The 1074620-nt window shown below is 35.4% G+C and overlaps 1 protein-coding gene, 2 long non-coding RNA genes, 3 other non-coding genes and 1 pseudogene across 6 annotated transcripts; 3 read left to right on the top strand and 4 right to left on the bottom strand.

The window, feature by feature from the left end:
- The first annotated feature begins 26816 nt into the window (after positions 1-26816).
- NAALADL2 (N-acetylated alpha-linked acidic dipeptidase like 2) lies at positions 26817-974961 on the top strand. The gene is made up of 14 exons (XM_030822838.1): positions 26817-26962; positions 261558-262059; positions 393377-393650; positions 415043-415162; positions 482080-482230; positions 609580-609723; positions 625596-625688; positions 628990-629195; positions 633764-633883; positions 740900-741046; positions 792984-793079; positions 900751-900844; positions 918662-918860; positions 972330-974961. Exons 1-14 carry the CDS (start codon positions 26920-26922, stop codon positions 972526-972528), a joined length of 2388 nt encoding a protein of 795 aa, XP_030678698.1. The 5' UTR covers positions 26817-26919; the 3' UTR covers positions 972529-974961.
- Positions 225269-225940, bottom strand: LOC105740483 (annotated as a pseudogene).
- LOC115837302 lies at positions 394534-429904 on the bottom strand. Its single transcript, XR_004032348.1, has 3 exons — positions 429865-429904; positions 401795-401843; positions 394534-395251 (listed from the first exon to the last, which is right to left on the bottom strand). It is a non-coding gene; the product is annotated as an uncharacterized LOC115837302 (long non-coding RNA).
- On the bottom strand, positions 560631-560737 carry LOC115837477. The gene has a single exon (XR_004032509.1). It is a non-coding gene; the product is annotated as a U6 spliceosomal RNA (small nuclear RNA).
- On the top strand, positions 902722-902827 carry LOC115837443. The gene has a single exon (XR_004032483.1). It is a non-coding gene; the product is annotated as a small nucleolar RNA U13 (small nucleolar RNA).
- On the top strand, positions 937162-937265 carry LOC115837486. The gene has a single exon (XR_004032518.1). It is a non-coding gene; the product is annotated as a U6 spliceosomal RNA (small nuclear RNA).
- LOC105740554 lies at positions 943114-945911 on the bottom strand. Its single transcript, XR_001116604.2, has 3 exons — positions 945836-945911; positions 944519-944741; positions 943114-943200 (listed from the first exon to the last, which is right to left on the bottom strand). It is a non-coding gene; the product is annotated as an uncharacterized LOC105740554 (long non-coding RNA).
- Positions 974962-1074620: the final 99659 nt, after the last annotated feature.

Consider the following 1074620-nt stretch of genomic DNA (forward strand, 5'->3'; position numbering starts at 1 on the left):
CCTACCCTTTCTTGTCTCACTCTCAAATCAAAAGTCCAGGTTGCAAAACTCTGACTCTCCTAGTTGGAGCTACATGTATATATGAGTCCAGTCAATTAAACTGTGGGATGAGCTATATGATGTAGAACAAAATGCTCTACATTGATAGATAAGGGAGATTCACTGTGATTTGGGAAAATACTTCAAAAACTGTGTATTATAATATTTTGTGAATCTTGTAGTAATAATAAAAGAAAAATGTTAATCATTATAATACTCAAATTTTATTGAGAGCCTATTACGATCAGGCCCTGAGTTACATATTGAACTATTATCTCAATCATACAAAAAGGTTCAGGAATTACATCTGTTTTTTTTTGTTGTTTTTTTGTTTTTTTGTTTTTTTTTGAGACGGAGTCTGGCTCTGTCGCCCAGGCTGGAGTGCAGTGGCTTGATCTCAGCTCACTGCAGGCTCCGCATCCCAGGTTCATGCCATTCTCCTGCCTCAGCCTCCCAAGTAGCTGGAACTACAGGTGCCAGCCACCACATCCTGCTAATTTTGTTTTTGTATTTTTTAGTAGAGACAGGGTTTCACCGTGTTAGCCAGGATGCCAGGATGGTCTCGATCTCCTGATGTTGTGATCTGCCCGCCTCGGCCTCCCAAAGTGCTGGTATTACAGGTGTGAGCCACTGCACCTGGCCAATATTACCTCTGTTTCAAATAAAGAATTGAAGCTTAGAGAAGTGAACTAATTTGTTCAAGGTCATACTGAAAGCAAGTAGTGGCTGGACCTAAATCCACATTTCCCTGCTTCTAAAGTCCAACAAAAAGGATGTCGCTGTGTAATTTAACATGTTTCAAAATCTAATGTATATTAGCATTTATATTTCTATTCATACCTACACCTATGACTATGTTTCTACATCTACATCTCTCTACATCTGTATTACATCTATATCTACCCATTCTACCCCACTTCCTTCACTTTCTTCCATTCTCAGAAACAGTATTAACTTTTAAATACTGTCTATTTAATTTTAAAAGTTAATACTGTTTCTGAGAATAAAATCATTTGTTATATAAGTTCTACTTTTTTCTGTATGTATTTTTAAATGATCATATCTGTATAAGAAGAAGATAACTTTGGTTGTTTAATAAAGAATGAGAAATGTCAAGGTCATTTTCTTAGTCTGCTAGGTCTCTGGAAAGTAACAGCTTTTATTATGTCAATTCATTGAACATCTCAGGTGAAATGAACAAATTTCTGAAGGACGCATACTATCAATACTGACTCATAAAGAGAAAGAAAAACTTAATAGCCGTATTACAGTTAAGCAAAAGAAATTTGTAGTTAAAAACCATTCCACAAAGGAAACTCCAGGCTTAGATGGCTTCACTAGCAAATTGTATCATACATTTAAGGATGAAATATCAGTTCTGCACAAATCTTCTTGGAAAATAAAGGAAGAGGAAAAACTTGCCCACGTATATTACGAAGCCAGTATTGCCCTGATTAAACAAAAAACTAGACAAAAAACTACCAGAAAAAAACTATATATGTGTCATAAATCTGAACATAAATATTAACAAAATACTATCAAATTCAATCCAGCTATATATAAAAAAGGTGTGATGTGATAAAAACAGGATTTATTCCCAAATGCAAGTTTCATTTAACACTTGAAAATCAATTTTGAAGTATTTTCCAAAAATGGAGATTGGTTGCACAACAATGTGAATGTGCTTAATAATATTGAACTATGCAGTTATATTGAGAGTAAATGAGGTCAACTATATAATAATCTAAACAGAAGAGCAAAAGAGTTTTGCCAAAATTTAATGCCCATTTATCATATTGAATATCAGACCGAAATTGAAAAAAATTATTTTCTCACTTTGAGTATGGGCACCTACATAAACCTAGAGTAAACATCATACCTAAGGGTAAAAACTGAATGCTTTCTCCCCAAGATTGGGAATAGGACAAAATGTCTACTCTCTCAATTTCTGTTCAACATTGTAATGGACATTCTAGCATTGTAATAAAGCAAGAAAAAATGAATTAAAGGAATAGAGTTTGAAAAGAAGCATGTGAACTTGTAATTTTCAAATATCATGTTCCAATATGTAGAAAGTCCAAATAAATATACAAAAAGCTACTAGAACTAATAAGCAAATTTAGCAAAGTCACAAGATTCAAGTTTCATATATAAAAAGTTAATTGTATCTATATACTAGTAAAATACTATGAAAAATTCTAACTATTTGTAAATAACACCATTTACAAAATCATTCAGTCATAGAATGTTTTGGGACAAATTTAAGGAAAAATATATGACTCATAGAAATTTATAAAATATTTGAGAGAAATCAAGGATATGAATAAATGAAGAGATATGCCATGTTTATTGGTTATAAGACAATATTTTGAATTATTAATTTTTATTAAATCGACCTTTAGATTTCAATCACTGTAAAATCTATGAAAGAATTCTTTTAATAAAAAATGACAAGTTGATTATAAAGTTTGTATGTAATGTGAAATTTCTAGAATAGTCCAAAAAATGAAATTTTAAAAAATTTAAAAATGCAAAGAAATTTGGAAACTTATACTGTCTAATTTTAATACATACTATAGTACTAGAATAATCAAAGTAACATGGTATTTGTAAACATATAGATCCATGGAACAAATTAGAAAGTGCAGAAATAAACGTACACCTATGTAGTGAATTGTTTTTGTTAAAACTTTAAAAATAACTAGGGGAAACAATAGTGCTGGTACTATTGGATATCCACATGGAAAGAAATAAAATTCAGTTCTTACTATTTAATGGGGAAAAGACATTCTTTTAAACAAATGCTGCTGGGAAAACTATATATCCACATGCAAAAGAAGTTGGACCCTTACCTTATACCATATAAAACAGTTAACTTGAAATGGATCAAAGACTTAAATATAACCACCTAAAACTATAAATCTCTTAGAAGAAAACATAGGGAAATGCCTTCTGACATTGGATTTAGCTATGATTTTTTGCACATGGCATCAAGAATACAAGCGAAACAAGTAAAAATAAATTGTACTATATCAAAATTATAAAGTTCTGTGTATCAAGGGATACAATTAGCAGGGTGAAAAGGCTACCTACAGAATAGGAGGAGATATTTGTAAATCATATATCTGATCAGAGGTTAATATCTAGAATATATAAACAACTTCTCCAACTCAAAAACAGAAAACTAAACAATCTGATTTTTTAAATGTGCAAATGAGTTGAATAGACACTTCTCTAAAGAAGATATACAAATGACCAACAAGCATGTGAAAAGATACTCAACATCCCTAATGATTAGGGAAATCCAAATCAAAACAACCACAAGGTATTGTTCATACCCATTGGATGGCTAATATCAGAAAAATAGCAAATAACAAGTATTGGTTAAAATGTAGAACAACTGGAACTCTTGTGTACTAATGGTGGAAATGTAAAACGATGCTGTCATTACAGAAAACGGTATGGTGATTCCTAAACAAAATTTAAACAGACTTACCATATGATCCAAAGATTTTACTTCTGGTTATATACCTAAAGTAAGTGAAAGTGAGGCCTTGAGATCTTTGTACACTCATGTCCTTAGGAGCATTATTCACAATAGCAAAATGTGGAAGCAACTCAAAAGTCTATTGATGGATGAATAGATAAACGTTGTATACAGTGGAATACCATTCAGGCTTAAAAAGGAAGAAAAATTCTGAAACATGCTGCAACAGGGATTAATCTTGTGGTCATTATGCAAAGTGAAATAAGCTAGTGGCAAAAAATAGACACTGTATGATTCCACTTACATAGGTACCTAGATTAGTCAAATTTATAGAGATAGAAAATAGAAGGGTGTTACTGTAGGCTGAGGTAAGGGAAAAATGGTGAGTTGTTTAATGGGTATAGAGTTTCAGTTTCACAAGATGAAAATGTTCTGGAGATTGGTTGCACAACAATATGAATGTGCTTAATAATATTGAACTATGCAGTTAAAAATGCTTAAGAGGCCGAGGCGGGTGGATCACGCGGTCAGGAGATTGAGACCATCTTGGCTAACACGATGAAACCCTTTCTCTACTAAAAATACAACAACAACAAAAAATTAGCTGGGCATGGTGGTGGGCGCCTGTGGTCCCAGCTACTTGGGAGGCTGAGGCAGAAGAATGGCGTGAACCTGGGAGGCGGAGCTTGCAGTGAGCCAAGATCACGCCACTGCACTGCAGCCTGGGTGACAGTGCAAGACTCTGTCTCAAAAAAAAAAAAATGCTTAAGAGGGTAAATTTTATGTTATGTATATTTTACCACAATTAAAAATTATTTAAAGGGCAAAGTAAATAAACAGATTTTTAGTAGTTCAATCCTTACCACTTCTGACACTCAAAATTTAGCTTGGGTAAAGTTTAAAATATAAAACATCTAGAAGAAAATAGGGAAATATTTTTTGCAACCTTGGGTTTCGCAAATATGTATTTCATAAGACAGAAAAGAAATAAGACAATTGATAGGTGACACAACCTATCTCTGGCATACAGCAAAGGTGGTACTAAGAGGAACGTTCATAGCCCTAAATGCCTACATTAAAAAAGCTGAAAGAACACAGACAATCTAAGGTCACACTTAAGGAACTAGAGAAACAAGAACAAACCAAACCCAAACCCAGCAGAAGAAAGGAAATAACCAATATCAGAGCAGAACTAAATGAAATTGAAACAAAAAAAAATACAAAAGAGAAATGAAAGAAAAAGCTGGTTCTTTGAAAAGATAAATACAATTGGTAGACATTAGCAAGATTAACCAAGAAAAGAGAAGAGAAAATTCAAATAAGCTTAGTTAGAAATGAAACAGTAGAGATTACAACTGACACCACAGAAATACAAAAGATCGTTCAAGGCTACTGTGAACACCTTTATGCACATAAACTGGATTACCTAGAGGAGATGGATACATTTCTGGAAAGATACAACCTTTTTAGCTTGAATCAGGAAGAATCAGGCACCCTGAACAGACCAGTAACAAGCAATGAGATTGAAATGGTAATAAAAATAATTACTGGTTGGGCACAGTGGCTCACACCTGTAATCCCAGCACTTTGGGAGTCCAAGGCGGGCAGATCACCTGAGGTCAGGAGTTTGAGACCGGCCTGGCCAACATGGTGAAACCCCATCTCTACTAAAAATACAGAAATTAGCCACGTGTGGTGGTGCACACCTGTAATCCCAGCTACTTGGGAGGCTGAGGCAGGAGAATTGCTTGAACCTCGGAGGTGGAGGTTGCGGTGGGCTGAGATCACACCACTGCACTGCAGCCTGGGCAATAGAGTGTGACTCTGTCTCAAAACAAAAACAAAAACAAAATACCACTAAAAAATTACCAACACAAAGAAGTCCAGGACCAGACAGATTCACAGCAGAATTCTACCAGACAGTCAAAGAAGAATTGATGCCAATCCTGTTGACACTATTCTTCAAGATAGAGAAAGAGGGAAACCTCCCTAAATCATTCTATGAAGCCAGTATCACCCTAATACCAAAACCAGGAAAGGACATAACCAAAAAAAAAAAACAAAAAAACTATAGGCCAATATCTCTGATGAACACAGACTCTAAAATCCTTAACAAAATACTAGCTAACAGAATCCAACAACGTATCAAAAAGATAATCCACCATGATCAAGTGGGTTTCATACCAGGATGCGGGGATGGTTTAACATATGCAAGTCAATAAACATGATACACCACATAAACAGAATTAAAAACAAAAATCACATCATCATCGCAATAGATGCAGACAAATCCTTCTACAAAATCCAGCATCCCTTTATGATTAAAACTCTCAGCAAAATCGGCATACAAGGGGCATACCTCAATGTAATAGAAGCCATCTATGACAGACCCACGGCCAACATAATACTGAATGGGGAAAAGTTGAAATCATTCCCTGTGAGAAATGGAAAAGGTAAGGATGCCCTTTCTTACCACTCCTCTCCAGCATAGTACTGGAAGCCCTAGCCAGAGCAATAAGACAAGAGAAAGAAATAAAGGACATCCAAATCAGTAAAGAGGAAGTCAAACTGTCACTGTCTGCTGATGATATGATTGTTTACCTAGAAAACTCTAAAGACTACTCCAGAAAGCTCCAGGAACTGATAAAAGAATTCAGCAAAGTTTTCAGATACAAAATTAATGTACATAAATCAGTAACTGTTCTGTACACCAATAGCGACCAATTGGAGAATCAAATCAAGAACTCAACACATTTTACAATAGCTGCAAAAAATAAAATAAAATACTTAGGATTATACCTAACCAAGAAGGTGAAAAACCTCTACAAAGGATACTACCAAACACTGCTGAAAGAAATCATAGATGACACAAACAAATGGAAACACATCCCAAGCTCATGGATGGGTAGAATCATTATTGTGAAAATGACCATACTGTCAAATACAATCTACAAATTCAATGCTATACCCATCAACAACACCACCACCATTCTTCACAAAATTAGAAAAAGCAATCCCAAAATTCATATGGAACCAAAAGAGAGCCTGCATAGCCAAAGCAAGACTAAGTAAAAAGAACAAATCTGAAGGCATCACATTAGCTGATTTCCAACTACTATAAGGCCATTGTCACCAAAACAGAATGGTACTGTTATAAAAATAGGCATATACAACAAAGGAACAGCGTAGATAACCCACAAATAAACCCAAATACTTACAGCCAACTGATCTTTGACAAAGCAAAGAAAAACAAAGTGGGCAAAGGACACCCTATTCAACAAATGGTACCGGGATAATTGGCTAGCCACATGTAGGAAAATGAAACTGGATTCTGTTCTCTCACCTTATACAAAAATCAACTCAAGATGGATCAAGGACTTAAACCTAAGACTTGAAACTATAAAAACTCTAGAAGAAATCATTGGAAAAACCCTTCTAGGGATTGGCTTAGGGAAGGATTTCATGATCAAGAACCCAAAAGCAAGTGCAATAAAAACAAAGATAAATAGCTGGGACTTAATTAATCTAAAGAGCTTTTGCACGGCAAAAAGAACAGTCAGCAGAGTAACCAGACAACCCACAGAGTGAGAGAAAATCTACACAGTCTATACATCTGACAAAGAACTAATATCCAGAATCTACAACTAACTCAAAAAAATCAGCAAGAAAAAAAAACAAATAATCCCATCAAAAAGTGGGCTAAGGACGTGAATAGACAATTCTCAAAAGAAGATATAGAAATGGCCATCAAACATGAAAAACGTGCCCAACATACACTAATTATCAAGGAAATGCAAATCAGAACCACAATGTGATACCACCTTACTCCTGCACGAATGGCCATAATAAAAAAAAATAATAAAAAAGAATAGTTGTTCGTGTAGATGCGGTGAACAGGGGACACTTCTACAGTGATGGTAGGAATGTAAACTAGTACAATTACTATGGAAAACAGTGAGGAGATTCCTTAAAGAAGTAAAAGTAGAACTACCATTTGATCCAGCAATCCCACCACTGGGTATCTACCCAAAGGAAAATAAGTCACTATATGAAAAAGATACTTGCACATACATTTATATAGCAGCACAATTCGTAATTGCAAAAATGTGGAACCAACCCAAATGCCCACCAATCAACGAGTGGATAAAGAAACTGTGATATATATATCATATATATATATATATATATCATGTATGTATATATATGTCAATATATATGAGATATATATGATATATAAATATATATGTATGTGTGTGTGTATATATATATATAATCTCACTTATGCCCTTTCTTGATTTTATTGTAAATGTTTTAGGAGAAAGAGGAAATATAACTGTGTTATTTTTTCATTATTCTATTATCAAATATTTATTGAACACTTACGAATCTGGCATATCTAACACCAGCAACTAGGAACTACTCTAAAGGTGTGCCCTAGGAGTCGGAAGATAGGGTCATGTTTGCCCTCTATAGTTTTAAAAATGTTAAGGAAATAAAAATTAGTTGATACATTAAAATATAGGGAGACTAAAATATTTCACAAAAGATTTGAAGGATACATGGAATAAATATTTAAAGTTAACTTTAGCACAGGCACTTTTGCCTCTATTTTTAGATGTACTTTTTCTTAAAGTTCACATGTTGTGAGCTCCTCATTGCCCAAGGGAGTCAGACACTATATTTTTCAGTGTCATCCTGGGATTTTTAAAAATTTCATAGGTATCTCCCCATTCAGCCTATTATCTTGAAAAATCCATCCAGAGAAGCTATGTTTATCTCTCTTTCTTCATTTGTTCTCTCTCTTTATTTTCTCATTTTGTAAATCTGGCCACCATAGGAAAGAGAGCAGCCATTCCCTTTACAGAAACATCTATTTTAAGAACTAGCTGCTTGGGGGAAGGCTGGATACTTTAATCCTTCATCTTTTCTTTAACAATACTAGCTGGCAGGTAGTCAGCAGGAAAGTAGAAGTGGAGCTTTCAGAAAGAAAACATTCACAGTAGAAAGTAGTGCCCATTATGATGTTGAACAAAAGTAATTCTCCTGGACTCATTTTTTAGGAAAGCATGTTATGCCACTTTGACTTTATTTAAAAAAAGAAAAAAGAAGAAGGAAGAAAGAGAAAAAAGAAAAGAAAGAAAAATAAAAAGTAATAACAAATCAAAGAAAACCTAATGAGACAAAATGATAAACTATCCTTTTTCTCAGATTCTCTACAGATGATTTGTTGTTGGAACCTACTTTTCTTCATACTTCATGAACTGAAACCAAACTACTTAGTGTTAATTATAAGTTATTGTGATAGTTACTGTGCTTATTCTGGGCATGTTCATGTCTCATTAATGTTTTAAGATATTAAGTGAAAAGAATAGAATGTTCCTAAAGATAACAAGAAACCTCACCTTTTACCTCAGCTTCACCTTAGTACATTTGGCTCCCAATAGGAGTTAGAGAAAGCTGTTATCCCATGAAGAGCTGTTAAATGTTGTTTTCATTTAGTTAGTATTTGCCAACTTCCTGCATCACAGTTGGCATTATTTTTTTCTTTTTCGAAGGTATCATGAAGAAGCTGAAACTTGGAAAAGATTTTACCTCTCAGCATGAGAGGTTCTGCTTGCAAATGTTATTAGAGCTGTATTAGATCACTCTGTGGCTGGAAAGGACACTTCTCTTTTCAGGGCTGATCATTTTATTTCAAGATGTTTTGAGGAAATACATTTTTCTCTATGCCAATTATACCATTTGAACATTTTCAATGCATTTTTAAAAAATGATAGAAATCATCCTATTGTCTTGGGGTTCTTCTTAAACTTTAGTGTTCTAGGGTTTTAGCTGTAGATTTTTAAAGTGTCATTAAATTCCCAAATTGGTAAATTCATCATTCTGTATGCTTGCATCAGGCAGTTAGCATGCATATTTCTCTCCTTTCATGCCTTCCTTAGCACTCCTCTTTTGAGGGGTTTTTGCCAGAATTTGTTAAACAATTAATCGTTATATGTAATTAGTCATATATCTGTGTATGTGTGTGAATGTGTGTGAAGCTTTTAATTGTTCTTCATTTTATATTTCCATGATCGTGTTAAATGTGCTTTAAACTTTTATTTATTTTTTTTTTTTGAGACAGAGTTTCGCTCTTGTTGCCCAGGCTGCAGTGCAGTGGCGTGATCTCTGCTCACCATAAACTCTGCCTGCCAGGTTCAAGTGAGTCTCCTGCCTCAGCTTCCTGAATAGCTGGGATTACAGGCATGCACCACCACGCCCGGCCAATTTTGTATTTTTAGTAGAGACAGGGTTTCTCCATGTTGGTCAGGCTGGTCTCGAACTCCTGACCTCAGGTGATCCGCTCACCTCAGCCTCCCAAAGTGCTGAGATTATAGGTGTGAGCCACTGCACCCAGCCACATTTAAACTTTTTAATGTTTTGCTTCAGATGATGCTTACATGGCTATCATGTCCCACTCTTTTTGGGAGACTGTATGAGAATATGACTTTTCGTGTCTGAAAAGTAGTTTTGTGCTACTGGAACTTCAGTGGACTTACTTGAAAGGAGCTGAGATATTACCTTAAAATGTTATGGCATTTAAGATTTCATGGGACTTTCATAAAAATATACATCTATGTACACTCTAATTACAAGCTTGTATTTAATGATCTTGTTACATACTTCTTTCAGAATTTGGGATAGTGTTATTCACAGCAGATAATTACAATGCTTTGTAGTTTCACTAGTTTCACTTCTACTTGACTTCCAGCTTGGCACCTCTATATATCTGTTATTATTTTATGAATCATTTATACCTTAATTATGAAAACTTACCTACACACCTGTTTTTTTTTTTTTTTTTTTGTGTGTGTGTGTGTGTGTGCATGTCTTAACAAATAATTCATATAGCTCTTTGGCTTATTAATAAAACTGCAGTGGAAAGATCATTGAAATTACAATATTTTCCTTGCCATCGATTATGGCTTATCTTGTTTCCTTGTTAATGGATACTCTTTACTACTGAGTTACTTTCTTTTTAATTTTTTAAAAATTTTAATTGATAAATTGTAATTGTATATATTTACGAGGTTCAGTTTGATTTATTGATACATATGATAATCAAATCAGGGTATTTAGCATATCTATCACTTCATGAATTTATCATTTCTGTATAGTAAGAGCATTCAAAAGCCTCTCTTTGAGCTATTTTGTAATACATTATATGATATTGTTAACTGTCATCACCCCACTGTACAACAGAGCATCAGAACTTATTTCTCCTAATAGTAATCTTGTACTATTTGATCAATCACTTCCCATCTTCCCCTCCCTTCCCCCGTCTCTGTTAACCAGTGTTCTACTCTCTGCTTCCATAATAGCAACTTTTTTTTTAGATTCCACATATCAGTGAGATCATGGAGTATTTGTCTTTCTGTGTCTCGTCTTTTTTATGGCCGAATAGCATTCCACTGATTATATATACCAAATTTTCTTTAAATATTTATCCATTGTTTGACACATGAGTTGATTCCATGTCTTGGCTATTGTGAATAGAGCTGAAATAAACATGGGAGTTGAGACATCTTTTCAACATACTAATTTCACTTTCTTTGGATATATACCCAGTAATGAGATTGCAAGAACATATGGTAATTCTATTTTTAATTTAATGAGGAACCTCTATAATGTTTTTCATAGTGCTCTATTAATCTATAATCCCAACAACAATGTGTAAGTGTTCCCCTTTCTCCATATCCTGTCCGACACTTTTGTCTTTTGGTAATAGCCGTTCTAACTAGAGTCAGGTGGTATCTTGAGGTTTTGATTAGCATTTCCCTGATAAATAGTGATGTTGAGCTTTTTATTCATTTACCTTTGGATATTTGTATATCTTCTTTTGAAAAGCAACTATTAAGGTCTTTTGCTGATTTAAAAAAATTGGGTTATTTTGTTTTTGAGTTGTTTAAAGTCTTTATATATTATGAATGTTAACATTATGTCGGATGGGAAGTTTGCTAATATTTTCTCACATTCTGAAGGTTGTCTCTTCACTCATTTCCTTTGCTATGCAAAAGCTTTTCAGTTAGATGAAATTCAATTTGTCAATTTTTGAGTTTGTTGCAGAGCTTTTGAGGTCGTATTTTAAAAATCTTTGCCCAGCCCCAATGTTGTAAAGCATTCACCTATGTTTCCTTCTAGTAGTTTCATAGTTTCAAGTCTTACATGTATGTATTTAAACTATTTTTAGTTTACCTTTGTATATGGTAGGCAGAAGGGTTTTAGTCATATTCTAGCACCATTTATTGAAGAGACTGAATTTTCCCCGATTTGCCCTATTGGTACCTGTGTTGAAAATCAGTTGGCTATAGGTAGGAGAATTTATTTCAGGGGCTTCTATTCATTTCATTGGTTTCTGTGTTTCATTTTTATGCTAGTGCCATGATGTTTAGGTTACTATAGCCTTGTAGTATATTTTGAAGTCAGGTAATGAGTGTGATACCTCCAGCTTTGTTCTTTTTTTGTTTAGCATTGCTTTGGCTATTTGAGATCTTTGTGCTTCCATATACATTTTTGGATTTATTTTTCTATTTCTGTGAAATGTCGGTATTTTGATAGGAATTGCATTAATTCTGTAGATCTCTTTGATTGCAATTGGCATTATAACAATATTGATTCTTCCAATCCGTAAACATTGAATATGTCTTCACTTGTTTGTGTTTTCTTCAATTTATTTAATAAATATTTTATAATTTTCAGTGGAGAGATGTTTTACTTCCTTGCTTAAGTTTCTTTATTTCTTTTTTAGATAGTTTGTTATTGGCATATAGAAATGCTACTGATTTTTGTGTGTTGATTTTGTATCCTGCAATTTTAATGAACTTCTTTATTAGTTCTAACAGTTTTTTGTTTTTGGTGGAGTCTTTAGGGTTTTTTATATGTCAGGCTCTGCAGGGGTATGAAGCCTCCCCTAGGCTGGCTGTCAGGCAGAAGGCTCTCTCTGCAGGTGAGGAAGTGGGACTGCCTTCAGGCCAGGGAGAGTGGGGCTGCCTCCAGGCTAGTGACTTTTTGGAAAATGTGATGGTGGAAACAAAGATAAATTCTAAGTTTCTGTTTACAGCAGCTGGGTTAATGGTATCACTGAGATCCAGAAGAGAGAAGATTCAATATGTTGGGTCAATATACCTAAGCACTGGGTTAATATACCTAAGCACTGGGCCAAGGGCTGACTGAATGGCTGTGCGGGACTTTCTTCAGCGAGATGGACCACCTCCAGGCTGGGTATTTTGTCATTGGCAGGCAAATGAGAGCCTGGCAGCTGTGCAGGATTTTCTGTGTTCAGGTGGGCCACCTCTGGGCTGGCTCTCCTGCCAGCATGGGCTGAGTGGCTGTACTGGCTCTCTCCAGTAGACTGGGGCCACCTTCAGTCCTGCTGTCAGGACAAGGGTGGGCACATGAGAGTTAGGCAGCTGAGGGGGGCTTTTTCCTAGGGGAGGCAGGACACCTCTTGGCTGGCTGTCTAGGGTTCTCTCTGGTAGGGCAAGACCATTTCCCCTGGTGACTTTCATGCTGAGAAAAGGTGCATGCAAAGCTTGACAACTTTACATTCTCTCCAGTGGAGCAAGGCCACCTCCATGCAGGTTTTCAGCCCAGGGCTCGGTGTGTTCAGGCCAGGCAGTTAAGTGGGAGCTTATTTTGATGGGGCAAGGCCTCCTCTAAGTAGGTGGTTGGGCCGGGGTGGGAGCATGTGGGATAGTTTTCTGGGTGAGGCTTCTGTGTTGTGCAGATCCACCTGTTTTTCTGGGGGATAGGGTGCCTCATGGTTTCAGCCATCAGGGTCTTGGTCATTCCTTCCTAGGTTGCAGAAGGTAGGGGAATTGCTACTGCAGGCATGCATCTTAACTTAGTGGAATGACAGTAGGGTCTTAGGAACGGATGAGGTTGGTGGCCATTGGCCCCAGGGCAGGACACATTGCACCTGTGGGTCTAGTTTCAAGATGGCACCATGGTGTATCAGCTCAGGTTGTCAGAGTAGAGCATACAATGGGGGTTTCTGCTCTGGAGCAATGTATCCACATGGACTCCCAACAACTTTCCACACTGAGCTTGGAGCCTGTGAGGACTGGGGGACCCTCCTGTAGCAATAAAATGTGCCACTCACAAGGTCTCTAGATTACCTTTTTGCTGCAAGAATAAGTCCCCCTTGACTCTAGTCTGATCCCTGCAGGAGAGATAGTGTGGCCAAGGCAGAATGCTTTGCTCTTCTATGTTGCTATACTAGGTTTCTGTGGTCCAGAGAGATTTTGTCATTTCCATGGTGCTTTGTAACATACTTCCTCAGTCACCACAGTCAAACGGTAGTTGTAGTTGTTTATTTGTTGTTTTGTTTCCTTTTTTTCAGGGGATGAGAGACAGTTAAGTCTAGTTAGCCTCTTGCTGACATCACTCTAGCTCTCTGAAACAGTTATTTTCCTTGTTCTCTAACAATGTCAATTTTCTTAAAATTTTGTATGCCACATAATAAAAAAGTAATAAGAGAATTAAAAGTTAAGTTACAAGTATCTAAAGGATACTTTTGTCAATCACAGTGCAAAGTTCTGAATAGACCTTAACTTATTTTTGACTCTTAAAAAACAAATGTATAGAAAAATAAATATGATTATGTATGTATGATACATTCTTAGCTTTCTAATATTAAGTACACTTGGGGACATCAGAGAAGCCTTTACAGAGGAGTTAAATGAGCTAGATGTTAATGAAGGGTTTGGAGTCAGCAGGATAAAAAATTTTGCTGGTAACATGTTGACATTATTGGGCAGGCTGTGGGGCCAGTGAACATATGTGAGCATGGAACTGGCATGATTGCTATGTTTTAGGAAGATCACTGTAGCAGATATAGAGAGCATAGGTTAGAGAGAAGACAGATTGTATTTAGGGAATTGTTCTCCAGGCAAGAGATGAAAATGGCCTTACCTAGAGGAAATGGAAAGTTTAGGTGATAGAGTTCAATGATAGGACACAGAATTTATCAAACCTAGTGACTCTCTGGAAAATGTGATGGTGGAAACAAAGATAAATTCTAAGTTTATTTCTCCAGCAGCTGGGTTAATGGTATCACTGAGATCCAGAAGAGAGAAGATACAATATGTTGGGTCGATATATCTAAGCACAAAAGAATCTTGTTTAATTTATCTCTACTCATATTTCTTATATTGTATATACCTTTCCCCTACTTTCCTAGTTTACCTGTATATCTTATTTCTTGGAGAACTCACAAGTATTAAGCATGCATGATCAAAAAACTCCAACCTGGGACTTCTTGGCCACAAACAACCAACAAAAGTTCCAAATTTAAAGAGGAATATTTGCTCTATAAAATGATATTATAAAATGCCTGGTTCTAATGCCATATAACTCATAATATCATGTTGCAAACTTTATCACTCTTATCCTATTGATGGCTTTATTTTAATCAAGAAATAAACTTTTAAAAAATAGGCTAAACTCAGAAAATTTTGTGTGCCATTAGTTCCCAACAGTTGAACATATTTGTCTGATTTTAGATGGTTGGCCAGGATTGGGGAATTTTGTTGGGGTGATAGTGAGATAGTGAGAGACTCAACCATCTTATTACTTGCCTGACAGTATGTTGAACTTTAAATATTATCTCATTTGATTCCTACAAAAACTGTTACTTAGCACCATTTTATAGATGATGAAACAGACTGAAACAGTTTAAACAGTGGGAGTAGAACTAGGTGGGAACTAGGTTAGCTTTACTCTAAAATGCATGCAATAAATGCCCATCAGAGTATGCATTTGAAAAAAAAGCACATCTATCTATTTCTTGGAACTGTAATTTCAAAGATCCACCCAGGTAGCTGAGCATAGAATTTCTCTTCAACTCTTTGGATTTTTGACATACTAGATCCAGTCTCTGTGGAGCACATATTTTTGATCTCTGCTCTAATAATGTCTTGAATGATTATTTATCTAAGTATTCTAACTCTCTTCTCTTTTTTTTTTTACTTCTTTGCTCCTTTTTATTTTCTCTACATGATATCCATGGTGAAAATCTATGGTTTCAATCAAGTTATTTTGCTCTCCCTGTGATATGCTATTTATTAAAAACAATTAAGTACCAAGGTTGTGTAATTCAATGTATTTGTAACATTTTATATACCAAAGTTTCCATGTTTTATGACATGTAATGCCAACATTCATGCTTTGAAAACCACTTTATAATTTTCTTCAAATTTTCACAAATGTCTTCCTTTGAAAATCAGAACTAAATAATAATAATAATCACTTCAGTAACTGACCTTACAAGTTGAACCTGCATAATTAGTTTTTTTCCCTTGAGTAGTTTATAAGTGATATTCTCCAACTGAGTGATAAATGATAGTATTTGAAGTCTTCTCTTTTGCCAACTTTCTTTTTGAAATCACTTAAAAGTGGGATTTTGGAAACATGAATACGTGATGTGGTTGAATATAATGTTTACTGTTGTGCCATATAAGTTTCTTAAAAATGCACTCAGTAATTTTTATAGAAATGGCTCAAAATGCATATAGAGGACTCATTCACTTTGAGCCTTTCAAGCTTCTGAAAATCTTCATGATAATTTTTATAATTATGTCAGTTTCATTTTCACAGCTTTTCAGTGAAGTTCTTCAGTGAGGTTCACCAGTGCTTTTTGTTTTTGTAGTGTGTGTTTTAAACTACAGTCATGCATCACTTAATAATGAGGATACATTCTGAGAAACATATCTTAAGTGATTTTGTTGTTGTGTGAACCCCATAGAGTGTACTTCATAGAGCAAACATTATAGAGTATAAAAATATAGAGGTTATAGCTTACTACAGTCCTAGGTTATACAGTATAGCTTACTGAACATCTAGTCTATATGGTGTAGCCTATTGCTCCTAGGCTATAAATCCGTAGAGCATATTACTATACTGAATACTTCTGGCAATTGGAACACAATGGTAAGTATTTGTATATTTCAACATATCTAAACATGGAAAAGGTACAGAAAAATATGATATAAAAGATTAGAAATGGTACATCTGTATAGGGCCCTTACCATGAATGGATCTTATAGAGTTGGAAGCTGTTCTGAGTGAGTCATTAAGTGTGTGGTGAATGAATGTAAAGAACTAGGACATTACTGTACACTACTATGGACTTTATAAACACTGTAAACTTAAGCCTACATTTATAAAACATATTTTTCTTTCATCAATAATAAGTTAATCTTAATTGACTATCTTTTATACTTTACAAACTTTTTATTATTTTCTTATTGATTCTGTTGTAATAACATTCAGCTTAAAACACAAACACATTGTACAGCTGTACAAAAATATTTCCTGTTTGTATATTGTTATTCTATATGCTTTTGTTCTATTTTTAATACTTTCTTAAAATTTTCAATTTTTTTGCTAAAAATGAAGATGCACTGGGCGCGGTGACTCAAGCCTGTAATCCCAGCACTTTGGGGAGCCGAGGTGGGCAGATCACAAGATCAGGAGTTCAAGACAAGCCCTGCCAACATAGCAAAACCCCATATCTACTAAAAATACAAAAATTAGCTGGACACGGTGGCGGGCGCCTGTAATCCGAGCCACTTGGGAGGCAAAGGCAGGAGAATTGCTTGAATCTGGGAGGCGAAGGTTGCAATGAGCTGAGATCGCGCCATTGCACTCCAGCCTGGGTGACAGAGTGAGACTCAGACTCGAAAAAAAAAAAAAAAAAGATGCAAACACATACGTTAGCCTAGGCCTATGCAGGGTTAGGATCATCAGTATCATTGTCTCCCACCTCCACATCTTGTCTTGCTGGATTGTCTATTTCTTAAAAATTGTTGTACCTATTATTTTTGATTGGTTTGTCTTTTAATCTTCCTACTAAAGATATAAGTATTTTACACACAACAATTAAAGTGTTATAGGATTTTGTATTTCTCTGTCACTTACCTTTACCAGTGAGTTTTTATACCTTCAGATAATTTATTGTTGCTTGGTAACATACATTTCTTTCAGAGTGAAGAACTACCTTAGTATTTTTTGTAGCATAGTCCTGGTGTTTACAAAATACCTCAGCTTTTGTTGGTCTGGGAAAGTATTTCTCCCTCATGTTTGAAGGATAATTGTGGTGGATATAATATTCTAGGTTGGAAGTATTTTTTTTTCCTTCAGCACTTTGAATATTTCATCCTACTCTAGCCTATCCTGTAAGATTTCCACTGGGATGTCTGCTGCCAGACATATCAGAGCTTCTCTATATGTCATTTGCCTCTTTTGCTGCTTTTAGATTAAGTATCCTTTCAGATTAAAAACAAAAACAAAATCCAATTAAATGCTACCGACAAGAAACTCACCTCACATATAAAGACACACATAGACTGAAAATAAAGGGATAGAAAATATATTTGATGCAAATAGAAACCAAAAAAGAGCAGGACTATATTTATGTTAGGTAAAATAGATTTCAAGACAAAAACTGTAAAAAGAGACAAAGAAAATATTATATAATGATAAATAGGTAAATTAAGCAAGAGGATTAAACAATTGTAAATATTCATGCTCTGAATGCTAGAGTACCCAGATATGTAAAGCAAACATTATTGGAACTAAAAACGGAGACCCCAATACAATAATAGCTGCAGACTTCAACACCCCATTTTCAGCATTGGACATATCATCCAGATAAGAAATCAACAAATAAACATGGAACCTAATTTATAGATCAAGTGGATCTAATAGACATTTACAGAATATTTTATCCAACAAATGCAGAATGTACATTCTTCTCCGAAGCACATGGGACATTCTCAATGATAGACCATATATTAGTCCACTAAACATGTCTTAATTTCTTTTTTTAAAAACTGAAATTATATCAAGTATCTTTTCTGACTACAGTGGAATAAAACTAGAGACTTGTAACCAGAGAAACTTTGGAAACTCTACAAACACTTGAAAGTTAAACATTGTGCTCCTGAATGACCACTGGGTCATTGGAGAAGTTAAGAAGGAAGTTTTTTCAATTCTAGAAACAAACGAAAATGGACACACAACATACCAAAACCAATATGACACTGCAAAAACAGTAGTAAGAAGGAAGCTTAGAACAATAAATGCCTTCATCAAAAGTACAGCTTCCAAAAAACAACCTAACGATTCATCTTAAAGAAGTAGAAATGCAAGTGCAACCAAACTCAATCTTAGTAGAAGAAAAGAAATAATAAATATCAGAGCAGAAGTAAATGGGATTGAAACAAACAAAGACAATACAAAAGCAAGTAAACAAGATTTTTTGGGGAAAGATAAACAAAAGTGAAAAAACTTCAGCCAGACTAAAAAAAAAAAAAAAAAAAAAAAAGAGAGAAGACCCAAATGAAATCAGAGTTGAAAAAGGAGACATTACAACGGATAGCTAAGAAATTCAAAAGATTGTTTTGAGCAACTATACTATGAGTAACTATATGCCAATAAATTGGAAAACCTAGAAGAAATGGATAAATTCCTAGACACATCCAACCTACCAGTATTGAACCATGAATAACTTCATATCTGGAACAGACCAATAATAAATAATGGGATCAAAGCTGTAATAAAAAGCCTCGTATCAAAGAAAAGCCAAGGACCTAATTGCTTCACTGGAGAATCCTACTCAAACTATTTCAGAAAATTTAGGAGGAGGGAATAATTTCAAACTCTTTCTACAAGGCTAGTATTATCCTGATAGCAAAACCAGGCAAAGAAAAAACAAAAAAGATAACTACATGCTACTATTTCTGATGATCATAGATTCCAAAATCTTCAATGAAATATTAGCAAACTGAATTCAACAACACATTAAAAAGATCACTTATCAAGAACAAGTGGGATTCATCCCAGGGATGCAAGGATGGTTCAACATATGCAAATCAATCATTGTGATACATTACTTTAACAGAATGAAGGAGAAAATCTATATGATCCTTTCAATAGATGCCCAAAAAGTACTTGGTAAAATTCAACATACCTTCATGATAAAAACTCTCAAAAAACTGGGTACAGAAGGAACAAACCTGATAACTACCTTGCAAAACAGAACCATAGCTAGTATTATGCTGAGTGGGAAAAACTGAAAGCCTTTTTTTCTAAGATTCAGAATAGGAGAATGATGCCCACTTTCATTACTTTTATTTCACTTAGTAGTGGAAGTCCTTGCCAGAACAATTAGACAAGAGAAAGAAATAAAGGCATCCAAATTGGAAAATAATTAAGAATATCCTTCCTTGCAGATGTTATAGCCTTATATTTAGAAAAACCTAAGTACTCCACCAAAAAACCAATTAGAACTGATAAACAAATTTAGTAAAGTTTCAGGACACAAAGTTAACATACAAATTCAGTGGCATTTCTGTGTCAACAATGAACTATCTAAAAAGAAACCAAAAAAGTAATCCCATTTACCACAGCTATAGATAAAATTACATACTTTGGAATAAACTTAACCAAATAAGTGAAATATCTCTGTAAAAAAACTATAAAACATTGATGAAAGAAATTGAAGAGGACACAAAAACATGGAAAGATATTCCATGTTTATAGAATGGAAGAATCAACGTGGTTAAAATGTCTATACTACCCAAAGCAATCTACAGATTCAATGCAATCTGTATGGAAATACCAATGAAATTCTTCAGAGAAATGGAAAAAACAATCCTAAAATTTATATAGAACTAAAGAAGACTCAGAATAGCTAAAGCTATCCTGATCAGAAAGAACAAAGCTGGAGTCATAACATTACCTTACTTCAAATTATACTATAAGGCTACAGCAACAGCATGGTACTGTCATAAAAATGGATGCATAGACAATGGAGCAGAATAAACAAAACCCAGGGATAAATCCATACATATACCACAAACTGATTTTTGACAAATTTGCCAAGAACATAAATTGGGGAAAAGACAGTCTCTTCAATGAATGGTGCTGGGGAAACTGGATATCTACATGTATAAAAATTAAACTAGACTCATATCTCTCATCATATTCAAAAATCAAATCCAAATTGATTAAAGATGTACATCTGGCAGGGTGCAGTAGCTCACGCCTGTAATCCCAGCACTGTGGGAGGCCAAAGTGGGCAGATCACAAGGTCAGGAAATCGAGACCATCCTGGCCAACATGGTGAAACCCCGTCTCTACAAAAAAAAAAAAAAAAAAAAAAAAAAAAAAAAAAAAAAAAAAAAAAAAAAAAAATATTAGCCAGGTGTGGTGGCACGCACCTGTAGTCCCAGCTACTCGGGAGGCTGAGGCAGGAGAATTGCTTGAACTTGGGAGGAAGAGGCTGCAGTGAGCCGAGATCATGCCACTGCACTCTAGCCTGGCAACAGAGCGAGACTCCATCTCAAAAAAAAAAAAAAAAAAAAAAAAAAAAAAAAAAAAAAAAAAAAAAGATTTACACCTAAGACCTTAAACCATGAAATTGCAAAAAGAAAACTTTGGAAAATGCTGTAGGAAATGGGTCTGGGCAAAGTTTTCATGAGTAAAACCTCAAAAGCAGAGGCAACCAAAGCAAAAGTAGACAAATGGGATCACATCAAATTAAAAACCTTCTGCAGAGCAAAGGAAACAATCTACAAAATGAAGATACAGCCTACAGAATGAGAAAAAATATTTGGAAACTATTCATCTGATGATTAATAATCAAAATATATAAAGAGCTCCAACTGAATATCAATAAAAAATAATCTGATTTTAAAATGGGCCAGAGATCTGAATAGACATTTTGCAAAAGAAGATATAAAAATGGCCAACAGGTATATGAAAAAATGCTCATCATCACTAATTGTCAGAGAAATGCATATCAAAACTACAATGATATATCCTCTCAACCCAGTTAAAATGACTTTTATCAAAGAGACTGACAATAATGGATGCTGGTATGGATGTGGAGAATGGATAACCCTAATAAACTATTATTGGGAATGTAAATTATTATAGTCAGTGTGGAAAACAGTATGGAAGTTCCTCAAAAAAGCAAAAATAGAACTACTATATGGTCCAGCTATCTCACTGCTGGGTGTATATTCAAAAGAAAGGAAATCAATATATCAAAGATGTATTTGAACTTCTGTGTTTATTGCAGCACTATTCACAATAGTCAAGATATGGAATCAATCTAAGTGTCCATCAACAGATAAATGAATAAATAAAATATAGTACTTATACATAATAGAGTATTATTCAACCATAAAAAGAATGAAATCATATCTTTTTCAGCTACATGGATGGAACTGGAGGCAATTATGTTAAATGAAATAAGCCAGGCACAGAAAGATAAATATTGCATGTTCTCACTCATATGTGAGACATACAAAACATAATTTGAACTTGTGGAGATAGAGAAGAGAATGAAGATTACTAGTGGATGGGAAAGGTAGTAGAGAGAAAGGGATAAACAGGGAATGGTTAATGGGTACAAACTACAGTTTGATAGAAGGAATAAGATCTAGTGTTTGGTAGCACAATAGGGTGACTATAGTTAACAATAATTTTTTGTACATTTCAAAATCATTGAGTGAAATTGTAATGATTTTAACACGAAAATTATAAATACTGGATGTGAATGATATCCCAATTACGCTAATATCCATTACACATTATTTTCTTGTATCAAAATATCATTTTTACCACATACATAGGTACAACCATTATGTATCCATAATAATAAAGAATAAAATTATTTTTTAAAAATAAAAATGACAAAAAACTTTAAAAGAATAAAATAATGAAAGTATAGTATATTAAATATGTAACACAGTATCATTGTTTTTATTATCAAATATTATGTACTGTACATAATTATACGTGCTATGCTTTATTTTTTTATTTTTATTTTTTTTTTGAGATGGAGTTTCCCCTTATTGCCCAGGCTGAAGTATAGCGGCACAATCTCAGCTCACTGCAACCTGTGCCTCCTAGGTTCAAGTGATTCTCCTGCCTCAGCCTCCCAAGTAGCTGGGACTACAGACTCCCACCACCACACCTGGCTAATTTTTGTAGGTTTTAGTAGAGATGGCGTTTCACCATGTTGGCCATGCTGGTCTCGAACTCCTGACCTCAGTTGATCCGCCTGCCTTGGCGTCCCAAAGTGCCAGGATTACAGGCATGAGTCACTGTGCCCGATCTATGCTATACTTTTACATGAGTGGCAGCATAGTAGCTATTTTTATATCAGCATCAACACAAAACATGTGAGTAATGTCTTATGCAAGACATTTTGACAACTATGATGTTATGACAGCTATGACATTATGTCAGCCATGACATCCCTAGGCGATAGGAAAGTTTTGGCTTCATTATAATCTTTTGAGAACACCTTTGTTTATTCAGTCCACCGTTGATTGAAACATCATTATTCAGTGCATGACTATAGTGTATTAACTTTTTATTCTCTTTCATTTCTTATCCTGGTTTTGACTTTTATTTTAGAAATTCTCATAATTACCATCATTTCTTATATCCTTCTAACTCTTAATGTTTTGCTCTTGCAGGTAAAACTCCCTACTTTCCCTCATCGCTTTTCACTTTTAAGCTTTAATTTGTTACTTTTCCCAACTGAAAATTTTCTATCATCTTCTTTGCTAATCTGTGTCTTTGTTTTCTTTGAGACTCTTTTATTCACTCTTTCTGATGATGGTAATTTTATTCATTTTCACAAAATTCATTGAAGGCTCAATGTGTGCTAGGAACTGGGCTAGGTGCCAGGAACATGATGACTACTTAAAGTGTCTTTGGCATAACAGATTGTAGGGAGATATACACACACACACACACACACACACACGCACACACGTGTATCTCTCATATATGTGAAAGATATGTATATATGTGTAGATATGTATATATGTGTAGATATGTATATATACATATATATGAATATCTACATATATATATATATATATATATATATATATATATATGAGAGACAGAAGTAAGAGAGAGCGACAGGTTCTCAGTCTGTCACTCAGGCTAGAGTGCAGTGGTATGATCATAGCTTACTGCAGCCTCAAACTTCTGGCCTCAAGCAATCCTCTCACCTCAGTCTCTTGAGTAGCTGTACTACAGGCACACACCATCATGCCTAGATAATTTGTGTATTGTTTGTTCAGACAGGATTTTGCTATGTTGACCAGGGTGGTCTTGAACTCTTGGGCTTAAGCGATCCTCCTGCCTCAGCCTCCCAAAGTGCTGGGATTACAGGCATGAGCTCCTGTGCCCAGTCTGAGAAATAATTAAGAAGTACAGTAGTCCTCCCTAATCCACACTTTTTCTTTCAACAATTTGTTATCAATAATCATCGTGGTCCAAGAATATTGAATGGAAAATTTTAGAAACAATCAATAAGTGTAAAATTGTGCATCATTCTGAGTGACGTGATGAGATCTCATTCTGTCCTGCCCAGGATGTGAATCATCCATATGTCCAGTTTATTCACACTATAGGTGCCTGTTAGCCACTTAGGATCCATCTCAGTTATCAGAAGGACTTTCATGGTATTTTGGTGCATGTTTTCAACTCTTATGTTACTTAATAATGGTCCCAAAATGCAAAAGTCATGATGCTGGCAATTCAGATATGCCAGAGAAAAGCTGTAAAGTGATTTCTTTAAGTGAAAAGATGAAAGTTTTGAGTTAATTAGGAAAGAAAAGAAAATTTTATTGAGGTTTCCAAGATCTACTGTAAGAACATATCTTCTATTTGTAAAATTGTGAAGAAGGAAAGGGAAATCTGTGCTAGTTTAGCTGTCACACCTCAGACTGCAAAAGTTACAGCCATGGTGTGTGATAATTGCTTAGTTAAGATGGAAAAGGCATTAAATTTGTGGGTGGAAGATATGAACACAAGTGTGTTCCAATTGATGTCATGTGGGTTTGGTACTATATGTGGTTCAAGCATTCACTAAGGGTCTTGGAATGTATTCTCCTGAGGTTAAGGGGGCCTACTGTACCTATAATAAAATGTGACAAGAGCTATGGTGAAATGAATAGTTTAGAATTGTTAAGGGGTGTCTGGGAGCACAACGAAGGGACCTGAACTCAGACTGAATTCAACAAGAATTTCTGCATATGAATTCAGCAAAAGGGAGGTGAAGAAGTTTTCTAGGCATGTGCAAAACTCACCAGGTATGTTAAAAAATGTCCTGGAAGAAATTTTCCAGGCACGCACAAAGACCCAGAAGGAGAAAGAAAATATGTGTGTGCATGGCACTTCATTAGTATTGCAACTGGTTCTTTTCTACTCAATCAGTATTTATGTTACTTTCTGTGAACTTACAAACTTAAGACCTTTCTGGTGTTTATATTTGTATGGATTTTTTGTTATTGTTTAAGAGTAGGACTTCTCTATTGTACTTTCATTGTAATTTACCACATGCTATAATTCAGCTCATAGATAATGGGCGCTTTATAACTGTTATTGACTAATTTCAGTGCCTGGGGCAAGTCTGTAAATATATTTCCAAGTTTGTCATAATGAGTGACGATTGATATGTGTGTTGGTCCTTTTAAAGGGAAGTAAGAATGTGATGATTACAGTGTTTTATTGGCAAACATTCAATTTCAAGTTACTCTTGGTAAAGTATGTAGCTTGGTGTGTGTATATATATATATATATTACAGTATGCAATTGCTCTAGGCAAAGGGCTATTCTCTTCTGGAGCAAACCACAACCCAGATTTTAAATCAGAGGCTCCTGGCATTATAAAGATAGATTGAGTTTTCAATGGTCCAGCTCCCTCATAGAAGAAACTGAGACCTAGAGAGGTAATAAATGAAAGAGACAACTCCTAATTGTGATCAGAACTTTTTAATGTCATGTTTGCCTGTATTTCTAATACTTTTAAGAAAAACTTCTGTTGTTTGCCATTTCTGTACTTTATACAACTTATATAGTCAATTTTTACATTAGTAAACTAGCATACATAGTATTAATATATAGATTTTTTCAAATTAAAAAGCAACGGATTATAAAGGAGCTTGAGCTTCATATACATATATATGTGTAACTACAGCCTATATACATATATATCTATATTAGCTGTAGACTAATAAAAATGTTTTTACATATTATATATGTGAATATAATAATATATAATTATGGCAATATTAAATAAATATATAATATATAATTTGTAAAACATTAATATATATGAATATAAATATATATTTGTATTCATTTATTTACTAGTCTAACTACAGCCAAAGTTAAGGATTTCTAGAGGGAAAAAAATGGAGATTGTTTTTTATTCTAGGTGCCTTATGGGGGACAAAGCTTAAATAAATTGCTTTAATTCTGTGATATCTTTGCTTTCTCACATACAAATGAATATTTAAAGATACATATCCAATTTGTTGCTCTTGTTTGCTGGGAATTATTTTTGTTGAGTCACAACAGTTAATCTAAGTTAATGTTCACCATGTTTCTATTCAAAAGGCAATGCAAATATCATGAGTCTCCTTTTACAAATGAGGACCTTGAGGCAATTCAGGATTAGGTTTAACAGTTTTTTTCAGGTCTCTCAGTTAATAAGTAGCATAACTGATGTCAGTACATGATCTGGGACATCAATGCTGCAGTTCAGCATTCATTCCACTCATCAGAAGAACAAGAGGGAGAGAAGGAAGAAGAAGGAAAAGGAAGAGGAAAATTAGAAATTGTTTTTTGTTTATAGTCCATTATTCACAGTGTTTAGCACAGCCATACATTAGTGTTTTCAATCTTCAGACTAATCATACACACTTCATATATACTAGATATTATTCTATTTCATAGTTTAGGAAACTGAGTCTCAACGAAGTTATATTCTTTGCATATAGTCATACAGCAAGTATTAGAGATACTCCAAAACTTGTCTTTACACTGCTGCACAAAACTGACTCTGAGCTGTTCCTTATTTCCCTGTGGTTTAAAATATAAACGTTGTATAATATACTTTAAATTTGATTTCTGTAGGAAAAGTACATTAGAAACATTCAAAAGCAAAGAAACCAAACTCTGTGAAGCTTGGTGTACTGGTAATATCAATGCTGTTTTAGGGGAAAATATAAATATGTTTCTGGATTAAAGTGAAAGTAGAGAATTAAAAGTTTATATCAAAACTGAAACAAAGCAATGTTTTGTGAAGTACACTTTAATAGCCATACAGTGGATCAAAAGATATGATCTCACTTCATAGTAAAACAGGTCCTGCAAGCCCAGGTAACTCAGGAAGCAGAATGGTAATTATTCACAGAAGAAAGCAGGTAGTATACTGTTACAATACTACAGTAGAAAGTCAGAAGGTCACAAAGCTTGCAGGGTAAGTGACACAACTTGAAACTGCTTGGCCCTCTTTAAAAAGAAATAATAAAATGGGAGAGAATGAAGGGAGTTTGCCTAACACGTCTTTGCAAGGTAAGTACCAACAGCCTATGAAATTTTCACAATCAGAAACTTAAGCAGTGTTGATTACAAAGTCTGTGTGTTTGTGTGTGTGCATACACGCATCCCTGCATGCATGTTCAGGTGCCCCGGCCCTGTTTTTAAGATGTTTTTTTGCGAGTGAGAAAAGAGGTGGAGATTGTTGATTCAGAGGAAGCATGTTTTCTCAGTTGTTTACAAAGACTCAGGCAACACAGAATCACAAATTTGGTGGAGGGTATGGAAAGCTTTATCCTTAATCCCCAGTATAATGTTGGAGAAATGGTATAACCAACTTCCAGTGCATTTTCATGTTGGACCTTTTCCAACATTAACAGAACCTTGATTTTTGTCTCTACCTGTGGAGCGTTTATTGGTAATTAAGTTTTGCCGTTTCTGGAGTTTACCAGCTAAGTTTCCCTGTAATTAATATAAACACTTTTTTAAAGGTAGAAAACAGGGGATCAGGGGCGAGCCTATCAGTTAGGAGGCTGTGATTTATTTCACAGGTGTTGCTTAATCAGAAACCTTTGTCCTTTGAAAGGATTGGCTTTGTTGACATTGGCTTGACTAGGCATCTCTGGTTAGAGGCTTGTTCACAGAAACAAATTTAAGGTCGCTCACATTTCACATTTTTGGGTAAGAAAAGTTATTTCTTAAAGAATAAAAAGAAAGTAGATATTGGGCCTAATCAATATTTGTTCTAGAATACCATGAGATCACATTGATCTGCATGATCCCAAAAATATATCACCTATTTTATAGTTAAATTATATTTTTCTTTCATTTCTTTAATCTTTACGTAGCCTACTTAAGAATCCCAGAATCTTTTTTTATCTCTGTATATTTCCTAAAAATCTTTCTTGAAATACTATGTAAAATGCTACTGTAAAGCATTTTTAATTTAAAAGATTAATTTCAAAAGTCATGTAATAAATTCTATTGAAGAAAAACAGTAAGGTAAAAGGCTCATTTAGCATAATGAGAATAATTTATTTCTATGTGTCTTATGGACAAATGGTATTATGTACGAGATTATAACATATTCCTTATTTGTCTCTAATATTTTTCCTTGGAAAGTATATAGGAAGCATCTAGGTTGTTCCAGTTGTTCATATGATAATGATTTTACATTAAATGTTTATTACTGTTTGGCAACCACCTAAAAAGCCTATTCTAGGCTGTGTGGGTGCATCATCTGTCTGTATTCAGCAATCAAAATAAACTAGAGTAACCAGGCCTCTTTCCATTTCCCTCATTATCCCTCTTTGTGTTAGGATCATGGGTAGTATTTTTTTAATTGAATCCCAGATTGTGTATATATTTTGTTGTTGTTTCTTTCTTTTTCTCTGGTGCTTTTTATGTATATTATGTTTCTGGTAATACATACGTTTCACTGTGTAAGGATAGCCTTCCCTTTCCCCTATCCATATATATGGATATTTTTTATTTATTTTTTATAATTTTTATAATTATAAATAAATAAATATTTATTTATTTATAATTATTTTTCTACAATTATTTTCAGAATTATTAATCAGAAAACCATGCACAAAATTCAACACAAGTGATATAGTAAATAATTTGAGTGGTGTGCCTTAAGTTCAAGAACAACGTGCCTAATCTGTAAGCCTTTTGTAGTTGGGGAAAACTTGCGAAATCAGTTGTATACTAGGGAGTTTTTTTTTGTATACTCTGAAAACTTTTCAATAAAAAATCTATTCTCTCCTGATCTTATTGATGTTTAAATGTATCCTTGGTAGGTCTGTAAATATTTCAGATCTATCTTCTTGGAGTATTGAAATGCTTCCCTACCAGTTATATTTGCATCAAGATTCTTAAGAGCACCTATTAATCAAGTGAAAGTTATAAAGAACCGATGATAGTTCAGTTGTTGGTTTCATTTCTGGATTTCTTTACATTATAAAGGCAATGGAATGCCTTAACGTTTTTCTGTTATCTGTGTGATACCCTGTCCAAAATCTGAAATTGAGTTTCAAAATGACCAATGTGAATGAAAAGTTATTTTCTAATGTTCAATTTCACCTTTGACTTAATGACATTTATAAAAAATTCTGAGGTTCTTTCAAATAATACTGATTGTCAGCTCCACTTACAAACGGATGTTCTTTAGTGGAAATAACTATGTTAAAATAATGTTTTGTATATTAAACATGTGGATGACTTACATGTTTTGACTATGAGGATAATATATTATGTAGATTATCATTGGAACTCCATCAAGTGCTTTGAATAATGATTTTCTAAGGCCATGCATCAAGATTTTCTAGATTCACTGAATGATCTCTAGTTACAATTTGAAAGGCTAGCCATAGATATTGTCAATGATTATTCATCACAGTGCTTTTCCTATACATCTCTGACCCAATTATACTCTCAGGGGGCTAGTTGCATGGGCCCTGGTTAGTGGAGCCCATATGCCATTAACATTTAGTGTTTCTGGTAGTATTGGGAACCCATATTTTTTTCCTGAATAAAAGTGAAGTTATTCCAAGGTTATCTTCAGCTATGTGAACAGATTTTAATTAGCTTTTCAAACATAAAAAGGAATCTCCTCCTTTCAGTCCCAATGACAAGGTAACCCCAGCAGAGAATTGTGTAAAGCTATCATACATGAAGGTTCATAATGTTCTCAGGATTCATAAAATAAATTATCTAGGTAAGGAGAGAATGCTAGAATTTTTTTCTAAACATTGCAAATATGAGTAAAATTGTACAAATAATATGACATAAGGAATAGGGGTAAGTGCTTTCTAAGCATTGTTATTTGTGAAGGAAAGGATCATTTTTCTTGCATAATGCCTGCAAACTCACATGCACCACTGAGTGGCACTCTATCACTCCATCAGTCTGTAACAGGAGTAGATGGAGGGACATGGCTGGGAGATGGGAGGGTGACAGCTCCCTTCCTGGAAGGGAACTACCGGGAATATGCCTTAGGCTAAAGTTTCTTCAGAGGCCATCCTTGAACGTATAAGGGCTTCTTACCTCTTCTCTGCCTCGAAGGATGTCCATTTCCTACTTCTCCCAGGATTCTTATTAACAGGCAGGGTAGGTCCTAGTCAGAATTGGAAAATGGGGAAAGAATCTATCAGCACCCAGCTGTGTGCTTCACCTGCTGAGCTTCTCCTACCTCAGGAATCCAGTTTCCATGAGCTTTTAACATGTTCTTTCTCTCCTTTTCATCTTTAGTCGAAATATATTCAAGGCCAACTTCCTCTTTGTAAATAATATGATATACTAATTGGCCCTTGAGATTAATTGAATAAAAAGTATTTCTGAGTTTTAATGCTGGGACAATCTTGTGAGAGGAGGCATCTTTGAGTTATGCCTCCCTGGGCTGTTCAATACACTTGGCACTTGTGCTGCCTACCAGCTGCCTGGATGTTTTAAGCGTTTCTAATAATAGCTCTCCTTCCTACTTCAGTTCTTCTTAGTTCTCTAGCTCTAGGAAATCCCTACTCTAAAGGCTACAAAACAGTAGAACTCTGGGGGAAGATGTTCCAAGTACAGAAGAGTTGGCTGGAGCCTGAGGAATGCAGAGCTAGCTCTAGATAGCAATCAGCAGGAGATAACTCTTGAACCCACTGAAGGAGAATTTGGCTGTCACAGTTAGGAAAAAATAATCTTCAGAAAATTAACATTTTCAAGCTAGAAGGTAGTCTCAAGTCCAGTGTTTTTACTTTGTAGAGTAACAGAGATCCTTTGAAGCTAGGAAAATTGTTTTTGGTTTCACAGAAGCCATTACCAGAGGCCACGTCCCTAACCTGCTGCTCAAAACTGCGTTTGCTGCAGTTTTACGGAAGAATTTGGTGCATTATTTTCAAGAGTAATTTACTTTCCTATTTCTAGTAATGTTTTCCATATTGACGTCTTTTAGTTTCTATATTTATGGTCTTGGAAGCATTGTCGAGTATTCAGTGAGCTTATTATGGAACCTGTCCATCCAGGCTTGGGTTTTCTCTTTACTAAACAAAACTTACATTAGCTTGTACGACATTTAGTTAGTTTTCATTACGACTAGGAGAAGTTGGCTTGTAAGTTCATAGGCACATGTATGGAATGTTTCTTCCTAATAGAGTCATTGTTTAGAAATGGCACTAATTCTATTTAAAATAAGTAAAAGAAAAAAAAAAACTCTAGGCAGGAGGAGGCTTAGTGTCTGTGCTTCCAAGTTGCAGCCTGAGGGTAGCAGTACTTTGTACTCCAACCTGTTATACTGGTTTGGTGTGCATGCTTACTTTCTGTGGTGGGAAAAATATCTCTGTATTCATCATCATAAACCATGACTGTGAGTGCCTTGAAATCTTTCTGATGCCACAAAGAGGACTGACCAGTATGTGACTCTTCCTTCCCAGCCTACAGAACTTTAATAGCGTTTTCAATTAACAGAAGTGCAAGGAGCTCTTGTTGGACCTGTCTTCCATGAGGAAGGCTTTCACTAGCCCTTCATGATAGGTTCAAACACTTGAAGACCTGAGGAATTTCAGAGTTGACATTTAGATATTGAGGTAACAGGACATCTTGGAGTTGAAATTTCCAGAATCTTTGCTGGAAAGTCTCATAATCTCAAAACAAAATCAAGCAAATTTGGAGCAAAGAAAGTTGCTGAAAATGTCAAGGCATGAAATCCAAGGTGAGTCCGACCTAAATGAGTGAGTTAGGCAAAGGTGCATGTGAAGATGGACTGGGTACTTTTTCCAGGTACAAGAGAGGGTCTTTGCAGCAGGCAAAAGAGATTAGGAAAACAAAATCTGAAATAAAGCCTAACAAATAGTTAATGAAATCAACTAACTGAGCTTAGGAGCTAATTTTTTCTTTGTCTTTCTAAGTGGAAGTGGAATCTTTACCTTATTAGAAATAAGATGGCAAGCAGTGTACTTGAATAGAACGTGAGATAAAGGTGGTTAATGACATGGTACTTAGTTAAAACCTGCTGTTGGAGGAAAAGCCAGTTCTCAAACACTTTGAGATGTGGAGTTTGTTCCTGGAGTTTGTTTAATCCCCTTTGATTTAAATAATATTTTATGGTACTGAAATTGTTTCAAAGGGAAACATTTTACATTTCAATTAAAGTCACTGTAAAATCTTCTTGAAGAAAAGGTGATACATACCTACAGGATGACTTGATTGTTTATACATTATAATTACTCATGCAATAAAAACTTTTCCATCTATTTAAAAGTTTGAATCTGTTTTTGAAGTTTTCTTTGAACAGAAGATGCAGTAATAATCTGAAGATTATAAGTATATAAACGTAATTATTACTTTGTGTGCTATTCTCTGGATTTTGGAAGGAGTTTAAACAAATTTAGCTAATTGAGTAGGACAGTAAGCCAACCTCCTTTGTATCACAATTTTTGGGGGAGGACTATTAACCAAACATGTATTTGATTTATTATTGGAAAGTATTAGACTTGATATATAAGTGAAGAAATAACAGGTGACTGCAAAGATTGCAAAGAAAATGTTATTAGGATGACAATACACAAAGGGGCATTGAGCTTCAGTTGATCCTTTGAGCTTCTAATTACTCTTCAGGAAAAGTATGTGTCAATAGTTTTATTTGACAATGCTATTTTGTTGCTCTGGTGATAGATATGTTTAACCATCTGCATAGTCGAACACTTTGGGAGGCTTTTTCATAAATGCTTTCTGTAATTTATATTGAAAAGTAATTTACCTGCTTCTTTAAACCCCTGATTAGTGTAATGCAGGTTGTATATTGTGTCCAAAAAAAAAAAAGTTATAAAAACCTACCGACTAAAAAAGTCAAAAGAGAAATACTTTGAAAAGTCAACTGCTAAATTTAATGCAGTTTATAATGAACATGCAAAAGGTGTGCAGGTACGCTTGTTAAACCATAGAGTCAACTTTGCTGTGTGACTTGAAACTTCAGTGATTCATTCTGAGATCTGATTAAACTGCTGAAATCCATTCTATCTTTTGATTCCTTTGTTCTCTCAAAAGTAAGCTCCTTTGAAAACAGGTCATGAGAAGAGAGGAATGAAGGATTATTGTACTTTATCTTCCTCTTTATTTGTGACCTTTAATGCAATCATAGACCAGCCTATCTTCCATTAAACTATTGATAAATCTTGAAAATTTCTCCATCACATCCACATTTCTTGGAGGGAGCTTTCAGAGATGGAGAAATACACTACCTCAAAAGGTAGACATTGCTTCCATTCTTGCTGATTCTTGGTATTGTTATAACACAGGGATGTAAATAAGAAATTATAGAGGAATCTAGGAATTTATAGAGGATTTCATAGAGGAGAGATGATTTGAAATTTCCCTGGCAGTTTTGATAAACTAGAGTAAGTGACCAGAAGGAAAAAAAGCCTTCACTGGTCAAAAGAACAGCCGAGACAAAGCATGGAAATTGTTTCTATGTATTTACTTGCTTTATTTTCCCCCCTCTTTGGAAACAGAGGATTTCTCAAAATTCTCTACTTTGCTATAGGCTATAAATAAATAAACATAATACAAATAAGATTAAGACAATGTAACAGTTAAAATTTGTACACAAAATATATGCCAGAACATGCTGAAAAACTGTCAAACAGGTGACAAATTTGCTTTCAAGCTTCCTAGCAGCCAAAAGAAAATAATAAATTGTTTTTCACATTTATGGTGTTCAAATTATATAAAAATGTACCAGTTATTCAACAGATGCATGGATTTCTTGATAGACATGATGATAGAAATTGAAATCATTTCTATAGATGATAAGAGACAGGCCTAACTAGAAGAGAGCATTTTTATTAGAAAACACTGAGCGTTAAAATTAAAATTGTTATAGAGGGAAGGAAAATAGTATTATATAACTCATGTAAGAATATTGACATAGATGATTTTCCTTTGAGCTCCTAAAGCTATTGCACTATGCAGCCATATATTTGTCACAAAAACATTTCTGTAGAAAAAACTTCAAACCTATAGTAAATCTGAAAATAGGAAAATAATAGAAGAATAATTAAAAATATAGATTGTACAAGATCTATGTATTTACGTGATTTAAATATTTACACTGTTAAAACTTCAGAATAAAAATAGATTCTTTTAAAATTTAGGCTTCTATATATATATATCTTACAAGCTTACTCAAGTGTCTGTCCCAGAGTTCCTAATGAATTTTATATAGGTGTTTTGCATTTATTTTGGTTAATGAAGGGTTCAGTGCAGTTACTATGGCAGATCTGGGGAAGAGGAGAATAGAGATAAGAATAAGGAAGAGCATATGGACATTGATAATAATAACTTTATAACCTTCAGATGCAATGTAGTAATGATGTTGCCTAGAAGTTATTTTATAGGTAGGTAAATAGGAATTTGGAGGAAAAAAAGAAAAAAATTACTAAGAAAATATTAATGTGTTTATTCTTGACTGATTTCTGATCAGTTTTAGGATCATATTTTATATTTTTTCCAGTTTGCAATTAGACCTATGAAAATTTCTTTGGGGTATCTTTTTTCTTTTCTAGATTAGAAAACCCATAATACTGTCTATATTTCTATAAAATACTTAGTAATTACTAAATCATATTTATCAAAATATCTATGTTGCTTAGTAACAATCTGCAATTACATTGGTATGTAGGTAATAGAATGTTCTGGAAAAGGAGTCCATGTAAAATATTTAACTAAATTGATTAGTTAATAAATAGTTTATCTTCATAATCACGAAAATAAAAAAGGGGAAAGAACTAGTAAATTGGGTACTAATTTAAAGCAGAAACTTACTAAGCTTATTTGAATCTCACAATGTTGGCCTTCTCTTTTCTTCCAACAAACACACCAAGCTGATCCACTATTAACACATACATGTTTTGGTTGTTTCTGCTGAACTTCTTATATTATGTTCCTTCTTGTCAGTCAGTTATCAGCTTAAATATCATCTCCAGCCTCACAAACTAAACTAGCCAGTCTGTCTTAATGTGTGATTTTTAATTCTTTTAATATGTCACCATAGGCCATTTTCCTTTTCCGATATATTTGTTTATTGTCTATTTCACTGCAATAAAATGTTCTCTCCCTGAGATGAAAGGCCATAGCTGACTTGTTTATTGCTTAATTTCTAGTGTGTAGATCCATAGCTAACATATACTATGTTTTCACAAGTTTAATATGCTCAGAAAAAAGCATAAAATGCACAGTCTTATTCCTATGTGTATATGCAATTTACATTTATTCTAACATGAAAATTAGTTGAGCATAAAGTAGCAGCATTTAACATGATCAGTACAAAACAAAATAAAGCAAGAAGCTTTAAATAAAAGAACCATTGGCAAATAAAAACTGTCTCAAATTGAAACAGACCTTTTTTCAAGAATAATAATAGTTGGCATAGAGTCTCTTTATTCTGAGATTGGAAGCAGTGCACTGTTATTCAAAATTAGAGAATTTGTTCCTCCTCATTTTCTCTAGTTCTGTGTTACAGTGACTCTGGTTGGATTACCTAGATGAGCTCTCAGATAATCTAAGAATGAAAAGGCAAGTAACAAATGAAACTTAGAGCAGCAGAATTTAAGGAGACAAGCTCATGAAAGAGTCAAAGGGTTGGTTCTTATTGGTAACGGGAGGCAAATTTCAAAAGATTCAGACATAATGCTAAGGTACTAGGTTTGATGGATGGCTGTGCATCTAATGTAACTGCATCTAGATAAGTTGTGAGGGGTAAAAGAGGTTATTTTGGAAGAAGGAGAAATGTAATGCTTTTACCTTTGGATAAATTGCATTTGTGATAACAGTGAGGTATCTTAATACTAATGTATTCCTTAGATATGGAGGGTATGTCTGCTGCCTTTGATGAATTCTCGGTTCTTTGGGAAATACAGTGATGTGTTTATTTATATTTGTATGTATTAGGCATATGCCCCTTATTGGGTAATTGTGAAAATTAAAAACATAAATATGCCAAACACTCGGAGCAGTCCATGGCACATAGTTTACACTTGATAAATGTTTTTCTGTTACCACAATCATCAACGTCATCATTTTAATTTTAAACCTCATCCTTATTGTTATCCATCATCATAGTGATGATGTGCTGAATTCATGTGATTATGGTGGGATTTGAAAAAAGAATTTGGGAGACACTTGAGGTTAAATTGGTGTTTGCTTGTACTGAATGAGGAAAAATGAAGAGACTGTGAAAACTTGATTTCTTGCTTGGATGGCAGCAGGAATAGTATCCTTAACTGATTTAGAGAATGTAGGATGGGGTACCGTTTAGGGAATAGAAATATAATGAGACTGCATTAAAACAGTTATTCTAAACTATAATTGTATATTTTGATGAAAATGTCTAGGACTTAAATTGTAAAATTGAGACTAGACCTTGGGAGAGAGAGAAATAGGGTGGAAATAAAGCTTTAGGAGTTATTAAGGCATAAATGGTGTATGACATTGTGAATAGGTGAGATTATACAAAGATGGATGGTAGAGGAAGAAGACATGAAGAATGATGATGGAGTATAAAGTCTGAGCAGAAATAAAAGAAACTGAGATGAGTCCATGGGAGAGAGAGAAGACAAAGATGACAGAGTTTTCATAGGAATTCATGCTGGGAATTTCTATTTAAAATGAGTGAGAAATATTAAAGGACAGAATAGTCAAACAGCAAGGATTTGGTGACTCAAGCCTGGAACTAAGGTGAGAAATGAGAAAGAATACAACTGGAGAATCACTGGGAATGAGCTGAAAAAAGATGAAATTATGGATTAGAGCTTTAAGAAGCTTAAAACAGTAGAAATTCTATCATAAAGCCCTGGGAAATGACCATACTTTGGAAATGGGAGAAAGAAGAGTGGAAAAAAGAGGTAGTTTTACCACAAGAGTTCTAGGAGATAAATATAATTTTTCCCTTTTCACAAATGGAAACTGAATTTCAGTGGAGGAAAGAATGAAAGTGCTCAAATAGAAGGGGTGTGTCTGAAGAGGAAGAGGACTTGGATTCCTAGAGTAACTTTGAAGAGCAGAAATGCAGATTTATCTTTCTGGAAGGAAAAATATGAGTGAGTGTAATGACAAATTCGCTGGATTACAGAGAGTCAGTAATGGAGCTCTTCCCAGATGGATCTTTGAAGCGAAGGGTGAGTTTATTTGGCTAAGAGTTAAGATGGAGCTGTGTGTGGAGTGTTGAATCCATGAAAGATAAATAAAAAGATCGGCTAGCCACAGCTGCAGTGAAGTTAGGCAAGAGATAGTGTCAGTGAATGTGGGAAAGCACTAGGAAAAAAATAAAATGCACTTTGGGAGGCCAAGACGGGTGGGTCACCTGAGGTCAGGAGTCTGAGACCAGCCTAGGTCAACATGGTGAAACCCAGATTCTACTAAAAATACAAAATTAGCTGGGCGTGGTGGCTCATGCCTGTAATTCCAGCTACTTGGGAGGCTGAGGCAGGAGAATCACTTGAACCTGGGAGGCGGAGGTTCCAGTGGGCCGAGATCACGCCATTGCACTCCATCCTGGGCAACAAGAGCGACGAAACTCCGTCCCCCCGACCACCCCCCCCGCCTGCAAAAAAAGCAGGCTAATTATGAAGTCAGTTTCACAGAGATGTGAGTGAGTTTGTGGGAGTGTGTGTATGAGTGTGTGTGTAAGTGTGTGTGCATGTGTACGTGTTATCAGCATGTTTGCATTTTAGGTAGAGATTGTTATTCTGGAATATTTAGTCTCCATTGTGTGATATCGCCCCCAAAATCCTACTTCAGCCAGTTATCTTCAGATTGTATGCCACCGGACTGTAGCAGAACTAGAAGAGAAAGTACATTTCATTACCAACCCATCCAGCCTTTGAAAAACAATGGAACGCCCATGCTCCACTGCCCATAAATTTTGATAATGGTATATTCTGTGTAACATTAGGAAAGCATCCGTATATACCACTGACCGTACAGTATGAATGTGATATACCTGTGAGACTGAAATGATGAGGACCTACTTTCATTTGACTCTATTTGAAGAAGGCAAAATAAGGTTGGTGTCAATGTTTACCCACTGAAATATTTCAAAACATTTGGATAATCTGTGATTGACATTAGGGTTTGTGTCATTATGTTGTTATTGTTATCAATAATAACAAAAAAAATTAAAAAACACAATTAGGCATTTAGTAAATGCCACTAAGGGACAGAGCTAGGATTTAAATCAGGGAAAATCTGAATCAATTGTTTCTTGACCACTATATTTTGCAGGTGTCCACTTTAAAAGAGCTACTTAAAAAAATAGATTTTTCCAGGAGAGTACTTTAAATATTTACCATTTATATCCATATGCAAAAGTTACTGACTTAAATTTTATTACTGAAAAAAATAATATTTTATTCACAGTCCCTTTTATAGCTGATGTATCTGCTTTTCTATAGACACTGTATTTTACAAAAATTCTTATAACTTCATGTACAACATAGTGCTTTCTGTTTTGGTGCATCTTGATTCCTCTTATCCTACCTACCCTCACACTGTTATGATATTTCCATCATACCTACATTCCTGACACTTTTATTCAAGGTGATAAAGCCCTGAACAAGTAGTTGAAACTAAATGGGTTCTACTAAATTCAAGAATGTTTTGACCATTAACCTTCCGTTTGAAGTTTTAGGTGACCAAAAACTAGAATAAAGAAATAGAGATTTACCTTTACAAAATACATGTTGAAGAGGTTTTTAAACAATTGATGCTTTGCTGATGCAAATGATATTTCCTCTTCAGTGTTTCTAACTTAACAAATTACATGTAAAAGCCATAATCTCCTTTATATTATCCATAAACATAATAAAAAATGTTACACCACATAACTTTGACTTAGTCAATAATTCTTGGCTTAGCCTTAGGGTTTGAAGAGAAAATTATTCTTGTTACACATTTTAATTATGCTATAAACTTCGGGAAATAGCTATTGATCTTCAGCATCTGGCATCAGAAAGTTGTTTCTTTCTTGTTCCGTAGCCAGTGAAAGTTTGCCACATAGGCTAAAAATGAAGGATGAAGGATTATTACTTTTTTAAATTCGTGTAACTTAAATGTTAGGAGACAAAAGATTATCTTCTCTATACGTCTTTCTGCTGAACACTAGAAACATACATCTGAGCTAAGAAATACACTAACTTGGCTGGGCACAGTGGCTCACAGCTGTAATCCCAACACTTTGGGAGGCCAAGGTGGGTGGATCACCTCGGGTCAGAAGTTCAAGGCCAGCCTGGCCAACATGGCGAAACCATGTCTCTACTAAAAATACAAAAGTTAGCTGGGCGTCGTGGTGCATGCCTGTAGTCCCAGCTACTTGGGAGGCTGAGACAGGAGAATCACTTGAACCTGGGAGGTGGAGGTTGCACTGAGCTGAGATCATGCCACTGTACACCAGCCTGGGTGACAGAGCCAGACTCTGTCTCAAAATAAATAATAAATAAATAAATAAATAAATAAATAATTTAAAAAATACCTTGTTTTAAGAAAAATGATAATATTATCCAGTGCTACTCTTGACGATCTTTAATATTTTAATATAGAAATATGGGAGCTTAAGCAGGAAATCTTTTTTGAAATTGTAGGCTTTAAGGTTCTTCAAAGCTTATATGAAAGGGTGAACATTGTGATTATCATTTTAGAAGCCATTATTTCACAAATTTTCATACTTGAGGTAGTAATATGGGCGAAAACCTTGCGCTGTTAAGATTAAGCGGATATTCTAACATCTATGATGCTGATTATGATGATAAGAGTAGCTACTAACTGGTAAACTATTTTTTAGGGGATGGACATTACTTATAAACACTTCACAGATATGGCCATATTTAAGAGTCACATCCACCACATGAAAATGGCCCTTCATTTCTCCATTGTACAGAAGGCTCCATGAGGTTAAGTAACTTACTCAGGATCATGCAGAAACTAGGTGGCAGAGCCGGGATTCAAACTGTCTGACTCATATAATGACGGTTTACTTGAATAGAGATAGGCTCCTTCAGTTGCCATTTTTGGCAAGTTGAAAACTCAAATTTAAAGCGTTTCACTGAAGTAGATTCATATTTAAATTTAAACATGCTAAATTTTGTATTATGCCTTTGTTCATCCAACAAATATTTATTGAAATATGATTATGTAGCAGGCATAGTGTTAGTAACTGCTGAAGCTAAGCTAAATTCACGGAGACAGGGATCATAGCCACTCACAGTTTACTAAGGGAAACATTACACTGTGATGTGAAAAAGGAAAAACCAATGTATTCATCTACACACATACACACACACACACACACACATACATTTCATATAGCTTCAGGTTTCTCTGATAAACATTCTGAAATTGCTCCTTGAATTTTCAGTACCTAATTAAAGGTATGGTAGTTTCTGTTTAATACTGTGATGCCTTGTTTGTGAGTTTAGATAACTCAGTGGCCTTTATAACTCCAGTCATTCATTAAAGATGCTATTTTGAAAGCATTGTCTGTGAGTTTATATTGACTTTCTTGCAAATGGACATCCCCAACCTCCTCGCAGTGAGAACTAATGAATATAATTTTCACCCATTTCTTCTCCACCCGTTTCTTCTTAACCTACAATGCAATTAAATCCAGTGGTTAAAGAATCTGTTGAGCATTTCATGTATGTAATGCCCTAATAGTGGCTCTGGATGTAATGGTTTGCATTAATCTATTTAACTGAGTTTTACGTAATGAATTAAACTAAAACTCACTCTCTCTGTCTGTCTCTCTCTCTCTCTGTGTGTACATGTCTATTTATTTATTTATTTATTTATTTATTTATTTATTTATTTTAGACAGAGTCTTGCTCTGTTGCCCAGGCTGGAATGCAGTGGCACAATCTTGGCTCACTGCAACCTCTGCCTCCCGGGTTCAAGCAATACTCCTGCCTCAGCCTCCTGAGTAGCTGGGATTACAGGTGCACATCACTATGCCCAGCTATGTTTTATATTCTTAATAGAGATGGGGTTTCACTGTTCTGGCTGGGCTGGTCTTGAACTCCTGACCTTGTGATCCGCCCACCTTGGCCTCCCAAAGTCCTAGGGTTACAGACATGGGCCACCGCACCTGGCTATTTCTTTTTATAAAAAAGTACAAGCATATATATTTAGGGTTATGTGGAATAATGTGCCTTTGCCAGTTTAGTGCTTTTGAACATACATCAGTCATGGCATTTAGGCATGATTTAAATTTTACATTTTGAATAAAATGGAATCTGGGAAGCCTATTATATGCCAGGTACTTATCCTGGGAATTATATTTAAGTCACCCCATTTCATTCTCACAACAGCATCTAAAGAAACTAATAGCTTTTAATTATAATATTCGTGCATGCTATTCTGCTTGGAAGGAAACATATGGAAAGAGGGAAATTTAAGCAGAGTAGGTGATACTAGCTTCCTCCTCAAGGAATAAAGAATTCTGCGGTCAAATAAATTAAAAGGGTATTTCAAGAATAAGAAAACAGTTGTACAAAGGCATACTGGCATGACTAGTGTGTTTGGAGAATTTTAAGCATTAGTTAACAATATATGCCCAACAAACATTAAGTTACTGGAGTGCTGTTTTTCTCGGGCTGGCATAATACAAGCGTCCAGCCCACTGATTGCAGTGGGGTTATAAGGCTAACAAAATTTTAAACAGAGTGGATGGTAGTATGCTGTTTTTACTTCATCTTGGTACATGAGTACTATATAGTTAAGGCTTTGTGCCTGTTCACCAGATGGCACGTGAGTACATGTGCGCATGTTATAGAAGTTGTCTACATTTTCATTGAACTGCTTTTGTGGAATGCTCCAAATTCTCATCATGAATTTACTCCTATATGAGAACAGAATATCAGTGCTTCTTGACTACAGTCTCCCCTACTGATACTTAATGTGCCAAGTTAAAATACTTGCATAGTGGGCAATAAGGCAGCATGGGGATTTTCTATTCCTGTTTTCTGCCAAATTGACAGGTTGCATTGCAGCAGGTGCACCTCAAAGTGATTAAGAATGTAAGGGCTGACAAAACATGTGTGACGTGACTGCAGGCATTTTATGTGAGTGACATGTCATGGCAAGTATTGGCCTCAAGAGATTATACTTGGGGCTCTAGGGTGTCAGGGCAATCTATAGGTGTGTAAAAGCATCATTGAGAAGGTGAGTACTCAAGAAAAAATAACCTTGACTAGGAGTCTTTTCATAAATGAAGTACAATGCAATTCAAGGTATATTTTTTGCTACTTAAATATTTTACAAATGTCCTATTTTTATGAGTAGATGAAATACACATGTGTCTTGACCAGTGTGATTATTTGACTGCTGAACAACTCATTAAGCTGCCAGGACAGTGAGAGTCTGCTTTGTTAAAATTCATGATAGATGCTCACACCGCTAATCCTAGCACTTTGGGAGGGTGAGGAAGAAGGATCCCTTGAGCCCAGGAGTTTGAGACCAGCCTGGCAATATAGTGAGACCCTATCTTTACAAAAACAAAAAAATTAGCTGGACGTGGTGGCATGCACCCATAGTCCCAGCTATTTGGGGGCTGAGGTGGGAGGATTGTTTAAGCCCAGGAGGTCAAGGCTGAAGTGAGCTGTGATTGCACCACGCACTCCAGCCTGGGTGACAAAGTGAGACCCTGTCTCAAAAAAAAAAAAAAAAAAATCACGATTGGCGAAAAAAATGCAATATAATTCAGTCATCCAATTTAACGAGCACATTTAGTCCGTGTTATCAACCTCTCCAGTTCTAGGATTTCTGACTTATTTTACACGTAAGAAAATAAACAATATAAATGTCATTGCATTATTTAATAATTTTCAAAAATGATAAAAAAGTGGTGAAAAGAGTAGACTTTGGAGTGTAGATAAAATAGTTGTTCACTATGTACACACATGCACACACATATATTTGCATAGAAATGCAGGAGAAATATGGGCTTCTAGTAACCATTCCATGAACCACTAGTTGACAGACCCCAGATTAAGAATTTTTGTGTTTATGTACCTTTTTTAAGAGACAGAGTTCATAGATTTTGTCAGATTTTCATAGTAATCAGTAATCTCAACAGCATTAAAATGATTTCTAAAGTTCTTTCTGTATCTAAAATTGTGTAATTCACTTTACATCCTAATATATTCCTGTTGAAACATATTTGCTTTTCTCCAGAGAAACAGAAATATATCTTATTTTCTAAGAAAGAAAAAAAGTGTGTCCCTTTATTTATGACTAAAGTAACTAAAATTTGTGTTTATAACATTGTAACAAAAAATAATTTTTGGCATTTTTTTGATCAGCATTTAAAAGCAGTCTTAAGGTAATATCTTGCTGGTAACGATTAAGGTGGAATGTTATTTGCCTATTTTTCATTTTACATGGACCATTAAAGCCAAATGTGAGAGTGATAAATGCTTAGGAGAAACGAAAAATACCTCAGTCATGCTTATAGTAGTAATTTAGTTTTTAAAAATTTCCTATTATGAGTAATCAACTTAAAAGATAGATAAAAGTGAAACCTTGGTTTTTTTGAGGGAAAACTAAAATGCATATTTCAAGAATTACACAAAAAAAATATTTTAACAAGGTTTATTTCCATCATATCTATTATAATGTACAGTATATATTCATTTTATATGATCAGATGTTAACAGCACAAATAATCTTGGACATTAGCAACATAATACATTTTGCACAAAATACAATAAATATCTTCTCTCTTTGTTATTATATGTGCAAAGCTAGGAAAGAATAGTGAATAGGATCTGAACTCTTATTCTAAGGCTCTGTAAGAGCGAAACAGAGAGACAGGACCCGTTGAAAAAATCGTGAAGCTGTTGATATTTTCTTTGTTTGTTTTTTACTCTTCAACTTGTTTGCTACATTTCCTTTCTTCCATGGCTAACTATCCTCCAGCTCTTTTCCCCTCTGTCCCTCCCACCACATAACCTTCTTATAATACTTCGGCATAAAATGAACCAACAAAATTGTTCACAGTAGATGTTTATAAAATACTTGTAATAGTAGAATTACAAGCATTGGTAGGAGATACAGTTTTGTGTGATATCATCTGCTCTGTGTCCTTCAAAAATATTACTAGATGACAACTGTCAATATTTAAAGTATTCCACCCTCCTCTTTAATTTTTCCTCATTTACCAGGTACCACCAGAAATTCCACAGACTGAGAATCTTTGTAGCTAAACGGATTCTTTTGACTTTGTTAATGATTTATTATCCTTGTCTGTTATATTGAATGTCAACAGCCATCTTTTGTGAGATAGCCCATAGAGGAGGAATTTGTGACAGGGATATTTCTTGTGTTCTGTCTTAGTTGGCTTGGGCTACTATAACAAAATACCATAGATTAGATGGCTTAAACGATAAATATTTATTTTCCACCATTCTGGAAGCTGGGAAATTCAAGATTAAGGCATTAGCAAATGCAGATTGGTGAGGGCTCTCTTCCTGGCTTGCAGATAGCCACCTTCTTGCATTTTTCTTACATGGCCAGGAGAGAAAGCACTGGGCTTTCTTCTTCTTTTTTATAAAACATGAATCTCATTATGACGGCCACAACCCCAAGACTTTATCTAAACCTAATTATCACCAAAAGGTCTCAACCTTAAATACCATCACATTTAGTTTAGCCAGCTGAAACTGCTTAAAATTGCAAAATATGCATTTTGTGGGGAGACAAACATTCAGTCCATAAGATGTGCTATTCTAAGAAGCTACTTAGATGCTTACCTTTTAGGTTTATTTCCATATATTTTTACATCTATGTAGATATCTATGCACCAAACCTTAGATCTCAGTAATTCAGTACTGTTGGTTAACAAACTTAAGAAGTTGGTCAGTTTATCCTTAGGGATTAATTAAAGTGATCCTTCAGTTATCTTTAATTGAGGCCTTCTTTCATAAATCAGCATGTGAAATAGGTAGACATTACTTCAGTCTCCGTTCAATTCTCAATTCTCCCTATTTCAGGCATTCAGAAAAGGCTCTCACATCTCTCCCATACCCCCAAATCCAACAACAAAGAAAAACATCATTTTAAATATAACCACTTAGCTCCAGGAATTTTGGTAACTTTTAACTTTGATTTTTATTTGAGTTTTATCTACTCAGTATTAAAAATATAGCTTCCTTAGGTTAAAGAGTCATAACTGTTAGTGTCTATAGCTATCTTAAAGTATTTGAAGACAGGTGATGTAGAATATAGATTAGAATTGTTAAATAGCATTGCAAGGGAGAAGCAGTAAGACCAATGGATAGCAGGTAGAAATCAAAAGACTTTATTTAGCTGAATGTAAGGAAGGATTTTTGCGTAGTTTAAAGATGATACGATTTTTCCCCGTAAGAAAAATAGAAACGCACTATCATAAGATAGCAAATTCCTTACAAACAATTATAGCCCAGCATAAGTGGAATAACTGGTTAAGGATGATATAGTGGAGACTCATGTAGTTAGAGATGGTGGCTTTTTAGGGCACTTCCAAAACCAGAGTGTACTTAAATATTAGCTTTCTATGTATATATTTGGCAGAAAATGAACTTAACAAAACAGTGATATACATGGACTTCTAAAATTTGGTTACATTGTATCTGATTTTGAAATGGCTTTTCAATTAACTCTAAATATATAATGTGGTAAATGTATAGGCACAATCTATCAAGACCTTTGAAAACAAGCAAATTTCATAAAGTATTTTGAGAAAAAACACATTTATATGATTAGACACAACGTTTAAACTGAGTGTGTAGTAAGTTATTGATTGCCAAATTGAGAACTCAGATGAAAGATTTCTATATATTAGTTAATGCAATTTTTTTCTGAGTAATTTTTTTCTCTACCTCAATGAATCTACTCAATGGGATTTGGCCAACCTGTTGAATCATTGTCTTCTGACAAAATGTCTGGCCTAGCCAACTAGAAGTACTTAAAACTGCATGAGAGACTATGTTGCTATGAAGAATCCAAACCATTGCAAAAACCTACATGTTTTGGATTTGGCTTTCAAAACTACCTTAATTTATAGGTTTTGCTTCCTGGGATTACATTTCTTATATTGCTTTGCACCTAATGTCTATGATTGTTGTTTAATCCATTTATGGAGATGAAATGATTCTAAATCCCTCTTGAATTTTTTTCCTGTTGGCAGTAAGCTCAATATCAGTTCTGCTGCTCGTTTCTATTTGCCCCTGTACACTGCAACAAGGATAGCTTAATTCTGGTTTCCTATAGACCCCACCCCTTCTGCTTTTCATTAAAGACATCATATTTGACATCTGACTTTTTTTCATATCTCAGAAGACATAGGAGATAAAAAAGTCCAGTTAAATTGAAAAGGGGCCATGTGATTGTCATTTAAAACAATAATAATAAAAAGAATGTGCATAGTGAAGAAGAGGACCCAATATGCCTATGCCATGCATTCTTGCAGGCCTTTATTTGTCTTGAATACTTGTATAAAATTCCATATTACTGTCTTTCTTCAATCTCAGTAAGCATATTTAGCTAAAGTTATTTTGTGTAGCCCTACAGAAGAAAAAAATTTATAGCTTTTCCAGTACAGGACAAGCCAAAACAACATTGTATTTTTCAAGGTTATACAAGCTTAACTAGCCTTCCAGTGCAGAAGTAGAACTTTCAAGGTATTTTTTTCATACCCAAATATCTGTCGTTATATATTTAGTTTATTCATCTTAGTTAATGTGGCATGGAGAATAAGTAAGATAAATCTACTTATTAAGGAACACCTTGACTACAGACCACAGACAGTTTTAATTGCAAAGATGAAGAAGAAACCTAATTTTACTCCTTAATTTTGCCAAAGCCAAATTTCCCAGTTTATCCCCTTCATTGTAGATTGGCACAATACTGTCTCCAATTTAAAAGCAGAAAGAATTAGGTCCCTTATGTTCAATGACTTTGTCTTTAATATACATATTCTTAAGTGTCTCTGATTATGGCCTCGAAACATACAGTTTTAAAATAATTTTATTATTTTTTCCTATGGAGGTAAATGCCTCATTCATAATTTCAAAATGTAAATTAATTTTCTTTTTATATGATGTTTGGATTTCAATGTATTAGATTTTAATACATAGAAAAATATATTTTATATAAGTACTTGCTTCAAAAGAATTAAAAATTAACATTCGTAACTTCAGGTGAATGAGATGTTCATAATCTTTTCGGCCTCACTACTCATCTCCTGAACTACAGTCCCATTTTTCTTACTCCTCTTTGTAGCAAAACTCCTTTAAATAATTGTTCTTATTTCTTCCCTCATATTTTATCTGAAGCCCATTTTCATCAAGCATTTGCTCCAACTATACCCAAAGCTTCTCTTATCAGCGTCACTAATTACCTTCATGTTCTCAAATTCATTAGTAAATTCTCAATCTTCACCCTGCTTGATCTATGAGCACCATTTGTCAGTATTGGTCACTTCATCCTCCCTGTATCCCTGGCCTTTGGGTACAGTACTGTCTTGCTTTGCCCCTAATTTACTAGTCACTCCTTGTCAATCTCCTTTGCTGTTTTACCCTGTTATACCTGCTTTCTTAATATTGGAGTGCCCCTGGGCTCAACCCGTGATCCTCTCTGGCTTCCATTCCTCCCTTGTGACATATCAGCTCTATATCAATGATTCTCAACTCTCAATTTCAGTCCTGGCCTTTCTTGAAACCCTAGAGTCCTATTGCCATTTACATACTCAACATATCTACCTGGATATGATTAAACATCTCAAACTATGCTTTACTTCTGATAGTCTCTCCCAAACTTATTCTGGCATTGCACATCTCAGTTGGAAGTAACTCGTTTCCAGTTGCTCAGCCTAAAACAAAACAAAACAACTCAAGTAAAAACAAGCAAAAAACAAAAACCATAAAATTATACCCTTCTTTACAGCCTACATTTAGTCCATTTGGAAATGCAATATCTCTGTCTTCAGATACGTCCAAATTTTGATTTATTTTCTTCACTTTCACTAATGCCATCTGGTCTTGATTGCCATCATTTCTTGTTTGCATTATCTGACTAGTCTTCTGATGGGTTACCTTACTTCTACCCTTGCATCTCTCAACACAGACTCAATGACCATCTTAGAACATGACTGAAGTGCTTCTACTTTAGGGCTTTAAACTAGCTCTTCCCTCCTCCTAGATTATCCTTCTCATAGGTCTCCTTTTGGCTTTACTCCTTCACTTTCTTTAAGTCTTTGCTCAAATATTACTCCTTAATTAGATATATTCGTTTCTTCGGGCTGCTGTAACACATTTCTACAAATTGAGGGGCTTAAAACAATAGATGCTTATTTTCTCATAATTCTGAAGGGCAGAAATCTGAAACCAAGGTATTGATTGGGTTAGATCCATATTGAGGCTCTGAGGAAGAATCTATATCATGCCCCTTCCCTTAGGTTCTGTTGGCTGATGGCAATCCTTGGAATTCCTTGACTTGAAGCTGAAGAACTCTAATATCTGCTACTGTCTTCACATGACCTTCCTGTCTTTTTATCTGTGTCTTAACTCTCCTTCTGTTCTTCTCTTTTAAGGATACCTATCGCTGGATTCAGAACCCACACTAAATCCAACATAATCTCATGTCAGATTTTTTATTACTTCTGTAAAGACCCTGTTTTCAAATAAGGTCAAAAATCATAGGCTCCAGGTGGACATATCCTTTGAGGAGCTGCCATTCAAACCATATCATTAAGCTTAGCATAGAACATATGATATTCCATTTATATTAGCAGACTATCTGTTTAGGATTGCAGTCTCTCTTCTCCACTCTCCTTTTTACATGAATTCTACAATAAGTTACTCAAAAGCTTTGGGATTTTGAACATTTTGTGTTTTAAAATTTTTCAGGTTTTAGGAAGATTATATGGTACACAAAACATATTACACAATAGCCTCAATAGGGCCTGAGGCATCATACCATAATCAAACTTACTCACGTTCCTGTGGTGAAACATGGATATTTGCATTTGGGATAAATAAAATATGTAAGTAGGTTTATATTAGTTCAGGCCAGTGTTTGTTCCCCAATTGGTTGATAGAAAACTTAGAGGAAAATTTTCAAGACTTTATGTTTGTTGGTTTATTATTTACTTGTTTATTATGCTTGTTTTTATTGTTTGTGTATCCAACTTGTACTCCATGCGGGCAGCATCTTTGAGTATTTACCTGTTTTATTCCCGGATGTATCCCAAGGTCCTAGAATAGTCACTGGCATATAGTAGGTTCTCAATAAATATTTGAGCATCTTCTTATGCTGCTCACCTCAGGAACATTCTCTAGAAATCTGCGTCAGATAAGTATGTGCAGAGAACAAGAGAGCAATGCAGTTTCAAAGAGAGACAGATGGAGAAATGAAGTTTAATGTATCTTGTAGATCTGCTGTTATGTTTTATTTCAGATGTTCCAGATTTGGGGGAAGGCCTTTGGTGAATGAATAATTGAATTATTTAATGATATGTATTTATCTAAAATGCTTTTACAGTGATAGATTTTAGGCATAAGAACAAGGTTTGGTCCCTGTTTTGTATAGCTTTAATAGTTTTTGAGAATAAGTCAGAAAAGAAACTGTTTTTTCTTGTATTTAAGGTGATACAGAACATGTGATATTCCACTTATATTAAGTAAGATATTTGAATTTTCCAGCCTTCTAATTTACCACTGATTTTCCTAATCAACCCACTTGTTCTCCTCGTATCTTTGTGGCAGTTCCTTTATAAAAATGCAAAACTATGTGAAGAACTTTAAAAATAGGTTTTAGTCACTAATTATAGGGAGGTAAGAGATTTTTATTTTTCTTTGACTAATAATATGGCCATGAAACAATTAGAAAAGGACACAAAATAGTTAACTTGCTATATTAGTCAGGGTTCTCTAGAGGAACAGAACGAATATAATGTATATGTGTGTGTGTATATATATGTATATATGTATATATATATATATGGCAGATTATTAAGCATTAACTCACATGATCACAAGGTTTCACAATAGGCCGTCTGTAGGCTAAGGAGCAAGGAACGCCAGTCCGCGATCCAAAACTGAAGAACTTGGAGTCCAGTGTTCAAGGGCAGGAAGCATCCAGCATGGGGGAAAGATGTAGGCTGGGAGGCTAGACCAGTGTATCTTTTCACATTTTCCTGCCTGCTTACATTCTAGCCATGCTAGACATTGATTAGATTGTGCCTACCCAGATTAAGGGGGGATCTGCCTTTCCCAGCACACTGACTCAAATGTTAATCTCCTTTGGCTACACTCTCAAAGAAACACACCGGGAGCAATGCTTTGTATCTTTCAGTCCACTCAAGTTGGCACTCAGTATTAACCATCACAAGTCTACTCCTTGTCAACCTGAACACATACACATCTCCTGAGATCATTCATAATCTTCATAATCTTCAAATAAAGACAGTAAGAAGGTCATAATTACACCTAACATGACACAACTATCCTTCATACAACCGGAAATGCACCAATCCCGATCCCCAACCTAAATACTATTACATAAAATTAGCAATACTTAAATGCTTATGTGAAGTCAATAAATCTTATGTCACATGATAATGGAGAAAGGAAATAAAATGAAGATATTTTCTTAGTACAAGTGTATACATGCACAAACGTGTTTTTTAACAAAAGAAGGAGTGAATACTCATAACAATTACAGCCCTCATTTCTGCAGCTGGTTACGTGGTTGTAGCTAGTATTGATGACCACCTTCTTCTACTACCCACTCTGTATTGCCTTTGCCTTCAGCAAGCACCTCAGCAGGTTGTGGTTTTTCTCCTGGTAGGGTGATCCAAACCTTCATTCCTGAAGGGTCTGAGTCTTTTGTATTCCTGTCTGGATTGGTCTGTTGTAGTTTCCCATTGACCTTAAACATAGGGCATGGTAATACTAAGAGATCCCCTAATAGACCTCCTGTATTCCATGCATACTCTTCCTTACCTCCACTGCAGAGTAGTAGGCTGATTTCATCTTAAGAGTCTGGGCCAATCACCCCAGCCAATACTGTAACTCCCTTCTTAGCCTGTTGACTTAAGGGTAGGAGGAGCCCAAAGTGTTCAGGTGGCAATCTTAACTTCCAATTCAATGGAATCATCATTGTGTCTCCTGGTGGCGGCATTCCTCCCTCTGGAACTAAGACCTCTAGGACAGCAGAATGTAATGTCATGGGAACAGGAAGGAGAAATGTTGTTAGTGGATCACTAGGGGTAATGATGAGTGGTGCCACTTCCACTTCCACTCCTTGATTCCTGAACCTGTGAACCCTGGCTATGAAAGAAACAGTACCATATGTTGGACGCTGATTCAGAGCATATGTGACCTTCTGGAGAACTTTGTGTCCCAGCCCTGAAAAGTATTGTCACCTAGTTGGGATTGTAATTGTGACTTCAAAAGGCCATTCCACCATTCCGTCAATCCAGCTGCTTCAGGATGATAGGGAATGTGGTAGGACCAGTGAATTCCATGAGCATGAGCCCACTATCACACTTCTGTAGCTGTAAAGTGGGTGCCTTGGTCAAAGGCAATGCTGTGTGGAATACCATGATGGTGGATAAAGCATTCTGTGAGTCCACGGATGGTAGTCTTGGCAGAAGCATTGTGTGCAGGATAGGCAAATCCATATCCGGAGTAAGTGTCTGGGAGCTGCAACATTAAATGCAGAGTCCCTACTTAGTGGGCCTGAATCCATAAATTCAGCCAAATCCAACTCTATGTTTCCTCGACCATTATCCCACACCCTTAATATACACTCCTATGCCTGTTCTCCAGATTTCTGTTTATATAAATTAGAAAACTCAAGCAGTTCTGTTCGAGTATAGCACACCTCCTCATAGGTCATACTCTCAACCTCATCTCTGGGGCCCGCCAGGACTTTCGTATAGGTCTAGAGGCAAACAGGGGTGTCGGGCGTGACTCCTGAGGAAAATCCACATTTTCTTGCCTTGAAACTACCTCAGGGGAGGCCATCACTGTTGCCTGAGGCAGCGCAGAGTTTATCTCCTCAGACAAAGGTGGAAAGGCTGATGGCAGCATGAGTCAGGGAGGGGATGTTGCCTCTACTGGGGATGGGGGAGCTGTTTCTTCTGGCAAAAAAGATTCATCACAGTTTACAACCTCAGTGTCCCCAGTGTCATCAGGGTCCTCCCACACATCCCCATTCCAAGTTGTAGGGTCCCATTATTTTCCAATCAATGCCCTCAGTAGACACCTGGTGAGGCTGTGCATGCACCTTTCATTACAGGTCAGCCACTCGCATGATAAGATCTTGTGTCTGTTTTTTCACAATTTCAGCTCTTTGTCTGTAGGAGATAAGACTGTCATTCAGGGCAATCTTAGCAGATTTGAGGCTCAGTATCTGCTTCTGAAGCCCGGAGAAGAATCCCTGAGTTATCATTTTCTTTCATCCCTTTGTCCACTGAGCTTAGGGGCAACCAACCAGCTTCATTATGTTCCTTGGTGTTCCACATATGGTCAAAAGTATTATGTGTAGAGTCCCTAAACCCCTTGCCTCTCACAACTGATGAATCAGGAGTGTCAAATGCAATTATTTTGCATAACTCTCTAAACAGTTTTTGCCAAGGAGTATCAGTATACTCCATACTATTAGAAGTAGAGTTCTTTGCATTTTGGGGCCTAATCATGTTAAGCAGCCAACTCCAGAAACCCCAAAACTTACAAAAGAACTCCATCCTTAATATTCTGTTCCTCTAGAAGCACCCCGGTACCAAAATCAGTATTAGGGTTCTCTAGAGGGACAGACCTAATGGAACACACACACACACACACACACACACACACACACACATATATATGTATAGATATATATGTGTATATATATACATATGGATATATATGTGTATATATATACATATGGATATATATGTGTATATATATCCATATATATATATAGTCTAGCAGTAAGTAGCATAAAAATTAAGTATTAACTCACACAATCACAAGTTCCCACAATAGGCCATTTGCAGGCGGAGGAGCAAGGAGAGCCAGTCCAAGTTCCTTTTTTTTTTTTTAAGACAGAGTCTCGCACTGTTGCCCAGGCTGGAGTGCAGTGGCTCAATCTCGGCTCACTGCAAGCTCCGCCTCCCTGGTTCATGCCATTCTCCTGCCTCAGTCTCCTGAGTAGCTGGGACTACAGGCACCCACCACCACGCCCGGCTAATTTTTTGTATTTTTAGTAGAGATGGGGTTTCACCATGTTAGTCAGGATGGTCTCGATCTCCTGACCTCATGATCCACCCACCTCGGCCTCCCGAAGTGCTGGGATTACAGGCATGAGCCACCGAATGCAGAGTCCAGTGTTTGAGGGCAGGAAGCATCCAGCACAGGAGAAAAATGTAGGCTGGGAGGCTAGGCCAGTCTCTCTTTTTACATTTTTTCTGCCTGCTTATATTCTAGCCTCCCTGGCAGCTGATTAGATTGTGCCCACCCAGATTAAGGGTGGGTCTGCCTTTCCCAGCCCACTGACTCATATATTAATCTCCTCTGGAAACACCCTCACGGACACACCCAATGCTTTGTGTCCTTCAATCAAGTTGACACTCTGTATTAACCATCACACTTGCCATGAGGTGCCCTTATATATTTTAAATATTTGATAATGACCAAGGAAAGAAGAGTTAAGAATGATTCATTTTATCACCATTTTTACTGGAATAGCTATATTTTCCTGGTGCCAGACTCTGTTGTAATGATTTGAAATACAGATACGCTTTTCAAAGCGATATTCATTTTTCTCCTATGCATCTGGAAGACTCTTTAAAAAGGGTGAATGCTATTAGGTGAAGTTGGTAATAGCAAAAATGAGTGGTGGAAATTTAACCCTATATTTTAAATGTAAATCTTAATTGGGTTCCAGCTGACACTGAGCCATGTCTACCTACTTCTCCTTTTATATTATCATTTCATTTCTATTGGGTCCTTTGGCCATGTCTTTAAAAAGTACTCCACTTACTCTCTTTTCCCTTCACAGTAAGCAAAGAAGTAAGTCCTCCAATCAAATACACAACAGACAAACATGGGTACATTTTTCAGCTGTATTTCTACTCTAATAATCAAGTTATAATTCTCCCTTTAATTAGTACCAAAACTCTGACGCTGTAGCTTATATAAGGAGCTTCCATCTTCTTGCCTGCTGTCTGCCTAGCCTTCTACACTGTGATTTCCATTGCTGGCATTTTGATGCTGTCCTAGATGGTCACTCATTTTAAGTCTAGAAGTTTGTTTTAGGCATCTTCCTTTTTGTCTGCTCTACAGCACTGAACACTAAAAATGTCTAATTAATTAAATGTAATTTAGATGATCTTTGTTAACCTTATCATCAATGTCATTATCACTTAACTAAATACTGAAAGCTTGCTTCTTGAACATATATAATAATTGATATATAAAGTAAAGAGATTATATGCTTATTAATCTCTTTATTAATGCTATTAATTATATATGTTCTGTTTATTAATGTTTATTAGTAGGTCACCATATACATTCTTCAAATTTATCCTTGTTTTTCATTTTCTGAGTTTAATTTAGAAGTGCACTATGACATGCTCATCCATTAAGTATTTTCTCTCAGCCAGGCATGGTGGCTCACATCTATAAACCCAGCACTTTGGGAGTCTGAGGTGGGAGGATTGCTTGAGCCCAGGAGTTCATGACCAGCCTGGACAACATGGCAAGACCCCATCTCTACAAAAAACTTAAAAAAAATTAGTTGGGCTTGGTGGCGCACACCTGTAGTTTCAGCTATTCAGTAGGCTAAAGCAGGAAGATGATTTGAGCCCAGGTGGTCGAGGCTGCAAGGAGCCATTTCACAATACTGTTCTCCAGCTTGGGCAACAGTGCGATACCCTGTCTCAAAAAAATTATTTTTTGCTTGAGCACCATTTTTTTTTTTTTACACGTGGATACAGTGGTGAAAAATACATATAACCTTTTTCTTGTCATGGAACTTGCATTTTAACAAAAGTAAGATAGACAATAAATAAAAATACAGAAATGAGATTATATCAGCTGATGATCAAAGTTATAAAAAATAATGAGGTCATGGGATAGAGAAGGAACATATAAGGAAAGCTGATCTCTTTGGATAGGATTGCCAGGGTGGATGTCTTAGAGGATATATTTGACCTGATTTCTAAATGATGAAATAAGCGAGCAATGTGAGGATCATGGGAAAAAGTATCCCTAGCAGAGAAAATTGCAGCAAGAGACAAGACCTTGAAACTGTTTGACAAAGAAAAATTCAGAGTCTAGAATGTTATCAACAACAACAAGAGGTATGCAATGATGTCGTGGAAGAATAGGCAGTGGCCACATAACAGAGGGTTTTGCAGCCTTAGAAATTTGAATTACATTCTAAGTATAAAGAGAAGCAAATAGGTCTACAAAGTGAAACAGTGACATGAGTTGATTCCCATTTTGATAAATATAAGACAGGAAATGCTCACTTATTACTGTAAAAATAAGTTACTGTTATTGGTGAATATAGTAGACTTCAGCTGAAATAATAGGGTCACTTCACTCAAAGTTGATCAGACGTTCCATCTGCTGCTTCTAAAGTTGCTCTGCAATAGTTTTTATTCCATCCCATATTTCTAATTTCCACATACAAAATGATGGCTTTGTTTATGTTAGAATGCGACCCTAAGACAGAGGCTGGTATCTGAGGAATCTGAAGTAGCAACTCCTATCATTCGGGGCATTTATTTTATCAAGCTTATCAACCTTGCTCTCTGAGCATTTTTATTCTGTGCTTACGTTCTATTGTTTAGCAGTAACTAGCATAAATATGTAATTATATGGTTTGTTTTGTTGGTAACAGATTTCAAAATACTCTATTATTATGGTGCTGTTTGAATTGTGTTTACTATATCAGCATAAACATATAAATCGAGTCAAATTATTTGCTTGGTTAACTGCAAACCACAAGTTATTACAATGTTGTCAGTTTAAAAATGTTGTGTGACAATAAAACCATTTGATTCTCTTTGTTCAGATTTGAATCTCCAAAAACTTTGTCATTGTTTCCTATAATATATTAGGCACAACTTTTGGAGAAGGCAGTTGATATATTCTGTAGCACCTTGCAAGGGCCCTACATAACTATTTAAACATGTTTCGTAATTTCTACACTGACTTGTGCCTTATTGTAGTGGATAACTTCTGTTTAATTTCAAAATATATTTTCCCTTTGCCTAAGCGTCTCAGTCTTCTAACATGTACAAAACCAAAAAACCATTAGACAATTCAAGGTATTTATATTAAAATGTTAACATTCTTTAAGATGTTTCCTTTACTTTGAGTTTTCATTAGGTGACCCAACCATACTTTAAACTGCTGTTAGTCTGTTAGGCAATAAAATTGTTTATAATCCTTGCTATTTTATAATCTCTTTAAACTGCTTCTCTTTTCTTTTTCTTTGGGGTTTTAAAGAAAGACAAACAAAAGGATGTGGGATTTACACCTGGCTTTTTGTAGCCATGTGATTCTACCACCTGCCTTTAGTTCCCTGCTTCCTCTCCTGCTGGACGCCATTGCTATTATTTCCCTGGTGCACTGTCTGCCCTGTGTGTGCCCTTATATCTCTCATTCTCCATCCTCACTTCTCTGCTTCCAGTGAATGAAAAGGGCAAATCTAAAATCAGATTCAACATTGAGAGCCTGAGGACAGAGTATTTTATCTTATAATCCAAGCACTAAAAAAAATAGCATTAATAATTGACAAGATATGACTAAATTGCCTTGCCTTTCCATGAAAGAAGAAAAGAGACCTCCTAGAAATTCAATTGATTATTTTAATTGTTTTTCTGATCTTATGATTCTCTCCCTCCTTGGTACCTGTATTTAGCTAAGATCAACATTTATGCGATTATATGAGAATTCTGTCAAATGGGTAAACGGACAGTCTTCTTAATGCTAAAGCAACTGTGAAATAAGTTTCTTTTCAGTTTATGGTAAATAAAAAAGCAAGTTTCCCTGAGGACTGGCAGCTCAGATGTGAGTGTGTGAATTTTTCCCCTTTAATGTTTCTTAAAAGAAGTGTGTAGAGAAGTACACTGTAATACTCTACATATGAATTCAGGCCATGGCTCCAAATTGTAGGGGAGCTAGAGATCATGAATGTCCTTGAGATATTATCAGTACCATTACTCTAGAACATTGTTTATAACCATCATGATGATGTTTCTTGTAATCTCTCATAATATCTTAATGAAATAGATTATGTATAGTAATAAAGAAAAATAATTTTCTGCATTTGACATTATTTAGTTGAAGTTATAATATATTTAGAAGTATAAGAAACAGGGTAAATTTGAAATGGACAATCTCATACCATTCATTCATTGAGTGGTAGAGTTAATGAGCTCCTATTATATACAGAGAACAGTTCTCTGGGAGATAGCAAAATAAATAAAACACTGTTCTTATCCTGGATGAGTTCAAAATCTAGTATCAAAGACATGTAAATAATAGTAGCATAAAAGGGCTGTATAAAAGAAATATTTTGATTGAGGAAGCTAAAGAATTAACTATTAAGGTTGATTTTTAGAGGCAAAAAGAAGCATTTTTCCACATAAGAAATATAGAAAGAACAATTGATAATGAAGATGTAGAATGAATAAGCACAGAGAAATATGAAAGGTGAAGTGGTTGAGGGAATGACAAATTGCCCAGTGTGGCTAAAACTAATTTGCCTGAGAAGGATTAGCTAAGAAAAGGCCAAAAACAAGTTGTGAGAACCTTCATATTCCATCAAATCATTAACATATGCATAATACCAGATAGTGTTTGTTTATATATCATTTGACAGGGTGTATGTAGTCAAACGCCTGCTTTTCTTGATTCTGTGAACAATAATTACTAAATAAATATAAGATAGGAAAATCACAAAAATATTGATTTCTTTATTTGTGAAAATCAGCCACTTGTGGAATTCAGATATTCAAAAAGTTTTTTCTGGCCATTACTTAATTGATACTGCCTCTTGGAAATAATAATATATAAATAAGAAAATTATTTTTATTATGATAAGAAACTATCTCTTCTAAATATAGATACTTAACTGCTTAAGAAAAATACTAGTAAATAGAAACCAGAAATATTGTAAATGAATTCCATATCACAAACTATACTTTTATCCAGGAATGCAAGGAGAGCTTCAATAAATTTTATTAAGTAATAGATAAGTAATGCAACATTTCACTAGTTGGGAAACATTTGCTAATGTTAGTAACCATTCTTAATAAAATTGAGAATAGTAAAATATTTTTGGCATATTAGAATACACTCTAAGGTGTCAGAACAGAAAGCTCCACCAATCATCATCCCTCACCCACAAGGATACCAAGTTAACAACTATCTACACAGAAAAACACCTTCATACGAACCCCAAATCAGGTGAGCACTCACAGTACCTGGTTTTAACTTTATATCCCTGAAAGAGGCACTGAAGATATAGGAAAAACAGTCCAGAGTCACTGATGCCGCCCCTCCCTCTTCCCCCAGCAGCAGCGTGGTGCAGAGAGCCTCTCCGGGTGCTGGAGGAGGGAGAACACGACATTTGTGAGGCACTGAACTCACTGCTGTCCTGTTGGAACAGAAAGCAAACCCGGACCAAACTCAGCTGACACCGCTTACAGAGGGAACATTAAAACCAGCCTTAGCCAGAGGGGAATCACTGATCACAGGGGTTGAACTTGAGTTCTGGCAATCCTCGCCACTTAGGGCCAAAGTGCTCTCGGTCTCTTAAGTAAACTTGAAAGGCAGTCTCTGCCATAAAGACTGTAACTCTTAGGCAAGTCCCAGGGCTGAACTTGACCCTGAAGCAGTGGACCGGGGAAATACATGACATACTGAGACACCAAGTATGGCAGCCAAGAGAGTGCTGGCATCAACCCTTCCCTAATCCTAGACAGCACAGCTCACACTCCAAGAGAGACTTCTTCCTTTTGCTTGAGGAGAAGAGAGGGAAGAGTAGGGAGGACTTTGTCCTGCATCTTCGTTACTGGCTCAGCCACAACAAAGTATCTCTACAACGCTGCATGAATCACAGCATTCCTGGGCTTGGGGTGCTCCTTAAAGCAGAAACTGCTTAGTTCACAACACGCAAGTTCTTTCAAATATCTAGAAAGTTTTCCCAAGAAGGACAGCTGCAAATAATATGAGGCGGTAAAGACTACAATAAATACCTAACTCTTCAATATCCAGACACTGAAGAACATCTACTAGCATTAACATCATCCACAAAACATGGCCTCACCAAATCTACTAAATAAGGCATCAAGGACCAATCCTGGAGAAACAGAGATATGTGACCTTTCAGACCGAGAATTCAAAATAGCTGTGTTGAGGAAACTGGAAGAAATTCAAGACAACACAGAGGAGGAATTCAGAATTCTATCATATAAATTAAACGAAGATATTGAAATAATTAAAAAGAATTAAGCAGCAATTCTGAACCAGTGTATTTGAAAATACACTGCCAGAGGAGACAAAAAAAAAAAAAAAAAAGACAAAATAAAAGCACATCTATAGGATCTAGAAAATAGCCTCAAAAGGTAAAAATCTGAGTTATTGAAGGCCTTTAATAGTAGATATGGAAAGATGCAGGGATAGAAAATTTATTCAGAGGAATAATAACAGAGAACTTCTGAAACTTAGAGAAAAAATCAATATCCAATTACAAGAAAGTTATAGTCCCAGTGCGGTGTCTCACGCCTGTAATCCCAGCACTTTGGGAGATCGAGGTGGGTGGATCACCTGAGCTCAGGAGTTCGAGACCACCCTGGGCGTCATGGTGAAACCCCATCTGTACTAAAATACAAAAAATTAGCCAGGCGTGGTGGCATATGCCTGTAGTCCTAGCTACTCGGGAGGCTGAGGCGTGACACTCACTTGCAGCTGGGAGGTAGAGGTTGCAGTGAGCCAAGGTCAACCACCACTGCACTCCAGCTTGGTCTACAGAGTGAGACTCCAACTCAAAAAAAAAATATATATATATAAGAAAGTTGTAGAAAACCAAGCAGATTTAACCCAGATATGACTAACTCGACACACTTAGTAATCAAACTCTCAAAGGTCAAGGATAAAGAAAGGATTCTAAAAGCAGCAAGAGAAGAGAAACAATAACTTAAAGTGGACCTCCAATATGTCTGGCAGCAGACTCTTCAGTGAAAACCTTACAGGCCAGAAGAGTGGCATGATATATCTAAAGAGATGAAGGACAAAAACTTTTAGCCTAGAGTAGTATATCTGGCAATAATATCCTTTAAATATGAAGGAGAAATGAAGACATTCCCAAACAAAAGCAGAAGGATTTCATCAATACCAGACCCATCCTACAAGAAATATTAAAGGGAGTACTTCAACCCCCCCCAAAAAAAGGATATTATTGAGCAATAAATAATCACCTGAAGGTACAAAACTTGTGATAGTAAGTACGCAGCAAAACACGGAATATGATAACACTGTAGCTGTGGTGTGTAAACTATTATAATTCTAAGTAGAAAGACTAAATGAAGAACCAATAAAAAATAATAGCTACAACAACTTTTCAAGACATAGTACAATAAGATGCAAATAGAAAAAACAAAAAGTTAAAAAGGGTGTTGGATGAAATTAACGTGAGTTTTTCTTAGTTTTCTTTGTGCTTATTTGATTGATTATTGATGCAAATAGTGTTAGATTGTTATCAGGTTAAAATAATGGATTATAAAATAGTATTTGCAAGCCTCATGGTAACCTCAACCAATAAATAAAAAAGATACAATGAGTACATAAAAAATGCAAAGCAGGAAACTAAATTATATCACCAGGGAAAATCATCTTTACTACAAGAAAACAGGAATGAAAAAGGAAAGTGAAAACCACAAAACAGCCAGAAAACAAATCACAAAATGGCAGGACTAAGCCCTAACTTATCAATAATAACATTGAATGAAAATGGACTAAACTCTCCAATAAAAAAATGTAGACAGCCGAAATGGATTTAGAAAAACAAGACCCATTGATTGGTTGCTTACAAGAAACACACTTTACCTGTGAAAACAAATATAGACTGAAAATAAAGATATTTCTCGTCAGTGGAAACCAGAAAGACCAGGAGTCACTATACTTAGACAAATTAGATTTTAAGACAAAAACTATAAGAAGAGGGAAAAAAGTCACTATATCATGTTAAAGGGGTTAATTCAGCAAGATGATACAACAATTTTAAATATATATATGCATCCAATATGGGAGCACCCAGATACGTAAAGTAAATATTAATAGAGCCGTACAGATAAATAGGTCTTCTACAATAAGAGCAAGAGATTTCAACGCCCCACTTCTGGCACTGGACAGATCTTCCAGATAGAAAATCAGGCCAGGCACAATGGCTCACGCCTGTAATCCCAGCATTTTGGGAGGCCAAGACGGGTGGATCACCTGCGGTCAGGAGTTTGAGACCAGCCTGGCCAACATGGAGAAACCCCATCTCCACTAAAAATACAAAAAAATTAACTGGGCATGGTGGCATACACCTGTGGTCCCAGCCACTTGGGAGGCTGAGGCACGAGGATCACTTGGACCTGGGAGGTGGAGGTTGCAGTGAGCCGAGATCATGCCACTGCACTCCAGCGTGGGCAAAAAGAGCGAAACTCCGTCTCAAAAAAAAAAAAAAAAAAAAAAAAAAAAAGTCAGTGAAGAAACATCAGATGTAATCTGCAGTATAGACAACATGGATCTAATAGATATTTACAGAACATTTCATCCAAGAACTGCAGAATACACACTCTTTTTCTCAGCACATGGATTATTCTCAAAAACAGACCATGTTTTACATCACAAAAAAGTCTTAAAACATTCAAAAAATTGAAATAATATCAAACATCTTCTCTGAAAAATATAGAATGAAACTAGAAATTAATAACAAGAGGAGTTTCAGAATCTATACAAATACAGGGAAATTAAACAATATGCTCCTGAAGCAGTGGGTCAATAAATCAAGAAGGAAAGTGATAAATATCTTGAAACAAAAGATAATGAAAATACAATATACCAAAACCTATGGTATACAGCAAAAGCAGTACACAGAGATAAGTTTATAGCTTTAAGTGCCTACATCAAAAAAGAGGAAAATCTTTAAATAATGTATTGATGCATCTTTAAAGAACTAGAAAAGGAAGAGCAAACCAAACCCAAAATTAGTATAAGAAAAGAAATAATAAACATCAGAGCAGATATAAATGCAATTAAAATGAAATAAACAATACAAAAGATCAATGAAACAAAGAGTTGGTTTTTTGAAAAGTTAGAAAAAAAATTGACAAAACTTTAGCCAGATTAAGAAAAACAGAGAGAAGATCTAAAAAAAGTAAAACTAGAAATGAAAAAGGAGGCATTACAACTGATACTGTGGAAATTTAAAGGATCATTAGTGGCTACTATGAGCAACTATATGCCAATAAATTGGAAAATCTAGCAGAAATTGACAAATTACTAGATACATGCAACCTACCAAGATTGAACTGGGAAGAAATCCAAAACCTGAACAGACTCATAACAAGTAATGAGATGGAAGCCATAATACAAATTCTCCCAGTAAAGAAAAGCCTGGGACCTGATGGCTTCACTGCTGAATTTTACCAAATATTTGAAGAATAACAAACACCAATCCTACTCAAACTACCCTCAAGAAGAGAGGAGGAGGAAATATTTCCAAACTTATTGTATGAGGCCACTATTACCCTGATATCAAAACCAGACAAACACATCACAACAAAAAAAGAAAGCAAACAAACAAACAAACAAAAACTGCAGGCCAATAACTCTGATAAATATTGAATAAAAAATCCTCAAGAAAATACTAACAACCTGAATTCAGCAACACATTAGAAAGATCATTCATCATGATCAAGTGGGATTTATCCCTGAGATGCAAGGATGGTTCAACATATGCAAATTAATCATTGTGATACATCATATCAACAGAATGAAGAAAAAAAACATATGATTATTCCAATTGATGCTGAAAAAGCATTTGATAAATTTCACATCGTTTCATGATAAAAATCTTTAAAAACTGGCTATAGAATAAACATACCTTAACATAATAAAAGCCATATATGACAGACCCACAGCTAGTATCATACTGTGTGGGGAAAACAAAAAACAAAAAACTGAAAACCTTTCCACTAAAACTGGAACAAGCCAAGAATACTAACTGTCACCACTATGGTTCAGCATAGTACTGGAAATCCTAGCTAGCACAGTCAGAAAAGAGAAAAATTTAAAGGACATCCAAACTGGAAAAGAAGAAGTCAGATTATCCTTGTTTGCTGATGCTATGATCTTATTTTTGAAAAATGACTCCACAAGAAAATTATTAGAACTGATAAAAAAAATTCATTCAAGTTGCAGCATAAAAAATCAATATACATTTTTATTTTGTTCACAATGATGAACAATGTTAAAAAGAAATAAAAAAGTAATACCATTTACAATAGCCACACATAAAGGTAAATACCTAGAAATTAACCAAAGAATTAAAGGATCTCTATGATTAAAATTATAAAACACTGATGAAGGAAATAGAAAAGGACACTACAAAATGGAAAAGTATTCCTTATCCATGGATTAGAAGAATCAATATTGTTAAGGTGTCCATACTACCAAAGCACTTTACAGATTCAATGTGTTTCCTATCAAAATACCAATGACATTCTTCACAGAAATAGACAAAACAATCCTAAAATTTATATGGTTTCTATGAAACTACAAAAGACTCAGAATAACCAAAGCTCTCTTAAGCAAAAATAACAAAACTGGAGGAATCACATTACCTGACTTCATATTACGATACAGAACTATAGTAACCAAAGCAGCATGGAATTGGCATAAAAACAGACACTTAGACCAATGGAACACAATAGAGAACCTAGAAACAAATCCACACAACCACAATGAACTCATATTTGATAAGTTTCCAAAAGCATACACTGGGGTAAAGACAGTCTCCTCAATAAATGGTACTGAGAAACTGGGATATCCATATGCAAACAAATGAAACTGTGTCTCACCATATACAAAAATAAAATGGAAATGGATTACAGACTTAAATCTAAGACTTTAAACTATGAAAACTACTACAAGAAAACACTGGGGAACTCTCCAGGATATTGGTCTGGGGAAAGACTTTTTGAGCAATACCCCAGAAGCACAGGCAACCAAAGCAAACATGGACAAATTGAATCATGTCAAGTTAAAAAGCTTCTACACAGCAAATGATACAGTCAACTAAGTGAAGAGACAACCCATAGAATGGGAGAATATATTTACAAATTACCCCTCTAACAAGGGATTAATAGCCAGATTATATAAGGAGCTCAAACAACTCTATAGGAAAAAAATAAAATAATCTTATCAAAAAGTGGGCAAAATATTTGAATAGATATTTTTCAAAAGACACATCATTGATCATTAGAGAGGTGAAAATCAAAACTAGAGATATAATTTCACCTCAGATAAAATGGATTATATCCAAAAGACAGGCAATAACAAATGCTGGCCAGGATGTGGAGAAACAGGAACCCTTGTACATTGTTGGTGGGAATATAAATTAGTACAATCACTATGGAGAACAGTTTGGAGGTTCCTCAGAAAACTAGAAATATAGTTACCGTATGATCCGGCAATCTCACTGCTGGGTATGTACCCGAAATAAAGGAAATCAGTGTATGAAAGATATATCTGCACTCCTATAATTGTCGCAGCATTACATACGATAGCTAGGATTGGGAGCAACCTAAGTGTCCATCAACAGATGATTGGATAAAGAAAATGTGGAGTCCTATTCAGCCACAAAAAAAGAATGAGATCTTGTCATTTGCAATAACATGGGCAGAATTGGAGACTATTATGTTTAGTGAAATAATCCAGGTGCAGAAAGACAAATATAACATGTTCTCACTTCTTTGTGTGACCTAAAAATCATAATAATTGTACTCATGATATAGAGAGTAGAAGGATGGTTACCAGAGATTGGGAAGGGTAGAGGGGGGTTAGGAGGAGGGTAGATAGATAATGCAATAATAATAGATAAATAATAATAAATAAATTAAATAAATAATAAATAAAATTGAATAAGACTATTTGATAGCACAACAGGGTGACTATAGTCAATAATAACTTAATGGTATATTTTAAAATAATGTAAATAATATAATTCGATTGTTTGTAACTCAAAGGATAAATGCTTGAGGAGATGGACGTGCTATTCTCCATGATGTACTTATTTCCAATTGCATGCTTGTATTAAGTACATCTCAGGTACTGCATAAATTTATACATCTACTATGTACTCACAATAATTTAAAAAATAAATAAAAAAATAAAAATTATGTTGTGTGAAAAAAGACAGTCACTAAAGTATTCATAGAGCCATAGATTATATAATTTCATTTATGTGACCTTCAATGATTAGATAAAACTAAACTGTATTTTTTGGAAATAAACCCTGGATGGTAAAATTCTAAAAGAAAAGCAAGGAAAGTATCTTTGTGGAGGAGGAAGTAGTGATTAAGAGAGCACAGAGGATGGGCTTCCCGGGTACTGACAATGTTGTACTTCTTGACTTGAGTAGTAGTTGCATGGGTGTTCACTTGTCATTAATCATTCAGCTGAACATGTTTATTTTGTGCACTTTTCTGTATAGATATTATATTTTACAATTATGGAGTTTTTAAAAGACTCTTTATTGGCAAGGAAACATATTCCTGAAGTATCATGAAGTGAAAAAAGTTCACAAAAATATGCACACTAGAACCTCAGCGAACATTAAAACTACAAAGACATTACATACAAAGTGCAAGAACTAAACTAGGATGCTTATTATCACTATTAATAAATATCTTTTAAAATTTTTATTAGAGAAGTAAGACATGAAAGACAAATGAGTAATATATATTGGAAGAGAAAGGATAAGAGATAATTATTTGAATATGATACAGTTTGAGTGTGTGGCCCCACCCAAATCTCATGTTGAAACATAATCCCCAGTGTTATAGGTGCGGCCTGGTGAGGGGTGATTGGATCGTGGGGGCCAATGTCTCATGAATGGTTTAATGTCTTCCCCTTGGTGGTGTCCTCCAGGTAGTAAGTTCTCTTGAGATCTGTTTGCTTAAAAGTGTGTGGTACCTCCACAGTCTCTCTCTTGCTTCTGCTCTGGCAAGGTGATGTGTCTGCTTCCCCTTTGCCTTCTGCCATAATGTAAGTTTCCTGAGGCCCCCGTCCAGAAGCTGAGCAGATGCTAGTATCGTGATTCCTGTACAGCCTGCATAACCATGAGCCAATTCCACCTCTTTGCTTTATAAATTACCCAGCCATGGATATTTCTTTATAGCAATGCAAGAATGGCCTAACACAATATAATATAATTTTCCCTGGGAAAAAATTTCCAGTGTTTTTTTCTACGAATTCCAAGGGCATATGCTTACATGGCCAGAAAAGAACAATAAAATCAACAAAATGCAAAACTTACAACCATTTCTATATTCCTGAAAGTCCTGACAGTAAAAAAAGTTCTATTCCAAAAAGCAACAAAAAAGCTAACAATTTCAAAATAACTGTTAGCAAGATAAGTGTAGGTTCTTTAAATAAAAATTTTAAAAACTCGTATTTGATATGTTAATTTCAACCAAATTTCAGTCAATATTTGTTTAGAAGTTTGGGAAAACAAAAATAAAACAAAACACGAATATTAAAGAAAACACAAAGGGAAAAGATATTGAGGAGAGAACCAGTTCTACCAGATATTACACCATTTACAAAGCACCAATAATTAAAATATTAGGTAATTGGCACAAGAATAGTGAAAACATTAGAATTTTATAAACTATCACAATTAGCTTTTATTATAGATAAAATGGACAAATTAGAATCACAAAATTGGGTAGATATACTAGAAATGCAATCTCAATTCATGTATTTACCGAAATAAATTCAGATGTATTAAGGGGTTAAGTATACTTTTAATCAATAACAAACAAAATCTTAAATAAAAATAAAACAGCATGTTTGCCTGTCAAATTAGCAAATAAAAACAATAGGGTATACTGGTGGTAGTTAGGATAAGTGAAATAGGTACATGTTTCTATGTGAATGTAAATTCATACGGTTATTTTGAAAGACAGTTTTGCAATATAGATAAAAATCCTTAAAAATCCATGTCAATATTGATCAGAAACTTCTGATAACCTAACAAAAAATTCTAATTCATAAATAAGCTTTTATATGAAAGATAGCATTATTTACATACCATAAAATTATTTGTAATATAATCTAAACATTTTATACCATATGTTCTCATATGAGTTAAATCTCAGAAAAAAACATAAAAAAAATTAAATTTTAGCAGAGAGTACATCTGTGATAGAATAACTGGCTATTTAAAAAAATTATCTAATGTATGCATGTTTTTTTATGATAAAAATATGCTATTTTTAAAATCAGAAAAATGTTTACTAAAACCACTGTAAAAGTAAAATACGTATCAATAAGCTTCTTTAGAGTTCCTTCCCCTATACTTAGTCATGACTCTTTAACCTAAATTTATCACTTAATTACTCATTAAAATATAATTTTGCAAAAATAGATCTATAATCATTTTGTAGACAGAGGGTTGAAGACAAACTATAATTTTCACAAAGACACTTGAATATTTGAATGTTTTCAATTGGAATCAGTGTGTCCAACTGTATGATAAAATTAAACCGATTTGACCATTTTATTTATTTAAATCTATGATTCCATGCTTGTCACATGTCTAGGGGTTAAAAGTGTCAGTTGTGAAAATGTGATTCATTAACGTATGTTTGAGAGAGTATTGATGGTGTTTGGACCTAACCAATCATGTGGCAAGGAATTATTTTAACATGTATCAAGGAATGTCATTTTAGCTCTTATAATTCTATGGGGAATTCATCAACCATTTCCAAAATATTTTTGTGATTGATTATCTGAGATATAGATGGAGCTTCTGAGAAGTACATGAGCCCTGTCTCTATGGGCAATGGAAGAACGTGGGTAGGAGGCCTAATACCCTCCTAACCAAAAGATAGAAAAGTAGTTAGCATTAAGGATATTCTTTGCAGGGCCAGAGAGGAATATCTGTATATCTATATCTATCTATATCTATATCTATATCTATCTATATCTATATCTATATCTATATATCTGTATCTGTATGTGTATCTGTATCTATATCTATATCTATATATCTACATCTACATCTATATCTTTATCTGAGTTTATAGATATATATCTATATCTCTGAGTTTATAGATATATACAGATCTATAGTTATATAGCTATAGATATATGTAGTTAAACATCCCTAATTTAAACCAGTCTCCTGGAGTAATGCAACATAGACAATCCACCTTATTAGGGATCAGTAAGGGGCCAATCTATGTCTTATTCATCTTAGTGTTGCCAAGAGCCAAAATCTGGACTCAGTAAAGGTTTGTGTTGAATAATTATGATAATGTTGCAATGTTAGAATGTTATATTGTGTGATATGTTACCAACTTATTAAGAATCTGAGTTTATTCTGATGAATTATATGTTTATACATTCTGTATATCTGCCAATGAAGTAGTTAAATTACCTTCATTTATCAGTTGGAAAATGTGCCTTGAAAGTTTGGCATTCTACTATTTGGCATTGTATATGAAGCAAGTAAACACAAAAATCGACACATTTCCTGTATAATCAAAAGTTCCTACACATTACTAGCAATTCTAAATTGTTTTGCTAGTTCCACAGAAAGTCTACTAATGCCCAAAACATCAAGAACATACTAACAATCTAATATATAATAGTAAAACTAATAGATTGTAAATACTTAAGTGGGAGAAAATTTTGCATGCTTTCCCTGCTAGAGACCAGAAAACATAAGTTTCATATCCTTTTACAAATGAAAGAGCGTCCTACTTCTGTTTATGTTAACAGCTGGAGCTACCATTACTTTTATTTTGTTATTCTCATACTCTTTATAGCTTGAGGCAATAATTCACTCAACTTGTGAAATAGTTACGTCACCAATTTTGATGCTCTGTATGTTTTCATGTGTATTTGGTGAATTTCTTTTAAATTATTAAACATTTTTTTCTGCATTAGGTAAGATACAGGTAGTTTCAGTATTAAATAATCTAAATTCAGTGTAAGTCATAAACATAGCACTAAAACTTTTTTGATCTTCCTTATGGGATTGCTGTATTGTTATTTTTAAAGCTGTCACATAATTAGTAATTATATAGCAGTTTTCTTATTTTAGAATGACAGATTTTAGAATTAGTCCAGTGGTAAAATTTTTATATATTTAAAAATATAAACCATAATTATCAATATTTCAAATTTGCTACGTTGTCTTTAATTCTAGCTTTTCCATAAAGCTATCTAATTTTTTCACATTCTAATGATTTATTGATATATAGCTGACAGGATCAAAATCTATTCAATGATTATGCATGTGTTGTATCATTTAACTTAGTATTTAAATACTGATTGTTCTGGGCTGCAGCACAACCAATCAATCATATATTGCTTAACTTGGAATAGAACTTGTTGAAGGATGTCACTTTTCTGGATATCCCTGCCTCTAAAATAGTTACAATTAATAATTTTGATCAAGTTGATCATAAGTTTCACAATTCATGTATTTTCAGCAGCATATTCCTAAAGTTAATTGGCATCAGTCTGGTGAAATGGCAGCATGCATTAAACTGTATTTGTGGATAAGTCTTTTTTCATAAGACATAGAAAACTATAAGCATTAGGTCAAGTAAAAACTTTAAAAATAAAAACATGAAACTCAAATATGTAATTCTGTAATTCATGCTTCATTCTATTTCTTCCATTTAATAAAGCAAAACATTTTATCTCAGTCTGCCACGTTCTAATCTTTTGTTTTACTGACACTTTTGTGGGAGAGTATAAGAAGTTGATTAATATGCCTGAGACAGACAGGATAAATCTCTATTGTGGTATCTGATGTAGAAGGGGCAACCAACTTCTGAGAGAGACCATCTAAGTAAATGTGTTTTCTGGATCTGAGACATCAAAATTATCTGGGGTTTTATTATAAGGTAAAAAATCTATGCCCATCACTCAAGATTTGATTTAGTACAACTGAGTTAGACCCAGATATTAATCTTTGTTTGCACACAGGTAATCTTAAGCACGCTAAAGTTTTGAAAAACACTGATATATTAATTCTTCATTTTTTTCTCGATTCTTTATCATATTGAAATACCTAGAAATCAGCATTACCCTAATTCACAGTTTAATACTACAGTATAAAACCATGAAGTGCATTTCTGTATATTGTACAAAACAAACTGTTCAGGACATTGTACGTTATATTTCTCAAAGATCTTTACATGCAAATTCATATAAAACATTCTTTTAGAACTATAATAGAAACAAGAAGGTTTCTTGAAAGAACGACTTTTTATTTTATTTTATTTTAATGCATATCATAGATTTTTTTTATTATTGTACTTTAAGTTTTAGGGTACATGTGCACAATGTGCAGGTTTGTTACATATGTATACATGTGCCATGGTTGGTGTGCTACACCCATTAACTCATCATTTAGCATTAGGTATATCTCCTAATGCTAGCCCTCCCCCTTCCCCCCCACCCCACAACAGTCCCCAGAGTGTGATGTTCCCCTTCCTGTGTCCATGTGTTCTCATTGTTCAATTCCCACCTATGAGTGAGAACATGCGGTGTTTGGTTTTTTGTCCTTGCGATAGTTTGCTGAGAATGATGATTTCCAGTTTCATCCATGTCCCTACAAAGGACATGAACTCATCATTTTTTATGGCTGCATAGTATTCCATGGTGTATATGTGCCACATTTTCTTAATCCAGTCTATCGTTGTTGGACATTTGGGTTGGTTCCAAGTCCTTGCTATTGTGAATAGTGCCGCAATAAACATACATGTGCATGTGTCTTTATAGCAGCATGATTTACAGTCCTTTGGGTATATACCCAGTAATGGGATGGCTGGGTCAAATGGTATTTCTAGTTCTAGATCCCTGAGGAATCGCCACACTGACTTCCACAATGGTTGAACTAGTTTACAGTCCCACCAACAGTGTAAAAGTGTTCCTGTTTCTCCACATCCTCTCCAGCAGCTGTTGTTTCCTGACTTTTTAATGATGGCCATTCTAACTGGTGTGAGATGGTATCTCATTGTGGTTTTGATTTGCATTTCTCTGAGGGCCAGTGATGATGAGCATTTTTGCATGTGTTTTTTGGCTGCATAAATGTCTTCTTTTGAGAAGTGTCTGTTCATATCCTTTGCCCGCTTTTTGATGGGGTTGTTTGTTTTTTTCTTGTAAATTTGTTTGAGTTCATTGTAGATTCTGGATATTAGCACTTTGTCAGATGAGTAGGTTGTGAAAATTTTCTCCCATTCTGTAGGTTGCCTGTTCACTCTGATGGTAGTTTCTTTTGCTGTGCAGAAGCTCTTCAGTTTAATTAAATCCCATTTGTCAATTTTGGCTTTTGTTGCCATTGCTTTTGGTGTTTTAGACATGAAGTCCTTGCCCATGCCTATGTCCTGAATGGTAATGCCTAGGTTTTCTTCTAGGATTTTTATGGTTTTAGGTCTAACATGTAAGTCTTTAATCCATCTTGAATTAATTTTTGTATGAGGTGTAAGGAAGGGATCCAGTTTCAGCATTCTACATATGGCTAGCCAGTTTTCCCAGCACCATTTATTAAATAGGGAATCCTTTCCCCATTGCTTGTTTTTGTCAGAAAGAATGAATTTTTTTAATGTAATAAGAAACATGCAATCAGCGTCTTCATCTCTTTTTGCTTTGACAGTACGGAACTGTGGTAGGCAACCTCTAATATCCCTGCTTCTTGGTTACATACCCTTTTGCAATACCCCTCCCTTGAGTGTGGGTTGGATTACTACTTGCCTCTGACTAATAGAATACAGAATGATTGATTGAATGTCACTTCTGAGATTAGGTTTTGAAAAGACCGTGACTTTCATCATGGATGATCTCTCTCACTTGTTCCAAGGGAAATCAAGTGTATTTTGTAAAGTACCCTCTGGACAGGCCTACATGGCAAGGATTTGAAGAAAGCCATTGGTTAGCAGCTAGTGAGGAACTGAGATGCTGTTTCCAAGAGCCTGCAAAGAACTGAATCTTGCCAATAAGCATGCGAGTGGGCTTAGAAGCAGAATCAAACTCAGTCATGCTTCATATAAGACCACAGCTTCCAACAATTCCCTAACTGCAACTTCATGAGAAACCTTGATCCAGAACCTCCCAGCTATACCAACCCCCAATTTCTAACCAACAGAAAATGTGAAATAACTTGTTTGATGTTTTAAGTTGTGAAGTTTTAGAATAATTTGTTATGTAGCAATAGATAACAATACAGAAACCAAGAGCTTCATTAATCACCTCACCTCAGATTCTAATATCAAAATTTTTCTTATGTGATCACTAATCTTCTTATATAATTTTATTTATCACAGGTGAGTTTTATATTAAACTGCTTCAAATCCTTTTTAAAAATCAGATTGTTATTAATAGTAAAAAATTTCACAGATAACTCATAAGTCTTTGTGCCTAGTAAATCAGGCCTTACCTAGACCATCTTTGTCATTTAATCCAAATTGAAATTGCCAACTCATTTATATTTGATCTGATAATTAATCAAACTCATTCTCAGCAGAATTACCTTTCTAGTACCTAGATCAAAATCATTACGTCACAGAATACTAGCACTGGAATGTATCTTAAATATTCTGGAGATCAGCCCTTTTGTTTTATGGATGAGTAATCTTAGGTCTAAAAAAAGAAAAAGAAAACAAAAAGATACAGCAAATTACCCAAGATGAAGCTGCTGCTTGAACTGAGATATGATGACTCTTTTCCAGTGCTCATTTGATTCCTTGATCATAAATTTACTGGGTGGTAGAAGATGCTAAGAAGTGTTTTGAGAGTTGGGTGATATGTAGCCCAGGTCTTGAACATTTTCATCTATAAATTCCAAAATGGGATAGTTCATTTGTACTAACATTTCAAAACTGTTATCAAATTTCTCATGGCTCTGTATACTATAGAGGAATGTTACAAAAAACATTGAGATTAGAGAAAAACCACGTCTCTAAAAGGTAAACTTATCTGTGACTATTTCTTACTACTAAATAACATTTCATCGAGTCCCTAGTGTCTTCCTTTTCTATGATGACATCACACAGTTGTTGTACTACCAATGTTCAAAAGCAAAATATTGGTGGTGTTCATTAGTAACATAATTCGGATTGCATTGTGGATCTATTGTATATAGACGGTGGTTTGGCTTATCTCTAAGTGAACAAACAAAATGAAGATTAAGACAGAGGCACTAAAGTTCCCTGCCTGAAGAGCCAGGTCTTTAATAGTTGACTAGGTGCAAAACTCACAATTAACTATTTCATGTCAGTGTTATTATGAATGAAGATTTAACAACATAATGTGTACTTTAGAAAGTATCAGTTGCTTTCCAGCATTAGGTAACATATTTCTTATTTATATCAATTATCTCTATTCAAAAGAGAGAAGTTGGGTTTTTTGTTTTTTTTTTTTTTTGGCCTGAGATAAAATAATTTCCTTTATCGCCCACTTAATTTTGCAGGTGCTGACTAGCTCTTGCTAGTTTTATGTAAGTGCATGGAAAGTTCTGGAATACCTCTCTGGTTGCACTTGGTGGTGAAGTTATTACACAAATAAATGCCAGAAAGTCAGTGATTTGCTTTCCTATTAGCATGTACTATTGGAGGCATTACTGTCATCTCTTATTTAAATGAATTTCACCATGTCTTCACATCTCCAGGCCTAGATTAAATCAAAGTAGTTTTAGAGCTCAAGGACAGAGTAAGTCACTATGGGAAAGTGGGACAAAGGAAATCAAGCACGCCAGATGGAAAGTTCGGACTGGCCAGTATCTTTAAAATGTCAGTGCTGTATAAAAAGGCTTTGTAAGCCATCAATCAACGATGGCTCTAGAAACAGGCCAGTGGCTACAGAAATTAGGCTTTTTTCACTAAGCCTTGAAAATTTATTTTCAAAGTGGGTTGAATTTTAGGTCATTTGTGCAAGTATGTGTAATGAAGAGAAAAACAAAGTGATGGAGAAGGAATTTCTGATAAGCTCTTAGTATTCACTAGAAATATAGCCTCTTGCTTTCATAGTTAATAGGATCTGAAGTTAAGGTGATAAAAATTTGACTTATTTACTGAAACAGGCAAGATTTGAACCTGGCTTTATTATGTTTTTATTTTTAGTTTACATGTTTGTTTCAAACAAGATTAAAAATTAAGAATTAAAAATTGATGTTTGTCTGGATTTTTACAACCAATTATTAGGTCTATGGCAGGTATCCAGCCATTTAAAAATAACAGTGTAAAGCAAAGCCTCTAATTTTAAAGAAAAAAAGGAATCTGAAAGAGGGATGGCTATAGCAACCTTGATGATATAGGAAAATTTGTGCAGAAAAGCCTACAGTAAACAGATTTTCTTAGACTTAAGGCATGTCCTTAGTTTATCATACTCAAAAAAAAAAAAAGGTCTCCTTAGTTGTGTAGCTATTTCATCTTAACTGAATTCACAGTAGCTAAAATATGCATGTAACAGTATTAGCTAAATTTATAGGCCAGGCATGGTGGCTCACACCTGTAATCCCAGGAGTTTGGGAGACCCAGGCAGGTGGATCACCTCACCTAAGGTCAGGAGTTCAAGACCAGCCTGGCCAACATGGCGATACTCTGTCTCTACTAAAAATACAAAAATTATCCTGGCGTGGTGGCGGGTGCCTGTAATCCCAGCTACTTGGGAGGCTGAGACAGGAGAATTACTTGAATCCCGGGAGATGGAGGTCGCCATGAGCCAAGACAGTGCCATTGCACTCCAGCCTGGACAAAAAGAGCAAAATTCCACCTCAAAAAACAATTATAGAGCACTCTATACACACCAGACACTTCTGCAAACTCATGATCATATATTTAACTGTTAAAATAGTCCTTTGAGGTAGGTACTAGTAATGAGGAAATCATGCTAGACAATCTGTATTAAAAAATCCCTACTTTATATCATTATCCCTACTCCAAGATTGCTAGTATTGTTGTAACATTCAAACTATTGATTGTGTGGTGGGTTAGCGCACAGACTGTGGGGTTACCTACTTGGTTTCAAATACTGGCTCTGTCACTTTCTACCTATGGCACTTTAGATAATTTGATCTCTTCCTACTTTTGAGTTTCTTCATGTATAAAATGAACTCTAAAAGGACTATTCTGAGGATTAAATGAGATAGAAGATGTAAAACTGTCTGTAACAGAACCTAGCACATAGTATGAATGTCATAATTGTCAGCTGTTTTTATTATTTCAATTTCCTTCAGCATTCCCAGGCAAGAAATGCACAATTGAAACATTTGTAACATTTGGTTAACATATTTAACTAAGCAATTTAAGTATTAGAAGATATTTTTTAAAATATACATTTTCTGCCTTAGAGTTTCATATAATTCAAATAGAGATTATAAAAAATAACATATGCAATGTATCATATTTGCAATGCTTTATGCAATACTGTAGCACAAATAAAATAATAGCATTTTATCTAAATTGTTTTAATAGGAGATTTTCATCAGAATATAGATGATTTTTTAGTGATTGGTTTTAAGAATAACTTTATTTTAATAGTTTAATAGTTTACGTGTGTGTGTGTGTGTGTATATATATATAACGTACAGATGGTCAGAAGTTTAGAAAACAAAAAACTGTGAAGACTAAAGTAAACATTATCCATAAATTGGCAACCCAGATTTTTCAAAAATTACTAATATTTTGGCATGCTACCTTAAAGTCTTTGTGTGTGTGTATAACTATATATTTTAAAATAACTACATCACTTTTTACATAGAAATTTGTTATCCTTTTTTCCACTCAACATTATTTAATAAAAATTTTCCAGCTTATTAAATGTGGGTCTTATGAGTTAGCTAAGGAAAAGAGAATAGTACTCCTTGACTTTGGGGGTGGGAACTGAGGAATAAGCGGTAAACATAAGAAAATAGTGAGTTTTATTTAGTAAATGGTGAGGTAATTTATTTGGTTTTAAAATAGCAGGAAAGGTAGGAGTTAATTTCACATATGCAGGTAGGAGTTAATATCCAGTCCTGCAGTCCAGGCAGGATGACGCTCTGTGGAATAATGGGATGAGCAGTGGGGAATGAGGGGCCTTAATACACATCATGTTAGTCATATTCAACATTTCAACACTATCAAGTTTGTTAATTAATGGCCACTTCACCTGTGACATGTGACTTGACCCTCCTCTTCCCTTGTTTCTTCATCTTTAAAATGTGACATCTGAAATATGGGCCCCAAATTAATAATGTACAATTTTAGGCCAAATCTATCCCATTACTATTGTCTAGAGCAGGAGAGGTGAACAGAAGAGGTAGGGGCTGTGAATACTTTCACAAAACTGACAAGCAGTGTGAAAGGGAAACTCTGGAATATGAGCTTCCAGGCTGCACTTGCATCTTGTTTATCTCACGGTTCTCCGGGGCCACCATCTTACCTGGCACACTGAATGTGCCTGAGGAATGCTTGATGCACTAAACCACAAATCAGTGCAATGGAATTGCCATCCCCCAAAAGTCATTTTTTAAGATAAGAACGTATTTTCTGAAGTGGATAGCTATTAGTGTTGGTGGTCTGGAGTATGCTTTTACTCTTTCTCCCTGATACTGGCAATAGAACACATAGGTCCACAGGTTTGGATATGAGACTCGAGTCTTGCTAATTGTATAGCCCCCTTCATTTTGACATAGTGACTGGTTCATAAGGGAAGGACAGTCAATCAAATATATTTGTGGAATTAAATGTGGAAGAAAAAATATTTGTGCATTTGGTTAAAATATCAAGGACTGCATTTACCCTCTTTCCAGAAACAAGTAAAAACTGTATACAGCATTTGAAGCAATGGCACTTGACATTGGCATGAGGCAGTGGATGGAAGTGGTTGCTAAAAGATGGAAAATGAAAGAGGTGACTGATAAGAGTGCCCCAGGGCACTGCCTGCGACAGATTGCAAGCTGGGTTTAGGGAGGGGGAATATAGGCAGAGCAGGGCCTTCTCCCAGCATTGAGAAGGAGCTGGGAGTTTGGGAAAGCCCAAAAGTCACAAGAGTTTACATTCATTTTTATTGCTAAGCTACTTCAATTTGGGTTTCAGTCATTTTTAATGAAAGGAGCCCTAGTACACCTTATATTCCTGTCCGTTTCCCTTGTTTCTGAGTTCCTTTTTTAAACTGGTAATATCTCAGACATTGCTGAAGTCACGTGCCAACATCTGACAAGTGCCCTTTAGGATGTAGCCTCAAGTATGTAAGCGGCAAGAACCACAGCCTTTAGAGCGATTTTGGAATTAAGTTGTTAAAATGTGTTTTTAACTTAGTACTTTCTGAAATATCCATTCTCCTGCAGACAGGCTTACAGCTATCTTCCACTAGGGCTGGAAATTGACTTTTTAACCACTGACACTTGACAGGATGTTTATTTTCCCATTATAACAATTGCCAATTGTCCACCAATTTCTCTTCTCACAGAAATAAAGAAGGTCGGCTGTGATGAACTATACTCTCTGTAGCCTCTCTCTGACAATTTCTTTATACCCGTATTTGATATTGGTAGTTCTCTCATTTTCCATAAAAGAAAAAAAAAAAGAAACGAAGACAATCAGTGCAGAATGCTGTCACTGGGGTTGGGGCAGCAGCAAGATATAGGTGTTTGCATGCCATTCTCAACCTGACTACTAAAGTCATCACCTAAGGAAGATGGAATGTCAACATGGATCCACGTTTTAAATTTTTTTTTTTTTTGAAAAAGCTCTGCAACTTCAGGATAAAGTGTAACCTTGCAGTTGCTAAGCTAACTGCTTTTCTCTGCCTCCTTAGGAATGGCAGAACAAATTAGGGGAAGAAAACTTTTGTAAATCGTCAATACATGCACACTCTAAGGATGCAATAGCTAAATGTTTCATTGGAATCCTAGGTAACCAAAATATGATCAGCTAAAAGGTGTTTCTGTTATCAATCTGATTTCTTTCTTGAGCAATTTAATGTACATGGATAAACTCATATTTACCCCTCCTTTTCTAGCTTTCACAGCCTTTTTCCCCTTATTAATTTATGCAACTTAATAGCTTCCGATGTTCCTAAGAATGAAGCACAGATTGGAAAATTTCTAGATGGAATAAAATAAGACAAGGTTAATTGTTGGCAATGGTCTGTTTCATGATCAGCACAAATTTAGAATTATATATTGATATTTTCCTGTTGCTGTAATTCCCTGGGGCTTCCCTGTATTGTGGCATCATTAATCTCTCATCATTTTGCTGGCAGGATTATTTATGAAAATATTTGGAATTAGATACTAATGATTTGAACGTGATAAACCAGTCATTATGTTTGCTTTCAAAGTACCCTAATGTATTTTTACATTAAAAGACATTGATAATATCTATATTTCATGGTTTCTAAAATACATTTCCACATTTTAATATCCCTGAAATAAAGATACATCTTCCAAGTGACAGTACCTCACAATTGCCATTGGGCATATTTTCACATTTTAAAGTATCCTGCAATACATATTATAATTAATGACATAATAGACTGGATGAAATATAGTATTATGACTTATTGGTATGAAAAATGTTTTGGTAGAACTTTCCCTATAAATTATTTTCGACTTGTCTTACCAACTAGTAAGACAAGTTTGAAGGGTTTGCATAATTGCTAAACCCTTCTTTAATGAAACCATGTCTCAACTGTCTTGACAGTGTTGTCACCTGCAAGTATTCTAGTGGCTTATTTAGGTGTCACAGGATCATCCCTCACTATTTTCCTCTGCAAACAGGGCTTCAAGACAAATGGTTCACTCTGACTACGCTGCGAAGGAAAAAACATGTTTACTATTAATTTGTCTTTTGTTGCTGCTCCCTGAGTCTTGTGCCTGAGTATCTAATTAGTGAGTAACGTGCATTCACAAGATACCTGGACTACTGTAGAGGCTCTAGGTTGTGGCGGTGGGCTTTGGGGGCAGTGCCTCCACCTCAGGCTACTCATTAGCTGTGTCACCAGGCAAATCAGTTTACCTCTCTCAACCTGGCAATCTCCTCTGGAAAAAAAGGGATAAGTAATTATTTAACTGATTTGGTTACTGCTGGCAAATTAAACCAAATGAAATACTATATTGCACTATAGTGGGCACTCAGTAAATATTTCATCCTTTCTGTTCTTTCTCTATGTCTGCCAATCAAGTTCATTTTTTGGTACCAAATTAATGAAAAATAGTTTTATGTATTGAAAGTTTTAAATTATCATTACTATTCTTAATATGTCCCAATACCGTAAAAATATAATTAGAAAATGTTAGTCTTATCTAATGGGGTGGTTTGAAGAACTGAAGGAGTTGATTCTTGAGTCCCCGACTAAGAAAAACAAAATTCTAGAATTAATTTTAAATATAATTTTATAATCTCTATAAGCAGGAGATTGTATATTTCATTTCCAGGGTACACCTTTTTGGTTATATATATATTTCTTTTCTTTTTTTTTAAATTAGAGACAGAATCTCACTCTGTCACCCAGGCTGGAGTGTGGTGGTGTGATCTTGGCTCACTGCAACCTCTGCCTCCAGTATTCAAGCAATTCTCCTGCCTCAGCCTCCTGAGTAGGGGGATTACAGGCACCCACCACCACACCTGGCTAATTTTTCTATTTTTAGTAGAGAGAGGGTTTCACCATGTTGGCCAGGCTGGTCTCAAACTTTTGACCTCAGGTGATCCACCTGCCTCTCCCTCCCAAAGTGCTAGGATTACAGGTGTAAGCCACCACGCCCGACCTGGCTTTATATTTTAATGCAGTTAAAAACCATATTAGATAATGAATATTTAGTATTGTATGGAGTACAGAGGGTATGGACTTGGGAAGTCGATAGATCTGAATCTGTAAATTTGAATTTCTCTAGTTTTAGACTTTGAGTAAGTTACTTATTTGAGCCCCATTTTCCTATAAGTAAAGTTAGATTAATGCTACTGTCATGGTAAGAATAAAACGCAATAATGGATATAAAATATCAGACATTATCTGTTAGAACAGGCAGTAAATAAATGTACATTTTCTCAATAATCACAGACATTTGTTTAGAAAGGAGAATTTTCACATATAGGTATAATTCAATTATAATAAACCTCAAAAGACATTTTAATGCAATTTTATTAAAGATTAATTTATTGGAAGATCAATATCTGCAGTCAGAAGGAGTTTGGAGACAAAATAAATTTGATGACCAGAGTCTTTGTAGCTGAGTGTCAAGGGTTTCAAACTCAATAAGGGAGGAAAGGTAAAATATCAGATACATCTAATGCAATCTTATAATTATCTTTTCATTTTTGGATGCTTTAGTGTACAAGTTTTGATGAAAAGGCTGGGATTTCACAGATTTTTATTTTACTTGATAGACTTAAATTTAAAAAAGTTATACTACAGTTTAATTCTACAAAGTCTGTATTCTGGACAAGTTCTAAGAGTTCTAGAAAATAATACAGTGTTGGAAAACTAGTATCTAATTGCCTACCAATTATTACAACAGAAAGATTTTTAAACACAAATGGTTTAATTGTAAAGCTTACAAAACATTTTTCGTGGTCAATTGGATAGATTATTTCATATGAGTGTGGGTGGGGAGGTATATTTTGAGGGATGGCAGCAGAGGAGGTGTCATCTTGTCTGCTCTGTTATCTCAGTGATAAAGCTCATTTTGATGATGTTTGAGATTACCCATGTTAAATCATCATGGCTTAGTGGTTAAGATTTAGGCTTTGTAATTAGACATACTGAAGTTGCTGTCTCCTCCCTGTCAATGAACAGAGTTTGACAATGGAACATTAGATATGTTTCTAGACCCAGCTTTCCCAACTTTATGGTAAGGACAACTTCACAGAACTATTATGAGTGGTAGAGACAGGTTTGAGCCTATGCTGTCTGGTTCTAAGACTCATTCTATTGATGGATACGTTAGAGGTTCAAGGTGTATTTTGTTTAAAAATGTTATATTCGATTTATTTATTATATTTATTAGAGAAATTGAGAGGAAAACAAAATAAGTCAATTATTTACATTGTTTAAAAATTGAATTATGTAATATAATACTTTAATAATTTTCAGAAAAAAAGCATAAGCTAAATTTCACCCAATCAATCTTACAACCTTGTGGTTAAATTGTATATTAAATACTATTCATTATATTTCATTTGAAAAAGAGCAGGAAAACTCTTCTGGGCATTGGCTTAGGTAAATAATTTATGGCTAAGACTCCAAAAGCAAATGCAACAAAAACAAAATTAGATAAATGGGACCTAACCAAACTAAAAAGCTTCTGCATAGCAAAAGAAATAATCAGCAGAGTAAACAGGCAACCCACGTATTGGGAGGAAATATTCACAAACTATGCATCTGATAAAAGACTAGTATCCAGAATCTACAAGGGACTCAAACAAATCAGCAAGAAAGTAATCCCATGAAAAATATGGGCAAAGGACATGAATAGACCTTTCTTAAAAGAAGATTACAAACAGCCAACAAACATAAAACAAATGCTCAACATTGCTAATCATGGAAATACAAATTAAAACCACAGTGAGATACCACCTTACTCCTGCAAGAATGGCCATAATTAAAAAGTCAAAAACAATAGATGTTGGTGTGGATGTGGTGAAAAGGGAATACATTAATACTGTGGTGGGAATGTAAATTAGTACAACCACTGTGGAAAACAGTATGGAAATTCCTTAATAAGAACTAAAAGTAGAACTACCATTCGGTCCAGCAATCTCACTACTGGGTATCTACCTAAAGGAAAATAAGTCACTATATGAAAAAGACACATTTACACACATGTTTACAGCAGCACAATTCACAATTGCAAAGATAGGGAACCAGTCTAAATGCTCATTGACCAATGAGTGGATATAGAAAATGTAGCATATATACACCATGGAATACTATCAAACATTAAAAGAAATGAAATAATGTCTTTTTCAGCAACTTGGATGGAGCTGGAGGCCATTATTCTAAGTGAAGTAACCCAGGAATGGAAAACCAAATATCGTATGTCCTCACGTATAAGTGGGAGCTAAGCTATGAGGACACAGAGGCATAAGAGTGATATAATGGACTTTGGGGACTTGATGAGGAGATTGGGAAAAGGGTGGGGGATAAAAGACTACACATTGTGTATAGTGTACACTGCTCAAGTGATGGGTGCACTAAAATCTCCGAAATCACCACTAAAAAACATATCCATGTAACCAGAAACTACTTGTACCCCAAAAACTATTGAAATAAAAATTAAATTACTTAAAAAAGAGATTTAAAATGCAAAATATTTTTAGAGTGATTAATACATAGCATCTAGTGACATTATCTTTACTAGATTTCATACATAATGTTTTTAGCACCATTTCTGCCTGTTCATCATCCCTGGTACACCTGGTGGTAAAGTGTTTCAGACTGTAATTCTCATTTGAAACTTTATTTGTTACATGCTGAGAGCTCTTTTAAAATTAAGAATTTGATTTAACTTTGTTTCAGCAATTCTGATTTTTAAAGTTAATAACAGTCTATAATAGGAGCAAAGAAGATTTGTAAACACAAGTGGTTTAATTGAATTTTCCCATAGTCAATTGAAAAAAAAAGTTACTACAATGATCCTTCATTTCCAATTCTTAACTGATCATGAATTTGTTTAAGAACCTGTTGATGAAACAATTCAAAGACAGCACATTTGCATTGTGATTACTGTGCTTAAAATGCATTATACATTTTATGGCAAAACTGTACATTCAAAATGCTTTGTCACAACTTTAGTTGAATGACATTGAACAAAGACCTGAAACTGAGTATAAATGTAGTGTAACTTTAGCTTTTATTTTGTTTATGATGTTCCTTAATTGTAGTAACTTGTGGTCCAGAAAATATCCTCTGGATTTCATTTCAGAATCTGCTGAATACTATTATTTACTTGAATACCTGTAGCACAAAAGAACCTTGGTTAGAGACACACTATTATCTTGCCCATTTCAAATTGTTTATTAATTACTTGGAAAGTCTTTTCTAGGTCAAATGAGATGAATTATTTGAAACCTTTATGGTTTAGTTAAAACTGAATTTTAGTCTCACTTTCATTTGTTTTAGATCTATTTGTTATTTTTTTGTCTTTTTTGAGCCACCAATTTTAGGGAATTAAAAAGAGAGAAAATCATTAACTTCAACCTGGCCCCACAGATATTTGTGCATGTCAGACTGTTGAAATAAAGATCATTTTCATCACAATTTTCTAATTTTCGTCATAATTTTCTAAGCTTGACCGATAATTTACTTTGTGTATTTTAAAGTTGAAAATAGTGTTAAAGATTTTCAAGAATGTTTGTAGAAGTGTATTACAGTATAAAATTCATATTAAATATTTATGATGAAAATAAAATGTTCTTTTTAAAAATATAAGACATGTTTAGAAACATCGACTGCAATACTTAACTATGTAGCATATTTGATTCCATATTAGAAAAGTAGTATATGATTAGGATGCTTTGGGGCTGATTATGAAAACATATCTGTACTTATTCGGAATATTCACTTGTAATTGCATCTAATAATTTTATAATTTGAGTTTAGGGAGGGTATTTAGTATGCCTACAGAAACAAAATAACACACTAGATTTTGGAAAACAGTAGTGCATACTATAAAAAAATATATTTTGGAGTCAGTGTATCAGTGGGATATTAGCCCCTCTGCTTACTCTTGGTGCAAACTTGAAGACTCTAACTTTTTCTGTAAAAAATGGAAAAAAAAAAATCCCTGTATTAGCTATTGTATGAGAAACCACCTCAAAACTGACTGACTTGAAATGGTGAGGATTTATTACTATTCACTAGCCTACAGGTCAGCTAGGCTCACTTGTGCATCTGTACTCAGTTTTGTGGATCATCTAGGTGACTGCACTGATCAAGGATCTGGCGGTTGATTGGCTGAGGTTTACTTTAAGATGTCTTCAGCTGGGACAGTTGAGATCTCTTCCCTTGAACAGGTTACCTCAGGGTTGCTCCCATGGCCAAGAAGGGGGTCCATAAGAGTGAAAGGAAGCACAAAAGTCATTTCAGAACTAGCACACTAATGATTCTGTTTGTGTTCTTTCGGTCACAGAAGTCACAAAACCAGTCCAGATGGAGGGAGTATGAAATAAACTCTACCACTTGATGAGAGTAACCATGAGTTGCATTGCAAAGTGTTTGGATCAAAGAAAGAATAAAGAATTATGGCCACTTTTGTAATACACCACAGACCCTATCTGGCAATTTAAAATTAATGGCATAATGAGAGATAATGTGGGTTCCGATCGGGACCACTAGAATAAAGCAAATATTACAATAAAGCAAGTCATGAAATTTTTGGTTTCTCGGTGCATATAAATGTTATGCTTACAATCTACTACAGCCTATTAGGGTACAATATCATTATGTCTAAAATGCACATATTTTAATTTAAAAATATTTTATTGCTAAGAAATCCTAGCAGTATTACACCTTCAGCAAGTTGTAATATTTTTGCAGATGGAGCGTCTGGCCTTGGCGTTGATGGCTTCTGACTGATTGTGGTGGTGATTGCTGAAGGTTGGGGTGCTTGTGGCAATTTCTTAAAACAATAAAGGTTGCCACATTCATTGACTTCCTTTTACAAAAGATTCTCTGTAAAATGCAATGCTATTGAATAGCATTATACCCACAGTAGAACGTCTTTCAAAATTGGAGTTAATCTTCTGAAATCTTGCCACTGCTTTATAAATTAAGTTTATGTAATGTTCTCAATCTTTTGTTGTCATTTCAGCCGTGTTCACTTACTTCACCAGGAGCACATGCCATCTCAAGAAACCACTGTCTTTGCTCACCCATAAATAACAACTTCTCATCCATTCAAGTATATTCATAAGATTTGAGCAATTCAGTCATCTCTTCAGTCCCCATTTCTAATTTTAGTTTTCTTGCTGCTTCCACCACATCTGAAGTTATCACTTCAATGGAGGACCACGGAAGTCTTCAACCTCTCAAAATCATCCATGAGGCTTGGAATCAACATCTTTCAAACTCCAATTGATGTTGATATTTCAACCTCCTCCCATAACTCATGAATATTATTAATGGCATCTAGAATGATAAATTATTTCCCAAAGGTTTTCAATTTACTTCTTCCAGATCTATCAGAGGAATCACTGTCTGCAGCTATAGCTTTATGAAATGTGTTCCTTAAATAATAAAACTTGGGAGTCAAAATTACTCCTTGATCTGTGTGTTGCAGAACTTATGTGTTAGCAGCCATAGAAACAATATTAATTTCCTTGTACACCACCTTCCCACCTCTTGGTGTGACCAGATGCATTGTCAATGAGCAGTGATACTTTGAAATAAATATTTTTTTCTGAGCAATAGGTCTCAACAGTGGGCTTTAAATATTCAGTAGGCCATACCATAAACATGTATGCTGTCATTCAGGCCTTGATTTTCCATTTATAGAGTACAGGTAGACTCAATTTGCATAATTTTTAAGGGCCTTAGAATTTTTTGAATAGCAAATAAGCTTTGGCTTCAACTTAGTGACAAGCCGCATTAGCTCCTAACAGAACAGTCAGAGTGTCTCTTGAAGCCTTGAAGTCAGGCATTGACTCCTCCTCTCTAGCTGTGAAAGTCCTAGATGTCATCTTCTTCCAACAGAAGGCTGTTTTGTCTCCATTGACAATCTGTTGTTTAGAGTAGCCATCTTCATCAATTATTGTAGGTAGATATTCTGGATAACTTGCTGCAGCTTCTACATCAGCATTTGCTGCTTCATCCTGTACTTTTATGTTATAGAGATGGCTCCTTTTGTTAAATCTCATGAGCTAACCTCTACTAGCTTCCAACTTTTCTTCTGTATCTTCCTCACCTGTCTCAGCCTTCATAGAACTGAAGAGAGTTGAGATCTTGCTCTCAATTAGGATTTGGACTAAGGGAATGTTGTGGCTGCTTTATTCTTCCATTCATACCACTAAAACTTTCTCCATGTCAGCAATAAGGTGGTTTTGCTTTGCTATCATTCATATATTCGATGGAGTGGCACTTTTCATTTCCTTTATGAACTTTTCTTTGCATTCCCATCTTCACTATCTGGTGCAAGAGGACTGGCTTTTGGCTTACCTTGACTTTCAACATGCTTTCCTCACTAACTTTAATCATCTCTAGCTTTTGATTTAAAGTAAGATATATGTTACTCTTCTTTTCACTTTAACATGTGGAAGCCATGTAGGGTAATTAATTGTCCTAATCCCAGCAGTTTGGAGGCAGAGGCAGGAGGATTGCTTGAGGCCAGGTGTTTGAGACCAGCTTGGCCAAAAGAATGAAACCCCATGTCTACAAAAAATAAAATAAAAAATTAGTCTGGCGTGATGGTGTACACCTGTAGTCCTACCTTCTTGGGAGTCTGAGGTGAGAGGATTACTTGAGCCCAGAAGTTCAAGGGGGTATTGAGCTGTGATCATGCCACTGCACTCTAGCCTGGGTGACAGAGCGAGACCCTATCTTAAAAAATAAAAAAGATAAATTATCTATGATTATTTTAAAAGCTTTTAATTTTGAAGTAATTTTAGACTTGCTTAAAAGTTGCAAAAATAAGAAACAAGTTTCATATATCGCTCCATCTTCTACCTGTAATATTAACAACGTAAATAGCCACAGGGCAATCTTCAAGACCTGGAAATTAACTGTAGGACAGCACTATTACCTAAACCCAGCTTTAATTTGAATTTCATCAGTTTTTCTCCTAATGCTGGTTTTCTGTTCCAGGATCCTATCCAGGAGCCCACATTGCCTTTAGATATTATTTCTCTTTCATCTGTCCAGTTTGTAAAACTTGCTCAGTCTTTCCTTGTCCGTAAAGAATTTGACACTTTTGAAGAGTACGGATCAGTTATTTTGTAGAAAATCCCTCAATTTGGGTTTGTTGAATTTTTCTCATTATTGAAATGAAATGATGTATTTTTCCATGATAACACTACTAAAATGATGCTTTGTGGTCAGTCCATTATATCAATATGATATCAAGACATATTAGTATTTCTTATTGCTGATGTTATTATCAAGACTTATCAGTATGTCTTTTTGCTGGTGGTATTAACCTAATCACTTGGCGAAGCAGATGTTCTTCAAGGATTCTCCATTATAAAGTTGTTATCTTTCCCTTGTTCATTAGTAAGTATCCTTGGGGAGATACTTTGAGATTATGCAAACCTGAAGTTGTAGTTTCTAAACGTCATTCTCCAAAAAAAGGAACAAGGCAAGGACTCCTTCGAAAAGTGGTTGATTCCAGAAGGGACAGGGTAAATAGAAGATGAGCCTGAAATGTCTTGTGGTAATAGAATTTAAGAAAGTATCAGAAAAAGATGAGGACTTCTGGAAAAAACACAGAAACCAATATCCAATTTTTCATATTAAGCTCATGAAATTATAAAGCATAGTTAGTAGCTCCTGAGGGCTGAAGTTGAAGTAACTAGAGCAACAAAATAAATGATTGTTACAGATTTTAGCCCATAGAATTAAGTACATATCCATGAGTACATAGTGAAATAAATAAGAAATCAATAATATTATTTAATCAATAACTAAATATTATTCAGTATGGAGAAAGGACAGGTATTCTTATACAGTAGAATTCCAATTCATAAAAGTAGAAGAAAAGAGAGCAATAGAAAAATTATTATTAGGCAAACAACATAGTAATGAAATTTATCCACTGATGGAGTTTTAAATTAGTGAGCAAAAGTTTGAGGAGAAGCAGGATTTGCATAGTATCTTTGATTTTTTAGAACAAGTAAAATAATTTTCTAAAACATTTCACTGTTTTATTCATCATGTAGTTTTCTTACCGCACATCTAGATGCCACCTTTTTTCAATATCCTATTCTGAAGTAAACAGAGAACATTATTTAAAGTGGTGTTTCTGTTTTTCCTTTATTGTAGTCTGGATAGGTATAGAGGAATAGAAAAAAATTCAGATTCCTTGGTACTTTTGACTGTATCTTCTGTGGTTTTGTTGGCATGGCACTGTAGAGGTAGAATACAAAACCTCAATTTGTGATATTTTTTGGGTAGTTCATCAGTTCAAAAAACCATGCCTTTTCCCCTGGCAGAGTCATTATTAAAAGAACATATCCTGTAATGGCATTCATAAATCTCAGCAGCTGTTCATGGAATTGAGGTATAAGACTAGGTTTGTAAAAGAAGTAGAAAAACACATAATTGTATCTTACTTGTTCAGGAAAGTTATATGCTGTTACATGCTTTTCTTTTTTTTTTATTTTACTTTAAGTTCTAGGGTACACGTGCACAACATGCAAGTTTGTTACATATGTATACATGTGCCATGTTGGTGTGCTGCACCCATTAACTTGTCATTTACATTAGGTATATCTCCTAATGCTATCCTCCCCCTTCCCCCAACCCCATGACAGGCCCCACTGTGTGATGTTCCCCACCCTGTGTCCAAGTGTTCTCATTGTTCAATTATCCCCTATGAGTGAGAACATGTGGTGTTTGGTTTTTTGTCCCTGTGATAGTTTGCTGAGAATGATGGTTTCCAGCTTCATCCATGTCCCGTCAAAGGACATGAACTCATCCTTTTTTATGGCTGCATAGTATTCCATGGTGTGTATGTGCCACATTTTCTTAATCCAGTCTATCATTGATGGACATTTGGGTTGGTTCCAAGTCTTTGCTATTGTGAATAGTGCTGCAGTAAACATACGTGTACATGTGTCTTTATAGCAGTATGATTTCTAATCCTTTGGGTATATACCCAGTAATGGGATGGCTGGGTCAAATGGTATTTCTAGCTCTAGATCCCTGAGGAATCGCCACACTGACTTCCACAATGGTTGAACCAGTTTACAGTCCCACCAACATTGTAAAAGTGTTCCTGTTTCTCCACATCCTCTCCAGCACCTGTTGTTTCCCGACTTTGTAATGATCACCATTCTAATTGGTGTGAGATGATATCTCATTGTGGTTTTGATTTGCATTTCTCTGATGGCCAGTGATGATGAGCATTTTTTCATGTTTCTGTTGGCTGCATAAATGTCTTCTTTTGAGAAGTGTCTATTAATATCCTTTGCCCATTTTGTGATGGGGTTATTTGTTTTTTTCTTGTAAATTTGTTTGAGTTCTTTGTAGATTCTGGATATTAGCCCTTTGTCAGATGAGTAGATTGCAAAAATTTTCTCCCATTCTGTAGGTTGCCTGTTCACTCTGATGGTAGTTTCTTTTGCTGTGCAGAAGCTCTTTAGTTTCATTAGATCCCATTTGTCAATTTTGGCTTTTGTTGCCATTGCTTTTGGTGTTTTAGACCTAAAGTCCTTGCCCGTGCCTATTTCCTGAATGGTGTTGCCTAGGTTTTCTTCTAGGGTTTTTATGATTTTAGGTCTAAAACTTAAGTCTTTAATCCATCTTGAATTAATTTTTGTATAAGGTGTAAGGAAGGGATCCAGTTTCAGCTTTCTACATATGGCTAGCCAGTTTTCCCAGCACCATTTATTAAATAGGGAATCCTTTCCCCATTGCTTGTTTTTGTCAGGTTTGTCAAAGATCAGATAGTTGTAGATGTGTGGTATTATTTCCTAGGGCTCTGTTCTGTTCCTCTGGTCTATATCTCTGTTTTGGTACCAGTACCATGCTGTTTTGGTTACTGTAGCCTTGTAGTATAATTTGAAGTCAGGTAGCGTGATGCCTTCAGCTTTGTTCTTTTGGCTTAGAATTGTTTTGGCTATGCAGGCTCTTTTTTGGTTCCATATGAACTTTAAAGTAGTTTTTTTCCAATTCTATGAAGAAAGTCATTGGTAGCTTGATGGGGATGGCATTAAATCTATAAATTACCTTGGGCAGTATGGCCATTTACATGGTATTGATTCTTCCTATCCATGAGCATGGAATGTTCTTCCATTTGTTTGTATACTCTTTTATTTCATTGAGCAGTGTTTTGTAGTTCTCCTTGAAGAGGTCCTTCACATCCCTTTTAAGTTGCATTCCTAGGTATTTTATTCTCTTTGCCAGCAATGGAACAAAGCTGGATGGAGAATGACTTTGACGAGTTGAGAGAAGAAGGCTTCAGACGATCAAACTTCTCTGAGCTAAAGGAGAAAGTTTGAACCCATTGCAAAGAAGCTAAAAACCTTGAATAAAGATTAGACGATTGGCTAACCAGAATAACCAGTGTAAAGAAGTCCTTAAATGACCTGATGGAGCTGAAACCCATGGCATGAGAACTACATGAGGAATGCATAAGCTTCAGGAGCTGATTCGATCAAGTGGAAGAAAGGTTATCAGTGATTGAAGATCAAATGAATGAAATGAAGTGAGATGAGAAGTTTCTGAGAAAAAAGATTAAAAAGCAATGAACAAAGGCTCCAGGAAATATGGGACTATGTGAAAAGACCAAATCTACATCTGATTGGTGTACCTAAAAGTGACGGGGAGAATGGAACCAAGTTGGAAAACACTCTGAAGGATATTATCCAGAAGAACTTCTCCAGCCTAGCAAGGCAGGCCAACATTCAAATTCAGCAAATACAGCGAACGCCACAAAGATACTCCTTGAGAAGAGCAACTCCAAGACACATAACTGTCAGATTCACCAAAGTTGAAATGAAGGAAAAAATGTTAAGGGCGGCCAGAGAGAAAGGTCGGGTTACCCACAAAGGGAAGCCCATCAGACTAACAGTGGATCTCTTGGCAGAAACTCTGCAAGCCAGTAGAGAGTGGGGGGCCAATATTCAACATTCTTAAAGAAAAGAATTTTCAACCCAGAATTTCATATCCAGCCAAACTAAGCTTCCTAAGTGAAGGAGAAATAAAATACTTTACAGACAAGCAAATGCCGAAAGATTTTGTCACCACCAGGCCTGCCCTACAAGAGCTCCTGAAGGAAGCACTAAACATGGAAAGGAACAACCGGTACCAGCCACTGCAAAAACATGCCAAATTGTAAAGACCTTCAATGCTAAGAAGAAACTGCATCAAGTAATGAGCAAAATAACCAGCTAACATCATAATGACAGGATCAAATTCACACATAACAATATTAACATTAAATGTAAATGGGCTAAATGCTCCAATTAAAAGACACAGACTGGCAAATTGGATAAAGAGTCAAGACCCATCAGTGTGCTGTAATCAGGAGACCCATCTCACATGCAGAGACATACATGGGCTCAAAATAAAGGATGGAGGAAGATGTACCAAGCAAATGGGGAAAAAAAAAAAGGCAGGGGTTGCAATCCTAGTCTCTGATAAAACAGACTTTAAACCAACAAAGATCAAAAGAGACAGAAGACATAATGGTAAAGGGATCAATTCAACAAGAAGAGCTAACTATCCTAATTGTATATGCACCCAATGCAGGAGCACCCAGATTCATAAAGCAAGTCCTTAGAGACCTACGAAGAGACTTAGACTCCCACACAATAATAATAGGAGACTTTAACACCCCACTGTCAACATTAGACAGATCAACAAGTCAGAAAGTTAACAAGGATATCCAGGAATTGAACTCAGCTCTGCACCAAGCAGACCTAATAGACATCTGCAGAACTCTCCACCCCAAATCAACAGAATATACATTCTTCTCAGCACCATATCACACTTATTTCAAAATTGACCACATAGTTGGACATAAAGCACTCCTCAGGAAATGTAAAAGAACAGAAATTTTAACAAACTGTCTCTCGCATCACAGTGCAGTCAAACTAGAACTCAGGATTAAGAAACTCGCTCAAAAGCACCCAACTACATGGAAACTGAACAACCTGCTCCTGAATGACTACTGGGTACATAACTAAATGAAGATAGAAATAAAGATGTTCTTTGAAACCAATGAGAACAAAGACACAACATACCAGAATCTCTGGGACACATTTAAAGTAGTGTGTAGAGGGAAATTTATAGCACTAAATGCCCACAAGAGAAAGCAGGAAAGATCTAAAATTGACACCCTTTCACAATTGAAAGAACTAGAGAAGCAAGAGCAAACACATTCAAAAGCTGGCAGAAGGCAGGAAATAACTAAGATCAGAGCAGAACTGAAGGAGATAGAGACACAAAAAACCCTTCAAAAAATCAACAAATCCAGGAGCTGGTTTTTTGAAAAGATCTACATGCTTTTCATAGTGAGCACAAAGGTAGACATAGTCTAAAAATTAAAGACATATAACTATAGCCACCATCTTATTTTTATGTATTTTTCTTTATGTATATTTATAGGAAAAAGTGAATGTAAATGCAAATATAGAGAAAAAAGTCAGGAAATGTAAATTTAAAAACTGACAAAATGTAAGGATCTGATTGATGTTGGAAGTCATTCAGTTCGCCATGTACATTTAACAGTGTGAAAACTATAGCACAGAGGTTAGGGATATTGCAAAATTTTGATGTCACCGTTATGTGACATTTGTTATTTATTTATTTATTTATTTATGGAGATGGAGTTTTGCTCTTCTCACCCGGGCTGGAGTGCAATGAGATATTGGCTCACCACAACCTCTGCCTCTGGAGTTCAAGCAATTCTTCTGCCTCATCCTCCCGAGTACCTGGGATTACAGGCACCGACCACTATGCCCAGCTAATTTTTTTGTATTTTTAGTAGAGATGGGATTTCACCATGTTGGCCAGGCTAGTCTCGAACTCCTGACATCCTGATTCACCCGCCTCAGCCTTCCAAAGTGCTGGTATTACAGGCGTGAGCCACCGCAGGTGGCCCTTATGTGATATTTGTAACAATGTAATCAGAATTGAAGAAATTTGACTTCTTTAGAAGTGATATACAACTTTATTTTCAGAATCAGTTAGTTGCAACAGAAATTGTCAACTGATGATAATTGTCTCACAGCCAATTTTAATATTTAGCTCATCACATATAAAGCATAGTTAAATTACAGTATTCATAGCTTAATATAAAATTGTAACTATAATAAAAAAGAGGAATAGACAGTTGTGAGAAAAGTGTGTATTTCATTGGTGAATGCAATAGTTTGGATTAATGCTTAAATCCAAATATCATTGTCTTTGGATGGACATTTATTCATGTTTGACTCATTGATTATTTCACATGTGCAGTGGAAAATGAAACTCATAGAGTCACTTGCCCATATAGAACTTATAATTAAGCTCTATGTGGCTAGGTGGAAAGGAAGAAAACTAATAAATAATAGTTAATTAGATACTTAGTTTTGATTTTATAAGCTGTTATATGGGAGATATGCATCTCTTAGGAGATGACATTTAAGCAGAAATTGACTGAAAAAATAAAGGAGCCAGTGACGAGAAGTCAGAGTCACAGCATTCCAAGGAGGGGCACAGTTTATGCCAAAGCACTAAGGCTGGAAAGAGGGCAGTGTATAGGAATACGTGGAGCAGAGGAGAGCGGGGCTCTGTGTTTGCGGTCGGCCACATTAAGGAGTTTAGATTTTATTCTAAGTGTAATGGGAAATCACTGAAGGATTTCAGTGAGGAAAGTGAAATGTCTGATTTTTTTAAAGAATGATTCTCACTGCTGTATTTGAGGAAATAATGATGAATGACACAGACAGTAAAAGTGCTCTGATGTTTTCTTTATGTTTTTCCTCATTCTACCTTCCGTATTCTCCTCCTCTAAAAATGGTAGAATTATGCTTTTAGAATTGTGATGAAAGAATTGTATGGCCTTAGAATCATTTTTTAGAGCATTATATATATTAATGTATGTAAGTATGTATGTAGTAAGTATGTATAGTATGTATAGTAAGTATGTATAGTATTATACATATACAATACTATAATTATATGCTATGATACATATTATTCTGAAAATTTATTCTATTTTTGCTTTTTGATTGAGAAAATAATTTTGTGCACATAGATTTAAAGGTCCCTTTCAGTAATTGCATCAGTTTACACTGTTGGACTATGTACAGCAGTGGAATTATTGTCCTTGATCTTATTTTTTTTCTTGTTTTACAAAATATTTGTATACATGAAAATGAGCAGGCCAATCAAAGTTGGACTCTTCTCCCTGTTTTCTTCCTAGTTCTGTAACTTTAGCCAACTTAATTAACATTTCTATAAGATTTCTTAGGCTTTCCTGTAAAATAGTACCTACCTCATAAGATTTTGGTAAAGAATAAATGACATAATGTATGTAAGGAAGTAAGGATTATGTCTAGCATATAGTATGTACTCAATAATAATGGAATCTTTTAACTTTTATCTCCTCTGCTCCATCTTTACTCCAATCAAAGCCACCTTAATTCCTCTCTTAGCGTACTTTGTGTAGACCATAGACTTATGAGAAAAGTCTGCATGTAGTATCCAGCAAGGGCATAATTGAGGGAAGGCTCATGTAAATTTAGAATGTAAAAAGAAACTGACTAACATTGTCTGTAGTGTTCAATTTAAAAATTATTAGAATTTGGAAGTTCATGGGCAAGGTCAGTTTGGGCAGTTTTTAAAACCGTAGAAAAAATAAATTTAGTGGGTTTATTTTTTATATATTATTCCCTGTGATTTTTTAAAAAATATTTTTATTTCTATAATATACACTTAGTTTAGCTTTACTTGTGCTACATGTATGGACTTTAACTAACTTAGAGCTATTTTGAGTAATCCTTTCCAGTAAAGGCAGGAGTGGTTATTGTTATTTTTATTGTTTATATTACTTGAATATTAATCAAAACTTATTGTTGTGTATCTTAAAGACAGCCTTAAACAAAGCCCTTTAACCCAGGTGGAAAAATAAAAATACAGCATGAATGAATAGCTTTGGAAAAGTATAATGTTATATTATATACCAAAATAACAATTATTTGCATGTCCTTTAAATAAGATGAACTTTTTTTTTTTTTTTTGGAGGCAGTCTCGCTCTGTTGACTAGGCTGCCGATCTGGGCTCGCTGCAAGCTCCGCCTCCCAGGTTCTCACCATTCTCCTGCCTCAGCCTCCCAAGTAGCTGGGACTACAGGCACCCACCACCACGCCCGGCTAATTTTTTTGTATTTTTAGTAGAGACAGGTGTTAGTCAGGATGGTCTCGTTCTCCTGACCTTGTGATCTGCCCACCTCGGCCTCCCAAAGTGCTGGGATTACAGGCATGAGCCACCACGCCCGGCCAAGATGAACATTTTAAATGCTATTTGCGTATATCCCATATTATGATTGAATTAAGTAGAATCACTTTTTACCTAATAAAATACCAGACATACTATCAGGTTCTTGATGAGAGGTAGTTCTTTCCTAACACTTTGAAGAGGACATAGGTTTTACACTAATGAAGTATGTTTCTTCTACTGAACAAGTATTTGGGGGCTGAATCAATCAAAATACATTTATTGACTATAAAGCCATGCCTGTGTGCCACCTAAAACCATGTAATGACCAACCAATAATATCAGTTTAGGGAATAATATAAATTTGGTGAAATTATATATTCATGTAAAATAATATAAAGTACAATAAAGAATAGGGGTTAAGATCATGGGTTCTGGAGTCAGGTACCTGGTTTCGATTTCAATTTCTGGTTGTGACCACTTGGGAACTATGTGACCCAGAGGAAGTCACATAACTGCTCTGTCTCACTTTTCCAAACATAAGATGGGAACGATACTAAAAGTGCCATATCATAGAATTATTATAAAGATTAAATGAGTTTAATTACGTAAAACACTTCAAATAGTTATTAGTACTGTGGTGACAGTCCTTTAGTGTTTACTGTCATTAAACATATTCATTCGGTTTAGTCAAGCAGAGAATATAAAGAATGGTTTATTTAAATTCAGAAGGAAGAAACAAATTATGAGACATCCGTATGGCACTACTAGAATGTTAACTATTTCTTCAAGGGTAGATAAGATCCAAGTTTGCTGGGTTATAAGAACAAAGACATGGACATGGACATTTAAAAAGTGTCTGGGATGACATGAGATTGTTGATTAAAAGATCGTTGCGAGCATTTGCTGAAAAAAGAGGTATGAAAACCAGTTTGACTAGATCCTATGTTGTGAGGAATTGAGACCTAAATAAATTGTGAGCTTCTGAGATCAGATAACTTCTATTGCATGATGGCTTGTTATCTGTTTCCACCTTGAAATTTATAATTCATGAGTTTTAGACATCTTTTTTCATGTGGAAATGATTGAGTAGATTCAAATAACTTCAACAATTTTTATGTGTTTTTAATAGATGAAATCAATCCAGTGATGGCAGAATTTTGTGTTGAGATGAGTTTTTCTTGTGGTAGTATTTTTAAAATGTTCACCAATGTCAAGTTTCGAGATTTATTGGACACTCTAAAAACATGAAATTATTGTCGTAATGTTGACCCCTGATGGAGGCATGTGGTGCAGCTTGCAGTGTTTCTTTCACCATAACTGCAGAGTAGAACATTTCATTGCTTTCTCACCAGGAGTTGCTGCATTACCAGCTAGGATATATCTAACAGCATATCATTAACCAGGCACCATCAGATCATCAAAACAAAGAAACTGCTCAAGGTGAATTATGTGTTCTCACTCTGATAATCAGCATAGTGACATTATATAAAATCAAGACTTCAGCAACAGCAAAGAAAGCCTGGACTAATTTTCCATACTTCCAAATATTAGCTTGTTAACTTTATTTATTCATCTGTCTTAATTTCTCTATATCTTTCTAGGTATAGGAACAATTGGCTCCATAAAGATATGTTCACAGCTGAATGAAAGCTGTTTCATTGATATTAAAATGAAGAGTCATTGGGCATATTAGTTCAATATTGATGGGTGAATTGCTGGGCTTTCCTTAGCTTCCTTCTTATTAATAAGCCCTGCTGGACACTGGAGTGTCTTAGATGTTCCATTGCAATGGTCTGTCAGCAAAATATACCATATGGAGTTCTTCATTTATGGTGAAATTTGTATAAACCTTAACACTGCTTAAAATTCCCAAGATTTAGTTTTGTGACTATGATTTATAGTAACATAGTCAAGATTACCTTTAGTGTAATATGTTATTTAGAAAGCATTGCTTAAAAATTTGTAATAGAGTCCAGGCGTGGTGGTTCATGCCTGTAATCCCAGCACTTTGGGAGGCTGAGGCGGATGGGTCACCTGCGGTCCGAAGTTCAAGACCAGCCTGACCAACATGGAGAAACCCCGTCTCTACTAAAAATACAAAATTAGCTGGGTGTGGTGGTGCATGCCTGTAATCCCAGCTACTTGGGAGACTGAGTCAGGAGAGTCACTTGAACCCAGGAGGTGGAGGTTGCAGTGAGCCAAGATTACGCCATTGCACTCCAGTCTGGGCAACAAGAGTGAAAGTCCATCTCGAAAAAAAAAAAAAAAAAATTGTAATAGAAAAGACTATCTGCCTGTCGACTCTGCTGAACCTTACTGCCTTTTTACCCTTCTAATTAAGGGTATTTCTACGGTATAATAAAGCTTCTCCTTGAAGAGGGAATTACTTGGAACTTTTGTGTCTTAATGTCAGCCTTTTCCTACCGTAGTGTAGACATATTTTCCTGTTCAGATTCTTGACTGTTGAGATGTTTTTCTTCTACTTCGAGCTACTCTGTGTTTCATGAGCTGTGATTACAAATGGGTCTTCCAGTTTCTTCTGGGAATCTTTATATGAACTTGGGAATCTTTATATGACCTTGAGAACATTCAGTTATTAAACTGTATCAGTTTTTAAAGGATGAATTACGTTGCCTCATTATAGGTTCTGACACTTAGTTAATTTTCCTAGGTTTTAGACCAACTATGTTGTTCTTTTTCAAAGCTTCATCACAAAAAGTTGCTTTCCTCAGGTAAAATCATCAGTATAATTAAGATTTAGCAGTAAATAAATAACGAATAAAATAGTTCAATTAAAATTCTAAGCCTATTGTGTTGCCAGCTAAGTAACCATTTTGCTGTATGAGCTAGAATGACTGACATTATTCAAAGATATTTTCTACACTCTAGGATATCTTTCATTTTTAAAGGAAAACGAACTCTCAAATTTTATAAATATGTTTGCTCTCAGATATAAAGAAAACTAAATTGAGAGATATGGTCCCATTGTAAACTATAGTGAACAACATTGGGCTTTGGAACTAGACAGTACTGGGTAGTAGCTTTTAAACTGTTTTATAACCTTGGCCGTATACTTAACCTCATTACACTTCTATGGTATGTGACTTTAGGCAGATTTCTAACTGGTCTGAATCTCAGTTTCCTAATCCTAAAACTTATGATAAATATACATATTAAGGATGAAATAGGAATTCAGACATTAGATTTAAATAATATCTGTAAATGACTTGCTGTGTCCAACACACAAGCTTGGAACAATCAAGGATTCATCCACCCCATTTATTCAACAGTTATTTATTTAGTTCTTCTACTACTACTACTGACAACAACATCAATAACCTCTCTCCTATTTCTAGCACCTAAAGTAGGATTTCTCACACTGTACTGGCCAACAGAATTTCTTGGGAATTTGTTTTTTAAAAATATGTATAGATTTCTTAACCAAGAGACTCAAATTGATTACATGTCAAATGAGCAAAGAAGTATCCATTTTTAACTATTAACCCAGATGACTTTGTACTGGTAACCCTCAGATCTCACTTTTGGGGAACTGAATCTAAAGTAAATGACAATTTAACAGCTGTTTTCAGTTTCTGATTGAATTACAATAATGACACAGCATTAGATATTATTTTTTGTTACATGATACATTAAGTTTAGTCATTCAAAAATATTTATAAAATATCAACCATGTGCCCGAGCGCAGTGGGTCATGTCTGTAATCCCAGCACTATGGGAGGCAGAGGCGGGAGGATCACTTTAGCCTGGGAGTTTGAGACCAGCCTGGGCAACATGCTGAGACCTTGTCTCTATAGAAACAAAACAACAAAACATAAACGACAACAACAAAAAACTATGTGATGGGTATTGCGTTAGGTACTAGAAAATAGTGCTCAAACAAACACACAAACAAAACACAATTCTTGTCTCAAAGAATGCACAATGTTGGGGAAAGGTAACTAAAAAGTAATAAAAAATAAAGTTTGAAGGATATTACGATAGAGGAATTATAGGATACGTTTAATGATTTGAAGTTTTTAATTGCCATCCTTTTGGGTGGAGCACCGAGAGGGTTTTTTGAAAAAGCTTCCCCACAAAAAGTCATAGAATCTATGCATTTTGTAAAAATACTAGTGTATTTTTTTAAATGAGTATGGCAAATGAAATGTCCTGCCTAGCATAAGATTAAGGTCTCACTTTTCCATTTCTAGGGTATTAGCTTATGCAACTTCAGACATTTCGGAAGTTGAAAAGACTCACAAATTCAAAGAACATTCTGTAAAGTTAATTTGATATGATTGTTCACATAGATGTTGGAAAATCAACTGCAAAAAAAATGTTCACTTTCATGTGTAATGTTCTGACTCAGCAAGTGCTCTTCCAATGTGTGGCTCCAAAACAATATTAATGAGGAACTGTCTTGCATTTGCTTGGGTGTTCTTCGCAGATATTAAGAGCCATTGGCAGATGCATGAAATTTTCTCACATTCATGTAGAATGAACATACAGTTCATAATAAAAAATCCTGGCTCATGTATCTTTGACGAAAGCTGTGACCAATTAAAAAGAAAAAAAACAAAACAGACCTTAGAGATATACTGGCTACTTACATTATTTATAGAATAATTTGATATGTCTTTTGCCTTATCAGTCTCATATTTCAAAATTTGCAATGGAATTGGTAGTGGTGGAAGTGATGGAGGGGCAATAGCACTGGAAAGAATATAACTTCTGTGGTTTATACACATACAGACTCACACACACTAAGCTGTGACTTAAAAACTTTTGAGTAAAGAGTAAATATAACATTTACAATTGTAAACTTTTGGTATGTTATGTTCTTTTAAGGTTCTCTAATGAATGCCTTGTATAATAAATTTCTTCTGAGCTACAGATTAGCTAATAGTAAATAATATTGCATATTGCAATAAAAGTTAGGAGATGACATTCTATTTGCCTTGTGTTTTATAATCATTTCTTCTAACATATTTTTTGCTAGACTATAAGATTAATAGGGATACAGAAAGTGTGGTAAGTCTAGCAAACTTTAAAAAATAAAAATAGAATATTTTGGATAATTGTCACATCATTGCTGCTATGCATTTGCTGTATTTCTTTTCCCATAATGATGTCAGGACACTGATTATTCATTTTGCAAAAATGATATATAGAGAAGCCGATGTTGCATAACATAATGTTATTGTAATTAATGAATTATGTTGTGGGGAAAACAGTACTCTGATGGTTGAAAAGGGAATTAACTTAATAACTGAAATTTCCGTTAAACCTAAGGGTGAGTGTTCACGGTTCACAATCTTAGAGTATTTGATGGGGAACTGGGAGAGACAAGACGTTGTTATATATATGCTTTCCATTTCCAAGGAGATAGTAGTTTGGAACTGACTTTAGTTTTAAAATAGGTGTTTTCTATATTTCAGGGGAATTTAACGTATTATTTACTTTGTACTCTACATGTACCTTGAAGAATAATTACTTCTTTTATAATAAAATTAATCTGTTTAGATCTATTCCAGGATGCCTACTCCTAGACATGGAATATTTTGTTATAAAATGTCCATGACTTGTTTTCTGTACATAATACAGTTAATTTTTGAAGCAGATAAAAAGATGTTGAGAATCAAGTAGCCATAATAAAAGCTACTTACATGTTATATTACTGAGTTCGCTTGATGAAATTAAACCCAAAAGTTCTATAGTGAAGGCCCATCTAAAAATGGAAGATAAGTCATTATTAGGATTGTTCTGATAATACTTTAGCCTGGTCCCACAAGATCATAGCACTAGAAATCTAGTAGTTTTTGCTTCTCTTTTTGTTTGTAATCACCTAAATGTGCTTTCCAAAGTCTGACTCTCTAGAGCAAGTGTAAGCACACGGACAGTACTGGCAGGCCATGTCAGTACTGATGCCTGTTGTTGTAAATAAATTTTATTGGAATACAGTCACACCCGCTTGCTATTTATTGCCTTTGGTGCTGGAGAGAAAGAGAGTTTGCAGAGGGACATAAGGAAACTTGTGAGGGTAATGGAAAGATTTGTTGTCTTGATTATGGGGATGATTTCATGGGGGCACACATAAGCCAAAATGGATCAAATTGCTCATTTTAAATATGTGCAGTATAGTGTCCTTCACCTATAACTCCAAAAGTTGAACATTTTAAAAAAAGATCTAGAGAGATAAGATTCAGATTTTTAAAATAAAGCATATAAACTACCTGCCCAAACATTTTATCATTAAGTCTAATAGTGATAAAATGATCCTGTCACATTGCTGTAAGAATTTTAACACTTTTAATGTCTGTACCAGTCTCACCAGGGATTAGTAACGGACCTTTCACTGGTAATTAGCACCCACAATACACTCATTGAGTAGCACTGCTCTAGGAAATACAGAAGAAAGCTAAGCTAGGGTCCCTGTTCCTCTTGGATAATTACAATTAGGATAACAATGAAACAGTAACATAACAGGGTGAGACAGGTAAAGTGTGGTTCCAAAGTTAGTGATTTAGGGCTTTTCAGTAGACAGTAGAATGAAAACCAGAAAGGTCTTTGGAAGCTATCAGGCTAGGATTTAATCTCAATTTCTTTCATTTCCATCCTCTTGGACTGTAGAAAAGTTATGAAACTGCTTAGAACTAATTTTGTTATAGAAGGAAATGACAAAAATAATATTCTCTTCATGGAGCTATTTGTATCTTTCAGAAACATGCATGTACTAGGCATTCAATAAATATTTGTTAGCTGAAATAAAGAGCCTAAAAAAATTGCATTTCCAGGGTTGCTAAGCAACTTGCCAGAAGATAGTAGTTAGTGACTATTGCTGATCTCATCTGGTTTATGATTTCTGTCTGAAGGCTGGATTTAAAACATTTGCTTATGTGAGTCATTTACTTTAACAAAGCTAACCTAGTGTTATAGGCAATATTTGTAAAATTCAAAACTAGTTTCTTTTTATATGAGTATTATAATTTTCAGTCTATCTGTGTGCCATAGACAAATACTTATTTTATATAGATACACCCTACTCTTTGTAAAATAGGAAAATATTTCTAGAAAGTATATATATTTCTTTAGCATTTAATTGCCACATTAAGTTCACTGAGTATTTGTTAAAGGTAATCTTTATGGTAATATATGGTGAAAAGTGAAAACATATCCCCTAGTTTTTTTGCTTTACATTTTTATTTATGTTGGGGGGTACATGTGAAGGTTTGTTATACAGGTAAACTCCCGTCACAGGGCTTTGTTGTACTGATTCCCAGTTATTAAACTCAGTTTGCAACAGTTACCTTTTCTGCTCCTCTCCCTCCTCCCACCCTCCACTCTCAACTAGACCCCAGTGTCTGTTGTGTTATTCTTTGTATTCATGAGTTCTCTTCATTTAGCTCCCATGTATAAGTGAAAACATGTGTTACTTGGTTTTCTTTTTCTGCATTCTTTTGCTGAAGATAATAGCCGCCAGCTCTACCCATGTTTCTGCAAAAGACATGATCTCCTTCCTTTTATGGCTGCATTGTATTGCATGGTATAAATGTACCACATTTTCTTTATTCAATTTGTCATTGATAGGCATTTAAGTTGATTCCATGTCTTTACTATTGTGACTAGTGCTGCAGTGAACATTCGTGTGCCTGTGTCTGTATGATAGAATGATTTATATTTCTCTGGGTATACACCCAATAATGGGATTGCTGGGTCGAATGGTAGTTCTGCTTTTATCTCTTTGAGGAATCACCATACTGTTTTCCACAATGGTTGAACTAATTTACACTCCCACCAACAGTGTATAAGTGTTCTTTTTTCTCCAAAAACTCACCAGCTTATTTGTTGTCTTTGTAATAATAGCCATTCTGACTGATTTGAGATGGTATCTCTTTGTGGTTTTGATTTTCATTTCTCTAATGGTTAGTGAGATTGGGTTTTTTTTTTACATGCTTGTTGATCACATATATGTCTTCTTTTACAAAGTATCTGTTCATATCCTTTGTCTACTTTTTAATGAGGTTGTTTGTTTTTCTCTTGTAAATTTGTTTAAGTTCCTTATAGAAGCTGGATATTAGAGATTTGTCAGGTGCAGAGTAAGCAGATATTTTCTCCCATTCTGTAGGTTGTCTATGTACTCTTTTGCTCTGCAGAAGCTCTTAAGTTTAATTAGATCCTACTCGTCAATTTTTGTTGTTGTCATTGCTTTTGGTGTCTTTGTCATGAAATCTATGTCCATTCCTATGTCCAGGATGGTATTGCCTAGGTTGTCTTCCAGGGTTTTTATAGTTTTGGATTTTACATTTAAGTCTTTAATCCATCTTGAGTTGATTTTTGTATATGGTGTAAGGAAGATGTCCAAATTCATCTTCTGCATATGGCTAGCCAGTTATCCCAGCACCATTTATTGATTGAATAAGGAGTCTTTTTTTCCATGGCTTGGTTTTATCAGCTTTGTCAAAGATCAGATGGTCATAGGTATGTGGCCTTATTTCTGGACTCCCTATTTTGTTCCATTGGTCTATGTGCCTATTTTTATACCAGTACCACGCTGCTTTGGTTACTGTAGCCCTGTAGTATAGTTTGAAGTAGGGTAACATGATGCCTTCAGCTTTTTCTTTTTACGTAACATTACCTTGGCATTTGGACTATTTTTTGGTTCTATATGAATTTTAAAATGGTTTTTTTTTTTCTAGTTCTGTGAAAAATGTCATTGGTTGTTTGATAGAAATAGCATTCAATCTATAAATTGCTTTGGGCAATATAGCCATTTTAATAATAGCCATTCTTCCTATACATGAGCATGGGATTTATTTTTATTTGTTTGCCTTCTCTAATTTCTTTGAGCAGTGTTTTATAATTCTTATTGTAGAGATCTTTTACTTCTCTGGTTAGCTGTATTTCTAGGTATTTTACTCTCTTTGAGGCAATTGTGAATAAGGTTAACTTTCTGATTTGACTCTTGGTTTGGCTGTTGTGGTATATAGCAATGACAGTGATTTTTGTACGTTGATTTTGTATCTTAAAATGTTGCTGAAGTTGTTTATCAGCTAAAGAAACTTTTGTCCCAAGACTATGGGGGTTTCTGGATGTAGAATCATGTAATCTGCAAACAGAAATAGCTTGACTTCTTCTCTTCCTACTTGGGTGTTCTTTATTTTTTACTCTTGCCTGATTGCTCAGGTTGGGACTCCTAATACTATGTTCAATAGGAGTGGTGAGAGAGGACATCCTGTCCTGTACCAGTTTTCAAGAGGAATGGGGACTACTTTCAGCTTTTGCCCGTTTAATATGATATTGGCTGTGCATTTGTCATAGATGGCTCCTATTACTTTGAGGCATATTCCTTCAATATAGTTAGAGAGTTTATAACATGAAGGAGTGTTGAGTTTTATCAAAAGCCTTTTATGCATCCATTGAGATAATCATGTGGTTTTTGTCTTTAGTTCTGTTTATGTGATGAATCACATTTATTGATGTACATAAGTTGAACCAACCTTGCATCTCAGGGGTGAAGCCAATTTAATTGTGGTGGATTAGCTTTTTTATGTGCTGCTGGATTCAGTATGCAAGTATCTTGTCAAGAATTTTTGCATCTGTGTTCATCCAGAATATTGGCCTGAAATTTTCTTTTTTTCGTTGTGTCTCTGCCAGTATTTGGTATCAGGATGATGCTGGCCTCATAGAATGAGTTGGAGAGGAGTCCCTCCTCCTCAATTTTTTTTGGAATGGTTTCAGTAGGAATGGTACCAGCTCTTCTTTGTACCTGTAATAGAATTCAGCTATGAATCCATCAGGTTCTGAGCATTTTTTTGGTTGGTAGGCTATTTATTACTGATTCAATTTTGGAGCTCATTATCGGTCTGATCAGGGAATTAATTTCTTCCTGGTTCAGTCTTGAGAGGTTGTTTATGTCCAGGAATTTATCCATATCTTCCAGGTTGACTAGTTTGTGTGAATAGAGGTGTTTGTTGTAGTTTCTGATGGTTGTATTTCTGTGGGGTCACTGGTAGTATTCCCTTTCTCATTTCTAATTGTGTTTATTTGGATCTTCTTTCTTTTCTACTTTACTGGTCTAGCTAGCGGCCTGTCTTACTAATATTTTCAAAACCCAACTCCTGGATTCATTGATCTATTGGATATTTTTTTGTGTCTTAATTTCCTTCAGTTCAGCTCTGATTTTGGTCATTTCTTGTCTTCTGCTACCTTTGAGTTTGGTTTGTTTTGCTTCTCTAATTCTTCCATTTGTGATGTTAGGTTGTTAATTTGAGATCTTTCTTACTTATTGATGTGGGCATTTAATGCTATGAATTTCCCTTTTAACACTGTCTTTAGCTGGATCCCAGAGATTCTGGTGCATTATATCTTCGTTCTCATTAGCATCAAAGAACTTCTTGATTTCTGCCTTAAGTTTATTTATCCAAAACTCATTCAGGAACATGTTGTTTGATTTTCATGTAATTGCATGATTTTAAGCAATGTGTTTTTCAGTCTTCTCTTTTTTTTTGCACTATGGTCTGAGACTGTATTTGGTACGATTTCAGTTCTTTTACATTTGCTGTGGATTGTTTTATATCAAATTATGTGGCTGATTTTAGAGTATTTGCCATATGGTGATGAGAAGAGTATATATTCTGTTGTTTTGGGGTGGAGAGTCCTGTAGAGGTCTATTAGATCTATTTGGTCCAATAGTGAGTTTGGGTCCTGAATATCTTTGTTAATTTTCTGCCTTGACAATCTCTCTAATACTGTCATTGGAGTGTTAAAATTTTTCATCATTATTTTGTGAGAGTCTATTTCTCTTTTTATGTCTCTAAGAACTTGTTTTAGGAATCTGGGTTCTCCTGTGTTGGGTGCATATATATTTAGGATAGTTAGGTCTTCTTGTTGAATTGGACTCTTTACTATTATATAATGTACTTTATCTTTTTTCATTTTTTGTTGGTTTGAAGTCTATTTTGTCTGAAATTAGGATTACAACCCTCTGCTTTTTTCTGTTTTCCATTTGCATGGTGGATTTTCCTCCATTCCTTTATTTTGAGCCTATTGGTATCATCATGTGTGAGATGACTCTCTTGAAGACAGCATGCCATTGGGGCTTACTTTCTTATGCAGTTACCACTCTGTGCCTTTTAAGTGGGAATATTTAGCTCATTTACATTCAGGGTTAGTATTGTTATATGTGGATTTGATTCTATCATGGTGTTGTTAGCTGGTTATTATATTGGCTTCTCTGTGTGGTTGCTTTATAGTGACAATGGCCTGTGTGTTTATGCATGTTTTTGTATAAACATGCTGATAGTAGTTTTCCTTTCTATATTTACTGCTGATAGTAGTCTTCCTTTCTACATTTACTGCTTTTTTAAGGATCTCTTATAAGGCAGGTCTGGTATTACTGAACTCCCTCAACATTTGCTTACCTGAAAAAGGATCTTATTTTCCTTTTGCATAGGAAGCTTAGTTTGGCTGGATATGAAATTGTTGGTTGAAGATTTTTTTCTTTAAGAATGTTGAATATAGGCCCCCAATCTCTTTTTGCTTGTAGGGTCTCAGCTGAGAGGTCCACTGTTAGCCTTATAGGCTTCCCTTTGCAGCTAACCTGCCGTTTCTCTCTAGCTGCCTTTAACGTTCTTTCTTTCATTTCAACCTTGGAAAATCTGACAATTATGTGTGTTGGGGATGATCTTGTGTAGACTCTTGCAGGAGTTTTCTGTATTTCCTGAATCTGACTGTTGGGCTCTATAGCAAGGCTGGAGATGTTTTCATGAATGATATCCTGAAATATGTTTTCCAAGTTGTTTGCTTTCTCCCCCTCCTTTTCAGGGATGCCAATGATTCATATATTTAGCCTCTTTACATAATCCCATATTTCTTGGAGGTTTTGTTTGTTCCTTTTTTATTATTTTTTTTTCCTTAAATTTTTGTCTCTCTTATTTCAGAGAGCCAGTCTTCAAGTTCTGAGCTTCTTTCCTCAGCTTGGTTTATTCTGCTAATACTTGTGATTACATTGTGAAATTCTTGTATTTTGTCATTTAGTTTTGTCAGATCCATTAGCTTCTTTTTTATATCAGCTATTTCATCCTTCAGTTCATGTATCACTTTATTGTGATTCTGAGTTTCTTTGGATTGGGTTTTGCTGTCCTCCTAAATCTCAATGATCTTTGTTTCTATACATATTCCAAATTCTATTTCTGTCACTTCAGGCAGCTAGCCTGCTTATGAACTCTTGTTGCAAAATTGGTGTGGTCAGTTGGAAGACATATGACACTCACATTATTTGAGTTACAGGAGTTCTTGCATTAGTTCGTTCTCATCTCTGCATGTGAGTCTTCCCTTAATTGCATTGTAGATTGAGTACAGTCAGTAGACTTATTTGTTTGGTGTTTTCTCTGGATTGAGGCTTCGTGCAGGGTCTTTATTTGAAGGTGCTTTCTTGTCTCTGGTTTCAGAGGGTGGTATGTTAGTGAGGTATTTTTGATGTTGAAGCTTTGGGGTATGATCCAGTAGGGGGCACTTAGGTGTATCGGTCAGTTGGTACTCTTGCTCAGTTGTATGGCTCCCCTGTTTCCTCACAGTTGCAACCCTGTTCCCTCTCAATACTCTTGAAAGTGTGAGTTCCTCTCCCTCTTGAATGCTGGCTGTGAATCATGGCTTGGCACTTCTGGGATGTCCACTGCAGCTCTGGGGCAATCTCAGTGTTTATGTTCCTTCCCCAACTTTGTGGCAGCAGAGGATGGGACCCTAGTAGTAGTTGTGGCCAAGAGTTTTTGCTTGTCTCCTGGGGGCTCCACTCCAAAGAAATGCAGGTCAGCAATCATCCAGTGCAATCAACCCAAGATGGAAGGTCTGTGTTATTGGCCCCAGCCAGGGGTTCCCTATTTGGTGATGAGCAGCAGGGGATGTGGGGGACTCATGGGAGATTGACTGGCCTCTTCTACTTGGGTTGACTGAAGCTTGTTAAGGGTGTGGTAAGGCATTTAGGATCTTTGCTCCTTCAGTAGTCCAAAAATAGCAAAGTCAGTTCCATTGCAGAGGCAGTGGCAGAGAGACTTTCAGTTGCCCCTGGAGGCTCTGCCCAGGGAGTTGCTGAGTTGCTAATGGCCCGATAGCTCTGGCAGGGGGTAACTGGAGGCCCAGGCCTAGGGGATCTGTCCAGTGAGGAGTTGTAGGAACAGGCACCCACCTAACAGTCTGGCCACTTTTCCGTAGGGCTGCTGCGGTATGCTGGGCACTCACTCCAGTCCCTAGTCACCGTGGATTTTCTAGTACCTGGAGGTATCACCAGTGAAGGCTTTGAAACAGCAAAGATGGGGGCCTGCTCCTCCCTCTAGGAGCTTCATCCCAGGAAGGCAAGAACATGTTGTCAGCCTGAACCTACCTGTAGGAGGTGGCTAGAGACCCCGATTAGGAGGTCCCACTCATTGACAGGGAAGAGGATCAGGCACCTACTTTAAAAAGCAGCCTGAATGTGTTATCTTAGAGCAGCTGTGCTGTGTTGGGGAATTCCTTCTGCCCCTGGTCAGCTTGAACTCTCCAAAATCCAAAGACTGTAATGGCTAAGTGGCCGAAACAGCAAAGATGGCGGCCCACCCCTCCCCCGGGAGCTCTGTCTCAGGGAGGTGCAATGCTGCTACCAGTGGCTAACTGGAATTCCAAGCCAGTCTTATCCTGTGAGGTGCCATGGAAGTATGGCCTGCAGACTGTCACTGCTTAGCATTCTGGATTCAGCTTCTTTCCTAGGGGTATGAGGATTTAACCCCCTGTTTTGACATGGTTGCAGATTCTTTTGCCAGGAAGCCTGGAAAGCTCAGGTATCTAAGGCTCCCAGGTCTTAGCCTGTGCCTGAGTGGCTGCTCTGCCACATAGCTCTGTGTGTCTGCTCTGCCACATAGCTCTGTGTGTCAGACTGAAGACCCTGGTGGAGTGGGCTCATGAGGGGATCTCCTCACCTGGGGGTTGCAAATATCCATGGGAGAAGCATGGGTTCCCAGGGGTCACACATTCTGTCACCACTTCCTTGGGCAGGGAGGTTCCACTGGCTCCATGTTGCTCCCCAGTGGGCCATCATCCTGCCTTAAGTTTCTTTGTTCTCCGTGGGTTGAGTTGTTTCCTTGATTAGTCCCAATACGAGTACCTGGATGTTTCAGTTGAAGGTGCTGTATTTACTTGCCCCTTCAGTTCCTCTGTGTGTGAGAGGCAGCACACTAGCTGCTTCTAGTCAGCCATCTTGGCTACCCCCTCCCCATCTAGGTTTTAGATTTCTACAAAGCAATAATCTGAAAAGATCATGCAGTGCTTACAAACAATAGGTGTAAATGGATGTCTGTATTTCTCCATTTGTAGAAAAAGAGGTATACCAGAATTAATGAGAAACCATGTAGCAGGCTCTGAGCCAAGCACTTTTTCAAACATAATCTAATTTAATCCTTATAACTGTTGTACAAGGTTAGTACTGGTATCACTACTTGACAGATAAAGAAACTGAGGCTTATGAAGCCCGTTTTGCACTAGGGATGATAACTGGAGAAACAAATATTTTCACTCAGACCTGGTTGATGCATATTTTCTGCTCTTCTGTGATACTGCATTGCCTATTATCTGAGGTTTGCCCTGCATTTAAAATTCTAATCTTGAATCCCTGGGGCAAAATTTTGACAGCAAAATGAGTTATAGCACCTTTGGAAAGCAAAAGCTGGAGCTACCCAAATTTCCTGGATTCGCCTAGGTTTTCCAAAGATATTCTTTAATAGAATTCTCAAACATTTTGAGCACTTGTATCCCTAGACTTCAAGATTGAATAAATGAGATTTGAACGTGGCTTGGTTCTATTAGTAATTGGGAAACCTATGTTAAAATTTATAGAATTTGTGGCCTAGAAATTAGTTAGAAGAAGGGAATTGGAGAAGTCCCTTGAAGACTCCCTTTTACTCTCAAAATATTCTTCAGAAGGGCTGGGCGAGGTGGCTCACGCCTGTAATCCTGGCACTCTGGGAGCCTGAGGTGGGCAGATCATGAAGTCAGGAGATCAAGACCATCCTGGCTAACACGGTGAAACCAGTCTCTACTAAAAATACAAAATATTAGCCAGGTGTAGTGGCATGCACCTGTGGTCCCAGCTACTTGGGAAGCTGAGGCAGGAGAATCGCTCGAACCCAGGAGGTGGAGGTTGCAATGAGCTGAGATCCTGCCACTGTACTCCAGCCTGGGCAACAGTGAGACTCTGCCTCAAAAAAAAAAAAATTCTTCAGAATGAGATATCAAAAAATGTGACCTAATTCTGTGAATACTCCTCTTGTTTATTTCTCCATATATTTCTCCAATTCTTACCAAGTTTCCTAAGCCTATCAAGAATTTGAGCTCCTAGATACTTCTTCTTTTACTTAATATTTCTCAATGGAATGCCTTTTTTTATAAAAACTAGTTAAATATAATATACATTAGGTCTTTATTTACATTAGGCCAATGTGTGTTTGGTCGAGTGTAAATAAAATATTTGACAAAAATTCAGTAATAGAATCTATGGTAAAGACGGCAGATCTTGGAGTCACGCTACCTAGACTTGAATCCTGTTTTCCTAGTCGTATAACTTTGGGCAAAGTGTAATGTTTGTGTGATTCTGTTTTCTTAAACAGGGAATATGATGGCACCTATCTCATTAGGATTATTTTGAGAATTATGTGAGGCAATACTTTTAAAATCACTTATAACTGCATAGTATAGTAAAAAGTAAGTTCTGAATGTATTTGCTTTTATTAATCATTTTTATTTATACACAGTTGAAACATTTTTGTGATTCTATTTACACAAAATAATAAAGAGTGAAGGAAGATGGAAGTGTATTATGAAGAAAGGAGGGAGGAAAAGAGAATGGGAGGGAAGAAAGGAGAAAGAAAGAATGTGGAAAGGTAGATGTGAAGTAGGAAGATCAATTAGGAGTATACTTAGGTCTTTGAAACTTCTAACATGTTTAAATACACAATGAAAACTCTGCATACTCTCTTGCAATCTTATATTCATTTATATTGAACATATGAATGTTTCTTAGGCAGTTGCTTTACTACTGTAGCTCACAGACTTAATAAAGGAATCTGCTACTCGCTAACAAAAATAAACATTCAAAAGTTGTGAAGCTAGAACTGTCACTTAGTAACCCTTCACCTCAGCTCAAAGCCATATAAAATTCTTGATATATAACTGTGCTTAAACAGGGTAATTGCGTTGTGCTCAGTTAGAGCATCATAACTTATCTATAGTGCATTTATCTCCAGGACGGTCAAATGTATAATTTCTCTGCCATATGATACTGATTTTTCTATATTATAGTTATTCTGGCCAGGTTGTAGGTTAAAAGCAACTCTCAGCATTGCCTTCTTTCAAATGCAACATGAGTGTTTTTTTTTTGTTTTGTTTTGTTTTGTTTTGTTTTTGCAAAAGATGCACAAGATTACATGTTCAGTTATCCCAACCCTTGCAAAGGAAAATTTGTAAGCCTTCCTGGAAAAGCAGAGCTGAAGATTGCTGTTTTACGGTTTCACTTTGATCAAATTTATAGGCATAATCTGAATATGACCTTTTTCTAAGATTAACAGTTCCTTCCTTAAGTGCTGACCATGGTTAGGAATGGTAGTATTGTAATTTGAATTTTTAAAAATTCCCTGGAAAGTACTATTTTTTTCAAGACATAAGAAGAATGTGGGACTCCCAATGAAAATGGAATTTAGGGATGATGCTAATAGTTCTCTATAAATTTATTATTCTTGGAAAAAAATACACTGAGAACTTTTAAGAAATCTTTTTTTTCTTTGGTCTTCTAGTATACAGGTTTTTTAAAAAATTAATCCACATGAACAGTGATATATATACAGACACATACACACACATATACTCAAACATATACACACATATACACATATATGCACACATTCCTCTGTATGTACATATTCTGTTGTCAGTGGTGTCTAAATTATTACAATTATTATTTCAAAGACTTTCACTGAGCTTTATTTTCTAATAACAAATATATTTTATTTTGGTAAACTTACTGCCATTTTAGTAACTAATATTTAATTTTGCTGTATACCTACATAGATGTAAATACAGTTATGAACTGCTATTTTTAACATTTTATATGATTATATTTAATCAGACACGTAACACCTTTGACATGAAACTTGACATATTGTTATTTTTGCTAGTTAAACCTGTAACTAAATTTAATTCTTTAAAATACAAAATGTTTCCTGAAATGTCATTAGGGCATGCTTACACATAAATATATTCATGGATGCCCATATAGAACTTATTTATGTATTTATTTATTTATGTATTTATGTATGTATGTATGTATGTATTTATTTATTTATGTATTTTTGAGACGGAGTCTTGCTTTGTTGCCCAGAATGGAGTGCATTGGCGCGATCTGCGCTCACTGCAAGCAACTTCCACCTCCTGGGTTCAAGCAGTTCTCCTGCCTCAGCCTCCCGAGTATCTGGGACTACAGGCATGTGCCACCATGCCCAGCTAATTTTTGTATTTTTAGTAGAGACGTGGTTTCACCATGTTGGCCAGGCTGGTCTCGAACTCCTGACCTCAGGTGATCCGCCTGCTTTGTCCTCTCAAAGTGCTGGGATTACAGGCATGAGCCACCATGCCTGGCCAGAATTTATTTTTTTATGAATGTTAAATTTATCAGATGTCACTAAGGATAACTTTTGTCTGGTACTTTATTGTTACTATTAGTACTTAACCAATCTTCCTAAAACTGAGTGTCATAACACAGTAATTTTATTATCTTTCATGGCTTCTGTGGGACAGGAATTTGGACACAGAACAATGAAGATGGCTTTTCTTTCTTCCATGATGTCAGGGGTCTCTTCTGGGAAGATTTGATGGCTGTGGTGACTCAAAAACTGGGGGCTGGAATCATCTAGGGCCGTCTGCACTGATGTATTTGTCCATTGATATTGGTTTTAGACTGAGTCCTCATCTGGACTGTCAGTTGAAGCACTTACTGTCTTAGTTCTTTCGGGCTGCTATAAGAAAATACGTTAGACTGGGTGACTTATAAACAACAGAAATTTTATTTCTCACAATTCTGGAGTCAGGGGAGTCCAAGATCAAGGTGCTGGTGAATTTGATGTCTGGTGAAGGCCCACTTCCTCATAGACAGTTGTCTTCTCACTCTAACCTCACATGGCAGAAGAGAAAGGGATCTCTCTGGTGCTTGTTTTATAAAGGCACAAATTCCTTTTATGAGTTCTCTACCCTCTTGACCTAATCATCTCCCAAAGATCCCACCCTCTTTACCTAATCATTCCCCAAAGATCCTACCTCCTACTACCATCACCCTGGGGGTGATAATTTCAGCATAGGAATTTGGGGGAAACATAAATATTCAGGCCATAGCTCTTACCCATAGCCCTTCAAATGGGCTTTCTCACAACACCCAGTAGGGTTTCAGATGCAAGTGTCCCCAGAAAGCCAGTTGGAATCTATTTTACCTGTTACGACCTAGCCTCAAAAGTCACATACCACTTCTGCCATGGTTGCAAGCCTGCCCAGTTCCAATGGGTGGGGAGGGTTGTCCCTGATACCATCTCTTGGTAGGTAGAGTGTCAAAGTCACACAGTGTAATGGGGGATATTGTTGCAGCCATCATTGAAAAATGTAATTTTTTATATTGGTGTAAAAAAAAAAAACAAATTCAGTAATCAGCTATTATTGGCTTTTAATATATTTCACACTACATTGACTTTAGTTCCATCTACAACCTCAGAATTTGGACCAGGACCAACATCACAAATGAGCCATACTATAAACACAGAACACCATTGCACTGTGCCCTTTACAAAAGAATGTTAGTATAATCTTACAAGTCAATGCAGACAAATGATCAGTGTTCTCTCCTTTTAGGACATGGCCAAAGAAAACGAACAAAGTTACCCTTAGCTACAGTAGCTAAACATTCAACAACAGGATATGTCTTCATTGCTATTCGGAAGAAGTGTGGAGCAAGAGTAATACTAATATGTGCCAAATAATAGCATGTTGAGATAACTATCCATTCCCAGATTTTCTGCGCTCCTTTTTGTGCACTGGTCTTGAGCAGCAGTTCTCAAGATTGTTATCCATTGTCTATTTGCATTGGAACCATTGAGGGCAGGTCTAAGCAAACTACAGCCAGTAGGTCAAATCCAGCCTGGTCAGTTTTTTATGGCCCGGTTTGCTAAGTATTGGTTTCAAATTTTTAAAGGAGTACAAAAAACAATCAGTGACAACAAAACAAAAATGAGAATACCAAAGTTTAAAATATCTACTATCTGTCCCTTTACAGAGAAACTTGGGTCACCCCCAGATCTTACACACTTGATGAAAATGTAGAGTCCTTGGTTTTACCCACAAACCTACTGAATATGAATTGAGAGTGGGGAGTAGATTTTGGGAATCTGCATCTCTGAAGAGTTCCCAAAAGTTTCATAATACCTGGTATATCTTGAGAATCACAAATTTTGGTTGTCCACAAATCACTGGAAATATGCTTGGTTTGATTAATTTGACCAATGCACTGATTTTCATTATTATACTTTGCTGTGTAAAACATACATATACATGATTCTATTCATCACAGTAGATTTTGTGTCATAGCCAAAAAACAATGAGTTGATAATTAAGTGAGCACTATTTTTCTAAAAAAGCTAGGATCCTTTTTAAATCTGGGCTTTGATACTTTTGAAATGTTTTTGAGCTATATATGGTGTTCTTGAAGAGTTCAAAGCCTTTTTTACGATAGTCATCCTAGAAAATTATTCCCCCAAATAGTAAGGTTGTGCACAACTTTGTTTTAATTGTCAATAATTTGAAACAATTTTAGCATGCCACTATAAAAGGCTAGTCAAACAAATTATATTCGTAATATGACATACTTAGCATCATAAAAGTAGCATTTTGCAAAAATAATAAAATAGAAATATGGTCAAACTGAAAATTAAGGAGCTTACAAAATAATTTGTAATGTAATTTCATTTGAATCAAATAGCTATTAACATTTGTATGTTTATATCGATCTCTTTATTCATCTATGTATCTAGCTATTTATCTCTTTTCCTCTCTACTTGGCTCTTTAGATAAAGGATGGAAGGACAGAGAAAAAGATAAAGGACAGAAGGATGTGCCAGTGTCGTTAGCAAACATGCCAATCTGTATTTTTCACATTTCTATTTCTGTAATAAAGAAAAATAATTTTACATAAAAAGAGAATAATGCTTAAAATTTCAAATTACATCATTTCCTGCACTGAAGACCTATACAACCCTATTTTAGTTAGAAAGTATTCCATACTTCATATTTGGAATGATACCTTCATGAGTCATGTTAAGTTGAGATGTAAATGTAGTAAAAATACCTTCATGAGTCATGTTAAGTTGAAACGTGAATGTAATTCTCAGGAGGCAAGACTAAATCATTAGCTTTTTCAGTTAGAACAGCAAACTAGGGACAGCCTTCTAAATGATATGGTAAGAAAGAACCTGCAAGCTCACATTATGAACCAATATGCTGACAGATATGACTCAACTAAAATGATCAAAAAAAGAGAAAATAGGCGGAGTGAATTTATTATCTCCAAAGTATATAGAGATGTTATGCTTGAAAGGGTATTTTATGCTGATACTAATCTGTGTTCTCCTTCCCTTCTTTCTCTAAATCTTTTTAATGTTAATTGATAGTAGATGGTGAGGCAATATATGTTTAGGTAAAGTTAATATAAAGAGTTCAGGTAATAAAACAAAAGTTGTGCTTAAGTGCTTTTATATTCTTTTTACTTGTTGATAGATGCCTTCAACTTTAAATGTTGTAATCAATATAACTTTGTGTTACATCATCCTTCCTGCAATATGTCTAGCAAAATACTTCACAATATTTTACAAATACTTGCTGGTTAAATGTTATTTTTCTGTTATTACCCCCACTCAGTTCTTACTGCCGTAATTTCTCATTCCTTAAAACCACTAGTGATGTCCTGTATTATTTAACATTGATTTATAGCCTCAGTCTGTGATTATTCCCCTGCAGCAAACCCTTTATTCCAAGCATACCAAACTCTTTTCAGTTTTCTAAACCTAAGATAATTTTGTGTTACTCTATGCCTTTGAACACGCGTTTTCTCTTATCTCTGTTACCTTCCCCTGTTAATTCATTAGGCAAACTCTTATTCATTTCCAAAGCCAAAGATCAAACACTTCTTCTGTAAAATTTTATTTGCTGCATACTACATCTTTGGTACAACTAAATCTCCAGACCCACCAGATCCTAATTTGTGATACCATTATGGTAATCTGTTCATCTTTCTAACTTAGTTCTTGTCATATTACATTGCACTAATTTTCTCTATGACACTTAAGGTAGGTTCTTGTCTTACTTATATTTTAATCTTCAGCACTCAGCACTTAGTAAGTATCCAATACATATTTGTCTCGCAAATGAATCTCTATTCCCCTTCATGACTCTTTTAACATTAAGCATTGTGGCCTAATTATATAATTCTCAGACTGCAGCTCAAATCAATTGCTGATTTTCCCCACTTTAGACAGGAATTGCATGTGATAGCAATTTTCCTATTATCTCAGAGATAATTGAATAAAGAAGAAAGCTAGGGGTGTTTGGTCCTAAATATTGAGTTCAGTATGCCCATCTATTGTGATTGCTTTTACTCTGAGCCACACACTACTAGAAAATGGACCATGACCTCAGTCTATTGAGGAAGGCAGACAGGCACAGATAATAGAGGGGAATATTGGACTGAAACATGGTAATGGGAAGACACTTAAGGAGGTTGCTGAGGTCGTTGTGTTGGTAAACCACGGAAATTAATGTACTAAATTGTAGTCTATGGTGTTGCTTTTAAAAGTGGTAACAGCCTGTACTAAAGATGGATTTATATCTGGGTATAAGGAAGCCTGCCTGATACTAGGTTTGGATGATGAATAGGGGAACCATATGTCACTGATTGCTTGGTACTGTCTCTGCATTTACACTTGTAGGTCAATTGAATATTTTTGATCATTTTAGTGCCCTCCTCTTTCAGTAGTGTCCCAGTGAGGATGGTAGATTATACATCGTATTAGAAATGAGCCATCTCCTTAGGGGAAATTAGTGATAGGATAATGGTAGGAGGCAATATTCTTTGGGGGCTGCTAAATATATTTTCACATTTAATCCTTACAACAACTCTGTGGGAAGTTACTATTATTATAATAATCCCAGGTTTACAGAAGAAGAAATTGAGTCACAGAAAGGTCTAGAAATGTGCCCAAGTCATATGGTTAATAAGCATAAAAGGCAAGTTTAAAATGAGGTCTTGTTTCAGAACTTATAAACTCAACTGCTTTGCTACATGGGCTCCTGGTTAAAACCATTTTATTCAGGAAGCAAAAACCAGGTTATTTAGGACCCAATCTTTCTTGCCTCCCCTCCCCTCCCTTCCTCCTTCCCCTTCCTTCCAGTAAATCCTTATTAAATACCTACTACATGTCAGGCATAGTCCTAGGCACTAGACTACACCAGTAAACAAAACAAAATCCCTGCTCTTATGGAGTTCAAATAAATCTCAGGAGGTGGATATTTAAGATGTGTTTTCACGGTGTCCCCTTACAGATATTTTGATGGAAGTCAATGTTGCCTCCTTTGTATAATATGAAACAATAAAAATAAATTTGGCTGCGTAGGTAGAGTGGGAGGATGCAGCCATGAATATATACACAGATAGTTGATGAACGGTGTCTATTCCTTTGGGCTATGGCTGACTAGACATTCATATAATTCAGGAAACATTTATCAAGTGTCTACTGTGTGCCACACTCTGTTGCAAGCTTTTCCCCAGAGCAGGTTACCACATGACTCTCAGAACAGCAAGAAAGGAGGTGCATGACTACTCCAAATTTCTATTATTTCTAATGGAATTAATCACTTTTTAATTTTTTTTTCTCTCGTCTAAAACCAAACACACACAGAAACACACACGACATACACTCTGTTCTCTGTCCTCAGTGGCTAGATTTCAGGGAAATTAAGGCACTTAAAGCTAAATAAGTAAGCCTTTTACTCTCTAATATAATGTGTTTAACAGAAAAATTTTCAGGTACATTTTAACGCCACTGTTCCTTGGAGTCTATTTAGATACGACTTTGGCATATTCTACCTGGGGATTTGACCCCACTAGTCATGGTCCTATTTGCAATATTCCTTCTGGCACAGCCACTGAAGGGGATCAAGCTCACTGCCCTAATCAGGCAACTTGAATACTGACAAAACAAATCAATAAGCTCACTGGAGAATTTTACTGAGCCTGGCATCAAATGTTTGGGGTATTTTAATTTCTAAAAAAATTCCACTCCCTTTACATTTAAACCATCTGAGAAATGTTGTGCAGATGTAACTTGAATGCAGCTGTTTGTAGCTCCATTGAAGGTTAAATTTGCATAAAAATTAAGTTATTAAATGAAAACCGTACTGCATTGAGGGTGCATTATATTGTGATTGACAAAACTCCATTTTGTAGACTGACAGTGAGACTTAGATACATTTAGATAATACAGGGAAATAAACATCAGGATATCCTATGAAAAAGAATAAAATAGTTGAGGAGGTAGAGCCATTTGGATGCTAACACTTTGGCTAAAGTTAGATAAAAGAGTATATTGTATGTGTTTATAGTGAGACATATTTGCTGGTATTTTTGTTCTTTTGGTCCAATGGGATATAATTTGGTATACTCAGTAAATAATCTTCTGAATGGAATTTAAGGACCATTAAAATGCAGATCCGGCCGGGCGCGGTGGGTCACGAATGTAATCCCAGCACTTTGGGAGGCCGAGGCGGGCGGATCACGAGGTCAGGAGGTCGAGACCACGGTGAAACCCTGTCTCTACTAAAAATAGAAAAAATTAGCTGGGCGTGGTGGCGGGCGCCTGTAGTCCCAGCTACTCGGAGAGGCTGAGGCAGGAGAATGGCGTGAACCCGGGAGGTGGAGCTTGCAGTGAGCCAAGATTGCGCCACTGCACTCCAGCCTGGGTGACAAAGCGAGACTCCGTCTCAAAAAAAAAAAAGAAAATGCAGATCCAAGAACACAATAGAGAATGTTAAATAATGTGAACATGGAGAGTAGCCTAGTAAAATGTGAATGGGAAAATTCGATGACCTGAGAAGTTTGCTGTTATTCTTCTGTCAGGGGAACCTATGCTGGCTAAAAGACCTTGTAAGAGAAGTTCATAAAACATTTATACATGTAATTAAAGGTTCTCTAACTTAAGAGCTAGGGCATGCATCTTCTGGATAATTCATTGAATTTGCAGTTTTAATTGTGGTTAGTGTAGATTTCTGAAATGTCTACATCTGTTAACAACAAGATATTATTTTTTAAAGTCTCCTTATAAAAATGCTTCATGAATCTAAATGTAACTCAAAGAGTAAAATTCATTACCTTTAGGAAATGTAATTGAAAACATTTTTTCTTACTCCCAGAAAGATTGAAATGGCTATCCAAGTAATGAAAATGGTACAATGAAAAATTATGGCCTCCACAGGCCATCAGTTACAGCATCATCTTCTATTTATACATAACCTTTTCTTGAAATACAACTACAAGTATAATTCACGACGCATTTTCAAAGTTGGCAAGTGTACCATATCAGGAGATTCTACCAATTTCATAGTTATTTTAAAAACAATTTCTTTCACATTCAGTGCAAAATAAAATAAGTTCAGAGAAGTTTCACAGACTGATTTTCTGGGGTTCCTTAGGGCATCTCAGTGTTTTGAAACAACAGATGCCTGTTTGGATATTCTCTTCAAGTTTTTCCTTAAATTTGGGAAAGCAGTGAAAGGTTTTAGGATCTAAGAAGAATTTACATAATGATCAGCTAATAAGGATCAGGAATTTAATTAAAGATTATCACAAATGATGATACTTCTCAAATAGAGACACTGGCAGAAGGATGTCTGGTGACTCATACATACCTTTGCTACAGGGAGTGGTATGTAGACAAAGGATTAAATATTATTAAAGTTAAATAAAGACAAATAGAGATAGAGCCTGAGGCTACTGGCTTCTGCAGCAGGTTGCCCCCATAGGTAATAGTTCATTTGTTTTGTACAGTGTTTTTGTAACTTTAGTGAAGATTAGAATCACCTGGAGGACTTTTTAAAAGACAGATGATCAGGCTGTACCAACAGAGTGTCTGATTTATTAGGCCTCCCTGGGGTGGGGCCCCTGAATTTGGATTGCTCAGAAATTTTCCCAGATGACACTAGTGATACTGTTTCAGAAACCACACTTTGAAAACTTGTGATTTGTTCCAGTTATTCCGGGTGTTGGTGCCAATCTTATTGGATTGGTTTAAATACTCTCTTTTATAATTTCACTTAAGTCAATCAGTTTCTTGGAGATTATTGCCCAGTGATGATATTCACAAAATATGATATGGAAAACAAAAACACTAGGTTGTTAATTTCTAAACCCTGCTGGGATCACTTTCTTCAAACCTCTTAGCAGTTTAAAGGGAGTCACGTGAAGTCAGTTGCAGATCAGCCTGGATAGATAGCACTCAACAGCCAGGAAATAACTAGGATAAGTTTGCAGATCTCATTTTCTTTCCACGATTAGAAGTAATTTTGTCATGGTAATCTTGTAGTCTCTTATGGACTCACTAAAGTAAGCATAATAGGTGATGTTGACAATTTGGTTATTATTTGGCAGAATGATGTCTAAAAATATAAAGGAATATTGTCATTGGATGAAACAAACATTTATCTATGAGAGGCAGAGTCCTGTAGACTTTCTAGGTTCTGCTTCTTTCATAGTTGGACATGGGTAATTTATTTAGCCCCTATGGACCTCACTTTTATCTCCTATAAAATAATAAAAATAAAAGTACGTATATTATATAGGGTTTAGTGAGATAAAGTTAAAAACTCCTATAAATCACATAACAAATTGCCTGCCATATATAAGTATTCAATTAATATTAGCCATTAGGCTTTATGTATAATCCATAGATAAATGGACTAGCTGACTCTATCTCTTGGAGGATCTAAAAACACTTCTTTGGGCCTGCCAGTGCTGGAGAAGGGTGGAATGGGGAGACACAGTGAGGTTAGATCAAGATGATGGAGTGGAGGTCCTTTTCCACTGGAGATTGTAACAAGAATGTGGGATGAGAGGAGCATCAGCAGGCATAGGTGCATAACAGAAGAAGTTTCTAATGAGGATTACAAAGGAGAAACAGAACAGTATTTTGCAGCAATTCTCTGTAACTGAAGGAAATGATGAAAGAGAACTTAAACCTTTTTTTCCTTGACACAAGCCATTCTCCTCCTTTTCAGCAATGTAGCTTTCTCTATCAGTACTCACCACTTTTACTTTCCTTCTGTCTGTAGCTTTAGTCACTCTGCTGTGGGTCTCCCTGTTCTGTTATGGTACATACAAGCTACAAGGGATGCTTATTTTTTTTTTTGTTCCCTGATAGAGTCAATTTAGGCCCCAGAACTGATAACGAAAGGCGACAAGCATCTTTTCCTCATTCTAAGCATCTGGGCCTACTAACAGGGCTCTAAAGCAATCCTGAGACTTCCTTGACAGCCAGGAGAGAACTCCATCTGCCTTTTCTCATTCTTTTTCTCACCTCCCTGCTGCAAGAATGGGAGACAGCACAATGTGTCAGAAGGAAGAAAGGATAGGAGTAGAAGAACAGATCAAGCCCCTCTTCCTAACTGCAGGCTAGTGAGCCTAGGCCAGGCCTGAACTACAGAAAGGTGACAAGCTTGTTATCATTTGTGAGATACGAGATACCTGTTTTGATTTTGATTAGATTGGATTTTGAGTAGTATTTTTGTTATTAATACTTAAAAAGAGCTGGTTATACAATTCCAAAGCAACCTAAGCTGTGGGGTATGTCCCAGATAGCTTCTAGAGGCTGAGAAGGAAGACCCAATAGAAAAAGTTTTAAACTGTGGTAGGAGAATTTTTTTTTTTTTTGTAGTTGTTGGGTTCATTCCAAGAAACATTCCATTGACCAGTGTAATATTTGCCTCTTTGATTTATTGTTAGGCTTGGAATAGAATCTTTAAATGAATAGCATATTAACTCTCAGAGATGACAGATTCATAGTTCATTCTACTGGCTGTTTTCAAGAGAATAAGATAGTTCAATGAATTGAATAAAGAAGCTTTGAGGCTCAGTGTGTCTAAATTAGATCGGGGGAAGGATGAGTAAAACAGGAAGACCAGGATTCCATTTTTGTCTAATTAATTCCTGCCTCAACTTGTAAACTCTGCATCATCCTTGGCAAACTCATTTTTCCCCATTGCCAGTATAGTTTGTTAATGTAGTTTCCTTTCTCTGGGACATCTTTTCTTTCTCTGACAGATGAAAAACACATACTCATCCTGTGCATCGCCTCTTCCATGTGACCTTTCACCATAACGTAGTCCATCCTCTCCTCTGGAAGGAACTGACAGCTTGCTTTCTGTTTAAGCATTGAACAATATCCAGACTTTTTTTTTCAGTTTCTTTATTCCTTTACTATAATTATTTATTTACAAGTCTATCTTTGTCTAATCAATTTATATATATATATATATATAAATAATCAGTTATATATATAATATGGCAGGGAACTTACCATATTTCTAGTGGTATTCCTAAAATGTAATAGCATGCTTAGACTATGTTAGATGCCCAATAGCTATTTATTGAATAAGTAAATGAAGATATTGAAAGAGTGGCTTTGTCTCCAACTGGAAAAAAGATCAGGTAGGTGGTCCAAAGTGTCAGGAATGTGAAGCACAGATAATAAGATCAAATCTGTTTCCCCAGAGAGTCCAGTGTTTGTTACATGACCACTTTTATCCATCCCCAAGGGTTTATATTCTATTACTTCAATAGTCATTGAAATTGAAATTTAAGTGGAGTGATTCAATAACTGATTACATGTGCAGTTCAAATCTCTGTTTTAGTTTTTCTTTGTGAATCTTCTATGTGAAACAAGTGCCAGCACAAGGAGAGTTATGTAGTTTAAATAAGAAAACTGCCACATTTGCATAACATTGTTTTATTTTTTCTTCTTACGTTACAAATTGGTTAATACATTTGTTGAATTTGTGATAAATTTTAATTCTTGATGAATTCTTTCTATATTTAGACTGCTTACATTCAATCAGTGCGAAGTTGGAAGAGACTGTCTTGTACAGTCATAATAAATTCAATTATATCTGTTGTTGCTTGTAGATAATATGATTGCTTATATTAGGTTTGTTTTATGAGGCATTTATAAGCACTTAGCTGTGCAATCAATTGTTTATATAATAACTATCATTCAAAAAGTAATTATTTCCGAAGTGTTGGCATGTTCTCTTGAAGTTTAACACAACAGTTTTCTATTGGTGTTTTGATGCTGGAGAAGTCTAATTCAGGAAATTGTGAAATGAGTTTGGTGGACATCTGCTTTGAGAGTAACTGTGACAACAGTTCCTTAAACATTGTTTTATGGTAGCGTACTTAGAGACATTAGAATGCTGCAAGTTTTAGTTTGTAAAAACCAGGCCAATTTTCAACTGCTTTTGCGGTAGCATATGTTTGTTTGGCACTCTTAGGGACTCAGTTGACGTGATGTTACTGGTAAACTGTTGGATAACTATTCAAGGGGCTATGTCAGAGTATAGCCAACCTGAAAATAGGAATTGTTCATACCTTAAAATCTAGTAAAAATAGACCCTAATCTTGGAGATTATTATTATGTTGGCAAAACAGATACTTTGTGCCATTGTGCTGCCTGCTGCCCACAGGCTCTGGGAACATACAATTGGTGATTGTTCTGAGGAATTATATCACAGAGGGGCACTAGTGCAGTGAGTTCACAAAATTTAACAAGATTGCTGAGCACAATACATAGGGGAATCAGTGAGGTCCCTGGGAAAGATTCTAAAGTATGCACTGTGAATATGTTCATTAAATGATGATCTGGGAAAAGCAAAGAAATTGCAAAGATTAACATGTTTTTCTGGAAGTGTATCTATTGCATGGGAAGTAGTAATTTCTTATCTGTAGGCAAAGTAAAGTGGCATAAACATTGAGAATGAAGAGTCTAAATTTCAGTGATCACATGCCCAAAGTAATGCCTTTAATCCAAGTGACTTAACTGAATACAGGGCTTAAGTACTCATCTTCTAGTTAGATTATGTCATTTTAATAGGCAAGGTAATCACTTAGATTTGTTAGCAATATCTTGTGCTATTTTATTTATGAGTTGACATCCATTGCTTTTGACAAGATTTGTCCTTATCTATATGAAAGTATCAAATTCTTAAACTTAATTGTCCCTTAAAGGTCCTGTTCATTCTAAGTGAGTTTTCTGGCCAGTTGGCAATAGATTTTAGGTCTGCTGATATGATGATGGGAGTCTTGCGGGGGCAAAGTTGGCTGCAGACTCTGTAGTTAACGCTTTGGAGTAGCAAAAGCTGTTTTAACCAGGTCTATTAGAAATGGCAGGAACTGGCCTTACTATCAGGCAATAAGTGGTAAAGTCTAGATTCTACATTAACCTTATTGTTGACTTTAATAAGGTACTAAACTATTCCAGTCATCATCATCCTCATCTATAAAATTAGGTGGTTAGACGATTGTTAAAGTTCTTTTTTGCTCTATTATTGGGTACGTCAGAATTAGTATAGAAAATATCCTAGTTGATAAACAACTCTGTCCTTTTTCTGGAAACACTTTCTAGAATATAGTTTCCAGTTTTCCTGGTATTAAGTGTGATCATATGACTGAGTTCTGGCAATGGAATGTCAATCACCATTTGGAGAAAACTCATCTTGGACTTACTATGTCCAAGAACACTCATCTTGGACTTACTATGAATAAGAAGCAATTGAGATTTGAGTGTTTATCTAGAATTATTACCCTACTAATAATCTGGGACTATCTAATTATAAGAAAATGTGCCAGTAGGATGTGTTCTCTGCTTTACCCCTTCATCTAGATATCGATAGCATTTTTGGGATAATATAATAGCCTGTGTATAGGCAGAGGTTTGGAAACAAAATTTTTGATGGTATTGAGGAATAAAACACTATTTTATTCCAAAAGCTACTTTTTCTAAAATACTTAATGGATTTTCTGAAAACCAGTGCAGGGTATTATAAGTACTTCCAACTAATCTAGATAGAAGGACTTGCCTTTTAAAAGAATAAAATCAAATGCTCTAGGTTACCACGTGTTTCAGTTTCATAAGTATGAATTTTAGTATACAAACACAAAAAAATTTGCTGTGTGTCACTGTGCATGCATATAGTTCCAGCTACTTAAGATGCTGAGGTAGGAGGGTTGCTTGAGCCCAAGAGGTTGAAACTGCAGTGAGCTATGATCATGCCACTCCACTCCAGAGTGGGCTACAGAACAAGACCTTGTTTCTAAAATATATATATATATTAAATATATCATATATATTATATATCATTAATAATATTAATAAAATATGTAATATAATGATATATAATATTAATATAATATATAATAATGTAATGATTTTTTTATTGTTTGTAGAGATAAGGTCTCACTATGTTGCCCAGACTGGTCTCAAACTTCTGTCCTCAAGTGAACCTCCCACCTTGACCTTCCAAAGCGCACTGGGATTACAGATGTGAGCTACCACACCTGGTTGAGAAAATCATTTTAACTTAGATTTCTATGTAAGATACATATATTTTATCTATACAAAATTCAGAATACAATGTTGATTCTTTATAATATTGCTAAAAAAGCAATCTTAAAAGCAAGAATTTCAAGGGAGTTCTGAAAATAGTAAGTTAATAATTTGATTCAAAGTTTTGAGTGAGATGGGGAACGTGTGTTTTTCATGTTTAATTTATAAAACACCATGCAGGGAAAGGAAAAAATGGTTGAATCATTGGATGCTTGAACTAGAGGAGATAGTGTAGATTTTGTTTTAATTCAAGTACCTTATCTTCAAGATGAGGAAACTGAGGGGAAAAGAGATTAAATAGCATGCTCAAGTCTCATAATTAGTGGCAGTACTAGGATTATAGTCTTGTGTATTATTAGCCATTTGAGGGGAGTAGAAGATGTCTGGCAGACTCCTCCACCATCTCACAGTTATATAATTACATCCTGACTGTTTAGCTGATGATAATGAGAAAGATACATACGTTAAACTTATATAACATTTGTTATGAGACAGACATGGTTCTACATGTTTTACAGATATTAACTCATATCATTCTCACAGCAACCCTGATGTAACCAGACTCCAATTTGGTCCCAGTAATCTTTCCTTTTGGTATTTAGACCTTTGTCTACTCCCCTGCAACACTGTAGCAGGGTTGGTCTGTGTAATGTGTGATGGCATGTCACTTCTGATATTAGGTTACAAAAGACCATGAAGATTTTGTCTTGGATTTCTACTCTCACTCTCTACCTCTTTCCATTTCTCTCTTGGATAATTCATTGTGTGGGAAGCCAATAGCCATGCCACGAGTAGCCCTATGGAAAGAGCCATTTAGTGAGATCTCTTGCCAACAGCCAGGTGCTGTGCAGATCCTAGGGACACAGTCAAGCCTTCAAATGATGGCAGCCTCAGCCAATAGGCTGACTGAAACATCACGGGCTATCCTGAATCAGAACCACCCAGCTAAGTTGTTCATAGATTCCTACATTGTATTTAAGTCACTCTTTTCAGCTGTATTAACACCAAAGTATTGTTGTTTAATGGCAGTCACTGTCATAGTGACTATGACATACATATATTTTAAGTCTGCAGTTTAGGCCTAACTGTGAAAGGTTTGCTCTTAAGTTTCACAAGTGGGCCAGACATAATAAAAGGCAGAAGAGAGTTGTGATAAAGTCACTGGTGCACAAAAGTTAAAGAAAGGTGAAGGAGTGGGATGCATTAGCTGAGAAGAAGGGTACCAAGGACAGACTCTTACCTCAGAGAGATAATTGCTTTCTGTCTGTTAAACTGGGAGCTGAAACTTGTTACCTTGATTACGAGGGACTTGATGCTCAATAGTCAAAAGTGAAATGATTTGAAGAGTGTTTGTTTCATTGCTAAGTGGGCTAAGAGAAAAGTTTTCCTTGGACAAATACAGTTGTCCCTCTGTATCTGTGGGAGATTTATTTCAGGACCCCTTGCTGATACCAAAATCTACTAATGCTATATTTCCTTATATAAAATGGCATTATATTTGCATATAACTTACATACTTCTTCCTGTATACTTTAAATTACATCTAGAATACATATATTACGTAATACAGTGTAAATGCTATGTAAATAGTTGGCATACTGTATGTTTGATTTGTATTATTTTTCATTGTGGCCTTGTTACTTTTTATTTTATGCATCCAATTATTTTTTATCTGCTGTCATTTGAATCCATAAATGCAGGGCCTGCAGATATGGGAGGTCAACTATATATTCTGTTTAGATGGCTCTGGTGATACTAAGCTTAACATATCTGGCTTGAATCACTGATACTGAACAAAACAGCTGAAGATATTAGAAAACTTGGTGTGTTTCACGTAACTTAGATATTTTTAAAAAGGTAAAATGGATGGCTGTGAAGAATAATTCATGGTAAACTTCTATAGGATTAGTATAAATACTTTAGTAACATTATACCTGTGGTTATTAAAAAAATAAGAAATTTTATCATTGATATTGGCATGAAAAAATGTGAATATTATAGATGTCTGAATGTTTTATCAAGATAGGAAAAGGGGGGAAAGTAGGAAAACATTGAAAAATTATGACTGATTAGATGCATGTTTCACTCTTTTGGGGAGAACCTTATAGTAAGTAGACTATTTTTAGAAACACTGTGACTCTGCGGAATATCCCCAGACTTCCTTCGCAAAGTTAGTTGACCTATCATCTTCATCCCCACGCACATGACTTCAAGTTTCACTCGGCGTTGTGATGACTTGTTTCATGCCTGTGTCCGCCATGGTCTTCTGCACTGGTGAGAATTAAGTATTATGTATTTTGATATCACAGTGTATGTGTAGTACTTGGCACATATTACGAGCTCAACAGAATGTTAGACAACTGAAAAATACACCTTGAAATAGTGTTTAGAAAATGCCGTGGTTCGTAAATATTTCTTTCAAATATAGATACTGTTAGAGACTGCTAAGTTTGGTAGAAATCTTAACAATGGCAGGGAAATATTATTTGATCGTAATTTTCCAATTATTTACATGAAGAAAGAAGATAATCATTTGTTGCATTTTCTGACAATATAAATAATTTTGAAGGTCAAAATTATCATAAGGAATCTAAGCATGGAATGTACCATAATAATTTATTTCTCCATACTTTTTGGCATGTTATTAAATCTTTTGGGGAAAAAAAAAACTACCTGTATGAGACTTTAAAATGAGATTTTAAAAATACTTATTCATATTTTTCAAGACGTTTTAAATGATTCACCCTTTCTTTCTTCACATATAATGAAATATTTATTCATTTACAAAAATTTCTAATGTACTTATTTGCCTGGCACTATTTAAAGCACATAATCCCCTTTACCTAGTGCTGGTATGAAAAACTGTCTTTATTCATAGAGCTTACGTTTTAGTGGCAGGAGTAATAAAATTAAAGTATACAGGAAATCAAGAGTTCTTTGGACATCCTAAATTTAAGAAGCGTAACAGATATCTACATGGGAATGTTGAAAAGGAAATGAATATGACTAGAGCCTATGGGAGAGATCAGGACAGAAGATAAAGATTTAGAATATAGAATAATAATGATATATAAAGCCCTGATATTGGATAAAATCACCTATGGAGTTTGTATAAATAAAAAAGAGAGGAGACCAGAGGACAGATTCATGGACACTTTAATATTTAGAGGTCTTGCAGAGCAGAATAATCCATGAAAAAGATTATAAGGGAGGATAATATCTAGAGGCCTAAAGGAAAAATATCTTTCAATAGGAAGGGAATAGCTACTTATATCTGGTACTGTCAGAGGTAAAGAAAACAAGAACAGACAATTGACTACTGGTTTTTCCAAGATGGCAGTCCTCAGTGGCTCATATATTCCTCCTGCTGCTTGTAATAATAGTTGTAATAGTAATTTTAATAACATAGCACCTCTCAGGGCCAGATACTATTCTATGTGCTTAACAGGTATTAAACAATTTATATATATTTGTGTGTATGTGTATATATATTTGTGTGTATGTGTATATATATGTGTGTGTGTGTATGTATATATGTAATTTATATATATATATATAATTTTCTTGACATGATAATTGAAAATATCTAGTTGGATTGAGCTGAAATGAAAATGGAGGAGATGGTTGTATTACTTATGTATTGCTACATCAAAAAAATGTAGTGGCTTAAAAAGAGCAAACATTTATTTTCTCATTATTCCTACAAATTAGAAATTCTAATTTAGTTGGCTGGTTCTAGCTCAGGGTCTCTCATGAGGTAGCAGTTAGGACAGTGGGTGGGACTGCAGTCACCTAAAGGTTGCACGGGCCTGAATGATTCTCTTGTAAGATGGCTTAGTCACAAGGCTATTGGCTGGAGATCTCAGTTCCTCACTGGCCATTGGCGGGAGGCCACAATTCCTTGCACCTAAGCCTTTCCACAGTGCTGGTACCAACAGGGAAGCAGCTTTTCCTACAAATCAAGAAATCAAGGTCAAATGAGGACAGACTGTGATGCTTTTGATGACTTATTCTCAGAAGTTACATACTGTCACTTCTGTCCTATTCTATTCATTATCATTATGTCACTAAGGGGATTTCTATGGAAAATTAGTTCCCACCTTTTGAAGTAAGTGTCAAATAATCTGCTAAGATATTTTAAGCCACTACTTCAGTGGTGAAGTGTAAAGATTCCAAATATATGCAAGTATTGTGAGAATTTTTTTGATAAGGGTAGCAGAGAGATGAGAAGTTAATTGAAATTAGATATACAATGAAATATTTTTAAAGACAATATTTAGGCATATTTTGTGCTTATATGAAGGAAAAAAACAACATGAAGAGGAGAAAGAGGACATGGACGTCCTCAAGGAGGCCTGGTATGGGAAAGGATCTCTATAAAAAGAAAGAAGCAGTGGATGTGTCTTTCAGAGAAATCAGAGGAAGTTACAGAATGGTGGGTACAGTCATGTAGAGTGGGAAATTTTACGGAGGGAAGTTGGGGTAATTCTTAAAGTATGGTCTATTTTCCCTGGAAAATATTAGGTGAGTATAGCAGTAGAGAAGGAGAGGCAAGGAGAGGGGTCCTGGAGATTTGATGACAGAAGAAATAAGAACTATGGGTTAGCTTGGAGAGTAGGACAATGAATTTGCTATGGAAGTTAAGTAGGATTGTCTGGCTTTTGTGAGTGCCCATTTGAGATTCATGATCATAAATATAAGTGAATCCAGTCAGCACGTTTATAAGATTATGACTATCTTAGACCAGATCATTATTACCATGTGCCTGAATTATTATAGTAGTTACCCCACTGGGTAACTATTGTAATAGTTAGGTCTTCCTAACTGTTATAGGTCTTCCTTTCCTCAGGTTTCCCCTACTACTGCCGCATCAATCTTCTTAAAACACTTTTCTGCATAAATTAAGCTCTAGGTCAAAAACTTTGTTTCTCGTTGATCTTGAAGGCCAAGCCCTTAGATTTTCTCCCTCGGCCTGTCATAATAGGGCCATAGACTACATCCCCAATGATGGCAAACCACAAAATATTTTCCACGGTGCATTCACATGATCTGTTTTGTATTTTGGAATGGTTATTCTGGCGGTTGTATGGAAACCTAGGGGAATAAGGCATTACCAGATTCACAGAGACCAGCAAAGAAGTTGTATCTGTGGCAAAATGTGATAGTGGTCCCAAAGCATTAGCAGTAGGAAGAGAAGTGAGCTGATGGGGATGAGAGATATTAGGAAGGTAAATCTCTTGACTTTGCTGTAAGGATAAAGTGATAGGGAGGTATCTAGAGTGGCAAACAGATTTTTCACTTATGTGATTGTTGGATGTCAGTAACACAGAATAGAAAAGGAAGAAACAAGATGAAGAGAAAGAGAAGTCCAGCTTAATACATATGAAATTTGACATACCCAAGTAACATATATTTGTAGATGTCTAGTAGGAAACTGGAATGTTTAAATTTGAGGTCTGAGTTCTAGACTGGGGATCAAAATTTGGGAATCATTAGCAATGAAATCATAAATTGGTTTGTTATCAAGTATTGATTGTACGTATAGGGTTAGAGAAATTGAGACTATCTGAATCCCTGGAGAAAACTTTAAGGATAGAGTAAGAGATTCCCCCAGGAAGGAAAATAAGTGACATAAGGGTAGAAAAAATAAAATAGTAAGTGTTATCACAGAAAGTATAGGAAAGAGCTTCTTAAGTCCACTAATGTTTATATTTAAAAAGAACTAGGGTAAGATAGACAATAGTGCTATTTGAACAATAGTTCTCAACCATATCTTTTAGCATCATTTGGAGACCTTCTCTAAAAATCAAGTAATAACTGGATTATATGTCTAACAAATCGGAATGCCTGAGTAGCAGGTAAAAGTGGTCCCTTTTTTAAAGCTCTCTGATGATTCTGATGCAGATTAAAAGTAAAGATCTACTGAGATAGAGTGATTTGACTGTTTCATATATTATATGCAATAGGATAAGCATAAATGAAGTAAGATTAAGTTGCCTGTGGCAATAAAATTTAGATAGTGCTATTACTATGAAAGTATAGGGAATATGAGCCAGCTATATGTGGTGGATTGCAATAAAAAAAAGAATTTATTTTAGAAATCCCACTTAACTCTCTAGGTACTCTCATTTGCAATTTGACTTTGTTGCTCCTCTCAAGAGGTACAGTCTATTTCACTACCTCCATAATTTGGGCTGGCCCTGTGACTTGCCTTGACCAATGGAATGTGGCAGTAACGCTATTTCAGAAGTTGTGTGCCTAGGCCTAAAGAGAGCTTGCAGCTTTTGTTCTCATTTTCTTGCTTCCCTGAGACCACAAGCTAAAGAAGCCTAGGTTACTTTCCTTAAGGGTGAGAGGCCATGTAAAGAGAGAAAGGGAACTTGCTGACAGCCAGTACCATCCTCCAGACATGTGATTGAGGCGACCTTGGACAATCTAGCACTAATTGAACAATCAGATAACTGTGAACACATCACTGACCCCAAGAAAGATAAGCAGAGAAGCCTCCTTTCTTAGCACAGCCCATCTAAACCCACAGAATTGTGAACAAATAAAATGGTTGTTGTTTAAACCACCATGTCTTGGGGTGATTGTTATGCAGCAATACACAGCTGACATACTGACATAAGAAACAATTACCCATCTTTAGGTGTAACTGATGAAGCAGTCAGTTATAAATGCTTTTGTCTATAGATAATTTTGATATTTCCTGAGAAATCTATTTTGTCTCCCTGACCACATAAACCTTTTATAAGCACTGTATCTGAAACATAGGAGTATTGTAGACTACTGTTTAGAAATATTATTCAATTTGGTGCATTATCTAATGATTTGTCCTCCCAACTTCATTTCCCACCTCTTACTTTGGGTATATTATTCAAAGAAAATAGCCAGAGATGTTCTGTTACTCTTGCTGCCGCTATTGTTACCATTCCTACTGCTACCACTGTAGTAATTGAAACAACTAACTTTTATTAAACATTACTATTTGTCAGAAGCCTTCCCATGAACTCGGCTTTCTGTATCTCATTTTCTGCTAAAACTGTGTGACCTAGAGACTGTTATGTCCTCAGTTTACAGATGAGGAAACCAAGGCTCAAATACAACAAAATAAGGAAACACAACTAGTAAGTAGCTGGAAAGTGACTCGATACAGGTTTGAATGACTCCACAGCCTGTTTTTCTAGCTATTTTTTTTTTTTTTCTGTCGCCCAGGCTGCAGTGCAGTGACATGTTCTCAGCTCACTGCAACCTCTGCCTCCCAGGTTTAAGCAATTCTCCTGCCTCAGCCTCCCCAGTAGCTGGGATTACAGGTGCACACCACCACGCCCAGCTGATTTTTGTATTTTTATTAGAGACGGGGTTTCACCAAGTTGACCAGGCTTGTCTCAAACTCCTGACCTTGTGATCCGCCTGCCTCGGCCTCCCAAAGTGCTGAGATTACAGATGTGAGCCACTGTGCCCAGCCCTAACTAGTTTTAAAAGTCCTTTAGGTCTATATTGAAAGCATTTTCACAACATGCTCCCAAAATTTTCATTTGTGAATTTTCTCAAAAAAAGAGACCTTTGGGCCACTGTTTTTTAAATAAGGAAAGAAAATTACTATTCTTTGAGGGCCTGCTAATGTGCCCAGCAATTCATCCGTATCATCTAAAATAATCCTCACAGTCCTCCTACATGACACATATCATCTCCACTTTTATGCCACATAAAATAGATTAAATAATTTCCCGAAGGTTATATGACCTGGAACTGGTATGGCTCTGAGTCTAACACAGGTCTATGGGGCCCTAAGCCTCAAATTCTTTTTATTATGCTACTTTGGCTTTTTCTTTCAATTTATATCCAGTGATGAACTTCATTTTATTTCCCAGAGACCTAGTTCTCCCATCCAGGATAAACTGCTAGCAGGTATTCCATCCTTCATGTTATCTTAAATGTCATTGTCTCAGGTAAGTCTTTTCTGATCTCCTAGATTAACATACTTTCCTGTTATATAGATCCAAGGCATCTCTTTTTTCCCTTCTGTAACGCTCCTCTTACTTTTAACATTTTCTATTTTTATTTCCTCAACTAAGCGTGAATTCCCATAAAGATGAGGATATTTTGTCATCTGCACCATTGAAATTTCAACCCTAGTACAGAGGCTGACACAGAGCAATCTCTCAATAAATAATTTTGTGAATGAATTCATGAACTTTTTAGGCTATGGACAGGCCTGGAGAAATGACATTTGTATATTTAAATTTATTGTAACTAAAATCCCATAATACAGTAAGAAAATTTTGATAAGAGCAGAATAAATACAGCTTTGAGAAAGGACAACACCTTCAGGATACGGAGGCCATGATAATGTAAAATTCCCCCTGCTTCATTAAAAGTCTGTGATGGAGCCCATTGAAATCTTATGCTTGACGGCTTTTTCCTCATTGTGCTCTCAAAGTGGAGTCTTAGGCCACTGCACTCAAGGAGTCTAGCATTGATTACAGGTTTGTTTCCATGGACACCAATCAGTAGCAGAAGACAGAAAATAAACAAGACCTAAACATAAAGCATTGATATCATAGTGTACTCTTCATAAAATAGAATCAAGGAAAAGTACATAATTGAAATCAAGGTAAGAAAAATATATCATGTGTCTTGGATCAAAACAGCAAGTCATATGTTGAGCTGATTAAAATAAACTTGAGTTCTCTTGTCGTTTCTTTCTCTTCAAGCTTTTTGGAAAGTTCTAATATTTAAATAAATAGGTGAGATTTATGTCTCTTAATGGTTAATTCTAGTGACCATCTAGATGAATAATTTTTTTTGTAGGAGATAACCCTTAAAGGATGACTTAGAACCAGGTAGATAAAAAATGAGATTGATTGTATTATTCAATTTCATACTGGAACATTAACACAGCATAAAGCCAATCCCAAGACTATATTTTAATGCACTTGGAAATAATTATTTCAAATAAATACATAAATGTGAAAATATAATCTATGTAAATCTATGTAAATGGATGGTTATAGTGAATTAGTATATAACATTACTGAGTAGATTGCTCAGGGTTTCATTAAATAAAAAAGACTAAAGACCTGGGTTAGCAAGAAAAAGCTCTTTTGCTCTATTTCAGTTGCTTTAGGTTGTTAATCTGGTCGAAGATGATCAACTTCTCATTAATTATAATAATTAGAAGTAGATTTACTGAGCATTAGTGTAATTTTCAATCATGCTAATAGTTGTGCTATCCTCTATTCATTAATATAAATGAGGTAAATTAGAACCATGACATTATAAAGAAGAGATAGAAGCTGTGGGAACTTCAGTGGGTCCTCCCTAAACCCCATTAATTTAATTGTAATATGTTGTTCTTCAATACTTCTTTCACTCTCTTTATTTTCCATTGCTAATGGTTCTTCAGATTGGTTAATGAGCATACTAGGCTCTTAATTTAAGTGACTGCTATGGTGTTGTCTAAATCGTGCATATTTATATGGTCTCATTAACCCTTTCTCACATGTTCAATCAATAAGCATTTATGGAGTAGTCACTCATGCAATTTGAAATTATACATATCAGCACAACACAAAAGAAAGGAGTGGCATTGTATTAGTCTGTATTCATGCTGCTGATAAGGCATACCTGAGACTGGATAGAAAAAGAGGTTTAATTGGACTTACAGTTCCACATGGCTGGGGAGGGCTTAGAATCATGGTGGGAGGTGAGAGGCATTTCTTACATGGTGGTGGCAAGAGAAAAATGAGGAAGAAGCAAAAGCAGAAAGCCCTGATAGACCCATCAGATTTCGTGAGCCTCAATCACTATCACGAGAATAGCCTGGGAAAGACTGGCCCCCAAAATTAAATTACCTCCTCCTGGGTTCCTCCCAAAACATGTGGGAATTCTGGGAGATACAATTCAAGTTGAGATTTGGATGGGGAGACAGCCAAACCATGTCGGGCATCCCCTGTTTTCCAGGGGATCATAGTCCAGAAGATATTCTGGATTGGATTGATACTGTTGAAAATATGAAAGCAATTTCAAAGTAAAAATTGCTTTCTTCATGGTGTCCTTAAACGTTTGCTTTCTATCTTAAAGATGTCAAAATAAATTCCCTTCTTCACCTTTTATATTTGTTTAGACATCCCCAGAAAGGCCTTTCCTGAAAACACTACCTAAATTAGGTACCCCTTTTATGGTCTTTACAGATTTCCTTCAGTCTCAACTTCCTGTCCTTCTGGTATTGGGCAGAAATCTTTCTCAAATGAAATTTTGTATCTTGCTTTTAAGAAACTGCACAAAGAGCAGGGGCTTCTTGTACCTTCCCTTTCTTAAGCGCCTTCAACTCAAAATAGTATGCTAGACTAGTGTGTGTGTGCGTGTGTGTGTGTGTGTATGTGTGTGTGTTTAGTTTGTTTTTGAGACGGAGTTTCACTCTTTTACCCAGGCTAGAGTGCAGTGGTGGGATCTCAGCTCACTGCAACCTCTGCCTCCCGGTTTCAAGCAATTCTCCTGTCTCAGCTTCCCAGGTAGCTGCAATTACAGGCGCATGCCATGACGCCCAGCTAATTTTTGTATTTTTAGTAGAGATGGATTTTCACCATATTGGTCAGGCTGGTCTTGACCTCTTGACCTCAGGTGATCCACCCGCCTTGGCCTCCCAAAGTGCTGGGATTACAGGCATGAACCACCATGTCCAGCCGTGTTTTCTTTCACCTATGTAACATACTAAAGTTGAGTGGTGTCAGCCTCTTTATCCTGCCCATGAACACCCTACCTCATTGGCCACAGTCTCTGCCCCTCCATATTTTCTTACTCACAGAAACTTTTCATTCATTGAACTGTCTAGCCCCATAGGCCTTATGTTTGTGATGCCTAATCTAGAGACCAGTTCAGTATTATAAGTTAATCAGTTTTGCGAGGGAAATAGAATCTAAGGTTCAAGATTTATTGTCTTTCAGTCTGTTAAACCTACCATTATTTTTTCTTGTGCTAAAGAATGTATTAGTTTGCTAATGCTGCCATAACAAAAAGCACTGACTGGGTGGCTTAAGCAAATTTATTTTCTCACAGTTCTGGAGGCTAAAAGTCTAAAATCTAAGTATCAGTAGGTTTGGTTTCTCCTGAGTCCCTTCCTCGGCTTACAGATGACCACCTTCTCTCTGCACTCTCTAGTCTTTTCTCTACATCTGCATCCTTGATATCTCTTTCTTTTATTATAGAGACATTAGTCAACTGTATTAGGGCTCACCCTTATGATCTTATTTATCCTTAATTACCTCTTTAAAGCTGTATCTCCAAATACAATGCTATTTTAAAGTACTGAGGGTTAGGACTGCAACATGTAAATTTTGACGGGAACCCCATTCAATCTATAACAAAGGGTTTTGGTTGAATAAATAATCCCACTTAGGCCGGGTGCGGTGGCTCATGCTTGTAATCACAACACTTTGGGGGGCCAAGGCGGGCGGATCACCTGAGGTCAGGAGTTCGAGACCAGACTCAACATGGAGAAACCCTGTCTCTACTAAAAAAAATACAAAATTAGCCAGGCGTGGTGGTGCATGCCCGTAATCCCAGCTACTCGGGAGGCTGAGGGCGGAGAATTGCTTGAACCCGGGAGGCGGAGGTTGTAGTGAGCCAAGATTGCGCCATTGCACTCCAGCTTGGGCAACAAGAGCAAAACTCTGTCTCAAAAAAAAAAAAAAAAAAAAAAAAATCCCACTTAATTTAAACTGGTTGTGACTGCTCCTTTGCTAGAAGGCCTATAGCACTATTTTTAACCTCCATTATGGCATGGTTTTGTAGTTAGGTAATTTGCACACTGGCTTTATCTTCATTATAAAAGTATAAGTATCTTTAGGCAAAAATTATAGCTCAGTGTCCTTTATGGCATACATTTTTAAAGAAGTAATTATTTGATAACACAAAACCAAAACATTTTCAATTTTAAAACACTCACTGGTTCATTTTGCTTGTATTTCAACATGAAAGAAGAATAAGTGAAACAATTATTTTTGTTTTAGAAGAAAGAATTTTGGTTAAATTAAGATGTTGCAATAAAAACTATATGGTTTAGTCAGTCTTATTAAAATTGAGGTTAGTTTCAGATTCCAGTGAGTTGCATGTGTTCATATCAATTTTATTTTTATATGGTTATTTTATGTAAGATAATATTATAGCTCTAATTGATATTTGTTATTAAGATATCTAGATTTTGAAAGTTTATTTCATTGTATTTATAGGAACAAATGTTATTAAGTCAACACAAAGTCATGCCTTGTTTAACAACAGAGATATTTTCTGAGAAATGCATTGTTAGGCAATTCCATCACTGTGCAAACATCACAGAGTGTACTTTCCCAAACCTAGATGGTATTGCCTACTACATACCTAAGGTATGCAGTATAGCCTGTTCCTCCTGTGGTACAAACCTGTACAGCATGTTATGGCACTGAATACTGTAGATAATTTTAATATAATGGTAACTATTTATGTATCTAGACATAGAAAAGGTACAGTAAAAATAGGATATTACAATTTTATAGGACCACCATCAAATACGTGGTCCATTGAAATATCATCATGTGGCATATGATTGTATATCTCTTTTGCCAAGTTGAAAAACTTGTTTCAGGTTTAATTTTGCACTCCAGGAACCAAAATACAAATGGTATAACCTGTATCTATGTAAATTGGACCACCCAGTGGATTTTTCTACAGTGACACATTAAAAATAGTATTGAAACTTTGTAAGTATTAACATACATTTAATTTTTGTCACTGATCCAACTTTGCTGAAGCATTGCTTTAAGAGCACAGCAATAACTATTGAATTTCATGTCAATCAAGTGCATACATTTTCCTTACTGGTATTTTGCAGGGTTATTTATAAAATAACTTTACCACAGCTGAAGGTGTCAGTGTTTTAAAACTGTCCGGTTAAACTCGTAGCGCTTGAAGGATAAACACCCTTTAGCAGTGTGCTATAAGGAAAACTCTATGACTTTTAGAGTGAGACTTAGACTGTTTTCTTTTAATTGTTTTAATTTGCTCATTTGTCCAATAAAATTTTTGAAATTTATCAAGGCATCCCAGGTACAAGCAATGCTTCTTATTTGCTGTGGAATTAGGGCAAGTCAGTGAACATTTAATGGGCCTTGGCTTTACCTATTAAGTAGAGATGTTAATACTTTTCATGGCAGATAAGGATATTAAATGAGATAGTGTTGTGAAAGCTCTTAAAACAGGGATAGGCACCTAGTAGGAATTCCACCAACTATTATTTTTCCTTCCATTCTGGCTCCCAGAATGTATGCTATTACATGGTGATTGTTTGAAATTTAAATTCTAGTAACAGAAAAGTTGGAAGATGCTTGAAAATGGAGCTGATATAATCAGGAGATAGACTTGTTCAATTGGATAACATTTATTTAATTTTACTCACAAGCTTTCTTCAGTCATTGCAGCTATTGATAGGGTGGGTGGTGGGAGACAGAAAGAGAAAGAGGGAGAGAGAGACAAAATATTTGAAGTATATTGGCATTATTTTTCTTGTGACTTTTATGATGTGGTTAGATGTCTAATCAGGTTTCAGGGATAGTTTTTCTCTTTTTTTAAAGACAATTCAATTTTCAAAAAAGACTATTTTTGAAATTTTGCTAATTTGGGGAATTATAGAAACTTTTCTTTACATTCAATTTGTTTTCAATGAATTAATTGCCCTTTAGAGTAAAATTATTTACCAGTTTATTTCAGAGCTGATGCACTAGCATCAGGTTGCCATCTGTCTTTACTTAATATAGGAATCATGCCGTAGTACAGAGCTAGGGAAACAGACTTTGCCCCAGCATATTGGATCCTGTTCCCACTGTCTTCCCTGAGTGACTTAACAACTCTGTAAATCTGACTTGACATCTTTCTGCTTCTGTCATTCCCTTGGCTATATTAGATTAATAATGATTCTTGACTATGATGGTAATTATGTTATTAGGAGAACTAATAACTTCTATTAAGTGTTCATGGGGAAGAAGTCCTAAAAGACATCCATAATAGCTACACTACTTCCAGTCATATTACAAATAAGACAGAATTGTCATGGCAGGCAGAGTTCTAAAGTGGTTCCCAAGACTCCCATCTCCTGGTGTGCATACCTTGTATAGGTTGATGCAAAAATATTTTTTTCCATTATTTTTAATGACAAAAACCACAATTACTTTCGCACCAACCTAAAATAATACCCCCAACCACCCACCTTGAGTGTGGGCAGAACTTGTGAATTTGGTGGGATAGTTACTCCTTTTATTAAATTATTGTATATAACAAATGGTGATGGGCTAGTTGCTGTGATTGTATTATATTACCTGGAAAGAGTCTTTCCTTCTGTCCTGGAAGAAAGCATTCAACCATGTTATGAGTTGACTCTTGGAGCCATGTGGTAAGAAACTGTGGGCAACTACTTGCTGAGAGCAATCACTGGCTGACAGCTAGCAAAACATTGAAGACCTCAGTCCTACAACCACAAGGAACTAAATTCTGCCAATAAGCTGAATGAGCTTAGAAGAGGACTCCTAACTCCAAATGAGAACCTTAGTGTGTCTAACACCTTGATTTTAACTTTGTGAGTTTCTGAGGGATCAGGCTATGCAAAGCTTAAACTTTTGACTCACTGAAACTGAGATAATAAATGTTTGTTGTTTTATGCTGCTAAGTCTGTAGTGATGTGTTATGCAACAACAACAAAAAACCAAAATACAATTATGTACTATAAATGCAATAGACATAGGTAATTCCATATTTTCATATTGAATTTGATTCATTATTTTACAATTAATATACCATAAAATATGAAAAGAAGAACTTTTTTCTGTTTAGAAAGATTTGAAAGCAGTTTTGCAAAATGATTAGTTACGTTTCCTTAAAACTATCTTATAGATTTTAATCATAATTTAATCAGGATGTTTAAATATTTTATGAAGTACTGGAAAAAATTGTCTATATTGTTCATCATAGTATTGAACTTATATGCCATTTTAAGCTATTTTAATTACACATAAGTAAAACAAGTATTTGTTTTAGTAGAAGTCCAATTTGTTTAATGTGTCTTCTTGTATGTATTTATTATGTTTCTGGAAGAGAGCTATGGGGAAGTAGCATTTCCTATGTGTTTGCCTTGATTCAGTGACTGAAGTACCACTGGTTATAAAAGCAGCTTCTTGAGCTGAAAGTTACTGTACAGTTTAATTTAATAGAATATGATACTAATACAATAAAGCCTTGAAGTATGTACCAGTTATATTTGCTGCACTCTGCAGGATGCAAGTGCTTGGGTAGATACACCCAAACTCACTCTCTGCTTTAGAGAAACTACCATCAAATACACTCATCAAACAGCATGTCAGGAGAATAGTCCATAGTAAAGTATAGCAAAATATTGTTAAGAGACCCATAGAAATTCATCATGTGATACTGAAACATTTTAATTTCTTTTCCAGTACCAATGATGATATAAATATACGTAGATATTAAGATTTTCAGCTTCTCACTTCAATCAAATTCTAGGATGTGGCAAGGGTCCTTGAAGGGCCCATTAGATATTGCTTCCATGTTTGGAGATTTCATCTAGTTCCCAGATGTGAAAATTACCAGAATCTTGGGGCAGCTAGCCAGAAAATGTCTGCATTAATAATTATATTCTGGAGATCAAGTAGGTATGTGTGAGATAGTGAGCAATTTTATAAACAACCCAGTGGACTCTAAGGCCAAATAGGATGTAAAAATATGAAGTTTTGGAGGACATTGTGCTAAGTGAAATAAGCCAGGCCCAGAAAGACAAGTACTACATGACCTCCCATATCTGTGAAATCCAACAATATTGAACTCATAGAAGTAGAGTAGGATGGTGGTTTCTAGGGGCTGGAGGCAAACATTAGAAAAATAGAGAGATGCTGGTTAAAGCATATGAAGTTTCAGTTAGATAGAAGAAATAAGTTCTGGAGATCTACTGTATACCATGGTAACTATAGTTGATTATAATGTATACTTGAAAATTACTAGGAGAGTTTATCTTAAATGTCCTTACCACAGAAATATGATAAACATGTGAGGTAATAGATATGGCAATTGGTTTGATTTAATTCTCTCACAATGTGTACATATATTGAAACATTACATTTTATTCCATAAATATATATTTTTTATCAATTAAATATAAGTATTTTTAAAAACTAAAAACTGACATTTTAACCAGTCTCAGGGCAAGCTCTGGGTAGACAAACAATTTTATTGCTCTTCTTAAATTAAATGCTATTATCAAATTGTGAGAAAAAAAAAAAAAAAACAGCAGCAAACAACTGTCAGTGCCAAATGGTTAGGAACCATGTCAATTGTTTTCCTTTTGTATCACCAGGGCTGAAGATGATTCTGGAACATATAGGTGGCTAATAAATGTTTGCTAAACAAACTAAATTATAATAGCATCTCTTCCTTAAAGTGAGATAGTGATAGAAAGCAATGAAAAGTTGCTGTCCAAATGGTGGCGGTGTGGCCATTCTTGTGTGTTGTGGCTTAATTTTACCTAAGAATCATGTTTACACTTTTCTATTAAAATAATTCTGGGCATGAAAGACTATGTAAATAAAACCAATCTTGTCTAAAAAGCCACCTTTTCATTTGTTCCCAGTTAATTATTTCTATTCTTCCAGGCTATTGCACCTTTAACTGGATGGTGTTATTTTTCTCCTCTAAACTTTGTCTTTGCCTTCATTTGTATTGTAAAGTATCTAGACTAAGGATGAGCAGTAAACCCATTTTTGCCAATAGTAGTTCTAGACTATTGAAGAGAATTTGTATATGTTCAACAGTTATGTCTATGGTTCTTGCTTAAGACATCAATCCTTAAAAAAAAATTTTCTTCTAAATTACTAAACAATTTCTTTATTTTTAGAGGAATGATTAATTTTTCTTTAGTATTTAGTTAGCACTGCCATTTGTGAACCTTAATAAGGAATTATATATATATATATATATATATATATACACACACATATATATACACATACATATATATACACACATATATATACACATACATATATATACATACATACATATATATATATATATGTATGTATATGAACAACAAACCAAACCATTAAAAAAGGAGAGCAAAATGGCCAACTAGAGGAAGAACCCGCTATTGGTCTGCTTCACAAAGAAGGACCAAAACAAAAGATAAACAGCTATCCTTCAGCTGACTGACTAAGGGAGAACACTGAAATTAGGCAAGAAAGTGACAAAACCCTCTGAGGCACAAAAACTCATCAGGGCAGGGTAGAGAGGGATGTGAAATACCTGGCAGGGATCAGCTTGGAGACAAGAACTGCAAAGTAAGAGGAAAAGGTAAGTGGGAAATTCCCGGTTGTTTCTGTCACTACCAAGGAGGCCCGCAATCCTAGCTAGAGGGGAGCCCCAGAGTCTTCAGGCTCTGAGCTCAGTATAGGAAACCACATGGAGTTCGGATGGCCGTGTTGCTCCAAAGAAGGAACACATACTGAGAGCCCACTCCCCACTTCCCCACACACTCCCTGGGACCCAAGCTGCTATGACAGGAGTCCACTTTGGAAATGGAGCCACCAGTGGAGTACATCCTGCCCTGCGGGCCAGTAGTACCTACATCCCTATAGCCCTGGGGCCTTGCTGTCATCTCACCTTGTCCGTACCCACACTGAAGGCTGCAGTGCCGTAATGCCAGGTAGATTGAATTTTTATACACATTAATATGAAATATTTAAAAAATATGTGAACATGTAGAGCATGTTGGCTCACATCTGTAATCCCAGCACTCTGAGAGGCCTAGCTGGGAAGATCGCTTGAGCCCAGGAGTTCAAGACCAGCCTGGGCAACATAGGGAGCTTCTCTCTCTGCAAAAACATGTAAAAATTAGCTGGGCATGTTGGCATGTACCTCTATTCTCCACTGCTCAAGAGGCTGAGGTAGGAGGATTGCTTGAGGTGAGGAGGTAGAGGCTGCTGTGAGCCATGAATGTCCCACTGCACTCCAGCCTGGGTGACAGAATGAGACCCTATCTCAAAAAACAAAAGTGAACATTTATATATCTACTAAGTCTGAATAATTGAATCTATTCTTGATCTTCTAATTGGAATAATCAGTTAATAACATTAAGGTATGAAGAGAGAATGGAACCCTATTCAATACATATTTAGAGTCCATAAAAATGTTATAGTACATATTACTGAGGAAAATGAATACAAGATAAAAAAGTAGAATGAAAATAAATCATAAACATTTGTAACAGGAATATTATTTTTAAATAGAACTTTTTGTCTAATTATAAAGATAGTTTGTTCATTAAAGAAAATTTGAAAATGATAAACATATAAAGAATAAAACCATCCATAAGCCTATTACCTGTTTTAATCAGTATTAAGCTTTATTTATTTTTATGTATTTCATCTTAATTTTCCTTGGTATTACTGTCCAACTTTCTAAGCTATTTATATTCATTTATTTTTATATTTGTGTGTACCACTTATCAAACTATTCATACATTGTATTAATATGTGTCTTTGCAAACTTTTGAGTATACTTTATCTGAAGGCAGGAGTGGGTAGCAGAGAGAAGAAAGAAAATAATTGGCCAGTAGGAGCTCAAATAGGGTTTGGATCCCAGGTGAACCCTTACTAGATGTGTAACCTTTTTATGGTTTTTGTTTTTTCTTTTGAGACTGAGTTTTGCTCTTGTTGCCCAGGGTGGAGTGCAATGGCAGGATCTTGGCTCACTGCAACCTCCGCCACCCAGGTTCAAGGGATTCTCCTGCCTCAGCCTCGAAAGTAGCAGGGATTATAGGCACCCCACACCACGCCCAGCTAATTTTTGTATTTTTAGTAGAGACTGGGTTGCGCCATGTTGGCCAGGCTTGGTCTCAAACTCCTGACCTCAGGTTATCCACCCACCTCGGCCTCCCAAAGTGCTGTGATTACAGGCATGAGCCACCGTGGCCAGCCTAGGTGTGTAACCTTTTTAAAGTGACTTCACCTTTTTCTGCTTCAAATTCTTCATCTATAAATTACTGTGGTTGAAAAGATTTGTAAAAATTTTGTACAAAATGCTTTTCCAAAGTAACTTCCAGTGCAGAGAATTTCAGCTTGATTTAAGGCTATTAGGTCTTCTTTTAAGATGATGTCCTTTAGTTAACTCCAATATACAACATAAAAGGCCTGTTACCTGCCCCAGCTTTCTTCCTTCCCTACCAGGATGGAACCCCAGGGGATCTAAGGAAGGTAGTTGAAAAATACTGGCCTTGGATAATCCAGTTTTACAAAGATAATACTTACACCTATAAACAGGGATGATATTTAAAAAATATTTAACCACAAATTGAGCATAAACACTGACTACACAGAATATGTGCCAGCTGTAAATATCCCAGAAGATTCTACTGGGGACTGGGGCCAAAATTCAATGCTGCCTATAATCAAGGATTTTACTTTTGGAATATTATAATCGTTTTATAATATATGGTCAAAATGTTAGATTTCTAAAAATATTGAGGTTCCAAGAAATTTCATTTAACAGTTATATAGTCTAAGTGTGTGCCAAACCCTGTTCTAAATGCTTTATGTGCACCTCACAACCAGGAGGAAACAAGCATAGAAAATCCTGAAGCACAGAGAGGTGAATAAACTCAGACAAGGACACACTGGCAGGTGGGGAGTCAAGATTCTAACCAGGGAGTTTGCTCTTAAGTCTGGGCTCTTATCACTATGCCAGCCTAGGCCGTAGTATCAAGCGTGACAATGTGTTTAGAAAATATGGTGGAGTTGAAACACTTTAAGTTGATAATTTCTCTCCTTTCTCTTCAGTGTACATATGATTTTAAGTTATTTTGTCGGTTTTAATGTCAGTTTTTAATTTATGTATTCATGGTTGAAAGGCTTGAAGAAAGGCCTAGAGGCTAGCTGGTGAATCTCAACAGAAGTCTAATAATTTGTTCAGTCCTCACTCTTTTTTATAATATAATTTATTAAAAGAGATGTTTGTTGTTAGAGATTCACAGCTAACAGAATGTCTGTCACAAAGTATGGAATGTCATTTCCTAATTGCCACTCTATAGGTATACTTGGTACTTGGCAATGGACAGGAGAAATCTGTTAATTATCATTAAACCTGCCCTTTTAATACTTACTATATGTTTTCCAAATAATAACAAAATATTCATTATCGTGAAAAACTTTGGAAGGTGAATTTATTTTCCAAATGTGGCTGAGGTAAAACTCTGAACAATTATTAGTAGTACTTAAATGTGATTAAACATTAAATTATAAATGGGCCTAGAATATTGTTAAAACATATTATATCAACTAATTCAAATTACATTTTAGAGTCCAAGAGAATTGAGAAGAACCCAAGAAATGATATAGTAGTTTCCCTGGAGGTACTTGTGTTTAATGTATTTTATGTAGGCAAATATCTAATTTATTTTAAAAAGCAATATTAACCAGAAAATATCTGGTGATAAATAATTTCACAGGAAATAATTCACAAGGATGACTGGAATATTTTTTTTTTAAATTTATTTTTGGGTGAAAGGAGCCAGGAAGGAGCGATTATTGTCTCTCAGAAAAGATGTTGCCTATTTAATCCATAAAAGAAAAGGAAAGCTTTAAGACAGTTTCTAAAATATTCTTCAGAATTTCTTAGTAAATTGGTTTTGGCTCTCTTAATCTTTTCTTGTAGTTCTTATTTTCTTCAGAGTTTTCACGCTCTCTTCTGGAGTCCTCTAAATTTTTCTTATTTGTTCAAATCTGTATATTCTTCAACTGATCACAGTATTGTAATAAAAGACTTACGAATATCTAGTATAATAATTTTCTTTCTTTTCTTTTTTTTTTTTTTTTGAGACAGAGTCTCGCTCTGTTGCCCAGGCTGGAGTGCAGTGGCACAATCTCGGCTCACTGCAAGCTCTGCCTCCCGGGTTCACGCCATTCTCCTGCCTCAGCCTCCCGAGGAGTAGCTGGGACTACAGGCGCCCGCCACCACACCCGACTAATTTTTTGTATTTTTAGTAGAGAGGGGGTTTCATCGTGTTAGCCAGGATGGTGTCCATCTCCTGGCCTCGTGCTCCGCCCGCCCCGGCCTCCCAAAGTGCTGGGATTACAGGCGTGAGCCACCACGCCCAGCCCATTTTGATTCTTTCTTATATAAGCATTTCTTTTCTAATTATCTAAAATACAGAATTATATTGTAATCAATTTTAGTCAATTTAAATGTATTTTTATTACCTAAAAAACAGAGAAGAATATTGCAAATTAACTGAATAAGAATAGTATTATAGAGTATTATCTATATAATGTTGTCAAAAATGCTTCTCTTACTATTAAATAGAAATATTTCTGGCATTTGGGATTCTATAAATCTTAAGCAATGTTCTGCCTTTGATTTTCAACCATATCGATCACTTTACATCCTTGATGAAAATCTTTCAATGACTCCCCATTACCACCATGATAATGTCTAAACTCTTCACATCCCCAAAAGCCCTTTATGATTTGACTTCTTGTGACCACTTTGACCTTCTGTATTGTCACTCTCTCATGTTGCTTGGGCCAGGCCTACTCTCTCTTACCTGAGCCCACAGCCTACAATGCTTCTCTCACCTCTTCAACTCTTTCTCCATTTACATGCTGCCTCCTTCTGGAGGCCACCTCTGATCTCCCTATCTTAGAATGGGCTTTGCATAGCACATATTACTCCATGTTATAATTCCTATTTAATTATCTGCCTCTTCAGCAGATCTGTAAAATTTTTGAGGCAGAGACTATTTTATTCATCATTATATTCCCATAACCTGCTATAATACATGCCTCCCATATTGGAGGCATTTGATAAGTATTTGTTGATTGAATGAATGAATATTAAAATGGTAATTGTAGAGGAAGGTGGAGTGGTGTGCCCCTATAGTCCCAGCTGCTGCAGAGGCTGAGGCAGGAATATCACTTGAACCCAGGAGTTTGAGGCTGCAGTCTGCTATGATCAAGCCTGTGAATACCCGTTGCACTGCATCCTGGGAAACATTGTGAGAATTGGCCTCTATAAAAATAATTATAATAGTAACCCAAAGCATTCAGGAATCATGAAATATTTTCCAAATCAAAAAGAAAGATCAAAGTATTATAAGTATAATTTTAGTATGTGTATCATTATTTAGTCTCTTCATAAATATACTGATTAATATTTATGATAAATTTAATGACTTTAAATTAGAATATTTGTTTAATGAAATAAGAGATTTTTAATTATGATATAGGGCTAACAAACATATTATATTGATAGGGACGCATTTTTCTGTGTATTATACTTGTTCGATATGCTATAAATAACTGTTCCTCACTTGATTATTGATTTAGTATATGTCCTGTATTCTCAAATTATTTATTTGAACAGTTCTAATTACATCTATTGTATCTTCAAAATTGCATTTTTAAGAAGCTGCAGTGCTGACAGCTTAGTGGAAAGTGTACTGATATGAAAATATATTCAAAACTGAAGATTTGTTTGAACATTGTATTTATTAGCTCATAAAAGATAAAAATAAAACCCTAGGGTAAATTCTAGATTCTGTAAACAAAACTTAAATTATGAAAATAAAACCTTACTTTTCTCTTAAAAAATTCAAAACATTAAAATAGTAACAGAAAGTTAAGTTGATTTTCCCCCTACTCATTGAGACTACACAATTCACTTGCTTTTCCTCTAAATTAATACATGATTATTTTAAAATACTGCTGCATTTAAGTATACTCATGAATCATATTATTTTTCAAGTAATTCAGGAGTCAGAAGAGAACTCTAAGCTTAGTCATTGAGCATTATAAATACATACTCATAATTAAGTATGTGAGTGTAATCTTTATAAACCCCAACATTTTTTAAAGTAGTTTAAGTGGCTTCAGAACAGTTAAAAAGTTAATATGTGGCCATGTGATTCATAGTAACAAACCAAACATGGGTCAAAGATTTTGTGTTATGTTTTCTGGTAGTGTACATGGGAAAATTTCCATTTCTTCAAAGAGAAACCACCAAAATGTGGTACTTGGTTCTGAAAGAGTATTTTGCAGAAGTGTTCATATAGAGTTTAATAAATAATGTAATAAATAATGTTCTCTACATATATCAAATGTAAATATACTACCAGTTTTTAGGATTTTAATAATGAAAGCTGAGAGTCTGCATCACTTAGGATCATGATCAAAAAACCCCAAAATGACCATGACTTAAAATATTTTTTTCTTATCTGTAAAAAGTTCTGAAGTTAGGCAGTACAGTGTTGGTTGGTGACTCCATAAATATTTCCAGTACTCACATACCTTTTATTTGTTTCTGTAACATGCCTAAGATGTGGCCCTCATCCTCATAGCCCAATATGACTACTAGAGCACCAGCCATCAGATCTAATTTCCAGGTAAAATGATGAAAGGAAGGCCAAAAAGAGCGGCTCCTCCCTGCTTCCTTTACGGACACTTTCTGGAGTCACAAAAGCACTTTTATTTACCATCATTTGCTGAAACTTAAGAACACGGTCACAACTAACTTCAAGGAAAGCTAGCAAGTCTAGATTTTTAGTCAAAATTTTGTCAATAGAAAGGAAAGGGGGAATGTGCTCCGATAGTGACTGGCAGTGTCTACAACATACAACCAGAACCCACTTCAACAACATCAGTTCCATGGGAGACAAATGTGTTTGAAGGAGGCAGTTTTTAGGTAGTCTGGCTGAATCCAGAGATAAAAGATATGTCTAGATCAGCAATTTTCAGGTCAATAACAATTTACCGAGTACCTACCTTGTGGTGGATAGTTGGGAACCCAACAGGGAGCTGAGGTCATGATTTCTGACCTTCTAGAACTTATAATCAATTTTTAGCAGTATAACTTAAAAAAAAAAGCTAATCAAGAAACTCAGTACTCAATATGTAGACTTTAGAGAGAGGCCTCGGATGATTTGAGGATTCATTATTGAAGATTTTGCTACTATGAGTTATATATGGAAACAACTATTATTCCATAAAAATATTCAATGAACTGATTATATATTTAATCCCTACACAAACATTTCTCCAAGTTTAACATTAATATCTGTATCTCCGTTTAACAAAGCAATGCCTTTATCAATTTCTCCTGCCTAATGTTATTTACATCTTACTATATAATGTAAGTAAATTGAAAACTATAACATCTAAGCCTCTCAATAAATGCTAGATTTCATGAATTTGATGTAGGTGCTGTTGGAGAATTGATCAAATTATATGCAAAGCTATTGGCAAATGATGATGTGTTAGAGAATGCTTCTGCTATGTTTCATAGTAACCAGGTTTAAATTTTTTTTTTTTTGAGACGGAGTCTCGCTCTGTCACCCAGGCTGAAATGCAGTGGTGTGATCTCCGCTCACTGCAAGCTCCGCCTCCTGGGTTCACGCCATTCTCCTGCCTCAGCCTCCCCAGTAGCTAGGACTACAGGCGCCTGCCACCACTCCCGGCTAATTTTTTTGTATTTTTAGTAGAGATGGGGTTTCACCATGTTATCCAGGATGGTCTCGATCTCCTGACCTCGTGATCCGCCTGCCTCGGCCTCCCAAAGTGTTGGGATTACAGGCGTGAGCCACCGCGCCCGGCAGAAAGAACTTTTATTACTCCTGGTTTCCAAGAGGAGGCCCACCATCCTACACAGGGTCACATATGAAATCACCAACTTTGGTCAGGAAGTAAAAGGAATGAGGGGACAGTATGGCCCAGAGATTCTGTATTGTAGTTTCTGAGAAAAATACAAGGCACTGCAGGGTAAACAGCTTAGGATGAGTTATTTTGAATAATTTTGGTGGGCTCTTGGCTATAGGGGTGGTCTCTGATACCTGGTCCTGGTGATTTATGGCAGGGGAAATATTGGCTTGGCATGTGAAAGTTAGATAAAGAAGGTAGTTGAGGATATGAGCTTTGGTTTGGTTGTATCTTAGTCCCATGGGGCTGCTATAACAAAATATCAAGTGAGTACCTTATAAACAATGGAAATGTATTTCTCATAGTTATGGAGGCTGAGAAGTTCAAGATCAAGGACCTGGCTGATTAGGAGTCTAGTAAATATTTGCTCTTTGCTTCATAGATGGGGCCCTCTGGCTGTGTCCTCACATGGTGGAAGGGGCAGGCCAGCTCTCTGAGGACCTCTTTTTTATGGGCACTAATCGCACTCAAGATGATTCTGCCCTCATGATATAATCATCTCCCAAAGGCCCCAACTCCTAATACCATTACCTTGGTAATCAGGTTTCAACATATGAATTTTAAGAGAACATAAATATTTAGACCATAACAATTGACTTGCATATGAAAGTGGTACTGGCTGACAAGTTGTTTACTATCTCCATGAATTAGCTAGCCCTGAGAAGGGTAGTTTCTTCAAGATGAGCAAGGCCCAAAGATGTCAAAATATAAAAACATACAAAATAAAAAACTTGATGAATACATACTACCACATCACACAGTCTCCATAGCTTTCCTCTCCACCCCAACATTTAGTCTCAATTCTCATCCATGTCTTCATCTTCAGACCCTTATTTGTAAATAAGATGTCCCACAATGATTACGATTAGTAGAACAAATTATAAAGAAGAGCTTGAGATGTTTTAAAAAAATACACAATAACAACGTATTTCAAATGCACCTCTGTAAACAAATAAATCGCAAAATATAAAAATGTAAAAGGTTGGTCTAAAACCATATATATTAAATCACTGTCATATAAAACTATATTTTAGATTTAATTATGGCAATTTACACTGAGAAATTGTAGCACTTTTTTTTGCTCAGATATCAGATGGTAGCAAAAGTCTTCCTGAATGTGTGTATTTGTATGTGCTCTTCCAGTTGTACCAAAACTGGGTTGCTAGTCTACCAAATTTGGACTGATTCATAAATGCAGCTTGTTTAATTTTTTTTTCAACACTACACAATAGAGTAATGTTTCTGAAAGCATGGTTCTAGTAACAGCAGCATTGGCATCACTTGGGATCTTATTGTCAGCGCAAAACCCAATGGATCAGAAACTCAAGGATAGGCCCTAGGAATCTGTTTTAAAAATCTTTAGCTGATTCTGATGCATACCAAAATTTGAACACATCTGAAATGGGGAAAGAGAAATACAGATTGGTATCAATTTTTTTATATAATAAGCAATCACAAACTTTAAGCTCCTGAAAATATGTTATGTAAGGTATTTGAGAAATTTGAAGTAAACTTGAAGAAGGTCAATGAACTTATCATAGGGAAGGCACATACAATTGAAGGGAGAAGACAGTTTGTTCAAGAACCACGTGAAGGCTAGTGTTTCCAGATTCCATGCATTATTCCTCTGTGGAGTTACAAGCTACATTGTAATGGAAGAAGAAATCTTTTTGCCTGTACCTCTAACCATCAACAGGTTGTGAATATTCAGAAAATATTTAGATATGTGATTTAACTTAGCATTTTGGTAAGATGTTAGAAACTTGCAGAAGGTATATACTGAGGTGCTTCCTAAGGTCATGATGAAAGTGTTTTGAGAAATCTAACTCACCTAACACCAGTGATTCAGATCATACTTCCATACAGATGTGTCCTGACATCTGAGCACATTGAACTTGGAATGTAGGGAAAAAGCAAAACAAACCAAAAACATTGTTTGATGTTCATACTCAAACTAAAATGCTAAATAATATTATGAGAATTAGATGATGTGTTCATTGTTGATCAGATCTGAATATAATAGAACCTTAGATTCCGAAGCGTAGAGATATTTGGCTGAAATGATGTGAAAAGTTAATGATTTTAGAAGTGATTCACAGATGTTGGTGAATAGGAATCATACTTTATCTCTGGCCATCTTTGAGTGAAAATATAAGAATATGTCAGAAATATTCTTTTCTCTATCAATACATCTCTGTTTCAAGAAAAATCTTTTGAGGTAGATGTGAACTGTGACTATTAAATGGGCACAATCTCCCTGGAATCTTGGACACAAAATGTGACGTTAAAATTTCTACCTGTATATCTAAATTCTGGAAAACATGTCTATATTAAAGTAGGCTGCTTTTTAGTGCTGCCATAATAAAAGCAGAAGGCCATCGTTAGTGGTATCATATTGGATGAGATTTGAAACAAGGTATATTTTCTGAGTTCTTAAAAAAGGTAGGCCGGGCGCAATGGCTCACACCTGTAATCCCAAGACTTTGGCAGTTTGAGGCGGAAGGATCACCTGAGGTTGGGAGTTCGAGACCAGCCTGACCAACATGGAGAAACCTCGTCTATACTAAAAATACAAAATTAGCTGTGTGTGGTGGTGCATGCCTGTAATCCCAGCGATTTGGGAGGCTGGGGCTGGAGAATTGCTTGAACCTGGGAGGCGAGGTTGTGATGAGCCGAGATCACGCCATTGCACTCCAGCCTGGGCAACAAGAGCAAAACTCTGTCTACTACTTTTGAATAGTGGTAGACAAGGGTTAGTAGGAGGGTATTTATTTCTCCATGGACAAGTTTGGCCACTCTAGGCAGACATCAAACTAAAGTAAGGCTCTGCAGAGAGAGATGATTCATACATTTTGTGCTTTCTGATGATAGGAGTTGGCAGTTTTTTAACGCTTAAAGAGGAATTACAGAGTTTACTCTTTCAGACCAAACACTTGATAATCTGGTTAAAAATTTACAAACTAAATGCACTGCCTACTGCCCGTTGACCATTTGGCAATGAGTGGGATAAATTTATTAAGAGTATTTTGACCAATATAAATCCATTCATTAATGATCCTTCATTTCAGCAATGTAAGTGCTGAAATGTAGGGTTTAAAGGATATCTGTTGATTATGATAAAATAAGTAACCAAAAATATGTACATGCTTCATAAAAAATGAGTGTAAATCTGCACTTTTAGAATTCTTGTAAAATACCTATATTTTTCCTACCATCAAAAACAATACTCATCAGAGAGCATTATAAGAATTTTTTTTTTTAAGTTATAGACAGGGTCTCACTCTGTCACCAAGTCTGGAGTGTAGTGACGTGATCATAGCTCACTGTAACCTGGAACTCCTGGGCTCAAGTGATCCTCCTCCATCAGCCTTCCAAGTAGCTAGGACCCTGGGCATGCACTACCATAAAATATATATATATATACACTTTTTTTTTTTTTTTTTTTGTAGACACAAGGTCTCTTTAGGTTGCCCAGGCTTGTCTTGAACTCCTGGCCTTAAAGGGTCCCACCTTTGCCTCCCAAAGTGCTGAAGTTGCATGAGCCACTGTGTCTGGCCCTATTAGAATTTTTTAGGCCATAACAATGTATTTGATAAACTGTAAAATAAGTTAAGAGTTAATGTGTGATGAAAAAATTATGGTGGTATCAGTCATGGTTCAAGTTATGTGATCTCTGAGGATCTGAAAAATAAACTATCCGTGGAGATCAGCAGTTAAGACAAGATCAAGGAATTGAGTTCTGCTCATGAATCATAGAACTCTGAGCTAGAAGGAGTCACAAGAAACTCTCTGGTATAGGTTACTTCAGGAGAAGCATTTATTTTTACTATTTTACAATTGAAGTAACTAACATCCAGTTAAGCTTTAATTTACCCAGTTACTTGTAGTTCATATACAGTAGAAGCAGTGAAGAATGAAGAGGAAGGAAAATAACTTATAGTCAGGGCCTATATTACTTAACAAATAGTGTTTCATAATCCTGATGGTAACCATGTGATATAGATGTCATAATCCCTATTTTTTGAAATGAACTAAAAGTTTACAATAATCATTCAGCCAATGTATTAGTTTTCTGGTCTGCCACAACCACATGCGACAAACTGAGTGCCTTAAACAAGATAAATTTATTGTCTCACTGTTCTTGAGGGTAGAAGCCCATGATCAAGGTGTTGGCAGAGCCATATTCCCTCTGAAGGCACTAGGAAAGATTTATTTCAAGCCTCTCTCCTAGCTTCTAGTAGTTTCTTGGTTTGTGACAGCATAACTCTGATCTCCGCATAGTGTTCTCCTGTGTGCATGTTTGTGTCCAAATGTCCCCTCCTTATAAGAAAATCAGTCAAATTGCATTAGGAACTGACCTTTTTGCAGTATGACCTCATCTTAACTAATTATATCTGTAATGACCCTATTTCCAAGTAAAGTCACTGGCTTAGTCCATTTGTGTTGCTATAAAAACTACCTGAGGCTGGGTAATTTATAAAGAAAAGAGATTTATTTGGCTCATGGTTCTGCAGACTGTGCAAAAAGCATGACACTTGCATCTGCATCTAGTGAGAGCCTCAAGCTCTTTTCACTCACAGTGGAAAGTGAGGAGGAACTGATGTGTACAGACATCACATGGCCAAAGAAGTAGGAGAGAGAAGGAAGGGAGATGCCATGTTCTTTTTAAGAACCAGCTCTCATAGAAACTAGTACAGTGAGAACTCACTCATGACCATGAGGACAGCACCAAGCCATTCATGAAAGACCTGTCCCCATGACTCAAATACTTCCCATCGGGCCCCACCTCCAACACTGGATAACAAATTTCAAAATGAGATTTGGGACACAAACATCCAAACAATAGCAGTCACATTCTGAGGTACTGTCAGGATTTCAAACAGATGAGTTTTTAGGGAACATAGTTGCAATTAGCATTTAATTGTAAATTTTTCTGGCTCCACACTTTACATTTAATGGTAGAAAGAAACTTACATTTTGTTTCATAAAAGGCCATTGAATATGGTGTTTCAATTTTTCATAAATTAGAAAAGAGAAGGAAGAAAATATTGTAATGAACAATTAGTTGGAAAAAAATCACGTATGTTTTATAATGTCAAATGAGGGATTTTGGTTTTTATGTTGTTGGTAGGTAGAGACAAGTTTTAGTAGGACAAGGTGATAAGAATGAGCTCTTAAAAATATTGAACTGCTAGTAATATGTAATATGGACTAAAGGAAAGAAAAAATGATTATAAAGAAGATGAGTTTAAAGGCTATAACTAAAATCTAAGCCTGAGTCTATAAGCCCTGAAAGAGGCAGTGCAGTAAGAAATTGAACCTAAGTCAGGCAAGACTACTTTGGTAATATGTGTTTTATAAGATTTGGTCATTAATTGCATATGGATATAGAAGAACCAGGAATGATAGAGCTTCATGCATGGACAACTAAGCAAAATGGTAATCTGCATATACAGTAAGGAGACAGTACTTTTTGTTTAATTTTTGACTTTATTCCTGGATCTCCCCTCATTGTTTTCTCAACACTGTCTGCACATTTGAATCACTTGGGGAGCTTTTAAAAACAATACTGATGCTTCACTTGGTCTTCAAAAATAGCATTGATTATAAATTCCTTATGAAAACCGTAAAAAGAGATTTCCTATTGAAAAAAATACGGTGTTTTGTGTAAGTAAATCAATATGCATGAGGATAGACAAAGCTTTATCCATATGATATATCTTGGAATAGTGTTAGAGAATTAAATTTACGCAAATGCCACACTACATCCTTTGATAAACACCTCCATTAGATCCTCATACCTATGTTGGTTCTAGCTTGAAACTATCGATTTAATGTTTCTTAAGTTACTGGAAACCTAGGATATTTTTGCTGTCTTATCTGATCATGTTGGCATGACTCTGAGCTAGTCTGCTGTCACATCATCACATCTGAAACATATTTTATCAGTCTGTTATACAGTATACCATTTACATGGTATCCATTACCAATCCTGAGCCTAAAAAATGAAGCCAAGCCTTGCGTCTTGTAGGAAATAATACTTTCTAAATCAATTCAGAAGATTTCAGTTCCAAAAATATTAGATATTGTTGGAGGGTTTTTATAGAAGTTCTATAAAACAAATTGAAGTGAGGGATTGATTTTTTGAAGGTGGTTTTAAATAAGCATAGCTTTTTAAAAATTTTATATATGGAAAGCTGGGAGGAACTTTTCAAAAGTCGATAAAAACCAAAAAAAGCTGGGTCTTACATAGGAAAAATTTCTAAACCTCTGAACAGATATAGGTATCATATTCTGCATATACAAGTATATTTTCATTGCTGTCCTAGATTAGTGGCTCTCAACACTGTCTGCACATTTGAATCACTTGGGGAGCTTTTAAAAACAATACTGATGGCTGGCTCTATTTCCAGTAGATTTGATTGGTTTGGGGTACATGGGACCGAGGTATCAGCATTGTTGACCTCTCTACAAGTGAATCTATTTGCAGTCAGAAGTGAAAGGCACTCCCCTAGAGCTTTATCAGCTTTGAAATTGCCTTGTTAGAGCCATTACAGAATCCTGTTCACTGTCAGAAATTCATATATTACAGTGAATAAAAATATAAGCAGTTATGTGTGCATTATACATAAATACCACTTTCCATAATATTTTACACAACCCTTCTTTTCCTTGTAATGAACAGAAACTAATTAAAAAAAAACCTTGATATTTAGCTTTGTGTCACAAAGAAGCACAAAAATGATGAATATTTTCAATTGACATTCCTGTATATTTAGTCTTCATTCACTCAATAAATTATTATTGAGTACAGCTGTATGCCAGGCACTAGTGTTATTAACAGTAAATAAAAGATACAATTTTCCTTGCTTTCATGGAGCTTACATTCTAGTAATAGAGATTTAAAATCCATTTGTCTTTTAATATTCTTTAGAGGCATTTTCTTTGTTTTCTTGGAGATTACCTATTGATTTTTCATTTTCTGTAATGATGGAAATTTCTATCATGTCAAAATTATGAAAGTGTTACATAAATGATTTATAAAAACATATTCTTTAGAGGCATTTAATTTTTTTCATTTGACATATGTTTTATTTAAATTTTATATAACAACGTTAGCTATCATTCAAGTACAATCAGATGTGTCCTGCATCTTATTCTGAAACTCATCACCCTATGTACAGAACAACAAAAAGCTGGAAGACAGATAAAGGAGAAAGAAGCCAGAAGAGAATAAGCAATTAAAATATGCTTCTGTATGGAGATGGAAGTGATAAAAGCTGTCCTTGAGAATATGGAACAGAATATGGAACACAAGCCTTATGTTCACTTGAGAGAATAGGCATATAAGGATCTTTACTATTAGTATTATGTTTGAAAACATTAACATTCAGTTTAAGTTGCATGTGTTAACATTATTATATGTGTTTGCACATGACTGAATGAAACTTTTAGGAAAGGTAACATTTGTATGAATACAATATTCTGATCTGGATTGCTTGAAAATTCATAGGAGTTTTCAGAGGAGTTCTGGATCATTCAAAGGCAATTAATATTAAAATTGACCTTAATAAATATAAATTATAAAATAAATCATAGTTTACTGTTTTATTCTACTAAGCAATAACTCCATGATTTAAATGGCATAGCTTCCTAGTACTAAGCCATTAGGGCAATTACTTTTGATATCTAGTGACCCATTAAAATGTAGCTGAAGGTTTAACAAAATACACAGGTGACTCTGAGATATTGCAATGAATATGGTCCAAATTAAGAACAATCAGGATTTAGGATTTTATTGTTTCTGTATTTAGTATTCTGAGAACAACCTTTAAACTCATTGGGTTTTACCTACACACAGTTGAAGATTGAATTTTCTGTTATTGTAGAATAAGTTCTGGGAGAAAAGTGAGGATCAGTTGTGGTAAAGATCATTGTTGATTTGAGGCAATGTAATTGCTTGAGTTTACTCACAATCTCTCAGGAAGGTTTTCTTGTCTGTTTCCAAGTCCAGTAAATATTTTAAACTCACAAGGTAATATTCTTTTGTGAGGGTATAGATAATATCTATTATTAGGTAAGATGTTCTTTTTGTGCATTTTTATTTACTACATTTCCATTCATACTAACTCAACATATTTTTACAGTTATTTTAGCAGAAATATAATTTATTTCAGAGATCTGATTTTATCATTTCTGTTTCATTTCTTTCAGATTATTCCTTGACTTTATAAATACATTCATCAGTTTTCTAATGACCCTAAAATAATAGTCAACTTTTTCAAAATTTTCTTTTCTTGGAAAAAAAATGATATTAAAGTATGGAAATTTATGATAATTTGCTATTTAAAAACTGAATAAAATGTACTGATTGAATATACTATTAGTCAATTTTGGAATGACAGGTAAATATATCAAATCTAGTCATCTGTGCATCTAAGTATCACATTACAGAGAATTATATTTTTAAACACAGAACTGTGTGAATAACAGTGTTTTTTTTTTTAAGATGGAAAGGTAGAGAAGTAATAAATGAACCATTCTATCTTATTTTGTTGACTAGAAAGTGTTAGAGCTCTGGGGCTTGATACCTTGTCTTCTGCTTTCTTTTAGTCCTCTCTACCAGAGCGGGAGATAAGAATAGAGCATATCAAGAATATGGAGAAGCTTCACAAAATGAAAACATCTGTGTTCCCTACCTACAGAAAAATCAATATCTGGGGTCATTGAGGGTGGAGTTCAAACAAACTTATTTTGGAAAATATGAATGCTCTCTCGCCTTTCTTGGTGAGAATACCTATGAAATGGAATAGTAAGAGCCGTAGAAAAGAAACAATAAGTAAATTAAGAGAAGTTCAGAGAAAGAGTTGTAAGGATTCAAAGGGGGAAAATGAGGATTTATAATTGGAAACATAGAAAGATAACATTCATTCATTCCTTCACCATGTTCCCCCTGGTTATGAGCTAGGAAGAGTGTTCGATGCTGGCAACACAGGGGTGAGCAAAACCAGATTGAGTACCTGTACTCATGGAGCCTCTCTTCAAGCAAGTGAGACATTCTTTACCCAAATAAATAACAAGTATAAAATTGTAATTAAAATAAATATTATCAAAGGAAGGTATACAAGATGAGAAACTAAGACAGGGGGATTGCCCAAGTCATGGAGATGACAGGAAGCTTCTTAAGGGAGGTGGCTCAAGTGGCCTATGTGGAGAAAACATTTCTGCTAAAAATGTTTGTCTCTATAGGTAATTATTAGGATATAGAAAAGATGTAAGCCATTGCTATTAAGAGTTAGAAAAATGAGGAATTAAAAAAATAATATGTATAATAGCTTCCCAGGATTGTGAAAACACAGTACAACAGACTAAGTGGCTTAAAACACAGAAAACGATTCTATCACAGTCCTTCAGGATAGAAGTCTGAAATCAAGGTGTTCACGGTCCATGCTCTTTGAAGACTCCAGGGAAAACTTCCATGCCTTTCTCTTAATTTGCAGCGTTACCTGCAATCCGTGGTGTTCCTTGGATCACTTCAGTCGCTGGGATCCGTTATCACATTTGCATTCTCTCTGTGTGCCTATGTCCCAATTTCTCTCTTCTTAGAGGGCATCAATCATTTTACATCAAGGGCCCACCCCACTGCACTATGACCTCATCTTAACTTACTTACATCTGCAAAGAACCTATTTCCAAATTCAATCACATTCACAGCTTCTGGATAGACATGAATTTCCAGGTGTGTTGGAGGAAGGTGACACTATTCAACTCAATACAATGTGAAATAGAAAGTGACTAAAATAGCAGGTCAGTATCCAGTCTGTTATCTGGGTGTCACTGTAACTGAAAATAGTATTGGCTTGATATTTGTGAAGACTTGATTCCAATCATGTATGGATTAATAAAGTGTGGCAGAGGGATGTGAGGGTTCTCAGAGAAAGAGGGAAAAAATGTCCTGGGCATAAAACCAGAAGCCACAGTTCACTTACTATTCATATCTCCATGACATTTCAAATCTTTAAAGATTCTTAACACTTTAAATATAGCAACCACAAATCCAAATATATAACTTATTTTTAATCAGCAGTAATGATTATTTTTTTGAATAATTACCTCATGCACAGGCACACATTTATCCCATTTGTCCCACCACTTAAATTTCCAAATTTTATTAGCATTGTATGTCTTGTCCCTTCTACAAATTAAACTCTTTTATTCTTTTAGGGGTCAACAAAACAGAGTGTAATAAAATTCAAATGACCACAGAGCAATATGTAAGAGTATAGTAAAAACGAGTGGTAATAGAGACCAGTTAACTAGAATTTCTTCTATAAAGGAGAAAATCTGTGATTTCACTAATCTTAGTCTATTTAAGTTTGGAAATTCTCAAATTTTTAATTTAGAGGTAGACATTATTTTTAATATATTTTTCAAAGAATTAGATTTGCAATTTATCTTGTTTACAACATATTTCTTTTATTATCTGCTTAAGTTGGTCAACTGCTCTCTTCGGAGTTTCTTTGTAACAGTCCTCGCTTGTCAATGGTAAGCACTATATAAAAGTTGTTTTTGCAGTAATGGAAAACTCATCAGAAATGGAAAGATCATTGTGAATGGTGATTCTTTGCCTATTAGTGCTTCAGGGTTTAGAAGACCATGTTTACCCTATGTTATCCCATTTATTTATTCTGGCCATGTAGAGACAGTAAAAAGGCAGAAGAGATAAAATAAAAACAACTAGAAAAATAATAGCAAAAAAATATGAGAAAACATGATACCTGAGACTATATAATTTGGTTTTTAATTAACACTTCCCAGATAATTTTAGAGTAATTTACACAATGTAGACTAATCTACACAGCTACACCAATTGGTCAAAAAGTAAAGGCATCAGGTAGATTATTATTTCTTTCTCCAGTGCTGTAATGGGAATAATTTCCTTAATGCCATAAATATTTCTTTAATTAATTTAAAAAAATTAAAACATATAGCACAAAAATCAAGCTGATAGCTTTAAAGAATTCAGCCTTTTTCTCTATAAACAGGAAAACTTCTGCCAGCCATTTCTCCTATTGAACAAGCATATCATTCACTTAGGGAAAGGTGTTTGGGTTTGCTTTTCTGTTCTTTTGTGTTGATGAATTGCAGGTTTTTCAGACCCCATACTTTCATCACATAATTTTCTGACCTCAATTATGCTTCTCAGAATACAACAGGTAATGAGTAATGGAATTGTTCATAGTGCTTTTAAAGTTGCTTTTAAATAATGAGATAAAAATATATTATACAATTTTCTACCAGAACATCTTGCATTTATCAAGGTTGGATATCAGTTGGAATTTCTTAAATCTATGCTTTAAACCTTAACCTTTGAATTGCTTTTACGCTATTACTGAAAAAAAAAAAGATAGTGAAATTATAGAAATTCAGTGATTTATTCCAAAAACGAATAACACACTCCCTCTGGATTGAGTAAGTAAACTAGACAAGAGACAGTAATATATGATTATTACTAATGTATAAAAATATTGAACTGGAGACAGTTTCACTTACTATGTGTCCAAGGATAAGGAAAGTCAGGAAATTTGGGAAGGAAGAGGAACACAGGTAATGGAATTGTTCCTCACACCAGGGTACATAGCAAGTAATTTTCTTCGAGTTAAGGTCTACTGAATTTTAAGAAAGCTAGATGTTATATTATAAATTAAAGAAAGACTTGCCAACAGACTTATGTTGTATACAAATACAACATGGCAAATCTTTCTTTAATCTACTAGTTCAATTTACCTATAGTTCCATTATTTTTCTAAAAATGTACTGAATTGGCCAGATGTGGTGGCTGATGCCTGTAATCCCAGCACTTTGGGAGGCTGAGGCAGGCAGATCACGAGGTCAGGAGATCAAGACCATCCTGGCTAACATGGTGAAACCCTGTCTCTACTAAAAATACAAAAAATTAGCTGGGCATGGTGGCGGGCACCTGTAGTCCCAGCTACTCGGGAGGCTGAGGCGGGAGAATGGCATGAACCTGGGAGGCTGGGCTTGCAGTGAGCCGAGATCATGCAACTGCACTCCAGCCTGGGCAACAGAGCGAGACTCTGTCTCAAAAAAAAAAAAAATTACTGAATTAAGGTCAGGTCACATTGAATGCTTTCAGAGTTGCCTACTTGAGCACTGCTGCTCCTACTTCTTGAGTTATATGCCTACCAAATACCCACCTTATTGAAAACCAGCAGAGCCTTGATAATTTTATTTTATTTCAACAGTTTTGGGGGTTCAAGTGGTTTTTGGTTACATGGTTAAGTTCTTTTGTGGTGACTTCTGAGATCTTAGTGCACCAGTCACCCAAGAAGTGCACACTGTACCCAATATGTAGTCTTTATCCCTCAACCCCTCCCAACTTTTCCCCCCAAGTCCCCAAAGTTTATTACGTTATTCTTATGCCTTTGTGTCCTCATAACTTAGCTTCTGCTTATAAATGAGAACATACAATATTTGGTTTTCTATTCCTGAGCTACTTAGAATAATGGCCTCCAGCTCCATTCAAGTTGCTCAGAAAGACATTTTGCTCCTTTTTGTGGCTGAGTAGTATTCCAAGGTGTGTATGTGTGCATGTGTGTATACATATATATATATATTTTTTTTTTTTTAATCCACTCGTTGGTCCATAAGCACTTAGATTGGTTTCATAGCTTTGCAATTCAGAATTGTGCAGCTATTAACGTGTGTGCATGTGTCTTTTTCATATAATGACTTATTTTCCTTCGGATAGATATCCAGTAGTGGGATTGCTGGATTGGTAGTTCTACTTTTAGTTCTTTAAGAAATCTCCTTACTGTTTTCCATAGTGGTACTAATTTACATTCCCACCAGCAGTGTAAAAGTGTTCCCTTTCATTACATCCACACCAACATCTATTGTTTTTTGACTTTTTAATTATGAGCCTTCATTATTAAGAGTGTTCATTCCAAGGTCTTTTTTATTTATTGTTTTGATTTGTGCCCTCAAGCAGTAATGGCAGACAGGTAAAGACTGCAAATCCTTAAAGAAGAAAACAAATGGATATTAAAACAGAAAAAAGAGAAAATACTAAATTGTGAATAAGGTTAAAAGACAAGAGAGGGGCCAGGCACGGTGGCTCAAGCCTGTAATCCTAGCACTTTGGGAGGCCAGGGTGGGTGGGTCACCTGAGATCAGGAGTTCAAGACCAGCCTGGTGAAACACTGTTTCTACTAAAAATACAAAAATTAGCTGGTTGTGGTGGTGGACACGTATAATCCTAGTTACTTAGGACGCTGAGGCAGGAGAATCGCTTGAACCCGGGGAAGAGGAGGTTGTAGTGAGCCGAGATCGTTCCACTTTACTCCAGCCTGGGCAAAAGAGCGAAATTCTGTCTCAAAAAAACAAAAAACAAGCAAACAAAAACAACAACAACAACAAAAACAAAAAGAGGGTGATATGAATAGAAACCAAAGAAGAAATAAAAGAGTAAAACAAAAAAGATTGGTGACAACAGGAACGGTGTATTTAATCATGTTTCCTTAGATTAAGATTTCCTTCATGTTTTTTACTCTCGCATCATTAAAGTTCTAGTCAATGAGAATGGCATTATCCTGACACTTCTTTTATTGTTATTTCTAATCTTCTACAAAGGTGAATGGGTGTCTGGATATTGCAAATTACTTAATTTGTTTTCTATAATAATAATAGCTAACATTTATTTAGCATTACCTCTATGTTAGGCATTATGCTTTGTGCATTATATATGAATTCATTTGATCCTCACAACAATGTACAAGGATACCCTATTATAATCTCATTTTACCATTGGGGAAACTGAGGCAGCCAAACATTTGTGACCTATTCACTGGAAACTCATATTCCCATCCCACCAAACATGTACAGATATTATTGTAAGCCTCAAATTGCAGAGAACACATTATTTTAGATTTTATTTGTCTTTTGGGCCAAACACTTCTTAAACTCAAGTTCAAGAAGAGAAGACTCCCTCAAGGGTCTGCAGTAGATAGACTGATAGAAAATAAATCCTGCAGCTTAATTTAGGTTTTCTGATCTGCAGTTCATTGCCCTCCATCACTAAATTTTGGGGCAGATCGATAGAACCTTAATCATAACCTTGATACATTTTAAATTAATATTCAAATCCATATAACCATTGCATATTTTCAGCTTTCAAGTTTTCACATGAATCCTGGAAGTAATCTGCATGTCAAGGCAGATTCTTTTACAGTACCTGAAAGTGAGCCATTGTTTCAGCACATAGGAAACTCATCTTAGGCCAGAATTTTTCCCATGTCTGAGAGAGCACAAATGTATATTTTTAAGAATGATTTGCTCCATTCCAGGAAAAACCTATATTTTAATCTATTTGCATATGTAGGTCATGGCTAAAACCCAGTTTATAGTAGTATCATTAAATTGTATCTGTATCTGTTAGCAGTAGTGAAGAATAATCATCTATTAGAAGAATTAAAACTATTTATCAACCTTAAAAATATTGAACTTTTATCAGAAAATCTCATATCTGTAGCATTATCCTGCCTGAGAAATATAAAGACATTATGATGACTGCAAAAGACTAAAACATGCAATTAAAATTTTAAAAATAAAAATGTAAACACAATTGTTATTGACAAATTTACTACTGGTTTTCCAGTAATTAGGGGGCACTGTTAATATTTCTTTACTTAGAAGTGGAACAAAATAACATTGTTAATAATGCATCTGCTCTATTTTGTATCTAGGAATTTAACATAAATGTATAATATTTTTACCCTGTCCATTGGTCTTGCATTATAAAAGTTTTCCAAAATTAAGTTTACTTTTTTAACATTTAAAAGCAGGCTAATGACAGCAGCTAATGGGGGAAAATTGTATGTTTAAAAGGTGAATATTTTTCAATTTCTTCTATAAATATTTATTTTTAGAATTGTCTTTCTGTAATGTACATGCTTTTCTTAAGAAATCTTGGCCTTGACATTTATTAAATTTATTTGAACTGTATTAGCTTTTATGTACTCCAATTTACTGAAGAAAGCATATCTCTTACAGTGCTTTTCATAAATCCATCAGTTATTCATAGGCTAACCCCTTAATTAGTGCCTCTGTCCACATTATTCTCTGATATTAAAACAGTATGGTAGCTTTATCAAAATAGCAAAGAATTTAATTGAGGGTAAGAGATGTTTGTGGAATGCTAAATACAGTTGGAAGTCCTGAATTGTACCTGATAAGTAGTTTCAGTAGCACTGGCTAATTAACTACTGAAAGTGCATATGTAATGTTAACTGAGACTGTTCAAACTTTGGACACAGACATTTTTCAATATTAAATTTATTAAACTTTTCAATATTAAAGTTATTAAACTTTATATAAACATATAGATAAACATATATATAAAAGTTTTGCTTTGTGGGCTTTATTAGACTTTGCAGGCAGATACAACAATACTTTCTCACTCCAAATGGAGAACTTCTAGTTTTAGACTTAATTACCTTTTCTTGGTGTGCCAGATAGGTATATTTGAAAAAAGTAATAATAGTAAATTAGCTTTTAACTAAGAAATCAGAAGGATCTAGTGTCTGTTAAAAGAAATGTAAATTAATTCTCCAGTTCACTGATCTGCCTTAAATCTAAAATATAAATAAACTTCAGCTTGTAGCTCAGTTCACTTTAACATTCATTTATTGACCACCTTTTATGAACCAGGTTCTTTGTTAGGCTCTGGAGACAAAAAGATAAATAAATAAGACGTGATTCTTGTCCTTGAGGAGCATTCAGTTCATCAAAGAAAGACCGATCAATAATTGCATAATGTCAATACAGTGTGGTACTGCAATAGAAGTATATGCAAGTCTGTGCTCAGCCTGAATAAACCATATGATTCTTTTTGAAGCTTTGCTAATATTCTATACAGCAGGGGCTGGCAAACTTTTCTGTGAAGGGCCAGATAGTAAATATTTTCAACTTTGCTGGGCATACAATTTCTGTCACAAGTACTCAACTCTTTCGTGGTAGCTCAAGAGTAGCCATACATGATAAATAAGAGAATTAACATGGTGAAGCCATACCAACCTCCAGTGTATGCCAACCAAATAACTGGTGCCTTCTACTAGGACTGGACCTTTAACCTATTTACCCTTTCCATCACACATATTCTTTCTTCCCCACTCTCTGTTTTCTTCTCATTATTTTTTCTTTCCTATGCTGATTTGAAGCTGGAATCCATAATCTTAATTAGTCATGCTTACAGTACTAAAATCAGATTTCAGTCACTTATTTTATAAGAACTGTGCATCAATATTAACACCTACCGTTTAAAAATGTTTTTGTATGCAGAGCATGCTCAAGTATATTATAACTCAATCCTTAATACCATGAGAGGTAAATATTATTTTCTTTTTACATATATAGAAACTTGACCTTAGAGAGGGCAAGTGGTTTGTTGAAGACTGCACAGCTGGCAGAAGACAGGAAGCAATATGTTAATTGTACTATATCACAGAAATGACCTTTAAAACACTGCGGCATGCACAGAAAACTCCAGTCCCATTTATGGGATCCATAGCTAGGGTGGCCAATGAATCTGTCGTGGTTTGTTTGGAAGTGAGGGGTTTCCCAGACAGGAGACTTTCAGTGCTAAAATGTGGGAGATTCCAGGCCAACCAGGACAATTTGGTCACTATGTCAGTAGCCGCCAGTTCCTTGATGCCAGTGCTTTTCAAATTTCAATGTTCATAAGAATTACTTGCAGATCTTGTGAGCAAAATCCTGATTCAGACTCTGATTCAGTAGGTCTAGATGGAGCCTGGGAATCTGTATTTCTGGCAAGCTCTTAGGTAATGCCAATGCTGCTCATCTGTTTACATTTTGAGTAGCAAAGTATCCTTGCCCCATCTTGGGGCTCACTCCAGATCGCATGAATCAGAATCTGCATTTTAATATAATTTCCCAGGTGATTCACACATTCATATTTAAGGAGCTCTATTCTGCTCCACTTAATTGGTGTAAGGGATTTTCATTTAGGCATATTTTTCTTTGTTTAAATAGGCTTTCCTAATATGAAGATAAAGCTGAATAACTCCTTTTGCCAATCTGAGTTATTTCATTCGTCTGGGAGTCCAGATAACTCCTTTCTTGACCATTTACTTATCTGTTCATTCCTTATTTTTCCTAATACCCTGGAACTTTCTTAAACTCAATTATGTAAGCTCAGTCTTGGGTGTTCATTTCTGTGCCTATTATTCTGCAAAAGAAAATTATTCCATGTGAAAAAAAAATCAGATGGTCAGCAATTTATTTTCAACTGTAAATTTGTTCATCAGAATATAGTACAGGTTGAGCATCCTAAGCTGAAAACTTCAAATCTAAAACTTTTTTTAGTGCCAACCTGATGCCACAAGTGGAAAATTAAACACCTGCCCTCGTGTATTATGTTACAGTCAAAACACACGCCTACAACACAGTTTCTTCAGTGGGTGGCCAAGGAAAAAATAGACTCTTCCAGTCTCTTCCAGCTACAATGTATCTTTTCTGTGCATACTTAAATTTCCCTATGCAAGCATGCCCAAAATAGGTAACAAAATGGCATGTGTGCAGACCAGATGCACTAAAGGCAGGTTTCCCATGATGCCCCATGTGGAGCCAAGACTTATGTGCATTGCCCATTACCCACTGTTTAGGTAATTTTTTTGTTACTGTTGTTTTTGCTTATTCCCTGCTCTGTGTGTAAAGATATTGTTCAAAAGGTCACAAAGACCTGCAGATACACCTATGGGTAACAGTGTCAAGAAAAAGAAGAAGCGTTTATTTTATGTATAGCACAGAAAGTCAGAAACTAGACAGTGGTGGTGCAAGTGAGAAACATCTTATAGAAGATTATATTGTTTGAATGACCACTATATATGACCTAAAAAGCAGAAGGATGAACTGTTGAAGTTCCATAATAAAAGTGATGAAGAGAAGTTAATGAAAAATAGAAAAACACTCCTTAAAGCTAAAAATGAAGATCTCAATCGTGTATTGAAAGAGCAAATCCATCACCGTTGCAGTGAACATATGCCATTTAATGGTATGCTGGTAATGAAACAAGCAAAGATCTCTCACAATGAGCTGAAAATGGAAGAGAACTGTGAATATTCAACAGGCTGGTTGCAGAAATTTAAGAAAAGACACAGCATTACATATTTAAAGACTTGTTGTAATAAAGAATCTGCTGATGATAAAGCAGCAGAGAAATTCATTGACAAGTTTGCCAGGGTCATCACTGATGAAAATCTGATGCAAGAACATGTCTGTAATGCTAAAGAAACATCACTGTTTTGGTATTACTGCCTTGGAAAGACACTAACTACAGCTGATGGAACAGTTTCCTACAGAAATTAAGGATGCCAAGGACAGAATAACTGTGCTGGGATGTAGTAATGCAGCAGGCATGTGTAAGTATAAACTTGCATGACAGGCAAAACCTTGCATCCTCACTCTTTTAATGGAGTGAATGTTTTATGAGTCTACTGTTATGCTCACAAAAATGCAAAGATTACAAGGGACATCTTTTCTGATCAGTTTCATAAACATTTGTATTAGTCGCCAGTGCTCACTGTAGAAGCTGTACTGGATGATATCTGCAAGACTTTTTTACCTCTTGACACTTTTCTGCTCATCCTCCAGCTGAAATTCTCATTAAAAAATGTTTATGCCATGTACTTTCCTCCAAATGTGACTTCATTAATTCAACAATGTGTCCAGGGTATATTTAGAGCAGTAAGAGTAGATCTAGGCTGGGCACTGTGGTTCACACATGTAATCCCTGTGCTTCGAGAGGCTGAGGCAGGAGAATCACTGGAGGCCAGGAGTTCGAGACCTGCCTGAGTTGTGTGGTGAGACCATGTCTCTACAAAAAAACAACAAAAAAGTAAATATTTAATATAAAAGCACTTTCTTGAGCAGCATGCTAGCAGCAATAAACAGAGGCATAGGTGTGAGAGGTTTTCAAAAGGCATTTAGCATGAAGAATGTTATGTATGAAATTGCCGACATTCAGAAACAGTGACTAAAGATGGAGTTGTATAACACATGCCACGTAGAACCTCTGGCCTATGACTACATTCGGTGGTAATGATGACTTTGAGGCATTCCATAAGTTAAATAAGAAAAAAATTGTGTCTGATCTCATTACATATGAAAAAAATATACCTTCAGAGTCCTTCAGTAAGCTGGAAGAAATAGATATGGAAGAAGCAATTAGGCTGCAGTTGTTCATTCACCGATCAGTAATGAAATAGTTCTGAATCAAAGTTATCATAATAGTAACTATTAAGATGACATTGTTAACACTGCAGAAGAAGTGCCTATAGACAACATGGTGAAAATGTGTAATGAGCTTGCTGAAGGACTAGAGCAGTGTGCATTCACAACAGAACAAGCCATCTGTCAACTTATAAAGTCCAAAAGAGACTTTGAAGGCAAAAAACATCAATGAGACAGATGACTCTGGAGGCAACATTTTAAAAAGCCATCCAGCAGGATGCGTGCTCCTCCCTAGTGGACCCAGTTCCAGGACCCTCATCTGCTTCTCATGTTTCTTCTCACCTAAAAAACATATAGAGTGTACAGTGACCTTTTAATCGAAACATAGCATTGGCCAGGAATGGTAGCTAATGCCTGTAACCCCAGCACTGGGAGGCCAAGGCAGGAGGATCATTTGAGCCCAGGAGTTTGAGAACATCCTGGGAAACAAAGTGAGATGCTATCTCTATTAAAAATAAGTAAGTAAATAAATAAATAAATAAATAGCTGGGTATGTATTGTGCATGCTTGTGGTCTCAGCCACATGGGAGCTTGAGCTCAGGAGGTCAAGGCCACAGTCAGCCATGTTCATGCCTCTACACTCCAGCCTGGGTGACAGAGTGAGACTATTTCAAAAAAAAGTAAAAAACAGTATCGTAGGTGGAGACTGAAAAGCTACTATTTTTTTTGTGGGTGTGGCGTTTGTTTAACAGCTAATTCAGGTATTGTGGGGATGCTACTGTGCTAGTTACCTCAAACACATTATTTTTTCTTATTTTTTATTAGTATTAATGGTATGTCATATTTTTATGTGTGACGAAGTATAAGAAAATAATTGCTTATCGGTAGCATATGAATTCAGTGTCATGAATGATGGTAATGCCAAACAACCACAAGTTGTCCACATAAGTGGCTCAGATAGTGACACTTTTGATTTCTGATGGTTCAATGTATAATAACTTTGTTTCATGCATAAAAATTTTTTAAAATATTGCATATCATTACCTTCAGGTTATGTGTATAAGGTATATGTGAAACATAAATGCATTTCTTGTTTAGACTTGGATCCCATCTATCTCTATTCAAAATATTTATGCAAAAGATATACGCAAATATTCCAAAAAAAATGCAAAATCCAAAACGTTTTTGGTACCAAGCACTTCAGATAAGAGATACTCATTCTGTATATACAATTGTGACAATTGTAAATTACTGTGTCAAAATTCCTCCTCTGTGGCACCTGAAAAACAGAAAATGAGTAAAATGAAATGTATTTGGAATAGGTGCTTCCTCTTGCTAAAGTATTGCTTGAGTGTAATGAAAAGGTTATAGAGATTATACTGTCAGTTGTTATTTCTATGTTTTCACTATATACCCGGCATTGTTCTAAGTAATTTACATTTTAAATCATTTAATATTCAGAAAAATCCTATGGGATAGATACTATTATTATCCCCAATTTTCAAGTGAAGCAGCTGAGCAGATAAAGGTTAATAACTTATTCAAGGTCAAATAAGCTAGAAAGTGGTCAAGCCAGGAATATAAATGACAGCAATTCAGGTCCAGTGCAAACAGCACCTCACTAAGTGTTGACTGTCTTTCACCCCTATGCTGGTTTCCTTCATACCGATGACCACACTTCATAATAACCTATTTTTATTTTTACTTTCAATCTGCCTTCCTCTCAATATTGAACCTCCTTGTGAAAAGGGATCACATTTATCTGGCTCCCTGTTGTGTTTTAAGTCCATGAAACATACTAGGTGCTCAGTAAATATTTGTTAAAGGAATAAGTAAACAATAAAATATTGTAAGGTCTGTAGTCTATACAAATGCAAAGTATAAGGGGCATAGAGGAGAGGAAGAGAAACTCTTTCTCTTCCAGAACACTCGTATATTATGAAATGTGACTCTGAATGTTGAGTTGATACTTTCACAGCATCTATTGATTAAACATCCATCGGAGACAATTATAACAATTTGGAAAATAATTTTTAAAAAGTTATAAATAAATTAATCAGGGTGTACATACTTTGTTTTATTTTAGATTTAAGAGGTCAGAAACTCACATTTTTGCTTTGGCTTTAAAGCAGACTTTGGGCTTCTTTGGAAATAATATTGCCGCCATCAGCCATCTTCAGAATGTTTAAAAATCATGCTTCCTAAGTTAATTTGTAAGATGTTGCAACAGCGTTTGGCTAAAAGCCATAAACTACGTTTCCAATATACTTTGAAATATTTACCGTGGTTACGATGTGCAGGGTAACAGCCTTAAATACCTCCTATTGCACTGAAATGAAATCTGTGCTTCAAGCTTGCCAGGCTCTTGATCATTATCACCTGTTCCTTATCGTTCCCACCTGGAATGCCTTTTCCTTTGACTAGGCCTGTTTGAGACCTTGAAGCTCTTAAAGGCCCATCTAAAATCCCCCATTACTATGAAGCTTTCCAAGAGGACTCCAGTCATTCTGATGATTTTCTCCTCTGTCGTCTGGCACTTTCACCACTCTCACAACCTCAGATGCCTTCTTTTGGAGGTGGAGTGTTCGTTATTCTCTTTCTTTGTAAGTAATTCTTGTTTCTATATACTATACTTTCCTTAATGCAGCCAATGTATTTTATATGTCTTACCATACCTAGAACTGTACAAATAACAGATGTGCAGTAAATACTCTTTGAATGATTCATTTGATTGGAACATTATCTAAAGTTACCTATGTGTCTTTCTGTCAAAGTTATGCAGAATGTTGTTTTCCCCAGAACCTTTTCGAGCGCTTTAAACCTACTTCTAAATGCAGTTATAGCTGCTGCAAGGAATTTTTTTTCTTTTTTCTTTTTCTTCTTCATATACAACATAGTTTCTTGTGATTGGGAGTTCAAGGTAGAAGGAAAGCAGAGAAAAAAATTGTTTTTCTGCTAAGTGTACAGGGACCTTGAGGTTTTTAACAGCCACCTCTAAGTCAATTGAACAGATATTTTCACTGAAAGATGGGATGTAGTTTCTGAAATATTGAAAAGTTCCTTTGTCAAATTATTATTATATTTACATTCAATAAAACCCAACACATATTTGGACATACTTTTGTTGAGCATTTTCTTTTTGGATGTTGTCAGCATATGACTTATGCATTCTTGTATGTATATAGCTTTGTAAGGAGGAGTATACAAGTTCCTTTATAAGTCTTTGATTTTTGACACTGTTAATTTTGTCATTGTAAAATTCCTATTTCAATTTAATCACAATAATTGCAAAATTAACCTTATTCATAGCTCATTATCTAAATAGAAAACTAGATTCTAAAGGTAAGTAAATAATCTGTGAATGCAAATTAAACATTCTGTGATGCCTTTTCCCTTTCCCAAGCCTTTCACATGCCTAATTTATTTCTTTTACAGGATTAAAAAAAAAAGCTACTCTAGAGGCCAGAAAAGGAAGTGATGTGTATGTAACCTATCGTAGTGCTAGTAAATTTTGGGTTAACTATCAAGTATCAGATGGAGACTTTAGAAGTAAGTAGGCTTTTGTAAGCCAGAATAGCTGGAAGAAATGGTTGAAGTTGTGTGGAAAATAGATTTACCAGTAGGCTATAGGAGAATATGTGAGGCTGACTTAGGTAGAAAACCCTGAAGGAAGAACAACCACACGGGCTATCTTCAGGCACAGCAGTAGAGTTGGGAAGATAAAGAGATCTCTGGTGAATATCCTAGTTCATTTTTTGTGAGGTCTAACAATGGTTTCTGGCTAACCATCAGAAAGAAGGCCCCTGGGTCTATAAATTTAGTATGTCTGGGATGAAATTTGAGAAACTTCATTTTAGAAACTTTCCTAAAGAGTTTTAGATTATTGGCTAAACTTGAGAAGTAGCATATGTCCTGCTTATCCTTGGGGGATACATTCCAAGACCCCAGTGGATGCCTGAAACCTCAGATAGGATGGAACCCAAATATATACTGTTTCTTCTTATAGGTACATACCTATGAAAATATTTAATTTATACTACGAAAAGGTTTAATTTATAAATTAGGCACAGAAAGAGAAGAACAACAGTACTATAATAAAATAGAATAATTATGACAATATACCATCATCACTACTCTTATGCTTTGGGTCCATTGTTAAATAAAGATTACTTGAACACAAGCACTGCACCACAGCCACCACCGATCTGATAACCGAGAGGGCTTCTAAGTGACTAGCGATGGGGTAGCATATACAATGTAGATACACTGGGCAAAGGGATGATTCATCTCCCGGGTAGGATGGGGCAGGATGGCTCGAGATTTCATTACACTACTCAGAATAACACACAATTTAAAGTTTACAAGTGGTTGCCCTGGGTGCAGTCTCTCATGCCTATAATCCCAGCATTTTAGGAAGCTGAGGTGAGAGGATCAGTTAAGGCCAGGAGTTTGAGACCAGCCTAGGCAACATAGTGAGAACACTTCTCTACAAAAAAATTGAAAAATAAACAAGCCTGCCATGGTGGTGCACATCTTTCCTCCTGGCTACTCGGGAGGCTAAGGCAGGATTGCTTGAGCGCAGGAGTTCGAGACTGCAGTGAGCTATGATCATGCCACTGCACCTCAGCCTGGGTGGCAGAGTGAGACCCTGTTTCTAAAAAACAAAATAAAATTTACATATTGATTTCTGGAGTTTTCCATTTAATATTTCTGGACTGTGTTCTACCACACTTAACTAAAACTGTGGGAAAGGAAACGGAGGATAAGGAGGGACTCCTGTAATGAGTCCTCAGATTTCAAGAGGCCTGACCCCAGGCCAACTTTGGGACCGGTAATTCAGGCAGAAGTTTCTAATACTAAGTAAAGAGAATCACATAAGCTCCCAATTTACCACTGGCCCAGGCAAAACCAGATCTTGCAGTGGTGGTAGCTTTGTGTTCCATTTTGAGGAACTTGAGCTTTATGTTCTAGGGTATAGGGTAATATACCCTATAAGGTTATCGGGCAAGGCAGGTCCCAATGTAGGCTAGAGTTTGGAGGTAATCAACCTTCTGGGATTCCTTGCAGTTCCATGTTTGGTCCAGCCATCATTTTTTATAGAGAGATACTAGAAAATTATATTCCATACAGTGAGCAGACCAAGTACTCTACGTTCAGTAAGATGCAAAGGAAAGGTTGTTTTGTTTGAAATAAATGCTATATGTTTATCTTATTCCTTAAAAATAAGTCTTTTGTGAAAAAAAGACAAATCTAAATGTAACATTTTAATCATATTCATCTAATATCTAAAATCAATCTGATGATGACCAGTTGCTAATGATAAATTTTATCTTTCTAAAGCAGTAGCTTTAAACTTTGGCTGTTTCAGAACCACGTGGAGAGCTTATTAAAATATAGCTTGTTGGGCCTCACTCCCAAATTTCTGATTCAGATTGGGATAGGGCATAAGAATTTGCATTTCTAACACATTCTCAGATGATGCTAATGCTGCTGGTCCACGTTAATCTGAGAACCACTGTCCTAGAAGGTAAAGTAAGGACAGAGGAGGAAACAATTTTCGTTAGTGTTTATCAGTATATGGTAAATTTAGTACTTAATTTTTGTGAGACAGTTGCCCAAATGATGAAGATGCCACATACAATCATTATATATATTAAAATGTTAATATGGTTAACACGCCACCATAAACGAGAGCCATGTTTTCTAATTCAAAGAAGTAAAAACAGTGACCAGGTGATATAATCATTGAGCAGTAAGAGTATATGCTGATTTGACAAATTATGTATTATTACCCATGTAACTATTTTGATCTTCCTAAAGGCAAGAATTTACTCTGCTGCCTTTGGAAGAAGTTAAAATGATACATGCAGACTATATATGAAAATATCAGTTAACTCTTATTTACCTCTAGACTGTTGGTTATTAACATGGATTTATGTCATTTTGATTAAGTTTCCTTTCTTCTAGATGAAGACATTGGACCCTCACTGGATAGTCACAAAATACTTTCTTAGTTATTTAATTCGTGTATGCCAAAAATTCAATAGGAATATTGATTAGCTAATCTTTTAAATGCAAAATCTAGGTCTATTTATGACATAAGCAGCATTTCTTGATTTTTACATTTATGCCAAGTTTACTTATTAGTTTTTATCAAAATAATGTATTTATATAATATTATGTAATGGAAGAAATGAAACAAATAAATGTTGACAAAATCATGCCTAAGTAATTGACTTGCTTGCAACGATGTTTCTTGACTATGAGTTTAGTCACGCAAGGATGAGCATGTTTAATTGGCTGGAATTTAATACCACTCCCAATGGCAAAGAGCAGTGATTCAAACTGGTGTGTTTATAATTGTGGGGTGGATCTTGGTTAACGCCATACAAAATATTATTATAATCTAATATGATATAACACACACTTTTAACTTGGCCAATAATGTTGCTTTTAATCTTCATTCCCTCAGATAAACTAAGGGAGTGAAGGAATGATCTTTTTGGCTATCTATAGTCCAAATCAAGTAAAAATTAAATAATGGCCATATGGTCTAAAAGTATTTAGCTTTATTTTTACTTACTCAAAGCCAATTATGCCACATCTTCCAAAGGGATACGTGTATACTGGGAAATATTTTGCTGAGAGAACATGACTTTCTAAGAGCCTTAAAGCACTTGACCTTCATTTGGCATCTCTAGTCTGTTCTCACGACAGGTTCTGGCATCACCATCTTGCTTCTATGTTACTGCTTCCAAATGTTTGTTTTGGCAGCAAAATTATCTTAATATAGCTTTGTTAAGTGGTTCTATTTTCTCTCTGAACTTAAGGAATGTTTATCTCACAGGATAAAAATGGAGAAACACAATGGTTTTAGTTTGTTTGTTTGAAGTCATGGATTCACCATCACTCATCAAACAGTTTTGGGCCAACTGAAAGAGAAATGTGAAATAATTTTGTTGATGAGATCTTCTTGCCTATGTCTTTTAGTGAAATGATTTGGTGCTTCCATTGGCATCCTTTATCTGAGCTGTCTATTCTAGCCTTAGCAGGACCTTGTCTACTTACATAGTCTAGTATCATAAAGCAAGAGTATAATCTGTACAGGATGGTTCATAGCTCTCAGACAGTTCATAGCTGTAAGATTCTACTAGATTCTGCATTTTACTTGTTTCTCACATATAATCTACATGATCAACACTTTACAAATTATGCACAATTAGATTACACAATGTTTGGTATAAAGTAATAAAGAGATTACCATCTTTAAAAAATAAATATAGGTACTCCTATCAGAATTACCAGATTTTGACTTCTACCAAAATGTCGTCTCTTGGGATTTGCACTGTTTCATGATTTATTGCATAACTAACTTCTCATTCTTCCAGAAACTGACTTTTTTCCTCCTTGATCCATAATTTGGGGCAGCCATATTTGTACATAACTCTATTCTCTTGGCCATAGTTGAGGGGCCCACAGAAGGGCTTCTAACATGATCTTACAGATTCAGCTGCAGAGAGAGAGAGAGAGAGAGAGAGACTAATTCTGATTATTCCAAGTTTTGAAGCTTGAAGTTCTAATCTAATGTGTAATCGTTGACCCAGCTTGTTGGTCACTGGACCACTTTCTGTGTAAAAATTCAGAGTCTCAGCAAATTTCTTTTCTATTGTCTATAGACAAATGTGATATATAGCAAAAGAGAATAGTAAAGCCAATATTCAGGTAGGCAGAGAAGAGAGTTGGAGAAATGATGGTGTTCAAGTTTGTAGCTCCAGTTGAGTCTGAAGCCTTGTTCCATTCTGGCCTATAGCTCAGCTTAATTGTTCACTGAAACACCTCAGTATCCTTCTAAAAGTTTTCCCTTTTGCTTTATGAGATCTGAGTTGGCTGGATGGTAGTTGTAGACAAGAAAGTCCTAACTAACACATGAGGACAGCAGAGGCCCCAAGGTGAGATATGTGCCAAGAGACCCTAATCTCAAGCCATTTCGAGTGTATTACTAAGTTATGTTCCCTCCAGTTTTCTCCCAGCAGACTATCTGGATATCCTAAGACTCTTTTGTGAATCAGGGTGGGATTATTAAGGATTGTTAATTTAATAAAATTAAGTGGTATTATAATTGAAAAACATGTTAAAGCATGCAAAAACTGTAAAAAGCTATCACCATTACAGTGAATAAGAAGGTTATCAGTTTCATTGTAAAAACCTAATCTTTAGGAAAAGCACAAGAGAAAGAATGTATGGCAATGCCAGCAAAATTAATGAATGTGTTAAGTTTGGGCATGCTGAGTTTCTCCAAGCAAAATTCCCTATACGGGAGACAACTGAGATAATGTGGACAGTATTGTAAGCTAAGATTCTTTGAGGCATTGTGAATTATTTTATTTATTTATTTATTTATTTATTTGAGATGGAGATTTGCTCTTGTTGCCCAAGCTGGAGTGCAATGGCCCAATCTCGGCTCACTGCAACCTCCACCTCCCGGGTTCAAGGGATTCTCCTGCCTCAGCCTCCCGAGTAGCTGGGATTACAGGTGCATGCCACCACACCTGGCTAATTTTTTTTTTTTTTTTTTTTTTTTTTTTTTTTTTTTTTTTTTTTATTAGAGACGGGGTTTCACCATGTTAGCCAGGCTGGTCTCGAACTCCTGACCTCAGGTGATCCACCCGCCTCGGCCTCCCAAATTGTTGGGATTACAGACATGAGCCACCGTGCCTGGCCCATGAGTTAATTGAGAAATGGAAATGTTTATTCCTGAATTGTCATTTCATATAGTAACTATCTTTGGTAAAATAATTTTTTATTTTTCATATTAACGTGTTATGGACATTATATTTTTATCCTTCTAGAATAATGTTGAAAAATTACAGCCCTCAGGCCAAATCTGGCCCACCGCCTGTTTTTGTAAGTAAAGTGCATGGCCATGCCTATGCATTTAGTATTGTCCATGGCTGCTTTCACACTACCGTGGAAATTGAGTAGTTGTGATGGGGAACATTTGCCATGCAAAGCCTCAAAGCATAAGTACCAAGCCCTTTACAGGAAAGTTTGCCGGCCTCTATTCTAAAGATGTTCTTCCTGTTAAATATAAGAAAATTTGTTTTCATTTAAACATATTTGTATAATCTCCAACATTTCAGAAACAAAATCACTTTGTAAATGTAGAAACAGATGTATACATTTTATATTACTTTTGTCCAATATAGCCTAGATGTATATATATATATATAAATATATATACATATATATGTACATATATATTATATATATATTTATATGTGTGTATATATATTATATATATACACATATATAAATATATGATATATACATATATATAATATATACATATATACACACATATAAATATATATATATATAATATATATGTAAATGTATATATATATATTTGAGACAGGGTCTTGCTCTGTTGTCCAGGCTGGAGTGCAGTGGTGTGATCTCGGCTCATTGCAACCTCCACCTCCTGGGTTCAAGTGATTCTTGTGCCTAAGCCTCTCAGGTAGCTGGGATTACAGGCATGCACCACCGCACCCAGCTAATTTTTGTATTTTTAGTAGAGAAAAGATTTTGCCATGTTGTCCATGCTGCTCTTGAACTCCTGGCCTCATGTGATTTGTCCTCCTCAGCCTCCCAAAGGGCTGAGATTATAGGAATGAACCACTGCACCAGGCCACGAATTTGTTTGTAAATGAATTAATAAATTGCCTAATTCTTATGATAGCTCTCTTGATTAAATGTTCCATTTGAGAAAATTCTTCAAGAATTTGAACCACACGCCTGAATGTTTTCTGACTTTCTAGTCCATCCGGAAGTGGCCCTTCTTTACATACAACTCTCCTGGTCTCGTAAGACCCAGCTCTTTGGGACCAGGGGAGGTTTTCTTAAATTCCTTCCTCTCACACGTGCTGATTTTCATTCCTTAAGTTTTGATTGGTCCTCAGAACCAACCGTATAATAATAATTTGTCACAAGCTGAGGCATAGCAGCATTTAAACCTTGATCTTATGATATTTAAGGTGCATGTATTGCATCAGTCATAGGGTCACACTCTAATAAAACTGGATCAGAAACTAACATCCAGATTAAAATCTGACCTCTGTCATTTGCCAGGGGTGCTATTAAGCAAGTCATTTAACTTTTACAGTAGCCACCAGGGCTGTACATGATTACAAACATGCACACAAACATGTGTAATGGTGGGTGTCCATGTTATCTTTCCAACCTCATCTTCTATGATTCTTCTTCCTACTGCTCCTCACACAGGACAGGTATGCCGTCACCTCTAGGTCTTTGCCCGTGATGTCGCTTCTGCCAGTGATGCATTCTGTTAGGTATCTGTATGGTTTACTCTCTTATATCCTTGCTTCCTTCCCTGGCAACTATACTGAAAACTACAACACCTACCTGCACCCCCATCCCTAAACACAATCCCTACTCCCTATTCTTACTCATTTTTAACATAATTTGATGTTAGAATACATTTTACTGCTTCATATTGTCTGACTGCTAGACATTAGCCTCTTTTAGCTCCAATTTTTTTTGACTATTTTGTTCCATAATGTATTCCCAGTACGTAGAAAAAAAGTTTTTCGTAAAATATAGGTTGAACAAATGAATAATTTATGCAAACCATTTGGACATGAGTGAATGACACATACCATTTTAAAAGGATTTGGATGCTATAATTAAATGTAGGTAAATTATAATATACCAGAATATAATATTCACCTGAAACTCCTTCTATTCCATTTATTGCAAACATTTCAAAGTTACTTGTATTTTACAGGATTACAAAATTATTTCTGCATCCCAAACACCATCTAATTAGATTTTAAATCCATAACACTTACAATAATGGAAGTGTAAAATTCATATTGCACGTTCTGTTTCTTTCTTTTCCTTCTCTCTCCCTCCCTTCATCCATCCTCCTTTCCTTTTGTTTTATTCCCTCTTTCTCTCTTCTCTTTCGTAAGGGGACTGGATCTCTTGCTTTTCACATATGGCTTAGGAATGCTACTTTCAAATTTAAAAGACTAATTTTTATGGCTTTATTCACTTAACATTAGTTGTGTATTAGATTTTCTCAATAAAAAGCATGTCGATTCAGCTAACATTTTGTGGGATTACAAACAAATCAATTGTGCATCATTTCATGGAAGTGTAGACATAGAAAGGTCATAACTTGGCAAAAAGAAAACTGAATTTAAAAATTGTAATATTATAATTTGAGACTAGGCTTAAAAACACAGCATTTGGTGAACTTAACACTTCAGTATCACGTTTAGCTCTACTGTTTACTGTGTAAAAGGAAACCATGACAACAACATTTGGAGGCATTTTTCCAGATTTTTCAATTAATCTGTGTATATGTGTGCATGCATTTTTGAAAAGCTCTTAAAAGAACAGGAGAAGCACATTCAAGATAAAAGTACTTGAACATTAGGGAAAAGCCTGTTCTGCCATTAGAGAAGTGCATTAAGCAGTCACTGTTTGAGTGGTCACTCTCATGTCACACTTTAGGACTGACTTTTTTTTATCTTCTTGCCTGAGACCTGATAAAGCATAAAGATACTTAATTTTAGGAAGCACTTGTGCTGGTATCAATTCATCACAGTTCAAGCACTAAGAAACATCTTTGCCTTTTCCTGTCTTACTGAAATCATATTAAATATGATGTGTTTCAGAAAACAGAAGAAGGAAATTGAAAATATATCATTTAGTTGCACAGCAGCAGTTAAAAGTCAACTTAGATCTAAATTTTCTAACTTTTGGTAACATACTAAAATAGTTTTACTAATTAAATAGAATAACTTATTTTGAAGAAAAGCTTGTTCATGTTATTGCAGTAAAATTATTTTGTAAAATATTTTGGCATCAAAATTTATAAAAAGTAATTTATGAGGGTCAGTGTGTTTTAAAACATCATATCAAAATATTGTAACATTAAAAATATGAAAAATCATGTGTTTAACTTATTGTTAGTTTGTTGACATAAATACCTGATAATCAGTCCTCTAATTATTTTTCTACTGTTTTGGGGGGAGGGACCTTTTCTTTGCGTTATAAATCCCTCATTTCCAGGAGCTCATCTACATTTTAGAGAGGGGAAACATTGATATTCTGAATAGTACAATATTCACCTGAAACTCCTTTAGTATTTCTGAATTAAGCTGAAGCAAGTTATTATATCATGTATTATATATTTTAATAAATAAAAAGACCAAATTATACTATTTTCCACTCATTCTTTCATTTACTAAATATATGGAGTTCTTACTATATATGTTTGAGTTAGGACTATCTCAGATAAATTATATATATATAAAACAATAGCAATTTTAGTAATGAAATATAGTGTATCCATATATTAGAATATTATGTGACTTATTACAACATTACAGCAGTAGCATGTCTATTGACAAGGAAAGATGCTTAGGATATATTGCTCACTGAAAAAATATTGACTATAAAACAATACACACCGTAAGATTCCAGTTTTTTATATGAGTATATATGGTAAGATTAACCCCTGCTAAAGGGGTTATCACTGAGGTATTGATAAAAGTGGTTGTCTCTGAGGTTTCTTTTGGTTTTTCTGAAATGTGCTTTATTAAAAAAATATTTAATTTGTGTATATACATATATGCAAATTAAAGAAATCTTATTAAATAAGAGAAGTAGAATTTTTAGTATTATTACACCATGTATTTTTAATACTTAAATGCTACATTTGATCTCCTAGAAATGGAAAATGGCTATTTTTGTGTGAATGATCATAGGAATCATAATGAATTATATTTCTTCCTTAGAATATTTTCTCTTCTTTTTATCTGTTATTGATACATAATAAATGCACCTACTTTCAGGGTACATGGTGATATTTTGATAAATTCATATAATGTATAATCATCAATTCAGGATGATTGGGATATCTATCACTTGAAACATTTTCTTTATGTTGGGAACATTCAAATTATTCTCTACTAGCTATTTTGAAATGTACAACAGATTGTTTTTTACTGTAGTCACACTAATTCTTTATCAAACACTACATCTCGTTTCTTCTATCTACCTGCATTTTTGTACTAATTAATCAGCTACTTGCTTAGAGTATTTTAGTTGACAATGCAACACAACTACTTACCCGTAGAATGGGTGTGGTAGAAATAATAATTGGATGATTTAAAATAATTTGCTCACATTGCTTTTCTTTTTTTTTCTCACATTGCTTTTCATAGATATATAAATTATACCGTATATCTTATATAACAGATTTTGTGCCCTAGTGGGATTAAACTAAATAAAATACCCAGACACTATTTTCTAAGTTCCTGTTATGCTGTAAGCATCAAACTAAATACTTTATATATTCTGTTGCTAATCTTCACAACCATCCTTCAAGGTGGATGGAGATAATTTGCTCAAGGTTGCTCACTAAGTGGCAGACCAGGGATTTGAATCTGTCCAGCCAATTCTGGCACTGCTTGGATGTCAGTATAAACAGGGAGAAGGTCATGCAATTCTCTACATACAAGGAATCCTTCTTCCTGGAACCTTATTATATTGTCAGTGTGCCCCAGTTGATCCTCCAAAGTTCTCAGGAGTCAGCATGCCTATTTTTATGTGATTGGTAATCTGATTTCCCAAAAAAATGAAATGATTTCAAAGCCCTGCATGAAGACTCAGACTTAAAATAGAAATATGCCAGTTTCTTCCCAGAATAATTTTCTCTTTCATTGATCTTTGTTTTCCCACCTTGGGTAATATCCAATTATCATTAAATAATAATTCTGAATATTATTTTTGGGGGGCACTGAAGCACTTTCCTACTGTCTTCTCTGCTTCAGAATAAAGAAAAAGTCAGATTAGGGCATTGGCCAGTCCCTTCTGTCTTCTGTGGGCAGCTTTTGAGACACATGTGCATTTTTTAAGTATCATGACTTTTGCTGCTAAGCCGAGACCCTGAAGTTCATTATTGCAGGAAATCAGAGTGGCAAGCATATGAAAGGTGGTCCTGCCACACCATCCTTCACTGGCTTAGGGTCGCATAAAACCTGTCAAAAATGATATCAGCATCCAGCGCAGCCATGCCATCTTTTGGATAACAGGTCTCCATGTTTATATTCAAAATATCAATCATTTTAAATACTGACTAAAGCTTGTCTTTTAGTAGCAATATTTCCATTTGCAGTAAAGATGTACAGGGATGACTCTTCCATGTTCATGGCTCTTATATCAATGTCAAAATTAGTATGTAAAACATCCATCAAATATGTACACAAGGTGAATTGGTCATATCTTTTATAAGGTCCTGTATATTTGAGATTTTAGTCGGCTCTTGCAGACATCTCTGGAAGCAGGCAAATTAACAGGTGCCAGGCCATTTTTTTCATTAAGCAAAATAGAGAAGGCAACAAGAGATGGCCTAAGAATTCTACTATTATATATGTCCAGAAATCTGAGTTATTAATTTTTTGTTTATACTGCAAATGTTTATAAATGTCAGAAAAAACATTCATTTTGTTTTCAGACATAGTAAATATAACAGGCTGCTTGTAAACAGATGTGAAATACTTACTGGTTGATGACCAACTGAAAATGAGGAGTTAGGCGAGCTTAATTCTAGTTTCCCCCAGCTCACCATGTACACATCTACCATAATGATTACAAAAATTTATCAGCTGGGGTATATTTACACTACCATGGTTGAAATGGCATTCAACTTATTAAAAGTGGCAAGTATCACATTGTTGTGTGGTCTTCCATGTAAATAAAAAACTGATTCTTCGCACTGAAGAGCCACAACACTGCAAAAGAGCACGCTAAGTTTACATAGTGCCTCCATACCAAATAACGCAACCAGTGTTTTATATCAATTGGTATAGATATTGCTTTACTGTGACATAGAAAAAACAGCATAAAGGCTGACCACTAAAACTTTAGAATCTTCACGGAAGCTTACTTTCTTTTGGTAAGTGTTCACAGTGAAGCATTTAACTTTTTTGCCATTTTATCTTCTTGAAAGAAACCACCTCCTGCTTTCTTCATTTTGTGAAATATCATACTTGAATTATTATACCACCATGCCCTTAATCATTACTGATGATTACTGTAGGCATAATATTATACCACTCCTGCTGAGCTGACTGGCATTTATTTTGTGATTCATACTTTCAAAATAATTTTTACGTAAGTTATGTGGACTATGCTGCTGTTTCTGGGTCACATTTCTTCTTGAAGGTGTTCATGTAAAATTGCCCTGAAGTTCATACTTGTTTCATCTACAGCTCAGCATAGTGTCTGCCTATATCTCGTAAGCCCTTCAATGCCTTGAATCAATTATTAAGCAAATTATAATCAGCTAAGAAATTAATATGTAAGAAAATAACTCTGCTAATTTTGTTTTAATTATTTATTTTTATTGTCAGCAGCTGCATATTCATCTGTCTATTCATAGCGGAACTATAACATATATAAAGTAATTTTGTTTTCATTGCTCATAAGCTTCAGCTAGACATGGCTTTGGCAGATTCTAATCAGTAATATGATACAGAACATTGAACATGTACTTATCCTTGCTCCCAGGAAACTAATTGAATCATTAAGTTATGGCCATTAGAAAACTGATCAAATGGTACAAGCCTAAGTTATAAGTTTACCAGTGATCTAATTTCACTTCATTGACCATTTTCAGCTTCTTTCCTCCTTCCTTTTCCCCTGTGGAATGCCGTTAAGCAGTTGCTGAGCATAACTACATCCTACTTAAGAATGACGTTAATCTGGTCTCCCTAATACTAAGCTTGCAGTATGTTATGCAGTTTAAAATATCACTCAGTATATTTGTAAATGCCGTTTTCTTACGCAAATTATTTAGTTGCATCCAAAATTTACATACCTTATAAAATTCTTCAGTGTCAGCCTGAGATATCTGTAGGTAGAAGCTTCAAGCATATGCTATTGGGAAGAAGGAGCTTGTTTTTCATTCCAGAAATATGTGATCTTTATGACAACAGGGACCAGATCTCTCCCATTTTTTGACTGAATACTAGAACCCATCACAGTATGTTACACATAATAAGCACACAATTAACAAAGAGGAGGAAATGAATTAATGAATATTGGAAATCCACAGATTCTGTTGGGGGCATGCAGAGCATTTAGTGTTCAGGGACCTCTTTCTGCCTTTGAGCCAGACACTAACCCTACCAGATTCCCAAAGTTATGAAAATAGTACTTGAAAAATTGGTAGGTCTTGGTTCTTGATGGTTTCAAGGAAAACCAGAAGTTGCTTCTCAATTGTTCACCAGTCAGCAAAGGGCGCTGATGTTACTATTAATGAGGCAATTTGTGAGGAATTTTCTTAAGATGAAAAGAATGCTTACAGTTCACACCTATGTTTCAAACTGATGTTTCTTCAAAGTTTTAATCATGAATCTCCACCTAACTGCAGTGAATTGCATTTGAAAATGTATCATTGTCTAGATTCTCTTATTATTTCCTAATTCTAAATGTGTTCCTTTTCCTTATGAACCTGATCCTGTTCATGGCACCACCATTCTCCCCTTCGTCAGGCTGGAAGCCTCAGTTATATTTCTGGTACCACTGGCATCATCATTGTTTGGGAACTTAATAATTTATGGCTGATCTATTGTAGTGTCATCCTAACTGGCCTTACTTGTTTTCAGCTTTTTTCAACAATATAGACTATGTCTAACTACTTGGCTATTATCTTAAAATATCACTTTGATTCTGCCATACCAGTTCAGAAGTCACCAAGGGCTCTTCAATACCTTTGGGGTGAATAGCCAAACTACTTGCAACTACAATTTATTATACTGGGCCCTGGTTTCTTTTCCCTCTCTGTCTCTCACATTCTTTTTCCAGAATTCCTCTGCCTCTGGACTTCCTTGCAGGGCCACCTGCCTCCAGCAAAGATATTAGCACCTCTGTGAAGCTTGATTTGCAATAGCATATTCAATATTATAATGCATTTTTTCTTTTGAGGAGGAGAGACTGTCATTTTCAGAATGCTGACTACAGAACATAAAACATGACAAAATCTTCTTGGCTATAGGAATAAACAGAATAGCAGAAGACAAACTTTTCTGCATTTTTGTGATAATTGGTGGGAGGATGGTATGTCAGAATTCCCTGAAAGTGAAAGAAAGTTACTATCAGAAGGGGAAAAAGTTGTGAAGGTCTCCTGTCTTTAGTCGAAGGTCTAATTGCTCTTCACTGAATATGCACAATTTGTCCATTCATTTCTTGTCCATTTGTTCCTTCATAAACAGGAGTTTAAATTCAATAAGTGCTGGGACCATGCCTTTTCTGTTAGGCACTGTGTTTCTAGTACCTGTATGGTACTGTACAAAGTATACATGGTCAATAAATATTTGAGTAACCAAATATTTTATATACTAGCACAGTGCCTAGTTATATGCTCCCTCTGAGATATGAAGGTAAAAAAGATACAACCCAGGTCTTCAAATAGCTTACAAGGTATTAGGGGCAACACACCCGTGGTATGAAAAATCACAAATCGATTTGAGTGCACTAATAAAGGTGTGCACAAAATGCAATGGTCTCATCCTCTTTCCCCTCAAGTGTTTCATATTGAGCTTGTGGACAAGTCAAACTGCCAAGTCTTTTCCACACAATCTTACCCTCCTTTGCAGTCTTCAGAGCTCAGCCTTTCTTATCTGCAAACCTGCCTTTTATACCTTTTTGCTTGTTGTATTGCTCTTTAATAGGGGTGAGACGAGGGGAGTGTTTTTATATTTTTGCATGTACAGATATTTAAGCATTGTTTTCTAATTGATAGATTAAATGCAAAAGTCTGTAAGTCCAAAGTTGTTAAGTAGTGCATTTGGAGAACTTGGATATTATAGGGTGATGTAGTTTGGATATTTGTCCCCTTCAGATCTCATGTTGAAATGTGATCTTCAGTGTTGGAAGTAGGTCCCGGTGGGAGGTGTTTAGGTCACGGGACTGGGAGTTATTCATGAATGGCTTGTTGTCTTCCTCATGTTAGTGAGTGAATTTTTACTCTATTAGTACAGATGAGGTCTGGTTGTTAAATAGAGCTTGGTACCTCCTCCTTCTCTCTTGCTGCCTCTCCTGCCACGTGACACACCTACTCTCCTTCACCTTGCACTATAACTGAAAGCTTCCTGAAGCCCTCACCAGAAGCAGATATTGGTGCCATGCTTCTTGTATAGCCTGAAGAATGGTGACCCAAATAAACCTCTTTTCTTTATGAATTATCCAGCCCCAGATATTTACTGCAATGCATGATGGACTAATCATAGGGTACAAATAAATAGTTTGTAACTATTATGGGATATTGCTGGGTTGGGGGCTCTATGTTTTAATAAAGAAATTTCAAGGACTCTAATTGTCTGCTTGATTTCTGAGAACAGAACATTGGACAGTTACCTGACAAGTGGATTCTGATTTTGACTCAGATTAAAAAACTACAATGTAGCATATGTCATGCCATTAATGTCTCCTCAAGTGGGCCTTTCTTAGTCCACAATATTTAGACAGTTAGAGAGAATTGTGCAATTAAAGGTTATGAACCTTGCTGCTCCCTATAGCCATGGCTGGTTAAACCCAGTTAAAGCTCGGTTAATAAGGCCAGGGTCAATCATTTAATCCTGTTTGTGATCCAGTTACCTTTCATTCTAATCCTGGCCAAAGACTAGACACCAAATCCTTGCCTGCCAACTCTGAATGGCATGGTTTGGCTGAGAGAGATTGACTGGGAATGCATTGATGGATCAACAGAAATAATTCTTACTTGAGAAAGACTGCTCGAAGCACATATTCCACCTACATTCATCTTAAATGATTAATTCATCCATTCACTTGTCTTCCTAAGTGTCTACCTAAAGTCTAACACTATACCAGACCCTGGGGATACAAGGATGAGTGTGATACTCTCCCTGCTCTGGAAGAGCCCTGCATTTTGTTTGTTTTAATAACGTCCGGTTTCCCAGAGTTGGTTGTTTTGACTCTTAGGAATATTGTGGAATTTTCTTTCTCTGGTTGGTTGCTTAGAAGATAGTTGTACTGAAGTCATTATTTGCATCTGAAAGTCTTCCAATAGGGTCTTTTGCATGTCAAAGTATTTTCAAGGTCTAAATAAATAAATAACAAAATACCCCTCTGGGTACTAGGGAGATGTAGAATACAAATATAGTCTCTCAACTATAAGAAGTATCCAAATCAGCACTCAAGTCATAACGATGTATCCATTGGGGATAAATAGTATGTAAGAGATTTTTAAAGCGTTAAAAATATTGGACTTCTCTTGATTTTAGTGTAATTTATTCATATTTAAATTTATGCCTCATTGTTTCTTATCACATAAGTAGCATTTATTCAATGAGACAGATAATAGTCTGGTAGGAAAAGGGAGAAAGAAAATGTGTCTGTCATAAAGTTGGTATTATTTTTTTTGATTGAGAAACTAATCTGAGTTGGACATTGCTGTTGTCCAGAAGAAATTAAGAAACATAATTGGCTAGAGAGTTTTTATTGTCAAAAAGGGGAAAGCTTATCAACTTCTCATGTTTTCGAGGGGCTATGAAAAAAATTCTAGAAATACTTTAAACCTTACCAAACAGAGATACTGAATGACATACTACTCATTGTCTGCTAAAATAATTTTATAACAAATATATTTCTTGACATCACTGATAAAAATGAAACGCTTCATACTAGAATGCAAAATAATGAGTGTGATTCAACAAGAGACCAATCTCCTATAGACAGAGTACAGAGTATGGCACTTTCAGACATTACAACTTTACTGAGGAACATAACTCAGATTTCTGAGATGTCTGTTCGGGCTCCATATCCCTTTCTGTTTCTTTCAAATATAAGTTAGCTAATTCACTGACAGGACTTGGTAATAAAATATTAGATATATAATGGTTACTTTGTAAAGGTAGCATAGTTTTGAGATTATACAATTCTGTGGGAATATAGGATAGCAGTGGAAAAATTCTTTAATATTAGAAATCGCTTGCACCATTTTTGGTCATATTTATTTTAATTAGTACATCCTTCTCTCCTTTAGTTTTTTCTCCAAAAAAGATAATAATATCAGTTTTCCTTTTTATATAATATTATGAAGTTAAAGACAAATAATGGAAATAAATTATTAACCACATGACACTTTATATATTATATTTATGTAATTATGTAAACTAATATCATTAAAGTGGAGCCATCTATATTAAAATTTGAACTGCCCAAGTACCCTATGATTAATATGCATATAATTATGAATGTTTGTTTGTGCTTTATTTAAAGCCAATGAAACTCAGGTACTGAAAAGTAGCAACAACAACAGCAAAAGAAAATGGAGACAATAACTAAGCAGCAGCTGTGAGTGGGCTACTGAAATGCAAAAAGGGCAAAGTGGATGCTTTGTGTATCTTAACCTGAAATAGGAGATACCTGCTAGGTGGATGATACCTTAAAGAGAAAATACAAAATCATTGTCCTTATTTAAAGTGAGTAAATATTATTAGAAATCATAGGTAAGAAATGAGAAAAACTAAATGGCACGTGTGTAAAAATGTTCACTATTCTCAAAATATTATCGTATGTGTTATAGTGAAACATAAATTTTTTAACTAAATCGAAGACATTGTCTTCGATCGTATAGGAGAACAGGATATCAGAGTGAAAAAGAGCAATAATTATCTTATTTTTTTCAGTTTTACTTTTTAATAAGCTGAAGACAAATTGACAAAATTGAGTGCACTGTAGCAGAGGGTAACAGCTTTCATTTGTCAGAGTAACATGGACATTGTAGAGAATCTACTCATCTGGTGGAGTTGCTGAATTTCTAAGTGATACAGAACAATAAGGGAGATGAGTCTGAGACTGGTATCGCCACCCATGCCAGGCATACAAATAGCATTTCATGTATAAAATGTTTATTCGATATAAAGGCGAGAGAAAATGAGGATGTCTAAAAGTATGTTACCTTTTGAGATGATTTAAGTAAGATAACTAAAATGCTGCATATCAAAAATGGAACTTGAATCAAATTCTCACTTTTTCACTTTGGTAGTAATGATTACTTTTGATTTTAGATATTCGAGCTATAATCTGATTCTTTTTAAAAATTGTGTTAGAGGAACATTAGTGGAGAGTAACAGAATGTGTGAACTAAAGTCTACGTGTGACAAGGGTTTTAATGTTTACAGTTGAGCAGCAGGCATATGAAAAAAAAAAGTTTTCATGTGTATGCATTTTCTATTTTGTCAGGGATGGGTAAAACTGGTCAGCACTGCCTACTAAAAAGCTATTAAATAATGACACAGAATAGTGGGTGGTTGAGAGAATCACCTTTAAAGTCAATCATGTACAATTCCTTGATCTACCATTTTCTAACCGTGTGATCTTCAAGTTACATGAACCATCTGATTCTATTTCCTTATCAATGAAAGTTATATAATAACATGTACTATATAGTGTGACTTTTTGTAGTACATAAAATAAGTATTTAAAGTGCAAAATTTTGGCAACCGCTATTGTTATCAAAGAAAGTACCTTCAAACTAGTAACTATTTATTTCCAGACTTTGTCATGAAATACCTTTAAATTGATAAGTGAAAATGTCATGAACATAGAGGACATAAGTTTCCGAAAATATTTTAATAAAACCCTAGAAGTATTTTAATGGGGAAAATATAGAATCTGAAAAGACTGGATAAAAATACAAATATGTATTCGCCATCCCTCCATCTTAGTTTCATCTCTGTTTAGCCATATTTGTTTTTCAGTTTTGTTTATTTGTTTGTTTGTTTGAGACAGGGTCTCACTTTGTCACCCAGGCTGGAGTGCAGTGGTGTGATCTTAGCTCACTGCAACCTCCACCTCTCAGGCTCAAGTGATTCGCCCACCTCAGCCTCCCTAGTAGCTGGGACTGTAGGTGCACACCACTATACCCAGACAATTTTTGTAATTTTTGTAAAGATGGAGTCTCCCTATGTTGCCTAGGCTAGTCTCAAACCCCTGGGCTCAAGCCATACACCTGCCTTGGCCTCCCAAAGTGCTGGAATTACAGGCATAAGCCACTGTACCTGGCTGTTTAGCCATCCTAACAAATGAATTATTAAGTTAACAATAGAAGAAAATTCTTCTGTACTAAAGAAGTGCTAGATTCTATGGATTTAATAGGTTTATAAAGCTCCAGGCAATATTAATGAGAAAATACACATCTAGGCATATTTTCGTGTAATCTCATGCACTTTGGAGACTAGTGAAATGTTTGAGGTTGGAAAAAACAAATATTTTGCCACAAGTGAGCAAGAGGCCAGAAAATATATCTAAAAAGTTCAGGCTGAGCATGGTGACTCACACCTGTAATCCCAGCACTTTGGGAGGCTGAGGCAGGCAGATCACCTGAGGTCAGGAGTTTGAGACCAGCCTGACCAACATGATGAAACCCCATCTCTACTAAAAATACAAAAAAAAAAAAATAGCCGTACATGGTGGTGCATGCCTGTAATCCCAACTACTTGGGAGGCTGAGGCAGGAGAATTGCTTGAACCTGGTAGGCAGAGGTCTCAGTGAGCCGAGATAACGCAATTGCACTTCAGCCCAGGCAACAAGAGCAAAACTCTGTCTCAAAAAAAAAAATCACATTGGTGAGCTAGTGGGAAGCAATATCTTCCTGCTACAGATGAAAAAATATCTCTGGTTTAAAGTGAGGGGAAAAGACTGTGTTGCAGAGATCCTAAACTGCAATGCCTTCAGATCCAAGGCAGCCCACGTAAGGAACATGGCATTAAGGATTGGAGGCAACTGTGGTGTACTGGGGAGCACATCTAAAGAGATTCACATGAGTTATTTTGAAACCTCAACTGCATACCTAACAAACATATCTGCAGGCTGAATTTGGCCTGCAGTCTTCCCTCTGTACCTAACTTATTGGGATACTCCGTATATGGCAACAATAGCGATAACAGTTTCTATACTTTGGTGTTATTTCTGTCGCCTGTTTCTGTTAATGGTGAATGGAATGATTCAGAGGGGTTGGATTTGTATAGTCTTTATTTGCTCGGATGTTATCCTTGGAAAGCATATTACATGTTACCCTACACACGTATACACCCAAACATACACCACTCCTCTAAGAAACGTAACCTTCATTTGTTCATTTAATGTATATTGTCTCAGATCATAGCAGGTGCAGATATATCTAGTAAAAAGTAGAATTAATGCCAATGAATGAAAAATGAAGTTGCACACCAGTAACTTCTTAAATGCTCCCCAATCTGAAGCAGCATAGGTAAAGAAATACTGTATAAAACATAAAACTGAATCCCGGTTTCAACTGCAAACACATCTTCTCACAAATGTTATGTAAATCATAACAGTATAGAAAAACACAATGATTTTAGTATCATTTATGTACCATAGTACATAACGGTATGATTTTATTATGTAATACAATAAGTTCAATTAAAAAGACCTATGTGACCAGATTATTTAAATGACAAAATTAGCTCTAATAACCATGATGATACCATTTAGTTCCAAATTAGAATGACTTAAGCATTCAATCAGCTTTTCCCCAAATTTTTTTATTTCACAATTTTCTCTGTCTCATCAATAGAAGATATATGCTCTTTAAAGTTATCATAGCCTTAATGTGGCATATTTTCTAGGTCAAAAAATAGAAGAATATGACACAGATAAAAACACTGGCAGAGGGCAACTTGCTTACCCCTACCTAGAATTTTTATATTTCTGGCAGTGACCCAGGCCCATATTCAATACCTTGAAGTGGCAAATGGTTGCTTTTTAAGCTTTTAGGTCAGATCAGGCATTTATTTTGAACCTCTAGGTAAATAAAAATGGCTTCTATTTGTTTGTTTTTAAACTCTTTATCTTGTATCTCGATGGAACGGACCTAAAGCTATATCTGGAATTATTCACGTGTGAAAAGGCAATGGGAGTCAGTACAAGTAAGGGCATTTTAGCTAGAAGCTGAAATTAACCTTCAGAAACTTTGCAGTCCAGATGTGAGCTGCTCCACATCAGCAAGTAGAGCAGCTATCACTTAACAGGAGTAAAAGGTTTCCTATGCCAATCAAAAGTTAGCAAGGCTAGTTGATCCTAATATTTTTTTTTGATGTGTTTGAGTCACTGATTCTTTCTCCTTCAACAAACTAAAATTCTTCTAAAAGCATCTTTGAGAAGTAAGTTGTTCTAAAACATGTACCCCACAGCAGAAACACTTAAAACAAAAATAATAGATACTCAGTTACAATTTAACAATTTCTTATTTTGTTATATTTTCACTCACTTTAAAATATGAAAGTCGCTAAATATATGGGTAAGGACAATTGTTTTACATTTGTCATGGAATCAAAATAAGGATTAAGATTCCTAATATGTCCTTAGCAGAACTGGATTTAGAAGCTGTTTTTACATAATTTTTCTCATGGCCAGAGGTAATTTTATGATGTGTATTAATTCAAACCAAAGTTCCAGACATTTAAAATGAATTAATAAGTGAATATTATTTAAGACTTTCATGACTACTTTTACCTCAGAAGTTCAGTGTTTTCCCTATGATCGAAAAAATTTTATACATTTGGATGTCAGAGTGTCTTTTAAATTTACCAAATCAATGTTGATAATATTTTCTAAATAGTGTGAAATTCATAAGCTAAATTATCAAAAAAATAGATATATTTCAGGATCTAAATAAATATAATACGATTCTACCTCTCAATACTTTTTTAGAAGCTAAAATTTGGAAAATAAAAATCAATTTTTAATTCTGTTATTTGCAAATTAAACCAAAAATCTTAGTTGAGTCTTAAATGTGTCTCACTTTGTAGTGTTTCTTTGCACTTAATTTCAAATGAAATTTGTTTTAGAATAAAAAGTCCCATAAGTTGTATATTTTAGTAGTGTAAACTGTATTGTTATAGATTTATTTAATAATTAGATGAATATTATGCAGTCTCTCCATGAAAAATTATATATAGTGAAATCATATATCAAAATTATATATATATATTATAATCAAAATGTGCATGCAATTTCAAGTTGTCCCAAATTTATGAAGCCAACCAGTAGTCCCCAAATCCACAATGACTTTACATGAAGAACAAAAGATGTATGGTGGAAAAACTACTAATTCAAACTGAAAAACTTGTTTTTATACTTCAGCCTTCCTGAACCAGACCATGGCTCTATCTCATTCTTTCACCTCTCTTGTGCCCAACTGCTTCCCTTACATTCATTCAGGTAGAGCTGAAATTCCCATTTAAATGTAATCCTTTAGATGTGTGATTTTAATTTAAAAATGGGGGACCCTAGTGAATCTGAGTGACTGGTTTCTTGCCAAAGGTTGCACCAGGCAAGGTTTACTAAAAACACACATTGATACCTGCATAACTCTCTGTGATCCATCAGAGGGCTTACAAGTAAAAGAAAAAGGAAGATAATTGTTGGCAAAACCAGTATACCAGTTTGCAAATGTATATACACAAACTGAAAGATGGAAAATGGCATCTCAGTTAAAAGGGGAAAAAACAAAATTTGACCAAATAACACTACACCTACGCAAGTGTATTAAATTTGTACTTTAATATGATTATATTGAAAAATGAAGTAAGTCTAAATGAAAATATCTTGTAGTATAATGTCACTATAGGCAAAGAGAATAATATTCAGACACACTAAACCCCTCTGTGGTTTCCTTATGCCTTGAATGCCACAAAAATGATCCTCAAAGAAAATGTATGTTTTGTTCCCCAGGGGGTAATGGCTCAAAGGACGTTATCTGTGTGTGAGTGTTCCAAAGACTTCTTTAGCATCATCCAATAGGTGCTTTAAATACTTATTTTTTATAAAGTACTTTTTGTCAGGCAATATATATTTTAGAAATTAGCCGGTCCTGCAGTTGTAAAAACCTTGACATTGACTATAATTGAAGAGGTTAGTGTCAGCGTGTTCATAAGTATTACCTGTCATTTGAAATATGACAGTACTGTAACTGCAAGACCTTGGGGATGCTTGTGTGTTGGTACTGCCATCTGACTGCCTTAGAAACTGCCAGGCAGTCTTCTTAATGCCTCTGACCCTGAAATAATTAACATGGCCCTAGAGGCCTCTGCCTTTTCCATTTGCACACTTGTTGTTTAATAAGATATTTGCTGCTATTTATGCTTTCCTCTGATATAACAGTGTGTCTTTAAAGAGAAAGGACTTCAGTCCCATTAAGTTTTCTGTTATAGACATTACTTCCGTGTACAAGTTGCTTATATACAAGTTTTGTTACTTTTCTGAAAATTAAAATGTATTTATAATATTGTGTTTTTAAGCTTGAATTTTGATTCCTATAAGTGCATTTTACAATGAGACAAACAACTTATCTGAAGCATAGACACTTACTTTGACAGTTGCATTATGTATCATGTGGACTAGAAACGGCAAAATGGGAGCCAAAAATAAGAGCAAATTTAAATGTCTTTAGGGAAGATTTGATAGGATTTTAGTTTCTACATTCCCAAGAGCACAGCCAAGAGTTAAAACAACCTGCTTTTACTTCCTTTAAGATAAGAGGATTGATTTACAATTAGGACTGCATAGAATTTGCAAAATTAGTTTGTAAATTGGGAATAATTTTTTGTAAATCAGATATAAGAAAATTAAAGAGAAAACAAGTGTAGCAGTACAAATCTTTAATGTAAGGAAGAATAAAATTGCAGAGTTTACTATTAGCAAGCTCTTGTATTTGTTGAATGTATTTAGTTTTATCAAAGAATTACGTAATTGTTTACGAACAGTTAATGGATTTGAGAATGTATCTATTTGTTTGTATACAGGCATGCCTGGTTTTATTGCGCTTTGCAGATACTACTTTTTAAAAAAAATGTAAAGTTTGTGACAACCCTGCACCCTGCAAGCCATATCAGTATTGTTCAAAAGTGTTAATGACTTCTAAATATTTCATGAAATTAATATTTTAATTTTAAATAGTTAAATATCATGCATGATATTATAAAACTGTTAAATACATTAGAACAAAACATTAACCAACTACAACTTTGTTTTTTAAAATTTTTTATATTTCAACTTTAATTTTAGAATGAGGGGGTACATGTGCAGGTTTGTTACACGGGTACATTGTATGATGCTTCAGTTTGGGGTATGATTGGTTTCATCACCCAGGTAGCCTGGTACCCAACAGGTAATTTTTCAACCCTTGCCTCCCTCCTTCCATACTCTAGGAGTCCCCAGTGTCTATTGTTCCCATCTTTATGTTCATGCGTACTCATTGTTTAGCTCCTACTTATAAGTGAGAGCATGTGGTACCTGTTTCTGCATTAATTCACTTAGGATACTGGCCTTCGCTTGCATCCATGCTGCTGCAGAGGATATGATTTCATTCTTTTTTATTGCTGCATAGTATTCCATGGTGTATGTGTACCACATTTTCTTTATAAAATCGACCACAGATGGGCACCTGGGTTGATTCCATGTCTTTGCTACTGTGAACAGTGCTGAGACAAACATACAAGTGCATGTTTCTTTTTGGTAGAACAATGTATTTTCTTTTGAGTATATACCCAGTAGTGAGATTGCTGGATCAGATGGTAGTTCTGTATTTAGTTCTTTGAGAAGTCTCCAACTACTTTCCACCATGACGGAACAAATGTATGTTCCCACTAACAGTGTATAAGCATTCCCTTTTCTCTCCAGCCTCACCAACATCTGTTAATTTTTAATTTTTAATAATAACCATTCTGACTGGTGTGAGATGGTATCTCATTGTGGTTTTGATTTGCATTTATCTGATGTTAGTGATGTGGAGCATTTTTTCATGTTTGTTGCCTGCTTATATGTCTTCTTTTGAGAAGTGCCTGTTCATATCCTTTGCCCACTTTTTAATGGGGTCATTTGTTTTTTCGTATTGATGTGTTTAAACTTCTTATATATTCTGAATATTAGACCTTTGACCGGTGCATAGTTTGCAAACATTTCTCCCATTCTGTATGTTGTCTGTTTATTTTGTTGATAATTTCTTTTGGTGTGCAGAAGCTCTTTAGTTTAATTAAGTCCTACTTGTCAATTTTTATTTTTATTGCAATTGCTTTTGAATACTTAGTTATAAATCATTTTCCAGGGCTGATGTCCAGATGGGTATTTCTAGTTTTCTTGTAGGATTTCTATAATTTTTCTACTATAATTTTAAACAAAATTGTTAATATCCAGTATTATTAATAAATCTGTATAATTGTTTATTATTCTCCAAAAATTACCATTTTTTTTACAAATACTATTGCTAGTGATATCCGTGTGGTAAGCTCTATTAAGCCTTGAGTAAATTCAGTGATTTTTTTTTATATCAAGGATTATATTGCTCATTGTTTATTAATAGCTACAACATGCCAGGTGTTCACCAAAGAATCCTCATTTCCACATTAAAATGTCAATACACAAGCATTACCTATATAGAACTTGTACCACAAGAACAAATATTATACAATTTAATTTTTCAGCCATCCAACAGCCAGCCTTTTTTTATGCTGTGCCTTTGCCTTTTACCTGGCAGGCTGTTTCCAAGATGTTTGCATGTTCAAATGTCTTTCCTCAAAGTTCTTCTCCCCAGAGGTTTTCCTGACTACAAAATTAAAAAATATATATATCATTTCCTTCAACTCAACTAATCTCTAATTCCATATTTTTCACCTTAGCACTTTCACTACCAGGAATTTTATTACAAATGTAGTTTAATTGTGTCATCAAGTTACTTAGGAGTCTCAACAGATTTGGGCATAAAGTGGAAAGAGTTTTATTTTTTCCAATCACTGCTTTCAACTGTAGCATTTTCTCTAATCTTCCCTTAAAAGTGATGCCATAACTCTTCTGTCACTTTCATCTGTTAATGCCATCTCAGCATTTCAGAGTTTCCTGCTTCTTCCCAATCAGCACAGGTGAAGACTGTGGCCCACAGTTTATTTAAAAGGAAAATTGTTCAATGTGATCATGCTATATGACACATCTTTTGTTCATCAAAGCTTAAGTGGGGGATGGAAGAGTAAATGAGATAACAAGGTTGATGGTGGGGAGGGGTCTGTGGGTCTGGTTCCATTGGGTGGTAATGGCTCTGATGATATTTGATGGTTTCCATAAATGTGTTGTTAGTGGTTTCACCCTAGCTCCCTCATTTTCTGAGGAACCAAAAAAGTTTAGAAAGCACTTTTTTGCCCACCCACATAAACTTCTATGTCCATGCTACCTTGTCCTATCTCTGTTAATCTGCTGAGAACCACTGTATTTACTATTCCTTCCTCATCAACAGATGATATTGACTGTCTTGATATTACTATTCTGTTTTTTGCTCATCAACCGTCACTCACCTGGAAAGGCACACCTTCTCGGCATATGTCTAAATTTTATCTTCTTCTAAGTATCACAGCTACTTAGAAGAATTTATTCCCACTACGTGCCAGTGAAATTCCTTTTGTCAAGTCATCTCCAGGTGCCGAGTTGTATCTCAGTCTTCGTGTAATTCAATCTATTAGCAACATTTGACACAGCTGGTCTCTCCTTTTTGCTTGAAACACTTTATTTGCCTAATATCCTGGATACCACATTTTCACTGGTTGCTCCTTTTCTTATTTCTAACCCCTAAACACTGGAATATCACAAGCTCAATGCTTGGAACTCTTTCTTCTCCCTTTACTCTCACTCCTTATGTGGTTTAATCCAGTTCATGATGTGAAGCACCATCTTGAATTTCACATCTGAATTTATAGTCTAAGAATTTGCATTCCAGACCTCTTTGCTGAACTTGAGACTCGTATATAGAGCTGCCTATTTGACATTATCACTTGTATATATAATAGTATCTCAGATAAAACATTTCTAAAACAAAACATATGAAGCCTCACCACTGTGTACGGCCTTACCTGTTCTTGTAGTCTTCTCCATTTCAGAATATCCATGCTTCTTGATTCTCAAGTCAAAACTGTGGCATCTCCTTAATCTTCTTTCTCCCATGCCACATATAATCCATGAGAAAATCTTGTTGGTTTTCCTTTTCAAGTATCTTTAGGATCTGATTCAATCTTGCTATCTCCACCTTTGACACTCCATTTAATAAGCCCTCCTTGGCTATTGAAAGGATGACCTCATTTATCTTCTGCTTTTTTTTAAAAACCTTGGTAAACTCTAGTCACACCAGCCTTTTATTGTACAGCACATGTGCATAGTCACCTTTAAAGCCAGATACAAGTTCTGATTGTCCTTCAGTTAAGTTGGATGAAAATTTGTTTGTGCTCAAGTTGAAATAAATCATATTATGGTAAATATTCATGATGCCAAACTCAACCTCTCATTAGAAATTTTGCGCTTGTTATCATCTCAAATTAGAACTGTTTCCTTGTATATCCCCATGGCCAGGTCCCTTATTTTATTTCAAGTCTCTACTCAAATGATGTCTTATCAAAGAGACTTCCCCTGGCCACACTTTCTCCATTACTATCTATCCCACTTGACTATGTTTTATTTTTCTTCATGGCATGTTATTTATTATTGATAGTAAGGCATACTGATGACTTAAGAGGGTGAATACTAGATCCAAACTGCTGAGAATTAAGTCTTTGTCTCCCACTGCTTGCTTAATGACTTTGGACAAGTTTTTAAAACTTTCCGTGCCTGAGTTCTTCATCTATCAAACAGGAATTATTATAATACTTACCTCGTAAATTGTTGTGAGTTAGCACAAAGCACTTAGAACAGCACCTGGCATCAGTAAGCATTCAATAAGTGTTAGTTATAATAATATGAATTATTATTACTATCTTTTATGTATTTCTTTAATGTGTGTCTTCTCTCATTAAAATATAGCCTCACTGAGTGTTTTGTTCACTGCTGTATTCTCAGTGTCCAGAAATATTCCTGGCATATTGTAGGTATTCAAGAGATATTTGTTGAACAGTTGAAAGAAGTAATAAAGGCGGCCATAATAAATGAATGAAGGTTATGAGAGATATATAATTTGCCTCATGACCAACTCCTCTTTATAACCTGCCATACTCAACTGGATCCGTGGGTATCTCCTTGAACAGGTACATTCTGCATGACCTTTGCCTATGTTGAAAATTGGGATTCAACACAATAGAGTTCTGATATAAAAGAGGTTTGAATTGGTTGACAGGTATGTTTTAAGCATAAAGTACACTTAAAATAGCTTCCAATGAGGATAAACATTGGTGTGTGTCTGAGGGATAGAAGGATGAAGATCATTTAAAATGGAAAAACAACGTGGTCCTATGCAAGGCCAATCAACATTAGTCAGCAGGTCAGGGTGCCATCAGTAGGAGAGCATGAAGACTAGAGTAAGACGAAGGGCATGTGTGGTTGATGCTGTTTTAATATTGATATAGCAATGAATATATAAGAATGTGAAAAAACTGGAAAAGACTGGTTAAAAGCAAAAGGCCTTTAACAATTCAGACATCACATATTTGGTTAAACAAAACATATAGAATTAGGTATATTTATGTTTAATTGGGGCTTTCTTGTTAATTCAAAATCATTTAAAATATGTTCTCCAGACCTCCAATATCAGACTAATTTGGGAAGCTTATTGAAAATGCGGATTCCTAAGTCCAACCCTGGACTGACCAAATCTGAATATCTGAGTTACACCCGATATGCCTAAATTTTAAGAAACTGCCTGTTCTCTTCTGGCATAAGATTTTCGTACTAAAACTCAGAATGAATGCTTTTAGCTTGTTTAGATGAGGCAAGTAAAGCGGGTAGACCTACATAAAAGTGAAGATATTTAAAGATGAAAGGATACTCAACAATTTTACTAGGTCAGTAATTTGGAAAGCATAATTTATTTTTTACTTCATTTATGGTAAGATACACTAGTTGAAGTAAATGTTAAAATTCTTAATTAGAATCAATATGTCACTAAAATTATCTTTCAACATTTTGCTTGTATGACTATTGGTTTATCTTTTTCTTACTCTGGTGTGTATTCTGAGCCACTTTTTCTTTATATTTATCTCTTTTCTAATTAGAAAGGTAATTATTGTCATTTTCGACCATCAATAATATTTTTTAAAAACAACAAAATAATACTTTTAATTTCTGCTCATTTTTGCATTTTTTTTTAACAAAATCAGGATCACATAGAACACACTTTCTTTTTCTTTTTCTTTCTTTTTATTTTTTTCTTCAGACAGAGTCTCGCTGTGTCACCCAGGCTGGAGTGCAGTGGCGTGATCTCAGCTCACTTCAAGCTCCGCCTCCCGGGTTCATACCATTCTCCTGCCTCGACCTCCCAAGTAGCTGGGACTACAGGCACCTGCCACCACACCCGGTTAATTTTTTGTATTTTTAGTAGAGACGATGTTTCACCATGTTAGCCAGGATGGTCTTGATCTCCTGACCTCGTGTTCCGCCCACCTCGGCCTCCCAAAGTGTTGGGATTACAGGCATGAACCACTGCGCTCAGCCCATAGGACACACTTTTTTAACTTGATGTTTTACTGTTTTTTAACATGATGTTTTACTACTTTAAAAAATATTTTCTTGTGTTTCCTAATGCTCCTGCTGGTGGCCAGTGTCATATTTTTCCATCTGTTTTTTTTCTTCTTTTTTTTTAGCCTTCCTATATTTGCTACCCAACAACAACAACAACAACAACATAATAACTCCTGTTTTCTCCTCACCAAAAGCTGGGGCATTCCTTTACTTCTTTGTCTGAATACGATACAATCACTCCCCCTATATGCAGCTCTTCCACATTCACTCAGAGCTACTCTCTCATACACAGGTAGGTCGTGTCTTCTGAGACCTGGACAGTAGGGGTTTTGACCGAGTACCCTGCTTGGGCCTCCTTTAACTGTGTTTCTCACCCACGGAGTCAAACAAGGCTAAAAGATTCTGCCAGTAACGAAACAAGCTACTTTTAGATCCAGATAGTTCATTACCAACATAGAGAGCGAAAACAAGATGATCAAAGGTGCCAGCTTCCCAGTTGTCTTCCAGGACAACATTGACGTGAAAGGGACTGGTGATGTGACTAAGTCACATGAGTATTAGAACACCCTTTGCTGACATGCTGCTTCCAGGCTACAACAAAGCATGCTGCTAGCCTACAGCTGTACCCTAGAAGAAGGGTAGGGGAAAGAGGGCTTCATACCTCAGGAGAACCAAAGAGATGAGAAATTGCCTCGTGACAACGCCCCTGAAAGATAAGGAGATGGGAGATAAATGGCTTTGTAGCATCTCCTCACAAGCCTCCCATGTTCTCACAGTTTGGGAGAATCACAGGGTGTGCTGACAGAGCTTAGACTAGCTGGGGTTAACCCTTGCCTACATGGCCTGTGTGAAGATGTACAAGGTTACCAGAGCTCCATGGCAGAGTGATTTCCCTATAATGGAGCCTATCTGGATTCCACAGTCCCCCTACCTCAAGATCAAGCTCTCTAGGAGCCTGGACCTGGAGTTCTCTGTCTAAATGGCCTCATGCCTGCTTCTACCTCCTGTGTGAGCCTTTTTCCTAGGTAGGTCATTTCCAGTTAGACTGTATGCTGGTATACACATCCTAGTTCTAAGGGGGTGGCTGGAGTGTTATGTTTGTGTGAGTCTATAAAGAGCTTGGATAAACAGGCCAGGGTATCCCCATTCATGCTTGCAAGGCCCCTTAGGTGCGAGACAGAGCTACTACATCAGAATCAAATTGTACTAATGAATGAAGCCTCTGCTGCCTGGAAGGGAAAACCAAAGGAAGGGAGCATGGATTTAAAAAGCCGAAGTAAAGACTTTCTTGGCCTCCCTCCTAATTGTTACCTAGTGATTATCAGAAATTATAGATTCTTACAAGAGAGGAAGAGATATATGACAACTTTTTTATTGTCATGACAGTCCAAAAACCTTGAGCCTAGATTTTTTTTCTTGGTGTAAAAGCCAATAAATATTATGATAAAATCTTTAAATAGAAACATGAAGTGGAAGGCTTAACTTTTTTTTAAGGATTCGTGAGAAGAGTGCTAAATGAAACGTGTTTATTTGCTAAGAAATCTTCTTATAAAACACAAAATTTTAGAGATTTTGATCAATAATGTTGCCTACATATAATTGATTTAATGAAGCTATACATTGAGTAAATAAATAAAATAAGAAAATAATGAATTTACTGACACTTTCAATAAGACTCACCTAAGGCGTAAGCTTTTTGTTTTGAAGCACAAGATTATGACCAACATACTACCTATTTGCTCACCCCTGGAGCAGTACACACAATTTCAGGTTGTAGACCTTTGACAAGGTAAAATTGTGTATGCTTAAAATTAAATTCATAAAGATACCACAAAAATTTTGCTTTTAGACTAGCCACCTACTTGTCCTTGTGACTGTTATTTCAGAATGTAGCCATTTGCCATGAAGCATTTTCTTTTAGTTTCAATAATTCTTAATGAACTTTACATCAACAATGCCTACATCAGAGGCGCTTTTAAAATAAAGTCATTGGTCCCAAACTGAATGACCTTCTGATTCAGAATATCTGAGTTTAGCACGTAATATCTAAATTTTACATGCTGAGGTAGAAGTGGAATTTCCTTTTTTTTTTAAGCTTTGCCTATATAGTGACCAAATAATTTATCATGCAAACGTATACATTTTTGGAAGTGAAAGAGGGTGCTATTAATATTGTGTTGGGAATCAGAGGTATAAATTGGTACTGTCCAAACCAGAACAAATGCCCATCCTATCTAAAGGTGATGGAAATATGCTATCTAGTCAAACCAAATAAACAAACTCTCTGATAGTGGTATTTATCACATGGTGCGATCACATGCAGTTGTGGACTATGAATAGCCCCCTCCTTTTATTTTTGGACCAAATATAACAATGAACATTCATTTTAAAGCAAGAAAAATATGTTTTCTTTCCTTATCTCCTTGTTTATTTTTTATAAAGTTTCAGCTATAAGGTTCTGCTTTTTGTTTTTTTTTGTTTCTGAGATGGAGTTTTGCTCTTGTAGCCCATGCTGGAGAGCAGTGGCACAAACTCGGCTCACTGCAACCTCTGCCTCCTGGGTTCAAGCAATTCTCCTTCCTCAGCCTCCTGAGTAGCTGGAACTACAGGCATGTGCCACCACGCCTGGCTAATTTTTTGTATTCTTAATAGAGACAGGTTTTTACCATATTGGCCAGGCTGGTCTCAAACTCCTGACCTCAGAGCTATTACGTCTTTAATTGAATAGGATACCTACACAATCCTTCCCTCTTTATGCAGCTCTTCTACGTTCACTCAGAACTATTCTCTCGTACACAGGCAGATAATGTCTTCTGAGACCTGGACAATAGGCGTATGTAGTGTAATTTTATGTAGGCTCTTTCATAGTTGATCATCGTGAATCATAAAAAGTAGATAATATGCTGTTGTATTTTGTATCCTTTGTGCTGGAGTACTTTGACCCTTTACCATTATTTTGCTAGTTTTAAACTTTCTAGAGAGATGAAACAGTAGAAATAGTTTGTGGTACTCTTAGTATAGGAAGTTCTATCTGTGAAGGGTTTACTGAGTACCAAGAGTTTAGTATACAGCAGGAAAGCCATATTCCATTTTTCCAAAGCAATTTCATTTTTTTAAATATTTGGCTTTGATACTTTTGTGGCTTCTTGTTCTTTTTATTCATGTATTCACGCATTCTTTCATTCCTTTAGTTTTGCAGTTGAATATACAAATTTGTACAAGATTATACCTAACACTCTGTACTGATTATACTCAGTTTTTAGCTTTTCTTTACAAAAATGTATAGATCTTATGCTTACAAAAAAGATATGCACATGCGCACATGCATATGGGCACACACACGCATACACTCAACCCCAGCCGAGATCTCTCTTATAGGCTCCAGTCTTGCGTCAATCTGTCTACTTAGCATCATGATTTGGATGTTTCAAACTCCTGAATAAACATGTCCAGGCCTGAAATTGCAATCATTCTTTTCAAACTGCTTTTCTTCCAGTGTACCACTTTTTAATAAACTGGTGTCACTGTCCATCAAAACACCCAACCTCAGAAATCCTTTAATTAAAGGAATAATTTCATTACTGTTTCTCTCCTAACTAGTCTATAATCTCCATTAAAACAGAATCTATGTTTTTCCCCTTCATCATTGTATGTACACCATTCACAGAGCCTGACACAAAATAGACAATCAATATTTGTGTAAAAGAGGACAAGACATGCAATTTAATGTATTCTGAAATACTTCTAGCCTTGTGGTAGAAAACACACAGGGTCATTTCCATAAAGTGTCAGTGCAGTGTAAGGGACAAATGCTCCAGATTAATACCCAGAAGACTTGCTTTGATCTTTACCCCATCTTGACCTCCACTTCCCATCTGAATGTGAACTTTTCTGAGTATCATTTTATACCTCTATAACACTAATAACCTTTTTTCCATCTACCATAGTATACTACTTAAGGCTCAATTGAGATAATAAATATGAAAGTGTTTTGTAAACTATGAACTGCTATATAAAAAGTAAAGTCATTTATTCATAAAATCCTCTATCCTACTTTCATAGGCAAGGCCATAACAAATTCAGTCTCTGTTGTTCATGCTTCTGTTTTTTCCAAGATATACAATATTTATTCTGCACTAAGATATACAGAACCCCATATTTAAAAACATGCATCAACTCAGAGTCCAGAAAATGTTCATGCCTGCGCACACAGCAAGTAACTGTAGACACGGTGCTTGCATGCCACTGCATATTTACAATACATTTTGATTCATGCTCTCTTACTGCCTTAATTTTTCTGTCAGCTTGAAAAGTTGCTTTTTATTTGTGCCATGGCCTTATTTTCTGCAACTGCCTCTTGGAATTCATTATTATCGATATTTTGCATATCGTGGATATAGCACTTTTCAGTCTGAAAAGTCACTTTTCATGCTGATGCTATGTTTTCTAGGTCTAGTGTCTGGAATACATTATTAATCACATTTGGAGTATAGTGTTCTTCATTTGGTACTTCTTATCTTCAAGGTTCTTAAAAACATATTCAGTATAATTAATACTTTTTCATTTCTGAAGATGTTAATATATAAGAAAATCTACATTTTACAAGCTGAGGTGGAGGAAACCATGTTTAAAGTTTGCTGTTTCTAAGAATATCTATTTGCAGAATGACTTGAAGTTTTGCTCACAGCACCCTCTCTCTTCTTCTTTAAACAGTTTCTAAGTAGTTATAAACTATACAAAGCTATGAGGTCTTTGGGATTTTCTTAAGATATTGAAAGCCAATGTCAGGGTTAGAGTTATACTTCATTTTTTGATAGCTCTTAGTAATCTTCTCCTCATGGGTGACACTCAGACAAACATCCTGCAAAAATAAAGGGATGAGCATCTTTAAAAGTGTGGTTTCCATGCATTTCCTTAACATTTTTATACAATGACACTGTAGCTTTGGCTAGATGCTCCCTTCATTCCTTCTATGCTTTATATGCACTTGCAGGCTTTAGAGGAACATATGATTTATAATTATGGGTGCACTGTGTATATCTATACCTGTGTATCTATATCTGTATTTTTATATTTCAGCTTTATTGAGGTCTAATTGACAAGCAAAAATTGTACATATTCAAAAGGTACAATGTATATTTTAATATATGTATATATTGTAAAATGATTGCCAAGATCAAGCAAATTAATACATCTATCACCGTACATGCTTACCTTTTCTGTGTGTATGATGGGAACACTTAATACCTGCTCTTATATTTCAACTGTACAAAACATCATTATTAACTATAGTCACCATGCTGTACGTTAGGTCTTCGGAATTTATTTATCTAATAACTGCAAGTTTGTTCACTTTGACCAACATTTCTCCATTTCTCCCAACTCCTAACCCAGGGCAACCACCATTTTATTCTTTGCTTCTGATTTAGACTTTTTTTAGATTCCACATATGTGTGATCATATGATAGTTGCCTTTCTGTGTCTGGCATACTTCACTTAGTATCATGTCCTCCAGGTTCATTTATGTTATCACAAATGGCAGAATTTCCTTCTTTTTTGAAGCCAAATAATATTTTACTGTATATATGTATGTGTGTGTGTATATATGTGTGTATATATATATATATATATATAGCCTGTTTTTTTTTTTGAATACTATATATACACCCCATTTTCTTTATCCAGTTGCTCATCAATGAACATTTAGGTTGTTTCCCTATTTTGGCTATTGTGAATAATGGTACAATAAATATGAAAGTGAAGATGTCTCTTTGAGATACTGATTTTATTTCACTTTAATATATACACAGAATCGGGTTTGTTGGATCACATGATACTTCTTTTTTTAAGTTTTAACATACTCTTTTCCATAGTGCCTGTACCAATTTATATTCCCCCCAACAATGAATAAGGGTTCCCTTTCCTTCACATCCTCATCATCACTTCTTACCTTCTGACTTTTTGATAATTGTCATTCTAATAGATGTGAGGTGATATCTCACTGAGATTTGGATATGCATTTCTCTGATGATTGGTGATATTGACCATATTTTCATATATCTATTGATCACTTGCATGTCTTCTTTTGATAAATGACTATTCAGTTCTGCTGTAGTTTGGATATTTGCCCCTCCAAACCTCATGTTCAAATGTGATACCCTGTGTTGGAGGTGGGACCTAAAGGGAGTTGTTTTAGTCATGGGGATGAATCCCTCATAAACTAATGCCCTCCCTATGGAGTTAGTGAGTGCTCACTCTGTTAGTTCTGACCCATGAGAGCTGATTGTTAAAAAGAGCCTGGCACCTCCTCACCTCTTGCTTGCTCTCTTTCCATGTGATCTCTGCACACACTGGCTACCCCTTGGCCTTGTGTCATGAGTGGAAGCAGCCTGAGGCCCTCATCAGTTGCAGATCCTCAATCGTGAACTTTCCAACCATCAGAATCAGGAGCCCAGTAAAACTTTTTATTCTTTGTAAATTACCCAGCCTCAGATATTCCTCTACAGCAATCCAAACCAGACTAACACAAAGTCCTTAGCCCATTTTTAAAATATGGTTATTTGATTTTTTGCTATTGAGCTATATTGTTTCTTTGTATGTTTTGGATATTAACTCTTGCTATGTCACCCAGGCTGGAGTTTAGTGGCACAATCTGGGCTCACTGCAACCTCTGCCTCCAGGGTTTAAGTGATTCTCCTGCCTCAGCCTCGTGAGTAGCTGGGATTACAGGCACGCGCCATGATGCCTGGCTAAATTTTGTATTTTTAGTAGAGATGGGGTTTTATCATATTGGTCAGGCTGGTCTCGAACTCCTGACGTTGTGATCTGCCCACCTCAGTCTCCCAAAGTGCTGGAGTTACAGGTGTGAGCCACAGCACCTGGCCCGGTTTAGGTCTTTAATCTATTTTAAGTTGATTAAGGATCCAATTTTAATTTTTTGCATGTGGTTATCTGTTTTCCCAACACCATTTATTGAAGAGGCTATCATTTCCACATTGTGTATTTTTGTTGCTCTTGTCAAATTAGTTGACCATAAATGCATGGGTTTATTTCTGGGCTCTCATTTTTCTTCTGTTAGTCTATGTGTCTGTATTTATGTCATTACCATGCTGTTTCAGTTACTAGAGCTTTGTAATAAAATTTGAAATCAGGAAGTGTTACTGCCTCTAGATTTGTCCTACTTGCTCAAGATTGCTTTAGCTATTGAGTTTTTAGTAATTCTATACAAATTTTAGGATTGTTTCTTCTATTTTTATCATAAATGCCATTGTACTTTTGATAGTTATTACTTTGAATCTATAAATTGCTTTACATAATACAAATATTTGAAAATGTTAATTCTTCCAATCCATGAGCATAGGATATCTTTTCATTTATTTATGTCTTCTTCAATTTCTTTCATCAATGTTTTATAGTTTTCATCATACCTGTTTGGTTAAAATTATTCCTAAGTATCTTATTCTTTTTGATGGTATTGTAAATGGCATTATTCTCTTAATTTCTGTTTTGTATAGCTTGTTGTTAGTGTGTAGAAACACAGTGGATTTTGTATGTTAATTTTGAAAGAAATACACTATATTTTTGTAGATGCGCCAGAAAGGGATTTTTCTATTTTTGGACTAGTATCAGATCTTGAACTGGACTCAAATGTTAGAAATGAGAAGAATGATTGAAATCATTTTCTCTCTCTCATCTCCAGTCTGAAATTGTCTTGCTATTTTGATATTTGTGTTGCTTTTGTTGTTGCATTATATTTGTTGAAATATTTAGACCATAAATACATTTATTGTCTTTCCATCTCATTATCTGTCTCGTGTATTGCAAGGAGACTCTGTTAACTGTTATATTCCTGGTAAACTATTAATCATAAGAGTTTTGAGCTGCCACATAAAACAATTAAAACATTCATGTTCATACATATAATCTTCTGTCACTTCAGATATTTTTTGTAGGTGAGAGTGATAAGCCTTGTGTTCAACTATTGAAAACTAATGAACAAACTGTAATACTATGTTTATATAATTATTATTTTCTATGGGGCCACATAGTTTGTTTGGGTCCATGGAAAAAGTTCTGGCAAGAGAATCTTAAAAGTATCAAAGTCTTACAGATTGGTTTTAATTTCTTTCTAGTATCTTTCACTTCTGAGTCTTACTCAGTTGTTACTGCTTCTTATCACCCACATTACTCTCTTTATTATATTTTTATTTTGGTGGAGTCTCTCCTTGATTAATTCTAGTCACAGAGAGTGAAGGGGTGCAATTTCTGATTTTTTTTTCACGCTTGAAAATCATTTGGTTATCACTTTACACATAATAGGATGATATTTTAGATGTTTATATATGTTTATCAGTTTATATTTTATTTCCCCCATCCCATTCCAACCCTGAAGACACCGTTTTCTAACATAAAATTTTGCCTTTGTTGATAAGAACTCTAATAGTTGTTGGATTATTGGTATTTTGTGGAAAATTTGTTTTTTCATAAAGGCCTTTAGGATTTTCTCTTCCCCCTTGAATTTCTGAAAATTCACAGTGATATAACTAAGTTTAAGTCTAACTTTCATACTGCATCACACTCTCTGTGAACACTCCATCCGAAGACATGAATGTCCCTTTCAAGAAAATTTCTATTAGTTCATTTTCTCTTCTCCTCCATTATCTTTGTTATTTCCCTGTACAGAATTTCTGTTATATCTCTGGGATCCCCAGGTCATTTAAGTTGTGTTTATAATTTTTCTGTTATCTTTTCTCAAAATATGGGGAGATTTCCTTGATTATCCTCTAAGTTACTAGTTTGGTATTTATTACTTCTATTTTATTATTTTCAAAATCTGTGAAGGGTTTGAGATTTTAATTTGCTTTCAGGGTAACAAGTTGGCCTCCCATAGTTTCATTAGTACTGGAAGAAGACATGAGACTCTTGCATCAGAGAAAAATTATTTATTACTGACAGTATAGCGGCCAGTATGATAATCAAATTATTATGTCAGTTCTGTTGCCTCTGAGTCACACAGGGTGGCAAGGATGAGCCCAGATACTTGTTCAAGAATTGCAACCAAGAAATCCCAAGCTTAGAGAACTAAAATATTTTAAGATGGATACGAAGCATGCCTTCCTTCGACCTCAGAGATAAACACTATGTCTATCTTCTAAGGCTTTAAGCAAACCTGGCCTTCATTGTGGAGGGATACTATCACTACTTTCCAAGACTTTTTACTATTCAAATATTCTTGGAAAGAGAGTCTGAAACAAAATTAATAAGTGCCTTGCTTCATAAGACATTCAGAGATAAGAGACACTCAAGAAGAACCTCCCAACAATTAATATGTCTAGACTTTATGTTTTTTTTTCAATTTTGGAAGTAATATCTTTCAGTTTTCAGGATCCAATATTTCCTTTCTGCTTGATATATTTTTACAAGTCTGCCTTTTGGGGAAGTGGAAAAGTACAATATCTTTTCTAAAGTGATTAACTCTAAGATGATTTTTAAAAGTTATCTTCTATTTTCTAGGTCAGTGCTTCATAAACTTTGCTGTGCATGTGCCTTCTTGAGTATTTGTTTAAATGTGGATTCGGAATTAGTGGGCTTTGGATGGGGCTTGAGGTTCTAAACTTTTAATAAGATCCTAGTGATGCAATGCTGTTGATCTTTGGGCATCTATTTGACTATCAGGGATTTATTACCTTTGTTTCCTCAGGAACCAGTTCTATTTGTTTACCTTAGTTTATCTTTTCATACTTTTTTTTCATAAATCTGTTGTTGTCCATATTTCCAAGTGGAGGTCTCAGACAAATAATATGAATGTCTGGTTTATCTAAGCACAAGTGGCAGTCATTTCATCGAAGCCCTCTCCATGAGATAACTGGTTTTGGATTCCTTCTCAGAAAAGAGAAGTTTCTCAGAGGATAATGAAGTAAAGACCTCCAACAATCTGTTTCTCTGCAACAGCAATAAGCATACTGGCAAAAACTGTCAAATTCATCTTTTTAGGAACTCAGCATATACAAAGGCTTGCAACAATCCAAGCAGTATATATTCAAGAAAAACAGCTGCATTTCAAGAACAACAGCCAGCTTTGTAGCATTTTAATGTGCTGTTTTCATCGTCTTCTTCCCAGCTCTGTGATAGCTCTGAAAATCGGCATCCCTGCAAACATAGTGAAAGCCAGCAGCCTAGAAGTCGGCCTTAGTCTGTTTAGGCTATTACACAATACCATAGAGTGAGTATCACATAAACAATGGAAATGTATGTTTCACAGTTCTGAAGGCTGAGAAATCCAAGATCAAAGTGCCAGAAGATTCAGTGTCTGGCAAGGGACTGATTTGTGTGTCATAGATGGCCATCTTCTTACTGTGTCCTCCGATGGTGGAAGGGGTGAGGGAACTCTACAGAGTCTCTTTTACAGGAGCACGAATCCCATTCACAAGGGCTCCACTCTCATCCAATCATTTCCCATAGGCCGCCGCCTTCTAATACCATCACATTGGGGGTTTGAATTTCAACATTTGAATTTTAGAGGGACACAAACATTCTGTCCTTGTCATATAACTGGAGGGGGGACAATTGTTTTGGAGTCCCCCCAAAGTTAACATTCACATTGTCATTACTTGATCTTTCTGGCTAAATGAACTTTGCAAAAATGACAAAAAACATGTATTTCCCGTAGCAGGGTGGCAATGGATTTTATTTAATCATGGACTTTGATATGTAATTTTTTTTTAAATTTCTTCTCTGGTTGACAGGTCTGTAATAATTTTATTCTTCAAGTGTTTATAGTACACGTAAATGAGAGATATTACACTAGGGGATTTTCTGATATTGAGAAATCACTTTCCAATAATACTATGTATTTTAAAAGTTGTAACATACATAGAAACATACAACTTACCCAATAAAATGCTAAAATAACACAAATATAACACGAACTTTGTAAATGTACCCAAACTCACTCTAAAGTTTTAGTGACTCAGATGGTTTTAGATGAAATTTTACTAGACTCATCAGATTAATTTTTCCTTTAGTATTTTGATAAACTGATAATAGATCAAAGAATAAAATTAGCTGACACAATTTTATATTATTAAAACATACATGAAAAACTCTGGCATTTTATTAAAAAACTATGCAAATTCCTGAATCTGATATTCACCTTTCATATATTCACAACTGGCAAATGCCTAGTTTTAAATAACACATTTGTGTGTGACCTTTTAAGGAAATTACCAATGTCTTTCTTTGTTTAGAGTGCAGAGGGCATGGATTTCACAGAGCATTTCCCACTAAATGGAGTATATTACTCCAATTTCATAGCCATGTTGTCAGGAAGTGGCACTTCATTAAGCTAATGTGACCTTTAGAATATTCTTCCAACCTTTTACTGTGTCTTTGGTAGTGGGATTTGTACTTTAATTTCTGTAGCTTTTTGATAAGTTGGAAATAAAAAGTAATTGAAAAGCTACATTTTTTATTTCACTTCATCTATATGTTGTATGTGGGCTTTTCCCCCTAAAATGGCAAAAAAAAAAAGTCAGGTAAAGGATTTTTGTTCAAACTAGAGATTATCTGCCAGGAAAATATCTTTTAGAGTTAAAATCAAATTGCCAAGTTTATACCTATTGTGGAAAGGAAGAAAGGGAGAAAATGGCTATGTAGAAAAAAAGCAAAAATTGTTCTTTTTTTCTACTGCATTTTCAAAAAAGTTGAGAAAGGCCCCCAAAGCCTTTTTTCTTGTTTTGTGATAACAGTGAGATAATATGTTCTCAGTGTGCTTGCTTGTGGAACTTGAAATTGTTTGTTCATTTGAAGCCATCGTTGAAAGTAGAGATTTAACTTCTAAAACCATTTTTTTTTTATGGTGAAGTCAAAGTAAGCAATTAAAGGAAAGAGGAAAGGAGATGATTGTTCTGGTTAGACTTGAAGTAGCATTTCTCAGGAACCATTTGTGTATCATTTGGTTTATTTATAGGATTGAATTTTATGATTGGAATTCAGTTTTTCAATGAATATCTTAAAATATATTTACAGCTATGTATTGTTTTATTTTAACATGTGGACACTCTTAGGTTTCAGAGCATGTATTTCTTAATCAGTTCTTTGGCAACTCTAACATTAAGGTTCTTTTTTTTAATATATTTGAAATGGAGCATTCATAATACACCCTGGGAGTGGCTGCATTAGGTGAAATCACAGAACCATATGGTGGCCTGAAAGCTGCATAGGGAGTTTTTGATTCTTTTACTAGATATGTTGCTTTAGACAAACCACTTAATTTCCTAAGCTTTATTTTCTCTATTAGAAAAATAACAGTATAAGTTACGGATGTAATCAGTTGCAAATACAGTAGTCTCCCTTTATCCATGGGGATACATCCTAAGAGCCCTCCCCCAGTGATGCCTTTAACCTTCAATAGTACTCAACCCTACAGATACTGTTTTTTTCCTAGGATCAGCCAGGGTCAACTGATTATCTGCCTCAGGTAATCCTGGCTCATCAAGCCATGACGATCTTGATGATTTAGTATCAGAACAGATGATATTGATGACTAAGAAGTGGGTAGCTTATACAGCATGGATATGCTAGACCAGGGGATTATTCACACACTGGGTAAGATGGAGTGGGTCAGATCAAGATTTCATCATGCTACCCAGAATGGTGTGCTATTAGAAATTTATATGTTTAGATAACATTTGACCTGACTGTAGGTAACTGAAACCATGGAAAGTAAAACCAGAGATAAGGGAGAGTTTTTGTAACAGAAAACCTGGGTATAGAGGCCTAAAAAATAGACGCAGACTTTTCTAAGCCAGGATGTGTATAGTGCAAGGTAGTCTGGCCAGCCAATGCTATCGTCAGGACTCCATCCTTTGTGTCCCCTCTATTTGAGATTGTAGCACCATGGCCACAGGAGAGCTGTTAAACCTCTAAGGGTTTTGTCCACCTTCCAGGTAAGAGGAAAAGAAATACCAGAGTTTTTTCCTGATGAGTTTTTATCCTTTAATAAACAAGGGGATTGATCCCTAGCTGACTTCTGTATGTACCTCATTAACCAGAATTCTGTCACATAACCTCCCACAGCTGCAAGAGAGTCAGAAAAATCAAGCATTAAGCTCTCTGGATTCTGTAATAGAGGAAGACAAGAGAGAAAGTAGTTGTGAAAGGGTGTTGATTAATCTGTAATATGGACCGCAATTAAATACAGCAAGTTCTCAAATGTTGTTTTGTTCAGTATTGTTTTGTTATAATGCTGTTGTGAAAAAAATAATCATTCCCAGCTGGGGCCACTCTTTGTGTGGAGTCTGCACATTTTTTTTCCATGTCTGCATGGATTTTCTCCAGGTACTCTGATTACCTCCCAAATTCCAAAGATGTGCACGGCACGTTAGGGTAATTGGTGTGTATAAATGGTCCCAGTCTAAGTAAGCGTGGGTGAGTGTGCCCTGGGATGAAGTGGCATCCTGTCCAGTGGTGGTTTCCACCTTGTGACCCAACTGCCAGGATAGGCTCTGGCAACCCGTGATACTGAGCTGGAATAATTGGGTAAATAATTATCTTACTTGATTGAATAATCTTTATTATTTACTTATTTAATTATTTTTGAGACAGAGTTTCACTCTTGTTGCCCAGGCTGGAGTACAGTGGCGTGATCTCAGCTCACTGCAGCCTCTACCTCCCAGGTTCAAATAATTCTCCGGCTCAGCCTCCCGAGTAGCTGGGATCACAGGTGCACACCACCACGTCTAGCTAGTTTTTGAATTTTTAGTGGAGACGGGGTTTTGCCATGTTTAAAAATGCATTTAATGCTCACATTTATTTCAATGTTTAATATTAGAAGTGTTTTGGATCTTCATTTAGAAGTTTGGTGATGTTTTCTGACCAGAAATATACTGTGGGGCTATTGTTTTTATCAATTCACTCATGGTAAAACTGGTTTCATTATACAGTTTTGCTTAAAGTCACAGTTTCTGAAACCCTATTGATGATGTTAGTTGAGGAATTACCATACTATAAAGGTAAAGTTTTTTTAAATGTAACAGATTAAGGTTATAGAAATAGTATCAATTTAGGTGAAATGAATTAATATTGCCATTATATTTTATTATGACCACATCTAATTGAGAGTGTTATCTTCAGTTATGAGTGCACATAAGAGTTAATGTAGCTTCAAAACTATGTCAGCAGGGTGTGAGTTGTGTTGAGAATATGTCATATATCAATGAGCTGAAAAAACTAGGGTTGTTTTACTTGAAGAAGAAAAAAATTAGTAGAGGCGTAACAGCTGCACACATCTTTGAAGAAGGAAATATACTTAGTATGGGTTAATAAAGCTAGCATTAGTGAGGAAGACATATTGGGTCATTATAAAAGTATTTTTTAAGAACCAGGGATGTAAACTCCTCTTTCTATTCAATAAGAAATGGCATAAAAATCTACTGGGTCCTGTAGATTGAGGATGGGAAATCTTCATAGATGATGTGTATGGTCCCATCCAACCTTAAGATTTGAAGATTCTTTTCATTTACACTTAGAGCCAAATATGGTAATTCTTCCACAATGTATTGGTTTTCTATTGCCGCATAACAAATGATCACAACTTAGTGGGTTAAACAATACCCATTTATTATGTCAGTTTCCATGGGTCAGGAGTCTAGGCATAGCTTTGAGGGGTCTCCTGTCCTGAAACCCAGGGTTTCACAAGGCAACATTCAAGTCTGGACAGGCCGCATTTCTCTCTAGAGCTCACAGACCTGTGGAGGTGGTTATTGGCAGGATTCAGTTTCTTGTGGTTATAGAACTGAGCCTCTCAGCTCCTAGAGGTCACAAGTAGTCCCCTGTTCCATATGTTCTGCACTGGCAGTCAGTATCATAGCAACTTTCTTCTTCAAGGTCAGCAGAAGAGTCTCTTGATCAGTCAGCTAAGGCAGAGGTTTAGATAACATAATCTAACCATGGGCGCAACATCCTTTGTCATATTCTGTTATTTAGAAGCTAATTACACTCATGGAGAAGGGATTATACAAAGGTGTGGACTTTAGGAGGTGAAAATTCTTGGGAGTCACTCTAGGGTCTGGTTGTCACAAATGGTACTTGGGATTGAATTCTGAAGTACAGTGAAGGTAAAGCATGACTGTGGCTTTCCCGTATCCATTTGGCTACAAAGCTTAATTAAGAACCAACTGAACACATAAGGAGGAAGCCTAACAAAAGCCAAAGAGACATTTGCCAAGACCAGCTCGGTCGGGGAGACCCTCACCCGGGGGTGCTAGAGGAATTAAAGACACACACACAGAAATATAGAGGTGTGGAGTGGGAAATCAGCGGCCTCACAGCCTTCAGAGCTGAGAGCTTCAAACAGAGATTTACCTACATCTTTATTAACAGCAAGCCAGTGATAAGCATTGTTTCTATAGATTATAGATTAACTAAAAGTATTCCTTATGGTAAATAAAGGGATGGGCCGAAATAAAGGGATGGGTCTGGCTAGTTATCTGCAGTAGGAGCATGTCCTTCAGGCACAGATCACTCATGCTATTGTTTGTGGTTTAAGAACACCTTTAAGTGGTTTTCCTCCCTGAGTGGTTTTCCGCCCTGGTGTTCCTTGCCCTCATTCCAGTAAACCCACAACCTTCCAGGTGGGTGTCATGGCCATCATGAACATGTCACAGTGCTGCAGAGATTTTGTTTATGGCCAGTTTTGGGACCAGTTTATGGCCAGATTTTGGGGGGCAGGGGGCTGTTCCCAACATGTCCCCCTTCTTTGATTTGCAAAGTGATAAAAGCAAAGGCAGCTTTGTCGTGGTGAGCTACTTCTTGCGGGAGTCAGGATCCACATCTACAGACTATACAAAGACAAACAACACAGATTAAAAGCACAATCATCATTGAAATCACAGAGCTTCCAAGTGTTTTTATCCATTTTAATGGGTTACTAGCTGCTAATCTGTCTGCAGCACCTTCAAGCACTCCAGTTCCTGGCATTAAGGTTAGGTGTACCTGGGATGTTTTAAATATTTGTTCTTTTAATTTTGCAATATCCAAAAACAAGTTTGTAGAGTGTCCTTCTAGATGGTTTTTATTCTTTCCCAAATTTTGATCTTATTAAGAGCTGTTAATAGTTTCCACAAATCCTTAGGTTTAGCTCCTGTAAAGGGCCATATCATTTGAGATTGAGGTGCCACTATACCGCCATGGTTCCAGATAATAGGAACTCTTGCTGTATTTCTTATCATTTCTGCCATCTGACCATTTTGTTCAGACCAGCTTAACATAGTGTGGCCGTGGCATGCAAACCGAGAGTTGCAATTCAAGCTAAACATCCCCTTAGGGGACCAATCAATAATGATTCCATAGGAATCGTTGTGCAGCACCTCTGCCTGTTCTGCAATGTGATCTTCCTAAATAAGTACGTCCATTTTTTCTGAACAGGTTCAATTTTGTTTACAAATAGGTTTTTGAGGGCGGTATGCCTCAATTTTAGGAGCAGATTTATTATGGTAAGTACTGAGATCAGAAAGCATGTGTAACTATGTCATAGAGTGATTGCATCCAGGCATTATTGCCAGCCAAGTTTGATAAATATGTTCAATAAGTATAATTATTCTCTGTGTCAGCCCTTGTTGTAGGAATACTCATGGCAATGGTGATCACCGCTATCATAGCTACCATTGAATTCCTCATTGTGACTGGTCGTCCTGCTTTCCTCAGGTTTTCTTCTGCCATCTGTGACAGCTTCTTGATCCTCCCCAGGTTGTTGGCTGTGTTTGACGGGTGTTGCTTGTGACAGCTGGGGTCCTCCTCAGCGTCAGCCTCAACATGGCTGCAACCAGGGGGTCCTCAGGATCCTCCTGGAATCTCTGCCTCAGCATCTGGCTCATGATAAGGTTTCAGGTGTCTTGACGGTATCCAAATTGGCTATTGATTCAGCCCTGGAGAAACACAAGCATAACCTCTACCCCAAGTTATTATTTTACCTATTTCCCAACTTTTTGTTATACAAAGTGAGAAAAGGTGTCCACACATACATGTAACATGTGTGACATCCATTTGCCAAAGAGAATTAGGTTCCAATCCTTGAGGATTAACTCCTCCTGTAAAACATGAGGAATGTACCATTTGTCAAGTTGGGCATCGCTGGATAATAGCTTTAGCTTCTTTCCAGGTAATGCTGTATCTGCATTTGAGACCAGAGGCATTAACATGGATTAAATTGTGAAAATGTCTCGCGTTAGATATTGCATTAGCAACTAGGCAATCAACCATTTGATTCCCTTATGTCAAAGGTGCTGGAAGAGATGTATGAGCCCTAATGTGAGTGATGTAAAAAGGGTGCATTCTACTGCTAACTACTGTTTGCAGTTGGGTAAATAAAGTCATCAGTTGTTCATCTGTATGAAATCGTAACTGAGCACTTTCAATTAACTGTGTGGAATGAACCACGTATGAAGAATCAGAACTCACATTCATAGGCATATTAAAAGCAGTCAATACCTCAATTACAGCTACAAGCTCTGCTTTTTGAGCTGAAGTATAGGGCATCTGGAAAATTTTACTTTTTAAGCCAGAATAAGAAGCTTTACCATTACTAGACCCATCTGTAAAACAATGAAAATGCTTAGCAGGCTTTAGGTTGTTTACTGCTGGAATTGTACATGCAAACCATTCACAGTCTTGCTCATCTAAAGGGATAGTAAAGAAACAGTCTTTTAAATCTATGACTATTAAAGGCCAAGTCAGTTAACATTCTCCATTTACCTCATTTTTTCTTAATTTTGAAAACTGGAGAATTCCAAGGGGAAAATGTTGGAGCTATGTGCTCATTTTCTAATTGTTCACTAACTAATCCTCTAAAGCCTCCAGTTTCTCTTCACTTAGCAGCCATTGTTCTATCCAAATTGGCTTATCTGTTAACAATTTTAAAGGTATAGGTTCTGGAGGCTTAACAATGGCCACTGTCAAAAATGATATCCTAAACCTTGGTGGGAACTTTGTCTTTCCCCTTGAAGCGGTTCCTTCAAAGCTTGCAGATTTTTTCCTAGTCCCCTAACAGGGACATACCCCTTTTCATGCATCATATGTTGACTTTGAGGGCTCTATAATTGCTCTGGAACTAGAACTTGTACTCCCCATTGTTGTAATAAATCTCCCCCATAAACTTATAGGTACAGAAGTTATAATTGGTTGAATAGTTCCAGGTTGTCCATCGGGCCCTTCACAATGCAAACTATAACTACTTTGATATACTTCAGGGGCTTTACCAACTCCAGCTATGTTAAATTGAGCGGGTTGAATTGGCCACGCGGATAGCCAGTGCTGTAGAGAAATGATTGAAATGTCCTCCTGTATCTACCAAACCCTTAAATTTCTTTCCCTGAATAGTTATTTCACAGGTAGGACATTTATCAGTAATTTGGTTCACCCAATAAGCTGCTTTGCCTTGTTTATTTGTGCTTCCAAATCCTCCTGTTCGTTTAATTTCACTTTTTCCCGTTCTCACATATGGCACAATCAGGAGCTGTGCTATGCGCTCTCCTGGCCCTGCTTTCCAGGGAGCAGAAGTAGATATAACAATTTGAATTTCCCCACTGTAATCTGAATCAATGACTCCTGTATGTATTTGTACCCCTTTCAAATTTAAACTAGACCTTCCTAGAAGTAATCATATCGTTCCCATTGGCAAGGGTCCACAGACTCCTGTTAGGACCTTTTGCGGGGATTCCCCAGGCAGAAGGCTCACAGCTTTTGTGCAGCATAAAGCTACTGTGGCACTACTGGCTGTGGTGGGGGACAGACATTGTACAGGGGTGAGGGAATGGCCTGAGCCGGAAATGCCCCAGTTTGGAATGGGGCCTGGGACAGGCTCCTCATGGTGTTTCCCGAAATCGGGTTCCCATCTTTATCAAACTTAGAGTGACACTGATTAGCCCAATGTTTTCCTTTTTTACATTTTGGGCATATTTCAGGCTCAGCAGTTTTCTATTTTCCCCTATCTGGTGGCCTGACTCGCTGATTTTTTCTACATTCTTTTTTAGGATAACCAAGCTTCCCACAGTTAGAACAAGCTCCAGGAAACAAAGTATTTCCTTTATCCACTCTCAGTCCTGCCGTTGCCTGTGCCAACAAAGTAGCTTTATGCAGATTACCTCCAGTACCATCACAGGCCTTGATATAATCAACTAAATGTGCTTTCCCGAATTTAAAAGAAAAAGGCCCAAATGTAGCCATGATATTTCCCTGTTGATCTGGGGGGTGTATTCTAACAGGGGACTGCCAAGCCTCTATATCACCCTCTTGTCTAGCTTGCTGAATTCCTGCCTGAATAGAACTGAGAGTGGTCACGTGAGGCACTGCTCGAATAGTCACTGGGGCAACTACTTTTTGCCCAGTGTCCTCCGGAAAAGAAAGATCTGGAAGGTCAGGCCACTCTTTTTCTTCAAAATAATAATGAGGGGGTACAGAAGGGTAGGGATGAACCTCTCCCTCCTTTGCCACTTTAGCTTTAGCTGGCAAACAAACCTGCTCTGTAACCTCTTCTGTTACTTGGTTATACTCTCCTTCCTCCTCATCATTAGTGTGAAAAGGTTCCAAAGTGGAATGAACCAGAGCCCACACTTGTCCCATTGTTACCCTGATGTTTCTGAGCTCCCCTTCTTACTCACCATGGGAATTGCTTTAAGAGTACTCGGGTGTCCTACAGCTTAGTTTTCCACGTTCTCCAACCGTCACTCCAGTGACCCTTCAACCTGGATTCGAGCCCCCACGTATGGGTGCCACTTGCTGAGACAAGCTGGGTCAGGGAGATCCTCACCCAGTGGCACTAGAGGAATTAAAGACACACACACAGAAATATAGAGGTGTGGAGTGGGAAATCAGGGGTCTTACAGCCTTCAGAGCTTAGAGCTTCCAACAGAGATTTACCCACATATTTATTAACAGCAAGCCAGTGATAAGCATTGTTTCTATAGATTATAGATTAACTAAAAGTATTCCTTATGGGAAATAAAGGGATGGGCCGAAATAAAGGGATGGGTCTGGCTAGTTATCTGTAGCAGGAGCATGTCCTTCAGGCACAGATCACTCATGCTATTGTTTGTGGTTTAAGAACCCCTTTAAGTGCTTTTCCGCCCTGAGTGGGCCAGGGGTTCCTTGCCCTCATTCCAGTAAACCCACAACCTTCCAATGTGGGCATCATGGCCATCATGTCCATGTCACAGTGCTTCAGAGATTTTGTTTATGGCCAGTTTTGGAGCCAGTTTATGGCCAGATTTGGGAGGCCTGTTCCCAACAGCATTTTCATTTCTAATTGTAGATAATGTAAGTTGCTTTCACATTGACTACTTTGAAATAGGGAGGACACGACTTGAAGGTCACAGGAGACTGTTTCTTGGCAAGATGTTACTCATTCAATAATAACTGAATTAAGAGAGAGCTCTCATACTCTAGATTCTATCTATAAGGGAAAAAATAGACAGAAAAATAATAAATACCAACTACAAACATGGTAGGGCTTTAATCACGTTACCATTTTTTTCAGTCACGATCAACCTGACAAACGTCCCTGAAATAACCCTTCAATTTACCCAGACAAAACAGAGTGTTGTCCATTTGAAAAGCCAAAGCAATTCTTCCTGTATTCTTAGAGCTCAAGATAAATAGATGTGCTACTACTTTTCTACCCTCACCCCAGTTGCCATATCTTCAAATATCTTCATCATGGACCTAGCATCTTAGAAAGTTACAGTGATGTAGGATACTTTCTGTATTTTCCTCAACTTCCTTCACTACTCTTACCCTATTGACAATTTATAAGCCCTGCACCATCTGGGGAACAGACTGTTGGCTGCCAAGTAGACTCATTAACATTCCCCTCCAGGAACTCTTGCTGTTTAATTAGGCTGTCAGCTGGATTCAGGCAGTGAGAGCCTTAGGTGGCTGTGTAACAAATCCATGACTCCATGCATTCAGATGTCAAGGTCACTAAGATTCCTGCTTATACTCATATGAGAAAAGGAATCCAGATCGTTGGCTGTTAAAATCCAAGTTATCAATGACTTCAACATAAAGGGGACTTTCCACAGTTAATTGAGACACTAAGTTATCCCCCACTGAATTCACAGCTGTTACTACTACATTGTTTGAGAATCCTCTAACCCCTAGGCCATCATGTCTGGCATTCGGGCTAACTTTCTTGTCAGAGCTAGTCAATAGTGTTTGTAGAGTACATTCCAAACCCATGCTGAAATTACTCTATGTACCATAATTAAATGCATCCAATTAATTAAGTTCTCTGAGAATAGATTACTAATATTGTTAGCACTCTTGACATATTTGATTTAAATAGAACAATGATTTTTTTTAATGACAATTTAGTAAACTTCTATTATGAGAAAAATGCTTCTCAACTGAATGGTTTGGTTACTGTTGTGTAAACATTTTCTAACCATTGTTAGTTTGAAGGAAAGGGAAAAACTTCTTTAGGCAAAATGTGGAAACCTGGAGTTTTCTAAATCCAGAGAGAGAACCATCACCCATATCTGTCAATCAATTCTAGTAACTTTTGGTTGATTAAGTATTCATCTATCTACTGATTAAGTCATTTTATTAATTTGTCAAATATTTATTGGTTATTCACCCTCAGCTAGGCCCTGGGCTCGGTGCTACTGATGTATTAGTAACTCAGTAGAGGCAGTGAGCAAGTCTCCATTTTACTGAGGGAGGCAGTTATTCATCTAAGAATCGTTAAAACAAAATATAATCAAACAATAAGTAAACATACCTACATCCATGAGATGTCATAATTGAGGGGCTAAATCTGCTGAATATGGAGGAATGATAAGTCGAGGGATTCCTAATCAACACTTGGTGGAGGGAGGCAGAGAGAACCTTCTGAAAAGACAAAAAGCACATGCAGACGCTCTGTATCTGTGGGAGCAAGACATCTGTATGAAAGCTGGTAAGCTCATTTTTAGAAAAGAGGTGGAATTACAATAAGTGAGGTCTAAGGAAAGGCTTTTTGAGTCTACCCAGATTGTTAAACTATTTTCTCTACGGCAGCTAGAGTGTCACCTTTCAGCAGTATCCTTAACATTAAGACCTGTGCTGTTTTCTTCGGGCTGTCTAAACCTAATCCTGCCATTGGTGAAAAGAAAAAGTAGTGAATAGATTAGATGGCTCAGTTTTGCTTTTTCCTCCTACCTACTAGTCTTGACTGAAAAATAATATGATGAATCTTTGTATAATCCTCATCGTGAATTTAGAAGGAGTTGTCAGGGACGTTGCTTTATAATGGGTTTCTTCTGGTGGTGTATTGGAAATGCTTGGCCCAAGAAATATTGTTATTAACCTTTTTGAATAAAATAATGACACTTCATGTTAAGTCAATGCTTTCTGAAGCTATTTTACCTGTTTCTGTATGTACGTATTTATTTTTTCTTTAAACATCTTTTATTCATCTCCTTTCCCACAAATTTTTCAAAGGAAGTGAAATTCTGTTATCTCTAAATAATTATTGTTTTCTTGCTATTTACAGACATCAATAGGAGACTTTGAGCTGTGTTTATTTTTTTTTCAAGTTTTTATTTTAAGTGCAATGATCTGGGGTGAATTTTAGGTCTTATGGAAAGCAGCCATATCCATAGACTACACAGAATCCTCAAAAGCAGTGGCCTGCTCCTCCAGCGTATCTGTTCCAACTTTATCATCTTCAATTACACACTGGATTTGAAGTTTTTAAATTCCATATCCCATCAGAACTAGTTTAGAGGAGCCCTAGACTAAGCCGCCTGCTTGAATGCTTCTAACACATTCTTCTAGTTTTGCCATATCTGCCACATCATCCCACGGTTTCACATCTAGTATGATGAAAAACAACAAGGGCGTGTTTTTTGGCTTTCTTTGATTCATTCTGGGCAAGCCATTCTTCCATTAACCTCTTTGCTGCTTCACTTTCCTCTTCCTCATCAGATCCAAGGAGATCAGTGTCATCATCATCTTTACTATTTGTAGCTCCGCTTCCTGTAATGTCTTCGACATTAGCAGGACCATATTTGCCCAAAGATTTCTTCACTCCTGGAAGGCTGGCCTTTTCTTTTCATGAGAATTGATGTGACTATACCAACACAGGGCAAGACACGAGTTCACAGGCAATGGGCCAGAGACTGCTTCAAATACTGCTACATCTGCTGGTGGTGGCACATAACCCTCGATGTAGCTCTTTTCTGCCAGGTAATCATTGAGCACATGGATGCCAGCAGGGCTTTTCAGGTCTCTGAAACCCATGGTGTCAGCTATATCTGAGAGCTGGATAGCAGCAAAATGAAAGAGTGTGAATTGTGGGCACCCCTGCTAAGAGAGGGAAAAAAAGCTAGTTTTGGTTTGTTAAAACCCAAAGACACACAGAAAGAAAACAAACCCCAACTGTATTTAGCAAGCTCTCACAGACTCTTTTTTCGAGAGAAAGATGAAAGTGCTCATAGGCTGCCAGGGAAATCATACTTGGATTTCAATATATTAAAGTCCCCTTCCTGTTTCACTTATAAACATATCTGTGGCGAAAGAAAGGAAGAAAAGTTCATAAATACAAATAGAATTTCATCCACATGTTCCAAAAGTTCTGTGATATGATTTCAGTTTTATAGACTTCACTTATAAAAAAGGTTACAGAGTGTGAGCAGTCTGTCAGATACCCCACAAATGGCAACTGCTACATTTGACGGATAGGCATTGTTTTAAATATTTTCAATTAATGCCTTTGTTCTGCATAGTTCTTTAAAATTAATCTTAATTGTATGACTAGTATGTTGTGTTTAATTATTAACATTGAACATTGTTAATATTTATACAAGTAACTTTACAAATATAACTCAAAATGATCATTACTATCTGGGCATTAAAGCTAATAGCCCTACTATATTAGCTATTTCACTGTGTTAGCTACAGGGTATACATAGTAGGACAAGATCTGGGACTCAGGGTGGACCACAAGCTGACTGCGAGTTTACAAAGAAGTTCTTCAGTCCGAGTGCCGTGGCTCATGCCTGTAATCCCAGCACTTTGGGAGGCCGAGGTGAGCGGATTACCTGAGGTTGGGAGTTCGAGACCAGCATGACCAACATGGAGAAATCCCATCTCTACTAAAAATACAAAATTAGCCAGGCGTGGTGGCACATGCCTGTAATCCCAGCTATTTGGGAGGCTGAGACAGGAGAATGGCTTGAACCCAGGAGGTAGAGGTTGTAGTAAGCTGAGATCGTGCCATTGCACTCCAGCCTGGGCAACAAGAGCGAAACTCTGTCTCAAAAAAGAAAAAAAAAAAAAATCCTTCAGAGAGGCATAATATTTTTGTAACTTTATAAATACATAGTCATGCAGTCATCCATTTTTTTTTCTTTTCTTAAAAAATTGGAATATGAGGTATTTAAGAAAAGACTAGATCAGGGCAACAACCTCATTAAAATGCCAGAAAATATTACCAATGAGAAAAGTCTAAATAAATTGGAATTAGTTCATGTGCAGATGAAAAAGCTAATGGTCTTTCATAAGTCAATAATGATTTTAAGCAGCAAGGAAAGCATTTTATAAGCAGAATTCTGATCAGCTGGTTTTATTATTCAGTGAAAATAAAGTATGAGAAAATAAATCTACACTGGAATTTTAAATGAAAATATTCCGTCTATTACATCTGTTGCTGTTACATGTGCTGTATGTTTTCCTGTTTAAAGTCTTCATTCATAGACACTTCAAATGCACAACTTCATAGTCTTCTGCTAGGGCTGGCGAAAGTGATGGCAAAAGAAACCAAGTACTCTAGATTGTTCCATGGATGGGCAGGGAGAATGTAAGTGGAAAGAAGGATATAGCAGTGCCCAAATTTGAATCAAAAATATCTAAATTTCCTCAGTCTTAGGAAACATAGATTATTTCTCATCTTCCATTCACTTTCCAAATATAAGGAATAAAATCAGTTATTTAGTTTCACCTGCTTACTTGCACAAATATATATATATATATAGTTTTATACACCACAAAATTATATATTGTAGTAAATCCATGAGCTTGTGCCCATGTAATTTTGCCTGTATTAGCCATTCTAAGTTGTACTAATGAAAGTCTTGCATTAAAGGAGATATATAGATGCACTTGGGTAAATATAGAAGTCTCCAACTGGATTCAAACAGATGGGACTTAACCACAACTGGAACTCATACATTATGGTAGCAGGAAAGCTGGATCACAGGTGCAAGGGGAGCCCAGAAGTTTCTTGGTAAGTTTAAGAAAGAAAAGAGGGAAAGGAGTCTTTATTTTCTTCTATTTGACATGAACAAAACCCATCTAATTACTGTTAGAACAGTGGAAAGAGATGGTGTTGTGTTAACTTTGAATGAAGAGAGGATAAATGTCTAATGCTTTCAATCTTTTCTAATTTAGCATTACTATTTGGGTGACGTAATAGAGACAGAAACTTAATCTTGAAGGAAAACTGCAGGAGCTTGTTTTGGTTAAACAATGTACTTTTGCCATCCTGACAGGATTATTGATGGAGAAAGAAACTCAAGGTCACAGGCCTTGATATTTTGCTCATTCTATGGCAATCTTGTTTTTGGAGATTGTTGGCTCAGCTAGCTCTTTGCTAGATGCTGGGAAGATAAATTTGAACTTGGGCTTGTGATACCACTTAACTTGTAATAATGATTGTTATCGGTGCCTCTCCATCCTGTTTGTAGGGCAGGAAGTTTGGCTGTGTGTGTGTGTGTGTGTGTGTGTGTGTGTGTGTGTGTGTGTGTTTTTCCCCCAGCCGTGAATGACATTTGAAATGCCCAGCTATTTCTTCCAAAGTGGTGGCTAGGAATTACTACCATCATAGAACCATAAATGCACTTATATTATTTAGGGCAAGGAAATGCTATTGATCCATTTGTCACTATAATGGGGCTAATTTTTTCATTTGATTTTATAAAATTAATCTTAACCAATCATTTAGCAAGAACTATTTAACTATTTTATAGATATATATATATGTATATATATATATATATATATATACATATATGTTTTAATCTGTTTTGGTTTGTGAAAACCCAAAAACACGCAGAAAGAAAACAAACCCTAACTGTATTTAGCAAGCACTCACAGACTCTGTTTTCAAGAGAAAGATGAAAGTGCTCATAGGCTGCAAGGGAAATCATACTTGGATTTCAATATATTAAACTCCCCTTCCTATTTCACTTATAAATATATCTGTGGAGAAAGAACCAAAGAAACTTTGGTTTATTTACTAAATAAATTTTTTACTTGTAAACTTTGTGATAATAATGTATTTCATACTTAACATATTTTTCTACACATATTTTTATAAAATGCTTAATATAGGTAATTTTTAAGCGTTATTTTAAACTGCTAAAAAGCTTGAGGAACAAATCCTTCGAAAAATAGACTGGGCCAGGCGCAACGGTTCATGCCTGTAATCTCAGCACTTTAGGAGGCAGAGTAAAATAAATATAAACAGGCTGTTTATATTTATTTTACTGCTTTTGAGACAGGGTCTTGTTTTGTCACCCAGGCTGGAATGCAGTGTTGTCATCACAGCTCACTGCAGCCTCCACCTTCTGGGCCCAAGTAATCCTCTTGCCTTAGCCTCTCCAGTAGTTGAGGCCAGAGGAATGTGCCATTATGTCCCCACTATTTTTTTTACTTTTATTTTTTATAGAGATGGATCTCCCTACATTGCCCAGTCTAGTCTCAAACTCTTGGGCTAAACCAGTGCTCCTGCCTCTGCCTCCTTAAGTGCTGAAATTACAGGCATGAACCATTGTACCCAGCCCATTCTGTTTTTGGAAGGATTTGTTCCTCAAGCTTTTTAACAGTTTAAAATAACGCTTAAAAATTATCTATATTAGGCAACTACATTCATATTTGTCAAATCACTTGTTTAATTTTTAAATACTATTTAACTAATAAGTGATACAAATGTTTTCATAATCCTAAATCCTGCTGAGTTACTCTGTGACATTGCAATAATTCAGCTGTCACTTAATAGTCAAAATTCCATGATGGGTAAAACAATGTGAAGTTCAGAAATCCTGTATACCCAGGAACCAGGTTCATCCCAGGAATTTATTCCAGTTCTCTTCAACTGTCATTGTCTAGATCTTACATAGACTCTCTTTAGAGGCAGCAATCAAAAGCAAATCAGTCTATGGAGTTGTATTGTGAAGATGGTAGTATTGTTGGGGTTAGGATAGAGATTTTCCATGAAGAAAATAGTTTACTCTTGGGGAAAAGAAGAAAAAAAAAAACGACAACAAAACCACCAAGACAACAGGTTCAAACGATGTAGTTTCTTAAGAAATCAAGTGATGATGCTCATTTCTCTAAGGTCCAAGTCCAGGATATGTTACTTATTTGGGATTGTATCACTGAGGAAACAGATCATATACTCAAGTTGAGTAAAGATGTAGGCAATTTTAGGCAAAGTGCCTCAGGGCTAGCAACCAGGGAGCCTTGACTGCCCTCTCCCTAAAGGGCAAGGGGCAGATGAAACAGTCTGAAAGGAGAGAGTTAGGTAGAAGACATCACTGGAGTAGCCGTGGCCTTGAGTCAGGGACAGGGTCAACTTTCTGTGATTTATCAGGGAGGAAGCTTGGGAAACAAACACTCTGACCTCACTCTCCTCCTGACCAGTGGTCTCCAACTCTTGCCCCTCATTGGCCAAATCCAACTAGCAGCCAGAGTGAAAGTGATCTTACTCGTGTAGCTCATACTTCTTAGCTTCTCTGGGAAGAAAGCAGCCTGAAGAAGGGTGGAGCTGATCTGGAGGGGCCAATGAAAACTCTCTGCATAGAAATCCTTCCTGGTGGAGCTGTTTGTAAAACTCCAACAAAATTGGCTTGGTTTTAACCAAAACTCCAACTAAATTGGCTTGGCTTTAAGTAGAAGGAAGCTTTTTTGTTACCTTAAGATATGATTACATAATGCATAGTTTGAAAAGTACTTCATCTAATCACTTATTGATTTAAAAATTCATTTTTGACAATTAAATATATTAATAATATATCAGAGTAAAAAGTGAGAAAAAAATTACAAATCTTCTAACCAACATTTAAAAAGAAGGAACAGTCACTATGAAGGCAGCTAGGAGACCTGGAAATTCAAGTGACTTTGATGTCAGAGCTGAATTTGAATCCTGGACGAGACATTCCTATTGAGACCTTAGGTAATTTACTGACCTGGGAACTGTGCTGCTTGACGGACCCACATTTAGGAGATGCTTAACAACCTAGTGCTTCTATTGTCATCAAGACTCCCTTGCTGCAGTCTTATTGTAAATCACTGGGAAAACAAATAATATTCATTTTAGTATGCTGCAGAGCTGTGTAACCTTGCTTTAAAACTGTTAATGCCTATTATTAGATTCTTTCGGAGTAAAAAACAAAGTGAGCTGCTTCTACATAGAATTTGCAAGGGGATAGTCTTTAAATCATTAGATAGCTATGACCAGATTTAATGATCTTGTTAAACCATGTCAAAAGAGTATAGTAATCCCAGTTTAAATGGATGATGTCCTACCAGCCCCATCTCTGTCACCAGTGAAGAGAAGCAAGGCTGTGTAATTCAAGTCATTTTAGACACATGTTTATGTTTGAACCAAGGAATGTAAGAGCAGATGTCAGAATACAGTTTTCAACATATGGTAAGCTCTTCCACTGCAGCTGGCTGCAATCCTTGTCAAAGGTCATGGAGAAAAAAAAGACAGAGTCAGAAGTCACTATGAGCTTTAAAAGCACATTCAGGAAACAATACTGTTATAAACCGTGTTCACCGAACCAGAGAAAAACCTAGCCCTTTTATCAATAATGTAGAGTGAATTGAAAGCTGATTCCGAATTTAGTTATGTAAGTTTCCATGTAGCTGTGAGCAACAGAGATATAGCGAACTGAATCAAGAAGGTCAGAGACCCTCTCACATAACAGTATTTGGTCTTCATGTTGCTACCAAGCTCCAGATATGAGTGAAAGGATGTATAACGGGAACAGTGTAACTGAATGCACTTTGAGATTCAACCAGTTAGCCCCTTCAGTGTCTGTATTCACTGCACTGCAGAGAACAAGTGGAAATCCTGAAATGTAGCCACTCTGCAATCACTGAAACAGGGTGAGCATTCCACCACTCTCCAGAACTAGGTGTATGAAAGGAGAGGTTGATGAGACAGATCCACATTTCAGGGAAAGACACAAGTTATAGTAACCACAAACAGAAAATGACATTGCACCCACAGAAGTAGTTAGATTCCCTGTCACCTTCTCTGAGGAGCCTTTCCTAACCCTCCAAGCCTGGGTTAGGCAGCTTTCTTGAGTGCTCCTGGGCCTCCGTATCACTATCATGTAGTGCTGTGTGTAGTTGCTTATCTAAATTGTACACCAAACTGGAAGTTCCATGAGGGCAGGGACTGTCTCTTCAGTGCTGTATCCAGCACCTTGCACTGAGACTGCAACAAAGTACATGCTCAGTACCTGCTTTTTCAGCAGCAGAAACAACTGAAAGTGCTTATAACTGGAAAAGAGGGAAAACCCTTGTGGCTGTTACACAACTGCTCTTTTACCCTGAATGGCTTATGGTGAGGTGGGATTGTTTCTTGGTTAGTTTGGATGCTTTTCCTGGAAAATATTGTGTTTTTGTTTTTGTTTTTGTTTTTGTTTTTGAGATGGAGTCTCGCTCTGTCACCCAGGCTGGAGTGCAGTGGCGCGATCTCGGCTCACTGCAAGCTCCGCCTCCCGGGTTCACGCCATTCTCCTGCCTTAGCCTCTCCGAGTAGCTGGGACTACAGGCGCCCGCCACCACGCCCGGCTAATTTTTTTGCATTTTTAGTAGGGACAGGGTTTCACCGTGGTCTCGATCTCCTGACCTCGTGATCCGCCCGCCTCGGCCTCCCAAAGTGCTGGGATTACAAGCGTGAGCCACCGCGCCCGGCTGGAAAATATTGTTAATAAATTCTTGTTTTAAAAAAAAAAGTCTTGCATTTAGAGTTTAATGTGACAGGAAGGAAATGTATCCACTCTAGATTATCCTTGATCCTTGCCCCTATCAAAGACCTTGTCAGGCTTTTCAGTATGTGGCTACCATCATCCCAAAACAGGTGAGATATCTCTTGTGAACACACATGTAGGCAATCAAGTGTTTGCCCACAACAGAGACAACAGCTTTCCTAACCCATGTTGTCATTCAACCAAGAATCAATAAATTAAAAGGAAATTTGGAGGGATCCTGTAAATCTCTGTAAATGTCAAGGCCTATTTAATTATTTCCCTTTGATTTTTAAAGTTAATTGCCTAAGCACTCAATACTGAATCCTCAGTTTTTTAAAAGAAGGTTGTGGATTCCTATTTTTGATCAAGATAGAAATATGCTGAGTTTTCTTACCTTGTAAAATGCATCTCTTAAAGATTTAAATGTAAGACCTCAAACTATAAAAATCCTAGAAGAAAGCATAGGAGACACCATTCTGGACATGGGCCTTGGGAAAGAATTTATGACTAAGTTCTCAAAAGCGATTACAACAAAAACAAAAATTGACTAGTGGGACCTAATTAAACTGAAGAGCTTTGGCACAGCAAAAGAAGCTATCAGCAGAGTAATCAGGCAGCCTACAGAATGGGAGAATGTATTTGCAAACTATGCTTCCAACCCAGGACTAATATCTAGATTTCATAAGAAATGTAAACAACTCAACAAGCAAACAACAACAACAGACATTAAAAGGTGGGCAAAGGACACAGACACTTCTCAAAACAAGACATATCAGCGGCCAACAAACGTATGAAAACAATGCTCAACATCACTGATTATCAGAGAAATGTAAAATAAAACCACAATAAGATACCATCTCACACTAGTCAGAATGGTTATTATTAAAAAGACAAAAAATAACAGATGCTGCAGGGCTGCAGAGAAAAAGGAATGCTTATACACTGTTGGTGGGAATGAAAATTAGCTTAGTTACTGTGGAAAGCAGTCTGGAGATGTCTCAAAGAACTAAAAGCAGAACTACCCTTTGACCCAGCAATCCCTACTAGGTATATATCCAAAGGAAAGCAAATTGTTAGACCAAGAAGACACAGCCACTTGTATGTTCATCATAGCACCATTCAAAATAGCAAAGACATGGAATCTACCCATGTGCCTATCAATGGTAGATAGGATAAAGAAAATGTGGTGCATATATACCATGAAATACAATGTAGCTAAAAAAAGAATGAAATGAAGTCTTTGAAACAACTTGAATGGAGCCGGAGGTCATAATCCTAAGTGAATTAACATATGAATAGAAAACCATATACCACATGTTCTCATTTGTAGTTGGGAGCTAAACATTGGGTACTCCGGGAAATAAAGATGGGAATGAGAGACACTAGGAACTATTACAGTGGGAAAGGGAGGTGGGGCAAAGGCTGAAAAACTACCTTTTGGGTACTATGTTCACTACCTGGATGTTGGGATCTTTTGAACCTGAAATCCTTAGCTTCATGCAGTATACCTATGTAACAAACCTGCACATGTACCCCTGAATCTAAAATAAAAGTTGAGCTTGTAAAACAATAGAATAAAAAATGTGTTTTTACACTTCTTACTCCTCACAGCAATGGATGATTTTTAAAAGTTATAGATGGACGTCATTTGAAATAATTTAAAAGTTATAGAAATAAAGAGTAATATGAGAGAAGAAATTTCAGAACTTTCTAAAGTGTATGAATAATATTCAAAGACTCAAGAGAATTAAAAACAAAACAAAATATTGAACGTTGTGATAGACCACCTCAAAAGAAAGGCATTTGTGAAGATTTGGAGAGATAAGGAGATTCTTCCATTCAGTGTTATCTCTCACAAACTTGGGAGGACGTCTCTTGGGGTCTTCTGTGACTGAGGATGAGCGCAAAGTTTAACTTAGCTCTTGCTATCAAGTTCACTTGGTAATAAAGTGAAAAATTTAGCATCAAAGACAGCAAACTGTGGTAGTGAAAATGAAAATGAAAGCTTATGAAGAAAATAGTCCTGGAGATAAGATTTATAATTTATTGATTTGTAAACATTGGTCGAGTTATATTTTAACTCAATAAATAACCATCTGGGACGCAAAATTGGCAATCAGAATACCTTTGAAAAAGTATGCACTTGGTATCTTCCATGGAAAACTCAACTGGGAGCATGGGCTCCTCTAAAATAGATCAACCATTAAGAAAATGGACAGCAATTATATGTTGGTTAAATTCCCCATATGCCACTTATGTTTTAATTGTTTGGGGGAGGAGAGACTTCCAAAAACTGTATTTTAAAAAATCTTAAATCGATCAGTTTTCAAAATATTGTCTTAGACATTTTATGTAATTCTCTGCAAAAGTGTAAATTTTTATTATTAGGATTCGAACATAGAATTATTAGACCTTGTGGTGATTCGGTGAAATAAGGAATTTTAAAACACTATTAGGTTAGCTTTTATTGCATATAATGAGAATCTCCTAGATGATGGAGAAATCATTAAAACTTAATTGTATAACTGCTGGACTTGTCTGAAAGTGTCTTGAACTGATAAGCCTTCCTAATCTTCTACCGTTGCTTCAGCTCATTGATGGAGTAAAGTGGCTGGCTTTTAAAATTGATAACATTATTATAATTACTAAAGTGTAGCACATTGTTTGCCTAAGGTGTTTGAATGAGTCACTACCTATCAAAGGAAAATTATGCTATGGTACAGTGAATCCCAACATGTTAAATATGCAGATACTTTTTAATAGACTTATATTATTTTAGTTGACCTTTTAATGTTTGTTGATTGAGAAAGCATGGTGAATTACTTTGAATGAATTGCTTTGGTATGAATTCAGTACCATATTAAAGTAAATACGTATTTATTAATCTATCACTAATATTTATTTGAAAAATAAAAGTACATAGTAAATATATTAATAGTATAACATATATTTTGTATGTGAGTGAATGATTTTTGCAGTAACTGTGCTTTCCTATGTTTGTGAATTTGTTGACCTATTGCTCTAGACCCTTTTTAAGACATACAATCTCAGTGTTATAAAACGGATGTCATTCAAGATGTTCTATTAGTAGGTTGAAGTTGTGTCTAAAAACGGTGACCTTCCTGTACTGAGGACTTAGCTGGCTTCTCTTGATGTTACAACAGTGCTAGGAAGAAGCCAATTAGGTCACTTGAGTGCCAGTTAGTGCACTGCAGGGGCAAGCACAAACACTGACTCACTCTCTAGGTAAGTGCAAGTGTCTCCTAAAGTTCTCAGTCAATAAATAACACATGCCAATTAATGCCACAAAGCGTGTCTGACTTGTTTTAGTGTAAAGAATATTTTTCAGCTCTGTTTTTATTTCTGACTATGCTAAGGTATTTTAAATATATGCTATTATAGGTCATGTATTCCTTTACACGAACTTTTGGAAACATAACCTTATCATTGGATTTTCAAAGCCTACTTTACTAAGTTGTCTCCATTTGCTTCTATTAAATTATAAGTTAATATGGAAGTCATTCTTTTCTCTTTTTGTTATGTCAGTTGTGTGCATACCGTTTTTCATATATTTATATATTCACACATATTACCCTTACATACCTCTGGGAGAGAATAACACATTTGTATCATTGCTGTATAAAATATTATATTTAAACATGTGATCTCATGCTGAACATGCTTTATAAGTTTGGTGTGTGAGATTGTGTACCATACCCAATTAATTGGTTGTATCAGTTGAGTGCGGAATGTTATCGGGCCGAATGGACACAGCCACCAATTTCTTGTATCAAAACAGCTTAGGGTATTTGTTGGAAGGAAATGATATCGCAAAGCATTTGAAAGAAAAATCAGAGAAGCAGAAACAAAGGATATTAAAGAAAAATTGTAAGCAAATTTGAGCAATGAAAAACATGAAAAGAGATGAAATAACTAGTTATTTAATTCCCCAGTGACTTCTTAAGTCTGGTCCTCACCAGAGTTTCAGTATTAACTCTCTGGTATTTTTTCATATCAGCTGCTGTTTTTAACTATATGGTGTGGCAGTCATATATTCTGTCTTTTCTAGGATTGTTTCTACTTCACATATTCTTTTTTCCCTATAAGCATATTTGAACTTGTCAGAATATATGTACATTTTGTGGTTCAGAAAATATGGTCACAGGGTAAAACCCACAACATCAAAACAAGCTCTAGAGTTTGCCATGGAGTCTTTACATTAGTTGCCACTCAGGACTGTTGGAAGAGTTCTACAAGCTTTACGCAAAAAAGGACAGGCTAGTGTTGTGATTAGGAATTGGGGAGTCATGTATCCTGAATTCACATGTTTATCCTGCCATAGGCAAGTGACCTAACCTTTCAAAATCTTAGTTTCTTTATCTGAAAATGGGGATCATTAAATAACCACTTTCAAAAGGTTTTATTTAGATTTAAAGTCATGATGTAAATTCTTAATAAACGCTAGTTGTTATTTTTATAGTTATCTTTTTAAAATTAGACAACATCCCAGCACTTTGGGAGGCCGAGGCGGGCGGATCACGAGGTCAGGAGATCGAGACCACAGTGAAACCCTGTCTCTACTAAAAAATACAAAAAATTAGCCGGGCGCGGTGGCGAGCGCCTGTAGTCCCAGCTACTCGGAGGCTGAGGCAAGAGAATGGCGTGAACCCGGGAGGCGGAGCTTGCAGTGAGCCGAGATTGCGCCACTGCACTCCAGCCCGGGCGACAGAGCGAGACTCTGTCTCAAAAAAACAAATAAATAAATAAAAAATAAAATAAAATAAAATTAGACAACAAATATTTGCATATGAACATTTGAGGACATGCAAAATTATCTAGGTATGTCTAAAGTGAAAAGAGTCATACTTTAAATACGTTTGGCAAGAATTTTATTCCCTCCCTTGATTCTATATCATTGTATGAGTTACCTTTGCAACTTAAAATGGAGGGTGGCTTGTCCATCTTGAACAACATTGCTACTAGACTTCTCATTGTTACATGTATCACTAAGAGGTCTCCAATTGCTTTTCTTTCTACTGAATATAACTATATCCTAGGTTAATTATTGAAAAACGGAAAAGTTAATAAATATTTAAAGAGACAAAAAAGTCACTCTGCTTTTTTATGAATAATTGCAATGAAAATTTGTATGCATGTAATTTTGTTCTATTTTATTTGAATTTCTTAGGCTAGATTATAGAAATGAACTATAAATATAGACATTTTAAGAACTTCAGTATGTGTTCCTAAAGTGTTGTGCCCATTCATACTGCTTAGAGAGTCCTAGCCTTGCCACAAATTTGTTGGCACTCAGTGATGTTTTAAAATATCATTAAAGAATTTTTAGGCCAAATGTATAAATTGAATACCACAATTGCCTTCTGTCCTCAGTTACTAATGAGACATTATTTGATTAGTGATTTTTTTGTAATGCTAATATCAGATTTGTTTTATATCTGAAAGGGTTAAACAGGATCAAAGTTTATATTGTTTGTTATTAGAGTTGCCTCGAAAAAATTTTATTTGGTCCTGTAACAAAGAAGTGATTGCAAAAGTGGTGATCTTACAACTTTGAGATCAGTCATGGAAATACAGAGCAGCTCTATATTTCTCTTCTAAATCATCATCGTAAGTTACATAGAAAATACTCATGTAGACAGTGTAATTCAATAGCTCCAAAGAGAGGTTACCACGGTTACCTGGAACATCAGACAGGAGGTTTGTTCCTCGGCTCATTGTACTAATACAATTACTTGTCTGAATTGAAGTGAAAATGTTCAAGTGTTATTTTTTTAACCTTGTTACTGGCATGAATTATATTTTCATTTATTCTGAAGTATTGTGAAGAATGTATTTCAAGTCTGTCCTACAGTTTTGTGTCAACGAAGTCCTTTGCAACCTGCTTGACCTACAGCTGAATTTTGGTGTTTATGTTCAGTGTTACTCAAGAGAAGAACGGAATAGAAACGAATGGTTATTGTGGGGCTGAATACTCATTATTTTATTATTAGTTTGATGTGTTCCTTATAAAAGACAGTAATTCAAATGGAATGATAGTCATAAAAAGAAAACCTCAGTTAGGACTTCTTTCACCACTTATTTAAAACTGCAAGCCCCCTCCCCTACCATTTGCACCCCATTTCCTATCCAGGGTTTTTCTTTCCATGCACCATCTCACACACTGTATACATGAAATTTTCCTGTGTGTTTGTTTTTTGTTTCTCTCATTCTACTAGAAGTGAGTTCCATAAGGGTGGGGATTTTAGCTTTTTTTCACTGTTCTGCTCCCTATGTCTAGAAGTGACTGGCAGCACATAGTAAGTTCTTGGTAGCTGTTAAATTAATGAATGAATTTACTAAAAATTATCTTTCTAGAAAATGCATCAAAGAACAAGATGAAGCAGATATGATTAGATTTTTTAGAATAATTACTAACCTGTATTTAACTTTTGACTCATATATCTCAGATATAGCAATCTAACATAATGCTAATCAAAGCTATTAATATATGAGGATATATTTGGTGATACACAAGTTATTTTAGGCCAGATTTACTTTATTTATCAAAAATATTCTCAAAGCCAAATTTTTAATAGCTGCTAAATATAAGACATTAAAGTTAAGAAAATCTAGCATCCTAGGTACAACTGTTTTGTATTTCCTCCTTTTATTCAATAATTTAAATTGTTGTTATTGAATTTTTTTGAAATAAATACAGTAACTTTCCAGTCTTTGCAACCGGAGTACATCAAGTATTATTTATTCAAAAAAAATTGTGGTTTGAACATTCCCTAGATATTTGACTGTATTAGGGAGTTACTGTTAATTATTTTAGGTGGATAATGATATTATAGGTATATTAAAAATAGTCTTTATCTTTTAAAATTACATACTGAAATAACTATGCATAAAATGATATATCTGAGGGGTTTTGTTTTTTTTTCAATCTGAGGGGAGAGTGGATAGGAACATGCATGGGAGTAGACTGATGGTCAGTGGTGCTAGGGATGAGTACCGGCATGAATTGTTGATATATTATTCTTTCTACCATTATGTTAATTAAGTATTTTTTTTTTTTTTGAGACGGAGTTTTTGCTCTTGTTGCCCAGGCTGGAGTGCAATGGCACGATCTCGGCTCACCGCAACCTCCGCCTCCCGGGTTTAAGCGATTCTCCTCCCTCAGCCCCCCGAGAAGCTGGGATTACAGGCATGCACCACCACGCCCGGCTAATTTTGTATTTTTAGTAGAGATGAGGTTCCTCCATGTTAGTCAGGCTGGTCTCGAACTCCCAACCTCAGGTGATCTACCCACCTCGGCCTCCCAAAGTGCTGGGATTACAGGCATGAGCCACTGCGCCCGGCCTAGTATTCTTCATAATAAGAGAAAAAGGAGGAGTAAGAAGAGGAAGAGCAGAGAAGGAGAAGGAGGAGTAGGAAGAGAGTAGAAAAGTGGAAGAAGACAAAAGTATTTATGAAAAAATAAAGTAGGTGTTAGAGACATAAGCAATTCCATATAAAACAATGGATGAGACGGGGACAGTTAACATTACTGAACACTAATATATGCCAAGCACTGTTCTACCTCCTGTAATCTTAGCAATAACCCTATGAGCTGGGTTTTATTATTACCACCATTTTTCAGATGAGAAAATTGAATTTCAGAGTGGCTAAGCAACTTGTCCAAAATATAAGTGGTGAAGCTGTCAAACTGTCACTGAACCTAAGACACTATTGTAACGTATGCTATTATTTTGTGTATCTCTAAGAAAGAGAAACAATTTTTATTTTATACTTATTGTAAGATCTATTTTAGTCTGCTTTATGCAAAGCTTATTATGTTGTTATATATCAATCTTCTTTATATATAAGAAGGAAAATACAAAGTAAATTAAGCTCTTTCTGAAACATTTTACATTCAGAGGATAACTCATTCAAATCTTTTTGACTCAGAATTTTTAATGCCTATATTTCTCCATGCAGTGTCACCCTCTGTGCTATTCATGAAATAGTGATGCAATGTTCATTAAAACAACGCTCCATTTTAGTCTCTGGGACTTTCTTCCAAGCCAGTGATGCCCATTCTGCAAGTTTTGATACTGTTTCCTGAACTTACCAAAAGATATCAATGGAGGGTTTTCAGCAATAAACAGGACTCCTCATTCTTCCTAAAATGATCCTTAAATGGTTCAATAACTTGAAACCTGAGGGACGAAAGTTGTCTAGTCAGGCCCAGAATAATAACCCAGTTAATGCATGCACAAACAAGTAAAATTGTGCCACAACTGACACCTGAACTATGATAACTGTAAAAACTAACTACGAATGCACAGATATTAAAATAGAAAAGAAGTCTAAAAATAGAAAAAATAAGGTAAATTGATTAGCTGGGTAGTAGGTACACAGGTGCTCACTACTGTGTATAAAATATGTCATAACAGGCCAGGCATAGTGAGTGGTTCACGTAATCCCAGTACTTTAGGAGGCCGAGGTAGGGGGATCACTTGAGGCCACGAGTTCAAGACCAGCCTGGGCAACATGGCAAAATTCCGTCTCTACTAAAGATACAAAAATTAGCCAGGTGTGGTGCTGCATGCCATAATCCCAGCTACTTGGGCAGCTGAGGCACAAGAATAGACTGAACCTTGGAGGTGGAAGTTGCAATGAGCTGAGATTGCGCCACTGCACTCCATCCCAGGTGACAGGTGACAGGGACTGTCTCAAAACAGTGAAAATGAAAAATGTCATAACAAAAGATTAGATGAGATGTGAAAGACATGTTGGGCCTTGCTTCTGGCCAAACCATGTATTTCATGCTATTTTTTTTTTTTTTTTTACTTTATTCTAAAGAAGAATAGGTGTCTAAAGGCAGTTCTTAAAAGGGGCAGAGACTAAACCAAATATGCTCAATTTTAAAAGATAACTCTGATAGCAATGTGTAATATAGACTATTTCTGGCTGGACACAACATTAAGAAGTAAGAAAAACACAGAAGACATCAAAGAAAAGGGGAAGTTCGTTGACTATCAACAGTGGAACTGGGAAAATGACAACCCTGCTAATATTTCATGAATAAATATTGGACATATCTTGGCTTGTTACTTATCTCATCTTTCTAAAACTCAAATGTATAAAATATTGTTTGATCTCAATGTGTTTTGATATCCAAATGTAATGATAATTCTGTTTCTTTTGGAGTTTCTGGTTGTAAGTTGGAATGTAGTCCAATATCTAGATATAATTAGGGAACAATTGACACAATTATACTAAATAAAATATTTAGTTTTGAAATCTATAAAGCATACACTCTCAAATGCAAATACTTTAGAGGTACTGTTTATGTGCAAAGATATTGTTCAAATGTAGTTCTATAGTACAAGTGATATGTGTGTGCAGTTTGGTAGTTTTTCAGTATCAAAGTCCCAGGATAATTGGCATATGGTGTTCTATAATAATACATAATAACATATGATGACTGTAATTAAGTGCAGTGACTTAGACTTTGCCTTTTAACAACCCTCAGTGGATACTGAATGAAAGGTAAATTAAAGGTTCATTAAGCTGTGTTCAATAGAAAAAAAAATGTTTTCAAATGGCAGATGTACTGTGAAGTTAAATGAATTTTATTCAGATCTGGTCTTCCGTATTTTTTCAAATGACAAGCCTAGTCTGAAGTATTGGAAGTGTTTTAGGAAATTTAAAAAATAAGCATTTATTTCAGCTTATTTAATATTTCAAGCTTTAAATGTGTAAAACGATTGGAGAGACCCTAGAAATTTGGCTGTTTCTACATCAAAGTGGCCTTCAGTGTGGCTTTGTTTGACATTCTAGTCTGTGAAAGGAAAAGAAAAGCAGAAAGGAAAACAACAATAATGTACACAGTGAAGTTAAACAAAACATCTGGAGCACCCAGTATTTTTTCCGTGTATGCTAGCCAGCATTTAAATTTAAAGTCTTGTGTTTCAAAATATGTATGGGAAATCAGAAAATAATCACAGGCAGAAATATTTCTAACTTTGTTTCTTATGCATAAAGCTGTCAAAAAGGCATTTAAAACATTTAAAATGTAATGAATTTGAGCTTTTTTATATATTTACCATTCCATTAGCATTATTAAACAGAAGCATAAAGACAATGCTATTTATATAGTAATATTATAAATATACTATAAGTGGCATGTGAATATTTACTAATAGAGGCAACTGCTCTTTTAAAAAAATTGCTTGTGGTTCTGATATCCTATATATAATGTTTTACTTTTTAAAAAATATAATCATTACGGGTGTGCATGTTTCTTTTATTAGGAAATGCATGTATACGGAAAAAGAAGGAAGGAATCTTTACCAATGGACTACAGGAAGTGAAAGCAAAACGTTTCCCTACCTGAAAGTTTCCTTGTGTGAGACTGGAATATATAGTTTTACCTCTGTACACCATTTTTGCTCTAGCCTATATGGACTACCTACACTCTTAACGAGAATAATGATCAAATGAAGGAGTTTTGTTTTGTTCTTTTCTTTCTTTCTTTTTTTTTTTCTTGAGACAATCTCACTCCGTCACCCAGGCTGATGTGCAGTGGCATAATCTCTGATCACTGCAACCTCTGCCTCCCAGGTTCAAGCAATTCCCCTGCCTCAGCCTCCTGAATAGGTGGAATTACAGGCATGCACCACCACGCCTGGTTAATTTTTGTATTTTTATTACAGATGAGGTTTTGCCGTGTTGCCCAGGCTGGTCTCAAACTCCTGACCTCAAGTGATCTGCCCGTATTGGCCTCCCAAATATTGCTGGGATTACAGGCTTGAGCCACTGCACACAGCCAAATGAAGGAGCTTTATCTTATGTTTAGGAAAGAAAGTTGTAGCAAAATGCAGCACAGCAATAATAAGAGTATGCAATTAGATATAAATTACAAACCATAAAATTCACCCATATGAAGTGTGCAATTTGATGGTTTTTAATTTATTCAGTTACAAAACCGTCACCATGATCCAATCAGTCATAGAACATTTCATCGCACCAAAAATAAAGTCCCCATTCATTAGCAGTTACACCATCACTCCTCATTTTCTCCAGTTTTCCTGCCCCAGCCCCATGCAACCAGTAACCTTTCTGTCTCTATATATCTGCCTATTCTGGACTTAAATGTAAATAAAAGTATCCAATACATGGTCTTTTGTGACTGACTTCTTTCACGTGGGAAGATGTTTTTGAGATTCATCCATTTTTTACTATGTATCAGTACTTAATTCATTTTTATTGCTGAATAATATTCCCATATATGGATGTATCATATTTTATTTATCCTTCTGTCAGTCTATGGATATTTCAGTTGTTTCAACTTTTGGGCTACTATGATTAATGCTGCTCTAAAACATTTGTGTACAGGTGTTTGTGTTATGTGTTCATTTCTCTTGGGTATATACCTGGAAGTAGAATATTGGATCATATAGTAACACAATGTTTAACTTTTTGAGGAAACCTCAGACTATTTTCCAAAGCAGCTGCACCATTATACATTCCCACCAGCAATGTATGGGGTTCTAATTTCTCTAATATCCTTTCCAACACTTACCATCTGTCTTTTTGGTTATTACTATCTTAGTGAGTGTGAATTGGCTTTTTATTGTAGTTTTTACTTGTGTTTTCCTAATGATTAATGCTATTTAGTTTCTTTTCATGTGCTTATTAGCCATTTGTATATCTTCTTTCGAGAAATTTATTTTCAGATCATTTGTCATTTTTTAAATTGGGTTGTCTTTGTATTATCAAGTTGCAAGAGTTCTTTAGATAATCTGGACTCAAATATTTTATTAGATATATGTTTTGAAACTGTGTTATCCCATTGGTGGACTGCCTTTTCACTTTCTTGATTATGTTCTCGGAAGCACAAATGTGTTTTTGTTGAAATCCAGTTTATTCATCTTTTTTGTTGTTGTTGCTTGTACTTTCTGCAATAAAGTTTTAAGAGAAAGAAATTTTGAAAAAGTATGCTAGGTCTTAAGTATATATTTTGAAAAATTTTTCTAACATGTTTTTGGATAGAGGCATCCAAATTAGTAACTACCTGGGTCTAAAGCAGGAGATTCGAGATATTGACATAAACAACTCCATATCAAAGAATGATTTTTAATTTTTGGAATAAGATATAGACTAGGGAAAGTGACTATTTATGTGCATATCTTCTGGATCAAAGTAAATGGAATATGCAAGCCTCTTTTTTAAACTCAGTAGGAGTTTATGGAGTTTGCTCCCTGAAGGAGCAAAGACCATAAAAGAGAGCTAACTGCACATGCACACACACATACGTAAACACACACTCAAACTATTATTCATCTAAATCATTCAGGATGCCCTTGATATGCCCTCAATTTAGCTTTCTGTCTTTAATTTTTGATTCCTAGCAAATACAATAATTGCCATACCCTAAGGGTGGTATTTCACACATTCTAGAAATATAGAGTTTTTTTTTTTTTTTTTTTTTTTTTTTTGAGATGGAGTCTCTCTTTGTCGCCCAGGCTAGAGTGCGGTGGAGCGATCTCAGCTCACTGCAAGCTCTGCCTCCCGGGTTCACGCCATTCTCCTGCCTCAGCCTCCTGAGTAGCTGGGACTACAGGCGCCCGCCACCGTGCCCAGCTAATTTTTTGTATTTTTAGTAGAAGCAAGATTTCACCATGTTAGCCAGGATGGTCTCGATCTCCTGACCTCATGATCCACGCGCCTTGGTCTCCCAAAGTGCTGGGATTACAGGCGTGAGCCACTGTGCCCGGTGAAATATAGACTATTTTTAGCATAACTATTAAGAGGTTATTTCTGTGGACATCTTAGTTAGCATAACTTATTTCTGCTTTCAGTTCTGAAATTCTTAAAACTGCAAATTATGCAATGAAAGTAGTTTTCAGGTTTCCAACTTTGCCTTAATTCTAAACCGAATTTTCCAAGTTGGTGAGAGTCTACTGTATCAATAAGTCAACTAAAATATGTGTCTTTATAAAGTATCTACTCTCCCAGAGTTAGCAAGATTTGATCATATATCATAATATAAGCTGATCGAAGCAGAATTGCAGCTGCTTGGCAGTATGAGTTTTACATACGAAATCTTACACATTACTGGCTATAGGAAGTGAGAATATTAGTTTTCCTAAACATTTTGCACCCTGAAACATTTGTATCATTACTTATCTGGGTGGAAAGAACGAATCAAAATGGGATTCAATACCTTGGAAATCCTATATTTAGTGTTTTTTAAACAAGACCTAATTTGGTCCAGTGCCTAGAAAATATCTTTTATGCACTAAATCTGCTAACTCCTGTCATTAGAATTTAAAACAATTTAGATTCATAAAACCACTTAACTATGTTGTGTAATTTTAAAGAGAAAAATATAAGATTGAATTTTGCCTTTAGAAAGATCTCTTTGGAGTTAGTGTCAGTAGTGTTGAATCATTCAGAACTGGATATTAAGTATACACGGGCAATAGAAGAGCTTGGAGCGTATTTCATATCCCTCTATCCCTCAGCTCTTCCCCAAGGGTTCGCTGCTATAGATTGTAAATGGGACACTGACCATCAAGAAATGGTTTCCACAGCTGTCAGAGCAAGACCAATAACTAGTCACCTTTCTTTTAAACCAGTTTTCCAGTAAGCATTCGGAAACATATGATTGAAGATATGAATGTAGAAAATGTATTGCTGTCATCATTATCTGAAGCAAAACAAGACAAAATTTATATAAGTGTAATTACGTTATCAAATATAACACGATAAATATAACACAGTATAATTATAAATGATCATAAAATGATTAAGCCAAGTGTATACACTTTGAGTACTAATTCATCAGCATTTAGTATAAATGATTTCGATGTTCACTGGTATCTATCTGTATATCTTTCTGGGGTAATCCAGTTATCCTGCCTCACTGTAATAATGTCTTTAATACCAGCTTCTCCTTGATCTATATTATTTTGTGAAACTCAACTGTCATGGTGTCTTTATCCTGGAAGAATCTGGAGTGACATATGAAGACCCCCTTCTCATCCTACCAATCTAAGTTTCTTTTCTACTGGCCTCTAATATGTACCTTTTTCTCCACTAAGGGAGATCCCTTCACTGACTCCTACATATCGATGCATATTCCCACCAGCTCATCTTTATTATCTCTTTATTTAAGGCTTATCCATTTTAAAAAGCACAGCATTGGTTCTTGTTGAAGCTCTCTTTAACCTAACCATTTCTGATTTCTTAACGATAGACCCCACAGTTTACTTCCGAACTGGATTTTAAAGTGTACATATAAGTTAGTTTTTTCTTTACTGATATATTGTAATTTACTTGGAACCATTTATTGTACATTTTTTGTTTATAATTTCATGGCTCTAATATTGTACGCATATTGTTCTTGCTTAATAATCTTAAAGGCAATGACGATTGGGAGCCATTTGTGGAACACATACTGTGTCTTAAGAGCTGTGCTAAGTGATCGAAATTTTTCCACTGAAGTCTCACAGTGCCCTATAACCACTGTCATTCTCTCTCTCTCTCCCTCTGTGTGTGTGTGTGTGTGTGTGTGTGTGTGTGTGTGTGTGTGTGTGTGTATGTGTATTTATGAAAACACAATAAGTGATGGAATCTTCAAGGCATCAATTTCTGGCCTAAAGTCACACTATCAGTGGCAATTTGGGGATTCATACCCATTTCTTACACCCAGTGCACAATCTTTAGTAAATTACAATGCAAAACTGTTATTGTTTTCTACTAATAATGACATCTTTAATCCATGTATAACAGGGGCTTTGAAATGGTCTTGTGGATTCAACTGGAATGGAAGACTGGTTTTGGGTATTAGAGTCTGAAGTTTATTAGAAATATGTAGTTTATTATTTCTATCTTATTTTTTCCATAAAGTGTATTATGCAACTAATTTGACTATCATAAAATGGGTTATTTTCTAAGAATATATGAATTCAACTTTATCAAAATATGTTTAACTTGAAATTAATTCTTAGAGGTGATAAATTATGCTGGGTGAACAATATCAGTTTTACTTATGGCAATTTTGATTCCAATACAGGAGGAAGGCAGACAGGGAGAAGCACTTTATTTTTTAAGAACAGGAGATTTAGTAAAACCTAACTTTATTGCATTAACAAAAGTCAAACGTGATTTAGTTTTTTCTTTCCCTCCCTATTTTTAAAGAATAACTAAAAATATTTTCTTTTTTTGGAACAATTTGTTCATGCTTTAGGAGCTATTTAATTAAATTATTACCTGCTGGAACACCATCTGGTTTTGGCCTAAAAATAAGCATAGCTTTCTTTTACATAGGCTTGGTAAATATGTAGAAGGTGCCAAAAAGCAATAAATATTATCAGCAGATAGACCGAGGTGCTTCAGTCTCTACACAGTCAGTCTTGATTGTTCTGGGCATAGCTAAATGGATTTTTCTGGATAGATTCCTTTCAAAATGTATTATGTATAGGAGGAGAGTTGGATTAATTTTCTCCCATAGATCTCTTCCCATTATCTGCCTCGAGATGTAAGATACAGGACCTGGTTTAGTTTTTAACTCTGTGCTGTCCACATAACAAAGACCAGTTCTGAAAGGCATATGTAAATAACAACTTTATAATGTGTTTAAGGAACTTGATGTTGGTAAATTTTAGGATGGATTTTCCAGGAACCACCCTTCAGAGGCTGCTTCCTTCTTTCTTCCTTCTCATCTTTTGTCCCCTGTTCCCCCGGCAACAACCTTCACATCTGACACACAGCCTGGAAGTTCATCCTTTCATTCCAGTCTTCGTTTTCTTTTTCAGGGATTGGAGAAATTCAAGCACTCATGATGCATATTTATCTCCCTACATCTGCAGTGTTCAGAATTTGGGGTGTCTGGGCGTGTGCATACATGTGAAAAAATGATTTATTTAATTAACGTTAACCAATTTTTATTCATCAGTTGTGACCTTTCAGTAATAATAAAATATTAATAACTAGTACTTAAACCACACATTTATAAAATGATTTCATTTAGTTTTCACCAAAAAAAAATCTAGTTTTACCTATGAAGAACAGTGACTTTTTCTGGAGTTCATAGCTAGTAATTGTGGATGCAGAATTCAAACCTAGCTGTCTTGACTCCTAATAGTTTATAATTATTTTATAATTAAAACTAATAGTTACATAGGGTTTTATGGTTTATCAAATGCCTTTAATTTAATATTTAACTTTATTCATCAATTAATTTTCAGAAGTATATAGATGAGGTATTTCTATCCTATTCTGAAGGCTGAATGAGTTAAAATACCTACCACCAAACATGTTGCTGGTAAAATGACAATTATCTGACCCAAAATTCTATACTTTCTTTAGGATGCTATACCTATTTTGAGACTATTATTTATTGAGCAACTACTAGGTTCCAGATACAGCGCTAAGCTTCAAAGATAAAAGATAACTCAACAAATTAACTATAGGAACTGAACCTGAGGGCAAATCAGGCTGAGGAAGAACGTGCACTGTGTATGCCTAGAAGAAGCTTGAAAGCAGGGAGTAGTGGGAAGGATCAGAATGGAAGTGTAGGCCAGGACGTGAAGGTCTTACATGCTTTGGAAGGGAATCTGCAATTTTATGTTGGTGCAGAATAGGATTTTAAGCAGTCAAGTGATGTGATCAGGTTTGTGTTTTGGAAAAAATAGCTTGAGTTATTTATTGCTTCTGGTTATTTATTGGTGAGTAAAAAACTACCCCCAAAATTTTGTGGCTTTGACCAGCAGTCATTTAATTATGTCTCAGCCGGCCTATTTTTTTGTTCCACATGGCATTGACTGCTTGTCACTTGGTAGCAATCAGCTGCTGGCAAGTCGGGTCTAAAGGGTCGAGAGAGCTTCATTCGTATGCCTGGAAGTTTGGTTTGGGTGTCTAGCTCTGCTTCTTCTCCTCGTGGTCTCAGGGCCTCTCCGTATGGTCTCTCCAACAAAGTAGTTTAATTTCTTGGTACTCAAGGGCTGTAAGAATTCCTTCTTTGTAAGTTATTCATGCCTTAATTACAGTGTCCATAAGACATCTCAGCAAATAAATGTCTCACTATCAATCTGCTTAAGAACCATCACATTTAAATTAAGTGATTTCTCTTAAGGTATATATGTATTCCTCAAAGAGCATAGATATAAATGTGAGGAAATTATTGAATTATTTGAGGTTTTTCAAAGTTATGCATTTAGTCAAACATTTCTGTGGTCAAAGAATTATTATAAAACTATAGGCAATACAAATATGAATAAGACATAATTCTTGGAGGTGGAACCAAAATGAAAAAGTCAATTGAGAAAAAAATTAAAGGTAATTAAAATAAAAATCACAAACATAGGCAGCTGGTAGCCATGTGGTTGGATGCAAAATGTGTTTAGGGGAACTGCTAGCAGTACGTGAGGACAGAGTATACAGACTGTATGTTTGTATGAATGTGTGAGTTCATATCTTCTCCCTACTTTTTCTCCAAAAGACTCCAAGGGGGCTATACACTGATGCAGCCTATGGGAAAAGGTCATACTACAAAATTTTGTTAGGGCTTGATTTTGGGGAAGTTGAGTTATATTCTCCTGTGTATTTTATTTTGGTGGAATTCCCAATATGCCTTCATGGGATTCCTTTCTGTCATTGTGGCAGAGTGGTTAAGAACACAGATTCCATAACCACACTGCCTTGGGTTCAAAACTTGCATGATTGAGGGCAAGTTAGTTCAACTTTCTCTCTTAATAGTAACTTCATGGTGTTGTTCTGATGTTAAATTACTTAATACAAGTAGAGGGCATATAGTGCTAAATAATAGTGTGCTGTTCTTCCTGTTAATACTGTACTCTTTACCATAGTGAAACTAGTTAAGGTCATTACTGCTTATAACTTGTGTTGCAGTGCATGTTCCTATTTTTATTGTTATCATAATTTGTGTTTTCTTCATCCTTAAAGATTATGCTCCTTTTTTCTGCAGAAACAAAGATATTTCCATTGTGGGGGCTCTCAAGTGTTATAAATTACTCAGGAAACAAAGAGACCCAAGTAACTTTATTTTTAAACCTATTACAGGATTATAAAAAATAAAAATAAGGAAAGAGAGAGAAGACAACGGATACATTTTGGTTCCTAAGACATGTGGTTAAGATATAGATATTTTTGCCAGGCACGGTGGCTCACGCCTGTAATCCCAGCACTTTGGGAGGCCGAGCAGATCATGAGGTCAAGAGATCGAGACCATCCTGACCAACATGGTGAAACCCTGTCTCTACTAAAAATACAGAAATTAGCTGGGCGTGGTGGCATGCGCCTGTAGTCCCAGCTACTCGGGAGGCTGAGGCAGGAGAATCACTTGAACCCAGGAGGCGGAGGTTGCAATAAGCAGAGATCGTGCCACTGCACTCCAGCCTGGTGACAGAGTGAGACTCCATCTCAAAAGATATAGATATTTTATTTGGGGGTAATAGACAGGTCATAATTGTAAAGGATGATTGGAATAGAAAGTCTCCCCAGTTGCAATAGCTAAGGGGAGTATTTGTGAAAGCATTAGGGAAAAGAGTCTTTCGTTTTTCGTAGAGTGTCAGAGACTATGACTCCAAAACAGCAGGTTAAGGATAAGTCAAGCTTTACTATCAGTTTGAAAACTAAAGATCTGATTTATTTGGAATGATAGAGGAAAACATAACCTTTGTTTTGACAGTCATTTCTAAGAAAACATCCACTGGTTCTTTAGAGTTTGAAATATATCATTCTCAACACATAGGAAAGAATGAAATGAACTTTTTAAGGTCAGTTGTTTTATTATTTTAAAATGGATGCCTTAGATATCAACAGTGAAATTTGTAAGGATAGAAAGGTAAAAATGAAATAATGAGAAAGGCTGAAGGGAGGACACATATACATTTAAAAATAGAGGAGGCATTATGGAAACAAAAAATAAGAAATGGGAAAAGAAGCTAAAATTCATGTTGATAAAGTAATAATATTTGACATTTTAAAATTAAAGGTTAGATGAATTCTAAAAATTTTGCATACAATAGTATAATAAACGACTTTTCAATGATGTCAATTATATAAAAGTTCTGTTAAATGTTTTATATTTAATGTCTTTTTGGCTCTTCCATTTTCATGCCTTTTGCCTGACATTTAGTTTCATATCAGCATTACTTTTATGTGCCGTTGGAGGTCTTTCATTTTTTATATTCCTGTTCATAAATAAAATATAAATGACATAACTATAGCTCAATATAGTCTTTAGTAAGTTGTTTAGTTGCTTGAACTTACCCAAAACTATTAGTAGACATGTCTATAAATTTGTAATAAAAATTAACCTCTCAATGTCCAGCTGTCATACAGATATAACTTATTGCTAGATTATTTATCATCCTTTCTTTTAAAATAAACATCTATTTTTATTAAAAATGCTAACAATAATTAGTGCTATCATACATAAAGTTTACTTATAGAAAAAACTTGAATTTTGTATTATTGAAAGAATAATTCTGTTACTTTTTTTTTTTTTTTTTTTTTTTTTTTTTTTTTTTTTTTTTTTTTTTCTTTTTTCAGTATATAAAACTATTTTTTTTTTTTTTTTTTTTCTTTTTTTTATATCAATGGGAGGCCTAGAAAAAATACTAATGTAAAATATTAAAGTAAAAACATATCCTTGTTTATTTTGAGACATAGGTATATTTATGGATGTGACTTGTTAGACGTAAGGAAGAATAGCAAAATCTTGGACGACTTGTTTCTCCCTTTTCATATGCTGCTTAATTATTGAAAAGTAGTTTAATCTTGACTTTGTCATCAGTTAATTGCAAGTTAAGTTTTATACTTTCTTAGTAATGAATGAACTTCGCAATTCTTGGTTTTCTTTCCATTACTGTATTCCTACTACACAGGAAAATATAATAGTTCACTTAAACTATTTTTCAGATATAAAATTAATATATATGATCTTTAGTTTATAAGGAACACACCATGCAGTTAATCTAGAACTGAATCGTATAATGGTAGTATTTTGGGTTAAATTACCAATTTTAATTTTCTTTAGATTGTAGCCTAACAGTGTGTAAGCTGAATACTAAAATTTTAGATTTGGATCTTACTCTTGGGTCCTTAAAGAATAGATTTTTAGAATTTACCCAATATAGATTTGGGAGGCTAACAGAATTTTGTTACTAACAGAATTTTAAATGAACATAGACATACTGTACAAATGTGTTTCTCTGAGCTGCCTCCTTCTTTCCCACCACTTAACCACAATATCATGATATATTAACACTGCTTCCTAAAAGAACAAGTATGAGAAAAGCTATTTCGGAAAATAAAAAGTGCAGATGCTAGATGTACTGAATTACCACTGTGGGCCTTAAATAGTCTTTGTGTGTTATGATTTTAGGAAACAGAGGAATATAATTTTAGAATAAAGCACTTCTAGTTTGTAGAAACCTGTTACTTTTTGAAAGTAAAGACATCTAAAAATTAAACCAATAAAGTACCTATGAAACATCTGAAAAATAGAGTGCTTTAGTAGTCTTGTGTAGATACAAGCTTCAACTCTCTGTTCTTGGAAATCCAAAAGCCATAGTCAAAAAGCAAAATTCACCCTGGCTGAAAAGATGAAAAATTGCAGTGTATCTTTCAAGCTACGAGGCTCCTCCTGGCAGAGAGCTCTCAAAGAGCCAAGTGGTGATTGTCTTGAGATGTTAACTCTTGACACACTTGAAGCCTTCTTTTTCCAGTGTAAACTACACATAGTAGGGAGTGGACAGGATGAGCCAAAGAGTTTTAATATCTGAAAACAGGTCGGCAGCAGGTTGAATGTGAACTGTAACTGTCAAGTTCTTAGCAGAGTTGCTTTGCTCTTTGTCCCTCAACAGCAGGAGAAAAAAAAAAAAAGTGTAAGTGTTGTTAAGAAGAGACAATAAAGTAGAGGTTGTGGTCTTTCCCTCAGAGCACTGTGCTTGGAAGCAATTGTTTCTTATTCAAAACCCCAGTGCCAGGAAACATAGCCTGCCAGGGTGCTGTGGAGGGAAAATAAAAAGATCTGTTAGGTCCTGAATGTAGTCAGAGCAGATCCGGAGATCTGAGGATCCACACAGGACTGTTAAGATTGAAGAGCCATGGAGGCTCCTGGTGCTTATTGCCACTTTAGTACCATAACCAGGGCTTAGTAAGCCAATAAGATGCATTTGCTAACATCATGCTAACTCTGGGAACTCTTAGAAAGCCCGGATGTTTAATATTTAAAAGAGTAGGTTTTGAGATTTAACATGCCAGCTCTTCTACTTACTAGCTGTGAGAACTTGGGAAAATAATTGCTGAGCCTCAGATAACCTCATCTATAAAATGGGGATAATAATAGCACTTAACATAGGATTGTTTCATTAAATGACATAAGGGAGGTAAAGACCTAACTTTATAGTAATTCTTGGCTCATTGTATGAGTTCAGTGAATTGTGAATTAGCATATAATTTTCGATGGTACATCACAGAGATATTGTTATTCTGTACATCAAAATCTAAGTGCAGAAGATAAAAAAGACATTAATAGATTTCTCTGACTAGATAGAGTATATTCTCAATACAGAAATCTGCAACTGCAGAAAAAGATAACAGAAAAAAAATAAGATTAAAAACAAACCCTTCAGCTAAGACTGACAGCCTTGTGCATTAACAACTGAGATCAGGCAAATGCTGATGGAACTCAAGAAGGCCCTGTAGACAACCCTCTTTGCTATGCCTGTGGTGAAGCTCAGAACTACATCAAAACTCAATTACAGTGGCTTTCTTTTAGCCTGAATATTAAAATTTTTTCTCCTCCACTCTTTTTTATTTTGTAGGCTTGTGGCTGTATTTATCTCATGTATGTGTGTTTCTAGTGTAAGCCACTTCCTACACTCTGAAGGTAGAAAGTATGTAAATTTGATAGAAGTAAGTACAGTAAATACTTTTAGAAACAAGCAGGAAAAGATACTCTGGAATCTAGGTGGAGGTGGAATCGGACAACAAAAAGGACCAAGAAAGAAGGAGCCCATCGCAGGAACAGGAATTATTTGCACACCCCTGAGAAAAAGAGTTTTGTGATATTAGTGAGACTTAAACTTATGTGGTAGATATCCTAAATAATACCAAGTGTTCACTCTACCAGTTCAGGACACCCATAAAATTTATTGCTTTGGTTCATACTAATCAAATCCTGAACTGAATTATATAATTCTGATATTTAAAAACTTTACCATAAATATAGGAACTCAGGTGGGCCCAACTAACCATCCATTTAGGGTGTGTTACACAAATTGCAGTTGCACACAGGGCCCCAAAGACTGGCCTACTCAGGGAACTAGCAGGTGCTCATGCATATGCAAGTGATCTAAAACAAATTTACACGAACTGACTGGGTTTCACCAACGATTTTTTTTTTCAAATGGTTTTGACTGCATTTTGCAATTTATAGCTCATTAATTTGACATTCGATAAGCATACCTTTTATGTGTCATTTAGTGATCAATGTAACTCAGGCTTCAGGGTAAAGTTTTAGTTTATGCTATCCAACTTGATTATCCACTGTGCCTAAATTCAGTGTACTACTCATTTTAGAGTAGGCACTAATTTATTTTTCTAAAAATAAAGCACAAATAATAATTTCCTTTATATATCCTATTTAATCTATTAGTGAAGCACGAGCAACAAATAATTGTCATTTCTTTTATGTGGTTGATGTACAAAATAGCAATTAAATAAAGAATTCTTGATGCATTTACAGACACTATAGCAGTTGCCAAGGCCATTTCACTAAAACCACAAATGGAAAAAGAAAAATCTCATACTGAAGAATTAAGTCAGGAAACACAGGCTTCTGAATTATTATTTTTATAGTTTTATCTTTTGCCTTGCTCTCAAGTTGATAACATTAAAGCTTTCAACAAAAAAATTTATTCCACAAACATGGACTTTATTTGTATAAAGTAGGTTTATACTGAAAAATTTATGTCAAATGTTTTTTGCCTATAAAGAATATTCTTAAACTTAGGTTTTAAAATTCCTATGGGTACTATGTAGTTCACTGTTACAGCACCTAAAGTAATACTCCACAAAGATGCATAATGAATGTCTTTTGATGATGCACTGACATTTCTAAGAAATGCCTTTGCCTCAAATTAATCCACTCAAACCAGCAAATCATTTGACATTGAAAGCTTCAGGAAACAGTATATGAATATTTTTTCTCATTTTACAATAAAGATTCAATCATGGATTGTCATAGGAAATTGAGATTCTGCCTTATATTTTAAAGCTAATCTGCCAGAGTCATTCATTTATTTTACTTGTAAAATAACTTTTACAAGTAGGAAAGCCTTTATATGTGTTCTTAATTCTAATAAGATCTGTACAATCTTTTCTACCATTTGAGTTAAAATATTATCAGTAACATTACAGTCAATGAATCAAGTCAAACTTCTATGATAAATATTGTGTTCTACAACAAATATTTGTAACTCAGAATTACGATTACACATCACCAGTTCCTGGAATATTAAACAGAATTCTTTAAGATGGAAAAGCTCTGTTGTTCTTTGAGTAAATAGACCAAAAATCATGCTGTAATAAGATATAGTCAAATGTAATAATGAATTTTATATAAATATTAGCCAAGCTTCTCTTTTATATATCTGAACCATAGCTAATGATTAATAAGATGCTTCCCATTTTCAAAGGCATTTGGTACACAGCTTTATTTCTCAACATCTCCAAGTCGGCTGGGCGCGGTGGCTCAAGCCTGTAATCCCAGCACTTTGGGAGGCCGAGGTGGGCGGATCACGAGGTCAGGAGATCGAGACCATCCTGGCTAACACGGTGAAACCCCGTCTCTATTAAAAATACAAAAAATTAGCCGGGCGTGGTGGCGGGCGCCTGTAGTCCCAGCTACTCAGGAGGCTGAGGCAGGAGAATGGCGTGAACCCGGCAGGTGGAGCTTGCAGTGAGCCGAGATCGCGCCACTGCACTCCAGCCTGGGCGACAGAGCGAGACTCCGTCTCAAAAAAAAAAAAAAAAAAAACAACAACAAAAGAAAAAACATCTCCAAGTCTTTGTTATTAAAGCCTGAGGTCTCAGGTCATAGTTTAATTTAGTTAACCATGTATTTTAAAGTTGAAGCTCCAAATATTTCTATTTTCTTATCTCTATAGAATTTATCGGAAAAAATAGTGAATCACTACAATTATTATTATTAGTGTATCACTTACAGTGTGTTAGACTATGCTTTGAGCACATTAAATAATTTATCTCATTTACTCTTCATAATAACTTCAAAAATGTGGTACTGTTATTATTTCTGTTTGACAAATGTGAAATTTAAGCATAAATATATTATCTGGCTTAAATTACATGGCAAAGCTGGGATTTGAACCAGATAGCCTCACTATGAAGTCCACTCATTTAGAGATTTACAAGGTCAGAGCATTCGTGTAATAAATTCTCTCATTATGACTGCTTAACAAGAAGGAAATACTGCTGTGATCATTTTCCTAAGTGGCATAAGTAATATGTAACATTTTAAAAAAACTTTCATCGAATCTGTATTTATTATCTAAAATATTTGCCAGACACTGTGTTAGAATAGGTCTGCAGCAACCAGAGATTATATTTTACATATTAAATTTTCATTTTATTTCCATACTTATCTTTATTTCCATATAATTTACTTTGTTTAAGCCAGTATTTGTGAAATAACATTCAGAAGAATCAGTTTATTTTAAACTATCATATGTTGAATATAGATGGATATTTATTATTAATCTAAGTCTGTCACAGTCGAGAAAAATACCATTCAGTTCAAGTTGTATCTCTTTTATTTTTATAATAGAGGGTTAAGTGTATGTAAAAGATAAATGTCTTAGTATGTCGAATTTTAAAAACTAGCCTTTGGTTGTAGGACTGGATTGAAAGAGATGTCACCTAAGTGAATAAGATCTGTTGAAAATATGGAAAATATATTACACTTTTCGTAATTATTGCATTTTATAAAACAGACCATGTGGCACAATATAACATGTAAGGGTGTTACAGATATTTCCATCCGTAGAAATGTCACAAGTTTCTATAACTTCCTCTATACTAAAGTATATCTCTTTTAGATAATTATTCATGCAGATTATAAAATCTACTACATGTATACTTTTTAACACTCACATGGGGTAATCTTAAAATAACATGACAATACAAACAAACTAAATCATGTGCATCAATGATAAAAAATTGAATGGCATTATTATGTGATTATGTCTAAGACATGCTGATTTTGCTGAATATTTGTCTTTAAATATAAAATTTTCATGTTACTAGGGAATTTGAAGCTTCTCATAAAAAGAAATGTGATATGTTTTTGTCTCACAGGGCAGAAGTGTTTTTAAGACAGCTACGTTCTTGGTGGCAACCATAGAATAATTTATGCTGTCTCAAAGCTGAATGTTACTAAAGTTTTATTTATTTGATAGTTTCTTTTTTTGTTGAGTTTATTTTATATATATATAGATATATGTTTTAAGTGAAGCAAACAAAACTATCAGGGCAGAGATTTATGTTTATTTTTACAAAATGTCTATACTATTTTTAAGGCAAATAATTTTATAGAAATAGTTACTAATTTTATATATGTATATAATACATTTATATATACTATATTTACATATATTTGATATATAAAATATATAAGACATATGTAATTGATTTTACCAAGCTAGTGATTAAAATGCTTTATCATATATGTCATTACATACTCATTTCCGTGGTAATTTTCCTGAAATACTTTGGAGTTTGTTACACCAAGTGACTTCATCTACCTTTATCCCAGATGTGACTCTGCTGGAAGATAGAATTTAGTGAAAATTTAATAATGTGTAATGAATCCAAAAGTGGTAGTAAGGGTGTCAGGCAGATATCCATCATAGTGAGGAGTTAATATGTGTATCTGCATTACATTCTAATTGATGGCTCTGTCTGATGTTTGAAGAGCGTTAAATTGCTGATGTACATGTGATGGAATGCCTATTGTCAGGCTAGAGATGAAAACTCTGCCTCACCATTGCAGTTGGCTTTTAAATGATTTATAGAGAGGTGACTTGGAATGTTTGTATTAGAGGTCAGAATTAGAGGTCTCACATGGGTAGTAAGTTACTACATGCTGTAGTAACTCCCATGTGCCAAGTCTTTTTTGAGCATAAACCAAGCTCTACGATTCAATGTTTTTAAAAAAATCTTTAGAGAGAGAGACTCTGATTCACTAAAATGGGAGAAAAAAATCTAGAGAACTGCTTGGAAAAAATGTCTGAGTAAATTAATCAGTAGTGCCTAAGCCGAACAGTTAAAGAATTACATATAATATCATTTCAAGATAACAGCAATTTATGTTTAGGCCAAAGGGAAAAAAAATTGACTAGTGCTAGGAAATTGCAGTTTATAAAGCACATTGAAATAAATTGGTTTCTAAAATGTCTAGAGATTCTTTATTCTGCTTTCTTCAGATTTTTTTCTATCCTCTAGTGTTTTCTTTTGACATATTCTTTAAATCCAGTGAGATTCAGTTTCTTCCTCTATAAGTTAATCAGCTATCACCTAACCTATCTGAATAGCTATCATTAACATCATACATTACTTCCTTTCTCTGCTTGTCTTGATTTGACCAAAGACAGAATTCAAATGCTACACTTCCTTGAATCATTTTGGAAACAAGACCAAACAAGAAGAGATGGAGGGAGGGAGGGAAAGAGAAAAGCAATGTAGAGCCATGAGAACATTTAGTATATCATGTGGTGATTTTTAGATTTTAATCTCTACACATAGACTAAATGTTAAAAAAAACACCAAACACTATAGTGTGTGTGTGTGTGTGTGTGTGTGTGAATATTATACATCTTCCTCTCCATCTCCACAATGTCTTGCAGAATTATATAATTATTAACTCCCCACCAATCCTTGACAGTTCTATCTCCTCTAAGAATAGAAATGTTCCTTCTAACTCATATAGCCTATCTACTACTCAGTAGATGCTTTAGGTTTACTATGTGAATGAATCCTGATGACAACGCTACAAAGTTTATATTATTATTATACCCATTTCACATACGAAGACCCTGTGTTGTCGGGAAGTTAAGTTTTTTGACCAATGTCACCTTTTCCTAGTTTTTTCCTCAGCATCTTTGTCCCATGTGTGCTATCCTCAGCCATAGCATACCACTCTAGGTTTTTCAAATGGGGCATTCTTATTCTCTCTTTGTGTTTGTAAATTTTCCCCTTCCTGGGTATCCTCCTCTCACACCCTCCTCTCTTGCAAAAGCAACTTAGAGGTCACTTTTTTTGAATAATTATTTCTCGTATTTTCTGCTAGAATCAATAACCCCTGAGTTTCCCTGACACTTTGCATATTTTATCTGACTTTTTTGTTTGTGCATTGTCTCTCTGATTTGATGGTTCCTTTTTGTGGAATAGGGTCCTATTTATTTCTGTCTTCATTATCTCTCTCTGCCTGACATGCATTAGATAATCATCTTTATTGAGTCAATGCTAGGTAAGAATGATTCCTAGATTTTAGGGTAGCATATGAAAATTCTAGTCAGAATTACAGTTTTTATTTTATAAAATTTAATATTTAGTTATATTTGAACTTTCTTAAAAATTTAGGAAATTTTAATTATATGGGCCTCAGCTAGCCAAGATTGGAGGTTTGTATGGCCATAATTCTGTGCATAATGCCACTCCCTTTGTGAAATCCTTGTTTTATCTTTTTCATAGGAATTTACTTGTCTACCATGATTCCTAAAGCAATTAGCTAATCAATTATCAGTTGAGCTGTGTTCTTTGCCCACCACAGTGGGCCACACAGAAAAATCATAAAACATAGTGAGGGATCTAAGATCCAGCTGGGGTGACAAATCTAATACACAGAAAATTTAAGTATAAATACTCTTAATCTGCAGCCATAATACACCAGTGGGTTATTGAATACAGACTTAAGACCACTTGCAGTTAATTAGCCCAGTTTTCCTAATACCACTTGGCAGGATACAGCAAGCTATCATCCAAAGCTGTGCAGGGGAGAATAACCTCCATCTGCCACTCCTGTAGCAAGGTTATGAAACCAAACTCTCCTAGGCTGGCAAAAGGCTTTCCTCTTTGGGTCGGTGCCATCCCAGACTTTTATTTAAAATTCACTCAGCCAGGCCAATTCATGTCACTAATTTCTTGGGACATCTCGGTCCTCTCTTGTACTCTTAAAGTTGTGTAATCTTTTTGGTAACTTAAGAATCTGTAACATAACAGATTTTGCTTCTTGTAGAATTCATACTTCATTTAGTTGTTCTGCCTATTTTTGTAATGAATTTGTGTTTTTAAGACTAGCTTTGGCAATGTAATCATTCCAGGGTTTTTATTATTTTTTCCCTTTACCATACCAAATCACAGCTTTATTACTTTTGTCTTTAATTTTTAAAAGTTATTTTGTAACTATGAAGGTTTAATTTTGCCTTCTACATTGCATCATCCTTCAATGTAATTGAGTATTCATGACTGTTGTTATTCTCCTGAGCTTCAAAGATTAATGGTGTGTGTGTGTGTATAATTTTGTTTTCTCATAGCTTTCCCACTAAGTACCTTCTACTTTCATTTTTCTTTTGTCTTCCTTTCCTATAGTAACATCAACAGAAAATTATAAGATTAATTCAATAAAATATGAGTTTCTATGGGGAGAATTCATTTCTCTGTATTATAATCATTAAACACTCAATATGGCTTACTGTTTTGTTTTCACTTTGTTAGTTTTTTTAATTGTGTGTTTATTTTATTAAAAAATGTTTTTCTTATTTTCACAGGTAAAAAGATGGCCTATCAGAAGGTCCATGCAGATCAAAGAGCTCCAGGACACTCACAGTACTTAGACAATGATGACCTTCAAGCCACTGCCCTTGACTTAGAGTGGGACATGGAGAAGGAACTAGAGGAGTCTGGTTTTGACCAATTCCAGCTAGACAGTGCCGAGAATCAGAACCTAGGGCATTCAGAGACTATAGACCTCAATCTTGATTCCATTCAACCAGCAACTTCACCCAAAGGAAGGTTCCAGAGACTTCAAGAAGAATCTGACTACATTACCCATTATACACGATCTGCACCAAAGAGCAATCACTGCAACTTTTGCCACCTCTTAAAAATACTTTGCACAGCCACCATTTTATTTATTTTTGGGATTTTGATAGGTTATTATGTACATACAAATTGCCCTTCAGATGCTCCATCTTCAGGAACAGTTGATCCTCAGTTATATCAAGAGATTCTCAAGACAATCCAGGCAGAAGATATTAAGAAGTCTTTCAGGTAGGTGAAGAAGAAACAGATGTTGTTTGAATGCATTTCTTGGGAAAAAATGTCTCACAGGGGGTATTGAACTGATGATTTTGTCATGGTTCAAGTCAGTTTTGCAAGCTGAGAGACATAACTTACCACCACAACAAGAATAGAAACTTCAAAGAGGGGAGCGCACATTTTCAGATTTATGGTGCTGCAATATAAATTTGTGATGCAGTTTTATTAATTACTAGTAAGAATCATAACTACTATGGAGACTAAAATTCTCCCGCCACTGTATTTTCTCCCTCTTGGGGAGCCTTGTTAGGCCAAATTGTGATGCAAAGATTGCCAGATATACAGGTAATAAAAACTAGGGCATTAGCCATATGATTAAAGACTTTAATGACATCAGAATAAAATAAACCTGCTTTATGGGCTGAAGTAACTCTTCAAAAACTTCACTGATGTCATATAACTAGTGGATAACTTGGAAAAGCTTTTTGTTATTTTATTAGCATACACATTGAGTTGTAAAAGGTTTTCTAGTTTACATATTTAGTGAAGAACTAGATATGCAAGATGAGGTATTACCTTCCACATATATCTTCTATATTTGCAGAAAAAGAATAGTCCTAGGTGAATCATGTGCATTGTTTGTAGGTAGAGAGAGTAGTGAGGTACTAATTCTCCAGAATATTCTTTCTGGGTTACACTGATTTGTTACAGCCAAGATGTTGGCAGGTGTGCATTTCCGGGAATTTTCTCAGGGAAGCATGTCCACTGAAGGTGTGTCACTTAATTCATGTGCTGAAATACCAGGTGTATTGGTGTTGGTGGATTCTAATCCTCTAATCCTCTTCCTGAAGATTAGGCCTCAGTGACGGACAGGAATATGTTTCCTATACCCTTCTGTGTCTGCTATTCCGTTTTGTATAAGCATCCCTGGACATTTGATATGTGGATAATAACACTTTTCATGATACTTCCCAATGTAAAATTGTTTACATCGAGCTGAAAGATATGCTGTTACCTTATAATGGGAGGCTGAGGCAGGGAGAATCACTTGAACCTGGGAGGCAGAGGCTTGAATGAGCTGAGATTGCGCCATTGCACTCCAGCCTAGGCAACAGCGTGAGACTCTGTCTCAAAAAAAAGAAAAACAAATTGCAAAAGAAGAGGTAGTTGTTTTAGGTGGCGTATGGCAAATTGTATTTCTGTGGATTTTATCTGGGTTGACAGGGACAGAGCAGGAGGCTTGGAGAGGGGAGAAGCTTGAGGTGTGTTCAGAGGCTTGGGGGCTGTAAGCAGGGGCTGGAGGAGGGTATATTGTTACTCATGTCGACAGAAAATGAGAAGTCTCCAGTTGTAGAATGAATGAGTCTCCAAAAAACGCACAGAGCACACACCAGAAAAAATTTCAGCTGAGAACTCCTCCTGAGTAAACACGTTCTCTGATTTTCATTGAAGTGTTGATCACCAAAGTGATTTAATCCTTTTGCAATTTATACTAGCTTTTGTTTTTATTTTTGCATCTTCTCCCAATGCTAATTGCTATATTCTTCAATACGTTATTCTTCTATTCCTATTCTCCAGGATGAAATGTCATTATTATCCTTTTGTGGACCAGAGATGTTTGTGACTCTGTGTCAAGTGCTTGTCCCTAATCTAATCAGCTTTTAAGCCAGTTGAGATGCTGGTTATATTGCATAAACCATGTTTACCTAGGACTGTTGAGAAACCTCTTTAACTTAGAAGAAGCTTGAATGTCACAGGTACAATGTTTCATTTCTATTATATAATAAAGCCACCAAGCCTTTAATAATGTATTTTTTATTTAAATAAATGACATATACACACACATATATAATTGTTGTTTTGCCATTGAAAGTAATGGCAAAAGCCGCAATTACTTTTGTACCAACCTAATAAATTCTGAAGATCATAAGCATATTTCTGAGCAAAGTAAGTATGTTGAAAACTTCAAAACACAGTTTGAAAATATAATATTGTAATAATAAGATATTTGAATGGATAAATTAATGAGGTTTAGTTTATTTTTGAATGCAGGAATGTGTTTGCCTTTGACAGCTGTAGATTCTGTGAAATGGTGAGACAAAAAGGAGAAAATGTGTTATATTCTAATTATGGCTAATATAATTTCCTTTTTTAATGGAAAGAGCATTATGCTTCTTTCTAAGTGCAATATGTACAGAAAATTATGAGGAATAAAGTAAAAACCATCCATAATCCTACTACCTCTTTTTAAAAATCATTGTTATTTCCTTCTATCATTCCCTATCAATCAGCAAAATTGTATTAGGCCATGTATATTTCTTTAACACCTGCTTTAGAAATTTTTTAAATTAAAGTATTAGAATCACTTTTCAAGCCAATAAATATAGATTTAAATCACTACATAAAATACTGCCTGGTATTCCATTATATGGATATCATGTAATTTAATCTATTTCTTACAAAGGCACCTTTAGGTTTCCTCTGTAAACATTCTTGTACATAAATCCTAGTGTGCCTATTTAATTATTCCCTTCTGATAAATTCCTGGAAACAAGTCACAGCTTCAAGGAGTTCAAATTTGTGTAGTTGTTTGTTTTGTGTCACCAAATTGTCTTGCAGAACCACGAGCCTTCCAGGTCCTTATTTTTTATTTGTTTTTGATAGGCCAAAAAGAATGTTGATAAAGGTTTTCTAAATATGAATTGACCACATGCATTTCATTTTTCAAGTATGAATTACTTTTTAAAGGAGTTTCCCCATGGCTTTTATTGGTTCTTTCCCATGGCATTTATAGGTTCAGAAACTAAAATGTCATAATGGTAAAGGGGTCAATCACAGTATGTATGGTACCCCATCTCTTTGGATTTCTCTTACTAGACACATTTTATTTTCTGACTTCACAAATAACATGAATAAATAATAAAATACAATCTCTAGAGATATATCTATTTTTAAATGTTTGCATTATTTGGACAGGGCAATATTTTTCATCATTGATACAAGTAAGTAAGCATGAGTTAATTTATACTGTGAAATGATCTTTATAGGCAATATAAAAGACCTTATTTTCTTAGCTGAGGGTTAACGCTTCAAAACGTTTAGAAAATGTTATAAATTGGCCAGGCACGGTGGTTCATGCCTGTAATCCCAGCACTTTGGGAGGACGAAGCAGGTGGATCACGAGGTCAAGAGATTGAGACCATCGGCCAGGCGCGGTGGCTCACGCTTGTAATCCCAGCACTTTGGGAGGCCGAGGCGGGCGGATCACGAGGTCAGGAGATCGAGACCACGGTGAAACCCCGTCTCTACTAAAAATACAAAAGATTAGCCGGGCGTACTGGCGGGCGCCTGTAGTCCCAGCTACTCGGGAGGCTGAGGCAGAGAATGGTGTGAACCCGGGAAGCAGAGCTTGCAGTGAGCCGAGATCGCGCCACTGCACTCCAGCCTGGGTGACAGAGCGAGACTCCGTCTCAAAAAAAAAAAAAAAGAGATTGAGACCATCCTGGCCAACATGGTAAAACACGGTCTCTACTAAAAAATAAAAAATTAGCCGGGCATGGTGGTGTTGGGCCTGTAGTCCCAGCTACTTGGGAGGCTGAGGTAGGAGAATCACTTGAACCCGGGAGGCGGAGGTTGCAGTGAGCTGAGATCCACCACTGCATTCCAGCCTAACGACAGAGCGAGACTCGGTCTCAACAACGAAAAAAAATGTTACAAATTATCTTCAACAATATCATGATGAATAACATCCTGTCGGGAAACCTAGTTAAAATGCTGCTTCAGATACAGGCATATTTTAGTAATTACTTACTATAATAAATTGAAGTGGATTCCTAAGTCTCGTTTGTACATTTCTTCCGAATGTACTTTTGCAAATGATCTTCTCCCTTTTCTCTTTCTTCTTTCTCCTCTTCCTCCTCCATTGCTCCCTTTCAGCAACTAAATAGTATATTTAGTTATCTTATGTGTAATATGGGTGGGACATTTTGTAGTGCTAATTAAACTTTACCATTGACACTATTTGGTTAGGTTATCTGGCTTTAATGACATTAAACTAAAGGAATGACAAATTTACTGCATATATACTGCCACTTCCTGTGTCATGCTCCATGTCCATGAATCATAGCACTCTCTGTCATTGTACTCAGACCTTGCCTCAGAATCCTTCTCCACCCAACATTCTTGAAAGCCCTTATTAATTGATCAGAAGTACACGAGAGAGGATTTTCCATTCTTATCCTATGTTATAGCTATGATGGATCAAAAGATACAAATAAGTTCATTTAACTTATAGGGATGAATTTTTCTTTTCTGGAAAGATAAATTCCATAATTTTACCAGGACAACTATCAACAGCAAGAAACACAACTTATGACCACTCAGTAATGCCAAAGAGTTCAAAATCTTAGAACCCTTCATTTTAACATTTTTTAAAAATTTTATTATTATTTAAGTTTTAGGGTACATGTGCACAATGTGCAGGTTTGTTACATATGTATCCATGTGCCATGTTGGTGTGCTGCACCCATTTACTCGTCATTTAACATTAGGTATATCTCCTAATGCTATCCGACCCCCCTCCCCCCACCCCACAACAGTCCCCAGAGTGTGATGTTCCCCCTCCTGTGTCCATGTGTTCTCATTGCTCAATTCCCACCTATGAGTGAGAACATGTGGTGTTTGGTCTTCTGTGGTGTATATGTGCCACATTTTCTTAATCCAGTCTATCGTTGTTGGACATTTGGGTTGGTTCCAAGTCTTTGCTATTGTGAATAGTGCCGCAGTAAACATACATGTGCATGTGTCTTTACAGCAGCATGATTTATAATCCTTTGGGTATATACCCAGTAATGGGATTGGTGGGTCAAATGGTATTTCTGGTTCTAGATCCCTGAGGAATCGCCACACTGACTTCCACAATGGTTGAACTAGTTTACAGTCCCACCAACAGTGTAAAAGTGTTCCTATTTCTCCACATCCTCTCCAGCACCTGTTGTTTCCTGACTTTTTAATGATCGCCATTCTAACTGGTGTGACATGGTATCTCATTGTGGTTTTGATTTGCATTTCTCTGATGGCCAGTGATGATGAGCATTTTTTCATGTGTCTTTTGGCTGCATAAATGTCTTCTTTTGAGAAGTGTCTGTTCCTATCCTTTGCCCACTTTTTGATGGGCTTGTTTGTTTTTTTCTTATAAATTTGTTTGAGTTCATTGTAGATTCTGGATATTAGCCCTTTGTCAGATGAGTAGGTTGTGAAAATTTTCTCCCATTCTTTAGGTTGCCTGTTCACTCTGATGGTAATTTCTTTTGCTGTGCAGAAGAAGCTCTTTAGTTTAATTAGATCCCATTTGTCAATTTTGGCTTTTGTTGCCATTGCTTTTGGTGTTTTAGACATGAAGTCCTTGCCCATGCCTATGTCCTGAATGGTATTGTCTAAGTTTTCTTCTAGGGTTTTTATGGTTTTAGGTCTAGCATTTAAGTCTTTAATCCATCTTGAATTAATTTTTGTATCAGGTGTAAGGAAGGGATCCAGTTTCAGCTTTCTACATATGGCTAGCCAGTTTTCCCAGCACCATTTATTAAATAGGGAATCCTTTCCCCATTGCTTGTTTTTGTCAGATTTGTCAAAGATTAGATGGTAGTAGATAAGCACCATTATTTCTGAGGGCTCTGTTCTGTTCCATTGATCTGTATCTCTGTTTTGGTACCAGTACCATGCTGTTTTGGTTACTGTAGCCTTGTAGTATAGTTTGAAGTCAGGTAGCATGATGCCTCTGGCTTTGTTCTTTTGGCTTAGGATTGACTTGGTGACACGGGCTCTTTTTTGGTTCCATATGAACTTTAAAGTAGTTTTTTCCAATTCTGTGAAGAAAGTCATTGGTAGCTTGATGGGGATGGCATTGAATCTATAGATTACCTTGGGCAGTATGGCCATTTTCATGATATTGATTCTTCCTACCCATGAGCATGGAATGTTCTTCCATTTGTTTGTATCCTCTTTTATTTCATTGAGCTGTGGTTTGTAGTTCTCCTTGAAGAGGTCCTTCACATCCCTTGTAAGTTGGATTCCTAGGTATTTGATTCTCTTTGAAGCAATTGTGAATGGTAGTTCACTCATGATTTGGCTCTCTGTCTGTCCGTTATTGGTGTATAAGAATGCTTGTGATTTTTGTACATTGATTTTGTATCCTGAGACTTTGCTGAAGTTGCTTACAGCTTAAGGAGATTTTGGGCTGAGACGATGGGGTTTTCTAGATATACAAGCAACTGCTATTTTAATTAGAGAAAAACATGTAAATATATGCACGTAATTCAGTGTATGCAAACGATAGCAGAATGAATTTAACAGTAATAGAGTGATGGCTCCTAAAGGAAGTAATTAGCTATCCTATCATTGATCTCTCCAGATAACAAATGTACATTGTCTGAAGTTTAATCAGAAAAGGAATACATAGGATAAGATTGATTTAATTATACATAGTGTTTCATTGCTCTGAACCTTAAATAAGTCAACTTCTTAACTCGGAGTTTCTCAGTGTTATGCAGAATGGCATTAATTGTATTAACTGGATTCAACTCACAGATGCAGGCTTATGCCCGTCACAATCCTTAGGTATTTGGCTAAAGCAGCACCCACCAATGGGAAGAATAAAGATTGTTGACAGTGGGGCCTTTGACTGCAATAACTTTCTCCATCTTAACCTGTTAAAATACTGTAAAATACTGTTTGAGATCTGGCTCAGGTGCCCAATCCTTCATGGAAATCTCATTGATATCCCATCAGCTGAATTCTCTATTTCCCTTTGCAACCCACAGTACTTCATTTCCTCTCCTTTTGTTGGCATGAATCACTTTCTGTTTCACAGTGGAGAAAGAACTATGGGTCTGGCAGAGTTTAAATAGCATGTAGGCATTCAGTAAGTCTTTACTGCATGAGAAAATGAACCAGAATACAGATCTTCTTGATAAGCCTTCATGTTCATGTGGATTATCACTTTTTTTGAAAATAAAAATAAGGTATACTTCTGGTTATTTATACCTCTTACTGAAATTTTAATCATACATATATATGATTCACATATATATATAAATGGCTGTGTATGTATGTGTGTGTATATATTTATATATAAATTTGTATTTTATACATTCATATATTTATATATAAATTTATATATATTTATATATTTATAAATATTTATATATATTTTTATATATTTATATATAAATTTATATATTTTTATATATTTTTATATATATTTATATATTTATAATTTATATATTTATATTTTATATTTTATATTTATATATTTTATATTTTATATATTTATATATTTATATATTTATATATTTATATATTTATATATTTTTATTTTATATTTTATTTTATATTTTATATATTTTTTTTTATATATATTTTATATATTTATATTTATAAATATATATATATATTTATAAATATATATATATATAAATATATAAATATTTATATTTATATTTATTTATATATATAAATTATATATATTTTATATTATATTTATATTTATATTTATATTTATATTTATAATATATATATATTTATAATATATATATATATTTATTTAAATAATATTTATTTAATATTTATTTAAATAATAATTATTTAAATAATATATATATAATATATATTTATTTATATATTTATATATATATTTATTATATATTATTTTATATTTTATTTTATTTTATTTATATTTTTTTTTATATATATATTTATATATTTATATATATATATATTTATATATATATTTATATATTTTATATATATATATATATTTTATATATATTTTATTTTTTATATATTTTATATTTTTATTTTTTATATATTTTTTTTTTTTTTTTATATTTTTATTTTTTTATTTTATATAGATTTATATTTTTTATATTTTATATATAATTTATATATTTTTTATATATTTTATATATTTTATATATTTTTATATATTTATATATAGATTTATATATTCATACATTCATTATATATATATATATTTATAAATATATATATTTATAAATTTATAAATATATATATTTATATATTTATAAATATATATATTTATATATAAATTTATAAATATATATATTTATATATTTATAAATATATTTTTATATATTTATATATAAATTTATATATTTTTATATATTTATATATAGATTTATATATTTTTATATATTTATATATAGATTTATATATTTTTATATATTTATATATAGATTTATATATTTTTATATATTTATATATAGATTTATATATTCATACACACACACATACACAAATCCTAATCCATGCTTTAGAAATTAAGCAAGACAGGCCAGGTGCGGTGACTCACACTTGTAATCCCAGCACTTTGGGAGGCCAGGCGAGTGGATCACGAGGTCAGGAGATCGAGACCATGGTGAAACCCCGTCTCTACTAAAAATACAAAAAAAAATTAGCCGGGCGTGGTGGCGGGTGCCTGTAGTCCCAGCTACTCGGAGAGGCTGAGGCAGGAGAATGGCGTGAACCCGGGAGGCGGAGCTTGCAGTGAGCCGAGATTGCGCCACTGCACTCCAGCCTGGGCGACAGAGCGAGACTCCGTCTCAAAAAAAAAAAAAAAAAAAAAGAAAATAAAGAAATCAAGCAAGATATTTGAGAACACACACACACACATACACACACACACGCACACATCCCTTTGATTTTTAAACAAATTTTATCTATGTACTCATAGCACGTACTAAAAAAGTTGATTTTGAAGATAGAGGATTTTTTTTCTCTTACATAAACATGAGCTGGATGTCTACTGTATTTCAGGCACTTGGTTAGTCACTCTATAGTTTTTAATGATGTTCTGTTTAATCTTGAGAGCATTCTTTTTCTATAAAGAAGAAATGAAAATAAAGATTTCACAAAAGGGATTTCCATGATCACAGGTTTTCAGGAGGTACAAAGTGGATCCCCTCACAGATCTTTTTACATCCTGCTAGTTTCAGCTTCGGGAAGAGGTTGCCTCAGTCTGGGCCATTTCTGCCTAAATGTTTGCTTTCTTACTCTCAGTGGTCAAGTTCAAAGGATTCCGTCTCTCTCCTTCTCAGCTCCTATGCATTCACACATGCACACAAATTATTTTATCCATTTGGTTACAAACTGAGATTAGGTTAGTTACTTTCCTAGTAAGCAAATGTCCTTTTCTTAATCTTTTTTATTAAGTCTGTCTGATGTAAAGCATCAGGACTAAGTTGGAGTGTTAAGGATCAAAATGTTGGAACCGTTAATTTTTCTAATTTATGTTGTATTATTAATTAGTGGGATCTATTTTACATAATTGCAGTGATTATCTTCTGCTGTCAATGAACTAGTTCCATCAGATCTATCAGGATCATCTGTGATACTGGCTGCCTATTCTGAAAATTGATCAGCCTTAGAGCTAGTCACATTTTTCTTCTATCTTTTTCCTGCATTGACTATAATATGCTTTTCCATCCATCCACTTCTTGATCTTATTCGTTCCAAAAAAGGAACAAGATCAGTCAGTTGTAGTACAAGGGAATAACAAACTTTTTACTTTGAGAATCAGATATGTCAATTTCCTGTGGATTCATTTGACTTCCCCACACTCATGCTATAGAAAAGTTGGTAATGATCACATTTAGTAGAGTGCGGTGTAAGTTAAACATGGAAAGGTTGAGAACTGTTTGCATGCTTCTCTCTTTCACGTTCCTGTTTAATGTCAATGAAATCAAGATTCAAGTGGCAGACATGGTCCTTTGAGATTTGCAATTTGAAAATCCTAATCCATGCTTTAGAAATTAAGCAAGATATTTGAGAATTTCATCTAAAACCATTAATTCCATAATCTCATAAGAGTGATTTACAGGGGAACATTTAAATTAAAACACATTTTAAAATAGATTATTTATGCAAAATGTATCGAATCAATTAAATATTGTACTCACTTAAAATTTTTTCCAATGGATATTTCTAGCTGATGAGAGAGAAAGTAAAGTTGCTGGGCAATTCAGGTACCAAAAACAGATGATGAACACCCTCACTCTACTGTCCCCATCCTGGGAAACTGTCACTGAATGGATAGGTAATTTTATTTTTGCAAATTGTAGATGCTTATATAACCAGTGTAATGTTTAATTTTATGTAGCAACTAGGCTAATACATGGTATCAAATGTTTGGTCAAGTATTATTTTAGATGTTTCTGTGAAGGCGTTTTTAAGATGAGATTGAGATATAAATTAGTAGGCTTTGAATAAAGCTGATCACCATCCATAATGTGGGTAAGGCTCATCCAATCCATTGCAAGCTTTAATAGGGAAAGACTGACCTTCCCAGAAAAGAGGTAATTCAACCAGCAGACTGCCTTTGGACTCAAACTGTGTTCTTCCCTGGGTCTTTAGCCTGCTAGCCACCCTGCAGATTTTTGACTTGCCAAACATTCACAATTGTGTGAGTCAACTCTTTAAAATAAACCAGTCTAGCTCGCTTCATACACAAGCACGCACACACACACACACACACACACCCCTACACATACATCCTATATGTTCTGTTTCTCAGGAGAACCCTGTTTTATACGTACAGATTTAGATAACTGAAATAAACCAATGTAATATGGTTGTAGTTTTAAAATTCTAGAATAATTTAGTCAGTCCTTAGGGTTTAACTAATAATATGAAAAATGGATATTGAAATTTTTAGAAATTACAATGTTCATTATTATCTTTATTTCATTAAAAATTTTCAGATATTATTTTTAATGTGGTAATATTAAGTCTATGAAAGCATGGAATTTGAAATTATATTCTATGTATCTAACAAATAATTCAAATATATTACTAAAAATGCTTAATCATTTTCTTCAACTGATTCAGTTTGTGGCATCAAAATGTAGTCAACTCCCCAAGCAAAAATTCGCTTTCCAGATTTCACAAAATATCATTCTTATCTATAAAAAAAATGGTATTGAAGTTCTCTTTCCTTTCATTATAACTGGAGAAAATATATTAAATTTTATATGCCTGATTTGGGAAATCAGTTTCTGTCTTCAGTAACTGATTGTGTGTTATATCTGGGTCTTTTACAAATGAAGTGCACTTCTATTGCTTAAAAATTGCTTTCCTGTGCAACATGATGTAGTAATGAATTAAATCCAAATGAGCCTTATATTCACAATGTCATAATATGTAACTCGTCCCCTGTGGAACTTTTTTATTATCTAATACAAGGCAAGCTAATGTCTTCCTCTCATGGCTCACTTCTCAGAAGGGTATGCAGCTTTCAGTATTAGAAATAAAGAAAGAAAACTATGATTTGAGATCAAATTACCTTTTTATAAACTCTCTAAATCACAGAGAGCACCTTAACATGTCCTGAAATATGCAAATCTAATTCTGATAGAACAAGAAACAAAAGAAGCAGTTCCAATTCTATGGAGTACATTTGTATCTGTGAGAATAAAATGAAACTGAACATTTTTCTTTGAACAGAAATGTGTGCAGGTGATTTTACCTTCAATAAAAATAAAACAAGTGTGGGCGTTTTCTCTCTATTTCTTTAGTTGGTTTCATCATATTAACTCTATTCTGTAGGGAACAACTTGTAAGATCAGCTTGTACCAATATTGTAGTTCAAGCTGCTACATAGATTTAAAAGCTCTAATTTATTAGCCTGATAATTTTTGTAATTTGATGAAACACATCAGATATTCCCGTATTATAACTTCCTTAGGCTTATCTGAAAGGTATATTTTAATTAAACTGGATATTTCAAAATATGTCTTGCTATTTCATATGGGCAAAGAGCAAAGATAGACAAATATTTATTTTATTCCATTGGGACAGCCAAGAAAGATTGTGTCAGGTTTTTATAAGCTGTTATTTCTTGTGGTTCCTGAAGGTTTTTCTCTTGGGGGTGGCCTGGGCAGATTTTTTTTCTTCATCCTGTTTGTGCCGTAGCTAGATCTGAGTCAATTGCTGCTGGGTGTAACATGTGGTCCAGATCTAAGCCTTCCCCCCACTTTCTTATTTTAAGTAGAGAGCAAATTCCTATAAGATCTGTTTTTGATGGTTTAATTTTAAAATTATATTTCAATCAAATAATTAAAATCGCATACAAACATAAGCAAATCATCTATGTAGAACAGTGCAAAGGAGTTAGAAGCAAGGTCAAAGCTATAAACTGTTATGGGGGAAAGTAGACACCTCAGCTTTCTAATTTAATGATTTATGCTGTTCTTAATCAAATTTACATTCCAATTTAAAAGTAACACCTGATAGCCTATCATCGCAAGATGCATTAAAGGTCTCTTTTAATGCCAGAGTATTTATTCATGTTAACAAATATTTGTTGAGGGCCTATTGAGTGATGGGTACTGAGCTAGGTACTACAGACAAAGCAGTGAATAAAATACACAAGATACCTACATTTATGGTATTTATGTTCCCATTGGCCAAACCTAGACAATAGGAACATACTTGTTTATATAAACAAAATATAATGACACAAAATTACACATTGTAGTAGGAATGAAGGAAGGAAAGAAGGAAGGGAGGGAGGGAAAGAAAGAGGGAAGGAATATAGTTTACAAAGGTATCTAGGTGATTATTTGGGATGCAGTGGTCAGGGTCAGTTCAACTTCAGACGAACACTTACTGGGCTCTGTGATGGCAGATCAGCCCCTCTTTGCCTCTTCAGAGATTCTAGCATTACCCAGAAACTAACTGGTTGGCAGAGCCTGCCTCACCTCTTAACTTTGCAGAATGCCATAGAGCTGTTTCTTTACTAATTTATTTGGGTTTGGCCATCATATTTACAAACAATAACAAAACAAACAAACCCACTTGTAAAGAGCAAGTCAACAGAAAGGGCAGGGGAGGAGCATATGGTGCTACGTCCTCCCCTATTGCTGATTTTTATTCATTTGTAACATTCCATGTGGAATTTTACTTTTCCAAACAAGCATCACTGCTCCATTCCTACCTCTCTCATTAAAAATATTAAAAGAACAGTAATTTATTTAAAGTTCTACTTTTCTTCTCAAAATAGCCTCACTTCTAAGGATTGCCTCATCACTTTCAGTTTTTGTGTTCTGGGGCATTTTTCCCATAAATTTCACATTACATATAGAACTCATATGGTATGAATAATAAGAGAAATATTTTTCTGATTCTTCAGTCCTATTCTAAAAGAACCAAGTTAAGGATGATACGTTAATCCTGGATTCTTGATTTCTTCATTTCATTTTAATCAGTTGCAATCATTTAAATTAGTTGAACTTTGCTAATTATATACAATTATGATATGATGACCAGTGGTGTATGTTAACTTTTTAAAAATACAGGCCATATTAGTGAGGAAAATTCATTTACAGACATGGAAATTAAACAAAGATGTTAACATCAATTTTCCTAACATCAATTTATACTGCAATTTCAGCCCTTCCTATGTATAGGGACAGGGTTTTGGGAAGGCATTCTGCTGTAGCTTTTTCAGTTGCCCTTTTGACAATTTATGGCCAAAGAGGGAAGAAGTTGGGGCCAGAGGATTTGACAACACTCTGTGTGTTCTCAGAATTGACAGAGTGGTACCTCTGTGGTAATCATGAAAGCAGAAAAGATAATGATTGCTGATAGTAATTTTCATTTCAGAAATAAAATTATTTTTCTATTTGGGAATCAGATCAAACTAAATAATAAACAGTACTGATATTACTACAATAACCTATAAGCAGAAAGATAAATTTGGGGATTGTGGAAAATATCACTTAGAAAATAATTTGCTGATTGGTTCGAGAAAAAAGATGTGAAAATAACACAGGATGACCAAAAACGTTTAGTAAATCTAGGTAACAATTTGGGGTCAAAGAAACAAGATAATGACAAGAGAAAGAAAATTAAAGTTGTTTTTATTTTTGCAGCCTGATGGTTCCAGAGGGTTCCTGGAATTAGTGCACCTTGGTTAGAAAGTAATCTAGGACCACAACATTACTCTAGTGTCTAGTTTAGAAAATTCTTAGAAGAAGGGAAGAAAAAAGCCTACACTGTAAGCTAATGGGAGACAGAGTCAACAACAGTGCAGTTGAGAAATGACCATTCAGCTATTCAAATCTGAGAGGCCACCTCCCATGTCCTGTGTGGGGCTACGTCCAGGTGCAGGGAAGAAGGTGATTCTTTGCTCTGGGGAATATTTATCCAACCTAAGTCTGGGTCTGGAAAATGAAGTGATAATGTGGATTGGAATCCAAAAAGAGCTACAACACTTAGCAGAAAATCAAACACACTTCTAGATCTCCCTTGACCTTGGAAAGTTGCCCAGGACTTTCCAGAATCTGTACTTAAGCTGTACACTCAGTGTTTAATAGAGGTCACACAGAATTTTTTTGTGTATTAATATAACTCTGTCATAGGAGTATTTATGTTTAGTGTTTCTGAAATTCTACAGAGTTCTGGGAAATAGGAATATGCACCTAGAACTATTGTTGAAATACCAACTCAGGAGCTACAATGGTAACCTAGATATCAACTTGTGATCTTTTTCAGATAGCTACCAACAAAATTTTTAGGAAAATAAATAAAATTTAAAAAATGGTTTTCATTTGCTCCTGAGTTAGTTGTACCCTAAAGCAATGGCTCAGACTTCAGTGGTGGTCTACACATGCCCTTAGCACAGCTCACTTCCTAGGACATTTAGACTTAGTTTTCTCTTGATCAAACGCTGCTGCCTTCTCTAGTCAGACAGTCAGGAAAGGGAAAATTAGGGTCATTCCACCTATATTCATATTCCCTGTAGTGCCAGTAGTATATTTCGGTACGGGCATTTCACGTTCTTGTGAAGATTTGGAATCAGGGGAATTTATATCACAGCAACGCAACCAATTTGGAAATAGACTTGAAATTGGTCTGCCTGGGATCAAATCCCAACTCCATTACATCCAGCTAATGTGGTGGATGATCTTGAAAAATATTCTTAAATTTACAATGACACAGTTTCCTCATTTTTAAGATGCAGCTAATAATGGTCCCATCTTCAAATAAATGCATAAATACATAAATAAGATTTAGATGAGAACCTGACACATACTAAACAATATTACCTGCTGTTTATGATTACATTATTTTTGTTAATAAAAGGTCTTCAGCCATTCTCCATTGGTGATTTCTCGTTGACCACCATCCTTAGTAGGTGGGCTTCTTGGAGTGTTGCCCAGCCCATGTCTCTTCTTGGTGTCTCCCGCCTCCTCTCAACTTTACATTCTTTTCCCCAAATTCTTGCTAATATATTTTTTCCTGTCTCTTCCAAGTCATACTATTAGGGTCTCCTGCTCCATATTCCAGGTATTTTCCTGAATAAAGTTCTCTCTCCAAAAATTTTAATGACAACTAAGATAATACTTTTTTAACAAAGTACATAATCATATTTGTAAAGTAAATTTTTATTCCGCTTTATAAGTAAGTCCAAATACTTTAGGTCCCAACACATATTTAGGGGCAATTCAGCCAGCCTACTGAGTTATACTCCTCTCTCATGACATTAGCTAGATAGTTCCTATCTGGCATTAGGTAGATAAGAAGCAGAAGCCCATTCTTCTTGATTCATACTATAAAGGCACATAAACATCCAGATGGTACATAGAGATGGCAATTTCCAGTTACAGAATTATTAATAATTTAGTTTAATTAAAACGTATTAATGCTTCTCTGTACATGGAATTCTTTTTTTTTTTTTTTTTTGAGACGGAGTCTTGCTCTGTCGCCCAGGCTGGAGTGCAGTGGCGCAATCTCGGCTCACTGCAAGCTCCGCCTCCCGGGTTCACGCCATTCTCCTGCCTCAGCCTCTCTGAGTAGCTGGGACTACAGGCGCCCGCCACCACGCCCGACTAATTTTTTTTTGTACTTTTTAGTAGAGACGGGGTTTCACCGTGGTCTCGATCTCCTGACCTCATGATCCGCCCGCCTCGGCCTCCCAAAGTGCTGGGATTACAAGCGTGAGCCACCGCGCCCGGCCACATGGCATTCTATTACATGTAAAATTTAGTTAATACAAAGATGGATAGATCCTTTAGGAACATACACTCATATGAGAGTTACATAAATGTCTAAATAACTGTAATACAGGCATAATGACATCAGTGCAAAGACTGTAGAAGAGAAGGAAATAAATTCTGGTAGGGTAGGGTCTGTTATGCTTTCCAGAAAAGATGGACATTGAAAGCTATGAAGGCTTTAGATAAATTAATATATAGATATGAGACATGACTTCCAGAAAGGTTGAACAAAGACATGGAGGTAAGAAAGCACAGAAAAGTAAATTAGGGTTGTTGTGAGTGTGCCTATTTTGACAAGAGATTAGTTTGTAAAATATCAGCTTTCTGAAGTAGATTAGGATAATTTCATGGAAATTTTTGGAGAAAAGTTGATGGCTAGAATTTGGTTCTGAATACCATGAGAAATCAGCAAAAGATTCTGAGTAGGAAAATTATAAGATCAGACAGGGTCACTCTCTAAATGATAGATTAGAGACTGAAAACAAGAAAGATGTTGCAGAGCTGGTTACAGGTGTCCCTTTCATAGTAGCCACTTCATAAATATTTATCAAATATATGGTCAGTGAGGTATGTGCTGGTAGAGCATCTGTGCAGAGGTGTAGACAGAAAGACAGATGCCAAAATGAGAGGCACAGTACACAAAATTGCTTTTAGATTTTAATCAAAATCTCCTGCCCAATTTTGATTAAAACTAAAATTCTTGGGTTTTAGAATAACAGCATATATGTCAGTTTTTCTTGCTAAGATTCTATCAATGTCTTTGAAAGATCCCATATTTTACCAAGCTACCCAGCTAACAAGTTAGCTTGCCATAGTTTCTTGGATAGTTGCAGAAGACATGAGACCCCTGGGTCAAAGATGAGAGAGAGTTTATCACAGAAGAGCAAGCAGCGTAAGAATCATGCTTGCAGTAGTGTTTTGATCCCCATTTCCCACAAGTGATGAAAAGAGGCTAGTTGGACCCTGAACATGCAGTGGTTGTATAACAGGAGAGGAAACTTGAGCTTAAGGATCCCCAGTTTTTATGCTGGACAATAAGCATGCCTGCCTATTGCCCTTGAGGGAGATACTATATTCATCTTTTCGAAATTGTAAACAAACCCGAAGTTTTCTCTGGAGAAAACACTGTCTCTGTTTTTCAAGGCTGTTTGTTACATACACAGTCTTGGAAAGATAGTCTTGAAGAAAGGTAGTTTGTGCCTCTGCTCACGGGATGTGCAAAAAAGTGAAAGAGAGTCTCACATAGAATGAAGTGTTATTTTGTCTCATTTGTCAGGTCTTAGTAATTTACTTAAATGTATTTAATATCTGCTTCATGCAAGTACCATTTGTTAGGAAGTAGGAGTGGAGGTATTGGAGGAATATAGCACAGTCTCTGGTTTCAAAGAGCTGAAAGCCTTAGTGAAGGATAGAGAGGAAAATATACCTCCATAGTGGAAGCTGACAGTCATAATTGTACTAATGCAGATATAGACAAAATGCCCTCTGGAGAAAGACAAGAATTCTCATTGGAGGACTATTAAATCACATGGATGTGGCAGTATTGATTGTTAACACTTGGATTTAGCATTACAGCAAAAATAACTCTAATAAATCAAACCCAGCCTGAGAAAAAACCTGAGACCATCTGGCAGGGATAGAGAATACTAATAGATGGAATTAGGATTTCTGCTATAAGGTACCCACTGTAGGCTGTGGGGAATGTGTATTATCAGGCTAAAGTGAATCTATTATATCTTTTATTGTCCTAAATACATAATTATTTTCTAAATGTACGCTAACCATATAAGTGTTTTACTTTTCTTAGAGTTACTTAGAGCACTACAAAACTAGCTATTCCTTAGGATACTCTGATGAGGCATTACTAATCACCAGGTGGCAATTAAAAACTGTGAGGCAGACTATTAAAAGTAAATGGATATTCTAGGACATGCTCTAGAACCTAAACCTTTTAGCCATGGTTCAAATGTCACAGTAATACATTGGGACTTAGAAAATCTTAGAGTGAAAATTATGCCTACACTACGAAGATTGAGACATTATTTATTACATAGTGCTTGTTTGTGGAACGAGAGGCTTAGATTCCTTACAGTGTATAAGCAAGGAGAAAAGTTTCCAAGGTGACATGTATTGGCTATAGTAATTCATTTTGGACAAAGCAGATCACAAAAGAAAACTTTATAGTTTTGTTTTCTCTTTACGAATTACATTACTGGTTTAACTAATCTGGGTCCTTTCCTAGATATGTATGGTAAACTAAAATAAATATCTGAAACTGAAGCACTTATAAACTTGGTTTTAAATGAACAATAAAGACATTAAAATGTCACAGACTAAAGGATAAAATATGCCTATCAACCTACTTCACCTGTCATATTTTTTACATATTAGACTTATATTTTCAGAAATAAATACTATTTCTTCATAGTTCTTAAAATTACCTCTGACTCCTAGATATAGAATTTTTGCTTCTGAGAGTAGAGCTTGCCTTGTCTGTCATAGGCCTAGCAAACAGACAAACATAACTTATTTATTTATTGTGAGCATTGATTTATTATGCTTGTGATTTTTTTTTCAATCAAACTCCATTATTGACGTCACAAAGGTTAGGTACAGTTTCTTGACATGTTGCCATCAAAATCTCTTTGAGGCACATGAAAATTAGCATATATATAAACTTTATTTTATTTTTTAATAAAAGACACTAATAAAATACTTTTACAAGTCACATTTAAAACTCTGAACATTTGCAAATAGCAGATAACGTGTATCCTAATAATACTTTCTTACCCAATTTACAAGTATAATGTTTGTGTAAAAGAGAATGCTATTAAGCAGCAAATGTAAATTTATTCTATATTTTGATGGGTTAAGAAGCCACTTAGAAAGTATTTGCTAGGCATATGGGTTGTGAAACTCTCCAGGCCATTAGATGAGGAGGAAGTAATGAATGATATTTCTGCTTGGATAGGATATTTCCTTATTTTGCTTCTCTCAAGTCAGATTTAAAAATTTCGTCAGATGAGATCAGGCACGTTCAGGGGACAAAAGAGAATTTTAGACCAATATCCCTGATGAACATCGATGCAAAAATCCTCAATAAAATGCTGGCAAACTGAATCCAGCAGCACATCAAAAAGCTTATCCACCACGATCAAGTGGGCTTCATCCCTGGGATGCAAGGCTGGTTCAACATATGCAAATCAATCAACGTAATCCATCATATAAACAGAACCAAAGACAAAAACCACATGTTTATCTCAATAGATGCAGAAAAGGCCTTTGACAAAATTCAACAGCCCTTCATGCTAAAAACTCTCAATAAACTAGTTATTGATGGGACGTATCTCAAACTAATAAGAGCTATTCATGACAAACCCACAGCCAATATCATACTGAATGGGCAAAAACTGGAAGCATTCCCTTTGAAAACTGGCACAAGACAGGGATGCCCCCTCTCACCACTCCTATTCAACACAGTGTTGGAAGTTCTGGCCAGGGCAATCAAGCAAGAGAAAGAAATAGAGGATATTCAATTAGGAAAAGAGGAAGTCAAATTGTCCCTGTTTGCAGATGACATGATTGTATATTTAGAAAACCCCATTGTCTCAGCCCAAAATCTCCTTAAGCTGATAAGCAACTTCAGCAAAGTCTCAGGATACAAAATCAATGTGCAAAAAACATAAGCATTCCTGTACACCAATAACAGACGAACAGAGAGCCAAATCATGAGTGAATTCCCACTCACAATTGCTTCAAAGAGAATCAAATACCTAGGAATCCAACTTACAAGGGATGTGAAGGACCTCTTCAAGGAGAACTACAAACCACTGCTTAATGAAATAAAAGAGGACACAAAGAAATGGAAGAACATTCCGTACTCGTGGATAGGAAGAATCAATATCGTGAAAATGGCCATACTGCCCAAGGTAATTTATGGATTCCATGCCATCCCTATCAAGCTACCAATGACATTCTTCACAGAATTGGGGAAAAATAAAAAATAAAAACAACTTTAAAGTTCATATGGAACCAAAAAAGAGCCTGCATTGCCAAGACAACCCTAAGCCCAAACAACAAAGCTGGAGGCATCACACTACTGACTTCAAACTATACTACAAGGCTACAGTAACCAAAACAGCATGGTCCTGGTACCAAAACAGAGATATAGACCAATGGAACAGAATAGGGCCCTCGGAAATAACACCACACATCTACAACCATCTGATATTTGACAAACCTGACAAAAACAAGAAATGGGGAAGGGATTCCCTATTTAATGAATGGTGCTGGGAAAACTGGCTAGTCATATGCGGAAAGCTGAAACTGAATCCCTTCCTTACACCTTGTACAAAAATTAATTCAAGATGAATTAAAGACTTAAATGTTAGACCTAAAACCATAAAAACCCTAGAAGAAAACCTAGGCAATACCATTCAGGACATAGGCATGGGCAAGGACTTCATGACTAAAACACCAAAAGCAACGGCAACAAAAGCCAAAATTGACAAATGGGATCTAATTAAACTAAAGAGCTTCTGCATAGCAAAAGAAACCACAGTCAGAGTGAACAGGCAACCTACAGAGTGGGAGAAAATTTTTACAATCTACCCATCTGACAAAGGGCTAATATCCAGCATCTAGAAAGAACTTAAACAAATTTACCAGAAAAAATCAAACAACCTCATCAAAAAGTGGGCAAAGGATATGAAGAGACACTTCTCAAAAGAAGACATTTATGCAGCCAACAGACACATGAAAAAATGCTCATCATCACTGGCCATCAGAGAAATGCAAATCAAAACCACAATGAGATACCATGTCACACCAGTTAGAATGGCCATCATTAAAAAGTCAGGAAACAACAGGTGCTGGAGAGTATGTGGAGAAATAGGAACATTTTACACTATTGGTGGTATTGTAAACTAGTTCAACCATTGTGGAAGTCAGTGTGGCAATTTCTCAAGGATCTAGAATTAGAAATACCATTTGACCCAGCAATCACATTACTGGATATATACTCAAAGGATTATAAATCATGCTGCTATAAGACCCATGCACACGTATGTTTATTGTGGCACTATTCACAATAGCAAAGACTTGGAACCAACCCAAATGTCCGTCAATGATAGACTGGATTAAGAAAATGTGGCACATATACACCATGGAATACTATGCAGCCATAACAAAAGGATGAGTTCATGTCCTTTGTGGGGACATGGATGAAGCTAGAAACCATCATTTTGAGCAAACTATTGCAAGGACAGAAAACCAAACACCGCATGTTCTCACTCATAGGTGGGAACTGAACAATGAGAACACTTGGAAACAGGATGGGGAACATTGCACACTGGGGCCTGTTGTAGGGTAGGGGGAGGGCGGTCATTAGGAGATATACCTAATGTAAATGACGAGTTAATGGGTGCAGCACACCAACATGGCACATGTATACATATGTAACAAACCTGCCCGTTGTGCACATGTACCCTAGAACTTAATGTATAATAATAATAATAAAACGAATTTCATCATTCTGAATAGCTCAAAATGTTCCTCGAAGTCTCGATCGTAGCAATAGACAGATCACAGAACTAAATTGAGTTGCCTGACTGTTGTGTATCAATAAGGAGTATGCTAGTGGGGCTTTGGATCATTAAAAAAATAATTAAATAAAGCATAAAAATAAATAAAATAAAACTGGCCTTGGGAAAAACTATAAATTATCACTTTGTAATCACCAAATGATGTGCTTTAATGAGAAAAGCAGGCAGGAGGTGGTAAACAAACCATTAAATTGTCAAAAGACCAGTCAGCACATGTTATAGTGGTGCCACACACAAGAAAACAATAACTTATTCGGTTGTCTCTTTTATTCAATAGTCTGTAATGTCTAAATCAAAGTTTCTGATGCATTTTTAAAAATGCAAGTTATAAAAATCTGCAATAGAGTTCTGGATCAGTAAGCACTGTCAGGATAGATTATAGTTCTGCACAGTCTCTGCTGTAACAATATCATGATGAATGGAGAATGACACCAGCTGCCCATTTGTCTCCTAAGATTACTGCTTTGATGATATTGATTATTTCTGGGGCTTCTTAGCCTCAAAATTATAGCTGTGGTACTCAAATATCTGTTTTACAAAGTATGTTCTTAATATAGTCCATTTTTTTCCCCTTTGGCTAAGATGTGCTGGTCATCAGGTAGCAAAAAATTAAATCGTTGCTTATTATAACGTGAGGATTTTCACAATTAAAATATATTAACTTTGTTTCATTTACAGAATAAACCCAAATTCTTAAATTGTATTTATACATTTTTTTCCAGTGGACATTATTGACCATATGCTTACAGTGCAATAAATATTGAGGCACAGGAAATTTTAAAATACCTAAATTAGATTTACACATTTCAAAAAGCTCAGAAACTGTTAGGAAGTAGGGATGAGAAATAATAAATAATAATATTCAGTGAAATGATAAAGTTTGAATAAAGTGTCATATAACCAAACAGTATAAAAACATCTAAGTAGAAACTAATAAAAAAGCTTTGATGAACAGGGGTGAATTTACAGAAGGATAATAAAAATTTGAATTAGTTTTTGAGGATTATTTCAGCCAGAGGCCGGTGCAAATAATATTCCAGGTATATGCTCTAAAGGTACAGAGTTATTTGTAATATTTGGAAATGGCCTTTAGTTCTACATGGCAGGACTATAGGATGTAGAGGCAAGGTTATTTGAGAAAGACAAAGGAGGTGGGAAGAGAGGCAGAGTCAGAGAGAGAGGGAGTGAGAAGAAAAGGTAAGGAAAGGAGAAGAGGAAGAGAAAGAAATATAAGTCGAAGTCAGATTATGAAAAGCCTTATATGACATTTAAAGATGTTTTTAGTTTGTTTGTTTATCTTTAACTTGAAGGTTGAGGAGTCACTTGGTAAGGTGTATATATATATAAAGAATAGGAAACAGCATTGAGGATGAATTACATGAGGAAAAAGTTAAACAAGGGTGAGGGGGGTAAGGCAGTGTTGTAGTGGTTCTAATTATTGCTTGCAATGCTATTGAAGGTTGAATCAATGCAAAACCCATGGAAATGGAAGCAACGGAATGGATTTTGATGACATTTTAGATGTACCATCAACAGTATTTGCTGCGTTAGCAGTGGACGAAGAAGTAAGGAGCCCACTTTTTCCTGATTGTACTTTCCTAAGACTAAGAAAAAGATGATTTTTAGATCAGATAATGCTTGTGTTCCATCTTTTCTATGTAGCCATTTAACAACCATGCTCTGGGTTCCTACTTTCAGAAAAGCCCAGTGTTATGGTGTGTAATGTAATTAAAACCCCTATTTAATGTGCTATGTTTTTCTGGCATTAAAAACATAGAAATCTATTAAAACAAATCCTCTAAAAGGTGTGGATTTGTAAATAGTGTTTGTAGAGGCATCTTGTCTTCTGTATTTAGCAGTTTACTCCTTTGGGACCTGTTATTAAAGCCAAGAACTTAATCTCTTAAAAAAGGACTGTGTGTTGTTCCACTAAACTAGTGTTCATGCAGCTCTAACTGAAATGACAAGAGTGAAGGCCATTAAAAAGTAATGCTTGAAATCGATCAGAGATAATGAAATTGCACTGGCCCAAGTATTAATCAATTTTAATAATTGCATGTTACAATGGTCTTGCAATAAAAAGGCTGTTATCTTCAATTCAGCTCACTTATGCTATGTCTAGATGATTGCAACACAACTGGTTGAAAAGTGTAGCTGTTTTCAACACCTGTGCTGTATTCAGTTTTATTATTGACCCTTTTTGTTCTTTGAAAACCCCAAACAAAACTTCAGTTGTCTAACTGGTTGATAAAACTGTTCAAACCAATTCTTGTTTTGTTATTATATAGATATAATCTTAAAAAGTTAGTTTTCAAATAGAACAAGACTAATTTGGGCTAATAAGAAATCAGTCATTCAACAAATGATGTCTCGATTCACAAGTCTTTCATAAAGCTATATATGGATTCATTGAAAGAATTATTGATAAAGTCATGGACACCTCTTCTTGTTTCCTTGATGAGTCCCCCTTTTTGCATCTACCTTTTAAGTGGTATCCTACATTCTTGTGAAATGTTATTAAAAATTAACATCTTCTGGGAGTAAATATTTTCTCTGATCCTGACTGAAGACAAGTTATAAGGTTGAATCTGTTTACATAACAAGGAATAGAAATTTACTTTATGCTTGTTTGAGGGTCTGGCCCAACGGCCATACAGATTTATGAGTGTTTTGGTGATGACTGGGTCATCACTGATTACATACTTGCCACCGTGACTTGTCTTAGGTTCTTTGTCTTGGGCCTTAACAAACAATAGCCATATATGCAACTAATTAAACCTTCAAGCTTACTTTACCGTTGTCCTTGGCTACCTCTTGGCCTGCAAAGTGGAGAATAAGATGTTTCACAACCAGAGCATGGGGCAAACTAATGGATAGGGAGAAAAGCAGAAACTCATTTTGGCGCCCTCCTCTGGACAGGGAAGATACAACACTTTCATTACTGGCCGTGGTTGCAGCTGTTCCTGCAGAATTTCCCTCCTGATTCAAGCTGCCTCAGGTAAGAGAGCTGAGGAACACCCCCTTTTATGAAGCTCACTGGAAATAATTGTTGCTCTTATGGGAAAAGTCCAGGAAGTTCCAACATCCAGTTAAAATTGAAACCTACATATTCATCCACATCACACTTTTGTTTACAGATTTGGGCCAACAGGCTTCTACTATTTTAGTTAGTACCCTGGGCATCCTCCCTATGCAGGTCCTCATTCCACAGAGCACAGAGCCAAGATACCCCCAGATTCAAGATGGGTTTCTCCATATGTTCCCTCTGACCACAGTTTGGTTGACTTTTTAATGTAATTAAAATGCATTTTTCTCCTTTTCTTTCTCAGAATAGAGGATAGTATTTGGGGGAGATATATTTTTTTTCTTTATTTATTTATTTTTTTATTATTATACTTTAGGTTTTAGGGTACATGTGCACAATGTGCAGGTTTGTTACATATGTATCCATGTGCCATGTTGGTTTCCTGCACCCATTAACTCGTCATTTAGCATTAGGTATATCTCCTAATGCTGTCCCTCCCCCCTCCCCACAACAGTCCCCGGAGTGTGATGTTCCCCTTCCTGTGTCCATGAGTTCTCATTGTTCAGTTCCCACCTATGAGTGAGAACATGCGGTGTTTGGTTTTTTGTCCTTGCGATAGTTTACTGAGAATGATGTTTTCTAGTTTCATCCAGGTCCCTACAAAGGACATGAACTCATCATTTTTTATGGCTGCATAGTATTCCATGGTGTATATGTGCCGCATTTTCTTAATCCAGTCTATCGTTGTTGGACATTTGGGTTGGTTCCAAGTCTTTGCTATTGTGGGACAGGACAAGCTTCTACCACTTTTTACTGGTTTCATTCTTGTATCTGTGATCTCTGTGTTTCTTTTTCTTTCCCGTTCTGTCCGTACTGCCACAATGGTGACACATTGTAATAGTTGAAAGGAAATAATGAAAATAATTATGCTGTCCTGAACTGATAGTTGATTAAACTCAGCTTTGTATTGTTAGGGGAGCTAGACGGTGAATAGATGGAACATACCTTGTGAATCCCACGTTTACAAAGGATTTTCTTTTTCTGGTTATAAATAAGCCCCTGCCTATACTGATGTAAACTTTTGTTCATGATTGCCTCAGGAAGGAAATAGAGGGCCATTCTGCATACTGGTTGATTGCCACTGGGCCACTGCAATCAACAGTGATAAGGATATGTGTTGGGTTTATTTATGCACTGGAAAAGTTTCATTGTATGAGTATCCAGTGAAACCTCCCAATTTCACGTGACTGTGAACCAAGCATTGGTTTTGGCCTTGGACTTGTTTTTCTTTTAAATGCTCCTGAAAGGTGCCTTGAGACATAAAATATTAGGTATATTCATGTTTATGAATAGGTGTAATGAGACATTAAATATTGAAAGCCAAACAAAGTTGACTAAGGGACTTCAAGAAGATAACTGATTGGCATATCATTAGGCAAGAAAGGGAGCTATGAGCAGCACTACCTGAGAATTGTTAGAATTTGTCATCTAGTATTAAATTCGGCTATAAATTGGGGGTTTCCTGTTTAATGTGTCTTGCTTCTATCCGGGGTTTTGCTTGAAGCAGCTTTCTCTTTACTATCTCCTCCCATGCTCTCTCTCCCCTCTGGCCTCACCGCACTCACATTTGCATTTTCCAGTTAGAGGAAAAATTTATATGAACATTGTCTCAATCTGTTTTGTGCAGCGATAACATAATGCCACAGGCTGAGTAATTGATAAACAATAGAAATTTATTTATCATGGTTCTCAAGGCTGAGAAGTCCAAGATCAAGGAGCTGATATCTTGTAAGGACCTTCTTGCTTCATTATTTTATATCAGAAGGTGGACAGGCAAGAGAATGTCAGCAAGAGAAAGGCAAAAAGGGAGCCAAACTCATCTTTTTATAATGAACCCATTCCTATGATAATGAACCCATTTTCATGATAATGACATTAATCCATTTATGAGGGCAAAGCCCTGTGGCCTAATCACCTCTTAAAATTCGTACCTATTAATACAGTTACAATGGCAATTAAAGTTCAACATGAGTTTTGGAGAGGACATTCAAGCCATAGCAGACATCTTTTAAAAATTACCTTTAAAATTTTTTAAATAGGAAGGACAAAATCACTTGGAAAAGTCCTTAAACCAAGAGAAGACTTTAGAATATGGAGATTTTTGTTGATTATAAAGTGCTCAGACTTTTGAACTAAGCAATGACTAATGCAGTTCAGGACATGTACGGATGGTGGTACTAATAGATAGCAGGGCAATGGTCCCAAGTCATGATTTCTGTCACGAAACCTTTTTAACTTCTGAGTACGTGGCATAGCGCCTATCCACACTAGTGCTTGGGTGCTATGCCCCAATAAAAATTTGACATTGTTCTTGATACACTCATTGTCCCATATTAATTACAGAAAAATATCCAAATTTCTAATTATGGCTTCAGGTCATGACCCGGCTCCTCTATTTCGGACTTTCTGTTTCTACTATGCCTCCAGCTGGGCTACCTGCAGTTGTCTAGATGCGCCCTACTGTTTACTTTCCATGTATTCTTAGCTTAAACTGCTGCCTCTGCCTTACATCCCCTCGTCTGTATCTTTAGTGAATACATATTAATCTTTCAAGAGTCAACTTACATATTTCTTCCACTGTGAAACATTTTCAAAGCCCTTACCAATCTTCTATAAAACACAATTGACCATGTTCAATTTTGTGCTCTGACAGTATATTAGCATTAAGCACTTAAGCATTCTTGATTATCAGTTTTGTTTTCTTCAACTATATCATGTTTCTTAAGAACAAAGCTATATGTTATTCAATTTTTGTGTTTTTTCTTTTTGTCTAAAAATGTAATATTTTTACTCGCAAACGGATGGTTTTTTTCCTCTTAAGGAAAGAGAAAAGAACATCAGGGTAGCCATCTAAGATACTTTCCAAATCAGATTGCAGACCTCTGTGTTGTTTTTGCCCATCTCTTGTGTTTGTATCTGTGTGGTTAAGTGGATTATCTAACTTGGTTCCACTTTATTTAAACATTTGACTTCTTCTGTTGTAGGGGTCTCTGCCACTTTTCATGAGAATACTGAAGCTATTTAGGCATGATCAAATTCTACAATCTAACATATAATTAGGCAAAGTAATAATAGCAGTTTTAAGTTTCAAGTAACAGAAAATTCAGTTAACATTGGCCTAGACAAATAAAACAAGATGTTTGGAGTTAGGTGGTCACTGTTGTTGGTTCAGTTGATCGTTGATGACATCACAAACCCATGCACATTGTGACATTGCCAGTTTCAACATCTTGGTTTTCATCCTTACACTTTTAACCTCAGGGTCATTAGAAAGCCACTACAGATCTAGGCATCTAAGCAGGAATAAGAGAGGAAAGGCAACTCTAGCCACATTAATCACTTTTATCAGGCAGATAAATGCTTTTCCTGAATCTTTCAATAGGCTTTCATTTTACACTTGGCATATTTTTGTCATATAGCCTTCCCTAGCTGCAAGGGAGGCTTTTCAAACTTCTTTATGGAATTCAGCAAGAAAGTAAAGAGGTAAGAAAGAGTGATGTGTTAAACAAGAATGCGTGCCACACATTAGTAGGGGATTAAGAAAAGTGCTTAAATTATTATCATACATGATAGAATAAGAATATATCATATGACACATTCTAACACAGCAATTCTAACACAGTTTCAAGAAAGAAATATCACTATTTGGAGAGAGTATTTTGTTCCAAAGAAACTTTATGAGATAATGTCCTCTCATATGGAACTTAAAGGTTAATAGAATTTCAATAGGCAGAAATGGAAATAGACAATATATTGGAGTAGAGACATGAGTACTAAAGTTTTGGGTTTAGGGAAGATCAATCTAGTGAGCAGTTTTCAAACATGGGTGAAGTGAGTCAGAGAAATAATAGGGAGAAGTAGATCATATAGAGTAACGCTTGCTAATGGAACACTCTGTGGTGATGGAAGTGTTCTAGATCTGCATTGTTCAATATAGCAGCCACTAGCCACATGTGGCTACTGAGCACTTGAAATATGGCTGTTGTGAAGTAAGAAATGAGTTTTAAGTTTTACTTATTTTCAATTTAATTGAAATTAAATTAATGGTTTAATTTCAATTAAACTACCTGCTGGCTGGTGGTTAACATACTGGAAAGTACAGGGTGAAACATTGTGGGCCATTGTAAGTTGAGTTTGGTTTTTACTCGGAGAAGCTTCCAGAAGCTACTGGAGAGTGTTAAGCAAAGGAGTGACATGATCCAAATTAGGTTTTTACAAGATCACTGTACTACTTTGTTGAAAATATGGCTAAGTGGGAGAGAACAGGGAGCCCTATTGCACTAATCCAGATGGTAGATGGTGGTGGCTTGTACCAGGATGGTTTAAATAGGGGTGGTGCAAAGAGATTGGATCCTTTATGTGTTTTGAAGGTCAAATGAACAGGATCCTTTGATTGATTAGCTATGGAATGTGAGAGGAAATAAGTGATATAAGAATACTTCTGCATTTTTTGGCCTAAGTGGCTAAAAGAATATATAGCTTTATTAAATGAGATGAGAAGGATTTAAGGAGGCACCTATTTTGTACAAGAACAGAAGCTGGTATCTGGAACCTAACAGGTTTGAGATGCCTACTAGACATCCAAGAACATATGTTAAGTGCATAGTTCAGCAGAGTCTATTTTGGAGATAAAAGTTTTAGAATTGTCAGCATATTAGTGGCGTTTAAAGTCATGAGACTAGTGGAGATTACCAAAAGAGTAAGTGTAAAGAGAAAAGAGATGAGACATAAGGACTGACTGAGACTTGAGGCATTCCATCAGTTTAATGAGGCAGAACCAGCATAGGAGACTTGAAATTGGAAGGCAATACTCCTGAAGTTAGAGGAAATCCAAAACAGCCAAAATTTGGAATTCTAGGAGTATGTAGTGTTGAACTTTGTCAGAATGGCCTTGCTATACATAAAACAATGAGATCTGGCAATTGACTATTGGATTTAGCAAAGTGAATGTATGTGTATGGGAGGAGTAATTGGTGATTGCAACAAGAATAGTTTCTGGGGAGTAGGGAGGGCAAAAGCCTCATTGGAGTGGATTCAAGTGAGACTAGAAAAGTGGAATTGGAGATAGGAAGAACAGATAAAAGAGGCGATTGACTTAGGAAAAAAAGCATTAGATCTAATAAATTCTGATTGTGCAGAATATGGGCTTTAATTTGATAGAGGTATAAGGGAACAGGTACGTTTTAAAGCAGACATAACTTCTTTTATTGGTTCTGGGATCAGCTGAGCTGTCTCACTCACTGCACACAGTATTGGCAATTTCACTGATTTAGAGCTATCTTGTTAACTTTATCAGCCTATCAAACTGGCATTTCAAAAGTAACCGAACAATTCCATTTTTAAAATTCAATCTTAGTTCCAAGATATATTAAAGGAAAATATGTATATTTCAAATGAACACATGTAACTTATTTTCTGAGAAAAGTTGTAAGAATTATATATGATAATGGAGAGCTTTATTGTCACCAAAAAAAAGCAAAACAAAACAAAAAAAACTCAAAACTTTTTTTTCCACTGTTATGCTGAGCAATTCATCAAAGAGAACGTATTTAATACATAAATTAAAAATTAATGAAGTTTCCTGAGGTTGACAGGTAAACACATAAATATTTGCAACACAAATCTCAAAGATAGTCCAGATTTATCAAAACCAAAAGGGATTAAATATTTTTCCCAAGGGCATTCAACTTGTTCAAGCTACCTTTTTTTTTTAGAATGTTTACTAACATTCTAAAAATTGAATGTGAGTTGTTGGTCTTGTTAAAGCATCATGGTAAATGTTATGAGTATCTACTGTAGAATATGTTAATATTCAGTTAATATGGGTCTGAGGGGTAAAGAAAGAGGATACTTAGGAGATTCTGCTGAAATCACCCTGAGGAACCAGGGCCATTGCTTTGAGCTTGGCCTCTTTTGAAGTAAATCTCAGGAAATGTTAGTCTGTTTGCCACTTCTCTGGGACACCATTCACAGGAGTGCTCATGTAATAAACAGATCCCCAGACAACATGACATGTCATTCAGAATAAGGTAAATACAATAAATATTTATCATTTCACTTAATTATCCCCTACCATACCCCAAAGTGAAGCATTTTAGTTTAGGTCATAGATTGTATCCCAGCCTGTGGTACCTTGGATGATTTTGAACTGCTTTGGGAATCTGTTCTTCTCCTATAAGGTGTCCCTGTGGTAATTTCCAAAGATTCATGAACTTTACATAGCAAGTCTATGAATAGCAGAAATATTTACATTCAGGACTGACATGGGACACCTTTGGGCATCATAAACTATGTTTACTTGGGTCATAGGAGGGCTCCTGCAGACATGCCAAGGGCACACTTTTTCCAATTATGATGTTGACCATAGTATTAATAGAATCTGAAGAGGAAGAAATGTCCCCAGCTTTTCTTTCAGTTAAACTATCATCTTAATTATATATTTTGTGACCTCTTATCTGGAAATATTACTGTTAAGTACTCTTTACATTATTATATTTATGCTGACTATACTTAAATTTAATAATTTCAGTTAACATTATTTACTGTTCATACTGTTTTCAATATAAAATAAATATTATTAATAGCTGGGCATGGGGGTGAGTGCCTATATTCCCAACTACTCAGGATACTGAGGCAGGAGCATGGCTTGAGCTCAGGAGTTTGAGACCAGCCTGGGCAACATAGCAAGGCCCTGTCTCAACATAAATAAATGAATAAATATTATGAAAGACACGTGATATAAAATGATGGAAATAAAAACACAAAATGTTAATAATAGATGTGGTATAGTGTAGTTATAGTTCATTGATTTCAATTATGTATACTTTTATGAGTGTTCCTTTACTGTTCAGTATATTTCCATTTATCATTATACAATACACATAAATAGAAATATATTTTGTATGAAGTGTACACATCTATGAATGTTATCATCTCTTGGCTAAGTAATATAGAAGGTTGTCAAGATTTCTCTCCTGGAAGAATTACAGTGTTACTGGAAGGCAAAATATAAATACAGGAGCATCTTGGATAATAGTTTAGAAAATTAATGCTATTAACTATATTTTATTTAAAGCATTTTTAATTGTGAAGAAAGTCCTTGAGATTAAAATTAATTTCAATCTTTCTTTAGAAAGAAAAATGTAAGGTAAAGGTGAAGCTTTTTAAATTCTTACATATTTGAAGAGCATGGTTGTCTAATTTTTCAACACTTGGAATAAATGATTAAATTTTCAATAATTAAAGATTAGCTACTTGAAAGAACAAAGGACCATTTGATTAGTATCATTTCTTCAATTTACCCTTTTTTCTCTTTTGTATTTTTAGTAGGCAATCCTATGGCCTGCTGAGATTTCATTTATTTGATTTTGTTCTGTATTCTCATCATTGCACAGAAGATTGGAAAAATGTCCTGCTGTATTGTTTCAGTTCATTTGAAAATTGTGCAGTAGATATAAGGGAATACAAGGAGAAATGTATTTTCAATATCAAGATTTAGATATGAGTGAATTTAACACAGGGAAGTGTTACAAAGCTCCAGTGCATTCTTTTCATTTCAGATTCTTTATGATTTATATAGATTCATAGGATCAGAGGATGTTAGAGCTAGAAGAGACTGTAAATGCCATCAAATCCAATATTTTTACTTTGATTTTTAAATTTATTAAATTTTATTTTTATTTAAAATATTTAACTCACAAAAAATGTATATATTCAAGATGTACCACATGATGATTTGAGCTATGTATAGATTGTGTACTAATTACCAATTTTTTTTTTTTTTTTGAGACCGAGTCTCATTCTGTCACCCAGGCTAGAGTGCAGTGGCAGGATGTTGTCTCCTTGCAACCCCTGCCTCCCAGATTCAAACGATTCTCCTGTCTCAGCCCCTGGAGTAGCCGGGACTACAGGTGTGCGCCCCTATGCCTGGCTAATTTTTTAAATATTTTTAGTAGAGACAGGGTTTTGTCATGTTTGCCAGACTGGTTGAATTACTGGCTTCAAGTGATCTTCCTGTCTCAGCTTCCCAAATTGCTGAGATTACAGGTATGAGCCACTACATCCTGCCACCGAAGTCAAATTAATTAACACATCGATTACTACCTATAGTTACCATTTTGTGTGAGTGTGTGTGGTGAGAACACTTAAAATCTGCTTCTTATAAAATTACAAGTAAACAGTACATTATTAACTGTAGTCACTGTGGTGTACATTAGTCACCATGGTGTACAATAGATCCCTGGAGCTCATTAATCTTATAACTAAAAACTCTGTAGTCTTTGACCAACATCTCCCCATTCCCCACCCCTGTCCAGTCCTTGGCAATGGCCATTCTACACTCTGCTTTTATGAATTTGACTTAGTGGAGTCTACATAAAAGTGTAAACTGCCTGTGTTTGAGTTATTTCACTTAGCATAGATTTCACGTTAAGATATGTTATTACAAATGGCAGGATTTCCTTCTTTTTAAGGCTGAATAATATTTCATTGTATATCTATACACATGTATATGTATATATCTTACATTTCCTTTATCCATTCATCTGTTGACAGACATTTAGGTTTTTCCCATATCTTGGCTACTGTGAGTAATGCTGCACTGAATGTGAAAGTACAGATATCCCTCTGAGATACTAATTTTATTTTCTTTGAATGTATTCCCAAAATGAGAATTGTTAGATCATATAGTAGTCCTTTTTTAACTTTTTGAGGAACTTCTGTACTGTTTTCTGTAATGATTGTACGAATTTACATTCCCAACAATAGTGTACTTTTCTCTACATCCCTGCCAACCTTGTCTCTTGTCTTAATGATAATAGCTATCCTATCAGCTGTGAGGTGATTTCTTATTGTAGATAGGATTTGCATTTTCTTAGTGATTAGCGATGTTGTGTACGTTTTCATATACTTGTTGGCCGTTTTTATGTCTTTTTTGGAGAAATGTCTATTAAGGTCTCTTCCCCATTTTTAAAATCACATTGTTTGTTGTCTCCTATTGGGTTGTATAAGTCCTTTATAACTTTTGTATATTATATCTTCTTATACATTTTGGATATTAACTTCTTATCAGATATCAGATATAAGGTTTACAAATACATTTTTTTCCCATTCTGTGGGTTGCCTTTTCATTTTGTTGATTGTTTCCTTGCTATGAAGAAACTTTTTTAGTTTTATGTGGTCCCACTTGTTTATTTTTGCTTTTGTTGCCTATGCTTTTGGTGTCATATCCAAAAAGTCTTTGTCAAGACCAGTGCCACAGAACTTTTCCTTATGTTTTCTTCTAGGAGTTTATGATTTCAGTTCTTACCTCGAAGTTTTTAATCCACTTTGAGTTGACTTTGGTACGTGGTGTAAGACAAGGGTCCAATGTCAATTCTTTTGCCTGTAGATATTCAACGTTCCCAATACCATATATTGAAGAAACTATCTTTTCTCTATTGTGTATTCTTGGCACCCTTATCAAATTAGTTGAACACCAGGAGGCCAATGAGAGGGTCAGATATAATTATGTATTTGTTTCTCTTTAAGCCATCTAATTTGACACATGTATGTGTCTACTTGTGGGTTCTATTCTGTTTCGCTGGTATATATGTCTGTTTTTATTCTAGTGCCACACGATTTTGATTACTGTAGCTTTGTAATATAGTTTGAAATCAGGACATGTAAAACCTCCAGCACTGTTCTGTTTTATCAAGATTACTTTGGCTATTCACTGTCTTTTATGGTTCCTTACAAATTTAGGATTGTTTTTTCTATTTCTGTGACAAATGCCATTGGAATTTTGATAGGGATTGTATTGAATCTGTCAATCACTTTGGGTAGTATGGACATTTCAACAATATTAATTCTTCTAATTCATGTACATGCTATATCTTTCCATTTATTTGTGTCTTTTCCATTTCTTTTATCAGTGTTTTATGGTTTTCCTTGAACAGCTGTTTCATCTCTTTGGTTAAGTTTATTTCTAAGTATTTTATTCTAGTTGATGCTACTGTCAGTGGAATTATTTTCTTAATTTTTTAATTGCTTATGGTTAGTATACAGAAATGCCAAATGATTTTGTATGTTGATTTTGAATGTTTTTACTCTGAGATGATGTAACTGAACATAAGAAAGATCAAAACGTTTCCCTCAAATCAAGCAACTAGTTGGCATCATCTTTAAGCACATAATGCAAATTACTAATTCCCCAGATAATCATCTATCTGGCCTGTGACTAGTGGTTTTCTGGGTGTTTCTATAGTTATATACACAATTAAGTTTGGATCTACCTGTTCACACACACACATTTGCAGTGACTATGTCTTCCATGTGTGCATGGCTTGTCTACAGTCACAGTTTATTTGCTTCTTTTATTCTGGTTTGGTTTCTTCTCATCGTATCTTGTAATATGTGCTCAAGTGCCATGTGAGATATCAGTAAAGAAAATGAGTTCCCTTGAGGAATGATTTCAGACAAATAGCTTCAAGGTAACTTGTAGCCAAAGCTTAACCTGTATCTGCAACTTTTGTTTTCCAACTGCAGAGTTATTTGTGCACGTTTCTATTGTATCTCCTGAAAGTGTGATGATACTAGTCGACATAATCCATACATTTACTTCATCATGAGTGCCATCAGCTATTCAGCTTTTTTGGGGGGGTCCTTTTTCATGACTGTTTTGTAGCTTAAAAATGGAAAACAGCTGCAATGTATTGATCCTATGTACCTGGTATTTTGTGTGCCTAATCTGTAATTCTCAAATAACCCTTACACCTAAATATTATTTTTTTCTCAATGTATAGCATTAAAAGACAGGCTGAGTAAAAAATACAGCAGAGTACAGATGCTGTCTCCATTTTTAATAGTTAATAAAGCTCTTTTGAAGACTAGGGGTGAGGGTGGAACATTAAGTAAAGGAGATAAAGTATGATGGTACTGAGCAGGGAATAACTTAAAATTCAAGACTATCATCACTTTTCTTAAACGTTCTCCCACCATTGCCACTGTATGTGAGACCACGAATACCTGTCTACCTTCTTTGTCTTGGCTCCAAGATAACTGATTTTTTAAAATGCCTTTAAATTTTATCAGAATAATAAAGCATAAATCAATTTAACTAAAGTAATAATTATACAAATATATTATAGTTCAAATTATAAGATATAAAATATATCCACATAGAGTGAAAACATAACATCCTACATTAATTGATGAGTAAGTTTTGCCCTTTTTTACTTTTATTATCAGAGATATAGAGTAAAAGTTTCCTTATGTTGCCTATAGCTCTTTATTAACAAATAGATGGCTCCTGTCTGCTACTAATGCAAATAATATTTTGTTCAAAAATAATATCCCTCAACAGTTTAAACGTTTATGTGTAAAATCCCTGTAAGTGTTCTAGAGTACAGATTTCTCCACTGGGAGGAATGAGTTAATTCTCGGTTAATGTGAAGAATTCTAATAGAGCATCATCATTACCTGTGAGGGGTTTATTTCAAAATCATTTAATATACTTGCCAAGAAAATTGATAGTTCATTGTGTTGGGAAGATGAATGAGGGCATGTATTTCTTCATACGGTAATAAAAAAAATCCTTGTATTTCCTTTGCTAATATCCCTAGGCTTCTCTCAAAAAATGATATGCACACAAAAACATATAAACACAGATTTGTAGGGTAAGAATGTGTAAATCACCAACACTATAAAGCTTATAGTAGGATTTTTTGCTGGCATATGAAGATTTTTAATAAACACAAACAAGTTAGTCAAATAAAGTGATTAAAAATTACCGAGGAAAAAAATTTAGTCAAAAAGAAAGATGTTGATCTCAAAACCTAAAGTCAAATTGTAACAAGAAGCCCTTAGAAATAAAGTGCAGATCCTGGAGATAATACTACCTTTCAGAACAGAACAGGTGATCCTGGAAGATCCTATGAATAGTAACTGGAGGATGGATAAAACTAATGTCAGAGATAGCTAGGTGTCTTGATAAGAAATCTGAGATCAATAAAATAAGTATGTCTTTAAGTAAAAAGCACCAGAAAAATTGGAAGTTGTTCTGAGAACAGAATTTTAGGAACCAAACAGTACATCAGTTCTAGAGAAAAATATCAAGAATAAGCCTGGAGAAGCTCATTATAGCATCATATTAAATATCAGAATCAGAACCTTGACATAGAAGACTAATGTAAATTATATGCAGACCCGAAGTTCAAGTGTTATGGGGAGAAGGAATAGGAATATGGGCAAAAGTTTATGTGACTAAAAAAGCAACTCTTTTAGTTTGGTAACCATTGTGAACCTACTCCTTAGGGTGTAGAGAGGGAAGATAAGGTGAGATAGTAAGGCAGGGTATCTGAGGGGCCAATGCTTCTGGTTTCTGAAGGAGCCAATGATGAAGGAGACATCATTGCAGTGTAAGAGGAGACAGAAGGCTGGGAAAACACATACACTAAAGCTGAGACAGGACATAAGTCAGGTTGTGGGGCCAAGAGTTTAGAGTTGACTTGAGGGAGGCTGGAAGCTCTAAAGCAGTTTATCACTGTCTCATGGATATTTGGTGTCACTGTGTCTAGCTTAAATGGTCATTGGACATCTCTCAATAAAATGGATAATGCTCAACTATTCCAGTGCTTTCAACTTTCTCCAAGAAGGACAGGTTAAAGTGGCACTGAGACTGTAGGTAGCAGGTAAGTTGTCCCAGGTATAGGTTGAAGGAATGATTAGGGGACCAGGAGGCCAATGTTAGGGTCAGAGAAAACGATGTATTTGTTCCTCTTTAAGCCATTTAATATCGCAGACATTGTGATGCAAATTTTTATAAGCATGCCTGAAGAGAAAAATCAAAATCCAACTGTTTTTTTTTTTTCTTTCTGAAGATGCTAAATGGGATTTTCACAGTAATGAGGGTGTTCTTCAAAAATGACCTCATACTTTAAAATCTGCTACCAATTGAAGGCTTGATTGAGGTAGGGCAACACTATTTAGCAGATTTCTACTTTCTAAAGAGTCTAGTGTGATTACCATCTTTGGCAGTTAAGAGGTCACAGTGACCTTGTGTTTCCATAAGTCAATAAAAATTATGATATTTATTTGAAATGATTCATCAAATAAGGCTTTGGTTTTAAAAATAACTCTTGGCAAGCTAATATTCTTTTGGGAAAAAAGAAGTACATACATCATTGGTGGGCAGAAATACATGTCTGTGTTATAGAATTCCCGTGATAAACCCCCAATTAAACTTTTGTTCTGGGAACTTAATGATGGAATTTGTTGAAACTGACCCCTTACAAGATGACAAGTAGTACTAAATATCTGTATTATAAAATTTAGTAGTCTTAAGCTTGTCTCTTTCTTTTATACTAAAGGAAAATATTTCTCATTACACAATAATAATCTCCCACTATTGAAAAATTGAAAAATGCATAAATATAGGAAAAAAGTTATCTTCATTAGTTTTACCATAATTAGCACATTGATTGATATGTTCCCTTTGCACAAGGATGTATAATTTTTTTAAATGTTTCACCCACATGTATTATTTTAAACAGTTTATTTAACCTAACTTTATATCATTAGAATTTCATAACACATTATTTCTAATTATGTTTTTACTTATTCTTAGTAATTATTTATAATGGCTGCATGCTATACTATAAAGTGACATGCCTTAATTTATTTAACCCATCCTTATTTTTGGGCATGCAAATTATCACCACTTTTTTAACCTTATAAATAATATTTCTATAAATAATCTTGTACATAAAATATATTTCAAATTCAGATTTTTTTAGATTACATTTCTGCAAGTGGAATTAATATGACAAGAGATTTACCCTTTTTTTTTGAGACAGAGTTTCCCTCTGTTGCCCAGGCTAGAGTGCAATGGCTCAACCTCAGCTCACTGCTACCTCTCGGGTTCAAGTGATTCTGCTGCCTCAGACTCCTGAGTAGCTGGGATTACAGGCACCCGCCACCATGCCCAGCTAAGGTTTCTTTTTTTTTTTTTTGTATTTTTAATAGAGACTGGGTTTCACCAGGTTACCCAGGCTGGTCTTGAACTCTTGACCTCAGATGATCCACCTGCCTGGGCTTCCCAAACTGCTGGGATTACAGGCTTGAGCCAACACACTTGGCTGAGATTGACCCAAGTTTTAAATCTCCTGATAATAATAATGTCAAACACCATCTTCCAAAAGAACGTTTTACCACTTTATTAATTACCCTCCATTAGAAAATATTTTTTCTCTCTCTTCCAAGGCTGGCCATGGAGCGGGGGTGAGGGACCAGACCTAGACGACTTCAAATTGGATGGAGATAGTGAAAGGAGTTTCAAAGCAGAGGATGGAATGAGAAATGCAAGAAAGGAAAGTAAATCCAAGAAAAAACTGAGGTTCAAAAAGTCAAAAAAGAGAATGAAGCAGATTATCACTTTGACTGTTCTAGAAGACTAAATACAGAGATATGTAGACTGAGAAAACTTACTGAGCAGTTGAATCAGTGCTGAGAAGAAGTAATATAAGTCATAGGCAATCTCCTAGAGGTAAAGATCCACAACTTCTTATCCAAAACTCCTGGGGTGGCAGGTATGCTGACATTCACGTTTTGCATTTTTTTTTTAGATTAACATCTTCTAGTAATATAATTCATAACACCTCAACAGGGTTTGGGGTAGTACACGTAATAAACTATTAATATTTGTTTTCCTAATCATTTGTCCCTGGATGGGACACCTTAAGATTAATGTCAGTAACAATGAGATTTTTGCCACCAAATGAGTTTACTGCAAACTTACGAAAAATGGCTTTGCTTCACAGAGTATTTATTATTATTATTGTTTTAGAGATGGTATCTCTCTATATTATTCAGGCTGAACTCGAGCTCCTAGGCTCAACTGTCCTCCCGAATAGCTGAGACTATAGGCTCACATCACCATGCCCAGCTACAAAATATTTTTGAATGTATGAAATACAGATAAGATATTGTGAATATATACTGCTATTGGTAGTTTGCTTTTAGATCTGTGGTACATGGGCAGGTGAATTGTACTAAAGAGCTAGAAAAAAAATTTCAGCCTTTTAAAATATATATTATATATAAAAATAATAATGAAGGTTTTATTTCTGTTTTCGTTTATTTTACAAATATCTTTTCAAGAGTTGCAAAAATTATGTATTTTAAATGTATTTTCTTGAAGGAAGTGAAATATTTTTCTTTCTTTGAATTTTTCTGTCCAATGATATATTAAACACAAATAGAACTCTTACCCTCTGACACTCAGGAATATTCTGTTTGAAAAATCTCCAGGTGGAAATTAGATTTTTTTAAGCAAATACTTTGATTAAATATTTGGAAGACATAAACCATGATATTACCCACAGATTTATTCATTTTCTTGAGAATTACTGCTTCTCTTTCCCTTTTAAATACATCCTTGTTCTGGAAATCATAAAAAAATAAAATGTGGCATTGGATATATATACCTGAAAAAGTGATTCATTGAAAAAAAGAATTTTGGTTTCCTTTCTACTTGGTAATTTGTAATGTGGAAATATTATTTTCTCTTTGTACATACAATTTTATCTTTCTTAGAATTGCAAAAGTCATTATTATCATATAAGAATAAGGGAAAATACATTTCTAAGCCTCGAAGAGGTAATTTATTTCCTATGTCTCTGCTGTTCAAATAGATAGTTCTCAATCAACATTATTCTGAAATGCTACATAGATGATGATTCATATATCTTCCCTTAGTATCATCTTCTCATATTTTATTATCCATATTCAGATAATTTTGTTCAACTTCTAACCTAGCTCATTCTTTCTATAATTTAAATTCATTATTTTAACCCTATCTTCAGTTGAAACAAAGAGTAGGTGCTTATCATCAAATTATATTTCTTCTTATATTTGAAGATTGCATTAGTCTTCAACTTTTATTTTTCTACAGTAAAAAGCATTTCTTAAAAAAAATTATGCATTGCAAATTATTTTCATGCTCTTTGTAGTTGGGTCAAAAGCAAAACACGAAACTCTAACAAAGGGGTAACAACTGATAAAAATTTGACAACTTATCATTCAGTCAACTAATATTTATATAGGGCTAATTGGATGGTAAGGCAGTAGGGTAATGGATAAAAAAAGGATTGAATTAAATGAAATGAGTAGATTGGACAGGAGCCTGTCTCTGAGGGGCTTATAGTCTGCAGAGGAGATAATACAGATAAACAAAGGGATTTAAATTCAGTCAGGCAAACCTGGCTTTGAATCTTAGCTCTGTCTGTCATCTGTATTAGGACCTTAGGCACTTGACTAAAGCCCTCCGTGCCTAGTTTCTGAGGGATAATTGTGGCCATATGGTAGGATATTTGTGAAGATTAAATTAAATGCTGCATTCCATGTACCTAAATCAGTTCTGGACCTCAGTAATAGGTGTAAGTTTTAATGGTAACCATCCATTTAAATAAACACTGAGTACCCATTAGATATCAGGTATTCAGGTGGGACTAGAAAATGTACTATATGCGTGAGATCATGTCCCTGTCCTCAGAGAGCTTATAGTCTTCTGGGAATGACAATTATGCAACACACCATAGTGTTCTAAGTACATGATAAAGGCAAGACAGTGTGCAATAGATGCAGATAAAAGGGACACATAACACCACCTTGAGGGGTCAAGGTTAGTTGTTTCAATGGACTGAGATCCAAAAAATAATAGTTTGGGATTAACTAAGCAAAGAAGGCAGGTAAAGAGTGTTCAGCACAGAGCGAAAAATACATACCGTGAGGGGAGGTGCAAGAGCAAATGATTCCTGTGAACTAAAACATTACGTTTGGCTGGGGCATGAGTTTAATAAAGGGAGTGACATAACGGAGAATGTTGAGATAGACAGGGTCCTCGCTACAAAAGGGAATGCCTGCCGTGTAATGAGGTTTGGACTTCATGGAAAAGTCAATGGACGGTTATTGAAGTGTTTTTGCAGAAGAAAACAGAGGGAAGATGTTGAGTAAATACATATATAGGTGTGGTGACACAAGTTGAGCATGATCCTGTCTGATATCTTACCCTTTCTCTGGGCAGTAAGTCACTTAAGATGGGGCAGAAAGGGGGCAAGGAATTATGGGGCAGATAGGTTTTCACAGAGTGGATAATTTTAAAAAATAACTTCAGTGGGGTTTTAATTGACTATGGGATTGTAGAAGGATTTCAAAATATCATGGAAGATAAAGGACTCTGTAAACATGTAATATGGTCGATATGGATGTACACCAGATTTCTTTTCAAGGAGGGAATCACTAGTAAGCTATAGGGAGTGTGTTCAGCACATGGCTTCCTGTTGTTAGCTCAGTCAAAGTCTGCTTTAGGTACAGAAAGTCACCTCCCTAATAACTCTTTCTTCTCCTTGCTTCTGGAGAACGCATGCTACAAAATGTATTATCAACCTGAGAATGTTCATAGCTCCTTTTTTTTCCAGCAGTTCTCAACATGTCAAGTTTAGATGCCAGTTATGGGGACCACTGTTGCAGTCTAGGGTGGAGGTCTGTCAGCCAGGTGAAGCAGAAATACCAACTGAAGCAAGAGATAAATTCAAGTCATGAATATGTAGTCTACATGGTCACAGGGAAGGTGAAGACAGGAGTTTTCAAATAGAGAGAGTAGAGGGCCAGATGATTCCATGAACTAGAAGTAAAAGCATCAGTAGCAAAGCTTGACTGGGATATCCAATATGAACTTTGCTAAAGAAATTTAAATACGTATTACAATGTAGAAATCTATACATTTCATAAGAAAGTACAGCAAAGCTGCCATAGTGTTTAGAGGATACCAGTTTGGATTGGGTAGAAGGCATACTTATACAGATTGATCTGAGACTACAATGTTGAGAGTATTTATTCTAGTTTCTTTCTTCTCTGGATTCTCAGAGCCTTACCAAACAAATGAATTTTCAGCTAAATGTTTAATGGCTTAAGGTGTTCTGCTTTCAGATAATGTTTATTATGTAACAGGGGACTTCACCTTTTTATTCAAATGATCAAGGTATTTTAAGCACTGGCAGAGTGGATGAAGATGTAATTTAGAAGGCCAGGAGAATCTTCAGCATCCCTCACAGAACATTTATATGTCACAGTTTTCTCTGAAGATGTAAAAGTATAGCGTCAATGAAAAACACCATAGGTGTTTGCATTCTTGTCTTCAGGATTAGTTTAGGAGCTCCGGAAGTCTTAATCATTCTTAAACTAACCTCGACCTCATGCCCAGCACAATGGATGACACATTTTAAGCTCTCAGTACATGTTTGAAAAATGATGTTTTGTAGCTGTGGCAATGTATTTAATCTCCTACGATTCTTCTCCTCATTGAATAAATTTAACCATTTTTCATTTCTGCATCTAAGTCTGAGAACTTTTCTAAAGTGAGTTAAACAAGATGGCAAATGTCATTGTTAAATTTAAGATGCTTTAGATTAATGTCATTTCTAATTATGTGGAACCTTTGAAACAATTATGTTTTATTTTCAAATGTGCTTTTGCTCATCTATAGACATACTACCCTGACTTTTAACATTTACTGAGATCTTACTATGTATGTTACTATAGATTTTATCTTAACCCTCTCAACAACCTTATGAAGTAGTAAAATTATCTTCATTTTACAAATGAGAAAACCTAGGTACAAGCCCATGAAGTAATTTGCTTGAAGCTCCTAAAGAGCAGGACTCAGATTTAAACCCATGAATCTGCATCTACAGCCCATCCTATTCCCAACCATCCTCTATTGCCACACTTCTTTTTTTAAAACATAGTTTAAATGATTTCTCCTAGATTTATTGAACTGCACCCTATGTCAGGTAACATTTGCAGTTCTATCTCATTCAGTATTTTATAGAGACAAGTTGGTTCTATGACTAAGTCTTCATTTCGTTCTATAAGGATGATAAATCTTCCATTAATATTTGATTCTTACATGATTTTGGCTATTTGAAATGTATTTTAACTTGTCAAACTCTATTTGAAGAGGGATATGAATACCTGTCATTAGTATATCTTTTCATTTACGCTGTAGGATATTTTTGTACTTTTCTGTCACATTGTAGCTTTTTAAATAATGCATGATCATGTAGATATTGAAAAGTGTTTGTTTTAAAATATATATTTAAATTGGATGATTTTATTCTTCCTTCTAGGGGAAATAATATTGGCCTTGGAGCATGTGGTATTTGACTACAAAATTCTGATGCTTTACATCACCACAATATATTATTTGACTTTGGGCAAGGTACTCACTTCAACCTCTTCATTCACAAATTGTAATACTTGCCATGAAGGTTTATGACAAGAACTGAATAATTATGCACATGTTCATACACACACACACACACACACACACACACACACACGGTCATATGCATAGTACCCAATAGTGTCCATCTTGCAGTTCGTTCACAATATATTTCTCCACATTTTAGTGCACCTAAATATTCAGCATTGTTAATTCATGCAAAGATAAATTGCAGTGATATATGCTAGACAAAGTAATGACTATTCCCTTTGATTCTGAAAGCCAGTTCTGTCCTCTGAAAAATTTTAAATGGAGATTCTTTGTGTCACTTCTGAAAAAAGGCTAGTGCAAAACTGCCAACTCTCCTCTATACCAGCTATCAGCAGTTGACAACAACAGAACAACTTGTTTGGCATCTCAATATAATTTAAATATTGAAAGTGCCAGTAATCTAATTGTCAATGTTAGCCAAAAAAAAAAAAAAAAAAAAAAAGACAATTAAACTAGCATCACATTTAAAAGTCACCTTTGTAGAGAAGCTAGCATAGAATAAGACAGGCAATTTTAAAATGGGTAAATACACTTTATGGAAAATAATTCATTGAATTCTAAAATCACTGTAAACCAAACATTGCCTGGCACATGGAAGACACTCTACAAGGATTTGGGGAATAAATGTATTGTCAAGTTTCCTTTTCTTTAATGATGTGGAAGCTGCAGAAATGGTTACCTCCTTACCCAATGACATATAGTCGTTAAATAATGGACCTAGGATTTGAATACAGTATATTTAACTTCAAAACTAGTGTTCCCTTCACTTCACCATGCTGGCTTGCTGTATGCAATACATTATTGTAGAAACAATATTGATGTTTTTCTATCTTCATGAAAAATTGAACGAAAGGAAGTTATTTTAAATTTCCATTAGGAGAAATTGAGCAGAATCATGAATGAGGGCTTTTTAAAAGAACTTGAAATAATTTAAAAGAATAATAAAAATATTCGACGTTGGGGCTATTTTTGTAAGATTATTCTGTTTCATTTCCTCTTGAATTACTAAAGACGGCTATAAAACACTGTCCTTGAATGATGTAAATCAAGAATCAGTCAGCACGCCGTAATATTATAAGCTAGAATTAATTATAAATTCCAGCTTCATGGAATTTTAAAGTTTGCAGAGTTAAAATGGAGAAATAGAAAAAGCCATTGGGCATGCTTAGGTTAATTATTTCATTCTCATAATTTAAATATATCAGCTTTACAAAGTCTCCAAATTAAGATTGATTGGAAAATAGGCATTGATTATTATAGAAAAAGCCCGTTCATCAGTGGTTATTCCGAAAAATATGAGTCAAGTGGAGTTTTGTGTTTATTTTTTCTTCTGATTACAAAAGTGATGCAGTCTAAAGTGTAAAACACTTTATATTGAGAAAATATACAGAAAGAGTGAAACTTTCTTATGATTGCACAATCCAGAGATGGCCACTTTTAGCACCTTTGAATATTTCCTATGTTTATTCTCACTAAATTTATTCCCCACATGCAGTATCATGCTATATACAGAATTTTGTGTGTTACTTATCTCCGTCACTTTTTTCCTTCATATTTTTGGGCAGCTCTTCAGGTTTATTTTCTAAATCCCTGATTTTATTTTCCTCCTGTGCCAGTTCTTGTGTTTAACACCTCCAATGTTGATTTTGATTTTGCCATTGTGTTTTCAGATTTCTTGTAATTTTGACTCATTTAGACAACCATTCTTTGAATCTCAGCCTGTTGCTTCTTCATCTCCTACAAGATTACAGCATTTCAAAGAGACTTTGGAATCTTGTATGTTTTCAATACAAGTTTCAAAATTCTCCTTTACTTCCTAGTAACAAGTCTTTTTTCTTTTTTAATCAAAAACAGTCCATTTCTTTATTCACCACCATGTTCCTCTTTCTTTGATGTGTTACTTTTTCACACTTATTAAATTTAAAATGTTTAATCTCATCCCTGGATAGAGAAGGATTTGCAGGGGTGTGGGGGCCGTCCTAGCACTTGCTAATAGGCAGGGTAATTTTCCTTAGTCCCCCTATCTTCATTTAGATGGTGGCAAAATTTCCCTAGTGAGTACCATGTTTTGATGACTCACATGGATCAATGTTCAGTCACCTCCTCTAGACCTTTTATCTGCAGTACCCATTGGCTTGGTATCACTTCCTTTAGCTCTCTGAATTTTTAATTTTGTCAGTTGCTCTTCTTCTTCCAATTAGATGTAGACAAATTTCTATTTCCCAGTGACTTACATAGCAGTAGCAATCAATAAACATAAACCCACAAACATATATCTGTGTTAAGGACGTTGAACAGGTTGCCTTCAGAATTAACAGAATTGGTTTTCTATATTTCTTTTGGCTTGACGAGCAATGGATGAAACTTACCGGAAAGAAAATGTATTTTTTTCTTCTTTCATTTGACCTTTCTTAAGCCTAGATTTATGAATTTGGGCTTAAAGATAAAGCTGTTTAGAAGTAGTGCTGAACCAAGGGACTTACTTTGTTCTTGGCTGATTTGCTGATTACCTAAGCATCAAATTTTGTATTACTGTCTTGATGCTTCTGTGTATTTTTTTACCTGAATTATTGCTATTGCAAAAATAAATGCTGTCTACTAATTTTACATAAAATTATCACTTTGGCAATAACGATTTACTGTTCCTTATAATAATTGAACTATTTAAAGTTTTTAATAGAAGATATTCTAAAACAATTCTTCCTACCACTTCAAATAATTCAGAAGTTGTTTGAAATGTACTCTCTCTTTGGACAAATATTAATAAACCTTTTCTTTATCATTTCGGACATATAGCTAGAATCAAGTACTGACTGACTCCTGTGGATGTGGAAATTGTTTTCCATGTTTTTGTAGCACACAAATTAGATTAATGTAATTCTCAGTTTCCACCTTTGTCAGAATTCTTACTGTAGAAAATGTGACGCATACTGTATTTGGTAATAAGTAAGATTCGTGATTCTTACAGAATAGTAAAAAATCTCATCAGCTGAAGTCTCCCTATTGGCCTATTATTGTAAATTTTCTTGAATTTTCAATTTGGCTCATGTGTGTCTGTTAACTCTTACATGATCTTCTTCATACAAAATAAATTCAATTCCATCAAAATTTATTTTAGGTAACTATTAGATCACAAAGTGAGTCTCTGGTCTACCCAGAGAAAAGAGAAGGACTGTGGAAGACAATGGAAAATGATTTGAAATAACCATCAAATATGCACAGTGCCCCCATTTTCACAGCTTTTATAGAAAAATGAGTAAATATCAGTATTGTGCTTATTTGAGTTTTATAGTCTGAGTTTTCCCCTGTCTGCCCTCTGGTGGGACTACTAATAACTAACTGGCAAGCTAAAATAATTATAGTAGAGAATGCATTAAAAATTGTGGATAAATCAGAGATGAAATGAAATTCATAGAACATTACTTTTATCTTGCTTCACAAAGTAGGGCATAGAACAGATTACTAACAGTGTGCTGGACGAACTAGATTGTGAAAAATGAATGGCTTTAATCACATGAACTAAGAAGAAAAATAGTGAAAGAGGCTGAAAGTTCCTATTTTACTTCATGGTGTGTATATGTTTTCCCCTGTAATTACTTGACAAAATAGTGATAGGAAAACCAATTACTTGACTATTTTGCCTTCCGTGTGTGAAATTGCTGGTTTAACTTTTCTGTTTTTGAAAAACAGAAGGTAGCTTTTTTTTAAAACTAAATTTAATTAAATTACAATTTAATAACATCATGCAGGTACATACTCTTCTCTCAAGATCTGAAATGGATCAGTTATTTTAATGAAAAAAATGCATACGATGTAAATGGCTAGATTTTAATATAGTCCCCAAATTTTTTGCATTTGTGCAAATCTTTCTGGGTAAAAGCACTGATTTTGTCTGTCTCTTCTTTTATGAAAACTCAACTAAGATCTTTTGAAGTAATTCTGTAGTTAAGAAAAGCAAACATGATTTTTAAAAAATAATTTCAAATTTATTTCAGATTCAAGGGCTACACATGCAGGTTTGTTACATAGGTATATTGCATGATGCTGAAATTTGGAGTACCCGTCACCCAGGTAGTATGCAGAGTACCCAATAGGTAGTTTTTCAAATCCTGCTGTCTTCCTTTGCTCCCCTTTCTAGTAGTCCCCAGTGTCTATTGTTGCCATCTTTACATCCATCCATACCCAATATTTAGCTCTCACTTATAAGTGAGAACATGCAGTATTTGTTTTTCTGTTCCTGGATTAATTCACTTATGATAATGGCCTCTGGCTGCATCCAAGTTGCTACACAGAATGTGGTCTTGTTCTTTTTTGTGGCTGCGTAGTATTCCATGACATATTATGTACCACATTTTCTTCATCCAGTCTACCACGGATGGGCACCTAGGTTGATTATAAGTCTTTGCTATTGTGAATAGTGCTGCAGTGAACATGTGAGTGCATATGTCTTTTTGGTAGAACAGTTTATGTTTTGGGGGGGTATATACTCAGTAATGGGATTACTGGGTTGAATGATAGTTCTGTTTTATGTTCTTTGAGAAAGCTTCAAACTGCTTTCCACAGTGGCTAAACTAATTTATATTCCCACCAACAGTGTATAAACATTCACTTTTCTCTGCAGCCTTGTCAGCATCTGTTGTTTCTTGACTTTTTAATAATACCCATTTTGGGCCAGGCGTGGTGGCTTACGCCTGTAATCCCAGCACTTTGGGAGGCTGAGGGAGGTGGATTGCCTGAGGTCAGGAGTTCAAGACAAGCCTGACCAACATGATGAAACCTCATCTCTACTAAAAATACAAAAATTAGCCAGGCATAGTGACAGGCGCCTGTAATCCCAGCTACGTGGGAGGCTCAGATAGTAGAATCGCTTGAACCTGGGAGACGGTAGTGGCAGTGAGCCAAGACTGGGCCATTGCACTCCAGCCTAGCCAACAAGAGCAAAACTCTGTCTCAAAATAATAATAATGGTAATAATAATAATAAAATAATAATAATAATAGCCTTTCTGACTGGTATGAAATGCTATCTCATTGTGGTTTTGATTTGCATTTCTCTGGTAATTAGTCGTTTGATTTTTTAAACATTTTTGTTGTCTGCTTGTATGTCTTATTTTGAGAAGTGTCTGTTCATTTTTTGCCTACTTTTTAATGGGGTTATTTGTTTTTTTGCTGTTGAAAGTTCTTTATAGACTCTGGATATTAGATCTTTGTGGGATGCATAATTTGTGACTATTTTCTTCAATTAGGTAGGTTGTCTGTTTACTCTGTTGGTAGTTTCTTTTGCTGTGCAAAAGCTCTTTAGTTTCATTAGGTCTCAATTTTTGTTTTTGATGCAGTTACTTTGGAGGACTTGGTCATAAATTGTTTCCCAAGGCCCATGTCCACAGTGGTATTTCCTGGGTTTTCTGCAAGGATTCTTATAGTTTGGGGTCTTACATTTAAATCTCTAATCCATCTTAGTTAGTTAGTTTTTGGATATGATGAAAGGTAGGGGTCCACTTTCATTCTTCTGCATATGGCTAGACAGCTATCTCAGCACCATTTATTAAATAGGGAGTCCTTTCCCCGTTGCTTATTTTATTGACTCTGTCAAAGATCAGATGACCATAAGTGTACAGTTTTATTTATGGGTTCTGTATTTGGTTCCATTGGTCTATGTGTCTCTTTTTGTACCGGTACCATTCTGTTTTGTTTGCTGTAGCCTTAGAGACTAGTTTGAAGTCAGGTAATGTGATACATCTGGCTTTTAGTTTGTTTGTTTTTACTTAGGATTGCTTTGACTATTCAGGCTCTTTTTTGGTTCCATATGAATGTTAGAAAATGTTTTTCTAATTCTGTGAAAAATGATGTTTCTAGTTTGATAGGAATAACATTGAATCTATAGATTGCTTTGGGTAGTATGAGCATTTTAATGATAGTGATTTTTCCTATGCATGAGCACACAGTGTTTTTCCTTTTCTTGTGTGTCATCTGTGATTTCTTTCAGCAGTGTTTTGTAGTTCTCGTCGCAGACATCTTTCACCTCCTTGGTTAGATATTTTTATTTTATCATTGTGCCTATTATAAATTGGATAAACCTGTTTTAAAATGTTTAGTTAAGCATAGATATTTTACATTTAAATTGACAAAATATGTTTGCGATTGTCAACTTTTAATTTACTAAAAGAAGAAAAATGAAACTATGATCAATTCATTATTTCATAAACTGAGGGCTATTTTAACATCAAAAAGGAAAAACATTCTCAAATCTTGGGAATTGCACCTAATTGTATTAAACACTTTATTAAAACTCACATCTCCTAATCAAGATGTTGATGTGAAGACATCAAATACAACGTTGTGTAACTAACCTACCACAGTCTAGCTAAAACATTAGCTGTATCTTTTTCTAAGAAATAATATTTTCTTCTTATTTATACAAAACCCTTTGGTTAGTTGCCATGACAGCAGGATGTCATATATTTGAGGAAAATTCATGACACACTTTTGGTTTATAATTATTTTCCTTCTTTTAGTAGTGATATTAAATGTTAGAGATTTTGTTCCTTCCACTTAAAACATAGTTATAAAAATGTCTATCAGTAGCACCAAAGTAGTGGCTTGAACCTGAACAGATTCAATTCATCATTAGAGAAAACCGTTTCCTCTTTATGGAACTGGATTAGTGCGGTATGGTATTTAAAATCTTGGACTCTAGAAAGCCACCTGCTTCTGCTGAGGTATTCAGACAAAGACTCTTGGAAGCGGGCCAGGTTTGTGCGATGCTCAAACCCATTGCTTACATGTTTGACAGTAACATCTGGTAGCAACAGATGCTGAATTCTAGAGAGCCATAATTATTTTGAGAGAAGGAGAAGTTGTCTTACACAGTTTCTATCACGCTACTACCTCAGGTATTAGAAAGAGGCAATCATTTTGTACTTCCCTGGCAGCATATGTTTTCTCAATTTTGCAGATGAAATTTCTAGATCATATACATCATGAGATGAAGAATCATTCTATGTTTTTAAACAATAGGTTTCAAAAGAGCATAAAGGATCAGATGCAAGTGTTTTGTTGCCTCCGTTTGCCTGTCTAAAAGCCATTGAGGTAGGTGCCAAAAAATTCATGGCTAGACTATTACAAATAAAAGTTGATAGCAATACCTCTTTTGGTTTCACACTCTATCCTGGAGCCAGTCGTAAATAAGACTGTCAGATTTTGTACCAATGAATTTTTTTTCTTAGCTTTGTTTATCTCAGCAATTAAGAATTCCCTTTTTCCATTTTTTTTCTCTCTCAGACAGATTGTTATTAAAAAGGATATGACAGGTGCCAGTTCATCTATATGTTGTTTGTCTTTGGGAGCAATATCTTATACGATGAGTGCACCCACAAAAATGGTTTTTTTGATCACATTTACCTCCAGAAATCAGAAACTGACATTTATACTTTGGTAGCATAGCCAGTTCAGATAGTCTGCCTTAATTTGCATTCATTTGTCATAGCTAACGGGAACAAGTAATGATCATTTTTAAGGGATATAAAGATTATCAGGGTAGACATTTTCAGGTACAAATTTTACCTCCCTTCTGCTGGTCACTCTGAAATTCTGAATACAAAGCTACCATTCACTGATTTCTACATTCTTTGTTTCATCAAACATTAATGATAGCCTACAATATAAAAGGCATTCTGGGAGGTGTCAAATACACAGTAGTGAATGAAATAGGCATAATCCCTGCCCTCCTGTAGTTTATAGATTAGTCATAGGATTTACTAATTCAAATGCCTTCAGGGCCAAGCAGGTAAAGACGATGAGTAAGGCTGTGAATATAAGCCTATAATTAGTGCTGGGGCTTGTAGCTGAAGGAGAGTGATTGTTCTACTGGATGGAATTGAAATTCAAAATTTGTTTAAACAATGAATCACACTTATCAAAATAAAAAGACACATCTGTAGTCTGAGCACTTCATTTGGCTGGCACTCCACCCGTGAGGTTGAGCTTCTGGTCTTGAATCAGAGAAGGGATGTCCCCGAGAGTGTGAGATCTGTGTCTGCATTTACGAGCTGGTTTTCTCACTTACCGCATATCATGGGATCAACAACTGGGCCGGCAGGCACCTTGGGGAAGTCAGCTATGGAAGCCAGGATGAGTTGTCAAGTTCTTCTTCACAGAGCAACCACATGTAACTGGCTGAATAGACGGCCTACCTTAGGCACTCGTGGTCTACCATTGACTGGTGTTCATGGTGGTTACACTGAACCGCTGTCTGCTTAGATTACATTCAGCAGTTCTGGCTGATGTACTGGTTTGCTTTATTGGTAGTGACTTTTATCCAATTAACATCTGATTTATTATCCTATAAACTGGGAATTGTCTTTTAATTCATAGCAAATAGTTCGTTTTCTAAAGGGTGAACTGTCATGAGCTTACTTTAATGTGAATGTGGGTCAGACTATCTGTGGGCCAGGAGTCTCCAAACTGTTCAGCTGAGCATCATAGCAAAATCAAACAAACAAACAAAGAACAACAACCAAAAAAACCAATAATGATTTGACTACCCATCATACATACATACACGCACATGTATACATACTACTCGACTTTATGGAAATTTAAAAGCCTATGTAAACAATAGAAATTTTTAAATGAATGAAATATCATCAAAGGCTACGGATTAAATAATAGTAACAATAAAAACAATAAATCATAGCAACAACAAAAAATTGTAAATGCTAACATTTATTTGAGCACCTGTTACCTTCTAGATACATCATCAGTGAAGGGAACATAGTAATTACCAAATGTATTTTCTAACTTATTCTATCATAAAATAAAACTGTTAATGTCTGCTATAGTAATGCCATTCTTTTTTGCTGTTTAATAGATTAAAAGTAATGTCTTCCTTGTAGTTTGTATTTATTTTTAATAGCTGTTATCAATTGGTTAATGCCTAATTAATCTTCTTGTATAAGTTGGATCATCATTGATTAATGGTTTATAAGTAGGGTTATATTGTAGGATGTTATCAACAGTAATTCCAAAACTTTGAAAAGAAAATTTGGCAGAATAATATAATAAGGAGATCATAATGTAATAAAGAGATGTAGTTTTCTGTAAGAAAAATAGCAACATTCCATCATGTTTCTAAGATCATAGATCTAGTTATTTGCCCTTGTCCCTAATAGGCCATCCCATGGTAAATTAATCTAATACAAACTTCTTTTATAGTATGAACATCGAAATATTGTGAATAAAAAGACAACTTTTGATTGTTTCCTTCTGCTATGGTCCATGAAAAACTAGGACTATGATACTTATACTAATGATGCTTATACTATTATTTATACTTTTTAAATTATGTGGGTACATAATTCCTAGGGAAGATTAAAGAGAACTGGCACACCAAAAATATTACATAGAAGTGAAACAAGGATCTGGTAGTGGTGGGGAAATATAATATGGATATTTAACAATTACTACATCATGTAAAATTCTAATGTATTGGCTGGGAGCAGTGGCTCATGCCTGTAATCCCAGCACTTTGGGAGGTCAAGGCAGGTGAGTCACCTGAAGTCAGGAGTTGGAGACCAGCCTGGCCAACATGGTGAAACCCCGTCTCTATTAAAAATACAAAAAATTAGCTGGGCTTGGTGGCAGGCACCTGTAATCCCAGCTACTCAGGAGGCTGAGGCAGGAGAATTGCTTGAACCCAGGAGGCAGAGGATGCAGTGAGCTGAGATCATGCCACTGCACTCCAGTCTGGGCGACAGAATGAGAATCTGTCTCAAAAAAAAAAAAAAATTCTAATGTATCTAAATATGTTCCCAATAGAAGGTACCCAGAGAAGCCATGAAACTTTATTATAAAATAGAAAAATTACACCTTCATAAGTAGCAAATAATTTCTAAGATTGATATGCATACCTATCTCTTATATTTTCATATTTCTTATTTTCTCTTATATTTTTATTCTTTGAGAACCTGTATGTCTTAGTAACAGGAAGTATACAACTTACCTCTTAAAGATCTACCTCTGAAATTTCTCCTGCTGAATTGCTCAAAACCTTAAAGGTTTACACGTTTCAAATGGTGTCTAGCTTTTCCAGCCAGATGGAGGGAGAGATAAAAGCCTGGTCCTCCCAGTCTCCAGCTGCTGTTGCTTTTCTGTACCATGTCATGTCAGTGTTGAAGACGGGACTGCCATCTAACAACTGATGTTCTGTGATGCAGTGAGGCCTAACTTACCTATAAGCAGTTAAGGTCAGCTTGATTCCATGAAAGGACACTTGCACTGTCTCAGTTGGAGGTTGGCCTGTGCATGGTCTTAAAGGATGCAGCTCTTCATATACAGTTTTTTAGTTCACATATGGAATCTTGTCCATGGGTCCCTTTCTGCTGTAGGGACACTGGGCCAGCACTGATCTAACTTTTCCCACATTATAAACCCCAAATTACTATTATGAATACATTTTAGGGTTCAAGTAAATTTAAGTTTTAAACAGTTTAAATAGAATTTTATGCTATATTGATAGAAGAGATCACCACTCATTATGTGATGTCAAAAAAGTAAAGTAAGGAAGAGCTATGTTAGTCTGGCCCAGTCTGACTGAGCAAGGCAAACTCCCTTTGTCATTTAGTTTATTGGCATGTAGATCACTGAAATAGGGGTGGGTTGACTTAGGCCTTGGAAGCTTTTTCACTAGAGTGAGTATACTGCTGATTGCCTGTCTTTCAAAGAGTGAGGCTGACATTGATTGGTTGGCTTTCAGAGGCTGTTCACTGAAGGGACCCGTCATTAACTGATTAAAATTTTAAAACCAGTTGTGAAACTGTAAAGCAATTAGACTTTTTCTAAACATATGGGGATTTAAAAAATTGACATCTTTTTCCCCAAAGTGGAACTACCCACTTGATTTATAGGAACTCTTTTGAGGGGATTTACCCAGAGTTTACTCAAAGTGACTCCTTCTTTGAAGTGGTGGCCAGTGTAACTTAATTTTCTAAATAATAGTTTCTAGGTGATTTCAACATGCATATACCTATTTTTCATATCTGAGGCTGCCTTTACTAATTTCAAGGAGATTTTCTGGTACCTTTATCACTAGAAAAAATTCTATGAAAACCATATATCATTTCTGTTGCATTATCCTACTGGGCTATGAAGATTGAACCCATTAATTATAAGCATAATAATATAGTAAATTATCTGTCTACCCAAAAAAGGTAAATCTTAATACTTATAGAGGCAACATACCATTGAAGTTAAGAGCATAGATTTTAAAGGACAGATTATCTGTCACCTACTTGACAGGTAACCTTGAGAAATTTATTTAATCTCTCTTTCCTTATCTGTAAAATGGAAGTAAAATATTACTTTTGTTATTTGGTTGTTATTAGGATTAAATAAATTATTATCTGTAAAACATCTAGGCCATCCTAGTACATAGTGCTATGTAAGAACAGTGTGTGTATACTTGCTTGTTTTTATTACTAATAATATCACAGATTTTTAAAGCCATTTTACTTCTGGATAGTTGAGAAGATAGGAAAAAAGCTTTTCAACTTGTCATCATGTTTGCTATATTTGTTTTTACTTCTGAGGAATAATGATGGATGTCTTTAGCACTTAAACTGTGAAGAATTAAGAATATAGATAAGTTGAACAAAATATAGCAGAGGGAGCAAAATCTCAAATGTCTATTTACTTCTGATGAAAGCCACTGTTGGAGAGGATTTGCAGCAAATCACAGTAATGTCTTTATTCCATATCCCGGTTATTTTAAAAAATAAAGGAATTTCAAAATGGACAAGAACAAGCTTTAGTTAAATACAAAGGGAGAAAATGTCAGAAAGAAGAGTTGAAGATGTGTGAAAAAGTGAAAAGGATTCCCTCAGATTTTGTTCTCATGGAGATATTACAAAATGACTACATTCGTATGACCTTGAGGGTTTTAAAAACCCATCTCGGTCAGTGGTCCTCCACTCTAGCTGTGTGTAACAAACCCCTGGAGAGGTGACAAAACATGGGATGCCTGAGTCCCACCTCAGGTCTCTGGGGCGGTAGGGGCCTGGGTATCAGCAGTTACCAGGAGAGTTTCAGAGCTCTCCAGAAGAATATAAAGTGCAACTGGGGCTGAGAATCGCTGAAATATTCCGGGTATTCCTTGGCTAGTGAGTACCTGTTTTGTGTAACAGCTGTAGCAGTTGCCCCTTTGACACGTTCTTCTTTACCAGGTGTAACTTTTTTGCCTAAACGTTGGCACTGGTGCTGTCAGAATCAAAGTGACAAAAACCAACCTGGCTAGCAAACCAAAGCTACAGAGCCTTCACTACAGCAAAACTAGTTCAGGAAGCTTCTGGTAATAAGGAATGGGAGAATAAGATTAATGACAATCTTTATGTTGGGAATTAATTCATGATACTTTAAGTGGATAGTGAGGTTTTCTTGTCTTTTTTTTCTTAATGATCTTTTCTATTTGCTTTATGGTATGTCTTGGATACAGCTGTGTATGTGTGATTATTAGTCATCCTGTTTTAATAAATAGTTTATATTTCTCTAGATTTTATGACTATTACATTTAGAATATGTAGCCAGTGTTCCCCAATAACTGAGCATTGGAATCATCTCAGAGGCTTTTAAAAGAGACAGATCTTTGGGCCTCATCCAAAGCGACTGAATCAGAACGTTGGAGGTGTAAGACAAGCATTGTGATGTTTTTTAAACAAAACTCCCCACATAACAGTAATGTCCATCCAAGTTTGAGAACCACTTGTACAAGAGATGCAGATAAAGCACTGATAAAAAAACAAATGAGATGTTAAGAGGAAAAGGAAACAAATGCATATTAAAATTTAGCAAACATTTAGAGGAAACAGTAGAATATATTCTTACAGAAGTATAATGTCTCTTTGAAAGTGTTTATTTACAAAGTGGTAGGTAAAATTCAGATCTGTCAAAATTTAAGGAGGTGGAGTAAATGACCCTTTGACTTAGTGGTAGACTAAGGGTTCTTGTTTTCAAATTTAAATGGTTGTGAGGGAAGAGCAAATACTTATTCTGCCGTATTTGAAGCTATCCTAGAACCTGAGTAAAATACTGAAGAGAATCATGGATTTAAAATGAGACCAGAATGCTTTTGATACATGTTAGATTTCATGTTCTTTATTCTCAGACAAATCTTTAGATAAATAGCTCTACTACCTCAGTGAAGATAGTATTATTAATGTTTTGCATGAGTGAATATTCATTATTCAAAGATGAAATACATGATTAGTGTCTATTGAATTACTTATAATGTGAGCAATGATTGATTATGCTTATTATTTCCTACATTGCTTTTTTATTTGAACACTATGTTGGAATCATACTCCTCACAGCTTTGAAATGTATAAAAAAGAGATATTCTGCAATTTGGTATAGTAAACTAATGTATCCTATATTTTTGTGTTGTTTTAAAGTGACATTTAATGATGAAATATTGATTAGTTAAATATTATTCTTTATTAAAGTACTAAATTTGTGGTAGAAAAAGTAGTAGATTGTCTATCCTTCAAAAATGCTGACCAGAGGACTGCTGGAACTAGCTCATCTAGCAATAACAACTTAGAACTTCTCATGGGATTGTAGGTATCACATACATAGGTTTATACAGCTGACCTACAGAAAAGTGAGGAAGAGGCACCTCAACACCTATTGTGTGCAAATTAAAAAATAGATGTTTAAAATTAGTTAACCTCTTGTATCTCAGTTACCTGGGTTCAGTATAAAAGAGCTAATCAAGTCAGGTCCAACATATTGTCTTAACTCATTACGAAGTTTCTTTACATAACAAAGCCACGGCCACATTCCACCTTCAGCCTCTCTCTCTCTTTCTCTTTGTTTTTAAAATAGAAAGGAAAGAAATCCTAGCAATTGCTGTCAAATTACCTGTCTTCTTTCAGTCTTTTAGAAAGTATGGAAAATTTTTAGTATGTACTTAGTTAAAATAAGTCATTAAAATACTTTTTTAAGCTAAAGTTATGAAATTGAACAGACTTATATTAACCTTGGAAGTGTCTACCTCCAGTTGCTCCTGTGAATTCTATCACCAGGATAGGAAAAGATTTTCTAAATCTGAATAAAATACAGCATGAACTGCAGACAGTAGCATTGTGTAGTTGTAAAAGCTGGAATTTTAAATTAAATATGAGTTCAAATCTTACTTAAGTGTTTTTCTATTTTACATATCTTTCAGTTCTCAAAACACCAGTTTTGTCATTTGTAAAATGTAAACAATAATACCAGTCAGAGTTGCTATGATTAACAGATATAGTATTTGTAAATAACCTGACACACAGTAAGCATTAGGTAATCAATGGGCATTATTTATGTTTTAATTGTGTGTATCTGTAAAATTTACAATTAAACAACTCTGAATTAGCCTTCTTATTAGGAAAGGCTCTAAGCTTGATTTGGACATCTATTCTTCCATCCTCATTTGAACAGTAATGTCATAGGATCAGCTTGCTGTCACTTAGCATCTATACAGCCACAAAACCTAGTTGAAAATGAAGAGGAACAAGAAATCACAACATTAACTGGGATTTCCCAGTTGATTGTCATCTCTCCATGTTTAACTAGAAAGTTATCTGGAGTACAATGATGCGATCTCAGCTCATCGCAACCTCCACCTCCCGGGTTCAAGCAATTCTCCTGCCTCAGCCTCCTAAGTAGCTGGGATTACAGGCATGCACCTCCACGCCCAGCTAATTTTGTATTTTTAATAGAGACGGGGTTTCTCCATGTTGGTCAGGCTGGTCTCGAACTCCCAACCTCTGGTGATCTGCCCGCCTCAGCCTCCCAAAGTGCTGGGATTACAGGCGTGAGCCACTGTGCCCAGTGTGTCTTTTCTTATAAAAGTATAAGCAATACTTAATTGCTTATCTGTAAGAAATAATGATTAATTCAAAATATTTGTAATAAAGATAAATAATTATAATCTTGAATAGTCTCCAAGAGTTTCAAAGTTAAAAAAAGTTCCACCATTTCGGGAGATATCAAATTTTTTGAAAAACAATTTATGCCAATTTGAAAGTTATCTTTTTTCTTATATTTTATCGGGAGTAAGTCATGAAATTAATATTTATTTCCAAGGATTAGCTCTGTATCAGTATATTTGTATTTGTATTTTTAAGAAGATGATTATAATAAAATAAAATGTATCTTGGAATTCCTATTTCGGTGGGATAGTCATTAAGTGAATTTAGTCAAATATGTGCAAAAATTTTACAAAAAAGCACACATAGAAGCATAGAACTTCAATTACACCACAACCACAAAAAGATAACTATAAATGATTATCTATAATCATTTCATTTTGATGAGTTTCTTGCGTCTGTTCTCCATGGCTTTTACAGTAATGATTTAGGCATCATAGATCTGATGAGAGTCCAGGTTCTTGTCTGCAAGCAACAGAAGCCAACTTTTGCTAACTTAAGCAAAACAACAACGACAAACATTTACTGGACAGATAATAAGTAGCTCACAAAATCAATGTGAAGACTGCAAAACAGAAAAAAAAAAAGATTGAAAGATGGGTATGGAGGAAATAAAAACTAGGATAAGGGTTAAGAAATGGCCACACAAACTATTTTATTAGGATATCACTACTGACTATGCCAGGAATGCTGTAAAGCTATGCCATAGATAATTATCTGAATAGCTCCATGTTGTTGCACCATTGCCTCAAGACTAAAATTCCCAGGATGGAGCAGGGTAGGAGTCAGGGCAGAGGGTCCAGGTACTTATCATACCTCTTCAACTTCAGTAGTAGATATAGAGTCTGTTTTTCACGAACTGTAAATCAGAAACCAACCCCCCCGCCCATCCCACCCTAAGAATGATGCTAAAATGTTAGACAATAACAAATGTGCATCATATAGCAATTACTTTTTTTTGGTTTTCCCAAACTTCTATAGCAAGTAAAGTGCACTGGTTTTATATTCTTCTTATACATTATATTGCCCTATCATAAGGAAAGAGACAATTGATGACTTGGCAGTCTGTGTCTGTCAATCAATTATCGCAGTCATTCTGATGGTGTCTGTATACGTGTGGTAATAATGTCTAACAACTGAAGCAGTTTACAACAGCCTTCTCATAACCTGAACTTCTAATAACATTTTAACAATTTTTTTACACAGTCATATCTAGGTGTGACTTTCTTTCGGAAACCTTTCTGTCTTCTATTTTATCACAGTCAGAGCAATTGGAATTTCACCTTGTAATCTTCTAAGCTTTTACCATTCAGGACTGTTAGATAGATTTTGCTGCTGTTGAAGGCCTTATATTAATTACAAGGTCGTAATCTTCAAACAGGTTTGGTGTAAAATATAAAATGACTTTTGGGTAAAAGGCTATTAAATTTCTCCTTCTCTCTCTTTCTTAACCAGGAATTGGTATCATATTACCTATCCCTGTCAATTAAATGCCTTGACTTTCCCTTTTCCCATGAGAACCCACATTTTATTTATCCACAATGTTGTGTATACCTTCCCCCTTCCTCCAGCATATTTAAAATTTGCGCTGCACAAGATTGTGTTGTCTACATAGATATCCACAATAATGCAAACTACAGGTTGAAATCGTATCAATATGTTTAAAATTTTATAAATCAAATAATGTTTAAGCGGCAGTGTTGTGGAATAGAGGTGGAGGTATCGTTTGCCATGTTTATGAAAAAATACCAGAGGTTCTTATTCTCTTCAGCTTTGATTGATTGCGTCTCCTTCTTGTACATAGCTAATACAAATTATTTGTGCCTCTTGAGTATGTAAGATGAGCCTAAAGTTGCACTACATCCTCATACTGTTTGCAAACTCTCTAAGTGATTCTTGCCAGGAACCAACACTCACGGAGAAAGTTAATATTCCAGGATATTCAAAGAAGTTGATTTCATTTCATTTGCAAAGGAAATTTTGTCAAAGTAAAGCTATAAGACAGGCATATCTTGAAATTTGTTTGTTCATATTAATTTGTATGCTTGATCCTTTGTTGTCTTTTCTCTCTTTAGGCAAACTGAGATGCCTGTATATTATTTAAATATTTTGAATCAAATATTTGTGTTTTAAGTTTTAGAACATTTTCTGACCATACAAATATATAATCTCTGACTCTTTAAGCATGCAAATGATGTTGACATATGAAAAAAGCCTAGATGAAGTTACATAGCCTGGAACTAATCATTTCTTTCTTTTCTCGGAGCTTGAAAAAGTAGATCTTTGACAAATAATTTCTCTGATTTTATCATCATGATATATATTGTTTCTGAAAAGTGTCTTAGTGAGTTAGTCTGTACTTAGTTCAAAGAGGCAAGCAAAAATTTTGTGTTATACTTACGGTTTATATGAAATGAAGTTGATGATGCAAGACTAGAGGTTATAGCAGAATAGGTTTGAATGACTGAAAAAAATTGACCAGTTTCCCACTTTAAAAAGTTTACCCCTGACACAAAGGCAAAGTTCAGAATAATTATGTGTGCTTTTTCTACATCTGGATTGTATAAACTTATTGGAAAACATCCATACTCTTTTTAAATGATGAATGGAACATGATTATGAGATATTTAGAAAAATTATGAAGTAGTTGTTTGCAAATGTAGTTGCTGATTATGCCCCCAAGAGGCTCAATTTTGTATGGTATTGTCTCTTTTAAATGAAAAAGAGGTATAGGTATTAAGGTTTTTAGGTAGTTTACATAGATAGAAAAAACACGGAAGTTTAACATGAACTGAAATTGGTATAGCCAAGCAGAAGCAAATTAATATGAAGATGGAGGGGAAACAGGACTAAGGATAAGCGTGAAAACCATAATATTCTACCTATGGAGAGTGTTGAGAGTAGGGGAGATGCCGATTTGTGTTGCATTATTTGTCTATTACCATAACAACTATTCATACGTGACTAGTATAAAAAGACCCATTGGTCTATAGTCCTAATATTTTTTCACTTCCTATTCTATTGTAAATTGATTTATTTTTCAATTCGTTTGTTGGGCCCCATGTGGTAGAGCTACATCGTTCTCTTTCTGTGCTTCATTGCACCTTTTGGTTTGTACAAGCCTTGGGTGAGTACCAGATGGGCAGCTGCTCACACACTGGGGAAGAAAATTCAATGATTCATGAGCATACACAGGAAAGAGCAAAGACTGTTAGTTCTTGAGGATAGTCTGCAAGATTCCATTGTCAATGATGCAGAAATTTGAATGTGAAACAGGTTCTGATCTTGGCATTTTGCCAGGAATATCTAGTTGTATTGAAGTTCATAAAGTAAACACTCCACAGATTTGCATGCTTATGTAGGAAGTTTAAAAAGTGATTGCATGTCCTAACATTCATCATAGTATTTTCTTTTTTAATGTTAAGAACTAATAATAAGTTCATTTCCAAGATGTTTTAAAAATGTCCATTTTTTGTTTTTTTGACAAAATAAATGCATACACATTAAAGAAAACTTAATATAGCCATGAAAAAATAACAAGGAAAAAGAATGAATAATGCATTTTTATTCCCCATTAAAAATATATGTAAATATATATGTATATGTATATATGTATATATATGGCACATAATAAATTCATAATATATTACATAAATAAACTTTTATTTTGCAGTCTAGGGTGAGCATCTTATCACATATTATTCTAGTTTCATCAATATTCTCTTCCCATTCTTTCCCTCAACTAATAGAAATAAAGAATTAAAGGAAAGAAGCTGGGAAACTGAATTGAAAATTATTTAACTTCTTTTAAAGGATAAAAGTATCGATTTTACTATTTATAACATTTTTAAGTTATCTAAGAAGTTCAAAAAATGGTGCCTATTAGTTAACCAAGTACATATTGCAAATTGGCTCGTATAAAATAAACAGTAAGGTTGAATAATATTGGTTACTCTGGATAGAAAAATATTAACTGGGAAATGCTATACAGATGATGTGGAAGTTAGGTTATATGGTAAATTCTTAAACTGTGTTAATGAAATAAGAAAAGCATGTCAACCTATTTTCAATGATAACAACTATAAGAGCTAACAGATTTGGGGGCACAGGACTCTTCTGTGTATCACAAGTGACCCATCTATGAATCCTGAATATCCACCCTACAGTCTTTGAATATACATTCTTAAACCCTGAACAATATCCTCTATCCCCACTTCTCATGCTGCTCTTCCTCATCTTTTAAGCTTCAGTTAAAAAACAACATTTTCTCAGGCAAGACTTTCCAGCTACCTTGGTCAAAGTAGAGCCTCCTCGTATACCCATGTCTTATTCCTTTATTTTTTATTACAGTTTTGCAGCAGCAGTTGTCATTACTGGAAATTAGATACGTATTTTATTTGAACTGTAAATTGTGATGGCATTATAATAATCACTGACTCATGTATTAATGACCCAAAACAAAAAAGCATGGGTTTATAATGAAAACTAGCTACTATGGTAGTGAAAATAATTCTGAGAGACTATTACAATTTTTTTTCCCAAACCACGTTTCTACTTTATTATTATTTTTGGTATTTATTGGGGAAACAAGGTTTTTGGGACTAAATAAGTCAGTGGTGATGAGAAACCATAGATATGTAAGTTACATTAAAAATATTTTTATGTTATTCTTGAAAGAATCTGTGGCAGCATAGAAATGAAAACAAATATATTTAGAGATAACCCGAAACAAAGGCCACCTTAAGGAATCAAAATGTCTGCCCCTTTAGGAGCTAAAACTAGGCTACTTATAATAAATGCAAAATTTTACATATAGATAACCTAGTTTATATAAATGTTTCTTTGACAAGGGAAGCATATGCATTCTTCCATAGAAGACTTTTCTGGCATGTTAGCATGAGAAATGTTCAAGACAGTCCTTTTATAAGATGTGTGACTCCCTGGACAATAAGGTATAATATAGCAAGCAGTATCTTCAAGTTTAAAATGTAAATACTTTAAAAATAATTGTTCATATGTACTGTTCTGATTTTAATAATCAAAAGTATGAAAATACTATATAAAATTAGACACTTTTTCATGTTCAATTCTAAAGTATTCATGTAATTTCATGAATGTAAAGATATCAATATCAAAGGCTGAGATATTGATATCTTTTTTTTGTTTTTATTTTTCTCTTTGTTCTAATGGTTCAACTTATTAGAAGACTTAAAAAGGGAGATCTACAAAATCAATTCAGGCCAATTGGTTTTCTTTACTCCAACATGGACATACATTATGGACAGTTTGCTTTACTTATTGAATTATTAAAAATACGCGGTGGGATATCAGACCCACACAAAATCTTTGTCATTTTGCTATCAACATTTAAGGGCTGGAATTTTATTATCGTCCTCAAATAAGATCAAACATTTTAGTATATTCATGAGAAACAAAAGTTATTAGAGGAAGAGCAAAACAGGATAGCTGTATAGATTTTTTTAATGTGGATCATCCAGATTAATTTCACTATTCACGTATATTACCACCAAAACCCAAGTAAATTGAATGTACAGGAGTCAAGCTGACATTTTAGCTGATCTTCATAATTGAAGTGGATCAGCTACTGAAGATTTTTAGAATAATAAAATTCTAAATAGATCTATTTTTAATAATATTGGAGACATATGCTTTCTACAAATGCTTACTTCAAACCTAAATCTTTTTGTGGTTTTTGTCATCAGTTTACTACATACTTTTGGAGTAGTTATACCAATATTTTTCTCTGTTTTGGATATTTATGTGTGAGAGAAAAATATATTTCTGAAGTTTGGACAGCTAGGTTTAAGTTCTTGTTCTGCTACTTACTAGCTATCACTACAGGCAGACAATTTAGCTTCTGTGAATCTCAGTTTTATATGTGGAACAGTCCATGACTACATAACTAAGAGGGTAGTTGTAAGAACCTGTAAGATTATATATATATATATATATATATAATCTGTTGACATATACAAATGATAGTGGTATTTTTCATGATAGTATTAACCTAATTATTTTGTAAGACTGAAGAAACTGGCTGAAATATTTTATTGCTTTTGGTTCAGTGTGATATTCTCATTTTGTAGTTCTTTTTTTCCAATTCTGAGTTTTTATCTGTTTTTATTTTTTCTTTATTGCCTTTTGCATCCTGTCCGTGATGCATCCCTTGTCATTTTCTGTACTGCCAGTTTGGAAATATCCCAGAGTATATCATTATATAGGTTCAGCCAGACTTTGATGATAGCTATTTTGTTGGATGACGGCTATTCTATTGATTTGTTACATGTTGCATAGGAATAGATACCTGGAGACACATATTTGTTAACTTTCTGATATAGCTTGCAGTTGCAGGTGGTGGTTTACACAATTTAACATCATTTTAAACTCACTGGTTGAGAATATTTCAAAGCGTTTCCTTGATATGAGTGAGTTCTACACATTTTATTGCCTTATGTTTAACTTTTTACAACCTGTTTGGATTTCGCTTTAATAGAAGTGTTTGAATAAGGCTACTGTGTTGACAACTTTTAACTCCATTTAGATTTCATATGGTATTTCCCTGTTTTTTATTAAGTAACTGACATGCAATTTCTGTTATATAAAGTGCTTGAAATGAATTCCTAATTCCCAAACTATATTTCTCTTTTCCTCTTGAACCAGAAAAAATAAAAGTTTAGAATAACAATTGCAAAATCATACCATTTCTTCTGTTAATTTTCTTTATTTCTGCTTTATTACATGAAAATAAATTGATGATTTGCAGAAGGATTTTCTGTTGAAATTTTTAAAATAAAATAAATTCTGTCTTTTATATAGATAGATGGATATATATGAATTTACTTCAAGTACTTTATATAACAAAAATGGTCATTGGTTACTTAACAAAAATGGAGCAATAGGGTATGCCATTTAAATGGAGTTAAAATTTATATATATATACATATATAGTATTTGGCTAGAAGAGAGATAAAAGATGTGTTTAATATCCATTTGCCACTTCAGTAGTATATCATCTATATTCCTTGACTCTAAATATTTGTTCTATAAGTGTATTCCAAAACATTACAAAGGATTTACATGGACATTCATATAGAAGAATAATCATTGGGACATTGTTTATAATAGAGAAAAATTGGAGACTAAAATAAACAGCCCATATTAGGAAATAATTAAATTATGGAAATTCATAACCCTTAATGTGATGTTGCCATTAAAGCATGTTTGTATTCATTGATACATGTGTATAATGTCCTATAAGGAATATAAGTATATAAAAGGCTAAAAGGATACAAAATTGTATATTCAGTATGACACAAGTGTGAAAAAATATATATAAGAGATTAAAAGGAAATATACTAAAATGCTAGTATTGGCTGCCATCAGAGAGTTATAATACAAATTAATTTAGACTTTTTTCTCATTCACATTTTTTCCAAATTTCTCCAGTTTCCAAAAGGAATATGAGAGTTTAAAATAGAACAAATATTATTATTTGAAATATAATATATAGTCAAAATAGTTTTTTTATTTCTTATATGGTGTCATACCTTTAAAATTTTCAAACCCTTAAGAATTCATACATCTCAGGCTTATAAGTTAGGTCAGGTGCTATTATTCTGCATTTCTATTATACTACCTTATTGTGTCAGAAACTTATATTACAGAGAAGCAATGTATACTGGACACCGAAAGACTAGGCAATTTTGAGACTGCAGGGTAGAGAGGAAAGCAAGCAATTTGCCAAGTAACTCCTTGTAAAGTCACATTTTGCCATCCTAACGATGGAGATGGCCCATGACACGTAACAATTGAATAGCAGATTTAAGTCTCCTGTCATTTTATATGATTGCCTTCTAAATGGAGTTGTGTATATAATATATTACTTGTACTTCAGTCATCTTATCAGACAAAATGTATAATTAGAAACATAATACCAATGGGTATATGAGACATTGGTAGTATGGAAAGTTAGATATTTGTTCATTATTTATTCATTCTTCTAACAAACATGTATTGAAACTCCTCTGTCTAGCTACTGTGTTGCAGGCTAAAAAGCAGAGTTGTTATTTCTTCTGACTACATTACTATATCGATATAATCTATTATAACAGAAGAACAGGTGAAATGTAGTACATGCACACAATGGAATACTATTTGGCCATAAAAAATGAAATCATGTCATTTGCAGCAACATGGATGAACTTTAGCTCATTGTATGTGAAATAAGCCAGACCCAGAAAGACAAATTTCCCATGTTCTTACTCGCATGTGGAGAGTTTAAAATGTTAATCTCTTTTTAGTTGAGAGTAGAATGAGAGTTATCAAAAGCTAGGAAGGTTGTTTGGGTGGGAGTTGGGGGGATAAAGAAAGGTTGGTCAAAGGGTGCAAACATACAGTTAGACAGAAAATCTAATTTGTAATGTTGGATATAGGGTAGATTAAGTGTAGTTAGAAACAGTCTTTTATATTTTAAAGTAGCTAGAAGAGAGAACTTGAAATATTCTGAACACACAGAAATGTTGAATACTCAAGGTGATACCCCAGATATCCTGATGTGATCATTACACATTCTATGTATGCAACAAAATATCACATGTACCCCACAAATATGTGTAATGTTATGTATCCATAAAAAGATACACTGATAATGTAATCATATCCTGCTGTATAATTATTTTTGGAAGATATATATCTTCATATATATCTATATATATCTATATATATATAGTCATTTTCAACCATGACTTGAGTACTAAACCAGTAGTAAATTTTGACCAGATCCAACAACTGCTTTGACTATTGAATTATCTTCACAGTCAATAATAGTAAAAGGTAGTTTCTTGCATAGACAAAATATATACACATTCCTGGTTAAGTAACAACTTCGCTAACCCTCAGTCATTATCCAAGTGATAACCCTGTAGTTCTTCAGTGCTTAATGTCTTATACCAGTGTTCAAAAGCACTATAAATATCTGAATATAATATATCACACATTTACTAAATGCCCAGCATTTTGTAAAGAAATATTGAAATCTGAGGAATTGAAATCATCGTCACTCTTGCAAGAAAAGTAAGAGAAACATACATGAGTAAGACACAAAATTGCTTATGACTTATATTAATACATACTAGGTGGTAAGATACTAATTATAGTAGTGAACACAGGAAATAGAAGATTTGGAATAGTAAAGGAATTTCATTGAAGAAATGAGGCAGTGAGTTCTAAATGGCATTTAGTACTTGGATTATTGAAAAGGAGGCAAAAATACCTCCTGAATACTTGGTGAACTTTAATACTATTTGTTTTCACTTAAGGACCTTGTTTAAGATTCAGACTTATTTTTTGATGTTTAATGTGCTGTCCATTAGGAGTGTTCAAGCAAAGGAACAAAAGTACAGCTTTTCGGTACTCTGTCAAATACAGATATTTCATACTGGTGTCTTTAAAAATATTGCAATGAAGCCAGCCAGGTGCGGTGGCTCACCCCTGTAATCCCGGCACTTTGGGAGGCTAGGGTGAGTGGATCTCCTGAGCTCAGGAGTTCAGGACAAGCCTGGGCGACATGGCGAAACCTAGTCTCTACCCAAAACACGAAAAATTAGCGGGGTGTGGTGGCAGGCGCCTGTAGTCCCAGCTACTCGGGAAGCTAAGGCAGAAGAATGGTGTGAACCCGGGAGGCAGAGTTTGCAGTGAGCCGAGATTGTGCTGCTGCACTCCAGCCTTGGTGACACAGCGAGACTCCGTTTCAAAAATAAATAAAATAAATAAATAAATAAATAAGCCGGGCATGTTGGTGTGTTCCTATAGTCCCAGATACGCGGGAGGCGGAAGTGGGAAAATTGCTTGAGTCTGGGAGGCAGGGGTTGCAGTGAGCCAAAGTCGTGCCACTGCACTCCAACCTGAGTGACAGTGTGAGACCCCATCTCAAAATAATTCCAATGACATTTTTCCAATAGTTTATTGAGCGGAGCTACAGTGATTTAATCTTAAATATGAACCTTTATTTATTCACCATATTATATTTGATACATGTTTTCCAACTTACTGGGCCATCTACTGGTGTCCTACATTAGTTGAAAAAGAAAATTAGTAATGCTGCTTCATTTTCATGTTCCTTGTTGGTCTGTTTAGCTTTCCTTTTATTAATTGCATTCAAACTTCACAGTTGCAAGCACTTTTATTAGTGAAAGTTGCATCCATCTTTCTGTCTTCCATGCTCCCAGCATAGTTTGTTGCATTCAGTAAGTGTGTTGACGTGAATTTCTGCAATTGTCGTCTATGGAGTTTAAAAGTTTTCTTTGATTTTGGCCTATGTCAGAATAATTGTCAATATTTTAATAAGAGACGAGAATTATATTGTACTTTTAAGGATGATTCCTCAGTTTGAATTTTTTTTTTAACTTTTGTCCTCCAGTTGTATGTAATTGTAATTTTATATGGGATATTATTTTATTATTGTACCCTCAATCATCCCTAAAAACTTTAGAACATAAATTTTAGATTTATGAATGGCAGTAACACACTCCTAAATCTCACAAACATATACAACACAGCAAAATGTAGTATAAAATGTGGACATATTTGCATGCATATTTGCATTATTGAACAATCCATATAGCAAATATTTTAAAACTCTTTGTTAGTATTACAAGTTACCCCGTGTTTAATAGGCTTCCCTCTTCATTCAGCCGGCTCTTATTCTCATTACCATATACATTGCCAACTAAGCAGCTTTTTATATGCCAAATTTGTCGTTTCAAACACTTATGTTTAGCTATTGGGCATTAGCACATCTTGATAGACTACAGTTATGTATTTGCAGCATTTTCATCTTATTTGAAAAGCAATATTTGTGCAATTATCTGAATATCTAATTGTGTCTTTCATACTGCCCTCAGTATTTTATATAAGAATATGAAAATGAAAAAATTATATTTTGATGAAAGAAATAAAAAGCAATTTTCTTGTATGTACTAAAATAGAACAAAGACAAAAATAAGTGTGTCAAATATGATATATTTTTAAGTTTAATTGGATAATTATTAGACATACACACGAGTGTTAACTATGAAGGAAAATTAGAAAAAATAGAAGTTCATATATAAGATTCTGATAATCAATAGAGATTGTGTTTGAAAATTATGATATAACCCAAGAGTTTATATAAACATATATAGTATTCATATGTGTGTGTATATATATATGTGTGTGTGTGTGCTATATATATATATACACACACACACACACACACACACACACATCTCTGTTAATAGAACTGCAAACAGAGAACTACATTTAATATTTAACTTTTGACCATTAATCTTCTTGCACACTATTAGGAACATATAGAGTTAAAAGCATGAAACTTCAATGAAGATAATTTTTAAATGATATTGAATTTTTTGAATGTATAATTTTTTTCTCTTCTGTTTTTCATTGTATCATTAAAAATTTCATGAGTAGAGATTATAGAAATCAGTTTTATTAAATTTATACAAATTCTATCCAGTAAAGACTTGGTTTGGGGTAGAATGCAATATAACATAACTGTGCAGAGCTAAAATAATCAATTACCCTTTTTCTAAGAAAGGGAGAAATGATCATGCTTTGTAAATACTTTGACAGGATTTATTGTGTGGAAGAGAAAACTTTTTAACATCATTTTGCCTTTTATTTTTTTAGCCATAGTTTTCAAATGGAGTTTTAAAGAAAATTCCAACATAGCCTTAAGGTCATTGACAATTAAATACATATTTTCAGTATTAAATAACTTTTTTGTGGCCCCATGTAGTCTATGTTGGTTTGTATTTTTAAAACAATGTCCTTTGTTATGTTACATTTTAACTACTTTACTCTTTAAATTGTTTTCACAATATCTTGGTCTTTGTATTTTAAAATTTCTTGTTGTCTGTGTAAATTTCGTATAATTTTATATTCTTCACATCACACTCTATTGTGAATACCTGCATGCAGTTTTTAAAAAATTATTTAGTTTTCATCGGATGTACATACTGACCTCCTTGCTGTTTCAACAGTTAAGTGGTGTAGAATAATTGAGATGGCATTTGTCTATCAACTTCAGTTTCAGTATTTCAATTATCTTTTCTGATTTTTAGCCAATAATATATTTCTTTCATATGTTCACTCAATCTGTACTAGTGAATCTAACATTATGTTCTGAACATACAGGAATTATCTTCTTTTTTTTTTTTTTTTTTTTTTTTTTTTTTTTTTTTTTTATTATACTTTAGGGTTTTAGGGTACATGTGCACAATGTGCAGGTTTGTTACATATGTATCCATGTGCCATGTTGATTTCCTGCACCCATTAACTCGTCATTTAGCATTAGGTGTATCTCCTAATGCTGTCCCTCCCCCTCCCCCCACCCCACAACAGTCCCCGGAGTGTGATGTTCCCCTTCCTGTGTCCATGAGTTCTCATTGTTCAATTCCCACCTATGAGTGAGAACATGCGGTGTTTGGTTTTTTGTCCTTGCGATAGTTTACTGAGAATGATGTTTTCCAGTTTCATCCATGTCCCTACAAAGGACACGAACTCATCATTTTTTCAAATCAAAACCACAGTGAGATACCATCTCACACCAGTTAGAATGGCCATCATTAAAAAATCAGGAAACAACAGGTGCTGGAGAGGATGTGGAGAAATAGGAACACTTTTACACTGTTGGTGGGATTGTAAACTAGTTCAACCATTGTGGAAGTCAGTGTGGCGATTCCTCAGGGATCTCGAACTAGAAATACCATTTGACCCAGCCATCCCATTACTGGGTATATACCCAAAGGACTATAAATCATGCTGCTATAAAGACACATGCACACGTATGTTTATTGCGGCACTATTCACAATAGCAAAGAGTTGGAACCAACCCAAATGTCCAACAACGATAGACTGGATTAAGAAAATGTGGCACATATACACCATGGAATACTATGCAGCCATAGGAATTATCTTCTTAATATTCAGATGTCGTAATGGGAAGAGATGCATGTAGGCACAAAATTAGATGTAGCAGTGAATCGTACAATATCTGCTTTATTTGTAATACATATTTTCAAATTTTATCTTCAGTTGCCATCTTTTTGTATTCAGGCAGTTATTTATGTGCTAGAAAATATACATTATGATATGCTATTCATCTGGAAATTGTTTTGAAAAGACTAACATTCTGTTTTGATGGTATAAGAGACAATTTTTATAAAGCCCATTTTCATCAGGAACTGGCTTATTTGAATGCGTGCATTTCATACTGAAAGATTTTTATGTTTGCATGGGTAACATAATTGTAAATATATATTTTGTGGCCAGAGAGCTGTAACTCTATTACTTGCTGCCTTGGAAAATGACATTTTTTTTTTCAGAATTTAGATTTCCTTTCATTTTAATGAATTGTCGCTCATCAGACAGATGCATGGTCATCAATTATTATGTGATAATAGCAACACTTGGTTTACTAAATAGAATAAAAATATTTTACATAACCTTGACTGATAGTTCTGTGAATCTTGGAGCAGTCTTTCAAGATGATATATTTTAGGCCCTAGCCCTTTTGTAGGTTTGTATTTAAATCATACATTATCAGAGAAGATATCAGAACACAATTCCGGTAGACAGAATAATGGTTCCCCAATGATGGCCACATTCTAATCCCTGTAACCTGTGAATATATTACCTTACATGGCAAATGAAATAATGTACATGTGGTTAAGTTAAGGATTTTGAAAAGGGGAGATTATTTTGGATTAGTGGAGTGGGCCTCTCTCTGAGTCTTTGCCTCTTTCTTTCCCTTGAGAAAATAAAGTCAGAGAGCACAATATGATGATGGAAGCAGAGGTCAGAGAGGGAGGGAGAATTTAAAGATGCTACACTGCTGGCTTTGAGGACGGAGTAAGGGGTCAGAGCCAAGGAATGCAGATGGACCTTACAAGTGGGAAAGGCAAGGAAATGAATTTTTCCGCAGAGCTTCCTGAAGAAACATAGTACTGCTGAAACCTTGATTTTAGCGCCACAAAATCAGTGTTGGATTTCTGACCTCCAGACTGTATGATGATAAATTTGTGTTGTTTTAAACCACTAAATCTGTGGTAAATTGATACAGCAACATTAAGAAACTAATACAATAATGATTGGTATATAGAAGAATAAACCGTAGACTGTGTGAAAGAAGGCAAGGCACAGTTTAATTATAAAGTAGATTAAGTTTGTCTCTGGAGTTCCCACTTCTTTTGGATATTTTCTAGTAAGAAAGGACCATTTCCTTCCTCACGCCCTAGCACACGCATCTTGTCCAAATCTTTCTCCCCATATACTCCAGCTTCTTGTGTCTAATTTTCCCTAATACCTTACTGCTTCCCTGCTAGCTCCATTATACCTGTCTCCTACCCCATCATCATACACTTCATTTATCTGTGATATCTGTGCTTGTAATTTATAAAGCTGCTATCTGACCTCTATTTCTCCAAGAGAACATCTCTATTGCTATCAGGCTTTTCACACCTGTTATGTATCCTACTATTAAGGTCATTCAGAATTACTTATTGAGAAGATTTTAATTCACATCTATGTATAGAACAGAAGCTTAGAATAAACAGGGCTTTCTGACCCTACTCCGATCACTCATCTTACCACTAGTATAAAATTATTGGAATGAATTTGAAGAATGGGTTGGCAAACGTAACAGTAGTTAGCTATTTGAAGCAGCTGATTAAAACTTGTAAGGAAGCAATGAAAATAAATATACAAATTATGTTACAAACCATAAAAATGCAAAATATAAAAGGAGCATCTATTGTATAACATACTCTGACTTATTTCAGATAACAACAAAAACAATAATAGGTCCTAGTATATCCCAACCACCCCCTAAATATTTTCATATATGCACATATTTAATCCTTGCAACTACTCTGTCCTCATTTACTACCAGAGGAACCTGAAGCACAAATAAGTGAGGTGATTTGCCCAATGAGGTCGGATACAGTGTGTGTGTATGTGTGTGTGTGTGCATGCTGTAAGCACCTACAAAATAATCTAAAAGCAACATAATTATTTTCTAGTGTCATGGGTATTGTCTATTAATAGGCTGTGAATAAATTAAAAACTATATTGAAATATATCCTGTGCTAGCTACAATGTAAGAGCTGTTTTGGAGCATGGATTCAGGAGCCAGATTGCCTACATTCAATTAGTGTTCTCACTACTCAGGTTCATAGCATTTCTTCCATAGACAAGTCATTTAACCATTCAGCTCCTCAATTGTTTAAGATAATACAGTTTGATGTCACAATAGGTTATTAGGAAGATTAGGGGAGTTAATCTAGGTAAAGTACTTTGGAACATTATTTAATACAAGGTAAGTGCTTTGTTGGTGTTAATTATTATAATTATTATTTAATAGAAGAAAAGCCATCTAATATATATGTGCATTTAATAAGAAAAAAGTATACATATAATTTTGAATCATCATTTCTTTCATTTATCCCAAGTGTACATTTTTATACTCATTATCTTTAATCAATGACAGATAAAATGATCTTGAGTAAACTGGTCAATTGTGTATTTATGTGTAGCAAAATTGAGATTGCTTCCAAGTTGAATTAGTGGTCAAGGGTAGAATTCCTTGGAATGATTACGTGAGTTTATTATAGCTCGAGTGCAGTTTTCCTTTCCTCTGAAGACAGCCAGGACACTCACAAGAAATGTTAATGCTGGAAAAACAGTGCTTTAAATCAGTGATCCTTAAACTTTAATATACATCTGAATGATCTAGAGGGCTGGTAGAAACACACATTTCTAGTCTGCATCCCCACAGTACCTGATTCAGTAGGACTAGGGAGAAGCCCGAGAATCTGCATTTCTATAAAGTTTAAACTAATGATGCTGCTGGTCCAGGGGTTATACTTTGAGGACCAGTGCTTTAAATCTTTAAGCTATTGAAGAAGCAATTTGGAAGAGATAGAAATGTTTTAGAATTTTTTGTCTTCAAATAACGTTGAATTAGGCTAGCTCTACAAAAATATCAAGACTATAGATTGAATAGCAGATTGGCTATTGTGATTGAAAGGCTGATTTTAAATGTCACTTGATTAAGTGATTGAAAAGAATTGTGAATTTTTACAGACACTCTTCACCAGTGTTTACCAAACTATTCTTTTGCCTAGAAATGTCTACCCTCCATGGTTTTCTAACCAAGCTCACTCTCTAAGAATTATTTTTAATATTACATTTTTCTTGAGAGCTTTCTATGATCCATGAGAAGTTATTTTACTTCCCTGACTGCTCTTAATACAAAATATACTTCCATTGATAAATCTTCCAAGTTGTAGTTCAATTTGTTAATTTGCACTTGAGTTCCTGCTATACAGTGTGACCTCTTACTTGTCTTTGTAATTCCAACAGCTAGCTCAGTGCCAGGAAGATAAAAGTCACTAAATAAATATTAGGTGAATGAATATCTAAGTAAATAAATGATTCCTAGTGAGTTATGATAAAACTGACCTTTGTTAGAGACAGGAGAGAGAGGGAGAAAAAATAATGCCTATCAGAGTGCTCTTTATTAAGACCACTATGGACTATAATTTACTTAAGAAATGTCATTTCACATCAATGAGATTCTCAAGAAGGAACAAGTAGCCTATGGAATTTACCGGTGTTTCTTAGAAATTCAAGATACTTGCTTATTTTCTTTCTTTATAATATGAATATTTTTCTAGTATTCCTGGGTTCCTGGAAACCTTTAGTTTAAAAGTTGGACTTATAAAACTTTATAGTTATTTGTATGTTCCATAGACATGGGTTACTTCTAGAGAGACTTGATCTTAGCTACTGTCACTATTATAAGGATTTTGAGAGGATTGCTGGCATTTTAAACTATATAAATTACATTTTTATTTTTATATTTATCATGGTTTATTTTGTTGCATTTCAATTACTTTATCAGCTACTTTAGCTTGATTTATATGGGTTCAGAATCTCAAGTAACACATTTCAGATTAAGCTGAGATTTGAAAAACTATTTCTGACAATCATTATGTCACATAGTATCAGTATGCATAGATTTTTGTTTGCCTTTAGGCACATTCACTGACAGCACTAACTCAGATTTTAAGCACATTTCAATTTCTGTAATTGTGTTGATGGTTCAGAACAGCTTTTTGAGGCTCATTTAGCAGGCCATAAGGTGTTTGTTTATAGGGGCTGATGGGGAACTAGAAAAAGGTAGTTGTAACCAAAAAACGAAAATATTTAGCCTGTACTTTAACACGCACTGAATATATTAGAGTATATTGATTTAGATAACTGAATTTGGTTGAATTATGATTATGTTCTGAGTATGTATTTGGCAATTGAAAATTTAAATTTATTTAAATAAAAAAGTCAGAACAAAAATAATATCAATTGTCCTTTCTCTTAACATATAAAAATGTCTAATACAATTACACATTGATCATTTTAATGTGATATAACATAGTTGGAGGAAGATAATACTATTCATGTTATAACTGTAAACCCAACACCACCTTTACATTGTTCTAAGTATTATCTGTTACTATTACAGAATTCCAGTAAAAGTGGGCACACAATTTGTAAGAGAATTTTCAGGGTTTAATAATTGCTAGTGAAGTCAAGACTGAAATCAAGATAATGAAATCAAGAATGAAGTGATCCTTCTGGGAAAGTTCACAGTTCAGCTCCCACATACTGTTTCTCTCTATTAGTAAATGATGGACTGCAAATGGGAAGGAGATGGAAATTTTACATGCACACAATTCATGAAATGAGAAAGAGGACTTACAAATTTATTCCAGCCACCATTAATTATTATCATAATTATCATAAATATCATTAGTTATTTTAATTATAATGTATAATGTAATTATCAGTGTTATTATTATTCCTAAAGTGTATAGTTTGTTATGTTGCTGGCACTTCTCTAAATGCTTTAGTCCTTACAATGGATCTATCAGAAACATGCAGTTATTATCTTCATTTTATTTACAGATAAGCAATCTGAATTGTAATGAGGTTAAATCATTTGCCCAAAGTCACATAGGTAATAGATTGAGCTGAATTTGGTTTTAGGCCATTGAGCTCTAAAGTTTTGTTAATAACTATGCTATATAGCTGTGTGTGTGGTTGAGGCAGCTCCATCTCCATCTTGATGCATGTCCAAGCTAACACTTCTACTGTGTTTCACACCTATGACATTTAGAGGCACCCATGTATTTTTAAGACCTTTGTCTGTTAGCGTTTTGGTGAGGGATATGGGAGGGCATTAGACCAAAATATTAAATGTATCTCCCTGTAATCTAGATCTATTTATCCTAGTTTTCCCACACGGTGTAGTACCAAACCCCCCAAAATCATATATTTGAAAATAGCTAACTTCATATCCCTTGATTCTTTTTTTAATTTTTAGTTTTTTATATTGACAAATTATAGTCATATATATTTATGTGGTACAAAGTGATGTTATGATACATGAATACATGTAGAGAGTGTATAATCACTGAATCAAGCTAATTAATGTATCCATCATCTCAAATGCTTATCATTTATTCCTCCTGTGTAACTGAAACTTTGCACCCTTTGATTGATATCTCCCAATTCTTCCCTGCCCCTAAATTCTGGTAACCACCATTGTATGCTTTGCTTCTATGAGTTTAATAGTTTTACATTTCACATGTAAGTGAGAACTTGTGGTGTTTGTCTTTCTGTACCTGGCTTATTTCAGTTAGCATGTCTTCCAGGTTCATCCACGTTGTTGTGAATGACAACATATCTTTCTTATTTATGGCTGAATAGTATTCCATTGGCATATATATATATATATATACACACACACATACACATATATACATATACATCTATATGTATATATATGTTCCAACAAACCCAATTCTAGGTATATATCCAAATGAAATTAAAAAATATATATATATATTCACTATTATGAATAATGCTACACTGACATGAACATGAACATGAAAATGATATCTCTTTGAGACACTGCTTTTATTTCATTTGGATATATACCTAGAATTGGGTTTGTTGGAACATATGATCATTGTATTTTTAACTTTTTGAGGGGTCTCCACACTCTTTTCCATAATAGCTGTACCGATTTACATTCCCACCAAAAATGTACAAGGGTTCCTTTTCTCCACATCCTCACCAACACTTATCTTTTGTCTTTCTGATAATAACCATTCTGACAGTCATGAGGGGATATCTCATTGTAGTTTTAATTTGTGTTTCCCTGATGATTAGTCATATTGATCATTTTTTCGCGTATCTGTTGGCCATCAGTATGTCTTCTTTGGAAAAATATCTATTCAAGTTCCTTGCTCATTTTTAAGTTATGCTATTTGTTTTCCTGCTATTGAATTGTTTAACTTTCTTATATATTTTGGATACTAGATCTTTACCAAATGTATGGCTTGAAAATATTTTCTCCTAATTCATATGTCTTTTATCTATTAATTGTTTCTTTTTTGTGCAAAACTGTTTTTTGTTTATTTGTTTTTTTTGACACAGGGTCTCTCTCTGTCACCCAGGCTGGAATGCAGTGGCATGATCATAGCTCACTGCAACCTTGTTCTCCTGGGCTCAAGCAGCCCTTCCAACTCAGCTTCCTGAGTAGCTGAGACTGTAAGTCCATGACACCATAGCCAGTTATTTTTTTTTCTTTCTTTCTTTCTTTTTTTTTTTTTTTTTTTTTTGTAGAGATGTGGTCTTGCTATGTTGCCCTGGCAGGTCTCAAACTTTTGACCTCAACTGACCCTCCTGCCTCAGCCTCCCAAAGTGCTAGGATTACAGGGGTGAGCCAGTGCACCTGCCAGAAGGGTTTTTTGTGTTTGTTTTTTATTTTGTTTTAGTTTGGCCTAATACCATTTGTCTATTTTTGCTTTTGTTACCTGAACTTTTGGGGTAAAACACAAAAAAAAATTGCCTAGACCAATGTCATGTAGCTTTTCCTCTCTATTTTCTTCTAGTATTTTTACAATTGCAAGGATCATATCCATATATTTTATCCATTTTTAGTTGATTTTTTAATATGATGTGAGATTCTGTTTTAGTTACTATAGCTTTGTAATATAGCTTGAAGTGAGGTTGTGTAATGCCTCCAGCTTTGTACCTTTTGCACAAGATTGGACTATTTGGGAATTTTTTTGTGGTTCTGTATGAACCTTAAAATTTCTTTTTCTATTTCTGTGAAATATGTCATTGGAATTTTGTTAGAGATTGTATTGAATCTGTGGATTGCTTTGGGTATTATGAACATTTTAACAATATCAATTCTTCCAATATGTTTTCTTCAATTTCCTTTATCAATGTTCTATAGTTTTCATTATACCAATCTTTTACCTCCTGGTTAGATTTATTCCTAAGTATTTTTTTTAATTACTATAAATGGAAATGTTTTCTTGATTTCTTTTTCAGATAGTTCATTGTTCGTGACTTTTATATCTTTCTCTTGCCTAATTGCTCTGACAAGGACTTCCAGTACTCTAGTGAATAGATGTGGTGAGAGTGGGCATCCTTGTCTGTTCTTGATCTTAGAAAAAAAGCTTTTAACTTTTCTCTGGTGAGTATAATGTTAGTTGTAGGCTTGTCTTATACAGCCTTTATTGTGTTAAGGTGTATTCCTTCTGTATCTAATTTGTTGAGAGTGTTTATCATAAAAGGATATTGAATTTTGTTAAATTCTTTTTCTGCATTTAATGAGATCATGTTTTTTGTCCTGCATTTGTTAATATGGTGTATCACATTTATAGGTTTGTGTATATTAAACCACCCTTGGATCCCGGTGATAAATTCCACCTGACTACAGTGAATGATCCTTTTAGTGTGCTGTAGAATGCAGTTTTTAGGATTTTTTTGAGGACATCTGATCAATCATATGCCTTGATTTTTGTATTTTCCAAGCTAAGAAGCTTCCTATTTTGATAGAGTTTGAGTCCTATTATTTCTTACTTTGTTGACAGAGCATGAGGCCCAACGTATATCAAACAATTATACTCTTTTCATTATATTTAAAAACAAACTTTATTTTAAAGTGCTGCTTTGGTTACTGTGTGGCCACCCTCAAAGTGAGAATATGTTTCCCTTTGTATTTCAAGCCCTTCAGCTTTCTGCCTTCATACTATGTTGCCATCATAAGTATTATTGTTCAATTTTCTACCATGTTACTCTTCAAACATCAGTGTTTCCTGTACCATGATTGATGATGTCTCTCCATGTTCTTAGGAAGTTCCTTTGACATTCTTTGCTCATAGTTGCCTGTGTGCCCCATTTCCTAAAATTTTCATTGTAGGATCGATGCCATCTGGAAGAATGGAGTTTGCATGAGAATGACTTTAATTCTGTTTGATTAATTCTCCTTTAGAGCCTCAGAATTTTTTCCCTGTAATATCAAGCAAAGCTTGAGATGCAGATTGAGCATTGGGTTATCTAAGTAAATATAAGACAGGGAAATTAAAAATAAGTTAAATCTACAGATAATGAACTAAATTCATTTTACCTAATTGTTTACCCTCTACTGCAGCTTTTAGCAGTGTTGTGACTATTTAGTACATTAATTAAATTTTAATTTTAACTAAATTACTTTTTATCATGATCTCTTTCCTTCTCCGGAAGTACTGAGGGGTACTGAAATTTCGCCACCAAGATAAAGCAATAACATGAATTTGGAAAGTCCCATATATGTCCAACTGTCCCTAAATAAGTGAAGATAATTAAAGGTACTTCCTCTTTGTAGTGCTTTATAGATTTTTGTAGTTAATGCTTTGGAGTTTTAACCTGGAGTTTACTGCTAGTGTATAATAGAGAAAGTCTTAGCTTTGGAGCATTACTAATTTAGTTTGAATACTGACTGTCATTTACTAGCTATGTTCCCTTAGGCAAGTTACTGAACCTCTGATTCAACTTTTGAATTTTCTCTTGCACAAAGCAAGGATAACACCTTCATTGCCAAACTTATTCCAAAAACTAAATGACATAATGCACATTAAGCACCATGTTTATCAAATAATTGCCCCACCACAAATAATAGTTTATTGTCATTTAAATTACTATATGATAGGTTGTATATTTTGGTTGTTGTTTAGGACTCTTGTTTCTTTTGCCTGTGAGCATTGTACAGATGAGAGATAGGAAAATTAATTGCTGCTTCTTGACTCTGGGAGTGGTGTTTACTTTCTGAAACATAGCTATTGCCTGTGACATGCTATGCTGGGAAGATACTCTGATGCAAGGCAGAATGAAAACCTATAAAACAATTCAAAGCCCTATTAAATGGTGTACTTGGGATACCACATACAATTTTTTTCCTTTCTGATAAATTAGGGTGACTACTTGATCTTATCTATACAGCTGAAGATGCATATATTCTATAACCTAGCAATTCTACTCCTAATTGTATGCCCTGAAGAGACTTGTTTACATACGCACAAGATGTATGCAAAAATGTTCTTAACAGTGTAGCTTATAAAAGAAAAATGTAAATCACCCTAAATAGGTAAGTGGTAGTATATCCACACAATGATGAAGAAAATGTATGAAGTTGATTGGATAATTATCACAAATATAAATTGAATTTAAAAAAAAAAACCTATTTAGAAGAAAGCATGCATCATGATGTATTTATATAAAGTTTTAAAATATGCAAAGCAGTATTTTATAGATATGTGGTATAGATATGTACATATGCATAAAAGCATAAATCCATGCATGGAGATAATTAATATTAAATCTAGAATAGTGGTTATCTTTGATGTGGAAGGAAGATTATGATCATGGCACTGGGAATGTCTTATTTCTTAAGGTAGTATTTTTTATATAATTATTTTGATGTAATTATATAAACTTTTTTATATAATTATTTTATATAATTATATAAGCCTTTTGTATCTCTAAAATATTTAATAAAATAATGTAGTTCAATATATCAATTATAAATAGCCAAAAAAAAGCCCTCAAAACTTGCAATTTTTTTCTGTTCTTATCTCTATTTTACTTTCATCATTCTGTTAAAATTTATATTTTCACATACATATTGCTTTTAATTTGAAAATGTTAACATTCTGTATTATATTTATTGGGTGAAATTTCAGTATCAAATTTTGGAAAAGTCATCCAGTATTCACTCCTAGTAACCTAACTTTATATCTTCCAACCTAATTGCTTAACAGCTGGAGGTGTCAGTCAGCAATATTAAATGGCATAACTTTGTAAGGCATCAGTTTGAATATTTGACCACTTGAATGATGTATGACATATTGTACATGTTGAAGAGATGAACTCAGGGAGCTAAAATGAAGAAAATTACCTTATTTGTAGTGTCAGTCTTCATTATACGATAATCTTACATATTATCATTATAGATTCTGAGAGAATTCTCTTCCTCATGTGGCATTTCAGCTGCAACTTTGACCTTCACTTTGTCACAGAGGAATCCCAGGAACCAGTCAAGAACTGACTGCGAAAACTTCATCAGATGTTCTGACTCCTTCCTTACAATCATTTCTTATATTTCCCATGACTTAAAAACAATGATAGTTTGGCTAATTTAAAAATATAAAACATCTAATTTTAAAACAAATGCCCTCTTTTGTTTAAATCATTTTGAAAACAACCAAGATTATAAAGTGGCGACTGTCCATTGTTTTAAAATTTTACTAAATCAACATGGCACATGGATACATATGCAACAAACCTGCACATTGTGCACATGTACTCTAAAACCTGAAGTATAATAATAAAAAAATAATAAAATAAAAAAAAATTACTTTATAGAAAGAGATAAAGAGATTTACACCTAAAGAGTTAAACTGTTTCTTTCTTAAATACAGCTTGCTTTTACTTTACTACCTTTGAATTTTAACATCAAGTGCAGAAAACTGTCTGGCAAAATGTTTTAATACTTACTTGATTTGTCACATTGTGGTGGTCATGTGACCTTTTTGTCACATTGTGAAAATCTTTGAACTGTTTATCCCTGAAGAACTGGTTTTCTTTCCCGTCTCTCTTCCATCTCGGTAGGTGATGTACATTACAGATTCTCTTCAAACTAATTAATGTCTCGAATTTGCCTTTCTCTAGTGCTCACAGCCCTGGTAGTTTTATTTCATGCAATAGGGAAAAAAAATAATTTTCCTCAACTTGGGAAAGCAAATAATATAATGCAAAAAGATTATCTTAACAATCCTTTAGTTCACTATTTCATTTTCTGTCTTTTATTTTATAATAATAAAATCAAATTCACAAAGCTAGGTGATTTCAGAGAGCCAGTATTTCTGGTAGATACCGCAATTGTCAAGGCCCTGATGACTGGATTGACCCTCTTCTAGGGGAGGGCTTCCTACATTTTACTGACAGCTGTTCATTCACTTATTCATTAGTTCATATATTTATTTGATCATTCATTAAGTTCATAAACACTTTAGAAACATCTACCATGCTTCTTATAATTGTTGCCTTGCAGGAAGTAGCAGAAAGGGATTAATCATAGATACAAGTGAGTTCATGACTATAGGAAGTGCTGTAACAGAAGCATTGATAAAAAGGTTTAGTGACTCAAGGGTGTTTATGCCTATCTTTGTGGAGTCCAGCATTTACATTTATTTTATATTGCTTTTAGTTTGATGATGTTTTCCAACTTTTCATTTATTCAACCCCTAATATTGTAAGCTTTAGGTTTGAATCCCTGATTTCCTCAAGCTTTTATTTTTTGTTCCCACAAGTCTTTGATTATGGCCAACACACTGTAGATTGTAGAACAAAGTGCTTCCAAATGATTATTTTATTTTATATATATATATATATATATATATATATATATATATATCTCACCCGAAATACATAAAGACTAAAAATGTTTATTCTTTATTTGAAGACGCATCTATTTTTTTCAATTCTCTTTAAATATGCTGGGCAACTACAAGCAATTAATCTTGGTTTGACTATCCCATGAAGATATGTGAGAATGATCTCACCAGCAGAATATGGAACCACTCAGAAGGCATTGACTGCCTCCCATATTATGGGCCAAGCACCATTCTGGGCTCTAAGCGCAGTGAAGTGACTATAAAAATGAGTGAACATGATCCTTGCCTACAAGGAGCAAATAAACACATTATTAATGTGAAGTGTAAGTGTTTTAATTGCACATACCCTCTTGTAATGCCAGCTCATTTCTTCTGCATTTTTCCTGCACACATTTTCCCTGGTTAATATGTATTTTTTCAGTGATCTGAGTTCATGAATATGCTCTTAGCCATTGTGGATTATTGCAACAAACTGATTCTAGGTGAGCAAGGCTCAATGCTCCACACGTCCAAAGCTCTTTTTATTCTGCAATACATGTTGTTGATTATGTTAACTCTTTTTCTGTCATTAATTTTGATAAAATGAGCATTCTGGTAGGCAGTTTTGACTCATAGTACCTGGCAGCAGTGATAGTGATGATGCTTGACCTATTACAAACAAAAGAAAAATACTATATAGATCTTAAAATACAAATTGTATTGTGCCTGACCTCATGTAGCACCTGCTCCTCAAGGTACCCAGACTGTAGGCTAAGTGGAGCAATCATCCCCTAATATTGCTCCCTACACCTGAGCTAGTATGACACCCCACCCCCGTGGGGGCCCAGATTCTTGGCCAAGCAGGGGAGTCATGACCTCCGGTGCCTGAGTTGATGTTATACACTTCCCCTTGAGGAATTGGAACCTTGGGCAGCTCATGTAGCTGAACCTTCTGAGGCCAAGCTAATGTAGTTCCCTATGTCCCAGGGAATCAGAGACATGACTGAGCTGTGCCATCTCATCCTCCAGGCCAAATAGCTGCAAAAATTCACCTTCCTGGACCTGGACTAGACCCTTGGAGTCCAAGCTACTGAGGTTCCCTGGCTCCCCAGGAAGCGGGGTCAACACTGTACTGCTCCCTGCCAACTGGTGCCCAAGCCACAAATGTGTACCATTCCTTGGTACTTACTCCTATTGCACCTGGATTCATGGCCTAAACTCTTGCTGTGTCCTCCCATCTCAAGGTCCAAAGTCGCCATTGTGTGGTACCCCAATCCCCTGGGGCTTGAGTTGCTGCTGTGCCCTGTTAGCTCTGGGACCAGAACTGTAGCTATGCCCTGATCTCCAGAACCCAAGCCTTGAGATCACACTTTTTTCCCAAAGCCCTGTCAGTGCTGCACCCTTCCTCCCACAATCAAACTCACAGCTATATCCCTGCTCTCAAGGTCTGAGATGTGGGGATGAGCCTCAGAGTCACACACCCTGGTTTTGTTGGTGATAGATATCTACCCATGTCTTGGAGAGTGAATCTTCATCTCATGGTTTCAACATAATAAGGGCTATTTGTGAAAAATCCCACAGCTAACATCATAATTAATGGGGATAAACTGAAAGCTCTTCTATTTTTTTTTAAACAAGCTCGAATATTTTTATTTTTCAATAACAATTAAAAACAAACTAGATTCAACAGACATACAATTACTCTGTCAAATTGCTGTAATCTTTCTAAATGTTCTCAATTGCTGTCTCAACATTTCTTTTTTTTCAATTTTTTAAAATTTATTGTTATTTACTTATTAATGTATTTTTTATTGTACTTTAAGTTTTAGGGTACATGTGCACAATGTGCAGGTTTGTTACATATGTATCCATATGCCATGTTGGTATGCTGCACCCATTAACTCATCATTTAGCATTAGGTGTATCTCCTAATGCTATACCTCCCCCTTCCCCCCACCCCACGACAGTCCCCAGAGTGTGATGTTCCCCTTCCTGTGTCCATGTGTTCTCGTTGTTCAATTCCCACCTATGAGTGAGAACATGCGGTGTTTGGTTTTTTGTCCTTGTGATAGTTTACTGAGAATGATGATTTCCAGTTTCATCCATGTCCCTGCAAAGGACATGAACTCATCATTTTTTATGGCTGCATAGTATTCCATGGTGTATATGTGCCACATTTTCTTAATCCAGTCTATCATTGTTGGACATTTGGGTTGGTTCCAAGTCTTTGCTATTGTGAATAGTGCTGCAATAAACATACATGTGCATGTGTCTTTATAGCAGCAGGATTTATAGTCCTTTGGGTATATACCCAGTAATGGGATGGCTGGGTCAAATGGTATTTCTAGTTCTAGATCCCTGAGGAATCACCACACTGACTTCCACAATGGTTGAACTAGTTTACAGTCCCACCAACAGTGTAAAAGTGTTCTTCCTATTTCTCCACATCCTCTCCAGCACCTGTTGTTTCCTGACTTTTTAATGATGGCCTTCTATTAAGATCAAGTACCAAGCGAGGATGACCACTCTCACCACTTCTATTCACCACAGTACTAGAAGTACTAGCAAGAGCAATCAGATAAGAAGAGAAAATAATCTTCAAGTAGGAAAGAAATATGTAAAATTTTCTGTATTTACACATGACACAATCCCCTATATAGAAAGCCCCAAAGATTGTACAAAGAAACTTTTAGAACCAATAAATAAATTCAGTAAAGTTGCAGGATACAAAATCAATGTACACAAATCAGTAGCGTTCCCTACACAAATATTGACATAGTTGAAAAAGAAATCAAGGAAAAATTTTATATACAATCATCAAAAAATAAAATAATAAGAATAAACCTAAGGAGGTAAAAGTTTCTTACACTGAAAACTACATAACATTAATGAAAGAAATTTAAGACAAGTAAATTGAGAGATATTCCATGTTCTTGGATCAGAGAAATCAGTATTGTTAAAGTGTGCTTACTATCCAAGACAATATACAGATTCAGTGCAATTCCTGTCAAGATAAGAATAACATTCTTCATGGAAATAGAAAACACATCCTCGAATTCACATGGAACCATAAAAGATGTTGAATAGCTAAAGTAATTCTGAGAAAGAAAAACAGCATTTGGGACATTACAATTCTTGATTTAAAATTATACTACAAAACTATAGTAATCAAAGTGGTGTGAAACTGGAATATAAACAGACACAGGGAACAGAAAAAGACACAGTGAAACAAAATAGACGGTCCAGAAATAAACCCAATCATATATAGTGAACTTGCATGCCAAGTTTGACAAGGATGTCAAGAATGCACAGTGGAGAAAGGACAGTCTTTTCAATAAATGGTGATGGAGAAATTGGATCCTTATCTTACATCATACACAAAAATCAACTTAAAATGGATAAAAGACTTAAACGTAAGATCTGAAACCATCAAACTCCTGGAAGAGTACATAGGGGAAAAGCTCATTGACAGTGGCCTTGGCAATAATTTTTTTTTATATTACATGAAAACTTCAGACTACAGAAACAAAAATAATTAAATAGTACTACATCAAAGTAAAAATAATCTGTATATAGCAAAGGAAACAATTAACAGAATGAAGCAACAACCTACAGATTTGGGTAAGATATTTGGAAACCATATCTCTGTTAAGGGGTTAATATGAACATTTATAAAGAACTAACACAACTGAATATCAGAAAAAAATAACCCAATCAAAAATGGGCAAAGAACATGAAAGACAAGGAAAACATAAAATGGCCAGCAGGTAAATGAAAAGGTGCTTAGCATCATTAATTATCAGGGATATGCAAGTCAAAACCACATGATATATCAACTCACACCTGTTATGACGCCTGTTATCTAAAAGTCAAGAGATAATAAATGTTGGCAAGGGTGTGAAGAAAAGAGGACTCTTGATGGCAATGTAGATTGGTGCGGTCATTATGGAAAACAATATGGTACCAGAAGTGAGGCAGTTACCAGGAGAAAATAAAAAGGTGTAGGTCAGAGGATGAAAAGTAACCAATATGGGCCGGGCGCGTGGCTCACGCCTGTAATCCCAGCACTTTGGGAGGGAGGCGGGTGGCTCACGAGGTCAAGAGATCGAGATGATCCTGGTTAACATGGTGAAACCCCGTCTCTACTAAAAATACAAAAAAAATTAGCCAGGCGTGGTGGCGGGCGCCTGTAGTCCCAGCTACTCTGGAGGCTGAGGCAGGAGAATGGCGTGAACCCGTGAACCCAGGAGGCGGAGCTTGCAGTGAGCTGAGATCACGCCACTGCACTCCAGCCTGGGCGACAGAGCCCGACTCCATCTCAAAAAAAAAAAAAAAAAAAAAAAAAAAAAAAAGTAACCAATACGTAGAATGAACAAGTATAGAAATCAAATGTGTAACACAAGAACTATGGTTAATAACATTGTACTGTATTTGGAATTTTTGTTATATGAGAAGATTTTAGGGGCTCTTGCCACAAAAAAGGAGGGAGGGCTAACTATGTGAGATGATGAATATGTTAATTTGTTTCACTGTAGTAACCATTTCACTCTTTCTATGTGTCCCCTAATAACATGTTGCATACCTTAAATATATAAATTATTTTTTAAAAAAATCTGAACTATTATAGCCGATTCAGGCACATTCAAATAGTTGAGGCAATAAAAACTGAATATAGTCAAGTAATCAGGAATTGGTAGAAGTGTTGAACTTTTATGGAGGGCATCACAAATTCATTGTAGAGCAGAGTTGGATCAATATTTGTATAAAGGGTAACATAGGATATACTGGTCATGGTAATGTTCTAATTTTGGAAGGAGGAGATTGGAGAGAACAGAGGGGCAGTTGTCAAAAATGACGTCAGGGATTTGTCTCCATGTGGTATCCACAATACTAACCCCAGAAAGCACCCCCTGAATGATATTTTTTTGAGAAATATTTGATGGAAGCAGAGAGAAGAGAAGCTTAACTCTGTCAAGGATATTAGGAGAGGCTTTGCTGAGCGATAAAGTTTATTTGATCCCCAAAAGATATAATGTATGCATTTTGGTTTTATTTTATAGCAAGCATTGTTTTAGGGAGATAATGTGTAAGGCTAAACCTTTTGTGTAACAATATTCTCATTGATGTCTTTAAGAAGGTTTTGGAAAACACAAAACTAATTAGATCACACTTAAAATCTTGAGGTAAGACAGTTCTTAGCTATTTCTAAGAAAATAATAGATTTAAGAGTATCCCCGTGGAAAGCTTCTCCAACAGTGGTTTACTTTACATTATTGTATAATCAGTGATCTCCCAAATAAACACATTTGTTCTCGCCAAAATGAAATAATTTTAAGGTCCATTCTAAAAATGAAGACTGAAAGTGGCAGTTAGCTATATGATTGATTAATTTATTTGGGAATAAAACTTATTTGGGTTGTGCATGTTTTAATTTCCCTTTTATTATTCCTAAAATAGGTAAAACAAATATCAAACACTTTGGGCTTTACTGGAGTGTTCCTGGAAATTGTTGCAAGGGATGTACTTCATCTTGTGGCAAGAAAAATTTCAGAGGAAAAATCTCAGAACTAACATATAGTTATTTATAAATAAAGTCAAACTAGTTTTCAAAGTAGTGTTTTACTATTGAACAAAACTCCACCTTTACCATTAGAAAAATAAACTTGCTGTCTTAGATTTTTAAGATTCAGTGCAGTGATTTTTAAAATAAAGTAAAATTCTTATGCTATGAATAGTATATGCTCTACCATTTCACTCATAAATCCATTTTGTCATATTAGTTTCATAGAAGGTCAGTTTTTACCTTTTCACATTTTAATAAACTACTACAAGTCTGTTTAATGTATTTGTGTCATCATTTTCTAGATTAGCAGCTAAAATTTGGTTCACAATGTGTAGCGCATTCATTAATTTGCCTCCTGAGTTTCAAATGGATTGGCTCCCAAAGGTAGAAAATTGTTAATTAATTTTCTCAGTGGGAAAAATCCATTGCATGGATTTTAATTATGACAACACTCACTACTTTCAAATTGTTTCTGAATGATGGCTAACAACGATGTTAGCCAACTATATCTAGAAACCATTTCTGTTGGCTCCTGTCCAATGTATACTCATCAAATCAGTAGTTGTTTTATTTATTGAAATAATGCTTTGGTGAATGTATTGATAATTTTTAATGTTATCCAAGGCAATGTTGAAATCTAATGATTTTGATCAGTTTAAAATTTTAGGTATAGCCACAATATAATAAAAAAAAAACCCTGAACATTTTAGAGTTGAAATAGACCTTGGAAATTAACTGATTTATCCTTTTTTTTTCAGATACAAAATGAGGCTAAAATAGACCAAAAGACTTTTTCAAATTCATACACTTACCACTGGATTTGAAATAATAAAAGAATACTACTCTACTTAGATTGTTGATGTTTTCAAAGTCACCTGACTTTTGTAATCTTTATATTTTTGATCTACAAAATGTCAGGGATACTTATTTAAGCAAACGTGGTAGAACAGCAACAAAATCAAATGTCAGAAGCCCTACATAGATTCCAGATCTACCACTTATTAGTTGTGTGTTTTTTTCAAATTATTTACACTCTCTGAGCCTTGGTTTTCTTATTGTAAAATGGGGACCCATTAGCTCACAGAACTACTTTAGGTAGAAGATATAATGTAGATATGAAAGTAATAATTTTAGAGGGTTTACCTCAAGAAGAACACAACTATTCCTCTACATGGGCCCTTATGCATGCGAAATGGTCAGGAAGATGAAAAAAACAGCCTTTCCAAAATTAGCCTACTTTCAGGCCAAAAAATAGTCTCTGTGAATATCCTACACAGACATTTATTCATTACATACTGTTACGGCTCCCTTTTTATGAAATAGAGGCGAGATAAGAAATAACTTCACCTTTTTCTCTCTTCTCTGTCACAATATAGCCCTCCCTATCCTTACCCCATTCCGTACCCCTCTACTTGTTTCAAACATTAGAGGCAAAGTCTCCAAATTACTTAATTAAAAAACAAACAAACAAACAAAAAACCTCCACTATTCACTGCTTTGTTTAGAGGAGTTTTAGTTCTTTTGCTATTTTATTAATATGCTACTTTGAATTTCAAACTAGAACAGGTGTTTTTTTGGCTCTGTTTTTAGCAGATAGAAAAGCACTGGACATTAAGCAAAAGTTTATTTAGAATACAAAAGATTGGAAAAATATACAAAAACATTAGTTGCTATTTCATGAAACTTAATGTGACTAAACATAATACCATTAGGACTTTTAACAGACGAAAATAGATAATTTGTGTGCAAAGTGCTAGAAGCCCTTTCTTGCAGCATAGAAATTACATGTATATCTTCAAGTAACTGAAAAATATATCCAATATGTACGTGTGTTGGTGTGTGAAAACTGAAGTGCACAATGTCATTGTAAAGAATTTTGTTAAAATATTGTGCCTAAAATTTAATACCTCATGTTATAGAAGCAGATGTTATATATATATAATATATATTTTTATATATATTTATATATCTTATATATATTATATATATTATACATATATTATATATAATATATATAAATATATATACATTTTTAATGCTATCATTTTCAAACTAAGACTTTTAATTAAATGATTTTTTACATTGGAACCAAAGTTAACAGGTTGAATGAAATTTTGCTTATGGCATCTGTTGCCATTTTTAGTAGGTGATTAGTCATTTTCTTTTTCCTGCAAGTATTTGACAGAAACTAAAACAGAGATGAATCGTAGTTTCAAGCTGTTGCTCACCTCATCCCTACCAAAAAGGAGAGCCTGGAAATCATCCCAACAAATCTAAGAATTAAATTCTGAAAATCCCTTAGGGGGATTGACAGAAGTATTTAGCAATGTGAAAATTACAGCAATCAGTCACATCAACTTTTAATGAAAGGTAGGCTATATGGAAACATAGATATAAAGTATGAAGAAAAACCCAAGTGAAAATCTCTTCGAATATATGAAAACATAGTTGCCTCTATAAATACTGAGTTGTTATTGGGTCAACTTTTATAGAGGAGGAGTTCTTAATGATCAGGAGTTTATTATGCAGCTTAGATGGGGTATTTTTAAAATTCATGGCATTAATAATTATGGCTCAATTGATGTGTATTCACAATATCACTCTTGTATTAATATATACATTTAAGAATCTTGTTTTGTTCAAGTTGTTAAGATTTTTTTTCTATTTAAGGAACCACATCCTTGTAATTCTGAATTAGTTATAATATTGAGTATCAAATCATTTAATAATGAAGTTTTTCCCCAAGAAATTTTAAATTTCCTAAGAAATTTAAAATTATACAAGAGTCATGCCATTTTGTAAGAGTTAAATTTGGCTGGAGTCACCATTTAATCAATGTAGTATTATTGCCTTAATTATTGAGCTAAGTGGAACTTTAACTTAATTTTTAATTCTCTCTCTCTCTCTCTCTCTCTCTCTCCTCTAAGACTATATAATTCTTATAAATATGCATATGACCAGGTTAATTCCACATGGAACTATCATTTATGCCAGTAATGATAGTTTATTTGGATGATAATTGAAAGTGCAAGAGACTTTAATAATGTCTACTTTCCAATCACTTTTTAAATACATTTAAATATATTTTGGAGAACCTACTGTGTACCAAGTATTGCTCAGGGTGCTAGGGGGAGGGACAATGAATAAAACAATCCCCTGATTTTACAATACTTACACTCTAGTGGAAGAAGGGAGACAATAAGCAAATAAATGAGTTAGTATATCATGTGTTGGATGATTAAATGTTATGAAAAAATAAGTTATGGAAAAACAGCCATCTTGAGATGGATCAGGTAGTGAGGAGGGGGTGCTGGATAATTGTTTATATAGTATGATACATGTAAAGGTAGATATATAGACCCGAAAGAATAAATGGAAGGGAGGGCACGAGCCATGGGAACAACTGTTTGAAAAGTGTTTCAGGCAATACCCTGAGATGGGAACATAAGTGATTTATTAAAGAATAGCAAGGGGGTCTGAAGGTGATGAATGCAAAGAGGTAAGAAAGAAGCAGATCGTATATGCATTTTGAGTTAGGTCTATATATCTATGCTCAAAGATCATCTATCAGAAGGGCATTTATATATCATCCTGTACTGGCATAAATTATTGTTCCATGTTGAATTTGTTGTTATGGGCCTGAAGGCTTTCATGGATTTTCAAAATAACAGTGACAGTATCTTCAATGCTTCAATGGTATAATCCTTCCAGACATTCATGATGTCTCTATCAGGGTTCTCTTCTATAGCATTGGCAGTTCTTTCCATTAAGTACCGTGTGTAATGGGCTTTAAAGATCCTTATGACCCACTGATCTAGAGACTGAATAAAGAACTTATGTTTGGGGGCAAGTAGATTATTTTAATGCCTTTGATGTTAAGCCCATGGGGTTTGGGTAGCCAAGGGTATTGTTCAATATTAAATGAACTTTAAAAGATTGTCCCTTACTGGCAAGGTACTTTCTGACTTCACAGTCAACATGTTGATGGAAACCATCCAGAAAAAGGGGTTCTCATTGTCCTGGCCATCTTTTTGTATAATCAAAAGCTGGTGTTTATCTTTTCCTTCAAGGTTTGGCGGTTAGAAACTTTATAGAGAAAGGAAATCCTGATCATAAACCGGATTGTATTTCCACAAAACCATACAGTTAGCTTATTTCTTGCTGCCTTAAATCCTGGTGCACACCTCTGTTCCTTACGAGTAAATGTCCTTTGTAGCATTGTTTTCCATATGGGGCACTTTCACCAGCGTTAAAAACCTCTTTAGGAAGATATCCTTTCTCCAGGCATCTTCCTAGTGATGTCTGGAAGCTCTTGCATTGTCTCTTGGTCAGCAGAAAGTGCTTCTCCTGTTGTCTTGTTATTTTTTAAGTCAAATCTCTTTCTAAAATTATTAAACCATCCTTAGCTGGCATTAAATTCTTCAGCTTTAGACTATTCACCTTCCTTTTGCTTTAAGTTTTTATACACTGACTTCGCGTTTTCTCTCAAATTGTGTTATTCTATAGATATGCCTTTCTTACAGTAATCTTGCACCCACATAAAAATTGCATTTTTAATATGAGGTAAAAAGGTATTTCACAAAAAGTACGAGGTTTTTGCACCTGCTGGCATAGTTGCAGTAATGGTTTCACAAATTTCCTTTTCCTTTTTAACAATAGTCCTTACACTGGATTCATTTGTCTTGAAACTGAAAGCAATCACAGCTGCAGCCCTCGATCTAGGGTACATATCAAGTAATTCAGCTTTTTTTGTGTAATGTCATGTATTTTCCCTGCTTCTTGGGAGCAATTTTGGCATTACTAGTGGCACTTTTTTATGGGTCATGGTATCATTCCAGGTTTATGGTATTGCACTAAAAAACAAGAAAAAAATAGGTGAGAACCATAAGGGATCATTTTTTTACTGCAATATGCAACTTACTGGAGAGAGAAGGTGCTCACACAGAGATGAGTAGCATTACATTTTAAATGGATACTTGCAACACTTAAGGCCCTCTGCAATAGCAACAGGAGGTGGCTACAAAATTATTACAGTAATAGAATATGTACTACAATTAATTTTATGCAGCTATGGTTTAAGTCTGCATATGTCTGTATTTGTTTATATCTCTGTTAACTGTGAATAAGCCCATGTAGAGTCCGTAAGCTTTTGTGTGCATATGTTTTAATAAATTAAAACTTTTTATAATAGTTTTGTGTATGTCTTATGGTAGTAAATGATAAAATAGACTATATCTATGTATACTTTATGCATTCATGACATAGCTTTTTTTCTGTTTCTAGACTATGCAATTAGTCTGAGAAGTTTTTCAGATTGTCACAAATCTCCAAAAATTTTTCCAATACATTTATTGAAAGAAAATCTGTATTTGAGGGGACACACCCATTTCAAATCTGTGTTGTTCAGGGGTCAACTGTGTATATGGTTGAGAACTTTGAGGCACAAGAAGAGAACTGATTTTTTGTAAGGTTGTCCACCTTTAATTCGTAATAAATGTTAATTAATTATTAAGATTTGTCAAACAATTCTATACACCAGGCATTCTTATCAACATCGGAAACATAGATACAGACCAAACTATCTGACATCAGAAACAGACTGTGTGACAAAAATATGAATTCAGGTGGCTTATATGGGAGGTGTCAGGAAGCTCCTGTAGAGAAGTATGGAATTGAGAGTAAAGGCAGGAAGCCAACAAGAATGAAATATTGAGAAAATTACCACTGAGGGCAGCTGAGGGTCAGTCTTGCTGGTGAACCCTGCAACACAGTGTAGAACAGTGCTTCTTGAATTTTCCGTGAGATGTTTGTGGGAAAGTACAGTACTTTCTTTTTTTAAAATATAAATATCTAATCTGTTGTAGAAGATATTTTTGATACTTTAAAAATCAGATTTAACATAAACAAAGTTATACTGTAAAATTACTCTAAAAGTTTTGAATCCCTGGCTTTTAATATCTATATTTATTTAATCATAGATCAATAACAAACCATTTTCAGAACATATTTGGAATAACACAAGTGTTGAATATGCTTTGAAGTTGTTCCCCAGTACTCACTCCTAGCAAGGACAGTGTAAAAACTTATCTTCGAGATAAATATTAAATTCGAAGAATCTAGTACCTTTTCTAGTTATAGAATTTTAATTCTACATTAATGGAAAAAGTGAAGGAGATTTTTTTAATGTTTAAAAGTCCATTTTTTCTATTCCTGTATATTACTTCATACCTCTAACCTTTACCTGGATGAATGTCTATTCTACACATCTACAACATGTTGTGTAATCATTAGTTCCCAAAATTTACAAATGAAGCTTAAAATTAGGTACCTTACTTACATATGTATAAATAAATATGCAAATATATGAAATATACCTGCACACTTCTAGGATTTATACACTCATGTAATTCCAATATATAGTCAGTACTGTTTCCACAATGCTGGAGCTTCTTACTTACTTTGCCTTGAAATGATAATGTTGAAGGAGGGTTGCAGTGACAAACTACGAACATACTGTGGGGGAATAAAGTTAAGCAAAAGGACTTTCCACAGTTTTCTAGGCTGAAACTTTTGGGTATACTGACAAGAAACCTGACAAATACTTTCAAGCTAAAGTACTTTGCAGATTTTTTTTTTCATTTTAAGGGCAGATTTTTTTTCCCCCAAAACTCGGGATTTTCATAAGGTCACCGTTATTTTTTATGTAAAATAAATACAGTGAGCTTTGCTAATTAGGTCGTATCCAGGTGCATACCTTAGGCAAACTGATTGAAGCACCTCAAAAACAGGACCTATTTGCTGTTTTCATCAGAAGCTCAGAACTCCTATTAGTTATTCAGTGCATATTTGCATCTGGACGTTGTAGACTTAAATTTTAAGGACTGTTTCAATAAATAGTTTTCAGTAAAGCATCATGTTAGATGCCATACAATTATTTTGCCTTTGAAAGGGGATTGTATTCACCAGCAGGATATGTGTTTTTATGTCTGGAGATAAAAGTATAGGTGGCTGCTGTCAAAAGAGCACAGAGCTTTCTCCAAGACCTCTTTCGAATGACATTGAAGGTGGAATGGTTCTCAGCTCAAGTGTGGCTGTTCTCTCTGGATTTATGCTTCATCTAGCAGGAGACAAGTTGAACTGTAGTTAGACATGTCTGAAGGTAGAAAAAGCAGGTTATATTCACAGTATCTTTTTTTCTCTGCTGTCTTTACAAGTCACATATAACTCTTGGGAGAGTATATTGCTGCTACTTCTTGATACCATGCTTTACTCCTATCTAAAATTTTCATACTGTGCTAGGTTATAATGCTCTCTTTACATATAATATGTAAATAATGTTTGCAGGCCCCCAAGAGATGAGACTGTGTGTGTGCCTTATGCACTATTGTAGAACTATCTGCTTATACATTTGCAAGCAAATTGTAAGTATCAAGTTAGTATTTGTTACGTGAATGACTGGATGAATGAATAAATGTGCACTAAGGGCGGCGGTGCATACACTGCGTGGAGGGAGGGATCAGAATTCACAGATGTCCCTGGCCTCCCTATTCAGCATTAGCTTTACTCCTAGTTTCTCTATATCTCACATGTTTCTCCTTGTGTGTCCAGGAAAACTGATTGATTTGCGGTGTTAAGACAGTATCTTCTTAATCTTTTTCTTGGTGTAGAGGGGAAAGAAATATATATATATATTTTTTCCTTAGTCCATCTGAAGCAAAGTTGGTATTCCCAGGAGACTGTGGGAAAAATAATACAGCTTAACCCAAAAGCATATGTGTAGGCTTGGAAATAAATACTCTTTCAGACTACTACTTCCAAAAGTCCAACTGATCATTAGTTCAGCTGGCATGATTCTGTCTCTTTCAAAGGCTCTTGATACCCTGCCCAACCCTTCCCAAATCCTGTCACCATCAATTTGTTTGAAACTAGCTACATTAAGCTGTTTTTACTTTTGCTTAAGCTTTGCTTCTTCATTTATTATTTTACATGACTCAATGGGCTATGAATGTTTGAAAAGGGTATGCCTCTAGTGGGCCACAGCTGTGATCTTGATTTTAGCCTGAGGAATGTTGCTAGTTCCTAACTCAATTTAGAAACATGATGATTGACATTTCATAAAACAAATAGGATAAAATCCTTTCTCACTAGGTTAACTAATTTCTCTCTCTCTCTTTTTTTCTTTAAGCAATCCTGTTATTTTTTCAAGCAAAAAAGTGTTTAAACATAACTGAAAAAAAGGAAGCTGCTCTAAAAGAATCCAGAATTAAATGCGCTGACAGAGCAGTGATGTCTTGTCTTTCATGATTATCTCCAGAATTAGTTTCTAAAACGCTCAATGTAATCCCTTTCTCCTTTTCCACTTCCTGTAGCAGTTACTAGAACAACCATCCTCCCAGTAATGGGGGCCAGAATGCTAGTGTTAAACCTGACTCACATCCAATGAGACATGAAAGCTAATGACTTCGATTGCCTTAATGTTTCCCACTGCATTTTCTCCTACCATTTTTCTTTCTCATTGCCATGAATTGGGCTTTAACATTCGTTACCCAAGTTACTAAAGAGATACTCTTTCCTGCAAACTTTTCTTGACACAGTTTATTTCTAAAATACAAATCAGGTCATGACTCTCAAATGCTCCCATGACCTATAAATGGCCAAATTTAAATTCCAGACTATACTGTACTTATCATGACCTCTTCAACTTGATTTCTTTCCATATCCCTGCACTCCCATCCAAGTCACATTATCCTAGTATTTTTCCCTTGACTCTTCTCCTAGTATTTTTCCCTTGACTCTTCTCCATGTTAAAACAGCACAGACAGCACCTCTTCCATGAAAATCCTTCTCAAAACTCTCATATACTTTCAGAATTAGTTCAAATTGTTCTGTGCTCCCGTAAGACTCCATTTCTTTCTCTCTCTAATAACACAATGTTTTTGCTTTTTAAATGTCTGTGTACCTGTGAAATATAAAATCCCTGAAGGTTGGGACCACATCTTCACTCTGTGTATCTCTAGTGCCTAACCCTTTCCCCAGGCAGATCATATATGCTCCCTAACATTTGTGGAAAACCACCACCACAGGAAGAGTAGATATCTGGTTGATGAAAACATGTCAGAGTTGATAAAAATTAAATACTAACTGTATGTATGCTTACATTTTTAGTTATATAAGCCTTTCCACCCCCATCAGTAGCTAAAATATGTTCCAACTACTTAGCGATCTTCTACAAGTTTATTAAGTAATTTTTCCGCTATGGAAAATCATGTTAAGATTATTTTTTATTTTATGATTATAATTATTCAACATATCGTAAGCCCCATGGAATAATTACACTTTTAAGCTTCAGATTATCCATATGAAAAACAATAAGACATTATAACTAGGTTTGACAGTAAAAACAAATCATTTCAGACATTACGTCTTTGTCGTGTTACACTGTTGCTCTAAGAACAGAGCTTTATTAGATTTTTTCCAATTCTTCTTTAAATAACCATATTCTTTTAACTTTGTACACTAATTTCCTTTTGTATGCTTTCTACCATCTGTTGTGTGTCTCTTTCTCACTTAAGTATCACTGCTTTGCCTAGCTAGCTAGTTATTCAATTGAGGGTACTTATTTGGGGAAAAAAAAAAAAAAAAACAACAAATTTGCAAAACTATTGCTATGTTGCTAAAGGGAATGGCAGAGAGGAAAATTTGGAGGAGGTAGTGGGATTAATAGAAATACCTATTAATCTGTTCTTTCTAAGAAAGAATACACTTGATTTTATCAATGTATTTCTTAACTTTATGTATCACTTCCATGGTACTATCATGTTTTAAGCACTTTACAAATATTTACTCATTCAGTCCACATCACAGCTCTAACAGGGTCATTATTATTTATTTTTTTACATACGAAAACTAAGGCACAGACACAGTAGCTTGCCCAATGTGTCAAAGTTGAGGATTTGAAGACTGCCAATCTGGCCCAAAATTCATATTCCTAATCACTCTGCTTTGATGCCTCCTTGGGAAGTTGAATTTTTCATAAGGAAGCTGATCAGCTTCCTTTGTCCACTGAGTATTGGGCTTTATTTCCAAGTGGTAATGGTGGTCTCCAGACAAGGCAGTTCTGTTGGCCTTGTTGCAGCCTCCCTCTTCCATTTCCTCTCCTCTCTGATCTATGCATCTCTTTCCTTAGTTTAAGAACAGGTCTGATGGTGAGGTGGGTATGCTCTGGCTGTTTAATGCTGGATAAAGGAGTGGGTTCAAGAATGCTTAAAATGCTGCATTGTAATGAAAAAGAAATGTCCCACACAACATGCCAATAACTTTCCCACTGATCCAAAGAAAAGTGATTTTAGCATGCTTGGCTAACTAGACTCAAAGGGCATAGAGATTTAATGCTCTATTTTTGTGCTGGTTGGCCTCCCGCCTGGAGGTGGTGCTTTCCAGAGAGCATCAGCTGTGGAAGTACGGAGACGAACTGGCGGTAGGCAGGTCCCTAGAACTCCCAAGAGTATATGCCCTTTGCCTTCAGCTACCAGGTTGGGTAGGGAAGGACCATCAGGTCGGGCTGGGCTAGGTGTGTCTGAGCTCAGGCTCTCCTTGGGTGAGTCTTGCTGTGGCTGCTCTGGGGGTTGGGGGTGAGGTTCCTAGGTCAATGAAGTTGTGTACCTAGGAGGATTACGGCCTCTGCAGAGTCATGCAGGTTGTCAGGGAAGTGGGGGAAGGCTGCCAGTTAAGGCCTCACCCAGCTCCCACATAAACCAAAGGACCGGTCTCACACCCACCTTCCCCCGCCCTAACCCCTCCAAAACAGTCCAGGTGGTGGACGAGATGGACTTTAGAACTTGCCCCAGGCTACCAGCTCCCAGCTATGAAAGAAAAAGGCTTGGTTCTTCCCATACCTGTGGAGTCTGCACACTGGATTCGCACCCTCCCCTGAGGTCTGGTCAGGAGGCTTCTTGACCCGTCCAAATAATTGTTACAAAGTTCAGCTGGCGATTAACTTCTCCTTGTGGTGTTTCCTGCCCCACTCACCCCGCTCATCTGGCCACTGTCCTGATGGATCCCTGTGATTCCAGGCAGGAATGGCCTGCTTTGGGAACCAGCGAGCTCCCAGGGCCTTTCTGCTGCTTCCTCTACCCCTGTATTTCACACAGCTCTCTAAACTGACTTAGCTCCAGGTAAGGTCAGAAACTTCTCCCACAAACAGACCTTCAGTTACTGCAGTGGGGATGTGTATTTGGGAGAGGAAGCTCTCCCTTTCCCACTTCCACAGTAGGAGCACTCATAGTGTTTGGAGTGTCTCCTGGGTCCTGCAGGAGCCGTCTGCTTCCTTCAGAGTTCTATGAGTCTTCTTGGGATTGCTGGTTTGTTCTTGCAGTTGATATGGAGTTAAAATTCACAGTGCAAGTCTCCTCATGCTGCTCTGTCCTGAACCACAATCTAGTCCTGCCTCCTGTTCGCCATGATAATCTCTCATAAATAATATTGATAGACCATTAGCAAGATTAACCAAGAAAAGAAGAGAGAAAATCCAAATAACCTCATTAATAAAAGAAACAGGAGATATTACAACTGACACCACTGAAATACAAAAGATCATTCAAGGCTACTATGTATAACTTCATGCACATAAATTAGAAAACCTAGAAAGCGATGGATAAATTCCTGGAAAAATACAACCCTCCTAGCTTAAATCAGGAATAATTCAATAGCCTGAACAAACCAATAACAAGCAGTGAGATTGAAATGGTAATTTAAAAATTACCAACAGAAAAAAGGCCAGGGCCAGACGAATTGACAGCAGAATTCTACCAGACATTCAAAGAAGAATTGGTACCAATAGTTTTGACACTATTCCACAAGACAGAGAAAGAAGGAACCGTCCCTAATTCATTCTGTGAAGCCAGCATCACCCTAATACCAAAACCAGGAAGGGACATAACCAAAAAAGAAAACTACAGACCAATATCCCTGATGGACATAGATACTAAAATCCTTAGCAAAGTCCTAGCTAACCAAATCCAACAACATATGAAAAAGATAATCTGCCGTGATCAAGTGGGTTTCATACCAGGGATACGGGGATGGTTTAACACACGCAAGCCAAGAAATGTGATACACCACATAAACAGAATTAAAAACAAAAATCACATGATCATCTCAATAGATGCAGAAAAAAAACATTCACAATATCCAGCATCACTTTATGATTAAAACTGTCTACAAAATCGGCATGCAAGAGTCATATCTTAATATAATAAACTCCATCTATGACAAACCCACAGCCAACATAATACTAAATGGGGAAAAGTTGAAAGCTGAAAGCATTCCCTCTGAGGACTGAAACAAGACAAAGATGCCCACTCTTACCACTCCTCTTCAACACAGAACTAGAAGTCCTAGCAAGAGCAATTAGACAAGAGAAAAAAATAAAGAGCCTCCAAATCAGTAAAGAGGAAGTCAAACTGTCACTGTTTGCTAATGATGTGATTGTTTACCTTGAAAACCCCAAAGACTTCTCCAGAATGCTCCTAGAACTGATATAAGAATTCAGCAAATTTTCCAGATACAAGATTAATGTGCATAAATCAGTACCTCTTCTATACACCAACAGCAACAAAGCAGAGAATCAAATCAAGAATTCAACCCCTTTTACAAGAGCTGCAAAAAATAATAATAATAATAAAATAAAATACTTAGGAATATACCTAACCAAAGAGTCAAAAGACCTCTACAAGGAAAACTACAAAACACTGCTGAAAGAAATCATAGATGACACAAACAAATGGAAACACATCCCATGCTCATGGATGGGTAGAATCAATATTGTAAAAATGATCATACTGCCAAAAGCAATCTACAAATTCAGTACAATTCCCATTAAAATACCACCATCATTCTTCAAAGAATTAGAAAAAAACAATTCTAAAATTCATATGGATCCAAAAAAGTGCCCACATAGCCAAAGCAAGACTAAGAAAAAAGAACAAATCTAGACACATCACGCTACCTGATATCAAACTATACTATAAAGCCATATTCACCAAAACAGCATGGTACTGGTATAAAAATAGGTACATAAACCAATGGAACAGAATAGGGAACTCAAACTCAAATACTTACAGCCAACTGATCTTTGATGAAGCAAACAAAAACATGAAGTGTGGAAAGGACACTGTTTTCAACAAACGGTGCTGGGATAACTGGCAAGCCACATGTAGGAGAATGAAACTGGATTCTAATTTCTCACCTTATACAAAAATCAACTCCAGATGGATTAAGTACCTAAATCTAAGACCTGAAGCTATAAAAATTCTAGAAGATAACACTGGAAAAACCCTTCTAGACATTGGCTTAGGCAAGGATTTCATGAACAAGAACCCAAAAGCAAATGCAATAAAAACAAAGATTGATAGTTGGGACTTAATTAAACTAAAGAGCTTTTGCATGACAAAAACAACAGTCAGAAGGTTAAACAGGCAACCCACAGATTGGGAGAAAGTCTTCACAATCCATATATATCTGACAAAAGGCTAATATCCATAATCTGTAACAAACTCAAAAAAAATCAGTAAGAAAACAACAAAAAATCCCATCAAAAAGTGGGCTAAGGATGTGAATAGACAGTTCTCAAAAGAAGATATACAAATGGCCAAAAAACATATGAAAAAATGCCCAACATCACTAATGATCAGGGAAATGCAAATGAAAACCATCATGCGCTACCACCTTACCCCTGCAACAATGGCCACAATAAAAAAATTAAAAAAAAAAAAAAAAACAGTAAATGTTGGTGAGGATACAGTGATCAGGGAACACTTCCACACTGCTGGCAGGAATGTAAACTAGTACACCCACTATGGAAAACAGTGTGGAGAACCCTTAAAGAACTAACAGTAGAACTGCCATTTGATACAGCAATCCCACTACTAAGTATCTACCCAGAGGAAAATAAGTCATTAATACGAATAAGATACTTGCACATGCATGCTTATAGCAGCACAATTCACAATTGAAAAATCGTGGAAACAGCCCAAATGCCCATCAATCAATGAGTGGATAAAGACACTGTGGATAACTATATATATCTCACAGTGTGTGTGTGTATATATATATATATATATATCTCACAGTGTGTGTGTATATATATATCTCACTGTGTGTGTATATATATATACACATCACACATACACACACACACATATACTGTATATATTATATATACATGATGGAATACTATTCAGCCATAAAAATGAATGAATTAACAGCATTTGCAGCTACCTGGATGAGACTGAAGACTATCATTCTAAGTGTAGTAACTCAGGAATAGAAAATCAAACATCATATGTTCTCGGTGATATGTGGGAGCTAAGCCATGAGGACATGTAAGAGTGAGACAATGGACTATGGGGACTTGGTGGGGAAGAGTGGGAGGGGGGCGAAGGATAAAGACTACAAATATGGTTCAGTGTATACTGCTCGGGTGATGGTTACACCAAAATCTCACAAATCACCACTAAAGAACTTACTCATGTAACCAAATACCACCTCTACCCCAATAACTTCTGTAAAAATAAAAAAAACGTAGAGAAAACCAACACTTGGGAATGATGCTAGAAGTCATTGGCAGCACAGTAGAGGGGTAGAGCCACTGACACTTTTTCTGGCTTAGGTCTGCTGATCCTTCCAATCTGTTTAGAAATGGAGTGACCTAGCTCAGTCACCTTCTTTTTAAAACCCCGTATAAAACCCAGTAAAGCTACTCAGGTCTTTAAAGATTCAACTCATGATTAATGAGAGGACAAAGTGGTAAAATGAAGAGAAAGCAGTGCATGTGAATATGTCACACTGGATGCTCACACATGCACTGGAGATACAGAAACACAAGTACACATATATGATTATATATATACATATTTATATATGCAAACATATATATTGTAACATAAAGACAGGTTTAATGATAGATGTTATCAATGCATTAGAGTATATATAGTGTATAGAGTGAAAGGACTCAATATTTGTTTAATTAATGGATGAATAACTAAATTAGCTGACTAAGTCAATTGTTGCAAGTATTTAAAGCAGGCTAGGTCTTAATATCAGCAATGTTTTCATAAATTATTGGAGACTTTAGAAGGTTTGGAATTGAGGGGAGGCAAACCACAGGTGTGTAAAGAAATAAAATATTCTGAATTTTTATCTTAAGAGAATTTTTTTTTAAAAAAGATTAAAAACATGATGAAAGTTAATACTAAATATCATATTAAAAGTTGGCTTTAGTTTCCAAATATTTAAGTAATGCTGGATTTTTGGAGTGACTTAATTTCTCCCATACAACAATGACTTCCTACATCTATTTTTCAGGATTAGCTGTTCATAAAGCAAAATGACTCATTTGTATATTTTGGTCAGCAGTTCAGGTCATTACACATTAGAACGTACTGTTACTAAAAGGCATCTTTTGGTTTATTTTAATTCCTCAACATCTACATCCTTTAGTTGCTTATCCACACATTTCCTCTCTGTTTTCCCTTCTCTGATTATTCCTTCATTTAGTGTTCCAGTGTTGAGTGTTGAAGACACCTTAAGCCAAGTAAAGCTTATTAAATCTTCCTTTTATATGATGTTTAAAGTGTTTAAACATAACCGAAAAAAAGGAAGCTGCTCTAAAAGAATCCAGAATTAAATGCACTGACAGAGCAGTGATGTCTTGTCTTTCATATGATAAATAAAAGGAATCGACTTTGCTGTAGAGGAAAAAGAAACTGATTAGGCCACTGATTTTGAAACCATAGAATCAATGACGTGAGGAGAAGATTTACTTACAGGAGTATAAACTGAACAAGGACATAAAAGCTCTTATTGGAAAGAAATATAAAGTGCTCCAAAAGCTAAACAAATAGAAAGGAAGCAAAAATAGCCTACATATCTTCTGAGAACAACACACTCACTGTTTCTTTTGTTTGTTCATGTTCCTCCATCTGACTGTTCTTTAGGGAACTGCACTTACTCAACCCATCCTCATTTCTAGTAAATCTAATATTTTGATCCCACTGATACTTATTTATTTCTATCCCAACCTTCCTATATTTCTGCTTTTCACCTGTTGGCATTTTCACAACCACGTTTCACCAATTTGGGTATGTTAATTCCTTAAAAGTCTATTTTGAATACTCATTTCTTCTGTCTAAACCTATCTTGCTTTGCTAGTAACCCTGCCATTAGATCTGCCAGAAATCTTAAAGTTTATAGCGTAACAGCATGCACAAGCTTCTCTCTTGACTTTATATGTGCTTTGTTTTGTACTCCAGAACACGAACAGCCTCTAACAAAGGCTTTTAGTTGTCTCTGCCTTTAGTGGCCATTATTGCTCCTGTTCACTTGGCACTAGCTGGTCAGTCAGCATGTGCTCGATGAGTCAACTCCGTTATGAAGTGGATTGCTAACAGCCAGTCCCAGTAACTTGGCTGAAACGTTGAATTTAATGCTTCTGTTTCCTCCCTAGAGAGACAACATTATATTACATTCTTCCGATAATGCATTTTTCCACTAAGCATACACAAATCTCCATATGGTTGAACTATAAAACTCAATTTAGATAGAAAGGAAATAAATAATATGGAAAATGGAGAAGTGCAGTGAGGCCAGAACAGGTTTAATAGATAATATTATTTGAAGAATAACCATGAATCATTTTTGCATTTGGAATACATTTTTATTCCTTGAGGATTATACGGGTCAGTCCAGGCGCAGATTGAACTGTCCAGGTTGCATTTTAGAATGTTTTGCCTTCTCAGTTATAGATAACTTGTAATGTTGCTTTATTTTGTTTTTAAATCTGTTGCCTTTGCAGTGGCTACAACATTATATTGTTTACAAAGGAACTTCTATTCTGACATTAGAAAGCAAAAGCTTTGTTTAATTGAAAGTGAGCCTTTATTTCTGTGAATGTTTGATCTCCTTTCCTACTTTTAGTGGGTCTTAAATAGAAGGTGTAGTAGGGAAAATAACATAAAATAAAACATGTTGTCTGTTCCTAAATCAACTTAAAATGGTAAAAAATTGGTTTTCTGACTTCTCAAGATAACATGCATAGATGTACTGCATTTATTCAGTAGCTATAAAAGATATTGCTGAAGATAAAAGCAGAAAAAAAAGCATTTAGTTCACTGCAGATTCTGGAAGTGATGCTATATTCCGTCTATCCAATTACTGCCAAACTAGTCAGGGAGAAGTACATTTCTTTAAAGAGCAGAAGCATAATTAGTACATGGTTATATTACAGTTTAAACAAATATTCTTGAGAAAGAAAATTTTGTTCTTGAAAATGGCCACTTTTAAAAATGTCTGTGGTAATTGTGTCATTTAGATAATGAGGAATAACAGTGCTTTAGTTGAACTTCTCTAACTTCAGAACGTTAATCATAGGAAAATCAGATGATGTCTTGTGCATGTCATTACATCACATGATCAACAAAAGATTAAGTACACATGAATAGATTTTAAGGAATAATACACGCTGCCAGCTTACGGTGATATGTTACTGACACATGTAGTAGTTATTTTGGATATATATATATATATATACTTGGTGGATATTTATGAAGAGTAGAAGGTCCTCATAAATGATGGTAATGAATATTTATGTCATTTAAAGACCTTGAGAACCTATAAATATCATCAATGTGAAGAGCTTTCTCACTGCTTATGTTCCAAAAACGTTAACACACTTATGTGCAGCATTTAAAAAAAATTTAAAAATAAATAAATAAAGTCTACAAGTCTTCATTTTCAATAAAGCAGTAAATAATCTTAGCCTATGATGGGAAACCCTGAAAATAGCCAATGAATAGCAACATACTAAATTCCATGAATGTATTAATAGTATACATACAATAGAATGAAATATATTAAAAATTGCAATACAAATAACAGAAATATGATGGATATATGTAACGTAAAGACAGCCCTTTCAAACTGCCAAGAAAAAGCCAAACAAGCAAACTAATTAGCCAAGGGTTGAATAGGGCATTTACAGAATATTAAATTTGAATGGCTAAACAAAATATGAAAAGAGACTACTCAAACTAGTTGTCAGGAAAATGAAAGGATATATATAGAATGTTATGGTACATTATAAAGCATAAAATATTATTTTTGCAATTAGTTAAAATGATATGATGATAAGAATTAAGAAAAGAAACATTCCATGTGATGTGGAGGGATATTCAAGAGGTAAGATTAAGTACAATAAGCAGGATATAGAAAAGCACATACACTTTGATCTTACTTTTTTGTTATGAAATAATTTCTACATAGGTTTGTGTATGTACATGTTTATGTGTTGTATGTGTGTTCTAGGTGAAAATATTGAAGAATACATAATATAAGTGAATATGTAATTATATATTAAATCTTACCTGTATCGTATGTGAAGGTTACATATATTGTTAATGTGGAATATGGCAAAGGGTGATGTGGTAGGCGGGAGGAAGGTAAAGCAAGCAAAAGAGAAAAGAATAAGAAAATAAGAAAAAAGGGAAAAGGTTTAAAAACTTCCCTCAAAATAATATGAGATGACCAATTTTACATGACTGTATAACTATACAAAATTGAGTAATAAAGGTAAAAAAAGCATGGTTCCTAATCCAGTGCTCTATTTACCCTACTGCCTATGTCATTTTAAAAATGTTTTAAATTTCAAAATTTAAAATATTAAAACATTTACTTTAAAACTTATATGCCTTTAAAATTACTATCGTTATAGAGGCTGAGCAGGATTTATTTATTAATTGGCATTTTTCATAATTACTATATTTGACTGGTGTTTAAATAAGACCTAATGTTTTCCATGTTGTAAAATTTTATTCACAGGAAATTAAATCTAACATTTGAAACAAAAAGGCCCATTAGCTCAGAGGATTTTTAATATTCTAACCAGGATAGAAATCCCTTAATTAGGCCAAAGGATTAGAACTTTGAAATGGAGCAATTTATTTCAGTAAAGCTTTGGGGATGGGAGAAGGTGGGGGCATTGCTTCAATCTAAAGTGATACACATTTCAATTTAATCTATTGAAACTGCCTTGGAAAAACACCAAAGAAATATAGATACTTCGGAATCTTTATTACGTTTTATGCACATGCTCAAAAATTCTCTTGGGGAACAGGAACTTGAATAATGGGCAGAATTTAAATAGTGTTGGTTTACAGGGAAGGCATTCCAGATGGAAATGAATAATAAAAAGAATCTAAGGAGGAGTAGCTCAATGATTATATTTGATCTAAGCCTGACACTTCCTATTGAAACTAGTATATTCTATTTAGAGAAAATATATTTGTCTTAATTTTAGAAACATGCCTCTATTTTATGCAAAGTACCTCTGTATTTAAAACACTTACATATTTTACTTATAACAAAATGATATGTTGGCCATTCCTACAGATTCCTAACTTATGTTGTCATTCATATTTATATAGTGTCATCTATTCCCTGAAATGTTGGCATCATTAAAGTAGATCTTGGATGTATTCCCTCGTGCTTTCTGGTGCCAGTTAAACCCGGTGTGTTTAAATATATGGGACTTGCTTGATTAACAAACAAGAATTAATCCAAAGATAACACATTGTGATGTGCAACTATATTTCTTAACGGAAATAGTATGTACAAGGAAATGCTCTCACATTTTCACGTTTTATTCTTAAAATAATGTATTCATTACAAAAAATATTTGCCCAATTCAAAAACAATTAGTCCTCCCATTTTGTAATAGCAGACATACTGATGCTAAGGAAAAAATTCAGTCACTCACTAAAAATTTCTGCTTAACACAATAAAACAGCCACATATTAAAAATACCATATTTTTTTGTCAGGATAGTTGACATCATTCAGACGCACTTGTGGGATAACTGTTGCAATGTTTTGTTTTTGTTTTTCTCTTTCAAGAGAGTAATTTAAAGGACACTGTATTACTCTCCCTTGAAAAATAATAGCAGTAAAAGTAGAACAGATGAAACACATTAATCTAGAATTGTTTTTATTACCTTTAGTAATAAGATTCCTATATGGTCCCCATGTCCATTAAGAAAGCCCATTAATGCTAGTTTATTTCAAGTATACTTTGTAGAACATCTATACACTAGAGAACTATCAACTCACAATCACATTACTATGTAAGAGTTAATTAATCAAGTCATAGTAAGGTAAAAAAAATAAGTTATATCCCATTAACTACTAACACAGAAAACAAAGCTCAAAAGGTCTTTTACATTTATGTTAGTTTGATTTTAGGATAAAATCAAACTTACTGAAGATATACAAAAAGAAATCATATGGTAAAGCAGTACATGTTTCTAGATATAAATAATGACACACGTCAGGAATCAGGAAAGACCATGAATCATAAATTAATTTTCTTCATTTCTTATTTTTTCTTCTTCCCTCTCCTCATCCCCTCTTTCCTCCTCCTCCATTTTTTCTTCCTTTCTTCCTCCCTTCCTCACTTCATCTTTTCCTCTCTTTCCTCCCTTTGTCTCTGTTTTCCTTGTTCCCTTAACTCAGCATTGATTTGTTGGTTGCCCACTATGAGCATAATTTTAAGTCAGCTTTCTCAGAAATGAGCTGCTCTAAAATAAATTTAAAAGCCTATTTTTACCTAGACTTAAAGAAATAACAAAAGAGTTGCTGATTCAGAAAGTTCATATGAAATACTTAAATAACTTAGAAAATTGGTTAAAGCTTTACCAGCCAGATGCCAAGTTATTTGGAGGACAGAGTTTAGAGTTGGCTGATTTGTACCAAAATGGCTTTCTGGAGTGGGTGAGGGGAGCAAGTAGTGGTGGTGGCAGTGCATATGGCAGCCTCGGGTGATACACAGGGCTGGCTGAAGTCAGTGCAAGCCTTTAAATGGAAACTACTTCTTGAGTGCTTATGCTTATTGCTTATTAAGCAATTTACAAACATTAATGCTTTTGATTGTAACAGCAACTCAGTGAAGTATGAATCATTATAAGACATGTGTGCTTCCAAGAGGCTAAATAACTTGTCCAAGGTCTCACATTTAGGTAGTGGAAGAACCAATGCCAGACTGTCTCTGAATCATCCAATAGGTGGAAATAGATGAGATTAGCAATGAAAATAGAGATAGGCTGTGACAAACCTAAACACTGAAATATAACGTTTGGTCTTCGTCCTATTAGATGTTAAGGGAGGTTGTAGGGAAGTTATGTAATCAAAACAAAATTTCCACTTCTTATATCTGGAGCTTTTTCTCAGACCACAGGGTCACCAGTGTCAGGTCATGTAGGAACTAGTGCTATCTTCTAGTGTTATGGAGTATTTATGGGAAATTAGGCATTTGATATATCAAAATCAAATGAAGACCCACAGCTGTTGAAGGTGTGGAGACATACACATGACATGTATCTGCTCTTGACCTGGGAAAGAACAATCTAGATAGGTAACTTATGCATTTACATAGTGTAGCAGGTACAGAAGACAGATGATGGTGAATTGAGCACTGGATGAGAACTGAGTAGGCACTGTGCTAAGTCCTTTATAGGAATTATTATATTTAACCATAGCAACCAGTTAATGTATATACTGTTATTATCTCCATTTTCCAATCAAGCAACTGAGTCTTAAGGGTCTTTAATAACTTGCCCCTAATCATTGAGTTAGTAAGAGGCAGAGTAGATATTTGAACACAATTTGTCGCCAGAACCACACTTTCGATCCCAACATTAGCATTTCCCCTTCTCATGTGACATGGGATATCCCATTTATTTCCAACTCTACACCTGTGGACTGTAAGAAGGAACTCTTACGGTTAAATCAAAATGCAGTACTCCATAATGGTTTTGTTAAAGTAATGGGAAGAAAATTTTTGTGAAAAATTTGTTCATTAGAATACCATTATTGTATTTTATAAGAAAAATATACTCAATATGAGCCAACATGCCCATTTTATGTAAATGACTTTTTGAAACAAACGAAGATATTTGGAGAAGAAATACTAGCATTTGCTTTTATGTTGATAGGTTATGTTTATTATTGTAATTTACCGGACAGCATTTTTACCTAATAAATCAATGGTATTCAACTTATAGTTTACATGAAAATAATAAAAAAAAATTGACACACTTCTTGGAAACCAGTCATTGATACTGTGTTACCTTTTACAACAAAGCTGAAAATTCTGCTGTATTTTCTGCTGAACTTTCAGCAATGCTGTAAAAGCCTCTGTGTCTTTCAGATGAAACACTCCTTCAGTAAAGGATGGTTTCCTGACAGTTATTTATCTTGAAAGGCTATAAACCTTTGGATTAATTGCATGTTTTGTACAAATGTCAGTTACCGATTTGATTTTGATAGATCTATTCATGGCTTGTCTGAGCTTTAGGTGAATTAAGGTATTGCTTATCATCAGTCTTCTTTGACCCCTGAAAAATAAAAAATCAGATGTCATCAGAAAACCATTTTTTTCTTATAGAGTCTTCTACAGACAAGAAACATATTATTGTGCTGTTAGAACAGTGAAGGTAGTAAAGGTATTATGAATGAAATTTGAGCTAATTTTATTCATTCCTACTAAACTTGGTAACTTTAATTGTGCCAATATTTTAACAAAATGTAGTTAATAAAGATATGATTTCATGTTCACATATTCCTTGTTAATTAAAGCCCTAACCATTAGGGTCTGCAATTCAGCAGTACAGACATTCTTGTACATTAGTTCGGATCCTTATACATAAATGCTTGATTTTGTTGTGGTGTTTACTTCACACACACACAAAAAATATATATATGCAAAGTATTTTTGTCAATTAATGGGGTTTACTAATTCACTACATGTTTATGGTACTTTAAACTATACGGACTAATTTTTATGAGCTTATTTAGTGGTTCTCAGCCACCACAGCCCTCTTTTTTTCCCAAATGAAGTTACTTGATATCTGCAAGTAGTAAAATCACCGTAACAACTTCTGAAATCCGTCACTATTAAGGGGTGATATGAGAGTTTCTAGTTAACTCAATCTTCCTGAACCTCAGTTTTCTCGTCTTTAATGTTCTGATATTACTGTTTTTTCAGGGTTGATGTGAACATTTACAAGTCATGATTATTATTACTGCTAATTCATTAAAAATCAGAGAAATATCACCAACAAACCCTTACTTTTCTTCCAGGTCACTATCGTGTCTTTTTTCTTTAACAAGTTCCCAGCACTTGAATCATGCCCTTGTCTCCTCCCACAACAGCATTTTTCCATACATGTCTTGCTCTTCTATGTCCAGGAACTGAAGACCTGCCCAAGGATTAGCAACCTGTGTTGGAGCCGTGCTTCTTGTTCTCTGATTACCTAATACTTGACTGCTTACCTGGATTTTCCTCATTGACCAGTGTTAAGTGTCTCATCAGCAGACTTTGCACACCTTTCAGGCCACTTCTATGGCTTCCTTAATGTCTCTTTGAGGATCCTGGCCTCAGAAGTTCTGCAAATAATGCTTCCTAGGATAGAAAGTCATTTTAAGATTACCCGCTCACTCCTGGAGGGGGTACAGTTGTCTCCGTATACCTAATTAATGAATTCAGTTCTTAAATTTTTGCCACCCAGGCCGGTCGGCACTCATTCCAATGAAAAATTTTAAAACAGTCTATAAATTCAGGACCTGCTTTTTTAAATATAATATAATTGAAATAATTCTTCTGGATAGTGCAGAAAGTAAGACTGAATGGATGGGTATAGTCAGATAGACAGGCTAGGTGCTAATAAACATATTTCTGAAGAAAAATGTAGGACTAGGTGGAATTACCTCTTTAGAGGTAATAGAATGATTTCTTTTCTATTAATTTCTATGACATGATGACATGTCAGTAGATCCTTAATGGATGAATAATTTTAGTGCCAATTTGTAATCATCCTTTCCAAAGATAACTTAAATGCATTTTCTAGCATGCCAATAATCTGTCACAAATGCACTGCCTGGATTCTTATTGGATTTGTAAAATTCTTTTTTGATTTTAGTATGACAAGAAATAATATAAATGCAGACATAAGAAAAAAGATGACCAATTTTGAATATTACGTCATGATTCCCCCTTCCCCTTGCCTCATCTTTTCAAATATATCAGTATTATTAATATTAAAACAAAACTAAATTTTGCTGTGGCCATCTCTTTAGCCTAATTTTTGGTTCTGTCCATTTTTAGGAAATCAGTTCAATTACCTCAGACTTAATGAGGCTTTAAGAGAGTATTCAAATACTCTTCATTTAAAGATAGATGCAGATAGTTGTAACAAATTTATGGAAAAGTAGATAGTTCTTTCCAAGACTACTTTTCTAACGTCAGAGATCACATAACTAAAAAGCCTACTCAGGCAGGACAAGTAGATAATATAAATAAATGAATGGTAAGTGTTAGACTATTGGGGATGGAAGTCTTTAGTGAGGTACAGAGCTCTTGCCCTGTCTAAAATAGACAAACATTCTCCCATTCCAGCAGATATTGACAAGCAAAATTTTTTTTTTTTTTTTTTTTTTTTTTTTTTTTTTTTTTTTTTTTTTTTTTTTTTTTTTGAGAAGGTTTCTCGCCCTGTTGCCCAGGCTGGAGTGCAATGGCGTGATCTTGGCTCACTGCAACCTACACCTCCCAGGTTCAAACAATTCTCCTGCCTCAGCCTCCTGAGTAGCTGGGATTACAGGTGCCCGCCACCATGCCCAGCTAATTTTTGTATTTTTAGGAGAGATGCGGTTAAACCATGTTGGCCAGGCTGGTCTCAAACTCCTGACCTCGTGATCTGCCCTCCTCAGCCTCCCAAAGTGTTGGGATTACAGGTGTGAGCCACTGCACCTGGATAAGAATACTTAAATGTTGGTAAAACACAGGACATGGAACACCCAATGTAATTTGAAGGAAACAAGTTTTCAACCTCTGGAATGTATCTAAAACTTTGATTCACAAGTGCTTTAGGTGTTTTGCATACTCTTGTTTTCAGATCATTGCTGGGAACATAATTGAATTAATGAAAAAAATCAGAACAATTTTATTCACTTAATTTATTTTTGGTTATGTATGCGATGAGTATACCCCAGCTAGGCACATATGCCCAAAACTTACACAGGGAGATATAAATGCATATAAAAATCAAGACATTTCAGTTCTTGAGAGAAACATGGAGGAAAGCTTGCCCAGCAACAGCATGTGCTCATTTCCAGTTTGCAGTCCTTGCAGAAGCTTTGTTTTTCCAAAAATATCAGGCAAAAGAAGCAACTCCGCTTCGTACCACTTCCTTGCTTAGGAATCAAATGTTTTTTATTGTGTTCATTTCACATGTACCAAAAATTAGTTCAAGCATTCCCAAACAGCATGATTTAGTTTGGAAATAGTTGCATATACTTTTAAAGACTCTAAAAATAGTCTGCTGGCCGTCCACGAGAAGTAATACTAAAGGTGGCAATTACCAGAAGTTGCTTGGTTGGTACTTATTTCTCAAGTTAGCTTAACAGTGTTCAATATAATTATGTAACATTATTATGGCTGTGAAAAGAGCAGTGACTGACTATAAGAAATATCAAAGCTCTAGTTTTAACCACATACCAACTCATGCATTATGTGGCCTTTAGCTAACCATTGAACCAAACATTGAAAATAAGCTTAAAAAGCCAAGCAAGGATTTGGAGTAACAGGCTCTAAAGAATTACATCATTTCCCTTGAAAATTGGCTTGAGTTTTTGTCTTCATTGGGGTTTGTATTTGTTAGGAGCATCCAGATGCATTGGCTGATGGGAGAAATTAAATCAGTTTGTACATATAGAAGCCATAGAAATGACAGTGACTATCAAATAAAGGGCAGTGGGACATGAATAGATAGTGTCTGTGCTAATTTAGCTGTCATTAATGTATAGCCTGACCAAATTTCTAGAAAGCATTGTGGTGAATTTCAATGTTTTTTTTTGGCTAAATTTTTAGGATAAAATGAAGCACACTGGATGAATGGTGTGGCTTGATGAAATTAAGGTAATCAGTTTATTATTTATAAGCCAATATCTCTAAGAAACACAATAATCTTACTCAAGTTGTAGTTAGTTTATATATTATGTAAATTCCCAAGAGGAGATAATTAGTCGAAGGATACTTATTAAAAACCCATTGGTTATATACAAAAGAAATATGCAAAATGCATATCAGAGAGTCTAAAATGCTTTACAACATTTTAAATTTATTCTAACTGGCATGTCTGTCACATTATGAAAAATCTTAACACCCACTGATCAAAGGTAGCCTCATGATAAGGCAATCTGAGTTTTCTTACAGGTGATATTGTTCCAAGGGAGGTTTGTTTGTTTTTGCTTTTGTTTTAAACTCTTTTTTTATCCAAATGTAATATATATGCAGCAAAGTATACAAACCTTAAGTGAAATTTTATAAAGTGAACTTACCACCTAGAGGTCTCCCACTTGTGCACCCTCTCAAGTCATTAGCTGCCCTCAAATATAACAATTATTTTCACATTTATAATCATGAATTTGTCTATTTCTTGAGTTTAAATGGAATCATTAAATATGTGCTTTATTTTGTCTGAATTCTTTCATTGACTATATCTGTGAGAGTTATCCATGGTGTTGCATATAAAATATTATATAGTAATAAAATGAGTGATTCTATTCATTTCATATTTTATTTTATTTTATTATTTTATTTTATTTATTTTAATTTTATTTTATTTTTTGAGACAAGAGTTTTGCTCTTTTTGCCCAGGCTGGAGTGCAATCGCGCAATCTCAGCCCACTGCAACTTCTGCCTCCTGGGTTCAAGTGATTCTCCTGACTCAGCCTCCCAAGTAACTGGGATTACAGGTGTGAGCCACCGTGCCCAGCCATTCATTTTATTACTGTATAATATTTTATTATATAAATATGTGGCCAAATATTTATACATTTTATTACTAACAGACAATTGAGTCAGCTCCAGTTTTTTAGTCTTGTGAGTAATGTTATATATTATTCTAGTAAATGTCTTCATGTACATATATTATATATGCATTTTTGTTGGGTTTATACTAAAGAGTATTATATATTCTTGTCAGCAGAATATGAGAAACCTAGTTATTCCATATTTGGCCAACAGTTGGTATTGTTAGTTTTAGTTTGAGTTTTATGTTAGTAGTATGTCATTGTGTTTTTAATTAGCTTCTTGGTAACTAAATATGTTGCTTCATTTTCAAATGGTTATTGGTCATATAACTATTTCTATTTTCTGGGAGACCACCTTAAATCTTTTTGCCATTTTAAAATTGAGTTTTCTCATAATTTTTCTGGAGATGTTTATATCATCTGGATGAAAGTCTTTCATTACATATATTTAATACAAATATCTTGAACTCTGTTGATCACATTTTCAAACTTTTATGGTATCTTTAATGATCGTAGATTTTTAATTTCAGTAAAATCCAGTTTGTCAGTTTTGTCTTCCGGTTAGTGGTTTCACTTTTGTCTAACCAAGATAGTAAAGATGTTCTCCTTTGTTATCTTTATTGTTTACCTTTATAATTTAGTTCTATGATTCATCTGAAATATTATTACATATGTTTTAATCTTTTTGTACTCTATATTCTGTTGCTTTGTTCTACTTGTCTGTTTGGCATCATAGTGCAAGTCAAATCTGGAGAACAATTGACATCTTTACAACACTGAGCTTTCCAGCTCATGAACGTGATATATCCCTCCAATTGCTGAAGTCTTTTAAAATTTCTCTCAATAATAGTTTGTGGTTTTCTTTTTTCTTGCATATCTTTCAACAAGTGTATTTGATATTTTAATGCTATCATAAATAATATTTTTTCTTAAAATTTTAATTTTCTAATTGTTTGTTACTTTTAATGCTCTTTTCCAAACTTAGGGAAATAATCTTTCTTTTTTAAAGTGGTAAGCCAGAATGTTTGATTTTTGAATGTTAAATCAACCTTGCATTACTAAAACAAATCCTGCTAGGTCATAATGCACTTGTCTTTTTATATAAATACAATTTATAAATAATTTATTTATAAGTGTTACAAGTATATTTATAAAGGATAATTTTTCTTTCTTTTAATATTTTTGATATGTTTTCATGGCAAAGTTTTCTTGGCCTCATAAAAAGTTTTGGACAGTTCCATTTTATTGATTCTTGCATGTGTCTGTTATAACCGATTTCTTTTTAAAATATGTAAAAAAATTAATCTAGAGGATAACTGGGTTTGGAAGGTTTGTTTTTTTCTGGGAAGGATATAATAATATAATTAACTATATTTTTAAATGGATATTGAATATTTACATTTTCTTTTCTTTTGTGACAGTTTTGGTAACTTAGATTTTTAAGGACATTTTTCTACTTTACAAAATTTTTAAATGCATTGCCATAATTCCTGTCAAAATATATTCTTATCTGTTTAATATCTGTAAGATCTATTATGATGCCTCGCTTTTTCTTCTTAAGATGGATAATTTGTGCCTTCTCCCTCCTTCTTTTTCTTTTCATGAATAGTATTATCAGAACTGATCAAATATATAGCCAATATTTCCCTTTGATGAGTTTTTCTTCTGTACACTTGTCTTCATTTTTATTCATTTTTGCTATTATTTTTATTTCCTTTTAAAAAATTTCATTTGAGTTTTTATATCATTGCCTTTTTCTAATTTATTTAAATTGAATCTAGATTGTTTATCTTTTTCTTGCATTTTTAAAAATATATTTGCTTAAGGCAATACATTTCTCTAAGCGCTGCTTTAGCTGATTCCCACAAGTACTGTTATGTATGTTTCCATTATCATTCATTTCAAGATATTTTAGGCTGGGCGTGGTGGCTCAAGCCTGTAATGCCCAGCACTTTGGGAGGCTGAGGTGGGTAGATCACCTGAGGTCAGGAGTTGAAGACTAGCCTGGCCAACATGGTAAAACTCCATCTCTACAAAAATACAAAAAAAATTTAGCCAGCCATGATGGCGGGTGCCTGTAATCTCAGCTACTTGGGAGGCTGAGGTGGGAGAATCAATTGAACCCAGGAGGCGGAGGTTGCAGTGAGCCGAGATTGTGCCATTGCACTCTAGCCTGGGTGACAGAGCAAGACTCCGTTTAAAAAAAAAAAAAAAAGGATTTTTTATTATTCTATTTCACCATTGACTTATTGGTTATTTAGAAGGCATTGTTTAATTTCCAACAAGCTAAGATTTTCTACTCTTTTGTTATTTATTTCTAGCTTAATTCCATTGAGTTCATGGCATATATACTGTGTGGTTTTGGTCTCTTGAAGTGTATTGAAACTTGCTTTATGGCCTAGCATACAGACAATTTTTGTAAACATTTCATGTGCACTTATAAAGTTATTGGGTATACTTTTCTGTATATGTCAAATTGGTCGACTCTTCTATTTTCTTGTTTTTCTGCTTATTCTATTATTTACAGAGTAGTTTGGTAAAATTTCTAACTTTGATTGCTTATTTTTTGGTACCTTCAATTTTTGCCTTATAAGTTATGAAACCTGTCTTATTTAACCAGATATCACGACAATATATGTGTTTTTATTTAATAACTCAACCACTATAGCTAACAATGGCTTCCAATAGTAGATATTCAGTGGTTATTTTTATTTCTTTATTTGTGGATAGTAGATATTCAGTGGTTATTTATTTATTTATTTTTTTGGAGATGGAGTCTCGCTCTATCACCCAGGCTGGAGTGCAGTGGCTCGATCTCGGCTCACTGCAACTTCCACCTCCCAGGTTCAAGCCATTCTCCTGCCTCAGCCTCCCAAGTAGCTGGGACTACTGGTGCTCACCACCACACCTGGCTAATTTTTGTGTGTGTATATTTAAGTAGACATGGGGTTTCACCATGTTGCCCAGGCTGGTCTCGAACTCCTGAGCTCAGGCAATCCACCTGCCTCGGCCTCCCAGAGTGTCAGTGGTTATTTTTGTGAAAAAAAAATAATAATAACTGAATATGAGTGTGAGAATAAGTATCGCATGGCAAAGTCCAGAAAAATGTACTTGGCACAGTGTAGGTAAGAGTTGACCATTGCCAAAGAAGTTAAGATGGTTTTGCCAGATTCTCCCATACAGAATATTTTGTATTTCCTTAGATGTAGTAGATATTCAATAGGTACTTGTTGAAATGGTGAGAGTTCTAATACATTTGTTTCTTTCTAAATCTGGGAATATATTAGCCTTCTATTTGTGCTTCCATGAACTAGATTAGTATCACTTATAAATAGTAGGTAGTATGAATCTAGGCACTCACCTTCACACAATGACATCTTGTGACCTAGACTCAAAAAAGGTTCAACATCTCTAATATTACTGGAAAACGTTAAATTCTCTGAAATGTTTCCCACTCAGCTATTTTTCAGACTTGATCCTGACAGCTTGCTCTGCCAACCTTCATTAATTGGCATGTCCATAAGCAGAACAGGAAAACGTGTGTCATTCAGTGCATTCTTAGAAACCTCCCACTATTGTCTACAGGAAACATGAACTGGAGCAGTGGTTCTCAACGTTTTGGCCTCAGGACTTCTTTACATTCTTACATACTATTGAGATCTTCAAACTGCTTATGTTTTTGAAAGTTATATATGTCCATATTTAAGTTATATGGGATTAAAACTGATAAATTATAAAAAGATTAATTTATTAAAAAATAGAAATTCCATTACATGTTACGAATACAACATTTTATGAAAAAATATTTTTCAAAGAAAAAACATTTAGAGAGAAGAGTGGCATTGTTTTATATTTTTCAAATCTCTTTACTGTCTGGCTTAATAAAACACTGCTAGATTCTCATATGTGTTTCTGCATTCAACCTGTTGTGGTGTTTTTCCTCCAGCTTTATTGAAGTATAATTGACAAAATTGCATATATTTAGGGTACGCAACATAATGATTTCATATATGTAGACATTGTATAATTACCACAATCAACTTAACACATTCATCACTACCCATAGTTACTCTGTGTGTGTGTGTGTGTGTGTGTGTGTGTGTGTGTGTGGTAAGAACGCTGTTCTCCTACCAAATTTCAAGTAAATAATAAAACATTATTAACCATAGTCACAAATTTGTACATTAGATTCCTGGTATTTATTCATCTTATTACTGAACGTTTGTACCTTTTCATCAATACCTCTCCATTTCTTCCACCACCATATACCCCTACCTCCCGGCAACCACCATGCTACATTCTGATTCTGTTAGTTTGATTTTTTTTTTTATTTCACATAATTGAGATGATGCAGTACTTGTCTTTCTGTTTCTGGCTAATTCGATATTAGCATAGTATCATCCAGGTTCATCTGTATTGTTACAAATGGCAAGATTCCTTTATTTTGATGGCTGAATGAGAGTTCATTTTATAGATACCACAGATTCTTTATCCATTCATCCACTGATGGACATTTGGGTTGTTTTCATATCTTGACTATCATGAAAAACTATGCAATGAAGACAGGTATGTGAATATTTCTTTGAGATAAAGATATAATTTTCTTTGGATATATACCCACAAGAAAATATATAAAAATTGGAATCCAGTGTCTAGAATTATACATTAAAATATCATGAACTGTTTTGGATTAAAAAGAAAGATGTCAAATAGGAGCTTTATAATTCCAACCATAAAATGAAGCTAAGTTCATGTATATTTTCTGATGCAGTTTTTATAGTATTCTCAGTACTTGGGACAAGTCATTTAGGAAAGAAAGAGAAGGGAAGTTACATTTGTTAAGTGTCTGGAGGTACTAGAGACTATGCTAAGGACTTTACATATGATCTAAAAAACTCTAAATGCTCGAAGAAACTCTATAAAATGTTACTGTTCAACATATTACAATGTTGAAACTGAGGGTGGACAATTACAATGTTGAAACTGAGGGTTAAGTTTTGAAGAGAAGGTGAAGGTTAAAGAAAGACAGAGAGAGATTTGGCGGCTCTGCAGCAACACAGGTTTATTGCAAGTGCAACCTGCAGAGGTGGGGACCAGGCAAATGTCAGAGCCCACTGCGGCCTACAGGCTGAGATAATTATAGGTCTGGGTGGGAGTAGTCTGGGCGGTTTGGCTTGCTGCCCAGAGGATATTGATAAGATGTTCTTATGATCAGGCAGTTTGGCCCTTTTTCCAGCAGACTGTGATAGGATGTTCCTTGGACGTTTTTCCAGCAGGATATGATAAGGAAGTCAGGTGGCTGGGCAGGATGTGCCTCACAGCCCAAACCCCTGTGGAATGTTTCACTCTGACCAGGGCCTGCAAAATGGCTGAGGACTTACAAAATGGCACAGCTTGGACTAACAAGGGTTAGAATGTATTAATATGTATAAGATTATCTAGCTTGTATGCTTAAACCAGAGGTTAAGCCCTCCTTTGCTTAATCCAAAATCTAGAATCATTTTACTCTCCATCCTCCTCTTCCCAAAACTCCCATCTCCACCCACCCACTACCCACTGCCAAACTTTTGCTGAAAGTCTGCTCTCCTGGTATCATGGATAATTCATTCGGTTCAGTAGACTAGGTCCTGGCCTGATAGGAATAATGTATATCAGAAATATGCCATTGTCGATGCAGCTTATTTCTGGTCTAGCAAGAAACCTCTTTTTTCTTTCTTCATGTATACAATAGAGATGAAGCACGTAAATAACTTATTCAAATACCAAAATGTGTAACATGCTTCAAAACACATTTTATCTCTACTGTTTTAGAACTTAAAATTTTCATTTTTGTTTTCATACTGTCATTACTTCCAAAGGCCAGCCATCTGTACAGATTGATTTCAATGTATTTCATAAGTTTAGGTGGGTTAAAAGTTAGTTGTCTCATGATTTTTGTAACTTGCCATGTAAAGACAAGTTGATTTAATTAAGATGATTTCAATGTTTGGTGCTGAAATGAGTCTGCCCAGGAAGGAAGGTAGTCTGGGTTAACAACTGAAAAATAACATGTAAGTTCTTACTAGTTTTAAATATTGTTCTGACATAATCATTATAATTTATTATTCTGGCATAATCTTAACCTGTTTGCATTGTCACGGAGAGAAGACATCTAAAAATTATTTTAAAAATATATCTTCCCCATTATATAAAATTACCATTACATTTTAGTCAGTCATGCAGAAGTACTCAAGATTCAGTTTGCTGTGTTAGAAAATAAACTAAGTATATAACATCTTAAAATCAGATTTTCAATATCGTCTTCAAGGTATATTTACTTAGTAAAAACTATTTCCTGAACGTTGGTTGTGGTTACCAATTACTAAGTGCTAGGCTTCTGTAGTTGAATTTTCAGGATGTGTTAAAAAGGGTAAGACTACTACTTGTCTTTTAAAAAGCTTAATTTTTAAGATTACTGAAAGAGATTAATAATCTTTGTGCTAATGACAAGAACAGGGAATCTTTGTTAGTGTTTAAGTATTTAATTCTCAGTAAATATGCTTATTCCGAAGTGTGATAAAGGCTAGTCATTTCTATTACAATCTTATCGAAATGGACAAACTTTCTCCCAATTATTTATTCAGTTATCTATTGACTTACTTGAAAAAAAAATAGAAATAATGACTCTTTTTATCAAAAGTCTCTGTGTATTGACTATCCAAGTTTGAAGACTTGTATTGTCTTACTGATTGGATTAATTTGTCCATTCCGTGAGTCTGCTTTTAGATAGCTTATTGTGTTCTTCTCTCTTGAAATCCAAATATGCACTCGCTGTTAACCAGAGATGAAATTATCTCCTGTGCAAATGTGTGCAAGAGTGAAAGATGTAGAGTTATAATACTGGATTTTTTTTTCTGGTACAGGTAATAGTAGATGTGTTGACAGTTTGTTATATTTCTGTGTGCTCTGGTTTTTAAATCAAGCTTATCTTACTTATCTTACTGTCATGTGGAACATAAATTGATATAAATATCAAATCAATTAAAGTATTTGTTGAGTTTCAGCTTTTTGCCTGGGACTTAAGTAGAGGGCACTGAGCCCATCAGCATGCCTTCTATTACTTGTAGAGCAGACAGATATGTACCATATTTTCCTTGATCAGAAGAGGAGAGACTATTATGTTCTCTGGCAGATAATCCATTTCTGAACTGATTTTTAAATAGAATGTATAAAGAATCCGTTTTCTTCTTCTTTGTTCAGATGGTTCCCAAACTGTGAAATTCATTCTATTGTATTTTTTACATCGCTACATTAATTTCCCTGAGCGTCATTTTCTCATGAGCATAAAGATTTATTTCCACCTACCTCTTACTATCTAACTTTTATTTTACCCGGATACAGTGCTTTCTAACACTCATCATTTTTATTGCTTTTGGGAAACATCTCAGATTGGGAAACAAGCTGCTTTTTCTAAATAGCAGCACAGTATAGTGGAAATCTGAGATTCAGTGTAGAATAGTAGAAAACTGACTTATTTAATCTAGGACGTTTAACATCTTGATTGCATTATCTAGCCTTCAATTTCCTTATCTGTAAACTAGCAACCATAGTAGTTATATCAAGAGTTTTTTTGTGATGATTAAGCATAACAGTAGACATTTAATACAAAATTTGTAGTTAGCATGTTATTTTAGAAGGTAAGAAGTAGTTGAACAGGAAACCATCGTTTCATTGGCATGCCATTAGTGGCTGTGTTGCAAGGGAAGACTATGAGATGCTGCCTTTCCCTCTCAACCATTTAATTTCTTGCTGCTATGTTTATTACAGTTTATCATGTGTTTTAATCTTAATATTTCCAAAGCAAAATCATGAGATTAAAAGGTAATTTCATCCTATATAATCTTTAAATTTATCACACATATATAGTACCTGATTCACAGAATTTTACTACATTGGATACCAATTCAAATAACAACCTAATGAAATGTTTGACTTTTTAATACTATATTAGAAATATCACGTGGTATAGTATGAGTATCTGCATATGTTATTGTAAATATACATAAGAAAATGTTAATGGGCATTAAGAAATGTGCTGATTTTTTCCATGTGTACTTCTAGTTCATCTTTCTTTAGATGTTTTCTTTCCCCATTCATTTACAGTATACTCTTGGCATTCAATCTGGTGTTAGGAATACTGCATGCCTGGCTTCCTCCACTTCTGACATCACTGTTGCTCTGTGGCTCATACAGCAGCAGGTGTTGAACATTGATATAAACAGAATTTTGTCTACTAAAGCCAAAATTCTCCCATTTCTAATCTCCATTGGCCAATGGAACATTAATGCCAAAGTTACTTCCAAATTCAAGTCTCAGGCATGACAGTTCATTATGCTGCCTGCCAAAACTACTGGCCCATGGAAACCCTTATTTTAAAAATTAAAGCACAGCAAAACTCTCTGTCAAATAAATACCTTGTGATTTTAGGTTATACCCTTCTATTTTTGCAAATTTCTCTGAAATTAGTAAACTTAGATTATATTGCAGTTAATTCTTTAATAGAATTTCTCATTTAATACAGCAAACTACCTAATTATAGCAGAGTGGTTCACCACAAATCCTGAAACATTTATTATGGGGGAAAAAATGTATAGTAAACTGTTGACATTCTCAATAAAATCTATTTATTTTAACATTCTAAATGATTTGAAATTATTAACAAATAGAACCCTTTGACTAAACCATTTGTATCTGTAAGACTGTGTCGATGAAGGCTGATTTAAAACAATTTAAAGATTACATAATTGTAGAACTATGAACTCATATGATCTCCTGAAATCATTTTCTTAAACAAGAGAAGCATACACATTAAACTCGATAAATTTAAAATAAAATTTTAAAAGGCACCAGAATTTAAAAGTAATCTTAGTAAGACTACAATTTAAGAGTTATTTTTAAACTTATGATTAACTATTTGAAATGTTGCTACTGTTTATGAAGAAATCATATTTTCTAGAGACCAGTATTTCTACAATCATGTGTATCCAAAAACTTTGCTGTCGTCTTTTAGTATACATTTTTTATTGATATACTTGTATTTTCTAGGTTTCTATAAAGATGTGCTCATATTCCCTTGAATCAACAACCAGAGTGTAGGAGATTTGAATAATCTAGTCTCTAATTGGTGAGATAATGTGCCAAATGTTATCACCTCAATCAATTTTGAAGAAGTATCTATTCTATTATGAAAGTCTGTGGAAGAAACAGCTTAGGTCATAATTCTTAACTACTTTTCCAGAGTTTTCCCTCTTGGATATTGTGGGAGTAGCAATACATAGCTACAGAGAAATCATGTCTAAGGTGTTATACTGCATTTCCATTTTGAGTAATTTGTTAATAGATATTCTGAAAAACGCATATATGCTGAATACATTATAACATAACTACTTTGAAGGACTACTATCCTGAGGTGACAGAATCATAAGAGAAATTCCCAAGGAAAAAAAGCTCGAGAAAAAGTACCATGGCAGGTGATGAAACCAGAAACCTAGAAATTAGAAAATTAATGTAAGGCAGCACGGAGTGCAATGAAAGAGCTGTGATTCAAAGAATACATTTTCAAAAATTCTTAAATTAAAATCATTAATCAGCAGTGCATAGTTCTCCCATAATGGGAACATCAAATACAGACAATTTTTAGTTTAAGAAAAGTTTGTCTTTTAAAACTTTTAATAATATCCAACCTCTCCTGGAGAGTAGATCAAGAAGGAACGCTTGCTATCTCATTTTGTGAGATTTGTATATTACAAATCAAAATCAGAAGTGATAGTTGAAAGGAACATTACATGCCAAATTTACTTTTAAAAATGGATGTGAAAATAATAAAATATTTGCAAAATAAATCACATGATAGCTAAAATCATAATTCATGATGTTAGTCCAGCTTATTTTAGGAATGCAAGTTTAATATTTTAAAAATCCACTAATGTAATCAACCAAATTAAAGAAATAAAACATTCAATTGTCTTAATAAATGTATCGGAATTTCTGACAAAATTTAATATCCATTCATAAAACATCTGTTAACAACAGGAGAATGGAAGGAACATCTTTAACCTGATATATACATTACAACATGGATATCTACTATCACACATTATTAATATTTCTTTAAATACTTTCTGGAGGTCATAGCCTGTATAGTAAAACAAAAAAAAGTTAAATCTCTAAATAATTAGAAGGGATATAATAAAACCTTAATTATTTTGCGTGTGATATGATTTTTTTACATAGAAAAAAGGAAGAAAATTATTATAATTAAAAAGAGAGTTTAGCAGGTTTACTTTATAGGACAACTGAATAGTATTCCTCTACACCAGCAGTAGGAAATATTTTAATTTTAAAACATATTTTTATGTTAACATTGACCAGACACTTGACCATTATCTTAATTTGTTCAGGCTGCTATAACAAAATGCCTTAGATTAGATAACTAATAACAGACATTTCTTTCTTATAATTATGGAGGCTGGGAAGTTCAAGATCAAAGTGCCTGTGGTATCTGGTAAGGGCCTCCTCCCTCACTGATGGTGCTTTTTAGCTGTGTCTTCACATGATGGAAAGATAATATAATATAATCACCTCCCAAAGACCCCAACCTCTTAGTACTATCACCTTGGGGGTTAGGATTTCAACATATGAATAAACATTCAGACTATAGCAATAATATTAAGGATTTATTGATATATTATCATAAGGATGGCATTTCTTCCCAAATTGATCTTTAGTCTCAATGTAATTCCAGTCACAATGTTGGCATGGAAATTAGTGAGCTCATTTCAATATTCATATGGAAGATAAAAGGAAAATAGTTAAGATTTCCTGATGAACAAGTAGTGTTACTTGCCCATTATAAAGCTGTAATAATGAAAACAGCACATTATTATGGAGATGGAAGAAAAAGACAAATGGAATTGATTTGGGAACTCAGACACACCCAAACACATATGCCAACTCATATACGGCAGAGTTGTCATTGCACATTAATGGGGCATATCTGACAAGGGGAACTAGGACTCCTGTTGGAAAAAGTGAAGTTGGATTCCTGCCTCCCACCACACACCTGCACACACATACACACACGTTCTCCAAATAAACACTGAAATGTGAAAAACAACTCCTTAAAACTTTTAGGGAAATAAGTGAGAATAACTTCATGACCACAGCATTGAGGATTTCTTAAGCACATCAGAAAATGTGAAAACAATTATATTAAAAGCTCTGTGCATTAAAATTATAAACTTTTGCTTATCATAAGACAATACATTGCAAATAAAAAGAGAAGACAAAAACTAGGATAAAATATGTGCCATACATATGACCTAAAAAAGATTATTCAGAACATGCAAAAACTTCTATAAATATAGGCAAAAACAAGAGCAGTTATTATACATGAAAGGAAACATGAGTAGCTAAATAATACATGAAAAGATCCTCACTGGTAATCATGAAGATGCAAATTAAAACCACAATGGGATATAATTTTACCCTCATTGTACAGCGGAAATTAGATACAGGAGCAGAGGGTGGTAAAGGAAGCCTTGGAAAACTATTTAGTACATCCTGCAATCCAGCAGTTGTACTCGAGTTAAACACATAGTGAAATATTACTTTACACTCACTACATTGACAAAAGTATAATATAAAATAAAATTTAAAAGTAAAATAAAATAATGGACAATACCAAGTATTGGTGAGGAATGGAGAAAGTAGAACTGTCATGAAAAGATGGCAAGAGTGTAATTAAAATTCTTTTAAAAGCATTTTGGCATTTTGGAATAAAGTTACACAGGTACATACCTTATGGACCAATAATCCCTTGCCTAAGGAAACTTTTGCATATGTCTATCAGGAAACATGAATAAGAATATCCAGTGCAGTATTGTTTACAATAGTGAAAAGCTGAAAACAACTTCAAAATATTTATCTTAGGAAAACTGCTTAAAAACCTGGAGGAATCTCAGACGCCCAATATTGAGTAAAAAAGGCAAGTATGAAAACCATATATAAAGATATCAATTTTGTAAAAGTAAAAACACCTATAATTAAAGAAATTGTTAAAGAGATACACGTATATGTATATAAACCTATTAAAAAAAGACAATGGGAAACAACAAAATCAGATTGATGCTTACCCTGGGGATCAAGGTAAGTGATTGAATAGAGAAAAACTATTCTTGGGGCTTTCATAATATTAGAGATCTTCTACTTCATAACCTGGGTAGTTCCTTTCACTACTCTTTATACATTGTATATGTTGTATATTCTTTATGTGTTTAAATTATTTCATATTATTAAAAATGATGTTATAAAGTACATATCCCATAAATTAAAAGTGAAGACTGTATACATTTTTTCACTCATTAATTTTAGCTTAGTACTGAAAAATATTTAGAAATCCTCCACAATTGGGACAAATTACTAATTCTTCAGTTGAGCCCTAAAAGAAGTATTTCATTTGCCTTTGAGGCCTTATAGTATAACATTCAATGTTTTCAGTTGCTTGCACCATAAAGCAACTGAGACCAACAAAAGGAATGGCAGATTAAACATCTTGCACATTCCCTGGTAGATTTATGTTCACCAATTAACTGTGTAGAGGAGCAAACAAAATATAAAGCAGTCTTCACGTTTTTCTTCTCTTTGTCTGTCAATGTTAATGATATATTGCTGTGTTTGTATAAATAAAATATATATTTTGAAACCTCATTTTATGTGGATTTTAACAGAACAAGGTAGTGGTGCACCTTTGTGAATGACTTTCCTGTCAAATTGTGTTGTTTTAACTCAGTTTACCTGCCCTATCCCAAAAATACAGAGAGAATGCAATAGCAATGGAGAAAGGGGGTAGGAAAAGGTAGAGAACAGATAAAGTAACAACAACAACAAAACAAGGTGGAAGGCAGAGCCCTCTTACTGGTAATGGAAAAGAATATAATTCTTCTCACCAGCTATTCCATAAAATTTAGGTGGCACTGTTGACTGATCCCAGTAGATATTTAAAAAGAAGAAGGAGGGGGAGGAGGAGGAGAAGGAGAAGGAGGAGGGGGAGAAGGAGGAGGAGGAGGAGGGGGAGGGGTAGGAGGAGGAGGAGGAAAGAAGAAGAAGAAAAGAAGAAGAAGAAGAAAAAGAAAAGAAATGGGAAGAAAGCATGAATAGGAGTAGCTTCACAAAGATAGGAGATAACCGAGAAACTGTTTTTATTGCATCTTCCTGTGTAGGCTAGCTTCTAAGCTGTGGCCTCAGACTTACGATTTATCTCTTGTAATGTTTTCTTACCACTATTGTGACTGCATCTTATAAATGTATCGGAATTTCTGACAAAATTTAATATCCATTCATAAAACATCTGTTAACAACATGAGAATGGAAGGAACATCTTTAACCTGACACATACATTACAACATGGATATCTACTATCACACATTATTAATATTTCTTTAAATACTTTCTGGCATGTACTGTTGCAGGGGTGTCCAGTCATTTAGCTTTTCTGAGACACACTGGATAAACACAAATTGTCCTGGACCACACATAAAATACATTAACACTAACAACAGCTGATAAGCTCAAATAAAAATTAGAAAAAATCTTTTAAAAAGTCTCATAATGTTTTCAGAAAGCTTATGAATTTGCATTGGGCCACATTCAGAGCTGTTGTGGGGCCATATGCAGCCCACGGGCCATACGTCAAACAAGCTCAGTTTAGGAGTTGTTGAATAAACAGGGTCCTGGAGGAAATAAGTGAGAAAAATAATGTGATGGGCAAAATAACAGTAATATCAAAATAAACACTTAGGTAATAGCTTGTATAGCAATAAGATTATTTTAAGAAGATACATTTTTGCCCCTAAAGGAAATTGTTCTTTTTTGGTCCCTTTTTATTAATATTTCAGCCACAAAATTAAAAAAAAACTTTATCTGGATTAAATTATTTTTATTAAGCTCTCATGTCTGATTCTGTTCTAGGTACTATACAAAATTTTTTTAACAGATTTTGTCAGGCTTCTAATATGTCATAAGCAAAAATAGCATCATTGTATTACGAGATAGGTATAGAAATAAATATACAAAGTACAGAAAGTACAACACAAACATTAATTTCACATTGGTTTGGCAATCTCTGTTTTTGTTTTGGTTTTATTGTAAAACATTGTGCTCACAGCATCATGTAATCTGGCATAAAATTTGTATCTAAAGAGCTCTGTCTGTATTATTTTAAATAGCAATAACTATACTTCAATCATATCGTTTTAAATGAAATCACCTTAACTACAACAAAGAAATGTCTCAACTGGAATGACACCTAGATTTTGGAACGGACTTTTAAGTGGATTATGTTGATGTTGTTAGAAGGATCAGAACTAATGGAAGATCTAGTTGTCATTAATATCACTCTTCTCTGCAATGCCATAGTGCTGTATTAGCGAGTTTTTTTTGTTTTGTTTTGTTTGTTTGCTTTTCTTTGGAAAGAGTCTCACTCTCTTGACAAAGCTGGTATGCAATAGTTTCATCCTAGCTCACTGCAGCCTCCAACTCCCAGGCTCAAGTGATCACCCCACCTCAGCCTCCCAAGTAGGTGGGAACACAGATGCATACCAGGACATCCAGCTAATTTATTTTTAATGTTTTGTAGACAGAGCGTGTCTCTGTGTTGCCCTGGCTAGTACTGTGCTCAAGTCATCCTCCCTCCTTAGCGTCCTAAAGTGCTGGGATCACAGGCATGAGCTACCACAAGGGCCGTTATTTCTTAATTTAAGAAATTAATTCATTCTGCTTTGTTTTGTGTTTACGTTTCATGTGGTAGGGTCCTGTCTCATTCATCTTTCAATATCCCATAACATCTATTAATATTGTTCGTATATTGAGCAGTCATATCTCAAAAGAATAAAGAAATCTCCTTTTTAAAAAAGTTTTCTTTTCAAATTTATTTCAGAAATTTGGTACAACTATATAAAAATGAAGATGACACGGAAATTTCAAAGAAGATTAAGACTCAGTGGACCTCTTTGGGCCTAGAAGATGTACAGTTTGTAAATTACTCCGTGCTGCTTAATCTGCCAGGCCCTTCTCCCAGCACTGTGACTCTGAGCAGCAGTGATCAATGCTTTCATCCTAATGGCCAGCCTTGCAGTGAAGAAGCCAGAAAAGACAGCAGCCAAGACCTGCTCTATTCATATGCAGCCTATTCTGCCAAAGGAACTCTCAAGGTAATATGACCGTTTGTCTCTGTCATTTACAGTGAGATGGAATTAGAAAATAACAGCTTTCATCTAAATTGAACTAACTGGCAAGATGCAACGTACAAAAGTAACCATTAAATCTTCTTAGTGTGGAGGTGCCAGGAAAGAGAAGGAAGATTTGGCCCTCCTGACCCTTTTCTTGTCATATTTTGAAAGTGAAAACATTTTAGAAAAATTTAATTCAAAGGTGTTGAATGTGTGACTGAGTCATTCACATTTTGCTCTGTCCATATAGTGCATGTCTATTTCATTCCATGGCTTTGAAGAGGCAAAATTTAATACATTGACATAGAGAAAGGGAAAGAAATGGAGAGGGTTGTGTTTTGAGATTGTGTACACAGAAAAGAAATTAAGTGGAAAATTGATATGATTATTAACACATTTAAGATTTGAAACACAGTGCCCCTGCTTTCCTGATGGAAAACACATGTGATAAGAAGCCAGGTGTGTGTTATTTCTTCACCTTTTCTGGGTCAGCAGATTTATGATGCAGGTTTTTCTGGCATAGTGGTTAAGTGCAAGGCTTCTAGAGCCACATGGACTAGTTTTAAATCTCAGCTGCCCAGTTAACCACTGTTACTTAACCGTGGGGAGGAAACTGGGGCTGATTTCCTCATCTCTGTATTGGAGTCAGTAATAGTTCCAACTCATAAGGTTGTTGTGAGAAAAAATTACTAATATATATAAATCTAGGAGGACAGAGCATAGCCTCTAGTAAGAACAATATACAAGTTAGATATAACAGTATGTAATTGGTCAACAGTTTCCTTTTTATGGACAAGTTTTCTAACTCTATGTAAAAGTGTAATTTTAAAAAATACACTTAGTTTTTTTTTCATCAAACTGTAGATTGCCTCATTTAATACCAATGAAATAATGTTATTTTTCTGACTGTAGTTAATGGCACAGATGTTTCAGAATCTAACTTATTATTAACTTTGATTAACATATGGAATATTTAAATCATTTAAAATTACTTTGCATAAATATTTGAAATAATAACAGTAAATGCTCGTTCCTAATAGATTTTGGGGGAGTGGGAGGGAGAGGCAGATTTTCTGGCAGTCCAGCATCGTTTCTGTTCTGTATATATCATACTTTGACTTTTAGCCAAAGAGCTGCATATAACTATTACCACCTTGAAAAGTCTTACCATTAATTAAACTTTAATATAATATTAAATGTCTGCAATATTTCTACTGTAGGACTCATATAATTTGATTTGATTAATATTATGCTCTTTCTGGTAGGTAATAATGGTAACACACCTGTATATTAATAAAAATAGAGGAAGGCAACTGTCACTCTTTCCTTCATTCAGAAGCTTTGGCCTTAAGCCAAGACTCTAAAAGTTACCCCGATATTTTCTCTAAAACTTCTAACTCTGCCTGAGCCATACGCATTTTCAACCTCTTCTTTATCCCAATTGGCTCAGCTCATGTCTTCCCCTAAACAAAAGCATGTCTAAAACACAGAACATTCACAAAAACACCAGGAACTTGGGCGAGTCCTTGGAATCTTCCCCATCTCTTTGCTTTTCAATTTCCGCTGGTGAACGTTGATTATTCCTTGAAGAAGGAGATATGCAAAACTCATGAAACTACAACTTCTATCCTTATTTCCTTAGTATGGCCCTCTGTAATAACCCGCTGGGCCCAGTGGATTGAAGGTAGAATAAGATTAAATAAACTAATTTAATTAAATAAATTCCTTAGATATGGGTTCACCACGAAAACCCTCCCTCAATGCCCCTGCACTTTGATATTGTACAGTTTCCACACTGACCAAGGAAAGAGATATCCTATCACTGTGCAGCTTCCCAGAGTCCCTTATGGGAGCATGTATTTGTTGGTCTTACTGTACACTGGGGAGATTCACTGGATCTGGAAAATTAAATTTCTATGACTCCTTTATACTCCGGACTTACTGCATAATAAGGGAAACATGGGAGAGGAACCCTTCAATAACAGTTTGTTTGCCTTGGTTTAAAAGAGATACTGGCCGGGCACTGTGGCTCATGCCTGTAATCCCAGAACTTTGGGGAGGCCGTAATCCCAGCACTTTGGAGGCTGAGGCGGGTGGATCACCTGAGGTTAGGAGTTTGAGACTAGCCTGACCAACATGGTGAAACCCCGTCTCTACTAAAAAAATACAAAAAATTAGCCGGGCCCAGTGGCGGGCTCCTGTAATCCCAGCTACTCCTGAGGCTGAGGCAGGAGAATCACTTGAGCCCAGGAGGCGGAGGTTGCAGTGAGCTGAGATCTCCCCATTGCACTGCAACCTGGGCAACAAGAGCAAAACTCCTTCTCAAAAAAAAAAAAAAAAAAGGAGGGGGGGATATTAACAGATATTGTATGCTTCTGATTTCTGATTCATACTCACCACAAGCAAACTCTCATAATAATGGAGGTGGTGGTGGAGGGAAGAAAGTCAGGGAGAAGGTCATTTGGAAGAATCTGTTTGACCCTATAGTTCCAATGTTGGGCAAATCCACTTTCCTATGCTATTTGTGCAGATATTGGACACAGAGTATTATATGTAATTGTATGTTTGCATTTTATATTTTGTAAAAGACTAGGCTGAATCACAAAAATGGTAATCATCCCTTTTTTTCTAACAGATAATGCTGTAGGATGGATATATAAATATTCTTCACCCTTTATTTTCTTTATTCTTTCACACTTCTGCAGTTAGATAGCTTCACCTTCAAGTGTCCTGCGTTCAAGTAGTGTGTAAGACTAATAAATGTTTGGCTATTTCGTGTCCATTGTTAGACTCCTTCACACAACTGAAGGTCATCTCATTTTTAATGTAAAATAAATTTTTAGTTTAAAATATATGTAATATTACTAATATGTATAGAGGTTTAATATTTTAAGAAATAAGTTAAAAATGTGAATTTGCGAAATTCTATAGCTTCAACCTTCTTACTTTTAAAAACTGAGCCTATTCCCTTTCTTCTAGATATTTTTAGACCACACCAAATTCCAAGCAGCCACTGATTGATTAGTTTATAGGGACCCTATAATTATGATTTGATTAAAATTAAAATACATTCAGGCCTGAAGTATTTTAATATCTTTTTCAAATTTAGCAGTTATTGTTTGTGGAGGCTAAGTTAGCCTCCATAAATTTTACTTAAGCACTATTTTTATTTCCTTGACAATTTCAAATCATCAGACCTTAGAAACTAGAAATGTGAATTCTAAGGATACCGATGGTGTTCTCCACCCTCAGCCCCTCTCCCATTTAGAATTATAAGTTATATGGGAGTTGTATTCTCAGCATTTTGGTTGTATGTTCTGTATGTTCAGTATGTTCAGTAGCTGTCTTTTTAGATCCCTTTAAATGAAACAGTTGTTTTTCTTATCCAAATATATGTGGTACTTTCCTCTTCTTTATTTTTTTCTTTTTCACTTACTTTTTCTTGTCAATAGAGGACACAAAAGAAGAAGCCAGTTTACTTAAAAACAATATATTTTAACTTTCAAACTAATGCATGTGTGTATCTATAACAATGGTCTTTTGTGTTGTTTTTCTGGGCATGTTGTATGACAATTTCTATTACAACATATGGGACAATTGGAATAAGACAGGGTTCAGTGACCCTTTCTTGTATGTCTCCATCTTTCAAAGTTAAGGCAATGCACGCCTATTTCTAAGGATATGACTTTGTATTGAAAGAGCCAATTTAAAAATGAAAAACTTAAGAGAACCAACCAGTGGTTTTATCTATTCATTATCAAAGAGTACTCATTTATTTTTTGCAAAGTTAATTATTTTTTTCGTTTTGCTAATGGAACTGGGTGGGGTGTTTTTTTTTTTTAAATATTCCTGTGTAACCATATCTCTGAGCGTTTTCTACATGTTTATCTTAACAGTTATAAGTTTTTAAATTTCCTTTCATTTCACATAAAAGAAAATCAACCTCTACTGCAGATTTATGGAGTTATCCAAATATGCATAGTTCTGAGTCCTTATTTAGTATCCTCACACCATTTGTAAGTGTATTCAAACTGCCTTTTTAAAAATAGAGTTTAAAAAAATCTTTTAAAATGCAGCTGTTAAAAGGGAGAAAAATAAAGTTAACTGTAGATGTGGAAATACACTCCATGTTTGAAATATTAGGCCTAAACAAAAGGGATTGTTAAAGGAAACAAAATGCAATATGGATAAACCTAACACCTTGTATCTGAAGAACATAATTTGAGGAATTAATTATGCAAATTAGATAAAGACACTATTTTAAGATTGTATTAATAATGCAAATCTATTATACTAAATACATATTGATTTAAATATCTATATCAAGAAAGCACGTGCTATTGAGAGTCATTTTTTAAAACTCAAATTGTATCAGTATTGTTATAATTTTCAAAAGCAACTTCTAGGTGGCTATTATATATGCATATAGAATACCTGCACATATTTTATATACCTGTTTTAGATATATTATTGAAACTCACATATTCTAATAAATAAGTCGCTGGTGATTTTTCTGTGTCACTTTAAATCATTCCCTAATTCAAATCAAGCTTGGGTGGTTGCTGCTAAAGATTCAGGCATGCCTCCTTTTTGATTTTGAGTACATTGCGTTTGCATGAATTTCTATCTGGCAGAGCCATTAAGTTCTTAAATTATTCTAGTCTGACTGCCAGCAAAGCTTCCCACAACTTTTTGCTTTTGACAAGGTTATTTGTAGAAGAGGAGTGCCCCTTTTCTTTGAAAAACTGTCATGTCCATTCATCATAGGACCGTTTTGTGTAAGCTTCTAATTTGTGCCTTCTGGTAACCATCTAAACAGCATTTCTGATATCTGAGATCTACTTCAAAAACCTACTTAGTGCCAGCATGATGGATGGTATACTTTACAACTTCTTTGTAATTCATTGTGCACTAGAAAGGTGACATTGTTTACCCCATCATAATGACAGGTGGGTCAGTAAAAGGGTCCTAAGGAGAGTTGTCCTGTCAGATGCAAAATACATATTAAAATGGATACATAAATAATTTAGCATGTGTAAGGTTAGCTTCAGGGAATAAACAGTGATTTATATTTTTCTTAAAAGGTAGATATCAACTATAATATTATCATAAGGTTAAAGACATTGGTAGTGAGTGCTGAAAATGTCTAGTCAATTTTATAAATAGAACATATGGCTTTTATGCAATTTCTATGCAATTATTTATTTTGTCCTTTGTGAAACACCAGCAGATGTAGAAAAGCAAATCACATATTAATATTTGCTATATGTTGGTCAGATTGGTTCTGCCAAGTTGTTGCCGAGCAAGAGATTTTTTTCTTATTTCCATACATTTTATGTATTTTGTATCTTTTCATTCTGTAAAGCTTTATTTTTTACCTGAAAGATAAGCCAAATAATGCAGTTTTATGGAGAAACTTATTTTCAAAAACTCACTAACTGTACAGAATCTATATTATTATGAAGATATGTGTCACTACCCTATTCTGCAGAGAGCATTGTTCAACAGCCCAGACTAGCATCCCGTCTTAATAGGTGTACAAATGTGGGGTGGTCAGGTCAATTCTGTAGGACTCAGTGTTCTCCTCCATATAAGGGGAATATAACAGTAACTTTAATGGTTTTTGTGGGGAAGAAATGATATAAACCATGTAAAGCACCTGACAGTTAGTACTCTATCAATGTTAGCTATTATTATCCTGTAAAAAGTTGACACATTTAAATGGGAGAAATTAAGAAACTACCAGAACATCAGAACAATATATCAAGATTTGAGAGAACAAACTTTTATTATATTTATCACATTATCTAAATATAATCTTCCTGTCTTCTCTTTAACATGACAAATAAGAATCATTAGGGAAGAAAATGCCTAGACCAGTATGAATAAAAATAAAATATACATAATGCCCTGATCATATGTTTAATTAAAAGTGAAAGCTCAAAAAAAATTACAAATGAAATATTTAATTGTTGAATGCAGAATGATTAATCATGTTGTGTTGGACCTGAAAAGCATTGCTTGTCTTTATGTGTAAAATATCAACATGTAGTGCCTTAACGTATGAAATCTGAGCACTGTATCAAATATTTTCTCAGAAATTCTTAAAGAGAAAAAAATATAAACACTGCATGGAATCCTTGGATAACCTATAATCAGATGCCTATATTCTCATAGCTGGAAAAACTTGGTCTTTCTCTTTTATTTTGAATATTTTCAAACAAAAGCAAACTAATCAGTGTTATGGCAAAAGGCAGAGCTATATGCATTTGGCTCTGAATGATTGCTGTCATAAATAACAATATCAGTGAGCTAGAGAAGTGGAATGGAATTGTAGTACTTAAACTTTTGTTTTCTGGATGGTAAAATGAAGCTACTGTCTCACCAACACAGAAATGTGAGCTTCAAAGTTTTTCCTTTTTTTTTTTTTGAGACGGAGTTTTGCTCTTGTTGCCCAGGCTGGAGTGCAATGGCATGATCTCAGCTCACTACAACCTCTGCCTCCCAAGTTCAAGCAATTCTCCTGGCTCAGCCTCCCTAGTAGCTGGGATTACAGGCATGTGCCACCACACTCGGCTAATTTTGTATTTTTAGTAGAGACGGGGTTTCTCCATGTTGGTCAGGCTGGTCTCGAACTCGAACTCCCAACCTCAGGTGATCCACCTGCCTTGGCCTCACAAAGTGCTAGGATTACAGGGGTGAGCCACTGTGCCTTGCCCAGCTTTGAAGTTTTTTAATGGTGACAGTGGCTTTGCATATTATCAGTCTCCCTTATTTTTCTATTGTAAAATCCATCTTTTGGCAACAGTGCACAACTGTGAGATAAATGACTGTGAATGCAGCTGTTATTCATTTTTTTAAATCTGCATAAAGTCCCTTGGCCCAGTGTGACCTTCTGTTTCTCATTTCATGAGCTCTGTTCACTAACCAACTAAGTTAACAAAACAATTCCATAATTGCTGCTTTCATTTTTTTAAAAAAATCATTTTATTATTGTTTGTTTTTAAGACGGAGTTTTGCCCAGGCTGGAGTGCAGTGGTGCAACCTCGGCTCACTGTAACCTCTGCCTCCCTGCTTGAAGCAATTCTCCTGCTTTAGCCTCCCCAGTAGCTAGGACTACAGGCATGTGCCACCACACCCAGCTAATTTTTGTATTTTTAGTAGAGATGGGGTTTCAACATGTTCACCAGGCTGGTCTGGAACTCCTGACCTCAGGGTATCCACCCACCTCGGCCTCCCAAAATCCTGGGATTACAGGCCTGAGCCACTGTACTCAGCCCATAATTGCTTCTTTCTTATTTGAGAATAATAAACATGCGGTTAGTTTCTACATATTTAAGAAGATATATATTTTCCCTGTATTTAAAATTTTGATAGGAACATTTACAAAAACCATGATTTAACACAACATATTGTACATAGTTAAATATTTGTTAGAGAGTACATTTTCTACTCGTGAAAGAGAACAAAAGCCTATTTTATGAAATAATAGTTTTAAAGCAAAGGTAGCTAAATTCAACGAAGTGGTTAAAGTGCAGTGGACTGTTTTCATTTTCCCCACTTTATTACAACATGTGGCATTTTTAGTGAGAAAGCATTTGGATGCTGATTTTTTTTTTTTTCTTGAGACAGAGTCTTGCTTTGTCGCCAGGCGGGAGTGCAGTGGGGAGGTCTTGGCTCATTGCAACCTCCGCCTCCTGGGTTCATGTGATTCTCCTGCCTCAGCCTCCCAAGTAGCTGGGATTACAGGCACGCACCACCATGCTCAGCTAATTTTTGTATTTTCAGTAGAGATGGGGTTTCACCATGTTGGCCAGGCTGGTCTTGAACTCCTGACCTCATGATCCGCCCACCTCAGCCTCCCAAAGTACTGGGATTACAGGCATGAGCCACCGCGCCTAGCCCCAGATGCAGATTTTTATTTTGACTAAAAGTTATTTCTAAAGATTTTTAGTCACCGTAATTACTATTTGACAGAAAATGCCAGTGTTTTCATTTTTATTTCTGATTTGATTTAGGCATACTACTTGCAAAGTTAAGTGATAATGTAATTTTCTTAGCAGATGTATGTTTTAATTTATATAAAATGCCTGTATTTAAGTATTTTGTTTACAAATAAGACTTACCTCATTTCAGCAGATGCTGCAAATTCAGTCTTTCCAGAACTAGAGAGATCTATGGAAAAGTTGGTTCTTAGGTTTATGCACTGTTTAAACACATTAATCCAAGAAAATGCTGTCATATTAGTTTCACAGTCTCCAAGAAGAATTCTCTTGAATGAATTTGCAACTCCTTCAATGCACTTACCTTAATAAGTTGAGTATCATTTATTAAATAAAGTGTCCTGTGATTATTAACTTGTTATTCCGTATCTTTTAATTTGATACTAAAAGATTAACTGACTAATATAGAATATAGCTAGCTGGGTCTCACTAATATAACAAGAAACATTCAACTTTCAGCAAATACATTCTGAGTACCTTTTACACATTAATCGCAGGGGACACAGTGGTAAATAAGAAAGCCTTGGACCCTGCTGCATGCAGCTGGCAATATAATAGGAGAAACTGGCACTTAAAATTGCTTGGCTTGATACTGCTATAAAAACTAGCAAATTATTTAAATATCTAAGCTCCAGTTTCCTCATCTACAAAAATATCTACCGAATATTAATGTTCTGTAGATAGACTGGAACAATTGATTCAATCTTCTTAGCAAAATGTCTAGCACAGGGGACATGAATGGTTAAGTATTTATTTTGTTTTATTTTCATATCATGCCATAACAGTTCTGTATGGTTTAATCCTTTCCATAACACACACACACACACACACACACACACACACACACACACACACACACTCTATACTTAATGTTCTAATAGCTGGAGTTTCCTATGAACCACCTTTTGCCCTTATCTCTTTCTTGCTATTATCTGCTCTTAGAGAGACTTCTTGGACCAAGACCTAACTAAGGACAAGCTTTAACCCCTATCTCTAATGCATAACTGTTTTCTGTTTTCAACTACCTGCCAAAACCTCTACTAGTGTTTTGTTCTACCACTTTAGAAGGAAACACACACACACACACACACACACGCACGCACACACGCCAGCACAAACCAGTTTATTTCAGCTAGTTGGTTTATTTTTTGCATCTTTCCCAATTCTCATTATCTCTCCCACAGTTCCTCAGGAAACAATGCCCTGTTGGTCATTTGAAATAAATTATAGTGAAAATCTTTAAACCATAGGAATTTTCAAATGCTACACATCAGGACTTTTTTTTTTTTTTTTTTTTTTTTTTTTTTAACCCAAGAACCATTTGACTATCATACAGCTGCCCAGCTTTCAGCCAGAAGCAATGGACTGGATTGCCAATTACAGCATTGCTACAATATTATTGTGGAATGGACAGAGCCAAGAACACTGCCATAGGGTAGAAAGTGAGAGTGTGCTCAGTGCCCGCTTCAGGTCCCTCTTTCATCTACGGCCACAGAAGCTACTCAAAATTTAATCATAATATTGAAACGGGCAGGGAATTTCCTTCAGATTTCCCAAGGTCTGAAATGGGAAGATAAAGTTACCTTCTCGACAGAACTAATGGAAAATCAAGAGGGAAGTTGTTTTTAAAACTTCTCTCAAGCGATTTTGAAATACAATCCTTCCTGGGATACTTCTGGTTCCTGGAACATTTTGCAAAATAGCTATTGACCTTCCATCCTGCTCCTCAAGCAACGGGGACTGACTGGCTCACAAGCCCTCTGCCTGGACTTTCAACACAGCAACCATGTCTCTCCATTGCCCTCTACCCATACCATAGGAGAGATGATTGACTTTCACAATTTCATTCTAGGACCCTTATCTCTGGAGCAATCAGCTAGCATGGTTGTTGATTATTTATTTTGTGTCTTATAATAGTTTTATTCCTAGTTTGCTTCAGGAAAATGCAATAAATATGTTAACCATGGGAAAAGTGATAAAGTTGCAGAAGCTCTCATGATCAGTTATTAGGGACTTTCATGGTAATATATATGGTGTAAGGCTAACCTCTTTTACATTAATTTATTTTATTCTTTCTCATGTTGAGAAACAGTAGTCTAGATTCACTTTCTCTGTACCTCTTTTTTCATTTCTAGGATTTATCAACCAAATGGGTTCAAATAGTTTTAGTCTATCAGCATTAAGTCTTCTTTTTGTAGATGTTGAGCAACCAACCGAGATACTGTCACGTTGTTGAGCTGTATGTTAGCTCAGATTTACCACCCAACTGTTGTTCTTTCTTTCTTTGATAGATTTTCTGAAATTTTATCCTTATCCAATCCCATCTCTATAAAAATGTATAACTTTTTATTTCAAAATTTACTAGTCATGTTTTACTTCTCAGTATGTGAGATGCCTCTGTTTCGTTTAGTACAGTTCCTCATTCCTTCAAGGACTGTGTACTTACTGCTGTCTGAAAAGTTATTCCCCAGGTCTGTGCATGGCTTCTCATCGTTTGGATTTGAACTCCTTAGCAATGTCTTCCCTGACTTCTCCGATTAAAGTAATTACTCATCACTCTCTATTATAATACCCCTGTTTTTCTGTCTTTGGGGCATGTCACCATTGAAAGTTTTCTGAACTGTTGATGTCTTTGTTTACTTTTTGTTGTTGTGGTTGATCTCTTGGCAGGAGAGAGTAAGCAGTATGAAAGGGACCTTTTGTAACTCATTCCCTCCCTATCTTCAGAAACCGGAATACAGTGTGTCACATATTGCCAGAAAATAAAATAATTCTCTCTTTAATACCCTCTTTCTTGGACTTCCATAATTCTGTTTTCTCCTTTTTTTCTCCTACTTCTCTACATATTTTTCATAATCTCTTTTTTAAAAGATATATTTTTGCTTTTAAAATAACTCTGTGTAATATAAATAGCTAAAGGAAAGATGCTATGGCCAATTATGTTATATTTTTAAATGTTGACCGAATAATACGAAAAGACAGCTACATAATCTCTAAGGTACTATTTATTAAATTCTGGAAAATGTTTAAAGTTTTGCCTTTCTGGCAATCTACAATTTTTTACTCTAGCCTGAAATATTAGATTAAATTTGCATTATTTTGTCTATTGACTTTGGAGACTATAGATGTAAAATATGGAAGTGAAATCCTGTCAAAATGATTTCACTTTAGCCAAATTTCTATTACAATAATTTTAACTTTTTTTTTGTCCTTTGGATGTGCATTATATGTTAGATTGTAAAACTGAAGACATTTTGCAAAGGTATTGCACAACTACTATATGCCAAGGCAAGTAGCAACTCTGGTTTATCTATGTTATTTGTGCTATTGAAACATAGTCACTGTGCCATTAAGCACTGCATTTAGTGTATCACTGTAGCAAGTATTTTTTCAGCAAGTGTACAAACTGCAGTAAAGAAGAAGTGATAAAATTGAGAAGTCACCCCTTTATCTGGTTCTTTACAACAAAGACAGCAAAATTGATTGTGTATCTTATGCTTAATTCTGAATTCAGCAGGAATGCACCAGTCTAGTCCACTAGCTAGTGTCCCCTCTAATTGATTGGAGATCCATTTTAACTGACTAGAACTTGTGCTGTACTAGTTACCAAATATTTTAAATATCTCTCCTCTTATGCCAACCCTTGTCTAATTGGTCTTAATTGGAACAATATTTTGATAAGGAGTTTGAAACATGATGATTGCTTAGTTAGTCTGCCACAGGAGTTGGGGAAGGCAGTGTTGGTTTTCATCCTTCAATACATTGTGGTCTTCATGATAATGACCATGGTGGAAAGCCATTGAGTGAACCCGAAACAGAAGTACCAATATAATTCTAACAATCTTTGAATTTTGAAATCTTTATCAATGCTAAGATTCTAATGATTTTTAGAAAGAAAGAAGGTAAACGTGGATGATCACTGTGATTTTACAAGTTTTTAATAAACATAACCACTTTAATTTGAAGTAAATTCAAAGCTAGATTTATATATGATAGGAAATTTCTAAAGCAGAAACTTGTTTTTAGGTGAGCAATACTTGTGATAGTATTGTACTTTGTCATTATCAGAAATGCTTGGGTTTATCATTTCTGAACTTGAGTAGAAAATTACTGTTTTAGTCTAAGCAGGCTTTTCAAACATTTTGTACATTCTGAGTCTCTCTTAGAGAACTAGAAAGGCTCAGAATGATGGATTTGGTTGAAAATGTCAAGTCTGAAACACTTCAATGCATTAATCATTTCATACGCATGAATAATTTTTGCTACCTCAAGGTGGAGAAGAAACATGAAACTGGAATGTTCCCCTGTGTGGAGCCCAAGCCACCCACAGGTAGACTGTACCGGGACATTTTCCTGACTGACTTACTTTTAATTACTGTTTTATTTATTGTGTTTAGCTGATTGTAGGAAATAATAATTCTGCTTTTCTTTTAATTACTCTTCTGTTGCTTCTGCTCAGAGTGGTTTTTCCATTCCTATATGGATAGGAATGCAATTTTCCAAAATCTTGTACTCCTGAAGCAAACATCTAGCCCACTTGGTGATGTGTTTAAAAATCTTTACTATTGATGATATTAGGGGAAAGCAAGAGAAAAGATATGACTATCCTAAGAGTCTCACATTTTTAGTTCTATTGGAATGAATGTGAAAGTGATTGTTTTGCCTTTGCCAGAAGTCTTGTGGTCTCAAGAGTCGCAGAGGATGCAGAGTATGAACTTTGGGGTGTGGAATTCCCTACCTGGTAGTTACATAAATAATTTTGCTTTGCTTTGACCATGTAATGTATTAGACATTAGGTTTCTTTTGGACACAATGTTTTATCCTTATATAAACTGTTAAAGCTATTAATCATCTATCTGGTATTTATTTACTATTGACTTCACACTGTTTTAAGTGCTTGGGATAAATCAGTAATGAGAAGAAAGATCCTAGCCCTAGTGAAATGTAAACATTGTATAAGGAAGAGACAATCAACATAATAAAGAAGCAAATTATGTGTGTACACACACACACACACATATATAAAACACATAAGTAAATGTATTTAGCTAATTATTTAGTTATAGTTAGACATTAAAGCATGCTGTGGAAAAATAAAAGCAGAGTAAAGTAAACTGATAGTGCTGTTTCGGGGTGGAGTGATTGTAGTATTAAACAGGGTGGTTATAGTTGCAAACATACGTGTGCATGTGTCTTTATAGCAGCATGATTTATAATGCTTTGGGTATATACCCAGTAATGGGATGGCTGGGTCAAATGGTATTTCTAGTTCTAGATCCCTGAGGAATCGCCACACTGATTTCCACAATGGTTGAACTAGTTTACAGTCCCACCAACAGTGTAAAAGTGTTCCTATTTCTCCACATCCTCTCCAGCACCTGTTGTTTCCTGACTTTTTAATGATCGCCATTCTAACTGGTGTGAGACAGTATCTCATTGTGGTTTTGATTTGCATTTCTCTGATGGTCAGTGATGATGAGCATTTCTTCATGTGTTTTTTGGCTGCATAATGTCTTACATGTTAGACCTAAAACCATAAAAACCCTAGAAGAAAACCTAGGCAATACCATTCAGGACATAGGCATGGGCAAGGACTTCATGTCTAAAACACCAAAAGCAATGACAACAAAAGCCAAAATTGACAAATGGGATCTAATTAAACTAAAGAGCTTCTGTACAGCAAAAGAAACTACCATCAGGGTGAACAGGCAACCTACAAAATGGGAGAAAATTTTTGCAAACTACTCATCTGACAAACGGCTAATATCCAGAATCTACAATGAACTCAAACAAATTTACAAGAAAAAAAAAAAACCATCAAAAAGTGGGCGAAGGATATGAACAGACACTTCTCAAAAGAAGACATTTATGCAGCCAAAAAGCATATTGGTGCCATTTTTTCAGCACCTGTGCTCAGCTCATGTCTCTATGTCACTTTTTGATAATTCCTGCAATATTTCAATCTTTTTCATTGTGGTTATATGTGCTAGGGTTATCTGTGATCAGTAATCTTGGATGTTACTATTGTCCATTATTATTATTTTGAGGCACCAGGAAAGGCACCCATATAAGAGAGCAAACTGATTCAATAAGTATTATTTATGTGTGTTCTGACTGCTGTACCCACCAGCCATTTGCCATCTCCCTTCCTCTCCTGGGCCTCCCTATTCCCTGAAACAAAACAATATTGAAATGAAACCAATTAGGAATCCTACAATTGCCTCTAAGTGAAAGGAGTGACATGAGTTACATGTCTCTCACTTTCAACAAAAAGAAATGATTAAGCTTAGTAAGGAAGGCAGGTCAAAAGCCAAGACAGGTCACGAGCTAGGTCCCTTGTGTCAAACAGTCAAATTGTGAATGCTAAGGGAAAGTTCTTGGAGGCGATTAAAAATGCTACTCCAGTGAACACATGGATAATTAGAGCAAGACAGCCCTATTGCTGATATGGAGAAAGTTTGAGTGATCGGGATAGAAGATCAAACAAACCACAACATTTTCTTTAGTCAAAGCCTAATCCAGAGCAAGCCCCTAACTCTTTTCAGTTGTGTGAAAGCTGTGAGAGATGAGGAAGCTGCAGAAAAAAAGTTTGAAGTTAACAGAGGTTGATTCAGGAGGTTTAAGAAAAGAAGCTATCTCCATGACATAAAAGTACAGGGTGAATCAGCAAGTTCTAGTAAAGAAGCTGTAGCAAGTTATCTGTAAGACCTAGTTAAGGTACCAATGAAAGTGGCTACACTAAACAACAGATTTTCCGTGTAGACAAAACAGCCTTAGGTTGGAAGAAGATGTCATCTAATACATTCATAGCTAGAGTGAAGAAGGCTAGGCCAGGCTTCCAGGCTCCAAAGTTAAGGCTGACTCTTGTTAGGATCTAATGCTGCTGGTGACTTGGAAGTTGAAGCCAGTGCTCATTTACCATTCTAAAAATGCTAGGGCCCTTAAGAATTATGCTAAGCCGACCCTGCTGTGCTTTAGAAATGGAACAACAAAGACTGGATAACAGCAAATATGTTTACACATGAACTACTGAATGAAAATATTCAACCTCACTGTTGAGGCCTACTGCTCAGAAAAAAAGATTCCTTTCAAAATATTATTGATCTTTGACAATGTACCTGGTCACCCAAGAGCTCTGATGGTGATGTACAGGAGGTGCATGTTGTTTTCAAAGCTACTAACACAACATCCATTCTGCAGCCCTTAGATTATGGAGTAATTTCAACGTTCAAGTCTTACTATTTAAGAAATACAATCTACCATCAGAGAATACTACAAACACCTCTACGCAAATAAACTAGAAAATCTAGAAGAAATGGATAAATTCCTCGACAAATACACCCTCCCAAGACTAAACCAGGAAGAAGTTGAATCTCTGAATAGACCAATAACAGGCTCTGAAATTGTGGCAATAATCAATAGCTTACCAACCAAAAAGAGTCCAGGACCTGATGGATTCACAGCCGAATTCTACCAGGGGTACAAGGAGGAACTGGTACCATTCCTTCTGAAACTATTCCAATCGATAGAAAAAGAGGGAATCCACCCTAACACATTTTATGAGGCCAGCATCGTCCTAATACCAAAGCCTGGCAGAGACATAACCAAAAAAGAGAATTTCAGACCAATATCCTTGATGAACATTGATGCAAAAATCCTCAATAAAATACTGGCAAACCGAATCCAGCAGCACATCAAAAAGCTTATCCACCATGATCAAGTGGGCTTCATCCCTGGGATGCAAGGCTGGTTCAACATACGCAAATCAATAAATGTAATCCAGCATATAAACAGAACCAAAGACAAAAACCACATGATTATCTCAATAGATGCAGAAAAGGCCTTTGACAAAATTCAACAACCCTTCATGCTAAAAACTCTCAAAAATTAGGTATCGATGGGACGCATCTTGAAATAATAAGAGCTATCTATGACAAACCCACAGCCAATATCATACTGAGTGGGCAAAAACGGAAGCATTCCCTTTGAAAACTGGCACAAGACAGGGATGCCCTCTCTCACCACTCCTATTCAACATAGTGCTGGAAGTTCTGGCCAGGGCAATCAGGCAGGAGAATGAAATAAAGGGTATTCAATTAGGAAAAGAGGAAGTCAAATTGTCCCTGTTTGCAGATGACATGATTGTATATCTAGAAAACCCCATTGTCTCAGCCCAAAATCTCCTTAAGCTGATTAGCAACTTCAGCAAAGTCTCAGGATACAAAATCAATGTACAAAAATCACAAGCATTCTTGTACACCAATCACAGACAAACAGAGAGCCAAATCATGAGTGAACTCCCATTCACAATTGCTTCAAAGAGAATAAAATACCTAGGAATCCAACTTACAAGTGATGTGAAGGACCTCTTTGAGGAGAACTACAAACCACTGCTCAATGAAATAAAAGAGGATACAAACAAATGGAAGAACATTCCATGCTCATGGGTTGGAAGAGTCAATATCGTGAAAATGGCCATACTGCCCAAGGTAATTTATAGATTCAATGCCATCCCCATCAAGCTACCAATGACTTTCTTCACAGAAGTGGAAAAAACTACTTTAAAGTTCATATGGAACCAAAAAAGAGCCCGCATGGCCAAGTCAATCCTAAGCCAAAAGAACAAAGCTGGAGGCATCACACTACCTGACTTCAAACTATACTACAAGGCTACAGTAACCAAAACAGCATGGTACTGGTACCACAACAGAGACATAGATCAATGGAACAGAACAGAGCCCTCAGAAATAATGCCGCATATCTACAACTATCTGATCTTTGACAAACCTGACAAAAACAAGCAATGGGGAAAGGAGTCCCTATTTAATAAACGGTACTGGGAAAACTGGCTAGCCATATGTAGAAAGCTGAAACTGGATCCCTTCCTTACACCTTATACAAAAATTAATTCAAGATGGATTAAAGACTTACATGTTAGACCTAAAACCATAAAAACCCTAGAAGAAAGCCTAGGCAATACCATTCAGGACATAGGCATGGGCAAGGACTTCATGTCTAAAACACCAAAAGCAATGACAACAAAAGCCAAAATTGACAAATGGGATCTAATGAAACTAAAGAGCTTCTGCACAGCAAAAGAAACTACCATCAGAGTGAACAGGCAACCTACAGAATGGGAGAAAATTTTTGCAACCTACTCATCTGACAAAGGGCTAATATCCAGAATCTACAATGAGCTCAAACAAATTTACAAGAAAAAAACAAACAACCCCATCAAAAAGTGGGTGAAGGACATGAACAGACACTTCTCAAAAGAATACTTTTATGCTGCCAAAAAACACATGCAAAAATGCTCATCATCACTGGCCATCAGAGAAATGCAAATCAAAACCACAATGAGATACCATCTCACACCATTTAGAATGGCCATCATTAAAAAGTCAGGAAACAACAGGTGCTGGAGAGGATGTGGAGAAATAGGAACACTTTTACACTGTTGGTGGGACTGTAAACTAGTTCAACCATTGTGGAAATCAGTGTGGCGATTCCTCAGGGATCTAGAACTAGAAATACCATTTGACCCAGCCATCCCATTATTGGGTATATACCCAAAGGACTATAAATCGTGCTGCTATAAAGACACATGCACACGTATGTTTATTGTGGCACTATTCACAATAGCAAAGACTTGGAACCAACCCAAATGTCCAACAACGATAGACTGGATTAAGAAAATGTGGCACATATACACCATGGAATACTATGCAGCCATAAAAAAGGATGAGTTCATGTCCTTTGTAGGGACATGGATGAAACTGGAAAACATCATTCTCAGTAAACTATCGCAAGGACAAAAAACCAAACACCGTATGTTCTCACTCATAGGTGGGAATTGAACAACGAGAACTCATGGACACAGGAAGGGGAACATCACACTCCAGGGACTGTTGTGGGTTGGGGGTAGGGGGGAGGGACAGCATTAGGAGATATACCTAATGCTAAATGGTGAGTTAATGGGTGCAGCAAACCAACAAGGCACATGGATACATATGTAACAAACCTGCACATTGTGCACATGTACCCTAAAACCTAAAGTATAATAATAAGATTTAAAAAAAAAAACAGCATTCTAATTGCATAGACAGTGATAGATATTATTAATGTGACACTTAAGCTGTGTCAGGCAAGCTACTGTCTACAGATAAAAATGAGGCATGAAAAGTTTATGTAGTTTAGTCAAAGTCACACAACACACAAAGAGGAATGCTAGATTCAGACTCATATCAAAACACTCCATGCATTTCCTACTACTCCAAACTCCCTCTTCAATTATTTTAAGAAAGAATAGACTAGGGTGGTAGAGTTTGACATTCCAGAATTTTGGACTAGCTGCCCATTTAGCCACTTACTACTTTAACTAAGGAACTGAATTCATTTCTCTTAGCCTCACTGTACTTTTTCTAAAATTTAAGCAATGACTATCAACTTCATGTGTTAATGATACAATGAAATGAAATTAAGTATATGTTAAAAAGTCTGAAACATAATAAATGTTGAGCAAATAAAAAAAAAAAAGAAATGTATTTGTAAGAGTGTAACTTCCCCAGATAGTGATTCCATCGATAAATCTGAGAAAGTATATAGAAAACTTTCTGGAAAGGATACACCATTCTAAATGCCATTAGCCACATTTGTGATTCATGAGAGCAGGTCAAAAGATTAGCATTAACGGGAGTTTGAAAGAAATTGGTTTCAACCCTTATGGATGAGTTTGAGGGGTTCAAGATTTTAAGGAGGTAACTGCAGAGGTGGTGGAAATAGCAAGGAAACTAGAATTTGAAGTTAAACCTGAAGATGTGACTAAATTGTTGCAATGTCATGATGAAACTTGAACGGATGAAGAGTTATTTCTTATGGATGAACAAAGAAAGTGGTTTTTTGAGGTGGAATCTACTTCTAGACTCTATCTTTCCAGTTCCCGGGAACATTGTTGAAATGACAACAAAGGATTTAGAATACTAAGTAAACTGAGTTCATTAAAGCAGCAATAGGGATTTTGAGATAATTGACAGCAATTTTAAAAAAGTTCTATTTTGGGTAAAATGCTGTCGAACAGCATGTCATGAGAGATACAGAGAAATATTTTATGAAAGGAAGAATCGGTTGATGTAGCAAACTTCACTGTTGTCTTATTTTAAGAAATTACCAAAGCCACCCTAACCTTCAGCAACTGTGACCCTGATCAGTTAGCAGCCACCAGCATTGGGGCAAAACCTTTCACTAGCAAAAATATAAAAATGCACTGAAAGCTCAGATCAGTAAAGCATTTTTAAATTAAGGTATGATATTTTGTTTTAGACATAATGCTATTGCACACTTAATAGACTACAGTAAAGTGTGAACATAACTATTATATGTATTGGAAAAACCCAAAATTTGTGTGATTCACTTTATTGCAATATTTGCTTTACTGTGGTAGTATGGGACTGAACTTGCAATCTCTGATGGATGCTTGTATACACAATCTGGTCTGTATCCTCCAAAACAAGTAAGGTTTTCCTTAACCTCTGCTACATACAAAAAAAGTTCATTTACATAACCAATTGAGTAATAGCCTTATTACAAGACGCTGTCAGTGAATCACAAATAATTAGTAGGTAGCTTAGAAATGAAATGAAAAATAGAAATTTTTTTCACTTTTGCAATGTAATCATTAATATTATGTGATCATTTACTTAATCATACTTTTAAAATCATATATCAACAGTTATTTATATGGTAATGGTATCAGCAAACTAAAAAAATGTATTAAAGGCACTGATTTAATCATTTTTAATAGGAATAAAATTATAATGAAAAATCATTCTGACAGAAGTGTTTTTAACAATTAATTTTCCCTGGCAAATCCATTTGAAAGTACAGCTTAACTTTTTAGAGATATTGTATGAGCGGTAATCATTTTGATTCAACCCTACTGAGTCCATAGCATACGTTGGACACCTGGGTGAGTATGGGTATGTAATGGGCTCTTCACCAGGGAATTTCCCTGTATTGGAAACTGAAACTGGCAGACATGTCTAGTGAGGGCCTTAAGTGAGGCAAAAACAGATTACTCTGGGAGCCAAAGTAGAGAGAGGCCATATTTGGGCAACAGATACATAAAATTCATCAGGTAGGTGACATTTGAAATGAATGTTAATGTATTCATAGAGTTTTTACAGATACAGATGAATGTGATGGCTAAAGAAATATTTCATGCCAGAAATGTTTTCTCTAACAGATTTACGGATCTCTTGGAGGTATTCATATGTTCCTATAGAAACAATGCTCTTTCTTCAGATGAATCTTTTATGGAAGTGTTACGTATGAAACTTGTTGAAGTGCATTAGTTTCAATCGAGAAGGATGTAAAGCTCCAGATCTGGATTCTCCACGTTTATTGTTTTTCATGATTTGCCATGACTAACTGTTTTTTTTAATCAGCCTCTCTGTGGATATATGCTATAATTTGAAATAGCAGATTTACATTATAATATAATCATTGGAAACATAACAACTATTGTTTTAATAATAAATAGATATTACAGAGAGTAAAGCTAGAATCAATCATCTTGGCTCATGGAAATATATGAATCTGCAGTTCAGTGCTTTTTAAGGAGAGGGAAAGGATTCACTACATGGGAAGATTTTTATTGAAATCACCAGAAAGGCATGAGATTTTTTCTTTTTTGCATTAATACAGAGGATTTATAAAAATGGGTAACATTGAGGTCAAACGTAACTCTAGGTGAGTATTGGGAAATGTGACAGAAATGATAATTTGGGGCCATATTCTAAAGTCCTGGGTTGCTATACTGCCACATGTGGTTGAACAAGTTGTATTCTGCACTACTCAAGGATTTGTCATTCACAGCTGGCTATTGCACAGTCTTGAACAGAGCATCATGAGCAGCTGTTCAGGATGACCACGCAAGTGAGGATGTTGCACTTAATTTGGATAGCAATAGAAAACCTTTGAATTTTCTTTCAAGCCTGAGAATTATATAATTGCTGTTGAACCTTAAGGAAATTAATCTTTCAGTGTTTTGCAAAATGGCTCATATTCCAGAAACATGAATGTAGAATATTCCAAATGTCTGTTAGAAGAATGAACTGTGTTGTAATTTTTTAGAAGAGAGAGAGAGCAAAGCAAAAATGACTTACACATTTTCTCTAGTGCCCAGAAGAATTGTTGTACCTTGATAGAAATAGAAAGGTCATGTTTATGGTAATTGGGACAGGGTAAGAGATAGAATTAATTCTATATTGAACATTTCAAATTATTATGAATAATTTTGTTATACTAAATGGACAATTGGCTATACTTCTTCCACTGAGGCTTTATTTTTCTTTGTTTTTTCTCCTCTTTCAGGCTGAAGTCATCGATGTGAGTTATGGAATGGCAGATGATTTAAAAAGGATTAGGAAAATAAAAAACATAACAAATCAGATCGCACTCCTGAAATTAGGAAAATTGCCACTGCTTTATAAGGTTGGTCCAATGGATGTTATTCAGTGGTTTGGTGAATATTTTGCCTTGTTTTGTTGGAATTATATGCTTTTGTGAATGTGGAGTCTGTGTGTGCATATAGGTGTGTGAGAGAGAGAAGGGGAGAGGAAGAAAGAGAGGCAGAGAGTATCACAGAAAGATGGCTTTTCCACATTAGAACATTTTAATTTAAGATATTTAAGAAAAATATATTTATGCCCTTATTTCTTTAGAGAGAAAATACCTTAAGTCAGATAACATTGAGTTTGTGGGACCTTAATAAAATTGGCATACTCTTCATAATGATACCTATCTGGAATAGTAAAAAATGAGAACCACAGTGTCTTCATCTTATGACATATGTGAAACTTCTAATCTATTATCAAATGGACTAATTATCATGTTCTCTATGTTAGACAAGTATCTAGATGATTTACACCCTCTAGTGATTATTTTGTCAACTATATAACTACAGTTACTAACTGTGATCAGGATTTTAATTAAACTATAATACGCTAAGAGTAGCAGAATTTTTATTTATTTTATTTGAATGGAAGTTTATTAACAGTCATCCACAGATACACTTACATAATTAAAGTAGTTCAGTCTAAGTTTCTGATGATGAATCACCACAATAGTTAGCCACTACTGCTCATTCTCACTTCATTTCCTTTTTCTATTAAAAAAAAAAAAGATTAGTATAGTTATGTCAGCAAAACTTTCTGGTTCTGAAGATATATTGGATTTCTCTTCATTCAACCTTAAATGAGCTTTCTAACTCCCAGGTCCAAAAACATTTCCAGGAATCTCTTGGCACACTCTATTAGGAAACTAGAGAACATCCTATGTCTGTTTTTTTTATTATCTTCCAATAATACTGTTATCCTTAAATCAGTATTTAATAGTAGATTAGACAGGCCAGAATTTTAAGATACTCTTGAAAACAGAATATACAGTGATGCTAATTTTTGCTGGATAATTTTTAATATGTATTAAATGCCTTAAAATAATCATATTTTGACCCAGAAATTCCTGTTCAATCAATGTATTCTAAGGTTGGGGTCAGGGTGGGGGTGGCACACAAAGGTGATAAACATAGTAATGACCAATGATGTGACAAAATATTAGAAATGATATATACATCCAATTTAGTATTTGAAAATCATTCTGCCTTTATGCAGCTGAATATGGTATAACAATTCGATGTAAAGGAGAATATTTAATGACATGTAAAAATCCTCATAAATCAAAAAAGCGATCAAGAGAACATTTATAATAATTATAATACTAATGATTTTATTATTGCCTATGAAGGTAACATTATTAATGTCATGTGCTAGATAATTTTCTAAGCCTTTTAAAAATGTATTATATTAATCTTCAAAATAATCATATTGTTGAGGTAGGGACTATTATTATCTTCAGATTATAAATGGAGTAAGACACAAAAAGAAAAGTGACTGGCTCAAAGACAAAGAGCTAGTTAAATGAAACAATCGGGCCGGGCGGGGTGGCTCACGCCTGTAATTCCAGCACTTTGGGAGGCCGAGGTGGGCGGATCACGAGGTCAGGAGATCGAGACCATCCTGGCCAACATGGTGAAACCCGTCTCTACTAAAAATACAAAAACTTAGCTAGGTGTGGTGGCGGGCGCCTGTAGTCCTAGCTACTCTGGAGGCTGAGGCAGGAGAATCCCTTGAACCCAGGAGGCGGAGCTTGCGGTGAGCTGAGATCGCGCCACTGCACTCCAGCCTCGGCGACAGAGGGCAAGACTCCGTCTCAAAAAAAAAAAAAAAGAAACAATCAGGCTTTCAACCCAGGCAGTCTCATTTCAGATCCCAAGTCTTGAATGTGTATGTATACTTGCTTGTGTGGGGTGGAGTAGGGGGAACTAGAATACATCAATAGATAGAGAGATAATTAAGAGGTTAAATTAGAATTTTTAGCTAGGATTCCATGATAAAAAAAAAGTGAACATTTCAAAGTTAGCTACCAAGCATCAATATTTTAAAGGAAATAATTAAAAATAGGTTAGACTATTAAACCTATCACTCAGATAGAAAAGGTTTGGAGATTGTGGGGAGAGGATTTTATGAAGAGGAATTTTGGAGAGATTTATGGTAGGTTCAACTGCATGCCTGGTGACTGGGGCTTCAGTGGAACCACATGGAGGGCTTAATGTATGTCCCCTGCAATGTGAGGGACACGATAGAATGGTGTCTGATTTTATCTGAGAAGCCTAAAGGTAAGAGATGGGTTCACTAAGCATTTAATAAACAAATACAAAAATAAATTATCTGTGTTGACATTGGCCTGCATCCCGTGACTAGGGAGCAGAAAATTATACATGCGTTTCCCATGGGTCAGTCATAAGCACATACGACAGAGAGCCAGTGAGGTCTGCCTTCACGCCTGTACTGAAATTGCCACTTGTAATGGTGACTCATTAGGCAGTGACCAGCCAGAGTAAAGTGGCATTTGCCTAGATCAAGTAAATTGCAGTAGGTACTGCTTCAGTTAATTCACAAATGCCCAGGAGATCCAAAGGCAGCTTTAAACATCTGTGAGCCCTGGAACGTGTGAAGCTTCCATAGGACAAGCACAGTAACATAAGAAAAATCCTACCCACTGAACCTCTAATTTCTAAGCCTTCTCCAACAACAGATAGGTAAGAGTATAGTTAATACATGGGGAAGGAAATAGCAGACCACACCCCTTTCTCTAAAAGCAGACCTGAGCTGGTGGAGGGGCAAGAAGATACAATTTTAAATCAAGAGTAGAATTTTGATCATGATGAGACTAGGAAATCTAATTACTTATTTAAGACTCTGCTAACTCAAATCAATTATAGGACTTTTATTATTAGCAATAGTCAGAGGAAGAGTGGGACAGTCCAACTTTTTATGTAGGTGTTTGAGGAAAAATGAACCTCTATGGATATTTTTAAAAGAGTAATGGGAAAGAAAGTTCTATTGCTTTTGGTACGTTACATGAATCTTGCTTGTTCAACCTACCAGTGACAAAAATGTGTGTGGTAGGGGCCAATTATATACTGGTTAGATAGAATTATGGATAATTTCTACTTTTCCTTTATTTTTTTGCATTTCTAAATGTTCTATAATTGTTGTGTATTTATTTTGTATACAGAAACAAGCTTTTGAAAATTCAAGTTAAAATATAGCAATTATAATTTTTTTCTAACCCGGCCGGTCATGGTGGCTCACACCTGTAATGCCACCACCTTTGGATCACGTAAGCCCAGGAGTTCAAGACCAGCCTGGCCAACATGGCAAAACCCTGTCTCTACCAAAAATACAAACATTAGCTGGGTGTGGTGGCACGTGCCTATAATGACAGCTACTAGGGGGAATGAGGCACCAGCATCACTTGAACCCAGGAGGCGGAGGTTGTAGTGAGCCAAGATTTCACCAGTGCACTCCAGCCTGGATGATAGAATGAAACTCCATCAAAAAAAAAAAAAAAATTCAAACTGTGCTCAGAGGTCAAATACTCAAAATCTTCACCGCTATATAATGGATTAAAACAAAGCAAGTTTCTTTGTATTTGCTACCGATAATATTTACATTATAAAACCCTTTGACCATATCTACAAAGTAGTGAGTTAGTGGTTTATCTGAAATAGGGCACAGTTATAAAGATCCTGATATCATTTTCCCTGATAATTTTCCTTCTAGGCCTATTAAATAAATTTAACAAAAATTTCTGTGTAGAATGCCCCTCGAGACAGAGCCTTGCCACAAACTTGGCATTGTCTTCTAGAAAGAGAAGACAGGATGTCCTCTCTGCAACCTTGTAATTTCCATTCTAGCCATCCTTCTGTTTTCTGTGGAGTGTCCCAGAGATTTGGGGGAACTCATTGCTGCTGTATCTGTTAATATACATTCCATTGGTAAGAAAAAGGAAGCATGTATTAAACATAGTTATACAGAATGATTACAGCCAAATTTGCTTCAACTGTCCATCAAATATATTCTGGAGCTAAAATTCAGAAATGAGGTAAAATGTAATTCAGCTGGGTTGAAAAAGGCAGAAAACCAACAGACTTTTTTATGAATCAACAGTTAGTCATGATTCTAAATGAACATTTAGTCTGGGAACATGCAGCTGAATGAGTAGAAGTTCATTTTATTTTGGCTGTGCAGTAGTTACTAAATCAGAGTTTAAAAATGAATTCGGGAGGGAATCTCTACATCTGATTTAGGGAGGGCAAAGGGGAAGCATAATTACGATATTAAATTATTAGATTATCTCTTGAAATGAGGAGAAAAATAATCTGCAGTCATGAAGGAGGAGATCTCATTAGTTTGATCATAAATACTGAGAATGTATGTAATTTAATCTCTAGGAAGAGACTGATGAGAAAATCCCAACATTGCAGTGTAGGAACTATGAACTGCAAATGGCTTTCTGATGTGTGCTGTGAAATCCACATCTTGTGAAATCCACATCTTGCTGCAGAAAAAGAGTCAACCAAGTTCCCCAGATATAGTTGTACTAGTTTCCTTAAGTTGAAGCCTTAGAGGAAAGGCTTTAGGTTCATTTTAGTTATGTATTTATAACAGCTTATTTTATGGGAGAGTGCTTTAAATATTTAAACTTTCAGACAAAACATTAATTTGTCACAATGTACTCATATTTCTCTCAGTGACAACCTGACACATAGTAAAACAGATACCAAGACCCTCACAAAATCCCAAACTGCAGAATAGCACTCTAGTATGGAAATTAATTTTATAAAATTCAATAAAAGCATTTGACTTTCTACTTAGGGCCCTTTCTACCAGAAGCAATAATAACAAAAAGTTACTGTGTACTACAAGACAACTAGAAAACAAGTAAATCCCTCTGAAACATGGAGGTTGGGCTGTTGTCTAAATCCACAGTACGTATCAGCCCCCTTTCCTGTAGAAGTCAATTTTGTGTGCAGTAAAATTGCAGATGAATATATATCTTGATTAATTATCCATGTGTGCATAATTAGATTACACAAAAAATCCAAAAACTCTATTGCTTTTTTTATAAATGCAGTAATATACATCACTACCTAGTACTTTCTGTAATATACTAAGATATTGGTCAATATTAGCTAGTTTTTTCATTAGTCTTATATAGTTTTTTATCTTTATAATGACAATTTTAAAGGGCCAGACATCCAAATGATTTTGTAGTTTCCTACAAATGAAACATTTTCTATGTATTCATCAGATAAGATTTATATTTTAATATAAGTAGAAACTAGTATAGGCAAATGGCTTTTAGATATGTGACTTGACATCTACATATTGTTGTCCCTTATTGGGCCAGTGTATAACTTCAGCACTGCTTAAGTCCATAAAGCTTAGACAGACAAGCCTTTGGAAAGAGCCTGGAGGAAAGTGAGAGATAGGAAATGAGAGATGTTATTTGTTTGTACTTTCAAGTAAATTGCTTCTTGCAAATTAGGGAGGAGTAGCATTATTTAAAGAAAAGCAGACCTGATACTCTGAATTTCAAACACAGCCGAATCCAGAAAATAATTACATTTAAAATATTGAGTTAGAGGTTTAGTGAGAAAATATTTATATATATATATTGGTGATTTACAATCAATAGTCAATGAATGGACAATGGGAAGATCAATAAGAAATCCTCGGCCGGGCACGGTGACTCACGCTTGTAATCCCAGCACTTTGGGAGGTCGAGGCGGGCGGATCACGAGGTCAGGAGATCGAGACCACGGTGAAACCCCGTCTCTACTAAAAATACAAAAAACAATTAGCTGGGCGTGGTGGTGGGCGCCTGTAGTCCCAGCTACTCGGAGAGGCTGAGGCAGGAGAATGTCGTGAACCCGGGAGGCGGAGCTTGCAGTGAGCAGAGATTGCACCACTGCACTCCAGCCTGGGCGACAGAGCAAGATTCCGTCTTAAAAAAAAAAAAAAAAAGAAATCCTCTACTTTTGGCAGCTAAAGTTAATGCTGAGAAATATTACATTTTGATAACTTATTTTACATGAAGCATTTGCATACTTGTGATATTTGCTGAACTAAAAGTTTCATTTGTTCTAGTCTTCTTTTTGTTTCCCTTAAGAACATTTGTTCAATCCAAATGATAGTTGTGGTCAAAAGAATATTGTTTTATTTATTCTAATTATTAGAAACCAACATTTAGTCTACTTTTCTTGTAGTAGAAGTTGGTGGAACTCTATTTGTTTCCCAAAAATAAAATCTGTAGTGCATTTAATTAGTTAGCCTTAAAGATATAGGGTGCCTAATGCAATGGGTACAAAAAAGGAAATCAATATTTTTACAGATAAAATATTCATGTTGTATGAGTGAGTGTGTGTGTGTGTGTGTGTGTGTGTGTGTATGAGCTATATGTATGAGCACTGATATGGCCTAATGTAATGTGGCAGTGGGGCCAAAAAGATAGGAAAGAAGAGAAAGACACCTTTCCTATTGAAGCTTTTGATACATCATAATTTTCCCTGGTATGAATGAACTGAAGAAATCTCTTTAAGTGACATTCTATGAATATTTTACATGAAAACAAATCTTTAATTCAGTGTCATGAATGATGTTTTTACATATGATCTGTATAGGAAGGCAGACTTGCCTCTTTTTTTATTAACACAATTTTTGAAGACATTTTATGAACAAAAATAAAAAGCAAACACTATCTTGGTACTTTAAAATAACATGCTTGTTTACTGAATAATTTAATAAGGCACTTCTTACCTAATTCTCAGAAGTAATTGCAAAAAAAAAAAATGTCTCCATCTTTTATGATTCTAAGACTCCAGAGCTGCTCCATTTGTCATGGAAAACATGGTCAGCACTAGAATACAAAATTGGAAAATAATAGTTTAATGTTTTGAAAGCTAAATCTGCTGCTGTTTTCAAATCAGACTACTTTCTATTTTCCAGTGGCAGAAGTAAATTATTTTTTAAATGATTTAAACCAAATATTACTATGTCTACAAAAGGTATTTTTTGTTGAGATACGACTTCAAACATGGGTTGTAATATAAAGACTTTTGACTGTGTCATTATTCTGCAATTTAGCAAACGTTAAAAAAGTAAATTTAGAGCAAGAATAACTGAATGTTTCAACTTCTATTCCCGTTTTTAAAGTATTTTCCATGGCTTAAAACCAAATAAAAGTGTGTCTGCGAATCTTCAAAGTCTGTCAAGAATTGACTGCATAATTTAGAAGTCGTGCATGTGTTTTGCCTACATGAAAATATAATTTAATTATACTTTTGAACCATTTGAAAATTACGACATCATAGCAAATGGCATCATGTATCAGAAGGTTGATTTTTGCATATTTCTTATTGTAATATAGTTAGCATTCATAATCCCCATGTATGTATACAAAGTTAACAATATTAAGTAAAGGTGCTGAGTGTCTTGTTTTTCCTAATTAAATGTTATAACATAAATTAAGCAAAGTAAGATAGCAAGGAAGAGGGAGAGAAAACAGTGATGGAGAGATGAAGAAAAGAAGGGAGGAAGGGAAAGAAACAGCAGCTAATCCCTTCTATACAGTTCGCCCCCTAAAACTATCCACGTTTCAGAAATATTTTCATATATATTATATAGTACTCTAAAATTTGAAACAGTAAGCTCTAGACATATTTTGGTCTAAACTGTTGGGCAATTACTTGGACTTATCAATATAAATGTCTGCTATGGTGCTTTGTGGTAATACTGACCTCTTCTTTCACATTTTAGCTTTTCCCTCTTCCTCTGTATCTGGTTAAAAATGTCCATTTTTCCTCCTGTTGATAGCTTCACAGCCCTTCCAATCTTCTGCATTGCTATCTGCTCAACTTCTAACTCATTATTACTGAACCCCACTGAAGTCACACAAGTTTTTTCTTATTTTTTATTTTTTGGTTTTCAGAATCTCTACACTGATGACAAAAATACTCTCAATTCATAAGGCTGTGTGAAGATTAAATCTGAAAATGCATGCATGATAAATTCTTAATAAATATTTTATATATGAAGCCCTTAATATCTGTATGAGGTTCTAAAGAGAAAGGGCATGAATTTAATGAAGGAGAAGTGTGACAGCTCACTCAAACATGCAAAACTAAACTGAAGATAATAATATACTTATTTAACAAATCCATTACAGAAAAAGTATTAGTCTCTCAAGATTGCACCTTTGAGTTATTCAGCACTAAGGATTATGTTGGTGCCATGTAGCATAATTTGATCTTGGAGTTAAACAGAAAAAAAATTGAAGTCTTCAAATTGTTTTTGTGGAATAAAGCAGATATAAATAAATGAAGCAATTAATGTTAAAAATAAATATAACTTGACTTTAAATTATGGAGAAATATAAATAATGTCATAACAAGATGGTACATGCTTTAGATTTTTACATCCTTCAGTGTTTATTTTTATGCATATACTTTTTATTAAGGTGATGAAATTATATAATATTAGGAACACAATATTTTTAAAAATTAGAACTATATTACATTTATAGAATAGTTTTATTCTAATACACATTTTAATTTATTTTCCAAAGTTGAGATATCATGTATGTTCCCAAAAACCGTATCACAAAATTGTGAATATCATGTAATGGCCTACATCATAAAGTTGTAAAAAATAATTGAAATAATATAATACATGTAAGTACTCAATACAATGCCTGGCGCATACTAAACATTCATCAAAAGTCAGCTGACATTTAATTTAATCATACGGAAAGATTTTATCAAGACCTATATTTTCTCCTTGGATTATATTTTCTGAGTGGTTACCATTCTATGGACTCAAAATCTAAGTTTCGTCATTTGCTAAATGGTAGAACCCCTGCTCTGTTTGTTTTAAGTTAAAACTCAGGACTTCAAGGTTTAGATTTATTTCAGGAATGTTTATGACATGGAAATTCTAGCTCATTATTTTCTTATGTATTTCAGGTTACAATATCCTAAAACTGACTTTGTGATTTAGCATAGTTACTTTCATTTCTGCATTGATATTTCATAGGTAAGATGGGTGCTTAAGAAACAAACAAATAAATAAACCCTTAATTCTATACCAATAGAGTTTTAAAAGAATTAACTTGAAGTCTAATTATTAGTCACTATATATATGGCCCTAAGTTCTCGCTCATTTTCTCTTTTTGTCTGACTGTCTTGATAAATATTGCTTAATTATTATTACTATCTTGCTTAAGAACACATTGCTAAGGAGCATTAGGCAGCAGTTTGAATTTTACTAATCTGTTACTATAAAATATGTGGAGGCAGAATTAAATTACTTTTGGAAGGAAACATTATTGAAAATTTAATATCTGTTTGGGAAAAAAATACTTCTCCCTCAAACTTTTGTAATTAAAATTATATCTGCACAACATATGTGGTTTTGAAATCAATCAGTCTTATTTTTATAACAAATTAGCCTGTAATAAGCTATACAGACTTAAATCTATACAAACAGACAATATTTTCAATTGAACTTTGAAAACAATATACACTCAATAAAATATTATTTTAATAAGTAACTTCTAATATGTGTTAATTTATTATCCTCATAAATATTCATTAAATTGTTTTTTAACTGAAAATATATATTTGCTATATTTATGCAAACACTATTAGGATAGGTTTATAGATCATATATATTATAGTTAAGAATAAAGCTTTTGTAGTTTTAATATTGAGTAGTTTAAAAAAGCCTTTATATTGCAGGTAAAAAAGTTACTTCTTGTTTACTAGATTTGCATTTCAAAATTTCATTAAGTCTATGTAATTTTATTTTGTATATTTTCTCTCATATTGCATTTTAGAATACACCCAGTAATCTCATTTATTTTAAATATCTTATGAATTTTCTTAAATTAATAAATTCATAGTTGCTTGAATATTATAACCATCTAATATCTTAATTATTTAAATATTTTAATCATCTAATATTTAAATTTAAACATAAAACAAAATTTTAATCAATATTGGAATAATTTTATATTTTAAATCAATTTCTTATTAAAAAAATAGGAAATGTTAGATTATATAATCTAGAAATATATATAGTACAATAGAAGACTTAAATTTTGCCTCATATTCATAATTAAGGAAGAACCACCAGAAAATCCTTCAGATAAAGTTATATTTATTCTTCAAGATTTAGTTCTAATTTCCCTTTTGTTTCAATCTAAATCTCATTACTTTGTTAGCTTGCTAAAATGACTATTCCCTACCATTCAGTGAAGAGCTAGTGTGCTTGGGCTTCATAAGTAGATAAAATACTCCTATTAAACTTCTTTTATAATTCTTATACAAAGATAATTTTCAGGAAGTTGTAGGGTAAATTTCATCATATGTAAACATGAGTCATAGAATGAAATTCAGGAATAACTCTTATAGTTCCAACAAGCCATGCTTGCCTAACATTTTTCTAATACCCACATTAATGATTGTTTTAATATAACTTCTTTGTTTATAATAATAATAGCATATCTATAATTAAATAATAGTACAACCTGGTGAAGGTATTATGGATATTAAAGCACCTGTGATATAATCCAATATTGTATTCCTGTTCTGTTAAAAAGGACACTTTTGATACTTTGCTTTGTCTTACCTTTTGGCTATTATCAAACCTTATTATTGGTTTTATACATTTTAAAAGTTCAAAGCTTTCTTAGCTTTAGAGTAAAACTAGTAAAAAAAAAAAGAAAGTGTACTATTTGACCAATTAAAATTCAATTGGCCCTTCTTCCAATTATACTATTAATATAACAGCCAGGCAAGCATTGTTGTAGCTATTTCAAATCTTTCTTTACTGAGAAGTTTTCTGTTCCTTCTACAGAAGGTTATAGGCAAAACATATATAAAAGTATTTTCCTTGTGGTTTTAAGAAACTCTTACTATGACGCACTAAATATGTAGGATTTTTCCTTTGTTTTGAGTGGCTTTATAAATTGTGTGCTCTAATTGATTATAAAACATGTAGATCCAATCCAGTTTAAAAATAAGGAGCATACGCTAATAAGGCAAATGGTTAGTTGTAGCCAATTAAGTAATTTATTTTTTTTTTTACCTCCGCATTCAGCTTTATAAAAACTGTCTGTTCACATTGCTAACTCAGAGCTCCCCAAACCTTCTTCAGTTTTGAGTAATGCGGGACTCATAAATCCTTTTATGCTCAAATAAACTCGGTTAAATTTATTTTGTCTAAAGTTTTTCTTTTTAAAAAGACAGTTTATATCAGGATAATACCGATTTAGTATCCTTCACATTGGAAAATGGGTGAGAATATAATATCTGGGGTGATGGGAGTGAGGGCAAAAAGAGGTAACTAGAGACATTCTTTACAGTTCTGACATGAGTGGTCTTCATGTGTACATTTGCATCATGTGTACACGAGAGGTCTCCATCTGTACATTTGTTTATACTTAAAATGAATTTCCAACCTCACATCCCATGAGTAGAGAATCTGAACAATTATATGGGATTTGAGTCCCAGCTCTACTATTTAATTGCTGTAAGTCAGTAGTCAAACTTTTTAAACGTTCCAAGACTTCATTTCATCCTTGTAAAACCAGTATGATAGTGTTGTCTTCATATCACCTAGCCTTTAGTAAATGCTCAATAAACATTTATTATATTGTGATTGTTTTGTAGCCATGGTAAGGAACAGTTTCTACTTTCACTGAAGATGTTTTAAAACATAGTTACTTGAATAAAACAGGCATGCATCACTTAACAAAGGGGATACATTCTCAGAAATGCCTCATTAGATGATTTCGTTGTTGTTGTTGTGCTGGTATCATGGTGTGTACTGACACAAACTTAGATGGTGTAGCCTACTGCGTATCTAGTCTATATGGTGTAGCCTATTGCTCTCAGAATACAGTATTGCTGTACTGAATACTGCAGGCAATTATAATATAGCAGTAAGTATTTGTGTATCTAAACATCTCTAAACGTAGAAAAAGTACAGTAAAAATATGATAAAAAAGAAAAACTGGTATACCTGTATAGGGCACTTATCATCAGTAGAGCTTGCAGGACTGGAAGTTGCTCTAGGTGTCAGTGAGTGAGTGGTGGGTGAATGTGAAGGCCTAGGACCTTATTAAACACTACTGTAGACTTTATAAACACTTTACAACTAGACTACAGTATATTTATTTACAAATATTTTTCTTTTTAATAATAAATCTTATGTTACTATAGCTTTTTTACTTTATAAACTTTTTACTTTTTTAAACTTTTCAACTCTTGTAATTAACACTTAGCTTAAAACACATTGCACACCTGACAAAAATATTTTTGTTTATATCCTTGTTCTATAGAAGCCCTTTTCTATTTTTAAAATTTTATTTTTTTTTATTTTTTAAACTTTTTGGTTAAAAACTAAGAAACACACACACATTAGCCAAGGCCTACACATGGTCAGGATCAGTATCACTGTCTTCCACCTCCATGTCTTGTCCCACTGGAAGTTTTTCAGGGACAGTAACATGCATGGAGCTGTCATCTCCTATGATAACAATACCTTCTTCTGAAATGCCTCCTGAAAGACCTGACTTGAGGTTGTTTGACAGTTAACTATTTTAATTTTTTTTTTTTTTTTGAGATAGTCTCCCTCTGTCACCCAGGATGAAATGCAGTGGCATGATCTCAGCTCACTACAACCTCTGCCTCCCAGGTTCAAGCGATCCTCTTGCCTCAGCCTCCCAAGTAGCTAGGATTACAGATGTGTGCCACCGTGCCTGACTAATATTTGTATTTTCTGTATTTTCAGTAGAGATGGGATTTTACCATGTTGACCGGGCTGGTCTTGAACTCCTAGCCTCAAGTAATCCACTCCCCTCAGCCTCCCAAAATGCTGAGATTACAGGTGTGAGCCACAGCACCTGACCAAAATTTATTTTATATATATGTAGGAGAAGCACACTCTAAAATAGCAAAAATATGTATAGTATAGTAAATACACAAACCACTAATATAGTTGATTATTATCAAGTGTGTACATAATTGTACGTGCTATACTTTTATACAATTGGCAGGGCAGTCGGTTTGTTGACAGCAGCAGCACCACAAACATGTAAGTAATATGCTGCACCACGACGTTAGGACACTCTGATGTCACTTGCTGATAGGAAAATTTCAGCTCCGTTATAATCTTACGTGACCGCTGTTGTGTACGGGATCATTCCTTGACCAAAATGTCCTATGCGGAGCCACGACTTTGTCTGTGTAACGCTAGTTTACTTTTAGATACATACTCTCAGGTAAACACTCCTTATCCTCATAACAATTCCTGTATAAGTAGGATGGTCACTGCTGTGTGGTAAGTAACTACTTCTCAGAGAGTTTGAATGTCTTATCCAATGTTGTACATTTATTTTTCAGAGAGCTGGGGCTGTTATTCCAAACCTAGGGCTCTTCATGATCCTCACAGTTTGTTAATATATTTGTGTTTATGAGTAAATCTTTAAGATATCTTCTCTCAGTATCAGCACCATTTTGCCTTCAATCATGATTCTTTACTACCAAACAAATATGTTTTCAGACTACTTTCACATGGTTCAGAATGAGAAAGATACACAGAGAAAGATAAGGGAAATGTAAGAAAATTAATAACTGGTGAAGTCAGGTAATAAAGATGTGAGAATTTATCAGACTATATTTTTCATTTCTATTAAAATCCTTAAAATAAAATTTTTCAAAATAAGTAAGTGTGGGGAAAAAGCAGCCAGGATTCCCAACAACTGCCTGAAAATGCCTCTAACCGTTTTAGCATTAATTTAGCTTATTCGCTTCCCCCATGGGAGCTGATTGAGTGGTTACAATACATGCTTTCAATTTAGACAAGATTTCTCATATATGTGGAGAGTGTTTCAGTCCACTTCTGCCCTTAGTCAATCAAGCATACTAATCAGAGGATTCAGACCCACCAATTTAGCTGTCCAAAGCCCAACTTGACTTAAGGGGTGAAAAATATCACTTGATATTCTCCCTGTAGAGTATGGTAAAAATCAACTAGTAGGTTGGATATGGTCATTACGGTTAAATCATTCTTCATCCAAACGGACTGATTTTTTATATTTTTATCAGATTACTGACAGCCAGGGAGACATAGCCTCAGGCACCTAAACAAAAGAATGCTGAATGTGAATTGGTGTTGAATTTGTTCCCAACCAGAGTGCTGGTGAAACCATAGGGCAATTGTATATCGGAGCTCATTTATTATGAGCAAAGAGTTCTCATTAACTTCTCTGGGAAAATGTTGCCATTAAATCTTATCTTGAATGAGAAGGATTTGTAACTTGAAAATGTTTATGAATATTTCATAAGAATCGTCTTAGGGTGCATGCTTGTGTGTGATAGCCTGGCAAAGGTTGACAGATATGTGGAATACTGTAATGACTTGATGGATGCATATGGAATGTTTAATGGAAAAAGTGAAAAGTGCCTGCTGGGCCTCTGTAAACCTCTTCCAGTATAGGACTGATTTTACTGTGCTATCAACAAAATCCTCACAAAAAGAAATAGTTTGTCAGTAAATGAATTGAAAATGACAGGATTATTTTATTGCACTAAATAGGCCTATAAGAAATATGTTTGGGATTAAGGGTTAGATTTTTATTCTGTATTTACTTTTATTAAAACACGTTTTAAAAATCCATATATGTATAAAGGAGTTCTTAATGAATAGGCATGCACATTTACTTACTGCTTTGATCTCTCAGAATCCCTGAGGAATTTCACCAAGTTTCACAGTAACGGGGATATGAGTAGCTTGGCAATAGAGCAGCAAAGTCTATGAGAATCATAACAATATCAAAAAACAAAACAAAAGTTACTGAGTTAATCTTAGAAAGAGAAAGAAAAGGATATATAAAAGTGGAAAAATAATTTTTCCCAAGCATTGTTTATTGGTAGATTATCAAGTTTGGTTTGGTTTGCTCTATTTTAAAATGATAGAATAAATTTAGAAATAGATTTAAAAACAATTGATGGATTAGGAAAACGTGAATTATTTAACTGAGAGTTTTTAAATCTGTTACAAAAAAAGCCTGAGAAGAAAGTCAAGCGCAGTCTTCATGCACATGAAAGAGTATTTGTGGGTTATAAAATTAGGACCTTTTCCAATCTTTGCAAAAGTTAACTATAAAATAGGCACTTAGGCCGGGTGCGGTGGCTCACATCTGTAATCCCAGCACTTTGGCAGGCCGAGGTGGGCGGATCACTTGAGGTCAGGAGCTCGAGACCAGCCTGGCCAAGATGGTGAAACCCCATTTCTACTAAAAATACGAAAATTAGCCGGGCGTGGTGGCACACGCCTGTAATCCCAGCTACTCAGGAAGCTGAGGCAGGACAATCACTTGAACTCGGGAGGCAGAGGTTGCAGTGAGCCAAGGTCGTGCCACTGCACTCCTGCCTGGGTGACAGAGTGAGACTTCCTCTCAAAAAGAATTAAATTAAATTAAATTAAATTAAAAAGCAGCCACTTAAATTGTGCAAAGTATATTAAGATTACCCATAAATAATCTTATAAAACGAGACTGATTAAATACTGGAAAAACTTCCAAAGATGGCTGTCCCTGTCTGTTTTTAGAAATTCTAGAATATCTAATGAATTATATAGTATTTCCTGATTCCTTTTAAAATTAATTAGGTATGTTTAGTATATGTTGCACACTAGCCATCCACCCTTCTCTTTAGATCACGTTAGCCCCTGGTAAGAAAACTTCCAAACAAAAAGTAAGACTCCCAGAACGTTACCACATATTAGTGATGGTTTTGTGACCTAAGAGACTAAGGAATTTGTCATTTTTAGACATTGATGGACTAATTCAATTCATTCCAGTAGGAGAGAAGATGTTGGACATTTTCATTTAACTTACAGCAAATTCTATGCTTTTTAAAAAATCTGCTCCAGAAATGCATCTGTCTAACAATCATCTTTATTTAAAAGAAACAAAGACAATTTTGTTGGTATTTTGTTAGGAAAATGAGTTTATCGTATTAAACTTCCAAGAAAATTATGTGAAGTAAGTATTATTCTTTATTATAAAAATGAGGACTGTGTAGGTCTCAAGGAATCTTTGTGACAGAGTTAAGATTAATTCGTTTAGTGGATCTGATTACCATAGACCCTGATTTCTGTTAATAGCCATGTTTATCATCTTAATGCGAAATTGGCTTTAAGCAATTTATTCAATCACACAAAGGTATGATGCATTGAACCGGCTACATTTGACATCAGATAAATAATGAGGTTTGAGAGCCTCACTTATGCTATAATATGTCATTCCAGGTACAGCCCTCTCTATCCCACAAAATAGTTTAAATTATTATTTTTTAATGTAGACAATATATTTGGAAAGATTTGAAAATCATATAATATACTTCCCATTTCTCATATCAAATGAGATAATTCTAGGTCCACAAAAACCTGAAGCTGTAGGTTATTTAATCTGTTATCTTGGGTTATTTATCTGACTGAAGGAAAGGAACTGATATTTTACTTTCAAGTATAACCTTTTCTAATAGAAGGGAAAATCAAAGATTAAAATAGTTGTAGAAAAAGTAAATATAATTATGGCAGTATAGCAATAACATATTAATGGCAATAATAACATGCAGATAAATTACAAATCAAGATAAAAGGAACAAAATCCGATTTATATTTAATCTTGAGTGTTTTTCATTGATGTACTAAATATTTAGTCCATTTAAAATCAAAGTTATGTAATTTTAGAGTCCTATTTAATGGTTTTAATATATGTTTCATTTCTAATTGCAAAACATTAGGTTTCATGGAAGCAACATTATTTATAATTTGCCTGTAGGTTTATGAATATATATGAACATGAATGCTTATTGTAGGTTGCAATATAAGTGTTTGATAGAATGCTGCAGTTATTTGTGTATTTATGTTCTCTTACAATTTATCTCCACACATATGCCTATAGACATGACAAATTGACCTTCCTTATTCACCAGATATTAATTTGGTAGCATATTTGCAAGTAACCAAGGTAATTTATCTTTCTATAAGTATTTCATTTTAAAGTGTTCTATTATAATAAAAATGTCTTATTCCAAACCAATGCCAAGGATTTTTCAATTGCTACTCTAGGTTACCTTCCATGTTAGAATCTTCCATTCTTCATTCATTTAGTAAAGATTATCAACAAAGTTTATATATTATACATTCTTAAATTTAATACTAGAAATTAAATACTTAAATACTTCAATTCTTTGATTTTAAGATAATAAAAAGGTAAAACTTGCAAAACTCAAATTGTTGTTTAAGGAAATAGAAAAAAAATTGACAATTTATTCTCTCTTTTCACCCTAATGTAAGAGTATTTCATAAAGAATATGTGTGTGCGTGTGTGTGTGTGCATGTGTGTGTGTGTGTGTGAAGAAATTATATTTTAACCACATTTTGTTTTGGATATACATCTATTATGGATAAATAGGTGTTTTTTATTATTTTCTCCTTTTTGCATTTTGGTTTATTCAAAGTAATTTACAAAAGAACATGCATTGCTTTTAGAGTTTTTAAATTTTTTAACAAATTACAATTGTTAAGTTTCTTAAATAATAGACATTTCTTTGTTTTTTTCAATGTTTTAAGTAAACTGTTTTTTTGATTAATGCAGTTAAGTAGAAATGTTTCACAAAATATGAATAATAGCATATAATTTTGTATTAATCTGTTCTCATACTGCTAATAAAGAAAAGACTGGGTAATTTATTTATAAAAGGGGTTTAATTGACTCACAGTTCCATGTGGCTGGGGAGGCCTCACAATCAAGGCAGATGGCGAAGGGGAAGCAAGACACGTCTTTGTGGCAGCAGGCAAGAAGGTGTGTGCAGGGGAACTGCCCTTTCATAAAACAGTGAGATCTCACGAGACTTATTCATTATCATGAGAACAGCACGGGAAAACCCCACGTCCGTAGTATAATTACCTCCCAAGGGCTTCCTCCCATGACACGTGGGGATTATTACAATTCAAGGGGAGATTTGAACAAACCATATCACGTTACAACAAAAAACTACCTGACAGTAAAATAAATATATATTACATAGACAGTCCTTTAAATTTCAAACTTCAATGTCAGTCGACTATTCAGCAGCTAAATAGTCAAATTTCAAAACATTAGTGAGCTATGTGAACTTCTTTATTTTGTTTTAACGTGCCCCAGTTTGCCTCTTCCTTTTAGGATAGCCAGCCTATCAAAATTAACCAGTGAGAAAAGGGAACCTAGTGCTCAATGGCTTGGACTCTGGAATCAGTCATTTTGGGTCTTTAATCATTTCTCCACCTATGACCTTAAGAAAATTACTTCACCTACAAGTTCATTTATTCCTTTGTAAAATTAATATAACAATATTTTCCGGCCGGGTGAGGTGGCTCACGCCTGTAATCCTGGCACTCTGGGAGGCCGAGGCAGGCGGATCATGAGGTCAGGAGATCGAGACCATCCTGGCTAACACGGTGAAACCCCGTTTCTACTAAAAGTACAAAAAATTAGCCAGGCGTGGTGGTGGGCGCCTGTAGTCCCAGCTACTCTGGGGGCTGAGGCAGGAGAATGGCCTGAACCCGGGAGGCAGAGCTTGCAGTGAGCCGAGATTGCGCCACTGTACTCCAGCCTGGGCTACAGAGCAAGACTCCATCTCAAAAAAAAAAAAAAAAAAAAAAAAAAAAATATTTTCCACAAAGTGTTCAGTAAGTGAATTGAAGGTGAGCTACCTCTTCAAGATAACAGAAGCCCTTTGTCTCAAGCAAGGGTAGGTGAACTGGGCCCATATTTTTTACATATTTAGAGTTATATTTTCATTTTATTGACATAGTTATTCTTTTCCTGCTCCTGAAGATACTTTACAAAAAGGCATTATTCCCTTAATTGAGAAAAAAACTTGTCAGGAAGACAAATACTACAAAGTAAACCCTCATGAACTGTGAGAGGTATAACGTGAAACACCAGCTATTTCTGACTCATTATTTCACCTTATTATCTCAATTGTTCTTCAGTGCTCATGTACTTTTTACTGACTAAAGTTACCTCTGCATTTTTGGTGGCAGTAAAGATATGTTGGCACTGTAGAAGTTTTTCTAGTATCATAAGATAGCCAGAGTACAATGGGAGGTAGAAATAAAATGTGAAAATCAAAGGCCAATTCCAATTTTATTTAAATAGATATTTGCCCATTAAAGACATACAAAAAGTAAACCCAGACAATTTCTAAAAGCGTCCATCCTAATAGCTTGATAAAGAATATATATTCATATAGAATAAGTGACTTTCTTAATGTTTTTAGGATGATCTTAAGATTCTTAAAAATTAATACTGTTTTTTCTTATATATTTTCAGAAAACTAAACTCTCACATGGCCTTTTCATTTATGCACATCTGGACCATTTTCTGTAGTTGGGCAGGCCTTGCAGTTCATACCTTATGGGGCAACATTCACGACATAGACATCAGAAATTTGTGTATTTTTAACAACCATTTACGGGCAGATGGCAGTAAACTGTCTCCTTGTAACAAAATCACTATATTATGACACTTTTTAGCCAGATGGAAGTCAAGTGTCTTGAGGACACTTGTCTTATATGTACCTCTTGCCCATATGGTGTCTTTATGCATATTAGTAAGAGCTCAAAATTTAACCAATATAAAATTTTGACATTTTCTAACCCTAAAATGCAAAGATCAAATAAGGTAATGCATGAAAATTCAAAGTACTATCTATACCCAGGCATCCAACAAAAAAAATTAGTACTCATTTTATTATTATTAATATAATAATTATAATAAGTTTAAGCTTTATAATAATGATAGTAAGAAAACTCCTAAAACTATTTCCTTTTCTAAAATTCATGACCGTAACCTTATTAACCACCAGAAGTTACACCACCATGGCACTTTCATGATATAAATCATTTTAATGTTTTTTCTTCAGTCATAAACAATAAATTTCTACAAAACTATATCCACATGAAAAAGCGGCCTATTTTTAATAAAAATTTTACCCTAATGAAGATATTAACATTTATTAAACAAATTTCTATAAGCTAAGTATACATGAGAACATCATGAAGTAAAAAAACAATTATGATAAAGTACTTTTCATCTATTATTTAAACAGAATTAATCAATCCATTTCCGAGTTTATTCAACTCCGAAGGTCGCCATTTCTCTTTGTGGTACAATTAAAAAATAATTCTTGCTCTAAAAAGGCTTTTGTCACTTTGCAAACTTTTTTTTTTTTTTTTTTTTTTTTTTGAGAGGAAGCCTCGCTCTGTTGCCACACTGGAGTGCAGCGCGTGATCTCAGCTCACTGCAACCTCCACCTCCCAGGTTCAAAGGATTCTCTTGCCTGCCTCAGCCTCCCAAGTAGCTGGGACTACAGGCATGTGCCACCGCGCCTGGCTAGTTTTTTGTATTTTTACTAGAGACTGGTTTTCACCATATTAGCCAGGATGGTCTCGATCTCCTGACCTTGTGATCTGCCCACCTAGGCCTCCCAAAGTGCTGGGATTACAGGTGTGGGCCACCACACCCAGCCTGCAAATGTATTTCTAATCCCATAGCTTTCAGCAGCTTATGGCAAGAAAGTAATTTTCACAAGTCATGTGAAAATCACTAAGCAGATGTGAAAACCTTTCAAATAATTGTAATTATACTACTACCTTTATAATTGTAGTAGATAGAAATAGAACTTCTGTAAATATATACATTCTTATTTTTTTGATTTTCTTTAAGATGAGATCCATTTCTTTCATTTTTAATAGTGCAATCAAACTAATTTGACTAATCCCATTATTCACCAACTCACTTCACCATACCAACTAATCCCATTCTCAATTCCAGAGGCAAAAAAATATGCTAACTATTAACAGCTGGACTTAATTCTAGTCAAGAGATGTTGTCAACATCCTTATGGCAACTCCTAGCAAAAACCACTGATAATTGAACAAAATGAAACTTACAATATGCTCATTCAGAGGCCAAGAGTATAGAAATATTGAAGCCAATGTATTTTAATATATTTATTAAATTGTCTGGGTTTAATTTTTGTATGTCTTTAATAGGCAAATATATGTTTAAATAAAATTGGAATTGGCCTTTGATTTTCACATTTTATTTCTAGCCCCATTGCACTCTGGCTATCTTATACTACTAGAAAAACTTCTACAGTGCCAACATATCTTTACTACCCATATATGGGTACCACATACCAAAATTTTTGTTTGTTAAGATTTTAGTTCTGTTGTGTCAACAAGTGCTCATGTTTTGACTAACGTATCTGATAACGAGCAATAAACTGTATCATGAGATTATCATAAATACTTAGTTCCTAATTTATTCATTTTTTTTCTTCCTGAAAGCTGCCAGGTAATGGTAATGCTGTGGATCTAAAAACCAATACAGGACAGCGAAGGATTGTGACCAATCTGTTAATGTAGTTCAATGGCCAAACATCCAGAGATACAAGTGTCTTCATCTGGTAGTCTTTTATTTTCCAGTATAACCTTCATCCAACAGCCAAATTTATCTTTTCTTAACATAAACCTTATTGTATCAAGCCATACTTAAAACTCTTCAATGGATTTTTCTATGAGTAGACCATTTGGTCTTTATTGATCATACAGACCAAAATGCTTAGAATTATTTATGAATCCTCAAATAATCTGAGATTGCATAATTCATCTTGTATAACTTCACTTCTTAGCTTCTAAAATATACCATTTACCCTCCTATCTCAGAACATTTATCATTCTAGTTTACTTGGATCTTTCTTCTATTCTTTTCCTACTCAAATTCTGTTCTAACTACAGATCACTTACTGTTACTTTCTTAGACAATGCTTCCTTGATCCCACAGAATATTTCAAGCCTCCTGCATAAATGCTGCATAGTCCCCTTTTCCTTAATAAATATCTCAGTTTATAAATTAATGCATTTGTGTAGTCTCACCTACTCAGGAGGCTGAGGCAGGAGAATGGAGTGAACCTGGGAGGCGGAGCTTGCAGTGAGCTGAGATTGTGCCACTGCACTCCAGCCTGGGCGACAAAGTGAAAAAAAAATTAATAATAATAATAGTAATAATTTAAAGCATTTGTGTGATATTATTTGGTATATGAATTCCCTACTACATGATAAATCCATAAAGGAAGAGGTGTTGTTCATTCTTCTCCACTATTATATCTTCAGCTCTTAGCACCATGCAGTCCTTGATACATAGTAGGTGTGTCTCAAAAATTATATGTTAAATGAGTTAATAACTTAATGGATGCATCTAGTTGCATCTAGTTAATATACCAGAGAGAAATGCCAAACCTAACATCTATTTTCCACTCTAAAACTGCTTCCTATTTGTTAACTGAGTAGCCGCGTCTAACCACGTTATTTGAAGTTCAAAAGAACAAGAGGAATCTTAGCCAGTGTTTGATTAGGCAAACACTCACCATAGTGATTTTAAAATTAGAAACTTTTCCATGGTGTGTCAGCTTTTTGGATGATTTGCAGCTCTTTATTTTTCCTTTTTTGCTTTTAAAGTGTTCCTTATAAAAAGTTCTTTTCTGGTGAGAAAGTGACTTTGGAGTCTACCAGTTGGCATACTTACGTGATATGATTTAAATGCATTCCTTTCCACAAACCTATTTTTAAGGTAGGTAGCATTATGTTCACTGTGCAGGTCTGTAAACTGAGGGAGGGCCTCAGTGGTTAATTATATTGCAATTGCACTGTTTAATAAGTGGCAGAACTTAGAGAGTTGGAATCCAGGACTTGAAAATGCATGCTTTTTCTTATTCCAAGTTGTAGTGATTCCATCTATGTATCCAGAGAAACTTATGAAATACTTACCTGTAGGACTATCGCATTACAATGCAACTTCCCTAAAAGTAGGATTATATTTTTGTTGTGCTATTTGGTGTAATAGGTCTACATTCTAGATGAGGTGAGTATACATTTTTTTTTCTCTTTCAAACGTTCACTTTGTGTATCCTTCATTTCAGAAGAGTTTATTTTCAAGCATGTGCAAATCTACCAGAGCAATTAGAGCTATATTTTGTTCAAAGAAGTAGATGGATCACCAGACTTACTCCCTACAAGTAATGCGCCTGACAGTGACAAGTCAGATGCAAAAGGAACTCTCAAACTTGGATTCATTTTATATGGGACCCTAGGGCAAGTGGATATTTAATCTAGACTAACTGGAGACATTTATCCTTATCATTGCCAAGGTACTTATTGAAATTACTAAAATATTCTAGCAACGGCTCTAGGAAAAGAAAACCCATCCTACCATCTGAAAGGATTTACTGCTCGTGATTCTGCCTGAAAGATAAGCCACCTTAGTGTGGATTTTAATGACAGTTTTCATTTTGGATTCACATGTATAGTGCTGATGCTTTTGGTTGAAAATATACCTTTAATTAAAAACATAAGAGTTTTTTTTTTTTTTTAAATCTCCATGCGGTCTGAAACACATAGTAAATCTGTAGCTTGAATTTTATTCTAGGCATAAAATCATATATTATGTCTCTTTAAAACCACATACTTTAATTCCTAGTTTAAACCATCTGGGCTTTTTTTATGGCAGTAGATATTACATACTATTTAATTTCTTCCTGAAATTTGAAGTGGGAGGAATGATCTAGAGTGATAATGTCAGGAAGGCTAGCATGATTTTTAAAAAATGGTTCTGAATTTTACAACAATCGCCGAATAAGATCCTTTGCATATTAGTGTGTGTGTGTGTGTGTGTGTGTGTGTATTATTAATAAAGATGTAAACTACAGGCTTCACTGAAGAAAAATATATGGCTATGGGAATTATTCACTGAATAGATAAGCACTTCGCTAGAATTTTAGAAGCAAAAATGCCATGCAAATTTATGTTAAGAAATTGTGTGAATAGGATTTTCTCTTTTCTTTCTTGATGGAATAAATAAACTGGAAAGTTGTCTTTTTCTTTCACTCCATTTTAAAAAAACAGTTTTAAATATACCCTTAGATTTAGAGAAGATCCTGGGAAACAGCACCCACATTCGTCTATTTATTTCTTGGTAGGCATCTGATCTTCCTGGAACTCAAAAGATAAGGAATTTCTGTTTCTTCTTGCCATTCTACTAGCTATCCAAGTTTCTATTCTTTCTAGTTCTTCAATTTTGTGTCGATTTCCTTTTCCTCAATCATTTCCTCCATTTACACCTTTGATTTAAATGTGTCCTAGTTTTTTAAAATAAAAAGTCTATTTGGAAAGACCAAGGTAAAGGCAGTTCGCTGCCCCTCCTTCCCTTACCAAAATCCATAAAACCATTAAAGATTTTATGAAGAAATTAATATACTCATAAAAAAGGTTTAATGTTGTTAGTTGGTGATTAACCTCCTCAACTGCATCATACATTCATAGTAAACTGTGTTTGGAAGAAATCCTATCGCACCCTGCTAGGAGATAATGAGAGAATTAGATTAGGCAGGTTGTTGCATCTCAGCAAAAGCTATTGGAGATGCTGCTTGGAGTACATATTGTTACCACTCAATAATTATGATCACTTGCTTCAGAATCTTCCTATGAGATGGAAAAATAACCTGTGTTTAAGAGACTCAAATTTTTCTTTCCTGTTCCTGATATGCTTAAATACATTCCGCCACATGAACACACAGTGTATAATCAAAGCTTAGCGAAGTACATAGGAGGCCCTTCATAAATGTTGGCTGAAACAATGAATAGATGTCTGTTCCCCACCAAACAGGGAGTTTTGAATCACTTTTGTTGACTTTTGTTTTTGACCATTTTTAATCTTTTTATCCTGATGCTACATCAGTGTATAGGTTTAAATGAAAACAAGAAATTTTAATCTGTTTTCTTTACATTGATGAAGAAAAATGTCTCTTCATTAGCTCTGGGAGCTCTGGGCCCACACCAACCCTCTTCCATTAGAATCTGCATTTTAATAAGTTCCCCAGGTCATTGATGTGCACATTAACATTTGAGATGCAGTAAATCTCAGTTTTGTTTTTCTTTAGAATTTATATAATACTAAAATAATTCAAACTTTAAATGTGTGTGTATATATATATATATATATATATATATATAATGGATTGGTAATTGTCACTTATTTTATTTAAATTAACTCAATATATTTAGTTATTTTTTAGAACTTCTTTTCTAAGACTATCTTCCGTCCATAATCCTAGCTTTATAAACCAATTTTAAATAATTTTACATGGTATATATTTTCGTGTTACTTTCCTTAGAAAATTCTTAAAACTTTTTATTGCAAGTTAAGGTTTAATTGCCTCTTATAGTAATATTTTTCATGTATAAGATTCTTAAAGTAAGCCATTAACTCTCTCACTTTTTCATATCATTTGTTTAGATAATAGGCTAAAACACCTTTGCAATGTGTATATTTTTATGTTTATCACTTTATCCAAATTTATTGATCAATTTGATAAACTTCACATTTTAAAAAATATTAAAACTGATTTTCAGTAAGACAGTATATATACATGCTCAAACTCTTTTGTGTATCTGTACCAGTGAGTTATTTTCAAGTTGAACACCTATATGCTTTAGAAGCCTCCAACATTATCAGACTTCATGTAAATACAATACATAATGTGTGTGATTAAATTTTTTTCTAGAATTTGAGTTTTCAAATTCCTTCAAGAAGGCTTCATTTATTCTTGTGAATATTTCAATATTGCTTATACAAAGTATCTTATGAATATTTCAATTTTGTTTATATAAAGAATATTTTTCTACTCTTCTTTCCCAAATATTTTCTATTTCATTTCCCATCTGGAATGCTCAATCTCTTCTCTGTCACTTAACAAAATACTTTATGAGTTATTTTAAGATTCACTTCTCAAGACTTCCGTAACTATTTAAGCTGACTTGGATCTTTTATTTAAAATTCAACTATTCTCATGTTTTGTTATTATTTCACACATATTATTTGCATCTCTACAAGATGAGTTAATATAGGGATCATGTTTTATACTTGATTAAGGAATGATTAGTTACCTAAAATTCCCCTTAAAATATTTTATGTTTGAATTATTTTATAATATAATAAATACTACCACATAGTAAAAATTTAATGTTTTACAAATGAATAAATAAATGAAATGACTGGAACAGTTTTTTTCTATACTTCACTAATTAGAAAGCCCTAAAACCTGACTTATGTTTCTACAATTAACCCAAATCAATATGTGATGATTACAGCATGAGTGGGGTTACTAGACAACTATCCTTTACTGTTCTGTTACTTGATAAAGCTGGTCAGAGAAAATTTTCAATTCTTTGTCTGCCTTAAAGAACACTTAAGAGACTACAGCTATATAGGTGTTTTGTATCACTGGAAAATCCTGTGACATCAGCTGCTTTTACAATTTTAAAACCGCAGTAACAGCCTTTAAATTTTCTTAAATGCCTTAAGGAGAAAGAGGAAGAGGGAGGGAGTAAAAAGAATATCATCTGAATAAAAATAAACTAACTTTGAAAACATGAAAAATCTTCTTCAAATTCTCACTTATCTACCTGTTGCCTGCCCTCCAACCCCTACCAAACTCTACCCTAGCTACCTTAAGGGTCACCAGATACATTAATGGTTTTTGTAAGGAAAGTTTGAGTAATGTTTATTACATTTATTCAACAACTCAGCAGCACTTAATGAAGAAGAACTTTCAGTAGATGGAGGAGGCAGGGATCATTCTGCAATCTTGTTTCCTTTAAGCTTCTGTCTCCATGTCCTTGGGTTTTACGAGTCAACTTTTTATTTTCATTTTTTTTAATCTACTTTCAAGCATGAAGTATACAGGTATTACATCTGTTTTGGTAACTACCTTCCTTTTTTATTTTTTTAAATCCTCTAATTATTTGGGACTTGTTCACTAGCAGAAATGCTCCTTGTTGGAAGTATTATAAACAGCAATGACAATGATCAATAACAAGACTTTTAACTTTGAAAAAATCAGGACCATATAGTATTATAGACACAATGTTTGTTCCAGCATTGATAATTATCTAAGGGAAATGATCTCAAATTGTTTCTAAAAATTGATAATACTCTTCTAAGTATTCAGATGTACTCAATATCTATGTGCATTAATATTTTAAGATTAAGTTTACAAAATACTGAAGACTACATGGTCACCTCTTTATCCCTTTCCTTCCATTTACTGAGTGACCAGGTAGGCAGGAAGCACAAAGAAGCATGGATCTCAAATCAAATGTGATTGACTGCATTTTGCATTTTCTACCTGCAGGATACCATTGTATTTGCTGTTACCCTTTAGACTACCTAAAATAATAGAATTTGTGAAATTAACAGTTTTTTCAATGTTCTTTACAAAATGTTTTTGTTCTATTAGGCGGGTCTGACATGCATTTGGCACTCATTTTATGGCAGTTTTCTTCCTTCTGTTGGGGAAACTAAACAATCCTACCAACATAAAGAGCCCTCTGTACCAATGTTAAGAAAAGAAAAAAATAATTTATCATTCTGTACACATTAACATAATTATCTGCAGTTAAGGCAGCATGAATTCAACACAAAGTTATGGTAAAGCCTCACATTCCATACAACAAAGCAGAAGTAAGAGTAGCTTTTCTTTTGTGCTCAAGGGATGAGGGTCTGCACCTGTGCGGCTTGTGAGAGACCCCTGAGCTAATTCCAGAAGTATGTTTTTATATATCCAGTGGTTATTTGGCCACCACATTGAAAATAGCTCTACATCATAAAATCTGGACATGAGTTTAATCACTAGAGAGCTTTATCCCTATACCAAACGTTCTAATCTTCCTCAAGGAAGGACTCAGATTCACTATGTCTCAAGGAAACCCATTAAAGAAAGAAGGGAGGACAAAAATGTTCTATTTGCTTTTTATAAACAGGAAAAAAATGATTTAAATTTATTCTTGCATCCTCAAAACTTCACCAGTCCCCATTATCAAAATCTCATGTCTTTCCTGAAATCAAATGGGTTTCTTCCCAACAATATTAGTGTAGTTTGAAGAAGAAACACAGTTATAAGTAAATGGAAGTGGAATGCCCTGGAAATGGAAAAGAAAATGGCAAAGGATAATTTTTTTCCTTTACACTATGTTTTTTTTTTTGTCTTGCTTTAAAGGTGCTTTTGTGCTGGTGTGCACATGTGTGTTACAGAATATAGGTATAAGGATGGCTTAGGCTGCCTTTCTTGGTCCTCCTTCTAGAAGTTTGATACTGACAAAAGATGCTATAATAAAACATTCATCACCAGGAAACCAAATATTTGGGGTACCTTGAAATATTTCATTTTCTTATACTATTATATTCTGATTATATTCTGTCTTCCATTTGGAAAAGGAAAATAAGTCTCATATTTCTTAAATGCAAGACTTAATGTATGGCTTAGAAGAAGCCAGGATTATTTGTTTGGAGGCCTGATTAAAAAAAAAACGACTGAACTCTTAGTTAGCTTATCAATCCGGCAATTTGTTTTCTTTGTCTCTTAAAATTTCTACAGAATTCACATTCATTTGGCAGTGCCTATTCTTGTAAGGTGAAAAAAAATCAGATTATTCCATCTTACAGAATTAATAGTGTTTCTTAACAGATAGGAAAAGAAATTAAAATAATAATTAAATTACATAACTAAATTAAAATAATAACAGCACCTGTTTTTGTAAGTATGACTGGGGACTAACTCAGTTGTCATTGTATTTGAGAACAAAGGTATTCTCGTACATTTGGTCTCTGGTCTTAGATGGGTGAATAATCTAAAAAAGACCAGGCTGAAGATGCAGGATCTTCAGTCCTGGCTGCCAGTCTAACTCCAAGATTGTAACACAAAGCTCCCAGTGTTGTTGCTGGCAGTGCATCAAAAGACAAAGTATATCCTTAAAACCATGGTGTAAAGGTAACTCCATTAACTCCAGTTTCTATGGGATACTTTGCCTCCCATATTATGTCCACATTTATGGATAATTACAGATGCCAAAACAGTCTCTTCATTATTAGAAATATTACTGTTTTCTAGATTTTTGATTCTTATTTTTTTCTAGAAAATAAGAAAAACAAAGTGCATTAACACAGGTTCTGAGAGAAGGCAAAAGTAATATTTGAAAATCCTATTAAACTTTTTAGTTACTCACTAGTCAATAGGAGAATTTTCCCCAGAAAGATTGGTTACTTGTTTTTTAAAAAGGTATGGCACCTGCTGTACCACATGTTACAGTAGGTACGTTGTACAGAATACTTCATAATAGAAAAATCTCACCTTCTTAGTCTATTTTTAAATGTCAGTATCAGTACTTCCAAATTTTTTTAAAGTAAAAAAAAAATACTGTGATATTGTTGATTATTTTCTCATTTTTAAATAAGAAACCTTTAAGTGGTTATTTATAAGGAACACTTTGAGACCTTCAAAGATAAAGAAGTAGTATACATTAATTTGTATTTTACCTGACAGTGTGACTCATTCATGTGGTAGTTTTTGATAGGAAATTAACTAAGAAAAGAAATAATAATGTAATTTTCATTTAACTACTTGTGCTTTGTCCTCAACTTTGTTTTTCTTTTATTTTTAAGATTGGCATTTGCATAAGCTGTATAAGCATTACATTTAAAGCAGTTATATTCCAGTGTCATATTTATAAACCATGCTATCTATATTTTAAATATCATTCATTGTTTATGCATTTAAAATGCAAAGCATTAACACGTTATATGTATATAATGAAAAATACCTATTTAGTGTATTAAATCACTAATATATATTAACCACTCCAGTTAGTTCTACCCTCAAAGATAGTAAATTTGATTGAGAAAATAAGTGCTATGTATTCATAAAATATATTATCCAGAATATAGTATGTCAAAGTGAAGTAAAGGTTAAAAGTGCGTATTTTATTTGTAATTTTACATTTTTCAAAATATGCTGCAGAAACTTGTTCAAAAGAGTGTTGAATATTTATTCAGAAAGAGAATACAAGCTGAGGTTACAGGAAAACAAGTATGTTTACGAAAGATAATTGCAAAATGCACTTTATCTGTTGAGATTAGAAGAAAATAATTTTATTATAAGCAATTTAGTTATACAGGTTGCCATATTAAATGGTGTAAACATTACTCTTGAATGGTGGAAAATGCTATGGCAGTAAGACAGATTTATTCAGACCAGAGGGAAAATAAAGCCTGGTGTCACCTTTCTCTGATTAGCAATGGCAAAAGGAGGAGGAGGAGGCTGGCAAGGAGACTTACTATGCGTCCTCTTCCTGAGCCTTGATGGGCCACGATGGGCAGAAAGCTGTAACTTCAAGGTTGTAGTGTGAACCAGGGTATTAGCATAGGCACCTGTTTAAGGCCTTGACATTTACCCAGAAAGTGAGAAAGGATTTTACAGCAGACACTCAGCAGACCTGGAGCTTTAAAAACTTTCAAATTTCCAAGATCCAAAATAATGCTTTCCAACAATGTTTACTAAATTCGTTATTTCCGCAGTGTTTGTAGAACTACCTCTATAATACCTATGGATCTACTTCTGGAGGGTCTATTTTATTCTGTTGTTTGATTGTTTCTGTAATAAGGCCATACCTTTTATTTTTATGACTTTTTAATATCTGTTTTATATTTGATAATGCCAGTCTTATTTCTCCAAATTGTTTGTCTGTACTTTTAGAAACATTTGAAAATTAATTTTAAAATTTATTGCATATAAAATTACCATATTAACAATGTTATCTAGGCTGGATGCGGTAACTCATGCCTGTAATTGCAGCCCTTTGGGAGGCCACAGTGGGAGGATGGCTTGAGGAGCTTGAGACCAGCCCGGGCAACCTAGTGAGACTCTATCTCTACAAAAACAAATCAGTAGGGCATGGTGGTCTGTGCCTGTAGGAGGAGGGTGTGGTGGGGATGGAGGGGTGTGGGGATGGGGCTGAGGTGCAGTAGGAAGAGCCCTTGAGGCCAGCAGGTTGAGGCTGCAGCGAGGTTGCACTACAGCCTGGGCAACAGACTGAGACTTAGTCTTAAACAAAACAACAACATTATCATCTTGTTCCATATGGTATCCTTATGTTTCTTCATTTCTTTTAGTAGTGTCAACTATTTCCCCATGAAAGTGCTATAAATTATTTTAAAATTAATTCAAAGAAGCTTTGTGGTTTGTTATAAATAGTACTTAATGTTCTCTTTAATTTTTATTGTAAAAAATTATGAATAAACATTTCACATATACAGCAATGTGCAAAAATGATATAATTAACATCCATTTACCCAGCAACAGGAAACATTTATCTACCCCCAAACAATGAAAATTGTAAACATTTTAAAAGTGCACACACCATGCACTTTATAAATACTTTTTAATATGTTAACTCAGTAACCCTCATAACAACCCATTGAAGGACGTCCAGTGAGCTTTACTTTAAAGGGAACTGAAACACAGAGAAGTTACATAACTTGCCCAGGTTACACAGATGATGACTGTGGGAGTTTGAATTCAAGCCCATGCTGTCTGACTCCAGAGTATGTGCTCTTACCCACGATGCTATGCTTTTTCCAAGTTTATTGTTACAGTGTTACAGATAGAGCTAAAAATTTATCCAGAAAGCCCTACAATATCTGGTATTGCAAGTCTCCGTCTTGTGAGTTGGAGAGGGAGGAAATGACAGATTCCTGAGAAATGGAATGGATACATTTGCCTTTGAATCTTCAGTGTCTAGAACACTGTGTAGAACAGAGTACATTCTTGGAAAATATGTGTTGAATCAACCTTTCTACGTCATTGCAAGTGAATTTTTTAAAAAGGAGTAACTTGCTCCATTTTCCTAAAATTTTCCCAAAAAATGCTACTGATATCTATTGATATTATTATACAGTTAACTCTCTAATTATTTATTTCAATATTAACGTTGCATGTTTATATTATCATATAACATCTTATGATACATCAGACAGAATTAAACAATTTTAATGTTTAATTCTTCAGGATTTAGACATGTCTATATGTTTTTTTGTTTTTCTTGAGACCAGAGTCTCGCTCCGTCTCCCAGGCTGGAGTGTAATGGCGTGATCTCAGCTCACTGCAACCTCTGCCTCCCAGGTTCAAGCGATTCTCCTCCCTCAGCTTCCCAAGTAGCTGGGATTACAGGTGACTGCCACCATGCCAGGACATGTCCACATGTTTTCTCCTTACACAAAGTTTAGGAAGAGAGTGAGATTTTTAGATTTAATCAACATTTTCATAACAGCTGTAGGAATTACACTTTCTGCTTAGATTTTGTTTTTTTCTCTCATCTACAATAATATCTTCACCTGTATTAGTCAGGGCTCTCCAGAGAAATAGTACTAGTAGGGTTAGAGTTTACACACACACACAGAGACTAGGGGAAAGGAGAGAGAGAGTGAGAGAGAGATTGATTTATCATAAGGAATTGGCCCATGCAATTATAGAGGCTGGTAAGTCCCAAGATCTGCAGAACAAGTTGGCAAGCTAGAGACCCAGGAGAGCCAAAGATGTAGTTCCAGTCCAAGTCCAAAGGCCTGAGAACCAGGATAACTAATGGGGTATGTCCAGTCCAAAGCTCATCAGACTTGAGGCCCCGGAAAAGCCAATCAAAGCTCAAATACAAAGACAGAAAAAATTTGATGTCCCAGTTTAAAAGTAGTCAAGCAGGAAGAATCCTCTCTTACTCGGGGATGGTAACATTTTTGTTCTATTCAGGCCTTCAATTGATTGGAAAAGGCCCACACACATTAACGAGAACAATATGCTTTACTCAGTTTCCCAATATAAATGTTAATTTCATGGGAAAGCATCCTCACAGACATACCCAGACTAATGTTTAATGAAATATCTAGGTACCCCTTAGCCCAGTCAAGCCGACACAAAGTATCCATCATAACACCTCAAATCAAGCATTTAAGGAACATCTGCATGATTCTTCAAGTAATCTATCAAAAATCTTGTCTATTTATCATTAGTCCAATTATCTAACCATCCTTTCCTCCATTGCTTTTCTTGCTGCTCCTTAGTCAAGGGTGTTTCTGTAGACTTACATCCAAGTGGTTACTCAGCCAACATACCTCAGTCTTCCTGAGCCAGTTGCTTAGAATCCATTCTGACTTGTCAGTTCCATGGGACGTGGTAGTTAAATACATTAATATTACCCCTGAATATAACCTAGATAATAGTCTGGTAGCATACTTGCATTATTGTGGGATGTTGAGTGGAATGCTGAGCTCTACGCTTGCCAAACTATATCAGCTACTTATGCTGTTCTCATCAAACATTTGAACTCTGGATGTCTTCCAAGAAGCTTTTTTCTACTATTTCATTTTGGTAAAACAGGCTACTTAGGAGGTCAAAAGAGACAAAACTGCTGATTTATGGGTCTTCCGAAAGCGATAAAGTAAGGAGAGCTGAAAAACCTGGTAAAACTTGATCTCTTTAGGGATTAATATATTTGTGACTTTTTCAAAATTGTGATTTAAGTAACTCTTTTGTATGGTTTATGTAAGAATTTGAGCTGTTATCTTAAATATTAAATATTAAATTTGTAATTTTTATGATGCAATAATTAGCAAAAAATTAACATTTTTGGCATGTCTTTCTTCATAAGTATCAATTACTATTTTAAAAATATAAACAGCTCTGTGAAATTTTAGATTTTAAGGATGAAGCAGACATTCTATTAAGGTTCACATGAGTATATATTACAGTAAAAATAAACTTAAATTTGGAGCATTACCACCATCTGATTTTAAGACTTCTGTAGAGCTACAGTGTAGTATTAGTGTAAGTACATAAATAGATGTCAATGGATAGAGTCCAGAAATTGGTATGCACTCATATGCTTTATTTTCAAAAGGTGCCAGAAAGAGAGAACCTTGACCCTGAAATAATATTATATTCAAAAATTAACAAAACAGATCTTAGACTTAAAAGGAAATACTAAAATTAAAAATATTCTAGCAGAAAACATGTGAAAAAAACCTTTATAACATTTATAAGATTTTCTTAGAACACATATAGCCTCCCTCCCCCAAAAAAGAAAAATAAAATAAAATTTTATAAGAATTTAAAATTTCTGCTCTTCAACTGACAACATTAAGAGGTAAAAAGAAGTTGGGATGTGATTGCTGCGCCTGTAGTCCCAGCTACGCAGAAGGCTAAGGCAGGAGGATCACTTCAGCCCAGGAGTTTGAATCCTGCCTGGGCATCATAGAGAGATCTTGTCTCAAAAAACAAACAAAAGAGCAAAATAAAATGAGAAGCCACAGACTGGGAGAAAATATTCTCAATATATAACTCTAACAAAGGACTTATATCCAGAATACAACTGTAAGAAGACAAAAAGCCAGTGAAAAGACTAAACAAACAGATTATACAGATGACAAATAAGTCTATGAAGAAATACTTAATATTATTAATTGTCAGGGAGATAGAAATAAAAAGCATAATCAGACATCACTATGAATCTATCAAATGACTAGCATTAAAAGGCTGTGTGATAAGAATGCGAGCAACTGGAACTCTAAAACATTGCTGCTGAAAGTAAAATAATACAACTTCTTTGTAAAACAGTTTGGCAATTTTAAAAATAAACCTACTGTATAACCTATAATTTCTAGTCCTAGGTTTTTATCCAAGAAAAATGAAAACATAGCAGCTTATTCATAAAAGCCCCATACTGAAAACAATCTAAATATCCATCAACAAGTGAATGAATAATTTGTAGATATTCATACAATGGAATGTGAATGAAAATGAGACAAATCCAAAAGAGTACATACTTCATGATTCCATTTATATTGAACATTTAGAAAAAGCAAATCTAATCTAGGGAGAGAGAAAGTAGATCAGTGGTTTCCTACAATCGGCAGTTGGGGTATTGACAGAAATGGACATAAAAAAATTTGGGAGTTGGGGGATGATGGAAATGTTGTATACTGTGACTTTGGTGGTGGTTATATGGGCATATGTATGTTTTCGAAACTCCTTGAAATTTATACCTTAAAACTAGTGGATTTTATAATATGAAAATTATATCTTAACCCATTTGTGCCTGAGGTTGCAATTTTTTGAATTTTTGCAATCAGACCTTGGCGATGACCTTGAGCAGTAGGATATAACTTCCACATGCTTAGTGTTCCAATAATGGAACGCTAGGCATAAAGTTTATTTAAAATATAAAATGAAGTATTGCAAACCTCACTATGACTACAGGAGACAATGTTATATCATGTATCGGCTCTTCCTAGATCTCCATATCTGTTTGTCTTCTTGGTGAATGGAAATGTGTATCTTCAGTTTGAATAGAGAAAGATAACGTGTGTGTGTGTTTTTTCTGCTTCTTTGACTATTTCCTCAAGACAATAACTTTACTAGAGAAGTAACAATACAAATTTCCTTGGGCAATGATGCTAAGGTGATTTATTTTATGTATACATATATTTCATTATATCTAATTGTGTATGTAAAAGCATTGTAATTAACTATTTTACCATTTCTTCTCTGCTGCTTCGCTTTAAACTGAAATTAGATGTGTAAATGTGTCTATTTGGTTCACCAATATGTATGTCAATGGATCAATACTGGAGTAAAAAATAAATTCACATATGTTTCTTCTAAAGCCAAAAAATCTACTAACTTGCTGTGATTCCCAAGATATGTGATCTCCTGAAGGTTTAAGTGTTCACTGAATGTTTCTTGTAATTTCATTCTAATAATATTCTAGCAATAGTTCTTTTGATCTAAATTAGACTTTTCCTATTTGCTATGCTTATTATATATTTGCGTATTTTTAATAAGAATGATAAATAGGTTTATCTTGTGGTTTGATTTACTTAAAGATAAACTTTACCAAGTAATTAGACATTGCATGTCTAGTTTTTTAAGTGAATATAAAATATTAATTAACTGATTAACTTATTCCAACTCATATACCTAGCCATACCTGGAGTTATATATGTTATTCAAACTAGAAATAATTAAAACAGAACAAAGTTTAAGTGTTTTACAAAATAATGTGTCAACTATGAAATACCAGAGAAATATGATGATAATATTAAGCTGCTTTGGAAATGTGACATATAAGAGCTTTACCCCAAGGAATGAAGACTCCTGAATATTACTTGGGTTTTATGAGATAGAATATCCATTAATGCAATTACATCAATGCAATGATGTAGTGAAGAGAGGAGAGTTTCCACAAAGCAAAACTGAAAACAATCACATTGAAAACATACAATGGAGTTTCAAAGCTGCAATTACCCAGTATAGTAAATATGCCTTGAGTGATTAAGAGGCAGAGGAAAATTATTATTTATACATGTTTTAAGAATATATACTAATAATGGCTCATTTAGTCATACACACAAAGCAAATACAATTTCTAAATTATTTTCAGTCTCATATTAGTCTCCAAAATAGTTTATATGTTAGCTTTACAGGTATTTTTAAAAAATTATTCAGAGAATGCCATTTGTAAAACAGAATTTGCATTGACTTTTTTCACACATTTTGAAACGTGCTCTCTCTCTTCCCCATCTGATGCCCTTCTTTTGGTGCGTTTATCATTTGAGTAAATGCACCAGGCATCAATCTGTTGACTGTACATGCAGGGTTCGCCACCAGCACAAATTCTTACATGAATTTAAATGAACATGAACAAAAATGAAAAGCAAAACCCAGCAAATAACTTTTAAGCCGGAGGAAGGATTCTGCCCACTTGCCCAAAGTCTTCGAGGACTATTTTGATTTATAGTTTTAGATCATGGGAATATGAGCCAGTATTTATCTTTGTGGCAGTTTTAAAATATAACTGCACTTTGAATGATAGAAACTTGGTATGTTTGTGTAGAAAGTGATTTTGTGGGCTGCCATTTTTTATCTTGGTATATTCTAGCTGAAAAATGCTTAACTCTTTGGTTCGGCCCATAGATAATATTTTCACCCATTGTCACTGTCTGTCAGTGACACATTTAAAATGGAGACTCAATAAATGCAGTCTGATTGTGAGTTGGGATACACACAGACACACACACACACACACACACACACACCCCTTAGGGAATTCTAGGTTTACCATATTCATTCTGGAGTTCTGATAATTCCGTCACCCATTCAACAAATTTTCATTGATCACCATGAGGTAAGCTGTATGCTAATGTCTAGGGATATAAAAATGAAGAAAATGGCCGGGCGCGGTGGCTCACGCCTGTAATCCCAGCACTTTGGGAGACCGAGGCGGGCGGATCATGAGGTCAGGAGATTGAGACCATCCTGGCTAACACGGTGAAACCCCGTCTCTACTAAAAATACAAAAAATTAGCCGGGCGTCGTGGCGGGCGCCTGTAGTCCCGGCTACTCGGGAGGCTGAGACAGGAGAATGACACGAACCCAGGAGGCAGAGCTTGCAGTTGAGCCGAGATCGCGCCACTGCACTCACCATCCTGGGCGACAGAGCGAGACTGTCTCCAAAAAAAAAGAAGAAGAAAAAGGAGAAAACTCGGTTACTGTTCTGAAAAGATTTAGTGTAATTTTGGCTGTGTTAACTCTAGTAGTGGAAGATACAGTCCTTTCAAGATCCTAACTCCAATTAATTATCTTGGTGTGGAACTGATTTATATAAGTAGACAGGCATTGCAGAAGCAGAGCTACAGTGTAATTACCAGATAGACATGGAGTTAAACTCTGACTTTGACACTGAATAACTACAAGGCTTTAGAGTAGCCACAGCTCTGAGCTTCGGTCACATCTTCTGAATGGTGTGCGTAATATATATTGTTACAAATTTATTTTCATGTTTAAATAACATATGGAAAGCAGCTAATAATTAGTAGCTATTGTTATCACTATCGATATGGAAAAAAAGATGGGCAAACTGTTTTTTCTTCTGAGCATATATAAATATTTTCCAAGACAGAACATTTTTTTGAGCAATAACTGCTATGGTTTGAATATTTGTGTCTGGCCCCCTCCAAATTCCGATATTGAAATGCTGACTCTCAAGATGATAGTCTTAAAGGTAAGGCCTTTGGGTGGTGAGTCAGTTAGAGGGTTAAGTCCTCATAAACGGGATCAATGCCCTTATTAAGGATACCCCAGAGACCTCTTTCACTCCTGCTATGTGAGGACACAGCTAGAAGATGACATCTATGAACCAGAAAGTGAACCCTCATCAGACTCAAATTTGCCATTGCTTTCATCTCAGGTTTCCCAGGCTCTAGAAATATGAGAAATAGATTGCTATTGTTTATAAGCTGCCCAGTTTATGGCATTTTTTATATACCATAACAAACTAAATAACTAATATGCGGACTCAGGTTTGATAGATCAAAGTGAATACAGAGTTAGACTTACTTGGCCTTTCGTATTCATACCATGAAGCCAAAGGAAGTTGTAAAGAAGACAGCCTAGTGCAAAGCCAGACAGTGCCAAGCAGAGCGCCTCTAAGAGCTTAGTCCAGGTACACTGAGCAGGCGGGTTACAACAGGTAGTAGGCAAGAGGAGTAAGATCCAGGGACATAAAATTCTAACCAGGGAATTTGACGAGGATTCTGCAGAAGTTCTCTGAAAGCCTAGAATATAGCCAGCAAACCAGAAGCTGCTAAAGGCACCAAGCCAGCCTAGACAAAAAGAAAAACATAGTGAATTATTTGTTTACTACGTATATTTTTCAAGTTTATTGTTCTTCTGTTCCTTGAAGATTTAATACCGACTTATTTGCTCTCTAGCTTGCCTGGCCAGCTATGGCGTATGATACTTACTTACATTTTTAATATTCACCACTGTATATAGAAAAAAAAGGATAAATAAGGCTGAAGTTTCCTGGTGTTCTGGAAAACAACCTTATAATAAAGCTTTTCTGGTAAACACTTGGGTATATTGAGAATTTACAGTGTCCTAATATGCACTTCCCCTTGTCATTCTCACAATCATCCTAAATGGGAGACATTAGCAGTCACCTAAAGATATGACCTATTGCTTTGAGAAGTTTTGCAACTTGCCCAAGATCACGTAGCTTGGAGGTTGCAGAGCCAAGATTCAAGTCTAAGACTGTTTAACTCTAAAGTTTAAAATTATCTATAGTTTCAAAAAAAATAAGTTTCACTTTTTGGAATTGGAAGCAAGACAATTTATGAAGATAAATTTGTAGACAACCTTCTAATGGCCATATCCAAAGGAGCACAAGCAAGGACCGCTGTGTCAAGAGTATCAAAAACGTTCAGTGCTGTTTTATTTTCATCTGACAGGAAAATAATTTGGGAGAGTTAATTATTAGGATCAGTAGAGGGTCTGCCATGCATGTGAGTCACTATAGTGCAGTCCACCCTCTGCAGTCTACCTGGGTCAAAGTATGATTTCTTCTTAGTAGCTGTGTGAATGAGTAGAAGTAAGAAGGTACTTAGTTCCTCTATGCTTCTGTTTTCTCATATTTAAGATGGGAATAGATACTAAAATAACCTTTCTCATTGGGTTACTGTGAGAATTGCATGTGTCAATACATGCCGTCAGGTAAAAGAGTGTAGGGCACAGAATGTGTCTAGTAAATGTTAACTTGAGTATATATTTCCAGAAATTCAGAAATGAGATAATGTCCAATGAAGAAAAAATTATCTGATTATGTGCAGGCCCTGTATGTTCAAAGAGAGTTTCCAATTCTTCATCATACAGAGGACTAGTGTTGACCTTATACAAAAGTTGGCCAAGTGGGATTGTCCATTATAGTTCAACCCACTGAGTGCTGGACAGATTCATTTAGACATTTCAGAAACACCTTAGCTCAACATGGCCAAACCTGAATTTGTTTCTTTTCCTGTGCCCTTTCTACTTTTGTGTTTTTTTCCTCACTGAGTGGTACAGCAATATACCTCCTTACACAAGTTATAAATCAATAAGTCACCCTTGATTTCTCAGACTTCCTGCATGCTCTAGTACAAAAAAATTACTAAGGCTTGCAACTTTTGCAACATGTCTTTAATCCTTCCTTTCCTCTCCAACTGTGCTTCTGCTTCACAAGTCCAGCTTTCCCTGGCTCTAGTCTTCTTTCATTCACACACATCTTCTGTGTTGCTGCCATAGTGTTATCTGAAAACACAATCTGACAATCATACTTCCCTACTTAAAATCTTTCGATACACATGCACGCACACACACACACACACACACACACACACACTCCCTCTCTCTCTCTCTCTCTCTCTCGCGGCACTCTCAAACACCTTTCAGACAATTTCCTAAAGCCCTAAAACAATCATACAAAGACTTTTGTAATCTGACTCTGACCTGTTCTGCCTTATCATTTATCATTCCTTGCCTCATAGGTCATCATCAGTTGAAATCTAACTGACTTGAATCCTTATGCCAACCCAGGCTAGTCTCACTTTTGTGTTTGCTGATGCTGTATCTTCTGTTTGGAATGCATTTTCTTGGTGGCCAACAAAGTCAGCCAAGTGGGTTTTGATAATTTCCGATTTAGTTTACATTCTCCTATCAGGGGAAGCTTTCCTTAACTATCTGCCTGATTAGTGAGTCCTTCCCTATTAGCTCATAAAAATCTGAGTCGTATATTTATCAATGCTTTGACTATGATATTAAATCTTCTACAAGCTCTCTGAAGATATGGTCCATAACTAACTTCTCTGTATTCCTTAAATCAATGGCCCACCACCATATCCCACTGGAAAAATGTAGGAGGATTTTCAATTGCCATGATGACTAGGAGGTGCTACATGTATTAAAGTAAATGGCCAGGGGAAGGGATCCTACATCTTGCATTGGTTGGGATAATCCCACAAATGGAAGAGCTGTCCTGCTCAAAATGCCAATAATACTTCCCGTATGAAATTCTGCATTATTCATATCATGAAGACAATCTATCTCAAGGGCTCAGAAGTAACTGGGTTTCACCATAGACTTGCCACGCTGGATCTCAAATAAGATGATCTTAGGCATGCATATGTTTAAACAGGTTCCCCATAACTTTGATATACATTTCTGCTTAAAAGCCACCATTATAGCCCTTTGTTTTTCCTTTTACCCTAGCTGACAGGAAGCTCAGACTTAATTTCCAAGAGGACCAGTATCTCCACCCTCCTTTTGGGAGATATATTTATTCTTCAAGTCCCATATAGATTTATGAAGAGAAATCTATAGACAGCCTTCTAACGGCCATATCCAAACCTTATCATTTATTCTGTGTCAACACTATATTTTGAATGTGCTCACAGTAAAAATGCTAACTAATAACATTAAGTACAATTAATTTTATTAAGAAATTGAGTGAGGATATTCATTGGGCCCACTATTGCTTCTCAGAGGTTTACCAACAGAAATGAAGTGATTTGATTTTGAGCACTTCAGGGGATGAACTGCTTCATTTTCTGACTGAGAGGTAGGCAGAGGCAATGGAAGAACAGCAGGAGCAGAAGACTCAGAATGGCCATTACAGCTTTTGGATATTTCCTCTATTAGGCTTACAGAAGAGGCCACAGAGGGGCCCTATAGCAGGAGTTGACTAACTGGAGGATGAGCCAAATATGACTCACACACAGCCTGTTTTTGTAAATAAAGTTTTATTGGAATATACTTACCGGCCTGTAGGTACTATCTATGGCTCCTTTTGTGCTACAGCAGAAGTCAAGTCGTTACAACAGAGACCTTATAGCCTGCAAGGCCTAAAGTATTTACTATCTGGCCCTTGAAAGAAAAGGTTTGCTAAGTTCTGCTCCTAAACAATAGTTTTCAGCCAAAAGCCAATAGGTAAGTAGGTGTTCAACATAGCACTCCTACGTTTTATTTAGCCATGTTAGTACATTAAAATGAATTATCAGCTACCATCACCAGAATAAAAATTCCAAAACATGGGATAGTTTTTTCCAGGAGGGTTGTAACCTCAAACTGCAATTTGCACCATGAACTGCTAACAATGTCCTCATCTTCTGGGAATACTTTATGATTTATTTTGTAGAAAAGCATTTATGAACCAGCTATTAATTCCTAAGCAAGAATTATTTATGTGACAAAATTGCCTTTCCCTATGTGTGTAAGTTGGTTAGTATGTCTTTATCACATTCTGTCCAATTTTCAGTCATGTTTTGCTACATTTTCAGACAACCTTATTATTGTGGTATTACCCACTAACCACTGGTAATTCACATTTTTAAATTGCTCTGTGTTGCTTATGGACTGCCATTACAGCCCATACTGCAGGCCAGTTATTGAGTCCTAATAGTGATACTAACATACCCACATGTAGACTTCATTTTGTTGTATTATTGTCTGTGCACATACCCATAACAATGTAGGTTGGAATAACTTAACTTTCAGAGAAGCAGTAGGCACACTTTTCATTTTACATAATGAATATTTAAATTTCTCCTGTGTAAAAATCTGTATTGGCACATATGATGAATTCTGAAGATTTAATAACTGAATACATTGTCTCCCATTGAAAAGTGGCTGAAAGGAGTTGCATATTCATATTTGCTAATTGTTGTATTCCAGACGCTACAACAATGCTTGGCATATAGGGATCCCATATAAATACATGTTGAATGATAGTTGAATTAACAAACTATGCATTTTCATTTTATAACTTTTTCAAATAAGACAGGGAAACAAACTGGCAAAATACTCCTATTTAATGAATGAATTTTTCATATTCTCCTCTTGGGCTTTATTTAGGTCTTTAGTGAAACTGTTGCCCATTCAAAATCAACCTGTGGTAAAGCAACTCTGCATGGTGACCTTGAGGAGCAATGGACTGGATGGATGTGGAAACTTGTTTAATTATTTTGTTAGTATAAATTATCAGACATAATATTCCTGACCAAACACTTTCATTTCATTGCTTTTGATTTCAGATTTTACATCTTAGTTGTGACTTCTTGGAGAATGAAGATCACTTTTCAGGAATCTGATAAAAATCAACAGACTTCTAAAAAGTCATGATAACTTTCTTTAACCTTTGAAGTGAGAATCTCATAAAAGAGAGAATAAAAATTTATTATTGTTCCTTTTGAACTTCATATTTCTTGGGTTAATATTATCCAACTATACATCTAAAAATCCATCAAATTTTCAAATTTCTCTGCTTGCTCAAACCCTCACTCCCAGTTCTTCTGGAACACTCTGTCTCAGCCCAGAATTGTTATTTTCTTTCCAGTGGCCTTGCCTTCAGGAAAATAGTCCCTTTCTTTCAGTTGTGTTCTGTGTATTTCTATATTGGGTTCATTTAAATCAGAATTAAGCCATCTTGTTTGAACTTAACCAGGAAAACAATTTTGAGGCTTAAAAGAACTTTCATGTATATGGAAAATGTACTTCTATGAAATACCTTATACCTTCATGAGGTGCAAATTGTTGTTTATTTTTATCCTTTGGTTAAATCTTTCTATTTCCCTTAACCTACATTTGGGGCTATGTATTGGAACATTGTTAAGTGCAAGTAAAATGAAATACATCATTAATTTTGAAAGTAAGTTTTAAGCAGATTCTGTCAAAGTAATGATACCAGTGTAAGCATTAACAGAAAATGCGGAACAACTTAAATACTACACGTTTGTCAAAGATCAAATAGTTGTAGATGTGGTGTTATTTCTGAGGCCTCTGTTTTGTACCATTGGTCTATGTATCTGTTTTTGTACCAGTACCATGCTGTTTTGGTTACTGTAGCCTTGAAGTATAGTTTGAAGTCAGGTAGCATGATGCCTCCAGCTTTGTTCGTTTTGCTTAGGATACGGGCTCTTATTTTGGTTCCATATGAAATATAAAGTAGTTTTTTTTGTTGGTTTTTTTTTTTTTTTTTTAATTCTGTGAAGAAAGTCAATGGTAGCTTGGTGGGGATAGCATTCAATCTGTAAATTACTTTGGGCAGTATGGCCATTTTCATGATATTGATTCTTCCTATTCATGAGCATGGAATATTTTTTTTTTCATTTGTTTGTGTCCTCTCTTATTTCCTAGAGCAGTGGTTTGTAGTTCTCCTTGAAGAGGTCCTTCACATCCCTTGTAAGTTGTATTCCTAGGTATTTTATTCTCTTTGTAGCAACTGTGAATGGGAGTTTGCTCATGATTTGGCTCTCTGTCTGCTATTGGTGTATAGGAATGCTTGTGATTTTTGCACATTGATTTTGTATCCTGAGACTTTAGCGAAGTTGCTTATCAGCTTAAGGAGTTTTTGGGCTGAGACCATGGGGTTTTCTAAATATGTTATCTCCAAACAGAGATAATTTTACTTCCTCTCTTCCTATTTGAATATGCTTTATTTCTCTCTCTTGCCTGATTGCCCTGGCCAGAACTTCCAATACTATGTTGAATAGGAGTGGTGAGAAAGGGCTTCCTGGTCTTTTGCTGATTTTCAAAGGAAATGCTTTCAGCTTTTGCCCATTCATTATGATATTGGCTGTGGGTTTGTCATAAATAGCTTTTATTATTTTGAGATATGGTCCATCAATACCTAGTTTAATGAGATTTTTTAGCATAAAGGGGTGTTGAATTTTATCGAAGGCCTTTTCTGCATCTATTGAGATAATCATGTGGTTTTTGTCATTGGTTCTGTTTATGTGACGGATTACGTTTATTGATTTGCATATGCTGAACCAGCCTTGTGTCCCAGGTATGAAGCTGACTTGATCATGGTGGATAAGCTTTTTAATGTGCTGCTGGATTCAGTTTGCCAGTATTTTATTGAGGATTTTTGCATCGATGTTCATCAAGGATATTGGCCTGAAATTTTCTTTTTTTGTTGTTGTGTCTCTGCTAGGTTTTCATATTAGGATGATGCTGGCCTCATGAAATGAGTTAGGGAGGATTCTCTCTTTTTCTATTGTTTGGAATAGTTTCAGAAGGAATGGTACCATCCCCTCTTTGTACCTCTGGTAGAATTCGGCTGTGAATCCATCTGGTCTTGGGCTTTTTTTTTGGTTTGTAGGCTAATTACTGCCTCAATTTCAGAACTTGTTATTGGTCTATTCAGGGATTCAACTTCTTCCTGGTTTAGTCTTGGGAGGGTGTATGTTTCCAGGAATTTATCCATTTCTTCTAGATTTTCTAGTTTATTTGTGTATAGGTGTTTATAGTATTCTCTGATGGTAGTTTATATTTCTGTGGGATCAGTGGTGATCTCCCCTTTATCATATTTTATTGTGTCTATTCGATTCTTCTCTCTTTTCTTCTTTATAGTCTGGCTAGCAGTCTATTTCGTTAATCTTTTCAAAAACCAGCTCCTGGATTTATTTATTTATTTATTTATTTTTATTTATTTATTTTGAGACGGAGTTTCACTCTTGTTGCCCAGGCTGGAGTGTAGTGGCACAATCTCAGCTCACCGCAACCTCCGCCTCCGGGGTTCAAGTGATTCTTCTGCCTCAGCCTCCTGAGTAGCTGGGATTACAGGCATGTGCCACCATGCCCAGCTAATTTTATATTTTTAGTAGAGATGGGGTTTCTCCATGTTGGTCATGCTGGTCTCAACCTCAGTTGAGGTGGTCCTGACCTCAGGTGATCTGCCTGCCTTGGCCTTCCAAAGTGCTGGGATTACAGGCGTGAGCCACCACACCAGGTCTGATTCTTTGCTTTTTTGAAGGGTTTTTCGTGTCTCTATCTCCTTCAGTTTTGTTCTGATCTTAGTTATGTCTTTTCCTCTGCTAGCTTTTGAATTTGTTTGCTCTTGCTTCTCTAGTTCTTTTAATTGTGATGTTAGGGTGTTCATTTTAGATCTTTCCTGCTTTCTCCTGTGGGCATTTAGTGCTATAAATCTCCCTCTGAGCACTGCTTTAGGTGTTTCCCAGAGATACTGCTATCCCTCCCCTTGTCCCCAAACCCCCCGACAGGGATAGCATTAGGAGAAATACCTACTATAGATGGCGGGTTGATAGGTGCAGCAAACCACCATGGCACAAGTATACCTATGTAACAAACCTGCACTTTCTGCACATTTATCCCAGAACTTAAAGTATAATAAATAAATAAATACTGCAATAATGCATGCTGCTGTCTTTTCTGTTTTGCATTCTTTTTTTTTATTATTATTATACTTTACGTTTTAGGGTACATGTGCACAATGTGCAGGTTTGTTACATATGTATCCATGTGCCATGTTGGTTTGCTGCACCCATTAACTCGTCATTTAGCATTAGGTATATCTCCTAATGCTGTCCCTCCCCCCTCCTCCCACCCCACAACAGTCCCCGGAGTGTGATGTTCCCCTTCCTGTGTCCATGAGTTCTCATTGTTCAATTCCCACCTATGAGTGAGAACATGCGGTGTTTGGTTTTTTGTCTTTGTGATAGTTTACTGAGAATGATGGTTTCTGGCTTCATCCATGTCCCTACAAAGGACACGAACTCATCATTTTTTATGGCTGCATAGTATTCCATGGTGTATATGTGCCACATTTTCTTAATCCAGTCTATTGTTGTTGGACATTTGGGTTGGTTCCAACTCTTTGCTATCGCGAATAGTGCCGCAATAAACATACGTGTGCATGTGTCTTTATAGCAGCATGATTTATAGTCTTTTGGGTATATACCCAGTAATGGGATGGTTGGGTCAAATGGTATTTCTAGTTCGAGATCCCTGAGGAATCGCCACACTGACTTCCACAATGGTTGAACTAGTTTACAGTCCCACCAACAGTGTAAAAGTGTTCCTGTTTCTCCATATCCTCTCCAGCACCTGTTGTTTCCTGACTTTTTAATGATGGCCATTCTAACTGGTGTGAGGTGGTATCTCATCGTGGTTTTGATTTTCATTTCTCTGATGGCCAGTGATGATGAGCATTTTTGCATGTGTTTTTTCTTAAAACATTGTTAATTCCAATTTCTGTATTATACATTTCTGATTCACTGAATATGAAAACTCATACTAAAGCATCGTTAATTAGCTGTGATTTAGTCCATTGATGTAATGAGAATGGGTGCAGAAGAGAAATAGGAAGAAAATAATTACTGAAATACAGAATTTTGGCAGGATTGATAACAACTGATGTATACCAGAAAGAATGTGAATGATGAAATTCTACTGGACCAAAATAATCCTCTCCTTTTCTTAAGTGAAGAATGGGATATATCTCTAACACCAGTAACAGTGGATATTCATTGTGAATTACTCAATAATTTTGATGCTTCCACAGTCTGAGGATATGAAGCTGTTTGCTTGGAACCCGGAGGGAGACAAAACACAAGAAAGATATGCATATATGATAAACTCAGTTGCCCTTCCAGTTGGGGACACCGTTAACTAATTAAATCTGCTCTTGTAACTGGCCAGCTGTTAGCCAGAGGCATGAGGGATGGTTTAATTTACTTTAAGAAGATAAAGCGTAGAATGAATTTGATCATGGTGTTGCAGAAAGCAGTAATCAATCTTGAGGTAAGAGAAGAAAGAAATAATTTCTCATGTTTAAATGTGGGTAATTATTTAAGTACTCTGAGTTATCCAATCTATAACTCTCTATTAAGAATCTTTCTGCTGAGCCTAAGTTATTACAGTATTCAAAGCATTATAGTTTGGACTGTATAATTCCATAGGAATTAAGTAATACTTACAGAAAGAGAAAGAAAATTAATGAGTTTTTAGGGTGAATGATGTGTAAGAATAAATCAAAGGCAAACATTTGTCTCACTGACATATGTATTTCAATGGATTCACTTTTAGATCATTATTATTTGTCCACCCTAATTAATGATAGTCCAGTTGGGGCTTAAGGAATTTTACAATAATAATTATGATTCATCTGACACTAGTAAACTTTTTCAATAAGCTTTTCACACCATTTGAAATATGGGGTAGTTAATATATGCTTTCTTTGAGGAAATGCAAATAGTACATTCGTTCACCTCCATATATAGGCTAAATTGATAGAACAGACATTATGGAAAGGTAAAGATAGATTTTAAAATATGTTAAATATGCTGTATTACTAAAAATACCTTCTACTTTAACATGAGATTTTCTAAAATAATAATGTATGTTAGAAAATGCTATTTTCTAGTATAGTACAGTATGTTAAAAAATTGTATGTAGTAGAGAGATATTTTATAAGTACTGGGGCAATAGGTCTGGTATCTTACTCAATTTAAATGCAGTCACAAATATAAATGTATCTGCTTGTGTGTGTGTATCGACCTGTCTAAACATGTGTGTATATATATATATGTGTGTGTATGTGTGTGTGTGTATATATATATTTTTTTCATAAATATTTGTGAGTAGAGTTAAGGATTGAAAGGATATAAGAAAATTAAAGGAGATCAAGAGAAAGAGAAAAATTATGTTTCAAAGGTTACTTGAAAGGAAATATTTAAAGCAATAAACATTGGTAATAAAAGACATTGACAGGTACAATGAATAATTTGTAGATATGGCTTTAGGTGAAAATCATTTTGGGGGAATACATTTAACATATACGTAACATACACATGGCATGACTGAAAAGACATGAGATTTGAAAACAGACGTAGTTTTGTTTGTGTTTTTTCAGCCCCACTACTTTATGCTGATTGATTAGACAAGTTACTTAAATTTTTGGCCCCAGAAACCATTGGCAAAAGGCAATTAATAACACCTATCTTTTAGCGTTGTTGTGTAGATTCAACTCCAAAGTATATGTAAGGATATAGACAGATATTCGATAAATGGTGGTCATTTCCAAGGATAAAACCTTGTATTTAAGTAATTAAATTGTATAAAAATCATATAATTTTTAAGACTACTGAAACTAGTAGCTTCATACTTCAAGAAGTTTTTGAGTTTTGCATAGTTTTAACAAGGAGTATGCCACCAAAAAAAATATTTCCCATATTTCTGATCTTAGTCTGATTTTTCTACTTTCTTACTCCTAAAATGTATAGCTACATCTGACATGAGTCTCCATATTAGATAACCTCATGGTTATATATTAGTTTCTTTTTAAGATTTTGTATAAAAATTCAGTTATCATATTTGTCTTAAACTACCGCACATAGCGTTACTTGCGGAATTTTTGGTTTGGCCTCCATTCCCATTTCCATTCCCCTTAGGGAGCATACTACCAGAGAAACTAGATAATAACAATGATTCTCATATTTTTCACAGATTAGAAATAAATATTACAGCAGTTTCTGTGAAAAAAATTTACAAGTCTGAAATGATGTGACTTTTCATCCATTTGATTTCACAATTTATCAATTGCCTTCCTTTACTAGAGTCCTTTCTAGATGTTATATGAAGCCAATAGGACAGCAGTGGACAGTGGGCTGTGGCTTAACTTGGGGCTTTTCCTTCTACGACCGAAATCCTTGTAAAGTTCTGTTAGTCATGTGAAGGGAGTGGATAGTTTCATGGAATTAGGATTTTTTTTTATATATATGAAAATGAGAGAAAGGTTAAAGACCTATACAACCAAATCCAAATGGTGATTTTCTTAGTCTTATTTATTTTTAACAATTTCAAGACAAAGTAATCATTATGAATTCAAGAATGAAAAAGTATCATTATTTGCTCCAGACAAGAGAAAAGAGAAAGGGAAGAGAAATACCACTCCATGCAAATTATCTGTCTGGTTTCTTTCACATCAGTGTCTGTCATAATCAGGAGTCATGAGCTTTTGGATATGCGGAAATAATTTATTAGTGGATACTCTCCTTCTTTTCAACTATCCAGATAGGGAACATACTTACCCTTCTTTCTTTTCCATTATCTTCTCTCTGGAGGAGTTACAGCTATGTATGTATGTCCACATGCTTATGACCTAAATATTCAATAATTGAAACCCTCTATGCAAGTCTGGCATGACTCTCTTCTTTGCAGATTTGGCTTTTATCATTGAGACAAAATGACACATGCCTGCACTCATTTCTATATTAATTTGGCATTGTTTCTGCCTGTTGTTGGCTTTATTAAAGGCCTTTCCTGTGGCAGTCTCCTCTTTTGTTTCCCCATGAAGCCGGTGCTCATTTCAACTCACAGGGTGTGCTTGGCAGCTGCCAGACCAGATGCTCCACTGCTGGATATTTTGTCTGATTTGAGTCTAGGGACATGGTCAAACTACTTTGGAAATATTTAGTTTACACAGATGCTGCAACCTTCAGCTAGCTGTCAGTTGTGACGAATCTGTTCCATTCTTAATGCTGCAGATATTATAATGTGCAAATACTTTTCAGACTCATAAATTTTGAAATTATATGCTTTTCTCCTTTATTTTCTACTTTATTTTCTGCTTTTATATTAAATAATTCCTTTGTCATACTTAATTTTGAACTGGTTTTTCTAATTTCTTAAAATGAGAATTAAGTTCCTATGTAAACTACACGTGAACTAAACTATAAACATAGGTTCCACTGTATTCCAAGAGTTTCATTGTTACATATTTTACTTTTCATTGCATTCTAGATGCTGTCGATGTGCTCTGTGATACAAAGTTTTTTGAGAATCAATTAATTTTCTTCATTATTTTATTATTAATTTCTAATTGGATATGTTAAATAGATAATATGGCCAATAAGAATCTAGTTATTATACTTTTTAAAAGATTCTCCTTGTCACCACATGTATAGAATATTTTGTAAAATGCTTATATGGTGTGTGTGCGTTTGTGTGTATGTGTGTTTGTGTGCGTATGTTTATGTGTGTGTATGTGTTCTCCAAGGAACGTAATTCTCTAACTGAACTTTATTATTAAACTGTTAAATTCCTGTATGTTCTTACGATTTTTGACTCCCAGAATTTGTCCAATTCTGAAAGACGGACATCTCTTATGTAATGCTATTTATGAATTCTATCTTGAATTTCAAATACATGTTTACTTTGCCTGTAGGTTTATTGAGTGCTTTCAGGTTTACAGCACATTCTTTATCTATTTCTTTAATGTTTATTCATTAAATAATATATACCTTCCATCTTTATTGCTTTTAATTTAACATTTTTATATGAATTTGTTTCTCTCTCTTTAATTTGCTGGTGTCTATTTGCTTATTTTCACAAATCTTTATTATTTTGTTTTAAGAATTTTTTTTATAAAAAACGTATTGCTAGGGTTTCATTCTCTTTATATCCAATTCCAACATCTTTGATTTCAATACAATAATTTATCTGTTTTCTTTTAGTGTAAAAACGTATATGTTTTATTTTTCTTCCAGCTTACTCAATGTTCATTAAAATATTTACCTCATGGTTTTGGGGTTTTCTTCTATTTTCTGATTTTATGTGCCCATCCAACATTATTACACACACTTTTTTTATTTTCTTAAACATTTTTGAGATCCTTTGGTAAAAAGTACATTGCTACATTAATGATGAAAATGGTGCTATTTTACATATTCCTTTTTCAAAGTATTATTTTATATTATCTCATTTATCTTATTTATTTTACCTATATAAGGCAAATACCATTAGAAAAACGTACTTAGATAAAACTACTACCGAGTGCCAGGGTGACTTATGAATTCCTTGACAGGTGGACATTCCTCCTACACAAACTCTTATCTTCTGAAAAAGAATCCATACTCATTTCGTCTCCAGACACTTCCAATGATCTGAGTCTCTGTTCTTATATAAAAGTGCAAAGCGGCCAGACGCGGTGGCTCATGCCTGTAATCCCAGCACCTTGGTAGGCTGAGGCGGGTGGATCATGAGGCAGGCAGATCACAAGGTCAGGAGATCCAGACCGTCTTGGCCAGCATGGTGAAACCCCATCTTTGCTTAAAAAACAAACAAACAAAAATTAGCCGTGCTTGGTGGCGCATGCCTGTAGTCCTAGCTACTAAGGAGGCTGAGGCAGGAGAATCGCTTGAACCGTGGAGGAGGAGGTTGCAGTGAGCCAAGATCATGCCACTGCACTCCAACCTGGAAGTCCAGAGCTTCTTAGAGATACTATATAGGACTATTCTAGAATTATCACTCCTTAATCCAACTTTGTATCCAAGGAACATTCTTTCTGAAAATTAAGCCATTCCATATGGAACCTACAGATTTCTCAGACTTGTGGTAGGCCCACTGTGATCTCAATCTGAATCCTCATATACAAGAATTGGAAATGCAAAGACAGGAAGATTTGCTCGCTCTTTGCCCAATAGTATGCTCTTAATTCCTGTTAAGGTTATTTTTCCATTTTAAAATTTGTTTAAAACCAGTATTCTATTGTCACTATTAACAGATCTGTAACCATAGAAAAATCACAACCCCTCCCAGGGTGACAATTTATTAAATTAAAAATATATATATGCAAATAAGAAAAATAATGAGTCATCTTAAAAATCCCCTGGAGTAGTTGTGACAATTAAATAAGTCAAGCCTTTGGAAAAGTCCTTTTTGAAAGTACTAGTTCAATTAGAAAAATAAATTATAATGAAATATAATAGTATTTCTATACCTGTTTAAATTTTTAAATGTTAGCGTATGTTATGTCTGGGGCAGTCCTAGTAAGTATACGTATAGAAATTGAGAATAATAAAAATAAAGGTGTCTGGAATGTTCTTGTACCCTTGCATATTTTGAGATATAAATATGAAACATGCAACCAGCTGTGAACATTTGAAAATATAATAAAATTACAAAAGAGTCAGAAGCATATATTTCTTTAACAATGTAAGCATTTTTTTGTCTTTGTCTATGAGCAATTCAATTATTTTGATTCTGAAATAAATTAAGTAAAGCTTATTGAGTCTGATCAGCCCTTGTTTCCAGGGAATTGCAGTTCAATTTCATTTTTAATTAGAATTGAACATTGTGGATTTCTTAGCACTGGTAAGCAAGATCTAGCAATAAAGTATGTACTTAATTTGTATTAAGTTTCTGAAATTTAGCGTAAAGAGTGAGTAATATGTCTGGTTAATATTTAAACACCTCACAATGTTCTGTTGTAGAAGTTTCCATTTATAAAAGCTGCTGTTCTATAACAAATTACTTTCACTTTCAAATAAACCTGTTATCACAACATGAGCAAAACTTATTCAATTAAAAGAGAAAACAAAGTAAAGTAATTATTCACTCCCACTTGATGTGCACAGTAACTGGTAAAGACTCTACAAATGCCTATGAAAGGTAGATATGCTGGCTTAAACATCATTTTTGCTTAAATATTATTGTTTTAATCAAGTTTAGATGTATTCATGTGGGATAGACATTTTTATAGAGAAAACCATTTTTTTATGAAAGAAGAGAGACATAATTTCCCTTGTGATAAACCCACATGGAAAGAAGCTGTGAACCGTAAGATCAGTTGTGCTGACTTTTTCTCTTTCAGCTTTTCACACCTATTTCTGTTTTGTGTCTTGTTTGCTCAATATCTCTCTAATGTTGTTCATCACATTGGGGATACTTGAGAGCTGTACGTCTAAGTATCTGTTTTCATCATTTCTTTGCACTCAGACGTTAAACTGGGTATGTTCTCTTCCTAGCATCCTGTCTTAATACAGTACCAAAGCAATGGAAAGGAGGTAGGGGGTTGCGCGGCAGGGGACTGGCGGTAGATGCCTAAGTCACCTGGGATACAGTCCGTTGAAATAATACTCGGAACTATAAACCCTTAGATGTCTGTGACGAAAAATGTAGCATGTTGGTTTAACAGTGAATGTCTTGTTCAAAAGGTAAGTTAGAGCCAGAATGGGCTTTTGTTATCTTATCTCTTTAAATAATATCTAGGATTTGAATGACAATATGCATGCGGGTAATTTATTTATTCACCCCAGATGGAATAGGGATGGCTTTCTGGACTAGGGAAGTGGAATCTCTAACTTCAACCTCTGATGGGTTTGTACTGTTAAAAGATTTTATCAATTTCTACCAGACAGGATTGCAAAGGCAACTGGTAATCTATAAACTATACAGACAAGCGACATGCATTCTGACCTTCTTTGCCAACTGTAAATCTTTCTAATTAGTGAAATTCTTTCTGTTCTTAATCGAACTCTGTACATGAACTAGGCATCCGATTTGCTCCCTTATAAAAGAAGCTAGCAATAATTCATGGGCATGTATATGAATCCTTGAGCATGCCCAGGAGTGAAAATATCCCTTAGCTGTTTGTGTCTGTACTCATCCTGTGTAATTATACAATTAAATACGTTAATTTCAAGAGGGGTTGAGAAATTACATCTCTGTGAAGTAGATCGCTTCTTTTTAATGAAGAAAAATGAATAATAAAGTAACAAATTTATTTCCCTGATTGGTAAGGAAAATGTGATAAATCATTTATCTTTTTTTTTTTTTTCTTTTTTTGAGATGGAGTTTCACTCTTGTCGCCAAGGCTGGTGTGGAATGGCACAATCTCAACTCACTGTAACCTCCGCCTCCCGGGTTCAAGTGATTCTCCTCCCTCAGCCTCCTGAGTAACTGGGATTATAGGCACCCACCACCATGCCCAGCTAATTTTTGTATTTTTAGTAGAGACAGGGTTTCACCATGTTGGCCAGGCTGGTCTCAAACTCCTGACCTCAGGTGATCCGCCTGCCTTGGCCTACAAAAGTGCTGGGATTACAGGCATGAGCCACTGTGCTCAGCCCATTATCCTATTTTTAAAAGACAAGCAATAAATTATAAAAGTGTAGAAAAAAATGTGGTTTAAAAAAATTACAGAAGAACTAGAAGACCGTAAAGAACCTTTTTTTTTTCAGGATAACTGTTTTTTTTCAGCTTCCCTGACACTACTCCCCACCCTAGACAAATGCAAAGAAATCACATAACCTAAATTCTCAATCTGCTTTCCCTCTTTCTCTTCTTTATCATAACCACCAAAATAAATAAATTGATTAATAATAAAATAAGGAGGAAAAATAACTTGCATATTACGTAGCATTTTACGCTTCTGAAAATCCTTCAGATATATTACCTCCTTTGGATCTGCTAGTCATTTTGTGTATTTGGCAGGGCAAATGTCATCCATTTTTGTGAATGAACTTCAGAGCTTTTCAGTGTCATGCCCAGCATGTCTGTCTTAATGGCTGGTTCAGGACAAGACCCTTACTCTCAGTCCGGTGTTTTTTCATCTGCTAATGTTGCTGGCAGGCCAAACAACAGAAAAACAATTAGACAAATTCAAATGTACTACTAGTAGCTTATAATATCATATGGAACTTGCAAGCAGTGTAAGATCTGACGTTTTTATGATAAAATTTCAAAAGTGATTTGACATATGCCTTTAATGATAATATTCATTTGCTTTTTTTCCAAATACATTCTTTTTATACCCACCAGCCTTGGAGGGAATTATATATAAACATTTATTTAAAGCAAATAATGCCAAAAGCTGACTTTGTTGTTTTCTTTCTCTTCATAGGATGATTCATAATGCTATAAATTACAAAGTCATTGAACATCGAATATACATTTAGTCACTGTTTTTTTTTCTTTTATATATAAGAAAATTGGAAGCTCCATTTAGTATTTCAGTTATAAAGACAATTTTGAAGGCAGTAGAAATAGAGGAATGTTGATTCTTATACACATTGACATATCAGAAAATTATGTATGTCACTAAACCTAACCAGTAGCTAATTTCTGGTATTTTATTACCTTTTGAGATATTTTATTCTTATTAGTTATTGTCTATAAGTTTCTCCCCATTTATTATGGCTTTATTATATATACTCTTAGTTAAGAATATTGGTAGCTTAAGAAAAAACTTAAATATAGTAAATTTTCACAGACTAAATGATGAAGAGCTCTATACTTTATTTGAACTTGCTTATTCAATGAAAAAAAAATCTATAATCCCAGAGGTTCATGCATGTCACTATATGAGGTCATTTTTTATCTCCTCACCCCCATCTCTTCCTCCCTGTCTCATACAATTACATATATAAGCACTAAAATAAATAGTAGGTTGGTAAATCAGAAGCCTACTGTCTTTATGACTTAATATCTAACATATAGTACTAATATTATTTTCTGTTCCTTTTGAATATAATTTGTTCAGTTCAAAAGCAGCAGCATATCTACAGATGAAAAAAAAAGTGCATGCAGTTGATAATATTAACAATATATTTACTAATAAGGTTTGCATGTTTCCCCCCAATATTGGCTGTGAGGAGTGGAATCACATTAGAAAACTTATTAAAGATGAGTGCTCTTTATTCTTTTCAGTTCATAAACCACCTTAACAGGGGAAGGACCCTGTGCCACTGTGTTTTCAGTTCCTCAGATACTTCTTTCTGAAAATAAAAGAAATGAGGAAAATACTTTCTGGTCCCCACTCTGGAACTATATACTCAATCTCTAGAACATGGATTTTTTTTTTTTAAGACTGGGCTTCTTCCACGCGACAACCATTGCAAAAATTGTCAAATAACATTATATGAATTTAAAAAAAAAATCTATAAAGTCGCATTATTATTTTCCATTATTTGGAAGCAATGTGTCTTATTGGGGGAAAAGTACAGGAAAATACCTTATGAAGACACATTTCTGTCTGTTCATTTGCAGTCTGAAATATATTAACTATGTGGTCTTGATCTTGTGATCCTTACATCATGGTTGCTTTATTTGTAAAATAAGAATAATTCCACAGTGTTATTATGAGGCCACAATGGGAAATTAGTTTAAGGTGGAATCAGTAGATCTTATGAAACAGGAAATGCTCCCTTCCTTCCTCCCTTATCCCCCCTTTCCTCCCTTCTTCCCTCCCTCCCTTTATCCCTTCCTTCCTCCCTCCTCCGTCCATTCTTTCCTCCCTTCTTTCCTGCCTTCCTCCCTCCCTCCCTCCCTTCTTTCCTTCCTCTCCTGCTTCCTTCCTTCCTCTCTCCCTCCCTCCTTCCTTCCTTCTTTCTTTCCTCCCTCCCTCCCTCCTTCCTGAATTATGATAAAAGCTGAAGATTATATTCAGAACTCTGCAGCAGCCCTAACTTTCTAAATAACTTCAAGTATTTTTTTCTTTACAAAAGCAGGAGGTCATTGCTTCTTATTAATCTTGCTAGAATTATTTAAATAACTTTAGATACATCAAGTAAAGCAATTTGAAATCCCAATTAAAGGTGTTCAGTGAATTCGAAGAAAAATGATGTGATTATGCCTTGGATATACTCAGTCTGATTACAGTGAATTTTCCTAATCATAATAGTCTTTTTTTAAAACTAACAAAGAAAAATGAGTATATTTCTGAAATATAACAGAGAAACTAGAATCTTACAAGCATTTTTGGTGGCATTCTTACAACACAATACATAAGGAAAGGGCCAGATTGCAAACCTATTAATAGAAAAACAATCTGAAAAAGAAAGGATAACGTAATATTTGAGCTTCCGAAGTAAAAATATCTGCCTAAGAAGTGATTATATATTACGTGTCCTGTCCAGTATTTTTATTTTTCACATATGCTAGACCTATTTAATTTGAATAAATAAGAATGTTCTATGAGATGTCAGGTTCATATTTTTTAAGTTTATTTTTTATGTTACTATACGTATGAAATTTTAATCTAAAATGTCCCAATCTATTGTTTCTATATACATTAATCCCCATGACAGGGCTTTGCAAAAATCCAGGTCTTTTTTTTTTTTTTTTAACAATCTAAATAAACAGGCATATAACTCTCATAGTATTGATTTCAGAGTCTTCTTAGAAAGCAGATCACATTAAGAAGCATTTGATATGTTTTATAAATTCACCCTTTAGCCAGTCTTTTTGTAAAGGATGGACGTATAATTGAGAGGAAAGGCATACTTTAGTGAAAAGATTATGAGACTTGAATTCAGAAAACTCAAGTTTGATTCCTGCCATTACCACTTATTAGCTCTGACTCTGGGCCATTCCCTTAACCTTCATGGAGCACAATTTCAGTGACTGGATAAAGAGAGTTATAATAACTTATATCAAATGATCTGAATAAAAATCAACAAATAAGAGATAGTGCCTGGCACATAGGAGATATACAGTTAAGTACTTGATAATTCGACCTAAAGTTGACTCAAAGATCTACATCATAATCACAATAATGTTCCTAAACCTTTGTATAGTTTGGCAGATATTTGCCTTATGTGGATTTATTAGTTTGCTAGGGCTGCTATAGCAAAATACCATAGACCGGGCGGCTTAAACTATGAAAAATTATTTTCTCACAGTTTGGAGTCTAGAAGTCCAAGATCAAAGGCTTGTAGGTTTGGTTTCTCCTAAGGTCTTTCTCCTAGGCTCAGTGTGTCCTCATATGGCCTTTTTATTCTGTCCCATGCATTTCTGGTATCTCTTCTTTTGCTTCTGAGTACCTGAGTCATATTGCATTAGGGCCCACCCATTCGACCTCATTTAACCTTAATTACTTCTTTAAAGGTCCTATTTCCACATATAGTCACATTCTGAAGTATACTGGAGGTTAGGACTTCAACATATGCATTTTGAGGGAACACAGTTCAGTCCATAACAGTGAGACTTAAATTTTTCTGTAAAACTAAGGTCTTATTTTTGTCACTCTTCTTCTCTACACGAAGATTCAGAAAGCTTTTCTAGCTATAGAGGCCAGGTGAACACTCCTCGTACTGGACCAATGTTTTGAAGGAGTTAAATGATGGAAAAAATACAAGCTTTTCCCTTTGGTTCTTGATATCCAAGTGGTAGTTCAGGATGCCGTATATTCCGACCAGCAAAAGTAAAAAGATCGGGATAACATTTTAGTGGTTCAAAAGGGTGAGTAGACAATTTAGGAGCATCTGTGAATGGACGAAATCCTACCTGTGGAATTCAACTACTATTCCCTTGCTAGACACTGTGAATAAGTAGACTGCCCTGCCAGGCACGGTGGCTCACACTTGTAATCCCAGCACTTTGGGAGGCCGAGGCGGGCGGATCACGAGGTCAGGAGATCGAGACCACGGTGAAACCCCGTCTCTACTAAAAATACAAAAAATTAGCCAGGCGTGGCGGCGGGCACCTGTAGTCCCAGCTACTCGGAGAGGCTGAGGCAGGAGAATGGCATGAACCCGGGAGGCGGAGCTTGCAGTGAGCCGAGATTGCGCCACTGCACTCCGGCCTGGGCGATAGCGCCAGACTCTGTCTCAAAAAAAAAAAAGTAGACTGCCCAAATGACAATAACAGCATCCTCCTATCGGGTGAGAAAATATGTTTTGGTTAAAAGTAACAATAGAAGTTAATAAGAAGAGAAGTTGGATAGCAGGAATCAGAAAAGTGGTCCCGGCATGGTGGCTCGCACCTGTAATCCCAGCACTTTGGGAGGCCTAGGCGGGTGGATCACAAGGTAAGGAGATCAAGCCCATCCCGGCCAACATGGTAAAACCATGTCTCTACTAAAAATAAAAAACTAGCTGGGAATGGTGGCGCGCGCCTGTAGTCCCAGCTACTCAGGAGGCTGAGGCAGGAGAATTGCTTGAACCCAGGAGGTGGAGGCTGCAGTGAGCCAAGATTGTGCCACTGCCCTCCAGCCTGGGCAACAGAGCGAGACTCCATCTCAAAAACAAAAAAAAAAAAAAGAAAAGTGAAAGTGTCCTTTCTCTCTTACCTTCTCTGGCATTAATTTTCCTTGAATAATAAAATGTTACTGCTGTGTCTTGCCCATATATTGCTAGTACCGTTTATTTCAGAGCAGATTATTTGGCAATTGATAGGACGTATAGGTTTATATACTATACATCAAAAGAATGTGTTAGTACAGTGCCCTGCAAGAAACATGGAATCAGCCACCTTGCAGTTGGCCAAAAATATTTTATTTGTAAAAATAAGTCAGCAAGATAAAATTACACATTCAAACTTCATTGGGCTAGTCTCCACCACTCTCTTCATTCTCTACTCTTAGATAACAAAACAAAAATCAAAATAAAATAAACCTATTTTTACTTATGTATTTTTACAGAAGGATAAAGAGAGAACATAACATATTTAATTAAATGTATTGTGTCTCAAATTTCAAGAACAAGCTGGCTTAATACTTACCTTCACATTCTAACTATATATATATATATATATAGGCTATACATGCTGTAAAATAGTTTTGAAAAGTAAAATTAGCATTTTCTAGTATAATATATATATATAGTTCTAACTATATATATATAGTTAGATCAGATGCCACAACAAAAAGTGTTGTGTAAGTTTTCTTGCCAGTAGGTGTTAATGGTCAAGCAAAATAGCATCCATGTAATACACTTGTACCATATACATTATGTTTTTCATTCATTCATTACTGGATACATGTCATAATTTATTCATCAACTCAACGGCAATAGAAATATTATTTTCTGCTAGGCACTCTATGAGGCATTGGGTAGAAAAGATGAAGCTATAAGGTTCCTGCTTCAAGCCAGTCACAATCTAGTGCCACTGAAGTTACCTACCAAATCATTTTTAATTTCTGGGAAGAAAGACAAAATACAATTTCACTTGGTGCACTGTGGGCATACAAATACTTCCAATGATGCATTCTTTGTTATTGTTGGTGATGGAGCTATAATGTAGCTTGATGGGAGTGGACTGACCTTGGGTATAGAAACTGAAAAGTGTCACAGCATGACTAAGGACTATTTCTCAGTTGCTAGTCTAGCACCCTAAATCAGGCACCTACCTTGCTCATGTTGGGATGTTAGCATCCATGAAAACTTGGTCAAGGATTACATTGAGTTAAGCACTTAGTGATTCTTTGAGCTAAATAAAAGAGGGTGGGAGGCATATGTAAAGGAGGGTTTTCTTTTTGTTTTTGTTTTTTTTTTTTGAGACAGAGTCTCGCTCTGTCACCCAGGCTGGAGTGCAGTGGCGCAATCTCGGCTCACTGCAAGCTCCGCCTCCCGGGTTCACGCCATTCTCCTGCCTCAGCCTCTCCGAGTAGCTGGGACTACAGGTGCCTGCCACCACGCCCGGCTAATTTTTTTTTTTTGTATTTTTAGTAGAGACGGGGTTTCACCGTGGTCTCGATCTTCTGACCTCGTGATCTGCCCTCCTCGGCCTCCCAAAGTGCTGGGATTACAAGTGTGAGCCACCGCGCCCGGCCAAGGAGGTTTGTTTAATGATCCCTGTATTCATTGAAAATGTAATGTGAAATATTTATATATTTTTCAGGAAGAATCATTAACTACGGAAGGATTAGTAATTATCAGGAAAGGACATTTTGAATAAACATGTTAATAAATTTATGTAATATTTAAATTCTCTCCTGGGAATAAAATACTTTTGGAAGAACTTTTCGGGTAGAAATATTCCCAATATAAACAGAATGTTAAAAGCTGTTTTAACAGTGTTCATTTAACCCTGCGTGATTATGCAGTTGTCATATACATGCAGCAGCGTATTTTAGGCTAAAAATACTGTGAAATAGTTTTGAAAAATAAAATTAGCATTTTCTAGTATAAAATTAGAGCTGAAAAGGAAGAAAGGAATAGTTTATTTACTCAGAAGGATTTTAATGGGTAGATTCTAAATATTTCAGTTTTCTTTATATTGTGGCTAAAAGAAGTTTAATGCAAAATTAAAATGTTCATACTATATATTCTCATAAACCACATCATAACACTATTTTAAGGCTTTTTAACAATAGAAATTTTGATGTTTGGGGGGGAGAATATATTCCTCACCTATAGTTTAAAAGCAAATTTCATATATGGCCCTATATTTTGAAATGCAATGGATGTCTTTATAAACATTTAACAAAATCATTGAGTTAGACTACATGGTTTTTTATTTAGAGCAGAAAGGATCTTTGGGAGCAATATAAATCAATCTTTGCATTCTGTGGATGATGAAACCAAGGCATAGAAAAATTATATAAGTTGTCACATAGCTATTTAGTGTCAAGGTTGGTACCAAATTTCTGAATTGTTTCCCATACTAATGATTTTTTACCTCTCTTGGTTATGATTGATATATTTTCAAGTAACAGAAGCCTTGTCAAAGAAAGGGAGGTAAATCTTACCCAGTTCAAGTAAAAGGAGTACAGCGGGACCTGGATCTGTGCACGGTATTCCCTCTTTTGCCCACCCTTATCTACATTTTCTCTGACTGTCTGCTCCTTTTTTGTCAACAGTTTCCATCAAAAGGCTCATAGTTTCTATACCATGAGCAAGGTGGTTACGTGGTTGAGCATGGCAAAGGACCCCCCAGCCTATCATGTATAGATATTTGAGAGAGATAAATCAGGGATAGTTGAAGTTCAATGTCAAGAAATCTTGGCCTAAGACTTGTCCCCATTTTTCAGGAATTAGACCCCCATGTAGTCATCATTCTATATCTTAAACTATCTCAAACCCTAAGAGGTACTGAGCAGGACTAAATACTTTTGCCAAGGGACAATCTGCCACCAGCAGAAGCAGATAGCCCAGAGACAGCAGGCTTCACCCTTTTTATGTAGGCTTGTCTTTGAATGCATTTTAAAAAATATAATCCTTCCGGAGTAGCATATTTTTTCTAAACATTTTAGACAACCCCAATCTCAGCATGTTCAAAATGTCATTAACAATACAGAGGAACACTTCTCATTTGGTTTGGTATTATAGGCAGTGTCTTTTTTCACCAACTTCACTGGAAATCCAAAAATAGACAATTTCTGAAATTAAGTGTCTTATTTCTAAATTAAGAGCACTATGATGGCCAGTGACAGATGGCACCAGTAACCAAATTTGACAGCATTGAACAGGTGTTCACCTCAGGTCAAACCATTTCAGGCATACAGTGGAAGAGGGAGTTAAGTCACATATTGGGCTCTATCCCTTCAGGGCTGTGGGTGAGTAATCAACTCTAGCCAAAAATAGTATATGATTACACCCTATTTCTTAATTATAGGCCATCAGCTATAGAAAAATTCATGGTCTATATTGATTATAAAAGGGGTCATAACATATACTTAGAAGAGACACAACTGGCAATTCTAGCATGTTACTTTTGACTTAGCTCTAAAACACTAGGTTTCATGAAAATTAAACAGTCAAATAGTTATTGTACTTCCCTTTACAGAAGGAGTTCTTGAGGATATTTTGATTATCCCACTAAAGCAGGGTTAGCACATGAAAAAAAAAATGTGGATTCCCATATCCCTTTCCTCTGCTTGTGGAAGACATCACTCATAGAACAACTTTTGCAATGACCCTGAACCTGACCTCACAATCCCTCCCTAGACAGCTATACTTTCCCAGTTAATTGGAGTTAGCACTCAAGATAGAAATATTTGGCCATCCTGCTGGTAAACTGAACTTCCTTAGATGTTCACAGAACTTGTCCTACTTCTCTCCATATCCCAATTCCAGTGTTTTACTTTCAAAAAAGTGACACCCAATATGTGGTTGTAGATGGATAAGTGGCCCAGAAATCTTAAAAATAGTTTTTCACAAGCAAGTAATTCTCAAAAAACATGTAAATAGCCCAAATCATACAGAAATAGGTTTAACTTGACTTGTAATTAAAATATATGTTTTTGACAAATTATTTTTGGGTACATCGGTAAATATTGCTTAAAAAGAAATAATGTTAATTGTTGGTTAGAGTGAAGGGAAGTGAAAACATATATAGCTAGTAAGACTGTAACTTAGCTCCTCTAAAGGGAAAATAGCTTATCAAAAATCATAAAATAATGAATGATTTGACCTGGAAATTCCACCTGTGGAAATATATTTCATGAAAATAGATATTGCTGCAGAGATTTTGCTACAAGCATGTTTATTGCATATAATACTGAAAAATTATGAAGAGTTTAAAATTATTTTAATTAACAAATTAAAAATTAACAACTGTTATATGACTAACAGTCAGGGATTGGTTAAATAACATTTATGCCTCTCTATATAGTAGTATTTATATTATATATGTAAATTTAACAGTATATGGCAATTTAAATTATATAAAATTGTATTTCTCAACATAGACAAATGTTTATTTTGTACTGATAAGCAAATGAAAAGAGATTGCAGAGTAGCATTTATGATGTGGTTTTACTGTGTTTTATGTACTTATGTGTGTTCATAAACCCTAGTAAAAGGGTCTAGACACCCCGTCAAGTTAGCATTAACTATTTCCTGACAGATAAAATGATGGAACTTTTTTTCCTTTGCCTACACCTTTCTCTGTATGATCATGAATTACTTTAGTAATAAAAGGTAATTTTTTAATATTTAGAAACTTGCTGTCCAGCGAAGTTTTTATATTTTTCCCTCAAAAGACTTTTGTTAGTTTTTATTTATTTAAAAAGTAATACAGAATACTGAAAGAAGATATAAAAATGAACAATACTCCCACCTACAGAATGCCACTCTTAACATTTTGCAGTATGTACATTCATTTATTTACAGATTTTTTTTGTTGTCTATTGAGGCATATTTTGCATACAGTAAAATTAACCATTTTAAGGTGATGTGTGTATGATGTATGATGAATGTAACGACCACTACAGTCAAGATACAGAATATTTCCATCTCCCTCAAAATCCCCTCCTCACCTTTGTAATTAAACTACTCTCCCCAACTGCTCTCTAGCAATCACTGATCTGATTTCTGTTCCTAGGGTTTCAACTTTTCAAGAATGGCATGTACATGGAATTATACAGGAAGCAGCTTTTTTAGTCTGGCTTCTTTCCTTTAGCATGATGCTTTTGAGATTCATCCATGTTTCCCTTTTAATTGCAGAGTTACATTCTATTACATTTTTTATATATTCTTCTATAGTAAGCAAACATTCAAAATCATTCAATTGATTATTCTTTTTAAGAATAGCTATTTCTGCATGTAAACATTAGACTCTCCCTCTCCCACATGGGTGGGGGTGAGGATTTGAAGAGTAAGTCTTAAATGTGGCTCTCTCATTCACACGTTATTTGCTCTTTTTCCTTTTCTCATTCCCCATTTCTCCTTAAATTCTTCCCTCCTTTCTACTAAAACACTGAAGGGAAAATAATGACAAAAGTCTGATATGCATGGTTGTTATAGAAGAGAAATTAGTCATTTATGTTTTACTTAGGTTCTCAGTGTTAGTTTATTTAATCATAAAAACAATACATGCTGTTCATTACACCAAAAATTGGAAGAGCATTTTTAAAGCACTAGAAAAAATGCCATGATTGTGGCATACTTAAATTCAATGTCTGTTTCTATTTTTGGCACATTGTTTTAAAATCATGCTATATGTGCAATTATGTTTTATTTTTCCTAATAGGAGGGCTTCCCAAATATTTTCTCAGGGCTCTCCTTTCTTTAAGAATTGCTGGGCAGGGCGCGGTGGCTCACGCCTATAATCCCAGCCCTTTGGGAGGCTGAGGCGGCAGTATCATTTGGGGTCAGGAATTTGGGACCAGCTTGGCCAACAAGGTGAAAGCACGTATCTACTAAAAATACAAAAATTAGCCGTGCATGGTGGTGTGCGCCTGTAATCCCAGCTACTTGGGAGACTGAGGCAGGAAAATGGCTTGAACCTGGGAGGTGGAGGTTGTGGTGAGTCGAGATTGCACCACTGCAATCCAGCCTGGACGACAGAGCGAGACTGTGTTTCAAAAAATAAAAATAAAAATAGCTGTTGTGCCTAGCCTGCATCTGTCTCATTCATTTTCTCATTTAGCAACACTCTTGAAAGCCTGCTAAGTGCAAAGTGTACAATGATAGAGAAGATAAGCACAATCCCTGTCCTCAGCGAGTGGTGCTGCCTTGCTTACTCCACTGCAAATAAGCAACATAAGCAGTAATTGGGGAATGAAGTATGGGTGTTAACTAAAGTCACACAATGAGCAGTGACTGCCTATATTGAATATGACCTTCAGTCATGTTCTCCTTTATTATCTTTATGTTCTCTAATTACTTTTCCTCTCTCTTGAAAAACTAATGCAATTAGCAAATCATGATTATTGTTTTTCATATCAGGTAAGTCATACTAAGATGGCTAAAATGAATAAGCTCTTTACAAAAAAAAATCAATTTAAAGAGTTAAAATAAAAAGAAACTTAGGATATTGTCAAGTTCTTCTGTCCCATCATACTTATCTATTGTGTGCTTACCAAGGAACAGAGAGGAATCTTTACGTTAAAGATGTCTCAAATGACAGGGTCTATTTTCAAAACATTTAATGACAGGGGCAGAACAAGGGCTAATCTTTCAGAAGGAGACCCCCATAAGGTTACGTGTAAATTCCTCAGTTGCTATATCTGGGAGGTCTGGCTGGTACCTCCACGCAGAGACCAAGATGACTAGTATACTGGGGGCTGTCAGGAGGTTCAGGACAGTGGCTATTTTCTAAACAGCGTGGCAGTATTTCAACATTTTAATGACTGGTGTGACAGGCTCAGCCCTGGAAAAAATATGTTACAATACTGCGGGTGATTTCTGCTTTAGGGAAAGACATAATGGTCACAACAACTCTCCTTTTAAAATAAGAACCTAATGTATGGTAGATCCTCTATGAATCCAAAAAAAGTAGAAAGTTAAAATCCACTTAGTTAAAAATCAGAGAGTGAGGAATTCCATGAATAGACAATTGAAATAAAATATAGACGTTATAGCAATGCTGGTAGAGATAGAGAAAAACAGGCGAAAAAACAAAGAGGAAAAAAAAGGCCAGTAGAAAAAGCTTCTGGGCTTGATAGAAATCTAAATGATCTGCTTATTTTAAAAGAAAAGGCCAGGTATGGTGGCTCACGCCTGTAATCCCAGCAGTTTGGGAGGCCGAGGCGGGCAGATCATGAGGTCAGGCGATCGAGACCATCCTGGCTGACACGGTGAAACCCCGTCTCTACTAAAAATACAAAAAATTAGCTGGGCGTGGTGGCGGGCACCTGTGGTCCCAGCTACTTGGGAGGCTGAGGCAGGAGAATGGCATGAACCTGGGAGGTGGAGGTTGCAGTGAGCTGAGATTACGCTACTGCATTCCAGCCTGAGTGACAGAGCGAGACTCCATCTCAAAAAAACAAAAAACAAAAAACAAAACTAGAAAAAGAGTCATCTTATCATAGCCACACTGGCAAAATGGCACTATATGAACTTTTAATGTGCATGATAATATTTTTTAATAGCTTGCTTCCCTCTTTTAGCTTTCCTCATTGGAAAAGGCTGGATTTGGAGGTGTTCTTCTGTATATTGATCCTTGTGATTTACCAAAGACTGTGAATCCTAGCCATGATAGCTTCATGGTGTCACTGAATCCAGGAGGAGACCCTTCTACACCTGGCTACCCAAGTGTCGGTAAGTTTGTTGTTCATTATTATACTTGTAAGTAAGCATTACAAGGTTTCAAGTTATAAGTAAATGCTATCTATCAGGAATAGTGATGTCAAATAATTCTTATCATCCCATCTTATTGTTTTAAAAAGCAATTTATTTTTTATCTTCTCAAAATTATAGACTACCAATTTGTTGGTATAAATTGGATTTAGACTGTAATGTATTTTTATCTCAACAAATTACAGCATGATGAACAGACAGAAATGTATTTTATGTGTTATTGTTTATTGACTGATAAGACAAATTAACACCAGGTGTGACAGGTACTCCAGGTAAGCCAATAGCATGTACAAATACTCAGGAGCATGAAATGTCTGCTGCTTTGGGGCAGCTGTAATAACTTTAAGTCCAGGGTTTAGAGGTACACATGATCAAGTTAGGCGAGTAAAGTAGTAAGAAAAGATGCTAAAGAAGAATGGATTTAATGTGATTTTCTGGCTGTCTTAAAAGAAGGGACCTCATTGTTTTGGCCAATCACTGGAAGTACAGAGATGGCTACTTTGCAGCAAATATCTTTCTTTTTCCTAGATAGCTGTGTTCATGATAGTAGGGATCATGTGAGAGAGAGAAAACAACTGTGATTTTGGCAGATGCTCACCGCATCACTGAATTTCTGTCCAATGTGTCATTGACGGATATTCTGTTCGTTCAACTTGGCTGAGGAAAAAGCTCTTTGAATCTTCTTCCGGGGTGATACTGACCCATTAACCATGACAGTTCAGTCAGTAATTAAACTAACCCAAAAAATTATGTAATTATTTATGTGTTCTGCCAATATTTTTTGTTTTTTTCCCCAAAAAATCACAAAAGAATTTACTAGTTATCTTACTCAAATCCAGCTGCCTATTCTGTGTTAACTTTACCAATTAATTAGCAACTTTCTACAAGAAGGAAGCAAATTGAATCACATATGAATTATAACATGAATTTTGTTGCAACTACTGATTATTGCTTTTTCTTCTATATACTACAAAAGTATTCCTTTAATAATCCATGTAAATTTTCTCTGGGATCTCACAGATCTGTACTTTGTACAGTCCCATGTCTTATTGTTACAATTTTAAGTTAGAATTAGTAGGCATCTATCTGCAATTTCTAGACATCACCTTAAACACCAGTCAGCTCTCTCATTTGCAAATACACTCACTGTCCTGCATTATAATTGCCAAGCTTCAGGAAGCTGCGTTTGGCAGTTAACTCACTGTGGCAAGTCAATGGGCTGCAATGCTACCAAAAACAGACTCTGTACGAGTGCTCTAACCTAAGTTGGTAAGTTGGTTGGCACCATTACTCAACATTTTCTTGTCCCAGGTCATTTCATAAATACAGAATTCAGTCATAGCTAGCAAGAGTTGTAAGGAGTATCAACATGCTTTTTTTCTACTTTTTATTCTAAAATAATCTAAACTTCCTAAAATAGTTGCAAGTTTAGCATATATAGAATCTCTGAAATGGCTTTATTCTGCCATCACCTTGATGAATAGCGTCTGGCTTCTTTTTATCCATACTAATGTTCTTATCAAATAGCGGCACCCTTTCTTTCTTCTCCTAAAAATACTTTTTCATTTTTTACGTGACAAGGTTGCAATTTTCCAAATTTTTCTGTTCTACTTCTCTTTTAATTAAAAATTCCATTGTAAAACATTTTTCACTTCTTTCATTTTACTGTAAACAGTCAAAAGAAGCCATGTAGCACCTTGAACACTTTGCTGCTTAGACATATTTTTCTGCCAGTTAACTTTGTTTATTGTTTTTAAATTCTACCTTCCATAAAGCCCTAGGGCATGGACACAATTCAGTCAAATTCATTGCCACTTTGTAACAATGATGTCCTTTACTTCAGTTTCCAGTACATTGTTCCTCATTTCTGCCTGAGACCTTATCAGAATGGCCTTTACTGTCCCTATTTCTGTTAACATTCTGATCATGACCATTTAAGTAATCTCTAGGAAGATACAGATTTCCCTACAGCTCTTGTCTTTATTTAAAGACCTCACCAGAATTGCTGTTAATAATCCTAGATTTGCTCACAACAATTTAGGCTTTTTCTAGCCTGTTCCTTTAAGTTCTTCCAGCCTTTACCCACTGTCCACTTCCAAAGCTGCGTCCACATTTCTAGGAATTTGTTATAGCAAGAACCACCCTCTGGTTTCAATTTTCTTAGTCCATTTTGTGTTGCTATAATGGAGTACTTGAAACTGAGTAATTTATAAAGAGCAGAGATTTGTTTCTTACAGTTCAGGAGGCTGGTCAGTCCAGGGTCAAGGGGCTCACATCTGGCAAGGGCTTTAATCATTTCATCCAGTGGTGGAAGGCAGAATGGTAAGACAGCATCCATGAGAGCAAGAAAGGGCCAAACTCACTTTTATAACATGTCCCTCAAAATAACGCACCTGCTCTCATGATAACAGCATTAATCCATGTGTGAGAATACTTCATGATCCAATCACCTCTTAAAGGTGGCACCTTTCAACATGGTTACTTTGGGAATCAAGTTTCCAACACATGAGCTGTGGGGTACACATCCAAATCATAGGAAATGATTATTAGAGGGACTAATCTAAAACTACCTTTTTTCAATTCAAGAACTTTGTTTTATTCACCAATTTAAGGGTGATAAGCTGTAAAGAAGTAATTTAGAACAACCCCAAATACAAGGAGGTAGTTTTTAACTTTGTTTGGTTTTTAATATAAACAGAGTCAACAGAGTCAAATAATGAACATACCATATGCCTCACCCAGCTTTATCAACTGTCTACATTTCTTTCTTTCTTTTTTTTTTTTTTTTTTTTTCTGAGACAGAGTCTTACTCTGTCGCCTGGGCTGGAGTGCAGTGGCGCGATCTCGGCTCACTGCAAGCTCCGCCTCCCGGGTTCACGCCATTCTCCTGCCTCAGCCTCCCGAGTAGCTGGGACTACAGGCGCCCGCCACCACGCCCGGCTAATTTTTTGTATTTTTAGTAGAGACGGGGTTTCACCATGTTAGCCATGTTAGTCTGGATCTCTTTACCTCGTGATCCGCCCGCCTTGGCCTCCCAAAGTGCTGGGATTACAGGCGTGAGCCACCGCACCCTGCCTCAACTGTCTGCATTTCTACCATTTTTGTTTTTTATCTGTACGTTCCCCACAACACCAGTATTTTTCAAGGTAAAATTTGCATAAATTAAAATCCAGCACACATACATATAGGAGAAATTCGGTGATGGGTAACTCAGGGTTGTTAGAACTTAGCTCTTATATAATATCTTAAGAAAGAACAATAAACGTGTAGAGAAGTAACAAGACAAAAAAAAAAAAAAGAGATTTAGCCTTTCAAGGGTAGCAAACTATGGGAAGATAAATATATGGGGGAAGTTAATGAAAGATAAAAGTTTTGTTTGAGTAAGGTTTGTTATGTAGTTCCTTTTCCTCTGCCCCTCTAGGTTAATCAGAGTCTCCATTAAAAGTCTAACCCTGACTTTTTGTAAACTGTGGGGGAGGCAGAGAGTGTTTTGTGGGGCACGGCGAGCATCTTCTATTTCTCAGTTATCTTCAGCGCAAAGTAATCTTTATGCTAAAGTGGCATATTTGGGGGTGGCATATTCTGAACCCCTACGACTGGTTTCACCAACTTGCTATAAGTATTTCAACTACACTAAACTATGATCAGAACAAATCTGATTTCCCATGACCATATATTTCTGGAATTCTAAGAGACTTTAGTGTTCATATCACAAGAAATCAATTCTCAATCTTGAAGCACAAGAATCCTGCATTTTAGCCAAACACTCAGGTAAATGGGGCATACAAACTGATATTTACATATCTAGTCATAATTATAATACCAGTGATAGGTTGTAGTTGGAGTTGTATTTGGCCTAAAATCATAAATCAGCTACATAGGGTAAGACCCAAAACAAACAGAAAATCAGAAAGATATGAGGTAAGCATAAAAAATAAGAAAGTAAAAAATATGCATCTTTAAGGAGTATTCCATTTGGTCTATGTTGAAACATGGAAAAGAAAACCCTTTCCAAATTTCTAAGCAGTAAGATTGTCTGAAATCTGAAGAACTGAAAATAGTGTTAGGAATAACAAATCCTTTTCTTCCATATACTTTCTTTAATAATTTATCTTTTGAATTCTGTGTTGACTACAGTGTTGATTTTAATTTTAGTTAACACCTCCAGGTAACTGGTAATCTATTTACTACCAGTTAATTGTTTGTCTTGACTTAGACTTGAATTTCCTTATGTACCATTTTCAGAAATCCATCCTGATTTAAAGCTTTGTATCTATGTCCCTCTCTCTGTCTGTCTGCTAAAATCCTTTTTTTCCTTTTTATTTGTTTTAAATTCTGGAGAGAAAAGTCTTTTCAGTGGCTCTATTCTAGGGAAATGTATCAAATGAAACAGTTTATTTAATATTCCCAGTGTTACAATTCAGTGGATCTCTGTGTTGTTTATCTACTTTCTGTTCAACATCACTCCTGCCAAACAAAACTGTTCAAAGAATAAAGAATATCACTGTAGTTTGTGACAAGTCATCACCAGGTATTCCTGGTCCAGTTACCTGGACAAATATTGGAAAACTGACTTGAGTTGGCACTAAATCAACTGAGACAATGTTGAACCATTCCCTGACTAGAATGGCAGAAAATGCAAATATGTGCCTAGTTGTCAAAGCAAAGTGTTAGATATTCACAGCATGAAATGCCTTGTCACTTGGTTGGGGAAAATAAAGTGTCTGAATTCTTACTATTTCACTGTAAGTGTCTGGTGGTTCTTATACGTGCTCTGCAGGCTTCAGATTTACATGTAATATTATTCAACTTGATTCTTAGAACCACTTATGGAGTGGCTCATTGTTAAGCAGCAAAATTTTTCTGAAAGTTTATTCATAACATCTTGAAAAGATTGATTGTTTAAATTCAAACTTCTCCTTTCAAAAGTCTAAATTTTGCTTTGAAAAATAATTTTGGCGACATAAGTTCTCTTGGCTCCACAGAGGGAAATTTGCAATTGATTGTTTGAATGTCTAGGATTATAGCCTACAGAGAACATTTTGAGTGGTTATTGTTCATAAAAAACCAGTGTACCATATACTAAATTTATCATTTAGAATGTTTTGTACTTATAATTGTATTGGGAGCACTCTACTTTAAATTAAATGTGTACTCGATCAATAGAGACAATCAGTTTGTTTTGTTTAAGAACCAAAGTTTCCAAAAAAATCTATGACGAATTCTGAGGATGATAAAATCCACTGCTTAAAAATAAAGATTTACTAATGTTTCTATCTTAATGAATATAGAAACTATTGAAACAATAATATGGTTAGTTTAAAAATTTTGTAGCACTTCTTATTTTTTACCTTGTATGGTTGCTTCAACAAGACAGCAGTAACTGGCTTCATTTTGCAGATGTCTTTGGTCCCAGCTACTTGGGATGATGAGGTGGGAGGATCACTTGAGCCTTGAAGGTTGAACTGTAGTGAGTCATGATCACAGTACTTCGTGCAAGCCTTGGTTAGAGAGCTAGACTCTGTCTTAAAAAAAAAAAAATTGAAATCATATCAAGTATCTCCTCAGACTACAATGGAATAAAACTAGAAATCAATAACAAGAGTAATTTTGGAAGCTATAAAAATACATGGAAATTAACAACATGCTCCTAAATGACCATCAGGTTAAGGAGGGAAAATATATTGAAACAAATGAAAATTGAAACACAACATACCAAAACCTATGAGATATAGCAAAAGCAGTGCTAAGAGGGAATTTCATAGCAAAAACACCTATATCAAAAAAATACAAAGATTTCAAGTAAGCAATCTAATGATCCATCTGAATGAACTAGAAAAGCAAGAATAAGCCAAACCCATACTTAGTAGAATGAAACAAATAATAAAATATCAGAGTAGAACTAAGGGAACTAGAGTCTTGAAAAAATACAAAACAGCAATAAACAGAAAGTTGGCTTTTTGAAAAGATAAAATAGATAAACCACTAATTAGATTAACAAATAAAAAGGAGTTAAGGCCCAAATAAACAAAATCAGAAATGAAAAAAGACATTACAACTGAAACCACATAAATACAAAAGATCAGGGGGACTATTATGAACAACTATACACTAACAATCTGGAAACCTGAGAGAAAGTGGATAAATTTTGGTCACATACAATCTACAAAGGTTGAATCAGGAAGAAATAGAAAACCTGGACGTACCAATAACAAGTAATAAAATTGAGTCAGTAATAAAAAGTCTTCCAACAACAACAAAAAAACCTAGGGTGGGATGGCTTCACTGCTGAATTCTACTAACCTTTCAAAGAAGAATTAACACCAATTCTCCTCAAACTAGTCCAAAAAATTGAAGAGGAAGAAATTCTTCGTATCTCATTCTATCATGCCAGCATTACCTTGATACCAAAACCAGGCAAGAATGCAACAACAAGAAAAAACTACAGATCAATATCCCTGATGAATACAGACACAAAAAATCATCAACCAAATACTAGCAAACCAAATTCAACAGTACATCAGGAAGATGATACAACATATGCAAATCAATAAACATGATATACGTGACAAACATTGATAGAATGAAAGACAAAAACATATGATCACCCCAATGGATACAGAAAGCATTTGGTAAATTCAACACTCCATCATGATAAAAATTCTGTACAAAGTAGGATTAAAAGGAATATACCTCAATATAATAAAGGCTATATATGACAAACCCATACTTAATACCATACTAAATGGGGAAAAGCTAACAGCCTTTCTTGTGAGAACTGGAAAAAGACATGGATGTCCACTTTCACCACTCCTATTCAACATAGTACTGCAAGTCCTAGCCAGAGCAGTCAGGCAAAAGAAAGAAATAAAAAGACATCCAAATTGGAAAAGAAGAAGTCAAATTGTCCCTCTTCGCAGATGACATGGTCTCATTGCTAATAAAACTCAAAAATCTTAGATCTGATAAATTCAGTAGAGTTGCAGGATACAAAATCAACATACAAAATCAACATACAAAATCAGCAGCCTTCCTATAAACCAATAACAAACAAGCTGTGATAGAAATCAAAAAGGCAATCCAATTTACAATAGCTTTGAAAAAGATCTAGGAATAAATTTAACCAAGAAAATTAAAGACCTCAACAAAGAAAACTACAAAATACTGACGAAATAAACTGAAGAGGACACAAACAAATGGAAAGACATCTCGTGCTCATGGACCAGAGTAATTAATATTCTTAAAATGACCAAACTGCCCAAATCAATCTCCAGATTCAATGCAATCCCTATCAATGTCCTTGTTTTTACAGAATTAGAAAAAACATTTATAATATTTGAAGGGAACAGTAAAAGAGCCCAAATAGCCAATCCAATCCTGAACAAAAAGAAGAAACCTGGAGACATTACAGTACCTGACTTCAAACTATATTACAAGCATATAGTAAACAAAACAATATGGTATTGGTGTAAAAACCGACACACTACAGTTCAACCTTCAAGGCAAAAGCCATCCTCCCAGCTCAGCCTCCTGAGTAGCTGGGACCAAAGGGATGTGCCACCATGCCTGGCTAATATTTTTTTATTATTTGCAGAGACAAGATCTCATTATGTTGCCCAGTCTAGTCTCAACTTCCTGGGCTCTAACAATCCTCCTGCCTTGGCCTCCCCAAATGCTGAGATTGTAGATGTGAGTCACCACACCTGGTTGTGATTTTGACTTCTCTAAATTTGTTGAGACTTGTGTTGTGCCTTAACATGTAGTCTGTCATGGAAAATTTTCTAAACGCTGATGAGAAGAATGTGTTTTCTGTAGGTGTCAGATGAAATGTTCTGTCAATGTCTATTAGGTCAGCTTGTTTCAAAGAGCAATTTAAGTCCAATGTTTGTTCATTTTCTGTCTAGATTATCTGTTTGCTGAGAGTGAGGTGTTGAAGTCCCCAACTATTATTGTACTGGAGTCTGTTTCTCCCTTTAGATCTAATAATGCATGCTTTATATAGCTGGGCACTCTGGTATTGGGTGCATATATGTTTACAATTGTTACATTTTCTTGCTGAATTGACCCCTTTATCAATATGTAATAATATATCCCTTTACTTTCATTCTATATATGTCTTTACAGGTCAATTCTTGGGCTTTCAGGCTTGCTTGGGTGCTAGTGGTGGCATTGGTGGGCTGGGCATGTAGCCCCCAGGCAGTGGGCATGGTGTGGACAATGGCAGTAGCAGTGGCAGGATAGACCTCTCTTTGTGCTGGTACTGGTGGTAGCTTCAATGGGCCAGTCCTCTGGCCTGCAGATGTTGTGTACAGGTAGATGTCAGCTGTGGTGGTGGTGGCAGGTTGGGTGAATCTGATCTCAGGTCCCCAAGAGGAGTGCTCAGATACCATCAAATGTGGATGGGGCAGCAGCAGCTGTGTTGCAGCCCTATTTCTGGTGAAGGTGGGGCTTCTTTCAGTAATAGTAGCTGTAGGTAGGTGGCTAAGGAGCATGTGCTTCAGCCCCAGGTGGTGGCTGTAAGGAAGATAGCTTATCCTCAAGGTTCTTGGATAAATAAAATGTAGTGTATATGAACAATGGAATACTATTTAGCCAACAAAGAAATGAAATCATGTCATTTGCAGCAACATGGGTGGAACTGGAGGTCAGTATGTTATGTGAAATAAACCAGGCATAGAAATACAAATATGCATGTTCTTACTCATATGTAGGAGCTACAAAAATTAGTTTATATCATGGAGATAGAGAGTAGAATGATAGATATCAGAGGCTGTGGGTAGAGGTGTGGTGGGCGCCGGGGGGATGAAGAGAGGTTAGTCAGTTGGTACAAATATGTAGTTAGATAGAAGGAATAAATTCTAACATTCAATATCAGTGTTGGGTGATTATAGTTAACGACAATGTATTTTATATTTCAAAATAGCTAGAAAAGAGGACTTGAAATGTTCCCAATATATAGAAATAGTAAATACTCAAGGTAATAGTTGCCCTAAATACCCTGACTGGATCATTATACATTCTATGCATGTAACAAAATATCACATGCATCACCATATATATGTATAAATATCATGTATCACTAAGAAATAACAATAAAAAATTGTCCAATATTGTGACATCTTTGTACGTCTGCATCATCTTTTGAATGCACGCTTACTTTCCGACACAGCACAATGTTTTAGGCTTATCTTGTATTTTCTCCACTCATATCTAAAGTCAGCCATTTCTCCAAAAATCTCTAGTTCCTTTTCGTAGAAAAAAGATATTTAGAATCAATATCTAGGTGCTAGACCTATTGACTGTTGTTGTGTGTTTTAAGTCCTCTCAATGGACAAAGCTAGATTAGGTAGATTAGATAGATAGATAGATAGATAGATAGATAGATAGATAGATAGATAGATAGATAATAGAGGTAGCAATCTGTATTTATAGATATTGGTAGTTCAGTTCCAACCCAGCATGTATAAGGTTTATTCTCCTTTTTCCCTCTTCCCTATTTGTAACTCCCCTCACCAACAGTGAGAGACATGGCTCTCATTATGATCAATGTACCTATTCATTTGTTTATCTTTCTCCCTCAATCTACCACCTCACTTCACCTACCCCTTATAAGAAATCTATCTTATTTATTTATGGTTTGTCTATTCTGTGTTTCTTCTTGTAGGAAATAAGCATATACACATACTCTTCTTATTTATCCTTTGATTTTACATAAAATGCAACATAGTATAAATATGCATTTGTACTTTGTTGGAGTTTTTTTCCCCACTTGAAAGTTATTCTATAAATCACTACACATCAGTTCTTTTTTTTTTTTTTTTTTTTTTTTTTGAGATGGAGTCTTGCTCTGTCACCCAGGCTGGAGTGCAGTAGCGTGATCTTGGCTCACTGCAAGCTCCGCCTCCTGGGTTCACGCCATTCTTCTGCCTCAGCCTCTCTGAGTAGCTGGGACTACAGGCGCCCGCCACCATGCCCGGCTAATATTTTTGTATTTTTAGTAGAGATGGGGTTTCACCGTGGTCTCGGTCTCCTGACCTCGTGATCCGCCCGCCTCGGCCTCCCAAAGTGCTGGGATTACAAGCATGAGCCACCGCGCCTGGCCTCACATCAGTTCTTAGAGACTGACAATGGTCAGATTGTCCAGAAGCAGGTACTGAGAGCAAGTTTGGTTTGCAAGGGTTTTATTAATGATCAATACCTGTGGAAAACAGGGAGCACAGCAGGATTGGATAAAGGGACAAATGGAACTCCCTTTGTGTTCCACTTTGTGTTATTGGGACAGTCAAACCACACCTGAAGATACGACCTATCAGACTTGTTCACTGGTGGTCCAAATGGCCCAGTCTCTATGCCCCTTCTGCAATCAGTCATTGCAAGTGTGCCTCCCCCAGAATGTTGTGCCATTGCGTGAAGACTGGATGACTGAGGCAAGCCCTGAAAATCTTAACAGCGGGAGGCTATCTGCTGACAGAACTCACAGCAGCTGAGACAACAGGCTGTCTCTTGACAGGATGGGGCATCACAGTGGAACATCTGGACAAAATCTCACCACATCTACCACGTCTACTGAGTTAGAAGGGCTAGAGCTGTGCTGTCCAATATGATAGCCACTAGCTATATATGGCTATTTAACTTAATTAATTAAAATGAAATAAAGTTTAAAAGGCAGCCATACCAGTATATTTGAAGTGTTTAATAGCCAATATGGCTTTACAGAGAATTTCTATCATCAAGCAAAATTCTGTTGGAATGAGTGCTGCAGAATAAATAAATATCTAAAACAGTGATGTTTGACAAATTTCAGTGGTTATAGATCATCCCTGAGATAGTATCTGCACCTAATCTTGATAATTGAGGACTGTTTGCATTTTTTACCACTTGAAAATTGTATTTACAAAGCAGGCTCTAAGAACCACGTATTAGGTATGCTTCATGAATTCTTTTATAGTTTAGTGTTGAACCAAAACATAGATGAGTGCTCCTAAAGTAAACATTTCCTATTTTTAGAATTCTCTGAAGAGTTTTTGAATTTTAAGTATGTAAAAATAAATCTTGTAATGCCACGTTAAAGTGTTATTGCATTTACTTCAAACTGCTAGCATTGTAAATTTCGGTACCATACAATTTCATTTGAGAGATGTGTCTTGTATGAAAAATTGTGTCGCACTTTTATTTGCCTATCAGCAGCCACTCAGTTCCTAAATTTTTTAGTGAGAATTAAAAAAATTGAATCTCTGGAATATTATGTTTTTTGAGAGCAAATCATCTGAGTGTTAGAGTTGAGGAGTATAAATGTGGGCTATTTTTAAATAAGTTAAAAGTGAGATGGTCACTCTTTTAAATGCGAAAATAGCTCTGTCTGCTGGAAATGTGTCAGGTAATTAACTTTCTTTCCCTGACACTTGAGTAATGAGCAGTGACACCACCTGTATATTTACAAAGATTGTGACTTATATACGTGCATACCCCTCCATATGATTATTGAATACCCTCACTGCTTCCTTTTGCGTACAGGCGTTCCTGAAAGCCTTAATCTTCTTTTCTTTCCCCCTTCCATTCTCTTTAATTCCTCAGGCCATTATTTGCTAACATTTACGAAAGTGTCTGCAGTAAATTTGTTAAGGAAATGGAGAATCCAACTAAGCTACACTACAGATTTCTTTACAATAAAACTATTAGACTTATTATTATTGTAATGTGTTTTCAAGTCTCTAAAAGCACTATAGTCTGTAAAATCTCCCAAATGTATCTAACCACGGAGTCATTTTTGAGGAATATCTGGAATTACTACTATACAGTCAAACCTACTGTGGGATTGCTGGCATGAAACATCTGCCCTTCCTGCTACGAATCCTTCTCCAGTTTTATGCCCCAACATAGAAATGTATGGTTTGTACCTCAGCTTTTGCAGATTTTGTAGCTTAAGATGTGTAAAAAAATACAGAAAGTAGGAAAGGGCAGGGCTGATTAGGCCACTTGGTGATGGCAAAGTTTACACCTGCAGGTGCACCTGCTTATGAGTCAGCAGGAAACAAAACAGCCAGCAACAAAAAATCATCTGGTTGATTGTTTAACAATTAAAGTTGTAATTAGATTTATAATTGAATTTTTGGTATAGTCTAGATTCTGGAAAATCAGTGTATCCCAACTAATCTTTTCCTCAGCATGATCTGTTCCAGTTCATTGCTAACCATGTTCAAAAGTCTGTGTTTTTTAAACACAAATTTGAACAAAACTCTTGAAAAGCCTTCTCTAACCAGTCCCTTGGGTGATTTTTCCATTTCAATGACAGAATAGAAAATGCAATTTTATCTTGGAAAAAAAATGATAAAGTGACAGTTTTTATGATAATACAGATGTGCACATTTTCAAGCAATAGGCTGAAAAGATAATGTGCTTTAGGCAATTATTTCTAGAATACATCTCATTGAAATTTTTCACCTGCTCCACAAACACACTTAAGTTGTTACCGTGGTATCTCTTTGAAAGTCTCTGTCATTTCAATATTCCAAGAAAACTTTAGGATCCATAGTGAATGTTAACCAAGTAAGCACAGCTTAGTTCAATATTCAGTAACCTTATTCAGAGTAATATCTTGTGTTCCTAGGATAGCTTTGGGTACAGTAGGGAAAACTAGACAAAACCAAGAAACTTGCGTTATAGTAACTGTATAATACATAGACCAACCAAGACTCTTTTAAGAGTGAAAGGGGTTGCTATGAGTAATTATATAAGACAATAGGCATTTACTAGGTGGTATGGTGGCCCTATTTAGAGTCCAACTAAGATTTCTCCATATATTTGACTGTGGAATCCATGTGATATTCAGTCAAGAGGTGTTCTTGGCTGAGTTATCTTTCCAAAATTAATATGTTGAGTAAACTCTAGCCCCTCAGAATATGATTGTATTTGGAGATAGTCTTTTAAAAGCAAATTAAGTTGAAATGAGGGCATTGGGGCATTTCCCAATCGACTATGACTGGTGTTCTAATAAAAAGAGATTAGGACACAGACAGACTTGGGGGGGCCATGTGAAGACACAAACAAAAGATGGTCATCTACAAGGCCAGGAGAGAGCCCCGGAAAGAAACCACCCTTGCCAATACCTTCATCTTGAACTTATAGCCTGCAGAACTTTGAAGACATAAATTTCTATTGTTTAAGCCTCTCACTCAGTATTGTTCTGTTATGGCAACCCTAGCAAACTAACACACACACACACACACACACACACACACACACAAAAACAGCTTCTTTGACTTTATCATATCAAGTACAGAAGAAAGATTTACAATTTTTCAGCATGCTCCTGTTTTCACCATCTTCTAGAAGAAAAACAAAGAAATGCTGAGTGTAGCAACTATTAGATGTTTCACTAGTCTCTGTTCCTGATTAGGTGTAAGTAAACTGTTTTGGTTAATGCTTTGATATTCATTTGGACAAGTTAGTATAACGAGTAAGAGCCTAGCAAACTACGATGAGAGTGGTGTATGGAAACCCTGCCAAATAATTCAATTCTGTTCTTCACAGAACAAACTGAACTTTCACACCTTTTACACTAGTAAAGCAATTAATGATTTTTTAGATACACAAAGCTATGTCAGGAGTGTAGTTCTGGTGTGGAAGACTAAACTGTCATGCCTTAGGAAGTCATGGGAATCTGAGAGCGAAGGTACAGGAGGAAGAGATTTATTTTAAAAAGAGAGAGCTAGGAGTGAAATCACTGGTGTTTAGTTGACCCTAAGGGAGGATATGGCCTGAATGAAAATCCCTGCAATGGGAAGAATCTGCTCCATTTTAAGCATTGTGATGGTTCATATTCGATTTTAAATTGTTACCTCTTTTGTGAGTGATCCCAAACCTTTTTTAAAAGCCTACTGAAGACAATGGGTCTATATTAAGATGCTGCAGGGTGGTATAAAAAAGGCCAAGATTTGCATGAGAATAAGGAGATAGGAGTTGGGGACAACTTTGCCATTGTTTCTGCAGTAGGTCCCAGTCCCTGTGAGGAAATTATTAAACATTTATCAGGACCCCAGTTTTATAGCAACAGAGGCACCAGGAAGGTTGTCAATTTAGGAGCAGCAGAGAATTATGAAAATGCAAAACGAAAAAAAAACAGAAAAAAATAAATGCTACAAAAAAACAAACAAACAAAAAAACAAACAAACAAAACACCAGGAACTGAGTTCCAGAACTGATGTGAAGAGTTTAGAAACCCTGACAAACCCATCCACTCAAGTGTGAGCAGTAGTGCAAGACTTCCTTGAGTTTCCCTGAAATAAAGTTAGGATTGGTGCTATCCTTTGGCTGGGGCTGAGCCTCTTGGGGACCTCTCAAGTCAAGTGAGGTGAAGAAGGAGGTGAGTTCAAGAAAGTGAGTGACTCATCACTCGAGCTGCAGGACAAGCAATGCTGCACAGAAAGGAGGGAAGGCAGCAAAGTAACAGCATTGGTGTTGTACAGAGTTGAAGAGCGGTAATTAGAAACAGGGCAGGAGGAGTTTGAAAGCATCACTGAAACAAAGCCTCCAGTGCAGCCTCTGGCAATACAGCAGAACCCTGAAGGAGTGGGGAGCAACTGCGGCAGGCACACTGTGCTGGCACTCAGTTCAAAGCCATTCTTCAGCAGACTTGAGGAGGATAAAGTTAAATCTTGGATTTAATATTGCAAATAGTGACAGTCACATCAAACATGGACTAGAATCACTAATCAAAAGATAGAGAGCCTGTGTGAAATGAGTGGGTTGGACAGGAGGATCCTGCTTTAGGTATCTTCTAGCTTGGAATTGTTAGGCTCCATTGGCTGAGTGCCATGTGAAAAGTTCCAAAGGTCCTACATGGTTTGTTTTTCCTCTCGTTTTAACTCCACTGCTGTGTGCCAATAATGATTCACAGTTTTAGATTTCTATCACTGGAAGAGATCTTAGAGGTTATAAATACAGCCTGTTCTGTATAAAAATAAAGAAATACAAGTCTCATCTCTTTAATTCCACAATGAACTACCTGAGTTCATGATGATGTCTTATATTTGTCTTTAATTCTTTGTGCATCTAGCATGATAATGAGGACATACTAGTCCTGAACAAAATAATGAATATGAGAATGGGCACAAAATATAAGCGGTGTTCATTACATAAGGTGCTGACAGTTTTGAGAAATGTGCCCTCTTCCCAGAAAACTACATATAATAACATGCTTTTAAAATTGCCTATAATTTCAGGGGACTCGTGGATACCCTGGACAAAATATCTTTTGATAAACCCCTTTCAGACCTTATCCATTACGTATCTGGATAGATACTGTGTTCAGAGATAAAAGAAGTAAAATGTAATTCTGGGGATGAATTTCTCTTGTGTAAAAAGGTTCAAAACTAATAAGGAAATGTGTTAAAATCTGCACACCGAGATGATATATCAGGAAAGAGTTGTACCATTTTCTAAAAGAAATATAACCTCAACACATCATTATTTAAAAGTCTATAATTTAGTTACATTGACAATTATTTTTAGGATTTTGAGAGTTTCATGGGTCTGGCATATGATATTCACAATTACTACTAGGTCTCTAATCAGTTTATTTTCTCTTCTCTGAGCCAAGAACCAAACAGGATAGGAACCATTTTGGTAAATTTAGCTCAAAAATTTATATTTTCGCGTAGCAGGTCGTATAAGGCATAGAAGAAATGTTACAAATTTTCTCTTGTTAAATATAAGAAATACTACAAATTTATAAATGTTCAATAACTATGATATAATTAGGACGGCTATAAAATCACATCTGAATATAATGGGATAGATATTGATGAAATATGGCTGTCTTTTCCTAGATCATACTTTTCAGTGCCCAGGATGGCCAGATGATTCATACCAGGATGGAAAACAAGGACAGAGATAAGTGAGATGTATGATATCTCTAAACTTGCACTCTATTTACTACTCACAGATGGGATAGGAGCCCTCAATTGCTGGGATAATGCCCACTGGTACCTCCTGACACTTCTCTACTAGAGGAATGTCTATGGGACCTGGATCAGTTGGACAGCTCCTTGTCGCCTTCTCAGTTCTACAAAGAGAAGGCGGTTCTCAGCAGGGAGTGTTGGGAGTAGCTTTGTGGCAGCGTGGCTTCTTCAACTGGCCCTAGAGTTATGAAAGCAAGCCCCTGCCACACTGTTAAGATGCTCATCATCAATTATTTGGTAAGGATACAGACGCAATTAACATGATCATGGCTTCTTTCTTTCCTCATGATGTGTATGTGCTCCCTAAGAGTGACTTCCTTTATTTGATCAATAAGCATTTCTCAAATGACCATAAGAGAAGCACAAGGAGACAAAACAAAGAGTCCCTCTGTTGGAGAAGCCAAAGATCCAGAAGGACAGAGATACATAGTGTAACAGTGAGTTCAGAATAGAAGAGTAAGTAAGATGTTACAGGAATGAGATTCAGCTAAGGTGGAAATATTCCTCAGCCTAGAAAATCAATTTTGGAGAAAGTGTGGCTTCAACTAAGGTTTTTTTTTTTTTTTTTGAATGAGATATGATTCACATACCATAAAATTCACCATTTTAAATACTGTTTTTTGTAGCGTATTCACAGAGTTCTGCAAAAATCATCACTAATTCAACCTATTTTCATCACTCCCAAAAGAAACTCTGTACCCATTATCAGTCGTTCCCCATTCTCTCCTCCCTCCAGCCCCTAGCAACTACTAATCATCTCTTTCTATAAATTCCCATACTCTGGATGTTTTCTATAAATGGAATCATACAATGTGTGGCATTTCATCACTAACATATTTTATGTGGCTTAATACTTTTAAGATTAATTCATGTTGCAGCATGTATCAGTACTTTATTTCTTTGCATGGCTGAATACTATCCCAATGTATTGATATACCACGTATTGTTTATCCATTTATCATGATGGACATTTGGTCTTTTTTCACTTTTTGGCTGTTACAAATAATTCTGTTACAAATATTCACATATAAGTTTTTGTGTGAACATATTATGCTTCTGATTCTCTTGGGCATGTACCTAAGAGTAGAATTGCTGGGTCATGTGGTAACTTTGTATTTAGTTGTTTGAAGAACTGACAAACTGTTTTCTATAGAGGATGCACTTTTTAAAATTCCCACCAGCAATATATATGAGATGTCCAAGTTTTCTATATCCTTTCTGTCACTTGTTATTTTTCTGTTGTGGTTTGTTGTTTTTTAAAATTATAATCATCCCAGTATGACTCATTGTGACTTTTATTTTGTTGCCTATGCCAACATCAGACATTTACGCCTATGTTTCCTTCTAAGAGTTTTGTAGTTTTAGCTCTCACATTTATGTCATTTTGAATTAATTTTTGTATATGGCATGATGTAGGAGTCCAACTTTATTCTTTCGCATATGGATAGCAAGTTGTCTGAGTACTGTTTGTTGAAAAGATTATTCTTTTCCCATTGACTCTCTTGGCATTTTGTTAAAAATTATGCCAATTAAGCATAGATGTATGGGTTAATTTATGTATTATTTCTATTCATATTGATCTATATGTCTGTCTTTATTCCAATAATACACTGTCTAGATTACTATAATTTTGTAGTAAGTTTTAAAATTGCTAAGTATGAGTTCTACCACTTTGTTCTTGTTTTGATAATTCTTGGTCTCTTACATTTGCATATGAAGCATCTACTGTTTTAAAAGTCTTTGATGAAATGCTTTTAAAAATGTGTCAGAAAAAATATATATATAAAGTCTATACATGTGATAGGTTTCAGATAAGAAGCTACACAATCACAAGCACTGAGATAAAAGGAGCAGGTACTTTGTGAGATAAAAGGAGCAGGCACTTTATCTCACAAGCACTGAGAGAAAAGGAGCAGGTACTTGTGGGTGAGAAGTAGGATAGGGAGTTATGTGAGATAAGGATAAAATAATAAGCTGAGTCAGACCACAAAGCATTTGATCCTTAGGCAGCATTTTAACCAATAGGTAGTGAGCATTATTAAAGTTGATGACAATCCTTTGTTCTTTCAGTGTTAAGCTGATTACTCCCTCCTGGTATTTGCCAAATATTGCCTGTGTGTGTCTGTGTGTGTGTGTGTGTGTGTGTGTGTGTGTGTGTGTGTCACTACCTCAAATAATACAGAGCTACATTCGTACAAAGTGAGTCAAGTCTCCGGAGGTGCTCTGGGTATTTTATAGTTAATTTTCTAATGTAGATGTTCAAACAAACTGTAATAGTGACTCTGACTTTCTTAAATTATGGCAATGACTAAAAAATAGCAATAAATCAAAAGAAAAATGCTTTCCATTATTTTTATTACTACCTTCAAACTTCCTTTTATGTTTCTTTGTTTCTGTTTTGCTGCCTAATCAAAACTTCACAACTGGTATTGTCCTCAGATATAGCTTTTCATCATGCCCAGTGTTTGATCACCCAGGGTGAGGGAAGCTGTGACTCATACTTTAATCCTTTTGGAAAAGTCTAATACAATATGGTACCAATCAGTTTCATGTGTCACTTTAGTGCAGTACAGTTTAGCATAATATTTCTTTTAGATACCCCAGATTGAACAATAGTTTTATAAGTTTGAGAACACATTTTCTGTAGTATGCATAAAAAATCCTGAGTAGTAGAATTGTGTTAATAATTTGTGTTAATAAGAATTAGCAGCCACTATTCTTTCTCTCACTAGTCTCATGCCAAATTACTTTCAAAGCAGTATATGCTTTGGGAAGTATATAATTTTTCTATTGTTCACATTAAAAACATGAAATTAGAGGAACTATAATACCTTTCCCCTGTACCTACAATACATTGCCTTGTAATTTTTCTCAACAAACTATATATAGTTATTAAAACTCTTTGCTAAAGCAGTAAATATTTTGGCATATATAGAGTTTCTCCATTGCACACATGAAAAAAAATGAAGTTGGATGATTTAGAACACTTTTCCTCTCCACCTGTAATGCATTTCCTTGTTATTTTTCTTAACAAATTATATGTAGTAATTAAAGTGCTTTGCTATATAAATTACAATACCTTAAAACACTTTCTGAATTGTGTTGATGTTCACCTTGACAACCAAGAAACCAAGAAAAGATTAAATTATGGAAATTAAGCAAGGACACTTAGACATATCCTTCTACAATCTGCATTTCTTTGGTGATTTCTAGTTCACTGTGCCACCTGGTCTTTCATGCATCATGCGTAAGTCTTCTACGGGTCTGTCTGGAGTTCCTGTGTGTCTTGATCATGTTTTTTTTTTTTCTTTCTTTCCCATTGATCAAACTAGAAAAGTGGGGGTGGGAAAAGATTGATAAAGAAGAATTGACAATGAAAACATGCCATGTATGCAGGGCAATGTTAAAAAATAAAATTTCTGCTAAAACGTATTGAAAATGAAAGAGGGCAGTAGAAAGGCAAGAAACAGAATTACAAGTTGAATAAGCAAATCAATGAATGGAAACTGTGTTAGAGTGACCTATGTTTTCATCTGTAAAGAGGAAAGAGAAAGCGACTGAACCAGTCTTGTTTAAAAAAAAATTCTTCCTTCTATGCAGCAAGATGCTGTAGCTTATTTCATTCTGAAATAAGTCCATTTCTGTCTCCTAAACCCAGTTCTGAAAAAATACTGGTTTAATACTGACAAGCAATCTGTTATTTTCTCTGCCAGAATCACTCATGATCATGGACTGCTTTTATAAAATCCAGAAGAATTCTACTAGTGGTGAAGTGAGAGGTCAAAGTGTTTATGTGTTCGCGTCCAGGTAGAGCCCATTGTATTTGGCAGTTTCTTTACCAGGTGCATAAAAATCAGCATTTCTTTCAACAGTACTTCTTTGGTTTCAACTTTGGAAGTTGACTTACATCCACCTTTGCAGCACGCCTGGAATTCAGTAGTGCAAAGGACAGGAAGTCATGCTCTGGTTTTCTACTTTTACACAGTATGGTAGAAGTAGACTACCACTACCACTACTTCTCCTTCTGGTTTCTACATTTACACAGTGGGATGTCTGCTGATCAAGTATGCCTACAGTGCCCAGAGTAACTCCATAGATGGGAATGCAAGAAACCTGCCTTCTGCCAACCTCTTTCCCTTCGCCTTTTATGGGTTAATTGGAATTTTGGAAATAATTTGACATAACTTTAAAATTTTCATGTTTCAGTGTTTTTATCTTGGTATATATTATTTACCTGCTAACTATGGACTACTGACCCATAAGATTATTTTGAAAATAAATAAAAGCACTGTTCCCTGCCTTATCCAGAAATACTGGAGAAGTAGTTATAGATGGTACATTATTAATGCTGGTAGCAAACTAGATTTGTAAAACATTTCAAGATTACAACTTTCATATTAATTTTTTTATTATTTGATAGTCAAACAATTCTGAAAAACAATAATATATTAACTACATTATAAATCAAATACTTTTATAAATGTTGTACAAGTATTTACTCTTACAACTTCATAACAATAAATGATATAGATATTTTTCTTATTATTGCTGTTATTAATCCCCACTTTACAGATGAGGAAACTAGAACAAAAACATGTTAAGTAGGTATGTTAACATATTAGTATCCCAAATCATACAGATAATAAGTAGAAAAATTTAGATTGAATTCAAGTATTTTGAGTCCAATGCCTATGCTGTTATTCATCTTATTGTGCAATTAAAGTAGGCTAGTCAGTCATGTATTATTGTCACCATTTTGAAAAAAAAAATTAAATAAATATAAGTAAGCTAGTCAGTTATATATTATTGTCACCATTTTGAAAATAAATAAAAATTAAATAAATATCAGATAAGTTGAGTAACCTTCCTAAAGCACTAATACGCCATACATTTTATAACATGATTCCACGGAATCATGATTAATACTATAGCCACCATTAGGAAGTACTCAGTGAATGTTTGTTAAATTAAATAATATTAAAGAGAAGTAAGGAAGGGATAATATTTAAGTACCATCTAATGTATCTTCTTTTTGACGTCAGTTTTTTTCCTAATATCATCCATACAATATTGGACCCAGGGAATGAAGGTGTCAAATACCACTTCTTAGAGAATGAGCGTGTGATGCAGTGGAAATTTCTTTCACAGGAAAGGAGCTTTCTGTTGTAGGGCAAAGAGAGAGTAAAAGTGAGAGCAGTTTCTAAAATGGCACTGTTGGTGTTCCAGATTCTAGAAAGAGATCACCTGGCAGGCACCACTCCAACTTGATCCCACACAGTGATCACAGTGGAGGAGAAATGGCAGCATGGGCTATTTGGGCAAAGAGAAGTACCAGAGTGACATTGAGAAGTGCCCCATGGCATTTATGTAGCATGGAATGGAGCCCGCAATTCCATAGTGATTGTCAATAGGATGTTTAATAACCAGATGACACAAGGGAAATTGCTGTAGAGGCTTGCAAAATGATAGAAGACAGCAACATGATCTTCATGTGGATACCAGACCCACTTTCCTGCAGGGGCAATAAAAAGCTTCTCATTGAACCAAATACTATCTTCGAAAATTTACCCTATCCAAAATAGTATTTAAAAGAAACAGACTGTGATTTTATTTTATTTTTTATTTTTTTATTTTTTTTTTATTATACTATAGGTTTTAGGGTACATGTGCACAATGTGCAGGTTTGTTACATATGTATCCATCTGCCATGTTGTTTTGCTGCACCCATTAACTCGTCATTTAGCATTTAGCATTAGGTATATCTCCTAATGCTGTGCCTCCCCCCTCCCCCCACCCCACAACAGTCCCCAGAGTGTGATGTTCCCCTTCCTGTGTCCATGAGTTCTCATTGTTCAATTCCCACCTATGAGTGAGAACATGCGGTGTTTTTGTCCTTGCGATAGTTTACTGAGAATGATGTTTTCCAGTTTCATCCATGTCCCTACAAAGGACATGAACTCATCATTTTTTATGGCTGCATAGTATTCCATGGTGTATATGTGCCACATTTTCTTAATCCAGTCTATCGTTGTTGGACATTTGGGTTGGTTCCAACTCTTTGCTATTGTGAATAGTGCCGCAATAAACATACATGTGCATGTGTCTTTATAGCAGCATGATTTATAGTCCTTTGGGTATATACCCAGTAATGGGATGGCTGGGTCAAATGGTATTTCTAGTTCTAGATCCCTGAGGAATCTCCACACTGACTTCCACAATGGTTGAACTAGTTTACAGTCCCACCGACAGTGTAAAAGTGTTCCTATTTCTCCACATCCTCTCCAGCACCTGTTGTTTCCTGACTTTTTAATGATGGCCATTCTAACTGGTGTGAGATGGTATCTCACTGTGGTTTTGATTTGCATTTCTCTGATGGCCAGTGATGATGAGCATTTTTTCATGTGTTTTTTGGCTGCATAAATGTCTTCTTTTGAGAAGTGTCTGTTCATGTCCTTCACCCACTTTTTGATGGGATTGTTTGTTTTTTTCTTGTAAATTTGTTTGAGTTCATTGTAAATTCTGGATATTAGCTCTTTGTCAGATGAGTAGGTTGCAAAAATTTTGTCCCATTCTGTAGGTTGCCTGTTCACTCTGATGGTAGTTTCTTTTGCTGTGCAGAAGCTCTTACTGAATGGACAAAAACTGGAAGCATTCCCTTTGAAAACTGGCACAAGACAGGGATGCCCTCTCTCACCACTCCTATTCAACATAGTGCTGGAAGTTCTGGCCAGGGCAATCAGGCAGGAGAAGGAAATAAAGGGTATTTAATTAGGAAAAGAGGAAGTCAAATTGTCCCTGTTTGCAGATGACATGATTGTATATCTAGAAAACCCCATCGTCTCAGCCCAAAATCTCCTTAAACTGATTAGCAAGTTCAGCAAAGTCGCAGGATACAAAATCAATGTACAAAAATCACAAGCATTCTTGTACACCAATCACAGACAAACAGAGAGCCAAATCATGAGTGAACTCCCATTCACAATTGCTTCAAAGAGAATAAAATACCTAGGAATCCAACTTACAAGGGATGTGAAGGACCTCTTCAAGGAGAACTACAAACCACTCCTCAATGAAATAAAAGAGGATACAAACAAATGGAAGAACATTCCATGTTCATGGGTTGGAAGAATCAATATCGTGAAAATGGCCATACTGCCCAAGGTAATTTATAGATTCAATGCCGTCCCCATCAAGCTACCAATGACTTTCCTCACAGAATTGGAAAAAACTACTTTAAAGTTCATATAGAACCAAAAAAGAGCCCGCATTGCCAAGTCAATCCTAAGCCAAAAGAACAAAGCTGGAGGCATCAAGCTACCTGACTTCAAACTATACTACAAGGCTACAGTAACCAAAACAGCATGGTACTGGTACCACAACAGAGACATAGATCAATGGAACAGAACAGAGCCCTCAGAAATAATGCCACATATCTACAACTATCTGACCTTTGACAAACCTGACAAAAACAAGAAATGGGGAAAGGATTCCCTATTTAATAAATGGTGCTGGGAAAACTGGCTAGCCATATGTAGAAAGCTGAAACTGGATCCCTTCCTTACACCTTATACAAAAATTAATTCAAGATGGATTAAAGACTTACATGTTAGTCCTAAATCCATTAAAATCCTACAAGAAAACCTAGGCAATACCATTCAGGACATAGGTGTGGGCAAGGACTTCATGTCTAAAACACCAAAAGCAATGGCAACAAAAGCCAAAATTGACAAATGGGATCTAATTAAACTAAAGACTGTGATTTATTTAATTGGCAAATTTGTTCTTCCAATTGTTCAGGGACAAAGGAAATTCATGAGAAAGCATATATCAGCTGCAATAAGATTAAAAATTCAAGCTGCCTTTTTGTGCATATTTGACTGTAGCATTTACATATTTTTCTTATCTCAATGTAATTGTATTATATTTTTCTGAATATATAAATGAAATATATTCATTATAAAAATTCAAACAGTATACGAAAATATGAATAAAAAAAGCCTTCTGAAATTCTGCCACACAGAGATAAACTTCACTGATTTTTTTAGCCACTGTTTTCTGTATTTTTATACACACATGCATACACACAAACACACATATGTATATGAATCATAAACACAAATGCATGTACAAATGTGTATGTGTGTAATGTATGATTTTACCTAAATGGAATATATACATTCCATATCCTGTGCTTCTGCCCATCTTCCTCAATGAGCGCACCAAAAAACTTCATCCTTACCACACCATTTCTATCTAAATGTGTTTTTACCTAACAAAAGATGCCTAGTGAAAATTAGGGTTTGACTTTGGTTAATTAACCTTTCTAGTCGGGTCAACATTATGTTTATTATATACGCAGGCAGTTAAAAAAATTGTCAAATTGGTTCAATGACCCCAAGATAGAATGACAAAAAGAAAACTGACATTTTTCAGTTTCGGTGTGCTATGCTTAAAATCACACAATGTGAAGCGACTTCAACCCTCTCATTTCACAGATGAAGAAACTGAGGTCGAGAAGGTTAAACGACTTGCTGGAGCTTAAATGGCTTAGAAGCAGAAGCTGTGTTCCTTGTATGGATTTTGCTTCTTTGGTTCTATTCAAGAAACTAGATGCATGTTGTGAGTTGAGCAACTACTTTACAAAACAAAATAAAAATAATAACCACAATAACAGTAATCATTTATTGAGCATCTAAGAAATGTCAGAAACTGTGTTGGGCCTTTATACAAATTTAGTCTTGCAAGACAAGTATTACTGTTAACATTTTATGGATGAGGAAAATAAGGTGCACAGAGGCAAGTCATTTGCTCACGTTAAGCAGCTGATGACTCTCAAGCCTGTGCGGCTGCTATTACATTGGGCTGCCTTCCAACACTAGCAGCACCCGGAACCGGCACGCTGGTGACTCAGAGCTTGTTAAGCTACACTCAGCATTAATTTTCAGTTTTCAACTGATACTGCTGACATCTCTCCCTTTTGTCAAGTGGTGAATTCAGCCAAATAGGCCTTGAATTGTCTAATCTCTTTCCAATTGGCTAGCCCAGGATCCAGTAGCTGGTAAAGCAATTTTATGCTTTGTATTTTATAAACAGAATTGATGTGATGTAAATTGACTATTGACTATGCACTTACATAGGGTATTTAAAACTAAATATACTGGGTCTACCCCATAAGCCTTCATATTAGACTCAGAGCACAGAGGGATAAAATAGTGATTGAATCAGCTACTTTTAGATTTGAAAGGAATATACTACACAGTCACACAGCTAAGCTAAGGTGGGAAAGGAAAGAAAGAAAGCAGGCACTGTCATCTAGATAAATAACCCCGTCGCCACCCCCCAAAATAACAATAAATGATGACAATGATGAGGATATGATCCATGTGATTTCTTGGTCATGGCTTTATGTCAAGATTTCCTTTAGAAAGTGAAGTAAGTTTAGGTAACACAGAGAACAAACATAGCAAGAATTGATGACTTACGCAGACAATGCCGATTTCTTTTTTTATTATTATCATTATACTTTAAGTTCTGGGGTACATGTGCAGACCGCGCAGATTTGTTACACAGGTATACACGTGCCATGGTGGTTTGCTGCACCCATCAATACGTTATCTACATTAGGTATTTCTCCGAATGCTATAGCTCCCCTAGCTGCGCAGCCTCCAACAGGCCCCGGTGCGTGATGTTCCCCTCCCTGTGACCATGTGTTCTCATTGTTCAACTCCCACTTACAAGTGAGAACATGCAGTGTTTGGTTTAGGTTTCCTGTGTTAGTTTGCTAAGAATGATGGTTTCAAAAAAGAAGGTTAGGTTTGTTTTGTTTTGTTTTGTTTGAGACGGAATTTTGCTCTAGTTGCCCAGGCTGGAGTGCAACGATGTGATCTTGGCTCTCTGCAACCTCTGCCTCCCAGGTTCAAGAGATTCTCCTGCCTCAACCTCCTGAGTAGCTGGGATTACAGTCATGTGCCACCACGCCCAGCTAATTTTGTATTTTTAGTAGAGGCGGGGTTTCTCCATGTTGGTCAGGCTGGTCCCGAACTCCCAACCTCAGGTGATCTGCCCGCCTCGGCCTCCCAAAGTGCAAAAGGTTAGTTCTATACATAAAATACATTTTCTTACTTCGTAATGTTCCTAATTTAAAGAATACTTGTAGAGGATTACCATAGACTTGTGTATTAGTTTTCTAGGGTTGCTGTAATAAATTATCACAAACCAAATAGTATTCAATACTGGAAAAGTATTCTTTCACAGTTCTGGAGGCTACATGTCCAAAATCAAGGTGTTGGCAGGGCCATGTTCCCCATGAAGGTTCTAGGGTAGGATCCTCCCTTGCATCTTCCCAGACTCCTGCAGTTGTCAACAGTCCGTGGTGTTCCTTGACTTGCTGCATCACTCTAATTTCTGCCTCCATCTCCCCATGGCTGTGTTCCTTCTGTGTGTGACTGTCTCTATGATTTTTTTTTAAGGATACCAGTGATTGGATTTAAGGCCACCCTAATCTCTGTAACTTACATCTTAATGACATCTGCAGAGACCCTTTTTCTTAAGAGGGCCGCATTCACAGGTACTGGAGGTAGGACTTCAACACACCGTTTTGGGGAACACAATTCAATCTATTATACCGTTTATCTCTTTTTAATTGAATTTTTGCATGATTACAGAATAACTGTTTATAAAGTTTTGAAAACCCAGAAGCAAAAAGAAGAAAAGAAAGCATCCCTGTTAATCTTACCAAATGGATACTTATTCTAGTTTTTACATTTTCCCTATGTATATACGTAGAGGAACACACATACATAGTTGAGTTTCTTTTTCTTTTAATCAGTCTTTTGTGGGGGACGTGTTGTTGTACTATGGATATATAGGGATGACTGAAAACAAACATGGCCCCCACCATCAGAAAATAAGAATGAAAGAGAGAGAGAGAATCCTAATCACACAAATAAACACATAATTCCACTGGACAACTGCTATTAAAAAAAAAAAAAAAAAAGATGTCCAGTGTAATCCTAGCTTGTTCTAGAGACTGAGGAAAGCAGTTGAACCCAGATCTGAAGTATGTTAAGCAACAACTATGTGGATAAGAAAGAGTGAGACCTACTAAACAGGGGAGGTGCATGTACCAAGGCCAGGCAGCAGGAAGTAGTAGGCCAAAGAAGAAATTCACAGAAAACCACAGAGACTAGAGTGTGTGGAGGGGGAAATGAGGCATAAAGCTTTAATTCAAGAGGTAACTGCAAAAGACCTATAGGCCATGTTAAGAAGAAATGCTGTCTTCATTGCAAAAGCTTGGGGAAGTCACTGAACTGTCCTATGCAGAGTTTTCCTTTTTAAATATGACTCATTTTTTTAAGAAAACAGACGCTTCAACCTTTTCTTCTCTTGCTCCTTCTCTTTAACTGTGTTTGTAGAATGTGAGAAAATGTGAACTAAAGAAAGATTGAGGAGACTGATACTCAGTATTTCTCTGTTTGGGAGAGAAAGGATAGAAAGCCTAAACCCCACTCTATTTGCACCATAGTAGCCATATACCCCCGTTTTTAAAAACTATATCAAGAACCTGATGAGTCCTGAAATCAAGGTTGATGACTGGAAACTGTCTACCTGCTTGTTTCTTTCCCTCACATTAGAGAGAGCCTGGCTAGCATGTGCAGTGGGCTTATTGGATGGAAAGGTGGGTGACTGTTTATTCTACTCTCAGAAAGACATGACTATCATTAATCCCATGGGTCTTCTTCTATGTTTGTGACTCCTCCAAAGGTACTTCAGGCACACTTGCAGTTTTTCATGCTTTCCAGTTACAAACACAAGGCTTGATTGAAAAAAAAAAAAAAGATAAACTTAATAGTCCTTAATTAAGTCTTTCAATCAGAAAAGAATATTCTTGGCAATGCCTTTTTCCCTTGTTTTAGTAGGCTGGCTTTTATCCTTTTCCTTTTTGTTTTGATACTCCTTGCTCTCTGTTTTATTTACTGATTTATTAAAATATTAGACAAAATAAAGCAATAAAGGCAGTAAAAATATGCTCCTGTTGCAAACAATTTATTCTGATAAACTAATAAAAAATAAATTCCAACTTAAGTTCTATGTTGAGGTAGAGAAGCAATGAGAAGCAGCTATCTGTCTCTGAGGGAAAATGAGAAGAGTAGGTAGTGAAAGGTTTTTCTTCTGTTCATACTGCTAATTTGGATAGTGTGTTCAGAATGCACATGGACCTTTGAAACTCTGATGGGCAAACATGTTTCAAAGGACTCAATAGCAGTCAGAGAGGCAATTCCAGAAGGGTGGGGGTGGAAGAGTCTAGAATCAGAACACTGATGCGACCATATCTACCTTTGTGCATTGTATCCACGTTAGGTATCTCTTTTCCCCCTGCTAAAGATTCAGGTGAGAGTTATGGCTGATAAACGGGAAAGGAGAGGAGTGGGAAGACAAAGAAATCATGAATTTTTTGTAGGGAGAAGTCTCTCACTTTAAGACATCTATGTGGAAGAGCCAAGGAGTGTTAGAGTAGACTGCCTCTCCTCCCTTTTATTCCTCTAGTTAACTCAACGGCCTCTGGGGAAATGTGTTTGTGTGTTTGGGGGCAATTTAAATTAAATTAACTTATTGAATTGTAAATAAAATTATCTCTGCTAAGAATTCAATCTTTTTTTTTCTCAAATGGATACTTTCACATACATACAAATTTTCCTGGTACTTTTTTTCATTAAAAATAGAAATAGACGATCTTATAATTACACAACAGCAGATAGTTTTCCTAAAGGAAAAAAAAGTAGCTTTGAAACATTAAAATTATGAATTGCATATACTTTGGAGTGTGACTTTAATATGTTTAGTAAATGTGCTGCAAACTTGTAAATTGTATAGTGTGCATCGTAGAATAACTTCAATGAGTCTCACTTTTCAAGGTCACTTAGGTGAAATGTAATAAGTATTGGCTTCAACATAGCAAAACTCCACTCACTTTAATAACATTATCTATGATATATTTTTTGATTTTTTAAAAAAATAGCTGTTCATTTCTCAATAAAATTATAAATACTCATGATCAAGCAAATTGATACTCTATATATGTTCATGTGTGTATAATGAAAAATCTGATGTGCATATATGTGTATAATTTTAGTTTCATACATGAAATACTTTATATATTATATATACACATATATGATAACATTATATGTATGTATATGCACACACATACAATCAACGTCCAAACAAGTATTTTCCAAATAATTTTTTCTTTTTGCTCACATACAACTACTACTATATATTCAAAATGTTGAATAAATGAGTAGTTTTATCATTTATTTTGGACACTAGAAGATAGACAGTTGAATGTAAGGTACGAGGAAGGAACGTATAGACAACACTGACTGCAGTAGGTTTTCCCCATATTGTACTGGCAGGAAAGCATGTGAATTTGCATACGTGTGGAGATCAGGGGGTCACAACCAGCGAACTGAGATATCTTCAGGGCATTAATGAATCTGGTACAACTTATCTAAACAATCCAATTTGAGGAAAGATGGCAATGAGCTAGTTGGAGAGGAAGGGAGGGGAAAATGGAGAGGAAATAACAATGGGGGTTTTCCAGGAAATTCCCAGTCATCCATTTGGGGGTGGCGAATGTGTTTATCTGATCTTAAAGCAATTACATCATAGAAATAAAGGAGACATTCTACCAAACCTCCAGTAAGTTTATCCAAACCAGCAAGCTGTGTGGTGATGCACACTGCAGTAATAGGATTAACCCTCTGCAATAACCGGATGGACCCACCCACAGAATTTGATTTGGATGTTGATGCTCACAGTGACATGCATGCGTCGAGAGGGTATGAAGAGGTTTCTCATGCATAGAATGAGGCTCTCTGTGGATTTCAGGTGGCTCTCAAACATGATCTATATTGGTGAGAGACATAAAGAAAGGAGACTGGCTTGGATTTTTTTTTTTTTTTTTAATGGGGGCTAGGGCATGGGACCAAGCTGTGGCTTCCTCTTTGTGGTTTAAACTTTCATTGGCAAAAGAGATAGCACCTGGGCCTTCTTCACAGCTTGCCCATAGGTGAGGCTGAGGAGAAGAAGGGAGGGTGAGGCTTAAAAGCTGTCAGCAGTCAAACATCAAAAAATGGAGTTGGACTCTTTATTTACACAAAGGGATCCGAATATACTGTATACTGAGACCTTATCTGTCAAAAACACTATCCCAAAGTTACAATTACAGGTAATTTTGTCCAGAGTTAAGGTAGGTTTAAAGCATTCCTTCAGGTTTCTTACCTTGTTAGGTGAGGCCTATCAAATCTTCAAATATTTTCCTTTCTGCCAATCATAGGATACAAGGTGCTGCCATTCAAGAACTATTCCTAGTGCCTCAAAGTCTCAAGGGAAGGAAATACTCAGATATTGCAATAAACGATGCCTTAATAGTAAGCAATGTAACAAAGGTGTGAAGCTCAATGTTTGTTTCTAGACTAAGAGGGAGCAGAGAGAATTGAACGGCAGCTTGAAACAATGGGCACAATGACATAATAGATTTAAAAGAAAAAAATGTTTTGTGTCAAAATTGTGCTGAATTACATTTATGTGTATGGGTATGGGTGTGGGTGTGTGGGTGGTAGAAAACGAAAAGACAAGAAGAATCTTTAGTCCAATGTGAGCTCTCACAGGTAACTGAGTGTTAAACCTGCCACTTATACCTAGCCTGCCTGGACTCCAGCAGGTATTCATTATTTTTTCAGCTAGTGTTTTCTTGAAATCAATGAACTCTGAAAGACAGGGCATTCTCACTAACTCGAAAGGATGATATGGAATTTCTGTTATTTTTTTAAACTGCCCTCTGTTTTACTTACTCATTTATTCAACTATTCATTTAATAAAATGTGTGTGTGTGTGTGTGTGTGTGTGTGTGTGTGTTTGGCTCTGTATTGTTATTAATTTGCACAGTCTAATACTGCTTTTTATTTGTGATTTAAGGAAGTTTGAATTAGAATATCAGTATTGTTGAGTGTGATGGCATGCACCAGTAGTCCCATCTACTTGAGAGGTTGAGGTCGGAGGATCTTTTGAGCTCAGGAATTTGTATTCAGCCTGGGCAACGTAGCAAGACCCTTGCCTCTAAAAATACAAACAAAAAATATAATATTAGTATTCGCTCAGCATATATTCACTTAATATTTTAGGTATTCTCTCATCCCAAAATTATTCAAAATCCTTAAAACCTAAAGATAAAAGGACATAGTTTCTATATAAATAACGGTTATAAATTGCTACTGCATTAAACAATTTCAAAGGTGAGAAGACTAAGACATGTCAAATTTAGATGATTTACTCAAGATCACAAGGAAACCAAATAATATAGCTGGTTTCTTGCTTTTCAGTCCATTGTTGTTCTACTATCATTTTGAGTGTCAAAGACACTTCAAAGAAAATGTAGGATTTGTTGATATGCAAGCTAGCTTGAAAGGAAAAGATTTGAAATCTAACAACCACTGATTTTCAAATATTTTATCTAATTCCCTCAAACCTAGTTTCCAAATACAGCAAATTTTTCACTCGTCATATTTTGTCACACTGTTTAGTGTATAAAAATACCTTTAGTGTCTATGACAGAAAGAGTCAAATGAAAACTAAAACTACCAAAGATGTGCCTTCATGATAACAAAGAATTTAGTTCTGTCACTTGAAATTACCCAACAGCTGGAAGATTGACATCATAGATGTAAGACATTTGTTGTTTGTATACTTATAAATTGTTTTCAGAATGAGAATCATGGAGCTATTTTTCTCTTATAAACTTGTGTACCACTGCAGCTTTTTCTAGACCTGTGTCCCATCTTCACTCTCAGCCTTCTCAGCCTTTATTCCCAGCCCTTATTCCCATTGTTTTGTTAAAAGCTTAATAAATCATTCTTTAATTTTAAAGAAAGTTATCCAACAAGAAGAGCAATAGTAATGTACCTTATCGATGACACCTTGATAATGATTGACACTTCAAGGTAAGAAAGAATTAGTATAGTCCAACCTAACTTTAAGTATAAATTATGTAGAAACCATTACTGTTGAACAGACTAATGGATATTCTGAAATGTATTATAGATTCAAAAATCAAGTGAAGCATTAAATATTTGAAACAGGATCAATTTATAAACTTACAACTGATAGCATGAAGATAATATTTAATAAAATCTTAATACTATTAGTAATAAGAAATAAGGAGAGAAGAAAATATTTGGTTTCAGAATCTTGTCATATTAACATGCTATTACACTCTAAAAAATGTTGACTTCCTATTCAGGGATGATTCTATCACACATATATTTTTTCTATGTTCTATAAAAACCTGAGTTTTTAAAAATCGAAAATTGATTTATCTTTTTGCATTAGATTTGAATTATTTAAACTTAGCATATACTATTATTTTTGTTTTTAGAGATGGAGACTTGCTGTGTTTCCAGGCTAGAATGCAGTGCCTATTCACAGGCATAATCATAACTCACTGTAGCCTCTAACTCTGGATCTCAAGTGATCCTCCTGCCTCAGCCTCCTGAGTAGCTGGAATTACAATGTGTGCCACTATGCCCAGTTGCATATATTACTCTTGTTTGCAATTGACTTCTAGGGCACTATACATATACATATATATGTGTATATATGTGTGTGTGTGTATATATATGTATATATGTGTGTGTGTATATATGTATATATGTGTGTGTATATATATGTATATGTATATATATTATATATACGTATATATATAATTTTTATTTACAAATTATATACATATAATTGCTATATACATATATATATATTCTTTTTTTCTTTGAGGCAGAGTCTTGCCCTATCGCCCAGGCTGGAGTGCAGTTGCATGATCTTGGCTCACTGCAGCTCCTGCCTCCCGGGTTCAAGCGATTCTCCTGCCTCAGCCTCCCAAGCGTCTGGGACTACAGGTGTGCATCACCACATTTGCCTATTTTTGTATTTTTAGTAGAGTGAAGGTTTCACCATGTTGGCCAGGCTGGTCTCGAACTCCTGACATCAAGTGATCCAGCCACCTCAGCCTCCTCCCAAAGTGCTGGGATTACAGGTATTACACACCGCGCCCAGCCACAGCACAATAAAATTTTGACTATGAAATGAGATGTCTGTTCAAGCAATCAACTAGCAAGTGCGTGAGACCTGATATTTTCGGCACTATGGAAGACAAAGAGGAAATATAATTACATTAAACTACCTTTACTGATTGCACTCAGGCTGGCTGAAGTGTCAAGTGAGGCTATGTATCGAAATTCTTGAGTCTCAGCTTAGACATCAGAAACTTAGGTTTATAAGCTAGTTTTGCTAGTTACTTTGAAATTAGGAACTTTATTTAAACACAGAAATCCTGCTCTTTCTCATCTGTAAGGTAATGATAATAATAATAACAATAAAAATACCTACTTCAGAAGATGCCTGGGAATACTTAATGGGGACAAAATTTTAACATACTGCCTTGCTTCCAATGTGGGTGTAGTAAATGGTAGCTGTTATTGTTGTCATCACTAGAAATGAACTAGAGATTAATTAACAGTTTAATTTTGGTGGGTGTAGTAGTTACTAGAAGTGTTAACCAATGTGGCAAGTGAAGCTTGAACAAGACCGTGACAAATGGGTAGGCAGATAACTAAGATATTGTTCCTAAGATAAGAATTATAAGCACAAGTAGGGAGAACATGAGATTTTTGAGGGTACTGAGAACAACCAGCCTGGAGTGAAAACTCCATATCTTGGATAAAAACAAACAGTTTCAATAGGGATTTAAGATCACTTTGAAAGAGGACCTTGGAAACCAATGGAGAAGAACCTAAACAGTGTTTACTAAATGCCTTCTCATCACTGCACCAAGTTGTGGGTAAGAGGAGTAGGTGGCAAAAGCAGAGGAAAAGGAAAGTCTTTAAGGCCCTTGAGGTATAGTCCAACATAAATCTTTAGAATGATGGATAGTAGAATTTTAAGGAATGTCAATTTCCTTCTGCCCCAAAGAAAAAAATAATATCCACTGGGCAAGGTGGCTCATACCTGTAATTCAAACACTTTGGGAGGCCAAGGTGGGAGGATTGCTTGAGCCTAAGAGTTCAAGACCAACATACTGAGACCTCATCTCTACAAAAATTAAAAATAAATTAGCTAGCATGGTGATGCCTGCCTGTGGTCCCAGCTACTTGAGAGGTTGAGGTGGGAGAATTGCTTGAGCCCAAGAGGTTGAGGCTACACTGAGCCATGATCACACCACTCTACTCCAGCCTGGATGACAGAGCAAGACCCTGTGTCAAAATAATAATAATAATAATAATAATAATAATAATAATAATAATAATAGAAAGAAAAGAAAATACCATTATATTCATTATTGAAGAGAGAAACATAAGGAGCCATGAAGAGGTTCTTGAGAGTTCTAACTGATGTTATAGAAGAAAAGCTAGGCACCAGAGTGCAAGATGAAAGGAAGACAAGAGAGTAGACGTGAGAAAGAATTTGAAGCCACAATGGAAAAAGTGACTTTGAGGATGCATGATGAAGACCTGTAACAGATGTAAGTTCTTGGCCAAGCATGTTTTTGTATGTTGACATGTGAAAGAGGTCTGAATATGTTCATATAATTACTATTGTTATTTTTCCGTTCTCAGAGTCGAAAGTAAAAGTGTGAGGTCTCGGGAGACTGGATGGTCTCAATAGCTCAGATCCTTCTTGTTTATTTTGGAGTCTCTTTGCTTACAGTATTTTCAAACCGTGCTGTTTTCCTAGTTAATCATTTTTCTTAACTCTCAGTGAGTGATGGAACCTTCTCTTTTTAAAGTGAAAAATCATCCTTTAAACATTTTTATATCCTCTCCTCACTATTTTTTATTCCACTTGGCTTGCTTTAATAGACATCTTCCATCCACATGGGATCCATTTTCTTCTTGCTCTTTGAAAAATGAGAAAAGTAACCTACACTAAGGAACAGGTCACAAAGATCAATGGAGGAAAAGTGACAGGCTATGCTGCTGTATTATTTAGGCTTGACTCATCTTACGTTGGTTATATTTATCATGAAAAGTAAGAAATTTATTGGAGAATGCAGTTTTATTCATAGGAAAATCAGACTTACACTTCTGCCAACATTCTTAGTGCATTATTTTCCTTTTCTGTATTAAAGACAATGATCATTCAGAGATCATTTGAAAATTATAATTAAAAAGAAAATGGCTTCTTATCTGTAAGAAACAACTGTCCCATAGATTTTTCCTTTTCTTTATTTGGTATCATATTTTGATGTGAATTCTAATTCTAGTAATCAGCAACCACCCTACAAATATTCCATCACTCATGTTGACAAATTTGTACTACAATATATGCAATAAACACACAGATATCAAATGGCTCATAGTTCTCAACCTAACAAGATATGGCAGAGGCAAAGCAATATGGAGAATTATGCATTTTCTGTCCTCTTTGCATAAAAAATTGATAACTTTGTGGCTGTATCAGTCAAAGTAATGGTAGGTGTGCCCAGGGAGGTTCTACTTTACACCTTAAGTATTATAAACAAAGGGATTAGAATAAAGGGAATTGGGTTTATAGAGACCAGTGTAGGAAATGGTGAGGAAACATAAGTTAGCAACATCAGGAAGTCATTAATGCCAGAAACCAGCTGACAACATGGAGCAGACACTGGCAAAGGTGGGGAGGTTACCTAAGTTCAAACTGGCCCTGGGGGGGCAGCAGATAGCTTAGTTTATGGAGTTATCAAATGTAGAAAAGCTCTAAGAACCGAAAGGCATGCCATTGATGATGAAAACCATAAAATCGCAAGTGACATAAATTTTTAAATAATTGGTTTTAATAAAGTTCATAGAGCTAAGCAATAGGAGAAATGGATTATTGACTTTGTCTAAGTTTCCCACTTGTGGGCTTACTGTCCCTTTCTAGATACATACACATACATACAGGTTATTTTTTCCTAATTTTGACATGCATTCATTTTCTTCTTATTTATCCTTCTAACTTTGTTACATTAGCTTATAATATAAAATTCATCTTTTTATGTAATTATGATAGTATTTTGGATTTTTCATTCTTTTTTACAGAAATGATTACTGCCTTAGGAGTCTGATTCAATTACTGGATTAAGCAGCCATTCTATTTTTTCATTTTATTTTGAAATCAACAAGCTAAAATGTTCTAAGAAAGCTAAAGAATAATCTGTCATGGGAGTAGTTTAAAAAAAAAAACTAAAGAAGACAGTCTCAAACAAGTTTAATGAGGCTCAGAGCTTGAGCTATTGTCTTTTAACCTGTGAAAGTGACAGAATATAATAATTAAGATACAGAAATGTTTTAACGTTTTTCCAAAGGTAGGAAATAAGCTCAAATTTTCTCTATACTGTACTGTGTTATCTTACTCTCATGTGCTCCCAGCACAGTGAAGTAATAGTCCATGACAAGACAACATGGTAGTCCGGCAGCCACACATTTTATTGCTGATTGCCACCATTCTAAATAGCATATCTTTAAAAGATAAATGAAGATTTGAGCACAATGCAAAACATGCTTATCCTTCCAAATTTGGCACAGTAAGTCAATAGGTTAAAAGGTTTAGGGCCATGCCTCTGGGAAACTGGTCCTGGGAGAGAATTAGCCTCACAGCTGTCAAGTGATAGGAGGAATGGAAAGGACTGTGAGAATGACAAGCCATGGAACTGTAAAACAAAAATACTTAGGGACTGCTCTAGGGTTCTAAATGCTGGCTCAACACTTATTATTGAAGGAACCAATTATTTTTTAACATATTAAAAATGTAGATTTAATTCCCATCCACCAATGCTCATTGCAAACAGAAAATGGAGACCACAAGTTATTGCATAATCTCCAAAGTAGCAATCTCTTACTATCAGTTAAACTCATTACCCTGAAATATTCTATTCTTGCCAACATACAATCATCATTTAAAATAATTAGTTAACAATTACCTAGAATACTAAAATGACCTCCCAGAAAACTAATCACCTTGAGGGAACATTACCCTTTTTTTGCAAAGGACAAATAGCCACTTGAATTAATGATTTTTCCAAGATCATGTTAGAGAAATATAGTGTGATTATCCATTTTAATTGAAACAACAATGGCAATAACAACAGCGAGCCACTCCTTTGTGTTAAGTGCAACTGGGAGAAAATACTGAGTGGTAATAACTAAAATTCATTTCTGCCTTCTGTGTAGGAAGGTTATATCTAATTATTTAATGGAGATAGAAATAATGACATTTTTAATTCAATTTATCAAGTCATGAACTGTTTGTACATACTATGTGCCTTTAATAATAGCTTGAAACTGAAAAAAAATACCAACTTTTAATTTATGAGTAATAACAATTATTTTTGCCTTTTTATGATTATAATGCAATGATAAAGCACTACAACTCCTCAAAGAATTAAACATTAAATTATATAGAATAGAGATATATCATGATATTAAAAGTGCTATGGGTTTATCTTGTATTTTTCTTCTTTGAATTAATAGATGTACATAGTTAAGAAATGAATTATTACTGTAAAACCTAGGACCAGAAATGAAGAAAGGAGGGAGGAAGAGCAAGCAATTTGTTGTCCCACCTCTTCTGACCTCTGTAGCCAGTCCCCTAAAAGGGGCCACTTTAATTTTTTTAACCCTGTCTTTTCTCATTTAGCTGTGTTTTCAATTACCATTTTATAATGCTATTTTGTGAATGTTAAATTGATGTCTTCTTAAGAAAGGAGATGATTGAGTATCCTTACATCTAATACTCAGTGCAATTCATCTCTACTCCCTATCTCCCTATTTTGTTTATCTCGTATGTTTTAAACAAATCAGTATTTAGTGTTTTTGCTTGTATGACTATGTAAAGCATTGTTCACAGATTAGCCATGTGGTATTATTTATTTCCATTAATTTCCTGCGTGAGTTTTCAATTTTCTAAAAGTTCATATTTGTTTCTCTACTTGCTTAGTTTTCAAGGTATCTTTCATGAATTATTTCCCAAGTTATACAAACTTACTGAAAAATCTCTAAATGCCTACAAATATGTCAGATGATCTTTCCATTCCATTCTTTTAAGCTGAAGATATTGGAGCATGTTTCCCTCTTTCTTTCTCTTCTTTTGCTAAACAGCCTAATAATTCCCTTTGCCCCTCCCTCTTGCTTCTTTTCCTAAATCCTATCTATTCCCCTTCATGTTGGTGTCTTCATTTTGGAGGAAAACGTTCTCCAGTAACTTCTCAGAAAGAGTGGACAGGAGATAAAAGCGTTGAGATATAGCAAATTTGAAAATGCCTTTATTTAGCCTATACTTGGCTCGTTATTTGGCTAGGTATGAAATACCGGGGTAAAACCAATTTTCCCTCATAATTTTCTAATGTTTTTTAGTTTACGGTGTTACAGATTCAATGCTGCTATAATTCCTAATTGTTGTTTTTATAGGATGACCTGTTTTGCCACTTATTCCAGGAAACATTTATGATCTTTTTGCTATATACAATGCGCATTGGTATAACTCCTTTTTCATTTATTTTCCTATAGCTCTCAGGGTGTGTTGTCAGTATGGCTATACATTTCCTTCAGTTTCAAGGAATATTCTTAAATATTATTTGATAAAATACCCTCATTTTCTTTGCTCATTTTTTTTAATTTTTTTATTTTATTTTCACGGGTATTGGGGAACAGGTGGTGTTTGGTTACATGAGTAAGTTCTTTAGTGGTGATTTGGGAGAATTTGGGGTACCCATCACCCGAGTATATACACTGCACCCAATATGTAGGCTTTTTTCCCACACCCCCTTCCCACCCTTTCCCCCTGAGTCCCTAAAGTCCATTGTGTCATTCTTATGCCATTGCATCCTCATAGCTTAGCTCCCACTTATGAGTGAGAACATATGATTTTTGGTTTTCCGTTCTTGAGTTACTTCACTTAGAATAATGTTCCCCAATCTCATCCAGGTTGCTGCAAATGCCATTAATTCATTCCTTTTTATGGCTGAGTAGTATTCCACTGTGTGTGTGTGTGTCTGTGTGTGTGTATCACAATTTCTTTTTGTTTAATTGTTTTTAAATTATCCTTTAAGTTCTAGGGTATGTGTGCACAATGTGCAGGTTTGTTACATATGTAAACATGTGCCATGTTGTTGTGCTGCACCCATTAACTCGTCATTTACATTAGGTGTATCTCCTAATGCTATCCCTCTGCCCTCCGCCCACCCCACAACAGGCCCCAGTGTGTGATGTTCCCCATCCTGTGTCCAAGTGTTCTCATTGTTCAACTCCCACCTATGAGTGAGAACATGTGGTGTTTGGTTTTCTGTCCTTGTGATAGTTTGCTCAGAATGATGGTTTCCAGTTCATCCATGTCCCTACAAAGGACATGAACTCATCCTTTTTTATGGCTGCATACTATTCCATGGTATATATGTGCCACATTTTCTTAATCCAGTCTATCGTTGTTGGACATTTGGGTTGGTTCCAAGTCTTCGCTATTGTGAATAGTGCTGCAATAAACATACGTGCGCATGTGTCTTTATAGCAGCATGATGTATAATCCTTTGGGTATATACCCAGTGGTGGGATGGCTGGGTCAAATGGTATTTCTAGTTCTAGATCCTTGAGGAATTGCCACACTGACTTCCACAATAGTTGAACTAGTTTACAGTCCCACCAACAGTGTAAAAGTGTTCCTATTTCTCCACATCGTCTCCAGCACCTGTTGTTTCCTGACTTATTAATGATTGCCATTCCAACTGGTGTGAGATGGTGTCTGATTGTAGTTTTGATTTGAATTTCCCTGATGGCCAGTGATGATAAGCATTTTTTCCTGTGTCTGTTGGATGCATAAATGTCTTCTTTTGAGAAGTGTCTGTTCATATCCTTTGCCCACTTTTTGATGGGGTTGTTTGATTTTTTCTTATAAATTTCTTTGAGTTCTTTGTAGATTCTGGATATTAGCCCTTTGTCAGATGGGTAGATTGTAAAACTTTTCTCCCATTCTGTAGGTTGCCTATTCACTATGATGGTAGTTTCTTTTGCTGTGCTGAAGCTCTTCAGTTTAATTAGATCCCATTTGTCAATTTTGGCTTTTGTTGCCATTGCTTTTGGTGTTTTAGTCATGAAGTCCTTGCCCATGCCTATGTCCTGAATGGTATTGCCTAGGTTTTCTTCTAGGGTTTTTATGGTTTTAGGTCTAACATTTAAGTCTTTAATCCATCTTGAATTAATTTTTGTATAAGGTGTAAGGAAGGGATCCAGTTTCAGCTTTCTACATATGGCTAGCCAGTTTTCCCATCACCATTTATTAAATAGGTAATCCTTTCCCCATTTCTTGTTGTTGTCAGGTTTGTCAAAGATCAGATGGTTGTAGATGTGTGGTATTATTTCTGAGGGCTCTGTTCTGTTCCATTGGTCTATATCTCTGTTTTGGTACCAGTACTATGCTGTTTTGGTTACTGTAGCCTTGTAGTATAGTTTGAAGTCAGGTAGCATGATGCCTCCAGCTTTGTTCCTTTGGCTTACATTTGACTTGGCAATGTGGACTCTTTTTTGGTTCCATATGAACTTTAAAGTCGTTTTTTTCCATTCTGTGAAGAAAGTCATTGGTAGCTTGATGGGGATGGCATTGAATCTATAAATTACCTTGGGCGGTATGGCCGTTTTCACGATATTGATTCTTCCTATCCATGAGAATGGAATGTTCTTCCATTTGTTTGTGTCCCCTTTTATTTTGTTGAGCAGTATATATCACAATTTCTTTATCCACTCATTGATTTATGGGCATTTGGGCTGGTTCCATATTTTTGCAATTGCAAATTTTACTGCTATAAACATGCACGTTGAAGAATCTATTTCATATAATGGCTTCTTTTCCTATGGGTAGATACCCAGTGGTGGGATTGTTGGATCAAATGGTAGTTCTACTTTCGGTTCTTTAAGGAATCGCCACACTGTTTTCCATAGTGGTTATACTAGTTTGCGTTCCCGCCAGCAGCGTAGAACTGTTTCCTGTTCACTGCATCCATGCCAACATCTATTGTTTTTTGACTTTTTGATCATGGCCATTCTTGAAGGAGTAAGGTGGTATCACATTGTGATTTTGATTTGCATTTCCCTGATCATTAGTGATGTTGTTTTCTCCTGTTTTCTGATGCAACCTTTGAGTATTTGACTACCTGTATTGACATCTCAGTTTCTTTACTTTTCTCTTCTATTATCTTTTCTGTGTATCTTATCTTGTATTATCTTGTTGTATTTTCTTATCTTGTTTCTTTGTTTCTGTCCCTGGAATGTGCCTTGATTTTGGCTTTCAGCTTTCTATTTAGTTTTGATATCTGCTGTTATATCTTTGATATCCAGGATCTTTTTCTTGAACTCTGATTATAACTCCATTTTTTGAAGACAAAGAGACCCTTTTTTTTGAGTCAAGTATAAAATGGCAGATAAACGTATTGCCTTACATGAGGAGCAGATTATAAATTTATGTTTGTGTCAGTATAATTAAGGTATTTATGAGAATAAAATAAATACTCAAAAGACAGATCACAAGTTAGTCAGTGGAGGAAAGGAGACATATGTTGGAGGAAGAGTCAAACTGACATTTTTTAACAATATGTTCTACTTATATTCTCTATGACTATCTAGTAACTTGGGGAAAGTACATTTCTGTTGGAAAATCTGATATTGTTAATGTATGAAAATAATCTTTCTCTTAAATTGTCAAAGGAGAATTATGCATCATATAGCACAGCTTTCCATATAACTTACCTCAGTCACTATCTGGAAATGTATTCTAGGCCAATTGGGTGGTTGATATATTTGATTCCATATTATTAGCACTACTTTTACAGAGAAAAACAAAGTGAGTATATCAGATAATTATACTGTAAACATTTTCAATAAGTTCTCTAAATTTTAGTCTAAAGCATATGGAGAAAGATGAGTGTGTGGGCTACAGTGATGAGTTACAGTAATAATTTGTTTTTACATATTAATATAAAATAAATATTGACATGATATTCTTACATATTACATTATTTCATTATTTTGGTGAATTTTTGCAAAAACCTATTTAGATAATATTATTATCCTCATTTTACAGAAGAGAAAACTGATCCTAATTCACAGAGTATTGGTAAATTTTCTTAAACTGCACTACTAGTAAATGGAATAGAAGTTGCTTGGTTCCAAATCATATTTTATTTTCACAAAGATTAAATCATTATGACCCATTGTATACTTTGATAAATTTATGTAAAATTAGATTTTATGGATTTTACTGATTGCATGAAGGCAAAATAACATGTTTGGTGGTCATCCTTCTCAGTACAGAAATCAAAATACCGGGTCTAAAATTGTGTATACGTTTGAGTGTGATGAGATGGAACATTTGAAATTGTATGACCTAAAAAAATCTGAGATACATAGGATACAAGACATGCTTAACATTAATTATGAGGCTTCGATGTATTTTCAATGAAATTTACAATTTTGCAAAATATTGTCTGATAAATTTGAAAGCAACTGTAATGAAAATAGTTATATTTTACAAACGAATCTCTAACACATTTTGGTGTCTTTTTTTATACTTTGAAAGGACTATAGCAGGGGTGTGTGTGTGTGTGTGTGTGTTTATAGCCAGTATGTATATATGTAGCAAATACATTCATGTGCCATTTAATAATAGAGATACTTTCTGAGAAATGCATCATTAGGTGACTTCATTGTTGAGAGAACATCATAGAGTACACTTAACACAAACACATTGTGTAGCCTCCTAAACAACTAGGCTCTGTCGTATAGCTTATTACTTCTAAGCTACAAACCTGTGTAGCATGTTATTGTACTGAACACTGCAGGCAATTACAATGCAATGGCAAGTATTTGTATATCTAAACATATCTAAACACGGAAAAGGTACAGCGGAACATGATATAAAAGATTAAAAAAAAAAAAACGCCACCCCTGTGTAGGGCACTTACCATGGAGCTTGCAGGAGTAGAATTTGCTCTGGGTGGATCCGTGAATGAGTAGTGAGCAAAGGTGAAGGCCTAAGACATTACTATGCATCACTGTAGGCTTTATAAACACTGTACACTGAGGTTACACTAAATTTGTTTTAAAAATTAAGTAATTGCACTACAATGTCACAATGAGAACAATGAATGCCACTAGAGTTTTTCAGCTCCTTTATAATCTATGGAACCACCCTCATATATGTGATCTGTTCTTGAGCAAAATGTCATCATGCAGCACCTGACTGTATATATATGTAGCAAGTATATGTGTGCCTGCATGCATGTGTGTGTATATATATACATGCTACATTTACGTGCACCTGATATGCGTAAATATATATGTAACAAGTATGTTTGTGCCTGTGTGCGTGTGCGTGTATGTGTGTATATATATATATATATATGCTACGTATATACACCTGATATGTGCATGTGTAAATACATATCCACACACGTAGCAGGTGTATATATAGGTAGCCTGTGTGTGTGTGTGTGTGTGTGTGTGTGTGTGTATGTGTAGCAGGGATTTTGTGTTAGAACCAAGAGCTTGGAACTGGTACAATAAAAATATTTTACCTGAAAGGTATGCTAAGTAAAAGACCCAAGTTTCACACATTTTTGAGGATCAAAGTGAAGAACTCAAAAGTGAATTATTAGGTAATCATATCTACTTCTTCCTAAACCCTCCATCTGATTGTGTGCTAAAATTTAATATTAACTGATCTTTCCATCTCCATAAAATTCTTTGAGATAACAAAGTCCTACGTTCTGGTTTCTGAAGGATGATATTCTGCAAATGTAAAAGTTTCCCTTAACCTCCAAAAAATAATTGGGTTAATCCAGCTACCACAAGTGTGAAATTGAGAAGCTGCTTGCTAAGATTGAATTTAATATTGTCACATGTCACCTGAGAGCTGCTTGTCTGATCATGTTGCCACTGGACAAAGTAAGCCTTACTACAAAGGATAAAAGAATGATTATTTCAATATCCAGTCATAGTTCATCATCAAACTCTGAGTAAAATGGAGAAAAAAAGACGTTTTATCTTATATGACTCTATGCATTTCTCTAGGCAGTCATTTATCTGGTTGCTATCTAGGAGAGCAAAGATAATGGGAAAAATCTTCTGTTATTCTCAACTATAATTTTAAATATGAAATTTTAATAAATAGGTTTTTGGTTATTTCTTTTAAAAGCCCTCAATAAAGGAAAATGAAATATCAGAAACTTATTTTATAAAATATATTTGTGAACCATAAAACCCCATATAAAATGGAAATTATTATCACCATTAACTACCGATGCTTCTAATCTTATTCTCTAATGGTTAAAAAATGACTAGACTTTAGAGTTACTGCCAATATATGGGGGGGGGTGGATTTTATAAAAATAGCTTTATTCATTTGCATGTTAAGCAAGAGCGTGATTACTGATGGCCATAAGAGTCCCTTGCTGCTTTAAGCTCTGCTCTGCTGCTGACTCTACATGTGTAGCTTTGAGAGGTCCTTTAGGCCCTCCAGCTTTCCTCATAGGCAGGATGTGGCTATTGTATTTGATGATATCCCAAACATGCTTCTGATTCCAACATTCGATGGTTCTGTGATATTTCTACCTTATTACAAAAGACATTCACTTTAAAAGTATAAACACTGTAGTAACTTTTTTCTTTCATTGTTTTCAATAAAAGTGTAATGGAAGTAAACTGACAAGTTTAGGAGGCTTTCAGAGCATAAAGGAGAAAGGCTGACAGCTCTTGAGAACCTCTTTGCTTTCAGCTGAGAGCAAGTAGAGAATGCTTGCTCTCTGGCCCTGAATGTCATAATATTGTGTTCAGAATCGTTGAAATGTCTGACAACACTGTTGATTAAAATTGAGAATCATTAGGCCATGTCTGCCATTATAGGATGAAGGGTAGTTTGAACAGTATGAAAAAAACTATCCCAAAACGGCGATTTGTCTTAGACAATATTAACAAAATTTCAAATTATAATATGTATAGTAATTTGCAGTAATTCACTTTTCTTTTTTTTTTATATTTAGCTTCATCTTAAAAGTTCCCCTTCATTGGTAATGCTTTGAAAAATGCTGGATTTAGAATTATGAAGGGACTATCAACTAATATTATGAATTATATTATTTAGAAACCATACTGTGTGCTACACAAGTCCCTTGAGAATGATATGAGCTGGGCATGGCGGCTCACGGCTGTCATTCCAGCCCTTTGAGAGGCCAAGGTGGGTGGATCACCTGAGGTCAGGAGTTCAAGACTAGCCTGGCCAAGATGGCGAAATCCTGTCTCTACTAAAAATACAAAAATTAGCTGGGTGTGGTGCAGGCGCCTGTAATCCCAGCTACTCAGGAGGCTGAAGCAGGAGAATCGCTTGAACCCAGGAGGTGGGGGTTGCAGTGAGCCAAGATCGTGCCACTGCCCTCCAGCCTGGGCAACTCCATGTATTAAAAAAAAAAAAAAAGATAACAACTAAAATGGCTATTATTCATCTTTCAAAATCTGTAATACCTGGAAGTTCTACATGACCTTTAGGAAAACTACATCCACAAAACGTTCCTTCTAGTTTCCTAATAAGTTTTAGAAGAAATATTACCATTCTGAGCTAAAATAGTTCTACTTCCTTAGGGCAAATTCCTACCAGAACATGAAATAGGCAAATATAATTACGCTAAAAAAAGTTCAGCCATAGCATCTTAGAGTTTAAAGGAATAACCCTTAGGAGTTCACATAAATTTTTTTCCACTGCTTCCTAGGCAGACCTCATTTAGTGTAGCTGGCATGTTGCCCTGCAGACTTTACTGAACTGCAAGTACAGAAGTCGCTATGTTTTTAACAAGCCCATCCAGTTTTTTAAAGCTCCATCATTACATTGTTCATTATACTGATCTAATACCTAGCTATATTTAGCTTGCTCACACTCTGCCTTCTGGAGCGAAAATATATATGTCTGTGCATTCTCTATATCTACCTAGTATCAATTAGAATTTCATGTTTTCCTGCATGTAACAGAAAACTCATTAACAGTGGACTTCTCCAAATACTTCTCTAAGTATTTTTCTCACAAAATGAGAAATCGAATGAAGCGTTGGTGTTAATTCAGTGTCTTGAAGATATTAGACCCAAGTTCTCTGTCTTTTCCTCATGGTTGCTGATGAAGGCTGAAGCTATAGTCATCACTGTAATATTCCACTTGGAGAGAGAAGAAAGGCACATGCCCACTAAGGCTACCTGATCTTTTAAAGGGTCTGTTCTTAAAGTCCTGACCAACATATGCCTCACTGGCCTTAGCTAAAATGGGATTTGATGAAATACATTTTATACCTGGGCACGTTGCCATACTCAATAAAATTGTAATTCTGTTAATGAAGAAGTAGGGAAAAATTGGGGTAATATCCAGCAGTTTCTGCCACACTAACCTTGCAGTATTTTAGGATGGCTGTAAGATCCCAGCTAAGTTTTCCTTTTCTCTGACTAAAAGCAATTCCAGTTACCTTAAGCATTCTTTTTGCCATCTCTCATTATGAGCATCATCATCTTCCCAAAGTGAAGTGCTTTCTTAAAATATCTTAGAATGAACAGGACATAATATTACATTTGTGGTCAGACAGTGGCCATACTGTCTCATGATCTGTACTTAGTGTGTTTTTGTTAAGGCAGCCTCAGAATGAGGAATAATTTTGGTAACTACTTGGCTGCAATTGAACATGCAACCAATCAAAGCCATATGAAATTGTTTTACATGGAATGAATCAAAGCTCAGATTTCCCTGTTCCATAATAATTTTTTTTGTCAAACATATTGAGAAGTAACTTAAATACAATAAAATGCGCCCAATTAAATGTAAAATTTGTTGAGTTTGGCCAATGTAAACAGTTGTATAATCATGACCACAAACAAGACACAAGGAACGTTTTTAACACCAAAAATTTATCTCATATTCCTTTCCTGTCAGTCCACTGCCACCTAATCTAGTCTAACTGCTGATCTAATTTGCATTAATAACGATTTATTTTGTCTAATCTGGAACTTCTTATCTATGGACATATGTAGTAATATCTTTTATGCCTGGCATTTTTTGCTCAGCATGTTTTTAAAATTCATCCATGTTGTGTTTATCATTAATTTGTTTGTGATTATTGCTGAGTATATTCTATTTTATGCTCATATCAGTTTACTAATCCATTCTTTTACTAATTGTCATTTGGACTGTTTCCAGTTTGAAGCTATTATGAATCAAGGTAATATGAATGTTCATGTACAAGCCTTTTTGTAAACATAGATTTTCTTTTCTGTTAGCAAATATGCAGGAGTGAAATTGCTAGGTCACATAGTAAGTGTATTTTAACTTTATAAGAACATGCAAATCTATTTTCTAAAGTGGTGGTACTGTATTACACTCCCACCAGTAGTATATGAGAGTCTCCTTGCTCTACATCCTTGAAGCACACATATTGTCAGTCTTTATTTTAACAATCTAATATGTGTGTATTTGACTCTGATTATAGTTTTCATTTTCATTTCCCTGATAACAAATGATTTTGAGGACGTTTTTATATGCTGATGGCCATAGTATATCTTTTTATGGAAGAATCTGTCTATGCATATTTCTCAGTATATATGTACATACTTTTTCTTACTATTGAATTTTTTATATATTTCAGATGCAAGCCATGTGTCAGATATACATATTGCACATATTTTCTACCAATTAGTGTCTTGAATTTCATTTTCTTTATAATTTACTTTGTAAAAACCAGTTTAGAGTTTCAATAAAAGATAAATTTATTTATTTTTATTTTATTGCTCATATTTTTAATATTGTGGCTTAAAAATCCTTCTCCTTTCCCTGTCATAAATATGTTTTCTTATTTTTTCTTTTAAAAGTTGTATATGCTTGGCTGGGCACGGTGGCTCATTCTTGTAATCCCAGCACTTTGGGAGGCCGAGGTGGGAGGGTCATTTGAGATCAGGAGTTCAAGACCAGCTTGGCCTACATGGTGAGACCTCGTCTCTACCAAAAACACAAAAATTAGCTGGGCGTGGTGGCGGGTGCCTGTAATCCCAGCTACTCAGGAGGCTGAGGTAGAAGAATTGCTTGAACCTAGCAGGCGGAGGTTGCAGTGAACGGAGATCATTCCAGTCTGTGTGACAGAGTGCCGAGTGCCACTCCCTCTCCAAAAAAAAAAAAAAAAGTTGTATAGGCCAGGTGTGGTGGTTATAATCGCAGTACTTTGGGAGGCTGAGGCAGGTAGATCACTTGAGCGCAGGAGTTTGAGACCAGCCTGGGCAACATGGAGAAAACTCGTCTCTGCAGGAAATGGAAAAATTAGCTGGGCATGGTGGTGCGTGCCTGTAATGCCAGCTACTCAGGAGTCTGGGGTGGGAGGATTACCTGAGCCTGGGGAGGTGAGAGGCTGCAGTGAGCTGTAATCGCACCACTGCACTCCAGCCTGGGTGACAGAATGAGACACTGTCGCAAATAAATAAATAAATAAATAAATAAAGTTGTATAGTTTCACCTTTTACCTTTAGAGTGTACATTTGTGTAAGGTGTGAGGGAAAACACATTTTTTCCCATATAGTTAGAAAGTTAGCCAACAGTATTTAGTGAAAAATCTTACTTTCCTTATTGATTTACCTTGGCACTGTCATTGAAATCAATTGCTTATATAAGGTTCAGTCTACTACTGGACTCTCTATTCTGTTCCAGTGATCTATCTGTCTATTCTTATAGCAATATAACCAATTTGATTACACTAGCTTTGTAGTTAGTCTTGACATTTTTTTAAAAAGTGCTAGTATTCCAAATTTTTTTCTCTTTCAAAATAATGTTAGTTCTTAAATGCCCCTTGAATTTCAATATAAATTTTAAAATAAACGTGTCAATATCTATAGCATAGCCGTTTAGAATTTTGACTGGGATTGTGTTGAGTGTACAGAGCTATTTGGAGAGAAGTGAAATACGGTATTAGCAGTGTTGTGTCTGCCAACTTATCAACCTGAAAAATCTCCTAATTTATTTAGGTATTCTTTAATTTGTTTTATAGCATTGTGATTTGAAGCTCTATTATTATGTGTGTACCTATTTAAGTTTGTTATATATTCTTGATAATTGACCTCTTTACTATTCTAAAATGTCCAGTTTAAATCTCTATTGGTATTTCTTATCTTGAAGCTTTGTCTGATATTAGTACAGTCACTCTAGCCTTTTGCATCCTTTTAGTTTTAACCAATCTGTCTTTATATTAAAGGCAGTTTTGTGTAGATAATATATAGTGAATTCCGCTTCTTTATCTACTTTGACAATTAATTTGTATGTTGTTCTCATTGACGTTTAACCTAAATATTAATATGTTTGGCTCACATTTACCGTATTCCTATTTTCTATTTTTCCCGTTTGTTCTTGGTTTTCTTTTCCTTCCTTTATATTATTTGTTGATTGAGTATTATATTTTAGTGTTCATTTTACCTCCTCTATTGACATTTTAGCTATGCATCCTTTTCCTGCCCTACCCTCAGTGGTTGCTCTGTGGTTTACAATATGCATTTTAAAATTATTTCAGTCTACAAATAAGTTGTTATTCTATTTCATATATAATGTAAAAGCTTCATGACAGTATACTTTCATTTTTCTCTCCCATATTTGGTTGCATTTTAGAATGCTTAATTCAGCAATTGCTATAGACCAGATTATATATTGTTATTATTCTCATTTATACAGCCAACTGTCTTTTAAAGAAACTGAAAAAAAAATTTTTATACCCTCATAGTTATCAATTTCTTCATTTCTTTTCATATCTCTGAGTTTCCATCTGGTAACTTTTTTCTTCACCCTAAAGAACTTATTTTAACATTTCCTGTGGTATCAGTGACTAAATCTTTTTTTCTCTAAAAATTGTTTTATTTTACTTCAATTTTTACTTGAATTTCATTTTAAAGCATATTTACTTCAATTTTAAAGGATATTTATACTATAGAAGGCCTTTTTTCTTATTTTTTCTTTCATTGCTTTAATGATGCTGTTCTATAGACTTGTGGATTTCATTGTTTCTGGTAATTTGTTGCTGTCTTTGTTTTCCTGCATGTGGAAAGCAACTGTTTTATTCAGGGAGCTTTTAAGAGTTTTTATTTATTATTGACCTTGAAACATTTGGTTATGATATGGCTTGGTGTTATCTGTGTGTTTATCTAACTTCGTGTTCTTTACACTTTCGGGATTTGTGGACTGTTATGTTTCATCAGATTTGGGTATTTTCCAGCCATTTTTATACTCAAATATTTTTCTTCTTCCCCCATTTGAAAGTCTGGGACTAAGTTTACATATGTTAGATAGCTTGATATTATCCCACAGATGACTGAGGTTTTGCTCTTTTATATCAGCCTTTCTTTTTATTTTACCATGCTTCAGCTGGGTTGTTTCTCTTACTGTGACTTTACATTTACTGAACTCTTCTGCAATTTCTAATCTACTGTTAATCCCTCCCAGTAAATTTTTCATTTCAGGTATTGTGCTTTTTTGATCTTAGGAGGTATATTTGATATTGTTAATAGTTTGTATTTATTTGCTTACCTGGCCTTCTTTTAAAAAAAAGTTATTGAATTTAGGCCAGATGTGGTGGCTTACACCTGTAATTCCAGCACTTTGGGAGACCCAAGCAGGCAGATTGCTTGAGGCCAGGAGTTCAAACCCCGCCTGGCCAACATGGTGAAACCCCATCTATACTAAAAATACAAAAATTAGTTGGGCCAGTGGTGCACACCTGTAATCCCAGCTACTTGGGAGCTAAGGCTCGAGAATCGAATGAACCCAGGAGGTAGAGGTTGCAGTGAGCTAAGATCATGCCACTGAACTCCAGCCTGGGTGACAGAATGACACTCTGTTTCAAAAACAAACAAAAAAAATCCTCAAATTTGTTTATAATAGTTTGGGGTTAATTCATCATCTCTGATATTATCATTTTTTTCTAATTGTTGCTTACTTTTTTCTTGAGATTGTTACTTGTTTTTGCTTCTTCACATCTCTACTATTTTTGCTTGGATACTGAACTTTGTGAATGTTACATGGCTGCACATACAGATTTTGTCTCATTCCTTTAATGTTATTGATAGGGACAGGGGGCAGAGAAATTCTAGGCAGACAGGGGCTGGTCCCTGGCAAAGCCCTACTCTCAAGCATAAAAACCTGTGACCATGGCCCAAAGTGAGAACTTATATCCCTGTTTTCCTGCTGAAATGTCTCCTTTTCCTAAACCACCCATGGCCTGTGCTGCACCCCATCCTGTGTCTATAAAAGTCCCAGAATCAGCTGACAGAGAGACAAGGAGCAGCTGGACATCAGAGACTATGTCTGGACATTAGAAAGAAGCAGCTTGACTTCAGAGGGACAGCTTGGTGGTGTAACTTCCGAGAAGAATCCAGCTGGAGACTTCCGGATTTCAAGGGAAGATTACCTTCCCACACCATCCCCTTTTCAGCTCCTCTTCCTACTGAGAGCCACTTTCACTGGCCATAAACCCCGCCCCCTGCATTTACCAACATTCAAATCATTCCTGCGACCTCATTTCTCCAGGATGCTGGGCAAGAGCTTGGGATCCTTGAGTGCACATAAAAGAGGGCCCTCTGAGCTGTTGACACTTTAGCTGTCCACAGATGGCAGAGCTAAAGGACCACTGTAACACTCCCTCTGGGGCTTCAGAGGTCACGGGCACCCCCAACTCCAGACACTGCCATGGAGCCTACACGGAGTTTGCTCCTGCCGACACCCAAAAGCACTCACCCCGGCTCCTGCACCTGCTTACCTGTGCACTCACTCCCACAAGGGGTGGAACAAAGCATGTCAGAGTTAATGGAGTTCACCTCTGCTCCTGCACTCCGGTTCCCACCCCATTCACATTCACTTACACACTCCCTCCTGCAGGGAGTTGAGAGCTGTGGGCTGAGGAAACGAGGCACCCTCTTCGCGGGTCCTGCAAAGGGGTCAGTTAAATATCCTGCTTCATTATGTTGTGCTTTGTATTGCCAGGTAGTTCATTTAGTCATGAACCTCAGTAGTCTTTCACTTTGTGTTCCTTGATAGTGATTGTTTACTTGGCCTTGTTGAGTCTCACTTGGTGCAAGCACAGCTTACATTGCATCTGAAGTCTCAAGGGCACCCTTATGCGAATTTCTGGAGTACTTTCTATGTGAAGCTCCTACTTCCTTGTACTCTGTCCTGCAAATACCAGCAGTCATAGCCCTTTCAAACTCTGATACTGTCTTTTCAGCTCAACACAACTGGAAAGTGTTTCTGGGTAGAAAACTTGGACAATCATAAGACTCACCTTGTTGCCTCATTTCAGCATTCAAAACATGTTACTGTCTGAAAACAATAGTGTCCAGGTTTCTAGTTGTTTACACTGGGTGAGATAATCCTGCACCTGCTAGTTCATCATGGCTAAGAGTAGATAACCTTTAGGCACTTATAAATGCAGGACATCACAGTTAGTCTTAGTAATTTGCAACTTATAGGTTGAAATCCACATTTTCAACATGTCCACATTATTTGGCTCTTACCTAACACTCCAAGATTTTTATTGGTTGCATATTTTCAAGTGCCCAGCTTGTTTCCACTACTGGAGAATAGGCCCATGGGTGCTGAGTACAAAAGTAAACGCCATGACTCTTTGTGATTGAGTGTGAATTTTGTGGACAGATTGCCTGTCCCCAAATTTTGGACCCACTGGTTAATAGATTGCATCCTTGGGCAAATTACTTAACCTGTTTGTTCCTCTCTCTCTCTCTCTCTCTTTTTTTTTCTGTAGAATAGTCTTCTTTCATTATTTTCAGCTAGCTCATAGGCATGTTGTGAAAAATAAAGGAGTTAAAATATATGCAAAGCACATAGGACAGCATCTGCTACATACAGTTAAAACAATTATTATTAATTCTGACCAAAACTACAAACTACCCATATTCTCACTTCTTATCTACGTGTCTTTTCAGTTCAACACAACTGGAAAGTGTTTCTGGGTGGAAAGCTTTAGGCACTTACAAATGCAGGACTTCACATTTTGACTTACTCTGTTTTTAACGTCTCGTATGGTTTCTGGTAACAGCTGTCCACAATCCACATCTCTCTCTTTTTTTTTTTTTTCCTTTTTTTGAGATGGATTCTCACTCTGTCACCCAGACTGGAGTGCAGTGGCACAGTCTTGGCTCACTGCAACCTCTGCCTCCTGGGTTCAAGCGATTCTCCTGCCTCCGCCTCCGCCTTCCAAAGTGATGAGATTACAGGTGTGAGCCACCACGCTTGGCCCACAGTCCACATCTTAATTCCCTCATTTTTGTAAATATTCCTCAAAGGTTTGTCTGATTGAGTATGGCTTTTTCTCAAGGCTGTGATCCAGAGAGCTTTATATTTCCCATCCAAATTTCTGATTAAAGAGTACCAAGAATTAAATTTTGTAGAATGCCACAAAGGGCTGGGTGGAAGGTTGTATATGTTTACTCAGAGAAGCCTATTAATATACTGACATCCATGTCCCTTTTTCTTCCTCCACCATCATTCTTACCATCTACCCCACAAGGTTGCCCTAGAATGTGCATTTTGAAAGGATGTCTGTGTGTTTGTTACACGTATTTCTCCCTCTATCCACAATGTGAGAAATATAGCAACAAATACATTTCTCCAGCTTGACACTTTTCAGCATCAGCATTCAATAATACATAAATTTTACCATTTAGGTCTCATTTTTCCATTTTTTTCTGCAAATAATTACATGACAAAAATAAAGTCAAAATTATTGCTGAAATTTCTGTACAAAATGTCTGCAACATCCTTTCAAGGTATCAGTTAAGTATCCTTATGAAAATAAAGAAAATAATACAAAGTTTTTCATAGGTAAGCCCATACCATGCTGTATTTTAGAAAACAATCCCTTTTTTCTAGATATGCAGAAATACAGAAATCATATATTTAGTAATATACTGTAGAATTTTAAAATAAAGCTTTTTATGTTATAAGAAACTGCAAAAAGCATATTGTCTGAAAGTGTATATTACAGATGCCATTTAACTACATGTTTTTGCCTATGACACTTTCCATTTTACTTTGTGTCTGAAAACTGAATATAATGAAATCTGAGTATTACTCAATTATAAAGCTTTAAACATTTTTTTTTAATTTTCAACATCTTCTTTCTATGGAGATATTTCCAACTTATGAGACAAAAGGTGCTAAAGAATTAATGAGAGTTACCTTTTACTGTATAAGACATTTGTTAGGAGAATATGTCTCTTTTTTAACATTACCTAAAACACTAAAAGAAAGGTTTTATAATGAACAACCTGAAAATGTATTTTATTGCATAATAGAAATTCTTTGTCAGCATCTTATACTTCATATCAGATTAATAAAATATAATTTAGTATCCATTTGTATAAACTTTCTACAGTTATTATGGCTGAATAAATGTTTCTTATGCATTCTTAAAGTATTTTGGTTATTAAGTTCAAAAACATTAATGTTTTACTTGTTTTCTATGCAAAATAATTATTTTTTAGTTCTATTTGGCAATTTAAACTTTAGTTGTAGGGGGGAAAGCAAATAAATGCAATATATATTTCTCCCATGTAAAAAAGCTTAGTTACAGATAAATTTTGCATTTTTTATTGTCTAAAAATATTTTCTCTATTTAATAATTCCTCAAGTATGTGTATTTTAATAATTATTTCAAGCCTCAAAAAATCATATTTATTAGTAATGATTCACAATAATCTTAAAGAATTTACATATTTTAAATATCTCATTTAATATGTTTTAAGTGCTCTTTTTACAAATGTATATTTTAATTTCTTAGTACATTTATTTACTGAATTTCTGTCACAATAATATAGCGCTATAATTAGTTTAGACAGTTTTTCAGTTCCTTTAAATAAGAACTCACAAAAAAATTAATGATTTGGCTTATATGGTTAAATGTGTTTTTTTTGTCTTAGAAAGTAATTGATAGGTACAATTTCATGTGAGTAAGATTCAAAGAATAGCTGAGTGTAAGGTTTTGTGTGACGTGTCTCATTGTGGAGCAACAAGTGACTGGCGGGTTTGGAACAGTGAGAACAGCCATAGGTAGTAGCAGCAGCGGGCCTGAATGCTGGGATTTTGATGCCACCTGTCAGTGTGATGAGATTGCTCTTTTGAAGGATGGTTTTTGGTGCCCTAGTTTTCCTATTAACCCACTTACTACTATACTGCTCACTTTCCCTTCTTTGGGACTAACTGCTGTGTCTTGTCCTATCTTTGATATAGAATCTTAAACACTTTCAGTGGAAGCTCTTAATTTAGGATATTGGTACCACGGGAGGGGAGCGCCTTAGAGAACTGAAGTACTCTTGTATTTTTTCACCTTCCAGGATAAAAGCATGCTATTTGGATAAGCACTGAAAATGGTTCAAGGAAAGAGTCCTAGCTAAAAATAGAAAAATAAATGAAGTCAAACATGAAGAAATTTTTCAAATGGTTCATGAAACAGTATGACATTATTTTATACTTCCTTAAAAATTGAAGATTTTGAAGGGTAAACACATGCCTAGCAGTCTGAGGCAAAAATCCTCATGCTTGTGAAATAAATATTTGTAGACAGGAATCTTTCTGTTTATTTGTTTTTTAATATGATGTTTTGAGAAAATAATGGAAACTCTTAAACACTGCACATAAAATTTAGAATATATTAACATTTAAAATAGTAATTTGCCATCTGTTCTTTATTGAATTCAGAAAAGATGAATATCCACAATACAAATGACCCATGGTTATAAGAAAGTATCGCTCTTTGAGCCAAATGAATTGCAATAAGACTGAGAGATTTTAAAAGTTATATTTTAAGGCTAGCAGTCTGAAGTGAATAGAACAATAATTAATTTACTCTTAGCATTTAATGTTTAACTTAATGTGGATTCTCAGAGCAGATTTAAATTTCTTTTTTTAGTTTAGAATGTATTTCCACTGTCTGAAACAAATCTTGGCAAAATATGGCCCATCACTTGTTTTATAAAACAAATTGTATTAGAACAAAACCATGCCTACTCACTTACTTATTATCTATGCCTGCTTTCATGATACAACTGAGTCAACAGTTGTGACAGAGACTGCATGTCCCACACAATTTTTTACTATCTGGCCCTTTAAAGAAAAAGTTTGCTGACTTCTGTCTAAACCATAAAACTACATCCAATGAGGTCAAATGTATTATGTTCTAAGGAGAATGAGTATTGTAAAAAATTTATGTTCAATATATTTTACTTAGAAATTTTGCAATTGCATAAGCAATGTTACCCAATATAGTTTTATGGAAAATTTGTGGTCTGTTTAAAAAAACAAAAACAAAAAACAAAAACAAGATTCTATAGCTGAATGGAAACTAGATATTCTTTGTTTATCTCACAATCAGTAAAATGTCAGAATAATAAAGATCTGAGAATTCATTCAACAAATTAACCATATTAGTTTTGTTTAATCTAAAGCATTTTAAACTTATTTGACTTCTCCTTCTCCAACCATGAAATATTTTTTTAACATTTTTGCAGTATACTACTGTTTTCCAGAAGAGAATATTAAAAGTGGCCGTCAGCTGAGCACGGTGGCTCACACCTGTAATCCCAGCACTTTGGGAGGCTGAGGCAGGCGAATCACTTGAGGTCAGGGCTTGGAGACCAGCCTACCCAACACGGCAAAACTCTGTCTCTACTAAAAATACAAAAATTAGCCAGGCATGGTGGTGCACCTGTAATCCCAGCTACTTGGGAGGCTGAGGCAGGAGAATTTCTTGAACCTGGGAGGTGGAGGCTGCAGTGAGCCTAGATCATGCCACTGCACTCCAGCCTGGGCAACAGAGCAAGACTCCGTCTCAAAAAAACAAAAACAAAACATAAGTGGCTGTCCTAAAAAATATGTAAATTGGAAATGTGATGACATGTAGGTCAAAGTAGCTTGCTGAATGGAATTTGTAGAATCATGGATTACAGATTTAAAGGAGCCCCACAGGTTGTTATTTAATATAATTTCCAAACTTAACAGAAGATTCCTGAAAAATAAATTTAATAATTCAAATATGCCATTTTTTTTACTGTATGAGAGACAGCTAATTGTGAGCACCTTAAAGTTTAACAAAATGCATTTAATGGATTATGTATGAATATTGGTTTCACTTTCTGGAGATGAAAGACATTATCATTATGCTGTGATAAATGCTGAAACAACTGTGGATTTTTATTGGTTAGTGCTATAATTAATTTTAATAGGATATTTATGAGTTTCAACTACCTCTAGATTACTTTAAAACTAAGCACTGAGAACACCATACACATGTTTCGTTATTTTACAGATGATATAAGTTTAATTGAGCAGATAATCCAAGTAGATTTTTATTTTGCCTCCAGGATATTACTTTCACTTTAATGGTTTGACTGCTTCTTATCACTATTTTTGAATAGAATTAATTGAATTTAAGATGGCTATTTTTAATACTGTATGACGGAATAAATTTAGTAAAAGTGTTGGCATGTAACGTATTGGCCAAAAATATTGTTGAATTTGATAAACCCCAATGAGTATAAATTCAAAAAGATGAAGTTTTAACTTCCTTTTAGTATTTGATTTTAAATATAGCCACTTTTACATTTTCTTTTGTTTGTTTGTTTGTTTGGTAGAAATGAGATATCACTGTCTTGCCCAGGCTGGTCTCGAACTCCTGGGCTTGAGTGATCCTCCTGCCTCCACCTCCGAAATTCTTGGGGATTACAAGCATGAGCCACTATGCGCAGCCTAGCCTATTTTATGGATTGGCAATTGACTCTACAATTTTATTTTCACATTCATTCATCTACCAAACAATTCCTTACACCATATACAAAAGTCACCTCAAGATGGACTAAAGACTTAAATATAAAACCTAAAACTATAAAAACTCTGGAAGATAACCTAGGAAATGCCATTATGGAAATAAGACTAGACAAAGATTTCATGATGAACATGCCAAAAGCAATTGCAACAAAAACAAAAATTGACAAATGGGGCCTAATTAAACTAACACAGCAAAAGAAACCATCAACAGAGTAAAAGACAACCTAGAGAATAGAAGAAAATGTTGGCAAACTATACATCTGACAAACGTCTCATATCCAGACTTTATAAGTAAATTAAACAAATTTACAAGCAGAAAACAACTCCATTAAAAAGTTGGCAAAGGACATGAAGAGATACTTTTGAAAAGAAGATGTACAAGTGACCAACAAGCATATGAAAAAGTGTTCAACATCACTAACCAAAATGCAAATAAAAACCACAATGAGATGTCATTCTCACACCAGTCACAATGGCTATTATTAAAAAGTCAAAAAATAACAGATGCTGGTGAGATAGCAAAGAAAAGGGAACACTTATACACTGCTGGTGGGAATGTAAATTAGTTCAGCCACTGTGGAAAGCAGTTTGGCGAGTTTTGAATGCCTTTAAAACAGAGATCTTACTATGTGTTGCACTGGAATGTATTCAATCCCGTAACACAGAGGTCTTGTTTTGAATATTGCCGTGTCCCAATTGCCATGCATATAGTAGCCACTCAAACTATCTGTTGAATAAAGGAATGATTCTAAAGACTGGAGAATCAGCAGCAAAACACCACATAGTCCCCATTCTGAATTGCTTAGAGATATAATAGGCATTTGTAGCACCATGTAGAACATATACAATGAAGGTGAGCCCAGGAATTGTAAGACCGATGCAGGACAGGCAAGCCTCAAATGGGACGGTTCTTGGTTTTGCCAGGGAAAGATTTCAAAGGTGAGCTGGTGGTGGTAAACAGCAACTTTTATTGAAGTGGCAGTGTACAGCAGCAGCGGAGGTGTTGTCCTTGCTGAGCAGTGCTACCCCATAGGCGTGTGCTCAGAATAGCAGCTAAGAGGCAGTTCTGCACTCATATTTATACTCACTTTTAATTGCATGCAAATTAAGAGGCGCCTTACGCAGGAGTTTCTAGATGAGGGTGGTAACTTCTGGGTCATCAAGTCATTGTCATAGAAAGGGGCAGTAACTTTGGGCTGCTTCCATGGCAATGGTAAACTGACATGGCACACTTTTGGGCATGTCTTATGGAAAGTTGCTTCTGCCCTGGACCTGTTTTAGCTAGTCCTCACTTTGGTCCATTGTCTGGGCCTTGCCTCCAGAGTCAAGTCCCACCTACTACGTTTGGATCACTTAGGAAGAACCTGACCCGCATTTTAGAAAGGGACCAGGGATGGCTTCCTTGCAAGAGGCAAACTTTGGCTTATGCCTAAAGGATGAGTAGGTTTTTTGTTGAAAGGAAGGATTTAACATTTTTCAAAGAAGAGGGAATAACGTACAAAAACCCAAAAGGAGAGAGTAGTAAATATTTAGGTTGTTTCCAATTTGGAGTATTTACAAATAAAGCTGTTATAATATGCATGTACAAGACTTAGTGTGGATATGTAGCTACATTGTTCTTGGGGAATTCCTATGATGGAATTTCTGGGTTTGGTATACATATTTTTAATTTTATAATAAACTGCCAGTTTTTCAATATAGCTGTCCAATTTTACATTCTGACCAGCCTACTGTGCATCTCATATCATTTCCCAAACTAGATATTATTATCATTTTTACTTTTGGCTTTTCTAAAGAATTTGTAGTAGTATCTCATTGTGTTAATAGATTGCATTTCCTTAATCATAAGCATATGCTCATGAAATTATTAACCTTTCAAATATTTTTGGAAGATGTCTTTTCTAATCTCTGGCCTAATTTTTAAAATTGCATAGTTTGTATTTTTATTATTGAGTTATAAAGTTCATTCTATATTCTAAATACAAGACTTTTGTTTGAACATTGTCGCCCATTTTGTGGCATACATTTTGTTTTCATAAAGATTATTTTTAAATTTTAAATATTGATTTTTCTAATTTATCCATCTTTTTCTTTTGTAGTTTATACTCTTCAGGTCTTAACCTAAGAAATTATTTTGTCTATCTAAAGTTGCAAACATTTTCTTATGTGTTTTCTTTGAGAAGTTTTATAGTTTTAGCTTTTACATTTAAGTCTATGATCCATTTCAAGTCAATTTTTTTTTGCGATGGTATTTAATTTTAATAAATAATTGTAATATTGGTCTACACATTCCTTCTCTTTATATTTCATTTGTGATGAATGTAGGAGAAAAGTTAAGTAGTGTAACCAAGGTCACATCTAGTATAATAGAGTCAGAATTGGAAACAGATGTAGCTTACTTCATAATATTTTGTACTATCTAACATAAACCCTAATTTACAAAGGGAAACTGAACTAATGACAGAAGTTATAGATGATAATTTAAATAGGTAAACCAAATAATTGTTAACCAACATCCAACTTAAATATAAAAATGACCTCCAATTCGGAAAATTTTGAATTCTCTATAGGGTAATCTAAATTTTTAGGTAGGAATTTTTTTTCAGGGTTTCAACTATCAAGATTTTATACGCGAGGTAAATTGTCAGTTGCTCCTAGTTAATCATTATTTGGAAATTTGGGTCTAGCAGACAGAAATAAAATTTCTAATTTGCTAATTTAAAAACATCATCATGGAAACACATTGCATTTTTTAATTCTCATTTTTAATTCATTTATTTATTCAATAATTAATCAAATACCTAATATTCTCTGTAAAAGGTTAATAAACATACAGAGATGAATATCACTTTATTGAAATTAAATTATTAATATTACATTTTACACAATATTTGACAATTCACAGATAAAGTAATATTTTTATTTTTAATCGGCATCCAAGAAAAATTATATGACTGTAATACAGAAAATATATTGAAGTCCATTCATATATGAGAAGTATAATGAATTACTTACTTTTTATTACTTAATTCAGTAAGATTAATTGTATGTTTTGTATTTGGGAAATATAAGCGTTTTATTCTAACAAGGTTAAGCAGCCTTAACATCTTAACTTCTTAACATCTTAATTTCTGTGGTCTGGAGTATACCTTTTCCCTTGATTTTAACATCTTTTCTCTTTCTTTGCTAATCATAGCTTTCAAGATTCTATTTTATGTAAATCATTTTTCAGTGATTACTCGCTTCTTTGTATTTTTGAGACACTTACAGACTAATAATTATTTTGTGTTTACGTCTTACCATATATAAAGAAAAATCAGAGCATATTTGCAGGTGCTTATGCTGATGTTGTCCTGGTGACTTGGCAGATCTTTTCCAGTGACACCTGTCCATCACTGAAGGCTTACTGTCATTAAAAGAAAGAAAAAAGTTAACTCTTGTATTAGTCTGTTCTTGCCTTGCTATAAAGTAATACCTGAGACTGGGTAATTTATAAAGAAAAGAGGTTTAATTGGCTAACGTTTCAGCAGGCTGTACAGCCTGATGCTGGCATTGGCTCAGCTTTTGGGGAGGCCTCAGGAAACTTTCAGTCATGGCAGAAGGTGAAGGGGAAGCAGGCACATCTTACATGGCCAGAGCAGGAGCCAGAGTTGGGGAGAAGGGCTACACACTTTTAAACAAGCAGATCTCATGAGAATTCCATCATGAGAACAGCACTGGGGGATGGTGCTAAACCATTCATGAGAAACCGCCCTCAGGAGCCAATCACTTCGCACCAGGCCCCACCTCCAACACTAGGGATTGCAATTCAACATGAGATTTCAGGGGGAACACAGATCCAAACTATATCAGCTATTATAGGGTTAATTTTTTAAACACCTTATCCACATATTATAAAATTCACCATTTAAAAATGTACAATTGTGGTTTAGTATATTCACATAGTTGTTCAACTATCATCACTATCTCACTTTAGAACATTTTCTTTTTTGTTCTTTATTTTTAGAGACAGAGTCCCACTCTGTTGTCCAGGCATGATCTCAGCTCACTGCAACCTCTGCCTCCCAGATTCAAGTGATTCTCATGACTCAGCCTCCCGAGTACCTAGGATTACAGGCATGCACCACCATGCCCAGCTAATTTTTTTGTATTTTTAGTAGAGACAGGGTTTTGCCACGTTGGCCAGGCTACTCTTGAACTCCTGGCCTCAAGTGATCTGCCTGCCTTAGCCTCCCAAAGTGCTGGGATTACAGGTGTGAGCCACCATACCCAGTCTAATTTTAGAACATTTTCTTCACCCCAGTAGGAAACCCCATACTTTTAAGAGTCACTCTTTATTCTTCCTTCCCGCTAGTCCCTGGCGACCACTGATCTACTTTTTCATTGTATGGATTTATTTATTATGGGCATTTCATACAAGTTACATAATACAATAGGCCATCTTTTGTGACCGTCTTCTTTTACTTAGCATAATGTTTTCAATGTTCATTAATGTAGTAGCATGCATTGAGACTTCATTCTTTTTATGGCCAATAATTTTTATGGCCAAATAATTTTCCATTATGTGAATATCCCATATTTGATTTATCCCTTCCTTAATTAACAGCCATTTTGTTTTTTTCCACTTTTAGTTCTTATGACTAATGCTGATATGAACATTTGTTTACATGTTTTTTCTGTGGATATATGTTTTTGATTTTCTTGTTTGTATAACGGAGCATGGAATTGTTGGATCATATGGTAACAATTTTACATTTAAACTTTTGAAGAACTTTCAAAATGTTTTTCAAAGTGGCTGCACAATTATATATTGCCACCAGCAATATATGAAGGTTCTGACTTCTCCAGTTTCTTGACGTTTACCTGTTATTATCTGTCCTTTTTATTATAGCCCTCTAGGGAGAGATAATTTAAGAAGTTATGGTTAATTATATACATATTCTCTTTACCTGGGGGGAACTCTAAGAAGATATACTTTTTTTTAAAAAATAAGAGGAATGTACATTTGACAATAGACTTTCAATATTTGTAGCTATCCAAAGATTTACACACTTGAGTTAAGGAATCGCTAATACAAGTAAATCATCTTAGAATTTAAAATTATACTTTTATTAATTTATTCAAAGGATCCCATTTAAGTTAATATTTCATATGTTTTGGATCGTATTTTTTCTTTTTAAATTTTTAATTATTACGCATACATAATCACTATATATTTACAGGGTATATGTAATATTTTGATACAAGCATACAATGTGTAATGATCACATAACGGTAATTGGGATATCATTACCTCAAGCATTTATCATTCCTTTGTGTTAGGAGCCTTTCAGTTACAGTCTCTTAGTTGTTTTGAAATACATGTTGTTGGTATTGTTAATTACAGTCATCCCTATTGTGCTACCAAACATTAGATCTTATTCCTTTTATATTTTATTAAGTAACAAATAATAATTTTATGTAACTATGGGGCACAATATGATGTTTTGATATATCTATACATTATGGAATGATTAAATCAAGCTAATTAATATATCTCTCACTTCACGTCATATCATTTTTTTTTGTAATGAGAACATTCAAAACCTACTCCTTAAGCAATTTTGAAATATGCAATGCATTGTTATTAACTACAGTTACCATGTGGTGCAATCGATCACTCATACTTATTCCTTGTGTCTAAAGAAAACTTTGAATTCTTTAACCAGCATATTCCCTAGAGATATATAAATCTGTTTTGTTTTGTTTTGTTTTTTGTTTTTTTTCCATCTTTTTAATCTGTTTCTTGCCAATTTGATTCAAGGGCCCAGCCGGTAAACCTAAGAGAGTATAAGGGAAAAAAAATGTTCTTCCTCTCCTACACTACAGTTAAACCAGAGAAGTTCTTTTACTTAAGGTATTATGAAAGTGGTTGTACCATTTGTTGAGAATTATCAAACCCTTACTCTTTAATGAACAGAGAGAAATATAGTTTACTACGTGTTTATATGCAGCAAACTAGAAAAGATACGCAGTGGGCTCTACTATTCTCTAGCTCTTTCTCAGTAATCAACTGGTAATAATTTTTACCACTGTGACTAAGACAATAATTCTGATTCTGTCAGATTTTTACCGGTGGTTCATATAATTCTTGTTCCATGCAAGCTTGTTTTCATTAGAATGCTTGCTTCTTGCCTCAAGGCTCTTACAATAAATTAGATATTCTTATCATTTGCCTATTTATTTTGGTAATAGCTGAGTAATGTTGAATCTCTCTTTTCTCCCCTGCCTTATTGCTCTATTTCTATATTTATCCTCTCTCTGAGAACTTGTCTCTAGTGAAGAAATTTTCTCTTTGTGTTTACCAGCTGCATTATTCTTTTTACTATAATGGTAAATGTTCTTATTGTCTGCATTATCTTATTGACTATAATGATAATTTCTTGTTTTGAATCTGAGTTGGCAAAAGGCTTTTACTGGTATCCTAAACTCTCCTAGATTTCACTGATGACACAGATTTTGTATTCATTTGAGTACTTTTCTTGGAATGTTATATTGGAAAATTTGAAGAGTGCACACAATTTGGAAAGATGCTTTGTTATCATTATATCCTCAGAATTGTCTTGACAAATAATACTTTTGGTTCTTTGATTGATTTAACTCTATCATTATAAATTAGGTTTTAGTTTCTTTGACTCCTTGGATAACAAGATAAAGTAGTCATATACTTTAGGCTTATATTTTGTGTAAACATAAACTTTTAAATGCATGCACCTCCTTTCAAATAAGAATTATCCATAAACCCATTGCTAAATTATAATTTCTCTTAAATTTGTTTGTACAATAATATTTCATTGTTATTACCAATTTTATTTCCAGAAATTATTACCAATGTATTTATTTATTACCAATTTTATTTATTTATTAACAATTTTTGTTTTTTATTTATTTTATTTTACTTTATTTTATTTTTTATTTTATTTATTTATTACTAATTTTATTTCCAGAAACTATTTCATTGTTATTACCAATTTTATTTCCAGAAATTAAGAATAAGTATGAAAGTAGAGAATCGAGTGTTTTTTTCACCATGTAGAAAAAAATAAAATAATGAGCTACTACTCTTGGGCCTTATTTAGGTCATGTCGAACAGACTTCGGCCAAGGACAGAGTCCTATGTCAACTGGGACCTCCCACCAACTCAACATCTATGCATAATTAAGACACTTTGAGTGTGCTTATTATTTAATGACTATTTAGCATTCTGATTAACCTGAACATTCAAGCTTCAGGCACTTATTTCATCATCTAACTCTACATAAATAGACCACATTTGTATAAATGAAGGCCCAATGCACCAATTTCCATTCAAAGCGTAAGGACAAGAAAATTATATACAGAAGAAAGATACAACCTATTTTCATGAATGTCTCCCAATTTACCCCAATTTTCCCGGTAAATTTGATTCTTGTCTAATCTACCCTGAAATTTAAAGGAAGCCTTCAATAATAGATTCCATTGTGAAATTGTTATTTTTGTATTACCTTACTTTTAGTTTGTCTCGTTTGCAATAATATGTAATCATATACATATTTACGTGCTGTCGGCAAGTGAAAGATGGCTTCCCTCCACCCTTCTAGGTTCTTCAGCTAGGCTACCAATTATATTGGAAGAAAAAAGGTAGACTAATGGGTACAATTATACACTTACAAGAAATAAGACTTGGTGTTTAATAGATTAGCAAAGTGAATAGAGTTAACATTAATCAATCGTACATGTCAAAATAGCTAGAAGAGAATAATTCAAATATCTCTAGCATAAAGAAAAGATAAATATTTCAGTTGATGGGTCTCCCAATTACCTTGATTTGACTGTATGAATGTATCAAATTATCACATCTACCTCAAAAATATGTACATCTAATATGTATCAATGGAAAACAAATAAAGATTTAAAAAAAAACAGATGAACAGAAGAAAAGTTATATAAATTTATTACATGCATGGGGGCATCACATACAAGAGAAGTGAATACTCCAAAACCCAGTGACATCTAGAAGCTTCTATATGCCCAAGGAAGAGGGGAGGGGAGATTTAGGCAACTTAGGGGAGAATAAAAGATTTTTTGAAAAGACAAATGGCCCCTCAGATAAATAGGTGATAGCCTGTGATGAAGTCTGTGTGCGAATCGTTATGACCTCCCATCTCCTCTCCTGTTATAAAGTTACACTTTCTTGGTTGATGGGATTATCTGGGAGGAGATTCATGACAATTGAGGTTAAAACTCTAGACAATCTCATATCATCAAATATTTCTTTGCTTGACTGTTGGTTTGATAGAATCATACAAACAAGGTAGGTTTACACATTGAATTTGGTTGATAGATCATCATTTTTTTTTATTCTATAGGCCCCTCCTCCCACTTTGTCCTCCTCTGAGATTTATTTTCAAAGAAGCTGTTCATTTGTTTTGTAGAGTTTTTCACAGTACAGTTGTTGCTGCATCCATCCTAGTGGTATTATTTAAAATCTTTACCTGACCTCTGTGTCTTCTATAAAATAATTCTTAAATCCAGAGTCCTGATCTGTTTAGATTCAAATTTTTGACAAGAATATTTCATAGGTATAATTGTGTATTTCTGTCAAGAGGCATGTATCATCTTTTTTTTTTCCTTCTCCCTCTCTATTTATCTTATTAGAGTTGATTTTCAGAATTGCCTGGATTCATAACAGTAGTCCACCCTTATCCCCAGTATTGCTTTCTGCAGTTTCGGAACAGATCAACAGCAGTCCAAAAAATATTAAATAAAGAATTCTGGAAATAAACTTCATAAGTTTTAAATTGCCCACCATTCTGGGTAGAGTAATGAAATGTTGTGTTGTCTGTGCCTTCCAGCTCTGTCCTGCCTGGCATGTGAATCATACCTTTGTCTAGCCCATCTTAGGCTACTTGTATGTTAGTCACTCAGTAGCCATCTTGTTATCAGATCAACTGTTGTTGTATCCCAGTGCTCGTGTTCAGGTCACCCTTATTTTGCTTAGTAATAGTCCCAAAGTGCAAGATAAATTATGCTGACAGTTTGGGTATGCCAAAGAGAAGCCAAAAAGTGCTTCCTTAAAGTGAAAAGGTGAAAGTTCTCCAATTAATAAAGAAAGAAAAAATCTTACACTAAAGTTGTAAGATCCATGGAAGCAATGAGTGTTATATCTGTCAAACTGTGAAGTGGGAAAAATTTTCTTTTACTACTTTTGCTTTGTACTTCAAACTGCAAAAGTTACAGCCACAATATGAGATAAGCACTAAAAGTGGGAAAGACATTAGATTTATGGCTGGAAGACATGACAAGAAATGTGTTAAAATTGACTGCAGTAGTGTTCAATACTATCTGCGGCTTCAGGCTTTCACTAGGGGCCTTGGAATGCATTCCCTATGGATAAAGAGAGATGACTGTATTTCATAAGAGTATTACAAAATTAAAGTGTTTTATTTTTATCATTCTGTCTTCATGTATTAGCTAGAATACTTCTATAAAGAGAAAATTCTCCTGTGGTACAATTTTTATAGGATAGTCAGGTTAAATGCTTGATTACTTCTCTTGTATCCATTTTCAGATTGATACATTACTTCTCTAGCAACCTCCAAAGGTACCCAATGTATTTATGTTTAGTATCATTATAAATTTAGGAACTGTTTTACTTTTGAATATATAAAAACTCATTCAAATTGGTGAATGAAAATGTTAAACCAAAACCATGTGTACAGTTGAAAAATAATGTAAAAGAATAAAACAAAAATACTAGAGAAAGATTTGTTGAATATACTGAAAGAGTGATTTGTGTTTAAAAACAGAATTTCCTCAGTTTTTGGAATGCTAATAGTACTAACAAATTGATAGTAAATAAAATAGAACAATAAAATTCCACTAATACAGTTCTTTCCTAAAATCTACAATGTGTTGTCTATTTATTATATGCAGGATCTATTCCAAACACTACAACTAATCATAAAGAATATTCTCAGCTCCATGAAGAAAGGATTATTATTACCATTTTACATTTGAAGATATATAATCTTCTTAGAAAGCTGATTGACAGTTAACATTATAGCTATTCCATTTAACCTTCCTAAATTCCTTAGAGGATTTATGAATGGCTCCAGGATATCCACCATTCTCCATAACTATCTATGTGCATGTACATTTTTCTAGAGAGACTTTCCATAGCTTTAACCAAATTTTGAAAGGAAACTATGATCTCCTGTCCTCCCAGAAAGTCAAGAATCTGTCAATATATGAGTTGATTAGTAAGCGTATTATGAAGACATTGAGAATTCAGAAGAGTCTGGTCATTTTTTATTTGCACAAACATGAAGATCTATCTGATAGTAGAGGCACTAGCTAGCCACCTTACTTTGGATGTGTACGTTTTTCAATATACATGATTTTCTATCTAAAAACTTATATAGAGTCTCAAATATATCTCCTGTCTTAGTTTAAATGTTTTCTGGTGCCATGTGAAACTCAGTATAGACATTGCTAGACATTATGTATGCTAGCTTTAAAATTTCAGTGGGTATACATTTCTCAATGTCATAAAATACAAAAATCGATGTTGAATGAAATTATATAGGAAATGCTTACAAATATTTCAGAGGATAAAGATTGCTAATGAAAACACAACCATCTAAATAAAATATAAAGATTGTAAATAACCACCACCCATTTTAATGTACGTACTTGACAAGAGTACCGAGAAGGAAATTCAGGCTGATTTCTCCCCCATCCCCAACAGTGAATTCCTTATTAAACACAGAGTGCCAGTCCTTTTTTCACATACCTTTTCTACATTACTCATATAAATTTTGGTTTCAGCAATATTATTGATGCCATCTGAACTATTTTTTAGTGGATTGGTCATTTTTTATAACTCTGTGTCCTTCATCCTAGACTCCACCTCTAACTGTCAGAACCAAATCATAATATCAGTTACTCGCTATTAATAGAATTTCAAGAATACATTCATCAACTTATCTAAAGTTTTAATACTATATTCTAAATACTGTATTTTAAGCACAAATTGTTCTTTTATAGAAAAAAGTTATTCTGCCCTGATGAGTATTCTATTTTGTTTCTGCTTAATGGTACTTTTTATCATTCTGTTCATTAAGATAATCATCCTGGAACCATAAACACACTCAATAAAATGCTTCAGGGGACAGATTACCAATATTTCTAATTAAAGATACTGTTGACCATAAGCTAATTAGAGTAAGCAACATTTTAAGCATGGTACAGAAATTATAAAATTATAAATTACTAAAATTAAAGACAGCATATAGTTGGAATTTTATAAGGCTACATAAAGCATTTTTACATTGAAGTAAAAATAATATAGGGTTGGATTTTTCCCAGTGGAATTTTATTATTTTTAAATTCTCTAATTACTGGCAGTGACGCCACCTGGCAGAATTTATATTTGGATCCAAGAAGGAATAAACACTGTACTCTACCTTCATCCACATTCTATTTGTTTATTTATTTATTGTTCTGGCTTTATAAGTTAAGTGGCAAATTGAAATATTATCTTATTAATATAAGCACAGTTCAAACCTTCACTTAAATAATTCACGTGAAGATTTTTTCTTCCTGCTCGAATTAATCTACTGTGTTTTATGATGGAGAGGTCATTGTTAATACCCACAGTGAGGAGAAACATTAGTAAATGAATGATTTATCCTGTCTTTGCATTTGTGTAAACAAGATAACTGTGAATAAATCTTTCCTATTTTACCTTGAAAATGCAATTCGAGAATGTATTAAGCCTTAAGCTGGAAACTGAAAGGACTGAGACAAGTAAAGTCAACCATTTGGAAAAGCAGAGGCTAGAAGAGGGGCAATCCTGGCTCCAGAAGTCAGGTCAAAGAGGAGGCTTTGCTTGTGAGGATCATACTCTGTGACTTCAAACAGTGGCTCCAGGGGAAGAACAATGTTTCTTACAAACACTAGAAGAATGTTTGCCTGAAGCTCAAAAAGTCAAAGACTAATTGAATTCTAAAGCAGAATGAAACCCTTAAGATTCCATGGTAAACTCGGAACTATATGCAAAACGCAGAACAGAAGTGGTTACAATAATTCTTGAGTAATTCTCAATGTTGCAGGGAAAAAGGAATAAGATTTATTGGCACCAGAGTTATTTGTGCCAATATATACACATGGAAAAAAATAGAACTTTTAATTCAAGATTTAAAATTGTTCAGGTAATGCTGAAAAAGATTATACTGTACCTTCCACTCCCCACCCTCACAAGGGGACAACTATAAAACAAAAAATAGGGTTCGAATTCTGTGATCATTTTACTGTTTTAAATTTGGCACATTAGATATAAAGATTTCTTCAAAATTACTTCTGGCCATTCTGTAGGAAATCAGTCCATTGAGAAAGAAGTGGTAGTAGATATTCAATATAACCAGCAAGCCAAACATTTAAATTTTTCAGGCAAAGAAATTGATAAATTCAGGAAACTATTTTGGTGAAACTACCGTGTACATAATTCACAAAGAAATGAAAACACTAGGATGCGGCCAGATGCTTGAAGCTTATATACCATCTTTAGATTAAACAAGGGGAAAATGGTTTTGAGCTTTGGGGTGAGGGAAGCAAGTTGTAAGAAGTGAAGGAGAGGAAATGTGTGGTAAATAAGGGTTTTTTGTTGTTGTTGTTGTTGTTATGCAGTTATCAGTTGGGTGGTAAGAGTGGTCTCCAAGAGTAGCTTTTTTTCTGGTAAAAAGACATTTTTATAAATAGAAACTCCCTTTATAAATGTAAATTTCTTCTGCAAAAGAGGAAATGTATACTCTAGTTTAGGCAGTTAGCGGGCGCTAAAGAGCTTTTTCTATATTACTGGTCCTCAATTGCCTTTAGTCAAAATAATCTGTATGCCAAACAGACATATTTTGAAGTGGTATATTGTGGTACACTTCAATCTGCACCTGTACTAAGTAGCACCTTTATCAGCAAAATTCTACTGTTCTGAGTAGGCAACACCAGATAAATGTTACTCTTCCCACAGTTAGGTCCCAATGAGGCCTATTTCTGTCAGGGTGTGTTTTGATTTATATGAACCTTTTTGGAGCATCTGGTGCATGAGACTTACGGTGTGTAGTAGAGTCATAAGGATTATTACAGTATGTTCAGTAATTTTCCTCACCAATATGGACAAACCTAAAAGAATACAGTGGTGTGCTCTCAGGTTCTCTGTTTAGCATGTCGAGATTCCCTCATTGAGAAACCCTTTCTCTTCTCCATCACCACATACCTCATGTTGGGATTATTTAGCTATATCTTTTCTTCTGTACTAGAAGGCCACTAATGTACTTGCCACCCTTGATTGTGGGCTGGACTGGAGATTCCTTTCTAATTAGAATACATAAAAATTGTGGGATGTCACTTTCAATATTAGATTACAAACAGACTATAGCTTCCTTCTGTGGGCCCTCCCTTGATCTCTCGCTGTCTCACTCTGAGAGAAGGCAGCTGCCATATTGCGAACTTCCCTTTGGAGAAGCTCACGTAGCAAGGAACTGAGAGTGGCCTCAAGCCAAACACCCAGTGGGGGAAGTAAGGTCCGATAGTCTGTGAGAAACTGAACGCTGACAGCAAACCATGAGTGAGCTTGGCAGTGAATACTCTGAGTTAAGCCTTCAGAGGAGACCTCAGCTGAGGTAGAGGCTAAGTCATTGAATTCTCGACCTAAAAAAACTGTAAAATAATAAGTATTTATTATTAAACTGCTGAGTTTGTGAATGAGGGTGGAGACTTGCTTTATGGCAATAGATAACTAATGCACATAGTAATGCAGGATCTTTTTCTGAATCATTTCTTTATTCCCCAAATAACTGCATAATCCCATGCTTTACTATGGATTACCTGGATTATACTAGATGCTCAATGAATATTTCTCAGATTACACTTTGAATAATATCAAAATCTATTAAATACTAACAATGTGTCAAGCATTGTTCTAAGTGTTTCACATATATTTATACTTTTAATTATCGCAACCTCCCTATGAGGTAGGTTCAGTCATTCTCTCCATTTCACGAATGAAGAAATTGAAGTTTGGAGATATTAAAAAATGTTCTCAAGATCACAGTTTCTAAGAAACAGAGTCCTATATTTGAACCCAAATAGTCTGGCTCCAAATTACATGCTTTCAGCCTTCATGCTTTTCTGCTTCTCTATGAATTGATGAATACTTGCTCAATGAAAGAATGAATCACCTAATCATTTATAACACTGCAACTTGCATATTTAGCACTTAAGTTGTGTCTTTTATTTTTCCTGGATAAGTAATGAACACTACTTAGAAACGTTAAATTATTTTTGTAAACATACTATGTTTACAAATATTTGACTACACATGAAGAATCAGATTTTAAAATAAAATTTTTAAATAAAGAAAAATCAGTCTAAATTCAGAAGACAAATCTTACATTCTAGTGAAATAAGAATTCTGGAAATATGAAATCATAGCTCTTCCTCCCTTTCTTCCTTTCTCTCCCTAAAGAACACCTATGCGTTTCCAATAAAATACCTACTTTTAGATGTAATTCTTGAAAGCATGAAAATAAAATTTATTTCTCTCATGATTTTCTCAATTCTACTTGTCTAACATTGATTTTTTCTATTTGTAATGCAGCACAACCCAATAGGATTTACCACTGTTTCTTTCCTAAAATCGTGCACCTGCACCATCGATTATGCCAGGAAGAGCTAGCATGACTTTGGAATGCAAACCAATAACATGCTATGAAAATAGAGACAAGACAGCTTAGAAGATTGATTCTGAATAATAGAGCTGCCTCCTGATCTGCAACCACCCAAATTCTTACAGCTTGACAGCTGGTTAGTGAGCACAGGACAAACCACAGGCTTGCCTCATGACCTAAATGAGGGCAATTTGCACAGTTTGTGTTGTAGTTATCAAAGAAAAGACTATAAATCAAAACCTTTTGAACTAGAGCACTGGAATAGTTCTGTTTCCAAGTTTTTTCATCTTTAAAATGGGACTAAAGACATTTAAAATTGTAGAGTTGTTTCAGGAATAAAGTCAACTCACGTATTTGGAAGCTTTATTAAGATAATAGTTAATATACAAATGCAAAGTATTACCCTAATTATTATGATTATCTTTGAAATCATATTATTTTTAATTTTACTACTATGCAAATTTGTCTTTTTATAATTTTTTAAGTTATAATTTTCAATTTATGAAGAATTACAAGAATAGTGCAAAAATGCATATCCTTTTCTTAGATTCATCAATTGTTAACATGTGGTGAATCTATTTTATTAAATCATCTTGTGCTCACCCTATGCACTCTCTCAGGCATGCTTTCTCTCTGAATTATTCGAGAGTAAATTATTTCAATAACCCGAGGATAAATTAGAGACATCAGTTTTTTATCCTAAGTACTTCAGAGTGTATTTGCTACAAGAAAAGCTGTTATTTACATAACCAGAGTTAAATAATCAAAATCAGAAAACTTAATATTGATATAATGCTCTTGTCCAACACACTATCCATACCCAAATTTTGAAAATTGTCCTAAAAATGTCTTTGGTAGCCATGTCTTCAACCCAACCATTCCCCCTTTTTGGAGACGAATTTAAGCCTTTAAAAAATGCTTTTAATCTTTCATGATCTTGACACCTTTTTAAGTACACAAGCTACTTTTTTCTGTAGAATTTCCTTCATTTGTCTCATATACACTGTGCCTTAATTTACATATTTGCAGAGAAATGCATTAGGATAAAATTTCTAAGGCATTTTTGAAGAAGTCCAAGAAGCAGATAGCCAATACGCTCTTTGCTATTCCTGAGGAAAAAGAAAATCCTTTGGATTTCCAACAAATAAATTTTACTTTGGTTATCACTGAAAGCTGTTAATATTTTTTACAAAAGCAAAAACAGACCAAATGAAATCAATGATGGTTGAGAAGATGAAAAAAAGTCAGTTAATGGGCACAAATATACAGTTAGATAGAAGGGGTAAGTTTTAATGCTTGGTAGCAGAGTTGGGGGACTATAGTTAAAAACAATGTATAGTATATTTTAAAATAATTTGAAGGGAGGACTTCTACTTTAGGTGATCATATTCTGGAAGTGATGGATAACTTAAATATTCTGACATGATAATTTTGCATTTTATTCTTGTAACAAAATATCACATAAGCCTCATAAATATGTACAAATATCATGTGTCAATTTAAAAAACACTACCAATATTTTTTTAAAAAAGATATATATCACCTTGAGATTCATTGTGTTTTATGCAACATATTGAGAAACAGAAACTAAATTTAGACACAAATCTGTAAACTGACAGTTGTGTTTTTTATGTTTTTGATAACCACCAGACATAGATTGTACTACAGTAGTCTCCCCTAATCTGCAGGAGATATGCTCCAGGACCCCAAGTGGATGCCTGAAACCACAGATATTACTGAACCCCATTATAGTCAATCAGAACCTGTTTTTATTCATGCTAATGCCTTTTCCATATTTACTAAGCACTAATCATATACTGTGACAGTAACTTTCCAAGTCTGAGATGCAACAGCAAAACTAGCACAATTTTTTTTTCCCTTCTCACAATTTGACAGAAAATTCATTCTTACCTCCGATTTTAGCAATCTCAGCATGTGATTTTTTTTTTCTTTATTAAGTTGAGAACTTTCACCTTTTTATTTAAGAAAAGCACTGCTTCTCTTTGGCATATCACCATTGCCAACATCACTACTTTTGTGCTTTGGACCTATTACTAAGTAAAATAAGGATGACTTGAACACAAGCGTTGGGATACCAAGACAGTTGACCTGATGACCGAGATGGCTACTAAGTGACTAAATGGACAGGTCCATAATGCATACAGCATTATATGTATAATGCTGGACAGGGAGATCATTCACATCCCAGGCAGGACACTGGGGGACAGTGCAAGATTTCATTACACTACTCATTACACTACTCAGAAGAGTGTACAATTAAAAACTTATGAATTGTTTATTTTTTGAAATTTTCATTTAATATTTTCAGGTTGCAGTTGATCATGGGTAACTGAATCTGAGGAAAACTAAACTATGGATAAGGGGAGCCCACTGTTACTCATCTTTTCTATCATGCCTTGAAGATTTATTCATTCCCCAAAAATGTCATACCGTTGACAAGGGCAGCCAGTTTCTCAGTAGATATGCTTTAACAAATTGAAATAGACTAATGGAATGGCAAAGTGATGTGCTAAGTATGTATTCCTTTAGGAATTCCAAGATCCCAACAAAAGCCCTGAATCTATAGGAAACTGACCCATCATTTTGAGTTAAAATTTCAAGATGACCACATGCCTGAAATGTTAATTCAGCAAAGATCAAGGCGGAACTTCATTTGCCATTTTCATTTAATCTTGTTAAGTATTAATTGCTGATTTCTGTATAATCTTTGCATACTCATGATAATAATGACAGCTACCCATCTCTGAAAAAGGCCACTGTTTTCAAATATAACTTGCTACAATAATAACAGCTGCTAGTCTCATGAGGAACTTTGCTGTATTATTTTATATTTTATGAGCAATGAAATGGCAGTATGAACCAATCCTTGACCTCTGACTTCAAGAAATATACGAACTGCTTCTCTTCTAGTTCCTTTGTTATTTTGCATATTACCAAGCATTGGAACAAAGCAAGCATGGTTTTAATTTTCACCTGCCAAAACTGCTAAAATCAATCTTGCTGTATTCAATAAACAACTCACTGTGCATAGATGGGTAAATTTTATTAGTTGATGAATAGCAATGGAATCCTGCCGTTAAATCATAAAATAAAACCCATATATGTGACAAATATCTTTCAGTCCATGACCGTCTTCCTAGGTAATCATATATAGTATGAAAGATGAATTTTCTTATGACCTTATGCGTACAGGACAAAATACAATGATGTTGTAAGTCATGAGCTTCATACAAGGTAGTTAATTCTGAGGAAAGTGTTAGAAAATACTCCCAAGACTAGGAGGCCATCTTTCAGTAATGATTTGATCTATTAGTTAATCAAGGGCACTATCTCTCGTGGGTCATATATTCAGTCAACAAACTTTTATCAGATGCTATACTATACAAGATGTGATTCAAGGCTCTCAAAAGAGAAAGATGGATTAAGACATATTACTACCTTTAGGGGACTAACGGTTTAATTAGGGAAGAAGCCATATGAGCAAATCATCAGCACAGAGTGACAAATGCAAATTATTATGAATGTGCTCTCTGAGAAGTAGAACGTAACCCTTATTTGGGAAGAGATAATATGAAGTTTCATTTTCTTTATAACTTTGTACTCCTCCCCACTTTAGGTTAGAAACCCTTTCTCTATACTTTCATGTGAATATGTATATGTTTCTACCATGGTGTTTACCTCATGATATTAAGGTTTGAGCTCTTGCTAACTGGATGACTGTCACAAATCAGACCTGTAAGTCAGTTTCTTCTTTTTTGAATGAAGACAATTCATTCATTCATTCATTATTGATCAAAAAATTCTTCTCTGCTACACATTTTTAAGTGTAATATATTTTTAATATTGCTTTACTCATAGGGCTAATATGGGGATTAAATGAGGTAAATCAGATAAAGCATTTAGCCCAGTATCTAGCATATGGTAAATTCTTAATAAATGCTGGCAACATATTTATTATTATGTTGCATGATTTTGGTTAATACTGTATCTCTAGTGGTTTTTATCTTTTAACAGCATGTTCTAAATATGTGTTTAAAGTATTTGTATTTTTTTTCTCCATATCATGAAAATCTTGAAAGTTTGAGGAGACTCAGATAAAGCTCAGGTAGATTAAGAGGTTTATTTATTTTCAGAGTTCAATAGTACACATATTTAACAATTTAACTTGTGACCAACTTTCTTTTCCACCAGAGCCTAGCCCACTACCTGATACACAGTAAGAAATAAATACATATTTGTCGTATTGATTTAACTTGACTTTATGAATTTCAGCCAGTTGTGACCTTAGTTGGAAGGTCAGCTTCTTCAACTTAGGAACAATGAAGCCATTCGTTGGACAATTTCTGTTTCTCCTGATAATTGCTTCTCCCTCTGTCACCTGCAAGAATAGCTTCTTCTGAGAAGGAAGAAAAACCATGAAAGTTGGTGCTTTCAAAAAACTGGATGAATAGAGTTCACCTTTTTACCCTCCAATAGGGAGTTAGGGCAGACTTTCATTTTGGAAGTTAACATTTTGAGCTATATGTAATCAAAAAAAGAACACCTGAGCTAATATTTTATAGTAAATTCTTTTATTTTAAAGATATTGGTTTAATTTATTCACTTTCTATATACCAAATTTTACCTCATAATGCCATTTGTAGGACTTCAATTTAGCAAGCATTTCAGAGTTTGATTTCTTTAATTCAATCGCTTTCTATGTACAAAATTTTACCTCATAATGCCATTTGTAGAACTTTAATTTAGCAAGCATTTCAGAGTCTGATTTCTTATTCTTAGTGGATTCATATAACATAGGTATTGCAATCTTGCTACAAAATGCCAAGATTTTTAATATAATCAATATTTGATAAGTAATGTTCAATACATTTGTTTTTGAGAGGTACATCACTAATCTTTTATTAACTTCTTTTCTTCTGGATAATACATCCACAGTGTGAATTTCCACGGGGACCTACAGTTATTAGATCAGGTAGATTGAAGCACACATAACCAAATGGATTTTTTTTTCCTTGCATTAAGTTCGAAAGCAACTGTCGTCATGCATTAGAGAAGCCAGAAATCCAGATCTTTGTTTATACTTACTGACATGGTTTGGCTCTGTCCCCAACCAAATCTCATCTTGAATTGTAGTTCCCATAATCCCAGGTGTTGTGGGAGGGACATGGTAGGAGGTAATTCAATCATGGGGATGGTTATGTCCATGCTGTTCTCGTGACTGAGTGAGTTCTCACAAGATCTAATGGTTTTATAAGGAGCTTCCCCCACCACCTTCACTCTGCACTTCTCCTTGCTGCTGCCATGTGAAGAAAGACATGTTTGCTTCCCCTTCTGCCATTATTGTAAGTTTCCTGATGCCTCCCCAACCCTGCGGAACTGCGAGTCAATTAAACCTCTTTTCTTTATAAATTACCCAGTCTTGGATATGTCTTTCTTAGCAGTGTGAGAACAGACTAATACACTTGCTTACTGAATTTGAGACCCATTTTATATTTAAAAATATATATTATAGTGCCTTGATACTTAATGGCATTTTCATATTATGGAGTCATTAACAGTGTGATTGCCACTCCATGCAAACAACAACAACACCACCTGTCTATATTGCCCACTTGAGAATTTAGTTTCAACCTCCTGTTAATGAGATGCTTTTATTGCCACAATTTTTTTAGTTGTTATTATTTTATACATTTTTTAAAAAATACGAAATGCTTCACAAATTTGCATGTCATCCTTGCACAGAGGCCATGCTAATCTTCTCCGTATCATTCCAATTATAGTACATGTACTACCAAAGCGAGCAATTCCCACCATTTCTAAACAGTTCTAAATTTTTTTTTTTGAGGTACGCAAGGGAGTGAAGTGGGGCACAGGTATAACAGAGGGATTTGCCCACAATCCATAGCCAAACATAGAAGGCACAATAAGGTCACAGCTTCATGGGGTGAATGTTTATTTCTGAGCCCATTGAATTCCACTAGAGACAGGAAGGCTGAGCAGCAGTGACATCCAGTTGTAATTCTTTTATCTTGTTGACAGCAGGTTCAGTGAGCTGGGCAAGTCCCTTCTTATTCTCTAACAGCAACATTAAAACATGAAGCAAGTGTGATTTCTGGATAGAAGATTCTCCTGAGAATTCTGTGGGTACATCATGTTTCATTTGTTGTAATATATGCACTTCAAGTTTCTGGGTCAAACGCACATATATCTTCATGTGGTTTATGTAAGTATCATGGCAAACAGTTTACAACTTACTGTTTACAGTTTCACAGCCCTTGAGAGAAGTGATGCATTAATTTTCTGGTGAAGATTAGGGGCCTTTTTGCTTTATAGGGGAATTGGGCTAAGAGTTTCCCTAAACATCCAGGTTGTAATCCCTGCCATTTTATTAACAACACAGTAAAGCCAGTTTATCGTTTTAGTCTTATCTCTTCATTTACAAAATTGAAGTGTTTAATTGGATATTCTTTAAGGTATTGTACCCACAAAACAAACAAAAAAAAATGAACAAACAAAACTATTACTTTTCTTGTTAAATATTTCAGTGAGAAAGTTTTTGTTCAGTTGGAGTGAAGGGAAGTGTGTAACCCATCATGCTTGTTTAGCAGTGACATTGACAAAGCCAAGGATGATTTATTTGTGCACGCAAGTTAGATTTCCTGGTGAAAGAACAAGAGAAAGACACTAATTAATTAGAGACACAGAAGGAAGTAAAAAGACAGCCCCAGACTTGACCCTCAGCAGGATTTGAAGCTGACATCCAGGAAACTTTCGTTCTTAATTATTGATGCTTCTGCTACTTTTGTTTTTTGTTTTTTTTTTCCATCCTTTGCAAGCACGTATTGCCCCTGTCCTTTAAAATCTTCTAATTCCCCTCCTCTGCTACTCTGTATCCACATGACGAAATCACTGTATGGTTCTCATTGTATTGTTTTCAAACTCTATTACGTGCTTTAGGGCTAAGTTACTCTTGGAGAGACCACTAAAAACAATTATAAGGAAGTTTTTGCAGAAATTTTTCTTAGGATATCTTTTCAGAAAAGGAACTGCTGAGTTGAACTACTGTATATGACACTTAAACGTATTGGTAAATATTGTCAAACTAGCCTCCAGAAAGATTATACCCCTGAATGAGAGTGCCTGTTTCCTGGAATTACATCGTTGTTTTATTTTAAACATTTCCACATGGGTTTCATTTTAATTTACATTTCTTTGATGACTAGCAAATAGAACATTTAAGTTTATTAGTCATTTTATTTATTGTTGTATGAATACACTATTTATGTTACAGGATAGGGGTCCTGATCCAGACCCCAAGAGAGGGTTCTTGGATCTTGCGCAAGAAAGAATTAAGGGTGAGTCAACAGTGCAAAGCAAAAGCAAGTTTATTAAGAAAGCAAAGTGATGAAAGAACAGCTACTCCATAAACAGAGTAGAGCATTCACGAAAGTAAGAGGAGGAATGTGTCCACCCTAGGTACAGTTTTTTTTTAACCTAGGTAAAGAAAGTAAAAAATAATAAAAAAAATAGAATACTTTTTTTTAACCTAGGTACTTTCTTTTACCTAAGGTAAAAAAAAAAAGATCATGAGGAGATGTGCTCTGCTACAAGGGTTTGTGATAAAGGATTAATTTTCTTAATTACTGTATTTTGCAAGAATCAATATTACTGACTTTAAAGCAAAATTAGGAATGCCTTTGTTCTCAAGTTATTGGGATATCAGGACACTCCCAAGTCTGGGTCTGTTTAGTAAACATCATCCATCTGTTCCCTTAACCTTAAGCATGTAGAGGCTAGAAATACCTAACTTTCTGGGAATGCAGCCCAGCAAGTCCCAGCCTCATTTTCCTAGCCTCCACTCAAGATGGAGTCGCTCTGGTTCCGAAACCTGACTTATCTCCCCGACTCCTTTACAAGAGGACCCTTAATCCTAAAGGTATAGTCACTTCCATGGTCACCAGAGAGATGTTACAGGAAAGGGGTCCGGATCCAGACCCCAAAGAGGGCTTTTGGATCTCGTGCAAGAAATGATTCAGGGCGAGACCATAGACTAAAGTGAAAGCCAGTTTATTAGGAAAGTAAAGGAATAAAAGAATAGCTACTCCATAGACAGATCAGCCCTGTTGGCTGCTGGTTGACCATTTTTATGTTATTTCTTCATGATATGCTAAAAACAAGGGGTGGATTATTCATGCCTCCCTTTTTAGACCATATAGTGTAACTTCCTGATGTTGCCATGGCATTTGTAAACTGTCATGGTGCTGGTGGGAGCGTAGCAGTGAGGATGACCAGAGGTCACTCTCATCACCATCTTGGTTTTGGTGGGTTGTGGCCGGCTTCTTTACTGCAAGCTGTTTTGTCAGCAAGGTCTTTATGACCTGTATCTTGTGCCGACCTCCTCTCTCACCCTGTGACTTAGAATGTTCTAGGAATTCTAAGTCTGAGAATGCAGCCCAGTAGGTCTCAGCCTTATTTTACCCAGCTCCTGTTCAAGATGCAGTTGCTCCAGTTCAAACGCCTCTGACATTTATGTCTTGCCCACTTTCCTTTTGGTGTATGTGTTCATTTTCCTATTTAATCCAGCTCTTTACAGTAATGCTATAGCATAGATTCCAACATTTTATGTAATGAATTTCTCCAGTGAAGGTATTAATTGATATGTTCCAGATATCAAACATGTTGGGAGCAAAGTTGATTTTTATTTCGAAAGATAAGAGGGATGATTATTTTTGTAGTTTTGAACAAATGAAATATACCCTCATTCTCTATATGAAAAGGGACTGAACTGGGCGGTCAATAAATATCTGAAAGGAGGATACATATGTGAATTTAGAAAAGAGAAAAAAAATCAATCTGCATTATTCCCACAATATTCTTGGGCTATATTTCATGCTGGGATAATTTGTCCTGTTTCTCCTAAGTCACAGAGACAGTGATTTTTATGGTATTACTGTCAGTCTTTCCTAGGTAACAAGCACAGGATCAAGGGCTTCATGGGTACTGGCCTTGTGATCTCCTTTATGTTGCAAACTCCTGTGTAAAGCTCACAGGAAAAGTGAACACATTTAGTTTCCTCTAGAACCAGGACCATGTTTGTCAGTGTCCTTCTTTGAGGCCATTTCTTAATCTCTATTTAAAAGTGAAAGATAAATGGGAATAAAATCAGCTACATATTACAAGATCAGTAAGCAGAGACAAAACTATAAAAGTAAGCACCTACATTGAAAGCATTGAGTCAAGCAAAATGAACTACAACAAAAGATTAAGGTGGGTTTGTCAGCTGGATTATTTATAACCCAAAACAATAAAACAAACCGAGGATCTAAAGCTTAAAGTTCAATTCTTAAAATATGTTTAAAGAAAGGGTTGCAGAGTATATATTTTATGTTGTACAATCAACCTTATGGTCTGGGTCAGTTAATAATGCCACTCTTTCCTACTGTAGCTATGATAAATGTCATTCATCAATCCAGCATTATTTTCAACTGGGCCTAGACAAAGCTTTAGAATGTTTCCCAACAGAACTCTCCAAGCAGCTATTATCAATCAAGAAGTTGATATTTGAATTAGCATGTATTACCATTTCAATGCTTGACTCATCTGCTAAAGGTATGTACAGTTTTATTAATTTAAAGATAGAAAAGCCACCCGGCCGAGGCGGGTGGATCATAAGGTCAGGAGATCGAGACCATCCCAGCTAACATGATGAAACCCCGTCTCTACTAAAAATACAAAAAACTAGCCGGGTGTAGTGGCGGGCGCCTGTAGTCCCAGCTACTCGGGAGGCTGAGGCAGGAGAATGGTGTGAACCTGGGAGGCGGAGCCCGCAGTGAGCTGAGATCGCACAACTGCACTCCAGCCTGGGCGACAGAGCAAGACTCCGTCTCAAAAAAAAAAAAAAAAAAAAAAGATAGAAAAGCCAATCAGCCTCTATGCAGCAAGTTAATTCTTTCTCTAGAGTTAGCAGCCTGGGCCTCAGAGCCAGATGCCGTCTCAAAAAAAAAAAAAAAAAAAGAAAAGAAAAGCCAATCAGCCTTTATGTAGCAAGTTAATTCTTTCTCTAGAGTTAGCAGCTTTCTAGCAAAGGCTTCTTTCTCAGCTCTTGAATCTTCTTTAAGCCAGAGCTTTCCAATTGGAATACACACCAGTAGGTCAAAACAGGTACAGGTACATGGAAGTTATTGATTCCTCAGCCTTGAGAAGGCCAGGTGGGATTGAAGATACCAGAAATCCTGGGCTGTTACTTACAGCCATAAACAGCCACATCTGTGTACTCCAGTGTGCAAATATTATTGTTTTCTATACATATTATGAAAAAGATGGAAAGTTTTGCTTTGAATTATGGAACAAACAATCCTGCCCTAGTGAGAGACATTTATTAGTACATGGGTGGTTTCTTTTAACTCTTACTCAAAATGTTAGAATTTTTCAAAATCATCACAATAAAAAAAAGTCAAAGGATTTATATTTTGAATGCAACGTGTGTATATTTATGTACATACAAACAAGGGTCACTTAAAGGCAGGGATACGTTGTGAGTAATCCTTACGTAATTTAGTCATTGTGTAAATATCAGAGAGTGTACTTAAACAAACCCAGATTATATAGCCTAACACACACCAAGGCTATAGGTATAACCTATTGCTCCTAGGCTACAAACCTGTACCTGTAAGACATGTTACTGTACTGAACATTATAGGAAATTGTAACACAGTGGGAAGTATTTGTGTTTCTAAACAGCTAAACACAGAAAATGTGCAATATGAGACTACCATCATATATGTGGTCTGCCATTGACCAAACCATTTTTATGCAGTGCATGACTGTATTTATTATATATATACCTATTTTTCAGTCTGAGACACAACTGATTTTACCTGGAGTGAAATACGTCGTTGTTTGCTGCACTTTCTTAGGGCACAGCTATTTTTCGGTGAAGCTCCTTCCATTTAAGCATAAAAGTCCAGTAGATGATCATGAGTATTTAAGGAGCATTATTTGATAATGTAGGTTATTTTGGTGGCAGGAGATGTTAAAGCCTAGTTGAGATGAACTTCATGGAGTGACTTCCTAAGGCACTTATATCTTCTCTTTCTCATTCAAATCTGTCTAACTTTCATCTCTCTAGACACTTATAATCATGGAACTAGATTGATATGAATTAATAGATTGATGGAAAATATTTCTTAATACATTTAAATTTTTCAAGTACAATTAATCTTTAACGACCAGGTATGTGTATTATGGGGCACTGAATGGGAACCAGTTTGGAAACATAAAACAAATTGTAATTTACACATTCAATCCAAACAAAACTATAAAGTCAATAAAAAGCAAATTGACAGTTAATTTAATGTGACAGATGATTACTTTTAATAGAAAGCAGTCACATTTAACATCACAAATATGAGCTGATTACTGCAGAGCAATTCTCTGGGCCAAGCAGACTGATGCTTCTTCTTGCCTCATAACTGGGTCTCCTTCAGTCCTTTCTAAAATTGCTTTCAGAGTGATCATTGCAAATGATTCAGTTCTTTGGCTCCCTACTGCTTACTATAATACACAAATATAAGTTAGTGAACAGACTCCTTTTTATCTGAGTCTTGCTTACCTCCAGCCTCATCTATTTTTAATATAATCTATAATTATATAAACAGGTCTATGTAATTTGTTCCAGCTATATACTATACTATTTGCAGTCTCCATAGATGTGATCCCGCTTCTCTCTTCAGAGCCTTTCCAACGTGCCGTTCCCACTATCTATGAAGTTTATACCAGCTAATGGGCATTCCTTCAGAACGGGATTTTAGTATCTTCTGGGAAACCCTTTGTAATACACTCCCTCTCCTCCTCCAGCTCTGAAAAAATTGGCTCCCTCTCTGTGCCCACCACAACAGCATATGCATTCCTTCTTTGACCAGGCTTAACACTATGCTGTAAATGATTGGTTGATTCTGCTTGTCTGTGGGCTCCCTGAGAGAAGGGCGAGTTCATATTCACATCTCTTGCATTTTTAAATTCTATTTTGACACTTTTAAATTCTTCATAAATATTTTTGAAATGAACAAAACGAATGAACTCATGCTTCTGGAGTTACCTCGCGTGCTAGTTTCTGGTTTGAGCTTTATTTTTTGTTTGTTTTATTTTGTTTGGGGATGTGTGCGTGTGTCCTCAGAATGCTGAATGCAAGAAGTATAAGCGAGGTTTGGTGTGAGTTACTTCCTACAGAGGGCTTCCTGTGAGATATTTTTCACCTTCCTTTTCTTTTTTGCTTTGTTTTCACTCTTATTCTTGTGTGTCTATTCCCCATCTCTCCCTCCTGTCTGACCTTTATTAGACCTTTTACAATTTCAGAGTCTTTTTTTATTTTTTGAAGCTGTGCAGTAGAGGTATACAGAAGTGAATTGTCCCTTGGAACTAGATTAACCATTTGTTTTGTAGATGTCTAAGAGATGCTTTTATTTGGTTGCTACAAAATGTCAGATCAATATGGTTTGGGTATTCATTTAGTCCTTTGAATGGGTACCAGGTGGATATGCCAACATAAAGCCAAATAACAACATTAAAGCCTTGGTACTAAAATAGAGAGCTCAGTAAAGGAATATTATATAATTTTTATCTGTTTTCCACCCACTTTATTTTACTAGTCAATAGGCATTGTCTAAAATTCCAGATAGTCATTCATAGAGTTAAAAGGAAAATAATGACAAATTTGAATTATTTTGACAGTAATAAAGTAAGAAATGTCTACTCAAATCACAAATTTTGATGGATATATTTATTTTTGCTTTATCTTTCGTTAAGTTTGGTAGAGAAGAATAATTAATAAGGAACTCATTAGACAGCATTGACATTACTTAAGAAAAATTGGCTGCCAGAGAGATTTGGTTATGCAGAATTTCTAAACTTGCAGGACATTAGAACTGAATTACCATTAGATGCCACGTCCTATGAGTTCATTAATATATAAACTTTATGTATTTGTTTATAATACAAATATTTATACAGTGTTAAACATGTGCACAGCTTTCTTCCAGGTCTTGGGAATAGTAGTATGAGAGAAGAGCCTATAGTTGTACAAAGTACAGGCTCCCTCCACCTTGTTTGTAGTACTTCTGTATAGCCATGCATTTTATTATACATACTCAAAACATTTGGGGGGACATAGATGACATATATTAAAACATCTTGGTTTCGTTTCTGAGCCCCAAGCTGAATTATATAAAGCCACAATTTCTCACAGTTATCTATGATCCACTTTCTGGCAATATCTGACGTAACACAATGTAGTGGAAACAGCAAGTACTTGCTTTGGAGCCAGAATGCCTGGATTCTGATCCTCATCAGTTCTGCCAGAAACTCATTGTGCAATCCTAGATAAATAGCATGACCTCCCAGGTCTTCAGGAAATAACATTAGATTTTCTCTAAATGTGCTTCTACCTATGATTTTCTGCCTACAGAATAGAATAATTTGCTAACGAAAGTGCCCCATAATCACCAAATAACTGTTACTCATCTCTATTCCTGAACTTCTAATAGCCACAACTTATGAAGGAAGATCAGTTGCAAAAGCCATGTGAGTCTAAGCATCCTCCAAACAAGAGCATACATATCCAAAGCAATGCAATGTAGAGAGTCAGAGAAGGTATATGTTGACTGATGTTACACATGATCTACTAGTAACTGTACATGTAACACAATAACTAGATTTAAATTCTTACTAAGTCGCATGAAACCTTTAATATGGAAATACTAGCAGTAGCTATGACACGTAGAAAAATGTAAAGTCATTTTTCCCTGCTTTTGTAAACTGCTGGGAATATCTATGGTTACAGTTCTAAATGGAATTTCATTAAAGCTGCATCTGAACCATGTACAAGTTGACCTCATATATCAAGGACCATCAGCACTTTACTACTATCCGTGTGGTGGGATAAATTACTTTGGCAACACACATTCTGGGAACATCATATTTACTGAGGCTAGCAATTAATCACTTAAAGTTGTATTTGAATGAAATGTGTTTCCAGGAAAATATTTTAATTTTATTATCTTTTTTATAATTTCACTAGGCAAATTAGATGACTTGAAATAGAAATGGATTTTCACAAAAAGTTATTACTTGATAGTACAATCTATACAATCAAATAAACCCAACTTTATCCTGTGGGGCTTAATTTATTGTAACTCATGAATATATAGATTTTGATTCATTTTAAGCTGCACATCTCTACATTAACAATAGAGGTACAGATCTTCAAGATTTAAAATGCAACTTTAAACATCTTTTAAACATAAAGTTAATTTGAAGATTTTGCCTTGATAATTACCTGCATTTAATTTATAATTTTATCTCTATAAGTTATTTTTATAAGATCCTCTTATCATTCAACATAATAAATAATTATTGTGTTGTTGTTCAAGTAGATACATGATTCTAAATTGCCAAAGAAAGTGCCATGCATACTTTAGTAAGCTCATTTTGAGGAGGATATGTAACAATAATTTAACTCTTTTGAACATTAGTAAATATGCACAAACTTTTAATGTTACTAAGGTGAACTTAAGGTTTATATACGATAATTTTTTAAATATGAAACTTTTCCATAGATTATTGTAATTTAAAAACTTTGCAGACTTTCTTTTGATAATTTCTTATGCATGATTAAATATGTTAATATTTTCTTTCTAATATATTTTCTTTCAATATATTTTGCACACATTAAAATGTATCAATCCTGGTGCCTTAATAATTTCTTTACACACATTTTGCTGGAGAAATAACAATGAACAATTATAAGAACCTTTCTTGAACACCTTCTATGTTTCTGGCTGTCAGGCCTTGTGTTACATTGTTTGTGAGCATTGTCTCATTTAATCTGCCAATAATCTTATGAGGTTAAGTACTATGCTGTAATTAACTTCGTTTTAATATTTTCTTAGTGATTTTAAACATGAATACTGTGGTAAAAATTATTTCATATTTTATTCTTGATTCTAGAGATTACTCGCATATTTCTTTTTTTATTCACATTTATTTATGTATTGAGCACCAGCTAAGGTCCAGGCAGTGCTGGAAGTGCTGGGAACATAGTAAGTGCTGATGATTTGGTAATGAATAGGACAGACAAGGCGCTTACCCTCATGGAGTTTATATCCAGTGTTGCAGTACAGATACTAACACTTAAATAAATAATATCATAATTTCCGGTCATGATTACTACTAGGAAGAAAGTAAACCAAGGTAATAGCTGCAAAATGACAATGGAGTGAATGAGAAAGACGGTGATGTGAAATTAGGTCAGAGAGTTGGGCAGGAAGAAAATTATTCAGCAGTTTCTAATTTTTAGCTTTAAACTTTGGATTTAATTTGTTAAAGACAATTGTCCAAACTTGGATTTAAATACAGCTACGTAAACATTGGGTAGAGTATCCTTATTTGAGTACTGTCAACTCCTGACTAAGACACAACATTTTTAGAACTCTGTGAAGTTAGAGATTCATTTAGGGGAAACTGATAATGTGAAATGAATTTTCCTTCTATCCATTAAAATGGTGGGACTGCCTAAGTGGCTGCTTAAATAGCTTTAGTCTTGCAGTAGATTTGAATAAGGTAAAATTTCTCATTACTGTTTATTTCAGTAAAGTATATCAGTGTTAATATCATTATTATAAATACGTCTTTATTACCCTTTTTGAAAATGATATGTTTACATAAATACATAATACTGGTTACATAATACTACTTATTACATAAATGGTGGGATTGTACTCCATTTTCTATCCTGTATATATACCATCAAACCTTTCCTTGTGTTGGCCTCTTTGTCTTTTATTTTTGAAGTTTATTTCCTATTGCCTTTTGAGACTATTTTCCACTCGTTATCCCACCCACTTCCTTCACATTTTGTGCATTTTTTTTTTCATTCTTTTGTTATGGCTTCCTGGTTCGGTTTTATTCAAATAAAAATAATAGATTTTTGCATTTTATTAGAAGTGTTGGCCGGGTGCGGTGGCTCATGCCTGTAATCCCAGCACTTTGGGAGGCTGAGGTGGGCAGATCATCAGAGGTCAGGAGTTCAAGACCAGCCTGGCCAACATGGTGAAACCCCATCTCTACTAAAAATAGAAAAACATTAGCCAGGTGTAGTGGCATGCACCTGTAATCCCAACTACTCGTGAGGCTGAGGCAGGAGAATCGCTTGAACCCAGGAGGCAGAGGTTGCGGTGAACCGAGATCACACCACTGCACTCCAGCCTGGGAGACAGAACGAGCCTCCATCTGAAAAAAAATAAATTAATAAAAGCGTCAACTAGTTATCTGAAATTTTCTTCTGATTTCTCTGATAAATCATTTTTTCTCTTATTTGCTTATTCTGAAACAAAGCTATATTATATGGTTGATAGGTGATTGATGCCCAGTTGACATCCACATTCTTAGCATATATCAGACATTCATAGAATGTGGCAGAGTTCATTTTAAAGAGGAATCTGCCTATATTCCATGTACTTAGTTTTAACATAATCTGATCTCGAGGAAAGCAAAGCACTCTATATGTTTTATATATACTTCTACATTACAAACCTCAATATGTATTACCTTCATGATGTTTCCCTACTACTACCCAGGGAAAAATATATTTCTATAATGCAATGTGATTTACCTTCCCTTTCATTCACTCATTTTCTAGGAAATATTTTCTGCAAATAAATATAGGAAAAGAGATACTTAGCACTAGAGGGAGAAAGTGAGAAAGGCACTCCACTGGCTTCGGACTGCAGTAGTCACAGACATGCAATTGAGGAATGGTTTCTGGATACTATAGATTATATTTCTAAATCAGAATGCATGAAACTGGGTAAATCGGTTTGTTTTATTTTCTGCCAGTAAGCTATAGTGAACCTCTAATTGATTTCACGATTAAGTTCCATCAGTCTTGTCATTACAGCTTAGTAACAGGTTGTCTAACCTAGTTTTTGGTACTCTAATGGGAATCTTAAAAAGATATATTAGAAAATTCTTATTATAAGATGATATTTTTGTAATGTTCTGCCAATAGTTTTAATTTACTTGGTGGTGATTTGGTCATTGAACATTATTTTAATAAAATCTAATTTGTAACTTTTTCTAACAAAGACAAATACTTTATGATTTCATTTTGGAATCTTAAAAAGTTGATCTCATAGAAATGGTAAAAAGTGGTTAGCAGAAACAGGGGAAAGAGGAAGGAATGAGAAGAGGGAACATGTTGATCAAAGAGAACAAAATTTCATTTATAGGAGAGAACTCAGTTTTGGTGATCTATTGCTCTGCATGATGACTACAGTTAATAGCAATGCATTGTATATTTCAAAATTGATAAGAGAGTAGATTTTTAATGTTCTCACTACACAAAAAAAGTTAGTGAGGTGATGAATATGTTAATTAGCTTGATTTAATTCTTCTACAATGCACAACAAAAATCAAAACATTATTTTATATCCCATAAATATACACAATTATTAATAGTGTATTAAAAAGAAATTTAAAAATTTAAACAGATGTATAAAAACTAACAAATATTTAATATCTTATAACCAGGATAGCATTCTTACTGCTTTGGAATGACCAGTTTCTTTGACACTTACCTTTGAAATAATAAAGAATCCAGTTTACACTTGGAACACCTGATAAAATTTCAAAAGAATAAAGAAACTGAGATTGTATATAATGTTTCAGAATGAATACTGCAATGATGTGTTTTGAATAATCATAAAGACTGTGTTATGGTAAAATAGATTGGTCTTGTTTATTTTGAGGGGCATAAACATGTTATCATCTCTTTAATGACCTTGTATTGTCATTATCAAAATCCTAAAATGTGCTTCTATTCTTTTTTTTTCTCTTATTTGAAAGAATTACTGTTAAAGGACATTTTGTGTTGACAGTAAATAATCACATGATAGAATAGGTAGTCAAATAGGTGAAAAAGTTGAGAAAATTGAGGTGAATGGATTGCTGAGTTTTTAATAGAATCTTAGTAGGCTTATTCATAAACTATGACTAAGCCTCATTCACTTTCTTGGGTTTTATTTACAGTTATTTACACTATACCCACATATCTTTGTCCAACTAAACTTAATTTTCCATCTAGTTTATATTACATTTCCTACTTGAAAATGTACATAGCCACTATTCTATTTTCTTAAATGACTTTGTTACACATGGAGATTTTTTTTTCCGCATGAAATCTAGGTTGTTTCCTTTTCTATGTATTCTGAATATCAACCTTATATGTTTTATTTTAAAAACATAATCTTATTAAACCATAAACTCTATAGTTGTGGATACATGGAGAAATTCCTAAAAGTCATTAGAGATTCTCTTTTTTACTTGTTACTTTAAAAAAAAATGAAAGAAAATAAATATGTTAATTGAGCCAAGTGCCTACCTACTTCTTGCGAAAGTTGTCCAGGATGTTATTGATTTGTGATTGTATTCCATTTTTACTTCTAAAAATATTTAGTCATCATTTTGAGTAATATTTATCAATAACTTATGATGAGTGAATCTTACCCATATTATTGACTCACTTTGCCTGTGAAAATTGTGTATGTATGTTAAATTTAAATTCAGGTAGACCTTATTATAAATTTCTTGAAATAATATATATAAGATTACAAGAAATCTAGGTGTAATTTATGTTATTTAAACAAACAGAAGGAAAACTTTTTTTTCCAATCTCCCTCCCAAGAACTTACCAAATTATTTTAGATAACTTGTAAATTCATTAATTTAGGTAGTTTAACAATTTTTCAGTTATTAAAAAAGTAGATATGTATAGCATGTTAACTATTTTACTTTCAGAGCAATTTTTTCTTGTTTTAGACATATTTAATGATGTATAAATTTACAGACAGAACACTGACATAATTAGATTATGCATTTGTTAATATAACTTTTGTCAGGAAAGTGCAAAATATTAGAGTAAAATCACAAAGTGCAACGTTTTAAAAGTAAAATTAATCATTCAAAGGGAAGAATCAGGGGATATTGCTGAAATATGGAAGGTTAATGAAGTTAAAGAAGTAGATATTATTTAAAAGTAGAAAGACAAGTGACTACATAACCAAACATAATTGTATAAGGATTAAGCTTTGGAAAGAGATAGGAAAGAATAGCCTAACTTAAAATCTCATTTTGTATATCAGGAAATAAATTTATATTGACTAAATAATTCATGAATCTAGAAATAGTGCTATAAAAGTAATTACCAAAAGCACTAAATGTGGACATAGTTAAAGATAGTGCCTTTGGGAAATGGGCTTGGGGTCCAAGAGGAAGAACTTGTAGTTGATTACTTTTTATCATAAGCTCAACTGTACTCTTCTTTTGAAACCATGTACATACACTATTTTAATAGAAACATTTCTTAAAAGATGTTTATCTTTTGAAATGATCTCAAGTTTCATTTAAAAGATTCCAGATGGTTGAGTTGTAACCTACAGAGAAGCTCTGTATGAACACTGATTATGTAGAACCAAGAACTCCAAAGAAAAATTCAGGAAACAACAGATCTTCTCCTACACTCACCTACTGATTTATGCCACAGATGTTTATGGAGGACGTACTCATGCCAGGCATTCTGTTAAAACACTGGGAAATGTGTGCAAAAATACCCAACATCCTTGCTCTTACAGAGCTTCCAGTCTAGAGGAAAAAAAAAATGGCCAGTTAAATAATTTCACAAAAATGTTGAATTTTAACCTATTTACATGATACAGTAAGCACATATAGCTGGTAGCTCCAACCTAGACTTTTATGGGGAGTCAGAGTCAGGGATGACTCTCCTGAGACAGTAACAAACAATTATCTGAGGCATAAGTAGGCCTTAGCTTAGAGAACTCAGCAGGTGGTTCAGATTTACAGTGAGCGGCATAGGTTACGATGCTGTGAAAGAACAAAGGTGAAAAAGTGGACAGACACCCTCTTTTTTGCAAAGAGTAAAGGAGAGCAGGATGTAAGATAGAACTGAGGGTGAAGGTAATGGGACAGACATCACAATAAGAAGCCATTGAAATGTTATAAAGATCATATTTATGTTTCATAAAGTCCTTTTGGATGCAATGTTATAGGTCAATTAGACGGGCAAAAAAACAGATCTAGTGAGGGCAATGCAAGAGAGTGTCAAACCCTGGACGAGAGTGATTATAGTCTTAGAATACAGAGGTAGCAGTAAAGATTTAGACCACGTGAGTGGAATCAACAGATAAGTATCAGGAAGGGGCACCAGTGTTCTCTATTAAATTGTACAGAGGAGGTGGCCTATAATTTACTAGTTTCTGCATGCAAAAATAGGTGAATTGAAAGAACATTGCATTAAGAGGAACTGCAGGAAGTAGAGCAGCTTTGAGTTATGCTCTTAATTTACATTTGACACACAGTGCAATACCTGCAAAAATTCAGGAAGAGGGATTAAGTAGTATGTATGTTAGAAATACTGGTCCGATTTTCAGAGAAGAGTGCAGACTGGGGGTAAAAATTTGAGTCAACTCTATTGATGTTCGAATTGAAGGCCTGGGTGTGGAGGAGTTGTTATGGAGGGAAAATGAAGTGTAATGACGGCTTAAGACACGGAATTGGAAGACCTCCAACTTGTAATAAAATTGTATAAGGGAGGAGTTGAATAAGGAAACAAGAAGGAGAAATGCTTGTAATCACAGAGAGTGATTCATGTGAAGAAATTTCATTTTATAACAAAGAAAAGGGATGGATGAAGGGGGCAGAATATGATTGTGTCCATTTGAAATCCAGTCAGTCACAAGCTAAGATGTCCAAAATCAGAAACAAAAGTATTTTAATTTTCTCTGGTAATGAACTATTTTAAAAACAATTATGTTGTATCACTGCCTAATTGGTCAATGTTTGTGTTCAACAATGGGAGATCAACTCATCAGAGCCACTGGGAGCTTAACTGTGCATTGGCTCTGTGAAGATTGCTTGTAAGATGCCAGAGCTTAGTCTGCAACTTCCAAGCAGAGGATGGGCTAGAGTCAAATTATGAGATTGCATAGCCAGAAATTCAAAAAGACTAGATAAATTCTGTAAACCCTGATTGAAGATAGCAGGCTGCTTCTAAATGCCCAAGGCTCTGCCCAAAGGGAGAACTTCTGTCTGAGTCAGAATCCTGATTCTGGTTAGCAGTCACTTGACAGTCTGAATTCAACATTGTTCTTGTATTCGAATTATAATCAATGTATTTTTATTCTAAGTTGATGTCTCAACAAGTGTGGGAACACCCTTTACCAATTCTTACAGTCTTTCCCCCCCTTTTTATGCTAAGGATGTCACAAAAGATAGATTATGTATGTGCATGTGCACATGTATAGTTTGTGTGTGTTTATATAATTTTGTTGTGCTGGAATTTACATCACTCTAAATAAGCAAGCATTTAATGGATAAATGGATGTTTGGGCTTTTACAAAAATTGAACTTTACTGTAAAAATATTTCCAGTGTATGTTAGATGATGCAGGAGGGAAAAAATTAGTATTTGGATAGCTATTCGCTAAAGAACAATTCAGTTAAGCTGAGTGGTACTCTTGCCTGTTATCATTAGGATGGGGGTTATCTCCCAGATATTAGTTATTCTTTCCAAGAAATGAGCAGTTTTTATATATCTCATTGCTTGGCATTATTATTATGAAACATCAAAATACAAAAGAAAAAAATACCCAGATAGTGCTGTGAACATTCTCATTAATGAATCAGTTCCTTCACTACATAAGGCTCAAATGGGTCTTATCTCAAAAATAAATTAATGAAATAAAATAAAAAGAGAAAAAATTCTAAATGAATTCTTGAAAAACACATGCATTTTTCTGTATCTTGTGTTAAATTTTAATAAACATCAGCCATTCCTGAAATTATCCATCTGATTATTTCAGGTATTGGGACATTTTGGGTCAGACTAATTTCTAGTATACTAAGGAATTAGATAATTTATTTATTTAATTAATTAATTTATTTATTTTTTTGAGACGGAGTCTCCCTCTGTCTGTCGCCCAGGCTGGAGTGCAGTGGCGCCATCTCGGCTCACTGCAATCTCTGCCTCCCGGATTCATGCCATTCTCCTGCCTCAGCCTCCTGAGTAGCTGGGACTACAGGCGCCCGCCACCGCGCCCAGCTAATTTTTTGTATTTTTAGTAGAGACGGGGTTTCACCTTGTTAGCCAGGATGGCCTCGATCTCCTGACCTCGTGATCCACCCACCTTGGCCTCCCAAAGGGCTGGGATTACAGCCATGAGCCACCTCGCCAGGTCAGATAATGTATTTTTAACTAAAAATCCCGCCTGGGCGCTGTGGCTCATACCTGTAATCCCAGCACTTTGGGAGGCTGAGGTGGGCAGATCTCGAGGTCAGGAGATGGAGAATATCCTGGCTAACATGGTGAAATCCAGGAGATGGAGAACATTCTGGCTAACACAGTGAAACCCCGACTCCACTAAAACTACAAAAAATTAGGCTGGGCACGGTGGCTCACGCCTGTAATCCCAGCATTTTGGGAGGCCGAGGAGAGCGGATCACAAAGTGAAAAGATAGAAACCATCCTGGCTAATATGGTGAAACCTCATCTCTACTAAAAATACAAAAACTTAGCTGGGTGTGGTGGCAGGCGCCTGTAGTCCCAGCTACTAGGGAGGCTGAGGCAGGAGAATCACTTGAACTCAGGAGGTGGAGTTTGCAGTCAGCCAAGATAGCGCCACTGCCCTCCAGCCTGGGCGACAGAGCTAGATTCCGTCAAAAAAAACCAAAAAACAAACAAACAAACAAACACGTGCTATATTGTAATGTTGGGGATATCAGCACTAACTGAAATAAAAGTTGTCATTTAGAAAATTACCTTGAGACAAAGGCAGCCTCCAGTTTCACTACCTGGAGGTCGTGGAACAGAGAGACTCATAGACCAAATTAAATTGCTCTGATCACGTAGTTTTTAAATTGATTTAAAACATAGGGAGAAGCAAAGGAGAGAGAAATGGGATAGGTTAAAAGGTTTATTTTAATTAATAAAATAAAATAAAAATAAAAAATAAGGTGCAAGCATGTTGAAAAGACCAAAATACCTGAATTCTGGATTATGCTATTGTTGTTGTCCCCATTTAGGGCCGTGGGTCTTCATGCTTGAGAGTTGGGGCCTTTGCTGGGGAACTGCCGTCTTCTACCCAGTGTCTTCTGTCTTTCCTTGTCTTCTACCTGCCTTCTACCCAGTGTCTTTCCTTGTCTTCTGTCCATATCACTATGTTTGTGTGTACTCTCTGCCACATCCATTTTTCCCCATTGGCTATATGGCTGTAAGGCCTAGAGTTGTGGTTTCAAACAAAGGAGCCCATAGAGGGGGATTTACGGTAGCCTAATAACATATGTTTGCTTTATGGGAAAGACACAGGAACAGTATGCCTGGCTCATAGCTATAGTTTGCCAATTGGCCTGCTGAACTGTCACAGATTTTATTTGTGTTTCTTAGAGAAAAAAACGCAGGGAGCCAGAATCTTTGTCAATGATGAATAGTGAATTAAGGCTTTATGAATATTAGATGCTCATGTATTTTTAGTATATGAATATTTACTGCACAGGTACCTTATGTGCATTTAATTCCTCTTAAATATTTAGTATCTTTTGGTCCCTCTAATTTTTTATGTTTAATACACATTTGGGCTACTTATGGACTACTGATCTATATACTTCATACACCTTGAAATGTTTTGCTTTTGTTTTTCTGAACAACAAACTTACTCATCTCTTTCAATAATATTGAATATTCTCAAAAGCAAACGATTTTCCAAAATGTAAAGTCAAAAGTCTTCTCCTTGTTATTATATGCTAAAAGAGAGGTTAAAATGTTAGTGCAAGTCTCAGTCAAGAGTACATTATTCAAAAAGTGACTTTGAAATGTCTCATTTCAAAGTTCCTTCAACTCTAGTAACTAAGAGCCAATAGGTGCAGACATATCAAAACAGCAAACATTAAAGTGGTCTTGATTTTAGTGTAGATCCAAGTCCAAATTGGTTAAGGTAAAGGATCTACAGAGTTACAAGATAAGAAAATTATGTGAGTTATGCAGGAAAATGCTTACAGCTCACTTTGCAAAGACAAAAAGATATGAGAAGAAATTTAGCTGATTAAATACTGATGAGTTCTCCTGGGACACTACGTAGAGTAAACTTAGAATAAATGATGAACATTACAACTGATCAAAAGAAAAGACTTTTAAGTAGAAAAGTTGTCTTACGGGATTATCACTATAAAATAAACGTTTCTTCTTGACTTTTCCCCTTTGACTTTCCTGTCTATATATCTGAGTAAATATAAGCCTAATTGCCCTCATTTATATACACAGATAGTTCTAATTGTAGAATAAAAAGAAATAGCATACCACATACTGTGTGTGTGTTCATATAATTTTGTTGTGTTGAAATTTATTTGGTTGGTGCAAAAGTAATTGTAGTTTTTGTCATTACTTTTGTGGCAAAAACTGCAATTACTTTTGCACCAACCTGATACATTGCTCTAAATAAGCAACCATTTAATGGATGAATGGATGATGAGCTTTTTAAAAAAAATTGGACTTCATTGTAATATATTTTCAATGTATGTTATATGATGCAGGAGGGGAAAAATACTATTTGGATAGCTATTCCCCAAAGAACAACTCGATTAAGCTGCATGGTACTCTTGCTTGCTATCAGGATGGGGGTAATCTTTTAGATATTAGTTATTTTACTCTGTTACATTGCTAACAGTGTAAAACAGCTTAACCATAATTTATGTAGAAAATATAGAATGTGAGAAAATAACACAATGAGAAATACAAAGACTAAACAAACATTAAATAAAAAATACCAAACACATGCATAAGATACGAACTCATACAGTAATACTCAGCCTTGAAATAATCTTCTAAACTTATGAAAATAGCAAAACAATACAAAAGAGAAAACCTCAACACTAAGTTGTTGTGAAGTTGTTTTAAATTTTGTATGCTAAATCATTGATATTGATGTTATAAGCAACTGTAAGTCTTCTAGCAGACTAGATATTAGTTAATATGTAGCCAGAAACAACTGTTTTATACATTAAAAAAAATAATTTCAGATTGGGTGTGGTGGCTCACACCTGTAATTCTGGCACTTTGGGAAGCCAAAGCAGGAAGACCGCTTGAGTCCAGGAATTTGAGAACAGGCTGGTCAACATACTGTGAGACCTTGTCTCTATTAAAAAAAAAAAAAAAAAAAAAAATTAGCAAGGCATGATGGTGCATACCTGTAGTTCCAGTTACTGAGAGGCTGAGATGGGAGGATCCCTTCAGCCTGGGAGTTCAAGGCTGCAGGAAATCATGATCATGCTGCTGCACTCCAGTCTGGGCAACAGAGCAAGACTCCATCTTAAAATAAGTAAGTAAGTAAATAAATAAATAAATAAATAAATAAATAAAATTTCAATCAGAAATATATTTCACAGAAACACATCAGTATATGAAAACAATTGCTAAAATTCTTCCAATAGTTTTCTAAAATGGCAAAAACATTGAAACAAAAAACAATGGTCTACTGTAATATTTACAGTGCTGTGTTGTGATTAAAAGTAAATTATAAAATCGTACAGATTTATTTTTATAAATGTAAGCACTAGTTTCTTAGCTGGATATAGCAAAATTAATTAATTTTTAGACATAATTTGCATTCTGAAGACTGCTATTTGTTTTAATTGAATCACCAGTTCCTTACTGGAATTAAAATTTATGTGAAACACAACAGTTTTGTTTTAATAACTTTGAATTGTGTTTATCATAACAGTAAATGATAACAGTTATAGAATTTAAGGAGTATTGTGCTAATGACAAGATCACTGATGTTAAGTAGAAAGAAGGCCTTTTTGACTTTGGAGAAGAAGTTAGATTTAATACAATGCTGTAAAAGTAGGTTTCATAATTGTACAAAGATAGCTATAAAATTCAAGAACAAAGTTTTTGTCACTAGCATGTAAAGTTTTAGCCCTTTTCTACATTCAAATTGTTTGCATTACGTAATTTTCTAATAATATGAGGTTTGCAGAAGAAAGTATTAAATGAGATGATTGCAAAAAAAGTGTGAAAACTGCAATTCTATGATATGTGAATGTATGTGGATGATAATGTGTGAAAACAAATAAATATATGATGCTGAGTCACTTAAATTGTTGTTAAGTAACTATATATTATCTTTGAAATTTAAAATAATTAAAAAATATAATATTGAGGGATAAATCAGTGTTAAGGTGGACTTTATAGAGCACTAAGCAATTGTTTAGGATATATTTAATAATTAAAATATTTATAAATTTGGTTACAATTGGGTTAAATATTAGTCAGAAAACAAGCAGCCAAAATACAGAGGAAGAGAAAAGAAAAAAAAAGTCCAGCCAGGTGCCAAAACTGCAAAATTCAATGGTTTCTAAAATATTCAATAGATAATACTAACTCCTTTTTATGAGACAAGACAATGTAAACTAAAATGCATCTACTCTGATTAATTACTCAGAAGCAGAAGAAAGTAAATAATTATTGAACTAATTCTGAAAGTAGACATAATTAGCACATTAATCATCCACCATAAATTATTTAATTCAATAATAATCCTGGAAGAAAAATTAGTATTATAGTCAGTAGTAAAGTGTTTTGCATTTAATACTCATTATCATAATACTGTCAACTGGAATAAACGATGCCTTCAAATAATTTTTAAAAAATATTTTGGTTAATTTAAATTGTTAGAATATATTAATTTCTACTGAGTAGGATAATGAGTTTTAAAAAACCAATTCAGTAATTATCTCAGTTTTAGAATTTCTCTTAGACGTAAACCAGTTAGCCCTCCACACCCCAACATAAGCTTTATCTCATTGGCACTGTAGTTTAAAAATTCTAACTAAAGTACTGAAATAAGGCAGAAGAAACATATGTAAAATAAGATTATAATGAATTCTTTACAAAGGCACTTCAGAGCTGTCTGACATTAAAAAACTAAATGTTTAGTGTGTAACACATATTTAGTTTTATCATTTATCCAACATTCTGATATTTATCAATAAAAACCTATAAACACTGTGACATGACAAAAATATTAAAAATACATTGAGTATTGAAAGCCAGCTATGGAAAAATAGCTCTTCTCTTATAGGCTCCTGAGCCTTCTTATGCAGATCTGTTTAATGGATTGAGCTCCTCAGAATCTTGCTTGATTGACATTGGGAATGGTGTGGAGTTATGGTGAAAGCAAGGAAAATAAACAGGACAGGTAAAGTAGGAGATGAGGAGAGATAGCTGGGAATTCTCCATTGGTTGGGTTTGGGAAGAGTTTGGGAAATCAAAAAAGGAGAGCTGAAGTATATGAGAATGAGACCAGAAAAGAGAAAAAGAGAAAGGGGATATTAGGTATTTTTGAGGTTGTGATTAAAATCCATTTTTTGTATTTTGGAAAGGATTTCATAAATATTACATTTGTTTTTGTCTGCTAAATAGCAGACTTCAAGTACGTGGCCTCAAGGCAAGAGCAAGAAGCTTTTTAATGGGTAACACATACATGTTTTCCAGTTTGGGGCCACTGCCAAATATTCAGCCAAATTTTAAAAATAAAGAAGTGTTCCACTATTGAAAGGTTATTGTCCAATGCATTATTGTTGGATTCAATGTAAGCTTTCTACGAGTAATCTGTGGTTGTATTCAATTTATAAATTATATTAAATATTCACATCTTTGATTAATATTTCTTGAAGTAGGAACTTTATGAGATTGAATAGTAAGTATAATTTTTCCTTCTCTGAGCAATGCATCACATAAAATAAATATGTACAAAACCTGTAATGTAGCCTAGGTGGTTCACTTTCTCATTATCCGTGGAAGATGGTATGCCAGCCTTCATTATGAATTTAGAAGTGATTGGTACATAATAGCCTAATTGGTATTGGTCGATGAAATACAGTGAAGTCAATGACAATAATGGTCAAAGGGGAGAGGGCAGATAATTGGAAAGCAAGAGGAGCACATAGAGTAGGCTATTTTTCCACTTGGTTTTATATTGCTTTGAAAAAGAAGAGATTCTACAATAGTTCAGCTTCAGGCACTCAAATTAAATCTTTATAGTTTTGAAGCTTGTGTTGAGACTCAAAGACACTTGAATTTTGAACAGTCGAGAGCAACGGCAGGCAACCACCAGCTTGTCTGTTGTGATTCACATGCATCAGATGTGATAAACCTCCTTGTTGACTGATCATCACTTTTCTGTTTTCTTTTTCTTTCTTTTTTTTTATTTTTTGGAGTCATAGATACACAGAATGGTTAAACAGTGTACTCTAGCTCACAGACCTGTCAAGTTTCAGAGCTGGGACCCAAACATGAGCAGTTTTGCTTCAGAGTGAATTCTCATAATCATTTTACGTGCTGCCTCTGGGGAAAAATGTACTGGGAGAGGGGTCATTCAAGTATCCTTCTCAGTTCCATATGACAAGGTTTTTGAAATTCTTGTCCTGGAGGGGGTAGATAAGTTGAATTAGGTTTATCCTGGATATAAGTCTGTATGATATAAATATTTCAATAATATACTTGTATGTCCTGTGTTTTATATTTCTCAAAATAATCTAAAAAAACACAAAAGCTATAAACAGATGAAATTATGAAGTGGTCTACTAGAAATCTTGCATTGGAAGATTTCTGGAGAAAATTATCCAACCGTTTCTATCTTCCAGTATGCTGCATATTATTTAGCAAATATACTATTATTAGGTAACATTCATTTTAATTCAAATGTGTTCTCAAAGAGACCTAATAAAGATTAGGAAACAAAATAATGCCATCGTATTTCCCTTTTGTTCCTCTGTGCCTTCTCTGGGTGCTTTTATTACTGCCCATTTTCCCATGATGACCTAGATATAAGTATTTAAGAAATTTCTACTGAGTCTGGAATATAGAAAAAAAGTGAGAAGAGTGTTATATTGGGAAATGCAGTAGTTGGGGATGAACTATTTGACTATGAGGAGGTATTGCAGTATGCTTCATAGAAGAAGTGATATTTCCAATGTCCAATTATTTTAAGAAAAGAAAAATCAATAAAACAAGCAGTTATAGTAGAAGATCCCAGACCCAATTAGACACAAGGACTACAAAGGCAAGGTTTATCTGAAGAATAAAAAATACTCTGAATTTTTTTAATGAAAGCTCAGGGATGGAGCAGATATCGTTGGCCTCAGTTTTCTCATATGCAAAATATAGATGTTGACCTAACCCAATAAATATTTTTCAACCAGGGCTGATCATCAGCATCACTCATCTGTAAATATACAGATGCCAGCAGTTAGATGATTTCTAAAATTTTGTATACATTCACTTTCATGAAAAAAGAGAGAAATGTTTCTTTTCTGAAGCACTTGAATGATTCTTGTCTCTTCTGCATGTTTACTGTATAGTCCTGTTTAGATTGGCACTTTCATCCTCTCTCACTGCCGAGAGAAGAATTGGTTGGATGGTATCGTTTGCATATTTGAACTTAAATTCTTCTACACCTGAAGGGTCACAGAATAAGATGACTCATTTTTGAATGATTACAACTTTGTTTTTCTATAAAATGGTTCAGTATTTCAGAGTTGAGCATACTCATTAAAACAAGGTAAGGTGATAGACCTACAGTTTAGGTCAACATTTATTTCAATTTGGAGTTTCCTTTGGAACACACAGCCAGTGAATTCCAAATCTGAAAACATTTTTCTGTTAATAGCCCAGCATATAACAAAGCTAATAAACAAAATTTTAAAAAGCATTTACTGAAAATTGTTTAAAAAATTAACTCCATACCCATCAAAGTTATAATGCCCATATTGGAAAAGCATTATAAAGTTGAACATCTCCTTTTTCTCAAACAGCTCATTAAGTGGTTGGATTACACAATCTCTTAAAATTCCTTTAGATTTTATTATTACACAGTTATTTATTTGATGAAGGAATTTAAAAACAGGTCAGGAGTTGTATCTAACTGGCAATAAAACCAGTGAAAGACCTTTGTTAAATTATCAAATATTACCATTCTTTTCTAGTATGTATGTTTGCCTATCTGCATCCACATAAAAAAGTCATTCAATTTTTTCTCATAAAATTTGAGTAGAAATATTCTGATCATACTTAGAGGTTAGAAGTATTTAATTAGAAGTTATAATATATTTCTGGAATAGATATAGAATATATTGTGCTTTTTTTCTTGATTGTTGCATTTAGTTATTCTCTAAGTTTTCTTTGCATAATAAAGAAATTATAAAATATCAAGAATGATTCCTTAAATCATTTTGTATATATATTGTTACTGCTTGAGACCATATACATTTCAGACACAGGCATCACTCCCACATAAGAGCCATCTCCTAGGGTGGATAAAGTGGTTATAAATATGAAATACCAATTTATAGATGCTCTACCTTTCAAATGGTTCTCATAGCATAGTTTACACAGCAGCAGTACCAGCAGCATTACCTACGAACTTAATCAAAATGTGATTTCTCAGTCTCCACTCCAGACCTTCTGAATCATAATTCTGGCAGTGGTGTCTGGAAATTTGTATTTTAATATGTCCTCAGGGTCACTGTGATGCACACTAAAGTTCAAGAACCACTGGTCATTTTCACCTATCTACCTTCTTATTCTTAGTTATAATGTAAGAATATAACGTCTGATTGTCCCCTGAATTAATTCTTGGATTCCTGTTTTATTTTATTTGAAAGAATTTTGTTGTGTTAGGAAGGAGTACACAAAAGTGCAAACAAATTAAAATACAGATTGCAAGCAAACATTCAAAGTAACTTTGGGATAGCCATACCTTTTTGTTACGGCCTCATTCATTCATTGATTTACTTATTTGCAAATAAATGCAAGTTAGGATCATGACAAATACTATGAAAAAAACTAAAGCAGAGTAAGGGAATAAAGGATGTGCCTGGGAGGGTGTTATATATGCTATTTTTGTTGCATTATTTAGGAGGACTTTGATAGAGAAGATAACATTGAGAAAGACAGCTGAGGGAAATGAATGTGTGATCCACAGACATTTGAAGGAAAGTATTTATAGGCCTGTGAGAGTAAATACAAATACCCTGGAGGAGGAGTTTGTCTGCTGTAATTGAAGAATAGCACAATATCAAATAGGCTAGGAGAAAGTGAAACAGTGGTAGGAAATAAGGCCAGAGCAGGAAGGACACACGCCATCATAGGCTATACTGAGGGGCGTGGATTTTACTTTTTATGTCTTTGAATCCGTTTAGGACTCTGAATTATTCGTGTAGATGATTTTTTAAATTCTTCCTAACCCTAAAATATTTAAAGACTTCAATCTATTTTGAGTATGCCGGCAAAATAGGAATGAATAAAAAGGCAGCAAATCATGCATCGACCTTATGGAGTGATTACGACAAAAGAAAAAATTCAAAATATTTTGTAAACAAGTCCTTTCTAAGATATAATAGGGATGAGAATAAGGAGAGTTGGAAAAGTTTATTAATTGAGGACCAAACCTTAAAGTTGTTCGTGTCCTAGAAATGCATGAAATAGATAATCTTAAAGCATGTCTAAGATGGATTAAACTACTACAGTGTCTTTCCACTCTATACAATATTCCTGTCCTTTAGTTAATTACCTTTTTCAAGTAGCAAAATAACCTTACATAAAGGCTGTCTCTTGTTGGAGAAATATAATGAAAAACAAAATCCTCCGCCGACCTAGAAATCTTCTCGACAAAGGTAGAAGAGAAAAAAAAAGTTTTATTTGTTGAATAATCATTAAACCAGAACGTGATGTGCATCACAGGCAATCTGCAGTCTACAAAAAATAACTTTTAGCTTTTTATAAAGCTGAGCAGATACAACCCATTGCATACATTTTCTCAAGATAAACAAAAACTAGTCATCAGGTAAGAGGACTTCACAGCACGATTGAACACATAGTTCATTCTAAATTCACCTGGTAATTCGGTTGGCCACCTGTTTTTGCTAATTGCCTTTATCCAAAGGAAAAATACGCTTCTCATATCTTTATGACGGGAGATAGGTTTGCAACTTGGGGCCAGGCACCAACTAAACTATAGGCTCCTAGCTTGTCACAGAAATTAGAAGATAGGGGGCACTATCTTCCTTGATGATTGCATTTCTAAGACATGGCTCCCAGGTCCTTAAGAAAAAAAAATAAATATATATATATATATTTATTGCCACATATTCAACAAATAAAACATTTTATATATATATTTATATATATATATTTCTATATATATTTATATATATATATTTCTATATATATATTTATATATATATATATTTCTATATATATATTTATATATATATATTTTCCTGAGTTGTAGAACTGGCAAGAGGTTTATTTAGCTTTTAAAAAGATTTGTATGCATTTCAAAGGGAAAGAAAAGAATTCTAAAGTAAATGTTCTAAGAAAGGGGGGGGTCTCTTCTCCTTTTTTGCACAAAGAAGAATTTATTTTTCTTTTTTTTCCTTTTTTTGGTGGGGGGGGCTCAAACCGTCTAATTTCAGAGTCCATTCTTTTTTTTTTTTAATACTTTAAGTTTTAGTGTACATGTGCACAACGTGCAGGTTAGTTACGTATGTATACATGTGACATGTTGGTGTGCTGCACCCATTAACTCGTTATTTAACATTAGGTATATCTCCTAATGCTATCCCTCCCCCCTCCCCCCACTCTACAACAGGCCCTAGTGTGTGATGTTCCCCTTCCTGTGTCCATGTGTTCTCATTGTTCAATTCCCACCTATGAGTGAGAACACGTGGTGTTTGGTTTTTTGTCCTTGCGATAGTTTGCTGAGAATGATGGTTTCCAGCTTCATCCATGTCCCTACAAAGGACATGAACTCATCATTTTTTATGGCAGCATTAGTATTCCATGGTGTATATGTGCCACATTTTCTTAATCCAGTCTATCATTGTTGGACATTTGGCTTGGTTCCAAGTCTTTGCTATTGTGAATAGTGCCACAATAAATATACATGTGCATGTGTCTTTATAGCAGCATGATATATAATCCTTTGGGTATATACCCAGTAATGGGATGGCTGGGTCAAATGGTATTTCTAGTTCTAGATCCCTGAGGAATCGCCACACTGACTTCCACAATGGTTGAACTAGTTTACAGTCCCACCAACAGTGTAAAATTGTTCCTATTTCTCCACATCCTCTCCAGCACCTGTTGTTTCCTGACTTTTTAATGATGGCCATTCTAACTGGTGTGAGATGGTATCTCATTGTGGTTTTGATTTGCATTTCTCTGACGGCCAGTGATGATGAGCATTTTTTCATGTGTCTTTTGGCTGCATAAATGTCTTCTTTTGAGAAGTGTCTGTTCATATCCTTTGCACACTTGTTGATGGGGTTGTTTGATATTTTCTTGTAAATTTGTTTGAGTTCATTGTAGATTCTGGATATTAGCCCTTTGTCAGATGAGTAGATTGCAAAAATTTTGTCCCATTCTGTAGGTTGCCTATTCACTCTGATGGTAGTTTCTTTTGCTGTGCAGAAGCTCTTTAGTTTATTTAGATCCCATTTGTCAATTTTGGCTTTTGTTGCCATTGCTTTTGGTGTTTTAGACATGAAATCCTTGCCTATGCATATGTCCTGAATGGTATTGCCTAGGTTTTCTTCTAGGGTTTTTATGGTTTTACGTCTAACATGTAAGTCTTTAATCCATGTTGAATTAATTTTTGTATAAGGTGTAAGGAAGGGATCCAGTTTCAGCTTTCTACATATGGCTAGCCAGTTTTCCCAGCACCATTTATTAAATAGGGAATCTTTTCCCCATTTCTTGTTTTTGTCAGGTTTGTCAAAGATTAGATAGTTGTAGATATGCGGCATTATTTCTGAGGGCTCTGTTCTGTTCCATTGATCTATATCTCTGTTTTGGTACCAGTACCATGCTGTTTTGGTTACTGTAGCCTTGTAGTATAGTTTGAAGTCAGGTAGCATGATGCCTCCAGCTTTGTTCTTTTGGGAATTTATTTTTCTTATTTTTAATTTTTATTTGCCCTCGTAGTCTTAATTGCAGAAGAGTGTAGAAAGGCCAAGCACTGCCACATAAATATCTGGGTGGCATATAATAACACCATCTTCCTTCACTTGTGATTTAAGAGAATGCTTGCAATTTTAAATAGACACCTGAGGTAAATAATTCTTTTGCAACCTAGAATTTGGAGACTCTTTTGTACTATTCAGCCAATACATGGTGGTGAGTTCAACTACTGTAGGGAGGCAAGGACAAAGAAAAGTGTTCAAATTCAAGAGATATTTGGAAAATGAAATCTATTGAACTTGGAGATTGATGGGATATTAAGTATGAGGAAAAGTCACAGATCAAATGATGATATAGAAGTTTCTGCCTTAGACTTCTGCTAAGAGCATTGTGGAACCATTCACAAATATGGTAACAGTAGAAGAATAGCGGAGAAACATGGGGAGAAGTGAAGCAGGAAAATAAGCTCAAATATGTAACGTGAGGTTCTGTAGGACATACAAGTAGAGGTACATGTGTAAAGATGATCTCCTGTAAGTCCTATATGCTCAATATGGTCTATTTTAATAGGAAATTTTGTTAACCTTATGCCCTTCCTACTTATCCTGGCTCCTCACTCCTCCTGCTACCATCAAGCAGCATTGCTTTCTGAAGTTATAAAATACAATTAAAAATGAAACACTTTATTCATCATGAAAATACAATATATTTCTATTAATGGAAAATAATAGGTTTACCCGGGACAAACATCTGCCATAAATTTGGTTGTTTTTTTTTTTTAATACTATAGCTGAGGTAAACATGAACACTAATCTCATTGGTCATTAACGGGATTGGAGTCTGTGCCCTCTGGTTACCATTTCTGTTTGTATCTACAGGAGATTAAAAGAATTTAGATAGTATTTTGTAAAATTACATCATGTAACAAAGTGTGACTTCTATTTTGTAAAGAGTAATAACATTTTCCAGTGTTTTCTAGATAATTTTATCCTACATTGAAAACCAAAGAAAGACCTAGGATCTTCTCTGTTATGGCTAAATATGTGGAGATACTCAAAGTACTATATTTGTTAGAATATAAATATATTCAAGTAATCCTTTAACATATCCCCTTGTTTTTCAGCTGAGGAAATAAGAGTTCTAGGTGGTGATAAATACTGAGACAGATAAAATTGATAAGAAGGTACTTGGGGGTTGACAACCTCAGATTTTTATTTTGTAGAGTATGTGTAATCATAGAGTCTATCAGAGAGAAATGAAATGCTACTTCTGATATTGAATGGCCAGGTGAAAAATATTATGGATCAACAATGACTTATGGCCAGGTGCAGAGGCTCATGCCTGTAATCCCAGCACTTTGGGAGGCCAAGGCGGGCGGATCACTTAAGGTCAGGAGTTTGAGACCAGTCTGGCCAGCATATTGAAACCCATCTCTACTAAAAATACAAAAATTCACTGGATGTGGTGGCAGGTGCCTCTAATCCCAGCTACTTGGGAGCCTGAGGCAGGAGAATCACTTGAACCCAGGAGGTGGAGGTTGCAGTGAGCCATGATTTGACCACTGCACTACAGCCTGGGCGGCAGAGTGAGACTCTATCTCAAAACAAAACAAAACAAAACAAAACGAAACAAAACAAAAGAAAAAAAATGACTTACGTTGTATCATTGTTATGTATTTATAAGTAAGGTCCACTTAAAGGCAAAGTTGTTTATGAATTCCTTTTTCTCATGTCCTTTCTATTTCTATATAGAATCACTGCCACACACTCACATACCAGATTACAAGTGAATATGACTTAATGTGTCTGCAAGGGTATGCACAGGTATGTAGTGTTAACAATATTTATGGCAATTCAACGTTTGAATCTCAGATGCCACTGCAAAGTAATCCGACTCTTGCCATGATAAAACCATATTCCAAACTTATCCTTTCTCATATGCAAAGTTCAGTATCCAAAAATTCTAATATAATAAACATATATTTATTATTTTTGCTGCCAAACATCATTTTTGTACTCAACTTCATAGCTTTATCTCATTTGCTATTTTAAAAATATAGGATTAGCTGACCAGCAGCTGCCTATTTCTAATGGCAGGTATGCAGCTGATAGCTGATAATTATGGTGTCAGAGAGAGTGCTATATTTGTAGGATGCACAATTCCATTCTTCACTTTGTGATGACCAGAAACAGAATGTGCTGACTAAGCAACCTGAGCAACCTCATGATGACTGTTCCAATATGTAATGGGTTTTGGTAGGTAATCATTTTTGAAAGATTTTGCTAGACTAATTTTAACTCTTGTAGATATTTAAGAGCAAAAGACTTCACTTCTGGTAGCCTAAGGCTTATGACTCAAGAAAAAGTGTGACCAGTTAGGTTATTTCTTGAATATATGCTGTTCTTTAGTTACTTTTTAGGACTTAGGACTCAGAAAGAATCAAACTACTGAATCAACCTTGAAAACACTCTGAAAGCCTGTTTTTAAAATTTTACAACAGAAGAAAGAAATAGATGAAAGAATCAGAATATTTCTAGTAGATTTGGGGGGTACTTTCTCATATTGCATATTGCAAAGGCGTTTGTACTTCCAGCAATTAAGCAGCTTAAATCCCTACACTTATGGAAATAGAAAATGAAAAAAGTTCAAAACATTTAAATGAATTTATTTTTCTACATTCTTTCTGAAACAATTATACAATTATTAAATGATTCACGTTATATACAGTAATAATTGCTGATCAAAGGCAGATGCATATTTCACATATATGTTAAAAATTTAGCTAAGAATATTATAAAACATTTTGCCAAATTTTCCGGATAACACAAATAAGATTTTACAACAATGGCAGCTAATAATTTAGCTGGAATTCGTAACTTGAAATGTTTTTGTTTCTCTCTGAATAGCCATCATGGAATGTAAATTTCATTCTCTTAAAAATATTACATTTCTTGTTTTCTAGACTAGATGACTGACACTTCATTGGCCTTTTCCAATAGGCATATTTTTAAAATTTGCATATTTTTATACTACTCCTCCAAGGTAGGAATACAATAATTCAATTTACTTTCATCCATACCCAAATGTTGCTTAAGGTTCTTCATGCTGCTGGAATCATACCCTTGTAACATATTGTTTAAATTCTTGTGGATTGGAAGTTGTAGAAACATTGACATATAATGCCTGTTTCTTTCACATATTAACTGTTCATCTGTGTTAATACAGAACATTTCTTTTTTAATGTAATCTTCACCTTTTTTTGAAACCATGTACTCAATTAAGAACATAAACGGCACTAATCTAAATCATAAAGATCACTGTTTCATCTTTACAGCTGTGTCATCATTCCCCAGATTTAGATATTGATCATTTCTAGCAACCCCCAAATGTTCAAACTTGTTTTTGTATCTTATATTTATAAAAAAACTACCTGAGTACTTGATGGCATACAGCTTGACTTCTGTACAGTAGTGTTCACTACTGTACCTTTAACATATAGCTAGAAAATGGGAAGTATTCAACAAGTTTTTTTGAAGAAAACAAAACTCCTTTGGTACATAATGCTGAAATGAAGGAATTGTTTACTGACTGTAATATATTTCACAAAGATTTCAGACTTCATTCCACTTTATAACAAAATAGTCACCGAATCACCTACTCCTGATTGTTGTCCAGCAGACAGGACATTTTTTTAGCTTAGGTAAGAAATCTGAGTGGCTAGTTGGAGGATGAGGTTGAGAAGTTCAGCCCAGGGTGACCTAAGCATGTGGAGTGTGAGGAGAATTTTCCTGGCACTGTCAATCTAGCAGTTTACTAGATTCCTGCCTCTCTCTCAACTCCTACATCTTTTCAATCTGTCTTCTTCATTTTAGCTCCTAAGTCTCAATTCTTTCCATTTTTTTCTATCTCACTTGTCTCCACCATGAGCAAAGCCAACTTTAATTCTCACTGGGACAACTATAGCTGCCTCCTAACTCATCTCATTGCATCCTCTTTTAAAACTTCCAATCCATTCTCTGATATATCATAAACAAGCTTTCAAAACCCTAAATCTGATCGTGCCATCTGTGTAAAACTTGTAGTGTTTGCTGTTGTTGATTTTTAAGATTATATAAATGATAGCACACTATGTATATCTATTTTTATCTGGCTTGTTCCTTACTCAGCATGTTTTAGAACCTAACAGTTTTAATTGCTTCTGGTTACATATTAAAATACAGAGTATGAAGTAAAAGGGCTTAAGAAACCAAATGAATGATATTGGTTCTTTCTGGAGAGGGATGGAGGGAGGGCAGTAGTTCTGCAGGTAGTAAAGAAGACTCTAACTTTATCTGTATTGTGTTATTTTAGAATAAAAAATATATATATTAATATGTTAACATAAATTCTGTTAATTCTGGACCATAGAAATATATATATGTACACACACACGCACACACATATATACATATTCCTTCTTTATACATTTCTGTATATTTTTAATTTCTCAATTTTTCAGAAATGCCCTGGGGAGAGCAGGAAAACCTAACTGATTACCTTGCTCTTAAAGACAGGGTACATTTCATGCTATAAACACCCTATATGAATTCTTTGACTTTCTTTTGCGTCACTCCAGTCATATGACCTCTTTTGTTTCCTCTGGTACAATATACTGTTTCTTAATCCAAGGTCTTTACAGACGTAGTTTCTTTTGCTTAGAAGGTTTTTGGAGGATAGGAATATGTGTCCTATCCTATAGTGCTAATGAGAGGAAAAATTAGGTGCAGCCACTTCTGAGTACAATTCATTGGGATATGTAAAAATTTAAAATTTGCATATTTTCTGACCCCAGATCTATTTCTCAATAGCAGCCTTATGGAAACCTTCACACATATGCAAGTTGATGTATTCGCAAGAAAATTCATGGAGGTTTTTATTACAATAGGAAAATTTAGATTTGTCTAAGTATATTAGAATACTATTAGAATTATGGAATACTACGCAACATCCACAAAGAATAATAAAAGAATAACATCTGCAAACTTAAATAAAGAGGTCTTTAAGGCTTCCTTAGAGAGTGAAAAAGAAATGTCACAGACTAATATATATATATGAAAATATTTAAGTAAAAGGAAGTAAAATAATAACATACAATTATTTTAAAATTTTCTATGCATTAAAATAATATAAAGTTTAGGAGACACTATAATGGTGAGAGTGCTTCTTGGTAGTATAGGAAAACAAAATGTGGGGCCTGGCCAAAATGGTCTTTAGCTTAACTTCAATGTTCTTGTTTTTATAATAGGAACAGCTTTATGTATTTTACTTAGATAATTAAAAATTAATACAATTCTCTGCCATCCTCCAAAGAGAAACAGTGATTATTATTCTATAGATCTTTTCATCTTTAATATTCTGATTTTATATTCTTTGGCCATTAAATTATGCATTGAGAACTACCATTCTAAATTTCTACCATTTTCCAATAATTAACCTGCATATTTTATAAAAATTATAAAGTTCCTTCTTCTTTGAGTTATATATGCATATGTGTATACATACATATACATATATATGTGTGTGTTAACACATATATATGTGTTAATTTGGAAACTTGAAAGCAATGAAGATTTAAAGATTCTCTATGGCATTATTTTGAAATATACTCTAATTGAAAGTATTCAGTACATAACTTTGGGATTCCAATCTTACTATTAAAGGGAATATTTCATCTTTTTGTTGGAATTTTCTTTCATATTATTAACTAAATTTTATAACTCTGGTTTGTCTTCAAGCTAAAATCAGTATGATGAGGCTGATGTTGTCTTTATACTTACATCTTACTTACATCTCTGTTATCCAGAGGCAGATTCACTGAATAAGTGTAACTTCGTGTCTCTACACGTTGTTATTTCTTCTCTCAATTTTTCCTGTCTCAATAAATTGTTAAATATATAAGAGCAGCAGAGAAGCCTATCTATAAATCATTGTTCTCATACTATATCTAAAAAGTCTGGACATTGTTTATTGATAACTATAATGCAGATTTAGACTATTGAGTCTTTATATAATGTTATGTCTAGTTTGACATTAGTTAATGTTTTATAATTTCCTATTGCTTATGGAGAACCACTTAATTTTAATATCAGCCTTAGATCAGTATATAGGTGATATAGGTATAATGCTGAATCTTTTAAATCTAGCATCTCATTGATATTTTTATTGAAACTTGAAATAATTTTGAAATCTTTGAAAAGTGCAAATAAGTCCTAAATGCATTCAGAAAATAGTTGATGTATTTGTACTGAAAAATGGATTCAATTTTAACATCACACCTTCTAAAAATAGCCATCTTGCTTTCATATGATTTATATTTTCTTTGAAGCAACCTTGCAAATGTGTTACTTCTTTTGTTTCATTTCACACCAAACGTACTATGAGAAAGTGAGCAAAGCCTGTCCTATGATCTGTTTGATTTGTGTATCTCAGTACAATTCACGAGTTGGGCATACTGCAGAAATGTTAATTTTTTTTCCTCACGGGAACCTCAAAAGAATTAAAAAAGCAGTAGCAGGACAATATGCAGTATCAGAAGGAACGACAGAGATTGAGTTTTTTTTTTTTTTTAGTTCTATTGGATAGTTTATGGATAGTATTTGTCACTGGAATAATGTGACTCATTTATATTGTACCTATTCTTCTGTAGAGCTAAAAGCACTTTATAAGCATTCTCATTAATCCTCAAGCTTTGCTATAAGCTAAGTATTAGGCAGCTTTTATTCTCACTTTATGGCCTGGGAAACTCCAGTTTAAGGAATGTCAGTGTGCAGGCATTTGCAAAGTGTTCCAAAAAGAGCCAATGGGGTTAACAGTAACATGTGGACTATGACCAAGCAGTGAAAGTCAAAAGTTCTTTGTATGCAGAAGTGTTCTGTGTGAACAGGTCAGGACATTTTACTTTATTTATAGGCTTTATAGTAATACTTGTCCGATGGAGCCAAATACTAAATATAATTATTTAAAATATTCTGACTCTTCTTTCCCTTCAGGCAAGTCTTCCTACTGAATCTGTGTGATTAATAGGACTTTTATTCTTATACCCATCCAGGATTGAAACCTTAATTGCCTTCTCTCTTAATTACCTCATTGCCACTACTCTGTTCGGTGGGTTGCCAAGTTGTGACCGTTCTCCTTTCCCAGACTTTTCACATGGATCTTTACCTTTCTGTGTCCAGAGACAACCTAATTCATTCAGCTATTATTTCTTGTTGAGAAAAAAAAATAGCTTTTAACAGTAATGACATCAGAATTTTAATTTTGAAAGCTAAAAGAAGTAGACCCGGAACCCACCTGTATAGCTTACCAGCCATATGACTCTTCGCATTACATTGCTTCTGAGCTTTAGAGTTATTTCTATCACATGAAGATAACAATAACTAGTTTGAAAAGTTGGATCCTCATATATAAAGTGTAAAAATGGAATGAGACAATATATGCCAAGTATCAAGCTCTGCGCCTGGCACAAATGGGATCTATTTTTACTGTTTTAATTGTGAATACAATACATTGTGAAACAGAATTTTTCCAGTTCTGTTCCTTCTGCATATCATTCTCAAATCAAAATTTCTAAAATCCCCTTTGATGGTACTAATTATCTTCTTAAAACTCCATAAAAATCTCCCAGTACTTACTCAATTTTCTTCATTTAATATATAAAACCCACCACAATAAAGACTCTATAATTTTAGTCTTAATCAACACCATATGTGGTCATCTCCGGTTAACCTTGGCTACTTGCCATTCCCTTTTCACAGCCTTATTTTCCTCCCACAGCTCATTTAATCATGTTGATTCTTTTGCCTGGAATCAGCTCCCCTACAGTCATTTTCTGTACAGTTTGAAACATATATGGAAAAACCCTGTCAAAGCCAGGCTCATTCTACACCAGATGTAGCTAATGAGAAGAGTTCTATTAATTGTTTTTTAGGGCTCTAGCCACTACTGTAAAAGCACGTGTTATTTTCCCATGAGGAGACAAAAATCTTGCTCAATGGAGCCAGACTTTGACATGCTGACCACTGAGCATTCATGGGAATGTGTTCTGACAGTTATTCATCAGCAACTTACTTTCATTGTTTCCTCTGACTATCTCACTGCTCTTTACAGGTACCTGTTCTCTTTCATCTGGTGTTCCCAGTCTCTTCAGGCCTGCTGAAGCATCTTTGCTGGTTCATTTCACATTTCCTGGTCAAAGACCTGGGATTTTCTGGCTACTCTATCTCTTTCATTCATTAAATAGTTGCAGTCATGAAGCTGGATGTTTGCATTTTCCAGTCGTCTCCCAGCTCTTCTGGTTTGCTCCCTGTTTCCATCCCAAGCCACAAATATACAATCAAATAGAGTTGCCAAACAGGGACCTGTTCTTGCTCTGGAATAACTTCTTGGACTCTTTTTCTTTTCCAGTAACATCCCACTCATTTCCTACCTCATCTAAGAAACATTCACAGTGTTGACTAAGAGTGACACAAAACATTCTTTAAATGTAGCACTGGTGTAATATAACATCACTGGGTTGTGAAGAAGATTAAATGAAGGAGCTGAAAAAGAACATTTTGAGCAATGTGAATAATCTAGACTTTTGTTCAAGCTCCATTATCATGGAAATGCGTTTAAAAGATGACTGTGCATGGGGCTATTTGAAGTCCTGCACACGGGGACTAACAAAGACACCATTCCTATCCCTTAAGAACACCCTAGCTTATTAACAGGACCATTAGCGCTATACTAAGCACAGCCATGTCTCTAACTGTGCCACTATAGCCTTTGCTGTGACTTCAAAGAAAACTCATTATTAAGTAAAATAACCTTTCGATACACTGAAAAATATTACCTTATAAGAAAGTAGGCAATGCATTACCTTAGACTTTTATCCCTAGCCTTTTTTTTTTCTCTTTTGGATGTGAATTTGGGTTCCATTTCATAAAATGGAGAAATGTACATCCAAAACAACTTACCAAATAACATTCACCACATTATAGAACTTTTATGTAAGAAAATTCTCATATGTATAAATTCAGAGGAAGAATTAATAGAGTATTTCTGACTGGAGTTCTTTGCAGAGACACTTTTCAATGATGAAATGATGAATCTGTGTCTCATTAACCGGGGGAATTTTTCCCATGGTAAGTGTTTTAAAATACCAATATTTTTCTTCCAAGTATATCTTCTCTCACTATATACCATCACTACAGCAGGAAACGAGTGGTAATTGGGTCACAGTTCTACATGTGACTAAGAGTAAAAATTAATTTTAATAATATTGTAAGAAAAATGATAAACCAGGAAGGGAATATATTGAAATCTTTTACACTACCCATTCCAAACATGAGGGGCATTTCTGTAATAATAGTAAGACATTCACCTCAAATTTAGATGTATGCATGTAACTACAAAGAGCCTCTTTCAACATGAAAATGGAAAGATTTCTATTAAATTAATGTCAAGAAAATGCTGTATATATGATGAGTTTAAGAACTCAGAAGATGTGGAAAACTATCCCAGAGTCCCTTCCTAATTAGGGGTGGAGCAAAGGCCAGATACTGGTCTCCAAACCCCAGGCCAGTCTTCTTTCCTTGTGTCAATGTTTCCACGTCAAAAACAGGAAATACTCAGGAAACTACAAAGATCTGAGAAGTACTTCATATATGCTAGCTCATTTATTCTAGCAAAATCTGTATCAGGGAAGCAGGGGTGAATTATTTTCCATTTTTATTATCTAAAAAATAAGTAAATCCAGAAATAAAGTACTGAGCTTCTGTCTGTTCATTTAATCAGTCTCATAAAATAAAGTAATGTGTGCTTATGATCTGGTATGAAGAATTAATGGTTGCGTACTTTTATAACAACAACAAAAACAAAACACATTCATAGTTTATTTGCTATCTTTTAAAAATGTAAACTAGTCTTTTTCCAAGGCTAGAAATTTTGCAAATCATTCCAATGTTTATACCCTTCATGTAAGAGATGGAAAGCTTCTCAGGGGAATGCCTCTGAAGCAGTTTACTTAGCTTATATTACATGTAATGTGCAGATGGCCAATTATTCCAGTTATGAATCTAGACTACTCTCCTCAAAGTAAAGAACAAACTAGATATTTTATCTGTCTCTTAGTTTGTTTTTCTTATGATATAGTTTATGGTTGTTTCCAAATGTTCATGTTTTTAGAATGGTTTAGGGGATAAAATAGTCTTGGAGTAGACAAATGAGGAATACCAAAGAATATAAATGTTTAGAATAACATGGAGTAGGGAATTAATTATCATATGTACAATTTTTTCTTTGAAATAGATTTAAAAAATATTTATCAGTGTCTAAATATTACCACTGCTGCTATAAATCTTAATTTTCACTGAAAATGACAAATTTATTAATATAAACTTAGCAAGATAAAACCCTTTACCAGAGAAAGTCTTGTTTCCTGGGTAGAAAGTTCAGGTTACAAAATGTCTTTAAAGAACACGTTAATGACCATCATCCACTTGAAAACACAGGATCGTTCTTTGTTTTGATGTGACTATATCAATATGTACAAAAGCAATAGAAACCATTTAAAGTAAGTTTGAAAATATATTCTCATAATTCTGTAAATATAATCAACTCAATTACAGGACAGACTAGATTTCAACTAACATATAATTAAGTACCATGCTTATGTCTTGTATAATGGCCAAAATCTAGTTTAACACCTTGCTTAACTACACATTAATCAAAACATTTTAATATAATAATAAAAATTATCCTTTAATTGACTTTCAAGTTTAGCACAAATTCCAAAACTGCATAGCCAAAATTTTATACATATTTAAGCATATTTGTTGGAGGGAAGAGAATGATGGTAACTCATATATTATAGTCCTTTGTCCCCAAATAATTGTACCTAACCAATATAAATCTTGAGTTTATAGGTCTAAACATAAAAGAAAAACATTTTTAATCATGGGGAAAGTTTTCTCACCTTTTTTGAGCCTGTTTCCTACGGATGATCAGTACCTATGGATAAGCTAATTGGAAAGGAAGACCCAAATTAATATTAACAAAGACTTTACCTGTGTAGTACTTTTTAAAAAGTAAAATTTTACTCTGCATAATCTATATATTCTTTTAGTATCAGAATGCATATTTTGCTTTACAAATGGGTATATTGCTTTCTACTCCCTTTAATGTAAATGTAAATATAACTGTTGTTATGACACATTAGTTAAGTATGAAAGTATTATGATATTTACTAGGGAGCATAGCAAGATGTTTTTGCTTAGGGGTGGACCAATGAAATGAGAAGATGTGAACATCTATGTCTTTATTTTTACAATTTCGTGGTTTCAAATTTTATATCATGAATCGTGAATTTTAGGCTTACAATTAGACAAAACAAAACAATTCATTTAAACTTTAGTAATTAATTCATCAGAAAATTGTCACTGATCCCCTTCCTTTTATTCTGAGAATAATGCATAGCACAAAACATTTTTAAAGTAAGTTTCCATTTTAAATAATAATCTAAACAATACTTTGCTGACTTTGACTAGGCTTGATAGAAAACGGTAATATTTATAACCAGTGGACTGTAAGATACTGAAATAATAAAGGATCAGCTGTATTTACAAGGACAACAAAATGACTAACCAATTTAGTGTACTGGTCATTTCAGAAAAATAACTGTAAATTTAGTGAGCTAAAATAAAAATGAAAAAACATTTGTGCCAGTTATTGAATGGTCTGATTTCTGTCAAAGTGGCAGCCCTCTGGAGAAAGTCAGATAAAATATTCCAGGATAACATCACTGATATCAGTTTGTTCAATTGATGTTTGGGTCATTTTCATAAAAGTGCAGCAGAAAATGTGTTTTAAAATCTCAATTTTTTTCAGCTCTGTTTGTTTGGTTCTCTGGTAAGTCCACAGTATTAATACTTTTAGTTTGTCAGTCTTTTATTATAATAAATTATAATTGTTAAAAACTAAGAAATAAAAAATGTAAGTCAAATCACTTAGCTATTGTAATATTTAATCGTGGCTGAAATAAAGTGTTATAAATGCAATTTTTATCTTTGCACCACCAAGTTTATTTCTGAGGAAAGGACAAAACCAAAACCAAATGCTCTCTGACCATCTTATTATTCATTTATTTATGTATTTATATATTTATTTTTATTTTGATAGGTTTTGGGGGAACAGGTGGTGTTTGGTTACATGAATAAGTTCTTTAGTGGTGATTTCTGACATTTTGGTGTACCCATCACCCAAGCAATGTACATTGTATGTGATGTGTAGTCTTTTATCCCTCACCCCCTCCAATCCTTTCCCTCAAGTCCCCAAAGTCCACTGTATGATCCTTATGCCTTTGTGTCCTCATAGCTTCGCTACTACTTTTGAGTGAGAATAGATGATGTTTGGCTTTCCATTCCTAAGTGACTTAACTTAGAATAATGGCCTCCAATTCCATCCCAGTTGCTGCAAATGCCATTATTGTGTTCCTTTTTATGGTAGAGTAGTATTCCATGGTATACATATACCATATTTTCTCATTGATTGATGGGCATTTGGGCTGGTTCCATGTTTTTGCAATTGTGAATTGTGTGCTATAAACATGCATGTGCAAGTATTTTTTTTTTTTGTATAATTACTTATTTTCCTCTGGGTGGATACTCAGGAGTGGGGTTGCTGAATAAAATGGTAGATCTATTTTTAGTTCTTTAAGGAATCTCCATACTGTTTTCCATAGTGGTTGTTCTAGTTTATATTCCCACCAACAACATACAAGGGTTCCCTTTTCACCACATCCATGCCAACATCTATTTTTTTTTTATTTTTTGATTATGGCCATTCTTGCAGAAGCAAGGTGGCATTGCATTGTGGTTTTGGTTTGCAGTTCCATTATCATTAGTGATGTTGAGCATTTTTTCATATGTTTTTTGGCCATTTGTATATCTTCTTTGGAGAGATGTTTTTTCATGTTGTTAGGCCACTTTTTGATGGGATTGTTTGTGTTTTTCTTGTGTTTCTTGTGCTTGTGTTTCTTCTTGTCTTTTTTTTTTTTTTTTTTTTTTTTTTTTTTGATGGTTTGTTTGAGTTCCTTTTAGATTCTGGATATTCGTACTTTGTCAGATCAATAGATTGCAAAGATTTTCTCCCACTCGGTGGGTTGTCTGTTCACTGATTGTTTCTTTTGCTGTACAGAAGCATTTTAGTTTAATTAAGTTTTATCTATTTATCTTTGTTTTTGTTACATTTGCTTTTGGGTTCTTGGTCATGAAGTCTTTGCCTAAGCCAGTGTCTAGAAGGGTTTTTTCCAGTGTTATCTTCTAGAATTTTTATGGTTTCAGGTCTTAGATTTAAATCTTTGGTTCATCTTGAGTTGATTTTTGTGTAAGATGAGAGATGAGAACCCAGTTTTGTTATTCTACCTGTGGCTTGCCACTTACCCCAGGACCATTTGTTGAATAGGGTGACCTTCCCCACTTTTTGTTTTTGTTTTCTTTGTTGAAGATCGGTTGACTGTAAGTATTTGGCTTTATTTCTGGGTTCTCTATTCTGTTCCATTGATCTATATGTCTGTTTTAATACCAGTGTCATGCTGTTTTGGTGACTATGGCCTTATAGCATAGTTTGAAGTCAGGTAACGTAATGCCTCCAGATTTGTTCTTTTTGCTCAGTCTTGCTTTGGCTATGCAGGCTCTTTTTGGATGCATATGAATTTTAGGATTTTTTTTTCTAGTTCTGTTAAGAATGATAGTGGTATTTTGATCGAAATTATCTTGAATTTGTAAATTGTTTTTGGCAGTATGATCATTTTCACAATATTGATTCTACCCATCCATGATCATAGGATGTGTTTCCATTTGTTTGTGTCATCGATGATTTCTTTCAGCAGTGTTTTGTAGATTTTCTTGTAAAGGCCTTTCACCTCCTTGGTTAAGTATATTCCTAAGTATTTAATTTGTTTTGCAGGTATTGTAAAAGGGGTTGAGTTCTTGATTCGATTCTCAGCTTGGCTGCTGTTGGTGTATAGCAGGGCTACTGATTTGTGTACATTTATTTTTTAATCCTGAAACTTTGCTGAATTCATTTACCAGTTCTATGAGCTTTTTGGATGAGTCTTTAGGGTCTCCTACTTATATGATCATGTCATGAGCAAAGGGCGACAGTTGGCTTCCTTTTTAACAGTTTGGATGTCCTTTATTTCTTTCTCTTGTCTGATTACTCTGGCCAGGACTTCCTCTCTGTCCATTTCAAATTTGTTATTTAGAAATAGCTTATAAAGAGACATGTTAATCATTTTGAAGGAGACTGAGAACTGTTGATTTGTGGTTTACTGATATAGTTAATTTGGGGGAGGGTGAGCAAATACAGTTTTTATTCTTTTCATTCTTCCTCTTATGAATGAGTGATTTTATAAACTATGTAAATTACACTATAAAAAATATACCATTGGCTTTCCATATCCAAGTGTTTCACATCCGTGGATTCAACTAACTGCAGATTGAAAGTATTTGGGAAAAAAAAATCCCACAAAGTTCCAAAAAGCAAAACTTGAATTTTCTCCATGATGAGTACTATGTTGAATTCCTGTGAATTAAGTGATATGTAGGCATTGTATTAAGTATTATAAGTAATTTAGAAATGCTTTAAAGTATATAAGAAAATGTGGATAGGTTATATGAAAATACTAGGCCAATTTATTTAAGGGACTCGAGCATATGCAGAATTTGGTATCCACAAGGGCTCCCAGAACCGATTGCTGACAGGTACCAAGGGATGACTACGTAATGATTTAGGCCAGTGCTGATCTAATGTGCATACAAATCACCTGGGGATCTCGATGGACTAGAGATTCTGATTCAGAAGACCTGGGGTGGGACCTGGGGTTCTGCATTGCTAGTAAGTCCTAGTCCATGCAGTTGCTGCTTGTCTGAGGACTATATTGAATAGGAAGGATCTATGCAACATTGAGTGAGTAGCAAGGATATCATGTTCACACACACACACACACACACACACGAGGTGCACAGGGTTGAGTTATGTGTACTCCTAAATTCTGAAGTTGTGTTATTCTTCTCATTCACCATCATCATTAAAACACACCAGGCCCCTCTTTTATTTAACCAGCACATTTTTATCTTATCTAACCTCTCAGTGCTTTCATCTCAGTATGTGAGATTTCTAATCTCTGAAGGTTTATCTTCCCTGATGCTGTTTGGCTAATTAGCACTTGAATATGCTGACTTTTCTTTATTTTTATTTTTTTTATTTTTTTGAGATGAAGTCTCACTCTTTCGCCCAGATTGGAGTGCAGTGGTGCAATCTCAGCTCAGTGCAACCTCTGCCTCTCAGATTCAAGTGATTGTCCTGCCTCAGCCTCCTCCTGAGTAGCTGGGACTACAGGCGCATGCCACCATGCCCAGCTAATTTTTGTAATTTCAGTAGAGATGGGGTTTCTCCATGTTGGCCAGGCTGTTCTCGATCTCCTGACCTCTGGTGATCCACCCTCCTCGACCTCTCAAAGTGCTGGGATTACAGGCATGAGCCACCATGCCTGGCCAACACCGACTTTTCAATTAGGTTTAAAAGTATCCCATCTTGTCACACATATAAAAAAAATAATATATATACATACTGGTTACTAACAGAGCATATTTTCTTTACACAGCCAACCAGATGAGATTGAAGTGGGCATCAACAGTTTGAAAAAGCGTGATACAGAATTAAGGATGTACAATTAGAGCACAACTTACTTATTTTAATGCTAATTTCTTCTAAATTTCACCCACAGTAACTTTGGCTCTAGGTCTCTGAACCAATATATTATTTTTATTTCAGTAGTGAAGACACTTTGGTGTCACCTTGGTAGAGATGACAATAGTATCATAGTGAAATTATTTATTTGTAACATTTCAAACAGTGAATCAGTGATGGAGTCAGACTTAGGACTTTGTTTATCCAATTTTCTCATTATACTATGCACATGTAGCATTGAATCAGGGATTGAATTATTGATGTAATGGGTCTGTTTGAGTCTTTATCTGGATTACAAAGAGTGCATAACGTGAGCAGAGAATTAGGTAGCTACTAAAATAAAAGTTGGTCCCCCTCAGTCTTTATGAAACATAAACAAGGTACAGAGTATGATATAAATGCTGTAATCTGAAAGTTAAAGTGCTAAAATGTAGTGTCACAGTCTTTTTTGTATGGTATCCTTTCTTTCGAGGCACACAGTCCAGTTAATTTTCATCTCATATCTAATGGATTATTACAGTTCATAAATAGGCTTTAAAATATCACCGAATAAAAATAGTACATGTGTTTAGCTTTGTTCAAAACCTCTTAATAATGTAAGAAAATAAAACTCTTCTCTCAGCTCTTCTTCAATAGACATAGGTTTTTTTAAAAAATAACTTCTGTCTGTAATTTAATCTTAGTGTCCTGTAAAGTCCTGCTTTTAGTATCTGCTCTCAGAAGTGAACTGTTTGTCGAATTTCCATTAAGCTGAAGGTAAAAAATTAATGAGGCACTTACTTTAGATATTTCAAAACTAATGCAAATCTATTAGTCATGCAGCACAAAAAAATCAAAGATTTGGGTATGTTCAATTATGGTTTAGGGTTCACTCATATTTAACATTTAAATGCATTGCTTCATAAGCTTAATAGAGCATTCTAGAGAAAAATGGAATGCAGTTATTGATTTTTTATTAACATAAATGTATCTTAAAGATGATTTTATTTATTTAAAGACTTTTTATCTACAAAAGTTAATTTTAGAGCAAGGATAATCATCAAATTGATAGGGATAGACGGGTTTTGAAAGTTTACTTAATATGTCTGCTGGGGGAGAGTATTAGTTAGCCAGGGAGAAAGCATAACTATATAGCAAGCATACAATTATAATTTATTCTTCAATTGTACCCCAGCTCAATTTCGTCAGGACTCAGAGAACCATTAAGACATAGGCATTAAGATTATTTTTCAAACAATTGTTGGTTCTTTTTTCTACCATTAATTCTTGAACTCCTGTTATGTACCTGACAAGATGCTAGGCATTGTGTATCATACAATGATGTAAATGACTTGGTCCCTGCTTTCAAGAATTTATAGTTCAGAGGGAATAAACAAAGTGATTTTACATAGTGATAATGTTAACTGAAAATAGCAAGCATTGCAAAAAAGGTGCAGATATGGCACACAGAGCTGTGAGTGCCAGAGAAAGCTTCACGTAGAAGATGAATTGTAAGTTGGGCTTTGAAGGAACTGAGTACTTTAGATGCATGTGATGCATGAGAAAAACAAGTGAAGTAAGAGGAATGGCTTAAGCAAAACCATGGGGGATGTGGCTCATGGAGTATGTAAGGGTATAGCTTAAGATTTTGCTTAGGATGTATGAAGAAAACTGATAGGAAATAATATTGAAGTATAAGGTTTGGGATTGTGAAGGTCCTTGAATGGCAAGCTAAAGAGTTTGGTGTTTGAACTGGGGAGAGGTGCAATCATACAGTGTCTTAAGAAGTTTCTGCAATCATGAAAACTTCAAAATGATAGACAGCACATTGTGCATCAATATTATTTCATTATCTCATGCACATTAAAAGCTCCAAAGGTAATGTCTGGGAGAGAAAACACGTACTGGGAAAACCAGATGGCTATCCCAGCGTTTCCCAGCTAGTTTGTACAGACATTGTCTATGCTTTGAAACATGAATCAATTTGTCCTCAAGTGCAGCCTGGAGCAGTAGGAGACTTGAGGCTTGTCACTTTTGGCTGAGAGCAGCCTCCTATGGTCTGAAAATCCCCTTTGGTTTACCTCAGTGGGTTGTACAACTATTAGCATCTTCTACATAAATTATGCAGGGCCTGGTACCTTGGCATGCCACCTGTGCAATCTCACAGAGTCCCCTTTCCAAAGGGCCCCACACTTGATGTAATGCTCTCCTATTGCCATATTGAAATTCTTCATACTTTTTTAACAAGAGGTCCCACATTGTCATTTCACTGTGGGTCCTGCAAATTATATAGCCACTTGTGGTTCCATGAATATGAAAACTATTGGGAAATATGGCCTACACTGTGGTCCGAATGCACTGTTACGTATATCTATATAAGGGAGCAATGAAATAATGAGGCCAGCACTGCTCTTATATAACAAAATGGATTCTAAGCTTAAATCTTTATTATTTTTTCTTCAAAGCCGTGACTTCCACGGCTGCCATAGGCCTAAGCTAAATATAATATTTTAGCCTTGTGGTCTTCCAGATGATAAATTAAGGAAACACTCCTGTATCATATTTACTTATTTATAATCTACCTCCTCCTGTAGCCTGGATACCAGCATCATCGAGCTCTACATCCTCTGAAGTCCCATCAAATTAAATTCTGAGAAAAACCGTTAGCAATTATTTTCCCTAATCAAAGTGCTGAAAAATATAGCACTGCATTCGAAAACATTACAGGCTGCCTGATAGAGTCATTCTGTCGTGTATTTCCTTTTCTGAGTCAGTAAAAATGTATAAACTGAATAAGTATTCATTATTTCCTTAAGCATAGTTTGTTCTCTCCATTATCTCTATTCTATTCGTGTACTTTTTTGTACTTGTGTTATTATAACTGTTTTATCTTATTTTTATTTTGTATTTTTTGAAGTTATAGATGCATTTAGTTCATGTAAATAGTCAAATATTTCTACAGGCTTAATTTATAAAAATGTCACCTTCTCCTCCTCTACCCTGTGTCTATTCTCTCCTCTAACTCCCCAGGGCAAATATGTAATTGTTTTTAACATCTTTAGTAGTTACTTACCTTTTATGTTTACCTTCCTTCTGCTCAGTTATGCGTTGGAGTTTGTTTCTCAGTTTTATCCATTATATTGACTTACCACTTTGAGAGATAGAGACTTAACTTTCACAAGTATTCATGTACATCACTGCCTGACTTTTTCCCTTTTGTCCTTTTTCCTAAAAAGGATCATTTTTGTGTTAAATCAACAGTCATTATTTATATTATTATGACTATGTAAATATTATACATATTGTTCAATGATTAAATTGCTTCTTGCACAACTTTTGGTCCCTTTAAGCTAATAGTTGTCTCCCTTTATAGGTTTCTTATTTTTCTTTATAGCTAGACACTCTTCAAACTCTTACACTCTGATCTTACTGTAAATATTCTCTCAATATGTTAGCACACATCTGGTATTCTCATTAATCTGGTCTTCCTAGAGACCTCCCTCCCCAGCTCTGCTGTCCACCTGCCGTCATCCTCACTAGGTCTGCTGCCAAGGGGCCAGCCTAGGGTTGCCCGTGGCTGAGATCTCTTACTTAAGGATAACAAAATTAAGTTGATTTGAAGTCCTGTATATGACTGGGATTTATTGACTGATAAATTTCAATGGAGGATGTTGTGGATGAGTTGTTTCTTTTATTAATAGACCTGTTTTTGGTATTTTTAGATATTTCCTATTGATCTCATCATATTTGCTAAGAGTGAACCTTCTATTGCCCTACCTGGAGAGAAGGTTTCTGTATGCCAAAAGAGAAAACATCTGAGGAGTCCTGGCAATCATGACACCTTTTTTTGGGGGGTTGGGGGGGACTGTGTCTCACTCTGTCACCCAGGCTGGAGTGCAAGTAGCATGGCCTTGACTCACTGCAACCTCCGTCTCCCGAGTTCAAGCTATTCTCCTGCCTCAGCCTTCCGGGTAGCTGAGATTACAGGTGTGCACCACCATACCCAGCTAATTTTTATACTTTTATTAGACACAGGGTTTCACCTTATTGGCCAGGCTGGTCTTGAAATCCTGACCTCAAGTGATCCTCCCGCCTTGGCCTCCCAAAGTACTGGGATTACAGGCATGAACCACTGTGCCTGGATGACACCATCCTCTTTTAAGTGTGATGTTGCTCATTGTATTTGGTGTCTCCCTGTTCACTCTCTCACTCTCAGTTTTCTGCTGAAGTGAGGAAGGAACAGGCACCCACGCTGACTGGGTGCTGAGGATTCCAGAGAACAAGCCATTTCACAATCAGAATTTCATCAGATCCTCCTGTTTCTGGTCTCTTTTGCAGCCCTATTTCAATAGGTACCTGGTGTTGACAATTTCTAACCCTTTCTTTGTTCGGTGGTACAAGCAGCATTCTCAGCTTCCCTACTAAGAACTTAGGTTTTAGGTTTCCCCCTCAGGTCTTACATCACTGTCACTTACATATCTGCTTTCCAACTAGAATCTTATTACTATCTATTCTCCTGGCCCCTGTATATTTATGCTTTTTCATTCTTTTGTCATCATTTTAGTGGACAATGGAGGTAAGTGCATATGTGCAATCTGCCATCTTTAACTAGGATGTGTCATTGTATTTGGACTAAATTTTTATTAAGTATCTCAAATCACGTTAATAAGTAAACAGAGTATAACTAAGGAGTAGATAAACAAATGAATGAATACAAACTTATCAGTCATAATTTAAATACTCATTACAGATAACTTTTCCTTAAGTGTTTTAAATTTCTGTTTACTAAGGATTCTCTTCCTTTGTCTTTTGAATACAGATGGAAGTTTTAGACAAAGCCGATCAAACCTCACCTCTCTGTTAGTGCAGCCCATCTCTGCATCCCTCGTTGCAAAACTAGTCTCTTCACCAAAAGCTAGAACCAAAAATGATGCCTGCAGCCCTCTAGAGCTTCCAAATAATGGTAAAGTATTTAATGTCGTTCTCTGTATTTTACAGTTTTTGTAAAGACCATCGTCATTTTTAATCTCCTAAATGGATGTATGTAGGATTATCCCTTTCAAAACCATTGACTTTTGATGAAGTGAGCATTATTTTCTTCTGTGGCTCTTTAGCAGCATATTTGGGAAGTAATTTTGATAAAGACCGAGAGTTGACCAAAATGAGAGATTAGAAAAAGAAACCATTTTGAACTGCTACAAAGAAAAGTAGCTTTATAAATAAAGCATTTTGTACGTTCATGAAAATCTGCTTAACATAGTTCCCCGGTTTCAGCTTCAGCAGTCTCATCGCCTGCCAAGATTCAGTGGATAGCAGGCAACTGTCTGGGGTATGAAGTCTTTTAGTATAAAGCATTAAAGCCTAATTCCTGCAATTGACTAAAAAATCCCTCTGTCTATACGCATCATCGCCCTAGAGATGCTTCTTGTACTGCAGTGCAGTTTGTCAGGCCTTGTTGGAGCACGTAGGATGAAACTGAAATAGTTAAGCTACCTGTGGTGGGATGAAAGCCTTGGGCTGCATCTTATTCCGGCCTCCAGCCTCAGCATTAGGGTTCTAAAGAAAAGACTCTCTCTACAATTTGTTAAATTTGTATCTATTTGCCGGGAACTACAACTTGTGGGCTCTTTTTTGTGTCCAGACCTCTGGGCTCAATAGTCATGTTTTATCTCAACTGTTTTTCTCTGGACAACAAAAGCATACAAAAAATAAAATATGTGGAAGAAATATGTACAAAAAAAATCTAAATACATTAAGGATTTCTCTGTTAGGGACATATGCTTTTCAAAATCCTATAGATTGAGAGCCTCCTAAACTGATTACCAATTAAACAAGGTGGGAAAATTAGAAAACAGTAATAAGCCAATGTCCTCAAAGCAGGAATGAAGAAGCAATCGAGGAGCTTTTTCTTTTGTTTTGCTTCTGCCATTTATTCTGAGCCCAACGAATTGATTATTGGCTCTATTTGTTAAAATATGTAAACAACACCAAAATAATAGTGTAGTTTTAAGAGGCACTGGACTTGTAAAAGACCATATTTAAGCCCAGATTTAAGTAATTAATTAATTCAATACAGAGCCCCCAATACATTCCAGCCACTGTCCTGCCCTCAAGGAACTGACAGTCCCCGTGCTAGCTCCATGCCCTCTCCTATGTCACCTCCCACTGGAAACCTCTATGTCTGCAGCTACAAAAGATAGCTACACCATTATCATCTTAAATAGTTGTGAGAATCAAAGTATGATATGTGTATCAATTCCTTTTTAAAATTTTTTTGTGTTATATGTTATGTTACATATTTTTTCAGACAAGGTCTTGCTCTGTCATCAGGGCTAGAGTGCAAGTGGCTTAATCATAGCTCACTGCAGCCTCAAACTCCTAAGCTGAAGCAATTCTCCTACCTCAGCCTCCCAAGTAGCTAGGACTACAGGTGTGTGCCACCACACTAGACTAATTTAAAAAGTATGTATTTTTGTAGCCACAAGGTCTAGCTAAGTTGCCCGGGCTGGTCTTGAGCTCCCTAGATCAAGTGGTCCTCCTGCCTCAGCCTCCCAAGGTGCTAGGATTATAAGTATGAGCCACCATAACTGGATTAATTTTTTTGTATATTGTAAAATGTTACATAACTATTAAGAAGTATCTTTGTTATCAAATAACTACGTTTTTTTAAAAAACGTAGACATGTCTTACTCTATTGCCCAGGCTGGAGTGCAGTGGCATGATCATGGTTCACTGCAGCCTCAACCCCCTGGGCTCAAGTGATCCTCTTGCTTCAGCCTTTCGAGTAGCTAGGGCTACAGGCACATGACACTACACCCAGCTAACTTTTAAATCTTGTTGTACAGACAGGATCTTACTATGTTGCCAGGGCTAGTCTCAAATTCTTGGGCTCAAGCAATCCTCCTGCTTGTCTCCCAAAGTGCTGGGATTATAGGCATGAGCCATTGTGCCTGGCCTAACATTAATTTTCTTCTTAATATGCAGAATAATGTACTTGCAAAGTAAGATGGCACTCTCCAGCTGCATTTCCGTAATAAATTAACAACAGGCATGAAGCCTACAAGAAGAGTTGAGATATATACCCGTGCTAAAGCAAGAAAGATAGGCCTACTTTCTAAGGGATTATGACATATGAAATTGTTCTCATGGATATTGTTATGTTTTTAGAAAAATTGTTATGTTTTTTAAAAATTCAAAAAGATATATTTAAATCATTGAGAAGACATTTCATGTTATAATGAGTTATTTATTTTTTAAAATACAGAATATACATTTAAATTTTCCAAATACTGATTGAGCAGTCTCACTCAGTCTGGTAAATCAGTATTGGAAAATCTAAATGTATAATTCTATATTAACGTATAATCCTACATCAAACTGAATTTAATGTAGGATTATAACCCCTTACCCTAATGTTTTGGACAAGAATGCTCATAGTTTTTCTGAGATAATTGTTTCCTCATAGATACTATAAAATGCATTAATTATTCACAGTGATGTATATCAGGATGGAACATGAAAAGGATACTGAATGAGGTACTATAATTTTAAGCAATAACAGCAATGCTTATTATTTAAGGATTAAAGAAATAATTTAAAACATATTATAATTATAACATTTTGTTGAATTTTCTAAGTATAGCCCTGATCTTTAGTGTTGGAAAATCTTCACTTAACAAGTTGGGAATGGGCACATTAAGAATATGTGTGAGAATCCACTAGTTATTTATCCTACCCATTTAACCCTTTATGCACACTAAATCAAAATTCTCTAAAATCCAGACAAAATGTAATAGAATTTTTCTACTACCAAATCAAAGGCTACATTTAATAACTCTAGTGTTAAAGTGAGTCATTGTTCAAATTTCAGAAATTGAGTCTTGGTCCTGTTTGTCCAGACTTGGATTATCCTTGAACCAATCATCATAATATAGTTGATGTAGTCTGTCAATAGGCTTGAGTCAACCAGAATCTATTTCTAGGGATATTGCCAAAGCTACTCATAAAATGTTGATGGGAAATGCTGGCAGCAGTTCAAAAAGGGAAAGTGGCAAATGGATGTTTAGAAAGCAAGTGTAGTTCAAGGATGATACAAGTCTGGCCAAGACTCAGTTTACAAACTTTAAGTAATGACTTGCTTCATCATTAAAGGTGAACAAGAAACCATGTAGCTCTGGGATCTTTCTCTAGCCTTCTTGAGACCATGGGAATGCATCCTACCTGAAAATAAAGTCAACATAGGAAGGGGTCAGATGAGTAAAGGGGAGAGAAAGATAGAAATAGAGATAGAGAGAAGGTGTGGGGAAAGACGGAGAGAGAAAAAGAAACCCTATTTACATGATTAGAGCCTTAAATAAAGCCTTGTCTGAAGCCAAATCTACTAACTTTTCATATATATGAGTCAATACATTCCTCCTTTGTCTCAGCCTATTTATATTTGGTTTTTGGTTACTTGCAACTAAAAGCTATCTAACTGATACAAACCATAACACTTAAAGTAAACAAAAGAATTAAATGCCTTCATGCATGAGATAGGCTTAGCAAATTGAAGTGGACAGCTGGGCATTTGTATCGCTGCGAGAACTAAAAAAAAAAGTATGAGGAATGGAAAAAGAATCAGGAGAAAAGTTCTTCCTTAAATAGATTGTTTGCATTAATTAGATAACTGGATACTGACTCCATTTCATTTTGAATGGTCTTTTTCTTTGTAGACCTGGCCCTTTCATTCAATGTATTGTCAATATTTGTCTTTGAAGTTTAGTCAAAACATGGAAAACTTAATTTTCACATGTCAATCTGAGCTTGTGGTTAAAATTCATGACTATAATAATTAAAAGAGAAGAAGAAACTTTAAAATCCATTAATGTAGTTTAGGGTGAAAAATATAAATGAATCAAGTTAAAAATAAACATTTTAATATATTTGATGATTCACTTATTTTGAAAAAATAATTCTTTACATGTTGCTTAAAACTTATCAGTGATGACAAAATTTTACATAAATAAATTTGGATGATGTCTCTTCAAGTGGATATTCAAGTGCTATTATTTCCTTATTTCCTTATTTACAATTCTATATTTTTATGAAAATTACTTTTATTATTAAAATGACAGTGTCTAACTGATCATCTTGTTTATACCTTTTACATATTTCTAATGCATTTTGAAAATCTATCTTCCTAATCTGTTAGTAGTTACTTGAAACAATGCATTACTAGCATTTCTTGAGTATAAATTTAAAAACATGTATTGAACATATTATCTACAAGTTGTAGTTACACAAATATTTATTGACAAATGGTGCCTTTTAACTTTTCAAGAAATATCTATTAAAAGGAAATGTTAGTACAATTGAATCCAACATTGTGTATTCTCACATATGAAACTAATCAATCTGTTCAGAGCAGCGTCGGAATTGCTACATGTGAGAAAATCCAGTACATTATGCTATTCTCATTAAAGAATGTCTTGAAATTCTCTCTCTCTCTCTTGCTGTGTCTTTCTCTCCCTCTATCCACCTACCTATCAATTTATCTTGGTAGACAATGGAGTAATATGATCTTATATGACATGGCTTCCTTTAAGTTCCAACATAACAAATGACAAACCTTTTTGGCCACAACAAAACAAAGTATTGTTTAGTAGACCTTAAAAGAGAAAAAAGAAAGGGAAAACTAAAAACTTGTTTTTGAGCAGAGTGCGCTTTAATAATATTGATTAGGCTTTTCCAATCAACATGGAGGAAAATATTCAGAAGAAATGGGGAAAATTTTCATCTGTGCAGAGAACTTCTATATAGCATGCCTATAGATATGATGGCTGCTCTTTATCTGAATAATTCAGGGAGCTAGAACTCTGTAGGAAAAACTGATATGTGTGGAGACAAATGCCAGATCAACTGTCTCCAAGCAGTCAGTTACATAGTGAACCTAGGAGTCTGAGGTAGGAGCTGATAACAGAGTATTGCGTAGAACTAAAGATCAACATTCATGAGCTGCCAGTCTGAAGTCCTTGGACAAAAGGAAAAAGAGCTTCAGAATTCACTTTGAAGGACTGTTCATCAGGGATCTTAAATGGAGTGAGCGTAGGGGGGAAACCTATTGTCCAAAGTCCACAGAAAGTAGAGTCAATTCTCTGTTTCCTGGGGAGTGCAGGCTGGGCTTACCAAAGGTGACGCAGATCTGACATTCACCCAGAACTTCTCAAGTTTCCAGGATTCTGTCTCAACAGTTTTGATTTTAGAAATGATTCAGCTGGGGTACAGTCTAGAGTTTTTGTTTGTTTGCTAAAAGACTTAAAGACAACCTGAGATGTACACTTGAAAGCAAAATTACTTTTAAAAGTGTTTTCTACTTTTTCAATATTTCTCAATGATTTTACAGCTTCTTATATTCTTAGCATATCGTTTTTCAAATACCTGTCACTTTTTACAAATTATAGAAATTCCAATAAAACTTTGGAGTTTGTATGTGTGATGAAATCCATTAGCGTACACCCTATCTTTGTATTTTCATGTTATGGACCAACACTGCCATTTACTAAACAAAAACTTGCAGAGACTCCTCACTGCCTTTGTGTTTCTATATTCTGCTATTCCTTGCAAGTATCCAGTATTTCTCCTTATTATTCTATTCAGTATTATCCAAATATGTCTTGCATGTCTGTGTCTCTAAGTTGTAAAGGCTCATTACCCTCTAAATTCTTAAGGTTCAGTGCAAGTGTTATATTCTCCACCAAAAGCTCTTTAGGGTTTCATTCAAGTTGGACGTAGCTTCTCTTTATGACTCTCTCATGCATTTGGCACTTGTGTGCTATTTGGCATTATGATATGATATTCTTCTGAAGCAGAGCATAAGCAACTGAATTTTCATTAGAATATGTTGCTTCCTCTTCATAATTCGATTATTTGAGGTTTTCTTTATGGTTCAGGGTATCATCAGTGTTCTATGAGTATTTGAAATGAATGTATGCTGTGTAATTGTCTATTCTATACATGCCACGTAGACTAAGTTCCTTAATCAGGTTGTTCAAATATTCTGTATATTATTCATGTTAAAATCTCCTACTGGGAATATAAATTTCTCCATTTTCCCTTGTAGTTAGTCAATTTTCACTTTATATATTTTGGGATTATTTCTTCGGTGTTTGTAAATTCAAATATATCATGTCTTCCAGAATGGTTGAACCACTTATCACATGAAGTGATATTCCTTATGTGTAGTAATTCATGTTTTAAGTTTGAGTATTAATTTAGTAACACTATTTGTATTAGTATCTTTATGCTCTGTATTTTTTGCTTTCAGCCTTCCTGTATCTTCCCTTTATATGTGTCTCATTAATAGCAAATAATTTCCAATTTAAATGCAATCTGATAGCCTTTTAATAGGACCATTTTGTCCCTTTCATTTAATGTGATTAATATGTACTTAGGCTTATAGTTTTCATCTTAATTAGGGTTTCTTCTTTGAATCACATATTGTTTTCCTTGAGTTTCATTTTTTCTTTAGATTTACATGTTTGCCATTAAATTTTTCTCTCTATTATTTAGAAGTTATAAATACATTTTGTATTCTTTTATAATTAATCTAAGAAATTACCACTTCTTAGAGATCCCATGCCCCTGCTCTTCTTAATGTCAGGTAACTTTCTTTGCAGTCTCATGGGAGGGAGTGGGGAAGTTCAGAACTGTAGGATTCCTACTTTATAGAGGAAGAATCTTTTTTTAGAACCACCTTCTTCATCATAGTTTTGATAAGCCCAGGACTTTGTCTTCTGACCTTTGCATCTCACGAGGCCATCAATATTAAAGGGTTCTCTTTGTTTACCAAATTCCCTTAGGTTGAAGATAGCCTCATAGTTTTATTTACCTGGTTTCCCATCACAACTTAAATTTTGACCTAGTAAATTCTTAATTTCTTGCTAATTCTTAGATGCTGTTAACAAGATTTGTTTTATATTTTATTTGGCATTATAAGTTATTATCAGTGAGTGGATTAATCTGATATACTAGCCCACTATATTTTTAGTAAAGAAAATCTTCTCTTCCTTTCCATCCATTTATTTCCTGGCAGCAAATATGGACTTGGAAAATTGTATAGATTGATTGACATATAAATCAGGTTTTCAATCAAGATAAAAAGGATACACTAAAAATGTGCAATTTAAGAGAATTTAATCAAGTGCTTATGCACATGGTGTGGACAGGTAAAGCAAAACAAAAAAGGGCTACCATTGCTACTGCCTCTAAACCAGGTCTAGTAATTGCTACCACTGTAAACCTGAAAGGTCAAGAAGAGAGAGCAGTTGCAGGAACTGGCAAGTACTTTAGCTATAAGAGAAGTGCTGTGGCTTTCAGTCAAGCAGAGTTGTCACTGCATAAAGTGGACAGCCAGGGAGGGTACTGGAAAATAAATACTCCAGTCTTTCACTTAACCCAACCTGCTGGCCTCTTGTAGATGCCTTCAATGGGGTAAACTAAACCCGAAGCCAAAGAATAAAAGAACCAGGTAGATGTAGTTCTTAGAGGTACTTCTCCTGGGGTAAGGTTAATGGAGGGTAGCAAATAGATGTCAATGAACAAATAGAAAATATGCAGCAAAGATAGTGCTTCAGGTGATTAGTCTTCTGATTAATTTTATGATTTATGATTCGTGGAAGTGTTTGGTAGACAGATGAGAAAAAATTGTCAATTTTTACATTTCTGAGGGATACAAAGAGAGTAAAAGTTATTGTTTCTCATATTCATATTATTTAAAATATCTTCGTAGTTACATAATTTTACTAAATAAAAAGAATACAATTTAATTCAATGTTAATTGTTTTTCCAAAAGTATGCAAGCTCACATGAGTACTTGCACATATGGATGTGAAAATGTGTATGCATGTATTAGACAATCAGGGGATAGCTATATGTACTTGAAAGTTTACAAGTTATGATGGCATAGAATCTAGAAGCAGTTTATATTCAGATTTTCCGGCAAACAGTTGGCATTTAGGAAAGATAGCTGCAGACTGCAGCATCTCAAGCATCAAAACTGTGCCTCTAGAACAGATTCTAGTCCCCGTGAGGATCAGGAAAATTAAGAAAATGAAAAAACAATCTGGAAGTCCAATCCTAGAAGAAGTTATTTTTTAGAGCCAGGTCGGCAAGAAAGGGACTCAAGTATATGATAATAGGAAAAATATTTAATTAAACTTAGAGACTCTGGAAGAACTATGCCTAGGAAACTAACAAATGCTTAATTATTTGCATTGAGACTCAGAGTTAGCAGCAAGTGTTATTCTTCAAATCTCTGAATAAGATTGGATTTTTTTCTAGATACTTGGTATAATTATTCACAATACAGGTGGAAATGAAGCTTTGTTAGTTAGCACGGAAGAAGAAGATTGGGAACCAATTAATCTGGCTCTTAATAATTGCAACAAAAATGCAAGACAGAATTGTCTCTGGACCATAAAATTGGCAGTAGTTATTTTTCTCTGCACATGATGAAATTAAGGGATAGAGAGAGGCAGCCATTTCATGTCTCTTAGCTCTGACACCCCTCACCCTATTTGAATACAAATGTTCTCTGAGTGGAACACATTTTTATATCTTGAAATCTTTTAAACTTCACATGTCATAATTAAAGCTGTCATCAAATTTTACATGAAAGGCAGAAATTGGTAAATGTGAGCTGGAAATGTAATTTTTAACTACCAATACATACACACACACACACACACACACACACACACACACACACACAGAGCAATTTTTTGAATAATTAACTGCCTCTAAATGTTCTCCAGGAGTTTCTAATTACAACTTTCAACTGTGAATCTTTTTTAAATCTTGAAATAAATGTACAGAAATTTGCGAGAATAAAAGTATTTTTTCCTAACTACTCAAGAGCAAATTACAGAGTGAATATGTCTGACTTTGTCGGTGAATTATCTGACAAACAATAACATACTCCTACACAGATGACACAACCATCACAATCAGAAATTAATCATTGATACATTACTACCATGCATTCCACAGACTCAATTAAACATTTTCCAATTTTCCCAGTAACATCCTAAATTACAATAAGATCCAAACTAGGCACATGTATTGCACCAAGTTGTCAAATCCTCCATTTCCTTCAACCTGGAAGAGTTTCTGTCTTTTCTTGACTTCCTTTGCTTTGCTACCTTTGAAGATTCCACACCAATTATCTACAGTATTGTCCCTCCAATCTGGGTCTATCTGATGTTTTCTCATGAGGATATTCAGGCTCTGAATCTTTAATAGTAATATTACAGAGTGAGACTATGTTTTTCCTATTGCATTTTATGAGCTGGTGCATGATATTACCATGTACCAGGGAACAATTTGTTCCCCTGTTTGTAATCAGTTGATGCCATTATTCCCTCCACAATGGATCCAACCTTCGTCACTGTCCAATATGGGCTATTCGCTCTACATCAAATGTTCTACCTCCCCCTACCACGATGTAGTTAGCTTGCTTACTCTACTCAGGCTCTAACAATGTATGTTTTTCAGCTCTTAAAAGCAGATGTCCTTCTCACTCTGCTTCAGTTTGTCCCATCTCTAGTGATGCTACTACCTTTGATCACTTAATTAAGGTGGCGGCTGCCAGGTCTCCTTATTGAAGTTACTTTATACTTTTTTTCTTTTATACTCAATAAGCATTTGAATCATGTAGCATACTGCCCCAGACCCCTGCTATCTTTAGCCACTAGTATTTGTGTTCACTGACACTTGTTGCCCAGTCATTTCTGTGATGATGCCAATGGTGACTTTCCAACTTCGTTTTTTTATTTTGTTTTTAAGACAGTTTCACTCTGTCACTGCAGTGCAGTGGCACCATTTTAGCTAACTGCAGTGCAGCCTTGAACTCTTTGGCTCAAATGATCCTCCTGCCTCAGTCTCTGAGTAACTAGGACTAGGGGCATGCACCACCATGTCTGGCTAATTTTTTTTTTTTTTTTTTTTTTTTGGAGAGACAAGATCTTGCTATGTTGCTCAGGCTGTTCTCAAATTCTTGGCCTCAATGGATCCTCCCAAAGCTTTAGGATTACAGGCATGAGCCACCACTTCCAGCTGTAATTTTATCATCTTTACACTTATTAGTTGAAATTCCACTGTAAAGAAGATATTTTTCCTTTTTTCTATTCATTTTTTGTATGATTTTTTTAATTTACACATGCCAGTATTGAGTCATTACTTAATTAGGATTTATATTCATAATGGATTCAATAGGCTATAAACCAGTACTATTTGTATCTTGATACTCAAATTGTCAAATGTTAAGCAGTAATAGCAACTTCAGCTGGGTTCTGTGTTCTTTGACATGTACTCATTATTCTTCATGTATTTCCTTAGTTTTTGGCACCATAAGATGTACCAAATCATCTTGTACTTTTCCTGTGCCAGCTCTGTTATCAGCCATTTCTCCAAAGAGTCTAGGTCCTTTGAGTGGAGAATAGTGTCTAGAAAACCAGATCTGGATTCATCTATTGCTATTGAAGTATTACTTCTCTCCATACTACTCAGTGAACAAAACTAGGAAAATATTGTTATATTTTAATATTATATTTGTATGTAAATATATAAAAATATATCTATACACTCAGATTTATATCTGTATTTACTTTTAAATCTATATGCATGGGTGTTATGCACACACATACACACGGTTTTGTATATATGTATGTTCTCATGGATATATATATATATAATCAACAACATATATAGATATGTTCTCATGGTTTTATATATAAATATATAAATTAATATAAATTCATATGTTCTCTTGGTTTTATATAGAATATATAATTAAAATATATTAAGTTATAATTTAAATATAAATATAATTAAAAATAAATCACTTTGGGAGGCCGAGGCGGGCGGATCACGAGGTCAGGAGATCGAGACCACGGTGAAACCCCATCTCTACTAACAATACAAAAAACTAGCCGGGCGTGGTGGAGAGCGCCTGTAGTCCCAGCTACTCGGAGAGGCTGAGGCAGGAGAATGGCGCGAACCCGGAAGGCGGAGCTTGCAGTGAGCCGAGATCGCGCCACTGCACTCCAGCCTGGGCGACAGAGCGAGACTCCGTCTCAAAAAAAAATAAAAAATAAAAAAAAATAAATTATATATATATAAAACCATGAGAACATATCAATATCGAGTTTTATTTATCTTTCCATGTTTGTAAATCTTTTCTCTAGCAGTTAGAAATTGCCTTTTCATTAAATGGAATATATTTACTTAGGTAATTAGATCCTCTGCATGTAATCAATTAATGCCATTACTCCCTTCACAATGGATTCAACCCTAGGCACTGTTACATGCAGGCTATTCACTCTATATCAAATGTTCTGTCTGCCCCTACCACAATGTGGTTAACTTCCTCACTCCACCCAGGCTCTAACACTATATGCTATTCAGCTCTTAAATGCAGATGGCCTTCTCGCTTTGCTTCAATGGCTTATCTCATTGCACTATGTCCCCTGGCAGTTGCTTTCCTCCTCATATTCAGGCCTTCTCACACACAGGTACACATGTGCGTGCACACACACACACACACACACGTAGACACTATCCCCACCATCCTTGGGCCCTGATATACCATGCTGGACCACAAGCCAAAATAACTAGATCCTGAGGTCTACAACCACCATAAAAGAAAATTTAGCACAACAAATACATATACCACCCAAAGTTACCATATTGGAACACATGGTATAAGAATTTAAAATAAGGATTAAAGTTAAACTCAAAAAGAGAATAAAATATGTTAGCAATATAAAACAAAAATCAGAAAACATTTTAAAAAATGAGAGGAAATAATAGGCATGGAATATAAGATAATTGAAAGAAATATAGTAATAGTTAGGGTAGGTAGATAGATACAGTGATAGATAGATGTAACTGAAGAATAAATTCAAGAGCTAGAAGATCAGATTAACCTTCTAGATCCAGAGAGGCGTAGAAAAGGATGAACAGAGAAATACAAAAGTACGACTAAAAGATACAGTGGATTAAAATGGAGTTCTAGAAACAATATTAGAAGAAGGAAAAAATGAGAGAGAGAAAATGGTCAAAAAAGTAATAATAATTTTTCCAGAAAAAAATGAAAAAAACACACCTATATATTTTATAGTTAAATTCAAAAAGCACAAAGAGAAAAATTCTGAAAGTTTCTGTGGTGAAAAAGGGCTCAACATTAACAGGTGCTACACTAGGAGGAGACAATCTCTCTAGGTTTTAATTCCACCATCCCTGGGGATTTGGAGGAGGAGACATACCCCAGAGTGCAGGTTTGTTCAAGCCTTTTTACAACAGCGCCTCACTCCAGTAGATATGGGAAGGCCTGCTAAACCCAATTTCTGTTCCACTATTAAATCTCTCCTTTTTCAGTTTGTTCATAATCATACACGTTTTTACCTAAGTTCAATCATTATGTATATCCCTCTGTATTCTTTTCTTTTCACTTATAGCATATCCATGTTTCTACATATTCTTTTTATATTTTTAACAGCCACACATTTTATCACAATTCTCTAAGTCATTTCCCTGTTTCAGATGTTTATGTTGTTTTCTGTTATTGCTATTATAGATTATACTGCAGAGAGTTGAATTATTCTTGTAGGATAAATTTCTAAGTACAAGATTGCTTTTGTTATTGCTATGAAGAGTAATATTGCCTTACCAATGGGTTCTTCAAATTAGCAATGCCAACAGCAGCAGATGTGTCTTTAGAGCAAGTTTATTCAAGATCTTTCTGATATTTATTATTAAAATTTAAAATGTGATCATGGTGCTGACTCTAGTGAAAAAAAACAGACTCTATGCATATTTATTTTCAGATGTGAGTATGGAAACTCATATTATAAAACAATATGCATCAGGATCAGCACATGCATGAGGATGTAAATAAAGAGATGAAAAGTAGCTTTTTGCTATGTAAATATGTCATTATTTTGCCCTACTCTTTGCCTAGTGATACACAAGGAAGTCCCTCTGTCAGTTGGAAGGATCCAATGTAAATATACCATTCTTCTCAGAGCAAAAGATTGTGTTTATTTTCTCTGACCTCTGTGCTTCTTTTAAATAGTTCTAGACCTCAAGATGTAGAAAGCAGAATAAAATAATTTGAATTCCTTCCATACAAACATTTAAGATCTCTGAAGGAAATTTAAAAGCAGCTCTCAAAAAATAAAGTAAAATATAATCAAATATACAAAAGCAAAAATGAAGACGGAATCAACAATCGGAGAAGTAAGCAAAAGAGTTGCAACTCTGTTTGCTGAGTATTCAGAAGTTATGGGTCTTGGTAAAATTAGAGTGGGAATATAGCATCAACAATGGGACAAAAGAGGTGATCATGTTCCCAAGGAAGCAGGGTGTTGCAGACCCAAAGAGTGAGCAGCAGCAATATTTATTGTAAAGAGCAAAACAACAAACCTTCCACAGTGTCCAAGGGGACCCAAGTGGGTTGCTACTGCTGGCTGGAGTAGCCAGCTTTTATTCCCTTATCTGTCCCCACCCACGTCCTGCTGATTGGTCCATTTTACAGAGTGCTGATTGGTCCATTTTACAGAGTGCTGACTGGTCCATTTTGCAGAGTGCTGATTGGTGGGTTTACAGTTCTTTAGCTAGATACAGAGCGCTGATTGGTGCATTTTTACAGAGTGCTGACTGGTGCATTTACAATCCTTTAGCTAGACATAGAGTGCTGATTGGTGCATTTTTACAGAGTGCTGATTGGTGCATTTACAATCCTTTAGCTAGACACAGAGCACTGCTTGGTGTGTTTTTACAGAGTGCTGATTGGTGCGTTTACAATCCTCTAGCTAGACAGAAAAGTTCTCCAAGTCCCCACTTGACCCAGGAATTCCAGCTGGCTTCCCCTCTCAATCCCCCTCTAAACAGGACACCCCAGCAGCTGGTGGGAATTGGGCAATGACCACTCCAGCTACTTCCAGTAAGAACGTGATCCAGTAAGAATTAGTGCATGTGTGTGAAAATGGTTATTGTAAATTTTAAGCACTATATTAATGCAAGGTAATATTGTAAGTAGTACAGTATACATATTGTGAGGTTTTCTCACTGCTAACTTAGACAAAAATATATTGAATTTTACAAAACCAGAAAAGATTCTTCACCTCTATCTATGTCTAAAATAAGCAGGAAAGATCATTGAAAGGTATAAGGTAAAGAGTCTATAAAGTTAACTTATGTGGATCATTTGGAACAAACCTTGAGCAGGGAATTAGACAAACAGTCAAAACAAACAAACATATGAGCCCAATGCTATGACAGTCTTGAAAAGGCAGAACTATGAGACAGTAAAAAGATCAGTGGTTGCTGCCAGGGGTTTCTGGGGAGAGAGGGAGGGAAGGAGGGATGAAGAGGTGGTGCACAGGGGATTTTAGAGTAGTGAAGCCATCCTGTATGATACTATCATGATGGATATACACCATTAGCATTGTCAAAGCCCATCGAATACGCAACACAAAAAGTGAATCCCAATGTAAACTGTGGACTTTATGTGTCATTATTGGTCTATCAGGGTAGCAAATGTTCCACAGTAATGCAAGATGTTAATAATAGGAGGCTTGGGAGGCAGAGGGTATTGGAGAACTGTATACTTTCTGCTCAGTATTTTTGTAAACCTAAAATGCTCTAAAAAACAAAGTCTATTAATTGAAAAACAAACAAAAATGCATAGTACCTAAATTAAAAGCACAATGCTCAGGCTCTACGTAGATTTACTCACAGATAAGGCACTCAGGCGTTCTCTAAAGGACTCTTTACTTTCGTTTTGGTTATTATTTTAATGGATTCAGTGTACTGATTTTCCATTTAATTTGTTGAAAGGGTACATTGAGGGAAAGAAGTAATATATTTATTATTACACTTTCTATCTAGCAGTAAGAAGTGACATTTGTAGGCCTGCCAGTATAATGTGGCTACTTTGCATTATCGGCTTTCAAATTTGCCACGCTCTGCCCTGACACTAATACCTAGCTACTCTTAAACCTCTGCTTTAAGGAAAACTTTAAAGATCCTGTGAACCACTTCCCAACCCAGACTTCTCAGGATCCATCAAATACAGGATTAACACATTTCATCTCCAGAGACTATGTCAATTATGTGACTAGAGTCCCTCCTGATTGGTGTCTTTGCCTTATTTGCAAAATTTTTGAATATCGAACGTAAACAGAAAAATTCAAAGAGGTAGAGCGATTAGTACAGATTTAGAATAGAGGTAAGGGACCTACACACTCAGAAATAAAAACTCTAATTACGAAAACATATACAGCTTTAAGAATCTTTATCCTTTTATGTTGTATAATGCTTTATTTACCATTTTTAAAGTGTTAATAATGATAGTGAGTCATACTGGAAAGGTTGTTGTCCACATGTTCTTTATCTGAAAATAGAAAAGCATTCAATATTCTTTGGAAATATTTTAATCTATTCTTTTCCGTTTTTAAAAATATGAGTTGCCCACATCTCCTGAAGGTCTTCTGAATGCTCTCATAATGAACCCTCATTGTAGAACTGAATGTAAGGTTTAAAAGTGTCTATTTATGGCTCTGAGGTTCAAAGAGGCTAGCAATTGTATCTTAGTCATCATTGCATAACAAGCACCTAAAATAGAATCTGTACAAAGTATTGAATAAATATTTGTCAGAAAAAGTATAACTTTCGCTATCTGAGAACATTCAATTCTGTGGAATTCTTTGCTGATGATATTGCATAAATAAATTTTAAGGTTTAAAAAATACAATAAAATATAAAGAAACAAAAGTCTTTAAATTTTTATTTTTTCAGAAACAAGAGTCGTCAGCATGCAAGTTCAGACAGTCACAAAATTGAAAACAGTTACTAATGTTGTTGGATATGTAGTGGGCTTGACATCGCCAGGTAAGTAGGGTTGAATATTTCTAATCTACACTTTATATGAAACTTCTCAAGGAAATGTTCTGTAATGATTTAATATCATACTTAAATATCCTACTTTAGATATAACTAGAAATGTGTCCCACTCTTAGAGTAAATAAGTTTGAAATGAAGAAGTGGGTCTTCCTTCTCTTTCCTACCATATCTCTTCTAAAATAAATCTTAGTGGGGGGCGGGGAGGGGGAGAGAGAGAGAGGTGGGAGTCTCTCAGGAGGGGATGAAATAAGAAACAGAGTTTACATTTGGTAAACTGGCATGTTCTAAAAAAGCCAAAGTTCTCTTTTTTTCTTATACTCATCATAACACCATTGAAAATTTTATTTTTATCAAGAAGACATTTTAAAGAATGATTTTCTTTTTCCTCACTGCAGCCTCTGCCTCCCAAGTTCAAGTGATTCTTGTGCCTCATCCTCTTGAGTAGCTGAGACTACAGACGCCTACCACCATGCCCAGCTAATTTTTCCTTTTGTATTTTTAGTAGAGACAGGGTTTCACCATGTTGGCCAGGCTGGTCTTGCACTCCTATCCTCATGTGATCCACCCGCCTTGGCCTCCCAAAGTGCTGGGATTATAGAGGTGAGCCAGTGTCCCTGGCTAAGAAAGATTTTCGTTTTTAATGATGTGTTTTTTTTTTAATAAAAGTTTTGGTCTCCAAATTTAGTTGTCCGGTTTTATTCTATGTCCCACTCTGCGTCCTTGGTCCACTGCCAAATTTATCAAATGTCTGCATGGCTTTAGGTTTTCAACGTGCTTATGAAAATAGTCACCTGCAGCTACTCAGGAGGCTGAGGCAGGAGAATCGCTTGAATCTGGGAGGTGGAGATTGCAGTTAGCTGAGATTGTGCGACTGCCCTCTAGCCTGGGCAACAGAGAGAGACTCCATCTCAAAAAAAAAAAAAAAAAGGAATCTTCAGATATTATGTAGGCTAATTAAGAGATTAATAGCAATACTTCCAAACACATTGTAAGGCTGAATCACATATTACTGTCTAATGTGCCTGTTATACAGTGTAGCATGTAACAATCTTTTTATTATGCTTTTGCTACTTCTGTTGATTTGGGGACATTTACGCAAGTTCTTCTTGGAGAATTATTCTTTTCCATGACTTTAGTAAAATTGGCCTAGTTGCTAGCTCAGAATTTTAAGATCAAGTTTTATAGCCTCCTGGTTTCTTGCTGGCCAACTCTTACAAAGTTCATGAAAGCCAGTTATTTTCTCTGATTACAGTTACAATGTTGAACAACCTCTGATTATAGTTCTTTAAATATAAGATATAAATAAATTTGAAAATTGTTACTATTGAATTTCAACAAATTTCCATCATAAGGTTCTCAATTGAAGCACTAGAATATTTATCATCACTGATACATTTGCAAGTTGTTATTGGAAAATCCAGTTGTACAAATTATACTAGTTTTAGAGTGAAGAAAATTCACTGTACAAAATAAACTCCTGGAATTGAAAAAATCAATTTTACCATTAGTATTCTTCAGTGTATAATATGCAAATCTTCTCAAATTTGGCTTATTTGAATTTTACAAAAAATTGACTATTTACGTGACATTTTATTTAATAACTTTGAAGATCAGAAACAATAATCAATTAGCATTGTTTCTTAGATATGGTTTATTTAGAATGCAGACAATTCCAAGCAAAACTTTGAGACATTTATGGGAGATAAGTGAATAAATTCTTGGGTTTTTAACATTTGCAGACACACTCTCACACTACGTATACCACTAATTAAATCTTTTTTTTTTTTTTTTTTTTTTTTGAGACAGAGTCTTGCTCTATCACAGGGCTGGAATGTAGTGACACGATCTTGGCTCATTGCATCCTCCGCCTCTGAGGTTCAAGCAATTCCCTGCCTCAGCCTCCCAAATAGCTGGAATTATAGGTGCCCGCCACCAAGCCTGGCTAATTTTTGTATTTTTAGTAGAGATGAGGTTTCACCATCTTGGCCAGGCAGGTCTTGAACTCCTGACCTCGTGATCCACCTGCCTCGGCCTCCCAAAGTACCAGGATTACAGGCTGAGCCACCGCCCATTAATTAAACCTTAATAAAATGCTGGCAGATCAAATCCATTGCCAATTCCTGTGTGGAAAACTAAAATATCTTCATACTGTGGCGTTTCTTGTAAGGTAGCTTTTTGGTGTTATAAGTCAAAGGGTGATTCATTTATTCCACACGTGTAAGACCTGCTTTGTGTTGAGCATTGTTCAAAGTGGCTTACAAATAGTAACTCCTAAAACTCAAAACAACTAAATGGAGGATGTACTATTTGTTTTCCTACCTTAAAGATGAAAATACTAAGGCATCGAAAGTTGAAATAAGCTTTCCAAGGTCACACAACTAGTGACTTGCAAAGCCTGGATTCTAACCCAAGCAGGCTGGATTCAGGGTCTGCACAACTTACCATCCAGTTGTGGGACATCTGGTAATAAAACGATATTCAATGAAGAAAAATTTTTGCACAGATGTATGAAGATACTTGGTCAGATAAATTCAGATATGTTATTATTACCAATAACATTCCCTGACAACAAAAACGGAGGAAACTCTCGAGGGGCATTTTCAGACTTATTATTGAAAATATTCAGTAATGTACATTGAACAGGCTACTTCCATGTGTTAGGAAGGCTCTCCTAATAGTGTATCGAATAAATGTTGAATGATTGTATGAAATAAAATACGTAAAAGGCAACTTTTACAACAGTTGAATGACTTTTGATATTGGTGAATTTTATTTTATTTTTTCTTCACAGAAAGGAGAGGGCCTAAAATTATAAGTTGGAAGCTGTAATTAATTCCCTATGGAATTAATTTATTGCAGAATCCATACATGACTACCACATTTTTAATATTTAAAGCGCCTTCTTAAATGTATTAATAGTTTATTAATATTTACTGAGCATACATACATTGTTTACAGGGCACTTCCCACTCTGAGTCTGGAAAAATGTTAGATAAGGGTTTCACTGTGGCATATTTACATGCTTCATTAATTAATATTCATGTTCTAAAGGAGAGTAATATGGAGCTAAGCTTTGGATTCATAATTGGGTTCAGCAGCTGCCTCTGCTTTGATATACACAGATGTGTGAATTAAGACAGTGGGCAAAAAAAAATTAAAGTAGTCTTAATTATTAGAACAATTTTGCTTAATTATTGCTCAGTTGTGCAATAGAATTATGTAAATGTCATTAAATTTATTGTTAAGGTTTACATTTTTTTAAATGGCTCTTGTCCCTTTCTATTTTCAGACCGGTATATCATAGTTGGCAGCCATCATCACACTGCACACAGTTATAATGGACAAGAATGGGCCAGTAGTACTGCAATAATCACAGCGTTTATCCGTGCCTTGATGTCAAAAGTTAAGAGAGGGTGGAGACCAGACCGAACGATTGTTTTCTGTTCTTGGGGAGGAACAGCTTTTGGCAATATTGGCTCATATGAATGGGGAGAGGTAAAGCAAAATATACATTAATTACAGTGCTTTTCTTTTCTTTTCTTAGTTTGCTAAAGTAGACAAAGTTAAATGTTCAAAGCCAAGGGCAATAATGTGCTTCTCAACTAAAATGTCACATTGCCTAATTTGCTGAAATGGCTTATAATAATAAGACAGAGTTAGAGCTAGACCACAGCAAACTACATATGACCTTCAAATATCTTATCCCAATTGTTACCAGACTTATAAACCCTGATACAGTCTAACACACAATAGTGTTTACCTTATTATTGTATTTCTCCTTAGAAGACAGGATGACAGGCATTGGACAAAAAAGGATCCGATGATACATATTATCTTTCTTTTTCTACACTTTCTAGGAATAATCTGGAATTAGGGAACAATCTCCTATATTAAATGTTTGTTAACTTAGCATTATGTTTTCTCTCTTCAATACGGATATTGAATGTAAAATACATTTTAAAATCCACTTTTTCCTCCTACCACTCCACTCTTTCACCCTTATCTCCCTACCTTCTGTTTCCTACCTGCCTATCTATTGCCTACCTACCTACCTAAGCACCTTAGGAAAGCTGTATCCAAATGAAATCTAGCATGCAACGAGGTACAGTTAGAATACAACTGAAATATTGGAGAATTTAAGCCTCAAACGCTTCTGACAGACCTGGGTCTCATAAATACACTGTATTTTTAATGGAATATGATAAGTGATAATTGGATTGATAGAAAGTCTATTTACTTTTGTGATTTGTTTTAAAAAAGAGGTTCAATAGACATACGTAAACCAAAAACACTACATAATTTTACTAGGAAAGCAAGATAATTTAATACTGTAGTTTTTTCACTACTTCAACTTTGAGGAGAAAAATTTAATAGGAAATTATTTTGCTACATTTTTATTTTTAATCGCTCAAAAAAGATAAAAATCTGTTAAATCAAAGAAAATATTTAAAAAGGTATAGAAAAGAAGATAGCAAGTATCTTTTTTAATTTGAAGGAAAGAATAGACTTAAATATGAAAAAACTTTTTCAGTGTAAAATTCATCAAGATTCACACATTGTAAATTGGAATGCTTTTCTGTATGCAAATGAGTGGTGTGAATGTTTGAGCCATATTCAAAAGAACTACTTCAAATGAAAAAGTTCCATTGCTTAAAGAATCTTTTTAAGTTGACAAATTTGTAAGTAAGCTGGAAATGAAATAGCTGAACCAACCTCTCAAACTCATATTCCAAATTACTTTAAAGATTGGTAAACAAGTTACAGAACAGTTTAGGGAATATGTTTGTAATCTATACCATTTTTAATAAATCAGAAACAATGAAATTAATGTTTTAGTTTTCCTGTAACAGTAAAGCACATATCTTTAAAATGTCTTAAAGATTCTTTTCAAATTCCAAAGATGTATTTTGCCATATCAAACTATATTTTAGGTCTTCTAGATACCTATCTAGTAACTTTCACAATTAATTTATGTTAATTATAAATTAAAATATATATTTCTGAACTATGTTTTAGAATAGACTAGGCTTGTCTAAATTAATAGTTTCTAATGTAAACATCTCAAACCCCAATGCATGGAAAATTTTATTATAAAATTTAGTTGAGCATCAAGCATCAGAGCCTGTAAGTTGAATCAATGTGGGCTTGCATTGTGTGTGAGCAATAGTTTTTGTCAAAGTAAGTTGATAATTTTGTGGTTAATACACATTCATTTTTAAGTTTTTATGAAGTCATTGTACCTTTTGATAATTGTATATTTTCTTACTCAATGATGCTAAAAATACAACAACTACAATATGGGAGTTCACAGGAAAAAAATTTTGTTAAAAAGGATTATTCCTATTCGAACAATTAAATACCAATGTCTTTGAATGTTTACATATGTATTTACATTTGGCAACTGATTATATACATTCATTTACTGGCATTTTAGGTGACTAGACGGGCAAAGACATATAAGTAATGAAAATGATAAATAATATACATTTGATTATTGGCTTACAAAATGTATCTTTATAATTTACTGTGTCTCACCAGATTGTTTCAATGCAATTCATGAAGCCATTTTGTAAACATCCTGTTGAAGAGAAATTTAGAAAACTACTAGTTGTCCTGTTTTGCCTACTCATGTCAAATGTAATCCTGAGAATGAAAGAGTTTATGTTAGACTGAAACTAATTTATGCTCTAAATATATTTCCCCGTGAAAGGGAGTGAGGAAAGCCCTTATTGACATGTCATATTGCCCCATTTAATTTTGCTTACATAGAAAACTCTGGAAACCCACATTTGTAGTTAAGAGGATTAGATGATGTTGGTCAATAAATTTAACAATGGAATTTATAGACAGAATTATTAGAGAATTGATTTAATACTGATCTTGATCTTTGAGAAAAATTATAACATTTTGCTAAATAGGTTCTATACTTTAAAAAGTACCATTTCTTCTGTGAAGAATCTTCATTTGTCAGAGGCTATTGTGGAAATATTATAGATGCTGGAATAAAAGAAGTCATAGTTCAAATTCTCTTTACCATAGAACATGTCATCTTAGGCAAGATTAACTTCCCTAAGACTTGATTGCTCAAATGAGTCTACTAACGCCTATCTTAGGAGAATTACATAGAGTAACATATAGACAATGTCTGTATGTCTATAGTTATATAGTTTATAATTAAGTAGTCTAATTATATAGTCTATAATTATATAGTCTATAGATAATTATATAGTCTATAATTATATAGTCTTATGAGAATTATATAGACTAACATATAGACAGTGTCTATATGGTAGTGTGCTAATAGAAGCTGATATTTCATAGCACTTAAGTAACAGATATTTTTGAACAATATTATGGAAAAATTACTCAAGCTTAAAATTCATCATTTAAGTGCACTTAAAATGTTTACTAATTTTAAATGATTGTCTTTTCAGCCCTCTTTCAGAGGTATAGCTGAATTTTCAGCATAAAGTATGGATAACAGTGAAAGCATGCAGTATTTATGTTTCTGTCCCTGGCTTCTTTTAGTTAGCGTAGTGTTCTCCATTTCCATCCATGTTATCACAAAAGAGAGAAGTTTCTTGTTTTTCAAGGCTAAATTGTATTCCATTGTGTATATATAACACATTTTCTTTTTCTATTCATCTGTAACAGAGTGTAGAATGGTGGTTTCAGCCTGGGGTATGGAGGGAATGGGGAGAAAATGGTAAACTTCTATTATATATTGTGTGGCGTGGCGAATATACTTAGTAATAGAGTATTACACATTTCAAAATTGTTAAGTAAATTTTATGTGTTCTCATCACAAAAAATGTAACGTATTTGGGGTGATGAATATGTTAACCAGCTTAATTTAATTATTCCACATTATATTCATAAATCATAACATCACTTTGTACTCCATAAAATTATACAATTTTAAGCTGTCAATTTACAATGAAAAAAATAAAAATAAAATAGGATGACATTATCAATTTGGCAGGTGTACGAGTCCTTGTAGTCTTTCATTTCATAGTATTAGAAGAAGAAAGATACTTTCCCAAGTTATGACATAATGTAATCTTTTAGGACGTTTCTGTAGAACTGCCACCATGACAATTATTTGTTAAATGCTTACACAAAAAAACAGGAAAATAGCAGAAAGACTTAGTGGTCCTTCTTAATAGGATCAGTGGTCTTCAATTTTGTGTGGTAAGGAGCAGAAGAGAAGTGGAAAACTATTATATGGAATCATTTGGTGCAGCTTGTGTGCATGAAATGCATCAGGTTTTTTTTTAAGGTAATATTTGCAAGATTACATTGTATTATGGCCCATTTTGCTGATAACACAGGGTTATTTTGTGCAGAGTAGCTCATTGCTTCAAAAGTAAAAGGCTGGTTTTATTCATCACTGAAGTGGTTTATCTATATCTCTCCTCTTATTCAGTAACTCTAAAATTAAGTTGCATTCATATTCTGTAGTTAAATCCATACTGTGTTAACCTTTGAAGAACATTTTCTCTTAAAATTTGACTTTTGTCAGGAACATGCCTTTAATATAGTTTATTATATATCTAACTCTTACCACTCTTGTTTAAAATCCTTTTATAATCTTTGTGTACACTATTAAATAGTATAGGATCACTTTTTTAAGAAAGTAATTATGGCCGGGTGCAGTGGCTCACATCTGTAATCCCAGCACTTTGGGAGGCTGAGGCTGGCAGGTCACGAGGTCAGGAGATGAAGACCATCCTAACATGGTGAAACCCTGTCTCTACTAAAAAGATAAAAAATTAGCTGGAGGGGTGGCCGGCGCCTGTAGTCCCAGCTACTGGGGCAGGAGAATGGCGTGAACTCGGGAGGTGAAACTTGCAGTGAGCCGAGATCACGCCACTGCACTCCAGTCTGGGCAACAGAGCTAGACTCTGTCTCAAAAAAAAGAAAGAAAGAAAAAAAAAAGGGATAAGGTAATTATGCAACATAATAATTTTAAGTATGAAATGAAATGTTCATTATTCAACATCTAACTAATAGTAGAATCTATTTATTTGTGTTACAGATAGATCCTTTTTTTATTATTTCAGGATTTCAAGAAGGTTCTTCAGAAAAATGTTGTGGCTTATATTAGCCTCCACAGTCCCATAAGGGGGAACTCTAGTCTGTATCCTGTAGCATCACCATCTCTTCAGCAGCTGGTAGTAGAGGTAAGATGAACCACTATCGTATCAAATGATTATGCAAAACCGACCTTTTCTCTATATTTTGACATTTCTTGATTTTTTCATTTATTTTTAAATATGCATCAAATGTTGTTATTTCATTTATTTTTAAATATGCATCAAATGTTGTTATTTTTAAATATGCATCAAAGTTAAGAAATGATCTATTGCTGACATTTTATCAGTATACCTTAACTAATTTCTCATGTTCTGGAATTCTTCACTTGCTACTCTTTTATGGTCATATTTCTAGAAGACATGAGTCACACAGTTATAGAGAAGGTATACAAAAATATATTTTTAAAAAATATATGAATTTAGCTCTCAAATTCCCAATTCTGTAATCTCGACATTTTATGATAAGCTTGGTTACTTTTGAATTTCTTCCTCTTCATTCTTGTTTTAAGTAAATGTGAGACCTGTCCTATCTTTACATCTGCCGTGTAGGCCCCCTGAGAGCAAGAACATAGTGATAACTAAATTTAAAAGGTTTAGAAAATATTGTTTGAAAAATTACTTGTGGAAAAAGAAAACATGTTTTCTTAGTATCCTGAAAAATCATATATTTTTTATGTTTCATTGGAGTTACTTATTTTTGAAAATATTTTGTCACTTCTCACCTAATTTAAAAAATTTAGCAGAACATTTTTTCCTGTTTATTAGTAGAGTTCACACTTTTATTTCTGCATTCTTATTATGAATTTCACTACAGATAAAATACGTGCTATTTCTCAGTATGAAAACAATCATACCACAACTTAGGGGTGGTTTCCTCTTAGCCTCAATGTCTGTTAATTTATATGCTGGAACCAATCTTTCAGATGCCCACAGGCCTTTTTGGGGAGTATTGCAGGAACTGAACTAGAAAAAGAGAGAGGTAATGAACAGAGCTTTGAATTAGCCATATTTTTGATTGAAGTGTAATGCAAACTAACATTTTACAACTTTCATAAAGTATTTTTTAGCTTAATAGTTTTTATTGGCATTTCCATATGTAGTACAATAAAGAAGACATGATGAAACATGAAGTAGGTAATTCTGTACATTTAAAATCAGCCAAGCCCCTGCGTGCATGCCTAAATTATATCCATATCTGTAAGTTAATTTCTCCTGCTGTGTGTATTACTTTGAATTCCTTGACTCTTACCTGCCTGGAAACCTTGCAAAAGCAAATGAGCCTCGGATGTCACCCTTGGAAATTTAAGATATTTCTGAATGAGTGGATTATAAGGTAGAAGAAATAGTGATCTCAAGTATCCAGAAATAGAGAAGGGTTGGTTTAAAAATCTGTCATTTTCTTATCGTGTGTTACAAGTTTTTTATTTGGAGAATCTTGAAAGATATTTCATCATTGAAATTGATGGGTAAATAGAAAGTTAATTATTAAGAAGTATTAAATCTACATAATGTTATTTCTGAGAATATAATGCTATTTAAAATATCTTTGCACATCTTATAACAAGACTAAAATATTTCAGTATCTAAACCTAATTATGTGAGAATACAGCATGGTTTCTCAATCACAAATGATGATTGATGATTCACAAATGATGACATACATGTCAACATGTACCTCACTTTTTGGAAGAGGAATCTTTTCTGTTCTATAATTGAAAATGTTTGCACACTAACAAATCTAAAAATGAACTGGAATGTGTATAGAAAATATTTTTTTCTGTTGAGATCATGTGTCTGTGTGTGTATGTGTTCATGTTTCACAGAACAATTTAGAAGGTTAGGAATATCACAACGTCAAGCAAAGGATAGCATAATGTAATTTCAAACAATGGGGATTACTTATATATATATATATATATATATCTAATTTTATGGAATGAATGTAAATAACTTAAGATATATTCGTACAAAAATTTAATATCACATTTTTTTTTTTTTTTTTGAGACAGAGTCTCGCTCTGTCGCCCAGGCTAGAGTGCAGTGGCGCAATCTCGGCTCACTGCGAGCTCTGCCTCCCAGGTTCACACCATTCTCCTGCCTCAGCCTCTCCGAGTAGCTGGGACTACAGGTGCCCGCCACCACGCCCGGCTAATTTTTTGTATTTTTAGTAGAGACAGGGTTTCACCGTGGTCTTGATCTCCTGACCTAGTGATCCGCCCGCCTCGGCCTCCCAAAGTGCTGGGATTACAAGCATGAGCCACTGCGCCTGGCCAATATCACATCATTTTAAAAAAATTATATATTTTTAAAACTCTCAAATATATAAAGGTTTATACATTTTATAAACACTCAAATCTATAAATGTTAAGAGATATGAAGAAAACAAAATTTTACAGTAATCTACATGATTTAGTTAAAACAATTAACCAGTAGTAAAAATTAAAAGAAATATTTAAAATGTTTCTTTCAAATAAAAAAGAACTAAAATGATAACATCCAGAACATATGTAACTTCACTTCCAGTGTTGAAGATTTTATCAATGATTAAGGACAAAGATATTTCATTAATTTATTTAGATTTATTTTTCTTTGAGTATACACACAGTAGTGGGATTGCTGTGTTGAATGGTAGATTTACTGTTAGTTCTTTGAGAAATCTCCATACTGTTTTCCATAGAGGTTGTACTAATTTACATTCCCACCAACAGCATATAAGCATTCCCTTTTCACCACAATCTATGCCAATATCTGTTTTTTAACTTTTTAATATTGGCCATTGTGGCTGGGGTAAGGTGGTATCTCATTGTGGTTTTTATTTGCATTTTTCTGATGATTTGTGAAAAAAGCATATTGACTAAATTGTAAATGACACAAGACTGTATAGAATATCTAATCCTTTGTATAGCAATATGTAGATTACAAAAGATTTCATCAAGTTCATATGATAGATTTAAATACATAAGATGAAATCTTTAAAGTATTAGTATCAAATATTGCATTTAATTTTTTAGAAACTAGATACATATAGGATGTTTTAATGGATTACAAGCTTGATATGAAACAAAACTGTAAAATGGTTGTCCTAAATCAAACACCAGTTTTAAGTACATTTATAGAATGTTATTCCAATCAAGGAGTTGGTAGTCCCACAGTATCTGGTCTATCAGACAACATCTTGATATGATAGTCTTATTACTCAAGTCACGATTACTGGATATATTGAGGTATAATTCACATACAGTAAGATACTCCATTCTTCAATGTACAGCTTGATGAATTTTGACAAATATATATAACCATGTATACACAATCACAATCAAGATATACGGCATCGCTATCACAGTCACGCCCTCAGCATCACACAACTGCTGCTGGCACTGGGGGGAGGCTTGTCACTAGTGATTCAAGACTGTTTTTCCTATCTCTTCAGTGCCTTTCAGCAATATGAAGTTAAAACCAAGTACTTTGAGTGCTCACCTGGTATTTGGTTCTTATGAAGGTTTTTTCTTGTGTAGATAGTTGTTAAATTGGTGTCCATTTTGGGTGGAAAATTGGTGGAGCCTTCTATTCCTCCACTTTGCTCTGCCCCAAGTCCCCAGCACCTTATTATAAAGAACACGGTGAACTTACTTTAATCCAGTATTCATATTGAAGGAGCATTATAAACTGTAATTATACATTCTGTCATGCACAAACATTTAAGTACACACACACACACACACACACACTTAGTATTGTATATATTTGTGTATTATATATTATATATTTATTTCTTGATTTATTCTACTGGAGACCTTAGGATGTTCTATAGACATCAGTGGAGTGCCAGTCCCTCTGATTGAGTAGGGAATGAGATCCTTGCTAAGATCTAATTTCTTGGGGGGATGAAAGCCCTTTTTTGTAATTTTATTTCCATTGACTCCTTAAATGTACAAAAAGATGTACAGGTAAGTGACCTCTTAGTGAAACACAAATGCCTTCATGCAAAGTGGATTATGAAATTAAAGATAAGATTTATCTCCAAGTAATAGTTTTAAAAATAAGATGCAAAACAAACACATATGCACCTCTCCCTATATGTTGCTGTTCTGCTCTTAGTTTTTGAAATCATCTTTTCTAGATGACAGAATGTATTGACTTTGCCTTTAGAAAAACAGAATTTGATCATCCATATTTTAGGCAGCGTTCTGTAAGTCTTAAGAAAATAGCAATGAAATTTCTAACAGGTTATTTTGGGAAAACCTGCAGCATTTGCACATATGAAAGCAGTCCATCTAGCCATATTCTATTTAAATATTGCTTTTGCAGCATCTGCCAGAAAATGGCCAACCTGATTAAAACTAAATAATTACATCCGTATTGTAAAACTTTGCAGAGGATAGAGAGTGTTTTTTTCAATTTAATTTAATTTAATTTAATTTTAGAGACAGAGTCTCACTTTGTCACCCAGGCTGGAATGCAAGTGGTATGATCATAGCTCACTGTAACCTTAAACACCTGAGCTAAAGCAATCCGACACCCTCAGCCTCCCAGGTAGCTAATCCTATAGGCATGCACCACCATGCCCAGCTAATTTTTTAAAAAATAGTTTGTAGAGATGGGGGTCTTGCTGTGTTGCCCAGACTTGTCTCAAACTCCCGGTCTCAAGTGAACCTCCTGCCTTGGCTTCTCAAAGTGCTGGGATTTCTGCCATGAGCCACCGCACCCAGCCAAATGTTGTTGTTGTAGTTGTAGTTGTTGTTGTTGTTGTTGTTTTAAGTCTCTGAAAAAGTAGCAAAGATATTTTGTAGTTTCTTCTTTAATTTCATGTTTTACTTTTTTTATATACAAAGCACCACAAAATGCATACATATATTTCAAGTCAACTACATTTGTTGGAGTTTTTGAGCTCCAAACTGGTCTATAGTATTATTTCTTCATTGTGAGTATCCCATTTGTTGCAAAGCCTACTGATGTGCTAAATATTTAAAGAGAACCCAAGATGTGCACAACATTGCTTAAAGTGTTGTGGTACATCATAAGCGGATGAAATGCCCCTGTTGCCAGGAGCTTATAATTTTACCAAGAACTTCAGATGTGCAGAAATAGCTAAGATATAAGGATGAGTGTGATACGTGCTATCCTAGAATTCACAGGAAAGGGAAAGTATGATTGGCTTAATTTGGAAACATGCATTATATGACAGTGGCAAAAAACTGAATGGACTCAGAATCTTAAACAAATTTAGCCATCTGTCTTTTCAAACCTCAATCCTTCAATCAAGTAAAAAACAAACAAACAAGAAAACAGTATTTCTCTTCAAATCACAAGAAATAATGCTCATTCCCATTTTCTTGCTTAATTGAGTGCAAAGTTGTTATGCTTCTGCTCCTTTCTTCTTGTGTGAGGGTGACTAAAATGCCACAGCTTTGTCTACTGAGGTACTTACACAGTTACTTCTCCAACAGCCACTGTACAGTTTTACCTTCTGCCTGACCATGCCACAATTCTTTAGGGTATAAAAACAACACATGTCTGGCATTTTTGCTTGAGTGACTAGAGCCCTGACTTTCAAGTAACAGAGATATGTATTATTTTTCTTGACTTTATATTTACATATTCTGGAATAATAAAAATAACAACTAAGTCTTGTAATAAATCTAAATTAAACCTTGTTATATGAGCTTGTACAAGCTCTTGGATAAATCAATAGATATTCCCTTGAAACAATACCACCAGGCTATGATTTTAATATTTGAAAGGATTTCCTCGGGTCAGGCATCAGAGAAAAGGCCCCAATCATCTTTCTGGGGGCAAACACCAAAACATTGGGAGCCATGTTGAAACTTGAACACTTGCTGAGAAACAAACAGCAGAGAGGTCACCAAATCCAGAATCCTATAAAATAGCTTAGAACTTTACAGATGTTTCTTGAATTTCTTTAAGTGTACATATAAATCAATATATAAATGCATCATCAAGCATCTTTTAGAACAGATGTCACTACTTTTCTAAATCTCTTCGAACACTTTCTAACCTGACTCTGTATTGACTGCATTAACACGTCCTAGTTGAATTTTAGACTAAAGTCAATTCAGAATGATGATATTTAGCATATTAATTTCCCAGAGAATTAGAGAACTTCTTTATTTTATAATTGAAAGCCTGTAACTTTGTTTGGAAAACACCTGCATATTTTACTTTTTAGAGCTTTTGAAAGGGGAAAAGGCCAAATGAATTAAAGTCCTAACCAGAAATCGCTTAATTTACTGTACCTTCGTTCCTTTGTCTTCTAGTTTTGCTCGCATCCTGTTACATCATTTTCATATTTATGTGTTTGTTATTCCAACTTTAACCAAAGGCTTCTATCTGCTACTGGATTTTCATAATATGCTTTTGCATATACATGTAGTTACAAATAGTCACTGTGCAAAAAATGTGGAAAACAATGTGAGATGAACAGTCCATGTGTTGCTCTGGGTTTGGATGGCATTACTGCCTCAATAGAGCCATTCAAGGGTTTTTGTTGTTGTTGTTTCATTTTATATTGTTTTACTGGTGACACAATTTAGACTTATTTTTTCCAAACACTCTTTTTTTGGTTACTTGCAACTTTTTTTTCCACAAGAATTGTTGACCGAATGTACAGTAGCAGATTACGGAAGGTATGGTGGTAAAATAAAAATAGCTGTCTTCTCACTCCGCTCTTGATAATTTAATTCAGTACTGAAACAAAGTTTAGTTTCTCTTCTGCTTCCTGTAAGATATAACAGTACAACTGATGTTGAAACATTCTGTTAACTTGTCTTTCATGACACATGACATAGATTTTTTGGGGTTTTATTTATATATTTTTGTTTTGTTTAGTTTTTAATGAGAGAAATTCTATTTTCTTATTTACCATGAATTGCAATTCTTTTCTGGGGGTACTCCTTAATTTATCTTCCTTTCTGCTGGTGTTTTTACTTCTAGTCAACAGAAGTGACCATAAAGACTAATTAACTGACTTAAAATCCTTCTCTACACTGCTTTACCACTTCGATAAAGATTCACATTTAAAATTGTGATTCTATTGGCAGGTTTATCTGTCTCCTAAGTTTACAAGGTTTTGCTTTGTGTTAAAACTAATGCATCCCTCCAGTTTATTACTGTTTTACAAGGTTTTCTGTTCAGTATATACTGACAATATGTAAATCCCTTTTTATTTAGATCTAGATAACAAGACAAGTCTTAGTGAGATTCCGCTTAAAACTCCAATTTTCAGAAGGCAGCTGATTTATATATTTGGACTATGTAACCAAAAAGAAATCCAAACAATTTGAAACTTGAAATACTATTTAGCTTGAACTCAGCCACACTGTCATAATTAATATCACATTGTTAAAATGGCTTAAGCCGAGTTACTTTTTGTCTGTAATTTTTTGATTGGTACACTGGACACAGGCCTCTTCAGGACTTGAAAGAATGACTGTTTACTCAGGACAGATATTAGTGAATCACTACTGTTGGGAGATTAGATAAAATTCTGTAACAGCATCATTAATGCAGTAAGGTACACTTTTCCATTTAAAAGATGAAATTTACTCTGATAAATTGTTGCTTTATTCCCCACCTTAAACACTGATGAAGTCTTACATGTTTTGGTTAAAAACCTATCATTAATGCTATCAATTAATAATTTACATAACACTACAATAGTGATATTCGTTCTTATGACATATGACATTTATATAGCATTTTAATGAATAAAGAAATAAATTTAAACAGTTTTATGCTGAACAAAATAATAACCATCTCAAGAATAAGTACTGAGGTAATTTTAGTATCTGTTGTTATGTGCTTATTTTTGATAAGTTGTATAAACTGTGGATTCTTGGTTTTTGCCATTTCTCTTTTTAAGTTGTAACCTGATTAAACAATTTTGTATTTGAATGGTTTGCTTGGATCTTTAACAAAATTATTTGGTTCAATGAAAGAAAAGGTAATCAACGTAGTAATAATGTTAAATAAATGGTTAAATAAACAAATATACCAATGAACTTGCTTTGAACAAGCATTTCCCAGTGTGCATTATGAAAGGTATACAAAGTAGAACCTTCAGTATGTTATCTTGCATTATAAAGATCCAAAGCTAAATAGAACATGCAGCCTTTTCCAAACTCATTTTACTCTGGAACATTTTCCTTCAGACATCTTGTGAAAGATGGCCACAGGAATGCTGCTTTAAACAAACCCCATATTATTTAAAATATGAAATTGTACAAAAACTAAGTTTCCAATATCTTTACTTTGATAATGAATTTTTCAAATGTCAAGATCCACAATTTGCATTTTTCAGTGCAAATACACTTTTTCAGAAGCACAACTCAATATACAGTGCTGCTAAGGTTTGAAGGCACTGATTACTCCTTCTCTTTGATCTGGAATTTCACCTGCAAATTTATAGCCTTAAGTGTCTTATAACCTGACATGAATCTCTCCATAGTTACTACTACTAACTGTATTTTTAGTTGCAAAATTATAATTTTAAGGTGAGAATTATAAAATAAATTGAACAGCAGAACGTTAAGCTATTTTAACCCTGAAAAAACAGTTCTCCTAAGGGCCATGGATAGTAATTTTATGTATGTCTTCAAGGTTTATGGAAACGATTTCAATTCAGCCTAAGGAAGAATTCTCAAATAGGAAGAATTACCTTCAGGTGCTCAAACACTGCACTGATGTAGGGAAGAGGAAGTGAATATTGTTATGGATGAACGCTTTAGTCAATATTTATTTATAAAGTAATTCATTCATAAATTCATCTTTTATTTGTGTTTGTTTGTTTGTTTAGCTTTTATAATATATAATGGAGCCTATAATTTATTTCTAGGTGCCTCTGGTTTCTAGGCTAGGAGCTTTCATATTTATAGTTTATTTATCTATATTGTGCCTTAACAAGTTCTGGCTCTAAATCTACAAGCCATATACGATAAGCGTCGGTGAAATACAAGAAACCATGAAAATTTTAGGTCCAGTGTTAATGTTTACAACTCTTTTCTGAGACTGTATAACCACATAAACATAGCACATTGTTGTAGACATATATCAATGGCAACCATCTCATCCACAAGCAACTCTAACTCATTTATCTTCTGTAATCAATGGTAACTCCAGAAGGAGTTTAAGATGGCAGTAGCCTGGATTGAAATAGACATGATGTAGTGAGGTTTAGGGAGAAAAATCTATTTTAGAATCATAGCATCAAAAGTAGTATTCTATTCCACAGCACCCTTTTTCAAGTAAAGTAATCCAGAATTATTTACTTTGAAATTTCAGAATCTAAATGAAAGGTATTAATTTATCAATTATGTTTTACATAAAGTTGTCAACCTTGAAATAAAATAGTTTTTTCTAGCTTTATACAGACTTCTAAAATATTAAGCAGATTTCAGTAATATTCAGTAGATAATCATAGGATCCGAAAATAATAAGGTATTGTACAATCCCTAAATAAGGTGGGCTGCTGCTCTAGTTTGATAAAGATTCACAAGGGTGATTGACATTTTCACTTTAACCTAGGATTTAAATAAAAGAACTATGTATATTAGAAAATAGCTCCTTGAGAACTAATATAGCTCCTTTTATTATCTTATCCTGCTCTTTGTAAAAAGTGTATAAACTATACATGGGCAAAAAGAAAAACATAATTCATCACCTATAATTTTACTATCCAGAGGGAAACACTGAGAACATTTTTCTTTGTGTAATACATGCAGATTATGTTGTTACCTAAAGGGAAATGTGATCTGTAGTTTTTTCCTTTTAAAATACCGTAAAGTAGCTGCTATTTTTTAAAAAAGCAGTATTATCATTGGTACATAAGTGAATGTAGATGAACAATATATGGGAATTCATTGTAATATACTTACAACTCTTTTGTAGGTTTGAATTGTTTTTGAAAATAAAAATGTCCAATTAATGTATGTGTATTATTTTATTATATAGCTATATTGCCTTTACTAACCAATTCATTTTCTTTCACATTTATATACATTTCAAAGATTTCTTTGTCATTACTAACAATGCCAATATGTGTGTGTGTGTGTGTGTGTGTGTGTATATATATATATATATGTATATATATATGTAGTTGTGTCTACATACTCTTTTCCCTTTTCAATTAGAAAGCTTGGGGATCAAAAAGGTACTGCTTCAAAATGCTGACTCTAGGACCACGGCACCATAAATTGATAGGTATTTGGAGCAACTTCACTCGTGATGGTGTAAAATGGTGCCGTCACTTGAAAAAATGGTTTGACTTATTTATAAAGACAAACATGTATCATTCATATTACTGAACAGTCACAAGTCTTGGTATTTATCCAAGAGAAATGAAAATACATTATACAACAACATACACAAGCATGTTCATGACAGCTTTATTCACAATAGCCCAAACAACCTAAATGTCTATCAGGAGGAAAACAGATAAATTGTCCTGTGGTTTACTCATATAATGAAATACTACCTAGCAATAAAAAAGAATAGTCTATTGGCAGATACAGCATCATGGGTTAATTGCAAAACCCTGTGACTTGCAAAAGAATCTAGACACAAAACTATGTATTATACAATTACATTTATGAAAAGTCCTAGAACTAACCTGTGGTAAAAGAAATCAGTATTTACTTCTGGATTGGAGTGCCATTAGATATAAACTTTAATACATGCATATTCAGTGTATCTTCAGAAAAAAAATCATCTTTCAAAAGTTCCAACTCATGCTTAGAGACACAAACACTTATCATTGCACTGAGGCGAAGCTTACAGTACTATTGGGAAAAAAATATTAAAAGTTATTCACTTTTCAATAAGAAAAAAATTAGAGAAACTAAAATATACTTATCTAAGGACACATATTAGCCAACATCTAGAAAAATCTCAGCATGAATGTTAATCATTAGATTCTAAGTCTGCTAAAATTACTATAATTTTATATTCAGTGAATTCTTCAGTTCGCACAGGAGTCTCCTCAAATCTGAAGTTTTCAAGAGGCTGCTGTTGACTATTAAATTTCCAATGACCAAATGTATCTCAAAAGATAAAACCACATAAATTGTTAGCTTCAAATATGGAACCATAGACTGCAGATGTAGAGTTTATTTTGCCAAAAGCTTTTTAAGTAACTAAAGCCTTGGTATATGGTATGGTCTTTTAATCTGTCGGTGTCTTTAAAAGCATTTATTATTACAATATAACTTCCAGCTCCCTTTGAGAAAGTCTTTCATCATGACATGTAAGTTGTCATTTGTATATGTTCAGAAATATCTTCTCAGAAGATCTTTTCATCATGTTTACAATTCACACAGATTTCTAAAAAATAGTTTTTCATACAGACCCATTGCTTCATTAAAAGTAGTTAATTCATTCTATGTTTTCACTAACCTACTAATTTTGTTTAGATTCTCTCTCCCCTTCAGCTTACAAAATAATAGTAAATTTAGGACACAATAATACTCTATCTGGATAATATTCTGATATTGGTCTGGAAATTTTATGAGGAAAGGATAGTAGAAATTTAACATAATCTTTTGAGATTAACACTTGATACTTTTACTTATTTTCTGGACATTTAGTAATTTCCTTAAACTTTTTACTAGATGTGGGGAATTGACTTTGATTTGTAAGTGTCCTGTCTGCTCATTCCAACAACGTCTTTTGGACAGGAACACCTAAGTTAGTTGAGTCCACTTCATTCAAATAAACATACCTGTTCCTTAAAATAAACGTATCTGAATAAAAAGTCTGAATTTCACAAATGCACAAAATCACTACTTGAGAAATAAACCTACCTAGGGAATGATACTAATTTAGCAAAACTTTTATATATCAAATTGCTGTGTTATATATAATAACATATATTTTCAACCTCTGTATCCTAATAATTGCAACTTATTCTATTAAAGATATGTACAGGAAGTTTATGGAGATATGTTGGGGGAAAAAAGAGTCGTTAAGTCTTTAGAAAGCATGCACATAGTAAGCTGTGTGCCAGGCATAAAACAGATTTAATTGCAATTGACTTTACTTTTTGGCTTTTTTTCTTTTTTAACTTTCCTTTTCTCCTTTTCCTGACCCTTTAAACATCTTTTTTCCTGACTTCTTTACTACACTTTTTTTCTTGTTTTTCTATTTATTTTTCTTCCTTTCAGGCTACTTAACAATCAAGTGCTTGTACCTAATATGTCTCCTAATCTATCATTTAATTTTTTTCCACTTCTATTAATTTTTTTTTTTTTTGTAACTGAACTTGACCTCAAGTCAGCCATGCCCAGGGCTAGAACTTCAATAATGTTTGGTTTTCATAGTCATCTCAAGGGAATGCATTTGGTGTTTCAGGACTAGGTTGCAGAGGACCGTTGATTCAAACACAGATGTCCCATGTTGAGAGCAATGGGCTACTGGTTACTGGTTTGGGTAAGAAATAATTGAATGTATGCTTGGGTGATTAAAAGTTTCAGCATTGGGTACTGAAAGCAGTGCAGACATTTTACTGAGAAGAATAGAAGGGAAAATAAGTATTAGTTTGACGCAAACGTAATTGCTGGTTTTGCCATTACTAATATTTAGTGAGCATATGCACCCCAGGTCCTGTACTAAATACATGTTTATATATTATTGATTATTATATTGTTTTCTGGAAGCAGGCTAACCTCATATTTTTTAAGCAGCTAGTCCTGGAAGCAGAGTAAAGTTATGACCAACTGAATCTCTTAGTCAAACAGATAACTAAAGAGCAACACAGTTTAGTAGAAGGACCACTTCAAAGTCTAATACTTTATTTGGGCAAGGGCTGAAATTATAAGAAAAAAAAGATACAGATAAATACTATTTACCATGAGTAGTGTACCCAGGTGTACCAAAAGTAAAATGTTTCCTCTTACTTTGAAAGTTTATCTGTTAGGAAAACACATTTAGAAAAAAATTTATTAGTTACATTTATAAAATATACATATTTGTTAAAACAGTTCACGGTTTATTTGAGCAACATTGTAATCAGTACTTTCAAATCACTGAAAATATCTATTTTTGAAAGTATCTCTTAAAAGAAATCATTATTTGCAAATGCTATGTAAGTAACATAAATCATGTTTACAAGATACCTTTTAATCATTATAAAATTGCTGTCCTCATAGTTAAAATGACACTGTATTGATATCGTATGTTTCAAACTAAGTGTGTTATGTCGTCATTTACTGTTGCCATTAATTCTAAGAAAAGAACATAAGTCAACTCACTTTCTTTAATGAAGAAAATAAATTATGTTTTAATAATGTCAAAATCATTCTTAAAATACTATACTAGGGAAGCATTTTATAATGTACCTAGTAAAATATGTACAGGGATATATGTCATTTCACAGACATTTTGTATACATAAATTGTTTTAGTGTTGATTAGACTTGAGGCTAATGAGGCCAAGACTTGCTAAAAGCTGTAGTTAACGACTGCATTGTCGATAGCAAATTACATTGGTTAAATTACCAACCTTACCCAGTAGCATGAACAGTTGATCTTTTTTTCTTTGCTTTTTTTGTTATATGGAAACAAGAACTGAAAGCTTGACTATGTGTTTCTCTGTTAAGACAACAGAACTGTTAGTTGCTGTTCTTATCAGTGTGCTCTTTGCCTGTGTACAGTAGTTTTTAGTGGAAGTATAGCTGCCAGTTGCCTTAATACTACCCGGGCTTTCCCAACTGTATTGGTTAAGAATGGATAACAGTAAGAATGCAGGGATCACAAGATTTGTATATGAATGTATATCTAGAAAAAGTGATCCTGGTTTAACAATATATTGGCTTTGTAATACCTTGACTATTGCTTAACCTCTCTTAGCTTCAGTTTTGTTTCATCTTTCTATAAAATAGGAATAATAATACTTATGTTGTTGCTATGGACTGAATGTTTGTGTTTCCACAAAAGTAGGACTTTTGGGAGGTAATTAGGTCATGATGGTGGTGCTCACATAATGGGGTCAGAGTCTGAATTAGGTAGGATTCTCCACAGTGACAGAACTAATAGGATATACATATATAGGAAACGGAGTTTATTAAGGAGAATTCACTCACACGATCACAAGGTATTAGTCCCATGATAGGCTGTCTGTAAGCTGAAGAGCAAGGAAGCCAGCAGTGGCTCAGTGGGAGTCCCAAAACCTCAAAAGGAGGGGAGCTAACCATGCAGCCTTCAGTCTGTGGCTGCAGGTCTGAGAGCCTCTGGAAAACCACTGGTGTAAGTCCAAGAGTCCAAAAGCCAAAGAACCTGGAACCTGATGTTCAACGGCAGGAATCATCCAGCAGGGGAGAAAGATGAAGGCTGGAAGACTCAGCAAGTTGGCTTTTCCGCCTTCATCAGCCTGCTTTTTCTAGCTACGCTGACAGCCATTGGATGGTGCCCATCCAGATTAAGGCTGGGTCTGGCTCTCCCAGTCCACTGATTCAAATGTTAACCTCCTTTGGCAACACCCTCACAGACACACCCAGAAACAATACTTTGCATCCTTCAATGCAATCATGTTGACGCTTAATATTAACCATCACAGAGCTCTTATAAGAAGAGACAGGAAAGAACTTGCTTTTCCTCTTTGTTCTCCGCCATGTGAGGATGCACTGAAGTGACAGCTGTCTGTGGACCAGGTGACGGGCTGACAACAAAACTCTAACCATGTCGGCACCCTGATTTCAGAGTTCCAGCCTTTCAGAACTGTGAGAAATGCACGTTGGTTGCTCAATCTGCCCAGTTTATGGTATTCTATTATAGCAGCCTGAACTGACTAAGACACTTGTCTTATCTACTTCAAAAAGTTGTTCTGAAAATCAAGAGATTTTGTCAAAAGCAAGTTTAAATATTGCAAAACATATAAACCTTATTTTTCCACTGCAAGACTGTGGAAAAGTCTTGCAAGTTGCAAGACTATATCATATCTGAAGTACAATCAAAAGGGAATAACACATTACCTTTATCCTGCTCCTCAAAACAGAGTGCAAATACCCTAGCCTTCCCAAATCTCTTTTTCTGGGAGGGGACAGGCTAAAAAGAAGGCTCACCTCTAGGACTTATGGAGTTTAATCATCACTATGTAGTCTCTAGTTCCACTTCCCTTCACTGAGGCTCGTCTCTTAGTGACTCAGTTAGTTGTTACCCAGTTAGCATTTCTCTCTCTCTATTCCTTCACCAATTTTGGCTTCACAAATGATAAATTTTGTGTTTTGAAACTCCACATTGATATTTCTGACTTCTGTTTTTCATCATCTTCAGGCTATGTATGAACTTACACCCCCAAACCTCTAGAGCTATCATTCTTAAATAGCTTCACAAAGAGAGAGGCCCCACCCGCTCTCTAGAATGAAACTTTTTAAATGTGGCAAAATTTCTCTTGGAGGCTGGTTTAGAAACGATATGAGTGCCATAACACAGATTACTATACGAAATGTTTCTTTTTCTTGTCAGTCTTTTGTGCGATATCAGGCACCTTAACTCTCACTCAGTTGTTTAGGACAGACCTTGGAGACCTCTTTCACTCCTCTCTTTATCTCTTACCGCTTGTACTTTCCAGTGGGAAGTCCTATTGGCTCTACTGTCAGCCTATAGCCAGGATGCAACTGCATCTTGCCACCTTCTCTCCCTCCACTCTTGTCCCATCTAAGATGATTTCAGTAGCCTTTTAACCACTTTCCTCCCCTTTGCCCCATACAACCCATTCTCAGCATAGTAGCCAGTTATTGTTGAAGACTTAAGTCAGATCATGCTCTGCCCTTTTTCTCATTTCACTTAGAGTAAAAGCCAAAGTCCTTACAATGGCCGGAGAGGCCGTGCAAAACCTGGCCTTCTTACCTAACTGACCCTACCTACTACTCTCCCCTTTGCTCACTCTGCTGCCATTGTGATTTTTCACAGTCAGACCCACCTCATCTACCTTCTGTGATTTTCAACCCCCACTGCACCCAAGCACTACCAAATCCCTTACCCTGTACTATCATAGCACTTATAATATTCTATATAATCTACTTATTGACTGTTTCTGTCAGTCCCTCCTTCTAGGATGTAAAGCACAGGAGGACATTGAGGCATAGTTGTCTGTTTTGTACTCTGATGTATTCCTGAAACCTAAATGAGTATCTGGTACTTAGTGGGTTCTAAAGTAATTGTTCTACAAATGAACATAATTTATTTGCCCATCCAAAGCACTATCCATGAACTAAGAGCAGATTTCTGTGTTTCTTCCTCCAGGAACCTTAGTTCCAGGTTTGATGATTAGTCCTCAGTGTATCCACAGAGCTCTTACATGAAGAGAATTCTTCCTCTTCTAACACACATAATAACCTATGAAGATATTAAATATTTTGCCCCTTTCTGGAGTCCAATCCACATATCATTATAAATTTTCAGAATTATTAGTACAACATCTTCTTAAATAAATGCAAAGAGTGTCTGAACAACTTAATGTAAAGATACATTTTAGTAGAAAAATTTACTTAGAAGACTGTGTGTATATAGCAGAAAATGGGCCGAATCCAGATATGGTAAATAACTTCTTGACAAGGAATAGAATGTCTGCCATTCCCAGGTTTGTTAGAAATGCATGTTTTTAAATTATTTCCTTTACTGTATATCTATCAAAGAACTATGTAGTCTGGGAAAGACTGGCACCAATTTAAGTAAGGGGATTAATAGGCCAAAACAAAGCAAACACTACTGAAATGGAAATGCCAAGAAGAAAAGTGACATGATAAAGCTGACATTATTGAAATGGAAAACAGTGTAGAGTTTAATAGCATGAATAGCTGAGATATTCTCTTGTCAGAAAAAACATTGCCCTTCATTGAAATACTTCAACTTTTGTTTAATTCTACATCAAACATGTTTCTTTGAATGTTTGACATAATTAGTAATTTCTTTTGTTACTCTTTCAAAAGAAATTGAACAAAGATTGTGGGCACACATAATATGAATTAGAGGACAAGCATGAATTAGTTTGAAGATCTAGACCTTTATTTACTCTAGTGTTGAGTCTAGCTATAATCTAGAACATGTAGACAATATGATGACCAACAAGCATTCTGTTACTCGACTAAAATTTGTGGAATATGTTAAGCATTACTTAGAAATAGTTTCTATGCCAGCTTTTCCATTTGTCTGGTGTGTATGTGCTGGGATGTGTGTGTGCACACATACATGCACATTCATCTATGTGTAAATTAAAACATTCATTAAATATGATTTTTCTTAAATTTGAATTTTTAAAGTTTCTCTCAAAACCAACAAGTTAATGAGTAATAAAGTGTTTTCCCCCCTCACATATTCTAATTTTACTTTCAAGTAGATCTGAGGTTAGAGAAACTGAACTGATTGTGAGATTAAATGTTTACCTTTGAGATTGTGCTAAGGCCATACTTCACGTGCCTGCTCCATAGAATTCTATTTTTCTACTGATAAGTTATTGGAAAAGGATGCAATAAAACATAAATTTTATGAAAACGTGTTTGTACTTAGACCAGAATCCCTTCCAGGACATCTCCTGCTTGATTAGAAGAGGCTGGAAGATTTAGTCATGTAGAATAACACTATCACTGGTTATAAGCCAGATATATAATAAACAGCCAATCTGAATACCTGGTGACAGTGGCTATTGGCATGAGCATGAAATGGCTGATGGATTTCCCTGTGGATGGCAGCCATGGCAGCAGTTGCTGGGGCTTAACAGACCAGGATTTCATCTTATCATCCAGAAATAAAAACTACTATTGAGGAAGAATGAAAAATTACGTTTATCCAAGTGATTGCTCTTGTGGATAAGTATTTACACTGACTCTAAAAATTCAAATAAAACTAAGGGTAGCATAAAAAGATATTACACAAATATTTAGAAAAATATATTAAAGGAATATTTTGACAAGGCAATTAAGTAATACTATTATATTTAAAAAATTCACACCTATGATCTCAAAGAAGAATGGGTTATAGTTAGGGAAGCATAATGAAAATCAAGCAACATATTTTATTATTTTATATTTGGTTGCATGGATTGATTAATTAAAAATAGTTAATTTGGTAATGGTGGTCATAGCCATGTATAGAATGAAGCCTATTTTCATTACCCGTATTCCAGAATATTAGAAAGAGGAGAAAATGCCACGGTGAACAAATAAGACAGATGTTTCCTCAAGTCATTCTGATTCAAAAGAGAAAGACCTAAGTTGTTAGCATATGAAATTTTAAAAGCTTGACAATTCTAGATAAAACTTTTCAGTTCTGGATCACTGATCTGAAACCAACAGATGTCATGTCATAAGAAAGTAAAACTCATTACCATAGTGTCTTATGTGAAATAGGGTAATTCTCAGTTTTTTTCTCAAGAGTAGAAATAACCATGCATGCTATTAATTTTTAGAAGTGAGCTAAGTTTGCAATTTGTTGAGTGAAAACAAGTTAGATGGGATACACAGTCTTCTACTCCTTGTAGAAGAGACTCCTTTTGGGTCTTCTACTCCAAAACCAAATATACTCTCATTTTAAAAATAGAACATTATTCCTTATGAAACTACTATAAGTAGAAGTAATAGTCTCTAAATTAGTATATGACAATTGACATTTTTGCTTTTAATCTACTCCCTTTCTTTTAGGAAAATAACACCTAGATTTTTCTGGGTACCGATACCCTCCTCCGTTTTTAGCCAGATGATGTGGGTAGATTGTCCTGACCCTCACTTCTAAAGGTGGGTCCTACTTGACTTAATCATCGCGGCCCATTTCTCTGTCAACAATGATCAGTTCATGGATGGACACATTACAAAAACAGAGCCAATGAGGTAGTGAGATGTTGACTACTTTTCAGGAAATAGGAGCTTTTTCTCTTTCCTTTGAGAGTGTTGGGAAAGATAACCTTTCTTTGCTGTAATGGTGTGAAGATAGGTCAGAGAGACAGAGAGGTATTAAGTCCTTGATGATAACCTTTAAGTTGCTAGATCACCTTGCCCACTTTAGACTTTTAGTTAAGAAAGTAATGCATTCCCTTTATTGTTTTAATGAATCTTTTTCCTCGCTTAAAACATAAGTAACTATTTTTGTTGTTGTTGTTGTTTGTTTGTTTTTGAGACAGAGTCTCACTCTGTCGCCCAGGCTGGAGTGTGGTGGTGCGATCTCAGCTCACTGCAAGCTCCGCCTCCCGGGTTCACGCCATTCTCCTGCCTCAACCTCCCGAGTAGCTGGGACTACAGGTACCCACCACCATGCCAGGCTAGGTTTTTTTTTTTTGTATTTTTACTAGAGACATGGTTTCACCGTGTTAGCCAGGATGGTCTCGATCTCCTGACCTGGTGATCTGCCAGTCTCGGCCTCCCAAAGTGCTGGGATTACAGGCGTGAGCCACCACGCCCAGCCGTAAGTAACTATTTGTATGGAAAGTACCATGAGAAGCAGGATGGTAGCAATAATAGACCCTAAATGTGGGAGTGGATGAATTGAAAAGTTACAACGAAAGAAAATGGAGATCCCCTCTTCCCCACCAAACCGGGAGGTAGGCAATCCGTGGAACATCACAGCCGAATAGCTCGGTTAATTATTACCTTATAGTTAGGAATTCAAACCAAGACTATGCACTTGAGGTACAAGAGTTTAGAAAATTTTAGAATGTTGATATATAATGACTATATCTTATAGCCTTCAAATAAGGTTACTTTGAACAATTGAACACAAGGATGGATAGAGACTTTTTTAAAACATTTAAATTCCTTTCCAGCAGCAGCATTTAGATAAGTCTGTCCAAGCTCTAAGAACATTCCAAGGCTGCCACTTCCAACACCCCAGAGCTGCAACATTTCTTTCTTTTTTCTTTTTTTTGCATCAGGAAATATTTTATTGTCCTATGTGCCTTTCTTTGTTTATTCACTTGAATTTTTTTGTTTTTATTGTATTTTTTTTGTATTGAATCTATAGTAAATTTTGTCTCCCCACTTTTCTATCTATGTATTTGTCTTCTGTGCTTATCTAAAGCTTCTTAATATTCTGTCTTTTGAGTATGCCTTTTTTCTCCATTTGAAGTATATGTTTTAAATTTTTATATAGTTGAGCTTTTAAACTTTTGCTACTGTTAAGAGACTAACTTTAGGATTAACTTTGTCGAAAGCTTAAAAAGCATTCCCAATATATGTTTCTAGTTATTTACTGTTTCATTTATATGAAATTTGATTTTTGAATAATAGAATTATTTTCCACATTGTTATTAGCTGTGGACAAGGCACACTAAATTTACTACAATATAAAGATCCTTACGGAACAAGACTTTCTGACTGGTAGGCCATGCCACCCTGCCACGCTACACATGAAGATTGCCTGAGGGGCTATAGAGAGCTTGCAGCTGTCAGTACCTACAATCTATCTCCATCTGTGGGCATACACCAACATTTATAGCAATGATACAAATGTTATCAGTTTTTGTGTGCCATAAAATGAAAAAAGACTGAGAATCACCTTTTACTAAAATTATGATCAGAATAATTTGCAAATGAAATGCAGAAAAAATACTTTTGATATTTTCTGACCTCAGCAAGGTTATCCATTGCTTAGAATGGGTCCACCATGCAAGGTCATAATTGAACCTCTGGGTAAAGCTATGTAGCAGTTACAAAAGTACAAATATCAGACTTACCTAACTTGTTTAATACAGGCATATAATAAGAATTTTTTCAAAAGAATTTCCACGGTAAAATGTTCTTTTGAGTTTTGACATGAGAAAATGCTGCCTCTTAATGTGGAATAATACTGTTTATCTCTTACAGTTGAACCCTACATCAAAAGTTTTTCCTTCTACAACTCCTTTTAGTTCAGCATGATTGGACTCAATTGCTGCTCATTCTTTAGTGTATGGAGTAGTCAATCAGGCAGCTCTGAAAAGTGCTGAAATGAAGCCCTTGAAGTTGAATTTGCGGCTTTGAGAGACAGGATACTTTTCATCTGCATTCCCACTTTTTATCATTGTCCTTAAAGTATCTTAGAAAGAAAAGAAAGACATTAAGATATATGGAGTATGAAATGCTAATCAGGTAAGATGATAAGTGCCATTCAAAGGGAGAGATGAAAACCACATAATGGATCTTGATTGTGAATATCTGATAGTTGTGCCAACATACTAGTGCCTTTGGCAGGGAAACAGTACCCGGAGAGAAGACTGTACCCATTTTCCCATAACAATTCCAAGCATTAATAGATCATTCACATTCATTTAACCCATTATGTAATTCACATACATGTGAATTACTAAAGCACACACATATTCATATACAAGTGTAAATTATATATGTTCATCTATAAGTAAACATCTGTATAGCTATATACATATATAGCTGTGTAAATATTATTCCACTAATTTTAAATAACACCTTTAGAAATAATTACTAGATGATAAGAAAACCATCTAGTCCCCTTTATTTTTATAATTACATGACTGATATCTAGAACATACGGCTCTTTCTTCCATTAAAAACATCTTCTAGCTCTTTTTGCCATTAAACGTGTTATAAATATGCTTTTATTTACATGGAAAATAGGTTCATGATACATTTTTAAAGTGAAAAATTATGTTTATAACAGATATTTATGTGTATACATATGTTAATGTGCATAACTTATGTACACATATATTTCTGTATATTTATATTCATATAAATATATATGTATTTATACGTATGTATATACACATATAAATGTTAATAACTAAATGCTGAATGCACTTAAATGATAAGAGTGGGGTCATGAAATTTTTGATGGTTTTCTTCTTATTTCACACTTTCCTCTATTTTCTGAATTTGATAGTAAGCACATTAATTTTATCATCAGAAAAAATAATAAATCTATTTTTATTTGAGAAAGGAATATGAAGAGCCACCCTTTCTAGCAACCTCACATTTGTATAATTTGGATTTACCTTCTCTTGAAAACAAGACTGAAGTTGTCAAAACTCTAATAAAATAGAGATCATCCAATGCTATAAAACTGTGCTTCACTCTTAGGGAAACATAATAGGTAAAACATTCATCTCTTACACATGTTAACTATTTACTGCTCAAGTTCATCCAAGCTCAATTCTCATATTACACCAGCTCACCAGAAAGCAACATAAGTTAATCATTTAACTTTGCCCTGCACAATATTTCTTGTACAAAACTTCAATTGACATTATGCCTGTGAAAACTGCATATTTTAACCAAAAGACAGCTCAAGGCAACTTAACTTTGGTCTGTGTAGCATTTCCCTTACCAAACATTATTATCTGTGTCTTTTCCCCAGGGCCGATGTCTGTAATAGTCACCAGTATAACAAATGCAACTGTTTTCTCAATCTGCTAGTACAAGTATTGTCATTATGTTGTTTTGCATTTCTTTTTGGATGCCTCATTAAAAACTATTGTCGAAACTCTTAAATAATAGACAGGCACATACACACAGTGAAAACTGTACTATCTGTGGAGTCTTCTTATTTCCCTAGGAGCTGGGAAGCTCAGATACAAGTTTGAGAACTAAGTAGGATTAGCTTGGATTTATTGGTGTAATTTCATCCTCTCTATCTTGTCTGTAACACAAGGCTTAAAAAATACTGTCTCGTGTTAAAAATATTACATACTTCTTGTATACAAATTTTAAAATGAAGAGAAACACACAAAAATTGTAATTGTTTATAATCTCACCATTTTGGAAATTGTACTGTGAGTCTTTTATCTCAATGTATATTTATTTATGTGTATATTTTGCTTCTCATAAACCTTTACATACTATATATAAACAACCTGATTTTCACTTAATATATTAACTATTTTCCCGTGTTATCAATTAATATTCTATAATTTGTGATGTCTACATATTTTGAAGCATTTAAACCATTTTAATTTTTCTATTACAATATGGTGATAAACCTGCATGCATACGTAAGCATTTCTAGCAATTAGAATCCCAGAGTAACAATGTCTGTTTATTTTTAGGAATTTAACACTATGTGAATCTTTAAAATAAACCTGTAGCTTCAGGAGATCAAGGAAATTATACATTCCCTGTCTGACTCGTGTTCCTAGGGAGACTTACAAACTTTCAACAGCTCTGAGATCACTCATAAGCTGGAAATGAATGGAAGGTCAGTTTCTTCACTTCTAGTTATCAGTATCATCTCAGAGTACAGCATAAGTTCAGTATATTCTGACTCTCCAGAATCCATGCTTTTTATTATGAAACAGCACAGGAAAAATGTTCTACACTGATATGACTAATACCCACAGGCGATTTCCAGCCGGTACCTAGGACCCGTCTTTAAATACTATGGACCTATTGTCTGCTGTCCGTTGCCATCGGGTATCACAGGCCTTCATACATATATCTGTGCTTTCTTCTCACCGTAGTATTTTGAAGATTTTAAGTACAATATCTTTTTAGTTGGTCTGTCTTTTCCAGAGCAAGAGGCTTTTGATATGCAATGCATATTGTGACTGGAAATCTATGACTGACTTCTCCAAATTCCTTATCTTTTCAAGATTTGCAGTATTTTCTCTCCTGAAATATTCTACTGTCCTGCTTCAGTCTGAACAATTGCTTACTAAGCCTGCTGCACAGTTATCATCCTGGGATTTCTCATTGCTTCTCTTCTGTTTTGTATCATCTGTATAAGCAATCCCATATATACTTTTTTTTAAATTTTAGGTTATTTCTAGATCATGCTGGAGCACATCAAAGCGTAGCTTCCAAAGTATGCAAATGTGATGTATTTATTGAATTCTTAAGTGTCCGAACATCTTTCGTTTTGCTCCTACCTGTGATTATTAATTTGATTTCATATATAATCTTGGTCGAAAATTATGTTCTGTCGGAAATTTTTGTCATAGGTCTGGTAATATTTTTATTTGTTCAACTTAAGATAAGGCTCACTCCATCTTGCACTATGCCTGATGTTGATGAATGCCAAGTCATTGCACTAAGTCCAATTCATTCAGAGAAGAAATATCCAGGCTTCTGCCTGAAAGATGGGAACCTCTACATGAAAGGGGGACTAAGAGTCGCAGAGGTGTTAACTCTTCATATATAGGCTTTCAACTTAACTTCTAGGTTGATGCAAAAGTAAGTGCGGTTTTTGCAATTACTTTTGCACCAACCTAATCTTTTCTGAGTCACGTTTCACTTTCTTCCTATGCTGTCAGGGGGCCTTCAAGTTCTGAGGCTATCTTGAACTTCTGCTTAGTGAATTGAATCTCTTTGCTTGTACCCTCTGCACACACTTTATCGTCATTTCCTTACCCCAGATAAATCATTTACCACTTACTTCCCCATGTTCTATCTCTTCTATTGATGCCTCTTCTCTTCTCTGTGTTTTTGAGAGTCCATAATTGTTTTTATTCTACTCTTTTCTTTTTATTTTAATTGTGTCTAAGGAGGAAGGTTAATCACAAATGTGATTAACCTGCCATATTTTTTTTAGAAAATGGTTTTATGTTACTTTCAGTCATCCAAACATTTCATCCAGTGTGCTAATTAATAGCTGCTCCTCGATTTTACTTCTTCCAATTATATATTTTATTTATGACCCGACAACTTCTTTACATGATTTAACCTAATTTGTCCCTCCATTTATTCAAGTGCCATCTACTCTAATGTGACAAAACATGTCTGACACCCATTTCTACCTGTGGCAGACATGTTTATACTTGGAAGCCTGTGTCACAGTCATTAATATGAGATAATGCAAATAGTAAGTAAATTTAAATATTAAAACAAGATACAATGTAATTAGATCACAAAATAAGTAGATGCCAGTAAAATTCACACCAGAATTCAAAGTTTGTCAGAGATTACAGATTAAATGTCTTTTGTAATTATAGTTTGTTGAGATTTCAGCAACTTTAAGACTTGTATTATATGTTGCTATTGTTTGTGATTTATCATGTCTTTTAATTTATATTCTATTATATCTTTAAAAGTTAGACAATTTCTGTTTTTTTATTTAAAAAATAAATCTTCTCTACCCATATATTTTATATATTATCATTTATATAAAATTATTATTTCAATCAACAAATTAACTTAATCTCCTGGCAAAGCAGATGCACACCAATTTCGTCTTTGGATTCTTTCACTTCATAATGTATTTATATTGAAGCTAGCACTATTTTGTTATGGTGGTGGTTGTTTTTTGATACAGGGTCTCACTTTGTCACCCAAGCTAGAGTGCAGTGGTGCTATCACAGCTCACTGCAGCTTTGACCTCCTAGGCTCAGGTGTCTCTCCCACCTCCACCTTCGAGTAGCTGAGACCACAGGTGCATGCCACTACACCTAGCTATCTTTTGTATTGTTTTTGCAGAGACAGGGTTTTGCTGTGTTTTCCAGGCTGGTCTTGAACTCTTGGGCTCAAGTGATCCACCTGCCTCGGCCTGCCAAAGTTTTGGGATTACAAGCATGAGCCACCAGGCCTGGCTGATAACACTATTTATTGAACACTTTGTATATGTCAGATAGAGTGCCAAACACTTTACACAGAGTATTTTATTTAATACCCCTTATAACATAAATATTATTATAACTTGACTTTATAGATGAGAAATTAAAAACTAAATATTTATGTAATTTGTTCAAGATCACACAGCCTATATTAATAGGATACAAACCAAATGGCATGTAGTGTTTTTAATTTTAATTTTAATTTTTTTAGAGACAGGTTCTCGCTCTATTCCCTAGGCTGGAGTGCAGTGACATGACCATAGCTCACTGTAACCTCAAACTTCTGGGCTCAAAAGATCCTCCTGCCTCAGCCTCCCTGAGTAACTGAGACCTACAGGCACCTGCCACCACAATTGGCTATCAGATATCCGGTTTTTATAGCCCAGCCCTTAACTGAAACATTATACCGCCTTGTACAGATCAGACACAAAATAAATGTCTGGTAAATAGATGAATGTAAACTTTGCTAATCTTTTTCATCCTTAAGAAGTTCAGACATTTGCAGAATTCACTTTTTACAAAATGTGTAATATTTTAACACTAAGTGTGAAAACCTCTACCACAATTTTTTCTTCATTTGTATTAATTTGCAATCATTCATATAAAATTTCAATTTATACCCTTTTTAGAGCTTTTTGAAAATTGTAAATGCCTAAGGAGTAGTTTCAAGTAGACAATGACCATTAAATCATATGGTTGGAACAAATGACTGACAATAGATAGATTAGCCAAAAACTTAATCTAAATTCTCAAGGTCAGTACTGTTCTTTTTTTTTTTCTTTTGGGTGGATTTTGTGAAAATAGCTAACATATTACAAGGATGATGTTCAACTACTATTTTAATTAGAAAGTAAAATCTTATTTTTAAAAATGCATATGCAGTATATAAGTTTTGTAATACAGGTTCTGGAGTCCAACAGCATGAGTACAAATCATAACTAAGTTTCAGTTTGTTCCTCTATAAATTGGAGATAAATAGTTTTGTTATCAAATGCAATATTGAAAATGCTTGAAAAGCACTTGATATAGTGCGTCTCTCAGAAAAACCATTCAATTACTGTTAGTATGCATATAATATTTAGAAAGATGAAAGAAATTGCAATAATGAATAAATATCAAGCAGAAGAAATTCGGTAGCTGAAAAATGCAATTTAGTTGCTGAAGAATGCATCAGAGTCCTTTACCAGCTGAACTGATCAAACAGAAGAATTAGTGAACTTGAAAACAGACTATTACAGATAGCATAGTCAGAAAGGAGAAAAGAACAAAGAATAAAAAAGATTGAAAGAATGCCTACAAAATATAGAAAATAGCCTCAAAAGGGCAAATCTAAAAGCTATTGACCTTAAAAAGAAGGTAGCGAGAAAGATCAGAGTAGAAAGTTAATTAAAAGGAATAATATCAGAGAAAGTACCAATTTGTACTCTTCAGAGCAGTATATGAGTGTAAACCAAGAAAGTTTTGATAGGAAGGCAAACAATGAAATATGAGAGCCTTAATTCCCAGTCCAAGAAGGCTTTATTAATGGGAAGTGAAAGATTAATGAAAGTACATTTTGATATTTTACAACCTTGCCTATGACTGACCTAGGTTTCCACTCTACTAAGAATACTATTTTGCCTGGAAATAAACTATCTTGGAGTTCATTTGTAGTACGGTGTGGGATATAAAGTTCAGGCTCTATCTTGAATTAGGCTCACCTGGATTTTTATATGTGATTTTGCTTTCTAATCTCTACATGACTATTATGAACAGATATACTTAAGAGTTGGACTTTATATTTAAAAATAATATATGAGTGGTCCTTCCTGCTGATTTACATTTTAGGGGCATTATTTAAAAAGCCATTTGCACCAGAATTGTTTTCCCCCAAAGATTCACATGTTGAAGTCCTAACCCACAGTACCCCAGAATGTGACTGTATTTATATAGGGTCTTTAAAGAAGTAATTAAGTTAAAATAAGGTCATTTGTGTGGCAGCCCTAGCAAAGTAACGCAATCACGGTAAAGCACACCTCAGAGATCCTATCTGCATTCTTACATTATTAATTTTACGTAAAACCTTTATTTTCAGTGATTATACTACTTAAACTTACCATGCTAAGAATTTCAGATTATTTTCTCATTTCTGAGAAAGTGCTCAGTATACAGAGGCTACTCTACGTAGTTATTATGCATTTTCTTTGTATTTCACTGTATGGTTAATGAAGATTAAAACTAGATATTTGAGATGTGACTCATTATTGGAAAACCCATACTTCAGTGTCTGATAGATTTGTTAATATTCAAAGGGCCTTAGTGCAATGACAGGAATGCATACAACTATTTTTATACTAATTTCCAATTTGTTTTAGCATTTTTTGAATGATTGACATGCTACTAATAAAACTAATAAATTTGCATATGACCAATGAGATTTCACCAGACATTTAAACTTTACTTAGGAACTTAAACACTGAATTCCTTCAACAAGTCTAGCATAAGAGTCTCTTAATGCTTTAAATTTTTGTTTAAAAATTAAATAAACATATAATTATTTTAAATTACTCTTTTAAATTGGGTACAAAATGTTAAACCTAAGGATTTCTTTTTTCTGAGTTCTAGTCTTATTCCTCTTTTTAACTTCTGAGATTTTAGTTCTTAGATCTACTTGGTATTTTTTTTGCACCTGACTTAAGTTCTAGGGTTTCAGTATGAATTGTGGGATTTATGCGACAGGTCCATGATTCAGATTAGAGCCTCATGTGGGCATTTCAAGATTATTCTTTTTGAACCTGTTTCCAGTTGGACAGATCCCACTTATTTAATTTTGCCAATTTCATCAGTTATTGCACAAATTATTGCCTCTTACATATTAGCTGTATTTTTATTACCATATTAGTCATTTCCTCAAAATAATACTTGATTTGAGTCTTCTACTTGTAGTAAGCCTGCTATATATTTTCTTTATTATAAATAGATAAAACCAAGCTTGCAGCTATGGGTCTGAGTAGAGTCTAAAATGGTGCAGGTAAACCTAAAGCTTTTGGCCTCTTTGGTTTGCTAATATTGGAATATTACTTTCTCATAGTCCAAGTAAAGCATCAATATTGACATCTATATTTATTCCTACTAGCAATAAATCTTATTATGTATGCATGATAGTCATATACACTAACACAAAAATAAATGCTGAATGACTACCCCATGCATGACCCTCTGCTAGGAGCTAAGGGATACTGCAAAGAGAATTCTTCTACCTCCTAGTATCATTATCCTTTAGAAATAAGATAATGCACATACATACATAACTCTAATGCAAGGCAGGGAAAAAATAGCTGCCATTAGTGAAGTCTAGACAATCCAGAATGAGGTATTTTGTGGGGGAGGAATTGCATTTACTTTTGGCTGGAGGAATCTGAGATAATTACCTCAAGTTAGGTATTGAAGTATAGATGGTAGTTTTTATATGTAGTGGGGAAAAAAAATTCTAGGCCAAATCAATAGTAGGCAAAAATGCACACAAGTAGAAACATGGATAAGGGCCTTCTTTGGGAGGAGAGAGGTTTGTTTGCTTAGGGAACAAGGAGGATCAGAAGGGGATTTCATTCATTCATTCATTGAGTATACTTCTAATGGGGGCCTCCCATGTATCAGAATGTGTTACACTCAACAGCTACAAAAAACAAGGTAAAATAAAAGCCCTGCACTCCAGCATTTTACTTTCCATAACTAACAATTATCCTGTGCCAGGCGTGCTTAATGTGCTTCTCTATTATCAAGTACTTTAATCTTCTTAACATTATGATATGGGTGCTATTATTATCTGCATCTTACAGATGAAGAAAGTGGTACATACAGAAATTAAGATACTTAAAAAAATGTACATAGCTAAAAAGTGGCAGATCCCAATGTGAACTTAAGAATCATGTTCCAAAGTCTATTCTCATCAACACTACATTTTGCTATATGAAATAGTGGATTGAAAAATAATTCTCTACACATAAATGCAGATAGACAGTGAATGACTTTGAATGACAAGCCAAGAAGTTTGACCAAACCAAACTGTAATTTAGAATGATAGTTCTGGGAAGAGTGAATAAGATTGATCAGAACAGGGAAGTTTTACAAGTGGGTGGCTACTGCTTTACTCTAGATGACAGATAAAGTTTTGAGTTAGGGTGGTTTCTGTGATAATACATAGAAGAGGATTTTATAGGGGGCAGATTAATCAGGAATTGAATAAGAGAACAGGAGTCAAATATAATGGCCTGGGCATCAGTCAGGAGTCCATAGATTACAAGTGACAGGAAGCCAACTCAAACTTGCTTAAACAAAAATGAAAATTTACTGGTTCATATATTTGAATCAAGACATTCTGTCTCTTACTATTTCTCAGAACTGCTTTCCTTTTATTGGCTTCATGTTCAGGCAGGTTCCATATATGTGGTGGTGAAGGTGGCTCCTGCCATCCCCAGAATTACATTACCCTAGAGGTTGAAAGATTGTTATCAAAAGGGAACATCTTTTCCATATGTTTTAGACAAAAAAAAAAAAAAAAAGCAGCATATGATTCTCATTGGCTCAGCGTAGGTCAGAAATTCACATTTGGAGCTGGAGATTGGGTCAGCCGCATTTTAATACCTTGGACTGAGAGAGAGGGAAGATTTCTAAAAAGAGTGGGTACAAGACAGATAACAAACAGGTAATCACCTCCCACAGTTTTGAGCCTTAGTGATTGAGGGTTTGCCAAATGTCCTTTATCTGAAATAAGGCACATAGGGAAAAGAGCAATAGCAAGTTTCAGAATAAAAATTAATCACTTTGAGACAAATTAAATTTGAACACTTGGATAGAAATGACTAGTGAAAAGTTTGAAATTATGAAACTTGAATTTAGGAGAAAGGTAAATGCTAAATATAAAAAGTTAGGACTCAAGTGTGTAGAGAGATGATTGCTGTGAATGGTGAACTTTAGTAGTTTTAAGAAAAATGATAGTCACAAATATCAAAAAAAGTTCCAAAGTCAAGTACTATCATGGAAACCAAGAAGTAAGCATTTCAAGAAGGCATATTAGTCACCAGGATCAAAAGCCATAGTAAGATCAAGAAAGGGCTGATTAAAAACACATTGGTCTACATGAACAGCAAATCAATGGAGACTTTGAAGAGAACAATTTCAAGTAAAATAAAAGCACATTGTGGGGAACTAAAGAATAAACAAGGGAGAATAAAGTGGTCATAAATTCCTAGTCAGTCTACTAAATAGCTAGCGATGTGACTCTGATGGTTAATTTTGTTAAAACTTGACTGCACCAAATATTTGGCAAACCATTATCCTGGTTGTGTGTGTGTGTGTGTGTGTGTGTGTATGTTTGGATGAGATTAACATTCGAATGAGTAGGCTGAGTAAAGCAGATTTTCCTACCTAATGTATGTACCCCTCATGCAATCAGTTGGAAGGCTGAAAAGAACAAAAAACCTGACACTGCAACAAATGAGGCAATGCGACAAGTAAGAGTCAGGCTGACACTGCCTGACTGCTTCGATCTGGGACGTCAGTCTTTTCCAGCTTTGAGAATTGAACTGAAACATTGGCTCTTCTTGCTTGAGCCTGATAGCTTTGAGACTGGATCATATACACCATCAGTTCTCCTTGCTTTCAGGCCTTTGGACTTGGAGTGGAACTACATCACTTCTCCTGGGTCTCCAGGTAGCCCACTGCAGATGTTGGGACTTCACAGCCTCGTTAATCATGAGTCAATTCGTTATAATAAATGTCTCTCTCTCCCTCTCTCTCTCTCTCTCTCAATCCCAGTATATATATATATGTATATGTGTATATATATATGTATATATATGTGTATATGTGTGTATATATATATATGTGTGTGTGTATATATATATATATATATATATATATATATATATATATATATATTGCTTCTCTGGAGAACCTAAACATCAGGATATGTCTATTCATTCCTGTCCCACCACTGTAGTTTGAACATAGGTTTACAGCTGGAGAGGAATTTTGCCTCAAATCTCACCCATACAGAAGTTAGATATATTTATTTTTCATTTTAGTTTTTGTAAGAAGACAGGCTTTTTAATGAGATTTTTTTCTCTTTTTTTCACCATTATTTTAGGTTCAGGGGTACATGTATAGGTTGTTTTATAAGTAAATTTCATGTTGCAGGGGTTTGGTGTAGATTATGTTGTCACCCAGGTAATCTGCATAGTACCAGATAGGTGGTTTTTCAATCCTCACCTTCCACCCACCATCTACCCTCAAGTAGGCTTTAGTGTCTATTGTTTCCTTCTGTTTGTTCATATGTACTTGATATTTAGCTCCCACTTACAAGTTAGAACATGGAATATTTAGTTTTCTCCTGCATTAATTTGCATAGGTTAATGGCCTCCAGCTCCATCCATGTTGCTGCAAAGGACATGATCTCATTCTTTTTTATAGCTGTGTAGTGTCTCATGGTGTCTGTGTACCACCTTTTCTTTATCCAGTCTACCACTGATGGGTATTTAGGTTGATTCCATGACTTTGTTATTGTGAATAGTGCTGAGATGAACATACATATGCGTTGTGTCTTTATGGTAGAACAACTTATATTCATTTGTGTATATGCCCAATAATAGGATTGCTAGGTGAAATGGTAATTCTGTTTTAAGTTCTTCGAAAAATTACCAAACCACTTTCCTCAATGGCTAAACTAATTTACATTGCCACTAGCAATGTATAAGTGTTCCTCTTTTCTCTACAACCTCACCTCACTAGTATGTGTTATTTTTTGACTTCTTAGTAATAGCCATTCTGACTGGTATGAGATGGTATCTCATTGTGGTTTTGGTTTGTATTTCTCTAATTATTGAAGTTGAGCATTTTTTCATATGCTTGTTGGCCACATGTGTGTCTTCTTTTGAAAAGTGTCTGTTCATGTCCTTTGCCCGCTTTTTCATGGGGTTGTTTGGTTTTTGCTTGCAAATCTGTTTAAGTTCCTTATAGATTATGGATATGAGACCTTTGTTGGATGCATAGTTTGCAAATATTTTCTCCAATCCTGTAAGTTCTTTGTTTACTCTGTTGATAATTCCTTTTGCTGGGCAGAAGCTCTTTGGTTTAATTAGGCCCTGCTTGTTAATTTTTGTTTTTCTTCCAATTACTGTTGGTGTCTTCGTCATAAAATTTTTGCCAGGTCCTATGTTCAGAATGATATTTCCTAGATTATCTTTCAAGGTTTTTACAGTTTTAGGTTTTACATTTAAGTCTTTAATGCATTTTGAGTTGATTTTTGTATAAGTGTAAAGAACATTTTAATCTTCTGCATATGGCTAGCCAGTTATCCCAATTCCTTTTATTGAACAGGGAGTCCTTTCTATTGCTTGCTTTTGTTGAGTCTGTCAAAGAGGATGTTTTGTCAGAGGACACTTTTGAGTTTTGTCAAAGAGGGCACTTCAGAGTTGATGCTGGAATTAGTTAAGAATTTCTGGATGGTTGGAATTGAATGAATATATGTTGCATGTGATGACATGAATTTTGGGGGGCCAGGGTGAAATGCCATGGATTGAAATATGTTTCCTCAAAATGTATAAGTTGAAGCTCTAGCCCCTAATGTGACTCTTTCTGGAGATAGGGTCTATAGGAGGCCATTAAAACGAAATGATGTCATAAGGGTGGGGCCCTAACCTAATAGGATTGTGGCTTTACGAGAAAAGAAAGATTTCTCTCTTCTTTCTCTCTGTCTCTCTCTGTCTCTCTCTCTCTCTCTCAGACACAGTGAGAAAGCAGTCATTTGCAGGCCAGCAAGAGACCCTTCACCAGAACCCAACCAATGAGAAAATATTTTTCTGTTGTTTAATCTACTCAGTTTATGAAATTTTGTTATGGCATCCAAGCTAAGTTAGTGACCATGGACAAAAACTCAAAATCTCTAAGTGAAAATAATAGTAGTAATATCTAGCTTCGAGATTTTACTTGAGGTAATGTTCAAAAAGTACTTGACAGAATGCCTAGCAATTTACAAGCTCTCGATGAATGTTAGCTGCATGTGTGTGGGTGACACAATGAGTAGGAAGGATGCGGCAGCAGCAGATGTTTAAGATTATTACAAAAATGTTTGAAGCTAAGGAAAGTAAAGAGATATATGTGGAACATTATCTGACATTTCTCTTATTGAGAGGTGGATCCCAGTGGCTTCCAATTCCTGTCTCTCAAACTCTGGAGAAAGCCAGTCACCACGTAAAAATCTCCTATTATGCTGAGACTACCATCTGTGAGAAACTCTACCTAGTTAACAAAAGAGCCTTGGGAGGCTGAGGCAAGAGGATTGCTTGAGCTCAGGAGTTCAATGTTGCGGTGAGCTATGATCCTGCCACTGCATCCAGGCTGGGTGGCAAAGCAAGAGCCTGTCTCGAGAAAAAATAAAATAAAATAAAATAAAGAGTCTGCCTGAAGACAGGGATGTCAGATCACACATGTGTGACAATGACGTATCATGTCTCCACAGCCCCAACTACCATCTGACAAAAACTACATGACAGACCCTAAGTAAAATTTTCCCACTAGAACCTAGCCAACCCACAGTCCATAAAGATAAGAAAAAAATATTGTTTTAATCCAGTATGGTTTGTTTCATAGCTAAAGATAAAAAGAATAGACACTACTTGTAGGAATGAAAAAGTCTAGGGACAATGTTGTTGGCTTATTTTTTTGTTGACTTTTGGTTTGACTTATTTAGAAAGTAGACCTGAAATGTACATAAGCTGAGGATTTGAATTCAGAAGAGAGAGAAACTTAAGTTACAGGAAAGCCTTCACATAATGATAGTAAGGGCCTGGAAAAGACAATAAAAATGTGTTCAAGATCCTAGGGAAAGGAGTTTGTCTTAGCAAGCAAGATAAATACCTCTTCTTCTGAGAAAGAATAAATGAGAAGAGAGAGAGCAAAGTTTGAGGTGTAGAGTAAGAACTACAAGAAGTGTAAGATAGAAACAAATTTTCTCCATTCACTTTAGATTCAACTGCCAAAGACTTACATCATTGGATTTTTTTAAAAGCCTCTTGGCCCCTTGAATGGTGTTTCCTTCTCCTTCTGGGTTCTGGTGATTGGTATCACTTCAAGACCAATCAGAGACATGAAAACCCAAGGTCTCGAGCAGACCCCAGCAGGCTTTGGGTCATTTACTACCAGATTCCCTTTTGACCTAAGAATTCTGACTACTGCTATCATTACCTTTTTCTGATACCTCAGGCCACTAAAATTATGAGCTGTAGCACTTAAAGATTCCTTTAACACGGATATTTCATTGCTTTTTGCTCAGGTGAAATGGAAAAATAAAATAAAAAAACCTTAGATATGGAGTGGTGTTTTGGCAGATCCGCCAGTTTATCTTCTGCAGCATGTGCCATGTAAACATTTCTGACTTTAATGCACTGCACATACATCATCCCTGAACGTTTAGTTTTATTGCTGCAGAGGTAATTTCCGAAGGTCATCTTATAACAGATGAAAACCTGAATGCAAATCAAAACCACAGTGAGATACCATCTCACACCAGTTAGAATGGCCATCATTAAAAAATCAGGAAACAACAGGTGCTGGAGAGGATGTGGAGAAATAGGAACACTTTTACACTGTTGGTGGGACTGTAAACTAGTTCAACCATTGTGGAAGTCAGTGTGGCGATTCCTCAGGGATCTAGAACTAGAAATACCATTTGACCCAGCCATCCCATTACTGGGTATATACCCAAAGGACTATAAATCATGCTGCTATAAAGACACATGCACACGTATGTTTATTGCGGCACTATTCACAATAGCAAAGTCTTGGAACCAACCCAAATGTCCAACAACAATAGACTGGATTAAGAAAATGTGGCACATATACACCATGGAATACTATGCAGCCATAAAAAATGACGAGTTCATGTCCTTTGTAGGGACATGGATGAAACTGGAAAACATCATTCTCAGTAAACTATCGCAAGGACAAAAAACCAAACACCGCATGTTCTCTCTCATAGGTGGGAATTGAACAATGAGAACTCATGGACACAGGAAGGGGAACATCACACTCCGGGGACTGTTGTGGGGTGGGGGGAGGGGGGAGGGACAGCATTAGGAGATACACCTAATGCTAAATGACGGGTTAATGGGTGCAGGAAATCAACATGGCACATGGATACATATGTAACAAACCTGCACATTGTGCACATGTACCCTAAAACCCTAAAGTATAATAAAAAAAAAAAAGAAAAAAAAAAAAAAAAAAAAAGAAAACCTGAAGGTTCATGCAATTTATGTTCATTTTAGATAATATCATACAACATTTAGGAACTATCATCTTCCATTCTCTAAATGTTTAATTTAATAATTTTAAAGATAAAATATGTTATCTACCTTTTGGAAGCATATACACTTGCTGTGAAAAATCATATTCAAATATAGGTTGAAAAATGTAAACTGTTCTACTTACTTTTACTTAACAGATTTTAATTCATCTCAGTCACACTTCACTGGACTTAAGATAGTGAGAGACAAAACAGAATGTTTCTAGGAGTGTAAAAGTTACAGCAAAGACTTAACCAAATCTAAAAATGTACTTATTTCATTAAACAATATATAAAGTAGAGGCTTTTTAGATGTAAGCTCTTGGGCTGCTTTTAAATATACTTCATAGATATATGTCAAGCAATAGTCATCATGCATAAATATTCTTGTCATAAAAAATGCTCCATACTTGGTTATTCACATGTTAGGGGTCATAGTTATAAGGTGCTCCTGATACCTTTTAGCCTCACTTGCTATGATGATACTCCCTGGTCACTCTCTCTGCCTTTAGAGGGGGGAATGACATGCATGGGACATGTCAGCCAGCTCTGTCATGAGTAGTCTGACAGTGATGAAACTGAGTACATCTGCTATCAGCCCCTCTGCACATCCTCTTCTCCCACATCCTCAGTCATTCTTTCATCACTAGCTCTTTCCTATTGACCTGTAAACGGACAATATTTTTTCCTACCCTTAGGAAAAAAAAAAAAAAAACCCACTCAACACAAAAGGCTAATAAACCTTTCTTTCAATGTTGCCTCTGTCTGTAGATACTGCTCTGTTTCATCCTCTCTTCTTCTCCAGATACCCTAAAGTTGTTTTACTAACAGTGTCTGTTTCTAGGTCTTTGATCTACTCCTCTTCAGATAGTATCCAATTTGCACTTTTGTGACTACTGCATGGAAGTTGCTTCTGCATTGGAAAAGGTCAATGGGGACATTTTGGTTCCCATGTGCAGGTGTCTCTTTCAGCTCTTAACTTTCCAGCCTAATCTAAATCTTTCTTATTATTTTGATTATTAGGCATTATTATTTTTTGTTTTTTGAGATGGAGTTTCACTCTTGTCACCCAGGCTAGAGTGCAATGGTGTGATCTCGGCTCACAGCAGCCCCCGCCTCCCAGGTTCAAGTGATTCTCCTGCCTCAGCCTCCCGAGTAGCTGGGATTACAGGTGCGCATAACCACGCCCAACTAATTTTTGGTATTTTTAGTAGAGATGGCATTTCACCATGTTGGCCAGGCTGGTCTTGAACTCCTGACCTCAGGTGATCTGCCCGCCTCGGCCTCCCAAAGTGCTGGGATTACAGGCGTGAGCCACTGTGCCTGGCTATTAGGCATGATTAAGGCTTTATTTTCCTACTTCAACAATCCAGTTTCTTGTCGTCTCTGTATTCCTCTCCTAAATATTTTCCCTCCACACTCATGTACATGCATAAGCCCATGGTTTTATCCTCAGGTTTTTTCTTCTTTTTCTTCATACTCTGTTAGGTTGTTCTTGCATTGATATAAAGAAATACCTGAGACCGGGTGGTTCCTAAAGAAAAGAGGTTTAATTGGCCCATGGTTCTATAGGCTTTACAGGAAGCATGGTGCTGACATTTGCTCAGCTTCTAAGTAGGCCTCAAGAAGCTTCCAATCATGGCAGAAGGTGAAGGGAGAGCAGGCACGTCACATGACAAAAGCAGGAGCAAGTGATAGAGAGTGGGGCAGAGGTGCCATATATTTTTAAGCCACCAGATCTCATATGAACTTAGAGCAAGAGCTCACTTATCACCAAGGGGATGACCCAAGTCATTCATGAGGGATCTGCCTCCATGATCCAAATGCCTCCCATCAGGCCCAACCTCCAACAATGGTGATGATAAGTCAACATGAGATTTGGTGGGGACACACATTCCAACTATATCACTCTACTTGGGTGATCTCATTAAATCCTATGGGTGTCGACTACCATCAACACCCCAGGTCACCTGAACCTCTCTTTTTAGTGCCTATTTACCTCCTTAAATATTTCCAAACACCTCAGCTCTAATTTAATCAATGTTTATCTCTTTTCCATCACTCCTCAGACTTCATGTTCCTCTTCTATATACTCTCTCAGTTAATGAGTTATCCATTTACTTAATTTAATATCTAGAAATCTACCTATCATCTCATTAACTTGAACTTTATCACCAACATTCTACCATTTTTGATATGTAAAAACAGCAATCTTCATATTTCTCAAAGTAATTGTTTTTATTTTCTTTTCCTCTTGCTTATCTAGCCAGTCACCAAGTCCCATACATTTTACTTCAGAATGCCTCTAAATGCATTCATTCTTCTCAGTTTTTAACTTCCACTGCCATAATTCAGACCTCTTAATAGCTTATTTACATTATTGAAATAATATTTTAATCAGGTCTATTATTTCTCATTTTGGAAGTTTTTTGAATATTCACATTACATTGTCTTTAGGAACAGAGGACTGTGCGTGATGGCTCATGCCTGTAATCCCGGCACTTTGGGAGGCCGAGAGAGGTAGATCACCCGAGGTCAGGAGTTCAAGACGAGCCTGGTCAACGTGGTGAAACCCCATCTCTACTAAAAATACAAAAATTAGCCAGGCGTGCTAGTGTACATCTGTAATCCCAGCTACTTGGGAGGCTGAAGCAGGAGAATCGCTTGAACCCAGGAGGCAGAGGTTGTAGTGAGCTGAGACTGCACCATTGCATTCCAGCCTGGGTGACAAGAGCAAAACTCCGTGTCAAAAAAAAAAAAGAAAAAAGAAAAAAAAAGAATAGAGAACTGCCAACAAAGCCCCTATGTCTTTATGTTTTGCATGTTCCTATACTGTAATATTTCTTTTCAGTATCATGGCACTCATGTCCTAGTTGTTGATAACTGCCACAACTTCAATAGTAGCCATCCTCAGGTGCCCCATAAGACCTGGTCCTATTCAGGCTTCCTACCATCAGACTTGCATGAGTGGCTTGCTGGCTCCAGAACACATTTTGCCCTGTAGTGCTGCAGATAGCGATTCCAACATGAATATCTCTGTTATTCTTCCTCTCTTGGGGATATGTAGCTCATTGTACATATATCACCTGCTCCATGAGATCATAACTGATGTCTTTACTTCTCCTTCCACTAACACCATGAGAAAATAAATCACTCCTTTTTGTGTATGTTATAAAGAGCTCTATTGTAGTAATGGTCACATTGTATTAATTATAGGTGTTTATTTATTTGAAGTTTCTGCTATAGTATTGGCTCTTTTTGTGCCATAGACTAACTACTTAAATGTTAAATGAATTAATTAATAAGCAGATGAGTAAATGAATATGTGTTAGTCCATTCTCCTGCTGCTATAAGGACATGCCAGAGACTGGGTAATTTATAAAGGAAAGAGGTTTAATTGACCCAGAGTGGCACAGGGCTGGGGAGGCCTCAGGAAACTTACAGTTGTGGCAGAACAGGAAGCAAACGCATCCTTTTTCACATGAGGCCGGCAAGGAGAAGTGCGAGAGCTGAGTGAAAGGGGAAGCCCCTTATAAAACCATCAGATCTCATGAGAACTCACTCAGTATCATGAGCATAGTATGGGGGAAACTGCCCCCATGATTCAATTACCTCCCACCGGCTCTCTCCTACGACATGCAGGGATTATGGGAACTAAAATTCAAGATGAGATTTGGGTGGAGACACAGCCAAATCATATCAGAATAAAAATTGGAGGTCCCTTCTTTTGTCTCAGTTTTGTTCACTCCCACATGCATGAGACATGTCAGTTGGCTTTGTCATGACTAGTCTGTCAGCAATGACACCACGATTAGATCTGCAAGTCTCCTAAAAAGAATATTACCACCTGCTGGTTCAGTTGTACCAACTGTTTGGAAATGTTTTAAAAAAATAACTGGTATTTATAATGTGTTTTATAATTTCCAAAGTCTTCCTTTATAAACTACCTCAGTCACTTTTGCAACAACTCCATAATGTAGGCACTGTTATTGGGAGACACTCAGAGAAGTTAAAGAACTTATTCAAGGACACACAGGAAGACAGGGACAAAACTATGAAATCATCAAGGATTTCATACTTTATCTTGCTATTTGTACTTTGGATTCAGAATGCCTGGATTTAAATCCCACTTAGTAACCCTAAAACCCCTTTCATCACCCCTAAAATCAGGATGATAGAACTACCTACCTCAAAGGTCCTTGTGAAGAATAATGGACTTAATATGTCCACAGCTCTTAACAGGGTGCCTGTCATATACTTAGTACTCTACAAATGTTCTTTGTTACTATGGTGATGATGTTATCGGTCCTCTCTATAAAAGAGGTACTGGACTGGTAGCCTAGATAGAATCTCTCTCTCAACAATTAATTAAAGAGGCTAAATTCATAAAAGTATGTAAGTCCAGGCAATATCACAGATGATAGTAAGATAGTAAAAGTCAAATAGATGCATAGTTAGAAGGCCAATCACTCCTGCAGTGGTGGTTCCTAGATAACCTGACCCAAGCTAATCATATCTAGTCTCATGAAACTCTTGTGAGAGACTAAGAGCCAATGTCAAGGGCTGAATTGTGTTCTCTCAAAATTTATGTTGAAGCCCTAGTTTCTAGTACCTTAGAATATAACTCGATTTGGAGATAGGACCTTTGTAAAGAGCTGATTAAGTTAAAATGAGGCTGTCAGCGTAGGTTCTAATTCAATCTGACTGATGTCCTTATAAGCAGGGGAATTTAGACATACAAAGAGACAACAGGGATGCACGTGCACAAAGGAAAGGCCACGTGGCGAGACAGTAAGAAGACAGCCATCTGCAAGCCAGGAAGAAATGCCCCAGAAGAGACCAAACCTGTGAACATGTTGATCTTGGACTACTAGTCTCCAAAACTATAAGAATATGCATTTCTGTTGTTTAAGCCACCCACTATGTGGTATTTCTTAATACAGCCATGGCAAAAAAATACAGAGACTCTCGCTCATTGTTACCCGACAGTTTAGTCAGGTGGTAACTAATGTGTGGAGAGATTTAGTGACTTGCACCAGATCACACAGATTCTGACAGAGCCATAAACATGCCAATTCTACTTCAGGGATAGAGTTTGCGCTTCTGCATTAAATGCATTCAAATGCAGTAGGAGATTCCAAGTGTGAGGAACTACCATGCAAAGAGCTAGTCCTTGTTACAATCATACTTTAGGGTATGTTCAATTTTGTCTAGATTAAGCTTCAATCAATGGTCCTGTCTACTAATTGGCTTAAGAAACAGGTTCCTAGGCTGGGCATGGTGCCTAATGCCTGTAATTCCAGCAATTTGGGAGGCTGAGGTAGAGGATCACTTTGAGCCAGTGAGTTAGAGACCAGCCTGAGCAACATAGTGTGACGCCCATCTCTACAAAAAAAAATCAAAAATTAACTTGGCATAGTGGTGAGTAGCTGTAGTCCCAATTACTCAGGAGGCTGAGATTGGAGGATTAATTGAGCCCTGGAGGTCAAGGTTTCCTGTGATCCCACTACTATACTCCAGCTTGGGGGCAGCACAGTGAGACAGTTTCAAAAAAAAAGAAAGAAAGAATGAAAAAAGAAACATGTTTCTTGAACTTCTGGCGCATTTTCATAAACAATTAAGTCCTATGTTAAATGTTAATGATTCTGGATCAAGTCTGCAGAGGCTGTATCATGGTCAATAATATCACCAGTTTAATAAAGGAATAACTGAACTTTTAAATAATTATAATATTAATACATTGAATTTATAAGGCATTGTTAACTGCTCCAAAGCTTACTTTTCCTATTTAAGATTTTCTGAGGAAAAGCCAATTCTTAAAAACTATATCCAACTTTATTGGTACTTTATAGAAAGAAAGAAATGAAAACTTCAGGTGATAACACATCTGCTTTTCCACAATTATTTTTATCATATGAAAGAGAGAAGACGGAAGATAAAGCAAGAATTTATGGTGGTGTCAATGTGGTGAAAAATGTTCTTGAGTAGGAGCCGAACTACTATACAATTTTCTTGAGAAGACCAGCAGTCTTCCAAATGAGATATTATCTGCTGTCCCTTCTCTGAGAAATATAGCACCTGCTTCTGCATGTTTCTTCTTCTCTGAACAGTTCTCCTGGGTGAGACCTGAAAGGTTGGCCAGCAGAAGCAAACAATTTGCCTTTGTTTTCTTGGATCAGCAGCCCCTGACCTCACATTCTTTCAAATTCAAAGTTGAGCTGCTATTGTCTAGCTTTCAGAGAGTTCCTCTATTGTTCAGGCTTCCCTGTTTGCATTGCAGAGTGAAAAAACATATTCAGAAGCAACTTTACAAGAAGCTACTCTAAAATATACATGCAGTTATTACTTATTGAACACGCTGTTCTGAGCTCAGCGCTGCCCCAGTTTCTGTATGCTTCTTATTTCAGTTTTTCAGGAAGTTAGAAGTGAATAGGATAGTACACAGTTACAATTCACTCACTTATTTAATTAATATTATTAACGGAACATGTTCATTAAACGTGCAGGGTACAATCCTGGAGACGAAAAGAAAATAAAGATCATAAAAGAAAAACGGTCTATACCTGAACTGCTCAATAGCGTAGCCATGAGCCATATGTGGATTTTAAAGTTTAAATTTAAATTAATAAAAATCAAATAAAATGAGAAATTGAGTTCCTCAGTCATACTGGCAACTTTTTGCATGCTCAGAAACCATGTGTCAGTGACCACCCTGCAGAGCAGCATAAAAGAACATTTTCGTTATTACTGAAAATTATTTTCTGGTCTAGAGATTAGCATATCCAATAATGTGCATATTCTGATATGGCATAGTTTAATTCTGTTCATGATAGGCAATACTGTGGAGCGATCCAACCTATTTTAGCCAAGGTAGGGAAAAAGTAATTGATGAATATGTGTAAAAAACAAGCTTTTACATTTATGAAATATGTAAAAGACTGTATGTAAAAGATCTTTTATTTGTTCTGTACTTTTCTAAAATGGGAAATACAATTTGCAGTGGGCTTCTAAGGGATGTCAGTGTCATAGTACAATAGACAATAGCATGTGGCATATTGGATCCCAAGGGCTTCGGAAAGATGTACATTAGCAGTCAATACAGTTATAAAATTATACAAAGGGTTATCAAGCTTTCTCCGAGGTCAAGGAGTCCTGTCATAGTAGGCAAATAAATCTATAATAGGTGGTCAGACAGACATCTGCCTTTCCAAAGGGTGAGGGGATCAAAAATGTAAATATGGGAGAGAAATTTAGACATAAGAACCAGATGTGAGCAGTGAGTCAACCACAGGGCAATGTACGTGGATTCCATTGAACAGACAGCTTGCTTTCTCTTTCAAATATATTGATTACGAGGCTTTACAAGTGACCTCAATGTCACTGTTTTCCAGAAACAAGATGGGTAACTTTGGGTTGTATAGGGTCATGGTTAAGATTAATGTGGTAAATGCAGCATGATAATTGAATGCTTCTATTACCCTTGTAATTCAATTAATTTCTTAATAAACACTTGTAGTTATTTTTCTCCCATACTTTTCTTAGTGCACATCTATAAATTCATTACTTGTGCATTTAAATGGTAACTTATGTTGCTTAGACAATGAATAACATCACTAATGTTGGAAAATGTATAGGTTTATTAGAGTTCATAATGTATTAACTATAACATAATGAAAGAGAAAGCAATAATATTCACTCTGAAAGTATGAGGGTTTTCATCACATTTTTTATTGTTTTTATCTTCTTTATGAGTACAAAAGACATTTTAGGGGACATTATATATGGTTATTTCAGCATTAATCACTACAGTGGTATTATGCCAAATCTCATGAGCTTATCAAATTTGGATTTGTGATCTCGCTCCTTTACCTGGCTGGTTCTGTATAATCCTCTCTTCTGGTTGGAATGCACCAAAAGTGCAGGTAGGGGAGTATATGGAGAAAAGTGCAGGAAACAGTTACAAGCAGCGGTGTGTTGTCTTTGAGAAAGAACTCATGATAAAATCTGAAATATATGCCACACAAGCACACAGTGTCTGTGGCAATTATTAAGAGGCACACGAGAGGCAAATAAAAGAAGGAAAACCAGATATAAATGAAAAGTAGAGTTAATACTGAAAGGAGTAGAAAAAGTTTCAAATATTAGTTCTGTGTGTATAGACACATGTCAGCAGTTCGGATTTTGATATTTTCTAAGCAGATTCTGCCTGAGTGTCTAGTCTCTATAGCACAGTGGCTCTTCATTGGGGATGAATATCTGAATTACCCATGGAGCTATAATATATATATAAATCTCTAAGCTCCAGCTCCAAGAAATTCTGAGATATGGTAGCTTGTATCCCATTTAGGCCTGTGGAGGTGTCTCTGTTTAAAAGCAAGTGCTTCTTTGCCTACCTCTTGTAGAACTCTCAAAGGATTCAATCTGTGTCATAGTATTTGATCAATTTTCTTTTCTTCAAATCATGTGAGTTCACTTTTTCTTTTTGTGGATTTGTAGAAAGCTAAAGTAATGTTGCAACAACTTGTTCCATTAAAAATAGGCTATATGTTAAAGCAAGAAAATTCTGTCACACAGAAATTGCTAGTATCAAACAGAGCCTGAGGTTTCTGCTGCTAGAGGCCTCAACAAATAGTCTTGCTCATGACTCCTCTGCTTCTTGCCATTTCTCTACAATCAGTGAGAGACTGCCATCCTGCCTTCAGAATGCAGCCAAGAAAGGCAATTTAGAGGCTGGTGCTTTGATGATGAACCTTATGATTCTTAATCCTAGCAATTTGATATCTAAATTAGCTCAATGTTATTTGTGGAACTGGAAGGAGTAGTGTTCGGTACATGGTCTTAGTTGCAAACAACAAAAGAGAATTCTAGCTAATTTTGGGGGGAAAAAAAGCATACTAGATAAATACACAACTACCCAAAGAGTCTTATTAGAAAGCTGGAGGACCCAGCTCTGAACTAGGCACAAACTAATGAAAGCTGGGCATCAGATAAACCAGCAAATCAAATCCACTAAGACAGCCTGGCTGGATGGACGTTACAGGCACTGGTACAGCCTGGAACTCTCCAACAGCTTCTCATTGCTGCTGTGAATGATTTCCCAGTTGTTTCTGAATTTTTTTCCTCTCTCATGAGACATAGTTCCAGGAGGGAATCTCTGATCACTGACTATATCATATGCCTGTACCTAAGTGTGAGAGCAAGATGGAATGTGTCTGGTTGCTTCAATTTTTACAGGGGAAAATGCGTCTCTAATGAACATCTTTCACTTCAAAGTCCTTTTAAAATAAAGCTGTTTTATTTTAAAATAAATAAAGGAGAGGTATAGTCTTTAGGGAAAACGTTTATGACAGACACTACTCATAATGACCATTGGCAATTACCATTGACTAAACTGAGCATGTGATACATTTGCCCCTTTGACAGTTCTAGGAAACAAAGTCTCAAAGCTGCATGGAATGTGTGGTATTTGCTGAGGCCATTTGTAACATTGATTGTTGTCACTAACATGCATAAGAGTTGACTGTAAAGAAACACCAGCAAACAAAGTTCTCTAGGACTATGAGATAGATCTATTATTTATCTTTTGTTTAAATATTGGCCCATATCTCTTCAGGCTGAGAAGCAGACTTTTACCTTGCTTACATAGGCAAGGAGAAGATATTGTCTTAGGAGTAGAGAAGAGATGATATCAAGCTTTAGTGTTGAAGTGTATCTATATGTGTGAGATAAGTGTTTGTGATAAGCTATGCAAACTACTTCTTGATACCAGTGTGATCCAAATGTGCACTGTTAGTTGAGACTTCCTAATTTAAAGGTCGAGATTCAATAATCAAATCCCCTTTCTGAGATTTTAACCATGAACCTGAAATTTTCAAATAATAAAGGAAAACTGATATTGGAACAACTTAGTTGCCAATTATTGTTTTGAATGCCAGTTAGAAGAAAGAAAATACCTTGAGGAGTATCTTTATATTTTAGAAATGGACACAGTTTGAACTATGGATGGCTCTAAATTGTGATCATTTTACTCAATTCATTCTCTGTGTTTTGTGAAATTTTATTCAGTTTTAATGATTTCAAATATAGCCGTAAGAGGACTCAACATTTTCTTTTAATGAACTTCCCTCCAAAACCTGGACATCTACTTGTTAGTGTCATTTCTGTTAACTCTTAAGTTGTTTTTAAGTAATTTTCTTACCACCTCTGTAAGTTTAACTTGCCATACCAGCCTTGCCCACCTTATATGTGCCACTTTTGGAGATGATACAATTGTCTAGCTAATTTTTATGTGCCTGTATCTATATCTATTTCTCTTTCTAAAGATTCTTCAAGAACAACTCTTCTTCAGTACAATAAGTCTTTGTGTTTATGTAGTAGTATTTTTAATAACAATTCAATCTTTAGCTATTTTAACACATGGGTTGATGACATTATATCCCACTCTATGTCCTTTACATTTCTTCCAAAGTTTCTACTCCTAAATACATAATCTTCATAAGACTTATAATGGCTCATATCTGCTCCAATTTATCAGTAGGTGGACAAACATTTCACAGTGGCTTTTACAGTTTTGTAAAAGGATGAGGTCCAACTATGATTTTAAGTGAATGATTATTTTTCATGGCATCATGCATTAGTTATCTTTGAATGGTCTTTATTGTGCAACAAGGGCTAAATAAAGATCCAAAATATTTTTTTCTTTATTCATGTCAATTTAGAAAATATTTTTTCTTACATATTTCTGATATACAAGAATATTACAGAATTAAAACTAAATTTTTGACACTTATCAATGCTTCATATAAATACATCTCATGGCAAGTTTGCTATTTGTTTTATTTTCTCCAATTTTAAATTTAAAGATTATTACTATTATTTAATTAATATAGAAAACCATTTACTAGCCTGCAGTTAGAATTGACAACAAAACAGGTAGTGAAGCGGCATCCTTGTCTGTGGTAAATACTCGAGGTTCATCATCTCATGCCAAGTAGATTAAGGGCATGGACACACACAAGGAGTGAGTTTAGGAGTAGAGTCTCCATAGGAAAAAGAAAGATAACGGAAAACGGCTCTCTCTCTTGAGAGAGAAGGGCACCCAAATGGGAATTCCAGCCCATGGCGGAGTGCACCGGATTTTATAGACAGGCTTGAGGGGGCAGTGTCTGATTTACATAGGGATCGCAGATTGGTTGAACCAGGTATGATATTTACATAATGCGTGGGGAAGGCTGGCCACTCCACCCTAATCTTATTATGGAAATGGGCTTTCTACTTGGCCAGTGCCATGTTGTCTGCTTCTTACTGTATGCATGGCTGGATTGGAGAAGACAAGATGGAGCTGCCGTTTTGAACATACCTAGTCCCAGATAGCCTTTTCTTAGTGGCACAACTGCCAGCATTCACCCATGCAAGCTTCTAGCTTGCTCATCTATGTTTGCAGCTCGATTTTACAGGCTGCTCTTTGTTAGAAAAGAAAATGATTTGGGGCTGCCTTTCATTAAAAGGAAAATCTTCAGAGGACTTCCTTGCCCTCAGTATCTGCCTAAACAATTTCTTCTTAATTCCTGTATCAGTAGGAACTGCATTCATGAGCTTCATCCTCTTTCCTAAATTTTCAAACAATTAAACCAGATGGCCTCCCATTTCTAAGACCCATAAAGCAGATCATAAGCAGGAAGAGCACCCATAATTCTTTACGTCTTCTTTACTCTTATAGCATGTCATTCAGTGTGGCCACACAAATATGTATACATACTGTCTTAGTCCATCTTTTGTTATTTATAACAGAATATATGAAACTGGTTAATTTATTTAAAAGGAAATTAATTGCTTACAGTGCTGGAGGCTGAGAAGTCCAAGGTCATAGGTCCCCATCTGGCAAGAGCCTTCCTGCTGATGGGGACTCTCCAAGTCCCGAGGTGGTACAGGGCATCACATGGCGGGGGGGTCAAACATGCTAGTTCAGATCTCACTTCCTCTTTTTATAAAGCCACCAGTTCCACTGCCATGATAACCCATTCATCTATTAACCCATGAATGGATTAACCCATTCATGAAGGCAAAACCTTCACGAACGAATCACCTCTTAAAGGTCCCACCTCTCAATACTGCCACAGTGGGGATTAAGTTTTGTAGATCAAAAAATCAACTTACCAAAGGCAGATTAATAGGAAAAAAAAAGTCATACAAATTGTTTTAATATGTATACATAAGAGCCTTCAGAATAAAGACCCCAAGATACAGGGGTAATTATTCACATTTATGCTTAGGTTCAACAAAGCATTCATAGCTTTGTGGAAATATGATTGAACAAAATGGCTGTGATCTAATGTTAATAGCCTGATTGGGGAACCCACTATAGCCTATCTGTATAGATTCTTCTTGGCCTCTCTGAGCATGTATTCCTTCCTTCTGGGTATAGAGCAGGGACCCCTCTGGAGTGGGGCTCTTATAACCTACAGACAAACCAAGTAGGTTAGATTTTCTTTATGGCCAATTTGTACTTAGAAAGGCAGAGGGAAAATTAGAATGATGTATTTAGGTTTTATATCTGACTTTTAGAAAAGCGGTTCTGGTTTCTATTACACACTTTGGGGAAGAGAGATTCTAGTCGCCATGGCTAGCCTCAGGGGAGAATGGGACTGAGACAGGAGAGCGGGAGGGTGGAGAAAAACTTTTGCTTCTGAGGCTGCCACCGAGGCCTTCATTTTAGGTTGCTGTTTTATAAGCCCCAATAGTTTCAACATGGGTTTTGGAAGGGTCATTCAAACCATAGTATGTACACATAAATGTGTGCACACAAATACACATAGAAATATGTCAGTTTGCAGAAGAGACAGACTTGAACACATAAAACAGTCAATAGATATTTATTGAGTTAATAAATAGAAACATTATGGAGATGTCCATTAAAAGGTAAATGATGTGACTTGTACATTAATCATGATGATGAAATCCAAATGGTTAGAATGACAAATAAAATCGAATCCACTTAATTCCTACTCACCAAAATGAAAGATGAGGTGTATTACTGGAATGCTATAAAAGAAATCTCCTGTATATACTTTAAAATACTAGAATTATAAAATATTAGCATGCAATGCTTTTGGTTACTATCAGTACAGTTAGACACATTACATTCATATCTTTTCTATTCTCTCTGAAACTTTACTATTTTTGACCATTTCACTAGGATGTGCAATTAATGACATCAAATTTCAAATCAATCTGTTTTTGTACTTTTTAGTGATTCTGTAGAGGCTTAGTGTTAGAAAGAATCTTAGATAAATGAATAAGATGTAATTAGAGAATTATCTGTGGGTTTTAATTATTCTTGCTAATGCTATAGTTTCTATTACAATAGGTAATTAGGGGAGACATGTCTTAGTAACAGCACATGTGGAAAGCTCTAGAGATTTTATTTGGCAACAAGCTAAATATGAAACAACATTGTTACATATGTGTTAATAGGCTAACTTTACCTTAAATTAATAAACTTTATATAAAGGAATAGGGATGGTAGTCACTCAAACTTTCACTATTCTTATTATACCACCTGTGGAGCATTTGCATGAATTCTAAAGAATGCAATAATAAAGGCCATATATCCAGAAGAAAGTGAGTAAAATAGTGAATGCATCTGAAATTGCAGGACATGAAATATAATTGAAGTAACTGATCTGTCAAGCCTAGAGTAAGAACTTAGGATGGATAAGAAAGCCTCCCTCACATATATCAAAGGGATTAGATGTACTCTTATAAATTAAGAAGATATAACAAGGGTGAATGGAGAGCATTAGAACAGAGTGTTTGTTGATTGGCCAAGAAGAGTGAAAGATCCTCTGCCATTTATGGATGTCCAAAAAAAAAGAAGAAGAAGAAAACAAAGCCCTACTTTTATGGGTAAAATTAGAATCAAGGATTAGAATCTAAAATTTCGTGATCTGTTGGCAATTTGAGAGAGAGATGATTTTCTGTCATATAAAAGTTTAATACTGTCTCCCTTCAGCCCTAGAGAACACAGATTTAGAATGCTTCCAACAAATAAAATCTAAACGTATCAGTTTCATAATATTGACAATGCAAAAATCTGGAAACATTATAAATTAAAAGCTAATATATCTAGTATGATAAAATATCTACAGAGACTTTATTTGTCTCAAGGGAGTATACATTTTTCCCTTTTTTATAATTTTCTGAATATTTAAAGTTAATATGATTTTTTATAATCTGAATAAAATAATAATACTATTTTAACTTGAGACAAAAGAAATGCTACTCTATCTTTGGAATGAATCTTGTAGTTAATATTAATTTGTATATTTCTACAGTTCTCAAAATAAATAGATTTTTGTTGTTCAAAATATATACAACTTAATTAGTTCTACCTTTTTCTTTTTTTCCAGTGAGTAAGCACAATATTCTGCTTTTGATGCTAAGTGGTTAAGTATCTATAGAAGGTGCTTTGGGTTAAATTGTGTTCCCCAGAGAGATATGTTCAAGTCCTGACTCCCAGTACTGATGGATATTACTTTATCTGGAAATAGTCTTTGCAGACGTAATCAAGTGAAAATGAGGTCATGCTGGATTAGGGTGGGCCCTAATCCAATAACTAATGTCCTGGTAGTTAGAGAAATTTTAGACACAGAGACACACACAGAGAAGGCCACGTGAAGACAGGGGCAGAGATTAGAGTGATGCTTCTACAAGCTAAGAAGTGCCGAGGATTGCAGGCATCCACCACAAGCTAAAAAGAAGCAAGGAAACATCCTTGCCTAGAGCTTTCAAAGAGAAATGTTGGGATCCAGAACCTGAGACAATGTCTATTGTTTTAAGCCATGCAGTTTGCGGTGCTTTGTCACATCAGCCCTAGGAAATAAATACGGAAGAAAATTCTTGATGATAGATTTTTATTAAATAGGAAAATTCTCAGGATACTATTAGTAAGAAAAACAATAATCAACATTTTTCTGCCTTCTAAGAAACCAAGTCATTATTTAAAAATGTCTTTCCCATATTATTTTCCTTTAGTGCATGCTATGAAGATTGTATTTAATTTTCATGTTAGCTATAAAAATAAAACAGTTGATTGAATAATCAAATATTTTAAACTAAAATCTCAATAATTTGGAGATAAACATCTCTAGGTCTTTGCTTTATTCTCTTCTAAGCACAGTATTTAAAATTATATTTATTTTACATATATATTGATTTACTATTCTTCACTATAATGTAAGCTCATTAGTTGTTTTAATATTGGCTGGTGCGTAGAAAATACTAAAAAGTATTCGTTGAGTGCTCCTAATATATGAACATCAGCAGCTTCAGGCTTAGCATATACAGTAGGACAAAAAGTTTCAACTGCCTGGGTTGACTTATTAAGGCCCCACTGAGGTCATGTCCGATACCTGCAATAATATCTGGAGCAGTGGAATAGCGTGCGCTGAAATGGCATGCTCTGGGTTTCATGTGCGTCCTGTGAAGAGACCACCAAACAGGATTTTTGTGAGCGACATGGCTGTTTATTTCACCTCGGTGCAGGCCGGCTGAGTCCGAAAAGAGAGTCAGCGAAGGGAGATGAGGGTGGGGCCGTTTTATAGGATTTGGGTAGGTAAAGGAAAATTACAGTCAAAGGGGGATTGTTCTCCAGCGGGCAGAGTGGGGGTCACAAGGTGCTCAGTAGGGGAGCTTTTGAGCCAGGATGAGCCAGGAGAAGGAATTTCACAAGACAACGTCATCAGTTAAGGCAGGAACAGGCCATTTTCACTTCTTTTGTGGTGGAATGTCACCAGTTATGGCAGGAACTGGCCATCTGGATGTGTACCTGCAGGACACAGGGGATATGATGGCTTAGCTTGGGCTCAGAGGCCTGACATTCCTGTCTTCTTATATTAATAAGAAAAATAAAATGAAATAGTGGTAAAGTGTTGGGACGGTGAAAATTTGGGGGGATGGTAGGGAGAGATAACGGGCGATGTTTCTCAGGGCTGCTTCAAGCGGGATTAGGGGCGGCGTGGGAACCTAGAGTGGGAGAGATTAAGCTGAAGGAAGATTTTGTGGTAAGGGGTGATATTGCGGGACTGTTAGAAGAAACATTTGTCATTTAGAATTATTGTTGATGGCCTGGATACGGTTTTGTATGAATTGAAAAACTAAACAGAATAAGAGAAGGAGAAAAACAGGTATTAAAGGTCTAAGAATTGGGAGGACCTAGCACATCTAATTAGAGTACCTAAGGAAATTCAGCATAGTCCTGTCAGCAAAGATTATTTATTTACTTCAGGAGTTAAGAGTGGCAGTTTGGGGATAGCCCCAGGAGATATCAGCTTTGATGGCTTGGAGAAACAGTGTAAACCGGCAGTGTAAACAAGAGCAGGGCATTTATGAGTAGTTGAGAATGGTGAATAGGAGTATGACTAGACAGAAGATAGTAGGGATGACAAGTCTTTTGGGGGCACAGTCTAAGTTAGTCTGGTGTCTGGAATGAGACTGGGGCCTAATAAAAAGGAGCATCTATACAGGAGCTCAAATGGGCTGTACCTTGTAGCATTCTGAGGACAGGTCTGACTTCTGAGAAGGGAAAGTGGTAAAAGTATTGTCCAGTCCTTTTTAAGTTGGTGGCTGAGCTTGGTGAGGTGTGTTTTGAAAAGACCTTTAGTCCGTTCTACTTTTCCTGAAGATGGAGGACCATAAGGGATGTAAAGGTTTCACTGAATACTAAGAGGCTGAAAAACTGCTTGGCTGATTTGACTAATAAAGGCTGGTCTGTTATCAGACTGTATAGAGGTGGGAAGGCTAAACTGAGGAATTATATCTGACAGAAGGGAAGAAATGACTGCAATGGCCTTCCCAGACCCTGTAGGAAAGGCCTCTACCTATCCAGTGAAAGCGTCTACTTAGACTAAGAGGTATTTTAGTTTTCTGACTCGGGGCATGTTGAGTGAAGCTAATTTGCCAGTCCTGGGTGGGGGCAAATCCTCGAGCTTGATGTGTAGGGAAGGGAGGGGGCCTGAATAATCCCTGAGGAGTAGTAGAATAGCAGATGGAACACTGAGAAGTTATTTCTTTGAGGATAGATTTCCACAATGAAAAGAAAATGAGAGGTTCTAAGAGGCGGGCTAGTGGCTTGTACTATAGCATAGCCTGCCTTGCTGCTTTGTGGCGATTAGGCCTGGTGGAACTGCCATCAATAAACTAAGTGTGATCAGGGTGAGAGGGAAGAAGGAAATGTGGGGAAATGGGGTGAACGCTAGGTGGATCAGAGAGATGAAGTCATGAGGGTCAGGTGTGGTATCTGGAATAATGTGGGAGGCCAGATTGAAGTCCAGGACAGGAACAATGGTAATTGTGGAGACCTAACAAAGAGTGAGTATAGCTGAAGGAGCCGGGGCAGCAGAAAGTAAATGCATCAGGTGTGAGTAAGAAAATAGATTTTGGAAATTATGAGAGCTGTAGAGAGTGAGTTGAGCATAGTTTGTGATTTTTAGGGCCTCTAAAATTAGTAAAGCAGTCACAGCCACTGCACGCAGACATGAGAGCTAGGCTGAAACAGTAAGGTCAAGTTGTTTGCACACAAATGCTACAGGGTGCAGTCCTGGCTCTTGTGTAAGAATTCTGACGGCACTAACCATGCCTAGGAAGGAAAGGAGTTGTTGTTTTGTAAGGAATTGAGGTTTGGGAGATTAATTAGACATGATCAGCAGGGAAAACACGTGTGTTTTTATGAGAATTATGCCGAGATAGGTAACAGATGAGGATGAAATTTGGGCTTGACTGAAGTAATGGGAGATGTCTGTGAAGCCTTGCGGCAGTACAGCCCAGGTAATTTGCTGAGCCTAATGGGTGTCAGGGTCAGTCTAAGTGAAAGCAAAGAGAGGCTGGGATGGGACGAGGGGTGCAGGGGAATAGTGAAAAAAGCATCTTTAAGATCGAGAACGGAATAGTAAGTTGTGGAGGAAGATATCGAGGACAAAAGAGTGTGCAGGTTGGGCACCACAGGATGGATAGGCAAAACAATTTGGTTGATAAGGCACAGATCCTGAACTAATCTGTAAGACTTCTCCGGTTTTTGGACAGGTAAAATGGGGGAATTGTAAGGAGAGTTATAGGTTTTAGAAGCCCATGCTGTAGCAGGTGAGTGATAACAGGCTTTAATCCCTTTAAAGCCTGCTGTGGGATGGGATATTGGCATTGAGCAGGGTAAGGGTGATTAGGTTTTAATGGGATGGTAACAGGCATGTGATCGGTTGCCAGGGAAGGAGTAGAGATGTCCCATACTTGTGGGTTAAGGTGGGGGGATACCAGAGGAAGACGCGAAGGAGGCTTTGGGTTGGGGAGAAGGGCGGCAATGAGATGCGGCTGTAGTCCAGGAATAGTCAGGGAAGCAGATAATTTGGTTAAAATATCTCGGCCTAATAAAGGAACTGGGCAGATGGGGATAACTAAAAGGAGTGCTTAAAAGAGTACTGTCTAAGTTGGCACCAGAGTTGGGGAGTTCTAAGAGCTTTAGAAGCCTGGCTGCCAGTACCCACAACAGTTATGGAGGCAAAGGAAACAGGCCCTTGAAAAAGAAGGTAATGTGGAGTGGGTAGCCTCCGTATTCATTAAGAAGGGGACGGACTTACCCTCCACTGTGAGAGTTACCTAAAGCTCGGCATCCGTGATGGTCTACGGGGCTTCTGAGGCGATCAGGCAGCATCAGTCTTCAGCTGCTAAGCCGAGAAGGAGTCAGTCAGAGAGCCTTGGGCCAGAGTTCCAGGCTCTGGGAGTGGCTGCCAGGTGAGCTGAACAGTCCGATTTCCAGTGGGGTCTCGCACAGATGGGACACGGCTTAGGAGGAATCCGGGGCTGCAGGCATTACTTGGCCTGGTGGTCAGATTTCTGGCACTTGTCGTAAGCTCCTGGGGGAGGAGGTTCTGGAGGAATGCCTGGCCGCTGCGGTTCAGGCATTTGGAAGTTCTTGTGTGCTGGAGATGTGGCTGGGGTTTGTCTCACAGTGGAGGCAAGGAATTGCATCTTTTTTCTATTATGATACACCTTGAAGGCGAGGTTAATTAAATCCTGTTGTGGGGTTTGAGGGCTGGAATTTAATTTTGGGGGTTTTATTTAATGTTGGGAGCAGATTGGGTAATAAAATGTATTTTGAGAATAAGATGGCCTTTTGACCTTTTAGGGTCCAGGGCTGTAAAGGGTCTCAGGGCTGCTGCCGAAGGAGCCATGAACTGGGCTGGATTTTTACATTTGATGTAGAGGAGCCTAAAAGCTATCTGATTTGGGATGAAGAAAAAGGAGTATTAACCTTGACTATGCCTTTAGCTCCAGCCACCTTTTTAAGAGTAAATTGCTGGGCAGGTGGGGGAGGGCTAGTCACAGAACAAAACTGTAAGCCGGACCAGGTGTGAGGAGGGGAGGCAATAAAAAGATTATAGGGTGGAGGAGCGGAAGCTGAGGAAGAATTGGGACCTAGCTCGGCCTGGCGAGGAGCAGCCTGGGGAGGAGGGGAGAGGTCAGATGGGTCTGTAGAAAAGGAAGATTAGAAAGACTCAGCAATGCTTGGGGTTGGGACTGAGGGGACAGGTGGGAGGGAAAGAAGGAAGCTTTGGGATGAGCTGCCTTGGGAACAGAGACTAGAGAGGGACAGATGTGTAAAAGAATGCCTGGACGTCAGGCACCTCAGACCGTTTGCCTATTTTACAAGAATTATTTAGATCTTGCAGGACGGAAAAATTGAAATTGCCGTTTTCTGGCTATTTGGAAGTACTCTTGAGTTTGTATTGGGGTCAAGCGGCATTGCAGAAGAAAATAAGATGCTTAGATTTTAGGTCAGGTGACAGTTGAAGAGGTTTTAAGTTCTTAAGAACACGGGCTAAGGGAGAAGAAGGAGGAATTGAAGGTGGAAGGTTGACCATAGTGAAGCCCAGAGAAAAGAGTAGAGACATGGAGGGAAGGGGTTCAGGGGTTCTTATCCTCCAGAAAAGTGGGAAAGGGGTCGGGGCACAGAGATATGAGGTCAGGTCACGGAAATAAGGGATTGGGGTGCAGAGATATAAGAGGTTGGGACATGGAAATAAGGGATCGGGGCACAGAGATATAAGGTTCTGGGGTACTCGCCCCTCCCCCAGAAAAGCGGTACTTGCCACTAAGGGTGAAGAAGGGGTTGGGGGTTTCTTGCCCCCCAGAAAGGCGGAGAAGGGGTAGAAACACGGAGAGAAGGGGTTGGGGTACTTGCCCCTTCCCCAGAAAAGCCGGACTTGCCACTAAGGGTGAAGGACCAAGGCAGGTGTCCCTGTGTGGTCTGACACCTCTGAAACATGGGTGAATAATCAGAGAGGCGTCCCTTCAATGATTAAACACCAAGGGAAGGCTACCTTCCCTAGTCCGTGACCGGCGCCAGAGTTTTGGGTCCACGGATAAAACGTGTCTCCTTTGTCTCTACCAGAAAATGAAAGGAATTGAAATTAAGAGAAGGGAGAGATTGAAGAGTGGAAAGGAGAAAGTGGTTGAGGGATAGTGAGAGAGGTTGGAGAAGAGAGTAAGAAGAGGCTGCTTACCCGATTTAAAATTAGTGAGATGTTTCTTGGGCTGGTCGGTCTGAGGACCTGAGGTCGTAGGTGGATCTTTTTCACGGAGCAAAGAGCAGGAGGACAGGGGATTGATCTCCCAAGGGAGGTCCCCTGATCGGAGTCACAGCCAAATTTCATTCGCATCCGTGTGAAGAGACCACCAAACAGGCTTTGTGTGAGCAACCTGGCTGGTTATTTCACCTGGGTGCAGGCAGGCTGAGTCCGAAAAGAGAGTCAGGGAAGAGAGATAGGGGTGGGGCCATTTTATAAGATTTGGGTAGGTAAAGGAAAATTACAAAGGGGGGTTGTTCTCTGGCAGGCAGGAGTGGGGGTCACAAGGTGCTCAGTAGGGGAGCTTTTGAGCCAGGATGAGCCAGGAGAAGGAATTTCACAAGACAATGTCATCAGTTAAGGCAGGAACGGGCCATTTTCACTTCTTTTGTGGTGGAATGTCATCAATTAAGGCAGGAACCGGCCATCTGGATGTGTACGTGCAGGTCACAGGGGATATGACAGCTTAGCTTGGGCTCAGAGGCCTGACATATAATATATATGAATACATCATATTTATAATCAGGTACTTTTATGGCAATGACCTGGTCATTATTAGTCATGATTTTTTTCCAAAAAGTAACATTTTAGCATTAGTCTTTCTCTAAGGGATATAAAAGCCAACCCTGAGCCAAGTTCTCTTGGGAAAGTACTTCCAAGAGCCCTGGTAGATTTTAATATTTATCAGAACTGTGTGATACAGAGCAGGAATGCCTGGAGCCTTTAAAAAGAATAATCTACAATTCACAACCAGTATCTTTAAAATGTAAAGTATCAGGCTTTTTAAAAACGAGGACAGTCTTGTCAAATGCTAATCTTGGAACTACTTAACTGCTGTTTTTGCAGTAGCAACTAGTGTTACCACAGAGGAAAAAATAACAGAACAAGCCATGCATTTTATAGTAAGCTTCGGTTTATGAAAAAGGTATATATTATCCTTATTCATTTGCATTGGTACAGCTGTGCTTTACAATATATTTTGGTGCCTGTATAGATGTTAGCTAGAACTGACCCTGATTTTATAGTTAAATAATTGGAAGGAGGAATTTGCAGTCATTATTCCCTATCCTTGCTCTTTAAGCATTTTATGCATTCCAAAAATAGTTGGAAAAATTTGCACAGATTAAATCATTTAGATTTTGCTTAAAATGAGAGCTAAAATTTAAATGAAATGAAACTTATTTAACTGTTTGCTAATTATTTTTTCTTTCTATAGTATCTGTAGGTCAAAGTGTGTTTACGTATTTAATGTTATTTCAGGTTATCTAAGCGGACAAATATAAAGTGTATTAAAATGGGAGGTTTGTTAAGAAAGTGGCCAGAGGTGAGGTGGGGGGTGGGAGTCATTCCTCTGCTAGGCAGAGGCTTAATGAAATAGATCTTCCAAAAAGACCTAAAAACCAACCAACCAACAAAAGCCCACTATTGTTCTGTTTTAATTTGTTCCACAGGTCCACCAGCAGAGATGAGGAACTTTCTTCTGGGGAAAACCGAGAGCATTACTTTCACTTTTAGGTGGTGTTTTGGTGAATCCACTTTCAGAAATTAAAGCATTTAGCTAAAACCCTGCTGGCTTTTTTATTAGCATAAAAAAAGAGGAGTTACACTCCAGGCTTGAGATCACAAGTCCATTTCTAAAGATTTGTCATTCTTTCCTCCAATTTTTGTCACTCTCCTTGTGCTGTTTCCTTTTCTTTGAAATGATGGGCAGTAAGAGCCTTAAAATGAATGGAGCCTGAGGGCTTGTCATCTGAGCCCCCAGGTAGAGAGGATCCTGAGGAATCTGCTAATCTGAGGAAGAAAAGGGACCTGCCACAACTAATCTAGGTGGGAGGAAATTTGAGTTTGGATTGGTGTTTGCTCTCAAGTGAAATCATGGTTAGAGCTTTGCTTTTACACTGACTTGAAGACTCCATTAGCCAGTTTTCAGTGTGGCGTATTTACCTGCCATCATAGCTGATGAGGCCCTTCAACCAACATTGTAGCTATAGATGGATAGTCAAGTTACCTATAATTATAATCTAGGTTAATGATGGACTGGTAATATCTTCTTGATGGTCAATAACCCACCAACATTTTCTTAAGATAAAATACTTTTAGTTACTCAACTAAACCAAAATATACTTGAGAAATTATTGTTGGATTAGGCAGTCTTCTAAGCCCCATCTACCAGTCTACAATTTTGATTCCACCAATAAAAGATGATCCTAGATAGTATAGAAATAATACTCGAATGAGTGAATTAGTCAAGTGGGTCAAAATCACTGAGTTAGAAAAGGCATTTTAACATCCCCCTCACAATATGTGATATGTACTGAGTTGAGTACCATTTTAAAATAATAACTACTTCTCAGCTTCTTGGCTAAGATCGAGGGCAGTAGCATTTTAGAGATTAATTTAAATGCCGTACATCCCCAAAATATTTTATATTATGCTTCTAATAGATTAAGATTTTATAAGTCATGATATGCATTATACATGCATATTTGTTATATCACATACACATTGCCATACATTTGAAAAATAGTTATACACAGGTTATATATTGACTTATTCTACAGACAATTCTTTGTGCTCATATTCTAGGATCACTTACCGTGATCTCATGGTCTCTCCTAGGGGTTGAAGGTCCACAGATTCCGAATCTTGTTTATTCTCAAGAGATAAGATATGGCACTCTGTACAGGGTTTAGTGTGCAGTTTGAAAAAGTACACTCATATTTGCATAACAAAGTACTTTTGGTTGGTGAAGTTCGCAGAGAAGGAAAGTAAAGAAAATTCTGAATTAAATTATTTGGTGTATTAGTTAGGGTTCTCTAAAGGGACAGAACTAATGGGAGATATATATATATAAAGGGGAGTTTATTAAGTATTAGCTCACCAGATTACACGGTCCCACAATAGGCCCTCTGCAAACTGAAGATCAAGGAAAGCCAGTCAGAGTCCCAAAACAGAAGAACTTGGAGTCCAATGTTCAAGGGCAGGAATCATCCAGCCTAGGAAATAGATGTAGGCTGGGAGGCTAAGCCAGTCTAGACTTTTCACGTTTTTCTGCCTGCTTTATATTCTAGCTGTGCTGACAGCTGATTAGATGGTGCCCACCAAGATTAAGGGTGGGTTTGCCTTTCTCAGCCCAGACTCAAATACTAATCTTCTTTGGTGGCACCCTCTCAGACCCACCCAGGATCAATACTTTGCATCCTTCAATCCAATCAAGTTGACACTCAATATTAACCATCCCAAGTCCACCCCATGTCAACTTGAACCCATACATGTCTTCTGAGACCGTACATAAACTTCAAATAAAAGTAATAAGGTCATAATTACACCTAACATAATACAGCTATCCTTTGCACAAGTGGAAATGTACCACTCCCCAATCCAAATACTATTATATAGTTAACAATACATGCTGACATGAAATCAATAAATCTTATGCCACATGATAAAGGAAAAAGGAAATAAAATGAAGATATTTTCTTACTACAAGTACATACATGTACGAACATGTTTTTAACAAAAGAAGGAGGAAATACTCATGACAATTACCATCCTTGTTTATGCATCTGGTCACGTGGTTGTAGCTGGTATTGATGACTACCTTCTTCTACTACCCATTCTGCATTCCCTTCATCTTCAGCAAGCACCTCAGCAGGTCAAGGTTTTTCCCCTGGTGGAGTGACCCAAACCTTCATTCCTGTAGGGTCTGGGCCATTTGTAGTCCTGCCTGGATTGGGCTGTGGTAATTTCCCATTGACCTTAATCACAGGGCATGGTAATACTAAGAGATGCCCTAATGGATCTCCTGTATCCCATGCATACTCTTCCTTACCTCTGTTGTGAAGCAGTAGACTGATTTCATCTTGATATTCTGGGTCAGCCACCCCAGCCAACACTGTAACTCCCTTCTTAGCCTGTTGACTTAAAGGTAAGAGGAGCCCAAAGTGTCCAGGTGGCAATCTTAACTTCCAGTTTAATGGAATCGTTGTGTTTCCTGGTGGCAGCATTCCTCCCTCTGGAACTAAGACCTCTAGCCCAGCAGAACATAATGTGGCAAGAACAGGAAGCAAACATTTTACTAGTGGCTCACTAGGGGTGATGGTGAGTGGTTCCACTCCCACTGCCACCCCTTGATTCCTGGACCTGTGAATCCTGGCTGTGGGAGAAACAGGACCATATATTGGACACTGAATAAGAGCATACATGGCCTTCTGAAGAACTTTGCCCTAGCCTACAAAGTATAGTCACCTAGTTGACAGTGTAATTGTAATTTCAAAAGGCCATTCCACCGTTCTATCAATCCACCTGCTTCAGGATGATGGTGAGCATGGTAACACCAGTGAATTCCATGAGCATGAGCCCACTGCTGCTCTTCTTTAGCTGTAAAGTAAGCACCTTGGTCAGAGGCAATGCTGTGTGGAATACCATGATGTTGGATAAGGCATTCAGTGAGTCCACAGATGGTAGTCTTGGCAGAAGCATTGCGTGCAGGATAGGCAAATATTATTCTGGATAGGATAGCCAGAGTAAGTGTCTATTCCAGTGAGGACAAACCTCTGCCCTTTCCATGATGGAAGAGGTCCAATATAATCAACCTGGCACCAGGTAGCTAACTGATCACTCCGAGGAATGGTGCCATATCAAGGGCTCAGTGTTGGTCTCTGCTCCTGGCAAATTGGGCACTCAGCAGTGGCTGTAGCCAGGTCAGCCTTGGTGAGTGAAAGTCCATGTTACTGAGCCCATGTGTAACTTCCATCCCTGTTACCATGGCTACTTTTTTCATGGGCCCGTTGGGCAATGACAGGGTGGCTGGGGAAAGAGGCTGAGTGGTGTCCACAGAACGGGTCATCCTATCCATTTGATTATTAAAATCCTCCTCTGCTGAGATCACCCATTGGTGAGCACTCACATGGGATACAAATATCTTCACAGTTTTTGACCATTCGGAGAGGTCCATCCACATATCTTTTCCATAAATTTATTTGTCACCAATTTTCCAATCATGTTTCTTCGAAGTCACTGACCATCCAGCCAAACCACTGGCTACAGCCCATGAATCAGTATATAATCAAGCATCTGGCCATTTCTCCTTCCATGCAAAGTGCACAATCAGGTGCACTGCTTGAAGTTCTGCCCACTGGGAAGATTTCCCTTCATTGCTGTCCTTCAGGAATGTCCTAGAAAGGGGCTGTAATGCTGCAGCTGTGCACTTTTGGGTGGTGCCTGCATATCATGCAGAACCATCTATGAACAAGGCCCTAGCCTTCTTTTCCTCTGTCAACCAATCATAGGCCACTCCTCATGAGGCTTGCAGTGCAGGCTGAAAGAGAGAAGGTAGGGTAACAGGAGTGGAGACCATGGGCATTTGAGCCACTTTCTCATGTAACTTACTTGTGCCTTCAGGACCTGCTTGAGACCCATCATGTATATACCACTTCCATTTGATGATGGAATTCTACTGTGCACAACACACTTTATTGCTAGATGGGTCAGAAAGCACCCAGTTCATGATGGGCAGTTCAGGTCGCGTGGTGACTTGATGACCCATAGTCAAACATTTAGTTTCCACCAAAGCCCAGTAACAGGCCAAGAGCTGTCTCTCAAAAGGAGATTAGTTATCTGCAGAAGATGGCAGGGCCTTACTCCAAAATCCTAGAGGCCTCCACTGTGATTTACCTATAGGGGCCTGTGAAAGGCTCCAAATAGCATCCTTAACTACCACTGATACCTCAAGTGCCATTGGATCTGCTGGGTCACGTGGCCCGAGTGACTTAGCAGCTTGCACAGCAGCCTGGACCTGTTGCAGAGACGTCTCCTGTTCTGGACCTCACTCAAAACTGGCAGCCTTTCAGGTCACTTGATAAGTGGGCCAGAATAACGCACCCAGATGAGGAATGTGATGTCTCCAACATCCAAATAGGCCCACTAGGCATTGTGCCTCTTTCTTGCTCATAGGAGGGGCCAAATGCAACAGCTTATCCCTCACCTTAGAAGTAATATCTTGACAAGTCCCATACCACTGGACACCTAGAAATTTTTCTGAGGTACAAGGTCCCTGAATTTTAGTCGTATTTATTTCCCATCCTCTGGCACACAGATGTCTCACCAATAAGTCCGGTGTGTTTGCTACTTCTTGCTCACTTTATCCAATCAGCATAATGTCATCAGTGTAATGGACCAGTGTGATATCTTGCAGAGGCAAAAACTGATCAAGGTCTCTCTGAATAAGATTATGACACAAAGCCATAGAGTTGATATACCCCTGAGGTAGGACAGTAAAGGTATATTGCTGGCTTTGCCAGCTTAAGGCAAATTGCTTCTGTTGGGCCTTATGCACAGGAATGGAGAAAAAGGCATTTGCCAAGTCAGTGGCTGCATACCAGGTACTAGGAGTTGTATTAGTTTTCTCAAGCAATGAGACCACACTGGTACAACAGCTGCAATTGGAGTCACCACTTGGTTAAGCTTTCAATAATCCACTGTCATTCTCCAAGATCCATCTGTCTTCTGCACAGGCCAAATGGGAGAATTGGATGGGGCTGTGGTGGGAATCACCACCCCTGCATCTTTCAAGTCCTTGATGGTGGCGCCCATCTCCACAGTCCCTCAAGGGATACAATATTGTTTTTGATTTACTGTTTTTCTAGGTAGAGGCAGCTCTAATGGCTTCCATTTGGCCTTTTCCACTCTAATAACCCTCACCCTACCAGTCAGGAAGCAAATGTGGGGATTCTGCCAGCTGCTAAGTATGTCTATGCCAATTATGCATTCTGGCACTGGGGAAATGACCACAGGACCCACTGGACCCACTGTAAGTCAGACCTGAGCTAAAACTCCATTGATTAGCTGACCTCCATACGCCCCTGTTTTAACTGGAGGTCCATAGTGACATTTTGGGTCCCCTGGAATCAACATCAGCTCAGAGCCAATGTCCAGTAGTCCCCCAAATGTCTGATCACTTCCCTTTTCCATAGCACAGTTATGCTGGTAAAAGGCCAGAGTTGTCCTTGGGGAAAAATGTGAGAAAGATTAAAAGCCTAAATTGTCAGTAGCGTAGTGCAGTCCTTCCTCAAGGGGACTTGACTTCCCTTTCACTCACTGGGTTCTGGGTCTGTAAACTGGCTTAAGTCTGGAAATTAATTGAGGGGCTGTGATTCTCTGTTTTTATAATTCAAATTAGTCTTTTGTCCATTCGACCTAGAAGTTCTCTGCTTATATATATTAAGTAGGAATGCAGTGGGCTTCCTATCAATTTTACTTTTAGGAACACCGTGATTAATTAGCCAATGCCAGAGCTCTACACAAGTCAGACTATACTGATTGCTGATTTGTCTCTTCTGTCCATTACGGTGGGTACACCCACCTTGCCTTTTACAGATGAGTGTCACCACCTGGCTCCTGCCATCTTGGGATCCAATTATTCCCACTGTATTTACATTTTGTAGCTGAGTGACTGTGGATCCCACTGTTAGATCTGACAGACAGAGAAGAGCAATTACAGGGCTCTTCAAAGATGCAGGTGGTGCTCTCACAAAACTGTTTCACAAGGCATTGGTCAAGGGTATATCTTCTGGACCCTCCCAGCTGGGATGAGTAGGTCTAAAGTGACTAATCCACTCCATCATCCCAATCTCCCTAAGCCTTTGGATCCCTTCCTCTTCATTAAACCAAAGGGAGGTCAGGCATTTCCAGCTCGCTTACAGTGAGCCATTTTTAAACTGCATTTCAGCTAACCAAGCAAATAAACTATTAGAACCTTTTTTAACTCCCTGAGCTGCAACATTAAATGCAGAGTCCCTACTTAGTGGGCCCAAATCAATAAATTCAGCCTGATCCAACTCTATGTTCCTTCCAACATTATCCCATGCCCTTAATATACATTCCCATGCCTGTTCTCCCAATTTCTGCTACTTAAGTTAGAAAACTCAAGCAGTTATTTTCGAGTATAGCACACTTCCTCATGAGTCACACTCTCACCCTCGCCTCTAGGGGCCCACTGGGACTTTAGTCTAGTTATAGGTCTAGAAGCAAACAGGGGTGTTGGGGGTGGCTCCTGAGGAGAATCAACATTATCTTGCCTGGCAACTGCCTCAGGGGAGGCCATCACTGTTGCCTCAGGCAGTGCAGAGTTTGATCTCCTCAGAAAGGCTGATGGCAGCATGGGTCGGGGAGGGGATGTTGCCACTACTGGGGATGGGGAAGCTATTGATTCTTGCAAAAAAATGCTCATCAGAGTTTACAAATTCAGTGTCCCCAGCTTCATCAGGGTCCTCCCATATGTCCTCATTCCAAGTTGCAGGGCCCCAGGTCCCGTTCTTTCCCAGTCAATGCCCTCACTTTAACAGTAGACATCTGGCGAGGCTGTGCGTGCACCTTTCGTTGCAGGTCAGCTACTTGCTTGATAAGAGCTTGTGTCTGTTTTCCACAATTTCAGCTTTTTCTCTACAGGAGGTAAGACTCTCACTCAGGCCAGTCTTAGCAGATTTGAGGCTGAGTATCTGCTTCTGAAGTTAGAATTCCTGAGTTTATAATTTTCTTTCATCACTTTGTCCACTGAACTTAGGAGCAACCAACCAGCTTCATTGTGTTCTTTGGTTCTCCACATATGGTCAAAGCTATTATGCATAGAGTCACTAAACTCCTTGCCTCTCACAAGCAGAGAATCAGGAGTGTCAGATGCATTTATTTATTTATTATAAATTATTTGTTTATGATAAATTATTTATTTATTATAAATTATTTGTTTTTTTTTTATTATTTGTTTATGATAAATAAATTATTTATTATGCCAAGGATTATCAGTGTTCTCCATACTATTAGAAGTAGAGTCCTTAGCATTTTGGGGTCTAATCATATTAAGCAGCCAACCAAAACCAACAAAATAACTCCATCCTTAATATTCTGTTCCTCTAGAACCACTCCTGCTACCAAAATCTGTCTTAGCGTTCTCTAGAGGGACAGAACTAATAGGATAGAATAGAATAGATAGATGGACAGGGAGATAGATAGATTTTATTAAATATTAACTCACACTATCACAAGGTCCCACAATAGGCTGTCTGCAAGCTGAGGAGCAAGGAAAGCCCGTCCTAACTTGGAGTCTGATGTTCAAAGGCAGGAAGCATCTAGCATTGGAGACAGATGTAGGCTGGGACTAGGCCAGTCTAGTCTTTTCACATTTTTCTGCCTGCTTTATCATCTAGCTGCATTGGCAAATGATTAGATGGTGCCCACCCAGATTAAGGGTGAGTTTGCCTTTCCCAGCCCATGGACTCAAATGTTAATCTTCTTTGGCAACACCCTCACAGACACACCCAGGATCAATACTTTGCAATCCTTCAATCTAGTCAAGTTGACACTCAGTATTAACCATCACGTTGGGAAAGGAGAGTGTTGAGACCCTGTAGAACATACAAAAGAAAGAGTGGTCCAGACATGAGACTTCAGAAATAAGTAAGACTGGAAGTCACAAACTTTGTGAGATTGTACCAGAAAGGAGAGGAGAGGGAGAAGCATAAACAGTAAAAGGTACTGGCTAGAAGGAGGCTCTAGAAACCCAATTGGGGGGAGGTTCTAGTAAGGCTTTCTCCTTTGGAATCATATTTCTCCCACACTCTCCATCTGGTAATCATTCATTGGAAAAGATAGTTTATCTTAAAATATGATTGTGTCGAGCTGAAGTTTCTATAATTTGTAATATGAAAACATCAGTTTTTTTCTTTTCCAAATATCAAATTATATTTTACTACTATGTATGAATTGCTCAAAGAATTATACTCACCCATGTACTTTGAGAAATTCTGATTTTCAAAAGAAATGCCTCCTTGAATAAGAACTATTGATCTAGTCTCACTTCCTCTTTTTAGTAATAAGAAAACTGAGGTTCTGAAATTTAATTGCTTTTTTAAGAGCCTGGATCACATAAGTAGAATCTCAAGTGGAAAATACAGGAGAAGTAAAAACAAAACAATCCAGAAAGTCAAGGTATTTATTTGGGAGAATTTACCCAAATTTTTAGAATTTCTGCATAAGAGAGTCACTATCAAATGGGGCAAAGTTCTACTTAATTTGATGGTGAGATGCCTGATATGAGGACATTCAAGAAGATGACTTAAAAAAATGTCTATTTCATATATCAAGGTTAAGATCTTCATAAAGTAAAACGTTATTTTTAGGGTTGATTGTATTGATTTTCTATTTTTCAGAACGCCCTTAGTTTTGTCCCCATCATGAAGGCATAGCCAGAAATTCTTATTATGAGAAAGCAATTCTATTTTTTATAAACTGTTTTCTTTCACTGTGTGTGTTTTTAAATCCCTTGTCCATTTTCTTTTCCAGTGTTTTGTTTTTAAAATTTCTTCTCCAAGATTTGTATTGCTGCCTTTCCTTGCTTGTAGTAAAGACAACATCTGGATATTTTCAATCAAATATGTTTTTCTGAGACACATTTGAACATTTTAAGAAGTAAGCAGGCCGGGCATGGTGACTCATGCCTGTAATCCCAGCACTTTAGGAGGTCAAGGCGGGTGGATCCCAAGGTCAGGAGTTCGAGACCAGCCTGACCAACATGGTGAAACCCTGTCTCTACTAAAAATACAAAAATTAGCCTGGTTTGGTGGCACGTGCCCGTAATCTCAGCCACTCAGGAGGCTGGGGCAGGAGAATCGCTTGAACCTGGGAGGCGGAGGTTGCAGTCAGCAGAGATTGCGCCATTGCATTCCAGCCTGGGTGACAGAGTGAGACTCCGCCTCCCCCACCCGCAAAAAAAAAAAATAAGAAGTAAGCAAAATTAGCACTGTAGAAACATCAAATCTGTAGTCCTTTTTATTGCATATATATGTATACATACGTAGAAAATAATTGTCAATGGAATTAATAAATTCACATGCATTATTTACTTAGCATAGAATTTAGAATTGAGTGAAATGGAATAAAGAAATGCCAGATAAAAGTTATATCTGTAAATTACACTTTTATAATATAGCAATAGAAAATTAAACACTGATTTCTTCTGCTCAAACCCTTAAATTTATATCTCATATAAGAAAATTTCTAAAATTGAAATTTCAACACATCCTTAAAAGCAATTCAAACAAACTACTTATTTCTTGCTATATAGAAAGATTTATGTGAACTCTAAAATGTTTAATTTTTAAGTGATTCTGAAACATTTCAAATACAAGTGAAACTTTTAGGAAAAATGACGTTTAAGTAGGTTTTGTCTGAGCCAAAGGATGCTGGTGACATAAAATAAAAAGGGGCACACAATCAGTCCTAAATATGTCCTGCCTGAATGACTTTATACTCACGGCTTCAGTTCCCACCTTTATGCCAATGATCCTCACCCTCTTCCACTTGCATTTATATTGCCAGCTTTTTTTTCTTTCCAGTTAACAGAAAACACAATTCAACTGGGTATTTAAATGATAAAGGAGGCCTATTGACTCAGTAGTTAAGACTATGCTCATGGTAAAAGAATGATCTTTCTCCATTTCTTTAGGATTTATTGGTTCTATGATTGGTTTTCTTAGAGTCAGGTTTCTTCCCAAACTGGTTTATCTCAGAGTCACACAAAAGTTGCAGTAGTTCTTGCCTTTCTTTCTTTGTTCACACTGTTAAAATATATATATCCTTTAAGGGCTTCGTCCATACAACGAGACCTACTTGCCCAGAAGTCCTGAGGGTCAAAATCTCTACTGACCAAGGGAAGGTTTTGTACTATTTGGCTTCAACCTGCTTCCCTAAACCAATCACTCTGGTGCATTATTAGAGCAATCAGATCCACACTTGGAACGACTGAGTGGGTAATTCTACTTAGTCATATGGCTGCTATGTAATATAGAAATAACAAATTGGATGTTGGGTAGATAACAATGTCCACTATTCCATATTTTCTCCTAATATGTTTTCTGTCTTAGGTTACAAAAGCAGAGACCTTGAATGAGCATAAGTGAAAACGTTTGTTGGATAAAAAAGGACATACAGCAATATTGAGGAATGTATTTTTGGAAAGATAGGCTAACATCCCAGAACTTGAAAATTATCAACCATGTCTCAGTTCTTTGTATTGCTTCATGTTCTGTCCTTTCAGCTTAACTCTGCATTTCTGTTTTACTCTCCTGCTACTCTCCAGGACAGTTGTCTTGCTCGGTTTATTTAACAGACAGTATATTGTCAAGAAAAAAAGATGTAAGGCCCTAGTTTACATGGCCTAACACCTACCATACCCACAGCAATGCTTAGTCACACTTTCTGTCCTAATCTCAAATTTCTAGTGACTTGTCAATCCAGTTCTACTGAGTGTCCATCCATTTGTTGTTGTGGGGGACAATGGAATGTCACTTGATTTATAGCATTTCCTCCTCAAGGGTGAGAAAAGGATAATAGCAGGAGGGAAATGACATATTTGTGTACTACAGGAACATATACTTTAAATGTTGGGAAATTGAACCACCTGTTTCTCAAGTTGGAAACCTGATAATAAATTTTTTGTGTTTCTCACTCTTTAAAGTCTCACCTCTTCCTGAGGTAGCATGATATAATAACTACCTGTAAATGGGTGAGATCTCAAGCAATGTAAGTGCTTTGTATATAGTATCTCATTTCATTATCTCAACAAATATGTGAAATGCACTATGTCCACTTTTTAGGAGCCAAATTGAGGCGCAATGCAGTTTAATACCATTGACAGATGGCAAGTCTGATATTGTATCCCAGATCGATCTGATAACAAAACCCCAACTTTTTGCACTGTTCACAACCATCTGCACATGGGCTTTCAAACCAGGCAGATTTTAGATTGAATTCTGGCTCTGCCACTTCACTTTCTATAAAAATCAGAGGACAGCAGAGTGACCTTGAATCGTGCTTAAAATAAATTCAAAAGTAAATAGCTGTGTATTTGTCAAATAGAAGGTTATCAATAAATACTACTTTCTGTCCCATCTAATCAATGGAATAATATTTTTGGGAAAAATATGTTGGAATTGAAAGGGCTGTTAAACATCGGTTTAAATTTGGTAGTTGCCATTTAGTAGCTTTCTGATCATAAGCAGGTTACCTAACACATGACCCCCAATTTTCTCATCTCTAAAAGCAAAGCAATACTAATTTTGCCTACAATGGTTGTGATTGAATTGGATAACATAAGGAAAGTCTTTTTTGCTAGCCTAATTTTATAATGTATTTAATGTACATGATAGTAACAATTTATCATGTATTTACTAAATGGAAATACATGATATTTAATTGATTAGACTTGAAATTAAATATTAAATTAATAGACTTGAAAGATGGACATTTTTAAAAGGTATATACCAAAGGGCCTTTGTATTGCTAATTTAAAAAAATAAACATATTTTATTTTGTTAAAATAAGAATGTATTATGTTTAGTTTTAGCAGAGACGGGGTTTCACCGTGTTAGCCAGGATGGTTGCGATCTTCTGACCTCGTGATCCGCCCGTCCCTTCCTTTCAAAGTGCTGGGATTACAGGCGTGAGCGGCAAACCCCATCTCTACTAAAAATACAAAAAAATTAGCCAGGCGTGGTGGCGGGCGCCTGTAGTCCCATCTACTCAGGAGGCTGAGGCAGGAGAATGGCGTGAACCCGGGAGGCGGAGCTTGCAATGAGCTGAGATCGTGCCACTGCACTCCAGCCTGAGCGACAGAAAGAGACTCCGTCTCAAAAAAATAAATAAACTAAATAAGAATGTATTATGTTTATTGAGCTACTCTGACAATCCAGACACTGGGTTAGGTATTAATAATTTGTGTTTCTATCTGTAAAATCTCACAAAAATAGGCACTATTATTATCCTTTTAGAGAAGAAGAAACTGAGGCTCAGAGAAACTATATTACTTGTTCAAGGATATAAAGGTTGTTGGCAAAGTAAGACCGGATTTGCCTGATTCTAAATTCATGTGCCTTTTTTGAATACTGCCGCTTCTCGAAATATATTCTGTGTACAAAAATGAATTGGTAACACTTTTAGCCATGCAGAAAAGATAACCTATGACTTTGACAATTTATTGTATCACTGTAGCTTGTACTGTAAAATCAGAGATTTTGTTTTCTTTTGTGTGTGAGGGAAGAGCAGAGATTGATTTTAGAAAGTGCATATTTTCATGTATGCTCACAAAAAGTGTAGGACAATTAGATAATGAACTAAAGGTTTATGTTGACTTTTACAGTTATGGTTTAGTGTTCTCTTATACAAATGACAACATTAATTAACAAATATAAAATGAGAGCAACTTTCAAAGTACCATATAACTACATCAAAAAGTTGACTTAGAACTAATTTAAGATACAGAATCAGTGAAAGTAACATACCTTAGAGAACTCTCTGCTGCCAGCTTCCCAAACTGAAAATTCACATGTTATGAGTAGAATCTCACTGCCTGACATTGTCATATGTGTTGAAAGAAGACACAGCATAAATGATGAGGTTAGCAAAGATCATCAAAGTTTAACAAGTTCGCTTTGTATTTACTGATGTCTAAATAAATTTGTAGAAATATGCCTAGCATGTACAGAATTGGGAAGAAAATGCTAGTGGTAAAGTTAAATATTTGAAATCTGAAATTTTAGACTTCTATTTGGTAGGTTTCATATGATAAGTGGATGCCTTTTGTATATTTAATTGTATAAAAAAAGAATTTTAACAAATTGAAACTGGCAAGGACGATGTGTCTGAAACCTTAAGACACAAATTGTGATTTTCAGATACCTACATTTTGGTGAAGTTTTATAAAGCTCGATTAGATGTTATTGTTGCCATTTGGTTTAATTAAATTATATTGGGAAGTGAAACAGACTAAGTAATATCAGTGACAGTAGTCCAGAGGAATTTCTGAAAAGGTAATATCGTGTTAATTGTATAATGTCCAAATTTGATATTCATTTATTATATTAATTTCATATGATAGGTATGTTGATAAAATTCTGACATTAGAATATTTGACTTTAATGTATACCTTTTAATGTTAATATTACACCACTTATTTTAAGAAAACCTAAAATAGGGTGTAAAATATTAACATTTTTTCCTTCTTAAGTAAAGTACACATTTTAGAAAGTTAAAAATAAGTATATTTCAGCTATAAGGCAGGGAAGGCTCTAGATTACCAATCCCAAGGGAAATTAAGAAATATAATGGTGTCTACATCACACACAAAAATATGAGCCCCATAGAATAGGCCCTGGCTTTGTTCAAACTTTCTTCCCAAACAAACATTAGCTGAGGTTTTGTATCCTAGTATTGAAATATATAGATATAGGAATAGATAGATAGAGATATAAATGACTTTTTCTTTCCCTTTTTCTCCATTCATATTTTTAATATAATTTCTCAGGAAGAAATTTTAATTTGAGAAATCCAAGAAGGTACAGCCTATGTAAATTTTTAACTTTTAAACTCTGCAATATCTTATATCTGAAAAGCTCTTCATTTAGTTAATAAGTATTTATTGAGCACTTCTTACACAACAGATGCTAGCTACCAGGGCTAATGTGGTAAATAAAGCCACCCAGCTTACCTCTTTCCATTCAGGGAGACAAACAATAAACCATGTTTCACAGCTCAAGGACAGATTTACTAGAATTATATAGAATCACAATACAAAAAGACAAGAGCAGGCAGAAAAATTCGTGGTTCGTATTTTTCTACAAAGGGTAACAGTTTTCTAATTGGATTAGGTAAACGAAATAATTGTCTTCACTCTTAGGAGACAAAATAAACACAGCATTTGAAGGCCAGTGAAAAAAATTAGACCTACCTGACTGTTGCAGTTGGAGAGATCCCTGAGTGGGAACCTCAAGGGACCTCAGGAACATGTTCTGTTCTGAGTCTTTGAGTCACAGCAGTTAGAAGGTCTTGATAGAATCTTGATGGAACCACTAGCATTACCAACTGGTAATTCCCCAAAATACCACCAAAAAATACTTTTGATCAAGCAAAGCTAAATTGGTTAGATTTCTACAGTAAAATTAAATACCACCTTGACAAAATCATTTTTTATTATTAAATAGAATTTGTTTATACCTCTAAAAATCTATTTTTATTGACAGTTATGCATTGATCTCCTAATAATTGAACCCATTAAATATAGGGGCTAAGAAAACTGGTATTGTACAACATTGTGTAAACAAATATAAGTAAATAATTATAATTTAATGATTTTTTATTTTATTTTATTTAAATTTTTTTTTTAGGTTCAGAGGTACAGGTGCAGGTTTATTATTTAGGTACGCTCATGACTTGGAGGTCTGGTGTACAGATTATTTTGTCACCCAGGTACTAAGCATAGTACCACAGTTGTTGTTGTCGTTGTTTTTCTGAACCTCTCTTCCCACTGTCTTCCCCCTTGACCCCTTGACAGAATCATAATAGGGCTTTAAAATGCTAAATTGGGGCAGGTTGTTCATAGTGTTAGGACACGGGCTGAGCAATTTTGAGATGGGTCTTGTAAAGTGAGGAACTGGTTGGCATTGAGAACAATTTTATGGCATAATTCCTTTGAACTGTAGGGCATAGCGAGGTGAGGGTCTTGAAGTGAAACTTGATAACTATTTGTTTATGATTTACTCATATCTTCCATGCGCAGGTATTGCCTTGAGTAAACAGTGAAGTTAATTTGCTTGCTATCAAGCAAAAGGAAAAAAAGTACACTTCATAAAATTACTAGAATTACTGTAGAAATTTAATTTAGCACAGTGACAAGAAAGTAAGTTTGAGCCCAGAATTATTTAACACATGGATAGGAAAATATACGTGTTCCCGTAATTTTTGACACAGAAATAGGGGATTAGTTTGACTTCAGATTTCAGATGAAACAAACAGATGATGTAATGTCAGTTGATAATAAGTGCTGTGAAGAAAAACAAAGTAGGCCAGGAGGGCAGAGAGTAAGAAGTATTAATTAAACAGTGTCATCAAGAAAGATCTTTTTAGGGAAGTGAATTTTGAGCAGAGATTTGAATGAGGTGATCCTTATGGATATGTCTGAGGGAAGAGAAAATGAAGTGCCAAGGCCTGAAGTGGCAGTATGTTAGAGGGCGATCAAAGAGGCCAGTAAGCCAGGGGCAGAGCAGCTAATGCCTACACTGGGAGATGATGAGGTCAGAGAGCACAGGGGACAGATCTTGTAGGACCTTGGAGGCCATGGCAGAGCCTTTGGATTTTATTCCAAGTACCATGAGAAGTCATTGTAGGGTTTTTAACTGGTGATTGATGTAGTTTATTTTTTTGTTTTTAAAGGTCATTGGTGGCTGGGTGAGGCTATGAAGCTCTGGGAGGAGGTATCTGACAGGAGGAAGGCCAGATAGAAGGCCATTGCAATAGTAATGATGGTTGGTTGGACTCAGGTGGCACTTCTGGGCTGGTGAGTTGCAGTTTGAGAGTAGAGTTGACAGGCTTTGTTGATAAATGTGATCCAAAATACTAGTGAAAGAGAAGCATCCAGGTTTCTGGACTGAGAAACAGGATGAGTGAATAGTAGTACCATTTACTAAATAGGAGTGACTACTGAAGGACTAAACACTCGCCTTCAGTCATTTTACTTCGATAATATTAAAGAGCCAAAGATTTCTTTAAAAAGAAAATTTACCTCAAAGCTTATTACAAATGCAGTAGGTCAGGAATTGGATCAGGTAGGTCAGGAAACAAACCAAGAGATAGATAAGATGATTTAGTATAAATGCCATGAAGAAAATAAGAGTGAATAATGAAATAGAAAATCACTAGCTACAATACTTTCAGATGAAGACCTCAAGCAGAAATAAAGCTTGTGCTAATGAGGGGAAAATGCTCCAGACCAACCTGACCAATCAGGCAAGGCCTTGAGATATCTTTTGAATCCTTCAATCCCTTCACTCTCAATCCCTTCACTCTCAGTCAACTTGTGAAAACAAACTCTAGTAGCCAAATCTGTTTTTAACTGATTTTACTTCTTCCTGCTCTCCAAACAGTGCAGTGTACAAATGTTCCTCAATTTATGATGGAGTTATGTCCCAATAAACCCATCAAAAGTTGAAAATATAAGTCAAAAATGCATCTAATACACCTAACCTTTCAAACATCATAGCTTAACCTAGCCTATCTTAAAGGTGCTCAAAACACATTAGCCTCCAATTAGGCAAAAGCATCTAACACAAAGCCGATTTTATAATAAAATGTTGAATATCTCATGTAATTTATTGAATACTGAGCTGAAAGCTAAAAACAAAATATCTATATGGTTACTCAAAATACAGTTTCTACTGAATTCATATCACTTTCACACCATCATAAAGTTGAAAAATTGTAAGGTGAACTCTCTTAAGTCCAGAGCAGTCTGTGCAATGGAGGCCAAGATACACTTGTTTCCTTTTTTTTCCCCTCAAATACCCTAAGGCCAATATTTGTGTGCAGCTATTTGTTGATCTTTGCTTGTTTGTTTGTTTTTTGAGACAGAGTCTTGTTCTGTCACCGAGGCTAGAGTGCAGTGGCATGATCTCAGCTCACTGCAACCTTTGCCTCCCAGGTTCAAGTGATTCTCCTGCCTCAACCTCTCAAATATCTGGGATTACACGCCCAGCTAATTTTTGTACTTTTAGAAGAGATGGGGTTTCACCATTTGGCCAGGCTGGTCTCAAACTTAGTTTCAAGTGATCTACCCGCCTCAGCCTCCGAAATTGCTAATTGTAGGTGTGAGCCACTGCACATGGCCTATGTGCAGCTTTTAATCTTCTCTTGAAAGAAAGCCATTGTCAACAATCTCTAATGCCCAGAGAAGTTTTTAGAACAATAGAGGGGAGAAGATCTTTTATATGAAGTGACTGTTAGTGTAATGGCTTTCAATTAAAATCCATCAAACACCATGAAAAATTTACAAGTGATCTCTTGCATAAAAGCACTTTTATTATTAATATTTTAATGTTTTAATGAACTAAGGAGAAGTTTCTAGACACAGGAAGATAACTTGGTATACTTTGTGGAAAATGAGCACATAATGAGAAGTTTCTAGACAGGAAGATAACTTGGTATATTTTGTGGAAAATGAGCACATAATGAAAAGGAGAATTTCAACTATATTTCCAGATGTGTGTTATAACACTTCTAAAGAAAACCCCCAAATTTTCATATGTATCTGTTTCTTGGCATTTGTGGGAAATTGGTTCCAGGTATGACCAAATATGTGCATATTCAAGTCCTGCAGTTGGCCCTGTGGAACCCACATGTAGGAAAAGACAGCCCTCCATTGTCCTTGGGTTTCACATCTTGTGAATGAATGATGTATTTTCCTTTTTTAGTAGAGATGGGGTTTCGCCATGTTGGCCAGGCTGGTCTCAAACTCCTGACCTCAAGTGATCCACCCACCTCGGCCTCCAAAAGTGCTGGGATTACAGGTGTGAGCCACGGCACCCGACCTTGTATTTTCAATTTGACTTTGATTGCAGAGGCAGAATCCATGGACATGTGGAGCCAACTGTAATTATTGAAAAAAATCTGATGTAAGTCGACCTACACAGTTTAAATTCATGTTGTTCTGGAGTCAACTGTATGTTAATTCTGAAATATTTTGATAAGCCAATTCAATTCAGTTGTGACCTTGAAGTGCCTTCAAATGCCTTATTCTTTAGGTGAACTGGAAAATGAATAAACAGGAGGAAAACGTGTAATAGGCTGGATAGAGGTAAATTCCTATTAAAATTTTTGATAGCCCCTTACTCTCATTTGGATTCATTGTCCTGGCATCATTTAAAGCCTTATGTGATGTTGCTTCAACCTATCATTTCACCTCTACAACCAGAGAATTTCTTACATGAATCCAATTTTATCCAGTTTCTCTGACATATTTAATTTCTAAAGAGAAGCAACTCACTGTTTCACATAAATTCTTATCCACCTAATACCCTGTTTTTTCCCATTGCCCTTCCATTTCTCTCCCTACTGCCTATTGATGTAGGTTGAAGCTCCTCCCATATCTTGCAAAGCATATCTCAACATTATTGACAGAAGACTAACCAAGATACCACAGAATGTCTTGTAGGTCAGTAAAATTAAGTGTTTTAGACCTGCTGCAGTAAAAAATGAACACCATATTGATATTATTAGTAATTAGGAATTCAGAAGTGGCAGTCAGGGGAGGATATTTATAGAGTTTAGGGGTGTTGAAGACAAATGTACCAGGTGTATTAGTCCATTTTCATACTGCTATGAAGAAATATCCAAGACTAGATAATTTATAAAGAAAAAAGAGGTTTAATGGACTAACATGTCCACATGGCTGGGGAGGACTGACAATTATGGCAGAAGGGAAAGCAAACATGTCCTTCTTCACATGGTGGCAGCAAGGAGAAGTGCCAAGCAAAAGGGGAAAAGCCCCTTATAAAACCATCGTATCTCATGAGAACTCACTCCCTATCACGAGAACAGCATGGAGGTAACCACCCCCGTAATTCAATTGCCTCCCACCAGGTCCCTCCCACATTATGTGGGGATTATGAGAACTACAATTCAAGATGAGATTTGGGTGGGGAAACAGCCAAACCATATCACCAGATAATTAATCGTAAGATTTTATTTAGGCTATTGCAATAGAGAGAACTTACATTAATAAGGAACCTCTCTAAGAAGATGGAAAAGATGGAATTTTGATAGAGGTAAATACAGAAAGGCATCAAAAGGAGGTCTTAGCTGACGTACAAAGGCAGGGAGTTCTCTGAATATCTGAAGACAGAATAGTCCTTTGTGGTTAGTTATTTCTCAGAACATAAAAGCGTATCTGTGTGGAGGGGTAAGATTGGGAGTAGGAGGTAGTTTTCAAAAAACAAGGGTAGGAGGACAGGGCTCAGATAAAGTTCAACAATGTCAGGATTCTGGGCTCAGTTGAGTTATGATCTTCTAATGTGAAAAAATGGGTGGCTTTGAGCAAACTATAATAACTTTATAATTGCTAGACAAAGCAAGGTGAGAGTCATGAATATAACCTCGATGAGTAAATTATTTTTGATAAACAAGCTTTTTGCAATAATGAGCAAGTTATTTGTCTAGACAAATTGGTTTGCAGGAAATTTCTGATTCAAACTGTAATGTTAATTTATTGGCTTACAGCTTTACCTTCCTGCAAGAATTTTCTGGAACAAATGGCTAAATCATGTTGACATGATAGAGATGATCTCAGTTTTGAGTCCTGATTGTTAAGATATATGGATGCAGGCAGTTTTTATTCTCAAAGGTAACTTCCATAAATTTTTAATGAAATTTTTCCTATCTTCTTTTTCCACCACAACTAAACTAAACTGTTGAATCTTTATAAAAATTATTTGGTGCATTATCATTTTATTCCCATAAAAGCCTCCTGTGTACTTGTCACTATTCTGTACATTGAAACTCGAAAGATCAGAGTGGATTTGGATATTTGCCTATTTTATAATGTTTTTTCAATGCTCCTTCTCCCTTCATTTGGCCTCCCTCTTTCACTCCTTTTCTCCTTTTTATACCATCTAAGCCCTTTTATATTCCCTTCATTATGTCCAAGTCGATGCCACTCTGCCTGAAAATCCAGTGTTCACCTAGCCAAGATTTTTCTGCCTATGTTATGGTCTATCTAGAATTAGCTTTTCACTTGTCCCCCATCCAAGATATTTCCATGATTAAGCATTCAGCAAAATCATCTCTGGCAAGCTTTCTTTCCAATGAAATTAATACCCAAGGACAAATGTACAAACACTCAAGATTCTTTTGACGGATGGTCTTTCTATAGTCTAGAATAACAATAATGCTAATGTTTTCAAACATTTGTATGACAAACAATAATATTCACGTATTGTCCATACTCATTTAGATTTTTCCAAAAACATTATTAAAGAGGCCAGCAGATATTATTATACTCATTTGACAGAAAAAGAAACAAGATCAGAGGTCTTACATGGCTTATATGATCTCACTCAATTAGTAAATAGTAAATAGTAAATATCCAGAATTAAAAGGAAATCCTCTCATCTAGGTCCAATGGCCCAAACAGCCTTAGAGTAGCCTATCATTTATGTTCTGACAGCCCTGACTAGTGAAGTTAGTTTTAACTTGTAGTATTAAATCTATAACTAAGTCTTTAAATATAACAATAATGGTCGTTATATTTACTAATTTATTAAACTGACACCAACGAATACCACCACTTACCATCTTGTAAAGGAATGAATGATTTCCACAGTTTCTATGTTTGGCTTTTATATTATTTTTCAGAAGTTATTCCACAGTGTTTGTTGTGTTTGCAGACACTTTCCACCTTGAATAATATTGTTGATTCTGTGAGTGTTTAATAAGAGATAACCTGCTAAGAAGCACTGTATGTGGCATGTAAAGCACCTTGCATTACTATAATGTTAAATATTTATTATCATGCTGTTTAGATGCTAACAAACTTCAGCCCATGTTTTAAAACTTATTTTGCATTCCAGGGCATGTTAGTTTAATAAAAGTTAAACCAAACTGTTAAATGCCAACTTATATGAACATGAATATTAATATTCTCAATACATCAAAATTCTGAAAGATCTGCACATAGACAAGTTTACTTCTTTAATATTTAAGCATTGTAATCCAAGTTTTGCATTTCCATTCCATATCACCATAAATCTATTGATGAATTTAACAAAATACTTGCTATGTACCTACTTTCTGCCAGACAAAGTGATTTATATGGTGTGAGATACAAATAAAAATAATACAGACCTTTGCTCTCAGATGTCTGGTATTTTGATAAGGTAGATAAAACATAGATGTAATATAGTACAATATAGCTTAAAAAAATATCAGTGAAGAAGGCAGCAGGAAAGTGGAAACTGATAGACTAAATGCTGAGGTATTAAGACAGCATGAGCACTGTGTTCACAGGATGGATAAGAAAAGACTTCATTGTCTTTTTTGATCTTTGTTGGTTTAAAGTCTGTTTTGTCAGAAACTAGGATTTTAACTTCTGCTTTTTTCTGTTTTCCATTTTTTTGGTAGATTTTTCTCCATCCCTTTATTTTGAGCGTATATGTGTCCTTGCATGTGAGATGTGTCTCTTAAAGACAGAATACCAATGGTTCTTGGTTCTTTATCCAGCATGCCACTCTGTGTCTTTTAATTGGGGCATGTAGTGCATTTACACTTAAGATTAATGTTGATATGTGTGGATTTGATCCAGTCATAATGATGTTAGCTGGTTATTTTTCAGACTATGTGGTTGCTTTATGATGTCATTGGTCTGTGTACTTCAGTGTGTTTTTGTAGTTGATGGTAACGGTATTTCCTTTCCATTTTTAGTGCTTCCTTCAGGAGCTCTCATAAGGCAGGTCTAGTGGTAACAAGTTTCGTCAACATTTGCTTGTTCGAAAAGGATCTTATTTCTCCTTTGCTTATGAAGCTTAGTTTGGCCAGATAAATTCTGGGTTGAAAATTCTTTAAGAATGTTGAATATTGACCCACAGTTTCTTCTGGCTTATAGGGTTTCAGCTGTTAGTCTGATTGGCTTCCCTTTGCAGATGACCTGACCTTTTTCTCTAAATGCCTTTAACATTTTTTGTTTCATTTCAACCTTAGAAAATCTGCTAATTAAATACCTAGGAATATGGCTAGCTAGGGAGGTGCAGTATATCTACAAGGAGAACTACAAACCACTGCTTAAATAAATCAAAGATGACAAAAACAAATGAAAAAGAAATACATGCTGATGGATAGGAGGAGTCCATATCATTAAAATGGCCATATTGCACAAAGCAATTTATAGATTCAATGTCATGCCTATTAAACTACCATTGACATTCTACACAGAACTAGATAAAACTATTTTAAAATGCATATAGAACCAGAAATGAGCCCAAAGAGCCAAGGCAATCCTCAGCAAAAAGAACAAAGCTGGAGACATCACTACCTGATTTCAAATATATTACAGGGCTATAGTAACCAAACAGCATGGTACTGCTGGTACAGAAACAGACACATAGACCAATGGAATAGAAGAGAACCCAGAAATAAGGCTGTACACCTACAACTATCTGATCTTCTACAAACCTGATACAAACAAGCAATGGGGAAAGGACTCCCTATTCAACCAATGGTCCTGGGATAATTGGCTAGCCATATGCAGAGAATTAAAACTGGGCCATTACCATATACAAAAATTAACCAAGATGGATTAAAGGCTTAAATGTGAAACCCAAAACTGTGAAAACCCTAGAAGACAACCTAGGCAATACCATTGAGGACATAGGCATGGGCAAAGATTTCATGACAAAGATATCAAAAGCAATTGTAACAAAAGCAAAAATTGACAAAACGGAATCTAATTAAACCAAAGAGCTTCTGCACAGCAAAATAAACTATCATCAGCATGAATAGACAACCTACAGAATGGGAGGAAATTTTTGCAAATTTTGCTTCTGACAGAGGTCTAATATCCAGCATCTCTAAGGAACTTAAACAAATTTACAAGGAAAAAACAACCCATAAAGAAGTGGGCAGAGGACACAGACACTTTTCAAAAGAAGACATACATGTGACCAACAATCATATGAAAAAAAAGCTCAACATCACTGATCATTAGAGAAATGCAAATCAAAACCACAATGAAATAACATCTCATACCAGTCATAATGGCTATTAATAAAAAGTCAGAAAATACCAGATGCTGGTGAGGTTGTAGAAAAAAAGGAATGCTTATACACTGTTGGTGAGTGTGTAAATTAGTTCAACTATTGTAGAAGACAGTGTGGTGATTCCTCAAAGATCTAAAGACAGAAATACCATTCAGCACAGCAACCCTATTTCTGGGTATATGCCCAAAGGAATGTAAATCATTCTGTTATAAATACACATGCACACGTATGTTCATTGCAACAAAATTCAACATAGCAAAGACATGTAATCAACCTAAATGCTCAACAGTGAGAGACTGGATAAAGAAAATGGTGTACATATATACCATGGAATACTATGCAGCCATAAAAAACAATGATATTTATCTTTTGCAGGGACATGGATGGAACTAAAGGCCATTTTCCTTACCAAACTAACACAGGAACAGAAAACTAAATACCACATGTTCTCACTTATAACTAGGAGCTAAATGATGAGAACTCATGGACACACAGAGGGGAATGAGACACACTGGGACCTATTAGAAGGTGGAGGGTTTGGAGGAGGAAGAGGATCAGGAAAAATAACTAATGGGTACCAGGCTTAATACCTGGGTGAAAAATAATCTGTACAGCAAACCCCCATGACGCAAGTTTACCTATGTAGCAAATCTGCACTTGTACCTCTGAACTTAAAGTAAAAGTTAGAAAAGACTTCACAGATATCATTGGAATATTTGAGTGACATGGTAAATTGTTGTTTTATGTACTCCTAAGCCTTGCTAAGTTTAAGTACTTCTAAGACTGCCTTTATGCCTATGAAAGACAGTGCACAGTGCTAGAAAATGGAGATTGAGATATAAATATTCCTGGTTACAGCTAAAGTTCAAATTCCATAATGATTTGGTAAATGGTACAAAGTTAAAAAAGTCTAACTGAAATATGAATATACAGAGTAAAGGATCATTAGTGCTTGCTGAAGGGATGATACTTTACCTGAGTTTTAAAGTATTAGTGGGTGATTCATAGACAGTAGTTAACAGAATCAAATTTTCATAGGTTGATTCTAATGCTCCTACCATGTATTATTCCTATCACACTCCAGACCAGGAAATGCCTAAATTGTGTTCCTCAAGGTTTCTAGATATCTGGATTGTCTTGCAATCTAAGAAATTCAAGCTCTCCTTCTGAATTAATATGTCATTAAATTTTTTAAATTTTTCTTATTTATAGTATAGTTGAAAGTGACTTTTTGATACTGTATACATACAATTTTGAGATTATCACTTATTTTCCCTTGCACATTGTTTTATTCTTTCATTGTGTAGTTCTGTGATGTGATTAAGACTATTTTCATTACTCTGTAAATAATACACCACCCTTTCTGTTTAGATTTGGAAGGCCAAAATAGAAACCAAAAAAATTGGATGTGGATATCTGTTTAGACATCTAACTGTCATGTTATTTTCCTTTAATGAACATTACAATTTATTCATATTTCAGTTGTGCACTCTCTGAATGTTAAATCTATTCTTAAAATTACTTTTTTGCATTGTAAATACTCTATTATTTTGGTCTATATGAATCTAATCACACATTTGTACTTATTAATTTTGTTCATTATGAAAATGTATCTAATTTGTCATCATAGCAGTGAACTCTTATCATGTCTCCATGATAAGAGATGACAATACAGCTTTTTGGAGACAATCAGAGACTGTGAGCTTGAAATTCCTGATCTACCACTAATTGTAAGACTTAGAACATTCTATTTGTCATTTTTCTTATTATGAACTAATGTCAATAATTATAGTTAATTATTGTATGTTCACACATTTAATGAATGCTCATTATATGTTAAATGTAGGCAATACAAAGACAGTCTACAAAAAACTTAAGTCTTTAAGACTTATAGTCATAAGGTTTTATTACACTAGCACTGGAGGAAACACATCTCCCTTCCTAGATCAATCACTGACTGGGGCCTGTTAATTGAACTGACAAAATACAGAGTAACAAAAGAAAATCATATCATTTTTATTTGATGTTAATATTTTAGTTTTTATGTCTACGCAAAGGCTTTTGTATAAAAGAAACATAGACGCTAAAGAAATAGGTAGGCCCAGAAGCTTATATATCATTTTTAACAAAGAGTGAACCTTGTGGATATGTGACAAGACAAAGAAAAAAGGGATTTAAGCTAGGGCCACTATTATTAGTTAATTATAGGATCACCTATATGGTTTTAAATCCTAAGTTTTCTTTCTATTCAATCATGCTGTGAATTTTTATTGAGGGTGAAGTTAACAGACAGCCATTGACATTTTGAGCAGAATGGTCAGAAAATATACTGTCAACATGATATTTTAAAAGTATTTGGGAGACTCTGGAAAACATAATAGGACTTTTAGTGTACCTTAATCTAAATAAACTGGTTCCACTACACTGGCAACCTGGATACGAAAAAGCAAATAAAAAGTGGCTTTCAGAGAAGAGAGAAATAAAAAGTGGCTTTCAGAGAAGAGAGAAAATTTATGCTCTTTGAGAGCATAAATTTTCCACTTTGAGATACATGGCACAAGGAAGATTCCAGACAAAACAGTAACTTGACTAGGTAGAAACAACATGAAGGCAAATATTAAAATTTATTATTTATAGATCCTATAAAAAGGCAAAAACTATAGCCAAGTTTTTTTTTTTTTTACTGATAAGATAAAGATATTGTTAAGGACACTGATTGGTATTTTAATTTCTTCTTACGGAAAGCCGTGATTATAGATTCTATATTGTGACACTTGAGGAAGGTCTTAATATTGTTCTTAATCTGCTTGGGCAGGATGGATGCATTATTCTGATCTCAATAACATATTTGGAATAAAAAATGATGGCAAAGAAGTAAGAATCTCCAGTTGTGCAGTGGTTATTGAGCCAGTGTTTCTGGAGTGGGAACTTCGTATCAGGAATCTCTAGATATATACTGTTTGAGGGGAAACTCACATATGCCTAAATATTTGGCTGATGCCATTTAGTTTGGAAGAAACAAGCACTGGATTGATTTAATAGCAACAGCATATCAAAAGAGAAAAGAAATATTATTATAGGATTCAAGGTTGATTTCAAATGGATTTATCTGTTGTGGTAGAGTTGGGCATAATTATGGAATTTGTCTGAAAAGCATTTTTTATCAAAATCCATTTGGAGTTTGTATAGTGTGAGAGAGACAGAGTGTGTGTGTGTCTCTGAGTGTGTGTGTGTGTGTGTGTGTGTTTGCTAGCTGAATTTTCTTAATGGAACATTTGTTGAGATGATTATGAATTTGGCTAAGCTACAGGCAATACTTAAAAGTTTAATGATCTGAACCGACCAATCAAGAAAAACAAGTAATTATGGGATCCTTCATCTGAGGATGAGAAAAACTCTTTCATTATGATTGTATCTAGAGACTGCAGCAAGATAGGCTTTCAGAGAGTGTCAGTGTTGTAGGGAGGGGAGGTTTTAGGCTGGGCAAAGACAGTAACAAAAACGATAGAAATACAATATTTTCTGTCATCTCTTGGTCAGATTTCTTACTTTTGTCAATTGGATATAAAAAAGAGCTGTTGACCGACAAGATTGGTTGGCTTCACATTTTTAAAACCGTTCATACATAGTTGCTAAATCTTCCCCTATACAATTAAATTAAGGGTCCTACTCACAGTATTTGAGAAGTGTCATCCCTCTCAAAGTGACAATTATTCTCCACTGTGCCACTTTGTATATGACAAAGTTCACACAAGAGGGGCTGGGCACGGTGGCTCACGCCTGTAATCCCAACACTTTGGGAGGCCCAGGCGGGTGAATCACAAGGTCAGGAGATCGAGACCATCCTGGCTAACACGGTGGAACCCCGTCTACACTAGAAATACAAAAAAGTAGCCGGGCATGGTGGCGGGCACCTGTAGTCCCAGCTACTCAGGAGGCTGAGGCAGGAGAATGGCGTGAACCTGGGAGGTGGAATTTGCAGTTAACCTGGGAGGCAGAGCTTGCAGTGAGCCGAGATTGTGCCACTGCACTCCAGACTGGGCGGCAGATCGAGATTCTGTCTCAAAAAAAAAAAAGGAATTATTTTTCTAGGTTATCCCCTAGTATATTCTGTTAGTGATAAATGTAGAAATTTAATGTCAATATATCATTATTTTATTGATTCATATTATCTGATTTCTTGGCTTAAACCTATGTGTATATATAAAATATGTAAGTATGTAAAGCCATGTAAAATATATAAAACTATGTAAGTATTGTGTATTATATATACTATAAGGAGAATAACTGTTTGTAACCAAATGTCTAAGTAAGCATCAAAACGATTATAAAGAAAATATTTGTTAAGTAGTGATATGCAGTCCATTGGGAATACAATGAGATAAAATATTGCTGTTCCTTTATTAGAGGTGTCTAAAAGAACAGTGTATTCACTAATAAATGATGTCTTCATACTTACTTTTTTCTTCTCCTTTCCAGAAGGCCTCTAGTGAAAAAAGAAAATAGAGTATTAAATTTTGCATGCAAATTTTTAGTAGTTTGAAAATGACTAGGGGCAATTCTGCCTATTAAACTATTTTATTCCCACTACTGGTATTTTAAGATGTTGAACATCCAGTTTATGTTGAAATATACAGTTATACTTTTACATTACCAAGATTTACCATATTATGTAGTTGTCAAAATCTGAATGTTTCCTTTATATAAGATATTAAAGAAATGTTCTATTAATATGTGTGCTCTTGTCACATAGTCTTATAGTGCTATGTTGGAAGCTGAATATTTAATAAAAGCATAACAAGATGTGAAGCATGTATTAAACAGGATATTAAAATTTCCTGTTTGCTCCTATTGTATTTTTATACCATTTTATTGATTTAGAAATATACTAATGAATGTAATGCATTATAACATTTTTCACAGGTGGAGATTCAAGTATACACCTATGATATGCCATACATTCCTGGAATTAATTGCTTAATTCAATAGAGGATAGGGAAGAAGTTTAATATAATCTCATTTAATTTTAAGCGATTATAGTGACAAATTGGTTATTTGTATATATTTTATCATTTTCATTTTTCAGCTAAATCAAATGCCATAAAATTGAATTTCCTCTTAAAGATTTAGATTTACCCTTTACTTTTTTGCCTTTTGGTATACTCAATGTACAAAAAGGGATTATAGGTAGCTTGTCAAATATCCACGTTTATGCTTATAGCTCAGTGTGTATTTGCTGAGCATGATGTCAAGGTCCCAGAAAGTAAACAGAAATAACTCATCTCATATCTAAGTCAGTATATCAGTTATTTCATGTAGCAGTTGTTGAATAAATATGCCTAAAACCTGAGAACAGTCTATACATTCCAGATATCTCCTGACCATTGGGCTCTATGCCAAATGATTGAAATTAGGGTAATTTAGGTTTGGAGTGTCCTAAAAGAGCAAATCATAAGGGATGAGAAGATTTTAAAGTTCCCTGAAAAAAGTTTCTCTTAAAATATTTTTAGGATGCTTTTTCTTCTCCATGCGTCCAAATCCTTCCATATATTTTAGGATTAAGTTGTGTCTTCTCCGTGAAATCTCCTCCAACAGCTATATCCCACATGAATCTTGTTTTTCTTTATATAGCTCTTGTACTTACACATTGAACTAGTTTTTTTCTTAATTACATATTGCTTTGGACTTTTGTAAAAGTTTGACATCATGATCTTTTATTTGCTTCAAAAAGCACAGCTCCTGAAAATGATTCATTTTGGGAGAAATATTAAAAAAAAATTCCAGAGGCTATTCCCAGGTGGTAATGGTACCTGAGTATTATAGCCACCAAGTTAGGTATTTTATATGATAATATAAATTTTCCAAGTAGTTATTTTTAAATATATTTAATTTTTCTTTTTAAGGATGTTTATATTTAAAACATTATCAGTATTGATTGATTTGTTAATTTGAGAAATATTTATAAAGCATCTTCTATCTACCAGCCATATTATACAAGATAGGGGCTTTTATGGAGTATGCATCCTAGTGGAAGGAGTCAGGTGATATACAGAGTAAATAAAGAAGTAAACACAACATTATCAAGTGATAATGAGTACTATATAGAAAATTTAAGCAAGGTGACATGACAGGAAGTGGCTGACTGCTTCATATTGGATGGTCAAGGAAGTCTTCTGGGAGGGGTCTTGTGGGACATTCAAATTAATAATGGAAGGAGCTGGTCAAATATAGACCAAGGGGACAAGCATTCTAAATATTGGAACCGAGTAGTCCTAAGTGGAGGATGTTAATTGGTGAAGCAGAGTACAAGAGGAGACCTGTGAGGCAGCAACCGGGAGCCATGTCAGGATGGGCTTTGTAAGCCAGGGTCAGTTTTTCAGTTTTATTCTGAATGCAATGGGAAGCCCTGGCAAAGTTTTAACTCAAGAGGGAGCACTGTGGCAGGATTCACATTTTAAAAATAAGCATTATTTTTTCAAAAGCATTTTTCATACTACTCGCCTTTATAATCATTATCTTTAATAGCTACATAATATATCATGACATGCCATTTAAGCATCTGTGTTTTGGGGTATTTAGGCTATTTCTAATATTCCCTACTTATATAACATATTCAGAAAGTATAATGCAATATAGGTAATGATATAGTCAATATCTTTATGTAAATGGCTTTGTTCTTTTGTTAGGTCATATGGGGGTACCTTCTCAGAAATAGGGTCATTGGGTCAAAGGATAAGAATATCTTTTTTCAACTACTTAATACACCCTGATAAATGATGGTACCAATATAATTTATTGTAGGGTTAACAACTTTAGAAATCATTTAAAAATCTTGTTAATTTAATAAGCAAAAATCCCATGATTACATTAGTACATATTTAACTTAAGATAAAAAATACTGCTTAAAGTGAAAAATAATAAACACAGCTGTATGAACTCTAACTTATCTCAGTTTATATGTATATATTTTACCTGTTATCAATTGCTACTTACCTTATTCTATCCTGCTATCCTGGTCTAATTAGAATACACTGTGCTGTTTTCAGATCTCAGAAAGCAGCCTGAATCTTGGCAATGTAAATCTAAGAAAGACTTTTACAGATTTTTCTCAGAGCCTCAGGGATAGGATAATTTGGCATAAAGCTAGTCACTTTAGGGATAGAAGATTGCAAGTACTTTCCAAGTCTACTTTCTATGAGCCAAGACCCTATCTATTGGTGAGTCCCTAATGTTTTTGTTTTGTTTCTGTTTTGCCTTTCTTTAAGTGGTTTCATGTCAGAATGAGGGAATGACACAGTACTGTTTGGCTCCATGTATGTGAAACAGAAGCCCACACTTAATTGACAAAGTGATCACATTAGTAATTTACCCGTCCACTACAGTCCTCAATTATCAGAAAAGAATCTTCTAATTAGCAATTCTTATTGCTAAAAACTTCTGTCAGTCTTTCAAATGGCAGTGAGTACATTTATTGCATTATTTACTAACCTCTTTGCTATTGCCACAGATTTCTTATCTGTAGTCAACTGTACTGAATTTGTGTTAAAGTCCTGAAGTAATTTTAAAACCCGTACACTGTACCCTTTAAGGCACCCTTTAAACAATATATTCCTTATCATTTAAACATTTCATATGGGTAAGCATTTCCTACCCAACTGTATCACAAGCTCCTTGACTATATAAAATACATATTTGTTCATAATTTATGTTTTCTAAACCATGTCATACTTAGTACGTGTACAGTAAATAGCTGTTGATTGTGCAATGATTATAAAATATGAAACATATATATACACACACTACACATATATATGAATATGGCACAAATATCTCTGATTATTTACTGGGATGCATATTGTAGACGACCCTGAGAGATGAAAAATGATAATCCTTAATTACTTGTTGAGAAAGCACAGTCTTGTCTAATTGTTACTGTCATATTTGGTTTATGGTTTCTGAGCACTAGGATTCTTAGTGGAAAATTTTACCTTCTGTTGAATGTGTGAGATTGGAACTGAATTGACTTTCCAAAATGAAAAAGCCTCTTAATTCCTCTTAATTCTCTGTTTAAACTTCCTTTAACTTTTAAGAAGCCATTTTGAAGGATTGTTGTACTGATGCAGCCAGGCCAGAGAACAGCAGACTCCAGAGCTAAGGGCATCGTCTCTGGGTAGCCAGTGACTCACTTCAGCATTTATTAATGGGATCAGCACCATACAGTATAAGGATAGGCAGTGATAACAGCCTGTCCCTTGCTTCCTCCTTGGCACGCATTCACCAAGAAAATAAGGTTCAAACAAGGGAGAAGCTTTGGAAGCAACAACTATTTAAAAAATATTTTGAAAAGTCATGAAGACTATTAAAAAAAAAACTGAAGAAGGAGTCAGGTTCTACTGGAGCCTCTACTACCTGTTGTTTATGATTATTGGCAATTTTTTACCTACCCATACCTCAGTTTCCTCATCTGTCAGATGACTATAATACCCTAATTACCTCAGAATATTATAAAAATGTAAGATTCTTTAGGTCAGAATCCTGTCTAAAGTGTAAACCACTTAAAGACTAAGATAATATACCTTTAAAAAAATAGCTCTCAGGCTAAATAGTTTATAAAACAGTAAAAGATACACTTTTGATTTCAGATGATGGGAGTTGTACTCCAGGTGGACAGCTAGTATAGATTTCTGTATGAAATTGCTACTGCCATTTAAAATTGACATCATTTTGCTGAATGCCAAATATATAACAAAAAAAATCTCAGGAAAGCAGACTATGGACTATGGGGAATAAAGTTATTTTTGAAAAATTCTTATTTCTCTGAAGTTTAAAAACTATCTTACAAACTTTTCGTCTCTATATCTTAACTGTTTTTAGAATAGTAGCAATTCACTTGATTTCTCCAATCTCTTATCCCTTATTTATTGGCGTTAACATTAACGGGGATAATTTTCAGATGGTTTTAACAGTCTCATTCTTAGAAATAGTTCAGGAAAGGTCTTACTGCTCTCTGCACGGCAGGCAGCACAAACAGAATGACAAAATATTTATGCTGACAAAGCCTAGAAATGGGACCAAAGCTAGGCCTTATTTCAGGGTTTACACCAGGTCATTGTCAGTTTTGAAAGTATTCATGGAAATGTACATAAAAGTGAACCTAAATATGTAATAAGCGTGTATGAATACATCTGTACAGGCATTCTCTAAGACTAGAGAGCAAAGACTGAGCTTTGATATATTTCTCAACTCAAAATTTGCTGTAAATAACTCCTATAAAATATCCTATGGAAAATACATGTTCATTATGTTTCTTTTTTTTTTTTTTTTTTTTTTTGCTGGAGTCTTTAGGTTTTTCCAAATATATGATCATATCATCTACAAACAAGGATAATTTGACTTCCTCCTTTCCAATTTGGATGCCCTTTATTTTTTTCTCTTGTCTGATTGCTTTAGCTCGGACTTCCAGTACTATGTTGAAAAACAATGCTGAACATAGACATTCTTGTCTTTTTCCACATCTCACAGGAAAGGCTTTAGGTTTTTCTCCATTCAGTATGATCTTATCTATGAGTCTGTCATATATGGCTTTTATTATGTTGAGGTATGTTTTCCTATACCCAGTTTCTTGAGGGTTTTTATCATGAAGGGATGTTGAATTTTATTAAATGCTTTTTCAACATCAATTGAAATGCTATATGATTTTTTTCCTTCATCCTGTTGAAATGGTGTATCACATCGATTGATTTGCATATGTTGCACCAATCTTGTATCACTGGGATGAACCCCACTTGGTCATGATGAATGATCTTTTTACTGTGTTGAATGTGATTTGTTAGTATTTTGTCATGGATTATTGCATCAATATTCATCAGTGATATTGGCTTATAGTTTCCTTTCTTTTTTTAATGTGTCTTGTCTGGTTTTGGTATCAGGGTAATATTGGCCTCATATAATGAATTTGGAAGTATTCCTTCCTCCTTCATTTTTCAGAAAAGTTTGAGTAGCATTGGTATCAGATGTTCTTTAAATGTTTGGTAGAATTCAGCAGTAAAGCCATGGAGCCCAAGGCTTTTCTTTGTGGGGACATTTTTTTATTATAGCTTTGATGTCTTTACTTGTTATTGGTCTGTTCAGGTTTTGAATTTCTTCATGATTCAATCTTTGTAGGTTGTATGTGTCAAGGGAATTTTTTCACTTCTTCTAGATTTCCCAGTTTAGTGGCGTAGTTGCTCATAGTAGCCACTAATGATCCTGTGAATTTCTGCAGTATTAGTTATAATGTCTCCTTTTGCATCTCTGATTTCATTTATGTGGATCTTCTCTCACTTTTTCTTACTTAATCTGGCTAAAGGTTTGACAATTTTTGTTTATCTTTTCAAAAAACCAACTTTTGTTACATTGATCTTTTTGTCTTGTTTTCATTTTAATTTCAGTTTTGTTTTCAATATTGTTTTTATTTCGTTTCAATTTCATTTATTTCTGCTCTGATCTTTATTATTTCTTTCCTCCTACTGATTTTGGGTTTGCCTTGATCTTTCTTTTCTAGTTCTTTCAGATGCATCATTAGGTTGTTTATTTGTTTTTTCTTCTTTTTTGATGTAGGCACTTATAGCTATAAATTTCCCTCTTAGTACTTCTTTCACTGTATCCCCTGTTTTTTTTCAAGAAAGTTCTGTTTGCAGTGCCACAATCTCAGCTTACTGCAACCTCCGCCTCCCAGGTTCAAGGGGTTCAAGTGATTCTCCTGCCTCAGTCTCCCAAGTAACTGGGACTACAGGCACGCACCATCATGCCCAGCTGATTTTTGTATTTTTAGTACAGATGGGGTTTCACCATGTTGGCCAGGATGGTCTCTATCTCTTGACCTCGTGATCCACCCACCTTGGCTTCCCAAAGTGCTGGGATTACAGGCGTGAGCCATCGCAACCGGCCCATAACTGAACATTTCTAACGTTATTTGAAGTGGGTTCAAAAAGGAAAGTAAGAAGACAGACTATTTGCTTACCTTATATGATTTGAATAATGTATTCTCCCAACTACTGTCTTATCTTGAAAAGTGGAAAACTGTCTAAGGCCTGCTATTAGGAAAAATTTGGTTTATAAATTTATAGCAAGTTTGAAAATTGATACAGTATTTATTGTTAAGTGTTATATACAGTTATTAGAGCCTTGGTTCTAGGACATCCCATGGGTGCCAAAATACAAAGATACCAAAATCCCTGACATAAAATTGGATAGTATTTGCATATACCCTATGCACATCCTTCCCTATACTTTAATCTCAAGGTGACTTATAATACCTAATACAACATAAATGCTATGTAAATAGTAGTTACACTGTGTTGTTTAGGGAATAATGACAAGGAAAAAAGTCTGTACATGTAAGTCTGTACATGTTCAGTATAGGTAGAATAATTTTTCAGATATTTTTATTGAAACTAATTTTTTTTAGTGGATTTAGGTTCCAAACCCAAAAACATAGTACCTGCTTTTTCCCTTATTTTGTAAATGTTAGATGAAATATAACAGCACGTTTTGTAGATAGTACTATCAATAGATAGTATTTCACAGATATACTATCTACAAAATATGCTGTACAAAATATGTATACTGTATGCAATATCTATAGAAGTATGTATATAGAATTGGTCCATTATATCCATGGCTTCCTGTTCTGTAGATCTTATAAACACGCCAGCCCTACCAGATTAAGGCCCTACACTTATGACTTAATTTCACCTTTATCCTCCCCTCATAGACCTTATCTAAATACAGTCATTTTAGGAGTTAGGGCTTTAACAGATGACTTTTAGGAGGGAACACAATTCAGTCCATAGCACTTTAAGTGAAATCACACAGGGTATCTTTTTTGTGTGACTAGGTTATTTCACGGCATAATGTAGAATTCAGCAGTTGATGTGTTACGGTTGAAGTAACTATTTGACATCCGAGTGAGATGTCAAGGTGGCAGTGGTGGGAGAACATACTAAATAATCATTTGTGTGCTTTTTGTGTCTATCTGCAAAATGCCAAATTCAACACAAAGTCTCAGATCAAATTAGTCTGTATTTGATCTGAGTCTATTTCAGAGTGATTCCAGTTCCCGATGTGGGTGGAGAAAAGAGAATTTCCAAGATAAATTTTGAAATCTGACTTTTTTGGACTCCCAGTATGGGGTTAAAGATACAAGAATACTGGACTTAGAAACTATGGTGGAAATGTTGGTCTTATCACCACCTGAGTGACCACAGATGTTTTTCTTAATCTCTCTTAGGAATGATAGCTTTAAAACAGGTTGAAGGTAATTATAAAGATACTGTATATGAAACCACCTGGTGAACTACAATAAGTATTTAGAACTACAATAAGTATTTAGAACTACAATAAGTATTGTTAAATCTAAATGTATTTTATGTATTATGTACATATAATTATGTATATATTATATGACATATTTTTAAATGTTAGATCACTAGTGTTTTGATATATTTTTACCTCTTTTGTTTTCAGTTATACCACTATTTTTGATACTATTTTTTCTTGTTTTACAATCACAGATTTATCTTGATTCAATTTATATTTTATTTAAACATCTAATGAGTTTATATAGAGTGCATCTACGATATCAATTTCTGTAATTATGTAGTGTTAGAAATTGCTGTGTAAATAAAGGAATTTTATTTAAAAATATAATTTAATTTAGGAAATTAAAAAATGCTTGATAGAAAATTTCTTGATACTAAATGAACAAGTATGTAATGATTATTCTATGATTTCTGAGGAGTAGATAATCATCTTTTACTCAGCCTAAACCCAGTTAAAAAAAGTCTTCTCTATTCTTATATTGTGTAAGGAATATAAAGGGAATATAATATTGAAAAGATCTGACTTTCTAAATATGATCATTCTACATCTTAAAAGGCAGGAGAAAACACAGTTTTAAGTAGATTTGGTAGAAAGGATTGCCAAAAATATAGGAGGGGTGTGTGTGTGTGTTGGTTATGTAGTAGTAATGATAATTTATAATAATTACAGTATGTAATAAGTGCTTTATACTAGATGAGTGCTTTTATATTTTATATAACTTAGCATTATTTAATTTATTATCTTTAGTCTTCTAATATTATGAACATATTCCCTTTTTACATTTGGGAAATTCAAGGCTTCAAGAAGTTAAGCAACTGCCCTGTGGTCATACTGCTAAAGAGAAGCATCATTGCTTTTTAAGGGAGAATGCAAAATTGTCCATCTCATCTGCAGTCATGGCTTTGATTGCTCTTTTATATTTATCTCAAGCACCTACTTTTCACAAGGTATTTTGTGATGTCTGTACACACTTACTGACTTACTACAGATGCCTAATGGGATTCACAGTTTACTTGAAAGCAGGTTTTGCCCAGCAAGAAACTAAGAAAGAATGTTTTTTAAAATTGTTATGATTCATAAAACTACCTGAGGTCAACTTCAAACTTCCTGCACTTTGGCACTCCGAGTCTAATTATTTTCAGGTGTAAGCCTACTCTAAACTGGGTGCTGTTTGTGTAGTTCTTATCTTCTTTACCATTCTGTCCCAGTGGAAGAATTAGATAATAAGTGGATTGACCTCAGTTTTACAAACTCTTATAAGTACCTATTTTATTGTGCTGATCAATCTAGGGGCAATAGAAAGAGAGACAAAAGAAATTCTCTGCCTTCAAAAACATGTAAGAGAGGCAGAAAAAATACAAAGGTGAACTAAGTTAAAACAGTGATATGAGTGAAAGACTCCTTGGTACATTCTGACTGAGGTAATGGCCCTTACAACTGGTACAAAGAAATCGAAACATGCAAGGATTCGCATTGGGGTGTGAGCCACGGGTAGTATTTGGGTGTCCTATACACAGTGCTCCTTGAATACAGTGGTTGTCCACAAAGGTCTAATGGGCTCACTCCAGCAAAGCTATCCTGAGGATAGCAGTTAGTTTGGCCCACGGTTTTAAGGTTATGCGATGATGCTGTCATCTGTCAGACTTGGACATATTACTGCTGATGGTGTTATTTCCTCTGCCCGATTTCTCACTCTCAGGATTTAACCTGCTTGAAATGGTAATGTGTGGTGATGTGCCATCCACATCCTTTTGCCCTTCTGTTTGCCAAGTCTGCATTTTTCAATTTTTTTTCTCCCTGTGCCCTCCTAAAATTAAATGAATTACCTCTAAAAAACCTGAGAGCACCTACCTGATTTACAACTGCCCTCTAACCCTGGTCACAGAAAGGACAGCAAACTTTTCCCTGGTATCTAGTGAATGATGCTAATATGCAAAATAATTTGAATTGTTTCTTTGCTTCTGGTTTACTTTTTTAAAAAAATCGGATTTTTTTTTAAAGGAATGTACTAAACTGCTTCATCTACAGAAGATTTAATTTAAATATTTCGTTAAACATATTTGCAGCCTGAGAGAGTTAATATGGATTTGAAAACCAGTTAGATTTTTCAGTTAATTTTTTTAATGCCTGGCAGCTGGAATACATCACTGACATGCTGACACCATATTATTTAAAATAGCATTGCCTGTGAGCCTAAGAGAAGCTATTTAAGACAAACCTCAAGAAGGCTGGTGAAATAATAGCTGAAGTTATGTTATGTCAGCCAATTCCTCAGCATGGAACAGCATTGTGAGGCCAGAGTTGTTATCCTTCACTGAGACATAAAATCTATATCTTGATTCTTTTGGTCATTTAAGGTCCTATGGGAATTGCATCCAGAGGGAGTGTGCTTTTATCCAGTGTCTGGTTTATCCAGTGTCTTGGCCAAAGGTCAAGATGGATGGGACAGTCGTATCTTTTCAACGTGTTCAAGGTTTCATTTAGATATGACCAGGGTACAGTTTTTGGAAAGGCTCTGGATTTGTCATTCGATATATAGTTTGCAATTTGTGAAGAAGTAGGTTTAGCTGCTGGAGTGACCAATACCAAACCCACTAAAAAAGTGCCAATGTGGCAAAGGAATTCATGGAGTCTTTTAATCTAATAAATTATTTTAACTTCCATTTCTTTTACATTGAAAAGGTAATTTTAGTTTGGGTGATTAATCAGCTTAACAGCTCTTTTTCTATAAGTTGAGGAACTTATTCCTTGTTCCCTTAGCTAAATGGGAGGAAAAATCTTTAGGCCAGCGGTGGAGGTTGAAGAGAGCAACAATCTAAGTTAGAAACTTCTGCCTGCCATTCCATTTACTATTCTTATGTCTATAGGGGATAGCAAAACTTTTAGTCTGTAAAATGGAATAAAAATAACTCATCTCATAGAATTGCATTATCATCTAATATGATGTCCATTTGTAAATGATAAGTCCTTATATAATTGCCTCCTTGGACTAAGCGAGGTGTTCCATATTTAGCATATTTTGATAATACATTGATACTTTCCTAGAAAATGCACACACACACAAACCGTGTAAGCAAGAATGGTCCTGAATTACAATCATGAAATGGATGGTGTTTTGCTTTCCGTCTTGGCCCACCATCTTTTGGCTCTTTATTCTCTGCTGGTGTCCTGTTGGTGACTTGGGTTGTCAACTTAAGTGTCCCTTACCCCAGCAGAGGCCTCATGCTGTTGTCCATTCCCAAAAGCTCTGCAAGAGACCCTGGTTTTCCCTAATAAGGTGGCAGTTTCTCTTATCTGTTCTCTCGCCAGTGGTATATGCATTTTTGATGGTCCCAAATCTATCTCACAACTCTAAATACTCAATTTCTCCACTGTTAGGCATTTCTTCAATTGTGAATATTTCCGAAACTGGGCCATATCTGTTACATGGTTTATTTATTCCCTATGTCCAAACAAAATACTTTTTTTTTTTTTTTTTTGGTGGGGGGGATGGACTCTCACTCTGTCCCTCAGGCCGGAGTGCAGTGGTGCGATCTTGGCTCACTGCAACCTTCGCCTCCTGGGTTTAAGCAATTCTCCTACCTCAGCCTCCCGAGCAGCTGAGATTACAGGTGCATGACACCACACCCAGCTAATTTTTGTATTTTTAATAAAGACAGGGTTTTGCCATGTTGGCCAGGCTGGTCTTGAACTCCTGACTTCAGGTGATCCACCTACCTTGGCCTCCCAAAGTGCTGGAATTACAGGCGTGAGCCACACTGCGCCAGGCCACAAAAGCCTTTTTAAAGCCTTTTTTCATACTATATTTTACAATCAAGGGAGTCTTAGAATTGGGAACACATAACATATAGTTCGGAGGGAATTTTTAAAATGTAACATTTATTTTTTGGAGAGGTGCTTCATTCACAGAAATACAAAAGTATACTAGCAAATAGACAATGGAAAGTTTTTCTTCTAAACCCATTCCTCACACCAGTGTCTCTCCCCAGAGGCAAATGGCATTTGTACATATTAGACATATAGACTTTTATTTTTAATGTTTGAAACACAAATGATATCTTACAGACTATCTCTGCACATTATTTTTTAGGTAGAAATGTATCTGGGAGATTGTTCATTATCAGTGTGTTAACAGATTCATTTTTCTTTCTAAAGACTGTATATTATTTCATTATATGTATGCAATCTAACTTACTTAAATTTTGTAGAATTTGTATCAATTTTTTTCCTCAGTATGAGGCACCAGATTTCTCACATCCTTCAAGACACAGTCCATATTCAAAGAAACTTGACAAGGTTTTTGGGACTAAATATAAAAGTCACTTTATGTGTCTTTTATGTATAAAGGCATTTATAATAATTTTTCTGAGTAATATCAGTTCATCTTCATTAATTTTTTTATATCAGCTTATCTTTCTTCTTTATACATTATAGAAGCTAGCTATTTGTCTGTGAAATAATTTGTAAATATTTTTCCAGGTTTTCATTCACGTTTGTTTATGGTAATTTTTGTCATACAGAAAAGTTATAATTTTGTGTAGTAGGACTAATTAATCTTTTTTATTTTTTGAGTTTGTTTCATATTCAAACATGTATTTTTCATTCTGAGGTTATTGAAATTATCTTCCATTGTTCCCACTACAATTTTATGATTTAGATTTTTACATTGTAAAGATGGATTCATCTGGAACTTATTGTGGTATAAGATACCGTAGAGTAGGTACTATTTTATTACTTTAGTGGAGGTTTTTACTTAGATGCAACAGTTTCGTTGAAATCTGAATATTTTCTAATGTTTTAAAAGAACAAACCTGTTTTTATTGTTACACAAAGTCTTAAGTGCAGAGAGAAAAAATAAAGAAATCCATCTTCTTCCATCTTGTAACTACTGGTGAGGGATCTTGAACTGGTCAGAGAAGAGAAAGAGGAAATGAAGGTCGGTTGTTGAGGGAGTAGAGAAGAAAACAGCAGCTAGAAGCTGAAGTAAAAATAAGAGCAAATATTTTCATGTTTCTCTATTTTTTTTCTTAGAGATTGATCTTTAAAGCACTCATTAGTGCATAATGAAATTTTAAATTTTAAATAAAAAGTATTTCAAATATAAAAGAACATTTTTCTATATCTGATAACAAGATTAAGGTCGTATAAATTAACAGAAGAAAGATGAGAATTAGAGGGTGTTTTTCAATTTGGCAATGCTACTTGTGTAGACTAGAAGATTAGCAATTTTTCACTAAAGCTGAAAATACTTTTTGTTAACATCCAGTAAGTAGGTTTTAAATCTTTGCAGAAACCCTGAGAAATTGGAGATTTTGAAAACCCCATATTATCGGTTGAATTTTTCTTTTTCTTTCCTTTTTCTTGTTTTTGTTTTTGAGAGGGAGTCTCACTCTGTCACCCAGGCTGGAGTGCAGTGGCACTGTCTCGGCTCACTGCAAGCTCCACCTCCTGCATTCAAGCAATCCTCTTGCCTCTACCTCCCGAGTAGCTGGGACTACGGGCATGTGTCATAACACCCCGCTAATTTTTGTATTTTTGGTAGAGACACAGTTTCGCCATGTTGGCAAGGCTGGTCTCGAACTCCTGGCCTCAAGTAATCTGCCTGCCTCGGCCTCCCAAAGTACTGGGATTACAGGTGTGAGCCACCACGCCCAGACCCAAAAATTTCTGTTTTATGATAAGATGAAATCTGGTTTTCTTCCCTTACCCAATTTAATCTTTAATAAAGGCATTGCAAGTTGTGTATTAATTTTTAATTTTTTTTTTTACTATTCTGGAGATATTTTGTTTATGAGAAGCTCATTAGATGTTGGCATTTAGAATAACTTAAATAAAATTCTAGTATAAAATAGTAGAAAAAGTCAGTAATCATAACCTCTTATTTTCTTTCAAAGATTATTAGAAGACATCTGCAATGCATCATTAAATATTGGGTATTGGGTTCACAAGTTGGCATAAAAATACAAGTTAAATAAATGAAGAATACATGGCACACACAGTAAATAAATATTGAAGAAAAATTATAGATGTATAGTTTGTTACAACTAGATCTGGTGATGCAATATGATAAAAATTAAAAAAGACCCATGGAATCCTAAAAAGGTCAAATTTAGAAGTAGTTTATTCCCATGCATTAATGTGGTTTGTGAGCTGGATATATCAATATAGTACATAAAAAGGAGCATTGCATTTGAAGTGAAAAGTTCTGGGATTAAATCTCAATTCTATTAATTTTGGGGCCTTAATTTTCTAATTTGTAAAACAAAGCTATTTTGCTAGGAGAGTTTCCCTGCTGTGGGCTCTTTTGGCAAGTTGCTGAGTCTTATACAGACCCAGTCTCAAAAATTGTGTTTCAAATGCTTCAGTTAAAATGCACAGGGTTAAAAGGAAAGCAATGATATTAAACTGCAATTACCTAAGTAACATACAAATTTGCATTTTTGTAATATATAGGCTTTTTAAAATTAACACATTAAATGACAAAAGTCAGCAAAGTGTCTCATAACTGCAATATTTCCAAATTAGCAATAGGTTCAAGTCATATTTCAATGTTTTGGCAATAACTGAAATAGGATATAAAAACATGATTTTATTTGGTTACAAAGTTGCAAGTACTACTAATATTGGAACAAATGTTACTGAGTTCGTTGCCTATTTCATAATTGAATGGAATGTTGAATTTCAGTTAGAAGCAAGTGAAAATAAAGTTTTTTTTTTTTTTTTTTTTTTTTTTCTGGTTCACCAAGTTCTCAGATCTTTAATTCTATTTGTGGATCTCAGGATAAGAACCCTTGGGCATTAGGATCTTTAGGTTCTTTTCTCAGTTTCAAATGTAATGATTTGTCCATGATCCTTCAATTGTTTACATATTCACATTGCCCAGGACCACATCTATAAAGTTCTAAACTAAAAATGTTATAGCAAAATTTTGTCAAATTACCTCCAGCTAATCAAATAACACAGTTCTCCTCACTACCATTAGTTAGAAATTAAAGTTTAATTTTTCACTGGTTCTGATGAAAATTTCTTAAAACAAACAAAAAGGTGACCTACTATCTAAGAGTGCCTATGTTAGTCAGAGTTCCCCAAAGAAACAGAATCAATAGGATATATCTTGCTATAGGCTAAATGTTTGTGTCCCCTCAAAATTCACATGTTGAAGACAAAATCCCCAATGTTGATGTTATTTGTAGGTGGGGCCTTTGGAAAGTACATAGGTCATGAGGATGGAGCCCTAGTGAATGAAATTAATGCCCTTATAAAAAGAGAGGTAGATACAAGATCTCTCTCTCTCTTTCTGCTCCTCTTCATGTAAGGATACCAAGGGAAAACTGGCATCTGCAAACCAGGAAGAAGGCCTTCTCTAGAACTTACCCTGATGGCACCCTGATGAACTTCCCAGACTCCACAGCCATTAAAAATACATTTCTGTTGTTTAAGCCACCTGTTACGGCATTCTGTTATAGCAGCCCAGACCAACTAATACACACACACACACACACACACACTTTATATATAAATACATTAATAACATATAATTATACAATAATATATAACTATATGAATTTGTGTGTGTGTGTGTGTATTTGTAAATATAAGGAGATTTATTATAAGGATTTGTCTCATGTGGTTATGGTGGCTGACAAGCCCAGAGATCTGCGGTTGGAAAGATATAGAAATAAGAGGGACAGTAGTGTAGTGCTAGTCTGAACTTGAAGGTCTGAGCACCAGGAAAGCTATTAAGTTTCAGTCCAAAAGCCAACAGGCTTGAGACCCTTAAAAAGCTTGTTTTTGAGGGGTTCAGAACCAAAGAAAGGAAAAGACGAATGTTCTAGTTCAAGGCAGTCAGACAGAAGGAGTTCTCCCATTCCCCTTTCTTGTGGGAAGGTCAGCCTTTTTGTTCCATTCAGGTCTTCAGCTGATGAGATGAAGGGCGTCCACATTGAGTAGGGCAATCTACTTTACTCAGACTGTCAATTCAATGTTAATTTAATCTAATAACACTCTCATAGACACACTCAGAATGATGTTTGACCAAATATCTGGGCATCCCATGGCCCAGCCAAGTTGACACTTAAAATTAACCATCACACAGCCCTATAGCAAGAAATCATTTTTTTAACATCATTCGTGTCATTGTAATAATTGGTACTTTACTATACTGCAAAAACCAGGAAAACCAGTGAGATAAATTATTTCTACAAAATTGAACTTACAAGACTATAACTGAAATGAAAAGAAAGTGACTTAATTTTGGCCAGGTGAGGTGGTTCACACCTGTAATCCCAGCACTTTGGGAGGCTGAGGCGGGCGGATCATGAGGTCAGGAGATTGAGACCATCCTGGCTAACACGGTGAAACCCCATCTCTAACAAAAATACAAAAATTTAGCCGGGCATGGTGGTGGGCGCCTGTAGTCCCAGCTACTCGGGAGTCCGAGGCAGGAGAATGGCGTGAACCCAGGGGGCAGAGCTTGCAGTGAGCCGATATCGTGCCACTGCACTCCAGCCTGGGTGACATAGTGAGACTCCATCTCAAAAAAAAAAAAAAAAAAAAAAAAGAAAGTGACTTAATTTTATTATGGTGTATTGAATATGGTATTTTTATTTTGAATGTTATACTTTTCTTGCTGTTTAAGTAAATAATCAACTTAGATTTCCTATGCATGTAGAGTAAATGCTTATGTATGTAGGAGAAAGCAGAATGTGGGGAAATAAAACATTTGAATTATTAAACAGATTTTAAAAATACTTTTAGAAACTTGTCAATTGTCTTGGCATCGCTATTTAACTAATGCAAATATTGACTTAATTTTTTTTATCTTACTTACATGATCATTTACTATAAAGTTTTGCCTTTCAGCTTAAAACTGTACTTGCAAAGAGCATACAGATGTAGGACTGAGGTAGTGATTTCATTTCAGGTCTTCTATGGACTTGTGGGTGGAAAATTAAGCTAGTGACATAATCATGGTCCTTGCCTGAACTTGCTCATGTTATGAACTGGAATAAAAATGCTTGTTATCAAACATTAAATATGAGGCATTTTGAACTCCTTGGATGAAATTCTTAATATGAATTTACTCAGCCTTGTAAATAAATTTTAAAAATTAATTGACCTGCACAAATTTGCTGCCAACCTCCCCTCTTCCATGGTTCTTAACTTCTAGTAAAACGAAGAAAATTAACATTTCTTCCTACTAGTCTCTCAAATATTGATGCTTATGAGGGTTGAGTAAATCAATGTCTATTATCTCACATGGATCTATTATAATCCTCTGAAGTGCCGTGAGGAAAAACAATTCACATTAGGATTGAATATAGATTTACGATCACTTCAGGTCTGTGAATTTGGCCTCAAATTCATTACCTTAAAGTAATGAATAATGAAGATTTAGAAAATAGTGTTTCTATGCCAGGAATGTTATTCTCTTAAGGGAAATCCCTAGATAAAATGACCTTGGGGGGAAAAAAAAAAACCTCAAATCTGCAAATTGGGTTCCTAGCTTTTGGGTTATTTGGGCAAATTGGGTTATCTAACTTTTTAACTGTGAAGCTAGTTAGAAACAAAAGCATGAAAGGACAAAATGAACACAGGTTTGAAGGTAACATGCTTCTTCCCCTCATCACTGGTTAAATTAGTGAGAGTGGGAAGTAAAGAATGAGGTAGACAAAGAAAGAGGGAGGAGGAGAAAAGGTTGTGTGTGGAGTGGGGATGGGGTGGGGGAATGGTGAATTAAGTCCTCTGCAAGGCCATCAGAGAAACTCTGGGTTCAGTAGGTGAGAAACAAGCTCCAGGAGAATTCCTCAGGAAACTGTGTTGTCCCTGAAGCCTCCATCTTGGTTTGGCTTTCTTGAAGCACTTTCCCTCCCTTTGGGCTTGATTATGACGTGAGGAGCCTCAAAAGTTAAGTGCTCCCAGCTGTCCGTCACTCAACCCTCTTTTTCTGTATGCTATCTCCTCTCCATAAGTTAGTCCACATGTAGCATCAGAGATGTAGTTTAATAGATCTTAACCCTCAAAATAAAATTGTAAGATATTTCTAGATAATGCTCACTCTGTTGCCATCTTAGTTGGTTTACCAAAAAAAAAAAAAAAAAAAGTTTTTATATGGCAGAGGCAGGAATATAAACCTTTAGGGAAAAGATTAGACTTTTAAATAAATAGGCAAGGCAAAGCAAACTATAGTAGGAAGAATGCAGAGGTGTTTGGGGGAGTGTAATCTTGAAAGCTGAATGCTGCCCTTTTGATTTGCCTGAACAATACAAAACATGTAAATAATTATGTACTTAAAAGAAACCATGGAAATGGAATGCAATGAAAACATTGAAGCTAAATGATAGTAGCTATAGCAAGAACAGAGAGACTGGAAGAACTCATAGTGGCTTCAGAAATAGGCTGAGGCTAAACCAGAAATGTGCTCTATGTAACTGTTAGAGCAAACAAATGTTGCAAGTAGCTGGGCCCAGTAGTCCCAGCTATTCATGAGTTGGGAGGATCCCGTAAACCCAGAAGGTCAATCTCAGCCTGGACAACATTTGGCAACATAGTGAGACTTCATCTTGGAAAAAAAAAAAAATTGCAAGGATTGATTGGAATGGGGTCATTTGTGCAATCTTAGAAACATGCATATGTAAGAAACTAACACCTTTTGTCAGAGGGTAGCTATTATATAACTGTTTATATAACTAATGATGACAATGAAAATATCAAATATTAAACCTAAATACAATTTTTATTTTTTAAAAAAATGATTTTTAATAGGCACATATTGTAGAATTTAACATTGTTAATTTTTGACCATGACATTTTTCTGTTGAGAAAAAGGTTTCGATCTAAGGAGCATGGCTGAGCATGGGTGGATGTTAAGAGTTAATGTACGTAAAATGAAATTAAAGCCAAACCTATATGTTCATTTATGTTGAGTAGGAGGCTTTTGCTGTCTTGAAAAGACATACGTGTTACTTCATTAAAGAGAAAGTAGGTCATTTAAAAATGATTTTTACTTTCATTAGTCAGGCATCTGGAGAAAGTAAAGACCAGATCTTATCATATCCTCATTAATGACATAAAATGGTGCAATAATCTCGGTTTCACAAATTCAAATGCCTCTGGCCCTATTCAGTAAATCTGAATGAGTACAGCAGGCTGAATGTGAGACACTAGTGACGGATGTTAATAAATGTCTTGCCTGCCCTAGGCATTCAAATTCAACTTAAAAACAAACAACAACGACAAAAACCAAGCTAAACAAATACCTCCAGAGGTGCTCGGGATTTATAACATGATATAAAATAGTTTGTTTTTCATGTTCTAGTGCTTAAGACTAGCTCTTCTTCGAGACTATTCAAGACCCTCCCTAAACTGTCCCAGCTTAATATAAAACCCCCAGGAGTCTTAAGCCAGAGGAATGTGTCAGAAAGTGAAAAAAGATTACCCCCACCTTTAGAAAAATTCAGCTTTGAAAAGAAGCAAATTGGTGGTGGAGGGTGGGGGTCACCATAAAAAGGATTAAGTTGCTACTGATTAGACTGTATGGGAAAAACATTCTTTTTCTATTTCCAAAGTGGTTAATCAGCCAAGATAGCTGTAAACACATTAAACAGAAACACTGCCTTGTCTGTAAACTGAAACGCTGACTTGCTTGCAAAGGTTCATACTGGCTTTCCATTTTAATTGATATTTAACTTTGCTGCAAAGATCTTTCCATGAGGTCTTCAAAGAAACTAGATAGTTATTGAAACATTATTATATGTTTATAGCATCCAGCACTGTGGTTGAAAAAAGTTGGAATAACTTATTTTCTTAATATTACACCACATATTTTCAAGTCTTTTGATATATATTAGCAAAAGACAAGGTGATCTGAAAAGGAAAAGTGGGGAGCTTTATTTTCTATTAAAAACAACAGTCTGTAGACTAGGGAGGCACAGCTTTTAGTATAAGTGAAAGCGCATTTTCTGAAGAACAAAGGGAGGGTCTAGCTTAAATAGGGAAAACTCCCCCCTCAGTTCTCAATCAGGCCTGTTTATGCAAATGAAGGATTCAAACTTGTTTAGTTCTGATTGGTCAAAATAGTAGAGTACTGATTGGGTGTTTTCTATGCCCCCAGAACTCTCTGCCAAACTTTTGATTGGTTGTTTTCTATGCCCCAAACGAGAACTCTGTGTCAAACTTTTCTTTCAAAGGGCTGGTGAGGGGCGGTTTCCAGCTCCAGTTTCTCTTGTGTCTGGTTCTGGCTCAGGATGCAAAGCAAATGTTTGTGGAGCTGCTTTTTCCAAGAATGGAAAAAGCTTTTTCTCACTCTAGCAAGTCCACTTGCTTCTGTTTTTAAATTTCATCGTCCCTGTTAACCACAGGGACATCTATCTCCCCTGTAAAGCTTGGGTCTGATTTTACAGTTTTATTTTATATAGATTACATTTAAAAGTATTTTTGAAATTATGTCATGCCAGAGAAGCATGAGAGGTTGAAAAGTTGCTGTCTTGATTCAAAGGCAAACATGGATTGAGTACATACTTTATGCGCTTGTTATGACACTTGATGTTCTTATACTTATTGCCTCATTTTCTCACAACTGTCCAGGAGATTGGTATTCTTCTGCGTTTCATAGTTGATGCCACTGCATCTCAGAAATGTTCTAGATTTTTGAGAAATTTATTAAAGAAGACATTTTAATGAATATTAATTATAAAACCCTTTAGTTTGTTTTATTTTTGTAAAGCTACTGTCATTTGCTTTGCATGCCAGACAACTCTTAGTTTAAGAAATAATAGCCTATATCATCTTATATTCCCCAGAGCTTGAACTTAGCTGTGTGGTTCACTATGGCCCACTGTAGTTGTTGATATATAATTTTAAAACATCTAGGAATATGCTTTCAGGAAGAAATCAAGAAAGTTTCTTCTCTAGTTTTTCATTTTTATTTTTATTTATTTATTTGTTATTTATTGAGATGGAGCCTTGCTCTTGTTGCCCAGACTGGAGTGCAATGGTACACTCTTGGCTCACTGCAACCTCTGCCTCCTGGGTTCAAACAAGTCTCCTGCTTCATTCTCCTGAATAGCTGGAATTACAGGTGCCTGCCACCACGCCCGGCTAATTTTTCTATTTTTAGTAGGGACGAGGTTTCACCATGTTGGCCAGGCTGGTCTCAAACTGCTGACCTCAGGTGACCCGCCTTTCTCACCCTCCCAAAGTGCTGGGATTATAGGAGTGAGCCACCACGCCCGGCCTCTTCTCTAGTTTTTAATAAACATTTTAAGAAGAACAGAATTATACCCTACAAAGCATTCTTTAAGTTTATAGGAAAACTTAATAAAAAAACAAAATGCTACAGCTTTTTAGAGACTCAACATTCTTTTAAATATTGTCAGAGTCATCAGAGTTCAAATTAAACTTATGATAAAAAATGCTTTTGAAGCAACAACAGCAAACAAAGCTTGAATTCTTCCCAATGCTAGTTATGCTTCAGTGAGCATCAGAATCAAGAGCAGAGTTACAATGCAGATTCCTGGGCTCTACCACCCATTAGGTAGGACAGTGCGGAGCCTAAGCATTTGCATTTTTAACAATCTCCAGGGTGACATTGATGCTGCTGGTCCGTGGACCATGTTTTGAGTAGTACTGATTTAGGGATGACCTGGGAAGCATAGTATGTGTTAACAATTTAAATTATGTTTTTCAGAAAAATAATTTCAACTGTACCAGAAGAGCTCAGTGCCCAGAAACCAATATCAGTTCTATACAGATACAAGGTGATGCTGATTATTTCATCAACCATCTTGGAGTTCCCATCGTGCAGTTTGCTTATGAGGACATCAAAACATTAGAGGTGATTGTTCCTAAAAAATGCAAAACACACACACAATATAGCAGACCTGCAGAATTTGATTTTATCCTGGCTATTCAATTTTCATATCAAATAGGTCACTATAGAAAAGCGGCTTCATTTAGAGAGTTATTCTTGCTTTTCAAAGGCTTTGTAATAGTATTTGAAAACATCAGCTCCTTTCAGTAGTGTTGAATTCAATTTAAAAAGATTTATACTGTCACTCACATTTTCACAGGGTGCTCTGCAACAAGAAATTTGCAGTAGTTGGATTAACATCAAAACATAATTGTAATCTTCAGTATTCACAGAAACAGATGACATGTGCAATAGATTCTCCTCTCCTTGCCCAAAGGAAAATGCACTTCATGTTCTGTATGTTAATGTGAGCCTTGTGGATTAGCTACCCAAAGTTTGGCAATAGTTTGCCTGCTTAAAAAAGATAGTACTTTTTTGTGAAGATGGAAGCCTTTTTTTTCCAAAGAATATCACAAAAGCATGATTCACCTTAATTAAGTCTCTGTTCATCCATCTTTTGGACTTCAATCCTTCTAATCTTTCTCAGAATTATGTCTCAGGAAACTGTCTGTCTGTGGATCTAAACCTGTTGGGACATTTTACCTTCATTTGCAAATTATTTATGCATTATTTAGAGCTATTTGAAAGCCTCTAGAATGGCTTGCTTGAGGTGATTATTACATTAACAAAATAATGGCTGGAAAGTACGGTAAAATCTGCCTTGCTCTTCAAATATAAATGTTCCTCAGAAGGGGTGCTTAAGTTATGTTTGTATAGGCTCAACTTCAGATATGCAATATCTTAATTTTTAGTAGCGTTGAGTAATATTTGGCTTTATGTTTCTCTGCAACCACACAAAATATTTTAATTCTTATTTATTATGCGCCTAATTCATCTTGGTTTAGTTTTAAGCCAATAATTTAGAGAGAATAGTATAGCCTTGGGAATGAGAGGGAAGCCCTGACTCTGACACTTACTCGACAAATTATTTAACATCTTTCAAAATGATTTTACAAATGAAGTACTTTGGTATATTTAGGGAATCTATAGAGCTGTGGTGAGGATTAAATGAGACTATGCATGTAGAGGGTTTCGCTAACCTTGAGCAGATAATAAGTCCCCATTATTGCAGTTATTATTGTCTGATTGTAAGTACAACATATTAATGGGATAATTTCTAAACGTTTTAGATACGAACACATCAGTAGAAGGGAGGAGTTTGTTAATTGTTGAGGAAAACACGTTTATCAGGCTGAAGAGGTGGAATTTGATGAGGATCAGCTGGAGGATCTGAGGTGTTAATAGGGAGAAGATTTTGAAACAGGGACCAGTAAAATTCTAAGAAGAACTGTAGTATCCTAAGGCTAAAGTCTACCTAACAGAACTGGCTTAGTCCGAAGGATCCAATCATTTTCAAATTATACCCAGAATATCTAACTCCCACCATCAAAATCATTTGTATTATTTATCTCCAAAAAAGTAATTAAAATGGAGTCCCCTATGCTTTATAAGAAATGACTTTGTTGATATTGCTTTAGTGGAAGAATTTTTAAAATGGATTTGTCCCTTACAAAATGTGAATGCTTGAGATGAAATAATTTTTTTTGAACTCTCTGAGGAACAGAGTAACCTTTGCTTTCTGTGTTAACCTATAAGAGATATTGGTATACAGCTATTAAGAGGAATTTTAAATATTAAAAAAAGGCTTTATCCATGATGTAAAAAATATTTATCCTATGTCAATTAGTAAAGCAGGTAAGGAAATTAGAGCTTTTTTATGAAGTCGCAGTTACAAATATATACGGAAAATAGATTGGTGGATTTGGAATTAGGAGACCTGAAATTTTAAATCGCTTCATGTTAATGGTCCAGTTACGTTGGTTTCTGGGCTTCTGCTTTTTTAAAAAAATCCGTATCTTATTAAAAACAAAATAAGGATAGGTGCAACGGTTCATGCCTGTAGTCCCAGCACTTTAGGCAGCCGAGACGGGCAGATTGCTTGAGCCCAGGAGTTTGATACCTGGGCAACACGGTGAAATCTTATTTCTACAAAATAATACAAAGATTAGCTGGCCATGTTCGCAGGTGCCTACAGTCCCAGCTACTGGGGGTGGTGGGGAGGGCTGTGATGGGAGGATCGCTGGAGCCCTGGACGCGGAGGTTGCCGTGAGCCAAGATCACACCACTGCACTCCAGCCTGTGTGACAGAATGAGACACTATCTCAAAACAACAACAACAACAAAAGAAGCCCATAATGTGTACCACTTATTGCTTATTTACCACTTATTGAGTACTTGCCATACTAAGTATTTTATACCCCTTATATCATTTATTATTTAAAACATCACTATAGATTAGCTTTCATTATTAACTCCGTTCATGCTGAGATTGAAATGGAATTTAAAGTCTAGTAGCTTATCCAAGGTCATAAAGATAATAAATGGCCAAGACAGATGTTGATCTAAGATATGTTTGACAGTAAGCGTATGTTCTCAACTATCATACTAAAGATTGCAAATTGGAAGCCCAAGGGCAAGAGATAGTCTATCAATATATTTTGTTTGACCTATACGTTACTGAAAAATTGAATTTCTGGAAATATTGTGTACTTTTTCTCCATGGAGACAATCAACTAAATGGGCACTGCTCACTAGCCTGCCATGTTGTTTGTCCAAGAGTGCAGTTAAGGAGAATATTTTCTTCAACACCTGTTGCTATCAAAGATTAGGAGATGAATACTCAACTAAGGGTCAAATGTTCCACCAGACTTGTGTCACTTATAGTATCTGTGTGGCCCCTGCAGGGACTGAGCTCATTATCTCTGCACTCACTTTAGTGAAAGAGTTAAAGTGAATAATTTTATAGCTGCTTCCACTTTCAAAGGGTATTTTCTAAGAGAGTTAATTTTATTATTATATCCATGGCTTTGAAGAAATTACCTATTTGACACTTAGCTGGGTGATTGTAATGCAAACCTTAGAATTACTATCTATCTATCTATCTATCTATCTATCTATCTATCTATCTATTGTCCAGTAAGATTGATCATGGATCTATTATATGCAATTTCAACAACTGAATCATGATAATAGGTGAAAAATTGAACTGTAGGAAAATAAACTAGTGCAATAGAGGCCAATTTTTATGGCCATGTCAATAAAACATGACATTTTGTAATATCTATCCCCAATATTTCAAGCTATTCCACATTCCCACCAGTGGCTTTTACCTGTAGTTTCTCTGGATGCAAATATATTGCATAAAATTGCTTAAAACACCTTTGATCTTTAGCTTTTCTTGGCATCTATACTCTAATTTTCCAATAATTAACTTTTACAAATGCATCGCAATCTATGGATTTGCCAAATGTTAGAATGATTCCTTCTCGTAAAATAGTGCCCTGTTAATTGAAACATCTCCAGTTGTAAGCTTCATTTAAATAAGGTTTTAGATTTATAAACACCATTGCACCTGTTGGGAGAAGCATTCTGTACAGATTAAATACAATGCAGAGATTGTCAAGAAGGAAAAGACAGATGCTTTCTGATTAAGAGTGCAATATTTATGACAGTCTGGTGGTCCAATGCAATTTCCTCTGTCACTTAACAGCTGTTTTACATTTTTGTTTCAGATCAGTATATTTATTCTCTACAGGGCATGCCAGAGGGTCTATCTTTCTTAGTATATCAAAAGATCAATCCATGCCCTAGCAAGCTTCATATCATAAATTGAAGCTCTGATTCCTCACTCTGTTTAACCTTACATTTTTTGCTGTTCTGCTTGAAATATTCTATTTTAAACCCAATTTACCTCTATAATAGAGCATTTAACATTTAAATAATAATGAGATAAAAGAGTATTATAGCTTTTATATAGCAGGAGTCATGGCATAATTGTTTCAATATCATTTAATAACCCAGAGACAGAAATTCAAGTAGCCTAGGTATTTTGAAACTCTTACTAAATTTTTTTAAAGCTAGATAACTTTGATACCAATTCTAATTTTTAAAGCAATATACAGCAGTATGTAATTATGCCTCTGTGTGTGTGTGTGTATGTGTGTGTCTGTGTGTGTGTGTGTGTGTGAATTTTAACATTGAGGTAATTCTATGAGATAAAAGTAATAAAAGTAGTTCATTTGTGCAAATATAATACAGATACAGTTTGACAATACACATATACACATGTTGGAACAGTGTAACTCATAGTTTACCTGCTGATTTTTCATGTTTTATTCTAAGTAGAAGAATTTGTTACTTTCACTACATTTCAGTCTTTCATTACATTTTCTATTTGGAACTGAGTCATAATCGATGTTAGGTTAACAGAAATAGTTCCAAAGTCCATTAAAAGTTCTTGATTTAAGGAAACAAAATGGTTACATTTAACTGTGTATACGTTCTACTGATGTTTTGCAGTATCTGATGAAATCTGTTTCATGTGGGTAACTATAAAACTTATATATAAGTCACTTAAGAATGAAATTTTACCTTTTCTACTTCAAAGTGTGCCAATTGTAAACAAGATGAAAAGGGGTTCGTTGGTGTTCTCTCTAGATCATTATCTTTCTTTGTAACTTATTTTTTAAAAAATTTCTTACAATATGATATTTAGACATATGCTATTATTATTTTCAGATCAGACTTGCGTCATTTAGTGCTGGGGTTCTCACACATTTTGGTCTAAAAATCCATTTACCCTCAAAAGTACCAAAGATTCCTGAAAACAGAGTTTTGATTATGTGGTAATATCTACATGGTAGAAACTAGAAGTGAGAAAAATACATAATATTTATTTTAAAATTATTTCATAATATCAATAACTAAATTAGTATTACATTATTATAATTATTAGTAATATAAATAAATCTAATACAAACTAATGAAAATAACTTATTTTGTTTAAAAATATTAACCAAGACAAAAATATAAATGAGAAGAGTAATGCTATCTTACTGTTTCAAAAATCTCTTTAAAAAAGGCTGAATAGGCCAGGCGCGGTGGCTCATGCCTGTAATCCCTGCCCTTTGTGAGGCCGAGGCAGGCGGATCACCCAAGGTCAGGCGATCGAGACCAACCTGAAGAACATGGTGAAACCCCATCTCTACTAAAAATAGAAAAATTAGCTGGGCGTGGTGGCGAGTGCCTGTAATCCCAGCTACTCAGGAGGCTGAGACAGAAGAATCACTTGAACCCTGTAGGCAGAGGTTGCAGTGAGCCGAGATGGCGCCACTGCACTCCAGCCTGGGGGACAGAGTGAGACTCTGTCTCTAAATAAATAAATAAGTAAATAAATAAAGCCTGAATACAAGACAACTGGATTTTCACACCAGTTCCTGCATTGTCTTTTGTAATATGTTGTTTTATCGTAAAAGTATGAAGAAAAATCTGCTCCAATATTTTATTCATATAATGACAAGTATTTTTCTTTGGAGCTACATTGAAACTTAATGAGTATTAGTTTCCTAAAGGTTAATATCGATGTGGAATCTGAATCCATCTTAATAAACTTTTTGTACTCCACACACACTTGTGAATGTAGAGTGAAAATGAGAGTGAAAAAGGCATATAATGTTACTAGCATTATAAAAATAGTTTTGATCTCCTGACCCTTGAAGGTCTCTGGCCCACACTTAGAGGAATGCTTATTTGAGGAAATGGACTTGGTTAGACCAGTCTACTTTATTTTTTGTAATGTCTGAGAAGGCATTCAACTACATCTTATTCAAAGATTTGAGCTGTGATTCTGTATAAAACTGTGTATCTTTTCTGGGCATCTTTGAGTATTGCTATCCCATTCACCTGACAAACAGCATGAAGTAGAGAATAAAACCCTCTCATAAACTGTGGCTCTACGAAGAATTCTGCTTCTTAAAGGCATTTCTTTAGAAGAGAAGGTTAAACCCCAATCAACAAATCAACAGTTATAGAGCAGACTTGAAAACCTTGATTATACAGTGTATGAAATGCCTGTCACAAAGGAAGTGCTGTTAAAATTACTGTATGCTTCCAAGAGTCTGAGGAATACGCACAAGTAGTTGAAATATGAGACAAATACTAAACAACAAAAAAAAGAAGAATGGAGAATGGAGATACACTTAAAACACAAATGGATAATTTAAAAGATCATACTTCAAATTGCCTAGTATTTTGAAACGGCTGCAAGGAGGACAGCTTTCCCTTAGCAGTTGTCCTTGATTAGAAATCTAAATAAGAATATGTATTCCAAATGACGACATCACTGGATCAGAATATATAGCATACACACTATATTTTAATTCTAATTTTGTTTTCAGTGATTATCTTGTGGTCATCTTTGTTGTGATGGAAGGAGTTTTCTAATAAAGGCTTTTAAAAAATAATTTCAATAATACTACTTGCAGGTGGGTTAATGATAAACCATGTTATAAAATTGACAACAGTCAAGTTAAGAATATAGGGCAACTTTAACATATTTTATTAACTGTTAACACATATTTGTTATTTAGCCAGCAGTTATTAAGCACTTGCTGTGATCCAGGCACTATGTTAGAAATACAAAGATGAATAAAACATGCCTTTCTTTCTCTCAAAGTGGTCACAGTCTAGATTCAAACTCAGTCATATAAACAATTAAATAAAGTAAGTATAATAGAAGTTCTCATCATTGACTTCCATTTAACCAACACGCAGAACTAATTGACAATTTCCACTCCTTTAAAACGTAATGGCCAATGATCAAAGATTTCTGAAGCTCGTCACAGTAAGACCCTTTCTGGAGTTTTGCACACTTGTATTCTCTCAGGTTCAGTGATATGCTTGCCTGGAGTCAACTACATTCTCAAATCTATACAGATGCTACTCAACTTACAATGGGGTTACTGCCCAATAAGCCCACCATATGTTGACAATTTCATGTCTAAAATGCATTTAATACACCTAACCTACCAAACATGTTACCTTAGCCTAGCCTATACTCCGAACTCTTTCGGTACAGCAGTCAATAAATTACATGATATATTCAACAGCTTATTATAAAATAGACTTTGTGATACATTATTGAGCCCAGCATCAAGAGAGTATCGTGTTGCATATCGCTAGCCCATAAAAAAGACCAAAATTCAAAATTTGAAGTATAGTTCCTACTGAATGTTTATCACTTTCACGCCATCATAAAGTGGAAAAATTGTGAAGTCAAACCATCATAAGTTGGAGACTGTCTGTATATGCCCTCTGCAAATGCAATTGTTTCTCATGATTAGACAATTTAATTGTTACATAAGCTTGTGAATCATGAACATGAAAGAAAAGCTTCTAAGAAACCTATATTTATGACAGTCTGAAAGGATGAGCTGCAAATAAAAAATCTGATGTGTGGGGAACCAGGCAACTATCAAATACTGGAGGAAATTGATAGTAATCTGGATGCATTCTGAAATCAGTTTACTTCATGAGTATTTTTAAAAGTTTTAAACAAAAGGCAGTAATGCAGATAATGTATAGGGCAAGAAAGAAATAATAGAATTTTATTCAGCAAGACAGTGTTCAGAGAAAAAGCCTTGGCTTTACTTCAAAATATTGGCCAATAAATGTGCACTCACAGGTTTTTAATTAAAATATAATGTTTTACTTAATTTGGTTTCTTTTAAAAAAAACTGATTATTTATATGAACTAGCTTCTAATTAATTAACCTGTCAACCAGTAGGACAAATCATATTTGCCAAGAGGACTTCAAATGTACAGTGAAATGATAAAGGCAAGGTAGAGCAAGGAAAATTATATTTAACAGACACTCATATAATGTTTGTGTCAGGCATTGTTCTGTTCTAAGTCTTTTATACATGTTAACTCACTTAATTATTGTAGTTACAAAGTTGTAACTAGCAACAATGAGGAAGGTACTATTGTTACTACTATTTTTTTTTTTTTCTGTGATGAAGTCTGGCTCTGTCACCCAGGCTAGAGTGCATCAGTGCTATCTCAGCTCACTGCAACCTCTACCTCCCAGGTTCAAGCGATTCTCCTGCCTCAGCCTCCTGAGTAGCTGGGATTACTGGCATGCACCACCATGCCCAGCTAATTTTTCTATTTTTAGTAGAGATGGGGTATCACCGTGTTGCTCAGGCTGGTCTCGAACTCCTGACCTCAGGTCATCCACCCACCTTGTCCTCCCAAAGTGCTGGGATTACAGGTGTGAGCTACCAAGCCCACCCTAGTGTTATCACTTTTATTAAAGGTGAGGAAACTGAGCACAAAGCAGTTAAGAAAACTGGCCAAGGTCACCCATCTATTCAATGATAGAAGCAAGATTCCAACCTAACATTGTATCACCAGCTTTCTGGACTCTTTTCTCTACTTTTATGCTGTTTCTTAAGGTTTTCTAGATAAAATGATGTACAGTCATGTGTCTCTAATGATGGAAATATGTTCTGAGAAATGTCATTCAGTGATTTTGTTGTGTAAACATCATGGAGTGTGCTTATACAAAACCAGATGGTATAGCCTCCTAGACACCTAGGCTATATGGCATAGCCTATTCATCCTAGGCCGCAAACCTGCACAGCATCATACTGTAGACTGTACTGAATACTATAGGCAATTATAATACAATGGTATTTGTGAATCTAAACATATAAAAAGTGCAGTAAAGTACAATATAAAAGTTAAAAAGCGGTACACATGTATAGGGCACTTATTATGAATGGAGCTTTCAGGACTGGAAGTTTCTCTGGGTGAATGAGTAAGTGGTGAGTGAATGTGAAGGCCTAGGACATTTCTGTGCACTATTGAAGACTTAATAAACACTATACACATAGGCTACACTAAATTTACTTTAAAAATCTTTCTTTAGTAATAAATAACCTTAGTTTACTGTAACTTTTTTACTTTGTAAACTTTTTTTTTAAATTTTTGACCCTTTTGTAATAACATTTAGCTTAAAACCCAACACATTATACAGCTGTAGAAAAATATTTTCTTGTTTGCTATCCTTATTCTATAAGCTTTTTTCTACTTTTGTAAATTATTTATTTATTTACTTTTAAAACTTTTTTGTTAAAAACTAAGACACAAACGTACATGCTAACCTAGGCCTCCACAGCATCAAGATCTTCAAGACCTCACTAGGCAACAGGAACTTTTCAGTACCATTGTGCCCTTATGGGACTACCATAGCACATGCCATCCATCATTGACCAACATGTTATGCAGGACATGACTGGATTTCTAAAACACCTTTTATCTTCCACTAGATTCATGGTGCAGTATAATGCAACGGTGCTTAATTCTTATTTTTCTAGTTTTCTATACAAAGGTCCTAAATGTTTTAGCTTTGGCCATTCTCAACATTAAGCAACAGCTATAAATGGGTAATATTTCTTAGCTGAATTGAAAATAAACTGATAATTTATAAATACTGACAAGAACTAATGTTAATGTTTCCTTATAGTAGTTTGTTTATTGTTTTACAAAACAGAGCCTATAACTAGATTCTATGCATCCAAAAGTTTACATTTCCAAAAAATATAAGTGGAATGAATTAAGGGCATTATAGGAAAAATATGATAAAATCAACCTACTCTAAACACGAGTATTTGGTTTCCTAAATTAAAAAAAAAATAAAGATATGATGATGGTTTTTCTTATCTCTTCATTCCTTGGTAATTGTCCATGTAATGTAAAGGCTAGTTGCTTTTATGTTGCATTTGTTCTATCCCTTGTTTCCTAATTTTATTTCCAAGTTGATTTTGGAATATGAGGAGATGAACAAGTTCTTGTCTTCTAATTTCTATGACAATGCCACATTTCTTTGAGTAGAATATTTTTAGATTTAAAAATATTTTGGAAAGTAATTTAGATGATTTTTTAAAAATTTAAGATTAAAATGTTAAGAACAGTTTTGATACCCATATGCTCTAACAATAAACTCCAGTAGGAAATGAGTCATCTGGAGCTCAAATAGCTGTGGATGATGACTATGGCCATGAATGAATATCAGCGCCCTATTCTTCAATCTCCACAACTTAATCTTATTTTATTTACATCTGGAATGGCAGGTTTCTATGCCTATTTCACAGCTTGCATACACAGAAACTTACCTTGTTTTTATTTTTTAAATAAGCAAATGTTTCTGTACAGACTACAAAGAAAGACACTGTAGCCTTGAAGTCTCATAAATGTTAAAAAATATAAAAAAAAATAGATTGAGGCCAAGGCTACTTGGCTTATAAAGATCACTATTGCTTCTTCATGAAAGTTTTGGCTTTTACATTAGTCTCAAGAGGGCCACAGTTGTCTTCAGTCTCCTTTCATGATGTTTCTGTTCCTGTGACTTTAAGTGAATGGAAATAATGCTGAACAGAACAAAGTATTTACCAGTATTTTGATTTCTACAGTCTCTTCTCAATAGCTTTAGCCTTGAAATTATTCTTGTCTAATATTCTGTTACAAGTGAAGAACATTTTAATTCTAAATAGTGCAATGTTTATGTAGTACTGAGAAGTGGACAAAAGTAAGAAAAAATAAACTCTACCTTTATGTACAAGGTCATTTTCAGTTTCCTAAACCAGTACTTTGTTGCTTTATTTTTATTCATGATGATTCTTATCAGAGCATTAGAAATTTTACATATACTACATGCTTACAAATAATTTCTAACTAATGCTCAGGTATATATAATTAATTGAACCATAATGCATATAAGAATTTTGGGTAAATGCTGCTGGGACCTATGCTTAGAAATAATAACATTGGATTACGATATTGCCCATGGCAAAACAATGGGGTTAAATTTAGGGTGCTTTGTCTCCCAGTACTAGCCAAACTGCCCAGGTTAGGAACACAAACCCCATTGACTATCACTGGTTTGAAGACTCCCAGCAGTTCAGGGGTGATTTTGAACAATCCAAGTGATTAAAGTAAGATCAGAGGCATCTTTGGTGAAAGGATGGTCCCAAGATTAGTGGGTCCACAGATATACATGGCCCTGACTCCCTCTGATGGACTAACAACAACACTTATTGATTCATTGATTTTTAGAGTAGTGTTGATCATGGATCCCAAATATTTTTATTTATTATTCTATAGTAAAAGGAAATAAAAGCTTAGACAGATTCATTCAACTGACTGAAAGTTTTTAATAAGAGTTAATTGCAGACTTAGTTCTCCCTATCCCCAGTGCTTCTAAACTCCTATATGTTTTATTCTTGCTCTTGCTTCTTTTTCACCCATGCAGTTCAAACTCATATTGTTAAAGGATCAACAGTATTTTCAGTTTTTTAGTCGATTCTGAAATTTAGTCTATTTCAGCTGATTAAACTTGATATTTTATATTTGCTCACAGGTGAAGCCGTAGCCTGGGCTTCTCCTGAATTTTCAGGTGAACATGAGGCAGTGGTAGCAATGAAGGCGTATATACCATATGGAAAAATACTAAATATTTAAATGTTATAAATTAAATTAAAACACTGTTAAATAAAATTTTATCTTCCTTCCTAATTTGAGAAAAACCTATTTAACATGATTGGGAAGGGTGGGTTAAAATTTAATGTTCTTAGACTCCCGAGAATCCCATGCCCTAATGTGGTAAAAGAGGAAGTACTGGTCCCCAAGCTCCTCATTACTGATTCTTGACCTATTTTTCCTTTGCTACCTATCTTGACTCCGTCTTGTACCATGAGAGACTTTGCATGTATGTGTGTGGACGCCCAGTTTGCATTTTTAAGCACAGTTCATAACCCACACAAATAGTTGCTCCTCATCTACTTCCTTGGCTTTGTGTTACACTGTGGAGGGACAGACGACAGACCAGATGTGATAGACCTGGAGATGACAGACCTGGGGAAGAGGACAACTCAATCACTGGAAGCTGATATGGGGCCATTTGGGCAGGGAATTCTGGGATTCTAGAACTCAGGGTAACTAGAACTTGATCAAAAGGGGAATTGTGGACTCTGTACACATCTATGTTGATTTAACTTTGAAAAACCTTGGGGTAAAAAAAAATGCCTAGACTGTACAACCCAAACTTTGAGTATGCCAAAAGACAATAAGTCCTGGTGTAGGAAAAGTATGTATATTCTTGAATAAACCTGATCCAATGCCTTAATCTTGTTACCTAAGATTGGTCCCTAAGAAATGTGGAGACCTGAGCCAATTATTATAGAGTCATTGGCAATCTCAATTGGGTTTTGGTCTAAACTGTGTTTTAAAAGGTATAGTTATTCAGTGGTTGTGACCTGAACCTGTGAGGTACTCAATACAGCAAACTATTCCCAGGATAAGGTTCAAAATAGGTTTCAAAATATAATATAGGGGTATAAAAAGAAGTAAGAAGTTATCCCAAAATGTAGAATCTTCAGTTAAAGAAACACAGTATCTAGGAGATATGTTTTTAAGAAAGAGCTCAATTTAGGAGACTTTCTTTCTTTTTTTTGTTTTTTTTTTTTTTTTTTGAGGTGGAGTCTTGCTCTGTGGCCCAGGCTGGAGTGCAGTGGCGCGATCTTGGCTCACTGCAAGCTCCACCTCCTGGGTTCACGCCATTCTCCTGCCTCAGCCTCCGGAGTAGCTGGGACTACAGGTGCCCGCCACCACACCTGACTAATTTTTTGTATTTTTAGTAGAGATGGTGTTTCACCGTGTTGGCCAGGATGGTCTCAATCTCCTGACCTCGTGATCTGCCCGCCTCAGCCTCCCCAAAGTGCTGGGATTATAGGCGTGAGCCACCATGCCTGGCCAGGAGACTTTCTAAGCAAAGAAATACATAATCAAACTTGATCAAACTACGGGGAAGCTAAAAATGTTAACTAATTGCCATCAACTCCAATTTAAAGATTATGGCCACATACTACTTTGAAAAGTTGGTAGAATGGTGTGTTTTATAACCCATAAATGGTGTGTGTATACATGCCAAAATATTTTAGGCAAAGAAACATGTTTAGATATTTTTTTGACAGAGAATCATTAGAATTTATGTGTTTCAATCTTAATGAGAAACACGTAAATTCTAAATTAAAACAGTAGAAAGAAAGGAGGGAGTGTTGGTTAAGAATTTAATCTGAATTTATTCAAGTTACTTTTATTCTACTGGTAGCCATAGTACTTTAGTTTATATCTTGCAGAGAGAACACTGCTGTGTAGCATAATATAAATAAAATATTATACCAGAAGCTAAATAGTCCTACTATTTGCTTGAAACATTGGTACTGGTAATTTTACATTCGTTAAGTAAATAGATGAATCAATGTGTGGATACAATTTTTTGTTACTATTTTGATCATAGCTACTAAGTGCTCACAAATATTAATTCTCTCCTTTCTATCCTTATTTTCTTCCTTCTTTCCTTCTCTCCTTTCGTTTCTTCCTTCCTTTCTTCTTTCCTCTCTTTCTTCTTTTTTAAATTTCTACCTTTAATTAAAATTTGATCATTGTATATATATAATTCCTATTTATCTATCTAAAATAATATTAATATAGCTTTTCATGTTATTTAAAAACATGTAAACAGACCATTACATAGTTGCATCATAATTGATATAACTATTAAATGCTGTTGGATATAAAGTTTGCCTGCATTGTTTTGTTATTATAAGAAACCTTTTGTTGAGCATTTTTAGAATTGATATTTGTTCGTCTCTCTACTTCTTCTAGGATAAATTTCTAAGAATAAAATTTGGACCAAAGTTTAAATATTTAAGCCCCTTGACAAAACTGAAAAAAAAAACAAACACAAAAACCTCCCTGAATGGTGGTACATTTAAAAACCTTTATGGCAGAGCATGAGAGTACTCTTTAAAGCTAGCTTGCCAAAAATACGCCTTTAAAAATATATATTTACCAATTCTTGGCCGGGTGTGGTGGCTCACGCCTGTAATCCCAACACTTTGGGAGGCCGAGGCAGGCGGATCATGAGGTCAGGAGATCGAGACCATCCTGGCTAACACGGTAGCAGTAGAGAAACACCATCTCTACTAAAAATACAAAAAATTAGCCAGGTGTGGTGGTGGGCGACTGTAATCCCAGCTACTCGGGAGGCTGAGGCAGGAGAATGGCATGAACCTGGGAGGCGGAGCTGGCAGTGAGCCAAGATCGCACCACTGCACTCCAGCCTAGGCAACAGAGCTAGACTCCGTCTAAAAAAAAAAAAAAAAATTATATATATCTATATACCAATTCTTTGTTTCAATTGATTTTTTTGTATATTAACATAATGTCCAATTGATTGACTTGTTGAATTTTTTTTTGAAAGAATAGTCAATATAGTGTCTGTATTTGGAAATAAATATAGTGACATATCAAGATATTTAAATCTTCTTCCAGATGTAAGAATAGAAATAATATGGTATAGAGGTTAATTTGAGGACTTATCACAAGACATTATAAATTTGTAATTAACTTAATAGTCAGTGCCAAGATGGCATTTATAAAGAAATCTATGTTCAAATTTAGCAGGGTATGAATCTATCTGCAGATCAACATACTCAAATTTTGGAGGCTGAACTTCGTTAAAGCATTTGAAGTGTTGAAGCTAGGAAATAGAAAATGCATGATGACCAGGTTGACAGGTGTCAGGGACTGGCTTATGAAAGTCCCACTATATTGTTTCAATCTACTACAAGGACATTGTATATAGAACCCCTTCAACAAGGTCATACAAGTTCCTAAAAGGGTGGGAGAGAGGATACAATGAAAATAATTGGAGTTAAAAGTGTGCATAAATCAGGGTTTAATGATTTAAGGGACATAATTTGAAAATTATAGCTATTTGCTTTCAGTACTGAACAAAGGTATGTGTGTGTCCTTAGGGATGAAGGGGGGTACGAATTATTAAGAGGCCCAGGGCATGATTAATGTTCCTGTCTAGTGGGCATGCCACCCCTTCAAAATAGCTTGTGCTGTTACTACACTATGATTAACCTGTAAGGCAACAGAAAAATAGACTCATACGGCATTGTACTCTATCATTCCCTGATTTTTTTTAGGAGGTGTCATAGGAAAAAATGACACTTCAACTTGTGTAGGTGGGTGGATGGGGTTAGTGTGGAAGTGGAAGGTATAGAGTCCTGAATATAAATGCTATTTATGATGTCTCTATTTTGTCCGTTTTATTATTAATTTTTCTGTGTTTTCATACATAAAGCATTTTTTTCTCAATATGAAGAATGAAATTTAACTTAATTTAAATAGAAGATTTAACTCTGATGCTAAAAGAAATATCAGGCACATAGTCTTAGAAGTTTCCTAAAAACATTTGTTCAAGTAGTTCATACTTCTGAAAAATATTCCAGAGGGGAAAAAATGGAAAGGAACAAATGTGGTTTGTTAACAGAAAATAATTTTTTTTATTTCCTAAAAATGTTAATCATCATCCCAATTAGGTTTAATTGAGCACAAACTCTGCAGAACACGATGCTATGCATTAAGAACAGATAAAGCTAAGATATCATCCATGATGCTCAAGGGATTTATAATCTCTTTAGAGCATCCAGGCATGAGCATAAACAAACGACAATAAAAGTAAAGTGAAGTTCAGTGCCAAGTAATTTTTGTAGACACTAAGGGTATCTGAGCCATATCAAACCGAGTGACTCATTTAACATTTTAATTATTTTTATTTTTCTAGAAATATATATATGTATATATGCACATGCATGTGCGTGTGTGTGTATATATATATATGAAAATGTTTTATGTATATAACATTGTCATAGATTCTTGGGCAACATTATGCAATATGGATACACCCATCATAGGTGAAGTAAACCTCAAGAGTAATATAGTGGAAAAATAAAATCTGAGGCTGTAGCTATCAAATGATAAATCAGAGAGATAGTCATTTCAGCAGAGAGCAGGTCTTACAAGTCTGCAAACCACTGTACTTCTCTGGAGCTCAAAGTGACTGCACTATAAATGCTATTCTTTCATAGTAATGTTCAGGGTCAGTTTCTAAAATCATCCATTGATTGGCTACCCATAGAATTCATTTATAAAAGTTTCTGGGTATAATGGTATCTTTTTAATTCAGAATCTAGGCTTCTGGAAATACTCCTTACACAGGACATAGCCGTAATTCCTTTCATGCAAGCGTTATTTTTGAAGTCATCATTGACTATTTTGTTCCTCACACCCTAGTCTATTCTTTTTTTTTGTCAGCTACTCTATTGCTGAGTTCAAATATTTTTCCTTACAGTCTATCTTACAGCTATCATTTAATCTCTAATAATTGTTACCTAATTCAGGCAATTCATTATTTCTTCACATCTAGATTTTTGGTTCCTTTACATGTAGACTTTAGTCACCTTTTCACGACCTCGTCATCCTATAAAGTACTTGGAGACTGACTTAAAAAGCTGTTTTGATTATGTCTCCTCTCCTCTTAATTTCCTTCATTTAACACCTTTCCATGCTTTCATTGAACAATTCTTTTTTAAAAAAATTAATTTTATTATATTTTAAGTTCCAAGGTACAGTGCAGGATGTGCAGGTCTGTTACATAGGTAAACGTGTGCCATGATGGTTTGCTGCACCAATCAATCCATCACCTAGATATTAAGCTCCGTATGCATTAGCTCTTTATCCTGATGCTCTCCCTGCCACTGCCCCCTCAAAAGCCCCCAGTATGTGTTGCTCCCCTCCCTGTGCCCATGTGTTCTCACTGAACAATTCTTAATGATACCATAAATAACATAGTATTTCCTTTTAACGCAAGTATTCTCTTTATCATTGTGATAACGTCTTAGCAGGTAATGCCTTGAAGTGGTTTATGGTTTCTTTTCTCTTAATAGTGAGTATGCTAATTAGGCTAGGGTTTTGTAAGCATATTTGTATGGTACATTTTTGCCTAGAGTGTAGAACCATGAAACAGGACATCGAAGTGGGTTAATCCCTAATAAGACAGTGTATTAGTTTCTTGGAGTTTCCAAAGTACCACAAACTGAGTAACTTAAACAAGAGAAATTTATCATTTCATCATTCTGGAGACTAAAATTCCAATATCAAGATGTCAGTAGGTAGGATTGGTTCTTCTGAGGGTGGCAAGGAGAAACTGTTCCATGCTTTGCTTTTAGCTTTTTGTGGTTTGCTGCCAATGTTTAGCATTTGTTGGCTTATAGAGCATAATTCCAGACTTCACATGATGGTTCCCATTGTCTGCTTTTGTGTCCAAATTTCTTCTAAGGATGCAGTCATATTAGGGCCCACTCTCAAAAAAAAAAAACCTCCCATTAACTTAATCACCTGCAAAGACCCTCTTTCCCAATAAGGTCACATTCACATGTACTGAGAATTAGGGCTTCAACATCTTTTGGGGGAAACCAATTCAACCTGTAACAAAGAATAAGATACCACCTTTATGTGGACTGCAGATATTTTTGGGAAATAGGTTTCTTACTTGATCATGTTGCTATTCTTTTTTTTTTTTTAATTTCAACTTTTTTTTATACACAGGTGGTACGTGTGCAAGTTTGTTACATGGGCATATTGCACAATGCTGAGGTTTAGGGTACAGATCCTGTCATCCAAGTAGTGAGCATAGTACCCAATAGGTAGGTTTTCAACCCATGCACCCCTCCTTGGTCTCTCTCCCATCAAATAGTCCACATTGTCTATTGTTCCCATGTTTATATTCATGTGTGCTCAGTGTTTAGCTAACTTATAAGTGAGAACATGCAGTCTTTGCTTTTCTGTTCCTGCATTAATTCATTTAGAATGATGGTCTCCAGTTCTATCCTTGTTCTTTCAAAGGACATGATTCAGTCTTTTTTATGGCTTCATAGTATTCTGTCGTATGTATATACCACATTTTCTATTCAGTCCACTATTGATAGGTACCTAGGTTAATTCCGTGCCTTTGCTTTCCACCTCTTTGCTATCACAAACACCATAGTGATGAACATGTGAGTACCCTTGTCTTTTTGGTAGAATAATTTATTTCCCCTTGGGTATGTGCCCAGTAATGGGATTCCTGGGTCAAATTGTAGCTCTGTTTCTTTGAGAAATTGCCAAACTGCTTTCCACAGGGGCTGAACTAATTTACATTCCCATTGTGTCCAGAATTGGTGGGTTCTTGGTCTCACTGACTTCAAGAATGAAGCTGCAGACCCTCACGGTGAGTGTCACAGTTCTTAAAGGCAGCGTGTCTGGAGTTTGTTCCTTCTGATGCTCGAATGTGTTTGGAGTTTCTTTCTTCTGGTGGGTTCGTGGTCTCGTTGGCTCAGGAGTGAAGCTGCAGACCTTCGTGGTGAGTGTTACAGCTCATAAAGGCAGTGTGGACCCAAAGAGGGAGCAGCAGCAAGATTTATTGCAAAGAGTGAAATAACAAAGCTTCCACAGTGTGGAAGGGGACCCCAGTGGGTTGCCACTGCTGGCTTGGGCAGCCTGCTTTTATTCTCTTATCTGGCCCCACCCACATCCTGCTGATTGGTCCATTTTACAGAGAGCCGATTGGTCCATTTTACAGAGAGGGTGCTGATTGGTCTGTTTTGACAGGGTGCTGATGGGTACGTTTACAATCCCTGAGGTAGACATAAAAGTTCTCCACTTCCCCACTAGATTAGCTAGATACAGAGTGTTGACACAAAGGTTCTCCAAGTCCCCACCAGAGTAGCTAGATATAGAGTGTCCGTTGGTGCATTCACAAACCCTGAGCTAGACACAGGGTGCTGATTGGTGTGTTTACAAACCTTGAGCTAGATACAGAGTGCCTATTGGTGTATTTACAATCCCTTAGCTAGACATAAAGGTTCTCCAAGTCCCCACCAGAGTAGCTAGATACAGAGTGTTGACTGGTGCATTCACAAACCCTGAGCTAGATACAGGGTGCTGATTGGTGTGTTTACAAACCTTGAGCTAGATACAGAATGCTGATTGGTGTATTTACTATCTCTTAGCTAGACATAAAGGTTCTTCAAGTCCCCACCAGATTCAGAAGCCCAGCTGGCTTCACCCAGTGGATCCTGCACCGGGGCCTTCTTCACCCAGTGGATCCCGCACCCACCGGGGCCACAGGTGGAGCTTCCTGCCAGTCCCTCACTGTGTGCCAGTACTCCTCAGCCCATGGGTGGTCTATGGGACTGGGCACCATGGAGCAGGGGGTGGCACTCATCAGGGAGGCTTGGGCCATGCAGGAGCCCATTGGGGGTGGGGGGAAGGCTCAGGCATGGTGGGCTACAGGTCCCGAGCCCTGCCCCATGGGGAGGCAGCTAAGGCCCGGTGAGAAGTTGAGCACAGCAGCTGCTGGCCCAGGTGCTAAGCCCCTCACTGCCTGGGGCCAGCGGGGCCGGCTGGCCGCTCCGAGTGTGGGGCCCACCGAGCCCACACCCACCTGGAACTCATGCTGGCCTGCAAGCACCACACACAGCCCTGGTTCCGGCCCGCGCCTCTCCCTCCACACCTCCCTGCAAGCTGAGGGAGCCGGCTCCGGCCTTGGCCAGCCCAGAAAGGGGCTCCCACAGTGCAGCAGAGGGCTGAAGGGCTTCTCAAGCACGGCCAGAGTGGGAGCCAAGGCTGAGGAGGTGGTGAGAGCAAGCGAGGGCTGTGAGGGCTGCCAGCACACTGTCACCTCTCACCATCAACAGTATATAAGCATTCCCTTTTGTCTGCATTTTTGCCAACATTTGTTGGTTTTTGCCCTTTTAATTATAGCCGTACTGACTGGTATGAGATGGCATCTCATTGTGCTTTTGATTTGCATTTCTCTGATGATGTGATGATAAGCATTTTTTCATGTTTTTTGGCCACTTCTATGTATTCTTTTGGGAAGTGTCTGTTCATGTCATTTGCCCATATTTTAATGGTGTTATTTTTTGCTTGCTGATTTGTTTAAATTTATTATAGATTCTAGATATTAGACTTTTGTTGGATGCATAATATGTGAATATTTTCCCTTATTCTTTAGGTTGTCTGTTTACTCTTTTGACAGTTACTTTTGCTGTGCAGAAGCTCTTTAGTTTAATTGGGTCCCACATGTCTTTTGTTGTAATTACTTTGGGGACATAGCCAAAAATTCTTTGTCACAGCCATTGCAAGAAGGGTATTTCCTATGTTTTTGCCCAGGATTTTTATAGCTTGAGGTCTTAAATTTATGCCATGAATCTATCTTAAGTAAATTTTTGTATATGGTTAAAAGTAGGGGTCCAGTTTCATTATTCTGCATATGAGTAGCCAGTTATTCCAGCATCATTTATTGAATAAGGGGTCCTTCCTCCATTGCTTGTTTTTGTTGGCCTTGTCAAAGATTAGACAGTTGTAGGTGTGTGGCTGTATTTCTAAGTTTTCTATTCTGTTCCATTGGTCTATGTGTCTGTTTTTGTACTAGTACCATGCTTTTTTGATTAGTTTAGCCTTGTAGTGTAGTTCGAAGTTGGATAGGAAAATAAGTCAAAATATCTCTCTTAGCTGATAATGATTTGATACTTTTAAAACCCTAAATATTCCACCAAAAGGCTGCTAGGACTGATAAACAAGGTTATCAGTTTAGCAAGGTTTCAAGAAACAAAATCAGAGTACAAAAATCAGTAGCATTTCTAAACACCAATAATGCCCAGGCTTGGAGTCAAATCAAGAACACAATCCCATTTATAATAGCCACAAAGAAAATGAAAACCTGGGACTACAGCTGCCCAAGGAAGAGAAAGATCTTTCGAAGGAGAACTATAAAACACTGTTGAAAGAAATCAGAGACTACAGAAATGAATGGAAAAACATTCCATGCTCCTGATTTGGAAGAATCCATACGGTTAAAACAGCCATACTGCCCCCAAACAATTTATAGATGTTGAATCTATAAATTCAAGTGTTGGCTATGCCTATGAAACTATCAATGTCATTCTTCAGAAAATTAGAAAAAACTATGCTAAAATTTATATGGAACCAAAGGGGAGCCTGAATAATCTGAGAAATCCTAAATTATTCTTCTATTCATGAAGGTTTTCATTAGATCCTGTAAATTACATATAAAAATATCTAACTTCTCCATTTTTTAATTCCTTTTAATATTTTTAAATATAGATTCAGAATACTTGATATTAAATTTCAATTCTGTTTTTTAAAAAATAACTTCAGCAGTTTGGGTTAGGAGGCCCTGATAAAATACTGAAGTATTTCCAAGTGACTTGCTGTGCATTTGTTTATGTTCCAGTTAGCTGAGTTCATTGGTCTGCATGATTATCTAATCACATTACTATACAATATTGCAAAGTAGAAGTCTGCAGAAGCTTTCCATGATTGGTCATCAAAGAAAATAGGATCTTGATTTGCTATGGTTCCAGATGGTGGTTTGCTTATAATAGTTTAGATTTAATCATGATCATTATAAACTAAACAAAGCTAAATTATACTATTTTAGAGAGAATTTTTATGTTATTTGCAACCATAGACTCTCACAGAAGGCACGTCCTTATCCATTGTAGAGATAGGAATGGACTATTATCACTGTGACATTCTTCGAATGTTGACATTCTCTTTACCATATGAAGAATTTAATCCTTAAAATTAGTGTTTCCTAACTTTGAAGTTATTTTTTTCCTATTTATCTTTTGAGCGAATCCAGACAGAGTTTTTTTCCCATGTTGAGAAATCTGCTCTCCAGTAACATGGCAGCTATGTTGAGATTATTACTAATATTATCAATTTGTTTTGAGAAAATATTTTAGTGTACATTACCATAAAATATCCCTAGTTTTTTAAATTATTTATTGGCAGATATAAATTCAGTGTGTAATATTTTATGCTAGCTGTCCAGAACCTAGCTCTATATGGCTTACAGAAGATTTATTTTTACCACCTAAGCCATAAAAGTTGTTTTCCATATCTGCAGTCAAACTTAACTACAGGCAAAAAGAAGTAGAAAAATTACCTGTCACATTATTCACAGGCCAGACCAAGATACTATAATACTACAGCCCGCTAAGCTAATTTAGAAGAAAAAATGGAAAGAGGTTTTTAAAAGATGGCATTTATATGTAATATATGTAGAAGGGTTTAGGGTTTTGACAGTTTGAGATTGTATCCTCTTTAGAGAGAATGCATAATGACTTTTATTTCTTCTGAAATATGCATAACTTCTTGAAGGTAACTTTCAACTCTTATTAGCACTTTTCAAAGCAAGTTTTCCATCTCTATGAAAGCAGAGAGTACAACATATCTGAAATTCGAATAGAGTGAGTGTTTATCAACAATTCAGTCATTTTTCCTCTTGTTTGGGATTTCCATTCCTTTAATTTGTGAAGGGAAAACCCGAATATGGCTATAAAAGTTGAGGTTTGTTGTTATATCTATGAAGTCTCAATAATCAATACAGCAAGACTATGTCTAATTCTACCTAGAATGAGAGATATGTTAAGATCTTTTAGTGAGAATGAATTTGTAAAAGTGTGGTTTCAGGAGTCAAACTCCCAGGATTTAAATTCTAGCCTTGTTTCTTACTGGATTGTAACCTTTTATAAATAGTTTAATGTCTTTAATCTTTAATCTCTTCATCTATAGAGTGAAAGTCATGATACCTGCCTCATGATTATGTTGAGTATTACATCAGGCTTTCTCGACCTCAGCACTATTGGCATTTTGTCCCAAGTAATTCTTTTTTTTTTTTTTTTTTTTCTTGGATTTTTTTTATTGTGGTAAAAAACATGTAGCATAAAATTTACCATTAATGACATCGAGTAATTCACAATGCCATGCAATCGATTGTGCACTCACATCTGTACCACTATCTAGTTCCAGAATGTTTTCATCATCCCAAAAGGTAACCCCTTATCCACTAAGCAGTCACTCCCCATTCTTTAACTTTTTTTTTTATTTTTTTTTTTATTTTTTATTTTTATTATACTTTAGGGTTTTAGGGTACATGTGCACAATGTGCAGGTTTGTTACATATGTATCCATGTGCCATGTTGATTTCCTGCACCCATTAACTCGTCATTTAGCATTAGGTATATCTCCTAATGCTGTCCCTCCCCCCTCCCCCCACCCCACAGCAGTCCCCGGAGTGTGATGTTCCCCTTCCTGTGTCCATGAGTTCTAATAAGAACTCATTGAACAATGTTCAATTCCCACCTATGAGAGAGAACATGTGGTGTTTGGTTTTTTGTCCTTGCGATAGTTTACTGAGAATGATGTTTTCCAGTTTCATCCATGTCCCTACAAAGGACACGAACTCATCATTTTTTATGGCTGCATAGTATTCCATGGTGTATATGTGCCACATTTTCTTAATCCAGTCTATCATTGTTGGACATTTGGGTTGGTTCCAACTCTTTGCTATTGTGAATAGTGCCGCAATAAACATACGTGTGCATGTGTCTTTATAGCAGCATGATTTATAGTCCTTTGGGTATATACCCAGTAATGGGATGGCTGGGTCAAATGGTATTTCTAGTTCGAGATCCCTGAGGAATCGCCACACTGACTTCCACAATGGTTGAACTAGTTTACAGTCCCACCAACAGTGTAAAAGTGTTCCTATTTCTCCACATCCTCTCCAGCACCTGTTGTTTCCTGATTTTTTAATGATGGCCATTCTAACTGGTGTGAGATGGTATCTCACTGTGGTTTTGATTTGCATTTCTCTGATGGCCAGTGATGATGAGCATTTCTTCATGTGTTTTCTGGCTGCATAAATGTCTTCTTTTGAGAAGTGTTTGTTCATGTCCTCTCCCCACTTTTTGATGGGGTTGTTTGTTTTTTTCTTGTAAATTTGTTTGAGTTCATTGTAGATTCTGGATATTAGCCCTTTGTCAGATGAGTAGGTTGCAAAAATTTTCTCCCATTCTGTAGGTTGCCTGTTCATTCTGATGATAGTTTCTTTTGCTGTGCAGAAGCTCTTTAGTTTAATGAGATCCCATTTGTCGATTTTGGCTTTTGTTGCCATTGCTTTTGGTGTTTTAGACATGAAGTCCTTGCCCACGCCTATGTCCTGAATGGTATTGCCTAGGTTTTCTTGTAGGATTTTAATGGTTTTAGGTCTAACATATAAGTCTTTAATCCATCTTGAATTAATTTTTGTATAAGGTGTAAGGAAGGGATCCAGTTGCAGCTTTCTACATATGGCTAGCCAGTTTTCCCAGCACCATTTATTAAATAGGGAATCCTTTTCCCATTTCTTGTTTTTGTCAGGTTTGTCAAAGATCAGATAGTTGTAGCTATGCGGCATCATTTCTGAGGGCTCTGTTCTGTTCCATTGATCTATGTCTCTGTTGTGGTACCAGTACCATGCTGTTTTGGTTACTGTAGCCTCTCAATAAATTAGGTATTGATGGGACGTATCTCAAAATAATAAGAGCTATCTACGACAAACCCACAGCCAATATCATACTGAATGGGCAAAAACTGGAAGCATTCCCTCTGAAAACTGGCACAAGACAGGGATGCCCTCTCTCACCGCTCCTATTCAACATAGTGCTGGAAGTTCTGGCCAGAGCAATCAGGCAGGAGAAGGAAATAAAAGGTATTCAATTAGGAAAAGAGGAAGTCAAATTGTCCCTGTTTGCAGATGACATGATTGTATATCTAGAAAACCCCATTGTCTCAGCCCAAAATCTCCTTAAGCTGATTAGCAACTTCAGCGAAGTCTCAGGATACAAAATTAATGTACAAAAATCACAAGCATTCTTGTACACCAATAACAGACAAACAGAGAGCCAAATCATGAGTGAACTCCCGTTCACAATTGCTTCAAAGAGAATAAAATACCTAGGAATCCAACTTACAAGGGATGTGAAGGACCTCTTCAAGGAGAACTACAAACCACTGCTCAATGAAATAAAAGAGGATACAAACAAATGGAAGAACATTCCATGCTCATGGGTTGGAAGAATCAATATCGTGAAAATGGCCATACTGCCCAAGGTAATTTATAGATTCAATGCCATCCCCATCAAGCTACCAATGACTTTCTTCACAGAATTGGAAAAAACTACTTTAAAGTTCATATGGAACCAAAAAAGAGCCCGCATCGCCAAGTCAATCCTAAGCCAAAAGAACAAAGCTGGAGGCATCACGCTACCTGACTTTAAACTATACTACAAGGCTACAGTAACCAAAACAGCATGGTACTGTCCCAAGTAATTCTTTGTTGTAGGGGTCTGTCCTGTGCTGTGAAGGATGTTTAGTAACATCACTTGCCTCTGCCCACTAAATGCCACTATAGTTACCATTCTCCCCAAGTTGTAACAACCAACATTGTCTCCAGATATTGCTAAATCCCCCTCTCATCAAAGGATAAAATTGTCCCCAGTTGAGAATTCTGAATTACATGAATATCTACATCTATATTTATCTAGAATTAGAGTTTGCACAGTTTCTAGCATAATGCTCCATAAACTTTAGGCATGATTATCTCATATAAAAAATTATGATATTTTCTCTGAAGAGCCATACTCTTAAAGAATATGAACATTATCTCTATTATCTCCCTACATGTGTGCATGTGTATAGACATACATTTCTGGGTATTTATGTATATATATAGATATATGTATACATTATATTATGTATCTTCCAAATATTATTCTATGTAATGAGGGGCATGGCAAAACAGATAAAACCATCAAACCTTGTTAGTTTCATGCTCTTTGCCACTAATTATTTTATGAATCACCAATACTTTGTAAAACAGTCTTGTTTTGAATGACTTTGGACTTTAAGTTATCTAAGTCTGCTATGTGACCCCATAGGTGGAACACCTAGATAGGAAATTACATACAGTAGGCTGAATAGATTGTTATCTTTTATACAAAATCTTCCAGATTATAACTAGTAAGGATTTTTCCTCTAATAGCACAGGTGGGTCTAATAAAATAGTCCTGAGATTTTTTTTTGTAAATGCTATTGATTCTTAAAATGGGAAGGAGCATGTGAAAATGCAAAAACTGGTTCAGGTAATTCCATTTTCTTAATAATAACAACATCTTGATTTGTTTAGTTTACTACATATTTCAAGGCCTTTTCCCCTTGTTTCATATAATAACCAGAGCTCTGCTATTTAGGTGGGGATTATTGTTGCCATTTTATGGATGATAAGATTAAGACAGTCATATTAAGTGACAGATCTGGGATAAATATTATGACTCAAAGTATTAAAGTTTCCCCGCTATCTCATAGGCCTTCAAATGTTATAGCTGCAATAGCCAATTGCTATTCTGAGAAATATACATGATGTTCTCAAACTTGGAGCCTTTTCCTTGTATTTACCCGTCTTTCCCACTGTTTCAGGTTACTTAATCCTTCACAGTGCACTCAGGTGCATTCCCTCTAACAGCCTTTGGTAATGCTTTCAGTACAGTACTCTTCGTGAATTGTGCTCTTAAAAATTCCCCTGGACACTCATTTAGTTGAGTATTGTAGTAAGAGCACACGGACATTGTGAAGGTTAATGACTCAATGTTTTACAAGTTGAAACACATTTGAAGTTACATTGTTTGGATCCTTCTTTTATTCAACAATGTGAAGGCCTTGAGTGCAGGTGTTAGTTAGTGCCTTGGAAGAACATCTTTGTTATACTCTTCATGGTGTGGCCTCAGTGGTAATAACATATTAGCAAACCTAGCACCACTCCAGCAATGATTCTGAAATGCAAACTACAAAAATTACTGCTAACGAATTTACACTGGCATATAGGTACTGTAGGATAACAATTATGAAGAATTTTATTGATTATGTGGTGTATTCATTTGAAATCCTGTCACATAGGAATCATTATTAATTCCATAGTCCCAATAAAATTACTGATAATCTCAGTTTCTGTTTCTTGACCAAGGTTATCATTATCATTATAATAATAATGGCTAACATTTATAGAGTAATTACTATAAAATGAGTATCATGTTAAACATCTTATATATAAATTCATTTATTTCTTTGAAAGTTTAAGTAGCTTTTATAGCCATGTAAATATGAAGGATGAATCTGAAGCCAGGTGTCTGATTTTAGAGTGAGTTCTCAGCTTCTGCCCTACCCTTCCTCAAGTACATTCATAGAGATGGACCTTGAGTCAAGTCCCCCAAGTTCTTTCTCCGACTCTAAGTTATATTCTATTTGTGTTAACATTCAGGCTTCTTCATCCTCACTGTAGTTTCGTTTTTTCCCCTTTGTTTTACTGTGTGTGGAAAATACACTCATTTTCCAGTTAATGGAGGTAGAACATATATAGCTTTACTCAGTAACAGATTTCTACAGTAGTTGAGGCTTTCTTTGACCAAAATGGTATCTTTATTATGATAATATTACCCATTACTCTATGTACTAGTCAGAATTATTATAGAAACAGTTTAAGATAGTTGCCTTCATTTAACATTATGTGAATACTTGAAAGTAATATTTAGATTAAACATTGTTACCTAATTGTTTTATGAATTCAAATCTTAGGCCTATATCAGTTGTGTGAGAGCAGGACAGTGGTATATCCCACAGTTCCTAATATTTAAATTCAATAAAATAAATATCAGGTATATCACATACAATTTAAGATTTTGAAAATGTAAATCAAACTGCACATAATTTTAAAGACATCATTTTATATATGTGCATGTATATTTTATATTAAAATATTCAGTAGATATATTTGAATTTCATATGCAAATACACTTGATATATAATCAAATCAGTATATATATCTATCATATATATGTATATATTCCTCTTTCTATATAAATCTCTCTATATTCTTTTATCCCCTTAGTCTCAAGACACTCATTTTTAAATGTATGTATGTACACATAATCTCAAATTTCTTAAGTTTCTGAAGAATCATATCTTATTGCATAGCAGATGTTTCATCTTTTAAGGTATAAACTATCAGTGAAAATTATTAGATGTGCTCTTGGAGAGATATGGAAAACCTACATATGTTAGCTTTTGTAAGCTTGAAATGAATTAATATTTTTCTGAGCGTTTTTCCTTACTGGTGTCTGCACTTTATTTGCCTTTTGTCCCACAAATGTGTTTTAGTCTTAACCAAAGTTGAGCCAACTAACCAGACCATGTGGCACTGAATTATATTCTGTGACAAATGGACCTTGTTTCATTTCAAAAGATTTGAACTTGAATCACTCCCAACGATTTTAAAGCAAATGTCTTTCCTCCTGTCAACCATTGCCTAATTTAGTCTTTCCATCTGCATTTCTAATTACGATAAAGAAAAATCTGTGTTAAACAAAGTGGTGTTTTTCCTCTTAGAAAAGACAATTTTAGGCATATGGATAAATGAAAGATAGCATTTTTATTTATGCCTAAAATGACTTCTAATTATTTAAATTTATTTTGATGTACCTGATGTTTACTTTGAAGCACATTTTAATATTCTTATGAATGTTTATATAACCCTTTACTTTTAATGTTTTAAACTAATTAAAATGGAAATAATAGCACCATATTATTTAATATCAAAATATTGTATGTGTATGGACGAAAATTATATTTAATTGTTATTTCTATACTTGACATAGTGAATGCATTTCACCAATGCTTTCTTACACCAAACAGTAAAATGGTTTTTATTATTTTTAGTTCTGTGATGTTGGACACAATATGAAAAATCCCACTTTATTTTGATAAAGTGATTGAATATAATGCATGTGTCAGGAGCACAGGATATCAGGTGATATGGAGCAAGTTATAAGTTCACAGCAATATGCTGACATAAAGAGTGTCAGAATCCAGCATTTTAGACTTCTTTTCTCTTAAAATACTTTGAGTAGGTTGAACAAACTGAATGAATCATACTATCTCCCATAGAGATATTGATTGTTCTAGGTAAAAATTGAAGTCAGTTGATAAAATGGCTTGACATACACCCACACAGTAGCTGACCCATGAATAAACAGAGGGTTTCATTCCTAACACATAAATTCAATATCTTTCATAAACGCCAAATGCCACAACCAAAAACCAGATTGTCAACTTTAATTATGTTTTTTATAATGTCTTTAGCCATAAACCATACTCTGAGTAAAGATATATGGGCATAGTTATATTATAGAAGTATTTACCAGAAGTTATAGAATTTTTGCTTTAGCAGAATTAAGCTGTGTGCTTCTTAGAATTTGTCAGCATTTATTTACATTTTTATCAATTGCAAAAACACAATAAACAGTTGATATTTTTATAAACCGGGCTTCAGATAGGTATTAATAGATATACTTTTGTGATTGTATATTCAGGTAGACATGAACTTCGTTATGTGTATAGGGATTTTTCCCAGCATTAATGACCTATAAGCATCTCTTAAAAAAGTATGAATTTGAAAGTCTTCTTATCTACATATTGTAACTATTGATAGAAGAGTAGATAGGAAAATAAAAGATAAGGCAGAGAGGTATGATATAGTTTAGTATACAGGTGAATATATATTTATATCCATTTCTATATAAATTCTTCATGGAGTAATAGCATTAATTAGTTAATAATTAATCACTAATTAATTTAAAACATTTGTTGAATACATAATGTAGGTATTTTGCCATATTCTGAACTTTAATACACAGTGATAAGTACTATATATCTATATATGTAACATGTATATAAACATAATATGTTATGTATTTATTTGTATGTGTGTGTGTGTATATATATATATAGAGAGAGAGAGAGCTAAATATAATGTGTGTGTATATGTCAACACACACACATTATTTTTAGCTCTTTCTATATATATAGCCCAATAAAGCCAATATAGTCAAAGAGAAGCATTTAATTCTGACTGGGAAGACTGGAAATGATAATTGATTGAGACTTTAGAGCACCAGTAGATATTTATTATGCAGAGGAAATAGCAAAGTTAAAGGGTTTGAACAAAAATCCATGCTGTGATTCAACATTATCAGTTTCAGCACAGTGTTGTGGGAACTGGAAAGAGGCTGCAGAGATAGACTAAAGCCAATTATGAAGAGCTTTAAATTCCTTGTGCAGGGTTTGTAACATTTTCAAGCTTGCAGAAAAGTTGCAAGACTAATAATAAAATAATACAAATAATAATCCATAGCCCTATATTTACCAAGATTCATCTATTGTTAACACCTTTTCCCATGTATCAATCATTTGTTCTCCCTTTCTCTCCTTCTCTCTAACTTTTTTCTTGAAATATGTCAGAGTATGTTATATACATCATGTTCTTTTACCTTAAACGTGTCTTTGTATGTTACCCAGGAATAGGAACATTCTTTTACATACATCAATGCAGTAGCAACTTCAGTAAATTTAAAATTAACACGATGTCTTTCATCTAATCTACTGCTCATATTCTAGTTTTTTCACGTGGCCTAATAATGTCCTTTATAGCCTTCATTTATCTACAGCACAAGATTCAATCAAGGATCAGATATTTCATTTAGTTACATTTTTAAATCTCATTTATTTAGAATATTTCCACAGCCTTACTCCATCTCTTTTATTTTTTTAAACATTTTTTCAGTTTTATACTGTGGTAAAATACATATAAAATTTGCCATCTTAAAAAATTTTCAATGTACAGTTGAGTTATAATACATAGATTCATATTGTTTGAAATCATCACCATCATCCATTTCCAGAATTCATTTCATCTTGCAAAACTGAAATTCTATACCCAGTAAACAATGATTCCCCACTCGCTTTTCCCACCAGGCCATGGCAACCACCTGTTAGTTTCTATCTCTATGATTTGGACTATTCCAGGTACCTCGTGTAAGTGGAATCATCCAGTACTTGTCTTTTTGTGATTTTCATATTTCACTTAGGATAAAGTCCCCAAGGTTCTTTCATGTTGTAGCATATGCCCGAATCACCTTCCTTTTTAAGGTTGAATCGTATTCCATTGTATGTATAGGCTGCATTTTGCTTATCCAGTCATTTGTAGATGGATACTGGATTGTTTTTATTAGCTACTGTGAATAACGCTGCTGTGAACATGGATATAAAAATACCTCTTAAAGCCTGGGCAACATGGCAAGACCCCATCTATAAAAACAAACACAAAAATTAGCCAGGCTTTGTGACACACACCGTTGGTCCCAGCTACTCAGGAGGCTGAGGTAGGAATATCACCTGAGCCCAGGAGGTTGAGGCTGCGGAGAGCTATGATTGCACCACTGCACTCTAGCCTGGGCAATATAGTAAAATCCTGAAAGAAAAACAACAACAACAACAACAAATATCTCTTCAAGACCCTACTTTCAGTTCTTTGGGGTATACATCCAGAAGTAGAATTTCTGAATCATATTGTAATTCTACTTTTAATTTTTGGAGGAACTACCATACTATTTTTAATAACAGCTGTCCCATTTTACATTCTCACCAATAATGCAAGGGGTTCCAATTTCTCCATAGCATTGCCAAAACTTGATACTTTCATAGTTATATTTTTTCATAGCAGCATCATAATACGTGTGAGGTGGTATCTCATTGTGGTTTCTTTTTCTCATATGACATTGAAATTTTTCTAAAGTCTTCCCATTTCTTCTACTGTTTTAATAAAATATTTCTCATTTTGGGTTTGTCTAATTTTTCCTCATGATTAGGTGTAGGTTATATATTTATGCCTGAACCACTATCTATATAATGCTCAGGGTTTCATTCTTTATATGAATCAGTGAAAATTAAAAGATTGTAAGCATGAAAACAGCCTCATCAGGTATCCATTTTAGAAAGGTGGCTTCAATGTTGAAGCACAAGATGGATGATAGTCATGAAGACCAATTGGAGGGCTACTGCAATAGTCTAGGCAAGAGAGATTGGCAGTGAGGATATGGTGGCAATGCTGATTAGCATGAGTCTTATAACTCTGGATAATCCGTGGCTTAGACAATATCACAGGTTCTGCTTATTCATACTGAGTTGGAGCTAAGTACAGGATTCCCAAATCATAAAAATTGTTCATTCCCTAGCTATTTCTTTAGGAAGAAAGCCTTTTACCTTTCATGCTTGCTAGTACCCACACTCTTACCAGAATCAGCAGAGATCTGATGTCAGTCATCTACTCATGACCTCAATGCCACCAGACCCTTTGCAGCTCATTTGTTCCTCCCTCAATAAGGACTCCTTTAGTGTCTTTCCTTCTGAGTTCTATACAGAAATCTGACATGAGTCATTTGTGCACCTTGAAAGAAAGTCTGTAGCAATGATTTTTTAGTTAATGTTTGCTCAAATCTACATATGTTTTCTGAGCTTTTATTTCTAGGTATGGATGGGAAAGATTTTATTCCCATTAAAAAAAGAAATTGCAGTGCATCAGCAGGAAGCAGGGAAATTCTTAGGAGGAAATAAAATTATGTATTTATGTATAATGCAGACCGAAGACCTCATTCTGGTAACTGAGTTGGTCGGAAAAAAAGATAATTTAAATTTGGAGGAAGGAAAAAGATAGGCTTATTTGCCTTCTCTTTCAATGTAAGCATATGTTTTACTCTTCCTCCTTCCCCAACCTTCATTTACTCCTCAGGCTGAGGACACCTAGATGTATACTGCTTGTTTTTTTTTGTTTGTTTGTTTGTTTTTAACTGTATTTAGATAACATTTAATTATAATTTTACAGCATAGATTAGCTGTATATTGCTGTTTTTTTAAACCTGTATTTAGATAACATTTAATTATAATTTTACAGCTAGACTCCTGGCTTTAAATTTTTGGAATAGTACATTGCTCCCTATATTAATATCTGTGCTTATTCATAAATTATTGGACTACAAATTGCATCACTAGAGCTCCTCAGGGTGAATAAAACAACTGCTTTCTTCAGAGTATTGCCCTGTAGCTCAGTATCCTTTGGTGGAAAACGGCAACCCAAAGGAAAATATTTTTCACAAGACTGGTGAGGAAGAGAATCTATGACCACATTCTTCAAGGCTGCTTAGCTACCTGGACCTCTCAGCAAGTTTTAGCAACTGTTCTTTACATCACTACGATGTTGTATGTCCTCAGAAGGGACAAAGGGAAAGGAACAACGAGTAACAGAACAAAAGAAGCCTTGTGTCTCCAAAGGTTGTTGATCTATTTCTTTTTAAAGTGCCAAAGTATTTAAGTCTGAGGAATACCTCAACAGAAATGAAGATTTCATGCCCAGCACCTTGGTTAAAAACAGGTGCTGTTACTACCAGTTTGATGAGGGATACTTGATAGAAAAGCAAAGCTACTGGAAGAGCAAATCCCAATCCTGATATTTAGAGGAAAAGGAAGTATTGATTTCTTTTTTTGCTAGTCTAAGTAAAGTCAGAGAAACTGGCCTCTTTTTTTTTGTAAATGAAAACACCTTTGCTGCTGGGGATGTCAGAAAATAAGTGAGGGAGAAAGGGAATAACAAAAAGAAATATTTTATCACCTTAAGGGCAAAAGATAATTTCTTTAAGCTTAAATTCACCTAAAATATACATAATATTTGAGGTGTAATATTGCGGAACTCCTTACAGCTGAAACCACTAGCTATTCACTAACGGATCTTTCTGGTAGAGCAACAGATGTAGCATCTACAGCTTTTGAATCCCAGCTGTGCATTCAGATACTTGAATGGACTGTGTTTAATTTATTCTAAATCCATACTACTATTTGCTTCTACTTGAGGCAAACAGAAGAGTGTGAGGAAAACCTAGCATACTTCTGTTCCTTGGTCTTAGTTTTCTAGCTGAAGTGTCAGAGAAGAGCAAAGCAATTTTGAGTCATCACTTGCTTTTGCTATAGACAAGTAGGTGGGCAGGGAAGCTTACATTTCAGCAGCATGTGTGGCTGTCTGTGGTAATTTTGCTGCATCAGTACATATCCTTAACATAAAATTTAACAAGCAATTGAGTTGCTTATGTTTATTTTTTTGAAATATCTTTTATACCACACCAAGTGGAGAGAAAAAGAAGACCACAAAAGCTATTGAACTGCAGCTCATTCAATGAGTGTATAAAAGAAAATAACACAGAGAGAGTAAGAAGGTGTATTGTGAAATTTGGCTTCTTTTTGAACCCGAAGAAAATTCTGGCATTAAGCCAAATGTTTTTCAGATGAGTGTTCCATTGAACTTAGATTATATATTTTTTAAATTCAAGTGTTATTTGTAAATATAATATGCATACAATGCTAAAGAAATGGAAAGCAAATAATAGTATAAGGAGAAAAAGCAATTTATAATCTCATATTCATTGTTACATTTTATTGTATTTTTCTCAGATGTTTTCTAAGTATTTTACATGAATGATAGTAGTATGTGTATAATTCATAATTATGCTTTTTTCCTTCCACTCTGCTAACTTTATGTGTATTTTGTCATATCAAAAACTTTTATCAACTCATAATTTGAGACAGAATCACATTTGTGTAATCTTTGATAGATTTACATATACACCATAAATAACCTAATCTCTATTTTATGGGCAAAGGCAATAGAGTATACAGAAATAAAGGTGGTATGGAGGGGTCAATATATGACTTATTAGTTCCTGTTTTTTCAAGGGTAGTAAAACATCGTTTGAAATGTTAGAAAATCAGTTAACAACTACCAGGTAGTTCAAATTGATTATAAATTGGCATTTCTTAAAAACATGGGATTATGCTTCTCAATCACACCTGTAAAAGAGGGACAACGTTGACTCTTAATAAAGGATTTTGTGAAAATGTATCTTTTAAGATCAATCTTATTATTCAATTTTAGTTGTTCTGGATGAAGTTCAAGTATACGTGAGTTTTAATGCAAGTAATACTAATGTGCAGCTAGGAATAAGAAACAATGGGTTAGAGACAGAAGAGCAGGTGACATGGAAAACACACGCACACACACACACACGCACATGCACACACACACACACACATGCACACACACATCATATTGAATCTGAAATTTGAGAAATTTAGAATTCTACCATATTAACTAAAAACTCAGGGGCAATAATGCTAAGGATTTTTGCCCAAGGTCACTATGTCAGTGACAAAACCTGGATTAGAATCCTGTCATTTGATTCCCATTGCTACCAGAATGTGTGGCCATTCAAATATCATGTCCCACAGATGTTATTATTAATTACTTATTTCCAGTAAGTGAGAAATTAATTAATTAATAATGACATCTGTGGGACATGGCATTTAATTTTGAATAAATTCGCCCATAGTCCACAATCTGAAGTTCTGGAATACTGTCCAATTTCAGATTGTGGACTATGGGCTAATTTATTCAAAACATCATTTTTATTAAAATATTGTTCCTCTTTTAATCTTTTAATTAAGATTAGCTCCACTTTTTCCTAAATCTGCATTTTCTCTTTTAAAAAATTTCCACAATATAAAATTTATTATAAGCAGTTTATGTGCAAAATATGTCCCGTGGCCAATGCTTTATTTATTGAACAGGAAATCCATTCTATAAAGACACAGAGAGCCTGCAGTGCAGACACAAGAGGTACTTTTGTTCTGCTCTTTTTATCCTGTCAGTGTGTTTTTCGCCTTCATACTTCCACAGACTTTGGCATACATCTTGAATGCAGAATGAGACAATCCTTTAAACATTGTTATAACAATTGTGTAGGAGTTATGAAATTTGGAAAACAATGAGTCTTTTAGATATAAGTTGATTTAATAATAATCTCAGTTTTATAGTAGGTTAAATTCATGGAAACTATACTGATCCTCCCTTTTTCCATCACAAGCTTAGTGAGTGTCTATAATATGCAAAGTATAAATTGCTTCCAGAGTGGTATCATAATTGAAATTGCAAATGTTACCATTTTGCCACTATGCATAGCTTACATTTTATTTGTATCATTGACTTTTATTATTTGTAAAATATTTACCAAACAAAATAAATGCTGATGTGTACCACTATTCTGAGCTATCACCATAAAACATACACCAGAAAGATAATCCTCTTGATCCAAGGCCCAGTGTGATTTTTTTTTTTTTTTTTTAGTAGTAATAATTGTTTGTACTAAGCGCTCTTTCTGTGTTGAGCCAGTTTTACTTTGGAGCAGCAGTGTATAATTGCAGGATCACGAAATAGAATGAAAATAGACACCCAGATTAACAAAAAGTTTCCAGTGACAGGTCTATTGGCCAACATAGGGATTGAACACTGATTTTGGCCTCATCATCACAATTCAACTGAGCCAGCCAGTAGGGAAAAAAAGGTGTAGTCTGAAACATTGGAAACAATGAGAAGTGTACAAAGAACACAGAATTTTTAAGGATATTAATATAACTAAAGACCTCCATTTAGAAATTAGAATGGTTTTATTAGGCTGGGCACGGTGGCTCACGCTTGTAATCCCAGCACTTTGGGAGGCCAAGGTGGGCAGATCACGAGGTTAGATCGAGACCACGGTGAAACCCCGTCTCTACTAAAAATACAAAAAAATTAGCCGGGCGTGGTGGTGGGCGCCTGTAGTCCCAGCTACTCGGAGAGGCTGAGGCAGGAGAATGGCGTCAACCCGGGAGGCAGAGCTTGCAGTGAGCCGAGATCGTGCCACTGCACTCCAGCCTGGGTGACAGAGTGAGACTCTGTCTCAAAAAAAAAAAAAAAAAAAGAATGGTTTTATTAAAGGAAGCATAGAAAAGATTTCTATTAAAGAATGTTAAAATACATATATGTAGTATTTATATCATGGTCATATTTATAGTATATATGACATATTTTTAATAAGGATATGGAATATGTTTCCTTTTTTAAATCCTTGTAGTTTACTTACATAGGCATATTTATGACTGTGTATATAATTATTCCATTTTGGGGACTATTGTTATAATAAATTCATTACCAGAACTCATGTTTTGTTTATTCTCAACCTTTTTTCTTTCATTACATTTTATGAACTAAGCAATGGATAAAACTGTAGATGCTAGACAGCATAGCGGAGGGGAAATTAACTTACTTCTTCCCTCTCCCATCTCCCTTCCAACTGCAAGTCACTAGTCACCTTTGTATTGTGAATGACTTGCAGTTTTGATGAGGAGTTTAGGAAGGGTACTTGGCAATATTAAGTGGCACTATGGTGACTAGAACAAGCACTAGTCTCTCAAAGTCTATCCTGAGCTGTCCCATAAATTATTTCTCTTTATACTGGGTAAATCAGTCACCTTCTTTATGCTAGTTTTTTTTCAATGCAAAAAAAAAAAAGGAATTTACCTAATGTATAATCTTTTCCAGCCCTTGAATATCAATTCCAAATTTAAAATAGGAAGCTAAAAATTAATTTCTAAAAATTGTTAATAAACTTGTGTTTGTTGAGATTTTACTCTTATCCATTTACATGTTAAGGACTTAAACATATATCATCTCATTTAAATACAAGTAGGAAAACATATAGAGGATCGCCCTATGTAAGTAGATTTTTCTAGCTTTCTTAGCAAATTAGGAAATGAGAGTTGTTCTGCGAACAACAATCTGATAACTAATGGCATTTGTCTACATTTCTGTGTGTTTATATATTCTTGTCTCTCTTCTTTTTTGTTTATTTAACAATGTCAATGACCGTGTTTTTTTTTTTACATGTTCAGTGTACAAATAATGACCTGTAGCATAATGAACATTTGTTGAATTGTTACAGATGAAGGAGAAAGGATGAGAATACTTAAGAATTTTTCTCATGACCACACAGATGGCTATGATACTTTATTCTCAGGATCTTAAGCCATTGTATTCTAGTTTTCTGGTCTTCCAATGAATTACCGTTATTTACTATGTTGAATTTTTAATCCACAAATAATACTATAAAAATTTTATCAAATATTCTGGACATTTTTGAGTCATAAAGCCATCTTACCATCTTCTCTTTTGTGTGGAAGTTTTGATCATGTGTGATTCTGATAAAGATTCGGAGACATTCTATTCACATGAACATGTTTATCAGTATATCTGAAGAAATACTAAGCACTGGAGATGCAGTTTAATAAGATCCACTAATATAATAATAATAATGTGTTGGCATTTACTGAACAGTTCTCTGCGCCAGCAACCATTCTGAGTGTTTTGCTTATTGTTCTCATTTAATAATATTGAATATTAATATATAACTGTTAGTATAGATATGAAAATACAGTATGCTATATATGCAAATATAATAACAATATACAATAGTACTCTGAAGGTGATATCAAGATCCCAATATTACATGTGAGAAACTGATTTCAGAGAGCTAAAGTGCATAATTAAAGTTAACAATGGTGAGCAGCAGAGCTAGAATTTAAACCCAGGCCCCAAATTTCTACTTAACTAAGTCTACCATGCTATCTGTATGGAGAGTTTTGTGAGAATTATTGCTCTTCAGATTTGCTTATTCTATCAAATCACAATAAGATAACTTAATAATTGTATAGTTAGATGTGGTACTTTGATTAAGGCACTTTTACAGAGGCAAATAATAATTTCAAGTGAAATTAAATTTGCACACTAAACTTTTTAAAAAATACCTTATAATTGTGAAATTTGCTCACTTATAAATTGTTAACTTGAGAGAGAATTGTCATTTGTAAAATATTGGTCATAAATTTTGTTAAAAGAAACAGTTTTTCTATTTTTTTTCCAACTTGAAATCGCCCTTCAATTGATTCATAAATCAATCAATTACCATTGAGAGACCTGAGGGCAGCAGGAAATTGGGTCCAAGTTAAAAAGAAAAAAGAGGCAATTTGTTTTAAGTCTAGAAGTTTAATGTTCGATTGAAGTTTAATCAGAAGTGACCCATTGTTTGAAAAGTAGAACATCAATGTCTTTTTAATTTCACTGTCATTAAATTAGGACTGGAGAAAATCGAGATAATTGATTATTCTCAAATGAAAATTAAGGGAAGATGCTATCAGAAATCAACTAAAAGTATATTTTCTTTCTTTATATTTTAATTTACAAAGGAAATAGTCTGTTCTATGTTGGAGGTTGGATAATTTGTTGAAGTGAAGCATAGTATATAGTCTTCAGAGACATTCATTGAGAGACAACCTAAGCCATACATGTTTTATCCACTGGGGCAAAAATATTGGCTTTCTTTAACAACTATTCATTCAGTTAAATGGAATTTTTGCTTTAGTGAATTGCAGAATTAATTTAGTGCCTTTATTGGTTTCCAAATGAATAAATGAAAAGAATGATAAAAATAAATGGATTTTGCTAAAGGAAAACATTGCCCTAAATTACAGATACCCCAGAAATCATTCTTAGCCTTTGAAATTAAATCTATCTGTACTCCCTAGAAATACATGGAAAAATAAAGACTTGCATGTAGCCCTTGGTAAGTAGTAGCAGGAATAGAAATATATACATAATTTATCCAGGGACATCTGACTGTATTAATATGAAGTCATTCATATTGTTGCCAAGTGAAATCCCATGGGGTGGGCTACAGGAGAAGAGGGAAGGACAGTTGGGACAGATTTAAACAACCATTCATTTCTAGAATGGTGTCTTTCTTATTTCTGCAGAATTTTACGTATTGGGCTTAATATTTGACAAAAAGATTTTCAAATAACAATGAGTACTATAGTAAGTGATAAAATCTAGATAAACTGCTGTTCCTGGTTTCATTTCCCTGGGTGTTTTCACCCAGATTATGAAACATGAGGTCGTGACTATAAAGGTACTCTCTTCCTATTCTTAGCCAAAGGACTTCGAAGGGCTATAATATCTCTCTCAGGATTTGACGAATGTATTTGTTTCTTCTTAAGCTGATGTTTAGATTCTTTCGCCCTTAACTTTAAGACCTTTAAATCCCCCATTTCTTTCACAGTTGATTAAATACAGCCCTGAGAAAAGCCCTGACTGACTGTTTAACAGAAAGCTTTTCAAGAGGCTAACAGGCTCTGACCTCAAAGAAATGCTGGTGTTAAATCGACTTGAGGCTTTACCAGAGAGACCAGCTTTTATTAATACTAAGACCACATTAAAGTTTGGATTCCTTATGATTGAGACAATTTCTCCTCCTCACCACCCCAAATTTGAGAATATCATTTTTTCTTTTCCTACCTTGAAATTTGTGTAAGTTCTGCATTCTCAGTGATATATGAAATGTAATTTTGTATGTTAATAATGTTATTCATTGTGTTACCATGACGTTGGGTGTGGTACCTGTACTCCAGGCATAGCCAGGATCCACCACTGAGAGCTGAATCACTTACAACAAAATATGTTAGCAGAGTTGGTAAACAGCTGGGGCTCTGAGCCTTGGGAGTGTCTTTCCCTCATCCATAATGACTCTTCCTGGACCCTCCTCCGGGACTTCAGATGACTGGGTGTTAAATAATTACGGAATCATCTATTGGTGTGTCTGATATGCAGAACATCTATCTCCCCAAAGAAAGGAGAAAAGCTAAAGAGAAAAGAGCTCTCAGTTAACCATTTAATGACTTGATGTTATGGTACTAATTCCTTTACTAAACAGTCCAAACTCCATGTGAAAAGAAAGATACCTACTTCCTTAGTAGTTAGTGAAATGATCCAAAATATTTTGGAAAGTTATAGTTTCATATGTTCTGTCTTAAAAATTGAAATATGATAAAGTAGTGCATAGACTTAAAATTACTGAAGAATGGGCAAGCAAAGATTTTAAATTACAGCATTATGCATAGTAGTGTATTTTATTCATGTATGAAATTTATATGAAATGAACACAAATTTTATTTTTTCTCACCTGAGATGATTCTCAAAAATGTATTAATAAATGCTATACTACATTATAATTTAGCAGGCAGGAATAGAAATACATAATTTATCCAGGGACATCTGACTGTATTAAATATAAAGTCAATCGTATGTTTCATTTGGCTATTGTCTATATTATAGACAATGTATTTTAAAATGGTTAAGAGCATAGATAATGCCTGTGATTATTTCCTGGTTTTACTGCTTGGGCAAGATATTCAAACTCACTGTGCCTCAGTTTCTTCATCTATAAAATTGGGATAATAATAACATTTACTTCATAGGATTTTTCTGAGGGTTCATTGAGCTACTATTACAATGTATTTTAGTATCATTTGCCATTATTCATAATACATAAAATACTTTTTCAATTCATATTGTAGAATACAAGAATTGACATAATCTCCTATACATTAGGATATATCCATCTATAGATATTCTCTTTACTTTGGGGAATATCTGTAGATAAACATATACCTTTTACACATCAGTGATTCTCAAGAGATATACAATATCCCACAATATACTGCTCTCACAAAGTAGGCATGCCAGAATCTCTCTCTCTCTCTCTCTTTTTTTTTCCCAGGACGGAGTCTTGCTCTGTCACCCAGGCTGGAATGCAGTGGCACAATCTCAGCTCACTGCAACCTCCACCTCTGGGGTTCAAGCAATTCTCCTGCCTCATCCTCCTGAGTAGCTGAGATTACAGGTGCAAGCCACCATACCTGGTTAACTTTTGTATTTTTAGTAGAGACCAGGTTTCACCATGTTGGCCAGGCTGGTCTCGAACTCCTGAACTCATGATCTGCCCTCCTCGGCCTCCCAAAGTGCTGAAATGATAGGCATGAGCCACCATGCTTGGCCTGGCATGCCAGAATCCCTTAAACAATCTAGATATTTAGTATTTATTTTTGAATGATTCTTGGCTTGAAAACGTTTAGAACCTCTAGCTTAAATTATAATACATATTTTATGATCAGATTATTTTTAAATGTTGATAGCATTGTGACATTCTACCAGGTAGTATTTAACATATATATTGAAAACTCTGTTAAGCCTCCTGCCTATCAGAAAATCTGTATTATCTTGACATTTTGCTGTGTAGCTATTATATCTATAGAAAAGTGATTCAGGTTAGTGTTTTGTTTATTGTTTTGAAGTCATGAAACTGCCTACTACCCTTCTAAGGCTATTTATTATTGAAGGAGAAGAATATTTGGATATAGTGTTTTGAATATGAGTGCATGTATAAAACTCAGCTGATCAAGGTTGAAATTTCAGTCCTGACACAAGATGTGAAACTATAAAAAGTTAAATAAATTTGCTGAAAATCAATTTTTTTAATTTCTAAAACTGGCATGACGAAAGGACCTAAAAGATTTAATAAGTACTTCTTAGATATTAATTAATTCTTTAGGACAAATGAAATGAATCATAAAATAGAAATTCTGAGATTGACCTAAAATGGCAACTTTAAATTTACCAACTAAGGAGGTTAGGACAAAACAAGTAAACAACAAAACAGCAATCTACTCTCAATTTATTTCCTAAGAGAAAAAATATTTTAATATCAAAAGACAGCTGAAAACACAACTTCAGGAAAAAGGACAGCTCTTTGATTAGAATATTTCATGTGCGTCCCTGTAAAGAGACCACTAAACAGGCTTTGTGTGAGCAATAAAACTTTTAATCACCTGGGTGCAGGCCGGCTGAGTCCGAAAAGAGAGTCAGCGAAGGGAGATAGGGGTGGGGCCGTTTTATAGGATTTGGGTAGATAAAGGAAAACTACAGTCAAAGGGGGTTGTTCTCTGGCGGGCAGAGTGGGGGTCACAAGGTGCTCAGTAGGGGAGCTTTTGAGCCAGGATGAGCCAGGAGAAGGAATTTCACAAGACAATGTCATCAGTTAAGGCAGGAACAGGCCATTTTCACTTCTTTTGTGGTGGAATGTCATCAGTTAAGGCAGGAACCGGCCATCTGGATGTGTACCTGCAGGTCACAGGGGATATGATGGCTTAGCTTGGGCTCAGAGTCCTGACATTCCTGTCTTCGTATATTAATAAGAAAAATAAAATGAAATAGTGGTGAAGTGTTGGGACGGTGAAAATTTGGGGGGATGGTATGGAGAGATAATGGGCGATGTTTCTCAGGGCTGCTTCGAGCAGGATTAGGGGCGGCGTGGGAACCTAGAGTGGGAGAGATTAAGCTGAAGGAAGATTTTGTGGTAAGGGGTGATATTGTGGGACTGTTAGAAGAAACATTTGTCATTTAGAATTATTGGTGATGGCCTGGATATGGTTTTGTATGAATTGAAAAACTAAACGGAATAAGAGAAGGAGAAAAACAGGTTATTAAAGGTCTAAGAATTGGGAGGACCTAGGACATCTAATTAGAGTGCCTAAGGAAATTCAGCATAGTCCTGTCAGCAAAGATTATTTATTTACTTCAGGAGTTAAGAGTGGTAGTTTGGGGATAGCACCAGGAGATATCAGCTGTGATGGCTTGGGGAAACAGTGTAAACCGGCAGTGTAAACAAGAGCAGGGCATGTATGAGTAGCTGAGAATGATGAGTAGGAGTATGACTAGACAGAAGATAGTAGGGATGACAAGTTTTTTGGGGGCACAGTCTAAGTTAGTCTGGTGTCTGGAATGAGACTGGGGCCTAATAAAAAGGAGCATCTATACAGGAGCTCAAATGGGCTGTACCCTGTAGCATTCTGAGGACAGGTCTGACTTCTGAGAAGGGAAAGTGGTAAAAGTATTGTCCAGTCCTTTTTAAGTTGGTGGCTGAGCTTGGTGAGGTGTGTTTTTGAAAGACCTTTAGTCCGTTCTACTTTTCCTGAAGATCGAGGACTGTAAGGGATGTAAAGGTTTCACTGAATACTAATAGCCTGAAAAACTGCTTGGCTGATTTGACTAATAAAGCCTGGTCTGTTATCAGACTTTATAGAGGTGGGAAGGCTAAACTGAGGAATTATGTCTGACAGAAGGGAAGAAATGACTTCAATGGCCTTCCCAGACCCTGTACCTATCCAGTGAAAGTGTCTACCTAGACTAAGAGGTATCTTAGTTATCTGACTCGGGGCATGTTGAGTGAAGCTAATTTGCCAGTCCTGGGTGGGGGCAAATCCTCGAGCTTGATGTGTAGGGAAGGGAGGGGGCCTGAATAATCCCTGAGGAGTAGTAGAATAGCAGATGGAACACTGAGAAGTTATTTCCTTGAGGATAGATTTCCACGATGGAAAGAAAATGAGAGGTTCTAAGAGGCGGGCTAGTGGCTTGTACTATAGCATAGCCTGCCTTTGCTGGTGTGTGGCGATTAGGCCTGGTGGAACTGCCATCAATAAACTAAGTGTGATCAGGGTGAGGAACAGGAAAGAAGGAAATATGGGGAAATGAGGTGAATCAGGTGGATCAGAGAGATAGAGTCATGGGGGTCAGGTGTGGTATCAGGAATAATGTGGGAGGTGGGATTGAAGTCTGGGCCAGGAACAATGGTAATTGTGGGACTTAACAAAGAGTGAGTACAGCTGAAGGAGCCGGGGAGCAGAAAGTATATGCATCAGGTATGAGGAAGAAAATAGATTTTGGAAGTTACGAGAAACGTAGAGAGTAAGTTGAGCATAGTTTGTGATTTTGAGGGCCTCTAAAAGTATTTGTGTGTGTGTGTGTGTGAGATGGAGTCTCGCTCTGTTGCCCAGGCTGGAGTGCAGAGGTGTGATCGTGGCTCACTGCAAGCTCCACCTCCTGGGTTCACGCCATTCTCCTGCCTCAGCCTCTCCGAGTAGCTGGGACTACAGGCGCCCGCCACCACGCCCGGCTAATTTTTTTGTATTTTTAGTAGCGACAGGGTTTCACCGTGGTCTCGATCTCCTGACCTCATGATCCGCCCACCTCGGCCTCCCAAAGTGCTGGGATTACAAGCGTGAGCCACCATGTGCGGCCTCTAAAAGTATTAGGGTGGCAGCAGCTACTGCACAGAGACGTGATGGCTAGGCTAAAACAGTAAGGTCAAGTTGTTTGCACACAAAGGCTACAGGGTGCGGTCCTGGCTCTTGTGTAAGAATTCTGACCACACTAACCATGCCTAGGAAAGAAAGGAATTGTTGTTTTGTAAGGGATTGAGGTTTGGGAGATTAATTAGACACAATCAGCAGGGAGAGCACGTGTGTTTTTATGAGAATTATGCTGCGATAGGTAACAGATGAGGATGAAATTTGGGCTTGACTGAAGTAATGGGGTCTGTCTGTGAAGCCTTGCGGCAGTACAGCCCAGGTAATTTGCTGAGCCTGATGGGTGTCAGGGTCAGTCCAAGTGAAAGTGAAGAGAAGCTGGGATGACGGGTACAAAGAAATGGTAAAGAAAGCATGTTTGAGATCCAGAACAGAATAATGGATTGTGGAGGGAGGTATTGAGGATAGGAGAGTATATGGGTTTGGCACTATGGGTTGGATAGGCAAAACAATTTGGTTGATAAGGCATAGATCACGAACTAACTTGTAAGGCTTGTCTGGTTTTAGGACAGGTAAAATGGGGGAATTGTAAGGAGAGTTTATAGGCTTTGAAAGGCCACGCTGTAGCAGGCGAGTGATAACAGTCTTTAATCCTTTCAAAGCCTGCTGTGGGATGGGATATTGGCATTGAGCAGGGTAAGGGTGATTAGGTTTTAATGAGATGGTAAGGGGTGCATGATCGGTTTCCTAGGAGGGAGTAGAGGTATCTTATACTTGTGGGTTAAGGTGGGGGGATACAAGAGGAGGACGCAAAGGAGGCTTTGGATTGGGAAGAAGGGCAGCAATGAGATGCAGCTGTAGTCCAGGAATAGTCAGGGAAGCAGATAATTTAGTTAAAGTGTCTCAGCCTAATAAGGGAACTGGGCAGGTGGGGATAACTAAAAAAGAGGGCATAAAAGAGTACTGTCTAAGTTGGCACCAGAGTGGGGAGTTTTAAGAGGTTTAGAAGCCTGGCTGTCAATACCCACAAGAGTTATGGAGGCAAGGGAAACAGGCCTTTGAAAAGAAGGTAATGTGGAGTGGGTAGCCTCCATATTGATTAAGAAGGGGATGGACTTACTTTCCACTGTGAGTTATCTAAAGCTCGGCAGCTGTGATGGTCTACGGGGCTTCCGAGGCAATTGGGCAGCGTCAGTCTTCAGCTGCTAAGCCGAGGAGTCAGAGAGCCTTGCGCCAGAGTTCCAGGGGCTCTGGGAGTGGCTGCCAGGTGAGCTGAACAGTCCGATTTCCAGTGGGGTCCCGCACAATTGGGGGAATCCAGGGCTGCTGGCATTCCTTGGCCTGGTGGTCAGATTTCTGGCACTTGTAGCAAGCTCCTGGGGGAGGAGGTTCTGGAGGAACGCCTGGCCGCTGCAGTTCAGGCGTTTGGAAGTTCTCGTGTGCTGGAGATGTGGCTGGGGTTTGTCTCACAGTGAAGGCAAGGAATTGCAACTTCTTTCTATTATTGTACACCTTGAAGGCGAGGTTAATTAAATCTTCTTGTGGGGTTTGAGGGCCGGAATTTAATTTTTGGAGTTTTATTTAATGTCAGGAGCAGATTGGGTAATAAAATGTATTTTGAGAATAAGATGGCCTTTTGACCTTTTAGGGTCTAGGGCTGTAAAGTGTCTCAGGGTTGCTGCCAAGCAAGTCATGAACTGGGCTGGATTTTTATATTTGATGAAAAAGAGCCTAAACGCTATCTGATTTGGGATAAAGAAAATGGAGCATTAACCTTGACTTGCCTTTAGCTCCAGCCACCTTTTTAAGAGTAAATTGCTGGGCAGGTGGGGGAGGGCTAGTCACGGAACGAAACTGTAAGCTGGACCAGGTGTGAGGAGGGGAGGCAATAAAAAGATTATAGTGTGGAGGAGCGGAGGCTGAGGAAGAATTGGCACCGAGCTCGGTCTGGCGAGGAGCAGCCTGGGGAGGAGGGGAGAGGTCAGATGGGTCTGTAGAAAAGGAAGATTAGAAAGACTCAGGGACGCTTGGGGTTGCGACTGAGGGGACAGGCGGGAGGGAAAGAAGGAAGATTAGGGATGAGTTGCATTGGGAACAGAGACTAGAGAGGGACAGATGTGTAAAAGAATGCCTGGACGTCAGGCACCTCAGACCATTTGCCCATTTTACGACAAGAATTATTTAGATCTTGTAGGATGGAAAAATTGAAATTGCTGTTTTCTGGCTATTTGGAAGTACTGTCGAGTTTGTATTGGGGTCAAGCAGCATTGCAGAAGAAAATAAGATGCTTTGATTTTAGATCAGGTGAGAGTTGAAGAGGTTTTAAGTTCTTAAGAACACAGGCTAAGGGAGAAGAAGGAGAAATGGAAGGTAGAAGCTTGTCTTCCTTTTGCCTTCCTTTGCCTTCCTTTTCTGTAGCTACTAAGAATGACTTCATTGATTTCATTAATAAAAAGGCATTTATATTTAATACTCATCTAGTTAAGCCTTGCAAAGTGTAGAGAAACCAGAAAGGGAAGTCAAAGAATTCTGTGGCTCTATTCATTCAACAAGTGCTGTAAAGCAGCTCAGCTATCACTTAATGTATGTGATGAATTTTATCATTAATTTTAAAATCTTAAAATGAACTCTAGTGTTTCGTTTCATAGGCTTGAACACTTCTTATTTTTGTTTTGCAATTTCTATAGTGTTCTCTGTATTATCTGGATCTGTCAACCTGGCTTTATCTGAGTACTTGACATGCAGGGTTATGGAGAGTAAGTAGCAGTAGATTGACGATGAAGATGTGAATTCCAGTCCAGATTCTGCCACTTACTAGCAGAATCTAGTCAGATAAAGCTTCTGAATTTCAGTCTTCTCATCCATAAAGTGAAGATGATTAACAACAGTTTACTAATCTTAAATAGTTGTGACTATACCTGTATCCCTTATCTCATGTTCCCCATAAATATGGGCACATACTATATGTGAATAAAAATTAAAAATTAAAAAACAATGTATATTAAAGCATCACATAAAACCTTAAAGCACTCAGTAAATTTTAAGAAACGATGGGATTAAGAAGACAGCAGACAAGGTTTTAGTAATCTCAAACAGATGAGCAGGAAAGCAGACAAAAATTACCAATACCTCGAATAAAAGAGAAGATGTAACCTAGATCCCATTAAAAAGGTGATAAGAAGATGTTGTGAACAATTTAAAAACAATATATTGGACAATTTAGATGAAATAGACAAATTATTTGAAAAACAACTTAATTAAAACTGACCTAAAAAGAAGGGCAAGAAAGATCTCTTTAGGATAATAGAAATGTCCCATCGAAAGGTTGTTTTACTTTGAGGTATAATTTATACATAAAAATGCATAAATCTGAAGTTTTAAGTTAGATATCTTTTGACAATTGTATATCCATGTAAACATCCAAATCTAGAAAACCGAATTTATTTGTAGCTAACCCATAACTATTTAGTTCATACAGCTTTTATTTGTGCCTTACCTAAAGGTTCTTTTATAAATGTAAAATACTTCCATTTTATAGTTAGTCCTGAGTAGAGGAGAAGGAAGGCAAATGTCTGAACTAGAATTAAAATCTTGAGGTCTGCTCTTAGAAGCACTGTTCCAAGCTTTACTTCGGAAATTTTATTGAAGGCATGGCGATTATAGTGTGTTAATTGGTGGATCCTAAATGATCCTAGAACCTGTGAATGTGAACTTATATGGATAAAGGATATGTGCAAATAAAATTATGAATCTTGAGATAACTGGGTGGGCTCAAAATCCTATGACAAGTGTTTCTCTGAGAGAAGAGATGACAGATAGAGAAGGAGGTCATGTGAAGAACAAAGCAGAAATAAGAGCTACATAGCTACAACTAAAGAATATTTACAGCCACCAGAATCCTGAAGAGTCAAGGAAGGAATCTCATAAAGCCTCAGGGAATGAATAGAGGGGTGCAGAGCCATAGGTGATATCAATATGGACAGCAAAACAAAAATGCTCTTGAGTTCTCAAACATCTTTCTAGCTCATAAGCTGATGGTTTGTTTTTTGTTTTTTGGGGTTTTTTGTTTGTTTTTGAGGCATAAACTAAAGGTATCTAGGCTTCAGAGAACTACCTTCAGGTGTAATTGAACAAAAAAACACAACGAATATTATAATTATTTTTTCCTTCCTGATGTGAAATCATACTGCATTGGTCACTTGCAATGTGTTAGGTATAAACAAGTTGTTTGCCTCTTCCTCTTCTTTTGCTGGAAATAAACAAAAAACAATTCTCAAGAAAGTTGAAGGGAGAGGATGTAAAAAGAGATCTCTCTGTGACTCATATGTAGAGTTAATAATAAACTCTGTATAGTTAGTGCTGTGAGATCTTAGAATTTGTGGGGCTGATAAATAGGATCTTGGACGTGACCTCAGTCATTTTTTTAAGTCAGCTTATTAATACAACCAAACTTTCCAGAGTTCCTCCACATTTTCCTGATCTTTATGCCAGACATGCCTAAATGGATTCTTCTTTTTAGAATAACAGCACAGATTTGGAAGCATTAACAAATACTAATCACTTATTTTACTGCATGGAATAGTTAATATTTATTAAGAAAGCTTAATAGCTTGGTGATATCTATTCACTCAATTGTTTACCTTCAAAATATCAATTAAAGACATTCATTATAAGATGCCTTAATTTGTGAAATACTCTGCTAAGTGAACCTTTTCTTATTTCTTTGTAGTTGTCCTTTAGCTTTTCCAACCTCATGATCTGACTAAAAAGTGCGAGGTAACAAAAAATTACATAAACATAAATTATTTAGTTAATGATACATGGTATGTATAATAGATAGGATAAGTATACACTCGGTGATTAAGGCAAACTATGTCAGAGATTAGCTTAAAGAAAGCCTAAAATACGAATACTGCATCAAATGGATGTATTTTATTGGCATATAAGAACTTTAGGACTGAAAACATATCTGGATTGATTGAAATGATTCACATTTTTAAGATTGGCATTATAATTAATTACCCCCACCTCAAAAGTACTTTACAAGAAATAGCAACATGTTTGGGAAGCACAGACACATATATGTACACACTGACACAGAGTTGATTTCTAGCATCGAGTTTCTAAAAACTGTTTTGTGACATTGTAGAATTATTAATCACTTGTTTTTTTCATGTTTTACTTTGTATATTTGGGTAGAATTAACATTTCTAATATCTCTTCCAAGTCTAAAATAAGGATACTAAATCAATCTAGATAGAAGTACAGAAGTGCCTTGAATATTTTGAATAAAGCTAATGCTAGGACCTAAAAAGTGTAATATGAAAATGAGTGTATTCAGAAAACAATGTGCTAATATTGTTCCACATTTGACCCTTGGATAGTTACAGTTCTATTTAAACTCCACATTACCTCAGGTCTATTTTACTTTGAATAGCTATGAGAATGTCATGTTTCAAAAATTATGGGTGTTATTACCTTTTTCCTCATTCCAGCATATTATGAATGTCAGTGCCATTCAAAGCTTGCTCGCAAGTGTTTTAATTTCATATATTAAATTTAAGTATTGATGTGTATGCCTTCTGATTGCAGAAAAGAGAATATTGCAATGTGAGACGTGCACATGGGACTTTTTAGATTTAATTTTATTTAGTCTAAGCAAGGAGTTTTTGATGATATCATTTAAACTGTGCGTAGTGTTTTTGCTGCATGTTGAGAGTAGATAGATGAAGGCTTGCAGGAAATTGGAACAAAAGGTGGGGAAATGATCTTTGTTAACATAAACACACAGAATCTTGGGATATTAATCACTTTGGCCATGGAGAGATTTCATGATACAGGAATGAAAGTGTGAGCTGTAGCCTCGAATAAACCTGGATTTGAGCCCTAGGTCTACTCACTGGTTCTCATTTGTAAAGAGGGAGTAATAATAGTTTCTGTCTGATAGGTATGTCTGTTGATTAAACTAGGTGACATGTGGAGAGTACTTGTCCCAGTACTGATACACAGAAAGCACTATAGTTATTCTATTCATCTCAGGCCATGTATCTTTGAGTGCCAGCTAAAGAGAAGGCATTGCTTTTGTTCATTTAATCGCTACTAACCATATGTGACAAAATGTTTCAAATTATTGTTTCTGAAAAACATGCAAAAGGGTTCATTTTGGTGTGGTTGTGAGTTGAAGTTTAGTTAACTCACTCTAGCCTAGAATGTAATTACACATGACCCTAGAATATTTTCTTCTCTTCCATGTATGTGCTAACACTGAATTTCACCATATTTACATCCCACCCTCATTTCAATGTCTTTGTTTCTATTGGTTCATCTACTTATAATGGTTTTTCTGGGTAACTTTATTGAACTCTGAATTCCTTTTCCTGAAGACTATGACCCATTAATTTATCCCTCATATTTTTTGTATTTTTAATACAAATACTCTTCTGGGTACTTTCTCTAGCATTAAAAATATGTCCATGTCAATGTTATCTTATACACAGTGAATACAGTTTTTGTTGATTCTTTAACTTTCTTTAGCTAGTAATCTATTTTTTAACTTTTCAAGATAATCTTAATTTCTAGAAAGAATAATGTAGTTCATAGTTGATGTCTCATTTCTCCTCATATTTACTCCTCACCTGATTTTATTCTGTATCCTGTTCTCGCAACTCCACAGAATCTTCTCTGACAGAAGAAACCAAGTATCTCCGAAGTGCCCCCTCTAAGGCATAATTTTCATCTTAATCTTACTGTATTTCCTTGCTTTCTTTTCTGTATTGATTATTTATTCCCATTCTCTACTTTTTGACTCCCATGGAATAACAGTTACATGCAATAACAGTTACATGCTTCTCCATACACTTTTCTGACAATTCCATCTATAACATCTTCATGAGTTTTGCTTTTATCTTTCCACCTCTTAAGTATTGGTGCCACTCAGAGATCTTACCACTTAGAGATCTGTTCTACACTCAGTATACTTCTAAGTCTATGTGTGTTTCACATTACATTTTAACTACCATGTAAATGTTTCTCAAATTATTGTTATATCTCCAGTTCAGAATTTGGTCTTGAACTTCAGACCAATATAGTCATACACCATCTAGATGATTTTTTGAATGTCCCACAAACATTTCACCTCAAATATTTAAGATTTTCTGCCCTAAACTCTCACATTTCTATAATTTCTAAATTAATTAAATATTAACCTATTTATTCTATCAAACAAGAGTGGAACATAACAAGTTGATGTATCTGATCATTTTAATTTATAAATATTCTGTGATGGGTAGTTAGATCAGGAGAATGAAATCCAGCAATCAACAGAAACCTTAAGGCAATTTAGAATCCTTTTTAATCTTTAAAGAAAATCCAATAAACACTTGAAAAACAAAATCAATGAAGAGTTTTAAATGTTTCTTTTTTGATTTGCCGCAGGGTCCGAGTTTTCTCTCCGAGGCCCTTTTTTCTACACGAGCAACAAAAATTGAAGAAACGGATCCGTCTTTCAACCTTCATGAAACCATTACTAAGGTAGGGGAGAAGTGCATTCATAAATAGGTGGGAAATATTTGTTCTTTATTGGTAGATGGAGTAAAGGAACATAACCAATCAAGAGTAATCCATATATTTTCATTTGTAGAATATATGAGAAAGGATTTTAGTACATCCTATTATTTTACTAAGGAATAAATAATTCGTTCAAGATCATACAGACCCATAACTGATCATTTGTATCACAAATCAATTTTTAATAAAACAATGAGTTTTTTTCCCTTAATCTGAAAGAAGAGTTGTATGATAATCTCAAATATACCTCTTCACTTTAGATTATGGGGAAATAAAAAATGGACCTTTGCATTTTTCTGTCTTCAATAGTTTGTTTAAATAGTTAAGGTACTTGTTTATGATAATTTTTAGTTGCAGAAAAAAAGGCTACTTTTTAAAATGAAAAAGACTGCATTTATAATTAGAAAGTCTTTTACTGAATGGCAATCATACTTATATTTTTAACATACAGATGTCCCCCAACTTGTAATGGTTCAACTTTCTATTTTTTGGCTTTATGGTGGTTCAAAAACACTACGCATTTAGTAGAAATCCTATATCAGGTACCCATACAACCATTCGGTTCTTCACTTTCAGTGCCATATTCGACAAATTACATGAGATATTCAAGACTTTTTTCTATAAAATAGGCTTTGTGTTAGATTTTGTCCAGTCGTAGGCTAATGTAAGTGTCTGAGCATATTTAAGATAGGCTGGGCGAAGATACGATGTTCAGTGTTGTTTGTATTAAATTCATTTTCAACATGTATTTTTAACTTATGGACATAACCCCGTCATAAGTTGTGAAACGTGTGTATTTTTATAGCAGTGAGTTAATTATATAAAGAAAATTAAATTTTACGGTATGGAGCAAATAAGTTTAATGTTCCTGACATCACATGGCATCATATGGATTTTTACATTTACCAATTATTTAACCTGTCATCACCTGCCTTTTGGGGATAGACTTTATAGAGAATACTGACATTTTGGTACCATTAAAATAATGTCTCTCTCTATGTATATATATATGAATTATTTATATTTTTATATTTATGTATGGATTATTTACATATATATATTTTCTTGAAAGATTGAATCATTCTTAAATCTTAGTGCAACTTTATGTAGTTGTTTTTTTCTTTAAAAAGGAGGAAATATGGTAAAGCGAACTGAGTGAGTGTCAATAGAATGAGCTCGGAATACAAAGACTAGAGCCCGTGTCTGTCTTTGACCCTGAAGAGCTGTGTGAATTAATTTTTTTCCAAACCTTTAAAATAAGAGGAGTTTGAATTACATTTTACTTAAAATTATTCTAAGCTCAAAATATCTAAATCTTAGCTATACATTTATTATGTTTGGCAAAATCACCTAACAGGAAGCCTATCCCAGTTCTTTATTTAGTTTTTAGTATCCCCCTCCTTTGATCATATTTTTTTTGTATATAACAGGATAGAAGTGCACCCAAAACACCTCCTTAGTATTCAAAATCTTAGCTGTATTTCTAATACTTGGAGATTTTATATATATACATATATATATATACACACACATATATTATATATACGTATATATACACACACACATACACACATATAAACATGCATTAATGAATATATAGTTTAATGAATTCATATATATTCATAAATATATATGATATATTTCTAATACTTGGAGATTTTATATATATGTATATACTCAGACACACACATAAGCACTCATGAATGGATATATATTTTTATGAATTCATATACATTCCTATACATATATATGAATATATATATTTAAATGAATTCAAATACAATGAATATATATATTTGTTCAAATATTCTAGACACTCAGAGTCTACATTTATTTATTTTTAAGCAAAGCATTAGAGAATTTTAGGGCAATGAAATAGCAATATTTTCTCCATTTTTTTCCTGCTTTTGTGGGAATCATTTAAATCAACGATTTTTGTGGAAGGGATAATTTGAGGCAATGTTGACATGAGACATAGAATGAAATGATGGTGTCTAGCATCAGAAATCCTCAGCCAGAGAAAATGCTAGGCTTTTCATTTCAGAGGTATAAACATATACTGATTCTCGTTGCCTGAAGTCTTGACCACACTTAAGAATTTCAACTCCTGAGAACATGTAGGGAAGCAAGGATTGGTCAGAAATGGAGTACAGGGGCACAGAACACATCCTGAACGTATGCAATTGTTCTTTTTTAATTAGTGTGAAACAGACAGAAAATAGAGGCCGTTAGAGAGAAGATAACGGATTTGTTCACAGATATTGGAATATATTTTACGTGTGTTTTCAAATATGTTTGATGAGTGAACAGATAGTTATTGACCCATTAAGTGGATATTGGAAAGAATTATATGTCCAAGAGAAGATACAACCTGCATAGGTTGAGAAGCAAGAGTTCCGTGAGGTTTTTTTATGATGACATATAACTTACCCAATGTTGATTCTGTTTCCTCAGTCATCATGTCTACTTGCACTCATGTTGGAAACATTGATCAAGGAATGAAATTGTGCTTCACAAGTTCAGTCTTACTTCACCAATAGCAGAACTGAGAAACCATAAGATGAAGTAATTAATAGATACTTCATTTTAATGTCAGATTTTATCAACAGAAAAATGAAATATATAGAGGGGTTGAATAGAGTACAGGATATATGGAGCATGGGTTTTAGTTCTATCGTGGCTACAAAATTGTTATTCTATTTAGTAGAACTTTGTTTTATTTTCTATGACAAAAAGGAGTACACTCATAATGCGTTTCCTTGCTAGGATTCTGTGAGGTTGAAATAGATGATGTATACATTTTCTCTAGAAATGAAGTATGTATTTAATTAAGTATTACTATTAACTCATTAAAAAAACTAGTATTAAAATCTGTCAAGTAGGCCCTTATCTGCATTTTCTGAATTTTGTGTTTACTATAAAATATACATATATGGATAATATAGATATAAAAACGTAACCAAACTAATTTTAAATGCTAAGAGTACACTAAGTTAGTGTGTACAAACAGAATATAAATTTTAATTTGTGAAGAGTTGAGGCCTTTAGAATACTTTTTTTCACTAAGGATAAATAGTATTTTTATCAACGTATCAACATATCACAGTTATAGTATGCTTCTATTCTGAATAATAGTGTGGTTTATAAATAACATTCAGCCTTGAAATTTAAAAACCCATCTAGGTATACATTCTCAGTTCTCAATTATGACAAAACCAATTTTCACAAAAATATGAAAAACACTTGGTAAAATTATGAAGCAAAATGATTACTAGTATCATGTCAATATTAAAGCATTTTCAAGAAACTAGAGGTAATTGAAATTCTGAAGATACTACTTTTTATTTCTTCCAATAAAAGTTTGTATTTGATATAGCATCATAGCACAATCACATATTTTATATTACCTAATTAATTAAATATAATAAATATGTATATCTAATATAATATAAACATGTAATACAACGATTATCCTCTTCCAATGAGTAACTCTTTTTCTTCTAGACTTTGCTATAGATTACAAGTATGATTTCATGCCAAATTAAATTTTAATTTCTACATATTAGGAAGTTAATAATTTATAAATAGGGTTTTGCTGAATGTAAACAATATTTTATTTTATTTTATCATTTGTGTAAATTTATGGGGTAGAAGTGCAATTTTGTTACATGAACAGATCTCATAGTGGTTTGGTTAGGGCATTTAGAGTATCTCCCAAGTGACATACGTTAAGCAATAAAATAAATAAACCATACTCATATGTGGGATGTGAACTGTGAGTCCTTGAAAGTAGCTTTCCACTGTTTTCCTGTAGTTCTTTTTTTTTTTTCTTTTTTTTTTTTTGTTTTACAAAGTTTGAATTTGTCTTGGCGTTTGTCTTTTTGGTATAAAGCATGACACCTAAGAAAATAACGAATGAGGCTCAATATTGATGCCAATAGGTGTAATTCATCATGACTTCAATGACAGTCAGGTGGTACAGTATAAAGTTGCTGAAGGGCAACACATGCTGCATCAGTGTTGGAGATGTTTTTCTTTTCTTTTTTTTTTGAGATGGAGTCTCGCTCTGTCGCCCAGGCTGGAGTGCAGTGGCTCGATCTCGGCTCACTGAAAGCTCCGCCTCCCGGATTCATGCCATTCTCCTGCCTCAGCCTCCCGAGTAGCTGGGACTACAGGCGCCCGCCCACCATGCCCTGCTAATTTTTGTATTTTTAGTAGAGACGGGGTTTCATCGTGTTAGCCAGGATGGTCTCGATCTCCTGACCTTGTGATCCGCCCGCCTTGGCCTCCCAAAGTGCTGGGATTACAGGCGTGAGCCACCGCGCCCAGCCCCTGAAGTTGTTTTTCTTATCTCCCATAATTACATTAAAATTATCATAGAAACCAAACTAATTCCTTCATTGACTAAACCTAAACATGAATTAAATGCCAATGTAAATCCTAGGTACTTAATCCTTTAATAAGTGAATAAAAATGGCCATGTATTCATGTTTTTAAATAGGCTTATTTTTCCTTCCATGCCTAGGAATTTTCTAGTTATGTTTCTAAAGTTTCAACATTTATCTCCTAAATTGTTATTAGCTATCTACACATTCTAATAATCTACTATAGTCCCAACATTCAGCAAGACACTTGCAATACCAAAATGGTTACTACACAGGAGAGATCTAAGAGAATAAACAAGGTAAATAAATCATTTTAGTAAATTATGTCATATTAAAAGAGATGATAGTAATGTGGACAAAATATGGGAGGAAAGAAGATGGAGCTTTTGCCTCTGACACGGTTTGGGTCTGTGTCCCCACCCAAATCTCATGTCAAATTGTAATTCCCAGGTGTTGCAGGGGGGACCTAGTGGAAGGTGATTGAATCATGGGGGCAAACTTCCCCCTTATTGTTCTCGTGATAGTGAATGAATTCTCACAATATCTGACGGTTCAAAAGTGTGTGGCACTTCCCCCTCTCTCTCTCTCTCTCCTACTCCCTCATGGTAAGATACACTTGCTTCCCCTTCCCCTTCTGCCACGATTGTAAGTTTCCTGAGGCCTTCTAGCCATGCTTCCTGTACAGCCTGTGGAACTGTCACCGCAGAGGTGACATTTGAAGAATTTAAGGAATTTCAACTTGATCTTAATGTCAATGAGTTTCTTTTGACAGTGCTTTAAAGATCAGGTTGTTGATAAGAGTGTGTGAAAAATAATTACATGTATTTTGGAAAACAGAGACAGATTTGTGAGACAGTTTTAAGATTGGAGGACAGGATGTATGATATAGGAGCCATGAAATAGCGTGAAGAGTCAAAGATAATTTTAATAGTTCTATCTTAAGAAAAGTTGATATTATTTCTTAATTATTAATTCAATTAGGGGCTAGCTTGGAGAAAGCGATGATGACTTTGACATTGGATATGTGGAGTTTTGTAGTGCCATAGAGCACGTAATCAGATACATCAAGGAGGCTGTTGAACATGAGGTTGTAGCTCAGAAAGAAGTAAGGTCTAGAAATGCACTGTCATGTATAGTAACCACTAGTCACATGTGGATTTAAATGAAAAATAATTAGAGTAAATAAAAGTTCAATTTCTCAGTGGCATTAGCCATAATTCACATGCTTAGTGATCATGTATGATAGTGGCTACTGTATTTGGCAGCACAGGTTACAGAAAATTTCCATCATGACTGATAGTGTAGATGATGTTACCTTAGCAACACTGGTCCAGATGAGGAAGAGTAAAATGAGACAGGCTAAAAGACCCAGGATAGAGCGGTTCGTGTAGTCCTCAAGAAAGAAATATTATAAGGAGAAAATGTTCAAAAGACTATTCACCCAATCAACTGCTCACTCATTATAACTTTTGAACCAATTTTTTGGAATTCTTGTTTCCCACTTCATTTATGCCCAATCCTCAGATATTTGCTATTCTCAGTAAAAAGCTCCACCTGGCTTGTTCCTCATTACTTTAGTCTACTTTTAACAGATGCAAAATCCTGTATTTATTTTATGTTTTTGGATTTAATATGTTATCACTTTCTTGCTAAAATTCTGTCCCTAATAAACACTCAATTAATGATAATTGGTAACTTGTATTAAAACAAATGAAACAAAATACTGTAGCTACATTTAGAAGAAAAATACTTTAAAAATCAAATGTGAATATACGGCACTTGGAGTGCCAGAAGAAGTTCTATCTATTATATTATGAGATAGGTAGTACCTTTCGTCTGGCACCTCAAATGCTCTATAGTATATATAAAAATCTCTGAATATGAATGGTACATCTAGTGAAACAAAAATGCCCTGATCTATGTGGTACCATGGAAACCAGCAAATGGCCTAATTCTGCTTGTAACTTTCCTCAAGAAGTATCAGTTTATGGCTGGGCGCAGTGGCTCACGCTTGTAATCCCAGCACTTTGGGAGGCCGAGGCGGACGGATCACGAGGTCAGGAGATAGAGACCACAATGAAACCCCGTCTCTACTAAAAATACAAAAAAATTAGCCGGGCGTGGTGGCGGGCGCCTGTAGTCCCAGCTACTTGGGGAGGCTGAGGCAGGAGAATGGCGCGAACCCAGGAGGCGGAGCTTGCAGTGAGCCGAGATTGAGCCACTGCACTCCAGCCTGGGCAACAGAGCGAGACTCCATCTCAAAAAAAAAAAAAAAAGTATCAGTATATTTGTCCTTTCATTGCTTTTCTCATGTTCAGAAAAAAAAATTCCTTATTTTTCAATGGCATAGGATATATAAGATTAATGATATAGGGCTTTCATAAGATTCTGTTTACATATTACAAAAACAGGAAGAGATGGATACACGTTTCTTCCTGTTTTTGTAATATGTAAACAGGATCTTTGAGTAAAATGATTTGGGTATTACAATATGACAAAGAAAAAGTAGTAGGAATAATATGGTATTGATTTCCATTATATATGTGAAGAAAGTGTCACAGTGATATTAAGTTTCAGAATAAGAAAATATTTGTGTAAAGCCTGGAAATCAAGGTAATTTTTATAGAGTTTAAATTCTAGCAATAGAGTTATATTTTCCCTTACTTTATAGCTATACATTTTAACTCAGTTTTGCAGGGGTGTGAATAAAGGTTAATGGTGGGGTCATCAATTATTTAAAAATTAAATAATTTTAATTGTTAACGATTTCTGTAATTATTAATTCAATTTGGCTGTCAATCGTCCTTTAGAGTCAATTAACCTTGGTCTCTTTGATTAATAGATTTATATTTGCTAACATACTATTTTAAATACATGACTTTCAAAATATAAATCTGAATTATTTAAAAATGTCACATTTAAAATCTGTATCTGTTGTTATAATGTTCTTAAGATTCTTGGAGCATGGTAACTGAAAACTTAAAATGATCTTCTCATTTTATAACTATAAAATAAAGAGGCAGACTAAACTGTAGAATAAATTATCTTGAGATGCCATTCTAAGCTATAGCTTTGAAAACTATATCTCAGTAGCGTTTCATAAAGTAAAAGAAAAAGAAAGATCCCAAATACCTTTTATTTAGTTTTTGAGTTTCAAAAATGTTAATCAGGCTAATAGAATTCCTGGTACGGTACATGTTTTTTAAATGCTTAGAAAACCTGGCTAGAATTTTTCATCTGAATGAGCAAATCTGTCTTCCAGGTATGTCTAATGTTGATAAATTGTTTGAATAAAATATGAAAATATTGTATTCTATTTAAGGAAACAAGTTTAAGGTTATTCTAATCTGTATTTGTACATTTGAGGTAATTCTGAAGCTATGAATTTAGAGCTTTTAAAAAAAATCAATTTTTTCTGCTATATCAAATTATTGTTACTAGATGCAAAATGTCTCCATAGAGATTTGTACTCTTAGCTTTCATGACATGAGCTAAAGCAAAAAAATCCCAAGTATGTATTTTCAGTGCAAAGATTGTACTTTGTAATAAAGACTGTTGGTTGGAGCTACTCAAGGGAGATAATAGCATATTAAAACCAACCCCTTACACTTTGAAGAGGAAATAATATAGGTGTGTGTATTTTCCTCATAAGTGCATAATTAAACTTAATATCTTCATTTACTGAAATTGGAGATTGTGCCAACTGTATTTTCTCTTGCCTAGAGAGGTTTGGTTTATTCTTTTTGATTATACTGAACAAATATAATTTGTAAAGACATGCCTTATACTATCAGTTTCTCTTTTGTCTTTTTGTTTTTATTACTCAAAAGTGGATTATTACACAATATGTGATTGTCAAAATTTGACTCAATTTTTAAGCAGAAGTTAATAATCGAAGTAAATACTTCACAAATTTACCAAAAGCTACCATATATTAAGTGTTATTAACATTTATTAAGATAGGAAAAGAAGGCTGCTATTCTTTGAGCATACTTTTAAAAATCTTATAAATACATAAAGACTGATTTCGGCATGTATTTGTTACAGAATCTAAATATATTACATGCATAAATCAGAATGGAAAGTTCTTTCATCACTTATAATTAGTGTGACAATTTTTTAAGGGCACAATAAAACTATTTTAATATGTTTTCATGTTTAATTCAGGAAGTGGTAGTCTTATTCCATAAAGTAACATTTTTGGTGATAGTTGAGTTTTGTATACTCTAAATATAAGTCCTTCTTATTTTAGGGATCTGTCAATAAGTTGAAAGTGAATTTCGAATTTTGATGTTAATTTCTGCATTTTTTCCTCACTTTGAAGAGGAGACTCTACCTTTCTATATCATTGTTGAATAATACCATACTCAAGGTGCTGTAGAAATAGAGACAAAGGGCAGAATACTGAACGCATAACAGAATAACTCTAGGTCGACAGATCAAATATCCCTCCAAAAATGTGTTTAAACAAACTTTCTGTATAATAAAAAGATTTAAAAGCTCCAGACAATGTCTACTTAAAAAAATCAAATGTAACACAACATTCCAGAAGAATCTGGGAAAGTTTTGGAACCTGTTATGACAGTTTAATGTTGATATTAAAGAGTCCTGGAGAGAGTACTTACTGACCCATGGACAACTATAATAAAAGATTCCCCTACATGCACGCACGTGCACACACACACACACACACGATATGGACTAATTAATGGCACTGATTTTCAGTGCTAATCACGCTAATCAATCTTAGTATTGATCCTCGGAAAACCCTAAATTTTGTGTGTGTGTGTGTGTGTGTGTGTGTGCCCTCTTGGTAGACCTCTGCACATAATGACCCTGAGAGTCACTCATCCTCAATATATCACCGTAGACTGCCACTACAAATTGATTGGATTTGACAGATGAGAAAAACCCATTTGCCAATCTGGGTCTAAAATGCTCATCAGTTATACCTTTTACCTTTAAAGAGGGGGGCTACCCTTAGAAACTTCAAGGAATCAACTGGGAACGGTGGCTCACGCTTGTAATTCCAGAACTTTAGGAGGCCAAGCCGGGCAGATCACCTGAGGTCAGGAGTTTGAGACCGGCCTGGCCAATATGGTGAAACCTTGTCTCTACTAAAAATACGAAAAGTAGCTGGATGTGGTGGTGGGTGCCTGTAATCCCAGTACATGGGAGGCTGAGGCAGGAGAATTGCTTGAACCTGGGAGGCAGAGGTTGCAGTGAGCCGAGATCGCACCACTACACTCCAGCCTTGGTGACAGAGCAAGACTCCATCTCAGAAAAAAAAAAAATTCTAGGAATCACTGATTTAAGAAACCCCACGAATGTGAGGAGCTCTGTAAGCATGTGTACTAGCTAATACCCAATTGATTTTTTGGATAGTAATTTACATTCAAAATATGAGGCACTGTAAAAAATATGTAATATTTTAAGACACAGTTTCTTCCTGTCCTTTAAGGGTTAATATTCTTGTCAATGCCAGAAACATTTGAATGCATGCCTCTGTGTATAGCAAGATATTTAAACATTTGATTTCATTCATCACCCAAGAACTTCATGTTGAAAATATTTGGTTGAGAGCAAGTGGTCATTAATTCATTTACACTTATCACTATTTCTCCATTTCAACAGTTGATCCAGCTTTTAACCAATAACCCATAATTGCCAATGTAATGAAATAAGCATACAGGTATTGTGACACTATGCACTTTAAATATTCTTCAACTTTGCTGTCTGCATTTGCTCATGCCCCAATTTGATTTCTCATATTCCAGTCCGAGATATGTTTGTCAATGTTTGATATATGGCGTGGCTATCAGTAATTGGTCTACCAAATAAAAGTCTCAAATTTTTATTTCAGCCATAGTTTAGAAGAGCTTCTCTGAAGCCTAAAATTTCTCTTTGTCATACATAGCCAAAAGCAAAGATGTTGATACGTGATAAAACAGTTGCTATTGTTTGGTTTGTTTGACTCCTACAAACCTCATGTTGAAATTGATGCCCAATGTTGGAGGTGGGGCTTCATGAGAGGTGTTTGGATCATGGAGGTGGATCCCTCATAAATGGCTTGGTATCATTCTCAAAGAAATACGTGAGTTCCCACTAGAGTTAGTTGTTAACAATAGCGTGGCACCTCCCCAGCCCCCTCTTGCTCTCTTGCTTGCTCTCACCATGTGTTCTCTGCACATGCCATCTGCTCTTTGCCTTCTTCCATGAGTGGAAGCAGCCTGAGGCTCTCACCAGAAGCAGACCCTGTTGCCATGCTTCTTGTACAGTCTGCGAAACCGTCAGCCAAATAAATAGTATAAATTTATTTTCTTTATAAATTGCCCAGACTCCAGTACTTCTTTGTAGCAAAACAGACTAAGACAGCAATTAAATACACACTTTTGGTTAGGTGCTTGAAATGGTAGTAATAATGGATTTTATGGACTTTGGAATTGAAATATCAGAGATGCGTATTTAGGCACCTATAGAGATATTACATTAGTTGCTATATATCTCAGTTATTAACATCAAATTTAATAGCTAAAGAATGGAGGAAGGGATAAAATAAATGTGTGACATTTGGAATAATTTTAAAAAGAGCAATATGTGCCAGATAATTTAACAATATGTGACAAACATGAAAAAAGGTTTGTAAAATACATGAATGAAGCATTTTAACAATTAGTATGTTATTATTACCTCGAATCATAAGAAATTTTATCTAAATTCAATAAACATCAGTCACAACTCCTGAATGCCAATCAGTTTATATTCTGTAGAGATATTTATTCGATCCACATAACTGACTGATTTCCACAGCAAAGGAAATAGAAGAGGGATTCTGTGATTCCTTTTAAACTTTTCTTATCCACTTATTTCTTCAGAGAAGGTTCAGATAGAAGACTCAGATGCTCTTACTGAAATGGTACAACATTCAGTTTATTCACATCCTTTAGAGGGCCCTAGGGACAACCATGCTGCCACTTTTGGGGATTTTCCTGATGTCAGTGAGTTCATTATGAAATCAACCTGTTTGACTCCAAGTTTCATTCAGAAAATATGGTCACAGTGCCTAGACCTTGTGTTAAGTTTTAAGAGTTGGCCCAAGGCCAGATGTGGTGGCTCACGCCTGTAATCCCAGCACTTTGGGAGGCTGAGGCGGGCGGATCACGAGGTCAGGAGATTGAGACCATCCTGGCTAACACGGCGAAACCTCTTCTCTACTAAAAATACAAAAAATTAGCCGAGCGTGGTGGTGGGCACCTGTAGTCCCAGCTACTGGGAAGGCTGAGGCAGAGAATGGCATGAACCTGGGAGGCAGAGCTTGCAGTGAGCCAAGATCGCACCACTGCACTCCAGCCTGGGCGACAGAGTGAGACTCTGTCTCAAAAAAAAAAAAAAGGAGTTGGCCCAAGATGACTGTATTCTCTTAATTGGCAACATGGATTGCACAGGTATAGCTTCTTTCGGTACTAGTTATTAGGAACCAAATGCATGATCTTTTTATATAGCTACTATTATGATTAAATTCAAAATATTTTACTTTAAAAATAAATTATATAACTATTTTCCGGAAACCAAAACAGATTAAAATATACGTCATTTGGAAAATCTGAACAAGTATAAGCCTCTAGGGATATTTATACATTTTTATTTTCCTAAAGACTCCATCAAAACAAATCCCATAACTGAAAATGATGATAAAATATTGGCTCTGCCAATGTTCAACACTTAGGCAGCTTTGTAATGAATTGTAGTTGTTCTTATGTGTACTTTACTTCCTTAAGTAGATTACAGTTTCTGTAGTGAAATTTATCCCTTTTTGTCCATCTTTATATGTCCCAACATGCCTAACAGTGACTTTCACTGATCAGTCATGTTAATGACTTGTGATATGTTTTACTATATAAGTGGAATCTCTTCCTTTGAGTATCTCCTGATTGACAGGTGCTTTGTCCCCTTTTCAGTGACGCCATAAAGCATCATGTTTGCCCTAATGTTGCTGGGGTTGAGAGTCACAGTTAAGTAACAGGAATTAAGCCCTTCAGGGAGCGTCTCTAGCAAATAGGTGCACCCGTTAACTAATTACTTCACTTGTTCTTACTGGCTTATCTACTGAACTAGCTTCTGCCCACAGCAGTTTTTTTTCAAAGGTGTTATTCTTTTTTTTTTTTTTTTTTTTTTTTTTTGAGACGGAGTCTCACTCTATTGCCCAGGCTGGAGTGCAGTGGCACGATCTCGGCTCACTGCAAGCTCCGCCTCCCAGGTTCACACCATTCTCCTGCCTCATCCTCCTGAGTAGCTGGGACTACGGGCATCTGCCACCATGCCTGGCTAATTTTTTGTATTTTTAGTAAAGATGGGGTTTCACAGTGTTAGCCAGGATGGTCTCGATCTCCTGACCTCGTGATCCGCCTGCCTCGGCCTCCCAAAGTGCTGGGATTATAGGCGTGAGTGTTATTCTTAAACGTAATCTATTTTTAAGTATACAGAGAATAGGGAACACTTTTGTGGTTGATACACTAAATTTTCTCCACACCTTTAACTTACTTTTTTATTTTAAAAAAATCACTTATTGGATATGTTTAAAGTCCTCTCAGTTTAAAATCCTGAATAGGAACATTTTCTATGGTTACAGTGGGTATTTTAACTCCCCCCACCAACCCGAGTTTGGAAGAATAAAGCTAAGAAAGACCAAGAAATTATAGTTCATCGTATCTGCTTGTAGAGTTTAGTAATCTTGGCTAATCCTCACTCTGTGGAAGGAAGGAGTGAAGACAGTTGGATATGCCAGAATGGATACACTAAAAGACTGGGAACATGGGACCGAGTAGTTAGTGCATGAACTAGAGATTGAAGAGAATCTTAGAAAGCAGAGATGCTTCAGAATAGAAAATTTAAAAACGTGATTTGTATGTTGGATGACGTGAATAAATAATAAAAGTATTTTATAGCAAAGAAAGGTTATTGCTTTTTTGTAAGAATGTGAACTTCATTAAATCTCTCTAGATTACATTTTCTCTTTCAGTTAAATAGTAGGATTCATCCTTCCTGTGGATTACCCATAGATGCACAACAAAGAATAATTAATGTACTATTAATAAGAGAAATGTGACAGGCCACAAATGATGTAGAAAAGTGATTTAAGCATGAGAGACAATGCCACTTATATTAATTTATCAGCACCCTTAATTGTGAAGAAGTGTCAGTGTTCATTGGTGTTTTTTTCCTCATGTTACAAATTCGAATGAGGAGAAAAGAACTAATATTTATTGATGATATATGTGTTCTCACTTTATCCTCATAATAATCTTATGAAGAAAATATTTTTATTCTCCTTGTACAGAGAGGAAAACTGAGTTACTTAGTTGCTTTGAAACTAAGTGAGATATGCATAGATTACAAATGATTGATTCTGATTCCCAGGAAGCATCATTATTTTACTCCACGATGCCTTTTTCATAAATATTTATTTACAGTATATAGAAAAACTCTCTTTATTCACAATAGCATTAACTGTCTTACCCATCATTCATTTGAAGAATATATTTATTCTGTCACACAATCAATGTTTGATACACATGAGTGTATATATATACCATGTTCTAATTAATGATAATGCAATGTTTAACAAGTGATGTATATGTTTTTAAATAAAAAAATTTAAAATCTTATGGAAAATGCAGACAACCAGGAAAATTACAATATGGTTTAATTTATGTCCCAATAAGCATTGCGAAGGCTCTTAAGTAGGAACGGAGAGAGCCAATACATAGGTGCATCACTAAATTGTCTGTTTCACTAGGCAACTGATTTCTCAATTCCTTAGCAAATGACTCAGAAATCCTATGAAAGTCAGGGGTAAAAAAAGGGATGCATTTATCCGTTGCCTTCTGTACCTCATTGCTCAAATGTTCAAATATGACCCTTTTCTGATATCATCTTCCATTTCGTGTTTCCTCTTCCCTCATGACTAGCTTTCTCTAGAACACTCTCCCTTTGAATATGGATGTGGCTCACTCCCAGGCTTCTGGCAGGTCTCCATTTAAACGCCACTTTGTCTCCCAAGCCTTTCCTGGAGATGCTTTATAAAGTAGCACCCTCCCTCATCCCTACCTTCTCATTCCACTTTTTCTTCAGAGGTCTTACTTTTTGTAAATTGTAAAATTATTATTTATTTTTTCCTTTCTCCCTCTTCTCTCTTTCTTTTCTTTCCCTTTTTCCTTCCTTCAGTATGTTTTTGTCTTGCTGCCACTAGAATATAAGTTCCTTGAGGGCAGGAACTAGGTCTGTTTGTTTCCAAGTTTTATCTTCAGAGGCGGGGTCATAGTTGGTGCTCAGTAATTATTTGTTGAACAAATCACTAAAGAGCAATTTAAAGCATAGCATGGGAATAAACAAAAACAATGTGATTGCTTCCTCTCAATGCAAGTCTTCTAATCTACTCCAACCGTGATTTATTGACCTTTTGGCATAAAGGTAAACATGAGGCAACATGTCATTTCCTCACCAGTTTCACATTTGTCTTCTCAGAGTATATGCACGTACATTCTGATTCCATACCCAACATGCGCACTCTCTTCTCAGGCTAAAATGTTCCTACTTACAGCTATTTTGTAGATTATTAAAAATTACAAATTAAGAAAGGATGAAAATAAATATTATTCCTATAACAAATCAAATTTAGGCATAAAAAGTACACTTGTTTTTTGTGATTCAAATGCCAGGTATATTAGTTACCAATACATACCATTAAAAATGAAACTATATGCTATAATTTTTTATTGAAAAACACATCATGTGCACAAAAGGAAGTATACAACATATTTACGCATTAGAGAATGATCATAAACTGAATTGCCATATGACCACAATCCAGGTAGAGAAACAGGACAATGCCAGTCCCTTAAAAGACCCCTCCCTGGGTGTCTCTTCTCAATCACCATCCCAAATCTTTATAAAAGGGATAACTATGTGTTTCGTTTTCTGAGAGTTCTTTGTTTGCATTTTTAAATGTTTTCATCTCCTCTAAATGCATCCTTAAACAATATACTGTTTAGGTTTTCCCATTTTTTATTTCTAAAACAGAATTAGAGGGTATGCATGCTTTTGTGATTTGCTTTGTTACTCTAAGATTTACACCTGTGTGCATAAAACTTTCAGATTCAAGAATGTAAAATTATGCTTTTTTTGATTACTCAAGATCTTCATTCAAGAAGAAATAACAGAGATTGACCACCAGGCTGAACCTGAAGACTGTAAAAGTCTCACAACTTAACACTTCTGTTTTACATATCTTCTTTTATACAGAAACATGCCCAAGATATTCATCACCCAAATCTTTTTTTTTTTTTTTTTTTTCTGGAGACGGAGTCTCGCTCTCTCACCCAGGCTGGAGTACAGTGGCGCGATCTCAGCTCACTGCAAGCTCCACCTCCTGGGTTCACACCATTCTCCTGCCTCTGCCTCCCGAGTAGCTGGGACTACAGGCACCTGCCACCCCGCCCAGCTAATTTTGTGTATTTTCAGTAGAGATGGGTTTTCACCGTGTTAGCCAGGATGGTCTTGATCTCCTGACCTCGTGATCCGCCCGCCTCAGCCTCCCAAAGTGCTGCGATTACAGGCGTGAGCCACCGCGCCCGGCCCCAAATCTTTATAGGAACTGTTTAGTGATGCTCAGAGGAAAGCAGCCCTATTCCAAAGTACACAAATGTAAAATGGCCTCTAGTCTATATTTAAAAAGTGATTTAAGTATATGTTTTGAAGTGGAAGTGACAATATGGGATATCAAATATACATTTTGAAACCAAGATAAGCACAGTCAACAAGATAATGCACATCTCTGAAAGGAAATCCAGAGATATATTTGAAAAGAAAAAGAATCACAATATTCGTTTAGAAGAACAACAGTGTATTTGACTTGAAAGAATAAGCATTAAATATATGTAAACCTGGTTTTGTGTTTTAAAGTAGTTGGAGAAATTCTGATTGATAATGAAGAGGGGACTGATTTCCCTGGTCATTCTCCATGTTGATAGATGTAGCAGTAGTTTGTTTATTTTCATTGCTGTAAGGCATTTTGTTGCGTAAATATACCAAAATTTGTTTACCTATTGTTCTACTGTTGACAGGCATTTATTGTTTCCAACAACGATTCAGAGTATTATTGTACATGTCCCTGATACAAAAGTTTCTCTAGGATATATATGCTGGAATGCAATTACTGCTTCATAGGGAATGAATATCTTTAACTCTACTGGGTAACACCAAATTGCCAGAATAGTTGACTGTCAATGCCTGAAAAGACTAGAATAGCCTGTTGATAAGGCAGAGCTTACTGCACCTACTTCGCAAAGGAAGAACATTATCTTGACTGAATTTAGTATTGTAGTATCTCAGTAGGTGCTATCCTGGATTTATATAGGATTTGGGTAACTGAGCTCAAGTTTTAAGATGGATGTTTTAAGTCAGAAAAATGATTGTCAGTGAGAAAAAATCAAAAATCATTACAATCATTTAGAATTGGTGAACATGGTGAAGGGAGGATTGTTTGATAAAGAAGCTCCTTGTCCAGGTGAAAAGAACAAACTATTTTTCTGGACACATTGATTAACAAATTTCTTGTAGCAAACAGCAATGTTATTTATCAACTTAAAGCCTTACCTTCACAACCAAGAATCTCCTGGAATAGTTATGTACACAGGCGGCCTTAGTTTTTAGTGCTGATAGATAAGCTAAGTGGATGCATGTATTTTTAATTCTTGAAATCATATGTGTGGCGATTTTCCTTGATATGATCCTCTGCTGAACTTGATTTCATTTCGTTTTGTTCTTTCATTTTTTCCAGTCTGATATGTGTAAGAGCTGCCTTAGTGTGGTTTAAGTTATATATCTTACTCTGATTGCTAATGAAGTTGAGTGCCATTACGTATGTGTGTTGGTTTTCTGGATGTTTGTATGTTTTCTAAGTGCTTGTTAAAAATCATTGCCAATTTTTGTGGGGGTTTTTTATTGATTTGCAACAGATATTTATATACTCCGGCTATAAATTTTTTGTCAATTCCATGTGTTGAAAATATCTGCTCTCAGATTTTGACTTTTATTTTCACTTTTTGAATTATATTTTTATGAATAGTTCATCATTTCCATGTAATCTAGTCTACCAGTATCTTTCTTTTTAGTCCTTTGAGGTTCTTAAATTCCTACCTACTCTGAGTAAATATTCTTATATTATATGTCTTTATAATTTTTTTCACACTTATTTAATCTACCATGATGTTGATGATACTGAGGATAATTGTGATGATTTAGTTAGGGGAACAGTTTTCATTTTTCAATCTAATTTATTGAGATTTCCATTCTTTCTCAATGGTTATGCAATAAAACTACACTACATATCAAGATGATGTAGATGTATATAGTCTGGGCTCTGGATCCTATTCCTCAGTCTATTTGTTCATCTGTGTATGAACACAATACATTTTAGACACAGAATTTTAAAATAAGACATTGTATCTGATAGTTTGTGGTTCCTTATTTAGTTCTTTAAAAATATCTTGAGAATTCTTGTCCTTCGCATTTCTATATAAATGTAAAAATTAGCTTGTCAAATTCCACAAAAGCCTTGCTGAGATATTTATTTGAATTAAAATAAATACACTAGTTGTCCAATAAATACTTGCTTGATCCAGTGCTGTTGATTTTTCACATTACTAGCATCAAATGAAGTGATTGCAATAGCAAAGTAAACAATTGAAAATCCTAGTTTTAAAGCTGTTTAGTTCTGAAAATATCCGCATAAGTCATCCTTTAAGCGATTCATTTTATAGATAATTAACTGCAACCTACAGTAGTGAACATCAAGACTACAGAAGCTATGTAGCTGAAATAAGACTCAGGTGAAGCTGTATTTTTTTTTTTCAATACCTTTCATTTGCACAACAAAATTTTTACTCAGCATCTCTATATGTCCATGAATGTAATAATGAACAAGATAAGAAACTATATTTTCTCAGTATTTCACTATATCATACTGCCTCATATCCCCAGACTCAAAAACTACCCAGAGCAAGTCTTTACTAAACACATTCTAAGAGCTGGACACAACATTGCTTGAAGATAATATGATAGTAAACAAAAGAGGAATGACTGTCTTCCTCATGGGGTGACACTCCACAGGAAATAGATATCACAAAAATATATGTATAAATACGAACTATGCTAAGGCTTTGAAGGGAAGTTTAGAATACCAGTGGAATATGACCGAGGCTGTGGGGAGTCCTACCTAGTCTGGAACATGTGGAAAATTTTTCCTGGGGGGCATTTTTAATTTTTCTCTAAAATGCATATAAGAATTATCCAGTTACAGAGGGAGAAGAAAAAGAGTCAAGCAGAGAAATCTGTATGACTGAGGTCCCTGAGGCAAGAGAGAGCACAACCTATTCTAGGAAATGAAAGAAGGCCATGTCACTGGAAACCAGAGAACAAGGTAATGGTGGTATAAGTCAGACAAGAGGTAGGCGGGAGTTAGTTGATAACATAGGAACTCATTATGCATCACATAGTTTGAGATAGAAAGCAAGTTTCCAAGACAGTGTGAAAGGGTTCTAAAAACCAATAAATTGGGGGTTTCCAAAGTCAATATTCACATTCTTTAAAGTAGATAATTATGACTGATTCTATTGATTTTCACTTGGCAGTAAATAGCATCAGACAGTAGAGCTGACTCATCTAAGTAATAATTGGTTCGGTGGTCTGACAATGATTAGATTAAAACAGTAGGAGGAACATGTGAAGATAATCCAGTACAAAATAAGTTGTTTTTGTCAATTTGTAGAACCTTAAACTAGAAATCTAGCTTAAAATTAATTCATATGTAATTATAAATGGAAATATAAACTAAGTCTCCATCTTTTGTTCTTTTTGAACTTTGCCTTAGTTCATTTCAAATTTTTATGTATAGCTTTTAAACTAATATTTCTGTACCAGTTATGGAACTCAGATATTTTAAAAACTTATTTTCAGTATGCCAATATATTTAAAAGTGACATTTTACTTTTAAATATTATAATTAATATTTAAACAATAAGAACATGTTCCTACATATTCAAAATAATATCATTATACTTAACAGAATTACTACCAATTCCTCAATATTATCTAATATCTATTTTATATTAAAATTTACCCATTGTCTTCCATATCACTTAGATGGATGGTTTATCCCAATCCAGATATAAAATTTGGACAACACATTGCATTTGGTTAAGCCTCCACATGTAGTCATTTTTTTCTTTTTTATGACAGCAATCTGTTGAAGAGACCGGGCTAATTGTCTTGTCATTAGTTTTACCTTTGGGATTTATGGTGTCAGCCTATTCCTCTATCCCTATGATGTTCTATTAACTGGAAGTTAGAGTTAAAGATACGGTTACAGTAATATTAAGCATTTTTGGCTAGAATACAACATAGATGATGTATATGCCATATTGCCTTCCATCAGAGACACATCTTACCTGGTTGCCAGATCATCAGTGGATTTCAAGACTGACCACTTAATGAAGTGTGATATCTGATCTACCTTTCTTGCATAGTTTCCCCTTGTTTTCAGAAAATCATAGCTCTGGTATACCTTTATCCAACCAAGTGTTAAATTGTAAGCTAATCTCAATAGCTTACAATAACAAAAAAATTCTTACTCATTCAAAATCTGTAAGTTTTCACTTCTTGATGACTCAGAACTATATATCTATATGAACACACTCTTTACCAGATCCAAGGCAGAGCAAGAGCGAAATGGACAAGGATGCAGTGGTTCTTAAATGTTTCTGTCTATAAATGACACATCTTGCTCCTATTCATATGCCATGCACCAAAGCGAGTCATATGGCATGTCTAACTTCAAAGGATAGAGAAATGCATCCTACTGTATATTCCTAACAGGGAAGAGGCAGAAGTCACATCTGCTATCCATTTATATAGCTAGTAGTTTTAGTGGTAATTGACGATTTTTGCCAGAATTACTAATTTGGGTTTGTTATTTATTTAAGATTCAGTGGGTACATGTGCAGGTTTGTTACCTGGGTATATTGTGTTTTTATTAAAAAAAGACAAATGTATATTGATTTAAGTTCCTAGTTGAGAGTTTTCCTCATTAAAATAGAGACGCATATAATCTTCTTTCAGACCATAACTACTGCATTCAGATTATTCTCTCATATTTCTCTTGATGACAATTAAGTCCAATTAGAATAACTGATTACAGAATTTACTATACCTTAATTTTCAAGAGTCTCTTAGATAGAGGACTGGAAACTACAACCATGAATCATTTGTAAAGACTGAGATCTAATAGGCAGTTTTTGGTTGACATATTTGCTACTTAAGCTTCAGCAGGAAGCACAACTTACTGAGAAGCACAATGATTTCAGGTAATGTTTGCGAAGTGCTTTACACCTGGAGCCCTGTATAAACCTGAGAACTATTTGAGTAAGACGAGCCTTTGCAGCACTTAGATTAGTGTCCACAGAGGACTTCTTTGACAGTTACTATGGCATTATGGCAAAAAGAAAGTCTCCAGCCAGCCGCTCTCATTTCTTGTGCTTGTTAGTTCTCTGTATTTATTGTCTATGGGTTTCCCTTAGAGCAATCAGAGGCAAAGCAATTACTTTACAAGGTTGATTTGGTCTAGATCTGGGGTACCCCCAGTAGAGCTTTGTAATAACATTCAACACAAAGTGGTGAGCAGTAAAGCCATGTTTTGTCTTTCCATTCTGTCTCATGCCAGCTTGTCATATCCAGTTCACATGACTGGATATTTAGCATATTTGCTTTAGGTATGTTTCTGAAAATAGTACAATTGGACCCTTGGGGTGGGGGAGCAAATAAACTACAAACACTTATAACAAGTTCCACTTTATATTCACTTCACTTTCCTTGTGTTATCGAGAACAAATGGCAGTTTCTCTTATTTCACTATTTTCCCTTGGTTTTCTCATCTGTAAGAAATGGGCATAAAGTGCAGACATAACAGAATCTTTAAGGAGAATTTATTAAATAATTAAGTTAAATAATATATTGTATATAAAATTTATGGCATAAAAACTATTTTTGAAAACTGGATATAATTCATATTTAAAATACACAAACTAAATGAGAATTTGGAACTATAGTACCCCTGTTGGCAATGATTCAAGTGAAGCATTTTGAAATTCAGATAATTTTCTTTTTTTTTTTTTGCTTTCTTCCCTATTTTAATGACTGTTGAATTATAAAGGATACTTTAATTTTGAATATGTACCAATGTCACATACATTTTAGACTTTTATACTTGGCCAGCAAATGCTTCCAGAGCGTTTGCTTCAACTGGCTCTTTTAATTTTATTCTCAGATATTTATCCCAATCCATGTGTACTCCAGAGAACTTTCGTTAGATCAGACATGTTCTATTTTTAAAATATTATTGCTAAACCTTATTGCATCTCATGAAAACAGTGTAGCTTAAAATGGTATTATTTTCCTCTTTATGAATCCCAACTCCAAAGATAATAAGGTTGAGCTTTGCTTTTTCTATAAGAAGAATCAAATACTTTGCCTGGGGTCATTTGTCTTCTCTCTTCATACCTTCAATTGTCCCTTTTGTAGACTGGTTACAAGTATTTAGTTCAGAAATAAAAAATCAAGTGTTTTTAATGCTGGTGAATACATCTGTCCTGCCAAAGGAAGTTGCTATTGGCTACAGAGATAATTCTTTTGGCAGAAGCTTAATTCTTATTGTTTGCCTATAATTACTGTCTTGGATGCCTGTGAGAACAAGATAATTTATTTTAAAAATCTACAGATGGACCACAACTGCAGATATGGCATCAGCAATTTATTTCATAATATTTTAACTCGGTATACTCTGATCTGCAACCTCATTATTATATCTCTTCAATCCAAGACTGCTCATTATTCTTTTTAATACAGTTTTGTGAGAGAAAAAAAGATAAAGAAAACATAAAATAGTCTCACATTTCAGAGGAAGTTCCATATTCCAAGACTCCACTGGCATTATCAGAGACCTTCAGTGAAGAAAGACTCTTTCCTGGCCTTCTGATACTTGCCAAGCTCTTAACTGTCCCATAGGTGTCTCTGAAAAAAAAAATTGTTGGCATATGTTTTATTCTGCTTGGGCTACCATAACAAAATACCACAGACCCTGTGGCTTAGGCAATATATATTAATTTTCTCACAGTTCTGGAGGCGGGCAAGTTCAAGGTGCCAGGAGGGTTGGTACCTGGTGAGAGTCTCCCCTTGGGTTGCAGATGGCTGCCTCATCGAGTGCTCACATGGCCTTTCCTAAGAGCACATGGATAGAGACAGAGAGAGAGTGCAAGCTCTCTGGTATCTCTTCTTATAAGTACAGTAATCTCATCAGATCTTGGCTCCAGCCTTATTACCTTACTTAACTTTAATTACTTCCTTAGAGGTCCTGGACCATCTCCAAATACAGGCACACTGGTGGTTAGGATTTCAATATATGAATTTTAGATTCCATCCATAACAGTGTGCTTGGCACCTAAATTTTAGATTTTCGTATTTACTATTCATATCAACATACGAGTTTTATATCTTTACCTCTAAAATAAAGAAAAAAAGTTCTCTTTACATACTGTGGTACAATTTGGCAGTTTTCAAAAAGTTAAACATAAGCTTATCCTATGACCCAACAATTCCACTCCTAGGAATCAACACAACTCAAATGTTCATAGCAGCATTATTCAGAATAACCCCACACCAAAAAAAAATCAGATTTCTATCAATTTGCAAGTAGATAAATAAAATGTGGTATATCCATGCAAATAATAAAAAGAATAAAATACTGACACATGCTTCAACATGGATGAGCTTCAAAAACATTATGCTAAGTGAAAGAAACCAGATGCAAAAGGCTACATATTGAATGATGGGATTTGTGTGAAGTGTCCAGAAATGACAAATTTATGGAGACAGAAAGCAGAGGTTGTCCAAGACTAGGTTTGGGGGACAGTGAGTCTTTCACAGTATTGATTGCAAATGAAACTCAAAGGAATTTTTTTAGGGGATGGGAGAGGTTTGATGGAAATACTCTACAGCTGGATTGTAGAGCAGGATGCATAACTCTTTAAATTTACTTAAAATCATGAAATAGTGTAACTGCAATGGATGAATTTTATGGTGTATAACTACACCTCAATAAAGCTTTTAGAATACGAACACTCACTCATATAAAATATGTCTCCCTGCATCATTTCAGTACTATCAAAGTGAAATTCTTGCCAGTTTCCATTAAGATTCAGTCCTATTCTTCCCCTGAAATGATGATTTGTTTCTGGAACAAATTTCATAATTGTCTATAACTCCTGCTTTAAGGGAAGACATCTACTCTCTGTTACTTTAGAGGATGTTTTCTCATTCATCCAAACTTATATTTCTTAGTATTTCTTTACATGAAACATTTTACTTTTCTCTTATTAAAGACACTTGACATCCAGATCATCTGTCAAATGTACTAGGAAAGGAAGCATTTAGGGTGTTATAACGTGGTATAGCACAAACTGCCTCGCCATTCTTTGCACTCAGCAAATCTTGTATTCAAATCCTAGCTCTCCTTCATGCTGAATGATATTATCGAAGTTACATAACTTCTCTGAGTTTATCTCCTCATCTTTGAAATGTAGATGGCATCATGAGGATTGTTGGGAATACACACAAAAAATATTAGTATAACTTGTTATTACAATGTCTACAGCATTGTCTATATAGCTTATGAGTATTGAAAGTGTTTTTTAATCCCTGAAAAAAAATTTTTAGTATTATGTATAATTCGTATATTTTACTAATTCAAATTTACATTGCCTTTTGCTTAATGGGATTTCTCTGGATAATTGAAGAAAATTATTAAATCAGTAACAAATTATAGTGACATAATGAACAACAAAACTGTTATTTTGAATATAACGAGCACATCAAAATAACTTTTCAAGGGTATTATAAGAAGGCAGATCATGTCAAATTTTTGTGGTATGATCTAAGTCTTTTCACTCGATGTTATGAACTTGAATGAACCTATAGTATTTAATGATTAAATGATACAATCTACTAACATGAGCTTTGGTGAGAAGTGACTGGCTGGTTTCACTCTAATTCATTTTAGAGAGGTTCTTATCACAGCTAATCCAGAGAAAGGGAGAGTTCAGTGTATTCCTATTATTTAAAGATAGGACAGCAGCAGTCACTTGAAATTTATAGGAACAATATAACAGAAGTAGGGATCCAGATATTGTTAAGAGTCTATATTAAGTCCTTCACCACAACCCACTAGATTTTTTAAGGTATGAAATTATTTTTATACCTTCAATAATGGAGACTAACTTTGACATAACATATATATTTGAAATGTTTCCTATCCATTTATTAGCATTTTGCTAAGCCTTTGTAATTTGTGCAGGGTTTTGTTTATCACACACTTAATTTTGTATCAAATATTAAATATGAAGGGTCATGTTAGTGCACAACCAATGTGTGCCAGTCATTTTCTGGCCATTTAAAAATGCCTTGTACAAAGCAAAGCAGAGAAGCAAATGAAAACGAAAGAAAAGCTTGCTCTTGAGAAGCACAGTTTCTTTCTGAATTTGCTCATGTTCAGAGCAGTGTTTGCTCATAATACAAAAGCCCTATTCTTTTTTATTAAAGTGCATGGTACACGAGCAGACACAGTGAAAGGAGATACTGTACATCAAATTTCTATGTGGTGCTAGCTTGTTTGTCTTTTGTAAACAATCTATTGAGTAACAAAATGAATATAATTCTGTTAACTTCTCTTATACCTAGGAGCATTTTGAAAGAGTTAACTATTTTCAGTGAGTTCCCACTCTCATGAGCAGTAAAGCGTAGATCTCTAGTATCCCCTTTTCAGACATCAACATGGACGTTATTTATATGGGGAGGCAGTGAAGGTAAAAGCAGATGCCAGGATGAATGAAATGTTTAAGACATATTTATTTTGCATATGAGTTTAAATTAAGGAGGGAGAATTTTAAAGATGTGTTGATAACAACTCTTCCCTCACCCCACCAAATACAAATCCCATATGGGAGGCTTGAACTGTTAAAATATGCCATAGTAATAATATACCACGCTTAGGACTGTTTATTTTCTTTTTTTTTTTTTTTTTTTTTTTTTTTTGAGACGGAGTCTCGCTCCGTTGCCCGAGCTGGAGGGCAGTGGCGCGATCTCGGCTCCTTGCAAGCTCCGCCTCCCGGTTTCACGCCATTCTCCTGCCTCAGCCCCCCCGAGTATCTGGGACTACAGGCGCCCGCCACCACGCCCGGCTAATTTTTTGTATTTTTAGTAGAGACGGGGTTTCACCGTGTTAGCCAGGATGGTCTCCATCTCCTGACCTCGTGATCCGCCCGCCTTGGCCTCCCAAAGTGCTGAGGACTGTTTATTTTCAAAATGAAAATAAGAATCATCTGCAAACTACGACTTTATATTTGATTGTAAAGATCCTTGAACTATACAGGGGTTAGGGGAACTGACTACCCATGGGGTTGAAAATCCACACATAATATTGACTCTCCAAAAACTTAACTACTCATAGCCTGCTGTTAACTGGAAGCCTTACTGATAACATAAACAGGTGATTAACACATATTTTGTATGTTATATGTATTATACACTGTATTCTTACAATAAAGCAAGCTAGAGAAAAGAAAATGCTATTTAGAAAATCATATAAAGAAGATAAAATATATTTACTATTCATTAAATGGAACTCACATCTGTGTCATCTCCACATTGAGTAGGCTAAGGAGGAGGAGGAAGAGAAGGGGCTGGTCTTGTATCTTAGAGGTGGCAGAGTTTGCCTATGTGGAGAAGATGGAAGGGGAGGAAGGAAGGCAGAAAAAAATCAGTGTAACTTTACAGAAATACACAGTAATTTCTGACTTTTTTGCTAATCCTTCTTCCACCATTTTCTTTAGTTTCAGGGCTCATATCATAGAAGAGTCTATGTCATAAAAGGAATCAAACGCAGTCTCAAATAACTAAAACCCTACTGCTAGATTTTCTAATGTTAATTTGTTTTCTGGAACTGCTTCTTCTATAACTTCTTCCTCTTCATCTGGCACTGGTTTGGAAGCACTGATTTCCATCAAGTCTTCTGTTCATTCCTGTGGTGTGATATCTATGAGTTTTTGTATTTCTCCAAGACCTGTATTTGTAAGCCCTTCACTCCCCCAGCCCCCACCACCTTTTTGTTTGCCATATCTACAATCTCTTTCATGATTTCCTTGATTGGCTCTGTCATAAATTCCACGAAGTTATGCACAACATCTAGACACAGTGTTCCACAGGAATTTATTGTTTCAGGCTTGATGGATTTCATGGCTTTTTCTGTAACAACAGTGGCATCCTCGAAGGTGTAATCTCACAAGACTTTCATGAGGTTCTCTCTTTGGGGTTTTCCTTTCCATAAAGTACTGTGTATAATGAGCCTTAAAATTTCTTAAGACTCCCTGATGCAGAGGCTGAATTAGAGATGTTGTGTTTGGGGTCAACAACTTTGTTGTTGAACTCATGGGGTTCTGGGTGACCAGACACATTGTACGGTATCAAAAGAACTTTAAAAGGCAGTCCCTGATTGACAAGTTACTTCCTCACTTCAGGGACAAAGCATTGACGAAACCAATTCAGAAAAAGGGTTTTTATTGTTCATGGGCTGATGGTTGTATAATCAAAAGACTGACCCCTGGATTTTATCATTTCAAGTCTAGGGGTTAGCAGCTTTATTGATAAGTGTAGTTCTAATCATAAATCTGACTGCATTTGCATAAAACAGTACAGTTAGCATATCGTTTCTTTCCTTATATTCTGGTATTGCTTCTCTTTCTTACTAATAAGTGTTTTTGTGGCATTTTCTTTTTCTAGAATGGGACACGTTTGTCTGCTTTAAAAAACTGGTCAAGCAGGTAGCTTTTCTTCAATGATTTTCTTGATTTTCTTGATGGCCTCTAGGAATTCATCTGCTGCCTCTTGGTTGGCAGAAGCAGCTTCTCTTGTTATCTTGACATATTTTAAGCCAAACTTTTTTCTAAAACTGTTAAACGGTCCTTTGCTGGCATCAAATTCTCCAGCTTTAGATCTTTAAACTTCTTTTTGCTTTAAGTTGTCATACATTGACTTTGCTTTATCTCAAATCATATTAGTCTATAAGTATGCCTTTCTTATAGCAATCCTGCACCTACATAAAATTGCATTTTCAATACAAGATAAAAAGGTATTTCACAAAAATCGCGATTGGCATAGCTGTAAGTGCAGCTGCAGGCGTAGCTGTAGCGATGGCTTCACAGATTTATTTTCTTTTTTTTACAGTAGTCCTTATGCTGGTTTCATTTATTTGTAAATGGCAGGCAAATGAAGCCACAGACTTCATTGTGTGATACATGTCAAGAAATTCGACCACAAAATGTCATGAGTTTTCTGCGTTTCTTGGGAGCACTTTCATCCTAGCATTACCAGGGGACCTGTGTATAGGTCCCTTGGTGTTATTTAAGGTTTCTGATATTGCATTACATAGAATGAAAGTACAGAAAAGTGCAAGATATCTTTTTTTTTTTTGCTGTGATATGCAATTTACTGGAGAGATGAATTGTTCGTGTGTCTACGATGAGTGTCACACTGAGCTCACTCCAATAACAAGTGGTAACTACAAAATTATTACAGTAGGATAGTATGAATTATAGTTAATTTTATGTAGTTATGATTTAATAATGCATCTTTACATTTGTTAACATTTATCTCAACTGTAAATGATGCCATGTAGTCTTTGCATTTGTGAGTAAATTTTTATAAAATTTTACTTTTTATTCTTATAAAATTTGTGTATCTTTGGTGGTATATATTTGTGCATATTTGGTGGTAGTGTATGATAAAATAGGTGAGTATCTACATACATTTCATGCATTATTCACACACATAACTTTTTCTTAATTTTCTTGCCATTTCTAAGCTATGTAGTTCATAGGCAAGTTTTTTCAAATTATTGGAAATCTCTAAGAAAGTTTTCCAATATATTTAGCTGGAGTTGGCCAAACAATGCATTATTATTATAATGTGTTTGTGTTTTTCTTCCTAAATAGTGAAGAACACACATGCTTTCACAGTCTTGGAATGCGTGGTATGCACTCTGTGATTGCTGAAATAAAGTGCTTCTGAAAATCCTAGAAAGTCAGCAAGAGAGATTTCCTGTTACCCCAACAATATGTAGCAGTACTTTGGAGTTAAGTATTATGTAACAAAGGGCACTGCACTTGTACTTAAAAAAAATGAAAAACTAAACTAAACTAAAATAAAAAAACCTTAAAGTATTTCAGAGTATCAGATCTCAGGTTGTCATATTGCTTTAGACTACCGTTACTTTCCCATTTTCTGTTCTCACTGTATGGCAGATGCATGCTATAGATGGTGGAATTTACACTTGGTTCCCTGTGGAAGGAAAATTAATATAAAAAGAAAAAAGTAATATGCCCTTTGTGCATCTTACATGGCTTGCTGCTAGCATTTTTACGTCAGTTGGAAGGGACTGTAGAAATTGCCCATTTGACTCCCAAATTTTCCATATAAGGTAACTGAGTTACACAGTTTTCAAGTGGATTATCTAATGTTCTTTGGCTAAAGTCTCAAAGCTAGTTAATACTATAGCCGAGTTGCAACTTCCAAAATGCCAAACTTAAGTCTAGTATACTATTAACTATGCAGTATGCTATGCATCTCTCAGCCTAAATATTGGATAACAAAATTTGTTTTAGTGGTAATAAACCATCTCAGGGTGTGAGAGAGACAAGTATAGTCCCACTGTTCAAATACATATGAGTTGAAACTCAGAGACATTTGTCTCAGAATTATCTATGATTGAAAAGAATCTGCATATTTGTTTAATATCTAATTCTATATAAAATTATCTTTCAGTTGAAAAAGAACTTTTCTTTGGTAAGTAGAACTTTCCATTTAACTAAGATCTAATTATTTATGCTTTGAACCTTCTGAGGATGAATAGTCCTGAAAACAGTCATATGCTTCTTGAGAATTCACTGTCAGGAATTTTTCGAATCTCTCAATTCAAAAGAAATATTTAGACAAATCTTCACCAACCCAAAATACATAGTCTGATATCCAATTTTTACCAACCGTATAATACTACATTTAGAAAGTATTTTTTTTAAAAAAAGATAATATCTCTCTAGAGAACTACTAAGTGGAATGTGCCTAACTGTAAATTCAAGCTCTTTCCTCAAAGCTTTCCAGAGGAAGAAAGCTAAAAGCTTAGTAGTCTGGTGTGTGTGTGTGTGTGTGTGTGTGTGTGTGTGTGCAGGAGGCGGGGAGCGGTAACCAAATTCATTAACTATCACTCTTAAATTAATCAAAATTATTCTCCTGAAAGCAAATTTTTTGCTGGATCAGGCCTATAACCTGGCTTTGTGTCAGATGACTAGAATTAATGCCTTGAATGAATACATCTTCTTGCCACACATAATGGCCATTATAATTGAGCACCTATGATGCACCATATATTGGACGTAGAAACTTCATGTATCACTTTTATTTAACCTTCCAAATAGCCTTGAAAAATGAGTGTAAGAAAACATACTTACATATAAGAAAACTAAAGGATCGATATGGTTAAGTAATTTTGTTTAGGTTGCCCAAACTAGTATTTAAAGGTGACTTCAGTAAATTGGTATTAAAATGCCAGATATTTTTCCCTCCAAGAGTCAGGCTGTCTCTGGTTTCATCATTCTAAGTTCACTAGAATTTCAGGATCCTAAGTACTTGTTAAGAACATTGCTTGTATGAATACACTATTAATATAACTATTTAAGTGAATAAATAAAAATGAAGTCTTAAAAATCTAATTCAAAGGTTTAATCACTATAATTTGTGTTCTAAAATCCACTATAGGCCTCCAAATACAAGATAAGTATCAGGGACATTACATGTAAAACAACTTTTTGTAAAAATCATTTTTTATTGCTTATTATCATATTTACCTATTTTTTAGAATAAAGATATTAAAATAAAATGTCAGGATTTCATCTAAACAGAAGAAAATTTCTACTTGTTTGCTAAGTGAGGCTTGGATAAAATGAGAAACTTACAAGCATGTTGGAAAAAAATACTCATTGTACTTTTTTTTTTTTTTTTTTTGAGACGGAGTCTTGGCCTGGCAGTGGCACAATCTGGGTCACTGCAAGCTCCACCTCCCAGGTTCACGCCGTTCTCCTGCCTCAGCCTCCCGAGTAGCTGGGACTACAGGTGCCCGCCAAGACGCCTGGCTAATTTTTTTGTATTTTTAGTAGAGATGGGCTTTCACCGTGTTAGCCAGGATGGTCTTGATCTCTTGACCTCGTGATCCGCCCGTCTCAGCCTCACAAAGTGCTGGGATTACAGGCGTGAGCCACCGTGCCTGGCCTCATTTTACTGGTTTTAATTAGCACTATAGAATTTTCTTTTTTACCAGTGTTGCCAGGTTACAATCTCTGCCAATGAACTTAATCTAATATGTATGTGAGAAGGAAAAAAGAATATGTGTATATATAATAATATATACATATATATGCATACACATGTTTTTAAGCTTATTTTTAAAGATAAAATTTGTGATTCTGTGGTAGAAAATGACTGATCATAATCATTTCATTATTCTAGATTCTGAAATTACTCTCTAGTTGGATTGCTAGATTGAACAAAATTAGCATTTTATCATGTCACTATAACCTCAAAGATGTTTTTCACGTATGCATTTCACACTTGCTGCAGTTGCTATGGATTATTTACATGCAATGGTTGCTATGGTTTATGGTACCCAAATGACAGGGCTGACAATATAGTCTTTTCAGATTTTCAGAGGACTTCCTCAAATGTAACTAATCACTCTACAGAAAATAATGTCTAGCTTAGTGGAATATTATCTGATAAATTTATTTACTGGTCATTAAGATTGATATATTATTTTTTGATTGAAACTCCGATACTACCTTGAAGGGCTTTTTTTTTTTTTTTCTGATCAGCAGAGATTGAGGTTAGCTAGTATTGAGGACTATCGGGTAAAATATGCAACAGGGTAGAAATTGAATATGATAGCTTTTCTGCTTCTTTCCAAAACAAGGAACAACGAACAATCAGTTCTCCTAACTCAGAAATGCTTCATATGGTGTCGTAATTGATTCGGATCTATATTGTTCCTCAAATGCAGAAATATATGTATATGTATGTATAGCCACTAGAAAATGTATGAGTATATCCAAACAATCCTAATTTTGAAGGTTCATTGTAATTTGAACTGAACAGAATGTTATTGTTATCTAAAGTTGTACATCTGCCTTCATTTAGTTTCAAAATTATCAAAACGATGTTTCCCAGAGTATCCCACAAATAATTATTCTTAGTAGGTCTTATAATTTGTATTATTCTACTTGTCCAAAGATACTAGGTACACACACACGCACGCGCACACACACAGAGTTGTATGTGCTATATTCTGCATTTTCTGCATTTACATGCTAAGGCGAAAGAGTGTGAATTTTAATGCTCTGGACCACAGTCTTGAATTCCAGGCCATCTGTTTATTAACCATGTAACTAGGGGAAATTTAGTTAAACTCCCAAAATATTTGTTGCTTTGTCTGTAAATTGGTGATAATAATACCTATCAAATAGGATTGTTATGAAGATCATATGCTTCACATATAGCAAAAACTCAATACATGTTAGTATTATGTATTTATTGATATTTATTACCAAAGTATTTAATATTGTTATGCCTTTATTTGAATTTCTTGTGAACACAAAGGGCAAAATGGGAACATTGATACTCCCCTGTTACTATAGCATAATTTTTCTGAATGGGCAATCAGATTTATCACAACATTTTAAGGAAAATTCAAAATTTTGTTAGAGTTTAAAATTCTAGTCATTTCATCCCAGGATATTATTGCAGTATACTCTATAAAGTGTTCATTATTTCTTGGTAACCAGCAGCAGCACTGCAGTCTATTTTATATTTTCTTAAATTTCTATGATTTATTATTGCTTGAATTTTTAGTTATTGGAATATTGTATCACCATAGAGCAAATAGGATGAACAAAAATAGGTCTTGATGATAAATTCAATATTTTGTAATTGTAAAAAAGAAAACATTTGACTTTATATAGCCGAATTGACTAAATTCAGTATTGGCTTTAAAGCATTCGGTTAGTAATAAAGGCCTTAGAATCTTTAGTCTTAATCTTAAATCAGATGAATTTATCATTTTGTAAAATTTAATTTGATCTTGACATTTCTGTATCACACACAGCTACCTAGTCCAAAAGGAGCTAGACTTCTATACATATCATTTGGGTTCTTTGTTTTTTAATGCTTTGTTAGTCGGCATGTTTCCAAGGAAACTGCATTCAGTTTTCAACTGGGTACTGCCTGCCTTAGTCTGTTCAGGCTGCTATAAGAAAATACCTTAGACCTGGTAATTTATAAACAGGAATTAATTGATCACAGTTCTGAAGCTGGGAAGTCCAAGATTAAGGCATCAGTAGATTTGATTTCAAATGCAGGATAAATATTTGATCACCATGGGCTTCAAAAATGGTGCTTTCCTGGTAAGTCCTCATGTGGTGAAAAGAGCCAACAAGCCTCTAGGCCTCTTTTATAAGAACTAATCCTATTCGTGGGCTCCACCCTCATGACTCAATCACTTCCTAAAGTCCCCACCTTTTCATACTATTAAATCAGAGGTTATGTTTCAACATGTACATTTTGGAGGGACAGAAACATTCACACTATAGCACCACTTAAGGTAAACTTGAACTATTCAGAGTCTTCCTGCATCAAGACAATGCACAATATTAATATTGTAATGACTGAACAAATTCACAATGATGCTATGTCAGACCCTTTTTTCATTGATATGTCACAATAGGACGTATTTTGGGAATACATGTGATGTTTTGATACATGTACATAATGTGTAATGATCAAACCAGGGTAATTGGGATATCCATCACCTCAAATATTTATCCTTTCTTTATGTTTGGAACATTACATTTCTTCCCTTCCAGCTATTTTGAAATATGTAATAAATTATTGTTAACTATAATTTCTCTACTGTACTATCAGATACTAGAACATATTCCTTTTATCTAGCTGTATTTTTGTACCTGTTAACCAATTTCTCTTAATTCCCACCCTTTTCCATTCCCAGCCTCTGGTAACCACCATCCTACGCTCTACCTCCATAAGACTCACCTTTATAGCTCCCACATATGAGTGAGAACATGTGATATTTGTCTTTCTGTTCCTAGCTTATTTCATTTAACATAATGACCTCCAGATCCATCCATGTTGCTGTGAATGACAGGATTTCATTCTTTTTATGGCTGAATAATATTTCACTGTGTATATATACTACATTTTCTTTATTTGTTGATGGACACTGGATTCCATATCTTGCCTATTGTGAATAGGGCTGCAATAAACATGACGGTGCAGATATCCTTTGATATACTGATTTTCTTTCTTTGGTCTGTATACCCAGCAGAGTGATTGATGGACCATAAGGTAGTTCTATTTTTAGTTTTTTCAAGAACCCCCATACTCTATTCCTTAATGACTACTGTTTTACATCCCTACCAATGGTGTAAAGATGTTCCCCTTTCTCCACATCCTCACCAACAGTCGTTATTTTTTGTCTTTTTGATAATAGCTATTCTAACTGGGGTGAAATGGTATCTTATTGTGATTTTGATTTGCATTTTCCTGTTGATTAATGTTGTTGAGCTTTTATTTTCAGATTCCTGTTGATGATTTGTATTTTGTTTTGTTTTTAAGAAATGTCTTTTCAGTCTTTTTCCCATTTTTAAATCAGACTTTTTTTTTTTTTCCTATTGAGTCATTTGAGTTCCTTACATATTCTGGTTATTAATTCCTGGGAGGATGGATAGTTTGCAAATATTTTCTCCCATTCTGTAAGTTGTCGCTTCACTTTTTTAATTGGTTTCTTTGCTGTGCCGAAGCTTTTTAGCTTAATGTAATCCCATTTGTTTATTTTTGCTTTTGTTGCCTGTGCTTTTGAGTTCTTTCTAAAAACTCTTTTTCCAGACCAAGTTCCTGTAGCATTTTCTCACTTTTTTTAATAGTTTCATAGTTTCAGATCTTATGTTTAAGTCTTTAATTCATTTTGAGTTGATATTTGTGTATATGGTGAAAGAGGAGTCTAGTTTCATTCTTCTGCATGTGTTTATCTAGTTTTCCCAACACTATTTATTGAAAATAATTGTCTTTTACCCGTTGTATGTTCTTGGTGCCTTTGTCAAAGATGAGTTGGGTGTAAAGTATGAGTTTATATCTGGGTTCTCTATTCTGTTCCATTGGTCTGTGAGTCTGTTTTTATGCCAGTACCAAGTTGTTTTTGTTACTTTCTTGCTTAGTAGTAATCTTTGAAGTCAGGAAGTGTGATGCCTTAAACTTTGTCCTTTCTGCCCAGGGTTGCTTTGGCTATTTGGTGTCTTTTGTGGTTCCATACACATTTTATAATTGCTTTTTCTATTACCGTGAAAATCATTATTGGTATTTTTGCATTGAAGCTGTAGATTGCCTTGGGTAGGATGGACATTGTAATGGTTTTAATTCTCCAATTTCCCACGAACATGAGCTCTCTTTTCATTTTTTTGTGTGTTCCCTCTTCAATTTCTGTCATCAGTCTTTTACAGTTTTCCTTGCAGCAATCTGATCTTTTATTTCCTTGGTTAGATTTATTCCTAGATTTGTTTTATTTATTTATAGTGATTGTAAATGGAATTACTTTCTTGATTTCTTTTTCAGACTGATCACCATTAGAACATAGAAAAGCTACTGATTTTTGTATGTTGATATTTTAACCTGTAACTTTACTAAATTTATCAGTTCTCAGAATTCTTAGTGGATTCTTTAAGTTTTTCTAAATAGAAGATCATGGCACCTTCAAGCAAGGATAATTTGACTTTTTCCTTTCCAATTTGTATGCTTTTTATTTCTTTTTCTTACCTAATTGCCCTGGCTAGGACTTCCATTACTAAGTTGAGTAAAAGTGGTGAAAGTGAACATCCTTGTCATGTTCCTGATCTTAATGAAAAGGCTTTCATTTGTTTCCACATTCCATATTATGTTAGCTGTGGGCTTGTCACATATAGCCTTTACCATTTGAGTTATGTTCTTTCTATACCCAATTTATTGAGGGTTTTTATTGTGAAATGATGTTGAATTTTATCAAATGCTTTTTCAGCATCTATTGAAATGATCATTTGTTTTTGGTCTTTGATTTTGTTGATGTATCAAATTTATTGATTTGTATATGTTGAATCATCTGGCATCCCTGGGATGGTTCCCACTTGATCATGTGAATAATTTTTAATGTGTTGTTGAATTCAATTTGCTAGTATTTTTTAAGGAGTTCAGCATTTACATTCATCAGGGATATTGGCCTATTAGGTTTTTTGTTTGTTTTGGTTGTATCTTTTTCTGATTTTGGTATCAGAGTAATGCTGACCTTGCAGACTGAATTTGGAAATATCTACTCCTCTTCAATTTTTGAGATACGTTGGGTAGAATTGGTATTGGTTCTTCTTTAAATGTTTGGTAGAATTCAGCGGTGTATACATTAGCTCCTGGGTTTTTTTTTTTGGCCGGTGGGGAGACATTTTACTACTGCTTCAATCTTGTTACTCATTATGGATCTGTTCAAGTTTTCTATTTCTTTATGGTTGAATCTTGGTAGATTTTATGTGTCCAGGAATTTACTCATTTTTCTAGGCTTTCCAATTTGTTGTCATATAATAGTCCAGTTTGTTTGTTACAGTCTCTGATGAGCCTTTGTATTTCTTTGACATCAGTTGCAGTGTTTCCTTTTTCCTCTCTGATTTTATTTGAATATTCTCTCTTTATTTTTTAGTTGTCCTAGCTAAGAATTGGGTGATTTTATTTCATTTTTTCAAAAAAACAACTTTATGTTTTGGTAATCTTTTCTAATATTTTTTAGTCTGAATTTCATTTATTGCTATTCTGATCGTTATTATTTATTTATTTCTACTAATTTTGGGTTTGTTTTGTATCATGAAAAAGAATAATATAGGATTAAAGTATGTTTTTATAAAAATAAGTTTGAGAGTTTTATGAAGAATCCAATGCATTAGAAACTTGGCATAATTAAGATGAGGTGTAGCTCTTCTTTTTAAATTAAAATTGGCACAAGATTTAGAAATTTTAATTTGTATTTACTAAGATAAATTTGAAAATTTGGATTGGTGGTACTTGTAATATTAAAGAATACATAATTCCTAGAAAACATAATAAAATATTTTAATTTTTGACCTAGATACTGGATTTAAGGAATGTAAATAGATAAAGTCATATTTGCATGATGTATTTTTGTGAGACAGTGATTAATCCTTTTGAGACATGATTCTTCACCAGTGTTTAGGAATAAAATCTATGTGGGAAAAACAAAATAAAGGATATGGAGGTATATATTTCACTGGGCAATAACAATGGGGATAGAAAGATCAATTATTGGAAAATTTAGACTACTTTTCCAATCTTAAGACTGTTATAATATTTTATGACAGCTTCTAAGTTCCTTCTCCTAAACACTCATGCTCATAATTATCTTTGTGCATCTCCATCAGTGTGCTAGATTTAAATAGTCTAGCCTAGTAGAGGTATAGAACTACCCTTTTGGGCTGTAGGGAGAACAAGAATATTGTTAGGCGTTAGTTTGGAAAAAAACTTATTGGGAACCTTCTAGCTTTCTCCTGAAATGAGTTATTTCCTTGAATATAGATTTCTTTTTGTGTTGCATGTCTACTGCTCTATCTATTCAAGTCAAAATTAGCTCGTGGTTTTATTAAGGAGCAGAAACCTGCAAGGACTATTTTATAAAAGCAAATTGTAATAGAGAAGCCATTCTTGACTAGTTTTTAACTTTATTAATCTTCAGCATCTATAGTGCCTAGAACAGTGTCTGACTCCTGACCACACAGATTGAACATCTGCTGAAAAGATTCTGAATAAAATATTTATATATTCTAAAGAACTTATCCCTAGAACAGTATTTATATTTTTGATTTTTTTTGTGTTAAAGCAAAATAATAAAAAAGTTAATTTGAATGAATGGTGAAAATATATTGAATTTAAATTATTATAAGCCTGTTCATCTGTTCCTTCTCAGGTAAAAACTCTAAATTATTGTCATGTTCACTTTGACTTGTATTAAGTAAAATGAATTTTAGATGAAGGGGAAAAAATATAATTACTTATATTTGACTAAGTGGTTTGATTTTTTTTCCTATCAAATCCTATCAAAGGTTTTACCTTATCATATTTCCAGCTTACAGTGAAGGTCCTTTTACTAATTTCTTATGACACAGTGAATTTCTCCCTCTTCATTTTGATGGTCCCTTAACTTGTATTTTCATCACCTGGATAATGCAACTGACAAGTGTGTATATGAACACTGACACATCTCATCGATATATATTGTAGTCAAGGAGAGTAATTTGCCCAAAGATCATAGCCTGCCCAGCAATTTATCTCACACCTGCCCAGACAGACACAACAGTCGAGCTCATCCATCAAAGTTCATGATGTAAGCTCAGCGGAATTTGAAACTTACAATAAGCAAATGAGATTGGTGTAATCAACATTATATGCAAGGTGACACAGAGCAAACAGTTACAAGGCTGTTTTTTAAAACAATTATTTTTCAACATCTAAACATTCAGGTTAGCCTGAAAGTGGATATCTTTTTAAATATATTTTTTCAGGTTATGGATTCAGACTTTTAGGGCTTTCAAATATAAAAATTTCCAAACCAAATAACGTGAATTAAATTAGAGCAACACTTTAAATGTTTTTACTTGAGAGAACCACAGACTAAGTGTTTTAAAGTCCTAAATACACAGAAAGGTGAGTTGCAAATATAAATCTATTGTTTCTGCATTACCATCCATTTTCATAGCCTCAAAAATTTTAAATGCTAGAATAAAGTCTGTCATTATTCAATCTTAGCACAATAAATGTTAATACCTCTCCAGTTCATTATGACAGCATCTTAACATTAAAAACATGTTTTAGGCCGGGCGTGATGGCTCACACCTATAATCCCAGCACTTTGAGGGGCCAGGGTGGGCAGATCATGAGGTGAAGAGATTGAGACCTTCCTGGCCAACATGGTGAAACCCCTTCTCTACTAAAAATACAAAAGTCAGCTGGGCGTGGTGGTGCATGCCTGTAGTCCCAGCTACTAGGGAGGTTGAGGCAGGAGAATTCCTTAAACCCAGGAGGCGGAGGTTGCAGTGAGCCAAGATTGCACCACTGCACTCCAGCCTGGCAACAGAGTGAGAATCCTTCTCAAAAAAAAAAAATCTATTATATTATCCTATTTTCAAAATTTTGTTTTCCAGAATAAGCACTGGAAGTAGACAGATAATGATATCCCTGTTTTAGAACACTGAAATTTTGAGAGATTAAGAAACTGTTCGAAGTCACAAAACTGGCTCATGAAAATTCCAAGAATAGAATCTAGCTCTCCTGTATCCAAGACTTTTCTTCCAAAATGCGAGACTGCCTTCTGTGGTACTTCTGTTGCAGAATGTGTTGGTGTATGGCATTAAGTAGGGCATCAGAATTTCAGAGCTGAAGTAAATCCTGGAGACTATCTAGTATAACTTCTCTGATTTTATAGAGAAGAAAATGAAGTTCAGAGAAAGGGGATAGAACTGAGATGAGAACTCAGGTTCCTAGAGTCATCAATTAAATACCCTTTATAGAATACCAAGCTTTTCCTCAAATATTCATTCTAATATTTGCACATGTTAGAGCATGTGAATTTGTTGTCTCTGTTTTATCACTTGTAGTATAGAGACAATGTTTTCCAAAAGAACTGTTTCACTATGCAGGATATTATAGATGTTTTATTTAAAAGTACTTATTCTCAAATCTTGTGCATATCCAGGCACCAATCTAACATGAAAAGCTTCTGGTTGGAAATTTAAACAAAAAATAGCATTATTATGCACCATGAGCCCACCGAAAGAGTTCAAATTTGTTTTATTTGTTATCTTAGCTCTGTAGCTAGCAGAATCAGTCCCTCGAGCATAACTATACCGGTAATCTTTGGAATATTACATTAGGATAATATGAATTTCTTAAATATTGGTTTCGATTTATATTCAGAAGTCTTAGCACCTTGGTAGTATAGATTGCATTTTAATACAAACGAAAGGGTAGAGAAAAAAACAAAAATCCTGTTTTTAGGTAGGCTTAGAAAATTAAAGTTTAAGTACAACTAATAATAAGAACAAATTAGCACCTAATTCAAATAATAGAACTCAAATTAATTAATCTACTTCTTCCTGGGATAGACCTCTGTAGTTTTCAGACATATGTACTTAGTACAGGGTACACTTTTGACAAATATGGCATGGTGTGGTAAATCTCTTTTTTTTTTTTTTTTTTTTGAGACGGAGTCTTGCTCTGTCCCCCAGGCTGGAGTGCAGTGGCGCGATCTCGGCTCACTGCAAGCTCCGCCTCCCGGGTTCACGCCATTCTCCTGCCTCAGCCTCTCCGAGTAGCTGGGACTACAGGTGCCCGCCACCACGCCGGTAAATATCTTAAGTTCCAGTTTTTCAAGTACTCCCTTTTATATTAAAAAAATGTGAAACTTAAATCTGTGCTGGCAAGAAAGAAAGAAAGAAGGGATGGGGATCTGAAGGGGTTAAATTGACTAATTTCTATTGGTCAGATGTTTCAAACCTCAAAATTGACCTCAGCTCAGATATTTCAGAGGATGAAATATGAGCAAAGATTCAAATTGTCACATGTTTAAAATCTTAATAGATCTCCTTATTTATTGAAAACTTTTATTGTCTTTCTGGTTTTAAGATTAGGAGGTAGAGAATGTGGCTGAAACCCCATGATGGAGTTGCACTCTGTTGCTGTGATATTGTTCTCTTGTTTCTTTGAGTACTATTTTTATTGATGCTGGCCAAGAGAGAAGAGACCACAAAGATTCAATATCTTAACTTTTGTGTAAATTGTATCAGATTTAACAACCAGAAGAAAAATAAACTGGAAGTTAGAAAATGTACACCTTGCTTTTCACTTGTCCTTGAAATTCTCTGCTATCCTTAGATGCTCATAACCTCAGATATCTGTGTGTTTTTTGCTGTTTTTTTTTTTTCCCCTGTAACAAGAGGATGAAGTTAGACCCAAGGATGTCTTTTTCCTTCTACCTGTGAGTCTATCATGAGAGGACACTGAGAATGTCTGTTTGAATTGTTCTGTTTAGTGGTTTTAATACTCTGAAAATCTACCCTATTCAAAGATGTTTCATACTAAAACAGTTCCTTTATCATTTGACAAATTCACTGGGTACTCACTGCATAAGGGACTATCCAGCCTGCAATGTGGAAAGTGCGCCCGTCATCACACAGCACTGATAGGCTGTAGTAATTACATTGGTTTAATACGACTTTCTCCTTCAACTGGCAAGAGTTACTGTAGCCCCTGTTTCAGAGGAACTATTTCATTAGGCAATATGTGACCTCTCGTTGGAGTTTATTATTCTAATAATTACTCAGAGAAATGGAGAAAACTGATTACCTTAGACTTTTTAGCACCTTTGTTCTTTACAATGAACTTTCGTAGCTGCAGGAGTTACTAAAACACCATAATATCCCTTAAGTTTAGGGATATCATTAAGGAGAATCATTGTGGCATTTGGTAAGTTTTATGTCATGGCCACAGATCTTTTTTATGAGCTATTGTTTACTCTATTATGATAACCTTAAGAATAGCATTGTAATTTAACTTTAATACTGTGGATGACTTTTACAGCATTTTCAGATATTTTCATTTTTTCAAGCATAAAAATGAGACTGTCTAAAAACTGCAGCCACACTACATATGAATGAGTTTGGTCTTGTGTAGGTGACCACAGAATGAATAACAGCAATTATACAGCACAAGAAAACATTAATGAGAGGAAAGAAAACTATACTTAAAGCCATTCTTGGTAGTTTATATTAAGTTTGTTTCTATATCCAAATCTTAATGATTTGTATTTCTTTCTCATGATTTCTGTCCCCTTTGCAAAATTAATTTCTCAACAGCTTTGCCTTCATAGCAATATCAGTAGTATTTGTACATAAAGATATTTTTTCCCTTTGACAAAACTACCAGATTGTCTCAGTTTTCCATATGATATAACGAATAACTAAAGACCAAGAAGGGCCTGAATACAGTAAAGAAACAGTCTTACATGTTTGTGTATTTGTTTTTCAGATGCAAATTTTATGACTTAAAAATGGACATTAATTAATAGCAGTTATTATTTATTAAGCTCTTACTATGTGCAAGGCACTCTATCATGTGTTTTCTATTCATTGTTTTTGGTGGGTGTTATCTCCATTTAACCAATGGAGAAGAGAGGCTTAAAAGTTATACTTTAGGATAGTTTAGCAAAGTTTTAAAGAACAGATTATTCTATTGTGGGTCATTGATAGTCATTAGTACCAAAGCATATCTATTGTCGTATATTCCCATATACTATTCTAACTTCCTAAAGCAATTAAACAAAAGGGAAAAGTGCAGCCTAAACAAAGTAAGAGTTATTTCAGTTTTTGATTCATTAATACTTATGATTTTCATGTGAGTTAAAGGTACTGATGACTTTTGAGTTTGAAGTCAGGTGACAATCTATTTTACCCAAAATGCTGTAATATACAAGATCCAGAGATGTGTTCCTTTCTTAGCTTCAGTGGTCATTATGACAATAAGTTGTAGGACGGTGCAGAACCTTTCTAGGTCACATGTTGCAATCACCTCCAGAGCTTTCATCACATTTTATAATGTCCTGATGATGTGCATCTTTATTCATTGAGGAAAAAATTTGTTTTCAAATTGTTAATCAAATGAGATTATAACCCCCAAATTCTTATACCTGGTATATAAAATATTCAGTAAATTTGAGTTTTATTATTATAGTTGTAATATTAATTGATTAAAGCCAAGTCATACATTGAATGACTAAATTGAAAAACACTATTTGTGGCACTGGGAATAATGAGATTGATTTCCTTATTTGGCTTTGGAATGACTCTAAAGACAGTTTCAAGTGAGAAAAATCCAAAATTTCTTAAATTAATGGCAATATAAGGTAAGTGAATAGTTTCCCAAATGAAAGACAATGAAAGACACTATTCATTTAAATAGTGTCTTTCACTATTACTATACTATTTCACTAGTGATAATTTCATTATTAAAAATAGTAATAGTGAAATAGTATTTCATAAGGGACTTTATGCTATTTCACTATTACTATCCAATGATAGACACTTCATTTGAATGATTAGACATAGTCTGTTATTTAAAACACCCCTTTCAGTGCTTGATCATCTTTTCAAAACCAGTATTATAAAAATGTAGTAATAATAGCAAACACAAATGTAGAGCTTACTGAATATCAGGAACTATTCACTTTACATCAATTTATTTACTATTCACAATAACTTTATGAAGTGAGATCTATTATTATTATCTCATTTTACAGATGATGAAAGAATGCATAAACCTGAAAGGTAACTTCCCTAAGGTAATAGACCAGAAAGTAGCAAAACTAGGATTTGAATCCAGGCAATGTGGCTCCAATGTCTATGTGCATAGCTAACCCTAGGACAATCAGCAATAATCACTTTAAAGTATTAACAAGAGCTACATTGACTAACCATATAAAGATTTGTAAAATAAAGTTTAAGAATAATTAAACAATTAAGTTGACTTTAACATTACTTTTTATATTTTAATCAAAATTATAACATTTAATTATATTAAATTTATATTAAATGTAAATTTAACATGTTATATTAAATGTAAATTTAATTATATCATTTTACATTACATTAAAATTTAACATATTTATATTAAATGTAAAATTAATTATATTATTTTACATTATATTAAAATTTAATATATTTATATTAAATGTAAAATTAATTCTATTAAATATAAAATGTAAAATTAAATTTATACATTTTCCTGCACCAACAGGAATTTTCAGTCCTCCAAGATATATGTTTTGTTTAAATGAAATAATAGAGGAACATCTGGCTATTCTTGACTCATGGCATTTCAATATCACCACACAAAATTATCCAACGTTTTGGCAAATTCTGTTTTTTAATGAGCTTTATTATTTTAAAGTACATCATTCATGAAGAATGTTATAAGAAATGTTATTTGTCTCATTTTCAAAAAATTCAACTCAAACAAAAAATATTTAGGTCTACTGGAGAAGTTTAATTCAATTAGAGAACAATTTAGAATATTCCTAGTACATATGTAAATTACCTTATTTTGATCTTCTGAGCAACAAGTGACCTCAAGTTGTAAAAAAAATAATAAGCAAAAAAGCAAGAATAAAAATTTTAGACCCTAAACAACAGGGACATGTTTTGAATGTGTCTCTCAAAGGATAGATTATTTTACTTTTGTTTTAAATAAACAAATCAATTTAAGTCTTAAGTCATGACTTAAGACTTGTGAATTTGAACATTTTTCCAAAGGAAGTGAAAAAAATAGCTTGAACTTTTTTACTTACTTTATTCTATAAGTTTCTGCAAAATGTTAACTCCATTTTTTTGAAATTAAAATAAGCTCTAAACTATTTTGTTGGATATATCTCAAATTTGAATGCATGAGTAACTTTTTACATTATGGGAAGAAAAAAGTTTATGGTCGCTACAGCAATGGCATGTATTTGTATGAACAACCCGGTGCCTTTCTTTTTAAATTTCTAGCAAGTGCTATCTTCCCTCTTAATGATAGTTTCAGATATTTTGGGATTTGTCATTGAAGTATTGTTAACAGGTGATATCTATTGTTATATGTTAAGAAAATGAAGGGAATTTTACTTACATATTTACATTCCATTATGAATGAATCTTTAGCTGTTTCAGCTTGGTTTCTTGTTTGCCCCAATGAGTTAATAACTAAAAATCATAGGTGAGCCTATTCTCTGATGATTTGTGTCTCAATTTTCCAAATCGTTTCAGAGAAGACTCTTAAAAGATTGACAGCTTGCTAGAGTAAGTGGCTAAATTCCTTGGAATTGCTTAGGAAAAAAGAGAACCTCTTGTTGAAAAAGTCATATTAAGTACACTAAATTACTATTTTAAAAATATTTAAAGAGAAAACTGTCACCAAAATTTTAACTACTTTAAATTCTTGTCCATAATGGAAATAATGTTACTATTTTTAAAAAAAAATTTTCTTATATTTTCCAGAGTGAATCATTGAAACTGTCAGTGATTGTATAATGAGTTTAAATTATTCTAATTCATTACTATGTTCCAAAAGTGTTATAATGCAAAAAATTTGTTCTAATACAATTATGTTGCATTAATTTCTAAGGCAATGTTGAACAGTGCTAAGCTTCTAATCCATGATTTCTTTTTATTAAAGTATTACCAAAAAAGATCATTTTTCCCACCTTTGGAATACTGCTATTTCAGGATTTAAACATAACTTTAATTACTTAAGCCTGGTGGAGCAGGAGTTGCTGAGGGAGGGAAATGTTGCTGAATTAGAACTTGAACTGGAGTCAAGCGTTAATCATTTTTAGAAATTGTGCTCGCTTTTTAATGGTGCTTGGTTGAAACTGCCGGAAGCACATTTCCATCTTAACCCCATCCGGGAACATTGGTTTATGACTAAATCATAAGTGCCAGATAATGAGCAGTGAGCATAAATACCGCTTCTGCCTTTACTTTGCTATTTTAATGCAGAGATATCTTTCTAATAAAGGGAAGTTGATCCTCTTATCCTGTGGATGCTAAGGAGAAAACTCAGCTGTTAGTGCCGTTACGTGAAAATACCACTGATCAAGACTGCTTAACTTGACAGCTGGGCAAAGGGAATAGGGTGTTTGTTTTGTTTGGTTTGTTTTTGTTATTTTAGCTTTAGAAAAAGACAGGGAAAGTAAACTGCATAACTCATTACAAAATCTGAACTTCAAAAAACTGAGCTAGCAATAGAAGAAGCCCCCAGTTAGGGGTCATAAATCGGAAGTTTGAACTAAAACTAAAAGTGTAGGACTTATAAATTCAATCAAAATGGCAAGGGACATAACACTGATTTGTAAATCTGTCACTTTTTATCCTTAAGGTGCAAGAAAGATTTTAAATCAAAAATATTTTCTGTTTAGACTGTATTGGCATTATTAGTGACTCAGATTTTGTAAATCTGATAATCTTGTAAATATAGCAAAATGTTTGAAAATGTATAACAATTATTTGTGTATTTATAAGGCTGTTCTGAGGAATGTAAGCTTTTTTGTTTATAGATTGCTTTCTTAAAATTATCAGGTTCAAACTCAAGATTTATCACCTTAGAGCTCCTCAATTATATGTTATATTGGCCAAGCCATAGTTATTTTATGAGGAATATTAATGGGTTTTATAAGAATAGATGTAATCTTTCATATTGAGCTTAGATCTGATCTTACAAGGTTATTTCTCTCTTAATATTTATTTCCCTTTTTATTGTTTGCTCTATCTCCAGCTGACTCACTTCTGTCATCTTTATCTTACCTATACAGAATATCTTTTTAACAGGCAGAGTAATTTATATTCTCTCTTGTGAGAATAAAACTTTTGTACAAGTCTAAACAGTTTTACAGAATCTTCACATTGCAAAAACATCTTATTTTGAATTGGACATTGCTTTGCCTGCCAAATTAAGAGAGAGTCAGAGCATCATCTTCAGACTAAATGGAGATCAATAGCTATATAATATTATTCATGTAAAAACAATCTTTCTGCCCTTTTATCCGTTATAAGAATTTATTTTTAAGTTAGTTTTGTCAAGACTTTATGTTGATAGATCCACATATCAGTACAACCATAGAGTCTTTGGAGTAAAACTGGATGTTAAATTTCAACTGGCATTAAATATTAAAAACTTTTTTTTGTGTTTTTTGTGTGTAAATTTGACAAAATCACTAAAATGATTTTAACTTAATTTACTTTTTTCAACTATAAGGTATTCAGAAGATTCAGAATTCTAAAGTTACTGACAAGGAAACTGTGAACAATTTCCTCATGTTTATGTTCCCTGATAACACAGTTCCTCTCCTTATGGAAACCAGTGTTCCCAATACCTTCTGATAGAGTCTCACTATAAAAATTTCAATCAACCCAAAGCAATATAAAGACTAAAATTTTTAAAAGTTAAACAAATCCCAACTTCCTGACAACTATTATTAATATTTGTGAATATGATTTTAATAATCTCTCCATGCATATATGCAGGTGGAAAATATAGATAAATATATAGACATTTTAATAAAATAATATTTACATATTATATTAAGAAAAGTTATATTTATTTTTGCTTCATTGTAAGATACATTGGTTTTCAAAGATCCCTATTATGTTATGAAAATTTAGAAATCCTGAAAAAATGGAGATCCTAGCTTCATTATGCTCTTTTTGCTATGTGTCCCAATTTGATAGCATTCATTAAATCCCTGCTTTGTAAGGTGTTAAAAATAGCATACTTACTACATCCTCCTCTGAATCTCAAACCCTAATTCCTAGTATTTATTTTTTGTTATTTATATTATCAAAGATTAAAATTCTTGCATTTTGTTTTGTAAAAGTGATTTCCAACTGATAGTGTTTTTTTTTTTGAGATGGAGTCTCTCTCTGTCGCCCAGGCTGGAGTGCAGTGGCGCGATCTCGGCTCACTGCAAACTCCGCCTCCCAGGTTCATGCCATTCTCTGCCTCAGCCTCCTGAGTAGCTGGGACTACAGGTGCCCGCCACCATGCTCGGCTAATTTTTTGTATTTTTAGTAGAGAAGAGGTTTCACCGTGTTAGCCAGGATGGTCTCAATCTCCTGACCTCGTGATCCGCCCGCCTCAGCCTCCCAAAGTGCTGGGATTACAGGCGTGAGCCACCGTGCCCGGCAATAGTTTGTTTTTAAAATTGAAATGGATTCTCTATTTACCACCAGTTTTACTACCACATTTTCATTTTTCAGTGTTTCATTTTAATTAACTTCTTATTGGGTTGGATCATTTTTTGAATCACTTTTGTTTTTATGTTTAAAAATGAGGATCATTTAAGTTTTACATGATGTCATATTTGTAAAATAAAGTAAAAATCCCACTTAATTTGGTCTTTTGATGATTTTTCATTGGAAGTCTAGGCATTCCATTGAGTTGTACTTCAAAACACTGTATAGGTACTTTTGTGAAAACACTACTGTATTTTCTAGTATGAAAAACCCCAAAGATTAAAAATTACTTTTGTAATTTTGAGAAATATCAAACTTAATAGCATAAAAGCAAAGTATAATACTACTACATGCCATTATTTTTGCTTTTATTATGCTTTCTAAATAACTACTTTGTGTGATAAACCCAAATGTAAAGGGCAATTATAAAAAACAGATACGTACATATACTATAATACTAAGGCTTTATTGAGAATATTTTATTGGCAGAAGATACCAATCGCACTTGTAGCCACAGTTAGCAGGATAGTATATGGCTGTTGGTTCATACCACGTGCATATTTGGAACCTTAATTCCTTATTATTGAATGCTATCATTACCATTCTGCTAAGTCCTAAAACTGGTCTCTATGTCAATAGATATGAAATGACTTTTAAAGTACCCATTATGTAATTTGCTACATAATATAACCATTCTGAGTTTTTGCTCCCAAATCTCTCTTAAGGAGACTTACAGTAACCTCTTTGAGTGTGAATAGTGGTACAAATGGTCATTCTTCATGCCTCCTCTACCTCTGGAATGACTTGAACCTCTGTCTTTGACTAACTGGAACAACTTGAGATTCATTGCTAGATTGGCTTCATAAAACAGAGATAAGATCATTCTCTTGCTTCATGTTTTTAGAAGTAAAGAAAGTGTATGCTGTGGCTATATTTTAAAACTATGAGTAATTCTTCCAATTAGATGAGTATAACCCATTGAGGAGTGAGTTAGTAATAATTCATGACAAATTTTGCATTTCATCACTAGCCCTCTGAAAGTTGTATCTGTAGCAATCAGAATAGGAACTTTCCCATGTTTGAATTAACTTTGAACTCAGGCATATTCCTGTTGACTCTTGTCATCGTGAATACTCATGACAGGTCACCTGTCTCTTCTTATTTTGCTTATTTTGGTTTCAATAAAAAATGGTTTTATTTTCCTTATTTCATTAGACAAATAAGTTTTTCAGCCTTTCTTGTCATTATATGCATACACAATCTCCAGAATGTTGTTTTTGCATTAATTGTAGTGCACTGTTGTTTATATGGTATATTGAACATAGTTTTTCAGGAAATCTTCAGCAAGTTTAGATATTTTAGCCAAGTTACACTTTAGAGTGTGCCCATCAATTTCTTACATGATACATAATCTTAGGCAGGTGAAAACCCATATCAAGTATTCCATATGCTTCATCAGGGACAAAGTAATGTGTTCTTCTTAGATTGATCTTCTCATACACTAAATCAAGTCTCCAAGGTGTTGCAGTACATATTTCCATCTCTCCCTCCAAATAACATTTGTGGTCTCTTGCAAGCACTACTATAGATGCAAGTAGATGACAAGCAATATGCTTTATAGTATTCAGCAGCTGCTTGCTTTACCTGTTGACCAGTTCCTGAGTTGGCACCAGCACCAAACAGATAGAACCATCCTCCCTCTTGGGAAGGCTGATAATTGACGTGGAAGATGGCAGATAGTAAGATGTTCTCCAAGATTCAGTCTGAGCTACTCCAATCATATCCCATCCACTTGGAGCAACCAGCTACTCTTGAGCTTGAATGGCAGTGGGTTTAGGAAGGTTCTGTTTTGCAATTACATCCATGATACATACAGAGTCGTTTTCTTCATGGAGAATCAGAGCTGGCTTCAGACAGTTATGTCCTGTCACTGTAACTTTCTTGCTTCTGTGTGCTTCTGTGTCTACCCAAATCAGTGTGCTCTTGATTTAAAAAAAAAAAAAACTTCTCAAATTTGATATTTCATCAAGATTCCACTTCTTTTTGATTAGTTTCTCCCCAGAGTTTCCAAACTTGTTTCCAGAGAGAAACCCTTCCTGACTTCCTTTTAATCAAGGTACATCAAGACCTATATCCTGGCCAAAATCTCTTACTCAAGTAAGCAAACATGACCCCAGTGGTGTGGGTGTTACGGAAAAGCTGAAGAGAATCAAATGTGATGAGTCCTTGGAAGTGCTTCAGTAACAGTGAAGCCTTGAGAGGGTGGTGACAGCTGAAGAACAACAAGAACAAGAGCCACAACTACATGTTTAGAAACCAGGAGATATAAATAAGGTTTATTTTTATTCTTTAAAAAAGATTTTAAATTTACCTTTGTCTTTAAACCCTTGCATACTTGAAGGAGCCTGTCTGTTGCCTTAAAAGATAAAGGACTAGCTGGGTGCGGTGGCTCACGCCTATAATCCTAGCAATTTGGGAGGCTGAGGTGGGCAGATCACGAGGTCAGGAGATGGAGACCATCCTGGCCGACGTGGTGAAACTCCGTTTCTACTAAAAATACAAAAAGTAGCTGGGCGTGGTGGTGTGCGCCTGTAGTCCCAGCTACTCCAGAAGCTGAAGCAGGAGAATTGCTTGAACCTGGGAGGCGGAAGTTGCAGTGAGCCAAGATCGCGCCATTGCACTCCAGCCTGGCAACAGAGTGAGACTCTGTCAAAAAACAAACAAACAAACAAACAAAAAACATAACTGCTTGCCTATTTTTTATCATTATTATTATTAAATTAAAATTTTAACCTGGATTGTTTTGGTGGCTGATAAATAGTATAATGGGGTGTGTGTGTGTGTGTGTGTGTATGACTCATTTATAGTGGGGTCACATAGATGGAAATATCGATCTTAGAGAACCAAAAATAGCTCATTGGTAGTTTATCCTTCATTACCCCATCTTCTCAACCCCCTCCAGGGACTCCTTCATCTAATTCTCTAGGAACTATAGCTCATTAAACCTGTGAACTTGTTTTACAAAAAAATCAATAGAGTATTTTGTAAACTCACAAATATTTGAGTTGCCTGGTATATATATTTTTAATAGCAACAAGGCTGTTATTCATAGGCAAAGTGAAGTGAAGGAGCAAGTTAATGAATTTAATTATTATAGATGGCCAATCTGAATAGTTCAAGCAAATATTATCTCTTCCTCAGTAGAAAATTTTTCTGCTTGAATTACTCTGATAATTGCCTCAGGTCTCCACTTTACCTGAGTAGGCGGTCTTCAGCTGTCTCTATATATTCATAGTTAAATTAGACTTGACTGAAAGACTTAAGCCCTCTCAGGAATTTTATGGGAAATTTGGAAGATTCAAAGGGTTAGGCAGAGCCTAGTAGCTGGGCCACTAAAGAACAAAGTGACAGCATTTTTGTAGTTTCAATTAAGGTGTATGTTCTCATGTTGGAGGTTAAGTTTGTTTTTTTGTTCTGTCTCTTAAAAATGTATGCTTTATAATTGAAAATACAAACAAGAATATCTTTTAGCAGGGAACACAATATTCTGCCTATTCAATATTCAGATATTTTGATATCTGACAAAATAAAAATGAGTTCAAGTAAAAAATAGTGGCTCGTTGCCCTCTCCCGTCCCCTGAACCCAATAACATGGTACTGTGTACTTATGACCTTGGATCTTATTTGACAATGAGAAACACAACAGGGACTGTGGGAGGAATCCTTCAGAGTTAGCAATAAGAATGTTGTGCTACATGCACACGTATGTTTATTGTGGCACTATTCACAATAGCAAAGACTTGAAACCAACCCAAATGTCCATCAATGATAGACTGGATTAAAAAAATGTGGCACATATACACAATGGAATACTATGCAGCCATAGAAAATGATGAGTTCATGTCCTTTGTAGGGACATGGATGAAGCTGGAAACCATCATTCTGAGCACACTATCACAAGGACAGAAAACCAAACACCACATGTTCTCACTCATAGGTGGGAATTGAACAATGAGAACACATGGACACAGGATGAGAAACATCACACACCAGGGCCTGTCATGGGGTGAGGGGAGGGGGGAGGGATAGCATTGGGAGATAAACCTAATGTAAATGATGAGTTAATGGGTGCAGCACACCAACATGGCACATGGATACATATGTAACAAACCTGTGCCTTGTGCACGTTTCCCTCGCATCCGTGTGAAGAGACCACCAAACAGGCTTTGTGTGAGTAACAAAGCTGTTTATTTCACCTGGGTGCAGGTGGGCTGAGTCCGAAAAGAGAGTCAGCCAAGGGAGATAGGGATGGGGCCGTTTTATAGGATTTGGGTAGGTAAAGGAAAATTCAGTCAAAGGGGGTTGTTCTCTAGCTGGTAGGGGTGGGGGTCACAAGGCGCTCCGTGGGGGAGCTTTTGAGCCAGGATGAGCCAGGAGAAGGAATTTCACAAGGTAATGTCATTAGTTAAGGCAAGAGCAGGCCATTTTCACTTCTTTTGTGATTCTTCAGTTACTTCAGGCCATCTGGATGTATATGTGTGGGTCACAGGGGATATGATGGCTTAGCTTGGGCTCAGAGGCCTGACAACATGTACCCTAGAACTTAAAGTATAATTAAAAAAAAAAAAGAATGTTATGCTAAATGTCTGTTACCATAGGTTTTAGTTATTGTTTTTGGAGAAATGCTTTGATAAAACTCAATTGCCTTTAGAAAAAGTAGTGATATTTGATATATAGGCTAATGGCTGATAAATGAGTGATTCTAAAGTAAGAAAGAAAATTACAGCAATAAGATATGATTTTTATCATCTAAACTCTATTTTTGCTCTTCTGTATGTTCTTGAGAATGAACTTGAATCATTGTCTGTAGTGTGGAATTACTTGTGAATTGGAGCAGAATATAGTTGTGTGTGTGCCATTGCATATCTGCTTATTTTAACTTAGGGTTTAATGCTATAGTTCTTTTTAGCAATCTTAATTAGAATACCATAGTCCTGAGTCAAATCAATCAATACGAAATCTATTTTACCCATGATAAACAAATGACTAGCTGATATTAATGTCAGCAGCTGCTGTGCCTGAGAAGTGAAAGAAGTCTGTATTTGCTAGTCATTTTCTTACCATGAAAATTGCTTATGTCATGCATTTCAGAGACTCAATCAGAGAAAAAATTTCTCAGTGAAAAGTGTAACAAATAAGCAGAAATATAATTTAGAACTTGAGCTCAGACAACTCAAGATGGTACAGTATAGAATCAACTTGATAGGAAAAAGAAGGTGAGAAAAAAAGGATGCCATCACATATTTTCATCTGCCTGAAAAAGAGAAAAAAAAAGTTGAGGAAAAAAGATTCTCCTTACCTTAGGATGAAATTTTCACTAATGGTACCAAACCTTTGAGAGCTTTGAATAACTCAGAGTGCCCTGAGGTTGATAGCAATTCCTTAAAATGTTACAGGTTCAGAGGTATTTTAACCGTAACATCCCATTTCTGGAAAGCCTTGCTCTTTTGATTGTTTAGTATCTTTAAGATACCTTTCATTGTTACACATAAAAATATTCCATGGTGATTTTGACTGCATAGGAAATGTCTAATGTTTCAGTGAATAGATTTTGTTTCCTATTTGGGAGCTCTCAAAAATAATGTGTATGTGCTTTCCATTGATTTATTTACTTGTTCTAGCACTATGCTAGGCGCTGAAGAATCAAAAATGTTATTTCCTTGAAGAATCAAGGTCTAATATCAGTGATAGATGGGTATATACACATTGAAAGTCAAACAAGTAAATGATAATAGAGATTTAGACCATGTTAAAGGAGAACAAATAGTTTATTAGCTCTCTTCATTTTTTAAAATAATATTTTTCAGCCTTAACCTAGCTTCAGGCAGTGTTATATGTTGTACATCCTTGATCACAGTTAGTCCTTATAAGACTCTTATGAGACAGATATCACTGATATCCTCATAGTACAGATAAGCAAACTGAAGTTAAAAAGGGCTGCACTTCTGCTGAGTGTGAAATTAGGTTAAAAAGTCAAGCCCAATTTTTCTTTTAAAAAATCAAAATCAATTTCTACCTGTAACTATAGTCTAAATAATAAACTGTAAACCTAAAGAAGTTAGTAACTAAACCAAATTATTTGTTGGTTATAAGTAAATGTTTTCAAGATTACTGTTTCTAACAACTTCATTGTACAAGAGTGCCAAAATCCCATTATAACTTCAGTTCAGGGCTGTGTGTCACCAATCATAATACTACTGGATGATTCTAAAGAGGAGACACTATGAAGAGAGAGAAAAATAAAACAAAATCTTTGCACACAAATGAATTTCAACCTGCAAACCCAAATTCCAAATAAGAAGTCATCTAATTATAAAAAAGATAGCCAAAATACATTTAGAATATAAATTCTATGTAGAAGAAATTGTTACAAAATTTTATAACATATGTGTTTATTCTAAATTTAAGAAATAAGAATAGATTAAAAGTAGATAGAAAAAATACTTTAAAACTTGGGAATAAAAATCTAGTTATTGAAATTTGAAAAATGGAATAATATTGCATTTGACAAGATACAGCTGCAGAAAGAATTAATGAATTGGAGGTTAGCACTGAGGAATAATCCACAATACAGCACTGAGAGATGAAGAAAAAATAAATATAAAAGAGCAACCACTGAAGATTGTAAAACAGATTGAGGAACTCTAATATTTACACAAAACAAATACCAGAAAAAGAGAGAATTGAGACAATGGCAGAAATGTAGTCTTTGAAAATATAACACAAAAAGAATATAAAGGTGACATTTTTGAAATCAATGCATAGCCTCTTAAACAACTTATTTTAAAGTCAGTATTTGTTATTTTTGGTTTAATTCTTTTTTCAATTTTATAGGCATGTTTACATTTGTCCTTGAACTATAGGCATATGAATTAGAAATGCATTTATTCATGTTTCTCTAATTTTCAATTGCTTGCTATGATACTGATTTATCATTAAAACTTCAGAAAACATTCTTATTCTTTTATAAAAAAGTTATAGTTTATTTAGCCTATCTAACTGTATAAAATGATAATGTAATACCCTTGGGGAAGCATATAACAAAATTAAAAGGAGAGATCTCAAAGTAAATCAGTATAAAAGTCAACAGGCTGAACATAACGCTCTTGTGTTTGCTGGAATGCAGCTGAATGCAATGTTAATATAAGAAACAGAAAATTGTGAGAGGTCTTTAGAAAACAAAATGGAAAGTGTGAAGTATAACCAGTGACAATGTCTGCCTAGCCAAATACTTTCAAAACAAAAATAATAATTTAATAATTTATCAGAAGTTCATGTGGAATACTTGTTTACCAAAGTAAAAATTTATTTTTATTTTTTTTTTCAATTTGTCTCGCACTTTATTAGGAGGCACTGGGATGGGAAATGCTCTAAGATATTGCTGAGGTTTGGGGAGTTGCTACAGAATGCTGAAGGGCCTGCCTGCCAAGAAATGGACCAGAGAAATAAGTGCAATTTTATGACTTGGCTCTGCTGAGAATTTAAAGCAGGGGGCCTTTCTTTTTTTTTTTAATTAATTATTTATTTTTTTTATTATTATACTTTAGATTTTAGGGTACATGTGCACAATGTGCAGGTTTGTTACATATGTATCCATGTGCCATGTTGTTTTGCTGCACCCATTAACTCGTCATTTAGCATTAGGTGTATCTCCTAATGCTGTCCCTCCCGCCTGCCCCCACCCCACAACAGTCCCCGGAGTGTGATGTTCCCCTTCCTGTGTCCATGAGTTCTCATTGTTCAATTCCCACCTATGAGTGAGAACATGCAGTGTTTGGTTTTTTGTCCTTGCGATAGTTTACTGAGAATGATGTTATTTTAAAATTAACTCTTAGCATTTTGTGTTAGATTGTGGTTCAATTGTATTCTTCCAGAAAATTGACTAATTTTGGTCAAATTTAGCACATAGGTAAAGATCTTCTTTAACTTAAAGATTCAGTTTAAAAATTAAGGTTGTGAGGTGTAGGACATAGTCATGCTCTTGGTTCTTTCAGATTAAAACTTGCTTTATCAAAACTAATTTCTATTCAGATTCTTAAGGTTTTGATATAAGGTTTTATTCTTAAGATTTTAATACATAATATGTATGTATTTAAGGTAAATGGTAATAGGTATTAAGGTATAATTAGCAAATAGGTGGGTCTTTGGTTATTGAGATATACAAGTTTCTATTTAAAATCTTATTAATAAATATGTGAAGAATATAAAGCATTCAGCTCCTTGCCTTGTCCGTAGAAAACACACAATATATATTATTTGAGTAAATGATTTAAATTTTGTTATTTGTAAGTGGTGCTTTCTTTTAGTTTCTGATTCGTTGTTATTTCATTATGCTAAAACATTCTATTAAAGTGAAAAATATATAAGGTGGTCATCTTTTCCTTCACGGATTTTCCAAAATTTAACAAATAATGTAAAGTACAGCCTATAAGTGAAACAAAGTGTTGAAAAATAAGGAAGAAAAAAGAGTGGAAGATAAGAAAGTAGTATGCAGTCTGGGTAATATCATAGGACTAAGATGTGTTTATTACTGTTTGTTGTAACACTACACATTTGGAAATTAAGATGGATCATCTTATAGTAGAAGCAATTTTATTATGAGCTTTTAAACTGTTCTTTAAAATACTTTTGTAAAGGAGATGCATTATATTGACAGTGTTAAAGAGTCAGCTGACTTTTAGAACATGGCAATCACTTTAAAAAAAAGAATTAACAATAACAACAGCAACAACAACAACAAAAATATGCCATGCTGTCTGAGAAGGAGAAGCGTTATTTCATTTTGTATAGATTTTTAAAAAATATCCAAATGGAGCAATGTCAGTATGAAGTTACATCAGATTAATAATCAAAGCCTATAGTTAAGCTGTTTTTAACTTAAATAATACCCTTCACAATACACGTCTAATACTCATAATCACATTTCTATCATTTATATTTTTAAAGTGATCATATTAAATCTAATCTCCAAAAGTACATTAATATAAAGTTATTTTCTAAATCCCAAACACCTACATAAGAATACTCTAAATAAACTTATTTAGAAATTATGTTTAGGCCCAACACAGTGGCTAACACCTGTAATTCCAGCACTTTGGGAGGCTGAACTGGAGGATCACTTGAGGCCAGGAGTTTGAGACCAGCCTGGGCAACATAGTGAGACCCCATCTCTACTAAATAAACAAATAAATAAATAGTTGGGTCTGGTGACACGTACCTGTGCCTGTAGTCCCAGCTACTCGGGAGGCTGAGGCAAGAGAATCGCTGGAGCCCAGGAGTTTAAGGCTGCAGTGAGCTATGACCGCACCACTGCACTCCAGCCTGGGTGGCAGACATAGGAATTGTCTCAAAAAGAATTATGTTTAAAGATCCATATTAAATTGATATGTACAAATCTTTGAGTAAAATATGAGTTAGAAAACACGATTTTATTTCCTGTACTATACTATAGATTTTTGAAAGAGCTTATGGTTAAAATCTAATTTTTAAATCAAATGCACAGTAGAATAAGTAATTTGATGAGTCAGAGATTGTTTGTTGAAAAGTTTTATAGAAGAGGTTTGCATAATTTTAAAATTTAGTGCAGAATTCTCCTGGCATGGTTAACTCTTGATACCTCACTCCGATATCTGAGTTCAAGGAGATACATTTGTTCAGCAATTATGTATTAGCTCTTTGGATCCCTCCTATACCTCTGAAGGCTCAGGATCCTGATAGGCAAATAGTACCCTCCTTAAGTTCATTAACACTTTAGGCTTTGCCCACCTCCATCTATGCAGGTCTTAGCCATGCCCATCAGCTTTCCTCTGACTCCTAGCATCAAGTCCAATTGTAATCTGTCAGAATCTCCAATTTTGTGCTAGTCTGTGTATTTTAGACACATAAATAGTAAAATAAATGAGAAATGGTTCTTAACTTTGGTTTGCTTACATTTTATAAAGGAGACACATGGTGTCTTAGTGTTCTCAGAGAAATAGAACCAACAGGAGGTGTGAGTGTGTGTTTGTGTAATAAATACATAGAGACAGAGGAAGTGATGGAGAGAAAAAGAGAGAGATTTATTACAAGGAACTGGCTCACATGAGTGTGGAGCCAAGCAAGTCCCAAGATCTGCAGGGTGAGTCAGCAAGCTGAAGAACCAGGAGAGCCAATAGTTTAGTTTCAATCTGAGTCCAAAGATCTGAGGACCAGGAGAGGTGATGGTGTAGTTTCCATCTGAAGGGCAGCAGACTGGAGACCCTGGAAAAGCTGATGTTTCTGTTCAAGCCCAAAGGCAGGAAAAAAGTCACTGTCCCAGGACAATGACTTTGGTTAGGAAATAATTCTTAACTTGAGGAAGAGTCAGTCTTCTTGTTCTATTCAGGCTTTCAACTGATTGTATGAGGCCCACCTACATGAGGAAAGGCAATCTGCTTTATTTAGTACACATTTTAAAATTAATGTCACGTCAAAGCACCCAGAATGATGTCTGACCAAATACCTGGGAACTCTGTGACCCAGTCAATTTGACACAGCAAACCAACCATCACAATGTATAAACAAATAATTGTCTGTATTTGTTGGATTTAGCTGCTTTTCCTCCATAAGATTCTGCCCTATTGTTCTTAGATGTCTAATGCTTCCTCATCCATGAACCCTATTAAAAACTGATTTAAAAATATTTCAGCTGTTGTTATTCTGTAATAAAATAAGTAGTTGTGGAGATTAGATGATGTCTAACTACTACAAAAGTAACAATGAACAAAATCAATAATTAAGGTTATGTACATTCTTTAATTGTGAAGTATATTGGCAAGTTAGTTTGAAGAATAACTTTATGCATTAATTCCACATTTATAGATACAGACCATCTTTTAAAATAGAAGCTGTAATCAAATTTACTTGCAGACTTCAGAAATGTTTTTCATTTTCAATTGGACATTACATTTTCAAACATTTAAAAGCAAGCAATTAAATCTAACAATAAGCAAGTAAAGAGATTTTTAATTAATGTATGTTTTAATGAAATTTTCCTTCTGTGAATATTAGTGGATATTTACATATTTACATACATATTAATACTCTTTTAGGTAAAGAATTAAAAGTTCAACTTTGATTAAATAATGCAATTACATTATTAGCTTTAGATTATTTTCTTCATGAAGATTTATATAACAAATGGTTTCAAACAGCCTCCCTGGTAATGTTTGTTCCGCGAAAGTATTAAATATCATTTTTTCCATGACTATTTGCAAAATACATTGTTTAAACATATCCTAATTTGAAGGAAGCCCAAAGTCAGAGAGAGGTCATGAAAAAACAGAGTGGTAAAAATTACTACAATTCAATTACATGGTGTGTGCTATGAACAAGTTATCTTCTATGTTTTCTATACCTACCGTCTTATTTAATATCACTCTATGGCATTTACACTATCATTCCCATTTTCAGATGAGAAAACAAATATCAGATGTCAAGTAGCTTGTTTGAGGTACAAAGTTATGAGGTGGCAGAGCCAGAATTTCTATCTCATTCTAGATAAATGATTTGCTCTAAGCCGGAGAAAAACTCCCCTTAATAAAGCTATTATAAACTCCTAAATGGTGGCTTAAATGTCAAATTTGACTTTGAACTCAATAATAAATAATCTGATATACATTTTTATAAATAAATCAGGTAATAAAGTCGGTTTTGCAAATTAAGTATTTAGAAATGAGATGTGATTATAAATTAATGAAAATAGCTCTCTTATATATAGATTATGAAGGCATTTTCAAAGTAGTTTGTTCCAGAAGTGTTTTGAACAATACCAGTATTTTCAATGTAGGTATTATGCCATTGTGACCCAGAGTAATCAATGTACTATTGCTAATATCCAGTAAACATGTTATTGTTTATGTATAGCTTTATGAGTAGAAGAAATTTGGATGAGAACATCTAGCAGTTTACATAACAGCCCCATTTAATCTTCCTAACAATCTTTTGATATGCAAGAGTTAGTGGTGATGACTGGTCCTGAGTTACGTGACTAGCAAACAGAAGACTCAGAACATTTGGCCCAGAGCCTGTACTCTTTCCTTGCACTATGCTGCCTTGGTATTTGTTACAGAACTGATAAAGTTTCAATGTTTGTCCCCTCCAAATCTCATGGTGAAATGTAATACCTAATGTTGGAGATAACGCTGGTGAGAGGTGTTTAGATTGTGGGAGTGGATCACTCACGGCTTGGTGCGGTCCTTGTGATAGTGAGTTCATTCTTGCTCTGAGTTCTCAGGAAATCTAATTGTTTAAAAAGTGTAGCACCTCCCCCACCTTTCTCTTGTTTCCGCTTGCCATGTGATGCACCTGCTCCCCCTTCGCCTTCCGCCATGATTGTGAGCTTCCTGAGGCCTCACCAGAAGCAGATGCTGGCATCACACTTCTTGTACACCCTGCAGAACTGTGAGCCAATTAAACCTCTTTTCTTTGTAAATTACCCAGTTTTCAGGTTTTAGAGAAACATAAAAACAACCTAACACAATAACTCTGAAGAGTAACCAATAGTCTCAAAGTTTGAATTAATATTCTGTTTGTTAATGAATGCTAAAGTTAAGATACTAAAGTTAAGGTCCTATATGTAAGCTCTGGGAAGCAGAATGAAATGACATTATTACAATGACTCTGTGGGTTAGTTAGGATGAGAAATTAATGAACGACCTCTTGCTGGTGCTCAAGTGACCCAAATAATATTTTAATTCAAATTTATTTTCTTGATATTTATTATGTTTTCTATGAGGAATTAGACAAAATTTTACGCAGTTAACTGTCTTTTGTCTTGAAAAAGAACAAGATTATTGAATAATATTGTGGAATCTTATGACCACATATTGTCAGGAGCTCAGGTGAGCTGAGAGAGACAGAGCTGGGCTGGCAGGTGTCAGAGTAGCCAATTAAAGCCACAAGCCAAAAGGAAAGATTTAACCTTTAATCATTTACTTTGATGAAGTGCAAAAGAGTACAAAAGGGAAGAAAATGTCAATTCCTTGCTGTTCCTTTTTTCCCTCATGGAACGGTGCACAGTCCAGGGTCAGGTAGATAAGCAGAGACACAGGGATCATCTCTCTGTGGAGGGAGCCCCCAGATAAAAGGCTCAGGCAGTTTGTGGACAGTGAGATGGAGAGGAGGGTGGAGGGGAAGGGCTAGGAGTGGAAAAGTACAGGGCACTGAGTGAGACTGGGGAAAAGTGTCCTCAGGGTTTCTCCTTTGTTCTTCACTCCTGTGAGGCACCTGAAGAGAAGCTCTGCCCAAGGCCTCAAAGAGGCCTAGAAAGGGAGGCTCCTGGGCTGACAAGGCTAATGTGTAAAGAGCAAGACCAGCCAGGTGGGCCTGAGTCCTGGACTACAATTTCCTTCAGAATCTGCAGTGCTCTGTCTGTGCACCAAATCTGATGCAAGGTGTGCAGTTATCTCCCCGATGCCTTCTCAGTAAAGCTTTTGTAATTGTTTATGGTCAGGCCTAAAACATCACACATAGTTTTTTTGTGTTTTGTGTTTGTTTTTTTAGATGAATTTAATCTTATGGAAATATCTGACGAAGGCTTTAATATAAGTATATGTCAGGTAATTAAAGAAAAGTGAAAAATGGCTTTTATTAGAAGACAAAAGAATAAATTAGCACAAGTGAATATAAAAAATTAATACAAGTGTTAGATGTAAAGGAGATCATTGTAGAGAACTTAAAATCCCCAAGACAGAAAATATCTTCTCAGGAATCATTTTGAAATGATGAGATCATTTGAAAGATAGAACTGAGAAACATATAAAATGTGTCATAGGAAGAGAGAGATTTTTAAAATATGAAAGTAGAGTTAAGATATATGCTAGATAAGCTACGAAGCTTCAACTATATATAATTGGAATTTTAGAATAATAGAAAAAAGGGAAGACAAAAATTCGCAAATAATTCCAGTAATTGATGAAGGATAATAGATTGAGTTTTAACCAGGAGCTTGAATTCTCACTTATGACTTCAAATATAAAGTTGGTCAAAACCATACCTATCACATGGTTATCTGGTAAATGTAGTAGTATTCCTCCTCAGCCACGATAAACATTCCCAGTAAATCCTACTGCATCTTACATAATGTAATTTACAGGATAAGTTGACTTAAATGTTTCCTTTCTTCTTGGTAAGGAGAGTTGCACTGGTCTCTGACATTTAGAGAATTGTCATTCTAACATTCTTATTTTTTACTCTGGACTTCTTCAAAACGTCCACCAGCTTTAGGCTAAAAGAACTTGCGAATTTGAGATGCTCTTTTACCCAGCGGGCATTATTAGCTACATTCCGAGAGTATTCTTGGATAAGAGCAAGTATCACTCTTCTTTAATGCCCTTTTCTCTATTTAACACTAAATTCCAACTTTGGAATTATTACCAACTGAATTTAATTACCTTATTAAGCAAATATATTGAAGTGCCCTTCAGAAAACCATGGAGCTTTCATAATACTTGCTGCACTGAGAATTATGCTTAGGAAAAAAATTAGTACGTACACAAAACATACAGAGAATATAGATATATTGACTATATAAATATATAGAGTTTGATTCTGCAATCTTTCATGCCACCTGGGAGAATTTTTATTCCAGATTTTCTTCTATGACATGTGGGTCATTCATATTGGGCCAAATTAAAAATGTAGGTGTGACTATAAGAGATGAAACACATACAGAGCAGGACTAGTGTGCCTTTAGAGAGATAAAGGCACTGGAGAAAAAAATATTCAGGGCCTTTGTACTGTATTCTCATATCTGTCAAGAGAGGAGAGAAATGAAACACATCATAAGAGGGTCAGAAGGTATGTAGTACAGCCACATGATGACACTATCATAAGGCAAACATGAGAAAAATCTGTTGGCTCTGATAAAGATGTTAATTTAGGATCACCCCAAATTGTTATTGTTTCTGGTTTTGTATTTTGTTTCATCTCAGTCATTCAGATTACTTTGTTTCCTGGATTATGACAGGGTCTAAGAGACAGGATTCAATATTCCTGAGTCATAAAATCAGAAGGGTCATGAACAATTAGATAGAGAGTTAAATTCCGGCCATGGGTTAGGAGCATTGAGGGCAGTGTCTTAATACCCACATTCTCTGAATCTTCAGAAAACAAATGTTTAGGAACCTTTTCGAATTTAGAGGGAGGAGATTAACCAAATTTTCTAGCAATTGAAGGATGATAAATGATAAATGAGAATTAATTACATTAATAATTTAAGGTGTATAAAAGTGTCATTCATAGCATTGTGTTTAACAAGCTGTCTTTATTGTTTTAGTGTAAAAATAGTGATAATTCTTTTTATGGATTTCTTCATTACACAGTCCTCAAACTCTATTTTCTCCATAAAATCTCAAATACCTCTACTGTCAGTTCTCTTTGTTGGTAATTTTTCAAGATCCTAACCCTCATATTTTGAAAAGGTCTATTATTGATCCACAAGTTGCCTATGAAATATACCTTTATACTTGTAGTTGAATCACTTTGTAATAATAAAGTTTTAAACCTAGAAAACCCAATATCAACTGAAAAAATATTATAAACATTAAGAATTTCAGTAATAATTTTAGGTACCAAATTAATAGTTTCACAAGTAACAAAAGTCTATAGAGACAGAAACTTTATATATATGTAATATGTATATATAAATGTATGTATAAATATATTTATTTATCTCTGTGTATATCTATATATATCCACAGATAATATATATAATACATATATATATATATATACAGATGAGTAAAACAATTACTATAAAAGCACATTTCTTATTAATTTTATCTGTAGGTATGTTTTCTTTGCTTTTGTAGATAGTCATAACTTTTATTATAATTTGTGATTCACTGTTTTATTTGTGTGTGTGTGTATGTATACACACAAAAAATTTCTGTCTCTGGAGAGTTTTGTGTCTTATGAAACTATTAATTTGGTACCTAAAGATATTACTGAAGTTCTTACTCTTTGTAATATTTTATCAATTGACTTTGGGTTTTCCAGGTTTAAAATTTTATCTATTTTTCTCTTCCTTATCAATTTTTACATCACTAATTTAAATCTCTTTCCTAATTGTGTAAACTAATGGCTGTAGGAAATATATATTAAAAAATGCTGATACTTATCATTTGACCTATTTCAGATTTCGGTGTGAGTGGCTTTAGTATATCCACATTAAAAATGGAACTCCTTGTTAATATATTAAGATTTTTCTAATAACATTCATGAAGTACAGTGGTTTGCATTTTTATAACTTAATCTTTTAAGGTTTAAGATCAATATTAAACTTGTGTCATAAAATAATTTAAAAGTTTTTCTTATTTGTGCTCTGAAACAGTTTATCAATATTTGAATTTTCTGCTTTTTAAAGGGTAAAGCTTCTGCATTTTACGGTAAACCTTGCACCTTCAGGAATTACATTTTGCTGCTGCTTTCTTAAACAAGATGCTGCTAAAGTCTTTCATCACTCTTCCTGGCTCTCTTCTCGTTGTCTTTTGTGTCACTTTTGCCTGATCTCAAGTTGTATACCTCTTATATGAATCTGAAATTTTATGAATTTCCAGAATTCTTCTGAAAATGATGTTTGTGGCTTGTTTGTTTTTCCTTCTGGTTATATTTCTATGATTTCTGGGACTTACCTATGTTCATAGGGGATTTCTCATGTTTTCAGTTTTTTTTTTTTTTTTTGCTAATTTTCTTAAAACTATAAATCATGCTTAATTAATTCATAATTATTCATAGTTAGTTCATAATTGCATCTTGAGAATGGTATAGAGCTTGGATCTAGATTTACTAGAATAAATGCTGACTACCTGTGTGCATGAAGGAGATTTTGATAAACAATGGGATTCTATAGTGGACATTTTGGTCACGTCTCCAGTATTCATTCTAGCCCTCACCCATTGTGTGGCAATTCTGGAGCTTCCATAGATTGACCTTACACTTATTTTTAGCCACAGGTCTAGTTGGCTGAAACTAGTCAGGACATGGCATTATCCTAGCCATATTGATTTTCTTTTTCTCCCAAAGAAAAGTAGACATCCTAGGTGGATACAGTTATATGTTTATTTCTGTTTGGAAATCAGTGGTGGAAAATAAGACTTTGTGGAATTGTACTGTGAAGTTTTCATCCACTTCACAGCCACAAAGAGAAGTCAAGCTTAGGATGCAGCTGAGGACTTGAAGATAAAGTGGAAAAATGAAAAGAAAATAAGTTTTCAGTGCTCTCATTGAACTGTGGAAACAAAACTATGTTGTTCCCTTCATTTCTGATTTTTTTTCCATCAGTCTTAGCTAATAACTCATGTGTAAGTCAGTTTATTTTTGGAGAGGGGTATACATTCAAGGAGCTGTCCCACAAGACCCATAATTACTCTGATATCAATTATAAGTCTAGGAGTCCCAAGACCAACCTCATATTCCATAATTTGCTACAATTCACAGAACTCATTAAAAGCTGTAAAGCTCAGAGTTTCAGTTTATTACAGTGAAAGGATACAGATTAAAATCAGCCAAGGGAATAGATGATGAAACAGAGTCCAGGAAGTTTGGAAGCATGGGTCTTCTAGATTTTCTCACCCACTGGAATAATGTACAGTGCTATTTTTCCCCAACAGTGATATGTGAGACTACACTTGGAGTGTTGACAGCGAAATTCATCCAAGCTTTAGTGTGCAGAGATTTTACGGGGGCCCCATCACACAGACACAGTTTACTGCCATTGTGGTTGAACTCCATCTCCAGTCCCTCCAGAGGTTCATCTGTTACAATGGCCTAAATTCCCCTACACTAAATTGTATTATTAAATTTTTTGATATGGCTAAATTCCACCCCAAATCACATTGATACACAAGCTGGAGTAACCCAATGCACTCAGGCAAACAAAGACAGTCCTTTCAGATGTGACATTCCAAGGGCTTAGCTATTACTGACCAGGACCCAAGGACAAAGGGCAGACATCTCTTTAGGCAAAGTTAAATTCTTTACTACATGCTGGGCAGTGCTGTGGTTCTAGTTCTTTAAACTAAGAAGCTAGGGAAGAGACTGATAAGATGTTTTTGTCGGATTTGACTCATCATAGGTAGTTCCATTTAGAATAAAAACATTGAGTTCGGAAATTAAAAAAAAAAATTCTCAGAAAAGTGACAGATTTAGTTTTGTTTGTTTGTTTGGTTGGTTGGTTGGTTTTGACAGAGTCTTGCTCTTTCGCCAGGCTGGGGTGCAGTGGTGCAATCTCGGCTCACTGCAACCTCCCCGACCCGGGTTCAAGCGATTCTCCTGCCTCAGCCTCCCGAGTAGCTGGGACTACAGGCGCGCACCGCCATGCCCAGCTAATTTTTGTATTTTTAGAACGTCATTTCACCACATAGGCCAGGATGGTCTTGACCTCTTGACCTCGTGATCCACCTGCCTTAGCCTCCCAAAGTGCTAGGATTACAGGCGTGAGCCACCGTGCCTGGCCAGTTTGATTTTTTTAAATTACCGAAATAATTTCTAGATGTATGTTTGTCACAGGTTTTTAAAATGTCTACAAATCCCTATGTATTTCTTCATAGTATAGTAATGTTTAGGTACTGCATTAATTTGTTTTTATGACATCAGCTATTGTCTCTACAACCTCAGAATATGGTTAGAATATTGGTTGGTACAATAGAGACATTATATAGTTGATATTATTAAAGCTTACTAAAATAGGTGAAATTACCAAAAACTTACACAGCAGACATAACAAACATAACCGAATACAAAGGTATAAGTTAATCCTCTTGCACAGTTTACCTAATATTTATTTTAAAAATAGCAGTTCCTTTTTAAATAGGGAAATTATTTCATTTCTAACAATGAAAGCATGTGTAAGAAATCAAAAAATAAATCACACTGAGTATATAAACAATATGTTCTAGAGAGTAGTAGTGAATCCTTGATGTAAAGATACTGACACAAGAGTGGTAAGAGAATACAGTTACAGACTTTGGTTGTTCATTCTTGTTATTTTCTTGGAAAAATTAATTTTGGTGGCATTCATATGCAATGAATATCCAGGAATTCCAATGCTGTATACTTTGACCAAGTGTGTCTATTTTGAATTCTATAATGGGTTCCTGGAGATAAGGAAGGAACCAGCATTGCTAAGGGAAAATAACATATAAGGCACCTCTATGAGATGTCCATAGAAAAACATAAAGTAAAATTCTGACTTTGGGGATGCTCATTTGCTATTATCTCTGACTCCTTTGTCCTTTATCAGTATTTAATAAAAGTAATCCTCTTCAGTCTCCCTGTTCAACTATCAGATTTTTAAGAATATGGAAACAGAAATTCAGGTAAATAAGTTATTTAGTCCAATGATAGGCCTTTCCCAGCAGTGTACCAGTGAAGGTTTTGGGGTCTTTCAACAATGTAATTGGTAAACACAAAATTAGATTCAGTATTCAGTTGTTAATGAGCAGTCTCGACTTCACTGCTGTTAAACTTTCTGTGCCTTGCGTGTTTGTGTTGCCTAATTTGATGTGCTTGTGGAGAGATCCATATAGGTGCTTGAAAAAAAACCAATCCCTGAGATAATTGGGCATTTTTAAAATAAAATGCACCCTTGCAATTTTATGTAGAGTGATCTTTTTTAAATTATACATAAACCATAGTTTCCAACAAGGTTCTTTCAGACATAGAATAGGGACTTTTCTGTTTTTCTACTCTTTCCATCAGAATATTCTCAAACTGTAGATGCCACATCACAATTCTGTTGCTAAAGTTTATTTTTTCCATCATCTGTTGTAGTAATGTTCATAGTGAAGTTTAAAAGAACACTTGTTGGAAAAATGTAGTGCGTTCTTTGCCTAGTGAAATATGCTGAGCTTTTGTAGGCACACTTATTGCTCTCTTTATCTGTATAGGTCCATTTAGTACTATTTGTTCTTTTAGTATCAAGGCTACTGTAATGAGCAGAAACCATCCTTTTCAGATAACAGTACTAAAAAATAGTTGAAATAAATTTAAAAAATATTTCCTTAAAATGGCATAATGCTTCCAAACATAGATTTCAAAGTACAGGAGATATTTTGGAGAATATCCTTTGAGGAATAAACAACTATATGTTTCAAATTTGTAACCGTTAAACTTAATAATATCTAGTACTCAAAACTCTAGATGGTGATACACTTTATCAGTAATAATTAGCCTGGGTGTGCTTATTAGATTAAAACGGCAATACAATGTCCTACTTAAAAAATTTTAAAAAAGGATGAAGCTAATAGCTCGCCATCTCACTGGGTATGCAAAATAGAAAACAAATGGCATTGTGCTGCTTTTGTTATTCCTTGATCTTGATCTTTGTAAATCTGTCTCTGAAAGAAAAATGTGGTGAAATATTTTCTAGATTGGCCATTAATTTTTATAGCAAGAGTGACAAACATTCAGATTAATTTGAACACCTTCAGAAAATTAATTTGACTTGTGGTGTTCACAAAAAAATTTCTTATTCAAAAACATTTATGTAATATACATTAGTGATCATCTAGCACATAGAGAGTATTCTGCTTGATGCTATGAAGATAAAAATGATCCAGACATAGGCCTTCCCTTGAGCCAGTTAGTAACCATGAAGAAAGATGAAGCATACATGGCAAACTATAATATAGTGAGAAATAAAGTAGTGTTATGAAAGAAATGTAAATAAATGAAACTTCAGGAGAGAAAGATTTATTTTCCTTCCAGCCTGGGGGATCATTTGGAAGTCCTTTCATCCAGGACTTGAGAGAAAAGATGTAGGGAACAACTGAGATAATTGACACTCCACATAAAGGAAATATTAAGTGATCAAAAGTCCAGAGATGCAAATACTTTTTTTTTCCCACAGCCCTTTATTGTAGGGTATAGAGATGCAGACACATGCGATGTGTTTGTGAGATGTGAAAGATTATTTCCCTCGACTCTAAGGGACACCAAGGAGAAAAACTGGAGATAATTGAAAAGATTCTTGGTTCAAGACACTCATTTAAGATGATGACTTACTGTCTTAATTTTCTGCTGCTATGATAGAATATCACAGACCAGGTAATTTATAAAGAAAAGAAGTTTATTTGGCTCACAGTTCTGGCAGCTGGGAAGTCCAAGAACATGGCACTAATATCTGGAAAGGGTCATCCATGGCAGAAGGCATCATATGGTGAGCAATCACAAGAGACAGAGAGAAGGCAGCAGCAACAATCACAAGAGACAGAGAGAAGGCAGCAGCAACATTTATTCTCTTATTAGGAGCCCACTCCTTACTAACCCACTTCTGCAATAATGGCATTAATTCATTCATGAGGGTGGCACACTCATGACCTAATGACTTCTCAAAAGCCCTACCTCTTAATACTATTACAATGGCAATTAAATTTCAGCATGAGTTTGGAGGAGACATTCAAATCTTAGCACTCACTATGGAATTTTAACCTGTCTAGGAGTGTTTTGGATACGTCAATCAATCTGAAGCCAACATCCAGCAAGAAAGCCTCAGAATTTAGATTTTATGGTGAAATTTAAACTGGTCTCTAGAGGTAGCTTATAACTTTGCCTGCCATCTTGAGTTCCTGCAGCTGGAATATAGGAGCAGTAGAATACTAATAGGTGTGATTCCTCTCATGCCTTAGGGGAGAATACAGAGAATCCTGTTTTCACACAATGTGTCTTTTATGTGTAGGCCTTACTACCCCTTTTCTGTTGAACAACTACTTATAATGTGCTAGTGCTGAAGCTGCACACAGACACACACACACACACACACAACCCTACTTATGAGGGTGTATTGTTACTTTTGATTTTAGATGTAGAAGTTGAGTTAGAGTTATGGGATAACTCTGAAATTGAAAGTAAGATTTGATGCCAAAGCTAACCTGTCCACTATTTAATCTCATAATCTCATACATTATAATAGTCCCAAAGTTAAGTGCTCAACTGACTTTTTAAAAAAGCAAATTTATATATTTACATACATGTATAAAGGTATGTATACATATATACATATATGTGTGTATATATATGTGTATATATATATATATTTATATATGTATATAATCTCCAAGCAAATTCCTATGTACATAGAGTGCAGGAAGCTTGATTTTGATTTTGATGACTGATGCCTGGAAAGAGTAAGACTGTTATATCATTAAAGAGTTAAATACAGCCCACCTTATTGATATTATACATTAAGAATAGACAAATTTAGTAAATAAATAGAATTTGGAAGTATTTGTGTCATGTGCCACAAGTTACAGTTATTTAAGTTAAAGCCATTATAACCATTTGGCCACATTAATACAATTATCTCCAGCTTTATAATCTTTGTAAGCATAGAGAATTCAGTGAAATAATATTTGGTCTCAAAGACCATAAAACACTCAGATCTCATTTATTTGAATATTATTTCAAATACATACTATCCTGCAGCATGATAGAAATCCAAATGCTAAGAAGATTGCTAAGCACACGTAAAACTATCTGACACTAATTTAGTAATATACAAGAACACACTAAGCACAAACTTTGAATAGTTGGACTCTAAAGTGTCTGGTTCTGTAAACCAACACTGTCCTACAGATGCACTCCAAAGTTTGGCCCAAAATACATTTTTCCTTTACATAGTTAATTTTTAAAAATAATATATTTCGATGTGATTAAAAGTAGGTTATATAAAGGAAGGAATTCTGCAGCAGTGTCCAAGCTTCAGCTGAGCCAATTTTTGCTGGCAGTATCTTATTTGAATTCATTAGCTTATAAGTTCAGGAAAAATAGAAGATCCACAAAAACAATGTTGAGAACCATAAATCTTAATACAAAGCACTATATATATATAATTATTATAATTAATTGAGTCTTTTGTTTTCCTATTACCCATATAGATGACAGGCAACAAGAGATCAAGCATAAAGAACTATTCTGTTTTCTTGAGTAGTCCTCTGTCTTAAGTTTGCTAACATACATGAAACATGGACTAGATCTTAACTTGATGTTTCTCAAGGAGGAATATAGGACATTAACTCTACATTCAAGAACATGTCTGGAGCCTCCCATTGATATTCCAGGAGGTGCTTTTACCACACTAGCTCTCTACCCCTCAGTTACTTGAGAGGTGAGGAATTCACTTCTCCAATTATTTTCTCAACTTACGTCTATCACAGATAAGTTATATTGAACAAGTATTAATTAAACACCCACTGTTTACCTTTTATGAAACTAAAAATATTAAGTACAGAGTTAGAACACACACACAAATCAGTATATTTATTGAGTGCCACCGAGTGACAATTAGAAAGATATTTTTACATGCTATAGTGCTTATCATAGGATTTTTTCTCAGCATAGTCATTATAGTAATAGGTCCTCTTAAATAATTGATAAATGCCAAATCCTTTAATACTAAGTTTCAAGACATTTTAAACAATATTATACTTGTAATGTCAGAGGACAGGAGATTCAAAGATGTGGCAGAATATCCAAGGGCATTTTCTATAGTCCAGTTAGAATACCAGAAATGGTAAACTTTTATGATTTCCAAGCTGTATTTTTGGGTTTCCCTTTTAAAGGTAAAACTCTTACTAATTTTCTGCATCCAGAAGTATTTACTTCCCTTATATTTGCAATCAACTGTGTACCACAGTGCTCTTTTGAGAGCAGACGTTAAAGTATCTGTAAAGGCCTTGTTTGATTGTAAATATTATACATTGGATTATGTTTATGCAAACTTATCTTAGCCGTGTGTAAAAATAAGGCTGGCTTTTGAAAAATGCTAAGTGCTATGTTTTCCCGCAGCTTCAGTTGAGGCAGTTGATTGGAATAAATTGAGAAGGATCAATATTGTCATGAGGCTGATAGGATATGAGTTTTTCAAAAGCTTAGGAAACTTTTTTTGTCCATGAATAAGATATAAGATAAGAAAACATTATATATTCAGAGAAAAAAGTCTACTGCAGCAAATTTAATTAAAAGACAGAGGTGTCTTGTTAGGAAGAGAGTTACCAAAGCTGTTCTGACAAAGGTAACTGCCTTTTCTGAAATGGAAGAATCTGATGATACGTATTGAAGATCTTGTTGCTCTTTGCAATGAATATGTGATTTGCAATACATATGACTTTTTTTTAAAGTGAGAGCTTTTACTACCTACAGTTGCTTACAGGAGGCTATATGAAAATGTGAAAAGAAAATATGGGATCATTGGTTTTTTGGAGCAACTTAAAAAGTCTCTCAAATCTCCTGACTTCCTAATTGGGGAAATTATTGCAAATGATGTAAAGTCTGTTTTTCATCATCCTTTCTAAACTTACCCTGGTTTGTATTTTTATATTAAGTTAAATTATAACTGATTAACATTCTTTTATTTTTCACATGAAATGTATATTTATCACGGAAAAAAACCCCATCAGTCTAAAGTAGCAATATTTCACTTGGCAAGGGAAAGGCAAAAGGGAGCATTAGAGAGGAACCATCAGGAAAATTTTAGGATGCTCTAGGCTGAGGAACATTGGTAATGAAAGGTTACTACTGTGGAGATAAATGAAGACCACCCAAATGACAACAACCCAGATCTACTTATTCAGAGCTTGCTAGAGCAAGGGAGACGCTCACCGTCACTTGCATTTGGCAGAAAATCAAAGGCAGGCAGAAACGTGCATTAGGTTTACAGTGCAGAAAGAGGAGGTTTCAGGTCTGTGCTCATTGGAGACTGTAGGGTTGGGGAAGCTGGAGGTGGGCTAACAAGTGAGGCACCCTATATAGGTTAGGGGAGCATATTTGGCTTTTCCTGGATGGTCTTGTGTAGAAAGTGGGGGTGAAAATTAAAGAAGCTATCAGTTATTGATCAAGTCTGGCTGTTTTCAGTTGATTGCTTAAAGTTTTGGTTTGGCTTTTTGAACTGATCATTGTAGATTATAAATTAGATTTCTACTTTTATATGGGATCTGGCCATTGTCAATTTGTATATTCAGTGTCTCACTATAGACCCAGGTCTCTGGTATGCCTATGTGTGCATGTATTAATATTTGGATCTCAAACACGTATTTACCATAAAATGGCATGCCTTCCATTAATAATTGCACTGTGGGCACAGGAGTAAAATCTGCACACCAATAGGCTAGTTGGCTATGATTTTACCATGTTAAATGTATCAAGCAGAATGAAACAGCAGCAGAAGCTAACACCAGTGCAACTCTATAATTAACCACAATATTAATATCATGACTGTGCTTGTTTGCAAAAAAGAAACAAAAATGACTTCCAAAGACCAATTTTTATAGTAAGTAATATCTCCATTTGTCTTTCATATTTCAAAGAATGTTCAACAGGATGGCATTATTGCAATTGAATTACCTTCTCCATTTAGGTAATATTAACACTGCATTCAATTTTTCTGTCTTTTTGTTGCGAATTGCATATTTATCAATTGTATTATGTGCCTCTGTTTTTAGAAACTGGATGAAAACCACACTAATTTATCCAAATTTTAATTTCCTGAATAATGAACTTTAGCTCCCATAAGAGCTAATATTTTCAGCAAAATTTATCAGACTATTCAACTCCAATATTTATTTACACTTTCCTCAGTTTTTTTCTTGAGAAAATAAATTATGAATATGTCAAATATGCTAGTTCTAACATTTAACAAGATAACACATGGCTTTATAAAATGACACTCAAAAAGAAATACAAAGTTAATCTGTAATTCTGTTCTAGTAGTTTATAGAGATCTGGAGCCAAAGATTTGTTGTTCTCTCTCTGCACATCACAATGCACTAAGAAAGCTTTTATTCAAAACTGAAAATCTGTCTGCATATTTATAAAGGAATTTTCACTGGTGAATCTGTAATATAAAGTTAATGTTATTAACAGGTTCTCCTTCAAAAGTAAGTTCTCCTAAAAATGATAATTTTACTTTCCTTACCAAGTCATTTAATCAAAACAACTAAAAAGAGAATTTACTGTGGGAGACTCACTAGGCTTTATGGAAGACAGAAAAAAACCTAAAAAAGACAGAATCACTGCCTACAAAGTTACCAAATAACAAAGTATGCTTAAATAAAAAGAAAAGTAGCACTAGATTAAAAATGTCCAGTAAAGTCAACCTTTGCTTCTCAGTTACAGTCCATTGTAAGACACAAAGCATAATTTGTTTTTCATCCCATGCCAGATCCTGATATAAGTTATCAAAACGTCCCTAACTTTAGAATTCAACTGCTGCTAAGAATAAAACTTTTCTTCCAGTGAATCTAAATAAGGAAAAGGAACATCTTCATTTCTGTCTATTTCATATACTCTAAGAATCCCCTCTACTTGGGGAACGTATATTAGTGTATTAAATTGTCAGCAAAAACATATTTGGAAGAAAATAGTGGTATGGGTCAAAAGAGTAGATCCTTAGATCATATATTTAAATCGGAAAAGAAACACACTTAAAAGAAAAAAAAAAGGAGAGTAGAGTGAGATGTTTGTCATAACTACCTAAGGGTGAGAGTTCCACCAATGTGCTACAAAATATTCTATGTAATTTCCTTACTGTGTTTTACCTGCTGTATAACTTGCTTTAATTAAATGTAGTCTCATCATTGACCACATCATCTGAAAGCTTAGAAAACATTCCATTGAAGATCTAATCTAGGGTTAGAATAACAGTTAAAACGCACTAGCTCTCATAGAATTTCTCTCATAAATAACTCTAAATATCAGGCATTCTTGATTTTTCCAGCTCGTGAACAGATTTTTCTTTTTTAAGTAGAGAGAAATTTCTGTTGCAAGTGAATCATTAAATGTTGGGAACAAGCAGAGTAATTATAAAATACTTCAGGAAGTCTATCAAACTGTCTAGGGATTCTCCAAGGTACTATAAGTCTGACAAATTTGGCATTTTTTACTAGTCTGAGGAGAGACTGGACAGTCCCCAATACATGTATTATAATTAATGTTTTCGTTAAGTACCTTCATTTCCTTAAAACTTAATCTAAGTTGGCTGGGCACGGTGGCTCATGCCTGTAATCCCAGCACTTTGGGAGGCCAAAGCGGGCGGATCACCTGAGGTCAGGAGTTCGAGACCAGCCTGACCAACATGGTGAAACCTCATCTCTACTGAAAATACAAAAATTAGTCAGGCGTGGTGGCAGCCACCTGTAATCCCAGCTACTTGGGAGGCTGAGGCAGGAGAATCGCTTGAACCTGGGAGGCAGGGGTTGCAGTGAACTGAAATCGTGCCACTGCATTCCAGCCTGAGTGACAGAGTGAGACTCCATCTCAAAAAAAAAAAAAGAAAAAGAAAAACAACACACAAAACACAAAAAACAAAACCTAAGTTGTTAACTGTGAGCTAACGAAATCAACTTGTATTCGTTTTCCTTTTTCATCTCTTTGACATGATGAATATATTTTATTTTTATATTGGTTTTCTTAAAATGCATTCGTTCATATTGACTATTATGGCAGGAGTTTAGCTAAACACTTAACTGACTCCTGAGTTTCCTTTGGAAGTTCAGGTCCAGCCCTTAATGAGATTATGATCCTGTTGTAACTGAAAAATCAAAGTAAATGGGTATGGGTTCGTGGCTTAAGAAAAGATAATTTTGATGACTAGTAGCTCTGTGAGGAAAAACTTTCCTCTTTTTCCAAATGTCTTCTCCTTAAGACTCTCTGAAATTCTTCTGGTCTGTTATAAAATACAATTTGAGTATGAAAATAGCTAATATATGAAAAAACCTTAGTACTGTGCTTGCAATACACTAAAAAAATACTGCATAAATATTAGCTATTATTAGTAGAAAGTGAGGCTGTTCGCTGTGGGAAAGAGGCTTCCTTTTTCCTCTGTCATTCAGTACAAACATGTGAAATGCCCTGGAATAATCTGTAAAGTTTATTCCTACTTTATGAGTTTCAGTAACAGCTACTTCAAGGCCATACATATAATACTTCTGTACAAACCCCTTTTCTTAGAGCCACTTTACTTATCTTTACGACAGAAAAATAGATATGAAATAAATTTTTTGACAGTCTTTTGCCAACACAATAAAAATATGAACCAGGAAGCTAAATAAAGTTTTGTTTTGTTTCGTTTTCTCTTTACACTCTGAGTTCCTTTACTTGATCCTGCCTCTTTTGTTCATCTAAATCCCAGGTATGTCCTCTCTACCCACCGACTCTCGATACAGAATCTTTCCACAAACACATGCTCTTCATTGATCTCTATACCTTTGTTTCTCCAAATCTTTAAAATTGGATATTTTGGTGACTTTAAAGATTCTCAAGCATTTTCATATTTCCCCGTGTCTTATTTGCACAGCTGTTTCTGCGCTATTGCTTCACTTGGTATCAAGGTATCAAAGCTGAGTCAGCCCTAGAATCTGTCCTTGAAGTCCAGGGTCTGTGAGGAACTAAAAGTTTCTTGTAAGTATGATGAAACATGTGAAAGCATTGTGCACACATTACTATGGTAACAAAGAAAGGATGAGCAATTCTATCTCAGAAAGTTAGTGCTAAAACCATCACTCACATGAGGAATATTTGCCCCTACATTGGAAAAATGAATCAGAGCCTTGTATGGAAAGACATCCCAGATGGAGGGCACAACATTTTCAGAGACATTTGTCCAGGAATCACAGTAGTGGAGAACTGTGGCATTGCTGGAGAGAGGAGGAGTGGGAGAGATGCTGGAAAGAAGAAAGGCGATGGAATAATGAAAGGACCTCACATCAACCTTCCAGCTATAGGGTTCATTTTATCCTCATTTCACAGAAGAGGAAAATGAGGTCCATAGAGTAAAAAACGACATAAGAAATAAACAGCAAGAGCTCAAATTCAAGACCAGATCTTCTCCTAAAACCCGTCATGCATGCTTTCTGCTGCAATATATGACTAGTTGGAATTTTTTAAATCAAAGTATTAAATCCCTAATTTAGATACAAGAAATTAGACTTTAGTATGGTATATGCTAAAGGGATCTTTTAGACAGAGCTCCTTTGACAGGTGTCCTAATTACCTCATAAACAAGTATTTTCCTGAATGTATATTGTTGCTTTTCTCATCCTAAAGAAGTTGGAAGTGAGGAGAAAGAGAAGAAAGAAAGAAAAAAAAAAACAAAACTAACACTGATTGGGTGTCTTCTGTGAGCTACAGATTATTTTATATATTTTATAGGTATTTTGTATACTATATTATTTGAATCCTCACCATTTTGTGAGTTAGATATTATTGCCACTTTTAAAGATGAGGGCTCTGAAATTCAGATATAAAAAAACTTGCTCAAATGACTTGTCCAGTCATGCAGCTAGTTAATGGTCAACCTCAAGTTAGAATAGGAGTTAGCTTGACCCAGACCCAGATCATCTCATTCCTTTATCTAACTGTGCTCCTTGTGAATGGGCTCAACATTAAACTCAAAACAAGGCCAATCAGTAAACTAAAACATTGATGAAGGAAATGTTTCAGGTCAACGTCTGTAAGAAAGGACCTACCTTGGCAAAGGAAGTAACATGGCATTTTCAGCTTAAATAATAAGCTTATATTTGAAATAACATTTGGACTTCAAATTTGGACTCCAGACAGAAAGAATGATGAGATCGGGGAACTATATGAATGACAAAATAGACCATGAAGCAGCATGAAGAAGAAACAATGAGTGAATGGGAAGAGATACACTACATAAAATGGGGGATATAGAGTTTCTTGTTCTCAAGGGCTTTATTTGCCCATTCAAATCATATCTGTCTTATAAGTATGCCCAAAATCTGTGACTTCATACATTAGTCCCTCCTTATTGATAGGGAATATCTTCCACGGCCCCTAGTGAATGCCAGAAACCACAGATAGTACCAAACTCTAAATATAATGTTTTTTCTATGCATACTTAGTTATGATAAAGGTGAGTTTGTAAATTAGGCACAATAAGAGATTAGCAACAACAACTAATAATTAAATAGAGCAATTCTAACAATAATAAAAAAGTAATAAAAACTGTAATAAAAAGTTATGTGAATGTAATCTCTCTCTTTCCCTCAAAATAACATATTGTACTGTTCTCACCTATTTTTGGACCATGGTTAACCATGAGTAACAGCTACTGTAGAAGATACAACTGCAGGTTAAGAGGAACTACTGTATTTACCAAAGGATCATTGTCCCATATGGTCACATTGTCTTCCAGAATCCCAGATAGCTAAACATTTACAAATTATGATTGTTGACCAACCTAAATTCTAGAACACATTGATACTTTAGCAGAAGAGGGTAATTAACTCAAGCTCCTGGCTTAGAAAACATAAAGGTTTGAGAGACTGCTCACCATCAGGAGAGGGCTTCAATACTGGTCTGAGCCTTGTCTAGTCACCTTCACAGATCTTGGACACTCAAGTTAACTCTTCAGTATTTAGCTACTTTTATCCAGGGCACTTATAATCATATGCAATCCTCTGTATTTCTATTCTAAGTGGTATGTCTTGCTGAAGACAGAAACATTTAACTACTTGACTATATGAATATAATGCATTACTTAGAATAAAAACAAAAAGTTTGGCATTATAGTTTTTTTATTGGCCAGAAATTTTGCTGGTAGTTGAGCTATATGTCACTTAGATTAAGAAGTCATTGTGATAATTTTTATTATTAATAATAATAGTGTAAATTATAAGCATAGTTTATTAAACATGTGCAGATGTTGTTTCTGGACCAGGGCAAGATAATAAATATTTTGGCTTTGTGGGCCATGTGCTATCTGTTGCAACTACTCAGCTCTCCTGGCACAAAAGCAATCAGACAGTGTAACAGTGAATAGACATACCTGTATTCCAATAAGACTTTATTCATGAACAGTGAAATTTAAATTTCATATAATCTTCATGTCATGAAATATTGTTCTTTTTAATTTTTTCAACTGTTTAAAAATGTAAAAACTATTCTTAATGCATGGGCCGTACAAAAAGAAGGGGTGGGCTAGATTTACATGAGGGCTTTAGTTTTACAATGCTTGCTCTAGACAACTACCTTTCTCATCATAAACTTTGTCATCTATTTCAAGACTTCTCATCCATATTGCATAGTTAATGAAACTAAACATAGGAACATCAAACTGACTTAAACATCACATAGCAAGCGATTGCAAAACTTTGGTAATTTTCTTGACTTCCCTGAATCTCAATTTCTTTATATGTACACTGGGGAGAAATACATTTATAGAGATATTATGGGATTTAGTGAAATATTTATTTATTCAATTATTATTAAGTTCTTTCTAGTTGCAGAGTCTTCCCTGAAATACTAAAGTTCAGAAAATATACACTGTAAAAGGTAGATCTTGACCCTGCCCAGATGAGGCTTAGAATTAAGTTTGTAAGACATAAGGTAAGTATGAAGTTACAATTAATGTAATAGAAGCACTGATGAAAAGAAAAACTATGGGCGAAAGGGAGAATATAGCACAAATGCATATTCCAAGTTCAGGAAAAGCCTCCTGGAAAATAGTGGTGTCAAACAGGGCTGTGAAATGATTCACCGAACTGAAGACATGGGAGAAAAAAAAACAAATGAACAAACAACATTTCAGGCAAAGGCAATGCCATGGGTAAATTCCAGAGGTGACAAGGAGTTGGCCCATTAAGAAACTGAAAGAAGTTCACATGACTAGAACACAAACTTCAAGACATAAATATAAAACTGGATTCAAGAAATAATGCTAGAGAAGTAAGCCATATAAAGACATGTTCATAAGTCTAGAAGTGATCTTAAGAACAAAGGAAAGTTCCTGAAAAGTTGTGAGCAATGAGGGCATATTATTAGACGTGCATTTTGAAAAGGTCATTCTACTGCAATTTGAAGAATGGATTAGAGAGTGGCAAGAATGAGTTCAGGCAGGCCAGTTCAAAAGTAGATGCTATGATCCAGATGAATAATGATAGTGGCTCAGATTAGAGTAGTGGCAGAAGAAACTAAGAGAAGCAGTCAGATTCAAGAAATATTGTTATTTGATTCATCTAAAAATATTTATTGCATCCGTTGTTCTGGGAATATAATAATAAACAGACCAAACTGCCCAGTTGTCAGTATGATGGACAAAGTAGAGTGAGAGATTATTTCTGACTGGTAACATGAACTATGATGAGAAAAAAAAAAAAAAAAGAAAAACAATTTGGTGTGTTTTGATTAAAAACCCTGCTAAAATTTCTTATCATTATTTCTTACAGTTCTTTAGAGGGATACATTTCCCCCCCAAAGCCATTTAGGGCCAGAAACAAAAATAAAAAGAGACAGTGAGTTTATGGCTCTCTGAAACAGCTTTAATATTCTTTCAGCTTTCTCCTACCTTTTATACCCAGAGAATAAAAAAAAAAAAATGGAAGAGAAGAAATATATGACTGCAGTTACAGAACAAGTGCAGATATCACTGATATGAACAGATATCAATGGAAAACTACTCATGTGCAGTGTCTCCCCTAAACCTGATAATAGACATTTTCTTCAAGGTAGAAGATGGTGTACTTTACGACAGCTTACCTGGAGCTTTTATATACTAATTGAGTATGCTATTGAGAGTGGGTTCTTGGGGTGACTCTCATCATTCAAGGGGACTCTATCAACATATCAAGATCTCCACCAGTTCTACAGGGGCCATCTTACCTCATTTTTCTGTATCCTGGAACCCTTAAAAATGGTTAATACCACAAATATTTTCCTCAGAATTATATTGCACTCATCAAAATAATTCAAATTTGGAATATTTTTAGCTAGTGATTATTCTGCCTTCAGTTTAGTTTCCATAGGTAAACATATCATGCTGTGTGCGTATGTCATTGGACTCACACTTCCTATTTTATACTCTTTACATACAGCAAAACATATTTATAAATGATATTTCCAGAATACTCCAAAGCCGAAGGTGAGGTCATTACAAAGTATCCTAGTTAGGTGAACAGAGACACATAGCAAATAGAAATCTTTGTTTAAAAAGTATACTTGGTTTACAAAGTATAAAATAGTTTAATTCTTGGCCCATTCCATTGGTAGCGTCTGTGAAGCCCTCAGCCCCCAGGGGACATGTCCACCGGTTGCGTAGGCTTATATGAACCTAAAGAAAGTGTATTACGCTGGAAATAATAGACTTGGCAATCATTCTCTTTGTATATGATATTTGAAACTATGGCAGTTGATGGAAGTACCTAGTGAAATTGTCTGGAGAAGTATCAGCGTTTGACAAACCTCAGCAAATCAAACTGAAGAAGAGCAGCTAAGAAGTAGAAGATAAGTAAAGATCTGGCATTCACAAAAGCCCCAAACAGCCTGTTTCAAGAAGGCATATTGTGCCAGAGGCTCTGTAAAGGGCCACTGGGTTCAGGAAAACAGTCAGTGGTGATCTTGACAAAAATGATGTCTGTAGTGGGTTGGAAGTTTGATGCAGTGAGTACAGGTCTAAGTGTGATGCGAGGAAATCAAGACTGTGAATACAAGAGCTCTTTCGAGAAAATGGGCCCACAGAAAATAGGGAAAAGACAAAATAACTTTTGTCTGGTTTTCCTGTATTTTTTTTAAGATGAAAGATACCTGAACATGTTCCAGTAGTGATAGAAAAGAATTAGCAGGAAGAGATATTAAAGGCTTGTGGAGAGATAGATAACTGAGAGAAATCAGTGGTAAATCAGGAAGGGAAGGAATCTACGAAAGAAACAGAAGGTCTGTTTTTGAAATGATACCATCTGCTGTTTGCTTACATGGAACCATCAGGAAAGTAGGAAAGTATGAAGGTATGGTATATACCTGTAGGCTAGATGTCAGGCAGTTGAGACATCTCCCTCTGAAGATTTTTATTATGAAGTAGCTAAAAGTTAGGGGAAAAGAATAAGATGGTTGATTTACATAATCATTTTGAAGAATGGAATATTGAATGCAAAAAAGGCCAGATAGACATTAATGATTATGAATTAATAGCGGTATTTAATCTACTTATTTCTAAAATAATGAAGTTTCTACAAGTGTGTAGGAACTGTTTTGTTCCCTGTAACTATTTCTACAGGATGAGTAAGTTTCTATTATATATAAATATTTATATATGTGTAAATATGTATTCAGATATATATATACACATATATAGGCACATATACACATATAGACACTTTAAATGCACAGTGAGGGTATGGAAGAATATCTATGTCTATATTTTGAGATGTGTTTATATATGTACATATATATCTATGTAGAAAGACATGTACATATAAATTTACACATATACATATATATGAAAAACTGTGAAATATATTCATATGCATTCTTTTGTACCCTTGACAGTCTTTTGAAGTGTGTTATTTATTGCACACTCTGTATAGCACTCTCTCTAAGAACAAATTTAATCTACATGTAGTTGATCAGGGAAAATTATCCCATCATTTTGTTATTTTATTGTTCAAGAATAAATATAGCCCAGAATTATTCTTGATGTTGCTATGAATTCTATGAACCTTCATATAATTCCATCCAGATGTTGAATTTTAGCCTTTACCTCCAAAATACAAAGATATTGTTCAAGTTTTTACTGGTGTAGCTGTTAATGAATTATTTCAAATTTATCTTTGCTCAGTGCTAAAAAGAAAATATTTCCTATGCATGAGAAATGATAGACCAGAGCCACTTTAGAATAATCACTAGGGGAGAAAGACATCTAAGATTATATATATTATTTTAATTAAGGGTGCTTGACATTGTATATGGCTTTCTTTGAATAATAAGCATCTACAGATGAGGTATGATTAGAAAATGCAATCTCTTTTACAGGTTCAATTAAATCAACTTCATTTCAATAATGTTGAATGATTAGAGAAAATTTTATCAGAATCGTACTTTGAGTCATCATTCAAAGAATCAATTTTTTAAAAATTCTGCAATGTGGTTTACTAGATAATGACAACAGGACTTGAAATTAATGGAAGAAGTTTGAGGGTGATTAAATTATATGTCTTAATCAGTCTGATTTAATATGACTAGTGGATAGAATTTTCATTTATTCACAAAAGACAACCATCTGAGCCAGTCAAGCTTATAATTAGTGAGAAATAACCCTCAGAAATTAGTGTGCATCTCATATGTGAAGAAAAGTTTACTCAAATAATACATAACCTATTTACCTTGAATTTTTCATTTCTTGTAAAATGTATTTTTATTTTAAGCCATTAAACTGCATAATATTTGAATGAGATTATTTTTGTTGCTGTTTTCTGTTCCAAGCTAAACCAGGATAACTAGTTATGAGGAGATATAAAGTATTGCAGGATGACATGTTATATGCTTATTTGTTATCAAAATACAAAGCTTTCAGTTTTTAAAAAAATGAGATTAGTGTTTATTTTTAAATCTATTTTAGATGTAATTTTAATATGCATTTATCTCTAGGCAGATAAAATATAGTATTCAACTTTATCCAAGTGTCTTTCATTATAGAGAAATATACATTTGCAAAAGGTTTACTTCTTCAAAAGTTGCACTATCCATATATTTTTTAAGGAGAAGCATATGATATGATCTATTTGTCATAATGATAAGGTATATAAGATATTGTATTGAGATACGATTTAAATTTATAGAGAAATGCTGATAAATATTAAAATGTGTTATGCCTAGATAAGAAGGTATAGTTAAGAAATAAAAACAATATTTGATGCTATCAAATCATTATATCATAAATATGTAAAAGCTAGTTAAAAGGTTTGATTTAAATTATGTCCTTTCTTCCCTATTGACATTTCAATGAGATTAATAAGTTACATTTATATCATCCATCTGCATGGCAATATTAAAATACACTTTCAATCTTTCATGTAATCCATGTAAAAGGGATACACAAAACATTAAACGGCAGTCCTTGTCTCTTCCTTGCTGTGGTGAAGTGAAGGTTTTAAAGCAGGAAATCTTGGAATGAGACAAGAAGGTAAAGTTTAAAGAGAACAGGTGAGGAGAGGACCCCTTTTGTACATACAACTGATACATAGAGAGGTTTGAACTGCCTGAAATCCTAGTAACTGTAATAAAGAAAAAGTACTTTCCTCTCTGGCCCAGCAGGAAAGGGTCAACCAAAGACGGTGATTATTTCTCTAACACAGTTTTATATATGTGTGCCAGTGCTTACTATACTTCCATCATGTATGGATGCATCAGAAGGTTCTGTCTCTGGGAAACAGGAACACACCAGACAATGAATCCATCAAGACCTTGATTTTGGACTTCTCAGCCTCCAAAACTGTTAGAAATAGGTGTTTGTTGTTCATAAGCCACCAAGTTTACAGTATGTTTGTTATAAGCAACCTGAACAGGCTAAGATATGGACTGTAAAATATTCCGGAGCTCCAAATTACTATGTGGGTTAGAAATCCAACAGACCAATATTGTATGGAGCTACTGAGATTTGGGGGGTTAGATTGCTTTTGCAGCATAATGAAGTCCGTAACTCTAGCTGATGACCTAACTGTAATAAGGTCTCAAAATCTGTGCTCTTAATCTAAATGCTGCAATAGTAGCTATGATTTAATAGGAAAACAATCTAGACACAATTTAATAATAATTTCATTTCTCTTTCAGCCTGAAATTGGAAGTCAAACTGTGATTTTATTTTCATATAAAAACTCTGAATTAGTAGATTTTCCTGCAAAGTGGTAATAACAGGGTTAATGTTCACAGCTAAATAATCACAATGTTATGGTGAATTGATGAAATGCTTAGTAGTTAAAGACTACAACAATTTAAAATAAGCTGACTTTGCCAGTTTTTACTTGCCCACCCAACAGTTATTTTTCATCAACTGTTCTGAACTCAATTCATTTTAAGTGTACGTGTTGTTTTTCTTTAGGAAAAAGAATAAAATATTCATGACAGTCTGTGGTGATTCATACATTTTTGTTACTCAGAAATATCTAACTTCATTAATTCTTCAGAATGTCTTTTACTGCCCTGAAACACAAATAGTATGATAGTGTGTCTGGAGAATTGGCTGCTGAAATGTATTTAAAAGAATTCCATGCCTTCTAATATACAGTGTTTTGAGAAAGAGTTTAAAATTTTAGAATATCAAGTACAATGATGTTATTTAATAATTGATAAAGGCAGTTCCTACACAACTTTGACATTCTATCATTCTGTTCAGATCAGACTTTTAAAAAATCAGTAGTTTCTTTTTTCTTTTTTGTTTGTTTGTTTGTTTGCTTTTTCTTACCACCCGAAATGCAAAGCCTCATTTCTTTTTTAATACTTTAAGTTCTGGGATACATGTGCAAAACGTGCAGATTTGTTACATAGGTATACATGTGCCATGGTGGTTTGCTGCACCCATCAACCCATCATCTACATTAGGTATTTCTCCTAATGCTACCCCTTCTCTAGCCCCCCACTCCCCAATCGGCCCTGGTGTGTGATGTTCCCCTTCCTACGTCCATGTGTTCTCATTGTTCAACTCTCACTTATGAGTGAGAACATGCAGTGTTTGGTTTTCTATTCCTGTATTAGTTTGCTGAGAATGATGGTTTCCAGCTTCATCCATGTTTCTGCAAAGGACATGAACTCATCCTTTTTTATGGCTGTATAGTATTCCATGGTGTATATGTGCCACATTTTCTTTATCCAGTCTATTATTGATGGGCATTTGAGTTGGTTCCAAGTCTTTGCTATTGTGAATAGTGCTGCAATAAACATACGTGTGTATGTGTCTTTATAGTAGAATGATTTATAATCCTTTGGGTATATACCCAGTTATGGGATTGCTGGGTCAAATGGTATTTCTGGTTCTAGATCCTTGAGGGATCGCCACACTGTCTTCCACAATGGTTGAACTAGTTTACAGTCCCACCAACAGTGTAAAAGCGTCACTATTTCTCCACATCCTCTCCAATATCTGTTGTTTCCTAACTTTTTAATGATCACCATTCCAACTGGCATGAGATGGTGTCTCATTGTGGTTGTGATTTGCATTTCTCTAATGACCAGTGTTGATGAGCTTTTTTTCATGTTTGTTGGCCACATAAATGTCTTCTTTTGAGAAGTGTCTGTTTATATCCTTTGCCCACTTTTCGATGGGGTCGTTTCTTTTTTCTTGTACATTTGTTTAAGTTCTTTGTTGATTCTGGATATTAGCCGTTTGTCAGATGGATGGATTGCAAAAATTTTCTCCCATTCTGTAGGTTTCCTGTTCACTCTGATGATAGTTTCTTTTGCTGTGCAGAAGCTCTTTAGTTTAATTAGATCCCATTTGTCAATTGTGGCTTTTGTTGCCATTGCTTTTGGTGTTTTAGTCCCTATTTAATCAGTGGTGTTGGGAAAACTGGCTAGCCATATGCAGAAAACTGAAACTGGACCCCTTCCTTACACCTTATACAGAAATTAACTCAAGATGAATTAAAGACTTAAACGTAAGACCTAAAACCATAAAAACCCTAGAAGAAAACCTAGGAAATACCATTCAGGACATAGCCATGGGCAAAGACTTTATGACTATTTTCTCTTTTCTGAATTATCTATTCTCATTTAAAATAAGAACTAATGTTTGAGAAAGATCAGATTTTCCCTAATATTCTTTACATTACCATTAACAGCAATAATGTATTAATCATATGTGGAACCTTTGTTTAGTGTTACTCTTACATCATGTCTTATGGATTAAAATAACAGAAGCCTAAAGAAGTAGTTTTATGTCCAAGGCCACAAGGATATGGACAGAACCAGGGTTAAAATCCAGATAAACTGGTTGCTACACCATTGTTCACTCTGCTCTGTTCTAGTAGAAGAGTTCAAGAGTTCATCCTACTCTGTTCAATTGTTTATGGATTCTCTTTAGTAGGTGTTTAAAATGCTTAAAAGAATAACAGTGTCTTTAAAATCTCATATCTTTCTTTGGTCTATCTCTAATTGGTACATATATGCATAGTAAATACCAAAATTACCAACATAGTATACCTTGAATATTTTTTGCATAGACATTGTAAATGTTGTTGTTACATGTCTTTATTATTTCTCCATAGTCCTTGTTACCTGATAATAATTGATCAAAGAATGTTAGGAGGTCAAAAATTCAACAAATGACTATAAGATGGACACTCAAGGCTGGGCATGGTGGCTCACACCTGTAACCCCAGCACTTTCGGAGGCTGAGGCGAATGGACTACCCGAGGTGAGGTGTTCGAGACCAGCCTGGTCAACATGGTGAAACCCGGTCTCTACTAAAAATACAAAAATTAGCCAGGCATAGTGGCACATGCTGTAATCTCAGCTACTCAGAAGACTGAGGCACAAGAATCACTTGAACCTGGGAGGCGGAGGTTGCAGTGAGCCAAGATTGTGCCACTGCACTCCAGCCTGGGTGACAGAGCAAGCCTCTGTCAAAATAAAAAATAATAAAAAAATAAAAAAAGATGGACCCTTAAATGTTTGATGATATAGAAATTACTATCTTTATAAATCCTTTATTCATTCATTCAGTAACTATTTAAACCTACTGTAAGGAATGAGCTGTGATTAGGTGCTGTGTATATAGTCATGAACAAATAGGCAAGACAGCCACAGTCAAATAACATATATAATATGTTACATATATAATATGTTACTTATATAATATGTAATATTATATATGATATATGTAATTTATTGGAATACATAAGGAATACATATTATATGTAATATATTGAAATACATATGCAATATATGTATATAATATATATAATGTTATTACACATATAATATATATTACATATATAATATACAGATATATATGTGTATATAATATATATGTATACGTGTGTGTGTATATATATATATATACATATACACACACATTAACAAAAAGTCTATGAAACTAAAAAGCCAACTGCTCTAAGAGATAAAAATTGTTGGGGGAAGTCGAGAGAAATTCTATTTCCCTGTGTTTGACATGGAAGCTTGACTAAGAAGCTCAAAATTAAGCTGAGGGTTAAAGGATGAGAATGAGTCAGCTCTACAAAGAATTGGAGGCAGAGCACTTCCATTAGTAGGAAAAGCACATGCAAATTCATATAGGCAAAAAAAGTCTTAGAATGTCTGGAACATAAAAGTGATTTAGAGGGAAAGTGGCTCAAAGCGAGAGTGAAGACCAGATTGATATAGGCCTTAGGATGCTGGCTGGTATTTGACGGCAATGGGAAGCCAAGTTTTAAGAGCAGAGTTATATGATCTAATCTAAGTTTCAAAAACAGATAAGTCATCCTGGCTGTATATAAAGAATGTTTTGGAGGAGTCTAATTTTAGTAACTTTGGAGACTGACTTAATATAGACTTACTTTCTGGTACATAGTTATAGAATAATGGATATATTTAAAGCTAAACAAACAAGTAACATGACTGGAAAAAGCAAGGTATTCCCTGATGTCAGAAAGAATGAATAATACCAAACCTAAGCTGTAATTTACTAATCTGGTGCTACAGTTGTCCAGAAAATTAGATTTGGCTTTAGGCTCTAAGTTCAGGCCCTAGAATTTGAATATCCACGTAGGGATAAAATGACATAGCCTTTGAACTGCATGATGAAATTTGCATAGAGAACAACCTTAGAAAGACGGATATCTTGGCCTCAAGTGATCCTCCTGTCATAGTCTCCCAAAGCACTTGGATTACAGGTGTGAGGCATGGCGCAGCCACATTATCCTTTTGATGCAGGGCTACAAGCACTGATTCCTACATCTGCTGTGACCTGGGCACAAGATTTTGAATCCTTCACTAAATTATTCCCTCAATTTCCTCTAAGAACGATTCAGCCTTAGAATAAGTCACAAGATTTTTTGGTTTTTTAAATCAAAAAATTAATATACTAGGCCTGATATGATGGCTCACACCTGTAATCCCAGCACTTTGGGAGGCCAAGGAAGGAGGATTGCTTGAGCCCAGGAGTTTGAGACCAGCCTGGCCAACATGGCGAAACCCTGTCTGTACAAAAATCACAAGAATTAGCTAGGCATAGTGGTGCAGGTCTGTGGTCCCAGCTATTTGGGGGCTCAAGTGATTCTCCTGCCTCAGCCTCCAGAGAAGCTGCGATTACAGGCGCCCATCACCACACCCAGCTAACTTTTTTTGTATTTTTATAGAGACGGAAGATCACTTGAGGCCTGGAGATCAAGACCAACCTGGGCAACATAGCAAGACTCTGTGTCTACAAAAGTATTTAAAAATTAGCCAAGCATGGTGCACACACCACTGCACTCCAGCCTGGGCAACAGAGTGAGACCTTGTCTCAAAAAAAAAAAAAAAAACCAAGGATAATGTGATTATTTTGGTGTAAACCTCATTTTGTACCAAAACACTAGCATTTAATTTTTTAAAGTGAGGTATGATTGCCATTATCTCATCCGCTTTGTGCAAAAACGCTTTTTTAGTTGCGATTGGTCCAGGGGCCAGGATGAATCTCCTCTGTAACTCTGACCTGAATCTTCAGGAAAGAAGATTGAGGATGAAGGTCTTGGTTAAAATAAATCAGGTTGTCAAGCAGGGGTGATTTTGCCCCCAGGGAACATTGGCAATGTCTGGAAACATCTTTTGGTTGTCACAAATGTGGGATGGGGTTTACAAAAAAAAAAAAAAAAGACTGGTATCTTGTTAAATGAGTCACTAGAAATCTCTATCTACTACTGGTCCAATATGTTGCTAAAAGAAAACTTGCTCTACCTAAGATATAAGAGTATGTTCATATTGAAAGTACCATGAAAAATTGACACCCTAAACTCTACCACATGTGGAAATGGTTTACAGGTTTATATTATTCACATGATGTGAGAATCTCCAAGTTAGAAACATAAAGTAAACTTGCTCTAAACTAATAACCGTTGTGCATGACAGTTACAAATGCAAACTGCTTTGCAGTAATATTTTTGAATATTTCCAAGATGATTTTTTTAAAACATAGATTAGGTCATCTCATTTCTCACTTAAACTATGGTTTCCCATTGCACTTACAATACCAGTTAGCAGCCTAAACGCCTATGACAATCTGATAGCCAATCTCACTTGGAACTGTACTGCCTCTTAGCTCATTCAGGCTGCTATACCAAAATGCTATAAACTCAGTAGCTTATAAACAACAGAAATGTATGTCTCACAGGTCTGGAGGTTGGGAAGTTCAAGATCAAGGCACTGGCAGGTTCTGTGTCTTGTGAGGACTGGTTCCTGATTCACAAAAGGTGCCTTTGCACAGTGTCCTCACGTGATAGAAGCAAGCTAACTCTCTGTGGTCTCTTTTTCTAAGGACACTAATCCCAATCATGAGAATTCTGCCCTCATGTTCTAGTCAGCTCTCAAAGACCTTGCTTTCTATTATCATAAACTTGGGGGTTAGAATTTCAAGTTTGAGAGGACACATTCAGGCCATAGCACCCTCTCAGCCATTTTTATTTCTTCGAAACATACATAGACATATGTGCACAGAAGTATTCACAAGAAAAATTATAAATAATGGTAGAAATTGATCCACTGTGATAAGCATACACAACAGTCCATCTGAACACAACAATCAATGCTGAAATAAACTATAAGAGTTTCTTGAAATTATTAAATAATTTAAAAAATTAGAAACCATAATGAAAGAATTGATCATGAGATAGAAAATAATTTTAAAAAGAATTACTCTAGAAATAACATCATCAGTGAAATTAAAAGCACAATAGATGATTGAAAAAGGAATGTATATAAATGTTGAGAGCTATTTGTTGAAGCGAAAAATAAATGGAAAGAAGTAACCCAGAAAACATCAAAGGAAGGAAAATAAAATGAAAAATGAGAAAGTGGTATCTTTTGACCTTCTCATTCTAAATTCCACAATAAGAGGTTGGGGGAGACGCAGTATTTGAAGGCATAATGGCTGATAATTTTCCAATATTCACTAATGACGTCAATTTTTATTTTGAAGATCAAATCACAAATAGGATATATTAAAAATAAACCCACATCTAAAAAAAATTGTGATGAAGTGGCTCGTAGGGATAAAAGAGGTTGCCTAAGTAAGAATAACAACTAGACTGCAACTAAGGACTCCTTCATAGCAACAAAATAAAATAGAAATAACTTCAAAATGTTAAAGAAAAATAACTCGCAACGTAGAATTCTGTACTAATCTAAAGTATCATTCAAAAGTGAGCAAGAAATGAAGATATTTTTAGAAAAAGGCTGAGACAAGTTTGCCACTTACAGGCTTTCATTGAAATAACTACTGAAGAATACATTTCAGTAAGAAGGAAGTTGAATCTGTTATGATAATGCAAGGACAAAAGAAGTAATGGTGTGCCAAAAAATGGTGAAGATGTGGATAAGTATAACTAATTTTTGACTATAAAGAAAACCACACTAATAAGAATTGCTAGAAAATATCAGACAATGTAAGAAAAAGAAGAGCTTTAATGAGTTGTAAGCATCTTGCATAGTTCATAGTTGGGAGGTGGGTACAGATATTGATTACCTCTAGACTTTGCTAGTCAACTGAGCTTGTCTAAGATTTAATGTGTCCAACCAAATAAATAAAAAATAGAAATAGAATATACAATTCAATCTATACAGAAATAAAAGAACAGAGAAAAAACTCAGTCAAGCTAATATACTTCAAGAAGGAGAAAAGGAAGTAAAGAAAGCTCATTGTCTAGAAAACACAAAATCATAAAATAAATGCAAATGTACCTGTAATTATAATAGCAGGGTAAATAGTTTAAAAATTCTCAAACTGGATTTTTGACTTTTAAGAAATGCAGTTACATATTAATTTCAAGTCATACACTATCAAAGAAAGTTGATGTAACAATATCAACATCAGAGAAAGGAGACTTTGAGGCAAAGCTCAAACTTAGAGGTTTTTCTAATTAGAGGATGAGCTCATAGGGTTTTTAAAGTGAATAATTAGGAAGATACAGCAATTCTAGATATACAGGCACCAACTAACATGTATACAAAATAAAAACTGATCAAACTATAGAAAGAAATCAATACATGTACTATCACAATGTAAAATCATTAATACATTTCTCTCGAGGTATAGAGAAATTGAGAATAAATTGGTAAAATATAAGAGCTGGGATGGGAGGTGGGGTAACTACATAAAATAATCTACCTAGACATGGTAAGTGTCTTAGAGAAGGACCATGAGCTACTCCTGGAGAAGTTAGAGCATAATGAAATCAGGAGATTGTTTTTTAATGCCTTAAAATAAAGTGTCATAAAATGCAATGGGCAGATTTTATAGCTCACTACCATTTGCGTATTTTTTGTATATGGTATGTTTACCAAATTTTCCATTCATATTTCATATTTTCATCATACACACACGCACACATACCCACACACCATCAATTTGGATTCTATTTCCCACATTTTGTTGTCTGTAAAAGTAGTGTATTGAGAGCTTTAAGACCTTAATCCCAGGTCTGGTTTTGCCTCTAAATAGCTATGTGGTGTTTGGCAAATCAAATCATTTCAACTTTCAACCCCTATATTCTTATCTGCAAATTGAGGTGATAAAATCAGACAGAGAAGATTTATTTCATCAGTTGCTACCCCATAAATTTATCTGAAATGTTTGACCTTTTGGGAATTATAAATGTATATTTAAATTATATATTTCACAAGTATATATTGTGTAGCAATTAATTTTTCCATTAAAATGAGGACAAATAAAATTATTCATTCCACGAATGACACAGTACATATCTGAGATAATAAAACCCAAGCACCTCTTAATCTGCCTAAGTAAATGAGGTGGTTCACTAAAGCATGACACCAGGATATGTCCCCAGTTGTTTAAATAAGTTGAACAAATGGGCACTGAATTCTTGCTACCCCTACAAAGACATTGTTAGCAATTGATCATAATGAAGGTAAAAATAAAATATGTACATTACTAAACATAGCCTCTTTTGGTGCTGTTTTCCACTAAATAAATTACATTTTAAGTGAAATAAGTTTCTTATTATAACCTACTGGACACTTCATAGCCTGGCCTCAATCTATATCATTACCAGTATTGCATAATATAATCTGGCAGATTTGTTGATAGGATTAAATTAAATCATCTATTCACAGTTACAATGAAAGGTCTGGCACACAGTAGATTTTCAGTTAATACTTGTTCCTTTCCTTTGCCTGCCTTTAGAATACGCAGAAACCACAGATGCACTATATAACCTCTTTATCAGACCAGTGTGCTAATTTCCTCGCAAAGAGTGAACAGCCATATGATACAATGATGCATAGTGTAGTGTTTCTAATTTTTCTGAGGATCTAAACATACAAAGCTCACACAAACTTTAGAGAACAAAGGAAGCAGGTTTCCTGAAGTTTGTGGGTAGGTGTCCTACCTCTGCTTCTTGATCGGCTCCTAGGGGCAGGTTCTGCTGAGCCACAGCATCTAGTCAAGCTCTCCTAGATGTAGAAGAGACTGCTCAGTTCACAGCATCTATATGAGCAAGTCGCCTAAGAAACATGAGGTTTGTCAGAGCTCTGGCAGCTGGTTAAAATCCACTTCAGGTGCCAGAAAATAGTCACAATAATAAGCTCTTCAGGTAGCCCTCGACTTCTGTTATTAGATTGAGTCCTTCAGTACTCTTAGTACTCCTCAGTACTCCTCAATAACCAACCATATGCTAAAAATTTAAGAGAATATTGTGACTGGGTTTTACAGTAAACCCTTACAGACGAGGAAACAGAGGCCCATAGAAGTTCAAGTAGTAAATTGACACATTCTAAATTAAGGATAATGTGTTTTCAACAATAAACATTTAGATATTATACTTTTTGGTGATGGTGGTAACATGGTAATACGAGTACCAACTGCTAGATTAAATTAGACATGAAAACCTTTCTATCTTCACTTTTCCAGATCAGGCTTTACCTTGGCCTATTATGTGGAATGGCTTAAACCTTTTTCCAGGTTAATTTGTTAGTAATCACAGTATTTCTCTAAAAAAATCTAATTATTCAAGACATTCCAATATAAATAGAATATCTTTCTCCTTTACAAGGAGGTTGTTGAGAAGGAAGAAGGGGATCCCTTGCAATATAATCATCTTCTCCAACTTTATTTTCATTTTCTACTTTAAAAAAATTCCTTCCATCAGGACTGATTGACTTAGTGTTAGGATCAGAATTTTCACTTACCTGTTCCTCTTACTAAGAGTGCTGCCCTTAATTCTCTCCACCTCTCTAAATTGTATCCTTCCTTTAAGATCCAGTAAAATTGAACTGTCCTCCAAGAACTGTTCTTGGTCTATTGCTGTTCATAGTAACCAGTGTTCTCCTATTTGACCTTTGAGATGTGACATTTCATATGTTCTTTTTGTTTTTCTTTGCTAATAGCATCCAAACCATCCAAAGCCCCTTTAGTACAGAAACTATGTCACAGTTTTACCATTTAACTGAGGACTATTGAATTATACGTAGGGGCTTTATAAGCATCTCATCACGATAAATATCACTCAGATAAAGTGTACTAATAAAAGTATAAGGTCATATCACATGGTTTAACTGGTCAACTATAAAGACACTAAAATTCTTGAATTGTTGGGCTATTGCATATAGGACATCCTGGGATATTTGAGAAGCAAGGAACTATTAATATAAGAGTCCTGTTTATCACTAAGCAACATGTAAAGAAAAAAGATAAATCTTGGAATTTCTAGAGCTTGACAGTGTGCTCTGTTTGTGCAGCTTCTTATTTACATACATATATTTTTGGATTCAACTGAACAGTAGCATCTAGTTCAAAGAAAGTTACTGTAAGAACTTTGTCATGAATATAATCACACATCAAAGGATCTAAAGCCCTTGTGGTATTTTTTCTATTTTTAAAATGTCAGGTCTCACTTTGTAGGATGCAATCTGCAATAACATTTATTGCATTTATAGCCAAGAAAGAAACTGCATTAACAATGTAATTGCATATAGTAAGGGTCACATATATTTTGACCATCATTTAAAATCTCACTAGGTAGAAGCAGCAAGTTCAAAAGAACAATCTATTTTTTTCATTCCCATACCTCTACCTCTCTCTAGTGCCTTCATTGTCTCTATAAGATAGAAACATGATGTCATTATTTTTTAATGTTCCTATTTTTTTGAAAAAATGAAACAATATTCCAAGATATTATTTTAAAAAAAAACAGAATTATACCAGATGTCCAAATCTATAATAAAACAGAGGTTTATTTTTGGTTGTTTTTTCAACTGGCACATATAAAAGGAAATAATTATATCAAAATAATATTGATCTATTAACTAAATAATTGACTCTGTATGTGATTGCTTTCATTTATTACCAAGATGTTCTTTGTTTAATGGTTGGATATTAGAAGGAAATAACATCTTTGTCCTTTACTAAAGCACTGTTTTATTAAATTCCTAAAGAGAAAACTAAAACCACAGTATTTCGCTTGTGCAGATACTCAGCATTATGCCCTGAAAATACAATTTCTAAGATAATTTTCTAGCTCTTTATGAAAGGCTTCTTCTGTCTTGGTGCATTATGTATGCTTGTTATATGTTTCTTCAGCGTTATTACAAATTCTGCTAAATCAGTTCTTTAATCTTTCTATGACTAATTGATTTGGATAATTTACAAAGCACATCATTTAATAAACATAAAATTAATCTTTTAAAAATACACAGCCACTACCTCCTTTGTCACACCACAGCTATGATAGTATTTGCAACTACTCTAGGGTATCTTAGAGAATTGTTTTACTTCATAAATACTTCCCTTTTTTAGGCTCAGGAAAGCAGGATCTACAGACATGAAAATTAGCATTGGAATGTATCAAAAGTTATAATCCTGGTAGGATCACTTGCTCAGGTCTTTAGTTTAAATAGGTGTAATCAGCCTTTGATTATTCCTTAGAATCATATGTTCACATTTGGTAAATATTGGCCACTGGTATTCCCAATTTGCTAAAATTAGAAAAGGGCTTGGAAAAAAATTTCAAAGGTGCTAATTAGGGTAACAATTAAGAGTCCAGATCTGCAGCCAGAATGCTTGGGCTCAAATCTCAAAATTGCCATGTACTAGCTAAGTGGACCTTGGGAAATTTAATTAAGCAATGCTTCTATTTTCTCATGCAAAATAGAATAAGGCTATTATAAGTATTCAATAATTTATATAAAGAATTTAGAATAATGCCTGGCATATGGCAAGAGTGCAACGAATGTTAGCTGCTATTATTATTATTGATATCATGTTAAAGATAGTTATTAGTGAAATATAATGAAGATACTTGATTTGTCAATCAGCACATGCAAATTACTACTAAACATAGTAAAAAAGTAAAGTTAGTATCTTGAAGTTTCTTTTTCTAGAACACTAAGAAATATTAACATACTGTGGTCCCTCTCCAGAAATAATATGACTAGCAGAAAATGCAAATATGTTACAAAGTCAAAACATGACTACATCACTGAAAAATAGACATGAAAAATGCCAAAAAGCTGATTTGTTATTTCCGAATTAATGTGTATATATATTTTCTCTACTAAAGTTTAATAACAGATGATGACAGTCACCAAAAGAGGAGAGCTAGCTTACATCTGACAAAAAAAAAAAAAAATTTTTACATGAGTTACTTTTCTGTGGCATGGGAATAGAAAGTAAGCATTTTATTTTAGTAATAGATTTGCAAATCCTAAACTTTAATCTTTGCCTGAGGCTTTCTTCAGCCCTGGAAAGCTGCCAGTGAACAGGACAGTTCAGAGATTAAAATGTAACACCACCGTGGAGCAATGCCCAACTGGTAGCTAGTGAGTCAATATACTGCTCCCTTGCCCCTTGAATGGGAAGATTGAGGCACCTATTTTATACTAGCTCTCAGGTTTTCTCCAGCAAGCTTAAGCTTCAGTCATCCACAGTGGTAGCTGACTTGATAATGTGCCTTCTATTGGTGGTTATGTCTTCCTTGTCTCTCCTTCCCATCCTACTACCCTCACCTTTCAATGAACTATGTGTGCTCAGATTTCATCTCAAGTTTGTTGTTTTGAGGGGGTACCCAAACTAGGATTCCTGGTAAACTGGAGATAGTGTGATCAGAGTTTAGGCCGAGAAACTAGAGAGGAAATGGGGCTTTCAGCAGAAGCAGAAGCTGGAAAGGAGGATTTGAATCAGGGAATTTATATTCCTAGCTGTTGGTTTCCTGACATCATGAGTTGCCTTCTTCTTCAATGCCCTCTTCTTCAATGCTCTGGTGTTGGCAGGTGTTAGTACATACTTGCAAAAAACCATACTGTTAGCAGTTTAGGGCTGAGTGAAGAGCCCAACTCTTTCACAATCAAATTAAATTTCAGTGGAGACATGCCTTGTTTATGTCTTCTTTCTTTGCTTCACATCCCATCGATTTTTCATCATGTCCAAGCCTTTGCATGGTCTGTCGGCTCCAGAAACTCAGCAACTCTGCAGGGAAGGCATGCGCCAGGCTGCAAACCTAGTGTCTCAGTAACCTCATTCAGTTCTTGGCAACTGTTGGAGGCATGGTGATGACTGAAACAGCAGTTTCTCAGCATGCTGAGAGAAAAGAGCTCTCTTTCCTCCAGAAGTATTCACAGCTATGGCCATTCCACTATCCAAAATACTGTTTTCAAGTTTAACACTGTTTGCTAACACAGGTCTTTATGTTCACGCGTAGTTTCTTTTTGGTAGGCCCCTGGACCAAACAGGATAAGTCACAGGAGCTCCTAAAAATGGCCATGTGTTTGGGGAACTATATATTCCAAATGTTTCCTGGGATTACAACCCTTCTCCTTGAAGCAAATTGCCCTATCGGAGGCTACTGAAATTCTTCAATGACTTTGGAAATCCTTTGCTAAAAGAAAACATACCACCTAAGGTAGTCTTCATTTGAGACTACCTCAGTCCATCAAAATCATTCTAATATCTTTGAAAACTTAGGAAGGAAAAGTGGGATCTTGAACCATTTCATTCCTAAAAGGTTAGCAATTCCATAACAATTTTCCTATCTCTTTCTCCTCCAACTATTGGCCTTCACAAATGTAAGCAGTGGAAGCAAGGCCTTTCGCAAGGCCTCCTAAGCATTCCACCAAAATATGTCTGCAGAAAGAAACCCTCCATTGGCAAGAATACGAGCAGTATTCAAGTGTTGGAATGTTTCCACTTATACAGGAAACTCTCTTGGGGCATTCAGGGTGGCTCTTCTTGGGGCTGAGGGAACAGGTGTGGCATTTAAAATTTTCCTCACTAGTTTCTGTGATGTGGGTTGTATCTGAAGCTTCCTTTTTGATAGTTGTGGATGTTGTATAAGTTCTCACTTTTCTAAGACACTTTTACTTTCAAGTAATTTTTTATATATATGTATATAAACCTGTCAAATTATAGTTGAATATTAGATATCCTAAATTTTGCTATAGGTCGAGGGGAGCAGTGGAAAGGAAGTGAGACAAACAGATCTGTTTTTTGGAGTATACAAGAAACATATCCCAAACAAGTAACTGCACAACTCGGATGATAATGTGGAGAATGTGTTGGAGGCAGACATTTAAAACAATTAGGGAGTTTGTGGAATATTCCAAATGAAAGACAATGACAGTCTTAAGGCTACATTTTAGTCATGTTATGGATACATGGATTTTGTGCATTAATTGTGCATTACACCATTTAATTTCTAATTTTGGGGGGAAATAACTTGGGTATGTCAGGAATACATCTTTGATCCCTCTCCTCTATGGATACTGCAGCTTTGGAAAGGGGTCATGAGGACTGACGGCTGCTTCTCATTCTGTTCATCTTCAGGAAACTCCCTCCACTCTTCTTGCCCATGGCTGGCTGCCCTAAGGTTTGTGATCCACAGGATATTTGTTGTTAAATTGGGGGATTTCTAGTATAACGTGACATAAATCAGAGTCGTGTCACTTCAGGATGAACATAACAGCCTGAAGGACACTATGCACCACAAAATCCTGTTGTAAAGACTCTTGCCGGGCTCTGATTTATCAGCTTATGCCTCTGCTCTGAAAGTTAAAAGGAGCGGAGCAGACTCCCTGCAGATCACTGAATCATGGCCATATACCTTGAACGAGTTTTAGGGTTTTCTGACCCTATGCCCCACACTCCACACACAAACTCACTTCCCAGTAACTGAGAACTCTGTTTCAGTCTCACTGGTTTGTTTCTCTAAAAAATCTTGTTTTACTCTAAAAGTAAAAAGAAATGTTGGCTTTTTTCTACCCCAGATGTCTGCTCATTTTATTCCCTTGGTCTAGAATACCTTTCCCATTTTACAGTCATCTAGATTCCTGCTCCCCAAATATATGCATATGGTGTCGTTATGTGGTATGTTTAGAGTGGAATAGAAAATGGTGCTTTCTAGGAAATAAAAGATTCATACTTACTAATTTTATACTGTTAACTTCTTTTTCCAATTGTGTGAAAGTGGAATGGACTTATCTCTAACAGGAAAGTAAGTTCTAAGGAGAGCAACTATCTTTTATGACATTTTAGCTCTTTTCTCTCCCCCATAGCATGGTAATGATCACACAATAAAGGATCAATAGCTACTAGTTAGGATGGTTCATGATTCATCTACTATTTGTCATGGTGTCTTATAGCATGTGTTAAAGCGAACTAACAATGGCCTGAGAAGGAATCTGTACTCCTATATTTGAGCCCTGGTGGATGAACTATAACCTAACTAATAGGTAGACAAGATTCACAACCTAACTTAAGAGTATGTGCCTGTAACAATAGCTGAGTCTTTGTCAATCCCAGCAGCCATACTTCAACCACTCATACGTTGCTAAGTGTTCAAACTGTGTTCAAATAAGGCAAACGCCAATCTGTAACCAATCCAGCTGTTTCTGTACCTCACTTCCAATTTCTATACATCACTTCCCTTTGCTTTGTCTGTAAATTTGTTCTGACCATGAGGCATCCCTGCAGTCTCTGAATCTGTTGTGATTCTGAGGGCTGCCAGATTCGCAAATCACTCATTGCACAATTAAACTCCTTTACATTTAATTCAGCTGAAGGTTTTTTTTGTTGTTGTTTTTTCACATGCCACAGTGACATCCCAGTTTTTTTTTTTTTTCATGGTAATCTATAAAACAGGTGTTATGCTTATCTCACAGCATCAACTTTCATAGTAGGGCTCTATTGCATTTTAAATTTAACTGAGGATATAAAAAAAATCTCATGATAATAGTTTAACTTACTGCTTAAGTGAAAGGTATAAACTATGGTTACTTTAATCTCGATATAGAAAAATATAGAAAAACACACAATGCTCAACCATGCTGGTGGCTAAAGAGAAATTACATTATAGACCCCAGGCAATGGTATTATTTTAGTGAACCTATATATGTTTTACTGCATTGTCCACTCAATGTATGACAAATTCGTTAAAAGCATTTATTGCAAATACAGTCACCATACTGGGTAATGAGCTACAATAATTAAGGGGAGAAAATGTACCCTACTCTTTAGATATTGACAGTTTAGTAAATAATTTTTTTTCTCTCTACATTGGTCTGGTGAGTAAGAGAAAGATTTGTGATGAAGTCAAAGAATTACAGTTATCCCATATAAAAGTTTATCTTTCTTTGGCCTGAAGTAATTTTAGTTGTATTTAAAGGTGCAAAAGAGTATTTTAAGAAAACTTAATACAGATATATATATACACACACATGACACACACACACACACGTGTGTGTGTGTGTACACTTTTTCCTTAACTTTGTAAATAATCTGTTGCCTTGTTGCCTCATAGGGTGATATTTATATTCTTAAAATTCTAGAATAAGTTTTTATGTATAGTTTTTATCTTTTGACAATCTGATCTTGCCTAACACCAGTGAGACCACTAACTCTAGGAACATCAATATTATTTAGTAACAGAAGAAAGCCTTTGCAATGTGGTGATTATTAACTCAGTTTTCAACACAATGATCCTTTTATATTTTAAAAATATTTTTAGTTCTGTACAGTTTTTTTTATTTCGAATGTATTCTTCCTTCATCTTCTGCTCAGGGCTAGTATGGTCAGAGAATAGTGGAAAAGGAAAGACACCAGGGTCTTGAGGCACATGTGTGCTTGTAAAGTCATTGCATTGTAATGTTACAGATGGTGAATAGTTATTTACTTACACTATGTGCCACAGGTATGCAAATATCATAGATGTTCAGGATTGGAAATAAGATATTACAGGTATTGGTCAGTAGTATTACAAGAAACATAGGTTTTTGTATTTTTTTCTTCACCAGGAAACACAGTAGTATAGTGGAAAGAACAGTTGGCAAGAAGTAAAGAATTTGGAGTCTAGCTTTAGTTTTCCACAAATAACCAACTGAGGGATTATTTCTAGATTCTGACTTAAACCTCGTGTTATAGCAAAAAAAGTAGCACAGGGCTTCAAATCAATTACACTTGGGTAGGTGACTTGAGTACGTTAACTAATCTCTGAGATCCTCGATTGCTTTTTTCATATAAACGTGATACCTGCCTTGCTGAGCTGTTGTGGGAATTAGAGAGAATGATGTTTGAAAACTTCCATACAGCTCTGATACCTAGTAGGTGCTCCAGAAAATTTGGTTATTGATATTTTAGCTTTGCCATTACTGTTAACTGTTCTCAGTGAAGCTGATTCTCAGTGTTTTTAACATAGGATATTAATTCCCCATCTACGTGTCTCTTAGGGTTGTCAGGATAATGAAATGAGATATACAGGTATAAAGCACTTTGAAAAGAATGAGGCCTCATATGAATGTAAAGGAAAGTTGTTCTGGCATGCCTGAGGAACACTGAGTTTCAGAGTGGGTAAGAATATGCAGTGTGGCTCATCTCTGTGCTGCATGACAAGGAGTATACAAATCTTCCTCTTGCTTACGAAGCTGCAAAGAAAGCTGATTTAGTCTAAGCATTCCGTTGTGGGCCAGGTGTTTCTGAAGTCTCAATCTTTGTTGCCAGAAGATAGTTGGCTTATATTCCAATGTTCAAGGTGCCAAGCCACTCAAAAAACAAACAAAACAGCTTTCTCCAGCAGCACTCAGAGAAGTCACATTTCTCCCTCCTCCTTTTTCTTTTATTTTAATCTTTTGTAATGTGTGGTATCCAGATTCTAAGTGTAAACAAAACATGTCTTTTCTGGAGTCTCTATTATACAGTGCAAACTGGAAAAAAAATCAATCATAATCCTTCTTAATTTCTTTTAAAAATCCTTTTTATAAATAATTTATTTTTATATTTTGGTGTTTCTTGTATGATTTGGATGAAGTGAGGTGGAATCGAAGGATAATTTCTATCAATCTATTGCACACAATTCATTTCCTGAAGTACAGCATAATCAGAGTAGGCAGTTTCCCAGGATTTCTGTGATCACTATGCTGGTGTAGGGGCAAAGGGAAAGCTTCCCCTCCACTCTCTGAAGGTTTGCTGAAAATGAACTGACAACAGGCAGGCTAATAGGAGAAAAATGCATAGATATTTATTTCATGTGCATGATTGGGGGAGGCATAGGATTACCAATAACTCAGTGGACTATAGAAACATATTTATGTACCCTTTTTGTAAAGCAGAGAGAGATGGGGAATTTAGACCATTCTTCTCATGAATAGTAAATTATTATTAGGGATAATAAATGGACCTGGGAGACAAAATTAATTTGTAAATGTTTCTCTTTAGTATTTGAATCATCCTTAGAGGCGACACTATCTGTTTGAAAAAGTCCATCTAGGTGTGGTCGTGTCCCTCATTGACAAACGATGAGATTTCCAAGAGAGGATTAAAGGTAATTGTGTTCCTCTTTGGAGGTTCAAAGTTTTTTGATGGATAAGAGAACTTTCGAGAACATCCTTATCTTGTGGTTTGAGAAACACAGAAGTGTTGGGAGGGTGCGGGGCAAGCAAGGGCAGAGAGACCTGGAGGCTCTTTCTTTAGCTCAGTATGTCAAAGTCTCATTTTGTGGGATACTTTTTCAGCACCCCAACATTGGAGATAAGACTCTGCAAAGATACGTTAGGAATTGGTTGGTACAGTTGAGTGAAAAGTACCTCAAAGGAATAAAATGTTATCAAAAGTGGTTCTTCAATGAGAACACATGTACATGGGAGGGGAACAACACACATTGGGGTCTGCCAGGGGGTAGGGTGCCGGGAGGGAGAGCGTTAGGAAAAAATAGCTAATGCACGTGGGGCTTAATACCTAGGTGATGGGTTGATAAGTGCAACAAACCACCATCATCCACATTTACCTATGTAACAAACCTGTATATCCTGCACATGTACCCCAGAACTTAAAAATAAAAAAGGGGTTTTTCTTCTCTTTATTTCTAATAAACACATTTTCCCAAGCATATAGAAGAAGATCAAATTGAATTATATTTTTTATGACTTGAATTGTGCAAACAGTTGGGAAATATAACTTTTAATATTGTATTAGTTCGTTTTCACACTGCTGATAAAGACATACTGATGACTGGGCAATTTACAAAGGAAAGAGGTTTAATGGAGAACTCACAGTTCCATGTGGCTAGGGAAGCCTCATAATCATGTTGGAAGGCAAGGTGGAGCAAGTTACATCTTACATAGATGGCGGCAGGAAAAGAGAGAGCTTGTATAGGGAAACTCCTGTTTTTAAAACCATCAGATCTCATGAGACCCATTCACTATCACAAGAATAGCATGGGAAAGACCCACTCCCATGATTCAGTCATCTCCTACTGGGTCCTTCCCACAACATGTGGAATTATGGGAGCTACAAGACGAGATTTGGCTGGGGACACAGAGCCAAACCATATCATTGCACCCCTGGCCCCTCCCAAATCTTATATCTTTACATTTCAAAACCAAACGTGCCTTCCCAACAGTTCCCCAAAGTCTCAACTCATTTCAGCATTAACTCAAAAGTCCACAATCCAAAGTCTCATCTGAGACAAGGCAAGTCCCTTCCACCTATGAGCCTGTAAAATCAAAAGTAAGTTAGTTATTTCTTAGATACAATGAGGGCTCAGGCATTGGGTAAATACAGCCATTACAAATGGGAGTGGGAGAAATTGACCAAAATACAGGGGCTACAGGCTCCATGCAAGTCCAGAATCCAGCAGGGCAGTCAAATCTTAAAGCTCTAAAATGATCTCCTTTGACTCCATGTCTCACATCCAGGTTATGCTGATGCAAGGGGTGGGTTCCCATGGCCTTGGGCAGCCCTGCCCATGTGGCTTTGCAGGGCAGAGCCCCCCTCCTGGCTGCTTTTACTGGCTGGTGTTGAGCATCTGTGGCTTTTTCAGGTATACAGTGCAAGCTGTCGGTGGATCTACCATTCTGGGGTCTGAGGATGGTGGTCCTCTTCTCACAGCACCACTAGGTGGTGCCCCAGTAGGGACTCTTTGTGGGGGCTCTGACCCCACATTTCTTTTTTGCAGAGGTTCTCCATGATGGCCTCGCCCCTGCAACAAATTTTTGCTTGGGCATCCAGGCGTTTCCATACACCTTATGAAATCTAGGCAGAGGTGGGCTGGGCGCAGTGGCTCACACCTGTAATCCCAGCACTTTGGGAGGCCAAGGCGGAAGGATCACGAGGTCAGGAGATCAAGACCATCCTGACTAACATGGTGAAACCCCGTCTCTACTAAAAATACAAAAAAAAAAAGTAGCTGGGCGTGGTGGTGGGCGCCTGTAGTCCCAGCTACTTGGGAGGGTGAGGCAGGAGAATGGCGTGAACTCGGGAGGTGGAGCTTGCAGTGAGCCGAGATTGCGCCACTGCTCTCCAGCCTGGGCAACAGAGCGAGACTCCCTTTCAAAAAAAAAAAAAAAAAACAGAAATCTAGGCAGAGGTTCCAAACCACAATTCTTGGCTTCTGTATACCCACAGGACCAATACCATGTGGGAGCTACCAAGACTTGGGGCTTCCACCCTCTGAAGCAACAGCCTGAGTTGTTCCTTGGCCCCTTTTAGTCAAGGCTGGAGCAGCTGGGACTCAGAGCACCAAGTCCCAAGACTGCATGCAGCAGAGGGACCCTGGGCCTGGCCCATGAAACCATTTTTTCCTCCAAAACCTCCAGGCTTGTGATGGGAGGGGCTGCCACAAAGGTCTCTGACATGCCCTAGAGACATTTTCCCCATTGTCTTGATGATTTAACATTTGGCTCGTTTTTACTTAGGCAAATTTCTCCAGCTGGCTTGAATTTCTCCATAGATAATGATATTTTCTTTTCTATCACATTGTCAGGCTGCAAATTTTCCAAACTTTTATGCTCTGTTTCCCTTTTAAAACTGAATGCTTTTATCAGTGCCCAAGTCATCTCTTGAATGCTCTGCTACCTAGAAATTTCTTCCAGGGCCAGGCACGGTGGCTCATGCTTGTAATCCCAGCACTTTGGGAGGCCAAGGCGGGCAGATCACGAGGTCAGGAGATCGAGACCAGGGTGAAACCCCGTCTCTACTAAAAAATACAAAAAAAATTAGCCGGGTGTGGTTGTGGGCGCCTGTAGTCCCAGCTACTTGGGAGGCTGAGGCAGGAGAATGGCATGAACCCGGGAGGCGGAGCTTGCAGCGAGCCAAGACTGCACCACTGCACTCCAGCCTGGGTGACAGAGCAAGACTCCGTCTCAAAAAAAAAAAAAAAAAAAAAAAAGAAATGTCTTCTACCAGATATCCTAAATCATCTCTCTCAAGTTCAAAGTTACACAAATCTCTAGGACGGGCAAAATGCCACCAATCTCTTTGCTGAAACATAACAAGAATCACCTTTGCTCCAGTTCCCAACAAGTTCCTTATCTTTATCTAAGACCACCTCACCCTGTATTTCATTTTCTCTATAATTGTCAGCATTTTGGTCAAAGTCATTCAACAAATCTCTACAGAGTTGCAAACTTTCCCACATTTCCCTCTCTTTTCCTGAGCCCTCCAAACTGTTCCAATGTCTGCCTATTTCCCATTTCCAAAGTTGCCTCCACATTTTCAGGTATCTTTTCAGCAGTGCCCCACTCCTGGTACCAATTTATTGTATTAGTCTGTTTTCATGCTGCTGATAAAGACATACCCATGACTGGGCAATTTTCAAAGGAAAGAGGTTTAATGGAAAACTCACAGTTTCACGTGGCTGGGGAAGCCTCACCATCATTGCAGAATACAAGGAGGAGCAAGTCACATCTTTCATGGATGGTGGCAGGAAAAAAGAGAGCACGGAAACTCCCGTTTTTAACACCACCAGATCTTATGAGACACATTTACTATCATGAGAACAGCATGGGAAAGACATGCCCCCATGATTCAGTCATCTATTACCAGGTCCCTCCCATAACACGTGGGAATTATGAGAGCTACAAGATGAAATTTGGGTGGGGACACAGAGCCAAACTGTATCGAATATTAAATGGAATTTGCACCTTGTTGAATATACATATTTGGATATATAACATCATAATTTCCCAGTAAATTATATCTTTTATGCATTCTGTCTCAAGTTAGTGTGCTAATTTCCCCTGTGTAGTTTCATAAGACAATGTTTTTCATTCACTAACCACATTTCATACTGCATTAATAATATCAACACAGTCACATTTCCCTGTGTGCTGCCTTCAGGGTTATGAGATATGTAGGGACATTCGTTAAGCCCAGGTAAATATTAAATATCACTTATGAGAGAGAGAGATAACAATAGCATTTGCTGCCAGCCCTAAGGTCCTTTGAGATGTGTATGAATGCATATGACTTGTTCAGCCTATTAAGCAGATGCTAGTTCAGCTGTAGTGCATGTGTTAATATTCAGACAGTTTTGGGGTGGGGTCATGGGGGAATTATGTATGTATGAAGATTGCAGATATGAGCTTTGGGGATGCCTTTTAAAATTTGTATTTATTTTAAGCATTGATCTCAGAGATGTATTAATACTATTAGTTTTGATTCTAGAAAATTATAAAAATTAAAAAGCCATTAGGAATAGAATAAAAGCATGAAGGAAAATCGTATCTACGATTTTGAAGGAGGTTTATTGGAAGCCAAATGTGAAGATCTACCCGTGAAGACACACCAACAAAGAGTCTGTTACAGTTTGGGAGGCTTTCCTGGGGAAGCTTAGAAGAAGGGAGGAAGACTTCTCATATCCGAGGTGTTCTTTTTACTGGAGGGTATAATACAAGGTTATAATCACTGGCTACAGGTATCAACATACAGGTTAAAATGTCTACATGCAAGACAATTGGCAAAACTTCCTGATTCTGAAACAAATCAGCCAAATTTCATGATTCAAAGACAAATCAGCATCCTTTTCAATGTCATTAGGTTATGTATTCGTCAGTATGTAATTTGGGGAACTCAGAAAAAATTCTTTACTCAGTGACAGGATGTTACCATAAATCACAAGACAAGTTAACTTGGAAGCCTGTTTACTTTCAAAGTTAACTGCCAAATGTGGCCTGTAGGTTATCAAATAAAATAAATCGATCATTAATTTTGTCTGAAGTTTTCCTTAGTCCAATAACCAGGCATTGATTTTCAGGTGTTCCTCTCCACGGTTTGTTTGGTCATGTGATATTATGAACTGTAAGGAATTATTTAAAGTCTATATATTACAACTCTTTCAATTAGGGAAGCCGTTTCTTAATATTTCAGCTCACAAAAGGAATGATACCTTTTTTTTAATTTTATTATTATTATACTTTAAGTTTTAGGGTACCTGTGCACAACGTGCAGGTTTGTTACATATGTATACATGTGCCATGTTGGTGTGGAACACTTTTACACTGTTGGTGGGACTGTAAACTAATTCAACCATTGTGGAAGTCGGTGTGGCAATTCCTCAGGGATCTAGAACTAGAAATACCATTTGAGCCAGCCATCCCATTACTGTGTATATACCCAAAGGATTATAAAGGAATGATATATTTCTTTATACTATTCTGAGATGTGAAAAAGATACTGAGGTCTTTTTCTTTATAGAAAGATAAAATTAAATAAAGATTTAAAAGAAAAAGAGATTTTATGAAACTATATTATTCCTGTGTGTTTTTGCTGCTCTAGATGTATAAAAATATCTGAAATAATGAAAAACAAACAAATGAAAACTCCTAATTACTGAATGCTAGTATTTTCTTTTTCCTTTTTTCTTTCAGCTCTCAGGAGAAGTGATTTTGCAAATTGCCAACGAACCTGTTCTGCCCTTTAATGCACTTGATATAGCTTTAGAAGTTCAAAACAACCTTAAAGGTAATTTTCCTTTGAATTATAGTAATTTTACCGATGAAAAATTGTTCAACTAATTTTCAACAAGGAATGAATGAAGTCATCAATGATCTTACTAGCTATGGCAATGCTATGCTTCCTGGAGAGGGTGATCCAGAAAAGGGCCTGGAAGAATTTTAGTTTTCATTCAACAAAAATGAGATGCACGTATGTGTAAGCATAAAGGAGAATATCAGATTTTAAAGGATGGCCCATCTATCTTATCAAAGAGATTTATAATTCTAAGTTTCTGTTATTATTTACAGGTTTCATGTACAATAATATAGTTCAATGATCCAGTTTTTTGGTGTGTTTTTTTTTTTTTTTTTTTTTTTTTTTTTAACATTCTAACAGCCAATCAGTTCAAACAAGACTGGCCCAGAAGTTTCTCTTTTGGGGTTGGTTTCTGTGTGGTATGGGCCCCATTCCATTTGACTGAGATATTGGCTCAGACTTTAGATCAAAGATGATAAAGAAGAAACCAGGCAATTATTTCTGAGCCTCTATTTCAATTCCTTCGTGTTTGAATATATCTCTCTCAGCAGAATTCTGACCCCACCCTAATAATTACCTTCATTTCCCCTTCATCTACATACAAATCTTTCAATTAGGCTCCTAATTTGTCTTCATTAACCAAATACAAAGGGCAGTATTGTGATTAAAGATTTCACCCTCCTCCTCTTTGAGTCACACATCTTCCTAACAGATCTTTAATGAGTCATTTGTGGACAACTACTTCTCAATAAAAAAGTCAATATTTTAACTGTAGAGCTGAAACAGTAATCCTCTGAAAATGGATCATTCTAAAAAGCCAAATATTTCCAATAGCTGAAAATTTAATTTTTTTTTTCTTTTTTTTTGAGAAAGAATCTCACTGTCTATTGCCCAGGCTGGAGTGCAGTGGTGGGATCTCAGCTCACTGCAACATCCACCTCCCAGGTTCAAGTAATTCTCCTGCCTCAGCCTCCCAACTAGCTGGAACTACAGGCACATGCCACCACACCCGGCTAATATTTGTATTCCAGTAGAGATGGGGTTTCACCGTGTTGTCCAGGCTGGTCGCAAATTCCTGAGCTCAGGCAATCTGCCTGCCTCGGCCTCCTGAATTCCTGCTGGAATTACAGGCATGAGCCACCACACCTGGCCCCCTTTTCTTTTCTTTACCTGGATTGTTTCTTACTGCCTGGATTAGAGATTACTCCATTTTTCCCCCTCAATACTTCTTAGGATTGTATTATAGCGGCTGTAAAACCATGACCTTGTGAACAGTTTGAGCCACTTACAGCTATTCGTTACCATACAAATAGCCTCATATTGCTCTCCTTTTTATATATTTAAGTTTGTCTCTATATAGTTTCCTTCTTTCCTACCTACGTTAGGCTTTCGTCTTACTGTTGTCAGTGTGTCTACTGTAGCAGTCACTCTCGGCAACCAAACATATGGCATTTTGCAAAATAAGAACAAAGAAGGTATAAATAAAGGTATAAATAGTTTTGTGAATAATAAATAGCATTTTGGCAAATATTTTTTAAACATTAATTTTATTCGGTAAACTGCTTTACTGTTTCTTTAGTTTTTATATTTTATACTTCAGAAAATTCTGTTGGTATTTCATATAAAAGTTTAAACTTTCAGACAACAAAAGGTTGACAACCTCACAATACTTGTTCATCTAAAAGCAATAACTATCATGCATGAAAAGAAGCCCCAAAGAGTATACTGCAAAATGCTAACATTATATAATAGAATTATAAATGATAGGTTGCTTTTCTGAGACCAAAAGTGTTAGCAATACTGTCATTTTACAAGCTAAAATCCATTTTTTAAACAATGGGGTTTATTCTTCAAAATTCATATATATGATCCTTTTGTGGTTCATATTTGTGATGATTCGGTTGTCAGGCCAATGTGTAAGATTTACCTCCTTTAAACCTTGTTAGCACATTGGCACGTTACAATTGCCTGACATAACAAATCTACAAATTGGCACAATATTTCCGCATTATAACCACTATATAAACATTTTAAGTAACGTGGGCTAATACTGATGCTCAAAAAATGACCTATTGGGTTATTGGTAGAATTATATTATTAATCTGGTTTGTGTGGATGATTAAGGACCCTTTCAACATCTGAAGAAAATTATTATCTTTCTCTACAGAAAGTTAAATGTATACAAAAATTTTTGCATGTAATCCCCATGGACTTCACATCTCCTGAATCCACTTTTTCATTCATTTAACAAATATTTATTGAGCCTCTATGGTATGCTTGGCACAGTTCCATTATCAAAACAAACAAACAAAACAAAAACAAACAGCAGCTAGATAAATAAACCAAAATTAAAATCCCTGCTCCTAAGAAACATACCTACATACATTCCCATAGTGGAACAAAATTAGCATAAATAAAAGCAAATCTGAAAATAGCATTATGCTGAAACTAATATCAATCACTAAATGCCATAATATTAATTACTTTGACACAAATTTGCATTCCCAAAATAAATGTCATAGCAGAACATAGCAGTTGTATCCAGAGTATGGAGGAGAGATCTGACCTGAGAATGTAAATTTCGGATTCATCCTAGACGAAATTACTAGGGGATTACATGTAGAGGACAGAAAAGGTCTAAGACTTCTCAGGCACTCCTACCTTTAGAAACTGGGATAAAGGTACAATTATAGAAGGAGACCAAGGAGGAGTGGCCAAAAAATAATAGAAAAACAAGTGAATCTTATAACCAGAGGCCAAGTGGATAATGTATTTCAAAGAAGAGGAAGTAATCAACTGTGTCCAATGCTGGTAATGAGTAAAGAAAAGGAGAACATAGAATTGACTAGTGGATTTAGCAATGTGGAAATCATTGGTGATCTTAACCAAATCATTTTAGTAGATTAGTATAAGCAAAAGCCAGATTAGAAGGCATCTGAAAGAAAATGGGAGGTGATAAATTGGGGATATGTGGTGGTGTCAGAGTCATTTGAACCAGAGTGACTCCACCTTGAATGAGGGCTAGGAAAATGAGGCTGGGACTTGCTAGGCCACATTCCCAGAAAGTTAGGCATTCCTAGTCTCTCGATGTTTATGGTTAAAGGAACAGATTGATAATGTTTATTCAACAGACCCAGACTTGGGAGTGTTCTAATATCACAATATCTTGAGAACAAAGGCATTCCTAATTTTGCTTTAAAGACAACAGTATTGGTTTTTGCAAAATATAGTAATTAAGAAAATCCTTTATCACAAACTCTTATAGCAGAGCACATCTCCCCATGATCTTTTTTATCCTGTATATAAACAAGCATTGTACCTAGGGCGGACATGTTCCTCCTCTTACTTTAGGAAATGTCCTGCTCTGTCTGTGGAGTAGCTGTTCTTTCACCACTTTACTTTCCTAATAAACTTGCTTTTGATTTGCACTGCGGAGTCGCCCTTAATTTTTTCTTGTATAAGATCCAAGAACCCTCTCTTGGGGGTCTGGATCGGGACCCCTTTCCTGTAACAGTGGTATAGGTGATAAAAAAGTATGGAGTCAAGGAAATGTAGCATATTTTTATTTTGATAACAATGATCTAGTGGAGAGGTAAAATTTGCTCACACAACAGAGTAAAGGGAGAATTGCTGGACTGATTTTCTTAAGTAGGGGAAGCACAAGGATTGAGGACTTCACATTAGTTAGGAACTATCATAGTCCATTCAGGCAGTTATAACAAAATACCATAGAAGTGATGGCTTATCAACAACAGTAATTTATTTCTTACAATTCTGGAGGCTGAGATATCCAAGATCAAGGCACCAACAGTTTCGCTGTTTGGTGAGGGTTCACTTCCCAGTTTAAAGATGGCCATCTTTTTGCTATTAACTTCACATGGTAGAAGGGTTGAGGGAGCTGTCTTGTGTTTCTTTTAAAAGGGCACTAATTTAATTTTTTAGGGCTCTGGCCTCACGAACTAATCAATTCTAAAAGATCCTACCTCCTAATACCATCACTTTAGGGGTTAGATTTAAACATACGAATTTTGGGGGGACATAGCATTCATACCAAAGCAGGAACACAGTAGTCCATCCATGAAAATGTGAAAGGAGGCAGAACACACAGTAGATGGGTAAATTTGGTGTTGAGATTCCTTGGCAAGTTTCTTTAGATTAGAAAAACATAAAATAACTGTTTTTTTTAAGAAGGGTAAGAAAGTGAAAAACCATGAAAATATAACTTTTTTGGGGCAGCATTAAGAGCCCAGAAGAGATACATATTATAAATGAGATAATTCAGCATAATTTTGGATTTTTTCCAGCCTTCAGAGGGGGTTGCAAATGTAGGGGAGAAAAAAGCTCTTTCCTCACTTATCACTAGGTTGATGGTTAAGATGCCTATAACAAAAGACACATTAACAAGTGTGAACTCAAAATAGATAGGTCTCAGTCAACTTAGAAAGTTTATTTTGCCAATGTTAATGACGCACCCATGACACAGACTCAGACATCAATTAATATATGTAATATATGTACGTTGGTTTGTTACAGAAAGGTGGGACCACTCAAAGGAGGGAGGGGACTTCCAGGTCATAGGTAGATAAGAGACAAAAAGTTGCAATCTTTTTAGTTTCTGATTAGCCTTTCACTCAATACACAATTTACAGGAATAGTCACTTATACCTTATCTGGTTTAGTGCAAAAGTATGGCAAGGGAAGCCATCAGATATGCATTTGTCTCATGTGAGCAGAGGGATGACTAAGTTCTGTCTGTCCTTGTCCACAAGGAATTTCCTCGTCAGGGAGGTATGTAGCTTTTTTTCAATCTTTGTAGCTATACTATATAGAAATAGAATGGGAGGCAGGTTTGCCTGACACAGTTCTCAGCTTGACTTTCCCCTTTGGCTTAGTGATTTGAAGGTCCCGAGATTTATTTTCCTCTCACACAAAAGAAAGGCATAAGAATTTATATAATGTAAGTTTTTTTGTTTGTTTTTTTGTTTGTTCGTTTTTTGAGACAGAGTCTTGCTCTGTTGCCCAGGCTGGAGTGCAGTGGCGCGATCTTGGCTCACTGCAGGCTCCACCTCCCGGGTTCACGCCATTCTCCTGCCTCAGCCTCCTGAGTAGCTGGGACTACAGGAACCCACCACCATGCCCGGCTAATTTTTTGTATTTTTAGTAGAGACGGGGTTTCACCGTGTTAGCCAGGATGGTCTCCATCTCCTGACCTCATGATCCGCCCGCTTTGGCCTCCCAAAGTGCTGGGATTACGGGCGTGAGCCACCGCGCCCAGTCCTATATAATGTAAGTTTTGCACGACACAGGAGCCTTCAGAAATGAAGACCCAAAGAAAGAGGGAAATGTGTGTACTTTTATGCTAATTTGATGAAGAGTTCAGAAGTATGATTAGAAGACAAAAAGATATGATCTAATTGTAATAAATTGGGGGGAATTCAGAAGATCTCTGTTCAGATTATTCTCAGTGTCTATCTCTTTGAGGACAAGGATGTTTCTTTTCTCCAGGTGTAGGGAGGGTATCTCTGGAATAAAAGTTTTATGTCTTACTTCAGAGGAAGGTCAGACAATTCCAATTCTTTTCTTTTTTTTCTTTTTTCTTTTTTTTTAGACTGAGTTTCGTTCTTGTTGCCCAGGCTGGAGTGCAGTGGTGCTGCGTGACCTCAGCTCACTGCAACCTCCGCCTCTCGGGTTCAAGTGATTCTCCTGCCTCAGCCTCCCAAGTAGATGGGATTACAGGTATGCACCATCATGCCCGGCTAATTTTTGTATTTTTAGTAGAGATGGGGTTTCACCATGTTGGCCAGGCCCTTCTTGAACTCCTGACCTTAGGTGATCTGCCCGCCTTGGCCTCTCAAACTGCTGGGATTACAGGCATGAGCCACCATGCCCTGCCCAGACAATTCTTTTATGGCCGGCTTCAGGTGAGAAGGCCAGGAGAAGGTCAGAGACAAGGTCTTGCTTCTGTTGCTTCCTCAAATGCCAAGGTGCCATATTTTGGGATAGGGTGTCCTGAACCCCATCACAGGCATAGAACAGGCAGAGTCGAGTTTAACCAGGGTTAGACCTTTCCTGAGAGAAGGACAATGAACTGCATAGGATAAAGAAAAGTGGATGTACACAAAGGATGTATGCAATGAATGCATTATGATGGACCAGATGTATATAAAGTATGTATGTAATGAATGCATTATGATGGACCAAAGTATCTTAACTGGGGTTGGAATAAAGTGAGGATACGAAGGGAGTGAAGGCTAGTGAAAAGGAGGTAGGACCAATAGACTTTATGTCATAGTGAGATCGAAGAATTGACAACACATGAGCTGACAAGGCAGGAGGTGGTAGTCAGCAAGTTGGATTCGTGAAAATGAGATCACAGAAAGAGTGCAGACATTGGTAAGGACAGTGTCCAGGCCAGTGTGTGACCATGAGAGTGGTAGGTGGTTGCTAGAAGAAAAGAGGCTAAGGAAAAGAGAGTATCTCTATGTGGATATTGAAATTGTAAAGAATTAAGCTTTATGTAAGAGTGAGTAATGATGAGTCAGGAGATAAAAATCTTCAAAGAATGAGTGGTGATCTAGAAACACCTCATATTATTCTTCTAGGGTTGGTGGTACAAAAGCACAGGGTGAAAAAGCACTGCTGCCTACGAGAGCTAAAATGCAAGTGATATCATTAGGACAGAACCAGGTTTCAATTAAAGCAAGAAGGGAAAGAAAATATTCTCAGACTAGGCCGGGGAAATTAATAACCCTTTCTTTAATAGTTATACCTAAGCGTGTGTCATCACAGGAGGAACAAAACAAAACAGAACTGCAATGATTCAATGGAGATTTTCACTCCAAGCCAGACACCACTATATCTAGATGAATCTGCCCCTAAAATCCAAGATTCTCAAATGGATGAGCCAGGAGTACTTTGGCTTCTTACAGTTATATCAGACTTCTGCTCAAGATGAAGAACTTTTTCTTTGGTTATTGGTTGTTGTATGTGCTTAGTTTTCTTTGGATGTGAAATTCCTTGGGTCTCCCTGTCACTTTCACTCAGAAAGATGAGGCCAGACTTGAGATATACCCATATTAGAAAAAACAAGCAAAGCAAAACAAAATGTAACCAAACAACATAAGCAAAAATATTATTTTACCATGTCCTGTGTGTGACTGTTTGATAAAATTAACAAAACCTGACACCTTTAAACTATACATTTTTGTATTTTACTCTTTGTGACCTAAAATAATCATGGTCAAAGATTATTCGAATAGTTGCTAAACTGTAGGCATCAGTTCTATTTTAGTTATACCTTACTTCTAAAAATGGAACACAGTAAAGGGCTAATGTGTGAATAATGGAAACCACTTATCAATACCTAAATAAATATTGCAGTTTTAACTTTAGCTACAATGCTAGATAAGTTCATTAGCTAAACAGAATTCTTGTCCTGTGTTAAATGAAACATATAATTTTACTGCTTAATACAAGCTTAAATTGTTGATATTTTTCTTATTTTTAGGACAGTTCACAGTGATTACTCTTAAATTCTCAATTACAGTGAAAAAAAAAAAAGTGACCTTCAAGGCTGAACTATAAAATGCTGTTCCTCCTTATTGCAAACAGTATAAATATGAAGGTCTCTGAAACCCAATTGCATTTTCAATGGTGTAATTTTTACCACTTGACAACTGGCCATCTTGTTTATTTATTACACTAGTTTACAGTAGCAGCAGACCATTCTCAACCATTCTCACAACCACCAGAAAGAAGGATAATTTACCAGTGAATAATTTGTTTGGGTTGATTTATTGGATGGTTCTTGAAAGCTCAGTTTGACTGAGTGACCTTGGCTCTTAATATTTGGTCAATGCCAAGCACGTAATGGAGAATGAATATTTATTTGTGGTATATGGAGATATAATGTAAATAGTGATGGATAAGATAGCCGATATACTTCAGATGTATTAATACTTGTGACAAAAAATGAATACAGTTGTCCCTTGGTATCCACGGAGAATTGGTTCCAGGAACTCTCTCAAATACCAAAATCCATGAATGTTCAAGTTCTTCATATAAAATTATATAGTATTTGCATGTAACTTGTGCACATCCTCTAACACACTTTAGATCATCTCTAGATTACTTATAATACCTAATGCAATGTAAATGCGATGGAAATAGTTGTTATACTGAATTGCTTAGGGAATAATGACAAGAAAAAACAGTCTGCATGTGATAGTACAGAAACAATTGTTTTCACAAATATTTTCAGTCTACAGTTGCTAACTGTATGTCCGAAAAATGCATTTAGAATGCGATGGTACTAGTTTGCAGGAGCAGAGGAAGGTATCAAAAACAAATAAAATACAACCCTACCCTTGAACCTTAGAGCAGATTAAAGAGTAAGCGCATAATAATCGTACTAAATTTGATGTTTCTCACCTTATCCACTTCTTAATGTCTAAAACAGCACTTTAAAACAATTAATGTCTGTGTAATTCTGATGTTTCTTGCCTCATATATGCTATTTTTCTGCATCAGTTTTCTTAAATAGCATTATCGTAAAGACTCCATATGACCAAATAAAGTAAAAGTAATTTTCATTTGATCTAGCTATGTACGCATTTATTTAGTGCAAGCCAGACTCAGCAGGAAACATAATTTTGAACTGTGTGTCTTATTGCCACCTCCTGATTGTCTCACTAAATGTAAAATACTTGCTGGCACCATTTCCTCCTGTTCTTTGAATAACTGACAATGAGAATTTGGTCTGACTTTTTTTTTTTTATTAGCTCTGATAATTCATTAGCGTCAATCACTTCATTTTGGAAGAAAGGATAGTATTTCAAGGTGATGATCACACTAAGGCAAGCATTCTGTGTCCTGTTAGATTTGTAGTTTCAATTTTTAGGTGTCACTTGGTTTTTTTGGGTTTTTTTTTTTTTTTTTTTTACAATTGCAAGTGATTGAGATCTATCTAATATGTTTTTTCTTTCTAAAAAATAAAAGGTGAGTTTCCCAACTAGCAAAATTAAGTTAAGCACCGTATAGCTTGCATGAGTCTATTTCTCAGCCCATCTGTCTTCAATTTTGGTTTAATTACCACCAATTCCAGCTCTGGCCTGGCCAGCAGATAGTGAAGTACGCCGGGTCCTCAATCCTGGGCCCTCCCTCAGAAGTCTGAGGCAGCCTGACTAAAATCCAGACGGTTCCAATAAAAGATTTTGTTCCTATGGGAATTCTGTATCATGTTAGATTTCTAGCAGTTTGATCTGAGCTGGCATTTCTAAAACTTACCTTTTTCATTGGACAAGGACTTAAACTCCAAAGCATTCAATGAGAAGTATCTTACCTTGTTTGCTCAAATTAATAGAGAAGTTTAATAAGAGGTTGGCCATCCATTGGGGGCAAATTCCTAAAAATACATTTAGTCTGAATCCCCATTACCTTTTTATATAGACTCTGACTACATAACCATATTAAATTGGTTCCAGGAACTCTCTCAAATGCCAAAATCCATGAATGTTCAAGTTCCTCATATAAAATGGTGTAGTATTTGCATATAACCTGTGCACATCCTGTAACACACTTTAGATCATCTCTAGATTACTGTAATATCGAATGCAATGTAAATGCTATGTAAATAGTTGTTATACTGAATTGGTAATCCACACTTAGTTCAAAAACTATTTGAGGCAGCTGGCTCTTTAAGGCTGATTGTCTCCCCATTGTCAGAGTATGTCTTCAAAACTAGTTTTTCTTTCCCACCATTTCTCTTTGAACTCATATTTATTATCACCTAATGTCCCTTAATTATTTTCCTAAGCATATTATTCCTTTTTTCCTTTTGTTTATCTTCTGTCTCACAATTTGCTGCTATTCACACGGCTTCCCATTGTGATCATCATTTCCTTCTCCACTCTGAGTACTTCATCCAAATTCCTTTGAAGTTTTCATCTGAGTTACCTACATTTTGTATGTGACACTACATTGATTGAAATCTGTGATTTATTTTTCCTACTCTCCCATCATAGTAATGGCCTATTGTATTGTAACATTTTTTTTCCCTAAGGTGTATTTTTAGCATAAACCCCTGTGCCTATGACAGAATAGTACCATAATCCATTATTCTATGAGTGTTTCCTCACTGGCACACTTTTAAAAATGTTTGTTGGTTTCTTTGTTTGTGTAAAAATACTTTTAATCTTGGCTTGTAACAGAACATAAAGTACCCTTGCCTTCATGTTAATTAATTTCATTTAAGCCTTTCTTTTCTTTTTCAGTTTCCTGGTTTAGCCAATACCTAATTAGACTCACATGTGATATTAAATATACAAGTTTGACTTTCTGCCTCAGGAGAATGATAAGAATAAACTCCACCTGAGTTTAATTCATTCAGGAATGTTTTTGCTCATATTTCCCAAGCAGTCTCTAGCCAGATCATGTAGTCACAAATGTAACACAGTGACAACAGCTATAGGTCACAAAAGAGCCCATGGTTATATTTCTACAACAAATGGACAGACAATTTAGGGAACCCACTACATGCAGTGAGTTGGAAGTCTTACTAGATTTGCATCTGCATTGGCTACCTGGATTACTGGATAATCTTTAGAATGCAGAAATATGTTGCTTATTCTTTTTATTCTTTTTTTTTTAAAGTAACCAGTATAATCCTTCTAAACCTATCACTTTGGTATCTTTGCAATAAGATTTCTGTTTTATTCGGTTTAGCTATAATTATCCATTGTTTTCTGGCATATTTCACCATTAAATAATATCTTTTTATCTATGCATTATAAAATCAATGTTAGATTATTTGAGTATCAATAGTGCAATCGCTCTCACATTTTTTCATTACCTGAGTTGTTTGTTTAACATCTTTAAATCACTAGCTGAGATGATTCATTGTGATTCATACTAAAAAAAGCAGCATGAAGAATAGAAAATGTATGATAAAAAGGACTACTGTTGCCCCTGGCTGAAATCATATTGGTAATTTCTTTTCTTTTCTTTAGTGATACCACAAGGTATTTTTAAGATGATATTAGGTAACATACATTTTCCCCCAAAATAATCTTCTACTCTTCTAACCACTGTATTATGCAGAACATAAATCATACTTTTTCTTGTCACTATAAATCAGTGAAGTCTAAGCTATGATTGTGCAATTGTTAGCACCTTTAAAACTGTGGTAAGCTCATCCATAGGATAATAGGTCCTGGGAAATACTATTAAAGAAAAAGGTTACATTTGTTTGATATAAAAATGTTGTTTTAGAGGATGACCAGTACGTTTCACTTTTAACTTAAAATAAAATTGAGTACACCTTTAAAAATACAGCCACAAAAAACACAGAAAAATTGAAGTAAACTAAAATTTAAAACTTGTTGGAGTGTGAAAGTCCAAAGAGATCATAATGATAAGCAGTAAAATCACTCTTAAGAATAGGAAAATTATAGACTGGGCATGGTGGCTCATATCTGTAACCCCACCACTATAGGAGGCTGAGGCAGGAGGATCACTTGAGGCTAGGAGTTCAAGATGAACTTGGCCAAAAGAGCAAGACTCCATCTCTGAAAGAAAACTTTAAAAATTAGCTGGACATGGTTGTGCAAGTCTTTGGCTGTAGATACTTGGAAGGCTGAGGTAGAAGGATCTCTTGAGCTCAGGAGGTCATCCCTGCAGTGAGCTTTGATTGTACTACTGTACTCCAGACTGGGCAACAGAGCCAGACCCATCAAGAAAGAAAGGGGAAGGGAGGGGAGGGGAGGGGAGAGGAGGGAAGGGATGGGAGGGAGAGGGGAGGGGAGGGAGAGGGGAGGGGAGGGAGAGGGGGGAGGAGGAGGGGGAGGGAAGGGAAGGTTTTAAATTTTTCCAGGAGGTTGGGGAACAAAGTTAATATCCAGGAGTTTATGCTAAGTTGAAACTAATTGTCTTAGTTCATTTTGTGCTGCTATAACAGAATAGCCAAAACTGGGTAATTTATAAAGAACAGAAATTTATTTCTCACTGTTCTGGAGGTTTGGAAGTCTAAGATCAAGGAGCTGGCAGGTTTAGTGCCTGGTAAGGGCCCAGCGTCTGCTTGTAAGAAGGCTATATCCTTTGGAGGAGGAGAACACTGTTCCCAACATGGCAGAAGAGGGGAAAACAGAGAGAGAGAACCCACTCCTGAAAGCCACTTTCTAAAGGCATTAAACCCACCCATGAGAGCAGAACCTCCAAAGCCTAATTGCCTCTCAAAGGCTCAACCTTCCAATGCCATTACACTGACAATTAATTTTCAACATGAGTTTTGGAGAGGACAAACTTATCCATAGCATACATCAAGTTATTTAATACCTCAGGTAAAATGTAGTTGGTGCCGATCCCAGGTCCCGGCAGGTTACAGCATGTATAAATTCAGTGGATACAGTCATTACTGTAGTTAACGGCCTTACCCAGAAGTCTTAGAAGCTTTAAATGGATAAGCCATTATAAAATGACTTTGAGCTTGTAACCTGCTGTTGGAAGGTGTTTTAGGATCCTGTATCATGGGTGTTCAGAAGGAATAAGATTTCTGGGAACAAGTTTGTCACTTTAGAGTCTACTCCACAAAGCTCCATATATTGTGTTAAGTTCCTTACATTTGTTATAATATTTTAACTTACTCTAGCTCAATGAGCTGAGCTGTGGATTAAGTCCAATTTAGAGATTAAGACAGAGCCTCAGAGAAGTTTGTGTCTTAACCAGATGTATAATTAGTGGGAGAATTGGGGCTTGAATCTAGGTCTATCAGATTCCAAATCCCCTCAACCTCTCTGCCACACCACACTACCTCATGAACTGTCTTGAGGGTAGGGATGCTGCAGGATGATGGTTGGCTAGAAGGCAGAAGATTCCCTGAGCAAAAGGCATTTGTTTTCCCCAAAACATCTTAGAGTCTTTCCTGAATTGGCTTGCCTAGATCTCAATATCTATTTTGATATCTATTGACTAACATTTTTCTCTCTCTTCTTCTCTCCCTGCCTCCACCCCTCCCTCCTTCCTTCTTTCTTCTTCTTTAATTAATATTAATACTTCTTACAATATCCAGCTCCATTCTTCCCATAACAAGCCAGAAAAATGGGAGGATTTGGATTGGAGGTAGATTTATCTTCTACAATAGTGAGGACTAAGGGATGAGGATGGAAAGACATTAATATTGTTTAAAAATGGAACACCCTCCCTCAATTGCTTTAATGTAGATAACATCCCAGAACTTTCAAGAGCTCATTTAAGATGTCCTGGATTTTTAGGCAGTTTCATGATCTATCTCTCAAGGTTTACTTCTTCCCTGGACACTTGTCAGATCATTCTTATACACAATGAACTCTTCAGTAATCCTCATGAGCATTTATTTCATGTGACAATTATTGTATGTTTAGATGTATATGTACATTTCTAACTAGATCAGGAATTTATTAGGATTAAAAATTTAATCTTACATGTCTTTGCTTCTTTCTCAATACTTTTAGAATAACATATAAAATAGGACTCAATAAATACCTACTGAACACATGTATTTTACTTTGAGATGAAGGGAAAAAGAACAAATGCAAGCAGTTTTTGTTTGAAATTTGTAAGTTCATTTCAGTTGTCTCAAATAATATCAAGATAGTTTCAGTAGACAGTCAACTATATTGTATTATATTAAGTTTGATTTTTAATATTTATAATAAATCAGCATGTTCTACCATACTATAAAAATTTATTAATGGTTAGCTTTTCACCAGGAGCAATGATCTAAAAGAATCCTTTTTAAAGTTCACTGTTTAATTCCTTTATCCTTTATATTATTTCTTTCCTTGTTCTTCAGAAGTTTGAGATGGCAGCCCATGGGGAAAAACGGCACCCAATTTGCAAGCACAGCAAAATAAAATTAGAAAACCTTATTAAAGTATATATGAGGAGGGATATGGAATATGATACATTGGGTTGGGGGGCACAGGTTGAAGAAGTGATAAAGAGTAACATCTCTGAGGAAAAAAAATCAGTAAAGCTGTTACAGTATTTTTTCCATGCCTTTAAAAAATGGGTTTATAGTAACTTGTGTTTAGTTTGTGTGCTCTAATAATACAAACTTGCGTAAATAGTGATTTATGCACTTAGAAACTTGCATGATTATTTTCTCCAAGGAACCTGAAGGACGGTAGTATTAAGTAATTTATTCATGACCACACTGATAGTAATTAAACCATACTGTAATCTATCTTTTGATATCAAGTCTTTGGTCTGTAAACTCCATGTATATAATTTAAAAAATAGTTGTATTAACCCTCTCTGAGAGAAATATCTAATTTCCAGTTAATTTTCTTTGTTCAAACGTACTTATTATTTTTTAAACCCGAACTGTGAACAGCCTCAGTTTGTCCTCTTTTCTCTGAAATTCACCGTGCCTTAAGTAAAGTTTTATATAATCTTAAGTTTTTATGGGGTTTTTGCAGGGCATATTTTATTTCAATTTCATTTAATTTAACTTATTATTACCCTACAATAGCCTCTTTTCTTTTAAATATTTTTCTTTTATTTTGCAACTATAATGGATTTTTAGTAAGAAAGTGAAGGAAATAGCATTTTTTGAAGCTCATTATGCACCAAACATCTCCCTGAACGATTTTGTAGACATTGTTTAATATAATAATACATTTCAAAAAAGACACCTCATAATTCAACATTCACTCAACAAATTTATTAATAAATGACTACCATAAAACAGATATTGTGCTATGATCTGGGAATACAAAGAGAAATAAAATGTATTTTCTGATTACGTAGGGTTCTTTCCAGTCAGAAAGAGTAGAGAGACAGGGCAGATAAGGATCAAAATATTGCAGCTGCTACGATAAAAGTATATAAGTTAATTATTCATTGATTAAATGGTACAACTGGCACTTTTAGGTGCTAGGGAAATGGCAGCGAATAAAAGACACAAACCTCTTCCTTCACAGAACTGATATTCTAGTAGGGACCCTAAGGAGCATAAAAGATCCATCATTTGGGGTCACAAAAGCTTAAGTAGGAAAGGTAACAGTTCTTTCTGGTCTTATTTGAAAGAACAAGCAAGCCCTAACTGGCAGAGAAATGGCTACTAGAAATCTTTGGAACATCATTTATATATCAAAATGATTGAGTAAACATTGAAAATAGAGCTACTTTGCAATTTGTAACCTCATACACTTGAAGTAATGCATACGGTGTGTTATGAGTGGCTAGTTTCCACTATCAGGGTCCTTTCTGCAGCTAGCCAGTTCCTAAAGCTGTCAGTTCTCTACATCTGTACTACCATGAAAGATAAATTCATTTAAAGCTAAATCAGGTAGAATGGTACAATTTGTCTCACTTGATTCGGTAGTAATGTGTTCAATTCTGTAATGTACTTTAGATCAGAACAGATTTTTCTTTCTTAAATGGAAGACTCTCAAGGATGTCGAACTTGTTTTTTCTGTTGTTCGGTCTTTCCAGCATAATCTAAATGTGCTGCATCCATCTTATTCTTTCCTTGTGCAGAGATACTCCCTTGAAGTTATCTGTACATTAACTTTGCTGAACCATCAAAATTTAGGACAAACTATTTTCATAAAATGGCATTGAGTAAATTATTCAGGAGCTAGATTTTCTAAATGACTTAAAATACCCATTCTTGCAACCTCATTTTGTTGTGAAATCAAACAAGATAATTAATGAATGTGAAATGCACTTTGGAAACATCAAATGCCAAAACCCTGTGAACTCTTACAATTGATTGTATTCTTATTGTTAATTTCAGTGAGCAGGGAGCTACATATTAGCCTCAAGCATTATTTCTCCTTCTACCACAATTTTTAACTAGATTGTGGGATATTGAAAATTAGCAAAAATGACTATGTTCTCTAAGAACATTTCATGTAATCCTACCTGTGAATCTCTTTGTAGCCCTTATAAAACTACTTATCTCTTCACATACCTTTATTTGTTATCAGATTTTTTTTCTAAACATACTTTATTGAACCTACTTTGCTTATTTAGTAAACAATTATTGAATTTCAACACCGTGCTGGGCACTAAAGACATCGACATGTAAAGCAGTCTCCATCAAATGAAGGTGAGAATAAAAAATTATCGTTATTTTAGAGGTTGGCAATTCTATGACAAACATATTTAATGTATCAGCTATACATCTAACTTAGGTTTCCTTTTCTTAGCATATCACCTCTCTGTAATTTTTCTTAAATATGTATAGCATAATCTGAGTAGCATATTGAAATGAAGATTCTTGGCTCTGCCTCTAGAAAGAATCAATAGTTCTGGGAATCTGCATTTTCATAAGGACCAAGTATTACGGGAACTGGTGACCCTTGGACTTTACTTAGACAGAGTCCTTTTGTGATGTTTCCCTTTGGCCCAGGACTTCTCATAGTGAAGGCCTCAGGAGGCCTCCATTCTTCACACCATCTGTCTGTCTCAGTATCATCCTCTCAAAACTGCCAATTTTAGTTATCCAGCTCTACTTTCCTTCATTACCTTGACTTGAAGTGATCCTCTGTAGTGATGTGCCAGCCTTCTTGAAGCCAGTTGTACCTAGTCTCCTGAGAATGATACCAGTAATTGTTGTCTCACTTAAAGGCTGATTCTAATGGTGAGATAACTAGAAGAAGATGCGAGGGAATGCCCCTCTCATGACATGATAAGAGAATGATTTTTAAAGAAGGTCTTGAATCACATCAGCTGAGAACTGCTTACCTGTGGGGAAATACTGAACAAGTATTAATCATTTAATCCTCATAATAAATCTATGAAGCAGGTACTATTATTACATTCATTTGATAGATGAGGGCACGGCACGGAGGCTCATTAACTTTACCAGTATCACATAGATACTAAGTGGTAGTGCAGGGATTTAAACTCAAGTGGACTGGCTCTAGAGTTCAGTGGACAACTATACTAGTGTTGCCTTTCTCTTAGTCAAAGGTATGTCCTGTGGAGCCTTTGCTACCACCATTCCTTTCAGAATGACTTTTAGTAAGTTACACTAACAATTGGAAAAGAAATAAAAACAAACAGAAACCTCCAAAGTAAAACAAAGCAATGCAAACACTACAAAAAATAGTTTTTAGTGTATTCTTAGGTCAAAGATATATTTCAACTTCACATTACAGGACATTTGTCGTAAAGAAAAAAAGAACCCAGTAGACACAGGACAGCATATAGTAACATATTTTAGGTTCTCAAGAGAAAAGATCACAACTCAATTTTTATTTTCTTCCCTGAAATACAGTTTACTGTCTGGTGAACATAAATTTTTTAGTCAGAAAGATCAAACTTCTAATTCTGTCCTATTATTTACTTGCTTGATAACCTATGAAAATTTTCTGACCTTACTTAGTTCTCAGCTTCTATGAAATGTATGTGACAAGCAAGTTTTGGTCAATATTAAAGACACAGTGCCTGGAATATAGCAGTCCTTCAGCAATCGGTACTGTACCTATTTACTGTTGTTATTATTATGAGCAGTGAGAAACTTAATTTAGTAGAATATAAAAACAAGTTTAGACAGAATGCTTTGGGCAAAATAAATATATTCTCGAAGTTCAAAGTTGACTTGATACTGAATCTTTTTCCTTGGACAGGTAAGATTCAAATACATATACCCTTGCTTTTGTCAAGTGACAAAAAAAAAAAAAAGAGAGAACTGTCAATGACAATTTCCTCTTCCTTCTTCAGTGGTCTGTCTGGTTTATAACTTAGAGTCCTGCCTGGAAAATGCTTATTTTGCTCCCTTGAGAATGTCTCTTCTGAGATGGGCTCATTTATCTTCACCAGGTGATCAACCCAACACTCATCAACTGTTAGCCATGGCGTCACGCCTGCGGGAGAGTGCTGAACTTTTTCAGTCTGATGAGATGCGACCTGCTAATGATCCCAAGGAGAGAGCACCCATCCGCATCCGGATGCTGAATGACATTCTCCAAGACATGGAGAAAAGCTTTCTGGTAAAGCAGGCGCCACCAGGATTTTATAGGTAGGATGCATGTCTCAAAAATTATACTTTTTGCCCTAAATTAAATGCTTATGTTTAACTTTCAGAATATGTACCTTCTATGAACATAACAGTATTTTAAAAGAAATTATAAAGCAGTTACTCATTTGAGGAACTTCCCCCTCCCCCAAAGAAAAATTAAACTGCAGAAATATAAAATAATAGAAACTTGGCTTAGCAGTAGCACAGAGAAAATGAGTAAGAAGTTTCTTACATTAATTTCAATATGAGTCAAATGTGATATGGCCAATGAAAAAGCAAATGGAATTATAGGCTTCACTGAGAGAAATATACTTTCTTGACCAGATCAGTGGATAGACCCATGCTATTTTTTCCTATGAAGATCCCATCTAGATTAATGTGTTTAATCCTGGAAACTACATTTTATGTTGGAGTTCAATAAGTTTAATATTTAGGGGAAAGTGGGATTTAGATCGATGTTGAAACAGCTGAGGAATTAGCCTTGTTTTGTTGGAGAGTCACATGGAGTGCTTTCTGAAAACATTTTAACAATTATATGGAAGGGGGATTAGATACAGACTCAGAGGATACTATGAGTACAGTATGGTTTTGTTTCTGAAGTTCCTTATATAGTAGAAGATAAATGAAGAAAACATGAAGTTTAAAAGATTATGGTACCCATCAATCATCATAAAACCACGTCATTGAAACCACAATGAGACACCATCTTACACCAGTCAGAATGATTACTATTAAAAAGTGAAAAAATAACAGATGGAGAGAAAGCAGAGAAAAAGTGATGCTTACACACTGTTGGTAGGAATGTAAATTAGTATAGCCTTTACATATACTTGGAAAACAGTATGAGATTCCTCAAACAACTGAAAATAGAATTACCTTTCAACCCAGAAAGCTAATTTCTCGGTATCTACCCAAAGGAAAACAATTTTTTTACATCAAAAAGATACTTGCATGCATATGTTTATCACAGGACTAGTCACAATGGAGAAGTCATAGAATCAACCTGAGTGTCTATCAATATGTGATTGGATTAAAAAATGTGGTATATGTACTCTATAGAATACTAAGCAGTCATCAGAAGGAATGAAGTCATGTCTTTCACAGCAGCATGGATAGAGCTGGAGGCCATTATCCTAAGTGAAATAACTGTGAAACAGAAAATCAAATACCACATGTGCTCACATATAAGTCGGAGATAATAATAGATACACATGGACGTACAGAGAGAAATAGACACTGGAGACTGCAAAAGAGGGAGAGATGAAAAGTTACATATTGGGTACACTGTTCACTATTTGGGTGATGGGTACACCAGAAGCCCAAACTTCACCATTACATAATATGTCCATGTAACAAACCTGCACATATACCTCCTGAATCTCTACACATTTTAGAAAAAGATTATGGCATATTTAAACAGTTTCTATTTAACTGATAATTCTATGAGACACAACATACAAATACATACTTTTTTGTTTAATATATACATATATAATATGTGTATTTATATGACATATTTAATGTATATATGTGTATATATAATATACATATGTATATATTTGTGTATATTTTATATATGTGTGTGTGTATGTGTATGTATGTATAATTTTTTTTTCTTTATTATTATTCTACTTTTAGAATAATAAGTTTTAGGGTACATATGCACAATGTGCAGGTTTGTTACGTATGTATCCATGTGCCATGTTGGTGTGCTGCACCCATTAACTCGTCATTTAGCATTAGGTATATCTCCTAATGCTATCCTTCCCCCCTCTCCCCACCCCACAACAGTCCCCGGTGTGTGATGTTCCCTTTCCTGTGTCCATGTGTTCTCATTGTTCAATTCCCACCTATGAGTGAGAACATGTGGTGTTTGGTTTTTTGTCCTTGTGATAGTTTGCTGAGAATGATGGTTTCCAGTTTCATCCATGTCCCTACAAAGGACATGAACTCATCATTTTTTATGGCTGCATAGTATTCCATGGTGTATATGTGCCACATTTTCTTAATCCAGTCTATCACTGTTGGACATTTGGCTTGGTTCCAAGTCTTTGCTATTGTGAATAGTGCCGCAATAAACATACGTGTGCATGTGTCTTTATAGCAGCATGATTTATAGTCCTTTGGGTATATACCCAGTAATGGGATGGCTGGGTCAAATGGTACTTCTAGTTCTAGATCCCTGAGGAATCGCCACACTGACTTCCACAATGATTGAACTAGTTTACAGTCCCACCAACAGTGTAAAAGTGTTCCTATTTCTCCACATCCTCTCCAGCACCTGTTGTTTCCTGACTTTTTAATGATGGCCATTCTAACTGGTGTGAGATGGTATCTCATTGTGGTTTTGATTTGCATTTCTCTGATGGCCAGTGATGATGAGCATTTTTGCATGTGTTTTTTGGCTGCATAAATGTCTTCTTTTGAGAAGTGTCTGTTCATGTCCTTTGCCCACTTTTTGATGGGGTTGTTTGTTTTTTTTCTTGTAAATTTGTTTGAGTTCACTGTAGATTCTGGATATTAGCCCTTTGTAAAGATGAGTAGGTTGCAAAAATTTTCTCCCATTTTGTAGGTTGCCTGTTCACTCTGATGGTAGTTTCTTTTGCTGTGCAGAAGCTCTTTAGTTTAATTAGATCCCATTTGTCAATTTTGGCTTTTGTTGCCATTGCTTTTGGTGTTTTAGACATGAAGTCCTTGCCCATGCCTGTGTCCTGAATGGTATTGCCTAGGTTTCCTTCTAGGGTTTTTATGGTTTTAGGTCTAACATGTAAGTCTTTAATCCATCTTGAATTAATTTTTGTATGAGGTGTAAGGAAGGGATCCAGTTTCAGCTTTCTACATATGGCTAGCCAGTTTTCCCAGCATCATTTATTAAATAGGGAATCCTTTTCCCATTGCTTGTTTTTGTCACATTTGTCAAAGATCAGATAGTTGTAGATATGCAGCATTATATCTGAGGGCTCTTTTCTGATCCATTGATCTATGTCTCTGTTGTGGTACCAGTACCATGCTGTTTTGGTTCCTGTAGCCTTGTAGTATAGTTTGAAGTCAGGTAGCGTGATGCCTCCAGCTTTCTTCTTTTGGCTTAGGATTGACTTGGCAATGCGGGCTCTTTTTTGGTTCCATTTGAACTTTAAAGTAGTTTTTTCCAATTCCGTGAAGAAAGTCATTGGTAGCTTGATGGGGATGGCATTGAATCTATAAATTACCTTGGGCAGTACGGCCATTTTCACGATATTGATTCTTCCAACCCATGAGCATGGACTGTTCTTCCATTTGTTTGTATCCTCTTTTATTTAATTGAGCAGTGGTTTGTAGTTCTCCTTGAAGAGGTCCTTCACATCCCTTATAAGTTGGATTCCTAGGTATTTTATTCTCTTGGAAGCAATTGTGAATGGGAGTTCACTCATGATTTGGCTCTCTGTTTGTCTGTGATTGGTGTACAAGAATGCTTGTGATTTTTGTACATTGATTTTGTATCCTGAGACTTTGCTGAACTTGCTTATCAGCTTAAGGAGATTTTGGGCTGAGACAATGGGGTTTTCTAGATATACAATCATATCATCTGCAAACAGGGACAATTTGACTTCCTCTTTTCCTAATTGAATACCCTTTATTTCCTTCTGCTGCCTGATTGCCCTGGCCAGAACTTCCAGCACTATGTTGAATAGGAGTGGTGAGAGAGGGCATCCCTGTCTTCTGCCAGTTTTCAAGGGGAATGCTTCCAGTTTTTGCCCATTCAGTATGATACTGGCTGTGGGTTTGTCATAGATAGCTCTTATTATTTTGAGATACATCCCATCAATACCTAATTTATTGAGAGTTTTTAGCATGAAGCATTGTTGAATTTTGTCAAAGGCCTTTTCAGCATCTATTGAGATAATCATGTGGTTTTTGTCTTTGGTTCTGTTTATATGGTGGATTACATTTATTGATTTGCGTATGTTGAACCAGCCTTGCATCCCAGGGATGAAGCTCACTTGATCATGGTGGATAAGCTTTTTGATGTGCTGCTGGATTCGGTTTGCCAGTATTTTATTGAGGATTTTTGCATCAATGTTCATCAAGGATATTGGTCTGAAATTCTCTTTTTTGGTTGTGTCTCTGCCAGGCTTTGGTATCAGGAGGATGCTGGCCTCATAAAACGAGTTAGGGAGGATTCCCTCTTTTTCTATTGATTGGAATAGTTTCAGAAGGAATGGTACCAGTTCCTCCTTGTACCTCTGGTAGAATTCGGCTGTGAATCCATCAGGTCCTGGACTCTTTGCTTGGTAAGCTATTGATTATTGCCACAATTTCAGAGCCCGTTATTGGTCTATTCAGAGATTCAACTTCTTCCCGGTTTAGTCTTGGGAGGGTGTATTTGTCGAGGAATTTATCCATTTCTTCTAGATTTTCTAGTTTATTTGCGTAGAGGTGTTTGTAGTATTCTCTGATGGTAGATTGTATTTCTGTGGGATCGGTGGTGATATCCCCTTTATCATTTTTTATTGCATCTATTTGATTCTTCTCTCTTTTCTTCTTTATTAGTCTTGTTAGCGGTCTATCAATTTTGTTGATCTTTTCAAAAAACCAGATCCTGGATTCATTAATTTTTTGAAGGGTTTTTTGTGTCTCTGTTTCCTTCAGTTCTGCTCTGATTTTAGTTATTTCTTGCCTTCTGCTAGCTTTTGAATGTGTTTGCTCTTGCTTTTCTATTTCTTTTAATTGTGATGTTAGGGTGTCAATTTTGGATCTTTCCTGCTTTCTCTTGTGGGCATTTAGTGCTATAAATTTCCCTCTACACACTGCTTTGAATGTGTCCCAGAGATTCTGGTATGTTGTGTCTTTGTTCTCGTTGGTTTCAAAGAACATCTTTATTTCTGCCTTCATTTCATTATGTACCCAATAGTCATTCAGGAGCAGGTTGTTCAGTTTCCATGTAGTAGAGCGGTTTTGAGTGAGTTTCTTAATCCTGAGTTCTAGTTTGATTGCACTGTGGTCTGAGAGACAGTTTGTTATAATTCCTGTTCTTTTACATTTGCTGAGGAGAGCTTTACTTCCAGCTATGTGGTCAATTTTGGAATAGGTGTGGTGTGGTGCTGAAAAGAATGTATATTCTGTTGATTTGGGGTGGAGAGTTCTGTAGATGTATATTAGGTCTGCTTGGTGCAGAGCTGAGTTCAATTCTTGGGTATCCTTGTTAACTTTCTGTCTCGTTGATCTGTCTAATGTTGACAGTGGGGTGTTAAAATCTCCCATTATTATTGTGTGGGAGTCTAAGTCTCTTTTTAGGTTGCTCAGGACTTGCTTTATGAATCTGGGTGCTCCTGTGTTCGGTGCATATACATTTAGGATAGTTAGCTCTTCTTGTTGAATTGATCCCTTTACCATTATGTAATGGCCTTCTTTGTCTCTTTTGATCTTTGTTGGTTTAAAGTCTGTTTTATCAGAGACTAGGATTGCAACCCCTGCCTTTTTTTGTTTTCCATTTGCTTGGTAGATCTTCCTCCATCCCTTTATTTTGAGCCTATGTGTGTCTCTGCATGTGAGATGGGTTTTCTGAATACAGCACACTGATGGGTCTTGACTCCTTATCCAATTTGCCAGTCTGTGTCTTTTAATTGGAGCATTTAGCCCATTTACATTTAACGTTAATATTGTTATGTGTGAATTTGATCCTGTCATTATGATGTTAGTTGGTTATTTTGCTCGTTAGTTGATGCAGTTTCTTCCTAGCCTTGATGGCCTTTACAATTTGGCCTGTTTTTGCAGTGGCTGGTACCGGTTGTTCCTTTCCATGTTTAGTGCTTCCTTCAGGAGCTCTTTTAGGGCAGGCCTGCTGGTGACAAAATCTCTCAGCATTTGCTTGTCTGTAAAGTATTTTAATTCTCCTTCACTCATGAAGCTTAGTTTGGCTGGATATGAAATTCTGGTTTGAAAATTCTTTTCTTTAAGAATGTTGAATATTGGCCCCCACTCTCTTCTGGCTTGTAGGGTGTCTGCCGAGAGATCAGCTGTTAGTCTGATGGGCTTCCCTTTGTGGGTAACCCGACCTTTCTCTCTGGCCGCCCTTAACATGTTTTCCTTCATTTGAACTTTGGTGAATCTGACAATTATGTGTCTTGAAGTTGCTCTTCTCGAGGAGTATCTTTGTGGCGTTCTCTGTATTTCCTGAATCTGAATGTTGGCCTGCCTTGCTAGATTGGGGAATTTCTCCTGGATTGTATCTTGCAGAGTGTTTTCCAACTTGGTTCCATTCTCCTTGTCACTTTCAGGTACACCAATCAGACATAGGTTTGGTCTTTTCACATAGTCCCATATTTCTTGGAGGCTTTGTTCATTTCTTTTTATTCTTTTTTCTCTAAACTTCTCTTCTTGCTTCATTTCATTCATTTCATCTTCCATTGCTGATACCCTTTCTTCCAGTTGGTTGCATCGGCTACCGAGGCTTCTGCAATCTTCGCGTAGTTCTCGAAACTTGGCTTTCGGCTCCATCAGCTCCTTTAAGCCCTTCTCTGTATTGGTTATCTTAGTTATACATTCATCTTTGTTTTTTTCAAAGTTTTTAACTTCTTTGCCATTGGTTTGAATTTCCTCCTGTAGCTTGGAGTAGTTTGATCGTCTGAAGCCTTCTTCTCTCAACTCGTCAAAGTCATTCTCCGTCCACCTTTGTTCCGTTGCTGGTGAGGAACTGCATTCCTTTGGAGGAGAAGAGGTGCTCTGCTTTTTAGAATTTGCAGTTTTTCTGCTCTGTTTTTTCCCCATCTTTGTGGTTTTATCTACTTTTGGTCTTTGATGATGGTGATGTACAGATGGGTTTTTGGTGTGGATGTCCTTTCTGTTTGTTAGATTTCCTTCTACCAGACAGGACCCTCAGCTGCAGGTCTGTTGGAGTTTGCTAGAGGTCCACTCCAGAACCTGTTTGGCTGGGTGTCAGCAGCAGTGGCTGCAGAACAGCGGATTTTCATGGACCGCAAATTCAGCTGTCTGTTTGTTCCTCTGGAATTTTTGTCTCAGAGGAGTACCTGGCCGAGTGAGGTATCAGTCTGTCCCTACTGGGGGGTGCCTCCCTGTTAGGCTGCTCGGGGGTCAGGGACCCACTTTAGGAGGCAGTCTGCCCATTCTCAGATCTCCAGCTGCGTGCTGGGAGAACCACTACTCTCTTCAAAGCTGTCAGACAGGGACATTTAAGACTGCAGAGGTTCCTGCTGTCTTTTTGTTTGTCTGTGCCCTGCCCCCAGAGGTGGAGCCTACAGAGGCAGGCAGGCCTCCTTGAGCTGTGGTGGGCTCCACCCAGTTCGAGCTTCCTGGCTGCTTTGTTTACCTAAGGAAGCCTGGGCAATGGCGGGCATCCCTCCCCCAGCCTAGCTGCCGCCTTGCAGTTTGATCTCAGACTGCTGTGCTAGCAATCAGTGAGACTCCGTGGGTGTAGGACCCTCCAAGCCAGGTGCAGGACACAATCTCCTGGTGTGCCGTTTTCCAAGCCGTTTGGAAAAGCTCAGTATTAGGGTGGGAGTGACCCGATTTTCCACGTGCCGTCTGTTATCCCTTTCTTTGACTAGGAAAGGGCACTCCCTGACCTCTTGCGCTTCCCGAGTGAGGCAATGCCTCACTCTGCTTTGGCTGGCGCATGGTGCACTGCACCGACTGTCCTGCACCCACTGTTTGGCACTCCCTAGTGAGATGAACCCAGTACCTCAGATGGAAATGCAGAAATCACCTGTCTTCTGCATCGCTCATGCTGCGAGCTGTAGACTGGAGCTGTTCCTGTTCGGCCATCTTGGCTCCACCCTGTATGTATGTATAATTTTATGTAGTGTGAAAGTCTAAGTTTGTGGCCCTTTAAGAATGAAAGTTCTGGGCTAAACAAACAGTCCTCCTACTTCATTCTTCCCCCAATATCTCTTTGCCTCCTGCTACTTCTCATGATACACCCTGGACTAGACATACTATGTATAAAGGAAGGTTATAACTAGGACTAAGGAATTGATGTATGGTTTAGAAATCTTAATTACATATGAGAAAAAGGTAAAATAATAAATGTGATCCTTTTATGAAGTAGCAAAAGCCTTATCACTGCAGACAGTAAAATTTAGGCCGGGTGGCCCTAAGCACCTGAATGTTTAGACCACATGAGGTTTAAGGTGCCCATTAGTACTAAAGTTCTGTGATCTCACACATCACTTAATCTTTCAACATCTTAATTTCTACATTTATAGAAGGAGATGATGGAATGAGACTCCTTTATAATAAAAGACATTTTTAAAGCCTGATATTTGGTAATTTTCCTTTATGATTTTAAACTCAAATTCACATTTAAAATCCATACTTTACATATTTTTTCCAATATTATTATTCTGCATTATAAGTCTTTGGAAAATATATGTTATTATAATAAGAGATATGGTTAAGACACTTTGTATGCTCCTTGTATTTTTTCAAGCATCAAGGACATAGCTGTCACCTTAAGTTACCTTCCTTGATGAGGTATATTCTAGTGGTGGGAATGGGGAAACAGAATGAACAAAGTAATTAAATAAATATAGTGATGTTAGATGTAATAATTGCCGAGGAAAAAAATCAAACCACATTATTAAATCTAGCATTATTAAAAAGTCATAAAGTAGATAACTTAGGTTTTTAAAATATATTTTGTAAATTATTTACTTTAAAGAAAAATTCAGAAATTAATACAAATTATATGTAAAGAACATAGTTTTGTATAATATATTAAGCTTTCCCCATTTGTCTTTCTTGGCACTTGCACTGGATACGGAAGACCCCTCTATGGTCTAAATTATGCATCTGGTAAACTTTTTATTATCCATTCAAAAATATTTATGAACTCAATTTACTTTATCATGCATTTTGGGTAGAAAAGTAGATATTTGTCTGCCCCTGAGTTAAAAATGATTAAACAAGTCATTTTTTTCCTGTTAGTAAACTAATTACAGTATACCATGTGTTCTCATTATGCAAGCCTCAAAGTGTTGATTATGATAATGTTCTAACTCATATAACAAACTTTAGGACTGAAAGTATTTGGTTCACTATTTTGAAATTGTGTTACTATTCTAAACTATTACTATAGTTAGTTATTGAATGAATACATGTCTGCCATTCTTTTCCTTAGCTCTATTAATTTATGTTAATATATTTATATATATTAATTTATGTGTGTATACATATATATACTATAACAGTGTAAATAGATTAGTTTCATTTTGATGTATCTGACTGACCTTTATCTCAAAATTGTCATGAATTTGTACTTCATTTATAAAATACATAACAAATTATCCTACTTCATGTTTTTTCTTGATAGATAATTCACATTTCTAAAGATTATTGATGCAAACATTTCAAAATTACAATAGGATTTCCACTCTCAGTGCTTATAAGCACATTCTTAATGGGGAAGGAAATATTCAAAGTAAAAATCTGAGTTTAAGCAAATGAAAAGTAGATTGATTATTTATAGCGATAATTATACAGAGAAAAAATAAAATTGTTAATTACATTGTACAAAAGAACATTTGGTGAACAGGGTTCAATTTTTTTAATGTTAAACAGTCTTTAGAGATGTTATTCACGTAAGCATCTCACTCTCTAACCCATTGGGCATACAGAATTCTCATCTAATACACAAGAAAGAAGTAAAAAATGATTTGCATTTTAAGAAAGTTCTTGACAGAAATTTACTGTATAAAGCCAAATACTTCATTTTGTATTTAGATCATGTCCCAAAAAATATCGTCTCAATAAAAGTGCCACTAAACACTGGAATATATTATTTTTGGAATATGTAGAATAATATTCCCAAAGATCTGGAAACAGAGGATTCAAAATTTTGAATCCTATGATGTTGCATCTAAAGCTGGCTCCTCATTGAACGCTGCTCTGTGCAATACTGCTGGAAACTGGCAATATAAGATCCCTAACTTCAAGGAGCTTAATCTAATTCAAGAGCTAAAATACATAAATTATATATCAAATACAGGTACAGAATACTTATTCAAAGTGCGCAATGAATACTACAGCCAAAAAGTACTTTTGTGATTCAGTGAAGAGAGAAAGTATTGTCTTGTGGTAGTCAAGAAAGACATTTTTTTTTTTTTTTTTTTTTTTTTTGAGATGGAATCTCGCTCTGTTGCCCAGGCTGGAGTGCAGTGGCACGATCTCGGCTCACCGCTACCTCCACCTCCTGGGTTCAAGCAATTCTCCTGCCTCTGCCTCCTGAGTAGCTGGGATTACAGGCATGTGCCACCATGCCTGGCTAATTTTTGTATTTTTAGTAGAGACAGGGTTTCACCATGTTGGTCAGGCTGGTCTCAAACTCCTGACCTCATGATTTGCCTGCCTCAGCCTCCCAAAGTGCTGGAATTACAGGTGTGAGCCACCATGTCCAGCCACAAAAGACTTTATAAGGAAAGTGAAAGATGTATTTGGGCTTGAGGGAATGATAGTATGCCCATTAAATTAAGGTGCATTTCCAGGAGGATAGTTTGAAGAAAGATAGAAAGGAGAAGTTGTGTGTGGTGTGCTCAAGAGTGAAGCACAAGAGGTAGAGTAGTCTGAATGGTTATTGGGTTAGTGGTTATGGAAAGGTAGGTAAGATCAAGTTGTGGAGTCCCTTAAATGCTCTGTTGAGAGGTTTGGGCTTTATTTTTCATGGACACAAAAAAGCCATGTAGAAATATGTGTTGTTAGGAGGATTTATTTAGTGCTCCTGAGAGGGTGCACTGGAGTCAGGAGAAAGCAGAAACCTTTAGGAAGATTATGGGAGTAGGAAAGGCACAGGGTGAAAAGAACCTGATTTGACATGTTGGTGTCAGGAACGAAGAGCAAAGGGCCAATTTAGGAGGTGATATTTAGGAAGAATTGGCTCATTTAGTGATTGTGTGGCTCTAAGAGTCTCGTTGCAGGTTGTTTTTAGAATTCCTCTAGGTTTAGGTGGGAAAACAGGATTGAGTACTGGAAAGGGCTTCCTCTCTGCCCCGTTTACCTAGCCATTTAGGTAAAGCACTCTATGTCTACATGTAATTATATGAAGATCTATGGATAAAGCTAATTTCTAAAGTCATTTCCAGCTCTAGAGATTATTAAGCCTCGCAGCCTCTGTTTTCAAGGGGACATCTAATTCTGAGTAAGGGAAGAGGGAAAGAGCAGAAGGATAGACTGCAATGCCATAAGTGAAAAAGCTGCAAAGTACATTGGAAGTACTGAACTTGATCAGCAGTGGGGAGCCAGCAAAACAATATTTATGTTCCAGGACCACGTAAGTGAAAGTATGTTGAAAATTACAAAGCATCACAAAATATCACTATTATCAAATCCAGCGGTGTAAAATTTGACTTGTTGCTCTTGAGTAGACAGGGGATTATGTATTTTCTTAAGAATTCTAAATCTTGTATCTCACTCCTTCCTTTACTGTTATTCCAGTAGGCAGTGCTCTACCACTCCTGGGTACTTGGTGTGTCTGGAGAGGAGATCTCTGGGCATCTGTGTTTTGCTGTTAGATCCTTTTTTGCTCCCTGTAGTTATTACTCTACAAAAGCAGAGCAAGGAGTCTGACCAAGGAGTCTGGTAAACCTGTGCATTCCCACTATAATATGCTTTTCTTAAACAAATTGATAGTCTTTATTTTTTAAAGCAGGTTTAGGCTTAGAAAATAATTGAGCAGAAAAGTACAGAATTCTCATATGACTCCTCAGCATCCCCTCTTCCTAGACACAGTTATCCCAATTGTTAATATCTTGCAGTAGTGTGTTGGTACATTTGTTACCATGAGCCAATCTTCATACAAAATTGGTGAGGCAATATTGATACAAACTAAAATGAATAGTTTAATATCAGGGTTTGCTCTCTAGGTTGTACATTTTATGGGCTTTGACAAATGTATAATAATATGTACCTACTATTGCAGGGTCATATAGAATAGTTTTACTGCCCTAAAAATCTCTTGTGCCCCACCTATTCATTCCTCCCTACTGAACCTCTGGCAAACGTTGATCTTTTTACTGTCTCCATAGCTTTGCCTTTTCCAGAATGTCATCTATTTGGAATAGTACAGTATGCAACCTCGTTAGATTAACTTCTTTCACTTAGCAATATGCAGTAGATTTTCTCCATATTCATTTCTTTTTATCATTGAGTAATATTCCATTGTATAGCTATACCAGTTTGTTTATTCATTTATCTATTGAAGGGCATTTTTGTCGCTTTCAAGTTTTGGCAGTTGTGAATAAAGCTGCTATACATATTTTGGTGCAGGCTTTTTTGTGGACATACATTTCAATTTATTTCAGCAGATACTGAAGTGTGCAATTGCTGGATAATGTGGTAAGCCTATGTTTAGCTTTGTAGGAAACTGCCGAACTGTCTTTCCAAGGGGCTATATCATTTTTCTTGCCCACCAATCGTCAGTGAAACTTTCAGTTGCTCCACATCTTCATCCACATTTGTTGTCAGTGTTTTGGATTTTAGCTATTCTAATAGATGTATGTTGGTATTTCATTGTTGTTTGAATCCGCAGTTCCCCAATGATAGATGATGTTTTGCATCTTTTCATATGCTTATTTGCCATCTATATATTTTATTTGATGTGATATCTGTTCAGCTCTTTTGCCCATTTTTAAAATTGAGGGTTTTTTTCTTATAGTTGAGTTTTTAGATGTATTTTTATATTTTGGACACCAATCCTCTGTTAGATAGAGGTTTTCAAAGTATTTTCTCTCAGACTATGGCTTATCTTTACATTCTCTTAACAGTACCTTTTGCAGAGCAGAAGTTAATTTTAATAAATTTGAAAATTAAATCATAATTTTAATAAAATTCAGTTTACCAACTGAATTTTATTTCCTGTGCTTTTTGTGTCATACCTCAAAAGTTATTGTCAAACCCAAAGTCACTCAGATTTTCTGTTACATTATCTTCTAGAAGTTTTATAGTATTGCATTTTACATTTAGGTCTATGATCCATTCTGAGTTAATTTTCATGAAAAGGATAAGGTCTGTGTTTCGATTTTTTTTTTTTCTTTGCATGTAGATGTCCAGTTGTTCCAGCATTGTTTGTTAAGACTCTTTTCTCTGTTGTATTGTCTTTTATTTGTCATACGATATAGTTTTAATACTGCTTTTTGCGATTAGCATCTCACTTGTCCACATTAGAATAGCCTTCAAAATTAAGAATACCAAATAACAATATTATAGGAGAGCACTGGACTTGAGATTTTTAAAAGTGGGAAGAGATTTGAGATGAAAATTTGTCTTTTTCTTCTTGAATGATCTGCGGCAAGATAATTAGCATTTCTGAGCCTCAGTTTTTCATCTCTAAAATAGATCTCAAAAGATTATTAATACTTCAGACTCTGATAATGTTCTCATTTCCAAAGCTCCCCCATATCACTATTAAGCAACGGAGACATATTTAAAAATTAAGTGACACAAGTTCTCTTTCCCCAGAATCACAGCAGTGAAGTATTTCCTTCATGTTTAATTTTCCATATATCGTCCTTCCCTTTATTAAACCTTTGCTAATTGCTTGCCAATCGAGGGGTTGCAACATCTTATAGAAAATAGTTTGAGGAGGGACATTAAATATGCAGTAAAGAAAAGAGTAAATAAGGGCCGGGCGCAGTGGCACGCGTGTAATCCCAGCACTTTGGGAAGGCCGAGGCAGGTGGATCACGAAGTCGGGAGATCGAGACCATCCTGGCTTAACACGGTGAAACCCCGTCTCTACTAAAAATACAAAAACTTAGCCAAGCGTGGTGGCGGGCGGCTGTAGTCCCAGGTACTCGGGAAGCTGAGGCAGGAGAATGGTGTGAACCCAGGAGGCGGAGCTTGCAGTGAGACGAGATGGCGCCACTGCACTCCAGCCTGGGGGACAGAGCAAGACTCCGACTCAAAAAAAAAAAAAAATTAAATAAATAAATAAAGCGTAAATAAAATATCTAAGTAGCACTAGCTTTCAAAATAAATCTTGGGACTCTAAATGACAAACTTTTTCGAGTAGAAAAGACTTCTCTCAAATCACTTTCTTTGGGTGTTTGGGGAGTACTGTTGTAAGCATCGTGGTCTTCTGGGGCATATTCTCCTACATGTTTTAACTTTTGACATTTAAACTACGTTTTAGATTTTGGCACCAACCATTTTGTGGTTGAAATTTAATATCTTTTTAAAAAATGCTTCTTCCTAGCTTATTTTAGCAAATTTCAGCAAGATTTCCAGCCTTGTCACAAATTACTCCAATGTGTAAGGGTATGAGTCCTTGAGGCTGCTGTTGTGTCTCTATCTCCTTTCTTCACTCACCCATACACTAGCTTATATAGTCTTAAAATGAGAGAGCAATAATTATTGCCCTCTCTTTTATTTAAAGTGGTTGGACTAAACTGAACAGAAACAGAAAGATCTTGATTTTAATCTTTTAGTATACAAATAGAAAGCAATGGGATTTCAAAACTGCTCCAAACAAAAATATAATGACAAAGGATTTCTATTAATACACTGCTAATAATATGTGTGTAAGGTATATGAACATGACCCCACATTTATACATTAAGAGGGCACATCTCCATAAAATCTCATCTTTATTCTCTCTCCACATTTAAAGAGATAGCAGTTAAACAGCAATAAGTGTTTCCTTTCTCCCCATTCTGACACACATATACACACACACACTGCTGCATTACTGTGCTGAGATAGGTTTATAGGGAAATTTTACAAAAGGATAGGAAATTTGGTGTGGCTTTGGAAAAGAGAATCAGGGATTCACTATTTCATTTGGATTGATTTGAAAGGCATGAGAAAACAAGGAAGCAAACATGAGCCAGTGTCTAATTCTGGCTGCTAGATAGAAATGAAATAGGACTCTTAGGAAAAGTGAACATCCTCAAACACCACCATTAGAGATGAATTAAAGGCTAATTATTATATTTAAAACAAAACTATTGATTATGGTCCAGTATCCCATTTTTTGTTCTTATGTATGGTATTTCAGCTACATCTTGGCTAAGTAGACTATAGGGACTATCTAAGTAACTACACTTATATTATTGTTTCTTTGGGAAAACACTTCTGAGTTCCAAACAATGGCGTAATCAGGAGTATGGAGGGCACAGCCCATTTGTAATTTGAGGGACAGTGTACGTATGTGTATATACATGTGCATGCCTTTGTGTGTCTGACATTGTGTCCTTATGGAAGATGTCACAGCAGGTTCATAACAAAGGAAATTATTTCAGAGATTGCCAGAATGACCTTGTGGAAGTTCAGGGGACCATTTCAAGCTAATCCAAGCCAAGACCATTTTCTTTGTTAGCATCCTTGAAAGCAGAAAAATAGCAATGTAAATGTCAAGATGCTTCTGCCTTTAACCAAGAATAAACAAAGAAAGCAATCCACTAAAAGTACTTTTCAAACACATAAGCTCCCAAAACTTTGCTTTTGAAAGATGTTAGAACCAGTTTATATTTAGGCAAGCAATGACATGAGACAGAACTATTAAAAAGCCACATTTCTCAGGTATTATATGATCAGTTTCCAGCTTCGTATTCAGAACATACCTAATTTTAAGAGGTTGAAACCCAAACCCCCCAAATCACTTCAGAATAACAATGATCTCATTATACAGTTTTCATGGTGTTTTAATTAGAGTTGGTTACATAAGTCTCAATAGGACCTCATGTTCCGTGTTTGATTGGGATAATGACTACTTTGTTCAGGTTGTACTTTCTTTTAGTGAGGTGTGGGTGGTCTGAATGGAACTAAAATCTCACCATTGTTTTTCTTGTCGTTAATTCTATCAGCAATGCCTCTGATTTCTTTAGACTATGAAAAATAACTAGTGATTAAGAATTACCATAATGCTTTTAACATATTTTAATAGCAACTACTTGCACAAAAGAATCTATGTATGCATACAAAATTTTATAATCTACACAATGACAATGTAAAATTTCCAAAAGAAGGTGGAAGACCTGGCTCGTATACAAAATCTTTGTAACGTTGATCATTATATACGTTCCCTTTTACCCTTTTATGAATAAATACATATATTAGTTTTATAATTATGTATCCCTTTAACATTTTTAAAGTTTCCATTTCTAAAAGCAGCAAAAAAGCCCCCAAATTTTAAGAAAAACCAGATTAACATACCGAAATTCAAGCCTCATTTTTTTCACTCATTTTGTCAATATTAAAACAAAGAACATATCTCATTTTAACAGGCAACGTTCAAATACAATTTGATTAGACATTTATAAACTTGTTTTAAAAATTTCAACTGACAATGAAATAAGGGTAATTAGTCTGAGATCTATCTAGTCTGCTAGTATCAAAATAGAAATCCTTGTGTGTATAACTGTTTGGATTTTATAAAAATGTCTCTTTCAATTTTAAGGTATATTCTCATTTTAAGTGAGAAAAAATTACTGTTGTCATATTTGCAAGTCAAGACCCATTGCCAGTCTGAGGGTGTTTTGACTTGATGATGCATTGAATAATTAAGACTAACAATAACAACAATACTTTCCATAGAGGATGATTTATTTATGCCAGGCACTGTGCTGCACATTTTTCATGTATTATTTGTAACACTTCTAACAATCCTGCCAGATTGGTCTTATTATTCCCTTTATACGTATAAGAAAACCGAGGCTTAGGAAAAGTTCACATGCGGCAGAAATGGGATTCAAACATAGTTTGTTTTCTCTAAAAACCACCACTCTTTCTACTTGACAATACTGCATACATTTGATCCAAATTATCCCTAGTTTGCTCAGAAATCACCAATAAGTTTAATTAGATTATAGTGTTAATATAGCCAGATATGTAGAGATTACGTTTTCCACGTTTCAGAGTTACATCCCCTAACTTGATAGTGACAAAATTGCATCTGTGAGGCACCAAATTTATCCCTACTTCTGGATAAGAGATATGCCTTATTGTCCTGAATCAATAAAATTATCTTGTCTCAAAATAGTGTCTATCCCTTCATGTTCCTGTAAATCTTAGATGTAATTTGAAAAGTAGGCATATTTGTCTGCTAAGTCTCATATACTATAGTTAAAAATGTTTTTACATAAATAACAATATAGTATAGAGGGGGGTTCAGTAGACGGGGAACTTACAGTTGTGGGCTGAAGACCCAAAAGACTCCAGAATAAGTCACTCAACTTCCGTGACATTTATTCTCTAATCAATTAAGTAAGAAAAGATAAACTAGTGAATCTCTAAGATAATGAAAATATAGTTGAGGAAGTATTCATAACTAATACAATTCACTTCCATATTTTTAAGTGCATTTCAGGGAAATAATTATTTCAATGGGGGAAGAAAAATAATGAAATCTACATTCCCTATGAAACCATGTTAGACATTTTAGCATTTGTTTCTCTCTCCTTTATTTTATCCGCTATTTTATTTTATTTTTATGTGTATAAATATCTTTCTGATTTAATATGATCCAAAGAGAATTAAGAGAAAGGATCATGCTGAGTATTTTCTTTCTACGGAAGCACCTAAAACCTCATTTTGCTACATAATGAAACTAAAGTTTCCAATTGCTGTGTAAATCATGTGTTTAGGAGATGAAATGCTCAGGAATCATTTTGCACTTGACATTTTCTAAATTATGAGTAGCAAAATTTTCTTATAATAAGTAGATCTGTAAGCCACAAAAAAAAATATGGAGCAAGTATAGCATATTGAGATGATACACAAAGAAAGGACAGGGAGCCAATAGGCACGAGTCTATAAAGCACACAGTTAGTCCTGTACACCATCCCCAGTGGAATCTTTTGTTCAAATGAAAGCTTACATGAGCTACCCTAGTTGACAAGGAAAGGAATATGAGTGTTGCCTCTTTTTCCACAATCACCTCGAAGGAGTACATGATTTGCCAGCCACTACACTTGATTGTGCTGCTTAACCAGTCTGCTTGCTAAGAACACAAGACTACACCATTTTCAACTGATTAAAAAAATAGGTCTGTAAATTTATAATCATACTTAGGTTAGATCAAGTTGGAAATTTATAAGGGCAATAACGGATGAAATGGGAAGTACTCATCCCATAGTCTATAATTAGAGCTAAATTTAATACATGATTTAATGTGCAATTGATATAATCCTTAAAAAACTGCAACAAACCCTCAAATTACATATTGTGAGGTTCTAGTATTTCCTCCCAGTCTACCTTTATCTGACAGGTTTCACTGAGAAAGTTAGAAGGCAATCTGGATATTCAAATTAGGAATAATTTGAATAGAATTGTAAGTTTGGGCATTAGAAGTGTTGAAGATATAAAAGTGAAGGAAATGCTCACTTTGGTATCACATATATTAAAATTGGAATGATACAGAGATTAGCATGGCCCTTGCCCAAGGATGACATGACGATTCATGAAGTGTTCCATATTATTATAAATAAAAAATATATATATTTTAAAGTCAAGGAAGCTTGAAGTTTCCTTAGCTTTCTTTAAGCTAAGTTTCATAGAATCAAGAACTGCTAGAACTGAAATAGAACCTTCAATGACAGTTCCAGTCGCCTGCAGTTCTCAGGCAGGCAACTTCCAGCAGCTCTCGGAGAAATTCTGTGAATCTCTTTCTGACGTTTGCCTGCTTGTCTGCCTGCAACCGTTGCTGAAGAAAGCAGATTCGGTTCTACTTCTGCCTTCCAAATCCTGCATGATGATTGTTGCAAATTTTGTGTTTTTTACTGCACTTCGAAAAATGTTTGTTGACTAATTTATCCAGAGAAACTTTCTTGGTCCTTTATGCCGTTTTCCCTGGATCTTAAAAGAACTGGAACCTGCCTTGTGCCATAATTGGCCATGGTGGGGTTTTATTGGGGTTTTGTCAGCCCACACCAGGTTTTATTGGGACTGTTCCATGTATAATACATGTCCATATCAAACAATGGTTAGGCTATCAGGATACTGCCTATGAGAATTTTAAGAACTAAATAAAACTCATGTACCAGGCACTTAATATACTCAATATTGTGAAGACCATATCTCTGGTCTTCACAATAGCTTATGTAATAATTGTTGGAGCTGGTAATTTTACCAGGACTTTCTTGTTTCAAAGCCATCTCTCTCTTTCCATGTACTCCCAGGGGCTCTGTACACACTTCTTTGATCTATCAGATTACTCATCCAGGTAGATATTTTCCCCATTGTGTTGGTAAGGGCTCTGAAGTTCAGAAAAATTAGTTTTTTTTTCTTCAAAGTTACCAGAGATGGTAAATTACATAAATTGGTTAAGGGATAGTATCTGGTTGCAGCCATTCTGAATTTTATTTTAAAAAAACAAATTTGGCCAGGCATTTGTTTGTTGACAAACAAAAGTGGCTCATGCCTGTAATCCTGGCACTTTGGGAGGCCAAGGTGCACAGATCACTTGAGGTCGGGAATTTGAGACCCGCATGGCTAACATGGCGAAACCCCGTCTCTACTAAAAATACAAAAAATCAGCTGGGCGTGATGGTGCGTCCCTGTAGTCCTAGCTGCTCAGGAGGCTGAGACAGGAGAATCACTTGAACCTGGGAGGCAGAGGTTGCAGTGAGCTGAGATTGGTCCACAGCACTCCAGCCTGGGTGAAAGAATGAGACTTTGTCTCAAAAAAAAAAAAAAAAAATTGTAGTAGCTTGACAGACTGGAGTGGTATAAAAAGAATATTTAAAACTGAGTTTGAATAAAATGATCATATTGTGAACCAAAAGAGAAGCAGAATATATTTTATCTTACACATACAAAAATGGATATTTAATACTTTGCTATTTCTCTTGACTGTAAGATTAATGCCTATGGCTTGAGTAATATTTAGTTTTTTGCATTTCCTGATTCTCTTTTTAATCTTACTACCTTTCTTACCTGTAAGTTAGAATTTGATGTCACTTTTTCAAAATACTTCTCTAAAATTACAACTGATTCCATTATACTTATTAATTCAGCTAGTACGTAGTGTCTACCATATGCAGAACTGTACCAGACACTGAGAATACAATGCTCAAAAATATAAATATCAACCTTACCCTTTAGAACTTTACTTTCTATTGGGAAGAAACAGAGAATAAGCAGACAAAAGACCAAATAAATATGTAATCACAAACTTTACAATCGTCTTGAAGGAAAGAAACACAACCTTTTCCTTTAGGGTAGCTAAATAGATTTGGGGGATTAACTTGGGCTGAGACTGAAAAAACTAAACAAGGGCCTAGAGGCCATAGAGAGGGGTTAAGTATTATTTTCAGGGCCTTTAATATCTGATTACAGGTAGATTGTAACATACTTTTTATCTATTTATGTATAATCTATCATCATGTATTCTGTATATCTCTGATTGCTATGTAAAAAAACAGATTTTAGAGGTAATGGAAGAAATGGAAAAATTAGAAATGATGTGATCTTTTAATAATCTAGGCATGTCAGTCAGGATTTTCCAGAGAAACAGAACAATAGGACAATAGGAGATTGCATGTATATGTGTGTGCATGTGTGTGTGTGTGTGTGTGTGTGTCTCTGTGTGCGTCTGTGTATAATTTTAAGGAATTGGTTCATATGACTGAGGAGGTTGGCAAGTCTGAAATCTGTGGACAATGAAGGCTGACAACTCAGGGAAGAGTTGATGTTATAGTCTTGATTCCAATATCTGTAGGTAGGCTGTAGCAGGCTATAAATTTAGTTAGAATTTCTATATTATATTAATAGTCTAAGGCAGAGGTTTTTTTTTCTTCAGGATGCCTCCTGTTTTGCTTTTGAGGCCTCCAACTGATTAGATGAAGCCTACCTACATTATCAAGGACAATCTCCTTTACTTACAGTCAGCTGATTGTAAATGTTAATTACATCTGTAAGACACCTTCACAGCAACATATGGACTAGTGTTTGAACAAACAACTGGGCAGTATTGACTCACTACATTGACATGTAAAATTAATCATCACAGAGATCATGTTGGTGGGAATGCAAATATAGAGAAGATTAATTTGTAACATTTCAGACATATAATCTACAAAAACTTGCTGATGGATTAGGTATGAGGATGAAGATGAGGGAAGAAATCAAGAATAACAGCTCTTTCCCATGAGCAGTGGATTTTAACAGCTATGATATAGAAAGAATGAATCTTTTCTAAATGGGATTCTGCTGACTTCAGCTCAAATAATGATTGACAAGGCAAGATTACTTTTGTTATGCATTTTAAATGACTAAATAATCTTGAGAAGAAGTTCTGTTTGTATATGTCTAGTTATATTTGGCTAATCCTAACGTAGACTAAAAATTTGCCTTGCCTTCTCTTTCTCATCCAAAATAATTGCATGCAAATAGTAATCTGCTCTTTAAGCAATAATGCGAAATGGGAGGAAACATAGCCAAATATTTCTGGAAGGGATAGCCTTCAAATGTGCCAGGTACAGTGCCTCCGATTTTTTTATTGCTAATCATAGTAGGTCTCATCTTCTAATCAAAGCTTACATATGCTACACCAGGGAGTTTGGATGATATGCTAACTCAATCTAATTTTACACAATATAATTCAAAAGCCAATAAAATGTAGCCTTGTCAGACACAAAAGTTTTAGAGGGAAGAATGTAATATAGGCACCAAATGTTAAGTATCCTCTCTGCAGGTGGTTTGTACATTTCCCGTGTTTCCAATTTCTCTTTTCTTAACCATGAAATTAAATAGATAGCTTTGAACAACTAAAGAATAGAAATTTTTTCAAAGCTGATTCATAATGCCATCTTTTTTCCTGAAATAGAATATCACATGGGTGTACAGAAAGTCATTTCAGACATAGAGAGTTAAGAATTAAAAATGTAGTAAAATATTTTTCTAGATTAACTACTAGAGGTTGATGAGTACCTATGCTTCATTTTATTTCAGAAAATGTTTGCCCTTTTATTTTATATATTTAGTATTGTAAGTCACAATTGAAAGGCTTGATAATCCATAAAATCATATTTTCCAAAGTCAAATTGTTAATTTTGCATACAATTTTGATTAGGTGTAGACAGGTTCCATTTATCTTAACTCATTAGTGTTAACACTATATTAGTAGATTTTCTATGTAGATTAAACTTTCTCTAAGTAAATCAAAGGTTTTGTGATTCCCATTTTACTTATTTCATAAAATTTTAATATCTATTATGTAAAAGGCACAACCTAAATGTATTAGTTTCCTGTGGCTTTCATAACAAATTGCCACAAATTAGGTGGCTTAAAACAACAGAAATTTATTCCTTTCCAGTTCTGGAGGCCAGAAGTCTGAAATCAAGAGGTCAGCAGGGCATTCCCTTGTTTGTGACCACATCACTCCAATCTCTGCCTCAGTCTTCACATGGCCTTCTCTTCTTTGTGTATCTACTTAATCTCTCCCCATCTATCTTTTACAAGGAGACTTGTGATTGGATTTAGGGCTCATTCACATAATACAGGATAATCTCCATATATCAAAATCCATAATCACATCTCTATTAGTCTGTTGTCATACTGCTAATAAAGATATACCCGAGACTGGGTAATTTATAAAGGAAAGAGGTTTAATTACTCACAGGTCAGCATGGCTGTGGAGGCCTCAGGAAACTTACACGTAGCAGCAGCAAGAAGTGCCGAGCAAAAGAGGGAAAAGGCCCTTATAGAACCATCAGATCTCCTGAGAACTCACTCACTATCATGAGAACAGCAAGAGTTAACCACCCCATGATTCAATTACCCTCTACTGGGTCCCTCCCAAGACATGTGGGGATTATGGGAACTACAATTCAAGATTTGGATGGGGACACAGCCAAACCATATCAACATCTGCAAAGACACTTTTTGCAAATAAGGTAGCATTTACAGGTCCTAGAGATCAAAATCTGGATGTATCTTTACAGTCAACATTCAGCTCAATGCACCAGATAATACAAGGAATATGAGTGTAGATTAGACAGTGGCTTTCTTCTGAATAGATGTGCTAGTTTATTAAGCTTTATTTTTTTGTTGTTTTTGTTGCAATCCCAACCTTGTATACCATCTTGTGTTAACCTGGAGCTAGGACTCTACAAACTGCATTTTCGCTTTGCCAGTTGACTCCCTGATAAACTCTAATAAGAAGCAGTAAAAGAAAGCTGGAAGCCAAGAGGAGGAAGAAAAGATGCTTCTATTTACAATTTGTTCCTGTTTTTGCTTTCTTTTCCTGTCATTGTCACCCTAACAATGCTTCTTCACCTAAGTAGTGACAGTTCATTCTAGTAGTAGTTAGCACTGATTTTCAGTTTTTCCAACATTAGTTAAATCAGACTCACAATACTCATCAGAGACACCAGCGCGATCGTACTAAAGTCCTTCCTCATAGGTCTGGGGTCCAGTTACACAGGGTTCCATCTCTGATCTCAGAGACATCAGTTATAGCTAAGCAGTGGCCCCTATTCAGAGGCCTGACTTTCAACTTCACAGGACACTTCCTTTGAGCTTCTCAGCTTTAATAATTCCAAATATTTCCATTCTCCAACCCTAGGAATAGTAGATCCTTCCTGCTGTCGTAACCTAACTTCTGTGACATTTTAGTGTTTCTTCTGAAACATTTTAGTGTTTCTCTATGCCTTAGAATCTAAAATACATATAAAATATCTTCAACAATAACTGCCAAAAAGGTGAAGAAATAGTTACAGAGAAATCGAGGAGTAAAAGGTTTGTGTTATTGTTTTCTTCAGCTGGGGTAGGATTTAGGCAGGCATCATGGTAACAAGTAGATGGTACTTAAGCAGGATCTTATAATTAGTAGACTCCAGTCTTCAAGAGATGGTAATGAGAAAGTGGAAGGGTATTTCTCAAGAAAACCTTACTGAAAGGTATCACAGTTGTTCTGTTTCTCAAAATCTACTTAAATAATATTTAACCTCTTGTTGATTGAAGGTCAAGTTATATATTCTTTTATAACACAATAGAGTCCTCAAAGAGTGTCATTTGCCTGTATGACAAAATAACTACAGATGGTTTGCTGCTGAAAACTAGAAAAATGAATGAATAGTTTAGTGTTCTGTTATTTCTTTTTTTCATTTCTGTATTTTTATTGGTTACTTCTAATTGATGTCATTGTGTCTAGCTGCTAGAACCTGCTGGTGATTGCTTCAGTTATTCAGTTTTCTTCTACCTCTCTTAAGGGACAGTCTGTTGGGCTTTGTGAGTTATTTGCCCTTCCAAGTGCTATTTAAGGTTATTTTAATGTGATTGCAGTGTGCAGGAATCATGACTTCAGAGTAAGTAGGAATGTTACTGTCCATAAATAAAGTCCTCTCGATCGTAGCTCTCTTTCTGGTACAGGAGAGTATAATTTTAACTTTTCCTGTAGTTCAGGGGTATTCATCTTAAAGTGATAATCAGAAAAATGTTTGCTGAGAGATCTTTGAAACTTACATGTTTTTGGCTTAACACGCCAATATCTAAGGTTCTCCAAAATGAACACTTGTTATAAGATCATAAAAAAAAATGACAGTAAACACTAGCTATTTGCTACTGATTGAAAGGCAGTGAGTTAACATAAGTGAATTCTGCCAGTAAGGTTGACTGAATTTGAGACCATGAAGCCGACCGTATATCCACTCTTTCCCCATATAACATATGTGGTTTATCGTGTCCACATAGTCTCTTTTCAGAGATTGTAAATTATACTATTTATGAACTCTTGAAGACTGAAACACAATTGGTGCTTGAAGGTCAAGGCAGCAAACTGCATCCTAAATTCCTATTTATTGATGATGTATGGTACAGTTAGTAGTATACTTTGTGCTGCTATAATTAAAGATCTGTCGATGTTTCTAATACACACTATTATTTTAGGGTTTGATAACATGACCACTTATCTTTACTCTGAATTACATGATGAAAGGCCTCAGCGGTGGGAGGACATCTTCAAGTTCTTTTAACAAGATTGTAAGATATTTATATGCTTTCCTTGATACTAAAATTCTGAACAATAAGATTTATGGTAAGCTAGACATAAACAGGACCTCTGTACAGGCAGCATGCAGCCAAAAATGTTTGACTTACATGAATGTTAAGAAATACATTGTTATTTCAGATTTCCATTTCATTACCTATATTCATTTTAAAAGAAAAGGTTAGAACAAAAATTTTTTAAATCCTTATTTGTAAAAAATACCTGGCTTATTCCTACTACTCCCTTATCAGATGTCTATAAAGAGTATACAGAGCCTAACAATATAGTAAAGTAGATATAAGTAGTTATAAGCCTAACAATATGGTAAAGTAGACGTAAGTAGTTATAAGCCTGACTCATTGGTTTGTTTGCAGAAAAAAAAAATAATTCTAAATAATTTTTTTTAAGGAACTCAGTTAGCTGTTTAGTTAAAAAATAGCCTGTGGTTGTGTGATCTGGACCTATATAGATCTATGCTCTTCAGTGGTAGCCGCTAGCAATGTGTGGCTACTGATAATGTGAAATGTAGTTAGTGAAAATTAAGATGTTAATTAAGATGTATAAAGTGTGCATTTGATTTTAAGACATACTACCGAAAAATAAAAATAAAGTGAAAATATAACATTAATAATATGTATATTGATTCATGTTGAAATTATAATATTCAGCAAATAAAACTACTTCATTTCTTTCTCTTTTAGTTTAATATACTACTAGAAAATATAAAATTACATGTGCAACTTACATTATAGTTCTACTGTATAGTGTTGCTGTAGATGTTCCCAAATATCCCACATTTTTTCTTATAGATGATATACCCAATTGACTTGAGTTGACTCAAAGTAGGATGTTTGGCTTATGATATATCCAAGATACGATCAGAAAGTAGTAAGCCCCCCCCATTTTTTTTTTTTTTTTTAGAAATTCTCCATTACCCCAGCTGTGGTTGGTGATGTTGTTACAGGTATCTGTGATAGTGGATGGCAAATATAGAAGCAGGAAGATGTAAAAGGGAAAAGTAAATATGGGAGTCCATAGGAGTGAGTGTCTGAGACATTAAGTAAAACAAAACAAAACAAAATTCAAACGTAAAATACTGGTTGAATGTAAATTCGTTCATCTGTCATACTTAATATAGAAAAGGAATATTTTCTTTATCCTTGAATAATATTATTTTCAGATGAAATTACTTGTAGTAATAAGTTATTACTCCAAATTCACCTTATAGCTACTAAACTTCTGCAACTATAATCTGATTTCTCTAAAGCCTCATTAAAACAAACAAACAAAAACTGCTATTTGCTTCATTCATAAATTCATTAATTCAGTAAACATTTATGTGCCTATTCTATTCTAGGCATTATGCTTGAAACTAGATGATCCAAAGGTAAACTACTTTCCCTTTCAATTCTCATTAGATGTTTCCTTAGCATTCTTTTGCTAATTTGCGATGTCTATTCGCCTGAATTCATCTAAGTCTGTAATCATGGATGAAATTGCTTTGGGCACCCCATCAGAAAGAATCACTGAAACCTGACCCCAATGTGTTATCATACACAGATACCACAAGAGTCAACGGAGAAGCAATAGTGTGTTAACATCACAGGAGTCCTCGTGGGCTAGAAGAGTTGTAGCAGTGGTTAGGCAGGACACTACCACGCTTGTAGTATTAGTGGACAATAGCAAATAAATTCTATTAATAGAATTGAGTCATAAAGTATTTTAACTGAGCCAGCACAGGAGCTGTCTTTTTTCATCCCTTTATGTCTTACCGTCTGTATCCTTTTCTCCCTCACTTCCGTCTAAGAGTAAAAGCGATTTTTTCCAAAGCTAACTTGGTCACCTCTATTCTTGACTCCTTCTTCTCCTACCTTATGGCCTTGCTCTATCAATTTTCAGAACTCTTCTCACCTTCATTTCTACACATTATCAATCATTTTGGTTGCTGCAGTGATTTCTGCCCTCTGATTTGAAAACATACTTCCAAGGCCTATCTTAAAACAAATCAGACATTCTCCCCTCAACTCTTTCATATTACTGTCCTCTCCTCCATTTGACATACCTCCCCAGTAGGGTAGTCGCCTGTTCGCTTGCTGTCTTTCATCCTGTGTCGCTCATTCATTCTTTAAGCCTGTAACACTGGCTCTCTTTTCCCCCATCCAACATTCTAATTCTCTTATTGTCCTTACATTACCAACAACTGCCATTCAGAAAACACAGTCTTTTTTTTTCTCTCCAGTCCTTATTTGTTTGTACCTCTCTGACCAATTCTTTTATGGACACTATCGATTACCATTCTTAGTAAAGTGAATACAACTTAAAATCTGTCTTCAACTGCTTAATTTGATTTTAGCAGATTTCCCCTTTTATTTACCTGTTGCAGTCCCTTTACATTAAGAAACAGTTATCCCAAAGTCTGCATCTCAAAGACTGGACTTTGATCCCAATTTTGCTTAATGAAAGTTCTTCAAGAAATTTTATAGAAAGTTTGTCAATGATTAAATCTCAATTCATGATTTTTTTCCCCTCTATCAAAAGGGGCAGACATTTAACAGGGATACAGTGAATAAGAAGGGAATAGAGTCAGAGTTTCTGAGGCACATATCTGAAGGTTATATTCTTTATTTTTATATTTTTGCTTTTGGAACAATGTCTTTATTATGCTCAGAAAATAACCGCTGGTTCAACCCTAAATTGGTGAATTAAAAGAGATACAGATTTAAATGTTTAGGGTGGGTGGGTGAGTGCTTAATATCTGTAATAAACTGAATCCATTGTTAGAAAACCTTTTCAGGCAACTATCTCATACTATCTAACTTTACTTTGAAAGGGAAGCAGTGTCATGGAGTAAGGAGGAAAATTTATTTGCTGTCTTCTTATTGACGAAGCTGTGAATTTTTGTCAGTTTGGGGTTTGCTACACTCTGGCAAGTTGGAAAAGGTCTATTTTGTTGTTTCTTTCAGAAGCTTTTTTTCTGTCATGCATGAGTTTCCAATTTAGCTCCTGTTGGAATATTGTTTGAAAATAAATCCAAAACCAGTTAAAATATTGAAATTAAAACCCTTTCAATAATGCGCTTTTCTGAATCTTGACTCTACTATGCAAGGGCTATATGATGTTAACCTAAACTCTCTGTGCCCCGTTTCTTTCTCTATAAAATGGAAATAATAATAATACCTATGACATTAAGTTGTTTTGAGGGTGATAGGCATTAAAATATGCAAAATGCTTGGAATATGAGTAAGCATATACTACATGTTCAAGAATTAGCAGTTATTACTTTTATCACTATTAATTTATGCAATCAAATTTATTTAGTATATACTGTTTAGAAACCTGGAGAAATACACAATGAACAAGAAACTCGTGTTCTTCAGGAGCTTTGCCAAGAAGAGACAAGTATCCGTCAGAGTTACAAGGGTGTGTGACTAGTGCTATGATAAAACCATCAGCCTCTGTGGTTGCACTCAGAATAAATCAACAAACTCTGCCTAGGGTTGTTGGCAAAACGTGAGTAGTTGGACTCTGAACTGTGTTAAATTAGTGCTGTAGTTTATCCAGACCACAAAAGTCTTTCCTTTCATCAGTATCTCTGAGAGTCAGTAGCTGGATCTCCCCCATAATCCAAGTCAGAAAATGTAGAACATTTTCTCAATAATTTACCATGATCTTTAAAAAATTACACAGAATTTGCTTCTCTCAACCTACTGATGAACTTCAAGATGCGTTTTCTCTAATAGTTTAAAATATGTTTAGCATAATGTTTTCATATGTAGTCTGTGTATATACCACTACTATTGGCTGTCTGATTATTCTGACCTGCATACACCTTTTAAAATAATCTTTCTTCTTTGTGACTAACATATGTCTGGCTAGAAAACCAACACCTTCCTATCTAAAGCAATATAAAATCTAAAGTTATTTGGTGGGGTTGAATTACTAGGGATGTGGAGGAAGGGAGTCATTCCCTGTGAAGCACAGTCCATAGTGCCAGATAGATTTTTCCTGGTTTGACCATAAGAATATATACAGAAAAAAAGTAGCACTAGGAAAGTAGAGTAGTTACAGAAAAGAGAATGGGTGGCATTTTCAATTAGTTAATGGCATGGTCAAATATAAAAGGGCAGGTAGTTTATTTGTATAGACTCTTAAAAGGCATGATATGTACTTGGCCTAGCAGTGACCTATAGAAGTGGTCTCTCCCTTGTTCCTGGAAAGTTCCTTTTGGATGAACTCTTTCCTGGGCAGGAGATGTCATCTGATGGTCTCACAGCTCTGTGTTACTAAGGACAAAATCAGTTGAGAATTATGGGGCTGTTAGATTATGTGCCCAAGGAAGCAAAACGCAAACATCTCAAATAATAGCATAAGTAACACATACAAAGCTTTTTATTGTATATGCCAGGCATTGTGCTAAGCACTTTACATGTTTCAGCTCATGTAATTATTATAAAAACTCTAGGTTGTAAGGACTAATATTTTCCATTTTACAAGTGGGGAAGAAGAGTTTCAGAGTTAAAGAACTTTAATGTGCTCCAGATCATGGAGAGAGAGAATGGTGGTGATGGGCCAGGAAGCTTGTCTTCTAGGGGTAGGGGAGGCAAAATGTCTTCTCTACCCTCCAAGGGCTTCTTGCTGAGCCTAGGAATTAAACTTACCTAAGGCAAATTAACAGGAGAAAAGCATACAAATTTTATTTAGTAATTTTTACATGTACATGAGAGCCATCACACACACACAAAAAATGAAGACTCAAAGAAATGAAGTTGAATGCTTATATATTAGGCTGAACAAAGAATAGTAAATTGTGGAAAAGCGGCAAGACAGAGGGGTGTGGGCTAGGGCAGTTAGCTGTGGAAAAGTGACTAGGAAGATAAGATTGGCTGGTTAGTTCAACAAGATTTATTTGTGTAGATTTTTGTCAGCCTCCACTTCCCTAGTGATAAGCATGTCTTTCACATAGGAATTTAATCTCCTGCTTTCAGGAAGAAAAAGGAAGTTCAGAGTGCCTGTCTTGCATCTGCTGTTCTTCAATGTTTTTTACTCTAAATAACAAATAGGCCAAAGCGGCATATTTGGGGGCAGTGTATTTTCATCTCTTAAAGGGGAAATAGCATGAACTGTACACTTAGATGAACATAATTTTGATACTGACCACTCAGTATTTTCTTCTTATTTTTCCCTCTCTCTGTTATTGATATTACTTTTTAGATGTAATTCATTGTTTTTCAAAATGTTTACCTCTTTAAAGTGTTCTTCCTACCTCACTCAGTAGGGCAAAAATAATAATGTATTCTTTATAGCATTAAGCATATAAACTTAGGTATTCAGGGGAACCCCACGCTATGCATTCAAGTAGGATAATTAGTGGTATGAGTAGTATTTCTGTAAATAAAGTTTTATTTTGACAAAGCAAATATGATGCAAATTAAGATTTGGGAATATAATGGGAATATAATGAAAATTAAGGTTTCTTGAAATGAAGAGTGTGGTAATTTGAGAATATCAAGACAGGCTGCTGTGGAAATTTTCAACAACCTTTAAGTAATGCAAGGTTTTCTATCTTCACTTTCATGCCTATAAACTATATTATCAGCCCTTTGTTTCTTAGAACAGAAATACGTTTGTTTAGTGTGGAATGTCTTTTATTCTTACTGATTTTTATTACTATCACATGTAATATTTCGTAGTATAATTAGCAGCTTAGTGTTCTATGATTTGGGGGGACAAAAATATTTAGAATTTTTCCTCATAGTCAGGGCCTGGCACAGTGGCTCACGCCTGTAATCCCAGCACTTTGGAAGGCCGAGGCGGGTGGATCACGAGGTCAGTAGATCGAGACCATCCTGGTTAACATGGTGAAACCCCGTCTCTACTAAAAATACAAAAAAAAATTAGCCGGGCGTGGTGGCGGACGCCTGTAGTCCCAGCTACTCGGGAGGCTGAGGCAGGAGAATGGCATAAACCCGGGAGGCGGAGCTTGCAGTGAGCCGAGATTGCGCCAGTGCACTCCAGCCTGGGCAACAGAGCCGGACTCTGTCTCAAAAAGAAAACAAAAGAATTTTTCCTCATAGTCTAGGGTGGGGCTGATTAAACACAACACACTACACACACACGCAAACAGTATGTGTATACATATCACATATACAAATTTGCATATACATTTTTACATAAAATATATACATATATACACACATATCTCAAAAATGTACATAAAAATAGCAAATACTAAAGTAACAAGAATGGAAAAGAAATGGTTCCAAAATACTGTCAGACAAGATTTTTCTCTGAGCGGATGCTTTATGTGTTAATAAAACCACAGGAGGGCAAAGCTGATATGGTTTATCCTCAAAGCCTTTATTTATTCACAGCTGTTCAATAGTAGCAATAACGATTGATATCACTGTATCTCATCTCCATTTGGAAAGTGAAAAACAATTTTCAAATTCCATTAAAAAAGATAAAGCAAAATTTACCTTGCTACATAGAGTTGAACAGAAACATTCAATGAAGTCATTTTTTAAAAACTCTAACATGTCAAAATTTTAAGAATAGGCATCATTAAAAATGTTCTGTGATAAATATATCAATATCACAATTATTTGCTGTACTGGAAGGATTAAAATATTATTTTTGTGCCTTCCTGGCTATGTGTTCCTTGCCTTTGGGCTCAACTCTTTCTTTAATAATCTTATTTTCAAAAGGTACATGAGAGATTAATGGTGAAGCTAATTACCTACTACGAGTATCCAGCATACATTTTTCTGATAAGTAATATTTTTACTTTGAAAAGTATAATTTCAATTTGTAGTCAACACTTATTTTTAAGAGATTAAATATCTGGGAGCTCGGCTAAAAATGAAACTGTAAATAAGGTTGACTATGCACTTGTTCGAAATTTATATCCTCCTACTTTCAAGTTATTTCTCAAATTGACAAATGTATAAAAATTATTTTATTTTTAATGGGATTTTGATGAGTGTGTCTAAGATAGTACACAAAAGCAAATCTATGTTATAAAATCATGTGCTGAATAACAATGTTTCAGTCAAATATGGGCCACATATACTACAGTGGTCTCATAAGATTATAATGGAGCTGAAAATCTCCTATTGCCTGGTAACATAAAGAACAATGCATGACTCGTGTTTGTAGTGATGATGGTGTAAACAAACTTACTGCTGCCAGTCATATAAACATATAGCATGTATAATTAAGTAAGTACAGTACATGATACTTGATGATAATAATAAGTGACTTCAATCCTAGTTTATGTATTTACTATATGATACTTTGAATTGTTATTTTAGAGTGTGCTCCTACTTATAAAAAAATGTTAACTATAAAACGGCCTCAGGCAGGTTCTTCAGGAGCTATTCCAGAAGGCATTGCTGTCATAGGAGATGACAGCTCCAAGTGTGTCCCTCAAGACCTTCCAGTGGAACAAGATGTGGAGGTGGAAGACAGCGATATTGATGATACTGATCCTGTGTAGGCCTGGGCTAATGTGTTTGTATTTTCATTTTTAGCAAAAAAAAAAAAAAAGTTTAAAAGGTAAAAAAAAATTAACATAATGCTTTTAGAACAGGATATAAAAAAAGAAAATATTTTCAGCAGTAAAATGTGTGTTTTAAGCTCTGTTATTACAAGAGTCCAAAAGTTTTAAAAATTACAAAGTCCATAAAGTAAAATAGTTACAATAAACTAAGGCTAATTTATTATTGAGGAAATAAAACTATTTTATAAATAAATTTAGTATAGCCTAAGTGTACAGTGTTAATGAAGTCTATAATAGTAATGTCCTAGGGCTTCACATTCTCTTACCACTCACTGATTGATTCAAACAGAGAAACTTCCAGTCCTTCAAGCTCCATTCATGGTAAGTGCCTTACACAGGTGTATGGTTTTTTACCTTTTTTTTTTTGAGACAAGGTCTCACTTTGTCACCTAGGCAGGAGTGCAAGTGATATGATCTGGGCTCACTGCATCCTTGACCTCCCAGGTTCAAGTGATCCTCCCAACTCAGCCCCCAAGTAGCTGGGACTACAGGTGTGTGCCACTATGCTCTACTAATTTTTGTACATTTTGTAAAGATGGGGTTTGTTATGTTGCCCAGGCTGGTCTGGAACTCCTCCTGAGCTCAAGAGATCCACCACCTCAGCCTCCCAAAGTGCTAGGATTATAGACGTGAGCCACTGTGCCAAGGCATTTTTTATCTTTTATAGTGTAATTTTAGTGTGCCTTTTCTATGTTTAGATGTGTTTATATATACAAATATTTACCATTGTATTATAATTGCTTACAGTATTCAGTACAGTGCAGGTTTGTAGCCGAGGAGCAATAAGCTATACCATGTAGCCTAGGTGTGTAGTAGGCTACACCATCTATGTTTGTGTAAGTACATGCTATCACATGTTTGCACAATAATGAAATAATAATGATGCATTTATCAGAGCATATCCCTGTAGTTAAGTAATATATGACTGTAGTTTAATTTTAAGTGATAGCCATTAGTACTAGTAGTCATGGCTAGATGGTCACATAAATATATATATATATTTTTTTTCAGTAGAAGACCCACTGATTATGCATATTTTAATAGAAGATAATTCATGTAGGATATCTTCAATGCATTATAAGATTTCCACTATATCTCTTCACATGTTATTCCATAACATTCTAATTGGATGGAGAAAGACTGGAATAGTTCAGAAAGGTGTAGCTTTTAAGATCTGAATAAAGTTAATAGTGAGTCTTTTAAAACACATTTAAACAACTGTAAGTATAATCACAACAAGAGACTATGAAGGAAGAATAAATATTGCAAACGATGCTTTATACTCAATGCAAATATAGTACTTTGAATTACCCGAAATGTATAATGCACAAGAACTCTAAGTCATGTAGTTTACTTGTTGACCATCTGGCTATAGTTGAGTTTCTTCTGCAAAAGCTGTATCTAGTAACCTTCTAAGATTAGGTTTCTAAAAAAACCACTAAAAACATAAAAATACTTAGCCTCATTATTTCCCTGTAGAACGTATTCATTTACACCTAAATTTCAGTATTTACTATATCATCAAGTATTTACTATATCATCATTGCTGATTTTAAGTCACCTTTAAAGGATAAAGCAAAACCACCTATGAATTGGCATATTTGTTTATTTCTCGGTTTGTGAAAATGTCCTTAATTTTTTTGATGTAGCAAACAAATTTCAACTTTGATTGCTATGCAAAAAAACAGAAGATAATCTGCTTTGCAATGAACTTTATATAGTTCAACTGCATACAGGCAACATGCTATATATGAAAAAGTTACTAACTGAACTACAGGTATTAAATACTGAAAAGAGTTAACAGTTTATTTATTTAACAGAAAATGTTGAAATCTTACTCAAATAATTATATGAAGGCAAAGAATTATCAAACATAATTATTTACGGAAAATAAAACTATATAAACTTACATAACAGGCTGCGATGTCCACTAAAATTTTCATTAGCATATCATGGTATTTTTACAAGGTAGATTTTACATGCTATTTTTTACAAATGATCTCCAACATCTCTAAATTATCTCTTTCTGAGGGAGGGAAGATAAAATATTCAAAATGATTCAAAATTTAATTTATATTTCAAGGTCTATAGGTGGAATTCCTTAACTTTAGAGTTTTTTGTTTTATTATATTAGCCAAATATGCAGAAGTCCGTAACTCTGAAACTGTTCAATCAATCACTCCCATTCTCAACAATCCCTTTGGAACTGAGATTGCTTTGTATCCCACATAGCAATTGGTGCCTAATAAATACTTGATGAATGAGCTCTCAAGGTAATTATTTTTCTTTACTTTCTGTCAACTTCTACTGTAAAATTCTTTCTAAATTTTCTTAGATATCATAAGAGTTTCTACGACTTTATTTGTAGTAGTATGTCTCGTGTTAAAAGTATCAAAATTCTATCATCTAACCGTCACATATGACTTAATCATCTTAATGTATTTTATACAATTGAAGAATCATCTCACAGACTACCTGACATTTACATAATTTCAACTGAGAACATATTCTACTACTTGAGGTCTTGGCTTTTGTAAGGCTCAGAATTCACTGAGTAATGTTGTTTTCAGGATATTGGATTAGCATGCCTGCCAGAACATTCATTAAGCATGGAACAAAATGTCAAGGTGACTTGTAGCAAGATGTCTAGTGCAAAGAACCCATTACTTTTATTCTTCTCTATTTAGGGCCACAGTTCCAAAGGGTACAGTTAAGAACTGCATGTATTATTTTCTGCATATGTTAAATATTTATTAGGTTCCAAGAAAAAAGGTGGATATAGATTAATAGAACTGAGCCCACTGAATAAAGTCAATAACTTTAAAAACTAGTATGTATTTCAGATAGTGACACACATCTTACAAAAAGAGCGAAACATCCATGAAACTCAGTTATTAATAAAAAATATAAATGTATTTTGTTTTCCTTAAGTGTAATTTAATACATTAATAATGGATTGGGCAATTGTTTAAACACACAGTGACCACAGAGTCTAGAGCATCTAGAAAAGGAAATGTAACAATTACTTCAGAAACAGGAAAAGCAGGGGACTTAGAATACAAAATTTCAACATACTTACTAGGAGTGGCTAACTTAATTACCAACACCAAGTAATTATTACCTTACCTTTTTCTCTTCATTTTGATAACTTGGTTTATACATGCACTGATTACTTCAACAAACCTATGCATTACTATCAATAAAATTGGCTAGATGATCTTCAGTGACGCAGGGTCTGTGAACAGGAGTCTGAGTAATGACAGACCTCTTTCTTTTGGGGCCCCAAATAGCCCCAGATCCATTGCTTATCTAGTACTTCAAGTCACTACCACCAGTTCATGGGAGTTGGAACACAAGATGATACCTCTTTGCCTGATTTAGGAGTATAGCTTTGACTAAATACTGCCTGAAGAATAAACATCCTTTTATGTGACACAAGCAGAGCCAGTAGATGTTTAGATGCTTGAAGAAGCATTTTATTTTAACTGAAACACTCATTATCAATCTTTTTGTATAAGACAAAGAACTTTTCTTTGAGTGTTGTTCTGGGGATTGGAATTCTAGATTTACTTTCTTGTTTAAACAACACATGTGATGCAATATCTAAGATTCCTAGTTTCAGTTTCCTCACCTTGGAGCAATAAATAGGCACTTGCAATGCAGATTTTTTTCTACCTTGTCACTATACTCCTTTCCTCCCCTTATTAATAATCTTTTCAGTTATGTCTCCACATATAATTGAACAACAGTTTCAAATTTCATCAATTAATCTATGTAAGGCTGTCCAAAACATTCAGGTTCATTTTCAAAAACATAACTCGTTCCTTCACACTTAAACTATCATTATTTACATAATGCTAATTAAATCACGTAATTTTGTATATAATTACACACGTCACCAGAAGAAACTAGTTTGGGAACAAAATAAGACGTCTTTGTATACGTAAAACTCACTGGAGGAATTGTGGAGTTTATGTGGGTGTCATCCATTAGGTTTATGTTAGGGAGCAGGGAAAAAATACAGAAGGAAAAAAAAATAAAGCATCACAGATCCACTGCATCTGAATCTCTTAAGAACCTTTAAGGGGGTGGAGCCAAGATGGCCAAATAGGAACAGCTCCAGTCTATAGCTCCCAGCGTGAGCGACACAGAAGACGCGTGATTTCTGCATTTCCATCTGAGGTACCGGGTTCATCTCACAAGGGAGTGCCAGACACTGGGTGCAGGACAGTGGGTGCAGCGCACCATGTGCGAGCAGAAGCAGGGCAGGGCACTGCCTCACGTGAGAAGCGCAAGGGGTCAGGGAGTTCCCTTTCCTAGTCAAAGAAAGGGGTAACAGACGGCACCTGGAAAATCGAGTCACTCCCACCCTAATACTGCGATTTTCCAATGGGCTTAAAAAACGGCACACCAGGAGATTATATCCTGCACCTGGCTTGGAGGGTCCTGCGCCCATGGAGTTTCGCTGATTGCTAGCACAGCAGTCAGATCAAACTGCAAGGCAGCAGCGAGGCTGAGGGAGGTGCGCCTGCCATTGCCCAGGCTTGCCTAGGTAAACAAAGCAGCCAGGAAGCTCGAACTGGGTGGAGCCCACCACAGCTCAAGGAGGCCTGCCTGCCTCTGTAGGCTCCACCTCTGGGGGCAGGGCACAGACAAACAAAAAGACAGCAGGAATCTCTGCAGACTTAAATGTCCCTGTCTGACAGCTTTGAAGAGAGTAGTGGTTCTCCCAGCATGCAGCTGGAGATCTGAGAACGGGCAGACTGCCTCCTCAAGTGGGTCCCTGACCCCCAAGTAGCCTAACTAGGAGGCACCCCCCAGTAAGGGCAGACTGACACCTCACACAGCTGGGTACTCCTCTGACACAAAACTTCCAGAGGAACAATCAGACAGCAGCATTTGCGGTTCATGAAAATCCGCTGTTCTGCAGCCACTGCTGCTGATACCCAGGCAAACAGGGTCTGGAGTGGACCTCTAGCAAACTCCAACAGACCTGCAGCTGAGGGTCCTGTCTGTTAGAAGGAAAACTAACAAACATAAAGGACACACACACCAAAAACCCATCGGTACGTCACCATCATCAAAGAGCAAAAGTAGATAAAACCACAAAGCTAGGGAAAAAACAGAGCAGAAAAACTGGAAACTCTAAAAAGCAGAGCACCTCTCCTCCTCCAAAGGAACGCAGTTCCTCACCAGGAACGGAACAAAACTGGACGTAGAATGACTTTGATGAGTTGAGAGAAGAAGGCTTCAGATGATCAAACTACTCCAAGCTACAGGAGGAAATTCAAACCAATGGCAAAGAAGTTAAAAACTTTGAAAAAAAATTATATGAATGGATAACTAGAATAACCAATGCAGAGGAGTACTTAAAGGAGCTGATGGAGCTGAAAGCCAAGTTTCAAGAACTACGTGAAGAATGCAGAAGCCTCAGGAGCTGATGCGAACAACTGGAAGAAAGGGTATCAGTGATGGAAGACGAAATGAATGAAATGAAGCGAGAAGGGAAGTTTAGAGAAAAAAGAATAAAAAGAAATGAACAAAGCCTCCACAAAATATGGGACTATGTGAAAAGACCAAACCTACGTCTGATTGGTGTACCTGAAAATGACGGGGAGAATGGAACCAAGTTGGAAAACACTCTGCAAGATACTATCCAGGAGAAATTCCCCAATCTAGCAAGGCAGGCCAACATTCAGATTCAGGAAATACAGAGAATACCACAAAGATACTCCTTGAGACGAGCAACTCCAAGACACATAATTGTCAGATTCACCAAAGTTCAAATGAAGGAAAAAATGTTAAGGGCAGCCAGAGAGAAAGGTCGGGTTACCCACAAAGGGAAGCCCATCAGACTAACAGCTGATCTCTCGGCAGACACTCTACAAGCCAGAAGAGAGTGGGGGCCAATATTCAACATTCTTAAAGAAAAGAATTTTCAACCCAGAATTTCATGTCCAGCCAAACTAAGCTTCATGAGTGAAGGAGAAATAAAATACTTTACAGACAAGCAAATGCTGAGAGATTTTGTCACCAGCAGGCCTGCCCTAAAAGAGCTCCTGAAGGAAGCACTAAACATGGAAAGGAACAACCGGTACCAGCCACTGCAAAAACATGCCAAATTGTAAAGACCATCAAGGCTAGGAAGAAACTGCATCAACTAACGAGCAAAATAACCAACTAGACAGGAGAAGGAAATGAAGGGTATTTAATTAGGAAAAGAGGAAGTCAAATTGTCCCTGTTTGCAGATGACATGATTGTATATCTAGAAAACCCCATTGTCTCAGCCCAAAATCTCCTTAACCTGATAAGCAACTTCAGCAAAGTTTCAGGATACAAAATCAATGTACAAAAATCACAAGCATTCTGTTACACCAATAACAAAAAGAGAGCCAAATCATGAGTGAACTCCCATTCACAATTGCTTCAAAGAGAATAAAATACCTAGGAATCCAACTTACAAGGGACGTGAAGGACCTCTTCAAGGAGAACTACAAACCACTGTTCAGTGAAATAAAAGAGGATACAAACAAATGGAAAAACATTCCATGCTCATGGGTTGGAAGAATCAATATCATGAAAATGGCCATACTGCCCAAGGTAATTTATAGATTCAATGCCATCCCCATCAAGCTACCAATGACTTTCTTCACAGAATTGGAAAAAACTACTTTAAAGTTCATATGGAACCAAAAAAGAGTCCGCATCACCAAGTCAATCCTAAGTCAAAAGAACAAAGCTGGAGGCATCATGCTACCTGACTTCAAACTATACTACAAGGCTACAGTAACCAAAACAGCATGCTACTAGTACCAAAACAGAGATATAGACCAATGGAACAGAACAGAGCCCTCAGAAATGATGCCGCATATCTACAATTATCTGATCTTTGACAAACCTGACAAAAACAAGCAATGGGGAAAGGATTCCCTATTTAATAAATGGTGCTGGGAAAACTGGCTAGCCATATGTAGAAAGCTGAAACTGGATCTCTTCCTTACACCTTATACAAAAATTAATTCAAGATGGATTAAAGACTTACGTGTTAGACCTAAAACCATAAAAACCCTAGAAGAAAACCTAGGCAATACCATTCAGGACATAGGCATGGGCCAGGACTTCATGTCTAAAACACCAAAAGCAATGGCAACAAAAGCCAAAATTGACAAATGGGATCTCATTAAACTAAAGAGCTTCTGCACAGCAAAAGAAACTACCATCAGAGTGAACAGGCAACCTACAAAATGGGAGAAAATTTTTGCAACCTACTCATCTTTACAAAGGGCTAATATCCAGAATCTACAATGAACTCAAACAAATTTACAAGAAAAAAACAACCCCATCAAAAAGTGGGCAAAGGATATGAACAGACACTTCTCAAAAGAAGACATTTATGCAGCCAAAAAACACATGAAAAAATGCTCATCATCACTGGCCATCAGAGAAATGCAAATCAAAACCACAATGAGATCCCATCTCACACCAGTTAGAATGGCCATCATTAAAAAGTCAGGAAACAACAGGTGCTGGAGAGGATGTGGAGAAACAGGAACACTTTTACACTGTTGGTGGGACTGTAAACTAGTTCAACCATTGTGGAAGTCAGTGTGGCGATTCCTCAGGGATCTAGAACTAGAAATACCATTTGACCCAGCCATCCCATTACTGGGTATATACCCAAAGGACTATAAATCATGCTGCTATAAAGATGCATGCACACATATGTTTATTGTGGCACTATTCACAATAGCAAAGACTTGGAACCAACCCAATATCCAGCAACGATAGACTGGATTAAGAAAATGTGGCACATATACACCATAGAATACTATGCAGCCATAAAAAATGATGAATTCATGTCCTTTGTAGGGACATGGATGAAACCGGAAATCATCATTCTCAGTAAACTATCACAAGGACAAAAAACCAAACACCACATGTTCTCACTCATAGGTGGGAATTGAACAATGAGAACATATGGACACGGGAAGGGGAACATCACCCTCCGGGGACTGTTGTGGGGTGAGGGGAGGGGGGAGGGATAGCATTAGGAGATATACCTAATGCTGAATGACGAGTTAAGGGGTGCAGCACACCAACATGGCACACGTATACATATGTAACAAACCTGCACATTGTGCGTATGTACCCTAAAACTTGAAGTATAATAATAATAATAAAAAAAAAAAACAGTGGATGCTGAAAATGTCATGTTAAGTGAAAAGAAGCCAGAGACAAAAGGTCACAGAGTATATGAGTCCATTTATATGAGTTGTCCAGAATAGGCAAATTTGTAGAGACAGAAAGCAGATTAGTTGTTACTAGGGGTTGGGGGGATGGGGAAATGAGGAATAACTGTTTAATGATTACAGGCTTTCTTTTTGGGGTGATGCAAACATTCTGAAATTAGGTAACAGTGATGGTTGTATAACCTTGTGACTGTACCGGAAGCCATGGATTGTAAACTTTAAAATATGGTTAATTCTCATTTATAAGTGGGAGCTAAACATCAAGTACTTATGGACATAAAGTTGGAAACGATAGATACTGGGGACTATTAGATGGGAAGGAAGGCAAGGGGCAAGTGTTGAATAACTCACTGTTGAGTACTATGCTCAGCACCGGGGTAACAGGATCCTACATACTCCAAACCTCAGCATTGCCCAATATACTCAGGTAACAAACCTGCACATGTACCCCCTGAATCAAAAATTAAAGTTGGAAACATTTTTTAATAATAATAAATTATGATTAAATTGTGACAAAAAAAAAGGACCTTTAAAATTTCACAGGTTATTCTCATGCACATTAAATTTGGTAATGATTCCTAGAACATTATAGAATACTTGCTAATATTTAATATGAGGAGAAAAACGTGCTATATAGCAGGGCAGCAAACTAGATAATTCTAAAAGAATCCTGTGGAAATACAGTTTTCTATTACCAGTGTAGTGGATATTGCTCTTTTAAAATTTATTTTTGAGTGCCTGATATCAAACCCTGTTTTCTATATGGGGTGAGTCCCCTGTGAGCTTAGCTGGAAGCAGGGCATATGTCTCCCCACAGAAGGTGAATCAGGGTCCAGACATTTGTATTTGAGCTAGGGTAAAGGCACGTGCCCTAAGCTTAGCCAATTGGATGACCCCTCCCAGGACTTTACATCTGAACGAAGAGAAATCAAGACATTGGGACAGTTCAACATTATTCACTTTTGTTGTGGACAGACTCTGTCAGTGGCAGAGCAGAAGTAGAGGCAGCAAGACTGTCATGACAGAGGAGTGTTCCCAATGCAATGGTGGCAGTGGGGGTATCTCAAACATTGATGTCCTAAACTATTTCTATCATGGGATCTTGGAAATATTCTTATTCCTAGTTTCCTTTGGTTACTGCCTGGTTCTCAATGTCTTCTATCATTTCTGTAAACTATTACATGTAGTTTATATTATATAAAATATATATACAGTATTTTTCAATAAATTTATTTTTTTCTTAAATTGGACATGATTAATCTCTGACGGGTATAACCACATGCACACCTGTTTTGTGCTGCATACCTGAGGACCCACTTCAACCCTCTAATACTCACAGCTGACAGTGTGGATGAATTTACTTTTAGAGTTCCCAAAGCAAAAAAACCCTGATATTTCTACTGTTTACTCACAACTTGGATGTTCTTTTCAAAATTCACTTTAACGTAATCACTAAAAATCCCTGTCTAGTACTTGCATTTAAAAAAAATGGTACTTAGAAATGAGATGACTTTTTTTTTTTTTTTTTTTTTAGACGGAGTCTCGCTCTGTCGCCCAGGCTGGAGTGCAGTGGCGCAATCTCGGCTCACTGCAAGCTCCGCCTCCTGGGTTCACGCCATTCGCCTGCCTCAGCCTCTCCGAGTAACTGGGACTACAGGTGCCTGCCACCACGCTCGGCTAATTTTTTGTATTTTTAGTAGAGACAGGGTTTCACTGTGATCTCGATCTCCTGACCTCGTGATCCACCCACCTCGGCCTCCCAAAGTGCTGGGATTACAAGCGTGAGCCACCACGCCTGGCTGATGATTTTACTTTTTAAAGAATTGAATAATATGTTGTTTTTGTGTCCATTTGTTTACAAATTAAAACCACAACATTTTCATTTCCTTGTGCCAGCAAAAGTTGTTACAAATAGTGACACACCAATAAACTGTGAGGAGATTTACTCAGCTAAGAAAAAGTACCAAAGTGCTCCTTTAAAGCATTAATTTTTGCCCCTTTTTAAAGTTAATATTTATTGTGTTAACTTCTATCACGATTCTTAAAAATATGAAATGTGATGTTTCTAGTTTTTGTAATTAACATTAAATCATTATTTCATTAAATACCTCAAGCTTTGTGATCAACATTCATAGCTTCAGTAGGTCAATTGCTGCACTTCGTACGTACTTTTCATTCTAGCTAAAATTAAGCAAACATTACAATGTTCTGTTGATTTTGAAGTGTTCAAATCATCTTGAATACTTGCTATTCAAGAGAAACCATGCATTTTTGACCCCAAGGCAATCATTTTCAGATGTCAACTAAATGAATTATCTAAATTCTTTAGGTCAAAGAAAACTATATCTATAATTATAAAAGAAAATGTCTATGTGTTTTTCATAACTATAGTAAGTAATCAGTAAGTATAGTATATCTGGATATATTTGATTGAAAAGAGCACAAAGCCATAGTCACATTGGCTTAACTCACGTAATTGAAAATCAAGAAGAAGTGCAGATGTTAGGTTGGATCGATGCAGTGTTGCAATCACGTCATCAAGGAATAAGTTTCTTTCAGTCTCTCAGCTCTCCCTTCCGTAGTATAAGCTCAGCTTAAGACTGATTTCCTCCTGGTGGGTTAAAAGAAGATGTGGCATTTATAGATTTCATATCCATAACCCATACTTTTCAAAAGGAAAAAGTGGATTAGCTTTTGCTGGTTCTTTCAGAAATCCAAGGAACTACTGCCTTTAGAATACTGCAGGAAACTTCCTCTCAAATGTACTTGCCAACATTTGGTCACATACCTATTTCTGAAATAATCTGTTTGGTTAAAGAATTACCTTTTGGTTAATTAGGACTGTGTTACTTGAATCAACATTATGACAATTGAGATCAGATAACCCAAGTTAAATTCATACCATGAGGAACTACCTCTGGGGCTTTTCTCCTAAACGATAAAGCACACAGTGAACACTGCATAGAGTATTTGTAGACTTTGTACTACATGACAATGAAAAATATATGACATAGAAAGGCAAGATACAAAAAAAATGTATAACAAAACAGCATTTTCTTTTTTTTTTTATTTGAGACGGAGTCTCTCTCTGTCGCCCAGGCTGGAGTGTAGTGGGCACGATCTCTCGGCTCACTGCAAACTCGGCCACCCGTGTTCACGCCATTCTCCTGCCTCAGCCTCCCGAGTAGCTGGGACCACAGGCACCTGCCACCGTACCCAGCTAATTTTTTTTTTGTATATTTAGTAGAGATGGGGTTACACCGTGTTAGCCAGAATGGTCTCAATCTCCTGACCTCGTGACCTGCTGACCTTGGCCTCCTAAAGTGCTGGGATTACAGGCGTGAGCCACTGCACCCGGCCCAAAGCAGCATTTTCTAACAGTCTAACATAAATATAGAATAAAGTGAAAAATTTTATAAAACATAAAATTAAATAACCTCATACCATATAGTATTTATTAAAAGTATTATACAAACAATAAGTTCAAAATAATATTTTGATTTATTCATCACATGTTTGGCTTCCAACCTAGACTGTAAACTTCTAGTTTCTATCCCTAAGCAACTAACACAGTGACTTACTCATATTAGATATGTAATAAAGGGTGTTCAGTAGAATAAGCAGAAAAAAAATCAATACTGGCTGAATTACTCACTTTGTTTAAATAGGTGCAGCTTAAATGGCAAACTTTTGGCTTTAGAGTGAACTTCCAAAACACATAGTCCACATCCTTCTCATTATTAGAATCAGAAAATAAATGAAAAAAATAAAGCTGAATTACCTGTTTTGTTTCGTTTTGTGACCTGAGCATTACTGTTTGCCAGAGGTAATGGAGGTAATTAAAGAACAATGGAAAAAGGCCAATGCAAATATTTGGAGTGTAGATGAAATGAAATGCATCTTTATATTAATTGTCAAAAGCCTGCAGGGTATTCAAATAAAATTGTCTTTGGAGGGTGACAGGTTCTACCTACTGAGTGGAAGCTGAAATACTGAGAGATAATGAGTTCCAAATAAGTAAAGAAAGAAAAGTTATCTAAAAATTGAGTTTTGAGTTCATACATACAGTTAGAGATGAAAGACAATGGTCACGATGAAACATAAATAAAAACAAGAAACCAATTAAATGAGTGTGAAAAAAAGTAGTCAACTGTATCACTGTCTTCTCCAAATTCTGAAAGGCACTAAGGATTGTGTTAACTTTATCTGATTTTAGTCTTCTTTTTGAATTAGTAGAAGTTTTTTCAGTGCAAAAATATAGGTTTTCTTTATTGTTAAACTATCAAGCACTGTACAGTGGAATGGGAGTCTTACTTGAATATCCTAAAAGGTAACTTCTTACTCAGGAAATTTCTCCTGAAAAACAATGTACTTATAGTTAGATGGACTGAGAACTCTTGACAGTAACTGCAGAAGAACACAGTTTTTTACTCCCTCTACAGTCCTCTGCTCTATTTTATATTTAATTATAAATGAAAACAGACACTTTTATCTATTTCTTGGGTTATACCTCTTCAAGATAATTCATATTTGAAAAAATTATGCTGTGATGGTTTTCATAGTCAACTCAGGCTGCCTAAGACAAAATACTATAGACTGGGTGGCTTAAAAAACAGACATTTATTTCTCACAGTTCTCAGGACTGGGAAGTTCAAGATCAGGGTGCCAGCCTGGCCAGGTTCTGGAGCGGGTACTCTAGCTGGCTTGTCAGTGGCTGCCTTCTTGCTGCATCCTGACATGGTAGAAAGAGGAAGCTCTGGTACCTCTTCCTCTTCATCTAAAGGCACTAATCCCATCTTGGGGGCTCTACCCTCATGATCGTATCTAAACTTAATTACCCCCAAGGCTCCACTTCCTAATATCATCCTACTTGCAGGGGCTAAGCCTCCAATGTGTGCATTTGGAGCAGGAACACAAACATTCAGTCTATAACAATGGTTGACTTTGGCTTTTGTTTTATGTGAAAATTCCATCTGTCACTCTGTGAACAGATTTTTAAACTTTTAATAAATCAGTACAGATATCCTAACTTTGTAATGCATACCTCATGAGGACTGTTTGGCATGATTTACTAATGGTATCTCCTGAATTTAGCTAGTCATTTAAGAACTGTCAAATCCATATTGTACTCTGTCAATGGGCGCCATGGCTCACGCCTGTAATCCCAGCATTTCGGGAGACCGAGGTGAGTAGATCACGAGGTCAGGATATTGAGACCATCCTGGCTAACACGGTGAAACCCCGTCTCTACTAAAAAATACAAAAAAAAATTAGCCGGGCGTGGCGGCGGGCGCCTGTAGTCCCAGCTACTCAAGAGGCGGAGGCAGGAGAATGGTGTGAACCCAGGAGGCGGAGCTTGCGGTGAGCAGAGATCGTGCCACTGCACTCCAGCCTGGATGACATAGACTTTGTCTCAAAAAATAATAAAATTAAATTAAATTAAAATAAAATAAAAAATAAAATATAAAAGAACAAATTCTCATGGGAAGAAAAACGCTACCAAATTTTATAAATTATCTATTGCCTCATTGAAAATCATCTCAAATCTAACGGCTTAAAACAATAACCATTTTTTCTGTTATTCTTCAATATGCCATTTAAGCTTTACTTAGCTGGGTGGTTCTTCTGGTTGCGGCTGGGCTGGGTCTTGTTATCTGTATTTATGTCTGCAACCAGTGCCTCTGCTGTGAAGTTGTCTTGGGGCTAGCTAGTAAATGAAAACCTCTACTGACCAGATCTTTGTGTTCTTTCCTCTTCCAGCAGGCTAACTAACCCTTTATTGTTCTTATGGTAACATGGTGGTTTGGCAGAGAGGGAGGGAGAGGGAGTGGGGGAGAGGCGGGGAGAGGCAGGGTGGGTGTGTGTGTGGGGAGAGAGAGAGAGAGAGAGAAAGAGAAGCAGCATGGTGGCTTGCCAAAACTGTGGGGAGGGGAAGGAGAGAGAAAGCAGCATACAGGAGATTTTGAGACATGGGCTCTCTAAATATGCTATATTCTGTTGGTCAAGGCCCAAACCAAATTCAAGAGGTAGAGAAGTAGTTTGTGCCTCTTGATGGAATGAGCTGCAAAGTCTTATTTTAAAGGAGTCTCCACACATAGAGGAAAATAATTCCAGCCATTTCCCTCAACAATCTACCACACGTGGCTTTGTGCCTCAGTTGTCTGCAGAGTGAGTTTATGGCTTAACAATATCAACAAAGTCTGAATTCTCATTCTGCTTTTGCTAGTATAGAACAAATTCAAATTTAGCTCAAAGGATATGTGCAGTATAAGTAGTGTAGCCATGGATTTTGTGCATTCTCATGGACGTAGTATCCAAGTAAAATAATCTCCTCTAATGTTGATATAAATACAGTAATCTACCGTTAACTATGGAGTACAGTTAGTATAATCCCTAAAAGAATTAGCAACAATTGTATGAAATTTAGCTGAAGTTTTCTCTCTGCATTCAGCATGTATACCCAGTCAGTTTTGAAAGACATGACTTACTATTTAGTGTGATTTCATTTAGGAGTTTCTCAACATGGGGTATAATGAATGTTAATTCAGGCTTACGATGGATGGTATCCTGTGCCCATTTATGAATATAAGAAGGAACAGTTGAAAAAGAGTCATTATTTCCATCATTAATTTTCTAATTCAAACACATGGAAATGACTTACGAAGATTTTAGTTGCCTTTGTTTAAAAATTCATGGGTTTTTTTTTTTTTTTTTCAGTTTTCTTTTGCTTTAGTTGACAGGAAAAGATTTGTCAGTTGAGTAAAGATATTTCATCTCCTTCACTGATACTGCCATGAGTTATTAATTAGGTTTCTCAGTTTGGTACTATTCTTTCCTGGTCACCATGATGTGTCATTGAAACAGGCTCATTAAAATGAGTGATATGTGTTGTAATTTCATTAGTGTCATCAATAATATATTACGCTTTCCTTTTAGTAGTCTCTTTGTGTTGTGTGTGGGTCAGGATAACTGTATGAATTACATTTATAAGATCCAAATTGTTACAGATGAGGGAAGATAGGCATGAGGGTGGAATTAATGTTATTTTACACATGATAACTACTAAAATGATTTCAATTAAATAATGTTTTAATTAGGTCTTATGTCTCTACATGCCATTCTAAGATACATGTTCTGTGTATGCAAATAAGATGGTGATTTATTGAATTAGATCTATGCTAACACAATCTATTCTTCCTGCAGGGAAATCTTTCTAAATTGGACTAAAGCAGGTGTATTGAAGAGCAGTAAAGATTCACTAAGGAATATGAGTCCTTGTGGCTGTAAAGGACAGACTTTTAACATGGAAACTCTTAAAATATATTCTCACTTTCTTTCCACCATATTTTTTCGGCCAGACATGTGCCTTTTGACTGGCTAATGGTCAATTCCTAGTCTGTCTTTCCTGATCTGAACAATATGGGTCTATAATGGAGGAGAGACACACTTAGGCACTGTGATATAGTGTTTGTTGTTAATATCTTTTAACTCTATTTGACCAATTCAATTTTGGTGACATTACATGAGAATTCAAAGAGCTTTTGAATTAGAAGCCTCCATAAGAGTATTGATCTAATTGAAATATTCACAAACAAGAAGCATTTGCATATTAAAAATGGTATAATACTGGCTTTGCTGTCAAGAGATGATTCTGGGAGTACTTAGGATTAATGATTGAATATGTAAAAGTTCTCAGAGCCAAGAAATACATGAGAACATATGTGATAAAATGTAAAAACATGATTTTGTTTTAGCCTTCCATTTAAGTATTAAAAGTAATATAATGCTATATTTTCATAAGTGATTCAAAATGCAGAAATTTTATGTAAGCAGGAAGCTAAGTGGTTTTCAGTACACAAAAAAAAAACTGCAAAAGATGAGCTAATTCTGAAAATCAGTAAGAGAAATGATCTTTCTCATGAAAATTTAAAGAAGGTATTTTTGTTAGCCCCGATTTGTTTTTAAGATAATACAATTTATTTGGGTGAAAAAACATATATCTACTATTATAATAAAGATCATCTAACTTAAGTAACATCAGCAGCTACCCAAAATGAAGGTTTTTTTAAATGATGATGAAAAAATCTCAGTCACTGGTATTCTCCTAGAGTCTCAGTATCTTAGCTTTATGCTGATTTGTATCCAATTTGAGTAGAAATGGATATGAGTGTTTATCTTCCATAATAGCTTGCCACAAGCCTACTACTTGAATCATGTAGCATATGGAAAAATGTGTTTAGCTACTTGCAGAATTTCACAAACTAAAAAAAGATCCATTTCTGCTCATAGGGCTTGTTTACAGTCATTATAAAAGCATGTTACTATGTTGCTTACTAGTTAGGAGAAGCAAGTGTTGGCATACTCCCCATTCCATTGCATTGGCCTTTAGGAAATGTATGTATTGATTTTCAGTTCTAAAACAGTAATCATTCTAATTTCTTGTGTTTTAGACCTGAACATGTTTTTAGGATGTATTTTTATTCTTCTACATTATATCTCTTCTAGATATTTTATGGTAGTTATTGACACATTTTACAAAAATATATTAGAGACTGTTCATGCTTATGTGAATTGCCATCACAGGATTAATCTGTAACTTTTATGAGCATATTTTATTAATAACATCTTATCATTAAATTGAATATGGATATTTAACATTTAATAAGCACAGAATGTATATGTAGAAATGAACTTCATGCCGTTGGGTTTTGCAAATGTGGAAAAGTCATTATAAACAGCCTAAGAATCTTTAAACATGCCCCCCATAATATACTAGTTGCAATGTTACAACTCATTTAAGGAATAATTCTTGATAACAATGATTATAATATTTTTGTTTGTCAGCATACTAAACAATTTGTCCTCAAGGTATGGAAATAAAATGTTTGATACAATTTTAAAAATATCGATTGTGCTCTCTCTTAAATTCTGGAAATATATTTGCCATTTAATGATTCATAATTAAACATGAAACTCAAAGTGAAGGAAGAGAATTCAAAACTATAAATATTATGAAAAATGATTAATTTTTTATTATAGTAGTTTATTCTTTTAGTAAAGTAGTATAAGTTGTCTACAAAGCAGTATTTTTTACATAGCTGATTAAAATATTTTTAATCCATTTTTCTTTAAAATATCTTGATTACTAAATGACTTTTTCATCATTTGTATATGAATACATATATATATCCATTTATATTTATGTTTGTTTTAATAGTAGATTATGAATGTAAATATGTTTGATATGTATCCTGGCACCAGAAGCCAAGTCTTTTTCCTAAATGACAGGAAAGCTTATGCTAGCCTGAAAAAACTAACTTTTGTATAGGTTCTGTCATGTACAAAAATATTCCAGGCAGTTTCATCTCCGTTTTGAACAATTCTACAGTTCAGTCAAAGTTTCTCAAATTATTTGGTTTCTTATTTTTATGAAATAAAACTAATATTTAGGGAAACTTTCAATAAGTATTTCACTAATTCTCACTAAGTCATTTTGAGATATCATCAAAACATTTTCAAAAGTTCTCTGTATAAAAATACATGTATACATATGTATATGTACATACATAAATAATCTCTTACATGATTACATTCTCATGGTTGAGTGGCTTCTGAAAATCTCTTTAATGTTAAGAATACTTGGAGAATAGCAAAGGGAAAACATCTGCTTTAAAGAATGTTCTGCGTCTGGAAGTAGAGACAAAATTTTCGGAGTATACAGGGGAATCTAACATTTCCTGGCTGGATGATGAATCAATTTTGTATTTATTGAACATATAGCTTATTCCCAGATTGCACATTTCTCATCTGTAACAGAGGCCTGGAGCAGTTGTGTGTATGAGCATAGATTGTGCATTTCCCAGGCCAGGTGACCACAATGTGGGTCAAGCCAGCAGTGTTGGTGATGAGGCAGATGAAGTTGTCCCCAGTGCCAGAGGCAGTTCTATCCCACTTTTATGTGCTCCTTAGGCTACAGAGCTTCTACACTCCACAAGGCTTTATACCAGAGCATTGCTCACAACCCTCTTGCTATTCCACCTGGGAGGTAATTTTCTCCCTCCCATATTCAGGGAATATATTTTTCTTAATACAAACTATAAACCTGAATTCAAGAATATTCAGAATTTTGAGAGTATCTTTCTTGCACTGCTCTATTTTCTTAATACAATGCCAAGTTTACTCATAAGCATGAAGATAAAGGATATCGGACTATTAGAGATAGTTCCTATTTAAATTTTTCTGTCTTGAACAAAATCATTGAAATAATCTCTCTATTCAAGAATCTTCTTTTCCCACCACCACTCATCATGTACTCATTTTCAACAGAAATTTCTCTCCAAAGATACAAAATCGACTGTTCTTCAAGGAATTAGGGCTTACAATGCAAAATAAGCTGAACTGATATAACTTATACCAACATTATTGAGGGTCTACTGAGTTCCCAGCACTGAACTAAGCCAGATAAAAATGTAACTAAATTAAATCACCACGACTAAAGACCTCCTAGCTTCACAGCACTGAATTAGACTTGATACAGAAGTAACATGTTCTTCACTCTGAAGTGTAAAGCAATGAGATCATAACATATTCTTGAAAATAGAGATCAGGATATCACAACAGATAAGACACAGAGATGGATAAATGAATATCAGAAGCCAATTGGACATGTAAGGAAAGTGAATGACTTACAGGGTTCTGGCTTGGGGGATTAGGTAGATTTCACTCCCCATTAATCCCTACAGAGCATGTGGTGAAAAGTGCTGACAAGGCTGAGACAGTGAAGCATTGCTGAGAGGAAATGGTGATCAAGAACTCAATCAAGTTGATGCTGGTGCTAGAGAAAAGTATAAATTAATAAGTTTTGTGCTGTGGCCCTGATTCCGTCTTTTCAAACTCAGTCATCGCTGTTTAAGTCTTTGTCACCTTTCATCTGGACTAAGTGGTCTTCTGTTCTCCAGGCTCTATATTACAACCAACGTAATTATTCCAAAATGAAATAAAATCACCTTTCCTTCTTGCTTACATCCTTTCGCTGGTTTCCTATTGCTTATAGGAACAAGCTTAATCTTTTAACCTTGGTTTACCAGGCCCTGTATGATATGACTATGGCTTGTTCTCCCATGTCTGCTCCTATCATTGCCCAGTCTGGCCCTATACTCTGATCTTACAAAAATGCTAACATGGATTTCACTAAGGATATCATGGTGTTCTATAATTTTGTGTCTTTGCTTATGCCATTCCTTCTGCATAGGATGCTGTCCTGTCTTCATCTCTTTTAGCTTTTTTCCTTTCCTAAACTTTTGTAACTGGTAGCTCCCCTCATCTTTCAAGATGCTGTTTAAATATTCTCCATTTAGACCTTTTTTAGACTTTTCCCAGGAGCAATCTATCATCTGTTATAACTAGACCTTACATCTCTACTATAACAATTAGAAAAATGTATTTAAGTTATTTACCTGTTTGGCTCTCTTATTAGACCATGACATTTCAGCTAGTTTGGGTTGGAAATAAGACAGTGGTGCAATAATTCATAGCCTTCTAACAAAATACATCTATTTGTATCTATGAATGTATAAAGGTGACTGTCTTAGACTTTCCCAAATCAAATTTCTCCTTCTCAGCAATTTGACTAAGTTACAAGGCACTATCTTATTATGCAGTCCACACTTGTGAGAAGATGGTATTCTAGATGTCAAACATATATAAAAGAAGAGAGAACAGTGTAATGAATTATATTACCCAGTTTCAACAATTATTAACTAATGGTCAACTGTGTTGCCTCTATACTGTCTGTAGCTCCACTCTCTCATCTGCCCTCCAAATATTTGAAGCAAATTCCAGACATAATAACATTTCATTTGCAAATATTACAGTGTATATTAATATTTCTAAATGATAAAGGCACTTTTAGAAAACATTGATGATACCATTATCACATCTAAAATATTTGCAATTACCTAATATCGCCCAATAATCAGTGTTCAGTTTTGCACTACTTCTCATATTTTAAACTGTTTAAATACAAGTCTAGTAAGGTCTATGCTTTGTGATTGGTTGATTTTTTTTTTTAGGGACAATTTTGCTCTGTTATGGATATTTTGTTAATATTTAGAAACATTTTTGGTTTTTACACTAAAGGAGGAGTGCTACTGATATCTAGTGTGTGGAGGCCAGGGATACTGCAAAACATCCTACAATACACAAGGCAGCCACCACAATAGAGAATTATCTAGCCAGAATAGTAAGAGGGCAACATTGAGAAACCCTGGTCTATAGGTTCTCCCTGCATTATATATTGTATTGCAATTGATTTGTTGAATAAACTGGGTCATTTGTCTTATAAAGTTTTCCACATCTATATTTTGCTAATGACACATTGTGGTATAATTTAAGATTTTTTTTTCTGTTTCTTGTATTTATAAGCAATTAAATCTAGAAGCATCATCAGATTCAGATACAATTTTCTTTTTCTATCAAAACTGCTTTCTTTTGTTTCATAGTGTTGTGTACTTCCATCAGGAGGCATATAATGTCTGATCATTTCTCTCTTTCTCATCAATATGGGAAACTATTGGTGATCAATGTCTAAATTTGTTAATTCATTAGGAGTTGAAAAATCGTGATATATTTTTATAATTTATACATTTATTGACAACATCACTGACTCTTAGAAATATATTCATTCCAATGTTTGATAGAAAAATAGCGTTGTGCATGAAACATTTATACATTTTGTATTTCTTTTCAGAAACATCCTATACCACCTTGATGAAAAGACAAGCCAGTTTTCAATACTTATAGAGGCTTGGGAACACTGCAAACACCTTGCATCAAATGAGACCCTTCAAGAAGCCCTGTCAGAGGTGTTGAACAGCATTAATTCAGCTCAGGTTTACTTCAAAGCAGGACTTGATGTGTTCAAGAGTGTCTTGGATGGGAAGAATTGAGAAAACTCTGAGCATTTTTAAAAGTTTGTTTACAATTCCACAAGCAAAAGCTCTAATTTAACCAGATTTTCTGACATTGAAGGCTTATTTTCCCCAATGGCTTTTTGACAAGTATAAAGCTATTATTACATTGTATTTTTAAAATGTAAATATAAAAAGAACATTTTGCACATTTAATATTTTTCTTATATCTACCTTTCTGAATATGTAAAGCAAGTTATTGAAATAGGACTTAAGAATTACCTATTAAAAAGAAATCTGATATATATAAATATATACTATTTTGAGGAAAAAGTTCCAAGAAGTTCTGGACTATCTTTATTCCTGTGGGCAGGACATATAGGAACACAGTTTATTCTCTCTGATAGAGCTATTAATGACGTAGTTTCTGTAAAAGAAATGGAGTTGATATGGTTCAGATTAACTTCACTGTTAAGTGTTCAATATGAAGAATTCAAGTATTCTCACTGAGTGATTGGTTGACCTAAACCACTTTGAATGTTTCTATTTTATGAAATGAAGTTTCTCTTCTTAACACAACTAGATGTAGTAATACACTGGTTATGAAATTGTATTTTTTTAAGTATTAATGAAAAAAGCCATAAGCATCCCAGGGAAAAATCTCAAGGGAGCTACACAGAGCAATTTAAATGCAAATTTTTTTCCTAACAACTTACGAGGTGACTAGCTTTGAAACCCCTAATTTGCCTCAGTTGATTTTCTAAGAATTTCAGGAGTGATGTATGTCTTAAGAGGGAGAAAACAATATTTCTCATTACTTTTTCTCTTGTTTCTGTTGGAAACACTGAAACAGGGGCTACTCTAAAATGAAAGCATCTCACATTGGTTTTCTTTCTTGTGTCTTTTCTGAAACTCCTTGCTGTAAGGCAGCTTTCACAGAGTACTATCTATTTTCAGCAGTAAAGTAGCAGAGTTTCTCTTTGAAACCCAAAATATCTTCTAAAGCATCAATTTTCTATTTCGGCCTCTGAGAAAAAGAACTTACTATGAAAGAAATAGTTGTTTTATCAATAAAAGCCCCTTAATATTATGAATAAACTTTTCATATTTTTTCTTCTTTATCCTTAATTGTGACTAAGATGGAAATCTAGAAAATATCCATGCTTCTAAGTTTCTGCAGTGTTACTGTAAGAGAGTGTCTCGTCTACACTTCAATTCTTCTCTCATGTGGAAAACTAAGCTTTTTATACTGACATTGCCATTGAATAGCTCTAGCAACTATTATTATTCCCCCAAACCTTAAAATTCTACCTATTAGGTGTCAGGTTAAAGTTCTAGTTTATCTTTAGAAATTTATGTGAAAAATCGTTTTCCTATACTGGATAAAGCAATTCCCCTTAGGAAACATAGCCTCAGAGTATTTCACATAAATTTTCTCTACCTAATTCAAACATATTTCCCCATGATACACCGCCAGAGAGACATTGTAAATAGTCTGTGTATGTTTAAATTTTCACTTTTTATGGATGAGCATAAACCTAGTCTTAGTTTAAAGGCAAACTAAAGTTGAGGGGAAATAATTAATAAATACTGATTAATTGATTTATAAGGTTCAACACTGTCTACCCTAAATAATTTTTATATGCTCAAGGCAAAGCAGGGAATAGAGGCAATTAGCTAGATAATTCAAGCAGAAATCCATTTTCATCGAAATTGCCTGTGTGCACATATTTTTAGATGAAAAATGAAACTACCTTACAATATTATTTTTTTAACCAATGTATTTGTTTGAAAACATTTGCCATGTTGAAGAGTGTGTATAGGAAAGGTCTAGAAATAAACAGGCTTGTGCATACCTAGGCATTCATGCTCTTTCTTCCTCTTCAGAGATCATCAGAAAAGAGGTGGGAATACACAAGCAGGTGCATGTGAGCCCAAAAGCTAGAAAGCCTTATATTTAACCAAAGGTTGATGTGTTCATTCCAGTTATTCACTTACAGATGAAACTAAAACAAAGAAAGGCAAACTATTATCAGTTTGGTAGTTCATTATTTTAGAACGAATTTCTAAATGAATTTATTCCCATAACCTACAATAGCACTGAGAGCAGAAAACATGCTTCTTCATTTTGTTTAAAGATTGCGTACCTAGGTAACTCACATTGTATAGATAAAAACCTTCTTCTGTATTCCTCACCTCTAAATTATATGTTATTTGCTATTTGAAAACTGTAGTTAACTATGGTTTTTTATTAGTCTATTAAAAGATACGTGGAGATATTAAATTATACCTAGAGCAGATGTCCAACAAATTCTGTACATGCTGCTTTACATCTTTGAAACAAACCTCTTAACTAGCAGCATTATTTCTATAGTGTGATTACCTGAGGGTGCCTCCAAATGTATATCATTTCACTCCCCTCCCATCCCCACTGCCAATAGGTTCAAATAAATAAAATCCTGAGCAAATTAATAGCAAGTGTTATGTGAATTGGTAGTAGGTTTAAATTGTCGCTGAGTCATCTATATGCCTGGTACTTCTCACAATCTTTCGTACGTAGAATTGTGCCTAGGAAATAATGAGTCATAAATATTCTCTGAAGAAAATGTGGCAAAGGTGTAACGGTGAAATTTATGTTCAGGCAGGGTACACATGAGATACTGCCCTTTATGGAAAAGCATAAGTTTCAGAATCAAAAGAAAGCCTAAGAAAGATTCTGGTCTAAGCCCTGAGATCTTGCCTCCAGAGAAGGCATTATCAATTACCCCCACCAGTTATAGTAACTAAACCTAAAGTGAGTAAGAAACTTGGATATAGTCGTGTATTTAGTTAGTAACAAAAGCACCACTGGAATTTAAACTTCTCTGCTTTCTCATGCAGTGTATCTTGCTTCTCCCTGAGGAGACAGGGTTATAAATGATCTTTTCCAGTGAATTCTGTGTAACCAGCCATTCTGTCAGATGTTGCATGGGCTGGAAACACTGCTTTTCATTCAAGGCTAGTTCATTCTCTGACTGTATCTGACAAACAAAACTGTCCCCGAGAATTCAGGCAAAGGACACAAAGACTGGGTACTTGAGAGAAAGTGGGGAGAATCCTTACAGAACACCAGAAGTCAGGAAGAAGGACATTGAGCAAAATATTTCTGTAAGAGGGCAAGTTAGGCCACTGTTAAGTCAACAATCTAAATCACCGTTTCTCAAAATGTGAAATTTAGAAAGACAGGGCTAGGAATCTACATCTTCAGCAAGATTTCTGGATGTTTGTTCCACACACTGAAGTTTAAGAATTTCCAATCTACATTAATCGCAGTTTCCAAGAAAACACTAATTGACATTTTTAAATAAATTGAAAAGTCACAATAACAAGAAAGATGTAAAGATTTGTTATTAATAGAATCATTATGAGAAAAGAAAAGTGGACCCATTTTATCTCTAAGAAAACAATTCAGTTGCAGCTTATATTTGTGCCTGCTACATCCCAGGCACCGGTGTTCTAGAATTTTTCCCATGTATCCTTTTTTTTTTTTGAATTCCCACAACAACCCATTTAAAAATGAGAAAACTAGGCTGAGTGACTTGTCCACAGTTCCAAAGCTAATAAAAATGATGAGGCATATTTCTCTTCTGGGCCCACAGTATTCAGTTCTTTGTTCTTTACACTGAGTGCTGAAAAAAAAAATCAGACTATTTTGATTCTAGAAAGTGAGATAATTGAAAATGTTAACATATTTCTCCAAAACTGATCAGACTTTGGAGTCTGTCACTTTTTTGGTATAATAAAGGAGTTTGAAGAAACAAATGACATCATTCCTGACGATGGTACTGCACTCCAACAATGGTGTATATATGTAGGTAAGTTTGAAGATATCTGTAAGAGCATTAAAAGGCAAGTGCACCATTGTGGAATATCATGACAAATAGGCTTACGAACAGTAAAAAGAGACCAGAAACCACAAGTCTTACACTTTCATTCTCTAAATGCTTATATAATTTCACTAAAAAAAATGAAAAGCAGGTGCTGTGATTTAGAATGACAGTTGTATGTTATTTTTTAAAATTCAGAATAACCAATTGACTTTTTAAATTAAATAAATGTAGAGCATAGAGTAAGTTTCCCCACAGGAAAGGTAGATGTTAGCAAAAATAAAATAAATGATTATTTGTGACTATGTTACTAATGATGAATCAGCACCTTTGCCTCAAATGAAAATCAATAATTATTTGTATGATAAATTGGTAGACCTAGCCAAAAATGTTCTCATGAGACATTCTGTGATATGTGTAATTGATTACTCCAAAAATTAAGCTTTCTCTGAGGGTAACACATTGTCATCTCATTGGTTTAATGGGCTATTTAAATGTGCCTTAGCCACACATTTGCTTAACAGAAAGGAATTATTTTAAACTAGCAATCCATATGTTGAGTGCAAAGGAAGTTGGCCCACATATTCCAATAAATATATCAGCAACATAACAGTTTCATCACGGGACCATGGATACAGTGCAGGGAAAAAGCAAACAAACGATACAATATTTGAGAAAATAAATATTCTGCCCAGCCACACTGGTGAGTTATTTCTTGTATGAGTTTAAATTGTCAACTTAAAAAAGCCTCATTAGAATTTGCTATTCAGAAAGACCTTAAAAAGCCTCACAGAGTTCTAAGCATCCCATTCATTGAAAATACTTTTCAGTTAAGTAGGTTTGTTCTGTGCACTACCAACTTTTAGGTGAGATGAATTTGAAGCATAGCAAAAGAAATGTATAAAGATAGCCTTTTCTGGTCCTTACCATGTCTACTCAAGTTTCTGTTTTCTAGGTACTCTCTAGCATTGTAATTTTTTCCCCCTGAGAAGTAATTTTAAGATCTATCAGTCTCAATTTAAATGATCTGTTAATCAGCCAGAGTTTTAGTTTCATAATATCGTTCCATTGTCTGACAAAGATATACACACTAAAGTGCCTTTAGCAGACCTGGGACCGTCAAGAATCTTGTTACCCTGATTATTGCAAGATGACATATTTCTTAAGACATTTATAATCTCATATTCGGGTTGAATCTGAATTTACAAATCAAAGGGTTAAATTGAGGCAGTTTCAAGCAGCATTTAAGAAAATGAAGTGGCTTCAAATTTTAATGTTTCTGGTTACACTATTTTGTTTGAATTATACAATTAGATATAATTTTCTGTAACCAAAACGGTAATTTTGATGGATTTTTTAATGCCAAAATCCAATCATCAAGGCCAAAGAAATGCATGATTACTCTGATTTCTTATGCACGATTCAGTCAAGAATTAACTCAGAGGCAGTTGATTCAGTGCTTACATCTAGACAAAGCTTTAATGAGTGCAGACACAGCCTAACAGTATTTCATCTAATTTCTTTGATGGCTTAAGCCAATAAGCACTGAGGTAGCTTTTCTCAGAAGGAAACAGATTTTATTTTCCAGGGGCTAATTAACATGCACCACCTAACTCCCCAAAGGATCACACAGGTGCCTGTACCATGCCATATGTCATGTGCTATATTCCTGCAAGCTCAAGAGATTAATATACGATCATTATTATGAATTATTATGTTGCATTGAAGTTAATATCTGTCTTTTGTTCTAATTAAAGTACAAACTTGGCATCTGAATAGAAGCTTAGCTAGAGAAGTGGAGTTAGAGTCCCTATTTTAATGAACTACATATATTTTTCAATCAAAATGTGTAATTATTTAATTATCTAGCCTGCTCAGTAATCATAACTCTCCAACTTTTTCAAAGGACCTGTATTCAATATGTTACCACTCATATGGTCATTACGTGGTATGTGTTTTATATTTTGAATTTCTTAGATGCTTTCAGTGTATGTGCTAGTGTTTTATTAATATTACAATTTTTGTTTACTTCTATATTAAGCTGCTGCAAATGGACTACCTTATTTTAAAAGTTAGAATAAAATGCTATTACTCTCTAAACAGAACTTTAGCGTATCTGTTTGACAAATACACAAAATATTTTTCTACGCTGTTGCAAATTGTCCACAGGAAGCAAAATGCCAGATGGTTAAGTGTAGCTCACATAATTATATTCCAAAGATGTTATAAATAATTCTATTTAGCATCTGAGATAGGTCTCTATTAGGCAATTTCATGTTTACATTTCTAACAGAAAGGTTTAATGGCAAATATATCATTATATTCTAACTTGCTACTTGGAGAATATGGATATTCTGAAAAGAAAAACCCTTTCTAGAACACTTTGCAGGGCTAAGTTTTTTTTAAATAGATATCCAGAAAATAGCCTGGGCAACAAAGTGCGACCCTGTCTCTAAAAAAAAAAAAAAAGAAAGAAAAGAAAAAGTAGCTAGGCATGTTGGTGTGCACCTGTGTAGTCCAGCTACTAGGGAGGCTGAGGCGGAAGAGTCATTTGGGCCCAAGAGTTTGAAGCTGCAGTGAGCTAAAATCATGCCACTGTAGTCCAGCCTGTGTAACAGAACCTATCTCAAAAAAAGGAAAAGAAAAGAAAGTCACATGCTGTTGATAATAGTTTTATATGTGTTTGGAATGTTACTATGGGACACATGCATTTAATACTTGAATCATGTATTCAATGTAGCAGCATTTAGATATGTAAGATTTTAGAAGTAAAATCTCAGTGGTACAACATTTAAAACACAGCCTTAAAATGAAGAATAGGGATGAGCAGGAGAAAATTTATAAATAAACCTAGGATAAAATTTGGAGGAAAATTTTTCCAAATAAATTTGCTTTGATTAAAAACAAATATCTCTCAAGAGGTGTCCCAATTACTAACTTATGTTGAACTGTTTTGGTGTTCAGCGTTGTTCAAAATAATTTGATTATCTTCTGTGATTCAGAAATTTTTTCATTGTACAGAGATTTCATTGTCATTGTTGTAACTGATTTTTAATGATATTGACTTAGAGGCATTTGTCTGTAGTTTTTAAATTGCTATATAGGGTTGAATGTCTAATTTCTATAATGTGTGGATGCCCATCAGATATTTAGTGCACTCTATATTTAGCCCAAGTGTGATCACAATTTATTTTATAACTTTTTATGTGTTACTTACATGACTCAATATGCATCTTACTTAAGAAATTATGTTGTGATCTGGAGTGACACAAATGGATTGAAATACCACATCCATTAAAAATATAAGTGAATATTTTATATTGAAGTTGTTTAAATATTTGCACATTATTGAAAACATAGTACTATGAAATTAAGGCACCATTTAAAAAACGTGTTTTGAGTCATAAATTTCATGAGTTTGTACAGTGAAATATTAATGTTCAAAACACTCATTTTGAAATTATTAAATACAGGTAAAAACATTGCTATACTGTGTTTTTATGACAAAATATACAGTATTTTATGTGTGCACATGAATTAGTTATTACTCTATTTTATTAATGAATTATTTTTACATAATATGTATGACATCCAAACAGGTGTTCCCTTGTTTAGGGAAAATTCTATAATATTTTATCATCTTTTTTTGTCCTTGCCTTCCATTCTTTTCTTGAACATTCAGTTAGATTTGTAGTTTGTGACAAGTTCCAACATCAAGTACAGTACCTGTATCAACTGCAATGTTAAACAGTTTTGTTTTTTCAAGTTTGCTCTAGAAAATGCTCTCAGTTATTTTTCACATAGAAAAGAATTTTCTGTTTGCATGGTGAGTGTAATACATTTCATTCATTTATTCATTCAGGAAATATTTGCTAAAAGCCTCTTCTAGTCCAGGCACTGTGTTAGGCACTAGTGATACAAAGATGATTAGCACAGATTAGCACAATTTTACTTTTGGAGATTCATAGTCAAACAGGATACAATACTTCAGTTTAACTAGTAGCAATATCCATAGATAGTACAATTTATTGGAAACATATTGGCAGAGCAGAGACGGTTTAAAGGTGCCATATGCTCAGGCCACATGCCAGTCCCACTGGACCTTCCTTAAGACTCTCTAAAGAACAGTGTTCTTTCTCTAACGTCTCTGCTATACAATAGCCTGCATTTGTTAGGGTCATAGCACTGTGTCAGACTCTGGTTGCCAAGCATCACTTGGATGAAATCTATCTTTAAAATAGCCTATGAGATAGGTGTTATATCATTTTGTCCCATTTGATGGATAAGAAAACTAATGGTTAGGGAGATTAATAACTTGTGACAGTTATAATACTACTATATACACACAACTACATGGCTATAAAAAACTTAAAAATCTGCATATATATATATATCTTGTGTGTATATAAAATTAAAACAACATATAGTTATGTATTACTCATGGATGTGTATATATGTATTCAAAATATTAAAATCCAGATCGAAAAAAATGAAAACCTTGTTTAATTCACGATAGTAGGAGGGAAACAAGTGCTAAGGAGAGGATACAGAGGACAGCTTTAACTGTAATGGTTTATTTATTTTATACATAAAAAGGAATTGAAGCAAATACGATAAAACAGTAGGTGGTAGATTAGATTATTATTCTTATTTCTTTTCACCCTCCCTTGTCAATTTGGGTGGTAGGCACATGTGTGTTTATGTAATTCTTATTATATCTGTGAATTAAAAATAAAACTCTCAAAGTAACATAAAATCCTAATAAAGTGGTCTGATTCTGGAGCCCACGCTTACAGCCACTAATCTAATCTGCCTTTTAAAATTTTATAAGCATGTCCTCTTTCTTGTCTTTTTCTTCAACTTGCTAATCTTATGAAGGCTGCTTCCATAAGGCATTTTCTGACATTCTAAATGCTCATAGATGTAATTTCAGTGCAGTTACATTTGTTACCTACTTTTTTCTCTTCTTCTCTATCTCAGCAAATACACCAGATTCTCAAATCAAGAAATAAAAATCATCTGTGATTCTTTTCTTTGCCTCTCTTCTTACTTCCAATCCATCACCGTATTGGCTTGCCGCAAAATACAGCTCAACTCTCTACATTTCTCCAACAGCACTGCTGCTGTCCTACTCAATGCCACCATCTTTTCTCCCCTGCATTACACTAGTCATTATATCTATTTCAAGCAAAAGGGATTTTAAAACAGGAAAATGATTAGGAAATTATTAAATGTCCAGACTAATGAAAATGTAAAAGTGCTGTTTTTCAGAGACAGTAACTGCAGGAAACCACTACTGACCTTAGGGCTGAAGAAGCATAAAGGAAGAAATCTATGATAACCCAGGAGCTAACATTCTACTGACACTCCTGGAAACTGTTGCTGCTGCTGGTACAACCACTGCACACAAGACTTAAAGAACCGCCGCAGTGTAGATCAGAAGCTTGGGAATCTCCGCTCCCTCAGACTCCCATACCAGACGCAGGAAAAACAAAATGAAACAGCTTCCACATGTTTTTGCCTTTTAATCCTTGTAAGTGCCTCTCATTGGCAGATCCAGCTGGGATCCAGCTGGCACAAGGGTCTGTGGAACATGCATGCATGTTCCCAGCTCTAACGTTATAAGAGAGGATGTAGGAGGTGGGTATGGGAGTGTGTCCATATAGACCATGGCTGACACAGTCTTCAAAATGATTTTTCTATGAAAGCATAAATGAGTAAACATAGCTAACTCTTACATCTGCATGTATCAAAGTACATTGAGTTTTTTTCTCTGAAACTATGTAGCTAATTTAACCATATAATATATAATAAAATAACATGAAATGGCTTCAGTGTAACTGTTCCATGCTGATTTATAACCAAGAGGGTGATTAACTTGAGTGCAGAGCTAAGAGAGCAAAAGCATGTAGACATATAGCATTACATTTCTAAAAGGAGGTCTATATAAGGTGATATCAGAGCAGATAATAAAAATAATAAAATCTTGTAGAAGCCAAGAAAGGTTTCTCAAAGGAGAAAATATTTGAGTTGTGTCTGAAGAGTAAATAGAAATACTTCAGGAGGAAAAGGAGAATGATGGCATCCCAGAAAAAGGGAACTGATTATCCAAGTCATACATGATAAAGGACAGGACATTCCCTTAGTTTTCTGCTTCAAAGTTTCTGTTTCTTTTTCTCAGCCTCAGCAAAGACTGGAATTTTTATATTATTGTTTTTGTGAAAACAACAACTTCCAGACTGCTTATCTTTTAATTTAGACACCACGTGATATTATAAAATGTTTAATGTGACTAACTGAGAAATAAAATAAATTGAACAGATTTTTATCATAATATGGAAGTCATGGCATTAATAGTTTCCCATCGTTTTCGGCATAAAATTCATGTGCCTTAGGATGATTTCTAAGACCTTTCCTGGCTGACTCCCACTCTTCCCTTTCCTTCTCAGTGCTTACCTCTTTTCCAACCCACATTTTTTACTATAGCCTAATTGAAGAGCCCACGTTTTCCTGTATGTGCCATGCTTTCTCATGTCTCAGTACCTTTGTGACTGCTTTCACTCTTTCAATGGAACAACCCTCCATTATATATATACCATGGGCATCTATTTTTTCTAAAATAAATCTTATTAATAAAGACATTTCAAACTTTCTGTGGAAAATTATTCAAACCTGCCTCATAGTACATTATATTGTTACATGCGGTTCTTATATTTCTTGGGATTTGATGAGTTAATTCTTTGTTGAGTCTCTAAACCACCCTAAATTATGTCTGTAATTTTGTCTTTGATTAAGCTACATAGGCTTGGTTTCTCTTATTCCCAAAAGAAAAAGCAAAGAGAAGAAAAAGTTTAAAAAAGTCCCACCAGATTTCTGGAAAAAATAGATACAAGTCCAGAGAAAAAATTATGCAAATTAACAGTGTATTGCTAACTGGGGCGTTAGCCCCAAGTCCTTTTTATATTTGAGCATCTTGGCTAGACATGGAAAAAAAATCTTCAGTTTACATTGTTTGGCCTGAATACCTTAGGAGACTGAAAGTATTGCTCTGCCTATTTAACATGAAAACCCAAAGTGATAGACAATTTGAGTCCTTCCTTGTTTGCTTCAAATATGTGGTAATCACTTTCTTCCTTTCTTCTTTATTCTCAGCAAATCATTTCATTTCTTCCTTCTCCAAACATAGAAACTTAACTGTATTTCCATGCAAAGTATCTTCCTTTCTTCCTAAAATGTTAGATAAGTCTTGCATATTCAATTCCATTTAAGAAAAGAGAACATCATGAACAACCAGAACAATAAAATCAATAGCTTATCTCAATTCTACTTCCACATATAGGTACTTACTTGACTTTTTCCTCTCACTCATAATTAAACTTTTTTCAGACTTGCTAAATGTCATTATGCTTTTTCCTTCATCTCCTGCTAATGCTCCATTCCTGGACAATCGGGTTGGAATTCTCAATATTTTACTCAACAAAGATTTGAATAAGTGCAACCTTTCTAAGCAAGGTTAACTATAATTTATTGTACAAATTAGGACACTTTCTTAAAGGTAAAAGTATACATTATTAATAATTATTCTGGAAAATCAGAAGTTGGGAATATCATGGATCAGGACATATGATCACCCTTTTATCTCCAAGGCACTATGTCTAATGAATGTGTTTAAATTCTCATCTTGCATGACTCTAGTGATATTAAAGTCTTTTGACATTTCTACTTCCTTAAAATATTTACCCCATGGCTTTCAATAAGTAGCATTTATTAGCCTAGTTTTTCTCATTTAGGGTGGGTGCTGATGGAACTGCCATAGTATCGAAAGGTAAAGGGTGGAAAAGCTTACTATGACCTGTATGGCTCATTGACATTGGGAGAAGACACTACTCAAAGCTTCTCCACAGGGAGGGAAGAAGAGGAGTAGAGTTTGCCTCATAGGTCACAATCTATGGCATAATAATCAGACACCAGAAGGAATTGATTACAGGCTCCTAAAAATAAAAGAAAGAAAAAAACTAAAATAAACCTATCTACTTAAAAATCTAGCTAGTTAGAAATCTACAAGCATAAAATTTACAGAAGACATGTCCAGAGAAAAACTCTGAGTGGATCCCAAAATCTCCAGCTGGGAAGATTAGCAAAGGGTTTTTTTCTTGTTTAATTGAGTCCATAAAAGTTCGGGAGATAGCCATTTCTTCAAATTTATAGATACCAATGCAACAAACACAGAACAAGAAGAGTCAGGGAAATATGACCCAAAGAAATAACATAAATTTTGAGTAATAAACCCTAAATAAATGGAGATCTATGAAATATATAACAAGGAATTCAAAATAATTGTTTTAAAGAAGCTCAGTGGATTATAACACAGCTAGAGAAACAAAACCAGAAAAATGATACATGAACAAAATGAGAATATCAAAAAAAGAATAAAACATATTAAAAAAAAGAACCAAATGGAAATTCTAGAAGTGAAGAATACAATAACTAAAGAGAAAATTCATTAGAGCGGTTCAATAGCAGACCTAATGACAAAAACTGCTCATTTGGGCAGTGTGATAAAAGTCTGGGATGTTGGAGGCATACTATACCCTTCTTCCTTCCTCCCAGGATAGAAGCCACAGGTTCTGCACCTTCTTGCCCATCTAACAGATATGTGCTGGCTCCATCAAATCTTTTGCTCCTTTCCTTTGTTCTTAGCTGCCACCTAAATATCCAAACTATGCCAGTGACTTCTGTGCACTACGTGAGGTGAGACAGAAACCAGTCTTTTGGGCAGCATCCTGATAGGATGAGTGTGTTGAATATGCACTCCACACTCTCTTCCCCCTCACCACAAGGATAAAGTTAGGGGCCAAAGAAATCTGTCTCCACACTGCGCTATGCCACCTTGGGGGAGGGCCTGACACAGTTAAAGTAAAATTGTCCTTCTTATACATTTGTTTATGGATGTTCTCCATTTTGTGCTCTTCTGGGGTACTGCAACTTCTTAACTAGATTCTGGACTTGTTATAAAGGTGTTTTGGTCTGTATATCATTGTTAAATCATGTTGCTTTAGGGAAATGAAGACTGGGACTTTCTATTCCACCATATAGCTGACATCACTCCCAAATTTGTTTAATATGTAAAAAGAATTAATCATTGAATATAGTTTATTATATTAACAGAACAGAAATGAAAAATGTGATAACTATATGTCTCATGCCTTACACAAAAATTAACTTAATGGATCATAAACTCAAATATAAGAGCAGTAACTATAAAATATATAGAAGAAAACACATTTAGAAATATTTATAAACATGGGTTAGGCAATGATTTTTTTGATAAGAAACAGAAAGCTCATGCCTGTAATCTCTGCACTTTGGGAGACCGAGGTGGGTGGATCATTTGAGGTCAGGAGTTCAAGACCAGCCTGGCCAACATGGTGAAACTCCATCTCTACTAAAAAAAAAATACAAAACAATTAGCCAGGTGGTAGTGGCGTGTGCCTCTAATCCCAACTACTCAGGAGGCTGAAGCAAGAGAAGCGCTTGACCCTGGGAGGCAGAGGTTGCAGTGAGCCTAGGTGGTACCACTGCACTCCAGCCTGGACAAAAGAGTGAGAGACCCTGTCAAAAGAAAAAGAAAAAAAGATCTTGGGAGGAGCCAAGATGGCCAAATAGGAACAGCTCCAGTCTACAGCTCCCAGCATGGGCGATGCAGAAGACAGGTGATTTCTGCATTTCCAACTGAGGTACCGGGTTCATCTCACTAGGGTGTGCCAGACAGTGGATGCAGGACAGTGGGTGCAGCACACCGTGTGTAAGCTGAAGCAGGGCAAGGCATCGCCTCACCCGGGAAGAGCAAGGGGTCAGGGAATTCCCTTTCCTAGTCAAAGAAAGGGGTGACAGACGGCACCTGGAAAATCGGGTCACTCCCACCCTAATACTGCATTTTCCCAATAGGCTTAAAAAAACGGCACAACAGGAGATTATATCCTGCACCTGGCTCAGAGGGTCCTACACCCATGGAGTCTTGCTCATTGCGAGCACAGCAGTCTGAGATCAAACTGCAAGGCAGCAGTGAGGCTGGGGGAGGGGTGCCCGCCATTGCCGAGACTTGCTTAGGTAAACAAAGTGGCCAGGAAGCTCAAACTAGGTGGAGCCCACCACAGCTCAAGGGGGCCTGCCTGCCTCTGTAGGCTCCACCTCTGGGGGCAGGGCACAGACAAACAAAAAGACAACAGTAACCTCTGCAGACATAAATGTCCCTGTCTGACAGCTTTGAAGAGAGTAGTGGTTCTCCCAGCACGTAGCTGGGGATCTGAGAAGGGACAGAATGCCTCCTCAAGTGGGTCTCTGACCCCTGAGTAGCCTAACTGGGAGGCACCTCCCAGTAGGGGCAGACTTACAGCTCACATGCCCAGGTACTCTTCTGAGACAAAACTTCCAGAGGAACAATCAGGCAGCAGCTTTGCAGTTCACCAATATCTGCTGTTCTGCAGCCACCCCTGCTGATACCTAGGCAAACAGGGTCTGGAGTGGAACTCTAGCAAACTCTAACAGACCTGCAGCTGAGGGACCTGTCTGTTCGAAGGAAAACTAACAAACAGGAAGGACATCCACACCAAAAACCCATCGGTACATCACCATCATCAAAGACCAAAGGTAGATAAAACCACAAAAATGGGGAAAAAACGGAGCAGAAAAACTGGAAACTCTAAAAATCAGAGTGCTGGCCAGGCGCGGTGGCTCATGCCTGTAATCCCAGCACTTTGGGAGGCTGAGACGGGCGGATCATGAGGTCAGGAGATCGAGACTATCCTGGCTAACATGGTGAAACCCCGTCTCTATTAAAATTACAAAAAATTAGCCAGGCATGGTGGCAGGTACCTCTAGTCCCAGCTACTCTGGAGACTGAGGCAGGAGAATGGCATGAACCCAGGAGGCGGAGCTTGCAGTGAGCCGAGGTCATGCCACTGCACTCCAGCCTGGGTGACAGAGTGAGACTCTGTCTCAAAAAAAAAAAAAAAAAAAAAAAAAAAAAATTCAGAGTGCCTCTCCTCCTCCAAAGGAACACAGCTGCTCACCAGAAATGGAACAAAACAGGATGGAGAATGACTTTGATGAGTTGAGAGAAGAAGGCTTCAGGCAATCAAACTACTCCAAGCTACAGGAGGAAATTCAAACCAATGGCAAAGAAGTTAAAAACTTTGAAAAAAAATTAGATGAATGGATAACTAGAATAACCAATGCAGAGAAGTCCTTAAAGGACCTGATGGAGCTGAAAACCAAGGCACAAGAACTACATGATGAATGCAGAAGCCTCAGTAGCCGATGCAATCAACTGGAAGAAAGAGTATCAGTGATGGAAGACAAAATGAATGAAATGAAGCGAGAAGAGAAGTTTAGAGAAAAAAGAATAAAAAGAAATGAACAAAGCCTCCAAGAAATATGGGACTATGTGAAAAGACCAAATCTACGTCTGACTGGTGTACCTGAAAGTGACGGGGAGAATGGAACCAAGTTGGAAAACACTCTGCAGGATATTATCCAGGAGAACTTCCCCAATCTAGCAAGGCAGGCCAACATTCAGATTCAGGAAATACAGAGAACGCCACAAAGATACTCCTCGAGAAGAGCAACTCCAAGACACATAATTGTCAGATTCACCAAAGTTGAAATGAAGGAAAAAATGTTAAGGGCAGCCAGAGAGAAATGTCGGGTTACACACAAAGGGAAGCCCATCAGACTAACAGCAGATCTCTTGGCAGAAACTCTACAAGTCAGAAGAGAGTGGGGGGCAATATTCAACATTCTTGAAGACAAGAATTTTCAACCCAGAATTTCATATCCAGCCAAACTAAGCTTCATAAGTGAAGGAGAAATAAAATACTTTACAGACAAGCAAATGCTGAGAGATTTTGTCACTAGCAGGCCTGCCCTAAAAGAGCTCCTGAAGGAATCACTAAACATGGAAAGGAACCACCAGTACCAGCCACTGCAAAAACATGCCAAATTGTAAAGACCATCAAGGCTGGGAAGGAACTACATCAACTAATGAGCAAAATAGCCAGCTGACATCATAATGACAGGATCAAATTCACACATAACACATTAACTTTGAATGTAAATGGGCTAAATGCTCCAATTAAAAGACACAGACTGTCAAATTGGATAAAGAGTCAAGACCCATCAGTGTGCTGTATTCAGGAGACCTATCTCACGTGCAGAGACACACATAGGCTCAAAATAAAGGGATGGAGGAAGATCTACCAAGCAAATGGAAAACAGAAAAAGGCAGGGGTTGCAATCTTAGTCTCTGATAAAACAGACTTTAAACCAACAAAGATCAAAAGAGACAAAGAAGGTCATTACATAATGGTAAAGGGATCCATTCAACAAGAAGAGCTAACTATCCTAAATATATATGCACCCAATACAGGAGCACCCAGATTCATAAAGCACATCCTTAGTGACCTACAAAGAGACTTAGACTCCCACACAATAATAATGGGAGACTTTAACACCCCACTGTCAACATTAGACAGATCAACAAGACAGAAAGTTAACAAGGATACCCAGGAATTGAACTCAGCTCTGCACCAAGCAGACCTAATACACATCTACAGAACTCTCCACCCCAAATCAACAGAATATACATTCTTTTCAGCACCACACCACACCTATTCCAAAATTGACCACATAGTTGGAAGTAAAGTACTCCTCAGCAAATGTAAAAGAACAGAAATTATAACAAACTGTCTCTCAGACCACAGTGCAATCAAACTAGAAATCAAGATTAAGAAACTCACTCAAAACCACGCAACTACATGGAAAGTGAACAACCTGCTCCTGAATGACTAATGGGTACATAAGGAAATGAAGGCAGAAATAAAGATGTTCTTTGAAACCAATGAGAACAAAGACACAACATACCAGAATCTCTGGGACACATTCAAAGTCGTGTGTAGAGGGAAATTTATAGCACTAAATGCCCACAAGAGAAAGCAGGAAAGATCTAAAATTGACACCCTAACATCACAAATAAAGATCTAGAGAAGCAAGAGCAAACACATTTGAAAGCTAGCAGAAGGCAAGAAATAACTAAAATCAGAGCAGAACGGAAGGAAATACAGACAGGAAAAACCCCTCAACAAATCAATGAACCCAGGAGCTGGTTTTTTGAAAAAATCAACAAAATTGATAGACCGCTAGCAAGACTAATAAAGAGGAAAATAGAGAAGAATCAAATAGACACAATAAAAATTGATAAAGAGGATATCACCACCAATCCCACAGAAATACAAACTACCATCAGAGAATACTATAAACACCTCTATGCAAATAAACTAGAAAATCTAGAAGAAATGGATAAATTCCTCGACACATACATCCTCCCAAGACTAAACCAGGAAGAAGTTGAATCTCTGAATAGACCAATAACAGGCTCTGAAATTGAGGCAATAATCAATAGCTTACCAACCAACAACAGTCCAGGACCAGATGGATTCACAGCCGAATTCTACCAGAGGTACAAGTAGGAGCTGGTACCATTCCTTCTGAAACTATTCCAATCAATAGAAAAAGAGGGAATCCTCCCTAACTCATTTTATGAGACCAGCATCGTCCTGATACCAAAGCCTGGCAGAGACACAACAAAAAAAGAGAATTTTAGACCAATATCCTTGATGAACATTGATGCAAAAATCCTCAATAAAATACTGGCAAACTGAATCCAGCAGCACATCAAAAAGCTTATACACCATGATCAAGTAGGCTTCATCCCTGGGATGCAAGGCTGGTTCAACATACACAAATCAATAAATGTAATCCAGCATATAAACAGAACCAAAGACAAAAACCACAGGATTATCTCAATAGATGCGGAAAAGGCCTTTGACAAAATTCAACAACCCTTCATGCTAAAAACTCTCAATAAATTAGGTATTGATGGGACATATCTCAAAATAATAAGAGCTATCTATGACAAACCCACAGCCAATATCCTACTGAATGGGCAAAAACTGGAAGCACTCCCTTTGAAAACTGGCACAAGACAGGGATGCCCTCTCTCACCACTCCTATTCAACATAGTGTTGGAAGTTCTGACCAGGGCTATCAGGCAGGAGAAGGAAATAAAGGGTATTCAATTAGGAAAAGAGGAAGTCAAATTGTCCCTGTTTGCAGATTACATGATTGTATATCTAGAAAACGCCATCGTCTCAGCCCAAAATCTCCTTAAGCTGATAAGCAACTTCAGCAAAATCTCAGGATACAAAATCAATGTACAAAAATCACAAGCATTCTTATACACAAATAACAGACAAACAGAGAGCCAAATCATGAGTGAACTCCCATTCACAATTGCTTCAAAGAGAATAAAATACCTAGGAATCCAACTTACAAGGGATGTGTAGGACCTCCTCCAGGAGAACTACAAACCACTGCTCAATGAAATAAAAGAGGATACAAACAAATGGAAGAACATTCCATGCTCATGGGTTGGAAGAATCAATATCATGAAAATGGCCATACTGCCCAAGGTAATTTATAGATTCAATGCCATCCCCATCAAGCTACCAATGACTTTCTTCACAGAATTGGAAAAAACTACTTTAAAGTTCACATGGAACCAAAAGAGCTCGCATTGCCAAGTCAATCTTAACCAAAATGAAGAAAGCTGGAGGCATCACGCTACCTGACTTCAAACTATACTACAAGGCTACAGTAACCAAAACAGCATGGTACTGGTACCAAAACAGAGATATAGATCAATGGAACAGAACAGAGCCCTCAGAAATAATGCCGGTTATCTACTACCATCTGATCTTTGACAAACCTGACTAAAACAAGCAATGAGGAAAGGATTCCCTATTTAATAAATGGTGCTGGGAAAACTGGCTAGCCATATGTAGAAAGCTGAAACTGGATCCCTGCCTTACACCTTATATAAAAATTAATTCAAGATGGATTAAAGATGTACATGTTAGGCCTAAAACCATAAACACCCTAGAAGGAAACCTAGGCAATACCATTCAGGACATAGGCATGGGCAAGGACTTCATGTTTAAAACACCAAAAGCAATGGCAACAAAAGCCAAAATTGACAAATGGGATCTAATTAAACTAAAGAGCTTCTGTCAGCAAAAGAAACTACCATCAGAGTCAACAGGCAGCGTACAAAATGGGGGAAAATTTTTGCAACCTACTCATCTGACAAAGGGCTAATATCCAGAATCTACAATGAACTCAAACAAATTTACAAGAAAAAATCAACCCCATCAAAAAGTGGGCAAAGGATATGAACAGACACATCTCAAAAGACATTTATGCAGCCAGCAGACACATGAAAAAATGCTTATCATCACTGGCCATCAGAGAAATGCAAATCAAAACCACAATGAGACACCATCTCACACCAGTTAGAATGGTGATCACTAAAAAGTCAGGAAACAACAGGTGCTGGAGAGGATGTGGAGAAACAGGAACACTTTTACACTGTTGCTGGGACTGTAGACTAGTTCAGCCATTGTGGAAGTCAGTGTGGCGATTCCTCAGGGATCTTGAACTAGAAATACCATTTGACCCAGCCATCCCACTGCTGGGTATATACCCGAAGGATTATACATCATGCTGCTATAAAGACACATGCACACGTATGTTTATTGTGGCACTATTCGCAATAGCAAAAACTTGGAACCAACCCAAATGTCCAACAACGATAGACTGGATTAAGAAAATGTGGCACATATACACCATGGAATACTATGCAGCCATAAAAAATGGTGAGTTCATGTCCTTTGTAGGGACATGGATGAAACTGGAAACCATCATTCTCGGCAAACTATCGCAACGACAAAAAACTAAACACCTCATGTTCTCACTCATAGGTGGGAATTGAACAATGAGAACACATGGACACAGGAAGGGGAACATCACACACTGGGGACAGTTGTATGGTGGGGGGTGGGGGGAGTGATAGCATTAGGAGATATACCTAATGCTAAATGACTGACGAGTTAATGGGTGCAGCACACCAACATGGCACATGTATACGCATGTAACAAACCTGCACGTTGTGCACAGTTACCCTTAAACTTAAAATATAATAATAGAATTAAAAGAAAAAAACAGAAAGCACAAACTATAAAAGTTAAAAACAAAAATCAATAAGTGAGACATTTAAAACTTTGCTCTTCAAAAGACGTTTTTAAGAAAAAGAAAAGGCAAGACAGAAATAGGTAGAAACTACTTACAAAGCATATCTAGTAAAGTTACTGTATTCAGAATAAATTAACAAGTCTTACATTTCAATAAGACCCCTCAAAAATCTAAGTTAAAAACATTGGGCAAAAAATGTGAACAGACACTTCATTAAAGAAGAGTTATGAGGCTGCGTGTGGTGGCTCATGCCTGTAATCCTATATTTTGGGAGGCTGAGGCAGGCAGATCACAAGGCCAGGAGTTCTAGACCAGCCTGACCAACAAGGTGAAACTCCATCTCTACTAAAAATATCTAAAAAATTGGCTGCACATGTTGGCCTGTAATCCCAGCTACTTGGGAGGGTAAGGCAGGAGAACCACTTGACTCCTGGAGGTGGAGATTGCAGTTGGCTGAGATCGCACCACTGCACTCCAGCCTGGATGACAGAGCAGACTCCATCTCAAAAAAAACAAAAAAAGTTATGAATGGCAAAATACATCCAAGTAGGTTGTATTGTGTTACCACTGCACAAAAAAATGACAATACCACATTATTGCAAGGTTATGGAGCAACCAAAACTCTCACACATTGTTGGTAGGAAGGTCAGATGGTATAGCCACTCTGGAAAAAAATGTGACAGTTTCTTATAAATTTAAACATACATACAATGTGACCCAACAATCCCATTGCAAGCTTGTTACTAAAAATAAATAAAAATTTATTCCTCAAGTGTGCACATGTCATAATAATTTTTTTTAATAAACTGGACACAGATCAAATGTCCCTAAATGGTTTAAATGATAGAACACATTGTAGGATATCCATACAATGAGTTTCAGGCTTATCTCAGAGATATTCCAGGTTTAATTTCAGACCACCACAATAAAGCAAATATTGCAATAAAATGAGTCACACAAGTCTTGGGTTTCCCAGTGCATATAAAAAGCTATGTTTACACTATGCTGTAGTCTATTAAGTGTGCAATAGCATTTTGTCTAAAAAACGTGCATGCCTTAATTATTATTATATTTTTTGAGATGGAGTCTCACTCTGTCACCCAGGCTGCAGTGCAGTGGCATCGTCTCAGCTCACAGCAACCTCCACCTTCCAGATTCAAGTGATTCTCCTGCCTCAGCCTCCTCAGCAGCTGGTACCACAGGTGCGTGCCACCATGTCTGGCTAATTTTTTGTATTTTTAGTAGAGACGAGGTCTTGCCACGTTGGCCAGGCTGGTCTTGAACTGTTGACTTCAGGTGATCTACCTGCCTTGGCCTCCCAAAGTGCTCGGATTACAGGCATGAGCCACTGTGCTTGGCCAATTTTGTTTTTACTAATAAAAGCTAATGATCACCTGAGCCTCCATGAAGTCATAATCTTTTTGTGGGTGAAGGGTCTTGTCTTGATGTTGATGGCTGCTGACTGATCACAGTGGTGGTTACTGAAGGTTGGGGTGGCTATGAAAATTTCTTAAAATAAGGAAACAATGAAGTTTTCCCATTGATTGACCCTTCCTTTCATGGAAGATTTCTCTGCAGCATGCAATGCTGTTACATAGATAGCATTTTACTCATAGAACTTCTTTCAAAATTGGAGTCAATCTTCTCAGAAGGAAGAGACAGTATCTCCCTTCCTGCCAGAAAACAGATCTGTTTACTGACCTGTATAAGAAAGATATTTTCTCCCACTTGGGTCAAAAGTTGTGCAGTTTTACCAATAGTCCATTTAAAAGATTGGAGGTATGCTAAACTCTGGGTTTACACAGACCCACTGGTGTGCAGCACCCTGCTGGGTCTGCCTTCACACCACCAGCATGAGGTTTGGTGGGACAAAGTGAATGGATGAGAACATAAACCTCATAATGCCTGCTGTGTTGTGTGTAATAAACTTTCAAATCCAACTGGGACACTCTTCTTATTGGTTAAATGTATTGAGCCTGTGGCAAGTCAATCTAGCAGCTTCACCCACTGTGTTGATGTTGCTTTGGAGCTGCTTGATAATTATATCATATAAGATTGTATTTATGTGAAATTCTAGAAAAGTAAAGACTATAGTGACAGAAGCCAATCAGAGTTTGCTAGCAGCTAGATTTAGGGGTAAGGGTTTGATTGCAAAATGGGCAACGGGCAACTTTTGAAGTAATGTACACATTCTGTATCTTGATTCGGGGGTGGCTACATAAGTATTTAAATTTATCAAGTCTCATTAAATTATGCATTTAAAATTGGTGAATTGTATTATATGTAGATTTATGTAATTTATGTAATTATGTAATTTGTGAAATTTAATGCAGTTAATTAAAATATTTACAAAGAGAAAGAACAGAAAAGTAAGGGAAAATAAAAACAATAGAAGATATAATTTAGTATGAAGGACAGTCACTTTAAGGTCCCACTGATTTCCTAGCGAAGTGAAAAAAACAGTTGGTCATGGTAGACATGCTGAAAAAATTTTAAAGTACCAATTTAGATAATCCTAAAAGTTCAAGGAAGTAAAACAAAACACAATTTTTAAAAATCAAATTTCAACAAGTTCCGAACAAATGAAGGAGCACTTAGCATCAAACCTCTCACCAATGACTTCTCAATTTTAAGGGAAAATAGTTTTATCCTATGATTCTATGTCCCATTAACTCTTAACGTATCCTATGCCACCCTATACATTTTGGCCTTACCTATATTTCTTTTTTTCTGTGTTCTAGTCTCACTGGCCTTCTATCATAATCTTGAACTTTCCCAGCACCTTCCTGGCACCGTGCTTTACACATACTATTCCCAATGCAGGGGATGCTCTTGCTCTGTTTGCTAGTTAGCTAATTTTTCAGAATGCAGTTAAATTTTCACCTTTTCATGAAATTGTGCCAGGATATATCAAATACCTCTGTTGTTTGTTCTCATAGCAACATGTACTTTTCTGTCAGAAATTACTTCAGTTACAGTTCTAATTTTACTTTTGTTGTTGTGTAAGTGAGTCCCCTACTAGAATTTAGCTTTTGTGAATGAGTTATCAATTTCTTATTTTCTCACCATTTTATCCCAAATGCCTCGTGTATCTTGCATTAAGTAGGCATCCAATATTTATTTGTTCAGTGAATGAATAAAAGAAACAAAAGCATGTAAAATAAACTTTTCAGAGCAGTCTGAGTTATTTTCCTGCCCCTATCTGGAAAAGGGAAGTGTCAGGCCTCTGAGCCCAAGCTAAGCCATCATATCCCCTGTGACCTGCATGTATACATCCAGATGGCCTGAAGTAACCAGATGACCTTGGAAGAATCACAAAAGAAGTGAAAATGGCCTATTCCTGCCTTAACTGATGACATTACCTTGAGAAATTCCTTCTCCTGGCTTATCCTGGCTCAAAAGCTCACCCACTGAGCACCTTGTGTCCCCCACCCCTGCCCACCAGAGAACAACCCCCTTTGACTATAATTTTCCACTACCTACCCAAATCCTATAAAACGGCCCCACTCCTATCTCCCTTCCCTGACTCTCTTTTTGGACTCAGCCCGCCTGTACCCAGGTGAAATAAACAGCCTTGTTGCTCACACAAAGCCTGTTTGGTGGTCTCTTCACATGGACACGTGTGAAAGGAAGAGAAAGGGAAGAACACACCTCTATGTGCTTGAACACTAAAGCCCGGAGAAAGTGCTATCTCACTTGGTCAGTAAAGTGCCAGTTAAACCAAACATTACAGTAGCTCTCCTCTTCATGGGAGAGGTGGTGAGAGGTGAAAGGCAAGAAAGAGGAGTGCCCGTGCTTCTTCCTGATCTTCACCAGTATCGCTTTCATTCTTAGAGATGATTGCTTCTGCACCTTTTCCTTGGAAACCACTTCATTTTCTACTTTAAGAAACTTGAGGAAAGCTCTTGTCTGGAAATATACTGTTCCTATTCTATTTATTGCTATAAATTTTCACCTTCTTCTAACCTGTTTCTACCATTTTAATGGGGCCTTAAAATGGTAAAGAGAAAAATGTTATGTTTAATGTTCCATCTTGAAATGGAGGAGCTCCATGAATTCTAAATTTCAATCCTTATTTTGAATTTCTTTACAAAGAAAGTAACAGTTTCTACTGCAACTGACAGTGAATAAAAATGTTTTATTTTTCTTCATGCCTGACAATAAATAACAAATTATGAAAGAGAAGACATTTTATACAGATACAAAAATGCACAAGAAGTATAAGATTAGAATAATATTATAAATAAGGGATTCTAAAGAAAAGACCCCCTGTGCATAATTGTGGGATAACAAAGTCTGAAACAACATTACAACTTGAGGAAAATAGGAAGGAAATAGGAAGCTATGAACTCTTCTTAGTTTTTGCTAAGCAAAGCAATTATTTGTAGGAAAAATACCTAACTCTGTCTCTCCCTCCCTCGTATATATATACCCTCTCCCTCCCATATCATATATATATACTGCCTCAATTTTTTTTAACATGAAATTATTTAGATTATTTAAGACAAGCCGGCTAGGAGTTGTTTTGATTAGAATCAAAGTAAACATAAAACGTATTGGCTCTATTTGCCTAGTGGGCACAATTAAATTTATGATGTATATAACACCACCAGCTTATTTTGAAAGTAAAGTTCTCACTTAGGTTACTGAGGGGCTCCTCTGCTAGTGATCCTGAAAATTTTAGCTCTTGTCATATTGGTTATAATTTATGTGAAAATGTAGAATGCTAGGTAGTAAGTTAAATAACAAACTGAATCCAAAAACACTATAATAAAAGAGTAAAATGAGTCAAAAATTCAATTGCCCAAGTAAAAGATATATAATACCTATATTAGTATTCCTATATATACCAAATTTTGACCTAGTGGTGTTAGTTGATTTAATTTCTGTAAGAGCAAATGTGATCTGACTGTCAAAATGTGTTAATTTAATCTCATACTGTATTCATAGAAGTATAATGCAGGGCAAAGGAGGTGATGGTCAACCAGTTTTTTACAATGGAGCAAATCGAATGTGTTATTCAGTACTGCACACCAATTTAAAAGAACACTGATAAGCCAGAATTCCTCCAAAGGAACATGACCAGAATGTTGAAAAGTGAAGGAAACATATTTGTTTCCAGCTAATGGTAGAGATCTAAAAATACATTATAGCCTTCCAGATCTATTTTGTACTCCCAAAAATGAAAAAAAGAAATACATAACAAAACAAGTAAAAGGATAAATTACTTAGGCTGGAGGAGGATCCCTGAATAAGCCAGAAACCACGCAAATTTCCAGAAACCCAGGAGTGCATAGAGAAGAGAAATGTCCTGGGCACCTGACCCCCACTAAGGCTAACCAGAGATGGAGGAAAGCCAGGAGCAACTGAGGGTGAAAATTGTGACCCAACACGGAGCATCCAAACAGGGCAACATCTGCATATGACCACCTTTTTTCCATGAAGCTCCAGCTGGGTTTCAGCCCCCATGTTTAAGCAGTAGGTGAAGTACGTTCTTTCAGAGAGAGATTTATCTAGAAGACTGAGCATACCAGGGACACATGGGGAGTACCCGTAATCAGAAAACACAGTAGTCTGTGTCACACACGTCCCTGTGAAGAGAGCACCAAACAGGCTTTGTGTGAGCAATAAAGCTTTTTAATCACCTAGGTGCAGGCGGGCTGAGTCTGAAAAGAGAGTCAGCAAGGAAGATGGGGTGGGGCAGTTTTATAGGATTTGGGTGGATAGTGGAAAATTACAGTCAAAGGGGGTTTTTCTCTTGTGGGCAGGGACAGGGGTCACAAGGTGCTCAGTGGGGGAGCTTCTGAGCCAGGAGAAGGAATTTGACAAGGTTAACCACTCAGTTAAGGTAGGGCAGGAACAAATCACAATGGTAGAAAGTCATCAGTTAAGGCAGGAACCAGCCATTTTCACTTCTTTTGTGATTCTTCACTTGCTGCAATCCATCTGGTTGTATACGTGCAGGTCACAGGGGATATGATGGCTTAGCGTGGGCTCAGAGGCCTGAAAGTCTACACCTCCACATCTTGGCATTTTTTTTTCATTCTCACAAACTCACCTTCTTGCTCTCCCTTGCTACTGAAGTCTATACGTATTAGAGGCAGCAGAGTCTAAGAGAGAACCTTAACTACCAACAGTAAGCACATTGGAGTGATATATTAAGTGCATTTTTAAATTTGAGAGATATATGAGGATAGTGCTGTCATAAAATTCAGATGTGTACGCCTAGTAGGAACACATTAGGAGCTTAGGTTTGAATATTCTTTTTTTGTCTGGAAAAAAAGAAAAGAAAAATATGCAATATATCCAAATTGTGGTTTAGATCAATTTCAAGAAAACTTACAAGCTCCAAATTATATGTAAGTGACCAAAGTCAGAGGCTGACAGGAAGCCACACAAGAAGTTGAAATGATACTGTGGAGAAAATGGGAGTGCCAAGGGGGGCCTAATTAATGAAATATGTCAGAAATCGCTGAAAAATATTCACATCCCAAAAGGATAGGAAGGCCCATTCTAAGAGGTAAGTGCTATGAGCTCAGCTGAGATGAAACAGTTTAAGAAGAACAAGTAGGCTTAGAGATTGCTCAGTGGACCCAGAGGATTCCCAGAAAACATTACAAAAAAGAAGAGATGATCAGATCTGGATCATTTATTGATGGCAGCCTGTGAGAAAACTAGGAAAGAAAAGACCTGGAGGGATATACTCTTCTGAACTAAGAGGGGAACTGAGAATCAGAATGGCATTTGTGCTATTTATCAGAAGGAAACGGTCCACTGATATAGAAGAGGAACAGGGATCTCTTGAGCTAGAAGAAGGGAGGAATCAGAGTCTGAAAAACCATTCTAGCCTCTCCCTGCTTCTTTCCAGAAGCCATCTGTTAAAGAGTTCAAGAAAGTCCAACTGATATATTTTTGAGGAAAAAGGAAATATGCATGCAAAAATTGTAAGGCCTCTGAGCCCGAGCTAAGCCATCATATCCCATGACCTGCACGTACACATCCAGATGGCCGGTTCCTGCCTTAACTGATGACATTGCACCACAAAAGAAGTGAAAATGGCCTGTTCCTGCTTTAACTGATGACATTGTCTTGTGAAATTCCTTCTCCTGGCTCATCCTGGCTCAAAAGCTCCCCCATTGAGTACCTTGTGACCCCCACTCCTGCCCACCAGAGAACAACCCCCCTTTTTCCTTTATCTACCCAAATCCTATAAAATGGCCCCACCCCATCTCCCTTCCCTGACTCTCTTTTCGGACTCAGCCCACCTGCAGCCAGGTGACTAAAAGCTTTATTGCTCACACAAAGCCTGTTTGGTGGTCTCTTCACACAGACACTCATGAAATTTGGTGCTGTGCCTCAGATCAGGGAACCTCCCTTGGGAGATAATCCCCTGTCCTCCTGCTCTTTGCTCTGTAAGAAAGGTCCACCTACGACCTCAAGTCCTCAGACCGACCAGCCCAAGGAACATCTCACCAATTTCAAATCCGGTAAGCGGCCTCTTTTTACTCTCTTCTCCAACCTCCCTCACTATCCCTCAACCTCTTTCTCCTTTCAATCTTGGTGCCACACTTCAATCTATCCCTTCTTTTAATTTCAATTCATTTTCTGGTAGAGACAAAGGAGACACATTTTATCCGTGGACCCAAAACTCCGGCGCTGGTCATGGACTGGGAAGGCAGCCTTCCCTTGGTGTTTAATCATTGCAGGGATGCCTCTCTGATTATTCACCCACGTTTCAGAGGTGTGAGACAATGCAGGGACGCCTGCCTTTGTCCTTCACCCTTAGTGGCAAGTCTGGCTTTTCTGTGGGAGGGGCTAGTAGCCCAACCACTTCTCTCCGTGTCTCTACCCCATTTCCATCTTTCTGGGGGGCAAGAAACCCCCAACCCCTTCACCTTTACCCTTAGCAGCAAGTCCTGCTTTTCTAGGGGACGGGCAAGTACCCCAACCCCTTATATCTCTGTGCCCTGATCCCTTATTTCCGCTCCCCAACCTCTTATATCTCTGTGCCCCAATCCCTTATTTCCATGCCCCAACCTTGCATCTCTGTGCCCCGACCCCTTTCCCGCTTTTCTGGAGGGTAAGAACCCCCAAACCCCTTCCCTGCATGTCTCTACTCTCTTTTCTCTGGGCTTGCCTCCTTCACTATGGGCAACCTTCCACCCTCCATTCCTCCTTCTTCTCCCTTAGCCTGTGTTCTTGAGAACTTAAAACCTCTTCAACTCTCACCTGATCTAAAATCTAAGTGGCTTATTTTCTTCTGCAATGCCCCTTGACCCCAATACAAACCCCACAGTATTTCCAAATAGCCAGAAAACAGCAATTTCAATTTTTCCATCCTGCAAGATCTACATAATTCTTGTCATAAAATGGGCAAACAGTCTGAGGTGCCTGACGTCCAGGCATTCTTTTACACATCAGTCCCTTCTTAGTCTCTGTGCCCAGTGCAACTCATCCCAAATCTTCCTTCTTTCCCTCCCACCTGTCCCCTCAGTCCCAACCCCAAGCGTCATCACTGAGTCTTTCTAATCTTCCTTTTCTACAGACAAATCTGACCTCTCCCCTCCTCCCCAGGCTGCTCCTCGCCAGGCCAAGCTAGGTCCCAATTCTTCCTCAGCCTCCACTCCTCCACCCTATAATCCTTTTATCACCTCGCCTCCTCACACCTGGTCCGGCTTACAGTTTCATTCCGTGAGTAGCCCTCCCCCACCTGCCCAGCAATTTCCTTTTAGAAAGGTGGCTGAAGCTAAAGGCATAGTCAAGGTTAATGCTCCTTTTTCTTTAACAGACCTCTTCCAAATCAGTGAGCGTTTAGGCTCTTTCATCAAATATGAAAAACCCAGCCCAGTTCATGGCTCGTTCGGCAGCAACCCTGAGACACTTTACAGCCCTAGACCCTAAAAGGTCAAAAGGCCATCTTATTCTCAAAATACATTTTATTACCCAATCTGCTCCCGACTTTAAATAAAACTCCAAAAATTAAATTCCGGCCCTCAAACCCCACAACAGGATTTAATTAACCTCACCTTCAAGATGTACAGTAATAGAGTAAAGGTAGCCAAGTAGCAACATATTTCTGAGTTGCAATTCCTTGCCTCCATTGGAGACAAACCCCAGCCACATCTCCAGCACACAAGAACTTCCAAACGCCTGAACCGCAGCAGCCAGGCGTTCCTCCAGAACCTCCTCCCCCAGGAGCTTGCTACAAGTGCCAGAAATCTGGCCACCAGGCCAAGGAATGCCTGCAGCCCAGGATTCCTCCTAAGCCATGTCCCATCTTTGCAGGACCCCACTGGAAATCGGACTGTCCAACTCACCTGGCAGCCACTCCCAGAGCCCCTGGAACTCTGGCCCAAGGCTCTCTGACTCCTTCCCAGATCTTCTCAGCTTAGCGGCTGAAGACTGACGCTGCCCAACCGACTGGGAAGCCCCGTAGACCATCACAGATGCTGAGCTTCGGGTAACTCTCACAGTGGAAGGTAAGTCCATCCCCTTAGTCAATATGGAGACTACCCACTCCACATTACCTTCTTTTCAAGGGCCTGTTTCCCTTGCCTCCATAACTGTTGTGGGTATTGACAGCCAGGCTCCTAAATCCCTGAAAACTCCCCCACTCTGGTGCCAACTTGGACAATACTATTTTATGCATTTTTTTAGTTATCCCCACCTGCCCAGTTCCCTTATTAGGCTGAGATACTTTAACCAAATTATCTGCTTCCCTGACTATTCCTGGACTACAGCTGCATCTCATTGCAGCCCTTCTCCCCAACCCAAAGCCTCCTTCGCGTCTTCCTCTTGTATCCCCCCACCTTAACCCACAAGTATGGGACATCTCTACTCCTTCCCTGGCAACCAATCACATGCCCATCACCATCCCATTAAAACCTAATCACCCTTACCCCGCTCAATGCCAATATCCCATCCCACAGCACGCTTTAAAGGGATTAAAGCATGTTATCACTCACCTGCTACAGCATGGGCTTCTAAAACCTATAAACTCTCCTTACATATTCCCCCATTGTACCTGTCCAAAACCCGGAGAGGTCTTACAGATTAGTTCAGGATCTGTGCCTTATCAACCAAATTGTTTTGCCTATCCACCCTGTGGTGCAAAACCTGTACACTCTTTTGTCCTCAATACCTTCCTCCACAACTCACTATTCCATTCTTGATCTCAAAGATGCTTTTTTCACTATTCCCCTGCACCCCTCGTCCCAGCCTCTCTTTGCTTTCACCTGGACTGACCCTGACACCCATTAGGCTCAGCAAATTACCTGGGCTGTACTGCTGCAAAGCTTCACAGACAGCCCCCATTACTTCAGTCAAGCCCAAATTTCATCCTCATCTGTTACCTATCTCGGCATAATTCTCATAAAAACACACGTGCTTTCCCTGCTGATCGTGTCTGATTAACCTCCCAAAACTCAATCCCTTACAAAACAACAACTCCTTTCCTTCCTAGGCATGGTTAGTGCACTCAGAATTCTTACACAAGAGCCAGGACCTCACCCTGTTGCCTTTCTGTCGAAACAACTTGACCTTACTCTTTTAGCCTAGCCATCAAGTCTCTGTGCAGTGGCTGCTGCCACCCTAATACTTTGAGGCCCTCAAAATCACATACTATGCTCAACTTACTCTCTACATTTCTGATAACTTCCAAAATCTATTTTCTTCCTCATACCTGATGCATATACTCTCTGCTCCCCGGCTCCTTCAGCTGTGCTCACTCTTTGTTAAGTCCCACAATTACCATTGTTCCTGGCCCAGACTTCAATCTGGCCTCCCACATTATTCTGGATACCACACCTGACCCTCATGACTGCATCTCTCTGATCCACCTGACATTCACCCCATTTCCCCATATTTCCTTCTTTCCTGTTCCTCACCCTGATCACGCTTGATTTATTGAAGGCACTTCCACCAGGCCTAATCGCCACACACCAGCAAAGGCAGGCTATGCTATAGTACAAGCCACTAGCCTGCCTCTTAGAACCTCTCATTTTCTTTCCATCATGGAAATCTATCCTCAAGGAAATAACTTCTCAGTGTTCCATCTGCTATTCTACTACTCCTCAGGGATTATTCAGGCCCCCTCCCTTCCCTCGCATCAAGCTCGAAGATTTGCCCCCACCCAGGACTGGCAAATTAGCTTCACTCAACATGCCCCGAGTCAGATAACTAAGATACCTCTTAGTCTAGGTAGACACTTTCACTGGATAGGTACAGGCCTTTCCTACAGGGTCTGAGAAGGCCACCGCAGTCATTTCTTCCCTTCTGTCAGACATAATTCCTCAGTTTAGCCTTCCCACCTCTATACAGTCTGATAACAGAACAGCCTTTATTAGTCAAATCAGCCAAGCAGTTTTTCAGGCTCTTAGTATTCAGTGAAACCTTTATATCCCTTACGGTCCTCCATCTTCAGGAAAAGTAGAACGGACTAAAGGTCTTTCAAAAATACACCTCACCAAGCTCAGCCACCAACTTAAAAAGGACTGGACAATACTTTTACCACTTTCCCTTCTCAGAAGTCAGACCTGTCCTCAGAATGCTACAAGGTACAGCCCATTTAAGCTCCTGTATAGATGCTCCTTTTTATTAGGCCCCAGTCTCATTCCAGACACCAGACCAACTTAGACTGTGCCCCCCAAAAACTTGTCATCCCTACTATCTTCTGTCTAGTCATACTCCTATTCACCGTTTTCAGCTACTCATACATGCCCTGCTCTTGTTTACACTGCCGGTTTACACTGTTTCCCCAAGCCATCACAGCTGATACCTCCTAGTGCTATCCCTAAACTGCCACTCTTAACTCTTGAAGTAAATAAATAATCTTTGCTGGCAGGACTATGCTGAACCTCCTTAGGCACTCTCTACTCAGATGTCCTGAGTCATCCCAATTCTTAGACCTTTTATACCTGTTTTTCTCCTTCTCTTATTCCATTTAGTTTTTCAATTCATATATATCCAGGCCATCACCAATAATTCTAAATGATAAATATTCCTTCTAACAACCCCACAATATCATCCCTTACCACAAAATCTTCCTTCAGCTTAATCTCTCCCACTCTAGGTTCCCAGGCCGCCCCTAATCCTGCTCAAAGCAGCCCTGAGAAACATCGCCCATTATCTCTCCATACCACCCCCAAAACTTTTCACCGTCCCAACACTTTACCACTATTTCATTTTATTTTTCTTATTAATATAAGAAGACAGGAATGTCAGGCCGCTGAGCCCGAGCTAAGCCATCATATCCCCTGTGACCTGCAGGTACACATCCAGAAGGCCAGTTCCTGCCATAACTGATGACATTGCACCACAAAAGAAGTGAAAATGGCCTGTTCCTGCTTTAACTGATGACACTGTCTTGTGAAATTCCTTCTCCTGGCTCATCCTGCCTCAAAAGCTCCCCCACTGAGCACCTTGTGACCCCCCCACTCCTGCCTGCCAGAGAACAACCCTCCTTTTTCCTTTACCTACCCAAATCCTATAAAACGGCCCCACCCCATCTCCCTTCACTGACTCTCTTTTCAGACTCAGCTCACCTGCACCCAGGTGGTTAAAAGCTTTATTGCTCACACAAAGCCTGTTTGGTGGTCTCCTCACATGGACGCGAATGAAAAAAATACTAAAGTAAACAAGAAAAAAAAGAACAGTACAATTTTCCTATAGATTATGAAAGATTTTGTAGAAAACAACCCATGTGCTCTATCTATGGATTAATCCATTGAACACTCTATCTTCTTTGCCCCAGGACAAATACCATGAGAAGAAAAAGAAGACAGAAGGCAGGAGAGGAATCTGGGAAATACCACAAGCCTCCTCCCTTTCTCCTCCTTCTGCTCCAAGCCATTGGAGCCAAAGGGAGAAAGAAGGAAGGCTTTGAATCAAATGTAAGATTGAAAATTGCTAAAGTTTAAATAAAGTGTTGATTGAAATGAGATTGTTTTAATAAAAGTGGAAAGGTGAAAGAAAAGATGACATCACACAAAGATGTCCTCTAGGAAGCCTCTTGTTCAGCTGTTGATGGGGCTTTGACAGAGAATAGTGGGAAGAAGAAATTGGCAAAAATTAAAATTTTAATCAAACCAGTCACATGATTTAATTTGATTTTCAGACCATGAAATTAGGTGTTAACATCCCCATTTTACTGTTGAGAAGTCTTGAGCCCAGAAAAGTTAAGCATGATCATATGTGAACTATGTAATATACAACTGATATCCTCCAAATTCAAACAATGCGATTTTACTGTACCTGTGCCATGAAAAGTACTTAAAATGAACATGACCCATTCATGCTCTTTATCTACTAACATGAACTTTTACCATACATATCTCCACATTTCAAACTCCTCTCCATAGTTCAATGTTAATTTTAAATATTACCTTTTTATCTGAAAACTACATATACCCAGTCAAAACTATACCTACAGAATTAATTTCTTCTTCTCCAATAATCTCACAGAATTTTATTAAGACTTTTGTTGTAGCCTACTTGTAATATTTATTTATGTCTGCTGTGTACCCATGAGATAGTAAGCTTCTCAGGAATAAATTCTGTCTAGTTATTCTTTATATTGCTCATACCACATAGTACATTATTTTGTACCTATTGAGTATTCAAGTTTTTTTAAATTAAATTATACATGCAGTATTTTAAATGCCTTGAAGAATGGGGCTATTGAGTGCCTAATCCTAGTCTGACCCAAAGTCTTATACATATTGTTGCTCAGTCATTTGTTGACTTGAAAGAATGAATGAGTATTAAATGTTAAGGAATGTTAAAGGTAAAGAAAGAATATAAATATTAATATGAAAAAGAATGGAGTAAACTCTGTAGACCAGTAGACAAACTGGGAAACTGCTCACTCATTCTCTAGCATGGATTAGACGTTATCTTAAAGCAGATTAGAGGAAATGTCAAGTAAGTGCATAAAGTCACTGGTTGTCACTTCTTGAGATGGTTACTTTTATAGGTCAACTCGAATGAACCACGGGGTGTCAATTATGTGGTTAAACACTATCCTGAGTGTCTGTGAGGGTGTTTATGGGTGAGACTAACATTTGAATCAGGAGGCGGTAAAGCAGAGTGCCCTCCCAATGTGAATAGGTCTAACCCAAGTCATTGGAGGCCTAAAAAGAATAACAAAAGAGTGATTAAGAAAGAATTTTGTCTCAGTGTGACTGTCTCTGAGCTGTAAAATCAGCCTTCTCCTGCCTTTAGACTCGGACTCAGACTGGAACTTACACTATCAGCAGTCTTTGGTCTCCAGTTTGCTGACTGCAGATTTTGGTACTTCTCAGTCTCTATAACCATGTCCTTTATCTACTAACATGAAGTTTTAGTAGTTCATGTGGAGCTAGAGAGAAGGATTTAATGTTAATTTTAAATATTAAATCCTCTATTAATATTAATTTCCTCTCTCTTGTTATATATTCATGCATATTATATATTTTCAAGAAAAAAAAAAAAGACCCAATAGGATGTGTGTGTATCTCTTCATATACCAAATATAAAACTCACACAATGAGAATCAGTGTGAGTTTTCTATTAATATACACAAATCACCTCAAACTTTATGACTTAACACGAAAGTCATTTATTATTCAACAGTTTCTGTAGGTCAGGAGTCCAGGCACAGCTTACCTGGGTCCACTGCTCAGGGTCTCAAAAAAGTTGCAATAAGGTATCAAACAGGCCTTCAGACTCATTTGAGCTTGAGGTCTCCTTCCAACCTCATGTGACTGTTGGCAGAATTCGCTTTCTTGTAGCTGTGTAAGTTACAGTGCCTTTCTTCTTCAAGGCCAAAAGGAAAATATCTCCAATCTCAAGGAAAGCCTAACCAGTCTTTTAAAGGGGCTTATTTGATTTGGTTAAGTCCTACTGAGAATAATAACCCCTTTGATTAAATCAAAATAAAACTGATTTGGGGCCTTAATTACATCTGCAAAATCTCTTCACTTTTGCCATATGATATAAAGTAATTATTGGAGTGACTTCCATCATATTCACAGGTAATTCCTACATTCAAGGGGAGAGATACACATATCAGAGGGTAGTAATATTTGGGTCATCTTTGAATTTTACTTACTTAACCTAGTTAATTGTTTTAGATTATATCTGATGTGTCCTTTGCATCTTCCTTGCCTTTAATTTCTGAAGACTCACTGACATTAAAAGTCTAGAAATCCTGAAAGCTTTAAAAATGAAATGGCTAAAAAGTTTGAGATCCTTAGAAATGCCCAGATTGGAACTTGAAATACAATACTATCAGAAATAAAATAAAGCTCTAGAAAAGACTGAAGAAAAAAAAAAACACCAACCTTACTTCCTGCTATTTATTAGAGCAAAGGGTGTTTCTACAAACTATATAAAGTGGGGTCAAGATGTTCTTCTTTGGAATGGGCTGGAAATATCCCAGTGCTTTCATGAAGCCTCTGGGTTTCATCAAGATGACATATTTTTAAGTCTTTATAAATCTATCATTTCCTGGATTTTTTTCATCTTTTAAAAATATATAGTACAAAATACATTTAGCATATTCTGTCAAATTAGATCATCTCCCTTAAATTGCAAAGGTGTGGTTAATACATTAAACACAAGCATTTATTCTTTTATTTTCTATAATATGGAATAAAAAGAAATTGTGTAGTATATGGGTTTCTAGCTCACAATGAACACTGTTCACATTTTTTTTTAAGAGACAAAGAGAAACAATTTTACAGGGTACTCAGATTGCTAAGCACATAATTCAAACCACTGCCATGACTTTTCTTTTTTTTTTTTTTTTTGAGATGGAGTTTCGCTCTTGTTGCCCAGGCTGGAGTTCAATGGCATGGTCTCAGCTCACTGCAACCTCGGCCTCCCGGGCTCAAGCAATTCTCCTGCCTCAGCTTCCCAGGTAGCTGGGACTACAGGCGTGCACTACCTCGCCCAGTTATTTTTTGTATTTTTAGTAGTAGAGACGGGGTTTCACCATGTTGACCAGGCTGGTCTCAAACTCCTGACCTCAGGTGATCCGCCTGCCTCGGCCTCCCAAAGTGCTGGGATTACAGGCATGAGTCACCGCGCCCGGCCTGCCATGACTTCTACTTTGTGGATGATAGCAACTTTCATGGTATGTAGTGCTTCCTGTCACATCATCATGCTTATAAGGAACTATGGTTTTTTCAATTATTAGAGAAAGGAAAATATCTACCATCCTATGCCTCCGCTTCCAACACAATGTATGTGATATACATTCCCAATTCCAGAATAAAAAATAATCTCTCAATTAATTCTTATAAAAGGCTGGTGTGGAAAACTGCAAAAGAGATTGGGACATCAATTTGATCTCTAGGAGAGAATAAGCAGAAAAGTTGAATTAGCTTTGCTTTCTTTGGCTAATTTCCATTCCTCCCTCCTCCATTCCAAAAACAAATGGCATAAGATAGTTTATCCGATAGAAATTCACTCATTTACTTCTTACTTCACCTCTATTGGCATCTGTGACTACAGTAAATTCCTCTTTAGTTCACTGCGGGTCAAGGACCATAGAAAACTATTCAGAACTTAGGGTGAGATGATCAGTAAGAAAAAACTATTACTAAATGGACTTTGAATTATTGGTTACCTTATAGGATTCTGGTGTGACTGCTTAAAAAGAAAAGAAAAAGAAAAAAATGAAAAAGAACGGAAGTAAATGGAATCAGAGAAGAATGTATTAATTACTTGGAAAAATCATGTTAAATTGATCATATTCAAACACTATTCTCTCAAGGACTAGCTCACTATGCATGACATTTACAGTGTTAACACAGGACTGTATCCTTGGAGAAAACTCTCAGTTCTTTCTTCAATTCACAGTCCCTTGTATATTATATAAATCTTTATATACAGTAATAGTCAGGAATCCAAGTATCATATTTGATCAAGACAAGCATAAATCATTTATTCATGATTTACCATTCCTAGCTTGAGTCATTGATTCATCTCCAGACAAGACAAGGTCAGTACCAAAAAAAAAAAAAAAAGATTAAGCTCCTTGCCCTTAGGAGAGAACAGCTTAACCAACAAATTCATCTTCACATCTGACCTCATGAATCTTGACACTGGGAGTACTGTAAGAATAAAAATAGCCCTTCTAGATGGCTCTTTAAATGGACATGTCTGTGTAAGAATAAAAATACAGAGTGGAAGAATTACTGATGAAAATATGATGGGTGTGTCATCCTGATCCTCACAATAGGACAATCTGATTCAACTAACATACAATTACCTATACTTAACAGAATTTATTTTTAATATGTTTTCCACACCAATTCATGGCTTTTGCAGCTTTACTTCTTCCCAGTCTCCTGTCCTATGGCACCTCATTTTTCACATAGACCATTAGCTCATTTGTGTAGTGATGCTTAGCTGTGAATTACGAAAAGTGAGGGGTGAGAAAATAGTAGTATCTTTTAAATCTCTCAATATGATGCTACAACAAACTATAGTCAAATAGGCATCAATAATAGGCTTCTAACCCCGACTATCAGGGTCAGGGCAGTCTTTGGCTCTATTAATTCTTGTTCTGCTTCCCCACCTAACTTTTGCCCTTATTTCAAACACACAGGCATAAAGAGAGTAAACTTGTATACTGTCTTTGCTCAGGCTGCTGTAACAAAATACCATAGATTGGGTGACTTAAACAACAGACATTCATTTTTTCACAGCTCTGGAACCTGGGAAGTCCTTGGTCAAAATGCCGGCCCATTTGGTTTCAGTTGAGGGCCCTCTTCCTGGTTTGCAGATGACTACATTCTTGCTGTGACTTACAGCATAAAGAGAGGGCTCTGTTCTCTCTTCTTCTTGTTATAAGGACACTGATCCCAGCATGGAGGGTACCAAGCTAATTCCCTCCTAAAGGCCCACTTCTAAATACCTTATCATCAGGGGTTAGAGCTTCAACATACACATTTCGAAAGGAGGCAAATCAGTCTATAGCACATACGCACAGTCACATGGCATATGTATTGCATTAAATGTAGAAAATATTCTTGCAAATACATCTGATAATTCTGTTTTCTGCTCAAAAGTGTTTGGATGGCTGAGTTGATGTTTCATGGTGTTCCAGATAATTTCCAACTTTCTTAACATAAGAATACAAGACAGTTTTACTACCTGACTCCAATTTACTTGATTTCTATATTTTCCTTCCTTCTCTTATTCTCACTTTGTGCTCCACAATGTGCTTTCTTAACGTCCCCTCAAAATGTTTGATTTTTTTCTATGCCTTTGAATATATTGTCCCATCTCCTTGATATGCCCATCCATCCCTTGGTATTGGGATAAACCCTTATTCATCCTTTTAAACTGAGTTTCTAACCTCTCCTTTTTCCCAATGGAGTTACTCTTTTTTTTTTTTTTTTGAGACGGAGTCTCGCTTGTTGCCCAGGCTGGAGTGCAGTGGCGCAATCTCGGCTCACTGCAACCTCCACCTCCCGGGTTCACGCCATTCTCCTGCCTCAGCCTCCCGAGTAGCTGGGAATACAGGTGCCCGCCTCCACGCCAGGCTAATTTTTTGTATTTTTAGTAGAAACGGGGTTTCACCATGTTAGCCAAGATGGTCTCGATCTCCTGACCTTGTGATCCACCTGCCTCAGCCTCCCAAAGTGCTGGGATTACAGGCATGAGCCACCGCGCCCGGCCAGAGTTACTCTTATCTTTAATTCCATCCCAATTTTTCCACACTTTTTTTTATTATACTTTAAGTTCTAGGATACATGTGCACAACATGCGGGTTTGTTACATATGTATACATGTGCCATGTTGGTGTGCTCCACCCTTTTTAAAAACCCTAGAAGAAAACCTAGGCAATACCATTCAGGACATAGGCGTGGGCAAGGACTTCATGTCTAAAACACCAAAGCAATGGCAACAAAAGCCAAAATTGACAAATGGGATCTAATTAAACTAAAGAGCTTCTGCACAGCAAAAGAAACTACCATCAGAGTGAACAGGCAACCTACAGAATGGGAGAAAATTTTTGCAATCTACTCATCTGACAAAGGGCTAATATCCAGAATCTACAAAGAACTTTCCACACTTTTATTACAACACTGAAGCTATGAATTTTGCCATTACTTTATGTGCCTATCTCTCCAACTGGACTGTGGTTCCCTTGAGGAGTAATTTCTAACAAAACTTTTTAATTTGTAGAACTCAGACCCATGCCTGATACAAGGTAACACTCGGTATATGAAGAAAGGAAGAATGAATGGATGAATGAATGAGCCATTAACTTAGGCCACACAGAGAAGTATGAGACCAGTTGTTTCTCGGTACTTGGCCCTAAAAATACTTACTTCTTTCACGCTATCCACTCTTCTTAATCTGTTCAGTTTTGCCTGTGTTTTTGCTACTCCAGCCTTGCAAACCTGCTACTTAGCTACATCTTCCCTTACTTCCTATTGCAAGAGATCTTGATGCTGTATGCTACCTAAGCACCTAAGCAGTGTTTCCCAAACTTACTTAACCATAAATCTCAACCAGGATGCTTATTAAAGATACAAATTCTTGAGTATAACCTCAAACCTACTGAATATGAAACTGCAGGAAATGAGCTCAGTTATCTGTGTTTTTAAACATGCTCCTCAGATAATTCTGAAGAAGGTAAGTGAGAATAACATGAATGGAAGGTAAAACAGGGATGCCTCGCCTGTTTGGTATAACTGCTTCCTCTAGTGCCCACTTGTCTTTAGCTTGGGACCTTATTAAGCAATAGTCCAGCTTCCTCAAATCTAGAAAGAACCCTCTCACTTGAATGTTTTTCCTAACGTTGGTTCTTTGGGCTTTTAGGGAAATTAAAAATCCCTCCAATGCACCTCCAGCAACTCCATACTACTTTCCTCATTCACAAGCCACCCCAGAAGCTTTATCCTGCTGACTCTACTCCTAGATGCTCTCTGAATTTCTGTTTCACAGGTACTGTAACAATGGCTGCTGCTAAATCCTAGACCAACTCTTGGTATTGGCAGTCTGCAAACCAATTCTTATGAGGTGTGACAGTTCTTGCTCTGTGAGTTTATCCTCAATCAGACTAGACTCTGAGGATGTATGGATTCTCCATAGAAAGTACAGATTGGATGTCACTCAGGGTTAAAAATGAGAATGAAGTCTAAGAACTTAACATAGATTCTGGCACAGAGAAAGCACTCAATAAATATTATGAATTAGTGATATATCCATTGTTGGATGGATGACATATACTATTCTTCTTCCTTTGATTCTAGCCCAAGGAAATCCATACTATATGGATTTTTAAACTTAATTCTTAGAAATGTGAAAATAACCTAATAGTATATACTAGTTATACACTAAAATATCTATACATCTATAATTTGTAATTAATCAAAGCTAATTTTAGCATTATAACTAAAGCTCTGGGTGTTTATCTAACCGTATTAGACTTACAGGGGCCATAAACTCATTTTGATGATCCAATAGGCATATAGATGCTTTAAGAACACTTTTATGAATACGTATTAATTAGCTATTACTGTATAACAAACAATCCCAAAACTGTGTGGCTTAAAACATCTACCATTTATTATTTTTCATGAATCCGTGAATTGGCTGGGTGATCTGACTTAGGCTGAACTTGGATGAGTTAGGCTGGGCTCACTTATATATTTGTGGCCAGCTTGGGGGTTGCTAGGGATAGTCTAGTTATTCTAGTATTATCTCAACTGAGATTGCTTATCTTATCCTATAGAAGAGTACCCCAGGTTTGTTCAAATGGTGGTCACAGGAGTCCAAGGGAGAAAAGATGCATGCAAGGTCTCTTGATCTAGGTTTGGCCCTGATACAATGTCATTTTTATGATATTTCATGGGTCAGAACAAATTACACGTTTATCCCAGACTTAAGGGGTGAGAAAGACTTCATCTTTTGATGGGAGTTGCTGAAAAGTTATTGAAAAGAATACAGTGAAACTATTATTTAAAGTTGTTAATGCAATCAATCTGCAATGTTAGTCATTGTGGCAAAATGTCTCACTGTTTGGGTTCTGGAATTATTTATATAAAAAAATTAGGTTCTGAACCCAAATGTCCAACAACGATAGACTGGATTAAGAAAATGTGGCACATATACACCATGGAATACTATGCAGCCATAAAAAATGATGAGTTCATGTCCTTTGTAGGGACATGGATGAAGCTGGAAACCATCATTCTCAGCAAACTATAGCAAGGACAAAAAACCAAACACCGCATGTTCTCACTCATAGGTGGGAATTGAACAATGAGAATATGTGGACACAGGAAGGGCAACATCACACACCAGGCCTGTTGTGGGGTGGGGGGAGAGGGGAGGGATAGCATTTGAAGATATACCTAATGTTAAATGACGAGTTACTGGGTGCAGCACACCAACATGGCACATGTATACGTATGTAACTAACGTGCACGTTGTGCACATGTACCCTAAAACTTAAAGTATAATAAAAGAAAAAAAATTAGATTCTGAGCTAAGATCAAAATAATGTTTTTTGACTCTGTTATCACTCAAATATAAGAAAGCCATCAAAACCTTCAGACAATCATTGACTTATGTTTAAAATCATAATATAAATCTCATGATTTATGGGTTATCAATATTAATATAGTTATTAGTAATATTATATAAGATAAATCAGGACCAGCGGGATGGCTCACAACTATCATCCCAGCACCTTGGGAGGCCAAGGCAGGTAAATCACTTGAGTCCAGGAGTTCGAGGCCAGCCTAAGCAACATGACAAACCCTCATCTCTACAAAAAATACAAAAATTATCCCTGCTTGGTGGCACACGCCTGTCATCCCAGCTACCAGGGAGGCTGAAAAAACTGGTCCAAGGGAGAAAAGATTTATGCAAGGTCTTTTGCACGCATAAGAAGGTCATGCATTGTGGGAAGTTGGGGCTACAGTGAGCAGTGATTATGTCACTGCACTCCAGCCTGGAAGACGGAGGTACACCTTGTCTCAAAAATGAATAAATAAAAATTATATAAGATAAATCAGTGAGCGCCTACCATCGTGCCTGGAAAAAGACACATCTACAGACAAATATGAGATCTGATGGAAGTGAAAATAACAGATTGTGGCTTTTATTTGGTTTCTTTATAAAATGTATTAACTAGACTCACAATTGTTTTTTCTCTAGTTTCCTCCATGTATTACCATTATACTGGTTTTTCATGATATTAAAATTATTTGGTAATCTTCAATATCATTCATCCTTCTGAAATATAAATTTTCCAACTAATTGTTTCATCTTGACTGATGAGTAAGCATCTTTGTTCTTTTTATCAATGGGGCTTTGCATTTTTAAGAAACAAAAATGGTATCTGGCTAATTTAAACAGAAAGGAAATGTGTTCAAAGAATAGTGAAACACTCATAGAATTGACAAGAGTGTTGGGAAACCAAAGTCAGAAAATGAAGGTAGAAATGTCCAGGAAAATCACATCAGAAACAGTTTTCAATAACACTGGTTAAACTCAAATGCTCTTGACTACACTGTGGGTGCTTATGGATAATTTTTAACTCTCTTCTGAGCCTCACGTCAAACCCTCAAGATTTAAAGCTCTTTGCAGGAATATCTGATTGACTGAGGCTGGGTCACACAGCCCCACTACGGCTATCAGAGAACTGAAAGAGGGACTGTTTGTCCGCTTCTGCTTTTCACTGTAGAAAGCCAGGCCCTGCGGTTAAGCTTTCCTAGGATCCCAATCAACAAAAACAATGTTTGGGTGCTGGACAGACTAAAATAAATGCCCACTGTAATCTACTCCTTTACATGCTCAATATCAATTTATCACATTATAGTTCAAAAAAGAATTCTATGCTCTAGCATAAAGTAAATGTATCTTACATACATTTACACTGCTCCCAAAGAGAGGCACCTGATGGTTCATCCAGTTTAATATCCATCCCTGTCCTACACCTGCTGTGATTCCCACCTCAATATTCTGAAAACTGAGTATGGAGGGGAACTGAAACATTAACCATCCCAATGTTCTCTAGCGGTAAAGAGGAAGAGAAAAGTAAAATATCTGTATAAAAGTAAATATGCAGATTTTAGTGAGAAAGTATGAACAGAAGCTGTAGTTTTATATTATGTAAATTATTTATGTCATAGTGCAACTGACTATAAATTATAGTATTTATAATTTTCTTTTTAAATTATGAATTCCATATTCACATCATCCTAGGCAAAACAACCTTCTTTTTCTCTGTTTGTCCCAAGTCATATGAAACTCAAAATGGTATTTAATAAGCATTGCAATGTGCCTTCATGAAAGCATCTCTTTTGAATACTATTAATTATTTATTGATACATAAAAATTACCCTAAAACTTAGCAAATTCAAACAACAGCACTTGTTATCTCATACCTCATAGGAATTCAGGTACAACTTAGCTGGGTCGGCTTACTAGCGTGCCTCACAAAGCTGCACTCAAAATGTTGGCTATGTTGTAGTCTCATCTGAAGGCTCTAGTAGGGGAAGACCCATTTCGAGTTAACTTATGTGATTGTGGGCAGAATTCAGTTCTTCATGGGCTGCTGGACTCAGTCCCTTTCCACATGGGCCTGTTGAGAGATGAGGAGCTTACAACATGACATCTGCCTTCCATTAGAAGCAAGTGAGGGAACAAGAGTGGTAAGCAAGATTAAAGCCAGAGTCATTTTGTAACCTAAGCTTTAAATGGCATCCAATCACTTTTGCTGTATTCTATTCATTTGAAGTAAGTCATTAGGTCCAGAACACACTCACGGGGAAGTAATTATGCTAGGTTGTTCAATGCCAAGAGGCATAGATCACTGGAAGCAATTTTAGAAACTGACTACCACTAGTACTTAAATCTATAACCAGCAGATCACAGTCCTGGGTATAGAAAGCAAAATTTGCTCAAGTAGGTCATTAGTTATAATTATGACAAGCATCATTCCTACTTACATGCTCTGGTTCCGGATACAGGTATTATGGCTTTGGAAGAAACAACATGTATTACTTCCTGATTAAGAACATATATCTTACTTGTCAAGACAGTAATTCAAACAGGAGTCTCAAAGCTAGTGACAGAACTGCAATAAGCTGTTCTATCATTCTGTAAGTTTAGGAAATATGATATAAGAGAAATCTAAAACATATGATATAAGAAAACACCAGTGGCTTCCATGAGCACCAAAACAATGCTTTATTTATTTCGTTGTTAAAATTTATTTCTCAGAAGAAATATTTTTCTATATATTGGATGATGTATAAAGACATTCAATCAGTCCACATATTGCAAGGCTGGCAGAAACCTGATGGGCAGGGAAAGTAAATCTAAATTCAGTACCTATTTCAGTGAAGAAAAAATGGTTTCCTGTGCCAAGAATCTGGTAGAACAAATGATCACATTACCATCACCAGGCTGGTCCCCATGGAAAGTGGCACTTCCCTAGAGAATCAGAATTGTTACCTGCTGCTGCCAATGAGCACTTCTTGATTGTAGCAACAATGTCATCTCCAAACTTGGCCTTGGTGTCTCTGGCCATTTGCTCATGTGCCTATTGAGTGAAGACAGGGGTTAAGCTGGAGACTGTGGAAGAAAGCCTACTGACATCCACAAACAATTGATCATTTTACTCTGACTATGAACAAGCTTTTCTGAAGCTTAGGTGTTTTGCAGTAGAATATTTTCATGGGAGCCAACTATTCTTACATTCCGGGTCTGTTCTGAAGGGTAAAGCCTTGTACCTATCTTCATACTTTTTTTGTCAATGATTTATCTATCTTAATTCTTCCAAATCCCTTGACTTTGGCTGAACCATCAGCCATTGCTTTCAAACTGTTAAGAAGCTTCAATTCAGGCAACACCTCTTTCTAGGAAAAAGCAGGTAAAAAGCCAAACCAAACAAAAAACACAAACTGGACACTTAAAAAAAAAAAATACTGTGAGGATTCACCTTATCCCTTCTCTTTCAGAATTACACCAAAGTGTTGTAGCACTATTCCTGGGAAGACCTATACTTAAGTGTCTAAGAAAAATACAAAATAGAGCCTAATATACAGATGGCTTTGCAAGATATATTAACACAAGTTAGGTATTTATCCTCATGCATTCAAAGCTGGGGCCTCAGTTAAAATATTACGATATCATTTCTTCTTAAAAAAAAGGTGAAAGAGATACAAAGTACATGAATTGGTCCTTCTGTTTTGAGGGAATACTCAGTCCCTGAATTTCTCACATCTCTTCACTCTTTTGGGTGAAAGTTGTGTTTTTATCTATGAAGGCAGACAAAATATAAGTCATATAGGTCATATAAAGTCATCCAGGATGCTACTTTCATGCTTTACTGTTTCTATCAGAATTAGGACATTAATGTAGGTATCTGCATATTCTACTATAAAATTATTAGATGATTAGGTTTTCCCCAGAGCTTGAAATTTGAAATAACATTGATGCAAGATGGTAAAGGTATAGCAAACCTCCTTTCCAGACAAAAGCACAATGGAATAGAAAAAAAATTCAAATTAAAAGCTGGGCAACATTTATCTGGGGTCATATTAATTAGGAGAAAAAAACCTACAACAGCATGTATAATCAGATTCATTTGCTGATTAAGTAACTATAATCAATCATGTGTTATTTTCCATGATACTCCTCCAACTTTTGTACTCAGCCCAAAGTTTAAGTGGAGTTGTGATAGAAATCACTATTTTGTATCTTCAAGTTATTAATGATGGTGTTAATTACTAAAGTAATTAATGTAATGTAATGTAACCTGTAGAGATGTACAAACGCTTTTGATTTACTATTTTTTGTAGAAAAGGGGCCTCCACTTGATATTTTCTGCGAAATATTCCCACATCATATTTTCTACCAAATTAACTCACTTATCACACAACTCAGGGAACCAAAGTGGGGATTTTTCTAATTCCCTAAAGTATCTCCTAAAGATATAATCTATTTTGACTAGCTATTTTGGGAAAATATGAAAAAGAATTGTTCAGGATCCCACTGAGCCACATTCCCTTCTTCATTTAATTTCTTGGGCCCCCAATATGCTGGATAATCACAGTGGAATTCTACAACTCCAGGAAACTTCTGTAATTTCACACCCAGTGATCAATAAATCCCAAAATGTTTGGATATTTTCTGTTCTCCAGTACAGAGTTTTCCTTATAGATGATTCCACATCTTAAAGGAAAGATAAGAGAAAGATTAAGCAAGCACATATTTGATGTGATTTCAGAATATTTCCCAAATTGTTCTGGCTTCTTCGTAGCATAAAGGACTTTGGTTTGAGTACTCATTCAGATAGCGGAATTGGGATGAATGTCAGCAACAATCTAATTTTGTGATTCAAGTCAGCCTTCGCTAACTAAATCTCTCTCTTTTTCAAAAAACTGCTAGCTACTCACCAAAACAGATTTCCTTTTCTCCCTTGGCCCACAGCAAGGTGACAGTTCCAGCTTTTTCTGAAATTGCATGTGGCTACGTGACTGAATTCTAGTCAACTGAATAGTATCATAACTGATGTTTGCCACTTACTGGTTTAACCCACAAAATCCTCTTCCATGGACTCCTTCACAGTCTTTTACCTTCCAGAGTAACCCAGGGTGCCCTGTGGAAGCTACTCATTGAAGTTGGCAGAGGCATCATCAGCCTGGGTCAGTGAATGGCTTTTGGGCACCCTCACCTTTAACTTGAAGAAATCATTTCTTTCTAACCTGAAGAAATCATTTCTTAAACAAAAAAAAAAAAGAAGAAGAAAATTGTCATTCTTTCCTACCATTTACATTTTATTATCCAGATTTTTAATTTGTATCTATTTAATTTGTAAACATAATAGGGTATACATATTCTGGAATAATTGTGCATATTTTATGTCCAGGTTGAAGGGTTCCCTGAGCCTACAGCCAGGACCACCTTGGAGTCTTATTTGGGCAAGAACTAAATTTTGTGGTGTTAAGCCATTATCTATATTTACATTATACATATTCATATATATATATGTATATTTTTAGTATGTTTACAGGGTGCGTGTGTGTATTTGGCATCTACCTACATGACTAATATAAGCTTTAGTGTATTTCTCACATGTAGGGATTCTAAGAATCTCCATGACCAATTAGGAACCACCGAAGATCTCGGACCATTCCAATTATCACAGATATTTTCCTCCTCTCATGGTAACCATGACCACTTTGTCTTTGAATCATATCAGGGAGCTCATTTCAGCTGCATTTTCTCCCACTAATATATGGTGATTATTAAACAAAAAAAAATTTTTTAAAGCACTTTTCAAAAATTCTTATATGCACCTCATTGTCTTTTCTGGGTCATTTGGGAAACACAATAAAAGAGCAGGTCACAAATGATAAATGTTTTCTAGCATTTCTGACCACTAAATCTTTGAATTCCGTGATACCAAGAAAAATATCTCATTTCAACTTCATTTATTATGTATTCTTACTGAGTTCAGGTTTTGGTAAGCTGTATAATTAAAATATGTCCAGGTGTTAGAATGTGCACAATATATCCTATTATGTCTACAAATTAAATAGATATGAATTAAAAATCTGAAAAATGAAATGTAAGAGGTAGGAAATAAAGGCAATTTTCTTTCTTTTATTTAAAGAAATTATTTCTTCAGGTTAGAGGAAAAACAGCTGCACCAGGCATGGGAGGGAAGAAGAACTGTTTCAAATAGCAAGGAACGTTGTGTGGAGTCTGGGATTCGGGTTATACAACATACTCTACAATGTTGCATATAGGCCCAATGCCAGTTCTCGGACTCATACTATATTCTAATCAAAGCTATAACTTTCCCAGAAAAGAACTGGTGATTAATTGAATTCAACTAGTATTATAATTTGGCAGACTATAGATTCAACTGTTGCATCTGATTCTTGGTTCCTGTAGTCCTACAAATATAGCTATAGCATGATCACAGAAAATTTGTGTACTATCATGCTGTGAATTGAGAATTTAGGATTTTGAGCTTGTCATTCTCATTTTTAAGCTGTCCATTGTCCTAAAAAAATAGCCAACGAACTCCATTGTTCCAGAAGTCCTCTTTTCTTTCTCATTATTTTAAAGTAGAGGCAACTCAGTTTTATAAAGCCTTGCTTTCAAAGGACATTTGATTCCAGAGGAACACCATTGATAATTCAATTAGAAAATTTATTGTTGCAAGTTCCAGCCCAGCAGAATCATATTCCTGAACACCAGCAGGATTTTCTTTAGCTTCAGGCCCAAAGAGGCAAGATAACTGTCTCAGTTTGTGTGTGTTGCTATAAAAGAATATCTGAGGCTGGGTATTTTATAAAGAAAATAGGTTTATTTGGCTTGTACTTATTTAGGCTGTGCAAGAAGCATGGCACCATCTTCTGGTGAAGAACTCAGGGCACTTCCATGCACAGAAGGAAAGTGAAAAGGAGCTGGCATGTGCAGATTACATAGAAAGAAAGGAAGAGGAGAGAAAGAGGAGGAGATACCAGGCTCTTTTCAACAACCAGATCCCATGGGACTAAGAGTGAGAACTCACTCACTCCCAGGAGAATGGCATGGAAAACATTTATGAGTAACCTGCCCCTGTAATCCAAACACCTCCCACCATGTCCCACCTCCAACATTGAAGATCAAAATTCAACATGAGACTTGGTGGGGCCAAATAAACCATATTCACATGATAGCAATAATCAATTCCAGATCCTTTGACAGTTTATTACCTGTCATGTCAGTATTCTTGTCAGTATTCTTGATTATGAACAACAGAAAACCACTCTGGTAAACCTAAGTAAAAATTAAACACATTTAAAGACTATGGGATAGTAAAAATATCCTATAGTAGGAAGTATGGGCAGAGACAAAAGGAAACAAGCCCAGCAAAGATTATGTCTCAGGCATGTCTCTTTAGGACACCACCTGTCTCCGGCATCCCTGTCACTAAACATTTTCTGAGTTCCTGAACTGCTCCATCTCTGAGTTCCTGCCACTGCACTGTTGTACTCTGCTTTATGGGGCAGATGCTTTAAGTATAGGGCATGCAGGGATTAATCTCTGCATGCTATATAACTCCCAGATGACAAGACATTTGAATGAGGAGGATCCCAAAGTTACAAGTATCCACTACAGTTAATTGGGTAATGTATGAGCAAGTAGGCTTTAAATGTCTATTTTTCCATTATCCCTTTGAATAATTGATGCAAAATGCTCTGACTATAAGTAAAAATTCCAGCCAAATCATCCAAAATGTAATTGTTGGGAACCAAGCAACTTATATACACACACTCACCTAACCTAATTTCTAGCTGCTTCTTCCTGGAAAAGTGATTATTTAGATGAAAGAACCAGACATTAGCCATGATTACTGAAAGCAGGATCACGGTTCATGTGGAGGTCATATGCACACAGCATTCTTCTCCGTGCCTCCTCGCTTTAGGGGTTCATGCATCCATAGGTGTGTTCATCATTGCTTTGGGGATTACACAAAGTGACATAACCTCCAAATCCGATTTCAGGATTAAAGGAGACAGGTCTGATTTGGCCACTTGCTAATTCAGATACCCCTATTCCCAGATATACCTGAGCACTGAATTTGGACATAGCAAGCACTTTGCTTCTGGATAAAATGGTAACTTTGCCGTTTTGATATATGTGGTTAGTTCCTTTGGGGAATTTGTGGGAATGAAGAGTGATTGTCTAAATAGAATTTGAGTATTCCTGGGTCTTCTAATTAAATAACAAAACATATCATCAAAACATAACTCACCACTGAAAATCTGCTTTACTAAATTAACAAATGACTTTTATCTGAAATGTTGGCATTTTGCAGAGAGAACTTACTCATTCTACTTTGATGAATTACTCTTTTGATTCCTTTAATGTCTGTCACTGTTTGAAATAACAAACTCAGCATAGTTCCTCTTTAAATAACATGATAGTTTGAGATAATTATAAATTCACATGCAGTTACAGGAAATAACACAGACAGATCCCATCTACCTTTTACCCACTTTCCCCCAGTATTAACACTGCAAAACTCTAAAAAAAACACATCCAGAATATTGACATTGAACCACCATGTTGAAGAGTATTCCATTACTACAAGGATCTCTCATGTTGCTTTCCTTATTGCTATAATTTTGCCATTTAAAGAGTGTTATATAAATTGGCTCATGTAGTATTTAACATATTTGGATTAATATTTTACACTTAGTCTATTGCTATGGAGATTCATTCAAGTCATTACATGTTTCAATAGTTAATTTCCTTCTATTTCTTAGTATTCTATGATATGGATGTACCACAATCTGTATAACTGTTCACCAATTGCAGTACATCTGTGTTTTTCTAACTTTAAGCTATAACAAATAAGGCTGCTATAAATATGCATGTACAAATTTTTGTGAGAATATAAATTTTCATATATCTGGAGTAAATGTGCAGGAGAGAAATTACTGGGTTGTATGGTAGTTGAAAATTTAGGTTTCCAAGAAATTTCCGAATTGTTTTCCAGAGTTTCTGTAATATTTTGCATTCCTACCAGCAGTGTATTAATGATCCAGTTTCTCTGTATCCTTGCTTTGGATTTCTTTTGCCTTTCTTCTTCTAGATTTCTTTTTTTGAGGTGAGAAATTAGATTATTGATTTGGGAACTTTTCATTTTTTACTGGTATATGCACTTGATATTATAAATTTCCCTCTCACACTGCTTTGGCTTTATTGCACAGGTATTTATATGATCTATTTTATTTTAATTTAGTTCATTTTATTTAGAAATCAGTTGTTTAGTTTTCAGTGTTTGGAGATTTTCCTGTTATCTTTCTATTATTGATTTCTGCTATGATTTTATGATGGTGATGCACACAGTCTCTATGATTTCTTTTTTTCAATTTATTGAGGTTTGTTTTGTGGTTCAGGATACGTGCTATCTTGATATATATTCCAAGCATACGTGAGAAGAATATATAGCCTGCTGTTGGGTGGAGTGTTCTAAAAATATCAATTGATCTTGGTTGATAGTGTTGAATTATTTTGAATCCTCGCATTTTTTTCTGTCTAATTTTTTGCCACTTGTTGAAAAAGGGTGTTGAAATATTCAGCTAGAATCAATTTTGTTGTTTTATTTTTTAATTTTAAAAATTAAAAAAATAAAGATATTAGTCTCACTATTTTGACTAGGCTGGTTTGGAACTTCTGGCCTCAAACAACCCTCCCATCTAAGCCTCACAAACTGCTGGGATTACAGGCATGAGCCATCATGCCTGGTCTCAAATAGAATTGTAAATTTGTCTATTTCTCCTTTCATTTCTATTGATATTTTGCAGCTCTGTTGTTTGGTGAATACACATTTAGGATTTCTACATCTATTTGGTGAATTAACCTTTTTATCATTATATAATGTAGCTTTCTGTCTCTATTTTATTTGTTCTAAAATCTACCAAATCTAACATTAATACAACCATTCATGCTTTCTTTTGATTTAATATTTGTGTGGTATATCTTTTTTCTATCCTTTTAATTTAAAGTTGCCTCTACCATAGCTGAACTGAGTTTCTTGTAGATAGGATATAATTTGAGACTGAGTCTCTGAGTCTTGTTGTTGCCCAGGCTGGCAGGCAATGGTGCGATCTCAGTTCACTGCAACCTCCATCTCCTGGGTTCAAGCGATTCTCCTACCTCAGCCTCCCGAGTAGCTGGGACTATAGGCTAATTTTTATACTTTTAGTAGAGACAGGGTTTCACCATTTGTGTACTTTTAGTAGAGACAGGGTTTCACCAAGGCTGGTCTTGAACTCCAGAACTCAAGTGATTCGCCAGCCTCGGCATCTCAAAATGCTGAGATTACCGGTGCGAGCCACTGTGCCTGGCCAAGTTGGGTCATACTTTTTAATTCACTTTGCCAATCTCTATCTTTAATTTAATAGGCCATATATATTTAATACATTTATTGATATGATAAAGCTTAAACCTGCTGGTTTTTTTTTTAATTTGTTCTTTCTGTTTTTTATTTTTCTATTGCCTTTCTCTGCTTTCAATTTTAATTCAACAGTAAAGCTACAGTAGTTTCAATGTATCTTTTCATATAGCTTTTTTAGTGTTGCCCTGGTTATTACATTATGTATACATGTTAACTATCAAATCCTACTGGTGTTGCCAGTTAGGAGAAGTGTAGACATCTTACCTCTCCTCATATTCCCTTATCCTACATTCATAATATATTTACCTTATATACATTTAGAACCATGTTAGATTGTGTTATAATTTTGTCTTATGAACCAAATATAATTTAGAAACTCAAGGCAAGTAGAAAAATGTCTTTACCCATGTTTTTACTCGTTACATTGTTCTTTCTGCTTCCCTGATTTCCAAGATTCTTACTATTTTTCTAGTTTAGTGAATTCCCTTTAGCCCTTTTCCAGGGTCAGCTTTCTAGTGCCAAATAGTCTTTGTTTTTCCTTCAACTGAGAAGGCCTTGATTTTCTCTTCATTCTTGAGCATATTTTCACCGGATATAAGATTCTGAATTTAAAGTTCATTTCTTTTGGCACTTGAAAAATGTATGCCTTTCTTTCTGATCTTTACGGTTTCTGAAGAGAAACTGGCTGGCATCAATCTGTTTTCCCCCTATAGATAAGGTGTCATTCCTCTTTTGTTACTTTCAAGATTTCACTGTTTGGTTTTTAGCTTTCAGAAATTTGGCTATGATGTGTCTTGGTATAGATTTCTTTTGGTTTATGCTGTCTGGGATTCACTCCACTTCATTAACTTTAAATCTGCAGGTTTATATTTTTTGTCAACTTTGGAAAGTTTGTAATTTATTTCTTCAAGTATGTTTTTAGCTTCACCCTTTTTCTCCTGTTCTTCAAGACTGATGATACAAGTCTTAGAACTTTTCTTACAGTACTACAGGTCTGTAAGAATCTATTTTTTTAAATTCCACAGTGTACATTTTCTCTGTTTTTCAGATTGTATACTTTTTATTCAAGCTCTAAGTTTATTGATGATTTCCTCTGTTGCTTTCTTTCTATTGCTGATCCCATCCATTGAGTTTAAATTTATCTTTGTACCTTATAGTCCTAAAATTTCAATTTGTTTCTTCATATCTTCTCCTTATTGACTGTGGCTTTATATTTTTTGCTGAGACTTTCTATATTTTCAGTTATTCATATAATGTTTATAATTGCTCATTCAAGCATTTTTATGATAGTTATTAAGATTTTTATAATTCTGACATTTTTGTCACCTTGCTCACTGTTGATGTCTATTTTTTTATTTGTTTGGACATCTTCCTGATTTTAGGTACGATGAGTAATTTTTTATTAGAATATGGACTTTTAAAATTAAATTATGAGACCAAATGTTATTTAAAATTTCTGTTTTAGCTGGCTTCTTTCACATTTCTCTGACGGGACAACAGGGTAGAGATTTGTTATTCCCACTAGACATAGAAATCCACATTTCCCATTTGGTCTCCATTTACGCTAATTGGGAAAATTATTACAGCTGAGAGGAGTGAAGGAGGGCATTCCGCCTCCCCACTACTAGACATCCGCTGATAGCTTCCTGGATGGGAGAGTTAAGATTGCCTTGTTCCTGTTCCTTATGTTGCCTCTGCTGATATTTCTGTGGTGCAGGGCAGGGTGACCTAGTTATCAGTGGGCAGGTGTGAAAGTACTGATTTTCCAAGAGGCTCCCTTTGACATCACCCAAGTGGGGACAAGGGAGAGTTCATTACCACCAAGTGGGAGTGGAAGCTCAGGCTTCCCATGTGGTCTCCTCTGACACCTCAGGGAAGAAGAGATTTATTACCTCCTGATGGAAATTAAAGCCCAAAATCCCCATTTAGTCTTATTTGACACCATTTCAGTGGGGGAGTTGGGTGTCTCTTTATGGCCAGGAAAGAGTGTAAGTGTGGACTCCCAACTAAACCCTTGCTGTTATGGACGTGGCGGGGGTCCCCATAGTTTCTACTGTGGTTTTTGGCCAGAGTAGAAAATTTGTTGTCTAAAGTTTTCCTTCTTGTTATGCTGGACCTTTCCAAATCTTTTGTCTACCGACAGCAGGACTTTGTTGGGGCTTATTTTTTTTTGTCCTCACTCCCAATGAGATGTCTAGATTGCCAGTTTCTTGGGTTCCAAGTCTGGTGTATATATAAGTCCAAAAGAAAACCTAAGCAGTGCACTCTGGTGTCATCTCTGGGTTCCTGTGGTCCCTAGCCTGTTTTCCCTCAACTTTTCAGGATTTTTGTTTGTTTGTTTGTCCAATGATTTTAATGGCCCTCTGTGGGAGACAGAGGGAAAAGTGTTCCAATTTCCTGGAAGCAGTTCAGTATGCTTTTTAAATAATAAATTCATATTTTAAATACACTTTAAATACATATTTTTTACAAAAAGTAACTATTCACTGCATTTTTTCCTTAAAAGAAATGATATTTCAAAGTGCCTTTTAAGTCTCATTTTGTCTCTTTTTGGCTTCTGTCAGCACTTAGAAGAAAAACATATACTTAATAGTACTATTGCCTATAGCATTAGTATTACTGAAAATGCATATGCACATCATGTTTCATTTGAGACTGAGATCTTCCATTTTCTTTCATTTTTAAAGAAAATCCAAATTTATCAGATCTTAAGAGTCTATCACTTCTTTTTTAGTAATAATATTTAAAACAACAATTTCGCAATGTATCAATGCAGATACCTTTCATTGAATCACTCCCAAACTATCATTCCAAATGCCGGCATTTACAATGGTATAAATTTGAAAATACTTCTTATGTTACAGTCATGCTAACAGTCAATATGTATTGTTCAATTATACTAAATTCATCTGTAAATTATTCTTTCAATATTTAAAGTGGACAATCACATAATCACTTATTAGTATTAACATAACGGCCTATCATCTGAGCTTGCAATATTTATAGAAAGTCTGAAGAATCAAGATTAATCACATCAAGTGTTACATTAATATTAAGTAGCATTGTTGCTACCTGATGGCAGTGTTTGTTTAAACAGAGGCTTCTGTCTGTCTACCTCAAAAGTTTTATTTTAAGGGACAAAAGGCTCAATATTCACTTAATTTTATTAAGGTCTTTTTTCACCTTTTAGAGTGGCAGTTGAGTTAGAGAGTAATGCATTGGCTTTGAAATTTGAAGGGTCAATATACAAATCCTTTTCTGTTACTAACATATGGCTTTGTACTTCTATTTATAAATTAAAAAATAATAAGATCCATGTTGTTGCATGAGTAGAGAAGCAAGTTACAAGGCACATAATAAGAATCAATCAATGATTTTTATATACTAGCACTGAAGAAATAATTTATTGAATCTATTTTGTGTCACTTCACAGAAATGTGAGTTCCAAAAGATAGAATCCCTGACCTTAAAAAAACTTTCTATTCAATAAGAAAATTAAGACATGTATAAAAACCTATGGTACATGATAGCAAATAATAGGTACCACAAGAAAGTTGAAAATAGTGTGTTTTAAAAGAAAAAAGAACAAAATTACATTTCTTGTTATTAAGTTCAAGAAGACTTCAGAAAAAATATGACACATGAACTAGGTCTCAATGCAATCCCTATCAAAATACCAATGTCATTCTTCACAGAAATAGAAAAAAAATCCCTAAAATTTATGTTGAACCATAAAAGATCCAGAAAAGCCAAAGCAATCTTGAGCAGGAAGAACAAACCTGGAGGCATCACATTACCTGACTTCCAATTATACTACAAAGCTATAGTAACCAAAATAGCATGTTACTAACATTAAAAATAGACACATAAACCACTGGAACAGAGTAGAGAACCCAAAAATAAATCCACTCATTTACAGTCAATCATTTTTTGACAAGGTATTTGGGGACAGGGTAATCTCTTCAATCAATGGTGCTAAGAAAACTGGATATCCGTAAGCAAAAGAATGAAATTAGACCCCTATCTCTTGCTGTATCAAAAAAATCCAATAAGGCTGGGCACGGTGGCTCACGCTTGTAATCCCAACACTTTGGGAGGCTGAGGTGGGCGGATCACGAGGTCAGGAGATCGAGACCATGGTGAAACCCGTCTCTACTAAAAATACATAAAATTAGCCGGGCGTGGTGGCGGGCGCCTGTAATCCCAGCTACTCGGAGAGGCTGAGGCAGGAGAATGGCGTGAACCCGGGAGGCAGAGCTTGCAGTGAACCACTGCACTCCAGCCTGGGTGACAGAGCAAGACTCCGTCTCAAAAAAAAAAAAAAAAAAAAAAAAAAAAAAAAAATCCAATAAAAATAGGTTAAAGGTTTAAATGTAGAATCTTAGACTATGAAACTACTAGAAAAGAATATTGCAGAAATGCTCCAGGATATTGTCTGCACAAAGATTTCTTAAATGAGACCTCAAAAGGACAGGCAACCAAAGCAAAAATAGACAAATGAGATCATATCAAGCTAAAAAGCTTTCACACAACAAAGGAAACAATTAACAAAGTAAAGAGACAACTTACAGAGCGGGAAAAAATATTTGCAAACTATCCAACTGACAAGGGATTAATAACCAGAACGTATAAGGAGCTCAAACAACTCAATAGCAAAACCACAAATAATCCAACTTAAAAATGGGCAAAATATCTAAACAGACATTTCTCAAAAGAAGACATACACATGGCCAACGGGTATATGAGAAAATGCTCAACATTACTAATCATCAGAGATATGCAAATCAAAACCACAATGAGATATTATCTCACCTCAGTTAAAATGGCTCGTATCAAAAAGTAAAAAAACAATAATGAACACTGGCAAGAATGCAGAGGAAGGTGAATGCTTATACACTGTTGGTGGGAATGTAAATTCATACAGCCACCATGGAGAACAGTATGGAGGTTCCTTTCTAGACATTAACAATAGAACTATTATATGATCCAGCAATTCCACTGCTGGGAATATTCAAAAGGAAGGAAATCAATATATGAAAGATGTATCTGCACTTCCTTGTTTATTGCAGCACTATTTATGATAGCTAAGATATGGAATCAACCTGTGTCCATCAATGGATAAATGGATAAAGAAAATGTGGTGCATATTCCACACACAATGGAATATTATTCAGCCACAAAAATGAATAAAATCCTGCCATTTGCAACAACATGGATAGAATGAGAGGACATTAAGTGAAATAATCAAGGCACAGAAAAATAATATCACATATTCTTACTCATATGTGGGAGGTAAAAAAAAATGATTTTCATAGAGATAAATATTAGAATGATGTTTTCCAGAGGCTGGTAAGGGTAGTGGGAAGGAAGAGATAAAGAGGGGTTCATTAATGGGTGCAAAAATGCAGTTAGAAAAAATAAGATCTAGTGTTCAGAAGCATGATAGTGTGACTGTAGTTAACAATAATTGATTGTATACTGCATATTTCAAAATACCCAAAACAGTGGAACTGGAATGTTCTGAAAACAATGAAATGATGAAGGCTTGAGGTGATGGATGTCCAAATTACTGATTTGATCATTACACATCATATGCTTGTATTACAATATCATATGTATCCCATAAATATGTACAACTACTATGTATTTATAAAAGTTAAATATTTTTTGAAAATTTAAAGTTCAGTGATGTGAAGTCATTTCCAGTTGAAGAATATATATTAAAGGATTATATACACAGGTATTTTTAGTGATGCTCAGTAAAGAGTGAAGGCACTGACGTGATGAGAACACAAGAAACGTGGATTGTTATTGGTGATCTAAAACATAAAACGGAAGCACATTATTACATTCTTTATGTGTTAGTTAAAGGGTGGGCTTATGGTACTTTATGTCTTTTAAAGTGAGTTTATGTCCCAATGATTTATGATATTTCATCTATATTGACATGTATTATACATTAAAAGGATGAGAAAATGGAGACAGGAAAGTTAAAACAAAAAGATCCAATATAGAAATATGTATGATATTTCATAAACTCTAAAGAGGACTTGGGGTAAAAAGGGTCAAAATTAATAATAATAAAAGCACTAGGTCTGGGTGCGGTGTCTCATGCTTGTACGCCTGTAATCCCAGCACTTTCAGAGGCCAAGGCGGGCAGATCACCTGAGGTCACGAGTTCGAGATCAGCCTGGCCAACACGGCAAAACCATGTTTCTGTTAAAAATACAAAAATTAGCTAGATGTGGCCAGCCAGTGCCTGAAATCCCAGCTACTCAGGAGGCTGAGGCAGGAGAATCGTTTGAACCCAGAAAGTGGAGGTTGCAATGAGCACCACTAACCACACTCCAGCCTAGGCAACAGAGAAGACTCCATCTCAAAAAAAAAAGAAAAAGAAAAAGAAAAAGAAAATGAAATAAAAGCACTAGTATATAAAAATAAAACGAAACTGTCTTTATAGCTATATCTCAAATCTGTAACTTCTGCACTTACCTCTTTTTGGAACTCTATTCCTACATTTCTAAATGATGACTTAAAAATACTACCTTATCTTTGCAAGCTTTTAAAAGTGTACTGTGCATCAAATTATTCATTCATTAGTTAATTTATTATTTTATTCAATAAATAATTGGTAATTTACATTTCCTAGATATTTTATCTTGTGGTAAAAAGACAAAGATAAGTAAGACATGGAACCTGCTCCTAAGAATAGAGTCTAGGAGTGCATATATATATATATATATAGATATATATATATGTATATGTGTGTATATATATACACATATAATCAAACTAAAAAATATGAAACGGTGTAAGGGGATTTAAAAATCTTTATAGATTTATTGGCATACTATTTATCTTACACTGTAATAAGTACGTAAATAATTTATAAATAGTAACTCCTCTTCTCTGATGATTATTTTACAATGGTATCTAAGATTTTCATGTTCAGATTCTTTAATCTAAGTACATACTAACTTAAAATAGTAAAATTCACCTTAAAGGCTATGATTTCTATTTTATTATCTCAAGAGGTATTTCTTTTAGTAAAGATGTGTAATCATATAGTTATTTAATATTAGAATTGGACAAGACTTTGAAGAAAAACAAAGTCCAGAGGACTAATCAGACCTGGCCTTTCTGAATCATAATACGATGTTCATTCCCTTAATAATGCATTAAACAAATGTTTAGTTAGTCTATAGGCATACCAATTTTATTTTGAATAAGGTAGGCTATAATACATTCTGGACATCATGCCTTTGAAGTACCTCTGGTTACACTGTTGTGTGTTTTGCAGCCACACTGGGGTAGGCAGAACTCTAAGATAAGGCTCAGGTTCCCTATCCCCTGATGTGCATGTCCTGTAAATTCCCATCCTCTTTAGTGTGGGCAGAACAGTGGATATGACAAGATATCACCCCTCCTCCAGATTAAGTTGCTGATCAATTTACTTTTGAGTTCAACAGAAAGGAATTTATACTGCGTGGGCCTGACCTAATCAGAACAACGCTTTAAAAGAAGATGAAGGAGGAAACAATGATCTGCTAGTCTCAAAGATGAGCTAAGCTTCCATGTTTTGAGAGGAAGAAGCCACATAGCAAGGACCTGAGGGAGGCTTCTGGGTGCTGAGAGCAATCCCTAGCTGATAGGCAGCAGGAAAACAGAAACCTCAGTCAGACAAGAGGAAAATGAATTCTGCCAGTAACTTGTGAGGTTGGAAGAAGGCCCTGAGCCTTAGATGAGATTGCAGTCCTGGCTGATACCTTAATTGCAGCCTGGTAAGATCCTGAACAGAGGAGTCAGCTAATGCATAATCTTGAAGTCACACATGATGACGGCAGGAGTGAGGTAAAAATAACTATTAAGATCTAGATGACAACGTCTTTGATAGAGGTAGGGGGATGTAAGCAAAAGGTTTGTAGAGGTCTGTAAATAGGGAGTATATGGGCTAAACTGGGTCTCTCCTACCTTCCTGAAAATTCATATGTTGATGTCCTAACCTCCAGTACCTCCAAATGTGATTGCATTTGGAGATAGGGTCATTAAAGAGACAATTACATTCAAGCAAGGCAATTAGGGTGGGCCTTAACCCATATAACTAATGTCCTTATAAGAGGTCATTAGGACACAGAGGACAGACCACAGAAAGACTCAAAGAGAAGATGGCTATCTGCAAGCCAAGGAGTGAGGACTCAGAAGAAACCAACGCTGCCAATACCTTAATCTGACTTCTAGCTTCCAAGATTGTGAGAAAACAAATTTCTGTAGTTTAAGCCACCCAGTCGGGTACTTGTCATGCCAGCCTTAAAAAAACTAATACAGGGAGTAAGATACCTATTGATCAAATAAATATATTAGAATGCAAGTTTTGACCCTCAGTAGACCCTGGGTAAGTATGTCAATTCTGTTTGCCCATGCTTGCCTGTAAGCAGAATCAGTTGAAGGGATAATCATGAAGTAAGAATAGTGGCTTTTGTGGGTCCCAGTTTCCTCACTTCTCAATTGTTTTGGCTATTGCAGGTGAGTCTTATCTTTCTACTGACCTTCATGGGCCATTTATTCTAGTACATTGTTGAATATAGGAGACCTTGCCCTGCTCCCCAGAGAACATCATCATCCCATATCATCAAAACACTTAAGCAGAACTTAGATGATTTTATAGAGAAGACAGAATAATTCTTTTAAACTTAGATGTTTAAAATATACTGCACATATTGTTTTGGGCTAACAAATACAATGTAATGGCTTAAATTGGAGATACTATCATTTTAAAGTTTCTCATATGCTTACAAAAAATGCCTCCAAGTATCCAGTCTTCTAAATGCTGTTTCAGTCTGGCATCTGGGATCTGGGATACAAGGACTTGCATAACTCTAAAAGGAAAGATTAGTTCCTCCAAATATATCCTCTACGTAGGTCTTAGATATGTAAGCGTGGTTTCGTCCAAGATGGGAAGATGTTTTCCTGATTCATTTTGTTCTCTGTGGTTTGAAGCCAAAACAATGGCTTAATAAAAAGGAAACTAAAAGAAGGAAATTCATACAGGGAAAAAGTATTGAAAAATAAAAAAATCACAATAAGCCTTAAGAAAACATATGATAGGCCAGGTGCGGTGGCTCACGCCTGTAATCTCCGCACTTTGGGAGGCTGAGGCGGGCAGATCATGAGGTCAGGAGATCGAGACCATCCTGGCTAACACGGTGAAACCCCATCTCTACTAAAAAAAAAAAAAAATACAAAAAATTAGCCAGGCATGGTGGCAGGCACCTGTCGTCCCAGCTACTTGGGAGGCTGAGGCAGGAGAATGGCATGAATCCAGGGGGCAGAGCTTGCAGTGAGCCAAAATCGTGCCACTGCACTCCAGCCTGGGTGACAGAGCGAGACTCCATCTCAAAAAAAAAAAAAAAAAGAAAAGAAAACATATGATAAGAATAAATTCTGACAGGACTAGAAGATTTTAAAAGCCTTTGTGTGTGTGTGTGTGTGTGTGTATTTCACACATATTTATGCTTATGTGTGCACTGGTCATAATGTTGAATATAGTTCTTATATTCAATGCCATGAGACATTTAATGTTAAAGGCTCTTTCATGGTGCAAACGAAAGCAAATTTCTTCAATTAAAGGAAGTTCATTGTCAGGGTGTGCAATAGGACCTTAAATTGGAAAGTTTAGATTAAGGCATGTATAATCTATAATATACATATAACATGTATAATCTATAATATAATATATAATATATAGTTTATTCCAATGGTATACTCATAAAAATAGCAAAATTTTGACATAGATAACCAGAAACTAGTTATATGACCTTAAACCCCATTACTGTTAGCAGCAATACAGAACGGTTAACTGAGTAGGGAAGATTTTTTTGGTAGGAGCCACTACAATTTAACCCTCCCCTTCCCCCCAACATATCTGAAGACTTCTGTGATCACAGAGTAGAGAGTTGCATCTTAATTTATACCTGCACTTTGATGACAGTCAACAGTATATGAATTCTGGAGAAGTAGTATGGAAGCTGTGGTAGAAATTGTAGTTTGAGTCACTTTTTCTATGGGGTGACTCCTGGAAGCAGAGGTTGAGAAGGTATTGGCAGTAGCCAGTTTAAGATGTCCTGTCCACATGAAGAGATTTTCAATTAAAGAGAGTCAGTCAGAAAATCATGAGCAGATCCACAAAAGCGCCCCCACGTGAAAGTCAACTGTGAATATTTGTGAGGCCCAGAGAAAATAAAATGCCCTGCCCTGACATTGAAATCTCTGTTGCAACAATGGAGGGATCAGAAAAAAATAAAAAAGGATTTACAAGCTAGGCAAGGAGAAACAATGACAGGTACGTAAAGAAAGAAAGACATGAACCTTTGCTGCACTGCAAGAAGCTAGTTCCAACCAGGTCTCAAATTGGGATGCAACTAAGGGAGTAGATTTAATTTCAAATCTAGTTGGAGTCCTGTAATTACATGTAACTAGACTTTTTCTTTTTCAATACTTCATTGAGACTACATTTGCAGTTTAAAGTGATTATAAGAATTTTTCTTATTTAAGAAGGATGAGAAAATTTATAGGACAGCCTGAGTTTGTATGCAGGGGCAGAGGAGTAGCTGCTCCCACCAAGCAGGGATGAAAACACAGTGGGACACAAAATAAAGTGACTTTTATGATTGGCTCTCCTTGAGTTCTGCTTGTTATAGTTACATAAGAGAATAAAGGGGAGCAGGGCACAGTCTTAGTGGCCACACACTCAGGCTGCACTGAAAATGGATTGTCCTGGAGGGAACACAGCAGCTGATTTTCAGTGACTGGGAGGTCAGATCATCAGAAGGATGTGGCCACCGCTCACTGACACAGTGGCTGTTTCTGTACAGTTGCCGATTCTGAGCTTTCTCTCATATATATCAGAATGCAATATATTCTGATAATTAAATAATATATATTATATGTATTTATAAAAGACCCCAAAGCATATTATATTGATACAGTAATTATATATAATACATGTAATTGCATGGAATTATAATATGTATCTATATACCTATATACATTTGTAAACTTAAAAAAATAGATTGATAAAATATGTTATATAAACTGTAGGCAACATTTCACTGTACACTGGATTGCTAGAATAGGAAACAGTTTTGGAGGGCTAAAGTGTAAAATTTGACTACAGGCAGGGCAGTCGCAGTGGACACTATCCTTAGGTCAGGAATTTAAGCTTGTTTCTTGCCCTGTCTCTACAAGTCTAGTTCTCAATTTCTTCATCAAAAAAAGAAAAAATATACAGGACTGGAGTCCACAGTCCCTCAGGCCCCCAACTGTTCTAACATTTAATCATTCTCATAGATCAAGTAAATGAAGCTTGTACCACACAAAACTGATAATCTGGTTTTAGGTTAATTTCACAGCTTTAAGTCTCCTTCCTCAGATTCCTACTCTAGTGATCCTGCATGATAATGGATTAACCCAATAAAGCTCTGAAGGTTAAGGCTTATATAATACATATAAACCTGTTAAGGTAATATCTCTGGAAAAACTCAAAGTGTTTTCAAGGTTAAGGTATTTTATGATTCTTAACTCTTCTAAAATTTCATCTTGTATGCTCTTTCCTAGTCTGGCCATAACACAGGTCTTTTAAATCAGCATGACATGGCCTTATCTTGCCTGATGTGCAGGTAATTCCAATTTGCAGGTGAAGACAGCTCACCTGCCTATAGCCATGAGTCTTATTTTCAAGCAGTGATTTCTTGGTTCTATAAAATACTTCTTTGGGTTCTATTTGTACTTGACAGCTTTGCTTCCTCGTGCCGTAGAACTATTAAAGTACTTTTTTTCTTTCCTGTCTTTAGCAAATGACCCAGGCAACTGAGCTGCCAGTCCATGCTGAAAGTTTACCGCACTGAAGCCTGATCCTGTCTGGCCTCCGGGATCTTACAGGTAACTGTGGTATTAAGTACCCTTCCCACTTTACTTTCAGAAACTGACAGCCAATAAGGAAAGGCTTGGGGAAGTATGCTGACATTTTGGAAATAACCAATTGAAGAGTCACAAAAGAGAGAATTTAAAAATAATTCCCAGCACAACCTTCTTTGACAGACAACTTTGGGGAACTTTTCTTACCAGATGCCAGGAGTGAAGTTTGAGTTTGGTGTCTTCCACATTCCTCATAGGATCCAGTACTGGGAAAAAAAACCAGATGTCCTAGAAGAGAGAGAAAAAAGTGCTTGAAACAAGACATATGTAAATCAGTACTTGGAAAACAAACCCAGAATATGCTGCTCAGTGATACTCTTGGCAAACAGAGAGAAAAACAGAAGGACAAGTAGCAAACTAACTCTAAATCATTATACCAATGATGATTTAATTAGGTCAAGGGCATTTCTGCTTATTTCCAGCCTGGATTTTTTCTTATATAATTGGACTTCATAACTGATTTTCAGCTTAATGCATTTGCAAAAATATACTTCATACTGCCTTCATTATTTTCTTGACACTCGAAAAATTAGAGGCATTGCATTATTTTAAATCAAAAGCACATTTTACTCTTAGACTATGCAGATTTCCCTTGTACATTCTGAACCTGTGTTATGTATAAAATTTTAGTTGACATCCATGAAAGATCCACACTCAGTATATGCAATATAGGTCAGCGTGGCTTATAAGCCCCTCAAGTTGCAGATCAGACAATTGTACTCCTTGGGAGTACATCTGAAATGAATTTTGAAAGATCTAGAGGTTTTGTTTGGCAACGAATTGAGCAAGAAATCTCTTGGGCTTCCTTAGAGAAGTTTTCTTGAAGGAAATCTTTTTCGTGTGTATATATGACATTTAGAAATGAAAGTCCAACATTAAACCTTTGGTAAGGCCCACATTCTTCTTTTGCTGTATTAGTTCATATTGAGAATATCTGAAGAACAATGTGGGCATAAATATATTTTAGGAAAAGATGCAAACTAGGAGGATATTTTCTTAATATAATAAAATGATTTTTGGCAACATGATAGTCAAACTTTTTGTTTATTATTAACAAAAATAATAACTACCATTTATACTCCAAGAGTTCTTTAATCTCCATAACAAATCTGAGGTCCCTTTTTTACAGCTCTGAATCTGAGACATTAGCAACAACATCAATATAAGTCCCTTTACTTTTATGGACAACCATATTAAATTGCTATTTTCATAAGTCAAAAATGACTAAGTATCACAATCTCGTATGACTCAACCTAAATGATAAAGTGAGCCTACCAACAATAAATACAATCATGGAATTTCCCTATATTTATTTTTTTAATAGACTAAATTTATCATCATTTAACTGTAGTCTCATTAAGGTCACATATCACATTGAAATAGCAATTTTAATAATTTTTATAAAGAAATAAATTACCTCTGTATTTCTATATTTCTTTCTTAGTTTAATTTTTCAATAATTTAAATACCCCTTAGGTGTGGTAGCCACCTTATGTGAAGATCTTATTATCTGATTATCTGAATAAATTATGATGTAGTGAATAGAAGTATAAATAGAGACAAGATACATAATTTTATTTCTACTAATAGACAGTAACCAGCCCATCACTTTTGCATTTGCTTATTAGTGATTGTTAATATACAGTTACATTAAATATTTTTTGAGTTATAAGTAGAAATATATACTGCACATTTGCATCCAACAAATATTTATACAGTGTCCCAAATAAAGAGTACATGATTATGCAGACTTAACTTCATATTGGAGTCACACTATGAATTTATTCATCAATTTAGGAAATATGTATTGAAATTCCAGCTACTATGGTTGGAGAAACAAAACAAAATAAGACTTAGTTTGCACCCTCAGGGAGCTAAAGGTAAACTTCCTAGTAGAGATTTAATTTTGTGAACTATCACTACAGAAAATTTTGAACATTTAGAATTTTATAAACGTGAAATTAAATGCCTTTTGAGAGAGTGAGCTTTTTGCCTTTGATAATTTTCTTTCTTTCATTCATGTCGTTCTTTCAACAAAATTCCAAATGAGTACCTGTAATTTGTTAAAGCACAATCTTAAATGCCAGTGAAATAACGAAAAATGCAAATTGAGCTGTATTTGTCCAGATGGGGCTCACTTTCTGGGAAAGGCAGTATAATGCTGTGGCAAGAATGACTTCGGAATCAAACAGATTTAAATTCGAATCCTGGTCCCTCCATATATTTCCCATGTGTACTTCTTGAGCCTTTATGTCCTTTCCAGCGAGATAGAAATACTACTTTATAGAGTTCGCAATTTTGAAAGAAAATTTGAATGCCTTGTTTCAACCAGTAAAACAAACAAACAAATAAACAGAATCATATTGTGATGTCCAGAATATATTTTGTTGATAGGCTACCTACCCATAACAATACAAGTAACTAGGACTAGCTGCATGCACTCTCTCTTATCTTCAACTCTTCTCGCTGTATTCTGCTTAATCTCCTGTTTCTCATAGGCACAAATTTGAATATATAATTTATTCAAAATATTATTTTAAATGATATAGTACAATTGACTAAATTTTCCCTTTTGCATTTTACTTTTTATATTTTTTTAATCTTCCCTTTTGCATCAATATAGATACAACCTCTATGTGTTATATATCAGGCAACGTGTATTTGATGATATCCTTTTGATTTAATGTATTTTAGATTATACATACTTGATGTTTCTTATTCTGCTCTTTCTTGGATATAAACCCTTTGGTGAACTGAATACAGCAACTGACAACAATTATAAATTTCAAATTAAATTTGTATGGAATCTTGTAATTATAAGGAAAACTAGGGGTCACTTTTACTATCATGTCTGTAAACATGCTTTTCTGCTTATCTGCACAAAATCCATATTTTAAAATACAGGTGCTAAAAGCATGAAATAATGAGATGGTGCATATAAACTACATAGCTATTCAAACAATAATTTGTACATAGTAAGTACCTTTAAAAACTACCAATAACTAAAGAACAAGACCAATGAAGAATTTACCATGTGCTAGGCAATGCATCTCTCCTGCTTTACATGTACTATCTTATTAATCAGCTTTTATTACTTTTTTTCGATCATTGCAGCAATTACATGAGACAAGCCTCATTTAAAAACCCATTATAGAGATTAGGAAGCTGAAGCTAACAAAGGTTAAGATAATAGAACTAGGAAGCATTTTATGTAGGATACAATTAAATGCAGAATCCATCTTAAAAATAGTGCAATTTTTCTGCTTGGATCAGCTGCTTCTAGGCCTTTTGAAAAGCTTGATATCAATCTTCTGGCTTCAATTATTGAAAAACGAGATGCAGTCCTGAAGTTCTAAAGAAGTCTTGTCTGAATAGACATGCATTGTGTTTGAGGGTGCTCATGAAGGCTCAGAAAGTTTTTCACAGCCCCTATTCCATCTAAAGTTAGGACATTGGGGAACTTATTCAAAAACCTAAGTTTCATATATGAAATCTACAGCCCAGTGAGAGCATTCCTGCCCCCCACACCACAGCAACTCTTTGTGTGTCTTTACAGTATCTGGTGAGAATGTAAAATATTCTTGTATGCAGCTTTATGATAAAGCTCTCTGCAAGGCCTCTGAACTTAAACAAAATCTGGAAAAGCTTGTAGACAGTAGATCTTCATTATACATTTTGAAAGGGTAGGCTCTGTGGGAGAATGCTCTTCATAAAACAATAAAAGCTTTTCCAGGAAAATAAAAACACATTCAGAAATTAGATATTTCACTTTCTAGCATTTTTCATAATACCAAAACTCTCCAAATAAAATCTTGCATACAATAGGACAATTATTAAAGCAGATTAAAGGAATTGGATCAACTTGCAATCTATAACCATTATATTAATATCTTTCTAGTTCAAATGCTTTATAATGACAAAAATACATGTGTATGCGCATGTATGTCTGTGTATTTACATACATACAGGCATGCCTCATTTTATTGCACTTTGCTTTATTGTGCTTCACAGGTATTTTACTGTTTTAGAAATTGAGGGTATGTGGCAACCCGCCATCAAGTAAATCTATCGATGCCATTTTTCCAATGGCACGTGCTCTCTTCATGGCTTGGCATTACATTTTAGTAATCCTCAAAAGATTCCCAACTTTTTCATTGTTATTATATCTATTATACTGATTGGTGATCAGTAATCTTTGATATTACTATTGTAACTGTTTTGGGGTGGCACAAACTGCACCCATACATGATGATGGACTTAATCAATAAATGTGTTTGTTCTACAGAGTGCTTCACCAACTGGCCATGCCTCGTCTCTCTTCCTCTCCTCAGGCTTCCCTATATCCTAGGACACAACAATATTTAAATTAGGCCCGGTTAGTAACCTTACAATGGCCTCTAAGTGAAGTGAAAGGAAGAGCTGCAAGTCTCGCTTTAAATGAAAAGCTAGAAATGACTAAGCTTAGAGAGGAAGGGACGTTGAAAGCTGAGAAAGGCCAAAAGCTAGAACTCTTTCACCATTTAGCCAAGTTGTAAATGCAAAGGAAAAACTCTTGAAGAAAATTAAATATGCCACTCCAGAAAACACATAATAATAAAGCAAAACAGCATTAATGTCGATATAGAGGAAATTGTACTGGTCTGGATAGAAGAGCAAAGGAACCACAACATTCCACTAAGCCAAAGCCTAATCCAGAGCAAAGCCCAAAGTTTCTTTAATTTTATGAAGGCTGAGAGAGCTGAGGAAGTTGCAGCAGAAAAGATTGAAGTGAACAGAGGTTGGTTTATGAAGGTTAAGCAAAGAAACCATCTCCATAACAGAGAAGTGCAAGGTAAAGCTGTAAGTTCTAACTAGAAGCTACAGCAAGTTTTTCAGAAGATCTAGCTAAGATAATTTATGAACACTAAACAAAAGATTTTCAGTGTAGACAAAAGTCTTCTATTGGTAGAAGATGCCATCTAGAAACTTCATAGTTAGAAAGAAGGCAATGCCTTGCTTCAAACTTCAAAGGATAGACTTACTCTCTTATTAGAGGCTAATAAGAACTGCAGCTGGTGACTTGAACCTGAGGTCAAAGCTCATTTACTATTCTTCAGGTGGTAGGGCCCTTCAGAATTATGCTAAATCTACTCTGTACTCTATAAATGGAACTTAGCCTACATACACCTATATGTAGTATGGTTTACTGGATTTTTTTATTATACTTTAAGTTCTGGGGTACATGTGCAGAATGTGCAGGCTTGTTACATAGGTATACATGTGCCATGGTGGTTTGCTGCACCCATCAACCCATCATCTACATTAGATATTTCTCCTAATGCTATTCCTTCCCCTAGCCTCCCACCTCCAGACAGGCCCTGGTGTGTGATGTTCCCCTCCCTGTGTCCATGTGTTCTCATTATTCAACTCCCAATTATGAGTGAGAACATGCGGTGTTTGGTTTTCTGTTCTTGTGTTAGTTTGCTGAGAATGATAGTTTCCAGCTTCATTCATGTCCCTACAAAGGACATGAACTCATCCTTTTTTATGGCTCCATAGTATTCTACAATGTATTTGTGCCACATTTTCTTTATCCAGTCTATCACTGACGGGAATTTGGCTTGGTTCCAAGTCATTGCTATTGTGAACAGTGCCACAATAAACATACGTGTGCATGTGTCTTTATAGTAGAATGATTTATAATCCTTTGGGTATATACCCAGCAATGGGATTGCTGGATCAAATGGTATTTCTGGTTCTAAATCCTTGAGGAATCGCCATGCTGCCTTCCAGAATGGTTGAACTAATTCACACTCCTATCAACAGTGTAAAAGCGTCCTTATTTCTCCACATCCTCTCCAGCATCTGTTGTTTCCTGACTTTTTAACGATCGCCATTCTAACTGGCATGAGATGGTATCTTGTTGCGGTTTTGATTTGCATTTCTCTAATAACCAGTGATGATGAGCTTTTTTTCATATATTTGTCGGCTGCATAAATGTCTTCTTTTGAGAAGTGTCTGTTCATATCCTTCACCCACTTTTTGATGCGGTTGTTTGTTTTTTCTTCTACATTTGTTTAAGTTCTTTGTAGATTCTGGATATTAGCCCTTCGTCAGATGGATAGATTGCAAAAATGTTCTCCAATTCTTTAGGTTGCCTATTCACTCTGATGATAGTTTATTTTGCTGTGCGGAAGCTCTTTAGTTTAATTAGATCCCATTTGTCAATTTTGGCTTTTGTTGCCATTGCTTTTGGTGTTTTAGTCAGGAAGTCTTTGCCCATGCCTATGCCCTGAATGGTATTGCCTAGGTTTTCTTCTAGGGCTTTTATGGTTTTAGGTCTTACATTTAAGTCTTTAATCCATCTTGAGTTACTTTTTGAATAAGGTGTAAGAAAGGGGTCCAGTTTCAGTTTTCTGCATATGACTAGCCAGTTTTCCTAACACAATTTATTAAATAGGGAATCATTTCCCCCTTGCTTGTTTTTGTCAGATTTGTCAAAGATCAGATGGTTGTAGATGTGTAGTGTTATTTCTGAGGCCTCTGTTCTGTTCCATTGGTCTATATCTCTGTTTTGGTACCAATACCATGCTGTTTTGGCTACTGTAACCTTGTGGTATAGTTTGAAGTCAGGTAGCATGATGCCTCCAGCTTTGTTCTTTTTGCTTAGGATTGTCTTGGCTATGCAGGTTCGTTTTTGGTTCCATATGAAATTTAAAGTAGTTTCTTTTAATTATCTGAAGAAAGTCAATGGTAGCTTGATGAGGATAGCATTGAATCTATAAATTACTTTGGGCATTATGGCAATTTTCACGATATTGGTTCTTCCTAACCATGAGCATGAAATGTTTTTCCATTTTTTGTGCCTTCTCATATTTCCTTGAGCAGTGGTTTGTAGTTCTCCTTGAAGAAGTCCTTCACATCCCTTGTAAGTTGGATTCCTAGGTATTTTATTCTCTTTGTAGCAATTGTGAATGGGAGTTCACTCATGATTTGGCTCTCTGTTTGTCTGTCATTGGTGAATAGGAATGCTTGTGTTTTTTGCACACTGATTTTGTATCCTGAGAATTTGCTGAAGTTGCTTATTAGCTTAAGGAGATTTTGGGCTGAGATGATGGGATTTTCTAAATATACAATCGTGTCATCTGCAAACATAGACAATTTGACTTCCTCTCTTCATATCTTTATTTCTTTCTCTTGCCTGGTTGCCCTGGCCAGAATTTCCAATACTATGTTGAATAGGAGTGGTGAAAGAGGGCATCTTTGTCTTGTGCCAGTTTTCAAAGGGAATGCTTCCAGTTTTTGCCCATTCAGTATGATATTGGCTGTGGGTTTGTCAAAAATAGCTCTTATTATTTTGAGATATGTTCCATCAATACCTAGTTTATTGAGAGTTTTTAGCATGAAGGGGTGTTGAATTTTGTCAAAGGCCTTTTCTGCATCTATTTAGATAATCATGTGGTGTTTGTCATTGGTTCTATTTATGTGATGGATTACGTTTATTGATTTGTGTATATTGAACCAGCGTTGTATCCCAGGGATGAAGCTGACTTGATCATGGTGGATAAGGTTTTTGATGTGCTGCTGGATTTGGATTTGCCAGCATTTTATTGAGGATTTTCACATTGATATTCATCAAGTATATTGGCCTGAAATTTTTTTTTGTTATGTCTCTGCCAGGTTTTGGTGTTTGGTATCAGGATGATGCTGGCCTCATAAAATGAGTTAGGAAGAAGTCTCTCTATTTCTATCATTTGGAACAGTTTCAGAAGGAATGGTACCAGCTCTTCTTTATACCTCTGGTAGAATTCGGCTGTGAATACACCTGGTCCTGGACTTTTTTTGGTTGGTAAGCTATTAATTACTGCCTCAGTTTCAGAACTTGTTGTTGGTCTATTCAGGGATTCGACTTCTTCCTGGTTTAGACTTGGGAGGGTGTATGTGTCAAGGAATTTATCCATTTCTTCTAGATTTTCTAGTTTATTTGTGTAGAGATGTTTATAGTATTCTCTGATGGTAGTTTGTATTTCTGTGAGATCAGTGGTGATATCCCCTTTATCATTTTTTATTGCTTTTATTTGATTCTTATCTCTTTTCTTATTAGTCTGGCTAGTGGTCTATCAATTTCGTTGATCTTTTCAAAAAACCAGCTCCTGGATTCATTGATTTTTTGAAGGTTTTTTTTGTGTCTCTATCTCCTTTAGTTCTGCTCTGACCTTAGTTATTTCTTGTCTTCTGCTAGCTTTATAGCCCACTACTGAGATGTGATGCTCAGGAAAAAAAAAAAAAAAAAAGATTTATTTTAAAGTATTATTTCTCATTGACAGTGTACATGGTCACCCAAGAGCTCTCATGGAGATGTACGAGGAGATTAATGTTGTTTCCATGCCTGCCAACAGAGCATCCATTTTATAGCCCATGTACCAAGGAGTAATTTCGGCTTTTAAGTCTTATTATTTAAGAAGTACATTTTGTAAGGTTATAGATGCCATAGATAGTGATTTCTTTGATGGGTTTGGGCAAATTAAATTGAAAAACTGGGGTAAGCGCCCTAGTTGGTAAGGTCTAAGTCTAGTATTGCTTTCAGGGAAGTCTTAAAACCTTACTTTTTCTTGTACAGACCTTGGAGTAAACATAGAGAGCTCTGAACTCATAATTTATCATTTTCTTCTCCACATTCCTCTGAAAAAAAAAAAAAAACAACCACACCCATTTTTGATATAAATACCTGTATCAATCAGGGAATTAGAGCCCCTGTATTATAGGAATCAGGTCCTTATTACAGAATTAAACCTTACAGAAATATAAGAGGAGCAGGGCAAATAATGGTCTGGAATAAGGATTAGAAGGAGAAGAGAAATAGTTGCTGATGCATCTTGCAGAAGCACTAGCATAGGTGGACAGATCAGAACTTTCAGGAGAAGTTAATAAGCCAAGAATAGCCTGCTACAACAGGTCATGAAGGATGACACTGAAGAAGTCTATGGTAATCTGTTATCTCTGCATAGCCACCACCTCTGCGGGTCTGCGTCCAAGCATCTGGTAGCGTGTTTAGGGCTCCTATTAGCAGGGCTACCAGCCAAAAAACTAGCTGGACATAGTAGAAAGATGGGAATGACTGGATTCCCGTGAGGCTGTCCAGCATTGTATTTGACTACAGCGGACTTCTAAGAGTAAAGTTGTGGCTTCACCATTAACTTCCAAATGAAGTGGAAGTTCCTCTTTGACCAACTCTAACCAAAAAATATGTATTAAAAAAATAATATCTTGGAAACTATAGTGACGGTATTAATGAAATTAACATAGCAGTATCCAACATACTTGCTTCAGGCCTAAAGCAATGCATTTATGATATATTTTCTCACTCCATTTCCTCTAAATCTAAATGTAACATTTTGCTGGCTGTTTTTGTAAAACTTTTGATAACTTTAAATTTATAACTTATACTCCAATAAGAAATGAGAGAGTCGATCTCCTTCAAAATCTTCAAAAAAAATTTTTATCCTATCTTATTGTTTTGATTGGCTTGCAAGTATATGTCTAAACCAGTCACCGTCTCTGGTGGAATGAAATATTTTGTTTGGCTTAGGGTAGTTAGTACCCACTGTTAAAACTGATGATGAGATCAATCCTATTCAAATATCAGGACCACCTGTATGTTTATGCAGACAGCTGCATATTGTCAGTGTAATGATGTCTTTCCAAAATTCGATAAGAACAGAAGAGAAATAGTACTGGCTCTCTTACACTAAATGAAGAAAAATTCTCAATGCTGATGAAAGATACATCTTCACAATCAAAGAGTGAATTTAGTAGCATGCAATATTAATGTAAACAAGCAAAGTATACATGGATATATCTTCATGAAATTTTTGGATTCCAAGCATAGAATTAAAACATTAAAAACTTCCACACAGCATAAAACAAATTGTCTAGTCAGAGAAGAGGATTAGGTTGTCATCAGAAGTCCAAATGACTATATTAAATGTTAAAACATAATAGAAAACAATCTTTAAAGTTTTAAGAATTTTAAACACACGCTCCCAACTATAGTTCAAATATATAGAAAATATAAAGATATATTTGGATATGCAAGGGCTGACAAAAGTACCGTCCACCATTCCGTCCAAAATTGATTACTCCAGGATGTACTGCAGCAAAATAAAAGGATTTAAACAAGAAGATATGGGATAAATAATAATGCTAAAAAATCAGTTAAAATGGGTAATTATTGATACAAAATGTAAAGAATTTTTAAAAATTACTATCTATGTCCAAAATCTCGGAGCCTGTGCTGGGCAAGATGCAAAGAAAGATGGTCTACTGTGGCAATCTTATTTGATTCAAAGTAAATGTGCTACTTCCAGTGTGGCTTGATAAAGCAGCATAGCAGGGACATCTAGAGTAGGCATTGGCTGTTTTTCAGCTGCAACTTTTACAGATCCATCTATTTTCCCTGACCCACCCCCCCCCAAAAAAATGACTAAAATGGAATCCTTTATTCTAGATGTATTATGTAGTGGCTAACCACTTTCTGGTTAAAAGATTTTGTCAAGTGTGAAGCCACAGAGTGGATATGTGTGAGACAGAGCTTTATTGTTTACTATTAATGCTTTATTCCTTCTTAATTCATTAGTAATTAGATAGCATTTTACCAGGTAGTGAATGCTCCTTTGATTTCTTATCATTTAATACTGCTAAGATTTAGAGTGGAAGTAATTTGGATTGTTTTGTTCCAATGAAAGATTGTCCTTTTCCCCCTTTTTCTTGTTATTATTATCCAGTAGAATGGGTTTATAATCAAGTGGGAAAATGTGGAATATGTACATAAAATAAGAAATAAAAATAAGCAAATAGGAATGGAAATGGTTAAGAAAATGTTATAGAACATGCTACAGAGATGGGCACTTCCTAGTTGTAGTTTCAGCTCTTCTTTTATTCTCAATATTAACATTGATAATTTGTGAGACTCAGCATGTGTTGACTTTAAATGTGCAATCAGAACTGGGATGGAATAGATATTATACACTTCACTATTCTCCTGCCCCCTGTGAATACTTAAGACACTTTTCTTGCATCTGAAATGGACAGCATTGACTTATTTCTGTATTGGTAGGTTTCACATCTCCTGTATCTTTTGTCTTCATTAAGTCACAATAACTTTCTAGTTGTCTCTAATAAAGCCTTTGCCTTAATACATTGTAGCTTCAATAAAAGTAGGAAAGTCTATGTCTAATTTAAAAACACATATTTTATGTTTGTAGTTAATGTTCCCTACGGCATATTTAATGAAACTAGCCAAGTAACCATATACTTGGAAAAAAAAAAGAAAATGCACACAAGCAAAAATCCATTCATTCATATGATTTCTTCTATAAAAATCTTTCATATGAAGGGAGAAAGAAGAATAACAATTAAATAGCAGAAATCTCTAAATATTTATAGTTAAATCAGTATCTTGGGGGATAGTATGTAGGTTATGTTCTTTATTCTGTTGAAAGATTAGTACTTTGCCAACTATTTTTAATAATTGTTTTTGAAATGTGTCATTATTTATAGCTGATTCACTCCACTTTGAGTAAAGTATATCTCATCTGTTCTTTAGCTTACGATGGCAGCATGTAGGTGGGATTTAAAAAAATTCTGTATACAGAAATATATGCAGTGCCATGGTCTCCCCACTGTTTTGTACTTTTGATTATTAAAATTATGTTAAAAGAAAATTGTGTTATATCACAAGTAACTTGGGATAAAAATGAAATAGTGAGTTTTATTATTTTATACATAGCACACTACACATAAACTAATTTTAGGCCAGGCGCAGTGGCTCACGCCTGTAATCCCAGCACTTTGGGAGGCTGAGGTGGGTGGATCAGAGGTCAGGAGATCGAGACCATCCTGGCTAACACGGTGAAACCCCGTCTCTACTACAAATACAAAAAAAATTAGCCGGGCATGGTGGCGGGCGCCTGTAGTCCCAGCTACTCGGGAGGCTGAGGCAGAAGAATGGCATGAACCTGGGAGGCGGAGCTTGCAGTGAGCTGAGATTGCACCACTGCACTCCAGCCTGGGCGACAGAGCGAGACTCCATCTCAAAAAAAAAAAACTAATTTTCATAAACAATCATAGTTTCTACTTTATTTTTTATTTTTTGAGACGGAGTCTTGCTCTGTCGCCCAGGCTGGAGTGCAATGGCACAATCTCGGCTCACTGCAAGCTCCGCCTCCCGGGTTCACGCCATTCTCCTGCCTCAGCCTCTCCGTATAGCTGGGACTACAGGTGCCCACCACCACAACCGGCTAATTTTTTGTATTTTTAGTAGAGACGGGGTTTCACCATGGTCTCGATCTCCTGACCTCGTGATCCGCCCGCCTCGGCCTCCCAAAGTGCTGGGATTACAAGCTATAAACCAGAAATATTTTATGAAGTAGCATATTCAGGAATTTGGTGAACTCCTCAAAAAACAAATGCCAAACTTAAAATTGAGGAGAGAGAGAAATTGAAACCTGCATCTCCATGAGGAACAGCAAACACTAGTGGAGACCTGGAAAGGTATCCCTGGGAATCTCAGAAGCACAAAGCATCTACCTAGTGCCTTTCACACTAAGACAATTTCCTAAAGAAATGTATTTATACAGTTTTGGTGTTTCTCTGTTTCAGTTATCTATCACTGTGAAACAACTCAAAACTTGGTGACTTCAGGCGATGATGACTTATTATTTCTCATAAGTCTGCGGGTTGGGTGGGTGCTCAGCTGGTTGGTTCTTCTGATGACCTCCTCTGGAGCATTTCTTCATCTAAAGACATTCAGAAGGTTGGCAAGGGCTGAAGCATCTGAGACAGCCTTATTCAGATATGCAGGGCCTTACTGCTATTTGGCTAGCCCCTCTTTCTCTCTCTCCGCTTGGAATCTCATCATACCGGGGCCCAGTCCAGCCACTGCAAATGGAGCATTCTTATAGGGCAAAGGAAGAAACTGGGGAGCTTTTTGAGGCCTAGAATTTTGAATTCATACAACATCGCCTGCCGCATTTTCTTACTCAAAACAAGATGCAAGTTCAGTCCAGATTCAAGGTATGGTAAAGTAAATTCCCTCTCTTGATGGAAGGAGCTACAAAATACCATGGCAATGTGTTTCAAGTCAATTCCTTTCTCTCTCCCTTTGTCTGTGTGTCTCTCTCTCTGTTTTAGGTTTCTTTGCATGTTATCTTAAAGAAGGCCGACTTTTGTCTAATTCAAGAGTCAGGAAACGTTGTGTACAAGTTTAGATAGTAAATATTTGACATTTTAAGAAATTTTAAGTTCTCTATCACAACTACTCACCTCTACAGTTGTAGCATGAAAGCGGCCATAGACAATTCATAATATAATTCATTGGCTATATTACAATAAAACTTTGTTTACAAAAATAGTGACTAGACTTGGTTCATGGGTCATTTGCTGAACACTGGTGTTACAAGTTGAATTATATCCCTCTGCCAAAAAGAGGTTCTAAATCTGGGTACTTCACAATGTGACCTTTTTTTGAAAATATGGTGGTGGCAAATATAATTAGCTAAAATAAGATCATACTGAAATAGGGAAGGTTCCTAATCTAGTATGACAGGTGTCATTATAAGGGCAGAAATTGGAATGATTGCAGCTGCAAGACAAAAAATGCCAAAGTTTGCCAGCAAACCAGCAGAAACTGAGAAGAATTAGGAAAAGACTTTCCTACAGATATTGGTGAGGTCTTGTTGACACTTTGACTTCAGATGTCTAGCCTGCAGAAGTGTGACACAACAAATTTCTGTTGTTTTAAGCCATGCAGTGTGTGGTACTTTGTTACCATTGGCCCAGGAAACCAATACATCTGATGTTACGTGTAATGCTGATAAATTTCACGTTATTCTTTTTTTATACTTTTCTCTATTTTATTTCCTGATGGCTTTTGAATCCTAGGCAATATCCACCTTCCCGAAAGTAGAGTGAATGAAAAGCTTTGAACTTTACCTTCCCTGACATCAAAAATGACAATTTGCATCTGACCTTTGCTTGCCAGTCTGATCAGATTATTTCTACTGAGGGATTCATAAGTGGTGTTTAATAGGATATTTTGCCTTTCTTACCTAACATTTGCATTTCAATAGAACCCTGAATGCATTTATTTAAAACAATATTTCTCAAGTTATTTGAAATTTAGCAGTAGTTTTCTGCTTTTCATCCAGAACAAGATTTTATCTGGAAATTCAACACATAAAAAGTTATCCCGGCATGGATGAAGCTGATATGGGAAGCCTGAAGCTTTTCCTCTTCATTTTCTTCCTGATTTGTGTCTCCTCATCTGTTAAGACTCACTGTTGAATTCCAGCACCTTACAGAAAACAGATGAAAACTGGTATTGTAAAGGAGTACTATTGTTGAGATTTCTGGCAATGAAGACAGGAATTAGGGAGAATAAAGACAATTTCAGGTGGCTAGATCTCATTAGATGCATGGTTATCAAACTCAAGCATAACAAAGATAAGAAAGATAAGAAATTTTGACTAGTGTTTAACTGAATATCAGATTAAATAAGAAGAATAAATAGAGGTTTATTTCATAATTAACTAGATGTCATATATATCCATCCTTTTCTCTAATGAGAGATGCTAATTTCAACAATGGCTGTTAAAGTGCCAAGAGGCAGAATTGGGAAAGGTTCTCCGGGCAGTGGGCATGTTGCTGGAAGCAGCTGCATAGCAATGTACATGGTTGAAAACACAATTCATTGTTTCAAAGGCTGGCAATATGATCCCTTGGAATGTGCTCACTTGATAATCTTTTAACATGTGTGTGTGTGTGCACGCGTTTGTGTGTCATGCTATTTTTAATCAAGATTCTAGACAACACCATACAGAGCCATTACTACTGTGCATTCAGAATAAATAAATTTATTCTGCTTAATTATATTAGAATAAGTTTAGCCAGATAAGCTAATATTAATTATATCACATATTGTTGTCTAAAAATAAAGAGAATTTTAAAGAAATACAAATGAATTTATATGATCACCGTTATTATTTGCCCCAAGCAAGAAGAGAAGAAATGCAGGTAATTTCAAAACTGACTGATACTTTAAAAAAATTACTTCATGTTTACTTTTAGATTGAGATGCTGGTTTATCTCACAGACAACATTGCTTTCACATAGTTGAGTTACTCTCTGACTACCAACCTCACTATGATTTCTTTTTTCTTACTTTGCTAGCTTATTTATATCTCACTTTCCAGGCTTTCTCCTTCTTCTGCAATGTTTTGTTTTGCACATTTATTTACTACTCTTTTATTGAGCAGGAACTTAAGAAACCATGAAAAGAGATGCTAGTAAGAGATGAGTTAGGGATGAACCATGCATGCAAACATACAAACACCTGCAACATGTCTTCTAAAGTATATTAATTGGCTGAAATCAACTCTATTTTAAGCAGGATAATCAAGGAGGAGGGTAAGTGAAGAAGGGGGTTGTAGATTAATCCAATCCTTCTTATAACAAAAGAAGTCAAATTCTATAAATTGAATACTATTAAAATCATTATACGAACATCAAATAAAAGCACAAAAATGCTTTTATAAATGCTTTTTGTTTAGGAATACAAAAGTAATGTAAGTTGATCTCTGCTATAATAGTCTGATTTTGCTATTTCTTTTTCTTTTTTTTTTTTTTTTTTTTTTGAGACGGAGTTTCATTCTGTCACCCAGGCTGGAATGTAATGGTGTGGTCTTGGCTCACTGCAACCTCCTCCTCCCGGGTTCAAGCGATTTTCCTGCCTCAGCTTCCTGAGTAGCTGGGATTACAGGCATGCGCCACCATGCCCGGCTAATTTTGTATTTTTAGTAGAGATAAGATTTCACCATGTTGGTCAGGCTGGTCTCGAATTCCTGACCTCAGATGATCCACCCACCTCGACTTCCCAAAGTGCTGGGATTACAGGCATGAGCCAACATACCCAGCCACTATTTCTTAAGTGAGTTATTTTCTCTTAGAAAAATTAGAAAAATCCCACAAAATTCTGTACTAGCTGCTAGCTCATTGCCCTCAAAGTTGTAAGCATTTCTGGCCCTCCACCTAGGAAGCCCACCATGCTCTTAAGATTCACTGTGCCTAATCGGAGTGTGAGAGGTAGTTGGGATAATGAATCATCTATAAATTTTATCACTCTACCCAAATTATAGTCTGCCCATTCATCAGTGTACACTTAGCTCCCTACAAGGCAACCATTTGTATTGGTCTACAGCCAAAGATTTTTTAGTGAGAGCTGACTGCTCCAGATTTAGTAGACTTTGACAGCAAGGCTTAATACTGAAGTGGTCTGTCCATAGCCCTCTTTTTTCTCCTTTTCCTGTTTCTGCTAATAAAACAACTTGGAGCAGCTAGAGCAAAGGATTCTCTTATTTTCTGACTGCGCTTGTAACATTTCCACTGTCCTCCTTCTGCATAGAGATAAGGTTACTACTGTCCAGGACTCTGAGAAAATTAACATGCAGATTTCTAGAAATCCAGGACTTGGGATAACTAAGGTATGATTTTTTTCTATAGTAATTATCATAGCACAGTATTATTATTGAATATTGAGGTTCTGGAGTCCATATTCAATTTTTTCTGATATCTTTTAAAAGTCTTCTGATGTGACTCTCCCTTCTAATAATATGAAAAATGAAACCCCCTACTCTTTCCCTCTGTCAGTTCGGGCAATTGACAGATGGCTGTAAGTACTCAGTTTTATTTAGGATTGAAGAAAGAAATCCCATATTGATAGGTATAATCTGGCATCTTTTGTTCCTATACTTTCAACAACATTATAAATATTTAAAGTTGAACTTTTATAAAATCTTCATAATGTATATCATTAGTGTCATTATTCGTAAATCTTATAGCATTCTCTATTAGGTAATGCTCAATAAAATGGAAATATTATGCTTGCATTGTTAAATGGCAACTAAACATTTCTGAAAGGTTATAAACTCATTTAACTTGTTTGTCTTCATTTATTCAAAGTATGAACATGTGTATTACTTTTTGAAATTAAGAATAGCTTATTCTCTGGAACACACAAAATCCAAATCAAGTTGAAATTGACTTTTCCTCCTTTTTTCGAATTAACAGCTGTAAAGAAGAACATCATCGAAACTAATTTGCAGTAATGCAGCTCTTTGATGCCATAAATGCATGAAATACATTAAAGAAAGCTAATTGAATTTTTAAAGACTACTTGCAATGCTCAGACCAGGTATTTTTATATCAAATATACAGGAAGCATTTAATTAGGATGAGACATAACAATACAAATCTTACAGATTTAAAGGGCATACCTTCTTCTACAGATGACAGAAAATGATTTTAAACACAATTAGTTAATTAGAATGTATACAAATCCTATCAAAAGGAATACTAAAAACTTTCAAAGTTAAGACACTCCTGGAACTCAAGGAAATAGGAGCACTAGAGAATAAATGCTTTATACAGATTATTGTAGCATGAGTATTATTCTCCAGTGTGTGCTGGCAGTACTCTTTTATCTTCTTAAACTTCCCTAAGTGACTTCCCTTTCTAGAAGTATTGCACACTTGATATCCTATATAGCTGTCCCATTGAACATAAACAGCAAAACTAAATTAAAAACAAACAAACAAAAATCCCTGTACTAAGTCCTCTAAAATAAATACTCTGAAGCCATAAACTGAAGAAGTGGAACTTTAGATTTTCTAGTGTATGTGCATAGAGGTGTTTATAGTATTCTCTGATGGTTGTTTGTATTTCTGTGGGGTCAGTGGTGATATCCCCTTTATCATTTTTTGTTGTGTGTATTTGATTCTTCTCTCTTCTCTTCTTTATTAGTCTAGCTAGCAGTCTATTTTATTAATGTTTTCAAAAAAGCAGCCCTGTATTCATTGATTTTTTTGAAGGATTTTTGTCTCTCTCTCCTTCAGTTTTATCCTGAGCTTGGTTATTTCTTGTCTTCTGCTAGCTTTGAGGTTTGTTTCCTCTTGGTTCTCCAGTTCTTTTAGTTGTGATGTTAGGGTGCCGATTTGAGATCTTTCTAGCTTTTCGATGTGGGCATTTAGGGCTATAAATTTCCCTCTTAACACTGTTTTACCTGTGTCCCAGAGATTCTGGTATGTTATCTCTTTGTTCTCATTGGTTGTAAAAACTTCTTGATTTCTGCCTTAATTTCATTATTTACCCAGCAGTCATTCAGGAGATGGTTGTTCAATTTCCAAGTAGTTGTGTGGTTTTGAGTGAGTTTTTAAATCTTGAGTTCTAATTTGATTCCTCTGTGGTCTGAGAGACTATTTGTTATGGCTTCAGTACTTTTGCACTTGCTGAGAAGTGACTTACTTCCAATTATGTGATCAATTTTAGAGTAAATACCATGAGGCACCAAGAAGAATGTATATTCTGTTGTTTTGGGGTGGAGAGTTCTATAGATATCTATCAGGTCTACTTGGTCCAGAGCTGAGATCAAATCCTGAATATCTTTGTAATTTTCTGTCTTGATGATCTACCTAATATTGACAGTGGGGTGCTTCCTACTAATACTGTGTAGGAGTCTAAGTCTCTTTGGAGGTGTCGAAGAACTCGTTTTATGAATATGGGTGCTCCTCTTCTTTGTCTTTTTTGATCTTTGTTGGTTTAAAGTCTGTTTTGTCAGCAACTAGGCTTGTAGCTCCTGCTTTTTTCTGTTTTCCATTTGCTTGGTAAATTTTCCTTCTTCGTTTTACTTTGAGTCTATGTGTGTCTTTGCATGTGAGATAGGTCTCTTGTATACAGCACACTGATGGATCTTGACTCTATCCAGCTTGCCATTCTGTATCTTTTAATTTGCGCATTTAGCCCATTTACATTTAAGGTTAATCTTGTTATGTGTGAATTTGATACTGTCATCATGATGTTACCTGGTTATTTTGTAGACTGCTTTATGTAGTTGCTTCATAGTGTCATTAGTCTGTGTACTTCAGTGTGTTTTTGTAGTGGCTGGTAATGATTTTTCCTTTCCATATTTAGTGCTTCCTTCAGGAGTCTTGCAAGGCAGGCCTGGTAGTGATGAATTTCCTCAGCATTCTCTTGTCTGAATAAGAGTGTTTTTCTCCTTAGCTTATGAAACTTAGTTTGGCCACATATGAAATTCTAGGTTGGAAAATTTTTGCTTTAAGAATGTTGAATCTCCTATCTCTTCTGGCCTGTAAGATTTCTGCTGAGAGGTCTGCTGTTAGTCTGATGGGCTTCTCTTTATGGGTAATCTGGCCTTTCTTTCTGGCTGCCCTTAACATTTTTTCCTTTATTTTGACCTTGGAGAATCTGATGTTTATGTGTCTTGAGGTTGATCATCTCATGGAGTATCTTACTGAGGTTTTCTGGATGTCCAAAATTTGAATGTTGGCCTGTCTTGCGAGGTTGGATAAGTTCTCCTGGATAATATCCTGAAGTGTGTTTTCCAGCTTGGTTTCATTCTCCCTGTCTCTTTCAGGTGCCCCAATCAGTCATAGGTTCAGTCTTTTTACATAATCTCTAGTTCTCGGAGATTTTGTTTGTTACTTTTCATTATTTTATCTCTAGTCTGGTCTGCCTGCCTTATTTCAGCAAGATAGTCTTGAGGCCCTGATATCCTTTCTTCTGCTTGGTCTATTCAGCTATTGATATATGTGTTTGCATCATGAAGTTCTCGTGTTGTGTTTTTCAACTCCATCAGGTCATTTATATTCATCTCTAAACTGGTTATCCTGGTTAACAGCTCCTGTAATGTTTTATCATGGTTCTTAGCTTCTTTGCAATGAGTTAGAAAATAATCTTTTAGCTCAGCAACATTCATTACTACCCATCTTCTGAAGCCTACCTCCCTCAATTCGTCCATCTCAGCCTCAGCCCAGTTCTGTGCCCTTGCTGGAGTTGTGTTGCAATCATTTGGAGAAGAAGAGATACTCTGGCTTTTTGAGTTTTCAGCATTTTTTAGTTGATTCTTTCTCATCATCATCGGTTTATCTACCTTTGATCTTTGAGGCTGCTCACTTTTGGATGTGGTTTTTGTGGAGTCTTTTTCGTTGATGTTGTTGTTTTTGTTGCTTTCTGTTTGTTTTTGTCTTAACAGTCAGGCCCCTCTTCCACAGGGCTGCTGCAATTTGCTAGGGGTCCACTCCAGACCCTATTCTCCTGGGTCCTTCCTGCCCCTGGAAGTATCACCAATGGAGGCTGCAGAACACCAGCAATGGTAGCCTGCTCCTTTCTGTGGGAATGGGAGCTCTATCCCAAAGGGGCACTGACGTGATGGCAACGGGAGTGCTCCTGTATGAGGTCTCTGGAGACCCCTGTTGGGAGGTCTCACCGAGTCAGGAGGTGCAGGATCAGGGACCCATTTAAATAAGCAGTCTGGCTACCCCTTTGCAGAGCAGGTGTTCTGTGCCAGGGGGAATCTTCCTCATCTGGGCTGCCCTGACTCTCCAGAGACAGCAGGCCAAAAAGACTAAGACTGCTGATCCATGATACCATAGCTGCCCCTCCTCCTAGGGGCTCCTCTCAGGGATATCAGAGTTCTGTCCATAAGCCCCTGGCTGCAGATGCTGAAATTCCCACAGGAAGTTCCTGTCCAGTGAGGCCCCCACTTAAAGAAGCATTCTGGACTTGAACTGTCCCAGCTGTGGTGCTGTGCAGTCTCACTGGCACCGGCAGCATGGGAAAATGGCCAACTGGTGCTGCAGTTATGGCAGCCGCTCCTCCTCTGCTGGAACTCAATCTTCTTAGGCAGTCTCCAGCCTGCTGCTCTGGCCAGTGGGGATTCCAAACCAGTGGGTTTTTGCTTATGGGGTTCCATGGGAGTGGGACCCGCTTAACGAGACTGCTTGGCTCCTTGGCTTCAGCCCCCCTCTCAAAGGAATGGATGGCTCTCCTGCCTCACTGGAGTTCCCAGAGCCAGATTATGCAAAAACTCCTCTGTCTCAATACTTGCTCCAGCAGTCGCCCATGAGTCTGCACAGCCCTGTGCCTAGGACCCAAATTGGTGGTTGTGTGGGCTCATGAAGGGATCTCCTGATCTGCTTGTTGCAAGGATCCATGGGAAGAGTGAGGTTTTCAGGGATGGATAGCACAATCCCTCACCGTCTCCCTTGGCTGGGGGAGAGAGCTTCCTTCGCCCCACGGAGCTCCTTGGTGATCCCTCCCTCTACCTTGCTTTTTCTCACTCTCCATGGGTCACAGCAACCATCTAGTCAGTCCCAGTGAAAAAACATGGGTACCTGAATTGAAGATGCAGAATTCACCCACCGATTTCATTCTTCTTGGTGGGAGCTACAGGGTGGAACTGTTTCTATTTGGCCATCTAAGCTGCTCCCTCCAGTCTTCTCTTTTTAACCAGATTTTCATAAAGCATTAATAAGAGTCAAAAGATTTTTGTTCACCTTTCGATTAAATACAAACATCCCCCCCCCCACATTTCTTTGTCAGATATGTCTTTAACCATGGCCATTTTAAGTCTTGTCCACAATTAATTTCTTTATTCTGATGCTTCTTCTAAAAAATCTTTGCAAGCAATTTTAATTCTAAAATGTTATGTCTTCAAAAAAGTTAATCCGTTTATGCCTAGTGTTCCATTATTGGAACACTAAACATGTGGGAGTTATTTATATCCTGCTGCTCAAGGTCATTGCCAAGGTCTGATTGCAAAAATTTAAAAAAATTGCAACCTCAGGAGTAAATGGGTTTTAATGGAAAGGATGAAAGGACCCTTACATGAACTCTTTTGAATCAGGGTTCTAATAACTTTAGGATAACATCATTTGGATTGGGTAAGAATTCTCAGAACTCTATGAAGAGACTGACTTATAAAACTGCTAATCCAAGCAGGATAATAATTATTTTAAAAACTAAGAAAATACTTTGGCAGATTTTAATCCTAAATCAATCAATACTAAAATTGTTAAGATATGTAATTTGAATGAACTCCATGATCCAAGTCAAATTGCCTATAATAAGCCATTTATTAAACAGTGCTATGTACCTGAATTGGAGACACAAAATTGGTATTGAAGATTATATAAATCCAGTGTTAAGCAGGGATTCATGGACAGCCTGGACAGCCACTTGGTCCTTCCTCAGTCCTGAAAGTTTTCATTATTAAAATCTATGCATTCTATGACTCATCATAAAACAGATAAAATGATCTAAATTATGAAAAAAATATTGGTGTGGTCACTGTTTTAAGTTGCTAAAATGGTTTATGACCAATGTTTCGTTTGCCAAACCCATATTCCTAAAAACATAATCAAAACTTTAGGTACATTTCTGCTACCTGCTCATCCATTTGAATATTTATAAGGTAATCTCAGTAAATTTTTATTTTCAGTGCATGTTTTCTGGTTGCATAGAAGGTTTCCCATGCAGAAAGTCTGATGTTATAACAATAGCTAAAAGATTCTTAGGAAATGCTTATTTTATGGGATATTCCTGGAGAAATCTCCAGTGATTGAGGTACTTGTTTCAATACACAAGTTTTAAGACATTTAAATAAAGTATTATGGATATGAAAGCTGAATTGACTGGATTGCCTTGGTCAAACATACTGAAGATTGATGACAATAAGATCCACATCCAGTAGAAAAAACACAAGTTGACGCTTTGTTAAATAGTCACTGAAACAATAGAACGTTTTCTATCTTCCTCTGCTAAACTCTGAAAAGACCAAATCCTGCAAGGGTTTAATGCGTTACGCCAAAGTGTATTTTCACAGGTAAAGGAAGCTTTTCATGATCTACTGATTGAGGACAATCAAACTCTTTACAATTTAGTTTGGTCTTCTGGAAACTACACCAGAGAAGGCTTGCCCTTGTCGCCCATAATGCAGTAATAATTTGAGATCTAGAATCTTAGTTTCTAATTTCACAACTTAGAAAGGCCCCTCTAGACCCTTGGAACTGTACCCCCTGTTGGAGACCTTAAGGTAAAGCTAATTAGGGAAGTTTCTTCCCATAAGCAGATGATATCCTAGACATGGATAGTTCTCCCAAGATTACAGATCATGACTTCTCTGCCATCATGAAACTCTTACTTTTCTATTTTTTTCCTTTTGCTTATGATTCTATGAACAATACAACAAGAGAATGGAATTTGTGTGCACCCATAAGGTATACTTTCATTTTTGAAGAATTTTGTAGCCAACATTATTCATGGGCAGCCTTATGCCTCGATGGTTGGAAAATGAAGGGCCAATGTGAGCTAGGAATTTTAATGTTATCTTTGTTGCTCCATAATCACCAAAGAACAGAACATCGGTCCACTTCTCTTAACCTACATCATAGGTTAAAGAGAACATTGCCAAGAAGACATCACCTTTCTAGATGGGCATCATTTATCAAGTCCCTTTTTCCATGCCTTGGAATACATATAAATGAGGCAATAATTAGAAATTTCTCTCTCTCGTAATAGACTATATGAGAGATCCTACTGCAATGACTATGATTGCACAACAGACTTCTTTAAATTATTTTGCTAATGTTGTATTAGATAATAGAATTGTTCTAGATTACCTACTGGCTGAACAGAGAGGAATCTATGCAGTTGCTGATACTTCTTTTTGCATATGGATTACATATCAGGTTACAGAGACACAGTTACAGCGGATTAACCAATAAGCAGTTTGGTTAAAACAGATAGACTCCTCATCTGACCCATTATTTGATCTATTTGATTTTGGTTGGTTTCGTTCATGGGGACCCTGGCTAGGGAAAATACTTCAAACTCTTGGTAGTATCCTCCTTATAACCATAATAGAAGTCTCCCTGGTGCACTGTATTATCTCAAAAGTTTTAAACATTTGCAGGCAGCCATCCATAGAATGTCAAATGGTTGCATTGACTGGAATGACAAAAACTCAAATAAATGTATGATCATGAGGACACAATAACCTATGAATGACATGTTGAGACCAGAAACTCAAAATGATGGTAACTGAGAGTAATTCCAAAGCCCTAAGTTTTGTTCACATTCTCACCTATATGACAAGTTCACCAATAGGAGGAAATTGATAACCAAAATCATGGGAGGCCATTATTTTAGACTGAGCTCTTGTACTAGGCCCCAGCAGACCACAGCAAACTGACTGACATAGAGTCACTCTGAACCTATTCTAGGTCTGTGGGCTGTCTGATTCACAAATCATTTTTTACTTAATTAAACTCCATTAAATTACATTCAGCTAAAGTTTTTCTTTTAACAAAGAAATGAGAAGTACAATTACATAATAAAAAAGTTTCAGATCATTATGAATATTTAACTACCTAATCTAAGTGACCTTTATAATGTAGCCTGAGTAGAAAAACATTAACAAGACAATAAGCAAAAAAAAAAATTGAGAAATCTCCCATCAAGTAACAGATTTTATTCAATACATATGTATAAATATATAAATATATGAATATATATGATCATATATATAACAATTATTGTATGTATTACATATACAACTATATATAATTTAAAATAATTATCATTAAATTTTTAGAATTGGTATCACTGAAATACTCTTTGATCAGAGTGCAATTAGTTTATAAATGAATAATATAAACAAAAACAGAAAAGACATTCACTCAGCTGGAACAAAAGGCCTTTAGACAATTTATAAGTCAAAGAAGAAATCATAATCGAAATTTAAAATGTATTTACAACTGGACCATAAAAGTATTATTACACTGCAAAGTGCCTGCTTCAAGTCTTCAGTCATTGTTTTTCCAGTTGTATTTCATACAATAGTCAGTCATTTCTTCCAGGCTGCAATAATTTCAGCATATTTCCTAATCTCTACATGTCCTTTGTTTTTGCTACCATTTTTTCAAATACACTTTCAGTGGCCATTAAAAATAATTTACACACTACACATAGACAACAAACAGACACGAACACAGACATAGACAAAGTGCACATTAGTAAAGAAATATTTTATATTTCACTTTTTTAATATTATATATTATGGATTGTATTATAAATTTTGTATTATATATAATTATATATTATAAAGTATACAATATATACTTCACATACAATATTATATATCATATAGTCTATTTTCTATATTATATATCATAAGTTACATAAGTTATATTGTATCATAAGTTATATTGTTTTTCCTAGAGAATGTCGAGACAAATAGCATTTTTAATAAAAAAAACTGAGGTGTGACATTGAAGAACTCACCTCAGTTATTACAATAGTAATCATGTGTCCCGTACTTGTCTGTAATTATGGCAATCATCTCTCTCTCACACTCCCTGTTCCTATCATCCATAAAATGTTTGAGATTGCTCATAAAAATAAGTGCAACATTAAAACATAAACTAAACAAAGGATTTGAGTAAGGGATGGAACATAGCTAAGCCAATGATGAACTGAATGTGCAGAAATGTTTTTATAATGCTTAACACATTGCTAGAGTTTGACCAAACATTTGTATCTTTGCTTATCCAAAGCACAGAATCTGGAGAAGCTCAGACTTTCCCTGATTTGGAGAATAGAGAAAAATATCTAAAAATCTTATTGAAATATGCTCAAAATATATTAAATTATATTCCTTTTGGTTTTTTTTTTTTTTTTTTTTTTTTTTTTGAGACAGAATCTCACTCTGTCACTCAGGCTGGAGTGCCATGGGGCGATCTCGGCTCACTACAACTCTGCCTCTCTGGTTCAAGTGATTCTTGTGCCTCAGCCTCCCGAGTAGCTGGGACCACAGGAGTGCACCACCATGCCTGGCTAATTTTTGTATTTTTAGTAGAGATGGGGTTTCATCATGTTGGCCAGGCTGGTCTCAAACTACTGGCCTCAAGCGTACTGCCTGCCTCAGCCTCCCAAAGTGCTGGGACTACAGGCGTGAGCCACCATGCCTGGCCCTTTATTCTCAATTCTTAATGTGACATCACTCAATTACTTTTTGCTTCTGAGCAGAGGATAAGCTGTAAGAGTGACTCTCATAGATTCACAGATATCCCTAATAGTAATATCCCAAAGCGCCTATGGCTGTGATATGGAAAGAGAGAAATGATCTACTTTCTCCTGGGTTCTCTGGAGGGCACTGGTCTGCACAGTGTGGAATGGTGGAGCAAAATGTTATTTATATAAATATTTTAAAAATATAACTGTAGATAAATGTTTAACTTTATTAATATTTAGAGTAAGGATAGTCAGAGGCACCTCCACACTAATCATAGTTCAGATGGTCACATGTAAATGTATTTTGAGGGAAGAGCATATGTACTTAATATGGACAGAACTCACAGTGCTGCATTCACATATTATCCACTTTTAGCAAATAGTGAAATGACACATTTTTACATGGATGATGCTGTTTACATGGATTTATAAATTATATACTTTTAATTGAAACCAGTTAGGTATATCTTACTGCATTTTAAGATAGTCCCATTGTGAACAGTTGGGAAAATATTATATATCATAACCTAGTACATAATGTTCAAAAATGGTTAGAGAAGTAGCTTAATATGTTGGGGATAAATATAAAAAAAAGCAAATATAATGATTATATATCTAGATTGTGAAACCTCAGATATCATAAAATGTATGCTATTATTCATGAAACATGCAATGAATGAAGCTAGTTCCAGTTGCTGGAAGGTTGCTATGATGTCCAAGTGTTCACTTTCCTCATTACTCAAAAGGATTCATTCTACAAATACAGTGGATCTCTTAAAAAAAAACAACTTGACCGGGTGCAGTGGCTCACGTCTGTAACCCCAGCACTTTGGGAGGCTGAGGCAGGTGGATCAAGAGGTCAGGAGATCAAGACCATCCTGGCTAACACGGTGAAACCCTGTCTCTACTAAAAATACAAAAAATTAGCCGGTCGTGGTGGCGGGCATCTGTAGTCCCAGCTACTCGGGAGGCTGAGGCAGGAGAATGGGGTGAACCCAGGAGGCAGAGCTGGCAGTGAGCCCAGATCGCGCCACTGCACTCCAACCTGGGCGACAGAACAAGACTCTGCCTCCAAAAAAAAAAAAAAAAAAAAAAAACCAAAAAAACAACTTGCTGTGTTTTCATGGTGCCACCTCTACTTTCAGTTTGGCTCACCATTCATTTTCTTCTGCTCAGTATTTTTTTCTCCCTGAAGTGGGGTTCCACCTTGAATGACAGCCTTTGTTATATGTAATATGTCCTGCTTCTGTGCATGTAGACACTGCCATAATGTAAATTGACAAAATCACTTAACCAGTAAAATAACCATACAACTAAAATAGTGAAAGGTTTACATCTTATGAAGATAGTTGGTATGACAACAGAAACTCCCAGATGGATCCTCTGGCAAATTGGAGGAAAGCCAGATGATTTCCTAGATTAAATTAATTTACAGCTTTCTGTAATACACTGTTATCAAATTCTGCAATTGATTTTAACAGCTTCCATGGTAAATTTAATTAATTATCTAATATCTATTCCTATCTCCAATAAATGCAGACATGCATGTCTGTCTTGCTCATTATCAGATTGATGTGGATATAGAATAGGTGCTTTGCTAAATTATTGTTGGTTGAATATATTAATCACTTAATATTGTTATCCTCTAGAAATGCTTAAATCTGAGAGTAGTTCTTTAGAATTTTGATTTCTAGTGTTTAATATAATAATTCAGATATTTATGTAGCATATAGGGGGTAGTAATATAGCCTAACTTGAACTTACGATCCACTGAAGCCAATAATTTTTTTGTTTTTTTCTCCAAGACTGTTGAGTCATATTTTTCTCCTTAGACTCATGTATTTTTTGAAATATAAATTATTACCGTTATTATTATATTTTAAATATTATAATATTTGATCCATTTGGAGCCCAATACTATCATTCAAAATATAAACCGTCTTTCTCAGCTTCATGATATCTGAAACACCCATTATCAAAGTCAACATCTAAATCTAAAATATGTGTTGAACAGGTCAGAACTGAGGGCAAATTCTACAATATGCAGAAAAAGTCACTTTCCAGTTAGCCATCTATTGCTTTCTTAATACTACCTGAACACAAGATTAGGCCAGTGCAAATTTGCCTAGTGGCATACTCATTCAATGTACATTTACCCATGTTATCCATAAGCATTTCGTGAGATTAGTTGATAACTATGTTTCTCGATTCTAGATTTGGAATCTTAAACACTAGTTACTGAAGTTAGGTAGGAGAGTGAAGCCTGATTAGAATATCCAGAAATTTTAAACAAATAACTTGAAAAATTACTGATGACAGTGGTGTAAAGAGAATCATCTTGTATCAGATCAGTGATCAAGAGATGGGATAGTATTTCCTATTAAGGCATTAACTCTCTTGTCCTGTCTAAAACCTGAATAGTATAATAAATATTTCTCTGCTTATGTCTGATTAGCACCCCATACACATATTTTTTCAACAAACATTTGATCTGTATATCTCCCTACATAATACTGTAAAAAAATTCTTTCATAAAAAGGAACTGTTTTTGGTTGACTAATCAATTGACAGAATTACATTTTGTTTACACTATTAAATGTACTCTATGTAAACCTTGCCATGTTAAAGAAAATACTTTTTAAATGGTTGACTAATCAATAGACAGAATTACATTTTCTTTACATTATTAAATGTACTCTATGAAAACCTTGCCATATTAAAGAAAATGCTTTTTAAAAGTCTGAGGTCCCCAGACCAGAGCCCCTGACCTGCCAGCCTGTGGGCCAGAATCAGCATGCCCAAGATAAGCAAAAGGGCCATTGGTAATGAGAATGTCCTACTTGCCCCTGGTGAGAGACAAAGAGAAGTAAAAGCTCAATATCAATTCTAGAGATAACCGTCTTCCATTAGCCCCAATGAGTTGCCTTAGCCAATTAAGTTTACTGGGTGTCTCAGACCCTTGAACCAGCAGACAGCTTCCTGCAGTGGCAGAGAGGCGTCTCAACTTCTGGATGAGCTCTCTGGTGGCTCACGGACTCCAGAGTTTCCCCTTGGGCAATGCAATTCACCCCTTCCTTATTTGATGCTATGGAATTCCTTCCCTGCCTCTTCCTGTTGTCTATACCCGTCGGGGCAAACAAAATTTGGCCAGGTACTTGGGAGCCAATTTTGAATTGGTTTAATTGAATTGAATTGATGAATTGAATTGAATTAAGTTGTACTGTATAGGTGATTTGATGTATTAAAACACATTAATTACTTAATATGTTAGTTTAGGCATATATACAGGTATTGTGATATGTGTTGTGTCTAACATGCTATCAAATTGGCTTGTAAATAAAAGAGTGATCAAAAATTAAATAAGACTAGTCAAAGCTTATCAGTTTGAAGTGAATGTAATGTCTTCTAAAATTTAACTTTAAAATTTTTACCTGGGTAAATCATTTTACAATGGTTAAAATGGCTTTAAATGATGACTAGCTTTGCATGGTATCCTGATACTTGGAGGTGGTTCACTGTTAAAAGTGGAAGAGTTAAATACATGTGAATGGACTAGATGCTTAAATAGTGAACTTATTGAGTTTAAATCCTAAAACGGTAGAATGTTTTTTATCTATAGAATGCCAATGTCTGCCAGGCAGTTCAGGACTTTTTCTTTCTTATGCTTATATAAAATGTACCAAAGAAATGTAGCCTTTATTGGGAAAAACACTTTTGTCTAATTTGGAAATTATTAAAAGGGAGGCTCAAAGTATGAGGGAATTCGTAAGTAGAAAAGAGAGATATAAAGAATGTTATGAATAGAAAATGTATTTTTCTGTTTTGCAAGGAAGGAATAAAGAAACAGTAATTTGGCCGGGCGCGGTGGCTCACACCTGTAATCCCAGCACTTTGGGAGGCTGAGGTGGATGGATCACGAGGTCAGAAGATTGAGACCATCCTGGCTAACATGGTGAAACGCCATCTCTACTAAAAATACAAAAAATAAGCCAGGTGTGGTGGCAGGTGCCCGTAGTCCCAGCTACTCGGAGAGGCTGAGGCAGGAGAATGGCGTGAACCTGGGAGGCGGAGCTTGCAGTGAGCCGAGATCGTGCCACTGCACTCCAGCCTGGGGGACAGAGCGAGACTCCGTCTCAAAAACAAACAAACAAACAAACAAAAAAACCCAGTAATTTTATATGAGGAGATATCTTGTATAATAAATTCTTGTCCTAGAGTTAAATGACTGGTTATTTAAGAAAGATAGTATAGGACAACTCAGAAAGTTCAAGCACGTTGTAGGTGGTCTGCCTAGTCTGGGAAGGTGAGAGTACTGCCCCCTTCCAGAAAACAAAGACCGTTCAACCATCCTCATTGGAACAGAGGAAAAATATCTCTATAGACCCAATAAGGCAACGAAGATAAACTTCATACCCTGTAGGCTCTCTGTGTGTTCCAGCTGGGCTCATTTTTGTTTGTGGCCGTAAATAGGAAAAACTCACGTCCTGTAACCACTCCCAACTTCCTAGAGACTCATGTGTTCTTTTAAGAGTAGCTTTCCCTTATAAATGAAAAACTTAGACCTGAGGTGAATGTACATTGGCCATCCTTGTCCCTCAGGGGTCACTGTCTATAACCCCATAAGACTCAAGAATAGCAGAAGTAAGCGAGCAGATTAATTCTGGCAGGAATCAGGGAAGTGGTAAGACTAGTAGTACCCTGTGATGGCTTTGCTCATCACTGGTCAACCCTAAAGAATTTGACTCAAACCCTAGAATCCTTAGCCATCAACACAGCTCAGACAGTAAAGGAATTCAAGAGTCCCCAGATTCTTTGGCAAATGTAGTTCTCAATAACAGACTAGTGTTGGGTCATCTACTAGCTGAACAAAGTGGAGTCTGTGAAGTTATTAATAAAACCTGCTGCACATATATTAACAACTCTGGACAAGTTGAGATTAACATTCAAAAGCTCTCTGAGCAAGCTACCTGCCTTCATAGATATAACCAGGGCACTGACCCCAACTATGTCTGGTCAACTATGAAAAATACCTTTCCAAGTCTCACCTGTTTTTTTACCTACCTCTTTTAGGACCTTTGATAGCTGCCTTGTTGTTACTAATTTTTGGCCCTTGCTTGTATAAACTTAATAAAGTTTGTGTCTTCTAGATTACAACAGCTCCAGGTAAATACAATGCTGGCAAAGGCTTCCGACCCATCCCACCTGCTGACCTGGAGAATAAAAGCCTCCTGTCAGTGGGCCTCTTAGATGAGGTATCCAGAGATTTTTACTTCTTTGGTGCTAGGAAGGGCCTATGCTCATAAACTCAGCAGGAAGCAGTTACAGAAGAGGGACTTCTGCCTTTCTGCAATCCCGTAAGATTAAGGAGTTTCTAATCTCTGAGTGTGGAGTGAGCTAGGAGGCGGGCCTTGACTCTGGTGGTGGGGCTTGGACACTGGACCAAATTGAGGACCAGCTAAAACAGATCCGGGGCAGAAATTTCTTTTCTTAATACATGCCCACCAGTGTGCAATGTTAGTTTACCATTGCCATGGCAACAAGAAAGTTACTGCTCCTTTCCATGGCAATAACCTGACAACCTGGAAGCTACCACCCCCATTGTAGAAATTTCTGTATAAATTGCCCCTTAATTCGCATATAATTTAAAGTGGGCCCAAAAACGACTGCAAAACTGCCTCTGAACTGCTATTCTGGGCACACTGTCTATGGGGAGGCCCTGCTCCACAAGGAGCAGTACCTAGACGCTGTACACTGCCACTTCAATAAAAGTTGCTATTTAACACCACCAGCTTGCCCTTGAATTATTTCCTGGGCAAAGCCAATAACCCGAACAGGCTAAGCCCCAGTTTTGGAACGTATCTGCCCTGCATCATTATTGCATTATCATGTCTCCTTTATGGGATAGTTAACAGCATTTTTCAGCTAGTTTCAGCAACCCACAAAACCAGATTGCCAGCATATGAGCCTCTGCCACAGGGAAAGATATTGCTGGAACAAATATGGGTGGTTGAAAGCTATTTTCAAAACTGGTATTTTTGACATACATACAATTTCAGTTTCTGTACTGCCCCATTCTTCAATCTCATTTTAGAGCTTGATGCTACTATGGTTTCAGTTAAAGAAAGTACATCATTCATAAAATCTGTAATTTGCTGGACAAATTGTTATGTTATATTGTGGTGAATGAAGAAAGCTTAGGTAAATGTATCTCTGGCATAAGTCTGGTCTCATTTAAACAGAAAGTGATAAATGCAATAAAGTCATTATCCTTTTCAAGTTCAGGAGCTCTTAAGGCTGAAGTCTATTTATACACCAGTTCACTTGGTAGTATGTTTGTCTTCTGCTACATGTATATTCAGTATCAGAAAATGCCAGAAACCCATACGATATATACCAAATAATGAAAATAATAAAAGTAACAGACAATAAGACTCTTGGTTTGCAGTGATAAGGGGGGAAATGGCAATCAAGGTAGATTAATGAGATGAATGATAATTCTCATATGGAAAAGAATGAATTTTCATTTCCAGCAAGGGAAGAGGATATGCCAAATGAGAACATGAATAAGAAAAATCAGCTGTTGAAAATAGAATGTGAGGAATATTTGTTCTTATCAGATAATGAATTAGATTTTAGTGATGAGAATAATAATGATCCTATTACTGATGCAAAAGAAAACCAAAAGCAGACTTGAAAATAGGCCCATCAAATGTCTTCCTTGTGAAAAATGGAATCTATAAATTCTTAAGGAGAAAAATAGGAAAATCTAAGGATAAAAGGGATAAATGAAACATATAACAATGTCATAAGAATTTTTTTTAACTTTTATTATTATTGGCATCAGTTATAGAACTAGTATGATTGAGAAATTCATTTATAATTTTAGTTCAAATCTGTACTACTAATCTCGAGTACACACTATAATAATAAATCATGAAAGTTTCAGAAAAAGCTTGTTAAATGAAACAACTACTAATATTTTATTCTTCAATGCATCTACTAATCTTTTTGAAAAATTTGTTGGATATATGTCTAATTTACCTAAACTGAGATTTTTTAAATCTAAGAAAGTGTTCTAAGTTAGCATACTTGTAAAAGTGAACACGTTATTTAAAAAGTAGGCACACATTCAAGAATATAAGGTATTTATAAATGTGAATATAAATAAATGACATTTATAAATATTTCTCAACTGTGTGTAGAAATAGAAAAGTGACAATAATTTTCCTTCTCTTCTGGAGGTAGATAGGAGAAAGGATTTGATTCATATGCACTGAAATTGTATAGTGTTATTGTTACTTGACACTTTATGAAAGACATCTAGTGAAAAAATTCCAAGAAAATAAATTAAATATTTTTCTAAATTTTAAGAAGGTGGATATCAAGAAGCTCAGCAGAAAGATAGCTAAGTTTTCAAAGCCAATGTAATATTCACGATGCTGAAGAGTATGGGAAGATTAAAACTAGTCTTGGTAAGGCTGAGTTTTGAGGTCTGGAGCAGCTTTCAGTTCCAGGACACATTTCAGCCTGTGTTTAGTTTTGAACAAAAATTTTTTAAAAATTCTTTAAATTTTTGAGGAAAGATGAGGATTTGGCATGGTATTTGGGGAGTGTGGCTCAACCAGCTCTCCTGCTCCCTTACTCCAAGTGCAAAGTTAACACATAAATCCTCACACTGAAGAAGAATTCTGGCCAGGCACGGTGGCTCATGCCTGTAATCCCAGCAATTTGGGAGGCTGGGGTGGGAGGATCACGAGGTCAGGAGAGTGAGCCATCTTGGCCAACCAAGCCATCTTGAAACCCCATCTCTACTAAAAATACAAAAATTATCTGGGCATGGTGGTGCGTGCCTGTAATCCCAGCTAATCAGGAGGCTGAGACAGGAGAATCGCTTGAACCAGGGAGTTGGAGGTTGCATTGGAGGAAATAAACAAATTTACCCACACAACAGAATAGAAAATCCACTGTAGCTACCAATATTAATCAGCTTAGATCTTTCTTTTAAAAAAAATACATGGGCAAAGCTTTGCTAATTGAAGAAAATCCACAGTACATATGAGAAGGATCATAATAACCAAAAGATCAAACAGGGAAAGAGTGAAGTCACTGATTAAAGGAAATTTAAAAGAAAATATCTAAATTTCTGCTATTAGCAAGATAATACTTTTAGAAATTAAAATATTGATGAATTAAAAAATAAAAACTGAGGGCTACAAGATCAAATGAGAAAACTTGTCAGATTATAGATTAAAGAGAAAAGTAACTGAGACTAAACTTTAGACGCATAGAGGATAAATTCAGAAGATTCAATATCTTCTCAAAGAATGTGAAAAGATGACAATAAGTAAAATTTAGATTTAGCAATAATCTAATATTTCCTGAAAGAAAATATTTTAGGGCTGAGCAAAAAGACTAGTGTTCAAATTTCATGTGTCCTCAAACTCTAAATAGAGTTCATGATACATTTATTCAACAAAATTTGTGTATGTCAACCACGTCATGCTCTTCTAAGAGCTGAGGATATAACTATACATAAAACAGACCCTTACCTAATGAAAGTCCTTTTGAAAGTTAAGAACAACAAAGGAAAAAAAGAAAAAAACCCTTAAAGCATCTTATGGAGAAAAAGCAAGCTACCCACAAAGATACAAGCATCAATCATTCGTACTGGCATTAGCTTTCTCATCAGCACACTGGATGTCAGAAAGAGTGCAGTGAAGATTTTAGAGTTCCAAGGCCAGAGGAGATTCTGCAGATCCAGACAGAAGAGATTCTGCAGATGCCAGAAGCCATAGCTGACAGTAAGGGCTCATGTTACCTATTTATGGATAAAACTGAAGCAAGTAAAAGCCAAGCATTTGTCACACTGGTTTGGTGGATTCTGCCAAGTTGTGCATGAGCTTCTCTTGGGCTAAGTGCATAAAGACTCTCACTGTGCTTCACTTCAAAATGTGCTAACAAGTAAGCCTTTCAAAACAATGAAAGCTTTTCACCAATATATTAGAGGTAATGAGAATCTTTAGTATGAGATTCAAGGTGTGTATTAGTCTGTTCTCACACTGCTAATAAAAACATATCTGAGACTGGGTAATTTATAAAGGAAAGAGGTTTAATTGACTCACAGTTCCACATGGTTGGAGAGGTCTCACAATCATGGCAGCAGGCAAGAGAGCTTATGCAGGGGAACTCCCATTTATAAAACCATCAGTTCACGTGAGATTTATTCACTATCATGAGAACAGTATGGGGGAACCTGCCCCCATGATTCAATTATCTCTACCTGAGCCCGCCCTTGACATGTGGGCACTATTACAATTCAAGGTGAGATTTGAGTGGGGACACAGAGCCAAACCATATCAAGCTCCTTCAAGATTTGGCATCTGTTTATCATTTCAACTGATACGTTTTTAAAACAATATTTATCTTCCAAATTGGCTCATTCTCTGTCTACCCAATGTCCTTGTGCATAGTGTCCCTTTTCTTTTCTACCCCTAGAACACTTCTTATCATTAACCCTCATTTAAAATGTCATTGTTCCTGAGAAGATTCCTGCAATAGTGCTGGTTTTAGTCAGGTGCCCTCCTTCATGCTTCCAGGACACCTGGTGCAAATTTCTCTTTCAGGATGGGAGACACTATTTTTGGTCATTTGACAGCAAGCACGTACCTTGTACATTTCTACAATTATAGTAACTAGAAAGGTTCTTGAACCTTGGAGGTTCCAAATAAATGCTTAGTAATTAAATGAAAAAGGAAGTGGCTGGCCTGTTATTTGGGGCTGAGGGATACTTAAGAAAATGTAATACAAACCGCAATAGCTTTGAAATTTGAGGTAGACCATAGTCTATGATATTCAAAAGAAGTTTTAAACTTGAAGAGTATAAAAATAAAAACAGACCTTTAAAAATAATGATTGAATCCACATCACATAACATTTAACTTTAGCATGAAAGTATATGCCTAGCAATAAATCCTGTTCTTTGGATTCAGATACCAACTTCCAGTTTTGCCTCAACCAGGAACTATAGAGAACACTGAACTGGTGTTTCTGTTCTGATCCGATCTGGATTTGCCTTTCAGGCTTGATTGATCTTGTACTGTGTGAACTGCATTGCTATTGTTCCACCAGGTAAGCTTTGGCAGTTTCAAGGCTCTTATTTTTATTTGGAGACCATTATCCTCCTTTAAAAATGCGGTTGCTTGAAGTTTGCTTTAGTTACCTTAGCCTAACATTGATTTTTACAAAGGTTAGAATCTTCCAATAATGCAAATTTTTGAGCTACTAGGCTCAATGAAGCAATTTGCATGTGGGCTTAATGTAGCAATTTGCATCTCTGTGTTTTCTGTGTTCTGTTAAGGATCTTTCCTGCATAGGAGAGGCATTTGGTCCACGTCTAAAATTCACAGGCCTCAAATTTTGATTTTGCCTTTGATACAAACCTTCTAGTGGATAACAAAATTTCATTGCATTTTGCTTTGTTTGTGTATATTATATGCATGATTATGAAAATGTTAACATTTAAAATATCCCATGAATTTTAGATCTCTGTTTTATTATTTAGACCTCTATTATTTAGATCTTATTATTTATTTTTAAGCTATCAGAAAATCCTGAAGATTAGGCACGTTTTCTCAATTGCAGAGAGGCCCTCTGGCCCTTCAGTTGTGCTATGAGATCTGCTATGTTGAAAAAATAAAATAAAATGTTGTGTTCTACCCATTTAAATGGGAAATACGACTTCCTATTTGGATTCAACTTTCCTAAAAAAGCTTTACCATTAGACAGTGTGGGTTTTTTATAGTTTGGCAGTGGTGAATTTTATCAATTTAGATTTTAATAAGGAGGTAACTTTCTAAATTAGTGAAAGTTATGAAAAACTTACAAATGAAATTTAAAACCATCATTTGGGATATTTGATGGGGCATATTGAGATGCAGGAAAACTAGAGGTATTCAAAGTATATTCCAAGTTCTAGGATGCATTAAGAGCTAGGAGAAGCAAACAAAGCAGTAATTTATTAGAACTAGCATGGGTTCACCAAGAACAATTTGTATCAGGCTCTCATTATTTAGTATCTCAAACTCTGTGCCTTTTCAAATAAATCACAAATATCTTGAGACTTTATCACTCAACTTATAGCTCTTCAAGACTGTAGATGCTAGTTTACATATTATTGAACTTCAATAAAGAAATAATTGAGTTTTGAAAAAATGTAGTAGATAAATCATACCATATTTAGTCACATAAATCATCATGACATGTAAAATAATATTCCAGACAAGATAAACATATTTCATCAACTTACATGATGATGACTTAGAGATTTTTCTTACTAGCATGTTTAATTTGAATTGACAATGTTGTTTCAAGGGATAGAGGATGTGCTGGGAGATAGAGTTGCCCAAGCCATCCCCAAGTTCAATGATTTGCCAGAAGAACTCACAGGACTCAGCATATAGTTGTACTCATGGCTATTATTTATTACAGCAAAATGATACAAAGCATGATCAGCCATGGAAAGTGTACATAGAATGAATCTGGATGAAATCAGGCTGAGATTCAAAAAGTCCTCTTCCAGTAAAGTTACAGGACATATGCTTAATTTTCCCAGAAATTAATGTGACAACATGCAAGAAATATTGTCTACTGGAGAATCTCATTATAAGAGGTCAATTGAATTTTTTTGGAGACTGGCCACATAAGCATCTTTGACTTAGTACGTACCAAAACTCCAGATTCTCAGAAGAAACGCACATGATCTGAACAAATCATATAGTTTGTACAAACACTTTAGGTACAGTGAGCTACTACAGAATTCTGAGAATGGTGGGAATACTCACAAAATCCAGATGACAGCCAAGAGCTTACCACATAATCAGGGCATTCTAAAAATAGCATTTTCATGCCTGCTATATTCACCTTTTCTTTACAGAAATAAATGGCAAATGGGAGAAGGTTCCAAGATGGCCAAATAGGAGCAGCTCCAGTCTACAGCTCCCAGCGTGAGTGACACGGAAGATGGATGATTTCTGCATTACCAACTGAGCCTCCGCTGGTGATACCCAGGCAAACAGGGTCTGGAGTGGACCTCTAGCAAACTCCAACAGACCTGAAGCTGAGGGTCCTGACTGTTAGAAGGAAAACTAACAAACAGAAAGGACATCCACATCAAAACCCCATCTGTACATCACCATCATCAAAGACCAAAGGTACATAAAACCACAAAGATGGGGAGAAACCAGAGGAGAAAAGCTGAAAATTCTAAAAGTCAGAGTGCTGCTTCTCCTCCAAAGGAATGCAGTTCCTCACCAGCAATGGAACAA

The sequence above is a fragment of the Nomascus leucogenys genome, chromosome 11, assembly GCF_006542625.1.
Source record: "Nomascus leucogenys isolate Asia chromosome 11, Asia_NLE_v1, whole genome shotgun sequence".
Lineage (NCBI taxonomy): Eukaryota > Metazoa > Chordata > Mammalia > Primates > Hylobatidae > Nomascus > Nomascus leucogenys.

Bases quoted from the DNA above. Each gene is read 5' to 3' on its own strand.
- NAALADL2 (XM_030822838.1), top strand. From the start codon at position 26,920: ATGGGAGAGAATGAAGGGAGTTTGCCTAACACGTCTTTGCAAG. The intron at 26,963-261,557 runs GTAAGTACCAAC...TTATTTTCACAG, and splicing joins GCCTAACACGTCTTTGCAAG to GTAAAAAGATGGCCTATCAG. The intron at 900,845-918,661 runs GTAATTTTCCTT...TATCTTCACCAG, and splicing joins AGTTCAAAACAACCTTAAAG to GTGATCAACCCAACACTCAT.